Source organism: Panthera pardus, unplaced genomic scaffold (genome assembly GCF_024362965.1).
Source record: "Panthera pardus isolate Hobbes unplaced genomic scaffold, ASM2436296v1 HiC_scaffold_16, whole genome shotgun sequence".
Taxonomy (NCBI): Eukaryota; Metazoa; Chordata; class Mammalia; order Carnivora; family Felidae; genus Panthera; species Panthera pardus.
The window spans coordinates 125,177,014-126,330,446 of record NW_026526721.1 but is presented as its reverse complement, the minus strand read 5'-3'; the positions used below and the strand labels follow the sequence as shown (position 1 = coordinate 126,330,446).

General features: G+C 37.9%; 6 protein-coding genes, 6 long non-coding RNA genes, 1 other non-coding gene and 6 pseudogenes across 27 annotated transcripts in view; 6 read left to right on the top strand and 13 right to left on the bottom strand.

The window, feature by feature from the left end:
* The window catches only part of LOC109258235 (uncharacterized), a 5,669-nt gene extending 5,618 nt beyond the window's left edge, over positions 1–51 (bottom strand). Inside the window, exon 1 of the long non-coding RNA XR_002076255.2 lies at positions 1–51. This exon is cut by the window's left edge and continues 497 nt beyond it. This is a non-coding gene — a long non-coding RNA (uncharacterized LOC109258235).
* A 14,070-nt stretch (positions 52–14,121) lies between these two features.
* Positions 14,122–26,202, bottom strand: LOC128777423 (uncharacterized). The gene is made up of 3 exons (XR_008422684.1): positions 26,061–26,202; positions 25,797–25,963; positions 14,122–15,534 (listed from the first exon to the last, which is right to left on the bottom strand). It is a non-coding gene; the product is annotated as an uncharacterized LOC128777423 (long non-coding RNA).
* A 31,351-nt stretch (positions 26,203–57,553) lies between these two features.
* Positions 57,554–58,641, bottom strand: LOC109258239 (uncharacterized). Its single transcript, XR_002076258.2, has 2 exons — positions 58,470–58,641; positions 57,554–57,964 (listed from the first exon to the last, which is right to left on the bottom strand). It is a non-coding gene; the product is annotated as an uncharacterized LOC109258239 (long non-coding RNA).
* A 35,326-nt stretch (positions 58,642–93,967) lies between these two features.
* Positions 93,968–109,590, bottom strand: LOC109259565 (uncharacterized). Its single transcript, XR_008422577.1, has 4 exons — positions 109,477–109,590; positions 108,849–109,037; positions 100,841–101,023; positions 93,968–95,977 (listed from the first exon to the last, which is right to left on the bottom strand). It is a non-coding gene; the product is annotated as an uncharacterized LOC109259565 (long non-coding RNA).
* A 115,830-nt stretch (positions 109,591–225,420) lies between these two features.
* PPP2R3A (protein phosphatase 2 regulatory subunit B''alpha) lies at positions 225,421–391,780 on the top strand. 3 transcript variants are annotated; one of them, XM_053903790.1, is made up of 13 exons: positions 225,422–227,853; positions 256,630–256,896; positions 263,445–263,548; positions 270,365–270,467; positions 311,519–311,593; positions 319,991–320,077; positions 323,865–324,021; positions 326,720–326,768; positions 327,240–327,329; positions 361,656–361,831; positions 362,344–362,462; positions 365,008–365,114; positions 389,215–391,780. In XM_053903790.1, the coding sequence occupies exons 1-13, from the start codon at positions 225,868–225,870 to the stop codon at positions 389,345–389,347; spliced, it is 3,453 nt and encodes a 1,150-aa protein (XP_053759765.1). In that variant the 5' UTR covers positions 225,422–225,867; the 3' UTR covers positions 389,348–391,780. The 3 variants fall into 3 exon arrangements, with proteins under 3 accessions (XP_053759766.1, XP_053759765.1, XP_019292758.1); XM_019437213.2 differs by lacking the exon at positions 225,422–227,853 and adding an exon at positions 252,575–253,041; XM_053903791.1 differs by lacking the exon at positions 327,240–327,329 and having other exon boundaries at positions 225,421–227,853.
* On the bottom strand, positions 375,690–379,497 carry LOC128777319 (uncharacterized). The gene is made up of 2 exons (XR_008422576.1): positions 377,747–379,497; positions 375,690–377,495 (listed from the first exon to the last, which is right to left on the bottom strand). It is a non-coding gene; the product is annotated as an uncharacterized LOC128777319 (long non-coding RNA).
* Positions 391,781–392,681: 901 nt separating the features above from the next.
* MSL2 (MSL complex subunit 2) lies at positions 392,682–428,061 on the bottom strand. 3 transcript variants are annotated; one of them, XM_019437231.2, is made up of 2 exons: positions 427,881–428,061; positions 392,682–396,588 (listed from the first exon to the last, which is right to left on the bottom strand). In XM_019437231.2, exon 2 carries the CDS (start codon positions 396,506–396,508, stop codon positions 394,997–394,999), a length of 1,512 nt encoding a protein of 503 aa, XP_019292776.1. In that variant the 5' UTR covers positions 396,509–396,588; positions 427,881–428,061; the 3' UTR covers positions 392,682–394,996. The 3 variants fall into 3 exon arrangements, with proteins under 3 accessions (XP_019292776.1, XP_019292767.1, XP_019292784.1); XM_019437222.2 differs by lacking the exon at positions 427,881–428,061 and adding an exon at positions 426,659–427,836; XM_019437239.2 differs by lacking the exon at positions 427,881–428,061 and adding an exon at positions 396,700–397,083.
* A 25,585-nt stretch (positions 428,062–453,646) lies between these two features.
* PCCB (propionyl-CoA carboxylase subunit beta) lies at positions 453,647–546,273 on the top strand. 3 transcript variants are annotated; one of them, XM_019437248.2, is made up of 15 exons: positions 453,648–453,883; positions 456,271–456,390; positions 457,390–457,458; positions 460,378–460,434; positions 462,723–462,836; positions 488,853–488,963; positions 508,008–508,116; positions 511,214–511,334; positions 513,354–513,435; positions 529,673–529,796; positions 542,940–543,047; positions 543,300–543,400; positions 543,831–543,929; positions 544,711–544,810; positions 545,956–546,273. In XM_019437248.2, exons 1-15 carry the CDS (start codon positions 453,701–453,703, stop codon positions 546,075–546,077), a joined length of 1,620 nt encoding a protein of 539 aa, XP_019292793.1. In that variant the 5' UTR covers positions 453,648–453,700; the 3' UTR covers positions 546,078–546,273. The 3 variants fall into 3 exon arrangements, with proteins under 3 accessions (XP_019292801.1, XP_019292810.1, XP_019292793.1); XM_019437256.2 differs by lacking the exon at positions 462,723–462,836 and having other exon boundaries at positions 453,647–453,883; XM_019437265.2 differs by lacking the exons at positions 460,378–460,434; positions 462,723–462,836 and having other exon boundaries at positions 453,647–453,883.
* LOC128777542 (U2 spliceosomal RNA) lies at positions 464,805–464,907 on the bottom strand (annotated as a pseudogene).
* LOC109257806 (barrier-to-autointegration factor-like) lies at positions 481,069–481,336 on the bottom strand (annotated as a pseudogene).
* Positions 533,834–534,266, bottom strand: LOC109259626 (60S ribosomal protein L27a-like; annotated as a pseudogene).
* Positions 546,274–551,043: 4,770 nt separating the features above from the next.
* Positions 551,044–954,123, bottom strand: STAG1 (stromal antigen 1). 3 transcript variants are annotated; one of them, XM_019437287.2, is made up of 34 exons: positions 953,872–954,123; positions 839,650–839,760; positions 829,702–829,804; positions 817,528–817,692; positions 782,727–782,823; positions 732,947–733,023; positions 717,154–717,358; positions 696,763–696,914; positions 694,712–694,785; positions 676,637–676,760; positions 661,009–661,107; positions 660,413–660,492; positions 654,116–654,223; positions 651,009–651,123; positions 643,197–643,314; positions 634,033–634,136; positions 626,345–626,437; positions 626,150–626,239; positions 625,799–626,002; positions 624,530–624,600; positions 622,672–622,759; positions 604,574–604,654; positions 590,190–590,282; positions 587,448–587,622; positions 585,390–585,529; positions 582,622–582,723; positions 578,765–578,913; positions 577,916–578,044; positions 561,610–561,815; positions 558,016–558,190; positions 555,791–555,901; positions 555,114–555,228; positions 553,192–553,272; positions 551,044–553,105 (listed from the first exon to the last, which is right to left on the bottom strand). In XM_019437287.2, exons 2-34 carry the CDS (start codon positions 839,676–839,678, stop codon positions 553,082–553,084), a joined length of 3,777 nt encoding a protein of 1,258 aa, XP_019292832.1. In that variant the 5' UTR covers positions 839,679–839,760; positions 953,872–954,123; the 3' UTR covers positions 551,044–553,081. The 3 variants fall into 3 exon arrangements, with proteins under 3 accessions (XP_019292832.1, XP_019292840.1, XP_019292851.1); XM_019437295.2 differs by lacking the exons at positions 829,702–829,804; positions 839,650–839,760; positions 953,872–954,123 and adding an exon at positions 819,141–819,353; XM_019437306.2 differs by lacking the exons at positions 717,154–717,358; positions 732,947–733,023; positions 782,727–782,823; ... (2 more) ...; positions 839,650–839,760; positions 953,872–954,123 and adding an exon at positions 713,872–713,971.
* Positions 627,458–633,365, bottom strand: LOC109257812 (60S ribosomal protein L9-like; annotated as a pseudogene).
* On the top strand, positions 680,772–697,810 carry LOC109259641 (uncharacterized). Its single transcript, XR_002076719.2, has 2 exons — positions 680,772–680,811; positions 697,665–697,810. It is a non-coding gene; the product is annotated as an uncharacterized LOC109259641 (long non-coding RNA).
* On the top strand, positions 787,563–787,669 carry LOC128777446 (U6 spliceosomal RNA). Its single transcript, XR_008422706.1, has one exon. It is a non-coding gene; the product is annotated as a U6 spliceosomal RNA (small nuclear RNA).
* Positions 954,124–1,016,503: 62,380 nt separating the features above from the next.
* Positions 1,016,504–1,060,506, top strand: SLC35G2 (solute carrier family 35 member G2). Of its 3 annotated transcripts, XM_053903788.1 has the most exons (3): positions 1,016,504–1,016,842; positions 1,019,101–1,019,359; positions 1,059,062–1,060,506. In XM_053903788.1, the coding sequence occupies exon 3, from the start codon at positions 1,059,080–1,059,082 to the stop codon at positions 1,060,316–1,060,318; it is 1,239 nt and encodes a 412-aa protein (XP_053759763.1). In that variant the 5' UTR covers positions 1,016,504–1,016,842; positions 1,019,101–1,019,359; positions 1,059,062–1,059,079; the 3' UTR covers positions 1,060,319–1,060,506. The 3 variants fall into 3 exon arrangements, with proteins under 3 accessions (XP_053759763.1, XP_019292871.1, XP_053759764.1); XM_019437326.2 differs by lacking the exon at positions 1,019,101–1,019,359 and having other exon boundaries at positions 1,016,505–1,016,842; XM_053903789.1 differs by lacking the exons at positions 1,016,504–1,016,842; positions 1,019,101–1,019,359 and adding an exon at positions 1,017,774–1,017,875.
* A 5,452-nt stretch (positions 1,060,507–1,065,958) lies between these two features.
* NCK1 (NCK adaptor protein 1) lies at positions 1,065,959–1,151,419 on the top strand. 5 transcript variants are annotated; one of them, XM_019437374.2, is made up of 4 exons: positions 1,065,959–1,066,070; positions 1,131,426–1,131,669; positions 1,147,797–1,148,509; positions 1,150,491–1,151,419. In XM_019437374.2, exons 2-4 carry the CDS (start codon positions 1,131,444–1,131,446, stop codon positions 1,150,683–1,150,685), a joined length of 1,134 nt encoding a protein of 377 aa, XP_019292919.1. In that variant the 5' UTR covers positions 1,065,959–1,066,070; positions 1,131,426–1,131,443; the 3' UTR covers positions 1,150,686–1,151,419. The 5 variants fall into 5 exon arrangements, with proteins under 5 accessions (XP_019292919.1, XP_019292913.1, XP_019292924.1 ...); XM_019437368.2 differs by having other exon boundaries at positions 1,065,991–1,066,105; XM_019437379.2 differs by having other exon boundaries at positions 1,066,041–1,066,155.
* On the bottom strand, positions 1,103,318–1,104,664 carry LOC109259664 (tripartite motif-containing protein 77-like; annotated as a pseudogene).
* Positions 1,111,880–1,112,304, bottom strand: LOC128777318 (40S ribosomal protein S13-like; annotated as a pseudogene).
* Positions 1,151,420–1,153,433: the final 2,014 nt, after the last annotated feature.

The following is a 1,153,433-nucleotide window of genomic DNA, read 5'->3' as shown; positions in this document are numbered from 1 at the left end:
AAGGCCAGTTCCTCACTGTTCTACACTATTTCCCAGAGTTCTCCAGAGGGATTAAGCCAGTTTCCCATAGAGATAACTTGCTTGACTGCCTTTATTTCCCTATGTCTTACCAATGCACTTCGCTCATCTCTTACCAGCATCTCACAGTGTCATCTAAATGGTCTACTTGCACTAAAAATCCTTGCCTTGAGGTGTGCATCTAGGCCATCACAAATTAAGACTGTGCTCCCATGCAGGAAAACAATAGGAAGCGTCCAGACAGAGGCAGGACATAGTTATGAACTGCAAATATTTAGCTGGGTAAGACTGAAGCAAGAGGTGAGAGAGAAGCTAGTCCCTGCAGTAGTGATGGCCAAGATTACACACCCCCCTCTTAAGGTCTTTTTCAATTTGTGCCTTTCCACAAGGAACTCTCAAACACACACGTAGGTTAAATATACAAAGTTACTGACTTTGCCCCGTATGCCACTCTGGGTCTCATCTTGGCTCCCCTTCTCATTTTATCCTATCTCAATTAAGTGGTCTGGCCTTAAACACTTTATCCTGGCACAAATGATCTCCAAGCCCTGCAGGAGCCTCAGTTGTCTCAATCCCAGAACTACTGGCACAGGAATAGTGTCTGTGATTGCCAATCTTCACGATGGCTCTGAATGACCCCTATTCCACCCCCATATTTACATCTTTATGTGATCCCAACTACTTTGTTTCAGGATTGGTGTGTTATGGCCAGGAAAATACGGGAGAAGTGATAGCATGTGACTTTCAAGGCTAGGTTATCAATGACATTGTGGTTTCTGCCTTGCTCCTGGATCACTTGCTCCATGGGAAGCTGGTTGCCATACTGGGAAGACTCTTAAAAAAGCAGCTCTTTGGTGAAGTCCAGGTGGTGAGGAACGGAGGTCTCCTTCCTACAAGTACCAAAAACCTGAAGTCTCCAGCCAACAACCATGGGAGTGAGATATCTTAGAAATAGGCCCTTCAGACATGTACCCCAATGTTTATAGCAGCACTTTCAACAATAGCCAAATTACGGAAAGAGCCTAAATGTCCATCAACTGATGAGTGGATAAAGAAGATGTGGTTTATGTATACAATGGAATACTACTTGGCAATAAGAAAGAATGAAATCTGGCCATTTGCAACAACGTGAATGAACTGGAGGGTATCATGCTACGTGAAATAAGTCAGGCAGAGAAAGACCGATACCATATATTTTCACTCATATGTGGATCCTGAGAAACTTAACAGAAGACCATGGGGAAGGAGAAGGGGGAAAATAGTTACAGAGAGGAAGTGAGTCAAACTATAAGAGACTATTAAATACTGTGAACAAACTGAGGGTTGGTGGGGGGTGGGGGAGAGGGGAAAGTGGGTGGTGGGCATTGAGGAGGGTACCTGTTGGGATGAGCACTGCGTGTTGTATGGAAACCAATTTGATAATAAATTATATGAAAGAAAGAGAAAGAGAGAAAGAGAGAAAAGAGCCCCTTCAGCCCCAAGCAAGTCTTTGGACTACTACAGTCCCAGACAACATCTTGACTGCAACCTCAAGAGAGACTCTGAGCTAGAAACACACAGATAATCCACTCCCAGACTCCTGAGTCTCAGAAGCTGTGCAAGATAGTATTTACTGTTGTAAGCCACTGAGTTTTGGGATAAGTTGTTACACAGCAATAGATAACTAATACACTGTCATGTGCTCATTCCACATCCAACCTATCTCCACCTCTCATTCAAGGCAGATAAGAAAGGAGGAAGAGATTGTAACAGGAGATGATGAACTTCATTTTAAATGCCATGAGGAACATCCAGGAGGAGATGATAGGAAGTGGGCAACTGGAGATATGAGCCTGATATCTGTGCAGGGAAAAAACTAGGGCTGGGGCTCAAATATATATTAATGAGTTGTCAGGATATGGGAGGTCAATGAAGACACTATTGTGAAGGAAAAGGCCCAAGAAGTGAATGTGTGGTGTAAATTGTCCAAATTCTCCCTCCATAAATACAGGTAGAGTTAGTCAGTATTAACAGTTGGGTTACAAGGAACCAAATATGTGGTAGGTTTTCCTATTTCAAAGGTGAAAAACCCAAAAGTCCTAATCGGGCCTGTACTAGCTAGTACTAATTGCTGCATAAGAAATTATACCATTACTTACTGGCTTAAAATAATAAACATTTATTATCATCTCACACAATTTCCACAAGCCTGGAACATAGAAGCCAGTTAGATGGGTGATTCTGATAATATGTACAAGAACATTTATCATAGTGTTGTTTATAAGAGCAAAATGTATTTTTATTAAATTTAAATATTAATAAAAATGGTCAAAATGTACAATAATAGGAAACAGTAAAAAAAACTATGCATCTGCTAAAACTGGAGTTAAAGAAACTGCTCTTAATGTCCCCAAAAAAGCATGATATAAAATTATAGAGTATGATTCCAATTTTCTTAAAATGTTCAAATTATATAAAAAGACTAGAATTTCATGTGCCAAAATAGTAATTGTAGTTATATTAAGTTATCCATTAGTAAGTAACAGACCACCCCAAAAATTAATGACTTAAAGCAATAACGATTTACTTGCTCATGATTCTAGTCTGGATAGTTTTTCTGCTGGTCTCTCCTGAGGTCACTTATGCAACTGCAATCACCTGGTGGCATGACTAAGACTGACCTCTAAGAGGGCTTCAGTCACCTGTTTGGCTCCTCCAGCTGGGAGGCCTGGAACAGTTAGGGGTTGCCTGAACCTTCATCTCTCTGTCTCTCCAGCAAAGCAGCCAGATCTCTTCACATGGTAGTTCAAGGCTGAGAGGAGTACACACACACACACACTGACAAGTCTGAAATTGTAGGGCAGGCTGACAGATTGGAAATTAAAATAAGAGTTGATGCTGCAGTCTTGAGTCTGAATTCCACAAAGCAGCAGGCTGAAAACTCAGGTAGGGTTTCATGTTGCAATCTTGTGGAGAATTCCTTCTTGGAAAACCTTGGTCTTTGTTCTTAAGGCCTGCAACTGATTAGATGCGGCTCACCCACAATATAAAGAGTAATCTGCTTCCTCAAAGTCTAGTCTGATTTAAATATTAATCACATCTAAAAAAAAAAAAAAAATCAAAGTCACAGCAACACTGACCAAACAACTAGGCACCACAAATTGACAAATAAAATTGACAAAGCCTAGCCAAGTTGACAAATAAAATTAACCATCACACATGACCAAGCCCAGAGTTAATGTGGGAGGGGGCTACAAAAAGGGATGAATACCCAGAAGCAATGTTCATTGGCAACCACCAACAGAACAGGTCACAACCTCCAGATATATCTGGATGGCAGGTTTTTCTTTTTCCTTTTCTTATCTGTATGTTTCAAATTTTCTGCAAAGAACATGTATAACATTTTGGAACAATAGTTAATATTATATAATGATTCATACTCATTACTTTAAAAGGCAAGACATATAGAAAAGTACAAAAATATGTCAACAAATCACTGGGAATCTCACCAATCAGAAATAAGTAGTGTTAATATTTTGTGATTTTCTTTACATTTTTATTTATATTTATACAGATGTTAGAAAAGAGAGAAAAGGAAACATGAGATAGAGATAGAGACCAAAATGAGATAACTGTATGTAAATTAAAAATTGTAATTTAATTTGTAAATTTAATTATTTTCTTGAACTTAACAGAAGAGAAAGAAACTGAAGGAAATTTAAAAGATCTATAGTACATCAAGTGCTTCTTTACCCCTGAGATTAACTTCTTAAAAATTACTCTAAGATTAATAGCACCTGGGAGGCTCAGTCTGTTAAGCGTCCAACTTCAGCCCAGGTCATGATCTCACGGTTCATGGGTTCAAGCCCCACATCAGGCTCTGTACTGACAGCTTGGAGCCTGGAGCCTGCTTCCGATTCTGTGTCTCCCTTTCTCTCTGCCCCTCCCCTGCTCGCGCTCTGTCTCTGTCTCTCAAAAATAAATAAATGTAAAAAATAAATTTTTAAAAAATTTTTAAAATTACTCTAAGATTAAAGAAAAATTTTAAATATTACAAAAAATATTAAGAGGTTACAGTGATATTTTTTAACTAGAATTTTAAGTAGTATTGACTAAAACGCTGCTCCCAACAGCATGGGAGTAATAATATGCTCACATTTCCTCCAGCTTTCCCTCCCTTGCCCCACCCTGCAATGCCTGGGCTGCCCGTTTGGGTTGGCTTCATTTTGCCAAAGTTTTTTATTTATTAATTTATTTTTTTGCCAAATTTTTTAGAGTAGCATTCTATTCCATTCCATTGCCAAAGTTTTTTAAAGTAGCATTCCATTCCATTCCATTCCATTCCATTCCATTCCATTCCATTCCATTCCATTCCATCCTATCCTATCCTATCCTATCCTATCCTATCCTATCCTATCCTATCCTATCCTATCACCTGACCAAACTTGATCCCATCACCAAAGAGCTCTGGTTTCACACAAGCAGGTATAGTAAGTGCTCAAGTCTGGCTGTGATTTCATGTTTAAGACTGTAACTCTCTGGCTGCACAGACTTTTCTCAGGCCTCACTTTCTAAACCTCAGAACTTTCTAAACATCGCTCCATTTTCTTTGAAATTTACCATGGTGTATTGGAGAACAGCCAAATCTCTCCCAGTGTCAGGGACTACTCTCCGCTTAGATGCCTGAAGAATTCCTTCTTTATTTTGTTAAGTTCAATAGTTTAATCTAGAAAACTTCTTCAGGCTCTGGGCTGATGGCTCGGAGCCTGGAGCCTGTTTCCGATTCTGTGTCTCCCTCTCTCTGTGCCCCTCCCCCGTTCATGCTCTGTCTCTCTCTGTCCCAAAAATAAATAAAAAAAAAAAACAAAACAAAAAAAAACGTTGAAAACTTCTTGATGGCAGCCATTCTCAATCTGTCTTCCTACGCATGTGCTATACCTGGCCACCTGCAGATCTGCAGGTTTGCATTTTCTCTGAATTCTTCTTGGAAGGATTGTCTATGGCAGGGATACCCGTTACCTTATTTTGAATCATCTTTGCCTCACTTCTTCTTTCTAATTAATCTCTTTTTTCACTTCTCTCTGCACTGTGATCATCTCCAGCTTTCCCTTCATGCCATTAATTCAGTTTTTAGCTGTGTCTATTCTATTCCTTGCTATTTTATGTTACTTTATTTCAATTCATTGCCTAGGTCTGCGATCTCCTTTTATAACTCATTCTGTAGTTTTATCATCTCATCTTTCAGTTCTTGTTTTATCACATTTATATTCCTACTAATTTATTTTCTAAAGGAAAACATTCACAGGGAAGCTACTTCTATCTCCTGATTTACGTTTCTTCCAGATTTCACCTGACTTTTGACTGATTTTCCTGTGATATGTTTGCCGTGTTGGTCTGATTTTCCTTTACATCTTGCTTGTGCTTAATGTGAGCAACTTTGTCCATAACACTCTTCCCTCCTTGTATGGGGCCAGTTTGTCTGCCAGCCGCCACCCCCCCCCTCCCCCACCAACTCTGAGTTTCATTTTGAGGCCTGGGTCTCGTTGGGGTAGCTATTTTCTGCAGCCTGAATGAGGACAGAGCTCAGCCAGCAATTAATTCAGCCTTCGATGAAGAATCTGTGCTCCGAGGTTTCTTCGGAGAGCACTAAACGCCTATCACCAGGGCCCACTCCTCATAGTTGAGGGCATGGCTCACCTCTGTGGACTGCAGTTCATCCTCCAATCTAGCCCAATGTCTTAGAAGATAATAAGTCCTCCACCCTGCAGTGGAATTGCAAACTGATACCAGCTTTCCAGAAAACAATTTGGCAGTAGTATCAAGACCTGTATTTATAACATTGATCCAATATCTCTACTGAGAAAAAAAAAAAAAAGGAAAACAAAGATTCATTTGCAAAGAAATTATTTGGAGCATTATATATAATATCAGTAAACTGGAAACAATTTAAATGTTCAATGTCAAGGCACATTGAAGTAAAGTTTGCAGCAGATAAAAATGTTTATGAAGAGCTTTTAAAGATTAGATGCTTTTGATATAATAAGTAAAAAAACAAAATGCATACAGTAAAATCCAACTTACGTTTTTCAAAATGCATAAGAATCATACCTAAGAAGAACCACTAGATTCAAAACCCCAGGAAGGTAAGAGCCATGACCGTGACTGTTCTGTTCACTCCTCTATAACCGGAAGCTAACATAGTGCTTGGCACATAACAGATGCACAATGAATATTTATGAATAAGTGAATAAAATTAATTCAGCAAAAGAAATTTATCTCATGATTCAACAACAAGAATAATTGTGTTTCTCAATGGCTTTGCTATTATAGACCTTTGATCATGCTCTGACTGGAGGAAACTATAATACATTTGGTCAACTGAGATAGACTTTCATAAAACACATTTTGTATATCACTATCCGATTTCCTCTGCCCTTATTTTTTCTTTGATGGGAATTCTTTAAGAAAAATAGCTTTATAGGCATAATTTGCATAGCATATAATTGACCCATTATAAACATACAATTCAATAATATTCAGTAACTTTATACAGTTGTGCAACCATCACCACCATCTTGCTTTAGAACATTTTTACTACCCAAAACAAATTCCTCAAACCTTATTTGTAGTCAATCCCCATTACCACCCTCAGCTCCAGATAACCACTGATCAGCCTTCTGCCTACATAAATTTGCCTAACTGAATATTTCATATAAATGAAATCATAGAACATGAAGTCCTTGGCAACTGCCTTCTTTCACTTAATGTTTTCACTTAACATGTTGTAGCATACAGGATAACATCCATATTGCACATCATTCCTTTTCATTGATGAATAGTATATTGTTAAATGAATACACCCATTTTGTTTAACTATTCCTTGCTAATCAGTTGATGGACATTTGGGTTCTTTCCAGTTTGAGGCTATTATGAGTAATATTGATAATGAACATTCTCATATAAGTCTTTGTATGGACACATGTTTTAATTTCTCTTGGGTAGACTCCTAGAAATAGAAATGATGGTCCATAGGGTAAGTTGTTTTGTGTTTTTTTTAACTTTTTAAAAAGGCCAAAGCAGCTGTACCACTTTAAATTTCCACGAGCAATGTATGAGGGTTCTAGTTTCTCCACATCCTGGCTAACACTTCATGTCATCTGCTTTCTTGATTTTAGCTGTTCTAGTGATGGTATACAGGTTTTCACATCGTATTGCTAGTTTGCACTTCACTAATGACTAATGTTGATAACTTTTTCTTGTATTTCAGAGCCATGTGTATGTACTATTTAGTGAAGTTTCTAAGCCTTTTGTCCCTTTTTTAATTGGCTTGTCTTCTCATTACTGAGTTTTAAGAGTTCTTTACATATTCTGGATGGAAATCCTTTATCAAATATATGATATGCAAATACTTTCTCCAAGTCTATAGCTTGTCCTTGAATTTTCTTAATGGTATCTTTTGAAATGCAAAAGATTTTAATTTTAATGAAATCAATTTTTCATTTTTGTTCTTTTTTGCCTTAAGCTTTTGATATCCTATCTAAGGACTCTTTGCCTAACCTAACATCACTAAAATGTTCTATGTTTCTTCCAGAAGTTTTCCAGCTTATCTCTTACATTCAGGTTTTGATAATTTCAGGTAATTTTTGTGTTTGATAAAAGATAAGCGTCTAAGTTAATTTTTATTTTTCCAGATAGATATTCAGTTGTCCCAGCACCATTTGGTAAAAAGACTATTTCTCATCCCATTAAATTATCTTGGCACCTTTTTTGAAAATAGATTGATTATAAATGTAAAGAGCCTCAATTCTGTTCCATTGATCTATATGTCTGTTCTTATACCAATACAACACTATATTGATCACTGTACCTATGTATTAAATTTACAAATCAACTAAGTCCTCCAATCTTTTTTTTTTCAAAATTGTATTTCCATATGAGCTTTAGGATTAGCTTGTCAATTTCCCCAAAATTCTGGGGTTATTCAGATTGCATTAAATCCATAGGTCAATTTGGGGAGAATTAAGATGTTAACGATATTGAGTTTTTCAGTTCCTAAACATGGAATTGTTCTCCATTTATTTAGATATGCTTTAATTTCCCTAAGAAATGCTTTCTAGTTTTCATTGAACAAATATTATACTTCTTAACTAAATCTATTCCTAAGTGTTTTATCTTTTTTGGTCCTTTTGTGAATGGTATTAAGAAAATTTTCATTTTTTTGGATTGTTTGTTGCTATGATATAGAAAAATACAATTAACTTTTATATATTAATCTTCTATAACCTTGCTAAACCTGTTTATCAGTTTTAGTAGATTCTGTGTGGATTCCTTAGGATTTTCTACATATGAGATCATATCATCCATGACTAAAGATAGTTTTACTTCTACCTTTCCAATCTAAATGCCTTCTTTCACTCATTCACTCACTCATTTGTTCATTCATTCTTCATTAGTTTTTGCCCTATTGTACTAGTTAAAACCTCAAGTACAACATTGAACACACATAGCAAGAGAGGACATCTTATTCCAAATTTTATAGGAAAACATTCAGTCTTTCAGCATTTAATATGGAGTTAGCTGTAAGTTTTTATAAGGTTGAGAAAGCTCCCTTATTTAGTTCAGTATTTTGATCATGAAAATGTGATGATTTTTGTCAAATTATTCTTCTGTATCTACTAAGATAATCATCTAGTTTTTGTCTTGTATTACTATGATAGTATACATTAATGGATTTTTAGATGTTAAACTTGGCATATCTTAGATAAATGCCATTCGATCATGGTGTATAACACTTTTTATATACTTCTGATTTCAGTTTGCTAATACTTTTAAAGTTTTTATTTATGTTCATGAAGGATATTAGGTCTTTTCTTTCTATATCTTTCTCTGGTTTTGCTATGATGGTAATATTTGCCTCATACACTAAATTGGAAATTGTTGCTACCTTCTCTATTTTTTGAAAGGGTTGAATTCTTTAAATATTGGACTGAATTCACCAATGAAACCATCTGGGCTTAGGGTTTTCTTTGTGGAAATAATTTAAATTACTAATTCTATTTCTTTGCTTATTACCAGCCTACTCAGATTTTCTTTCTAAATCAGTTTTCATAATTTGTGTCTTTCTAGGGATTTCTTAATTTCATCCAAGTTGTTGAATTTTCTGGCATTAAGTCATTCATACTGTTCCCCTTATAGACCTTTTAATTTCTGTATGATCAGTAGTGATTTCACCTCTTTTATTCATGACGTTGTGTTTCCTCTCTTATTTTCTTGATCAGTCAAGCTAAGCGCTTGTGGTAGGCAGGACAATGGTCCTCCAAGTAAGTCCACCTCTTAATCCCTAGAACCTATTAATATATGTTATGTGGCAAAGAGGAATTAAGGTTGCAGGTGAAATTATAGATGTCAATCAGCTGACTTTAAGATAGGAAGATTATTCTGGATTATCCTAGTGAAGCCAATGTAATCACAAGACTCCTTAAAAGTAGTAGAAGGTGGCAGAAAAAGAAGAGCCAGAGAGATGGCAGTGTGAGAAGAATCTGGACTGATGTTGTTGGCTATAAAGATGTAGGAAGGGGGCCATGAGCCAAGGAAAGCCTCTTGAGCTGAAAAAAGAAAGGAAATGGATTCTCCCTAGAATCTTCAGAAAAGAATCCACCCTGCCAACAGCTTGAGATCCATGTCAGACTTCTGATCTCCAGAACTATAAGATAATGAAATTATGGATTTTAAGCCACAGACATGAGCAACAGAAATACAGATTTCTCTCAACTTCTTTAATCTTTTCAAAGAAACAAGTCTTTATTTCATTTACTTTGTATTTTCTATTCCATTGACTTCCACTTTGCTCTTTATTATTTACTCCCTTCTGTTTGCTTTGGGTTTAGTTTTACTCCACCTTTTCTAATTTCTTAATGGGGAAACTAAGGTAATTGACTTAAGACCTTTCTTTTCTTTTCGTATACACATTCAGAGCCATATATTTCCCTGTAAGTACTGCTTTATTTTCATCCCATAAACCATGAATATATTGTCTTTCTATTTTCATTCAGTTCAAAATACTTTCTAATGTCCTTTTCAGATTACTTTTTTGACCTGTAGGTTATTTAGAAATATGTCATTTAATTTTCAAACGGTTGCCATTTTCCAGAGGTCTTCCTTTCTTTCTGTGAATTCAGTTACTGTCTGGTGTCACTTCTTTTCAGCCCGAAGGTTTTCTTTTAGTATTTCTTGTAAGGCAGGTCTGCTAACAACAAATTCTCTCAATACTTGTGTACCTGGGAATGTGTTTATTTCACCTTCATTTTGAAGAATACTTTTGTCAGATTTAGAAATGTTTTCTTTCTTTCATCATTTTGAAAATGTCATTCCACTACCTTCAGACTCCATTGTTTCTGATGTGAAGTCAGTGATCGTATTGCTTCTCTGTACAGGAGGAATTGCTTTCCTGTTTTTACTTTCAAGATTTTCTCTTTTGTTTAGTTTTCAACAGTATCGTAATGATGTGTCTATTTGTATGTTTTTTTGTGTTTATTGTGCTTGGATTTTATTGAGCTTGGGTTGTTTGTTTGTTTGTTTGTTTGTTTTTGACCATTATTTCCTCTTTCTGAGATGACCATTACATGGATGTTGGTACTCTTGATATTGGCTCACAGGTCACTGAGGTTGTATTCATTCATCCTCAACCTTTTTTTCTCCCTGTTAATCAGTTTGGGTAATTTCTGTTGATTTACCTTCAATCTGCTGATTCATTCTTCTGCTATTTAGCCACTCTCGTGAATTTTTCATTTAAATCATTACACTTTTTAACTAAGAATTTTAATTGCCATATTTTTCTTGAGATTCACTATTCATTGAATCCTTGTTATTCTACTTTTGTTTAATTCTTTGAGTGTGATTTCTTTTAGTTACTTTAAAGTATTCATAATACCTAATTTGAAGCATTCATCTATTAAATCCAACATCTGGGGAAACTCAGACAGTTTCTATTGACTGCTTTATTTTTCCATACTATAAGTCAGACTTTCTTGTTTATTGGCATGTATCATAATTTTTTATTGAATCTTGGACATCTTAGATCATATATTTTAGCAACTCTGAATTCTAATTCTCCCTACCACCCTGCCCCCAAAGATTACGGTTGCTATTGTTGATTTGTCTGTTTGTCTGTTGAGTAACTTGCCTAGACTAAGTTTGTAAGGACTATCTTCTCCATAGTGTCTGGCTGCTGATGTTTCTGCTCACTTTTGTTCTGATTTTTTTAATTTTCATTTCTAAGCCTAGCTTCCTAAAGTTCACCCTAATGTCTGTTCAACCACAGATTAATTACAGCTTGTGTTCAAACGCCTTGAGCCAGGAAGGCTTCCATTCTTTGCTGATGAAATCAGTATGTGAACTAGGGAGCTCATTCAAATTTCAGGCCATTTTCAAGTCTCTCCTGCAGTTGCTTCCTGCTAGGCCCTCTTGGGTTGCCTCACATACTCCTCAGTACATAAGCACAGGCGCTATTGGCCAGGGATGTGCATGTGGCTTAGGTTCACTACAGCGTCTGCTGTTTATATGCACACTGTATATGGAGAACATATCAAACCTATTATGGTTGTCTCACTTCCAGACCTTCCTGTTAAATTTCTAACCAGTCTGTTAGTTCATTGCATGCCCCAAAGAGACCCACAGTCTTAGACTATCAAAGCCACTAGCCTTCCCTGTTTTCTTGCTGCCAAGATCACCACTTTGACTGATTTGACAACAGTCCAATTCAAGCAAGCTCTTCTGGAAGTGGCAGTAAAACGACTGGTTTTTATGGCCTTCCCACCTACTCTTAATGAACTACTAGTAGACGTGGAGAGGGGATGGGAGGAACCCCAGGTAAGAATACCACAGACTTCTATTCTTAACCCAAATTCAGTAGGTTTCATGAATAAATGCTTTGGTCTATTTCCAGTAAACCAAATGGTTGTTTTTTGATAGCGTTATCCAGTTATAATAATTACTTGGTGGGCAGGGGGGGAAATTCATTGGTTCTTTCACACAGGTTTGCTAGAAGTGAATCAGGAAAACTTTCAAAAATCGGTTTTGTGTTATATGTACTTTTTCTTCACCAAGTCATTTCAAAGCCCTTCTCCAACAAGGCAAAAAGGAAGGACACACACAGGAGGAAGAAAGAAAGGAAAGGGAGAAAGAATTCCCAGAGTAAGAATTTAGGCAAAATTATTTAAAAGGAGATTTCACTGGTTTGTCCTGCTCTTTTTTTTTTTTTTAATTTCATTTTCCCATGTTGTAATTTTAACTTTATATTTTTTGTATTTTGTTAAAATGTTTAATGAACATGGATCAAAAATTAAATTGAAAACTAATATCTATAGTCTACCTTCCAGTCCTTTAACCCATTCATCCATATCTCACCCTATTCTTCCACTGGTCATTTATTTTATTTTTATTTTGTATTCATTGTGTATACTGCCCAAGTTTCTTTATGTAAATGCAAGCATATATGAACATATATTTTTGTTTTTCTCCTTTTTCTAACAGTGAGTCAAAACCTAAAATATACACTGCTCTGCTCTGGCTTTTTTTCACTTTAATAGACCCTGGAAAGCTTTCCATATCCTTCCAATTTCCTCATGCTTTTGTATAGCTGCACTGTATTCCATTACAGATGTAGTATGATTTATTTGATCAGTTCATTACTGATGAATCATACACAGGAAGTCTCTGCCCACAATCTATGAGAAGCTAGGAAAAAGCCCTTCTGCTTTCGATGTTCCTCTAAGCCATTTTTCAACTAGTGGAATGAGGGAATGTCACTCCCTTCAGCTCTTCTCCTAGTCAGTTTGCCTGAGCCCCAAATGAGATCACCAATTAAAATTCGGTAAGAATGGGCAGATTAGAAGAATGTTGAGACCCCACCTCCAATGGTGGAGCACTTCCTCCTGGGAAACCAAGCCAAAGTTGACCTCACTCAGCTCCTGCACTCACCTGTGGATATGTTTCCTGACTCCCAGTTGAAAATAAGGTGCTTATTATGCAGGAAGAAGACATGAAAATATTTTTACCTTTACAATAATAATTTTTAAAAACATGCATTTATTCTCTAAGGTCATAAGTTGAAGGTTAAGTTAGGAGTCTTACAGCAAAGATGTTTTGGGGAGGCTGATACTATCTCCTTCTCTAGCAACTTATCCCATAGTTGACATTGAGGGAAATGGTGGGGTCAGTAGGCTGCTACATTAGCACCACATGTCCTTGGCCACACCCTCCTCTGTCTAATCCAAGAATGGATAACCACCCCCAAAGAGCATAAAGCTTTGACTAGCCAGGAATAAATAAATTTTTCTCAATCACTAACTTATTCCAGAAGACACAAAGAGGATTAAGAATGTAGGGGCCACTCGAACAGAAAAATGATGTACACCATGGCTAGGGAAGGCCTCTATGCCCAGAAGCAACATTTATGAGCCTAAATTGAAGGAAAATCCCTCTCCTTGATAACAACCTAACGCCAATTCTCCCATCTGGATCAACTTCAAAGCCCTTCTCCATCAGCTGAAGCCACAAATGGCCCCAGTCAAAGGGTGTTTGCATGGGTAGCAATGTCACAAGCTGTCATCAAAGAGTATTTGTTCTGAGTAGCAAGATCCCAGCATATCAAGGTCTCCTTAGTTGCAGCCAATATCCCCCACACCACCCCCCAAAAACACCCTCTGACCAAACTTGTCCTCCTCTGCCCTTCAACAGTCTCTCCTTTTTGCTCTCCTTTAATTGTACTTGTTTTTGAAGCCCATAGAATTTATTATTCAGAAAACAACCTTCTCTGCAATATCAACCTTAATTAACTGTGTTCTTTTTCTATCGCCTCCCACCCTTCACTTCATGCATTTGAATTAAAGCACTCCAGAGCCCCTGGCCAGCACCCCTCCCCCATCGCAGACCCATCAGTGTCTACCAGCCAACCATGACCAGATAAGGGAAAATGGAATTCCTTATCTCTGCCTGCCAATGTGAAAGGGTCAAGGTTACCAAGGAGAGACCTTCCAAAATGAAGGAGAGGAAGAAAGAAGCCAAGCCTCTCTGGTTTCCATGGAAACAGAAGGTTGAATCATGGCGCATCCCTGAGAGCCTGGCCCGCTTAGCTCTGCTGACATCTTTCCACTTCATTAGCCTCTTTATCAAGTGGTTCTGCATAGGACTAAGTGTATTTTGGTGTCAGGGTGCACTGTAGATGACTCAAAAACAGAATGACCTTTGTCGTAGATGCCCAGTGCCTTCTGGAGCCACAAACGTCTGCACCCCTCCTCCTCTCTGCACTCTCTATGGCTCCGCTCACTACTCACTCTAATCAAAGCTCCAGTACCACGACGCCGAAGCTGGGAGGTGCCCCTACCCGGCAGCCCAGGATGCCGGGACCCCAGCTGTCAGGGATGCACAGCATCCGAGCCAGGAGGAAGATTAATGACTTTGCTCACAGAAAATGGATAAAACGGGCCCCAAAAAGACAATAAACGTGGCGCCGACTGCGAGGAAGGCTCTGACAGTAACAAATACTGACTGACGTGGCATTGTGTTCCCTTTCTAGATGACTCTGAGCTGCTGGTGGAAACACAGATTCATTTAATAAGCGCTTCAGTGAGACAAAGGGGCCTCTGGGGGTTAGGATTGATCTCCATCGCATGCGTGTGCACACCAACGTTTTGTGTGTGAAAAGGAATGTCCGCGTTCAGTATCTGTCCCTTTGGAAATCCAAGGAGCGTGCTGTAATTTCCCAATCTTGTCTCCACGCTTCAGCAAATTTGTCACTAGTAGGTTCTCTCAGCCATGAAAATTCTCCCGCAACCAAGAGCCCAGGGCTGAAAGGAAATCAGTTAGGGGACTTAAAACACCTTTGATAAGTTTGACCTCTCTTTCAGGAACCCTTACAGGTCGGTGTCCAGGGGAGAGACTCAGTTCCTCTTGTACATGAGCTACAGTGACCTTTACAGGAAGCATGCTTGACGAAGGAGCAGGCAAGGGAAGCCAGGAGCTGTGGGAGTGAGGCTGACAAGGCGATTCTGGGAGGCCTGGGAGCTGCCTTCCTTGTATTTTGTTTCCTTCTTTCCAAAGTAATTCACAAAGGCTGTGTCATGGAAGTCAGGGAATCTGGGTCCCATGTCCCGGTGCCGACACCACCTCCATGTGCTCTCGAAGAGGCCCCTAGAAGCAGCTCTCTCCAGGCCTCACACTGTCATCAGAAGAATGGGACAACTGTACCGCATAACTGCTCAGATCCCTTCTAGCTCTGTTGTGGGGGTCAACCCTAATGTGACCCCACCCCTCACACCCACACCTCGCACGGCTTCCTAAGGCTCTTCCCAAATCCCATCACCTCCACACTATCTCCACCCTCACCTCTCCAGCTCTGAGCCTGACCAGAGCCTCCGCATCTCCTGCTGGACTAGCACCATGACCCCCTACTGGACCCACCGTCTTGCTCCCCTACCATCCGTTCTCCAGAGCAGCAGTTCTCAGGGTCCAGTCCCAGGCCAACCGCAGCAGCAGCACCTGGGAACTTGTTAGAAATGCAAATTCTCAGATCCTATCCCAAATCAGAAACTCCAGGCTGGGATCCAAAGGCTTGCCCCCCACCCTGCCCCCACAAACCCAGGTCAGAATAGTAAAGCCCTCTTTGACCTGACCCCTCTGGGCCTTTCCAGGTCCTTGTCTGATTACTGCCTTCCTCGGAAAGTACTTACTGTCTAGCAGCACAAACTTGTTATTGCCAAATACACTGTGCTATGTCACACCCGTAGCCCCACAGAAGTCATTCCTTCTAGCTAGGATGATCCTTGGGGCTAAGTCATTCTCAAATTTTAATTCAGTGCAGATGACATCCCTCCAAAAAGACTTCCCAGCTTCCCCCACCTCCAAAACTAGGATCAGCATCTCTCCCTATATTCCCAGCATTCCTTGTGTATACCTCCACTTTGCACATGTCACCTTGTGTAGCAGGCAGGATTCTAAGAAGTCCCCTAAGGTTTCCTATCCTATCCTACCCCACCCTCCCGCTAGTATACACACCCTGCATAACTTCTGGGACGGTGAATATGATGGATCTCACTCCCATAATGCTGTATTGCATATGCTATATGGTTGACTTTAAAATAGAGGGATTAAGGGGTGCCTGGGTGACTCAGTTGAGCAATCAACTCTTGATTTCAGCTCAGGTTATGATCCCAGGGTCATGGGATCAAGCCCCACATTGAACTCCACACTGAGCAGAGAGCCCGCTTGGGATTCTCTCTCACCCCTACTTGCACACACATTCTCTCTATATATCCAAAATTTTAAAAAAAGTAAAAAAATAAGAGGGATTAACCAGGTTGTTCTGACCTAAATACAAGAGCCCTTTAAAAGCAGGTTCCTCAAAACGAAGGAAGTCAGAGATTCAAAGCACAAGAGGATTCAACCCAAAGAGGTTCTACATTGCTGAGATGGAGGGAGTGTTTAAGGCAAGGACCTAGAAGCAGCCTCTAGGAACTGAGAATACTCAGCTGACAGCCAACATGGGAATGGGGACTCTACAGGCTCAAAGAACTGCATTCTGCCAACAACAAAGATAGCTCGGAAGTGGATTTTTCCAGATTATCCAGACAGGAATTTAGTCCAGCCAACACCTGGATTTCAAACAGAGCAGATATATTGTGCTGGACCTCTGACCTACAAAACTGTGAGCTAACTTTAAGTCACTAAATTTGGGGAACTTCTGATTCATAGTAGCTTCCCAACTGACTGAGCTCCTTAAAGTAGAAACTGCCTTATTCTTTCATGTATGCATCACCGGCACCTGTCCTGGGCATGCCCAGAGGTTAGTAAATGCTTGCTGGCTGGCTGAATCAGTCTTAGAGCACCAGATTCCATTGTACCAGCAGTTGCTTTGGAATGAAGAAAAAGGAATAGAATGTTTAAAAAAGAAAAGAAAATGTACATAAACAATAAAATCAGGATGGAAAAAATGGGGTTTGCCACTTTGTTGATTTTTGCAGCATGAAGATATCTTCATCTGTTAAGAGTTTGTCCTCCATTTATCTCTTGCAGCTCAGTACCTCACAGCACCAGGAACTAAGGATATGTGCCCTGGTGTAGACATCTGCTATTATTCTGTCTAATGCTCCTTCTCTTCGAGGTAATGCTGTTTTGTGTATAATTCTGGTTGGGTACAATGACCAGCCTCCCTACCTAAGAAGCCCAAAGAAGGGAGATTCTGCCTGTCTCAACTCCCTGGAATTTCAGACAGCTGGACTCTCAACCCAGAAGCTAGAGTGAGTGGTATGTGCCAGCCAGGTTTATTCCTAGCAGCTATGGAGGTGGCTAATTCCTGGTGTCTCATGGAAGGACAAGCGGTATCCTGGTGCAGCAAACGCTGCACCCTGGCCCAGTCACCCAGTTATAAGAGGGTTCTGATGCAAGCTCTGGGTTCCTGCTCATATTCCAAGCTGGTTCTCTGGCCACCCATTGAATCTCTGAACCTCTGACAGATTTCTTTTCTAACTAAAAAACTCAGACTTAGTTTCTGTTGTCTGCAACCAAGAACCCTGACTGATACAACCTCTGATCATGCTGGAATGACAGCTGAACACTTTTCCTATTTCTAAAAGTCTCAGAGACTCTACAAGTTCTCTTAGTTACCTGTTGTACCAGTCAAAGCTCTTAACTGCAAACAAAAGAATCCTCTGTCGCTGTTTTAGGGAGAAAATAAATTTATTAAAGGATACTCAGCATCTCTGACAGGCCCTGAAGCCAGGAACAAGAGACAAATCATACCACCCTCCAGATTGCTCCCATGGGGTCCTTGCCAGTACCCCCACTGGCACAGAAACCACAGGTTCCAGCAACAACACTGCACCCAGTGTGTTTCCACCAGAAAGCCTGCCATAGCTGCCCCTAGATGCTCAATGTCTCTGCCCAGTCCTTGGATAGAATGGATTCCTCCTGATACGTGCTTCCTAGCCTCAGTGGCCTCCTAACTGTAGCCTGACCCAAGTGCATCTGGTTGGGAGGATCTTAATCCTGCAGTCTGTTCAAGGGAAACTGGGAAAGCCCATTTCTGGCTTCTCTCTTGGGAAGGCGCAGACTCAGAAGGCAAGAAATTCTTCAAACATACGAAAAGTGTCCAAGAGTATTGGGTGCCCAAGTGACTTGACAGATATCCTCTTAACTACCAATAGCTTGACTACATCTGTCACAGTGTTAGAAACACCTTGCATCCAAGAAAGCCTTCCTAGAGGCTACCCAAACTCCCACCTGCTGCAAAAAGCACTAATTTAAACCAGAGTTCTCTGTATGCTGCCTTCAGTGGAATTCTACAAGAGCTTGCCACTGCCTTCCAAATATTTGAACACTGACCTTGAGACCCCCTTTTGATTTCATTTTATGCTGGTTAACAAGTAACCATTATTACATCCAGATAGCTAACAGACACATGAAAAGATGCTCAACATCACTCATCATCAGGGAAATACAAATTAGGACTACAATGAGATACCACCTCACACCTATCAGAATAGCTAAAATTAACAAGTCAGGCAACAAAAGATGTTGGTGAGGACGTGGAGAAATGGGGATCCTTTTGCACTGCTGGTGCAAAAGCAAACTGGTGCAGCCATTCTGGAAAACAGTATGGAGGCTCCTCAAAAAATTAAAAATAGAACTACCCTACAACCCAGCAATTGCAATGCGAGGTATTTATCCAAAGGATATAAGAGTGCTGCTTAGAAGGGGCATGAGAACCCCAATGTTTTTAGCAGCACTATCAGCAATAGCCAATAGAAAGAGCCCAAATGTCCACTGACTGATGAATGGATAAAGAAGTGGTGTATACATACAATGGAATATTATTCGGCGATCAAAAAGAATGAAATCTTGCCATTTGCAACAATGTGGATGGAACTAGTGTATTATGCTAAGCGAAAAGTTAGAGAAAGACAAATATCATATAATTTCACTCATATGTGGAATTCAAGATACAAAAAAGATGAACTTGGGGCGCCTGGGTGGCGCAGTCGGTTAAGCGTCCGACTTCAGCCAGGTCACGATCTCACGGTCTGTGAGTTCGAGCCCCGCGTCAGGCTCTGGGCTGATGGCTTGGAGCCTGGAGCCTGTTTCCGATTCTGTGTCTCCCTCTCTCTCTGCCCCTCCCCCGTTCATGCTCTGTCTCTCTCTGTCCCAAAAATAAATAAAAAAACGTTGAAAAAAAAAAATTTAAAAAAAAAAAAAAAAAAAAAAGATGAACTTAAGGGAAGGGAAGCAAAAATAATATAAAACCAGAAAGGAAGACAAACCATAAGAGACTCTTAACTACAGAGAACAAACAGAGGGTGGCTGGAGGGTTGTTGGGTGAAGGCATGGGCTAAATCAGTGAGGGGCATTAAAGAGGACACTTGTTGGGATGAGCACTGTGTGTTATACATAAGTGATGAATCACTAAATTCTACTCTTGAAATCATTATTAGACTACACATGAACTATCTTGGATTTAAATAAAAAAATAAAAAATAAATAAAATAAAAGGTCTTAAAAAAAAAAGAGGTAACCATTATTTTCTCCTTCTCTCTTCCTTAGGGCTCCTTGGAGCTTTAGTCACCCCTGAAGCCATTCTCTCAGCTATTCAGACACGTCTCCAGATGCTCTAAAAGTTCCATTCCTTGTACTCTTCTCCACCAGATAACATAGCTGTTTTCATTTTCTCTCTTGTGCTGTCTCTCCAGTTTAGACCCTTAGCTACCTGCTTCACTGAAGAGCATCCCAAGTTGCCTGCGCTCATCCAACTTTACTAGATCGTGCTGTCCTGTGGCCAAAACACATAGGAATTTTGCAGTGACCTGGTTTTATGGGGTATTCAGAGCTAAAATCACAACACCCCTTCCACCCCCATGTCACTATGTAGCTACAGTGCATTCCCAGCTCAGAGGTCACTGTGTTAACAGGGGCTCAAAGAAGGTGCAAGTGGGCACATCACTGCTATGGAATGAAATCTTCCCCAAAGACTTCTACCAGCTGTGTGACCTCAGGCAAAGCACCTTACCTCTCTGAGCTTCAGATTCCTCAACTGAAATGTTTAGATAATATTTGCTTCACAGAATAGTTTGGAAGGTTAAAAAAAGATGATACATCTAAAGTATATACAGTAAATGCTCAATATATGCCACCTTAGAAGGGTGACTTGGAGACCCAGAGCAATCATGGGTGTAAAAAACATGTAAGAAAAACCCCATACAATTTCAGGTTGTTGTTAACACCATAGTTACTAATATTATTTCACAAACTAAGTAAAAAGTGTGGGTACAACCTTAGTAAAATGCACTTTCTAGGAGGATACTAGTGGGTTTCCATAAATTGCCCTGAGAAGTAAGAACAAGTGTGATGGTTAATTTTATGTGTCAACTTGAATGGCTTCAGGGATGCCCAGATACCTGGTAAAACATTACTTCTGGGTGTGTCTGTGAGGGTGTTTCTGGAAAATATTAGCATTTGATTCAGTAGACTGTGTAAAGAATGTGGGCAGTCCTCACCAATGTGGATGGGCATCATCCAGTCTGCTGAGAGGAACAAAAAGGCAAAAGAGCTAATTGTCTTCTCTTCTCGAGCTAGGATGTCCATCTTTTCCTGCCCTCAGCCATCAGAGTTTCTGGTTCTCAGGCTTTTGGACATAGAGTGAATTATACCATGGGCTTCCCTGGTTCTCCATCCTGTAGACAGGAAAATGTGGACTTCTCATCCTCCAAAACCATATTAGTCAATTTCTGTGATATATACATACCACAGAATATTTCTGTTTCTCTGGAGAACCATGACTAATACAGTGATTATTATATATCTATTACAGACATTCCCAGAATGGTTGAGCTACCCTTGTGATGTATAGAGGCAGGAACTGAAGGCACAAGACAGTGCCCAAAATGGTCAGTAGCAGAGATGGTCCTTGAATCTAGTGTTCCTGGCTCAGTCAACAACACCTCGGCAAAACAAGGCTTCCACGTTGACCTTCATGTGTCAGACAGTGCTCCCCATCTCCATTCAGACACTGCAGCCAGGCTTCCAAGAAGCGCCCAACATCCAGCCCACCCAGACCAAAGCTAACCTTCCACTAACCAGAGTTGGTCCCCTTAAACATAATTTGAAGAATCAAGAAAATGTCCACACCAGTAATGCCTCCCCAATTCACCTGCCTTTGAGTCTGAAGTCCCATGCCCTTGTATTAACCTATTTAGGAAATTTTTAAATGCACAGAGCAATTCAAGGTGAATTCTGGAACTGTTATTATGCTGAGAATTAGTCCAGCAGATCCCTGAGTAAGAGCAAAGATGGGAATTTGTGCAGGGAGTGCGTAGAGAGTAAATATAGGTTGACATGAAAGGCAGAAAAATCATACAAAGAATATTTCTGATGTGATAAATAGGATTTCTCCATATTAAAGGCCAATGCAGGGGCCACTGGGAGAAAGCAGGAGTGCTATAAGGCTCCCTGGGGAAAGTGTTAAAGAGTATCATCTCATAGCTGTCCATCCTTCCAGCCCTGATATCCTCTCATTAGGGAGTCTTCCTGGGCCCTCCAGGATTGAGCAAGGCAACTGCCTTCAAGGATTTCATAGCATTCTGAGCCTCCCCATCATGATTCTTTCATTTCCCTAGCTGGGAGCTCTTTGAGAGTAAAATTAGGTTCTGTATCCCAAAAATGCAGCAGAGGGCCTGGTTGGATTTATGGATGGTGCCTCCAGTTGAGTCAACCTGCCTTAGTGCATTTGTAAGCCAGACATAGAGGAAGGGACCCTTAAACCAAGGTTATTTCTTCTGAGATCTAGGACCCTACTGATGTTTCTAATTCTTTCAAATTCAGAGACAGCTCATGAGAGCATCAACTAGGCAACAAAAAGAGAAGCCTTCCTCTCTGGCTAGCCCAGGAGCCAGCACTCAGGAGCAGCAGCTTCCAACACTCTACAGAGGAAGGACAGAGAAGTATGGCAAGCTGGGTGAAGAGGGGCTAGGAGCTCCCTTATCATGGAGCTGGCTTTGCACAGCTGGCACTCAGTTTTTAATGGGATTACATATTTCAGGTCAATTTTTTTTTAATTTTTTTTTTTAGTTTCAAGTTTTTATTTAAATTCTAGTTAGTTAGCATATAGTGTAATATTGGTTTCAGGAGTATAATTTAGTGATTCATCACTTACATATAACACCTAGTGCTCATCACAAGTGCCTTCCTTAACACGTATCACCCATTTAGCCCATCCCCCCATCTCCTCTCCAACAATCCTGTTGGTTCTCTATCTTTAAAAATCTTTTCTTGGGGTGCCTGTGTGGCTCAGTCAGTTAAGCGTCTGACTTCGGCTCTGGTCATGATCTCCTATTTTGTGAGTTCAAGCCCCGCATCCGGTTTTGTGCTGACAGCTCAGATCCTGGAGCCTGCTTCAGATTCTGTGTCTCCCCCTCTCTGCCCTTTCCCTGCTTATGCTCACTGTCTCTCTGTCTCTCAATAATAAATAAATGTTTAAAAAAAAAAAAGTCTTTTCTCCCTCTCTCTCTTTGCCCCTCCCCTACTCATGCTCTGTCTCTCTTGCTCTCAAAAATAAACATAAAAACATTTTTTTAAAAAGGTGGCACCTGGGTGGCTCAGTTGGTTAGGCATCCGACTTTTACTCAGGTCATGATCTCGTGGTCCATGAGTTCAAGCCCCACATCGGGCTCTGTGCTGACAGCTCAGACTGGAGCCTGCTTCAGATTCTGTGTCTCCGTCTCTCTCTGCCCCTCCCCCACTTGTGCTCTGTCTCTCTTGCTCTCAAAAATAAATAAACAAAAAAAATTTAAGTCTCTTATGATTTGCCCCTGACTTTTTTTTCCTCCTTCCCCTATGTTCATCTGTTTGTTTCTTAAATTCCATGTGAGTGAAATCATATGATATTTGTCTGTCTTGGACTTTTTTTTTTAATGTTTATTTATGTGAAAGAGCACCACATCTTCTTTATCCATTCATCAGTCAGTGGACATTTGGGCTCTTTCCATAATTTGGCTATTATTGATAATGCTGCTATAAACATCCAGGTCAATTTTTTAAAAACAAAATTTAAAAATTGTTTTTGTTTATATTTACTATAATGAGAAAATGTCAGTAGTCCCTATCAAAGAATACATATATATATATAATATGTATATAATAGATACATATCACATTATGTATATATAACATGTATATATAGTGCATCTTGGGGATGAGGGAGGTCTGGGAAGCCCCTGGGGATGAAGGGAGGCTGTGCCCATGTCCACCCTACAGAACTGCCAGTTTCAAGGATACCCAACCTGCTGTTCTCCCACTCGCTGCCTTTAACTTGAGCCACAAAATGAATCTCCCAGCTCTACCATGGGAAACCCATGGCTTTCACCAAGACCTCACAGCAGGACACAAACAAAAACCAAAGCAGAAAGAAGACACATCACATCCCAACATGGGCCCTTCTGCGGGCCCTACCCTCCACAACTCCAATTCAGGAAGCTGAATATCGATTTTCTATGGGAAAGTGAACTAGGCAAAGAAAAAGCTTGGGGGCAGTCAGGCCCGACAGAGACTAATATCTCATCTCTCTGTGTTATCTTTTTCCACAGTTCAAAAATCAATTAGTGATGAATTTCTCTGGAAACTTCTTAAACAGTGTTATTTCATTAAAGATCTGTGCAAGCGCCATCAGATTTGCTTTCCAGGTGTGAATTAGAAAATTAGCCTTGTCCTTTTAATAATTTCCTCCTTGGTAACGTTACATCAGTCTACACAACATCTAGTACCAGCTGAGCTGAAGCCAGTGGGAAGCACATAATTCCTTTTCCCCTCTAGTAACAGAAATAAAAGCAGGCAGGATGGAAAACATGGGCATTTCCGAAACCAGGAGCAGGAGACATAATACAGGAGAGCCCTGGAGAGGCTGGGAAGGAGAGCCTCAGAAGACAGATCTTCATGGCTACTGGGAGTAACCTGCCAGCAGGTAGCAAAGGAAAGGGGAAGAGGGTGAGCGATTAGGAGGGTGGCAGTACCTAAGAATGGGGCCATAAGGCAAGCGGGGGAAGCGGGCAGCCCGTTGCTCATTGCCCCGTAACGTGCTGCTGGGGCAAGGCCAGCGAGGGCATTTTCTCAGTGTTGTGTAGCTCCCCAGACCTACCCATCTCTATCTATGGGCAGCATCTCCACACATAACAGGCCGAAGACGCAAGTGCTGCTGCGCGAGCAAGGAGGACCGTCACTGTGGCCGGGCACAATGCTAGCCTGACACCACAGCAGGCAACTGCCTCATTCCCTGCTTCCCTCAACAGAGGAAGATGAGCCCTCATTAATTCAGACTAATTTGCTGGAAGGCCAACCTAATAGACAGTAGTAAGATGCTCTTAAAGGATTCCATTTTATCACTTTCATTTACACATAGTAAAAAGAACTAAGTCTGCCTTTGATGAATAGATAAAAATGATTAGTAGTTAGCTCATTAAAGCACAATTTAAAAATAACTAACATTTTATCAATTGAACAAAATCACATTAAAACTGTGCCACACAGAGAAAATAACCAAGTCACCATCCCTGTCTTCAAGCAGTGTGCAGTCTGGGTAGAAGGTCAGCATCCAGGTCAGTAAATGACTACAACAGAGTAAAATGTGTTATTAGAGGTCAGCTGAAGGTGGGGCATGAAGGGAGCACAGAGAAGCAGCATCTTACCCAGAGGGACCAAGCTGGGCAGTCAGGAAAAGCTTTTTGGAAGGGCTGCTGGAGCTGATTCTTGAAGAATAGTTAGAAGTTAGCCAGGTTGGGGGGAGGGAGACAGAAGAAGGGGAGGGAAAAGGAGGGGAGCCACATGGTCATTCTAGGCATTTATACAGTTAAGTATTATATGGTTTGCAAACCTCATAGTTTACCTCCGTTTTCTCATTTTTGACTTCGGAACAGCCCTGAGAAGTGCTGTTATTTCACCCTATTGTAGATGAAGATAGAGTCCAACTGACTCCCCCAACCCAGCTGGTGAAAGAGGAAGGAACCAAGGAATGCAGTCAAGTCCCCTCCACTCCAGACTCCACACCCTGTCAGAAATCTGATGAAAACCACAGACCCTCTTCTCAGAAAAAAATGCACATATGCTCGCACTCACACAAAAAAATTCATATACGGTTGGATGGCACTCAGAAACCCTCTAAAAAAGCTGGGATCAGCCCAAGGATCCCAGCTAAGAGCTCCTTCTCTGAGCAGGGCTGGTCTGAGCTTACACTGCAGTCACCTCACATTGTTTGCATAAAAATGCAGACTTCTGGGCCACTCTGATGATCCTACCTTCAAGCAAGTAACCGGTCACTCTTCCTCTAAATCCATTTACCTGACTGCTAGTGAGCCCCATGTCCTCGGATCAAGCAGAGTAAACCTGCAGCCCCGCAATATCAGAACAATCTCAGACTTGACAAGACTTGGAGTCACATCTTATGCTATGTCCATCCAAAATGAATTCTGTCTGCTGGGACCCTGGGGATCCAGAGTCACAGGCTCAAATTTTGAAGGGAAGTTCTGGGTGCGAGGGACAGTGAGCAATCCGGTTGAGGGGGCTGGAGGTCAGTAAGAGAGGCAGGCAGGCATGTGAGGAAGGAAGCCTCTCGGTTCCTTCTCCCACCTCTAGGTCTTACAATATCATAAACAATTCCTGGGATGACCTCCTAAGCTCCAAAACCTCACAATTCTCTCAGCAGCAGAAGAGAATTTTGAGTGTAACCACTAACCACTCCCCCCAAGCCCTCACTGCTAGGAGGAAACTCCTCCTCACCTTGACTGCAGGGTCAGGGCAGTGGCACATCTTCTTGCTCACCCCATATGCACGGTATGGCTTGGTCCCTGGCCCATAGCAGGTGGCTACTAAATATATACCGAAGTGATATATGAATGATATTCCATACCTCCCCATCACTGATTCAAAATCATCTCTGGAAGTGACAAAAAAGAAAAAGAATTGAAAAAAATCTCCTCCCCTTGAAGGTTTCATGTCTCCACAGCACATTTTCAGAGGTCCCTCTCTCTTACCTGGATATCCACAGACACGATGTTCTAGTGGGCTTGTTCATGCATCAGCTGCCTTGCAGCCGGACAGCCCTCTGCCCACAGCTAGCAAGGTTCCTGTGGGCCATGTCCACGCTCCCAGGAGGCAAAATGCGCACCCTTGTGGCTTCCGGTGAACCGGCAGCCAGCAGGCCCCACCTACAGCCCTCCTCCCCTAGGGTGAGGACACTAACTGGGAAAATGCAGAATTTAAATGATCCCACAGGAAGGAAATCAACATCTCTTAGAGAACAAATTCTAGTACTGGAGTAGAAACTGAACATTCTGGAAGCGATAATTGGTCTCATTTATCTAAATTTAGAAGGTCTGGAAAGGGAAAGAGTAACTATTAAGACAAGTTATTTAGAAGATAAGCCTTTAATCAAAGAGATGAGTCAAACCCAAACTCAAACCAAAATCCTGCTCAAATCAGGGGTTTGAAATATAAGTTCCTTTGGGGATAAAAGTCAGATTTAATCTAACTTGAAAATGAATAAGAACTTTCACAAAAAGAATAAACTCCAGCAACAAAAATAGGCCATCTGATAACTGTGATTGCCACCAAAAATCATTAGTTGTAAATCAGAAATATTTTGAACAAAGGTAATGCCTGTGTGCTGAGAGACTGGCCAAGCACTGAAAATTCACAGTGCTTTGAAATCACCTGAGAAATCGGTCCAGAACAGGTGGATTAGTCATCCACTGCCTTGCACTCTGGTATCAGCCCCATCCAGCTTGCCCTAGATGACCTTGGTCATGCCACTCACCCTCCAGGGTAGGCTCTTCTCTTACCCTCCTCAGTCTTTTCAACAGCAAAATGGAATTGATAACCACTCACATCTCCTCATCTTTAGTTCAGTTTAACAAATATTTCCTGAATGCCAGTTCTGTGCTTGTAGGTCATGCAGATGAAAAATGAATAAGACACTGTCCCTATTATGCTAGAAACCCACCAGTAATTTTTAAGAATGAGGGCAGGGAGATGTCCAGGGTGCTGAAGTAAGGGACCCAGTCTAAGGCTTGGAGGAAGCACCCAAGACCAGTCTAAGGGCTAAAGAGGAATTGGCAGGCAAAGAAGAGAAAAGGAGAGCATTCCACTCAGAAGAAACATCAAGAGCAGGACAGAGGGTGGGACATAATCTAGAGCAGCGAATGAGGATCATAGGTTATTTGGTCCTCTCAGACCCCAAAGGCAGAACTGCAGGAAGTGGCAGGTGATAAGTCTTGATAGCTGGGAAGGCACTAGGCCAGGAAGCTGGGAGATCTGAGCTAAGCATGTGAACTTTATCCTGTGGAAAGTGGAGTATCATTTTAGAGTTTCCACTATGAAAGTGACTTAGTCCTTTTGGCGTTTTGGAACGATCATTTTTCCACAAAAAGATATTACAAAGAAAAAAAGTGAAACAAATAAGGGTAGGGGTAAATACGTGAGCTTAAAAAACAAAGTCATTATGAAATTTATTACATAAGTGACCTTAAGGACAGTGATCCCAGTTAATAGTGGCTCAGAGCACAGCCAGTAGGGGTGCAAGCCTGGACTTGGGAAGAAGCTGAGATCCTCCCAGCACTTCTGTCCTCAGCCCAGCTTGTGGCCACTGCAGACCCACTACAGACTCCTACCTAGATTTTCTTTGCTGGATCTTGATGCAATCTGTGGCCCCCTGAATGTACCTTCATACTAAGTTGAACACTTGTAACCTGTGCCTGGTACAGCCTATAGGGCAAACTCAGTGTTCTCTACCAGGTCTTAGCTCATCTTCGTAAAGTTCAGAAAGATAACATGCCTCAGGTCTTGTCAAAGGCACCTGAAGTGAGAGGGTCCCAGGAGCTTGGAAAGTCAAGGTCCTGGTCCAGCATGGGACACATCTGCACAGGGCACACAAGACAGGTCTCCAACAGGACCTGCCTCCCCACCTGTTAAAATGAAATTCTAAGTTCTACATTAGTCATTACTTCTACCTGTGCAGCTTCTGGAATTGGACATCTTTCCAGATATAAAATTTAGCCTCTGAATGCTACAAAATGCTTCTCTGTATCTTTATTTATTCCTCTTTACTTTTCTTCATAACACTTATCATAATCTGATGATACATTACATATTTGCTCACTGTCTATCTATCAAACTGTGTAAGAAGAAAAGATTCTTTCTGTTCATTGCAATATCCTCAGAGCATAGAACAGTGTCTGGTCAAGGTAAAGCCTCAATAAATATATGTGGAATAAATAAATGAATGACAATACTACTAATGACAATAGTGCTATCTTCCACTAGCAGCCTTGATCTTTTTTTTAACTGCTCACTATTTCACAGAATGAATAATGGTACAGATTAGGGAGAAGCATGAATGACTGACAGATTTAGTTACTGTATTCATTTCATTAACTCAAAAAAACATTTCTGTAGAATTGATGATATATATGCCAGGCATTTAAAATATCTTCAAAATTTGTGTACAGCTTTAAAAAAAAATAAAAGATCCTCAGATGGTTTTAAACAAAGGGAAAGAATACTTGGGAAATCTGTAGCCTTCAAATTAGGAGGTCCAGATCTCATGCATCCCAGAATGTGAAGGGATTTCACCAAAATTACTTACTCAACCACAATAGCAGATGTGGGGAAGAAAGATGAAAGCTATCGATTGCCATAAATAGCTCTCAAAATCCTTTCTTTCGTAACATCAATCATTTCAAAATAACCGAAAAATTAGGAGAAAGTCCCTAGTCACTACAGAGGATACAGTGACTTTTAAAGAACTAAAATGCCAAGCAGAATTGGGAGCTTTCAACCTGAATACCAAATAGAAAGGTGGTGGGAATACTATTGATGGAATGCATGCAGCTATAAGAAAAGCATTTGATATAGTGGTGTAAAGTGTTACGCTCAAAATTAATTCAAATTGGCTTAGTAAGGAGCGCTGCCACATAAATTTAAAACTGGCTCAAAGTCTGCAAACAAAGGGTGATGACAAATGGCAATGTATGGAGTTGGGGGGGGAAGTAGGGTGCACAGGGGTCATCTTTATTAATGATCTGAAAGAGGGAGAGTAAACAGCATGTTAATGAAACTTGCAAATGATGCTAATTTGGGAGGTGTTGCTCTGATCATTGTGGACAGAGAGAGAATGTAAATGAACCTTAAGTGGTAATAAATATGAAGAGGAAACAACACAATGAAATTCAAGTGGGAAAACACAAACGGTGCCCAATGCAATGACTTGCCCACTCCCCCCACCCCCACCCCGGCCCTGAGAGCTCTTTGCCCCTTGCATTTGTGGGATGGGGCTGGGGAGGAAAAAGAATGTAACCCTAACCCAAAAGGTTTAATCTAAGTAATCCTCACTTGTGTAATTTTCCTTCACCAGTGCTTTAAATTTCCACAAAAGGCTTTTCCTGGATTCAGAGCAAGAGTGGTGCCTGCCCTTGGATGATGGGGCTCCGTAAATTACAGTGCAAGAGAGGCTGTTAAAACAAGCAAATAATGAAGGGAATGGGGAAACTGATTTATGAGAAATGACCCAAAGGGGTAGACTTTTGTTAATTGATGGCTAAGTAGTAACATGATCATGACCTGCTGAGATCTCTCTATGACAAATAACCAAAGGAAGGAAAGCTTTAGTATCAGACAAGGAGCTTCCTACTGCCTGGCAGACAGTGCCTCCCTGTCCCTTGGGATTTGGGATTGCTACTTCAATACTGAGCTTTACCAGGGCAGTTCTGAGGGGCTTTGCCCCTGAGCAGCCCACCTTCTGGGCCCTCTGCACCCCACCCCTGCCCCACCAGTGCCACAGGACATGCTCTCCTCACTTCTGCCCCTGACTCGATTGACACCATGAATGCAGGGGCCAAAGGGAACTCAAGGAGGGCACAGACATACTGAGAGTAGACACCCATCCCTACAAAAAGGCAGGTGGGGGAGGCAAGGTCTCAAGATGCGTTCACAAGCCTCCTTGCACTGCAAGAAAATGAATATAATTGCTCTATGCAAACAGGTATGATTGTATGCAAATGTAAGTGTTGATACTATGTTTATTTCCCAGCAGGTCCAGCCACCCAGATTGGTAACTTCATCCAATGGCCTAGGGGCCCTTTGTGGATGGAAACTGTAACAATGTCTCAAGCTTCAGTTCCACTAGGAATCCCAGGAAGTCAGAGTGGAAGGAGGGTTTGTTTCACTTCCTTATTTTACACATGAAGACTCAGAACTTTGTTGGACACATTTGCACAGAGGCTGCCAGAGGTCATACCACATTGTTTCAGTAAAAACAGTAGTAGCTTAATACATCTGTCAATCCCTTATTAACATTAAAAATAAAAGCCATTTTGCCAACAAAAAACATGGGTTTATTTGGGAATAGCACAGAGTTGCAATTTAGGACATGCAATTTAGGACTATGATGAAACCATAGGCAAGACCAACAAAGGAGGGAGGAAGATTATTTTACAGAGAAGGAGGAGGAAGTTGGGAGGCATTTTAAATGAAAGCCCACTGGAAACAAGCAAGAGTTTGGGGTTATAAAAGTTTCTTCTTGGCTGAGCTGCAGGGGTAGTTGATTTCTTATAGAAGATTTAATGTGTATCTTTTCCTTGATCATTGATCATTCTTTCCTGCTGATTCTTCCCTTGGGTCTGTAATTGACAATTCTTCCTGTAATTGACATCAAGAGCTACAGACTCCCCTTTCTAGCCTCAGGATTCCACCTTAGTGAGGTTTTGCTTTATTAATTTTCACACCACATTTTGGAGAAGAGAAGCTGAATTCTGACCAGTGAAACTTTTGCTCAAGGCCACAGAGCCAGGGTCCTCTGACACTCAGTCAATGGCCTTTCCTCTAACCCCCCTACCTCTCTAGAAACCTGGAAACACTGGGAACTTCTCCTGCAGGAGGAAGGGAACTTTCCCAGTAACTGAAGCAGAGATCTCAAAGTTGAGATTTTTGGACAATTGCTAGATGGATCTGGAATATGGGCAGCTTTGGTGATTTTTTTCATATGCCAACATTAGCACCCACAAGGCAAGCACCATGGCCCTCCATGTCTCCTTCTCTACCCTGGGCTGCACCCTCTTGCCTCTCCTTGGCTCTCCTTGGCCTGGTGTCTCTGGAGTCCTGATGCAGAGAGATACAACTCCCCACACATGGGCCAGCACCACAAAACATTAAAATCGTGTACCACTTTATCAGCTTCTCTCAGGCACCCTGTGAAGCAAGCAGGGTCGTTGTTAATAACCAACTCCATTTATTTAGTCAATGGTATTTACTGAGCATGTGCCACTACTGGGGACAGGTAATAAATGAAATAAGCAAGGTCCTCAGTATCATTCCATGTGGAGAGAGGTTAGGCAAACAAAGTAAACAAGTATGCAAAAAGACAAGAATGAAGGTTTCAGATGGCAGTTATGTGCAATGAAGAAAATAAAATAGGAAAGTAGTGTAAAAAATGACCAAGCAGAGGAAACGGCAGCTTCTTCAGGAAGGAGATCAGAGAAGACTTTCTGAGGGGGTGGTATCCAGCAATGCCTGCATGAGGAGAGGGAACAGGCGGTGCACAAATCCGGAGATGGTACGTTCTGAGAAAGAAAACAGTAAGAACAAAGGCCCTGGGACCAAAATAAAGTCTTGACTGTTTGAAGAAAAGGAATACCAGTGACAAGAAGGTAATGAAGGAGACGTTCTAGTGACAGACGTGGTATAGAAGTGGGTAGAGGCCAGATCATGAAAGACCATGCAGGATATGGAGTCTGAATTTCATTCTAAGTACTAAAAGAAGGAATGAATGATAGCCTAGCCCTCAAAGGGTTTCATTAGTGTCCCAAAACATCACTCAGCTAGCCAATGGCCCAGCCAGAACCCAGGTCCAGGAACCGTGACCAACATTCTTCTCTTACATAATCCCTAAGGGGCTTTCATAAAGCAAGGAACCTTGGCTCTGTCTCAATACCTCCCCACTCCCTCTCCTAGATCTCTCATGGACCAGGAAGCCAGGGGAGGGCTTCCTGACCTGTGCCATAAAACCTCGAAAGGAGGCAGTCTCCAAACCAAGCAGGACAGAATCCTTCATAGCTCCCACCAAAATGAAATGAAAAGCGGGGCAACTGAGAGTGTGTACCACCCTCTAAGGAGTAGCCCAGATAAATTCTTATTAAGTTCTAAAAGAAGTCAGTGCCCACATTACAGGGACCACCCAACACCCCCATGTCATCTTTTCATAGCATCGCCACCATGGCAGGCCAAACATGATATTCAAATGCGGCTATCTCACAGTGGTGGGGGTGGGGGCAATGCAGGGAACATGGAAGAAGGGGGATCTTCTGGTCCAGGGATGACTGTCTCGCTAAGACTCTGCCCCAACTAGCTATGCCCTTTAGATCCAGCCATGGAGGCAGCACCTGCCATGATTCATCCTTTGTCTGCCCCACCCCTCCAACTTTCCTCCTGTAATAAGGGCAGAGAGACCCACACACCACACTGCACTCAGCACAGAAAAGCCAGTGAGGGCCATTACCCCTGTTCTCAGATTGTCATCCAGGAAGCCTCTCCCACTGTCCAGCTCTCAGCTTCCTGCTAATTCTTGCCTACCTCACAGATGCCATGACTCTCTACTATATGCAACCTTCATCCTTGTTTGTCTCATTCAGAGTCCTTTCTCTAGCTTCCAGACTTTAGCCCAGCAACTCTACCCTCTCTCCTAATTCTGGACGGAGGAACCTCTTCCCAGGGCCCTGTGCTCAGCCTGATGGGCTTCCTTAGCCACACTGACAGGAGACACACCTCCCCAGCACCATATGCCTTGTGTTTGGCCCCCACCTCATCAGTTCAGTCAGTACCTGAACCTAGAAAGGACCCAGACACCTGGACTGTTGACATAGCTTGGGTGATCACACCTTACAGGCTTTCTCATAGTTCAGGGTCTATAACAGCTCCCTTTGGTGTCTGAAGTCAGACAAGAACCTGAAACCAGGTAGGGCCAGAACCTCCGGTGACATTGTAAATGTCCAAATTTGCACCAGCCTTAGACTGTACAGCAGGCTTGAAAGTCAATGTTGAATCTAAACTGGCTCTTTAAAAATCTGTCCCAAGGTTTGAACTGGATTTGTAAGAAACTGAGAAGATGCCTGCATTCTGGACTAGACTTCTCCTGCAGCTTGGACTTACCTTCACCCAGCCACTTTGCTGGGTCTGCACATCTCCTCCGGGAAGTTAGTGGCAAACCAGGGATAGGGGTTTAGTAATTCCAGAGTTCGCAAAACACAGTTGTCCTCAATGGTGAGCTCTGAGGCTCTAGAAAATCCATTGCAGACTCTCACAATGGTCTTATGAAGCCACCTATGCAGCAGAATCCATTATGGTCAAAAATATCAACCCAGAAGATACAGATATGCTGCTTCGAAGGGGCACATGCACCCCAATGTTTATAGCAGCACTATCAACAATAGCCAAAGTATGGAAAGAGCCCAAATGTCCATCAAGGGATGAATGGATAAAGAGGATGTGGTATATATATACAATGGAGTATTACTCGGCAATCAAAAAGAATGAAATCTTGCCATTTGCAACTACGTGGATGGAACTGGAGGGTATTACGCTAAGTGAAATTAGTCAGTCAGAGAAAGACAAAAATCATATGACTTCACTCATATGAGGACTTTAAGAGACAAAACAGATGAACATAAGGGAAGGGAAACAAAAATAAAAACAGGGAGGGGGACAAAACAGAAGAGACTCAAAATATGGAGAACAAACAAAGGGTTGCTGGAGGGATGGTGGGAGGGGGGATGGGCTAAACGGGTAAGGCGCATTAAGGAATCTACTCCTGAAATCATTGTTGAACTATATGCTAACTAATTTGGATATAAATTAAAAAAATAAAATAACTATGGATAAAATGATATATCTTGGGTTTGCTTCAACAGTGATTTAAGAGAGAGAAACGTGGAAGAGGATTTAGATAAAACAAGATGGACTATGGGTTGATAATAATAGAAGTAAAATAACTGGGAAATGGAGGTCATTATACTATTCAGGCTGCTTTTACATATGCCCAAAGTTCTCCACAATAAAGTTGTTTTTTAACTATGTACAATGCATTTAAATATGGAAATAAAAAATGGAACAAATAAATGATACACACTAAAAAGTTAAAAAAAAAAATCAACCCAGAAGCACACTGATGCTATAGGGATATTCAGATCAGATAAGAAGGTCAGCCTCTGGCAGTACAGCCTTGAGCCAAGCAAGTGAGAGCAGTGCAGGCAATAGGCCTGGAGTAGTGCCCACCAGCCCTCCTGGGGGATGGAAGGAGAGAGACCTTGAGCTCTGGGTGTTCCATGAGGTGAATCCCAGGTAAACAGCATCCTCAGCCCTGGAAATGAGGACAGGTTTAAGAATGGCCACCCCATGGCAGAGCTCCTAGCATCATCCACTCCACTTCCCTCTGGCTTGGTCCCGGGACAGATCCTCTGACTTGAGGCTGACATTTCATCAAAAGCCATTTAACAAGTTCCAGGGCCCCTCCTGCAGTGTGCCCATGGCCACCTCACCAGCAAGAGCCTCAGAGTCCAGCTTTGGACCCTGAGCCTTGGCATCTACTGGGAACTTGAATGCCTCATGAATGAATGGGTAGCTGAAATAGCCACTTGTGCATCATGTCTTATCCACACATCCTTATTTGCTTGCTCCCGGTAAGGATGCCCCTGAGTGGTCAGGAATGGTCACACCATCAGGAATGCCACAAGGTCCTCATGATTAGGGAAGCCTGGTTGGAAGGGAAATGTTAGGAGACTTGAGTTCTAACCCTGCTGCTGCCACCTATTACCTGTCACCTATTACCAAGGCAAGTCGCTATCCCACTCTGAGTCTCTGAGGCTATGAGGTACTGGAACAAGATACTGTTTCTACAATTCCTGCCCCACCACCGGTGCCCCTCTCCTGTCTGGCCCTTTCTGGGACCTCTCACTTTGGGAGACTGGACAGTTCCTGCAACCTATCTATGGGCTCAATACTGGCTATGAGTTGACAGGTAGAAACTGGCCACAGAAACTGAACTGAGAACCTTCTTTGGATATGGGATCTGATGGGGTTGGTGGGACCCCCCCCCCCCCAGCATGGCAGCTACAAGTAGAATTTCTCATGTCTCCAAGGACTGAATGATCAGAACAACTCTCAGGTAGTCTCAGTCCCATCCTCCTAGGAACCTGAAATCTGAACAGGAAGGACCTTAAACTATATCACAGGGTCACCAGTACTTGCCTCACAGAATCATCACAAAGATTAAATGAGATACTGCATGCAAATCATGTCACACACAAATTGCAAATGATCTTATCATTTCCTTTCTTCCTTCATTTCATGCTACACTTTCTCCAAGTCCCTCCTCTGCTCTTTCCAGCACTCTTGGTCCTCTTTTTTTGTGTGTTGTACCACTCCTGTGACAGCATCTGTCTCCTCACACCCTTAGACTTGAGGTTAAGGGCAGCCCCTGGTTCCTCCCAGCACAGGGCCTGGCACTGGATGGTGCTCGGCCGGTAAAGGACACACTCTTTCTTATCCTTGCTCTGCTTTCCACCTACTTCTCCATCTATCATGGCAGAGGAAGGCACAGGTCACAAAGGAGGAAGAAGACCTAACATTTTGGTGATGCATCTTCAGTAGGTGAGAGACACTGTACTTACTAGGTCTTCTCTTGCTCTGTGCTGGGTCCTGGGACTGGTGACCAATGACATCATTATAGTCCCAGACCTAGAGAAGGTCAAAACCTGCAATGTGACCAGATTAGATGCATATGGACAGCAAATGCCCTTCTGGCAGGCATGAATCTCAATCCACAAATTCAGGGGTATAGAAAATCGTACTCTATTTTCTGCCATTTAACTTAATTTCTAACTTTTCCACCAGGTTAGTCAGATTAGTTTGGGTTTTGCTGCCAGGAACAAATTAACCCTGAGATCTCAGTGACTTAATCCTACACTGGCTTATCTCTCATTTATGCTAGCACAGGTCAGCTAGACAGTGTGCTCTCCATAGTCACTCAGGGACCCAGGCTGTGGAAGATATGTCGTGGGACACGTGTAATCTCAACATGTGGCAGGAGAAGAAACTGGAGGGTCAGAGAGGTGCTTTCCTACACTTCACTATAGAAGTGATTCCTGTCACTTCTACTCATGGCTTAATGGTCAGAACTAGTCATTTGTCCAACCTTAAACACAAGAGGCTTGGAGGTACAGTCTTCCTATGTGCTCAAGAGGAAAAACATAGGATTTGGCTTCTCAAACACTAAGTAAACCACAGTTCCTGGGACTATTTCCTACTCCCCTAGGTTGTGACAAATTTCCTTCTAAGTTCTTATCCCATGGCCAAGATGTTGAAGAGGGAGAGTCCCACCTGACCCTCGGTCATCTGTATACATTTGTTACTAGTGTCATGGCTACTGTCCCTGTCCACATGGCTCCTTCATCATCTACAGCTGTTTCTGTTCCAAGTGTTGTATATAAGCCTCTTTCGGAAATGTGGCCAATGGCCCAATCTGTACCACAGAGCTGCTTTTGCTGACCCTCACTGTCTCCCCAGGGCATGCCCAGGAAATTGAGTCCAGCTCTTTGTTGTCTGGGCTCCATCAACCTCTTTCCGTCACATTCTCCAGCCTGAGGAACTAAGCTCTAGATTGTATTTGGGGTGGGAATTTCTCCCTGCATGTTTTTCAAAAAACTTTTAAGTTATCCTCTCCCTTTAAGAATTAGACTTCTAGAACAAAGTCCTAGAAGAAATTGTTTTGCTGACATTGCCTTTCACTCTGCCCTGTGCCTTCCTTGAAGCAATGAACACAGAGCAAGTATGAATAGGGAGAAGGAATAGGAGAAAATGCAAGAAGAAAAAGAAAAGCATGAATTAGAGTCTCAAAATCTTATCCAGACACACAAATAGCACCCTCCCGGGCTAGGAAAAGAGAGGCACTGCCCCACATGACAGGCTTGGCTTTAGGAAAGCCTGCCCAACACCTGCCCAGTCCACCAGTGGCCAAAGGCACATTTCAGCATGCTGATTCCAGGGAGTCTTAAACCCACAAATAACAGGAGGCTCGGGGCTCTCCATCATCAAGAAATAGAACACAAAACTCACAACACAACCCCATAAGCTTGGAGCTAGGAGCACAAAGTCAGATTCTCCAAGGAGCATCACCAGCAGTGGAAATCACCATACAGAGATCTCAGGAGTATGAGCTCAGTCCCTCTGCTCAGAAAGGGTGAGGTTTTAGCTGAAACACACAGCTTTGGAACCCCAAACGGGTCAGATGAGAAGCAACTAGGACACATGATGCAAGGTACAGAGTCAAAGGAAGAGCCCCAGCCAGAAAATCTGTGCCCTCTCGCTTGCAAAGACTAGCCCCCCTTCTAGAGGAAAATGATGCCTCCTGTCCACTGTATTCAGTGGTTGCCCATCAGAGGCCCTTTTTCATACTGAATTCTTCCTGCATGCCTGGAAAAGGGATGACTAAATGCACAGCCACTGAGGTATTTCAGCTAAATCTAGTCTGTTATCCTCAAAGGGATTCGATTTCTTGAAAATTCACCTTGGATGGCTTAAATTCCCTTCTCTGTTTTATAGCTGACATTGGGTTCTGGGTGTGGCAATGGCTTTTAATGTTGCTTTGTTTATTTTAACCTCACCACTGGCTTTCATGTGGATTTAAATCGAATCACTCTGCCCAGCAGTGCTCCTCTTTATTGTTTAAAAGCTGATCACATCTCTTTCTGAAAAGCACAGCGTACTTGTTACCTTACTACGAAGCAGCCACAATTTACTGGGCTAAAAATCAATATATGATTGAATCCAACTCATGCTCCTCTCTGGAATTCTTATAGCCTCTCAACTGATGGCCCCACATCACTGTCCCACCCAGGCATTTACCTTCAAAATCTGGAGGGAAAAGAATCCATTTTCCAATGAATAAAAAGAACACTAAAGGAGTGATTTTAAACACCAAAGAGAGATTCAGCATTACTTGGGAGCTGAGCAGACAATCCTTGGGCGAGAAAATAAATGACAAGTTTCAAACTAAACCAGAGGTCTATTCTATAATGTTCAGCTAGCTGGAAGGAGTCGCTGACTGGAACCTACTATGAATTTGCTTTAATGGTGTTTTATCTCTTCTATATGTTTTTAAATACATGATCTGGAAGAATTAGCAACCTTCTATGGAGACATCCTTCTAAAACCCACCTTGTATGGAAAGTGAAGCTGTGAGAACTGCTGCTGCTGTCTCCTCTGTCCATGGATTTCAGAAAGGAGGAAACAAAATAGTCAGGAACTATGGGAACAAGCTCCAAGTGAAAAACATTATGCGCCTGGGGTGTTTCCTGTTGGCTACTGCCATCAAACTGCTTCCCTTACAGAGCAGAACCAGAGTGTCGCCCCATATGCCAGCCAGACTTAAAACAGAGGACCCCGCTCCAAAAAGCACCAATGAGCTGCCTGAGTTGCCTGCCGATAGAGCAGGATGAGGCCCCTCTAACCAATCAAAGCGAAGCACTTTTTCCCTCCTTTTCCTTACTAGCCTATTGGACCCAGGTGGGAACCTAAGCAGGGACTTTCTGTATATAAGCAGGGCTTCTGGCTGTTCGCAGAGGCTAATGTAACTACTCTTTGCTAGTTCCCTCTGCTAGGGTTTCCCTTCAGCTGAAGCTGGAGCCCCGATAAAGCTTCGCCAATGCCGTTGAGTTTTGGGTCCGGCCTGTCACAACCCTGAATATATGAAAGAAAAATCACCCACAGAGACTAACTTACAATCTAAATTTACTACCTATATGAGGAATACCAACACAATGAAATATAAGGAGGAAAATCAAGGAATTTGAACTATTAGTCCCGAGGAAATAAATATAATAAAACATCTCTTATGTTTAAAGTCCTTAAAGCGATTTTTTAAATAGCATTTACGAAAATGAACCAGGATGTTATGGAATAAGAGCAGGTACAAATGAAGAAAGAACTAGTGATTATAAAAGTAAAGCCATAAAGGGGCGCCTGGGGGCGCCTGGGTGTCTTGGTCGGTTAAGCGTCCGACTTCGGCTCAGGTCATGATCTCACGGTCCATGAGTTCAAGCCCCGCTTCGGGCTCTGTGCTGACAGCTCAGAGCCTGGAGCCTGTTTCAGATTCTGTGTCTCCCTCTCTCTCTGCCCCTCCCCTGTTCATGCTCTGTCTCTCTCTCTCTCTCAAAAATAAATAAATGTTAAAAAAATTTTTTTTTTAAAGTAAAGCTATAAAAATAAAAATATAATGAAGAAGTTAAGCTTCCAGCCAAAATGGAGTAGCATGAACCAGATTTACAACCCTCCTCCCAGCTTAAAACTACTAAAAACAGACAAAATCTATAAAATCACAATTTTCAAGACATTGGACATCGGGCAATGAAAGTCAGTGTCCCTGTGAGACAATAAAGAAAGAGAAGGCCAATGAGTACCCACCTTATGTTTTGAGGGTTTCTAGGCCACAGCACAAAGAACACAAGTGATGTCCCAGTCTCCTTGAGTTGAGCACAGAGTTGAAAGTCCTGAAGACTAAGGCAGTCAGAGCTTACAGTATGAGACAGAAGAGAGCAGCAAAAACAGAATGCTGGAGATATGCAGAAGTTCTGCCATGAGTGTTCATCAGAGTACCCATCAGCAAATGCATGTGAGAAAACTACCTGATGCCAGGGAAAGAGCTTTCCAAAAAGATTAGAAAAGGCAGGATTTGATGGTCATACAGGGCCAGGAAGTGTCTGAACTGACCAGCCAGACTGGAAAACCTCACATTTATGAAATGTGTGGTAGAATACTCAAAAATCTTACCTTAGCAGTGGGAAAAAAATTAGCCATAGGTTAAATGTTGTTCTGGTTTTATCTGACAAATCTTAAAAACAAGAACAATCAAACTGTTTCCAAGTAATTTAACTACATCTCAGGTAAAGGATAGAAATATAAAAATATCAACATCTAACAAGGTAAATTTTGCAATGTCTAAAATCCAATAAAAGATAACCAAGCATGCAAGGAAGCAAAAAAATATAATAATGAGAAAAACAATCAGTTGAAATGACCCAGAACTAAAGCAGAATTAACTTAGATGGACATTAAAAGAGTTGTTATAACTATATTTCAGAGTTGTTATAATTGTATTTCATATTCAAAAAGCTAAGGAAAAGGTTAAAGAGGGAATATCTTTTGAAGGTCCAAATAAAACTTCTCAAGATGAAAACATCAATGTCTGAGATTTGTTTTATAATAACGCCATATGGGATTAATGGCAAATTATATGTAACAGAAGTAAATACTAGTAAACTTGAACATATAGAAATAGAAACTATCCGAAATGAAACCCAGAGAGAAAACTCAACTTATATCACTAATTATACTAAATATGGATGAGCTGAAAACCCAAAACAAAGGCAAAGACAGATCAGATAAAAATATCAAGAACCAACTATAACTGTCTACAAGAAACCTACTCTAAAAATAAAAAGACAATGAAGTTAAAAATAAAAATTAAAAAAGGAAAAGGATATACCATACTAAGTCTAATAAAAAGTAAGCCGGGGTGACATATTCACAGAACATATTTTTGAGCAAATTATATAACCAGAGATGAACATGGTCGTTTTATAATTATAAAGAAGTCAATTCATCAGGAATAAATAACAAGCCTAAAAATTTATACACCTGATAACATAGCTTCAAAATAGATAAAGCAAAAAAAAAAAAAAAAAACTGGAAATGCAAAAAGAAATAAACAAATCCACAATGAAAGTCAGAGATTTTCATAGCTATCTCCTAACAACAGATAGAAGTAGACAAAACATTAGTAAGGATATAGATACTTGAACAATATTATCAACAAACTCGATCTGACTAACATTTATAGAACTCTCCAAACAATAGCAGAGTACAGACTTTTTGAGTGCATACAAAAAAGTTACCAAGATATTATAGGCTATAGACAAGCCTCAAAACATTTTAAACTCTTAAAATCATATGACGTATATTGTCTGAACAAAATGGAATTAAAATAGAAATCTTTGTATCATTAGATCAGGTAAATATTTCCTACATGCCTGCCCAGAAAAGTAGTGTAGTCTAAGGTCAATGGCTGGAGGACTGGAGTGAGAGTAGTGAAAAGGAAGTACCCACGAGAGATCCTACTAGAGTGGTGACTGGAAAATTAGAAGTATGGCATCATCCTGAGGGGCATGAAAATTGTGAGAGGAGTTTGAGAAAAAAGACAACTTCGGTTTGGGTCGACTGAGTCTGAGTGAGCATGAAGCCTAAAGGAAGTGCAGCAGTCAGCTAGAAGTACGCAGCTAGAAACTCAGATGTGAGGTCCAGAATTCTAAATTTGAAAGTGATCAGTGTGGCTTAAGCTATAGAAATAGAGGAAACTCCAGAGGGAAGACAATAGGGAGAGAAGAGAAGTGGGCCCAGGGTAAAGGCGTCCAACCACAGCTCCGGTCAGAGAAGCAGTTGCAAGGAGGTAGGCCACATATGCATATGGTGTTATGGCAAAAGCCAAGGAGAAAGGCAATAATTTCAATGAGCAATGAACAGGTCAGTAATCAAATAACACAGATCAAGAAAATGAGGGTTGAGAAACTGTTGCCTTTGGGACCAGAGTTCATTAATGTACTTTCAGGAGTTCAGTTTCAATGGAGTGGTGACAACTCTAGAATGCAGAGGGCAAGTGGCAGAGAAAATGGGCCACAGGTGTAGGTCATTCATCCTGGAAGTTTGGCAATGCCTGGAAGAAGCCTGCTGCCAAATACACCAAGCATCTCAACATTCTTTAAACCCATGAGGCACTTTCACTTTTCATTCTCTTCCCACTGCCTGGAATCTTGTGAGGAAACCATGTCTTTCCCTGTTTAGTAAACCTTTCCCATTCTGAGTGCAGAACCTCTTTTTTTTTTATTAGCATGCATGCATCATCATGGACAGAGCAGGTGTTCAAAGGCTGGCACATGACTACATGAAGAGACCATTGGCAGATGGATTTAAATGCTGGAGGACAGCACAGTGTCTCTCTCCTTGTGAGACTGGAAGTAGAAATGAGACAAAGAGGAGAGGGTGATGGAAATGAAGAGACAGAGATGACAGAGATAAAGATAGAGCCAAAGTTACTTTTAGGGGAAAGGCAGAGATTTTCCTAACATTATGTAACCCTTTGTTCCAGCCATGCCTGAAATCACCACTTCTTCCTTATGAGATAAGCTAACACAATACTTTTTTCCCTTGAGTTATTTTGAATTAAATTTCTATTACTGGCAACTGAAAAAGCCCCAGCCAACAAATGTCCTCTCCCCTTTCCTCTCCCCTACTTCCTTCACTTAGAAACCTGCTGTCTATCTTTCAAGTCCCCAGGAAAATGTTACTCTCTCTGTGATGCCCCAGAGGTGTGTTGATAAACCAGCTCTCAAAAAAAAAGTTCCATTTTGTAATGTTTGCTGATTTCCATGATGTGAATGCTCCCACTATGGCCAATTTCAAGTCACTGAACAGAGTTGAGAAAAGATAAACAGAAACAGAGTTACCTCCATCACATCTCCAGATCCTGATGGCAGAACTATAGGGTGACAGCTATAAGAAGTTACCTAACCCTTGGTGCCTGGGTAGCTTGGTTGGTTAAGCATCCGACTTCAGCTCTGGTCATAATCTGATGGTTTGTGAGTTTGAGCCCCACATCGGGCTCTGTGCTATCAGCACAAATCTCCTGTCCCCCATTTTCTCTGGCCCTCCCTCCTCCTCTCTCTCTCTCTCAAATAAATATTTTTTTAAATCTTTAAAAAATAAAAGAAGTTGTCTAACCTTGTCAGTACACACTATGTGCAAAAGTCTCTGAGAATGTCCTGTCCTGAATGTCCAACCAAGGCCACTTGTCCTTGCTCTGTTTTCTCAACTGATCTGTCTTTCCACCACCTGTGCTTCTACAAGTCAGTGCTTACTGCTATCCTAGTACAGACACTGCGTATTGGTTACACTTTTGTCTCAGTTGTAAGCTTCTCCATGACAAGAACCATGTCTCCTCCAGGCTGGACTTAGATAAGATGCCAGTCAACACTTGTGGGCTGAGGAAAGTAGCTCTAGCGATTATGGAGCCAAGTGAAGGCAGAGGGGAACCTTTGCATATGTGAAGGCAGAGTGGTTGCTAATGGAAAGGGAAATATTGGGAACTATTTTAAAACTCTGGAAAAGGAAGGAGGTGCTTCAGAGGTTAGGAGAGGTTAGTAGGAGGAGGCAGGATGGGCAATTTGGAAGGGAATGATGACAATCCAGGCATGGCAACAGAAATGTGCCAAAATGAGGAGGAGATAAATGCAGAAAATTGTTCCCCCTTCTTCCAAGGAGGTCAGAGACAGGGATGGGGAGACAGAGGCAGGGCCTCGGATCAAAGCATGGGGTCTGGATGTGCTGTAGAGATTCAAGACAGGCCAGAGCAAAGCTTTAGCCCAGATAAGGCTGAGCAGCTTCAAATTCAGCCATTCCCACATGTGCAGTTCTGCACTGTGTTCAACCTCATGATTTCTAGCAATGACCCATGAACCATACTTAAAGCTGTAATTACTCTCTGAGAATAAAGGGCTGGGCAGTTATCCTTCTCTTCCTCCAAATATGTCTCATTCTCCTGATTTACTTTTCCAGGGCCATGCCTGACAATGCTTCCGGAGCAAGTACTCAGGGCAGCCATGCCCAGCCAACAGGGCGGCGGGGGAGAATTAAACCCAGCCAACTGCAGCAGGCCTGGAGTTACACCACGTTGCCCTGACAACTAATGGGCAGAGCTCGGGAGAGATAGATAGAGATGGCTGAGGTCAATGGGTAATAAAATCCTAGTTAAAGGCTGGTTTTTCTCTCCTTCATTTCTGCTGATATAAATATGAGAAAAAAAGAAAAAGATAATTGGAAGGCAGATTCCCTTAGAGATGTGCCAGGCAGGAACTGCAGATTCTAAACATAAGGCCTTGGGCTGAATGGAGGGTCAAATGAGGACATATCTAGAGCTTCAAAGATCCTGCCTAGAAACAATGGCCTCAAAACACAAACCAAAGGCATTGGGAAGGAAAGACCCAAGCTATTACTGAGCACCTACTGTGTACAGAATATGGACCTAGGAAGAAGGTGTAAATAAGAAGCTTTAAAGGACAGCACACGTTCTGGCAGTTCAGCCTCAGAGCTCATCTCTGACATTTACTCTGCCCAAGGAACCCAGCCAGGCCAGATACCCGATACCAGCTCTATCTCAGTCTGAGTCTGTGTAAGAGAGATAAAAGTCCGTGTCTCACAGAGTTGTTGGGTGATTGAGGAGATAATGAGTATAAAGGAGGTAGCATAGTCCTGGCTTGTGGTCAGCACTGAATGAAAGGCAGCCCATAATAATAGCTGACATCACTGAGCCCCTGTTCTGTGCAAGCACCATTCTCAATGCTTTATTCACATTTCCTCATAACAATCCTGTGAGATAGCTACTGCTACATATCTTATTTTACAGATGAAATAACAAGGCACAGAGAAGTTAAGTAGCCTGTCCAAGATTACACAGCCAGTGGTGGAACCAGGGCTTGCACCAGGCCATCCGGCTCCAGAACCTGGGCTATACAACCATATCAATAACACAGAATTGTCATCAAAAATGGAGAAACAAAAAGAACATTGACAGACTATTTAATATATCCTTGCAGATGCACACACACACACACATGAATAATAGCTCTGGAAGAATACATAATTTAAAAATTATAACGTTGCCTGCCACTAGGGAAGAGAAAGGCAAAGAAAGGATAATTTTTACCGTATATTTACTGTGGATTTTTAACCATGGGAAGGAACTGCCTGGTTTTAAAAATGAATAAATTAAATTAAAATTTAAAAATGGAGGAGTAGGGCAGGAGAGGCCATTTTCAATGTTTATTTCTGCAAGCATTTATCCCTGACATGAGGGTAGAGGAAACATGCCCGTGGACAGGTGACTACAGAACATGGTCACAAATATCCACATATGTGAGTATAATGTGCTCTGCAGGCCCTGAGGAGAATCTGGAAAACTCTCCACATAGTCTGGGAGGCCTCAGAGAGGGGGGAGTTCTAAGATCTTGACAGAACCCATGGTCTGGAGTCAAGTCATACATAAAATAATAGCCCATGTAGATAAGCCTTACTGCCAGGCATTGTACAAGCCCTTTGCACAGATGATCCGTCTGAATTCATGCAACATCCTTTTGAGGTGAGTACCATTACCATCATCTCTATTTTCCAGGTACAGAATTGAGATTTAAAGAGATTGAGTAACTACCCAAGGAAGGATATATGGCTGGGTGATAGAGCTGGGATTTGAAGGTGGCCTTCACCTGAAAACACTGCTGTCACCCTAATCCTCTGGTGCTTCTAAATAGACCAAGGAAAGATGGGGTGCGCTGAGGCGGCCCCTGAACTGAAGACAGACCTAGTCACTGCTGATGAGAGTCTAGGCAGCAGATGGGTTGTGGCCAGGCATGCTGTCAGGGCGGGGACACCAGGTGGAGGGTCAATCTAGTCCTAGAGCCCCCATTGTGTGATGCCAGGGCCCATTTCTCTGGGCTCTAATTGCTGCCCCTGTAGAGCAAAGAAATGGAAGAGATACTTTCTAAACATTGTCCCTGCTAATCCTATGAAAAATTTTTGGTTGTCTTTGAGGCTTTATGACTACAGGCCTGACCTCTTGCCTTAGAAAATTCATCTGATCTAGGGTGCCTAGATGGCTCAGTCAGTTAATACTCGGACACTGCATTTCGGCTCAAGTCATGATCTTGAGGTTCGTGAGATGGAGCCCCGTGTGGGGCTCTCCACTGACAGCATGGAGCCTGCTTGGTATTCTCTTTCCTCTCTCTCTCTGCCCCTCCCCCACCTCTCTCTCTCTCTCTCAAAATAAATAAACATAGGAAGGAAGGAAGGAAGGAAGGAAGGAAGGAAGGAAGGAAGGAAGGAAGGAAGGAAGAATGGGAGGGATAGAGGGAGGGAGGTTCATCCTGGGCTTGCATTCTCAACTCTTCACCTAAGCAGCACCTACTGGGTGCCAAGAGCTAGCTAGCTGCAAAAGAAGTAGATGTCTAGACCCTGATCTGGTGGGGAGGAGGGGTTGCCAGGGATTTACTGTCTAATGAGAAAAGAACATCCACAGAAAATACTGCAAAAATCACATGGCTGCATGTGAACCCATTCCAAGCTGCACACACAAGGCTGGGGCCAAAGCCCCCTCCATCCTTCCTAGAACACTTGGGTGTTGCTCTACAGAGGAGCTTCATGTTGGGTTATAAAGGTGTGAACCTGGATTTGATGAGAATAGGCAGGAGGACATCACAGGTGAAAATGGGAGTGAGAGAGATAAGAACAAGACCTGGGCCCCATTCTGGGCTGTACCTGAGAGTCTGTTCTGGTTAGGGAGGCGAAAGGATCCTAGTAACATAGGCCTGGGAGGAGGCAGATGGGGCAGCTCAATGCAGGACTGAGTGCTACACGCTCCATAGTAAAGGGAACAGAAAGCCATTGCAGGCTCCTAAGAGAGGGAATAGCTTGATAAGAATCACCTGCAAGGAAGATTATTTCAGAGCTATTCATGTCCTAAATGGATGATAATCAGAATGTCCAAGCTGAAACCCAGGCTACATAATCTAATCACAAAAAGGAATATTTAAAGCCAGGGAAGGGGCATCTGGGTGACTTGGTCCGTTCAGCGTCGGACTTCGTCTCAGGTCATGATCGAGCCTCGCGGTTGGTGAGTTCGAGCCCCGTGTCGGGCTCTGTGCTGACAACTCAGAGCCTGGAGCCTGCTTCGGATTCTGTGTCCCCCTCTCTCCACCCCACCCCTGCTTGTGCTTTGTCTCTCTCTGTCTTTCAAAAATGAATAAACATTTAAAAATTTTTACAAAAAAAAAAAAACAGGGAAGTGTACAGTGAACACATCCTATACTTTCCTCCCTGTTCAGGATTCCTCCACCCCAGCACTTCAAAAGTACCATTTGCATAATACTCCTTCCAAAGAATGAAAACAGTTACTACATATATACATTGATATTACATATATATAGGTATTACATATATAATACATAATACATAATGATACATATATATCTCATGTGAGACATACATACAATTATATACACAATTTTAAAAATTAATACTAACTACAAGCCAGACACTATTTTAAGTGATCCACAAATATCCTTTTATTTAATCCTAGACAACTAGAGCATGTACCATTAACATTCCCCTTTCACAGATGAGAAAACTGAAGCACAGGTAATGTTAGTAACTTGCCCAAGATCACTATGAAGGAGCACGAGTTTATTCAGGGAAGTCTGGCTCCCAACCCTGTACTCCTAACCATCAGATTATACCACTTGTCACAATTCAGAAACACCAGGTTAGACAAAATTGAACTATTTTCCATCCCAGGAGATTTTTCAGACCCTTTTGCCCATTCTTCCCCACTCCTTCCCACTTCAGCTGTGACCCAAAACCTGTCAAGGGAGCCTCGAGGAGGTTGAGAAAGTGCAGAACCCCACAGGGCACCCATAAAAGCAGGAGACATTTCTTTCACACCCACAGTCCAGGACTGGCTGCTTCATGGTGAACATTGGGAGTTCGGGAAGGAGAAGGCAGATCACCAGCGGGAGAAGAGGGCTAACATAGCCATTCTGGGCCCATAAGAAGGGATGGGAGTTGTGTGCAGCTGAAGTTGCAAGTATTTCTCTAGGTGACCTCCTCTTCTGTGACTGAAGTCAGATATTGCCCCTTTGGTTGCTGGATCATGGGGACGTCACAAGAGTTCCAAGCCCAAGGACCCTGGGAGGAGCCAGAGTATTGGTAAGGTGGTCAGAGGCAGAAGCTGTTTACTACCCAACACAGAAATGTGTCACTATTTAACAACCAGCCTTGGTTACATTTTACATGTATTCAGCTCCTGACAATATCCAAAGCCCTCTATCTCATTTGATTGATGGGACAATTCTGAGATCTCAGCAGGGCAGACTTCATCATTCTCATTTTGCAGAATAGGAACCTGGGACTCAACTAATAAGTAAGAGAACTGGTTCTAGAAATGAAGCCTGAATCTGATGCTCACATTATTGCCACAATACTAAGATTCCTTCTCACCCCAAGGTTCGTCCTCAAGTGGGGCATGATTGGCAGGAAGCAGTGACCCAAGAGGTATGCAGTTCTACCCCAGCCTGTCACCTTCCAGATGCGTGATCCAACCAAGTCCTTTTAGTCCTCTGAATACCATGCCCTCATCTGTAAGTTCTGTGCTCACTGGCACCCAACTTACAAGGAGATTGTGAAGATGAAAGACATAATATCAGACAGCCCTTGGCCCAGGTCCTGACACGCACACAAGTTCAGTTCCCTCTCTGAGGCACGACCAAGTTCACACAAATTAGAAACTTTCGGTCAACAGGAAGAGGCAGGTTCTGTATCTGTTCAACATCCACTGGCCCCTCTGGCACCAACATTCCAAAGGTCCTTGGAACCTGTCCATTCTCAGGGGTGCTTGACCCCACCCCTGACTCAGAGATGGTCATGTGACCTGAGCAGCCAATTAAAGGTTTTTATCCCAAAGATACGGTGATTGGCTCAGAGATGAACACGTGACCCAAATCCAACCAATGAGATTCACTTTGGGTTTTATATCTAAATTATAGGTAAAAAGTTCTCTTTCTGCTGGGCCCAAGCTGGTAGAGTATAGACTTGGGCATCCCCTCCTAGGACCCACCACCCACCACCACATAGACAGAACCTGCATGTGATCCAACAGCAAGGGTGGTAGAGCTGAGAGACCAAAAGGGCACATCCCAACAGCACTGAGTACTTAAACGTAGCCATGCCTATGAGTTACGTATGTGCTAAAAATGTCCACTTTTACAGAACTCGGTTAAATAAATTCCATAATCCTACATATCTAGGACTAAAAGGAATACAGGGTTAATACTGAGCAGTGTGTGTGTGCTGTTGGCGGGGGTGGAGTAGACAGTGCTTATCCACAGGTAAGAAAAGACAGGATATTAGAAACCCACGACTGGCAATTTTCTGATGCACCTTGTACCCCACCTGAACACACTGCATACTCCCCTACACACCAACACCACATATATCCACAGCCCACGTATGCATACACGGGCACACACCACATCCTCGCACACAACAATGCCCCGCTTCTGCACGCGCACACAGGCACACGGCTCTGGGCTCGGGGACCACCTTCATGAGGACAGGGCCTTTCCAGCTCTGTTCTGCTCCCCGTCTCATGCTTCCATCCACAGCCCACCACTACAGGAAGGCCACATGGTGTGCTATCCCCCTTCAGGCCCGCGATTCTCCCACTAGAATTCTCTCCCCCTTGCTCCCTGCCTGCCATGCCTCCCCCTCTCTCAGCCCCACAGAACAGCTCTCCTACCTCAAAAAGCTGTCCCTGACTCATCCCACTCCATCCCTGCCAAGTTCCCGTCACCACTTGGCTATTTTGCACTTCCACAGAAGGAATAATTTGCACTTCACCCTGTATGGTTTATACATATTTTAACATTATTTTAGATGCAGCATATTGAGGCGGGTGAAGAGGCTGGAGGCAGACCAGGCTGGGTTCAAATCCAACTGCACCTTCACACACTGCGGGACTTTGGGTAAGTCCCACCCATGCTTTGACTCTCAGGTCCCATCTTACTTCCCTGTGAGCTTCTTGCCAGGAAAGAGAAAGAGAAGGCATGAAAGCTCTCGTTAAACAGAAAAGAGGTGTCTGTGTCAGTGGTGAAGATGAGCATATATTTGGCAGTGTGGCAGCAATGTAACCTCCTGAGGGCTCACTTCTGACCCCTTTCCCCCGCCCTTCTCCAGGTGCTCTCCTCTGCTGGATGTATAGAAGAGCCCATCAGCAGGCTCCCCAGTTAGTAACTGACTCAAGCCACCACATGCTGTGAGCCTTGTGGGTCCAGGGATTAATGACTCTTGGCCACCTGGTGGTGTTAAAAAGCCAAGCTTCCCTCTTAAAGTCTGGGTTGGTCCCTTGGAGCCAGGAATACACACAGGGGCTGAAAGAGATACCTCTACCCTCTGCCTTCACCTTGCTGGCTCTCCATTACTAAGACAGGAATTAGCAAACTGAAGAGAGAATGTGTTTGTGTGATTTTGTACTGGAGAGAGGTGGACACACGGCTGGCCAGGAAAATGAAGGCATCAACAATCTACTGCCAGTACTGTTGAGGTGACTGGCTTGTGCTCTCCAGTGGGACAGTGACTAGAGGAGAGTCTTTGGTCTCCCTCCTGGGGAAGGAGCAGAAGACCTAAGGAAGACACTGTGGGCCCAAGGAAGGAGGCTTCGGTTCTCAAATGTGTTGACATTTATATCCATTCGCTCACTGATTCCTGAATTTTTTCATTCAGCAAACAAGAGTCGGGTGCGTGCTCTGTGCCAGGCATTGTACTCAGAGCTGGAGGTGCAAAAATCAAATGAAACCTAGTTCTCTATTCAAAGAAAGCCCACATAGAGTGAGGGAGGCAGATAATTAAATCAACTACTGTGAAGTGAGGTGATGAATATTATGACAGAAAGTAGAACACAGGAGGGGCTTACCCTAGCCTCGGGATTCAGGGCAAGGCTTGGAGGGCGGTAATGTTTGAACTGAGTCAGAAGTTGGAGGTGGCAAAGGGTGGAGTGGAAAGAGATATAAAATAAATAAAGAGACTCCTTCTCAGAGGGTATTCTAATCTTGTGAGTAGGAGCTGGGAGATGAGGCAGAGGGCTGAAGACACATCACAGATGCAGGGAAGTATGAAAGGGCAAAATTAACTGAAGATTGACAAGTAGGTTGCGATGCCCAGAGCAAAGGGCCCCAGAAGAGAGGAGGGAAGGAGCTCAGAAGGCTTTGTGTGGTGACCTAAGGAGTTTGGGCTTTCTCCTTAAAGCAAGGGACAGCCCGAAAGGTGGACATGACACAATCACATACAAAATTTCCAAGTAGTGCATGTTGTTCCAAGGAGTGCTGTTAGACTTCACCAAACAGGAAGGCAGAAACAGGATGAGGGCGATCCTCAAGGCCTAAAGAGTGTGGTGGAAAAGCCACTAGGGATAACCCATTTTCCTGGCTTGCTTCCTGCATCGGAAACCTCTCCTCCTCTTTTCTTGCTTCCTCTACTGACCTCTAAATATTGGTTTCCCTTGGGATTCTATCCTGGGCCCTCTTCGAGCCTTACCTCACTCTGCGAGTGTGTCTCAAAGTGTGGGCTGGGGACCAGCAGCATCAGAACCAGCTGGAAAGTTGTTAGAAATGCAGAATTTTAGGCCCTACCCTAGGTCTACAGAATCAGAACCTCTGGAGGTGGGGCCCAACAATCTGTGCTTTAACTAGCTCTGCAGGTAATTCTATTCTCTCAATTGGTCAGAACCCAGGGACTGGGGATGCTAATGAGCTTTCAAAGAAGAGGAAAAGAACCACTGGCCCAGAGCAGTGCTACTTGGACTTTAATGTGCAAATGGATCCCCTGGGGGCCTTGTTAAAATGTAATCTGCAATTAGACAGGCCTGGGGTGGGGCCCAAGATTCTGCTTCTCTAATGAGGAAATACCAATGCTGCTCCTCTATAAACCTCAGCTTTGAGGTTCATAAGGCCCTTTCCAGTGTCCTTGGACCATCAGCTTCAACTACCACCTGTATATTAGTAACACTCACCACATCTAGTCTCCCTTAGTCTTAAGCTCCAAACTGTAAGAAAGGTTTTCAGCCTCCAACTCAACACTTCCCTAATTGACCTTATCCTGTCCACCCTCCCCCAAAGTTCTGCCTACGCTGTGTGTCCACTATCTCATTGAGTGAATCCAATCACCCAATCCAATCACCCAAACCAGGTAAGATGGTGTCCTAAAGCCAAATTAAGACAAAGTTTTAAGAAGGTATTACTCAAAAAGGGCGATCCCAGAGCCCCAGGCACTTGCCCCACCCCCTTTCCTGGGAATTCCAGCCCCCTGCAAAGGACCCTCTTGTGTTTGTGGGGTTTCCAAGAGAGCCCTTGAGTGTGCTCTGCCAAGTCCTTGGGGGCTCTGTCACTACTCGGGGTGATGACAAAACTAAAGTTCCTTGCATGGGAGAGTGAAAGGATCAAAGGATACTTTGGGGGAAGTTGACGATGACAACTTTCTCTGACTTAATTATACTTCCCGGTGTAGTACTGCCAGCCCTGAGCTCAGACTCCCAGGCTCTGTAGGGTTTCTGAGAGCGGCCTGCAGGTGGCCCCACCAGTCTACCCCTGGCAACGACGAGAGTGCAGCAGTGTCGGTTACATGGCCACTCGGCCCTAATCCCACGCAGGGCCTCCAACCACTCTTCATGCACCACAGTTTACAGGACCTGTCCTCAGGGCACCCTTTTCTAGGGGTTCTTGACTTTGTATCTATATTCGTTTCCTACAGCTGCTGTAACAAATTACCGCAAATTGAAAGACTTAAATCAACAGAAATTTATTCTCTCAGTGTTGCGAAAGCCAGAAGTCCAAAATAAGGGGGTCTGCCAGGCCACACTCCCTCCAAAGGAACGGATTCCTCCAGGAAAGAATCCTTCCTTGCTTCTTCCAGCCTCCGGCGGCTCCTGGTATTCCCTGGACGTGGCAGCACAACTCCAATTTCTGCCTCTGTCTTCACACGACCTTCTTTCCTGGTCTCTCTCTGCCTCTCAAGTCCTTTCCTCTCTCTTAAAAGGACACCAGTCATTGGATTTACAGCTCACCCTAAATCCAGGATGATCTTATCCCAAGTTTCTTAGCTTACTTACATCTGCAAAGACTCTTTTCCAAGTGAGGTCATAAGTACTAGAGGTTAGGACTTGGGCCTATTTTCTGAGGGGACACAATTCAACCCACTACTGTGTCCATCCCTATCAAAACATGGTGACCAGAAGAAAGCTCAATACTCCACTTCCCAAATATGAGTGAATGGGTACACAGGGAGGACCCTCATTTCCTGTGATCTGAATGCCATGTTATTAATGCAGCCTAAAATTGTGTCCCCTCATCCTCACCTCCTGACACCTCTGATGATCTCATTACTGTTAAACTGCATGCAGACAAAGTCTTCCCCACCAGACACTTGTGCACTTGGTGCTTTTGAACCTAAATATAAAAGCTTACATATATCTCTATTCACTTTCATCTTATTGGTTTCAACCCGCATTCTAGACTGTCAAAATCACTTAGAATCGCTCTTGTATTTTCAATTGTAGAATTTTTCTTTCCAACATTCTATTATCTGCAAATTCAATAAGCATGCCTGAGGCATGCAGCAGGGAAGAAGCCCTGGACTTGGACTTGGGAGTCAGCAAGCAAGACACTAGTCTTAACCTTCTACATAACTGTAGGGAAGCTCTATAACTTCTCTAGATCTCAATAAGATGACTTCTATAGTCTCTGCTAGCTCAAAATTCTACAACTATAAAGTATTTAAAAGTCCTAGTCCTGGAAGCAAACAAACCTCTTTGTTTAAAGCCCAGCTCTGTGACTTACAGGATGTATGACCTTGAACCAGCCACATAACCTCCCTGTGCGTCACTTTCCTCACCTGTAAAATGGGTGATGTTATAATTATATAATTATATATATTATATGTTACATATTATATATGGGCATATTATTACAATAAATATTTAAGTATAAAGTATATAATGATAGTATCTACCTCATGAGGTTAATAGGAGAAATAATGAATTCATGTAAGTTGCTCACCTCATGCCTGGCATAGAAATAAACACTCAGTGAGTGTTTGCTATTTCATTCCAGAAAAGTAATTAGTTAAAAAAAATTAATGGGACAGGACCATGATAGAATAAGATAGAATCAAACAGTGAATCCTATAAGTGTTCTCCAGAAATACCGTGGCCAGATGTCCTGATTTTTGAGGCACGGTCCTGGTTTACTCCTGTTGTCCCAGCATAATTGGTAACAGTGCCCTGTAGCAGACTCACGATGCCCACTCAGGGGAGGACTTGCCGGGCCCCTGTAGGGAGCACTTACCTGATGGTCTAGAGTGGTTATGTCCTTCGGGACCACTTCAGCTTCTGAGCCAACCGCACTCTGGCCAGTGACTGAGCAGGGTGGTAGGACGAGGACCCAGCTCTTTCCACTCAACACAGGACTCTTCTGATGGTCAGCATTTTCCTGCGAGCTCCCCACCAGAATGACAGAAACTTGGGCAGGTCTGCATCATAAATCCCACAGCCCCCCCTTCCAATCCCACCTCCCCCTCTGCTTCATTTCTTAGGTTTCACCCTACCCCACCCCCCAGTGAGACATTTGCCTCCTGACTCCTCCTCAGCGCGTGCTTCCCAGAGGACCCAGCTCAAGCTGATGCAAGTCCCCTCTCACTCTCAGAAAATGAACCCATTTAAGATGATAGATTATGTTCTCACACTTGACTTTGCCCCCACTCCACTTCAACCAGCAGAGCCCCCCCACCCCCCCCCACCCCACCCCCACCCCCCGCCGATAAGAGAGTTATGTGCAGCATGCATTTTACCATCTTGACCACAGATATATGAGACTGCAAAGTCTCTGCCTTGCTCATGACAGGGTCACACAGGGGGGGTCACTTCGGCTGGCCTGTCAATGTGGAGACTGCATTATTCGCTCTGACCCAAACATGAGGGTGGTTTGACAAAGCTCAAAGAATCCGTGGTGTTCAAATGATCCCATCTTTCCTGTGTGTTAACAAACCGGGTATCTAATACTCCACCACAGGAATTGTTCTGGATTCTCGGTCTGTGGCCTTGGTTCATGACTCCCAGTTCTCTCAGCAGGGCGTGTGGTTGCTCAGCTGAAGGCTCACCACTTGCTCACACCCCCCAGTCCTCAACATCATCTCTGTGCCTTCATGTCCGTGGCCCTGTGCTCCTAGCCTGCAGGGAGAACTGCAGAGTCTGGGTTCCAGGATGCACGGTCCATCCCACAGCCCTAACCTGGGCACAGACAGGCCTCCTCTTGATGGATCTTCTCTGTGCCTCCACTTCCCTGAGCCCCTATCTCCCCCCTCCTCCATCCTCTCCTCACTCTGCTCCCCTTCTTCCCTGTCCTTCTGATCATCCAGGCTACTCTCAAGGCCCCGGTCAAGCCCCATCCCTGTTCATGAGGCCTTTCTTGCTTCCATGGTGACCGAATACCATAGATTTATTCCAGCAAACTTGACCATGCCTTTCCCTGCAGGCCACTCAGCATACTGGGTAGCTTCTCTGCCATCCTGGCTGTGTTTGCTGGACTCCCAGTGGTCTCCTGTCAGTCCTAGGCCCTGTTTACCAATGCCAGGCAGCCCACGGGCCCAGCTGGCACCAATAGAAGAATAGTCCAGGGGATGAAGGCATTTTCTACCCGCCCCCAAACTTCCTGTAAGCTCCTTTTCTTGAGGAAGCGTAGCTTGGCTGATGGCTCTTGCAAGGCTAAGTGCTTCCTTTGTCCATACTTGGCACTGACCATAATGTCCTCCAGTCCCACCACACCTAGAGGCCAGAGAGGTGGGTGTGGTACCCTAACTGCCTCCCTGCTGAAAGACACCAAACCATTAGCAGGGACTCTTAGTCCAGAGCACAGGAAGGAGAAGGAGGGTTGGGAAGTTTAATGATCTACTTTCTGCTGAGGTGAAACTACCCCATGAACATAGGGTAGTGTTCAAACATTCCTGCTCCTTTTGTGGCAGGCACTGGCAGTTCTCTCTCCCACAGACTCACTTGCTTTGTCACCCACAAAGACATTCCTTCTAGTCTTCCTAATCTTTTCTCGTCCATTCCCTCATTGTGCAATGTGTTCAACGCCCTCAGACTTCAGCGCCCAGAAACTAACTACTCTAATGACCTCTGGAGGCATCTTGCTGATCTTCCTTCTCCTTTCCAATCTTAAATCGCCTGCTAGCAAGCACATCATGAGACACCCTATCAGTAGAGCCTAGGAGAATTGTTCTTGAGGACAGAGTGACCATGACTCACTAATAATATTCATTTGTTTTTTCATTCAGTGAGTACTTACTGGGTACTTGTTATGTGCCAGGCATTGTGCTGACACCTGGTATACTGCTAACCAAAATAGACATCATCCCTGCACAGACCAGTATCTGAGAGAGATATTAAACAAATAGACCCATGAGTAAGTTTATCATCACAAATGGAGAAAAGTACTTAGAAGAAAATAACAGGCTGTGAAAGAGAGAGAATACAGGATTGGCTGGTTGGGGAAGGTCTCTTAAAGCTGAGACTTGAGGGATGGTAAGGGCAGATGGGGACAAGATGGGGTGACATCTCATTCCCTACCTGCCTTCTTCCCCCACCTTCCGCCATGTTCAGGACCCAGAGCAGAGAGCCTCCCCCAGCCTAGCTGCTGCCTACAGCACTCCCTCCTCCCTTCAAAGTCCTGATCTCAACCCAGGGGAAAAGATTACTCCCAAACTAGGTTTTATGGCATTACTTGTCTTCCAAAGAGCTATCTCATGGCATCTGTGGAAGTGCACTATCAGGCCCGGGAGAGAGGGCTAACCAGCAGCGGCCCAGCCTCCAGCAGGCCGGGACTGCTGCCCCATCATAGGAGCGGAGCCTCCTTCCAGACAGGGTCTTTGGAATGGCTGCATTAAGAATGATTGTGGCAATAAAGTTCTATTAACCATCTGGAACACTGGCGCACTCTCCAGGGCCAGGCGCTCAGTCGCTGATGGCTGCAGACAGATGTGTGCAGAGAAGGGCTCCAAGGGACAGGAGCTGGTGACTGTCTGGGATGGAGGTCAGGTCAGTTAGAGGGGGACACCAGCGATAGTCAGTCTGAGTGGCAGGGCACCAGAACACTGCAGCCAAAACACCTGGATGAATGCTGTTTCCATCATCATTTAGAAAACAGTTTGCCTTTCCTTGGATAAATGTACACGACACAAATGAAGTATCAGGGATGATTAACAGGAAAGCTCCCTTCTCCTCCCAAGGCTGTTCTCTAACCCTCCCACAAGGGCTACCTCACTTGGGAGTCAGACAAACCCAAATTCAAACTCCATCGTGGCCACGAAACTGGCAGTGTGACCCTGAGGCTCAGATAAAATCTCAGAGTTTCAGTTTCTCATTTGTCAAATGAGTACAATAACCTGTCTCTTCACTGGCTCCTGGATGGAGGAGGTGGAGCACTCAGCCCCTCCCCCACTTCGCCCCATCAAGGCTCCTTTAATGAGAATTATTAGCACTCTTTATCAGCAGCCCTTTCAGGACTACAGTCTTGGCCAAAAGTGGATGTGAATGCAGTTGAGGCTGACAGTGAGGGAGAAGCACCGAGAGCCCTGATGTCCCTGTCCCATTTCAGGTACCTCTCTCCCACAGTTATGGGGACAGTTATTCTTTGGTCGTGTGCTTCCATCCCTCCCCTCACAAGAGTGAATTAACAGGAGCATAAACACAGGTGTCACTATGATTTATGGAGTAATTAATAAACAATTAAGGTGTCTTGGAGCACAATTACACATTTTATTTCAGCCGCCTTCTGTGGCCATGACTTTGCTTACCCGCCGTCGGGGTAGAAGACGGTGCGTGGCCTGTGGCGGTGGGTGATCTGGAAGGCTATTCGGGTTTTATGTAAAACCAAGGCGTGGGGCAAATGCTGCCTGAGAGGCATAATGTCAAATGAGCTTCTCTCAAAGGCATCCAGCCCTAAACCTGCCTTTTCCAGGTCTCTGCATGGGCTCTGCTCCATCCAGCGGGTGAAGAAGCCTCTCGGGGTGATCTGCTCACGGGCTGCTAGAGCTGACCAGGAGATCCCAAGGCACACAGACCCGTGCTGTCACTGCCTGCCACTACCACGAGCATTCTTTCCAGGCTTGTGTGGAGCTCTGTTTCTAAGCTTGGCACCTGCCAAGAAGGGAAGGTACCATCGGTCACCTCCTCTCCTGGGGGCAATGGCCTCCCACACACTGAAGCCAACAAGGCTTCCTCCCTCCACCCCCATTCTAGTCCACTTATTGGTGCCCTCCACTCAGGGGCACTGCCAGGTGGCCTTGCTGGGCATGCTCCCATCACCCTCCTGCCACACCTACTTCACCACCAAGTCCTATCACCCATGCCAACCCCACCACCACCACCACCACTCCACACCTTACAACCTTTACTGACTTCCCACTGACCTTAAGCTTACACCAGCCTGTGTGTCACCCACCCCACTTCAACTGCACGCTGGCGATTCACCTCCCCGCCTCACCCGTGACACAGCCCCGCCCTCCTCTTTATGGGGAACCTGTCCTGTGGTCACTCTGTGTGCCAAACCAAACACAAACATTCTCCCCTACTGGACCAACTCAGCTCCTGCTGTCTCCTCTGAGTTTTGGGGGAGCCCCCTCACCACCCACTTCATGCTTACCCTTGCCACCCACTCCACCAGGCTCCCTCCTTCCACTGGCCCAGGTTGATGTCCTCACTGCTCATTTCTTTTACCATCCCAAATCCAAACCCATCTGTGAGAACAGGGTTTCTGAGTTTCTTTTGCCAAGAAGCCTTCCCTGGCTAATCTGGCCCACCCTGACCTTTCTCACCCTGACCACCTCCAATGTCACAAAGCCTCAGACAGTGTCAGCACTATGCCTTTGGGGCTTTTTTGGTTTTGTTTTTGCTTGCTGCACTTGACTGTGAGGTAGTATGGCAGAGAGGACACAAGCTCAGCTCCCAGGCATAGGCAAACCTGGGTTCAAGTCCTGGCTCCATCACCAGCTATCTGTATGACCTTAAGCAAGCCACTTAAAGTCAGCGGTTTTTTTTTTTTCCACGTCTATAAAATGGCGATCGTTGTTTTAAAGATTAAATGAGCTAAAGTGCTTAGCATTGTTCCTGGCATGGTAAGTGTTTGGTGAAAATTAGCCATTATTACCACATGCCCATGCATGTGCACACACACAATCTTTATAACGAGATTTTTAGGGGCGACTGGGTGACTCTTGAACATCTGACTCTTGGTTTCAGCTCAGGTCATGATCTCAGAGTTCATGAGTTTGAGCCAAGTCCCATGTTGGGCTCTGCACTGACAGTGCAGAGTCTGCTTGGGATTCTCTCTCTCTCTCTCTCTCTTTCTCAAAATAAATAAATAAACTTAAAAAAATTAATGAGATTTTTAAATGCCACAAACACCAAGACCCATTCAAATATATCTCACACCCAGAGAGAGATGTGCTATCATTCAGAAACCACTCCTCTGGCTCCCATATTGACACTAACCCCATCTTTTGCTTTAAGGTCTCCTTGTTTCCTTCCATTGAAACTCCAATTTTAAGCATCCATCTATAAATGACATCCCAAAGTCCCTGAAAAATGTAGCTCTCCATGGCTCCAGGTTGAAAGTTAAGATGGGAATCAAGTCACCAGGTAAAATACAGGATGCTCATACAATATTTGGGACATACTTATACTGAAAAAAAAATCACCGTTAGTATGAAATTCAGATTTAACAGGGCAACCTATATTTTTATTTGCCAAGTCTGGTAATCATAGGTGGGAACTTCTGAGGGACTTCCAGCCATACAGCACTGTCTCATTTCTCCCATTGGGAACTTCCACTGCAACCAAATTGGTTTCCCTGGGGCCGTCTCATACAGACCTGGGATTATGTTTATTATGGCCAACTCAATTCTTCAGTAAACACATCTAAATGCAAATAAGCATTAAAACCCACATCATGGTTTTAACAGCCTTCCTGACATTCTCTCTCCACTCCCTGCCCTTATGAGTCCCTGCCTTTATCACATTAGGAACACACACACTCACAAAGGAAAAATAAATATGATTGATGGGGGCAAGCTACAATAATATTTAAGGTCACTTCCAATTTTGACCTTGCACGTAGAATGTGGTAGAATGCTCACTGGTACCTTATATGTCCAGAATACCCTAAGAGATGATAATTACCTTGACTGGTAATAGGATTCTTAGCTCATAATCCTTTTCTTTAGATGTTGGTAAATATTGTTCAATAGACTTCTGGCTTCCTGTATTGCAAATGAGTCTAAAGTTCTTTCCTTTGGAAATGACCCATCTTTTTCCATCAACACCCTGTGAAATTTTCTTTCCCTTTGGAGCTCAGTGATGCCACTTGATTTCTGTTTGCAACTATCCTGACAACCTCAGCAAGCCCATCCATACTCAAGACCACATCTTTCTTTAGTCAGGAAACATTTCTTCTGGGATTTCCTTAATTATCATTTTTCCATACACACTTCTAGAACCCTTGGTTTGTTTGGGTGTCCCTTTTATATTTCTTAGTTATATTTCTTAACTTTTTGCCCATGAACTCCACATATTTGTTTTTACTTTGGGAGCTATTTATCCCATATTTTCACCCAGAATGCTAATTTGGTTCCCAGCAGCAACCAGTATCCTGTACAATTTGCCCATCAATTTTTTTAATTAATAAATTGCTTTTTGGGGGCGCCTGGGTGGCTCAGTCAGTTAATCGTCTGACTTCGGCTCAGGTCATGATCTCACGAACCTGAGTTTGAGCCCCACACTGGGCTCTGTGCTGGCAGTTCAGAGCCTGGAGCCTGCTTCGGATTCTCTGTCTCCCCTCACTCTCTGTTCCTCCCCCGCTCGCACTTTGGCTCCCTCTCTCCCTCAAAAATAAATAAAGATTAAAAAACAATTTTAAAAAAAGGAAATTGCTTTTTGTTGTTTTAGAAAATCAATGTTTTCTCTAGTTTTCTTTGAGAGTCTTCCTTCTATCCTACTAAAGTTCTCTTCTGCCTCATCATTTTGTTCTACCTAAGTAAAAGCCACCTGTTCTAGTTGTTTACTAAATTCCCTTAAGTGGATGATGAGTTTTCTGTTTCTACTCATGATTATATATTCCCTAGGCACTCAGACAGTTTGGGCGGTGGAGGGTCTCTCGAACAAGAAGGCACCAGTAAGATGGTGGATTTTTGCCTCCCAGTAGGCTGGCAGTAAATAAGCTGTCAAATGATTACCACTCCCCTCTTTTTAGTGGGGGAAGGAAGCAGCTCTTCCCCAACTGTCCCCCCTTACAGGACATAGGGGCAGTCTTCTTCTACCCTGCACCACTGGTCAGCAAGGTCAACCAGCACTTTCAGAGACCACTTGTATCTGGCATTTGCTCTCTGAGGATCCTTTGGGCTCTCTTAACAGCTGGGCCTCTCAGGGGGTTGTAGAATTCCATCTTCTCCTCAGTCCCTGAGAAGGCAGAGCCTTCTCTACCCTGGTCATTCTGCCCTTACCTGAACCAAACTCCCAGCATCACACATGCTTTGGGCTCACCAGCAGACACACCCACCAATCTCTTAGTCCACAGAGGGAATTCCCATGGAAAGCGCTGGGAGGCCAAAGGGCTTGGGGCTATCTATCCTCAGGAAACTAGCTGTCCCCCAATCTCCAGTGTAAATACTACTGTCCTACCTCCTCATCACTGTCCTGGAAAGAAAACTGTTCCTCTGGGATAGTTGAATGAAAGGAATAGTTCCTTTCAAGGCAGAGAGCGGGAGAGCAGGAAATGACCTGAGTTTGGAAACAAAAGTCTTGGGCTTAAGATCCAACTCTAAGCATTGCAAATGTTGAAGTACATATGTCACCATGAATTATCTCTGTAATCATGTTACTGACAAGACTCGTGCCAGACTGGGGTCCTGAGCAAGACCCTCCCAGTGCTCTCCCAGGCAACGGTTATTTTTCTGCAGAGCACTCCACTCAACTCTTTAGGGAAGGAGAACCATGATAAATCAAAGACTAAATAACAATAGCAGAGGCTACGCCATATTTTCATAGCATGTTTATGAGGACATCATATGGAACAGAGCTAAAGGGCTTACTGAAGTCAGGATATTTTACGTCTATTGCTTTTGCCTTATCTTCCAGACCTGTCATTCTGACATTGGAGGAAATTAAATTGGTCTGATGTGATTGGTTCCCTGCACAGTCACATTGGTTTTCATCCAGTACCCTCCAGTTTTCTGGTATTTGTAAATTAATTATTGAATGATTTGTTGCAATATCTCTCTCAGGATAATAGCGCCTGTCATAGCACATGACATTTATAATATGTTTTTGAGTTTCTTAGCAATGTGTGCTAAGTAAATGTAAATTATTATTGTTGGCCTCTATCAAAGGTGTCAGATGATCAGGCATGAGGATGAGTCGACAGGTTGGGTTTTCCTTCTGCAAAGGATATCCCACACATCAAAGAACTCTCTCTGGGAAATGGAGCTGTAAAAAAAAATTCTATCCTCATGTAACTTGTAAGATACAGCCATTTTCCCTTACTTTCCTTCCCTTTTCTCATTCCCTTAATTCACCAGCTAATGTACCTGTCCTGGAATATTCATTCAGAATGAAAATACCTTTGAGCACACCCGATCATTGGGCCCAAGCAAGGTGTGAGAAGTCTCTACCTTGCCCCAACATCTGCCAATTCAGGGATATTAGAAGCCAAAGCCAACTTCTCAATCACGGATATTAGAAGCCAAAGCCAATAAAGTTCAATCACTAACTACAGACAGCAGTCTGTGGCATCTTTTAGGGTATGTTGTGAAAGAGAAAGAAGTCAAGACAAAAGTGTCTTGGGCTCAATGCCCCCATAGCTGTCTGGGGCAGATCACATTGTCTCTCAGGACCTATCCAATCCTATCCAATGAAGGGACTTAACTAAACATCTTCACAAGATCCTTCCAGAGAGTCACTTGACTTGATATTGGGTTCATAAGACACAGACATAGCAGATGCACTCTTCAACCAAAGGAGAACCAGATTCTCTGAACACTGACCTGAAAGCCTAATGGCCATGCTGCCTGGTGGGAAGCCCCATGGCAACAGGGATGAATTCCAACAAATTTTGAACTAGGCAGTGGAAGTCTTTGATGCTACTACTCCCTGACATTCCCATTCTTTAGTGGTTTTCTGTCCCTTTTTCCTTTCACCGTAGGCTCATGAAACTCCCAGATAAGTGTATCTTCTCTACACAATGATCACTGCTCACATCTTTCACAATATACCTGCAGCCATCAAACTTACTTGTCCTCTATCCCTATAGAAGATCTGTTTGGTCATTCAAACTCATCAAGAAAACAAAATTGGAAATATGTGTGACCAATAGTAGCTTATTGCTTTACATTCTAAGTGAGAACATTGGGATCTTACAGAGGTAATTTTGGGTATGTGACAGGAAAAGTGGTTTGGATACCTCTCCATGCACTCAAAGCTCACCAGGCCAATTGTAAGACATCCTATTTGAACTTACAGCTCATCCTCCCACCAAAGGAAGAGAGATAGGGTGGCACTAAGAAGAAGCTCAAAACTGAAAACTTACCACATTAGAAGTGAGAAAATTCCTGACTCTGCTTTGATTTCTGGGTCCCATGTACTGGAGAAGGCATGATTGAATTAATAGTAACCCTCTTGGGGCACCTGGGTGCCTCAGGTGGTTAAGGGTCCGACTTCAGCTCAGGTCATGATCTTGCTGCTCATGGGTTCAAGCCCCACATCAGGCTCTGTGCTGACAGCTCAGAGCCTGGAGCCTGCTTCAGGTTCTGTATGTCTCTCTCTTTTTGTCCCTCCCCCCCTCTCAAAAATAAATGAATATTAAAAAAAAAAAAATAGTGACCCTCTTTCCCAGTCTGTCATTTGGAGCTCTAGATTGCTGCAAGGTACATAATGAGACAAGCCCAAACTGGAAAGGAGGAGTCCTGGGGTTCGATTCTATTGTTGCCACTTATGCACTGGGTTACCTTACACAGGATTTTTCTCTTAGAGCCTGCCTTCTATGTTGTAAACCATGGAAGCTGACCGGGGGTCTCTGAAGTCCCTTAATTCTTACATATGTGGTTCTCACCCTCACTTTCCTCCTCCCAAGTGAAGAAATTATAGTTGCAGGATTGGGGAATACTTATTTGGCAACCCCTACTCCTGCTGGCAAAGGATGAATTCTTTTATTCCAGATAGGCCCTTGTACTTTCTATCAAAAGATGTACCCTGGTCTTTAAGAGCTGGTTCCTGCCCAGATTCACTTCTAAGCAGCAGGCCAGGCTTCCTCCCCTACGTACACTTCAAAATAAATGTAAAATAAAGGTTTATTTTGTTGTTTCAGCAACAACCTACATTCAGAAGAGGGGAGGCTAGTTGTTGCTTTTGATGATGTGCTCTGCATCCTTAATGGCCTCAGCATTCCCACTAGAAATGTGTCACCTTCACAACCCAAATTCAGCCTAAACTTCCAAGCTAATCAGATAGGAAAATGTCCCTGTGTATGGAGCAAGTGGCTCAGTCAAAGCTCCAGAGCCTTCCTGTTCCAGACCTTATGGCCCATAAAGCTACCAATCCAACATCTCCCAATCACCCCACTGGTTAGCCTCAGGAACGCAACAGCTAAGGAAGTGGCAGTGAGGTCTTCAGAGAAAAGAACTTGCTGAATGATTTCTAGAAGAGTCAGAAATTCTTGGTTCATTGTACCTCTGAGATTTACAAGCTTGTCACTTAACCCCTCTGTGCTTCAGTTTCCTTTTCTGTGAAACAGGGGTACTAACACCTGTCTTGTCTTTTGCAAGAATCAACAGAGATGACAGATGCAAAATAAAACACCTTGTAAACCAATGCTCTTTGGGAAGAGTGGCATTTTAAAAATTTTTTTTATTTTTTAAATTTATATCCAAGTTAGCATATAGTGCAACAATGATTTCAGGAGTAGATTCCTTAATGCTAAAGCCCATGCTCCCTCCCACAATGCATTTTAGTTGTCAAAGAATTGTTTCAAAATAAACATGTCAAATTCCCTTTCCCACTCTCCAAAAATCTAATTTCTCAGATCCAGGGTAGTATCTGGCCATGTATATTCTGAAAAGGCCCCTAGAAGATTCTGGTCCACGCTGCCCCATTGTGTGCTTTGTGGATACGAGAGGTGATTAATAGGATATGAGCTTCATTCCTAACCAGTGTCTAGATGACTCTGGAGGAAAATATTCAGGGACTTATGGACTCAAAAATCTCAAATACTCATCCATCTTAGGGAAAGGATCGTTGCCCATGAGCCCTTGGAAGAGGCCGGGCCTTCTGTCCAGTTGGGAACAAAGCTAGATTAGGGCACATGAAGACAACTGAGTCAAGGATGATACATATTGTGAGATGACAGCATGGATGCTCCAAGCTAGACTTAGTTACCAACAAAAACATGTAACTCCCAGCACTTTCTGATATTTCCTCTCTTTTATTACCTTGCCAAAAGTTGATCCAGTCAGATCTTGACATTCAGACTCCTAAAACAAAAGTCCGTTCCCTGAAATTCAGAGGTCAAAACAGGAAGCCAGATGCACTAAATTTTTGTTCTTCTATCCCAGTTCTGGGATGAGATTCCACCATGCAAACATGTGAATGCAATGGATTAACCACTTCACAGCTGGTCACAGCTGCCAGGCTTGTGGCTGGGCTCCCAGGCCACTCCCCAGCAGAAGCATCAAAACCTGAGTCTTCCTACCTCACTAGGATCTCTGCCAGCCAATTTCAGCTCAATGATAGAGTTTAATCCCAGACTCTGGACCCTTGACTGTTATTCACATTGACTAAACCCCTAGCCGACTCATGTGTGCCCATATTTACATATCCATTAATGCAACACAAGGCCCTTAACAGCTATCATTCGTATCCACTATGGCCTTTAGATACCTTCTTAGACACAGGTCCTTTGAAAACTTGAGTACCATTAATGGTGAATATGTCAGTGATACTATGCAGGCATGCTTACATGTAAGAAGTCTTGTATGGCAGTATTAAAAGATGGCCTCAAGTCTTTAATATTTCTCCAACTAAGAGGAGGAGTCTATATCTCCTCCACTTGAAACTGCACAAACTTATGACTGCTTCAACCAGTAGAGTATGGTAGAAGTGACGTTATATGACTTCCAAGCTTGACCATGCAGCTGCCTCTTGGATTTCTTGGAACACTCACTCTGGCAGAAGCCAGATGCCATGTAAGAAGTTTAACTACCCTGAGATCATCATGCTAGAGAGATCACATGTGGGCACTCCAGTTGACAGCCTCAGGAGAACTGGGGTAGGCAGCAGTAAGTACCAAATGCAACCATGTGAGTGAGCCATCTTAGAATTCCAGGCTTATCAAGCCTTCAGATGATTCCAGCCCCAGCCAACTTCTGAAAGTCACCACATCAGACACCCCAAGAAAGAACCACCCAGCCAAACCCTTCCTAGGTTGCTGCCCCACAAAATTGTGAATGAAATTAAGTGGTCGTTTTAAGTTGCTAAGTTTTAGGGTAAGTTGTTACGCAACAAGAATCAGTGAAATATCTTCTAATTCCATACATATAGTGGTGAATATGAGAGGTGGGAATTTGCTCAGATCACTTCATCTATCACAGGCAGGCACTCTCATAGCCTATCAGTGGGAATAAAAGTTGGTAAACCTTCTCAGAAGCAATTTTGGCAACACCCAGCAAGGACTGTAAAACACCCATTCTCTGACCTCTAGGTTGCAATTCTAGGAGTCTGCTCCAGTGAACTGATTATAGATATACACAAAGAATTATCTGAATCAGCTGAAAGGATGCTCATTAGTGTTATCTATATTAGCAAAACACTCAGAATAACCTAAATGCTCCCCTGAGAGATTGGTTAAATAAACTATAATATATTTACACAAGAAAGTACTTTATACATGTTTAAAACCAAGTTTTTTTAAGTATTATTTCAGGACAAAATATTCACCATCTAATGGGAAATAAAATTTGAGATTACAAATGATATTTTCCTTATATAAAGACTACATATATCTGGAAGGAAAAATCTCAAATTATAAAAGTGATAGTGTCTAAATACTCATCTCACTTTCTGGGTTTTTTTCTGTATTTTCTACATTAACTATAATCAAAATACATTACTTTTATTTTTTTAATGTTTATTTATTTTTGAGAGAGAGAGAGAGAATTGGGGAGGAGCAGAGAGTGATGGAGACAGAGAATCCGAAGCAGGCTCCAGGTCCGAGCCGTCAGCACAGAGCCCAACTCAGGGTTCGAACCCCTGAACAGTGAGATCATGACCTGAGCAGAAGTCAGACACTTAACTGATTGAGCCAACCAGGCACCCCAACATACATTACTTTTGTAACCAGAAGAAAAAGATATTTTAAGGAGAAAGAAAGAGCATGCTGCGGAAACTGCCAAGAATGTGAAAAAAAGCCTGTGCATCTAAATACCAGCTACTTGTAAAGGGCTAACAGGACCACCAATCCTAGCTATGGGCAGAACTGAATAGGAAACTGGGGATCCTGAGACTGAAGATCAGAAACCAAAAGTTAAAGTGAAGGTGGGAAAGGAAACAGGATGGAGAACCATCCAGTCCTTTGTCCAACCAAAGCCCCCAGGGCCCTGGTCATATCACAATGAGCAGAAGGTGACACCCATATACAGTTTGCAGAACTATATGGGAAGGTAGGTACTAAGTGTGTTGTCCATATGTGGGGAAGGGTAGGAGGAGCTTGAGTGGGGGCCAACGGTTATGAGTTCCTGGGGTGTCCTTGAACACTTGCATCAGCAAAATGCGGGCTCTAGCACTACTACCCATGTGAGCTATTTAAATTTAGATAAATTAAACAAAATTCAAAACTCAGTTCTGTCACACTGGCCACATTTCAAGCGGCTAATGGTTATCGTGTTGGACAGAGCAGCATAGGACTCTTCCATCATTACGGAAAGTTTTCTAACAGACGGTGCTGCTCTAGGGAATTGCTCAACTTGGATTCTTAGATTTCTACAGGAATAGTGACAAATGGTGGAAAGGTGGAATTGGTAGTGAACAGATCAGCTGACACCCAACTCTTGGAGCACCTGCGTAGCTCAGTTAAGCGTCCAGCTCTTGATTTCAACTCAGGTCATGATTTCACGGTCATGAGATCAAGCTCCCTACTGGGCTCTGCACTTACAGAACAGAGCCTGTTTGGGATTCTCTCGCTCCCTCTCTCTCTCTCTGCCCTTCCCCTGCTCACATGCATGTGTTTCTCTCTCTCTCTATCTCTCTCTCTCTCTCTCTCTCTCTCTCTCTCTCTCAAAATAAACTTAAAAAAAGTAAAATAATTAAAAAGAAAAGATCCACTCTCATACTTACCAAACGTGAGATCTTGGGCTCATTATTAACCTCCCCAAGTCTCAGTTTCCTTGTCCAGCAGATGGGAATAATATCTACCATATAGAGCCATGACAGAGATTAAATGATGCAAAGACCACAAACTGCTGGACCAGAACTTACACTCAGTAGGTTCTCAAACAGCAGTAGCTATTGCACTAATGAGGATCCCTGGGTCCTTCCAAGAGCATCTCAGTTATCTAAACTAATAAGACCTACTCGGAAACCAGGAATCTTTGCACTCAGAATAAGGCTAGAAATAAGAGGCCCTTTAGCTTTTTAAAAGTTTTTTAAGGTCACTTGGTCTCACACCTAATGTAAGCCCAAGCTGATGAACACCTAGAGAAGCAGGTCATAAGATGCCTGGGAGCTCTGTGGCCATCATTTCTCCCCTTAGCAAAGCCTTTATCCCTATCCTGCAGATGGGGTTCAGCAAGGTTACGGGTGGTGCAGCTGGGTCTCAAAACCAGGTCTCAAGTGACCCACATATTCCCTGTTACCTACTAAAATATCTTAACCACAGTGGCATTCAGGAGGCCTTCTGAATCACAGTCTAAACCCCTCCTTGGGGAGGACAAGCCTGTCAGGGGAGATAAGGGGCCCCTGGATGCCTGGTCTCAGAGGAGTGGACAGCAGGATTCCTGCTATTCCCATGGAAAGATGAAGAACTGGGTATGAGCCATCGGGGGTTAGACAGAGGACACAAAAAGCACTCCCAAGCATTAGTTAGTGAGGGAAGAAAAAGAGAAATAGAACACACAGCTTGTGGAAATGGAATCAAGTGTCTATGCCAATCGGAATTGAGCACCAACCTCAGGAAGGAGGAATGAGGAATAATTGGCCTTCCAGGGGCAGGCAGCGAGTATAAACACAAGTAACGCTATTCCCGTTCAGCTCCCACATAAAGCACAGTTACGGAGTGAGGGAGCCAATTTCAGCATGACAGGAGTGGGCATAAAAAGGATATGTGGAACTGTAAGCCTCTTCCCCAGCACGGCATAACCACGTTATAACTAGACAAAATGCTCGAATGGGCGCCGCAGCTAATTAACAGTGGCCCCTTTAAAAAGAGAGCTCTGCTTATTTTTATGGACGTGCTGAACATAACTAGTAGGATTTAAAATCAGGCTCTCCTTACTCATTTGTTTTTCCCTATAACTTGAACCGAGTTTTCCCTGGGTTCCAAACTAATGAAATGCTTATTTAGAAGCTGTGGCCATCTGTGGCTGGTGCTGCCGTGTTGGTTTCTGCTCCCTGCCCGCGGGTTGATGAGGTTCTGGGGCATGGGGAATTCCCCACAATGCCCAGGCCTAGGAAGCCCAGTTATGTGGGAAAGGATTCACTGGGAAGAAAGATCAGGCCCCGGTACTCCTCTGCTCCAAAGGGGCTGGCTTCCTGCTGCTCTGTGGGGAAATCCTGACAGCTGGCATGCTGGCGGCCTCGCCTGCCACTGGGGCATGTTAAGCCGCACAGGGAACTGGGAGCCTCACTCTAGCACGAGCCATAGGCATGAGCTCTGCACATTGGTATCCCCAGAGGCTGAGGGTACCACTCCCTTCTGCTCCCCACCTTGCTTTCTCCTTCCCTAGATGGGAGAGTGCAAACCTATGATGCTTCATCCTTGCTGTTTGATTCTTTGCTCAGGGATGGCTTCCCTCCATTTACCCATCTGATTTTTAAAAACCAAGTGCACTACCCTCCTCTCAGTTAATACTGTCAGCACCAGGGCCCACCTGCCATTGCTGCTCCTTGCACACTCTCCTGATAATACAACTCCTCCCCCAGCATCTCCTGACCCGTGTCCACTCACAGTGATGGCAGATGTAAACAGCTGGCAGAACACTTGTAGCCACACTTTCGGATGAGCCCTGTGGATGGCAGTCTCCTCATTAATGCTGTCCTTGCAGCAACCTAATCTGCTATACCCCCTCCCCCAGATCCCCCCAGCCACCCACCCAGCCTCAGCCCACAAGATTTCTTTGTTTATGCTCACTCTTCTCCCCTCCCAGTTCTCCACTCTCTGAATGATAACAATAGACATCAACTCCCTTACTGTGCCTCCAACTCCTGTTTCTGGCCCCCTTCCCTGCCCAGCCTCTCTGGACACCACATCTTCAATTCCACTCAATGAATATTTGATGTGAACCTGCTCTGTGCCTGCCATTGTCTAGGCCATTCATCCTCCCTTTTAGCTCCACGAGGGCCAGAGCCCTGCCTGCACTGTCCCTCTCATACCCCTTGCCTGGAAAAGATGCTTGACAAGTAATTTTGGGATAGATGAATACCTGCATAGGAGGAGACAGCCATGCATACAACCAATAAAGCACAATGTGATCTGTGCTATCAAAAAAACTGAGTACAAAGTCCTTTGGGAACTCAGAAAAGAGAGCAATTAATTCTGCCCAGGGAAGGATCCATTCCAGGCAAAGGGCACCAGACACTCAAAGGAATGACACTGCATAAGTAGAAGGGGGCCAGTGGAGTGGTCAGCACTACTGACCATGTTCTTTCTCAACAACGAAGCTATGAAACCACAAGACTGACCGTGATGTCTCTATATGGGGATCAGTGTAAACCGTGGTTGAGGTAGCCCTGCCTTCATGATGAGCACAGAAATGCCAGTCCCTAAGGTCTGCTCTGTGTAGTCTTCTGGAATAGGCTCTAGGGACACAAGGATGAATCAGACCAGTCACTGCACTCAAGTTGCTCTCTGTTGAGTGAGGGAGAAAGATTAGTTGGGAAATTATAGTAAAGTATGATGAGTATGCCTGATGGTTCTGCCAATTCTGGGCACCTGAGCCACACTGGCTCCAACTGCTGTGAGCTCTGAGATGGAGGGAATGGCCAAAAATAGAATATGGAGACACATTTAGGGAGTTAATATCTTGAGGTAATATACTCAAGAAACTGGTTTGTTTTCAGAAGGGCTGAGAAGGCCAGAGAAGGAATGGAAGATGTCTGTCTAGCTCAGGTCCACTGCAACCAGGGAATAGCCTCTGATGTTGTGAAGGGTCTGCACCCCACCCCACCCCACCCCACCCCACCCCCAATCCAAAGCTGGGCACAGAGAGAGACTGCATCTTCTGCCGGAAGGCAGACACTTCTGCTGGGCACCAGGTGACCTCATCTGACTCCCCTTCCCCTCCGCCCACAATGGTTCTCTCCCTCATTCTTTCTTTCTGGTCTTCTCCCTCCTGAAAAAAAAAAAAAAATAGAGGCAAAGTAGAAAGAGAAAAGGAATAGAAAGTGAGTCAGGAGAAAAAAAATAAAGAGGAGCAAAGAAACAAGAGGAGGGGAGAGGTGGTGGCATTGTGAAGGCCACTTGGCACTAAATCAGTGCCCCTGCAGGGCTTTTCCAAGCATACAGCTAGCTGGATCCCAGAGACATCTGGTCCAGGGCCAGGCCGGGAGAGAGCCTTCCTAAGAGCCTGCTGAAAGGTCCTGTGGGGGTTAAGGTCACTGCCCTGGGTTCTAGCCTCCAGCCCCACAGTACTCCTTCCCAACACAGGAGATATTCAGCCCTCCAGAGGTACTCTGTACTCCCTCTCTGGTACAGAGAGCCAGCCAGCAGTGAGGGTTTTGGTTCACAAAGGCTCTCTGGATTTCTCCCCTCATTAAGTGCCCTCCTGCACCAGAATTCTAGCGAGGCTGCTGCTCTCGCCTGACTCTGAGGAGGGGCATGGTAGGATCCCAAGACCCAACAGTTTACCGTCTTCTGCTTCCGACAATTCTGCACTTCAAATTGCTTCAGTTCAAACTCCTTGTAGTTTTTCTACAAGGCTGCTGGGAGGAGAGTGCATTGATTCTGTTTTGATAAGGTCAGCAGTGATCAGCTCTGACAGTCAAGTGGGTAACCTGTCCCCTTCCCCCTCTACTAGATATGGTTCCACATGCAGAAAAGGAGGGAGAGAAACAAAGACGGGGAGGAGGAGGCAGTGTCCATTGTCTCCGTCCTTCTGAAAACCTCTTTAAGCCCCATCAGCAAAAGTAGGCTCCTCTCAGATTGCAGTCTTGGAGAAGCGGTAAGGGCACACTTGATCTTTTCCGTGTGCAGTTTCATTTTCCTTTCCCTCCGTGCACTCCTGCCCTGCAGTCTACTCTCCTAGATGGTGACTCACTTTCCTCCAAAGAACCAATTAAGTGCCACGTAACAGCAGCAGACTCCCGATGACACTGATTAACGTTCAGAACCTGTAGGATTGTTCAGGCTGAGATGTCTGGGAGGACGGTAGAGAGGGCTCCTCTGAGGTTTCACACAGCTGATTTGAGCTTGATGAAAAAAGTGCTTGCTTGGATCGTTCCCACTTTGCTGAGGTCACGCTGGGGAGGCTTCCTGGAGCTCCCTCTCCAGGAGGAGTCCACAGCTCCACCAAAATGGTGGGCATGTTCCCAACCCAAGCTTGCCAGCCAAGAGCTGACTCTCCTTGGAGACCTCCTCCCAAGTAGCATGCAAAACAGTATCTATGTGCATGTGGATATATGCTTAGAGAGACAATCCAGAAATTTCATCAAATTCTCCAGAAGACCCATGATCCAAGAAAGGTAAAGAATATTGTTCTATAAAATCCTTTCAAAGATTCCTTAGAAGGTGCCAGGCAGGTGCCCAGCTGGCAGTGCCATGGCAGCTGCCCTAAGATGTCAAAGTCCAGGACAAAGAAGGATGTCTTTTTTTTAATAATAAAATAAAATTCTATGTTCCTCTACAAATGGACCTTGAGAGTTTGTTTGGAGACTAACAAGGGAGCACAGCCACTCATACACCATTGACCAAAGAATGGTCCTCCCTTATCAGGGAAGGTTGTCCTCTTTGAGCGAGCATGCAGCTTCAGGAGGGAGGCACATGGAGTGGTGAGGGAGGAAGGGGATACCCGCCTAGCCAGCCAGATCAGCTCAGTCAGTGGAGTGACAGATGTCACAGCCAGATCACCCTCACATCCAAGAGTGATGTCTTAAGTGGATCTCAGTATGTTAATACAATGCCACTATCCTGGTGTTCTGAGGGTCAGCTAAGAACAAGCTCTATGACCATTGACTTGATGGGCCTGCTGGCCAGTGAGAAGTGTGAATACGGTACCCACATCACAAGAAGCAATGATGCCCTGCACTGCTATCAGTTGGATACCAACTACAGACCTGTATTCAGATCCAAGTTCCATTGGATTTGAACCAACCTCAATTTGAACCAGCCTCAGAGCCACTAACCAGGATAATAAAAGGTCTGAAATCACAATGTCAAACATAACAGAATCACGGCTACTGCTGAGTGGGAGCCTTCTCTGCCAGGCACAGTGTTAGGTGCTTCAGACATAGGATCTCATTCAATACTCATAACAACCCTAGAATTTCCTATATCTCCATTTTACAGATGAAGATGAGGAGGTTGGGATTCAGGGAGAATGTGTACATGATCTCAAAGCCAGTATGTGGAGATTGTCAGATTTGAGCTGACGACTATGTAACTCCAAAGCCCATGCTTCAGGAACCATGCCATAAAAGCAACAAAGTCAGAAACAGGCAGCTTGGAGAAAAGAACCCATGAAAGCATGATAACAGTGCATGGAGTAAGCTATTGTTACAAAGAGAAGAACTAAGGATAAGAAGGGAAGTTACTAGAAGGTAGATTTTGGTTACCCAGTGTTCTGTCGGGTTCTTTTCCTAGCAACATTAGGCAGCAAGTCAAGGTAACTGCCATGCTCACAGTCCCCTTCCAAGAAAAATGTCCCTACAGAAGCCTCTGCTAAGAGAAGCCTTAGGTTGTTTTTTTAAACAGAGATACCCATGGTTTGTTCTATGTGATCCCTTTACCTGATTGGACCAGAAGTAGACTCCTAATTCTGAATAGTCAAAACTGACAGTAGGAAAACTCAGTGTTAACTGCTTGCTGCTGCAACACACGAGCCCAAACATGTATGATGGTTCAGACCTCATATAGACCTATTTCTTACTTGTGTAAAGTCCTAAATGGATGATCCCAACTGACAAGCAGGTCTCCTCTAAGTGGTGATTTAGGGACCCTGACTTTCCGTCTTGTGCCTCCTCTGCCTTTAACACATGGCTTCCAAGGTCACCATGCTCATTTATATCTAGCCCGCAGAAAGGGAAAGATCTCGGAGAACGCACTTGGGATGTTTTTTTCTAGGCCTGGAAATGGTGCACATCATTTCAGCTCACATTTGCAGGAACTCATTCACATGGTTACACTTAAGTGCAAGGGAGACTGGGAAATGTAGTTTAGGTGTATGGCAGGAAGAAGAGGAGATAGTGTGGCTCAATCTTTGTCAGCCTCTGCTGGAAGTAGAGAGAAGCCAGGCGACACAGCAGAGGTATAGTTCACACGTTATTTCTGGTCCTGTCATAGTTTTGCAATTCTCTCCCTGAGGCCCTCAATAAGGAAACAAGTGTTCTTCTCTAAGACAATAATCCTCCTGAGAACTATGTACCAAATAGGAAGCCCATATGACCCAGGGCCCCACTAATAGTGAATCATACAGATGGTCATTTTATAAGTTTGTCCCCAACACTGTAGACCAATAGCCCACACCTGCAAAATGGTAGCAGCTCAGATCTCTCTATTTTGAGACTTTTCTAGAAGCCTCCCAAAGGGACTCGTCATCTCTCCCTGAGACCTGCTCGTTCTCCCTGTTGGCTCCTGTCCATCATCACTCTGCTTGTCACTTTAATGTCTGGCAATGCAATCCCGCCATGTTAACTGCACACTATTCACTCCACCTGCACCAGTTCACTTGGGACCTCCTATGCCCCTCGGGAGCACATCTTCCCCTCCTGCCTGCCTCCTAGAGTATAGTCCCTACTTGCCTCTAAACACCAACCTTCCGAGCCACCTGCACCAGGGCTGTCCAGTTGCACAGCCCCGGAAGTCCCATCCACAATGTAGTCTAGGTGAGTGACCACCCCCCCCCCCACCGCCGGCCACCAGAACAGAGCTATAGGCAGCCCTGAATTGGATCCCAGGAGAGGTGTCACTGACCCCACATGCCAACGTCTCCAAGCCTTAGTTATTCCTGTGTTAGGACCTCTAGCACATAGATTCCTCTAATTGTTCTGACTGAAGTTTAATATGGAGCAACTAAGGCAAGGAGAAGTTAAGGGTAACCCTGATAGCACAGAATGGAATAGATTAAATTACATTTCAGTTGACCTGTCTCTTCTCTCCTGGCAAAGTGTAACACTGACCTTAGTTTCAAGGCCAATTAAGGTGTGTGTGTGTGTGTCTGTCTGTCTGACTGTCTCTCTGTCTTAACCTCATTTGACATAGAAATCAAAGTCTGATAAAAACAGAAAAAGTTAAAACTATTAGAATAGAGTCATTTACTGAAAGCACTGGTCTTTAGCCGAAAAAAAGATCTTTATTCATGCTGCCATCCTGGTCCATAGCTATTTCCAAAAAGACTATATCCTCAGGCCCTAGCACATGACAGGCATTCAGTGAATACTTGTTGAATGAATGAATGAATGAATGAAGCCAAGCTTTTACACAACTGTTCAAAACTTCCCTTAATGAAGGAAAAGGAAGTATTATCACTGCTCTTTTTACCCAAAGGATGAAAGTAGACAAAGAATCGTGTAAGTCCAAGGCTGAGTTAGAATTCAAGCAGTTCACACTGATGGCCTCCTGCAAGCCATGTTCATGCTTAGATCCCCCAACTAACCAGAGCCTCCCCCAAGCTATTCTGGTCCCCAAGCACCCCCCAGCATCATCTGCACTCTCCCCATATCCTGCCCCTCCTCCCTTGCCCCAATCCAGGCAGAATTGTATGGTCTCTCACTGCCCATATTAGCTCCCAGGAACTGGTGTAGAGCCCTCAAAAGTCTGAGGGAAGGGTGGTTTAGGAGCAGTTATGAGCACAACTATCTTGGAAACCTCCCCCAACCCCCACCCCAAACAAACAAACATCCTCAATGACCTTAGCCTCTAGGAGCCTGTCAGATCCTCATTTAGGAAACATGTTCTGGGCCCAAAATCAGGCTAAGGATCAGAAATGGCGCATAGGCTGGAGCGTCTGGGTGGCTCAGTTGGTTAGGCGACCGACTACGGCTCAGGTCATGATCTCGCAGTTTGTGAGTTCTAGCCCCGCCTCGGGCTCTGTGCTGACAGCTCAGAGCCTGGAGCCTGCTTCAAATTCTGGGTCTCCCCTCTCTCTACCCCTCCCCTGCTCACGCTCTGTGTCTCTCCATCTCTCAATAATAAATAAATGATAAAAAATTAAAAAAAAAAAAAGAAATGGTGCATAGGCACAAGGATCCACGCTTATACGCTCCAGCTTCATCAATTTAAAATATCAACTCTGAGATGTCACCCCATTTCTTTCCAGACAGAATGTGTTATCCACTCTACAAGATATAGCAGATTAGGAAAGCTAGAAAGGATTGGCATGTCCATTCCAAGTGGACTCTCTGGGGTAGCAGATGTAGAAACTGAAAACATTTCTCTTCCATTTATTGTTCAGTTTTTATTTAAAGGGAAAGTCCCCAAATGGAATTGAGAATGTTTGGGTTGTTTTAAGGGCATCTTTTCTTTCTGTGACACGGTGAGCCTGCTCTCCATTTTTCCAAGCTCCAGAGAGAAACTCTGCTTGCCAACACTTGAGTGATTTCACCTCTAGCGTTTCCATGGTGATACACATCCCCACACAGCCTGGAGAAAAGGTGCAGCTCCAAGTGATGATGAATATGAACGAAGCTCGGCAGCCTCCCTGGGCCTGGGGGGTTCTCCCGGAGGAGCTGGTCTGCATAGAGTGCTAGCTCCGCATGGTCTCTGCCTCAGATAGCCTGAGATGGCCTTCTCCTACCTAAGAGAGTGTGGATGCATTCCCGAAACCTCAGCTGCCAGGGGCCCCAGGGCCTGGGGAGGGGAGAAACCAGTTGTCCAGGAAATGTGGGGAGAGCATCTCCCACAGAGAAAGCTCTAAGCAGCTTGCTGCTCAGAATTATACAATGTCTCCATAGTCCCTGGAGCCTATGGGGCCTTGGGCTTTCTCCTGGCCCAACCCAGGCTGGGCTACCTGCAGGCTGCCATTACATTATCTAAATGTAGCTATAGAACAAAAACAAAACCAAACAATCCTCAAGAAGCTAAGGCTGATCTCTGCTATTTGGTGAGCTCTGCCAAGCTAAGGTAGGGGTCAGGGTTTGGATGCCCCTCTTGCCCTGCCTCAGACAGCACTGGTAATAAAGCTGCCATTTACTGAACACTCGCTATGTGCCCCATACCACACTAAATGAAATGTATGCATTCTCTTACTTGATCTTCACAATAAAAGCAACTCTATGTGTAGAGTATTATTATTGCTTCCACTTCATAGGTAAAGAAACAGGGGCTCAGAGAGGTTAGTTGACTTACCCAAGGCCACCCAGCTAGTAAGTGGTAAAGTTAATTCAAGTAGTCTCAACTTAGAGCCTGATACCAGGCATTTTCCTCAGCCTATGTGCCTAGGTCCAGGCTGATCCTAACCCAAAAATGAACAATGACACACTGATTTTCAGAACTCACGTTTGTTCAGCCTTCCAGTTTACAATGATACAGCTTCCACTGCTTCAGCATCTTCTATGTGCTAAATATTTATACTTAATCTGATCTGTACAAAAATCTTATAAGTATCGATAGTCCCACATTTCACTTGGAAAAGCTGAGGCCCTGAAAGATTGTTTGCCCAAAGTCTGATGAGTGTCAGAAGCTAGTTTTGAACCCACTTCTGACTCCATAGCTGGCATCTGACTGAGCTTCATTTTTCACATATCTCATTTAATCCATACCTGCCAGGTCTGAGGTTGAGTGCCCAGCTCTCCAAATTTGGGGGAAATCCAGGAGCCTAAGCATCATGGGAACACTAAAGGCAAAGCCACTCCCCTTTTACTGCCGCCTGTCTGCTCTCCTTTGGCCAAGTCCCTCAGGTGTAATGTATCTCTCTCTTAGCCCAGTCTTTCCTTCTCCTCTTTAACCAGTGTTAATGGAATATCTACTGTGCACAGGCCCATTGCCAGGTGCCAGGGACACATAGAACAAAAGGCCCAGTCCCTGCGTTCTCCCTCAGTGCCTGTCTGTGCACACCATCCCAACATGCAGGCTCTTACTGAATTCTAAACAGCAGCCCTGTGGGTCAGACCCTGTGATTATGCTCACATCACTGGCAAGGAAGCTGAGGCTTGCCATGGCTCCTTAATCAGTCCACAAGGTCGCAAAGCAAGTAAATTGGAAAGCCAGGACAAGAACCCAGAGTAGCAACTGGGCCAGACAGTCTCTGGAGACTTGGGCCTTGTAACCTATTGTGCCTGGCTGTGCAGCAAGGGCCACGGGCCATGTGAACACTGAGAAGGGAGAAATTCTGCCTGGGGCTTCAGGAGAAAGGTCTACAGAGGATAGGACTTTGGCACAAAAAATCCAGGAGCAAGGAAGAGCAGAGGTTCCTTATTGGGGGTCCATAAACTCCTAAGGTTAATGGCTAAACCCTCAGGGATTTAACAAACCACCTGAAATGAAAGCAACAAATAGGCACCTAGGGGGAACTCTTCCTTTTTCTGAGAAGAATGACAATGATTTTCTTGGATTCTCAGAAGGGGCCCTGATCCCCCAAAATAGATTAAGGACACTGCCTTAAAATGATGCATTTGGTCTGAGGGGTGACTGATGGGAGAAAGCTGTCCCTTCAACAGATGCAGTGTAAGGATCCAGCTCACGAGGCTTCAACATCCACAAAGCTGCTCCATCAAGCTCAAACCCTTCCCACTCTGTCTCCTGGACCTCATCTTCCTATTACTGGAAGCGGAGGAAGCTGCCACAATGGAAGGGAGGGCAGGGGAGAGGTATCATTCTTTTCAGACCAGGAAGTTACCTTTCTCTGCTCTCTTTTTTATCAGCATCTGCAACCTGGACATTGTTCCTTTGGGCTCTCAGATTGCCTAAAGAGACCAGCCTCCCGCTCTGATCTGATGCATTTCAAGCTGCATGCCTAATGCCCTGTGTTTTCAAATTGAAAGCACCAGTGAAGTGACTTATTTGGAAAGGCTTGTGCCTGGAGCACTTGATGACCAAGTGACTAATTTGGATGATGCCCACTGCAAAGATGGACAAATAAAGGCCTTGCAGGGTTAATCAGTCAGGAAAGATGGTGCAGCAGCAGCAATGGTCTCCACTGCAGAGCTGATCCCCAAGGCAGGCCCTCACCAATGGCATGGCAGAATTATGCCAAGCTCCCAGGAGCACAGGGTCAGACTGCTTAGCTGGGAAAATCAAAGCATTTCCATGATGATTCTGTTTGAACTATGCTCTGCTCACTGCTTATGCACACATTTACAAGGCCAGTCAGACCCAATGCCATCATCCAATTAGCACACACCAGCATCCAGCTCCCCAGGGCTAAAATGGAACAAGTAGGTTGAGATCAAAATCTAGTCCCACTATTTTAGGGCAGATGTCCACAAGGCACAAGAGGATGCAGAATACACCTGCTGCAGGTAGCTGACAGTGTCACTCCAGCCCAGCACCCCCAGTAAAGTCTAGAGCTTGGTACTCCTCCATCAGGACGTCATTACTGTGCCCCTTCTCTGGGCCTGGCAATGAGCCAGGCCCCGCAGAGTCAGAGATGAAAGACAATCTCTCTTCTGAACAAGCTCAATCTAGTGGGAGATACAGCCTGGTAAAAAGGCAATTATAACAAAGTAAGATAAGGGCTATGATAGAGTAAAGCATAGAGGACTAGGAGAGTGCAGAGGAGGGGTGCCTGACTCAGCTAGAGAAGTGTCAGGGAAGGCTTCCTGGAGGAAGTAACATATGCATTGATTCTTGAAGATGAATCAGGAGTTAGCAGAGGGAGCCCCATATTTAGCAGGCAAGTTGCTCAGTGTGATCAAAGCAGAGGGGGAAGGGGATCTGCAGACAAAAGAGGAAACTAGAAATGTAGATGAATTCCTAAGCCACTGATACTCACACTGTAGTGTGCCTCACCTGAAGAGCTTATTAAATAGATATCTGGGCCCCACCCCCAGAATTTCCGATTTAGTAGGTCTGGATAGGGGGTTTGAGAATTTGCATTTCTAGTTCATTCCCAGGTAATGCTGATACTGATGTTCCAGGGTCTGCTCTTTGAGACTCTCTTACCAAAACCATTTTGAGATGTTTGGGTTTATCTTGAGGAGTGGGAAGAAAGCTATTACAAGGGACTGATTAGGGGAATGACACCAGATTTGTAATTTAAGATCACTCTGGCAACAACTTCAAGGATGGATCAAATGTGATAGGATTCAGGACAGAAAGACTAGTTAGGAGGCAATTGCAATCATCTCCAGCCAGTAAGAAGGCAGCTCCAGCTGGAAAGGAGACAGTGGTCATATGGCAGGTCCTGGGGGGATCTAGACATGGGTTGTGGATTGCAAGGCAACAGGGAATCAAGAACAGTACCAAAGCTTCTGGAACAGAGATTTAATCCACAGTTGGGAGCCACTTCCTAAGACAGAGAATATGGGAGGACTTTTTTTTTTTTTGCTAGGGGATAAGGGTTTGGGGGTGATGAGTTCTTCTTAGCACATATTCAGTTTAAGATCCCTGCAAGATATCAGCAAAGCAGATATACACAGACTTAAAGATTGAGGAAAGATAGACCTGAGAGATTTCGATTTTTCTACTAGTGTGGGAGGAGAGTGAAAGACATGGAGGAGAATAAGACGATGACCAAGAACAGTGGGTAAATTGAGAGGAAAAGAGAGCCTAGACCAGCACCTTTGAAACAGCATCATTTAAGAAGCCAGTAAAAAGTAATGGCAACAAAAGAGTATAAGGAATATGTCACTTGGATCCTCCAGGAAACAAACATGGAGATAGGAGAGAACAGAAGTTTTGCTGGGAAAAGGAAAGCTGTGAAAGGAAAAGGAAAGAAGCAGGATTAGGTGGGTAGGGGGTCAGACGGACGCAGACCCAACTAAGCCTCCACCACCCAGTGAGGAGCTCGAGAGCAAAGATTTTTGCTAGAGAGTCAGCGCTGTAGGGAAATGTCTGGGCCCCTCTACCACAGTTTTGGTCAGTAATTGGTCCAGGGGCCACCCTAGAAGAGTGAGGTCTTGGCCCAAAGATGCAGGGAATCCTAAGGGAGCTTCACTTAGTCAGTGAGTCCTTTCTCAGAGGGGACCTGAGTGCCGCATCTTCATGACCGCCACAAGGAATAAGTAGGAAAACACCATGGAGAATTGTCACAAAAGCCAAAGGAAGAGCTATTAGGAGGGAGTCATAGACAATTTCCAAAGCCTCCCAGCAGGAAGATACGTCACTTACTCCCCACAGCAGTGAGATGTGCTTTACCACCAAGAAACAGCTACAATGGAGGCAGAAAAGCCCTGAAAGGGAGGTGTCAGGAATTGGGAGAAGGATGTAGAGATAGAGGGAGGTCCAGACAGTGGGTGCAGTTAATTCTTTCAGGGAGCTCTGCTGAGGAGAGAAGGAGAGGTGGAAGGTAGAACCGGAAGGAACACTTGGGAGCCAGGGAACAGGAAGAGGACAGAGAAAAGGGGAAAGGTTCAGGACTCTGAGGTAGCTGCTGATCCTACCTCAATGGCCTCTCCCTCTCACCTGGATCCACCTGCACACCTTGGAGGAGGGGGCAGTTGGCTGGCTCATGGCTGGTGAGCAGACGAGGGGACAAGCGCAGTGCCTGGGGAAGGAAGCAGCAAAACCCGGCCAGCAGAATGGCTCAGCCCACGTTCTCTGCCATTGATCCAAGTTCAGCCCCTACCTTCACTCCCTGGAGGTCTCACTGAACTGCACAATCATAAGTCATTGTCCTAATAGCTTTATTAAAGGAAAAAGGCATTAAAACCCAGCTTAATGAAGCCAGGACTCAGAAGGCAGCAGGCAGCACACTCATCACCTCACTTCCTTTGGCCTCTTGGGAGTCCACCAGAAAATGCTTCAGTCTTCCGGACTGGGGCGATTAACCCTTGGACAGAAGTAACGCAAGCCATAAAGATGTTGTGGGCTTGTTTTCTTCCTTAAAGGCTTTATAATAGGAACAAGCATCTCACAGTAACATGTCATCATGGGGCAAATAAAGTCTGGTTGGAGCGAGTGCCTGAAGCTTGCCTCCTCTCAAATCTCTGCCTTGATCAATAAAAGATCACAACGAGGCAGCTTAGAGCTTAATTATTTACTATTTCTGTGCTTTCGTATAAGAGAAATTTTTTCTAAAGAAATCAAACTGCCTGCTCAGTGCCATATGGAGTCAATATCCTGTGCTCTACGAGGTGTTAATGAATTAATTAATCAACTAATGGCAGTGAAGGTCTTCAGAGACCATAGATGCTCAGCTCCCGAAGGGAGCACTTTTCACTCATACTGGCAATAATTTAAAATCATTCTTTATTTCCTAAAAATCCCAGATAATTTCTTAGCCAAGAGCTCATTGGATTGTGCATATTTTCAGTGTTGATTATTTTGATAATGTTTTTCTATTTTGTTTTTCATGTCATTTCCACTTTAGAAAGCCAACTCCCAATTACCTGTGAAAATGGGAGAATGAGAGTCCATGAAGAAAGGAAACACCTCCTCTTAGCCAGTCAGTGGCAACAACATCCCCTTGGTAGAGGCATTATGAGGGATCTTTTCCCTGACTTCTCTGGAGAACAGTGAAATTAGGGAAAATTCAGGAAATGAAAGACAAAGGAGCAGATATCCAGGTCTAAAATATCCCACAAACTAAATTATGAATCCTCAATGTAATATTAATAGTAACCACAGGCAAGAAGGATAGTTTCAGGTCTTACCAGTAGCAGCAAAGGATGCATGGGCTGGACCTTGCTATCAAAGGAAACTATGAAACTTTACTGGAGGATTTTTTTTTTAATAAGAAATAAATAAGGTGATAGTACATTGAGTAAGATGTGTGCCAACAAGAGGGATTGAGACAGCTAAGCTGATTTTAAAAGATTCCCAACACTTTCAGAAGCTTTAAGGAAAGAAGAGATTAACCTGGTGGAAGGAGGAATGGCAGGTCTCGAGATGAGAGATGAGGTATAAGGAAAGTTAGGATGGTCCTCACCAAGTGAGATACCAGTTGTGGGAGAGGGGCAGCAGAAATCTCACTATGTTTTAAAGCCACATTTTACTGAATGCTTAAAAAGTGAAGTCCTGGTCCAAGCTTGGATTTAAATAGTCACCAAACCCCTTTATCAAACCTGTGTCAGTGGTTGGGCTATACCCAGGTGGTAAACACAGCAAATGTAATGAGAAGTGTTTGCATTATCTCCAGCTCAACTACCTGATGGGGGGAGGGCGGGTGGGGAGACAGTGGATGGGCATGGCCAGAGATGGAGATAGGCTGTCTGGCAAATGACAGTAAGAGGCTTTCATTTTGGGCCAACCTAGCACACTGATTCATTCTCTCTGTCTCTGTCTCTCTGTGTTTCTGTGTGTGTGTGTGTGTGTGTGTGTGTGTGTGTCTCTTTCTCTCTCTCTCTCCTATTGAGGAGAAAAATGGGGAAATTGGAAGGGCAAAAGGGGATTTTAGCTGCCAGAGCTGAGTGATGTGCTCTTGGCATTGCAATTGGAATTTGGAACATGTTTTTCCATGGAAACATTGATGCAGATGGTGATTGAGACCCATCAGGAGGGCAGGGAGAGTGTGAAAACAACCAATGTGGGGGCCAGAGAGACCACAGGGTCCTGGTTTTACCATGTACATGCTGTGTGTCCTTGGGCAAGCTACTTAAGCTGTCTGAGCTTTGTTTCCTTTGACACAGAGTTGTGAGAATTAAATCATCTAGATAACATATAAAGATGGAGTAAAGATTCAGGCACATAAGAGAAGCTCAGTAAGTGTGAACTGTATTTATATGGTTAGTAAGTGACAAGGCTGCAGCACACTGTGGAATATGTGGGCTTTTGTGGTCCAGATTTGGAACTCAACCACCATTGTTTCTACAAGAAAAAGCATTCTGAATTCAAGCAACCCACTTAAAAAAAAAAAAGTTATACTCCCAAATTAATTTACAAATTGAGCACTGTCTGTTCTTGTTTTTTAGCATCCTGTGCAGATCTAAAATCACTTGATACATTTAAGAACATAAAATGTATTATGTATAACTTGGTTGCTCATAAAATTATCATGTTTGATATATTTAGAGATGGGAAGACTAGGGAAGAAAAGAAATTCATAAATATGTGGGGGATTTATTTCCCTGTTTTTCCAGTTTGGGGAAGAAAAGGCAAAGAGCTCTAGGGAGATAAAAATTCTTAAGGTCTTTCCATCTTTACAGTGATCTAACCTCCCCTCTCCTGGGCAAGCAGAATCCTGCAGTGTGAGACAAGATGCCACCAGAGGACCAGACTGGTAGACAAGTGAAAAAGGGCCACCTTGATGTACTCCACCAAAGAGTCCAAGTCCTTGCCATTCCTCTGAAGTTTCATGAATGTCTTGGTCCACTCTAAAGGAAGAATGGCTCTGGCATTTATCAAGTTTCCACTTCAAAGGTGTTCCTTTGGCCATTGAGGAGGTTACAAAGAAGGTTTGGAGAATCCCAGTCACATGTATGTCCTCAGAAGGGCAGCTGTTGTGGGATCTCTGTGGACACCTGAGTTTTCAAGTGTCATCTATTTATTAAGAAATGAGTCTTTAAAAAAGAAGGTAAGGTGAGGAAATGGGGGAAGGGGTGACAAAGATAGTGACTATATGTCAGCTTGGAATCCTTTCAGCTTCATGTAATGCAAGACAGTTTTGAATAAATGAGAGTAAATCAAATAAGGACACCTAACTCACTTAACATGAAGTTTGGAACAGGAGCATATTCAGCTTAATTCAGTGGCTCAATCATGTTATCAGCAACCCACTTTCTTTCTGTCTTTTGACTCTGTCATCCTCAGCATGTTGCCCTTTATCTTCAGGCTTGAATTCTCATGGTGGCAAGATGGCTGCGGCAGCTCCAAGCATCATGTCCTCAAACAAAAATGTCCAAAGGCCTAGGGAGAGCATTCTTTTCTTGTCTCTTGTTTAAAGCGTATGGAAAACATTCCCAGAAATACCCCTACACACATATTTCACATCTATCTTATCGGCCAGAATTCTATCACGTGCTTATTCCTGAAACAATCCCTGGAAAGCAGAATGTAATTAATATGGTTGATTTGTACTAATGGAGATTTATCTCTTGGGGCTGGGGAGAGGCCCAGTGCCTAACAGCTAGAAACCTAAACAAAATCAATTCTGTTTGTAGGCAAGGGATCCATGCAGCACCACTCCCAAGCCATCTGAAATGTCAAGAAAGCTAGGGAAAGACAGCACTCCCTAGGAACATGGCTCCTTCTGTACAGTCACTGTAAAAGAATGGCACTCTCTGAAATGTTTACCCAGGGCAGGAGACATGAGTGGAACCTGAATCCTTACAAGCCTATTCCTCAGACGCTGTCCCTGGTACTATACAATCCGAGGGTCTCATTCAGCTAGAAAGACCCATTCCCTGGGTTGTTCCAGAATCCCTCACCTCAAGCCAAAAAGTCTGAGAGCTTTTAGGGACCAGTGCACAATATTTTTTTCCAATAATCAAAAATAAAATTTCATTCATTTCTTACTAAGGCATGAACTCATTTTTTCCCACTTCTTTCAGACCATTAAATCCTTTGAGACAAGGCATTGGATGGTAACTACCCTCCCTGGTCAGTTTCTGATGTCATTGGCAGGAGCAATACAGGACTTCCAGGCACTATCTTCATTACTCTGATAAGCATTGTGTTTAGGACTATTTCATTGGAATGATATTTCATATCACATTAGGGAATGCACTATATGATCCAAATGTGAAGGCAGTGACGATTTCTGCCCCCCTCTTTTACCTGCTGCTGCAGAATGAAAGGGCGCCATCAACCTGTAAAAGGCAACGACCTCATTCACTTTAATAACCTCTGCCCTTTTGCCCAGGATATGTTCATTCTGTACCAGGGGAGAAGAATTTATGGGCACATTTAGGTTCTAGTCCACCATCACCTTTAGCAATCCTAATTAATCTCTGAGATAATCATTCCCATTTCTTAAAAATGGGCCAAGTTAATTGGCATGAAGTTCTCTTAAAAATTCTCTCTTCCTTCAGATGTTCGACAAGTTTTTGAAGAGAGCCCCTTAGCATGAAAATTAAGATCTGAAGTTTCCCAGCAGGAGGAGATTTGCAAAAGACTCTAAAAGGTAATATATACCCAGATTTACTTTCTTTACAGTTTTAGGTTAGTGCAACACCAAGGATTGTTCGTAGTGGGGAGGGGCTCCAAGGAGACAGCCACAAGCACCCCTGCCAGTAGGATAGATGCAGCAAAGTGGCTGCTGATGTGGTACAATGCCAAGAGCACCAGAAAATCCTTCCAAATATCTCTGCTGCTCTGAAGTACTGTACATGTCTGCCACATGGAGGAGTCATTCCTTCCCAAAATGCAGGTGAGGTTTGAAGAATGTTCTCCAAGAGAGATAATACTCCAACAATGTAAATTAACACTGGGGTGTAATTGGCCATTAATGCAAACAAGTTTTCATTAGGGGAAGGGGTACCATGAGAAGGAGAAAAGGATAAAAAACAGGAGGTGAAAGGCAATAACAAGATTTCCTAAATCCCCTCATGGTACCTAGGCCTGTCTCTAGCAAGATTGAGGACAACTCCAACAAAACTATTCTATTTAAAAAGGCAGGGGCGCCTGGGTGGCTCAGTCGGTTAAGCGTCCGACTTCGGTTCAGGTCATGATCTCATAGTCCGTGAGTTCAAGCCCCACGTCAGGCTCTGTGCTGACAGCTCAGAGCCTGGAGCCTGCTTCAGATTCTGTGTCTCCCTCTCTCTCTGACCCTCCCCCGTTCATCCTCTGTCTGTCTCTGTCTCAAAAATAAATAAAACATTAAAAATTAATTAATTAATTTTTAAAAAGGCAGGAAAAGACCAGACTAAATCCTGTTTCATATTAAATGAAAAAGCCTCTGTGGCATGACTGGGGATAGAGTGATCTTTCATAGACCCTCCTGGCATAGCCATGTTCTTCTTTCCTCCCTCATTGTTGTTGATCTGCTCACCCAGGCCCTTTCTGATCACAAGCCCACTGCCCTATTTACACTCTCTTGTACTTTTATGGTAAGGTGCTGGTAGGAAACACAAGACTGCTGGGTTGGAGATGAAGGACTACTTATTACTCACAATAATAGTAGCCAGAGAATTATCGTTTTGCACTATTCCCTGAAGCCCAATTTCCACCAGGTGATGTGAAGGACACCAGCACATGCAATGAGACATGTTACAGAAGAAGTGTGTATCTTACAGATCTCAGAAGAATCTGAATCTTTGATCCTTAGCAATATACCTTCCTTTGCTCATGAGGAAGATACCTTTCAAGTCTATAAGCAAATGTGTCCTTTGCTTGGCACAAGACACTATCTCTATCTTCCAAGGCCGTTTGCTCTACAAACAACCTTGAATAGACAGTTCGGAACAGTAGGCAATGCGTTCTGTGCTCAGAATATGTGCAGAAATATGACAAACCCATAGAAAATTGTCTCCCAACAGAGTGCAAATTGAGAAGGATTTACTGCACCCAGCCTTGATGGGATGTCAATTAGTGATTTCTGTGACTGACTCTGGAGAATGCATTTGCAGCATTAATGCTACATTCCATATTACATGATTAGTTACCAAAAAAAGATATAAAAGTATAAGAATTAATGAGAGAGTTCAGTGGTCATTATAAAATAAATATGCAAAAAATAGCTTTCTAATATATCAGTAAGAACTAGTGAACTAGTTAGAAAATATAATGAAAAAAAAAAGATGACATTTGAAATAACATTAAAAAATATGAAATATCCAGAGACAAAGGTAACAAGAAATATGCAGGACTAAGTAAAAAGGACCATAGATTTTCAAAAAAGGACATTAAAAATTAGAATCAGTTTAGAAACATCCTATGTTCCCAGGTAGAATTCAGTATAATCAAGATGTCAATTCTCCTCCAAATTCTTCTATCTAGTTAATGTTATTCTAGTCCCAGAGATTTGGGTGTTAGAGTTTGCAGAGGGAGGGGTGATCATCCAGGGGAAACATTTGCTTTTATTGGTTGAGCCCTAGGTTGATGGGTTGTTCCAGTCATTATTAGTTGGCCATCCTATCTAGTTCGTCAAGTTTGCAGAGAAATTTCTTGATCTGCAACTCTCTGAGACTTAGGGAGAAGAACATTAATATGATAGATCCCTTCAAGTTCTGCTTCCTCTCTTGCTAGGAGCAAGTTCCATAGCTGTAGCCTCTGACTCTTTGGCCAAAAGAGTCTGAAGACGAAACCCTCATTTTTAAGATTTGCCCTATTGGACTCTTCCACTGTACCCAAAGTTCTGCAGTTGAGATCTTTGCAGCAGACCATATGTGCAATAAATAAGGGAGCAATAGAAATGGAATTAACTCTATGGTTCCAGCACCAATAAATCTCCAAAAGAGGTTCAATGAGGGCCTTTTAGCAGCTTATCGGTGCCCTGTGTTTTGATCTCGTGGTGTCGACTAAAATGCATCAGTAAAGCTGTTCTAATCAGCCCAGCACACACCTACCTATTCCTCAGCAACTTGAGAGTTTTGCTGACCTAAAAATGACCAGGAAATGGGCGCCTGGGTGGCTCAATCAGTTGAGCGTCTGACTTCACGTCAGGTCATGATAACGTGGTTTGTGAGTTAGAGCCCCTTGTCCAGCTCTGTGCTGACAGCTTGGAGCCTGGAGCCTGCTTCAGATTCTGTGTCTCCTTCTCTCTCTGCCCATCCCCCACTTGTGCTCTGTCTCTCTCTGTCTCTCAAAGATAAATAAATAAATGTTAAAAAAAAAAATTAAAAAAAAAAATGACCAGGAAAAACAATTGAGTCTCCTGGCTCTCTTATTCATAGGATGCTGTCTATTCTCTAGATTCTTCTAATGCTAACACAACAGCTATTCCCACAATTAATTCCATGTCTACCTGCATCCCCTTTGCATAACAGCTAATGTAGATCTAGCACCTGAGACAAGGGAAAAAAGCCCTGGGAGGTGATCACATCACAGGAAATTTACTCTTTCCCCACCCTCTCCACTTACCACAAAGCAGGAGAAATCCCCCTCATCTTTAAAATGGTCATGAAAGCATTTTCCTGCTCCCTGGTTTCCCTGGGCATTATTACCTCACCTCACATAAAAGTTCAAACTAATCAAGTTTCAGGAGCTTCCAAAAAACAAAACGAAAACAAAAACAAAAAACAAAAAAAAATCCACTTGTGTGGTATGCTTCCAATTCTGATCACATTTATGCAGGACAGCTACATAATTTGTGGGGCTCAGTGCAAAATGAAAACACAGGCTCCCTTGTTGGAAGGTTATTAAGACTTTCAAGACAGCAAAAGCAGAGCATTAAATCAGGGGTGAGGCCCTTCTGAGTACAGGACTCGTGCAATGGAACTGGTTGCACATCCATGTAGCTAGTCCTACATTTACATTTTAGTATTGCCGAGGATTTGCCGCTTCAAGTTGACTCCTCTTTTCTGTAGGTTTTACAAGGTTAAGTCTCAGCTTGCATCAACAGCAAGGTTGTAAACAAAATGAACACTCACACTCCCAGTTTCTCCAGATGAGTTCAGACCTGGGGTGGGTGATGTTGGGTGGAGGGCAAGAGTCTGTGTCCAATGCAATTATTGTTGAAACATCACGTAAGCAATAGCAGGTGGCTGCAGCCATAGCCCTATTGACCCAGCCCTGTTCCAGATTTGAAACTCTGGGGACTTGTCACACTTCCAGAGAGGTAGGACTTAGAAAGGACAATCAGACTATCCTGTGTGGGGTTCACTAGATGATCATGGGGCAGGAGGGCCATACACAGGATTCCTGCTTCAGAGAAGAATATCCCAGACTGACAGATAACAGACCCCATGTAGCCAACAGACACACTTTGTTTGGCTTACCATATTTTAAAAACTCATCCTAAATTCATCCTAAATCTGGATTCTTATTTTCATAAATAATCAGAAGAGCTAGAATTTCTGAGCCCACATCTTTGCATGGCAACAACCAGCTAGAGTTGAGAAAACACTACCCTTAGACGATATGGTTTCCGGGTCTCCACGGACCCCAGCTTCCATATTATTCTATACCATCCTGATTAACATATGCATGATACCTTGGTTCCTCATGGGCTATTCCAACTCTGAGAAGCCACTGAGGGTCCAGCCTCTAATATGGACCAACATGGGGCAGAGTGCAAGTGTATTACAATTAACTATAATTTCTATAGCTAACTCTCAGACTTTCTAAATGCAACATGAACGTAAGTGTAAAGTACTATTCAAGATGATGATGATGATGATGGTAGTGGTTGCCACTGTTAAGCACTTATCAGGCATAGTATAAAGACTGCATTGTATATTATCTTCTTTAATCATGATAAAAGGTGTGAGCCTTAACACAGATACCATCCAACTTAGGTGTTTCCTACTATCACCCAACTTCAGACACCAGGTGAGATACTTCCTACCCCCATTTTACCGGGGTTCACAAAACTCTGCTATGCCAACAGGACAATATATAATGTGTTGCCTTAGCAGCCAGGCCATTCAGCTTCTGCCACTCTCTTACCTGTCTGGGTTGCCGAGTTCCAGCAACACAGAATCCTGGGTCTGCTCATTGGGTCACCTAGTGACTTCTTTATGATGGAATCTCAGAGCACCACATCCACTGAATAGGGATCTACTTCCCCAGCCCAACTGACTCAGGGACTTGCCCACTGTGGAGTAGGGGCACTTCCAAAGTTAGGTGAGCAGGACCATGGGAAACACCACTGCAAGGAGCACCCAGGAGCCAAACCTGATTGGCATCCTCACCGACCAACTTCCCAGCCTCCAGACCAATGAGAACTTCCCCTTCTCCTCCCACTGTGCCATTTACCTCTCCATCTGCCCCAGGGCCTGACAGTTGTTACCCAAAAGGTATACTACCAGGTTGCCTCCTAAGATATTGCTGTGTCCTGTCAGGTCCCTTCCTTCAAAGCTTCAGGACACTCTAGGCCCAAAGGGACATCCCATTCATCTAGCCTGGTAGGAGGAAGGCTTGTTCCACCTCTGTTTTGGGGCACTAACCTGAGTAAGTTTGAAACCTTCACAATGAGGTTGTGTTTAAAAATGCTTCTGTAAGATTCTTGCTCAAACTCATCCTTTGAAACATCTGTTCTTTGAAGTTTTAGGACTAGGTGGACGTGCTGGGTTCCTGGACAAAACAAGATTATGGTCTCTATAAACCACCAAGGTCACATAATGAGAAAGGCTCTTTTTCAGGGCCTCCCATGTATGACTACACCAAACGAGGGACCCAAAGCCCATAATCTGCTCAACATCTGAGCAAGATCAGGGTGTTTATCAGTTTCACCAGAGATGATCAGATGAGTGACTGAACTGTAGGAGCTGAACTCACAGAGACTGATTGATAGACCAATATTCCATATTAGCTCCCAGCAGGAGGGTCCTCACTGAGAGAACCCATGCTGGTCATCAGCACTCAGGAGGCCAAATTGCAAGTTCTCTGCTGGGTGAGCTGAGAAGATGAGCCAGGACAGCCGGATGTTCTTTTGGAGAATTACTTTCCACCTCTGGTTGCTTGATGATGAATTGCCCTTCTCCACTGGAGGGATATTTCAGTCTGAGGAACCAGTACAGGTCATCTGAAGTCAGATCACGCTCTCTTCAGGCAACATTAGAGGAAATCTTTCAAAGTCTTAGTCTCCTGTGTTCCTTTCTCAATATTCCTTATCAGTTAACTTATCTTTCAAAGCCACTGCCATTATGTGATCTCATGTTACAATTTCCCAGATTACTGCTTGTTCTACATTAGCTACATTTGTGACGGCTGCTTCCCAGAACAGGAAGGCCATCTCCCAATTATGGTGACTTATGACTTACTGCCCCAAGCCATCATGTTTTCATTCCTGTAGCTTCAATTTCCCAGAATGGCACTTCTTAACCTTGTTCTCCAAAGGAGGCAGGTAGAAGATAATGGAAAAAGACCAGGAACCAGAATCAGAAGACCTGGTAAGACAATTTCCTTGAAAAAGTTCTGTATCCACAGTTGTAAATGGAGATAGAAAGGCCTTGCTTGCATGCCTATCTTATTATCAAAGGAAAATCTCTTTGTAAAACAAAGTGCTAAATAAGCCTTGGGGTTATGGCTTGTCTGGGGAGGTTCAGTGGATTCCAGCTCAAGCACACAGACTCTGGAGCCCCTGCTCATACCACTCTCTTTTACTGCTTCTCTTAAGCCTATCCAGCAACAAAGCATGCCCTCCCCTGCCACCCCACACCATACTCTGGTAGCTGAAAGGGCCACAGGTAGGCAGGGATGGGAAAGAGGGGAGGAGGGGATAGAAATTAAAACCACAAGCCTAGGACTAGCAAGTTCCCCAGTCATGATCTGTCTGGAGAAGTAGATCTCCACACCCCAAGACACAAACAGAAAGTAACAAAAAACAATTGGATGTTATCATCTCTCAAATCTGGGCCCCACTAACTTCTTAGCTTTGAGATCTTGGAAAAGTCACTTAACTTCTCTCAGCCTTATGATACAATAGAGATAAAACACCTCACGGGCCCTTTCTCCTGAGGATTATATAAGTTATGTAAAGCCCTGATCCCTTAGGGCAGCCCTCCCTGATTTAGTTAGAACTGTAGTCTATCCCAAGATCACAAACCCAAGCGTTCTAGTTTCCACAGGCTTTTTCAGCAGGCTCCAGTATCAATTATTTGTAGCAACTATGGACACTCTAAAATGGCATGCAAATTGTTTTGGGAGTTATGAGTGTGTTTGTTTTTCAGGACAAAGGGCCAACAGCCTGTAAAATTGTCCATGAACCATCAAAATGTCCAGAGTCTCTGCTACAGAGAATGTACCCTTCCAGAGAGCAAAAATATCTCTAGCCAGGGAAAGGGTAGACCTTTCTGTTCAGACTTGAGGCTGTGCCACAGACCATCCCACCCAGGGAGTTCTATTTAATATCTTGTCTCTGTGATTTGCAAATTTCCTTAGGTAAATATAACCATGATGACAGATTAGGGTTGTTTGGGGGTTGGTTTGCTTTGATTCAGTTGTTGCTATTGTTTTCTAGCCTCATGCAGTGATGGATGGACTATGACGGCATGCAGTCACATATATTCAACAGAGAACAGACCACATATGTGGACCCACATACATACACAGACTCCCTCTGAGAACACTATGCACTCTCAATTAGAGCAGTGTGAGTTGGGCAAGTGGGAAACTGAGGTTTGGGGTTACATAACTTGTCCCTGAAAACTTCTAATACTATGCACCGTTTATCTAGAGCCAATGCCTCCTGTACACCAGGTACTCTCTCTACAATATCTCAAATTTTCACAACAAACCCTTAAGATAGGTAGGTATGATTCTCTCATCATCAAGGCAACTGAAACCCAGGGGGTTAATAACTTGACAAAGAAGATTTGAATTCCAGCTACTTCCAACTGAACTGGAGGGGAATTTCATTAAAAGCCAGTAAACACAGTGTAGAGTGAGACATTTAAGGGTAAAACAGAAACTAAAAGAGCATGCGAATGGGGAAAAAAATGGAGGTGGACATTGTATAGAGCCTTAAGTGGAGAAAGAAAAAGCTTTTCTTCCAATTACTACTGCTACATAATCAGTAATCTACTGTATGTAGAATACAAATACAAATATAAATCAAATCAAATACAAATACAAATCAGATACAGTAGAATAAAACAGCAGCTATTTTATTATGCTCACAGCTTTTGTGGGTTGGAGATTTGGAACAAGCACAGCAGAGATGGCTTGTCTCTGCTCCAGCATGTCTGGAGCCTCAGCTGGGAAGACTTGAAGGCTGGAGGTGACTCAGTGGCTGGGGTCTGGAACCATCCTCGGGCATTTTCACTCATGTCTGGTGTTGATGTTGGCTGCTACCTGGGATCCCAGCTGGAGCTGTCAACCAGAGCACCTCTATAGGCCCCTCCATGTGACCTGGATTTCCTCACAGAGTGGCAGCCTCAAGGGGGTCGACAGTTTAACGTGGCAGCCCAGAGCCTCAAAAGCAGGTGTCCAAGCAGACCAGGCAGGAACAGCAATGTCTTTTTTGGTTTAGCCTTAGAAATCACACAATGTCATTTCTGGTACATTCTATTAGAAGCAAGTCATAGCCATCTAAAATAAAACCTCACGGCCTTCTATCCATTTTCTAGGATATAAGAAAGATGTAAGAACTAGCACAGAAAAGTGATCTGGGTGGGATTTTGAGTGCTTCAGATTTGCAGAGGCCCTTGGGTGGTGGTTGTTGTAGAGGAGAATGAGTTGGCAGGATGCCAACAAACGTACATAATTCAAACTTTTTTAAAAAAACTATTGATTTGGAAAATCAGAGCACAATAAATTCTTCATAGATGGGACTCACTTATTCAAAATCAGGGCTATCTGACCAAGGCTGAGTTAAAATTTCCTCATGTGCTATCTGTACATAAAGGCTTCCTCAGCAATTTAATCATGTAAACAAGATGCAGGGTCAGGGAGGGTTTGTCTATAACCTACTTAGGAAAAACTGTTCTTAAGAACTTTAGCACTTTAATCACCTTAATTGTTTGCATGCCAATTAATTGGCACTGCTAATTATAAATGAGTTATCTGTTCATTAAAGCAGGCTTAGACGAATGCCAGCTTAAAAGCACTTAGCAGTTAGTGTGGATTGTTGTGTTATCTACAAGCAAAAACCACATTCCTTTAAAAACGTCTGTATTATAAGCAAAAGTTTAAAAAAAAACATAGTTTCTTTTCCACAAATTCTGATTCATCCTACTGGGGTAATATAGTAAGACTGTAGTATATAAAACTGGAACTACAAGTGGTGAGAAAGGCAAATCTTCCAATGAGAAGAACGGAAGACACTCCAATAGACTGACGCAAAAGCAAAATCATGGGAGGAAATGTTTTGAGCTGTGTTTGCAATGAGAGTAAAAGCTTGAAGAGTAAAGAGAGAGAGTGAAAAATAGGGGAAAAGACAAAAGAAGGCAAGTGGCAGTGGGAAGTCATAACAATGAGATCTGGGGTCCCTGTATCATTAGTCTTCTAAAGAAGAAAACTTGTTTGATTCTCTATTGCTGGCTAACACATTACCCACAAACTGAGTGACCTGAAACAACCTTCTTGTTTGCTGTTATTTGGTACAGTACATGAGGAATGCAGGAAGAGCTCAGCTGGGCACTTCCCCTCTGATCTGCATATTTTCCGCTGTGGCAGCTGGGACAGGATGATCCACCTACAAGATAGTTTCTTCACTCACACGTTACCTCAATGTTCCTTGGCTTCTCTCTCCACATGGAGTTTTCTCCTCCAGGTTCTCCCCATGTGGCTTGAGCTTCTCACAGCATAGAGACCTCTCGGTGGTTGGGTTTCTTGCATCCTGACTCAGGGCTCCCAAGAGACCAAGGCAGATGCTACCAGTCCCCTTAGACAGAAGATCTAGAAATGCATGGCATCTCTTACACTCATACTCCATTCATCAAGGCTGTCACAAACCAGCCCAGATTCAACGGCCAGAAAATGGACCTCATCTCTCAATGAAAGGAGTGTCAAAGAATTTGCAGCCATTTGTAATCCACCGCAGGTCCACCATGAATCTGGATGAAGTCATACGATATTTAAAGTAGACAATGAAAACAATGAAGGTATTCTCACCTGGAAGCCTTTTTTGTTTTTCTTTTTATAACAGTTCTAAATTTCTATTTTACCTAAAAAATAAAGTTAGAGTTGTATAAGTGATGACATGTTAGGCACTTATACCCAACAATGAAAAGGCAAGCTTGGGATGTAAGCTAAGTCTTTGGAGGGAAGTTCTAGGTCTTCTCCATTTAAAGGTTTGCTTTGAATATGGCTTCAATACAAACAATCCCCTTTATATGAGCCAGAGTTAGTCTCTCACCTTGACTAAACACCTTGGTGTGCCATATTGAGAGTGAAGGTGTCTCTCCCTCTCCTCCTCCAACATACCCTTAGCAAATTAGTCACCAGGTCACATCAGTTCTTAATTTGTAGGATCTCCTGCAACTGTCTCACCCCCTCCTGTTTCCATTGCCTTGCTTTCCAGAGTCCTTATCGCCATGTGCCTAATATGTCATTAAATTTGTTACAGACCTCCCTACATTCTACAACCCCTTTTCACACTCCTGACAAATTAATACCTCTTCCAGTTTAGAAATTACATATTACATCCCTACTCTTTTAGTATTTCCCTTAAATTTTTAACATGGCTCCTTAAAGTTAATGTAGCTACCCTTCTTCTGAGTAATAAAAAGGACCTTAAATGCCTTAAACTTCTAATCCCCTCCCTTTCTTCCTATGTTATTTCTGTCCAGTAATCTATTCTATGATACTTTCATATTCTTAATCAATACTTTTATTTCTTTACCCAGTCAAGGAATATTTAGATTTATCCACATGTTTAACAACTACTTGGGTTTGTTTTGTTTTTGTTTTTGTTTTGGGGTTTTTTTATTGAAGTATAACTGACATACAATGTTACATTAGTTTTAGGTGTACAAAATACTGATGCAACAATCCTATAACTTACTCAATGTTCAGCACAGTAAGTGTGGTCACCATGTGCACCATGCAATATTATCACAATATTGTTGACTATATTCCTTATGCTGCACTTTTCTTCTCTGTGATTTATTTATTTTATAATGAGAAGTTTGTACCTTTTAATCCCCTTTATCTATTTTGCCCATCCCCCAAGCTGTTTGTGCATCATTATTTCTTGGGCTCAATTTCATTCTTCATGAAGTGCATCCTTTTTATACAAGCGGTTCTCAAAGTTGACATCACACTAGAATCACGTAGGGATATTTTTTAAATCCCAGTTCCCAGTCTGTACTGCAGAAGGATTAAATCTAAACTCTAGGGGTATAACACAGGTATCAGTATTTTGTAAGTGTCTTCTGATGATTCTAATGTGTAGCCAGATTGAGCACCTTCATTTTGGAAAATCCTTCAGCAAAGTTCTCTTAGCGGTAAATTGTCTCTGGTTTTATCTGAAAATGTTTATAAAGACAGTCACCTTCATATGGAATCATAATGAAGCTGAATTTAAAATTCTAGATTGATAATTATTTTCTTTTAGCATGTAAAAGAAGTTATTCCACTGTCCCCTGGTTTCTATAGTCTCTTTGATGAGGTCTGCTCTCAGGCTAATTTCCTTCCTTAGTAAGTAGTCTTTATTTGCTTTATGGTTGCTTTTATATTTTTGTCTTTGTCTTTGAGGTTTTCAAGTTTAATCAATATGTATCTGAACAGGGAATTATTTTTACTAAAAAATAAAAGTGTTTGACATTTATTATATTTTCTGGATTTAGAAATTCATGTCTTTCAACATTTTGGAAAATTCTCAAGGCGTTAGCTCTTCTAGTATTATCTTTCTCTCATTCTTTCTACTGTGTCCTCAAAAAAAATCTTATTTTCCATTTCTCAGTCTTTTTCATTATATTTCCATGTCTCTTAACCTTGTTTTCATATTTTCCTTCTTTCTAATCTCTCTTTAAATATCTTCCAGTTCACTTCCAGTTCATTCTTCATCTCTGCCTAATCTATTTACCCTGTCTTTTGAGTTTTTAGTTTCAGTTTTATAGTTTAATCTCTAGATGTTCTATTTTATTCTGTATAAAACTGGCTGATAATTATATATGCTCTATTTCTTTATTGTATTTTTTATTCTTTCTTTTGTGTCTTTAATCAATTTAAACAACTTTATTTAGAGAATATGTCCAGTAATTCCATTATCTGAAGCCTTAGGGACTTAATTCTTTTGTCCCTTGTAGTGGGTTGTCCACTTGTGGTGGATTGGTTCCTTGCATATATGGTAATTTTGAATCATGATCTTGAGTTTGGCAGGACTTTAGCTGTAGAAATCTTGTGCAATCGAATTTAAGGGATGTCCTTCCAGAGTGGTGCTCCATAGGTGCTGCTAGTCTGGAACCAATTTCATGTTAATTTCTTTTCTTGGATTTCCTGGAGCATGAAAGTAAGGACAATAGGATTGTCCTTATGAATTCTCATGAGACATTTTTCCCCACTAAGCAAAGCCGGCTGGGTATTTTTATAGGGTTCTTGGGGTTTTTTTGCTTTGTTTTTTGCCAGTAACTTTTCAGTCACCATTTTACTGAGAGTTCAGCCCTTTGAAGGCTTTTTGTGGGGAGAGGGGTTTCAGTTCAAACATCTTGCTGTAAGAATGCCCAGGGCCTCAACTTCTTGTGGTCTTTAAACTGAAGTCACTGCTTATTGAGACTGGCAACACATTCCAGGGCAGCTGAACTGAATGTACATTTGCCACTCTAATTTTCTATTTCTTTTTCATGTTTTGGTCCCTGAGTCTTTCCTTTCCTAACCTCCAGAAAATTCTGCAATGCATTTAGGGTGTCCATTCCATTTTATTCCATATTCTAGTGTTGTTTTGTTGTTGTTATTGTTGTTGTTGTTGTTGTTGTTGTCAAGAGAAATTTTTGGCTTCACCAACTAATTAGTTCACCAACTTGCCATAAATGGAAATCCTCATACATATCCCCTCTAAAGTCTGAAAAGAATACATTATAATTTGCACTGTTGTTCATATTATTAGACGAGCAATGTTATTTATTAATTGAGAGTTAAATTAGTAAGGTCACTTTTTTTGTTTACCAAGAGTTTCTGTTTTCAAAGAAGTTACCCAAAAAAAAGAACAAAAAAAAGTTTTGGGCTTGAAACCAAGAAATTCTTTTCAAACTTTTAAATACTGACACAAAACTTTTTGAAAGGGAAATTGTGAACTTTCCTCTTGCCCTTTAGCCTTTAAGAATCCAATAAGGCATCTATTGAGCCAATGTGGTGAAATCACTCACAGAGTTATAGCAACCTAAGAAATGATCTTTGGGCATACATTCTACTCTAGTTAAAATTCATAAAGCTAGAGTAGGTATTTTTTGTATATTTTGTTAATAACCCTCAATTAATAGCTCTGAGAAAATTTAACTTTATATTCCTGATGGTGAGATATCAACCTGGGTAGACTTACTTTGCCTTCCATTTCATAATTCATTTAGTAAAACATCAGAGATACGAATGAAATTTAAAAGGGAAAGTAGTGATATGGGCCAAAATGAAGTTTTATTAATAAAAATCTGTGGATTCCAGTTAGTCAAATTACTTCCAACACAAAGCAGCTTGGCCCAATGGAAGAAAAGTAAAAATTTCCAGTTAGTCCAAGCCTTCTTTGAATTATTGAAATCCCCCCACACTCCTCTTTCATCCTTCTATATACCTCACTATGGTCATATCTTCCCTTTTTATACTATCATATCTTCAACTCCAAATTCTATAGGGTTCCCTGCCCCTTTTTCCTTCTGAGATTAGATAGATAGATAGATACATAGATACATAGATACATAGATAGATATGCCAGCCCCAGCACTAAATTAACAGCAAAGATAAAGTGCTAAGGGGCTGTGAAGTTTTACCCTATAGAACTCACATTAAAGTATGGTACAATTATTCTGGTCAGATAAATTCTGTAAAGCATTCCCATGGAGTAGACAAATTGGGAAAATGTGTGCTTCCCTCCAACTGGGTGCAGCTCCATGGACACAAAGCTTGGTCAGGGGGCACTGGTGGGATGTCAGCCTTCTGTTATCACCTCAGTGGGGGAGCTTTTGTGGAGCACAGCACCTGCACAATCCCATGTTCAAACCTACAAGTCTCTGATTCCAAACCTCACAGTAAGCTCTTTCCAGGCGCTAGGATTCATGACAATGATTCATGATCACTCAGTGTTTGTCCCTAAAATAGCTGGAATTTCACTTGTTTCCTCTCAGTCATCTCCAAACAAGTTAATTTTTCTTTATGGAGAGCTTGAATTGTCTGATCTTTGGATTATGGTGCCCCACTCTACTCACTCATCAATGTCCACTGCTAAAGAGGACTCCCAGAGCTCTATTTCCTTGACCTCTGAGCCATTCTGGTGAGTGGGACAATCACTCTATTATAACTAAGCAAACCACACCTCCCACCTCTCTAGAACAAACAGTGGCAACATGGCTGCACATCTCCAGCCTTAAACAAGCTCTTGCTAACGGAAACTCTGACAAATCACAAAGCATAAGCAGCAATAGCAGGCACTGGGGTAATAATTTATTTTTAATGCCATGCTGTCTTTAACAGCGCAATTTCCTCTAGGGTGTTTGCTTTGAGATTGCAAGATAATTACATCTCAGAAACCAGGCTAATTACAGTTAACAGCCTGAAAACCAAAGGAACCCTTCCCTCCACCCCCACCTTTTTTTTTCCACTAGAATACTACACAAATTCCAGTTAAAACGTGCAGCATCATTTAGGAAACCAATTTGACTACAGCTTAGAGGTTCATTCTCCCCTCCTAGCCTCACATGTATAACTTGCATTGATGTGTATCAGAGGGACCTGAGTAACACAGCCTCAGTGATTAGAATAAATAACAGCACATAGAAAGGAAACAATGACAGCAATTTTCCAATAGAGATGAAAGTCTAAATGTTTCTGGTGGAAAACCAAGGTGGGAGTGTGGATTCATGCTGCGAAGAAAAGATTACCTGTGGCTTCTAGATACTCTTTAGGGTCTCCTGGAGTAACCAATCAACCAATTTGGGACATTTGTAGAATTAAGGAGCTGGAAGGGAGGTGAGAAATCATCTGCTCAATTGTCATTATTCCATCAAAAATGCAAAGCATCATGTGCTGGTCATAAAAGTCTTCAAGAATGGCAATTCCATGACCTGCTCATTCAATGAGAAAACATTTTCTATCATCTCATAGACACCATGCTTTGAGGTGGGAATATACAAGTGGATTTTCTGATTTTTTATAATCCTTATGTCAAAAAGTTCTCCCAATCTTAAATTTATCTTGATGCAACCTCAGACCTTTTCCTCTACTGTGTTTTAGCTGAGCTAAAGACTCTCTTAAAGAGATAGAGCTGCCCCTACCCTCTCCTTTGAATGATATAATTTTCCATTCCAAGTACTTCCCAACTTTTTATGCAATATTCCCAACATTTATGCAAATGTGCATATTATTTCCCAACTTGTCTCCAGTTTCTATTAGCTTTTGAAATGTGGAAGCCAAACATTACTAGCTCTGGCTCAGTTTGGCATCTCCTAGAAACTAGGGCCTGGATTTTTTCTTCCATTTGTGGGGAAAAGGGGACTGGACTGGGAAAGTGAAGAGGAAATCCAATATTCTGAACTTTCACATGAAAATTCGTTCCTGTTTCGATAGTGTCTCCAGAACTTGTCTACCTGACATCATAGTCTTAAACATAACATAACTAAAGCCAAGCTCCTTCTTCAGGCTTTTGCACAATACTGGTGGAATTCCTCTCCATCCACATCCTATTCAGAAAAGTGATATAGTGGCCCTTCCCATCACCCTCCTTGCTAGAGGGTCCTAGTTGCTAATAACATAAAATTTGCATGCAAATGGTATCTCTCTTAGTAACAACTCCTTAGCAACACCACTTGACTTCATTCATTCTTTTAACAAACGTGTACTGAATGCTCAGCAAGGGAGAGAAGACTTCACCATTTTTGTTGCTATTCAACTTCTCTTATCAGCTCTCCCTTTAAAGAGAAGGAATTGCTAATCTTATTGATCAGGACAGTCAGTGGGGCCACTTTTTACTAGCAGACAGGATTATTTTGCTCTAAAATCAGCACCCAGGTATAGTGCTCACCTTTTGGCCTCAGACTCATGTAGGTCCTGGTACTAGAAGTGGGTCAGCCACCATAATTTAGTCTTCTTCTTCTACTCTGAGACCTGGCTGGAAAATGTTCTCTGAATCACTCTTGGGACAAGCCACCTTTATCTGCTCTTGGTTTCTATCTCTGCACAGCCATGTCCGAGTATCATGGCCCTAAGATTCAGGTTAGGGGCTGACAGAGAGGTGAGAGATAAACTGGTATTTAGGTTGCTTGCCTGAGGAGCAAACTTAATAGCTTCCCAGGAAGACCTTGGGAAGACAGGGAAGATTGACAGAGCATGATTTGAATACCCAGGCTATCAAATCATCACATTAGCCCAAAACCTCACCTCCAGTCTCTAAAATTGACTATATACCATGCCAGGTGTTAGGCTCCAAGGACACGGTCATATGAAGCACCCTCTCCTCCAGGGGCTTATGATCTAGTGGAACATTTTATCTGTCTTGGAAATTAAGTTTGCATTGTCATTATCTGAAAGAAAGCTTATCCTTGACAAGAGAACATTTGAAATGAAATCTAAGTGTGGTTTAAAAGAGATTTCATTGTGGAAATTTGGGAATTTGTGAAAGTGAGGTCAGAGCACCTGTGTTATGCTCTATTAAGATCCTTACATTTTATGGCTCTGCCTCAGAAACTTTACTAACTGGGAAAAAGGGAAGAAATTAGCAAAAGGATATAGTTCTATCTCAAGCCCAAAAGTCCAGGCACAATTCTGGAGCAATAGAAACAACAGCTGGTGACCAACTGGCTTTTTTTTAATGGGAGAAGAGTTTAGAACCAAGGAGTGTGTAGCTATGAGAACGTTCACATCCAGAAGAGTGTTCTGACCCCCATCACACACAGCATGGTTCCCACCCCCCAAGACATTTCTGCCTCAAAATGGGAAAATCAGAGGCAAAAGTGTGTGAATTAACTCATTAGAGTTAATGAGAAAAAAAGTTCCTACTTGAAAGGAAGCTGTGGGGACAAATGACATGATGGATGTTTAAGGATGCATCCCTCAGAAGAGTTTTCATTACTAACCGTCATCATTTTGAACAACTCTTTAGGGCAGGTAAAGGGCAGGTGTTGCTGAGTAACAAGAAAACCATTTCTGAATTGTTCTCATAAAGTTGGGTCAACAGTCAACCACTGTTACCTGCACTTCCAGGTAACTGGAAAATCCCATTATTGGGGTCTCTGCTGGTCGCGTGAAGTGGGCAGGCCACAGCGGGTGGTTCAACTAAACAGTCGAGCTGCAACTTACAAGATTCAGGATGAGAGACAAAGAGTCCAATAACACTCTGGGGATAGAATTCAAGTTGGATGAAATTTTAATTGATAATAATAGGAGGAAAATGATTTGTATAAAATTTAAAATACTCTTAAAGTATCGTATTAGAAATTTGGGGTGTTGTTAATTCTCTGTATGCTTTATCTATTTTAAACAATTTAAAATAGAAATATTGTGCTTTAAATAGGTCTCCTTTGGTCCACATAACTTAGATCATATAACTCAGTTGCAAATCATCCAAATAGCAGCTCACTTTAATGGCACAGAAAAAATGTAAGAAGAAAGCATAAAAGGACTGCATTCCTAAAGTTATAAAGGGATGATAGATGGTATAATTTTTAGGAATAACCTAGCAACATTTTTAGGCAAGGCAAAACCTACCCTAATAACTTATTTTTCCAAAATTTCCTTGATTCACTTATAATTCCCCAAAGAGATGCCCCAGCAAGTAAGTACATCCTGTTATAGAATTCAGTAGTGTAGTAAAGATCTGCCTACACCAGGTTTCTCTCTGATCACTGTCACTGATGATTTTCTATTCATTCATTCATTCATTCAAGAAAATTATTTTTCTCTAATTGGACCACAGATGCACAGAATTGGATTCAACATAATCCTTGATTGATGATCCTCTCATCATAGGTCCATGCCTGAGCTACTTTTATTTAGTTATTTTAAATAATGTGTGAAGCATTCATGAATGCACCACCACCCCCCCCCCCCAAAAAAAACGTGGAACTTTGACAGGGATCTAAATCTAACCATATGCTTCCCCCCACCCCTCATTCCATCTTCCTGTTTACTTTCCCTACCTGAGATATAAGCATCTTTTTGAATCCCAATTTCATTCCCTTCCTTTCCTTTCCTTTGTATATAATTTTATTGCATTTACATGTATTATATATGTACATGTAGAATATAAATTACATATACAAAGCATATGTATATGTGTATATATATTACTGTTTTTAACTTTATTTTTAAAAGGGGTATCATACTGTAAGTAACCTTTGGAAGACTACTTTTTTTCTTAACATGATGATACTTAGATTCATCCATATTGTTGCAAGTTACTGTGGTTCATTTGTTTTTAGATAATAACAGACAATATTATGTCATGGGAATATTTTACCATTTGCTCCCTACTCTACTAATGTTGGGCATTTAGGTTGTTTCCAGGTTTGGGCTATTGTGAACAATGCTGCTATGATCATTCTTGTAGTTGAATCTTGTTATGCATGGAAAAAGAGTTTTTCTTGGATACATACCTAGGAAATTAATTGCTGAGCAATAGGAAATGTAAATATTCAACTTTAGAAGACAATGCTAAACACTTTTCTGAACTGATTGCATGTTCACCTTCAGGAGATTATGTCAAACTCTTTCCCAGAGTTATTGCAAGCCTACTTGGCATTGTCAGACATTTTAATTTTTACCCAATTAAATAGATGTGAAATGATATCTCATCATGGTTCTTATTTACATTATTCTGTTCACTAATGATGTTAAACATGCCTTTACAAGTTTATTGGTCATATGGTGATTTTTTTCTATTTGTTTTTTTCATTTTTCTACTGGTGTGTGTGTGTGTACATGCACTTAATGATTTGTAGGAGTTATTTACATTTTTTAATGTTAATCCTTTGCAGTTCTATATATTTTCAGTATTTTACCTGTTTATAACTTGTCTTTCAATTTTCTTTAAGGTATCTTTCAATTTTGAATCTATTTGGAGTTGATATAGTATGAAGCAAGAATCCAATGTCATCTTTTTCCATATAAATAGTAGATAAGTACTTTTTTCCAGCTCCATTTACTGATCACTCTTTTTCTTTTACTGTTCTGATATGCCACATCTGTCACACACACACACACCCACTCCGAGGTTTCATCTGTGGATCCCTAACCTATTCCTCTGGTCCATTTTTCTATCCCCATACCAATCTACATAGTCCTTCCTCCTTGCTCTTGCTTTTCAGAAATAACCTGACTACTCTTGGCCCTCTACCCCTTCATATGAATTTTGGAATCACTTTATCAAATACCATGAAAAACCCTGGGGATTTTATTGGAAATATACTGAATCTACAGATAATAATTAAAATCTTTATGATATTAAGTATGTCTTATCCATGAACATAATATCTTCCTTTTTATCTAGGTCTGCTTTTTAATGTTTTATTTTATTTTTTAGAGAGACGGGGGAGGAGGGGCAGAAAGTGAAGGGAAAAGAGGATCTGAAGCAGGTTCTGTGCCGACAGCAGTGAGCCCAATGCGGGGCTCAAACTCAGGAACTGTGAGATCATGACCTGAGCTGTAGTCGGACGCTTAACCGACTGAGCCCCTCATGGTCTTCTTTAACATTTTTTAATAAGGTTTTGTAATTTTCCCCTAGAGATCTTTCCCATCTAATGCTAAATTACTCTTAGATACTTTTTTTTTAATTTATTTGGATTTTAATCTATTTCAATTTTGTAGATGTCGTTTTCTCTTTAATTTTGTTTTATAGTTTTTACTGGTAGAGAGGAACGCAACTTATTTTCATATTAATCTTATACCCAGCCACCTTACGAAACTCATATATTTTCCAATAATTTGTCGGTAGAGTAATTGGGTTTTTCTAACTGTTTTATTTCCTCCTCTCTAATCCCTAAGCCTCTAATATCCTTTTCTTACTTTATTGAACTGTCCAGAATCATGAATATAGTGTTAAAAAGAAATGGTAACGGGTGCCTGGGTGGCTCAGTCAGTTGAGCAGTTGAGCATCCGACTCTCAGTTTCAGCTCAGGTCATGATCTCACAGTTTGTGAGTTTGAGCCCCACGTCAGGCTGCCCATGCTGGCAGTGGAGAGCCTGCTTTGGATTCTCTCTCTCCCTCTCTCTCTGCCCTTCCTCTATGTGTGTTCTCTAAATAAATAAATAAATAAATAAATAAATAAATAAAATTTTAAATAAACATAAACATTTAAAAAAGAAAGAAATGGCAATAGAAATATCTTTCATTATTCCTTCTCGTTCTGCACTCTCATCCTGGGTGATCTCTTTTACTCCCATGGCTTCAACTGCTATCTAGATCTCTATCTTGACTCATGCATCCAACTGTGAATTTTGTACTTCTTGATCTGAATGTTCCACAAGTGCCTCAAATTCAATGTGCCCATAACTCACCATCTAGTCTCATTTCTCAACTGATGCCTACTCTTCTTTTATTTTCTAACTTTCTAGTGGTGCTACCATCCATGTGGCCCATACCAAAAAACTTGGAGTCATTTTTTATTCTCTCCTACCACACACCCTCTCAGGCAACTAGTCTATTGGCTCTAGTTTGTTAACCTAACCCCCCTTTCCACCCAGTCTACCAACCCCCATCATGTCACACCTGTCCTACTGCCGTAAGTTCCTAAACCATCACCTGCATCTGGTCTTGCCTTCTACCAAACCCTCTTCCATGCCAGTCTCTCTAAACTTTAAATCTGGTCATACAGTGCCCAAATTAAAATCCTCTAATGGTTCCCCATAATTCATAGGAAAAACCTAAATGCTTTGCATGGGCAAATGTCCAAAAGCCAGGCCCTTTTTGCTCTGGCCCCCATACCATATCAGCCTCGTCTCCTGTTCTCCTTGCTCTAACACTCTATGCTCCCCCCCCCCCGGGGGGGGGGGGTCTTGCAGTTCCACAAATGCCTGATACACCCTCTCTTCAAGGTTTTGTACCTGCTCTTCCCTCTCTGAATAGAGTGCTTTCCCTTCTCCACTTCCTTCCATCATTTTCTGGTTAACCTCCACTCACCCTTTAGGACTCAGCCTAGACATCACTTCCTTCAGGAAGCCTTTGCCCTACTATAATTGACCTTGCCTATTTTCCCCACTCCTTGAGGGCAGGAAAAAAATCTTATTCATGTTGACATCCCTAGAACCCGGGGTAGTACCTGACATGAGGTAAGAGCTCAGTGAATACTTTGGAAGTGTACAGTGAATCAGTACTGCTCCCTTTACCCAAATCTCTGATCTACATTTGTTAAGACTCTTGTCTTTCAAAACTCCTTTCAATGCCTTCCTAATCCCCCCCTCTGCCCTCTGGGATGTGCCCCACCACTTTGTTTACATCTCTCCTTAGCGCAGGTCTCCTGGGACTAGGGCTTATGCCTGATCCTCTCTACCAGCTGCTTGAAGGTTAAGGTTTTGCCTCATCCATCTTGGTGTTCCTGCCACCTGTAGCCCAGAGCCTAGCACATAACTGATGCCAAATAGATATCTAAAGTAATAAAATTGAATTCCCTCCTGGAGCCACAAACCAAGCGGAGAACGTGCTTTGGATTCTTCTGTGAGCTGAATTCGTGTTCAAAGTAGAAAGATTTCTGCCAGCATCTCCACCTGCACAGCCTTCCGCCTCTACCTCCCCAGTGCTTCTTCAGTTTTATAATGGAAATCTCTGAAACAATGTCATTCATTTTACATAATATTATTCATTTCACAGGCAATGCCTCTTCATCTTTCTATTCTGTGCTTCAAGGTGCACCTGCATGTTTTCTTGGCTTTGTTTTGGACATTTTTAAGGGAAAAGACTTTATATGGCACTTATTCTAGGTTTTCCTTCCTAGAAATATCACCCCACTCCTCCGTAGCTGTTTATGAGTGTCACGCTCTGCCATTTAAATATTAATGTTATGGAAACAGAAGAGAAAAATCAGTCTCTCATCTGACATGTGATGCTGAGGGAAATTAAGATTAATAAATGGTGACAAGCTCTATAGAGGAAATAAAAGTTAAATTGCCTTGGACTATTTTCAGAAGTTGTTTGAGCAATGAGTATTACATTGAATGCCCCATAACTATGAACGTTCTAAAAGCCTGATTTCTGACTACAGATCTCAAATGAGAACTCAAACCTTAGCATTCCCCTCAGAGGACTTGCATTCTGCAAGTTCACATGTAGGGGAAATCCTTTAAGGGACAAAACTGAGAAATCTCTGAAAATCAGGCTTTCTTTGTCAAATTTCAAGCAGCCACTGTAATTAGGGAAAAACAAATTTTACATCTAAAAATTTAAGTAATAAATATGTCTAGCAGGTAAAAATATAGGAAATTAACTAAAACTTTCACTTCATCGAGATCAATCACATCATAGACACATTGGCTTGGCTCAGTTAACTGTAGTAGGAGGGGGACCTCCGGTTCCTATTTTGGGTTTAGTTTCCAGAGCCTCTGCTCTGCTCATCCTGCTAGGGCTATTGATGAAAATGTAAGGCAGTGATTCCCAAAGTATGGTCCCTGGACCAGCAGCATCAGCATTGTTTGGGAACCTGAGATACAGATCTTCAGGCTCCAGCCCAGACCTACTGAATCAAAAACTCTGGGAGTAGAGCTCAATAGCTTCTGTTCAACAAGCCCTCCAGGAAATTTTGATGCGTCTTCAAGTTTTAGAACCACTGATTCTTAACCCTGGCTGCACATTAGTATCACCTGGGAAATTTTTCTTAAAAAACTGATGGCAAGGTTCTGTCACCCAGAGATTCTCATCAAATAGGTTTGTGGTGAAACCAGTGCACTGATATATTTAAAAGTTACCCCAGATGATGGGGCGCCTGGATGGCTCAGTTGGTTGAGCGTCTGACTTCGGCTCAGGTCATGATCTCGCAGTCCATGAGTTGGAGCTCCGCCTCGAGCTCTGTGCTAACACCTTGGAGCCTGGAGCCTGCTTCGGATTCTGTGTCTCCCTCTCTCTCTGACCCTTGCCCATTCATGCTCTGTCTCTCTCTGTCTCAAAAATAAACAAACATTAAAAAAATTTTTTTTAATAAAATAAAAGTTACCCCAGATGATTCTAAAGTGCAGCCCATGTTGAGGATTTGATTTCAGGCTCTGATTTCTTACTCTGGTGATGGCAACAACCTCAGAAAAGAGCTTTAGGCTCCCTCCTTCCAACCCTCCCGCACCCCTACCCAAAAATGTATCTCAAATCCAAAAGTTCTCAAACTTTACTATGCATCAGAACCTCTCAGGGGGATTGTTAGAAACAGTTTTCTGGGCCCCAACTTTAGAGTTTCTGATTCGGTAGGTCTGAAGGCCTAAGAATTTGCCTTTCTAGAAAGTTCCCAGGTAATACTGAAACTACTGGTTGGGCTTCTAACCCATGTATTCTCCAGTCACTCTGGCCTTGGTGAGGAGGGAAAAGTTCTTACCGGAATGAACTTACCCTGTAGAACCTCCAGCCTCTTGCAGATCCCCCAGCCTGTTCCATGGAGTTTCCTACTCCTTACCAGAAGGCAGTGCAGGGTCATAGTCCAGAGTGCAACCTCAGGGTCCAGACTGCACTATTTAATCCCATAAACTCTCCGTGCCTCAATACCCTATAATAAAAAGGGGGATAATATAGGACCTACCTGAAGGGGTGGCTGTGAGGATTACATGCATTAATACATGCTGTATGCATAAAAAGTGTCTATATTTTAAGTGCTCAAAAATATTGTCATTAGTTACAAACATAAAGTTATAATTAGTTATAACTTCTAATTAGTCATAATTAAAGGTAAAGATAGCTCTTTCTAATTATTGTATAGCCCCTCCCTCTCTAGAGTATAGAGACTAATGCCTGGGTGGTTCATGTACACCGATGAATCAAAAGGACACATATCTTGCCATCCATACTCAGAATCATTTGTACCACTCCACAAAAAAATGGAAGGGCTGTTAATGGACTGCTAGGAGCCTGAAAAGGGTTCTCTCTAGAGAGGCCCCACCCATCAGTCATGCCAAGCACTGCAGCATCTCTTGGAAGCAAGTGAACAGAGCCCCTAAACAAATTGAAGAACCTTTACTACAGTTCAAAAGGTGAATATGCCCAAAACTATTCCATGATTTCCCACTGTCTTAGGAATAAAGGTCAAGTTTTTTACCATTACTTAATGGGTCCTTGCCCCTTCCCAGCTTCTCATCCTATAACAAACCACTTGGACTTTTCTAAAAACACCCTGCCCCATGAAGTCACTGTGCCTTTGCTCTTGCTATTTCCTCAGCTGCATGCCCTTCTCCCTCCTTGCATTCCTTACATATAAATTTGCTGCTTTATATTTCTTTTTCATGTTCCCTCAAAGTCACCTCTGCCCTAAAACCTCCCTGACCCACTATGCCCCACTTCCCCGTAGGAAGAGATGATCATCTCCTTTCCTGGATCACCTCCCTGTCCTATACAATCCCCTATGAGTGCCTGGGCTGCCACTAGTTATTTAAAGCCTCTCTCCACTGCTAGACTGTGAGCCAAACCAAAGAAGTAGCCATGTTCTTGTGGTCATCCTTGACCCCCCCACCAAGCGCAATCACTAGCCTGTATTAGGTGCTTCATTATTGAGTGAGTGTATGAAATATCCAATCAATTCTATATAAACTAAAGTCAATTCCTGGATAGTTAAAGGACACCAAGAGAGAAGAGATCAGAAGGGATACAGAAAGAGGAAAGTGTGGTGACCACCCGAGGTGACACCAAAAATCATAGGTGCATGGGACATAGAGCTGCTCATCAAGAGGAAGCTTCAAACGACCTTTAGTTAGGGCAATGGTTCTCCAACATCTTTTACTTCTTTATACCCTTAAAAGTTACTGACAACACCAAAGTGTTTTTGTGTAAATGGTTACATCCTCCCATTTTTAACATTAGAAATTAAAATGGAGAAATTTTTTTAATGTTTCTTCATTAGCTTGTTTAAAAATAATAAGCATGTAAACATAAATAATTTTTTTAAAAAGCTATATTTTCAAAAAAAAAAACTTTCATTGAGAAGAGTGGCATTGTTTTCTTACCCTTGAAAACCTCTTTAATATCTGGCTTATGTTAGTGTATCCAGCTTCTGCATTCAACCTGGTATGATATTGCTCATCATGTAGCCTCTGGAAAACTCAGCTATATGTTTGTGAAAGAACGAGTGAAAAAGGCAAATAAAGTTTCAGTACGGTTATGAAAATAGCTCTAACCTTGTGAGCCTCATGAAAGAGTCTCAGAGATCCCCTCCCATGGGTTCCAGGACTACACTTTGAGAATCACTGAATTAAGATATAGGTCATCTGTGGTTGCAGAGAATGAAATAATAGTGACTTGGAAAAGATCAACATATATTTCTATCTTGCCTAAACTTCCAGATGTAAGCAGTCTCTATCAATCATGGCACTCTTTCTGGTTGCCCCACCATCTCTGGTCTAAAATGGCTCCCCAGTACCCCCTCTACAATCCAGCTGGCAAGGAGGGAAGAGCATGCCCTCTTCCTTTGAGTACATGTTCCAGAAGTTGCATATATCAATTCCCCTCATATTCCATCAGCCTGACCTTGGACAAAGAGTCTATTACTGAGCTTCACAGAAGACTGAGAAATGTCTCTAATCTCACTGGCCATATATTCTATCACTATAGATAAAGGTGAGAACAGATATGGGGATAAGTCTCAGTCTTTGCTACATTGACCTTTCTCCCTAGGGTCAGTTGGGCACAGTCCCAGAAAGGAGCTTAGACAAGCCAGGACTTACTTCACCCCTGCCCAGAAGGTCAAGGAAGCTGGTCCTGACAATGAGCAGAACTCACACAGCAAGATCTCTTTGCATCTGTCTCACAAAAACAAGGAAGTCTCAAAGCAGTTGGGCCTTCAGATAGGAAGTAGGAGCTCACATAAACAGCAGCAGACAGGAGCTAGAGATCAGTCACAATGGAAACTTACTAGTTAAGATGAAAACCCTGTGCATCCACCATAAAAGAGACTCTGGTTAGGATAAAGGCCAAAATCATCAACATAGCTCACAAGGCCCTGCATGATCTCAACCCCTTTACCCCAAACCTTATCCCCAGCTACAGTTCATGCCAGCCTCTCCCTCACCTTCCACATTTTGGTCATGTTCAATTCTCCAGTTTAAAGAGTATACCTTAATCTTTCCTGTCTGAGGGACTTTGCAAGTGCTGTTCCTCTCCTGGAATACTCTTTTCCCCATGACTGCCTGGCCCACACATGTTCATTCTTCATTGAGGTTTGTGAAATAAACAAAGACCCACCAAATGAGAACAAGCAAAGGCTATTTATTCAGAGCTTGCTATATCAAGGGAGTCAACCACTATCACTTGGGTTTTGGCAGACTCAAAAGCAGGCAGAGGAGTGGGACAGTCTTTTTTTTTTTTTAATGTTTATTTATTTTTGAGAGAGAGAGAGACAGAGCGCTAGCAGGGGAGGGTCAGAGAGAGAGGGAGACATAGAATCTGAAGCAGGCTCCAGGCTCTGAGCTGTCAGCACAGAGCTTGATGTGGGGCTCGAACCCAGGAACTGAGAGATCATGACCTGAGCCCAAGTCAGATGCTTAACTGACTGAGCCACCCAGGCACCCCAGGAAAGTCTTATAATGCAAAAAGAGAAGGCTTCAGGTGTGCCCTGACTGGAAGCTCTTGGTATGAGAAACCAATAGTAGGCAGGATAACTAGAGTGGAACATCCTATGTGATTGGTTAAATGTACATATTTGGCTTTCTCTGGTTGATCCTAAGTTGGAAGTCAGGACAGAAATTAGGGAAACTGTTTGTTATTAATCAAGTCCCAGCCATTTGTTACAGGGATTATTGTGTGGCTTTCTGGAGCTGGTTGCTAGAGATGGTCTTTCTATAGCCTGACTTACAGATAGCAGGCTGGTTGCCTAAGTTGGTTGCTGTAGATGATGGGTTGGCTTGCTGGGCTAGTTGCTACAGATTATGGGTCAGAGTTCTATTTTATATTTGGTCTGACCATTGTCCATTGGGATATTCAGTCTCTCAGGTCTCAGCTGATAGCATATGCTCCTGGAAACCCTCCCCAAGCCCCAGAAAAGAGTAGGCCCACCTGTAATATGCTCCTGAAGCTCCCTGAACCCCTCTTTGTGAACTTCCAGTAAACTTGTAATTACTTGACCAATAGGCTATAAGTTCCACAAGGGTAGGAACTCTATTTTTATTATCCATTCCTCTATGCTCAGCACCAGATGAAGTGCTTAGCCTGTAGTAGGGGTTCAATAAAAAATTATTATATGGATGGACAAGTGAATGGTCAGGTGTATGTCAAACCTTTGCAGAGCTAAAGGCAGGGTCCTGCTGCTTTTCAACTGACAAATTTCCAGGACCCTCTGGAAACAGTAGCTGAAGACATGAGTTCCGTATTAGTTTTGCACCATGAGCCATTATGGCATTTCAACAGAGTCACCTACCAGACAGGATAAGGTCCCATTCCATATTGAACCACGAAAAGTGTGAGCTGTTTCAAATTTAACCAATTCTCCAACCATGGGTCCAATCTGTCTGAGATCTAACATCTACCTTGGGGTCTCCATCCTAGACTATGTTTCTTCTTAAGCATGGATCACTGACGATACCCTACAAAACATTCTCTTGGGTCTTGGTGTTGCCCATCTCATGAGAAGATTACTTGTCCTGAAGTTCTAGCATAAACCTGCCAACTGTAACATATCTTGCTGGTCTGACCCGATGGTGACCCACGGTGCTCTGTGTATGGGCTGTTTTCTTTTATTTTCCATCCTCTGAAGATTGTCAGAATTCTGCCTGTCTAAGCAATAAATCCATCTTTTCAGGGATCAATTGCCGTGGCTGGCTGCAATGCCTGGAAATCCAATTAACTGAAAAATAAATAAAAAATGAAAAATACACTGAAGCTGTGGCATAAATCAGCTAGAAAATGTTCTGCACATTAAAATAAACAAGGAGAAATTTCAACTTCATTTGTCTTCTTTTCCTTTTTTTAAACTCTGTTATTGATAAATTTAGCCTTGGTTCCAATTTTGTCTTAGCCACGATTTGCTCAAGTATAGATCTGTTGGGATGGCTATCTCCGTTCTAATTATACCCTGCAGGCACTCTCCTTAGAGAAGCCAACTCGGCTAGGATTACCTTGTGCCATATGTAAAACTTTAGGCCCTCTCTCCCTTCATCTTTTTACACCACATGTGTTCTTAAAGGGGCATAAATCTGCTCTAACATTGTGTGGGAAATAGGAGTTATTTTGGCTTTCTGGGACATTTTGAAAAGGACAGAGTTTTCATCAGTTGGCTGAGTGAAAGGCCTTATGCCTCACTGCTACTGGGTCTACTGGGCTGAAGCCATGACACGCAGAGCCCATGGGCACTGGACTACCTTCCTGGTGTGCCTCGCAGCAGTGAACCTCACTCCCAGCTGCATCGCCGGGCTTCCTGTCAATGCCCTGGAAAAGGCCCCACTGGGGTCCAAGGAACCAGGCAACCTGCAAAGCCCACCTGGGAGAGAACTGACCAAGAAAGACACAGAGGGATATGGCTGCTTGAGCTCCCCATCTGTAACTGGAACAATATTTGTTTCCTGTGGGTGTCACTGTAGAGGACAGATCCTTATTCACAATCATGGCTAGGGTCCAGAGTGGGAGGGCTCGACCACTCACTCGCCATATGACTTCAGACAGTCATGAGCTGCTCTGGATGTTTCCTTGTATGTAAAATGAGCAGATTGAAAAAGATTCCCAAGGTCCCTCCAGGTCCCATTGGCCATGATTCCAGGTCTGGTGAATAAAAGCACATTTTTTATTTAAGAAACATTTGATGAACTATAAACTAGTTCTTACATCCTTCCTTCCTTTTTTTCCTGATACCCTACCACTGTCATCACTGAATTTGTCACCTCTGGGTTATGAGCATTACACAGACTACAAGAGTTGGTCAGTTGATGTCACCACAGAAAACAAGAAAACAAGAAATCGACTCTTTCTCAACATTTCTCATCAGGAAAGCAAAATGACACAATATTGTTCCCTCAAAAAGCATACTTTCACTTCATCCTACCTCCAAACACTCCCTGGATTAAACAAATGATATCAACAAATGTGAGAAGAAACCTCTCTCAGGCTTCAAAATGTGCCCATGTGGCAATTTTCAATTCAAACCACAAATTTTCTGTTATCTTTAGGTGGTTATTGATTTGGTTTTACTAAAAAAATATTGCTTTATCTTCTAAACTTATTTCAAAATCCTACTTACCCAAAAACAAAACCAAAAGGAGACAAATTGGATGACAAAAAGTCATAATCATTGGAGACATAGTCATGACTACCTAGAGATAGTTCCATGATCATAAAACTACATTTGCTGCCACAAAGAATAAAAAACACATAGGGATTAAGGTCTATCCTTAAGTCAAGCTGAAGAGATCAGACTTATGCAAGGAAATTACTGGAAAACAGTCCCAATACAACAGAGGGATAAATTTACCCTCTTAGTGCCAAGCCTGATCGTTATAGTATTTATGCAATCATTTATTCTACAAATGTTTCCTGGACACTAACTCTATGCCAGGCACTGTGCTTAGCAGTGAACACAACAGTCAGAGCCTGCCTTCTTGGAAGTTTACAGGGGGTGCTGCATATATCCAGGGGTCATGGAAACAATGGGTCAATTTCAGGGGAAACAACCAGTTATTTAGCATGGTGGAGACACAGTATTGTTTTGTTAACTTATGGCTGCATTTTTCTAGTGGTGTTGGCATCAAAAAGGCAGCAGGAGCCTGAGGCTCTTATCTTTCCAATCCCTCTTTCTTCTCCAAGGCAGGTAGTTACAAGTACCAAATAAGTTTCTATTCTCACTGTGGGGTTTTTTGGTTTAAAACTGTTTATTGATCAATAAAAAGTAGAAAATCACAAAGTCATTGCCTGGGGAAACTGTACTAGTAATTTTACAGCAGGCTAGATAGTAAGGAAAGATTACAAATGTTAGTAGGCAGGAGACCCAGCTCCTGCTGAAAACAAGTCAATTCTTAGAAATATCCAACCACCTTAGTGACCTTGGAGAGCCTGCACAAGGTCAATAGCAGAGTGAATATGATCATCCTGGTCCTGTTCCCAGTATGTTTACTAGCTCTAGAAAAAAAGTGGACAGGCATCATATGTACTCCCATATGCTTAAAAGTAATAAACATTGTAAATAACAGACTCAAGTCCTCAAAGGAATGCAAAAGAGAACATACATAGAATTTAGAACAACATTTTAAAATAGATTTTAAAGTTAATCTTTAAAATAGGACTGTCACTGGGACATATTGTTGCCACTGTAACTATTTATATTAATAACTCTGACTCACCCAATGAGTCTTTGTAAGCTCAGAGTATACTGGCAGTATTCATTCATTCTTTCAGTCATCTCTTCTTCCATCTGCTCAACGAGGACTGCTATGGGTGTGAGCATCCAGAGCTTCCACAGGAATACCATTGCCCTTGTTCTTATTTCTAACAGTGATCTTAAACTTGGCTCCTTTATGGAGAACATTCATTCCAACCCACTCAGTACCTTTCCCTCCACCCACTTGCCTTACTTCTTAAGCTTCTCTGTGCCCATAACCCAGATATTCCTAAATTAACTGGGGTCAAATATTTCCAATGCTCTCCTATGTCTGTTTGTATCCTCACCTACTTCTCCTTCCTCCATGGCTTCCATAGGTCACCATGTTAAGTATCTTATATGTATTTTCAACTCCTCTGTTGCCTACTTAATGAATCCCCAGACTTAATTTCTTCTCTCAGCCTTCCTACTCTAACAGATGGACAATGGTGCCTTTTCAGAGAGATAGCATGTTCTGGGTCTAAACAGTCATCCAACCATAAGTTTTGTTTATTAAGATCCCTGGAGGATGGTGAAGAGGTAAGTGAAGGATTGTCTGTTGATTGTCTCAACAAGCAGGGGCCCCATCCATTCCCAGGTGAGCCATCATTTTCATGTTCATGGTAAGGCTTCAGTCTTGAAACCCAAATGTGGGTATCACCTGCCAGTTCTGACCATATTCCATCAGGAACAGCCAACTGAAGAGATAGGACAAAGTTACTATCATTATTGAACATCTCAGCCAAAAATGGTTCATCTTTTCCAGAAAAGGCTGTATCTTGATGGAATGGAACCCTGAACAGGTAAAATTTGGTGAGGAACAAAGAAAGAGGATAGGCTCACAACACAGGGCTGTCCATGGCTCATACCAGGTCAGGCAGCACCATCAAGAGTCCTGGAAGACAGGTGGAGCTTAGGGATACACCACCCCTCCAGTAACAGTCATTGAAGGATTGCAGAAGCAGGGAAAAAAATGACAGCCTCATAATAAAAGGTAAGTTCTCCACTTTTCACTTTGGTCAAAGGGAGCCTATCTTGTTTTATGGGAAGGCAGCAATGCCACAGAACTGGGGACCTCCTTCCTCCTCTTCCATAATAGGATATCTTACAATGTGAGGTACAGTGAGGTAACTGAGGGTTCTCCCTTCTGATGTGGACCGCATATCAGGAGCTTGTACTCCAGCTTTGACTCCATATCTAGAATTCGTGGGGGTGAAGACTTCAGCTTGAGCCTTAAGACTCAAACCTAACTGATATAGTCATGTGGAGAACTAAGGACCCTCTAGAATAATCTCTATGCTGAGAAAAGAGATAAAGGAGGTACAGAAGTTTGATTCAAGAGTAATGGATTGCAATCAGATGTGACACACTCAATGGTCCTCAATTCCAGGCTTAGGGACCCACAGCAAGACCTAGAGCAGCAGTGACAAGAGTCGGCATCCTATTAGAGCTAGAGAGAGACTGCAGGAAAAGCACCAAATGCCTATGTACTGATCATATCTGAGGTTCCCCCAGGAACCCCCAGAGCCATTTTGGGGGTCATGGCATAGAGTCAGAGTGAGAATGCTGGCTTGTTGTCATCACAGGTATGGAAGAAACATGGAGGGGGACTGCCAGGCAAAGAGCCCCAGGTTTTCAGCTCAGTGCATGTTTTCACACAGACATTAGAGAGAGCCCTGGCTGGGATTGGGATAATGGGTGTCAAGAAGTCCTCCCAGAAAGGAAATGTGTGACAAGTGAGTTCTCCCCACAAATGCAGGCCCTCACCTTACACCCCCCACTCCATAGATGCAGCAAAAGATGGCACCACCTGTTTCAAAGGGGCACATTCACCCCAATATTTATAGCAGCACTATCAACAATAGCCAAAGTATGGAAAGAGCCCAAATGTCCATCAATGGATGAATGAATAAAGAAGATGTGGTATATATATACACAATGGAATATTACTCGGCAATCAAAAAGAATGAAAGCTTGCCATTTGCAACTACGTGGATGGAACTAGAGGGTATTATGATAAACAAAATTAGTCAGATAAATACAAATATCATATGACTTCACTCACATGAGGACTTTAAGATACAAAACAGAAGAACACAAGGGAAGGGAAGCAAAAATAATATAAAAACAGGGAGGAAGACAAAACAGAAGAGACTCATAAATATGGAGAACAAACTGAGGGTTACAGGAGGTGTTGTGGGAGGGGGAATGGGCTAAATGGGCAAGGGGCATTTAGCAATCTACTCCTGAAATCATTGTTGCACTATAAGCTAACTAACTTGGATGTAAATTTAAAAAATTTTGGGGGCGCCTGGGTGGCTCAGTCGGTTAAGCAGCCGACTTCGGCTCAGGTCATGATCTCACAGTCCATGAGTTTGAGCCCCGCGTCGGGTTCTGTGCTGACAGCTCAGAGCCTGGAGCCTGTTTCGGATTCTGTGTCTCCCTCTCTCTGACCCTCCCCCGTTCATGCTCTGTCTCTCTCTGTCTCAAAAATAAACGTTAAAAAAAAATTTTTTTTTAATAAATAAATAAATAATTTTTAAGTTAAAAAATAAAAAAAGATGGCATTACTCCCATAATGGCTTCTTTGACTAAAATTACTGTTGATGAACTCTGGTCAAAAAACAAAAAGGCCAAGGGGCCTGGTGAGAAACCAGAAAGACCCATATGACTGAGTTGATTTGATGTAGTTAATTAAGGAAAAGACCAAACATCAAACTCCATCAGACTCTCATTTTCCGTACAATTCTGGCCTGAATGGCTTAAGCTTGGGGCTGAAGTCAGGACCACAGTTCTCCATCCTCCTCTGAAAGGTGACAAGGTCACCTGTGCCTGCCACTTAACCTCACTGATTCTCCATAACTTCAACTACAATAAGAAGAAACTGATACAATAAGAAGAAACTGATAACTGAATTTCAGAAGGGGTTTCGAGGACTGATGGCATTCTCCAAATTAATTGGGGGTTAGAGGAGTAGGTATTTTCTGAGTCCCAGGTATTATTACAGCAGGATTTAGCCTTCTTAGACCTAGAAATGTTCCTTTCTCTTTATAGATCCTAGGAAACTGATGCTTAGAGCAGGAAAGTGACTTCTGTGAGGTCACATAGCCAGTCAGTGGCAGTCTCAGAACAAGCAGCCAGATTGCCCGATGCATTTCTTCTACAATTCAGCTGGGGCAACCAGATTGACCTGGTGGATTTGGGGGCAAAGAACAAACACACAAACAGCAAACACAACCTGATCCATTCATTGTGCCTGAAGAATGCAGCTTTCCAGAAAAAAAAGCACCTTCTCAGAGCCCTCTCAACTTTGGCTTTCCTAGCCTTACTGCTACTGAAACTTCTTCAGGTAGGCCCATGCCATTTCTTTGGTCTTTTTTCCCAAAGGAATAACCACTCCTCTCTTCTAATTTCTACTTAATAATGTTGCAATAGTGAACTTTTTCCTTCCATACTTCCTCATTAAAGTAATGCTGGGTTGGTTCAGAGGAAAGATGATTTGAGGTCCTCACCTTTGTAACCAAGCCCTGGTCTCTAATGGGATCTCCTTGGCAGTATCCCTGTCGCCTGTGGCAGGAAGACTTCTTCAGCTGGGTTATGAATTCTGATGTTTTTATCTTAAGTCTCAAGGACTCCCTACAAATAAAATTTTAATATAATTGGTTTTGGTGCATCTAGGAGCCTTTTAATTACCCTCTGAAAGATGCTTAGGCAACAGCTTGCTATTAGATTAAACAGTGTCAGCATCTGTATTGTAAACACGAACAGGTTTGTTACATTTTGCAAATCAACATTTGCCTTCTATTTTTTTTTATCTCTAAGGAGACTCCTTTGGGGGTACAGCTCCAATCCAATGGACAAAGTGGACACCATGTCAATTGGAACACCATCTTTTCTCTTTACTACCCTCAATGTTGGAAACTGGATATTTCAGACACCTTCATAAAACCGTGGGGCACCTTGTAATAATTCAGGAGCAGATTACCCAGCAGGGCAGCTCCACAGGCAGGCCCTCCTCTGCTCTGGCGTTGTGCGCCTGGCTATTTCACTGCTCATTAGCCCCTTTTCCAGAGAGTGAGCAGAGAAAACAAGAAGAGATGAAATTCAAACCCATCCGTTTACCTCCTATTAGCTGCTCTGGTTAAAAGTTTAGTGGAGAAGCAGGCTGGAGTGATTAATTGATATAAAGTTTGAGGAGTATCTCTAAAGCTCATTTTTTTAAGATCTTCCTTCTTCCTGAACCATCTATGTAGTGCACAATGTACTGGCCACAGGACCAGGCTGAGGCAGTGACCGTGACCTTGTTGGCCAGAGGGAAGATGATCACGGCCAAGCGGCTGAAGAAAGAAAACCAACATCTGACTTTCTTTCTAACAAATCCAAAACTTTGTTATTGCATACAACCTTTTTGAGTTTTTTAATTAAATCCTAGAATAGACTATCCTGTGGCTAGTAAAAACCAAAATAATTGCTTCTTTCTTTATCTATTCCATCTTTAGAAATCTTACTACAGAGAAATTCATACTTTCAGAAATAATAAATCTTAATAATGCCATCAGGAAACTGACATTTAGTGATAAAGAATTTACACAAGATACTAAGCAAACATTGCAGCAAGTTAATCTAGGCTTAAATAAACAATTAATAGTGATCATGCAAGATAAGCCCTTCAAAAAGTAGAAATAAAGGTTTGTGCTTTTCAAAAGGAATATTTACCTGTGGATAGAGAGAAATACATACTAAATTTAAAGAAATAGACAAGCTATATCTTCCATTAAACAAAAAAGATTGTTGTCTCACACTTTAATATTTGTTGGTTTATTCTGAACAGTATTTTAATATTTCATCAGAAAATTCTTTTCCCTCTAAGCATGTGTTTTTTTCTATTATATCCAAGAGTATACCCAAACCTGAAAGGTTTTACAGAAGGAATACATCTCTAATCTTTGAAAGACATGATAAAATATATGACTTTGTGAAATTCACTTTATTATCAAATTTGCAAGAATATATCCAAGGCATGCAATGAGGTTTTCCTGCACATGTGATATAGGCTCTACTTCCCAAGTTATCTTATCTGAAACTCAAGGACAAATCACCCATAGAGCATAGAGAAATTGAGAGACTGAACTGGAATAGAAGTCAGCTGGGGTCTAGCCCTGCTTTGTCTCCCACTGGCTGTGGAAACTTGGACCAACCTCTTCTCTCCCTGAGTCTTGACGTGTCCTCTAACTCAAAAATTTTGTGTTCTCTGAGAGGATCACATCAGAAGAAAGCCCAGCTGAATCACAGAAGTGCAAATTCAAGGTTCAGCTAAAGATATAAATGATACTACATGACAGGTTCAGAGCTGGAAACCTCTAATTAACTGGAAATGATAAGGGTGGGGTAGGGACAGCATTCTCAGTCCAGAGTCCGAAGCTCAGCACTGGAGTTTTATGAATTTTATTAATTCACTTAGATATAATCAGACTCTCAAAACTCTTTTGCAAGGGGTAGGGAGTATTTATAAGCCATAATGCCAATCTATTAACCTACCAATGGGGATAGATATTTATAGTGACTGAAATACTCCTCATAGCTATTTAGAGTGACTGTTCCTGTTATTAAGGTAACTAGAGCCCTGAACCAGTCATCAAAACATTACCCAACAAGTACAGAATTAGTTAGAGCTGAGCTGGTGCTGAGAGAGGAAGGAACAGCATATGGAACTTCTAAGGTCAGATTAAAGAAAGTGTTCATAACCAAGGGTCTCAGACCTAGGTCTGGGCTTTGAGAGATCTGTGACCCTGCAGAAACAGTATGCAAAACTGCTTATGAATGGGGCCATGTGCATTTTTCTAAGAGTGTCCATAGCACTCATCAGCTTCTCAAAGTGGCCTGTGATCTCTTAAAGTTCATGAACTATTGGGAAACACAGAAGAATACACTCAAGATAGACAGAGAGGAGTCTGAAGCAGCTCTATGGAGTCTGAAACTAGGAGCCAGAGAGGAGTGACAGGGTGAGGATTCTCAGAGAAGGGTCAGGTCAGGAAGGTGGGGTCAAGCAGAGGCCTGGTCCAGGCCAGATGGGATGCTCCAGCACCAACTATAGGGAACCCACAAGAAACCTCACTTATAGGTAAAGCTGCAAGGCCCAGATCACCAGGGCAGGACTCCTGTACATCCTGCTGAACAGTGCAGCCAATTCTACAGGATTACTCATAAAGAGATAGGAGGCATCAGACTGGTTCCCATTTACCCCCACTTCAGTCTAGCTCACACCAACCCCCTCTAACCAAGCATTGCCCCTCTAGCCCATGTCTTTCTTCTTCCCCTAAGTCCATCCTTTGATTTCTCTATGGGCAAAGGGGACACCTTAGGAAGAAAAGATAGGTCTAACCCCATGGACACCAGTGCAACACACAAGTATTACTTCTCACGAGAGCTTTTGTCAGAGTAGATGGTTGACTCATTGGACCAAGGTAGCCATTCAAATGTAAAGTTTAATTAAAATTAAATACAATTAAAAATTAACTTCTTCAATCACACTAGCCACATTTCAAATGGTCAATAGCTACATATACTCAGTGGCTACTGTTATTGGACAACACATCTATAGGACATCTCCATCATCAGAGAAATTTCTTTTCTATATAATCCAGCACTAAGCTCTATGACACAAACAGTAATTCCAATAATGATTCAAAGAAAGGTAGAGCCTGAAATGAGCAGAAATAGCTAAAATGCTTCAAGGAGGAAATTAGACTTTCATTGAGCCTCTGAGGATGAAATGAAAGCAAGGGAAGGGGCATTCGTTCAGAAACATGGTGAGAACAAAGGTGAGAAGAAGAAGAAATGGGTATAGGCCTGGCTAGAGTCTGGAGCATGTTCATGATGAATATATACTATAGGGATGAAGGAATGAATGAGTGGCAGGAAACAAGATAAGTGGGCAGGCTGGAGGCAGACTGAATAGGAATTTCAATATCAGGCACTGTAATTTAGGCCTGACCTTAATAGTTACCAACACGACTACCACTTACTTAACGCTTACTGTGTTTCAAGCTTCATTCCAAGAGATATATATAAATTATTGGTAAATTATTAAAATTTATTATAATTTTATATTATTTATAATAGATAATATTTAATATATGTTAAATTAATATATTAGTATATAACAATTATACATAAATTTATTAAAATATTAGTAAATTATTAAGTTTACTCCTCACAACACCAAGAAGTAAGTACTTTGAACTCCTGTGATGGGAATGACAAAACCGATATTCAAGGAGTCTAGGTCACTAATACCAAGAACAAGCAACTTGGAAATGGGGGTTGTGATTCACACCCTATGTTCTTGTTGCCAGTGCATTTACCCTATACTTTCATGCCCCTGCCTGTCCTCCAAACATTTCTCTTTTTAATTAGGAAGGAGTTTTGCCTTCACCGTTTGCAGTGTATATCAAGTTTCCAAGGCATCCCTTCTGGAAATCACTTTCTCATTTTCTGACACTAACGGGAAAACTCTCTTTACAGGGCCCCTGTCCTTAATTGTTTAGACCATGTGACATCACCAAAAGCAGGAACATGACAGAAGGAGTTTGGAACTGGAAGAGTTTAGTCCTGCCATGTGGATAAGAAATATCTAGACAAAGAGGCTGGGATATTTGAGGCCTCAACAACTTTTCCATTGATGTCTAGGCCAAAAGTCACCTCCCTGACTCCAGAACTCCATCTGCCTATCAGGGATGAGGGCAGGATTCCTGGCTCTGTGGGCTCCTGGCACCTTTGTGGCCCCTTTCATTATCTCTCATTCCTCAGAAAAACCTGCTTGCTACCTTCTTTTGCAGGTTTGGGTTTTGGAGTTTGCACATATGGACTCTTCCCCCTCATAATTATAACTACCAGTTTTGCTGGCTGTTCCTGGAGCATACCTGGCCTTGGATTGTGACTATAGGTTGGAACAAAAGGTTTCCCACAGGAGAAAGAGAAGTTAACATGTTTTTCCATGCCTCCGTGCTTTTTCTATAGAAATAGAATACTTCGTTAAGTTAACAAAGCATAACAATTCATCTCAAATTATTATAGATAAAAATTGATTACAGCATTTAGAGCAAGATTTACACAAATACATACACCTCATTACTACCTTTAGCAGTCTTCATTCACTGCTTGATCTAATCTTGGCACTTGCTCAAAGCTTAAACTAGAATTCACCCTGTGTCGTTCCTTAGGGTTTAAATCCTGTTTGGGATTGACACTTGGCTCTTTTTTCTTTGGGGTATTAGAGATTTTGGTACCAAAAATATTCCACATGGTTTCTCTCCAGCTTTTCACAATTTTAGCTACCTTCACACAGCTTATCAGTAAGAAGGTGCCCTGCTACAGAATAGCATTCTAATTAACAGTCTTGCTGTCTAATCGCTCTGTTCTCCTCATGACAGGCTGACCTTCTACTCCGCACCATTTGCCAACAGCCAAGAAGAGAAATTACAGTCAAGCCACATAGTATATATGGTGTGGAACACACACACACACACACACACACACACACACAGTGGCTTTTCTCCTTTTCACGTAAGAAGGTGATTTGACACAAAGAGGAAGACCTTCTTCAACCAGCCTTTCTGTCCACAGTAGTCAACTGTTTATTATTTTCTTACTTGGCTGTTAATTAATAAGGGCTAAAGACCTCCAACTCATTCACAACCCCTGTTCTACCTACATAATATTTCAACAAAGTATAATATTTTTAAGCCAAGATTAAGAAAATTTTTTCTGCAATCTTATTTTAGTAGGTTGTCAGATATAAGGGTAAAACATCCCTACTCCTATGCACAAAAATAGAATTCAAATTTGTACATAATGGGAATCAGTTCTTTCTGAGTTCTATGAGGAAAGTTGCTCTTATAACAGAATCAAAATTACAGGGAACACCAAATGCCAACTGGTAAATGTGGGGATTTACAGGAGTTGAGAAATCACTTTGTAACCAGCAGGGCAAAGATTGGTTCAAGCAAGAATCATCAAAGTTTGCTAAATCTGGAGGGGAATCCTGATGAGGAGCACAATATCTGCATGGTTTTAAAGGGTCTCCTTAAAGGTGGGTGAATAAAATTAGCATCACCAAAGAGAGGCAGTCAGACTATACATGCCTCTGGACGTGGCACCATCTGAAATTTATCCCTGGAATGCATAACCCGAACCTAACTATTGGAAAACATCAGACAAACCCAAAATGAAAAATATTCTTTTTTTAAAAAATACTGAATTCTTCAAAAATACCAATGTCTTCAGAGAAAAATAATGGCTATAGACATGTTCCAAATTAAAAGTGACTAAAGGGGCATCTGGGTGGCTCAGGCAGTTAAACATCCAACTCCTGATTTCAGGTCAGGTCATGATCTCACAAGTTCATGAGATGGAGCCCCACTTGTCAGGCTCTGCACTAACAACGTGGGGCCTGCTTGGGATTCTCTTTCTCTCAAAATAAATCAATAAACATTTTTGTAAAGTGACTAAAACAGCGTAACAATTAAATGCAATGCCTGATCCTAGACTGGGCCCATTACTAGAAGGGGGGAAATGCTATAAAGAACATTACTGGGTCAACTGAAGAAAAAAGGAATATAGAAGCTAGATTAGATCAAAGTATTGCATTAATATTAAATTAATTGTGTCGTGCATTGTATTATAATGCAAATCAATTGTATTATGGTCAAGAGGCTATTTTAGTCTGAGAAAATACACACTGAGGTAGTTAAAGGTAAAGGCAGTGATGTCTACAACCTTCATTCAAATGGTTCAGAAAAAATTATGCGTGTGTATGTATATGTTAGTGCACAAGCACACACAAACGATAAAGCAAATCCAGCAAAATGTTAACAATAGGTGAATACAGGGAAAGAGTACATGGGCATTCCATGTTCTATTCTTATTCTTGCAACTGTACTATAGGTTTAAAATTATTTCCAAATCAAAAGTTAACAACCAACCACACACACACACACACACACACACACACACAAAGCACACACAGAAATTTGTGAAGGAAAATTCCAGGAGAACCAACCATCTCCATCCTTAATGCTCCCCCAGGAAGGACACCTGTCTTCACTTATCTCAGCACCTCACTTCTCTAAGAGAGATGATCTCTGCCAGCATCACAATTGCTTTCGGTGGCATTTATTCTTCCTACCTATCTTGGCTTAAATTTTAATAAGCATCTTTTTTCTCTTGGTCCAACTGAGATAAAGTGAAAATTTTTTTCCAGTTTTTGTCTTTAAAAATTCTTCTGGAAGGGGTGTTTGGGTGGCTCAGTCGGTTAAGCTGACTCTTGATTTCGGTTCAGGTCATGATCTCACTGTTAATGAGTTTGAGCCACACAGAGAGTTCCATGCTAACAGTGCAGAGTCTGCTTGGGATTCTCTCTCCCTCTCTCTCTCTGTCCCTCTCCTGCTCGTGTGCTCTCTCTCTCTCTCTATCTCTCTCTCTCTCTCAAAAAATAAACTTTAAAATAAACTTTAAAAATAAAAATAAAAAATTTTTAGGGGAAAAGAAATAAAAGGAATAGAAAACACAAGTACAAATACAGGTGAGGTTACAGGCAGATTTCTCATCTTTAAATTGCCAAATCATTTGACAAAATTTGGCCAGCACCATTTATTGCACTCACCTAAATTCACCACATCTTTTACTTATTTAACTTACCCAAAGTTAGTGCCTTCATCTACTTTTCTCAGCAAAGTTTGGGCCAGATTCACTAGTGACCATGGGACCTTATGGCCAGTGCCATCATTCCAGAATTCTCTTTGCCTCATACAAATGACCTCTCCTTCCATTAACAGTTAGAGTGCTCACTAGTGATCAGAAATGAGGTGTAGCTCTTCATTCCCTGTCCTCAGAGCTCTGTAGGCATCTCAATGTCTCAATGTAATATAGTGTAAGTTGATGGGAGTTTTGCCGTAACCCATGAATTGGTGAGAATGAACCATTAAGTTTGATTGATTGTGGCTAGGTTTTGATGAGGTGAATTTGAAGATTGAATGCCATTTACAGTGCCTAATAAAGATTTTCATTCTTTTAGTTAAAAAAAAAAAAAAAGAAATCAGTGTTCTATTGAACCAATAAGTTCCTGTTTATGGTCTGTGGAGATGTCTGCAGCTCATTGGCAGAAGAGAGATGATAGAAATGCGCAGAGCCCAGTGGCCCTACCTGGATCAGGCACCATCTCTGCCCACTTGTCCTTGTGCTCCTGAAGACACATTCAGGAGTCATTCCATGCCCCATTACCGCTACCACACTTCCACCACCACCCCCACACCACTCCTTCACCTCCACTGCCAAGGGCACAGCAAAGATGAAAGGCTCTTTTCCCATACAATATCAATGCATACAACCAGAGAGGGAAAGCCATTTGATCATAAACCTCCCCAGTCCAGATGCCTCTTTCTTAGATCCCCATCTAGCCTTGTTCTCTACTTTTGTTTTTTTTTTTTTTTTTAAGGAGACTCCATACTCAACACAGAACCCAGTGTAGAGCCTGAACTCACAACCATGAGATGAGCTGAGCTGAGATCAAGAGTCAGAAGCTTAACTGACTGAGCCACCAAGGCAACCCCTAACCTTGTTCTCCATCCTAGTTCCCTTTGGTCTGGTGTTCCAAGTAGTTTATTTTTTGTCTTTCTGTCCAAGTTGAGTTTATATTAGTTACAGTAGGCTAAATTGCTGTAACAAACTTATTCACAAATAGAATAGCTCAAACACAAAAAGAAATATTAATTTTCCCACATAATTATATGAGGCAAGCATTTCTGAATTAGCAGAAAGCTCTTTTTTTTTAAATTTTTTTTAACGTTTATTTATTTTTGAGACAGAGAGAGAACATGAATGGGGGAGGGACAGAGAGAGAGGAAGACACAGAATCGGAAGCAGGCTCCAGGCTCTGAGCCATCAGCCCAGAGCCCGACGCGGGGCTCGAACTCACAGACCGCGAGATCGTGACCTGAGCTGAAGTCGGACGCTTAACTGACTGAGCCATCCAAGTGCCCCAGGAAGCTCTTCATCACATACTGATTCAAGGACCCTGTCTCCTTCCAATTTGTGGCTACACTGTCCTCTAGAGCCCCATCATCCTCTGCTGTCTCTGTATTCAGCTGGTGAAAAGGAAGAGTTGGAAAAGGTCCACCTGCCTCTTAAAGGCCACAGCTTAAAAATGGTACACATCACCTCCACTCATATTCCATTGGTTAAAACTGGTCACATGGACCCAGCTACTGCAACAGAATTTGAGAAAATGTTGTCTGTGTCTGAGCAGTTCTTCCTATTACTAAATTGGAAAAGAGAGGAGATTTTTGGTGGGCAGCCAGCAGACCTGGCCACAGACCTTAAACAAAGAAAGGGGGAAGGTTTGGTTAATGGAAATCACATAGAAAAACAAAAGAAGGACTCTGATTACTTTGATTTCTGCTTATTTATTTTTAAGGAAATCTATTCCTTAAAATTATGTTCATACAATTATTTGTATTCTTTATTCTTAACTTGTTTACTAAAAGTTTTGAGGCAAGTGCTAGATTCAAAGAAGGAGAATGAATGGTATTGACTTTTGAAAACTTTTTTTAATGTCTACTTACTTTTGACAGAGAGAGCGTGAGTGGAGGAGGGGCAGAGAGAGAGGGAGACACAGAATCTGAAGCAGGCTCCAGGCTCCGAGCTGTCAGCCCAGAGCCCGATGTGGGGCTCAAACTCACAAACCACAAGATCATGACCTGAGCAGGAGTCGGACACCCAACTGAGCCCCCCAGGCACCCCTGGTATTGACTTTTGTTTAAGGCCAATGCAAATATTGTAGGTCAAAATGCTTTCCCAGGCAAAAGATGAGAAAACTCTTGGGCAGTTTGGTTTTGCCAGCGGTCTAGTCCCTGACTACCTCTCCAACATTATTTTCCACCCAACTTCCCCTCGTGCATCACACTCTAGCTTCACTGCCTTGTTTACTCTTCTGAGAAGAATCGAAGCACACTCTTGCTCCATGAAATTTACATTTTCCCTTCCCTCTGCCTGGAACATGTCCTCCAGATATTTCCATGGCTTTCCCCCTTACTTAATTCAAGTCACCAAACAGAGGTGACCACTTTCAAGAGGCATTCCCTGACTTCCCTACACAATATAAAATAGTATTCTCTCCCCAAATCCCACATAACTTCTACCCTCTTACTCTGCTTTATCTTCAAAATACCTATCACTACTGCTGTATATTAAATATTTATTCATTTATTTGCTTAAACTCATCTTCCTCATTTGCTCATAGGCTACATATAAGCAAAGAATTTGCTTTTATTTATTGCCATATCACCAGCAACTTAGACATGCTTGGCACAAAGTAGATGCTCTGTAAGTATGTATAGGATGAATGAGTGTATTTGATAGTTGTGAGCAAAGCCACAGAAAGAAACAGTATCCAAACCACATTAATATTCAAAAAACTCCCAGAAAAGGAAGTTTTGGTGGCTCTAATTTTCTTTTCCTTTATTTACCATTTTTAAAAGTAAATGGGTGATGACTGGATATCCACATGCCAAAGAATGAAGTTAGACCCCTTCCTTACACCATACACAAAAATTAACTTCAAATGGATCATAGGCATAAACATAAGAGCTAAAACTATAAAACTCTTAGAAGAAAACACAGAAGTCAATCTTTGTGACACTGGATTAAGCATTGGTTTCTTAGATGTGACACCAAAAGCAAATTGATAAAATTAAAAATGGGTAAATCAAATTTACTTCATCAAAATTTAAAAAACCTTCATTCTTCAAAAGACACCATCAACAAAGTGAAAAGACAAGCCACACATAATGAAAGAAATGTTTTCAAGTCATATCTGTGATAAAGAACTTATATCTAGAATATAAAGAACTCCTACAAGTCAATAATAAAAAAGCTGGGGCGCCTGGGTGGCTCAGTCGGTTAAGCGTCCGACTTCAGCTCAGGTCACGATCTCACAGTCTGTGAGTTCGAGCCCCGCATCGGGCTCTGGGCTGATGGCTCAGAGCCTGGAGCCTGCTTCCAATTCTGTGTCTCCCTCTCTCTCTGTCCCTCCCCCATTCATGCTCTGTCTCTCTCTGTCTCAAAAAAAAAAAAAAAAAAAAAAAAACGTTAAAAAAAATAATAATAAAAAAGCTAATAACCCAGTTTTAAGATGGTCTAAGGATAAGAATATACATCTCTCCAAAGAATATATACAAATAGCTAATAAGCACATGAAAAGATTCTCAACATTATTAGCCATCAGAGAAACACAAATCATAACAACATGAGATATCACTTAAGGCCCACTAGAATAGCTATAATCAAAAGATAAGGGTTGACAAGGATATGGAAAAATTGGACCCTCACTGCTGATGGACATGTAAATTGTAAAATTTTAGCCACTTTGGAAAATAATTTGGAAATCCCTCAAAATGCTAAATACAGAGTTATCATATAACCCAGCAAATCCATTTCTAGCTATATACCTAAGAAAGATGAAATTACATGTCCACACAAAAACTTGTACATGAATGTTCATAGCAGCATTATTCATAATAGCCAAAAGATAGAAACAATCCAAATATCAATCAACTAATGAATGAATAAATAAAATATGGTTTATATACATACAGTGAAATATTACTAGGCAATATAAAGGAATGAAATGTTGGTGCATGCTACTACATGGATGAACTTTGAAAACATTATACTAGGTGAAAGGAGCCAGTAGCAGAAGACCACATATTGTGTGATTCCATTCACATGAAATGTCCAGAATAGACAAATCTATAAAGACAGAAAATGTTCAGTGGTTTCCTGTGGCTGAAAAAAGTGGGGAAGAATGGGGTATGGTTGCTAATAAGTACAGGGTTCCATTTGGGGTGATGAAAGTTAACTAACAGAGGTATGCACACTGTGAACATACTAAAAACCATTGAATTATGTACTTTAAATGGGGGAATTGTATAATATGTGAATCATAAATTTTTCTAAGTAATAAACCCTTTGTTAGGTTTCTGATTCAAGGACAGAATTAAATCCATATCACACTCACATTGTTGGTATTTTACCTAAACCACTTACCATGCTCTAGAGTCATGGTTTCCAAAGCACAGTCCCTGAACCAGAGACATCAGTATCCCCAGTAATCTGTTAGCAAATTCTTTGGCCCCACTCCAGCCCTACCAAATGAGAAACTGTGGGATGGTACCCAGCAACTTGTGTTTCTATAAGCCCTCTAGGTAATTGTGATGCTCCCTAAAGTACTAAATCCACTTCTTAGGAGGAACCTCAGATCTCTTTGCCTAGGACAAGTTTTGACTATACAAAATTCCTACACCACCCTCACCCTCAAGATATTGAATGGACCACTGTTGTTGTTGTTGTTGTTGTTGTTTTAATAATTAGGTAGGGCTACTCTGTTCTTTTCCTTTCTACTTTCTCCACATGCTCTCCACTACAGCATGCTACATTGTGTCATATTGGGTATTTGATACCCAACTTATTATTGTTCCCAACTAATATTGTATATAGCTCCCCTGAAACTCTGTGGGGAGAAGAGGTGTTTATCCTCCTAGCTGAATGACCTTATAATAATACAAAAATTTCACTTTTAGTCCCAAGTACACACCACCATGACATTTACCATATCTCTAGGACATGTACTACATTTACCCTGCTTACTAACACCTAACCCTCTTATATCAGCCTACTTTGTTTACCCACACTTCCACCTACATGATGAGCATAGTCAGTGAACAGCCATGTATAATTACCTTTACATGCTCACTGAGGCTTGGTGGGAAACTTACAGGCAAGTGTTGTTGGTATAGGGTCTCTGAGAGTCAGTGGCAGAACCCAGTGGTCTTAGGCAACCTAGCTCCAGGCCTACCCACTACAAAAAAGTAAACCCAGGGGTGCCTGGGTGGCTCAGTCGGTTAAGCATCTGACTTCAGCTCAGATCATGATCTCAGGGTCTGTGGGTTCAAGCCCCACATCAGGATCTGTGCTGACAGCTCAGAACCTGGAGTCTGCTTGGGATTCTGTGTATCCCTGTCTCTCTGCCCCTCACCCCTGCTCATGCTCTGTCCCTCTCTGTCTCTCAAAAATAAATAAAAACGTTAAAAATTAAAAAAAAATGTAAACCCTTGTCTAAGTGATAAATATAGGTCACTTGCCCTCTCATGGGCCATACCACGGGTAAGGGTGACTTCTATCAACCATGCTAAATGTACACACATAGGTGTGTATATAATATCCAGAGATATGGAAATAAACCCCTCAGCAGCTCTTTCTGCAACAGAAAACAGAAATAGAGAAAAATTTAACAACTGTAAATCCAGAGCTAAGTTATCAGAAACCAAATTAAAGCTGTTGGTATTTTTATCGAAACATCTCTACCTCTGAAATCTAATTTCTTGCAACTTTCCATATAGGATCCTGTGTTGTATTATTTATAAGAAAATTATAAGAACCATTTCACAATATATGTAAATGAAACCATCATGCTGTATGCTTTAAACTTATATGTCAATTATTTCTCAATAAAACTGGAGGGGGGAAAAAAGAAAATAATATTCTGTTCTCCCTTGACAGCATTTTCTGGCTGCAGAAACCACTGCAGCCATGAAGTAACAGAATGATTTCAGTAATGTTTCCATAGCTACCTTGCTTCGAAGTGAGGTTTATTCTGTTTTAAAGTCTATTGACCTATTCACTTTCTTATTTGAAGTATTTTCAATCTAATTTCTTGTCTGCCTATTATTGTCTTGCGATTCCTATATTTAAGGAGGTCCTGGATGCATAAATATATAGTAAGCAGGCTTTCCAGTTAGACATAAAGCGTGATGGATTTTTTTTTTTTTTTCTTTTTCTCTGTTCCTTTCCGATCTGGTGTGTGTTCCTGGTGTCCTGCCCTTGCAACGCAAAGAAACGGTCCCGAGGTTTTTGAAGGTAAAGTCTGTTTAAGGTGCGCTGGTGCCCTCTTGTGGTCACTCTGACCCTGTGGGTCGTTCCCAGAAGCCTCTTCTACACATAGACAACTGTCTTGAAAGAAGCTAATGAGAAAGGATCACTCAAAATGCCACTGCTAATTGTCCTTCTGTCCATGTTTTTTGCCCCCTGAAGGCATAAGATCTGTCTAGAAGGATAAGCAGCCTTTCCTGGGTGGTAGCATAACCCTAAGGGTTACAGGACTCTGTTCTTTCCTCCAAAGCCTAGGCCTCATTATTAATGAATGCTGGTCAAGGGTTAAGCAGTGGAAAGTGACCCACGCCCCATCTCAGAGGAAGATGGTACACCAAACAACTCAGAAAGGCTCCGGAATGGAGGCAACCCACAGAAAGGGGAGACAGGATTTTGTTTCAACAGAACATAGCCCATCCTCAGAGGAAAAAGCAAACTTTTTTAAAAGCTAAAAATATAAAGCTCCAGTGCTGCGTGGAAAATCAGTACAAAATAACCAATAAAATTCTAATTGATCCAATGCAACTAATTTTTTTTTTTAATGAACATGAGAGTGAGTCAATGATATATGGTCCCATCATTGTCCAATAGAGCTTCCTGTGATGGTGGAAGGTCCTCTAACTGTGCTGTCCAATACAGTGATCACTAGCTACATGGGCTACTGAGTACTAGTGAAACTGTATTTCATTTCATTTTAATTAATTTAAATACCACATGTGGCTAGTGGCCATGATTTTGGATGACACAAGTTGAGAGGAACATGGACAACTACAATATAAGCAGAGTTTATGGTATAATAAAGTACAAAGAAAGATCCATGGTGAGAAGGATGAGTTGAGATGGTCAGAGAAGATTCCTAAAATATGAGGCATTTGAGCTACACCTTGAAAAATGGGTTTATCTCATTAGGCAGATATGGTAAGGAAAGCATTCCAGCTAGCAGGAATGGCATGTGCAAGGTCACATAGGTGGGAAACTGTAAGTAAATGTCCAAGGAAAAGAGGTGTAGAATGTGAGGTACATGTGGCTGGAAAGAATACTGGAAACATCTATAGAAACAAGGAAATATGAAGCCTAGACTGCCTTGAATGGTATTTCAGTTAAAATCAATAGTCAGTGGAAATTGTAATAATCTCCACAGAGGGTAGGAGGGGAAATGAGAGCCTGTTCTAACACTAGGGCTCTGTGGCAGAAGTCACTGAAGGTTAGCTATTGTTACCAGAGGTCTAGTTTAGGCTAATTAGCCTAATGGCTGTGTGTGAAGGGATAACAGCACCAGGGCCTCAAGACAAAGTATCAGCAGGGAACCATTGCAACAGTTGGCCCCGGGACAAACAGGAAGGGTTGGGCTCTGGGTCCCCCAGTTTCCAGCATATGGTATATCAGAACTACCATGCTACTGGAAAACCCAAAAGATTCCACCTAAAAACTGCTAGAACTGATACATGAATTCAGCGAAGTCACAGGATATAAAATCAATATGCAGAAATCGGCTGCATTTCTATATACTAATAATGAAGAAGCAGAAAGAGAAATCAAGGAATTGATTCCATTTACAATTGCACCAAGAGCCATAAGATACCTAGGAATAAACCTAACCAAACAGGTAAAAGATCTGTATGCTGAAAACTATAGAAAGCTTATGAAAGAAATTGAGGAAGAAACAAAGAAATGGAAAAACATTCCATGCTCATGGATTAGAAGAACAAATATTGTTAAAATATCTATATTACCCAAAGCAATCAACACATTTAATGCAATCCCTATCAAAATAATATCAGCATCCTTCACAGAGGTAACAAACAATTTAAAATTTGTATGGAACCAGAAAAAGACCCCAAACAGCCAAAGTAATGTTAAAAAAGAAAAGCAAAGCTGGAGGCATCACAATCCCGGACTTCAAGCTGTATAACAAAGCTGTAATCATCAAGATAGTATGGTACTGGCACAAAAACAGACACACAGATGAATGGAACAGAATAAAAACCCAGAAATAGACCTCAATACAAATAGACCATACAAATGTATGGCAATTAACTTTTGACAAAGCAGGAAAGAATAGCCAATGGAAAAAGAAGACAGTCTCTTCAACAAATTGTGTTGGGAAACTGTATAGCAACATGCAGAAAAATGAAACTGAACCATTTTCTCATGCCATACACAAAAATAAATTCAAAATGGATTAAATACCTAAATGTAAGAAAGGAAACCATCAAAATCCTAGAGGAGAAAATGCAGCAAGTTCAGCCACAGCAACTTCTTACTAGAAATATTTCCAGAAGTAAGAGAAACAGAAGCAAAAAATGAACTATTGGGACCTCATCAAGATAAAAGCTTTCTGCACAGTAAAGGAAATAATCAACAAAACTAAAAGGCAACTGACAGAATGGGAGAAGATATTTGCAAATGACATATCTGATAAAGGGTTAGTATCCAAAATATGTAAAGAACTTATCAAACTTAACACCCGCCACAAAAAAAAAAAACAAATAATTCAGCAAAAAAATGTGCAAAAGACATGAATAGATACTTTTCCAAAGAAGACATCCAGATGGCAAACAGACACATGAAAAGATGCTCAACATCACTCATCATCAGGAAAATACAAAATCAAAACCACAATGAGATACTACTTCACACCTGTTAGAATGGCTAAAATGAACAACTGAGGCAACAACAGTTGTTGGTAAGAATGCAGAGAAAGAGGAACCCTTTTGCACTGCTGGTGGGAATGCAAACTGGTACATCCACTGTGGAAAACAATATGGAGGTTCCTTAAAAAATTAAAAATAGAACTACCCTATGACCCAGCAATTGCACTACTAGGTATTTATCCAAAGGATACAAAAATGCTGATTCGAAGGGGCACATGCATCCCAATGTTTATAGCAGCATAATCGACAAAAGCCAAAGTATGGAAAGAGCCCAAATGTCCATCAACTGATGAATGGATAAAGAAGCTATGGTATGTATGTGTATATACATGCATATACATATATGTATGTGTATACATACACACACACACACACACACACACACATAATGGAATATTAGCGCTGAAAAAGAATGAAATCTTGCCATTTGCAACAACATGGATGGAACTAGAGTGTATTATGCTAAGTGAAATAAGTCAGTCAAAGAAAGACAAATATCCTATGATTTCACTCATATGTGGAATTTAAGAAACAAAGCAGATGAACAAAGGGGAGGGGAAGGAAAAATAAGATAAAAACAGAGAGAGAGAGAGACAAACCATATGAGACTCTTAAATACAGAAATAAGCTGAGGGTTGCTGGTAGGGTGTTAGGTGGGGGGATGGGCTAAATGGGTGAAGGGCATTAAGGATGGCACATGTTGGGATGTGCATTGGGAGTTATATGTAAGTGATGAGTCATTAAATTCTATTCCTGAAATCATTATTACACTCTATGCTAACTTGGATTTAAATTTTTTAAAAAGATGCTGGTTCAAAGGGACACATGCACCCCAATGTTTATGGCAACACTATCAACAATAGCCAAATTATAGAAAGAGCCCAAATGTCTATGGACTGACAAGTGGATAAAGAAGATGTGGTATGTATATACAATGGGAATACTATCGGCGATGAAAAAGAATGACATCTTGCCATATGCAACAATGTGGATGGAACCAAAGGGTGTTATGCTAAGTGAAATAAGTCAGAGAAAGACAAATATCCTATGATTTCATTCATATGTGAAAATTAGAAAACAAAACAGATGAACATAGAGAAAGGGAAGGAAAAATAAAATAAGATAAAAAGAGAGGGAGGCAAACCATAAGAGACTCTTAAATACAGAGAACAAACAGGGTTGCTGGAGGGGAGGTTGTTGGGGGGATGGACTAAATGGGTGATGGGCATTAAGGAGAGCACTTATTGGGATGAGCACTGGGTGTTACATGTAAGTGATGAAACACTGGATTCTACTCCTGAAACTAATACTACACTGTATGTTAACTAACCTGAATTTAAATTAAAAAACAAAACTACCATGCTACTATAACCATAGTGAACCCAAAGACTCAGAACAGCTTCACACCCTAAGATAATGCCATCTAGCAATCAAAAATTAATTTCAAAATAACTTGAGTTCTGGGGGTGCCTGGGTGACTCAGTCAGTTGAGTGTGTGCCTCTTGATTTTGGCTCAGGTCATGATCCCAGGGTTGTGGGATTGAGCCCCACATCTGGCTCCATGCTGAGCATGGACCCTGTTTAAGATTCTCTCTCTCTCTGCCTCTGCCCCTCTCCCCCACTCATACTCTCTCTCTCTCTCTCAAAAAAAAAAGTTTTTTAATTAAAAAACATTACTTGAGTTCTTTCTCACATTTCTCAGACACCTTTGCACTGCCTCTGTTCATACGCTGGCTCCCTGATAGCCACGGCACACAAATAAATTCTCTCTCTACTCCCATCTACTTCCCTCGTTCCCCACAGCTGCTCTGACACTTCCCCCAAAAACTATCTGGAAAACTCTTCCATCACTAGGCCCTGTGCTTCCTTCCTCTACTTTTCCTGTCAGCTCTCCAGCTCTCTCTCTATCCCGTAGTCTCCATTTTCTGCCCCTGTAAACTTTTAGGAACTAGTTTCCTCATTGTGTAGGGAAGAGCAAAAAGCAGACTGTGCAAAGCCCAAACAATACACACACACACACACACACACACACACACACACGCACACACTCACACACAAACACAAGGCTATCCCAGACACAAATGAACATCCTAGAGATTCTGGTAGTTCACTGTCTCCATGCCCCATCTCCCTGCTTTTTTTCATCTTTTTCTGGAGTAACTTCAAAGTGGAAGCCTCAGACCAGCAGCACTGCATCAGCTGGGAGTTCATCAAAAATGTAAATTCGTGTGCCCTAGTCCAAACTACCTAATTACAATCTCTGGGGAAAGGGCCCAGGAAACTGTTTTAATGTGCCTGCAAGGAGATCTTATCACATTAAATGTTAAGAATCACTGGCCTAACAGATTTGAAAGTCATGACTCTCTTGTACCTGCAGAGATGCTGCCGAGTGAACTTGACTAGATCTATCTGCCCCCTCTAATAAATCTTGGGTCTAGGTAATGAGAAGTTTCCCAGACAGAGACATGTCCATATTCACACTTAATCCTTCCTCCCTACAAGAGTCTTGGCTAGGGCAGTGTTTCATGACATCTTGTACATCATAGCTAATGAGGAAAATGAGAGGATTTGGAGGCACACAAGTAAATACAATATCCACCAGAGGTGTGTAGCTCTGGACCATGAGGAAGACTATGTACCTGAGAGTAAGCTGTCACAAGATTTCCCTGTCTGCCTTAAAGGAAGCAAATGTGAGACCATCTCCTAACACTCAAATGCTGGGTTCTATCTCACCCATACTGGGGTCTTGAAACACCGTGAGTGGAAGCCTAAATAGCTGCCACAGTCCTGTTGATGGCCCATTCTGCCACCTAAGAAGCACATTAGAGGGATGCAGTTTCTAGTTCAGACCCTAAGCTGCCTCTGAGGTGGGAGAGGAGTCCTTGACTATGGATACTATAATCTACTTCTTTCCCTCAAATGTGAGCTCATTTGAAGATTTCCTTCGGGTTGTGGATGAGCCATACCCTTATCACTTTCTGCTTCCAAATCCAGCCCTAGGATCTCAGGTCTGTACTTGGTTACTTAATCCTGTTCCATGTTAGCTACTAGGCCAGCCTCCCTTTCTCTTAAAAGAGAAACCAACAAGAAGAACTGGAATGAGTTTTCAAGGTGGTGATGAAGTCCTATATTGTTATCCTGACTAAACCCTGGCCCTTGGTTCTCCTTCCTCTTAGCAGACTACCTGCTGCAGTACTTATTCTAGTAATAACACAGGCAGGACACACTTCTTAATTACTGGTGCATGTGTATGAATCCAGCATGGAAATTATAGTTTTGGTCCACCTTACCACACATCCACTCCTGGGTGTCAGGCAGTCCTGCTCAGTAAAGTCCATCTTTAGCGAGTCTATATTTATCCTCACTTCCTCATTAAGTTGTCAATTTCAAACCACTGCTCTTCATCTCTATGATTTCTTCCTCCCCTCTCTTTTTTCCCTCAGTTATTCTCCCCTTCCATTTTTCCTGTGCTTTCATATTTTTCCCATGAGGGAAAAAAAAAGGTCCACTACATTAGTTGATGTGTACTGGAAAGAGCACCGAACTTGGAATACAGTTCCCTAGATTGAAATGTCAACTCTTTAATGATATAAGATGTAGATAATGCTTTTTCTCAGAGTTCATAAATAGCTACAATGCACTGAGCACTGTGCTAGGTATTGGGGGTGTATTAGTGATCACTAACAATTGTATGCCAACAACTGTGAGAGGTGCTCTGGGAGATGATACAGAGTACCATCACAACATCTAGCATGAAGGTCTGTCCTTTTCAGAAGGAAGCCACAACTGTATGAAAGAACATTGTAAGCTGTAAAATCAGATGGAAATGCAAACTATAACAATTTATATTCTGATCTATTTCTCCTCTTTCTCTCTTTTCCTCATTCCTTTTCTTCTCTTCTTTCTTTTTTTGGGTCCCTCAAATCAACTCTAGATTCTCAAGCAAGATTAAGAACTGCCAAGTACCCAAACTCATCTATAGATTCAGTGCGATCCCTGTCAAAATTCAAACTGCATTTTTTTAAGAAATAGAAAAAATGACTCTAAAAGTTTGTATGGAATCACACACACACACAAAAAAAACCCTAAATAGCAAAAGCAATCTTCAGAAGAACAAAGCTGGAGGTATCACACTTCCTGATTTCAAACTATACTACAGAGCTATACTACAGAGTCAGCCATTAAAATAGTGTGGGTCTAGCACAAAATCAGACACATTGACCAATACAACAGAATTGAGATCCCGGAGATAAACCCATGCGTGTTCAATGAACTAATATTTGACAAGGGAGCCAAGAATACTCAATGGGAAAAATATAGCCTCTCCAATAAATTGCTCTAGGAAAACTGGACAATCACATTCAAAAGAAAGAAACTAGACCCCTATCTTACTCTGCTGGCAAAAATTAATTCAAAATTGATTAGAGACTTAAATGTAAGACATGAGACCATATAACTCCTAGAAGAAAACAAAAGGAAAAATTCCGACATTGGTTTCAGCAATAATTTTTTGCATATGATGTGTAAAATACAAGCAATAAAAGTAGAAATAAACAAGAGGAAATAAACAAGTAGAAATAAACTACATCAAACTAAAAATCTTCTGCAGGGGTGTCTGGGTGGCTCAATCAGTTGAGCGTCTGACTTCAGCTCAGGCCATGATCTCATGGCTTGTGAGTTCGAGCCCTGCATCAGGCTCTGTGTTGACAGCTCAGAGCCTGGAGCCTGCTTCGGATTCTGTGTCTCCCTCTCTCTGTTCATCCCCTGCTCACTCTCTCTCTCTCCTTCAAAAATAAATAAACATTTAAAAAAAATTTTAAGCTTCTTCAGAGAGAAAGAAATGGTTGATCAACATAATGAAAAGGCAACCCACAGAATGGGAGAAAATAATTGCATATCATGTATCTGATAAAGGGTTAATATCTAAGATATATAAGGAACTCCTACAACTCAATGGCAAAATAATAATAATAAAATAATGATAATAATACAATTTTTAAATGGGCAAAGGACCCAAATAGACAGTTTTCCAAAGAAGACATACAGATGGCCAGCAGGTACCTGAAAATGTGCTCAACATCACTAATCATCAGAGAAATGCAAATTAAACCCACAATAAAATATCATCTCACACCTATTAGAAGGGCTATCATCAAAAAGACAAGGAATAACAAGTGTTGGCAGAAATGTGGAGAAAAGATAACCTTGTGCATTGTTGGTGGAATATAAACTTGTATAGCCACTATGGAAAACAGTATAGAGGTTGCTCAAAAACTGTGAATAGAACTACCATATGATCCAGCAATCCAACTTCTGGATATATATCTGAAGGAAATGAAATCACTATCTCAAAGAGATATCTGCACTCTCATGTTCATTGCATTATTTACAATACCCAAGAAATGGAAACTACCTAAGTGTCCACTGATAGATGAATAAAGAAAATGTAGTATGTATATACAATGGAATATTATTCAACCATAAAAAAGAAATCCCTGTCTTTTGCAACAACATGGATGAAACTTCAGGGCTTTGTACTAAGTGAAATAAGACAGAGAAAGACAAATATGGTATGATCTCCCCTATGTGTGAAATCCAGAAAAGCTGAACTCATAGAAACAGAGAATAGAATGGTGGTTGTCAGTGCTGCAGGGGTTAGAGGAAATAGAGAGGTGATGGTCAAAGGGTAAAAGCTTCCAGTTATATGATGAATAAGTCCTGGGCACCTGGGTGGCTCAGTCAGTTAAGCGTCCAACTCTTAATTTCTGCTCAGGTCATGCTAACAGCATGGAGCCTGCTTCGGATTCTCTCCCTCCCCCTCTCTCTCTGCCCTTAACCCACTTGCACTCGTGCTCACTCACTTGCTCTCTCTCTAAGGCACTTGTTGGGATGAGCACTGGGTGTTATATGTAAGTGATGAATCACTGGGTTCTTCCTGAAACCAATACTACACTGTATGTTAACTAACTTGAATTTAAATAAATAAATAAATTTTTAATTAATTAATTTTAAAACTTTTAAAAAATAAGACCAATAAGCCCTGAGGATCTAATGTATAGCTTAGCAACTATAATTAACAATGTACCATATACTTGAAAGTTGGTAAGAAAGTAGATCTTAAAAGTTCTCACTACACACACATGTAAAAGGTATCTATGTGAAGTGATAGATGTGTTAACTAACCTTATTGTGGTAACCATTTCACAATATATATGTGTATCAAATCATCATGCTGTACACCTTAAACTTACACAATGTTATATGTCAATTATATCTCAAAGCTGCAAAAATAAGGTAAAATAAAATAAATAGAACTGCTTTCCATAATCAGAAAAATATATATTTATAGGGAGAATGGGATGGAGAACAGGGTATAGAAATACAAGATGAGGGGCGCCTGGGTGACTCAATTCCTTGAGCGTCCAACTTCGGCTCAGGTCATGATCTTACGGGTTGTGAGTTTGAGCCCCATACTGAGCTCTGTGCTGGCAACTCAGAGCTTGGAGCCTGCTTCAGATTCTGTGTCTCCCTCCCTCCCTCCATCTCTCTCTCTCTCTCTCTCTCTCTCTCTCTCTCTCTCTCTCTCTCCCCTCCCCTGCTCACACTCTGTCTCTCTCTCTCTCTCTCTCTCAAAAATAAATAAGCATTTAAAAAATTAGAAATAAAGATGAATCTTCAAGGATTTTTTAAATAAGGTAAGCATTTATTCAGCATCTATTGAATATCCATGTCTGCCAGCTGCAGTGTCAGACACTGAAGACAGAGTTAAAAAAAAAGACATGTGCCTACCCTCAGAGAGCTCACATCTGGAGAGGAGACAGTCGAGCACACAGCACAATCTGACAAATGCTTTGACATGGGAAGGACTTCAGGGGAGTACAGAGGTGAGGCTCCTTAACCTGCCTGGAATGTCAAAGGAAGCTTTGCAGAGGATACAAGGTCCGAACTGGGTCCAGAAGAATAAGTAGGAGTTAGCCAGCTGCTCAGACCAAGGGAAATACATATCACCTCAAAGCAAACATAAAAATAGCCATGGGGCAGTAAAAGTCTTTAGAGGAATATTTAGAGAGAGCATTTCAAATATTCCAAGGACCAGAATGTCCTCTCTCCCTAGAAAAGCCACCGAGGGAGAACACAAGATGGCAGTGGCGCGATGGGATTGCACAAAGCAGGGAGGCCTTGAAGCATCAGACAGAAAATGCAAGTCTAATAGAAGTTGACAAGACATGGGCACTCACTTGCCTCTTGGGGTGGGGGGTGGGGGGAGGGAGGTAACACAACCTTCCTGGAGGACAAGGCATTATGTAGTGAAAGCCTCAAAAATGTCCATGGTCTTTGATCTAGTTATTCAAGCTTTAGAAAACGATCCTAAGTGAAGATTTTCACACAAGGATGTTTCTAATGGCATTATTTTCAATTATTTTCCTCAGCATTTATTTACAATGCCGAGGAACTGGAAACAAGCCAAGTAATGGTTAGATGAACTGTGGCACAGTAAAATAACAGATGGCAATTATAATCGTGCTCTTAAACAGCACTTAATGATAAGGGAAATGCTCAGGATATGATTTCAAGTGCAAAAAGTAGGATACAAAACTGCATTACAGCATGGTTCATTCATAGTTTACTAAAAATTTATCTAGGTATGTATGTGTGTGTATGCAAAGAAAAAAGACTGGAAGGAAAACATGAAAATATCAGCAGTGGTGGAATCACAAGTTGTTTTTATTTTATTCAAGCTTTTCTTTTTATTCCAAACTTTTATCCTATATATGCCCTGCTATTATCAGAGAAAACTAATAAACATTATAAAAGAAAATGTTAACAGAGGCTATCTCTAGAAAACGGGGTTAAAGTTAATTTTTTAAATTCTTCGTGCTATCCAAAATATTTACCCAGCGTTTCATACTAGGGCTGGCTATGACTCTTTAAAAGAAACCATTGAAGAGCCTTTTTTACTAGGAACCCAGAATGCTTAGGGAACAAGCTGCTATTTTAAGAGATTAGTGATTAACTCACCTGCTGAGAACAGGTGTCAGCTTAGCAGAGAATGACATGGTCGTTCCCTCCCCTACCCCCAGCACCAGAGGACCTCCTATTGCCCTTCTACCTTTTCTGCCCCATGCACCTACCTTTGAGAATGAGAAGCCAGCAGGGCTTTTGACCTTGTTCTGTAATATGCTGGTTTAACTCTCTCATGCCTTTTCTCTGTAACCTGGCATTAAGACGATTTGCAGGTGGCGGGGCAAGGCCAGCCTGTTAAGCGTGGCAGATACTCCCATGAGTGCTGGGGAAGGATAGCCCACATAAAGGGGATCCTCTAAAATAAGTACTCAAATCCCTTTGTGTAAATATCTCTTGTCTCCTGGCCATACCTCATTTTTGCACCCAATTAACTAACAAATATTTTTCAGCAAGCACATCCCTGACAAGCAAGTATTCGGAGGCTGGACCACTTCCCCTACCTTTCCTTCTCCTCTGTATATTAGTTGGGCTCTATGGAGCTTGAAAAGCACTCTCTTGTTGGAGGGGACAGAAACAACACTCAGTGTCATTCTCCCTCGGTCTTTATCATCTGCAAACATTGCACTGAATTCCCAAACAGCAGGCCTACACCTACCATGCTCTACTTCCCCAAACATAGTTTTTTAAAACTCTTTTTCTTGTCTTTACCTTTTTTTTTTTTTTTAACTACAAGCTTTGGCTTGTTCTGAGCTTTAGTCTTGCTGACACTCTTCTCACAGGTATGACAGGCCTGGGCCAGCCATTGGTTCCCATTGCACCTCATCTCCATGGGATTATGTTCACCTCACTGTGTAAAAATGTTGAATTCGTTTTGTTTCTCAGGTTCTGTACCTGATCTATAGTGCACAGATCTTAAAGCCTAAGGACACTGCTTCTAACCCATTTACTGGATGCTTCCACCTGAAATATCTGTTTTCATATTCCTTTTGTGCTATAGTGGTTATCTTCCCTGAAACCTGGCTTCATGGTTTTATTTCTCCCCATTCGTTCCAATTTGGGGTGGAATCTCTCAATTAGGTAGGTGTTTCCTGTCAGACAAGTCTTCCCAGATTTAGTGCAGAGCACTCAGTAATCTGTGCCAGAAGGGCTGGTATCAAAAGCCACCATCTAAAAACCAAAGCCTGCTAGTTAACAGTGGGAGTAGCCAATACGTCAATTTTCATTCCTCATTGCTCTTCACAAGTGGCAACCTTTAAAATTGAGGGTGACATGTTTATAGCTTCTGCCCACCTCTACCCTTAGCCTTCCATAGAGTTTATAAGGGCCTTCAAAGCCAATAAACATATGTGTGTGTGTGTGTGTGTGTGTGTGTGTGTATACACATATATATGTGTATATATATATGTATATATATATGTGTGTGTGTGTATATATATATATATATATATATATACATATATATATGGCAAGGCTCTTCTACCACCAGTGCTCCCTCCTTCATATATAAAGCTGTAGGTGTGACTGTTGATCAATAGGGTTGATATATACTGGTGGGCATCAGCTACATCCTGCTTGCCTGTGTGCTCCAGCCTGACAATTCACCCCTGCTCTCTGTGTCAGCCCACGGGGTTCCCCCGAAGGGAGTTGGTCACCAACCGCCATGACTCACCTCTTCCTCACTGGGCAGGAACAGCCTTGCTGGCTCCAGCTCCTGCCAGCACCTGTCACTGCCATGCTCTCTGGTTGTTGATGAGAGTGGGGCTGCTGAGCAGAGCACAAAGCTGCCCTCTTGGCACTAGATCTCTTCTGCAGGGCTGGGGGAGACCCCAACCAAGGCTTTCACTGTTTCTGCAGCCAGGGAGAACCCAAGGTGCCTGCAGGATATACTGCTTGCTTTTGCGGGAAGCTAAACATGGCATACCCTGCAACAATTCTCTCGGTTTCAGACTTTCTTTGTCCTTTGTGGCTCTCCCTGTTTAAATGTGCTTGTTCACCAGTTCATCCTCTAGAAAATCCTTTCATAGTTCTCTTAAGAAAACAGCTCTTGGGGTGCCTGGGTGGCTGAGTCAGTTAAGTATCCAACATTTGATTTTGGCTCAGGTCATGATCTCATGGTTCAAGAGTTCAAGTCCTGCGTCGGACTCCACACTGACAGCATGGGGCCTGCTTGGGATTTTCTCTCTCTCCCTCTCTCTCTCTCTCTGTCCTCTCCACCACTTGCTCTCTCTCTCTCAAAATAAATAAATAAAATTTTAAAAAAAGAGCTCTTATTGTATGTCAACTATACTACAACAATTTTTTTAAAAAAACGGCTCTTAAACCAGCTTAATCAGAGAAAATCAACTGCCTCTCACTGTTAATAATTACTCTAGCAAGTTCTCAACTTGATTTTTTTTTATTTTTTTTTTTTAACGTTTATTCATTTTTGAGAGACAGAGACAGAGCATGAGCGGGAAGGGTCAGAGAGGGAGACACAGAATCTGAAGCAGGCTCCAGGCTCTGAGCTGTCAACACAGAGCCCGATGTGGGGCTTGAACTCACAAACTGCGAGATCATGACCTGAGCCGAAGTCAGATGTTCAACCGACTGAGCCACCCAGATGCTCCGCAAGTTCTCAACTTTAAATGTTTAAGAAGCAACAAACTGAAAACACAGGGACAGCTTAAACACACAATGGTTTCCTCACACCTCTTCCCACTCATGCTCATTTCCTGGGTCTTCTGTAACCAGACATTCAATAGGGGTTTCTTAAATGCCCCCACTCCCACCTAGTCCATGTATTCCTTTTCCTTCAAGAGCCTCAAGCCTCATCCCTACAGCTACGGATTTGTTCATATAGAAGAGACCTCCGAGATAATCTCATCAGTCCCATCTTTTTCTGTAGCAGGTGCAAATTTTCACTCACAGACTCAGATGTGAAAAATGTGACTTTCTTACACTATAACTGAACTAAGTGCTTAAGTCTTCATTTTTGCTTAATCTTGCCAATGCAGGGTAATTCAGTCACCTTCAGGTTTTTTCTCTTGGGTCCTTTTGGGTTAATAGTCAACCAGTTCAGGATTCTCTCTCTGTTCTCATCCCCCAACACCCACACACAATCTAAGGTCAAGTGGGGTGTGAGGTACAGTTAATGTTCCATCCTGGCAACTGGAATGAGGAAATGGAGTGTCATAATCCTCTCTCCATGCTAGTCTCTGCCAAGATAACCAGCTTCTCCTTTGATCCTTATTGCCAGGCACTGGTGTCCACTGCTGCTGTTAGGGTTCCTCCAAATTCAATGGGCTGCATTCTCCTTAACTAGGCATACCAGATTTAGCAAATAAAAATATAGGGGGCAGAAAAAAAATTTATACATATATATATATATATATATATATATATATATATATATATATGTGTGTGTGTGTGTATGTGTGTGTGTGTGTGTGTGTGTGTGTGTGTGTGTGAGGTGGGTTAAATTTGAATTTCAGATAAACAACAAACAATTATTTTTTTGTCTAACCAACCACCAGCCCTCTCTCTCAGTACTTTCTTATAAAAAAGAAGTGGAGGGACCAAGACTTCCAGACCTCCCCGACAGAGCCAGGCCTTGACCCAAGTCATCCCTCCTGCTACTATGTGGGTGGAAAGAAAAGCCAGAGAGAAAGCCACCCTATGTGTCTGACATTCAAACACCCTGTGACCTCCTGTAGGAAGCAAGAGCTCATACTCTAGAATCCAGCCCAATTAAAAATCCCTCTTTGGGGCATCTGGGTGGCTCAGTTTGAAGCGGCAACTCTGGGTTTCGGTTCAGGTCATGATCTCATGGCCTTGTGGATTCAAGCCCTGCTTGGGTTCTGCGCTGACAGTGGGGAGCCTGTTGGGATTCTCCCTCTCTCTTTCTCTCTCTGACCCTCCCCCACTTGCACTGTCTCTGTCTCCCTCAAAATAAATAAATAAGCTTTTTTTAAAAAAGTCCCTCTTCATGTTTAGTAGATACGGAGTTTCACTCTGGGATGATGAAAAACTTCTAGAGATGAATAGTGGTAATGGTTGCACAACGATGCAAATGTACTTAATGCTACTGAACTGTACACGTAAAACAGTTAAAACAGGTGAATTTTTATGTTGTGTATATTTTACAATTATTCTTAGAAGTAACTCTTCATGGAGACAAGGGTAGTAGGGAAAGGACAAACACTAACGTCCCAAATCATGGATTAAAAAGCAGGGATGCATTCCCCTCCTCTGTCCTCCAACAATGCCCTCCTCTATGTTTTGGGTTACTCCTCAGCTGGAGGCAGGATTGCTGCTACCAGCCTGGCCCTGCAACCATATGAAACAATAGCTGTCGGAAGACAGCACCAGCGGCTGCCAGGAGCTCTCCTAGAAATTGAAGAAGTCCTTCCCCCAAGTCTCAGCAAACCTCTCCTCACATCTCATTGGCTCAAACTGGGTCACGTGCCCATTCCTTTCCCAATCTCTGACAAAGGGGTTGAGAGTCCATTGGACCAATCAGGCCCAGACTTGGAGCCAAAGGAGGAATCAACTTCCCTTCTGCAGCAGATTGTGGGAGAGCAGGTGAGGAAAGGTGGGTTACTACCTAAAAGTTGGCCTGTTGGGAAGGGGGAAAGGGGAAATGGGTAGACAATCCACTACAGGGGGACTAGGTACAGTGGAATTGCACTGTCTGGTACTTATTAGGGTATTCTGAAAGCTTCGAGAGGCAAGAAGCTGAGAGGCAGAAGCCAATTATTCTATTCTGTGACACCTCTCATGCCCACCCTCCCTACCCCCACCAAAGATAAAAATCTTGAGTAAATTCTGTTCAAGTAATTGTTGTGAGCTCTGCATGGCTGAATCTTCAGGTGCTCTAGCCCTGCTCATTGTACCCCATCCCTACCCCAGCCACCATGGAGCCTGTTTTGCTCAGGGATCCCCGTTATTCCCTGATGATACGCCCTGAAGGACTGATGCCTTCTATGTCTTCAAACCAGAACAGGTGTGAAACCAGTAGGCTAGTAAAGAAAGCTCTTCTTAACTCTAATAATGTAAACATGCAATTAGATTGATTCGATAGTGACTAAACTTTTGGAATGAGACATGAGATAAAATTACATGGGTTTGGGAGACCTGAAATGAATGTAGGAAACCCAAATGTTATGACCCACTAATAGCAGTAGAATCACCTGAAAATGAAAGAAGAATTCAGTATATAGTATTATTTCAGGTCTGGGGGCCCAGAAGAAAGAAGTTTTGTAAGAAGTTTTGAAAAACCAGAGAAAATTGTAGAAGCTCATCTAATCCAACAGAGATTCTTTCTAAAATAAGAAGTGAAAAGGGTGGCTTTCCTAGGGGAAAGATGGAACCTTTCTAATAATATTTGAGTTTAAGTTCACAGGTGCAGAAATGGAGGGGGGTCTCTATTTGTGCATTGAGAAATTGGACATCAACTTGTTTCTAAATTAATTTCAAGGTTTGTAGCAAAATTATAGCTTTTAAAGACATCAAAGCAATAGCTCAGAGCTATTGTAAAATAAAAGTCAATACACTAAACTAGGAAAAGAATGCCATTTGTAATTGAGTTTTCCTGTTCATTATTAAATATCAGAAAAGGATAAATAATACAAATTCTTACATCACACATTTTTACTTATGAAAATAATTATTGTGATCATCTTCAGGTCTGTCATTGATCAGTTTGATAATCTGGTGCTTTATTATCTTATTACTTGTACTAAGAATTTCTGCATGAACTTAATAGGTATTCCTCCAAAGAAGATCTACAAAAGGTCAACAGGTACATGAAAAGATGTTCAATTAGGGGCACTTGTACCCCAATGTTTATAGCAGCACTCTCAACAATAGCCAAATTATGGAAAGAGCCTAAATGTCCATCAACTGATGAATGGATAAAGAAATTGTGGTTTATATACACAAGGGAATACTACGTGGCAATGAGAAAGAATGAAATATGGCCCTTTGTAGCAACGTGGATGGAACTGGAGAGTGTTATGCTAAGTGAAATAAGCCATACAGAGAAAGACAGATACCATATGTTTTCACTCTTATGTGGATCCTGAGAAACTTAACAGAAACCCATCGGGGAGGGGAAGGGAAAAAAAAAAAAAAAAAGGTTAGAGTGGAAGAGAGCCAAAGCATAAGAGACTCTTAAAAACTGAGAACAAACTGAGGGTTGATGGGGGATGGGAGGGAGGGGAGGGTGGGTGATGGGTATTGAGGAGGGCACCTTTTGGGATGAGCACTGGGTGTTGTATGGAAACGAATTTGACAATAAATTTCATATATTGAAATAAATAAATAAATAAATAAATAAATAAATAAATAAATAAATAAAACATGAAAAAAAAGATGCTCAATATCACTAGTCATTTCAGAAATACAAATTAAAACCACAGTGAGATATTTTACCTCACACCTGTTAGAATGGCCATCATCAGTAAGGGGCATTAAGGAATCTACTCCTGAAATCATTGTTGCACTATATGCTAACTAACTTGGATGTAAATTTAAAAATAAACTATTTAAAAAATAAAAGATAAAAGATAAAAAAAATGGCCATCATCAAAAAGACAAGAGATAACAAATGTTGGTGTGGATGTGGAGAAAAGGGAACCCTTGTGGACTGCTGGTGGGAAAGTAAATTGATATAGTCACTATGAAAACAGTATGGAGGATTCTCGAAGGATGAAAAATAAAACTGCCATATGATACAGTAATTTCATTTCAGGGAATATATCCAAATCAAATGAAAAAACTGATTCAAAAATATACACCCCGTATACACTGCAGCTTATTCACAATAGCGAAGCCATGGAAACAACCTAAGTGTACATTGCTGAATGAATGGATAAAGAAGTGGTGGTATATATACATACAAAGGAATATTATTCAGCCACAAAAAAAGAAAAACCAGGAAATCCTACCATTTGAAACAACATGGATGAAACTTCAGGGCATTGTGCTAAGTAAAATAAGTCAGACAGAGAAAGGCAAACCCTGTATGAGTTTATTTACATGTGGAATCTAAAACAAAACAAAACAAAACAAACTCATAGAAAAAGAGATCAGACTTGTGGTTACCAGAGGCAGAGGATGGGTGGAGGGGAAAATGGAGGAAGGTGATCAAAAGATACAAACTTCCAGTTGTAAAATAAATAATTACTAAGGATGTAAAATGTATATCATGATTATAGCTAATGCTGCTGTAGGATGTATAGGAAAGTTAAGAGTAAATCCTAAGGGTTCTCATCACAAGGAGAATTTTTTTTTCTTTTTTTCTTTTCTTCCTATTGTATCTATATGAAAAGATGGATATTAACTCTATTTATTACAGTAATCATTTCACAATATATGTAAATCAAGCCATCACATTGTATGCCTTAAACTTATACAGTGATATATGTCAATTATTTTTCAATAAAACCAGAAAAAAGTAATTTCTTTACAAACAATGTAAGCCAATTTTCATGTGCTATCTGATATATACTTATAAATAGAAATTTGCTACATTTTAGTGTGCTTGGTAACCTTTCATAAATTGGATTTTTCATTTTCAAATTTAATCAATTCAAATTATTTATGGCTATAATTGTGTTGAGTAAGAAAGTAATTGAAGTTAAGATTTTGAAAAGCTGGCCATAAATTGAGCAACATTAGTTTTAAATGGAACTATTCCATTGTGGATTTTATTATTCAGCCATATGAATGTAATGATAGAAATTATCCATGGTGAGCATAATCGTTTTTATTTAATTGAGTTTTACCTTTGTCAATACACACTCCTGTTAAATATAATACACCTATAAAAAAAAATACTATTCTTTGGATGGCTGTGGTGCAATCGTGCAATCTTTACGCAATGTCAAGGCAGGAAAAACAGTGTGGAGTATTTAATGCATAGAATTTGGGTTGATACTTTGCAACCTGAATAAAATTGTGCTTACTGGGGTCTTGTGGGAAACAAATTTCACTGCTACACCTACATCTTTAAATGTAGTTCTGAGAATATACCATTGGGTCTGGAAATGTGATCTAGCAGAAAGCCAAAGACAGAACAAGAGCCCCAACCTCAGTATCCTTGGAGAAGAAAACATCGCAATCTTATGAAGCCTGTGGTTGGATTACTTAAGGATTCAGTTTTTATCCTCATTTTGACATGTGATTAGTAAGTGATGAAAGGAGATCAACAAAGATCTGTCTAATGTAAAAGGTCTGTGCACTTCCACCATTCGCTGCCTTGGCTTTGTGTGACAAGGAATTCAGTACAGGTCACAGGCAACACGGATTTGGGGTTCACCCTTCCTACTGGCCAGTGATCTTAGACCCAATTTTGGATATTGTGTGTAGATAAGTGTCATTTCCATCTTATATACATAAGATGGAATATATACATATATGTATACACACACACATTAATATATATCCCTCCTACTCTCCATATCTTTCAAATCACCTTCACCTGCCTCACTCCTCTAATTATGTCTAATTCATTTGGAAAGTTAACCCTTCTCAGTTAACATTTCATCAGCAGTGGGGTATGATAGAAAGAGTACAAAATTTGGCTTTTTATCATCAGATACCTGAATTTGGACTTCAGTGCATCCCACTTGATTTTGGGCAACTCTAACTCCCTAATTTACTCATTGACAAAATGGAGATGATGATGATGATGATGATGATGATGATGATGACTATGATGATAAATGGGAATAATAATATCACCAGCCTGTAGTATAAAGAAGACCCCATATTCCAGTAACATTGACTTTTGCCCCTACTCTCTGATACTGTGTTCCTGTGTCACCAGATGAAACAGGGAGACTTCTTCAGTTTATTGCTCACCTCATAAGTTTGTATATGGTGATATCTGATACATAGTTTTTTTAATATAAAAAATGAAACCAGAAAAATACAAATATTTAATGGATTTCAGAATTAGGAAGCCTTTTCAAAGCATAAAAGCATCGGAAGGAACAAAAAGGAAATTGCTTTTATATAATCCCTGCCTTAGTAAAGCTAATATTCTAGCTATTCTCATCTCTGTATTCTTCCAAGTAAACTCTAGAATAATTTTGTTGTCATCCTCCCTAATAATCCCATCAATACTTTGACCAGGATCATGTTAAACATAAGTAGCACTGAGATCCAAGCTGAAGCCAACACCTCTTATCAAGAAAGCAAAGGTTTTCTAAGAACCCCTAGCAATTTCTGCTCACATAGCAGAACCCAAAACTGTCACAGAAATGACTACCTTTTTTGGTAAAGGAGGTTACAAAAAGGTGGTTAGCCTCCAGCTTCTAGAATGGAGGTGGGAGAAAAGAGATGAGAATGAATGTTGAGTGACTCACCCGCAGGTGTGTCTGCCACAAAGTCACCATGGAAGAGAAGCTGCAGGAGCTATTTCCATGAGCACCTGTACAAGATCAGACACAAGGACTGTTGCTGTGGGATGCAGGCAACATGGCGCGCACACTGCTGAGAAGGCCACTCTGCCCCTTTTTCCTGTGGGCAGCCAAACAGCTTTGATACTCTGAGGGCTAGGAACAGCCACTCAGGAGAGTATCTGTGACTTACAGACCAAAAAAAGTCCGGAGCAGCCAGCAGAGTGGTGGTCTTGTAAGAGGCGTCTCTCAAATACCTGTGGTATTGCATCTTTGGGCAAATTCTGCTGGCTGCCTACCCAACACCCATTTCCCCTTCTTCATTGCTAATGGAACCACAGTTTTGTTCTGGCAGCCATGTTCCCAGCCATGGATGAATCATGTTTGATCAAAACCCATCATGCAATTGCAGTCCACCTTGGCCTGATTGGTCTAGAGGTGGGCAATATAACACAGCTTTGGACAAGAAGATATAAGGAGAAGTCTGCTGGGAGTGGTTCTAGAAAGATTTGTCTTGCCTGATTAAAAAAAAAAAAAATACACCATCTTGTGCAAAGAAATCCTTTTCGTCCCTGTTCCCTTCTTCCTGCCTTGAATGTGGTTATATGTAGACATTATGCTTGGAGCTATGGTTCTTCTGACTTACATCCACAAGGCAATAGTCTGAGAACAAGAGAAATTTTCCCAGGTTGGCAAAAGTGGAAATACAGAGCCTAGGTCCTTAGTGATTTTGAGAAAGCCAGTGTGCATCACTCTTAGAACTACCAACCACTGCAAAGATGATGGGAAACAATTAAGTGTCTTTATTATTTAAATCACTGATGGTGGAGTTCTTCTATTACTTGAAACTGACAGGATTTCTGTTCCAGCCCTACAAAAAGGAGAGCAGAGCATTGTGAGTTGGCTTGTTCTTGAATAAAGACCTGAGAGGCAGATGTCAAAAGAAGCAAATGAGCTAGCAAAATCTAGGTATTAATATGAACATGACTTCTGCCCGATACCCACAGGCAGTGAGTCAGCTTATACCCAAAAAGTAATTTGAGAAGAAATGACATTTTTATACAATACAGACTTCATTTTAGGAAGATTAATGTATTTATCAATTATGTGAATCTTTCTATCTCTAAGTTACACATTTTTGCCATGTGTTCCCCACCTATGTCTTGCTAAGTTTATCCCTAGATATTTTGTGTTTGGGGATGTTGTCTCTCTCGAGATGATGGGGTTCTCTAGGGATCTGTCTTCTGCCCTCTTTCCACCCCACAATTACCTTGGATGATACCTCCTCTCCTGGCTCTCCCCTAACTACTACTTCAAGCTGTTCCTTCTCCCTTCTGGGTAAGTATCCTTAACCCCCTAGGTACACAGACTTTTGACTGGGTTGCTTTTTGGAGGTCATCCAACCCTGATTGACAGGAAAAGGTAACATTTGGAATCCAGTGAGCTTGAGGTTAAAACGTGTCATGTCAGCAATTGCTAAACAACAGTACATCAGATTAGGTCAAGAATTTGTGAAATGTTTGTGCCAAGTGAAATGTCAAAGCACAAAGTGTGTGAAAGAAAAAAATCTCTGTGCCAGTCAAATGTCATTCTGTCTTCCAACAAGTAATTTATTCCTTTCTGTCTTTATCGCTGTTCTTGTTTCACATGAATTAATGTTGCCTGTAAGTAATTGAAATTAATAGTGGCATTATCAGTGGGTAAGGGCAAAAACTAAAGAGCTAATTTAGAATCACTCAGTCAATTTGGGTTCATTTTGAAAATGAAATTTGTTAACCCAACCTTAAAAAGGAGCCCTTACCTGATTGTCCAGAGCATTCACACTGCAGCCATTATTTGTTCTGTTAATTTTGGTAACATGTAAAAACAAGGCACAGAAAATAGTTAAGAATAAGCATTTTTAAATGCTGTATCTGAAAACTTGCAAACACAATAGAAATGCTATAGATATGATCACTAGATCAGGTAGCCCTCAACAAATGGAATCCCAGTAGCTTGTTGAGTTGATCATGAAGCAAACCTCTATAATGTTCGTCACCATTTTCCTACCAGTTTTAATTCTAAATTGGCAGAGCTTCCCAGAAAATGGCTTCTCTCCATCCCATTTGCTTTCTCTGAGAGCAGCTTTCTGTTGCACAGTCCTGGCCAAACAGTGGGGAACAGGTCCTGGTCTTAATGCTACAGCTGCCTGGTTAATAATTTTTTTTAAACATTTATTTATTATTGAGAGACACAGAGAGACAGAGCATGAGCATGGGAGGGGCAGAGAGAGAGGAGGAGACACAGAATCTAAAGCAGGCTCCAGGCTCTGAGCTGTCAGCACAGAGCCAGAGGCAGGGCTGGAACTCACAAACCATGAGATCATGACCTGAGCTGAAGTCAGACGCTTAACTGACTGAGCCACTCAGGCTCAGCCCCATACAGCTGCCTGGTTAATAAACCGAACTGCTTCTCTGTAGGCATCAGGGGCAGACGAGGGCAAGACAATCGAGGTGCTCAGAGCACAGCACTTCAGGAGGCCCTCATTCTCAGTTGCCACCCTGCACTTCTATGGCACTGAGATGAATGCTTCCTTAAATGTGTGCCTTGGGCACCGCACTTGCCTCACCCCTGTCCTGGCCCTGGTAGGCATTATTGTTGCCTTTGGGATTGAAGAAAAGGACCTGGGAGTAAAGAAGAACGCTGTAAGTCTTCTGACAATAACTGAGTTCCTACCCAATTATATTAATTCCACATATTAGAAATTTAACAATGATGAATTTGAAGAGTCATAAGAAGCCCATATTGCTAAGATGAGAGAAATTTCTCAAAAAAAAAGTCCAACCAATGGCTCAGAATGGGTCCAAGAGAGTGAAAGGACTGTGTGGGACCACCATGTTCCAGAGTTTGGGCCTCAAGTTTTCAGATTTGGAGCTCAACTTTATCAGCACAAAGATAGATGGTCAGATTGAGGAAAACTAACAAGAGAATTACAAATATTCCAGAACTTCAATTCACTAAGTTAGAGCTGTAGCTATTTTCCAGTGGCAATATCCTAGTGTTCAATGTTCAGGACACCCCTCCCTAGAGTCAGAGGATGTGGAACAAAGTGTTAATCATCAGACAACTGCAAATGAACATGAAAAGAGAACAGAGCAGGGGAGGGGGGCTGTCAATGACAGGAATAATTCATCCAGTCCAGGAAAAAGTCCTGCCTCAATCCAGAGTACTCTGTGTATCCATTCACTCAACAAATACATATTGTGAACCTACCATGTGCTCAGCAAACCCTGTCACCTCTACCTTCAAAATGAATTCTAAATCCAGTACGTCCTGCCATCTCCACAGTAACCATTGAAATTGGTTTTTTGTGGGGAGTGCAATTGTTGAAATGACTGGGTTGAGGGTATGGCCCCAGGAGCACTGAGTGAGGTAGGAATGGAGACAAGACCACACCTGTGACTGGCCAGGGTATCAGACAGATGATCTTTCTTGATATACCCTGGGGCTGACACATGTGTGAGTGACAACATTAGCTACTATTCCCTGAGAAATTCGAGTGTGCCAGACAATCTGTGCTTTCCTCTCCTTTAATCCTCACAACAACCCTACAACAAGCCCAAGAATCAGAGATTGTTATCCTCCAGTTGTTTTCACAAATGAAAAAAAAAAAAAAAATGAGGCTCATAAAGGTTCATTAACTAGCTCAGGGTAACACAACAATATGGATGCAGCATTCAGACTTGGGTCTTCTAACCCCCAGAGCCACACTCTTTCCTGTGTCTGTGCCATACCTCTTCAACCTGCAAGCTTTAGTCTGCAACCACAAGTTATAAGTGAGTTTGATCAGGAAGTCTTATGGCTCAAGTTTTGTTGTTTAAGCCTGAGGCAGAAGTCTGATCTGAAAGCTAGATGCTTCAGTCTCCTGAGAGAATAAGACTCTTTTCTCCCTTATAGGTTAGTGTCACTTTGGAGCCTTGAAAAACAACATAAAAAGGCAAGTCTAGGGGTGCCTGGGTGACTCAGTCAGTTGAGCTTCTGACTTCAGCTCACGTCATGAACTCACGGTTTGTGAGTTCGAGTCCCACTTGAGGCTCTGTGCTGACAGCGCAGAGCATGGAACCTGCTTCGAGTTCTGCGTCTCCCATTCTCTCTGTCCCTCCCCTGCCAGCACTCTGTCCCTCTCTCTCTGTCTCTCAAAAATAAATAAACATTTTTAAAAATAAAGGAGGCAAGTCTAACAGCTATAGCCTGTTAGGGTTTGTTTGCTTCATGGGTAACCTTAGTGGCCTGCCCCAGCAGCTACCTTTGTCTCAGTGTAGCAGGATACCCTTGGAGAATCCTGTAGCAAGAGCCAGGGTACTTCTTGGCCATTTATCACATTGTAACCCCTCCTTCATCTGGAAGAATGTGAGGCCTGATACCCGGTCCCTGGTATTCCCAGAGCATTCAACTGCAAGTCCAGGGTTTTCTATCCCCAGGAAGAATTTCTGCAAGTGATAAAGAAAGAAAGTAGAGACATGAAAGTTTTCACAAAATTCATTTCTTGCTTCAGACGGGAGAAATTTGCATGCATTCTGCTTTGTAATAGTTCTACTAGAGAGCAGAGGAATCCTACCTCTCAGTGTTCCAAATGAGAAAATTGCAGTCGAATGTCATCACTGTGACTCATCTAGACCAGAACCATCCAATAGAAGTTTCTGCAATAAAGGAAATATTCTGTCTGTGCTTTCCAATTCGGTAGCCATTAGTCACATATGAATATTAAATACTTAAAATGTAGCTAATACAATTGAGGAACAGAGTTTTAAATTTTATTTCATTTCAATTCATTTAAATTTCAATTTAAGCCATCTGTGGCTAGTGACTACTATATTGAACTGCACAGATCTAGATTATAAAATAAGAGGCCAAGCCACTTTACCCCTTTGCACACAGTGACCGAGTTCGCCCACAGAACCTTGCCATGAAGACCCTTGCTTAGTTAGTTCCTCCCAACAAGGGAAGGTCTTCACTGCTCACCCCTTCTGAACAAAAGACAGAAAGCCCACGTAACCATATTCTATTACTGCCATAAATTACCATAAGCTTTGAAAATTGGACCAATCCATATTTACTGTCTCGCAGTTTATGTAGGTCCAAAGTCCAGGTACACGTGGGTTGACTGGATTCTCTGTTTAGGGTCTCACAAGGCCCAAGTCTAAGTGTTGGCAAGGCTGCATTCCTTTCTGGAGGCTCTGGGGAAGAATCTACTTCCAAGTTCATTCAGATTATTGGCAAAATTCAGTTCCTTGCTGTTATAGGACTGAGGTTTCTGCTTGCTTGCTGATTGTCCTCTGGGGGCTGTCCTTAGCTCCAAGAGGCCTCTCCCTGGTTCTTGCATGTGCCCCCCCCCCCATCTCAGATCCAGCAATAGTACATCAAATTCTTCTCCTACGCAGAATCTCTCTGCTTCCTCCTCTGCTTTCAGCTTTGAAGAGCTCACGTAATTACATTGGATTCACTCACATAATCTCCCTATTTTACGGTCAATTGGTTAGTAACCTTAATTACATCTACAAAGCCTCTTTTTCAATTAATACAGCATAAGCACAGGAGTATTATCAGGGAGCAAAAATCTTGGGACCCAAATTCTGCCTATCACAATCAGCAGAGAAAACAGCAAGGCAATAGCTAGCAATTATTCAGTGTTTTCTTGCATAGACAGTAAAAAGGACTTGTTGGAAAAAAATAATTTAAAAAATACTCTTTTGACTATTTTCTCTCAGAATCCTGAGTCATTTGTCTCACTTCATCATTACAAGAAATAGGCAAAGTGGTAGCTATCCCTGATCTCTGTCGAGGATCCCCAAACATCTCAGGTTATACTCCTTGGAGGGTCCAGATCTTCAGAATGGCTTCCAGCAGAGAAAACAGAGCTGCTACACCACGTTGGAGGTCATGTCCCATCACAGCAGAACCTACCAGCAATTTTGAGCCCTCTTTCTGGTTTAGCTAGTATTCAGTTAGATATTAAGTCCTGATAAGAACTGGATGCTGTTAATTAATGAACAAACCTTACATACAAACTAAGCTACTCAGCTCCAGTTAGCAAATTCCAGTAAGAAAGTGAAGTGAATGGAAAAATACTTCCTTCCAATTAGCTGAAAAGAGACACTGAGTTTTCAAGTCCTAAACAAAGAGCTGCTTTGTGTTTGCCCTCTCCTGCAGAGAAGGGAGAAAGATATCTTTGAGCTAGGAGTTCAGAGAGAGAGAGAGAGCTGCCAGGGAGGACCAGTCTGCCACCTGAAAGAGAGCAAATGAAGGACGAGCTGCTGCGTTTTCCGAGAGTAAGCCATTGGGTCTGGGGAGTTCCCATGATAATTTGTTCAGGGGGCCACAATGTTGAGAACATGTAAGAACCGAGGCCTGGGCAGAAAGGTCACCAGGACAGTTCCAAGCTGTCTACTTGGTACTCACCCCAAGTCTACCAATTCTACCTTCCTTACATGAGGCTGGCCCATGCTAAAGCACAAAATAACATTACAGCCATGTTCTATCCCTTTGGAGCTTCAGAAAAAGGCATCTGGTTGATGACTAGACCCTGACAGTGGGCAGCACCTAGCCTTGAACAACACCTGACACCCTCTCTGCAGGGGTTTAGAAATCCCTTATGCTGGAAGCCCACACAGACTCTCTAGTCTAGTTAATGCTGTCTTACTCTCCACCACCGGCACAGTTTACCTCCACCCTAAATGCCAGCCCCTCTGATGGCCTGTCTTCCTGGTACTGTCACCTCCATCTTCCCCCTTGGCTCGGCCTCTTACATTTCCCTTCCCATGACCCAACCCTTTCTGCTGGCCTTCTGGAGCCCTCATCCATTGATAAGCTCCCTTGCCTACAATGTTAAATGTTCCTGCTGGGCTCCTTTCTCCTCCTGCCTTAACTGAAACATGACCTGTCTTGAAGGACCCTGCCTTTTGCCTGGGACTGAGGATGCTTATTCTTCCATCCCTCACACACCCCACGTGTATGATTTGGGAAAGGGTGTAGGTACTCTTCTGGCTCCACATTACCACGTGCAAACCCTTATTCTTCATTCAGTTGTAAAAACTCTCCACCCTTCGTTGGGGCCATGGTTTTCATCTGTCCTTCTCTCGGTCCCTTGTTCCACATTCACTGGACCTCAGTGAAACTCTCCTTACACGTGTAGGTTACATGTGACCTCTGCCTCCTCTCCCCTTTACCAGCCACTCCTGTGACTTCACCCTGAATGCAATCATTACCCACAACTGTTCCAACTCTGCCCACTTAAACTCTCATACCCCATAGAAAACCATTATCACACCATTTTCCAGTTCTCTCTTTTAAGGAAAACAAACAAAAACAACTACGCTTTGGCCTCATTTAAAGTGTTATCCCATGAGTTCCTCAATTCTATTCTAATCTATCTCCCATCTGCTCTCACCATCTCACCTACTTATTCACCTACTTATAAAATAAATATTAATAAAATAATACTTCTACTAGTGTTCACATTATCCAGATAATCTTAAGATTTTCCCAGGTGCTAGCTAATATTTAATGACTACCAAGTCTGAACAAAAGCACATCAGATGCCTATAGTTAAACTCTACTTGGATTTTGATAGAGTCAGAGATGCCACCATCACCTCCCAATTAGATTTTGAGCAGTGTTGGAGCAGTAGAACTTAGAAGATCCTAGCCAGGAATAATTTAAAACTTTATTATCCAACAAATATATTTTCTGTCAGCCCTATCCTGATGCCTTCTCTTCTTAAAGAATGGTCATAACGTCTTCAGGGAATTATCTCCATCTCAACCTAACTCTCCATCCCTCTTATATCACTTTTTTCTTTTACCATAACATAGAAATATATCTTAACGTCAAATTATAAAGTCATTTATAGCCAATATTCTTGCCAAAATGTATTAATGCTAACCTTCAAATCAAATCTCTGGCCATAACAGGCAGGCCTTGCTGTTCAGATGTCAAGCACCATTTTCCTCTTCCTTCTTCCGTTTGAGCCATGGCTCTCTAAAGCTGATAACAAGAACTGTATAACCATGACTGTCAAAGTTTGTATCCAGTAAAGAGTTAGGCAAATGGTTGCTAGGAGATTGTAAAAAAGAATAGGAATGGAGGGCAATAAATCTAGAGATGAGGGAAAAGGGGATCGACAACAAAAGACAAAAATCTGGGCCAAATGTAACAGACCAGGCGTTGTGATGGCGGCGGGGGCGTGGGAATCATAGGAGGAGCCCACTCAAAAAACTGGATCAACAGAGTGAGGGGCTCTGGGTCAAAGAGATTTATTGAGGCCTTTCATTCACTGAGGCACAAGGGCCCAGTCTCAGGAAACAGGCTGGCAGGATCAAGGTATGAAGCAGTCCCCATCCACCTGGCTGACACACAAGGACAAGGCTTTCTACCACCACATACCACTTGGGATGCCAATGATCTGGGCACCCAGGCACAAGAGAACTTGGAAGGAATTACCACCTCCCTGATGGAAGATGACTGCAGAGAGCCTGACACCTCTGCCTGCAGGTTTAAAAGAGCCAAAATGTGGTGAGACAAAAACTATTGGTCTGCCAGTCTCTTTTTGAAAGGGATGGCACTCAAACAGTTCTGATGATTCATTTGGGTAAAGGCTAATAATTCTTCATTCATGGATTATTTACTGAAAACCCAATACATACCAAATGCAGAGCTAGGTGCTAAGGAAACAAATATGACAAAGACAAAAATATTAATGTATAGATATTCACAGCCTCCTCCTCTCCTTATAGCCACACCCTTAGCCCCTGTAAGGAGACCACATACTAAACTTCTGGAGCCTTGTTGTGCTGATCAAGAGAATGGGTAGAAGAGATAATTGGAAGAAGTCAAAGGAGACTGTATAATAAAGACTTGAGCCACAGATGACTGGAGGAGTGGAGAGCAAAGATCGGAGGAGAGGGGAATGGAGGGAGAACAAATGAGTGAGGTTGGAGTTGAGGTGGTGAGAAAATTGGGAGCATGTGGGTCAATGAATGGACTTGTGAAGACGGATCATTGAAGGCCAGAATAGCATGGAGAGTGTGTGAGGTGTGTGTGTGTGTCTGTTTGTAATTTCTGCCCACAGTCTCTTGGAGAGTTTATGAACTTCTTTGTGATTGGAACTGTGTTTTACTCTTGGATGTCACACAATGATAAAGCTGCTAACAAGGTGACCCAACTTTTGGGGGATTATAAAATAAGACATGGCCTCTTCCCTCCAAGTGCTCAAACATTTAACAGGGGAGAACAGCCATTTAACAGGGGCACCTGAGGGGCTCAGTCAGTGAAGCATCCTACTCTTGACTTTGGCTCAGGTCATGATCTCACGGTTTGTGATTTCGAGCCCCGCATCAGGCTTTGTACAGCCTGCTTGAGATTCTCTCTCCCTCCCTCTGTCTCTGTTCCTTCCCCACTTGTGTTCTCTCTCTCTCAAAATAAATAAATAAACTTAAAAAAAATGCAGGAGAACAGACATTTAACATAACACAAAACCTTGCAAGTGGTATGTCACACATCTATATAGGGCATGGGGTGGCAAATGAGGGAGAGGCCACCTAATTTCCCTCTAGCTCAAGGAGAGCCAGATGTTCTCTCCACCGGAGCTTAGGAGGGGATTTTTTTTTAGCTCCCAAATCAATTACCAAGAGCCACCTATGCCTCTGTGCTAGACAAGAAGAAACAGAAAATCCAAACTGCCTCCTTGAACTGATCAGAATTCTATCACCTCTAAGGCTCACCTGGCTGTCAGGCAGCAGCCCACTATGGTTAATTGAGGGCTTCCTTTCCTTTTTGACTAAGAGCTCCTTGGGCTGGACATATCTTCTTTTCCACTCCAGCATTACCTAAACAAAGAAAAACATGTGTAGACAGAGGTGTTAGCATGAGAGAACTCAGTACCAAACCTTGTAAGCATGGAAGGGGAAAAGGGGTGAATGCTAAATGAAGCCTGAAATTCTATAAGTGAAACACAAAGTCAGCCCCAGAGCTGCCACAGTATTATAGCTGAGGTTTGCATTGAGTCTGCTACCCCCAGGCAAAGGGAGGATTTAGAGTTTCCAAGCAGAGCTGAAGCAATCACTTTGCTGGTTTGTGCCAGCCAAGTGACTCACTCTCAAACCTGTTTAATATGAAACAGCATTAGGAGACTGGATATAGCCTCAGGGAGATCAGCTGCTAACCAGCTCAGATTATGGCTGCAATCCCTCAAACACGGCCACTTAAAGTGTCTCCACATGTCTTCAGTGGCACACAACACCGTGCAGGAAAGAGACTGTCCTTGAAGTAGAAAGATCAACGTTCTGGTTTCTATTCTGTAGAAAATTTGTCATGTGACTTGGGCCAGCCTCGTATGAAAAAATGAAGCTAATGCCTAATCCATAAAATGCGGCAATACCTTCGCTGCCCACTCCCTGTGGTAGTTTTGAGAACTGAATGAGAAATATGAAAATTAAGTGAGATGATGAAAATGGTAGAGAGCTATATACCAGGTATTATTATCACACACAAGTATCATAAATCTCCTTTTACACTTTCATTGGTACTAGAGGGAATTTCCTTAAATGCCAGGAATGAGGAAATAAACACAACAAGATTTTTGCTTCGTACTTTAATATCAACAGCACTGAAAGCACCAATTTAGCCAGTTATTGTGGACTTTTGTCATCCAGGCAATAAATTGGGTCTTCACAAGATTAGAGCTCCCCTCTTCAGTGTTATCTGAAGCTATCAATTAGACCATCTCTGATATTTTCCAGCAAGAACTTTAAAGAGATCCCTTTTAGGGAAATTTGTCAAACTATTTCTCCCATTTATGATTACAAGGACAAGAAAATAAACAAAAGGATCTTTCTTTGTTTTCTTTCTTTTCTTCTCCTCCTCCTTCTCCTTCTTGTTCTTTTTTTTTTTTTTTCTACTCACCCCCTCCCATCCCTATCTCCCAAAGGATAGAGGTGATGTGGGTGAAGTGAGTGAGGCACTTGCCTCAGATGAAAATTTTAATTGAGCAACAAAAAAATTCAAAAAACAAGATAAATATATTTTAATGAATATTTTTAAAACAAAATTAATGCCAAAAAGCCATGATGAGCAAAATATCAAAATTAAAAAAAAATAATCAGTGGCAATGCCATGCCAAGACATATGGAAGCCGCAGGCAAAAGGAAAAATCAGTAATACTGATCCAGTTTTTATTTAAAATTTGCTTTTTTCTTCATCATGGATTTTTGCCTTAATTTTGATGTGTCACAGATAGCAATTTTTTTCTTTCCTGATAGCATCTAAAATTATAATTTGCCTTAGTCTGGATGGCATCTTAAGTTTGGTTAAATGCTTTCCACATGGTATGTAGAACAAGCAAGACTCCTGGCAGTCAAACTCCACTTGGGTTTGTCTCCCGCCATTTCTAAACATGAATTCAGTAGAAGTCACCTTCCCTGCTCCTAAATGAAAACTCTGTGTGTCCCGTGGCTCTTCCACTCACCCTTAAATAACAGACAAGTCCCACACTCATTTTAAATCACAAACACAGTCTCAGTTTAGTAATTCATAATCCCTGAGATCATCAAAACTTACAACTTTACTTAGTGGTAGATCTCCCCCTCCCCCAGCCTGGGCCTGGCAGCCCTCGGCAGGAAAAGGAAGCAGGGCCTTGTGCTCTCTGCTCTCTCTACCTGTCTTCCTGTCCCACTTGATACCTCCCCTTTTACTCTCCCCCCACCAAGTAGGGACTTGGCAGTGAAGAAAGGAAGGAGATACACCAGTTCTGACTTGACTGGTGGCTTCACATTCTCTGCACCAGGAAGATGGTTCAATGGGGACTCTTTCTCCTTGGGCCTTCTTCACTGGCTCATCAGCACTTCCTTCTACCTTCAGGTATCTGGAGTGTTTGTGTCATTTGGATGGTGGGTACTTGGATGTTTATTACATCATTAACTCTACTTTTATGTATGCTTATATATTCTAAAATTTCTTGAATTTTTTTTTAAAGAACTGTGAGAGAAAATAAAAGGGGGAGAATCCTAACTCTACATGAAAACCATCTTTGCTAGATAGAAACTTCTCTCTCACTCTCTCTCTCTCTCTCTCTCTCTGTCTCTCTCTCTCTCTCATTTTTCTACCAGCCATTCTTGCTCTCCTGGCCTTCATTTTTATCACCTCTATAGACCTATAAAATAAAAGTTTGTCTAGATGAAGATAAACTTCCATGCCCTGTCACATGTTAGTTTATTTCTCACTCCTTCTGAATAAGCAGAGCAATCTCCCACTGGTTTCTAATTTCTTCAAGAATAAATGGCCCTGGCCAGAATCCAGGCCACTCCTAGTCCCCTGGGAACTCATCAAGAGAACTAGAACATCTCTGCCCTCAACCTCTAAGGCAGAAATCAACAAGAGTCCCACAGCAAGAAAGGCACTGTAAAAACAGTAGTGTCACCAAAGGCAGAAAACACTTCTTGTACTTGTGCACCACTGACAGTCCCACTGTACTGCCTGTCTCCAGGCACTGGAACTGAAGACAGAAGAATGTTGCAGAGGCTAAACCGTTGTCCCCACTTTAGGAAAATAATTGCCTTCATTGTTTAACTTCACAGTGCTGGTGATATATTGTTTATATCCTTGAGCACTCATTTTCCATACCAAGTCTTCAATATTTTGCTTTATTGGTAATATTTAAATACGTGGTTCTACTTTGCCTTCAAGGATCTATGGAGATTGGAACTGGAAAACAATGTGAATTCTCACACATTCCAAAGGGCCTGCCCAGATTCAGGATGTCTGAAGCAAAACCCTTTTCCAGCATGACAAGTTTCAGGATCATAAGGAAGAAAAAACAGCTAGCTATGGGCACATCTTACAGATAAATCCACAAAACCAATTCAGAGTCCCAGAGGGGCTACGGCTGTTTTTCACAGTTGGGGAGATGCTTGCAAACAGCTGGCTGGGCCAAGGAGGCAGAGCACTGAGTGTGGGAGTAACAGAAAGGTTGGGAGGGGGTGGGGGAGAATGACAGACATCCATTCCAGGAACCAAGTCTGCACTCACCTATCTCCTTCACTCCTTCAATCTCCTTCTAATACTCATCCCAGAGGAATTAATAAAAATGAACAGAAAATAGTAATAGGAGAGACAAATTTTAAAATGTGGAAAATGTGGAAGAATTTCAGAGAACAGAAACAGAATTCCATTATGCCACAAACTCAAATGGAGAAAAAAAAATCACATCTTTATTTTCACTAACCTGTGATTGAAAATGTAGCATTCCCTTTGATTATGAATAGAGGCAGTGGGCCAGCCACAGCTGTGTTAGTAGTACTGATGGCTTGGTCGCTGATAGAATTTATAGATATTTTCAATTAATAATCTGTATGGTTACTGCAAATATCTTGAAACATCATTTTTGTTCATCATTACTGTGAAATTATGATAGTAATTAAGTTTGTCATGAGATCTTGATATTTAATAGACAGCAACAAGCATATATAAATGTACCACACATTTGTTTTAATATTTTGCTAACTATATTTCAGTAATTGGTTTCCTTTGTGATCCTATGTGTTTTATGGAATAGATTTTAGAACATTAGTATAAGAAGAGATCCATAGGTTTCACCAGACTGCCAAAGTGGTCTGTAGGGGCAAAACTGTTAAGAACTCTTTCATTAGGCAGTTGCAGACTAGCAGCATTGGGGGAAGGGGGTGCAGAATCCTATCAACCCAAATCCAAAAATGTTTGAAAAAAGGTTTTGGGGGTGGGGGGGGAAAGTGTTCAAAATATAATTTTAGGTATGCCTAGGGAACTGTGCAATTCACTAGGTTATGCTGAAAGGCATGTACTTAGGGATTCTCTTGGTTAAAAAGCCCAGCTATATAAGAAGAGATCTGACTTGTCAAGGTGTGGTTCAGGAGGAATAATTCTGGATGGTGAACCTAGATCCAGGGCCCGGGGCCCTAACCTTTAACAAGTAACTCAAATCTATAGGTAGATAATGGTCTCACATCTTCTCCAAGTAAATAATGTTATCTCAATCGGGTATACATCCTTTCCACTCTGGGATGGAATCTAGAAATAAAAATAATAGCAGCCTTTATAACCAATTTTCACGTAAATTATTAAGTTAACTAACATTCTCCATTCCTTCTATAAAAACTACCAACTGGTCCTAAGGCATAATGGGCACTCACAGCCAGTGGGCTTCTCTCTAGTATGCTGGCACATTCTCAAAACTCAATAATAAGAAAATACTCAATTAAAAATGGGCAAAACCCACCCAATTCTTAAGGCCTACTAGATAGCTATCCCTCTGACAATACCACACAGTAATCAACACGGTGTGTTATTGGCAAACAAATAGCCAAATGGATCAATGGAACAGAGTAGAGAACCCAGAACCAGAGCCATACAAATATGCCAAAATGATTTTTAAAAATACGTTATTTTTAAATGCAGTTTTTGATTTACAGAGAAATTAAGCAGATAGCACAAAAAGTTCCCATATAGTGCACCCAGTATCCCTCATTGTTAACATCTTATACTAGTATAGTACATCAGTTACAATTAAGCAACAAATATTGATACATTATTATTAACTAATAGTCACTGTGTATTCAGATTCCCTCTATTTTTAGTTGTCATGTCTCCTTAGGTTCCTCTTGTCTGTGACAATTTCTCAGATTTCCCTGTTTTTCATGACGTTGACAGCTTTGAAGAATATTTGTCATATATTTTGTAGGATGCTCCACTATTGGAATGTGTCTGATGTTTTTCTCATGGTAAGACTGGAGTGATGGGTTGTGGGAAGAAAGATTACAGAAGCAAAGTGCCATTTTTATCACATCATATTAAGAGTAAGTGTTTATCAACATGATTTATGATTTTGATATTGAGTTGGGCTGAGATAAGGTTTATCAGATTTTTCTACTGTGAAGTTACTTTTCCCCTATTTTCAGACTATAGTCTTTGGAAGAAGTCACTATGCACAGCCCATACCTAAGGAGTGGGGATTTATGTTCCTCTCCTTGAGGACAAAGTATCAGCATCAATCATTTGGAATTCTGAGTGAGATATTTGTCTATTCTCTCCCATATATTTATTATTCAATCATTTGTTTCAGTATGGATTCATGGGTATTTGGGCTCTAATCCAATTCTACTTTGTTTTTTGCTCAAATTGTTCTAACCTGGGTCATTAGGACCTCTTCTAGTCATGTTCTGTCCACCTTTGACATACCCCATGCATGTGTTTTTGGTTCCTTACTTTCTAATACTACAAAATGCAACTGTATTATCTTATATATATTCTTCCCTAGTTCTAGAATAAACCATTTCTCTAAGGAGCCATATTCCTTTTACGAGAAAATGATATTAGAAACCACAATGTGGGCTCTTGGGATGCCCAATTGATTTTTTTAATGTTTGTTTATTCTGAGAGAGAGAGAGTATGACCAGGGGAAGGACAGAGAGAGAGGGAGAGACAGAATCCCAAGCAGTCTCCACTCCATCAGTGCAGAGCCCGATGTGGGGCTCGAACCTGCAAAACTGCAAGATCATGACCTGAGCCAAAATCAAGTCGGACGCTCAACTGAGTCACCCAGGTGCCCCTCAACTGATTTTTGACAAACATTCAAAAGCTAGTCAATGAAGAAAGGATAGCCACTTCAACAAATGGTACTGTAGCAAGTGGACATTCAAAGGCAAAGAAAGAAAAGGAAAAGAAGGAAGGAAGGAAGGAAGGAAGGAAGGAAGGGCGGGAGGGAGGGAAGGAGGGAGGGAAACCTCACGTATTTGTGTAAAAAAGTAACTCAAATGAATCATGGATGTAGTATAAAATGTAAAACTAAAACTTTTATTTTAAAAATAGTAGAAAATCTTTAGGATCTAAGGCTAGGCAAATAGTTCTTTGACTTAACATGAAAACATGATCCATAAAAAGAAAAATTGATAAATTGGACCTCATCAAAATTAGAAACTTGCTTTGCAAAAACTCTATTAAAAGAATGAAAAGACAAACTACTACAGACTAGGAGAAAATACTTGCAAACCACATATCTGATAAAAGACTAGTATCTAGAATAAAGAAACCTCAAACTCAGCAGTGAAAAAACAGAGAATCTAATTAGAAAATGGGCCAAAGATAAACAGACATTTCACCAAACATAATATACAGGTGATAAATAAGTACATAAAAGAATGTTATTAACCATTAGAGAAATGAAAATTTAAACAACAATGACATATCACTTTCAGATAAATGAAAACTATGCTCATACAAAAACCTGTATGCAAATGCTTCTAGTAGCTTTTTTCCATAATAGCCTCAAACTGGATGGAAACAATCTAGATGTCTTTCAATAGGTGAATAGTCAGATAAACTGTGGTACATTCATAACATGGGATAGTACTCAGTAATAAAAAGGAATAGATTAATGATACACACAACTTGGAAGAATCTCCAGAGAATTATACCAAGATCAGTGGCTACCAGGAGCTGGGTCTAGGGGGCAGGGGAAGGGAAGATGTGGAGAGATTGAATACAAAGGAGTGGCACAAAGGAATTTTGGGGGCTGACAGAAATATTGTCTATCTTGATCGTGGTAGTGATCTATGTTCTATTTTTGCAAGTGTTTGTCAAAACTCATAGGATTGTTCACTCAAAAGGATACATTTTATTGTATGTAAATTGTAACTTCTAAAATTATGAAAAACAAAGAAGATTTTTAAGCCAACTTTCACTCAGCTCAATCACTAGATTAACCAGCATTCTCCATTCCTTCTGTAAATATACCAGTTGGTACCCAGGAACCTCATAGCTAAGCACTTACAGCTAGTCCTTTTCTAGTATACTGACGTTTTCTGTTCCCATTACTTGAGCACAACACATACCAAGAATCAGGGGCATTTGTTTCCAGATCTACAGATGTTAATTGTGCTTACTACTATAAATATCTAATTTAATGAAATATGACAAAGGACCATGAAATCCAAGTATGGAAAAAGGGTTGTTGTTTCTATGAAAATTAGGATGAATGCTTTGGAAAGACTAACTAATGGCAACTTACTAAAAAAATTCTTAAATCAAAAGTGGACAAGACAGTTAAAGAAAGATTGCAAGGAAATTTAAAAATTGAAAAATCAGTCCACATTTATATTGCTTTGCAAGTAACTTAAACTTTTTGCTCTGTTTTAACATAATCCCAAAATTATGGAAATCCCGAAATAATGGAGGATACTACATGAGAGTGGTTTATGCAGCAAAGATGTCTTGGAACTCCAGTTAACAGACTACTCAAAGAAGGGGTATGGAAAATGAAGTGAATTTACATGTTCTACACTAAACATTTATATGTTCTAAGGATTTAATTTAAAATGTCAAACTATGTATGAACTATTATATATGATTCCTCACTTTTGCTGAATTTTTTCTAGCCAACCTTACGGTCTCCAAATAAGAGTGAAAAAGTGACTCAAACCTACAATTTAACACCTTTTGTGTTGAATTCAAGAATAGCTTATTCTTTAATCCCCTTGGAAATTTGAATGTATTTTATATTACAGGTGGGGTACTTGAAATGTTGAGTTTAGACTTGTGATTTTAATTTTAAATGTTTAAAAGGATTTAATTTATAGTAGATTGGGGATTTTAACTTGAGATATGTAAAAGTTGAATTGATTATGATTGGATTTTTCAGAGAATCTGAGGTACTAAATCTATAACTTAAGAGTTATTAGGTTTGTAGATAGAGTTTAAGTGCTTAGGAATATTGGTTTATTAGAATTGTAAGCTTGCTTAGTGAATGTTTGAAGTGCTTTAAATAATCAAATATATTACATTTGTAGTTATAGTTTGAAAAATCTAAGAATCTAATTGAGTTGATAATAAATGTTTAGGTAACTTAATCTACCATATTTATAAACTAATTTTAAGTTATAAGAGAATACATTTATAAATAAAATTATAAAATTTTAAGTTACACTAAAGGTCTAAGAAAAACTAGGTTTCAAAACTGGATACCTTTGATAAATTTGACATTTATTAAACAAAAGTAGCTATACATGTTTTCAGGTTTTTTTCCTTTCTGTATACAAAAGCTTGCCATGTACGTTAAAAAACTCAAATGATGGGGTGCCTGGGTGGCTTAGTCGGTTGGGGGTCCGACTTCAGCTCAGGTCATGTTCTCACGGTTCGTGGTTCAAGCCCCGCGTCGGGCTCTGTGCTGACAGCTCATAGCCTGGAGCCTGCTTCGGATTCTGTGTCTCCCTCTCTCTGGCCCTCCCCCGTGCATGCTCTGTCTCACTCTCTCTCAAAAATAAACATTAAAAAATTTAAAAAAAAAAAACCTCAAATGATGAAATAAAAAATCAACTTCTCCCACATTCTGGTTCTCACAAAAACCATTCCATTAACATTCAAGCAAAGAAAATCAAACACTTTAAACACAGAGTTACCATATGACCCACAAAACCCACTGCTAGATATATAACCAAGAGAGATAAAGGCATGTGTCCATACAAAGGCTAATAGATGGATGTTCATAGTAGCCTTATTTGAGAGAGCTAAAAACTGGAAGCAATGTAGATGGCCATTTAGAGGTGAATGAATAAATGATCTATAGTATGGCTATACAATAGAATATTATTCAGCAATAAAAAGGAATAAAGTACTGATACATGGTTCAGTAAAACATGGATGAACCCTGAAAATATTATGCCACATATATGAGAGAAGCCAGAAACAAAAGTCACGTCATATGATTCTATTTATGTGAAATGTCCAGAATACTTATCAATATAAAAAGTACATGAGTGGTTGCCTATGGCTAGGAGGGAGGATGAGTGAAAATGAGAGTGGCTTAAAAGTATGGAGTTTCTTTGGGGTTAGTGAAATGTTCTAAAATTGATTTTGATGATGATTGTACATCTCTGTGAATATACCAAAAACCATTGAATTTTATATTTTAAATGGGTGAATTGTATGGTATGTGACTTAGGTCTTTAAAAAGCTGTTATAAGAAGAAATGAAGGAAGGAAGGAGAAAACGAAAAGAAAATCAAACACAAACTTCAGACTTTTTGGATTTCCCACAGTAACCACATTACCACATAAGGAAACAACATCTCTGGATTCTCTTGCAAATATATCCAATGACTTTATTGTGTTGTGTGGATGGCCTGCTTCTTCACATTGTGACTTTTTTTTTTTAAGTTCATTTATTTATTTTGAGAGAGAAAGCATGTGTGTGTTTACAGGGGAGGAGTAGAGAGGTTGGGAGAGAAAATCCCAAACGGACCCCTCACCCAGTGTGGAGCCTGATGTAGGGCTTGATCCCATGACCCATGAGACCATGGCCTGAGATGAAATCAAGAGTTGGAAGCTTAACTGAGTCACCCAGGCGCCCCTCACATTGTGCTCTTCTTAATTATAATCTTATGTGGTACATTTGAGTAAGCCTTGATCACCATACCCTCCTGTAGCTGCAAAGGATGTGGGGAAAGTGAGTTCTGGATCCCACCTTAAGAGTCAGGGCTCCTAACAGTAGAGATTCCCCAAATAAAGGAAAGCTATATGACAGGTGCTGGGAAGCTATAAGAATGTGAGACTGTGCACTGTTCAGCCACATGTGGAGAGTGAGTTAAAAGAGGGCAAGATGGAGGGCAGAGAGACCAGTTAGGTGGCTAGTACATGCCCACAAAGAGACATGGCGATGACCTGATCCACTGATCACAGAGGAAGCAGTAATAGAGGCAGAGAGGAGCAAACAGGTTTGAGAAACAATTTGAAAGAAAAGTCAAAATTTGGATATTTGTCCTATAAGAAAGATGACGGAGCAAGAGGAGTTAAGAATTTCTCCTAAGTGACTGAGTGGACAGTGAGATCTTGACCTAAGATAGGAAAGGAACACATAAGAAGGAACAGGTTGGGGAATTAGGGGAAGGAGAAGGAAATACACTGAATTCTAGACATGTTATTGGTTTCTAATATAATTCCATTGTGGTCAGAGACCATACTTTGTATGACTTGAATTCTTTTAAATTTATTTAAATTTGTTTTATGGCACAAAATCTGGTCTATCTTGGTAAATATTTTGTGTGCAATGGGAAAGTATGTGAATTCTGTTATTAGATGGAGTGTCCTACAAATATAAATTAGGAAAGCTGCTTGATAGTGTTATTCAAGTCTTCTATATCCTTGCTGATTTTCTGTCAATTTGTCCTATCAATTACTGGGAAGAAGGTATTGAAATCTACAACGATTGATTGTAGATTTGTCTATTTCTCCTTGCTCCTATCTATATTTTCTTCATGAATTTTGAATATCTATTATTAAATGCATAAACATGTACAATTGTTATGTCCTGTTGATGAATTGATCCCTTCATAATTTGAAATGAAATTATTTACTCCTAGCAATATTCTTTATGTGAAATATTTTCTTTTGGCTAGTATTCTTATGTTTGCATGGTAAATCTCTTTCTATTCTTTTACTTTTAACCTGTTTATGTCTATGCATTTAAAGTGCATTCCTTGTAAACAGCATCTTGTTGTATTTCCTTTTAAACCCAATTTCTGCCTTTTAATTGGGAGTGTTTAGTCCATTTACATTTACTGTGATTATTGGTATGATCTGGTTTAAGTCTATTGTCTTAACTATTTTTTATATTTCCAATCTCTTCTCTGTTGCTCTTTCCTCTTTTTATATCTTCTTTTGGATTAGTTGAATTTGTTGTTTTATTATTGCCTTGTTATTTCAGTAGTTGCTTTAGGGTTGATAGTATAATTCTTTAACTTATCAAAATCTACCTTCAGGTGAAATTATACCACTTCAGGTATAAGTATAGTGTAAGAAACTTATACTATTATGCTTTTATTTCTGGCCTTTTTGCTGTTTTTTGTCATATATTTTAGTTATTTATATTATAAACTTCAAAATTAGGGCTGCCAGATCTAGCAAATAAAAATACAGGACACCCAGTGAAGTCTACATTTCAGATAAACAATGAATAACTTTAAAAAATAAGTGTGTTTCATGTAATATTTAGAGATAATTATACTACAAAAGTAACATCTATCTGAAATTCAAATTTAACTTGGGATCCTGTACTTTATCTGGCAATCATACTCATCGTACATTGTTGTTATTTTTGTTTAAGTAGTCATTTTGTTTTAATGAGATTTTAATGTCTTTAAAATAATTTTATTTTTTTATATTTTTATTCATGGCAGTTACTATTTTTGTACTCACCCTTCTTTTTTGTAGATCCATAATTCCATCTAGTTTCATTTTCCTCGGGCATGGAGGACTTTCTTTAGCATTTATTGTAGTGCAGGTTTGCTGTGATGAATTATTTTACTTTTTGTATGTCTGAAAAAGTCTTTATTTTGTCTTCACTTTTAAGAGATATTCTAGATGACACTAGAATTCTAAATTGGTAGTTTCTTTTCCAGTACTTTAAAGATGTTGCTCTACTATCTTCTTGCTTGTATTGTGTCTGACAAGAGATCTGCTGTCATCCTTTCTTTGTTCCTTTGTGCATAATACTTCCTTTTTTCTCTTTGCTACTGATGTTGAGCAATTTGATTATGATATGCCTTCATGTGGTTTTCTTTATGTTTCTTGTGTTTAGGGTATGTTGAAATTCTTAGATCTGTGAGTATGTAGGTTTTAAAAATTTTGAAAATTTGGGGGAGGGCAGGATGGGTGAAGTAGGTGATGGGTATTTAAGAGTGCATTTGTTATAATGTGAAGCAGGTAATGAAAATAAAAACTTAAAAACATTTTTGGAAAATTTTGACCATTATTTATCCAAATATTTTTTGTCCCATCTCTCTCCTTTGGAGATTCCATTTACATATATATTAGGCCACTTGAAATTGTCCCACAGCTCACGAATGCTCTTTTCATTTTTTAAAAAATCTTTTCCCCCCTACATATGTTTAATTTTGGATAATTTATATTGGTATGACTTCAAGTTCACTAATCTTTTCTCTGGCAATGTCTAACTCACCATCAATCCTATCCAGTGCATTTTTATTCAGACATTATAGTCTTCATCTCTAGAATTACAATTTGGCTCTTTTTTAAGATCTTTCATGTCTCTGTTTAACTTTTTAAACGTTTGGAATACAGTTACAGTAACTGTTTTCATGTACTTGTCTGCCAATTCTAATACCCATGACAGTTCTGGGTCTGATTTTGAACAATTGACTTTTCTAACTTAATCATGGATTGTATTTTATTAAATATGATCAAATCTTTAGTTCTATTATCAGTTTATGAGAAGAAAAGAGGTAGAGAAACATGTTAACACCACAGGGGTGAAATCAGCAAAGTACAGAATGTGGGGAACTCCACAGGATAAGCAATCAATTTCTCCAACATATAAAGTGCAAGGAAAGAAAAGGGTTTAAGAGATTTTAACCAAATGCAATGTGAAGAACTTGTTTAGATCCTGACTTGAAGCAACAAACTAAATAAAACATTTTATAAGAAAACTGGACAACTATATGGCCAACTAATCCTCAAGAAAGCAGGAAAGAATACCCAATGGAAAAAAAGACAGTATCTTCAACAAATGGTGTTGGGAACATTGGACAGCAAAATGCAGAAGAATAAAACTAGACCACTTTCTTACACCACACACAAAAATAAATTCAAAATGGATGAAAAACCTAAATGTGAGACAGAAAACCATCAAAATCCTAGAGGAGAACACAGGCAGCAACCTCTTTGACCTTGGCAATAGCAACTTCTTGCTAGAAACATCACCGAAGGCAAGAGAAACAAAAGCAAAAGTTAAATATTGGGATCTCATCAAGATAAAAAGCTTCTGCCTGGTGAAGGAAACAATCAACAAATCTAAAAGGTAGCCTATGGAATGGGAGAAGATATTTGTAAATGACATGTCTGATAAAGGGTTAGTATCCAAAATCTATAAAGAACTTATCAAACTCAACACCCCAAAAACAAATAACCCAGTTAAAAAATGGGCAGAAGACATTTGGCAGAAGAAATGGGCAGAATACACAATTTTCCAAAGAAGACATCCAGATGGCAAACACATGAAAAGATGCTCAACATCACTCATCATCAGGGAAATACAAATCAAAACCACAGTGAGATACCACCTCACACCTGTCAGAATGGCTAAAATTAACAACACAAGAAACAACAGGTGTTGGCAAGGGGTGGAGAAAGGAGAACCCTCTTGCACCTGTTGGTGGGAATGAAAATTGGTGTAGCCACTCTGGAGAACAGTACAGAGGTTCCTCCAATAAGCTAAAAATAGAACTACCCTATGATCCAGCAATGGCATTACTAGGTATTTACCCAAAGTATATAAAAATACAGATCGAAAGGGTACATGCACCTCAGTATTTACAACAGCATTATCAACAATAGCCAAACTATGGAGAAAGCTCAAATGTCCATCAACTGATGAATGGGTAAAGAAAGATGTGGGGTGTGTGTACATATATATATATATATATATACACACACACACACACATTCATATATATACATATATATGTATATATATGAATGTGTGTGTGTGTGTGTATATATATATATATATATATATGTAATGGAATATTACTTAGCCATCAAAAAGAATGAAATCTTGTCATTTGCAACGATGTTGATGAAGCTAGAATGTATTATGATAATCCAAATAAGTAAGTCAGGGAAAGACAAATATATGATCACACTCATATGTGGAATTTAAGAAACAAAACAGATGAATATATTGGAAAAGGGGGAAAAAGAAGAGAGGAAAGCAAATCACAAGACACTTTTTTTTTTTTAAATTTTTTTTTCAACGTTTTTTATTTATTTTTGGGACAGAGAGAGACAGAGCATGAACGGGGGAGGGGCAGAGAGAGAGGGAGACACAGAATCGGAAACAGGCTCCAGGCTCCGAGCCATCAGCCCAGAGCCTGACGCGGGGCTGGAACTCACGGACCGCGAGATCGTGACCTGACTGAAGTCGGACGCTTAACCGACTGCGCCACCCAGGCGCCCCCACAAGACACTCTTAATGATAGAGAACAAACTGAAGGTTGATAGAGGAGGGATGGGTGATGAGTATTGAGGGCATGTGTTATGGTGAGCACTGGGTGTTGAATGTAAGTGATGAATCACTGAATTCTACTCCTGAAACCAATATTGCACTGTAAGTTAACTAAAATTTAAATTAAAAAAAAGAAAACCGGGGACACCTGGGTGGCTCAGTCGGTTAAGCGCCTGACTTCGGCTCGGGTCATCATCTCACAGTTGGTGGATTTGAGCCCCGCGTCGGTTCTGTGCTGACAGCTCAGAGCCTGGAGCTTGCTTTGGATTCTGTGTCTCCTTCTCCGCCTCTTCCCCGACTTGTGTTTTGTCTCTCTCTCTCTCAAGAATGAATAAACATAAAAAAAAAATTTTTTTTTTTTAAAAACTGGGAAATTTTGAACACTGACTAGATGTTAAGAAATTTTTAATTTTTAAAGACATTGTAATGGTTTTGTGGTTGTTATCAAAAATATACTGTATTGTTTAGGGATACATAGTAAAGTATTTATGAGTAAAATAATACGCTGCTTATGATTTGCTTCAAAATAATCCAAGAAGAGAAAGAAAAGGTGAGGTTCAGAAAGAACAAATTGGCCAAGGGCTGATAATTGTTGAAACTGAGTAATGAATATGTAATAGTTCATTATATTATTCTCTTTACTTTTGCAATATTTGACATTTTCTCACAATTTAAACAAATCTGATGTTCTCTTGTCTGAGAAGTCTTGCCCTATGCCGTCCTAATAGAATAGGACACCTAATAGAATTAATTGTGCTCAGGACTGTTCCCATCCAAATAAATTAAACCCTCACTTATCTCCAAATCTTTCTCCCTCATTGGCTATAATCCCTGGAGAGCAAATATTGTGTCTTACTTATTTTATATTCTTTGTATTCCCACCACCAATCACAGAGCCAGGGTGCTCAATTAATGGTAGCAAATTGATAGCTCTCTAGCCCATTTACCAAGGTGCCCATGACAGAAAGACTGACTCCATCCTGTTAAATCAAATTTCCAGTTAGGTATTCTGTCCTTTATAAATTCAAGTCATATTGCATATAAATGTATGGCAAAGGGACCAAAAGAGTCCTTATGTAAAAACTCAGGCACTAAAACTGTCAAGGCAAATCAGGAATCCAGTAGGGATTGGCAGGGTCAGCAATACTGAAACTGTTTTATAGTTTGCTATGTACTTCTTCTTACAGGTATGCATTGCACTGTGACCTTTGCAAAACCCTTCTGTCCTGCCCTGCCTTTCTCACAGGACTGCTCTAAATCTAAAATATGATACCATAATTTAAAGGGGCTTCTTTAAAACTGGAAAGCAGTATAAAGTTTAAATCATTATGGCTTATTCCCAAGGCATCAAGACATCTCACAGAGGACATCATTTTAGCAATTCGAAAAACTGACCTTAGGGGAAATTTTCAATAGGCAAATCTTTGCGAAATAAGTACACAGCACCTATTTCATGCCTGGTGTTGTTTTAAGGGCCAGTAACACACAGTGAGGACAGCCTAGGTGCCCCGAACCTAATCTTTGGCTCCTAGATGTTCCTTACTCATGCTTTTTTGATTGATATTTGTAACTGAGAATTTTACAAATACATCCTAATTGGAGGTTTCTAATTCTGCGGAAATTTCCATTTGTTCTTGCAGAGGTTATGATTATGGGCAGATGGCCTTTGATTTCCTGTGGTAGTTACCAGGAGGAGAATCTTGGGAGGCCCTTCCAAGGCTATGTCTTCCCTGATATGGATGAACTTTTGTTTTTACCCATTTCACATAGCGTTAAATCTGGGGTGTGATTATAAGGGTGTGTGTCGCATAATTATTTCATTAAGGTGTGCTTTAGGTTTACATGGCTTTCTGCATTTGTGTAAAATTTCACAATAGTTAAAAATAAATCTTCCTTCAAAATTCACACAGGTTGTACTCCTCACAAGGAAACATGGCACAGGTGCGGGCCACAGGGAGTATCAGAGCGACCTGGGGCGTCGGTCGGTAGCAAGGGCTGCGTGTCCGCCATCTCTGGCCTCCCTGGAACCATCCCGTCGCCTCCAGGAGGGGAAAAGAACCCATGAAGATAACAATAACAACGACTATAAAGTGATAATCGCAATAAAATCACAGTAGTAACAAATCTGAGCGAGATATTCGCATCTGACAGATAGTAGTAAGAACGACAAATCGCGTCCCTGCGGAGCCGCCGTACCAAAAGACCCCACTGGCGGCGGATACCGCGGCTCTCGCGGCGCCCCTGGCGGGCCCCTTCCCCGCTTCGGTCGGCGGGGTGGGCGGAGCGTGGTGGGCGGGCGGGGAGGGGCGGGGCGTCAAGCCCGCGGCTGAGGGTGGGCACAAGGGGGAGGAGGGAACGGGCGGCTGGGCGGGGCGCGATCGGGCCTCTGCTCCTCACACGCCGCACTCGCAGCCGAGATCCCGCGCCGCCGAGAGTCCTGGCGGCAAGCGCCGTCTTCGAGCCGAGGCAGCAGCCGGAGGAGGAGCCGCGGGCACTGAGGTAAGCGCGGGGACGTCTGCCGCGTGGCCTGGAGCCTCGGCGCCCCCGGCCCTGCCCGAGGGTTGTGGTGAGGCCGAGGGGCGGCGCGCGGAGGCCCGAGCAGGCGGGGCCGGGGCCTGGGGGCGGGGACGGCCTGGCTGGCGGGGCCGGAGGGGCCGCGCGGCGCTGGGCCGGCGGGCACAGCCTTGGGAGTCGGGGTTTGAGGCGGCACGGGCGCCTGTGCACACCCAGCTCTGTCCCGGGCCGTGGCAGCCCGGGAGGTGTGGAAACCGCCTGCCTCGGGGGCGCCCACAGAGGAGGGAAGGCGGGGGACGGCCTTGTCCCTCCCACTTTCGGGGCTCCCAGGCCAGTTCGCCCGCACAGCCCTCGGGAACTTGTTAACAGGAAAGCTTGGCAGGAAAACAAATGCCAACGTTTTGGAAGAACTGAGAGTCACGTCGTTAGGCGCTGAGGCTTTATTTTCCTTCCCCGCCCCCTCCCAACCTCAACCCGACTTGGCCAAAGAAGGATGTGTCACCAGCTCGGGGCCCCGGGCGGGATCCCCGGCCCGGCTGGAAGCAGGAGTACCTGAAACAAAGGTAAACGGAGGCCCGGCATACCCCGACCCTGCCCTGCGGCCGCCCTCGAACCGCCCCAGTGGGTCTCTCCCGCGCCGACCCTGGCCGCCGCCTCGGAGGGGCTTTCTCCCGGGGGACCTTTCGATGGAAACCAGCTGGCGGGGCTCGGAGTTGATGTTGCATCTGAACTCTCTTGTGCTCACATTATTCCCAATCCCCCAACTCTGGTAAAGCTTAAGGAAATTTTACCCGGTTTTAGTGGTCAGTAAATGTAAGGGAGGATAAATTGCTGTTTGTAAATTATAAGGTATTTTCTTGTTAGCAAATGGTCTGAAACATGAAATAAAAAATCTTAACACGTAAGCAAAAAAGAGCGATTTCTAGTGCTTTCCAAAATCTGAAGAAATGTTCCTCCTCAAATCACTCATGTAGAAAACATCCCCCCAAACCTTTGGTGCCAGGCATTTTTCTTTGTTCTTTATTAGTCTCAGGCCTCAGTTTCTTGTAAACAGAGCACCCAGTGCTGAGACCCTAAGAATTGCCATACTAGGTCAGAGCATGTGCATCCTGCTCAGTAGGCAGCAGGCTTGTGTTGTAGTAAAACACAGTTTGCTTTCTTGGTGATACCGTTAAAATTATCGTAGTTTCATTCCTTTCAGAAATATTCATGACTTTTACTGAAAGCCTTTTAAAAAATCTGTAGACCACTCCTAATTTATCCATAAAATGTATTCACATTTATTGCATCCAAATGGCTCTCCTATCGTTTCTGACAGAACTTGAGATACTGTGGAGGAAACTCGGATCTTTTATAAAACTGGGAGCTCAGAGATTGAGGACAGGGGGAACAAAGTAGTTTTTTAAAATAGAAAGCTTTGAAGAAGTCTTTACCAGAATCAACCTGGCTGATGAGTTCAAAAATAGTTTTATCCAGGAGCAGCCTGAACATTAATCAGTTGAAGGTTTATTTGTATTCATAAGTATTTGCATATTTTAAAATGCAGCTAACATTCTGGAGAGTGAAGGGGCTATCTGACTATATCTTAGTCTGAATTAATTTGAGCTTAATGTTTTAGCTGAAACCAGCTGCCCTAAGAGAATGAAAGTTTTGTTTCAGCAAGAAGGGAATAAAAGAGATGAGTAATTTTGGAGTATGGATTACTTGAGGGGGGCTCCCGTTCAAACCATAACTTTACTTTTAAACTCTTCATAGACTCCTCATTACCTCTAGCAAACATAGTCTCCACTGTTAATAGCCACAGTCACTTTTCAACACACAACCAAAACTTCTCTTAACATTTACCCGCCACTGCTCATCCCCCCAAGAAACCTTACCACCTGGAGTAGTTAATTGCCCTTTTGTGCAGTACCATTGTCTAAATTAGAGGTTTTAATTCATGATACTGTTAATTTGGACTAGATAATGCTTTTTTTTAATATTTAAAATTTTTATTCTCAAGTTGGTTAACATACAGTGTAGTTTTGGCTTCATAAGTAGAACCCATTGATTCATCACTTACATATAACAACACCCAGTGCTCATCCCAACAAGTGCCCTTCTTAATGCCCATCACCCATTTACCCCTTCCCCATCAACCCTCAGTTCTCTGTATTTAAGAGTCTCTTATGGTTTGCCTCCTTCTGTTTTTATCTTATTTTACCTTCCTTTCCCCTATGATCAATCATCTGTTAAGTTTCTCAAATTCCACATATGAGTGAAATCATATAATATCTGTCTTTCTCTGACTTATTTTACTTAGCATAATACCCTCCAGTTCCATCCATGTTGCTGCAAATGGCAAGATTTCATGCTTTTTTCATCACTGAGTAGTATTCCAGTGTGTGTGTGTGTATATATACACATATATATTGTTGATAGCCCTGCTATAAACATTGGTGTGCATGTGCCCCTTTGGATCAACATTTTTGTATCCTTTGGATAAATTCCTAGTAGTGCAATTGCTGGGTCGTAGTGTAGTTCTATTTTTAATTTTTGGAGGAACCTCCACACTGTTTTCCAGAGTAGCTGCACCAGTTTGCATTCCCACCAACAGAGCAAGAGGATTCCCCTTTCTCCACATACTTGCCAACATCTGTTGTTTCCTGGGTTGTTAATTTAGCCATACTGACAAGTGTGAGGTGGTATCTCATTGTGGTTTTGATTTGTATTTCCCTGATGATGAGTGATGTTGAACATCTTTTCATGTGTCTCTTGGCCGTCTGGATGTCTTCTTTGGAAAAGTGTCTATTCATGTCTTTTGCCCATTTCTTCACTGGATTATTTGTTTTTGGGGTGTTGAGTTTGGTAAGTTCTTTATATATTTTGGATACTAACCCCTTATCCAATATGTCATTTGCAAATATCTTCTCCCATTCTAACAGGTGCCTTTTGGTTTTGTTGATTGTTTCTTTGCAGTGCAGAAGCTTTTTGTTTTGATGAGGTCCCAGTAGTTCACTTTTGCTTTTATTTCTCTTGCCTTTGGTGACATGTCAAGTGAGAAGTTGCTGCGGCCGAGGTCAAAGAAGCTCCTGCCTGTTTTTTTTCTGTTGGATTTTGATGGTTTTCTGTCCCACATTTAGGTCTCATCAGTTTTGAATTTATTTTTGTATATGGTGTAAGAAAGTTTGGACTAGATGATTCATTGTTGTGAAGGGCCATCCTTTGCATTTTAGGGCTGCATTTAGCAGCCTTCCTGATCTCTACTAAATGGATACCAGTAGTACCTCCCCCCCCCCCCCACACAATTATAACAGTCACACAACCCACACAGTTATGACAATCAAAAATGCCTCCAGATATTGCCACACGTCCTCTGAGAGAACCCCAAATCACCCCCAGTTGAGAACCACTATTCTAAACAGACTGTTGCCTTAACACTAGTGACCCTGTATTGTTTTCATTTGCTTGTGTGTTGATTTTCTACTGTCCTAAACTTGAGGGCAGAGCAGTCGTTCATTTATTTACCAAATATCTGAGGAAAGGCCTACTTTGCCAGCCAGATGCTAGTTTAGGTCTGGCAGTATAGTGGTAAAAGCGACTGCTGTAGTCTTTGTACTCCTGGACATTACAGATGCACCCATGTGTAATGATACAAATACCTCATAAAATTGTGATAAGTTCTGGGAGAAGTACAGGGTGCTCTGAGTACATAAAATAAGGGTCCTGACCTAGTTTGGAAACTAGGGGAAGTTTCCTGGGGAAATGACCTTTAAGTTGAGGTAGACATTAAAGGAAGAATAGAAGTTATAGGGGCACCTGGGTGGCTCAGTCAGTTAAGCATCCAACTCTTGGTTTTAGCTCAGGTCATGATTTCATGGTTTTGGGAGTTCGAGCCCCACATCAGTCTCTGTGCTGGGCCTGCTTAGGATTCTCTCTCTCCCTCTCTTTCTTCCCCTCCCCAGCTCACACTGTTTCTGTCTCTCTCAAAACTAAATACTTAAGGGCGCCTGGGTGGCTCAGTCGGTTGGGCGTCCGACTTCAGCTCAGGTCACGATCTCGCGGTCCGTGAGTTCGAGCCCCGCGTCGGGCTCTGGGCTGATGGCTCAGAGCCTGGAGCCTGCTTCCGATTCTGTGTCTCCCTCTCTCTCTGCCCCTCCCCCGTTCATGCTGTGTCTCTGTCTCAGAGATAAATAAAAAAAAAAAAAAGTTAAAAAAAAATTTTTTTTAAAAACTAAATACTTAAAAAAAAAAAAGTTATAAAGTGAATTTTAGGGGGACAGTATTCCAGGCAGAAAGAATAGGGCCTTTCCTGGGACCTCAGAGGCCACTGTGGCTGGAGCAAGGAGAATGATAAGGGCAGGATGATACAAAATGAGTCTGGGAAAGTAGGTAAAGGACTTTTTTGAGCAGAAGTTCTCAGTCCAGCCTGTTCATCAGAATCAAAAGAGGCACTTAATACAGTAGTAGTGCCTGGGCCATGCTCCAGGCCCAGTAAATCAGAATGTCTGCAGTGGGTCCTACTTCCTTCCCCAGCTGCCGTTTTCCCTACACCTTCCAAAGGGATGACCACTGGTACTAGTTTTGTGTATTGTTCTAGACATTTTTTGTGGGCATTCAAGCAAATGCATATTATTCATTCCTCCTGTTATTTACACATATGGTAGCATACTGTACATACTATTATGCTTGTTTTCAACAATGTCTTGGAAGTCTTTTGATTTTAATATATAGTTTCCTTACTCTTTAATGACTGTATAGTATTCCATTTTATGGCTATACCACAGATTATTTAACCATTCTTTTATTGATGGACAGTTAAATTGTTTCTAGTAATTTACTATAAATAATAGTACATGCATATACCAGTTCACATATGTCAGTATATTTGTGGGATAAATTCCTAGAAGTGGAATTGTTGGGTCAAATATGTACATACACACGTGTAAATATTTGTAAAAGATCAGTCTGATCATATTGGAGAGAATGGTTTGGAACGAAATAAGTGCTTATGGGAGATAACTGAGCCTAAATAAGGTTATTTTGTGCATAGAATGAATTTTGTCTCCCTAAAATTAAATTTTGAAGTCCTAGCCACTATGTGACTATATTTGGAGATAGCATCTTTGGGAGGTAATTAGGGTTAAACAGGGTCAAAGGGGTGGGGCCCTAATTCAGTAAAATTAGTGGCCTTATAAGAAAAGGAGGTAGGAAAAGCCATGTGAGCACACAGTGAGAAGGTGGTTGTCTGCAAGCAAGAAAAAGAAAACTGACCTTGCCAGACCTTGATCAGGACTTCTACCCTCCAGAACTGTGAGAAATTCATTTCTTTTGTTTAAGTAATCCAGGCTATGGTATTTTATTATGGCAGCCTGAGCTAAGACACTGTGGAGAGGTAGGAAAGAAAAGATGGTAACTGGGACCATGGTAGTCACACAGAAAATGGAGACAGGTAGATGGATACAGGAGATATATTTAATAAGCATAACTGATAGGACTTAATAATATGCTATAAACAGTAAGAAGGAGAAATAGGTGGGTAGAATGACTCCCAGGGTTTTGGCATGCCCAACCAGGTAAATGGTGGGGCTGTTACCTGAGGTAGAGAACACTAGAAGAATGAATAGTTTTGAAGTGGGTTTAAATCACAGTTCACTTTGGGACTGGTGAGACCTCTAAATGGAGATTGCACATAAACTTTAGATAATTCAAATCCAGAGCTTGGAGGAGTGGGCTGAACTGGGGACACAGATATTTAGGTGTAAATTGAAGGGTGTGGATGGAATTGCCAAGAGCAGAAGTTGTGAATCCAAAGCCCACAGCTGAATCTGGCTTACAGATGTGTTTTGTTTTTCGCAGAGTAGTTTTTGTTGTTTAATTTTGAGTTAGTTGCCAATAATTTAAAATCTAAAGATTTCCCACGAAAATCTAGATTTGGGGCTTTTCTTTAAAAGTAGGAAGATGGGGGCGCCTGGGTGGCGCAGTCGGTTAAGCGTCCGACTTCAGCCAGGTCACGATCTCGCGGTCCGTGAGTTCGAGCCCCGCGTCAGGCTCTGGGCTGATGGCTTGGAGCCTGGAGCCTGTTTCCGATTCTGTGTCTCCCTCTCTCTCTCTGCCCCTCCCCCGTTCATGCTCTGTCTCTCTCTGTCCCAAAAATAAATAAAAAACGTTGAAAAAAAAATTAAAAAAAAAAAAAGTAGGAAAATGTAGCACTACTGAGCTGGCTTTCCCATATGGGAACAATTGATTGAAGCTAAGTCACCACTGATCCCAGCTGCTTTCTGTTTACCAGCGAGCCCTCCACTCCTTAAAACTTATGCCTGGCCTACTTTGTTTATTTACTTGTCAGACCCTGTAGGCACTTAAGTGTGTAATCCCTGCTTTAGGAAGAGAGTATAGAATAGTGATTCTTATCTTGGCTGCACATTGGAAATATGGGATAATTTTAAAATACTGACGCTGATAACCCACACCAGAAATTTCTGTTTTTGTTTACTTGGTCAGAATTGCAGCCTTGTGGGCTCCTGGGTGGCTCAGTGGGTGAAGTGACCAACTCTTGGTTTTGGCTCAGGTCATGATCTCACAGTGCATGAGTTCGAGCCCCACAGTGGGCTCCTCGTTGACAGCATGGAGCCTGCTTGTGATTCTCTCTACTCTGCCCCTCTGCCCCTCTCCCCCTCTCCCCCTCTCCACTTGCTTTCATGTCTCTCCTGAAAAAAAAAAATTAAAATTAAAAAAAAATTGCTGCCTGGGATTTTTAAAAGCTCTTCAGGTGATTCCACTGAGCAGTAGAAACTGAGAACCATTGACAGAGGTTAAGAAGAGAGCTCACGCCCAGTGTTTCACAGTTGGGTAAAGGAGGGTAGCTCCAGGAAAGGGATGAGAAGTGGCCAGAGAGATAAGTGGAATGGGATCTTGCAGTTAAGGTATGCTAACTTAATCCAATACACTTGAAGATGTTTTTAATTAGATGAGAGAGAATGAAGTTTATTTTGCATGTATACTTACTGTTTGTCTTGTATGTCCTGTATTATATATGCTGTTCATTACTGTGTAGAGTGTATGTACACACAAAAAAATAGCTATACTTTATCTAATGGTCCATTTAAAGGATTTCAAGAGTAATTTAAACTATGCTTGATTTTTGTCTTAGGGATTTACTTTAGAATCTAATTCCAGTTTAAGGTGTGTCATAAAAGGCAAGGGAAGAGCGTATTTAAAAAAGAGAGAAGTTATCAGGTCAAGATGTAGATTGAAAATGACCTATTGAATATAGCCAGATGGAGTCTTTGACCTCAGTGAAACCATTTTAGATTGGAAGAGGCAGAAACCAGATTGAAGTAGGTAGAAAGTAAAGAAATGGAAAGAATGAATGTTGGGGAAATCTTTTGAGTTGACCCGAGAAGGGAGGTGATGAGGGAAGGTCAGGTGTCTTATATGTCTGTATGGCAGGTGTTCAGTCTGTGTTGGTTACCTAAATGCATCTAACTCTTGAGGGAGGTAACTCATTGGTACCTGATTACCCTTCTCCCCATTTTAGAGGTGTCTTGCTTGTATTTGTTTTGGAGACATTGTGCTTTACACTGAGGAGATAATTTTGCCAGGACGTTAGAGACTCAGATGTTAGTGATTAGGCCCTTAGTCTCTTTCTTATCTGAAAAGCCACAGGGCTCCTAAAGGCCAGCAGGGCTTCAGTGACTCTGACATCATCCTCCCATCGAACTGATGAACAAATATCAGATTGTTGGCTTGTTGAAAATGGAATACTCGGCTATGTCAGGGAATATGTATCTAGCTTTCAGATTCCCAGGAGCAATTTTTGCAGCTGTACTTTATCCATTTAACTTGATATTATAGCTGGTTTTCCAGTTGCATATATGTAAAATTTCTCATACTTTGAAATAAGTTGGAAGAGGCCCTCATTGAGCTCAAAGAGAAGAGAGCACTGAATAAACTGGTTTCCAAAAGGTTGTGTGAATGCTGGAATGCAGTTACCTTGAAAACCTTGGGTTAAAGTGGCTGTCTAGAGTGGGTTGTCATGCACATGGCCACTACCGATCTGTCTCTTAAACATCTCTGCCTCATTGGCAACTTTAACCTGGCATAGGAGGTTAAAGAGTTTTGATCTACCAGCAGAACAGAAACCAGAACAGAACAGAACCAGCAGAACAGAAACCAGAGCGGTTGGGAAATGCCAAGGATTATTAGTGAAGAATGGTGTTGATTAGTTGAAGACATAAGCCCCATTGCTATACTCTTTTTGCAAACAAGAGTGCCATTCTGTGAGGGATTAGTCTTCACAGCTACTATTATTTGATGTGTTAGGTGGATGTGATGGTTGACTTCTGTATAACGGATGTCTTTATGACATGAATAGCAGACCTCAGTCTACAAAAGTTTATATTGGGTACCTATGATAAGAAAATATTTTGTTTAGGAACTTGTATGTGCTTGGGCAATTGTAGGAATTCTGTCATAAATATAGTTAGGTACTGTGCCTGGATGGTGGTAAAGGGGAAAGGTCATTGCCATCGTGGTCCAGAGCTTCTTTGGTTTGCAGAGGAAATAAGATGGTTGAGTGGATAGAGGATTTGGAGTCTGTTCTTGCATGTGAAGCCATGATGTGTCAGGTGTCAGCTGTGTGATTTTTGTGTGTGTGATTTTTTTTTTGAGTTAAAGTTCACATAAAATTAACCAAGTTAACCATTTTAAAGTATACAATGCAGTGACCCTCAGTACATGCACAATATTATGCAACCATCACCATTAACTCCGGAACATTTTTAACACCTCAGAGGGAAACCCTTTACCCATTAAGCATTCACTCCCCATTCCTGTCTCTCAGTATTCCCTGGAAACCACTGATCTGCTTCTTTCTCTATGGAGTTGCCTATTCTGGACATTTCATATAAATGAAATCATACAAATGTGAACTATTGTGATTGGCTTCTTTCATTTAGCATAATTTTGTAAAGGTTTATTCATATTGTAGCATGTATTCCTTTCCTTTAATAATCATTGCTTCCTTTGAATAATTCAGTTATATAGATGTACTATATTTTATCCATTTATCAGTTGATGGATATTTGGTTTGTTTATACCTTTTGACTATTGTAAATAGTGCTAGGAACATTTATGTACAAGTTTTTGCTTGAATACCTGCTTCAGTTCTTTTGTGTACACACAAAGGAGCAGAATTGCTGGGTCATATGGTAATTCGATGTTTAACTTTTTGAGGCAGCATCAAAATGTTTTCCATGACAGCTGTACCATTTTACATTTCTACTAGCAATGTTCTGAAGTTCCAGTTTCCCCATATCCTTGTCAATACTTGTTATTTTTAAAGTTTTTAATTCCAGTTAATAAACAGCGTAATATTAGTTTCAGATGTGCAGTATAGGAATTCAACGAGTCTATACATCAGTGCACTCCTTAATCCCCATCACCTATTTAACTCAACCCCCCACCCTCTGTTTTTTTGTTTGTTTGTTTTGTTTTGTTGGTTATAGCTATCCTGGTGGGTGTGAAGTTGTAGCTCGTCATTTTGATTTGTGTTCTCTTAATGACTAATGATGCTAAACACCTTTCATGTGCTTGTTGGCCACCTGTATATCTTTGGAAAGATGTGTATTGAAGTTCTTTGTCCATTTTTTCATTGGATTGTTTGTCTCGTTGGTGTTGAGTAGTTGTTAAGAGTTCTTTATGTATTCTGGATACTAGACCCTTGTCAGATGTATTATTTGCAAATATTTTTTCCTGTATTGTAGGCTGCTTTTTCATTTTCTCGATAGTAGTTTGCATATAAGCATTTAATTCTGATGAAGTCAAATTTATGTCCTTTTTCCTTTTGTTGCTTACACTTTTTTTAACGTTTATTTTTGAGAAAGAGCAAGCACATAGGCACATGCAAGAGAAGGGGAGAGGGAGAGGGAGGGGTGGAGTGAGGGGCGGAAGAACAGAGAGAGGGAGACAGAAGATCCAAAGTGGGCTCAGCGCTGAGAGCACAGAGCCCGATGTGGGGCTCAAACTCACGTGAGATCATAACCTGAGCCACCCAGGTGCTGCTGTTTCTTAGACTTTGGGTATCATATCTAAGAATCCATTGCCAAATCCAGGGTCATGTCAGTTTACCCCTATTTTTCTTAAGAGTCTGTAGTTTTCTTAAATTTAGGTCTTTGATCTATTTTGAGTTAATTTTTGTATATGAGGTAGGGTCCAACTCCATTCCTCTGCATGGATATCCAGTTGTCCCAGCACCATTTGTTGAAGGGGCATGTGTTCTCAACCCTACATTTTTCATTTGTGAAATGAAAGTGATAAAAACACTTGTGTCACAAAGTTGTTGTAACATTAAAAAGAGAGGGTGTATATTGAACAGTAAAAAAGTCACTAAAATACTTGTGACTGTTATTGTTCTGCCACATACATATCTCACTTGCACAAGGCCCCTATAAGTTAGTGTCCTTCATCAACCACCAGAAGTCGTCCATGTAGTGCATAGTGAGTCATGACATAGAGGACTGGGGATCATGTTGTACCCGGAATGCAAAGTCACAGGGTCGCTGATGCAGGAGGTAGTTGGAGAGATTGAACCTATCCAAAATTGAAAGTCTCTTTCCTTGTAGAGTATTTGTCAAATTCTGTTGCTGTTCCTCTCAAATTTAGGTGTCCTGGGTGTGTAAGCATAGTTTTTAAAACTAAGGAGTTTTTAGGCATCGTAGAAGAATAAAGGCAGTTCTTTTTACTGGACCAGGAATCCTCACATTTCACTATCAGCTTTTAAATGGCTAGAACTGAGACTTTCCTGATTCAGTGGCTAGTAATCTCAGTTCAATCAACAAATATTTCTTGAGTTACCATTATGTGCTAGGCACTGTACTAAATAATAGAGATATAATGTCTTATCATACAAGACCAGACTCTCTTGACCCTGCATCCCTCTTTAAATCTGTTCCTTTCTACAGTTGTCTAACTTGCTGAGTCTAATTGCTTTCTCCTAGTCCCTCTTGAGTCCCTGCTAATCACATCTTTACCTCCCCTCCCCAACCAAGCCCTCCACATTGTAACTCCATCCAGTGAGTCAGTTCTCAGTCTTTTACTTGATCTTTCAGCAGCATTTTACACAGTTAAGATTGTTCTTCTTTCATTTAGCTTCCAGAACAGTGCTTTCTCTGGATTTCCTCCCACCTTACTAGAGGGTTTTTTCTCAGTCTTTTTGCTAGTTCCTAATCATCTTCCTGATTACTAAAAGTTGGGAGTGCTGTTTACTCCTCAAACCTCTGTTCTTCGTTATCAACCCTATTTCCTTGCATTTCACTTGGTCTCATGACTTTAAATACCATCTATACGTCATCAGCCACATTCCAATGACTATGAGATTTTATCTCCAAGTTAGACCTCTCCTCTGAATCTTATAGTCTGATATTAAAGTGCCTGCTTGATATCTCCATTTGGATATCTAATAGACCTCTCAAAACTGAACTGATTTTCCCCTCCAAAGCCCACTCTTCCTGTAGTCTGTCCCATCTTGTAAATAGCAGCTCCCTTCTAGTAGCCCAGACCAAAACCCTTGAGTCATCCTTGGTTGTTTTTCTCTTTCTTCCCACAGTCTGTCAGCAAACTCTGTTGGCTCTACTTTCAGAATGTATCTAGAATCGGTCATATACCACTATCTCTCCTGCTTCCACCTTTTCCAAGCCATCGTATCTCACCTGAATAATTGCCATAGCCTAATTCTTTCTTCCCTGCTTTTGTCTTTGCTCTCCTACAGCCTGTTCTCAACACAGCAGCTTGAGGGACCCTATTAAAAGTAAGTTCTTCACTCAGAGGCTTTATGCTTACCTACAAGACCCTACAGAATCTAAACCCCCACTTACCTCTCTGGCTTCATCTCCTGTTCTCCACTGTGCTTACTTTGTCCGAGTCACAAATGGCACCTTGCTCTTCTTCCAACAAACCAGTTATGTTCCTGCCTCAGGGACTTTGCTTTCCCCTCATATCTACAAAGCTTTCTCCCTCACTTCCCCCAGGTCTTTGCTAAAGTTCACTTTCTCCAGTACTCCCTATCTCCTTCCCTTTCAAACTCTGCTTCCCAGAGCTCTCCTTAGTCTGGGTGCTCCTCTTACCCCACCCCCTGAGACTGAGCACTAAAGCTATTCCTCTCCCTCCTGTTTGTCTTTAAGTTTATAGTTGAAGAGTCTCTTCAGTTAAAAAAGCAATTTGAAAACTGCTCGTCTGTGAGGTTAGAAATAAAAAGCAGAGATTAGCGGCCATGAATGGAGAGGGACTTAGCAAGGGCACACTTATCCTTTCCATTTTGTGGATCAAAGGCATGGTCCCTATTTTACAGTCTTGGAGATGGATACTGTAATACTGTTCTGATGAACACAATGCTCCTATTGTATCAAGCCTTCCCCGCAAGTACTGTGGCTCAGGTGTCAGTATTTTGTCTTCCTTCCACATAGTACGTCTTGGTATTCTGGCAGTTCTGTTGGGACCTCTTCCCCATGGTAGGCCCTGCTCAGTGAGTGGAAGAGGCTCAACTGGTACTGGTAGCAGTATTGGGATCTACATATTAAAGGCAGTTAAGAGTTACATATAATGGAGAGAGAGTGTTGATTCTACTGTGAGATGTCCAGACCCTAAAGAAAAGGGCAAACAGATCACATCTAGTGCCAGTCTCCCTTGATAGCAAGTTCAGAGGCTTCATCAGTTTTTCAACCTGTCTGCATTATCATGGGTTATTGTTAGTATAGCCTGGAATGGTGCTTGTTTTGATATGCCGTTTTTAAAACACAGTGCATTATTTCTAATGAATTTTTAACCAGCAGGTATTATATAAGTATATTCTTCTTGCCTTGGCTCTTTTCCTAGATAAGCTGATTTTCTTTTTAAAAATTTTTTTTAAATGTTTATTTATTTTTGAGAGAGACGGAGACAGAATGCGAGTGGGTTGGGGCAGAGGGAGAGGGAGGCACAGAATCTGCAGCAGGCTCCAGGCTCCAAGCTGTCAGCACAGAGCCTGACACAGGGCTCGAACTCACGAGCTGTGAGATCATGACCTGAGCCAAAGTCGGACACTCAACCGACTGAGCCACCCAGGTGCCCCAAGATGAGCTGATTTTTCTAAATGACAAATGAATAGATAAATTATACAATTTCAGGTAGTGGCAATAGTGCTATGAAGAATATTAATGTCCCATAATAACAAACACTTGGATCATTTCCGATTTTTCTCTCTTAAACAATACTGCGATGAACAAACATCTTTGTACTTATGCAGATGTGTGATGTTTGTATTGCATAGATCTGAAAGATGGAGTTGCTGGATCATCTAATCATATAATCAAAATTTTAAAAAATACTACCAAATTGGTCCCCAAAGTGTCTATACTAATATTATAAACATAATTAAAAACAGTAATGTGTTTCAGTTTTTCAATAATATTTCCTTTATTTTTCAGTCACAGTAGCAGTATTGAGTACATTTCTTTATTTAAAAAAAATTAACGTAAATCTAAAAATCCTCATGCCTTCACTAATTAACAAATTTTTGCCTCTCTTAAAAGTTTTAAAACCTCATGCCCCCTTGTTTTCACTTTTATTTCTCTGTGGTTGAATATCTTTTCTCGAGGTTTTGACCATTTATATTTCTTTTTCTGTTTTTTTTTGTTTTTTTGTTTTTTGTTTTTTTGGATAGCACAACAAAGACTTAGTTACCTTTTATGATCTGTTCTTCCTTCATCTTCAGTAGTGGGAACCCCAGCTTTTAGCCAAGCCCATTGATGCCCATTCTAGAAGACTACATTCCTTGGTCTCCTAAGAGCTAAGTACAACCATGTGAGTTTTAGCTGATGGTACACAAGCAAAAGTGTTTGGTGTGATTTTCTGAAATCTCCTTAAAGGGAGAAGGCACTCTCTTCCTCATTCCTCACCCATCCTGTATTGGAACACAGATGCAGTGATGGAGCTCTAACGGCCGGCTGTCCTAGGAAAGTAGAACTATCTTTGTAGCTCAGTGAGCCAGAAAACCTGGGCCCCTGACCATTTGTTGGAGTCACTGTACCAACTTTTAACTTCTTTTGCATGAGAGAGAAGTTTAACTTCTGTCTTGTTTAATCACTCTTATTTTTGGTTTTTCTGTTATATGTGGCATAACAAATACTTGTCTTATTTATTTGTAGGAGTTCGTTGTGTTGCAGATACTCATCTTTAATATAAAAATGGCACACATTTTTCTCCAGTCTGTTCAAGTTCTCTCCCTTTGTTTGTGATAGTTTTTAATTTTGATCTCAAATTTAACTGTCTTTGCTTTTGTGACTTTTGATTTTGCTTTTTTTTTTTTTTTTTTTTTTTTTTTTTTTTACTATTTAATGGACATTTTTCCTGCCCTGGAGATCTAAACATAGAATCTTATATTTTCTTATACTCTTATAGAAAATTTTAAGTCTTTAATTATATTGAATTTATTTTTATGCATAGTGGAAGGAGGAGTCTTGTTCAGTTGGCCATTCATAACAAGTAGCATGTCAAATTATTAGTTAATAAATTCTCATATGCATAGATTGGTTTTAGAACTCTGTTTAGTTTCATTGATCTTTGGTTCTTTGCCAATAATATACCTTTAGTTACTGTAGTTTTATAATGTGATTTTTGGTGAGGCAAGGTCTTCTTTCTTTGTTCTTTTTTAGAAATTAAAGGTTAAGTGGCTGTAGCACAATATTTGGAAAACATGTATAAGGTGAAGAGTATAACAATACAATGAACATTTGCTCAGTACCCATTGCTCAGTTTAAGGGACATATATTGCTATTACTTTGTCTTTGTCCCCCTACCCTAAAATTGTCTTGACTCCTGCACATTTTCTCTTCTGTGCAAAATTTTAGAGTTAGATTATAAATTGATCTTAGAATTAATTCATATCAGTGACGGCAGTAATAGTGTCTTTATTAATAACTGCTTTCTGAAAAATAATAAACTAATTATTTAAATGCTTTTACTATTTAAAAACAATTTGATGTGATGTGAACAGTGGTTACGAGATACTAGTTGAATGTGATTATGAGCTCTAGTAGTTGTCAGTTGAGCATTTGTTTTGGTGGCTTTTGACCATTACACTGTTTTTATTGTTTTATTGAGATATAATTGACATAGAACACCATATTAGTTTCAGGTGTACAACAGAATGACTCAATGTACATATATATTGTGAAATGATCACCACAATGTCTAGTTAACATCCATTGCCACACAGTTACAATTTTTTTCTTGTGATAACTTTTAAGATTTAGTCTCATCAACTTTCAAATATACAATAGAATATTATTAACTGTAGTCACCGTACTGTACATTATATCCCCCAAGACTTACTTATTTTATGGCTAGAAGTCTGTACCTTTTGACTACCTTCACCCATTTTGTTCACCCCCTACTCTCCACCTCTGTCAACCACCAGTCTATTCTTTTTATCTGTGAGTTTGGGTTTTGTTTTCTTGGGAGGTTTTTTAGATCTCACATAAGTGAGATGACACAGTATTTGTCTTTCTAACTTATTTCACTTAGCATAATGCCCTTAAGGACCGTCCATATTGTCACAAATGGCAGGATTTCTTCTTTTTATGACCGAATAATATTCTCATTGTGTGTGTGTGTGTGTGTGTGTGTGTGTGTGTGTGTGTGTACCACATTTTCTGTATCAATTTATCCATTAATTGACACGTAGGTTGTTTCCATGTCTTGGTTTTTGTAAATAATGCTGCAGTGAACATGAGGGTGTAGATATCTTTTTGAGTTAGTGTTTTTGTTTCCTTCAGGTGAATACCCAGAAGTGGTCTTGTGGGGTCGTAAGTAGTTATATTTGTAAATTTTTGAAGAACCTCTGTACTGTTTTTCATAGCGGCTATACCAATTTACTTTCCCACCAACAGTGCACAAGTGTTCCCTTTTCTCCAGTCCTCACCAGCAGTTGTTATTAGTTGTGTTTTGATAATAGCTACCCTAACAGGTGTGAAGTGATAACTCATTGTGATTTTGATTTGCATTCTCCTGATAATTAGTGATGTTTAGCACCTTTTCATGTACCTGTTATCAAAGAACTTGTTGCCTGTGTTTTCTTCTAGGAGTTTTATGGTTTCAGGTCTTATATTCAATCTTTAATACATTTTGAGTTGATTTTTGTGTATGGTGTAAGATATTGATCCAGTTTCACTCTTTGTGTATGGTTATTGACTTTTCCCATCACCATTTATTGAAGAGATCATTGTTTCCCTCATTGTTTATTCTTGACTCTTTTGTCTAAATTAATTGACCATATGTGGGTTTGTTTCTGGACTCTATTCTGTTCCATTAATTTATGTGTCTGTTTTTATTCTAATTCCACACTATTTTGATTACTGTAGCTTTGTAATATAATTTGAAATCAGGGAGTAATGCCTCCTGATTTTTCTTGTTGCTCAAGATTGTTTTGGCTATTCATGGTCTTTTGTGGTTCCATGCAAATTTTGGAATTGAAAAATGCCATTGGAATTTTGATAGGGATTGCATTGAGTCTGTAGGTTGCGTAGTTATGGACATTTTGACAATGTTAAGTCTTCCAATATATGAGCATAGAATATATATACATTTATTTATTTGTGTCTTCAATTTCTTTCATCAGTATCTTTCAGTTTACAGTGTACAGGTCTTTCACCTCCTTGGTTAAATTAATTCCTAGGTATTTTATTCTTTTTTTTTTTTTTTTAAGAGAAAGTAGTTGTAAATGGTACTTTTTTTTTAAGTTTATTTGAGAGAGTGCACGCACACGCGGGAGGGGCAGAGAGAGAGGGAATCTCAGGCAGGCTCCACATGGAGCCCGATGTGGGGCTTGAACTCACAAACTGTGAGATCATGATCTGAGCTGAGACCAAGAGTCAGTCGTTTAATCGACTGAGCCACCCAGGCACCCTGGGATTGTTTTCTTAATTTCTAATAGTTTATTATTAGTGTATAGAAACACAACTGAGTTTTCTCAGTTGATTTTTGTATCGTGCAACTTTACAGAGTTCATTTATTATATGAGTTTTTTGGTGGCATTTTAGAGTTTTTTTTATATATGTAGTATGTCATTTGCAAACAGAGACAGTTTCACTTCTTTCTTATTTGGAAGCCTTTTATAAAATTTCTTTTTCTTACCTAATTGCTCTGGCTAAGATTTCCAATACTGTGAGAAATAAATGTGGCAAGAGTGGGCATCCTTGTCTTGTTTCTGTTCTTAAATGAAAAACTTTCAACTTTTAACCACTTAGTATGTTGCTAGCCATGGGCTTGTCATACATGGGCTTTCTTTGTTGAGGTACATTCCCCTCTATACCCACTTTGTTGAGAGGTTTTATTGTGAATGGATGTTGTATTTTGTCAAATACTTTTTCTGCATCTTGAGATGCATTATAAGATGCAGATGATTTTAAGTTTTTATCCTTTATTTTGTTAATACGGTATTTCACAGTGGTTGATTTGTGGATGTTGAACCATCCTTGCATCCTTGGAAAAGATCCCGCTTAATCATGGTAGATGATCCTTTCGTTGTATTGTTGAGTTTGGTTTGCTAATATTTTGTTGAGGAATTTTTGCATCTATATTTATCGGGGATATTGGCCTATAATTTTCTTTTCTTGTAAGGTCCTTGTCTGGTTTTGGTGTCCAGGTAATGCTTGCCTTGTAAAATGAATTTAGAAGCCTTTCTTCCCCTTGTTGTTTTTTTGGAAGATTTTCAGAAGGACCATTAGGCTGTTTTTAATTGTTGTTTCTTAGTCATAAGTATAGTTTAATTTGTACTCATAATTGGCTATTGCTTAAAAGTGGAACATGTGTGAAACAGATGTCAAAACGTCATAAATTAATGAGCATAAAAAATGATAATTCTGAAAAACTATTTCAAGATGTCCTTTATGGAATACATAAGCTGCATTCATCTGATGAAAATTTTATAAAACATCAAGATGTCTCTAATACTAAACAAGCTACATGATTACAGGGAGCTGGGTAAAGGATATAAGGGAATTCTCTGTTCTATCTTTTCAGTTCTTGAAATCTGTAATTATTTCAAAATAATTGGGTTTTTTTAAATCATTATGTAGAAACATTAGCTAGGCATGCCTTATGTTTACAGTTATACATGTATTCATACATGTGTATAACTGGTATTTGCTATTGCCTATTCTTAAAGTCACTCTAGAGAAAATAATTTTGGATCGGTTCACTAAATATAAATAGCAAAGTAAAGACATGCTATTGAATCTCATGAAATATAGAAGGGGCCTAATCAAATTAAGATGGATTGTCAATTGAAAGACTCCATGTCGTATTAAATTAGGAAGAGGTTTGCTTTAAAATTTATCAACTTAACTATACAGTGGTATTGTAGACAGCTGGATGTTTATTTTATTGTAATTGATCTTCCTCTGCTTAGGTATTTAAAATTCTAAAAAAGAAAAACTTAAGCAATTGAAAATGTGAAAAAGGAAAAAATATGGGGTTATTCAATCCAATTTGGCTTTTCATTTATTGGTAAGAAAAATCTACAATGTACTGTTTGCTGAGAACTTCTCTCAAAGTGTAGCATAAAGCCATCTCTCCTATGTTGACATTTTAAAACAACTAGGAGAGCCTTGGTAGCTCAGTTGGTTGAGCATGACTCGATTTCAGCTCAGGTCATGATTCCAGGGTCATGGGATTGAGCATGGAACCTGCTTGAGATTCTCTGTCTCTCCCTCTGCCCCTTTCACCTGCTTGTACTCTCTGTCTCTCTCTAAAATTAATTAATTAACTAATTAATTAATTTAAAAACTAACCTTCGACTTACAGAAGAATCTCAAGTATCAGTTTTAAAAATCAGTTTGTTGGGGCACCTGGGTGGCTCAGTCGGTTAAGTGCCAGACTTCAGCTCAGGTCATGATCTCACGGTTTGTGTGTTTGAGCCCCACATCAGGCTCTGTGCTGACAGCTCAGAGCCTGGAGCCTGCTTCAGATTCTGTGTCTCCCTCTCTCTCTGCCCCTCCCTAGCTTGCATTCTGTCTCTCTCTCAAAAATAAATAAACATTAAAAAAAAAATCTGTTTATTTTGGATGCTATAATACAAATGAAATTTCAGCCTACATTTCAGTATACTTTTGGTGCTAAGTCCCCATCTTTTAAATTTAATACATTTGGTTAAAAATCCATCTTTCAATTTCTTGATAATTTCACTGGACAACATATGATTTTCTTTACATGATAAAACAGTTCATCAGTGAGTAGAAGTCAAAACTTGTCCTTAGATAGTATCAGCATAATTAAAGACTTTACCATGTGAACCTTGTAACAAATCTTTAATAATATGTTGACCTAAAATAGAAAATTTTACTTAAATTTGTTTTATCATGTGTCATACAAAACTTTTTAAATTCCTAAGGAGATTTGCAATATTACTTTAAAAAAAGGGTTTTTTTAATGTTTATTTTTAAGAGAGAGACAGAGTGCAAGGGGGGGGGGGAGGGGCAGAGAGAGAGAGAGGGAGACACAGAGTCCCAAGCAGGCTCCAGGCCCTGAGCTGTCAGCACAGAGCCCGATGCGGGGCTCAAACTCACAAACCATGAGATCAGGACCTGAGCCTAAGTTGGATGCTTAACCGACTGAGCTACCCAGATGCCCCTGCAATATTACTTTTTAAAGCTCATTGGTCAAAAAAGTTTGAGAAACACTGATCTGCACTGAAATTGTGCTATTTGATGTCAGCTTGGGCCTGCCTGGATCCAGAATGGCCAGACTGGAAAAGACATGTACTATCATCACAATGTAGGGATATGAAGTATCCTATGATGAGGCCCTTTAGCTGAAAAGTACAACATTGCTACTCACTTTCAAGAGGGTAATAATTTCCCCCTTTCAATCCATTTTCAAGAGTGGACAGATAGATGGGCATGTGTATTGCTCAGCTCCCTTCATTATAATCAAAGATTAGAGTGTTCAAAAGATTCTTGGCAGCTAAAAACCATGATAAGTATTCACTTACATATGATGGGTTTTTTGGTTACAGATTTAATGAAGAGAAAGACCAAGTGAAGGAAGGAAGTAGAGTATTATGAAAGCAAGAGCTTAAAGAAAAATAGAGGATGAAGTTGTATGAGTAGAATCAAGGAAGAATCATGTATGTTTGCATGTCAGAGAAATTTGTTTTAAAGAATAAATATCCAGTTAAAGATATGATATCCAGTTAAAGATATGATAAATATCCAGTTAAAAAGCCTGTTTATAATAAAAATACATAGGACATATATCAGTTTGCTCTAATTTTATTAAGTACAGCCAGCTATCATGGAAATGAAACGTGCTTCTTTCTCTCTGTATTATGTCTGCTCTACTTAATACCAGCTTCTCCTGCCATGTTGCTTATAATGGATGCCCCCAAACAGTGGCCTTAGTCGTCAAATCTGAAGGACCTTTAAGATCTAGGACTCTCAGCTTATTACAGTGTTTCAGTGCTTCAGTTCCAAGTAGCCAGGAGAGAAAATGTAATTGGCCTGCCTTAAGTCATAGGCTCAATGGGGCAGTTCTGTGCATCACATACTTTCCAGTTCCTGGTTACTTTCCTGCTACCACTTCTTGTATGCTTGGCCTAGACTAGGAAAAAGGTCCTCTTTTATAACCAGTTGTGCTCTCTGTCTCTGATTTGTTATAAAGTTGCCTCTCAGTACTAGGGCATTTGTAATGGGGGCCAGGGGTGCTGGTCTTAGGTTCAAAGCATATGCTAAACCTTTTCATCAGGTAAGACACAAGATTAAGCTGAGCAGTTATCAGAAATGTCCAAGAGGACCCCTTCATCCTAGATAGCATCAATCAATTCCTCCTTAAATTGATGATAAAAGATGACTTTTTAACTAGTCTAGGTCTTGGCCAAGGAAACAGAATAAATAGTAGCATATTAGCAAATTGCCGAGCAATTAGCAAATTGCCCCCTTCTTCCTTCTCTTTCTCATTAAATGCTTCCTCTGTGCCAGGCACTGAGAGACAGTGGTGAACAAGCAACAAGTTCCTTGCTTTTGTGGAGTGGACATTGCGTTGTAGGGATAATACAGTATGTGTAAACAATAAATAAAACAGTTCCAGGTAATGATAAGTGCTATATACAGACAGTAAACTGGATAGTGGAGTACAGAGTAATGAGATGAACTTGGTCAGGAGAGAGGAACAGGCTGTTGGAGGAACTGAAAAAAGGCCAGGGAGAAAGCAGTGCAAGGTGAAGTAGGAGAAATGGTAGGCAGATTCTGGAGCTATATTAGGTTGTGGTAGAAGAGTTTAGATTTGTTCAAAATGGAGCATTTGAAACAGGAGAGCAATTCACCGTGTTATTTATCACTTTTGTGCTGTGTGGAGAATAACTGGAGTATGGAAAGGCAAGAGTGGAAGCAGAGGCCAGGTAGAAGGCTGTGACAGTAATGCAGGTGAGAGATGATCATTTGGGCCAGCTTCTAGCAATGAGAAAGTCAAAACTGAGAGATTTTGGAGGTAGGGTTGACCTTACTGAGTGAGTTTATATTCCAGAGATGGCCTATATTTATGGCAGATAGCCATTCCACTTTTATGGACTTCTAAACACCTACCAAGGTACCGGTAAAATGCCCTCAATAACATATTCTGATTGTGTATGTACTGGACTATGAGGTGGTCTGTCTATCCAATAAGTAATTAATAGTAAACCCTTGCTAGGCCTCATCTGCAGAATAAGGAATCCCTCAGTCCCACATGTAGAATGTCAGCTGAATAAAGAACTTTAGGAATGTCTCAGGGGTCTCAGGGTACCTGAAACCAAATGACAAGTCAATGAGGTAGGTTTGGTGGCTTTTCTGACCCTAGACTTGGACTTGTCATTTCAGTCTGACATGTCACATGTATGATCAGCCAATAAAGTCATGAATAAACTTACTTGCTCTATTACAGCAGTTAGCTCTTTATTCTCAACACTCTGCTGTCAAATTTCTGACTCTGTGCTCAACCTCCATACCTGCTTTTGGACTTTTGGTTTGGACTTCTATCATGTCTCTTTTGGGCTTCTTGCAGTTGAGCCTTGCTCTCAGTTCTGCCTTCCTGTCTGATCTCAGTATCCACTTCCCCAGCTCCCCCACTGCCACCCCAACAACACTCCTTTCATATATATTGAATGAAAAAAATTTTTTGCTGAAATCATAACTACAGAACCCTACCATAGGTAGTGATTCAGACTTGTGCCTCACGGGTGTTTTATTTAGGGACTCCTCTTGAGCCCACAGGACTACAGCCTTTTTCTTTTGCCTGAAACTGTTTTGTAGGCAGACAGTGCTTCATGAGCTCTTCAGTGGGCAAGCTCAGAGACTTATTGGATCAATGCAAAAATAAATTATCTTATTTGTGATAAAGACTTAAGATATGTCAAGATTGATTATTTAGAGGGGATCAGTGGAGCTACAAAATAAAATCCCGAGCTGTATCCAGGGCAAAACATGAAAAGTGGGGAAGCAGTGGGTTCTGTTGAAGGACTCATGTGAGACCTAAAGGGACACATCTAAAAATTGTGAAAGTTGTCAGCTCAAAAGAATCTGTATATCCTTTTTACCTGGAGATATTTCCTTTGGGCTTTTGCCCTGTTCCCCTGCCCCATTTGACGTTTGGGGTAACTCCACAGCATCTGACAGTTCATACATGAAGAAAATATTGTTGGGGTGCCAGTGGCTCAGTTGGTTAAGCATCCATCTCTTGATTTCGGCTCAGGTCATGATCTCAGGGTCATGAAATTCTGGTTCCATGCTGGGCTTGGAGCCTGTGTAAGATTCTCTCTCTCCCTCTCCCTCAGCCACTGTCCCACTTGCGCTTGTGGTGTTCTCTCTCTCTCTCTCTCTCTCTCTCTCTCTCTCTCCCTCTCCCTCTCCCGTTCTCTCTAAAAAAAAAAAAAAACAAACGCAAAAAACAAAAAAGAAAATATTTTTGAATCCTCTTTTATACTGTGTGCTGGCTACATGTTGGGGAGATGAGGATGTATAAATTGCAGTGGCTTTCTAACCCATCTCTGCTTCATCCCTGATTTATCACACTGCCACCTGAATCCTTTCATCTTCCTGAGAAATGATAGCAGTGCTATAAATGCCTAATAAATACTTTGTGAATAAATGGAAATTGCTTCCAAGTTTTTTCTTCTGTCCAGAGAATCTTTGCACTGTGCCTTTGTATTTATGTGTCTTCTCCAAACCAAATCTCTTATTTCACTGTTGTGTTACATTTTTTTTCTTGCCCTGATAATTGCAGTTCTTCCACATTTAAAGTCTTCTGCATTTTCCATTTCTCTCCTGTTGATTTAATCTCACAGGTCACTTGTTCTGAAAAATTATGCTTTATTTGTGGCATTATGGCATGTCTTATATATAATTCTATTTCTGGATATGATCCCTTTTGTGAATATGCTTTTAATTATGTCTGAGTCAATTTTATTGTTGAACAAGCTCATTTTCTTAATTATGATTATAAAGTTTGGTAATATAGGAATATACTTATAGTCTGGTAATACAGTCGGAAGTTCAGATAGGTAGCATTAATATTATTCATTGGTTTTATGAATCTAACTTTAAATTTTACTCCATTAACTATATCTGTTATGGTTTTCTTTTATATGTCTATTTTATGTGTCACAATTTTATCACTCACTAATAAATTTATTAGGTTTTCGAGCTTTCTAAAAAATAAAATTGGGGCTAAAAAAAACCTTGTTTTTGTAATTCAGGTTACTACAATAACTTCAGTGTTCTATATATTTATCTCCTTCCTTCCATTCTTCCTGTCTTCTTTTTTTTTTAATTTTTTTAAAATGTTTTTATTTTTGAGACAGAGACAGAGCATGAGCAGGGGAGGGGCAGAGAGAGAGAGGGAGACACAGAATCTGAAGCAGGCTCCTCCAGGCTCTGAGCTGTCAGCACAGAGCCCGATGCGGGACTCGAACTCACAGAGTGTTAGATCATGACCTGAGCTGAAGTCAGATGCTCAACTGACTGAGCCACCTAGGTGCCCCCTTCCTGTCTTCTTAATGTCTACCAAGATTTCAAGACCATTCTTTTCCTAGAAATTGAGAAATCTGGGAGTATGGCAGGGACCACATACTGACTACCCCAGATCCACTAGTCTTAATATGGATATGCTATAGGACAGAGGGGCTTTGATGTTCGAGAAACCTGGGCCTAGATCAGTATTTCCATTTTAATTTCTCTTAGCCTCTGTTTCTTCATCTGTGGAATGGAGATAATGTTAATCTCAACGTTGGCATAAGAACATTAGATAATACCTTTAAGTGCTCAGCACAATACTTGGCGTTATGCATACTTTAAAAATGATGACGTAATAATGGTAATCTTCCCTTTGAGAGCCCAGTATAAGAAGGGTCAGTAGGCATAGCAGCATGCCTCTGCCTCTACCCCAACCCTTCACATATACCTCTTCCTCTCATCTAAGGAATACAAGCCCAAGATGAAAGGCCAAAAAGAGGAAGCATACCTAGTTCTTCCTTTCTTGCACTCCTTGTTCTCTGTTGTTAATGGTAGCAGAATTGCTGTAGAGGTGGTCTTATGTCTGATGTATATCCATTCCTTTGATTCCTCCAGTGGGGGCCTACAGAGGGATGGTCTTACTCTGAACTCACCAGTAAATTTTTCTTCAGGTATATGGGTATTAAAAGATACTTTTAGATGTTCTAAAAGCTTAAGGTATGACCATGAGAAAAAGTGGCTGAGACACGGTAGAAAACAATATCAACAAAATTATCATTGTGGAGATAAGGTCAAGAAACTAAGAGGCCAGGATATCAGATGGATTATCTATTTGGTGTTGAAATCAATTAGAGTGTAACAAATAGTGTTGGAGTGACAGTGAACTGAAAGCTAAACTCATCAAGGAATGAAAGGGAAACTTAGATACCATAATAAGGAAGGCTAGTGGGTGGTAGAATCTAGTGATACATAACTCTGAGCAGGGGATTTGGGGAGAGGGATTTGGACTGGAAGTTGCAATGAAGAACAAGAAAGGCATTTACCAGGCCTCGTGTTCGAATGGCATGGAAGAGAAAAAGAGTCATCATCTAAGAGGGCTACAAGGAAAGCAGTGTCCTCATGGGGAAAGCCCAGAGCCCAGTTTCAGTTTAAATAAGAAGGCAAAGGAAGCTGAAGAAAGCTTCTGAGAAGAGGTCCAGGATATGAGGATTTTGCTGGTATCTCCCTATGAGTCCCACAGGGTTCAGTGGAAGGATTTCAGGAGATAGGAAAGAGGCTTAGATTCCATCATCAGTATTATCATCTGTTCCTTTCAAACATCCTTAATCCCTTTGCACTTCTCACTTCAGCAGTCTTGCTTGGCTAAACTACAGTGCTGATTAAATCTAATTCTTTGCCTGTTCCTTGCCTGTAAAACCATGCTGCTGAGCTTGCATTAAATTAATGATCATAACTTCAAGTGGACCCATGACATTTGCTGGAAGTCATACTAGATTTCCAGTCATTTTCTGTTTCATCTCCTCCTAAATGACTATTGCATATCTTCGATCTCATCATGTCTTCACTATCTCCTCACCACTCTTCAGTTTCAACTGATGACCATGCTTCCTATTTCAGAAAAGAAACAGGAAAAAAAAGAGCTTTTACAAGCTTTTACCACCACAGATACCTAGTACCTGCAGCGGTATTCATATACCCTACTTTCTCTCCCATTGCTGTGAAAGAACCAGCCTAGCTAAGGTCTTCATAATTCTTTCATATCAATTTACCCCCTTCTTAATCATTGTCTTACGCATGAAAAAATATGCTTTTATTGCTCCCATCTTCAAAATAATCCTCCTTGACACCACTTTCTCCTCTATTGTCTTATTTCACTTGAACTTCACAGTAAAAGTTGAAAAAGAAATGTCTACATTTTGTTGCTAGTTTTTCTTCTCCCATTTCTTTTTTTTTTTTTTTTTTTACCCAAGCCAAACAGATTTCTGCCCCACAATTCCATCAAAACTGCTGCTCTTATCAATATTGCACTATATGTTAACTAACCAAAATTTAAATTAAAAAAAAAAGTTCTTATCAGTTACTAGTGATGTCCATATCTGTCATTTCTCAATAATTATCTGACTTAACATTCAGGAGCAGAGTTATCACTCTCCTCCTTGAAACACCTTCTACACTTGGCTTCTAATATCAAATATATAATATCATATCGCTGTTAAGATCATGCCTTGCTTGTAATGTATGCAGAAACATGAGAGACCTGTAGAGAATTGTCTCACAAGCCCTATCTCTCTGGCCACTTCTTTTCAGACTTCTCCCCTGACTCCTTGTCACTTCTTCAAACTAGAGCTGCACTTTCCAGTACTGTAGCCACTAGATACATGTAGCTATTTAAAATAAATTTTCAGTTATTCAGTTGCCTAGCCATATTTCAAGTGCTCAATAGCCACATGTGGATGGTGGCTACCTATTGAATGGAACATATATATAAATATGTCATCATCACAGAAAGTTCCTTTGGATAGTACTGCTCTGTGTATTTGAGTACCAGAAGGCCCAGCCTTTGGATGTTTCTTCTAACAGAAATTTATAGAATCTTGTAGAATATGATGTATTATAGAATAAACATTTCTATATATTTCTTTCTCTTTTCTTTCTATATTCCCTCCCTTTATCATCTCCTCTAGTCTCAAGGCTTTAAATGTGACTCAAATTTGGATCAGCCCAAATCTCTCCCCTAAAGTCTACACTTGATTCTCCAGCAGCATTCTGCATATCTGTACCTGAGTGTCCACAGGCATCTCAAAAGTAACATCCCAAACTGAACTAGTAACCTTCCTTGCCACCACTCCCTCTCCTACTGACAATTCTGTTCTTCCTGCGGTCTTTCTAGTCTGAAAATGCCCGTTCTCTTCTTCCAGTTGTTCAAGCAAAACAAAAAAGTAACAGTTTTTAAAAATCAACCCGTAAATTCATCTTGACCTCCCTCTTTTCCACAAAGCTCACACATCTGTTCTGTTGACTCTTGTTTCAGATTCTATTCAGAATCTGACTACTACTCATGCTTCCCCTGCTACCAACTGGTCCGAACTAGCATCATGTTTTGCCTGGATTATTCCAGGTGTATTTGGCCCCTTTTTGGAGTCCCTGCTTTCTCCCTTGTCTCCTGTAGTCAACTCTTATCACAGCAACTAGAATGGTCTTGTTAAAAAGTAATTCAGATCGTGTCATTTTTCTGCTCAGAGTTCTTCAGTAGCTCTGCATCTCACCCAGCAAGAGTCCGAGTCTAGTCACAGTGGCATTCTCATTCTTGTTGAAACAGTTAAGATGTCCTCCCACCTCAGAACACAGAGCTGTTATAGTTGGTTTTCCTCGACCTCCTTTCCCCCCAGCTCATCTCCACACATGTACTTCTTCCCTCATGGTACTGGCCTATTGAACAGACCAGGCCAACTGTCTTATAAAATGATCCATACCTTGAATTTCTCTTGTTTCCTTATGGTAGTAACATATTTTGCTACTGCCCACATTTCCTATAACTGGACATTAGATCTCCAAAGTTGGCTAAAGCTAAATATTTTTGGCAAGAGAACTTCGTAAGTAATACTTTGATCTTCACATTGCATCATATTGAGAGAGGTACATACTATCTGATTGTCCCACAGCTAGTGGTGATGCTGTGTTTAACTAGGGTGTTAAATGGTAACTTTCACATCCCTCCGTTATTTACGTTTTTATATTTATTAACACAATCTGAAGGGTGAACGTTATGTTTCTTTAATCCTGTGTGATTTTAAGTGTATAGTTGAGCTGTGGAACTTTTTTTTTTTCAAATGAAATATTTTTTGGAGATCCAATATATAAAACAGATGAAAGAGAGCTATTCTGGTTGCAGTGGGAAATGCCTAGTATTGGCAGCTTCCAAGGGAACTCTGACCAGCATACTTTGCAACTCACAGAGCCTGCCTAAACACGAGGAAATGGAGGTGGTCTTAAGTCTACCTAGCATCTCACCAGAAAGGCTTAATACACTGTCAGAGCACAATTTGGGGGGCTCTGTCACTTCCTTGGAAAGCTGTGGTTGTGGATGACCGCTAGAATGGCACTTGGATTTTCCCTGCCAGTCCACCCACTGTTTTTAGTTGTCTGAGTACTTGCTTTGACATTCTATCTGTTCTGCAGATGTGAAGATTTGAAATTACTTCATTTTTAGTGTGTGCTGGGTTGCAGTCTCTTTTTTTGTTGTTGTTGTTTCCCTTTTGGAAAGTTTTTATCCACAAAGAATTTCAGATTCAGACATTATTCATCTTATGTCTGGAACACTAAAATCTCATGAGCTCCCATATGTCTTATCTCTTTCCACCTTTAGAATATTCAGAATGCTGCCACAGCTAAAGTCAGTTTTATCATTTTCTTGGTGCTTGCTTCATTTCTATACCTTACTTATTGTACAGGATAATGTGCCTTAGTAGAGAATTCAGTAAGTAAATTTGGTATATAAGATGTATGATGTACATTTTTATTTTCATGGAAAGATGTTTCCCTATATTAAGTGGAAAAAGCAGGTAATAAACTATAATTCTTATTTTTGTTTTTAAAAAAATCATATTCATGGGGCGCCTGGGTAGCTCAGTCAGTTGAGCATCCAGTTTTGACTCAGGTCATGATCTCAAGGGTTTGTGGGTTCAAGCCCCATGTCAGGCCTTGTGCTGAAAGCTTGGAGCCTGCTTCGGATTCTCTGTCTCCCTCTCTTTCTGCCTCTCTCCCACTTGCGTGCATGTGCTGTCTCTCTCAAAAATAACCATTAAAACAAAAAACACATTCATAAAAATCCTCATATCTGTTTATGTTGTGTATATATGCATAAAGCCAAAAAATGACATTTACAAAAATGTTCACATTGATACTCTCTCTAGGTGTGTGTTTGTTGTTTTTTTTTTTTTTTTTTTTTACTCTGTGTTAATCGCATGTGTGTACTCTCTATTTTTGCGGGAGGTAAGTTTTATTTCTACAGTTATTACTTTTATGAAGATTAAAACTGTTATTTAAAAAGTAGACAACAGAGGCACCTGGGTGGCTCAGTCAGTTAAGCACCTGACTCTTGTTTTTGGCTCAGGTCATGATCTCACAGTTTGTGGGATCAAGCCCACATCAGGCCCTGCACTGACAGTGCAGAGTCTGCTTGGGATTTTCTCTCTCTGCCCCCCTTTCTCTTTCTCGCTCGCTCTCTCTCAAATAAGTAAGCTTAAAAAAAAAAAAAAAAGTAAGCAACAATTTTGATCTGTCAAATCCAAATTGCATTGAACTCAATTCTAAGCCCCCTCCCTGGCTTTCTTACAGCCATGCCATACTTTGGGATTTTCCCCTATTCTCTTATCATCCTATTAAAGTAGTTGTTTCTATTTATTTTACTCCAGGTTCCTGGTCATCTTCTAGAATTGCCCACTTGGCTCTGACAAGCATCTCTGCTCACTTGTACCAAATTTAACTTGGCAGGAAGGGAAAGGAAGATGTAAAAATTATGTTCTAACAGGAACTATCCCTAGAATGTGATCTTCATCAGGGACCAGGAGAGCCTCAATAAATACCTATTGAATAAGTTGATGTATTCTTTTTGTTTCATTTCTTTTATCCCATAAGTTCCTACAAGACAAGAGCTTTGTTTGTTTTCTGTAGTGTCCTGAACATTTTGGGTACTTAATATGCATTAGTGAATAAAATCTCTTAAGATTCATAATTTACTTAATAAAAATGAAATTAAAATCTGTTGTCAACTTTGACCAGAACTTGCCTCGAAGCCTGTCTTCATATTTGATTCTGGAATAATACCAAACTCCTGGTAGCTCCTCACACATCTCATGCCACTTCCTGCCTTGCTTTCTTTGTCCACAAGGCATTTTTCCCTTTCTTCCTGTAGCCAGCTACTTCTACTCTACCCTAGGACTAGACTTTGCAGTCCTCCTTTCTGGGATGCCTTCCTTCATATGAAGGTTAGTTGTCTTCTTTCTCTGCCTACTCGTGTTGTAAGCTGTTTGAGGCAAAAATCACTGAATTCGTGTTTTCCTCATCTTGAAGAGTACCTGTCCCTCAAGTGTTTTTTGCATTGTGTTGAATATATGTTATTCCAAAGTGTCAAATTATTTTTATCAATAGAATATGATTTTATTTTTATATGATCGCCTCCAAAATAAGAAAAAGACTTAGAAAAGGAAAATATTTAAATAAAAGTAACGTGAAATACTACTGGCAGAAAGAACTATTGTTGAGTTTTTGAATATATAATAATTTTTAAAAATTATAGACTAGAATAGTAGAACTTTAACCTGTAAATTTTCCTTTCAGAGCCACTAAAGGATATCAGTAGCTTTTCAATTTACATGCGTTAAAAATTAATAGCCAGTTCATTATACTTTTTTCTACATCAAATAATAAAAAAAGTTTTTTAGCAAAATACAGCTATTTCCTAATTAAAAACAGGAAAAAAAAATTTGTTTTTCCTCATGTTCCCTAGACCCCAGAGCCATCTTCTGTCTTGTTTTCCCAGAAGAGAACATCAAATGCCAGTGAAGGAAACGACTTGACCAATTTACTGAGATGGTCAGTACAGAAGCTAAGCTGGGATGAGGAGCTCCTGATCACTGACCTGGCACTTTTCCCCTCAGCCACATTTCCTTTTCTCCACTGGAGTAAAAATAAAGGTAAATTTTTAAACACTTTCTAATTCCCATATGGTCAAAGTAGGCCTGCTGCTGAGATACTCTTATTTTATCTTTAGTCTTATTATTAAGACATTAGCCCTGAACCTAAAGCTTTAATTGTCTTTCATATTCATGTATTCAGTTTCTTGGAGCATCAGAAAAATCTTGCCTTCTAAGAGATTTCCTAATTTACTTTCTCACCTATTTTTGAAGTGAACATAACATAAAATATTCAGGTCTCCTTTTTTTATCTTCCAAGTAGTTCAATGGTATATGTTTTTGTATTCCTCTTAATTGTTCTCTTGGGATCAGTTTCCATACTGAGTCATCCACCAAATAGTGCCTGTGTTTTCTAGGCAGACTGATAGTTTTATTATTTCTAAATGACTCATTACTTCTGAATCATCGCACCTTGTGTATTCTATTAAATAAAAAGTTTGTAGGTATTTTTCTATAATTTTTTTCCCTTTTGCATCTTCACGTGTCCCATCTAAATGACGTGGCTATATTAGCCAATTTTCTTTTGTGTCTGTGATTTCTGTTGATCATTTTCTTCCTGAACCCTTTCAGCAGTTGGGATAAGCAGTGGAAGTTCTGTACCTCATGCTCTCAGCTGCAGATGTTTCCTGAAATAGAACATATAAATAGCAACATAAAAAAATATGTGTAACACCAATCTCTGTTTTCCATCATTACATTTATTTTGTTTAAGGTTTTAATGTCCCAGATTTTTCCATGAAATTAGGGAGAAACACCTATAAAAGAGAAGCTTTGCACGCAAAATCTTTGTAATTCAGCATGTTGAAAGAATGAAATACTTTTCTCCCTTGACTTCTGTGTTTTCTGGGCTGGTTTTCTTCCTGCCCTCTAAAAATTCATTCTCTGTCTCCTTCCTTGCATCTTTTTCCTCCCCCTGTACGTGGCAGCCTTCCTCAGAGTTTTGCCTTTGACCCTTTACTCCATGGGTGCCTGGTCAGTGTTGTCCATGTTGTGGCTTTAAAATCACAAAGTCTGGTGCTTATCCCAAATCTTTATTTCAACTCGTGTCTCTTCACTGCCAAGTATATCCTTCTGCATGAGAAATGTCTTCTGGATACTCCACCCAAACCACCATGCCTGAAGCTGCATTCATCTCCCCTGTACCCTTACACACACTCACCTCACCCACCTCATGTTCACATCTCTCTAAAACTCATTTGTAATTTTAAAAATTTATTATCAAATATTATATATTATTTCTCATATTAAAGTATCAGCACTTAAAAGACTTAAATATTAGTTTCTACTCTCAAGTTGGCCCACTCCTCAGAGATAACCACTGTGGATTTGTTCTCAACTATTTCTTTCATTATTTGCCTCCATATTTATAAATGCATATATTGCAAATTTGTTATTCATTTATTTTAAACATCAGGTCTTGCCTTCCTAATATAAATTTCAGTTCTCTTGCCCGTTTTTCATCACATTAACAAAATAAAAGGTAAAAATTATGATCATCTCAATAAATGCAGAATAATGAGTATTTGCCAAAATTAAATAACCATGTGAGATTTTTTAAAAACTCAACAAATTGGAAGAGAACTTTCTCAATCTGATAGAATACCTATCAAAAAATCTGCAGCTATCATACTTAATAGGTGAAAGATAGTATACTTTTCCCTAAGATCAGGTATAAGGCAAGGATTTCTGAACCAACCACTTCTATTCAATATTGTTCTAGAGATCCTAGCCAGTATAGTAGGCAGTAAGACAGTATATATTGTAAAGGAAAAAATAAAACAATCTCTCTTGTCAGACAACATGATTGTCTACATAGAGCATCCCAGGGTATTTACCCAAGAAATACTGTAATAAATGGATTTAATGAAGTGGCAAGTGACAAGATCAATATACATAAATCAACTATGTTTCTACCTACCAGCAATAAACAAATGGAAAATGAAATTAAAATAATAGTATCATTTGCATTAGCATCAAAAATATGAAATACTTGGGAATAAATTTAATAAAAGGCCCATAAACATTGCTGAAGGAAATTAAAGAGCATCTAAAATCAATGGAGAGCTGTGTTGTGTTCATGGATTATATAGATTGGAGACTTGATATTAAGATCTCTGTTGTCAACACATGGAGATTTAGAGTCAATGAAATTTCAATCAGAATCCTAGCAGGTTTTCTTTGTGAAGATTGGCTAGTTGATTCCAAAATTGATATGAAAGTACAAAGGACCTAGAATAGCCAAAACAATTTTGAAAAAGAAAAAAAAATGAGGATTTACATTACTACGGTTGACCCTAGAAACCACATGGGAGTTAGGGGCACCAACCCTCCATGCAGTTGAAAATCTGAGTGTAACTTTTGATTCTCCAAAAACTTAACTACTAATAGCAGTCACTTTTTACTACAGTATGCAATTTACTGGAGAGAAGAACTACTTTCATAGAGATGATTAGTGTCATATGGCCTTTCAAGTAAATGCTTGTAACACTTGAGCTCATGGCAATAGCAACAGGAGATGGCTACAAAATTATTACAGTAGTACAGTATGTACTGTAGTTAATTTTATGCAGTTATGATTTAATATTGCATCTTTACTTTTGTTTATGTTTTTCTTGACTGGGAATGGTGCCATGTATGGTTTGTGTTTGTGTATGTTTTGATAAATTTTAACTTTTCTTAATTGATTTGCATATATTTTATGGTAGCAAATGATAAAGTAGACTATCTACATATATTTTATGCATTCGTGACATACCTAGCTTTTTCTTAGTTTTTTCAATATTTCTAGGATATGGGGTTCATCTGTGAGGTTTTTCAAAGTATAATAATTAAGACAAAATGGAATCGGAGTATATAAAGACAAGAGAGAGAATCCAGAAATAAACCTATGTGTATGACTATTTTTCAACAAAGACTCCAACATGGGGATAGGCTTTGGTGGGGACAGGATAGTCTTTTGAACAAATGGCTACTGGGTGATCTTCAAACTCAACCTATTAACTACAAAAGAGAAATTGATTCATCAGATTATTAGAAATTAGTAGGATTAAGACCTCCTTTTCAAAAGCTTCTGCTAAGAAACTGAAAGCCAAAGACCAGAAGATAATACTCATAGCTAAAATATACAAATGTGCTTCTAGAACTCAATAATCAAAGACAACCTAAAAGAGTTGAATAAACACTTCATAAAAGAATATATATCTAAATTGTTAATAAGCATATGAAAAATGCTCAATATCATTAGTCACCAGAGAAATGCAAATTAAATCCATAGTGAGATACCACTTCATATCCACTAAAATGGATAAAAGTAAAGTAACCGATAAGTATCCAAAAGGATATAGAGACACTACAGCTCCCAAGTATTGCTGATGAAAATGTGAAATGGTAGAACCACTTTGGGAAACAGTTCTACATGCTTATATAAAATTAAATGTGCAGAGGTTAGAGTGGGAGAGAGCCAAAGCATAAGAGACTGTTAAAAACTGAGAACAAACTGAGGGTAGATGGGGGGTGGGAGGGAGGGCAGGGTGGGTGATGGGTATTGAGGAGGGCACCTTTTGGGATGAGCACTGGGTGTTGTATGGAAACCAATTTGACAGTAAATTTCATATATTAAAAAAATTTAAAAATAAAAAAAATAAATAAAAAAAATAAATAAAATTAAATGTGCACTTGTCATGACTCAGTAATTCCACTGTTAATTACCCAGAAAAAATGAATGTATATCCACAAAGACTTTACTTGAATGTTCGTAGCAGCTTTAATTCATGCTAACCCAAACCAGAAATGACTCAAATGTCCATCAACTGGTGAGTAGAGAAGACAAATTTTGATACATTCATATAGTAAAATATCTACTAAGCAGTAAAAAGGAATATACAACTGATGCATGCGGTAACATGCCTGAATCTCAAAACCATTATGTTAAGTGAGAGAAACCAAACTAAAAAGTATGTGTATTGCATGATTACATTCGTATGAAGACCTAGAATCAGATTAGTGATTGTCAGATACTGCAGATCAGGGGAAATGATTGGCACAGGGATACTTTTAGGATGGCATAAATGTTTTGTCTTTTTTTTACGGCAGTGGTTACATGGTCCTTGTTAAATCTTATTGTACACTTAATATGTATATTTTTATTGTATGTAAATTACACATCAGTAAAGTTGATTTAAAATGAGAGTGAGGCTCCAGAAAGCTGAGAGGAAGCTCTCTGTGGGTAACATTTGTCAATTACTAGACTTCACTGTAATGTGATGTGGTTAGATGGGATTTCTAATCTCTAGTAAAGGATTCTTTAATCCACATTGGTGGATAGGAGGTAGAGGTAATCAGCCTGGTTTCTAGGGACCTAGACTTGGGCAGGGGAAAGTGGGCTTATTCAGAATGTAGACTTACTCAAATTCCAGTCCTTTACCATCCTCTCTGTCTGCCCCTGAGGTTGGTGCTTTCCTGGTTCAAGTTTTTTTTCACCAGCAAATAAACGTTCTCTCTTCCAAAGGGTGAAGGGGTGATTTTATGAGTTTGTGGAGTGAGACTGGGAAGGTCTATTCCTTTGTGGACTTTCAAACAGTCCCCCTATGTGCAGCCCATTTCTTTTTTCTTTTTTTTAAATTTTTTTTTAATGTTTGTTTATTTTTGAGAGACAGACAGAGTGCAAGCCAGGGAGGGGTAGATAGAGAGGGAAACAATCCGTAGCAGGCTTCAGGCTCCTAGCTGCCAGCACAGAGCCTGACCCGGGGCTCAAACTCACGAACCGTGAGGTCATGACCTGAGCCAAAGTCGGATGTTTAACCAAGGGAGCCACCCAGGCGCCCCTATCCTAGCCCATTTCTAAACCTAGACCTTTTTTGTGTTGTTCAGGGTGAATTGGTTTGCTTGACATTAGTATGCCTTCCTCCCCTACTCTGCTAAGTCATTTACTAATCATTCCTGCTTCTGTTTTCTATCTTCAAATGTAGTGATTTGGGGTTACAGGAGTCAGGGTCTTTGAATATGGAATTTACATTCCTGTTTTTATTCTTACTGGTTAGAGGATACCTTAAAACTGAAAATCTATGCTGTACATTTTTAATTTCAGCAATGTCAAACTCATTATAATTCTCCAAACACACAAGGCCTTTTGATATCTCTGTGCCTTTATAGAATTCCTTTTTGAATATAAGGTCTAGTTTAATCCCTTCTTCATTGTAAGCTCTTATCTTTCAAAATCCAGTTCTCTCCCTCCTAACTTTTGTCTGCAGCTTCTGTACCTTTGTTTCACAACAAATCCACTTCATCAGAAATAGCCATATAGCAGTTTTCTATGGAGGAATACATGGAGCCACTGGAAGGTACTTGTGAGACTAATTGTAAACCACTTAAAGTGGAAGAAATAATAAGTGCTGAATGAACTCTGAAATTGGATATGAACCACTTAGGCAGTTTGTTGGTACTAAAGAACCAGGAGAGACAAGAGGCTTGGGAGGTGGGTGAGCAACACACAGACACAGCAAGACCTGAGGTGGAATCAATGTAAATATGCAGAATAATTAACTAAGTTCCTGAGACATCTGTATTCTGTTCTCTACTTTCGATACAACAGATGTTCAGACTGAAAAATTGTGCTGTATATTTCGAGTCAAAGATTGTTTGAAACACTCATTTCATGTGCTATTAAGACAAAACATTCATGGGTGCCTGGGTGACTCAGTTGGTTAAGCATCCAACCCTTGATTTGATTTTGGCTCAGGTCATGATCTCATGGTTCATGAAATCAAGCCCTATGTCTGGCTCTGTGCTGACAGTGCAGAGCTTTCTTGGAATCTCTCCCTCTCTCTCTGTACCGCCCCCCAAAATAAATAAACATTTTTTTTAAAGAAAAAATTCAAAACTATGATACAATGCTTTCTTATCATTTAGAACTTTTTACTAATTGAAAGAGTTTTTTGGACTTATGTTGACAGGTGTTTGTATTTATCACTCTTGTGCATACATTGTCTTTGGGACTATCCCATAGTCTGGAATTTCTTTGAAATCCCACTTGCTAAGGTTACCAGTGATCTTCACATTGGCAAATCCAGTGGGTAATTTTTGTTTTGCTTTCACGTCTCAGCAGCATCCAATACGAGTGACCTCCATTTTGAGTCTCTCCTTCAGCCTCCGTGAGACTGCTTTCTCCTGGTTTCTGTGTTACTTATTGGCTCTTCCTTCTTATGTTTCCTCTAAAAATTCTGTTCCTCTGTTTAACCCAGAAGTGCCAGTGATCCCAGTTCTGTCCTCAGCCCAGAACTTTTCTCACTGTATGCACTCACCCTGAGTAACCTCTCAGGACTGCATTGCCAACCCAGTTCTTTCTGCTGTCCTCCAGATTTATTTATTCACATGTCAGCACATTCGCCACTTACATATGCCACGGGTACCTCTTCACGCAACACATTCAGAAAAACACTCTATTTTTCTATGGTCACCCTCCCTTAAAACAAAAGCAAAAAGTCTGTGTTGGGAGTAGCAACACTAGTCCCCTAAAACCCAAGCCTTAAACACAAGATTCCTCCCTCTCATTTTCTCCTCCTCCTCTTCTGTGAATTCTTCTTCTTTGACTATCTAATCACTGCCCACCTCTTTGTTAACTACTGCCACCTACTTGGTTTTGGTTCTCACCACTTCTTGCATGGATTATTACAATAGTTTCCTAATTGATTATTTCCATGTCTCCATTCAGCTGCTAGAATGATCTTTCTAAAATATAAATTTGATCCTGTTACTCCCCAGCCTAAAAGGTCTTTTACTTATGATTTTCAGAATTAAGTTCAGGCTCTTAATTTATCACACAAACCAGTCTATGGTCTAGTTCCTGCTGCTCTTCTGGTTTCCTCCCCTCTTGCTTGTCTGCACACTCCCCCCCCAGTGAAATCAGCTGGAACTACTTGTAGTTCCAAACTCAACTGTGCCCTGTTAGGCCTCTGAGCTTTCACAAATATGTTTTCCTTTGTCTAGAGTATTCTTCTTTCCTTTTTGTCTAATTTTCGTTGATCCTTCAAAACTAGGTACATCCTTCCCTTATTTGGGAAGTCTTGCCTGACTCTTCAGTCTAATTTGGATGCTCTCTTTCAAAATAGACAAGAAGGCATAAAGAAAGGCTTCACAAATGAACACAAAATACAGAATGTCTATGAGGTAAATAAAAGAGTGTTCAGGCACAATTTAAAACAATGCGCTTCCATTTTTTTTTTTTTTTAATTTTTTTTTTTCAACGTTTTTTATTTATTTTGGGGACGGAGAGAGACAGAGCATGAACGGGGGAGGGGCAGAGAGAGAGGGAGACACAGAATCGGAAACAGGCTCCAGGCTCCGAGCCATCAGCCCAGAGCCTGACGCGGGGCTCGAACTCACGGACCGCGAGATCGTGACCTGGCTGAAGTCGGACGCTTAACCGACTGCGCCACCCAGGCGCCCCTGCGCTTCCATTTTTTCATCTGTCAAGTTAGCAAAGATTTAAAGGAGTGATGTCTCTCAAGGAGAACATGGGGAAATGGGTCCAATCCTACCCTGATATTGGAAGTATTAATTTGTCATTTTTCTGGAGGAAAAATTGACCTTGTATATCTAAGAATCTTTAAGATGTGTACACATACATACACAACACTGCTTTTGACTTGGCATTCTGCTACTTAGAATATATCTTAAGAAAATAGGGGTGCCTGGATGGTTCAGTTGGTCAAGCATCCTACTTTGCCTCAGGTCATGATCTCACAATTTGTGGGTTCAAGCCCCTCATCAGGCTCTGTGCTGACAGGTCAGAGCCTGGAGCCTGCTTCAGATTCTGTCTCTCTCTCTCTCTCTCTCTCTCTGCCCCGCTCATGCTCTGTCTGTCTCTCTCTCAAAAATAAATAAACATTAAAAAAAAGGGGGGACACCTGGGTGGCTCAGTCAGTTAAGCATCTGACTTCAGTGCAGGTCATGATCTCATAGCTCATGAGTTCAAGCCCTGGGTTGGGTTCTGTGCTGAAAGCTCAGAGCCTGTAGCCTGCTTTGGATTTTGTGTCTCTCCCTTGCTCTCCGCCCCTCCCCCACTTGCACTCTCTCTGTGTTTCTCAAAAATAAATAAGTGTTTAAAAAAATTTTTTTAATTTTTTTAATTTTATTTATTTATTTATTTATTTTTTAACGTTTATTTATTTTTGAGACAGAGAGAGACAGAGCATGAACTGGGGAGGGGCAGAGAGAGAGGGAGACACAGACTCGGAAGCAGGCTCCAGGCTCTGAGCCATCAGCCCAGAGCCCGACGCGGGGCTCGAACTCACGGACCGTGAGATCGTGACCTGAGCTGAAGTCGGACGCTTAACCGACTGCGCCACCCAGGCGCCCCTAAAAAATTTTTTTAAAAAGAATAGACAACTATGTAAAGTGTATGTATAGAATGTCGTTATTTATTTAAGACAAAAAATAATAAAAAACCCAAAAGTATAGCAGTGGTAGATATCTAAATTATTATATCCATATGGTAGAATATTATATATCCATTAAAATGATCTAGATCTGTTTTGACATGGAATATATTCATGAGATATTGCTAACTTGAAGTAAGTTTTAAAGTACATAGTATTGTCAAATTTTTGTACAAAATACACATTTATAAATTTTCATAAGAAAATGTCGGTATATCTATCCATAAAAATATTAACTGGTTATTTCTGAATGGTGTTATGGGTAATTATGTTTTTTGCTTAAGAACATTTTCTACCTTTTCTGACAAGAAAAGGTATTAATTGTGAGAGCAAATGGGGGAAAACAGAAGCCCAACCCTATTGCTCCTGATTCCCACTGTGCTTGATTTTCTCATTGCCCTCAAACAGTAAGTACACTCAGGGCCACTGTAATGAATTATTCTGGGCCTGACTCAGAGTAGGAAATGTTTGATGAGTGAACTAACTATACCAACAACAGCTAACAGTGATGGAGCATTTCTTTTGTCTTAGGCATTGTTCTAAGCATTTGACATGTTCACTTAGGCCTCATGTTATGGGTACTGTTATTATCTCTGTTTTGAGGGTGAAACAGCTGACAAAAATTAACCAGCTTATGTAAGGCCGTTAGTGGCAGGGTGGGGATTCAAACCCATGTAGCCTGACTTTCACTTAGAGACATAAAATAGCATGGGGGTTCTGAATTACAAAGATTATGATCTCTCTGATTGAGACTGGTTGGATTAGATTCCATGTCTAGGATTCCAGCTGAACAATTGGGCATCAGTTAATCGTGGTCTGAATAAAAGGGCAGAATTTGACACCCACAGATCTGAACTAAATACCAGGGAAGTAATCTTGGTTTCTTTAGCATTTTATATAAAAAAAAAAAAAAACTCAAATCATTTTAGACTGTAAACTTCTCATTCAAATTGGTGCCACCCCTTGGGGTTTGGCTTTGTTATATGCTTCCTCCCTCTTCCAATTACTTCCCTTCCAAACTTTAACTTAGAGAACTAAATTTGCAATTAGTTCTTTAACTCTTCTTCCCACTTTTTTTCTCAGTGAAATTACCTATGGCAACTTCATCAAATTGCGTTTTTAAAACCTATCAATCTTCCTTTTTGCCATATATTTTTTTCTTCATGCTTTTCTTTTATTTTTTTAATATGAAATTTATTGTCAAATTGGTTTCATACAATACCCAGTGCTCATCCCAACAGGTGCCCTCCTCAATGCCCATCACCCACTTTCCCGTCTCCCCCACCCTCCATCAACCCTCAGTTTATTCTCAGTTTTTAAGAGGCTCTTATGATTTGGCTCCTTCTGTCCCCCTTCTTTTTTTCCTTCCCCTCCCCCATGGTCTTCTGTAAAGTTTCTCAGGATCCACATAAGAGTGAAAACATATGGTATCTGTCTTTCTCTGTATGACTTATTTCACTTAGCATAACACTCTCCAGTTCCATCCTTTTGTTGCTACAAAAGGCCATATTTCATTCTTTCTCATTGCCAAGTAGTATTCCATTGTGTATATAAACCACAATTTCTTTATCCATTCATCAGTTGATGGACATATAGGTTCTTTCTGTAATTTGGCTCTTGTTGGAAGTGCTGCTATAAACATTCAGGTACAAGTGCCCCTGTGCATCAGCACTCCTGTGTCCCTTAGGTAAATTCCTAGCAGTGCTATTGCTGGGTCACAGGGTAGATCTATTTTTAATTTTTTGAGGAACCTCCACACTGATTTCCAGAGCAGCTGCACCAGTTTGCATTCCCACCAACAGTGCAAGAGGGTTCCCGTTTCTCCACATCCTCTCCAGCATCTATAGTCTCCTGATTTGTTCATTTTAGCCACTCTGACTGGCGTGAGGTGGTATCTCAGTGTGGTTTTGATTTGTATTTCCCTGATGAGTGACATTGAGCATCTTTTCACATGCCTGTTGGCCATCTGGATATCTTCTTTAGAGAAGTGTCTATTCATGTTTTCTGCCCATTTCTTCACTGGATTATTTGTTTTTTGAGTGTGGAGTTTGGTGAGTTCTTTATAGATTTTGGATACTATTTGGATACTATAGATTTTTGGATACTAGCCCTGTGTCATTTGCAAATATCTTTTCCCATTCCGTTGGTTACCTTTTAGTTTTGTTGATTGTTTCCTTTGCAGTGCACAAGCTTTTTATCTTCATGAGGTCCCAGTAGTTCATTTTTGCTTTTAATTCCCTTGCCTTTGGAGATATGTCAAGTAAGAAATTGCTGCAGCTGAGGTCAGAGAGGTTTTTTCCTGCTTTGTCCTCTAGGGTTTTGATGGTTTCCTGTCTCACATTCAGGTCCTGTATCCATTTTGAGTTTATTTTTGTGAGTGGTGTAAGAAAGTGATCTAGTTTCATTCTTCTGAATGTTGCTGTCCAGTTCTCCCAGCACCATTTGTTAAAGAGACTGTCTTTTTTCCGTTGGATGTTCTTTCCTGCTTTGTCAAAGATGAGTTGACCATACTTTTGTGGGTCCAGTTCTGGAGTGTCTATTCTATTCCATTGGTCTTTGTGTCTGTTTTTGTCATGCTTTTCTTTTAAAGTCTTAGAATTTCTGAAAGCTACATTCCTATTCTGTATAATATGGTGGCTACTTCTATGTGAGTCTAAAATAATTTCAAAATTAAAAATTTTTTAATAAAATTAAAATTCAGCTCTTCAGTTACACTAGCCACATTTAAAGTGCCCAATAACTCCATGTGGCTAATGGGATTTACATCAGAACAGATAAAGAATATTTCCATCAACACAGAATGTTTTATTGGGCAATGCTGGTCTAAAAGCACATGTCTGTCTTAAGCCAGTGTTCTCTCTTCCTTAACTATTTCAAATTCATGTGGTATATACACATGAATACTTGTGTTTTCTGTCATGTTACCTTATCAACTGGTTGTTTTGGTTATATCAAAGGTTAGAGAAATACTTTTTTAATTTCTCAAATTTCAGAGAAATAGTCCTTATGTTAATTTAGGAATTTATCACATATTCATAGGTTTCTGGATATTTAAATTTTCTAACACTCATGTATTTTGCCTCTGAACCAGTTTTATCACCTATATTATCAACTGTATTAGGATATAGTCCTAATATCTCTTACATAATTATCCAAATATACTTTATTGGTAATATCCCTTGTTTTCCTTTCCTTTCATCCCTTATCATTACCCAAAAGCTCTTGAAAAATTTTGGATTTCTAAAAGATGCATAGGTTTTCACGTTTGGTGTTATTTCTTCCCCCTCTTTTGTGCATCTCTCGGAAAGGTAATTCCTTCTATTGCCATGTTCTAGTATTTTGTCCCAAAACACCTCTTGGCTTCTTTGCATTTTCAGTTAAGAATTACTGGCCACTTCCTTTACTATGGAACTTCTTTCTGCTTCAGCTTCATCCTTCATGAGAGCTAGTTCTATAGTTTTATATAAGCCACCATCTCAGATTGGAAGGCAAGGAAGTAGAGGAAAACACAGTAACTGAAGATCTATTCACGTAGCAACAAAGTTAAGACACTGAAGGATAAGAATGAGATGGGTGTGGGAGGGTGACACACCTGAGGAAAACCACAAAGACAGAACTAAAGGAATATTGGAATTAAGATTTAGATCTTCCTGGGTAGAAAATCTGAATATTAATAGTGATGTCAGTGTTTCTTCAAAATAATTCATAAGTTTATTGCAATTGTAATGAAATTGCAATAACATTTTTTCTTAAAACTTGACAACTCAAAAAATACATCTGGAAGACCATCAAAGAATATTTGGAGTATAAAAAAGACAGTGGGGCACCTAAGTGGCTCAGTTGCTTAAGCATCTGAGTCTTGATTTCGACTCTTGATTTCATGAACTCATGGTTCGTGAGTTTGAGCCCTGCATTAGGTTCCATGCTGACAGTGTGGAGCCTACTTCTCTCCCTCTCCCTCTCTCTCTGCCCCTCACCCCCTTCAATAAATAAATAAATAAAATTAAAAAAATCATAATTAGGGATATGGGAAGCAAAAACAGTAAAACTTAAAACAACCGTAATTACAATAGGGTAGGACTGGCGTAAAAACAGAGTAATCATTGAATCCAGAGAGCCAGGAAATGTACTCTAGCATAAGAATTCAACAAAATAAAAGGTTCTTCATAAGTTAATTGTATGTGTATTCACTAAGTCTCTAATACCTAAATGACCAAAAGATAGGAAGAGACAATTTACCAAAGAAGAAATGTAATAAGCAAAAAAGAGTTTTCTAGGATTGAAGAAATAAAAATGAAATTAAAGTTCTTTTTCTCATTAAGTGGATAAAGATTGTCATTGTTAAAATGCCACTGCTTTTGATGATGTAGTGAAATTGATGCTGTCCTTCATTTCCATCATCATCTCCTTACTATCATTGCTTCACTGCATTATTCTTGGTTTAGTAATACTGCACATCCATCCTTTGCAAATCCTATTTGGCTCTACCTTTGATATAGATACAGCATCTAAACTTCTCCACTATTACTCTCCTGCTCCAAGCCCCCAAGCCTTCTTGCCCAGTTTATTGCAGTAGCCTCTAATTTGTTTCTCTGCTGTTTGTCTTGCTCCTTCACAGTTTCTTCTGAATATAGCAGCCAAAATTACCAATTTAAAATGTAAGTCTGATCATGTAATTCCTCTGCTCAGTAGCCATCAGTTGTTTCCCAGCTTGCTCAGGATAAAGCCAAATTCATCATAAGAATCTACATATTCTGCATGATTTAGACTCCCACCTTTCCTTTCTGACCTTACCTTCCACACTACCTCACTTGCATTCTCCGTCCAAGTCACTTTAGCCTCCTTGTCATTCTTTTAGTAAATCAAGCATACTTTCACCTCAGGGCCTTTGCACCTATAGTTAACTCTGTCTGAGATGATTTAGCCCAAAATGCCTCCTCAGTGTGTTCTCTCTTTTCTTTCAGGTCTTGGTTCAGATGTCAGTGAGGTCTTCCCTGACTGCGCATTATAACCCTTCTCATTCTTTCTGAACCCCTGTCCTGCTTCATTTTTCTCCATAGCACATGTCACCATGTTTAAGTTACATGTTTACATACATGTTGTTTTTCTTTTTCCAACTAGATTATTAACTCCATAAGAATAGGGACTTTATTTTATTCACTGCTGTATCCCTAGCACTTAACAAGTGCCTGGCATATAGTAGGCACTCAGTATGTATGTATATATTTATTTTTATGTTGTTTATTTTTGAGAGAGAAAATGAGCAGGGAAGCGGCAGGGAGAGAGAGAGAGAGAGAGAAAGAGAGAGAGAGAGAGAGAATGAATGAATCTGAAGCAGGCTCCATGCTGTCAACGCACAGCCCAAGAGAGAGAGAGAGAGAGAAAATCTGAAGCAGGCTCCATGTTGTCAATGCACAGCCCGAGAGAGAGAGAGAGAGAGAGAGAGAGAGAATCTGAAGCAGGCTCCATACTGTCAACGCACAGCCCAACACAGGGCTTGAACTCACCAACCGTGAGATCGTGACCTGAGCTGAAGTCAGTCACTCAACCCACTGAGCCACCCAGGCACCCTAGGCACTCAGTATTTATTGAGCAAGTAAATTGAACCTTTTTAGAAAGTATCCACAGCATGGTTTAAAAGCCTTTTTTTTTTTTAGTCAGGATGATTAAGTAAACTCTGTCCATTTGGTAATAAGAGATCTGCATGTGGCAGGGTCTGAGAGGATAGGATCAAGAGCAGTAATGAAGGCTGTTTCTTTCTTAGGTGGTAAGAAAAGGGAAGATGATGAAAGAATAATTTCCAAGTATAGAGGAAGTTATAGAATCAAGGACAAGCACTGTGTGTTGGCAGTCTTTGAGAAGATTAGGTTGATGGAAGTAAAAGGTTGGTTCAGGGCCATAGCAGAAAATAAAGTTATAGGTGGATGGGAACAGATGTTGAAAGTCTTGAAAATAAGTCAAGACTTATTTAGGATGTGTAGGATGCATGATGGAGATCAGGAGTGTGAATTCTTGAACGGTGAGGGATAAAAAAGCCATCTAAATCTAAGCTTTTTGGTGTTGTGTAAGGTGGCAAGGAGGGTAGGGTAAGAAATATCAACTGGAAGGCAGTTGTAACAAGGCAGAGTTGAGGTAGTAATACTCTCATAGTAAGGAGTACAGGGTGTGATGAAACAAAGACATGAATCAAAGATAAGCAGTGATATGGCAAAGAATAAGGCTTGGTGATTAACTGCAGTGGGGGGGCAAAAGAGGAAATAAAAGAACTCTCAGTATTAAGAAATCGTATTTTTAAAATTCTTTTCTTTTTTTTTAGGTTTGTCACTCACAAAAAAAAAATGGATCATTTAAATCTTTGGAGGACTGAGTTATCACAATACTTCTGTACTTCCAACTAAGATTTATGACAGTAAATTTATGGCAATAAGTTTCTGCATCATAGAACTGCTGAAGAACTAAAAGACGATTTTATAAACTTACAGTATTATGAGATTACTAAATAAAACTAAAGAACACAATTATTAAATTATTAGACTTGCTAATAATACAAGCACATATGTGCAGTAGCTACTGTATCCTGACAGTTACCAAACCTCAAATTTAGATGTTTTTTTCTTTGTGGGAAAGGTCATTTTATTTGCAAGAAACCACTGAACATTGTCATCAAGTATATTTTCACCTGAGTGTAAGTTAAGAGGATTTACTTGAAATAAGTTCTAGAAGATTCCAACTCCCATCACTGAGTGGATTCGATATTATGGCAGCAACTTACAGACTTGTAGTCAGTACTGTGAACCACTACAGCAGTGTGGTGATAGACCGACGTTTTGAGCAAGCTATACATTATTGCACTGGAACCTGCCACACCTTTACACATGGAGTTGATTGCATTGTGGTACATCATAGTGTTTGTGCAGACCTCTTGCACATCCCTGTGTCTCAGTTCAAAGATGCAGATCTGAACTCTATGTTTCTACCCCACGAAAATGGGTTTTCCTCAGCTGAGGGTGACTATCACCAGCAGGCCCTAACAGGCATACCCAGGGTCAAGAAAGGATCTACATTTCAGAACACCTGTAACTTAAAAGACATTGCAGGAGAAGCGATCAGTTTTGCTAGCGGGAAAATAAAAGAATTTTCCTTTGAAAAGCTCAAAAACTCTAACCATGCAGCTTACAAAAAGGGAAGAAAAGTTAAGTCTGACTCATTTAATAGGAGGTCAGTTGATTTTGACTTGCTCTGTGGCCATTATAACAATGATGGGAACTCCCCATCCTTTGGTTTACTCCGGAGTTCCTCAGTTGAGGAAAAATCTTTGTCCCATAGAAACTCACTTGATGCAAACTTGACATCAGTGCTTCTTCACAACTTCTCTGAAGAAGACCTGGTTACTCAGATTTTGGAAAAACATAAAATAGATAATTTTTCTTCTGGAACAGACATAAAGATGTGCTTGGACATCTTGCTGAAATGCTCTGAGGATTTGAAAAAATGCACAGATATCATAAAACAATGCATAAAGAAAAAGTCAGGGAGTAGCATCAATGAAGGAAATGGTAATGATGCAATTTCTAGCTCTGAAACTGTCTATATGAATGTAATGACCAGGTTAGCATCCTATCTGAAAAAGCTACCGTTTGAATTCATGCAGCCTGGGAATAATGATGCTATAGATTTAACAGAACTCGTCAGTAATATGCCCAGTTTACAACTGACTCCCTTTTCCCCAGTATTTGGCACTGAACAACCCCCTAAATATGAAGATGTTGTCCAGCTCTCAGCCCCTGACTCTGGACAGTTTCAAACTATAGAACTGCAAGATGACAAACACAGTTCTAGGAAAACAGACGCTGTAAGTTCCATTCCAAATAACTCTACAAATCCCTTATATAACTCTGAAGTAAATGATCCCAGAACCCTAAAAGATACCCAGCTTCAATCACAGTCATTAACCATGAACCCTTTAGAAAATGTTTCTTCTAGTGACCTAATGGAAACCCTTTATATTGAAGAAGAGTCTGATGGAAAGAAAGCATCAGATAAAGGACAAAGGGCAGAGAATGGACCTGGTCAATTGTTAAATGAAGATAAAGCAGAATTTTCAAACCGTGTTACTCATCTTAAAAAATGTCCTGCCTCTGTGCAAAATGAAAGTGGTAAGATATTTGAGAAGCCAGTTGTTAATCTACCTGAGGAGGATTTTAAATCAAAAGTTCCTAAAGTTGAAGAGGGAGGCCACAGAGATTTTATGAATCTTAACAGCCAGGAGGAGATAGATAAATTGTTAATGGATTTGGAATCATTTTCACAGAAAATGGAGACCTCTCTAAGAGAGCCACTTGCCAAAGGTAAAAGCTCTAACTCTCTAAGTAGTCCTAGTCCATTAACTAGTCAGCTTCCTATAGATCTTGAACCTAAATCTAAAGTCTCTGCAGCCACCGAGAAAGTCTCGCCTTCCTGTCTAACAAGGATTATTGAAACCAATGGACACAAAATAGAGGAGGAGGATCGAGTCCTCTTACTACGAATTCTAGAAAGCATTGAAGACTTTGCTCAAGAACTAGTTGAATGCAAATCGGGCAGAGGTAGCCTATCACAAGAAAAGGAAATGATGCAGATTCTACAGGAAACCTTGACCACTTCCTCCCAGGCCAATTTATCAGTCTGTAGAAGTCCTGTTGGTGATAAAGCTAAAGAAAGTACTTCAGTGGTTTTGATTCAGCAGACCCCAGAGGTGATCAAGGTAAGATCCAACAATCTGGAGTCCTGACAAGTATCCATGGAAATGTTTTAATGTGTGCAGAACTTGTGAATAAATACTATTTGTGTTAACCATTTCATATTCTACTAAAGTTCCTGCCTTACGCTAGGCATGGTCTCATTCAGTTCATTAAAAAAAGAACTAAAAAGCAAGGCTTTAGAGTTAGGCAGACATTTCAATTGCCCTCCTCACACCTTTCATCTCTCTAGCTCTGTGACCAAAGGAAAGTTACTTAGCCTTAATATCCTCATCTGTGTAATGGAAATAATAAGGATCAAGATAACTTAGGTGAAATACAAGCAAGGTGCCTTACACAAATTAGGCATTTAATATTAATCCTTATACTTCCAGTCAGCCATGCATCAATATATGCATGTGTAGACTATAAAGTGCAGTGTGGGGTACCAAAAAAAGGGAGGACATGATTCCTTAAAGACTTTAACATCTAGTTGAGAAAATGAAACTGACATACCGGAAACAGTTCATGAACATGTAGGCCCTTGTCTGAAAATGTTGTTAGTAAGGGTCTTCAAAGAAGGTAAAGACTAGAGTGTATGAGATTTGCTTCTTCATGCAAGTGGGAATAAATACCATTCTAGGGTCACAGGATAGTAGTGTTTTCAAAAGGCTTTGAATCTACCCTGCTACTGGTAGTATAGCTTTAATAATTCCTGAAAGGCAGTTATCTTCCCCCTTGGGTGTATGTGTGTATGTCTTAGCACAACAGTTATTTCTTGTTCGTTTTCTATGTCTAACATGGGTTGGCAGTAGGTTCTGCTCCACCTCACTCAGGGACCCAGGGTGATAGATGCTCTGTGTTCCTATAGCTGCCCCATTGTCCCATCTGGAATACATGACTTATAAGTTCACAGAGGATGGGGAAGAAAGAGATGTTGCTTTTTACTGCCTTATTCCCACATGTGACACACTTCCCATCCACTCACAGTCCAGTGATTTCAGCCCAAAAGCTAAGAAACACAGGGAAGCATATAGAATATACCTAGTGAGCATTGTCTCTACCACGTGAATGTATGACATATGGCACATATATCCAAATTAACAAAATAAATTGTAAAATGATGATGTGAATTATTTAGAGGTTATGTCATTGTACAAAAACTATGAAGAAATACTTGGACACACCAAATACAATGTTCAGAACAATGATTAAATTAATCTCTGGGGAAAGAAGAGAGATGGAACTGAGGAAGGATGTCCAGGGGACCTCAGTAGTGTTAGTAATTTCATAATCTGGTGGTGGATCATTAGTACTTTTTTATATTATTTTTATGCCATTTTGTGTGTCTTTATAGTAAATTTAAAAAAGAATAATTGGATATTAGAGGTGGCATATATATGACCAAGTTAAAAAGTTAATGTTAATTTTAACATTCTCATTAATATTTTCATTTAAGTAGGAAAAAATATTGTGATCAGATGAATAATTTTTACATTGTATTTATTTTGTGGCTGTGCTATGCACATTTGTAGTTATCAGCGACACTAAAATTTAAAGCTATACGTACATACTTAAGGTTATGAAATGATGATTTGGGTCTAGATATTCTCATTCACTGAGCATTTCTGTGAAATCTGTGAGTCTCCTCATTCATTGATTTACAACTGGTAATATCTTTAGGGAAGTTGGTCTATGCTGGGAGGAGAAACTGGAAATTAATTACAAAAATAAGAGGAAAATGCTTTCAATGTACATAGGCAATAGTGATTTGCTTAATATTTTATAAAGAAAAGAGAATACCTATATAGAAATCTCAAAATGGTAATAATATAAGAGCTAACAGTTCTTGTAAGCTAAGGCATGCTAAGATATTTAGATATATTATCTCACTGTTTCCCTCTCAGTAACCTGTCTGCTCATTAAAAAATAATAATAATAATAATTCACCTTCTCCACTGACCTATTCCAACATCTCACAACCATTATAACCAGAAACTTACCTTAATACAGTGTTTTGAATTTTATTTAACCCTTCTCCCCCATTATCTTCTGTGAGAAAAGAAAAAATTATCTGAAAAGAAAGTAGAAAATGTGAACCTGAGGCCAAGAATAAGTCCCATGTAATACCTCTCCTATGTTCCTGGCTGACAGCTCATGAGCAGGTCCCCTCTGACCCTCCCAATCTAAGCACACCTAACTAAAAATCCCACACTGGGCTCTAAATGAGCTTTCCAATTTTTGAACAAGTATGGACTAAGATCAAATCTTATTAAGAGTCTCCCATCACTCTTTTAAATAAGTCCCATTACCATAAGACAGAATAAAATTTGATGAAATTTCTTGATAAAAGTTGAAAAAGTAATTCATAAAAAGCTAATTTAAAGAGAAAGGTGATATAAAATGTTTAACTCCTGAAGATACTTAACGCAAGAAAATAAAACCATTCTTCCTTGACTCAGATGCCTTCCTACTTGTTCTCTTTTTTTTAAATCTTTCTTTGCTTCCTATGAATAATAATAATAATTTGCAAGTTTCAATTAAAATGAAATGACTAGTATTTTAATTATAATAATTATTATTACTATTGTTGTTGTTATTATTATTTTAGAGAGAATCCTAAGCAGGCTCCATGCTCAGCACAGAGCCTGATGCAGGGTTCAAACTCAGGATCATGATCCCAGCTGAAATCAAGAGTCGGATGCTCAACCAACTGAGCCACCCAGGTGGCTCTTATGAATTATTTTAAACCAGGGTTGGTAAATATTTTCTACAAAGGGTCAGATGTAAATATCTAAGGCTTTGTAGGTCACAAGGCTTCTGTCACTTAGACTTCTTTGTTTTTTTTAAACAACCCTTTAATAATGTAAAACTGTTCTTAGCCCTAAGCCTTAAAAGACAGGGAGTGGGCCAAATTTGGCCCACAAGAGTGTATGTTGTCAATGCCTATTTTATTTTATTTTATTTCATTTTATTTATTTTAATTTAATGTTTATTTTTGAGAGGGAGAGAGAGAAAGCGAGAGCAGGGGAGGGGCAGAGAGAGAGGGAGGCACAGAATCCAAAGCAGGTTCCAGGCTTTGAGCTGTCAGCACAGAGCCTGATGCAGGGCTCGAACCCAGGAGCCGCTAGATCACACTCTGAGCCGAAGTCGGACGCTCAACCGAGCCACCCAGGCGCCCCTGTCAATGCCTATTTTAAACAAATAGAAAAGTATAGTGAATGATAGAAAAAACACTCCTTATTATCACTTACTTTGTCAAATCTTAACATTTTATCATATTTGCTTCAGATCTTTGTTTATTAATATTTGCATTATTATCATCATCATTGTTTAAAACAAAAATCATCCCAGATATAGTTGAAATCCTAGAGGTCCCCTCCCTAGTTTCCACATCCCGTTCCAGAAATAACCACTACCCTGAAGTTAGTGTTTTATCTCCTGTAAGTTTTTACAGTGTTATTTGTCATGTTTTTTATTCTTGAAGAGCATGAACAAACAGTAATAGGAAATAAAATCAGTGAGGTAGGTTGGGGCCAACTTATGAATGACCTATGTGCTATGCTAAACTCTTAGAGTGGGGAGCTAAAGAAGGCTTTTGTTTTTGTTATGTTTTTTTTTAATGTTTTTTTTTTTTAATTTATTTTTGAGACAGAGACAGAGCATGAGCAGGGGAGGGGCAGAGAGAGGGGGAGACACAGAATCTGAAGCAGGCTCCAGGCTCTGAGCTGTCAGCACAGAGCCCGACGTGGGGCTCGAACTCACGGAGTGTGAGATCATGACCTGAGCTGAAGTCAGATGCTCAACTGAGTGAGCCACCCAAAGCCACTCCAAGAAGGCTTTTTTTTAAATGTTTATTTGTTTTGTGAGAGAGTACAAGCAGGGGAGGGGCAGAGAGAGGGGGAGAGAGAATTCCAAGCAGGCTCCCCGCTGAGAGTGCAGTGGATATTTAGACATGGGTCTCAGTCTCACGAACCATGATCGTGACCTGGGCCAAAATCAAGAGTTAGTTGCCTAACTGATTGAGCCACCCAATGCCCCAAGAAGGCTTTTAAGTAGAGGAGTCCCACGGTATTTTTTTAAAGAATAAAACTTTTTTTTTTTTAAGAGTAAAAAATGTTAAATTACGCTCTTATTTTTTTTTTAACTTTTGACAGCAAAAATTTACCAATTCAAAACATTTCAATTAAAAGCTTTATGTAATGGGGCATATAGGAGGTGCATTGGTGACTATCCCTGAGAAGAAAGATTGACTTGATGATATTATAGGTCATTAGTATTTTAACATGTGTTTCAAAATAATTTCTCAAGAGGAAGCAGTATTTATTGTCCAAGTATTTTTTTGTCCAGAAATCTAATTCAAACCTGTATTGGGAGAGATAATCAAATAGAAAATACTAATATGATACTGAGGGATTGATAAAGAGGTATCTAGATACTGGTCTAGATCAGGAGTCAGCAATCTGTGGTCCAAGGGCTAAATCTGACCTACGGCCTATGTTTGTAAATAGTTTTATTGGAACACAGCCACACCCATTTGTTTACAGATGATCTGACTGCTTTTCTCCTCCACCTACTAAGTTAAGTAGTTAGAGACCTTAAAGCTTGAAATGTCTACTATCTGGACATTCATAGAAAAAGTTTGCTGACTCCTCATCTAGATATTATTTGATCAAAAGATTTCTTTTTTAGTGAATCAATATGTATTTTAACAAGATCCCCAGATATTCACATTTAATATATACATGAAAATTTAAGAGATACTGTTTCCACCATATCAGACCATTCTTGATGTGATATTTTGTTAAAGGCATTGGAAATCTTGAAAACATCATTAAATACCATTAACAAAAACTAATTATCAATGATAGTCAGATAGTATACCAGTAGAAATAGCAAAATAAGCCCAGAGTTTCAAAATTCTTCATCATGTGTTCTCATCGTGTGTTTTGGTCTACATAGCGTTTCTCCCCTTTCCTCCCTAGTCATGATCCGTCTCTGACTTTTCCCACTTAAAACAGTTTCCTTTTCATCTCTTTCTCACTGTTAAATTATTGATATCATTGACTGGCAAATGAAGGTTTAATACATGCTTTCTTCACAAAGCCTTTAACTGACAGGAAACAACCCTGTAGGTTCTAGAATAGCTGAGGTGTGAAGATGGGCCTAAAAATGAGTTGAACAAGAATAACAGAACACCCTATAGAGGAAGGAAAGGGGGATGTGCCTGAGCTCTCAGAGGGTTTCATTATTTTGGATTAGTGAATTACTGAGGACATGTTTTGACATAGAAGGTAATATAATTTTTTTAAAAACACTTAGAAACTGTACTGCTTTGGTAATTCACATAATAAATGATACCTTAATTCTGTGTTTTATTACCACCAGCAGATGTTATTACAGTCATCTTGGGTCTGTTTTTAGCTGTATGGAGCAATAGCCTGTTAGCGGTTATTCACAAGTTAAAATAATAAAACCTAGTCTCCCTTGAAAATTATCTTTACTTAATTTTAGTAAAAAAAAAAAAAAATCCAGGAAAAAATTTCTATTATTGTTTGCCTCAATTAAAAGAATGGAGGGAATGAGGCAGGATTCATCAGTGAAAGAGGAAGAATTTTTTTTAAAACTCCACTATAATATTTAAGTCTAGTGAAACCTTACAAATTTCAACTAATTGTGGGGAAAACTGTCTGAATTACTAAAAAAGTACAAATTAAAAATTTCAGTGTTTTTAAGAAATAACTTTATTAATTTCAAGAGTAAAGAGTAAAACTACCATCAAAGAATTGCAAGCGTGAACGTTAGCTGGACCTATTTCAATAATGAAGATCAGGGTGCCTGGGAGGCTCAGTAGGTTAAGCATCTTTGGCTCGGTCATGATCTCATGACCTCATGAGTTTGAGCCCCGCATCGGGCTCTATGCTGACACCTCAGAGCCTGGAGCCTGCTTCTGATTCTGTCTCCCTCTCTCTCTGCCCCACCCCTGCTCATGCTCTGTCTCTCAAAAATAAATAAACATTCAAAAAAAATTTTTTTAATTAGAAAAAAAGAGGATGTTATAGGGAAGTAAAGAACAAGAGCCAAATGGAAAACATCTGATTGGCGAGGGCCACACAGTCAACCTTGTCTAGGTTGAGAAGGCCCACAGTTGGCTTGGTGTTGAAGAATTGGCTGTGTGCGTATACTACATTTCTGGTCAGGTAGAGCTTTTACAGGGCACGAGTTATCTAAGTTTTGCTTTGCCAGGTGGCATTCCTGGCAGGAACAGCTCCATCTTGGGCTTATAAATTTATTTCCAAAGTCCTCCATTTGATCATCCTCTTGACCATTCTAGAGGTTTCATCAAAAATATCAGTCTTAGCATGACTCTGAGTTACCATTGCCTCTTCAGGTCTCCATGTAGTTTTCACAAGAGATGATGTCAGGCTTTTATTCTAGGAGCTGGTTATGTTCTTCTATTCTCTTTTGTCATTCCAGTCTGAGAGAGACCATCTGTCAGCTGGTCAGTGGCTCTCCACATGTATTTAAACTTTGGAGAATATGCAGCATATTAGGGAGATAATTATTATAATAATATATGAATGTAATATAGTAATAATAATAATTAGCAACAAAACAATCCCATGGTTTGGACAGCACAAATGAGCCAGGGTACCCATAATGCAAACCAGCTAATATCAAATGAGTCAAGAAATGATCCCCAAAGTGGAGATACTTCTTTAAGCCGGTTAACCTGTTTATGTATTTTGTGTAACTGTGTCTCCACTTCCCCAGAAATGTTTATCCAGTGAGCTTGTTTCAGAAAAACTGAGGCACTGGAAATCAGGGAGCAAACTGTAATGGACAGAGAGAACTACAGGATCACCAGCATCTTTGCAAATTCAGCAGGTGGGTGGAGGTTGGATTACCACTTAGCAGTGGCCTGAAATACGTGAACATGGCATTATCTTTTCAGGTTTAGAAAAGGAAAAGGTTGGGCAAAGAATCACAAATACCCTCGTGAGATTTAGGCAAAAGATGATCAAAGAGAGAAGGAAGAAACATTCTTGATCTGATGTCTTGGGAGGAAGCAGTCTAACTCCATGTCAGCTATTTCCTAGTCAGTTGGATTTTGAGGTCTCTGGCATTTGCATAGGACCAGCTGTTGGGTAGATTTTTCCTCAGTTGTGAAGTAGGCACCCAAGGTTTGATACCTTGTAATTTGGCAGTGGTGTTGGTGGTTGAGAGTACTTGGTAAGGCCCTTTCCATGAATCTCACCTTTGCAAAAGCGTCAGAGTAAAACAATAACTATCCATAAATTACAAAAGACTTAAAAATGCCCATGATTAAAGATCTGATGAGAATCCTTTATACTAGAATTGACCAGGAAATTTGATTATTTCTGTGACATACAACATTCTAAGGTAACTGGAATTATGACTGGTAATATTATACCAGGACATATCAGATTTTTAGGAATTTAATAAAATCTAGAACACTTATATTAATAGCATGCAACCATACAAATACAACCTAAGAAGGTTTATTATTACCACATTTGAAAATGTTTCCTGTGTGATTTAACATACCAAATAAACCCAATTAATTTAACATCTCTTTTTTACAAGGTAAGAGACAAGTCCCTTTAGATTTTCCAGGGCCTTTGGCAAATTTTACAGTCATTTTGAGGTTAAAACAAAACAAAACAAAAAAAACTCCGTTTAGAATTTGATTTTGGAAAGTTTTCAAAATGTCATAAGGTTTGAACATTAAAATAAATAAGATCACAGTTCATTATGAAATAATACTTGTCTATTTAAGCAAAGTGACAATAGAAAAAATTAAAGATAATTACATAAGGTTACACAGTTGTGAACAAAACTTGGCCCTTTTAATATCAAGAAGATTGGGTTTTCTTAAGTAATCAAAGACCTGATAAAGACAGTGTGAAACATAGTAAATTATTTTGGTAAGACAAAAAATCTTTGCTGACAAGGTAGATTACTTAAAAAGGAAAGAAAAACCCTTGTTTACAATTTTTTTTTAATTAAGAGCAGACTATTAATCTAAGAAAACACTTTGTTCTTTTAACAGAGAGAAAACCAAAATCTAATTTGTATCAGTGCATCAAAGATATTAAAACTTTTTTTTTTAAAACTCACCTTTTTAACTTAAATAAATCCATTCCAATCTTAGCCAGCTTAACCACATGTAAAGTTCTTTTCTCAGGATTCCTTTCCACACACTTTCCATGACTTTTTTTTTTTATATCCATTCAGATTTTGTCCTATTTTTTTTTTTTTCTTATTCTGGAACAGTTATTTTACTTTTGAACAAAATTACTTTTTTTCTCTTGCCAAAAAAGCAAAAAACAAAAATTCATGTCCTTCATACCCTATCTAAAAAAACACGTTCTACTTTCCTTACCATTTTTTAATATACAATTGTTTTTCTTTTACCCTTATATTTCAGTAGTTCTCATTGTGTATATTAATTAAAATTCTTAACCTTTAGAACCCTTAATTGCTAGTGAAAAGAAGCAAGCAGTAATGGACTATGGACTAGCAAATTTATAAAAACATTTCATAATTTCTAGAAGTATATGCTTCCTCCTAGTAAAATTTCAGTGTGGCACAAAATGTGTTTACTAACAAACCCAATTATTTTAGTTACTGTGTAAAAGGAAGCCAAAAGTAGATAAACTGGTGTTCAGTAATTGATGTTTCATTAATTTATCTTACTTGGAAATGATCTCCATATTCAATGAATAGCCATAATTTAACTTAATTCAGTATAATTTTAAGGTTTCAAGTTACCAAAAATATTTTGGACACTGTTTTTAAGTAGGCATACTATAGAGCATAATTGTTGCTGAAAAGTCCATTTATAAACTTTTGCTTACATCTGTTTAGCTTACTTGTTCTTAACAATTATGTTAAGATTACATGACATGTTAATGAGGCATTAAACATTTAACCATCATCTTAAATTGTCTTTCTTGCTGACAGATTCTGCAACAGAGATAACATGAGCTCTTTTGACTTTTAGTAAACTTAGGAAGAATAAAAGTTGTATGTCTGCATTATATTTAATATTAATAGTCCTAAAGACAAGCCTGTTTCAGTTAAACCAACAAACTTAAATTAGTTTTTCTCCCCAGAGATTATCCTGGATTATGTGAACTTGAAAAACATTTGGGTTAGTTTCTGTATTTCTGAGAATATATACTTGATTCACATAAACACTTAAAAAATTTTAAGCCAGTAGAGCTTCTTTACAAATTAATTTTGGCAGTACTATCTGGAGGTAGAAAAATATCAACCATCCATAACATATAACCATAGACATGCAAAACATACAAATAGACGCAAATAGAGATCTTACAGGTTTTGCTTTAAAATTTTAGCCATGAGACAGGGATGATAATGCAAAACTCACTAGTTTATAAAAGAACAATTGGATCCAATTGCGTTTCTGGCAGAAGGGATAAGTTTTAAGGTTTTCTGCACAGATAGCTTACTAATATTTATGGAGAAGACTTTTAAGATTTTTCATCCACCTAGTTTCTAAGTAGCCCTTCCTCTTTTTTTCTTTTCTTTTCTTCTGTTAAGAATTACCTTGGCTCCTAGAGAAGACCAGGTAGAACATATACATTTCAAAGGCACAGAAAAAGAATGCAAGTTCCTACAAGAAGGACTTCTGGTTCCTAAGGCCAGAATTTTTACAGTACACTCAAGCCTTTTGAGATGAATATGGGAGGTTTGAAGATTGGTTTAAAAAAAAAAAAAAAAGAGGGGCACCTGGGTGGCTCAGTTGGTTGAGCATCCCACTTCAGCTCAGGCCATGATCTCATGGTTCATGGGGTAGAGCCCCACATTGGGCTCTGTGCTGACAGCTCTGAGCCTGGAGCCTGCTTCAGATTCTGTGTCTCCCTTTCTCTCTGCCCCTTCCCCACTTGCTCGCTTGCTTGCTCTCAAAATTAAATAAAAACATTTAAAATTAAAAAAAAAAAAGATAGGTGGACTTTCTCTGTTGTTAAAAAGATTTCATTTGTAGGACAGTTGCCTTCTTCAATCTTTAAAGGAAGCAGGTTGTAACCCAGATGATGTTAATGTGTTGACCTACCCATCCAACTATGTTATCATCATTTTGCTACTTTGTATTAGGGACATCTTCAACTAAGCTACAAATCAAAAGATTTCTGTGTTCTAGATTTAGAGCTGTTTTCCTCTTTGGAATGTTTTCCTTCCCCTCCGGATACATAGTTTCATTTAGCCTAGGGGAGAAGATCTAAAGAAAAAGTTCTATCTGGCTCTAAATATCAGCTTCCAATTTGGCCAGCCTCTTTTTTTTTTTTTTTTTTTTTTAAATGTTCATTTTTGAGAGAGAGAGAGAGAGAGAGAGAGCACGCGCGCGCAGGGGAGGGGCAGGGGTAGAGAGAGAGGGAGACACAGAATCTGAAGCGTGCTCCAGGCTCTGTGCTGACAGAGCCCGATGTGGGAGTCAAACTCCCACACCACGAGATCATGACCTGAGCTGAAGTCAGACACTTGACCAAGCCACCCAGGTGCCCCTCAATTTGGCCAACTTCTGACCATAGAACTACTTAAAAAATCTTTTCAAATATCTTATCAGGTTTCATCTGGGACAAACAGTAAATATTTCTGGCTGTACTAAACAACCCCTTGGATGCAAGACACATCCCCGAGAGGGTGCAAAAGATAGTACCCTCCCAAGATCCAGAGCCACTTCCAAAGATAACCAAAAGAAAGACAGTTCCCCCTAAGAGCTGGCAGCAGTTGGTAGGACCCTAGCCACAAATGGCGTGCAACCCATATTTTTTACAGCCATTCATTGGGCTTCCAATCTGACGATTGACCTGCCTGCATACACAATAACAGATAACCTCTGTGTGCAAGGCAGGCAGAAAGCTAAGCCAAGTTCTGAAGACAACAAGACAAGAAGGAAATAGCTGTCCCTGGGAGAGAAGGGATCAATAACCAATGGATACCCCAAAACCAAATTCACAAGAGTATGCATTTAGAAAGGAGGGGACAGAGTAAAATTTGACCTTCTTTTCTTAAGCACTACAGAGATCCAGAACTGACTATGGTAAGAATTCTCGCCGTTTGCTGGCTTCTGCCAGTTTTCCTAAGATCTGTCTTATCTGCAGGCTCAGGAGCAAATGGGGTTTAAAGTTGAGTGTAGTCCTAGTATCTACTAGAATTTGGCAAGTTTTTTCTTTAATTTTAGTTTCCCCTTAGAGGCTTAAGGGAATAATTGGTGGCAGTTTACCAGAGGATCCCTCAGAGTCCCATTAACTCTGGGAGGGGCCTATATGGGAATTCTCTTTCAGCAGCAGATATGGAGGGCATTTGAATTGGTGTGGAAAATTTGACAAGACCTCTGAAAACTGTCTTTTTTCCCATTCCCATTGATTGCAAATGAGACATCAATTTCTGGGCCACTGTTTTCATGATGGATCCCTATAAGGATATAATGGGAGAGGCCCAAAGTTTTAGGTTTCTGGCCTTGGATCCATTGCAGTTTTAAGGACACTGATTTGGGGGACTTTTGTTTACCCTCTTATATTCTCTCCAGAGTGCAAAGACCATCCAGACACAGGAATACCAGAAAGTTTTCAAATAAAGGATAGAGGGGAGCAGTAGGAGTTACTTCAGTATTCTAGTCTTTAGGAACTTCTCGTGTCTTTAATTTTTCGTTAGCCTTTTGCAGTGAACCTTTCGGTGGAGCTGTTTTGGAATTCTGAAGTCTTTTGGAGGCTCTCACTTGAAATAGGTATCCCCTTCTGTTTGTTTGATTTGAGAACCCTTGTTTTTAAGTGAACTTCTTAAATGAATGATTGTCTAATTGGAATGCCTCCCATAATGGCCAGTGTAATTCTAGGTTGTCTTTGTAAGATGTTGCCATTTTTGTAAATACCTGCAGCTTCTAGGATCACAGTTCTTAGACATAAAATAAGCAGGTGTGTTGAAAGGTTGCATGCTTAATTCTTTGAAACTTGAGGATCCCATTTATTTCGCTAATCTTGGGTCTCTTGGTGCCAAATTAGTACCTAAGAGGGATGTGCTGCTGGATTGGGTACTTTTTGGTGTTTTACAGTATACCTTGTTGCACAGTTTTCTTGAGGTTGGCAGGTGACCTAATGTCAATCTAACCTTTGCCATGACCAACTTCTCCTAGCACAAGAGTCTTAGAGTTAAGTGATGGGTGCTCTAACAGGTTTTAAGTGCTTGCCCTGTGCCCACCAGTTTTGTGGGTTTAGTTTCTGAGATTCGCATTAGCAGTAGATTGAGTGTTCCTTTCCCCAGAAGATCTCTTCATATTGGTGGACACCCTGATGACTTTTAATGGTCTGACTTGTGTCTACTTAGATTTTTATTTTGATGATCAAAACAGTTAGAATTTCTTCTCTTATTTTCCCAAGTCCCCCAGCAGCTTATGCTGTGAACTTGCCTCGAAGCTTTGTGAGTCCCCTAACAGCTGCCACCCATTGTGGACTCCTAATATAACTACCCCAAAACCTTTCCAGAAACAATATAAACTTATATACTTTTTAAATAAAGTTTGTTTGGACCAGAGAGATGGACACAAGGGAGTGGAGCTCAAATCTGAGTGACTTACCCTAGCTCACAGTAATGATGAGAGAAACCATAAACTCAAAGTTCAGCAGGTGCCTTGCCAGTATGACTTGTGCCATAGACAGGTAGCAGTCAACTTCAGATCTCATTCCTTGTCACCAAAAACTGTTAAAAAATTATTAAAGAAGATGATTTAGGTAATACAAACAAACTTACACACTTTGTGAAGTGGACAGTCTCCTTTTGGAGAACTGCAAAATGGGACATAAGGCAAAAAGCTTTTTATAGAATAAAGAACAAGGAAGAGGCAAGTAGAAAACATCTGATTGACTGGGGCCACATAGTCAATTTGTCTGGGGTGAGGAGGCCCAGAGGTGGCTTAGCTTTGGAGGAATGGCAGTGTGAATATACTGTGTTTCTGGTCAAACAGAGCATTTACAGGGGTATGTTATCTAAGTTTTAGTTTGCTTACGTGCACCCAGACAGGAGTGGCTCTGTCTTCGGCCATAAATTTATTTCAACATAGTTAATACAGAATTGATATGCAAAATGGAGGTTGCTAAAATACTTTAAAATGCTAAAAATAGCATAAGTATGTACAGCACACAGTAGGAGATAAAAATGAATTAGACAGGACAAGCCTTTGTGGAGCCCACAATCTAATAGGGGAGGTGAGCTATTTACTGTGAGGCAAAGTAGAAAGAATAGATTACATAAGAGACAAATGAAGTACTATAGGAACTCCCAGGAGGGAGAGATACATCCCACTTGGGGAATTCAAGGAAGTTTCCCTGGAGGAGATTGGATTTGGATATGAATACCTTACTCTTATTCAACTAATTTACTTAATTACTTACTAATTTACCTAGTTCTTGGTGTATTACAGTGTCCATGATACTAAGATTAGAGTTTTATTTCTCATAGTGACTTAGACCGGTTCCATTCTATTCCATTCCATTCTAAGATATCAAAACGTACCTTAATCCTTTCCATCTGTATTACATGTGTAAGCATTTGGTCTCAGGGAAGACTAGATGGGTAAATCATGAAGCCATTATTTCTGTCAAACCTAAGCTCTGTAGTAGCCTAATCTTGATCAAGGGTGACCAAAATTGGTTTATCAAAACTTCCTTCTGAGAGAGTATGAAGGGAAATATCAGGTTGGTCTGCTTATATTATTTTGAATTCCCAGTTAGTAGAGTCCACACTAATAAGATAAAGGGTAAGAGGGTGGGACCTGTTTCCTATCAGCTTTCCAGAGTTTTAGAGTCAGAATTTAAGCAAGTAATCTATCTGACAATTCATACATTGCCTTCTCTTTTTCCACTTCAGCCTCCAAAAATGTGATCTCCAGCTCCCAAATGTACACCTAATAAAAATTGAATATTAAAATAGGAATTTTCAGAGAGATTTGAGATTTGTGATTCCCCCTCAGGTTTTTGTGTTTGAGCCACTAGCTTCTGTTTGCCTTTATTTAGCAAATAGTAGCATTAAATAACTATTTGTTGAATGAATAAATAAGTGAATGAATAATCAAATTGAATTATTGCTTGCCTGCTTTGCCTCCTCAAAAGGACACTGCCCTCTTGCCTGAATGCCAGCTCTTTCTCTGTCCTTTGATTCCCAAGGAGGGATGCAAGAGGACCTGAGGTCAGGTCCTAGTATCGTCCTAGGACACGAGGACAGTACCTCAGCAAGGCTCAATATCTCATTCAGCCTCTGGCCTCTTTAATTTCTCTAGCTTTTAACACCTAAAAATCTGTAGTGTTTTGGGAAAGGTCCCATCACCTTTCCTGGCAATAGGGGAAAATCCCATAAGAGTATAGGCCATTTCCCTTTACTGCAGGTTAGAAATCTCTTGATTATAGACTGTAGGCATATTGAGGAGAGGGTGCTTTCTTGTTCACCATTGCACCACCAGGCTCTATTGTAGAACCTCCATACTAGCTGTTTAAATTCCAAAAGTTTATCCTTGCTCTTTAAGCAATACTTACACGTCTCATTGTCCTTTTCCCATTCTTATTTCCCATTCCCGTCTTCTTCTCCCTGAATTTAGGTTGGGGAATAATTTTTCAGACCATTTCGTTTATCAGTACGAGTGGGTTTTTTTGTTGTTGGTTTGTTTCGTTTTTGTTGGGATGCCCAAGAAGGTCAGAGAAAGTTGGGCAGGATTTGTGCTGTTACTAGAACTCTGCTCTCTTCTGACCCTCATCAGGAATTTGTGTCTGAGATATCGTTCCGAAAGAATTAAAGGGCCTTGCTAGGGTAATGATCTAACATTTTGGTTTTCTCAAAGTTTAGATATTGTGTAATTTTGTATATATATTTAAATGCATAATAATTATGAAAATAAACTTAAAAATATAGCAAAGCTCACTTTGGGAACCTTACTGAAAGTTTATTCTGGAGCATTTAGAATAAATGCTTCCCTCTCTTTACTTTCCAGGTTGATATCCATGCCTCCATTGAGATTAACCAGTCCTATCGTTGAGGGAAAATGTGTCTTCTCCCCTAGCTTTATAGGTACTAATGGTTTTCTTTGGTTCAGCGTTTGGATAGAAATAAAAACACTCAGGGGTGCTTGGGTGGCTCAGTCGGTTGAGCGTCCGACTCGGCTCAGGTCATGATCTCACAGTTGGTGAGTTCGAGCCCTGCATCAGTCTCTGTGTTGACAGCTCAGAGCCTGGAGCCTGCTTCAGATTCTGTGTCTCCCTCTCTCTGCCCCTTCCCCGCTCATGCTCTGTCTCTCAAAAATGAATAAACGTTAAAAAAAATTTTTTTAAGAAGAAATAAAAACACTCAGCAATACAGTTGGAAACCATCTTCCCTCCTATTTAATTTAATCACAGTACAGATTAATAAAAGTAATGGGATCTGGCCAGTGGCAAATACGAATTTGCAGAATGAGTTCAACCTGTATTTCCCACTCCACCTTTAGTGGCTTTTGAGGTCAGGTTGTCTTGAATCTCCATTTTTTCTAACTAATCAACATCAGCTGTCTTGGCTATGTCCCCACCTGTATCAAAAAAAAAAAAAAAAATGGTAGATACATATATACTGATGTAGAAAAATGGTCAAGATAAAATAGATGATTAAAAATGTGTAAATTGTAGGGGCACCTGGGTGGCTTAGTCAGTTAAGCATCCCAACCCTTGATCTCAGCTCAGGTCTTGATCTCAGGGTCATGAGTTCAAGCCCTGCTGGAACTTAAAAAAAAGGTAAATTGCAAGACAGATGTATCAGTGTGATCTCTTTTTATTAATATGTTTGCACACAAAAAAGTTGGGAGTAAACGTGCTTCAAATTATGCGTGTTCCCCTAGAATTCTAGTAAAATTTGAGAGTCAGATATCCAGGCGCTCCTGATGAGTGTCGTCCCTCCACAACCTCCACACCACCCTTGGCAGGAGTGAAAAGGAGCTTCCAGGACTCAGCTTGCTCCTGTTAAGCCCTCATGCGTCCCTCACAGGTCTGCCCAACACTCAACAGCTTCACTCCTCTCTAAGACCATCAGGGCTAATCTGATAGGCTCTTCATCCCTGTTTACACCAGTTACCAGAAGAAGTCCAGGAATCCAGATTGTCACTCTCCTCCTCACTCTCTTCTTGTACACCCTCTTTTCTCAGTCCATGTCCAACCCTCCCAGCTCATGAAATCTTTTCCCCATTCCCTCTTGAACTCATTCACTGGCAGAATCTCTTATGCCATCAAACTCTTTCTAAACATTCCCTTTACCTCCTTGTTTTAACTGACATCCATCTCTCCCCAAGGATAGCCATGTGAAATGTTGGTATTTTTTCTTTCCCATTTCACCACCCCTCCATTGGGTCTGGAGGGGCAGTGAATGTTCTTGTCTTTTATTGCTGCTTCTGGACTATTCTTTTTTCTAACTCCCTGAAACTATCCCCTCCAACTTTGAACTAATGTCATCAGACTCACCTCCCCCCCCCCCCTCCTGATTGCAGTCATCTTCTACTCCTAGGACATTTCCCTTATTTCTTGAAGATTTTCTGTCTTGGCTCTATGACACTTTGCAATACTATTTTTGCTGCAATTGTTGTGAGTTTTCAGTAGATAAAGCATCCAATACACACAAGCTTTTCAGTTCCTTGATCTCTCCAGTGAGCTTGTCCTGTCCTTCACCTACTCATTCTCTGCTTCTGTGTTTATGTCAGTGGTTTAAAAAGAATCACTCCCATCAAAGAGCATCAGCATCACATCAAATCTGATGGAAATGCAGATTTTCAGGTCCCAGCCCTAAATTGAAACTCTGAGGTTGGGCCCAACAATTGTGGTTTAACAAGCCCTTCAGGTAATTCTGGTGCATGATCTTGTTTGAGAGCTACTGCCATAGTTCATCATTAAAATCACTCTGCTGAATATACTGTCTACTTCTTTGCCTTACCCTCATTTCATGGTACTCACCTGGGAAACTACAGCTTGGGTTAAGTTGTGTTCTCTATTTTGAGCTTTTATTTGTGCAGCTAACCTTGGCTTGAGAAAAATCACACAATAAAACCGAGTGGTCTTTGCATTAAATTCATGGCCACAAACCTCCAAGAGGCCTTTAGTACTGTCTAGCAGTCCTACTACAACTCCCTAATCCCTCACTTTACCACTCCGTAAATGACTCATACCTTCTCTCTTTTTGAACATCTCTTCTTCCATTCTTGCCCTTAGTTAATGACCTTATTTGCTATTTTACTAAGAAAACTGAAGCAATCAGAGGGGAGAACTTTAGCCAGCTACCTAGCCATATCAGTACCCATATACTCTCTCCCTTTCTTTCTGTTACTATACGTGAATGATCTGAGCACCTATGTAAGACCAACCTCTGTACTTGTGCTATAGGTCCATTCTCTCCTATTAACTGAGGGACTCTCCTCCTTGATTGGTCCTTTTTTTTCCCTCCTGCATTCATCAATTTTTCCCCTTTACTAGGTCTTCCCATAAGCAGATAAACATGCTGCAATTCTCCCATCTTTAAAACAAGACATCTAAAAGGCACTGTGGCATCCAAGAAGCACAGCTCCATCAGCTGTTATATTTGCAATATAATACTCATCACTAGAGTTTTGACCATCAGTGATAGCCTTCTCATTTGACATGTGCGAATTCAGCCTTCACCCAAAATTACTGAGAAGGCTCCCCCTACTCCACCCCACTCTCTCTCTCACACACACACACACACCCCAAAGACACTGGGGCAAGGTATTTTATAGTTCTGTCACTCTGTGTTCATTGACAGGTAACATGGTAGTGTCAGTGGATTGCAGACCTTCTATTCCTTCTAACTTCAGTTTTCTAATACAGGCTAAAATGAATTCTTGTGCTCTATAATAAGCAATCTAATTGAAGTAATTCCTGAAAGAGGGAAAGAAGAAAAGCAGACGAAGGAGGACAGAGAACTCTAGGAACTAGAAATTCTAGTGATCCAAGAATTATTATGCCTAATAATTTTAGACTCTTAATTATCTCTCCTTGCCCCAGATCCTAGAAGAACATCTGCCCCCAAGTATTAGGAATACCAAGAGGCAGAATATTAGATTTGTAGGTTCTTTCTGTTATTAGTCATGAAATATGTTCCTGTCATTTGGAGTCAACTGAAAGAAGACACAAAATGCTTACTAGATCTCCTAGTTTGCTGCATCCTATAAAGTTAAGGCTCAAGGATCAGGCCAGTAGCAAAGATGCCATAGATACTGCCACCAACCTTCTTTCCCCACTTTAGTGTCCATTCTTTAAGATAAAATAACATTACTAACACGAAACAAGCTATTAAACAAGAGAAATCACCAAGTTAGAGCCTAAAGGAGAAGGACATAAAAATTTAAGATTAAGAGTAATTAACTAATTAGCTTATAATCAATTTCTTCTTTTAAAGTTTATTTGCAATGGTATTTTAAACAAAGTCTATGATTCCAAGTTATTACCTCTTTTAACTACTCTGCTAATTAGAGCCAAGTTGAGGAAGTCTTTTTTCAAGATATAATTCACATAGTATAAAATTCACCCTTTTAAAGTGCATAATTCAGTAGGTTTTAATATATTCAGCAAGACTGTGCAACCATCAGCACTAATTCCAGAACATTTTCATCACCCCCCAAAAACCTGTATTCATTAGTAGTTAGTCCTCATTCCCTCCTCCCCTCAGCCCCTGACAGCCACTAATCTACTTTGCGTCTCTCTTGATTTGTCTATTCTGGACATTTCATGTAAATGGAATCTTACGCTATATGCATGGTCTTTTGTATCTGGCTTTTTCACTTAGTATTATGTTTTCAAGGTTCATCATGTAGCATGTGTCAATGCTTCATTCCTTTTAATGGTTAAATAATATTCCATGGTATGAGTATACCACATTTTGTTTATTCCTTCATCAGCTAATGAACATTTAGGTTGTTTTCCACTTTTTTGGCTATTATGAATAACTCTGCTGTGAACATTTATGTACAAGTTTTTGTGTGGACAGAGAAAAAAAGTCTTTTGACTTAGTATTTTAAAATTTTTCAAAACAGTCAGCTAGCTTCCTTTTTTGAATCAGAAGTACCCTCCTGATGAAGCAAAACTTTCTCTTTAATATGTAACTTTTTTTTTTCCTATAGTATCTTCTGAGCAGAATCTTTGGTGTCACTTCACAGTGACTCTGCTGTATTTCTCAACCTTATTCTATTACTCAGCACAACTGAGCTTACTTCCCAGGCTTGTTGTGCTATGTATTTCTGTCACTCAGATTTTCCCAGCTTTGCTGCCTGGTTTACCCCACAGGCCTTCTTCACTCTTGGTTGACGGTATCATCTCAATCTTCATAGCCATGTTCAGCTGAGGCTGGTGAATGACTTTACAACTTTGTTTATAAAATAGAGACTAGACTTATTTTGGCACAACACACTGTATTAACTGTTTAGTAGTTTTATACAAGTCAGAATAAGTGATTTGCTTATTCAGGAAATTGTTCAAATTTGTCACTGTCCTGTTTAATCCACCCATTTTTTTTAAACATCCCTTAGAGCTGATTCTTTCCAGAGAGAGAATTAATATTATATACCACTATTGTCTTCACTAAAAGGGGAAGGGCAGGAATTAGAATTCAGAAAGCTCTAGAAAACCAATCCTGAGTTTCAGATTAAGCGTCAAAGAATGAATTCTACAAAAATGTAATGTGTTGGGTGTCACACACAGTTTTTTCTCCTCTGTCCTTCCCAGTCTCCCCTTCCTTGAGGGCACAGGCTCTTTCAAGACTGACTTCTCAATGCTGTAGGTCCTTTCAGAACATCGTAAGGAAGTACCTTTTCTTGCTTTTCTTAGAAGGCTATTCTTTAAAACAAAACAAAACAAAAAAACCCTTTGCTTTTTAGGGTGTTAGCAGAGGCCAGCCTCTTCCATCTAACCCTGCCAGGGAACTTGTAAAACCCTGTAGCCAGGAACCCACCCCAGCTGGTTCTCCTTGAGAAAGATTTTCATCCGTGCTCAATCACGTTTGCTCTGGGGGAACAAATATAAAGGCAAGAAAGGAACCCCAGCCTAGATGCTGGATTTTGAGGTATCAAGTGATGGATCCCAGTCATCCCCACAAGAGAGTATGAGTCTTTTTCATGCTCTGGTCAAGCTTTCTTAACACAGTGGCCTTGAAGACCCAGGTTGAGCACATTGTCCAGTCAGGACGAACCTTTATCTTCAGACAGGGTATGTTCATGAATAGTCTACAGGTCAAGAAGAGATTCAGGTAACTGTTTAGGAAACACCTACTGTTAGCTAGGTATCTTGTTCGGATGGACTTCATATATGCTGCAGAAGGCAGGAGAAAAGATCTCCTGATTTATTCCAGAAGGACATTGGGAAGACCATTACAGTTGACTCTTTCCATTATAATTGCCCACAGTTCCAACCTTGCTGTGGTTTCAAACTGGATTTGTAAACTACATATTAATAGTTTTCTATTCTTCTTCATTCTGATTAGTCCCTCCAAGGGAAACCTCTCACCCAGAAACACCCAGCCCCATGGATTGTACTTTTCCTATGATCAAGGTAGAGAAGATAGAGTAGATCATAAGCCTTGTTTTGTAGTGAAATTCCTGATACTTGATCATTTCCCAGTAAAGAAGAGGTCACTCTAAAAACCATGTTCTTCGCAACTGTTTTTCGATTATATACTTGTCGAAACTAAGAAGTTTTGAGACTAACACATTCTGAGATCCTTTCTAGGATCAAGCAAGTATACTTCCATACAAACACAAATACTTCATGATAGTCTTTTTCCATCAATAACTCCTTGATACAGACCAGTTCTTTCCTAAGCCCTTTGAAGGGCCTGGTCTTTTCTCCCTCTGATTTCTTTGTAAAGCAGTTGAGTAAATAAAAACAGGAGAGCTCACTTCATCAAAAGATATGGAGAAATGTTTTCTTACTTAAGAGTGTAGCAAAGGGGCACCTGGGTGGCTCAGTTGGTTGAGCATCCAACTTCGGCTTAGGTCATGATCTCACAGTTCATGGGCTCGAGCCCCACATGGGGCTCTGTGCTGACAGTTCAGTGCCTGGAGCCTGCTTTGTATTCTATGTCTCCCTCTCTCTCTGCCCCTGGAGCCTGCTTTGTATTCTATGTCTCCCTCTCTCTCTGCCCCTCCCTTGCTCATTCTCTGTCTCTCTCTCTCAAAAGTAAAGAAACATTAAAAAAATTTAAAACAAGAGGTACCTGGGTGGCTCAGTTGGTTAAGCATCCAACTCTTGGTTTCAGCTCAGGTCATGATCTCATGGTTCGTGAGTTCAAGCCCCACATCGGGCTCTGCACTGACAGCATGGAACCTGCCTGGGATTCTTTCTCTCTCTCTCTGCCCCTCCTCTGCTCTGTCTGTTAAAATAAATAAACTTAAAAAAAATTTTTTTAATTAAAGAAATTTTTAGAAAATGTCGCAGAGCAGGCTTTTAACCACTGTTCTGACTTTGAAACTTCAGAGATTTATGGGAAGTGAATGAAATGAAAATATTTGTTGTCCTTTGCTCCAAACCAGCATTGTACTAGGTATGGTAAGGAAAAGAAGAGACCATTTATTTATTATCTCCATACTCTCAGTACCCAGCAAAGTGTCTGCATATAATAAATGGCTAGAAAAATATTTGTTGAGTGACTATAAAATTGACCTTACCCTCAAGAGTTTATATTCTTTGGAAAATAATTCTCAGATTATAAAATACTGCAATAGAAGCACTTTTTACTTGAACATTATTGGGATTGATAGTTACTCAGTAGAGTATCACACATTTTATGTGTATGTACTATAAAGCATGTATATATTAAACATTTTTTTTAACTCAAAACAATTTATTCACATCTTTTGATAGAGGGCCAAAGCCTTTTCTTTGAGTGTTATGATTGGAAGTTGAAGTTCCATGACATCTTTCTTTAATAAATCACACTCAGTACATTTATTGATTGATTTTCAGCTTCAGCTTCTTTAAAGTGACGAAGGAACTTAAGTTAGTAGTGAAGCAATTCCAATATGGACTCCTTCTCAATTTTAATGATTTTGTTCTTTATCTCACCTTCACCTAATTTTACAGCAAAAAAATTTTAGTAATAGTTTGCCTTTACTGAATCTATAAAACAGTTCAACTTAGAGGTTTTATTTTCAATTTTAGGAATTTTAGAAACAACTTTTTTTTTTACACAGTCACATTTCATTAATTTATGTAACATGTAATTGAATTGAATAATTACTGTAAAAATTACAACCAGTATAAACAAATGGGTACAAGCACAACCAACTCTTAATAAGCATACAACTCAACTACTGCGATAAGATATATGAGAGCATAACAGAAACTGTTAGCCATGAATCAGTGTGTTCCAGGCGTTGGGTTCTTCCTTTTAAAGGAGAAATGGGGGCGCCTGGGTGGCTCAGTAGATTAAGTGTCTGACTTCAGCTCAGGTCATGATCTCATGGTTCCTGAATTTGAGCCCTGCATTGGGCTCTGTGCTGACAGTTTAGAGCCTGGAGCCTGCTTTGGATTCTCTGTCTCTGTCTCTCTGTCTCTCTTTCTGTCCCTCCCCCACTTGTGCTCTGTTTCTCTCTCTCAAAAATAAACATTAAAAATAATAATAATAAAGGAGAAATGGAGATCATTGACTAACCCAAAGAAAAGGTTAAGTGGAGGTCATTTAAGGGTAACGCTATTTCATTAAGAGAATTGTAGTAAGAGGGCTTACATAGTCAGGGAAGCTTTCATGAAATAGGTAAAATTTGAATTGAATTTTGAAGGGTGGTTAGAGTATATATCATTTGAGGAGGAGCATTCTCAGGAAAGGGATGAAAAGCCACCCCTCTAAGGCCACACATTGCTGCTGGGAAGAACAGAGGGAATGTAATTTAAGATGTGGTTATTTGAAAAAGTGTTAAATCATAAGTCCAAGACCTAGTGCCATTCACAACACACTTTTTTTGATGTTTTAATTTGGAGGTAAATAATGAAGGAAAAGATCATTCTAGGCAAGAGTATAAGAGTATAGGAAAAAAAATCAGAGAACACTGGAGAGCTCAGAGTTAACATGTAAGCCCAGTGATAGGAAATGGGGGGAGAAGGAAGGGCCCAAGTTAAAGCATTAGACTAATGATTTCAGTTGTAATCTTCTGTCAGCCATACTATATATTGAAAGCTTTCATGTATGATTTTGTATGAGTGGAGGATTCCCACAGCTTGAAAGAAAAAAATTTGAAAACCACAGGTTTAGACTTTTAAGCCCAATGTACACATTATCGAGTATTGTCAGAATGTCTTGAAAGGAAATCAAGAAAAAAGGTAAGTTGTAGGAAACAGTGGAAATCCAAAGAATTTAATTCCCACTAAATTAGACAAAAGTTCAGGAGAAGACAGTTGTGAGCTCTGTGAGCTATTTTTGGTTTAGGGGGTTATTTGGTGATATTTGGTTTATATTTTCTAGAAATAGAAAGTAAATATTGATTGAATAATGTGATTGAAAATAAATATTGAAGAGGATATTTGAAGATTTATTTGTAAATGACTAAGGCAGATATTTAGTATATAATAAAATAATAGAATATTTTAAAAATTTGCGATTTCTTTAAAGGTCCTTGAAAAAGAATGTCTCACAAATTCAAGACATATGTCATTGCCATTTGATCATTTTTTGTACCTTTATCGTAGCTAGGTTTCACTCACATGTATCTAAAGCTGCTTTCTTATGGCATCCAATTGTTCTACTTTTTAAAAAAATTTTTTTAATGTTTATGAGAGAGAGGAAGAGACAGAGTGTGAGCGTGGGAGGGGCAGAGGGAGAGGGAGACACAGATTCCGAAGCAGGCTCCAGGCTCCAAGCTGTCAGCACAAAGCCCCGTGTGGGGCTTGAACCCCTGAACAGCAAGATCATGACCTGAGCTGAAGTCGGATGCTTAACCGACTGAGCCACTCAGGCGCTCCCACTTTTTTTTTAATGTATATTTCTTTATTTTGAGAGAGAGAAGGAGCCGGGGTTGGGGGGGGGGTTGGGTGGGGAGGAGAGAGAGAGAGAATGAGAATCCCAAACAGGCTCCTCGCTTTCAGCGCAAAGCCCAATGGAGGTCTCAAGTCATGAACCCATGAGATCATGACCTGGGTCAAAATCAAGAGTCAGATGTTTAACTGACCAAGCCAGCCAGGAGCCCTTCAGTTGTTCCACTTTCTTAACCAATACTTTGACAATAAATTTCAAATGTGCCCAGATCCAGAATCACTTCCAAAAAGGTATATTAGATAACTAAGATAGTTTTCTACACACAAGCCAGGAAAAAATGATCTAATTTTAAAATATAAGACCAACAGATCTTTCTGTATTAACATTTCAGGATGGAAGTTTGTTTTTCTCCATATTTTAACTGGATATACCTAGAGGGTTTGGGATATTTGCTTCCCTTCAAATAAGAAATAAAAAACTATTCTTAAAATTATAGATTCAAATTTGAAGTGCAGCTTGTTCTTTTTTCAAAAAATACCAAATAGCAAAACCAAAAAAGCTTTACATGTTCTTTTTCTAATAGTTTGAGGAGAAACTGATTTACATGGATTGACACCTCATATACTCTGAGTTTAAGAAGTTAGCATTATCTGAGAAGTTGCTATTTTTAGGTCCAACTGTAATGTTTCTAACTTTGGTGCTAGAGTAGTGGGTGCTTGCTTCCTTTCCCAGAAGGCTCTGTATTCTCAACATGTGCAGGTCAGTTTGACACAAAGCTATCTACAAGGAGCAACAAGCCCATTGCAGGCGTGTTTCTAACTTGAAAATTATGAGCAGGTATTGGGAGCCACTGGCTATATTTGGGAACCAGCTGCATGTCAGTACAAGCATGGATTGTGGTCCCTGGAGACTGGGAGAGCACAATGCTTGAACTTAATTTCTTTTGGAGATAAGAAGAAAATACCTTTCTACCTGACGAGATTGACAACTTACTAAATCTGACTATCTTCAGAAGTGTGCTGGACAGTTGCTAAGTAAACATCCACTTTTCAAAGATGATGATCAAGGAAACATCTCTACGAAGGGACCCGGATTTAAGGGGAGAGTTAGCTTTCCTGGCAAGGGGCTGTGATTTTGTTCTCCCATCAAGGTTTAAGAAGCGGCTGAAGTCATTTCAGCAGACACAGGTTTGGAACTTAGGTGTTTCTTTTAAACTATTTTTATTACTAATAAAACCACCCAGTGAACTAACTTACAAATAATTTTACAGCTCACTTGATATTAGAGCAAGGAATTAATCTGTGTCCTCTATTCAGCTATTTGCAGAAAGCTATTTGTAGAGAGATTCCAACAGGTTTAAAAATAGACCTTCTGGACCTGAAGTACAGTACTCACATTTTTCTCTTGTAGAGAGGGAATCTAGTTTTAGAGACAATAAATACACCTTAACAAATATTTTACAGTTTACAAATTTTAATAGAAATCTCTTTGAGAAATTAGAATTTCTTGTTGGCACTTTGAATCGATAAACTATGTTTGTATTAACATACTTACATCTGTAATGAATTGTTTTTAAAGTATCAGTCCTGGTTATCTCTTTTTTTTTTTTTTTGAAGGAAGAACTATTTATATATATAGACAGTTGTGTGGGTGTGCTATAATATATGTGGGTAGCAAAGGATGGCAATTAATTTCTGGGTTGTCCTCCCTCAGCACGCTGTGATAGTAAGTCATTTCTGCCTGTGATGACAACTTTGTGGAACCCATGCTTACTTGCTTATACCCATAAGGCCGGTGTTTTACCAAACAACTTGCCTCACCTTGAATACAATACAAATCAAGGGTCATATAAGTGATGGTCACCCAGAATCCAACAAGAAACCATAGTTTTATAGTTATTCTGATCCAGGGTACTTTCAAATTGAGTGAACCATATGAAGTTGCTTTAAAAAAAAAAAAAAGTCAAAAATGGTCAAATATTGGAAATGCTACAATGACATAGTAGTGTAAGGATATCTAAATGATACTATGTTTATAGGCTAAAACTGAAATGTAGAATTGAGATATTTTACCTAGCTAGTTCTATATTAATGCTGTTTCTAAATTTGAATGATACAGTTTAATTCAAAATGAGCAGATGCTAAACTTGCCAGTAAATCTGACAACTTTCGCATTACTGTCTTTTAATCTATAATATTTATAAAGGGTCAGTTTTATTAAACTAAATTATGTGTCTTTCATTTAATTCAGTGGAAAGAAAATTGATAACACATAAAAGTACAAAATAAATGCATTTTTTCTTTTCCCTTTTAAATATTAACATCAATTTTATTAAATATGGGATTAACCTATGAATTGATAAATACTTGCCAATCAGTGAATTGCTTCATGTTAAGAAGTACAGTAAGGAGAAGAAGGTACCTTATATAACTGAATATTTCCCCTTTAAATAAAAACCGTGACAGGTAGCCAGGGTTTGTTCTCAATTGTTACTTATTTCTGTCAAAGTAAAAGTGTAGAGTTAATATAGAAGGTCTTGTTCTAAACCTTCTCCACTAGCATGTGCTCACGAAACAATTGGGCTTCATCCACAGTGGCACCAGTGGTCTTAATCCTATGGTTATAACTTCCCAGGATGTCACACCATGGGAAACATTTTGGGGAAAGAAAAAAAGAATTTTCATGATTGTATACTTGTAGTCTCATAAACCTCTTTGAGCATAGAATAACAGAAAGGGAATGACAGTGATATAAATGACCTATTTATATATAAATGTAAAGCCCCCTGAAGAATTATATGCCTTCTTGTAGAAGTTTAGGAACAGTGTCTACTGTTGTTGACTCCTGGGACTGTGTAATAATATTTACAGATTTAGCATTAAAGCAGAGAGAAATGTTTACTTAGAATAGATTATCAATTTGTTAAATCAGAAGTGGCTTGTAAACTTTAAATTGTTTTACAAATGTAAATGATTATTTTATTTATTATTGAATCTGAAGGATCATGCTAAATTATGTTTAATCTTTTGAGAATCTCATGCTTTGGCCTTATGACTCATTTTCTTAAATAAGGACATATCTATGCCTAGCACTGTTCTGGACCTTTTACCTATGTTACTTCCTGTAATTTCCTGTAATCTTCACAACAACTTCTAAGAAGTAGGGGTTATAATCTGCTTTATTACTAAAATTCTAAAAGGTAAAGTAACTTTCCTGAGGTCACAGAAGCTAAGCATCACTGTTTTCTGTTAAGCTTTTCATATTTCATGAGCCTCACTTCTCTCTGTGCCATTTCTTCCTTGACTTTGCTTTATAGGGGTGACATTCTGATACTGCAGTAAAGTCTTGGTGTGACCAACTGGACTTTAATGTCCCCAGTAGTAGTAATGTATGAGCAGACTCCATTCTATGTATTAGTGTCAGATATTAACCTGAGACGGGCCATGTATGACAAAAGCAGATTAAATCACATATTTGTGTGAATGAAGTTTATCTTCCTCTAATACTCATGCTTTTCAAGGGTAGCCAAGATTTTTATCCTGAATGTAAAGATCATGTTATGAGCCCATATGTCAAAAGGAAATATGATATTCAGATCTACTACTTCAGATAAATCATTATTCAAATTTTAAGAATGGCATTAGCACAATTTAAAGAAAATGAATATTTGAGTAATATTTTGTGTTCATGGTAGTCAACAGTCATGTCCATCTCTCATACTTCATGTAGTATATAACACAATGCCATGCTCATGCGCCTTGATAGATAATTTGGTCAAAATTAAGAGAAGAAATTAAAACTCTGAAAATCTTCATGGAATCTCTTTTGCTTTTTCTGTTAGGAAGCTCAGAACTAAATTTAGTCCTCATTGGTAAAGTAGTCCTCTACCTGAATGTTAGTGTACCTCCCCTCCCCTAAATCATGGATAATCTTAATCTCCTCATTGCCCTCCTCCCTCCCCTACCTCACTTTTATGCTCTCTCCTTTCTCATGTCTCCATATGGCATAACACCTCAAATCCTTTTTGGAAAAAGGAATGATATAAACTATAAGTGAGGTAATAAGCTATGAATGGGGTTTGGCCGTGATGAAATTAATGACCATGATCCTTGCCTCTTAGAGGTTACCAAAAATGAAAGTAATGTGTATCATGGAAAAAAAATGGCATGCCCCAAGGGGCAAGTAAATCAGTCTGGTGGAAGATATCCCGAAACTAAAATGCTTTAATTTTCTTCACAAGACTTTTCTCTGCATCATGAACTGGCAGTGATTTTACCTAGACAAAGTCAAACTAGAGAGAAAAAGGTAAAAGGATACCCCCGACCAATACATTTTAGATTTATGTATTTTGAAAGAACTTATTCTGTCTGCCTGTTGAAGGAGAGGTAGAAATATGAAGAAAGGTGAAGAATAGTCTTCAAAAAGGATTTATTATTTCCTTTTCCAACAGACTAAGAATACAGCTTGAGATTCTTAATGTGTCAACTAACATTACTCTTAAATATCTGGCACATAATTGATGGGAAATGTACTGTAGGATTTTAAAAGCATAAATCTGTGTAAATTCAGGTATTGACAGATAATTAATGTATTTATTTAGTATGGATAGGCATTCCCTAGAAGCACACTTATCATCCTCTACAGTAGAGTGAGCTCTTACTGTCTCTAATTGTGGCTGCTTGTATTTATGCCCAACTTCTTGTTACTGGTGAGGACTTTCAAGAAGTATATGCTGTTTAGAATTTCTGTGTTTCATAATCACATTCTCCTTCCAGATTCAAAATAAACCAGAAAAGAAACCTGGAACACCACTTCCACCTACAGCCACCTTTCCAAGTAGTCCCCGACCTCTCTCCCCTGTTCCTCATGTGAATAATGTTGTGAATGCACCATTGTCCATAAACATTCCACGGTTCTACTTTCCTGAAGGACTCCCAGATGCCTGCAGTAACCATGAACAGACTCTAAGCAAAATTGAAACTGCTTTCATGGATATTGAAGATCAGAAAGCAGACATCTATGAAATGGGAAAAATTGCAAAGGTAATATAACTACTAAATAATGTATAATCTCTCTTTCTCTAGCAATCCCAGTCTTCCTCTCTTCAGTGCCTCTTTGGTCTCCTTTTAAGCATGGCTAGGTTTTTTCCTATGTTGAAAAAATGTATTTGATCCTGATATATCATCTGTGGTCCTATTTCATGGAACTCATAAGTTTGAAAAAATCTTAGTGGTCTTCTAGTCCATCTTCCCATTTAAGATAGGAATTCCACCCATGACATCATTAACACATAAATTCATTCTCTGCTTGAATGCTTTCAGTGACCAGAAGTTCACTATCTTGCCAAACAACCTGTTTCATTATTAAATATCCTTACTTGTTAGAAAATTTTTCCTCGTATTGAATATGAATCTTTTTTCGTTCTTACCCATTAATCATAACTCTTCCCTGAGCCAGGCAAGGAATGATTGGGCCAGCTCAACACTAATTCTACTCAGAAATAAATGGATTTTCCACTAGGAACCAAGTCTTTAATATTTTCCAGTATACCCACCTGCTTCTAATTAAGATCTTAGCCTCTCATGCTAGGACAACTGAATATCTTCAGTAACTGGATCCTCCATCTCCAGTCTCCTAGAACAATTAATACTGAGCACAGAATCAGATTTTATTTGATCATGCCATTCCCTAGCTCAGCAGTATTCAGGGATTCCTCCCATCTATAGCAGTACTTTGTTTTGTTTGGGTTTTATTTTTATCATGCATGTAAATTGAAGAGTCAGATCATATCTCAGGATTTAGCAGTGGTTTCAGGTGGTGCTGCAAGAGGCAGAAGGATTTAGTAGACTAAGGTTTGCATGTGGGCAAGTAGGAGACCAAGTTGAAGGTCCCAAGACCCCATGCACACTTTCACAGTTCCCCTACTTTCAGGAATAATATTTTAAAGTTTGGAAACTACTGATCTTGAAGATAAAGCCCAAACTACTATTACCTGCATGAGCCTGACCTACTTGCCCTCCCACAGGCATGCCTCTGCGTTTCGGCTCTCATACTTCTCCCTTCCATAATGGGCTTCCACTCCTGACAACCCCCGCATAACCCATCTTTTAAGACCTAACTTCTATCATGTCTTTGGAGAAGTCCCCAAATCCCTACTCCAGTCATGCCATGTCCTTTTCTCTACCTGCTGTCAGAACATTTGCTACTACTATTAAATAATTTGTAAATAGAGTGGTTTTAGGGGAAGTGAAAAGGAATTCTTTTATTCCCCCTTTGTTCACCCCCCCATCTTAGAACTTGCTTGTTGATCCCTTAGATGTTTCTAATGAAAAGTAAACTGACATTGCAAAAATAAGAACTCACCTATCTCTACTTATTTTAGACATGAGGAAACTAAAGTCCCATGAGTACCTGAAGTCACAGAACTAGCACACGTCAGGAGACAAGTGCTCCAACTCCTGGCGTTGTGCTGTTTATACCATATGTTATCTCCCCTGAACATATGCTAACATACCATTAGCAAACTTCCAGTCAGTATCCACCCAAATAAATCACAGGTTCTTTCAGGGCACTGCCATTTTCTTACCCAAAGCTTTGAGAGATGGCAACTCTATGAGCCAAGATGGTAAATTATCTGAATGGGCTGGAACCATGAATCTAAATCCAAAAGACAGAATTCAGCAAGGCTGAATGAAATCTACGTTTAGAGATAACATGTTAACTGCATAAATGCCAAACGGTTATTTCTAACCTGGAGACTGTGAGAGAGAAACAGGCAGTTACGTGGACTGTTTCAGGCAGGCAGACAAGGAGAAACTGTCCAGATTAAGGGACATAGTAGTTCCCTGGTGCTGTGCTGGGCTCACCACATCTGGAAAGCCAATCCAGATGGCATTTAGTGCCTCACTGACAGAGACCTATAGCCTGTTCTGTTTGGAATACAAGTCCTGTAGGACTTCAGCCTTCCTCTGAATATTCCCAACCCCTGACTGAGGGTCCTATTCTCCTCTGCCTTTCTGTTGCCTTGTCTCCCCACTCCTACTCTGGTCCTCCCACCCCTGTATTGTGGTAGCCCTTGCCCTGCTCCATGGTTCAGTGAGAAGAGAGCAGAAAAGCTAAGGACTCCACAGATGGTCAAGAGAGGTGTAGGAAAGAATGTAGTCCAGTCAGGGTAGGGGTCTGTGCATGCTGGGGAGTCAGAGGAAGGACTTTGCTCTTTCTAGGTAATGAGGATCAATCCGTATGTGATATCAGGAAAAACTGCCAGTGTTGAAGCTGACAACATAGAGAAATTTAAAAATTGTGTTTAGCCCTGGTAATAGTAACATATAACAATGTACCGCTTACACCAAATTGTCATGTGGCACAATAGCCAGTATACATGTACTGTCTGAATAACTTGTCTGAATCATACTTGATTGTAGCCCTCCATTCCCTTCATGAGTACCAGGCATTTGTGTTCATTGCTCTTAGACCTTAATTGTCAGCTCACACATCAGGGTAAATTGGTCATACTTCAAAAAGTTAAAACTAACATTGCATATAAAAATGAAGATGGGTACATAGTAACCTCAGTAGGTATCACAAGTGTATTGGTTTGTCTTGTTTTGTTTTGCCTTACTCTATTAGTTCATTTTATTGGATTTTGCCTCTTCATTTTTTAGATCATTTATTTTTTTATTTTTGTTATTGTTGAGGTATAGCTGCCACATAGTGTTAGATATTAGTTTCAGGTGTACAACATAGTGACTTGACAAGCCTATACATTATGCTATGCTCACCACAAGTATAGCTAAAAATCATTTATTTAAAAAGTTTAGTTAATCATTTCTTCCATTTAGCTAATCCACATTTCATCCAGCATTTAGTTGGCTGTGGCTCTTAACATGCACGAAGCAGTCCTGTTTTCAGTTATTTTTTACTATGCAGATTGGTCTTCTCTGACACTAGGCAGTGGACTCTATGCCTGTAGCACCTGTGCTGCACGTGCTTGGATTCTCATGACAAGCTGGTTGTAGGTAAAGGAGAAGAAAGACAGCCTTTAAGGGACAATGAAGCAAGAGGGGGTTGGAGCAATCAGTGAACACTTCTCTGAATTCTTGTAGTCTATAAAGCTCTTTGGAAGGCCAGCTTGAGTTTGCAATCCACTCTTAGTGCCACTTCAGTGTAGCTGTAGGGACTGGGGTCTTTTTTTTTTTTTTTTTTTTTTTTTTTTGAAGTGCAAAGAAAACACTATGTTTATGAAATCTGCATCTGTTGGTGAAATTTAGCTCATTCATCTTTGACCTCAAACAGCCTTAGAGAAGTTAATCGCAATTTCTGATTAAATTCTCAGTGTGTAGTTTGTACTTTTTTCCACAGCTCTAAGTGATGACAGAGAAGAAATTAATCTAGAGAATGAATCTAAGAGAAAAGCAGTGTAGGAACATACACTGAAGAACAGTAAGAAACGTGCTTGTTAGAGACTGGGCCAGAAGACTCGCCATTGAGTTTTGGCCTCTAGCAGGAGGTTGAGGAAGAAGAGTGAGGCTGTCTTCTGAACCATACACTGTCAGCTCCTCTTTTCTGGCTGAGGGAGCACTGCCTTGACCTGTCATGCCTGTGTCCTGTAAGCCAACTTCTCTGTATCATTATTTCTTCGTCTCCAGTATGGGCTGAAAATACCTGCCCTCTTCTTTGTGGGGATCATGTGATGATCGAATGAAATAACATTTTAAAATGTTAAAGAACATTCCACATGTGTTAGGTAATCATCTCTTCCTGTTTGACTCATTAAACAACTTGCTTTCAATTCTTTATGTTGTTGGGCCATTCTTCGATCAAATTATAGATGTTCAGTTTTCCTTGCTCCAGCAACTTTGATTACCATAGACTGACTCTTGGTACCTCCCCTAAATCTGAGTTTCCTAACCCCATTTTCTGTATCTCTCCATATCCCCACTTGTCATCCATTCTTTTCCTTTGCAAAAAGTCTTGACACTGACTTGTTCTCTCCTCTGTTAAAGTCTCTGTTCTGCTGCCCTCGGATTAATATCATTTACTTTTTTGGGCTTCTTATTGATCTCCTGGCTCCCTTTATCTTAATTCTTTGATTTTTGAGCAGGTGCAGCCGGCCATACATTTTTTTAAGTAACCAAAGTGTAACATCTGCATTGCATTTTTTTCCTTTGTCATTTTCTCCAAGGACTAATACTCTCCTGCTGCCTAATACATGGCTACTTAGGGTACCCCACTATGAGAAAAATAGGCCAGCCCTTACCAATCTATTTTAAAACATATCCATTCTATACATTATCTCTTAGAATTTTGCCTTTGATTTTGCCTTTGACATAGAAATTTATGTGTTGGTCTCTCTGTCACTTACTACTCCTTAGGAGCTGACATGTATGCATTTTAACAGAAGTCTTCTAGAGAAAAGAGTATAATTCAAGCGAAAGAAAGTTGTTTAATAGTGGAAGTAGCCCCACAGGATGTAGTCAGCACACAGCCCCAGGTAGTGTTTCAGCTAAGAATGGTAACCACTTCCTGAAGTTGAGCTAGAAGATTCGTGAGCCCTTCCAATTCTAAAAAATCCGTGAGTGACTATAATGGTGGGAGTTTCAAGCACTTTGGCAAGCCAGTTCCAATCTCTCCCTCTATGTACTTTCTCCGTTTGGGGCTCTGCACTCTTGCCTCTATAATACAGACTATTCTTTTAAGCTTTCCTAGCAGTTGCCAGTAGCCTGTCATATCTAAGAACATTTTCTTGGCAAACTACCATTCTGCATGAAAGGGAGAATTGGAAAGTGGATTTGACAGTTTACCACCCAAAGGATATTAATTGTGAGCTTTGTACTTTGGCAATCATAATTTACACAATAAACAAAATCCATTTGGTTGCTAAGCAACACCTTTCCCTCATTCCCGACCTCATTGGTGGTATTTGACCTTTGGACTTAAGAAATCTTAAGGTCTACCCTGTTTGCAGAACATGCTTGCTTTAGTGGCCCAGGCAGGAGCAGCCTCTTAATTCTGCCCTGTACTTACCTCCCATGGCTTGAATTTCACCTTCCATATCCTCATCTCCGACATGAATCCAGCAACCTTGGGTGTTCTGTCATCATAACTCAGAGTCATTATCTCAGACGAGATACTCTTCAGGCTTCTGTGGTGATTCCACATGCACTGAGACTTCACACCAGGAACAGCTTCTCTAGAATCCAGTATGGATTCACATCTAGTGAGCCTCCAAAGGAAAAGCTTCCATTTTTAGAATGATGAAAGCTCAACAGATTCTGTGTCTAATATGAATAATAAGACTGTCTTTAATTACAAGATACACCTCTTTGAAGGGGTCCAAATTTGGGAGTATGTTTTATGTGCATATACAAAATTGAGAACATTCAGAGACTATTTCTCTGCTATTATTTAGATATTATTACTTGAAAGAATTTTCCCTCTAGGAAAAAAGTAGGTAAATTTGGTAAGAAGTCTTTCTTGTAAGAGTATAATTAATTGAAAGAAATAGCTTTTTATTGAAGAAACAAAATCAACACCTTTTAGAGTATTACAGTTTCATATTCATTCCCAGCACCTCCTAAGGCTTCTATTATATGTAGTCATTTGTGGTTGCTTCTAATATATAAATAAATGATAGTGTTTAGTTTTTATCTTTAATCTTTTACCTGAATTATAACCATTTAAAATAGATGCCTGTCTGCTTTGGATTTTCTCTCTCTCTCTCTCTCTCTCTCTCTCTTTCTCTTTCTCTTTCTCTTTCTCTCTCTACCCCTCCCCTGCTCATGTTCTGTCTCTCTCTCAAAAATAAATAAACACTAAAAAAAAAAAATTGGGTGGCGGCACGGAGTGGGGGGGAGTTGGTGCCTTTGTGGCTCAGTTGGTTAAGCCTCTGACTTAGGCTCAGGTCATGATCTTGTGGTTCATGAGTTCGAGCCCCACATCAGGCTCTGTGCTGAAAGTTCGTACCCTGGAGCCTCCTTCAGATAATGTATCTCCCTCTCTCTCTGCCCCTCACCCCCTCATGCTGTCTCTCTCTCTATCTCTATCTCAAAAATAAGTAAATATTTAAAAAAAAAATTTTTTTTAATTAGATGGCTATTTTCTTGAGCAATCTAGACTTTTCCAGTTCTTCCTGACCCTGGGGCTTAATAACATAATAGGCAAAGGAGAGAGGGAGATGTGTGGGAGAGTATATTAATACCAGTGACCAAGTATTAAATGTGGCTGGCTGTAGGACATATACAACCATGACATTCAGTCATTTTTCTTTTTCGAAGGTAGAAAATATATGATGTGAGAATGGTAGGAAGGGAGACTGGTTACTTTATCAGGAAAGGGAAAGACATATCACTGTAGATGATCTTGGAGAAAAGGTCAGATGGATTTCCATTTCCTTCATTAAACATGGAATCTTCTTGTTTCCCCTCTGTCTCTTTCTGAATCTACCATAGCTGATGTATTTGCTTCTGCCCCAGTTTGGCTCCCTCAAGCACCTGTGACACAAAGGCTAAAAGCCACAAAGGCCCATTGTTTGGCTGTGTCATCATTTCAACACCCCTTGGCTTACACTGTATTTGTGTTTTATTTGCAGCTCTGTGGCTGTCCTCTTTATTGGAAAGCCCCCATGTTCCGGGCTGCAGGGGGAGAGAGGACAGGATTTGTGTCCGCACAGTCATTCATTGCCGTGTGGAGAAAGTAAGTATATGACCAGTCACTCCAGGGCTAGGCAAAGAATTGTCTGGTTCTCACAAGGTGCTTTTTAAAGGTCACTTATTTTACACATTCATTAATTTTTCTTTACCCTTTATTTCAACAAGTAAAATTCAGTGATTCACACTTATTTATAACCACACAAATTTTTTCCATAATCTTTATCTACATGTCTCTAATCAGTGAAAGAGATCTTCAAAGCTACCTTTTTAGTAACTCTTTGATAGTTTCTTAGTTTTACTTGTTAAATTTGGGTCTTAGAATTTGACTCTGGTAGCAGTGGCATAAAAGTAGAGTCTCCTCAGGGCACCTGGGTGACTCAGTAGGTTAAGTGCTTGACTTGATTGCAGCTCAGGTCATGATCTCACAGTTCATGAGTTCAAGCCCCATGTCAGGCTCTATGCTGACAGTGCAGTTCCCGCTTGGAACTCACTCTGTCTTTCTCTCTCTCTGCCCCTTCCCCACTCCCGTGTGTGCGCTTGCTCGCTCTCTCTCTCTCAAAATTAAGCTTTAAAAAAAAAGTAGACTCTCCTTTAAGGGGAGCAGACCATATGTGTCATGTGAAAAATACAGCTTCCGGGGGCGCCTGGTTGGCTCAATCGGTTAAGTGTCCAACTCCTGATTTCAGCTCAGGTCTATGATGTCACAGATCGTCATAAGTGTACTCTTAATCCCCATCACCTGTTTCACCTCTGACAAGTTTTCTTTCATTTTAACCTTCTTTTTTTTTTTCTTCCTTCTTCTTTATAAGTTATTTCTTGATATATTTATACATTTTAAGAGAATGTCACAGCTTGCCCCTTCTACCTCTTAACTGACCGGACTTCTTTACATATGTTTATAGCCTTGTTTACATGTGTTCTGCTCACATTTTTTGGGCTAGATACCCTTCCTGGTAAACTATTGGGAAATGCCATTCACCTGTTATCCTCATTGTCGTCATCATTATTATTACTTAAAATCAACATATAATAGCAGAATTCAGCACACAGATCCATTCATGCCACCTAAAAAGCCCTTAGCAGTATAATGCTTGAGAATAGTAGGTGATTGATAAGTGTATTCTTATTTTTAAAAATCTAGCAGCAAGTTGAGTTCACCAAGTTCTTTCTGCATTACATTAGAACAACAGCTATAAGAGTATATAGAACTCCTATCAGTTAATGAACTTTTTGTTAAAGAACCATACCAATGCTAACTGTTAAAATGCTTCATGTTGTCCAGGTGAATTTTAGTCATTTTGTTACAGGGAATAGTTCTAAGTTGTCTGAATACCAAGAACTAAAAGGGCCCTAGGAGAATCATTCCTCATACACTATCTAGCTGACACTTCAAAGTCAGTGCCATGATCACCATTCCACGTCTCCTGTAGCAAATAGAAAACTGCTGGATAAAATCTAAGAAATACCTTTTTTTTTTTTTTTTTTTACATGTGTTGATAAGTAGTCATAAAAGTCAGGGAATTCATTAGAGGCTAGAAATAGCATAAAAGTGCTAATTAACAGGAGTGAACCAGCAAAAGAATTGGCATTTCCCCTTAGGGTATTTATCATCAGTATTTCTGGCAGCCTAGAACCTACAGGAAGGAAATAGAGCCTAGGGCCTGAACAGTAGAGAAGTCAGCTTGGATTCCCTCTCCTTTTCCCACCAGTAAAGCCAAGACTTTAGCTGGGTGGTCCAATCATGTCCTAATTATTATTGTTATTTTAAATCAGCATGTAACAGTAGCAGAATTAAAGAACTTGAAATGTATACATGTTCTAACTTTTGTTCAGCTAACTTCTTTCACCCTGGTAAATATCAGGCCCTGAAAAAGCCTTAGCTGGATAGAGTATGAACCAAGGGTAGAAAGAATATAGATGCTGCACAACTCTTGTCAGAGGTACCTTTAGCCATTGAGATCAGCATTGTTGGTCATCTAACAATCTGTGAAAGCGACAAGAAGTGAGTTATAATTGTTTCAGAAAAAAACTTTGAATAAGCTGAGAGATTGAAAAAAAAGGAAGTAGTCTATTACAGAAGAGATTAGAGCCAGAAAGAAGTAATTATTTTAGGTCATTCTGAATATTCTAGAACCCTACATTTGTGAGCCAAAGGGTGACTATAGCAAAGGAAAACTGTTAACCAACTTGAGTTACCTGTAGTTAACCACATAATCTTAATAACAGCCAGGTTTTTTGTCTTAAGACTGTGTGTCACTGAAAAGGTGGACATTTATGTTGGTAGGTAGAGCAGCAGCAGCAGCAGCTACAGCAGCTGTGTCCTTTTTTTTTTTTTTTTTTAATATTTATTCATTTTTGAGAGAGTGTGAGTTGGGGAGGAGCAGAGAGAGAGGGAAACACAGAATCTGAAGCAGGCTCCAGGTTCTGAGCTGTCAGTGCAGAGCCCGATGCAGGGCTCAAACTCACAAACCGTGAGGTCATGACCTGAGCTGAAGTCATAGGCTTACCGACTGAGCCACCCAGACGCCCCTAGCTGTGTTCTTTTATTGAGATGGATCATTTTAATTTTATCTCTAGGGAAAGGATATTTTTACAAAAGGCAAAGGGGAAAAAAGACACAAAGCACAAGTCTTCATTTTAGGTAACTACAGGAAACTGTTTATGAAGTCATACAGCATGACTAACTGTCCCTGTCTTTTTTCATTTGAAAAAACATTTCTGTGACTAGATTAAGTGTATGTCTGTATATTAGTCTTATTTTATGACCCACACTAAAATGGTTGGAGCGCCCTCTAGTGGGAGCTCCTTTCTGCGTTCTTAAAATGCCCTTTTATTTTATTTTATTTTATTTATTTTATTTTATTTTATTTTATGTTTGTATGTTTTTATTTAAATTCCAGTTCGTTAACATACAGTGTGATAGTAGTTTCAGGTGTACAACACTACCATTCAGCATGGGCTTATCACAAAAAGTGCCCTCTTTAAACCCCCATCACCTATTTCACTCATCCCTCTACCACTGTCACCCCTGGTAACCATCAGTTTGTTCTCTGTTGTTAAGAGTCTGTATCTTGGCTTTTAAAATGCCTTTTAAGGGATGCCTCGGTGGCTCCGTTGGTTGAGTATCCAACTCTTGATTTTTGCTCAGGTCATGACCCCAGGGTTGTGGGATCCAGGCCTGGGTTACCCTCTGTGCTGACCTTGGAGCCTGCTTAAGATTCTCTCTCTCTCTCTGCCCTTTTCCCCTGCTCATGCACTCTCTCAAAATAGAATAGAATAAAATAAAATAATTAAAAATAGTAATAAAATGCCTTTTAAAAGCAGAGGTGCTTTAAGGGAGACCCAGATATGGCTATTTGGGGAGACTAAGCAGCTGAGCATGATGGTTTGAGTTATCATACTGATCTTGAAGATGTGTGTTTATTTTTGCAATTTTTTTTTTTTTTTTTTTTTACCAATTTTACCCTTTGCATAAGGTGACTTGGGCTTAAGTATAGTACATTAAAACTTTCAACTACAAAAAAATTACGGGCAAATAATGACATAGAATTTAAACATATTGGCATATGCATACACAAGCTGACTTGCTCCCATAATAGGCTCTTTATATTCTTGAAAAGTGAAGTCACATGTAAAAGTCACAGAATAACAAGAAATAATTTCCCTGCTATCCCAGTACTCATGGGATGGAGGCTTCCTAGCCCTCCTCCTAATGTTTTGAGGATGAACACCTTAATGGGCTCTTGTTCCCCTGCCTCTGCCCTCCCTCCTTTCCCTGCCTTATTGCCCATTTCATATCTATACTCTGATATCTATTTTATTACAGTCAGGACATTTTTAGGGGAAAGACATTGCTCCATGGCTTTTTTGAGTTCCTGGATTACCTGCTTTGTGGCAGAGATCCTCTCAGTCAGTCAAGTAATATTGATCCAGCTTCATTATGCTTTATTTTCACTTACCTTTGAATGTCACTGTATGATTTGTCTCTTAACAGTATTTTGTTTTAAGAGCTCTGAAAGATACCAGTTTAAAATAGCTATGTTTACCTTCTTTCTCCAGCTTTCACAACTTTTATTTATCTCCTTTTCTCTTCCATATAGAGTTTACCGGCCACTATCATCAGCTGGAAATCATAATTCACCTTTTCTTTCTATTTCATGCTTCTGGTCAGAAAAAGCCATTCTTGATTTGCCTTTTTCCTCTCAGAGTATCTCTCATCTGTGCTATCCTTTCTTTATAAAAGTGCTCCTTTACAAAGATCTCACCACCTTTTTATTGTGATCATCCCAACCATTTTCTAATCCTAGGAGGTGGTTCCCATCAGCATTTATTACATACTAATCTTTTTCTGAAATGTATACATGTTTAACTGTAGAGGCCTTGAGAATGCTAAAGAATGATAAGGAGAATTCATATACAAATTATACTATAACTTTAATAATCACAAATGAAGTCAGTTTTTAAGTATACATCCATTAGATCACAAACATTTTTTGAGAATCTTCTGTGTGAAAGTCACTGTGCTGGCTGCTAAGGAAGAAAAAAGACCTGTCTATAACTGTGTCTGCCCTTTAAGTGCCAGTGAAATAAAAACAAACTAATAGTACAATGGTAAATATAATACAATAAATTAAACAGTACAAAGATCAGTAAAGAATTTAGTTATGAGAGAAGGCTTTTTGAAAGACTTGCATTATTAGCTGAACCTTAAAGAATAGCCAGCATTCCAATAGCAAAGTCAAGAGGGATGGTATTCTAGGAGAGTAGAATCATATGAGAAATGGCAAAGAGGCAAGAATGCACATGGCACACTTAGAGAATAATGGACCAGGCCAGCTGTCTGGAGTGGAAGTTTCATTTAGCAAAGTAGTAAGGTAGATAGGTAGGCAGGCTCCCATCTAGTTACAGAGAGCCTTAAATGCTGAACTGAGGCAGTTAGACTATTCGTATAAGTGGTAGAAAGCTACTGAACATTTTTGAAAAAGAGGATTATATAATCAAAGAATGTTTCGGAATGAATTGCCTGTGTTTTAAGGTTGGATGAACACTGAAATCTGTTTTGACCCTTTTCCTTCTGTTGGTCTCAGCATGAAGTAATAAGACCCTTATTGAACTCAAAAGTACACTGGCATTAGAAAAGAGGGAATGGTTGTATAAAACATTTTGAGGAAATATTCCTAAGGACTCCTGTATTCCCATCCTGTATTCCAAGCACTTAGGGATCCAAGCTGGAAACCTAGGAGTCGTTATGGACTTCCCCTTACTTTCATCCCTCCACACCAATCAACTACCCTGTCCTTTTCATTACAACCAGATTTTCCCCTTTGTCTTCATCTCCCACTGCTACTATCCATGCTCAGGCCCATAGTTGGATTTTTGCTTGATATTTTTGAAAAGCACATCTGATCTTGTCACTGTCCAAGTTAAAATTCTTCCATGGAGTAGGCCAAAGCCAAGTCTTCCTGATCTAACATAAAAAGGCCAATCCTATATGCTCATGTCCACTTTTCTTACCACCCCAGTGTTTGTAGCTGCCAAAATATTCCACACACTCTCACACCAGGCATTTGTACTTGCAGCCCTCCTGACCCACAGCATCCTTCTTTCCTACTTACCAGTTCTAGGGAATCTCACTGGCCCTCTTGTGTCCTCCCATGACACCCATGCTTATTACTTCTGTCGCATGACAGAGTATAACCTGAGTATGTCAGTATAATCTTAATGGTGTAGCACTCTCACTAGACTATAAACTGTTTACAGAGCACAGAACTGTGTCTTATTTTCTCTGAATCCAAAGTATCTTCAAGGCTAGACACAAGTGGCACACAGTTAGCATTCACTAAATGTAATGAAGAAAAACAAGAAAATGTGGAGACTAATGGGATGTGCATAAAATAAGGAAAAGAAGTAAGTTTAAAATGACTTCAAATTTCAAGCCCAGATAATTTGGATATTTCTACCTTTAACAAAAATAGATGTCCAGGAAAAGGACTGGCTTTGACGGGAAGATATAAAATTTGTTTTTTGATACTTTAACTTTGTTGTCAGAGTATAGTTACTAAGTGGAAATGTCCAGTATTAGTTGGGCATGAGGAATTCATAGAGCTTAAAGACTTAAAAGGGCATTCATTCGTTTTTTTTTCTTTTTTTATTGGCCCTTCAAAGTCTAATTTCAGAAACCCTCTATCAGGTGGGCCCTGAATATGTCTGCCAAACTGGGCAAACAGAAGTCTTTGTCTTATGTGGTGCATAGTAGTCCAACTGATATATTCTCTCCTGGCTGGCAGGTAGCTCTAGAGTTCTGGGCCTGGATGTCCTGTGCCAACCCTGAATGGACATTTTCCCTTCCCTGCAATTAGTTTAGTTGATCCTGTGGTCTTAGCCCCAGAAACATTTTACAAAAATAATATGCCATTTTGTTATTGAGCTTTTCTTGAGGTGTCCCTTTGACAAAATCAAGAGCATGGAGGGGCTCCTGGGTGGCTTAGTTGGTTAAGCATCTGACTTTTTGATTTTGGCTCAGATCATGATCTCACAGTTCATGAGTTCGAGCCCAGCATTGGGCTCTGTGCTAACAGTACAGAGCCTGCTTGGGATTCTCTCTCTCCCTCTCTCTCTGGCCCTCCCTTCTGCTTGCTCTCTCTCTCTCATTCTCTCTCAAATAAGTAAGTAAATAAATAAATAAATAAACTTTAAAAACTTAAAAGAACGTAGAAAAATTCCCTTTCTTAATCTTTGAAAAGAGAGAACTTGATTCTAGATCTAAATGGCCTTCAGTTCAGGCTGAAATTAGCAACTGTTGATATTGTAGACATTGTTCACAGTAGCCAGACTTCCTAAGCAGTTGTCTCTTTTGTAGGTTGCTGAATAACCATCATGATGATGCCTCTAAGTTTATCTGTCTCCTGGCAAAACCCAGCTGCAACTCTCTAGAACAGGAGGATTTTATCCCTTTACTTCAGGTAATTTTCATTTCCTTCTAAAAATGGATTTTATTTTTAGAGTTTCAGAGGTTTTAAATATTTTTCAGCTGTAAGATATGTCAATTGAGATATACAAATCTAGAAGTCAGATTTGTAGAAGAGTGGCTTTCAAGCTCATTTTAGCAATAAAATCCTCTTGTTAAATGAAAATTAACACAGAACCCATAGTTTTAATAAAACAGATAAAACAGGGCAACTCCCACTGAAGCAGAGAAAGGGGTGCCACTCACCCTCCCCCTTGTCTAACCACAGGAAACATTGAAACACCTTCTGAAACCAGACATTTGGCCTACTTGGCCTAATTGACCTATGCCCAACAGAAAGGGCCCACTTGAGGAGTATTTACATCTAGGCCTTCCAATAAGAATCAGTTACATGCCAATATTGGATCTTTTTTTACTATAGCATTCTTCATAGCCTGATACGTTGCTTATTAATATTCTTAATTTCATGTCTAAATATTTGGCTTTCCTAAGCAGATTGCAAATTCCTTGAAGCTAAGGTCTGTCTTTTCATGTCTGTTGAATGCTTATCATTGTTTTAGTTGTTCCAGTAAATCTTTGTTGACCTGTTCATGAGGATGCCTAAAGAAGGACAGAAAAATACATTAACATAGTTTGTTTTGTTTTGTTTTTTCAGTTGTATTCATGGCTGCCATCATTTTTTGGTAAATTTTTTGTTGAAATATAATATATACACAAAAAACATACAGATCAAAAGTGCACCCATCAATCATGTTTCACATATGAATGAAATTGTATAATGTTTGTCTTTCTGTGATTGACTTATTTCACTTAGCATTATACCCTCTAGGTCCATTCATGTTGCAAATGGCAAGGTTTCAATTCTTTTTTATGGCTGCATAATATTTCATCGTGTGTGTGTGTGTGTGTGTGTGTGTGTGTGTGTGTGTGTGTACACACACATACATATAAATATATACCACCTGTTCTTTATCCATTCATCAGTCAGGGGTCACTTGAGTTGCTTCCATAGTTTGGCTATTGTAAATAATGCAGCAATAAGCATAGGGATGCATGTATCTTTTCATATTAGTGTTTTCATATTCTTTGGGTAAATACCCAATAGTAGAATTACTAGATCATATGGTAATTCTATTTTTAATTTTTTGAAGAACCTCCATACTGTTTTCCATAGTGGCTGCACAAAGTTGCGTTCCCACCAACAGTACACATGAGGGTTCCCTTTTCTCTACATCCTCACCAACACTTCTTATTTATTTTTTTGATTTTAACTGTTCTTACAGGTGTGAGGTAATATCTCACTGTGGTTTTCATTTGTATTTCCCTGACGATTGATGATGTTGAACATCTTTTCATGTGTCTGTTAGCCATCTATATGTCTCTTTAGATAAATGTCTGTTCAAAAACATTAAGTTTTTTTTTAATTTTTTAAATTTACATCCAGATTAGTTAGCATATGTGCAACAATGATTTCAAGAGTAGATTCCTTAATGCCCCTTACCCATTTACCCCATCCCCCCTCCCACAACCCCTTCCATAACCCTCAGTTTGCTCTCCATATTTAAGAGTCTCTTATGTTTTGTCTCCCTCCCTGTTTTAATATTATTTTCGCTTCCCTTCCCTTATGTTCATCTGTTCTATGTCTTAAAGTCCTCACACGAGTGAAATCATATATTTGTCTTTCTCTGATGGACTAATTTCACTTAGCATAGTACCCTCGAGTTCCATCCACGTAGTTGCACATGGCAAGATTTCATTCTTTTTGATTTCCGAGTAATCCTCCATTGTATATATATACCACATCTTCTTTATTCATTCATCCATTGATGGACATTTGGGCTCTCTCCATACTTTGTTGTTGATAGTGCTGCTATAAACATTGGGGTGCTTGTGCCCCTTCAAAACAGCATACCTGTATCCCTTGGATAAATGCCTAGTAGTGCAATTGCTGGCTAGTAGGGTAGTTCTATTTTTAATTTTTTGAGGAACCTCCATACTGTTTTCCAGAGTGGCTGCACCAGCTTGCATTCCCACCAACAATGCAAAAGAGATCCTCTTTCTCCGCATCCTCGCCAAAATCTGTTGTTGCCTGAGTTGTTAATGTTAGCCATTCTGACAGGTGTGAGGTGGTATCTCATTGTGGTTTTGATTTGTATTTCCCTGATGATGAGTGATGTTGAGCATTTTTTCATGTGTCGGTTGGCCATCTGGATGTCTTCCTTGGAGAAGTGTCTATTCATGTCTTTTGCCCATTTCTTCACTGGATTATTTGTTTTTTTGGGTGTTGACACTGATGAGTTCTTTATAGATTTTGGATACTAAACCTTTATCTGATATGTCATTTGCAAATATCTTCTCCCATTCCATCAGTTGCCTTTTAGTTTTGCTGATTGTTTCCTTTGCTATGCAGAAGGTTTTTATTTTGATGGGGTCCCAGTAGTTCATTTTTGCTTTTGTTTCCCTTGCCTCTGGAGACGTGTTGAGTAAGAAGTTGCTGCAGCCAAGATCAAAGAAGTTTTTGCCTGCTTTCTCCTCTAGGATTTTGATGGCTTTCTGTCTTAACATTTAGGTCTTTCATCCATTTTGAGTTTGTTTTTGTGTCTGGTGTAAGAAAGCGGTCCAGGTTCTTCTGCATGTTGCTATCCAGTTTTCCCAGCACCACTTGCTGAAGAGACTGTCTTTATTCCATTGGATATTCTTTCCTGCTTTGTCAAAGATTAGTTGGCCATACGTTTGTGGGTCCATTTTTGGGTTCTCTATTCTGTTCCATTAATCTGAGTGTCTGTGTGCCAGTAAAAAACATTAGGTTTTAATAACAGTTCTCTATCCACCCCTTGATCCATTCTTGACCCTGCTCTGACTCCTACAAACTACATATTTTGTGTCCTCTTCCCTGACTAGCTTATGGTTGGGTCTGGTCAGTGGATCCTACTGCCAGGAATGGGCATTTCTTCCCCACTTTGTTTCAGCACAGCAACCATATCTATATGCTACAGCTTTTGCTGAGTGGCCTCTTCTCCACAGTTCTATTGCCTACCTCGCTCCTATAACTCTTTTCCTTGCCTTGTCCCTCTGGCTGTAGGGATTGTAAGGGTATCCTTCTGTTGCTTGTTCCTGGTGCCTCACCGTTCCCTTGTGTGTTCCCTTAACCTGCCCATGACTTTACACGTAGTCCCTTCATGAAAGATTCACATGGGTGAAGTCTTTTTCCTGTGGGGACCCTATCCTGAGTTTTACCAGAAGTTTTAATAAAACCTCTGCCAGGAGTTTAAATTAAATCCATATCAAGAGAATTACAAATAATAATAAAACTGTAATTATGCATTAGTGGACATTTATACTTCCTTTGCTTATTAGGAGAGATTTTATTTTTCTTTAACAAATGGACTTGTGGAATCTTCAGGTAAAGATGACAGACTGAATAGATACATTCTCCTTCCATTCTGTCCCAAACTTCTCTGAAGTTAAAGTCTAGGAGTTTAAAAGAATAAACATATGAAAATAAATGGAATAGTAAAGAAGAATGCAGGAGAAAAAAATTACTGTCAAGAGGTTTCCATATTTCTTTTTTTTTTTTTTTAATTTTTTTTTTTAACGTTTTTATTTATTTTTGAGACAGAGAGAGACAGAGCATGAATGGGGGAGGGTCAGAGAGAGGGAGACACAGAATCTGAAACAGGCTCCGGGCTCTGAGCTGTCAGCACAGGGGCCCGATGCGGGGCTCGAACTCACGGACCACGAGATCGTGACCTGAGCCGATCGGGCGCTCAACCGACTGAGCCACCCAGGCGCCCCGAGGTTTCCATATTTCTTAAGGTAGAAGGCAGAAGGGGCACCAGTCGGTTAAGTGTCTGACTTTGGCTCGGGTCATGATCTCACAGTTCGTGAGTTTGAGCCCCATGTCAGGCTCTGTGCTGACAGCTTGAGCCTGGAGCCTGTTTCAGATTCTGTGTCTCCCTCTCTCTTTGCCTCTCCCCTGCTTGTGTTGTGTGTGTGTCTCTCTCAAATATAAATAAAAACATTAAAAAAAAAGAAAAAAAAAAAAGGCGGCAGAAGCAAGCTACGGAAACCACAGCCCAGAATGAGGGGCTATGTATGGGCTGCAGTGGAGAAGTGAGCTGCTCTCCTTTATTCTCTCAGCAGGATCCCAAAGTACCTATAAACTCAGGGTTGGCAGATCTGACGGGAACTATTAGAAATGGGGATTCATTGAAGGGTGGTATATAGAACAATGGACCAGTTGATTCTATTTGGTTCCCAAAAGTAAAGTGCAGCCTGGCATTTTATTCACAAGCATAAACAAAATAACAAACAAGAAAGCATGCTAAGACAAATTCCAATAGACAAGTATTCTAGATAGTACCTGGCCAGCACTCCTCTGTCAAGGTCATCAAAAACAAGGAAAATTTGTAAAATTGCCACAGCCAAAGGAGCCTAAGGAGATATGACAACTAAGTGTAATAGGAGATCCTGGGTAGGATCCTGGGACAGAAAAAACATATTAGACAAAAACTAAATGTGAATAAAGTAGGGTCTCTCATAATAGTAATATAATATCAACATTATTATAATTGCTTATAATAAATGCTAATGTAATGCAACATATATGGGAACTCTCATACTGTCTTCCAGATTTTTCTTTAAAACTGTTCTAAAAAATAAAGTCTTTTTAAACAATTACTATATTCAGAGAGATTATCTAAAATAAGAATAGAATATTATGAAAACAGAATGCTAACCACTGGAAAGAGCTGTTAGAATTTTAAAATGTACCAAAATTTAAAATTTCATCATAAGGCCTAGAAGCTAAAGTTTAGGATATCTCGCAAGGGGGCGGGGGGGGGGGCAGGGGAGACGGAGGGACGCGACATAAAGACAAGAATTTCAACAACTAACTGGAGTCTGGAGAAGAAAAAAGGACAAAATGGAGAGAAGGAACTCATCACAGAAATAATATAGAATGGAGGGGCACCTGGATGGCTCAGCCGTTTGGGCATCCGACTTCGGCTCAGGTCATGATCTCGCCGTTCCTGAGTTTGAGCCCCGTGTTGGGCTCTGTGCTAACAGCTCAGAGCCTGGAGCCTATTTCAGATTCTCTGTCTCCCTCTCTCTCTCTCTGCCTCTCCTCCACTCGTGTTCCTTCTCTCTCAAAAATAAATAAACATTAAAAAAAATTAAAAGAAATAATACAGAATGGAGAGAATTGGAGAGACTGGGGTGATGAGTCCAAAGAGCTGGAACCCAGTAGGATTCCTTGGGATCCCTGTTTTCCTCTTTGGGAGAAACACAACATGCTTGTGTAACTAGCATCTAATCAAAAATAGAAATTGACACTCCCACCCCAGCTTCTCTTGCTCCCTCCATTCTTGCCCACAGAATTAAAGAAATTATATAGAATACAAGCCTTTTGCTTGAAAAAAGCCAAGTACAATGAATAAAAAAAAAGAAACAGACATAAACATATCATCTTGAAATTTTAGAAAAACTGATGAAAACAAGATACTAAAACCTTTCAGAGAGAAAAACGAGGTTCCTTTAACAGGAACAAAAATTGAGGTGCTGTTAGATTCTCCTTGGCAACTCTAGGGAAATGGATTTGAAATCAGATTTCCAATATCTGCCAAGCTATCAGTCAGAGATGAGGTTTAGAATAAAGACATTTAAAATTTCAGAAAGGGTGGCTTAGTTGGTTAAGTGGTTAAGTGTCTGACTTTGGCTCAGGTCATGGTCTCAAGTTTCATGAGTTTGAGCCCCACATCAGGCTCTGCATTGACAGCGCAGATCTCTCTCTCGAAAATAAACAAACATGGAAAAAAAAAAAACAGCAGAAAGTTTGTCTGCTGTCTTCTTAGAGTTACTTGAATATATATACTATGTCAAATTAAGTAAACCAAGAAAGAGGAATATATGATCCACGAAACAGTGGATTCAATCCAAAGAAGCAGTGAAGGGAAGACCTTAGATGGCAACTGAAGAGCAGCCAGTCCAGAATAGAAAAGGTGATGGGGTTTCTCTGGGAAGTTCTCAATAAAGGGGAATAGGGAGGGGAGGAGCTACTCCATGCAGTACTATTATATTTGAGAACAGAAACTAGAGGGTATGCTGACAGCACAGCATTCTGTATGAACAAGTTAAAGAAAAGCAATTCAAAACTCCCAAGAAAACTGAAAAAAACTATATAAGACAGTCATGTTTTAAGCTTGAAACAAACTGAAATATGGCACGATTATAAACAACTGATGGAGAGTAAGAAAAGAAAGTCCATTTAACTTCATTTCTCCTTTGCCCAAGAGACATGATGTTGGACCACTAAGAAAGTAGGAAATTTCTCCTGGAATGGAAGCAGTGGCAGGCTACATTTTCTTGCCCTCCTGCCTAGCTGGCCCAAATGTGGGTGGGTGCCAGTTCTGACACTCTGCATCTTCCTTCTTAGCACCATTTGCCCCATTCTAGCATTAACCCTTGCAGACTTTCCCCAGCAGGCCCCCTCCAGAGTAGCTCCCACCCTGCCACATCCAGTAGGCACCCTAGTCTAGGAATGACACTTGCCTCCAAAGCCGTTCCCATCCCATCATACATAGTGGGCAGCCTCAGCCAGGACCTGCACCCTCAAAAACTCCTACCCGGGGGAGTTGGGGACAGCCCTCCTCACAGAAGTTGTGGCCTAGCCACAAAGGGAGGGAACATGCAGGCCACACACAGTCACCCCTGGAGATCTGGTTCTAGTGACCAGGGAAGACTGTGTTTCTGGGCCCCACAGGATGCCTTCTACATAAGGCCACTCCTTCATGACCAGGAGATGTAGCTGATTTACCTAAAACATAGAAACAAGGAGAGTCAGACAATACATAGAAACAAGAAGAGTCAGACAAAATGAGGAGACAGGAATGTGTTTCAAATAAAAGAACAAGACAGAAAACAACCTCAGAAAAAGAACTTTACAAAATGGAGATAAGCAGTCTAGCTAATAGGGAGTGCAAATAATGGTCATAAAGATGCTCACTAGAACTATAGAGAAGAATGAATGAACACAGTGAAAACTTCAACAAAGAGAAAATGTTAAAGGGAACCAATCAGGACTGAAGAACAATAATTGAAATGAAAAAATACACTAGAGGGAATCAACGGCAGTTAGAGGATGCAAAAGAATGGATCAATGATCTAGAAAGCAGAGTAGTGGAAATTATCCAAGCTGAACAGCAGAGTGAAAATTTTTAATATGAGAATAGTTTAAGGGACCTCTTAGACAACATCAGGCTTAGCAACATTTGCATTAGAGGGATCCTAGAAGGAGAAGAGAGAAAAAGCAGAAAACATATTTGAAGAAATAATAACTGAAAATTTTTTTACCTGAGGAAGAAAACAGACATCTGGGTCCAGGAACCTTAGAGAGCCCCAAACAAGATGAACCCAAAGAGGTCCACATAAGTCACGTAATAATTGAAATGTGAAAAGTTAGAAAGAGGGGCGCCTGAGTGGCTCAGTCGTTAAGCGTCCGACTTCGGCTCAGGTCACGATCTCGCGGTATGTGAGTTCGAGCCCCACCTCGGGCTCTGTGCTGACTGCTCAGAGCCTGGAGCCTGTTTCAGATTCTGTGTCTCCCTCTCTCTCTGACCCTCCCCCGTTCATGCTCTGTCTCTCTCTGTCTAAAAAATAAATAAATGTTAAAAAAAAAATTTTTTTTAAAAGAAAAGTTAGAAAGAATCTTAAAAAGCAGCAAGAGAAAAGCAGCTAGCTACCCACAAAGGAACGCCCATAAACGTATGAGCTAACTTTACGGCAAAAATTTTTCAGGCCAGAAGGGGGTGGAATGATATATTTAAAGTGCTAAAAGGAAAAGGAAAAATGAAAAACCCACAACCAAGAGTACTCTACCTAACAAGGTTATATTTCAGAATTGAAAGAGAGAAAGTTTCTCAGACAAAAATTAAAGAAGTTTAACTTCTTTAAGTTTTTTTAAACTTTTTTGAAGTGAACCAGCCTTACAAGAATTGCTAAAAGAACTTCTTTAAGCAGAAAAAAAGGCCATAACTAGAAGTAAGAAAATTATGAAAAAAAACCCCAAAACCCTCACCAGTAAAAGCAAACATACAGTAAAGGTAGTGGCTCAACCACTTATAAAGCTAGTATGAAAGTTAAAAGACAAATAGTAAAATCGACTATATGTACAATAGTTAAGGGATGCACAAAATAAAAAGTTGTAAAATATAACATCAAATACATAAAACATCAGGGGATGTGCAGAGGATTAAAAATATGGTGCTTTTAGAATATATTAGGACTTAAGCGACCATTAACTTAGAATAGAAAGTCATCCAACCACCAAAAAACTACCAGAAAACAATGAACAAAATGCCAGTAAGTACATACCTGTCAATAATTAATTTTTTTTAATTGTTAATGTTTATTTATTTTTGAGAGAAAGAGGGACAGAACGTGAGTGGGGGAAGGGCAGAGAGAGAGGGAGACACAGAATCAGAAGCAGGCTCCAGGCTCCGAGCTGTCAGCACAGAGCCCAACACAGCCCTCAAACTCACAAATCGTGAGATCATGACTTGAGTCGAAGTCAGACACTCAACCGACTGAGCCACCCAGGTGCCCCCATAATTACTTTAAATGTAGATAGACTAAATGTTCCAATAAAAAAACACGGAGTGACTGAATGGATTAAAAAACAAGACCTACCGGACACAGACCGGAAGATGGCGGCTTAGGAGGACGCTGGGCTCACCGCGCATCCTGCTGATCACTTAGATTCCACCTACACCTGCCTAACTAACCCAGAAAACCACCAGAAGACTAGCAGAACGGAGTCTCCGGAGCCAAGCGCAGACAAGAGGCCCATGGAAGAGGGTAGGAAGGGCAGAGAGGCGGTGCGCGCTCCACGGACTGGCCGGAGGGAGCTGGGGCGGAGGGTGGCCCGCCGGCCAAGCAGAGACCCTGAGTCTGGCTCACAAAAGCGGAGGGGCCGGACGAAGTGTGTTCTGACAGCAAGCGGGACTTGCTTAGCATCTGGGAGGTCATAAGTTAACAGCTCTGCTCAGAAAGCGGGAAGCCTGGAGGACAAAGGGAGGGAGAGTTGCTGAGCCCCGGGACGACAGAGCTCAGTTTGGCAGGGAACAAAGGCGCTCGCCAGCGCCATCTCTCTCGCCCATCCCCCAGCCAAAATCCCAAAGGGAACCAGTCCCTGTCAGGGAACTTGCTTGCTCCGCACAAACACCCAACGCGGTGCTTCTGCGGAGCCACCCCTCCAGCAGCGGGTCTGACTCCCTCCTGCTGCCACAGGGCCCCTCTTGAAGTGGATCACCTAAGGAGAAGCGAGCTAAGCTTGCCCCTCCTGCCCCCGTGCACCTTGCCTACCCACCCCAGCTAATATGCCAGATCCCCAGCTCCACAAGCCTGGCAGTGTGCAAGTAGCCCAGACGGCCACGCCACCCCACAGTGAATCCCACCCCTAGGAGAGGGGAAGAGAAGGCACACACCAGTCTGACTGTGGCCCCAGCGGTGGGCTGGGGGCAGACGTCAGGTCTGACTGCGACTCCGCCCACCAGCTCCAGTTATACACCACAGCACAGGGGAAGTGCCCTGCAGGTCCTCACCACTCCAGGGACTATCCAAAATGACCAAACAGAAGAATTCCCCTCAGAAGAATCTCCAGGAAATAACAACAGCTAATGAACTGATGAAAAAGGATTTAAATAATATAACAGAAAGTAAATTTAGAATAATAGTCATAAAATTAATCACTGGGCTTGAAAACAGTATAGAGGACAGCAGAGAATCTCTTGCTAAAGAGATCAAGGGACTAAGGAACAGTCAGGAGGAGCTGAAAAATGCTTTAAACGAAATGCAAAACAAAATGGAAATGACGGCTCGGATTGAAGAGGCAGAGGAGAGAATAGGTGAACTAGAAGATAAAGTTATGGAAAAAGAGGAAGCTGAGAAAAAGATAAAAAAATCCAGGAGTATGAGGGGAAAATTAGAGAACTAAGTGACACACTAAAAAGAAATAATATACACATAATTGGTATGCCAGAGGAGGAAGAGAGAGGGAAAGGTGCTGAAGGGGTACTTGAAGAAATAATAGCTGAGAACTTCCCTGAACTGGGGAAGGAAAAAGGCATTGAAATCCAAGAGGCACAGAGAACTCCCTTCAGACGTAACTTGAATCGATCTTCTGCACGACATATCATGGTCAAACTGGCAAAATACAAGGATAAAGAGAAAATTCTGAAAGCAGCAAGGGATAAACGTGCCCTAACTTATAAAGGGAGACCTATAAGACTCTTGACTGATCTCTCTTTTGAAACTTGGCAGGCCAGAAAGGATTGGCACGAGATCTTCAATGTATTGAACAGAAAAAATATGCAGCCAAGAATCCTTTATCCAGCAAGTCTGTCATTTAGAATAGAAGGAGAGATAAAGGTCTTCCCAAACAAACAAAAACTGAAGGAATTTGTCACCACTAAACCAGCCCTACAAGAGATCCTAAGGGGGATCCTGTGAGACAAAGTACCAGAGACATCGCTACAAGCATAAAACATACAGACATCACAATGACTCTAAACCTGTATCTTTCTATAATAACACTGAATGTAAATGGATTAAATGTGCCAACCAAAAGACATAGGGTATCAGAATGGATAAAAAAACAAGACCCATCTATTTGCTGTCTACAAGAGACTCATTTTAGATCTGAGGACACCTTTAGATTGAGAGTGAGGGGATGGAGAACTATTTATCATGCTACTGGAAGCCAAAAGAAAGCTGGAGTAGCCATACTTATATCAGACAAACTAGACTTTAAATTAAAGGCTGTAACGAGATGAAGAAGGGCATTATATAATAATTACAGGGTCTATCCATCAGGAAGAGGTAACAATTATAAATGTCTATGCACCAAATACCGGAGCCCCCAAATATATAAAACAATTACTCACAAACATAAGCAACCTTATTGATAAGAATGCGGTCATTGCAGGGGACTTTAACACCCCACTTACAGAAATGGATAGATCATCTAGACACACGGTCAATAAAGAAACAAGGGCCCTGAATGACACATTGGATCAGATGGACTTGACAGATATATTTAGAACTCTGCATCCCAAAGCAACAGAATATACTTTCTTCTCAAGTGCACATGGAACATTCTCCAAGATAGATCATATACTGGGTCACAAAACAGCCCTTCATAAGTATACAAGAATTGAAATTATACCATGCATACTTTCAGACCACAATGCCATGAAGCTTGAAATCAACCACAGGAAAAAGTCTGGAAAACCTCCAAAAGCATGGAGGTTAAAGAACACCCTACTAACGAATGAGTGGGTCAACCAGGCAATTAGAGAAGAAATTAAAAAATATATGGAAACAAACGAAAATGAAAATACAACAATCCAAACGCTTTGGGATGCAGCGAAGGCAGTCCTGAGAGGAAAATACATTGCAATCCAGGCCTATCTCAAGAAACAAGAAAAATCCCAAATACAAAATCTAACAGCACACCTAAAGGAAATAGAAGCAGAACAGCAAAGGCAGCCTAAACCCAGCAGAAGAAGAGAAATAATAAAGATCAGAGCAGAAATAAACAATATAGAATCTAAAAAAACGGTAGAGCAGATCAACGAAACCAAGAGTTGGTTTTTTGAAAAAATAAACAAAATTGACAAACCTCTAGCCAGGCTTCTCAAAAAGAAAAGGGAGATGACCCAAATAGATAAAATCATGAATGAAAATGGAATTATTACAACCAATCCCTCAGAGATACAAACAATTATCAGGGAATACTATGAAAAATTATATGCCAACAAATTGGACAACCTGGAAGAAATGGACAAATTCCTAAACACCCACACTCTTCCCAAACTCAATCAGGAGGAAATAGAAAGCTTGAACAGACCCATAAAGCGAAGAAATTGAATCGGTTATCAAAAATCTCCCAACAAATAAGAGTCCAGGACCAGATGGCTTCCCAGGGGAGTTCTGCCAGACGTTTAAAGCAGAGATAATACCTATCCTTCTCAAGCTATTCCAAGAAATAGAAAGGGAAGGAAAACTTCCAGACTCATTCTATGAAGCCAGTATTACTTTGATTCCTAAACCAGACAGAGACCCAGTAAAAAAAGAGAACTACAGGCCAATATCCCTGATGAATATGGATGCAAAAATTCTCAATAAGATACTAGCAAATCGAATTCAACAGCATATAAAAAGAATTATTCACCATGATCAAGTGGGATTCATTCCTGGGATGCAGGGCTGGTTCAACATTCGCAAATCAATCAACGTGATACATCACATTAATAAAAGAAAAGAGAAGAACCATATGATCCTGTCAATCGATGCAGAAAAGGCCTTTGACAAAATTCAGCATTCTTTCTTAATAAAAACCCTTGAGAAAGTCGGGATAGAAGGAACATACTTAAACATCATAAACGCCATTTATGAAAAGCCCACAGCTAACATCATCCTCAATGGGGAAAAACTGAGAGCTTTTTCCCTGAGATCAGGAACATGACAGGGATGCCCACTCTCACCGCTGTTGTTTAACATAGTGTTGGAAGTTCTAGCATCAGCAATCAGACAACAAAAGGAAATCAAAGGCATCCAAACTGGCAAAGATGAAGTCAAGCTTTCGCTTTTTGCAGATGACATGATATTATACATGGAAAATCCGATAGACTCCACCAAAAGTCTGCTAGAACTGATACATGAATTCAGCAAAGTTGCAGGATACAAAATCAAGGTACAGAAATCAGTTGCATTCTTATACACTAACAATGAAGCAACAGAAAGACAAATAAAGAAACTGATCCCATTCACAATTGCACCAAGAAGCATAAAATACCTAGGAATAAATCTAACCAAAGATGTAAAAGATCTGTATGCTGAAAACTATAGAAAGCTTATGAAGGTAATTGAAGAAGATATAAAGAAATGGAAAGACATTCCCTGTTCATGGATTAGAAGAATAAATATTGTCAAAATGTCAATACTACCCAAAGCTATCTACACATTCAATGCAATCCCAATCAAAATTGCATCAGCATTCTTCTTGAAGCTAGAACAAGCGATTCTAAAATTCATTTGGAAACACAAAAGGCCCCGAATAGCCAAAGTAATATTGAAGAAGAAGACCAAAGCAGGAGGCATCACAATCCCAGACTTTAGCCTCTACTACAAAGCTGTTATCATCAAGACAGCATGGTATTGGCACAAAAACAGACACATAGACCAATGGAATAGAATAGAAACCCCAGAACTAGACCCACAAACGTATGGCCAACTCATCTTTGACAAAGCAGGAAAGAACATCCAATGGAAAAAAGACAGTCTCTTTAACAAATGTTGCTGGGAGAACTGGACAGCAACATGCAGAAGGTTGAAACTAGACCACTTTCTGACACCATTCACAAAAATAAACTCAAAATGGATAAAGGACCTGAATGTGAGACAGGAAACCATCAAAACCCTAGAGGAGAAAGCAGGAAAAGACCTCTCTGACCTCAGCCGTAGCAATCTCTTACTTGACATATCCCCAAAGGCAAGGGAATTAAAAGCAAAAATGAATTACTGGGACCTTATGAAGATAAAAAGCTTCTGCACAGCAAAGGAAACAACCAACACAACTAAAAGGCAACCAACGGAATGGGAAAAGATATTTGCAAATGACATATCGGACAAAGGGCTAGTATCCAAAATCTATAAAGAGCTCACCAAACTCCACACCCGAAAAACAAATAACCCACTGAAGAAATGGGCAGAAAACATGAATAGACACTTCTCTAAAGAAGACATCCGGATGGCCAACAGACACATGAAAAGATGCTCAACGTCGCTCCTCATCAGGGAAATACAAATCAAATCCACACTCAGATATCACCTCACGCCAGTCAGAGTGGCCAAAATGCACAAAGCAGGAGACTATAGATGCAAGGATGTGTAGAAACGGGAACCTTCTTGCACTGTTGGTGGGAATGCAAACTGGTGCAGCCACTCTGGAAAACAGTGTGGAGGTTCCTCAGAAAATTAAAAATAGACCTACCCTATGACCCAGCAATAGCACTGCTAGGAATTTACCCAAGGGATACAGGAGTACTGATGCATAGGGGTACTTGTACCCCAGTGTTTATAGCAGCACTCTCAACAATAGCCAAATTGTGGAAAGAGCCTAAATGTCCACCAGCTGATGAATGGATAAAGAAATTGTGGTTTATACACACAATGGAGTACTACATGGCAATGAGAAAGAACGAAATGTGGCCCTTTGTAGCAACGTGGATGGAACTGGAGAGTGTGATGCTAAGTGAAATAAGCCATACAGAGAAAGACAGATACCATATGTTTTCACTCTTATGTGGATCCTGAGAAACTTAACAGAAACCCATGGGGGAGGGGAAGGAAAAAAAAAAAGAGGTTAGAGAGGGAGAGAGCCAAAGCATAAGAGACTCTTAAAAACTGAGAACAAACTGAGGGTTGATGGGGGATGGGAGGGAGGGGAGGGTGGGTGAGGGGTATTGAGGAGGGCACCTTTTGGGATGAGCACTGGGTGTTGTATGGAAACCAATTTGACAATAAATTTCATATATTGAAAAAATAAAAAAATAAAAAAAAACAAGACCTACCTGCACTCTGCCTACATGATATTGACTTATAAGTGAAGAGATGGAAAAAGATATCCCAAGCAAATGGAAACAAAAAGCTGGAATAGCCATACTTATCAGACAAAATAGACTTTAAAACAAAGACTGTAACAAGAGACAAAGAAGGGCATACATAATGATAAAGGAATCCAATAAGAATATAACAACTATAAATACCCAATGTAGTGTAGTATTTAAATAAATGAAGCAAATATTTACAGACAGTAAGGGAAGAATTGACAGTAATATAAAAATAGTGGGAGGGGGGTATTTTTCTTTTTAAGTTTTCATTTAAATTCCAGTTAGTTAACATACAAGATAATATTAGTTTCAGGTGTACAATATAGTGATTCAGCACTTCCATACAACACCACCTGGTGCTCATCACACAACAAGTGCATGCCTTAATCCCCATCACCTATTTAACCCATCCCCTCACCCAGTTCCCTTCTGGTAACCATCAGCTTGTTCTCTACCTTTAAAAGTCTGTTTCCTGGTTTGCCACTGTCTTTATTTCCCCCTTTCCTTATTTCCCCGTTTCCTTATTTCATTGATTAAATTCCACATATGAATGAAATCATATGGTATTTGTCTTTCTCTAACTTATATCACTTAGCATAATACTCTCTAGCTTCATCCATGTCATTGCAAATGGCAAGATGTCATTCTTTTTGATGGCTGAGTAATATTCCTGTGTGTGTGTGTGTGTGTGTGTGTGTGTGTGTGTGTGTGTACATATAGTATATACTGTATCCATCTTCTTTATCCATTCATCAGTTGATCGACAGGCTGTTTCCATAATTTGGCTATTGTAGGTAGTGCTGCTATAAAGATAGAGGTGCATATATCCCTTTGAATTAGTGTTTTTGTATTCTGTGGGTAAATACATAGTAGTGCAGTTGCTGGACTATAGAGTAGTTCTGTTTTTAACTTTCTGAGAAACCTCCATACTGTTTTCCAGAGTGGCTGCACCAGTTTGCATTCCCACCAGCAGTGCAAGAGGGCTCCCCTTTCTCCACATTCTTGCCAACATCTGTTATTTCTTGTGTTGTTGATCTTAGCCATCCTGACAGGTGTGAGGTGTTACCTCATTGTAGTTTTGATTTGCATTTCCCTGATGATGAGTGATGTTGAACATCTTTTCATGTGTCTGTTGCCCCTTTGTATATCTTCTTTGGAAAAATGTCTATTCATGTCTCCTGCCCGTTTTTTAATTGGATTACTCATTTTTTGGATGTTGAGTTTGTAGGTTCTTTTTTATTTTTTTTTTAATGTTCATTTATTTTTGAGAGACAGATATAGCATGAGTGGGGGAGGAGCAGAGAGAGAGGGGAGACACAGAATCTGAAGCAGGCTCCAGGCTCTGAGCCATCAGCACAGAACTGGATGCGGGGCTTGAACTCATGAACTTTGAGATCATGACCTGAGCCGAAGTCGGATGCTTAACTGACTGAGCCACTCAGGCACCCCAAGTTTTTTAAGTTCTTTATATTTTGGATACTAACCCTTTATCACATGTTACTTGCAGATACCTTCTCCTATTCTGTAGGGTGCCTTTTTTCATTTTGTTGATTGTTTCCTTCACTGTGCAGAAGATTTTTATTTTGATGAAGTCCCAATAGTTTATTTTAGCTTTTATTTCCCTTGCCTCCAGCGATGTTGTCTAGTAACAAGTTGCTCCAGCCAAGGTCAAAGAGATTGCTGCCTGGTTTCTCCCCTAGGATTTTGATGGTTTTCTGTCTCATATTTAGGTCTTTCATCCATTTTGAATTTATTTTTGTGTATGGTGTAAGAAAGTGGTCCAATTTCATTCTTCTGCATGTTGCTGTCCAGTTTTCCCAGCATTATTTGTTGGAAGAAACTGTCTTTTTTCCCATTGCATATTCTTTCCAGCTTTGTCGAAGATTGACCATATTTTTGTGGGTTCATTTCTGGATTTCTGTTCTGTTCCATTGATCTATGCATCTGTTTTTGTACCTTTACCATACTGCTTTGGTCACTACAGCTTTTTAATATGACTTAAGGCCAGAATTGTGATGCTTCCAGCTTTGCTTTTTCAATGTTGCATTGGCTATTCGGGATCTTTTGTGGCTCCATACAAATTTTAGGATTGCTAGTTCTAGCTCTATGAAAAACGCTTGGTATTTTGATAGTGATTGCATTACATATATAGATTGCTTTCAGTAGTATAGACATTTTTATAATATTTGTTCTAACAATCAATGAGCATGGAATGTCTATTTCTTTCTGTCATCTCCAGTTGCTTTCATCAGTGTTTTATGGTTTTCAGAGTACAGATCTTTTACCAGTTTGGTATCTTATGATTTTTAGTGCAGTTATAAATGGGATTGATTCCTGATTTCTGTTTCTGCTGCTTCATTATTGGTGTATAGAAATGCAGCAGATTTTTTGTGCATTAATTTTGTATCCTGGAACTTTACTGAATTGGGATATCATTTCTAGCAATTTTTTGGTGGAGTCTTTCTGGTTTTCTACAGAAGGGTATCATGTCATCAGCAAATAGTGAAAGTTTGACTTCTTCATTGCCACTTTGGATGCCTTTTATTTATTTCTGTTGTCTGATTGCTGAAGCTAGGACTTCTAGTACTATATTAAATAACAGTGGTAAGAGTGGACATCTGTGTCTTGTTCTTGACCATAGAGGAAAAGCTCAGTTTTTCCCAGCTGAGGATATTGGCTGTGGATTTTCTGTATATGGCCTTTATGATGTTGAGGTATGCTCCCTCTATCCCTACTTTGTTGAGGGTTTTTATCAAGAATGGATGCTGTACTTTGTCAAATGCTTTTTCTGCATCTATTGAGAGGATCATATGGTTTTTACCCTTTCTTTTATTAATGTGTATCACGTTAATTGATTTGCAAATAATGAACCACCCCTGAAACCCAAGAATAAATCCCAGTTGGTCATGGTGAATGATTCTTTTAATGTACTATGGGATTCAATTTGCTAGTATTTTGTTGAGAATTTTTGCATCCATGTTCATCAGGGATATTGTTCTGTAGTTCTCTTTTTAGTGAGGTCTTTGGTTTTGGAATGCTGGCATCAGAGAATGAGTTTGAAAGTTTCCCTTCTATTTCTATTTTTTGGAATAGTTTGAGAAGAATAGATATTAACTTATTTAAATTTTTGGTGGAATTTGCCTATGGGACCATCTGGCCCTGGACTTTTGTGTGTTGGGAGATTTTTTATTTCTGATTCAATTTCTTTGCTGATTATTGGTTTGCTCAAGTTTTCTATTTCTTACTGTTTCAATTTTGGTAGTTTATATGTTTCTAAGAATGTATCCATTTCTTTCAGATTGCCCAATTTGTTGGCATATAATTTTTCATAATATTTTCTTATAATTGTTTGTATTTCTGTGGTGTTGGTTGTGATTTTTTCTCTCTCATTGGTAATTTTATTAATTTGGGTCCTTTTTCTTTTCTTTTTGATAAGTCTGCCTAGGGGTTTATTAATTTTTTCAAAAAAACCCAGCTCCTTGATGGTTTCATTGATCTGTTTTACTGGGATTTTTTGTTTCTGTATTAGTTATTTCTGCTCTAATTTCTTTTATTTCACTACTTCTGCTGGCTTCATTTGTTCTTTTTCCAGCTCCTTTAGGTGTAAGGTTAGGTTGCATATTTGAGATTTTTCTTGCTTCTTGAGATAGGCCTGTGTTGCTATATACTTCCTCTTATGACTACTTTTTGCTGCATCCCAAAGGTTTTGGACCATCGTGTTTTCATTTTCATTTGTTTACATGTTTTTCTTTTAATTTCTTCTTTGATTTCCTGATTGACCCATCCATTGTGTAGTAGCATGTTATTTAACCTTCATGTATTTGTGGTCTTTCCAAAATTTTTTCCTTTATTTATTTATTTTTTTTATGGTTGACTTCTAGTTTCATAGTGCTGTGGTCAGAAAAGGTACATGGTATGATTTCAGTCTTTTTGTATTTGTTGAGGCCTGATTTGTGACCTAATGTGTGATCTATTCTAGAGAATGTTCCATGTGCAGTTGAAAAGAATGTGTATTCTGCTGTTTTAGGATTTGAATGTTCTGAATATATCTGTTAAATCCATTGGTCCAGTGTGTCATTCAAAGCCATTGTTTCCTTGTTTATTTTCTGTTTAGATGAGCTGTCAGTTGATGTTAGTGGGGTGTTAAAGTCCCCTACTATTCTTGTGTTGTTCTAAGTTCTTTTATGTTTTTTAGTAATTGTTCTATGTATTTGAGCGCTACCATGTTGAGTGAACAAGTACTTACAGTTGTTATATCTTCTTGTTGGGGCGTCCCTTTATGATTATATAATGCCCTTCTTTGCCTCTTTTTACATCTTTGTTGTAACGTCTAATTTGTCTGATATAAATGTTGCTACTCCAGCTTTCATTTGCATGATAAATGTTTCTCCATGCCCTCACTTTCAATCTATAGGTGTCTTTAGGTCTAACATGAGTCTTTTGTAGGCAGTGTATTATACATGGATCTTGTTTTTTTATCCATTCTGTTACCTATGTCTTGTGATTGGAGCATTTGGTCCATTAACAGTCAAAGTAATTATTGATAGATATGTATTTATTGCCATTTTATTACTTGTTTTGTCATTTTTCCTGGAGATTTTCTGGGATCTTTTCTTATCTTTGTCACCTTTGATCTTCTTTTAAGTCAGAGTCTCCTTTAATATTTCTTACAGGGCTGGTTTAGTGGTCACAAACTCCTTTAGTGTGTGTCTAAACTCTTTATATCTCCTTCAGTTCTGAATGGTAGCCTTACTGGATAGAGTATTCTTGGCTGCGGATTTTTCCCATTTACCACTTTGAATATATCATGCTACTCCCTTCTGACTTGCTCAGTTTTTGATGAGTAACCTCCAGCTAGTCTTATGGATTTTCCCTTGTAAGTTAAGGACATCTTATGTCTAAGTGCTTTTAAGATTTTTTTCTTTATCTCTGTATTTTGCAAATTTAATTAAATTATGTCTTCGTGTTGGCCTGATTTTGATGGAAGTTCTCTGTGCCTCATGGATCTGGATGTCTGTTTCCTTCTCCAGCTTGGGGAAATTTTCTGCTATTATTTCTTGAAATAAATTTTCTGCCCCCTTTTCTCTCTCTTCTTCTAAAACTCCTATAATACAAAAGTTATTAAAACAATAGTTTGATGGAGTCACTGAGTTGCCTAAGTCTATTCTCGTGTTGCATAATTCTTTTTCTTTTTTATTCAGCTTCATTATTTTCCATTAGTTTGTCTGCTAGGTCACTAATTCATTCCTCTGCATCTTCTAGCCTGCTGCTCATTGCATCAAGTGTGTTTCCAATCTTATTTATTGCATTCTTCATCTCTAATTATTTCTTAACTCTTTTATCTGTGTGGTAAGGATCTCACTGATGTATTCTTTTCTCACGCCCTTATTGTTGCTTTAAATTCTTCATCAGTCATGTTACTTATATCTGTTTTGTTTAGATCTCTGGCCATGGCCTTATCTTGTTCTTTCATTTGGAGTAAATTCCTCCATCTTGGCATTTTGTCTAAGTCTCTGCCTTCTTCTGTGTGTTAGAAAAACCATGTATGTCTCCTGCTTCTGAAAGTAATGGCCTTAGGAAGAAGAGGTCACTTAGTGCCTAGTAGATACTTCAGGGAGTATCTCCAGTGTGTGCTGCATTACTCTGCTATTGTGTGTTGTGTGTCTACTATTGGCTGCTCTGTCCTTCAGGCCAGTTACCTGCAGAGGCTCTCCTTGCCTACTGTGGGCAGTGTTTGGTGCCTGGCATGAATGTGGCAAGTTTTAACTAGGTTGCTCTGGTCTGCTTTTGCAACGAGGCCTGACACCCAACTCCATCAGAACTGAGGCTCCACAGAACTCTCTGGTTGGGAGACATGGTGTGGGCAGGGGTTTGTACTGGTCTTTTGGAGGAGGGGCCCACTGCACTGGGACTGAAGCAGCTTGACTGAGAAAGGCAGTCCTACCAGTCAGAGCACAGTGGAGTGGAGCTTGGTGTAATCAACTTAGGCAGCCAGTGTCAGCTCTGTGCTTCTTCCCACAGGTGGCTCTATGTTTATGCTGAGGGGAAGGGGAGGAAAATAGTGCCAGCTAGCTCCTTTGTTCCTGAAGAGGCATCTCCATGAACACTGCCTGTCAGGTTCGCACTCTAAGAAGAGCAAATAATCTCCCCACTGTGTGCTCCAGGTGTTCTTCAAATTGCTGTTTCAGTACTCTTTACCTTTAGGTTGTTTGCCTGCCTTCTCTCCAGGAGCAGCACAGTCTCTGTTGGCCTCTATCCCAAGCCCTTTGGCCTCTAAAACTCCAGGCTTTAAGTCCTGCTGGTTGCAAGGACTCACAGAATTCAGCCCTCTCATTTTCCAAGCCAATGGCTTTGGGGAAACCTTCCCCTTATACATCACCCTGTATGCTCTTCTCTCTCTCATCCTTCTCTGCAACCATGGCTCCCTCCCTTCTGCAGCACCTGCAGTCTGTTTCTCCCGTAAAGCAGGTGTGGCCTACCTTCTTCAGTGTAGCCTCTCCTCTCCTTTTAGTTATGGACTTTGTTCTGTCAGTCTTCAGGTTGGCTTCTGGGGCATTTAGGATGATTTGGCAGTTGTGTTCATGTGATGAAATGAGCCTAGGGTCTTCCTACTCTGCCGCCATCTTTCTATCTTACTCCAATTTCTCTTAAAAATAGTAGGAAATTTTAACACCACACTTACATCAATGGATAAATCATCTGCACAGAAAATCAGTAAGCAAACAAGTGAGCTTAAACAACACATTAAACCAGATGGACTTAACAGATATATATAGAATATTCCATCAAAAAAAGAGAAGAATACACATTATTTTTCAAGTGCACATGGAACTTTCTTCAGGATAGATTGTGTTAAACCACGTAACAAGTGTCAGTAAATTTAAGAAGACTGAAATCATATCAAGCATTTTTTCCAACCACAGTGGTATGAAAGTAGAAATCAATTACAAGAAAAAATTACAAGACCCATCTATATGCTGCCTACAAGAGATTCACTTCAGACCTAAAGACACATTCAGACTAAGGAAAAAAAAAAAAAAAAACACAAACACAAAAAAAAAACCCACAAAAGCTAAATAACATAATACTAAATAACCAGTGGGTCAGTGAGGAAGTCAAAGAGGCAATCAGAAAATACCTTGAGACAAATAAAAATGGAAACACAACATTCAGAAATCTATAGGACATAGCAAAAGCAGTTCTAAAATGGAAGTTTATGATGCAAGCCTGCCCTAAGAAACAAGAAAATTTTCAAATGAACATCCTAATCTTACACCTAAAGAAATTAGAAAAAGAAGAACAAAGACCCAAGTTAGGAGAAAGAAGGAAATAATAAAGATCAGAGTGGAAATAAATAAAATAGAGACCAAAAAATGGAATAAAATCAACAAAATTAGGAGTTTTTACTACATGCAATATAATGAAACTGTACTACTATCTTATACCATATACAGAAATAAACTCAAAATGGATCAAAACCTTAATATAAGTCCTGAAGCTATAAAATTCCCAAAAGAAAACATAAGCAGTAAACTCTTAGACATAACTTTTAGAAATACTTGTTTGGATTTGTCTCCTCAAGCAGGGGCAACAAATGCAAAAACACTTGGGGCTGCAGCAAACTAAAAAGCTTTACACTGCAAAGGAAACCATCAACAAAATGAAAAGGCAACTGTACTAAATTGGAGAAGATGTTTGCAAATGATATATCCAATAGAGGGTTAATATTTAAAATATATAAAGAACTCCTATAACTCAACACCAAAACAAACAATCCTCAACTTAAAAAATGAGCATAGGACCTGAATAGACATTTTTCCATGGCAGATGGCCAGTAGACACATGAAAAGATGCTCACTGTCATTAATCAGGAAAATGCAAATCAAAACCATAATGAAATATCACGTCTTGCCTGGCAGAATAGCTGGTCTTCAAAAAGACCAGAAATAGCAAGTGTTGACCAGGATATGGAGAAAACAGAACTTTGTGCACTATTGGTAAATGTAAATGGTGTAACCCCTATGGAAAACACTATGGAGTTTCCTCAAGAAATTAAAAATAGAAAAATCATACAATCCAGCAATTCCACTTTTGTGTATTTTTCCAAAGAAAATGAAAACTCTTATCCAAAAAGCTATATGCACTCCTATGTTCACTGCAGCATTATATACAATAACCAACATATGGAATGAACCTAGTGTCCATTAATAGATGAATGAGTAAAGAAGATGTGGTTTGTACACACAATTGAATATTACTCAGCCTTAAAAAGTAATGAAATCTTGCCATTTACAGCAACATGGATGGACCTAGAGGGTGAATGCCAGAGAAAAACAAATACTGTATGATTTCACTTATATGTGGAATCTAAAGCACAAAACAGAAACATACTTATAAAGACAGTGAACAGATTGGTGGTTGCCAGAGGGGAGGTGGTTGGGGAGATTGGCAAAATAGGTGAAGGGGATTAAGAGGTACAAACTTCCAGTTATAAAATAAGCAAGTCACAGGGATGTAAAGTACAGCATAGGGAATATAGTCAGTAATATATTAATCACTTTATATGGTGACAGATGGTTGCTAGATTTATCATGATCATTTATAATGTATATAAATGTTGAATCACTGTTATACACCTGAAACCAATATAATAGTGTATGTCAATTCAATTTTTAAAAAATCAGGCAAGAAATACAAAATAATGGTTTTCAAGATGCTGGATATCTAGCAACAGAAGATAGTGATTGCTGAGAGACAGAAAACTGTGAACAAGGTCAGCTTTAGGATTGTCCCAGCTTACTGCCTTGAAAGAGTTTTCAGGGCACAGTGTGGGAATGGGGACTCCAGGCAGAGTCCATGGGTTTAGGAGACAGACTCCCTGGTTTTAGGAGACAGAGGTGAGAGCTAGGAGGACCAGGGTGGTGAGAATACTTGGGACAGAGCACCAGGGAGAAAGCTCCATACATCTTTAGAAATACTCCATGAGTATTCAGCAGAGTACTGGTCAGCAGATGTATGTGTGGAAAGTAACCAAAGCTAAAGAAAGAGCTATTCAGGGGCGCCTGGGTGGCTCAGTCGGTTGAGTGGCCAACTTCAGCTCAGGTCATGATCTCGCGGTCTGTGAATTCAAGCCCCGCGTTAGGCTCTGTGCTGACAGCTCAGAGCCCGGAGCCTATTTCAGATTCTGTGTCTCCCTCTCTCTGACCCTCCCCCATTCATGCTCTGTCTCTCTCTGTCTCAAAAATAAATAAACGTTAAAAAAATTTTTAAAAAAAAGCAGCTATTCACAATTAGAGGGAGCAGTACTATACCTTTGGGTCACACACAGAGCCAGGAATAGTATTTGTCCCTACCAGCCAGACTGGAAAACCTCATAATACACAGGACTGGGTAGAATAGTCATGGGAGTCTTACTCCAGTAATGGAGAATAATTAGCCCTAAATTAAGCATTGCTAGGTCCTGCCCAACCAATTTAGAAAGTAAGATCCACAAGAATGAAAGGATTTCAGAGTAACTTAACAGCATCCAAGAGCATAACTTGAGGGGGTGCCTGGGTGGCTCAGTCGGTTGAGTGACCGACTTCGGCTCAGGTCATGATCTCACGGTCCGTGATTTCGAGCCCCGTGTCAGGCTCTGTGCTGACAGCTCAGAGCCTGGAGCCTGCTTCTGATTCTGTGTCTTCCTCTCTCTCTGCCTCTCCCCCACTCATGCTCTGTCTCTCTCTGTCTCAGAAATAAATAAACATTTAAAAAAAAAGAGCATAACTTGAAAATATTTATAAGAATATGTAAACATCTATCATTCAAAAAGGTAAAATTCATAATGGCTGATGTCACAGCCATGCAAAAAAGCAGAAAAATACCATAGATAATAAGGGGAAAAAAATCATTTGAAACTGACCCAGAACTGACACAGATGTTAGAATCAGATAAGTACATTAAAACAGCTGTCATAACTGAATTCACTATATCCAGAAAGTTAGACATGGAAGATTTATATTTTAAGAGACCCAAGTTGAACTTGCAGAGATGAAAACTAAGATGTCTGGGGTGCAGAATACACCAGATTGGTTTAATAGCAGATTAAGCATTGCAAATGATATGATTAGTAAATTTGACACAACCACTGAAAATAACAGTTACAGCTAAAAAGCAAAACCTTTTAAATAAAATGTGTTATAAAGAGTAGTCAGTAAACTCAAAAGGAGGAAGGAAAGGAAGAAAAAGGGGAACAAAGAATGAATGGGACAAAAAACATGATAAACTTAAACCTAACCATATCAATATCAATAACACATTAAATATAAGTGATGTGAATACTCTCAAAAAGCAAAGATTAGACAAAACAAGACCCAAATATATGTTGCTTGAAATAAATGTACTCTAATTATAAACACAAATGGATTAAAAGTAAAAGGAGAAAAAGATATGGCATGCTAACACTAATCAAAAGGAAGCTCTTACAAATAAATGGAAAGACATACTGTGTTCATGGATTGAAAGATTTAATATTGTTAAATGCTCATTCTACTGAGAGCAGTCTATCCAGATCAGCTCAAGCTCTGTCAAAATTCCATATGTCCCCTTCCCCCACCCTCTGGCAACCACCATTCTGTTCTCTGCTTCTATGAGTCTATTTTAGATACCTCATATAAGTAGAATCATAAAGATGTTCAGTGATACAGTTTTAGTTATGCAAGACAAATTAAGTTCTAGACACCTGTACAACATAGTACATGTAGTTAACAATACTGTATTGTGCAATTTAAATTGTTAAAAGAATAGATGTTAAGTATTCTTACCAAAACAAACAGACAAAAGAGAAAAAAACAACAAACTTTTGGAGGTGATGAATACGTTACTACATTACCTTAACTGTGGTGATGATTTCCTATGATGGCTACATATGTCCAAACTCATCAAATTGTATGTATTAAATATGTGCAATTTTTTTGTATATCAGTTATTCCCCAGTAAAGTTTAAAAATACCAATGGCATTTTTTGCAGAAATATAAAAAACAATTCTAAAATTCATATGAAATTTCAAAGGACCTGGAATAGCCTAAACAATCCTGAGAAAGGAGAACAAAGCTGGAAGCTTCACACTTCCAAATTTCAAAACATATTGCAAAGCTATAATTCTTGCATATACAGCCAAATGATCTTCAGCATAGGTGCCAAGACTACAGTGGGGAAGGATGGTCTCTTCAACAAATAGTGTTGGGAAAACTGGATATCCACATGCAAAAGAGAGAAGTTACATTCTTATACCACATACAAAAATTAACTCAAAATAGATTAAAGACCTAAACGTAAAACCTGAAACTATAAATCTCCTAGAAGAAAATATAGGGGAAAACTTCATGACACTGGATTTGGCAGTGATTTAGTTGATATGACCAAAAAAGCAGAAGCAGCAAAAGCAAAACCAGACAAATGGGACTACATCAAACTGTAAAATTTCTGCACAGCAAAGGAAAGAATCAGCATAGTAAAAGGCAACCTAGAGAGTGAAAAGAAAAAAAAAAAACTTGCAAACATATCTGATAAAAGGTTAATATCCAGTATATAAAGAACTCCTACAACTCAATAGCAGCAACAATAAAAATAACTTGATTTTAAAAGAGCAAGGACTTGAATAGACATTTCTCCAAAGAAGATGAAATGTCTAACAAGCATATGAAGAGACGTTCAATATCAGTAAATAAGCAGGGCAATGCAAATCAAAACCACGGTGAAATATCCCGTCATACCTGTTAGAATGGATACTATCCTTTTAAAAAAAACTGTTGGTAAGGATGTGGAGAAATTGGAATACTTACACACTGATGGTTAGAATGTAAAATGGTACAGTCTCTATGGAAAATAGTATCAAGGTTCCTCAAAAAATTTAAAATATAACTACTGTGTGGCTCAGCAATACCACTTTGGGGTATATATCCAAAAGAATTGGAAACAATCTCAAAGAGGTCTTTGCATTCCTGTGTTCATTGTGCCTTATTCACAATAGCTAAGAGGTAGAAGCAATCTAAATGTCCATCAGATGATGAACAGACAAAGAAAATGTAGTATATACATATAATGAAGTGTTACTCAGCCTTTATTTTTTATTTTTTATTTTTTTAATTTACATCCAAGTTAGTTAGCATATAGTACAACAGAGATTTTGGGAGTAGATTCCTTAATGCCCCTTACCCATTTAGCCCATCCCCCCTCCCACCCCTCCAGTAACCTTCTGTTTGTTCTCCATATTTAAGAGTCTCTTATGTTTTGTCCCCCTCCCTGTTTTTATATTATTTTTGCTTCCCTTCCCTTGTGTTCATCTGTTCTATGTCTTAAAGTCCTCACAGGAGTGAAGTCATATGGTATTTGTCTTTCTCTGACTAATTTCGCTTAGCATAATACCCTCTAGTTCCATCCACGTAGTTGCAAATAGCAAGATTTCATTCTTTTTGATTGCTGTTACTCAAGCCTTTAAAATGAAAATAAATTCCATCACATGCAACAACATGGATAAACTTTGAGGGCATTATGCTAAGTGAGATAAGCCAGGTACAAAAAGACAGATACGGCACTACTCTGCATATTTGAGGTATCTAAAGTAGTCAGACTCCTAGGAAGAATTTCTTGCCAGAGCTTAGGGTGGGGAGGGTGTGTAGGGAGTTGTTTGGTGGGTGTAGAGTTTCATTTATGCACAATTGGAGTGGGAGGGACCTGTCGCACAACAATGGATAAGTGGTTGACAGTATTGTACTATACAGTCAGAAATTGTTGGGAGGATGAATTTTTTGTTATGTTGGGTTTTTTGCCACAAAAAGAAAAGAAAGCCGGGCAGCTGTATTAGTATCAGACAAAGTTTTAAAGTAAATACTGTTGCTACAGAAAGATAAAGGGATCAGTTGATTCATCAGGAACGTAACAATTCATGAAGACTAAAATAAGAATGATACAGGGATCAATTCATCAAGAATATAACAATTCATATATTCAAGAATATGACAATTCAGTATAACAACATGGTGAATCTAAATGTTTATGGACCCACCCCACTCACAGCAATGGACAGATCATCTAATCAAAAAATCAACAAGAAAACAATGGCTTTGAATGACACACTGGACCAGATGGACTTAACAGATATATTCAGAACATTTCATCCTAAAGCAGCAGAATATACATTTTTCTCCAGTGCACATGGCATATTCTCCAGAATAGACCACATACTGGGACACAAATCAGCCCTCAGCACATACAAAAAGATGGAGATCATACCGTGTGTATTTTCAGACCACAACGCTATGAAACTCAATATCAATCACAAGAAAAAATTTGGAAAGGTAACAAATACGTGGAGACTGAAGATCATCATACTAAAGCATGAATGGGCTAACCAAGAAGTTAAAGAGGAAATTAAAAAGTATATGGAAGCCCATAAAAATGATAACACCACAACCCAAAACCTCTGGGACGCAGCAAAGGTGGTCATAAGAAGAAAATGTATAGCAATCCAGGCCTTCCTAAAGAAGGAAGAAAGATCTCAGATCTTACACCTTACGCCTTAAAGAACTGGAAAAAGAACAGCAAATAAAACCCAAAACCAGCAGAAGACAGGAAATAATAAAGATTAGAACAGAAATAAATGCTATCAAAACCAAAAAAACAGTAGAACAGATCAATTGAAACCAGAAGCTGGTTCCTTGACAGAATTAACAAAATTGACAAACCACTAGCCAGTTTGATCAAAAGGAAAAAGGAAAGGACCAAAATAAATAAATAAATAAATAAAACCAAGAATGAAAGATTCAAGAGCTGAAGATGCTGGCATAGGAGGACACTGGGCTCACCTCGTCCTGCTGATCACTTAGATTCCACCTACATCTGCCTAAATAACCCAGAAAGCCACCAGAAGACCAGCAGAATGGACTCTCCAGAGCCAAGCATAGACAAGAGGCCTATGGAAGAGGGTAGGAAGGGCAGAGAGGCGGTGCATGCTACACAGACTGATGGGAGGGAGCCAGGGCGTTGGAGGGGCAGCCCGCCCAGCAAGGCAGAGCCCCCGAAGTCTGGCTTGCAGAAGCAGAGGGGCCAGACTCCGTGAGTTCTGACAGCCAGCGGGACTTAGCATCTGGAATGTTAAAAGTCAACAGCTCTGCTCTCAGAGAGTGGGGAGGATGAGAGGACACCAGGAGGGAGAGTTGTTGAGCCCCGGAAGACAGAGCTCAGCTCAATGGGGGAACAAAGGTGCTGGTAAGTGCCATTTCCCTCTCCCATCCCCCAGATGATATTCCAGAGGGAACCAGTTCCCATGACCAAACTTGGTTGCCCCGTGCAAACGCCCAACACTGTGCTTCTGTGGATCCATCCCTCTGCCTCCTTCCGGTGCTGCAGGGCCTCTCCCACAGGGGACCACCTACAGCAAAGCGAACTAAGCCTGCCCCTCCCGCCCCTGTGCACCTTGCAGATCCACCCTGGCTAATAACTCAGATCCCATCGAAGCTGCACCACAAGCCTGGCAGTGTGCAAGTAGCCCAGACAGGGGCCACACCACTCCACAGTGAGTCCTGCCCCTGGGAGAGGGAAAGATAAAGTACACACCAGTCTGACTGTGGCCCCAGCGGTGGGCTGGGGGCAGACATCAGGTCTGACTGAGGCCCTGCCACTAACACAAGTTACTCCGGACGGCACAGGGGAAGTGCCCTGTGGTTTGGAGCCACTGCAGGGACTACCCAAAGTGACGAAATGGAAGAATTCTCCACAAAAGAAACTCCAGGAAATAGCGACAGCTAACAAATTGATCAAAAACAATTTAAGCAATATAATGGAACAAGAATTTAGAACAATAGTCATAAAATTAATCACTGGGCTTGAAGAGAGCATAGAGGACAGCAGAGAATCTATTGCTACAGAGATCAAGGGACTAAGAAATAGTCATGAGGAGCTAAAAAATGTTATAAATGAGGTGCAAAATAAAATGGAGTCGACCACAGCTCGGATTGAAGAGGCAGAGGAGAGAATAGGTGAATTAGAAGATAAAATTATGGAAAAAGAGGAAGCTGAGAAAAAGAGAGATAAAAAAATCCAGCAGTATGAGGGGAGAATTAGAGAACTAAGTGATGCAATCAAACGGAAATATATCCATATCATAGGAATTCCAGAAGAAGAAGACAAGAGAGAGAAAGGGGCTGAAGGTGTACTTGAACAAATCATAGCTGAGAACTTCCCTGATCTAGGGAAGGAAAAAGGCATTGAAATCCAAGAGGCACAGAGAACTCCCTTCAGATGTAACTTGAATCAATCTTCTGCATGACATATCATAGTGAAACTGGCAAAATACAAGGATAAAAAGAAAATTCTGAAAGCAGCTAGGGATAAACAGGCTCTAACTTACAAAGGTAGACATATAAGAGTAGTGGCAGACCTATCTATTGAAACTTCGCAGGCCAGAAAGGACTAGCAGGAAATCTTCAATGTGGTGAACAGAAAAAATATGCAGCCGAGAATCCTTTATCCAGCAAGTCTGTTATTTGGAACAGAAGGAGAGATAAAGGTCTTCCCAAACAAAAACTGAAGGAATTCATCACCACTAAACCAGCCCTGCAAGAGATCCTAAGTGGGATTCTGTGAGTGAAATGTTGCAAGGACCACAAAGTACCAGAGACATCACTACAGGCATGAAACCTACAGACATCACAATGACTCTAAACCCATATCTTTCAATAATAACACTGAATGTAAATGGACTAAATGCTCCAACCAAAAGACATAGGGTATCAGAATGGATTTAAAAAAAAACCCATCTATTTACTGTCTACAAGAGATTCACTTTAGACCTGAGGACACCTTCAGATTGAAAGTGAGGAGATGGAGAACTCTCTGTCATACTACTGGAAGTCAAAAGAAAGCTGGAGTAGCCATACTTATATCAGACAAACTAGACTTTAAATTAAAGGCTGTAACAAGAGATGAAGAAGGGCATTATATAATAATTACAGGGTCTATCCATCAGGAAGAGGTAACAATTATAAATGCCTATGTGCCGAATACGGAGCCCCCAAATATATAAAACAATCACAAACATAAGCAACCTTATTGATAAGAATGTGGTACTTGCAGGGGACTTTAATACCCCACATACAACAATGGATAGATCATCTAGACACAGGATCAATAAAGAAACAAGGGCCCTGAATGATACATTGGATCAGATGGACTTGACAGATATATTTAGAACTCTGCATCCCAAAGCAACAGAATATACTTTCTTCTCGAGTGCACATGGAACATTCTCCAAGATAGACCACATACTGGGTCACAAAACAGCCCTTCATAAGTATAAAAGAATTGAAATCATACCATGCACACTTTCAGACCACAATGCTATGAAACTTGAAATCAACCACAGGAAAAAGTCTGGAAAACTTCCAAAACCATGGAGGTTAAAGGACACCCTACTAAAGAATGAATGGGTCAACCAGGCAATTAGAGAAGAAATTAAAAAATATATGGAAACAAACGAAAATGAAAATACAACAATCCAGATGTTTTGGGATGCAGCGAAGGCAGTCCTGAGAGGAAAATACATTGCAATCCAGGCCTATCTCAAGAAACAAGAAAAATCCCAAATACAAAATCTTAACAGCACACCTAAAGGAAATAGAAGCAGAACAGCAAAGACACCCCAAATCCAGCAGAAGAAGATAAATAATAAAGATCAGAGCAGAAATAAACAATATAGAATCTAAAAAAACTGTAGAGCAGATCAATGAAACCAAGAGTTGGTTTTTTGAAAAAATAAACAAAATTGATAAACCTCTAGCCAGGCTTCTCAAAAAGAAAAGGGAGATGACCCAAATAGATAAAATCATGAATGAAATGGAATTATTACAACCAGTCCCTCAGAAACACAAGCAATTATCAGGGAATACTATGAAAAATTATATGCCAACAAACTGGACAACCTGGAAGAAATGGACAAATTCCTAAGCACCCACACACTTCCAAAACTCAAACAGGAAGAAATAGAAAACTTGAACAGACCCATAACCAGCAAAGAAATTGAATCAGTTATCAAAAATCTCCCAACAAATAAGAGTCCAGGACCAGATGGCTTCCCTGGGGAATTCTACCAGACAATTAAAGCAGAGATAATACCTATCCTTCTCAAGCTGTTCCAAAAAATAGAAAGGGAAGGAAAACTTCCAGACTCATTCTATGAAGTCAGCATTACTTTGATTCCCAAACCAGACAGAGACCTAGCAAAAAAAAAGAGAACTACAGGCCAATATCCGTGATGAATATGGATGCAAATATTCTCAATAAGATAGTAGCAAATTGAATTCAACAGCATATAAAAAGAATTATTCACCATGATCAAGTGGGATTCATTCCTGGGCTGCAGGGCTGGTTCAACATTCGCAAATCAATGTGATACATCACATTAAGAAAAGAAAAGAACCATATGATCCTGTCAGTCGCTGCAGAAAAGGCATTTGACAAAATTCAGCATTCCTTCTTAATGAAAACCCTCAAAAAAAGTCGGGGTAGAAGGAATATACTTAAACACCATTAAAGCCACTTATGAAAAGCCCACACCTAATATCATCCTCAATGGGGAAAAACTGAGAGCTTTCCCCCTGAGATCAGGAACACAACAGGGATGTCCACTCTCATCACTGTTGTTTAACATAGTGTTGGAAGTTCTAACATCAGCAATCAGACAACAAAAAGAAATCAAAGGCATCAAAATTGGCAAAGATGAAGTCAAGCTTTCACTTTTTGCAGATGAAATGATATTATGCATGGAAAACCCAATAGACTCCACCAAAAGTCTGCTAGAACTGATAACATGATTCCAGCAAAGTTGCAGCATATAAAATTAATGTACAGAAATCAGTTACATTCTTATACACTAATAATGAAGCAACAGAAAGACAAATAAAGAAACTGATCCCATTCACAATTGCACCAAGAAGCATAAAATACCTAGGAATAAACCTAACCAAAGATGTAAAAGATCTGTATGCTGAAAACTATAGAAAGCTTATGAAGGAAATTAAAGAAAATATAAAGATATGGAAAAACATTTCGTGCTCATGGATTGGAAGAATAAATATTATTAAAATGTCAATACTACCCAAAGCTATCTACACATTCAGTGCAATCCCAATCAAAATGGCACCAGCATTCTTCTCGAAGCTAGAACAAGCAATCGTAAAATTTGTACGGAACCACAAGAGACCCCGAATAGCCAAAGTAATATTGAAGAAGAAGACCAAAACAGGAGGCATCACAATCCCAGACTTTAGCCTCTACTATAAAGCTGTAATCATCAAGACAGCACGGTATTGGCACAAAAACAGACACATAGACCAATGGAATAGAATAGAGACTTCAGAACTGGAGAGCATGGCCAAAAGTATGGCAAACTCATCTTCGACAAAGCAGGAAAGAATATCCAATGGAAAAAAGACAGTCTCTTTAACAAATGGTGCTGGGAGAACAGGACAGCAACATGCAGAAGAATGAAACTAGACCCCTTTCTTACACCACTCACAAAAATAAACTCAAAATGGGTAAAGGGCCTAAATGTGAGACAGGAAACCATCAAAACCCTAGAGGAGAAAGCAGGAAAAAACCTCTCTGACCTCAGCCGCAGCAGTTTCTTACTTGACCCATCTCCAAAAGCAAGGGAATTAAAAGCAAAAATGAAATATTGGGACCTCTTGAAGATAAAAAGCTTCTGCACTGCAAAGGAAACAATCAACAAAACTAAAAGGCAGCCAACAGAATGGGAAAAGATATTTGCAAATGACATATCAGATAAAGGGCTAGTATCCAAAATCTATAAAGAACTCACCAAAGTCCACACCTGAAAAAACAAATAATCCAATGAAGAAATGGGCAGAAAACATGAATAGACACTTCTCTAAAGAAGCCATCCAGATGGCCAACAGGCACATGAAAAGATGCTCAACATCGCTCCTCATCAGGGAAATACAAATCAAAGCCACACTGAGATACCACCTCACTCCAGTCAGAGTGGCTAAAATGCACAAAGCAGGAGACTATAGATGCTGGAGAGGATGTGTAGAAACGGGAACCCTCTTGCACTGTCAGTGGGAATGCAAACTGGTGCAGCCACTCTGGAAAACAGTGTGGAGGTTCCTCAAAAAATTAAAAATAGATCTACCCTATGACCCAGCAATAGCACTGCTAGGAATTTACCCAAGGGATACAGGAGTGCTGATGCATAGGGGCACTTGTACCCCAATGTTTCTAGCAGCACTTTCAACAATAGCCAAATTATGGAAAGAGTGTAAATATCCATCAACTGATGAATGGATAAAGAAATTGTGGTTTATATACACAATGGAATACTACTTGTCAATGAGAATGAAATGTGTCCCTTTGTAGCAACGTGGATAGAAGTAGAGAGTGTTGTGCTAAGTGAAATAAGTCATACAGAGAAAGACAGATACCATATGTTTTCACTCTTATGTGGATCCTGAGAAACTTTACAGAAGACTGTGGGGGAAGGGAAGGAAAAAAAGAAGGGGGACAGAGGGAGCCAAATCATAAGAGACTCTTAAAAACTGAGAATAAACTGAGGGTTGATGGGGGGGAGGGTGGGAGGGAGGGGAAAGTGGGTGATGGGTATTGAGGAGGGCACCTGTTGGGATGAGCACTGGGTGTTGTATGGAAACCAATTTGACAATAAATTTCATAAAAATAAATAAATAATAAAAGCTAAAAAAAAAAGAATGAAAGAGGTCCCTGATGAACATGGATGCAAAAGCCCTCAAGAAGATATTAGCCAGCCAGATCCAACAATACATTAAAAAAATTATTCACCATGACCAAGTGGGAATTATACCTGGGCTGCAGGGCTGGTTCAATATCCGCAAAACAATTAACGTGATTCATCACATCAATAAAAGAAAGAACAAGAACCATATGATCCTCTCATTAGATGCAGAGAAAGCATTTGACAAAATACAGCATCCTTTCTTGATAAAAACCCTCAAGAAAGTAGGGATAGAAGGATCATACCTCAAGTTCGTAAAAGCCATATATCAATGACCCAACGCTAATATCATCTTCAATGGGGAAAAACTGAGACCTAAAACCCTAAGGTCAGGAACAAGACAGGGATGTCCACTCTCCAGTGTTATTCAACATAGTGTTGGAAGTCTTAGCATCTGCAGTCAGACAACATAAAGAAATAAAAGGCATCCAAAACAGTGAGGAGGAGGTCAAACTTGCACTCTTCGCAGATGACATGATACTCTGTATGGAAAACCCTAAAGATTCCACCAAACAACTGCTAGAACTGATGCATGAATTCAGCAAAGTCGGAGGATATAAAATCAACTCACAGAAATAGGTTGCATTCCTATGCACCAACAATGCAGCAACAGAAAGAGAAATCAAGGAATTGATCCCATTTACAATTGCACCAAAAACCATAAAATACCTAGGAATAAATCTAACCAAAGAGGTGAAAAATCTATACACTGGAAACTATAAGAAGCTTGAAGACACAAAAAAATGGAAAAAGATTCCATGCTCCTGGATAGGAAAAACAAATATTGTTAAAATGTCAATATTACCCAAAGCAATCTACACATTCAATTGCAATCCCTATCAAAATAACACCAACATTCTTCACAGAGCTAGAACAAATAATCCTAAAATTTGTATGGAACCAGAAAAGACGAATAGCCAAAGCAGTTTTGAAAAAGAAAACCAAAGCAGGAGGCATCACAATCCCGGACTTCAAGATATACTACAAAGCTGTAATCATCTGGACAGTATGGTACTGGCACAAGAACAGACATTCAGATCAATGGAACAGAATAGAGAACCCAAAAATGGACCCACAAACATATGGGTAACTAAACTTTGACAAAGCAGGAGAGAATACCCAATGGAATAAAGACAGTCTCTTCAGCAAGTGGTGCTGGGAAAAGTGGATAGCAACATGCAGAAGAATGAACCTGGACCACTTTCTTACACCATACACAAAACTAAACTCAAAATGAATGAAAGACCTAAGTGTAAGATGGGAAGCCATCAAAATCCTTGAGGAGAAAGCAGGCAGAAACCTCTTTGATCTTGGCCACAGCAACTTCTTACTCAACACATCTCCAGAGGCAAGGGAAACAAAAGCAAAAATGAACTACTGGGACCTCATAAAAATAAAAACCTTATGCACAGCGAAGGAAACAATCAACAAAACTAAAAGGCAACCGACAGAATGGGAGAAGATATTTGCAAACGACATATCAGATAAAGGGTTAGTATCCAAAATCTATAAAGAACTCATCAGTGTCAACACCCAAAAAACAAATAATCCAGTGAAGAAATGGGCAAAAGACATGAATAGATACTTCTCTAAAGAAGACATCCAGATGGCCAACAAGCACATGAAAAAATGCTCAACATCACTCATCATCAGGGAAATACACATCAAAACCACAATGAGATACCACCTCACACCTGTCAGAATGGCTAACATTAACAACTCAGGCAACAACAGATGTTGGCGAGGATGTGGAGAAAGAGGATCTCTTTTGCATTGTTGGTGGGAATGCAAGCTGATGCAGCCACTCTGGAAAACAGTATGGAGGTTCCTCAAAAAATTAAAAATGGAACTACCCTACTAGCCAGCAATTGCACTACTAGGCATTTACCCAAAGGATATAGGTATGCTGTTTTGAAGGGGCACAAGCACCCCAATGTTTATAGCAGTACTATTAGCAACAGCCAAAGTATGGAAAGAGCCCAAATTTCCATCGATGGATGAATGGATAAAGAAGATGTGGTAGATATATACAATGGAGTATTACTCAGTAATCAAAAAGAATGAAATCTTGTCATTTGCAACTACGTGGATGGAACTCAAGGGCATGATACTAAGTGAAATTAGTCAGAAAAAGACAAATATCATATGACTTGTATGAGGACTTTAAGAGACAAAACAGATGAACATAAGAGAAGGGAAACAAAAATAATATAAAAACAGGGAGGGGGACAAAACATAAGAGACTCTTAAATATGGAAAACAGACAGGCTTACTGGAGGTGTTGTGGGAGGGGGGGATTAAGAACTCTACTCCTGAAATCATTGTTGCACTATATACTAACTAATTTGGATGTAAATTAAAAAATAATAAAGTTAATAAAAATTAAAAAAAAATATTAGGTAACAAAATTTTTAAAAACAAGATAAAAATAAATGTTTGTGGACCTTACAACAGACCTTCAAAATGCATGAAGTAAAATCTGATAGAACTGCAAAGATACATTCACAATTATAATTGCAGATTTCCATGTGCTGCTCTCAATAATGAACAAGTTGAGAGAAATCAATAAGGATATAGAACATTTGAACAATACTATGAACCAACTTGACCTAATTGACATTTATATTACTCTTTACCAATCAGCAGTAGAATACACGTTCCTTTAACATGTAAACAGAATATTTACCAAGATAGACCATATTCTGAGCCATAGAAGAAATCTCAATAAATTTTCAAAATTCAGTTCATAAACTGAATCATCACAGAATAAAGGATTTCTTTGACTTTAATGGGATTAAATTAGAAATCATGAAAGATCTTTGAAAATTCTCCAAATATTTGATAACTAGCACTTTTAAATAACCCATGAGTCAGAGAAGAAATCAAAAGGAAAGTTAAGAATTATCTTGAACTGAATGAAAACATGTCAAAGTTTGTGGGATGCTGCTAAAACTGTATTTAGTAAGAGAGTTTGGAAAGTTTACAGATGACGTGATCAGAATACAAAAATCAATTCTCCTTCCATATACCAGCAACAGAAATTGGAAATTGAATGCCATTTGTAATACCACCCAAAAATATTAAATACTTAGAGATGAATCTGACAAAGGTGTGCAAGACCTGTACACTAAAAACAGCGAAACGTTGCTGAGAGACATGAAATAAGATTTATATAAATGGAGAGAGAGGTCTTTACGAGTGGGAGAACTTGAAATTGTTACGATGTCAATTCTATGTTAGCTTTGACTTGTAGAACCATAGTAATGTTCAAATACTCTCCCTCTAAGAAATAATGAATTAAAATCAACCTGTAACTGTGGGAAAGAAACTCAGAATAAAATAATAAACAGTAGCAAATGAACTAAACTGTATTATAACCACATCAAAGAGGATGAAGGAGAGAGCTAACCTAAGTAACCCTGGAAAACAGTATTTTAATTGGATACCATATGACTAACGACAAAAAGAACTATGCACAAATACTGTACTCTCTTTAGTAAATTTGTTTCTCAGTGCAGTATAGGTTGGCCGTTGCGTTAAAGTTACAAAGGAAAGAGGGAAGGTTAGAATGAACCTTGTGGTTAGAACCCATTATCTATATGATTACATAGTTTTTAGCATAAATAGATAAATATAGAAAGAAATAGAAGTGTGTATGCGTGGATTAGTATACAGGAGTTCCCCCTTTATATGCAGTTTCATTTATTCAGTTATTGAGGTAACTGCAGTCTAGAAGCAGATGATCCTCCTGACATAATGTCAGTTGGTGAGTAGTGGCCCAAGGCTACGTCACAATGCCTAAGTTAATCACCTCATTTCATCTCACCGTGAGGCATCTTATCATCTCATATCACAAGTTAAAAGGTGAGTACAGTAGTACAATGATATATTTTGAGAGAGAAATCATATTCACATAACTTTTATTGCAGTATATTGTTATAATTATTGTATTTCATTATTGTTGTTAACCTCTTACTGGGCCTAATTTATAAATTAAACTTTATCATATGTATAGGAAAAAACATAGTATATATAGGGTTCACTACTGTTTGTAATTTCAGGCAGCCCCTGGGAGTCTTGGAAGATCTCCCCAGCAGATAAGGGGAGGACTGCTGTACATACATATATTCCTAGTTCTTCCTGCTAAGAGGGTCCAGGAGCAGTGACACCCTAGAAGTAATGAGCACCTCTAGCACCCAGATTTCTACATGGTTTTTAAATACCATTTTCCAATAAAGGACCCAGGACTCTTTGGGGAAAAGGGTTGATTCCAGGATTGTAACAAGGAAAATATAATATGAGCCTGGACCATGTTGTGATACCAGAAAGTATAAAAGTGCTTGCAAAAGGATGGGGCATGTCAAGAGGACACAGGGGCCAACCTGATCGAGTTCCCAGTGGCCACAGCAATATCAATTTGAGCAACAAAATAAATAATGATAGTGTTGGATTGTAACCCATAGAATAAAGTAAATACCCATGAATCTATACTGATATGAACTGAACAAATAAATATGTGGGAGAGGAGGGATAGCTCTTCCTTATAAAAGAATTCTAGTTAATAAATGTAGAAATAATGAGGAAAATACAAAATAAACACCACAGTATAAATGTCATAGGTTCTACAAATGACTGCTAATATCACTGGGCAAAAATTTGCAGAGAAACAGGATATTAGCAGAGTCTCCAAGTATCTCCCCCTACAAGATTTATTAACTATTGAGGGAAAATAAGATAGCAAACCCAGCAGTCACCATTTCAGCCAAATGTGATCAATATTAACTCTACAAGATATAAGACATAACTACATCATACTCTCATATGACTGAAAAGGACACAATACCACTTCTGTCATATATCTGCTGAAAATGTGTAATCTTAATCTAATCATGAGAAAACAGACAAAACCATGTTGAGAGACATTCTACAGAATAATTGACCAGGACTCATTAAGAATGTCAAAATCATAAAATACAAGACTGAGGAACTGTCAGAGTTCCGTGAGACAGTGAGACACAAGAACTAAACTAGGATCCTGGAACAGAAAAAAACACTAAAGGAAAAGCTGGTAAAATTTGAATAATGTCTGTAGTGTAGTATTGTACCGATGTTCATTTCCTAGTTTTGATCATTATACTATGGTTTGTAAGTTGTTGCCATTATGGAAAGCTGGGAGAAGGGCATAGAAATCTCTAATATTTTTGTAACTTTTCCCTTGGTCTAAAATTATTTCCAAATAAAAAGTTAAATAGTAAGGTCCATTGCTTTGAGACTGTGTTGGTAGGTATGTATAGCTAACCATTCTGAAGAATCGAAGAAAAGCGATAATAATTGATGTCTGTCCATTTATAACCAATTAATAGATTATATCTATGTTGGCATTGCTGTTGCCTCTGGTTATTAAATTAACAGTAATCATCTCCAATAGGTTTTCCAGGTTTATTCAAAGTGCTTTAAAATTTAATTAGAAAATAAAAATGGTTGGGTTGCCTGGGTGGCTCGGTCAGTTAAGTGTCCAACTTCAACTCAGGTCATGATCTCGCAGTTCATGAGTCCGGGCCCTACATCAAACTCTGTGCTGACAGCCCAGAGCCTGGAGCCTCCTTCAGATTCTGTGTCTCCCTCTCACTCTCTGCCCCTCCCCCGCTCATGCTCTGTCTCTCACTCAAAAATAAACAAACATTAAAAAGAAAAAAGAGAAGAAAAATGGTATTTCAGGGTTTTAAAATTCTAATAGTCTTCCATGAGAAAAAGCAGATTTTAAAATAAAACTAAAATCTGGGGCGCCTGGGTGGCTCAGTCGGTTAAGCATCCGACTTTGGCTCAGGTCATGATCTCGCGGTCCGTGGGTTCGAGCCCCACGTCAGGCTCTGTGCTGACCACTCAGAGCCTGGAGCCTGTTTCTGATTCTGTGTCTCCCTCTCTCTCTGACACTCCCCCATTCATGCTCTGTCTCTGTCTCAAAAATAAATAAACGTTAAAAAATTTTAAAAAATAAATAAATAAAATAAAATAAAACTAAAATCCTAAATTAAAAATAGATTTGTCCACACAGTTATTCTGATGGACATTAGCTGACCCATACAATTTAACATAGATTTCAAACTACTTGGCTACATGGCTATTTTTTTTCCTCAGGTATTTCCCATGTCTCTAGGTTAAGAAAGAATCATTATAGTTGGCTGTGTCTTGTCACTTGTGTGTGTAAATTTCTCTTAACCACCCCTACCCCAGAATCTGTGTGGTGAATTTCCCTGACATGCTTTGACATGTTAAAATTACATATCTCTAAGATATTTGATTCACAAACCACCAAATATAGTTAAATTACAATTTTAATGTTTTATTGAAGTATACTAGCATATCAAAAAGCACACATAAGTATGCTTGTAATAAAATTTGTATTTAATAAAGTGTTAAATTTTAAGTGCATTGTTCAGTATTCCAAAAATAGCAGGTTTGCTCAACTGGCTACTTACTCTACAGGAAAGAAAAATTCTGTTGGCATTTAGTTTTTTTATTTTGTTTTTTGGTGTGTTTGTTAATTTGGTTTTGGTTTTAATCTTCTTTAGGATGTGGTAGATACACACCCTGGCCTCACGTTCCTGAAAGATGCTCCAGAATTCCACTCTCGCTACATCACCACGGTAGGCTGCGTCCACTTTTGTCTTAATATAACTCTCCAAGTTTCCTTTTTATCACTGTCTACTATTCAGGTTTTCAGATCTTTATGAAAAAAGTAACATGGACTATAATGATTATTTTAAGTGGAAGGAAGGTACCGTAAAATTGAATTCATGATTTATGTCTATTTTCCTTCTTATAAGTACTAAGTCTTAAGAGGTCTCTTGTCTACAAAATTAGAGTAATATATTCATCCTGTCTGGTCTTGTGAGGTACCTTTTTGCTTTGTTATTGATATTGACATTTAGCATTTGCAAATAATACTGAAAAGAAATTTCATAACCCTTTCCCAGAAAAAGATGTGTCTCAAAGTTAGAACCGGAAATGATAATGAGAAATAGCTACATGTAATTAGAAAACAAATCATATAAGAATTTAACAGAACATGCTGACTAGTCATAGGCAAGGCATGAATTATGAGTCAGAGCACACAGACCTGGAGTGCACATTGCAACCACATCGGCATCTTTGCCCAAGCTCCCAGAGTATCTTTAGAGGAATTCCAAAGATGAGCCCCAGGACAAACCCCTCTGTCATAGCCACACTCAAGCGAGATAGCCCTTGTATCTGGCTCACATCTTCAAATAATATTACAAGGCGTCCCCTCTGAGGAGAACCTTCTCAGGGTACTTTTTGTTGACCATGAATATCTTGGGTTCTGTCAAGCTACAGAATACTACCATTTTTCTCCTTTAGGAACTTCATTCTTGGCTTTTACATTGGCTCTCTTCTGTTGTGAAACTTTGTAAGTCTTTCTTTGAGCCAGAAGGTGTCACTGTCTTCTAAGACTATCTCAAGTTATTTTTGACTGTTAACCACACCACTGTACTAAATTCCTGCCACCACAGTCGCCCTGGTACAGTCACCCTTGTTTCTCACTTGGATTACTTCTAATTGGCCTTCCTGCTTATACCTTCATTGCCCTAAAGTCCCACAAAGCAGAGTAATCCTTTGAAAATGTAAGATCATGTCACTCCTCTGTTCAAACCCTCCAGTGGTTTCCATCTCAGAGTAAAAGCCAACATTCTTCCTTGCCAAGACTCTCCCTAATACCACCCCCCCCCCCAAACCCCTGCCACACACACACACACACACACACACACACACACACACACCCTTAGACACCCTTACAACATATGTAATCTCATCTCTCCTATTAGCCTGCCCCTCCTTTACTGTGTTTTGGCCATAGTGGTGTCCTGGAACAAACCAACTCCACTGCCTCAGGTGCTTTTTTCTTACTCTTTCCTCTGCCTGAAATAGTCTTCCTACAGATTTCTGCATGACTTTGCTCTTTTACTTCATGCAGCTATATGCTCAGATATTCCCTTATTAGTGAGGCCTTTTCTTCTTCACCCTTCTTCTCCCTCTGCCCCCGCCCCTGTACTCTCTCTTTATTCATTTGTTCTGCTTTATTTTTCTTCTTAGCTCATATATCATCTGATATTTAAATTTTAAATTCTCCTTCTCTGTCGTAGAAACTCCATTAGAGCAGGGAATTTGTCTATATCTTTCACTGCAGAATCTCCAATACCTAGAATAAGGACTAGCACATATTAGATACACAGTATTTATTGAGTGAATAAATGAAATTATATATGCTTAAGAATTCTACACATTAACTCTGGCTTCAATCCCATAGGGAATTATTGGTTCTGATTGTTGATTGTTCTATAAATCCAGGGCATATTAATAGCATAATTTAAAATCTTAAGTGCTGGAAAAGATCTTAGAGATAATCCAGCTCAACCTTCTACCAATTCAGAAAATTCTGTCTACAGAGGAACTCTTTATTGGAATTTATTCTTAGAAAAGATGTTTAAATAATAGAATTGTAAAGTAGAGATAAATTTTCTTTCCCTACACCTTCTATTTGTTGAAGTATGATCCTTGGACCCATGATGGTCTGTGGTCATCTAGCAAGTGGTCTCCAGGAAGTTTTATAATTTCAGAATAAAAAGCCATGAAACAGTTTTGTTCACATATAATTCATATTTTCCTAGAAATTCTGTCATGTTAATCATTGAACAAAGAGAACTAAATTGGTCACTTAACAGAATACAATTAATTACCTCTGCTCACACATTTTCATGGCATTTGCATATTATTTATATCTTTAAAATTTATACTCTGTTATTATTATGCTTCTTTATCCCCAATTCACAAAACTAAATCCATCATTACTCAGAAATACTGGGGCACCTGGATGGCTCAGTCGATTCGGCTGTGCTGACAGCTCAGAGCCTGGAGCCTGCTTCAGATTCTTTGTTTCTGTCTCTCTCTCTCTGCCCCTCCCCTGCTCATGCTCTGTCTCTCTCTGACAAAAAATAAATTTAAAAAATAAAGAACTTAAAAAAAAAGAATTACAAAAGTATAAAACAATTGTGATGAAATAATGATAACAGGGTGATTCAAAACAGCATCATATCATAAATAGTAAACAAGATCCAACTGAGACTGTAGAATATGAATCTCTGTGTACTAAGATAAGTGCATCTATTGTGATAACTTCATAGTGCCATCTAAAAAAGGAAAATGCAGGGGCGCCTGGGTAGTTTAGAGCCCTGCTACAGGCTCTGCACTGACAGTGTGGAGCCTGCTTGGGATTCCCTCCCTCCCTCCCTCCCTCCCTCTCTTTCTCTCTCTCTCTCTCTCTCTCTCTGCCTCTCTGCTCTTCCCCACTCATGCTCGCTCGCTCTCTCTCAAAATAAATAAACATTTTTAAAAATTAAATAAATAAAGAAAATGCATATAAAATGTATCACATGAATATCTGGAAACAGAATTTTGTTAAAGGACTGGTTATCTATTCTCCCCAGTGCCTTTTCTATTGGGAAATCTGGTCAAATAATGGCATGAAGTCATTGGAACTTATGCATTACTTCAGAGTACAGTGAGTTTTTCTAGAAGAAATGCAAAATAGGTTTTCTAGTATGAAATTAATGAAATGTTGTTAACGGCATAAAAGTGAATGAGAGAGGCATCATTCTCTATCCTGCTCGTAGCAAAAACTGATCAGATCATGCTATTTCTAAGATACTTAGGAAGATCAAGCTTGAAATTTAAGACAGCTATCTCAGAAAAATCTAAATTAATTTATTGAATGTTATATAATCTCAGTACCATATGATGTAGAACAATTAGTATATTCTTTTGTTTGCGTGTCAGAATTATTCAGTTATTTTACTTTGTTTAGTTGAAAGAAACTGACACAAAGTATGACTCAAATATTAGCTTATGTGTGGCACTCATATGATGAAGAAAAGTTGGTCAACTTTTTATTTCTATTTATCACTAAAAACCTGTGCTATAGGAAAAGGCTTTTCATTTGTTTAGTTAATTATTTTGCCAGCTGTTTTTAGACGGAAGGACAGAGCACCAACTATGCATACAGAAAAAAGAACATCACTACTCAAGAGAATGCACCCAAAATTACTCCGTATTCTTCTTTATTTCCAGAGACAAGTTAGCATTTGAAAAATAAGTCTCTTGAAAGTGAATGGAAATGAAAATTGGAAATACTAGCAACTTACAGTCTTGAGTTTACAGTTTCACATGCCATGCAAAGAAATTGCCAGTGAATAAAAGATACTGCTTATCCTAACTGGCATATGCTGACTTCTGAGGGAAGAGGTGCTCATAGGAGTTTTTAAAATAAGCAATGAGATTGAAAATACTTCTGTGTGATATTGGTGCTGGCAGCAAAGACATTCTCTGGCTTCCTCTGATGATGTCTTAGCAATGTATTCAATGTCTTGATTGGCCTGAAGCCATCACTTCAGACCAAAATGCCAGGATTTTAATTGCTGAGGACAAAGTACTGATATTTCCTAAGATGACTAAATTGTGGTGGAGACTGCTGATTACTAACAGCTTGCCTCTTTCCCCTTGAGAACTTCTCCTCTTGACAGAGAAAGGAAGAAATGTGTATTAGATTTTTTTTAAGTCCACATTCTGCAGAAGACCATGAAGAAATACTTTTCAGAGCCATATTAACCAGAGTGGATTAAGAATCTTTTCACCACTTCCTGTCAGGTAGAAGAACCATGCTTCCAGCATTTGAGTCTGTTCATCTGCATTTAGGTTACCTACAATGAGCAATCTCTAATTTCTTTGTCTTCATCCAATCCACTTGTCAAAACCTGTCTGATAGAGCCACCACACACTTACTTGCATTCCTGGTGACCTATACTTGTAAATTAGAGGTTTCCAGCTCAGTAGGTACAAAGCAAAAGAAAGGAAACTGATTTAAGAGTCAAACTATCAAGTTAACTGGAGGTCCCGTGGTAAAAACAAATTTGTCGAATTTCATTCCGCTCACTGCTAATAAACAATTATTCTTACTATTATTAATTTTTAAATTTTGTTTACTAGTTTTAAAATTGGGATTCATTGCTTTTTTATTTACCTAAGAGTTGTAGAACAAAATTAGGGGGAAAAACAAGGGTAATTGATGTAGAACCAAGCAGCTACATGTTCTCACCACTAGATGGTATCCTTACCTAAATAAGCTAAAATGCTGAATCAGTAATGTGGAAACCAATAAACGTGCTGATGAAGTGGGGCAACTGAATAAAGAGATTTAGACTGTGGAAAAGGAATACATTTTTTAATATTATTAGATAAGTTAGGGGCTAAAAATAGGAAATGCTTAACAGTCAAAATATTAATTTTAAAAATTCTTTCAAAAAATGAATAATAAGCAAAAATAAATACAGATCAAAACTTTATGATTTTAAGTGTAACACAGTACATCCCAAAATAATATATTTGAAGAGTATATAAATATGAAATATTGGTAGGAAACTCAAACGTTAAGAAAATTGATAATCAAAATCAAATCAAATAATAAGGATAAAAATATCAACATATAAAACTTTGGTGTAATAATATGTATTGAAATTGACTTTTACTTGAGAGAGGAGTCATGGAACTATGATCAATGGTATTCTTAATGTTTATTTTCATATATATAATTTCTGTGCTAAAAAGCCTCCATCTTTTTTATATGAACTTTTGCCAAGCTAGTGTTAAGAATGCATTGTTGAGTAAGCCACATTTTCTGCCCTGAAGCACCTCAAGTCAGATTCTGAATGATTGGAGCCAATAGAGAATTTACATACCAGCTAGTCCTAGCTTGAATCTAATGCAGGAATCCTGTTTTAAATAATTGTGGTGAGAAGAAACCTTACTACTTTATACAACCCATTGCTTCATAGGGCTAATTTTAGGAAATTCTTACTTATTTTAAAGCATTTTAGTGTAAGGAGTATCCAGTAGTTTTAGTTGTGCTTCTGGTGCAACACAGAGACAAATCAGCTGCTTCTCCCACCTGATAGTCAGCCATTCAGATCATGGTCACAGGTACACTCTAGTCTTACTTTTTCCTCAAGAGTAAAAATTACTAAATTAAAGTATCCTTTACAATAATTTTGAATATAGTTACCCTTCTCTGTTTTATGTTTTCTGTACACTTTATATGCCATCTATCTATCTGTAAGTCACAAACAACAGTACTGATTTATATGAAATACTAATTAGAGACCTTTCTTGGGTTGGCATCCATCTGCTACTTACAATGCTGACTAGAGTTATTCAACTAGCTACAAATCCAACCCATATGTCTTTATCACAGGTACAATATGAAAGTCTTTGTTACACAACTCTCAAACCTCATTAATTTATCAAGCAGTTTTCTAAGGAAGACATACAGATGGCCAACAGGTACATGAAAAGGTGCTCAACAGCACTAATCATCAGGGAAATGCAAATCAAAACCACAATGAGATATCACCTCACACCTGTTAGAATGACTAATAACAAAAAGACAGGAAAATAACAAGTGTTGGCAAGGATGTAGAAAAAAAGGAACCCTTGTGCACTGTTGGTGTGGATGCAAATTTGTTCACCCACTATGGAAGACTGTATGAGATTCTTCAAAAAATTAAAAATACAATCACTGTATGATCCAGCAATTTTACTGCAGGGTATTTATCTGAAGAAAAAAAGATCCCAACTCAAAAAGATAAATGCACCCCATGTTCATTGCAGCATTATTTACAGTAGCCACAATATGGAAACAACCTAAGTGTTCCTCAGTGGATGGATAAAGAAGATGAGGTATATACATACAGTTGACCCTTGAACAACATGGGTTTGAACGGCATGGGTCCATTTATATGCAGATTTTCTTTATAGCACTGTAAATATATTTTCTCTTTCTTATGATTTTCTTAATATTTTCTCTAGCTTTATTGTAAGAATACAGTTATACAGTACATATACCATGTACAGAATATATGTTAATCAGCTGTTTTTGTTATTCGTAAGGCTTCTAGTCAACAGTAAGCTATTAGTAGTTAAGTTTTGGGGGAGTCAAAAGGTATATGTGGAGTTTCAACTGCACACATGGCCAGGGTTGGCACCCTTAACTCATGAAATCTTGCCATCTGCAACAACACAGATCAACTCTGAAAATATTACGCTAAGTGAAATAAGTCAGTCAGAGACAGATACTGTATGATCTCTCTTATATGTGGAATCCAAAAACACACACAAAAAAAACAAAGTTAAGCTCATAGATACAGAAAACAGATTGGTGGTTTCCAAAGGCAGGGGGTAGGTGGGGCAAAATGGGTGAAGAGGGAGTTAAAAGGTACAAACTTCCAGTTATAGAGTAAATAAGTCATGGGAATATAAAGTACAGCATGATGACTATAGTTAATACTGTATATACTATATATAGTTAATAATATGCAGCACAAAAATACAAATATATTGCATATTTGGAAGTTGCTAAGAGAGTAAAGAGTTATCACAAGAAAAAAATTCTGTAACTATATATGGTGATCATTTTGCAGTATATAAATATATGTAATCATGTATACCTGAAACTAATGTATGTCAATTATTCCTCAAATAAAAAATGTATCAAGCACTTATTAGCTATCTGATATTTGCAAAGCACCATTATCAGGCACTGGGATGCAAGTCAAGAAAGACCTGGTACTTTGGAGTTTGGAGGTGATGATAGGTGTCTGACCACACCAGTGTGTTTAGAATATAACCACAGGATGAACGGAAGGAGACTCGCATGACAATTGGAGCACAGAAGACAAAGCTCTCTCTACCCTAGTCCCTGTTTTAGGGCTTCCTGTGGAGTTGGCAAGTTGAGCTAGATTTTGAAGGGTCAGGAGTTAGCACTGATAGCAGGAGTAGGATAAGGAAAGCTGGGCAACAGAAATTTGGGCCTTCATTCTGAGGCTGGTATTTCCCTGCTCTGTTCGAGAATCACTGTCTTTGCTAAAGAATCCAGAAGAGGAATGGTGGTGTAGTCCCCCATTACGCCTATTTGGGTAGATGTCCAAATGTCTTCCCTTTTTTGTTCTTCTTGCACCAAATAACTTTTAAAAAGGATCTAATCTTTTCCATGATAAAACCACCAATGATACAGGATTTCTGTTTTATTTGACAATCAAAATCAAAGGCAAAATGTCAAAAACTATTCAAGGTGCTCTTGCTGCCTTTTTTTTTTTTTTTTTTTTTTGAGAAAAGAAAAAAAAACAAAAAAGTAGCTGATCAAAGGGAAATTAAATGGGTGGGCATAACCCCAGGTAAAATTGTTAGGAATACACTGTGGCCTCCTCCCTCCAGGATGGCAGCTTTGTCTTCCTTCTCCAGTACTCTCCTGTACCACAACACACGTTGTCAATCTCAAACACATTTGCAACCCATTCCCTCCTCTCTCGTCCTGTCCACCGTCTTCTCCAGAGTTTCCCATCTGTTGTTAAGCTCTTTTAAAACCCTAGCTAATAACAGAATTGTTCATGGCCAAGCATGGACTTGGTAGGAGATATCCCAGATGTATTTGAGTTTCCAGAGAGAGGCTGGAAGACTGGAAGTCTTTAAGATTCTAGTGAATAAGGCTAAAATAACCAGAATAATGCCCTCTTGAATCAGACTATGTTGGGAGCCATTCTTCTGACCCACCAATTGTTAAGCCAACCCAGTGTGTATTTCCTACCTCATTTACCTTCCGAAAACATCCAGCCCAGTAAGCACTGCTTGAATCAGGCATCAATGTATAAGATGAGAGTTAAATAAAGTGACATGTAGGCAGCTGGAATGCAGACTTATGAACAAAGAATATCTTTTTATTCTTCTTGGAATTATAGGGGCAGATGTAAATTACATGGTTCTAGTTTTTAAAATACAGTGTTAATTTTTATTAGAAATTACGCTTGACATAATCAGAAAACCAAAACATAGCTTTTTGTTCAAGGTACATTCATAAGATGGCTTTTGGTAAAGTAATAGTTATCTTCAATTTTTTTATTTGGTTGTTTTCCTTTTGGAACCAGGTTATTCAGAGAATATTCTACACAGTCAACAGATCTTGGAGTGGAAAAATAACTTCGACAGAAATAAGAAAAAGCAACTTTTTGCAAGTAGGTCTCTCATTGGAATTCATGTATAAAAGCAATTAAGGGGAGCCTGGGTGACTCAGTTAAGTGTCCAAGACTTGATACTGGCTCAGGTCATGATCTCACAGTCGTGGGACTGAGCCCCATGTTGAGCTCTGTGCTGAGCATGGAGCCTGCTTGGGTTTCTCTCTCTCTTTCTCTCTCGCTCTCTCGCTCTCTCCCCCCCACCCCCCCCTTTCCCTGCTTGCTCGCACATGCATGCTCTCTCTCTCTCAAAATAAATAAACCTAAAAAAAGAGCAGTTTAAATAATACTATTAGTTCATTTAACAAGTATTTGAGCGCTTACTGCATGCAAAGCACTTTCACTACTTTCAGTCATTAAGCATTTGTCAGATAACCTGAGATGTGTTGGGGGTAACAAAGGTGAATAACCAGAGATTTTTGTATCGAGGCATGTGTAGTAAAAGAAAAGCACACAGTCACACCTGAGGAAAATTTTCACAGAAATGGATAACAAATATGCATAGAAGGCCTCACAGGACTGACATGTGATCTTGACCTTGGAGGATATTGGGAGTTTATCAAAGTCAAAAATTAGAAGGGGATTCCAGATAGAGGGAGCAGTATAAGCAAAGGCCCATAAGCATGAAAGTGTCTCAAGTCTCAAACGGAACAGTCTACTGGCTGGTGGCTCTGCAGAGACTGACCAGTGATGCAGCCTGGCAGGCTGGGTTAGGAAAGACCTTGCAAAAGGAATAGAGGGATTTTAACGTGATCCTTTTGGCAATGACTCTTTATCCAGCTCCTACTGGAGTGGAGAAAAATATTAAAAATTCTTTTAAGAAAGACACATTTCATTCAATTTTTTTATTTATTTTACCTACTATGAAAGTGTTGACCACTAGTGGGAGCCTTTTACTGAGGTAATCTTCGTGCCTGACTGTGGAAGCTTCTATTAATCTAAAGAATGGTTCATGGTTGAAAGGAAATATTTTATTTTCAATGAATCATACTAAATGAAGCTTAGGGTAATAATACCACCTTATGTACTCTTTATTTTTCCATGTCTTCATCTGAGACAAAGTAATGAAGACTTGGCAAAATGAGCAGCCCATAATACATATACACACCTTTTTTATTCTAAAATGAATAGTAATCATCACAGTGATTGTTAATATTTATTGAACACCTGGTGCCTGCCTCTCTCAGCAGGTAATATGGGATGGGTCAAAATGGCAGTAATTCCATAAAAAAGGCTTCATACCTTGAGAATGATGATAATCCCTCACATTCCTGAAGCACATTAGAGTTTATAGTTTCTAGCATTATTATAATATATATTTTTTTTAACTGATGATAAAATTTGAGGCTCAGATACGGTTGAATGACAGGTAAGATCACACAGCAAGTAAGTGATTGAATTGGAAACGGAACTCAAATGTTCTTCCTAGAACATGGTTTAATTTTTCCCCTTCTCCCCTACCCCTCTCCTTATTCTTCCTATTAGTGCATTATTCATGAATGTATGCTCGTAATGTATATGCTCATGAAGCATTCAAGTATGTGACATATCTAGAATAACCAGCAGAAGTCACTATTTATCTCTTTACGCTGCCATTTCATTCCTTTTCCCAGACAGAACCCACATTATCTGTGGTTTTATTCCCTTGTATGTTTACATGAAGTATACAGTTTTATTTTGTATGGCTACTGTTACGAGGTTTTGTAATATATGAGATCATTATTCTGTTAATTTGTTTTTTTCCACTAATGGTATATCTTGACATTCTTTTCATTTCCATTCATATAAATCTATCTCATTTTTATGATTCTTCTGCATAATCTGTGGTATGGTTCTACCGTAACTAAATTACATACTTCCCTTTAGAAGATGTTGAAGTCATTTTCATATTTTTTCTTTGGAAAGATGCAGTGCATATCCCTGTACTTTCCTCCTGTTAAGAATCTTTCTAGAATAGGGGTGCCTGAGTGGCTCAGTCGGTTAAGCATCCGACTTTGTCTCAGGTCATGATCTCATGGTTTGAGCCCCACGTTGGGCTCTGTGCTGACAGCTCAGAGCCTAGAGCCTGTTTTGGATTGTGTCTCCCTCTCTGTCTCTGCCCCTCCCCCGCTGACCCTCTGTCTCTCTCAAAAATAAACATTAAAAAATTTTAAAAAATTTTTCTAGAATAGACTACTGGAGGGAAAATCCTGGATCAAATGGTATGTACATTTTCAGTCTGATAGATCCTGCCAAAAACCTGTACTAGTTCACACACATTCACCAACAGCAGAAGTCATCTTTTTCATTTTATGACAATCCAGTAGGTTAAAATGAGAGCTGCTTCTCAAGATTTGTTTTAATGTACATATTCTGCTTTATACATGTTAAAGAACATTTTGTAAAACAAAACATTACAAGCCTTGTTTGGAAAACAAAAAAAAAATTCCTGTTTTATCACCCTAATACAGCTAATAACATTTTTGTATGTGTTTTTCTTGTCTCATATATATGTGCAGATTAAATGAATTTTACATATTCTTAGTGTGTATAATTTTATATACCATATTTTGCTTTTACCATGTCATGGTTTTCCTTTGTTTCTGTGTAGACTTTATAATTTTTACTGGCAGCAGAATCTTCCATTAAGTAGTTTTAGTCTCATAATTTATGTTCTCAGCTTGTCAGGGCATATTGGTTTCCCAGTATTTACATTTTGGAACATAATTTTTTATCGAAGTAATTTATTTGCACTATGAAATAGTTATCTTTGTTCCTTATAATGTTTTTCATCTTTAATTCCACTGTATTTTCTAATCATATTGACATGGTTTTTTTTGTTGTTGCTGTTAAGATTTAGCTAGTAAATATTTGTCTTTTTTTTTTAGCTTTCCTTTTAAATTTTATTTTAGACTTATCTCTTATGGATAGCATATATCTAGATCTGTTTTTTTTTTTGGGGGGGGGGGTTGGTTTTTATACTCAATCTGAAAATGCTTTAATATGGAGACTCAATTCATTTATATTTATTGTGATTGTTGATATATCTGATCTGACTTCTGCCATCTCATTTTGTTTTTTCTATTTCCTAAGTTTCCTTATGGTTTCTTATATCTTTCTGAATTTTTCATTTCTGAAAACATCTCTATTTATCTGCCCACTTGCATGATAATTGTAAGAATTGTTAAGAAGCCTGGGATTAGCATTATTGTTTCTGATGTTTTCCATCAGGGTACACAGTGAATCAGGGGAGACCCCGGTTTACTTCCAGCTTAGGGCCCCGCAGCTCCATCCCCCATACTTTCCACACCAGGCCACTGCACATCAGCACAGTACCATACATAAGTCTCCTTTATAGTAAACTTGATCTCATTACAAAGCCAAACCCTGTATGTAGACTTCCACTCTACATAATAGAGGAGATGCCCAGTCTTCATAATTTTGGAAAGTTAAAAGCAATGTCAGTTCATGACCATCTATTTCAGCCTCTTGTGTGTTCTGGTTTGCTAGTTTGGGGACCTCTGACAGGATACAGTCTCCTTGGTAACAGTCCTTCCCTTTCCCTGCTTTTAAATCCTCCACAGCATCTATCCCTTTGCTAAGCATAATACAGAGTTTGTAAATGCTTATAGATTGGTCAGTTGATTAAAGGTAGGATGAGGTTGCCTGTTACAGTTCCTGGTTTAGTACCAAAACCAAAAATTTTAATTAAATTTAAAATAAAACTTCATTAGACTCTATATAATGGCCAAAGCTGGTTTTCATAATTTTAAAATAAATTAATCCTTCTCTTCATACTTTATTTCAGACTCTAGCCCTTTTGGAAGAAGAGGAAGATATAAACCAAATCACAGATTACTTCTCCTATGAACATTTCTATGTTATTTATTGTAAATTCTGGGAGCTAGATAGTGATCATGACCTCTACATCAGCCAGGCTGATTTATCTCGATATAATGACCAGGGTGAGTGTTTTATAGTTGTTAAGACTTAACTATTTTGAAGAAGGCAAGAGTTGTCTGAATTGTTACATGAATGAGAAATTCCCATTTCTTAAATTCTTTATCTAATCAAGTCCTCTTTTTAAAAATTTTTTTTTTTAATTTATTTTTGAGAGCGAGTGGGGGAGGTACAAAGAGGGAGGGGACAGAGGATCCAAAGCCGGCTCCACACTGACAGCAGAGATCCCGCTGTGGGGTTCGAACTCACACCCTGAGCCGAAGTCAGACACTCAACCAACTGAGCCACCTAGGTGCCCCATCAAGTCCTCTTTAAAGAGCCAAGAATTTTTAAGTGGGAATGAGTGAAGGTATCGATTTTTCATTTAGAAGGCAAGTGTAGGAGAAGGGACTTAAGGTAAATAAGCAATTAGAGTCTTTGTTTTGATTGTCTTTGATTAATTTAATTAATTAGTATGTTTATTTTAGTTTTTGGGAGAGAGAGGAGAGAAAGAGAGAGCATGTGCAGGGGAGAGACAGAGGGGAGAGAGAGAATTCCAAGCAGGTTCTGCACTGTCAGTGCAGAGCCCCATGTGGGGCCCAAACTCAGGAGATTGAGATTATGACCTGAGCCGAGAGTTGGATGCTTAACCAACTGCACCACCAAGGCACTCTGTGATGTTTATTTTCTAGTGATGAGTTGAATTAGATCCATTCCTATGTAGTTTATTTGAAAGAGAGTGTATGTACACCCTGTAAGTTTCCCATTTTACAGTATTTATAAACAGACAAGGATGAAATAATATGCCAGTGTTTTCAAGGACTAATAACAATTTACTTTTGGAATTTAGATCCAGAATAGATATTTTCTCCGCAGATGAATTTTGTGTGTTTTCTTTTATCAGAAAACAAAAATATTAAACATCACATGATACTACTCCTTCTGCTTCATTTTTACCAGTTAATAAACTGATAACCTATTACCTGCAAATATTCTTCCTCAAGCACCAAGATACATTGACTCATTCTTTTCTCATAAGATTGTCTCATAAGATTCTCATAAGATTGTTCTATTCTTAAATGTCTTCTCAGGCACTGCTATTTATTTTAAATCAGCCTTTAGCCCTTTAGGTGTAGCAGAGTACAAATCTTAAATACATTGAATTTCACTTCTGTTATTTGGTATCTCTGTGATTAACTGTTTGCATCTTAAGAAGAGTTTCATTCTATATGATCTTAAGTATCATAGAACTTTCCATATATAAAAAAGAGTCCTTCCTCTCTATTCTCAGGTGCCAACCAGGTATCAAGAGAAAATACTCAGATGTACTTATTGATGAACAAGCATTTTAGTACTATACCTCCCTTCTTCAAGTAGTCATAATCTTGCTGTCACCAGAATAGCATAAAGATGGAGATATTCACAGGCATATCGGGTCAGCTTTATTAGCTGTGCACCTTCTAATCACCGGTGGCCAGATCATCTGTGTAACATGAGGTCATACAAACCTTATGGGCTCTAAAGCACTCTCTCCAGCTGATACAATCATAATTCTCATTAGGTTCCAAAATGTATATATACACATAACAATTCAATAGAGGTATATTAAAGTGATGATGTCCAAATAAGTAGGCATCTAAGCCTGCATGATGAAGAGCCCATCAAAACTACATAATTGGCAATCCATTAGCCTGTCCTAAATGGGACAACATGATCTTCAATTTTAGGGTAAACCTTCCAAATGTAAAAAAGACTTTAGCTTTGGGATTAAATGTCCATGCCTTTCCTATACAGCCCTCTGTTTGTATAGTACAAATTATTATAAACCAATGTTCACCAAAGTCTAGAGGGTCCTTATATAAGCTTTGTGGCCAGGCATGGCTCTACTGACACCCATATTCCCAACATTCTTCAGCCAAATTAATTTTACCTTTAGGTTGACTATACCTAACTGTATGCAGAAGAATTAGATGCTAATAGCTACTGTCTAATAACTTCATCACTTATTTGGAAATTTTAGTGTACATGCTATTGCCTGGGGCACTTCTTAAAAGAACAGATTCTGTCCTCACCAAATCCCTAGGTCTGAGATCTATTGACATAGCCTTTTGGTAAAACTAAACGCTTTGGTTATTTTGAACCAACAATGAGGTACACTGCTATAGATTCTCTAGGATCTACCATCAAAAGCAACATGCTATCTTAAGGTAAAATTGTATGTTATGTCCTGGACTTTTATGGAATAAGAATATATGAAAAGTATGTTTGTGGTATGTTTAGGTATCTTCTATAAAATTCTACTTGAAAGCATTCTCCATTGTTGTACTCAGAGTCCTTTATCTTAGGAGTTGCTGATCAGTTCCCCTTGAATTTAATACAAGGATAAAATTTGTCTTGTTTTAGAGGAAAATTGTCTTAGATACAAGATCAATATAAATCCTATACGTTTTTGTCTTAGTTGTTAGGACGCTCAACTATATTAATACATCACAGCTGTCAGGCATAATCATTTGCCTATTCTTTTTTTTAATGATTGATTATGCCACTTCAAATTCTTACTTTCAAAAATATAAATTATACATAAGTAAAAATTTAAATATTCATATTCTTGTTATAGAAGATTATTATGTTTTAGCTCATAGCTACTGAAAATAAATTTGCCCAAAGTATTGCCTTTATGGAACATGTTCCTAACTAGCTTTGTACTTTCTTATTTGCATTTAGCTTCATCAAACAGAATTATTGAAAGGATATTTTCTGGGGCAGTAACAAGGTAAGAAAAAGCATCTGAGTTTAAAAATGAATTACAGGTAATACTTTAACAATCTCATTTTAGCACAGCTTCATACATGTCATGTATGACATGTATGTCATGGCTTCATACAAGACAGCAGTAATTCTTTATATACAGACATTAATCCTTTACCTAAATACAGATAAAGGTATTTGATCCTGGTGATTATTTGCATTCAAATTAGAAACCAGACTTCTTTCTTCATACCAGCAAATGTCTTCTGGTTTCACCCTTCTAGGCCTTTGAAAACAGGATAGGTTTTGTAACCTTTGTAAGATTTCCAGCCTTCTAATTTTTTTTTTTTACTTTTTATTTAAATTTTAGTTATAGCCTTCTAATTTTTTTAACTTAATTTCCAAAGAAGGTGTTGCTTTATTTCTTAGTCTGTCATCCTACTAAATTCATCCGAGTAATTGTTCAGGAAACTTGATAATGATATGTTTTCTTCAGGGGAAAAACAGTACAGAAAGAGGGAAGAATGAGCTATGCAGATTTTGTTTGGTTTTTGATCTCTGAGGAAGACAAAAGGAACCCAACCAGGTACGACTTCTTAAGATTCCTTTGCCAGTAACATTTAACACTTAAACAAAGCTTAAAAAATTGATGATGCATATCCATTGGATGCCATCTTGACATAGGGGTACCAAGATGGATTAGACTTACTCTCTGCCCTCTTAGACTGAATCCATAGTCATAAAATATCAAGAGAAGTATTTTTACCCCCAGAAACTAAGGTGAAGTAACATGTGAGCTGGCTCTGAAGAATAAGTAGGACTTACTTTATACAGAATGTAGGAATATATATTGTGAATTTTGTTGTTTTATGATCTTGATGGTTCAGTAATAAATCAGAGAGAGAAAGAAGAACAAATTGTGGATGACTGGTATAGATAAATTAGAATCATCTTTCCCTTTCCTTGGCACTCTCAAATGTACCTTGATTTGTAGTTTTGAGTTTACACGTGTGTTTCTTGCCACTAGTCTCATGTTTAAGCCAAAAATCTAGGCCCCTCTCTTCTTTTTATTCCCAGCTTATATAATAACACAATACCCAATACATAGTTTGTGCTTAGTACCAAGGGAGGGAGAGGCTACAGTTTTTGGTGCTCCTTGCTAGTATAACTGACTCAACTGTGTGCATGTTGGTTGAAGTATTTATCTAAATATTGGATATATGGTTTAGAGCTCAGTGAAGGTAGTGGGGCACCTGGGTGGCTCAATGGGTTAAGCATCTGACTTCTGCTCAGGTCATGATCTCGTGGTTCATGAGTTCAAGCCCCACTTCGGGCTCTCTATATTGACAGCTCAGAGTCTGGAGCCTGCTTCGGATTCTGTGTTTCCCTCTCTGTTCCTCCCCACTTACGCTCTCTCTTTCTTTCAGAAATAAATAAACATCAAAATTTTTTTAAAAAAGAATTCAATGAAGTAGAAATCTAAGCTATTTATTGGGCAGCCTATTAGATTATTTTTAAATAACTTTGTTTTCCATTTCAAACAATAATTTATTGTCCATTAGAGACAATTTAGAAAACATGGGTAAGCAGAAGAAAATAAATTTTAATTCTAACACTCAGAATAAGACACTATTAAAAAAGTTGGTATATATTGTATGGTCTATTTCATATATTGTTACATACATGTTAGACATTAAGATTAGCTCCATTGGATTAAGTCTTAATTACCATGCACTCCAAAATTTTGATGGATTGCTTTCCAAAACAATAGTTGCAGCTAAACAGTTGTAACACTCACTACTTTCTTCGTTAAAATAAATTTTCCAAGGGGTACCTAGGTGGCTCATTCACTTGAGCATCCGACTTTTGATTTCACCACAGGTCATGATCCCAGTGTTGTAGGATTGAGACCCTCATTGGGCTCCATACTGATTATGGAACCTGCTTGAGATTCATATTCTCTCTCTCTCTCTCTCTCTCTCTCTCACCCCACCCCCCCACCCCCTGCCCCTATCCCACACTCCTGCTTTCTCTCTCTAAAATAAAATTTAAAAGTTTTTTAAAAATAAGTAAATAAGTAAGTATTCCTAAATGGAATTTTTAGGTTAAAAGGGTATAGATATTTTGGGGGGAATTTATAAAAATTATTAAGTTGGTCTTTAGAAAAGTTTTGTCACTTTATACCTTTATCAACAAGATACAGCATATTACTAACACTAGGTATTTTCCTCTTAAAAATATTTTCCAACTTGATAAATTAAAAATTCAGTATTATGTATATTGCATTTCTTTGATTACTAATGAGGCTGAATTTTTTCATACCATTCAGCCTTTTTTATTTCATTTTAGCCAACTTGCCTTTTCATGTCTTTTGCTCATTTCTGTTTTTATTTTATAACAAATACAAAAAATATTAAAGTTTTTTATATTTAATAATGAAGCTATTAAAAATATATAAAATAAAAATATTTAAACTACATACATTCAAAAACCTTAATATGAAATTCATTCATAATTCCATGACCCATATTTAATATTGGTACATATCCATTCACTCCTCTTTCTCCCTTTCCTTCTCTCCCGACTCTTTCTCCTCCTATTCCTCCCTGCACCAAAAGATATATTATGCTAAATGGTATCATATTATATAGATTTGTGATACACTTTTTCACCTAACAATATAGTTCCATGCTAGTAAGTATGCATGGTTTTTTTCCTCTTTTTTTAATTTAATTTTTTTAATTTACATCCAAGATAGTTAGCATATAGTGCAACAATGATTTCAGGAGTAGATTCCTTAATGCCCCTTACCCATTTAGCCCATCCCCCCTCCCACAACCCCTCCAGTAACCCTCTGTTTGTTCTTCATATTTAAGAGTCTCTTATGTTTTGTCCCCCTCCCTGTTTTTATATTATTTTTGCTTCCCTTCCATTGTGTTCATCTGTTCTGTGTCTTAAAGTCCTCATATGATATTTGTCTTTCTCTGGTGGACTAATTTCGCTTAGCATAATATCCTCGAGTTCCATCCATGTAGTTGCCAATGGCAAGATTTCATTCTTTTTGATTGCTGAGTAATACTCCAGTATGTGTGTGTGTGTGCGTGTGCGTGTGTGTGTGTGTGTGTGTGTGTGTGTGTGTGTGTGTATGTATATATATATGTATATACACATACACACACCACATCTTCTTTATCCATTCATTCATTGATGGACATTTGGGCTCTTTCCATACTTTGGCTATTATTGATAGTGCTGCTATAAACATTGGGGTATTTCAAACAGCACACCTGTATCCCTTGGATAAATACCTAGTAGTGCAATTGCTGGGTCATAGGGTAGTTCTATTTTTAATTTTTTGAGGGACCTCCATACTGTTTTCCACAGTGGCTGCACCAGTTTGCATCCCCACCTACAATGCAAGAGATCCTGTTTCTCTGCATCCTTGCCAACATCTGTTGTTGCCTGAGTTGTTAATGTTAGCCATTCTGACAGGTGTGAGGTGGTATCTCATTGTGGTTTTGATTTGTATTTCATCATTCCCCTGATGATGAGTGATGTTGAGCATTTTTTCGTATGTAGTATGCACGTTTATAATTTATCATTAATTTATTATTTTGAAAGCTTAGGTTGTTTCAGTTAGATCACCTAAATTTCCAAAGATTTGAAGGCTATTCTTTTTTCTAATTCTTCCCTTCTCAGTGTTCTTTTAACCCTCTCAACAACCTTTTATCTTTCATATTTCCTCAGTTATGAAAAAGCTTTTCTCAAATAATTCTCATCTATATTTTCCTATTTCTGGAACCTTATTATCCCATAAGGACAAATGAAGAGAGCTAGAAATGGTAATGAAGATTAATATAACAAACCACGAATATATAGTTCTTCAGTCTTCTCTCAGCTTCTTTAAAAAACATAAGTTACATAAAGTAATAATTAGACCAGTGTAGTTTTGGTAATATATATATAGTAATGTGTGTGTGTATATTAATTAATATTATAATATATGTATTATATATTATATATATAATAATAGAAAAGTATAATTAAAAGTAATAATTAGACCAGTATAGTTTTGGTAATACATATACTAATTAGTATATATTATATATTATAATATATAATTAATATATATTATATATTAATATAAATATATATAGTAATATATATAGATGTAATATGAATAACAATAGTAGCATAAAAAGAAGAAGGAAGAGAGTTATATAGGAGTAACATTTCAGTATCTCACTGGAATTAAGAATAAATCTGGGGGCGCCTGGGTGGCTCAGTCGGTTAAGCCGCCAACTTCAGCTCGGGTCATGATTTCGTGGTCCATGAGTTCGAGCCCCGCATCGGGCTCTGTGCTGACAGCTCAGAGCCTGGAGCCTGTTTCGGATTCTGTGTCTCCCTCTCTCTGACCCCCTCCCCCCGCCCCCACTGTTCATGCTCTGTCTGTCTCTGTCTCAAAAATAAATAAACGTTAAAAAAAAAAAGAAGAAATCTGAAGTAGATTATAAGATAAAAATGTATATGGCAAGCCCTTAGAGAAACCACTAGAAAATTAATTCAAAAATGTATAGTGAACAAAATCATTAAATGAATTAGAATGTTACACTTAGAATCACTTAATGTAATCACTTAATCACTTAATGTAAAAGAAAGCAGTAAAGGAGACATAGGAAAAATGCCACACAGATAGAAAACAAAAAGTAAAATGGCAGACATTATTCCAACTATATCAATAATAACAATTTATAAATGTGAATGGATTAAATATTCCATCAAAAGACAGAGGTTTTCCAGACTGGATTTAAAAACCAATATACAATTGGGGCGCCTGGGTGGCTCAGTTGGTTAAGCCTCTGACATCGGCTCCAACTTCGGCTCAGGTCATGATCTCGCAGTTTGTGAGTTTGAGCCCCACATCAGGCTCTGTGCTGACAGCTCGGAGCCTGGAGCCTGCTTGGGATTCTGTGGCTCCCTCTCTCTCTGCCCCTCCCCCACTTGTGCGTGCGCGCTCTCTCCCTCTCTCTCTCTCAAAAATAAATGTAAAAAAAAAATACCATTATATGCTGTCTATATGAGACACAGATTTAAAGATCCAAAAGGGAGAAAAAAGGAAAAGGAAATATAAAGATATGTCATGCAAGCAACAACCATAGGAAACTTAAAGTGGTTTTATAAATATCAGAGAATGTAGACTTTAATACAAAAAGAGTTACCCGAAACAAAGGACATTTTATGTGATAAAAGAGTCAGTCCAACAGAAAGACTCTACAATTAGAAACATATGCACCTTACAACATTGAACCCTAAAATACATGAAACAAAACTGACAGAATTGAAATAAACAATTCAACAATAATAGCTGAGGACCTCAATACCCCACTTTCAGTGGGTATTTCAGTGGATGAACAACCAGGAGGAAGATAAACAAGGAAATGGAAGTCATGAACAATAGTACAAACAAAACTATAGACCAAATAGACCTAACAGATATCTATAGAATACTCCACCTAAGAACAATAGAGTATATATGCTTGTCAAGTACACATGGAATATTCCCCAGGATAGAATATATGACAGGCTGTAAAACAGCCTCAAATAAATATAAAAAGAAGTAAAGTCATACAAAGCATAGTCTCTGACCATAATGAAATAAAATTAACAATAACTTATAGGAACTTGGGAGTTTACAAACATGTAGAAACAACACACTGCTTAAATAACCAGTGGGAAAAAAAACTAATACATCAAAAGAAATAATTTGAATCTCTTGGTAGATTTTTTTTTTAATTTTTAATGTTTATTTTTTAGAGAGAGAGAGAGAGAGACAGATTGTGAGTGGGGGAGGGTCAGAGAGAAAGGGAGACACAGAACTCAAAGTGGGCTCCAGGCTCTTCACTGTCAGAACAGAGCCTGACACAGGGCTCAAACTCCCAAACTATGAGATCATCTCCTGAACTGAAGTCGGACGCTAAACCAACTGAGCTACCCAGGTGCCCCAAAAGGAAATAATTTGAAAGGAAGGAAAATGAAGGAAAAAGTAAAAAGCTTTGTTTAAGATGAATGAAAATGGAAACACAGTATGCCAAAACTTATGGGATGTAGCAAATGCAGTACTAAGAAAAATGTGTAGCTTTAAACACGTATACCAAAATACAAGAAATGTCACCAATCAATAACCTAACTTTCTACTTCAAAGACACTGGGGGGGCGCCTGGGTGGCTCAGTCGGTTAAGCGTCCGACTTTAGCTCAGGTCATGCTCTCGTGGTCCGTGGGTTCAAGCCCCGCATCGGGCTCTGGGCTGATGGCTCAGAGCCTGGAGCCTGCTTCCGATTCTGTGTCTCCCTCTCTCTCTGCCCCTCCCCCATTCATGCTCTGTCTGTCTCTGTCTCAAAAAATAAATAAACGTTAAAAAAAAAAAAAAAGACACTGGGAAAAAAGGAGGAAATTAAGCATAGCAAACACAAGGAAAGAAGAAAGATTGAAGTGTATAAATTAAGTAGAGAATAGAAAAATAATAAAATCAATGGAACCAAAAATCAAGATTTTTTTAAAGAATTAATAAGGCCTTAGCTACCGGACACCTGAGTGGCTCAGTCGGTTAGGTGTCTGACTCTTGATCTTGGATCAGGTCTTGATCTGAGATTTGTGGATTCAAGCCCAACATTGGACTCCAGGATGGGTGTGAAACCTACTTTATGAATGAATGAATGAATGAATGAATGAATGAATGAAGCAAGCCTTAGCTACACTGATCAAGAAAAAAAGAGAACATTCAGATTATTAAGGTCAGAATAAAAGATGTAACATGAATGCTGACCTTACGGGAGTAAAAAGGATTGTCATACACACATATATAACAACTTTATACTAACAAATTAGATAACTTAGACAAAATGGGCAAATTCTTGGAGGGACATAAACTGCTATACTGGTTCTAGATGAAATAACTCTGGCTAGGAAAAATAATCCCAGGCTGAGATGGCTTCACTGGAAAATGAAAGGAATTTCTTTGACCTGATTAAGAAAAACCCAAAGCTAACAACTAGTGAAAGGTGAAAGACTGAAATCTATTTCCTGTGATCAGAGAAAAGATAAGGATGTCTATTCTTTCAACATTGTACTGAAGGTTCTAGCCAGGACTATCAGACAAGCTAATGAAGTAAAAAGCATCCAAATTGGAAAGGAACAAGGAAAACTATCTATTTGAGTATAGTTTATATCAGAAATCCCAAGAAATCGACTAAAAAACTACTAGAGGGGCACCTGGGTTAAGTGTCTGACTTTGGCTCAGGTTATGATATCACAGCTCATGAGTCCAAGCCCCTCATTGGGTTCTGTGCTGACAATGCAGAGCCTAGAACTTGCTTCAGATTCTGTGTCTCCCTCTCTCTGCCCCTCTCCTGCTTGCACTGTCTTCTCTCAAAAATAAATAAACGTTAAAAAAAAAAAACTGTTAGAGCTCAGTAAAGGTTAAATAAGGTTGCAGTATATAGTATCAATTTATAAAAAATCTATTTATGCACAAGCAATAAAAAAATTAAGGAAATAATTCCACTTACAATAGCAAAGAGAATAAAATACCTAGAAATAAATTTAACAAAGAAGTATAAAACTTATACTGTGAAAACTATAAAACATTGTTGAAAGAAATTAAGGAAAATCTAAATGAAATGAAGGCATCCCATGTTCATGGATCAAAAAGCTTAAAATTGTTAGAATGGCAGTACTCTGCAAATAGATTGGTAGATTCAAAGCAATTCCTAACATAATCCCAGCTACTTTTTGTTATTTGTTGTAGAAATGAAAAAGCTGATTCTTGAATTCCTATGGAACTACAAAGGGATCAGAATAACCAAAACAATCTTGAGAAAGAACAAAATCTTAGGATTCATACTTACTGATTGCAAAACATACAAAGCTGAACTAAAGAAGACAATGTGATACTGGGATACAGATTGACATGTAGATAAAGAAAATTAAGAGTCTGGGAATAAATCCTCACATTTATGACCACTTGATTTTTAACAAGGATGCCAAGATAATTCTAATGGGGAAGAAATGGTCTCCTAAGAAATGGTGTTGGGAGCTGGATACCCACATAGGAAAGAATGAATGTGAACCCTACCTCACATCATACACAAAAATTAGCTCAAGTAGATCACAAATTGAATGTGAGAACTAAAGCTATAAAACTTTTAGAAGAAAATGTAAGAGTAAATTTTTGTGGCCATGGTTTCTTAGATAAGACTTCAAAAGCACAAACAAAAGAAGAAATGGATGAATTGGACTTCAAAAAAATTAAAATCTTTCATGCTTCAAAAGACAACATCAAGAAAGCAAGAAGACAACCACAGCATGGGAGAAAATATTTGTAGATGATATATCTGACAAATGACTTGTATCTAGAATATATAAAAAGTACAACTCAATAATAAAAAGACAGATTAATTTAAAAATGAGCAAAAGATCTAAATATTTCTCCAGTGAAGGTATATACATGGCCAATAAGCCTGTAACAAGATTCTTGATATCATTAATCAGGGAAATACAAATAAAAACCATAATAAGATACCACATCATAGCCACTAGGATAGCTACAATCAATAAGTGTTGACAAGGATGTAGAAAAATCAGAACCTTCAAATGCTATTGGCAATGTAAAATGTTGCAGCCACTGTGGAAGACATTGTGACAGTTCCTCAAAGAGTTAAACATAGAGTTAACATATGACCCAGCAGTTCTACTCCTAGGAAGATACCCAAGAGAAATGAAAATATTCACACAGAAATTTATACACCCATGTTCAGAGCAGCACTATTAATAGCCAAAAGAGGGGACCTGGGTTGGCTCAGTCAGTTAAGCAAGCAGCCACCTCTTGGTTTCAGCTCAGGTCATGATCTTGTGGTTAGTGAGTTCGAGCCCTGCTTTGGGCTCTCTGCTAAGGGTGCAGAGCCTTCTTGAGATTTTCTCTCTTCCTCTCTGTCTGCCCCTACCCCACTCACTCTCTCATTCAAAAATAAATAAATGAACATTAAAAAAAAATAATAGCCAAAAGATAGGAACAGCCCAAGTATCCATCAGCTAATGAATGGATAAATAATTGTGATATATCCATATAATGAAATATTATCCGGCAATTGAAAAAATGTACTGATGCATACTAAAACATGGTTGAATCTTGAAAACGTTATGCAAATTAAAAGACAACAGACACAAAATACAACATATTATATAAATACATTTACATGAGTTGTCCAAAATAGGCAAATCTACAGATACAGAAAGTAGGTTAATGGTTGCCTAGGCCGTGCTATTATATAATGTGCTTATTTTAATAAAACTGTTTTAAATTCTAAAAAAAAAAAAAAAAAATGAGGGACCTAGGGGAAAATGAGGAATGAGTGCTAATGGGTATGGAGTTTCTCTTTGGAGGTGATGAACATCAATTGTAGTGATGGTTATGCAACTCTGTGGATAAACTAACAACCACTGAATTATACATTTAGTATAAATAAAGCCGTTAAAAAGAGTTGGAATAATACAAAATATATTACCTAACCATAATGGAATTGATATAAAAATAAGAAAATAACAATAAAAATAAGAAAACGATGACTGGAAAATCTCTACCCACTTGGAAATTAACCAACACACTTTTTTTCTTTTAATGTTTATATATCTTAGAGAGAGAGAATGTGAGCAGGAGAGGGGCAGAGAAAGAGGGAGACACAGAATCCAAATCAGACTCCAGGCTCTGAGCTATCAGCGCAGAGCCCGACACGGGGCCACCCAGGTGCCCCTAAACAACACACTTCTAAACAACCTGTGGCTCTAAAAATATGTCTCGAGAAATTACATAAAAGTAATGACTTAAGTGGACCAATTCCTTTAAAGTCACAAATTAGTAAAACTTATGCAGGAAAAAAAACATAACCTGAATAATCGTTAGGGATTCCACATCCTAACTGTTAAGGAGATAAACATGCAAACATGCTATCTCATATAACAGACCATACATCATATTGATAAAGAGCCCAGGATTTGGAGTCATACAGAAAATTCATAATTCATAATTGAATTCATAATTAACAACGTTCTGAAAAATAAATGTTGGCTCAGATAATTTCACTATTACAGTCTTCTAAACATTTGAAAATGAAATACCGAATTCTATACCACTTCTTCCAGAAAATAGAAAAAGAGGGAATAATTCCCAACTCATCTTAAGATGCCAGTGTTATTTTTATACCAAAACCAAACACATGCAAAAAAATAATAAAACTATAGCCCAACATCCCTCATGAAGACAGACTCAAAATTCATTAACAAAATAATAGCAAACCAAAGCTCAGCTTCTCTAGCTCTGCAAAAAATGCTGGTGGTATTTTGATAGGGATTGCATTAAATGTGTAGATTGCTTTGGGTAGTATAGACATTTTAAGTGTTTGTTCTTCCAAGCTATGAGTATGGAATGCTTTTCCATTTCTTTGTTTTCTCTTTAATTTCTTTCATAAGTGCTCTATAGTTTTCAGAGTACAGATCTTTTACTTCTTTAGTTAGGTTTATCCCTCGGTATCTTACTGGTTTGGGTACAACCGCAAATGGGATCAATTCCTTGATTTTTTTTTCTGCTGCTTCATTATTGGTGTATAGAAATGTGAAAGGGTCACATGCAACCCAGTGTTTACAGCAGCATTATCAACAATAGCCAAACTATGAGAAGATCCCAAATGTCCATCGATGGATGAATGGATAAAGATGTGGGGTGTGTGTGTGTGTGTGTGTGTGTGTGTGTACAGATAGATACACACACACACACACAATGGAAGATTACTCAGCCATCAAAAAGAATGAAATCTTGCCATTTGCAACTATGTGGATGGAGCTAGAATGTATAATGCTAAGCAAAATAAGTCAATCAGGGAAAGACAAATACCATATGATTTCACTCATATGTGGAATTTAAGAAACAAAACAGATGAACATATGGGAAAGTGGGGGGGGGGGAGGAGTAGGGAGGGAAGGAAACCACAAGAGACTTCTTAATGATAGAAAACAAATTGAAGAATTGATGGAGGGAGGTGGGTAGGAGATGGGCTAGATGGGTGATGAGTATTAAGGAGAGCACTTGTTGCCTTGAGCACTGGCTATTGTATGCAAGTGATGAATCACTGAATACTGCTCCTGAAACCAGTATTGCACTGTATGTTAACTAACTAGAATATAAATTTAAAAACAAAAAAAAAAACCAAAAAAAACCCCTCAGCTTCTCAACCTCTCAGGCTCCCCTTCCAGAATCAGCAGATACCCCAAAGGAAAGATGGTCCCAAATACTAGGCTACTCCTCTCAGGATTTCCTTCTAGACCTGGATGCCATAATTCTTCACTGCCCTGTTAATTTAGTCCACTGCCCTCAGACAGTATTTTTCCTCAAAATTTCATCAATGGGAGGGTTAATCCAAAATACTTAGTTGATCATTGCTAGAAGCAGTACTCTTAAGGTCATCTTGTCATATCGTGATCCATAACTGGATCTCTACTTAAAGGAATTTCACCAAAGGAAGTTTTTAGGATCAGAAGCTTTTTTGTGTGCCCCTTTTCTGCCATGCCTCTTGCCTTTCTCCTGTTTAATAAGCTAACATATTGTTGAGGCTTTATTTTTTGCTAGATGACAGGTGTTTTATATGCAATGGATTATTTAATCCTCATATTGATGAGGTTTTGGGGTGATGGTGGGGTGGTCTAGAGCCAACAGCCAGGAAAGAATTGAAGATGTCTTTGGTGCAAAAAGGTGATTTCATGAAAGCATGATGACAGGACCCATGGGCAGAAAGAGCTGAGCTGGGATTGTGAAGAGTGGCTAGTTATAGACTATGAAGTTGGAGAGGTAAAGTCAAATGGGTGGCCTCCAGAGGGACTTGGATATGCTAAAGAGGACTCCTAAGATACCTGAGCATGGCTTTTGTCAAGCTAAGGTTGTTTTTCCCTCTAGCAAAGCATTAACATTAGGACAGCAAGGGGTTCCTGGAGAAATGTTACACTCTGTATTTGCCTCAAGTATTTGTCCATAGGCTGCAAGCTATAAGGAAATTTAATTTTATCTATATTTCCTTCTTGTTTTTGTTCCCCATATCACTATGGGGTGATGTTGGAGCTCCGGGGAAACTGAGTCTATAGGTTTCTGGAGATTAGGCTATTGATAAGATTGCCTTTTTCTTGTAATTTACTAAGATATTTGATAGAGACTCATGTCATGCAGGACTGTGATCTCTATCAGCTGGCCTTTGGTTTTCTTTCCTTTGCTTTGTCCTTGGGCAGCTGAGAGTGCCTGAGGAATATCACACACATCCAACCTGGTGTGGGTGAGGGAGGCTAGCTTGCGCTTTGTCCTCAGCCCGCCCCACGCTCCCTCATCAATATCACTATAAATTTAGTGATCCCATGTTACCGTTGAGGAAACAAGCTCTGAAACCTTGCACAGCTAATGTGTGACCTAGCTTGGATTCAAATCCAGGTCTTTATGACTCAAGATCCTGGGCTCTTTATCACTATGATGTATGGTCTGTTATGAGACAGCATGTTTGCAATGTTTATCTTAACAACTAGGCTGTGGAATCCCTAATAGAGAGTTCTCTTGGTGTCCTGAAATGCTTAAGAGACTAAAAATTTGGCCAGTCGTGAAGAACTCCTCTAATTTTGACTTGTTGATGTTTCCTTGGCTTCTGTTGGCACTTACTAGGCACCCAGTATGTGTATTGTTAATGCTCATGTTGCCTTACTAAAGCAGAATGTAAGCAAAAGACAATTAAGTCTCACTGTTAAAAGTAACAAGGGAAATGTCTGTATCAAAACCAAACTCTTATGTAACAAAACATAATAAGCAACACTTTGCAGAAATCAAGTTTGTTCCTTATGAAAGATATGGGTGGAAAATTTAGTTTCTTGAAAAAAGTAATGCTATAAACTGTGATGAGTACTGTGTAAAATACTACTTATAAAATTCAGATCTTGAGTCTTTCCTATGTCTGGTTCTGTCAGGGTTAGATAAGGAAATTATCTTTGGATAGATTGTTTTTTGTGAACAGTTTCTTACAACCCTTCTTTTGGTGTAAACTTGAACCATCCTTCTATACTGTTTTTCATTTTTGTTTTGTTTTTTATCACATTCTGCTTATACCTTGGTTTTTTAACTAGGTGTCCTCACCAGCAACTATCTCCTTCACCTTTATGTCTGAGAGGACTAGGCCAGTGCCTTTGAAGTTATAGGCACTAAAATATTTATACTGAATATTCAAAGGAATGTATATTTAGCTAATCCCTAAGCAATAATGGAGCTTCCTATAACTTTCCTCTTCAGTGGCTTACAGGAATTATCAGGGGTAAGAAATGTTTGGTCCAGAATTTTATTTCATTCAGCCTGAGGACAGGGGCAGAAAGTAATCTTGTTTATATCTACAGTTGTATAATTTGTCATATAATTATGCTTTAAAACCAAAAATCAGTGGCAAATGTAGTAAAAATTTAACACTAGTTCTCTCTGGGTAGTTATTCCTTTTGTGTGCTTTTCTGTTTGCCCATTTTCCTACAATGGATAGTCATTACTTATAGACTCTGAGAAAATACTACCTTTAGTAGAGAAAAAAAAAAATCTGCATTGGAAGAGAAAAAGCTTTAAAGAGTACCTGGTATTTCCAATAAGAAAATCCCCTCAGAACATGTCCTATATGGCTGGTTTAGCCAGCCAGCAGCCTCTGCTGCTAAACTTTCAGGGACAGATAACTAAGGTATGTTGTTCATTTTTCTATCTCTAAGCCTAAAAACATCTCTCTTTTGTACACTGATCCTTTTTATGCTAATATATATTTTTTAACATTTATTTTTGAGAGAGAGAGTGAGAGCATGAACCGGGGACGGGCAAAGAGAGAGGGGTGACAGAATCCAATGCAGACTCCAGGCTCTGAGCTGTCAGCACAGAGCCTGATGAGGTGCTCAAACACACGGACCATGAGATCATGACCTGAGCCAAAGTCAGACACCCAACCAACTGAACCACCCAGGCACCCCTCTTTTTATGCTAATATTCACTGAATTATATCTTATTCATCTATCCATGATACTCTCAAACATTTAAAGGCAGCTGTCCTGTCACTTTGGCAAATATCAAGGCAATAATATATGTCTCTTTGCCTCCTAGCTTTCTTTATCTCTTATGTGTTACAAAGATTTGCTAAAGTATCAGTTTAAGCTTTATCATGTAGACTCTTTTATCTTTGTTCTTAAAGTGCAACTGACTATAGTAGTTTATATTTCTCAGTAAAATAAGTTGCCTTTCACTGCAGTCCTATTAGGTACTTGTCAAAACTAAGAGTCTTCCTTCTGTCCTAGTTTTATTATCTTAAGACAAGTAATAAGTAATTTGAAGACTAAGAGACCTTAGAGACTGGTCAAACCCCTTTTCGTACAACACAAAACATTATTTCTAAAAAAATAATGACACATGGTATAGCAACCACATATTGCCACATTTATTGTAATGCTCTGCTCATGAGATCTATCTCCTCAAGGTTTTTCTGACAATCTGGAAATATTTTAAAGTGGGGTAGTATTCTTTTCAAACTTCTAAAACTCTTAGAGTAGATGTGATATGACTGGATCTCACCACAGCCAAACTATTGCCTCATGTTCATTGTATCCAATGAATGTCCCCTCTGTTCTTTAATGGTATCATTAAACAGTCAGCTGATACAATTTTTAAAAATAGGTTTCCCAAAAGAAATTTGCAAGTATTACTTATTGCAATAGTAGAAAATTCATCTCTCTCAATAAAGGTACACATAGATTTTAGTGTGACTTACTTGAAAGTAATAGTCACAACTTAATTAATTTCACCTTACTCTCCTCAAAAGATAATTTTTAAAACCATTAAATATATCAAGGACTACAAATGAGAATTTAACCAAGAGTTTCCTAGAACCTTATCTTGAAAAGTTTTACTTTGTACCAGGAATCAGTGGTCTTTTAGAAATATTTTTCCCTGTCACCAACTAATGCTGTTGGCTTCATATTTTGTAATTAATTAATGACATGACTAAACTTGCTACTCCAAGTGATAATGCTAAATGATAGTGGCCATAATATAGCATGAATAACTTACCAAGTGAAGACAGCAGTTTAGTTATACGTAGTGCTTTTGGTTCCTCTTGAAATTCCATTAAAATGACAGTAAAGAGAGTTTTTGTAAGTAATAAATTCATGGGGTGCCTGGCTGGCTAGTTGATAGAACATACAACTCTTGATGTCAGGATCATGAGTTTAAGCCCCACATTGGGTGTAGAGATTTTTTTTTTTTAATTTTAAGAAAAAAAGAATAAATTCATAATAACAAAGGAAAAAAGAGAAAACAAGTATTTGGAAACTGAAAGCAAATAAAGTTAGCAGACTACCTAAATCCTAAGTTAACAGAGCTAAAGACCAGGAAGCAACTGTATATACCCAGCAAAAACCTCCAAACATTCAGGACTTGGGGGACCTTGGAAGTGGATGGGTGGAATAAAGGTAAAGCCAAAAATCAGGAGAATTTAGGAAGGTTTGTTTGAACAGTTGATCTCCAGATCATCTCTGCCCAGGCAGAAGACTGGTACTTTATTCCTTGGAAAATATAAAATAGAGGGCCTCTAAACTGGGGGACACAATTGAAGGTATGAGTAACATATTGAAAACAGAATAAGTGAGTATATACATACTGAATGCTGGGATGCCCAGTCTTCATTCCTCACTCAATGTACAGAATCCAAGCAACCTGTTCTGAACCTCCATGCAGGTGACTAAAAGATGCTTTTCTGGAGAATCCAGAAACTAAGAATAAAGACCTGAAGATTTGACATTGGATCATTTCCAAGGAAAGAACCTAACCAGATTACTTTATAGTAAAGCTCAGAGTCAAGAAACCCATAGATCAGAACTTCCAATCACCTTTTTAGCATCCACCCTTTTTTAAATTTTATTTATTTATTTATTTATTTTTTTATTTTTTATTTTTTATTTTTTTTTTAATTTTTAGAGCTAGAGAGCAGGAGCAGGGGAGAGGAGCAGAGAGAGAGAGAATCTTAAGCAGGCTCTATGCTCAGTGCAAAGCCTGGCATGGGGTTTGATCCCATGACCTTAGGATCATGACCTGAGCCGAAATCCAGAGTTGGACACTCAACTCAGTCAGTTGCCCTCGTGTCTATTCTTAAATATGAGCAGAGTACAAAGGATCTCTGAATATCTGAGTGAAACCTCTTACATAAAAGGTAGAGAGACTAGGGGCTCTTGGGTGGCTCAGTTGGTTAAGCATCTGACTTTGGCTCAGGTCATGATATCGCAGTCCATAAATTGGAGCCCCACATCAGGCTCTGTGCTGACAGCTCAGAGCCTGCAGCCTGCTTTGGATTCTGTGTCTCCCTCTCTTTCTGCCCCTCCCCCACCCACACTCTTTTCTCTGTCTAAAACATAAACATTAACAAAAATAAAATAAAAGGTAGAGACCAAACAGAAGGGGTGAAAAGCGACATGGATGAAACAGACAACTTCAGGGAAAAGAAACCTACAGCAGCAATAACAAGACACTGTAATAGAAGAAATTATATTCACAGAACATGAACAAAATGATACTTTTTATAAAAGGAACATTCAAGGAACCAAAAACCATGGAAAATCAGAACTATGATAGCAGAAATTTAAAAAAAACAGAATGTTCAGTAGATAAAGCTAAATAAACCTCTCAGAAAGAACAACAACAAAGATGAAACAACAGAAAATAGAGACAAAATATGAAAATTAGAGAACCAGCCCAAAAAGTTCAAACACAACTGGAAACTGAAATATGATACAAGCCATGCATGTAATTTTGAAATTTAGCTACAAAAGATTGAGGACAGCAAGATGGCCGAATAGAAGTTTCCGTTGCTTGTCTCCTCACGGAAATATCAGTTTGAACAACTATCCATGCACAAAAATACCTTCAGAAGAGCTAAGGATTGCAGGTAAGAGATTGCAGCACCTGGATGGAACACAGAAATAACAAAAGATGAAGAGGGCAGAAAGGAAAAACCTCACATTACTTGTGTCACCCCATCTCCAAAGCCTAGGCAGCCCAGTATGAAGAGAGACATGGGGGAAGGAGTGAAGTGAGCACCCAACTTGACTGTGGACCCCAGCACTAGACCCTCCCAAATAAACAGCAACACCAGGCTAGCACCAGTGGACCCAGCCCTTATGCCCACCCCAGTGTCAGGCCAGCCCCCATGGACCCAGGCTCCAGACCCACACCTGTAGTCCCAGGCTCCAGGCTCACTCTAGCACCAAGCCAGCCCTCACAGTTCCAGGCTCCAAACAGACTACTGCAGAACCATCCACCATATTCATTCAGCACCAGGTTGGCCCTTATAGCCATAAGCTTGCCCTAGTGCCAGACCAGCCACAGGCAACCCATCCCCAAGCTCCAGCAAAATGCAGTAGACCTCAACAATGGCCAGTCCCCACAGACCCAAGCTCCAGGTCCATCACTGCAGACCTATATTTCTGACATCACAGACCCATTCCAGCAACAGGCCACTCCTTGCAGACCTAGGCTCCAGACCCACTTAACTACCAGGTCAGCCCCCATGGACCCAGGCACAGGCCTGCTCACCAGCTGGCCTGGGCTTCCTGAGGACTCGAGCCACAAACTTGCCCACAGACCCCATCAGACAGCGTGCCCAGAATTTCTGAGCAGACAAACTGCCAAAGGGCTTTCCTGCCAAAGTCAGTCTTTAAAGACTGAAAGAAGGACGCCTGGGTGGCTCAGTTGGTTAAGCATCTGACTTCAGCTCAGGTCATGATCTCATGATTCACAGGTTTGAGCCTTGTGTTGGGCTCTATGCTGACAGCTCAGAGCCTGGAACCTGCTTCAGATTCTATGTTTCCCTTTCTCTCTCTCTCTCCCTCCCCTGCTCTTGTGTGTGCGCACACACTCTCTCTCTCATAAATAACTAAATTAAGTAAATAAATAAGATGAAGACTGGAAGAGATACCTACTTCTTCAGATACAGAGACAACAATGCAGTGTCACAAGGATCATGAATAACCAAGGGAATGTGACACCACCATAGGAACAAAATAAAGCACCAGTAACTGACCTTAAAGAAACTGAGATCTGCAAACTGCCTGACAAAGAATTCAAAATAATCATCTTTTTTTTTTCTTTGAGATTTATGTTGAGAGAGCAAGCAAGAGGGAAGGGGCAGAGAATGAGAGAATCCCAAGTAGGCTCCAGCATGGAGCCTGATGCTGGGATTGAACTCACAAACTGTGAGATTATAACCTGAACTGAAACCAAAAGTTGGACCTTAACTGACTGAGCAACCCAGGCGCCCTTTAAAACAGTCATCTTAAAGATTCTCAATGAACTATAAGACAAAACAGAGAACTAAGCAAAATCAGGAAAACAAAACATGATGAAAATGAGAAATGCAACAGAGAGAAACCATAAAATCCAGCCAAACAAATTCTGGAGCTGAAGAATACAATAACTGCACTGAAAAATTCCACAGAGAGTTTCAACAACAACTCAAGCAGAAGAAGGAATCTGTGAGCATTAAGACAAGTCAACTGAAATTACCCAAAGGAAAGAAAAGGGAAAAAAAATAATGAAAAAGAGGGCAAAAAGCTTACAAGACTTATGGGACACCATTAAAAGAAACAATAAACACATTATAGGAGTCCCAGAAGAAACAGATGAAGAAAAGAGAGAAAACATATTTAAATAAATAATGACAGAAAGCTTTACTAATCTGGAGAGGGAAATGAACATCCAGATTCATGAAGTCCAAGGAACCCCAAACAGATAAAATATAAAGAGATCTTCACTAAGACACATTATAAGCAAATTCTGAAAAGTCAAAGACAGAATTTTGCTCGCTCTCTCTCTCTCTGCTCCTTCCCCCCCCCCCAAAAATAAACAATTTTTAAAGTTTTTTTAAAGGAGTGGGAGTACACCTGGGTGGCTCAGTCAGTTAAGCATCAGACTTTGGCTCAGGTCATAATCTCACGGTTCTTGGGTTCAAGCCCTGCATCAGGCTCTGTGCTGACACTTCAGACCTTGGAGCCTGCTTCAGATTCTGTCTGTCTGTCTGTCTCTCCCCCCTCCCCGTGCCCCTCTGTCACTCACACTCTCTCTCAAAAAGAAAACATTTAAAAAAATTTTTTAAGTCAAAAACATAATTTGAAACAGCAAGAGAAAACCAACTCATCACATACAAGGGAATTCCTAGTAGTAGATTTCTTACTTGACTACCTTGCCGACCAGGAGAATGGGATGATACATTCAAAGTGCCAAAAGAAAACACTGCCAACCAAGAACACTATAGTTGGCAAGGCTGTCCTTCGGAAATAAAGAAGAGATAAAGGCTTTCTCAGTCAACCAAGATCTGTGGGAGTTCATCATAGTAGAGCTGCTTTACAAGAAATGCTGAAGAGAGTTCTTCAAGTTGAAAGGAAGAATGCTAACTAACATGAAAGTATGAGACTCATTGTAAGGGCAAAAATAAAGTCAAATTTACAATAATAGCATGAAAGTGCTTAAATCATTTTTAACTCTGGTTTTAAAAGACAAAAGTATCAAAAAACTACAATAATTAGATACTAGATATACAATATAGAAGAAAAATAAGTTGTGACATCAATAACAAAATGTTGGAGAAGTTAAAGCATACAGATTTCATATGCAATTGAACTTGTTATTGTCAACTTAAAATAGATTGTTACAACTAGGTTTTAGGTAATCTTCATGTTAACCAAAAAGAAAAGTAGATACACAAACGATAAATTAGATACACAAAAGATAAAGGAACCAAAGTATACCACTACAAAAAAATCAGTGAATGACAAAGGATCACAGCAAGAAAGGAATAACAGAAATACACAAGAGTTGAAACCAATTAACAAAATGGCAATAGTAAGTCCTTACATAAAAATAATTACTTTAAATGGATCAAAATAGCCAGTCAAAAGACACAGAGTGGCTAGATGGATTAAAGACAAGATCCCACAATATGCTGCCTACTAAAGACTCTTACAGCTCTAAGGACACATATAGGCTAAAAGTGAAGGGATAGGAAAAAATCTTCCATGCAAATGACAACCAAAAGAGAGCAGGATGGCATTACTTAATATCAGACAAAATAGACTCCAAGTCAAAAACTGTCACAAGAGACAAAGTCAGTATATAATGATAAAGGAGTCGATTCATCAAGAGGATATGACAATTGTGAATATATATGTACCCAACAACAGAGCACCTAAGTGTATAAAGTAAGTATTAACAGATTTGATGGGGAAAATAGCAATACGATAATAGGGGACCTCAGCAGCCCACTTGCAACAATGGATAGATCATCTAGACATAAAATTAGGAAACAGCAGACTTGAACAGCACTGTAGACCAAATGGACCTAACACGCATATGAAGAACATTCCATCCAACAGCAACAAGATACACATTCACAAAGAGAATTCCCCAGGACAGATCATATTTTAGTCCACAAAACAAGTCAATAAATTTAAGTATATTGAATTATAACAAGTGTCTTTTCCAACCACAATGGTATGAAACTAGAAATCAGTAGCAGGAGAAAAACTGCAAATATGTGGAAAGTAAAAACACTCATGATCAATTAATCAAGAAATCGGAAAAGAAATCAAAATATCTTGAGACAAATGAAAATGGAAATAAAATATATCAAAACTAATGGAATGCATCAAAAGCAGTTCTAAGAGGGACCTTCAATAAATGCCTATAGTAAGAAAAAGATAAACAACCTACCTTTACACCTCAAGAAACTAAAAAAGAACACACTAAACCCAAAATTAGCAGAAGCAAGAAAATAAGATCAGAGAAGAAATAAATAAAATAGAGACTAGGAAAAGCAGCAGAAAAAGATCAGTGAAACTAAGAGTTAGTTTTTTGAAAAGATAAAATTGACAGATTTTTAAGTAGACTAAGAGAAGACTCAAATTATAAGTGAAAGAGGAGACATTACAATCAATACCATAGAAATAATATCACAAGCTACTATGAAGATTTATATGCCAATAAATCAAATAATGTACCAAGAATGGATAAATTCCTAGAAACATACAACCTGCCAAGACTGAATCGCGAAGAAATGGAAAATCTGAACAGACCAGTAATGAGTAAGGAGATAGAGTCAGTAATCAAAAACCTTCCAAAACAGAAAAGCCAAAAAGACCTGATGGCTTCATAGGTAAATTCTACCAATTAAAGAAAAATAAAATGCAGTGCTTCCCAAAGTCTTCCCAAAAATTGAAGAGGAGGGAACACTCCCAGACTCATTTTACGAGGCCAGCAATATCCTTATACCAAAACCAGATAAGGATACTACAAAAAAAGAAAATTATAGATCAATTGCCCTGATGAACATAGATGCAGAAGTCCTCAACAAAATGTTAGCAAACCGAATTCACATTAAGAGGATCAACACCATGAGTAATTGGGGTTTATCCCTAGAATGTAAGGAGGGTTCAACTACACAAATCAGTAAGTGTCATATACCACATTAACAGAAATGTAAATATTGTATGATCCACTCCAAAGATGCAAAAAGCATTTGACAAAATTCACACTATTTTCATGATTTAAACACACACACACACACACTGGGTAGAGAAAGAATGTATCTCAACAAAATAAAGGTTGTGTATATGTTCACAACTACCATCATACTCAGTGGTGAAAGCTGAAAGCTTTTCCTCTAAGATCAGAAACAAGGCAAGGATGCCTACTCTTGCCACTTTGATTCAACTGGGAATTCTAACTAGAATTTTTAGGCAAGACCAAGAAAAGGCATCCAAATCAGAAAGGAAGAAGTAAAGTTTTTTCTTTTTGCAGAGGACATAATATTACACAGTTGACTCTTGAACAACATAGGGGTTAGGGGTACTGACCTTCCACAAAGTCAAAAGTCCACATTTAACTTCTGACTCCCCAGAATTTAATTACTAATATCCTATGATTGACTAGAAGTCTTACTGATAACATAAACCATTGATTAACACATATTTTTTATGTTACATGTATTATATACTACATTCTTAGAATGAGGTAAGCTAGAGGGAAAAAGCTTAAGAAAATTATAAGGAAGAGAAAATACATTTACAGTATTGTACTGACCAAGAATAATCCATGTATAAGTGGACCCATGCAGTTCAACCTGATGTTGTTCAAGGGTCAATTTTATATATAAAACCCTAAAGACCACCAAAAAACTATTAGAACCAATGAACTAATTTAGTGATGCTGTAGGATACAAAATCAACCTACAAAAATCAGTTGCATTTCTACACACTAATGATATCTGGAAAAATAAACCCATGTACAACAGCATCAAATAATTTTTTTTTAATGTAGGAAGACATTTAACCAAGGAAATTAGAGATCTGTACACTGAACTCTATAAAATCTTGATGTAATAATTTGAATAGGACACAAAAAAATGGAAAGCTATCCCATCTTCATGGATTAGAAGAATTATTATAATTAACAATTGATATTATATATATAATATTATATCGTTAAAATACTACCTAAAGCTGTCTACAGATTCAATGCAATTTTTGTCACAATTCTAATGACATTTTTCACAAAAGTGAACAAAACAATCCTAAAGTTCATTTGGGACCACAAAAGACTGAGAAATGCAAAACCAGTTTTGAGCAACAAGAACAAAGCTAGAGGCATCACACTACCTAATTTCAAAATATACTACAAAGCTATACTATTCAAAAAAGCATGGTACTAACATAAAAATATAGACTATTGGACCAGGGTAGAGGGCCCAGAAATAGATGATAGTGGTGCCATGAACACATGGGGATAGGACAGTCTCTTCAATAAATTATGCTGGGAAAACTGGTTATCCACATGCAGAATGAAGTTGGACACTTGTCTCAATTTTAAAAATATCTACTCAAAATGGATTAAAGACTTAAATGTAAAGCCTGTAACTATAAAACTACTAGAAGAAAACAGAGAACAAGTTTCTTGACATTGGTGTGTGCAATTTGATTTTTATAGGACCCAAAAGCACAGGCCAATTAATAATAATAATAATAATAATAATAATAATAATGGGATCGTATCAAACTAAAAAACTTTTAGTAGGAAACAATCAAGAGTGAAAACAACCTACAAAATGGAAGAAAATATTTGCAAGCCACATAGCTGATAAGTTAACATCCAAAATATATAAGGAATGTAAATAATTCAACAAAAAAACTCAATTTAAAAATGGCCAAAGGTAAAATCAATGTACAGAAATCCGTTGCATTTCTGTACAAGTATGAAGCAGTAGAAAGAGAAATCAAGGAATCAGTTCCATTTACAATTCTACCCAAAACCATGAGATACTAGAATAAAACTAACCAGAGGTAAAAGATCTGTACTCTGAAAACTATTGAACACTTATGAAAGAAATTAAAGAGGACACAAAGAAATGGAAAAACATACCATGCTTATGGATTGGAAGAACAAATATTGTTAAAATGCCTATATTACCCAAAGTGATAGACACATTTAATGCCATCCCTATCAAAATACCACCAGCATTTTTCACAGAGCTAGAAACAAACAGTACTAAAATTTGTATAGAACCACAAAGACCTCAAATAGCCAAAGCAATCTTGAAAAAGAAAAAGCTGGAAGCATCAGAATTCTGGACTTCAAGCTATATTACAAAGCTGTAGTGATGAAGAAAGTATGGTACTGGCACAAAAACAGACACATAGATCAGTGAAACAAAATAGAAAACCCAGAAATGAACCAACAAATGGTGTTGGGAAAACTGGACAGCAACATGCAAAAGAAAGAAGCTGGGACCACTTTCTTTTTAAAAAAAAATTTTTTTTAATGTTTATTTTTGAAGGAGAAGAGAGAGCATGAGCGGGGGTAGGGGCAGAGAGATGGAGACACAGAATCTGTAGCAGGCTGCAGGCTCGAAGCTGTCAGCACAGAGCCTGATGCGGGGCTTGAACCCACGAACTATGGGATCATGACCTGAGTCAAAGTTGGACGCTTAACTGACTGAGCCACCCAGGCACCACACTGAGACCACTTTCTTTCACCATAAGAAGTAAACTCAAATGGATTAAAGACCCAAATGTGAAACCTGAAACCATAAAAATCCTAGAAGAGAGCACAGGCAGTAATTTCACTGACATCAGCCATAGCAACATTTTTCTAGATAGGTCTCCTAAGGCAAAGGGAAAGAAAAGCAAATATAAACTTTTGAAACTACATCAAAATAAAAAGCTGCACAGTGAAGGAAACAATCAACAAAACTAAAAAGCAACACACAGAATGGGAGAAGATATTTAAAAATGACTTATCTGATAATGGGTGACTATCCAAAATATATAAAGAACTTCTAAAACTCAATACTGAAAAAGTAATCCAGTTTAAAAATGGGCAAAAGACAGGAATAGACATTTTTCCAAAGACCAAACAGTTGGCTAACAGACACATGAAAAGATGCTCAACATCACTCATCACTCATCATCAGAGAAATACAAATCAGACCTACAGTGATATATACCACTTCATGCCAGTCAGAATGGCTAAAATTACCAATACCAGAAACAACAGGTGTGGTTGAGGATGTGGAGACAGGGGAACCCTCTTACACTGTTGGTGGGAATGCAAACTGAGGCAGCCACTCTGGAAAATAGTGTGGAGGTTTCTCAAAAAGTTAAAAATAGAACTACCCTAGGATCAACAATTGTTGTGCACTACTAGGTATTTACCCAAAGGATACAGAAATACTAATTCAAAGGGGCATATACACAACAGTGTTTAGAAGAGTATTACCAACAATAGCCAAATTATGGAGAGAGCCCAAATGTCCATCGACTGATGGATAAAATGGATGTAGTATGTATATACAATGGAATATTACTTAGCTATCAAAAAGAATGAAATCTTACCATTTACAACAATGTGGATGGAGCTAGAGAGTATTATGCTGAGCAAAATAGGTCAGAGAAAGACACATACCATATGATTTCATTCATATTGAATTTAAGAAACAAAATAAGTGAACAGGGAAAAAAGAGACAAAACAATAAACAGACTCTTAACGATAGAAAACTGATGGTTACTGAAGGAGAGGTGATGTGTGGGGGGATAGATGAGTTAAATAGGTAATGGGTATCAAGGAAAGCACTTGTGATGAGCACTAGGTGTTGTAAGTGATGAATCACAAGTTCTATGCCTGAAACTAATATTTCACTGTATGTTAACTAGCTAGAATTTAAAAACTGGGGGAGGCGGGGAGGAAGAGATATATAAAAGTAAAAATGGGCAAAAGCTCTGAATAGACATTTCCCAAAAGACCTATAAATGGCCAACAGGTAAATGAAAAGATGCTCAACATCACTAAGAATTGGCAAGAATGTGGAGAAAAGGGAACCATGGTAGACTGCTGATGGGAATATAAATTGGTACACCCATTATAATAAACAGTATGGAGGTTCTTCAGAAAATTAAAAATAGAACTAAACCATATGATCCAGTAATCTCACTTCTGTATATGTATCCAAAGATGATGAAATCACTATCTATCTTTCTTTTCATTTACCGTTACTGTGCCAAAATGGAAAATATGCTGGTAGCAAATGGGACAATTTCTGAGGCTCAAAAAAATCTATCTTTTCTCAAATTATGACTGATTTATAAGCAAATGTAATGGTGCTTTTAACCACAGTAAATAAGTAAAACAAATTTTTTTCTAACTTGAGGCTCTTAAAAGTACAGGCTGCAAAGACTGACCTCAAATTACTTCACTACAATTCCAACTTCTTTTCTTAAAAAATTATTTTTATATTGAGGTATAATTGATATGATAGTTTTAGATGTACAACATAATGATTTGATATTCATATATATTGTAAAATGATCACTAACGTAAGTCCACTTAACATTCACCATATATATATAGATACAAAATTTTTTTCTTGTGATAGAAACTTTTAAGATCTCTTAGCAACCTTCAAATATGCAGTAAAGTCACCATGCTGTACATTACATCCTCAGGACTTATCATAAATGTAAACTTGTACCTTTTCACCACCTTCACTCTGTTTGCCCATCCCACCCTCCACACTGGTAACCACCAATCTTTTCATTGTATATGTGACCTCAGTTGTTTTTTTTTTCTTAGTTTTCAAATATAAGTGAGATCATAAGAGTATTTGTGTTTGACTTATTTCACCCAGCACAATGTCTTCAAGGTCCATCCATGTGGTCATAAATGGTAGAATTTCATTCCTTGGTATTTTTTTTTATATTAGCATATGGTGTTATATTTGTTTCAGTTATACAGTATAACTATTTCACAATTCTATACATTTCTCAGTGCTCATCAAGATAAGTGTACTCTTAATTCCCTTAATTTATTTCACCTATCCTGCCAGACCCACTTCCCCTCTGGCAACCACCAGTTTGTTCTCTTTATTTATGAACCTGGGATTTTTGTTTGACTCTTTTCTCTCTGCTTGCTTGCTTTGTTTCTTAAATTTCACATGTGAGTGAAAACATACAAATTTGTCTTTCTCTGACCTACTTATTTAACATTATACTCTCTACTCCATCCATGCTGTTTACAAATGACAAGATTTCATTCTTTTTTATAGCTGAGTAATATTTCATTGTATGTATAAACCACTTCTTCATCTATTCATCTGTCAGGGGACGGATGTCTTCCATGTCTTGGGTGTTGTAAATAACACTGAAGTATACATGGGATACATATATCTTTTTGAATTAGTGTTGTTTTAGGTAAATACCAGTAGTGAAATTATTGGATCATATGGTAATTCTATTTTTAATTCTTTGAGGAACCTCCATACTGTTTTCCACAGTGACTGCACTAGTTTGCAGTCCCACCAACAGTGCATAAGGGTTCCTTTTTCTCCACATCCTCGCCAACACTCGTTTTTTCTTGTGTTTTAGTTTAGCCGTTCTCACAGGTGTGAGGTGATATCTCATTGTGTTTTTAGTTTGCATTTCCCTGATGATTAGTGATACAGAGCACATTTTCAGGTGTCTGTTTGCCATCTATATGTCTTCTTTAGAAAAATGTCTATTCATGGGGTGCCCGGATGGCTCAGTCAGTTAAGCATCAGACTCTTGATTTTGGCTCAGATCACGATCTCATGGTTTGTGGGATTGAGCCCTGTGTCAGGCTCTGCAGAGCCTGCTTGTGATTCTCTCCCTCTCTCTGCCCCTCATCTGCTTGTGCTCACTCTCTCAAAACAAATAAACCTTTTTTTTAAAAAGTCTATTCAGGTCTTCCACCCATTTTTTTAATCAGATAATTTCTTTTTTTATGGCGGAATAATATTTCATTGTGTATATATACTGCATTTTCCCTCTTTATCCATCAATGGACACATAGGTTGTTTCCATATCTTAGCTGCATGGGGTTGAAAATGGGGGGGTAGATATATCTTTTCAAGTTAATGTTTTCATTTTCTTCAGATAAATAACCAAAGGTAAAATTGCTGGATCATATGGAAATTCTGTTTATAATTTTTTGAGGAACCTCAATATTGTGTTCCATAGTAGCTGAATTAATTTACTTTCTCACCATGGTATACATAGGTTCCCTTTTCTCCACATTCTCCTCACCAACACTTGTTATTTCTAGTCTTTTTGATAATAATCATGCTAACAGGTGTGAGGTGATACTTCATTATATTTTTGAATTGCATTTCCCTGATAGTCATGTAGAGCATCTCCTCATGTACCTACTAGCCATCTGGGTGTCTTTGGAAAAATGTTTATTTAGACCCTCTGCCCATTTTTTTAATCAGTTTTTTTGTTTGTTTGTTTGGTTTGGTTTGGTTTGGTTTTTGCTATTGAGTTGTATGACCTCTCTATATATACTTGGATATACACCCCTTACCAGATATATACTTTGCAAATATTTTCTCCCATTCAGGATTGCCTTTTTATTTTGTTGATGATTTCCTTTGCTTTTGGTGTTATAGCCAAAAAGTTATTGCCAACACTGATATCAAAGAGTTTGCTGCTTATATTTTCTTCTGGAAGTTTTATACTTTTGTTATGTTTTTAATAAATTTTGAGTTGATTTTTGTGTATCGTATATGATAGTGGTCCAATTTCATTCTTTTGCATGTGGCAGTTTTTTCCAACACCATTTGTTGAAATGACCATCCTTTCTCCATTTTTTTTAAAGTTTATTTTGAGAGAGAAAAACTATGAGCGAGGGAGGTGCAGAGAGAGAGAGAGAACCACAAGCAGGCTGCATGCTGTCAGCTCAGAGCCTGATGCAAGGCTTGAACCCACAAAACTATGAGATCACAACCTGAGCCGAAACCAAGAGTGAGATGCTTAACCACTGAGCCACCCAGGCGCCCCTCCTTTCTGCATTTTATATCCTTGGCTCCTTTGTCATACATCAATTGACCGTATATATGTGGGTTTATTTCTGGGCTCTCTATTCTGTTACATTGACCTATGTGTCTGTTATTATGCAAATAACATACTGTTTTCATTACTATAGCTTTGTAGTAGATTTTGAAATCAAGTAGTGTGAAATCTCCAGCTTTTTTCTTGTTGCTCAATACTGCTTTGGGTATTCATGGTCTTCTGTCATTCCATACAAATTTTAGGACTGTTTGTTCACTTTCTGTTAAAAAAAAAAAAATGCCATTGGAATTTCTATAGGGATTGCACTGAATCTGTAGAATGCCTTGAGTAATATTAACAATATTCTTCCAATCCATGAACATGAACTGTCTTTGCATTTATGCAGGTCTTCAGTTTTATCAGTGTCTTAATAGTTTTCGGTGTACAAGTCTTTCACTTCCTTGGTTAAATGAATTCCCAGGTATTGTATTCTTTTGGATGCAGCTGTAAACAGGATTGTTAATTTCTTTTTCTACTTTGTATTGATTTTTGCATCCTGCAGTTTTATAGAGTTTATTACTTCTACACTTTTTTTGGTGGAGTCTTCAGGGTTTTCTGTGTATGTCATCTGCAGAGTTAACAGTTTTACCTCTTCCTTGTCCAATTTGGGGAAAAAAGGGAAATCCTTCCCTTTTATTTCTTTTTCTTGTCTAATTGGTCTGTCTAGGTCTTCCAGTACTATGTTGAATAAAAATGGTGAGAGTGGGTATTTTTGTCTTGTTCTAGATCTTGCAGGAAAAGCCTTCAGCTTTCTACCACTGAATATGATGTTAGCTGTGGGCTTCTCATACATGACCTATTATATGGAGATATATTCCCTCTGTCCCCACTTTGTTAAGAGCTTTTATCAGACATGGATGTTGAATTTTATCAAATGCTTTTTCTACATCTACTGACATGACCATGTAATTTTTATCCTTCATTTCATTAATTTCATCTCATTGATTGATTTGCAGATGTCGAGCCATCCTTGCAACCCCGGAATACCCACTTTATCATGGTTTATGATCCTTTTAATGTACCATTGAATTTCAGTTGCTAATACAAGTAAAACCTTGGTTTACGAGCATAATTCATTCTGGAAACATGCTTGTAATCCAAGGCACTTATAGATCAAAGCAAATTTCCCCATAAGAAATAATGGAAACTTGGGGCGCCTGGGTGGCCCAGTCAGTTAGGCATCCAACTTCAGCTCAGGTCATGATCTCACAGCTTGTGGGTTCGAGCCCCATGGTGGGCTCTGTGCTGACCGCTCAGCCTGGGGCCTGCTTCTGATTCTGTGTCTCCCTCTCTCTCTGCCACCCCCGCTTTGTGCTCTGTTTCTCTCTCAAAATTAAAAAAAAAATTTTTTAATTTTAATAAAAAAATTGAAAACAGAAATAATTGAAATTCAGATTATTTATTCCACATCCCAAAGATACTCATATAAAAATGATTACAATACTATAATCTGATACAAAATAACAAATGTAAAGAAAAATAAGTTAACTGGCACTTACCTTTGAAAACCTTCATGGCTGGTGTGAGGAAGACAAGAGAAAGGAGGCTTATTGTATAGGATGAATTTCACCTATCGCTAACAGAATCACTGCTGTCTTGGCTCAGTGGAACCTTTTTCTGCATGGGAGCCATTGTATATGCTCACATGGATGCTGACTAGAGTACAGTATTAATAAACTCTTGTCATATACTATATTTAATGTAACTGGCAATAAGGCAGCAAAGGAAAGGGTCTATATCTGCAGGCAGCCTGACCTTGAATGAAGTAAAGCATTCCTAAGCTTAGTCTTGCATGGAAAAGCAAAGGACTGTCCATAGGTGCTTTGTAGTGACAAAAAATACACTAGTACCAACTGTGGGAACCTTCCAACATTCTGAAAAATCACTGATTCCTGCCAAACACCACAACCTGAGACCGAGCATCCAAAAACAGGATACAATCCCACCGAGAGAGGGAGGAAGGGAGGAAAGGAGAGAGAGAGGGAGGGAGGGAGGAAAGAACCATTGGCTCAGTTGTGATCATGTGACATTCGGCATCACGTACTACTCATATTTCAAGACACTGCTCGTTTATCAAGTTAAAATTTATTAGAAATTTTGCTTGTCTTACAGAACACTCACAGAACAAGGTACTCGCAATCCAAGGTTTTACTGTATTTTGTTGAGGATTTTTGAATCTGTATTCATCGGTAATATTGGCCTGTAATTTTCTCATAGTGTCCTTGTTCTGTTATCAGGGTACTGCTGGCCTTGTAAAAGGAGTTTGGAAGTATTCCCTAATCTTCTATTTTTTTCACATTTTTCATTCTTTTTTCTTTTTGCTGCTCTGATTGAGTTCCACTGCCCTGTATTCAAGTTTACTGATCCTTTCTTCTGCTTTATCTAGTCTGGTTTCAAACTCTTCTGATGTATTTTTCAGTTCAGTTATTATATTCTTCAGCTCTATGACTTCTGTTTAGTACATTCTTATATTTTTCATCTCTGAGTTCTGTCTTCATCCATTCATCTCCCAAGTTCAGTGAGCATCTTTGTGACCATTATTTTGAATTCTTTATCAGGTAAATCACTTAACTTAGTTTTATTAAGGAATTTTTTCTGAGGTTTTCTCATTTTTTAATTCAGAACATATTTTTTTGTTTCATCATTCTGCTTGACTGTGTTGATTTCTGTGCATTAGATAAAATAACCACCTCTCCAAGTCTTGAATAGTAGCCTTGTGTAGTAGGTAAACTTTATTGTTCAACCCTGTCCTAGCCCTTGTATCTTAAACCTTTTAATTGTCCAAGCATCCTCTTTTATTTTTAATGGCTTCTAATAGTCGAGGTTGTGCCAAGACCTGTCATTATCCCAGAGGGGAAGATTTCAGCACCTAGATGGAGGCTGGTTGTCATCTTTTAAAAGTATGCACATATATACAGTCCTGTGGGACCACAAACATAAGCCTCACTGGCCACCAGAGCTAGGCAATCTTAAGTATCCCCTGGGCATCAGTCTCCAAAATTGGGGTACCATACAAGTGCATCAGCTCCTTTCTAAAAGATACCAGCAGCTGGAATGAGACAAAGGGAGAACACAAAGATGGCAACCACTTGCCTCCATACCCTGAAAGCAACTCCATAAGCTCCTAGATGTGTGCTAAACCTGAAACCTACCTTTTGGGCTGAAACTCCAACACAAGCAAATAGCCCTCTTTCACAGAAAGCCTGAGAGTATGTTTCAACCTCTTGTCTGTGCAGTACCCCGGATATAGTAGCCTGCTAAGAACTAGGTCTCCTATTGTTACAGTCTCATGGGGCCCAGGAACACAAGCCCCCCTGGCCACCAGAGCCAGGCTATCGGTGAGCATCCCTGGGTGGCAGCTGCAAATACCAGGCAGGGCTCCAGACATAAAAACAGGGCACCAGATGCATGTAAAAGCTCCCCTCCAGGAGATAGTGGCACTGTGTAGTGCAGCAGAGGAGAAGAGTGAACATGGTATCCTCTAGCCTCTGTCCCCAGAGAGTACCCCAGCAGGCCCCTAGATGTGTGTTTTAAGTTAGATGCCTGCCCTAAGGCCAAGGCTTTAAGATAAGGAAATGAGGGGCGCCTGGGTGGCGCAGTCGGTTAAGCGTCCGACTTCAGCCAGGTCACGATCTCACGGTCCGTGAGTTCGAGCCCCGCGTCAGGCTCTGGGCTGATGGCTCAGAGCCTGGAGCCTGTTTCCGATTCTGTGTCTCCCTCTCTCTCTGTCCCTCCCCCGTTCATGCTCTGTCTCTCTCTGTCCCACAAATAAATAAAAAAAAGTTGAAAAAAAAAATTAAAAAAAAAAAAAAAAAAAGATAAGGAAATGAGTGTCTTTCACAGAAAGTTTGGGTGTCTATTGGCTGCTTCTGCACTGGTCGCTAGCATGGGTGAGTCCAAGCACATAAGCCCCTTACGAGCCATTTCTCACTTAACTGTACCCTTTTGGGTCTCATGGACACAAGCTCTATAGAGATTTCCAAAGCTAGATGTTTTAGGGAGTCATCTTTTAGTTTCAGGTCTTAAGAGTTACGGTGCCCAGTATGAGATTCAAACCCTTCACTCCTTGGAAGAAGTTCCAGGTTTTAAGTTTCCTCTTGATTGTAGGTCACCATGACAGAGGTGGGGATTATAGTGAGATTGTGTGTCAGCCTGTCCTACCCACTTAGATGTGGGGTTTTCTTGTCTGCACAGTGTGTAGAAGTTACTCAGTTCTAAGGAGTCTTTTCAGAAGAACTTGTTCCATATGTAGCTGTAGATTTGGTGTGTCTACGTGGGAGAAAGTTCAGGATCTTCTTACATTACCATCTTGAATCAGAACTCTGAAATAAATATCATGAAGTACCTGCACTCCTATGTTCACTGCAGCATTATTCACAGTAGCCAAGATATGAAATCACCCTAAATGTCCCTCAGTGGATAAATGGATAAAGAAAGTATGGGATACACACACACACACACACACACACACACACACACACACACACACACTAGAATATTATTCACCCTTTAAAAAGAAGGAAATTCTGTCATTTGCGACAACATGGATGATCTCAGAGTACACCATGCTAAGTGAAATAAGGCATGCACAGAGACACAAATACCACATGATCTCACTTACATGTGAAATCTAAAAACTGTCAAACACAAAGAGTCATAGAGTAGAATTTTAGTTAGCAGGAGTTGAGGGAAGAAGGAAATGGGGAAGTACTAGTCAAAGCATACAAAGTTGCAGTTAGAATGAAACCTACAACATGGTGAGTATGGTTAATAATACTGTATTAAATATTAGAAATTTGCTAAGAGTAGATTTCAGGTCTTCTCATCCCCCTCCCCCCAAATATAACTAAGTGAGGAGATGATATGTGAAATAATTTTACTGTAGTAATTATTTCACAATGTATATATTATCTCATTGTACCCCTTAAATACAGTTTTTACTAAAAATGTTTTAAAAAACTATAAAGGAAATTTAGCCACAGTAAAGATGTAGAAAAACATAAAGTTAATTGTAATTAAATATCTTATTTAATCCACTATATCTAAAATGTTATTGCAACATCTCATCAATATAAGAATATTGATGTTTTACTTTTTTTTCATATTAAGTCTTCAAAATCTGTTGTGTATTTACACTTCAAGATATCTCAAATTGGACTAGGAACATGTGGATAAGTGACTACCATATTTGACCATGCAGATGTGAATAACAAGAGTTCCAGAAAAAAAGAATGGATAAGGGTGAAAAGAGGCAGGGAAGAAATAAAATAATTTAAGAAAATTTCCGAGAACTAAAGAATACTAGCTTCCAAATTGAGTAAGCTCTCAGAAAGCCCAAGAAAGTAGATGAATTAGACCCAGACCAGGATACTTCATCATGAGATTTCAAAATACCAAGGACCCAGAGAAACCTCTATAGGCTTCAAAGGAAAAAAAAAAAAGTTACTATAGTCAAAGGATCAGACATCAGCATGGCTTTAGACTTCTCAACAATAGTGGATAGATAGAAGATAGTGTAGTGAATCACTGCCTTTAAACTTCTGAAGGAAAAGCACCACCAAGGTATAATTCTGTAACCAAAATATCAACCAAGTTAGGAGGCAGATAAACAGTATTTTCAACTATCTAAGATCTCAGAAAATGTATGTGCCTCACTCCCTTTTTTTAGGAAGCTACCGAAGAATATGTTACACTAAACAAGGAAGTCAACCAAGAATGAGGAAAGTGTGAGATACAAGAAATAAGAGAAAGTGAAAGGAATCCCTGGGATGAAACCATGAATCCAGTCTAGAGAGCAACCAGTGCAGTTAAAGTAGGTCAGAAGGAAGCAAGAAAGACTTCATCAAGAAAATCCAGTTCATAGAACCCTGATGAGAATGATTATGGATGTAGAAAACTGGCACATATGGGCACTGAATAGTAACATGTACACAGAAATCTAAGCAAATAAGAGATAAAAGAAAAAGTTGAGTAATTTATATTACGAGGTTCAGAAGGGCATGTAGGTAAAGTAGAAAGAGAGGTAGAAGAGCTAAAACCTCATTTTTCAATGTATGAAATTAATACACAGTTCTTAAAACAGAAATGTAAGGAAGGAGCAATATAGGCATCTTACCTGAAAATATAAAAACCAAAATAATCAGGTATTGAAAGTGGTCGATTCTGGGGAAGGGAAATAAAGGGAAGAAGGGGTCTGGCCAGTTTTTCTAACAAATTTTATAAAACTGTGTTCCTCTAAGTCTCAAGTATACACATATTAACTTATTTTAAAAGAAAATATACACATACTAACTTATTTTAAAAGAAACATGGGCAGTAATAAATCTGGGTGAATAAAGGACCTTACCAGGCCATTGCTAACGAGTGTCCTTATCTTCTAGCATTGAGTATTGGTTCCGCTGCATGGATATGGATGGAGATGGTGTACTCTCCATGTATGAGCTGGAGTACTTCTATGAGGAGCAATGTGAACGGATGGAAGCCATGGGCATTGAGCCCTTGCCATTCCATGATTTGCTGTGCCAGATGCTTGACCTGGTGAAGCCAGCCAGTGATGGTAAGATTGAGTAAAAGACCATCTGCACTACTCACCTATGTAACAGAGGGGGGCCTTTAATCCTGGATTGTCCCAAATTACTGAACTTCCAGAGTCTTCCATACTGGCTTCCCAAATACAGAAATATTTAAGTTTCTCCTTTACCACTAGTTTAGAACCAACAACTAATGGCAAATCAAGTTTAAGAAATTTCCCCCTAGAAACAGAAGGCAGATTAGTGATCGCCCTAGGCTGGGTGAGGAGATGGGGAAGGTCTGCTTGAGTACAGAGTTTCCTTTTGGAGTGAGGAAATGTTATGGAACTCGGTAGTGGTAACGGTTGTACAACACTGTGAATGTACTAAAAGCTGCTGAATTGCACACTTTAAAATGGTAAATTTTATGTCCATTTTACCTAAAAAAATGGGATTTTATATAATAAAATTGGCATATTCGTATACTCTTAAACTTCAGTAAAAGTTTTTTTCACTTGCCAAAAAGTTCTTGAAATTTACTGGATTTGTTTTTACATAGGCAAAATAACACTACGAGATCTGAAGAGATGCAGAATGGCACACATTTTTTATGATACTTTCTTTAATCTGGAGAAATACTTGGACCATGAACAGAGAGATCCTTTTGCGGTCCAGAAGGTACTGGTTTTAACTTCCTTTGAAGGCTGCAGTATCAGGGGTTGTGTGCCACAGATAAAAACGGTCTTTCCCTGTGAGAATCTTGTATTTAAAGAGGTAACATTTAGAACATTTTCTCACCTACTGAAAAGAGAGAAAAAAGGACCTAGAGCACATGTCTCTCCATAGCTAATCTTCAAGTTTAGGTAACCTGCATCTGTCTATCACTGAGTGAATTTTGTGGTCTGTATACTTATATATTAGACACTAGTTACAAAAAAGTTTTGAAAAAAATTTGTCCTTCTAACTTTTAAAAAAAATGTATCAATAGAACCATCTGTATTAGAAAGTATATTGGGGTTAACTGTACCATTCATTTCCAGGATTACATTGTAAATAGCTCTCCCAATCATAATGAAAACTAGACATTCTCCATAATAGCCCTCAGATAACAAAACACTTTTTCAAGTGTTAATGACTGTTGTGCATGACTATCAGTTTGAAGTCATTCTACACCTGAATAGAGATGAGCACCCTTACGCGTACACAAAAACCTGTGGACCCTCAAAAAGCCCTGAACATATGGTCTATGTCAAAATAATAATAGTAATAATAATAATAATAATAATAATAATAATATCAGCACTTCCCCTTCTCTTGTTTAAAAAGTAAAAATTATGTGGGGGTGCCTAATGGCTCAGTCGAGTTGGTTAAGCATCCAGCTCTTGGTTTTGACCCAGGTCATGATCTCATGGTCCTTGAGTTCAAGCCCTGTGTGGAGCCCCACATTTGCACTGACAGTGCAGAGCCCACTTGGGATTCTCTCTCCCCCACCCCTGCCCCCTTCCTTGCTTGTGTTCTCTCTCCCTCAGAACTTTAAAAAAAATTTTTTTTTAATTCTGTTAGTAGAAAAGGACTGTTTGAGTTGAGTCCTACAGGAATACAACTACCAGAAACTTTCAGTCTTTTTCTTCTACATGTTGACCTAAATAGTAGTAAGAATACAAAGATCACCTTATTATTTTTTAAGTTTGTTTATTTGTTTTTGAGAGAGACGGAGACAGTCACAAGTGGGGTAGGGGCAGAGAGTGAGACAGAGAATCCCAAGCAGGCCCCACGCTGTCAGTGCAGAGCCGATGCAGGGCTTGAACCCACAAAACTGTGTGATCATGACCTGAGCCAACACCAACATTTAGACATTTAACCAACTGAGCCACCCAGGCACCACATACGTTATTTTTAATTTTAGAGAGCACAAGCAGGGGAGGGGGGCAGAGGGAGACAGAATTTCAAGCAGGCTCCACACTCAGTGTGGAGCCAATGCAAAGGTCAATCCCATGACCCTGGGATCATGATCTGAGCTGAAATCAAGAATTGGACACTCAACTGACTGAGCCACCCAGACACCCCCAATGATCACCTTCTAAAAACAAATATTCTACGCCTGATCTTGGGGCATATCAAGGCACATTATTACTAGCTTTAAAAAAAAATTTTTTTCCCGGGCACCTGGGTGGCTCAGTTGGTTAAGTGTCCACCTTCAGCTCAGGTCATGTAGTTCGTGAGGTTGAGCCCCATGTCGGGCTCTGTGCTGACAGCTCAGAGCCTGGAACCTGCTTCCAATTCTGTGTCCGCCTCTCTCTCTGCCCCTCCCCCACTCGTGCTATCTCTCAAAAATAAATAAACATTAAAAAAAATTGCCAATTATAAATCTAAGATGTAAGTTTCAAAGATGTCAAAAGGATGGAGTAGGGGTTCTTAAAATGAGTTAAGTATCATAATCATATTGTATGGTCAGTATTTAGGTATTTACATTCTTCTGGGCACGACTAACCTTACATCTGAGGGCAGTGCTAATAACTCATTTTAATTATGGAAAAGCATTTTACCTGGAATATATAATCCAAGATACTGCCCAGGTTGGAGAAGGAAAAGAAAATGTATATAGCCTTTTCCCCCTTTATAAAATTTGTAAGAGATGGCAGTATATCAAGATTTATTCTGATCTGCAGAGAACATTTTTAGTCAAAAAGTGCTCAGTAAATTCCAGTGACTGTGTTGAAGAGACATATGGTCATATAGAGGTAAAAAGAAGAGCAAAAAGTAGCAATCGAGCATGTACAGTATAGCAAAGGAAATTATTTGGGGGAGAAGGGCTCTTTCTAGGAAAATAGCACAGATGACATGGTATCTGAGCTGGCTTTTACAGAAGCAATAAAAATATGCCAGGGAGGGGAGGAAGCAATGGTCTGTTTCAGGTGGGCATATGTAAACCACAAGTCACTCCAGATAGCTGGTGTGCAAAGTGCCAGGGAGAAGAGCCCAGACAAAGGTCTCTCATTATAAGGCTAAAGAATCTAGACCTAAAGAATTCACTGCTGAGGAGTTCACTATAATTTTATGATTGGAGGCATACAAATCACTTTAAGAGTGTTACTTTAGCACCTCTCTTAACATGTTAAAATGAAATATTTTCAGGCAGGTCATCACAAATGTTCACTGAAGAAAACCAATCTCCAATTCTTTGTCTTTGATTATTTTTGTTTCCTTTCCTCTTTGCAATCAGGATGTTGAGAATGAGGGGCCTGAGCCCTCTGACTGGGACAGGTTTGCAGCTGAGGAGTATGAGACTCTTGTTGCAGAGGAATCTGCCCAAGCACAGTTCCAGGAAGGGTGAGTGAGGTCCCTGGGTCTTATAGAACTTTTTTAACAGGGGTAATCATATCAGGAATGGTAAAACCATCTTTAAAAAAATCAAACTAGTAATCCTTTCTTATTTTTGGATATCCTGATTATAACCAACTTTAGTTGAAAGAATATTTTTCCAGCAATCTTCCCTTCTTCACTAATTTCCTAAAACTCTTCTCGTGTCCCATTTCCTTTAATGGAGTTGTACTTTTCACTGGAAGCTAAGATCATCGTGCAGTCATTCTACTTTGTTAGTGATATCACATGCTGTAAAAACATTTAGCATTTACTAAAATGCTGTAAAAACAGGATGAGACTAAAAGAACTGAAGCTCTTTTAAATAATCAAGGTGACCATGTTTAAAACAAATCTTTACCATACATGTTTTTTTGTATTCAACACTGAACAAGAATTTACTTCTACAACAAATTTGTAATAGGGTATATATAATTCCATAAAGGGATCATGGTAAGAAACTATTCAAGACTTTCATTGCTTAGATCATTTCGGCAACTTTATAATTTGTTGGCTCTTTCCACCATCTTCTAGTGATTTCTTTTGTAGTTCCTCTAAGGCTCTTAATTCTTATTAATGTAATATTTTTTCAATAGGTAATATATTCATATGTTTTAATATTCAAAGAAACAAGGATAGTTTCCTACTGCCCAGTTTTCCTCCCTAGAAGCAATCACTGTGACCTTTTTTTTTTTTTAATATTTATTTATTTGGGGGAGGGTGCAAGCAGGGGAGGAGCAGAGAGAGGGGGACAGAGGATCAGAAGCAGGCTCTGCACTGACAGCACCAAGCCTGATATGGGGCTCAAATTCACGAACCATGAGACCATGATCTGAGCCGAAGTCAGACACTCAAACCGACTGAGCCACCTAGGTTCTCCCACATTTTCTTACGTGTCCTTCCAAAGACACCCTCCCACTTTATTTCCTATACATATATATATATATATACACACATACATACATTCATATATGTGTGTATATATAAAAAAGCACATATACATTCTTTTATTTCTTTTTTCTGTACACATATGGTAGCATAGTATATTAATTGTTTGGTACTTTGCTTTTTCCACACTTATGTAAAGTTTCTGTTATAGAAGATGAGTAAGTTCTAGAGATCTGCTATACAACTTAGTGCCCATAGTTAAAAATGTGGGTATTCTGCAGTTTAAAATGTTAAGAGAACAAATCTCATGTCTTCCTACAAAACACACACAAAAAAATACCATGAAATTTTTGGAGGTGAACAGATTTTTGGAGTACCTTGATTGTGGTATCACAGATGTATGCATATATCCACACTGATCAAGGTGTAATTGTTAAATGCATATAATTTTTGTGTATCAAACCTAAATAAAGACAAAAACAATAACAAAGATTGGGAAGACAGCATGGTGAACCAAAAACACTTGTATTTTACAATTACTGAGGTATAAATAAAGCTTCACAAATATTTTGGGGGCCTTGAGTACATGAAAAAATTTTTAAAAGCCCAACAAATGGGAGATTATTTCATGCATGTATCTGATGAATGTTATAAGTATTTCTACAGCTGCACAATATTCTACTGTACAGTTATGCCACTATGACAAATAAAATGTTCTAATGAATAATCTTATATACATGTAATTTTATACATATGTAAGACAAATTTCTATAAGTATAGCAAACAGAGGAGGGTTTCAGAGAAACCAACAAGAAATAATGCAGACACCCAGAACTAGCAACAGTGGGGAGCCACTTCCATCCTTAGGTCTAAAAGGACAAGGAGATAAAACCATCATCAGAACCCAAAGAGAGTAAGTATATGGAGAGAGCTGACAGGAGCTGTGACCTTCAGTAATGGAATTTAGTCAAACTATGGCAATCTAGGTGAGAGCTGCTAGAATAAATACCCAATTTCATTTTGCTCATATCCCTTAGTATCCTGATGGCACTTCTCATTGGTTTCCAACCAGAAACAAGAAGATAAGAGAACTCATGTAGTCTGTTTGGATCAGCCTCCTTATCCACCTAGCTAAGGGGAGAGTAGATCTAGAAGGATAAACATCAAATATCCAGCTCAGTACAAATGCCAACAGAGATTCTACATTTCACACGCTTACCATTAAGTCTTCAATATCTTTTTTGAGAGTACTGAAGAAGCCATCACCAAACTACTTTCTTTAATCTTGAGATATCCTTAATATGCTTACTCACAAAACTGGGGTCTTATTTTTGTGTCATGGACCCAGAAACCCAGAAAAATCATTCATCATTATTTTAAGCCTGACTGAATAAGAAGGGAAGATAGGCAAGTGTATTCATAAGCATAATCTAAAATTTTTTTGGCACTGAGCTTCCTTAGAGTAAGGTTACTTATGAAGCAGCATCACTACTGTTAAGAGCATCTGTGGTTGTTTATAATAGTGAAAAATTGGAAGGTCTGATAGGAAGATTAATAAAATTATCCTGCATATACATAGTATAATTCCATGTAAACATTACAAATCATTTTGTGGATGTATATTTCTTGACTATTATAAAGAAAAAATTGAAATGTGGAGGAAGGCTTTAAAAGATCAAGTAAGGGGGAGCCTAGGTGGCTCTGTTGGCAAAGCATCCAACTCTTGATTTTGGCTCAGGTCATGATTTCACAGTTCATGAGATCGAGCCCCATGTCAGGCTCTGCACTTACAATGCTGAGCCTTCTTAAGATTCTCTCTCTCCTTCTCTCTCTGCCCTGCCCCCATTCATACATGCATGTGGGCACTCTCTCTCTCTCAAAATAAGCAAACATTTAAAAAAGATCAAGAAGGAATAGTAAAGTGTAAGAAAGAAAATTAGGTATACATAAGGAAAACAACAGGGATCTTAGTATGTATTAGACAACAAAGCAAATGGAACACAAAAAATTCAAAGATAATAGAAAAGCTTTTTTTTTTTTTTTTTAAATAAAGTTCCTGAAATCCAAAAGGTCAGAAGTCATACAATATCCAGGAAATACTGAAAATTATTGATTCCCAATATATGTCGTGAATTTGCCGGTGTTCAAAGATAAATATTGGATAAAGGGTTAGCATCCAAAATCCATAAAGAATTCACCAAACTCAACATCCATAAAACAAATAATCCAGTGAAGAAATGGGCAGAAGACATCCAGATGGCTAACAGACACATGAAAAATCATCAGGAAAATAAAAATCAAAACTGCAATGAGATACCACCAAACACCTGTCAGAATGGCTACAATCAACTTGGGGAACAACAGATGTTGGTGAGGATGTCGAGAAAGGGGGACCCTTTTGCACTGTTGGTGGGAGTGCAAACTGTTGCAGCCACTCTGGAAAACAATATGGATATTCCTCAAAAAATTAAAAATACAACTACCCTACAACCCAGCAATTGCACTACCAGGCATTTATCCAAAGGATACAAAAATGCTGATTTGAAGGGCACTGTGCACCCCAATGTTTATAGCAGCACTATCAACAACAGCCAAAGTATGGAAAGAGCCCAAATATCCATCCACTGGAAAAAGGATAAAGAAGATGTGGGGTGTGTGCATGTATATACATATAAACACACACACACACACACACACACACACACACACACACACACACACACACATTGGAATACTACTCGGCAATGAAAATGAAATCTTGCCATTTACAACTATGTGGGTGGAACTAGAGGGTATTATGCTGAGTGAAATCAGTCAGAGAAAGATACCATACGATTTCACTCATGTGGAATTTGAGGAACTCAGCAGATAAACACAGGGGAAGGGAAGGAAAAATAAGAAAAACAGAGGGAGGCAAACCATAAGAGACTCTTCTATACAGAGAACAAACTGAGGGTTGCTGGAGGAGAGGTGGGTGAGGGGATGGGTTAAATGGGTAATGGGCATTAAGGAGGATACTTTTTGGGATGAGCACTGAGTGTCATATGTAAGAGATGAATCCCTGGGTTCTACTCCTCAAGCCAAGACTACACTATGTGTTAACTAACTTGATTTTAACTTTAAGAAAGAAACTTTAATTGGGTTTCTTTTCCACTTAAAAAAGTCAAGTCCTCAGACAAGGGAAAAATAAAATCACCCTCGCCTCAGATACCTCCATGGTAAAAATGAATATTAGAAGATCATAAAACAACACATACAACTTTTTCAGAGAAAAAATTTCTATAATCTCAAATTTTATACTAACCCCAGATGACATTCAAGCATGAAAACACAAGTGGGTATTTTCAACATGTAAGAACTGAAGGGAATATAGCACCCATGAGCTCTTCTATAAAAAAGACAATCATAAAACCAAGAAACAAACCAAAATAAAGAGCCTGGAAATGTAGCAACCATTGGGGAAAAGAAATAAATAGCATTCAATCCATTCAAATGTAGAAAGAATAGAGATCTGGAAAAAAGAAATGTAAAACTAGGATGTAGAGAGGAAGAGGAAATATATGTATAACATCCTAGAAATAACAATTTAAATGAAAATGGGAGGTAGAAAAGAGGAAGAAAGTATGTGTAAATTTCACTGGCAAAACCTCAGTAGATACCCTTTAAAGCTATAAGTCAAATTGAGGGTTTAGGAATACTAATTTAACACTTGAAAAACCAAAGCTAGACTATTCCAATTCAATCAGAAAATGTGTATACAGAAAAGAAAAACACAGACCACAAAGCCTGAAGATGACAGAACTAAGGCAATGAATGTAAATGGAATAAACTCACTTATTAAAAGGAAAGGATTCAATTTTGTATTAACAACAAAGGTTGCATTAAAAACGAATGAATGCTTTGGAGCAGCCACTCTGGAAAACCACATGGAGGTTCTTCAAAAATAGAACTACCCTACGACCTAGCAATGGCTCTACTATGTATTTAGTCAAAGGATACAAAAATACAGATTCGAAGGGGCACATATACCCCAATGTGTACAGCCTCACTTTCAACAATAGCCAAATTATGGAAAGAGCCCAGATGTCCATCAACTGCAACGACGTGGATAGAACTAGAGTGTGTTAGGTGAAGCAAAACCAGTCAGAGAAAGGCAGATATCCTATGATCCCACTCATATGTGGCATGTAAGAACAGAACACATGAACATAGGGGAAGGGAAGGAAATATAAGATGAAAACAAGGAGGAAAACCATAAGACTTAACTATAGAGAACTGAGAGTTCGTGGAGAGTTGGTGGGTGGGGGGAATGGATTAAATGGGTGTTGGGCATTAAGGAGGGTACTTGTTGGGATGAGCATTGGGTGTATATGTTAAGTGATGAATCACTAAATTTTGCTCCTGAAGCCAATACTACAGTATATGTTAACTAACTTGAATTTAAATAAAATCTTGGAAGAAAAAAAAAATGAATAGTCAAAAAAACTATGCATCTGACAGCATCAGATTTTTGAAACAATAACTCCAAAAAGAAAATAAAAGGAGAAATTGGAGCCTATTATTGCAGCCATAATAAACTATACCCTGAAAATAGATAAAATACCTTTGTAGGTTTTGTCCATAGGCCATCTACAAAATATATATTAGGCTACAAACAAAACTTCAGTGGACCTCTAAAGAGTAACTGTAATTCAGACCAGCTTCTCATTTTAAGGAGGTAGTGTGAAAGCATACTGTAGTTTTCAGTCTCTCACACCATTTGAAAATACAGAGCACCACTTAAGAGGAGAAACTTTCAGTGGACTAAAAGACGAAAAGGAGATGGGATCCGATTGAAGAGGCAGTCTGTGCAGCAGCATGCAGAAGATAATTGCTACAAATAAAGGAAGCAGCACTTAAGGATGATCCATACCTGAATTTGGCTGAAAACTCCACGCAAGGAGGAGATGAGAAGCAGCAGTGTCCAGGTAGGTCAAACCTTGTATATCTCATCCTATTCCTAAAGGAAAGACAAGAGTGTGGGATCTTGGAACAGAGAAAGCACAACCACTGAAATATCCACACCAGCAGCATGGTCCATCTAGCCCCTCATTCTCATTGAAAACACTAGCAACCTCTCATTGCCCCCTCCTAATAAGAAGCCAGTGCAAACAGAGGGAGCGGTCTGTTCCCAGCTACATAGAAAAGTGGACAAATATCAAACAGTTGGAAGTAATAAAATACTCAACAAATGGAAGAACTTTCACTCTTGGAAGGCGATTTACTACAGCAATAAGAACAAGGCCTCAAGTTGAGTATTATTTACCATTTTTGGAGTGGTAAGAGAATACTGCCCTCTTGAAACAAGACCAGTTTCTTGGAAATTGAAAGAAAAATTTTTAAATGAAAAACACAGTCATTGAGCTGAATAATAGAATGGACACAGATGAAAATTTTTTGATTTGGGATATTATGATACTACAGTAAGAAATCTTTATAGAAACCAGTAGAAATAACAGCCAGATAATTCCCAGAATTCTGTTTAAACAAATAAAAATATACCCAGGGGCCAGCAAATTTTTTCTGTCCAGGTAGTGAATATTTTAGGCTTCACAGTTCTGTTACAACTACTTACCTCTGACATATATATGGCTATAACAGTAGCCATAGAAAATATGTAAGCAAATGAATGTGGCTGTTTTCCAATGAAATTTTACTAATATGCCCTGAGATATAAACTTTATTTTTTCACATGTCATGAAATATTCTTGTGATATTTTTTTTTTTCAAATTTAAAAAGGTAAAAACCATTCTTAGGTCACTGGGCTATACCAAAACAAGTGGAGAGATTTGGCCCACAGACTGTAGTTTGCCAGTCCTGTACTAGAGTGAAATTTCAGAACATAAAAGATAAAGAAGAACTGAAAATCTATCAGACAGAAAAAAAACAGATTACCTACAAAGTGAATGCAAAAAGAAATGGAGCAATATCATTCAATTACTGCAAAGAAAATAACTTTAAATCTAGAATTCCACTCCTATTTAAATATGAGGGCCCAATAAATACATTTTCAGACATCCAAAGATGCAAAAAGTTACCAACCACAGACTATCTCTGAAAGAAGTATTAAGGGATACTCTTCAGCAAAAAGGTAAACAGATCCTCAAGGAAACAGTGGGATGCAAGAAACAAGCATGAGCAACAAAATTAGTAAAATCTATTCTTAGAACTAAAAAATACTGATCACATACTATTAAGAGTAAAAAGAGGTCAGGGAAATACACTGTGAATCTTTATTAGAGAGTATTAACGCTGATGAATTTATATTTCTCTAACAATGACTAGAGAGTTAAAATATGTGTATTAAACATTTAAGGTCAACCACTAATAAAAACAAAATGGAAAACTCTCTAATCATTTTTTTAGAAAAAGACAATAGATTATTAAGCTGAGAAAAATTGGGTAAAGAAAACTCAATCTGCTAAACTCAGTCTACTAGAAGACAAGCGTGTTATCAGCATTGTTTTGGTGGCAAGTATCCTAACCATAAGCCAAAACAAAAAACAAAACAAAAAAAAAAACCCAGAAATACTGGCTTACAGAACTGAAAAGTCCAGGGGGTAGTACTAACTTTAGAGACTCAGATTTCATCTCTTTCATCTCTTAGATAATATTCTTCTTTCATCTTTTCACACTTAGCAAGTTTTTCATATGTGGCAGCAAGATGATCACTTAATAGCTTCAAGTTCAAATAAATGACAAAATCCCTTTCCCCTAAGTTCCAACCAAAGCCTAGGATTTGTGTCCCTTTGGCTCTAATTGGCTTAGTTTAGGTCCAATCCCTGAACCAGTTCCTGAAGGAGGCCTAGAACCAAGCTTCTACAGGGATCAGGTCTATCCAAACCATGTTTTCCAAAGGGAAATCAGAAAATATGGCCATAGGGGCACCTGGGTGGCTTGGTCGGTTTAGCGTCCAACTTTGGATCAGATCATGATCTCACAGCTCATGAGCTGGAGTCCCGAGTTAGGCTCTGTGCTGACAGCTCAGAGCCTGGAGCCTGCTTCAGATTTTGTCTCTCCCTCTCTCTGCTCCTCCCCCACTCGTGCTGTATCTGTCTCTCAAAAATTAATAAAAACATTTAAAAAAATTTTTTAAAAAGAAAATGGCCATAAAAAAGGAGAATACTATTCCAATAAAGGAACAATGGATGTCCACCATAGTAAGAAAGAAGAGACAAAAAGATAGACAGTACAAAATAAATGGCCAGAATAAGTCCAAATATAGTGTCAATAACAAAATTCACATTGAATTAAAAATCAAACTGTATACTATTCTTTAGATCCATCCCTAACACAGAGTTAAAAGTCAAATGAATAGTAACAAGAATAAATCAGGTATGGTAACATTAATGAGACAAGTAGAATTTAAAGCTTTAAAAGAGACTTCCCCGTATTTCAACAGTTGGCCATGAGAATAAATTCATGAACTTTATGCAACATAAAATATATCTGATAGAAATACAAGGCAAAATTGACATCGCAGTCTTGTAAAAACCAACAAATCAAATGGAGAAGGAAGGAAGGAAGGAAGGAAGGAAGGAAGGAAGGAAGGAAGGAAGGAAAAGAAAGAAAGAAAGAAAGAAAGAAAGAAAGAAAGAAAGAAAGAAAGAAAGAAAGAAAATAGAAATTAGAACGTTTTCAAAGACGTACTCAACAGTATACCTGGTACCCAAGAAATACACATGGAGCCATCACAAAAGTGCCTATTTATTAAGGCATGAAGGAAATTGCAACAACTTAAAATGTAACCTTAAATTAACAACAAAAAGTTAAAATACACATACCTAGAAAGTTAAAAATAAAGTTGAAAAATACTCTAAATATATTTCAAAATAACTGTTAAAGTGGAAGTCAAAATTCAAATTCTAGTCTTTTTAGAACTATGCATTATATATTTATTAAAACATGAGATTTGGACAGGGGGAAATTTGTAACCTGTGGACTAAAATAAATTGATTAGGTTTTACTCTCAAAATGCATGAGAAAGGATGACAGTATAGACCTAAGTACATAGAAGAAGTTAAATAATTTTATTCAAACGAAAATAAATCTATTAATTTATAAACACAACACACACACACACACACACACACACACACACACAGCACACTATGTACCAAGCACTAATCTAAATATTGTAATTCATTGAGTGCTCACAAACCCTTTTTTTGTAGATGCTGATATCCCATTTACATATGTGAAAACTGAACCACACAAGGTTAAATAAGTTGTCAAATCCACCAGTATATAAAAGAATACATCATAAGTGGGGTTTATGCCAAGACTGCTACAGTGGTTCAACTTTGTAAAGTCTGTCATTAACAAATTAAGGAAAACAAACACAAAATATAAACTGATTCTCTGAAGGCATATGATAAAATTTAATACATTTTCTGGTTTGGAAAAAAATCTTAAAACTAAGCAAACTGGAGATGAGTACCTTGTTAATGATAAAGATGGTTAATCCCACACCCCAGAAATAACCAGTTAAAAATACAATAGGGAAAAATCCCATTCATTAATATCAAGAAGAAAAGTGACTTGGAAAATATATATGAAGAAAATATAAAATTTTACCAAAAGGTGTAAGACAATTCACCATGTTAAAATTAATTCGTTAATTTGATATATTCCCCAAAATATGTTGTGGAACTTGATAAGCTAATTCTAAATAGAACAATAAATATACAAGAATAGTAATGAGTTTAGGGGCGCCTGGGTGGCGCAGTCGGTTGAGCGTCCGACTTCAGCCAGGTCACGATCTCGCGGTCCGTGAGTTCGAGCCCCGCGTCGGGCTCTGGGCTGATGGCTCGGAGCCTGGAGCCTGTTTCCGATTCTTTGTCTCCCTCTCTCACTGCCCCTCCCCCGTTCATGCTCTGTCTCTCTCTGTCCCAAAAATAAATAAAAAACGTTGAAATAAAAAAAAAAAAAAAAAAAAAAAAAAGAATAGTAATGAGTTTAGGAAAGAAAGGTGTGGTGGACTACAGGGCGTGTGTGTATGATAAAGACAGTGTCTTAAATGCGTCATGAAAAGACTAGTCAGTAAAATGTTGCCCTCTGTGGTGGGTGAAAAAAAGTGCATATGAAACTAATGTCTGCGTGTTAGGTAAATAGACTTTCAGAGCTTAAAAGTAATGGGAGAAATTTATAAGGAAATACTTTCTAGATGTGACATTTAGGAAGTGACAAATTCTGTATCACAACCAAAAGACAAACAAATTGGACTGCATCATATGATCAATAATATTCTTTTATAAATCAGATTCTTCAAGGGGTGCCTGGGTGGCTCAGCCGGTTAAGGGTTCTACTTCGGCTCAGGTCAGGATCTCACAGTTTGTGGGTTCAAGTCCCATGTCGGGCTCTTTGCTGACAGCTCAGAGCCTGGAGCCTACTTTGGATTCTGTGTCTCCCTCTCTGTCTCTGCCCTTCCCCCATTCACACTCTCTCTCTCAAAAATAAATGAACATTAAAAATTATTTTAAAAATCACATTCTTCAAAATCAACAGTAAGAACATGAATATTGACCACTTCTAAAACAGTCAGAAGACAGAAATTTCACCCAGGAAAGAAACAGGAAAATTCCCACTTCACCAACAGTTAAAATACAGTAGCCAAATTATAATAATTTTAAATGTATTTAAATATTGAACAGAATCCCCAAAATATATGAAACAAAAATTGCCAGACAAGTCAGAATAGTTGGAGATTTCAACAACTTCTCTTTCAGTAACTGACAGAACTAGATAGACAGTAAGGATACAGAAGAATTGAACAACACAATGTACTTTAATCAATATATAAAGAACCCTCCACAAAACAATAGCAAAATGGGCATTTTTTTCAAGTGCACATGAAACTTCTCCAGGACATACCATATGATAAGTGAGTAAAATAAGATCCAATAAATCCAAATGGATTACAGTTACATAAATTATGTTGTCTGACCATAATAGAATTAAAGTAGAAATCAATAACAGGAATCAGGGAATCCCAAAATATTTGGAAATTAAATAACACTTTTAAGGACACATGGGTCAAAGAAGAAACCAAAGGGAATCTGAAAATTACTGTGAAATGAATGAAAATAAAAGAACATATGAAAACGTATGAGGTGCAGTTGAAGCAATGCTTAGAGGAATATGTATGCCTCAAGTCTGACATCAATAATACAAGTTTCCACCTTAAGAAACTAGAAAAAAGCAAACCAGAGCTTAAATAAGTAGAAAGAAGGAAATAATAAAAGACCAGAGTAGAAATCCATGAAATAGAAAATAGGGAAACAATATGAAAGAGTTCATGAAACCTAAAGTTGGTTCTTTGTAAAGATTTTAAGATAAATCTTTAGCTGGATTAAGGGGGGGGGGAAAGGCATACATTAACAAAATTAGGAATAGAGGAGGCATCACTACAGACACTACAGAACTTAAAATAATTACAAAGAAATATCATGAACAACTTCATCCCAATAAATTTCACACCTTAGGTGAAATGGAACAAAATCCTAGAAAAAGTCAAATTACCAAGACTGATTTAAGAAGAAATGGAAAATCTAAATAGACTATATATCAACTAAAGATAATGAACTAGTTATTAAAGGTCTTCACCCAAGGTCCAGGTCCAGATGGTTTCACTGTTAAATTCTGTCAAATAGTTAAGGAGAAAAAAATATCAGTGTTTCACAAATACTTTCAGAAAATAACAGTAGAGGGGAACACTTCCAAACTTGCTTTATAAAGCCAGTACTACCCGATACCAAAGCCAAAGATACTACAAGAAATGAAAATTACAAACCAATATCCCTTAAGAGCTTCAATACAAAAATTATTTTTAAAAAAATTAGCACATCAAATCCAGCAATTATACTTTAAGTGGGGTTCATCCCAGGAGCAGAAGGCTGGCTTAACACCCAAAACTCTATTGAATACCATATTAATAAATGATAAGGATGCTTGGGTGGCTCAGTCAGTTAAGCGTCCGACTTCAGCTCAGGTCATGATCTCACCATTTGTTAGTCTGAGCCTCAAGTCAGGCTCCGCGCTGACAGCTTGGAGCCTAGAGCCTGCTTCAGATTCTGTCTGCCTCTCTCTCTGCCCCTCCCCTGCTCATGCTCACTCACTCTCTCTCTCTCTTCTCTCAAAAATAAACATTAAAAAAATTTTTTTTAATAAATGACAAAAGTAATCTCCATAGACACACAAAAAAGCATTTGACAAAAATCAAACATCCACTCACAATAATTCTCACTCAGTAAGGATAGAAGGGTAGAAGTAAGGATAGAAGTAAAGATAGAAGTAAGGACAGAAGGATCCTTAACAGGATAAAAGGAATCTACAGTTAAATCATACTTACGGTAAAAAACTGAATGCCTTCCCCCACCTAAGATCAAGAACAAAGCAGGGATGTTTCTATTCATAATTTCTTTCTTTTTTTTTTTTTTTTAATTTTTTTTTTTAACGTTTATTTATTTTTGAGACAGAGAGAGACAGAGCATGAACGGGGGAGGAGCAGAGAGAGAGGGAGACACAGAATCAGAAGCAGGCTCCAGGCTCTGGGCCATCAGCCCAGAGCCTGACGCGGGGCTCGAACTCATGGACCGTGAGATCGTGACCTGAGCTGAAGTCGGACACTCAACCGACTGAGCCACCCAGGCGCCCCTCTATTCATAATTTCTACTCAGCATTGTAACTTAGGTCCTCCTATCTTCTGCAGTAAGACAAGAAAAAGACACTGAACGTGTTCAGATTGAAAAGGAAAAAGTAAAACTATTCATAGATTATGTAACCTGACAACAGTAAATACTAATAAGTCTACCTGAAAGCTATCAGAACTAATGAATTAGCAGTTAGCAAGATCTCAGAACACAAGTTCAATATGCAAAACTTAGTCGTATTTCCATATACTAGCAGTGAATAATCCAGTAGGGAAATCCAAATAAAAAGAATAATTCTACTCACATTAACATCAAAAAGAACAAAATATTTAAAAATTAACATAACCAAAGAACTATAATACTTGCACACTGAAAACTGCAAAACAGTGCTGACCTAAATGGGATTAGAAAGTTAAGTATTGTTAAAATGTTGGTTCTCCCCAAATTTACAGATTTACCAAAATTCCCTATCAAAATCCCTGCAGGCTTTTGTTATAGAAATTGGCAAACTGATCCTAAATTTTATGTAGAAGTGTAAAGTACCTAAAATAGCCAAACTCTTTTTTAAAAGAACCAACTTGAGGCACCTGGGTGGCTCAAATATCCAACTCTTGATTTCGTCTCCAGTCACGATCTCATGATCAAGCCCTGCATTGGGCTCCATCCTGAGTGTAGGGCCTGCTTGGGATTCTCTCTCTGCCCCTCTCCTGCTCACGCTCTTTCTCTCTCTCAAAATAAATAAACATATTTTTTAAAATAAAAATAAATAATAAAAGAACAAAATTGAAGGACTTAGGCTGCCTGATTTCAAAATTTACTATAAAGCAAACAATTGAGACACCTTGGCATATTAGCATGTATATACATAGATCAATTAAACACTCTAGAAATAGACCCTATTATGGATGGCAAATTTTTAATCAGTGGAGAAAGAATAGTCTTTCCAAAAATGATGTTGAAATAACTTGATATCCATAAAAAAAAGGAACCAAAATCCATACCTCACAGCATATGCAAAAATAACTCCACGTGGATAAAAGACCTAAATGTGAGAGCAGAAACTCTAACACTTCTAGAATAAAACAGAGGAGAAAATCATTGTGACCTTGGATCAGGCAAAGAGCAATAAAAAATTACTTTTAGATTAAGTGGACTTCCTTTAAAATTAGAAACTATTGCTCTTCCAAAGGCACCATTAAGAAAAGGAAAAAACTGGGAGAAAATATTCCCAAAACATCCTGATAAAGGAAGGATTCATATCCAAAATATATAAAAAGATTTCTTACAGCTCAGTAATAAAAAGACTAATAACCTAATTTTTAAACAGACAAAAGATTTGAATAAATACAATTAGAGATACAAACAGCAAATAGCTATATGAAAAGATGCTCCACACTGTTAGACATTAGAAAAATACAAATTAAAACCACAGTGAGATATACCACAGTGTAGATACACCAGCTAAAATCACTAGTTGGCAACAATGTGGAGAAGCTGGAACTTCATACATTGAACTGATGAGGATGTAAAATTATATATTCTCTTTAGAAAATTTTGGCAATTTCTTAACAAGTTAAACATACACTTATCATATGAATCAGCAGTTGCACTCCTAGGAATCTACCCAAGAAAAATGTTTACCCAAAGACTTGTCCGTGAATGTTTATAGCAGCATTATTCATAGTTGCCCAAAACTGGAAATAATCCAAATATCCATCAAACTGGTAAACTGATAAAATATATCCATAAAATGGAATGCTACTTAGCAAAAAAAAAAAAAAAAAAAAAAAAAAAAGGAATGAACCATTGATAAACACAGTATGAATGGATCTCAAAATAAGCTAAGTGAAAGAAGCTAGACAAAAAAGTATAATCCATTTGATTCCATTTATTTAAAATTCTAGAAAATGCAAATTAATCTATCATGACAACAAACTAGTGGTTAACTTGGGGGAGAGGAGCAGTGAGTATATAGGGGCATGAACTTTGGTTGGGAGGCAAGGGAATGGATAGTTTTGTGATCTTGAATGTTGTAATGCTTTTACAGGTATATACAGAAAGTCAAAATTTATGAATATAAGTAACCCATTGTATGTCATTTATATGTCAATAAATAGAAGAACTAATACATGCAGTAACATGGTTGAGTCTCTCAAAAATAACACTGTGTGAAAGAAGCCAAACACTAAAGACTACATATTATATGGTTCCATTTATATGAAATTTCTAGAAAAGTCAAAATTAATAGAGCCAGAAAGCAGATCAGTGGTTGCCTAGTTCCAGGAATGAAAGTGGAGAGTGAATCCAACAGGCACAAAGGAGAAGAGAGGCAGATGGAAGAATGAAAGTGTTATAAAATTAGATTGTGGTATTGTTTGCACAATTGTAGAAATTTACTAAAACACACTGAACATTTAAGATCAGTGAATTACATATGCCATGTACGTTATATTTCAGTAAAATATTTAAAAAGCACAAGTCAAAAAGTTTTTGGCTTATTGGCAACAATTTTTAAAAGATAATTTGTTAAAGGATAATATTAATTCAGTAAATGATTGCTGTCCTACTATATACTAAGCATTATCGGATATTGGAGAACAGACAGGATTCCTGCCTAAGCAAGGAAAACAAACAGATGCAATTAAAGTATTTTAACTGCTTCTCATAGAAGTATTTTTTCCAGTTGTGGTTCTCAGAGTGCTTCTCACAGAAGAAGCACACCTACAGTAACACCTCACTCTAGGCTCACTGTCCAGTAAGATAAGCACTTTCAGATATTGTTGGTAGAAAAATTGGCCCAACCTCCCTGGAAAGTAATTTGACAATATGTAGCAACAGCCTAAATTTATACCCTTTCACTCAGGATTCCAGTTTGGGGTATCTATTGTAAATAATCAGAAATTTGGATAGAATTGTTCTATCCAAACAACTGGCATTGGCCATTGGTCATTCTAAAATTTAAAAATCAAACTAACACAAATGTACAATAGAGTAGTTCAATAAATCATGTTGTGTATGTGTCATATTATGCAAACATTTAAATTTGTGCTTACACAAAAACTAACATGGGGGGGTTAGAAAATTATAATTTCATTATTACAAATCTGTACATCTATATATACAATCTAAAAGATAAGGCTACAAAATATTAACTCTGGGCTGTGGGATTGCAAGTATTTTTTTATACTGGTCTATAATTTATAAGTTCTTTTAACAAACATACATTACTTGAATAAACAGGAAAAAGAAGTGTTATCTGTTTACATAGGTAATATGTTTAAATATGTGATACATAGGTGATATGTATACACAGCAGAAGAGGTAGAAAATACAGATAAAAAAACTTCATCTAAAATCCACCATCCAGGGATGCCTGGGTGGCTCAGTTGGTTGCGGGTCCGACTTTGGCATAAGTCATGACCTCACGGTTCATGAGTATGAGCCCATTGGGCTTGCTGTTCTCAGCACCAAGCCCACTTCAGATCTTCTGTCCCCCTTTCTCTTGGTCCCTCCCCTGCTCATGCTCGCTCTCAAAAATAAGTAAGAAGTTTAAAAAAAATTTTTTTTTAGTGATAAAATTAAACCCACCATCCAGAGATAGCATAGCCTGTCCTCCCTTCTAGACATTTGAATGCAGACAGATAATTTGTTTTACAAAAAATGTAATTTATACTACATACTGTTTTGTAACCTGCCACAAAAGGAGAAAATAGAGATAGCAGGCATCACTACTTAGAAGTTTGTTAGTCTAAAAAGAGAAACTGATGGCAGCTAGAGAGTAAATAACTGGCTCAAGCAGAAGTTTTTTCCAGTTGTGGTGCTCAGAGAAGTGTGTCTGGAGGCAAGAGAGGGGAGGCAAAGGGATGCAGACAGAAGTACAGGTGAGGGGTCACAAGAGGAGATGCAGGGACCAGGTGTAATGAAATTCGACCAGTGTATATGAGAGGCTTCTGCTGGACCCTCCTCATGTTGTAGCAGATAAGATAAGGCCTCCATACAGCACACGTGGGTGATGAGGTCCTGCGGGCAGAGAAGGCTTACAATAGCCATACCCTGTAGAGTGAGAACTGGAATGTCAGAGGAATAGACGGGTTTACAGTTGTTAATAGCTGACTGATGTGGTTTTCAAAAGTAAGGCCAGACTCAGAATCCCAAGGTTACACCACCTTGAGATGAAGCCCTCAAGAGGAATTACAAATACATCAGGGTGAGTCTGTAAACAAAAATTACCAGACTCAAATATTAGAAATGGAGGAAGAATGGCAGTACTATGGAAAGAGCAGAGGCTTAGGAAGGAGCCAGATAGATCTGGTTCTACCTACCACTCACCAGCTGGACAGGTTATCTGACTCCTGAGGCTCAGTTTCCAAAGACACCAGCAACTACCTTACAAAGTGGTTGTGAGAATCTAAGATAATATATCTAAACACCTGGCACATAGTAGATACCTGATAAATAGTAGCTATTACTACTGTTACTACTCCCTGTATGGGAAGAGAGGAGATATAACATCATGGTTAAGGGCATGGAATTTGGAGTTAGACAAACCTAATAATTTCAAACCCTTGCTCTAGCACTTACTAGCTGTGTAATCCCAGGCATCCAAGCTTCAGCATCATCTATACAATGAGGATACCACCTGCCACACTGAGCTGTTTAAATTGAAGGATTAAATAAATAATGTGTAAATATCTTTATACTTTGCCCTTAGGGATAGTACCTATGTAATCAGTAATAAACAATGGATATTATTACTACCACCTCTGTGATCTTGGCCACATTACATAACCTCTCTGAACTAAAATTTAATCAGCTATAACATCACCATTCCACTACCCACCTTATTCCCGTCATTCCCAGGGCACACAGTTGGCACACAGTAAATATCTGTTACATAAACAATGGGACTATACTGAGGATTGGAGATAATGCATATAATGTATCCAACAATGGCATATAAGTGCTGGAAAAAATGGAGTTGTTTCCCACTAGAACCTGGGCTCCTCCAGGGCAAAGAACATTGTTTCATTCATCTGTTAATAACAGCACCTAGCAAAATGTTAGGGACGTAGGAGATCCTTAGCAAATGTTTACTGAGTGACACAGAAGGCAACAATCATCCAGCAGCCACCCTCACCTCACTATAAGGATAACTGCAGGAGTCCAGACATTTTGACCCTCTAAGTACAACCTGAAATTCTCCATCTACTTTACCATCTAACAAACACCATAAGTAGCCTTTGTGCCAGGAACCTGTACCACCTGATTCAAGGCTGGTACTTAGGTGATGCTTTCAAGAATAACCTAGTAATGACTCCAGATTTCAATGAGGTGAAAGACTGCAAACACAGAAGCTGCAAAAATTGTGAATTATCACTTCTAACACACAACGTGATCACAGCATACAACACCATTTGTATAAATCCAAGGTACTGAATGGTCATAATAGAGGAAACCAGATAGGGTACCAGTTACATAAACCAGTTCAACTGTATGTGCCACCTATATGAAGATAATAGGATGCCAAATTTCTTTATAATTAACACTTTTATGATTTCTGCAATAAAGAAATTGCAGAAAAAACTTCAGCAATAAAACAATTATGTAAAACAGGCAAAAGGGTCCTCCATGTAGGGGCGCCTGGGTGGCGCAGTCGGTTAAGCGTCCGACTTCAGCCAGGTCACGATCTCGCGGTCCGTGAGTTCGAGCCCCGCGTCAGGCTCTGGGCTGATGGCTCGGAGCCTGGAGCCTGTTTCCGATTCTGTGTCTCCCTCTCTCTCTGCCCCTCCCCCGTTCATGCTCTGTCTCTCTCTGTCCCAAAAATAAATTAAAAACGTTGAAAAAAAAATTTAAAAAAAAAAAAAAAGGGTCCTCCATGTTGTTATATTAGGAAACTGAGACCTGTTTTGTGTTTTTATTGATTAGTAGAAAAATATAAGCTTGCTGCACAAAAACTGTAAAATATAAAGAGATTTAAATCACCCTTGGTTCAGTCATCCAGAGATAACCATTATTTACACTTTAGTATACTTCTTTTTGATGCTTAATTCTACTAGGGTGTTCAAAAATATGACTTTTAATGATTCAGAAGTGTTCTCAAGCAGTAACTCACATCCATTTCCCTATTATTGGACATTTAGAGAATTCAGAACTGTGCACTACTGAATATTTTTAAAGGTAGCTTTTCCCCTTATATTAAATATAAATATATGAATTATTCCTTTAAAGAGTTGTTTACTTCCACCAGCTTTGGAAAAGAAGGTGCTGTAGGCAAAAAAGGCCAGTCCCAAACCCACCAGATCATCTTCCAGGACTGCAGCTAATAAGAGTCAAGTGTGGAGTAAGGAGTTGTGTGGAGCCTGACTGTCCTCAGCAAAGTGGGAAAATTTAAGAGGAGCAGGCATAATGGGGCAGGAGGGGGAAGGGGAGGTGACATGTATGTATACTGGGGCATGAGAAGAGAAAAAGGAATTAATATTCTAAAGCATGAGTTACAGCCTTAAAAGAATAGTTCTAAGTTATGTTTTATAGTGCTCATTAAACAGCACCTTTATATAGACCTGAATTTAATAATACAGTTTTAATTTTTTTCTGCATTGAACAAATCAAAGCCCAATTTTATTTCAATAGATATTCACTGGCACTTACTCAATGCCAGGCACTGTGGTTAGTAATAAAAATGAATGAACCCTATTCCTCCCTTCAAGTTCATAATTAGAATATATTTAAACCCAAATTTTTATGCTATCTACACACGAACTAAGTAAGAATAAACAACAGATGGCTTACGACCCTAGGGAACTGCAAGAGACCAAAAAGGAAGTGAGATCAACTTCTGAGGCAAGAAGAGTGGGTAGTAGTACATATTAAGAAACTTTAGCAAGAGTTGGAACAAAATTTCTAGTTACTGAATGGGTCAATAAGGAAATTCATTGATCCAAATGTCCAACTTCCCAAGTATTTCAGTTAATCCATTTTACGTAAGTGCTTTAGGATTTAAAGGTGTAAAGGTAAGATTGATCCACTCCTATTTCTAAAGCATTAGAGACTCCAAATTAAAGAACTACTTAACATTTTATTCTATGCTTATAGCCAACATGTGTCTTAAATTTCCTCAAACCCTGAATCAGATATTCTTGCCCTTTACCCCTGAAAATAGAATCCCAAAAATAGAATCAGACCACAATTCCCAAATAAACCCTGAAACCGCACAAATCCTTTTTCTGACCATGTATGTGCCAATCATTATTTCTACTAATTCCAGGAATCAGCAGAACCAGCCTTAATACTTTTGTCCAGAAATTGCTCATCTGAGAGGGAAAAACTTAGGGGAACAGGTTTTTAAAGACAACATATTGCTAGGAAAAATATATGACCATTATTTTTCCTTATACTAACAACACTGTTAATACTAGGTTAAATTTCTTCTCAGTTTGATACGTAGGCTTTCTAATGAACTATTTGTGAACCCAAGGAGTTCTGCTTCAATCCTCTGACCCTGCTACTCATTCAAAAATAGCCAGTTAACAGAGAATATTTCATAAAATCTTCATTTGTGCCCAGAGGAATCCCAGTTACCTACAAGTAAACCTGGAAGTGGTCATTTAGAAGGAATCAGCTCTCTCTCTCAGGAATTTTTCTAGAGAACAGGATAAAGTTTAGACTCTCACAGTTCTAACTTAAGTGACTTCGAGATGACTTTTGCACTCTCACCATTTTACTGACTTCAGCCTTCCCTGACAACTCAATGTATCATTTCACAAGAGCCTTACTTAGGACATCATTTTTTATTAATCATTTTGAGCATCTAGTGCCAGGCACTATTCTATAGCCCAAGGAAATTAGTGAGTTGGCAAATGGATATTTTATAATCAAGTGGAGAAGACAGACATTTAATTATGTAATTGTGAAGGAAACAGTGAGCCAATAATGGAAAGAGACTTACAATTTAGGGTGCTGAGAAAAATTCCTGAGATGATGAGAACCTACAGGTTAAGAAGGAAATCGCTCTGAAAAAAGCAGGGAGCAAAAATGTTCTAGGGAGAGGGAAAAATATATTCAATGGCTCTGAGTCAGGAAACAGTGTGTTGAGGACATTTTAAAAGGCCAATATGACTGGAATATAATGACCAATAGGGAAATACAGCTGGAAAGATACACAGGAGCCAGATCATGCAGGGCCTCGGGAAGCTATTAAAAAAGAATTAAGAAAGTAATATAATCCCATTTCCAGTTTTTGAAGATAGTAATCTTCAAATTGCTAGTGGTACAAGAATAGAAGCAGGGAAACCAATAAGGAAGCCATTGCAAACATCTAATTAAGAGATGGTCATGGGGATTAAAGAGGGTGCTTGTGATGAGCACCCGGCATTGTATGAAGTATTTAATCACTATATTGAACACCTGAAACTAATACTACACTCTACGTTTACTGGAATTTAAACAAAAATTTAACAAAAGAGATGGTGGTTACTCAGGCACTGGGAACCAAGAACCTTTTAAATGACCTTTCAGATTAAAAGATGAGAACAAGTTAACCAAAAGGTAAGGTCGCTGCAGGCCACAGAAGAACATGTACAAGGGCATTAGGTCCCAAGACCAGAACCCATTTTGACAAGCTAAAAAGCCTGGTATGCCAATAGCAAAGGGTATGTGACAAGAGTGAAGGCAGAAGACCAGTTGTTAGAAAACTATTGCAATCCAAGCAATGAAATACAGTGCCCTGAACTAAATCAGTGGCAATGGGGAGAGAGGGGCAGGACTGTGTCCAGGTATTATTCTAAGTGGTATAAGAAACTGGCTGGACTTGAAAAGGGGAAGGCAAAGGAGGGAAGAGAAACTTGGGAATCACTGGATTTCTGGCTTTAAAGGGGTAGATTATGGTGGAGCCAGGGTGTGGGAAGGAGGAGTTCAGCTTTGTATATACAGCCATAATGGAAGGGCCATAAGAGTAGGTAGTTGGATACATGGCAGTCTCCAACTTAGAGGCTGAGGCTGGATTTGTACATTTAGAAACTGCAGGTAAACAAGTGGTGGATAAAGCCATAAGAAAGAATGACCGTCCAGAGAAGTACAAAATAAGAAGAGCTTAGTCCAGAATTCGGGGATGCATTAACACTGAAGGGGCAAGAGTTAGAGCAGTGTTTCTCAGTGCCACTGATGTTCTAAGCTGAATAATTCACTTGTGAGGTGTCGTCTGGCACATTATAGGATGTTTAGCAGCATCTCTGAACTCTACCAACTAGATGTCAGTAGAGAATCCACCCGGTTGTGACCATCAAACATGCATCCAGACATGGCCGAATGTCCCAGGGTGGGGGGAATCGCCTCCATTTGAGAAACAATGAGGTAGAGTACGAGAAGTCTCCAGGACACTGATAAAAAAATTCTAGGGGTGCCTGGGTGGCTCAGTCCATTAAAGCATCTGATTTTGACTCAAGTCATGACCTCACAGTTCGTGAGTTCGAGCCCCTCATCGGGCTCTGTGCTGACAGTTCAGATCCTGGAGCCTGCTTTGGATTCTGTCTCTCTCTGCCCCTTCCCTGCTCATGTTCTCTCTAAAATAAACATCACACACAAAAAAAAAAAAAAAAAAAAAAAAAGACAAAGATTCTAAATGAGCTCCCTCAATCCAGAAGATTCCTCCAAAGCCTCCATGCATAGTACTGCTCTTGGTGCCTTGAAAGTACAAAAGAAATGCAGGTGGCTTTCCTCTGTATGCAACCCACAGGGCATTAGGATATCTTTATGTACTACATCGGATCAAATCCATTGCTAGAAATCCCATTTCTGGTATGAGGCTACAATGGGAAAAAATACTTCTGTAAAAATTTGTATTCACAAATAACATACACAATGTGACCCTGACCCCTTAATAGGATTAGGTGTCACCATCCTGCTCCAGTAGTAAGCCCGAACACTTCTCTATCATGAAAATAGTAGGTCCTCTCACCCAATCTCCACTTGACCCTTATGAGGGGGTAGGAACTGCTATTACCTCATTAGTTGAGGAAACTGATGCAGAGGTGTTAACATACCCAAAATAACATTAAGTGATCAAACTGAGATTGGAACCTGACTTTTCCAAAGCCCATGCTCTCAGGCTGTAAACCACTTAACCATTATTCCAGATGGCCTCCATTATAGTACAAGCTCGGTAGGAAGGGGCTAGATATTTATTGAATGAGTCTCAGTTCAGACCTCTTGAACTTACTCCCAGATCTGCACTGAGAAGAAAATGTCTTTCACTCTTGACAGGAAATAAGCACAACATCTGACACTGCATTGCTAGAATTAGCTTTTGAGAATTTTGGTCCAGTAATGGAGGCTCAACCATCAACCCTTAAAGCAAAGTTACCCTCCCTTCTGCCTCCTTATCCAACAGATGCCAGTTACACTGAGGCCTCAAGGAGATGGGGAGAAGAGTGGAAACAAAGTATAGAATGGGGTATTTCTGCAAAATGATGTTGTAAATAATGGTTGATAGGATCATGAATTGGTACTCAAGAAGTTTTCTAAACATCAGCTAGGCTTTTTGTTTGTTGGTTTAATATTCTCTACCCTCTATTCAAAAATGTTTTAGAGTTGAATAGGTACCACCTCTACTATTGGGTATACCTGTCTCACCATAGGTTACATTAGCCAGCCTTGGTACCTTTTTGATGAAAGAACTATTATGTTCAGGAATTTCTGCACAGATCCTCTGTAAAAAGTCCTTGCAAATGGTAAGGTTTTAATAAGCTGGTGATGCCAAATACTGTAACAAACATTGGTAATAACGATCATGTAGATTTCTCTGGGCCTAGATGTAGCCTCAGCATATTATTTATCAATACTTCAAGCAGCCATCATTCCCACTAGATATAATATTGTCATCCCTGCTTAAGGCCACCGTCAAGAATAGCCTGGAAAATAATGGAACTCAGGGGATTCCAAGAACTTCTAAGGGGAGTAGGCAGAGGGAATATGCTGGGGAGTTCTGTAAAGAACGGAAGGAAATCCGTCAATAGGCTTTAACCTACTCTATGTACACACTTGCACATCTAAATGTACTTCTTGGAAACCAAAGAAGCTATAAAGCAATTTGAGCTGAACGTTCCCCACTCTGCATGAAAGCCACTTCAATGAAGGCAGTCTATAATATAAAGTTGTACTTTATCGACCTCACACCCTCCCTAACCTAGTCGCCTCCATAATGCTCTCATTCATACCAACGCTCCTAGGGAAAGCTAGATACAGCACTGAAATTTTCAACAAATCCTAACATGAACTTGGGCTTTAAGGAACACAGAAAGTATGTTTTCTATTCTAGATGAAAGCATGGTCTCCTCCAGCATGGTTCAGTTGTTCACAACTGTCATTTAGCAACTGAGGGTACTTTTGCAAGCTGGTAGTTTCCAGTGTCTAGTTTGCCATATTGACTTCTACCCAAACAATGAAGTTTTTTTTGTTTTTTTTTCAATCGGTAACTCACTTTTGTTTGTTCTTTCAGCTCCTTTGAAGATTATGAAACGGAAGAACCTGTCTCTCCCTCTGAAATTGGAAACAAAGGCAATAAAAGTCAAATAGTAACCTCAAGCCTTTCAGAGAAATGTGGAAAGCTTCAGTCAGTGGATGAAGAATAGCTGCCAAGATCTACATGAAAGAGATATGTATTTTAAATCTTTTTCTTGTGGAGATGCTCCAGTTTGCATACTGCTTTTTAAAGGCTTTGATTTCTGCAAGTGTGTATCTGCACTAGGAACTTTAAGACATTAAGCAATAGATCTGGATACACATGCTCAATTTGGGGGACTCCTCCAGTTTGCCTCGAACCCCTTACAAACCTTTTTCTCCAAACAAATACAGTGATATACATCACCTTCCAAAGTCTGTGAATCCGCACTCTTCACCCCTGAATGTACCAGCGATCTCTTGGGGACAGTGCCAAGTACAATTCTCTGCACAAAAGCAGGAGTTGCCTCTGTTGTCCAGCATCCCTGAGGTCCCTCAGGGCTCCTATGGAGCCCAGAAGAAGCCTTCCCTTGCAGAAAACTTGAGTCAGAAAAACTCTGGAACTTGAGAAAGCAGTTAAAAGGCCTCCAGAAGTGACTTACCCCTGGTAATAAAAGCACTGCCAGAACATCTCAGACTTTTTAATATGTGTACTGGAGTTCAAAGATCTTGAACTTATTACTTGGTTTAACGTAATTTCACAATGACCTGCCAAACTGCTAGTCACTTTACATCCTCAGGTATTGTAACCACTGGGCCTTCCAACCTTGCTGGCAAGCTCTGCATAATCTCTCCCCATCCTGACTGTGGATCTTATATAAAATAGGATGAAAAACACTTCTAAGTACAGGATTTGACTCATACTTGAAAAAATTTCCTTTTATCTAACATTTGTGGAGAATTACTGAATGACTTATTAATCTTCAAATTAGTTGATGCCCCCCATCTACATTTCCTATCAAAAGGCCTACTTGAAGACTTAGTGATATATGAAAATTTTTACTAGATGTATTCATCACTGAATATTACACTAAGCCAACAGTAAAGGCCTCAATCTAAACATTATCCATTCATGTTGAAAACAAACTATTTCAAATATTCCATCACCTCAATATTTAGCACAAAAATGGAAGAAAACCATAATGCCACCCATAAAGGAAACCAGTTTCATCTTTACTATATAGTAGATGTGTTCATTACAGAATTCTACCTTTTTTTTTAGCAAGCCACAATGCAGCCAAATCCTGCAATATCCTTAAAAACTGAAAATAATTTATTTAAAAGGATGGAAATTTCTAATAGCGTAAGTGAAAGAAACCCCCGAGAAACTTTTTAACAACTATCTCTGTCAAAGTCATCACCTTTTCCCTGGGTTTTCTGCTTTAACCACAGTCCTGAATGTCAGAATAGCTTCCCTTGCCACCCTGCTTTGGTTCCCCCTTACTGGTATGAAAGTCAAACAATGAAATAAACTTTGGGCTATGGTAGGCAAAAAGTAGAGATAAGGGCAATTTAGGAAATGCACCATCAACCGAAAGTTATTTTACTGATACAGTTTGCTGTTATTTTACCTTTTATGATCAGAACTAATCTTCCATTTAACTGTTACAGAAAGCATAAATATTAAAATTTGGTATCTAACAGTTCACAAAGAACTAAAAGCTTAAAAATGACTAAATTTTTAGGAAAAATTATATGCAGTAACTTAAATAGACTAGTAAATTAGGATTAAAAGTTTATGTATTTGTGATACATGAACTTTACCATCTATCTCATCCACCCTTTTACCAGGGAGAGAAAGCAATTTTATTTCACATAAAATATTAAAAATAATTTTTAATTAGCCAAGATAGGATTTAAAGGTTTTATTATCCATAATGGTCTAAAATATTTCTAAGCCTCAACAAAAAGTAAAAAAATTCAATATACATTTTTTTTTTTTTAATACTATTTGGCTTTTTACCTCTGTACCTTGTGTCTCCTTACTGAAATCCTCTTGCTTTTACTTTGGTCTGTACTTTGTTTCAAAAGTCTGTAATTATAAAAAGTAACAGCTAACAGTATCATTCCATTTAAGATAAAGCTATTTTAATTTAGGTTACCCAAAGTAACGTATTTTCAGACAGAAGCGTTTTACTGTACTCCTAAGAGTTGAATGTAAGAAATGTGAATTCTGAGAACTAGGACAGTATATATATGACTTTCTGGTAAAGATTTCACTAAATATAATCATTACTGCCCAACTGGAAATTTCAAGTTTTTACAATATCTCTGACTCCTTGATAAAAACTGAAGGTTATCATGGTCTTAATGCTAGTCAATTAAAATGAATTTCATAACATTAATTGCCGAGGTAATCAAACTAATGAAATTCCGTGTATTTTCTCTGCATCTTATCTATGTCACCGTGTCAAAGTATTTATAAAATTCTAGAATCTAATGAGGTAAGGCATTTGCTCAGTTTTTGGAAATGTTAAAGTGTGTTTGGGTGGAGAAACCTGCATGACTTGTTTTTGTTTTTCCCTTTTTGCAAAACTAAATAAAGACAAGTTGTCAAATATGAACCATGTTCACGAAGATAATCACTACACACTTTTGGTTTTATTCACCCTTGCAACTCATTTTTATGTTTGAGAGAGTAACACTGTAAATTTGAGTTTCAAAGAATAACTCTGAACCCCTGGGGAAAACTATAAAGAAAGATTTAGAAGGATAACACCTCATAACTGAGAAGGGATTTCCTCTGGAGAGGAATAAGGAAGAGGACTAGATATTGGGAATAAGAGGTTTACAAGGATCAAAAACTTTAGCCTTGTATATAATGTATTCTTTTTAAAAAACTGTAACTAAAACTTTTTTAGAAAGGAGGGAGAAAAGTTAAAATATCATCCAAGTATTAGATTCCAACACTATACTTTGAACTCAGTATTCTCTAAAGCATTTTTGTATTTGTCACCTATGATACGGGAAAGAAAATTTTATTTTTCATCTGTTATAAGACTTTTCTTCAAGGTCACCACAGAATTGTTTCAAGAATACTAAGAACAGAGTGAAATAAAAGAAATTCTTTATCCTAGATCCATATTATAGCTCTGCACAGAAATGTAGACTTAATGAAGCTAACCAAAAAGATAAATCACCAGCTATAAAAATTCTCTACCAAATAAGGTGAAAGATCATTTGATTACGTACATTAATAACAAAGACTCAAAGAACAAATGAAGATGTGTCATATTAAAAGCTGTTATTGTTTTGGTGGTTTCAAATCCTGATAAAGTAAATCCAGTTACTTCAGTAATAATTTCTTAATCATCCCTAGTTAGCCACTGGTCAGCATTCCTAAATAACTCATGATATAAAGAAAAACAATATAAAAATCAAGGCACTGTAATTATTCTTCCCCAGATGTATATAATATAGGCCATTCAGAGCATGCTATCCCAAACTCCTCAGTATTCTACAACATAGAATTAGAAAACTAACATTTATTGATAGAATTAAGGTGTAATACAGGTTTCCAAAAATGTGGCAGTGAGAATACCAGCATAAAAAAGAGAAACTTGTGCTAAAAACAACCTGAATTCATCATTGGCAATATTACATAACAATCAAGGCCCTCACATACTAATGATTTCCGCTTTGTCTATATTGCCAACCTCCCATGCATCAAAAAACACAAAACTAAAATTATCAAACTTGGGAAGCAATAAAGTATTCTATGAATTTTAAGATCATAATATTAGGAAAGTTTGGGAGATTTGCAAAATATATCCTAATCATCCATGTGTACAATCTCAGTTCTAGTCATTTTTGCAGTGATCATTAGTGAATAAAGAACAGATTTACAAGTTTATATAGCAGGGCATCTGAGTTCAACACAAAACTGTTACAAACTTTAGGCAAATACATGTTGCATAAGACACTGCTAACACTTAGAGGAATTAAATAAAATTCCAAAACTTGGAAAGCAAATAAAGACAAGACAACTAAGAAGCATTTTCCACCATTTACTCTTGTTATCAAAAATAGTTCAACTCTTCTTGCAAAACAAAAACAAAATAGTACATACTGGACACATACATCACATTTTTCTTCCTATGGCTTTAGCCCACCCCCACCCCACCAAAAGAGACAAAAAAAAAAAAAAAAAAAAAAAAAAAAAAAAAAGGCCCAACAACAACAAAAACAACTCTACCTGACCACATTCACAGAAAATGACACCAGGATACACTACAAAACAGAAGGAGGTGTCATCTGCTCTGTGTCCAAAGGTTTCTTCTCCATGTCTTGTACTAGGTGAGTAACCATCATTGAACATGCTGTGTGCCAAATCAAAACATAACTTCAACATGTCAGATCTCATCAGAGATGGTGAACGTAGTAGAAATTGGAAATTTTCCAGCAGTATTTTTCTTTAAATAAGCACTGTCAAAGCAGCAATTCTTCTTTTAAATCATAAGGTCATTTCTTTACAACCTAGTCAGTCCTTGTTTTGTTTGGGCTGTGCTCTTTTCAAGCAACTGACTAGATTTCCCTTCAACAGAATGTTTGTACTTGTCTCCCCCATAAAAATTAAAGGGAAGACATGCATTTAAACTGAAACACAGTTTGTGCTTTACATGCAAAAGAGCATTCTAAAAAAAAAAAAACCTCCTAGCTTCAAACCTACCTAAATGCACAGGCTTCATAAAAAGGCATTTTTATTTGGCCTCTATAAAGAAGCCTTCATAACAAATAGCACCGAAAGAGAAAGAAAAGAGAAGGAGCATATTCAAAATAAAGGATGAAACTATCAGAGGAACAAAAAAAAAAAAAAAAAAATCAAAGAAGTGGCCAATAGCAATAAATACAATGCATAAATCTGGTTAAGTTTTGGGGCATTATTCCAAAATTATTTTAAATAAATCCCAACTTCTAAATAAAAATTTTTATAATTTTTTTTAAAATTCTGTCACATTTTATAATCTAAATTCAATTACCTTCAGAATAAAACTGCTCTTCTCCACTTCATTTATCTAATCATAACATTGCTAAAAGTGAAGGAAGGATTTCAAATTTTTTCCTAGAAATGAGTCAGACGTTAACTATAAAAGGGACTCAATTCAGAAGAGTTCTATAGCATAAACAGCTAAACATCTGCAGTCTGACAGAATTTCAGTTTGTTCACTTTTTAAAAGACAGATTTCAACATTCTAATGAGGGGCAAATTTTCTTTCATAATACTGCTGATTTAAGAACTGCTACATACACCAGTAGCCAATTTTCATGATCAGAAATGGTATTACATCAGCACAAAGGTTGAGCTGGACACATCAGCTTTTCAACAGGAGAAACATCAATAGCATCTGAAGGCAGCACTGAGTCTCCTGAACAAACTAATGGCTACTTTTTCACAAAATATTAGCACAATCTTTATGGACTGACTAGATACCACTTCCTTACACTTTAATCATAAACTTTGATTATGCACAAAGCATGACCATAAACAATGAGGTTAATGTTATTTTCCTTGCCAAAGTTCATTTTGTATAAATCAGTTGCATCAGCATTTGTTCTCAAACTATGAGGTTCTGTAAGAACTAAGGACATATAGTTGTAGGGTTACTCCTCCATTATCTGCAAACTATTTCCCCGACACTAACACATATAACTTAGCAATGAAAACACTTGATACAAGTGATCTATATGCAGGAGCTCCGGCAAGTTAAACCAACAAAACCATAGCTGCCGTAAAACTGTAGCTATTTCCCTACCAGAGGTAGGTTTAAAGACCCACTGATTTAACAGTCGAATCTCATGTCTATAGCTTCATCCAAACTTTTATCATCATGTGTACTGGCAGCTAAAAACGTTGTTACTGGGGACCCTGTGACATTAATTACACTGGTGCTGGTACTAGCATTGCGTACAGCAATGCTAGTCACATTAATGCCCAAAGTGAGCCTGGTCTGCTCCAAGGCCTTTTCTGGCACAGCAAATGCCTCCAGCTTCTTCTCCCCATTGGCCATATAGGAGTTTTGGCAGCCACGACATATACAATCTAAGCAGGCTTTGCGGTTAGAGTAGCAAGGGCAGCGTTGGCCGCGGCATGTAAGAACACTTGGATTTTGAGTAGCACGCCCACATTTACACCCTTTCTTTTCCTGGGGTTTTTTATACACAGTCTTGGTAGGACTTCCTGGCATAAAATGGTGACTAGGAATCTTTTCCTTTACTGTTTTGTCTTTTTTAAGAATACCTGGCTTGGTTTTAGAGTGAGATTTCTTGGATCCATGTTCATGACTCTTTTTCATGCTTTTAGTAGATAAAAGTACAGTTTTGCTGATTTTGGGTGTTGTGCCTCCATTGGGAACAGTTGCTATAGGTTGAAGAGAAATTTTGCTCTCTCGTTTCACTGTCACAGGAGCAGATGCCCCCAACGTTGGGCCTCGGATAATAGTAGAAATTGGAAGTGGCTGAACCTTCTCACTGTCACTTTCTGATCTGGATCGTTTTCTATTCAATTTTGCTACTTTCGGAGTTGCTGCCGTACATGATAACCCATGAAGTGCAGGGCTGGTGGACATAAAAACATTATGGCTAAGAGACTGGGAAGAAAGCTGCAGAAAAGGTCCATTGGATACAGTGGCTTCCAAGTTGGGCTGCAAATTAGGGCAACAAACCTCTGTATTTGAAACAGTTTCTAAGCTGCGAAGCACTTCCTCAACACTCAGTAATAAAGAATCACCGGGTTTTATATCTTCACTGAAACTGCAGATATCAATGCCTGTGGAGCATAAGTCAGTGGCTACTGTGTCACAGACAGGTGGCAAGCTGTCGGACAGATCCTCAGTTTTTATGTCAACAGTGTTACATACATCAATTGTGTTTGAATGTTCAGGTGAAGGAATATTTATACCAAATCTATCTATCGAAAGCCCATTATAAGTAGGCAAACCATTGATAACAGAACTGCCAATAGCAATGCTGAGGGTGCTTTCAGATATTGGAGATAAACTAGCTTGAGGATCAGCTGTGGGTTCTGAGGTCGAAGGTAAAGGGGAATGTGTTAAACACAAAGTAAAGGATGAATCTGAGGGTTTTTCTGTCTCCTCACAAAACAATGATCCATCATTAAGCAAAGCCAAAATATCAGAAGAACAGTCGACCGCTTCTATTATATCCCGTGCCAATGTAGTCTGTGTTATATATTCACATAGTTTTTTGTAGCAGTTCACTAGGATGCTTAACTGCTTGTTTTCCTCAAATTGCTCATAGTCTTTGCACCAGCTACATGAAGGTTTCATCATCATTTTCTTGCCTTTACAAGGTTTGCAGACATAATGTTGGCAGGTGGAGTTGGTGGGTGCAATAGGATCTTGTAGCAAATGTCCTAAGAGGGAAAAAGGAGGAAAGCAAAGATTTTAGTAAAACAAACTTATGACTTCGTATACTGAAGTTAAGATGAGATTTTAAGTAATCTATTGAGATGGGTTAAACTCACCAGACCAGGTAACAAAAAACAGATCTTACAGGAAATGGAAAAATACTCAATAGTGTACTTCACTTCCATGCCATATTCCCCATTCCTTTATCTCAAACCAGAATCTTCCTTGATTCTATGTTTCTCTCCCAAACAGTATGTTCTGGTCCACTTTCTTATGCTCTTCTCCAAAGGCTATAAAGAGGTGAAGATCAGTCACCAAAAGCACAAACTAAGCTTAAAACCCTTGGAACTTCAACCTAATGCAACACAATAATGCTACAACGTACTGAACAAAATCATACTGTTTATTTTGTATTAAACATTGGGAAAGAGAGACACTTAGTCCCCACCCTCATTAAACTCTGTTGAAGGGTATTAGTCAGTACCAAGGCATCTTCACCCAAAAAAGTATAATTTCAAACCATTTTACATTATATACACTAATCATAAACTAAGAAAAGATTAAAATATAGTTAAGATGAAAAAGAACTATGTTCATGTATCAAAAGAAAAAAGGAAGTACTACACTAAACTCAAATTGTTCTCCTACAGAAAATCAAAATACAGTGACAAAAAAAAATTGTTTAAATGTTTCAAAAGGAAAAAAGGGGCATATTACCTGACTCAAATTCTTCTGACAAAATACAAACGATCCTAGTCATAAACCACAAATATCTGAAGTAAAGCAGTATCGTATAAAAGTGAAAATAGTCTTCCAACCAGATATAACTCCCAAATTAAAAATGACCTGTGTAGGTTGTGTGTCAGGAAGGGGAAAGCAACTAGATTCAGTCCCTATTTCCATCCTACTCCTCAAAGAAGCAATGTGCTTGGTCCTCAATTCAGGACAAATAGTTAGCAATAAAATCAAAGCAGCACCTATTTTCTCATACAAACTATGTAATTTAAGACTCAGGCATAGGAAAGAAGGTACTTTGAATCATAGGCAAGTGGAATCAGCAAACCTTCTCCCTTAAAAGCAATTATAAACCTGAAAATTTTTTTACAAAATGAGTCATTTTCATTTCCAAAGACATAAAATTATTTGAGAAGCATTTATGTTTGAAAAATGCTTGATTTTTATACTAATATGGATGTAAATTTAAAAAAATAAAATTTAAAAAAAGTTAAAATATTAAAAAATTTTTAAAAATAAAACAAAATAAATAAAGTAAAATAAAATAAAATAAGCTTGATTTCAACTAACAACATTGAGAATCTGTGGTGTTCTGGTCTGGGGCTGCCCAGTTCTCCCTGACCACCACCCAGCTCCATCAGTGTTACCCTATGAGGACCAGAAGCTGCTGTGATGGCAGGGGACTCACTCCATTTTTAGTGCAGAGGATAAAGCCAAGACCCAGAGACATGATCACTCAAAGTGACTTCTCGGAAGCTACTCAGCTGGAGAAGGCAAACAGCACAGTTCTTAGCAGCCTGAGGCTGCATAAGCCCAGGTTAAACACAAGATGAAAATTCACCCCGGAGCGCCTGGGTGGCTCAGATGGTTAAGCGTCCGACTTTGGCTCAGGTCATGATCTTGCAGTTTGTGGGTTTGAACCCCACGCTGGGCTCTGTGCTGACACCTCGGAGCCTGGAGCCTGCTTCAGATTCTGTGTGTCTCTCTCTCTGCCCCTCCCCTGCTCATGCTCTGTCTCGGTCTCTCAAAAATGAATAAATGTTTAAAAAAAAAGTTAAAAAAAAAAAAAGAAAATTCATCCCAAGTTGATCTATAAATTCAATGTAATCCTTATGAGAATCTCAGGTGAGTTGTTTCGTTTTGTTTTTTAATTGACAGATTGTTTCTAAAATTCTTAGGGAATCAGAGGACCTGGGATAGCCAGAACAATTTTTTAAAACAGCAAAGTCAGAAGACTTATTCTATCAAATTCCAAAATCATCTTTAAAGCTACAGTAATCAAAACAATGTGGTAGTGCCAAAAGGATAAGCATATAAATCAATGGAAAAGAGAGTCCAGAATGAAAATTCTTACATTTATAGTCAACTGATTTGTGCAACGAGCGCCCAGATAATTCAAAAGGGAGAGTATTTTCCACACATCACGTGGGACAATTCAATACTCAAATGCCAAAAACAAAAACCAACAACTGTTCAGATCCTTATCTTACAACACACACAAATATTAACTCAAAATGGATCACAAAACCTAAACGTAAGACCTAAAATTCTAGAAGAAAAACACAGGAGAAAATCATAACTTTGGGTTGGGCAAAGTGTTAGATGTGACATCAATACACAATCTTCAAAAGGGAAAAAAATATAAAATGGATTTGCACAAAATTAAAAATATGTGCTTCAAAAGACACCATTAAGAAAATGAAGATAATCCACAGACTGAAAACGTATTTGTAAATGTATTTGTAAATACATTTGTATTTGTATATACAAAATACATTTGTATTTGTATATACAAAAAAGTATTTGTAAAGTTGAAAAAGTAAATGATAAGGGGCTTATAACATATTAAAACATTTCATACAAATGAGTAAAAAGACAACTCTATATTAAACATGGGCAAAAGATTTAAAGAAACATTTCACCAAAAAAAATGAATGTCTAATAAGCACATGAACACATTCTCAGTATCATTAAAAGTAAAACCTTACCACACTGCTACACACCTATTAGAAAGGATAAATTCAAAATGACAGAAAGTACACCAACAGTTGGCAGAGATGTGGAGACACTAGAACCCTTCTGTATTGCTGGTGAGAATGTAAAGTATAAATCACATTGAAAAACAGTCTGGTAGTTTCTTTAAAAAGTTAAACATACATTTTACCATATAAACCAGGAATTCTGCTCCTAGGAACCTTCTCAAAGAGAAATGAAAATATACATCCATATAAATGTGAATATGCAAAGCTGCATTACTCACAATAGACAAAAACTGGAAACAATCCAAATGTCCATCAACTGGTAAGATAAACAAAATGTATATATTCATACAACAGAATACTGTTCAGCAATTAAAAGAACCACTGGTATACATGCTACAACATGATTAACTTTAAAAACATGCTAAGTGAAAGAAGCCAGATGTAAAATAGTACATTACTGTATTATTTCATTTATATAAAATATCTAGAAATAACAGAAAAGTGGACAGTGGCTGCCTAGGGCTGGGACCAGGAACCAGGATTAACTGTAAATGGGCACAATGGAACTTTTTGGCCGTGATGAAAATGTTCTAATATCCTGGCAGGGTGATGGTTGCACAACTCTAAAATTAAAAAAACAAAAACAAAAACAAAAAAAACAAAGCACCAGTAGTTATGAAATCCAACCTTCCACTCAATATAAGACTTCTTAGAATAAATACCCTTGAATTTATTTAAGGTAGGATGGGGAAGATATGAATATAGAGATACATATGTATATGCTTAAAAGAATAAGCTGTAAGGTTAAAAGAATACCCTACTTATTGGAGAGAATGAACAAAGCAAACAGGGAAAGAACTACACTATTCTGGGTTTAACCTGTTTTGTAGCTTTTAACTTTCAAACCATGTAAATGTTTTACATAATTATATAACAAACTATTTTTTTTTTTTTATGTTTATTTATTTTTGAGAGAGAGCGGGAGACAGACTTCTTCAATGCAGGTTCTGCAATATCAGTGCAAAACCCAACATGGGTAAGAACCAATGTGGGTAAGAACCCACGAACCATGAGATCATGACCTGAGCCAAAGTCAGACACTCAACCAAGGCCACCCAGGTACCCCACAAACTAAAATTTTAAAAGAAATCCCTAAAAATGAAAAACAAGTAATTATAATTTTATACCAAATTGATGGTATAACCATTCAAAGATTAACTATTTTAAATGACTTTGTAACACAGAAAATTGACTAATCCTAGCATCCTTGTTTTGTTTTTTCAGTAATCGCAATGTTGGTAAGTGTCAGTAGTTACTGTGAAAGTGTTGATGTCTACTGTAGGATAAAGTAAATGTGGATATCCTTGAAAGTCTGTTTTTTGTGGTTTTTGTAGTAGGAAGAAGTCAGAAGATAGAAAAAGTTAAGCAGAAAATCCTGTAGTTCTGAATTTCAATTGACTTATCAGTATAAATTCATGTTTTCTTCTTAAATATGGAGATTTCCTAGCACTACACACTGAAAAGGCCTGGAAGCAAGGGACTAACCCCAGTAGCAATAAACTCAGATAATGGTACTGAAAAACAATTTCCTATTCAAAGGAATCAGGGCTTCTTGGACAAATAACTGTTTCCAGAACTGTGACATAAATTAGACAAGATGAATTTTGATTACCTTGTTACTAGAAAGCAAGGAAATTATCAAAGATCATAACTGTGTTAAAGGGACTCAGGAGCAAACCTGAAGAGGTTCCTGCTGACCAAACATGAACAAATCTGAACATGCATAAATAAAATGGAATGAAGCATATCTAAAAAGTTCAAATCTCTGAGTTCATGGATGGATTTAAGGGAGGGAGGGAGGGAGGGAGGGAGGGAAGAAGAAAAGAAGGAAGGAAGAAAGGAAAACTCAGTTTCAGGATGCTAGTGAACCAGCTCATACTTTCAAAAGTGGTAAATAAAGAGCAAGCATTCTTCAAGTATTCTGACTTAACTATATATCAACTACACTACCAAGTAACCCAATCATAGATGAAAAGTTTCTCTTTACAGGAATAATTGCAGCTAATAAATGAAGAACACATGATATAATTTGAATGTCATCATTTTGTAACCCCTAATAATATGCAAACTGTACAAGCTAAGTGGTAAGGACTGCCTTCATTCTATCACTGATCTTTACAACAGTCACTTCAATCAAAACTCCCCCTGAAATACCAAACACCTTAAAGGATTTATACCTTACACATCTTTGTATCCCTTTCTGAGGTATTAAGAGAGTATGTCTAATACTGAGAACTGAAAATAGACTAGAAAGCATCCAAAAACTCTGATTCAGTATTCCACCACCACTGAGTTCTTAAGAATCTCCATTACCTGGTTTCGTATTACCTACTGGATTGTCCAATCATTCCCCAACAGAAATACTTTGATCTGTAACGTACCATTAAAGATGCCTTTAGGCAATCTTGTTTTATGCACTCAGCTAATCATCCTAACTCCCAAAAGCTTCCCAGAGGGTTCTTTACACTTCACAACAAAGGCAGCTCCAGCAATAGGAGGAAGAATTGAAAAAGATTCAGGGGGTTCTTAGAGCTAGGTAAGTGTTACCCATATACCTATTATATGCCCCCAAGGAAACTCCTCCCCACCATCCAAAAAAAGAAATGTTAGATAACACTTCTACAACTGTAAAAATACATCTAACATAGAAAATAAAATGGATGGGCATTATGAATCAAGGGGAAATGTATCACTCCCTGCAGACTCTACTATAAAAACTGAGGAGGAGGGACACCTGAGTGGCTCCAGTTGGTTAAGGATCTGACTCTTGATGCTCAGGTAATGATCTCACGGTTCGTAGGTTTGAGCCCCACAGCGGGCTCTGCACTGACAGCACGGGGGAGCCTGCTTGGGATTCTCTCACTCTCTCTGTGCACCTCCCTGGCTCGTGCACACTTGTGCTCTTTCTCTCTCAAAATAAATAAACTTGGAGTGCCTGGGTGGCTCAGTCGGTTAAGCGTTCAACTTCAGCTCAGGTCATGATCTCATGGTTCGTGGGTTCAAGCCCTGTGTCAGGCTCTGTGCTGACAGCCCAGAACCTGGAGTCTGCTTCAGAGAGCCTCTCTCTCTTCCCCTCCCCCACTCACACTGCCTCTCTCTCAAAAATAAACAATTTTTTTTAATAAACAAAGTTAAAAATTTTTTCTAAGTTTAAAAAAAACCGGGGAGAATTTGCAAAGTTTAATTTTAGCTTTGATCATATTCCACGTAGTTTCACATTCAAGTGCAAAAAATAACTTGCTCAAAAAAACACATCTGATTTCAAAAAATGTATTGTTCGTGATAGAAAAATTTCTCACTGCATTGCCTTGAATCCTGAACCTGCAATATATCACAGGAAATATTTCCTTTACATAATACAAGTTGTCTAGTAACTAAATGAATTTGATAATATGTGCTCTGTTTTAAACATTAAATGATGCTATACTGACCCCAAAAGACTAACGACTCAATACTCATTTTTTACTTCTCAACTAAAAAAAGTTACTAATTGTTTATCTGTTCTCCCTCTTATTAACTGTTCCCATCCCCAAATCAGCCAATTATAATTTGAAACTAAGTCTTAGTTTTAGATTACCACAATGGCAATTCTAGGAATTTCTAGGAATACAGAACTGCAGGTAATTAATTTACTAATATACGTAATACCAGATTTTTTAATGTTCTTAATTTTGTGAAACTTTTTATTACAATAAAATTTTCAGACAAAATCAGAAAATAGTACAATTACCCCTCATATATTACCACCCAAATTTAATAATTATCCAGATTATGCTACATTTGCTTCATATACCCTTTTGTTAAGTATTTCAAACAAGTCCCAGATCGTTAATTCACTTCTCTATATATAAACATCAGTATTAATCACTACAAAATACTTTTTCTTCTAAGCTGCAATGCCATTATCACACCTAAATCAACAATCTAAGTAATTTTTAAGCCATACTTAGCTTTGAGAAAAAACTTTTAAAGCACTAGAAAAGGGCTTTAATTCAGCCATCAAAACATATTTCATAGGGGCGCCTGGGTGGCTCAGTCGGTTAAGCATCTGACTTCGGCTCAGGTCATAATCTCGCAGTCCGTGAGTTCGAGCCCCCCATCAGGCTCTGTGCTGACAGCTCGGAGCCTGGAGCCTGTTTCGGATTCTGTGTCTCCCTCTCTCTGACCCTCCCCCGTTCATGTTCTGTCTCTCTCTGTCTCAAAAATAAACGCTAAAAAAAAATTTTTTAAACAGATTTTATAAATTACACTTTTCTCAATAAACATGCTTTTTAGCCATAAAACTTTCCCACAGATTTAACATACATGACTCAAATCATTACTTTTCAGTATTAGTATATCAAAGCTAGCATTTGGATTGGTTGCCATGCATTTTATCCCTACCACTGAAGAGAATAAATGCATCAAGATTTACAGAGCAGCTAAAGTTTGAAAGACCACCACCACCAAAATAAATAAACAAATTTTAACTAGGTCCCACATCAGCTTGCCCCTTCTCCATTCAAGGAAAAGGCACTCCTCCCTGGCATAAGCAAACAAGAATATCATTAATCTCTGAGCAAACTCTTCTAAACACATAAATGATCCCAATTTTTAAAAAAGCAACTAACTGGCAATTCATTCACTTCAAAATACCACTGGTAAAAGTAGCCATACTATACATTTTATGTTGACATGCAGACTACCAAGTAAATTAGGTCTTACTCAGGTACAAAAGCAAGATCTGCTTCTCCACTTTAACTGTGACAGCACTTAACTCCACTAATATTTTCACCAGATTACTGGGGGAAATTAAGTTTAGGGAGTGCAGAGAGGGGACACAAGAAAAAGAAAAAGTGGTTATTGCTCAAATGTTTAGCAAAAGTTGTTAATGACTAAAAAATGATCCAGTGAACACTGGAACTGGCAATAACAATAAAATAAAACCTACAATGGCAAAAGCTACTACAGGTTAAAATGTAATATAAACAAATTAGACATGAACAACAGAGGGACTAAAGAATCACTGGTTCTCATTTTAGAGTTTATATGGGAAAAAAAGATCCCAATGTAAGTAATTTCTGTAAAACGAAAACTGATTTAAAAAAATGGAAAATGGTGGGGCACCTAGGTAGCTCAGTCAGTTAAGCATCTGACTCGATTTCGGCTCAGGTCATGATCTCAACTGTTTGTGGGATTGAGCCCTGCAATGGACTCTGAGCTGTCAGTGTGGAGAGCCTGCTGGGATTTACTCTCTTTCTCTCTCTCTCTCTCTCCTCCTCCTCTCCCTGCCTCCCTCCAGCATGCACTCACTCTCTCAAAATAAATAAATAAACTTAAAAAAAACAGAAAATGGTTTAAGGAATTAATCTATCTCAATGGTTTAATTTTGGCATTTGACAAAAATGGATCATATAATTCTAAGTAAAATGGCATATGCACAAAAGAGCATTTATCAGAACCAAAACATTCTGTATTTATCACCAACCCCTCTCCAGAACTCCTCCCAGAAATGCTTCTATTATAGCAACAAGGATTGCCTAATCAATAACCTCAAATAATGCAAGTAATTTTATATAAATCTTACTTGTATCTGAGATGATACTTGAGGATCAGGAAAAATTAGCCAAAGACTCACATGAACAACATCCTGAAATGCCACTATCAGAAAGTGAAAAATGCACACAGGCAGGTCATGGTTAATGATTAAAACCGTAATACCACTTCTCAAGAAGCATTCTTGGAAACTAGAATATTAAACACTCAAGGAATCCACAAGAAGACACAAATCTTACAATACTTATATACATGGGAAAATATCTGGGAAGAGGGGAAAAAAAGATCAATCTTTTTAAATAATACCTCAACCAGTTTTACCAAAATAATGAAAGAGAAAAATTAAAATAGTACAGAACCCATCAATTGTAAAACATGTGGCATTCTACAAAAGACAGGAAGCAGTTTTTTGTTTTTGCTGATAACGCAAGCAACATAAAAACAGAAGAGATACCACAAAAGATACATTCCTATACATTAACTCAGTAAAATGTTTCCCTAACAATCTAGATTTGCTTCCCAACAAATGGACCCATATCAAAACTAATTAGAAAATAAAAAGCAACCATTAACTCTTATTAGAGTTATAAAGCAAAGGGAAGAAAAGAATAAATGACAAAACTTTACTTACTAAAATGAAATCATTATATTCCACAAGATTTTCTTAAAATCATTCCTGAAGAAACTTAAGAAAAAAATAGTACTAACTGGTTATCTTAAAATACTCAAAAAAAGTAGAGTTCTTAAATAGAAAGTTTTCCAGTTTCACACATATTACTGAATCAAGCAATTACTTTTGAATAAGTTAAGGTACATTTCATCAGCCATTCCTTTCCAAATGGCACAGATAACTTCACTGACCACCTTGAATATGTCTACAGTCACATAAACAAAAAGAAATACTGACAAAGAGAGGGGAGCTTTATTAAAAGCAAGAAGAATGTTGTTGCCAGCCAAATGACATTGCTCTGAAGCTTTTGGATCCAAGACAGGATGGTAACTTATAGCAATGACAAAACATTTGACTGAATGATGACAGGTGGCACACTTGATCTTGGAAAGGCACTCTCAAAATGCTGCAGGCAGAAAATCAAGTATTTTGTTTAGGAATGTAGTCTTGGATTCTGCTAGGTACATCTTTCCTCAACCATGAGGGCAAGACTTTTGTATAGACTCAATCTAACCGTATTTGTTTCAAATAGACTTCACAGACTTCCATTCTCTACAGTATGACCACAAAAGAAAAATTGGCCATATTTTTAAAATTCTCAAGAAAAATCAATGAAAACATGAGTCTGATCTCAAATGGGGTGAAGGTCAACTTTCAATTTACATAGGCAATAAAAACAAGACAGCAGAAATACAAACAATGAATGATGGGAGAAGGAGGGAAAAAGCTAACTAAATGCCAAGATCTTTGTTCAACATGTTTAAGAAAGTATTCCTCTTTTTATCCCATCCTAAAACAAGTCCTAATGATTTTTTCTGTATGTTTGGCACTATAAAATTAAATTTTTTATTACATTATTACACAATTTTATCTTTCAACATTTGCCTGGATATTTCCCAGAAACATGGAAAACTGGTAGATGTTAATCCTTTAAAGTTTGGCAAATCTGTTATAAATCAAAAGAAATTTTAAAGTTCATCAGTGTTGGAAGTCAGGTCCCTAGCCACTCAAACTCTTAAGTGTGCCAGAAGTTTCCCTGGGGCACTCAGGATTACCACTTGCAGAGAAAGGAAGGAAAAGGAAGGAGCTGACAAAGATCAAGTTAGGCTGGGATAGAATCACAACAAAGGCCTCAGATGACCCCACTGGAAGCTCTGAAACTCAGAACTAAGATGGGGCTTAAGGATGCCCTACGTTGAGGCAAGGGACCCAGGTCTTTAATAGACTGGTCTTCAGACACAGGCTACTCCCAGGAAGGGGTGTGAGCTTGACTGAGAGGTTCTCTTCGTCCAAGGGCAATTCCCAGGAAGGTCTGACAGCCCCAGCAACACTCTCAGTGATTAAGAGAATGAAGTCTTTCAATCTTGAGTGGGGATTTGGGTAGTGCATATATGGCATTCATTATAATTAGTTAATTCTGTTAACTGTCCAAATCTGATCAATTTTGAGTAAATATATGTAATGAATAATAATGATGTGCTTTTAAAAGAGATTTGGCCTGAGGTGCCTGGGTGGCTCAGTCAGTTGAGCATCTGACTTTGGCTCAGGTCTTGATCTCACGGTTAGCGGGTTTGAGCCCCGCTGTCAGGCTCTGTGCTGACAGCTCAGAACCTGAAGCCTGCTTCAGATTCTGTGTCTCCCTCTCTCTCTGACCCTCCCCCGCTCCCACTCACTATCTCAAAAAAAAAAAAAAAAAAAAAATTAAGAGACTTGGTCCTCCATTTATTAAAGCTATAAAGTGACTATCTAGGTTCTTTCCAGTCCTAAAATTTGATGATTATAAGATTTTATGGCAAGATTCATAGAGTGTATCAAAAGTCTTACCATTGGCTATCAATAATTATTGAGGTCACAGAAAGTTCTATCTGGTATGTTGAAATTTTCTATAAAAGTTTCAAAATAAAATCCAATAAATGTTGCAAATTACCAGAGGCTTTACATATTTAAATATTCTCCCTCTTTCCCCACTTCCCACTGTCCTCACACCCACTCCTGTCCAACATACACACACACAAACACCCTTTTCTTCTTTCCTCCAAGGTAAGTCTTCCATCCTCTACTGCTCTGGCTCCAATCCTCCCTTCATCAGTTACCCACCTAACTATTCATACCTTTTCACATTTCTACTTTCAACCTTCCTTCCCTATAGCAATTTCCCTTCCAGTTGTTCATATACTAAAGTATTTCCCTAGACTCAATCTTCTAAAGGAAGGTAAAAATTGCTGCTCTCAAACCAATGGGCATTTCTTGTTGATCATTCTTCCTTAAAAGGAAGGGTTGCTCTCCTCTGTTCTCTCCTAACACTGTCTCCTCAACGTCTTACATCTTCTTCTTCTGTCGTCTCCTTAATTTCAGTATTCCCCATGTTTCTATATTAAGATCCATCCTTCTTACTCCATTCCAGTGTTCCACAGTAATCTTGGTTCACAGACCCCTTTGAGAATCTCATTATACACACAGGCAAAAAAACAAATTGCTGTATGGAATCTCATAGGGATCATGAATCTTTCTGAAGGAGAGATACGATACCCCAAGTTAAAAACTGCTCCACACATTCCTTCCAGAGTGATTTGCCCATAAAGCTGGTTCAATTACCATTTATAAACTGAATCTTTACCTCTGGCTCTAAACTTCTCTCCTAAGTCCAGACCCATTTATCTAACTGCCTACCAGGAATCTCATCTCTCCTTTGATCACTCAAACTAAACAAGGGGAAATATAAACATACTTCCCCTAACCCCCCACCTAAAAACCTGCTCCTCCTCCTGCATCCCTTATTCTCTTGGATGCTGACATTATTCACCCAGAAATCAAACTAGATAAACTTGATACACCATCTAGTCTCTTCACCAGAATTCCACATCTGGGCTCCAGAGTCTCACTGCATGTTTCTAAGTCTGCCAGGTCCACCCTTCAGGTTTAATCCCCATGACTACTCCTGCCTTAACTGAACCCTCACCATTTCTCACCCTGAATACTGCAAGTTTTCTAGCTTCTCTTCCTGCCTTGACTTCACCTGCTCCAGGCCACCTTCCACACTACCACCAAGTAATCTTTCTAGAACACAAGTCTGATTTTGTCTCTCTTTTCAAAACCCCTCATAAAGACATAAAAAATGTAAAACAAAAAACCTTTAACCAGCCTTTAAAACCTTTAAGCAGCCTTTAAAAATCCAAGGACCTTTCAGAATCTGGCCCCTACCAAACCTCCCCACCCAAAACTTCATACCATTAAGCTTTTTCCATCCCCATTCCATTCCATACAAACTCCATATTCCATCCTCAGCTACCACTGGACACTCCAAAACATGCCATGCTTACTCATTCCTCTGTGAATTGCTCTTCCTAGAATGTCCTTCCTTCCTTGTGAAGTAAACTATTCTTAAAAATCAATTCAAATATGACCTCCAAGAGGAAGCGTTCCTTAATTCCTACCCCGCAGCTTATTTAAAAAAGCACTCTGCACAGTCGCCTAATATATCACTTCTCACAATATATTGTCACCATTCACTTGGTTTCATTCAAGGCTAGAAACTTATTTAGCTCTCTATTTTTAAGCCCATGTTGGCACATAAGCCAGCACCTAATAAAGTACAATGAATGAATTACAAAAAGCACATTAGAGCTGGGAGCGACCTTGGAAATCAACTTGTGCCATTTTAACCAAGATGGACTTTCATAAGATTACACAGCTTGTTACTGAAAATAAGAAATAGAAGCAGAATCTACTGATTCCCAACCTAGGGTTTTTTCTACTTACCCAGCATCATCCCTACTTCTGCTATTAAGTCCATGACATCCACTGAGACATTTCAGTTTCCTTCATCAAAAAGAATGATCACTGAAACTGGGCCATAGAAGAATCAATTATTAACCATAAGATGTGAAACCTTTTGAAGGGAAAGAAGAAACAGGCATGGGTACTGGCAATAATGGATAGTGGGGGGTGGGGTAGGACAGAAAAAGTGACAGTAAGGGGAGGATGGATGCTCAACAATAGTTTTGTGAGGGTCAGGAAATCCTTACTGCACAGAAACTGAGGCTACAAGAGTCCTGCCTGGATTCTCTATACACCAACTTCAATTTCTAATGAAGTTCAATTTCTAAAGTTAAGCTTAAATGTTCCAAGTGAACACATATGCTATATAAAGCACTGCACTATGTTCCTACAAAGAGATTCCAACAAAAAAGCTTAGTCTACGTACCAGTCTAAGAAGTTACAACATTAGAAACCTTAAGTGAAGACTCTGTGTATACATTAAATGTGTACAAACATATAAGCTATCATACAAAATAAGTAAATACATACGTATTAAACTACTATGATTAAAATGAGATAGTCCAGCCTACATTCAGTCTCCAAAAGCAGTATTAATGTACACGTAAGGAGTGGGAAAATACACTTCTAACCAGTGTCAAAAGTCTGACATAAGGTCTCAATAATCCTTCCATAATCCAACCCACTGACCTAAATATCCCCATTCTTCACCTTTGCCAAAGAGTTAACTTTTTAGGCTACCTTCATTTAAGAAAGCATTTCTCTTTCCTCAATCCATTAAACAATTTCTGAGGCCCAGCTACATGACACTTACTGTGATAGATAGAGCCTACCACTCCCATTTAAAAAAGGATTCTATGACCTTTTTTACATCTCTGAATTACAGCACCAAAATTACACTCCAAAACTAAAGATGTAACGAATGTTTTCAAAACAATAACTAGTAGGATATCTCCTAGAAACATACAAGGAAATAATCTCTGGATTCAGTTAAGAACAAAAATGACAACACCATAAGAAGATCATACATATCACTTAACAAATGAACACAAACGAATTAACTGTTTTGGACAATTAAAACTGTTCTTAAAGCCAGTTTTTAGTCTTGCAAAAAAAAAAAAAAAAAAAAAACCTGTGCCAAATATAGTTTTGCAGGCATATGTTGAAGCCTAAACCTCTTAAAAATCTTTTCATTAGGCAAAATTCATAAGCATGATTGCTACTATAAAGAATAATGAGCTCAAGTCAAAGAGAAATGAATTTCAGATCACAGAACAACTCTCCTAAGAAGACAGCACTATTTTCCTCTTGGTAGAGACTCCTAATCCAGGTCTGTTTTTCTTAAGTCTTTGACTGAAGACTGAACAGCACTTAAAAAATAGGTTCTCTTACACTTCGACACGTTTATTTTAGTAGTAAACCAAAAAGCAAATATATGCCTCAAAATATCAACAGGTTAATAAAATAACAAACTAAGGTTTCAAAAAATATATTCTCTTATTCAAGCAGCCACACCCATTAGCTCCCTGGTATGACAAAAAAATATGCATTTTAACTAAAGATAGGAAGGAAAGAATATGACACATATGCATAAATCACTAAAAATGGTGATACAGAGTAGAGTATCTTGGCCAATAATTATAAACTTAACCAATTATTATAAAGTTTATTACAACAATTATATCATTTTAAGTAAGTACTACTACAATGACACGAATGACAGCTAAACATGTATGCCAAGAAAGCAGTGGGGTGAAAAAGAAAAATCTATTTCCGGTTTGGGGAAAGGAATAAAACTAGTTTGCTGTGAAATGAAAACTAACAGTCAAATTTTAAAAGAATGAACGTTACTCAAGCCAAGCTCTTCACCAAATATCTGAGCGGTCAAACTTCAGAATTTCTTGGGGAGCCTGGTTGGCTCAGTCGGTTGAGCGCCGACTTCGGCTCAGGTCACGATCTCGCGGTCCGTGAGTTCGAGCCCCGCATCGGGCGCCTGTGCTGACAGCTAAGAGCCCGGAGCCTGTTTCAGATTCTGTGTCTCCCTCTCTCTGACCCTACCCCATTCATGCTCTGTCTCTCTCTGTCTCAAAAATAAATAAACGTTAAAAAAAATTTTTTTTTTAAAAAAACTTCAGAATTTCTTTAACTTTTATGTCTTTGGTTAACCTAAAACTATGAAAAAATACTTTCTGATACTCTTGGTGATGTCAATAGTTTTTATACAAGGTAAGCTTCACCAGCCAACTACTATCATAAACTAAAAAAAACCCAAACACACCACAGATTATTAAATGAATGATGTATAACCACTCAGACCCACAACATATTCATAAACTCAAGTTATACCTCATTTCATATTCTATTAAGATAAGTGATGTCTGACATTCTCTTTTAATTTTTAATAATTACACGAGAGATTTTTATAGTGTTTTGCAGTTACAGAGCACTCTGGTAATATTCCACTATTTTCGTATTTTAGCAAAGCAATGATGGTCTTTTATTAAATTATACCAGTAAGAACACAGGCTGGTCAATTAGTCACAATTAAGTTGATCAACCAAACATTCACCAAATTAGTCAATATAAATCTAGATCCAAATTCCTCAAACTAGTGTTCCACTGAACCAGAAGACATAAAGAGGTTTATCTTAATAACCTTTGGAGAGTATTCCCAAAATATGTTAGTGTCTTAAAACTGAATACTATCAAGAAACTGGCCTAATACAGCATTGTTACTTTTTTTTAAAGTGCACCTATTAACTGGACATGAAGAGTATTCCAATACACACTACTGTCATCTAGGGGTTAATACTAGAATCACCTATGTGGCCTACTCCAGAATTTCTGGAGAAGCTGCCCAGGAATATACATTTTTTAAAAAAACGTTTATTTATTCATTTTGAGAGAGACCGAGAACACGAGCAAGAGAGGAGCAGAGAGAAGAATTCCAAACAGGCTCCACACTGTCAGCACAGAGCCCCAAGTGGGGATCGATCTCACTAACCCTGAGATCATGACCTGAGCCAAAATTAAGAGTCAGATGCTTAACTGACTGAGCCACCCAGGCACCCCAGGAATGTACATTTTTTAAATCTTCTCAAGTAATTTCCTGTGCACAAACAGAATTGGGAACTACTAAAGATACTTTCACCTTTTTTGCCTTACTGCCATCTTTCACAGTAACAAGAATTTGGGAGGATTTGTTCTAATCATTTAAGTGGGAAATCTGATGAAGTAATTTTGGGGCAAAAAAGTTTTAATTAGGATTTTAGTAAAGACTATGCTATAAAGTTCATTTTAAGAAAACCTACAAATTCTTAACTTCTAACAAAGGCTACATCCTGTTTTATTTAAATTGTGTTACAAAATGCATTTGGGTGACATTTCTACTCTAAAATGATTTATCTTGTCTATAAACTCATGAATGTTGAAAACATATGTTAAAATTGAATACATTATACAAGGATAAAACTAAGAATGTGACTTAGTGTTTGGAATTCTTGTATTTTTTACTAAAAATACTTTTTAACCGTTTCTGTGTTTTGTCACTAAGTGATGAATTAAGAGTGACTTCAGATTGGTATTTGCTAACACTTCAAATAACACACTTCAAGTGTAAGTAATTCTTATTCTCTAAAAATAAAAGGCCACACTGCATATCACTACATTTTCTTTAACATTGCTTTTTGAGTAATTACCAATACACTGTCTATATTATATGCAGGATATTAGAACACAGACAATTTAAAGAACATGAATAATAATCATGAAGCAAATATTTAGAATCAATATTTTTATGCTCCTTACCCAGTATTTCAATACCAACTTAATTTTCTTAATGTTTCTGGTCCCTAACCAGTGGCCCATTGAACGGATATAGGAAGAATTAAAAGAACTAAAACAGTATGACTAAGAGATAACAAAATAACATGACTAACAATTTAAAATACGCATAGCAGATGGAAGGATTCCAGAGAATCATTAACTGGTTATGGCACCACTATTTGGTCCAGTATTCACCTGGCATCTCCTCAACTGCCTTATTTTAAAGGAATAGAAACAGTTAAACCATTTTTTTTTTTTTTAAGCTTTCCATTTGGACACAGTGATGGGTAAACCGTGTAAGCACACCTTTTTTTTTTTTTTTAAAAAACATTTATTTATTATTGAGAGACACAGAGAGACAGAGCATGAGCAGGGGAGGGGCAGAGAGGGAGAGAGAGACACAGAATCCGAAGCACGCTCCAGGCTCCAAGCTGTCAGCACAGAGCCCAATGCGGGGCTTGAGCCCACAAACAGCAAGATCATGACCTGAGCCAAAGTCAGATGCTTAACTGACTGAGCCACCCAGGCGCCCCGAAACACTTCTTTTTTAAATATCAGAAACCTTTTAATACACGAACATTGTGGAACACTTTGTTGAATCCAATTCACTAACACAGATTTGGGGAAATTGTTCTATAAGCATACAGTGGTGAGCTCCAGTGATCTGTTCATAACCCCATCCAGTTAAATGTCTTAAAACCAAAACTTGAGGGGTGCCTGGGTGGCTCAGTCAGTTAAGTGTCCAACTTTGGCTCAGGTCATGACAGGTCAGAGCCTGGAGCCTGCTTCAGATTCTGTGTCTCCCTCTCTGCCCCTCCCCTGTTCAAGTTGTCTCTCTCTCAAAAATGAATAAACATTAAAAAATAAAAATAAAAAAGTAAATAAAATCTTGAAATGAAACGAGTGAAGGCACCTTTCAATGCTCATGAACAAATCCAAGTTCTCTTATTGTAATAGCACTGTCCAGTAGACTTTTATCCAATGATAGGAAATCTTTTATATCTGCAACATTCAGTGAGGTAACCATTACCTACATGTAGCTTCTGAGCACTTTAGATGTAAGCTAACTATAACTAAGAACTGCATCAACTAAATTTAATTTAAATTTACACCATCACAGCAGCTGGTGGCTGCTATATGGGACAGCGTAAGTTTAGAATATAATCTCTTTTCAGACAAAATGGAATATTTAGATTTATTCTTCTATCTGAAGTAACAAAAAACTGAACACAACAATGGTTTTCAGATACTGGACAACAGAACAGTTATGGTGAGAGGGTGAACAAACAAGCTGAGCCATACAACTGCCCCAGCTTGCTGCCTGGAGCACTTTCAAGCCACAGAGCAAGGAGGAAAAACCCAGACAAGCCTCATGGTCTCCCTGAAGTGAGAGAACAGAGCTGGAAGGACAAGACACCCTGACTCCTGCAGGCAGAGTACTAGAGATGAGAGATGCACAGTGAAAGAGCACTAGAGATTTATAGAAGGTCTTTCTTTTTTAAATTCCAGTTAGTTAAAATGCAGTGTAGTATTAGTTTCAGGTGTACAATACAGTGATTCAACATTTCCATACATCACCAGGTGCTCATCACAAATCACTCCTAAATCACCATCCTTCCACTTGCCCCCCTTCTGGTAACCATCAGGTTGTTCTCTATAGATAAGAGTTATACAAGATCTCTTTCAAGTCTTCAGCTGAGTACTAATGAGCACATTTGTATGAGGAAACTACCTCAGGCTGAAGAACCCCCAGAAAGGAGCAAAGAGGACAATGCCTATAACTCATAGGCAGCACCTATTCGCATCACCCAGAGTGAGAAAACTCGTAATTCACAAGGGATCAGAGAGAGTACAGACGGTTCTTGTCTCAGTAGTATGAAAAAAAATTAACCCCCGAAGGCTGCTTAAAAACAAGTCTCAAAAGGATCAAACTCTTTCCAAGTAATTTAACCTTATCCCAAGAACAAAGCTCATCCCAAGAATAAAGAACAGTTACAATAGAAAAATATCCATCAGTAAGGTAAAATTTTAACAAGGTAAAATTTGTAGTATCTGGCTTTGAATCAAAATTAACTGGGCACGCAAAAAAGTAGGAAAATATGACCCATAATGAGCAGAAAAATCAATACAGCAAACCTAGAAGTAACAGGTGACAGAATTAATAAAAACAGAACATTAAAAATTATATAACCATGTTCCACATATTCAAAATTGTTTTATGTACCTAAAAACAAAGTTTCAAAATACATGAAGCAAAAACTTATGAAACTCCAAACTGACAAATCCATAATTATAGAGATTTCCAACACCTCTCAAAAACGGACAAAATACAAATCAGTAAGGATAGAGAAGATATGGACAACACTATAACCAACTTGTGAAAATGTCTTAATTGTTCTGAAATACTATGAACCAACAAATGTCCTCTGACTGCATAAGATAAAGCAGTCTTGATTCTGATCCAGGTAAGGTTTCACAAAATAATTCAAGATCACATCAGAATTCGATGGCTCAAGATAGTATCTAGGGCACAGTAGACCTTACAAAATCCTCCATTCCTGAGGATTAAGAATCCTAATGCCTATAGCGACAAGCATGCAAAGTTAAAAAAAAATAAATGCAACAAAGGTTAGGCGAGACCAAGGGTAAACTGGAGAGGGCAAACCTCCAACCCCCAAGACAAACCCCCTCTCAACTACAGCCAGTGATGCCATGCCACAAGGTATCCACTGCTGCCAGACTTTACAATTTTCCAGGAGATACCTAAAATTTGGGGTTTTAAGTGAACTCTAGATTTTAAAACGTTGGCACCAACTCTATAAATTTTTAGCCAAGCTAAAAAATGTCTGGGAGCCAAGTTCACAACGAAATCTCTGCTCTACTCCAACAACTTCATCTTACAAATGAAAAAAGAGAAATTAAATAATTCACCCAACAACTTCACCTTACAAATGAGAAAGAAATTAAATAATTTGTCCAAATTGTCAAAGTAGATAATGCCATCTAACCACCTCCAAAATACTATGGGCATGGACACCAAAAACCACACTTTCAGAGGAAACCGAAACCAGGATGCTTCCAGGACAGGTAATTTAGTGATGCTTAACTTCTCAGGAAAAACATGAAAACTGTCTTCAGTCAGTTAAGCATCTGACTCTTGATTTCTGCTCAGGTCATGATCTCACGGTGACTTCGAGCCCCACGTTAGTGTGGAGTCTGCTTGGGATTCTCTCTCTCCTACTCCTCCCCCAATTGCACTCTTCTCAAAACCAAAACAAAACAAAACAAAACCATCTTCCAAACAGTTGAAGGTCAAAATTTTATCAAAGACTTCCTGAATTGTTCCAGAGAACAAAAAAAATCAGTAGGAAACAATTATAAAAAAGGAGGCTTGGGAAAATGGAAGGAAGAACTTTCTAAAAGGAAAGTTCTTTTTAAAAGTTGTCAATGATATAGTTATTTTGTAGAACAGAATTTAATTCAGCTCCCTACCCTAGAGGTATTCAAGAAAAGCCTTGGATGAACTTTCAAGAATATTACAGAAAAGATTATTTGATGTGAAAAAAATGGCTGTATGATTTGTGGTCCTTTCTGCCTAAAGCTTTGTAAATTGTCATCATGAAGAACAACCTAGTAATATCTTCCTTGTGTGACCGATGTAAAAATTGAGCTGGTAAGCTCAGTGACACCATAAAGGGATCCCTCAGACAGCCCACAGCTTCTGATGAGTAGGACATCATATGTCATACCCTGAATATGTTCAGTCACAGGCCGGACAACCAAGTGATTAACTGTAAAGGGTATTCAGAAATCACAAGGATGCCTGAATTGGAATGCTCCCTTCTAATCCTAGATTTCTATATTATATCTGGCCAGAGTCCCAAATTTCACATCAAGTAGACATTTACATTTCAAAGGAACAGCATTTAGCAAGATTGACTAGGTTATACACTAGACCACCTACCCATACTTTAGGTATGCCTTTAATGGTTATACAAAAAATTTCAAAACCACTAAGCTTTGCCAGAAAATATTATTTCCAAATTTGAGACCAGACATCATTTTAAGTGCACATTTTCTGTATGGACAAAGGCTGATAGCTAAAGTCAGCAACACAAAACACAAAAGCTAGAAAATTATATTAAAACAACTGAGGGGCGCCTGGGTGGCTCAGTTGGTTAAGCATCTGACTTTGGCTCAGGTCATGATCTCATGAGCCCTGCATCAGGCTCTGTGAGGACAGCTCAGAGCCTGGATCTTGCTTCAGATTCTGTGTCTCCCTCTCTCTCTGCCACTTGCACTCTGTCTCTCAAAAATGAATAAGCGGTAAAAAATAAAAATAAAAGACAAAAACTTGAGAAAACCAGATATTCTAACTTCAAAAATTCAAAGTATCTGGAGTAGAAAGGCAATGAATAAAAATAATTCTGCTAAAATATTATGGACTGAGAGCAAATGAAAGATAAGGTATATAGAAATTAATGTAAAATTTTATCTAAATTAATTTCCTGATAAGGGAACAAAATATTAATCTTTAAAAGAGAAAAGTCAAAGGTGACAGTTGGACACGGGAAAATGAGAAACTAGAATAAAATTTTGAAATATCACTTTTTAAAATAAAAGATAAAATTTAGAAAGTACATCAAAACTCACAAAACCTCCAATTAATCATATATAAAAGTAGCCGAGTGGACTCTGAGAGAAGCCAGTATAATAAGGCATTAGCCAATTATTAAAGTCATGCTATGCAAGCACAAAGAAAACAAGGAATGCAAAAAAAGGAGGACAGGATGTTATAATTAATCTGAGAATGACAACGAAAACCTCAAATCTCAGAAGGTATGTTGACTGTTTTACTATATCAGACATATAAAACTATTTTCAAAATCAACGTTTCCAACAAAAATAATATAAAAACAGGGAGGGGGACAAAGCATAAGAGACTCTTAAATATGGAGAACAGAGGGTTACTGGAGGGGTTGTGGGAGGGGGGATGGGCTAAATGGGTAAGGGGCATTAAGGAATCTACTCCTGAAATCATTATTGCACTATATGCTAATTTGGATGTAAATTTACAAAAAAAAAAAATAAATAAATTAAAAATTCTGAACAGACAAAAATCAACAAAAAAGGGCACAAAATAAAAAGATTATAAAACAAATACATTGTATTTCTATCCTTTTCTAATTTCCAATACTTCTTTATAACCCCAATCCCCAGGGATCATCATATTATTCAACAACGTCTCATCCTTCTCAGGCCCACACCTAATCCACTCTAATTCCTATCCTACCTGCAACCTCTCCCAAACACCTGACCAAAATCCTGTATCAAACTGCTAAATCCCTGAAGAATATTTTATTAGGTTGTCTTTATATTATTCCAAACCAGCCTATCTAAATACTTCATGTCCTTCCAAAATCAATGTCCTTCCTGACTTCACTTCTGATATCTAAGCTACCTTTGCCTCCTTTAATCTTTCCCAAGCATCTGTATTAAACTGCCAGATTTTGTCAGTTCTTCAATACAATTCAGGGCATTTTATCAGGTGTTATGTGAAAGCACTGTGCTAAACATTGTAAATTTGAGGGTGGAAAATGTCTCATTTCATCTATTCACAGTAAAATATGCCTAACCATAGCAAAGTATAATACATACAGAACAAAGAATTCAAATGTTATGATAACCATAGCCGTAATTATCTGATGTTGTTCCTTTTCCACTCGCACCACTATTCAGGCTTCTATCTAATACAAATACATCTGTTATCCTTCGTAATTGAAAGTTTCACCATACTCTAATAATCAATACCGTATTCTACCCCCAAATTAATCTTTCCTAAAACAATTTTCTTTATTGTTTGTTGATTTTTGAGGGAGACAGAGTGCAAGTGGGGGAGGGGCAGATAGAGAGGGAGACACAGGATCTGAAGCAGGATCCAGGCTCTGAGCTGTCAGCACAGAGCCCCACGCAGGGCTCAAACCTGTGACCCTCAAAATCATGACCTGAGCTGAGGTCTGACGCTTTACGGACTGAGCCACCCAGGCACCCATCCCAAAACAGAATTTCAAACACAACACTCTCTTTTTAAAATGCCATCTCACAGGCACCTGGGTGGCTCAGTCAGTTAAGTGTCTGACTTAGCTCAGGTCATCACCTCACGGTCTGTGGGTTCGAGCCCCACGTCGGGCTCTGTCCTGACAGCTCAGAGCCTGGAGCCTGCTTCGGATCCCGTGTCTCTCTCTTCCCCTCCCCTGCTCACACACTGTCTCTCTCTCTCAAAAATAAACATTAAAAAAACATTTTTTTTTAAATGCTGTTTCTCAAATGCTTACAATAGTGATTTGCAAAACCCCCTCCCCATATCAAGATGGTGAAGGTAAAACACAGATTACAAGAACCTGCTCACAGAGTTCCAATTCAATTAGTCTGATATGATAACTTGGAATCTGGATTTTATGGAGCCCTTTAGGTGATTTGATTTAGGTGGCCCACAGAGCATATTTTGGGGGGTATCAGGGCTCATCAAACAAAGACCCCTGAGTCTCAACAAACAGGGCAAGGTCTCTCCTACAAGAATTCCAACTACAGATAAACTTGACTTTCTGCCCTCTAACCTTGCTGAAAATGTCCACCAATTTCACCATTCTTCTTGGCCCATCTCAACCTCCATACTTTCTAGATCTCACCAAACTGAAACAATTTCTACTGCCTAATTCTACAGTACTGTACTGCTTATCTTGAACCATTATTTAAACTAGTATTTATTAACACTTCAGGTGGTTATGTCATACGACAATGAACTGTGGATCAAACCTCTTTTCATCTCTTTCAGCATCTGGAACACACTTACAAAGACTCAGAAGTCCTTTCCCCAAGGCAATTTCATTTTGCATAAACATACCTAAGTAGGAATGAATAAATGAACTAGTTTTTAAAATACCAAAAGGGAAAAGTATAGAAAGATTTTTATTAGAAAAAGAAAACAGTTAAATAAATATATCTGAAATAAAAGTATATCTATCTGCCAAGACAAATTAGTAAATATTGTTCTTCCTTATCAACCTACCAAATAAATGCTCCATAAAGAACTTAAGTCCCAAGAAAAAAAACTGGTAAACCAAATTCTGCTTAACACCAATCAGGTATGTTTAAACTCTGACCCAAACAGGTATTCAAAAAACAAGTTACATGGAGGGAAAAATTCACTTGTGATTAATTTCTGAAACTTTTACACATGCAACAAAAGCTAACTTACAAATGTTCTATTATGATGCTTGAGATTTTGGCATAAGTGACTCTAGCACAACACTTCGGCAGTAATTGTTGGTCTACTCATCTGTCTTCTCCGTAACAATGAGTAACATGGGTAATAACGATGTGTCTTATTCATCTTACTATTCCAGCACTTTGAACAGGTAATTAATAAAGATGTAATGAGTTATCTTTTCAAGATAAAAAATGATAGTGATTTTCCAAAAATAACACTAATGGCCCACAAGCATATCAAAGGATAATCAACATCACTAGAAAAATGGAAATCAAAACCACCACGATATCACCTCATGCCCATTAGAATGGCTACTATTAAAAAAAAAAAAAAGTGGGGGTGCCTGGGTGGCTCAGTCAGTGTCTTGTGCTCTCTCTGCCCCTCTCCCCCACCTGTGTTGTCTGTCTCTCTCTCTCTGTAATAAATTTAAATTTTTTTTTTACAAAGTGCTGGCAACGATATGGAGAAATTGGAACCCATGTAGTATTGGTGGGATTGTAACATGATGCAACAACTATGGAAAACAGGAGGTTCCTCAAAAATATTAAAATGGAAATACTATATACACAATCCAACCATCCCATGTCTGGGTATATACCCAAAAGAACTGAAAGCAGGGTCTTGAGAGTTGTTTGCACACCCATGTTCACAGCAACATATTCACAAGAGCCAAAAGGTGGAAACAACCCAAAAGTCCATTGACTGATGAATGGATAAACAATTGTGGTATACAACATACAATGGAACATTAGTCAGCCTTAAAAAAAGGAAAATCCTTGGGGCGCCTGGATGGCTCAGTCAGTTAAGCAACAGACTTCAGCTCAGGTCTGATCTCATTCTATCTCTGAACCATTCATGAGTTCAAGCCCGGTATCCAGCTCTGTGCTGACAGCTCACAGCCTGGAGTCTGCTTCAGATTCTGTGTCTCCCTCTCTCTCCAACCCTCCCCCATTCGCACTCTCGTGTGTGTCTCTCTTTCAAAAATAAATAAACAGGGGCGCATGGGTGGCTCAGTCGGTTGAGCGTCCGACTTCAGCTCAGGTCATGATCTTGCAGTCTGTGAGTTTGTGCTGACAGCTCAGAGCCTGGAGCCTGCTTCGGATTCTGTGTCTCCCTCTCTCTTTCTGCCCCACCCCTGTTCATTCTCTCTCTCTCTCTCTCAAAAACAAACAAACATTAAATAAACAAACAAACAAACAAACATAAAAAAATTAGGGGCGCTTGGGTGGCTCAGTCGGTTAGGCGTCTAACTTCCGCTCAGGTCAGGATCTGATGGTTTGTGGGTTCGAGCCCCACGTCAGGCTCTATGCTGACAGCTCAGAGACTGGAGCCTGCTTCAGATTCTGTGTCTTCCTCTCTCTCTGCCCCTCTCCCATTCATGATCTGCCTCTCAAAAATAAATAAACGTAAAAAAAAAATTTTTTTTTAATTAAAAAAAGGAAAATCCTTACACATGCTGTATGATGGATGAAACTTCAGGACATTATATTGGTCAATCACAAAAAGACAAATACCGTATGATTCCATTAATATAAAGTACCTAGAGTAGCAAAATTCAGAGAGACAAAAAGTAGAACGGTGGTTACCAGGGGCTGCAGAGGAGGGTAGTTAGTTGATGAATACAGAGTTTCAGATCTGCAAGATGAAAAAGTTCTGGAATTCTGTTTCACAACAACATAAATTTACTTAGTGTTATAGAACTGTACATTTTAAAATGGTTAAGATGATAAACTTTACACATTCATTACAATCAAAAATTTTAATTACACTGACTTTAAGTACAATAAAAATAAGTTCTTACGTATCAAAGAACTAATGCTTGAAAATATGTAATTATAAAACAGCATAAGATCTATGTATAATTATTCAAATGGCCTTTTAATTTAGCTTCCACCTAAGAGATAAGCAGCTTAAAAATAAAATATAAATAACTTAAAATAAGTCACTCTGGAGGCACCCGAGTGACTCAGTCAGTTAAGCATTCAACTCTTAATTTCAGCTTAGGTCATTATCTCACAGTTCATGGGATCAAGTCCCTCGTGGGGCTCCACATTGACAGCACGGAGGCTGCTTGGGATGCTCTCTCCCCCTTTCTCTCTCCCCCTCCCCTGCTCCACTCAAAATAAATCTCTCTCCCCCAAGATAAATAAGTAAACATTAAAAAAAAAAAAAAAAATCACTCCAAGCTGTATGTTCAAATTTCACTGTAGAAGATTCTTGCTAATTATAAATTGTATGCTCAGCCAAAAAGTATTTCTGGTAAAAGAAGACAATTCTGTAACTGAAAAATATTCTTGGGATCATCTACTACACTAATTATAATGTGGGTCCACAAACAATGGCAAAGGAGAATAGTAAGGAAAATTAAAAGTAGTTTTTCATAAAACTAATTTACTTAATTTTAAGGCATATACTTTATTCTGAGACCACATCTCCCCTACTCTGAAACTTTCTTTTGAATGCTAATTTCATCCATTCAACAAAAACGTGTTGAGCCAGTAACTCTCAGGTGCAATGCTGTTAAACTGAACAACAGAAGCAAGGTGCTCACCCTCAGGGAACTATCTCCTTTCTAGTGGAAAATAAGAATAGCAATTGTAAAAGATGATAGGGTTTTTAAGTCTTTAACACTCAAAACAAAAACCTGGTCAGCATAAGTAACCCTATGTCAGTGGGAAACACTAATCTATAGCCCCCTTCCATTTTATAAATGAGAACCTGGATGCCCAAAAGGTTTCACAATTTCAATAAATCCAAAGCCAAAACCACCTTGTTTCTAGACTCTAAAACACCAAACTATCCATGTGACTGAGTAGAGATTCAAACATGATTATTTACAGGACTCCAAATATCTCGGACTGATATTTTTCTACTTACTGTGTCCTTCCAATTCTAAGAGGATTTGATTCTATATACCAACCTTGTATCATTTGTGGACTTACAAGTTTAATGAAAAACTTAAAATCCCTAGGGCAGAATTTATCAAATCTCATGCCAGCCAAAGAAATTCTACTTTCTGATAAATGATAAAGCCAAGTCCAACATTGTAGAACAAGGGGAAAGAAGAGACACAAAAATAGCATCCACAGTAATACTGTCTTGGTCACTGTTTCTTTGGCCTAGAAAGTACAGTAATTCTCTGGAGCACTGCTATCCCATTCACTAGAAGCTTCAGACAGTTTAAATACACAAAGGAACTGAAAAACAAATAGTGATAATCAGCTAATTAACATTTCAAAGTACCACAATAACAAAACTTGTAGTTTCAGTGAATAATCTAGGTTTGACAATAACTGACCTGACAATACAGTCTCTTCCCTCACCTCCTTCTACCTTTCTCTAGTTCTGTACAAGGGTGGAATACTAAGCTTATAATACGTGCCAGACAACAAGTCCATAGGCTTGTTCTCATGGGTTCAAAAAGTTTTTCTCCACTTAAAAATAAACCCATGTAGAATACAAATTTGGGAGAAAAACTTGAAGGTGTAACTATCCCCTTTCATAAAGGAAACTGAGCCACAAAGTTAGAGACTTTCCCACACAGTAAGTAGAAGAGCCAAGATATGAACCTAACTGCAAAGTTTGTAGGACTCTCATTTTGTTCCCGAATCCGTCATAAACACAAGTGCCTGGATAGGAGAGAGTGGATGAGGCAGGTGAAACACAAAAATGTACAAAAAATAATATTTTTCCCTGAGATATCAGAAGAATTAGATACAAAAACTGCACTGGAAGAGTTCTAAGTGCTTATGACTGGAACAAAGGGTTACAGAGGTTCAAAGGACAAACGACTTTTTGCTTGCAGTGAGCAAGGAAGAATTCAGTGAAGAGGGAGGAAATTGAGGAGTTAGACCACAGAGGAAAAAAAAAGTGTATTTTAGGCAGAAGAAACTTCAGAGAACAAAAGCGGGGTAAAGAGGAGGAAGACATAGGGCATTTATGTTTAGAAAAAACAAAACAGCCTGGCTGAAGCACAGAAATTATGTAAGAGGGCAGTTAAATGTAAGGCTGAAAAGGTAGTACTAGGTCAGACTTCAGACAACCTGGTGAAACTCCCTATTTACGGCACCAGGATATAATTAAACTTTTACGTATTTGTTATCTTCATGAAATAATACACATGGCCTATTAACTTGAATGAATTTATGATTTTCAGCTAAGAAAAGGAATCTAGGACAGCACCTGATACAAGATGATTAAATGCTGGATCTGATTCAAATAACCAATTTTTTTCTTCCTATCTCTTGACAACTAGAGACTTATGGGGGGGGGGGGTGGTCAGAGAAGGCAGGCTGAACCTACACCCAGATTGCTGAAATTTATGGCAGCTACTCAATATAATTGGGGAAAAAATAGAACCCACAAATCTTTTCCATAGGAAAGCTTGAACAGAAAGAAATAATGACCAAAAAATCCCCCTCGTACTGACAAGACTAGCTTAAAAAAAAAATAAAGCTGCAATTGGATTTTTTTTAAAGTAGATTTATCTTTAATTTCATGTTTTAAAATCCAAGCTGGAATTTGGAAAAATGTTCATTTAGACCACAACTATCCTGAAGCAACTGATAAGAAATTAAAATTCCAAACACCTACTCGATTCAAAACTACCACTTCCCCCTTAAATTAGAGGGTTAAGTCCCATCCCCCTAATAAAAAGGAGGCCTACTAGATCTTTAAGTGTTACCTGGATAATGATATCACTCTCTATTGCTGTTCTAACAGGCCAGGGTGGGCTACCCTTTGCCCTCTCTTTCCCATACAAGAGTAGCGAACCCCGCAAAAGAAAAGGAAGTTATAGCAGCTCTATCTCCTCAGTTCAAAAACTATCAAAAGCTGTTCAGACATAAAAAGAAGCACTCCATAGAAAGTGGAAGTGGAATGGGGGAGTACACTGAAACCAAGCAAATTCTTATTTATAAAATTTAAGTTGAAAGGAAACTTGGAATCTAGCCCAAAGCTCTTATTTTACATGTTAAGAAACTGAGGCCCAAGGCAGTGGTGATTTGCCCAGGGCAAACGCTTCCCTATAAAGGTGTTAAGTGTCTGTTACCAGTCACAGTAGCACTTAATCACATTCTAACACTTAAATGTTTATGAGATTAAGTACCTGGGGTGCAAAAACACAATCTTCATCTCCTCTGCATCCCCTTCAGTGCCTTGCCCCATGCCCCATGCCCCATGCCCCAGAGCTATTCAGAAAATCCTGAAGAATTCTCAAATGAATACCATGTCCTCTTTCTGATACCATAGCTACAAAATTTATTTTATCTAATATAAAGTGAAAGGCTGAAATGCTTAATCAAGTTCTGACTAAATGAGTGGATCAGCAAAACCTCAAAATTTGGGGCAGAATATGAAATAGAATATAGTACTGCTTCTTTTTTTTTCCCTCTTTGATAGTTGCCATTTCCCTTGTATTAATGTTTTTAGTCCAGGTTTTATGAAAAACAACTATCATAGGTGCAAAATTAATCCAAATTATCAGCGCTTTTGAGACATTTCGATTTATTAAACAACTTAGCATATATTCATCTCTCAAAAATAACTTGAAAATATCCTACCCAGCACAAAATAATATTTTCGGGAGGGGGGGGGGGGACCTAAAATAACGGTCTACCAGTCCACAACGTATTAAAACCACAAAACAGAAACACTCCTGTAAAAATCCCACCAGCTAAAGAGTACTATCAGTCTTCCTTGGCTCACTGCTTACCGTCAAACTGTCAGAGCATTTGTTGAAGAACACGGGGGAAAGTTCTGCACCGAGTTCACAGCTGTGGGTGCATCAGATTATACTACCACCCACACATAACACCAGTTTGGGGAAATGCAAACACGCCACATGTACATGTTTTAACCAGGCTTAACCACGTTTAACCAAGGTAGGTATTGTCAGCTCTTGTATCAAAGGTTTAAAAAAGGCAGCAATATGCAAACATACTTCAACTCATTTATATCATCACCAGAAATGGCAAGGAATTGACCCGAGACGAATTAAACAGTTCTGAACCTTAAGGCCGCCGTACAAAACAGTTTAGAAGGGCTGTCTTTCTGAAAAGTCGGGCAAAAATCCTTTGACGAGTTTGAAAACTTATGACCATACACTAATGCACAAATAACAAAAGCTTAGTACAAACCACCATGCCACCAAAGCGTTCTTGCTACCACTGCCCAGGTTTTCTAAAACAAGCACTGAAAGGGAACAATAAAAAGCGTCTCACCGCAAACACAGCAAGAGAGGGACTGTCGGAAGTAAGGCAAGAGCCTGTTAATCTCTGTAAACGCCTTGGGGTCTCCGGGGTCGTAGTTGAGCACTAGGCGGCTCGCGGAAATGTAGAGAGCAGTAGCATTCACGGGGTTCATTGCAGACACTTCGACACCGATGGCTCCCGGTTGAAAAAAAATTCCGGATCCAACTTTGTAAGCAGCCAGGGAACAACGGCGAATTTGCAACAATTCGGAGGAAATCAGAGAAGAACCACTGGCCAAAGTAGTAACCAAAATCCGCGCAAGTTTGTGGAGCTGAAGGAGTACTCCCACACATGGGGCCTTGGCGCCCCTCCTCCGTCCCTGAGACTTGCAGACGAAAAAAAAAAGAGAGAGAGAGAGAGAGAGAGAGCAAGGGAAACCAGCGTTCGAGTTTGTTCCAGTCAGCCTCGGGGCGAACGAAGAATGCAGCAGCTTCGGCGCTCGGGTCAGGACTCGGCGCTCAGTCTAGCCCCGCGGCTCGGCGGGCGGCCTTCGCTGCATCTCCGGACACGGAGGCACCTCCTCAGGGCGAGCTGAGCGGGCGCGGGAGCAGGCCCCGGCCCGGTCCGAGGAGCGGGCACGCTTCTCACGCGCTGCAGGGTCCTTACTCCATCACAGCGCACGACGCAGAGGTAGGGGCGACCGCAAAGAGGACGGCTCGGGCGTCGGCTTCCTCAATCTAGTGCACCAAGCCGCGGCGGCGGCGAACGTTGCAGTTGCGGCTGGCGGAGGCCGCCGCCGCTCTCTCCATATCGGACGCGGGGCCGGACTGCGCCTGGCTCTCCGCCCCGGCGGTTATAGCCCCGCGGTTCCCTGAGGTGGCGAAGCGGGCAGGAGAGTCCCCCACCCGCTAGGGGAGGGCCGGAGAGGAAGTGCGCGGGCCGGAGAGGCCGGCGGCGGCGGCAGCGGGAGGGGGCGGGGAGCAGGCCCGGCCGGGCCGCGGCGGCGCCCCTTGCTCCTCAGTCGCTCACTCCGAGGTCACCAGGCGCAAGCGCCGCCCCCTCACTGCCCAGCCATCTTCTCCGCGCCGCGCACACGGAGACCTCCGCCGCCAAGCACGACGGCCGCCGCCGCCCACGGCTCCCGCCCGGCCGCAACTAAGGCGAGCGCTCACACCGCCAGGCCCCGCCGCCGCCCAGAGCACACGGCAAGGCCCCGCCGCAGGCCCCTCCCCCCGTGCCTCGCCGCCCTCACCCTGACTCCACGCGCCACTCTAACTCGGTAGGGCCCAGGCTGCTGCGGCCTTAATGAATCCCGCGGGCTGTGCGGCGCCTCAGGCCCTGCCGGCGACGACGACCGTTACCCCAACGGGCAAAGCCACTGTCATCCCCGAGACTCCCCCGCCGCCGTCGTCGCTAGCGCCCGCACGCATGCGCAGAACACACTCTCACCCCTCCCCCCGCCCTTCCCTTTCCCTTCGCTTCCCTTTTCCCCTGCTTCTCCTCTAAGAGCCCCCTCCACACCCTCCCAGAGCTACCGGCTCGCTCCGCGCATGCGCATTCCACTACCCAGCTCCGCTGCCTTTCGCCCTTACGCGTGCGCTTTGACCGCCCACCCAGAAAACCGGATAAACACAGCAGCCCGCTCACGCCAGCCCCTCCCGGCTGCCAATCCACCCTCGCCTCACTGCGCATGCCTGGCTCTCCACTTACGGCTCTAAGAACTGAGCATGCCCTCTGCAAGCCGCCTGTTCTTTCCGCCCCTCCCCCAAGCGCTCTCAAATTCCCTCTTAGGCGTGTGGGCTGGGGTGAAACATTCGTTGGTTGACCCATCTTTCCACGGCGTGGACTGTAGGCTTCTCGCACTACATTGCTTCCTCGGTGCCCGCCAACGATGAGGCCGGCCTTGGTCGCGCCATGTGGCGCTCCGCCCTGACAGCCTCTCCTCGCCCTGACTGACCACTGTGTGAGGAAATAGTTCCACACTGCCCCAAGCCCCGCCCTCGCGGCCTTTCTCCTAGAACCGCGCTGCCCTAGCACGGAAAGGGCGCTGCCCGCGCCTGTTTGCGCTCCCGGAGAAGCGTAGGCCAGCAGCAATCTGCGTGGCTGCGCGCCCAGCCGGCGTGCAAGCGACATTTGCTAGGTTAGGGTCTCGTCCTGCGTCGGTGGCAGCCTGAGGTCACTAAGACCCCGACAGGCGGTCTGTAAGCGTTGGGGCTCGGACCCACCTCCCCTCTCCTGTCCATCAGAGCAGGGCTCTTCCCGCGGCCTATGGTCTTTGGAGTCGGACGGACGCTAGCGGCCCGATCTTCCGGGGGCGCCGATCAGTACCTCACCGAGCTCCTACGGAGACACTGTCCGGTTCCAAAGCAAAACGAACCCCTCTTTTGGCTCCTTTAGCCGACCTAACCCTCTTTGTGAATAGATCTGTTGAGGAAGCCACCGTCCTGCTTCAGAACAGACCCAAGTCCTTGAAAGTATTGGGTTTCTTTTAAAACAAGCTTTTGCCTGTTGTTTCTGTAGGAGACCAGGACACATATAAATAAACAAAAGCTTAACTTAACGTCGGATTCCCCTCCCCTCAAAAAGTACAAAACCGCACAGGAACCATTTTTTTATCTCTGGATAACACCAAAGCTCTTCAGCATAGTTTTTTTGCACAAAATAAATGTGCGTGCACACACGCTTGCAAAGCGAAATTTATGACATATCTTTTGGGGCACAAACAGTTTTAGGGACTTGCTACTTAAAGTAGAAATTGAGAAGCCATATAACTTCCGATAATTTCTAGTGCCACTTGAAGACAGTTTTATTTTAGTATATTATCTGCACTTACATATTAATAAGTAATAATAATGTAATAAGTATAAATAATGTAATAATTACATAATAATTAAATTCCTAATTTTGTTAGGTAGCAAGCAGAAATTAAAGCTGTGCAAAGTATATTTGGTCATCTTGTATCTGGAAACCGACAAGTGTTCTCAAATTCATTCTCTTGTTTAAAAGCCCATCTTCCTTGGGTTGGTTGGTTGATAAGTGATGTTTTCTAAGCTCACCTTCAAGTAAAACTGTCACATTATACATTTCTATTTTTATTTCAGACTCTAACTTCTTCCACAAACCACAGGTTGTTTTCCTCCAGAGGAGCAACGTGGAGAGTAAAATAATCAGTACTGTTTTCCATTCAGACAACATAAATTATCAAGTGATTACTTGCAGGCCCTTAACCTTGCTGATTTTCTCATAACTGGATTTTTTTAATCACTTGAGATGTGCACAACCCAAATTAAAATTAATTTTATTGATGGTTTGTGTGTGTGTGGGGGGGGGGGGACTTAAACCGGTTTTTTTTTTAGGGTCTGAAATTGCTTACAACTGGTGATAGTTTATGGCACTGAGAGGCAAAGCATCTCATTGAAATATAGTGCCTGGTTTAACTATTTGGTTGCTGGAGGCTTGCCTAAAAATAAAATAAATGAACTATTTATAGAAAATGAAGTGTTTGGATCAAATATTTAGGAGAAATCATATATAATGTAACTCAAATCTCAAGTTATCAATTGAATATAATTTTTTCATATTTTATGTTTAATTATTATTTGGCAGTAACAATGTTAGGGTTGCTAGATCTAAGGAATACAAGATACCAGTTTAAAAAAATTTAATAAGCTTTTTACTTGAGAACAATCTTTAATTTTCAGAATTATTGTACAGATAGTACAGACAGTTCTCATATATTCCATTTCCCTATTATTAACACCTTACATTAGTATGGTATATTTGTCACAATCAATTAACCAATAGTAATACATTATTATTAAACAAAATCCATATTTTATTCACGTTTCTTCAGTTTTTTCCTAAATGTCCTTTTTCTGATCCAGGATCCCTCCAGGATATCACATTACGTGTAGTCATGTCTCCTCAGGCTCCTCTTGGCATCCAGCTAAATATTCATTTCAGACGAACAACAAATACTTGTTTCCTTCTTATTGTCTGTATTTCCTACCTATTTTAAGTTAAAGCTCACCTTTTCCATCCTCCAATGTTGCCAACTCCTTGCTGCTTTTATTGCACTTCTCAAACTACATGGCAGTTGTTGGCTTTACCCTGCCTTCTCCCTATCATACTATAACTACTAGAAAGTCAGAGTGTCTCCCTCTTTGCCTTTTATCATCATTGCCTAGCATAGGGCTTGACATATAATGAGTACTCGGTAATTGTTAAAACAATGATAAATTACTAGAAATGCAGTAATGTAAGTAAACTCCCCAGTACAGTATAAGATACAAAATAGGCATGGACAAGTGTTTGCCTTTCCTTAGGGAGATACACAAAATGTCTTATAAATTTAGAGACAGTTCTTATCTCAGCTTGATCAATGTCGATTCTAAGATCCTTAATAAAACCAGAAGTGTGGATTGATTTGAAATACTCAGAATAATCAATCAACAAGTATTTATTGATTGTACTTAAGCACTTTGAGGACAATGAAGGAAATGCATAAGTAGTTGTAGCTATACTTTCAAAGAACAAAGATCAGGCTGGCAGTAAGTCAGAGAGACTTTATGAGTGGTTAGTCTCTTTATAAAATTATGAAATAGTTGTTTGCCTCCCTTCCCCCCCCACCCTCCTTTCTCTGCCCCCCACCCTTTTTCTTTCTCCACCAAAAGTATCCAGAAGTCATGTTCCCTCTCTCACCTTCCCAGGTTGCATTCTCCCTGACCTCCTAGTATCTCCACTCCACTGCCTTCAGTATTATCTTCATCTCTTATGAACTGAATGTTTGTGCCCTCACCTGCTCCCCAAATTCACATACTGAAATCCCAGCCCCTACATGATGGTATCAGAAAGTAAGGCCTTTGAGGGGCAATTAGGTCATGAGAATAGAGCCCTCATGAATGGGATTAGTGCCCTTACAAAACACTCCAGAGAGCTCCCTCAGTCTCTCTGCTATGTGAGGATAAAATGGGAAATCAGCCTCATCTTCAACCCAGAAGAGAACACGCACCAAGTGACCATGCTGCCACCCTGATCTCACACTTCTAGCGTCCACAACTGTGAGCAGTGTTGTTGCTGTTAAAGCCACCCAGTTTATAATATTGTATTACAGCCACCCAGGTAAAACACCATCTCTACCAAATTTTAAAAAGCACTTACTGTCATTGTGGAAAGAAATCAATCTGATCAACCTCAATCTATGGGAGAGTGATAATACTTTAATCTAAACTAACAACAAATCTTCAGAGACTGGCCAGAGCAAATACCTCTTTACAGAGAGCAATAAACCAGGGGAAAGTAAATCAGGGCCGAATCCAAACCAGTCCTTTCATTTTTCCCTGACCACTGTTCTCTGTTACCAAATCTTATCTTCTCCTCCTTAGCTGTGGTCATACATCTCCCCTCCTTGATCTTAGAGCCCCTGAAAAGAACTGCTTCCCTTTGCATATCAACTCCTGTTGATATTTTTTCTGTGACTCTTTTCAAATCTGTACATCTATCCACTTGCTTCATCCAAAAACATTTTTTTAGCAAGTCTAGCACCCACTTTATACCTTAAATATTAAATTGCCTTCAGCATCTTCCCTACCTCTAGCCCAAACAAAGCAGTTTGCTTTATTGGTCATCTGCCTAATACAGTGCCAGACACTTATTAAGGTACCCACTAAATGTTACTGTTTTTATTCCCTAGCACACTTTCAACTCTATTCAAATGCCTATTAAATTTGTTCATTCATTTATGCAACCAACATTTATTGTCAGTTATATGCCAGGCATTCAGAACACAAAATGAATAATTCAACAGTTTCCAGCCCTCAAAGAGTTCACAGTCTAGTTGAAGTGGCAGCTACGTACATAGCTAATTTATAATTCAGAGTGGTAAGGATTTAGGGATGCACTCAATGTAAATCCAAAATGTCTTAGCAGATATTTCTGCAACATTATGGGTTAAACAAGCTTGTGTGGACTTCCCTGGGAAAATAACTGCAATTATTCATAGCATTGTTTCTAAGGGAAAATGTGTTCTGCATTCCAAACAGTCAATTTAAAATTGAATTTTTGGAACACAGCCCGTTTGTCCCTGGAGGCTATTTCTCCATTATCTAAGGTCTCTATCTGTCTTAGGACAATGTATATCTTTTTACAACTCCCACCTGTTTCCATACGGCCGGGGGTGCTAGCTGAGGGTTGCTGGTCAACTTACTTTCCAGGGCTCAATACTGCACAACTGAGACTGCTCTGGTCAAGCAGGTTGAGTCAAGCAGGGGATCAAAGGAGGCTCAGTCTTAAATTTGTTCAACATTTTGCTCTTTTACTATTAGGGAAAGTAGGAAAAAAAGTACATTGAGTGAGTGCTGAAAGTTTGAAATTGCTGCAATATGAAATGAGAAAGGGAGCTGCTTAGGGACAGGAAAGGACCTTATCTCTATTTTAAGGAGAGAATCAAGACCTTCTCTACATCAAAATGTTCCATAATTCCCCATCACGCATTCTTCCCTTCTGTTTCTGGATTCCAGGGTTTTCTTCAATGGTTTTCCCAAGGCTTACTTCTTCAGCCTGCCACCCCTCTTGATATATATATATATCCCCCCTTCTGCCTTGCTATGCCATATGCTTCAAAAACCATCTTTCACATATTCTCTCTTTCTCTCTAATCTGTCAAACTTTTGATAGAGCTCAACCTCATTTCCTTTCTTTCATTAACCATTAATTTCTTGACCTCTTTTAAAAAAACTTTTCTTTAGGGGCGCCTGGGTGGCTCAGTCAGTTGAGCGGACCGACTTCGGCTCAGGTCATGATCTCAAGATCCATGAGTTCAAGCCCTGTGTCGGGCTCTGTGCTGACAGCTTGGAGCCTAGAGCCTACTTCTGTTTCTGTTGTCTCCCTCACTCTCTGCCCCTCCCCCATTCGCGCTCTGTCTCTCTCTGCGTTTCAAAAATGAATAAATGTTAAAAAAAAATTTTTAAAAACCTTTTTTAAATATTTATTTACTTTTGAGAGAAGGAGAAACAGAGACAGAGAGACAGAGTGTGAGTAGTGAGCAGGGGAGGGGCAGAGAGAGAGGGAGACACAGAATCTGAAGCAGACTCCAGGCTCTGAGCTGTCAGTACAGAACCCGACACAGGGCTCAAACCCACAAACTGTGAGACCATGACCTGAGCCAAAGTCAGACGTTCAACCACCCAAGCCACTGGGGACCCCTTCTTGAACTCTTGAAGTAAGATATCTTTCTCTACCACTTTGCTGAAACTATATTCTTCAAAACTGCAGAGTGTCCCACTGTTTGACTTATTTATTGTTCAATCACTGCTTTCAAAAATGTTATATTAAAATGTCCTTTCCGGGGTTGCCTGGGTGGATCGGCCCGTTAAGTGCCTGACTCTTGATCTGACTCAGGTCATGAACTCATGGTCCATGAGATGCAGCCCAATGTTGGGCTCCGTGTAGTCAGCCAGAGCCTGCTTGGGATTCTCTCCCTGTCTCTGTCTCTCTCTCTATCTCTCTCTCTCTCTATCTCTATCTCTATCTCTGTCCCTATCTCAAAATAAATAAACTTTAAAAAAAAAAAAAAAAAAGAGGAAAAGGGACAAGTGCAGTAGCATTCTTAGGCCCAGACTAGAAAGGGCAGTTGTGGCAATGCCTTTCTTCCTGTCAAGTTGAGGCGTCCACAGAGGAAAAGAGATTTGCCCAAGACCTGAGAAGTGGTCAAAAGACAGCAGTTGGTAATAGAGATTGGATGTTTGGGTTGAGGTGAGGCCAGTTAGTATCCTTGAAGAATGAGAAGGTGTCAAGGTAGGAAGAGAAGGGAGGTGATCCAGGATTTATGGTTGGCAGACAAATTCTGCCACATTCTGGAGTGAGACTCCGAGGATTTCAAAAATTCTAAATTCAAACCTGGCCTTTCATGTTGTTTTGAAAATATACTTGTCAGAGTAGGAGGATGAAACATATTTTATTTAAAAGTTTGTTAGTTTGATTTATAACTTGTAAATTTGTACACATATGGTATGTGGGCTGCCAGTGGTACTCTTGCCCTGGGCCCTGCAAATGATCAGGTGGACCTGTACAATTGTCTGCTCAACTGAGAAGGACTGCATCTCTCACTAATGGTTGCCACTGCTTGTCTGGCTAATGTTAACTACCAACTGAAGTTCTGAGTGGCAGGCATCCAAGTTCAGAATCTCTCTTAGGGGATGCATCTGCTTTTTTCTAGGACTACTTCTGAATGTTCACTCCCATGTGCCCTCATGTGGGAGAATTATCTCTGGCTTGGCCACTTCCAGAGCCTCTTCGGTTCCCATTCCCAACACTCTATCCCATAGCCTCTTGCAGCTAGGACCCTTTTGTGGTGATAGATCCCTTAAGTGGGGTATTGCCAAAATGGTTCAATCCAAGTTACTTTCGTTAAGGCCCATCAAATAGGAAATACTCATCTTTGCTATGACAAAATGGTGGGACCTTAGACTAGACTATTCCATAGCACACCTCCAATCCCTGCTTGACATCTCTCTTCAGTTTCTTTGCCTTTGCTCAGATCGAGTCACCTGCCCAAGAATATGTTCAATCAGGAATCAGCTTCCCCTTCCCACCCACCTCCACTCCAGCCTCACTTGATGTTGGGAATAGAGAAAAAGCATGGCTTCCCTGTGAGAGGAACCAAAAGCCTCTTGCCATAAACCCACAACCGTAAGGCTGGACTCTGACTATTTCCTCTCTCCTTTTCTGTGAACTGGGAAGAGAGAAAGGGTTGGGGTGGTGGCTGCTGGTGGCAGGGCTAGTTTTATTGTCTCTTGGTCCTGAGGAAGATGGTTGCAACGTTTGAGGTCCTCAGCTTCATTGTCCCTAGCTGCGGGCCCTAAGTTCCAATCCTGGAATAAAGGATTGGCAGCATTCAACAATATCAGCCTAATTTACCAAATCTTAACTCTTACTTTCCTTCACTGCTCTGTCTGAAAAAAAAATTATCATATTACATCTCCCTTCTGAAAACATTCTCCATTATTCTGTGATTTTGCACTGTTTTCCTATTTCTGTGTATTCTCTTTCTCTTTCTCATTTGCAGATTATTTCCTCCCATTTCAGTTTGATATTTAAGATACCCCTAAATTGAAATCAGCTATTTACATCTCTGTCTCACTTATTAGACTGTAAGTATTTTGAAAGCTTGAAATATTAGTTCATTTATTTTTGAATGAATGAATGAGTAGTTGAAAGAATGAATTCAGGCCACAGTCATTAGCCCTTCTTATGTCATACTCTCACTCTGGCAACTCATCCACTTAAATGGTTTAAGCTATTCCTTCTTCTTAAATAACTATTATATCAATATCTCTACTTTGATATCTCTTCTGAGCTTCAAATTCATGTCTCTAACTTCTTGCTTCCATTTTCACCTAGATATTCTGCAGTCACCTTAAAATGCATATATCCAAACCCAAATCATGATCATTTTCCCAATATCCAGAACTTACTTTACTCTTTTCTATGTCTTTTTCACTTTCTCTTTCTCTAAAGCGTATAACCTTGGAGTTCCCACTTTGACCACTCCCCACAAGTCTTGTCAATTCCTTTTCTTAAAAGCAACAGCAAATCACTTTATTACAATTATTATGATTGCACTTATATGAGGTATTTAAAAGAGTTAAACTCAAAAAAACTTAAAGTATAATAGTGGTTGTCAGGAGATGAGGAGAGGGGATAATAGAGAGTTATTATCTAATAGGTATAGAGTGTCAGTTTTACAAGATGAAAAGAGTCCTGGGGATGGATGGTGGTGGTGATTGCACAACAATGTGAGTGTACTTAATACCACTGAACTGGACACTTAAAAATGGTTAAGATGGTAACTATTATGTTATGTGTGTTTTACCACAATAAAAAAAAGTGAAAACAACAAACTACTTTATTATGTTAACTACAAACAATTTACAAACACAAAAGAGACCTATAAACAAACCTGTTAGCAATTTGTTTGTCTTAAGAGACTTCTATTGATGTGTACATAAATACATATATTTTTCTACCAAAATGAGATCATGACTATAATTTTATTTTGGAATCTTTTTTTCAATTGACAATATGCTATAAGCATTTTTCCATGTCGTTAAATTTTCTTCTTCAACAGTGGTTCTCAAATTGTGGTCCTTGGCAAAATCAGCATCATCTAAGTATTTGTAAATACAAATTCATTTTTTAATATTTATTTATTTTAAGAGAGAGAGAGGGCTTGTGAACACAAGTGGGGGAGGGGCAGGGAGAGAGAGAGAGAAATCCAAGCGAAGAGAGGACAAGTGGGGGTGGGCAGAGAGAATTCTTTGCTGTCAATGCAGATCCCGACATGGGGCTCCATCCCACAAACCATGAGATCATGACCTGAGCCGAAATCAAGAGTTGTATGCTTAACAACTGAGCCACCCAGGTACTCCAATGCAAATTCTTGCTCACTGCCCCAGACCTACTGAATCAGAAACTGCAGTAGCTCAGTAGTTTGTGTTTAAACAGACCCTTCAGGTAATTCTGATGCACTCAGAAGTGTGAAAGCCTCTGTTTTACAAATATAACTTTTTTTTTAAGTTGATTTATTTATTTGAGAGAGAGAGAGAGACAAAGCACAAGTGGGGGAGGGGCAGAGAGAGAGGGAGACACAGAATACAAAGCAGACTCCAGGCTCTAATCTGTCAGCACAGAGCCCAACATGGGGCTGGAACCCACAAACTGGGAGACCATGACCTGAGTTGAAGTCAGACTCTTAAGTGACTGAGCCACCCAGGTACTCCTACAAATGTGCCTTTTTAAGAGGTGATGGCTATTCCATTGAATAACAATGCCACAATCTACTTAAATATACTGCTATTGTTGGATATTGAGGTTATTAATTTATCACTATTTAAATAATACTCTAGTAAATATTGTTGCAGGTAATCTGTTTCATTTCTACACCTAACGTGGGGCTTGAACTCACAACCCTGAGGTTAAGAGTCACTCCCTCTTCTGACTGAGCCAGCTGGGTGTCCCTGTTGCAGGTAAATTTTGAAGACATCCATGAGAGAGAAATAAACTTTTATTTCATTGAAGCCATTGTATTTAGGGGTTCTTTAATACAGCAACTTAGCTTATACCTTAATACACTGTCTTTACCTCTGCCTTATAATTGACTTCTAACCAGACTCTGTCATCTAAATCTCTCTAACCTGTAATTCACTTTAACCAGTATTTACTTATTAAGTTATCTGAAACTCTATTTTGCACAAACATCACCACCCCCCTCTGCTCAAGAACTACTGATCATTCATTCATGAATTCCTTATCTATGGTACTATGCTAAATATGTTTTAGTTGTTGTCCTAAGTGATAAAAAAAGAATAAAAGTATAGACACAGTGCTTGCCCTCATGTGTCTTTACAGCATAGAGAGACTAACACCACTGACATTAATCAGATATTCACACAAATAAATATAAAATGATAACTTTGATAATTACAAACAAAAAGAGCACAGTACTGAGGCATATACAGAAGATCTGATTTCGGTAAAGAAGTAGGGAAGGCTTCTGTAACTAATGTCACACTGAAATATGAGGTGAGCCTTCCACCTAGTGAAGGCAAAGACCCTGCAGAAGGAGAAAGATGGTGATTTTGAGGAGTTGTCAGAAGACCAGTGTGACTGGAACAGATATTGGGGGATGGTACTTGATGAGTCAGAGCGATCAGTAGGGTCTAGGTTGTGCAGGGTCTTACAGGCCATATTAAGAATGTTTGTCTTATCATATGAACATTGAGAAGCCATTAAAGAGTTTAGGTTTGAGAGTAGCATTATCATGAAATATGTGCCTGGATAGATTGATTAATGAAATAACTAATTCTACCTATAGACCTCTGCTCTACTCCATTTATATTCTCACTTGGGCAAACCACCCACTTTCAAGTCATGGGAGACTGCACAAAGGAGACTGAGAATGAGTGGCAAATGATACAGGAGGAAAGCTAGCAGTATGTTACATCAAGGAAGCCAGAGGATTTTTTTGGAAGGAGGAAGTAAAACAGGACAGAAGGATCATTAGTTTTTAGTTCTACTGAGAGGTTAGGTTAAATGTAGATCTACTGTCCATGGCTTCCCAATGCCTATAGAATGCAGTCTAAATTTCTTACCCTGCTAATCAAGGTATTCTATATTTACCTACCTCTCCAACATTTTTTCCTAAGACACTGCTAAAATGAGGCTTTTAGATAAGGTGTCCTTCAGATAAGGTGCCCTATTTATTTTATCTAGAACACAATAGTACACTCTGCCTACCTATCTATGGTCAGTGAATGTATCTTCTGCCCATCACCGCTTCACTAAATCCTACCTATTTCCTAGGCCCTGATCCTATTTTGCCTCCTCTGTGAAGATTAATGCAGTGGCCATGAAGATACACTTCTCAGATCTCTGAATGCAGTGAGCATAATTGACTGAAGGCCTCAGCTACTACCCTCTGAAATTTATCACTGTGTTTGTGCCATGGTTCTGCTTCCTTGGGCTGCTCCCAGCCAATGACTGAGCATGGCAGATATACTAAAACAGGCCCATTCTTGGGAGATACCAGAGTCCTCTGACAAGTGACTGAGAAATCCCAAATGATCCTGTTAACTTGCTTTAGAACTGCACTGGGATGTAAGATGCTTCCATCCAAACTTCCTTCCTTCCCTCCTCCCTTTCTTCCTGCCTTCCTTCTTTCACTCAGGAGCAGACTTGCATTGTAGTCTCTTGGCTTTCAAAGCCTCCTTTATTTGCCTCCCCATTTTCTCTTATAGGCATTTTCTCTAATAAATTTCTTGCACTGTTAATCTTTTAAAAAATTTTTGTTTATTTAAATTCAAGTTAGTTAACATACGATGTAGCATTGGTTTCAGGAGTAGAACCCAGTGATTCATCCCTTACATATAACACTTGGTGCTCAGTGCCCAGTACATTGTTAATCTTATCTGGCATCCATTTCTTAGGGACCCAGACAAACACAAGTGGTACCGAGAGTGGTCCAAGAAAAAAGGGGCAAGATAGGAATTTGGACTCGCTCACCTACTGCCCATCAGGCAAAGAGGTTGCCACCCTGGTTAGTAAATGAGACATAGGTACTTCCTGGCACAAATGGTAACTCAACTGCTGAAGTTTTCACCAGTGTTGACCTGGGAGAATGTCCCAGTGGAGAGGAATGTTGTGGCAGATGTGATGATGCAGGCATTTGAAAAACATAGGGCAGGGGGAGGGACAATGCCTACAAAGATAGTAAAATTGGGTGATCACTGTAAGTTGTATTGACGTCTTGCAGAGAAATCATGAGGGACTGAGGGCCATTAATAAGCAGTTTTTGGTTAAGTGAAAGAGCCATAGGGCCTTTGGGAGAGCTTACAAAGAGACCTTTATCTCTGTCAGGGGAAGGGAATGCACAGCTGAGTGGCAGGATGAAGACCTAATTGTTAGAGCAGCAGAGCTCCAGAGACATTAAAATGCTCAGCCAAAGCAGGTCTAAAATGACCTAACAGCACTGAAGTACAGTACAGAGGCAGCGGTCTGGATTGAGGAGTGGGGCCCTATAAGACGCAGTATATGTTTTTTTTCCAATGTTCATTTTTGACAGAGAGAGAGAGAGAGAGAGAGAGCGAGCGAGCATGAGTGGGGGAGGGGCAGAGAGATGGGGAGACACAGAATCTGAAACAGGCTCCAGGCTCCGAGCTGTCAGCACAGAGCCCAACGCAGGGCTTGAACTCACGGATAGCGAGATCATGACCTGAGCCAAAGTCGGACGCTCAACCGACTGAGCCACACAGGTGCCCCGGACACAGTGTATGTTTTAAATCACAGACCTCTATATAGTGCTGTCTTCAATAGTGAGAATACGTGGGTCTGGGAACCAAGAGATAGAAGCAGGAGTGACTCTACTTGCTATCACACCAAATGCCCCATGGAGGGATTTTTTTGTGCTTCCTGTCCCCGCAACTCTTAACTCTGCAGGATTAGAGGTCCTAGTCCCCAAAGACAGCATAATTTTGCCAGGGGATATGGCAAAGATCCCATTGAATTACAAACCACAGCTGCTGCCGAGACACTTTGAACACCATGTGTCCAGGAACCAACAGGAGAGAAGAATTATCATCCAGCAAGGGTAATTGACCCTGATCAGCAGCGGGGGTTGGGGGAGTGCTTTTATACAATGGGGACAAGGAGGAACACATATGGAAGTCAGGTATTCCACTTTGGTGCCTCCTGGTATTCTCTTGCTTTGTTGTAACTATCAATGGACATAGGAAGCAACTCTGCCTTAAGAAAGGTGTGATTACCAACACCTCAAAACCTTACAGAATGAAATTTTGGGTCACACTACCAGGTAAGTCACCAATACCCGTCAAGGTGTGGGGATTTGAGAATGGATAGTGAAGGACCGAGAGGATGAGTACCAGTTATGACCCTGAAGTCAACTGCAGCAACAGAATTCCACTAAGTACCCTCAGGAAGAAAGGACCACAGGAAGCATGGAGGAACTGATTCCCAAACCTGTGGGAAAGAGGTAGATCTGTGTGAAGCATAGAGTAGGCTATGATAGCCATGAGAATGTACCTCTCAGAACTCCACTTGCAAGAGTAATTGACCAAGGGCCCCAGCTTCAGCGCTCTGAATTTTCATGGCTGGTTCACTCTGAGGCTACGTATCTTGCAGGCTGCACCCAGGCAATGCTTGACTGTAGCAGGGAAACTGAAGCAGGCCCTTCCTGAGAGATGTGGGACTCATCTGACAGGTGATTTTTCTCAAGGATTCCCTTGATAGTCTTTTTTTTTTTCAAGTTTATTTATCTTGAGAGAGAGAGCACATGTGCACAAGTGGGGAAGGGGCAGAGGGGGAGAACCCCAAGCAGGCTCCACACTGTCAGTGCAGAGCCAGATGCAGGGCTGGAACTCACAAACCGTGAAATCATGACCTGAGCTGAAGTTGGACACTTAACGACTGAGCCACCTCACTGCCCCTCCCTGATGGTCTCTTTCCATTTTCCTTAACCTGCTCTACAGTGTAAAATGCTTCCACCCAGCCTGACTTCTCTTCATTCCTCTCTCCTTCACTCAGGGTCAGATTTGCCTTATGTTTGCAGTCTGAAAGCTCTCCCAGACTCCCATGGCTCCCTCCCCATTTTCTTTCACAAGCACTTATCCGAGTAAATTTCTTACACATTCAATCCTATCTTGGCATCAGCTTCTTGAAGGACCTGGACTAAACACATGCCCTAAGCTTCCAGCTGTCAGTGATAACTTCCCACTTTGAACCCTTAAAGTGTAGTACTTCCCACTACTTCCCAAATGCTACCCAGAAAACAAAACTTATCTTTTTATGTACATATCTTTCCAATTAGTTTAGAAGCATTCTGGAGATGGTTACCATTATGTCACCTTTGCTAATCTCTGTGCTTCACCAAGTGCCCTGTACGTAGAAGGATTTCAATTCAACCGTCATGGGAAAGAAGTTGTTAAGGGTGCTGAGTTGTTCAGACAATCCTATACCCTAGAATTAACGTTCCCCACCTACTTCAACTTCGCAGTGTATTATCCCATTTCCCACTCCCCAAATCACCTACTCAAATGGTTCCTCGTCTTCTCAGGGTCCTTTAATCCCCAATTCCCTGCCCTACTCTCTATATATTTTACCATATGCATTGACCCAGCAGAGGCTGTGGCATAGACAGCTATCCACCAACCAAAGGTTAGTGGATCCCCACCTCCCCCCACCCCCCGCCAGCCACAAACTTTCTATAGTGTGGAGTTGTTGCTGGAAAGTGGCTGGCCAGCAAGGGACTACATTCCCAAGCTTGACCCTATATCAAGTGGTAGCTAGGGTGTTTAAGAAGCAGACCTCTTCCTGGGCGCTGGGTGGCTCAGTTGACTAAGCATTTCACTCCTGATTTGGGCTTAGGTCATGATCTTGTGGTTCGTGAGTTCAAGCCCTGCAATGGGCTCTGTGCTGACAGTGCAGAGCCTTCCTGGGATTCTCTGTCCCTCCCCTTCTTGCTCTCTTTCTCTCTAAATAAATAAATAAACAAACAAACATTTTAAATAAACATTAAAAAAAAAAAAAAAGAAGCAGAACTCTTCCTCTACCTGTATCCTTCATGGTCTCCAGTTGAATACAGAGGACTCTAGGGATGGTGAGGCCACAAGATGAGAAAAGCCTGTGTCCCTGAACTCCCACATGGAGGAAAGCTGCCCACTGGAATGTTACATGAGTGAACAGTACTGCCCTACACTGGAATGTTACATGAGTGAACAGTAAGCTTCTCTTATTTACGTTAGGTCACTGAAATTTGGGGTTTTGTTTTAGTCGTTAGCATTATACTAAAGAATACAGATATCGTTGTCCTTCTTTTGGCTATTCCCATCTTTAAATTTTTTTTTAACATTTATTTATTTTTGAGAGAGACAGAGCATGAGCAGGAAAGGGGCAGAGAAAGAGGGAGACACAGAATTCAAAGCAGGCTCCAGGCTCTGAGCTGTCAGTGCAGAGCCCAATGCAGGACTTGAACCCATAGACCTCGAGATGGTGACCTGAGCCGAAGTCAGATGCTTAACCGACTGAGCCACCCAGGTGCCCCTTGGCTACTTCCATCTTCAACGTTTTTTATTTTTATTTTTGGGACAGAGAGAGACAGAGCATGAACGGGGGAGGGGCAGAGAGAGAGGAAGACACAGAATCGGAAACAGGCTCCAGGCTCCGAGCCATCAGCCCAGAGCCTGACGCGGGGCTCGAACTCACAGACCGCGAGATCGTGACCTGGCTGAAGTCGGACGCTTAACCGACTGCGCCACCCAGGCGCCCCGGCTACTTCCATCTTAACTCCCTTTTATTTAGAAGGAGTCTCCCATTATGGGATTCTTGATGCCAAACGGGTTAGATCCTTCTCAGGCTGGGGTGTAAGCATGTTACTTAGTCTCTGACAATCTGATGCATTCCCAGTCAAAACTATGAATGTGGGAGTAATGCAAAAATACATGACAATATAGAAACTATTCACAGTGGTGGTATGGCCTTGAGAATCCAGGGGCAGTGGCAGCAAGGCCTGGCAACAGTGGTTTTAGGTCAGTATCCTAACCAGACTGTTCTTGTGGCATGAGCTTCTCTGTGTTTTCCTGCTTCTCAATTCACTTGATTTTTTACTTTTTTTTTCCAGCTTCCTTTGACAATTTCCTCCTTCCAATAATTAATTTTCTTCTTCATATATCCAGAACCAATTTCCATCTACACTATCCGTCCCATCTATACTGTACTCTCCTCCCAAACTAGAGTCTCTAGGATTACCATTTATTAAGCACCTAATACATACCTGCCACTGTGATAGGCACTTTACATATGCTATCAAACTTAATTTAATTCTTCCAAGTATTCTATAGTGTCAGTGTTATTATTGCCATTTATAAATATGACAATTATAGCTCAGAGATTGATTTTCCTGGTTACACTGCTTGTGAGTGTCACTTGGCATTCAGTTTTGATGGCATCGAGCACGTTCTTACATTGCACCAGAAATGCTTCACCAAGTTTTAAATTACTGCAGTACTTCTTTCTAGGGCTTCTTACAGCCTATGACCATTTGACTCTGTAAGTGAAGACTACATCAGCATTTACTTAATCCCTTCCCTTTCCTCCTTCCTTGCTTTCTTTCTCTCTTACCCTCCCTCCTGTTCTCTGTCCTTCCTTCTCGACAAAATAACAAACCATGTGTGATGGCAGAGAGTACATAGTGGCAATCAGTTCTCTTGCTGACCTTCCTTAGACTGCATTGCAATCTAAGATGTATCCTCCCAAGCTTCCTTCCTTCTTCCTCTCATTCATTCAGGGCACACTTGCATTAATTATAAGGTTGAAATCTGGGGGGAATTGGATGGTATGAACTATACCTTGATGATACTCATTACTTTTGATGTTCCCCAGTAAGCGTGCCTCAAACGTCAACAACACCTTCAGAAAACAAGGTTCCCCAAGCCCCATGAGAAAGAAGGTGCCTCTAGTGATGGAGGTGAGGGTCAGATCATTTCATTTTTCAAGAGAAACTGGAGTAGGGAGAAACACAATTCATTCAGTGATCGAATATCTTTCATATATCAGGACCCATTGGGCAGTGGAAACATAGAAATATGAATTATAAAATCCTCTAAAATTTTTTTTTAACGTTTATTTATTTTTGAGACAGAGAATGAACGGGGGAGGGGCAGAGAGAGAGGGAGACACATAATCAGAAGCAGGCTCCAGGCTCTGAGCCATCAGCCCAGAGCCCGATGCGGGGCTCGAACTCACGGATGGCAAGATCATGACCTGAGCTGAAGTTGGACGCTTAACCGACTGAGCCACCCAGGCACCCCTAAAATCCTTCCTCTAAAGAAGCTCATAATCCAGTAGAGTCATATCTAGTTAATTTTTCCAGTTCTAGATGTTAATTGTAATTGCTTTAGAACAGCATAATTCATACCAAGTGTTTAAAATCATCTATTGTAATAGAAATGATTGTGAAATTAGTATAATCCATAGAGACTTTTAGAATTGTAGCAGGAATTATGAAAGAAAAAGAAGTTAGGAGGCAAAGGCACTCATTAAAAGAAACATTTATTAATCTAGTATCATGACTCTTAGACTTTTTAAGTAGTTGGAAGAGGGCTAGGAAGGACGAGGGTGAGAGAAAAAGGAAGAGTCCTTGTTGTATCATGGCTTCATTTTAGCTTAAATGTAATATACAATATCTAGAATGCAAAATCCAGTATCCAGAAATGTAGAGAATCACTAAGACTCTTTTGGTTGAGAAGAGAAAGGGCATCCTCAAGGGTGGTAGAATCACTATATTCGAAAGGCAATAATGGAACTGTCCTTGTGAGCTCAAAGACTCTTTGAATCTCCATCCCTTTTCATACCTTTAACCATTGCAGCTAGTGTACCCAGTGTTTCACTGTTCTGAACACATACATCCAAACCTCAGTATAGCTATAAACTATAACGTGAGTGGGAAGGGTGAGGTCAGCAAAACGTGAACAAGCAATTTTAATGCAACATATTAAGCAAGGACTCATAGAAGTAGGGACAAACTGTGGGAAAAAGAGAAGAGTGCACAACTTTTGTGGGATTAAAAGCTGTTGGGTATCAGAAGGAAGTGAACTAATACCTCAAGAAAAGCCAGGAAGGTGAAGAGTATTCTTGGAGAAAGTGAAGGATATCTAGTGGGTCAGGTACAGAGGTTGGAGAAGACCTCCAAGGAAGTACTGAACTGGTGGAGGAGAGAATAAGGAAGCAACTGGTGGCCTAAGGGGCAGAACTATGCTTCACAGGTCTGAAAAAGGTGGGAGACTGAGAGGGGGAAGTAGAGAAGGGGCAGATTGCTGAGCAGAGGACAGGGGAAAAGGAGAAGCTAAGAGGCAGGAGCAGGGAACTGCTTAGGGAAGAGGAATCACTAAAGTTCTGTTGGTTGAGAAAGACAGGGACCTTTAGATAGAGGGACCAGGGCAGCATGTTCAGTGATGGCAGGAGCAACACAAATGATTCTAGCCAGACCAAAGTTTCCAAAGTGAAATTTGCCGATGGGACAGTAGGGAAGCACTTTCTGCAATCCAGGTAGCCAGAGAAAGTGTAAAGCTCTCTTATATAGATAGCACCCATACAAGGTAGAAATTGATGAGAGCCATAAATGAGCAGGGGGTGGGGTGGGGAGCAGATGTGAGTTTAGAGAAAAGAGAAGTTGCTTATAAGGGGAAATAGTGGAAGAGGTGATGCTTAGAATTGGATACATTAGATTTGGATACACAGAGATGGGGTTGAAGAGAACAGCAAGAAATAGCAAGAATCATCAGTGATTTAGTATAGTGTAGTGAATTGTGTCCCCCCCCCCCCAAGAAGACATATTTAAATCCCTAATCCCTGGTGCCTGTGAATGTGACCTTAATAGGATAGAGTTTTGCACATGTCATCAAGTTAATGATCTCAAAATAAATTCATCCTGGATTTGAGGTGGGCCCTAAATCCAATGAATGGTGTCCTAACCAGAAAAAAAAAAAGGAGAGGGAGATCACAGACATGGAGATAAACGGAAGAAGGGTGTGTGAAGATGGACGAGAGATTGGAGTTCCTCAGCCCCATGTTAAGGAACACCAGGAACCTCTGGAAGCTGGAAAAGGCAAGAAAGTATTCTCCTCTAGAGACTTTGAAGGGAGAGTGGCCTTGCCAACCTTTGATGTTGGATTTCTGGCCTCTTTCTAGAACTGTGAGAATAAACTTTGGTTGTTTTAAGGCACCAATTTTGTGGTTATTTGTTGCAGCAGTTCTAGGAAATTAATATAACTGGTATGATTTTTGTGACTTCTGCCAGCAACCGATGGTGTCTCTGACTAAAGTCAGAGTTATCTAAAAGAAGGGTTGGGCCTTCACATGGTGATCATGATGGAAATTCAAGTGTTTGAGAGACAGGAGTGTTAGAGTAGGCAGAGTTTAAATACCTACACAGAGGGAACCAAAGTGTTATATTGAGGGCATGGACCAGGTGCAGTGTGAAGAAAGGGTTTGGGAACAGTAGGAGGAACAGAGGTGGTTGAGAAAAGTGCCTGGTTACAGCTCTTAGAAGTGGAGCAATTTTTAGGGATTACAAGGTCCAGTGTGTTGGTGGCTAAAGTGGAACAGAGTTGAAGGCCTTTCATGTTGAGAAAGCTGAGGAATTCTGAGGCCAGGGAGCCAGGGCATATCAGCATGATGGCTGAATGGACTCTTTAAGAATGGTGGTGGACATGCATCTTTTCCTGCCCTAGGACGTCCATGCTCTAGTTCTAATACTTTCAGACTCAGATGCAGGCTTATGCCATTAACCCTCCTGCTCTCCCTTTCTCAGACCTTTGGACTCTGACTAAATTGCAACGCAGGCTTTCATGGTTCTCCATCTTTTTTAAAAAATAAAACCATCTGATCTTTAATATTCATTGATATATATGAAAAACATGCAATAAACTATAAATATTACAGAGCACTTTTTATTGAGGTATAACTGACATACAATGTTAATTTCAGGGGTACAACATAATAATTTGATATTTGTGTATATTGCAAAATGATCACTATAACAAGCCTGGTCACCATACATAGTTACATTTTTTTCTTGTGATGAGATTTTTAAGCTTTACTCTCCTAGCAAGTTTCATTAATACAATGTGGTATTATTAACCACAGTCACCATGCTGTACATTTCATCCCCATGAGTTACTTATTTTATAACTGGAAATTTTTACCTTTTGACCCTCTTTGCCAATTTCACTGACTCCCCACCCCCCCCACCTCTGGCAACCACCAATCCATTCTCTGTATCTATGAGCTTGGTTTTATTCTTTCCTTTTTCTTTCTTTCTTTCTCTTTCTTTCTTTCTTTCTTTCTTTCTTTCTTTCTTTCTTTCTTTCTTTCTAGATTTCACACATAAGTTAAATCACACTGTATTTGTCTTTCTCTGTTTAATTTATTTCACTTTATGCCCTAAAGATCCATCCATGTTGTCACAAATGGCAAGATTTCATTCTTTCTCATGGCTGAATATTTTGATATTATATCTCATAACTTCTTTAGCTATTCATCTGTCAGTGGACACTTAGGTTGTTTCCATGTCTTGGCTATTATAAATAATGCTTCAATGAACATGGGGGTGCATATGACTTCTTGAGTTAGTATTTTTATTTTCTTTGGATAAATTCCCAGACATGGAATTGCTGGATCATATGGTAGATCAATTTTTAATTTTTTTTTGAGGATTCTCCATACTGTTTTCCATAGTGGCTGCACCAAATTACCCTCCCACCATCAGTACACAAGGGTATTTCACATCCTTACCAACTCTTGTTACCTCTTATCTTTTTGAAATTAACCATTTTAACAGGTGTGAGATGATACCTCATTATGATTTGGATTTGCATTTCCCTGATAATTAGTGATGTTGAGCATCTTTTCTTGTACCTTTTAGTTATCTGTTTGTCTTCTTTGGAAAAATGTCTATTCAAATCTTCTGCCCATTTTTATTTTATGTTTTTGGCAATTTTTAAATTATTTATTTGAGAGAGAGAGGGAGGGAGAGAGAAAAAGGGGTAGATGAAATCCCAGCGTGGAGCTGGACATGGGACCCCATGCCATGACCCTGGGACCATGACCTGAGCTGAAATCAAGAGTTGGATGCTCGGGGCGCCTGTGTGGCTCAGTCGGTTAAGCGGCCGACTTCGGCTCAGGTCATGATCTCGCGGTCCGTGAGTTCAAGCCCCGCATCGGGCTCTGTGCTGACAGCTCAGAGCCTGGAGCCTGTTTCAGATTCTGTGTCTCCCTCTCTCTGACCCTCCCCCGTTCATGCTCTGTCTCTCTCTGTCTCAAAAATAAATAAACGTTAAAAAAAAAAATTAAAAAAAAAAAAAAAAAAAAAAGAGTTGGATGCTCAACTGACTGAGCCACCCAGGTGACCTGGTTCTGTCCATTTTTAAATAAGATTGATTTTTTTTACTGAATTGTATGAATTCTTGATATATTTTGAATATTAGCCTTTTATTAGCTATATGATTTGCAAATATTTTCTCCCACTTAGTGGGTTGCTTTTTCATTTTGTTGATGTCCTTTGCCACACAGAAGACTTTTAGTTTGATGTAGTTCCACTTACTTTTGCTTTTGTTGTCTTTACATTTGGCATCAAATCAAAAAATCATCACCAAGGCCTATGCCAAAAGCTTACTGCTTATGTTTTTTTCCTAGGAGTTTTATGATTTTTGGGTCTTATATTCAAGTATTTAATCCATTTTTAGTAAATTTTTGTGTATGCTATTTGGTAGTCGTCCCAGTTTCATTCTTTTGCATGTGGCTGTATAATTTTCCCAACACCATTTATTGAAGACATTGTCCTTTTACCATTGTATATTCTTGGATCCTTTGTCATAAATTAATTGATCATATGTGTGTGGGTTTACTTCTAGGCACTCTGTGTTTCTTCCAATACCATACTGTTTTGATTACTATAACTTTGTAATATACTTTGAAATCAAGGAGTGTGATGCCTCCAGCTTTTTTCTTCTTTCTCAAGAGTGCTTTGGCTACTTGGGTTTTTTCGTGGTTCTATACAAATTTAGTATTTTTTAATTGTATTTCTATGAAAAATGCCATTGGAATTTTGATACAGACTGCATTGAATCTACATACTGCTTTGGGTAGTATGGACACATTAAGTATTAATTCTTCCAACCCATGAGCTTGGAATCTCTGTCCACTTATTATGTCTTCTCCAACCTTACATTAACCTCTTACAGTTTGAAGTACACAGGTCCTTTATCTTGGTTAAAATTATTTTCAGATATTTTATTCTTTTGATGCAATTGTAAATGGGATTGTTTTCTTAGTTTCTGATAGCTCATTGTTAGTGTATAGAAACACAGTGGATGTTTGTATATTGATTTTATCCTGCAACTTTGCTGAGTTTATTAGTTCTAATGTTTTTCATTAGAGTCTTTAGGGGTTTCTCTATATAATTTCATGTCATCTGCAAATAGTGACAGTTTTATTTCTTTCTTTCCAATTTCGGTGCCTCTTGCATATTTATTTTTTTCTTGCCTACTTGCTCTGGTCCATCTTTCAGATAGCAGAATGCATGACTTCTTAGCCTCCATAACAACATGAGCCAATTCTTACAATAAATCTCTTCATACATATATCTACATATATCCTAATGGTTCTCTTTCTCTGGAGACCCCTGAATAATACAGCAGGAGAGAGGAGGAAAGTGAGCCTTATGTGGAAATCACAGGAGAAGGGAGAGGGGTGTGTGTTGTGGAGGTCAGAAAATGCTGAAAGGTGGCACCAACAGATGGCAAAAACTTCAAAGAAAGAACAGCTCAACAATGGTGGAAGAATGGCCTGGAAGTGCCTCTGGGAAAAGGTACAGAAGAGCTCTGCTCATTTCCCACAGAGCTCAGGGAGTCAGAAAAGATGAGGATTTTGGTGTGTGGTGTGGGAAAAACAGTTTCCAGTTCTTAATAATTACAGTTTCTTTAAAAAAAAATTTAAATGTTTATTTATTTTTGAAGGAGAGAGAGACAGGGCATGAGAGGGGGAGGGGCAGAGAGAGAGGGAGCCACAGAATCCGCAGCAGGCTCCAGGCTCTGAGCTGTCAACACAGAGCCCGACGTGGGGCTCGAACCCAGAGCCGTGAGATCATGACCTGAGCCAAAGTCGGATGCCCAAACAACTGAGCCACCCAAACGCCCAATAATACAGTTTTAACTGAAATTTAAAGACAGGGTTCTTATGACCCAATCTTAGCAGTCCAAGGCACGCAGTCTAGAAAAAAAAAAAAAAGTAACTAAAGCATTTCATTTTTTTTTTCATTAAAAAATAAAACACTAAGGAGAGAAGTACATTCATAAGGCATAAGAAACATCTTAAAAATCCTCTCTTCTCATACGGATGGCAGCTCCTCTCCAAAATTTCCTCTCACACCCTTTTACTTTCAACCACCTCAAACTTGCTAAGGTGACAAGACACCCGGATTGCATTAAGAGTAATTGACTGATCTGAAATTAATTGCTGCATTTGTACTGAGGCCACACCTCTCATGCGCTGCTACCAGCCAAGCACGGGCAGGAATATTTTGGCTCTAGGACTCCTTGACAGCCTTGCTGAACTTTCCTTAAATGTGCACAGTAGTCTAAGGAGCTCCTAATCACCTTTTTTCCTTCCCTTTCTCCTTGGCTGGGGTTCAGACTTGTACTGCAATCTGATAGTTCTCCCAGCCTCTCCCAGCTGCTGCCCCATTTTCTCTCACAGGTCGTTCCCCTAATTGATTTCTTGCACATTTAATTCCTTTCTTGGCAGCTGCTTCTCAGAAGATCTGGATAACACGCTCACCCAAATATGTGTGACCTTTTCCAAATTTACTCCTTCCTTCCATTTCACCCATCTTCACTGACAGTGATCACTGACTAGGATAGAACAGCTAGGTCAGGGTGACTTCTGTTTCAAAATGGAGAAATAATGCAAGCAAGGAGGACTAGGGGCAGGAAAACAGCTCGGAGTATGCTAGGATTCCAGAGGGAAATTACCAGGTAGTTCAACCCTCCTTCTACCCCACCTCCACCCATCCTAGGCTGGGAATTCCGTCTGAGGTAAAGAATAACAGTATAGATCTATAGGACTGTATATATAATACCCATGGTAGGGCACTAAAACAGTGAGGAGGAAGAATGAGAGGAGGGGAAAGGGAAAGTGGAGAGAGAGGGAAAAATTGGGTTCAGTCTAACAGTTATTTATGGACTGGGCTTTCTGCTAACCACTGGTTATTGAAAGTTAAATAAGAAAAACTTCCTTGCTTTCCTGAGGGACTGATACTTTCCCTAACCCAGGCAGAAGGGAGATCAGAGTACTGCCTTGAGGAGATGATACCTGAGCAGAGCCTGGAAGGATGCATAGGTGTAGGAAAAAACCTCTTGAGCCACATGCAATTGCCTTTCTGCTAGCTCAATTCAATTCTGCAAATACATTCTGAAGGCTTCCTATGTACAGGGCCTTGTTCTAGGTGCAGGCGCTACAGTGGTGAGCAAGCCAGCCACAGTTTATGCCCTCTGACTTGGGAATCTAGCTGAGAAATGAGCTAACCAATCTTACCACAGTGTGAGATGTGCCACTGGAGAGGGATCTGCAAAACATGTTAGAACAAGAGTCTCATGGCCCCCAGCCCAAATGAACTCCCAATTTCTGAACATGGCAAAATTCTTCATACTTTAACTCTGTTATTGCTTTGCAGTCTCATTTACCACCATTCCCAAAAAGTGGATGGTAGAACCGTATGGGAATCTTTATATGCTACATGCAGTTACATTTCAGAGCTACTCTTCTTGACACATCCAGCCTTGCCCAAATTCTCCCCTGTGCTACCAGGCAGATCCTTTGTCTCTCTCTCCAGGTTGATGAGGTTCTTAAAGCAGGGACCCAGATGCCGGGCCAACAACATCTACTATGGGGTCAGGCACATGCAGGTAGGCTTTGTCCAGTCACACAACCTCAGACTTTGGACTCTCAGCTTCCTTGCATGCTAGGTGAACAATTCCTACTCCAGGAAATATGAAAAACACTGGTGGTTAGTTCTTGGCACATGGTGCTCAAAAAGATTTGCTGAATTGAATTAACATCAAAGTCCCAACCCAGAATTTGGACTTTATGAAGGCTCTAGCTGTGAGCTGGAGCTTGGAGGGTTTAATGATCAATTTTAGTAGTTTTCTGTAGCTAAGAATGCAAAATAGACACCTTGCACTTTGCCTTAAAGAGCTGCTTGTTAGCTGGGGAAACAGATGGACAAGCTCCTAAGAGTTCAGTTCTAAATTCCTAGAGGAGTAGTTCTCAAAATCTAGCAAGCGTCAAAATCACCTAGAGGTCGTCTGGTGAAACATTGCTGGCTGCTCCCTCAGAATTTAATTCAGTTGGTCTGGGGCGGAGTATGAGAATTTGAAAGTCTGCATTTCCCACTTGTTCCCACTGCTGGGCCCACATTTTGAGAACTACCCACTAGAGGTTAAGTGCGGCACATAGTTGGTCTGTGTGTCTGAATCCTGGTTCCACCACATCTTTAGTGTTGGCTCTTGATCAAATCACTCTACCTCTCTGTGCTTCATTTGCCTCATCTGTGAAATCAGGATAATAAGCTAATGCACGTGAGTGCTTTAAGCCACACCTGGCAGTGTTTAATACATGTTGGTTAGCTCCTATTACCTACTCATTTTCTGGAGGTGGTGGGACGACCAAATTCGAGGTCAAGGTAGCCAGAAAAGAGCAAGGATTAAATCCATCTTCTGTGCAGCAAGAAAGGCACCAGATCTGAGGACAGTACTATCCTTCTCAGGATGATGTCCCAGAGCGGTAGGGAGTCTCAAACTCTCAGGCTTTTCTCCTAAGCGTGCTGTGACGTCCAGCCCATAGGCTCTCTACGTCCCACCCATGCTGCGCAGGCGCAGAACCCGATGCCCATGCTTGACGCAGAAGCGTACTCAGGAGCAGGGGCTGGGAGCTCGCCGCGGAGCAAAGATGGCGGTAGCAATGCGCGTGGTGGCGGCTGGAGCAAGACTCAGCGTTGTGGTGGGCGGTCTCCGCGGTGCTGTCCGCAGCCTGTGTAGCCAGCCCGTCTCGGTTAACGAGCGCATCGAAAACAAGCGCAGCGCCGCGTTGCTGGGAGGAGGCCAGCGTCGCATCGACGCACAGCATAAACGAGTGAGTCCTGGGGGACCCGACCATCCCCCTGGCGTTCGCAACCTATTACAGAGTTGCCGGCTCGCGGCGCCCCAGTCCTTTCAGCCAATCCGCGCGATGCCGAGGAGGGGCGGGGACGAGAAGGTTCACCTTGAGAACCTGTAGCCTTTCACCAAATGGCAGGTAAAACGAGAATAAGCACCTTTGTGCCTCATTGCCCTGTGCTTTACTTCTGGATTTTTAGTCGCAGCTGCTCGGCCCCAGACAACTCACCATTTAACTTCTATAAACTTTTGGACCAGTTAATCGCTAGGAGTCAGTTTATTGAAAGGAGAAAATAGTATTTTCCCCCTCACAATCTTATTGGTAGAGCTACAGAAGCGATGACGGGCACTTAATAAAAAAACGAAACAAAACAAAAATTCTGCGTGTTCTTCTCATGCCCGGAGGAAGAGTGGTAGGTAGTATACGGTTCTTGCTCCATCATGGTAACAGGAAAATCGAAGCATATGGTGGGGGAAGAAACTTGGGCAAACTCTCACATTAATCTGGGGTGGGTTGAGCTCCCGGATCTTGTGGGAACTTCTGCCTCCTCAATGCTGGCTGAACGCCTTTAAGATCCCAGCATGCATAGACATGCTGGGTAGGAAAGGCACGATGCGCGACGGAGGCAGGGAGGTTTTTGAGGCGAGAATTACAGCTGGCCTTCAGAGATAAGCTGGGTGGCCATTTATCAGCAGGAGAAACTGAGGCCCAGATGGGTGACCAGGGACTTGGAAATAGGCTCACGCGGTGCGTCACTGACATGTGTGTGAAACTGGACCTTTGTGCTGAGTGAGTTAAATAACCGGGAAGATGCAGAAGTGAAATTCTTAGCGGTGAAGGGCACCGAGGCACATGTCAAGCCTGGGGGTGGTGACTGGGGTGGAAGGCTGGGGGTCTTCAGTGAGGAAATTCGAACTAGTTCTTGATTGAATTCTAGGTGTTGATTTAGATGGAAATCCCCATTTGACAAGAACATGAAGGTGACCATTCCTTTTTGACAAGTTACTTAATCCTGAGGAGTCAGTTTATTCTAAACAGAAGATAGTAATAATTCTTAACTCTTGGGAGCAAGATGTGTATTTGGTTGTGTGTGGTGCCAGGAGTGCTTTCCCTTCCTCCCCTGGGGTGGCTCTGTCTGGGTTGAAGGAATTTTTACATCATACTTTGGAAAGGCCTGGCAGTGCTCCTGTGCACGCTTTGTATTGGGGCCCATTGCTGAATTCTCCCTGGAACATCACCCCACCTCTTCGCTAGGTGGACCCTACTGGGTTTTGATGCAGGCTCCAGAAACTATTTTTCTTTTGCCAGAGCTGACTTAGGAGGCTGACTTGATTTAAATCCCCTACTCCACCCCCTTTTCAGCAATTTTTGGATGACTTCCATAGGATAGATTTCCAGAAACGGAATCACTGGGTCAAAAGATAGGAATATTTTGAACACTCTAATATATGTTGCTAAATTGCTTTCTGGAAAACTTACTCCACACAACAGTGTATACGCTTGTCTGTTTTAAAACGACCTCACTGGCTTTGGCTGCTTTATTATGGGGGGAAAAAAGAGCCAACTTGAGGTTTTTCCCTGGGGTGGAGAGAGGGCAGAGGACAGTAGGCCTGGGTGTTTGGCTTAGTCTAAGGGCTTGAGAGTCCAAGCAACAGAGGCTCTTGATAAGTTGAAGGTTCCAACCTCCTCTCCAAGAAGCAATTTTTCACTCCTCTCACATGAGCTCTTTACCACTCTGTTTAACTCCTTTTCATCTCAGGCACTACCTGCTGTGGGGTTGTTGCCATATTATAGTATCACTGTCAGGTGTGGGGTTTCTAAGCCGAGCCCCAATGTAGGATAGTAGGAGAAGCCATAGAAGAGGCAGAAGAACCAGGAAGTAGTCCTGAAAGTGTCTTTGGGGTTGGACACTAGTGAGGTGAGTTTGTGTGGGGTTCCCTAGAAGAAACTTGTGAATGTGGGGGTGTAGCCTTAGGCCCTTCAGTAAGCCTGATTTAGTTTTCCACCTCCTACTTTTCCATTCTTCTTTTTATTACTCCTTAGGTCTCCAGTAAATGTTTGTGTAACTAGTTATCTTGTTCCAGGGTCAGGCTCTCCTTACCCCCACTTCTCTCCATCTTTTCCTCTTCCCACTTCCTTATTTACCCTCCACAGTTGGTAGCTCCTGGAGTAGCCTGTCTGCCCTGATTTACTTACTGGCTGATATCTACTGATAACACCAGTGTTTTGGGTGGGTTGATGGAATAGAGGCTTTCATGTGAGGTGAAGGGGCAAAACCTGTCTTCGTGGCCCACTCACAAGCACTCCTTGCTTACTGACCTTCTCTATGATGGCATGACTGAATGGTTTTTGTTGCATTTTAGGGAAAGCTGACTGCCAGAGAGCGGATCAGCCTCTTGCTGGACCCTGGCAGTTTTGTTGAGAGCGACATGTTTGTGGAACACAGATGTGCAGATTTTGGAATGGCTGCTGATAAGAATAAGGTATCTTTTTACAATGGTGGTGTGAGCCTCTAAGTTGCACTGTCTAGCCGTGGCCCTGCTGACCTACTCATTAGCCTAATAATGAAGGCCATCTGGAACTCAAGGTACATTTAATAGTTTTCAAGTTAGAGGGCTGAAACTGTAAGAGTGCCTCTGAAGAAGTACTATTGGGCCTCCAGATTCCCCCAGTTACCTTTGCAGATGAAGGAATGGAATGGGACTGTTCATACCTTGTGCAGTGTGACTATGGCCCAGTTTCCAGGTCTCTGGTTGTGGGTTCAGAGTTCTCGCAGGTATGGAGTGACAAACTTAGAAGGAAAGGCGAAAATGTCTTGGTTGTGTTCTGGTCCATCTAGGCACCAGAGACCCCTAAAGCAGGACCACTTGCCTCTTTTGACACTTTGACTTTATGGAGTTTTTAAAGTCAGAGTCACCGACACTTTTTTTAATTGGATGTTCTCCATGGTATGCAGAGTTCTCTGGATTCATTTTTGATCAGTTTTCTTCAGGTCTGTATATATGCTGTTATTCACCAAAGATTTGTGAATTTGGCATCGCATCAGCTGGCTCCGTTTGAGTCATTATGGGCTACACAATATTCCAGGATTCCAAGCAAAATGATGGGTTTTCCCTAAGGCTTGGAGGTGGGGTGTGTGGCTTTCTAGAGTTGCCATGTGTCATTATATGCCCTTCTCCTTCCTGTGGCATTTGGTAGCAGTGGCCCTAGGGGGAGTCTTGATTATTTTACTGTTAAGAAGGAAGATGAGGCCTAACTATAGTGTCCGTTACTTCTGTTGATGAACCAGTAGCCTAGTGCTTGCTATTGCAGAGCTGAGAAGGGGAAGGGGAGATTCCTTCATGTTCTTGGTTCATATTGAATTTTAAGAAATTTAGGGTGGGTTATTTTATTTTTTTGGTCTTTCATTCGGGCATAATTGTCAAATTCATTAAAAGATGTATTTGGTTTTTTTAACTTTTATTTTTCTGTTTTTCTGGTAGTTTCCTGGAGACAGTGTGGTCACTGGACGGGGCCGAATCAATGGAAGATTGGTTTATGTCTTCAGTCAGGTATTTAATAACTCGAATAGGCCGAGCTTTCCTGGAGGGCAGAGCCAGGACCAACTATGTGAGAAGAAAGTCTTGAGGAATGAAAACTTGCCTGTAGTGGGGGCAGAAGAGGGATATACTTTGTTTTTCAGTGCATGTGTCCAGAATATTCTACCATAGTATGTGTTTTTCTCAGAATCCTGAGTCTGTTTTAGGGATAATCACAGGGCAGTAATCATGTAAAAAGTCCCAGGAACCAGGAGTTTATTCTAAGTGAATGAGATGTTTCTTGGTGGGTTGGGTGTGTGCCTGGAGGGCATCCATGTCCTGGGCAATGTGTGGGCCTAAGAGAGTGCTGTGAATGCAGCCTGGGTGGAAGGGACTTGAGTCTCAGGAACATAGGCCCCTCAGTTTTGGGCTTCATGAAACTATTCAAACAAGTTTTGTTAGGCTTCATAAGGACGGATACAGTTTCTTCACACTGAAACCATAGGAAAATATAGTAGGCAGAATAGCTCCCAAAGATGTCCAACTCCTAATTCTCAAAACCTGTGACTATATTACCTTACATGGCAAAGGGGAATTAAGCTACAGATGGAATTAGTGTCACTGATTAGCTGGCCTTAAAATAAAGTAGGCTGGGTTACCCAGGTGGACACATATAAACACAAGGGTCCTTAAAAGAAGGAGAGGCAGAAGAGGAGGTCGGAAGAATGTGCTGGGAAGGGCTTCACCTGCCATTGGTGTCTAAGAAGATGGAGGAAGGAGGTCATGAGCAAAGGAATGCATTTGGTCGCCAGAACAGGGAAAAGGCAAGAAAACAGATTCTCTCTTGGAGCCTCCAGAAAGACATCTAATCATGCTAACCTTGAGAGTAGCTCAGTGAGGCCCATGTAAGACTTCTAAATTACAGAACTGTGAAGAGAATAAATTTGTGTTGTTTTAAACCACTGAATTTGTGGTAATTGTTACAGCAGCTAATAGTAAACTAACACTTTATTATTTTGGGTTTGATTACCACCCCTCTCCACCTCAAGACATGGAAGTATACGTATAATTCTAAATACTTAGTTCCTTTTACAGATCTAAAATTATAAAGCTTGTTAAATATTAAAATTATGGGTTCACTATTAAATAACTGATTAATTTTAAATGTACTTAGTACCCATTCACTTAATGAATTACCTTTGACATGTTTTAAAACTGTTATAAATGGGTCTACCAACTACTTAACTAGAAGAAATTATGAGAGCTAGGCAAAAACTTGTACAGAAAGAAAGATGCAAAAACGTGTACAGAAGGAATTATTAATAAGATAGCTAGAACAAAGTAAGTTATTGTACTTTCTGGACTCAACCTTCTAACTTTTGAGCAAATACAAAATTCATTGAATTGATACTTTTGATTACTTCTTATGCCCATGGGGTAGGGTAGGATGAGGATTGGGGGCGAGGAGAGGGAGATGACTGAGCCAGAGTTCCTGCCCTGAAAAACCTAATCTCATTTTGTAGATAAATTGGGGCAGAACAGGAGATCTGTACAGATGAGGGCAAGAGTGATTCTGGGTAAGTGCTGTGGGCCCGGGACAGTGGATGATCACATTCAGCCTTGAGGAATGCTTTAGGGAAAATGGGGCATTTGAAATAAGCCCTGAAGGATACTTAGGGTAGGGAGTGATGAGCCAGTTTTTTGTACTGATCCCCAAAATGTTAATATCTGCAGTTGTTTTTTCTGGGGATCTTCTGCTTTTCTGTAGAAGCAGCCTTAGTCTCTTGACTGATAATTGTTCATAGGTATGTTCTGGGGGAGGACAATCTATTCTTGTATAGGTTCCTAATCTCAGATGTTTTTAGCCTCACCTTTGCTTTCTTTTGCCACTGGTGATTGTGAATCCAGAGTCCTTCTGGTGAAATTGCTTTAGAGAATAAATGTTTCCTCTTCTCAAGGTGAAGGAGAGGCCCTGTGGGGTCCAACTGCTCCTAACCCAGAGTTTTTATCAGTCTGTTCCCCTGCCCCCCCCACCCCCCCCCCCCCCCCCCCCCCCGCCTTCCTATAGTTCCTGGGTTGTTCCATCCTTGTGGTTACTCCCCCTGCAGTATATAGGCTTCCATTTGCTCCAAGTCAGATATTCTTTTTGTGCTTTCAGTTCCCCTGAGTTTGTTGTTCACTCTCTCCTCTGCCATTGTTTCCTCTTGCTTTTTTGTCCTCCTGAGCTGACTCTGTTTTTAATTACTCGCTTTTTGAGGTGGTTTTAGAAAGGAGGTCCTTCCCACAAGAAGCCCTTTATATCAGAAGGTAATGAAATTCCATAAGCAAGAGGAAGCCGTGAGGGCTCTGATTGTCTTTTTTTTTTTTTTTTAACCTCTCGTCAAAATGGCAAATATTTCTTTTTCTTTTTTTTTTTTTTTTAACGTTTATTTATTTTTGAGACAGAGGGAGACAGAGCATGAACGGGGGAGGGTCAGAGAGAGGGAGACACAGAATCTGAAACAGGCTCCAGGCTCTGAGCTGTCAGCACAGAGCCCGACGTGGGGCTCGAACTCACGGACCATGAGATCATGAGCTGAGCCGAAGTCGGACGCCCAACTGACTGAGCTACCCAGGAGCCCCAGAATGGCAAATATTTCTAGTAATAGAATTGCCTGCCTGACATCTATAGAATCTGATTTTTCAGGTTAGTTCTGCATGAAAAGTTTTCCTTAGAGAGCTAGGATTCATTTTTGTAGAGCAAAGACTGTCTTTTGCTGTTGACAATACATGAATTCCCTCTAAGGTACAAATTACTCCATAGAATAGTGAATAAAAGACCATTCCTAATTTTTTGAACTCCTGAAAATCCTTCAAAAACTTTTGACTAAGAGTTTTTCATTTTGTCTTCCTCCTGGCTTTTCATTCCTGGCTAGTGACTATATTTTATTTGTTGATTTGTTTTCTTTTTAGGATTTTACAGTTTTTGGAGGTAGTCTGTCTGGGGCACATGCCCAAAAGATCTGCAAAGTAAGTATTTAATCTTGAAAACCCAGTACTTTCATCAGTCACATAGTTCATATTAAATATTGGGGTGCAAGGCAATGAGCTGTGTATGTGGGGTGGGTGCAGACCCAAACATCCCTTTAGTCCAAGGCAGGAATTCTTCACATTTTTTGTATCATGGATCCCTTTGGCAACCTGGTAATGATTTACATGCATAAGATATGTAGGATTACAAAGAATTAAAAAATATTAAAAAAAAATTACAATTGTAATATTCATGCTTTTTATGTTTGTTTATTTTGAGAGGGAGGGAGGGAGGGAGGGAGGGAGGGAGAGAGGGAGAGAGAGAGAGAGAGAGAGAGAGAGAGAGAGAGAGAGAATCCCAAGCAGGCTCTGCACTGTCTGCACAGAGCCTGACATGGGGCTTGATCTCCCCAACTGTGAGATTATGACCTGAGCTGAAATCAAGACTTGGATGCTTAATCAACTGAGCCACCCAGGCACTCCTATTTGTAATCTGTGTGCTTTCAAATTTATCAAATAACAAGATTTAGCTGTGCATTTAAACCTCTATAGTTTCAAAGTAGGCATGAGTGAAAATGCTACTTCAAGATACCTGCAACTTTAGTGTGACATAAAAATATCCGTGGCTTCTATTAATATAAAGTCACAGGTATTTCTCATAAAATAATGATTTTGTTTCCTGTGTTCATAATGAAAAGGTATGTTAAAGATCAGCTAGAGTTAATAAAGGTAAAGATTAAATTTTTTCCCATCCAAGCACTGCATGGACGAAATCTATTACAGACCCCTTGGGATTCTGAAGACTCCAGGTAAAGAGCCCATGATCTAGGTGGAGAGTCCAGGTACTAAAGGATAAAGAACAGTGCAAGGATTATATGATGGTATTTTAAAAAACACTGCTGGGGCACCTGGGTGGCTCAGTCTGTTGAGTGTCCAACTTCGGCTCAGGTCATGATCTCACAGTTTGCGGGTTCGGGTCCCGCATCAGGCTCTGTGCTGACCACTTGCTCAGAGCCTGGAGCCTGCTTCAGATTCTGTGTCTCCTTCTCTCTCTGCCCCTCCCCTGCTCATGCTTTGTCTCACTCTGTTTCTCAAAAATAAATAAATGTAAAAAAAAATTAAAAAAAAAACCTAAAAAACCCCCACTGCTAGTGATGAGATGCTCTGGAGATGAATAAAAGTATAGATCATACTTGGAGAAATGTGGAATTAAAGGTACGGTTGACTGTTAATAGTCAAGCAGTGCTTCCCTGTGTAATGGAAAACCTGGATTCTAGATGTGATCTTGTCATGTATTATTTCTGAAACCTTGGGCCGATCACTTAACTTTTAATCCTCTCTAATTTTTCTTTTCACTGCCTCTGTTATCAGGTTGAATGAGATAATGGAAGCGGAAGTACTTTGTGAACTGAAAAGGGTTCTTAGGAATGTTGCTTATTAAGCCCTCAACTACTGACCCATGAGGAAAATATGCCTTATTGCAAGTGAAATCAGGCTTGGGCCTGGCTCTGGTTAACAGATGGATCTACATGTACTTTCATAAAAATACTATTTTGTTATTGTGCTTAGTGTCAGTTCTTTCAAAAGAGTAAGGGGGGCAGGGGTAGGTGGTGACGCCTGACTGGCTCAGCCAGTAGAACATGTGACTCTTGATCTCAAGGTCATGAGATCTCAAGTTCATGAGTTCTCAAGGCCATGCCCAAGCCCTACGTTGGGCATGGAACCTGCTTGAAAAAAAAAAAAGTTGGGAACAAAACTGGATACTGGAAAATATTATAGCCTGGGCCTGTGGCTCAGAAATGGTTGCTATGAGCAGTCTTATCCCCTGCTGGTGGGAAGTGCTTTGGCTCTTGGATGCCTGAAGGGCTTTAATCAGCCCTTAAAATTTTGGTTCTGTTTTCCATGGAGGTACCTAATCATCATGGGGAATGAAGCCAGTGTTAATGATTCCTGTTTTGAGAAGTGTAATTAGGAGTGCCCAAATGGCTCACTTGGTTAAACATCCAACTCTTGATTGCAGCTCAGGTCATGATCTCATGGCTCATGAGATTGAGTCCTGCATCGTGCTCTGTGCTGACAGTGTGGAGCCTACTTGGGATTCTCTCTCTTCTCTCTCTGCCCCTCTCCCTATTCACATGCGCGTGCTCTCCTCTCTCTCTCTCTCTCAGAATGAGCATTTAAAAAGAAAAGCGCACTTGGAACATTTTCCAGAAAACACCATGGTACTTTATAAATTGTTTTTGATAAAAGGATCAGTTGTCTCATAAAAGATTGCTTTGCTGTCTCAGATCATGGACCAGGCCATGACAGTGGGGGCTCCAGTGATTGGACTGAATGACTCTGGGGGAGCACGGATCCAAGAGGGAGTAGAGTCTTTGGCTGGCTATGCAGACATTTTTCTGGTAAGAAACCTGTTAATAGCATTTACAGAATAAAATAATACAAGGCTTAATTTCTAAGCTGTGCCCTGGTTAGAGCTTTCCCATCCCTATTCCTTGTTATCTACCTTGTGTCTGTTCTGTGGCTTCTTCCTGTGTCATTGGGGAAGGCATGGAAGGTGTACAAAAAGCAAGAGAGTGGGTGGAGAGGGTTTACTTTTTTTTTATCACAGAGGGCAACTCTTAGGGGAAAACAAAATTAAAGATCACCTTATAGGGGAAATCACCTAATTATTTTTCTCAAAAGCAAGGGACATGGAATATTATGAAAGTTTAAAATGAATTGATTTGCTAGAATTAGGAATTAAAAAAATAGTATTTTATTTTGTTTAAAACACAATATCATCATATGAAGTTCAAGTTGTAGTACAAAGAAGAAAAATCAGCCAAATCCCACTATTCAGAAACATTTGATGAACAGTATATCAGATCTTTCTGCTTACTTACAAACTAAAATTACAAAGAAAGAAATGAAAAACACAAAAGTAGATTAGATGTATTACTTGAAGTAGGAAGTATAAGAAGGTAAAGGAGGTTGGGGTAAGGGAGAGAGATACTGCCAGATGGAAACTTGAGGAAAGGGAGAGGTCTGTATTTCTGGGGAGGGGAGGAAATAGGGAGAAGGCAGGAAAGAGACAGGCAGACATTGTTTCTAATCAGGCCAGCTGTTCTTGTCATCTCCCTGGCCTGCAGGCTTATGAATGTTTTATCCCTGGCTACTGCCCTTTGTGATCCATCAGAAAAATGTGTATTTGTGTAAGCTGCTCTGCTAGTTGTGGGAATACACATGTTCGTTGAGAAGCCACTTTGTGAACCTACTTTTTAATCTTTAATCTTGAGCTCTAGGAATAACCTACTGGGGAGAATTAGCACTTTTTTTTTTTTTTTTAATTTTTTTTTCAACGTTTTTTATTTATTTTTGGGACAGAGAGAGACAGAGCATGAACGGGGGAGGGGCAGAGAGAGAGGGAGACACAGAATCGGAAACAGGCTCCAGGCTCCGAGCCATCAGCCCAGAGCCTGACGCGGGGCTCGAACTCACGGGCCGCGAGATCGTGACCTGGCTGAAGTCGGACGCTTAACCGACTGCGCCACCCAGGCGCCCCGAGAATTAGCACTTTGGGTGGAATAGTCAGAACAGTTTAGGCCTGGAAAATCTCCTTTGCCCCCTAACCTGGTAGTCATGCCTGTGTTGGAAATGAAGGAAAGAAAGCATGGCCATAAGAGAAGTGGCAGTAAATCCCCACATTTTAGAGGTTATCAGGGTTTTAGAATATCTCCTAGTCTAACCCATCTTTGTGAGTATAGGCTGCAAGTTGTGTTGTGTTTTCTTTTCAGGAGATAGGCTTCAGTGACTTTAATAAATTATTTACTAATGCTGCTTGTCATTTCTACAGCTCCAGCCACTTCCTGCTACTGTACTGTTTAAAATTTTTTTTGTAATTTTTATAAAATTTCAAATTTTACCTAAAAATTCCAAAAACAGTTCAAGGAACTCCCTGTATGCCCTTTACCCAGATTCACCACTTGTTTACATTTTGCCCATTTGCTCTATCATTTCTCTCCATAAGTATATATTTGCAGGTTATAGTTCTCTGAAACATTTGAGAATAAACTGGAGATTGTACCTCCTTTAGCCCTTAAAGCCTTCATTGTGTGTTTCCTGAGAACAAGGACATTCTGTGATAAAATGAGTACAGTAATAGAAATCAGGAAATTTAATATGAATTCATCAATATTTTTATCTATGGCAATTCAGATTTCATCAAGTGATCCTAATAAAGCCTATGGTAGCTGTTCTCCTGTACCCCTATGCCCCATCCAGTCCAGGATTAAGTACTGTCTTTAGTTGTCTTACCTATTTATTTTCCTTTAATTTGGGACAGTTTTTCTTTTTCCTCTATGACCTTAACATTTTTTTGGAAGTTTTATAAGAGGTATAATTTACAAACCCTAAAATCCATCCATTGTAAGCATGTAACTCTGAAAAGAACAGATACTACACTTGATCTTAGCCAAAAGGCTGAGAAGCAATGTAAGCATGTAATTCAGTGACTTGTTGAATTCCAGTAAAATTAACAACAGTATTAGTTTCAGGTGTATAATGTAGTGATTTAACAGTGCCATACATTACTCAGTGCTCCTTATTGATAAGTGAACTTTTTTTTTAAGTTTATTTATTTTGAGAGAGAGTAAAAGTGCAAGTGGGGGAGGGGGGTGGAGACAGGGGGGCAGAGGATCTGAAGCGGGCTCTGCCTTGACAGCAGAAAGCCCGATGTGGGGCTCGAACTCATGAACCATGAGATCATGACCTGAGCCAAAGTCAGACACTTAACTGAGTTGAACCACCCAGGTACCCCACAATAAGTGAACTCTTAATCCCTTTCACTTATTTCACCCATCTCCCTCCCCCAGCTCCTTTCTGGTAACCATCAGTTCTGTATACTTAAGAGTCTTTTTTGTCTTTTTCTTTTGTTCATTTTTATTTACTTATTTATTTATTTAAAAAAAAAATTTTTTTTTAACGTTTATTTATTTTTGAGACCGAGAGAGACAGAGCATGAATGGGGGAGGGCCAGAGAGAGAGGGAGACACAGAATCTGAAGCAGGCTCCAGGCTCTGAGCTGTCAGTACAGAGCCTGACGCAGGGCTCGAACCCACGGACCGTGAGATCATGACCTGAGTTGAAGTCGGACACTTAACCGACTGAGCCACCCATGCGCCCCCATTTTTTTTTTTTTTTAAGTTTGTTTATTTTTGAGAGAGAGAGAGACAGAGCTGAGTGGAGGAGGGACAGAGAGACAGGGAGACACAGGATCTGAAGCAGGCTACAGGCTCTGAGCTCTCAGCACAGAACCCAACACGGGGCTTGAACTCATGAACTGCAAGATTATGACCTGAGCTGAAGTCAGACGCTTAACTGACTGAGTCACCCAGGCACCCTGCGTTTGTTTTGTTTCTTAAGCTCCACATATGAGTGAAATCACATGGTATTTGTCTTTCTCTGACTTCTTTCACTTAGCATTATACTCTAGTTCCATCCATGTTGTTGCAAATGGCAAGATTTTATTCTTTTTTTATGGCTGAGTAATATTCCTGTGTTTGTGTGTGTGTATCACTTTTATCCATTCATCTATTGATGGACACTTGGGTTGCTTCTCTAATATGGCTATTGTAAATAATGCTCCAGTAAACATAGGGGTGCATATATCCCTTGGAATTAGAATTAGTGTTTTGTATTCTTTGGGTAAATACCCAGCAGAGCGATTACTGGATCATAGGGTAATTTTGTTTTTAATTTTTTTTTGAGGAACCTCCATACTGTCTTCCACAGCGGCTGCACAAGTTTGCATTTCCACCAGTGGTGCATGAAGGTGCTTTTCTCTTCGTGTCCTTGCCAACACTTATTGTTGTGTTTTTGATTTTTGCCACCTCACAGGTGTGAGGTGGTATCTCATTATGGTTTTGATTTGTAGTTCCATGATGATAAGTGATGTTGAGCATCTTTTCATGTGCCTGTTGGCTAAGGATGTCTTCTTTGGAGAAATATCTGTTCATGTCTTCTGCCCAGTTTTTGACTGGATTATTTGTTTTTGGAATGTTAAGCTATATCAGTTCTTTATATATTTTGGGCACTAACCCTTTATCAGATACATTATTTGCAAATATTTTCTCTCATTCAGTAGGTTGTTTATAGTTTCATTGATTTGTTTCTTTCACTCTGTAGAAACTTTTTTATTTTGATGAAGTCCCAATAGTTTATTTTTGCTTTTGTTTCCCTTAGGAGACCTATCTAGAAGAATGTTGCTATGGTCACTATCAGAGAAATTACTGCCTGTGCTCTCTTCTAGGACTTTATTATTATTTTTTATATATTTCTTAATGTTTATTCATTATTTATTGATGAGCAGGGAGGGGCAGAGAGAGAGGGAGACACAGAACCCTCCAGACTCTGGCTGTAAGCACAGGGCCTGACATGGGGCTCGAAATCACAAACTGTGAAATCATGACCTGAGCCAAAGTTGGACACTTAACTGACTGAGCCACCCAGGTGCCCCCTCTTCTAGGACTTAAATGGTTTTAGGTCTTTTTTTTTTTTTTTAATGTTTTATTTATTTTGAGAGAGCATAATCAGGGTGGGCCAGAGAGAGAGAGAGAGTGAGAGAGAATCCTAAGCAGACTCTGCTCTGTGAGGGTAGAGCCAGATGTGGGGCTTGAACCCATGAACCTGTGAGATCATGATCTAAGCCAAAATCAAGACTCAGACACTTAACTGACTGAGCCACCCAGGCACCCCTAATGGTATCAGGTCTTACATTTAGGTCTTTAATCCATTTTGAGTTCATTTTTTGTGTGTGGTGAAAGTGGTCCAGTTTCATTTTTTGGCATATAGCTGTCCAGTTTTCCCAACACCATTTGTTGAAGAGACTGTCTTTTTCCCATTGCATATTCTTGCCCCCTTTGTTGAAGATTAATTGACTATATAATTGTGGGTTGATTTCTGGACTTTCTAATGTGTTCATTGATCTAAGTATTTTTGTGCCAGTATCCTATTGTTTTGTTTACTACAGCTTTGTAATAAAACTTGAAATCTGGGATTGTTATACCTCCAGTTTTGTTTTTCTTTTTTATTGCTTTGGTTACTCAGGATTTGAGTGGTTCCATACAATTTAGGATTATTCTAATTCTGAATTACTGTTGGTATTTTGATAGGGATTACATTAAATCTATAGACTGCTTTGGGTAGTATGGACATTTTAACAATTTTTCTCAGTCCATGAACATAGTATATATTTCCATTTGTATTGTTTTCAGTTTTTTTTTTTTTTTTTTACCAGCATTTTATAGTTTTCACAGTACAAGTGTTCCACCTCATTGCTATTTTATTCTTTTTGGTGCAATTGTAAATGTGACTATTTTCTTAATTTCTCTTTCTGTTACTTCCATTATAAGTGTATAGAAAAATGCAGTGGGTTTCTGATGCTGATTTTGTATCCTGTGACCTTATTGAGATCATTTATCAGTTCTAGTAGTTTTTTGGTGGAGTCTTTATAGGGTTTTCTGTATATAGTATCCTGTCATATGCAAGACTCAGACACTTAACTGACTGAGCCACCCAGGCACCCCTAATGGTATCAGGTCTTACATTTTCTTCTTCCTTACCAACTCAGATGCCTCATTTTTGTTGTCTGATTGCTGTGGCTGTTTTGTATGCTGTATTGAATAAGAGGGGTGAGAGTGGACATCCTTGTCTTGTTCCTGACCTTAGGGGAAAAGCTCTCGATTTTTCATCATTGAGTATAATGTTAGTCCTGGGTTTTCATGTATGTCCTTTATTATGTTGAGGTATGTTCTCTCTGACCCTATTTGTAGAAGTGTTTTTTTTTTTAATTTTTTTTTAATGTTTATTTTTGAGAGAGAGACAGAGTGTGAATGGGGGAGGAGCAGAAAGAGAGGGAGGCACAGAATCCGAAGCAGGCTCCAGGCTCTGAGCTGTCAGCACAGAGCCTGATGTGGGGCTTGAACTCACAAACTGCGAGATCATGACCTGAGCTGAAATTGGACACTTACCGACTGAGCCACCCAGCCAACAAGGTGCCCCTTGTTGTTTTTAATCATGGATGGATGTTGTACTTTGTCAAATGTTTACTTCTGCATCTTTTGAAATCATGTGGTTTTTATTCTTTCTCTTACTGACCTTATGTGTATCATGTTGATTTTGCAAATACTGAATCACCGTTGCAATCCAGGAGTAAATCCCATCGATGGTGGTGAATGATTTTTTTAAATGTATTGTTAGACTTGGTTTGCCACTATTTTGTTGAGGATTTTTGCATCTGTATTCATCAGAAATATTAGTCTGTAGTTCTTTTTGTTGTAGCATCTTGGTTTTGGTATCAGGGTAATGCCTCATAGACTGATTTTTGGAAGCTTTTCTTCTTCTATTTTTTGCAATAGTTTGAGAAGAATGGTTATTAACTCTTCTTTAAATGTTTGGCAGAATTCACCCATGAAGCAGTCTGGTGCTGGACTTTTGTTTCTTGGGAGTTTTTTGATTACTGATTTAATTGCATTGCTGGTGATTGGTCTGTGCAAATCTTCTATTTTTTCTTTGTTCAGTTTGGGAGGTTAAATTTCTAGGAATTTTCCACTTCTAGGTTGTCCAGTTGGTTGGCATATAATTTTTCATAATATTCTGTTACAATTATTTGTATATCTGTGGTGTTATTTCTCCTTTTTCATTTTTTTTATTAGAAAAAATTTTTTTAATATTTATTTTTGAGAGACAGAGATAGCATGAGAGGGAGAGGGGCAGAGAGAGAGGGAGACAGAATCTGGAGCAGTCTCTAGGCTCTGTCAGCACAGAGCCTGACACGGGGCTCGAACTCACAAACTGCAAGATCATGACCTGAGCCCAAGCAAGTCACTTAACTGACTGAGCCACCCAACCATCCCTCTCCTTTTTCATCTCTGATTTTTGAGTCCTCTCTTTTTTTTGATGAGTCTGGCTAAAGGTTTATTAATTTTGTTGATCTTTTCAAAGAACTAGTTCCTGGTTTCATCGATCTGTTCTATTGGTTTTTTTAGTTTCTATTTCACTTATTTCTGCGCTACTCTTTAATTCCTTCTGCTGGTTTTGGGTTTGGTTCTTTTTATAGCTCCTTTAGGTGTAAGGTTAGGTTGCATATTGGAGATTTTTATTTTTGCGGTAGGCCTCTATTGCTATAAATTTAACTATTAAAACAGCTTTTGCTGCATCCCCAAGATTTTGGACTGTTTTCATTTGCCTCCATGTTTTTTTTTTTTTTTTTTTAATTTTGATTTCTTTGTTGACTCATTCATTGTTTAGTAGCATATTATTTAACCTCCATGCTTTGTGTTCTTGACAGATTTTTTTCTTGTGGTTGATTTCATAGTGTTGTGGTTGGAAAAGATGTATATGACTTCAGTTGTTCTGAATTTGTTGAGACTTGTTTTATGGCCCAATATGTGATCTATTCGTAGAATGTTAAATGTGTGCTTAAAAAGAATGTGTACTGCACTGTCTTAGGATGGAATGTTCTGACTATGTATTAGATCCATCTGGTTCAGTATTTCATTCAAAACTATGGTTTCCTTGTTGATTTTCTATTTGGATGATGTATCCATTGATATGAGTTGGGGGTTAAAGTCCCCTGCTATTACGGTTTTACTATAGAGTATATTTGTTACTAGCTGCTTTATGTATTTAGGTGCTTTCATGTTAGATGCATAAATATTTACAATTGTTACATCGTCTTGTTGGATTGTTCTATTGATGATTATATAGTGATGATTATATAGTGTTCAAACTTATGAACCATGAGATCATGACCTGAGCTGAAGTTAGATGCTTAACTGATTGAGCCACCCAGGCACCCTGGTCTGCATGTGTCTTTGTCTGATATGAAGGTAGCATATTGATTGGTCTTGATTTTTTATCCATCTGTCACACTATGTCTTTTGATTGGAGTGTTTAGTCTATTTACATTTAAAATAATTATTGATAGGCATATATTGCTATTTTGTTACTTGTTTTATGGTTGTTTTTGTAGTTCTTTGTTTCTTCTCTTGCTCTTTCATAGTTTGCTGGCTTTCTTTAGTGATATACTTGGATTCCTTTCTCTTTATTCTTTGCATATCTATTATTGGTTTTTGGTTTGTGGTTACCACTGGGTATATAACATCTGCATATAACCGTTTATATTAAGTTGATGATACCTTAAATTTGAACCCATTCTTTACTCCACTGCCCCCCCCACGTTTTAGGTATATGGTGTCACACTTTACATCCTTTTACTTTGTGTATATCTTGACTGATTTTTTTTTTATAAATACACTTAACTGCTTTTGTGCCCCCTACTGACTCTTATGATCTGTCCTTTCTATTCAAAGAGTCCCCTTTAATGTTCCTTGTAGGGCTGATTTAGTGGTGATGAACTCCTTTGGTTTTTGTTTGAGAAACTGTATATCTCCTATTTTGAATGATAGCTTGCTGGATAGAGTATCTTGGTTGCAGATGTTCTTCTTCTTTTTTTTTAATTTTTTTTTTTAATGTTTGTTTATTTTTGAGAGAGAGGGACAGAGTGTGAGCAGGGGAGGGGGAGAGAGAGAGGGAGACACAGAATCCGAAGCAGGCTGCAGACTCTGAGCTGTCAGCACAGAGCCTGATGCGGGGCTCGAACTCAGAAACCATGAGATGATGAGCTGAGCCCAAGCCGGATGCTCAACTGACTGAGCCACCCAGGCGTCCCACAGATGTTCTTCTTTTAGCACTTTTTTATTAAAAAAATTTTTTTTTCATGTTTGTTTAATTTTGAGAGGGAGAAAAAGAGCAAGGAAGGGTCAGAGAGAGAGGGAGACACAGAATCTGAAGTAGACTCCAGGCTCTGAGCTGTCAGCACAGAGCTGACATGGGGCTAAGACTCAAGAACTGTGAGATCATGACTTCAACCGAAGTCAGACGCCCTACAGACTGAGCCACCAGATGCCCCTCTTTTAGCACTTTGAATACATCATGCCATTACTGTCTGTCCTGTGAAGTTCCTGGTGAAAAATCAGCTGATAGCCTTAAGGGGTTTCCTTTGTATCTAACTGTTCTTTTTAAATGCTTTTAAAATGCTCTGTTTATTCCTGCTTTTTGCCATTTTAGTTACAAGGCTTTGGTGTGGACCTCCTTTGCTTGATTTTGTTGGGGACTCTCTGTGCCTCCTTGATCGGGATTTCTGTTTTCTTCCCCAGATTTGAGAAGTTTTCAGTTATTCAAGTAAATTTTTGTCCCCCTTTCTCTTTCTGGGATCCCTATAATGTGAATGTTATTTTGCTTGATGGTGTTGCTGAGTTTCTGTCTCTACGGTTTTTGTATCATTTTTCACTTAACATAATTTTTTTTGAGGTTGATTCAGATTGTACTTTGTGTCAGTTGTCATTTTTTTATTGCTGAATAATGTTACATGGATATATCACATTTTATCTATCAGTTGATGGATGTTTATGTTGTTTCAGCTTTTTGGCTGTCATAAATAATGCTGTGAACATTTGTGTATCACTCTCTGTGTGAACAAAGTTTTTCATAAGAGTGGAATTATTGGGTCTGATAAGCTTATGAGTTTTTAAGAAATTGCCAATTTTTTTTCCAAAATGACTACCAGTTTACATTACCACAAGCAATATATTCAGGGTTTCAGGTTCTTCACATCCTGGTCAACCCTTGAGTATTTCAGTTTTTTTCATTATGGTCATTTTTATGGTATGTTGTAGTAACTCATTGTGGTTTTATTTGTATTTCAATGCTGACTAAATCATGTTGAGCATCTTTTCATGTACATGTTATTCATATGTATGTCTTTTACAAAACATTTTTTCTAATATTTATTTTTGAGAGACAAGCATGAGTGGGGGAGGAGCAGAGAGAGAGGGAGACACAGAATCAGAAGCAGACTCCAGGCTCTGAGCTGTCAGCACAGAGCCTGACATGGGTCTCAGACTCACAAACTATGAGATCATGACCTGAGTCAAGGTCGGATGCTTTACCAACTGAAACACCCAAGCATCTTCCTATGTGTATCTTCTTTGCTGAAATGTCTATTTAGATCTTTTGCTCCTTTTATAATTGGGTTTTGAGTTGTAAGAGTTCTTTATATATTTTGAATATGAGTCCTTTATTAAGTACATAGTTTGCAGGTATTTTCTTCTAGTCTTATGGCTCTTCTTTTTTCACTTCAAATGTCACCATTAAGAAAGAAATGTTTTAAGTGTTGAATTCCAAAAACTCAGTTTGTTTCCTTTGCAGATTATACTTTTATTGTCCTATGTAAGAACTCTGTGTAGTAATACAAAGTTATGAATATTTTGTCCAGTCTCTTTTATGTTAGGTCTGTGATACATATAAAATTTTTGTCTATAGTGTGAGGTCAGGGTCAAAATTCATCCTTATCTCACATTTATTGACATGACTATTCTGTCTCCATTGAATTGTCCTGGCACTTTGGTGCAAAATGAATTGGCCATAAAGGTAAAAATTTCAAGGGGCACCTGGGTGGCTCAGTCGGTTAAGTGTCCGACTTCAGCTCAGGTCACGATCTCGTGGTCCGTGAGTTTGAGCCCCGCGTCGGGCTCTGGGCTGATGGCTCAGAGCCTGGAGCCTGCTTCCGATTCTGTGTCTCCCTCTCTCTCTGCCCCTCCCCCGTTCATGCTCTGTCTCTCTCTGTCTCAAAAATAAATAAAACGTTAAAAAAAATTAAAAAAAAAATTTCTGGACTCAGTTCTTTTCCACTGATCTATATGCTTATGTTTATAAAACAACCCCTCCCCCCCCCTTTTTTTTAATTGAAGTATAGTTGATGTATAATAGTTTCAGGTGTATAGCATATTGATTTAACATTTACATAAATTATGAAATACTTGCCATGGTAAGTATAATTAATGTCTGTCAGCATACAAAATTGTTACAATATTGACTGTATTTGTTTTGCTGTATTTTTTCATCCTTAGGAGTTTATTTTATAATTGGAGGTTTGTACTTCTGAATCCCTTTCACCTATATGGTTCCCCCACCCCCTCTAGCAACCATTAGTTTTGCATGTTAGCATCTGTTTCTGTTTTGTTAATTTAGATTCCATATGTAAGTGAAATTATATAGTAGTTGTCTTTCTCTGACTTAATTCCCTTAGCATAACACCCTCTGGGTTCATCTGTGTTGTTGCAAATGGCATGATTTCTTTTTTTTTATACACACACACACACACACACACACACACACACACACACACATTACCTCTTTAGGCATTCCTTTACCTTAGGTTGCTTAGGGTACTTAAGTTGCTTCCACATCTTGGCTATTGTAAATAAAGCAGTGAACATAGGGGTGCGTATATCTTTTTGAATTAGTGTTTTCATTTTCTTGCCATAAATACTCAAATGAAATTGCTGGATCATATGGTAATTCCATGTTTAAATTTTTGAGAACCCTACATACTGTTTTTTATAGTGGCTGACCTGATGTACGTTCCATCAATAGGGCATAAGCGTTCTCTTTTCTCTATGTCCTCACCAGCACTTGTTATTTCTTGTCTTTTCAATCCTAGCCATTTTGATAGGTACGAAGTGATATCTCATTGTGGTTTTGATTTGCATCAAAAATGTGTGTCTATTGATCATCTGTATATCTTCTTTTGAAAAGTCCATTGAGGCCCTCTGCCCATTTTTTAATTGGAGCTTGGTTTGGTTTGGTTTTAAATTAAAGGAGTTCTTGATATATTTTGGATATTAACCATTTAATGGATATGTGATTTACAGGTAACTTGTCCCATTCGGTAGTCTTTTTGTTTTGTTGATGGTTTCCTTTGCTGTGCGAAAGCTTTTTAGTTTGATTTAGCCCTAGTTGTTTGTTTTTGCATTTGTTTCTCTTGCCTGGGGAGAAGGATGAAAAAAATAATGCTACAACTGATGTCTAAGAGTTTGCTGCCTTTGTTTTTCTTCAAGAATTTTATACTTTGGGTATTCTTACATTTATGTCTTTAATCTATTTTGAGTTTATTTTTGTGTGTGGTGTAAGAAAGTGGTCCAGTTTCATTCTTCTGCATGTCGCTGTCCAGTTTTTCCAGTGCTATTTGCTGAAGAGACTGTGTTTTTTCCATTGGATATTCTTTTCTGCTTTGTCGAAGATTAGTTGACCATACATTTGTAGGTCCATTTCTGGATTCTCTGTTGATTTAAGTGTCCGTTTTTGTGCTGGTATCATACTGTCTTGATGATTATAGCTTTGCAATACAGCTTGAAGTCCAGAATTATGCCTACAGCTTTGGTTTTCTTTTTTAATGTTACTTTGGCTTTCAGGGTCTTTTGTGGTTCCATACAAATTTTAGAATTGTTCGTTATAGCTCTGTGAAGAATGCTGGTGTTTTGATAGGGATTGCATTGAATGTGTACATTGCTTTGGGTAGTATTGACATTTTAACAGTGTTTGTTTTTCCAACCTGTGAGCGTGGGATGTTTTTCCATTTCTTTGTGTTTTTAATTTCTTTCATAAGCTTTCTATAGTTTTCACCATACAGATCTTTTACCTTTTTGGTTAGGTTTATTCCTAGGTGCAATTGTAAATGGGATTGATTCCTTGATTTCTCTTTCTGCTTCATTATTGGTGTATAGAAATGCATCTGGTTTCTGTATGGTGATTTTATAGCCTGTGACTTTGCTGAATTTATGTATCTGTTTTAGCAGTTTTTTCTTGAAGTCTTTCAGGCTTTCCATGTAGAGTATCATGTTGTCTGCGAAGGGTGGGAGTTTGACTTCTTTGACAATTAGGATTCCTTTTATTTCGTTTTGTTGTCTGATTGCTGAGGCTAGGACTTACAACACTGTGTTCAACAGTAGTGGTGAGAATGGACAACCCTTTTTTGTTCCTGACCTTAGAGGGAAAGCTCTCCATTTTTCCCCATTGACCTTACATATATGGCCTTTATGATCTTGAGGTATGTTCCTTCTATCCCTACTTTCTTGAGATTTTTTTTATCAAGAAAAGCTGTTGTATTTTGTTGAATGTTTTTTCTGCATCTATTGAGAGGGTCATGTGGTTCTTATATTTTATTTTATTAATGTGATATACCATATTGATTGATTTGTGGATATTGAATCACTCCTGCAGCCCAGGAATAAATCTCACTTGATCGTGGTGAATAATTCTTTTAATGTATTGTTTGATTCGGTTTGCTTTCTTGGGAATTTTTGCATCCATTTTCATCAGTGAGATTGGTGTGTAATTCTCCTTTTTAGTGGGGTCTTTGTCTGGTTTTGGAAACAAGTAGTGCTGGCCTCATAGAATGACTTTGGAAGTTTTCCTTTTATATTTTTTGGAACAAATTCTAAATAATAGGTATTAACTCTTCCTCAAATGTTTGGTAAAATTCCCTGGGAAGCCATCTGGCCCTGGACTTTTTTGTTGGGAGAATTTTATTTACTAGTTGAATTTCTTTACTGATTATGGGTCTGTTCAAATTTACTTCTTCCAATTTCAGTTTTGGTAGTTGATATGTTTCTCTTTCTCTGTCAGAGGGAGTGCTTTTCATGCACGATCTTGATGCACTGCACTCCCCCCGACCTTCTCTTTTTCTCTCTGACCTCTCTCTGCAAAAAAATGGCTCCCTACCCTCTGTCGCTCTGTGACTTTGCTCTCACCTCTCCACACCATGTACCTGCCAAGTTCTCTGGTTCCAATTATGCATATTGTTCCATTAATCCTCAGATCAGTTTCTTAGGTGTTCAAAATGGTTTGATGCAAATAAAGCTGTGTTTCAGGGATGAGACAAGCTTAGGGTCCCCGTGATGTTCTGGCATTTTTAACTCCTCTCCACTCACTGAATGTTTTTTTTTATTCTGTGTCCTCATCTCTAAAGTGAGGTTCCTGTGGAAAAATATGGAGATATTTTAATTTAATTTAATTTTTAATTTTTTTATTCAATTTATTTAAACTTGAAAAGCATCTTCCCAATCTGTTTCCCTGTCTTCCCCGCCCCCATCTGTTCTCTGTATCTGTAAGCTTCTTAAATATAGATATACATTTATTTTATTTAGTTTCCACCTATATCTTATTCAGTATTTGTCTTTGTCTGACATTTAATTTAGCATAATGCCCTCGAGGTTCATCCATGTTGTTGCAAATGGCAAGATTTCCTATTTTATGGCAGAATAATATTCCATTGTACCTATGTACCACAATTTATCCATTCATCCATTGATGTACACTTAGGTTGTTTCCATATCTTGGCTATTGTAAACAATGCTGCAGTGAACTTAGGGGTGCAGATATCTTTTCAAATTAGTGTTTTGGTTTTCTTCAGATAGATACCCAGTAGTTGAATTACTGGATCTTAGGGTAGCTCTAGTCTTAATTTTTGAGGAACCTCCATAGTGTTTTCCATTGTGGCTGCACCAATTTACATTTCTGCCAACAGTACACAAGAGTTCCTTTCTTACACACCCTCACCAACACTTGTTAATTCTTGTCTTTTTGATAATACCCATTCTAGTAGGAGTAAAGTGACCTCTCATTGTGGTTTTGTTTCGTGTTTCTATGATGATTGGTGAAGCTGAGCATCTTCTTTTGTACCTGTTGGCCATCTGTATGTCTTTTTTGGAAAAATGTCTTATCACATCTTCCCATATATATATTTTTTTAATGTTTTTTTTTTTGTTTTTTTGTTTTTTTTTTTTGAGAGAGCGAGAGCAAGTGGGGCAGGGGCAGAGAGAGGGAGACAGAGGATCCAAAGCAGGCTCTGCACTGACAACAGCGAGCCCGATGCAGGGCTCAAACTCATACATCATGAGATCATGACCTGAGCTGAAGTTGGACGCTCAACTCACTGAGCCACCTACTTGCCCCAGAGCTTCCCATATTTTAATTGATTTCCCATGTGTAATTTAATTCCCACGTTCTGTTGAGTTGGGTGAGTTCTTTATATATATTTTGGATATTAGCCCCTTACCAGATATGATTTGCAGATCTCTTCTCCCATTCAGTAGATTGCCTTTTCATTTTGTTGAAGGTTTCCTTTGCTATGCAGAAGCCGTTTAGTTTGATTTAGTCCCACTTGTTTATTTTTGCTTTTGTTATTTTTACTTTTGGTGTCAGAGTAAAAAAATTATTGCTGAGACCTATGTCAAGGAGCTTATTACCTATGGTTTCTTCTGTGAGTTTTGGTTTCTGGTTTTACGTTCAAGTCTTCAATTCATTTTGAATTGATCTTTGTGCATAGTGTAAGACAGTGGTCTAGTTTGAGTCTTTTGCATGTGGGTTTCCAATTTTCACAACACTAATTACTTAAGAGGCTGTCCTTTCCCCATTATATATTCTTGGCTCCTCTCTCATAAATTAATTGACCATATATGTGTGGTTTTATTTCTGGGTGCTCTCTTCTGTTGGTTTGTGTCTTATCTTTAATTCAGTCCTATACTGTTTAGATTATGATTGCTTTGTAATATAGCTTGAAATACCTCCAGGTTACTTCTTTCTTCAGATTGCTTTGCCTATTTTGGATCTTTTTTTTTTTTAAGGTTTTTTTTTTTTTATGATTTTATTTATTTATTTTGAGAGAAAGAGAGAGCATTAGTGGGGGACAGGCAGAAAGAGAATCCCAAGCGGGCTCCACTTTGTCAGCATGGAGTCTGATGTGGGCTCAAACTCAGGAACCATGAGATCATGACCTGAGCCAAAGTCAGACACTTAACCAACTGAACCACCCAGGTTCCCCTGTTTTGGATCTTTTATTCATTTTTTTAAATTTAATTTTTTTATTTATTAAAATTTACATCCAAATTAGCAAATAGTGCAACAATGATTTCAGGAGTAGATTCCTTGGTGCCCCTTACCATTTAGCCCATCCCCCCCTCCCACAACCCCTCCAGTAACCCTCTATTTGTTCTCCATATTTATGAGTCTCTTCTGTTTTGTACCCCTCCCTGTTTTTATATTATTTTTGTTTCCCTTCCCTTATGTTCATCTGTTTTGTCTCCTAAAGTCCTCATATGAGTGAAGTCATATGATATTTATCTTTCTCTGACTGACTAAATTCACTTAGCATAATACCCTCGAGTTCATCCACGTAGTTGCAAATGGCAAGATTTCATTCTTTTTGATTGCCGAGTAATAGTCCATTGTGTGTGTGTGTGTGTGTGTGTGTGTGTGTGTGTGTGTGTGTGTGTGTATATATATACACACATATATACTTCATTGTATATATATATGTGTGTGTGTGTATATATATATATATATATATATATATCACATATCTTCTTTATCCATTCACCCATCGATGGACATTTGGGCTCTTTCCATGCTTTGGCTATTGTTGATACTGTTGCTATAAACATGGGGGTGCATGTGTCCCTTTGAAACAGCACACCTGTATCCCTTGGAGAATACCTAGTAGTGCAATTGCTGGGTCATAGGGTAGTTCTATTTTTAGTTTTTTGAGGAACCTCCATACCATTTTCCAGAGTGGCTGCACTAGCTTGCATTCCCACCAACAATGCAAAAGAGATCTCTTTCTCCGCATCCTCACCAACATCTGTTGTTGCCTGAGTTGTTAATGTTAGCCATTCTGACAGGTGTGAGGTGGTATCTCATTGTGGTTTTGATTTGTATTTCCCTGATGATGAGGTGATGTTGAGCATTTTTTCATTTGTCGGTTGGCCATCTGGATGTCTTCCTTGGAGGAGTGTCTATTCATGTCTTTTGCCCATTTCTTCACTGGATTATCTGTTTTTTGGGTGTTGAGGTTGATAAGTTCTTTATAGATTTTGGATCCTAACCCTTTATCTGATATGTCATTTGCAAATATCTTCTCCCATTCTGTCGATTACCTTTTAGTTTTGCTGGTTGTTTTCTTGGCTGTGCAGAAGCTTTTTATTTTGATGAGGCCCCAGTAGTTCATTTTTGCTTTTGTTTCCCTTGCCTCCGGAGACATGTTGAGTAAGAAGTTGCTGCGGCCAAGGTCAGAGAGGTTTTTGCCTGCTTTCTCCTCTAGGATTTTGATGGCTTCCTGTCTTACATTTAGGTCTTTCATCCATTTTGAGTTTATTTTTGTGTATGGTGTAAGAAAGTGGTCCAGGTTCATTCTTCTGCATGTCGCTGTCCAGTTTTCCCAGCACCACTTGCTGAAGAGACTGTCTTTATTCCATTGGATATTCTTTCCTGCTTTGTCAAAGATTAGTTGGCCATACGTTTGTGGGTCCATTTCTGGGTTCTCTCTTCTGTTCCATTGATCTGAGTGTCTGTTCTTGTGTCAGTACCATACTGTCTTGATAGTTACAGCTTTGTAGTATAGCTTGAAGTCCGGGATTGTGATGCCTCCTGCTTTGGTTTTCTTTTTCAAGATTGCTTTGGCTATTCGGGGTCTTTTTTGGTTCCATACAAATTTTAGGATTATTTGTTCTAGTTCTGTGCAGAATGCTGGTTTAATTTTGATAGGGATTGCATTGAATGTGTAGATTGCTTTGGGTAGTATCTACATTTTAACAATATTTGTTCTTCCTATCCATGAGCATGGAACATTTTTCCATTTTTTGGTGTCTTCTTCAATTTTTTCATAAGCTTCCTATAGTTTTCAGTGTGTAGATTTTTTACTTCTTTGGTTAGATTTATTCCTAGGTATTTAATGGGTTTTGGTGCCCTATTTTGGATCTTTTAAAGTTTCATAGAAATTTTAGGATTCTTTGTTTTTGTTTCTAAAAAAAGTGCCATTGGAATTTTGATAAGGGATTGCACTGAATGTACATATTGCTTTTGGGTAGTATGGACAATTTGTTCTTTCCATCTATAACTATAGAATATCTTTCCATTTGTGTTTTCATCAGTTTCTTCTATTAATGTTTTGAGGCTTCAGCATATAGATCCTTGGTTAAATTTATTCTTGGGTATTTTATTATTTTTTTAATGTTTATTTTTGAGAGAGAGAGAGAGAGAGAAAGCATGCACACATGAGTAAGAGAGGGGCAGAGAGAAAGGGAGACACAGAATACAAAGCAGGCTCAGGCTCTGAGCTTTTAGCACAGAGTCCAACATGGGGCTTGAACTCAGGAGCCACGAGATCATGACCTAAATTGAAGTCAGATGCTCAACCGAGCCACTCAGGTGCCCAGGTATTTTATTTTTTATTGATGTAATTGTAAATGGGATTATTGTTATTTTTTCTAATACCTATTAATGTGTAGAGATGCAGCAGATTTTTGTGTCCTGCAACTTTACTGAATTTATTCTAATAGTGTTTTTTGGTAGAACCTTTCAGTTTTAGGATTTATTTATTGTTTTTTTGAAGGCCACTGATTTTATTGATTTAAAAAACTTTTTAAGGACAGTGACTGTTCTGCTAAGAAAGGAGCCGAAGAACATAAAACAGACCAGAGGTGGAGGTCGGAGTGGGAGGTCTGGGAGGGGCCAGGAATCCACTGGAAGAGGCTGAGAATTGTTGACATGAAACTGGCAGGGGAAGGAAAAGCGAGACTCATGCAAGAGGGAGAATTTCCGGAGGGGGAGAGAACTTCCAAAAGATTTTGAAGTACAGCAGAGGTTGAGTACAACAGAAATCTCTTCCTTTGTAGAGGACAGGGGAGGAGTCCCTACATGGCTGTAAACTCTGAGACTCAATGCTGGGCCTTGGGGCTGGGTGTTCCCCAGAGAGCCTCACAATAAGGCGTCACACCACTCTTGAAGGCACCTAAGCAGTCCTGGGACTGTCTGGCCTTGGCACTGCATGTGTCCTTTAGCCATTCTTGGAAGAGATCTTCATCTTTCCTTAGCATGAGAAACTGGCCAAGGACCACATAGGCCTTGTCAAAGCCCCTTTTCTCCAGCTTCTTGCCCAAGACTTCACCAGTCTCTGCTGGCTCGCCACTGGCTTTTCCCCCATGGGCTCTGTCACAAAGTCTCTGTGCTTTTGGGAGGTTGTCATCTTGATCAGCTTAATAGGCAACTTCAGCTTCTGTAATGGCTCCTTCTACCACTCGGCTGCTCCCACTGATACCTTGACCCACTAGAGGGTTGAGTGTTTATATCTTTATCTATATATCTATATCTATATAAAATATGTCATCTGCAAATAGTTTTATTTCCAATTAGGATGGTGTGTGTGTGTGTGTGTGTGTGTGTGTGTGTATGTATAACTACTTGCTCTGGTTAGGACTTTAGTACTATGTTGCATAAAAATGGTGAGAATGGGCATCTTTCTTGTTGCTGATCTAAGAGGAATTGATTTTAGCTTTTCACCGTTCAGTATGATGTTAGCTGTTGGCTTGTTATACGTGGCCTTTATTATGTTGAGGTATGTTCTCTGTATACCTGTTTTGTTGAGAGATTTTATCTTAAATGGGTGTTGAATTTTATCAAATGTCAAAATTTTTCTGCCTCTGTTCCGATGATCATGATTTTTATTCTTCATTTTGTTAATGTGGTATATGCTGGTGACTGACTGTAGATGTTAAACCAAGCTTGTATCCCTTGAATAAATCCCACTTTGATCATGGTATATATTTTTAATGTATTGTTGAATCAGGTTTGTTAATATTTTGAGTGTTTTTGCATCTGTGTTTATCAAGAGTATTGGTCTGTAATTCTTTTTTTCTGTCATCTTTGGTTTTGCTATCAGGGTAATTCTGATCTTGTAAAATGAGTCTGGAAGAATTCCCCTCTCTTCTGTTTTTTTGGAGGAGTTTGAGAAGGATTAGTAAACGTGTAAAAGCTCTCCTACAGGGGACAGTGGTAAACTGGAGCCTGTTAGAGGTTGAGTGCAAAGATACTGCCTGCCCTTTGAGGTCTCTGGAAAGGATTACAGTTGGCCCCAAGATACATCCCTAATTAAAAAAAAGTCTGCCCTACAACTGCAGTCATGATGATGAACTAACAGTCCTCCTTCACAGACAGTTCCTGGGTCTATTGCTCCTTGTAGTGCATTGTAGGTTATGGCTGTTTAAGAGCTTTTTCTCCTTGGTTACAGTCCTGCAGATCCTAGGAGTCTAAGTCCTACTGGCCATCAGAGTCAGGTGATGTAGAGGTGTCCCCTAGAAACAGTCACAGAAATTAGGGTCCTCAATGGTGTGAGCTCCTTTCTGGGTCACACCAATTATTACAGTCCCATGAGACCAGGAATGTAAGGTCCTCTGGCCTCCAGAACCAAGTAAGCAAGAGCGGTCCCCTAGATGGCCCCTGCAAAAATTGGGGCACCAGGTGTATTCAAGAGCTGCCTTCTGGGAGACGCCGGTGTTCTGGAGCATGGCAAAGAGACCACAAGGATGGTGTCCCCTCAGCCTCCATTCCTGTTGAGTGTTCAGGCAGGCTCCTAGATGTGTGTGTGTGTGTGTGTGTGTGTGTGTGTGTGTGTGTGTGTGTGTACGTTTGCCTCTCAGGCTGATGCTTTTATATAAGCATGTGAGCCACCTTCACTGTAAGTCTGGGTGCAATTTGCTGCCTTTGAGTTGTGCTTTGGGGTGAGTTTGAGGGTGTAAGCCACCCTTCAAAAGTGGTTTTCCAGATAGCTTCAGTCTTGTGGGTCTCAGGACATGAGCCCTGGTAAGTTAAAAGTTAGGTGTTTTGGGGGCTTATCTCTCAGGTGTTTATCCTAAAAGTTTGGGATTCTCAATTTGGGGTTCTAACTCTTTGTTCCTGAGGGAGAAGGTCCAGGTTTTGAGTTCCTTCCTAGGTTGTGGGACACTGTGCCAGAGGTGGGGTGGAGTTTATGGTGATAGTGTGCCTCAGTCTCTCATATCTGCCTATGTGTAGTTTTCTTCTGTGTAGTTGTCACTCATTTAGCCTTTATGTGTGTTTTTTTTTTTTTTCCCTTCGAGGAAATTGTTCCATATGTAGCTGTAGACTCACTGTGGTGTTGGGAGGGGGTGAGTTGAGGATTTTCCTATATTACCATCAAAAACTAGATTTTTATTTTACTTGCATTTATTTATTTTTTAAAAACTAGATTTAAATCTAATCTATATTAATAGAGGAATTTAATCCATTTACATTTAATATGATTACTAATAAAGGTTTTATTTCTGCTATTTACCTATTCTCTGTGTTACGTTCTTTTGTTCCTCAGTTCCTCTATTAATCTTTAGTGTCATTTTTTTAAGTGTACCGTTTGGATTCACTTCTTTCATTTTCATCATTCTTCCCCTAGTAATTACCTAGGGAATTAAAATTATCACCTTAAATTTACAGCAATTTTGTTTGAATAATACTAGTTTAGCTTCAATAGTATGTGAAAGTTCTGCTTTTATACATCTCTATTCCTTCTCCATGTTGTTACCATAAGTTATATTTTTATATGTTGTGTACCCAAACAGATTTATATTTTTGTTTTGTGCATTTGCTTTTTAAATACCTTAGGAAGAAGGAAGATGTTACAAATCAAACCAAAGTACCAAAATAACACTGCCTTTTATGTTTACTTAGGAAATTACATTTACTAGTGTTTATTTTTTCTCATGATGTCAGGGTATTTACTATGGTCCTTTCATTTCAGGCTGAAGGACCTGTAGCATTTCTTGTATGTCTACTGTAAACAACCTTCAGCTTTTGTCTGGAAATGTCTTAATTTTTCCTTTATTCTGAAAGGATAGTTTTGCTGGATATATTTGACAGTTTTCTTTTTCCTTTTGAGACTATAATATCCCACTGGACTCTATGATTTCTTTTTTTTTTTTTTTAAGTTTATTTATTTTTGAGAGAGAGTGAGTGAGCACAAGTAGGGAAGGGGCAGAGAGATAGAGGGAGAGAGAGAATCCCTAGCAGGCTCTGCACTGTCAGCATAGAGCCCAATGCAGGGTTTGAACTCATGAACTGTGAGATAATGACCTGAGCTTAAATCAAAGTTGTATGCTTAGTGACTGAGCCACTGAGGCACCCCTGGACTCTATGATTTCTGGTGAGAAGTAAACTGTTAATTTTATTGAGGATTTCTTGTATGTGACAAGTTGCTTCCTCTAGTTGCCCTCAAATTCCTCTCCTTGTGTTTAGGTTTCAGCAGTTTGAATGTAATGTGAGTTTGGTGTGGATCTGAGTTCATCCTATCTGCATGGAAATTCAGAGATTTTTGGATGTGTATATTCACATCTTTCATCAAATCTGGGAAGTTTTCAGCCATTATTTCTTGAAATCTTTTGCCTCTTCCTCTGAGATAACTGTAATGTGTATGTTGGTACATGTCATGCATCCTTACAGATTCCTTAGGCTGTTCATTATTCTTCATTGTTTGCCTAGCTGCTCCTTAGACTGAATAGTTTCAGTGTCTTCACGTTGTCTGAATTTTTCTTTTGCTTGTTGAAGTCTGCTGTTGAACCCTTCTAGTAAGCTTTTAATTTCAGGTCTTGTTCTTTTCAGCTTCGGAATTACTGTTTGGTTTCTTTTTATTTCTGTCTCTTTACTGGCATACTCATTTTGTCATTGTTTTGCTGATTTCCCTTTTTTCCCCCCTCATGATTTCCTTTAGCGCATTGACCATTTAAGACCATTGCTGTAACATCTTTGACAGTTCCAATGTTTTAGCTTCCTCAGCAATGTTGTTTTTTTTTTTTCCTGTGAATGGCCCATAGTAGCCTGTTTATGTGTTTGGTAATTTCTTTGTTGAGTACTGGAAATTATGTGTATTTCTGGTAATGTTGGAAATCTAATTCACTCATTAGAGACTACAGAGTTTTCCTTCTTGGGGGCTGAATCTATCCATTTGTGACTTTCTGAACTGTTTTTGCAAAATATGTTACATGTTTAGTGTGGTCATTGAAGATTCTGGCAGTCCGTCAGCTGACAAAGATTTCCTTAAAAGTCTGGCTCCCAGAAGAGAAACTGTCTCTTTAAATCCCATCTCAGCCAGGGAGCTACTTGAATCTGTCAGGGTTCAAACAGTTGCCAGCCTCTCTGCTGGTCCCATATTGATCAAAAACCATGATCAGTAATCAGTACACATAACTGAGTTTTGGAGGACAGGGTTCTTATTGCTTACTCTGACACCAGCTAGCTGCAGTAGGAACATAGGCTGCCAATCCCCTCGCAAGGGGTTGCAGGGGTGGGGGAGGGATGGTTCCACTACACTCTAGGGTTCCAAAATAGTTGATTCAGACAGTTCCTGCTAGCTCAATAGTGGGTTAGAGGCAGATTCTTAGAACTTCTTGTTCTAGCATCTTCTATGATGTCACTCCAGTTCTTCCATGTTACGCACATATTTTTAGTATACCTTTCTAATTCCTCTGACTTAAACAAAACAAAACTATGTTGAGTTAATGGGTGTTTGCTCTAAGGGTTACAATATGTATCTTAATTGATCACAGTCTACTTCAAATGGAAACTGACTTAATTCTGGTAAAATATAGGATCTTTGATCTGATATAGCTCCATTTTACCCCCCTTTGTTTTCTTATTAACACTTTGCTGCTAGGTTTATAAGTTATTTAAAATTATGGCTTTATATAATCTTTTAAAGTATCAAGACAGAACTATATTTATACAGTATTATATATTTAATCACATGATGTTACTTGCTTCTTGTGGATTTTAATTACCATCTGGTATTATTTTCTTTTACCCTGAAGGACATTGAGCTGGTTTGGGCAGTGGTAGCAGCCTGAGTTAAGAATGCTACTGCTCTTAGCTCAAGTTTAGCAGGTTTTTTTTTTTTTGTTTTTTTTTTTTTTTACTTTAAATCAATAAACACTTCTCAAGTTGTTAATATTTGGTTGGGTTCCTAAGCCTTCAAATGTTTGTTTTTGATAATTCTTACCAGTTTTATAGTTGTTGTTTTGGAGGAGAGTTTTCTAAACTATTCACTCTGCCATAGCTGGAAGTTCACCTGTGTACCTTGATATTTTTTGCATAGTATAGACAACTTTTTCAACTTTTTTTATTGTTGTAAAATACACTTGAAATTTACCAATTTAACCATTATTAAGTGTACATTCAGTGGTAGTAAATACATCCATAATGTTGTGCAACTGTCACCAGTATTCATCTGGGTAACTCTTTTCATCTTGCAAAACTGGAACTCTAGGAGTGCCTGGCTGGCTCAGTTAGAAGAACATGTGATTCTTGATCCTTGGGGTTGTGAGTTCGAGCCCCACATTGGGTATAGAGATTACAAAAACAAACAAACAAAACCAAACTGGAACTCTATACCCTTTAAGCAGTTTCCCCTGTTATTCCCTCCCCCAGGTCCCTGGTAATCAGTCTTCCACTTTGTCAGTATGATTTTGACTAAGTACCTTATATAAGTGAAATAATATTGTATTTATTTGTGTCTTTGTGAATGGCTTATTTAGTATAATGTCCTCAATGTTTATCCATGTTGTAGCAAGTTTTTTCTTTTTAAGGCTAAATAATACTCCGTTGTATGTACATATCACATTTTGTTTATTCATTCATCCATTGATGGGCAGTGGGTTGCTTCTGTGTTTCAGTTATTGTGAGTAATGCTGCTATGAATATAGGTGTACAAATATCTCTTTGAGGGGTGCCTGGGTGACTCAGTCGGTTAAGCATCTCTCTCCCTTACGGTGACCATCTCCATGCTGGGTGTGGAGCTTGTTTGAGATTCTCTCTCTCCCCCTCCCCCTCCCCCTCCCCTGCTCATGCACATATCTCTCTCAAAATAAAATTTGTTTCTTACATTGGTTCAAGTGACGGAATAAATTCTAAAAACAAAACAAAAAAACAATACAAATATGTCTTTGAGACCCTGGTTTCCATTCTTTCTGGTATATTGCTATAAGTGGAATTTCTGGATCACATGGTAATTTTTAAATTTTTGAGGAACCTCTGTGCTGTTTTCCACAGTGGCTGTACCATTTTACATTCCCACCAGCAGTTTGCAAAGGTTCCAATTTCTCCAAATCCTTGCCAACATTACTTGTTTTCTGTTTGATAGTAGCTATCCCAGTGTTTCTGTTGTGGTACCTACAACACAACCTTCTAAAAAAATTTTTCTTTTTAATGTTTATTTTTGAGAGAGAGAGTGCGAGTGAGTGGGTGGGGGAGGGGCAGAGAGAGGGAGAGACACAGAATCTGAAGCAGGCTCCAGGCTCTAAACTACAGCACAGAGCTCGATGCGGGGCTCGAACCCACGAACCATGAGATCATGACCTGAGCCAAAGTTGGAAACTTAACTGCCTGAACCACCCAGGTGCCCCTGTGATACCTCATTCTAGTTATGATTTGTATTTCCCTAATGATTAGGGATGTTGAGCTGGAATGACAGGGGCTTGCAGCAATGAGGTAGGGAGGTAGAACCACAATGGCCACCGTCCTTTCTAACTACATTTGTGTAATCAGAATCTCAGCAGTGGGCAATCCGTGATATTTGGAGGACAGAGTACTTTTTGTCTACCTGGGCTCTTTTTGAAAGCTCTGTGTAAGCTGCTCCAGGAGTATGTTTACCGCTGCCTGCCTTGTGGCTAAGGGGGCAGAGGATGAGTAGCTGCTGTTGTGCTAAGAGCTAAAATTGACCGAAATTAACTGCAGTTTATTCCCCAAAGTTTCCTCTGGGAGTTGGAAGCCTTCTATAGACTCTAGAGTTTCAAAAAGTTTTTTCACATAGATTATGTCAGTCCAGGTGTTGTCTAGGTGAAGACAGATTCCTGGTGCTTTCTGCTCTGCCATCTTCCCAGAATCCTCTCTATTAGATGGCTTTTTGTGCTATTCTCAGCTATGTCCTATGATTTATAAAAATTGGGTTCAGAGCCTAGACATGGCTAAAAGTGGACATGATTCTTTTATGCTGATGGAGCTGAGGGGAAGGAAAACAGTTGGGAGTTGGGCAAGGAGTCATTGGAGTATCATCTTGCTTGGGTCTTTCAGTCCCATTCCTTTCTTTCCCAGAGGTGGCCTGAGGCTTGGCCCTTTGCATACCTTTTCCCCCATTGAAACTTTCTGGCTTCAGCTACCTCCCTTTCTCCATATACCCTGTCTAGAGGTGGGCAGACATTGAAGACAGAGTAAAGTTGCACCTGCTTCTTAACCTTGCCTTCTAACTGCTGGGTACCCTCTGTGGTTGGTGTGAAGGGACTCCAACTAGAGGTCATGGCTCCACGGTAAGTGTTGGCTTTGTACATCCTGCCTAAGGCTTTCATTCATTTTTTTCAGCCAGCTTTGTGAAGGTAGGGGTGCTGGGCTTGAGGTGTGTTTGGGGCTGGGGTGAAATTGATGGGAGTCACTCCGAGCTCATGTCCTGTTGGAGCTTTTGGGAAACTACTGTCAGGGAGGGGAGAGAGGGTATTTGCCCCAGAAATTAATATGCCAATAATCCCATCTGTTATGTGGAGAAATTGTACATATATAATTCTGGAAGAAACTGTACTGATTAGGTCTCTTGCCTCCAGGATAGAATTTCTGTGACTAAAAGCCAAATGTAATTTTATTATTGCCTTTATTTTTCTGCAGTTAGTGCAATGAACACCTCTGTAACAAGATGCCTTATCTTTCTCTTTTGGCAGAGGAACGTCATGGCATCTGGAGTCGTCCCTCAGATTTCTCTCATCATGGGCCCATGTGCTGGTGGGGCCGTGTATTCCCCAGCTCTAACAGACTTTACGTTCATGGTAAAGGTAAGAAGGAAGGGCCTGTTTCTCCTGCCCTTTGAGAGTTGTTCAGTAACTCACATGCAGTAAAAAGAATCCCTGACCTAGATCTGGGTTATCTGCATTGTCATTGGCTTTCAGCATAGTAATGATAAGATGTTAGTGGAGAGAAGGTTTTGGCAGAATGTGTTTGTGTACTTCATTGGTGGGTGATTTTACTTGTTGATTTGAAATGCAAATGATTTCCAAGTAATCAAAGGATCCTATCTGCCCAGACAGATGATTGTTTACTGAATCCTTTTAAGAAGTTTCTCACAGTAGGCTTTCCTGTAATCTATTGGGAAGTTGTTTCTTATGTCCTACCTTTATTTTTTCAGCTTTTTGCCATTTCATTACATATTGTTTATAATGGTAATGGTAAATCTGATTTCTAACTTCATTTTGAGAGGTGTATATCTTTAGTACATAATTTTTATGGAATGATATTTTAAATTTTATTTTACTTATTTTTTTGAAAAAATTTTTTAATTTTATTTTTTAAAATTTACATCCAAATTAGTTAGCATATAGTGCAACAATGATTTCAGGAGTAGATTCCTTAATGCCCCTTACCCATTTAGCCTATCCCCCCTCCCACAACCCCTCCAGTAACCCTCTGTTTGTTCTCCATATTTAAGAGTCTCTTATGTTTTGTCCCCCTCCCTGTTTTTATATTATTTTTGTTTCCCTTCCATTATATTCATCTGTTTTGTCTCTTAAAGCCCTCATATGAGTAAAGTCATATGATATTTGTCTTTCTCTGATGGACTAATTTTGCTTAGCATAATACCCTCAAGTTCCATCGACATAGTTGCAAATGGCAAGATTTCATTCTTTTTGATTGCTGAGTAATAGTCCATTGTGTGTGTGTGTGTGTGTGTGTGTGTGTGTGTGTGTGTATACATGTATATAAATATGTGGGGGGTGTGTGTGTATATATATGTATATATATATACACACACACACACATATATTTATATACACACACACACATACCACATCTTCTTTATCCATTCATCCATCAATGGACATCTGAGCTCTTTCCACGCTTTGGCTATTGTTGATACTGTTGCTATAAACATGGGGGTGCATGTGTCCCTTTGAAACAGCACACCTGTATCCCTTGGAAAATACCTAGTAGTGCAATTGCTGGGTCATAGGGTAGTTCTATTTTTAGTTTTTTGAGGAACCTCCATACCATTTTCCAGAGTGGCTGCACTAGCTTGCATTCCCACCAACAATGCAAAAGAGATCTCTTTCTCCGCATCCTCACCAACATCTGTTGTTGCCTGAGTTGTTAATGTTAGCCATTCTGACAGGTGTGAGGTGGTATCTCATTGTGGTTTTGATTTGTATTTCCCTGATGATGAGGTGATGTTGAGCATTTTTTCATTTGTCGGTTGGCCATCTGGATGTCTTCCTTGGAGGAGTGTCTATTCATGTCTTTTGCCCATTTCTTCACTGGATTATCTGTTTTTTGGGTGTTGAGGTTGATAAGTTCTTTATAGATTTTGGATCCTAACCCTTTATCTGATATGTCATTTGCAAATATCTTCTCCCATTCTGTCGATTACCTTTTAGTTTTGCTGGTTGTTTTCTTGGCTGTGCAGAAGCTTTTTATTTTGATGAGGCCCCAGTAGTTCATTTTTGCTTTTGTTTCCCTTGCCTCCGGAGACATGTTGAGTAAGAAGTTGCTGCGGCCAAGGTCAGAGAGGTTTTTGCCTGCTTTCTCCTCTAGGATTTTGATGGCTTCCTGTCTTACATTTAGGTCTTTCATCCATTTTGAGTTTATTTTTGTGTATGGTGTAAGAAAGTGGTCCAGGTTCATTCTTCTGCATGTCGCTGTCCAGTTTTCCCAGCACCACTTGCTGAAGAGACTGTCTTTATTCCATTGGATATTCTTTCCTGCTTTGTCAAAGATTAGTTGGCCATACGTTTGTGGGTCCATTTCTGGGTTCTCTCTTCTGTTCCATTGATCTGAGTGTCTGTTCTTGTGTCAGTACCATACTGTCTTGATAGTTACAGCTTTGTAGTATAGCTTGAAGTCCGGGATTGTGATGCCTCCTGCTTTGGTTTTCTTTTTCAAGATTGCTTTGGCTATTCGGGGTCTTTTTTGGTTCCATACAAATTTTAGGATTATTTGTTCTAGTTCTGTGCAGAATGCTGGTTTAATTTTGATAGGGATTGCATTGAATGTGTAGATTGCTTTGGGTAGTATCTACATTTTAACAATATTCTTCCTATCCAGGAGCATGGAACATTTTTCCATTTTTTGGTGTCTTCTTCAATTTTTTCATAAGCTTCCTATAGTTTTCAGTGTGTAGAGTTTTCACCTCTTTGGTTAAATTTATTCCTAGGTATTTTATGGGTTTTGGTGCAATTGTAAATGGGATTGATTCCTTGATTTCTCTTTCTGTTGTTTCATTGTTGGTGAATAGGAATGAAACCAGTTTCTGTGCATTGATTTTATATCCTGCAACTTTGCTGAATTCATGAATCAGTTCTAGCAGTTGTTTGGTGGAATCTTTAGGGTTTTCCATATACAGTATTGTGTCAAATGGGAAGAGTGAAAGTTTGACCTCCTCCTGGCTAATTTGGATGCCCTTTATTTCTTTGTGTTGTCTGATTGCAGAGGCTAAGACTTCCAACACTATGTTGAATAACAGTGGCGAAAGTAGACATCCCTGTCTTGTTCCTGACCTTAGGTGGAAAGCTCTCAGTTTTTCCTCATTGAGGATGATTTAATGTTGGGTCGTTCATATACAGCTTTTATGATCTCGAGGTATGATCCTTCTATCCCTACTTTCTTGTGGGTTTTGATCAAGAAACGATGCTGTATTTTGTCAAATGCTTTTTCTGCATCTATTGAGAGGGTCATATGGTTCTTGTCCTTTTTTAATTGATGTGATGAATCATGTTCATTGTTTTGCAGATAATGAACCAGCCCTGCATCCCAGGTATAAATCCCACTTGGTCCTGGTGAATAATTTTTTTAATGTATTGTTGGAGCCATTTGGCTAATACCTTGTTGAGGATTTTTGCATCCGTGTTCATCAGGGAAATTGGTCTATAGTTCTCCTTTTTAGTGGGGTCTCTGTCTGGTTTTGGACTCAAGGTAATGCTGGCTTCATAGAAAGAATTTGGAAGTTTTCCTTCCATTTCTATTTTTTTGGAACAGCTTCAAAAGAATAGATGTTAACTCTTCCTTAAATGTTTCGTAGAATTCCCCTGGAAAGCCATCGGGCCCTGGACTCTTGTTTTTTGGGAGATTTTTTATTTCTAATTCAATTTCTTTACTGGTTATGGGTCTGTTCAAGTTTTCTATTTCTTCCTGTTTCACTTTTGGTAGTGTATATGTTTCTAGGAATTTGTCCATTTCTTCCAGATTGCCCATTTTATTGGCATATAATTGCTCATAGTATTCACAATAGTATTGTTTGCATATCTGCTGTGTTGGTTGTGATCTCTCCTCTTTCACTCTTGATTTTATTTATTTGGGTCCTTTCCTTTTTCTTTTTGACCAAACTGGCTAGTGGTTTATCAAGATATTTCTAATTTTAAATCAGGCCTACTTGCATTTATACAAGAACTTGCATTATACTTGAACTTGAGAACATTTTTAAAAAATTAGTTTTTCTTTATAAAATACATTTAACAGTAATGAGCAAATAAATTCCAAGACTGATTTGGAGTAGGATGGAGAGAAAAGCTAGTCTTCTAGTATGAGGAGAACAATGTAAATGAGAGAATGTAAATAAGGAACACTTTTTTTCTCAAGGGTAGTTTGGCAGTAGGAATTGACAAGTTTCGAAACTTTGATCCAGATACTCTGTTTTTTGTGATGGATTGAAAGCAATCTGTATGTTCAACAGAGGTGGTTTTAAAAATGAAGATGACCACTTCTCTTCCTGAACAAAGCAGAATTCCCTATACTTTGCCCACTCAGTCAATATATACAATACCTATCTGAGCTAACCCAGCCTTCTTCTCCCTGCCAGGAACAGAGGTGTCAATTCTTTTGGCTAAGGACATTCTCTCCCGCTCTCCCTACATTCATGCACATTTTGTAATAAGACTCCTCACACTTTTTCAGTAGCCAGACTTCTGTTTGCTCTCTTTCATCTACTGTTTTCAGCCTCTTCCTTTGTACTGGATCCTCCCATCAGAACTAACCCATGTTCAGGTATTTCTTATCTTAAAAACTAACACAAAAGTCCTCCCCTAGTCTGTATCTCCCTGTGGCTATTGCCCTATTCCTATCTTCCCACTCTCCTTAACACATTCCAATTTGGCTCTGTCCCCTCACTCCACTAAACCTGTTTTTTTAAAGGTCATCAGTGATTTCTGTGTCACTGTAAGTGATCTTTAGCATGCATTTCCCTCCATGTGTTAGCAACATTCTTTCCCTTTGCCTCTAGTCTGTTGTCCCTGGCCTCTCCTCTCCCCTCTCTGGCTGTCTTGGTGTCCCTTGTCATCTCATGCTATTCCATTCACTATATATGCATGAATATAGTGGGGTTCATTCTACATGGCTTTCTCCCTCTTTCTTTGTGGTTATTTTCCAGCTTTATTGAGAGATGATTAACATATAACATCGTATAAGTTTAAGGTGTATGATGTGTTGATTTGATAAACTTATATTTTGCAAAAATAATTACCGTTGTAGTGTTACTTAGCTAACACCTCCATCACCTCAGATAATTACCATTTCTTTTCTATGGTGAGAACATTTAAGATCTACTCTCCTAGCAATTATCAAGTGTATAATACAGTATTAACAGTAAGAGTCACTCTGCACGTATGTGACATCTCCAGAACTTACTCATCTTATAACTGCAAGTTTATACCTTTCACCAGCACCTCCCTCCCCATTCCCCCAGTCACCAGCTGCTGGTAACTACCATTCTACTCTGTTTCTAGGAATCCAGATTTTTTGCTTCTTTTTAAAGAATATTTGTTTGTTTATTTATTTATTTAGAGATAGGGCACTCAGGTGAGCGAGCAGGGGAGAGGCCGAGAGAGGAAAAAGAGAGAGATTCCCAAGCAGGCTCTTTGCTGTCAGTGCAGAGTCCAGTGTGGGATCTCACAAACCGTGAGATCATGACCTGAGCCAAAATCAAGAGTCAGACATTTAACCAACTGAGTCACCCAGGCACCCCTAGGAGTTCAGCTTTTTAGATTCCACACATAGGTGAGATCATACATTGTCTGTCTCTTTCTGGTTTTATTTCATTTAGCATATGCATTTATACATGGCTAATAATAATAAGCCATGAGTGAAATGCTCTCAAGGTCCATCCATGTCACAGATTGGCAGGATTTCCTTTTTTCTCATGGCTGAATAATGTGCGTTTCTTATTTTCTTCATTTATCTGTTTTTGGACACTTAGGTTGTTTCTGTATCTTGGCTATTGTAGTAATGCTACAGTGAACATTGGAGTGCAGATAATATCTCTTTGAGGTGCTTATTTCATTTCCTTTTTTAAAAAAATTTTAATTCTGGGGGTACCTGGGTGGCTCAGTTGGTTAAGCATCCAACTCTTGATTTCTGTTCAGCTCATTGTCTCATCATCGTGGGATTGAGCTCCATGTTGGGCTCTGCACTGGGTGTGGAGCCTGCTTGGGATTCTCCTACCCACCCCTTCCCCCCACCCCATGACCCTACCCCAGGCACACACACTCTCTCTCTCAAAATAATAAAATAAAATTTTAATTCCAGTGTAGTCAACATACAGTGTTATCTTAGTTTCCAGTATACAATACAGTGATTCAGTAATTCCTTATATTACTCATTGTTCATCATGATGAGTGTACTATTAATTCCCTTCACCTATTTCACCTATCCCCCCACCCACCTTCCTCTGGTAACCATCTGTTCTTTATAGTTAAGAGTCTGTGTTTTGGTTTGTCTTTTTTTTTTTTTTTCTTTGTTCGTTTTGTTTCTTAAATTCCACCTGTGAGTAAAATCATATGGTGTTTGTCTTTCTCTGACTATTTCTCTTAGCATTGTACTCTCTAGCTCTTGCAGATAGTAAGATTTCATTCTTTTTGATGGCTGAATATTTTATAGTATATATATACATATATATACATATACACATACACATACATATATACACACACATACACACACATGAACGCATGCATGCACACACGCACACTGCATCTTCTTTATCCATTCATCAATCAGTGGACATTTGGGTTGCTTCAACAATTTGGCTATTGTAAATTATACTGCAATAAACACAGGGGTTATGTATCCCTTTGAATTAGAATCCATATTCTTTGGAGTATGATTACTGGATCATGGGGTAGTTTTTTGAAAAAATTTTTGAGGAACCTCTATACTGTTTTCCACAGTGGCTGCACCAGTTTGCATTCCCACCAACAATGCACAAGGGTTTCCTTTTCTCTACATCCTTTAATGTAAGGTCTCATTGTAGTAATTTTGATTTCCATTCCCCTGATGATGAGTGATGTTGAGCATCTTTTCATGTGTCTGTTGGTCCTCTGGATGTAGTCTTTGGAGAACTATCTGTTCATGTCGCCTGCCCATCTTTTGATTGTATTGTTCTTAGGGTGTTCAGTTGTATCAGTTCTTTAGTAACCCTTTATCAGATATGTTGTTTGCAAATATCTTTTTCCATTTAGTAGGTTGCCTTGTAGTTTTGCTGATGGTTTCCTATGGATATATATCCAAAAGTGGAAATGTTGAATCATATAATTGTATTTTTAATTTTTTGAGGGACCTCCCTGCTGTTTTTCCATAGTGGCTGTATCCATTTACATTCCCGCCAGCAGTGCACAAGTGTTCCCTATTCTCCACATTTTTGCCAACAGTTATTTCTTGTCTTTTCCATAATAGCCATTCTAACAGGTTGAGGCAATACCTCTTTTTGGTTTTGATTTACATTTCCCTGATGATCAGTGATGTTGGGTATCTTTTCATATGCTTGTTGACCATTTGTATGTCTTCTTTGGAAAAATGTTGAGATCTTCTGTTCATTAAAATTTTTTTTCTAGCTTTATTGATACAGTTGTCATATAACACTGTAAGTTTAAAGTGTACAGTGTGATAGCTTGATACATGCATATATTGTGAAGTGTTTATCACAATAAGGTTATTTAACACATTCTTCACCTCACATAGTTTTCATTTTTGATTTTTGTTTTTATTGAGTTATAGGTATTCTTTAACTGTTTTTGATATTAACCCCTTTTCACATACATGGTTTGCAAATATTTTCTCCCATTCAGTAGGTGGCCTTTTCATTTTGTTGATTTTCTTTTGCTGTGCAGAAACTTTTTAGTTTGATATTCTGCTTGTTAATTTTTGCTTTTGTTGTTTCTGCTTTTGGTGTACTATCCATAAAATTGTTGCCAAGATCAGTATCCAGGAGCATTTTCCCTATGTTTTCTTCTAAGAGTTTTATGGTTTCAGGTCTTTAAGTCTTTAATTCATTTTGAGTTATTTTTTGTGAGCAGTCGAATATATGGGTCTGATTGCATTCTTCTGCCTGTACTTACCCAGTATTCCCAAAATCATTTATTGAGGAAATGGTCTTTTCCTCATTGAGTATTCTTGGCTCCCTTGTCAATATTAGTTGGCATTATATATGAGGATTTACTTCTGGGTTCTTGACTCTGTTCTGTTGGTCTGTATGTCTGTTTTTATGCTAGTACCATACTGTTTTTATTATTGTAACTTTGCATTATAGTTTGGAATCAGAAAGTATGGTGCCTCCAGGGGCGCCTGGGTGGCTCAGTCAGTTAAGTGTCCAACTTCAGCTCAAGTCATGATCTTGTGGTTTGTGGGTTCCAGCCCCACATCGGGTTCTGTGCTCACAGCTCAGAGCCTAGAGCCTGCTTCAGATACTGTGTCTCCCTCTCTGTCTGTTCCTCCCCTACTTGCATCTGTCTCTCTCTCTCTCTCTCTCTCAAAAATAAAGATTAAAAAAAAAAAAGTGTGGTGTCTCCAGCTTTATTCTTCTTTGTCAGGATTGCTGTTCTGGGTCTTTGGTTCCATGCAAACTTTAGATGTTTTTTTTTTCTATTTGTCAAAAATGTCCCTGGAATTTTCAAAGGAATTGCATTGAATCTATAGAGGGCTTTGGGTAGAATGGACATTTTAACAGTGTTCTTATCCATGAACCTGAGATCTCTTCCATTTATTTGTGTTCTCTTCTGTGTCTTTCACCAAAGTCTTAGAGTTTTCAGTGTTTAGATCTTTCACTTCTGTGGTTAAATTTTTCTTTCTTTCTTTCTTTTTTAAACATTTATTCATTTTTTGAGAGAGACAGAGAGAGAGAGAGAGAGAGAGAGAGATGGAGTGTGAGTGGGGGAGGGGCAGAGGGAGACACATAACCTGAAGTAGGATCCAGGCTCTGAGCTGTGAGCACAGAGTCCAACGACAGGCTTGAACCCATGAACTGCGAGATCATGACCTGAGCTGAAGTCGGATGCTTAACCAGCTGAGCCACCCAAGCATCCTGGTTAAATTTATTTCCAATATTTTTTTATGTTTGATGCTATTGTGGATGTCCTAGCTTTCTTTTTCAGATATTTTATTAGTGTATAGAAATGATACTGATTTCTGGATTTTTTTGGTATGCTTTCTCAGTTATGTGTTGTTATCATAAGCACTCCCATCCTGTACTTGCAGAACTTTCTTTAATGTCTGCATATTGGTGCCATCAGCCTTCTTTTGTCCTCCATAACTGATCATCTGGTCTTAACTATTCTATATGTTAAGTATGTCATGTATTTAATGCAACTACAGTAAAAATGCTAACAGATTGGTTTTTTTTTTGTTTTTTCTTAAAGGACTAGACAGTCCATGAAAGAAGTGTAATGAAAGGCTAGCCCTGCCAGGTAATAAAATATAGAGTGAAAATAACCGTTTAATCAACTTGTAAGTAAGTAGACCAGAGGAACAGAATTGAGAAATAGATCTGAGTATACTTGGATAGCTAGTTTATGATGAAATGGATATTACTCTATTCAGGGTCACCCATGATGTCAATTTTTTTGTATCAGAGACCCCAGAGATTCCTGCATTACTAAATCCAGTTGACATTTCTCAGTCATCATCTTACTTGACTTTTTGGCGTTTGACCTAGCTAATCACTCCTTCCTCTGAAACATCAAAGTACCATGGTCTTTTGGTTTTCTTCCTCTGTCTCTTCTCTGATTCTCTTGGTGATCTTATCCCATCTTAAGACTTTAAATATCCATCTCTATGCTGACAACTCTCCTATCTGTGTCTTCAGGAATGAAACACTTCTGAACTCTAGAATTACATACTCAGTTGCTTACCAGTGTTTCCATTTGGACGTTAGTGGTGTCTCAAACTTAATGGGTTTTGGTCTCTAACAAGCCTCCTCCAAAGTGTTCTCTGACAGCCTTCCTCATCTCAGTAAATGGCCTTCCACTGGCTCAGGTAAAAAAAAAAACAAAACATTGCAGTATTTTAACTCTGCCTTTTCTGTCCAATGCTAAGTTCAGTTCGAAATCATAGTCTCTCTACTTTAGGATGTAATTTAAAATCAGATTGTTGTGTACTTCTTACTATTTACACTGCTGCTGTTTAGATTCAAGCACCCCATCTGGATTATTGCAGAATCCTTCTAACTGGTCTCCTTGATTCTTCTTTGCCTCCTCACCTGTTTAATTTAAAAAATTTTGAGCATTGTTAATTGTGTCATACTTAGGGAGGTACGTAAAATATGTACAGTTCAGCAATTACAAAGTACAAATCCACATAAATAACACTGAGATCAAGAAATGGTCGCCAGAGTCCTGCTCCCGTTACCTTTACTAATCATTATTGCCTCCATTCATCCTGTCCAGAGTTATTACCTCAACTTTTATGGTAATTTTTTTTATTTGCTTTGATTTACAGTTAAAAATCATGGTTTAGTGTTGCTTATTTTGACCTTCATGTAAGGTGAAAGGATATTCATTCTTTCGTTCATTCTTTTGTATATGGCTGTGACTTGTTGGCTTTAAGATTTATCCATGTTCTTTGTAAATGTAGTTCATACATTTTAATAGCTCCGTAGTATATTAACTTATTCATTCTACTACCATTTGTGTTTAAAGACTTCTGCCGTTGCCATTGATGCTGCTTTAAGCATTCTTATAGTTGTATCTCGATTTTAGGTTCTCAAGGGCACAGTTATGTCATAGGATGTACATACCTTCAGGTTTTTTAGGTAATGCCTGACTCTTCTGTAAAGAGGTTGCAGCAGTTTACACTTCTGTTTGTAATGTTTGAGAATTTCACTTGTTCCACATCCTTGCCAGCACCTTTATTAATATAATTATGCCAGTTTGCATGTGGTGTGATTTCTCATTGCATTTCCATGACTAATGAGGTTTAGCACCTTCTCATGTTTCTTCTTTTGTGGCATGCCTGTTCATCTATTTTGCCCATTTAAATTTTTTTAATGTTTATTTCTGAGAGAGAACGAGGGAGCGCACAAGCAGGTGAGGGGCAGAGAGAGAGGGAGACAAGAATCTGAAGCAGGCTTCAGGCTCTGAGCCGTCGGCGGAGAGTCTGATGCGGGTCTCGAACTCACGAACTGTGAGATCATGACCTGAGCCGAAGTTGGATGCTTAACTGACTGAGCCACCCAGGCACCCCTATCTTGCCCATTTTAAAAATTGTGGTGTTTTTTTTTCCCTTATTTTTAGGAGTACTTTGTATGTTCTGGATATAAGATCTTTATCAGTTGTATGTTGTACCTGTCTTCTCCCATGCTGTAATTTTGCAATTTTCCTCCTCTTAATGCTAGCTTTCGAACAGATTTTTTGAAGAGTCTTTATTTTGAAATTCATATTTGCAGAATTCTTAACCATTTGTGCGTGTGTGTGTGTGTGTGTGTGTGTGTGTGTGTTTTAGAGTGTGAGTGGGGGAGGGGCAGAGGAAGAGGGTAAGAGAGAATCTTAATTAAGCAGGTTCCATGCCTAGCACGAAGCCCGATGAGGGACTTGATCTCAAAACTGTGAGATTATGACCTGAGCCAAAATCCAAGAGTCAGATGCTTAACTGACTGAGCCACTCAGGTACCCTAGAATTCTTAACCATTTGTGAGTGGGTGGTACATATCATGTCTCTTTACTGCTTAATGCTTTGGTATATAATTCTTAAGAATTAGGATATTTTCTTACACAACCAGTTATTCAAGGAGTTTAACACTGACACAGTACTTCAAAAGAATTGTGGTAAAATACACAAAAAAGTTTACAGTGGTAAATTTCAGTTACATTTCTGTTGCATTAGGTGCAGTCACATTTTTGTGCAACCATCACCACCATCTATCTCCAGAATTTTTTCATCTATCCCAACTGGAACTTTGTACTTACTAAACACTAGCTTACCATTACCTGCTACTCCTAGTACCATTCTCTCTGTGAATTTGTGGAATCATATGTCATTTGTCTGTTTGTGACTGGCTTATTTCAGTTAGCATAATGTCTTCAGAGTTCATCCATGTTGTAACATTTATCAGCCTTCCTTTTTTAAAAAAATTTTTTTTAAATTTACATCCAAATTAGTTAGCATATAGTGCAACAGTGATTTCAGGAGTAGATTCCTTAATGTTCCTTACCCATTTAGCCCATCCCCCCCCCCCCCACAATCCCTCCAGTAACCCTCTGTTTGTTCTCCATATTTAAGATTCTCTTATGTTTTGTCCCCTTCCTTGTTTTTATATTATTTTTGTTTCCCTTCCCTTATGTTCATCTCTTTTGTCTCTTAAAGTCCTCATATGAGTGAAGTCATATGATTTTTGTCTTTCTCTGACTAATTTTGTTTAACATAATACCTTCTAGTTCCATCCACATAGTTGCACAATTTTTGTGCAAGATTTCATTCCTTTTGATTGCCAAGTAATACTTCATTGTATATATATATACCACATCTTTATCCATTCATCCATCAATGGACATTTGGGCTCTTTCCATACTTTGGCTGTTGTTGATAGTGCTGCTATAAACATTGGAGTGCATGTGTCCCTTTGAAACAGGATACCTGTATCCCTTGGATAAATACCTAGTAGTGCAATTGCTGTGTCATAGGGTAATTCTGTTTTTAATTTTTTGAGGAACCTCCATACTGTTTTCCAGAGTGGCTACACCAGTTTGCATTTCCACCAGCAGTGCAAAAGAGATCCTCTTTCTCCACATCCTCTCCAACATCTGTTGTTGCCTGAGTTGTTAATGTTTACCATCTGACAGGTGTAAGGTGGTATCTCATTGTGGTTTTGATTTGTATTTCCCTGATGATGAGTGATGTTGAGCATTCTTTCCTATGTCTGTTGGCCATCTGTATGTCTTCTTTAGAGAAGTGTCTATTCATGTCTTTTGCCCATTTCTTCACTGGATTATTTGTTTTTTGGGTGTTGAGTTTGCTAAGTTCTTTATAGATTTTGGATACTAACCCTTTATCTGATAAGTCGCTTGGAAATATCCTCTCCTGTTCTGTCGGTTGCCTTTTAGTTTTTATCAGCCTTCCTTTTTTTTTTTTTTTTTTAATTTTTTTTTTTCAACGTTTTTTATTTATTTTTGGGACAGAGAGAGACAGAGCATGAACAGGGGAGGGGCAGAGAGAGAGGGAGACACAGAATCGGAAACAGGCTCCAGGCTCCGAGCCATCAGCCCAGAGCCTGACGCGGGGCTCGAACTCACGGACCGCGAGATCGTGACCTGGCTGAAGTCAGACGCTTAACCGACTGCGCCACCCAGGCGCCCCCAGCCTTCCTTTTTAAGGCTTATTAGTGTTCTTTTGTATGATACACCACATTTGTATATCCATTCATTGGTCAGTGAACACTTGAGCTGTTTCCGTCTTTTGACTATTGCACATAATACTGCAACAAATGGTGTACAAGCATCTCTTTGAATCCCTGTGTTTGTTTTTTTGGGCATACACCTAGGAGTGGAATTACTGGATCAAATGTTATTTCTCTTTAATATTTTTAGGAAAAATCATGCTGTTTTACTCAGTGGCATGTCAGGAAAAAATTCTGGTCTTGTATAATTCTTTTAAAATGTCGAGTTAGGTTTGTCATTATTTTGAGTATTTTTGCATCAGTATTTCTATGGGATGTTGATTTGTAGTTTGTTTTTGTAGTGTCTTCGGCTTTGGTATTAAGGTAATGCTGGGCCTTAAGAAGTGTTCCATTTATTTTAATTATTTTGGAAGTATTTGAGAGGGATTGATTTTAATCCTTCTTGAAATGTTTGGTAGAATTCACTAGTGAAGCCATTTGCTATTGATTTAGTCTTGGTAAGTTGTTTCCAGGAATTGTCCATTTCATCTAGGTTATCCAATGTGGTGTAGAATTGTTCATAGGGCTCTTATGTATGTATGTGTGTATGTATGTATTTATTTTTATTTCTTGTAAAATTGGTATAACGTCCCCATTTTCATTTCTTATTTTAGTAATTTGAGTCCCTTTTTCTTAGTCCACCTAGCAAAAGATACGTCATTTTTACCAGTCTTTTTGAAAATCAACTTTTGGTTCCCTTGAGGAGTGTGTGTATATATCTATCTATATCTTGCTTTTCTATTTTTCATGTATCTCTGTGCTAATCTCTGCTAACTTTGGATTTAGTTGGTTCTTTTTTTTTCCTTAAGGTATAAAGTTATGTTATTTGGGATTTTTCTTCCCTGTTGTGTTTTCACTTCAGTTTGTTTCAGGCTATTTTCCTATTTCACTTGATTTTTCTCTTTGACGTTCTTTTTTTTAAGTTTATTTTCTTTCATTATTTTTTTAATTTACATACAAGTTAGTTAGCATATAGTGCAATAATGATTTCAGGAGTAGAATCCAGTGATTTATCACTTACATATAACACCCAGTGCTCATCCCAACAAGTGCCCTCCTCAATGCCCCCTGTCCATTTAGCCGCATCCCCCCAACCAAAACCCCTCCAATAACCCTCAGTTTGTTCTGTGTATTGGAGTCTCTTAATGTTTTGTCTGCCTCCCTGTGTTTATATTATTTTTGCTTCCCTTCCCTTCCCTTATTTTCATCTGTTTAGTATCTTAAATTCCACATATGAGTGAAGTAATATGATATTTGTCTTTCTCTGACTAATTTCACTTAGCAAAGTACACTGTAGTTCCATCCACATTGTTGCAAATGGCAAGATTTTGTTCTTTTTGATTGCTGAGTAATATTCCATTGTATGTATGTATATGTGTGTATGTATACACACACACACACACCCCACATCTTCTTCATCCATTCATCAGTTGATGAACATTTGGGCACTTTATATACTTTGGCTATTGTCAATAGTGCTGCTATAAACATTGAGGTGCATGTGCCCCTTGAAAACAGCATTCCTATATCCTTTAGATAAATACCTAGTAGTGCAATTGTTGGGTCATAGGTTAGTTCTATATCTCATTTTTGAGGAACCTCCATACTGTTTTCCAGAGTGGCTGCACCAGTTTGCGTTCCTACCAACAGTGCAAATGGGTTCCTCTTTCTCTGCATCCTTGCCAACATCTGTTGTTGCCTGACTTGTTCAATTTAGCCAGGTGTGAGGTGGTATCTCATTGTGGTTTTGACTTCTATTTCCCTAATGATGAGTGATGTTGAGCGTCTTTTCATGTGTCAGCCATCTGGATGTCTTTGGAGAAGTGTCCATTCATGTCTTTTGCCCATTTTTTCACTGGGTTTATTTTTTTGGGGTGTTGAATTTGGTAAGTTCTTTATAGATTTTGGATACTCACCCTTTATTTGATATATCATTTGCAAATATCTTCTCCCATTCCATCACCTTTTAGTTTTGCTGATTGTTTCCTTTGCCATGCAGAAGCTTTTTATCTTGATGATGTCCCAGTAGTTAATTGCTTTTGTTTCCCTTGCCTCTGGAGTCATGTTGAGTGGGAAGTTGCTGCCTCTTAGGTCAAAGAGGTATTTGCTAGGATTTTGATGGCTTTCTGTCTTTCGTTTAGGTCTTTCTCTATTTTGAGTTTATTTTTGTGTATTGTGTAAGAAAGTGATCCAGGTTCATTTTTCTGCATGTCACTGTCCAGTTTTCCGAGCACCATTTTGCTGAAGAGACTGTCTTTATTGCGTTGGATCTTCTTTCCTGCTTTGTGAAAGATTAGTTGGCCATATGTTTGTGCGCACATTTCTGGGTTCTCTATTCTTTTCCATTGATCTCTGTGTCTGGTTTTGTGCCACTACTATACTGTCTTGATTACAACTTAGTAATAGATCTTTAAGTTTGGAATTGTGATGCTCCAGCTTTTGTTTTCTTTTTCAGGATTGCTTTGGCTGTTTGGGGTCTTCTCTGGTTCCATACAAATTTTAGGATTCTTTGTTCTAGCTCTGTGAAGAATGCTGGTGTTATTTTGATAGGGAGACACGGTGGTTTTTAAAAAGTGTGATGTTTAATTTTCACATACTTGAATTTTCCAGCTCTTCTTTTTCTAGTTTCATTCATTGTGATTTGAATACTAAAAACTGTTTTATCTTAAAACAATTTTTTTTTTTTAATGTTTGTTTATTTTGAGAGGGGGCAGGGGGAGAGAGAAAGAGGAAGAGATAGAATCCCAAGCAGGCTTTGCGCTGTCTGTGCTGAGCCCAATGGAAGGCCTGATGTCGTGTACTGTAAGATCATGACTTGAGCTGAAATCAAGAGTTAGAAGCTTAACCAAATGAGCCACCCAGACGCCCCATCTTTTTAAATTTATTAAGACTTGTTTTATGTGTGCCCAATATGTAATCTACCTTTGTAATACTTTTTGTCTACCATTCAGATTCTGGTTTGGTCAGTTGTCCCAATGATGTCCTTTATATCATTTTCTTTTTCCAGTGCAGGATCCATTTGGAGATCACATATTGCATTTAGTTGTCCTATCCTATTAATGTCCCTTAATCTGGAGCATTTCTTCAGGTTTTGTCATGGTGCTGACATTTTTGAAGGCTACAAAAACAAATTATTAGGTTGTTCCTTAGTTGTGTTTATCTGTTTCCTTATGATTAGATTCAGGTTGGGTAACCCAGTCTGTCTGCTACATAAGCAATGTATCTTGGTCAGTTGATCACATCTAGAGACAAATGATGTCTATCTTCCCCTCACTGGCAATATTAATTTGATCACTATTCATTCAAGGTGTTGTTTGGTTTCTTTGTGGTATAGTTACTGTTTGTTTTTGGTTTTTTTTTTTTTGGTAACTAATTAATAGTCATTGGGAGATACTTTGACATCATCCAAGCATGCTATTCCACATTATACTTTGCTCCTTGATTTAGCATCTATTGAGGATACTTGTCCAAACCAATTTTCACAAAATTGATATTTATCAACTGTACCATTTGTCATCCATCTCTAAGGAAGAGCCCTATATTCTTGGGCATTTGTTTATTTCATGGATTTATTATTAATTTTTTCTTAGTGTGTGAACAAGTAGGGAAGGGACAGAGGGAGAGAGAATCTTAAGCAGACTCTATACCCAATGCAGAGCCTGATACAGGGCTCAAATCTTATGATCATGAGATCATGACCTGACTGGAAATCAGGAGTCGGACTCTTAACTGAGCCATCCAAGTTCCCCTCATGGATTTATTATTAATGTGGGTTCATGGATTTCCTATTTTACTCAGTGGTTTCTAATTCATTGTTAGCATTATTTGTTTTCATGCTCAAATTGCCTCTCTCTTAGTCAGTGGGAGTCCATTTAGGCTTGCTTCTGTGTCCTTTTGATATGAGAACCAAAGTGAAATTTATACTTTATGGGTAATGTGTTTTAGTTCTTGAAGAACTTTTTTCAACCTCAAAGTGATGAAGATTGTTTATGTTTTATAAAAGCTTATTTTGCCTTTTACATTTATGTTTAATTCTAGTTGGAATTAAAATTACACATAGTATGAAATAGAGGCTAGTTTCATTTTATTCAGCATGGTTACCTAGATTCTTTTATTGGAAAAAAAAAAAAAAAGTCCTTTCCTACTCCGCAGCACCACGTGTATCACGAACCAAGTGTCTGTATACAAGAGTGTTTCAGTGAGCTCTTCTGCTCTGTTTGCTTGTCCGTGTGCCAGTACCACACTGTCTTCATTACACTGGCTGCGTAACAAATGCTGGCACAGCAAGTTGTCCCTCCTTATTCTTCTTCAAGTGGCATGGGATATTCTTGGCTCTTTGCATTCCCACATTTTTTGCAACTTGGAGGCATAATTGTATCATGAACTGCACATATTTAAGTTGTGCAGTTTGAGTTTTGACACATGCATACAGTTGTGAAGCCATGACCATGGTCAAGATAATAAACATAGCCACCAACCCCCTAAAGTTTCCTCCTGTATTTTTGTAATCCATTTCTCCTACCTCTCAGCCCTGTCTTTAGGTAAACATTCATTTGCTTTCTATCACAATAAACCAATTTGCATTTTCTAGAATGTTGCATAAACAGAATCATACAAAATGACATTTTCCATGTATAAAACATACAAAAACTGTATACCTTTTTTTGGGGGGGGGTGGAATGGGTGGATGCTGGCTCTTTTCACTTGGGATAATTATTTTGAAATTCACCTGTTGATGGACATTGGGTTGTTTTCCAGTTTGTTACTGTTACAAATAATGCTTCTGTGAACATTTATTTATAAGTCTGTGTGGAATAGGGAAGAAAGACCTTTCTAGTAGCATTCCAAGCCAAGGATCCATAAAATAGACTGAATAAAACACACATAATAGTCTAAGGACTAATTCCTCAGTACACAAAAACAAATTTCCAATAGAAAAATGGGCAAAGAAAATGAACAGTGAGCTGAGAGAGATGACTCTAGTAAGATATTTACTGTAGAAATGCTTGTTATAGCAAAATACTGGACATATTCTAAATGACTTTTGGTAGGTGACAAATTATTATACGTATCCTACTATACTGATAGGGAATGGTTTTCAAGAAGATTCAAAACTGTGTAGAACACTGGAAAGAAAATAAAAGGACAGATTATCTGTCTATCTATCTATCTATCTATCTATCTATCTATTACTCTTCACATGTGTATGGATGTCTTTGTAAGGAGAGAAACTGATAGTAGTTGCCTTTGGGGAAGGAAATTAGAGGCCTGGAAATAAGGGCTTGGATATAGACTTATATTCTACTGTTCTTCTATTCTTTTTAAGTTTTTTACACTATACCTTTATCTTAAAAGTTTTTTATTGATTATTTTTGAGAAAGACTGAGTGTGAGTAGGGGAGGAGCAGACAAAGAGGGAGAGTCTCAAGCAGGTTCTGCGCTGTCAGTGCAGAGTTTGTTGTGGGGCTTGAACTCCTGAAGCTATGAGATCATGACCTGAGCTGAAATCAAGAGTCAGATGCTTAACCAACTGAGCCACTCAGGCGCCCCTCCCTTCATCTTTAAATTAGAAACTAAAAAGTCTGTCACCCTTTTGAAACACCAAAGCATTGATTATCATGGTCTTCAAATGGCTTCACTTATGATGGTTGGTTAATTTTAGGTAAACTGTATACTGTCACAGTGACTCAGTTTCCTCATTTTTAAATGGGGGTGATAATAGTACCTAGACTTTAAGGACAGAATCCCATGAAGTGCTTTAGAAAAATGGTGGTGCCCAGTAATCTCTGAATAAGGCCTCCTGTTAAGGTGTTTACAAATGAATGACCCTGAAGTGTTAGCCACATGGCTGATAATTTTGCTGAGACAAAACCGTGCAGTGAAGATTTTGTTAGTTGTGGTTCCTGGCTGGCTCAGTTGGTAGAGCATACGACTCTTGATCTCCAGGTTCTGAGTTCAAGCCCCATGTTGGATGTAGAGATTACTGAAAAATAAAATATTTGGGGGAAAAAACAATTTTGTTGGTAGTGAGACAAGGAAACTTTGAGTCTTTAGTTTGGATAGGTATCTTTTAGTGACCTCCTAATCTGGTTCTGTCCCCACATCACTAACTTCTCTGCATTTGTCTTGGCTGTGTAAATTCTAAGGCTCCATGTAGCTCTGGTGTTCTGAGACTGATTCTTTTGGAACTCTGATTTTAGGACACCTCCTACCTATTCATCACTGGCCCGGATGTTGTGAAGTCTGTCACCAATGAGGATGTTACTCAGGAGGAGCTCGGTGGTGCCAGGACCCATACCACCATGTCAGGTTAGAGGCCTTGAGGCTCACCTTACTGTTTTTAAACACTGAGAAGCAGGCCCAAGAGAATAGTTATAATGTTTTATAAATATCACTTAATTGGCAGAATTTGAGAGGGCTGTGGTATGGTATATTTACTATAGATATAATAATAAAGATAGATTTAGTACCTCAAATTAGTTAAAACAAAAACAGTTACTACTAAAGCTTTGATATTTAAAATTTTAAAAGTAACTGGAATGGTGGTTATAACATTTGACCTTTAAAAAAAATAGCGTGACTTAAAAAAAAAAAATTTTTTTTATGTTTATTTATTTTTGACACAGAGAGAGAGAGAGAGAGAGAGAGCGAGCGCGAGCGCGCATGAGCAGGGGAGGGGCAGAGAGAGAGGGAGACAGAGAATCCGAAGCAGGGTCCAGGCTCTGAGCTGTCAGCACAGAGCCCGACGCGAGGCTTGAACTCACAGACCGTGGGATCATGACCTGAGCCGAAGTCGGACGATCAACCAACTGAGCCACCCAGGCGCCCCTAGTGTGACTTTTTTTAATCTAAAGTTGGGTATGTCTGAGATGGCAGTGTTACCAATTGCTTTTGGTCAGGTACAGTCATAATGTGATGGTCATGGCCCACATTTTCACCTCTTTGGGGTTATGTGTTACCCATGCTGAATTCAAAATGTGTAAAGATTATTCTGTATGTGGGCGTTGAAACAAAGGGTATTGTTTATATAGAGTGACATAGAATTGGGTGCAGGGAATGAACCTGACATTAATAAAGACATTTGTTGTTAGAGTGATATTTGGAATTTCATATTTTCTTGGAAGAAGACACCAAGTTGCGTAAGGATTGTCTATGACACCAGAAGCAGTATAACTGAAGGCAGGAGAAATTGCCTCTTGGAAAGATTTCAAAGCAGTGAGAAGCCGGTGTGACCAATTTATACATTTCCTCTCCCACCTCAGGTTGGCATCAACTTTGACTCATTCCTTTCCCTCAGCCGTCAGCTCTGTTTAGCAGTCTCCAGCACACAGCTAGAATCAGAACCTTCTCATTGCTGATTCTCCCACAGCTGGTCCTCTCACTCTTGTCTCAGGGCTTAAATGGCAGCAGTATTTTTTATTTATTTTTAGAGAGTGTGAGCGGGGGAGAGGAGCAGAGAGAGAGAGAGAAAATCTTAAGCAGGCTCCATGCTCAGTGCAGAGTCTGATGCAGGGCTTGATCTCACGACTGTGAGATCATGACCTGAGCTGAAATCAAGAGTCGGACTCTGAACTGACTGAGCCACCCAGGCACCCCAGATTTTTTTTTTTTTCACTGGGATCTAAAATAATGTTAAGTATTGGTGACATCTGAGGTATTCACCTGTATATCTCCAGAGCAAGACCTATACATATTATTTTCTTTTTAAAACAGCTTTATTGAGGTACAGTTTACATTTTATATTTGTGACATACTCATTTAAAGTATGTAATTCAATGATTTTATGTGCTTAGTGTTTTTCAGTTATCACCACAACTTTAGAACCTTTTATTGCCCCTCAAAGCCCTGCATCCATTAGCATATGCTCCCCATATTCCCCCAAATAGTCTACCTCTAGGCAGTCACTGATCTACCTTCTATTCCTTTGTCTAGGAGTCATGTGATAATGGTCTTCTGTGAGTGGTTTTTTATATCTAGCATAACATTTTTAAGGTTAATCCATGTTGCAGCATGGATCAGTACCTCATTTTTATTGCTGGATATTATTTCAGAGTAGGAATATACCACCTTTTATTCATTCATCAGTTAAACACTTGGATTGCTTCCACATTTTGGCTGTCGTGAACATGCTGCTGTAAACATTCATGTACAAGTTTTGTGTGACATGTTTTTGTTTCCCTTGGAGTGGAGTTTCTAGGTCAAATGGTAACTCTCCCTTTTTGAGGAACTACCATGCTGTCCTTTAAAGTGGCCTCACCAATTTATAAGTATTTCTTGAATAAAAGAATTCTGTGTTGAACACGAAACATTCATTCAGCATATATTCATTGAGTGCCTGTGTGTCAAGCATTATTCTATGTGCTAGCAATACCTTTGTGAAAGAAACAAAGATCCCTGCCCATATGGGGTTATATTCTAGTACAGGATGTAGACCATAAATAAACTTAAAATAAGGACATTGTATAGTATGGTAGAAGGTAATCTGTGCTCTGGAAAAGTAGAACAGGGCCTGGGGTTGCTGTAGTTTGAAATAGGGTGGTAAGAGCAGGCTGCACTGTGAGGGTAACAGTTGAGCAGATCTGAAGGAGTTAACTGCATGAACACCAAAGGGAGAAACGCTGCAGGCAGAGGGGATAGGCAATGCAAAGGCCCTGAGGAAGGGAAGTGGCTGGCATGTTGAGTGAACAGCAAGAGGGTGTTTGGAGACATGGCATAATCTGGCTTAAAAAGCCCAGTTTGGCTGCTGTGAGAAGAGATGGTAGGGGAAATGGTGGAAGCAGGGATTCTGGGAGAGAGTTTCTGGCCCTACTTTGTCACGTCTGTGGCGTTATTTGGCCATTCTGTGATTTCAGAGTATTCTTGAGGAATGATGGCTTCATTCCTCACTAGGGCAGGTGGTTCCCCACCTTCCCCTCCACCGTTGCTGAGTACCATGACATTATGTGCCAGCCATTATTCTTTTATTTTTTTGTTTTTCAGCTGTATTGAAAGCTAAGTGACCTGTAGTGAGGTGTAATTCTTGATGTGGGACTATAGTGGTTTAAGATGGGCCTGTTCTCTACCCTGTTACAGCTGATATTCTAGAGGAGATGTCATGCAGGAAACAAGGAAATGGACAGACCAGTGCTGCAGGGAAGGGTATGAAGAGAGCTCCCACAAGGATGGGGAGGCACATGAGGGCTGCAGGGAATAAAGAAAGGAGTGACCCTGCAGAGGTGTGGGTACAGAGCAGAGGGAACAGATTGCATAAATTGAAGGTCGGCCTGAAGATGTGTGGTATTCCTTCCTCACAGAGGTGTTACTACAGTCTCCTGCCAACATGCCCTAGGAGTGGCAGGTGGACATGAAACAGCATCTGTGGGCTGACAGGTGTCTAGGCCTATTATAGCCCCTCTGTTTTTTTCAGGTGTTGCCCACAGAGCTTTTGAAAATGATGTTGATGCCTTGTGTAATCTCCGGGAGTTCTTCAACTATCTGCCCCTCAGCAACCAGGACCCAGCTCCCATCCGTGAATGCCATGATCCCAGGTGAGTTACAGGCCAGGGCACCAACTCTTGTTGTGCAGGTTGACTTACCCTTTTCTAGCTCCTCTGCCCTGGCAGCACCTCCAGGCTCTGCCCTATTGGGCAGCTTGGAGTGGATTATGGAGTGGAGCCAGTGAGGCTCCTAGGTGTTGGCATGGTGGTGGCATGTCTGGGCACAGGAGCAAAGAAAGGAAGAATTTTATTTGTATTCATTTTTTTTTCCTCTCTGTAACATCTGAAAAATAACTTGGGAGTAAAAAGTGCCCCCACCCCCAGTTCTATAAGTCTTGATTTGTCCAGAATTAGAAATATTTTTTGTTCTGACATGAAATGTGAAATGATGTAGACAGCATGCCCTTTTGAAAATGTGCTTATGCCCACCTGCATGTGGCCAGAGGCCCGGGCAGTCCAGGGGAAGGTGTATTGTTGGCCACCTAGTAAACACTTTCTCTCCTTATTATTGGGGCCACTGCCTCATGGGGTTACATCATCAAGTGAGCCAGAGGCTCATTTGGGGAACTATTGTTCCAGATCTCTGGCTGTTTTCTTCTCCATTCTGTTTCCATTCTGAGATTCAAACTTCAGACTCCAACTACTTCAAACTCACTTGGCCTGGACTTTGTTTTGCAGAAAAAATTTAGAATTCTGTCTCCTAGTAAGAAGCCATTTTTAGACACTATTCTGTGGAATGGACCTGAGCTTCCACATGCCTCAGCCCCACTCTTCAGGGGACCTAACCAGTGGTATATTATGTGTAGACTTGAAAAGGAAGGTGGTCATAGGCCCAGAACGATGGACACAGCGTCCTTTTCTGAGCAACTGTACTATTTGGGATTCTTGAAAAATTTACGACATCATTTGAAGGTATTAGGGCCCAGGGGCTTAGGAATGACTGAATAGCCTGCTTAGCTCCAGTCATATCTCCTCTCCATTGATCCAAGAGTAGCTGTATGTATAAGTTGCAAATGAAAAATAAGGGAGGACTTTATCTGGTAGGGCTGTACCCAGTATCCCCCTATGTGGAGTTCTCTGGGAAGTTGGGCTTGAGGCATGTGGCTTTTACCAAAGTCAAACCTCAGCCCAGGTGCACATGTCAGGGCCAGAACAGTCCCTGCCTGCCTGCATGAGCAGGAGGGGATGAGAGCATGTGGGAGAGTGACACATTGCTGCTGAGCCCTCCTGTGGTGTGGGTGTGGGCCCTGTCAGGCTCTCTGCTCAGCCACAAAGGTGCATGAGGAAGCAGAACGCCATGAGCCTGGGTGACTAGTTAGTCCTCAGTGATTCTCCCCACCAGGGGGGCTGCAGTTTTACTTTTTTAATATTTAGTTTTTAAAAATTAAATGTACTGTATCTCATTTTTTTATTGAGAGAAAGAAAGTATGAGCACAAGAGAGGAAGGGAAGAAAGAGAGGGAGGGAGAGAACCTTAAGCAGGCTCTGTGCTCAGAGCAGAGCCTGACATGGGACTTGGATCTCATGAGTTCATGACCTTAGCTGAAATTAAGAGTCAGATGCTTAAACGACTGAGCCACTCAGGCACCCCAGTTTTGCTTTTTTAAAAAGGAGCTTTAGCAGGTTTATTTTCCAACAGGGAATATGAACCCACAATGTTGAGTAACAGAACTCTGCTTTTGCATTTCCAAGTCCTTGTTCTTTTATTTTCAGTGTCTCAGAAAGTGAGAGTAGGACTTGCTAGAACAGTGTCTTGTTCACTACAGTGTCCTGTAGTGCCCCATACTGTACCTGGAATGTAGGAGGTATTCAGAGGGGATAAATGAAGGAACCACATTCAGGAGAATAAGCTCGTTTCTTCCCTCTGAATGAAAACAAAGATCTTTTGGGTTAATATCAAACTCCTTTCGGTTTGATATGGTGGTAAGAAAGGAATGCATCTTTTGGGACTACTTTGCAAGCCCAGCAGGGACAGAATCAGCTCTGCTCCCACGTTACTCCCATCCCCCAGCCACAGAAGGCAAATGGCTCTTCCTGTGTTGATTGTATCTGCTTCTTTTTCTGTCCAAAGTGACCGTATGGTTCCTGAGCTTGACACAATTGTCCCCTTGGAATCGACCAAAGCCTACAACATGGTGGACATCATACACTCTGTAAGTGCCACATCTGCTGGTTTGGTCTGTGCTAGCTCAGCCACATCCATGGTCCTGTGCTTTGGCATATGGAGGAAATGCCAAATCCACAGGCTTTAACATTGGGCAACAGAGGCAGAGCATGGGTTGGGCACAGAACAGGGGCCACTCGTTAGTGTGTTCTAGGAAGAAATAGTGGCGGTAGCCTTTCTACTGCTTCTCCTGGACCTGAGGGGTGGGGGTAGGAGGAGCCACTTGGGTCAGGAGGTCTCAGGGGTCTTTAGACAGCACTGTGAGGTGCAGGGAGAAGAGTCGATGACCCCAAAGTCTGGAGTCGAAACCAGGGAGTCTTTTTGTTAGGTATCTTTGGAATCTTATGCCTAGAGGGCATTTGTTTCTCTAGAGATACACAAGGTATCCTTTGACAAGTTAGATGGGGAATGTGTGGTTCTGAGGATGATAAGAGTCATTTGTACCACCTTTTTCTTGGTGTGGCAGATTCCCGGATCATTAAGTGAAACAGTGTTGGGGCAAGCTGGGACATGGCCACTGTCTCCTGCACATTCTTAGGTGCATGCTGTGCTCTCAGCAGTCCTTGCTTGATGTGCCCAAGAGCCATCTGTGTTCCAACTTTTCCCAGACTTACGGCTCTCCCAGTGACCTATTCCTTCTCCTGTATTTTGGGGAACCAGCATGAACCAGCAGCAGTGGCCAGATTCAGCTCCTCCTCATTGCTCAGTTCTTCAGCCTGTTGAGCACCATTTGAGCTGTGAAAAATATACCTCGCTAAGAGCATGCCCTTCTCTGACCTCAGCCTTCAGGACTCTCCATATCTGCATACTTGCCCCTGTCTCCCTCCCACTGCCTCTGCTCCCTGACTCCAGTTCCACTCTTCCCATTCCTCTGGAGCCCCTAGTCCTCCTGGCCTCTACCTTTTTGGTCCAGCTTGGATTCTGCCATTCTGCCGGATACTAATGACCAGGCACTGTTCTCAGTGCTGTAACTATAGGACACCATGAAGGGTAAAATCCCTGCCTCAGGAACTTCACTGTGTGATTGAGAGAGATGGAGAGCAAAAGTATACATGGCATTGGTAGTTTTAAGTCCAAGAAAAGTTTTAAGTTTAAAGAAGGTAAAATAGGGTCTCTGTCATCAGGTCCCCTGATTCTCCTTTTTGCTGCATCCCACTGTCCTTCCATGTCTCCCCAGACTTACAGAATGAGGTTCCTCTACCTGAACTTCTGACATCATCCTTCCCCATCTGGGGTCTTACTTGCCTGATTGATTTGTATAAATCTCTTAACTTCTTCTCCCTTTAACTTGTCCCGCTAGCAAAACCCCCTCTTAACCCATATCTGTGTTTAATTGCTGTCCAAGTCTTTTTCTTCCCTTTCATTTAAACCTCTTTTGTCTCTTTTTTCCTCCTCACTGGAATTTGGCCTTTGGTTGTCTCGCTCTCTAGCTACATGCATATCATTGCAAATGGCAAGGTTTCATTCTTTTTCATGACTGAATAACATTCCTGTGTGTGTGTGTGTGTGTGTGTGTGTGCGCGCGCGCGCACGCATGTGTGTGTGTACACACACACATTTCTTTATTCATCTATTGATGGGTTGCTTCCATATCTTGGCTAATGTAAATAATGCTGCTATAAACATAAGGGTACATGTATTCCTTTGAATTAGCGTTTTATGTTTTTGGGGTAAATACCCAATAGTGCGATTGCTGGATTGTAGGGTAGTTCTATTTTTAACTTTTTGAGGAACCTCCATACCGTTTTCTTTTCTTTCTTTTTTTTTTTTTTTTAATTTTTTTCTTAACGTTTATTTATTTTTGAGACAGAGAGAGAAAGAGCATGAACAGGGGAGGGGCAGAGAGAGAGGGAGACACAGAATCTGAAGCAGGCTCCAGGCTCTGAGCTGTCAGCACAGAGCCCGACGCGGGGCTCAAACTCACGGACCGCGAAATCGTGACCTGAGCGGAAGTCGGCGGCTTAACTGACTGAGCCACCCAGGCACCCCTCCATACCGTTTTCCATAGTGGCTGCACCACTTTGTATTCCCACTGAGCGCACACGAGGGTTCCTTTTTCTTTTTCTTTTTTTTAATTTTTTTTTTAACCTTTATTTATTTTTGAGACAGAGGGAGACAGAGCATGAATGGGGGAGGGTCAGAGAGAGGGAGACACAGAATCTGAAACAGGCTCCAGGCTCTGAGCTGTCATCACAGAGCCCGACGCGGGGCTCGAACTCACGGACCGTGAGATCATGACAGAATAGGCCAAAACCATACCAAGAGACTTAAGTGAAATGGATATAACTAATATGCCTGATAGAGAATGTAAAGTCATGATAAAGATACTCACCAAACTTGAGAAAAGAGTAGAGGACATCAGTCAGACCCTTAACAAAGAGATAAGGACTAGGGGCATCTGGGTGGCTTAGTCAGTTAAGTGTCTGACTCTTGATTTTGATCAGGTTATCAACTCATGGTTTGGGAGTCTGAGCCCCTCATTGGGCTCTAAGCTGACAGTGCAGAGCCTGCTTGGGATTTTCTCTCTCTCCCCATTGCTCTCTGCCCCTCCCCCACTCATGCTTGTGCTCTCTCAACATAAATTTTTTAAAAACTTTAAAAACACAAAGATATAAAGACTGAATCAGAGATTATGAACACAATAAGTGAAATTAAAAATAAACTTGATGGAGTAAATAGACTGGATAAAGGAAGGAATTAATGATGTGGAAGACAGAGTAATGGAAAGTAACCATGCTGAATAAATGAAAGGAAAAAAATTATGCAAATTGAAAACAGTCTGAGATCTCGGTGACTCAATCAAGCATAATCATATCTGCATTATAGATCCACAAGAAGAGACAAAGCAGGCAGAAAATTTATTTGAAGAAGTAATAGCTAAAAACACTAATCTTGGGAAAGAAACAGATATCCAGATGCAAAAGGTACAGAGAGCACCCCCTGCCCCCAAAAATCAACACAAGGCAGTCCACACCAAGACACACAGTAATTAAAATGGCAAAAGCAGTGCAATGAAAAACTTTTAAAAGCACCAAGAGGAAAAAAAAATAGTTACATATAAGGGGAAACCCCATAACATCAGTGGATTTTTAAGGAAAAACTGCAGACCAGAAGGAAGTGGCATGACATATACAAAGTGCTGAAAGAGAAAAATCTGCAGCCAAGAATATGCTATCCAGCAAGGCCATCACTCAGAATAGAAGGAGAGATAAAGAGTTTCCCAGACAAACAAATACTAAAGGAGTTCATGACTACTAAAGCAGCCCTGCAAGAAATATAAGAGGACTCTTTGAGTGGCAAAGAGACCATACGTCTCGAAAGTATAAAAAGTGAAATACTAGCAATCTGAATCCAACAATACATTAAAAAAAAAAAAAATCAAACACCATGATGAGGTGGGATTTATTCCTGGGCTACAACAGTGGTTTAACATTTGCAAAACAATCAATAAAAGAAAGGATAAAAACCATATGAGCATTTCAATAGATGCAGAAAAAACATTTGACAAAGTACATGCATGATAAAAGCCCTTGACAAAGTAGTTTCAGAGGGAACATACCTCAACATAATAAAGGCCTCATATAAAAACCCACAGCTAACATCATACCCAATGGGAAAACATGGAGAGCTTTTCCCTTAAGGTCAGGAACAAACAGGGATGTCCACTCTCACCACATTTATTCAACATAGTACTGGAAGTGCTAGCCACAGCAATTAGACATCTAAATAAGTAAGTAAGTAAATAAATAAATAAAATCCAAATTGGGAAGGAAGTAAACTTTCACTATTTGCAGATGACATGATACTCTATATAGAAAACTCTGAAGACTCCACCAAAATCTACCACAATTGATAAACAATTTCAGTAAAGTCACAGGATTCAACATCAACATACAGAAATCTGATGCATTTCTACACACTGATAATGACACAGCAGAAAGTGAAATTAAGAAATTAATCCCATTTACAATTGCACCAAAACCAATAAAATATCTAGGAATAAACTTAACCAAAGAGGTAAAAGACCTGTACTCTGAAGGAAATTCAAGAGGACACAAAGAAATGGAAAGACATTCCATGCTCATAGATTATAAGAATATTGCTAAAATGTCTATACTACTCAAAGCAGTCTACAGATTTAATGCAATCCCTATCAAAATACCAACAGCATTTTCACCAAACTAGAACAATACTAAAATTTGTATGGAACCACAGAAGATATCCAAATAGCCAAAACAATCTTGAAAAAGAAAAAAAACTGGAGATGATACCATTCCAGACTTGTCATTATATTACAAAGTTGTAGTAACACCAGCTGTCATATGGTATATAAAAATAGACATATAGGTCAATGGAACAGAATAGAAAACCCCGAAATAAACCCACAATATAGTCAATTAATCTTCGATAAAGGAGGAATGAATATGCAATGGGAAAGACAGTCTCTTCAACAAATGGTATTGGGAAAACCAGACAACTATATGCAAAAGAATGAAAGTGGACCACTTTCTTACACCATACGCAAAAATAAACTCAAAATGGATTAAAACCTAAATAGGAGACCAGAAACCTTAAAAATCCTAAGAGAGAACACAGGCAGTAGTGTCTCTGACATTGGCCATACCAACCAACATTTTTCTAGATAGATCTCCTGAGGCAAGGGAAACAAAAGCAAAAATAAACTACTGGGACTATATCAAAATGAAAAGCTTCTTCACAGTGAAGGAAACAATCAACAAAACCAAAAGGCAACCTACTGAATAGAAGATATTTGCAAATGACATATCTGATAAAGCTAAAGTTTGCAGCCCAGCATACCAAAGAGGCAAGAGCAACAGAGTTCCCGAGAGCTTCAGCGGATTCCTCTTGAATCTTTTCCCAACTGTACTGAGATATAATTAACATATAATACTGTGTATTATATACAGCCTGACGCGGGGCTTGAACTCACGGACCGCGAGATCCTGACCTGAGCTGAAGTCGGACGCTTAACCGACTGAGCCACCCAGGCGCCCCTGATTTTATCTTTTTTTCGTGTAAACAAAGCTATGACTGGTTTCTATTTTAATTTTTGTTCTTGTTTACCTGTTTCTTCTTAAATCAAGGAAGTATTGATTATCTTTTAAATGCTTTCAGCATTTATGGAAATGATCTTTTTCCCCCTAGATCTATTTATGAATTTATCTTAATAGATCTACTAATATTAAACTCTTCTTATATTCCTGAGTAAAAGGAATTTGATATTTTGTTAATATCTTATTTTGGATATTTGCATCAATGTCATGTGATAATGAGCTGATTTGCTGATTTTTTTGAGGTATTTAAAAATTTTTTTTATGTTTATTCATTTTTGAAAGAGAGAGACAGAGCACAAGCAGGGGTGGGGTGGAGAGAAAGGGGGATGCAGAATCTGAAGCAGGCTCCAGGCCCTGAGCTGTCAGCACCAGAGCCCGACGTGGGGCTCAAACTCACGAACCGCGAGATCATGACCTGAGCCAAAGTCGGATGCTCAACTGACTGAGCCACCCAGGCACCCCATTTTTTGATGTATTTTAAACTTAGGTTTTTTGGTATCCATGGTGTGCTTATTTCATGTATTAGTCTGTTAGTGCTGCCATAACAAAATACCAGAGACTGGATTGCTTAAACAACAGAAATTAATTTTCTCATATTTCTGGAGGCTAGAAATCCAAGACCAAATTAACAACAGGCTTAATTTCTGGCGAGGCTTGTCTTCCTGGGGGTGTAGATGGCTTTCTTCTTGCTGTTTCCTGTTGTAGCCTTTCTTCTGTGTGTGTGAGGAAAGAACTCTCTGGTGTCTCTTTCTCTTAAAAAGATACCAGTTCTGTCATATTAGGACACCACCCTTATGACTTCATTTAAATAACTTTATCTCCTTAAAGGCTCTCTTACCAAATACAGTCACATTGGGGGTTAGGCTTCAACCTATGAATTTGGGATGGTGAGAACACAATTAAGTTCATTAAGTGTTCTAAAAGAATTTGCAGATTTTCTATGTTCTAATAATTTAAATGGCATTGGGATTATCTGCTCTTAAAAGATACGGTAGAGGTTCTCTTGTGAAATTGTCAGGACCTAGTGTCTTCTGTGTCAGGGAGGAGTGGCTTTTTGATAACTCCCTCTAGTCTTTAATGTTAATGGCTCTTTAAACTTTATCTTTGGGATCAGATGAGGTAAATTTGTTAAAAAAATTATCTATTTCTTCTAGGTATTCCATTTTATCTGCATAGGGTTTTGCACTGTAGTCTCACAAGTTTAATGAAATCTATTACAGTGGTTTTCTCTGATATTTCTTGTTTTAGCTTTTTTTTTTTTAAGTGGGGTACGGTTAACACAATGTTACATTAATTTCAGGTGTAGAACATAATGAGTTGACAACTCTGTACACTATGCTGTGCTAATAACCACATGTGTAGCTGCCATCTGTCACTATAGAATGCTGTTCCAATACCTTTGACTGTATTTCCTCTGCTGTACCTTTCATCCCCATGAATTATTCATTCCACAACTGGAAACCTATACCTCCCATTTGCCTTCACCCATTTGGCCCATTACTTACACCCCTCCCCTCTGGCAACTACCAGGTCTTTGTATTTATAGGTCTGTTTCTGATTTTTGTTTGTTTTGCTTTTTGGATTCCACATATAAATGAAATCCTATGGTATTTGACTTTGTCTGACTTAAGTCACTTTCTAGGTCCACCTATATTATCACAAATAGCAAGGTCTTTCATTCTTTTTTTTAATATTTTGAGAGAGAGAGAGAGAGAGACGGGGGTGGGGGAGAAGAGAGGGAGGGAGGGAGGGAGGGAGGGAGGGAGGAGAGAGAGAGAGAGAGAGAGAGAGAGAGAGAGAGAGAGAGAGAATCTTAAGCAGGCTTTATGCTGTCAGTGCAGAGTCTGATGTGGGGCTCGGTCTCACGAACCATGAGATCATGACCTGAGCTGAAATCAAGAGTCAAATGCTTAACTGACTGAGTCACCCAGGTGTCCCTGGAACATAAGGTATTTCTATTTTTAATTTTTTGAGGAACCTCTATACAGTTTTCCACAGTGGCTGCACCAGTTTACTTTTTCATCAACAGTACAAAAGTGTTCCTTTTTCTCTGTATCCTTGCCAACACTTGTTATTTCTTGTCTTCTTGCTACTATCCATTCTAACAGATGTGAAGTGATATCTCATTGTGGAAATGATTTACATTTCCCTGATGAGTGAAGTTGAGCATCTTTTCATGTGTCTGTTAAGTCTGTATGTCTTCCTGGAAAAATGTCTATTCAGATCTCTTTTTTAATTGGATTGATAGGTTTCTTGGTGTGGAGTCAAAGAAGTTCTTTTTACAGTTTGGATATTAACCCCTTGTTGGATATATCATTTGCAAATGTCTTTTCCCATTCAGTAGGTTGCCTTTTATTTTTGTTGATGGTTACTCTTGCTGTGCAAAAGCTTTCTTATTTTGGTATAGTCCCAGTAGTTTATTTTTGTTTTCCTTGCCTGAGGAGACACATCTAGACAAATGTTGCTAAGGCTGATGTCAAAGAAATTACTGGCTATGTTTTCTTCTAGTAGTTCCTTATTTTCAGGTCTCATATTTAGTTCTTTATTTAAGTTTATTTTTGTCTATGATGTAAAAAAGTGGTTGAGTTTCATTCTTTTGGATGTAACTATTGAGTTTTCCCAGTGCCATTTATTGAAGAGACTGTCTTTTCCCCATTTATTGCATAAGTGAGAGTTTATTTCTGGACTTTCTATTCTTCCATTGATCTATGTGTCTGTTTTTGTGCCAGTACCATCCTGCTTTGCTTATTATAGTTATGTAATACAGTTTGAAATCTGGGATTGTGTTACTCCCAACTTTGTTCTTTTTTTCCCAAGATTGTTTTGGCTATGTTTAATATGAATTTTAGGATAATTTATTCTAGTATTGTGAAACATACAATTGGTATCTTTGATAGGGATTGAATTGAAACTGTAGATTGCTTTGGGTAATGTGGGTATTGTAACGATAGTAATTTTTCCAGTCCATGAGCATAGAATACCTTTCTATTTGTTTGTGTCATCTTTAGTTTCTTTCATCCGTGGTTTATTTATTTGTTTATTTTTAATGTTTGTTTATTTTTGAGGAACAGAGCACGGGTGGGGGAGGGACAGAGAGAGTAAGAGAAGGAGGCATAGAATCCAAAGCAGGCTCCAGACTCTGAGTTGTTAGCACAGTGCTGGATGCGGGGGTCAAACCTACAAACCATGAGAACATTACCAGAACCTAGTTGGATGCTTAACTGACTGAGCCACCCAGGTGCCCCATCATCTTTTATCAGTGTTTTAGTTTGCAGGGTACTGGTCTTTCACCTACTTGCTAAGTTCGTTCTTGTGTATTTTATTCTTTTTGGTGCAGTTATAAATGGAATTTTCTTAATTTCTCTGCTACTTTGTTACTAGTATATAGAAATACAAGAGATTTCTTTGTATTTTGCATCCTGTGACTGCTGAATTCATTTATTCTAATAGTATTTCAATGGAGTCTTTAGGATATTCTATGTGTAATATCATTTCAGCTGCAAATAATGACATTTCACTTCTTCCTTATAATTTTGATGCCTTATATTTCTTGTCTGATTGCTGTGGCTAGTACTTTCAATACTATGTTGAATAAAAATGAGAGTGTAGATTTCCAACTTGTACCTGATCTTAAAAAACTCTCAGTTTTTCTCCATTGAGTATGATGTTAGCTGTGGGTTTTTCTTGTATGGGTTTTATTATGTTGAGGTATGTTCCCTCTAAACTCATTTTCTTGGGTGCCTGGGTGGTTCACTTGGTTGGGAGGCTGACTCTTGATTTTTGGCTCAGGTCATGATATCACAGGCGTGAGTTCAAGCCCTTCAGTGGGCTTTGTGCTCACAGTGTGAAGCCCGCTTTGGATTCTCTGTCCCCCTCTTTCTGCCCCTGCCTGGCTCATGCTCGCTTGCCCTCCCTCCCTCCTTTGCCCCCTCTCTCAAAAATAAATAAACGTTAAAATTTTTTTAAACTAATTTTCTGGAGTTAAAAATTTTTTTTCAAATGTTTAAATTCTAGTTAGTTGACATACAGTGCAATGTGGTTTCATGGGTAGAATTCAGTGATCCATCAAATATATACAACATCCAGTGCTCATCATAACAAGTACCCTCCTTAATACCCATCACCCATCTAGCCCATCCCCCATTCACCTCCCTCCATCAACCCTCGGTTTGTCTCTATTGTTAAGAGTCTTTTTTGGTTTGTTTCCCCTCTCTCTTTTCTCCCCACTCCCATATGTTCATCTCTTTGGTTTCTTAAATTCCACATATGAGTGAAATCATATGGTATTTATCTTTCTCTGACTTATTTTGCTTAGCATAATATACTCTAGCTCCATCCATGTTGTTGCAGATGGCAAGATTTCACCCTTTGTGATGGCTGAGTAATATTCTATTGTGTATATATACACCTTATCTTCTTTATCCTTCATCAGTCTGTGGACATTTGGGCTCTCTCCATAGTTTGGCAGTTGATAATGCAGCTATAAACATTGGGGTGCATGTTATTACTCCTTTGAATCCATATTTTTATACCTTTTGGGTAAATACCTAGCAGTACAACTGCTGGATCTTAGGGTAGTTCTATTTTTAACTTTCTGAGGAACTTCCATACTGTTTTCCACAGTGGCTGCACCAGTTTGCATTCCCACCAACAGTGCAAGAGGGTTCCTGTTTCTCCACATCGTTGCCAACACCTGTTTCTTGTGTTAATTTTAACCATTCTGACAGGTGTGAGATTGATCTCATGGTTTTGATTTGTATTTCCTGGATTATGAATGATGTTGAGTATCTTTTCATGTGTCCATTAGCCATCTGGATGTCTTCTTTGGAGAAGTGTCTATTCATGTCTTTTGCCCATTTCTTAACTGGGTTATTTGTTTTCTTGGGTGTTGAGTTTGATAAGTTCTTTATAGATTTTGGATACTAACGCTTTATCAGATATGTTGTTTGCAAATATCTTCTCCCATTCCATAGGCTGCTTTTCAGTTTTTGAGTTTTCATCATGAACAGATGTCTAATTTTGTCAAATAGTTTTTCTGCATCTATTGAGATGATCATATAATTTTGTCCTTCATCTTGTTAAAATGATGTATCATGTTACTGATTTTGTGAATATTGAAGCATTGTTTCCCCAGAATAAATCTCACTTGATCGTGGTGAGTGATCTAGTTAAAATAATGTATTGTTTAATGAAGTTTCCTAATATTTTGTTGAGGATTTTTGCATTGATGTTGATCAGGGGTATTGGCCTGTGGTTTTCTTTTTTTGTGAAGTGTTTGTCTGGCTTTGGTATGACAGTATGGTATGGTATGGATCAGTATGGTAATACTGGCTGCATAAAATGTCATTTGGAAGCTTTCCTCTTTTTTTTTTTTTTTGTACTTTGTGGAAAATAGGTATTAAGTAAAAAATTTTTTTTAATCTTTATTTTGGAGAGAGAGAGAGAGAGCGAGCGAGCACATGGGGAAGGGGCAGAGAGAAAAGGGGGACAGAAAATTCAAAGCAGGATCCATGCTGACAGCAGCGAGCCTGATGCAGGGCTTGAACTCATGAACTGCAAGATCATGAACTGAGCTAAAGTCAGATGCTTAACTGACTGAGCCACCCAGGTGCCCCAGTATTAATTCTTTAAATGTTTGGTAGAATTCACTTGTCAATCCATTTGGTACTGGGCTTGTGTTAGGGCTTTTTGATTATGAATTGTTTTGATACTAGTAATTAATCTGTTCAAATTCTCAATTTCTTCCTGATCCAGTTCTGAAAGGTTGTATGTTTCTAGGAATTTACCCATGTTTTCTACGTTATCCAATTTGTTGGTGTATAATTTTTCCTAGTAGTCTCTTAAAATACTTTGTATTTCCATGGCATGGGTTGTTACTTATTTTTTATTTTATTTCTTTGGGTCCTCTTTTTTTCTTTTTCCTTCATGACTCTGGCTAAGGTTAACCTCTTTTATATTTTCAAAGAACCAGTTTTTGGTTTCAGTGATCTTTTCTATTTTTTTTTTTTTAAGTCTCCATTTCTTTCTGTCTGATCTTTTATAATTTTTTTCTTTCACTTACACCACTGGAATAGATCAGACAGAAAATCAATAAGGAAACAGTAGCCTTAAATGATACATAAAAATACACATATATAGTATATTTCATCCAAATACAGAATACACATGCTTTTCAAGTGCACATGAAACATTCTTATCTTAAATTCTTTTTTTTTTTTTTTTAACGTTTGTTTATTTTGAGAGAGAGCGCGAGTGAGGGAGGGGAGAGAGAGTCCCAAGCAGGCTCTGCATTGTCAGCATGGAGCCTGATGTGGGGTTCGATCTCACAAACTGTGAGATCATGACCTGAGCCAAAGTCGGATGCTTAACTGACTGAACCACCCAGGTGCCCCCTCAAGTGCCCATGAAACATTCTTAAGGAGAGATCATATGTTAGGTCACCAAATAAATCTCAATAAATTTAACGAGACTGAAATGTCATTCATCTTTTCCAACCACCACAGTATGAAACCAGAAATCAATTACTGGGGTGAGGTGGGAGGAACAAAAACTATAAACAAATGGAGGCTAAACAACATGCTATTAAAAAAATCAGTAAGTCAACAAGAAAACCAAAGATAAAATAAAAAAATACATTAAGAAAACTGAAAATACAATGGTCCAAAGCCTTTGTGACATAGCAAAAGCAGTTCTAAGAGGGAAATTTATAGGGATATAGTCCTACCTCAGGAATCAGAAAAATCTCAAATAAACACTATAACCCTAGGCATAAAGGAGATTAAAAAAAAAAAAAAAATGAACAAAGCCCAAAGTTAGTAGAAGGAAAAAAATGATAAAGATCAGATAGAAATAATTGGAGACTTAAAACAGAAAAGATCACTGAAAACAATAGCTGGTTCTTTGAATAGATCGATAAAATAGGTAAACCTTAGCCAGAGTCATGAAAGAAAAAGAAAAGAGACAAAAAGGCCCTTACATAATGTTAAAGAGACCAATCCAACAAGAAAATATAACAATTATAAATATCTATGCACCCAACCCTGGAGCACCTAAATACATAAAAGCAAATGTTAACAGACATAAAGAAATTGACAGTTATGGTAATAGCAAGGAAATTTAATACCCCACTTACACCAGTGGAATACATCATCTAGACAGAAAATCAATAAGCAAATGTGAATATTGCCTTAAATGATAAAAAATAGACATATATAGAACATTTCATCCAAAAACAGAATACACATTTTTTTCAAGTGCACATACTGCTCCCTTCTGTCTACAAAGTTGGAATCCTACTATTTCCACTATTAATGTTTTAGTAGAGATATTAGCCAATGCAATGAGACAAGAAGTGGATCACCTAAAGGCAAAAGCCTTGGAAAAGAAGCTAAGCTACATTTGTAGTTGATCTGGTATACTAAAAAATGCTACAGAATGTATGATGAAATGGAAACAATAACCAGGGAAAAAGATATAAAATTGACATATACATATTGTCATCAACACAATAACCAATTATGGTAGCATACAAAGAAAGAAGTTTAAGTATTTAGTAGTAGCCCTATGGGAGAAATTTTTAAAATTCTGAAAGATATAAAAGTAGACGAACAAATGAAGAGACATTCCTTGTTCTGGTTGTTGAGTTAACATCATAAAAACAGTTCTTCCTGAGGTAGTTTGTAAATTTAAAGCAATCTTTAAAAAGTTTTCTCAATGTTTATTTTTGAGAGAGAGAGCGAGCACGCATGTGAGTGCAATTGGAAGGGGTAGAGACAGAGACCCAGAATGTGAAGGGGCTTCAGGCTCCCAGCTGTCAGCACAGAGCCCGATGCAGGCCTTGAAACTCATGAACTGTGAAATCATGACCTGAGCTGAAGTCAGGTGCTTAATCAGACTTAGCCACCCAGGTGCCCCTGAAACAAAAATTTTAAAATACAACTAGACAAGTTCATAGAAAAGTTCATAGGGATTCACTTCAACTTGTTTTTAAATTAGACTGATTTAAAAAGAAGACTAAAAGGGTGCCTGGGTGGCTCAGTTGGTTGAGCATCTGACTTAGGCTCAGGTCATGATCTTGCAGTTCATGGGTTTGAGCCCCTTGTCAGGCTCTGTGCAGATAGCTCAGAGCCTGGATCCTGCTTCAGATTCTGTTTCCCTCTCTTTCTTCCCTCACCTGCTCGTGCTCGTGTGCATGCTCTCTCTCAAAAATAAATAAACATTAAAAAAATTTTTTTTAATTAAAAAATGCTAAAGTTTCCCTTAGTTTAAGAAAAAGATGTTCATATGAATAAGAATAACTAGGAATATACTGCAAAAGAAAGACTATGGCCATATCCCATATTAAAGCATACTGTAATTAAAACAGTGTGGTGCTGTTCCATAAACCAGTGGGACAGAATAGAAAATCTAGAAGTAGATCCAAGTACATATAGAATATAGGTAATACGGTAAGATTATCTCAAATTCTAGGAGCAAAGATTAGCTTTTTAAACTTTTTTGTTTTTTTTAAGTTAGAGGAAGAGGAAAAAAAAAGAAAGAGCCGGGGGGGGGGGGGGGGGCAGAGAGGGAGAGACAGAATCCCAGGCAGGCTCCATGCCATCAGAGCAGAGCCCAATGCAGGGCTCAAAGTCACAAACCAGGAGATCATGACCTGAGCAGAGATCAAGAGTAGGACACTCAACCAACTGAGCCACCCAGGAACCCCAAAGATTAGTTTTTTAATAAATGGTGGTGAACAACTAGATAGCTAGCTGGTTAGAAAAATACAAAATTAGATTTGTACTTTATATCATACACAAAAATGAACTACAAGATCAGAGAACTAAATATAATAAGTGAAATTCATGTAAGCACTAAAAGAATGTGTAGATGGATTTTCCTAACTTCAGGGGAAGGTAGCGAAAGGATTTTGAATATGACTCAAAATCCAGTTTCAGTTTTGTTTAAAAAAAAGTGGTAAGTGTGACTGTGTAAAGAATTTAAAAATCTATACAGAAAGTTAAAAGACAACCAAGTAGGAGGAAATATTTGCAGTGTACATCACAAATAAAAGATAATATCCCTAATATGTTTTTAAAAACCTCTTAAAAATTGAGGAAATAAAGACCAAAATTGATAGAAAAAAAGGCAAGAAACATGGATAGCTCACAAAAATGTATATAAAATAGACCTTAAACATATGGAAAGATTTTCAACTTGACACATTATGTTTGAAATGAAAGCTAAAATTACATTGAGTCATCATTTCTCTCATCTGTCAGATTGGCAAAAAATAAAAAACTTAAAAACGTTTTCCATTGGTAAGTCTGGCAAAGCACCCTCTCATAAATTACTGGGAAGGGAATGTAACTGCTAAGACTAAATGGGCATATTTACATGTGAACCCCGCAGTTCCCCTTTCAGGTGTTGACACTGAACATATACTGATTCTCATCATCCAAAATTATAGATGTACAAGGTTACTACTGTTGTGTTATTTGCAATTGCAAAATATTCTAGGCATCCTGGATTTAACTTTTAAGTTGCTGTGAACAACACAAAGGAGATTGGTTGAGTAAACTTGGTACATCCACACAGTCGAGTAGTAGGCAGGAAAAAGTGAGCATGATCTCTGTGAACTGATAGGGAGTGATTCTCGGGATATATTGTTAAGTGAGGAAACCTGAAGTGCTAAACAGTGTGTGTAGTAGGTCACTTTCCATTTATGATAGAATTGGAAATTAAAACGATTTGTTTTCCAAAACAAACACAAAACAAAACAAATACATGTATTTGCTCATTTCTATATTGCACACATGAGAGATAAATCAGAAAATAATGGCAGGATGGATGGAATTAGGGTAGAAAGGATGGGGAGTGACATTAAACTATATTAATGTTTACATGTTAAAATCAAGACCGAGGGAAAACCTTTAAGATAAAAACAAATTAACCCATATTTCAAATGAATAACTTTTGAACATGGTATTTTGACTATATATCTTTAGTCCAGTAACAAATAGTTGTAGAGTACTGAATTTTAGTGTGTTTTTTTTGGCAGTCATATGGGGTAGCAGTTCTGACACCAGTTTCTCAATATTTGAGGATTAAATAAGTCCATTTGGAAGATAATAGGAGTCTGATGTCTACTGTAAGGGGGAATCTAGAATTGCAGTCATTAGTATGAACTGAGCATTTTCTTACTACTTTTAGAAATGTGTGTGTGTGTGTGTGTGTGTGTGTGTGTGTGTGTGTGTGTATTTGTGGATTTCCTAGCTCTGTCCTCTGGGACAGCTTCTTGTTTTTGTTTTGAGAGAGAGACGGAAGGGAGGGAGGAAGGGAGTGGGGAAGAGGGACAGAGGGAGAAAGAGAATCCCAAGCAGGCTTCTGGCTCAGCATGGAGCCCCACTCGGGGCTTGATCCCACGGCCCTGGGATCATGATGCTGGCCGAAGACAGAGACAGACCATTGCAAGCACATCGTGCTCTCAGGTTAGGCTCTAGAACCAGACTGTTGTTGCTGTAAAGGGTATTATTGCAATAACTGGCAAAATTTGAATAAGGTTTTGTAATAGATAGTAGTGGTGTTACTAGTTTCCGGATTTTGGCAATCTGATTGTAGTTATGAGAATGTTCTTGTTCTTGGGAGATGCATACTGAGGTATCTAGAGGTAAAGAGGCATCATGTCTATAACTTATTGTCAAATAGTTGAGAAAATTCATATATATGTACATATGTAGAGAGAGGTGTATATATATAAATACATAGAGAAAGGGGAGGTAGGTGGGAGGGATAGGGAATGACAAAGCATATGTGGTAAAATGTTAAGAAATGGAGAATCTGGATATATACTTTTTATTTTTTTACTATTCTGGAAATTTTTATGTTAAGTTTGAAATGATTTCTAAATAAGGTGAAAGAGTAAAATAATGCCAAATTCAAATAGAACCCTTAAAAAAGGCTGTGCTGGTGTATCTTCCCCAGCAGTGTGCAAGAGGGTTTCCCCTCCAGCAGGGAATGGGTGCTGCCACTGCCCCCAGTCCTTTGTCCCTGGAGAAACTGAGGTGGGGTCGGGGCTGTCCAGCTCGGTCATTCTGTACTGTGTCTGTCATTCTGTAATGTTGTATCTGGCTCTTTATCATTTTGAGCTCAGGTGTAAATTTATCCCTGCAGGTTGTCGACGAGCGAGAATTTTTTGAGATCATGCCCAATTATGCCAAGAACATCATTGTGGGTTTTGCAAGAATGAACGGGAGGACTGTTGGAATTGTTGGCAACCAACCTAAGGTGGCTTCAGGTAGGTACAAGAGGCTCTCACAAACCTCAGGTGGCAGTTGGGGGCCATGGCTGCGGGGTGTGGTGTCTGCCTTCTGCCTTTTCCTCAGATGAGTCTTCCATGGCCAGAGAAAAAACTCAGGGAAATGTTGTTGTAAAAGCTCTCTTCTTGGGGCGCCTGGGTGGCTCAGTTGATTAAGCATCTGACTTAATTTCTGCTCAGGTAATGATCTCAACTGTTTGTGGGATTGCGCCCTGCTTTGAACTCCTCTCTCTTCCTCTCTCTCTGCCCCTACCCATGCACTCTTGTGAGCACTTCTCTCTCTCAAAAAAAAAAAGAAAAAAAAAAGCTCTTTTTTAATTGTTCATAACTCACAATGCTTCTCTCATAATTTTATTTTTTAAGGGTTTATAGGCAATTTTCTTCAGCTTAAGATGGTTTTTACATTTTCAGAGGTCTGCTTTCTGTCTCCCCTAGTTAGATTCATGTCTGGCCCCTAAACTATGAGTTCAGTGAGGGTGGGGGTGTTGGTGTCTTATTCGTAGTTTTAAATCCATTGTTCAGTGGTGTCAGGTACAGCATCTTCCTGTGTCTTCCGTTGACATGGCCAGAGCTGAGCTATAGCCAGGTCAGGGGCACTCTTCTGTGGTTGCGCCCTGGGTGTGGCTGGAGGTGTGGGATAGGGACTATAGACACTGCTTTCCTCCTGTTTCCTGTGTAGGTTTGTTTTGAATACTGTATAGGAGAAATATGCACTCCCTTACTGACCCAGCCTCATCTTTTATGTCTGTCATGGCAATTTTTCCTTTTCTTTAGAAAAAAAGTTGTTTGGTTTTTTTTTAATTTTTTTTTTTTACCATGGTAAAACATGTGTATAACAAAGTTTGTCATTTTAACTATTTTTAAGTGTATAATGTAGTGGCATTAATTACATTCATACCGTGTGCTGCCATTATCACTATCTTCCAAAAATTTTTCAGGTAGAAATGACTCCCTTTCCACCCTACCCCTGAGTCCTTGGTAATCTAAGTCTCCTCTCTATGAATTTATCTATTATAGATATTCCATGTAAGTGGAATAATATAGTAATTGTCCTTTAGTGTCTGGTTCCTTTTACTTAGCATATGTTTTCAAGGTTCATCTATGTTGTAGCATGTATCAGAACTTTATTTTAGCTTTTCATGGCTAAGTAATATTCCATTGTATGTATATACCACATTTTGTTTACTCATTCATCTGTGATGGACACTTGGGTTGTTTCCACCTTTTGGCTATTGTGAATAATATTGCAGTAAACATTGGTATACAAGTATCTGTTTGAATCCCCGTTTTCAGTTCTTTTGGGTATACACCTAGCAGTGGAATTGTTGAGTCATATGGTAATTTTATGTTTTTGTTTTTGTTTGTTTTTTTTAAGAAACATCATACTGTTTTTCACAGTGGCTGCACTGTTTTCTCAGTAGCAATGCTTAAGGGTTCCACTTACTTTACACTGTCGCTTGAACTTGTTATTTTCAGGTATGTTTTGATAATAGCTATCTTAATGGGGTGTAGAATATTTTCTCATTATGGTTTTCATTTAAATTTCCCTAATAATTAGTGATGTTGAGCGTCTTTTCATGTGCTTATTGGCCATTTGTATATCTTCTTTGGAGAAATATCTATTCAATTCCTTTGTGCATTTTTAATTACTTGTTTTTTGTTGAGTTGTATGAGTGTTTTATATTCTGGATATTTATTAGGCCTTTATCATCTATGTGATTTGCATGTATTTTTTCCCATTCTGTAGGTTGTCTTTTCACTTTCTTGATAATGTCATTTGATGCACAGAAGTTTTAAAATTTGATGAAGTCCAATATACAATTTGTTTGTGTTTGGCGGAGTACCTGTTGAAAAATCCAACATTATGAAGCCCCTCCCTGTGTTTTCTTTTAGGAATTTTATGCTTTTAGCTTTTACATTTAGGTTTGACCAATTTTGAGTAAATTTTTATATATGGTGTGCATTAAGGGCTCAACTTGATTCTTTTGCGTGTAGAAATCTAGTTATCCCAACACCATTTGTTGAATAGATTGTTCTTTCCCTATTGAATAGACTTGGCGTCCTCAAAAATCAAGGGGCTGTAGATGTATGGGTTTTTTTCTGGACTCTTAATACTATTTAAGTGGTCTATTTATGTTTATTCACATGCTGGTTTTGATTACTGCAGCTTTGTGTAGTAAGTTTTAATATCGGTAAATGTGTGTCCTCTCATGTCCCTTGTAAAGATTCTTTTGACTTTTGGGGCTCCTTGCAATTCCAAATGAATTTGAGGATTGGTGTTTCCATTTCTCCAAAAAAGGATGTTGAGGTTTTGATAGAGATTGCATAGAATCTGCAGATCACTTTAGGTATCTTTCCATTTATTTTGGTCTTTTAATTCTTTTGGCAGTGTTTTATAGTTTTTAGTGTATAAGTCTTTCACCTCTTGGTTAAATTTACTTTTATGTATTTTATTCTTTTAGATACTATTGCAAATGGAATTGCTTTCTCAATTTTCTTTTTGGAATGTTCATTATTAGTATATGGAAAGATGACAACACAACTGATTTTTGTTTGTTGATCATGCAACCTGCAACTTTGCTGAGCTTATTAGCTTTATGAGCTTTCTTGTGGATCATGTTTTTTGCAAATAGTTTTTACTTCTTCATCTCCAATTTGGATACTTTTTATTATTTTTTTCTTGTCTAGTTGCTTTGGCTAGAACATCTAGCACACTATTGAATAGCATTGGTGAAAGCAGGCATCCTTATTTTGTTCCTGATCTTAGGGGAAGAACTTTGTCTTTGACCACTGAATATGATGTTAGCTGTGGGTTTTTCGTAAATGCCTTCATCGTGGTGAGAAAATTTCCTTCCATTCCTAGTTTTCTGAGTACTTTTCTTTTTCTTTTATGAAAGGTTGATAGATTTGTATACCTTTTCTGCAACATTTGAAATGATCGTGTAGTTTTTGTCCTTCATTCTATTAATGTGGTGTATTATATTGTTTGATTTTTTTCTACGTTGAACCACTTTTGCTTTATTGGAGTATATCTAAGTTGGTCATGGTATATAATCCCTTTGGTAAAATAAATTTTATTTTTTGGAGCTCTTTAAGTTTCAGAGCAAAATTAAGTGAAAACTGCAGAGTTCCCATAATACTCTATCATACATACACAGCTTACTTCACTGTCAATATCCTGAACCAGAGTAGTACATTTGTTACAATTGATGAATGTACATGGACACACCATAATTACCTTAGGTCTGTATTTACATTAGGGTTCACTCTTGGTGCTATATATTCTCTGGGTATGATAAATGTATAGTATATAACCCACCATTGCAGCATCATAAAAAATGGTTTCACTGCCTTAAAAGTCCTAAGCGTTCCACTTGTTCATCATTCCTTTCTCCCAACCCTGATAACCTAGTAACCCCTGGCAACTACTGATCCTTGTACCCCTCCCATAGTTTTACTTTTTCTAGAATATCATATAGTTGGAGTTAGAGTATGTAGCCCTTCCAGATCAGCTTCTTTCACGTAGTAATATGCATTTAAGCTTCCTACATGTTTTCTCATGGCTTGATAGCTCATTTCTTTTTAGTGTTGAGTAATATTCCATTGCCTGGGTATACCACACAGTTCACTTATCTGTTCACCTCCTGAAGGACATTGTGTTCGCTTCTAAGTTTTGGCAATTATGAGTAAAGCTGCTATAAATGTCTGTGTGCAGGTTTTTGTGTGGACATAAGTTTTCAGCTCATTTGGGTAAATGCCATGGAGTATGCTTGCTAGCTTGCATAGTATGAGTATGTGTAGTTTGTAAGAAACTGCCAAACTGTCTTCCAGAGTTGCGGTACCATTTTGCATTCCTGCCAGCAAGGAGTTACAGTTCCTGCTGCTCCACATCCTTGTCTGGATTTGGTGTTGTCAGTGTTCTGGATTTTGGCCATTCTAATAGGTGTGTAGTGGGATCTTTTTTTTTGTTTTTCACTTCACTTGTAAGTATTTAATGAATCTCCCTCCATGTGGCTTCAAGCTACCAGGACACAGGTGCCCTCCCCCCCTCCCCCCCCCCCTCCCCCCTTAACCTTCTCCTCAGCAATTCTACTGAAGAATTTGGCCCTCTCGATGACAGGCTGTTTGGGGAGCTTTCCCTTTCCCAAAACTTTGTAGTAGCATGAACGCACCACATCAGTGATAGGAACAAGTCCAGTCTTGTTTTTGGTCCACAGTTTAATCAAGGTTGACAGTTGGGTAGAATATCTGGTTCCTTTTTAAGTGGTAATGCCTCATACCCGCTTTTCCAAAGTAACCTGGATGATATTTGTCAAAGTTGATCCTGTGATGATGCATGCCACCAGCATTACCCCAGCCTCCTGGATGCTTCCGGTGCTTGCTGATGCTGCTGTGGCCGTGGCTTACATGACCCCGAAGTTTCCAGGTCTTCCTCAGTCTGGATGGCATGTCAGCAGTCCAGACAAAAGACCTGGTATCTTCTTTTAATTTGCATTTCCCTGATGCCGTATGACATGGGGTATCTTTCCATGTGTTTATTTGCCATCTGTATGTTTTCTTTGGTGAGGTGTCTGCTCAGATCTTTAGTCCCCCCCCCCCTTTTAGTCTATTTTTTAATCAGTTTTTTTTTCTTATAATGTTTATTGTTGAGAGAGAGAGAGAGACAGAATGTGAGTGGGGGAGGTGCAGAGAGACTGGGGACAGAGGATTCGAAGTGGGCTCCGTGCTGACAGCAGACAGCCTGACATGGGGCTTGAGCTCACAAACTGTGAGATCATGACCTGAGCTGAAGTTGGACACTCAGCCAGCTGAGCCACCCAGGTGCTCCTGTTTGTTTTCTTATTGTTGAGTTTTAAGAGTTCTTTGTATATGTTAGATAGCATTTCCTTTATCAGATGTGTATTTTGCAAATGTTTTCTCCCAGTCTGTGGTTGTCTTCTCTTTCTCTAGACAGTGCCTTTTGCAGAAGTTTTTAATTATGAGGTCAGCTTATCAATTATTTCTTTTTCATAGATCATGCCTTTGGTAGTGTATCTAAAAAGTTACCACCAAATCCAAGGTTATTTGTTTTCTCCTGTGTTATCTTCTAGAAGTTTATCACTTTTGTGGTTTACATTTAGGTCTCTGGATCCATTTTGAGTTAGTTTTATGAAATGTGTAAGGTCTGTGTCTAAATTTTTTTGCTGTGGATGTCCAGTTGTTCCAGCACTACTTGTTGAAAAGACAATCTCTCTTCCATTGTATTGCCTTTGTTTTTTTGTCAAAGATCAGTTGATATTTCTTGGGGTCTATTTCTGGGTTTGCTGTTCTGTTCCATTGGTCTGTTTGTTTTTTTTTCATTAGTACCACATGTCTTGATTACTGTAGCTTTATAGCAAGTCTCGTGGCTAGGTGTTGTTAGTCCTTCAACTTTATTTTGTCCTTCAATACTGTGTTGGCTGTTCTAGGTTTGTTTTTGTTTTTTTGTTTTTTGGGGTTTTTTTTGCATCTCCATATACACTTTAGAATCAGTTTGTCAACATCCACAAAATAACTTGTTGGGATTTTGATTGGAATTGTGTTAAATTAAGAAATCAAGTTGGAAATACCTGCCCTCTTGACAATATTGAGTCTGCCTATCCATAAACATGGAATATGTCCCCATTTATTTAATTCTTCCATTTTGTTCATCAGAGTTGTGTAGCATTCCTCATATAGATTTTATAATGTGTTTTGTTATTTTATGCCTGTGTATTTCTTTTTTTGAATGGTGGGTGCTAATGTAAATGGTATTGTGTTCTTTGTTTCAAATTCACTGCTGGTATATAGGAAAGTTATTAACTTTTGTATATTAACTTTGTATTCTGCAACCTTGCTATAATTGCTTATTAGTTTCAGCAGTGTTTTTGTCAATTCTTTAGGATTTTCTACATAAATTATTATGTCATCTGTGAACAAAGTTTGATTTCTTCCTTCCCAGTCTGTGTACCTTTTGTATATTTTCTTGCTTTATTGGATTAGGTATGACTCCCAGTACAGTTTTGGAAAGTGGTGAGAGGGGACATTTTTGTCTTATGCCTGATCTTAGTGGGAAAGCTTCTAGTTTTTCATCATTATGTGTGATGTTAGCTGTAGATTTTTTGTTAGATGTTCTTTATCAAGTTGAGAAAGCAGCCCTGTATTCCTAGTTTGCAGAGGGTTTTTAATCATGACTGAGTGTTGGATTTTGTGAATCCCTTTTCTGTATCTACTGATGTGTTCATGTAACTTTTCTTCTTTAGCCTGTTGATACAGTAACGTTGCTGGGTTTGATTTGCTTTTGTTTTGTTAGGGATTCTTGCATCTGTGTTCATGAGAGTCATTGGTCTGTAGTTTTCTAGTAATGTGTTTGTCTGGTTTTGGTAATAGCATAATGCTGGCCTCATAGAATGAGTTAGGAAGTATTCCCTCTGGTTTTTCTGAAAGAGATGGTAGAGAATTGCTGTAATTTGTAGAATTCATCAGTGAAACTTTCTGGACTTCTTTTGTTTTTTTAATCACATAAGAAATAAATGGTTTTACAAATCAAAAATATAATCCTGTGTTTTACGTTTTCTTGTGTAGTTACCTTTACTAGAAATCTTTATTTCTTCATAATTTGTGTGGTACTGTCTAGTATTTTTTTTTTTTTTTTTTCATTTCAACCTGAAGGATTCTCTTTAATATTTCTCGTAGGGTAAGCCTAGTGGTAATGAACTCTGCAGCTTTTGTTTATCTGGGAATGTCTTAATTTGTCCCTCATTTTTCAAGGACAGGTTGCCAAACAGAGTCCTTGGTTGACAGTTTTATTCTTTCAGTGGTTTACATCATTCCATTGTCTTCTGCCTCTGTGGTTTTTCTACTCAGAAATCAACTGATAATCTTATTGAGGATCTCTTGTATATGGTGAGTCACTTCTCTCTTGCTGCTTTCAAGATTCTGTCTTTACCTTTTTTTTTTTTTTTTTTAAGTTTATTTATTTTGAGCGAGAAAGAGCATGAGTACAAGAGGGGCAGAGGGAGAGAATCTCCAACAGGCTTCCCACTGACAGTATGGAGGCCCACGTGGAGCTCAAACCTGAACCGTGAGATCATGACCTGAGCTGAAATCAAGAGTTGGACACTTAACTGACTGGGCCACCCAGGTGCCCCCAGATTCTGTCTTTATCTTTTAATAATTTGATGATAATCTGTTTCAGTGGGGATCTGTTTGTGTTTATTCTACTTAGTTTCTTTGATTTGTTGCTTCATGTCTTAAATTTGGGAAGTTTTTGGACGTATTCAGGTAATCTCTGTCCCTTTTTCTCCTCCCTGTGGTATTGCCTTGCTGCAAATATTGGTTCAAGTGATGGTATTTTGTAGATCTGTAGTTTCTGTTCACTTCATTTTTTCTTTTCTTTTTGTTAAGACTGGGTAATAATATAAATTATCTTCAAGTTTCCCAATCGTGTCTTCTATTTTCTCAAATCTACTCTTGAACCCCTGTAGTGAATTTTTTATTTCATTTATGGTAGTTTTCAGCCACAGAATTTGTTTGGTTCCTTTTTATAATTTCTTTCTCTTTATTGGTATTCTCATTTTGTTCATACATTGTTTTCATGATTTTTAAAGTTCTTTGTTCATGTTTTTCTTTTTTTCTTTGACCATCTTTAAGATATTTAAAAATTTTTTTAAATAAACTTTTTATTTTAGAGTTGTTTTAGATTTATAACAAAATTTCTAGATAGCACAGAGTTTCCATGCACTCCACACCTAGTTTCTCTGATTCTTAACATTTTACTTTAGAGAGCACTGTTATCAGATATTTCACTCTAAACAAAGAGACAGTGGGTGACTAAGCTAGAGGGAAAACTGAGGTTAAATGGTTTTGCTGTTGGACTCAATCACTGGTTCCTTTCATTGGTTTTGTTTATCTGTCTGTTGGTTTAAGATGGAACAGACCTGATGTATAAACGATTAGAATAATTCTGAAGACAGAGGATGACAATGGCTTTGAGATGTGACTTCTTAGCTTATAACTGACATTATTGATGCTTTTAGACAAAACTGTTAAGCTATTTGATTAAAAAAAATTTTTTAATCTTTATTTATTTTTGAGAGAGAGACAGCATGTGAGCAGGGGAGGAGCAGAGAGAGAGGGAGACATAGGATCTGAAGCAGGCTCCAGGCTCCGAGCTGTCAGCACAGACCCTGACGCGGGGCTCGAACTCATGGACCGTGAGATCATGACCTGAGCCGAAGTCAGATGCTCAACCAACTGAGCCACCCAGGCGCCCCAAAGCTATTTGATTTAATGCACACTACACTGTCAGGAATAGTTTAGGGAAGCTCTAGTGTGACTCTCCTATTCTAAAAAAATGGACATTGGCCTTATATCTGAAGTTATTATTACCAGCTCATGTGCACTTTGACTCTGATGGTACTTCTATGTACCAGGCTGTACATAGAAGTTCATTTCAAATCTTTGGGCATTTTTTCATTTGTTTACTTATAAATTTAAAAAAACTTTTTTAATGTTCATTTTTGAGGGAGAGAGAGAGCACAAATGGGGTAGAGGCAGAGAGAGACGGAGACACAGAATCCGAAGCAGGCTTCAGTCTCTGAGCTGTCAGCACAGAGCCTGACGTGGGGCTTGAACTCACAAACCATAAGATCATGACCTGAGCCGAGATCAAGAGTTGGATGTTTAATCAACTGATTCATCCAGGCACCCCTATAAAAATCTTTATAATGTTTATTTTTGAGGGAGGGAGGCAGAGAGAGAGGGAGACACAGAGTCCAAAGCAGGCTCCAGGCTCTGAGCTGTCAGCACACAGCCCGATTCAGGGCTCGAACCCACAGACTATGAGATCATGACCTGAGCCAAAGTTGGCGCTTAACCAACTGAAGCACCAAGTTGCCCCCAAGACCATTATTTTAAAGTCTTTGTCTAATAAGTTCAGTGTCTGGGCTTCCTTAGGGACAGATTCTGTCAGTTAATTTTCTTCACTTGAGTGGCTTTTTTCCTGTTTCTTTGTAAGCCTTGTTATTTTTTTGTCGAAAACTGGACATTTGAATATTATGAGGTGTTGATCCTGGAAATCATATTCTCTCCCTTTTCTAGGTTTTGTTGTTGATCACTGAATGCTGTAATAGCCATTGTCTAGTGCCGTTTTCCAATTATTTTTGCAGACTATATTCCTTGCTGTAGGTGGTCATGGAGGTTTCTTTGCCTTAGCTTGTGTCCAACTAGTGTTTTGACAGTGATATCCTTGAATGCCAGCTACTAAAACAGGCAAACAAGAAAGTACCTCATCTAGTCTTTGAGAATTGGCCCTGTGCTGGTGCTCCTCTTCAACACTTGGCCAGACTTAAACTGAACTTACGGATCAGCCCACTGTTAAAACTTAAGGTCTTCTTAGGTTATTTGTTTTGTAAAGTATTTTCATTTTCATTCCTCTCAAGATATTTTCTAATTCCCTTTTCCTGGGTCTTTTCTGAGCATGCATCTGGTCCTAGGCATATCTGTGTCTTTCTGAAATGCCCTGTGTACACAGGTGTTCTTGAATGCCCTAATTTTCTAAAGAATCTCTGTCCCTGGTTCTTTCCTCCTAGGCCTTAGGCAGTCTCAAGCATCTGCAGGTGGTTCTTTGTTTTTGAGCAATGTCTGCCACTTTCTGGCCTGGTGAGCTCCATGTTAGGTAAAGCAGGGATGAAAATCTTTCAGACAAATTAGAACACACCTATGTGATAATTTGTGACTGACTCTTTATTCCCTCTAGAACTAGGGAGAGAGTGGGGCAGGTGAAATTAAGAATGTCACAAAGCTTTCCTACTATTTTTAAGTTGCCTGTTTCTTGATTTGACTTTCTCTTGGTGGTTGGTAAACCTTCACTTGTTCCAGGGTTTCTGATTCTTTTGTGATGTTTTTGTCGGAGGGTAGGAGTTTGGAGCTGACTTCCCCACCATTTTGTTGTTGAGGAAAAGTGTTTAAAAGTCAGGAATTCACACACACTGAAAATGCATTTTGTTCCTCCAGTAAATTCTTAACTGTTGATACATCCTTTTAGTTTCTCCCTTGAGCTGTGTCAGTCATTGGCATGGACTTCACATGATTTCTTGTGTCTGCTTCAAGATCTTTCTCATCCCATGACTACCTCTGTGGGTCCTGATGGCCTGCAGCACAGGTTGACTTTGACAAGCCCACTTTTTAAGAAACTGCTTGGCTTGTCCTCGAAAGTGTATCTATAGATATCTAGGATGTCCGTCCCACTGCCCAACCTGGCTGGAGCCTGAACGCTTGATTCCATGGTGGTTCCTTGACTTCCCCTTTTCTTAGAAATTCTTTGTTATGTTTATGGAGTGGCAAGATGTGGAAGTTCAGTAGATTACTGCTTTTTTGAAAAAAAGCTTCATGCATTTTATGGACTTAATCATTCCCTGTTACTAAAAGACAGCTTCAGAGGCTTACATAGGGGGCTTCTGTTCCAGGTCTCATTTTTTCTTACAGGAATTAGCCAGTGCTCACTGGGCTCTCTCTGGGTACCAGGCGCTCAGTCTAGTTCTGGGACGAGGCCTCAGATGCTAAGACCGGGCCTCTGGTCCTGGAGCCCGTCCCATGGCCACTCGGGCTGCAGGCTTTCCATTCCTGTGTTGATTTCCCCAGTGATTCCATCATGTTCTGGTTGTCGGTGCCCATCTTGCTTTTCAGTTTAAGTATAGCTTCTGGATACTTTTTGCAGTTTCTTAATTTAGAATTGTTTTTATTCTGGGACTTATCACTCAGATTTTTTATTTCAGGTCATTAACATAGATTTTGAAGAGAGAGGAAAGAGGGGAGATTTAAAACATTTTTATTGAGTTACAATTTACACACAATAAAATGCACAGGTTTCAAATGCTCATTTTAATAGGTTTTGATAATTTGACAGTAATATACAACCTTGTTATCACCATCCAAAACACGATACGGAACATTTCTGTCCTCTCAAAAAATGCATTTAGTAAGAGGGAAGTTTTGCCAATTTTTCTTTTTGAGTTCTTTTTGTTTCTAGCATTCTTTATATATTTTGGATGGCAGTCTTGTCAGATACGCATATTGCAAATATATTTTTTTCCTGATTTGTGACTTCTTCAATAAATTGTGTCTTTTGACTCACATATTTTTAAACATGTGATGAAGTCCCATTTATCAATGTTTTTTATTTATGATTAGAACTTTTTGTGTCCTTTCCAAACAATCTTTGCCTATGACAAGGTTGCAAACAAAGATGGTCCGATATCATTGGCTAGCTTTGTAGTTCTGGGTTTTATGTTAAGGCCTATGATCTATTTTGAATTAATTTTTGTATATAGTTTATAGAGTGAAATAGTCTACTTTTATGTTCCCCCTCCCCCCCATATAGACAGTTAAGTGTTCCATCACCATTTGTTAAAAAGACTTTCTTTCCACAGCGAATTGGTTTGATACCTGGTCTAAAATCAGTTGTGTGGGTCCATTTCTTCACAATGTATCCATTACCATTTTGTCTACCTTGATGCCTGTGCCATACTGTCTTGATTACTGTAGCTTTATAGTTATCAGCTTGGGGCAGTTTCAGGATCCTGGGGACACTTGACAATGTTGGAAACCGTTTTGTTTGTCACAGGTGTGGGTTGTAGGGGAGTGAGTGCTACTGGCATCTAGTGGGTGGAGGCCAGAGATGATGCTAAACATCTTCTGCACACAAGACAACCCCCCACAACAAAGAATTACCCAGCCCAAAATACAGATGGCCCTGAGGTTCAGAAATCCTGCTTTGTAAGAAAGTCTTGAAGTCAACTAGTATAAGTTTTCCAATTAAAAAAACCCCAAAACTGTTTATTCTGTTTCCTTTGTATTACCATATGAATTTTAGAATCTGCCTATCAGTTTCTGTAAGAGAATGCCTACGATTTTGGTAGTAATTGCTTGAAAATCTAGATCTGTTCAGTATGATAGCTTAGTAAACTTCAAGATAATTAAATAGTATAGACAATTAAAATTGAATGCAATTAGAGGCTTAGTTTCTCATTTGTGCTAGCTGTTTTTCAAGTGCTTAATAGCTTTAGTGGCTACCATGTCAAATAGCACAACCAGAGAACATTTCCATAATTACAGAAAATTCTTTTGGCCAGCACTGGTATAGATCATTTAGGAATTTATTTATTCTTATCAATGAGTGTATAAGCTTTTTTGTAGATACTCTGTCAGATTATGAAAGTTCCATTGTATTCCTAGTTTACTGCTTGTTTTGAATTATGATTGAGTATTGAATTGTCAGATGTGTTTTGTCTGTTGAGGAAGAAAAGCCTATATGGTTTTTCTCCTCTATTTAGTAATTTTGTTGGTTTTTTCACATATTAGATCAGCCTTGACTTCTTGGGATAAACCCCACTTAGAGTGCATCAGTGTTTTTATATATTGCTGGATTTGATTTCATAATATCTTGGGGATTTTTGCATCTGTGTTCGTGAGGGATTTTGTTTGGTCTGCATTCTTCTTTTACGATGTCCTAATCTTGTTGTGGTATTAGGGGAATGTTGGCCTCATACAGTATGTTGGGAACTATTCTAGGAGAGGAGACTTATTAGCAACTGAACTCTTACTCTGCACACATTACAGATACCACCTCCTTAAATCCTTGAAACCATGGTAGGAGGTAGTAACATCCCAACTTTGCAGGTGATGAACCTCAGGCTCAGAAAGGTAAAGTCATTTCCCAAGGGCACATAGCTGTAACTGGTGAATCTGATTCCAGGCTATCGGGAGTCTCTAACAGCAGCTATTGAATGATACCTCTCACTACTGGTTCCATGGGGACAAGTCAGGCTGTACCCCAGGTGGGTATATAAACCTCAGTTAATGAGGCACAGTCTAGCTGCCTGCAATAGACTGTGCTCCCGGCAAGAGAGCCTGAGGGTCCACTCTTGGACCCTCTTTGGCCACTGCCCGGTGGGTTCTCCTGTCTTTCCTGGAGTGTAAGGATTTCCCTTTACATTCCCTGGTGAGGAGACTTTGGTGCCTCCATAGAAATCAGCTCTGAATGGTTCCTGAGGGCACATTCCCATTGGGGGTAGAGCTGGGAATTGCCCAGAAGCTCAGCATGGATAATCTCTCTCATTCTAGGATGTTTGGATATTAATTCATCTGTGAAAGGGGCTCGTTTTGTCCGATTCTGTGATGCATTCAATATTCCACTCATCACTTTTGTTGATGTTCCTGGCTTTCTGCCTGGTAAGTCATTGATAGGAGGGGGGCGAGGAGAGGTAGTTTTGCCCAGTAAGGCACCCACTTAATTTGGAGGTTTTGTAAAATTCTCTAAGGATTTGTGACTTCTCCATATTCTAGGTGTCTGGAAGATGGGGCTGTGGGGGGTGAGTGGCTCTCTCCTGGCCCTCTGGGGAGCAGGGGAAGACCTCATAGCTGAGAGTGACAGGCATACCTTGTAAGGACTTCTGTATCTTGTAACTCTTCCTCATGACATAGGCACAGCACAGGAATATGGGGGCATCATCCGGCATGGAGCCAAGCTTCTCTACGCATTTGCTGAAGCAACTGTGCCCAAAGTCACAGTCATCACCAGGAAGGTGAGAAGAGCTGGTATCAGAGGCTGTGAGCCCACACACTTCTAGCAGCATGGCCATGGTTGGAGGTCTGGCCAAGAGTTTCAGGGGGGCTGGGAAGAGGAGTACACCTTGCTGACCCTTAAAAAGATCTTTGGAGCTCAGGCAACATTTATAGCCCTGTGGACACACCCTGCAGATATGTTGGTGGTCACGTCTGGGAAATGACAGCATCAGTGGGAAAGAGCCAGGAAAGACAGTGAACATTAGCTGTGAAAGGCCTCTGGACTGTGCCTGTGTTTTCTCTGTGCTGGCTTCCCAGCCTCAGAGACACTGGGCCTTCAGTAGCTCAGGAGGGCTTTTCCTTTTGTCCTCATTTCACTTGGCTTCCTAGAGTCTTTCAGGGATATGATCTGATTCAGGCTCTAACATTCAGCATTTGGGTTTGTTCTAGGCCTATGGTGGTGCCTATGATGTCATGAGCTCCAAGCACCTTTGTGGTGACACCAACTATGCCTGGCCTACAGCGGAGATTGCAGTCATGGGAGCAAAGGTGAGGACCTCTAGCTTTCCCTTTTCCTGGATCCAGGTACTGGTCGTTTCCCAGCAGGAGCTTGTAGTTACGAAATGTGGAGAGAGGCCCGGACCCCTTGGATGGGCCAGGATTCCAGGGAGTTGGGACCTAGACCTTGGCGAGTCCCCACCTTGACCCCTGGGTCAGCTCTGGCTCCTGTCCTGCACTGTCACTTTAGGCACATGCTGGTGTCTTCATGCTTGGGGGGTGGGGGTAGGGGTGGGGAGGGGGGGATGCTGAGTGGGTTTTGAGATTGTCAGTAAAGCAGAAAGGGTTGAGTCAACTGAACTAGCCTTTGGGAGGATTGGACATTCCCTGTGATCCCATTCCCATCTCCTCTCCCAGGGAGGGCCCCAGAGCCACTGAATTGTGTACTGAGGATAAGGAAGAAGGAAAACAGCATTTTACTTCACCTGATTCAGGGGACCATGGATCTAACTATGGAAAATGGGCAAAACATCTTGGCCTGAAAGAAGGATAGATGCAATTGGATGGAATAGGATGGAATTTGGGGAGACAAGTGACTGGCTTTGCCTGGGCTGCCTGTTGTTGGGGCCACACTGAACTTTGGATCACAGCCCGTGGGATCGTGCTGGTTGACTCCAGCAGTGCTCACCTCTGTACCCTGGTGCCTGGAGCCGGCATTTCTCGCCGGGGCACTGTGGCCTCGAAGTTCACAGCCACACACTGTGATAGTGGTTTGAGGGAGGTCACCTGGGTTGGGACTGCCAGTTAAGTTCATTAACTTCTCCTATGACAGGGGGCCGTGGAGATCATCTTCAAAGGGCATGAGAATGTGGAAGCAGCTCAGGCAGAGTATATTGAGAAGTTTGCCAACCCCTTTCCTGCTGCAGTGAGAGGTAGGGACTGTGGTGGGGAGGGCGGTGTTGGGCATTTGTTGGGTCACTTGCTCATCCTTTTGCTCCAGAAAGTCTCACATCACTGCCCTTTGCCCTCACTGTGGAATCTGGAGACTGGTGACGGTTGGGGGTTGTCTCTGGACATTGTATACACTGCTTTGGTCACCAAGGACTGAAACAATATTGCTGAAATGGCTAGTGGTGTTCAGTTACCTAATATTGTGTAAAAGTCCACTCCTAAACAGAGTGGCTGACACAGCCAACTTTTTTTTTTTTTTTTTTTTTTTTTTTTTTGCTCATGTTTCTGAGGGTCGGCAGTTTGGTCTGGGCTCAGTTAGGGGGTTCTCCTGCTGGTCTTTCCTGGGATCAGTCATTCACAGATAGTCAGTGACTATGCCGGATAGTCCAAGATGGCTTCACTTACATGGTTGGTAATGGCAGTAGGCGCTTTCTGCACAGGTTGCTTATTTATTTTTATTTTTATTTTTTTTTGAGACAGAGGGTACAAGTGAGCAAGGGACAGAGACAGAGAAGCGGGGCTCACCTGAGGTGGGGCTCAAACTCACAAACTATGAGGTCATGACCTGAGCCGAAGTGAGATGCTTAACTGACTGAGCCACCCAGGTGCCCCATGGTTTCTCTTTCTGAACCTGGCCACTCCATGCTTGCTGGTGTCCTGAGCACCTTGAGACCTAGATTTGGAAATTGCATAGTGTCATTTTTGCCACATTCTGTTGGCCAAAGCAAATCACAAGGACAAGTAAAATTGAATCCAGTTCTTGGTATGAGGGGTGATGAAATCACATTACAAAGGGACTTGTGTTACAGGGGTAGGAGGAAGGTGTACTGATTGTTGAAAATACAGACATATTTTCTTAATTTTATTTCCTGTTGACTTCATCTTGGCAGCAAGGGGGGTCAGATTGCATTTTTTTTGCCAAGTAGTCCTAGGCCAGAAGTTGAGGCCCTGCCAGAGGAACGGGGATGCTCCTGGGATGTGGTGGAGGGTTCACAGGGCCCGTGCCCTCTCATATCAAGTTGGGTCCTGCTCACACCCCAGAGATGGTGCCCAGGCTGAGCACAGATTGGGGGGTGGCCTTATTTGGGGATGCAGATGATCTACTTCCTTTTCTGTGCTTCACCAGGATTTGTGGATGATATCATCCAGCCTTCCTCCACACGAGCCCGAATCTGCTCTGACCTGGATGTCTTAGCCAGCAAGAAGGTACAGCGCCCTTGGAGGAAACATGCAAATATTCCATTGTAAACGAATCAAAGGAAAATTAACCAAGAGCCAATTACCGCCTGGCCATTTGCACCCATCTCTGCCTTTTGCAATCATGAAACCTGGAAATCTAAATATCAGTAATAACTTGAAATGGCTGTTTATTAAATCCTAGGAAGATTTCATTTGTGCCTTACTGTAAAATTAATTGCTTTATTAAAAATTTGTGTAACTGGTATTTTTTGAGCACAAATTTCATTTTTTACGGTATAAATCTGAAAAATCAAGAAAACAGTGTATTGTCACTTAGAGCTGACCCTTATTTGACACCTCTGTGTATTTTCCTTTTCCCCCAAGATGTTTTTCTCTGTAGGTAAGATAATAAGCTTTTAGGGCAACATACTTAACCTGGTTAGCCTTCATTCCACACCCCTCCCCTTTTTTTAAATGCTTATTTGAGAGAGAGAGAGAGAAAGAGAAAGAGAAAGAGTACAGGCAGGGGGAGGGGCAGAGAGAGAATCCCAAGCAGGCTCCTTGCTGTCAGTGCAGAGCCTGACGTGGGGCTCAATCCCATGAACCGTGGGATCATGACCAGAGCTGAAATCAAGAGTTGGATCCTTAACCGACTGAGCCACCCAGGCGCCCCTATTTCCTTATTTTAATTTAATTTTATTTTAATTTTATTTTTTTAATGTTCGCTTATTTTTGAGAGAGAGAGACAGAGAGAGAGAGTGAGTGAGTGTGAGCAGGGGAGGGGCAGAGAGAGAGAGAGGGGGGGAGACACAGAATCCCAGAGCAGGCTCCAGGCTCTGAGCTGTCAGCACGGGGCCTGATGTAGGGCTCGAACTCACGGACCGCGAGATCATGACCTGAGCCAAAGTTGGACACATAACCGACTGAGCCACCCAGGCAGCCCATAAATAATATTTAATAAAATGCCCTCAATTCCTCTAGGAATCGTTGAGGATGTTTGTAGTTGTATCTGGCAGAATAGATGCTCAGTCATATGGGATATAGTACCCTATATTAAATGCTTTTCAGAAATGTGTTGTCACATTTTAGAAAACTTAGTTTGGAAAATTTCAGACCTGTAGAAATGTTGCAGGAGTGGTATTTGTATATCTTTCACTGAGGGTATCCACTTAATTTTCTACATTTACTATATGTATAATAGCATATGCTATTATGTATGGTATATAGAATGTAGTATATAGAATACTATGTATTCTCTTCCATAAATACATAATTATTATTTTTATTGACCCATTTAAGTAAGTTGTAGAACCATGACCCTTTGTCCCCCACCCTGCCAAATGTATTTATTTCCTAGGAAACAAGGCTCATTGCCTTACAGTCTTTCATTACATTGACAATTTGGAAGAATGGTTGCCAGTTATTTTGTAGAATGTCCCTCAATTTGGGTTTGTCTGATTGTTTCCAGATGTTCAGACCAGGTAAGAATGTTCTTTCTATGTATCACATAAGAAGCACATGATGCTAGTTTTTTCCATTATTGATGAAATTGACTCATCACTTGGTTAAGGTGGTGGCTGCAAAGGTTACCATTTTTTGTTTGTAATTAATAACTGATCTGGGGGCATTCTTTAAGCCCGTCAACAAATTTTCATCCAGTAGTTTTAGTACCTATTGATGGTTCTTGCCTCTCAATCAGCCATACTGTAGAATCTGTTGATTCTAAAATGTTGTATTTGTTAGTTTGTTACTGTGCCAGAAGAGGTTTCTTTTCTGTTTTTAAGTATTTGTTAGACTCATGGATTCTTTTTTTTTTTTTTTTAAACATTTTTTCCTGAAATAATTTTTTTTTGCCATGCTATCACACTGTCAAATTTTCAAACACTAAGTACTTTTGCAGGTGTCCTTACTGGTGTTTCTCTGTGGCCTACCCTTCAAGTTAGAAATCTTGTTCCAAGTTAATACACTAATTTCAGGTCTGGATTTTGTTGCATTCTTCTGCTCTAGCACTTCCAGTGCATAGGACCTTTCACTCTGGTCATTAGCCCACAGCCCTGTCACCTCCCCCTTGGGACATCCTTTTGCTAAATAGCTCCAGTTTGCTCATGCTCAAGGACCTTAGTTCCTCTCAACCTGTGAGCTAGAACTGATTTTGCTTATTGCAGTTTTTTGTTTTTTTTTTTAAGCATCTGAGTGTGCATTTTTTTTCTCTGTGTAAGTATTTTTGTCTTTCTAAGTAGATGGTGAGTTTCAAGGGGGCAGAGACTGGACACAAGTTCTTTATGTTCCTCTTTGGCACCAGCAGAAAGGTTATAAACTGTGGGAAAGGGGTTGGCCGATTCTTGGGCTTTTAGAGGTCTCCTAAGAAGCCATGCAGGTTGGTTAGCATGTGGCTCAATTGCTTAAAATTGATTAGCGAATCCCAATTTCTGGGGTCAGCTAACCTAGGATTTGGACTGCTTGGAGGATGACTGTGCTATCATCTATATGAAAATAATACAAGTTTGTGGGGTTTTTTTTGTTTTTCCTTTTTGAGGAAGGGGTCCAAGATGTGTTTTACTAGTTTGTGAAATCTGATGCTGAGAAGGGCTTGTTCCTGGGCCTAAGAGACAGAGGAACCAGCCTAATAAAATACTTGGGCAAGAGACTTCTGGGAAGCCTTGGAATGGAGATGGTTAATAACCAATAAACAAAGCTGGTGGCCAAGGAAACAAAAAGCTGCAAGACCTTGCAAGTAGACCAGCCTCTGTGGATGACAGAATGCCATGAGAATGGTGGCAGAGTATTTTCAGTGGCTGTTGTTTAGGAATGCCTTTCCCAGGTGGTATTCGGTCTTTAAGGGGAAAAAGAAAACTGTGGGCTTTAACCAGAGGACTTGGGTTTACTGAGCAGAGCAGTGGCAAGTGTCTCTCTTTAGACTGAGAGCAGGTAATATGGTGAGAATGGAGATGGAGTTTAAGAGGTACGGAGGGTCCTGTTGCACCTGCCCCAGCTCCTCTTGCCTTAAGTAAACCAGTTTATCCTGAGCCACGAAGCTAGGGTGGTGAAGCTGCGATTTGAACCCAGGCAGATTTGTCTCAACTCCACATATCTCTATAACCAGTCAGAACACTGCTTTCCAACTGATGTAGTAGGTGGGATGAACTCCTAAGAGGGGAGTGAGAAAGGTGGTGGCTCTCTCCACTGGAATTGTCTCACCCTGAAGAGCTATTAAATTTAGAAAGCTTTCCTACCTCATGCATGATGGCCTGTCAGTCCTTACTTGATTTGCTCGAATAGGGAGTAAATTCACAATGCAGCCTTCCAGTTGCTTGTGTTTGCAGAAAGTTCTCCTAGCTTCTCTTCTGACCATGTTTTGTCTCCTTACTGAGTCCTCTGCCTGTGAGTTCACTGATGCTTTTGGTTGCTTCGGGGTGTTTTAGATACGGTCTACCTAGAGAAGACCGTGAAGGACACTCATCCATGTATTAACACTTTAGAGCGAGCAAGTGCGGGGAGAGAGTCAGGGAGAGTGGGAGAGAATCTTAAGCAGGGCTTAAGCAGGGCTCCATGCCTAGGGTGGAGCCCAAAGTGGGTCTGGATCCCACAACTCTTGGGATCACCTGAGCCGGAATCAAGAGTCGGATGTTCAACAGAGTCACCCAGGCGCCCGAGTTAACACTTCTGATGTAGTTGAAGCAGCCTAGACTTAACCTGTTGGACAGATGTGAATATGTCTTTCTTGTTCTAAAGGATTTCTAGACAGCTGTGGCTAGAAACTACTGGTCCTCATGCTGTTGCACCTCTGTGGGTGTGGGATCTCTGCCACAGGACCTATGGCCACTTTAACGGGCAGAGCCTCAGTTTGGGGCTCCTATGGAGTCTAGCCAGAACATTTGGGTAGATGTAGCAGTCTTAGTAGGGAAGTTCTGACCATGTCCACACTCTCCTGGGTGGTGAGTAAAAAACCTTCTTTACATGTCCTTGGGAGCAGAAAGCTGTCCTTCAAAAAGTGATGTGTGATAAAGACCCCAATAGAGCAAGGCACTTAGGAGGGCAGGGCTGGAACCTTACTGGAGCTTGGTCTGCTATGAAAAACCTAAAGGGGAGGCACTAAGCCTTTATTTTCCATGAAGACACCGTTCGTTTGATGGATTCTTTTCTGGAAGCAGGGCCAAGAGTGAGTTAAGTCACATCTGGGAGGTTTCCAAGTTTGTCCCAAGGTAGAGCTGCACTGAGTAAAGCCCTGGTCTAGTCTCATAAGCTTGTAAAGATGAGAGCTGCTGGAGACCCATCCTTATTATCTTCCTCCTGTGCCCAGAGAGCTCACCTGCTGATTTAGCCCTTATATCCCTGCTTTTCCTGCAGACATTTTAGGCCATCTAACAAACACAGCCCGAAGAACATGGCCAGGCCCATGAAGTGTAGGGCATGACTTTTTTTTTTTTTTAGTTTATTTTTGAGAGATCAAGAGAATGGCAACTGGGGGAGGGGCAGAGAGAGAGAGGGAGAGGATTCTAAGCAGGCTCCATACTATTAGTGCAGAGCCTGACACAGGGGCTCAGTCTCACAAACGGGGAGATCAGGACCTGACCTGAAATTAAGAGTCCAATGCTTAACTAAGTCACCCAGGTGCCCCAGGGCATGACCTTTGTTAAGAGTGATGTCTGGCACCAGTATCAAGAAACTCTCACTTACATGGCCCTATAGAATCCAAGTAATCTTTAAAAGGCCACTGTTTGTTAGGGGGAACCATGCATAAGCCTTGGTGCTGGATATGTGGCCAGGGCAGGATCCAGGCTACAAACTCTGAATGCCTCCTTCAGAATTCAGCCTGCAAGAGACCTCCTCTTGAATCACAGACAACTCGGCCTACCCACTTTCTCCAGGGAAATCCAATTAATGAAAGATAATGAACTAGTCCTAAATTTCTTTCCTTTAAAAACAAAACAAAACTGATACAGTTAAATGATTAGAGTGAGCAAACTCTCAAGAGCATTGGGACATAAAATCATCTTTGAAGCTTTACATAGTAAGAACAATAGGATGACAAGCCTGATTTTGAATAGTTTATTAAAGGAAAGGTGAAGCATCAGTTTCAAATTGTACAAAAGGAAAAAAACCTCATATTGCAAATGTACAATTTACAGAATTACTAGCAAAACCAATCAAGGAGACACTGAAAATACAAAAATTCGATTGACTTCAAACTGAACTGCAAACCCATTTGAGTAGATATTAAGCCTTTTTTTTTTCTTTTTTTTTTTTTTTTTTTTGTTGCATGTAGTCTACAATTCTAAGTCAGCATCTGATTTCCACATGAAACTGTCAAGCAAAGGATCAATCTGTGCATGTGCCAAGGCACCTCCCAGCTTCCTCCCTGGCCAGAACCACAGGCAGGGGTGACGCTGGTGGACGGTCCAGTTATTCCTGCCCCTTCATGTCCAGTGAGGTCCACATTTCTGGAAGAAAGTGAGACCCCAACCCTCAAACTGGAGCCCAGGAATTACTAAATTAGCAGATAAAATATTTTTGGTGACCAGGTTTTTTTCAGAACTGTACAAATATTGAGAAAAATCTGTTTTGTGTTTACTAAAAGAATGAATAGAATAATCCATTTCCTTTCCCAACAAAAGATAATCAATTATTGGGTGCACAGATTAGTAAAAAAAAAAAAAAAAAAAAAAAAAAAAAAAAATCTTTTCATTTTTGGTAAGAAGGGAAAGCCTCATGATTCCATTGCAGCTACTTTAAAAACCAGCCCAGAAACAGCTGTGGATGGACTGGTTTGGAATTGAGGCTTACTTTTAAAAATCAGAAAGTAAGAAACTAAGTGGGCTTTTTAAAACAATAGCAGCAAGTCATAAAAGTCTAAGCAGAATGTAACTCTAAACCATTGAAGGCTGTCCTGAAGATTCATAATTTCTTTCCCCAAAATAATTAATATGCACATTTAACACTGAAATGTAGCTGTATTTCAAGGTAAGCTTAGGAACTTCACCCTCTAAGCACAGACTTCTATGCAGCACATACTTCTATAATTGGTAAACTTAATTCACAAAATTAGCGCATAAGGTATTAAGTGCATGGGAAGTAGACACAGTTATGTTACACTTAAAATTACTTTTGAATGGCAAAGAAGTTCTTCATGATTATCTTTTTAAGAAAACGGAAGTTTATGTAACTTGAATTTGGCAGGGCATGAAATAAGTAGTAAAAACAGCAAACTGATAACTTGAGAACCATTTTTGTTTTTCTGAGAATACTTTATTTGCTGGTAGAAGTTGCTAAAAATGCACAGAACAAATACCAATAGAAAATGTACTGTATTTGAATCTCCCTATTCTATATAAAATGAATGGTGCACAGCATCTGTTGGAAAATGGCTGCGTGGACATTTCTTATTTTATGCCCCCTTATAAATAAAAATAAACCTTTTTATTCAAGAGTATATAAAATCTGGGAATCCATATCCACAGAGGGTGTGTGGTTTTTGGCAGAGATGCACTGTCAGAATTTCATCTTAGCTTGTCGATATTCTGCTCCTCCGCATTTCTGTATTCCACAAGGTCAACCAAATCCAGTGAGCTCCAAAACACTCTTCGGCAATTAGGATGAGCTGCTTACTCATAGGTTTAATAAAAATGGTTAGCTTTTAAAACATAAAAAGGCAAAATGTTAAAACGGTTTTTAAATTGTACAACAGGAAAATAAAGTTAAAAATATTTTTTTTTACTCAATGCTGAGTTTCATAAAACAGGTGTATAACAGTGTTTATCTTGACAGTTGTTTTAAAAATTTAAAATTTTTTCCTCCCTCCAGAAAAACACACACATCTGTATTGGGATAAGTCCAATATTAGGACACAAATGATTTTTCAGGTCAGTCTTTCTGAGGTGACATTCACCAACATTCCCTTGGGTAATTTACATGCTCCTCTTCTGTCACTGCAAAAAGGGATTGACCTCAATCATTTGATTAAAAAACAAATCAGATCACATCAAAAGTGTTTTTTCCCCCATACAAGCTATCACAGTATATAGGCCTCTAGCTCTAAATAATAGAGTTCCAGATTTGTAAATTTTCTTCAGACTTCAGAACATAGGCATTCCAAATCCCTAGAAAAATGGAAAACACAATTAATTTCATGCATACGCAAGACCTAGAAACCATAAATAAAAAGTGGTAATAATTTAACATTTACTGAATCGTCTTCTATGATAGCTGCAGAATCAAAGAAATCTGGCCTCAGCTCAGCTCTCTCTCGCCGATTTCTTGATGGGGGCTAGAAAAAGAAGCCAAAATGTTTTCCTGAGATATAGTAAGACAATGCACTGTGATAATAAGCAGCTAATATTTCTGATGGTATCACAGAATAGAGCTACTAAAGATTTAATTTTGAAATGAAAAGAATGTGGCTTTTACATGGAGCCCCCACCTTAAAAAAACAGGATTTCAAATTACAATGAATAAGCTGAACATGTAAATGCATGTAATTTGGGGGCCTACAAACATACAGCATGTCTTTGAATCGTAGAATGATTATAAAAATTGATCCCTAAATTCCCCAAAGCAGGTAGATGGAAAGCTACTGATGGGAGGGGAGAGACTGGAGGCATATGATCTCCTTTACATTTCTTAGAAAAATTTTTCATTATGGAACATTCTAAACCTATAAAAAAGAATGTTACAGGCTAAATTATGTCCCCCCCACCTCCACTGGCAAATTCATATATTGAAGAGGTACCCCCAGTACCGCAGAATGTGACTGTTATTTGGACAGAGGACCTATAGAGAGGCTATTAAGGTAGAATGAGGTCATATGGGTGGATTCTAATTTTTAAAAAAATTTATGGGCACCTGGGTGGTTCACTCAGTTAAGCATCTGATTTTGGTTCAGGTCCTGAGTTCACAGTTCGTGGATTCGAGCCCCGCTTTGGGCTCTCTGCGGACTACTCAGAGTCTGGAGCCTGCTTCGGATTCTGTGTCTCTCTCTGCCCCTCCCCTGCTCACACTCTGTCCTCTCTTTCTCAAAAATGGATAAAACAAAAAATTTTTAACTTTTAAGTTTATTTTACTTATTTTGAGAGAGATCATGGGTAGGGAGTCAGAGAGAGGGAGAGAGAATCCTACTCAGGCTCTGCATTGTCAGCACGGAGCCCGATGTGGGGGCTCAAACACACAAACTGTGACATCATGACCTGAGTTGAAATCAAAAGTAGGTTGCTCAACCAACTGAACCCCCCAGGCGCCCCAATTCTAATCTGATTCATATCCTTATAAGGAGACAGAGGAAAGATCACATGAAGATAAAGGGAGAAGATGGCCATTTACAAATCAAGGAAAGAAGCCTGAGAATGAAATAAATCTTGCTGACACCATGATCTCAGACTTCTAGCCTTCAGAGCTGTGAGAAAATTTCTATTGTTTAAGCCACCTAGTCAATGGCATTTGTTATAGCAGCCCTAAATACATAAAGTGGTATGATAAACTACCATGTACTCATCACCTAGCTTCATCAACTGTCAAATCTTTGACCAATCTGTTTCACTGAGTCTCCTCACGGTTTTTTTTCTTTTCTATGTCATTTCATCTATAACTACCTTCAATATGAATCTCTGATGGAAATTAAAAAAAAAAAAAAACATAACCACCATGCATTACTATTCCTGACAAAGTCAATAATTTCTTAATATCACCTACACCTAGTCCATATTCAGGTTTCCTTGCTTCAAAGATGTTTTTTCCACACTGAACAAATATGGTCCATATTCTGTGTTTGGTTGCTGTGCTGGAACACACTCTATATATCATCAGACTCCAAGTTAGTTTAAGAGACCAGATGTACACTATACTGAAAGGCAGATCTAGTGAGAGCCCTTTCTCAAAAAGGTAAGGAACCAGTTTCCATTACTGCCAGAAATTTACAATCTGACTGCTTAGAAAGTAAGCTTGAGAAACACAGCTCATCCAAATGCCCTAATAAGGGTGACACTGGTCCTGCCTGCTGCTATTCTATGTTACCACCTCCACACCTCTCTCCTCGGGCTTCTGCAAACAAGAGCATCATCTTACACCGATGCCTTCACATATTTTAAAAGAAGAAAATGTACTGAGTTTCTTTACCAGATCAATAACCATGGTGTCTTCAAATTCTTCATTCATATCTTCTAACTGGCTCCGGGATGACATCATCACATCTTCAAAGATGGGCTCAGCATCTTCCTCCATTAGGCCCCGACTGATAAGGAAAAACCATCGTCAGAAGACTGTTCAGACTCATCGAATGTGGAGTCCTGGCTCTTTCTTATATTAGGTCTTATAATCAATGAAAAGCACATTTTCCAGTTAAAATCCATGGGCTGCACAAACTATGATCCTGAACTACTAAGATAATTAGGGATCATTCATTTGTTTCATTCAAGATTTCATCTCATCAAAAGGAAGTATAATTTAAATGCAATAACAACAAAAGAAGTTAACATTTATTTAGCTATGTGTCAATTCCCACAAAACTATGTGATTGGTAGTATTATCCCATGTTTACAAATGGAGAATCTGAGGCACAGAGGTTTTAGACTTTGCCCAATGCCACACAGCTGGCAAGTGGCAGCACTAGGATTTAAATGCTGAAAGCTTCCGAAGCCCACCCCCTCCATTCCTATTCTACACTGCACAGGAGATCCTGAATTATGATCTTAACTCCTTTTCTAAGACCAAATGTCAAAGGAAACCAGTCATTCCACAAAATGACCAGCATCACATAGTCATTATGTTTTTACAATACTTGATGTAACACTTACACGGCATGCCTTACTCCAGTTCTCACTTTCATGTAGTTCATTCCTGTTCTGTCCTTCCGATTTAAGTCTTCTAATTTCGGCTGGCCTAACCAAGAGATCTGCATCTGAGGACTAAGGGAATAGGAATACATTATTCATTTATGGCAGAAGATGAATTTCGCTCATCAGTCCCATGCTAAGAAAGCCACCGTTGGGTGCCTAATCCCCGAGTATGGGGAGTTAGCTGGATTTACTTGAGTCAAGGGTGAGACAGACCATTACTGAAGGATCTACCTTTGCAGAAATGGCAGTTAGTTGCTCAGAGATGCCTAAGTCTCTAAGAGAAGCTGGCTGTGGCCAGTTGTTAGCTGTAAAGGAAACCAAAGTATGTCACCCCAAAATACTGCTTCTGAGATAAAAGTTATTTTGAGCTGAAGGCAATTAAGAAGTGGTAAACACAGAAAAAGCTCCTTTTCTGCTTAAAGGCAGAATTCTTGTTTTATGGGAGACAGACTCTTATCAACTCAGAGATGGTACCAGAGCAATCTGCAAACAAACCTTCCTACTAGTTAAACTAACCCTTACCTTCCTAGTTGAGGAAAATGTAGACTACACAGTCTCAGTTAAACTATTCCTAGTACAAACCCCTTTGTCTTGTCAATTCTTCAGGCCTTCATTCTCTGCTGAAAGCTCCCCTGGACATGTTAAACACTCAATAAAATGTGTATCCTTTTCTGTTGATCTGTCCATTTAATTTTCAGACCCAGTTAGGGATCCTAAGAGGATTGGATAAAACCTTTCCCTCCCCTACAGGTGCTTAATTCATCAGCTTTGTTCCCCAAATCTCTGCCAAACAAGAGACTGCTTCTGAGACCTCTGTATCCAGCTACTGCCCTGGAACAAGTGTTCCTGCCTGGACAGCCAGTCCCCTAAGGGACAGAAAGGATGCTGGCCTTGTGGGAAGAGCTCTTCAGAGTTGAACAAGGAAAGTATTAACACATTTTTTTCTCAGTCCTTCTGAAAAAATTTGGAGTCAGGTGCATGCTGGGTCAAATTTTCACCTGTCCTCTATACTTACTGGTACATGGACACTTGCATAAACATGCCTCCTGGGAATTTTACAGGATGTAAACCTTAATGATTTTTAGTAGATAACATCTGTCACATGAGCAGCTGTCTTTATATCATATAGTGTTACCACCTTGATTAAATCTATAAACAAACCTACAGCAGGGAAAGGAAAGTAGACCACAGAGGGGAGGAATTGACAAGTGGTAAAGTCAGGGAAGTAAGACAGGCTGCTCAAATAAGGAAGAATCCACCCTCTAAGAAGCAGGGTGAGAATGTTGGTCATAAGGCAAACTACCCTCTAAGAATGCTGTTACGCAGTGGCTGTCTGACAATGATTATCCTTTTAGCTTTGAAGAAAGGCAGATCCTCTGAGCAAAGAGGCTTTCTGAAAACCCAGGATCTGAAAAATTCTAACATTTCCTCTTTCCATTTCCAACCTGCTAAATTTGTTGATTTTAACTGAGAATTCTCTTTCCCATCAGAGTAAATCACAGCATTTTACCCCAATGATTAGAAACACAAGAAACTAGAAGAATTACATAGTTGGATAGAAAACAACAAAGAAAAAGTTCTTTTATAGCAAAAGTTGTACCATTATCTTGCCTTTTCCAAAATGTTTGGGGCCATGGTACTAGAAAACATACTAATTACTACTAGCATGGAAGAAGGTAAGACTTTGATTCTCTCTTAGAGAAAAGGCAACTGTTCTCAGAATTTATCAAATATCTTGACAAATACCTTAATCCCTAACAGTTTAAGTTTAAAATATAAACTTGACCAAGACAAAATGCTATTAATGAATGATAAAAGGAATAGTCTATTTGTTTGTTCAGACTAGTACAACCTTAGCAGAGACTCTTAAAGGCTTTCTTTCCAAGGAAGTAACTTGCATGTCTTTTTTGCAAGTCCCTGAGAAAAAACAGACCTGCCCAATGATAATCTGTAAACTCCAACTGAAATCAGCACTTAGTGATGCACCATGCTTTAAAGGTCTTTGGGCTTTGAGTAACTGATATCCACAAATGTTGGCAGACTTATGTATCTTCTAATACAAATTATTTAGCCTCTGCTTGTGGTTTTTCCTTATGAACTGACCAATAACATGCTTTAAGAAGGTTTTTCTTTCTTTAACAATTAAAGGTTTTATACCAAGAAAATAAATTTTTACTACTTACTTGTGTAAAAAGTCAGGTTCAGAACCATGTTCAGACTCAGGTTCCTGAATCTGTTCTCCCACGGGCCTACTATTCTCCCGCAGTACAGTGGAAGTGAGCTGTGGTGCTGGCAGGGGCCCAGGAGTCTGAATCATGGTGTCAGTCCTGTTTAGCCATGTATTATCCAGACTTTCATCTGTAAAATTCCAGTTAGAGTCACAACATATCATTAGTGGAATGAACTCTGGTAGAAGTTCTAGAACAGACTAGAAGAGCGTGGCTTCTGGGTTAAACTGTCTAATTTGAATCCCAGTTATACCACTCGCCTGTGTAACTTTCTGTAAGTTACTAAACTTCCAAAACTCCGTTTGCTTATATATTCTTACATTATCCTCTCTTCTGAATCCCTCCATCTATAAGGATTAATTCAACCACAGGAAGGGAAGAATGGGGCCAGCCAGAGATCCCTCTAACCTTGCTTTACTCAAACAATAAAGGGCCTATTTGCTGGGTCTTAGAGGGGCCCCAGGTAGCAGCACTTAAAGTCTGGTGGGCCTTTACTGACAAATCAGCAAATCCCACTGCACAACTGGGACATTGGTCACTAGAGAAATAACTTTTTTCCAGGCAATTCAATATGGGGATGGGTTAAGAGGCTCACTGTTTTCATGCTTCTAAGTTCTACCTCTTTAGGGAAGCCCTCCTCATTCATCCTACCCAGCCCCCACTTCCCATTCTCCTTTAACTTCTAGAGGAAATAGAATCATTCCTACTTACTAAGGATTTAATTATACACTGGCCTGTGTTGGCAGGTCATCTGTCAACTGTATAGGTTATCTCTTTAATTAAAATTAAATTTTGTCAAGGGACCAGGAAGTGTTTCTTCCCTTTTCTGAAGATAATTCATGAAGATCTGAACAGATTAAAGCATTATTTGCATATGTAAACTATAGCCTGATATAATGTTACATAATTATAAAGTTTCTACCACAAACATTCTAAGTTATTTTCCTAATATGGGAAGACTTAAAAGTATTACTGCTATGCTTTCCCTTCTGAAGAATTAAAAAAAAATTTCAATCACAAAGTACACAGTATGAATCTTATTGTTTTTCTTCCTCCATTAAGTCTCAGAGATGTGTGCATGTTAGGTTCTGTATTTGCTATCAAGCATCCCACCTCTCAGTGTTTCAACAATTGTCAGACATATGTATATGTTCTGGATAGGCTTCTCAGTTCCTGAAAATACTTACCTATTGTCTTGTTAATGTCATTCCAGTGATCTGAAACTCCCTATTGAATCTTTAATCAGCAAAAAGAGGTTTCGTCTTCTTTTATTCATACCACTTTTGTTTCAACATTTAATTCCTAACTTTTATCTTCTGCTGCACTTAAAATTTTGTAAAAATGGTACCATTTAGGTTCTTAACGTGGTAAACCCATGTTTCAGCTCTACTACATACCATATTTTACAGAAAATCTTGCCTGATTCATTAAGAGTTTGATCACTCCCTGTATGTACCCAGAAAATCTTTTTGGCCCATCAGAGCACTTCCCTTGCTGAATTAAAATTGCCTGCTTCTGTCTTCCCATCTGTACTATGAGCATTTTTTAAAGTAAGTTTCATGCCTAGCACAGAGCCCAAAATGGGGCTTGAACTCATGACCCTGAGATCAACAGTTAGATGTTTGACTGAGGCGCCCATGAACCCCTGAGCATTTTTATTAATACTTAATCTCCAGCATTTTGCAGGTCTTTGAAAGGCGCTTGGTAAAGACTTGATGAATGAATGACTAACTTCAGGAAGAACTCACTCTTCTTGAGGAGATCCTGCTAACCCCTAAGGGTTCCTCAATGAAAACACTTCTTACAAGGCTTTCTCATCTTTATTCCAAACAGATGAAACTGCTGCCTAAGGATTCTGGGCACATGACCTACGTTAGTCGCTTGGTAAATTTCAAACTGACATACAGCAAGTTTTCTTTTTTTCAGTCATTATTTAGAGAGAAGTTTAGGATTCTACACTACAGAGAGGGTTTAGTATTTTCATTCTCTGAACCAAAAGATTTTAAATCCCAAAGACAAAACTTGACACAAAATCTTTAACATTAATTCTGTAAATATTTTTTTCTTTTTTAATTTATATCCAAGTTAGTTAGCATATAGTGCAATAATGATTTCAGGAGTAGAATCCAGTGATTCATCCCCTATGTATAACACCCAGTGCTCATCACAAGTGTCCTCCCTAATGCCCATCACCCATTTAGCCGATCCCCCCACCCACCACCCCTCCAGCAACCCTTAGTTTGTTCCCTGTATTTAAGACTCTCTTATGTTTCCCCCCTCCCTGTTTTTGTATTATTTTTGCTTCCCTTTCCCTATGTTCATCTGTTTGTATCTTAAATTCCACATGTGAGTGAAGTCATACGATATTTGTCTTCCTCTAATTTTGCTTAGCATAATACCCTCTTGCTCTATCCATGTTGTTGCAAATGGCAAGATTTCATTCTTTTTGATTGCCAAGTAATAGTCCATTGTGTGTGTGTGTGTGTGTGTGTGTGTGTGTGTGTGTGTGTGTATGTATATATATATATATATACACACATACCACATCATCTTTATCCATTCATCAGTCGATGGACATTTGGACTCTTTCTATACTTGGTCTATTGTCGACAGCGCTGCTATAAACATTGGGGTGCATATGCCCCTTTGAAATAACACACCTATATCCTTTGTATAAATACTTAGTAGTGTAATTGCTGGGCTGTAGGGTAGTTCTATTTTTTTTAATGTTTATTTATTTTTGATAGACAGAGTGTGGGCAGGGTCAGAAGCAGAGAGAGAAGAGGGCAGAGAGAGAAGAGGGCAGAGAGAGAGAGGGAGACACAGAATCCGAAGCAGGCTCCAGGCTCTGAGCTGTCAGCACAGAGCCCAACACAGGGCTTGAACTCATGAACCATGAGATCATGACCGGAGTCAAAGTCAAATGCTTAAGTGACTGAGCCACCAGTTGCTCTGAGTTTTCTTAGTTTAAGAGTAATGCTCTAATAAAGCAATTTTTAGTCTTTTTGAATATATGAATAATTACGCATTTTCACATTTTCATGACAGTTCAACTCCTTGTTTCCCACAGTCCATGAGAGTTATAAAACCAGAGTCAGCTATCATTATTTTAATGCACAAGAATAAATTATATTCCTGGGGTAGAAATCGAAAGTTGTTTTGGTCATGTTCAATTTGCTGCACAGGTCTACCCTTAGCTTATCAGAATCTCTTCTATATTAGGATGAATTTTGATAATTAACGTTATGACTACGCCTTATTTTAAATTTTAATGTATTAGAGGGTCTATGATATGGAGATCAATTTTATAAACCTTTGTAATGTTTTCTCTTTTTCTCTGTACGTATCTTTCCCTGTGTTTCATGCTCTTCTAACTTCTTTCTCCTTGACCCTTTTCTGTTCCACTTTGTTCTAACCTTTGAGTATGTGTCAAGTATACAAGGAAATAATATGCTTAACAATATTACCTTGCTTCAACAGATCTGTCACTTTATTTACCTTTGCAATAGTAAGCAAACTACTTGTCTCATAGGTTAAAGGTAGACTTACCTTCTACTCGTTTTTTGTGAAGTGGGGGTCGTCCTTTCTTATTCCTTACTGAGGAGGTTTTGCTGCTGCTACTTCCACTGTTAACAGACATCCTATCATCTTCACCTCCAGTGACTAACGAATTTCTATAGGAGATAAGTGGAAGCCATACATCTTCTCTCCTTTCCATCATCTGCTCCGTAAGGAATTTTTCTAGGTATGAATGACTAGAAACACAACAAAGGAAACAGTGATTTTCATAGAAGCACTTCATGTATCACTTATTTAATTTTTTCATAGACTGAGGCTGTCTCTCTGAAAGTTCTGAAGAATTCCTAAGGGTACATATTACACTGTTAACAGTGGTTACCTTTGGAAAAGAGGGATGAGAATGTAAGGTTTTGCTGCACATATTCCTGGAATGCTTTCATTGTTCCAATTTTAGTACATGTGCTGCTGAAGTGAGCACTGGAATGCTTTTAAATAGGTGAATGTATTACTAAGGCTGTGTGTGTGTGTGTGTGTAGTCCTTCCTAGGCCAATGTTAAAAAAAAAAAAATCAGAAGTTTAGCTCAATAGGTTATTGAATTTTTTTTTAAACTGTTTAAACCAGGGCAGGATTTCTATAATGGTGGAGAGAGGAACTAGGGATATCCTCTTCCCAGCAAAACAATTTTTTAACTGGTGAAAATGATAAAAGACAATCATTTAAAGTCTTTAGAAACTGTCCTAAGGGCACATAGCAAATGGAGAAACATTTATTCAAGAAAATTCCTAAATCTCAGTAAAAACAAGGTTTGTTGCATTTGCATCATAACCTGTTCCCCTCCTTTGTCCCCTCTTCTCCACCACTGTCCTGTGCTATGAAGGCATTACTCCAGGAGCTCTACTCTGGGTAGACATGGATAAGAAGACAGGGTTTCCCTCTTTCTTTCACTTCTCATCCGGAGCTGCCCTGGAAGAAACACTATTCTGGACAGCAGCTGGGAGGAAGGAGGCTTCCTTCTTCCCCATCCTCTACTTGTCAAGTAGTGACTCTCTCTTAGGCACAGCAGGCAGAGACCACCTGGAGGGACAAGCTGACAATGAGGGGTTACCCCTGGTCCCCTGCTCACAGAATAGAGGTGTTATTCTGGGAGAAGAGGGATGCTGTCCCACCCCCAGTTCCTGTTCAATGGCATAAAAGTTCTGCCCAGCAACCAAAGAGAGTAGATAAGCCAGAAATTTAAGAGAGAAAATGAGAGAAAAGCTAGCCAAGAAGAGCCCTCCTGGAATCACAGACAATCTTGGAAGTTGGGAAGGCTCTGCACATATGCTTAAGTTGCACCTACTCATGGGCAAAAAGAACAGGGAATGAGGGCAGTGTTGAAATCATTCCCCAGGCCCCACACTGACCTATCAACACAGGGAAGAAGCCTCACTGGCACCAGGGGCTTAAGCACAATTGCTAACCAAATACTAGTTGAACAATAAGCTGCTCTGACCCAAGAGGAACTCTTAGAAAGCCAGACTTAAAGATAAAATCATAGTAGACTATTTTCCAGTTCTGCATGTAAGGAGTTTCAAAGTTGTCATTGCATCCTAACAAGTAAAAAGGTCAACAGACTAAAAAATCAGCAACTTCCTGGATCCATAAGGGAGGAAAATAGCTGTCCCCAAGATTGGGAGATATATGTGAATATAGGAGGCAACAGCTTATTGGAACAAACTCACTAGTGGAAACTAACTTGAGAACCAGTGCTGGAGTAGGAAAACCTGAGCTGTAATTCACAAACTGGGGGTGCCTGGGTGGCTCAGTCCGTTAAGCATCTAACTTCGGCTCAGGTCATGATCTCACTGCTCTGAGTTTGAGCCCCCATCAGGCTCTGTGCTTGATAGCTCAGGGCCTGGAGCCTGCTTCAGATTCTGTGTCTCCCTCTCTCTCTGCCTCTCCCCCATTCATGTTCTGTCTCTTCTTCAAAAATAAACAAACATTAAAAAATTTTAATTCACAAATTGTTGGAGGTTCACTGTGGACAAGTCTGAGAGTTCAAAATTCCAGGAGGACCCTGTCCAGGGTCCAGTCCAGGGGGACCTCCCCATAATATGAGATTTACCTCCAGAAGTTCAACCAGGTTTCCACAGTAAACATTAGAGCAAACTCCTCTGTGCTTCCAGCAAGGGGAGAGGAAAAGGATATCATTTTGAAATCTGCCAGAGTATATTGTTTTTAACAAAGCCTCTCCTCAGGGGAAACTGGTAAAGCAGAGCACAACTTACTGGGATATTACTGGATGTTAACCAATCCGGGGGAAGGGAAATACCAACTCCAGCCCACTCCACCCATTATGTCCCAACTACGGGTTAAGAAAAAAGTGAGAAATACTTGAGGAGTTCGCAGTCCAGAGGCACAGGCTCACTAAGACACAAACCTATAATCTGAGATTATAGATTGCTTCCCCTCCTCCCATACCTCATTACTATATTACTAAAGGTATATTTATAGTAGTTCCTTTTACGCAGTACATCACATCTGCTAATCAAGAAAAAATTATAAGGCATACCAAAAGGCAAAATTACGATTCAAAGGACAGAGCAAACATCAGAATCAGACATGGTAGAAATATGAGAATTATCAGACTGGCAATTTAAAACAACTATGATCAATATGCTAAGGGCTCTAATGGGAAAAGTAGACAGCATGCAAGAACAGATGAGCAACAAAAGCAGACAGATGGAAATCCTAAGAACCAAAAGAAATGCTAGAGATAAAAACTGTAAAAGAAACAAAGAATGCCTCTGATCAGTTTATCAGTAGACTGGACACAGCTGAAGGAAAAGCCTCTGCTCTAGGGGACACAACAACATAATCTTTGAAAACTGAAAGCAAAGAGAATGATGATGGAGGAAACTAGAATATCCAACTATAATACAACTACAAAAGGTGTTAACATATTGAGAATGTCAAGGGGAAGCAAGAAAAGAACAACAGCAACAATAATTGAAAACAGAAATGGCAGGGGTGCCTGGGTGGCTCAGTCTGTTAAGTCATCCAGCTTCGGCTCAGGTCATGATCTCATAGTTTATGAGTTTGAGCCCTGCGTTGGGCTCCTTACTGACAGCTCAGAACCTGGAGTCTGCTTTGGATTCTATGTCTCCTTCTCTCTCTGCCTCTCCCCCGTTCATGCTCTCTCCTTCAAAAATAAACAAACAGACAAAAATTAAAAAAACAAACAAACCCAGAAATGGCAGAGAATTTTCCCAAATTAATGTCAGATACCAAGCCACAGATCCAGGAAACTCAGAGAATACCAAGCAGGATAAAATGACAGAAGAACTATATCTAAGCATACTGTTTTCAAACTATAGAAAATCCAAGGCAAAGGAAAAATCCTGAAAGAAGCCAGAGGAAAAAAAATGCTTCACACACAGGGGAATAATGATATGAATTATACCTAACTTCTCAGAAACCATGCAAGCAAGAAAAGAGTGGAGTAAAGTGTTAAGAGAAAAACCCCACCAAACTAAAATTCTGTGCCCTACAAAACTCTCCTTCAAAGTGAAGGAAAAATGAAGACTTTCTCAGGCAAATAAAAATTGAGAGAATTTGTTGCCAGTAGACCTGCTTTCCAAAATTTGTTAAAATAAGTGCGTTAGAGTGAAGGAAAGTAATATAGGTCACAGACATGAATCTATATAAAGTAAGGAAGAACAATGAAGAAGGAATAAGTGCAGGTAAAATAAAAACTTAAAATTTTAAAAAATATTTATTTATTTTTGTGAGAGAGAGAAAGAGAGAGGGAGCGAGCATGCAGGGAGGGACAGAGAGAGAGGGAGACAGAATCTGAAAAAAGGCTCCAGGCTTTGAGCTGTCAGCACATAGCCCAGCGCGGGGGTTAAATTCATGACCCATGAGATGGTGACCTGAGCCGAAGTCTGAGGCTTAACTGAGCCACCCAGGCACCCCTAAAATAAAAACTTTTATTTTTCTTAACTGATCTAACAAAGGAAATTTTTGTTCAAAATAATACCAACAATGTATTTGATTATGTATGCTTATGTATATATCACGTATATGCATAGATATATATGATTACATATGCTTATATATTAAATGAAAAGAATGACAGCAATGATACAAGGGAGAGGAGGGAGAAATTAGGATTATTTTGTTATTATAAGGTACTCATACTATTCATGAAGTGATAGAGTACTATTTAAAAGTGGATTTGGATTAATTGTAAATGCACATTGCAAATTTTAGGGCAACCACTTAAAAAAAAGTATCAATATGCTAAGAAAGTAGAACAAATGGTATCATAAAATGCTTAATTAAAACTTTTTACAAACAGCAGAAAAAGAGTGGAAGACAAAAAAATAAGAGCAACAAACAGAAATAGTAAGGAATATGGTTAGGTATTAATCCAACTGTATTAATAATCAATCTGAACATCAATGGTATAAAAGTGCACCAAGTAAAAGATTGCCAGAGTGGATCAAAAAACATGACCTAAGTATAGGCTGCCTACAAAAAATCCACTTTAAATGTAAAGACATATAAAATAAAAGTAAGTAAATGGATGGAAAAAGTTATACCATGCAAACACTAATCAAAAGAAACCAAGAGTAGTTATATTAATTTCAGAGCAGACTTCAAAGTACAGAAAGTTATCAGGGATAAAGAAGGGTATTACATAATGATAAAGGAGTCAGTTCTCCAAAAAAGGTAATAATTCTTACCATGTATGTGCCTTAAAACAGAGCATCAAACTATGTGAGGCAAAACTAATTGTAAAGAGAAACTGCAATTAGAAATACATGAATCCACTATCACAGTTGGAGACTTAATCCTCTATCAGAAATGGACAGATTCAGTAGCCAGAAAAATCAGTAAGGACATAGTTGAAATCAAATACACCATCAGTCAAGTGGATATAATTAACATCTACAAGACTAATCCTATCCAAAAGCAGAATACGTATTTTTTTCAAATTCACCTGTAACATTCACCAAGAGATCACATTTTAGGTCATAAAACACATCTTTTTTTTTTTTTTTTTTTTTTTTTAATGTTTTTACTTATTTATTTTGCAAGTGAGGGAAGGAGGGAGAGAAAGCGAGCCCATGCACTCAAGCAGGGGAGGGACAGAGAGAGAATCCCGAGAAGGCTCTGAGGTGTCAGCGCAGAACCCAATGTGGGGTTTTGATCTCAGGAACTGTTATATCATGACTTGAGCCAAAATCAAGAGTTGGACGCTCAACAAACTGAGCCACCAAGGCACCCCAGTCACAAAACACATCTTAACAAATTTAAAAGAACAGAAATCATACAATGTCTGCTCTTAGATCACAATGGAATTAAACTAGAAATCAGTATCAGAAAGATACATGGAGATTAAAGAATATACTTTAACACATGATACAAAGAAGAAATCCCAAGGGAAATTTTAAATGGAAATGAAATGAAAATAATAGCACTTCAAAATTTGTGTAATGCAGTGAAAGCAATGGTTAGAGGGAAATTACAGCATTGAATGCACATATCAGAAAAGAAAAATCCAAAATCAATAATCTAGAAGCTTCTACCCTAGAAAACTAGAAAAAGATGACCAAATTGAATCCAAAGTGAAAGAAAAGAAACACTAAAAATTAGAGTAGAAATCAATGAAATTAAAAACATAAAGCAATACATAGTATCAGCAAATCAAAAGCTGGTTCTTTGAAAAGATCAATAAAATTGATTAGTCAGCCTAAAAGAGTTGGGGGGAAGAGAAGCTACAAATTATTAATACCAGAAATTAAAGAGAAAACATCATTACAAATCCTACAGACATTAACAGGAGAATAAAGGAATACTATAAACAAATCTGTGCCTGCATATTTGATAATCCAGATGAAACAGACCAATTCCTTGAAACACACAACTTGCCAATTTCACACAAGAAGAAATGGACAATCTGAAAAGGCCTATATCTATTAAATAAATTGATTCAATAACTAATAACTTTCCAAAGCAGGAAGCACCAAGCTCAAATGAGTTAACTGGTGATTCTACCAAATGTTTAAGGAATAAACCTACCAATTCTCTACAGTCTCTTTCGGATGACAAAAGCAGAAGCAGTACTTTCTACCTCATTCTACGAGGCCAGCATTATCCTAATACCAAAATCAGACAAAGATATTACAAGAAAACTACAGACTAACTATCTTCGTGAATATAAAGCAAAAATCCTCATCAAAATATGAGCAAACTGAATCCAACAATGTACTGAAAAATAAATATATACACTATGATCAAGTGGGATGTAACCCAGGTATGCAAAGCTGGTTCAACACTTGAAAATCAATTAATATATTCTATCACATCAACAGGCTAAAGAAGAAAAATCAGTATCTTATCAATAAATATAGAAAAAGAATTTGACAAAACACAACACCAATCCTTGATAAAAACTCTCACTAAATCAGGAATAAAAGGGGATTTTCTCAATTTGATAAATACAATCTACAAAAAACCGTATAGCTAACATGCTTAATGGTGAAAAACTTGAAGATTTCCCAGTAAATCAGGTATAAGACAAGAATGTCCCTGCTCACCAATCCTTTTCAACACTGTACTGGAAATTCTAGTTAATTCAATAAGACAAAAAAGGAAATATAAAGTATACAGAGTAGGAAGGAAGAAATCAGTTATTATTTGCAGATGACACGATTGTCTATGTACAAAATCCTAAAGAACTGACAGAAAATCCCTCCTGGAACTAACATGCAATTGCAGCAAGGTTGCAGGATACAAAGTTACAAGTGGAATTTGAAATTAAAAACATAAAGCCATTTACATCTGCACCCCTGAAAATGAATTAAGATATAAATCTAACAAAAAATATACAATACCTATATGAGGAAAACTACAAAACTGATGAATGAAATGAAAGAACTAAATATATGGAGACACATTCCATGTTCATGCCTACAAAGACAAAGTACTAAGTCAGTTCTTTCTAACTTGATCTATATAGTCCATGCAGTTCCAACCAAAATCTCAGCAAGTTATTTTGTGGATATTGACAAGTGGATTCTAAGTTTTATATGGAGAGGCAAAAGACCCAGAATAGCCAGTACTGAGGGAGAGCAACTAAGTTCGAAGACTGACACGATACAATTGTAAAACTTACTATAAAGCTACAGTAAAATCATTTTGCAAAATATAAGTATACCATCATCATACTGTATACCTTAAACTTATACAATGCTATATGTCAAATTTATCTCAATAAGGCTGGAAAAATGAGAAAAAAATCTATAGTAACTAAGATAGTGTGGTACTGGCCAATGAATAGACATATAGATCAAAGGAACAGAAAAGAGAACCCAGAAACAGGCCCACATAAATATAATCAACTGATCTTTGTGACAAAGGAGCAAAGGTAATAAAATGGAGTAAAAGCAGTCTCTTCAATAAATGAACAACTGGATGTGCAAAGCAAATAAATGAGTCTAGACACAGAGCTTACGTTGTTCACAAAAACCAACTCAAAATGGATTATAAACCATTTTGTAAATGTAAAATTTATAAATGTAAAATGTAAGACTATAAAACTCCTACAAAATAATATAGGAGAAAACCTAGATAACCCAGGGTATGGCAATGACTTTTTACAACACCGAAGGCAGGGTCCCTGGAATAATAATTGATAAGGCAGAGTTAATTAAAATTAAAAACTTCTGTTCTGCAAAAGACACTGTCTAGAGAAAGAGAAGACAACCACAGACTGGGAGAAAATATTTGCAAAATACATATCTGATAAAGGAATTGCTATCTAACATATAGAAACAACTCTTAAAACTCAACAATAAGAAAACAAACAACCTAATTTAAAAATGGGCTACACATCTGAACAGATACCTCACCAAAGAAAATATACAGATGGCAAATTAAGCACATTAAAAGTTGCTCCACATCATATGTCATCAAGGAAATGCAAAATTAAAATAAGACACAACTAGGGGCACCTGGGTGGTTCAGTGGGTCAAGTGTCTGACTTCAGCTTAGGTCATGATCTCAGTTTGTGAGGTCAAGCCCCGTGTCGGGCTCTGTGCTGACCGCTTGGGGCCTGGAGCCAGCTTCTGATTCTGCATCTCCCTCTCTCTCTGCCCCTCCACCACTCACGCTCTGTTTCTCTCAAAAATAAACATTAAAAAAAATTAAAAAAAAAATAAGACACAACTATACACCTATTAGAATGGCCAAAATCTGAAACAATGACAACACCGAATCCTGGTGAGGATGTGGAACAAAAGAAACTCTCATACATTGCTGATAGGAATAGAAAATGGTACAGAAACTTTGGAAGATAGTTTTGCAGTTTCTTATAAAACTAAACACACTCTTACCATGTGATCCAGCAATCACAAGCCTTAGTATTTACCCAAAAGACTTAAAAATTTAAGTCCTTACAATTACCTACACAGGGATGTTTATATCAGCTTCATTCATAATTGCCAAAATTTGGAAGCAACCAAGATGTCCTTCAGTAGGTAAATGGCTAAATCAATTGTGGTATTTCTAGACAATGGTATAATTCTCAACATGAAAAAGAAATGAGCTTATCAAGCCATGAAAGGACATGGAGGAACTTTACATGCATATTACACTAAGTGAAAGAAGCTTATCTGAAAAGGCTACATACTTTGTGATTCCAACCATATAACATTCTGGAAAAGGCAAAACTATGGAAACAGTAAAATCATCAGTGGTTGCTAGGGTTTGGGTGATGAGAGGAAAGATGAACAAGCACAGCACAGAGGGTTTTTAGGGAAGTGAATAAAATACTCTGTATGATTCCATAATGATGGATGCATGTCATTATACATTTGTCTAAACCCACAGAATGTACTTCAAGAATGAACTATAATGTAACCAATCATGAACTTTGGCGATTATGATATGTCAAGGTAGGTTTATCAATTATAACAAGTGTATCATCTTGGTGGTAGATGCTGATAATGGGGAGACTATGTGTAAGGGCAGAGTGATACATGGGAATTCTCCTTACCTTCCCCTCAATTTTGCTGTGAACCTAAAACTTCTCTAAAAATTAAGCTTAATCAAATCAAATCAAATCAAATCGTTCTCTGTTAGTTTGGAAGACTGCACATACCCAAGGCTGCCCCTTCTCAGGAGCAATGAGAGAGGGAACTTCCAAGCTGCTAGTCTTCTGGCTGACTGTGAAGCAAAATAACACCCCTGAATTGTGACAGCAGTCTTCAAGCGACACACACAACAAAGAGTAAAAAGTAAAAACCTAAATGGCCAAGGGGGTTTAAGCACAACCTTTGATTAATGAGTCTAATGCTGACATAGGCTTGACTCCTAGGAATTCAAGCCAAATGATAAAAAAAAAAAAAAAAAAAAAGGGGAAAAATCTGAGTAGGGATAGCAGAGGCTGCACACTGTAAGAGAAATAGACTTCATAGTTTGTTCATCCAAATCTCTAAACAAATGACCCAGCAAACAACATCAATCTCTAGGGGTGCAGCGAATTGGTATGAAGTGTACCTAAATTATTTCACAACGTATCATGTATGCAACATATTACCTAAATTGTTCAGTTTTAAACAAAAAATTATGAGACATGCAAAGAAATAGGGAAATATGACCTACATGTAGCAGTAAAAAAGTGAGCAATAAAAACAGTGGCCCATAAAGATTGCAAAGCAATATTTTAAATATGTTCAAAGAACTAAAAAAATATATACATAAGGAATGAAAAATATGTCACTATCTCATTAAATAGAGAATAAGAAGAATAAAAAGAAATGATAAAAAGAGAACAAATGGAAATTTTGCAGTTGCAAATTACAATAACAAATTAAGAATTCTCTATGGGGCTCAACAGATTTGAACTGGCAGAATAAATAGTTGGTAATCTTGAATATACATCAGTAGAAATTATGTATTCTGAAGAGCAGAGAGAAAGAATAAAGAAAAATGAACAGAGCCTCAGAAATGTGCGATACCATTAAGTGCACTGATAGGTGTAGTGGAAATACCAGGAGAAGAAAGGAGTAGAAATGCATTTAAAGATATAATAGAAAAAAAAAAAAGATATAATAGTTAATACTTCCAAATTTGGTGAAAAACATTAATCTACACATTATCAAAGCTCAACAAAGTCCAAGCAAGATAAATTCAAAAAGACCCACACCCCGATGCATCATAGGCAAAATGCTAAAAGCTAACACTAAAGGAAAACTCTTGAAAGAAGAGCAAGTAACTCATGATTTCTCATCAGATGCAATGGAGGCCAGAAGTCAGTGGGACAGCATCATCAATGTACTGAAAGTAACACACTATCAAATCAGAATATTTTATCTAGCAAAACTCTATTTCAAAGCTAAAGATAAAATAAAGACACTCCCAGAAGGAATAAAAATAGAGAATTAGTTGCTGGCTGACCTGACTTAAAAGAAACAATAAAAGATGTTCTTCAGGCTGAAAGCAAATGATGCCAGAGAATACACATGAAAAAACCAAGAGAGCTAAAAGGTAATTATTAAGTAGTTATGAAGGCCAATATAATTGCATATTTATTCTTTTCACTAATTTAAACAAGAATTGTATAAAATAATATGTATCACTGTATTGTTGAGCCAATAACATAGAAATGTAATATATTTGATAATAAATACAAAAGAAATAGGTGGGAGCAAAGATATATTAGTGTAAGGAAATGATGCCAGATGGTATATCAAATCCACAGAAAGAAATGAGGAGAACCAGAAAGGGCAAATAAGATTAATAATATAACAGGCCCCTGGGTGGCTCAGTCAGTTAAGTGTCCAACTTCAAGTCAGGTCACAATCTCATGGTTTGTGAGTTTGAGCCCACATCGGGCTCTGCTGTCAGAGCAGAGCCCACCTCGGATCCTCTGTCCCACTCTGTCTCTGCCCTGCCCCTACTCACACTCTCTCTCAAAAATAAATAAACATTAAAAAAAAGGTTACTATAACAAACTCTATAATAAATGTATACTTGGCTCCATTTCTTCTCTCAGTATATTTAAAAGACATACAATTATATCAAATATAATTATAATGATGTATTGTTGGGTGTGTAACATATTTAGATGCAGTATGTGTAACAATAATGACACAAAAAAGAATAGAAATGGAGCTATATAGGGGCACCTGGGTAGCTCAGTCAGTTAAGCATCCGACTTCAGCTCAGGTCATGATCTCACGGTTCATGGGTTCGAGCCCCGCGTTGGGCTCTGTGCTGACAGCTCAGAAGAGCCTGGAGCCTGCTTCAGATTCTGTGTCTCTCTCTCTGTCCCTACCCTACTCATGCTCTGTCTCTCTCTCTTTCAAAAAAATAAATAAACATTAAAAAAAGAAAAGAAAAGCTATATAGAAGTAAAGTTTTTATATTTCCCTAGAGTAAATTTGAAGAAATTTTGATAAGATGTATATTTTAAGGCCTACATAAACCCACTAAGGACATAACTAAAAAAGTACAATTAAGTAATTTTGAAGTAAGGGACACCTGGGTGTCTCAGTCAGTTGGGTGTCCAACATGATCTCATGGCTTGTGAGTTCAAGCCCTACAGTGGGCTCTGTGCTGACAGCTCAGAGTCTGCTTCAGATTCTGTCTCCTCCATCTCTCTCTGCCCCTCCCCTGCTCACACTCACTCACACTCTCTCTCAAATATAGATAAACATTAAAAAGAAAAAAATTTTAAATAATTTGGAAGTAAAATGTTACACTAGAAAATATCCACTTAATATAAAAGAAGTCATGGCCAACTAATCTTTGACAAAGCAGGAAAGAATATCCAGTGGAATAAAGATAGTCTCTTCAACAAGTGGTGCTGGGAAACCTGGACAGCGACATGCAGGAGAATGAACCTGGACCACTTTCTTACACCATACACAAAACTAAACTCAAAATGGGTGGAAGACCTAAATGTAAGACAGGAAGCCATCAAAATCCTAGAGGAGAAAGCAGGCAAAGACCTCTTTGACCTTGGCCACAGCAACTTCTTACTCAACATGTCTCTGGAGGCAAGGTAAACAAAAGCAAAAATGAACTATTGGGACCTCATCAAAATAAAAAGCTTCTGCACAGCCAAGAAAACAACCAGCAAAACTAAAAGGCAACTGACAGAATGGGAGAAGATATTTGCAAATGACATATCAGATAAAGGGTAGTATCCAACTCTATAAAGAATTTCTCAAACTCATCACCCAAAAAAACAGATAATCCAGTGAAAAAATGGGCAAAAGACATGAACAGACACTTCTCCAAGGAAGACATCCAGATGGCCAACCAACACATGAAAAAATGCTCAACATCACTCATCATCAGGGAAATACAAATCAAAACCACAATGAGATATCACCTCACATCTGTCAGAACAGTTAACATTAACAACTCAGGCAACCACCGATGTTGGCAAGGATGCAGAGGAAGAGGATCTCTTTTGCATTGCTGGTGGGAATGCAAACTGGTGCAGCCACTGTGAAAAACAGTATGGAGGCTCCTCAAAAAATTAAAAATAGAACTACCCTATGATCCAGCAATTGCACTAGTAGGTATTTATCTAAAGTATACAGGTGTGCTGTTTCAAAGGGGCACATGCACCCCAATGTTTACAGCAGCACTATCAACAACAGCCAAAGTACGGAAAGAGCCCAAATGTCCATCGATGGATGAATGGATAAAAAAGATGTGGTATATATATACAATGGAGTATTATTCAGCAATCAAAAATAATGAAATCTTGTCATTTGCAACAACGTGGATGGAACAAGAGGGTATTACCCTATGTGAAATTAGAGAAAGACAAATATCATATGACTTCACTCACATGAGGACTTTAAGATACAAAACAGATGAACATAAGGGAAGGGAAGCAAAACTAATATAAAAACAGGGAGGGGGACAAAACATAAGAGACTCTTAAATACAGAGAACAGGGTTGCTGGAGGGATTGTGGGAGGGGGGATGGGCTAAATGGGTAAGGGCATTAAGGAATCTACTCTTGGCAAATATTTTATTTATTTTTATTTTTTATTTTTATTTATTTATTTTTTTTTCTTTTATTTATTTATTTATTTATTTATTTTTTAATATATGAAATTTACTGTCAAATTGGTTTCCATACAACACCCAGTGCTCATCCCAAAAGGTGCCCTCCTCAATACCCATCACCCACCCTGCCCTCCCTCCCACCCTGCCCTCCCTCCCCCCCCCCCATCAACCCTCAGTTTGTTCTCAGTTTTTAACAGTCTCTAATGCTTTGGCTCTCTCCCACTCTAACCTCTTTATTTTATTTTTTTTTTTCCTTCCCCTCCCCCATGGGTTTCTGTTATGTTTCTCAGGATCCACATAAGAGTGAAACCATATGGTATCTGTCTTTCTCTGTATGGCTTATTTCACTTAGCATCACACTCTCCAGTTCCATCCATGTTGCTACAAAAGGCCATATTTCATTTTTTCTCATTGCCACGTAGTATTCCATTGTGTATATAAACCACAATTTCTTTATCCATTCATCAGTTGATGGACATTTAGGCTCTTTCCATAATTTGGCTATTGTTGAGAGTGCCGCTATAAACATTGGGGTACAGGTGCCCCTATGCATCAGTACTCCTGTATCCCTTGGATAAATTCCTAGCAGTGCTATTGCTGGGTCATAGGGTAGGTCTATTTTTAATTTTCTGAGGAACCTCCACACTGCTTTCCAGAGCGGCTGCACCAATTTGCAAGGAATCTACTCTTGAAATCATTGTTGCACTATATGCTAACTTGGATGTAAATTAAAAAATAATTTTAAAAAATATATAAAAAAGGCAATAAGGGAGGAAATAGCAAAAATAGATCTATAGAAGCAAACAGTATAATGGCAGAAAATGAAGTGTCTGACTCTTGATCTCAGCTCAGGTCTTGTTCAATCCCCACAAACAACAACCCAAAACATGATCAAACTACACTCTATCTATAAGAAGCAAAGTTTACATTCAAAGACAAAAAGCCAGAAAGTGAAAGGATGGAAAAAAAGTATACCATGCAAACAGTAAATAAAATACAACTGGAGTGGTTATATTAGTATCAGACAAAATAGAATAAGACAAAAGTTACTAGAGCCAGGGAATGACATTTTATAATGCTATTTAAGAGTCAATCCATCAGGAAGGCACAAGTATACACATAAATACACCTAACAAAAGGGCTAGCCTCAAAAGGCATGAAGCAAAAAATCGACAAATTTGAAAGGAAAAATAACAATTCAGTAATAGTTGAGGAGACTTCAATACCCCACTCTCAATAATGGATAGAACTAGACAAAATATTAACAAAGAAATAGAAGACTTGAACAACGCTATTAAAAAAAAAAAACAAAACCAACCATATGCCACCTGACCTAACAGATACCTCAACACCACTGAACACCAGCAGAAGAATACATATTCTCCTGAAGTACATATGGAACATTCTCTAGAATAGACCATATATTGGTCTATAAAACAAGCCTGAATAAATTTGAAAGGATTAAATTATACAAAGCATGTTCTCGGGGCATGTGGGTGGCTCAGTTGGTTAAGCGTCCAACTTCGGCTCAGGTCATGATCTTATAGTTCGTGCCGGCTGCTCAGAGCCTGGAGCCTGTTTCAGATTCTGTGTCTCCTCTCTCTCTTCCCCTCCCCTGCACACTGTGTCTCTTTCTCTCAAAAAAATGAATAAAACATTAAAAAAATTAAAAAAATTCATGTTCTCTAATCACAATGTAATGAAATGAGAAATCAATAATCGAAGGAAAATTTGGAAATTCACAAATATGTGGAAATTAAATAAAATACTCCTTAATAACTAAGATAAAAGAATACATCACAAAGAAAATGAGAAAGTCACTGAGATGAATGAAAACATAAATGCAACATATCAGAATCTGTAAGATGCAACTAAAGTAATGCTCAGAGGAAAATGTATATCTGTAAATGCCCAGAATAAATAAGTTTTCAAACTAACCACCCCCCCCCCCCCCACACACACACAAATACCCAACATCACTCATTCTCTATCATATTATTCTATTTCAGTGCCTGAGACTCTTGTTCCTATTTTATGTTGTGTCCCCCTTACATTAGAAACTTTGTATTGTTCGCTGCCTGGGCATACTAGAATAACAGTTATACAACAGTACCTGACCATATTGTTTAATAAATCTTTTTTGACCAAATGAAGTCGGCATCTCTCCTTAGAATTATCACTCATATTCATATGATTTTTAACTGTCTCTCCAAATTTCTGTTTATTTAGCATTATTACAACTGATATACCTTTCTACCAAATTCATAAAATTCAGTATCCCATCAATATTTTTTATGAAAACTGCATATATTACTTCTTTAAACTATTATCAGTTATCAAAAATAAAAAAATAGAAAAATAAATCAATCTTCTTGGACCAAGTCAAATAAAAAATTCAGTTTACCTTTGAACATGGATTTGAATTGTGCACGTCCACTTAAATGTGGATTTTTTTTCAATACACTACATACCATAAATATATTTTCTCTTATGACTTTAACATTTTCTTTTCTCTAGCTTACTTTATTATAAGAAAGCATAAAATACATACAACATATGAAAGATGTTAACTATTATCGGTAAGGCTTCTAGTCATTAATAGGCTACAAATAGTTAAGTTTTTGGGAAGTCAAAAGTTACATAGTACAGCATAGAGGGTATAGTCAATAAGACTGTAATAATGTTGTATCATGACAGTTACTAAATTTACCATGGTGAGCACTGTGTTATGTATAGAATTCCTGAGTCACTATGTTATATACCTGAAACTAACATAATATCGTATGTCAACTATATTTAAGTAATAAAAAATAACATTAAAAAAGTGTGAAATTTAAAATTTAATAAATACCCTTTTATTTTAAATTAAAAAAAAGTTAAAACACGATTTTTGATTGTGAGGAGGTCTGCACCCCTAACCCATGTTGTTCAAGAGTCAACTGTAAAACTAAAATATAATTAATGTAAGAGGAAAAAAGAAAGGGTTACACAATGGCTAAGCCAATGTTCCTACTTCTTTGAATTGTGGAATAAGAAAAGAAGTCATTGCCCACTTACTCAATTTAATCTTGCAAATTCTGGAGTACTAAAGGTGAACAGTGAAAGAACAATTATACAGATGCTTGCAAGAAAACTATGGTTCCTTAAAACAATCAGAGCATATGTTATCAACAGTAATTATATCTAGATGACTAACATTTTTCCAAAAAATAAAACATTTAAAATTACAAGGGTATCATGATGAAAGTAACTTACACAGTCTTTTTGTCCTGTCGAAGAAGTTTAGAAGAAAATTCACTTAATACTTCCAGGAAAGCCAGATTAGGAGGGGGATATTCTTGTCCTTTCTGATTTTGGTATTTAAAGGCAAACTCTATGCCATCCCTGAAGTAAAAGAAAATAACATCTTATTTTTCCAGATAAGTAGTGTAGTTCTCTCAATGGGCTAGAATTTCAAAGTAGTTGAAAAGGCAGGAAAATCATCACTGAAGGAAGTAAAATCCAATAAATTTGAAGGGCAAAACAATGTTAATTTGTATGACATATATACCTATTAGTATTCTATTATTTACAGTAGAAAAGTATTAGTTGTAGCAAATAATATAAAAAATAGCTGAATAACCACAAAGCTAAATTCCTGTATGTATCTTATAGGGGTAACACAATACCCTGGAAAGGGCATTAGATTGTCAGAAACTTTGGTTCTCAGAGTTGGGTCACGGGACCAAGCAGCTATATGAGGTATTTAAACGTAAGGTATTTAACATTTTCTGTCATTCAGTTTTTAGTTATGAAATAAAGTTGACCAAATTAGTACAGTGTTTTTAAACCCATGTCTCCTATAACATTTTCTCACTGACCAGATATTTTGTTAAATTTTACTTTCTATTCTTTATAAATGACAAAATAGAGAGTTGAAGTATTTTTCAAATTCAAAAGGCCCTCCTAGTTGAGAATAACTAGATGACACAACCTCTGAAGTTATTGTAACTTAAAAATTCTATCATTTGTCACTTTAAAAATGGGTCAAATAACATTTATTTCAGTTAAATTCCAGTAAAACTAAATTCTTTATAACATAAAGGGTTTATTCAGCTCACTCACTTGTGAAGTGTGGCAACTGCTTCTCGTGTCTTGATCTGATCCAGTCCGAACGTAAGGGCAAAACGACGTGCCAGTTCTTTAATGCCACTGACATGGGCAGATGTCCTATCTAGATTGGGACCTTGCTCTTGGACAAGTTCATTAAACAACTGGTTGAAAGAAAAAAAGAGGAAAAATCTACAGCTAAGAAATATTTATTTCATTTATTATCAGAATAGGTAATATAATTTAAAAATATTTAAAAGGCACATGTTAAAATTTCCCTCCTTATATTTAACCATAGTCACACTGTTCCCCTTCTCCAAGTCATCTACCATTACTAATTTCTTGAGCTCATTTTCATGCTAGTTGTGTGATTAAATGTGAACAGGAATTTCTTTTTTTTTTTTTTTAAGTTTCTTTATTTATTTTGCAAGAGACAGAGACAGCATGTGTGGGGGAGGGGCAGAGACAGAGAAACCCACACAAGCTCATACAGCCCATGCTGCCAGAGCAGAGCTTGACGTGAGGCTTGAACTCATGAAACTAGGAGGTCATGACCTGAACCAAAAGCAAGAGTTGACACTTAACCGACTGAGCCACCCAGGTGCCCTAGGACTTTATTTCTTTTTAACAAAAAAATAATGTATTTTAGGCTGGGGGAAAAGAAATATGCTTATAGAAATATACTTTATATTCATAAACATTTACGTATTCTTTTTGTTGTTTCATAAGGATGGCAATATACGATATATGCGGTTCAGAACGTTGGTTTTTTTCACTGATTATATCTTTAGACAAGAACACTATGTAAAAAAAGACATTTGGATATATGGGGTGATTTTTCCTACCCACCAACAAAATATACAAAAAGGTTCTTAAGCTGGGTGGAGGGATTTTATAAATTACACATAGATTGCACATATTGTATCAGAATAACAACAACCAAATAAATCTGGAGTACTAAAGAATATAAAAGCTATCATCATTCTACCACCAAGATCAGACACTTAAATTTAGCTATACATATCTGTCTTCCCTATAAGATATGAATAGTCCAGGCTTTCATCTAAAGCCACTCCCTACTTATTTACTAGATCTCACTCCATTTTACCTATTTAGCAATTTTGCTTTCATGCTTACGGCTCTGTCCTGCATCCTTAACTATTCCCTCTCTACTACCTGCATGCATCTTAAAAAGAAACCAACATAAAAAAAAACAAAACAACCCATAACTTAACTCTATCTCCTATGTCAGCTAGTAATGCATCGTTTTGATTCTCTCTATGGCAAAGATCCTAAAAAGGATTGTTTACATTGTTTTTCTTCACCTCCTCACTCCCAATCTCTCAGTTCACTCTAATCATACCATTCCATTGAATGGCTCTTCTAGTAATTATGTTGTCCACCTTCTCATTTTCTTCACCAACAGAGTGTCATGACTAGAAACAGCAGGTCTTCAAAAAATTTTCAAATTTATTTACAGATAATTACTTATAAATTTTTAAACTTCAAAATGTTTTCAGAAATGGTTGTACACAATAGCCTTAAATTTTAAAATGTATACTTAAAATGAATACAAAAAATATCTCTTTGTGCAAAATTCAAGTAATATAAAAATAAAAGTTCTCCTTCCTCTGTGCCATTAAATATTATTCTTCTCTCCAAAGGTAATTTATGTTAAAGTTTCAAGGTTTTCTAGACTAGTTTAGACACACCAATATATCACATACACAAAACTTCTAATATAAATGGTACTATCCTATATATTTTGTCCTGAAACTTGCTCCGTTTTTTCCCGCTTTTTCAAGTTGTTATTTAAATTCCAGTTAGCTAACAGAGGGTGTAATACTAATTTTAGGTGTAGAATTTAGGGATTCATTACTTACATACAACTCCCAGTGCCCATCACGAGTGCCCTCCTTACTACCCATCACCCATTTAAGCCATCCCCCCGCCTACCTCCCCTCCATCAACCCTCAGTTTGTTCTCTGTTAAGAATCTGTTTTGTTTCTTAAATTCCACATGAGAAAAATCATATGGGGTGTCTCTCTGACTTGTTTCGCTTAGCATGATGGTCTCTAGCTCCATCCGCACTGCTGCAAATGACAAGATTTCACTCTTTTTTATGGCTAAGGAATATTCCATTGTTTATTTTTGTGTGTGTGTGTGTGTGTGTACCTCTTTGAATGTGCGTGTCTCTTTCAATTAGTATTTTTGTATTCTTTGGGTAAATACCTAGTAATGCAATTGCTGGGTATTGGACAGTTTTATTTTTAACTTTTTGAGGAACCTCCATACTGTTTTCCAGAGTGGCTGTACCAGTCTGGATTTCCACCAACAGTGCATGAAGCTTCCCCTTTCTCCAAAACTTGCTATTTTTCACTTAATATTTTGTCTTAAAACTTTTAGCTACTTCAGAGTTTCACACTTTAACCATTCTTCTGCTGAATCTCCAATCTTTCAATATTATAGACTGCTACAATAAAACATATTTTACATACATATCTTTGTGTGTACCTGCATGTACCTCTATAGATACCTAGCAGCAAAAAGTGACTTTTAAAAGGAGTATTTATCTTCAATTTTGATATATTCTGCAAAATTGTATTTCAAGAAGGCAATAGAATTTTCTTAAAAAAAATTTTTTTTTTTTAAGTTTACTTCATTTATTTTTAGAGAGAGAAAGAGAGAGAGCACGGGAGGGGCAGAGAGAGAGAATCCCAAGCAGGCTCTATGCTGACAGTCATGTGGGGCTCAAACTCACGAATTGTGAAATCATGACCTGGACTGAAATCAAGAGTCGGACACTTAACTGACAACTGAGCCACCGAGGTGCCCTGGCAATAGCAATTTCTTTCACAAAAGACCCTTTTTCTCTACATCTTTATCAACTGTTGGTATTAACAATGATTTAAATTCATGCTAATCTGTTCATCAGTGACAAATATCTCTTTGTTTCAATTCGTATTTCATCAATTATTTAAAAAAATTTTTTTTAATGTTTTATTTATTTTTGAGAGACAGAGACAAAGCGTGAACGTGGGGGAGACACAGAATCTGAAGCAGGCTCCAGGCCCTGGGCTGTCAGCACAGAGCCCATCATGGGGCTCAAACCCACAGAACGCAAGATCATGACCTGAGCCAAAGTCAGACACTTAACCAACTGAGCCACCCAGGCATCCCTTTATTAATTATTAATGAAGTTATGCCTCTTCTCATAGGGTTATTGTTTTATAAGATTTCTCTTCTGAAAAGTGGCTTTTCATATCCCTTGCTCACTTTTCTAAGGAATGTGTTTTTGTTATTGATTTGTAGGATTTATTAAGTATGATTGAAAATATTTCCCCCAACCTGTCATTTGTTTTTAACTTTGTTCATAGGGCTGGTTGACATATAAATGTATTTAAGTTTACATACACAAACCTACAGCCCCACCTACCTCCTGAAATCTCTGTATTAATTCATGAGGCATTTATTAGGGACTCTGATTTATATATGTGACCTATTTCATTATTTGAATACTATTCTTGCCCTTTCTTCATTAAATATGTTAAAAAAATATTTATGTATTTTTCTTTTTAGATGAGTACTTTTTAAAATATCCATTTGCATTTCATCTGGTCCAAGAGTAGATAACTTTAGTAGGATTTCATTATTTGAAATGTGTACTATAAGACTATCTTCCAAAAGAAAAGACAGATAACACATGTTTTTGTACCAGAAAGTATCCATAGTAATGTATTAATTACTACTTATTATTACTTAAACAATGACCTAGTTTAAGTGAGGTAAAATATACCTAGTACATACTAAGCCCATAAAAGTACTCAGTAACATTAATTCTAACCTTTACCTCTTTCCTTTAGATTTCTTACCTGCTGTAAACTGAGAATGAGGGTCTTGGCACACTGAATTTTATCAATCTGTCTGGTTTTACTCAGTGTTTCCTTAATAATATCACCATAGTCATTGTAATACTATGAGAAAAAGAAAGAAAATACAGCTTTAAAATTATTGAAATTTCATGAGACAAAGTAGATTGGTGAAAAAAATGGAAGGGGGAGTTCAGAGGTGTTTAATCTCTTCATCTTAAACATAATGAGAGACAAAAGATATTGTCTAAAGTTAAAGGAATACACATTTGATATTTAAGATTAAGAAACAGTGAAAGTTAACGATAAAACTGAAAACTGGGAATTGTAGAAGAGGAAGATAGGTAAACAAAATTCCTTATTCTCTGTAATACGGATTCAATAGACATCACTTAAAAGGTAACAAATCAACAAACAGAACTTTGGTAGAAACTTAGCAAAGAACTAAAACCAGAACAATTAAAACTGCTTACCTCTGGGGAGTGAGCCTAAATAAGTGGGAAGGGCAGATTAGGGTCACAGACTTAACTTTAAATACTTTTGTGTTCTATCTCATTCCCTGTCACCACCACATGTGTGTATGTTACTATTATAAAAAATAAAAACAATGACTTGTTCGATAGTGACTGAGAAAAATTTAACTAATTCCTTTACAATTCAGTTTTTTGATATAGGATTTAAAAAATTTTCCTTGTGAGTAAATAATTTAAAAAAGCCTTATTTAAAGCCATTAAATCTGGATGTTATTTCCAAGTGAAAGCCTAAAAACCTACAACTTATGTGAAAAAGTAATATATTAGCTTAGTAATTGGATTTTTATAATTTACAAAAAAGATGGCTATGCTTCCATGATATAAGGTGCAAAAAAAGAGAAAGATACAATAATACACTAAAGTGGTTAAACAGGGAGATCTCTAATAAATTCAGATTTGTAATGGTCATACAGAGAACTGGGGCAAAAAGCTATATATATATACCTAAGGGTATATAACAAAGAGTAGCAAATAACTATCAGAATACTCTCAAAAAGATTACAGCTTTTAATGAGAAGCACAGCAATTGCTAAGGATGATAATAAATTTTGGATAAGGCTCATTTCTTGAAATCAATACAGTATTATAAAGGGATGAAAAGGAAAAACCATGGTATACTCATATTTATCCATCCAAACATAATGTTTAGATATTATGCTAGGAAGCCATCTCAGACTCCTTTCAGTTAGGTCTCTCTCTATATCCTGTGTTTGCTTTGTAATTTGTACATCTACCACTACAATAATTGTGCTGAGGTTTTATGGTTTAGTGGGAAGAGCTAAGCTTGGAAGCTAGACAAACCTAGAATCAAATTCCAGTTTTTGCTATTTATAATAGTTATGTGACCATGGAAAGTTACTTAACCTTTTTGAGCCTTAATTTCCTTATCTGTAAATGACAGGATTACTGTAAACAACAAACATAATGAAAGAGCCTCAGAACAGTATCTCATATATAAATTGCACAGAACAAAGGCAGCCACTCATTATTACCATGTTACATTATATTATGCTTGTATTTCAGTTTCCCTATTAACCTGTAAGCTCCTTAGTGCAGAAATCATGTTTTATTTAAATCTCTGGCTATCAACACAGTGTTGGTCACACTGCAGTTGTTCAGCAAAATATGATGAATTAATTACTATTTATCCTACCTAGAACTGGACCATACATAACTAAACATGGATAAAGATGCAAGTGGATCAATGGCACACACAATATTCTGAACATGCGCAAAACAAAACACTATCTGCGTCAGGAGAACAAGGTAAAAACACATAAACTGAGAAGTCTGCCTGTCATAAAGATTTCTGAGCAATGCTTTTTTAGAGGGTCGGGAACAAAATGGAGCTTAAGGAAAGCAAATAGCCAGGAAGGTGAGTACCTACCAAAATCCTATCATATGAAGAATGGTTTAAAACCCTTCAGCGTTTCCTTACCACCCTGAGGAAAAAAATTCAAGCTTCTCACACAGCATATAGTCACTAATGACACCTTCTTTAAATCTTATCTCTTGCTCCACTTTCGTAAGCAATCTTTGTTGTCACATCAAATTACTTGCATTTCCCACAAAGAATTCACATTCCTTTGTCTGTACATGAAGTTCAATCTGCCCACAAGTCCTCCCACTACTTCTTTGCTTACTAATTTATGCTTAGTGTCTTAGACTTGGTTCCGAAGTCACCTCTAAGCAATTTCCATTAACCCTTATATTTCTTTAGAATATATAAAGAAACATATATTGTCTGTTTTATATATTTCCAGGAACCCCTATACATACCTTGGTTATACTATATAATGCAATTGTCTAATTGTTGACAGTCTTTTTGCCTTTAGACTACTTTAGAATGGAATTAAAAAAAAATCTTTATAACTTCAGTGCCTGGCAGGCAGCATGGTATATAGTAGGCATATAAAAATGTCTTGAAGAGATGTCATAAGGAAGACAGATTAGGTTTCTTCCATGTTATCAAGAGAGTCTATAAAGCTTCATGGAAACAAAAAGGTGTTCTTCCAATAAATGTGAAGATCTCCCACATTATGGGGTTGATATAATGGAACAGATTGACAAAAAGCTTATATTTCTATAAAAGAGAGAAACTTTAAATATATCAGAAAATCATCAACAATACATAGGTAAAAGCTGTGAATTTTAGCTTCTGTTCTCATCTTTTCATTTTAATTGCAAATTTCTCTGCCACTGAGATGGAAGGAGAAAAATAAGGATATGAAACTATACCTTCATGTAGTGTTTAAAGATGTCTGCAGCTGCATGCATGTCAACAATATCATAAATGATAAGTTTGCTGAAGGCAGCAAGTAGATTCCTTCTTTTATGTAAGGCCTCAATTTTATTAGCTTCATCTTCTTCATCACCCTCTAACCACAGAAAATAAATTCGTTATGAACTTTGGCCCTTTATACAAGGTAAAACAAAATAGACAATCTGTATAATCAAACACTGGCTTATAACTTTACAAGTAGTACCATTCAGTTTTAGATAAGATAAAAATTGTGATTATTTTAGGGTGGTATATTTAGTTACACTGATTATACATTTAGTAGGTACCAAGGTTCCTACTTCCAAGAGACTGTCACAACAAAGATTGCGTAAGATAAGCAAATCATATATAAATTCTTTTTCTGATATTTTTATCCTAATAATACTGTTGTCTGTCAATCTTGAAGATGCTATCTCTTCTCATTTCAATATTCTCTACATGCTATTAGCTATATTTTAACAGAGAAGAAATTTCTGGAAATGTTTAAGACATAGAGAAAAAGTTTTCTTTTAGAAAGAAATATGCGGGGAGTAATGGAAATATATGGAGGTGTTAGTTTTCAGTGCTTGTCCTAAACATGGTTACGTTATACATTTTGCAAAACATTTATGCATATATACATTTTTTAAAACAAAGCTTACTATCAAATACTTTCCAAATGAGAAGTGTTTCTTCCTCAGTTTTTTAATTCTTAGGTCCCACTGGCTTGTCTATCTTTGATCCCAGAAAAAATTTCTTCATAAGGCTCCAGATGTTCACATGTTAATGTTTGTTTTAGGCTCTGTACTGACGCTCCCATGTCTTGGCCTGCCCATACTTGGAGAGTGTTCTTTCTTTCCTTCTTCACATGTATATATTCAGAAAAGAACTTACTCAACTTTTCTCTTCCCTTTCCATTAATTACTCCTGCTGTGAAGCACCAAAGCTTCGAGAAGTTGGAAATCTTTTTGCTTAAGACAAGTAGTAGGTAAATTTTATCTCCTGTGATTAAAATGGACTCTAGAGATTTTGTTTCACAATTGAGTATTTTCTAAAATGTTCTGTTAAGTAAAGAACACTCTAATAGCACCAGACAGATCTGCAGATTAGATATACTACAGATCTTAAACAGCTGAAATAATCTATTTCACAAATATCCTATATAACATTTATTTATAGTCAGCCTAATTATGCTATGTTATCATTATGCAGGTTCAGCATAATTCTGACTGGTAAGGTTTGATAACAGTCTTTTAGCACTTAATACCTTACAGTTACATTTTGTTAAGAAATATATGGTGATTCTCAGGAATAGAAAGGAACTTGGATGCTTTCCTTTAGAGAAATTGTGAACCTGGACATAGTTCAATTAGGAACATATCTATCCTATATATACATTTTGCACATGTGGGAAATGACAAATGTACACATTTACCGTAGTATAATTTATAATAAGCAGAAGACTGAAAACTAGGGGTGCCTGGGTGGCTCAGTCTGTTAAGTGTCCAACTTTAGCTCAGGTCATGATCTCGCAGTTAGTGACTTTGAGCCCCATGTTGGGCTCTGTGCTGACAGTTCAGAGCCTGGAGCCTGCTTCAGATTGTCTCCCTCTCTCTGCCCCTCCTCCGCTCACACGCTCATGCACACTCTCTCCCTCTCAAAAAAATGAATAAACATTAGAAAAAAAAGATTGGAAAGTAGCCTAACATCAATCAATAGGAGACATATGACATAAATTATGCTATAAAGAATAATTATGCTATAGCTGTTGGAAAAAGAAAAAAGAAGCTCTGTATGTAGTGACAGGGAAAGACCTCTGGGGTACTATTCTAAAGAAGGGAGACTTTCACTGTATACATTTTTATTCTTGTTGGTTCCTGAACCACATGAATGCATTAACTCTTTTTTAAAAGAGAGAAATGCTAGTACTTTTTAGGACTGAATTTGAATTTTTTTCCTAGTATCTTTTGTGATAGGTAAAAAAAAAAAAAAAAAAAAAATCAATATTATATTGATGAGATAATAACTACAAATACCCATGCTCTGGTTCTCTTCGTCTTGGTCAATGAAAACATGATCCATCACAAAACTGAGGAGTTCAGACTGGAGTCCAGTATCTGGATTAAACACCAAAGGCTGGAGGCCTTCCCTGCCACCTGTCATTAATTGGTGGCTAAATATCATCAGAAGATCACAGAGTAACATGAATGCCTAGAATGCAAAGGGAATTAATTCATCAGTAATGTAATATATAAATATAACTATAACTAGAGATCAATGTTAATGAAAACATACTAAATTAAATGCACTTCATTAACAATACCATAACAGAAACTGAGTATTTAGTTTTAATTTCCAAACTTATTGAATATACTTTTTCTCATTAAATACTAGTCCCATTTAAGACTTTTCCTCCCTAAACATAATCTATTTCTTTTACATGGCTGTATTAATTCAAAACAGTTAAGAGATTTTGACTTGAAGTTAAGAAAAATGACTTAAAGCTAATTGTGGAAATACAAAATGAACAGAATAAATTATGACAGAGGACAGAAATCAATCATATACTTCTTAATCAAATAATAAGCATAAATCTTAAGACAAACTGTATTATTCAACAAATTACAATGCAGTACTCTAAATCTTAAAGCTACTATTTAAGGATTCTGCTTTAAAAAAATCTAACGTGGGGGCGCCTGGGTGGCTCAGTTGGTTAAGTGTCTGACTTCAGCTCAGGTCATGATCTCATGGTTCATGGGTCTGAGCCCTGCATCAGGCTCTGCTGACAGCTCAGAGCCTGGAGCCTGCTTCACATTCTGTGTCTCCCTCTCTCTCTGCCCCTCCTCAGCTTGTGCTTTCTCTCTCTCTCAAAAATAAACTTAAAAAAAAAAAAAAATCTTTCAGTAGGTTTAAAATTGAATTTAAGACCATTCACATAAAAATCACTATATGAAAGCTTGCCACAAGTTTAAAATTTTTTTTTTAACGTTTTATTTATTTTTGAGACAGGGAGAGACAGAGCATGAACAGGGGAGGGTCAGAGTGAGGGAGACACAGAATCTGAAACATGCTCCAGGCTCTGAGCAGTCAGCACAGAGCCCGATGCGGGGCTCGAACTCACGGACCGCGAGATCATGACCTGAGCTGAAGTCAGCAGCTTAACCGACTGAGCCACCCAGGCGCCCCAACTTGCCACAAGTTTAATCACATAAGGGAATTTTCAATATATTTCCTAAAGAAACAGTATGATAATGTTGTCAAATTTGCCCTATTTAATGGATGGTATGAAATGAGTCTGTGTTATCAGTTTACTGTAACTGAATGATTTTGTTGTAGGATAATTGAGGGCTCTGGTAACTCAAAACAATTCACTTACCCTGTTCTAAATATTGATTTCTATGGGAAAACACAATTTTGGTATGTATTTGGAGATGAGTGCATACTTGGCTGTCTACCTCCAGCAAGAATCATGGCAGTTCATGCTCTGACTACACCACCATGAACTACTAAATGTCTAAAGATATTCAGAAAGAGCCACTTGAAAAGGGGAGCATGAAGAGAATCCAGGGGGATGGATATATATAGAGAGAGAAAGAGAGAGGGAGAGGGAGAATCCAGGGGGATGGAGAGGGGGATGGAGAGGGAGAGGGAGAGGGAGAGGGTGAGGGCAAGGGAGAGGGCAGAGGGCAGGGGCAGGGGCAGAGGCAGAGGGAGAGGCAGAGGGAGAGACAGGCCACAGTTTTGGACATCACCAGTGATGATGCACAAACAATGTATTTTTGGTTTAAATGTCCTAAGCTTGGTAGTTTTAGACAGCACTCACTGATGGGGTTCAGCAGGTTTAGAGAATAAGGTTTAGAGAAGACCATCTCTGTTCCCATTTAAGTTAGATGCTGATAACTTAATAGATAACTAATAGATGTGATAACCTACTTAGAAGGGATAGCAAAATGTGAGTACTACAGTATTCTAATTAACTAGACATTTTCTAGTCCAACATTACGATGAAAAGAACAATATGGAAAAAAGTATTCTCTTTTATATAAAACAGTATATAGAAGTTTTTATATAAAACAGTATATAAAAGTACTTACCAGAAGAATAGTATAATTAAACAGTTTTTAAAAATCGCTTCATGGAAACAGTACTGCCTCGGGCTCTGCTTTGACCCTCTTTGGGCTGTGCTGCCCTTCCCAAGGATTGAGGAGTCTGCTAAACCAGTGGGATATATCCACCTGCACTCCTACTATCCAAGTACAGGGACTCAGGGATTCCTTGCCCTAAGAGACCTGATTCTGCTATCAAAGCCTGCACAGCCCTCTTCTCTGGGGAGACTATATCATTTGTGTGTGTACTCCAGGTCTCAGGGTGGCTGTTTGAGGGGATAATGTTGACAGTTTGGATTTATGGGCTGAAGTGTTAACATGCATGTGTGAGAAGTTCTTCCTGGTGTGATGAGAAGAGGGTAAGGTCAGAGGAGGGTGGACCACAGGCCAGCTTCAACCCTCCCAGTTTTGGGATAGAAGTCCCAGGAATCAGGAATTATGGAACCAGGTCATTATGATAGTGTATTTGTCTAGATAAAAAGACATAAAACAAATCTGTTAGCTTGCTTTGTTAAGTTAAATATTCAGACATCCATACTTTTGTCCCAGGTTCCATAAATGTTAGGGATAGATCTGTACGTTAAGAATGGTCATAAAAAATTTACATCTTCTTACTGTTCTTCAATGAATTTAGTTATTTTTATTGAGAGCTCTTAACTGATAATTTCTTACCTGTTCCTTCACTGGAGTATTAACATTAGATAGGCACTGTTGGCAAACAGCCAAAAAGGATTTCACTGTTTTCCTCAATACCAACAAATCCTCCTGTAAGACACATTCAAATTTGCAAACATGAATTACAATATCCTATAAACCTGATCCGTAAGAAATAATAAATGGAAGTAGCCAATTGACTTACTGTTAAGGAAATTCATAAAACCAAATTTATTGTTGGGAACCAAATCATATAGTTATTTCCTAGTTATCCTAATGGAAGGGGCATAATCCCAAACACTCAATTCTATTTAGCTATGGAATGCTCAGTATGATTTCCTCCAACATGTTTTCCTTTATAAATATGGTTTACTTGGGTTAATATTAAAATTGTTAGACATTCCAAAATACATACTAGTTGGTAGTAAGGTGAGGGGGCAGAGCAGCACACTGAAAAAAAAATCATTAAGCAACAAATGTGCACTTAATTTCCCCCATATTCTCAGCACTCTGCAAAATGTCAAGGGAAGAAAACTAAATGTTTTTTGAGAAAAAATAATTTTAAAACAGTGTCCTTGCCCTCAAGGGGTTAACATCCTAGCAGGGAATTAGGTTAATCACAGAGTAATTAAATGTTCAATTTTTTTTTTTTTTTTTTTTTGTACTACCTCTAACTGTAGCAGAGAGAGCTGAGCTGGAGGGACTTTTATAAAAGGATGGGCTTTAATTTAAAATTGAATGAGTGAACAGGATTTAATTAGATGGCCATATAATATTCAATGTGAAACATTTAAAAAATATAAAAGGAAATTTAAATTTATCAAGCACCTAAATGTGTCAGGCACTGGTTTGAGGGCTTAGTGTTACATAATCTAACATTTATATTGATTAGTAGTAGTCATTATTAGCAAGAGTTTGAAGCCAGGATTGTCTGATATCAGAGCTCATATTCTCACTAATGAGGAAGACACATGAGATAATTCAGTATTACATCGATATTTAAAGTAGTAATGAAGAGTAATTAAATTAGGCTGATGTAGAAATCACTTCTAAAAAGTATTCTGTTACTAAAGTTCTTAAAGCTACTCTTTGTGTAGATGACAGTACTAATTCCTTTTGGGGATCTTCACATCCCAAATAAAGATACTTAAAAAATTATGCACATTTCCTTTTGCTATCATGAGTGTAGTATTTGGAAGAAGGAATAAGGTCATTTTGTGCAGAATAGTAAAAAAAATAAAATAAAATGCTGTCTTAAAAACTTTTCATGTTCCTGCAGATGAACACCCAATAACCAAAACTCAACATTCTTTGACCTTCTCTAACTTCAAAGATTCATTATACATTAGGGGAAACAGACAAGAGAACAGTCAGCTGCAACAGAATGTAAGAAATACTATGTTGGAAAGCCTAATCCAGAGTCAAAAGTAGTCACAGAAGGGCTCCCAAAGAAGGTAACATGTAAGCTGAGCTCTGAACAACTAAAAATTACCCAGCTATATAGAAAAAGGTATCCCAGAGGGCACAAAATGTTCAAAAGCCTGAACATGCTTGTGAGAGGCTGTTAATTTATTGTGGCTGGGACACAAATAGGGAGGTGAGTGGCAAGAGAGAAAGCTGAAGAGGAAAACAGGATTCATTTCCATTTAAACAGGAGATCATTTAAAATTCCATGTTAAATCATCTACTAGCAATAACGAACTACTGTAGAAGAATCTTTATTATGAGAGTGCTACAATTTTGTTTTAAAGAATAATATTATAAGCAGAATGGAGAATGATATGGAATAGGGAGGTTAGTTAATAAGAAATACAATGTTCTGCTGAGTGCTAATTATGTGCTAAGTACTGTGTTCTACTGGCCATAAATTTAAATCTCACAATCACCATATGAAGTGTTAATATTCCTTTTATACCCATGAGGAAACAACTTCAGAACACCCATGGATTCTAAGTGATAGGGTAAGGATCCAAATGTAGGATTATCTTACTCTTGTGACTCTAAAGTAGTCCATGCTCTTAATCATTCTTCTCTGGTTCCCTTACATATTAACAAAGGCCATAGGAATAATTTAGAATGAGGGTCTGAAAATAAAATGTTGGCAGTGAAGATGTGAATAGACTGAAGAGAAATTATAAAGCAGCAGCATAGAATTTAGGAACTAATCAGAATGGGGCTGTTGATGAGTCCTAAATTTCCAGGTAGTCACCTATTAGGTGGATTATGGTGTTTATCACTGAAATAGTTAATGTAATAGTTCACAAAAATGCTAACATAATAGTTCAATTTTAGAGATGATGATCTGAGATTCCTGAAAAATATCCTACTGATGTTTAGTAGGCCACTGAATACAGGAGTTCAAAGGCCATGGGAAAGAATTTAAGAATAAAGATTTGGCAGTCCTCGGCATTTAAACGGCAACAGACATGATGGAAGAAGATGAGATCACTCAAGGAGAATATGTAGAGAAGGTGGACAAAAGTATCTTGGGGAACACCAACATTTAACAGATGGATAAGAAAGAAGAGCATATGAAGAAATCTAAGAAATGGTATGAGTAGGAATAAAAACCAGAAGAATATAGCATATTCTGGAAAGAAAACATTAAAAAATGGTTTTCTAATGTTTATTTACTTATTAAAGTTTACTTATTAAGAGAGAAACCAAGAGCAGGGGAGGAGCAGAGAGAGAGAATCTCAACTTGACTCCAAGGATCGAATTCACAAACCATGAGATCATGACCTGAACCAAAATCAACAGAGGCTTAACCAACTGAGCCCCTCAGCTGCACCTAAATGTTTATTTTGAGAGAAAGGGTATGCACACATGTGAGTGGATGGGAGAGGTGGAGAGAGAGAGGAAGAGAGATAATCCAAGCAGGCTCCATGCTGTCAGCACAGAGCTAGATGTGGGGCTCAATCTCACAAACTATCAGCTCATGTCCTGAGCTGAAATCAACAGTTGGATGTTTAACCAACTGAGCCATCCAGGTGCCCCAGAAAATGTTTTTAAGGAAAAAAAAAAAACATTAAAAAATGGAGATAGTAATTTAATAGTGACAAATGCCATAACAGAAAAGACAAGCTAAGGATTAGAAAGTATCCCATAAAACAATGATGAGGTTGTGAGTGATCTTGGGGAGAAAACTTTTTTTTTTTTTTTAATTTTATTTTATTATTTTTTTTTTTAATATATGAAATTTACTGTCAAATTGGTTTCCATACAACACCCAGTGCTCATCCCAAAAGGTGCCCTCCTCAATACCCATCACCCACCCTGCCCTCCCTCCCACCCTGCCCTCCCTCCCACCCCCCATCAACCCTCAGTTTGTTCTCAGTTTTTAACAGTCTCTTATGCTTTGGCTTGGGGAGAAAACTTTTAATGGAATTAAAAGGGCTGAAGTCAGACTGCAGTGGAAATCTTCCATTTTCTTGAATGGAAGAAAAAGAAGGCAACTCTTTGCTGAATAAATAACTGAAAGAAAAAAAGCAAGCCATGCTACTGACTAGCTCTATGATCTTAGTCAATTATTTTATGTCTCAGAATTACAGAGTTTAAAAATCTATAAACAAGACAGCTGAACTATGAGATTCTATGGTACTCTGTGATTCTGCTGAATTCACTAATAGGCACTCAAATGAGAACAAGACAGGTGCTAAGTGGTAATAAACCTCCCAGTATTCAAAGAATGACTGTTCACTGTTCCATTGCTAGTACCTAGAATAGTGCTTGGCACACGGCAGGTGTTTAATAAATACTTACTGAATGAAATGCAAGTATACGTAATACAGATGATATCACAATCCTAGGGTCAATGTGTAATATCTTCATTTTATCAAACTCTAAACAGAGTTTGAAAAAATGGTGCTAGGAGGTATTAATGCTCCTTTATTTCCTTAAATTTCTCAGCGTGCAAAGAAGCAGTCTAGGGAATCAGCTATCTTTGGAGTTGAAGCCAAATATTCCTTTAAAGGTCGATCATAAAGCAGATGTGTCTTATGTAAAATGGTAACTTGCCAATTCTTTTGAAGAATTATAAATTTAACATCACAACTAAGTAAGCAGCCTACCAATGACTAATCAGTAGAAGTATTTTAAGAAGAAACTGGAAATGGGAAGCAATCAAGAAAATAGAAGCTAAAGGCCTTTAGCAGTAAAGTTTGCACTAGATTTGGATGCAACTTAAATATTATCTGAGTGCTCAAGAAAATTAATTTAATTATAGTCAGTTCGATTCCATTAAGAGAAATATAAAACTAATAGTTTTAGGTAAATGGGCAGAGATACTATATATTTTAACTAAATCTTATATGGTAAAGCCCTTTAAACAGCTGGGAAGAGACGTTAGGTTCTTGTAGATTTCAGAATACAGTGCTTTTATTCACTTTACAATATTTCATTTGATTAAAATAGTTGGAATGATGATTCCCAAGGCTGTGATTGTGCTAAGTTAAGGCAGGCAACCACTTCTGGGATATGTGGTAATAAATATCTTGAGAAATTTTCAGGATGTTCAATCAAAACTTTAAAAGAGGTTCAGGGTTTGCCAGCTTAAAGCTCAAGTATTAAGGTAAATTTCACAGAATGGGCTTTATTCTTAATGTCTCTTAAAAAACAAGAATAAGGATAAGAAAAAATAAAAACATAAAAAGATTCTAAATAGGGCCAATAATAAGAGCTTAGTTTTAAAGGCACAAAAATTAGTAATTTACTTGAACTCCTTTAAAATATAAACCACTGAGGGGCACCTGGGTGGCTCAGTTGGTTTCAGTATCCGACTCTTGGTTTCAGCTCAGGCCATGATCTTACAGTTCGTGAATTCGAGCCCCATGTTGGGCTCTTGCTGACAGTGCAGAAGCTGCTTGGGATTCTCTTCCCCACAGCCGTCCCTCCCCCACTTTCTGCCCCTCCCTGGCGTACTCTCTCTCTCTCTCTCAAAATAAAGAAATAAACTTAAAAAATTTAAATATAAGCCACTGGCTATTTTAAAATTTGAGAAAACTTATTACATTCCACATATTCTGGAATGAAATACTTTCTCTCCTGTTGTAATAGTTGTAAAGTCATTGTGAAAAAAATTAAATATGTTTAACTTACACTGAATAAACAAGAGCATTTTGTATGTGGTATTTTTCTGGGCTAGAATTCAATAATAATAAAATTAACATTTACTGGCACTTACTGTGTACCAGGCACTAATCTTAGCTTTTCATGAATTAAATTTAATCCTCATAACTGTGATGGGTACTGATATTATTATCACTCCCATTTTATATATGAAGAAACAGGCACAAAGATGTTAAATGCAGGCCCAAAGACCAAAGCAGTGTGCCTCTAGTCTGTGCTCTTAACCATTTTGCTATAATGACTTTTTTCTATAAATTGAGAAAATTACTATGTTGAGGAAACAGGCATTATGGAGGTAAGATATTTGAAACTCAAATTACTCAAGTATATTTACATATAAACAAAACAGCCAGTCAACCTGATGGACTCTGAAAAATAATAACCCAAGAACAAGATATGCTGATTATCCAGACTGCAATTTTAAGAAACTAGAATATTTAGGGAGTACCTCTACAACTTTTAATAGGATGGTACTTTACTTATAAATTCCCTTTCTAGCCAGAGTACCTGAATTACAGAGGTGAGAACTAAACACAGTGAACAGAAGAGTAATCTGCCACTTAGTCCAGGATAAGCTATATATAAACTAAGTATATGGTACTTTTTTTCAAACACTTTTTCCTAAATGAAACAGTATTGTCTCTTATTTTCAGAAAGCAGCTTGGCATCATGAACACTTTTCCCTAAAGTAGCTATGGAAAGGAATTCAAATGGGTCAGGTGATAAGATTATACTGAGTCTTAAGTTATATCTTGGGGCTAGATTCTTTCATATCCATTTTGTAAGCTGCTTAACTAGCCTGGCTGAAGTTTTTCATTTTTTGGTTTTTTCTTCCTGGTAGTACTGAAACCAAAATTTCAAGGAATTAAGATGTTTTACACCCTGGTCGGCAAAATCTCAGCAATGAAAAATTTTGAACAAGGCTGGCATAATTAAGATGGTGAATTTATCATATAAGCCATATTAGAAAGAAGTTTTCTCAAAGGCACAAAGGCTCAAAGTTGACTTACTCTAACATCTTGAGAAGAAAAACAGATCTTAAATGTAGACTGTGCCTTAAGAACCAAGTATCTCAACATGATTATAGTCAGTGGAGAAAGGTCAGAGTTTAGTTCCTACACACACGAATATGTAGCTACTGTAGATCTGACATGCAGCATGGTAGATTTTGTCCTTCATCTGCATTTTGGAATAATGTGGGAAGTTAAGTTTGTCCCTTTGGTCCTAACAGTCACTATTTTCCCCCTATAACTCTGACTTCTCCTTTAGCTTTCTTCATTTTTGTGATTCCTTTTTATTATGTATCACAACTTTACATGTCGAGAGAAAGACTAAATTTAGTTGTCCTTTTATCTACAGCTGTGAAATACCCTTAAGATAACCACAGCCAGAAACTGAAGCCACAGAAAAACTAGTAGTACATCCATAAAATTCATTCAGTATTACCTGCCAAATACATATTTTTAGAATGGGCATAAATAGAACAGAAAAGTTGTAAAATAAGGACCAAGACCAGGTCAAAGATGTCAGGACATGAAAATAAAGCCTGTAAAGAATTTGGTGATCAGTGTTCATGACAAAAAAGGGGCACAAGACTAGTTACCCAGAAAAGACAAATAGGGTTATTGACAAACAAGACCATGGGGTTACCTTACGCAGCCAGGGATTGGCAAACTTTTTGTGTAAAGGGTCAGATAGTAATATTTTAGGCTCCATCAGCCATACAGTGTCTGTTCCAACCACTTAACTCTGACACTTAATATAAAAGCAGCCCTATATAGCACATAAATTATTGAGCATGCTGTGTTCCATTAAAACTTTATTATAAAAACAGGGGACAGGCCACATTTGGCCCATGGCCTGTAGTATGTCCTGTCTGTACTGGGCTATAAAGCTCTTTGAAGTATAAACTGTGTTATGTTTACCTGTATTTAGCACCATTACTAACACATAGTGAGGCTCATTATTTTTCAGCCCAATAAGTGATTATTCACATTAAATATGATAAAAACAAATGAAACTATATTCATTCACTTGGGATACATCAGTGAGCAAGAGACATAGTAAAAAGTGTCACCACTGTAGTGGGGTACACACTATGTTTAAAACTGCTTTCGTATGTTTCAACCCCATGTTTAAAAACCCTTTAAAACCGCTTTTTTGTATGAACAGCTGCTACTAGCTTCTCTTTTGGGGGATGGGGACAGGGTGTGCCCCTTCTGTGAATACACAGTAAATTAACTACTGAATATTTAACCCCCAAATGTAACACCTAGTTTTCAGTGTTGTTGCTGTTCTTGGTAATTTGAATCCCCACCTGCTGACTCTTGCCATTGCCTCAGATTAATCCATTTATGATGCAGGTACCCTTAAACTGCCTACTGTAGTTCCAAAACATCTTCTGACTTCCTTCCTATAGTGTACCAAGATGAAGGAAGCTAAAGGAGGAATCAGAGGGGCAGGGGAAAAGTAGCGACTGTTAGGACCAAAGTGAGAGACCTGAATTCCCAAATCATTCCAAGATACAGATGGAGAACAAACAACTACCATGTTCTTTCTCTACACTAGCTACTGAGCATGTTTACCCACTTCCACAGCCTCAGATAATAGTTCATTTAGCACCCATTCTTGGTTGTGAAAGGGGAGACTAGGAAAGCATAGACAAGGACTCAGTTTAATGCCATCAAAACAAAGTTATTGTTTGCTGAAACACTTTTTTCAATTCAATCTTCCCAACAACCATATCCAACAGTGATCGATCACATACCCATTAGGAAACTCAGGTTCAAAGGTGAAGTAACTTGCTTATCTTTGCCACAGGAGGTAAAAAATGGCACCAAAATTCAAACTTACATTTAACTCCAAAGATAATGCTCCGACACAAAAAATTCTGGAAATATACCTTATTTACAAAGTAGGAGCTTCTTATATATATATGAATTGGGTATGTGACAAGAAATCATATAACAAATACCTAGAAATTTTAGAATGGCTGCTGGAAAAAACATTTGAAAAACAAAAAACCTATTGTAGGAAGGAAAAGGCATTATGATATCAGAGGATATTAAGTAGAATATAAAATACACATTTCCTTTCTATTCTAAATGGACAGAGGAAAGTAAACTTCTTTTATCACTTATTCTGGTGAGGCAAATCTCCAATCTCTGTACAAGAAAGTGGGAAATGTTATGTTTTATTTAAACATTCTTAAAACTGCTTTAGACCTCAAATAAGCTCCGTTAAAACATACTTTTACATTATAATAACTGTTACTTAGAACAGATCTTCTCAGTCCTGGCTTACTACTTATATGAAAGGCATTATATATGTTAAGGAGTTTCAGTGTTTATAAATTAGGTGCTTTAAAGACCACTGTCCCCGTGTAAGTAGAAACAGCACCTGACTGGACAAGCTAGTAAAGCTTGAGGAAGACTTACATGGTCTTTCCCCACCAGACAGCAATGTTCAAAACTGGAGGCCCAGGAGGAATAGGGTTGCAAACAGCATGTAATTCTTAATGGAATGTTAGAATCATGGCTTGTAAGTTCTTTTCTAAGTTGAACATATTTACTTCTGATTTCAGAGATTTTTAGAATGTTATATAACATTTTGGAGAAGTTTGGAATCTGGTATAAACAGTCATCTACTTCAGTATTCCAGACTTTTTATTTTTCCTTCAGAGAACATTCTGAGAGCTGAACAAGAAAAGGGTATTAAACAAGATCTGGATCCTTTTCCCCTAACTTTCCTAGACCAGCCATGAGGCACCTGAGATAGGACTTAATATTAATAGAAACACAACTATCAAAGAATGACTATGAAGTCTTGGAACAATCAAAAGGAAAGGCTTTAAATTAACTAGATACTTACTGAGGATGGAATTCTCATGAAATAAAAGGTAAGGGTTAAAGATTTAAGAAGAAAAGAATGAAGTAAAATGGTTATATGCTACTAAAAATTTGTTCCTAGAGAGACAACTATTACTTCCCATTCTTGGCCCCATTCCTTCCCCATACAAAGCAGTTAACTCTGCAGATGGAGAGGTATTTTATGATTCTAGGAATCTGGAGCAAGGTCCCAAGTGAGCTCTCTTATTTTTGTTATTTTAAAGGACTAGGAAGGGAAAAGAAAGAGGTGTAGAAAGCCGCCTATAGATTTTTACACATTTTAAGACTATTTCTAGTACATTTCTAAAAATGTATGTTTGTATAAAGAATAGCAAGGTTAAACATGTCTCCTCACTGAGCTTGGCCATCTTCAGGTCCCACCTTCACCCTAACTCTTCCCTTCCCTTACCTCTGTTTGGAGGTAAACAAGTTGGACTCTGCAGAGGAGACTCTTCAGTCAAGAAGGTAATGGAGGAATAAATTTTGCAGCTAAATACCTCAAAAATAATGTGACTTACAGTTACCTAAGGGATGCTGATTTTCTTTAACTTAAAAGATTAGGGAATAGGGCCAGGGTCCAAAAGGCAGGGATGTCTGCCCCAGGCCCTGTCTACCACTGTCTTAGGAACATGCAGGGTAAGGGAGAGAGCTACAAATTTAAGATTAGAGAGAGTAGGACAGCTCCTCCCAGGAGGGAAAAAAATACTTAGGATAAATTCTAGATCCCCAGGCCAAAAAAGGCAATAGGGGCATTATATTAGCCCTAACTCTTATTTACCTGGCTCTTTAAATGTCTTTGTATATGTCCAGAAGGAGCTGAAGGAAGAAGGATGTTTTCTGTTAGAGAAGAGAAACTGAAGGCTGCTTCTACAGGACCAGCACTAGGGGGCACCGGAGCAAAGTATACTGAGCATGACCTGTGTGACTGCCAAAGAGCTTCAACTCTGGAAATTAGGGGAACAGAGGAAATACCCATTGGTGAAACCCAATGCACTTCCAGTTCAAATAAAGATCTAATCCTGTTCTTGATATAGTCTTCTCACAAACTTTATTTTATAAAAGTGTTCACTGTTGTGTTGAATTTAAACTTCAAATATAACTACCATTCATAAATTTCTGAATGACCATGTTCATGACAACAGAAAAGAAAAATAAATTTTAGAAAGTACTCTCTGAAAGGCAATTTGGCAATACAAATCAAGCCTTAAAAGTATGTACCATCTTTGACCCAGCAGTTCCATTTCTAAGAATACAATACAGGATGAAACAATGTAAAACACAGAACAAACTTTTGTACCAGAATGTCCATCATGGCATTAATTTTATTTCTTAACATGCTTAAACAACCTAAATATCCAAGAGATAAGAGTGGTGAAATAAATCATGGAAGAGCTATACAATGGACTATCGTGCATACATTAAATATATTATCTATAAACACTTAATAACTGAAGGAAATGTTGATTGTAGAGGAGACACAAAATTTTGGAAACTGCAAACACATTATGATTTCAATAAGACTGAAATATGTTAGAAAAAGTATTGAAGGAAAATACACCAAAATATCAACAGTGGTTATCCATAGGTGGTAAGATTCAGAAATTTTATTTATATATTTTTTACAATGAACAAGTACTCCAATAATAGAGGCCAAATTTATGAAAACCTTTCTGCTTTATATTATACACCAAACACTAATAAACAATTTATTAATCAAAAACAAGTTGACCTCATAACTGTATACTTAAACTGTAACCCACTGGGCATTACAAACTGAGGCATTTAAAATCACAGTCACTTCTCATTTAAATGTATCCTCTTCAGGGATACAGAATGATGAAAAGTGGCTATATAACATAACTTCAGTATCCAACTGATTAACACACATTGTTAGCTTGTGTTCAGCAAGGAGTCAACCAAAGTGTCCTTAGAAAATTTGTTTAACAATAACAACGACAACAACAAAACTCTCTAGAACTAGTTGTATTAAAATCTTAATAACGGAAGAATTTAAAAAGTGCTAACAGAAGAACTACTCGATTGAGATTCAAAAGAATTGTGCTCTAAGTTTCCGATCTTAGTCAAGTCCCAATGTTTCTAAGTATCAGGTTCCTTACCAGTACAATGGGGTTATCATAACATCCACTTTAGAATTATTAGGAAGACATAATTAAAGCATTTAATTCAAGTGATTTACAAAATCACTTGATGTAAAACATCAACAAATATTAACAGCAATGTCCTCTTCTAGGCCTTATCTACAACAGGTTCCATCAAATCACTTCCAAACTTCCTTATAGCTTTAATATCACATTTATAAACAATAGAATAATGTTGCTACAACAAATAAGATACAGGACACATTAGGCATTTTTCTAGTATTCATCCAAGTTTAACAACTCTGTGAGTTATATATGATAAGTCAAAACGTAAGATTCGGATGGAGAATCAAGATGTTTTTGTACTAGTAGTTTTTGAAAGTTGTTGTGATAAAATTATCACTGTTAGATATCATCAATAAAAACAATCCCTCAAACAGTATCAAAAGGTATAAAGCAAAAAGTAAATTTATCTCCTTATGCCTGCCCCCAAAGAATTTCTATTTCCTAGAGCCAATCACTGTTGAGATTCTTACATATCTACCCAGACATCTGCAGTTAAGGAAGTTATTAACCTTAGCAGATTGAAGAATTTTAGAGCTAGAAAAAATTGGCCCAATATAACTTTCAATTTTATAAATAAGTAACCTGACACACGTACGTGATTATTTTAGTTGTTAATATCTGGAACGCAATTCACAATAGATAAAATGCTATGACATAAATTACTGGTTTTAAAATTATCCAAGTGATTTGCCTCAAGGTTATTTATACAACAAGCTAATGATGTGGCTGGAACTACAGTTAGGAAGCTGATAACAAATGCTATAGTAATAATATATATTAAATGCATACAAAGCTTACGTTTTTAAAGTTTCAAAGATCTTAAAGTTTCAAAGATATTCTACATCATACAGCGGATTAGAAAGTTTGGCAATTCATGAACTAGTTATTACTATGCATAAAAATCAATACAACTGTTTTATAAGGAGAAATCTTAGCAATGAGAGACTTTTAAAGTTTGTGTTTTGAAGATTCACGCTTTTCAAGATTATCACTTAGAGAATTACTTTTAAATTATAGATATAAACAACACACAACGATTAATTACTGAATACACTTTGGTTAAAAAAAAACCAACAACTTCAAAATGAGAAGAAATAATGTGAGAGAGACACTTAAAGTAAGGAGAATTTCATATATGATATGAATGCACACAAGACTATAAACAGAAATCAACTGAATAATAAAGCACCTAAAAGATCCTGCAGCATTCTTTCTAGCATAAAGAAAATCAGTGTTGACCACAAAAGCTGCATTGCCACTGTGGCAATGACAACTACAAAATCTGTATTATGACTAATGACAAAAAATGAAGATATCTTTTATTAGAAGAATGTGTGAGAAATTAAACAGAAAGGTAAGGAATCTCAAAATAATTCTACCGTAACAGGATTTAAAAAAACAGAAAACATTCAAAGAAGTGGGTTCAAGAATAAGTCTCACTCCAATTATGGAATATAGTTATAAAAGAACAAAATTGCAATTAAACTTAATAGAGGAATTAACCATTAATTATGCTAAATTTTTAACAAGTATATATTCCAATTTACTTAAATACAAGTATCAATATCCAGCCAAATTATAAAGAGCTCAGATAACCTAAATAATCTAAGTGGAAAAAAACTGAATGCCAAAATCAGATGGAAAAATCAAAGTAAAAATTAAGTAATTGTGTGTAATATACACACTCTTGCTATCAAATTTTAACTTACATATATTCAAGCTCCTTTAATTTTGCCATATTAAAGAACATTTCAAAGACATGAAAATGTAATACACCTTTAAATAACTTTTGTTACTAACAAAAGGTTAACTCTGATTTTTGCTTTTTAAGACTAACATTGTCAATAAAATAGAAAAATGAGGCAGCTAACCAATATATTACTGTTGTTCTAACTGAAAATAAATAAAACCCCAAGTATTTTCTAAAGGCAGAAAAATCCTCAAATTATTAACAGGAAAGAAAAGAATGCTCCATATCAAGTTGTTGGTTCTATGATGTATTATTAGCCTTCTTTACTGGTTGAATAGCACCTGTTTTATTAAGAGGAGGATATGTAAACATAATATTTTTATTTGGTTCTTTATCAAGTATTTGTTTTTACACCTATGTTCAAGCCTTTCTCATTTCATGAGACAACTGAAATATATTTGTATCAGACAGTTCTAATATATAAATAGTATTTTTTTGGTCTGATTCTCTTCATGGTTCTGTTCATGGTTCTGTTCATGGTTTCTCATTTTCTTTTTAGTTGAGTAGTCTTTACTATAAGCTCATTTTTCTTTAAATTTTCTTTGCCTCTTAGAGACAAATTCCTTCAAAAAGGAATTACATTTGATTCTATTAGGTGCTTGAAGATACCACTACCACAAATATTTTAAATCAAAATCTTAATTTGCTTTAAAAAATTTTTTTTAATGGAGCACTGAAGTAGTATGAATTTAGGGTGGGAACCTATATGAAAACTCGCTCATGGTTATCAACTTTCATGAAAGACGTATTTTCTCCCATTTAATCAATGACAAATTTTAAGACAGGCTATTTTCCTTACATCCCCCCATGAATGGAGCTGGTGTGGGCTTATTTCTAATTTATCCTTGTGTGGGAAGTAGCTCTTTAGGATCCCAAGTTTATCAGGGAGATGTGCTACCCATTAGATATTCCACCTTGGAAGGGCCTTGGGATTTGTCTAGATTAGACAATATCCTCAAGGTTAACTAGGCTTTAGGCTCTGATTTGATTCTCTTAGATCCTAGTTTCATTTTAATCTCTGATTTGTACTTCCTTTATTTCAAATGGCCATGCATAGATTAAAATTTTAAAAAATTTATCTAACAATTTGTTTTTAACAAGAATGTTGTTTAGTTTGGGCCCCAAGGTGCCATAATTCAATAACTAAGAGCTACACAGTATTACCTTCAATATTTTTCTTTTAAATAGCATGCCATTTATCAGAGCTCTTGTGGTTTCCACTACAATTATTCCTTATAAGACTTTTAACTTGGTGTATCTATACAACTCTGCATCTATTGAAGAACTGGTTATCTTCCAAAGAGGTAAAATATACTTACTCATAGGATAAAGCAAAATTGATAACAATAATTATATATTTTATTAAAAATTATAATTTATTATAACTGGTAACAATAAATTATTAAATAATGATTTAAACAAGGTTATTTTGTTTTAGTAATAACCCTTCTGCCTTCAGAAACTCTTACTTACTTTGGAAGGAGAACCATCAGTAATTTTCACCAACTGCCAAAGAATCGAGTAATGGGAACACTGCAGTGCCTGTACGACTATCTGTATCAAATAAAAAAATTCAAACAAATGAGACATAATTTATGTTTGTACAGTATTAACAATGTTTATCATAGTTTTTTTCTTATAATAAGGTTTCAAGTCCAAATTTTTGTAGAATTAATGGAATGTGTAAAATAATATTTGGTTAAAAAAAAGACCAACATATCAATCTAGAGAATAAAGATATAACATGTCTTGATAAATATGGACCCAAATAACACTATGTTTTAAACAAAAATCTACTGTTATGAATAGTTTGCACAGATTTTTAAAGGGAGACTGAAGAAATAAGTTTTATCCAAATTTTATAATGATTACTTTTGTTTTAAAGCATTTTTACTATGAAATAGAACACTTATACAGAAATGTACATAAAACATTTAATAACTTAATATAAAGAAAGTTATCTATGTAACCACCACCCAGATCAAGAAACAGAACATTGCCAGCAATTTCTCCCAATATTTTTCTTCCCTCTAAGGAAGGCTAATAGTCATTTTGACTTATCAGGCAGTCAGTACATTTTATCTACCTAAGTCTCCATCTCTAAATACTGAGTTTATTATGTCTAGTTGTGAATATTATATAAATGGAATCATGTAATATGTATTACTTTGATTCTGATTTCTTTCATTTTAACATTTACAGTTAGGATTCATACACATTGCTGCATATAGCTATAGTTCATTATTTCTTTATACTATATTTAGAATATCCTATTTATTCATTCATTCCATTGTTGCTGAGCTTTTACAGTGCTTATAGTTTGAGGCCATCATGAATAATGCTGCTATGAACATTCTTATTCTATGTCTCCTGGTACCCATATATGCATTTGTCTAGCTAAGAGGTTCTTGAAGTTTTTAGTTCTCAGGACCTTTCTACACTCTTAAAAATTACTAAAAAATTCCTTTCAAAGAAACCTAAATTGCTTTTGTTTATGTGAATTATATAACAGATTTATCATATTAGAAATTATAAGTAATGTTTCAAATACATATTAATTCATTTAAAAATTAATAGAGGTGCCTGGGTGTCCCAGTTTGTTATGTCTGACTCTTGTTACTGGCTCAGGTCATGATCCCACAGTCTGTGAGTTCAAGTCCATGTTGGGCTCTGCACTGATGGCATGCAGTCTGCTTGGCATTTGGTCTCTCCTTCCCTCTGCCCCTCCCCCACTTATGTGCTCTCTGTCTCTCTTGCTCTCAAAATAAATAAGTAAACTTAAAAAAAAAAATTAAAATGAACAAATCATATAATAAAGAATACATATTTCTGAAAAAGCACTAAATTTTCTAAAATGAAAATCATTTAGTGGGAAGAATGGCACTGTTTCACAGTTTTGCAAATCTCTTTAATGTCCAGCTCAATAGAAAACAGGGTTTCAAATCTGCTTCTGCATTTTATTAAAATATGCTGTTTTGATTGAAGTATGTGAAGAAATTCCAGTGTCACAGATTGCTGGAAAAAGGATTACATTTTAGTAGTCTTTATAGATAAATGTGGATATTCTTTGACATGACACCAATACTTCAATGTACATTTGTGAGATTATAAAAGCAAATAATATCTTCCTCTTATCATAAAAATAGTTTGATCTCAAAGACCTGTCCTGGAAACTAACAGGGTTCTCCAAACTATACTTTGAGGGCCACTGTTGTACGAATAGGATTGCTGGATTATATAGTGTGTGCATGTTTAACTTTATGGTAGATAGTACCAAGAGTACTATCTTAATGTAGTATTAACTTACATTTCTCTAAATACTAATGGACATAGGCACATTTTCATTTTCTATTGGCACTGAATTCTTGTTCTATGAAATATCTGTCCCTATTTTCAGAGACAAATAACAGAATTTAGGAAGATAAAACTGGTTAAGAATCATAACTATAGAATAATTTCATTTTGGATAGGCCTTTTACTACATTTTTGTTTGAATACATGATATATTTTTATTGCAATAAAGCATTATCTAATAATATATTCCACCATTATAGTATCTCTATTATCTTCCCCACTTGATAAAGTAAAAATTATAAGAAGAGATATATGTAGATAATAAATCAAAATAGAAATCAGTAAGTAGAATGTGAAGAAAGTGGTTAAAATTTTAGCTGGTTTGAACTTCAAAAATTTTAGGATCCAGATCACATAAGCAAAACATATCTCCAATACACCTATTCACCACTGAAAATAACTCATCAGAATTAGAGAGATAAGTAGTGCTGCCTTTGATGTAACATCAATAAGATGATGTCAGGATCTTATCAAACATAGTAATAATTAAATGACTGACTCATGTCAGAAACAAGACTACTGAAACACTGTCAAGTTATGAACATTTAATGCTAAAGAAATCACCTCATTATACTCAGGAAATGCTCAATATGCGTACATGTACTGGTTGAGACATACTGTGATAACCTCTAATTTAGAATACAGGTACACTGGTAATGTGATTTGTGTGGAAGGAAAAGAGAATATTAAAAAAATTCTTATTTGAAACAACCTGAATTGTTAAACTACCGGAAAAGTAATATACAAATAACATTATCAGTAGGAAATTAAGATACAGAAAAAAGTAATGTTGAAGAATAGTTTAATTTTACCATTTCTCCTAATCATCACAAATATAATTTCCTTTCCTTCTACATTTCTATTGACCTATATACTAGGAAGTTATGCAAACTGTTCCAAAGTTTTGCAGAAGTATCTTAGAAATGGTTATGAGGGAAGCAGACACTTGGCCACTCCAATATCTATTTCAAATACAGCATCCCCATTTTATTGTTTCATATGTCAGTATTCATCATGAGTTTACTTCAAAAAGGCTCCATTGCATTATTTTAAAATAAAAAGCTCACTTTCACTGACTAGGAAGCATTCTGTCTTCTCACAGGTATAATTATATAACAATATACCTGATCCCATTTCAAAAGAAAATTTAGAATGCTTTCTTCCTGGCTTTACATCATTATCCTCCATACTAGTAGTGATGTTATACTAACTTGTCCAGACATCATTTATTCAGCAACTTAATTTTTCTGTAGTAGAGACAGATGAAACAAAAAGGACAAACAACAAAAAACAGAAAAAGCCAAAAGAGATTGTTTTAACTGGTGAGGACCACAGTCCTTCTCCCTTTCCTTGACTCCCTGGAGAGGGTCTTCCAATAATACATCAAGTATAGGGCTGATGACAAAGAATTTCTTCCAAACCTACCCCTCTGGCCTCCTGTTTCCAAGAGCTAACACTGTTCCTGGGAGAACACAGTAATGTATACTGCACACTTCTGGGCAAAAGTAGTAAAGAAGCAGGAGTGCCTATTCTATTTTCTACTCTCCTATCTGCTAGCAGGATACCAATGACCCAGGAGACCTTGGGTCCTTGAATGACTGGGTGGTGCAGTGACACCCCACTTCCCTTAATTGCATTTTATAAGAGTGAGAATAAATTTCTATTGTGTTAAGCCACTGAGATATTGAGATTAATCTATTATAGCAGTTAGCATTACCATAATCAACATAAAATTATTTATTAGCCCTTTTCCTTAATAATTACTTTTACCTATTTAAAGGAATCACAGCTCTTTATCTTTGATTAACAGATTGAATTAATGAGAATCAATCAACTTCTGGCTAATGATAGCACATATCCTAAAGATGAACTGTAGGATTATATGTAAATAAAGAAAGGTGGTGGGGAGGTGCCTGCATGACTCAGCTAGTTAAGTGTCCAACTCTTGGTTTTTGCTCAGGTCATGATCTCATGGTTTGTGGGTTTGAGCCCCATGTCAGATTCTGTGCTGACAGTGCAGAGCCTGCTTGGGATTCCCTCTTTCCCTCTCTGCCCCTTCCCTGCTTTCTCTAAGTAAATTATTTAAAAAAATAATTAAAAAATGAAGACTAAATGACAAGCTCCTAGAATGTTTATGTTTTGAAAAACTGAATTTTTATGGAAAATACAATATGACTATAGAATAATAAGAAAAATGATTATGCATACGTAATATATACATGTGTAGATATATATTAACTACATGCACAGGGCATGTTTAAAATACTGAAAATCCACATAATGACTGTGGGATAAATTGGGGTTGTTTCACTTTTCTGTTTGCAAGAGACTTTAAGGGGTTGGAGGATCAATTTTTTTAGTGGCTACATGCATGACACGAGAGTAAATTCAACCTCATACTAGTCTGCTTTTCATATCCAATACTGGTTTTTCTATCATATTCAGAGTAGGTTAACATGCGTGACAATATCCCCTTAAAAAAAAGTCTTTAGATGCAAATTGATAATCAACATGGCTTTACCAAGAAGAATGTAAGGCTGGCAAATAAGCACATGAAAAGATGTTTAACATCATTAGCATTAAGGAAATGTACATTAATTAAAAGCACAATGAGATACCACTACATACCTACAAGGAGGGCTAAAGTAAAAACTAATCAAGCGCTGCTAAGGATGCGGAACAAATGGGACTTTCGCGTTGCTGGAAGGAATGCAGAATGGTGCAGACACTGGAAAATGGTGTGGCAGTTTCTAATAAGGTCAAACACACACTGATACCCTAATACCTACAACTATGCTCTTGGGCATTCACTTTAGAGAAGTGAAAACTTATGTTCATATAAAAAGCTGTACACATATGTTCACTTTAGTTGTGACAGCGAAAAGATGGAAACAACCCAAATGCCTTTCAACAGGTGAATGAATAAAACAAACGGCTGTATCCACACAATGGAGTAGAATCGAACCAACGATTAATTAAAAAATGAACCAACTACTGATTCAAACAATATGGATTAATCTAAAAGGCATTATGGTCAGTGAAGACATTATGCTCAATGAAAGATTTTATGTTCTAAAGGGTTACAACACTTTATGATTTCATTTATTTGGAAACCTTAAAAAGACAAATCCATAGTGATGGAAAACAGAGCAGTGGTTTGCAGGAGTTGTAGGTAGGGCAAGCATCTAATTATAAAGGGATCGAATGAAGAAAAAAATAGATATGTGATATCCCTTGTGATGGTGATTATATAAATCTATGCACATGTTAAAATTCATAACTTTACATAAAAGAAAAAAAGGTCAGTTTTACCATATAATAATTAAAAATAATAGTCAATATGGCCAAGAGTTTGCAGTAATAATTTTCTTGAGAAAATGCTAACAAAAGCAAAAACATTAAGGCAAGTCATAGTGATAAGTAACAAATAATTCTTTAATAGAGAAGAAAGATTCCTAAGTTCTACATGTGCTTTGAGAATGAAGAATCATCCCATTCATTGTATTACCAGTGGCCGTAGTATACTATACATTAAAAAAAAAAAATCATCGTAAGAGTAAAAAAGAGTTAAAAATACAAATAGTAAAAGATTAACTTCTGCAACTAAGAAATTAAAAGACTTCTCAAGGAATGGATTACACACCAGGCTAATGCATATTAATCCTTGACAGTTTTGGACCCTGGAATTCTGCTGTCAAGCTTTCTCATAAGTTCCAAGTAGTATTTAAAACAAGGAAGAGTGGGGCGCCTGGGTGGCTCGGTCGGTTAAGCATCCGACTTCGGCTCAGGTCATGATCTCGTGGTCCGTGAGTTCGAGCCCCGCGTGGGGCTCTGTGCTGACAGCTCAGAGCCTGGAGCCTGTTTCAGATTCTGTGTCTCTCTCTCTCTGACCCTCCCCCGTTCATGCTCTGTCTCTCTTTGTCTCAAAAATAAATAAACGTTAAAAAAAATTTTTTTAAAACAAGGAAGAGTATGAAGAAAAATGTGATATGTCAATGATAAGGTCCAGTGTGGAATATTATAATCTCTTTTAGTGAGATTTCTTCATAGTGATCTCCAAAAGAGGGTTTGGCATATAGTGAAAAGGACACTGCCAAGGCATTCACATCATACAACCTTAGGCCTACTCTTAAACAGTTCATGTGTACTAGCCTTTTCTTCCCAAACAATGTAGGCTTTAACATCAAAAAAGATCTTGCCACTTTTCATGTCATTGATCAGCTTGAAAGATCCAATTAGCAATTTCTGCTGCTGACCTTGAAATTCTCTAGTAATACAAGCAAACAATTGTCCAAACAACATATACAACATCTCAACCATTCCTAAATCATTAAGAAACCATAACATAATACTTAGTGGAGACAGAATTTTGGTCCACATAAAATGGTGAAAGTAGGGAACATTCATAATTCCAAGAGAAGAATAGTCACTTAAAAACATATTCAAAGTAAAATGAATAATTTATGCAAATAGATTCCAAACATTTTTTTTTTAAGTTTATTTATTTTGAGAGAAAGAGAAAGTGCAAGTGGGGCGGGGGCAGAGAGAAAGAGAGACAGAATCCCTCTTTTCGTGGGATTTGATCTCACAAACCATGAGATCATGACCTGAGCTGAAACCAAGAGTCAGATGCTTAACCGAATGAGCCACACAGGTGCCCCCCCTAAACATTATAAAAAATAACACTATTAAAACACAAGAAAAAAAAGAAGTGAATATTTAAATGACTTAGAAACGTGTGGGAAGGCTTTCCAAGTAAGACATCAAACAAAAAACTGATAATTCTGATTATGTAAAGAATATTTATATACCAGACAACAAGATATAATAAAATTAAAAATTCCCATTGGTAAATTACTGCAACAAATGACATAAGCTTAAGAACATTAATATAAAGAACTTAAAAAGTAAAATGAAACTGGAGATCTGCCATACAACATTGTACCTATAGTTAACAATAGTGTACTAGAGACTTAAAAATTTGTTGAGAGTAGACTTCATGTTATGTGTTTTTTACTATAAAAACAAAACAAAAAAAAAATTAACACAACAAAAAGATGGGGAAACATAAAGAAAGGTTATTTAAGAGAGGCATATAAAAACTAATCAGAGATATAATTGTATGGCATTTTAAAACTGTAGTCTGAAAAATAAGAGCTCTGTTTTTCTAACAGATGTTTTACTCAGTATTCAAGTCTTCTGCTAGACTAGGAGCTTAAAACAAATATATTACCTGATCTTAGAGAATAATCTAGATGGAAAATAAGTTTCAACTGTAACAATTTAGTAACTGGTTTGACTAAGTGTACACATGCAGGGTCAGGTGTTAAGGGGCAAGAAGAAGGACTCCTGTCTTAGCCAGGAAGAGTAATATGGTTAGGAAAAACTTTCTAGAGAAGCAAAAGTGTATATACTAAATCTTTAAAGAAAGATGTAAGATTTAACCTGGCAACAAAGGGACAATGTAAGTTGAAGAAAAAGCAATTTCAAAAAAAAAGCCTCACCAATAAACTGTGAACAGTCTGATACAGAGTAAATATAAGCATATACTGAGGCTAGATCAGCAAAAACCAAATCACAAAGGGCCTTATAAAAGAGTGACTATATATCCTGGTTTATGCCTACGTCTTGGAATAATTATTAACAGTACTCCTTTTCACTTTCAAAAGTACACTTGTTTGTGGACAACAACATGGTCACCTCAGTATGACAAAAAAATCTGGGTGTTATCCTAAGAATGCTAGGTAATGCACAGATAGTAACATGTTCATATCTGAACAGAAGAGTAACATGATCAGGTGTTTCAAAAATATCCCATTTGCAAGAACAAAGAAAAGTGCTTCCATTTGTTCTTTGTTAAGATATTTTAATGTAATATTTGATACTTCAAAATAGTTGTATTATAAAGCATAATAATAAAATTAACCTATGAACAGACTACCAAATTTAAGAACTACTATGATATCAATAATTTGGTATCCATCTATGATCTCTTCTCCTATTCCTTAAGACTGGCAAACCATTCTACTAAATTTCATACATATCATGTCCTGGCTCTTAAAAAAATAGTTTTATCACATATACATATCATTGGAAAATACACTGTTTGATTTTTCTAGTTTTTGAACTTTTAAAACATGGTATAACACTATATGTTGTCTTCTAAGAGAGCAGATGTACTTCACTCTAGCCATGCTTCTGAAGGATCTATGAAGATTAAAAAATAGAAATTTTCATGTTGCACCCCTGAAGATTTAGAGTCAACAAAAACAGTCCAATAATCGTTTTAAACAACTAATTTTAATTTAAATAATATCGGCAGCCATTATATATAACTTTGCTAGAGAGCTGAAAAATAAGAATGAAGGTTATATCAAACTTTTCTACCTAAGGCTCTTGGTTCTGAAATTTCCACCATGTGATAAATGTTTTCTTTTGTTCTTATGGTTGCATTTTGGTCCGGGGCTTTCTAAACTTCAAAACATACATTGGTCAGGCTTTGAAATGGACTTCATTAAGTATGAGCAATAATTACTCTTATTTTTGTCCTTGTGCATTAAAAAAATCAAGATATAATTTATATACAAAAAAATTTTACTGTTTTCAACATACAGTTCTGCAGTTTTGACAAATGTATCACCAGGTAGTCATCAAAACAATCAAGAAATAGAACAGTTCATCATCCTTCAAATTCCCCCATACTCTTCTGTAGTCAGCTCCCTGCACCATTCTGGATTTCTGTTTTCTGACTCTGTAAGTTTTGCTTCTTCCAAAATGTATAATAAAATTGTACAGCACATAGCTTTGTGCATCTGGTTTCTTTGACTCTGTATGTTACTGAGACTCATCCATGTTGTTGCATGACAGTGGTTCAGTGGTACCTTCCATTTTATTGCTGAGAAGTATTCTACTGTATGGATGATAATATAATTTGTTTTTATACCTTCACCACTTGATGGACATTTGAGTTGTTTGCAGTTTGGGGCAATTATGAATACAGCTGCTATACACATTCCAGTATAGGTTTTTATGTGAAAAAAAAGTTTTTATGTGAAAACTTAAGTTTTCATTTCTCTTGGATAAATACTCAGGAGATGGACTGCTGGGCCAGATGGTAAGTGTGTATTTAACTTTATAAGAAATTGCCAAATTGCTTTCTGAAGTGAATGTACCATTGTGCATTCCTGCCAGCAACATACAAGTTCCACTGCTTTCTAAATCTCATCATGCTTTTAATCTGCATTTCTCTAATGACTAATGAGATAAGCTGCTTTTCATGTGTTTGTCATCTATCTTCTATGGTGAATTATCTGTTGTTTTTACCACTGAATTTTGAGAGATCTTTATCATTTTGAGTACAAGTGTTATCAGATATGTGATTTGTAAATATCTTTTGGTCTTATATGCTTGTATTTTCAATTCTCTTAACACTATCTTTCAAGAGCAGAAGTGCTTAATTTTGCTGAATGTGTTATTTTTGAAATTTTTAAATTATGGATCATGCTTCTGATGTTGTATGTAAGAAATCTTTGATTAACTTAAAGGTCACAAAGATTTTCTCCTATGTGTACTTTCAGATGTTTTATACTTACAGGTGGTGCATTTAGTTTTATGGTCTAAAGGTCTATTTTGAGTTAATTTTGTAGATGGTATGAAGTGTGAACTGAGATTCTTTTTTCTCCCCATATATATATACGTGTGTGTGTGTGTGTGTGTATATATATATATATATATATATATATACGTATGTATATATACATTTAGAACCATTTGTTAAAAAGGTTATCCCTTCTCCAAAGAAATGCCCTAGCACCTCTGTCAAAAATCAACTTACCACATATATGTGAATGTATTTCTGGATTCTCTATACTGCTCCTTTGTTTTTTTAAAAAAAAATTTTTTTTTTAACGTTTATTTATTTTTGAGATAGAGAGACAGACAGAGCACGAATGGGGGAGGAGCAGAGAGAGAGGGAGACACAGAATTGGAAGCAGGCTCCAGGCTCTGAGCCATCAGCCCAGAGCCCGATGCGGGGCTCGAACTCACGGACCGCGAGATCATGAGATCGTGACCTGAGCTGAAGTCGGACGCTCAACCGACTGAGCCACCCAGGCGCCCCTATACTGCTCCTTTGATCTACGTCTAGCCTTTCTTCAGTACCACACTGTCAAAGTTACTGTTTAGTCTTTAAGGTAGTGTGAATATTCTACCTTTGTTCTTTTTAAAAATTATTTTGCCCTTCAATATAATTTTTTTTAACATTTATTTATTAATGAGAGACAGAGAGACACAGAGCGTGAGCAGGGGACAGGTAAAGAGAGGGGAGACATAGAATCCGAAGTAGGCTCCGGGCTCTGAGCCGTCAGCACAGAGCCCAACGCGGGGCTACAACTCACAAACTGTGAGATCATGACCTGAGCCGAAGTCGGTCGCTTAACCAACTGAGCCACCCAGGCACCCCTACCCTTCAATATAAATTGTATGAATCAAGTTGTCAGTTTCTACAAAAAATCCTGCAGAGATTTTAAATGGAATTGTGTTAGTCAACCTAAGATCAGTTTGGGGAAAAGTGACATCTTAACAATATTAAGTCTTCTAATTCATGAACATGATATAATCTTCATTTATTAAAATCTTTGATTTCTTTCATTAGTGTTTTGTAGTTTTCAGCATACAGATCTTGCACACATTTTGTTGATTTATGCCAAAGTTATTTCATGTTTTTTGGTGCTATTATAAACCGTACATAGTTTTTAATTTTTTTTTAGTGTTTATTTATTTTTGACAGAGAGAGACAGAGCATGAGCAGGGGAGGGGCAGAGAGAGGGAGACAGAATCTGAAGCAGGCTCCAGACTCTGAGCTGTTAGCACAGAGCCCGACACAGGGCTCGAACTCACAGACTGCGAGATCATGACCTGAGCCTAAGTTGGACACTCAGCTGACTGAGCCACCCAGGCGCCCCTAAACCGTACATAGTTTTCAAATGTCAATTTTGAGTTATTCATTACTCAACAACAGATTTTTAAATTTAAAAAGCAATTGATGTACATAGTGAAATATCCAACAGTATAATGGTATACAATTCAAACTAAGTTTCTTGAACACTACAGATCTCTAGTTTTCCATTAAGAAAGCCATTGTTCAACAGTTCCTTATGTATCATCCCAGATACAATCTGTCAATTAACAGGTGTCTGTATATTGAAATCTTATCACCTCTTTAAATTTATATAACCATTCTACTCCTTGCCTTTTTCATTAAATTTTCTCACATAGAATATTTAACATAAATAATATTAACATTTTAAAATTTACAGTGACATAGCACTGCATAGAATCAAAACTATCCTACCAAAGCTGAGAGAACCTAACTGGTTCTCTCCTGATCAAAATTTAGATTATTTCAAGTTGTAATTTTTTATAAGTAATGCTACGATGAACATCTTTGTACCTACGTCTTTCTACACATCTCCAAGTATATATCTGTAGTCTAAATTCCTAAATTATAAATGTCAATCAAGGGTATATCTGCTTTTAATTTTGATAAGAATTTGACAAGTAACTTTCTAAAGTGATTACACCAAATTAGTCTACAATGGTATTTGAAAGTATGTGAGTATTTAAAAACAAAAAATAAAACATCCAACAACTCCATAAGGTTTTCTGATACATACATACAGTTGAGAATTACTAGAACAGAGCCTAGATTAGAAAAAGGTTAAAACTAAGGTTACTAAGACAAAATAGGTAACTACTACTGTGATTCACAAGAGAAAATATGAAGGATTAAACTAAGAAAATGATATTAGGGCTAAAACAATGGTGGCAAAAGAGATATTGAGGAGGTAGAATTTTTTAAAAGATAAAAATCTCTTGAGATTAAGGATGCTTCTAATATTCCCTCCCTTAGGATCTGACACTCAAACACATTTTTGATCAATAATAAAAAGGTAGGTGGTAATCTGGATGTATGTGGGGGTGGTAGCCAAATTTTGATATAACATGCCCAAGGAATAGTCAGAAGTGAGTAACTGAAATAATTTCTAAGTTCAGTCAAGGAAAAAAGTGTGTAGTCTTCTAAGGAACATATCAGCATTCTTCTAAAGACAGTATGACTGCATTATTTACACAGAAAGTCATAATCTATCCAACAGCAATAATGTTACTGAAGTTAAACTCAACCTATGTTCATTCTAAAGAAATGTGTTGATTACGAGTTCACGATGATCAAGTACAAGCATTTAATCTCTCCCCACAATTCCCACTGAAAAAATACAAAAGATGTTTAGACAAAATAAAAAGATTAAAAAAAAAAAAGTTTGACATGGGGCAAACATCAGAAGGGATGGGATAGCAAACAGCAGTAGCAAATTAGTAGCAAGAAATGTGAAGAGACACTGAAAAGAATTTAAAAGCTTCGTTTGAGTGGATATGCAACAGCTATGTAACATTAGGCAAGTTATTTAGTATCTCGATGTTTCAGTTTCATCATCAATAAAAATAGTAAAGGCATACATATCCTATAGGGTTGTCATAAGGCTTAAACAAATGTATACATGTAAAGACTTAAAATATTACTATATGTGAAAAAGTACAAAAAAAAATTTCTATTATTGATGCCTTGAGAAGCCCAGAGTTAGTGACCTGTGATTATAATCCCTTCCTCTTTATGGGTTTACTCTCACTATCTTGTTATATAGCAAATATTTACCAAAACAATTCACAAATGTTCTCTATTGGCTTTCAGTTTGTAGGATCAATTCAGACAATTCTGGCAACTATATATTAAAGCAGAAGTTTAATATTTTATTTTTGATAGATGTTATCTAAAACAAGGTATAAACTTACAAGGACACCAACAGGCAATAGGCATAAAATCACAAAACAAAATAGGGAGAATTTAAATATTTCTTGCCTTTATTTTACAAAAAATTATATGAAGAAATACTACAAATTGGGGCACCTGGGTAGCTCAGTCAGTTAAGTATCCAACTACTGACTTCGACTCAGGTCATGATCTCACTCCTCGTGGGATTGAGCCCTGCGTCAGGTTCTGCGCGGTCAGTAGAGCCTGCTTGGGATTCTCTTTCCCTCTCTTCTCTCTGCCCTTTCCCTGCTGGTGTTCTCTCTCTCAAAATAAATAAACTTAAAAAAAAAAAAAAAGAAAAGAAATACTACAATAAATTCTGAAATGTGGATTGTTTACTGTGTTATAGAACTGTAATAATTTTTAATACTTTTTGTAGGTTAAAAACTCATTAGAATAGGGGAGGACACAAACAGATGCCAGATGCCATACTCTTGCTCCAAAGTGTTCAAAAAAATATTTAAAAGCACACAGGAGGAGGAGGTCTCAAAGCAACTCCCTCTGTCTAATTCTACAACAATTTGAACACCAAAATAAATTAACAATAGAACTCAATTTTAACCAGCTGGACAGAATAGGAATAAAGTAGTAATCCACGAGTCTATATGAATTTTAAAAAATGAATAAATGAACGAAGAAGGGCAAGTTCTTCTTTATAGCAGAGGGCCAACAAATAAATGACATAAATAAATGACATAAATAAATGACATAAATAAATGATGGAAAGTCACTATTTACTTCATTTGTGACCATGAGAGAAATAAATGACTGAGGCAAGAATCATAAATGGATGCTAACACTATATCAAAGTTTGATAAGAAACAGGAATATTCTTAAGAAATCTTTCCACATTAAAAAAGAAAATGGAAACTCTACACAGGACAGACTTGGCAGAGCCTACCTTATTAAAGTGATCAAAATTAATATCACAATAGGAAACAAAATGACATCATGTGCCTCCTGATGTGATACACTGAGGGCAGAATATCATTTATTGTAGCATTCTACCGAGAATGCATTATATGAATGAATCTAAACATGTAGATTAGACAAAACTAAGTTGAGGAGATTCTTTTATTATTTTTTTAAATATTTATTAACTTGAGACAGGGAGAGTGTGTGTAAGCCAGGGAGAAGGACAGAGGAAGAGAGAGACTCTTAAGCCCCAAAGTGGGGTTTGATCTCACGACCCTGAGATCACAACCTGAGCCAAAAACCAAGAGTCGGACGCTCAACCAACTGAGCCACCCAGTCACCCCAGTTGAGTACATTCTATAAAATAATTAGCCTGTATCTTCAAAGTGTCAATGTCATGAAACACAAAGAACAAGAAAGCATTCCAGATTAAAAGTACCAAAAAAAAAAAAAAAAAAAGACATTAAAAACTGGATGCAATGTATTATTATTGCTTGAATTCTGGGCTGGGGGAAAACTGCTATGAAGAATATCATTAGGGGTGTCTGGAGGCTCATCGTTTGGGCTTCTGAGTTTGGCTTAGGTCATGGTCTCACAGCTTGTGAGTTCAAGCTCCGCGTTGGGCTCTGTGCTGATAACTCAGAGCCTGGAGCCTACTTCAGATTCTGTGTCTCCCTCTCTCTCTCCCCCTACCCTGCTTGTGCACTGTCTCCCTCTCTCTCAAAAATAAAATAAAACATTAAAAAAGAATATTACTGTGTTACATATGCATATTTATATGAAAATAAAATATATAATATATAGAGAGAGAAAGTGAGAAAGCTTGCGAGTATGCAACTGTGGAAAACTTGAGACAATAGATGAATGAGATGAAGGAAATAAGAGTTTATTTTTCTATGTAACTCTTCTATAATTTGAGTTAAAAGATTATTATAAATAGGTAAATTCTTCTAAACTTCAGTCTTACATATTCTAAACCTGTAATAGTTAAAACAGTATTGGCATGAGAAAAGAGATCAGTGGAAGAGGAAAGAAAAAAAAAAATAACTCAGAAGACTAGGAAACTTCTAGTTAAAACGGTTATCATGGAAAACAAACAGTCAAGCATATGGACAATACAATTACCCAAAACTGCTAGACGATTAATTTTAAATTATCTTCAGAATATTAAGCATAACTAAAGGTAAGCAATCACAAACATTCTGGTAGTTATTTGTTATCTTTACTCAAAAAGGGTATTTTCTCTGAATTTTAAAGTACAGAGTGGCAATCTACAAAAGTGAGCCTGTATGGTCTTATGAAGAACTGGTTGAATTCTGTATACTTTCCAGATTTTCAATTGTAGGTATCTAAAGACATGTTTCTAAGAGCTGCTGACTGCTAAATAGTTTCTATTGCTAAAACAAACAAGAGCACAATCTAGTAGTGATGCACTAAAACTTCATATACATGATTAAAGTTTTAAGGACATGTCTAATGACACAAATAGAAATATATTCCATGATTGTGGATTGGAAGAACCAATATTGTTAAAATGTCCATACTACCCAAAGCAAACTACAGATTCAATGCAATCCTTATCAAAATACCGACAGCATTTTTCACAGATCTAGAAAAAACAATCCTAAAATTGTGACAGAAGATCCTGAACAGCCAAAACAATCTTGAAAAAAAAAAAAGAACAAAACTGAAGGGATGACAATCCCAGATTTTGACATAAACTACAAAGTTGTAGTAATCAAAGCAGTACGGTCCTGGCACAAAAACAGACATATAGATTAGTGGAACAGAAGGGAGAGCACCAAAATAAACCCATGATTTTATGGTCAATTAATCTTTACAAAGGAGGCAAGAATATGCAATGGGAAAAAGTCTCTTCAACAAATGGTGCTGGGGAAACTGGACAACATGCAAAAGAAAGAGGCTGGGACCATTTTCTTTCACCATACCCAAAAATAAACTCAAATGGATTAAAGATCCAAATGTGAGACCTGAAACCATAAAAATCCTAGAAGAGAGAACAGGCAGTAATTTCACTGACGTCAGCCACAGCAACATTTTTTTAGACAGGTTTCCTGAGGCAAGGGAAAGAAAAGCAAAAATAAACTATTGAGACTGTATCAAAATAAAAAGCTTCTACACAGCGAAGAAAACAATCAAGAAAACTAAAAGACAACCTATGGAATGGGAGAAGATATTTGCAAATGACATATCTGATAAAGAAAGGGTTAGTATCCAAAATGTATGAAGAACTTACACAACTCAACACCACAAAAACAAATAATACAATTAAAAAATGGGAAGAAGACAGAAACAGACATTTCTCCAAAGGAAACACACAGATGACCAACAGACACATGAAAAGATTTTCATCATCACTTATCACTAGGGAAATGCAAATCAAAACTTCAATGAAATATCACCTCACACTTGTTAGAATGGTTAAAATCAAACAGGAAACAACAAGTGCAAACATGGATGTAAAGAAAAAGAAACATCTGTGCACTGCTGGTGGGAATGCAAACTGGTGCAGCATTCCTCAAAAAAATAAAAATGATCCAGTAATTCTCCTACTGGGTATTTACCCAAAGAATACAAAAATACTAATTTGAAATATTTGCACCCCTATGTTTACTGCAGCATTATTTACAATAGTCAAATTATGGAAGCAGCCCAAGCATCCATCAACTAAATAAATGGATAAAGAAGATGTGGTATGTATGTATGCATGTATATGCATGTGTGTTTATACACACACACACACACACACACACAGACACACAGACACACACACACACACACACACACACACACACCAGTGGAATATTATGGGTCATAAATAAGAATGAAATCTTGACATTTGCAACAGCATGGATGGAATGAGAAGATGTAATACTAAGAGAAATAAGTCAGTCAGAAAAAGACAAATACTACATGATTTCACTCATAAGTGGAATTTAAGAAACAAAACACAGAAACACAAAACAAAAAAAGAGACAAATCAAAAAACCGACTCTTTACCTTAGAGAACAAACTGATGGTTCCCAGAGGGGAGGTGAGTGGGGGGATGGGTGAAGGAGGTGAAGGGGATTAAGAGTACACTTTTGATGAGCATTGAGTAATATACAGAACTGTCAAATCACTATATTGTACACCTGAAACTAATATAACACTCTGTTAACTATACTTGAATTAAAAAAAAGAAAGTATGTGTTAAGAGTAACAAAGTATAAGCAAATGTCACATGTATGTGTTCTCTTACTCTAAGAAATTAAAAATGGAAGAAATAAGAAAATAAGTAAGAGAAAACCAAGATAATCAAAGAAGACAACCAAAGAAGTCACAAGTCAGTTCTACGACAATAAATGATGGTATAGTGGATTAAAAATAAATTTTGACATAATTATAATCCCCAGATGAAACAGAGATGTGCTATTCTCATTATCTTCTTGAGGAAAATGAGGAAACCAAAACAAGGAATACCTCAACTCTATCCCTTTCAACTTTAAAGAACAGCTTGAGAATATAAACAGACAATGAGAAAGTATACTTCTGTGATTAACTTTTAATATGAAATCATAATTGTTATACCTGCTGAAATTCTTACTGCTTTAGTATTTAAGCATTCATTACCAAATGGAAATACATGAGACCACCCCTAAACACCACCTATACTTCACTATTGGTTGATATTTTGGTCTAATGAATGAGTATATGCAGTATACAAAAGAACTCTTAATTCTTACAACAGATTGTTATTGCTAAGTAACAATAACTATATGTAATTGTCAATTAAAATTAACTACATTACATGTAACCATTAACAACTGTAATAACTGTAACTGTTAATTAACAATTAACAACTTAATTCTCATATAGAATTGACTATTTTAAGTGTCTTTCAGACTAGAGAAATTTGGTGAATTCCTGCCCTTTCCATTCCAACTTACATATGAAGGCAAAAAGGTCTAAAATCTAAATAGAGGCTCCAAGTTTACTTAACTATGGTTCTACTATAAAAAGTAAGCCGTACTCAGGCTTACCATTATCAATATCTAGAACAGTACCTACAATATAGCCATAATTAGGAATTTTCATCAAACTGAATCAAGTTTTGAAGTTACTACTATGGAAATTAATGGGATTTTTCCTAAAAGAACAATAATGTTTACTTTAGTATTAAATTTTTAAAATACATTATAAAAAAGTTTCTCTACTTTTTTCTGTTCAAACCTGAAGATATATTACACCTACCAGTAACATCCAATCATGAACACCTACCAGTAATATTCAATTACTATAGCAATAATTCTCAAAAGAGGCATCTGCATTTAAGGAGTATACTTTCTATGTAAGGCTTTTAATAATCCTGTGTGATCTCAGAGAAGCTTCATCTTCTAAAATGGACAAAGAAGGAATATCAACAAACTCCTACCTGTTCTGGCATAGCTCCATGTTCAATTCCAGTCTTCAATAATCTGTAGCAATTACCAAATAGATCCCATTTTGTGAGATCATGAGCACTAAAATAAACAAAAATGCATTAACTTTATTCTAGAGTAGAAGAAAATTGAAATCTGAACTCAGTTTGAGTAGGCAGAAGTATAAACTAACTGCATTTTCTTATAGAATCAAAAAAGATGGATAAAAAATGTTCAAGTACTCAGAAAGAAAGGAAGAAGTAAAGAGGATGGAAGTAGAGAAAAAAGGACGGAAGGAAAGAAAAAGGAAGAAAAAGGGAAAAGGGAAAGAGGGACAAGGACGATTAAGGGGGAGAGGAGACAAAATATGTAAGCTGATATTAGGAATTAATTAAAAGAAACTAATTAACAATAAAAATTCGCACCTTTCAATGAAGGTTACTACTACATAGTCAACCTAAGCTTGTATTCCATTTCATTCTTCCTAGTATATTTTAAAACACATTTTAACAAATACATTCATAATTTCAAAACATAAAAATACATATGTTTTTTTTTTTAATTTTTTTTTAATGTTTATTTATTTTTGAGACAGAGAGAGACAGAGCATGAACGGGGATGGTCAGAGAGAGGGAGACACAGAATCTGAAACAGGCTCCAGGCTCTGAGCTGTCAGCACAGAGCCCGACGCAGGGCTTGAACTCACTGACCGCGAGATCATGACCTGAGCCGAAGTGGGCCGCTTAACCGACTGAGCCACCCAGGCTCCCCCATATGTATTTTTAAAAGACATTTGTATTCATAAAATAGAGATAAAGAAAGACAGAAATAGGGGAAAGGAAATATGGCAAAGCTCGAAATTTAGTGTGGCTATAGGCTTCTTAATTGAAATAATGCTGACATTTTATTTTCTCATGAGTTCTACTAAAAATAGATCAGTGAATGTTAACTTTCATTTTGAAATGTCAAAATATTTTTTAAAATAGGAGTTTTGACATTAGTTGTCAATTTTTATTTTGAAATGTCAAAATATTTTTAAAACTAAGAGTTTATTTCTCCATAGAAGTCTAAAAAATGTACTTGTGTAAAAAGAAAATCTAAAAGTCTTAGATTTTAGACATTGCTTTTGAAATCTGAAGTGTTCATTAATGTAAGGGCTACACTTAAACATTCTTTAGACAACAAAGATCTTTATTTTCGTTTCTTTATGGAGCAAACACACTTCATTAACAAGGGACATGTAAATTACAATTTGAAAATGACACTTAGATGAACTTTCATGGCTTCCTCCCAAATTTTTTTCTTATTAAGATTTCTAAAAGCTATCAATTGAAAATTATACCTATAAAACTCTACCTAGCTTATGGGGCGCCTGGGTGGCTCAGTTGGTTAAGTGTCCGACTTCGGCTCAGGTCATAATCTCAAGGTTTATGAGTTTGAGCTCCATATTGGGCTCTGGGCTGACAGCTCAGAGCCTGCAGCCTGCTTCAGATTCTGTGTCTCTGTCTCTCTCTCTGCCCCTCCCTCACTCATGCTCTGTCTCTGTCTTTCAAAAATGAATATTAAAAAATTAAAAAAAAAAACCTCTAGCTTATAGAGTAAGCCCATCTAATGTGTTAATAATATTGATTAACAAACTTTTACAGTGTACAGTGTACATTTGTTACACTTGAATGATAAATCTTACTCCTTAAATAATCAAATAATAAAAACCAATAATTTATAGAGAGAAAATCTGAATAGTAGAAAAATCATAACATCTCTATATTTGTCTAAAATTTTCCATTGTTATACAGATGTCAAATATTATCAAAACAGTCTATTTTACGTTGGCTAATATGTTATTAACTAAATCTAAATAAAATGACGTACTTATGAAAAGAGGTTAACCGCTTTAATGTAGAAAGAACATTGTAAATATCATCATCATCAGCTTCTTCTCCCTATAAATAAAAAAAAGACATCACTTCATTACCATAACTTTACTTACCCTCAAATTCACACGAAAGTCTGTTAATGCTTACTGCCTAAAAGAATTCTTTTTTATTATATAAAGAGTACATATTCACTGTTGGTAAAAAACAAGGTACAAATAAGCAAAAAAATAAAAAATAACAGCCATAATTGTAATACCCAGAGATAACCATTTTTTGCATTTTAAACAATGTCATAAATGTTAACTTTGTACATTTTTTTGATTAATACTTTAGCATAAGTTCACTGAAACTGCTGAGTGAAAAGGTACGTGCTTTAAAGATTTTAATGGTTACTTCAAAGATTTTACTGTCAGTTCCTTTGGTAGCTCAAAATCACAATGAAAAATAAAAAATGGTTGATAAAACTCAGAAGTTAAAATTAAAAATTAGAAGTTGGAAAAATTGGTTACATGGATTAAAAAGAAAATCCTATCAGTCTGGCCATCAAAGCACAGAAATCTGTGGGGGTTCCAAATTGCCTTACAATGATTGGAGGAAGAGGGCAAGAAATGGGAATCACAAAAATAATTATAAAAATAACCAGCTGGAGAAGTGCCTGGGTGGCTCAGTTGATTAAGTGTGAGACTCTTGATTTTAACACAGGTCATGATCTCACAGTTTTGGGTTCGAGCCCCATGTCGGGGCTTCAGATCCTCTGTCTCCCTCTTTCTCTCTGCCCCTCCTCTGGTCATGCTCACTTTCTCTCCTTCAAAAATAAAATAAACATTAAAAAAAAAAAAAAAAACAAAAACAGTTGGGAGAGGTCTGCTGCTATCCTGGGCACACCACTGGTGAGTGGCTGTTCCTTGTAAGTACACTTAATTTTTATGTTGTATTCATTAGCACATTATAGGAGTTGAATAATATTAAAATGTAATTTAGGTTCCAGGAATAAAAAATGAAAAAATGAATTAAGAAAAGCCAGACTTTAAAAAGGTATTTCTTAAAAGAGAAAAAATTTAGCTTTTATGAATAGGTGTTTAAAATAAAGTATAACCAAGGCTAATCTTTACAGGATGAACAGCTGCAATAATGCTAAGATCTGAAAGAGGTAGGGAATTCTACTAGATTTTACTTTAAAATGGAAATAATTTACACATTCAACAACTCTGAATAACTATTAGCCAAAATTATCACATATATACACATTAACTTTAAAACAGACCTCTTGCAGTAGATCTTCCACAGAATGATTGAATCGATCTACAAACTCGTCAATTAGCTGACTTCGAGCTATGTCAACTCTGTTCTGGATGGTATACTCTTCGCTGCATAATATGCTATAGGTTTTACTGCAGGCTTCTAGAACATCCGATTCTACATGCTTCTCCACAACAAATTTAATCTGTTTTAATAAAGCATCCAGATGCTGAGGAGGGGAAAAAAAAAAAAACTATGATATTTAGATTAATAAAAATAAGCATCTGTCAAATTATAAGCCTATAGATTACATGAAATGAAATAATCTAGTTAATTAAACTGACTATAATAGAATTTCAATTTCACAGTGTCTTACCTTTTCCATTCTACCTGTGCTATAAATTTCTAGATCAAAATACTGTGGGATTTGTAGCAAGTTTGCTACCTTCTCTGCATCTGCAGAATACTAGAAGGAAGAGAAGCAAAGAAAAAAGAAGTGACTACTTTAATAGTTCAGTGTAATAAGCAAACTCAGTGGCATATTAGCACAGAAATGTAAATGAAACTATACCTTTGATAGCAACATAGGAAGTGTGATAATAAAATGCTCAGTCAATTTGTTTCTATCATCAATTTGAGTTTTTCTCTCTTTGGCAGTTAGCACCTAGAAATAAATTTAAATGGGTAAAGAACATAATGTCACATACTAATTTATAAATCTAGAATGTTACACAGAACAATGAAGCACTGGCAGATAACGTACCCGAGAATTTTCAGAGGAGCTTAACAAACTACTAAAACAAATATCTCTAGTTTTACGCTTATTTCTAGTTAACATGCAGTATTACTTTATGAAATAACTACTTATTTAAGAATCACCCAAATTTAGATAAATTACTACTTGTTTAGGTTAAATAAAAACAAAAACAAACACTTCTATAAAACCAATTATCAACATAAAAATATTAGAACTAATGGTGAAACAATTTTTCCAGAGTTTTAACCTCAGTATGTTAACAGTAATCTCCCCTATGTTAAATACACTTTTCTGAAAATACTTTAGAAAGTAATGCTTTTATATTATCAGCAGCTAATAAATTTTCACTTATTTTTTGACGCATACACTAACAATATCTCTGCACTCAAGATAATAATTTCCCCAAGATATTCTGCATTTTGTATTTATCTTGAAGGAACTTAGGATCATAATGTTGAATGGTATTACAAAACAGAAACATTCCAATATAAATTACCACTTAATAAATGTAAACCCTCATTTAAAAAAAAAATCAATACAGCTTTTATTGTATCTTTAAAATACCACAAATAAGTCTGAGAAATCATTTGGCACCTTGCTGTTTCTGTAGCTGGGACATCTTTTCTATTGTCTGAGAGTGAGAGAGTGCGGGGAGGTGCAGAGGGAGAAGGAGAGAGAGAATCTTAAGCATTAAGTTAGATGCCTGGAATGCCTAGGTGGATCAGTAAATTAACTGTACTTAAGCATTCAGGCTCAAGTCATGATCTCATGGTTCTTGAGATCAAGCCCTGCATCAGGCTCTACACTGACACCGGGATTATCTCTTTCCCTCTCTCTGCCCCTCCTCTGCTCACACTGGTGTGCACACGCTCTCTCTCTCAAAATAAATAAATAAACTAGGAAAAAAAAAAAAAAAGAGCTGACTTTTAACCGACTGAATCACCCAGGCACCCCTGGAAAACTTAGATCTTATTCATCAGGCTGCTGAACTGTTTTTTTTTTCACAGATACCATCCCAACATTTTCTGATATTGTTTTTAACTGTTGTGGCTTTCTGAATCAAAGCAGCTGAATCTGACACAAGTTCACTGTCATTTCCTTAACGAATTAACTCATCTTTCTGGGCCTGAGATACTCAACAAGCAACACCTTGGCCTCATCTGAAGCTCGCAGATGTATTTTTCACTCAAGAAATTTCAGACTTCAACAAGAGAACCACTGTCCTGAATAACAATGTTGTTGGGGAAGTGAGCATACAAAGACCCTCCCTTGTAATGGAAGCCCAGTGTAACGCCCTTGATCATGTTCTGTACATGACTACAGATAATGCGAACCAGAGCCATTTCTTTTCTATTTGCCCACCATTTGTCAACTTGGAGCCTCTTCTTTTTCTTTCCAAGGAGACTGAGTCTCTTTGCAGGGTTTGTCTGGCATCCTTCACAATAGTAGTGCATCCCTTCAGAGCGATGTCAACATTTTTTGGAATGTTGATAGTTTGCTGAGAATGGTCTTCATTCTCACAGATGTTTGAGAATGTGAAAGAATAGGGCCTCCTATCTGATTCTTCTTCCAGGAACTTAATATTGTTTTTCTACCTCTTAAAATACAAAATAATCACTCTGGAATGATTTACCAAGTATGTATTTAGTTCTGCACAAAGTAATAAAAAGGACTACATATAAAGTGGAATATACATCTAGGAATGTATTCAGGGTATTGAGAAGTCTTGAAATTCATTTGATAATGTATGAAAGGTCTAAGAATATTGATTTTAGGGAAAAAGCTGTCTTTGATTGAGTAATCATGTTAGGCAGTCTACATGCACGAACTCAGTTAATCCTCACAGTATCTCTGATGGGATGGTAAAAATGGAATACCACGTATGAAGGGAGACTTTGCCAGTATCTAACAAAACTGTATACCTATCTTTCCTCTGATCTAATGATCTCACTTTGAAGCAATCTACCCCACCAACACACATGGTACAAGTATGAAATGACACAAGATTATTCACTACACATTATTTCTAATAGTAAAAGGCTGGCAACAACCCAAAAGACTCTCAGTAGTGTACCCACATAATGGATATTATGCAGCCATAAAAAAATAAAGATCTCCAAATACAGTTATGGAGTGATATCTAGGATATACTGTTAAATAAAAAATGTAAGGTACAGACACTGTACAAAATATACTATCTTTTGAGGGTAAGTGAGAGAAAGGAGGATGGAGTACATGCATTTACCTATACTTGTAAAATGAAACACTGAAAGGATAATCTGAAAACAAATAAAAATGGTTACTGGTAAGAGGGAGAAACGTGTATCAAAGACTTCTCTGAATGTTTTTTTATTTAAAAAATTTTTAAATTTATATCCAAGTTAGTTAGCATATAGTGCAATAAAGTTTTCAGGAGTAGATTCCAGTGATTTATCCCCTATGTATAACACCCAGTGCTCATCCCAACAAGTGTCTTCCTTAATGCTTCTTACCCATTTAGCCAGCCCATTCCCCCACCCACAACCCCACCAGCAACCCTCAGTTTGTTCTCTATAGTTAAGAGTCTCTTATGTTTTGTCCCCTGTTTTTATATTATTTTTGCTTCCCTTCCCTTATGTTCATCTGTTTTGTATCTTAAATTCCATGTATGAGTGAAGTCATATGATATTTGTCTTTCTCTAATTTCACTTAGCATAATACCCTATAGTTCCATCCATGTTGTTGCAAATGGCAAGATTTCATTCTTTCTGATTGCCGAGTAATACTCCTCTGAATGTATATTTTTACATGTTTTTCACCTTTTAACTACATAAATGTTTTACATATTTCCAAAAAATAAAAGAAAAAACATACAAAATCAAAGAGGGAAAAACCTTGTTATGCTAAATTTAAGTCATAAATATCAACATAAATGTGTAATTTAGTATATATGGATATATACAGAGAAATATATACATATATATTTTTAGCTCTGTATACTCAAAATGCCTATCAGAAATAATAATCAATTGACAGTGAGTACTCTTAGGGACAAGATTTTAACTTTAAATACTACTCTATTAAAAGGAACCAGGGCTTCTTGGAGATTCCCATGCTAGGGTAATGTAAGAATCAGCCGTCAAGTGACACCCAGTAACTCCTTCCTGGTATTCATGCCCTTGCAGTCTCTTCCCACAGTGACTAAGGCTGACATGTGTAATCAATAGGAGATTGTGGAAATGATGTTGTGTCACTTTTGAGAACTAGATCATAAAAGACACAGAAGTCTACCTTACTTTCCTTTGGTTCATTCATTCTGCTTTATTCTCACTTTGATCATTCACTCTGGGAGCAGGGGGAGGGGGTAGCAACCATGTCCTGAAAGCACTCAAACAGTCCTACTGAGATGTCCACATGGTGAGGCTCTAAAGCCTCCCACTAACAATCAACACTAACTCGCCAGTCATGTAAGTTAAGCCATTTATAGAAGCAGTAAAATAACAATAAAATCTTCAGAGGCTAAAGCCCTGGCTAACATCTTAAATGCAAACCTATAAGAAACCTTAAGCCAAAAGAACAGCTAAGGCACTCCCAAGTTTCTGACCCACAGAAACTGTATGAGACTATAAAGCCTTATTAAGTCTCTAAGTTTTAAAGTAATTTTTTTACATAGCAATAGTAGGAAGTGAACTTGTTGAGAAAGCAAGAAGGTGCTTAAAAAATGATTAACACAAGTCAAAAGGGTAAGAAATGTTTAGCCTGAAAGGGCTCAGTTAAAGTTGGAACAACACATAAAGTTTTTAAAACTTTTATTTTGGAAAAATTTAAAAAGTACTCATTCTGTCACTATTACTTCATTAATTTCCTAAAGACTTTAATTTCCTGTAGCATTTTAAGGCAAATTCTTGGTATATCATTTCACTTCACCCATAAATATTTCAGTGTATGTTTTTAACAGATGAAGACTTAAGAATAAAACTTGCCATCTCCAACAAAATTAAACAATAACTCCTTACTATCTTTCCATAGCCAGTCCATAGTTTTCTCTATTTTTACTTTTTGGATCTCTGTACATTCATATTTAATGTAAGCTTTGATATGGTTGCATTTATGTCAGCCATTTTGCTATCTATACGTCTCATCTTTTTTTGTGCATTCCTTCTTTACTATGTTTTTTGGAGTTAAACATTTTTTAGTATACTATTATAATTTATTTGTTGATTTTGCTTTCATTTTCTTTGGGTATCAGTAGTTGCTCTGGGGATTATAATATACTTCTTTAGTTTACTATAATCAACTTTAGATTAATATTGAGTTACAGCAAAATACAACAATTTTGCTCCGATATAATTCCATTTCCTTTACCCTTATTTTATTATGTGTGTTATTATATATGTGTTATTGCTGTCACATATATCTGCATATCTTATAATCTTAATGCTTTAGTGCTATAATTATTGCTTTTATTAATCTTACATCCCTTTAAAGAAGAGGAAAAAAAGATATATTAATATACATGGCCTTTTATAGCCACCCACATAGTTACTATTTCTGGTGCTCTTCATTCTTTCCTATGAATTAGAATTAACATCCAGTATTACTCTTTATAGCTTAAAGGACTTCTTTCAGTATTTCTTCTGAGGCAGGTCTTCCAGCAACATATCTCTAAATTCTCATTTATCTGGGGATGTTTTTAATTCACCTTCATATTTGAAAGGTAATTTTACTGGATTTAGAATTCTTGGTTGGCAATTTTCTTTTCTTTCAGTGAATATTTCATTCTGTCAGTCTTCTGGCCTCTACTGTTTCTTATAAAAAATTAATTAGTAATCTTATTACAATTGCCCTCTACATGACATGTTTTTCCTCTCGCTGCTTTCAAGATTTTTTTTGTCTTTGGCTTTCAACAGTGACTATCCTGTCCAGAGATGAATCTTTTGTGTTTACACTACTTGAGTTTTGTGAAGCTTCTTTATCTGTGGATTATGTTTTTCACCAAATTTGGGAAGTTTTTGGCAATTATATCTTCAAGTGTTTTTCTTTCCTCTTTCTCTCCTTTCTTTCTGGAACTCTCATTATACAAACTTGATGCACTTAATATTGTTTCACATATTTCTCAGGCTCTGTTCATTTTTCTTCAGTCTTCTTTACTCTCTGTTCTTCAGAATGATTTTTATTAATCTGGGTTCATGTAGGATGTTTCTTGTCATCTCAAATGTGCTGTTAAACCCAAAGAATGAATTTGAAATGTCATTGTACTTTTCAACTCTAGAATTTCCATTAAGTTTTTTCATTATTAAGATTCCTTATTTCTATTATCATATTTTCCTGTAATTCTTTGAACATATTTTCCTTTAATTCTTTCAACGTATTTTCTGAAGTATTTGCTAAATCCAATAATTAGGCCTAATGAGAAGCCATTTCTATTGTCTGCTTTTTTCACCCAGAGTATGGTCACATTTTACTGTTTCTTTGCATGGCTGTAATTTTTCTGGAAGAGCCAACACTTTTAGGTAATATGGTGAAGCAATTATGGATTTTTAACTGATTTTTCTGAGTTTCATTACTTAAAAAAGTAATCTTAAACCTGAAATGTATATATAATCTGTCTCTCCCATGATGTATGTGGCCTCTGCTTAGAATTTTCATTATTTTTGTTTTAAAGCCTGTTTCCTAAGAGTTTTCAGTATTTCAATAGATTCCTGGTCAATCAATGATTTGGGCAGAGTTGGTGCTTAAATACTTCCAACATATAAGGCTTCTCCCCTCTGAGACCTGGGTTAGAAAGTATATTCAAAGATCAGCCACTTCTTCAAGAAACAACAAGTGTTGGCGAGGATGTGGAGAAAAAGGAACACTCATGCACTGTTGGTAGGAATGCAAACTGGTGCAGCCACAGTGGCAAACAGTATGGACATTCCTCAAAAAGGTAAAAATAGAACTGTTCCACAATCTAGTAATTGCAATACTGGGTAAAATGCAAAAAACACAAAAACACAAACTGAAAGGGATACATGCAACTCTATGTTTATTGGAGCATTATTAAAATAGTCAAATTATGGAAGCAGCCCAATGTCCACTGGTAGATGAATTGATAAAGAAGATACTGTATACATACACAATGGAATATTATGCAGCCATAAAAAGGAATGAAATCTTGACATTTGCAATGACATGCATGGAGCCAGAGAGTATAATGCTAAGTGAAATAAGTCAAGACAAAGATAAATAGCATATGATCCTACTCATAGGTAGAATTTAAGAAACAAAACAAACGAGCAAAGGAAAATAAAAAGAGACACACAAACCAAGAAACAAACTCTTAACTATAGAGAAGGAACTGATGGTTACCAGAGGGGAGGTGGGTGGGGCATTTGGGGATTAAAGAGTACACTTATCATCATGAGCACTGAGTAATGTACAGAATTCCTGAATCACTATATTGTACATATGAAACTAATATAACACTGTATTTTAACTGTACTGGAATTAAAATAAAAAACTTAATTAAAAAAAAAGTCCAGCTAATACCTAAGTTTGCTTTGACTTTTATTTTCCATTGGGTTTTCTCAGGTTTCTCAGTCAGCCAGTGATGTATGGAGAGCTCATCTCACCCTTTTATGGCTTTTTCATTTCCAGGATTTTTTAGATTCTTGGCTGGTCCACTGTTCTTCCCATCTGGGACCACAACCTCTGAATATCACAGCTGTGGGTTTTCCTTGTTTGTTTCTACCATGTTTGCCATTTTTAGTTCACAAAGCTCTGGACTTTTGCCATTTGTACCATATTGAGTCTGCCCCCTCTGCAAGCAAAGCTGCTGTTTTTTGCAGACAGTACCACTCTGGTAACACGACATCAACCTTGTGGATGGGTGTGTGTGCATTATAATCCCAGGCAAGAAGGCAGCAGACTCCTGTTGCTTTTACCTGAAGCTTTAGCAGCTTTTCAAAAACAAATCCTTCAATTTGTTTTTTTATCTCTGGTGAACTTCCAGAGCTCTTTGATAAGTTTTTTTTTGACAAATTTTGCAGTTTCATTTTTTCTTTTTTTGTAGAGAGAAATTACCTACCTCTGCACACCACCAGAGCTGGTCTTTCCATCAATGACTATCTCAATTCATCTTTATAACCAATAAAACTTGCATTATTAGCCCCATATTACAAATAAGAGAATTAACACACAAAGAAAATAATCAACTATCTGAAGATTAAATAGTTGCTAAATGGAAGAGTAAAGTTAGGCAGTTTGCTTTCAGAGCCTTTCTGCATTTTTAACAGATATGAATGTGAAAATTATTAAAGTACTAGAACAGAAGCAGGTACAGGTGCTTTGGGAACATGGAAGAAAAGAATCTATTTTTGAAACCTAAGTGCAGTAGACAGTATATAATGACAAAGCACCATAGCATGTATCCTTTACAGAAATTCCATGTTTTTATGCATACATATACCATCAAAATTTTCAAATATTTAAGACAATTACATTAAAAGTCTTTTGGTAGATTTCTCACTAATTTAACTTACTCTCTTGCCAGTACCCCTTCCCACTGGAGGATGTGCCTCAGCAGCTTGACGAATTGTACAAACCATTAGCTCTATAAGAGCACTCTCTTGACGGTCAGACATTGCTAAAGTGAAACAAAACGCATTAGTATGAGTAGACAGTTTTATAATAACCATGTATTAAAGAGAACACACAGTTATAAAAAACTGCAAACATATTTTATTACTGGTTATTTTAAAGACTGAAGTTAAGCTCTATACTTTTTTTTTTTTTTTTTTTAATTTTTTTTTTCAACATTTTTTATTTATTTTTGGGACAGAGAGAGACAGAGCATGAACGGGGGAGGGGCAGAGAGAGAGGGAGACACAGAATCGGAAACAGGCTCCAGGCTCCGAGCCATCAGCCCAGAGCCTGACGCGGGGCTCGAACTCACGGACCGCGAGATCGTGACCTGGCTGAAGTCGGACGCTTAACCGACTGCGCCACCCAGGCGCCCCTATACTTTTTTTTTTAAAGAAGTAATATATGCTTATCCTAAGTCAAACATGAAAGAGAATTAGAAAGTAAAGAAAAAGAGGACAGTGGTTTCTTCTAATACCCAGTCTAAGACCATATTTCTGAATTAGGCAATACCAAAATTTTACCATATTTCCTTCTCATCATTTAAAGCTCATACAATAGGATATCTTTTTCTAAATAAAAAGTGAGCTCTACATATTTTAAAAAAATAATAGATTTTGAATATCTTTCAAGTCACTATGTACACATTATGAATAATTTCTTACATAATTATGTTATTACATAAGTGTTCCACAATTTAGTCAACCTTCTTCTACCTTTTACTCAAATCGTTTCCAAATTTTTGTCACTATAAACAATGCAGTAACAAATATCATTAACACACATATATTTATGTAACTGATACTTATGTTTCTGTAGAATAAATTCTGAGACAGGGTAATGGGTCAAAGGTTAAAATAAATATAAGGTTATTTATGGAAATTCAAACCTCCAACTGCAATGATGTTTGGTTCCTCATATCCCTAGCCAGCACGAAATGTCATAAATCCCTTTAATTTCTGCCAATTTGAAAAATGGTTATTTCGTTATTTTGCTTCTTCCTTTGTACTTATCAGTGAAATGTATTTTCTTGTTTTATTGGCTTAGAACTTTTTTCTGAGATTTTTATATTTATTCTTTGCCCATTTTTCTACTGCTATTCACCTTTCTTGAATTCCTGCGTATAAGGAGTAGTAACTTTGTCTTTTGAATGAGGCAAATATTTTCTCCTAGTTTGTCCTTTTGATGCCAGAATCTTTAGGGTATCTTTTGTTAGAATTTTTTTTTACAGAAATTGTTAATTTTTACAAAGTTACATCTGTACTGTTTCATGGCTTCTGGCTTTTTTTTATCTTTCTAGTTTTAATGAGATATAATTGACATATAACACTGTACAAGTTGTACAGCATAATGATCTTACATATATTGTGAAATTATCACAAAGTTAACGAACATCTATTATCTCATACAGATACAAAAAGGCTCCTAGGTTTCTTGCATTGCTTTCAAAGATCTCCTTGTCCTAGAGATTATTGGAATATATTTTCTTTAATTAAAAAAAACTTTATTTTTGGGGCGCCTGGGTGGCGCAGTCGGTTAAGCGTCCGACTTCAGCCAGGTCACGATCTCATGGTCCGTGAGTTCGAGCCCCGCGTCAGGCTCTGGGCTGATGGCTCGGAGCCTGGAGCCTGTTTCCGATTCTGTGTCTCCCTCTCTCTCTGTCCCTCCCCCGTTCATGCTCTGTCTCTCTCTGTCCCAAAAATAAATAAACGTTGAAAAAAAAAAAATTTAAAAAAAAAAATTAAAAAAAAAAAAGTTTATTTTTGAGGGAAAGAGAGAGCAAGCAAGGCGGGGGTGGGGGGAGGGACGGACAGAGAGGGGGACACAGAATCCAAAGCAGGCTCCAGGCTCCGAGAGATTAGCACAGAACCTGAAGTGGGGCTTGAATGGGTGAGCTGCAAGATCGTGACCTGAGTTGAGGTCAGATGCTCAACCGAGTGAGCCATCCAGGCGTCCCTAAAAATATATTTTCTAATTCATTTTCTTCTCTCTCTCTAGCTTTTATAAATTTATTCTGTCTGAAATTTATTTCTGCTGGTTGCATGAATATGGCCTATTTATTCTTACACCAGATGAACAGCCAATTATGCCTCCACCATTGTTAAGTAAACCAGCTTTCCCTGCATTTAAATGTCCCACTTAAACATTTAAAAAAGTGTTTTAGGCTCTATCATATATGGTTAGACGATTTCTGGATTCTTTAGGTTCACTAATCTATTTGTCTATTTCTATTACAACACCATCCTATTTTGATGATAGCTGCTTTATAATGTGTTACACCTTAATATATAACTTAATTCAACTAATCTGAACATTTAGTTGAACAAGATTCCCTTACCCAGGCCTTTTTCTAAATATTTTCTAATTTCTATAATGCTAATAGCAAACAATTAACTAGGCACTGAAAAAAATTTTTTTAATGTTTATTTTTTAGAGAGAAAGACAAGAGCATGAGTGGGGGAGGGGCAAAGAGAGGGAGGGAGACACAGAATCCGAAGCAGGCTCCAGGCTCTGAGCTATGAGCAGAGAGCCTGAAGCAGTGCTCTGTGAACCGCGAGATCATGATCTGAGCTGAAGTTGGACACTTAACTGACTGAGCCACCCACACATTCCTAATTAAGCACTTATGATGAGTAAGGCACTGTTGTAAGTGATTTGTATGTTAACTTGTTTTATCTTCAACACAATTCCAAGAGATAGAACTAATATCTTCACACTTTATAGATAGGGAAAATGAGCCACAGAGTTAAGTAACTTTCAAAGTACTCAGGTAGTAGTGGAGTCAAGACATGGACTCAGGTAGTCTGATTCCTGGGTCTGTGCTCTTAAGCACTATCCTTTTATTTTTTTATTTTTTTAATTTTTTTCAACGTTTTTTATTTATTTTTGGAACAGAGAGAGACAGAGCATGAATGGGGGAGGGGCAGAGAGAGAGGGAGACACAGAATCGGAAACAGGCTCCAGGCTCCGAGCCATCAGCCCAGAGCCTGACGCGGGGCTCGAACTCACGGACCGCGAGATCGTGACCTGGCTGAAGTCGGACGCTTAACTGACTGAGCCGCCCAGGCGCCCCAAGCACTATCCTTTTAAACAAAAGAAAACATTTTATATGAAATCATTTTGCTTACTTCCTCCTCTCATCTCATCTTGAAGAACTTGCAGAAACCCACTGGAATTCAAACTGGTATTTTATTTTATTTTCTTATTTGAGAGACAGAGAGAGAGAGCGAGCGAGCATGAGTGGGCAGAGGTAAAGAGAATCCCAAGTATGCTCCATGCTCAGTGTGGAGCCTGACGCGTGGTTTGACCCCATGACCCCGGGGTCATGACCAGAGGCAGAATCCAGAGTTGAGTGCTCAACTGACTGAGCCACTCAGACACTTCTTGCATTGGTATTGAAAAAAAAAATTATATACTACACGGAAAGAATGGACATTTTTGTAATATTTTCAGTCAGGTACATAGCATAGCTCTTTATTTTTGAGATCTTATCTGATGTCAAATTAACAAAATGTTATGGTTTTCTTCACACTGATTTGGTACTTTTCTTATCGAATTCATTCCTATATATTTTTAAAGATAGAAATTTGACACTGATTTGAATAGCTTAATTTTATCTGTCTGCCTCTCTCCCCCTTTCTCTGTATACTTATTTATGTTAAAGGCCAAAAGATACGGGGATTATAGAGACAGACTTAGGTATAAATTAAAAAAGATTAAGCTTTAGAAGTTATATTGATTATTAAAAAAATGGTCAATATCAATGAGAAGGAAAAGACATAATAAAATCCTGTCCTTTTTATTTTGTACTAAAATCATCCTGTATAATATGATGTATGGATATCTTAATGCAATCATTTTTTGGTTTTAACATTTTAATTGTCTTAGGAAAAACACATGAAGTTCAGCCTGTCTTAGGAAAGCCACATGAAATAGCTTCAGCTCTTCCATTTATACTCCTTGATCCAAATAAAAGGAAAAAAGCTTCCCACTCAATAAAACAACTAAGTTTCTATTTTTATGATTCTAGAATTTTATACTTTTTCACATTTGATAAAAGGAATGACAAGTTTGTCTATGAACTAAATGTATTTTCTTTTACTTATGAAGAAAATTTAGTTGTGTAGAAAATGAGGAGAGAGAACTTATCAAGTACAGAAACATTCCCCTACTCTGTATAAAAATCTTTAGTGTTGAAGAATAACCCAACCTTACAGTGTCCAATGACATTAATTTTGTTAGTTTATAATTTTGAATCATCTATTTAGACATGGTAAACTCAAAACAGTTACAATTTAATTGAAATTCCCTTTGAGATATGACAGCCAAGCCAAATAATAAAATTTGAAAGCATAACAAGCCATAAGTCACAGACAAGAGCCAAACAGCCACAGTGACGGTAAGAAATGGGTAGCTGTTTGCACTATGAATTATCAGGTAACTATACAACTTTCTAAAGCTTCGGAAACCTCTTTGTACATTATCTCCATTTCCTCACTAATGTTTTATTCACATCACCTTGAACTGTGGCGTCTTTCCCTGACTACGATTGAAAAGAAATGCTTAAAAGTCACCAACAACCTAAATCACCACTAAAACTAATAATCTTTGCAGTTTTTCTTCTTCTCTGTAATATATGTTATTAACCCCAGGTCTCTTGAACATCCTTTTTACTGAGCTTCTATAGGGTATAATAATTTCTTACTACCTTTTTTATATAGCTTGCTAGAGGCTCTTAGTCTCTCTTGCCCTTCCTGCTTTTGTCCCCTAGCAACAATCTTTAAAACTCAGCCATGGGCTCTTTTTTTTTTTTTTTTCTTTATAATTTATCTTCCTCTTCTATATTTTTATTATCATTTCCCATACAGACCATCATGGCAGTTTCCGAACTGGTCTTCTGCCTATTCCAAATGATGTTTGCAAATATCATTTTTCTTAAAATATGAATTGGATCATATCACTCCCATGTTTAAAATCTTTGCATGCCTATTACTTAGAATGAACTAAATAAATCTCCTTACAAGCTAAAATGTTCTACATTATCTGGCTTCTGCCTGTATCTCATCTTGTGCCATTGGTTCACTACACTCTAGCTATTGCAGCTACTGAAACACAGTATCATTCATGCTTCAGATCCTCTGTAATTGCTATCTACCCTACCTAGGAGGCTCTCTTTTGATACTTCCCATGGCTAGCCGCCTCATCCTTCAGATTCTTTTTTTTTTTAAATATTTGTGTGTGTGTTTGTGTGTGTGTGTGTGTGTGTGTGTGTGAGAGAGAGAGAGAGAGAGAGAGAGAGAGAGAGAGAGAGAGAGAGAGAGAGAGAAAACATGAGCAGGGGAGGGGCAGAGAGAAAGGGAGACACAGAATCAATTCAAAGCAGGCTCCAGGCTCCAAGCTGTCAGCACAGAGCCCGATGTGGGGCTTGAACCCATGAACTGTGAGATCATGACCTAAGCGAAAGTCAGGTGCCTGACTGACTGAGCCACCCAGGCACCCCCTCATCCTTCAGTTTCTTGACTCACAGGTGGCCTCCTCAGCAAATTCTTCCTTTAGGGATTCAATCTGAAGATGGACCCCTCATAATATTATCATCCATCACACTTATTAACTCCTAAATTATTCTTTTACTTGGTTTTGATCTGCCTTCGTTAAGAGAATGTAAACTTCTTATGGGCAGTGAGCTGACCTTGCTCAGGAATTCACCCTGGGTGCTTAGTGTTACAGTTAGAATACAGAAGGTGGTTAATAAATATTTTAAAATTATAAATAAATTAATGATTCCTGCTTTGAAGAATTCTATTTGCCCATATATACTTTATCCAGTACCTAGATACTAGAATTCTACTAGCAGAAATGACCACAGAAGATTATCTACACTAGATTTTTTGGGATTTTCTTTTTAACAGATGAAGAAGCAGAAAACCACATAAGTCAAATGACTTAGTTATGGTTTTGTTACCTGGCTACCTGTTACCCAGGCCCTCATATTATACTAAAAATTTATCCAGTAATTTGATTTTGCTAAGACGCGCATGTGCGCGCGCGCGCGCACACACACACACACACACACACACACACACACACACACACACACACACACATCAACAAAACACCACCACCACCATCACCACCACAACTTGACCCTTAAAAACACCATGAGGCATTCTTTAGGATATGATGATTTAAACTGCTATTGTAAATCTTTTTTTTTTTTTTAATTTTTTTTTAACGTTTATTTATTTTTGAGACAGAGAGAGACAGATCATGAACGGGGGAGGGGCAGAGAGAGAGGGAGACACAGAATTGGAAGCAGGCTCCAGGCTCTGAGCCATCAGCCCAGAGCCCGACGTGGGGCTCGAACTCCCGGACCGTGAGATCATGACCTGAGCTGAAGTCGGACGCTTAACCGACTGAACCACCCAGGCGCCCGTGCTATTGTAAATCTTTAACAATGTATCTGTTTCCCCAAATTTCAGTCCTCTGTCTCCAACTGTTAACTGAACTTTCATCCACTGTCATACTCCACCTACCTAAAACATAACTTAATTTCTAATCACTCTCAAAAATAAAGGTTACTAGTGGTATTTTGTTATCAGAAAATACAGCTAAATACTAGCAAAGAAGATTGCTTTGGATGCCATTCCATGCCTGAGCTAGTATGTGGCACAGCATGCATGTGAACAAATGTGTGAAAAAAGTGGGGTCATGATATAGATACAGTTTTGTGCTTGTTATTCATAATCTCTTCAGCCTTGCCTTCATATCCTAAAACTTGGGTTCACTTAAAAACTTTTTTCCGGGGCGCCTGGGTGGCTTGGTCGGTTAGGCGTCTGACTTCGGCTCAGGTCATGATCTCGCGGTCCGTGGGTTCGAGCCCCGCGTCGGGCTCTGTGCTGACAGCTCAGAGCCTGGAGCCTGTTTCGGATTCTGTGTCTCCCTCTCTCTCTGCTCCTCCCCTGTTCATGCTCTGTCTCTCTCTGTCTCAAAAATAAATAAACGTTAAAAAAATTAAAAAACAAAAAAACAAAAAAACTTTTTTCCCATTTTAACTCACTTTTCTAGCTAAAATCAAACTAAACAAACCTATGTCACGCCAAACCAAACTAACTTCTTGACTGATGAAGTTAAACCCAATGTCAACTAAACTTAAATCACAAAACATCTAAGAGTACATAGTTATTTCAACAAGATAAATCCATGCAAAACACCTTGACAACTGACATAGTAATTACTATTGACTGACTGACATATCTTATTTAAATGAGTAAAAGGTTAAAAGTACCAAAGCATAGCACTTTGTCTATTCTTTCCGTAATTTATATTCCTCTGCTTCCCTTCTTCTCCTTGGAAATAACCTTATAGAGCATGGGATGACAAAAAGAAAAAACAACAAGTTCTAACCCACTCTGATAATACGCTGATTCTATGGAAACAGTCAAGGGTAAAAAAATGAATGGAACGTACTACTATATAGTATGGCAGGCACTTTGCTCAAGTGTTGACTAGACTGTATTTTATTAGAGAAAATGGTAAGATTCACTAGAAACAGAATGCATAAAGTCAGTGAATGTAGCAGGAACCCGTGTAAGTAAAATAAAGAGAAAATTTTGGAGTAATGTTGAGAATTTGACCTAGTGAAACTAGTTGGACCATCAATTTTGAAATAGGGCCATCTTCTTAACAAGGATATCCAGGGAGAAAAACACATGAGAATAAAGTAAATTATAAAGTAGGGTCAAATATACTATAATTACCTGCACCTTATAGAAGGTCTGGGAAAATCTGGGGAAGGATTTTTGTTACAGATTAAGAATGAGGTTGTGAGGCAAATATTTGTTTAAATGAGGCAATGTGAGCCACTTTACTGGAGTGTATTTGTATATGATGCATACCTGTTGTTTCTCTCACTGAATTTGTTAAAGTCAGAGTAGATAATGCCAATTAGCATCACTGCTTAGAAAGAACACCAGGGGATGATCACTTTCCTAGTGACCTGTTCAGGTAGTCTATTGCAGGAGATGGCTCATTTTATTCTTATATCCCAGAGGGCTGAACCACACAGAAAAAAAAAAAAAATAGGGGAAACAGAAGAGGAAATCAAAAGTATACTATCTTATTTAATCCTCACAAAACCCACATAAGATATGTAAAGAAAATAACCTCTGTATTATGAAGAAAAAGAAGCTAACAATCAGAAAAAAAATGAGAATTCTAGTGACAAAAGAGAAGAGTTAAAAATCTGAATGTATTTCTTTTGATTCTGAAGTCCATGTTTGGTTCACCCCAAGTGTCACTTATATCAAAGTGTCCATATTCCAGGTCTGTTGTATGGATTAAGTAAAACAGCAGTTCTTTAAAGTATTATCATGGGTTAGTTTGAAAAACAAACCATTTGTAGGAAAAAGCATTTCTAGTTTTAAGGAGCTCATATTCATATAAGCTTTTAGAATTAGAATATAAATACCTTATTAAATATACATATCCATTTTGCTGTTCATATTAATTATTTAACATGTAGTAAGATACATACTTCAGAAATTTTCATATAACAATTATTTCTATTTCTTGAAACTAGGTAAATGACTTTATTTTTTATTTCCTGGTTTTAATATTTAAGAAAATATAACAAAAGGGGATGGCTCTGGTCTAATTAAATCCTTATGTGTCAAAGCCTTTTCCAAATTCACACATAAATACAGTAAAATTCTAGGGGCACATTTTTTTTTTTTTATATGAAGTACATCAGTATTTTGTGTCTCAAATCAGCATAAAGAAAACTTTTTTGAGTATTACACAACACATGGATTTTTAAAAACTGTGCAGCATGGTAGCAGTCTTAATCTAGAACGATGTTATAAACTCTAAAAACTATAGAGATGTTATAAACTCTATAAACTATAGAGATATTCTCACTTGTTAGAGGAAACAAACTGTTCTCTTTGCAAAAAGACACATAGTGTGCTTACATATATTTAATTTTAAGAAGTGACCTATACAGGATGGTATGATTATTCATGAAAACCCCAAACACCATGTAAATCAACTTGTCAAAATACTATACCTTCCTCTCCTTGAACAGGTTCTTCTAATAGCAACTCTGTCATACATTCCCAGTCTTTCAATAGTTCTTGAGAGCTCTCCCACAAACTGTCCACCAAGTAGGCTGCATGTTCATGTAACTAAAAATAACAAATCAACTGTGACTGAAGAACATTTAATGAAGAAACTACTAATAATATTTCAATTTGATAAACCATTTTCTTCATAATTGAAATGGCTTGGTCACAATATTTCCAAGAGCCACTTAGAAAACAATAAACATATTTGTATGTCATTGTAAATAATGGGGATGCAGTATGAAGACTTGATAATTTTTTGTTTTTTCCAGTAGTAAGGTTAAGGATCTATCTCCTAGTCCAACGGCATCATTTATAGATGAGGAAACTGAAAGTATAACTATTTAACAGAATTCCTGAAATTATAAATTAGATCAAGGTCACTTTTCATTATTCTTGATTTGTTTCTAGAACTAGCTTTTTTTAAAAAAGGACATATATTCCTTTCTCCCAGAATTCCATTTGAAAATTTGGTGTCAGAATTACTTACTTTACATCTCTCATCTTGGTCAAGGTCAAAATGTTATGTTAAGCTACTGTATTTCTTTTCTTTCGTATTGTAATTTCCATTTAACTCAATGCATTCCCATCTCACCCCAAACCAATTTTTTGCTGCTCGTTACTCTTGACAATCTTCTTTGGAATCTATGTTTCCACACTAACAAACACTCTCATGTTCCTCATCAAACACTTCACAGTATACTCTCTACCACTTGTTAGTTATTACACCATGAAGAATATTACTCAAAAAGCTCCTCAGAGAAGGTAAGTAGAGATGTTGGTGTTGTTCTGATTTCTGCTACTACAACTAACTTCTCCACCCTTATTGTAAAAATGTTCTTCCACCCTTGAGGCTCATGACATCCAGCGAAGCCCAAACTAGTTTCTTGTTAAAACTAATTTAATACATTGAGACCAATATTAAAAAAAAAAAAAAAATAGAAAAGAGTATATAGCACATATAAAGTTTAAGCACTATTTCATACAATTCTTACTTCAGTTTTATGTGCTTGTACTAGTGAGAGACAATAGTTTTCACATCACGAATACTGGTCCCAAAATGTATGAAAGTGTCCTTTCTAGATGTACTGGTTGTTTGCTGATATACTGGCATAACTGAGAAGTGAGCTGGTTTTCTTCCTCACTCCTAATTCTATCATTAATTCTTCTATGTGCATTTTGATGATATATTTAAAGTTCTGCTTCATTTGCACTCCTTAATTCTATACTTCATTTCCATCGTATTTCAAATCTTCCATTCCTCAAATGCCTCAGGAAAGCCACACATAAATATGCACATGCATATATGCACACACAGTTTTCCAATGATTTTCTCCAGAGTAGATAATACTTATTACCATCTCTGCTTAGAAAGAACACAGGCAAAAGTTTACAGCAAGATACATTCAAACTTTCCAAATTTACATATCTTAGAAAACTATTCCTAGGCCATCAGTAGCATCATTCCAACAATGACAGGTACAAGTGGTGTACAACCTGATTTCAAAAATGAAAATTAGCAGCAGAAAACAGAAAAATCAATCATTTTGAAGTTGTAGCTATTAAAACCTATGCTGGAATGGAGTTATTATTTAAGGGTACAGAGTTTCAGTTCAGGAAGATTTTTAAAAAGTTCTAGAGATGGATGGCATTGATAGATGCACAGTCATGTAACTGTACTTAATGCCAATGAACTATACACTTCAAAATAGTTAAAATAATAGATTTTATTGTCTACTTCATCACAATTAACTCCTCCCCCATGTTCAATAAACTTGCTTTTATGCCTATGTGCACGTTACATACGTCTGTAAAACAGGTGTAAAAAAGATTCACAATTATATTTTTGGTGGATTAGACCTTCAATACATATAAAACCTCCTTTCTCTTAATATATTTGGTTCTCAATTCTGGCTTATCTTATATGATACTGTCTCCCCAGCCTTCTTTAAGCATTTGTTAATTATATCTAGCCTTTATTCAGCTTGTTTACTTCCTGTGTTTATTTGTGTTTACTTCCTGTGTTTACTTCCTGTGTTGATTAATGTTTTAAAAACAATACTTTTCGTTTTATTTCACCCTAAATGACAATCTGCCTTTTATAAAGCATGTTAATCCAATTATACATTTACTGAGATAACTGATATTGGAAATTCTCCTGGCAACTGATTCCCTGTGCTCTACTGATGACATTTTCTTGTCTTATCTGTGCTTTTTTCAGTTTATTTTCTAACGTCTATTTTCCATCACTAAGGTCGCTAACACATTTATTTACTTCTCTTCATTTAAGTTGACATTACACTCCCACATTTTAAGAATAATTTTAGGTATTTGCCTTAAGTTTCACTATCATATATTTAGGTTTAGTTTTAGTTTTTTTCAGATTTATTTGCTCACCAATGTTACTAACATTTCTTATTTTCCTTTTCGTGTATTTGTTTTTTATTTTTCTAGAAAACATCCTCAAGCAATACTCTGTATATAGGGTCATGGGTAGTAAACATTTTAACTGCCTGTCCTTAGATTAGTTCCTCTTCTCTATTCTCTCCACAGAACTCCTAACTAGACGATAAAACTTAATCTGTACTACCTGTCTTTTAATTTCCTTCTCACAATTCTTTTGTTCCATCTTCTGGAAAAATCCCATGGTTTAATCTATAGTCAATCTTTGACTAGGTTCATGTGGGCCATTTAATGAGCTGCTTCACCTCTAAATTTTGGAAATCATGTTTTTAAGTTCTATGAACTCCCCTCCTCTTTCATAATAACCTCTTACACTCAGGGGAATTAATCAAAAACTTTCATCAATATGTTGGGTTTTATGCTTGCTCAAGTTTCAGTGATTCTTGGTTGCTAGTTCATGTAATGTTAATACTCCAGACTCAAGAATAATGGTAGCTAGAATCCCTTTCTTAAGTCTGATTGCAAGGTCCTGGGTTCCTTGGTTGTACAGGGGAAGTGAAAAGAGAGAACCTAGAATCTATAATCGGGCAGCCTTTTCCCTCTAACCTGTAGGTATGCAATGTCTTTTGAATGCCAAAGTTCCCTGTTCCTCCTGGTGGCTGTAAATTATCTGGGGCATACATCAGCTCCTTTGTTCTCAGGAGGTCCACATCCCAAATATACTTGTAAAGTGAAGAATAAGCTCAACTAAAGGCAGCCACTTAATTACTACCTATAGCTTAATCCTTTTACTAGCCTGTTCTGCTCTGACCTTTGCTTTATTTCAGATATCTACCAGGAAATCTCTAAAAATTTCCCTCTAATTTTGTGCCTTGTATGGGACTCCGGGTTATTTAACTCTAATAGAATTCATAATAACGTACTTTATAGCTTCCACAAATTCCTCACAGTTCTTTCATCTTGAGATATTCAGCATGAAGTTTTCAGGTGAATGAGTTGTTGGCACAATTCAAGGCTTTAAATAGTATAATTCTATTACCATTGGCATTTTAAAAAATGATTTCTCTATGCCTTGAACCACAGCATATTAAAACTTAGCTCAGGTATGTATGTTGTCATTGTTCCAGAAATTTTTTTGTATGTGATAGCCAATACTCTCAATGTAGTTGCTAACTTCTTTGACAATTTCCTTATCTTTTTGATTAGTTAAGATGGTGGCTTAGTAGAACCCTTCTGTTAACACCAGTAACCACTTCTTGCAAACTGAATGTGTATACTGGAAGGACATGACAATGTGTTGGCCCATTTTCTGATTATGACTTTCAAATTCACCAATATTAGCAACAATAATTAGTATAACATGATCAGTCAGGAATTAGTTTGACATAATGTTTATGATACAGTCTCTCTGTCTTGGGGCATCTGTGAAGACCACATAACTTGCTAGTTTCAAATCTCCTCAAGAATACCACGTAAGTCCATGTCTGATAAAAAAAAATTCTAACATGGCCAGTAAAAGCTTGTAATCATCTTTCAGACACTTTATACCAAGGATCTATTGGTAGTGAAAGATAAAGCTATCGAAAGGAAGGCCTTGAAGCATTCTCAATGGCTATAAAAAATCCTGGGAATAAAAAGCATGTGGAGCACTAACAATGAAACAAAAATAAATTTTCTAAAAATAGTTTCTGGTATCATAATTTTATAAAAACAGCATGAAAATCAAGTATCTGGAAGCATACTTCAGGAAGCATTCTTCAGGAATTAGATTTAAAAAAAGGTAACTCTATAAAGAGTCACTGTGTATCAAAATAATTAAAATTACATTTAAATTTATTTATAAATTATATGTAACATATAAATTAAGATTATATATAAAATTATATCTATATCAAGGTGGATTTTACTCTTCTATATCTGAGTGTAATTTATTTCATAGGTTCTCCTTTAAACCTATATGTAAGACAAATTAATCTCATTTCCCTGGTGAGTAATTACAATTTTCTGGGTACATTCTGATTCATCTTTAATTGGCTTCAAAATTACTCATAATATTTTAACTGAAATTTTCTCTGCCTGCTGACTTTTCTGCCAAGTAGTTAAATACAATAAGGAGTTCACTGTATAATGGAACCTTATTTTGATTCTTTTTATGAAAAATCATTCACAGTGCAAATAATTATCCCAAATTACTAAGCTTAAAATTCTAAATACTCTTATACGGGGTTTTATTCTCTGCTGAAATAGAGCCAGTTATTGTTGTATCTTGAATACATAAAAAAAAGTTATTCATATATTATCATTCATGATCACTCTGTAGAGATTTCTTGGATATGTCAATAAATCTGTTAATTTTCTGTCTTAAATGACTGATATAATTAACTTCATCATTTCATATGCTTAGAAGGAGGGTGACCATCTTTCTGTATGTTATCTAGCAATGTCTTAGGCTATGCTAGTTGCTGTGGAATAATTATTAATAGCATTTTTGCCACTCTGAAAAGCCTCAGTTTCTATAGTAAGTTCTATGGTCACATTAGGAACCTGGACTTACCACATTCAAGTACTGATTGTCATTCATCTAAAATACACAAGGTATTTTATCATTGAAATCACTGAATGCTATAAAGGTTGTATTGGCTTTAAAATGTTACTTTCTGATACAAAAAGAAAAGAAAATTAACAACTAGTTTAGACCTATCTCTTAATCTCCATTATTTCACCTGTAATTCATGGAAGCTACTCCATGGACTATAAACTTCTTTTAATTCAGTATTTTAGAATTCTATTACTAAAATGTCACTCTTGTCATCCAGTAAAAAAAAAAAAGGAAAGCAATAGGATAATCCTTCCAGTTAATCCTAGTTAATTGACTAGTTAACTCATCTATAAGTTAGACTCATTCTTTTTTAATATTTTTTAAATGTTTATTTATTTTTAAGTGGGGGTCAAAGGGCAGAGAGAGAGGAGGACAAAGGATCTGAGGCAGGCTCTGCACTGACAGCAGAGTGCCCAACGCGGGGCTTGAACTCATGAACTGAACTGTGAGATCATGACCTGAAACAAAGTCGGACGCTAACTGACTGAGCCACCCAGGTGCCCCTAAGTTGGATTCATTCTATGTTATGACTTCTAGGGTCTCTTGCAACTCCACTTTATATAAGTCTATTACTAAAATATTACTAATTAATGTGTTGTAGCAAAACAAAGAATAATTCAGAGTAGGACACCATCAGAATCCCACCCTAAGAGTATGGCTTTAACAAGCATCCAGCTCCAGGTGTACACTAGTTTTATAGGGCAAGAAGAAAGATTTTAACAAACAATGTTTCTTATGAAACAGAGGAGGGCATAAAGAACATATTATGATTATGAACCAACTAAAAAATAAATGATTTGCAGTCGTTCTGCAACTGAAAAGAATGCCATAGAGGAGTGGGAAATATATTTTAATCTTCTTACAACATTTCAGTAAACAGCGGCAAGCATAGGAATACAGTAATGCCACCTGAAAATAGAACAGTAATATACATTATAAATTACTGCTTTAATTAAAAAATGAAACTATAAAACTATAAAACTAAGTACTTATACCTTTTAAAATATCAAAAAGTCCTTGAGCTTTCAGAGATTTGAAAATTTTTCCTTCAATTAATAATCAAGATCAGTAGTCCAAATTATCATATATTCCTTAAACTTTTCAACAAATAGTTTAAATAGTATTTGCATAGATGCCTGTGTGGCTCAGTTGGTTAAGCGTTCAACTCCTGATTTTGGCTCAGGTCATGATCTCATGGTTCCTGAGACTGAGCCCTGAGTCGGGCTCTGCATTGACAATGCAGAGTCTGCTTGAGATTCTCTCTCTCCCCCAACCTATAAATAAATAAGCATTAAAAAAATATCATTTGCATATCTCATCCCTATCAATTTTTGAAACTATTGTTGTTATTAAAGTCAAATTTTCATACAGAACCTGATTTTCTGTTAATACTTTTAATCATGCTCCTTTAAAACCTATATGGCTAAAGGTATAACTTGAAATGGCCTATCACAAGGGTGATATTTACTGAGTATTTAGTGTTTTATCTTAAACCTTACAAGTATTTTGTATTTTACACCATTCTATATCTACACTTGCTTTGTTAAGAAAATGTTTTAAACCCTTACAACATAAAGTGTAGTTGGTCTCTGGACCAGAGGCATAAACAACATAAATATGCATCTAAAAATATTTAGAATATGCTACACCACACCCCAAAGCTACTGAATAGAACTGGTATGCTATTTAACAAGCTCCCCATGTAATTTCTATATGTATTTAAAACACTATTCCAAAAACATCCTTTACTCGAATGTAACTCTCCAGACGTTTTGTTTCTTTATTCATTTTCTGTTCATTCCAATTTGCTTAAAAAATATCAGTAACTCTTCTGCCCTGTTTTGCCCTAACTCCACTCATTCCATTGACACAGTTCCTAATTCTCTCTGATCTCAATTTTCATATAAGCTGCCTGTTTGTCTATTTCTCATTCCTACAGTTTCTTCAGTACTTTCAAATTTGAATAAGAATCTTTGAAGTATCTTACCTTCCTGGACATTTGACACAAACCAAAAATATTTTTCCAAGTAAAATTCAGGGTCCAAGATTTCTAGATTTTCTCCATTTTCTTTGTAATTCTGTTCCCACTCATTTCTAAGACAAGTAGTTTATTCATTCAGGAACTCTCTTTAGGTTTAGTTTACCATTCCCTCAGTGTCATACTAGCAATAGGAAATATAGTTCTAATACCAAAGAGCATTTTAGTGGGCAAACCAAAGTTCACTTGTGGAAGCAGATTCTGATTGACACTACATTATGAATGTTAATTACAAAATTATTTAAGGATAACTGACATCAAAATGTCACATGGAAATACTGCTAATGGAGATTATAATCTTTCAATTAAAACATTTAAATTCATACTTTTATTTGTCTTTAAAAAATGTAATTTTCAAACAAGTTAGAACTAATTTACAACCTGACAATTTTCACAGGCTCTTTATATAATTTAAAAGCTACAGGCAGAAATTCAAGAAAAACAAAGAGGAACAACAAACAGGTATGCAGTACTATATTATAAAAGTTTAAAAACTGTTAGCCTCTATTCAGTGTTGACCCACACCTACATATGTACTCCTACAAAAGGCAGAATAGAGATTCTATAATCAGGAAATCCATGCAGGCAATTCTGTAAGAAACAGGCTTATTTTCATAGGATTGAAAAATAGCAATTAATTGCAATGAATTAAATGACAATTTTATTTAAAATTTAATCTAATACAAAAATAAAACAAAGAGCTATGTTAAAATTTACCTCACTTTCAAGAAAGAAAAGAACCAGCATTCTAATGAGGTTCCCATTTGGACTATTCCTTCCCCTCCTCTTTGCTAATGCTTCTTCTGCTTGTGGATCATGTCTGCTAAACAGCCTAGAAATAAGTAACAAAACAAGAGTGTTACAAACCTGCATAGATATGCATTTTAGTCTTTTCCTTCACTGTGCAAATTATTTCAGTGTTAAAAAAAACAACCTATCAGAGATCAGGTTACTGATTTATTTCAAACCATGTAACTGATATTTTTATAGGCTAAAAAATGGTTAGATCTAAAGAATTTTGTACAATTCAATCATATATACACTGTAAAAGGAAGCTTTTTAACTTACCAGTATTCAGTATTTATGAAAAATATAAACTGTTTTATCCTATATGATACTAGAATATATAAATTTAAATAGTCCTATTTTCTTAAATATTAATTTCAGAGTCAGGTTATTAAAGAATTTAACCAAATTTTCTATCAACAATTATAAAAATTTACACTTGTAACAATTGTTTCTAGCATTCTTTTCAGCTCATTACCTAAAAACAGTACTAACTACAGAATAAAATGACATAAACTGGAAATTTTAAAAAATATCACTTAGTGACAAAACTTCTAAAATATGATGAAAATATGACTTGAAATTTTTCATTGGCTATTAAGATTTATTCTAAAAAAAACCTTAAGGACTGCTATAGGTGCCTTATTCCCAGGCATTGCTCTAGCTAAATGGGATATAACAGTGAACAAAGACAAACTTCCAATTCTCACTGAGCTCTCACTCTAATGGACAGAAATAAATAGTAGGTAAATATATGCTATCTCAGGTGTTATAAGGAAAAACAAAACAGTAGAAATAGGGATAGAGTGTATGATGGTTTAATTATGGAAATTACAGTGGGCCTTTCAGATGAGAGGCTAAATAACTGAATAAAGAGAATAATTTCATATAACATAAAAAGAAACCAATCTCAAGCAGAAAATGAGTACAGAATAACATAAAAATAAACCAATCTCAAGCAGAAAATGAGTACAGAGAAATTGAGTTTTGGGGGAGAAGGGAAGGGGAAGCTATATGGCAGGGGGAAAAGATTAGAGCATTACTTTGAAGCTACATCAGCATAGCTATCAGACTGGTTTAAGAGAAAGTTCTGTTTGCTTGGGTGGCTTTCAGAGGAAAGAATAAATGGGAAAAAAATGAGGGTCCTTTATAACTAAAATGTACAAAATTAGATAATTATATCAGGTACTGAGGAATTAACCTAATTTTTCTAAAACTAAATTATAGACTTTTGATGACATTAAAGTACTCATTTCAGATATGTTTTACTAATTTATGGATGTATGGTTAACCTTGTGTATAAGCTTATAAACTAAGCTGCAAAACAGACTAAATGTGTATGTGCATGCATGCATATTTTCTTCTAAACTTAATCATAGAACTCCTGGGGCTATTCTACAGCTTACTTGTTAAGATTTTAAAGATCACAATATTAAATGATGGGAGAATGCTCAAAGACATCATTAAGAATCAAAAGTTCTCAAACTGTATCTCCAGAGCAAGGGCATAGAACAAGCTTTGAGTGAACCTTCCATTTGAATAGGAATTGGCTTCATTTTCACAAAGAAATAAGAAATAACAAAGGCTTATTACACTTGTGGCTTTTAATGTAGAACATTCCAATTTTAAACTTTTTAGCAAGTATTTCAAACTTAGCAAAATACAATGTAGATAAAACAAGATATATCAAAGGGTCTTTCTGACACAAGTGCTGCCAGTTTATGGCCTCTATTCTGTAGAGAACCAACCAACCTCTATAATGTATTTTTTTCACAGAAACTATAAAAGCAATAAATTCTAAAAACACAAAGCTTTTTGAAAAGTAAAGTAGAGAACAGACGCTAATGAGAATATAACAGTCCTGGAAAAGGAAGAAAAGTTAAGACTATAGTACACCCTTGATATTTGTGACAGACAACACCTCAAGATAAATATGGAAAGAGAACGGTTGTATTAGCCATAGATGTCACAGTCAGTGGCAAATTCAATATATTACTTTAAAAAAAGTCATGCTTGAAAAATCTGGACATTCTTCCTTATTTTCATTACCAGCATGTACTAGTAGCCAACTTCTGTCTTAAAGAAAGATTTTTCACATAGAAATAACTTTTCCCACTTTGAGAAGTACCAGTGAGTACACAACAGTTTGTTGCTGCAGCACTGAGATGCAGATGCTGAATGGAGGGCTAGGCCTGCTCATTATGAAAGTTAATCACCCATGCACAACAGATGCCTGGTGCATGATTTATATCTGTGCTTAGCATATCACAAATTACTACATGTAGTAGACTTTTGGGGTTCACCTGCCAATGATCAAAGTCACTAAGTTAAATCTATGAACGAAAAAACAAAAACAAAGTAAAACACAGCCCCCTCCCAAATATGTTTATACCTTAAGAGTGATTTACTAATAAATTATAGAACATACAGTAGGCCACCATCAAAATGTATTGCATAAGAACAATTATACTCATAAAATCTCATTAGCTCAAGCCTTTTCAGTAATAAGATAAAAGTTTTGCTTTTTAATTAAACCGCAACTGTATAGCTTTCAGAATCACTATAAATTACTGGTCAAAATAATCTTCACCCCCATAGAAAAAGTGAAAAAAAAAAACATGAAAAGTTGGAAGGCATTTTGAAGGTGATTTTAGATTACAAATGTTGAGAAGGTGATGAGAACTAAGAATTTTAAGAGAGGGGGGGAAAAAAAACCCTGGTGAAATGAAATATAAATTATAAACTTCATGTGGAGCTTTTATAAACTTCATGCACTTCCCCAATCTCTACTCACACCTCTAGCTGAGAACCATCCTTTTAGATTTCAGGGAAAAGGAGTATGTCACAAGGGACATCATTCTTATGCGGATCTGATTCGTGATATGCACATAAGGTTGTAAGAAAATTATAGTCCCCGGAATTTGAAGTGGCCACTTGTAGCACTGTTTTTAGTCACTATTACTTTCTTCCACTAACTCTAAAACAACAACAAAACAAAATGCAAAATTAGAAACTGTTTTCAAAGATCATTAACTCACTTTTTGTGAAGGAATTCTCCAGCTGCCACAGCAACAGGGCGATGTGCTGAGTACACCAAATGGTAAACATTTTCACAGTCTTCATTGGAAAGAGCTTCTTCACTTCCACTGAAAAATTCAGAAAGCAACATCTGAGCCAAAATAAATGTTTACTTTCAGTTCTATCTTTACTTAAATTTTGTAAAGTTCATAAAAACTCAATGCATACTGACTTTATTTTTGTCTCTTTTAATCTTACTTTGAAAGTATATTTCTCTTTCATTATAAAATATACCTAATCATCATTATGTAAAATTCAGAAAATACAGATAAAATAAGAAAATAAAATGTCCACATTTCTTTCCACACATAGACACCCATGGTACATACACCTTGGGATATAGCAGCCCACATTAGCTAAATTTCTTTAAATGTGCCTAACATTTTTGTTGACAGGCACTAGGAATATATCTGTCCATTTCACAGTTAAATTATTATTATAGTAGGTAACTCTTCTTTCCAGAACTGTCTTTCTTTCTTTTCTTACTTCCTTGCTCCCTCTCTCTTTCTTTTTAAGTAATAAGCTCTACGTTCAATATGGGGCCTGAACTAACGAACTCGAGATCAAGAGTTACATGATCCACTGACTGAACCAGCCAGGTGTCCCAGAAAAATATCCATTTTAAATTATATTTTATCACTATATTTACAATACCACTTTGTCTTCTTTCTATATAAAGTGGATTCAGTAGTCAAAACCATTCCTTCACTTACACAAATTCCTCATCTTTCTATTCATGTATTCTTAAAGTAGGAGCCATTTCTTAGTTTGCAGCAATGTGTTTTTAATTTTTTTCCAAAAAAGGAACATCCATTTCCTGACTATTAACATGTTTAAAAAGGTCTGATACAATTAGAGATGAACAATGAATAAAGTATAGAATTCTCAGGCTGTACAGGTACTTGACAAGATGTAGGGGTAGAAGTTCATTCCTCAGAATTCAATCCTAGATATGCCTCAGAAGAGGAAGTTGAAGGAACTGTCAAATAACCAGAAAATCAGAGTAACCTTTGCAGCAAAAGAAGGTAGTTGCATCACAGTATAAGAGGCTGTAGTTCTGAATGAAAAAGGGCTGCGTATCAAGGATGGCAAACAGGTTAGAGCATTTTTTTTTTTTTAAAGTATATTTTCCCCCTCTCATCAATGCCTGTTCTAATTCCACTGTGAAGCAAAAACAGTAGCCAAATATAGCATGGGAGGGTTACAATAGGGTTGTGTTGGAACCAAGAGGCACTGAAAAATTAACACTATGTTTAGGCAGACTGGCTAGCCCATGACCTACACGTCCCTGTATTTCCCTTCCATACTCTGAGAGTCATGAGATTACCACTGAAGGAGACAGTTTTAACAGTGTCAAGGAGAAGTTACAAATTATAACCAGAGGTTTTCTGTCTTGAGGCAGAAATGTTTTGCCCATGTCCAACTCATACCCCTAAATTATGAGGAGAGGTACAAGGCTAAGGCCTAAGTTTTATTCCTTCCCCCAATTATATGATGACATCAGCTAAATTAGCTAATACCTTTATGAGAAAGTTAAACTCACAGGAAACAAAATTTAATGAGATAACTCAGGAACCCAAATTTATAAGTGAAAAGAAAATAATCTATACCCAAAGAAGGAAAATTAACAGATAGAAAAAGAATTTAAAGGAGATGTAACAGGATTACATGTGACTTTACATGTTATTTTGATAGAGATCCCATAAGCCAAGAGAAATAAGGCCAGATCATTTCATACAAACGCTGTCAAAGACTAGAAAGCTGGTTTTGTGATCCTCAGCTCATTACTCACAAAAATAATATACAAATAGAAATCCGGGGATTGAGCAATACAATGGATAGAGAGTATTTCTTTCAAGAGAAAATGTCAGAGTATTGTATAACTCCGAAACCTCCCCCAGAGAAATCAGAGCCAAAGTTTCAGAGAACCACTATAAAAATTTTATAAACATCCCTTACAATTGTGAGGAGGTTTAAGGAAATGGTACCAGGTGTAGAACTTAAAAAAGTGTAAATGTGAAAAGCTGACTGGAGCAACACATGGTAGTAAATTAAGATGAGAAGGGGTACAAGGGGACCATTCATAAATGGCTGTGTTACCTGCAGCCTGGATATGGAATACTTGAAGGGAGCCAGTCTGAATAGTTTTAAAAGACTTTGCCCAACAAGACTACCTATAGGGCAAGCAACTCCAACAGAGGAAATATGAAAGTCAGGGGCTGAGACTCAAAAGTAAATAGCCAGAGGAGGTACCATCTACTCGGGAAACTGAAGTCACAAATACCTAGAGTGGGGAGAGATCTCTGAGGAATCCCTAAAAGGACCAATGTACCTAATGAATCAGGATATCTGATAGAGCTGGAGGGCATAACTGTACCTTTTAAAGAAGGTTGTACCCAAATCTCCTCCAAAGAAAATGGAGAAAAGAACCTTAAAACTAGACTTTTGAAACCAGCCAAACCATTTTCTGAAGTGTGAAGAAAGTAGGATTTTTTAGCCAACAAGGTCTCAGATGATTTGAAACATTCTTCAAGAAATAAACCAGCAGGAGAAATAATCTTGAAGAAGTCTACGAAATAATTACTCTTCCACAGAAACAAAGGATGAAGAAATATCAAAGGGAAGTTTACTCTTGTCTAAATGAGCAAGTATTGAAATTAGATAAAGGACACACAAGGATGGATGGACACACACACACACCCTTAACAATACATATCTTAAACTCCAGACAATTCCAACAAAACAGACAGGTGAATGTCAAGTATTTTTTTATTTGAGGGAAAGATACTGGTAAGTTTGTGAAATTTACAAGGAAACAATAACTAGGGTGTCAAATATTTTAAAATAGACTTGAAAAGAACTTCGAAGATATAGGTAATTTAAATAAATTCAAAGTAATGAATATAAATACATAACTGTACACGCAGTTAGTTGTTTTTAAAACATATTTAGAAAATACAGAAAAATGACCAAACCACTCAGAACACATTCTCAGATAATACAATAAAATAAAAAAGGACAACTTAAGACAATCTGATTTGGAAGGAACAGAAACCTACCACTGAATAATCCATAATTAAATCAGTAATCATAAAGATAATCAAAATATTTTTCACTAAATGTATATACAAACACTTTATGTCCAATTTTTTTGAAAAGTAGTAAAAGAGTACTTAAAAGCGTATTCATTTAAGTATAATTATTAGAAAACATGAAACAAATGACTTAAAGAAGCTAGTTCATTAAAAAGAAGGTAAGACAGGGGTGCCTGGGAACTCAGGCAGTTAAGCATCTGACTCTTGATTTTGGCTAAGGTCATGATCCAATGGTCATGATATTGAGCTCTGCGTTAGGCTCTGTACTGAGCATGGAACCTGCTTAAGATTCTCTCTCCTTCTGCCCCTCCCCTGCTCAAGTTCTCTGTCTCTCAAAAACAAAAATAGTAAGACAGACATGACTGATCAACAAAAAGAGGATACAAATAAAATAGATGAAAAAGAGACATAGCACAGTTTTATAGAGTAATAAAAATATCAACTATAAAATTTAAAAACTGTGATGAAACTGATATATAAAAAATGTTTCTAAAAGCCAAAATTAGTACAGTAAGAAATAAAAGTTAATTTAGACAGATAACCAATGAAGAAGTAAAAATGGGAATCAAAGACTTTTTTTCCTCAAATTCAAAAGTAACATGGCTTTGATAAGAGTATACTCTCAAAATTGTAAGGAAGTATTAATCTGTCACAGAACATTTGTTTCAGAAAGGAAAGGCAAGAAATTACTGAAGATAATTTTACAAAGAGGATAAAACCTAGATTTCAAAACTGGATAAAGGACAAAAAAATTCTGTCAAATTTAGACATAAACACAGATGTGAAAATCCCAAGATATTAAATATGACACTGTATTCAAGCAAAGCACAATAAAACCAAATATATTCTGTTCAAATATGATTTATTCTAGAAATGCCAGGGTGATTTACCACCAAATTATTAATTTCATTCAGTCTCATCAATACATGAAAGGAACCTCCCAGAAAATTTACAATACAAAGTGATTTCTATCACATATCAAAAACCTATCTTAGAAATCACAGCAACAAGAACGTTAGATGCCATCCTAGAACAAGAACAAAAAGGTTCACTCTCAGTGATACATTACAGTGCTCAAAGTCCTGCCTAATGCAATTAGCACGAGAATGAAGCCAAAGTTTTAAGGTGAGGAAATGAGACAAAACTGAAATTGTTTGCAGGTGATATATATATCATCTACATAGTAAACTCTAAAGAATTAACAATTCATCAGAATACATGAGAGTTCTAACAGGTTGCACGTATAAGACTAACATAAAAATTAAACATTTCTATGTCTCAGCAATAATCAGGTAGAAAATATCATTAACACTAAATACTAATCATATAACAACAAAGCCATAAAATATTTCAGAATTGACCTAAGAAATACTTTTATGAAAAAATTAAACCTTATGTAGAATATCTAATGAGATTTGAATAGAGAAATGCATCATTTTAATGCATAAATGACACAAAATTGTAAAAAACTGAATTCTCTCCTAAATCTATCATAAAATTCAATGTGTTAGCCAGCCCTTTTCCTCAACCACAGACCTCGATAGTTAAAACCAAAAACAGAGAAGACAGCTTAACTCTCACCAAACATGTTCTAACCAAACCCATTGTGATGATTTCCTATCACAGCTTCTTGAGGCACCACTGCTAAAGGTGTTTTGCAATGACTGGAACATCCCTACTGCCAGACCAGAAAGGCCCTGATAAGTAACAGAATGCCTGGAAGACCACATCCCACACATCCCTCCCCTGTCCATGATGGTGGGCTGAACACATACTGATCCTCGTCCATGATGATGCGCTATTTGCCTGCTCTCTTGTACGTAACCCCCAGAGCCTCTCCCTATAAAACTCTAGGTGTCCATCTTGCTGATGGAGAAGTTAGTTGGTAAGACCTGAGCTTGCCACGTCCCTCGGCTGCCAGCACCCCGAATAAACTTCTCCCTTTCTCTTTTCCAAGCCCTCATCTCTTGAGTACTGGCTTCTCTTACAATGAGTTTCTCTGAGTTCGTTTGGCAACAGTGCTGGCAAATCTAGACAGGAGCTATGCTTTCGATTTGTCCAGTTGCTTCATTATTCCTTGGGATGGAGTATGGCTGCAGCAGAACACTAAGGTTTACTCGTTTGGCTTTCCGAGTCAGCAGTTAGGAATGAAAGATTGTTTGGTAACAAATGCAGTTCTAATATTTAAAAAAAATTTTTTTAACATTTATTCATTTTTGAGACAGAGTGTGAGTGGGGCAGGGGCAGAGAGAGGGAGACACAAAACCTGAAGCAGGTTCCAGGCTCTGAGCTATCAGCACAGAGCCTAACGCGGGGCTCGAACCCATGGACCGCAAGATTGTCATGACCTGAGCCGAAGTCAGATACTTAACCAACCGAGCCACCCAGGCACCCCAAATGCAATTCTAATATTTAAAATGCCAAAGTTTTTGAGGAATTAGACAAATGTACTTAAAAAAATCATACAGAAGAAAAATAATCCACAGGTAGCTAGTGGTTTTAAAAAGAAAGGCAAAGAAAAAGGAATCAACCAAAAAGGGGAGGTCTTGCTTATAACATATATCATAAAGCTACAATGATAAAGAATATGGTACTAGAGCATAAAGGGGTAAAAAAAGATCAAAACCGTAGACATGGTACAGATGGTACATGGTGTATGATAGAAACAATGTAACAAACTGGGAGAAGGATTTGTAATGATTTTGCTAAGACATGCATTCTCTCACATGCATTCTTCCCAGTTTTTAGTCAAAGCTCTATAGATAAAAACTACTGCTATTAAAAAAATCTCTATCATACGAATGACACAATTTAAATGGCTTATTTCCCTTCCCCTACTTCTATACCATTCCAAAGAAGCCTATTTGAAAAACCTATCCCTTTGGATACCTTCTCTTTCTTGCTCTCTTTTTAAAAATAGAAAGGTATTTACTTTGCTGATATTTCCTCTGGACTGCAAAAGAAAACTTTTACATTGAAGAAACAAACAAAGTCAAAATAAAAAACAAAAAGAGAGAAAAACAGAAAACATTTCCTTAAAATGTAAAAGTAGAACCTAATGTGGTAACAATATATATTAGGGTTATGTATGTGAAGTACATCAATAAAGCTGGGAAAAAGACATTAAAATATCAAGATTAAATTATTAACAAATATACTTACTGAAGTATCAGAGTAACCAATCGAATAGCTTCCACAGCAACATCATATTCCTTATCAAGTGTCATTGATACAATGCGATCCTGAAAAAAAAGTTAAAAATCAAATGAAACATGAGCAGAAAATAAATTGGGACTGACCCAAGAGAATATCTTTGGGAAGTATATGCAAGATTAATGGTAGATTAAATAGAAAGCTTTACTCTTAAAACCATATTATCATAGTCTTACACATATAAAGGAGGTGGTTAGTATAAATGTTCATAATCTAAAATCTTTCTCATCAACTGGCATTCCCTAATACCGAGACTAATAACACTTCATGTACAAAATTAATATAGTTATAAAAAGTTGTACATAAAGAAAATATTATTTTAAAGCAGGAGAGCCTTCTGCTGAAGGCAATACATAAGAACTCATGTTGGTAATATCTTTTGTAAAGCAGAGATTCATTAATCTATTTAATACAGGCTTATTTAAAAAATATGTAGAAAAGAATATGAGCTAAACACTTGTTATGGTAAGGTTATTTGCTAAACTAGCTAGAACTAGCATGTTAAAAGTAAAAAACAAAATAAGCTAAGCATTTTTGATGCTTACCTTGAATCGGTTAGTGAATAACTCCAATTTGGGGAATAATTCTCTATTGGTATATAGACTTTGTAGAGCTTTCAAACATTTCAGTCTGACTTCTCCTTGCTTCAGAAATACAAATAAAAACACAACAGAAGTCAATTCCACACCACAAAAGTTGAAAAGATTTAAGTCTATGTGAAGACTAAAGTAATTTTCAGCTTAACTATTCAATTTACATAATAATGTAACATAGGGTAGAACTGAACAATTGTATAGTCTGTGTTGCACTTCTATTTAATTAAAAATTCACTGAAAATCCCTTAGTTGCTTGAGAGTAAGCTACACCTTTTTCAAACATTTATCAACTCTGATTCAACAGAGTATTTCTCACACGGTACTGTGGCATTTTGGGAAAATGTTTAGCCTATGATTTTAATTAGAGCGGGGTATGCTAATTTGCCCTTTATGTAACTATTAAATAATCCCATAGAAAAAACTAATTTCATATTATAGGGTCATCATTTTTTCATTTAACAAATATTTTCTGGGTGCATTTTACATTCCACAAAGAGGAGTTAGGAAAGAAAACAGGTAAAGAGAAGAATGCTTAAAACAGAAACAAACTGATAAAGTGAAATGTCCTGAGGCTGCTATTTACTAGAGGAGTATCTTCAATTAAGCCATTAACTTGGAATAGAAAATGTTTGTGATCAAAGTATATTGAGGATCACCTAGAAATTTAGCCAACTCTCTCAAAGGATTCAAAAAAGACTGAAGTTTCTATGTCCAAAAAAAAAAAAAAAAAAAAGCAATGTGCTATAACAGTAGAAGTCCACATTCTAGAATCAAACAAAACTAGATTTAATTTCGAATTCTATAGCTTATTAGCAACATGAGAGATGGCAAGTATATTAATCACTCTGATCCTCAGTTTTCTCATTTATTAAATGGTGAAACCAACTTCATAAAGTTGTAGTAAGGATTAAATGCAGGTGTATGCTGGTCAAAGTTTGAACAACCAGTTCTGGGGGATGGGGCCCTGAACTGTTGCATTTGCAGATTTCTGTGATGTAAATACTCCATCTACAGCCAGTTTCAAGCTACCAACAACAGATGTTATGGAACTCGTATTTGCAAGGGGATGTGCATAATGTCTTGTAACCTGATTCAAGTTATCTCTAGCATATCACTGAATGAGATGATGTTTGTTGGTAAAGTCTCGACCACATAGGAGGAACTTGAGACACCTGTAGTAGATGCTGTTGATGCCCCACCCAGATCCCCATATCCTAATATACAAGGCTAATCTTCCTACTTGCTCCTGTGTTGACTGCTAATGGTTCATAGCTGCACCTCTCTCTGGAGAAATGACCATGCTTGAAAGGAATCACCTGGCACAAAGATTCCTGGGAGGTTATGCTCCACAGTGTCCTCCTGTCTAAACCCTTTCCCTGCTCCATGATAAGGCCTACAGCCAGTGGGGAATGATACAGGATAAAACAGCCCAATCTCCTTGCTCCAGGGCAGGACGACCTCTAAGATGACCCTTTAATATGAAATTAGTAACTCAATATATGCTACGGAGTGCTATAGGAATGGGGCAACTTGAACCAGCAAGAACCAGGAGAATATGTCGGTGGTTGCTGAGGGTGTGGGAACAGAAAACAGAATGTGGGAGAGTTTTTGGATAAAGGGCAGTCTCCTTTGAAAGAGGATGTAAGGCCCTGTAAGGGCCTTTGGAAATGGCCTAACACATTGCTGGATAGCTCTAGGAAAAAGCAATGGTTAATATTAAATGAAACAGAGATGCCAGAATCACTGTGGCACAATGAGAAAGGAAGAAATTTAAAGACAAAGAAAAGCATGCCGGATAGGATCTATTATATAAGCTCAGAAGACCTACCAGTTGAATATGTTCCTCATAAGGGCCCAGAGAATACTCTGTTTACCAAGGCAATAAGGAAAATACTGGTGATGGGTGCACAGACATTACTGAGAAGATCCAGAGTGATAGTGTTCTGTAGACTAGGGCTGACAGGAGACACTCAAAATTTAGCTTCTGGTAGCGATGGAGATAAGAGCACAGAATAGCAGAGACAAGGTAGAATTACGTAACCATTAGACGCAAGGGAGGCATAAATATGTTAATGAGCAGCAAAGTCAAAGGGCAGTCCAGAGATTCATGGAGATGGCTCAAAGGAGATGGTCTTCCTGGAGGCAAGATAGGGAGAAACCCAAAAAAAGTATTATGTGATATATTTACTCCCAAGAAATCAACAATGGATGAGCCAAAGACTAAGGAGAGCTCTCCCAGCATAAAATCACAACCCCAGATCTAAGATAGCATATAGGTAGTTTCCTCACTTCTTTCCAATTATAGATTTGAAAATAGGCCATCAGGGCGTCTGCGTGGCTCAGCAGGTTAAGCATTTGACTTAGGCTGAGGTCATGATCTTGTGGCTCATGGATTCAAGCCTTATATCAGGTTCTGTGCTGTCAGCTTGGAGCCTGGAACCTGCTTCAGATTCTATGTCTCCCTCTCTGCCCCATCCCAGCTCGCGCTCTCTCTCAAAAATAAACATTAAAAAAATAAAAGAAAAAAAAAAGAAAAGAAAGCCATCAAAGATGAAATGACTATCCAAGTTCCACAGCCAAATATAGGTAGAGCAAAGACACTAACTGAATCGTACTTCACTTTATTCAGTCATGCCTCTCAACTGACTGCCTCTCTTCCTAAGTCTTGGTTCTTTACCTATAACATGCCCTGCCCACAATGCAGGAACTTAATTAAATAAGATGGTACCCATGACAGCACTTTAGAAACTATAAAATAACTTAGATGAAAACTCCAGTTGCCTTTTTGGTAATGGATCTATTTTGGGTTTCTACTATACTCTGAAGCTTATTTCTATTATACTATCTAAAAGCATTGTTGTCTTCCATTACACAAAATTCTATTCAAATGCGAATACTGTTTAACACAGTGCCTAATACATAGATGCTTCTCAATAAATAATTTTGAATGAATAAATATACAAATATATGAAAACAGAAAAGAAACACAGATGAAATGATTTGCTGAACGAAGAGGCTGGGCATATTTGTCACACGCTCTAGCTAATCAACATTTTTGCAAAATTCCTTTTGAAAGAAAATGTTAAGAGCTGTAAAAATTATTGTGTAGCATGATATCATAATGAGTTGTATTTTTAAGGGACAATAATTCATGCTTCTAGAAGAAATGCTAATTTTTACTAAAATGCATTTGTGTTATATGAATACTCCCAATAGGAATACAGTGAAAGAGTTAAAATGAACCAAATGCAGGTGGCCTGTCAAGAAGAGGATGTGTTTGCAGCAGAAATACAATAATAAGACATTATTATGAGCAATTATATGCCAATAAAATGGGCAATCTGGAAGGAATGGGTAAATTCCTTGGCTAGAAACCAATGGGTAAATTCTATGGCTAGAAACATATACACTACCAAAACTGAAACAGGAAGAAATAGAAAATTTGAACAGACACATAACCAGTAAAAAAATCAAAATTAGTAATAAAAAAATCTTCCAAAAAACAAGAGTCCAGGGCCAGATGGCTTTCCAGGGGAATTCTACCAAACATATAAGGAGGAGTTGACACCTGTTGTCTTGAAACTGTTCCAAAAAATAGAAATGAAAGGAAAACTTCCAAACTCTATGAAGCCAGCATTACCTTGATCCAAAACCACACAAAGATCCCACTAAAAAGGAGAACTATAGACCAATTTCCCTGATGAACACGGATGCAAAAATCCTCAACAAGATATTAGCCAACTGGATCCAACAATACATTAAAAAAATTATTCACCATCACCAAGTAGGATTTATACCTGGGATGCAGGGCTGCTTCAGTATCCACAAAACAATAAATGTGATTCATCACATCAATAGAAGAAAGGACAAGAGCCACATGATCTTCTCAAAAGATGCAGAGAAAGCATTTGACAAAATACAGCATTCTTTCTTGATAAAAACCCTCAAGAAAGTAGGGATAGAAGGACCATAGCTTGAGATAATAAAGCCATATATGAAAGATCCAACATTAATATCATCCTCAATGGGGAAAAACTGAGAGCTTTCCCCGCTAAGATCAGAACAAGACAGGGATGTCCACTCTCACCACTGTTTTTTAACCTAGTATTGGAAGTCTTAGCTTCAGCAATCAGACAACACAAAGAAGTAAAAAGCATCCAAATCAGGCAGGAGGAGTTCAAACTTTCACTCTTCACAGATGACATGATACTCTACATGGAAAACCCCAAAGATTCCATCAAAAAACTGCTAGAACTGATCAATGAATTCAGCAAAGTCACAGGATATAAAATCAATGCATAGAAATCAGTTGCATTCCTATACACCAAGAATGAAGCAACAGAAAGAGAAATCAAGGAATTGATCCCATTTACATTACACCAAAACCCATAAAATACCTAGGAATGAATCTAACCAAAGAGGTGAAAAATCTATATACACTGAAAACTATAGAAAGCTTATGAAAGAAATTGAAGAAGACACAAAAAACTGGGAAAAGATTCCATGCTCCTAGATAGGAAGAATATTGTTAAAATGTCAATATTACCCAAAGCAATCTACATACTCAATGCAATACCTACCAAATAACACCATCATTCTTCACAGAGCTAGAACAAACAATCCTAAAATTTGTATGGAACCAGAAAAGATCCCGAATAGCCAAAGCAACCTTGAAAAAGAAAACCAAAGCAGGAGGCATCACAATCCCGGACTTCAACCTATATTACAAAGCTGTAATCATCTGGACAGTATGGTACTGGCACAAGAAAAGACACTCAGATCAATGGAACGGAATAGAGAACCCAGAAATGGACCCACAAACATATGGTCAACTAATCTTTGACAAAGCAGAAAAGAATATCCAATGGAATAAAGACAGTCTCTTCAGCAAGTGGTGCTCGAAAAACTGGACAGCAACACGCAGAAGAATGAACCCGAACCACTTTCTTACACCATACACAAAAATAAACTCAAAATGGATGAAAGACCTAAACATAGGACAGGAAGTCATCAAAATCCTCAAGGAGAAAGCAGGCAAAAACCTCTTTGATCTTGGCTGCAGCAACTTCTTACTCAACACATCTCTGGAGGCAAGGGAAACAAAAGCAAAACAATTGCTGGGACCTCATCAAAATAAAAAGCTTCTGCACAGGGAAGGAAACAATCAGCAAAACTAGAAGGCAACTGGCAGAATGGAAGAAGATATTTGCAAATGACATACCAGATAAAGGGTTGGTATCCAAAATCTATAGAGAACTTATCAAACTCAACAGCCAAAAAATAATCCAGTAAAGAAATGGGCAAATGACAGGAATAGACACTTCTCCAAAGAAGACATCCAGATGGCCAACTGACACATGAAAAAATGCTCAACATCACTCATCATCAGGGAAATACAAATCAAAACCACACTGAGATACTACCACACACCGTCAGAATGGCTAACATTAACAACTCAGGCAACAACAGATGTTGTTGAGGATGTGAAGAAAAAGGATCTCTTTTGGGGGTGCCTGGGTGGCTCAGTCGGTTAAGCGGCCGACTTCGGCTCAGGTCATAATCTCATGGTCCGTGAGTTCAAGCCCCACATCAGGCTCTGTGCTGACAGCTCAGAACCTGGAGCCTGCTTCGGGTTCTGTGTCTCCCTCTCTCTCTCTAGCCCTCCCCCCTTTGTGCTCTCTCTTTCAAAAATGAATAAATGTTTAAAAAAAAAAAGAGGATCTCTTTTGCACTGCTGGTGGGAATCCAAACTGGTGCAGCCACTCTGGAAAACAGTATGGAGATTCCTCAAAAAATTAAAAATAGAACTACCCTACAACCCAGCTATTGAACTACTAGGTATTTATTCAAGGGATACAGGTACGCTGTTTCAAACGGACACATGCACCTGAATGTTTATAGCAGCACTATCAACAATAGCCAAAGAGTTGAAATGTCCACCGATGGATGAATGAATGGATCAAAAAGATGTGGTGTATTTATATACAATGGAGTATTATGCGGCAATCAAAAAGAATAAAATCTTGCCATTTGCAACTATGTGGATGGAATAAGAGGGTATTATGCTAAGCAAAATTAGTCAGAGAAAGACAAAAATCATACAACTTCACTCATATGAGGACTTTAAGATACAAAACATGAACATAGGGAAGGGAAGCAAAAATAATATAAAAACACGAAGGGGGACAAAACATAAGAGACTCTTAAATATAGAGAACAAACAGAGGGTTGCTGGAGGGGTTGTGGAGGGGGATGGGCTAAACGGGAAAGGGGCTTAGGGAATCTACTCATGAAATTGTTCCACCATGTGCTAACTTGGATGTAAATTATAAAAAATAAATAAATTGTATAAAAAAAGATGTGTTTGTATGCAGCAAGTGGAAGAGAGTAGAGAGAAGTAAGTCTTTTTTATTTTTAAGAATTTTAGTGAGACATAACAGATACACAAGGAAAAAATTCATGTTTGTTTGATGAATCTGGACATATGTGTACATGCATGATATTACAATCAAGGCAATAACATATCCATCACTTCTAAAAGTTTCCTTGTATGCATTTTTTTCCTTTTTCTCTTTTTTAATTTGGTAAGAAGAGAGGGAGTAATATTGAAAGGGACTTGTTATGTACCCTTGGGTAAGGCAGTCTTATGCATGCCGTCTTTAGACCCTCAACTTGGTAAAGACCCCCAACTTAGCTGCATAAGAATGGGCCTTGGGCCTGGAACACTTCCTTACCAAGAGATCCAGAGCTGCTAATAAAACACCATGAAATGGTGGACACAAAAGGGCTAGCCCCACTGAAAAGACCTGCCAGTTCTGTAGATGGGGTAGTAGTGATGGACTGACTGAACTACTGGCCTCTCCCTCTGGACATATGATGACAAATGGGATGTGGATTATCTCTCTAACAACAAGGATGAGCTGGTGCAATGGATGAGGGTGGAAATGTGAGGTCGGTTCTCAAAAGAGTATGGAAACTATATTCTGGCTTTTGACTGCCTTCCTGCTCTCATGCCAACTCCCAACTCACATGGTGTCTTAGGGGTCACAATTGATCTCTGAGAGAAGTAAAGGGGTCCCATGTAGGAAATGTCTCCTGAACCTGGCTGCCTACACGCATCAAATAAGATGAGTTTTCACTTAGTGTGAAACCACTGATGGCATTGCTGAAAACAAAACTGTTGAAATGAAGTCCTTCTCTGTAAGTGGAGGACAGATGTGGATGGACCCAGGGGAGCCTCATGCACCCTGGCTGGTGCACGTTTGATGATGGGGCATAGTAGACTCAAATGTCTACAGCACAGTTAGGGATGGGGCCAAGGTCTCTGAGTCCCTACCTGAAACTAGAGGCCCTATGCCCCTGTCAGGACAGAATGAAAGGTGGAGGTGGAATTCAGACTTTTATGGGAGCCCTTGGGTACTGGTACTCCAATGGCAATAATTTTAGGTCCTTGTAGGAGTAGCTTTTGATGGTTGAGGATGGTGTAGTTACCCATGATGGATAAGTCCACGTGTGTTTGTGGATGGGGTCCTCTGGACCATTTTGTGTGCTGATGATTGTAGTCCCCACCACTAAGTATATAATTAGGTTATTAACATTCTGACTATGTGTAGTATTGAATGCCATCGCCACCTCAAGGGGTATGCACCACAACAAGGACAGACTCAAGCATAATGGGCCAGGTACATTCCTTGCAAACTACAGAGTTGCCCAAACCACTGCATACTGTTCAACAAAAAATACTGAATCCATGATGGGGAAAAGGACACTATTCTGTTAATTCAAGACAAGATAAGCAGAGGTGCTGATAGCCATCCTGTCATAATATAATAGCCCTGTCTGGCTAGTTAGGAAAGCCTCAGAGCATGGAGGTTGATAGATTTTCACAGGTTAAATGGAGAAGTTCCAGCTTTGGCCCCTGATATTGTCATCAGTACACAATGGTGGCAACCCATAGGGAAAACTTGTACACTGTTACTGATCTGGCTAATGACTTTTACTCAGTCCCTTTGCATGAAGAGGATTAGGACCAATTTGCATTCACACAAAACAGCCTGCATACACTTTTACTCTATTTCTTGTAATATGTCATTATTGACTAGGGCTTGATCTTCAATAAGCCCAAGTCCTCATTGACATTTTAGTCATCCATTACATTAATAACATTCTGATAGTAGGGCTAACTGAAAAACATGTGGCTGCAGTGCTATACTTAAGTCACTGATGAAATGATTACTGCCAATGTGACTATAAAACTAGATGAAGTCCAGGGCCTGGCATATCAGGTGCAATTATTAGGGGGCACTTGGGTTGGAAACTAAAGAAGTATCCCAGAGACAATCAAACAAAAATATAGGCCTCAGCAGCACCCATTAATAAAAAGGAATCCCAACAGCAGTGGGCCTCTTTGAGTAATTAAAGAGCATGTGTCCCACCAGGGTGCTTTCTTGGCTCCTTTAATTGAGATGAACCACAAAGCAGCCAATTTTATTTATTTTGAGAGAAAAACAGAGAGCGCGCGCGCGCGCGCGCACACACGCACACACACACACACACACACACACACACACACACACACACGAAGGGGGGAGGGGCAAAAGGGAGAGGGAGAATCTCAAGCAGGCTCCACCATCCAGTACAGAGTCTGATACAGGGCTCAATGTCTTGACTGTGAGATCATGACCTGACCTGAAATCAAGAGTCAGACGCAACCCACTGAGTCACCCAGGTACCCCTTAAAGCACCAATTTTAAATGAAGTCTTTTGCTGCAGCAGGCCTTGGAAGCTATTCAACAAGCCATGGCCCAGACACAGCTTTGGGGACCTTTGAAACTTGTTAGACTGATGGAACTGCAGGTTTCCACACACCCCTAACATACTGATTGGTCTGTGGCAGAAGGAAATTGCCACTGTGGTGCCCTGGCTTCTTGGACTCTGGATCTGCAAAATTCCAGAAGCTACCATCCAATACACCCCTTTTGAATGACATTTCCTTGCTTGCTATTGGGCACTAATAGAGATGGAGCATCTTACATCCAGAGTGCTATACACAAACACTACAACTTGAACTGTCTATTTTCACTTGGGTAATTACAAAGCCTACCAATAAAATTAGAAAGGCTCATACCAAAGTTCAATCATAAAATGGAAATGGTACACCCAATATAAGGCCTGGACAGAATCCCAAGGGACTAGCAGGCTCCATAAGCAAATAGCCAGCTTACCAGAAAGGCACAAAGAACCTATAGGGGATGCTCTGGCCTCTCCTAAGGCTACCTAGGGCACAAGATTTTAAAATGTGCCTGGTGACTGTAAGCCATGGTTTACTGACTGCCCTGTGGAACTTAAAGCAGATAGGGTCTGCTGGGTTGCAGTTGCCACCTGGCCAAGAGATGGCCATCTTTTGACTGAGACAAGATGTGGATGTTCTATCCAATGGGCCAAGCTCTGTGCTTTGGTGATAGCTGTACAGGCCACCCCTACCACCATGCCATGATACATTTTTACCAACTCACAGGCTCTCATCAATGGTTAGGAGAATGGCAACTAAAAGACTAGACTGTTAAGGGATGTCCCGTATGGGAAAAAGAACCAAGGCAGCAGCTTACTGTCTATAAAGAAAAAAATATGTCACTCATGTGGATAGTCAAGACAAAAGACCTTTTAAAATAAAAGCATAAGTAGCACTCTTATGCCAATCCACCTTGTGCCTTGCAGGCTGCAACAATCTCTCACTGGGTATATCTATGAACTGGAAATGGGAGTCCACTGCATATGTGAAAAATGCGGCAAAGCCCAAGGGATAACCCTGGAAGACACCAAGACTAAGGATGCAGTGCAATCTTATGATTCTTCTCAATATACTCAAATCATCTAGAGAGAACTGGGACACATTAACCAAGGACTGGGGACCCACCTGGGTCTAGTAGATTGATCACACTGTATCCCCAACCCATAGCCATGAGCACAGATGCTGCCTCACTGCCATTAACACCTACTCAGACTATGGTATTCCTATTCCAGTCTGACATTTGGACGCTGACTGAAACTATCATAGCTGTCCTTGAACAAACCTTATGTCATATTTTTGGATGCCCTAAAAGATTTCACTCTGACCAAGGAATATCCTTCATTGCCCAAGCAAGACAACAATGGGTATATATTCTCATGGAATATGAACTTTTTATGCATATTATCACTTTCATGCCAATGGAGCCACTAAATGAATGAATGGGTGACTTACACAGCAACTAAAGAAAGAATACCAAGACAGCCTGCTAATGAATTGGTACCCCCATCTGACTAGGGCTGTATGGCTACTAAACAGTGCACGGCAGTACAAGGGGAAAATGGCACTATGATGCATGCTGGGAAATACCGAGGTTGGATGCGGTGGAGGGCAGGGAGTAGGCAGCCATGTGTTTAGGCTATGCCTGCAAAATACCAATCTCAGTATAGCAGTCATTCTTTTTTCCCCTTGGTGTATTGGTTTGCAGTTCTGGCTGCCACAGCACACCGGACGTGGCCCCCTGACCCTACTCTGGATGTGATGCTTCCCTTGGGCACCTCCCTTCTATGGGAAACCATAAGGGTAGGAGACAAAACCAAGAAATACCACAGTGCTAGTGTCCTTCTAGTAGTGTTGGGGAACATTTGACCCTTCAGATCAGGTGGGTGATATTACTGGAATGTCAAGTATGTGCAGCACATGACCTCCCTTTCTGGATTGGCCAATTAAGGCCAAAAAGTATGGATCAAGCAACAATGACACTGGGTGCTCAAAAAGATAGTAGCATCAGGATTGGGGCAGATAGCCTGGGTTGCAACACCTAAGTAATTAGCACAAGTAGTAGACCGAAGCATCTTTGGCCTCAGGAGGTTCATGGAGTAGAAGACAGGGAGGAACATTACTCTTTCTTCTCATTCCTACAGAATCCTCTGCTACAGAATGCCTGGTACAACAACAACTTGATAAAAATCCGTACAGCCACAGTAAGAGAAGGGAAACTTAACCAATGCTGGATTTGTCATTCTGGAATAAAGTCCCTCTTGCCCTGCATTCCCACTATAATGTCCTGGCCAATTACAACTATTTAGACCTTCCTTAGTTATCAATGGGTCAAATCACTGGGTGAGTCCTTCAATACAGTCCAGATGCAAGCATACTCTGGAGTCTCCTGCTTTATTTTTTTTATTTTTGTTTTTAATTTTTTTTAACGTTTATTTATTTTTGAGACAGAGAGAGACAGAGCATGAACGGGGGAGGGGCAGAGAGAGAGGGGCACACAGAATTGGAAGCAGGCTCCAGGCTCTGAGCCATCAGCCCAGAGCCTGACGCGGGGCTCGAACTCACGGACTGCAAGATAGTGACCTGGGCTGAAGTCGGACGCTTAACCGACTGAGCCACCCAGGCGCCCCTGGAGTCTCCTGCTTTAATATCATCTATGATGTGACAGAAAAAAGACCCCTGTACTAGAATGGTTATTACTAATCTTTATCGAAATTCTGGATGTGGACACCCAATATGTAAATTTTCTTTCTTGGTAACCACATGGCAAAAGCAGGCTGAGACGAGTCAGCATTTTGAGAACAAATCCCTGGTGTATGTCACCCACACTCTTGTATTATGTATTTCTCTGTGGACTCCAATGGACAACAGAATGTATGCCTCCAAGGGAAAGATTTTATTGCCTCACTGTCCATGTCAGGAACTGCAGAGAGGGCTGGAAAGGACACGCTTTGCTGACACACCACAGAGTGGTGCACAGTTCCCTCCTGGGAAGACAAATTAACCACTGGTTTCATTCAATTATCCAAATTCTAATACTGGGTATAGGTATGTAGCCCTAGAAAAAATGGTATACAACCTGTCCTTAACCATGGCAGAAATAGTTAATGCTACTGTGTAAGCCACTCAAGATCAACAAGACTCAATGAACTCACTAGCCAGTGTGGTGACAGCCCTCGATCATCTGGTGTAGAAAAGTGTGGCATGTGTGTACATACGTCAATAATTCAAGTTAAAAACTGAGCTGGTGAATATCCACATTCAGATGGGATGGTTATTAGCTGTATATTCACAGGCCCTCAGACTTAGTTTTTAACCTCTTTAGTTGGCTTAATCTAGGCACTTGGGGTTTCTAGTTGAGCACCATCCTACAGGGAAGCCTGATCATTCTCCTGGGTCTGGCTCTCTTAAGCACGCTGGTAAGTGCCATCTCCAAATGACAGGGAAGCTGTATGAGCAATCCACATCCATATAGGTTGTTCAAGGACCCTATCGGACCTAATTCTGTCTTCGGGTTTGGAGCGGGCAATGGTCCTACAGGATATGATTTGCTTTATCTGCCACTTTGATGACCAAGCAGGGGTGAGGTGTGGACTTCTGGGAAAGGTAGTCTTCTGCATGCATTCTTTTGACCCCTACTTGGCTACACAAGAATGGGCCGTGGGCCTGGAACATTTCCTTATCAAGAGATGAGTCTTTGCAACCTGTGCTGGGATAACTGCCTTTTGTGGAAATATCATTCCTATTTCAGACTCACTGTAGGTCCCCATGGTCTTCTTAACCATGTGAGTCACAAGGCACCTGGCCAAACTCACTACTAAAACTCTCTCTTCAGGGGAGAGGACAGGGTCCTTAGTTTTGTGGCATAAGAGAGGTACATGCAGGGCAACTGCCCCATGCTGATTGCTGGTTGGAACCTGCTGGCCATGGAGGACCAAGGCCCACTAGTGAAGTCAATATTGTTCTGTCCCCTCTTATGTGAGTAAAACATTGCTCCATCCAGTGCTTGACTGTGTTGTCTTTTCCTTGGCAAACCTGGTTTCAAGATGCAGTGGGCATGAATTTCTACCCTGGTGATAGGCGTCAAGTATCATTTTGCTTGACATATAAAGAGCTAAAAAGGCTTTAGATGAACTTAAAGAGGCTATGGGATGAGTCAACACAGAGAAGAAGAAATGGGGTGGAACAACAGAAAATAGGTTCCACCCAGGCACTACAGAGATTCTGATATGAGGTATCAAGCATAGGCAAGAAAGAAGAATTTTACAGAGAGCTAAAAGCAAAAACAATAAAGAGCAATACTGACAAACCGTAAAGGAAAGAGAAAGGTAATCTAGTGTCATGAGCATAAATGTAAAGAGACTAGGATATTTAGTCTAGAACACAGAGATTACCACAGCTGAATTTAAATTAGACCTATTTTGTGTCACCATCAATGAAAGAACTAAAAAAACTGAGTAGAGAAATTAGAAGTATTGGTCAATAGAAAGATGAACTGAATCTCTAATAAATAACTCCTTTATTTAGAGACTGCTTGTCTTTCTATTGACCAAAACTTATACAACAAAATTTAAATGAACTTGCAGTATTAAGAAAAAAGTTTGTCTTATTGAGGAATGTGGACTGATATTCTGAAATCAAGACATAGGAATATCAAATCTTTATGTTGTACACCTTAAACTAATACAATGTTATGTCAATTATATCTCAATAAAACAAAAAATGCAATTTATAATTAAAATGTAATCTTAAAAAAAGACAGGAATTTTATCAGCTCATTTGAAAAGGCACAGAACAGGTTGGAAGGCAGAGGCCACAGCCTATAGAATAAGCACTTTCAAACAGATGATTAAAAGGAGATAAAGAAGGGCGCATGGGTGACTCAGTTGGCTAAGTGTTGGACTCTTGATTTCGGTTCAGGTTATGATCTCACAGTTCGTGAGTGACAGCCCTGTGTCAGACTCTGTGCTGACAGTGTGAAGCCTACTTGGGGTTTTCGCTCTCTTCCTCTCTCTCTGCCCCTCCCCTGCTTGTGCACACGAGCTCTCTCAAAACAAATAAACACATTAAAACAAATTTTTTTAAAAAGGAGAGAAAGCAAATGACTACAGTCCTCATATGGAAAAAAGTGCAAGATTTCAGTGACATTAGAGTGAAAAAAGGAAAGCTTAGAAGGGATTACTTACTACTGACACTCTTTTCTAAATAAAGTAATTGTAAAAGAGGTTTATAAAAATGTTCTACTGAAAATAGTATTCTCATATCCTTTTATCAACAATGTACAAAACCTCCCTCCCTCTTCCTTTATCTGGACAGAAAACTCCTATAAACATGGTTTTGGGATTTATTTTAAAGTGTATTTTGGTAAGTCCCAACAAATATGTCTTCCCCAGAATTTGCAGCCCTACATAAATTCTGTTAAAACTGGCAATTTTACTGTTACTTAAATTTAGTAGGATACTCTATTAGGGAGATAGGAGGAGGGAGGAGAAGAAGGAAAACTGGTATGGTAGTGGTGAGGAATAAAAATACAAGACTTTAAATTTATTCCTACTAAAAAGTTTGTCTTGTTGGATTTAGCCATGCGTGTATGCTTGTGAGGACACACTGTATAATTCTTTCTCTCAAAATGCATAAAATTTAATTGGATAAACCTGAGATGAGGCTTAGCTGTGAAAGTCCTGAATTCCACACAAGGATTAGAAGAAAGAAAACATAGGATCAAGCTTGGGATTTATTAGTGTAGAGAAAAGGATTCTGAATTGCAGCAAAGATAAATATTCAGGAAAAAATTCACTGTGTACTAACTGGATATTCCTTCAAATAAGGTAGGGGATACGAACCCCTTATAATCATCAATTAAAAATTAGTAATTGTGGGGTTGAACAACCAACGGGTGATGATCTCCCTATACTCTGAACTATTTCTTATAGCAAAAGTGGTCTGTAAAATCCCCTGGGCTGTTTTATTATAATATATGAAATTTTGTGGTTTTCAAATTATCTTTGGTAATATTTAGCATGCTTTTATTTAAAAAGTAAATGCCCTACAGGCTGATAATGGTAATACATAAAAAATAAGTCTTAGAGTATTACCAAAATTGTCTTAAAAGTCTAATAATATAATTGCATTTAAAAATTTAAGATAAATTGTAAGGTTTCTCTATTCGTGACTATCTGGCAATTTAAGTTATAGAATATCAGGTCATTCAATATAAAAATTCCAATAATTTGTCACTCCTCCCCTTGGTTATTTTGAGGATTACTTATTCAGCATTTGATAATGTGGGATTCCTTTCAAAATGAGCGCCTTTTCTAGGGGCACAGAAATAAAAATGGATTTTTAGATCAAATATTCTAAAATCCAACAAATCTACTCAACTCTTATAAAATACTCTACTGTCATATGGCTTTAACAGATTCAAAACAAGAAGGTTTTGTTGTTGTTGTTGTTGTATATTAAGAGAAACAAGGAATCTCTTTTGATTCCAAGCTAGAAAAAGATAATTAGCTTCTTGGGATGGTATATTTTCTTAAAACTTTAGATGTACTAGGTTGTCAACTTGGTTTAAGATGGTATTATAGTAAGTTAAGACAGAATTTCCACACAGGCCAATGTCTCAAGTTTTGTCATGGACATCAAATGAACAATTTATTTAGGTGTATCATCTTAAATTTTCATATTATTACAACTCTTAAAAACAAAAACTCAACTAATGCCATCATAATTCCTAGCATTCTAGTATTGAGACAAGCATATCTTCTATCAAAGTCTGAAACAGTAACTTACCCTATCATGAAGAGTCCAGCCAACATATTTTAGGTAACTGTCATTTAGGAAGGCATCACTATACATTTTCATCCATACTCCAATTTCTTCAATACAAATGGCTCTAATCTCAGCAATAGCATCACTAGAGAAGAAAACCAGACAAACCTCAGATTAACATCCAAAGCTAGAATGTACTTCATACTCATTTACAGCAAGTAAATATTAACATTTTTCCTAATACTGTATTTATATCTGCACTCTAAAAAATCCTCCAGTTTTAGTATATTCTGTTTTTTAGATGTCTTCTATAAAATAAAAATTACCAGTACCAAACTGAAAAAAAAATATGCTTCTGGAAATCATCCAATTTTGCTTTTACTTTCATTGGACTAGGAAACCTGGGAGCTTTCTGAAAGCCTTACAACTATTATGGAGTCAAGAAACATGTTAAGTCTGAGGAAACCAGCATACCATCATCTAAACACAGAATAATATGGAACTCAAAAATTGTTTCTCTAAATAATTATGAATCTTTTAAGCTAGCACACATCTACTGAATTAAGAGAAAATAAACATGACCAAAACACAAATTAGTATCTATAAGGGAAAATGATGGAAGCATATATTATTTGAAAATGTACAGTAGTTTAAAAACCAAAACCTTGAAGTAACTGCCCTAATAATTCACAGTTAAAATGGGAACAATCCTGGTGACTACACTGTGAAGTGTACCAAAAGTCAGGTTTCTGGCACCGTGCCCAGATGGCTTTTCATCTCACTTTAAGCATCTAATATAACACTCCTGGGATGATTTTCCTACTGTAAAATTTGTGAACCACGAACAAATACAATTTTAATATTTTTACTTTATCTTTTAACAGGTTATTAGTTATAGCTTTAAAAAATCATATTAAAGATCATACGATAAATCTTAACTTTCTTTTGTAGCTCAATCTTCGAGGTTTCTGATTTACGATATATAGGTAAGTTAGAATTTTAGGTAATTTTAATTCTCCAATTTAAAAAAGACAATCAATCATCTGTTAATTAATTGCTAATCTGGCAATAATTCAGCTAGAATTTTACTGTTAATTCGGGAGCTTTTCTTAGTTTCTTTTTTATGACAAAAGAGAATTCAGAATACAGAATTCTGGTATTTGATTCTGTTTTAATAAATCTCAATCCTTCTAAGTCCCCTTGTTCAAGAATAAAAATGTGAGAAATTTTCTTTCTTTTTAAAAATTTTTTAACGTTTATTTATTATTGAGAGACAGAGCATGAGCACGTGAGGGACAGAGAGAGGAGGAGACGCAGAATCTGAAGCAGGCTCCAGGCTCTGAGCTGTTAGCACAGAGCCTGATGCAGGGCTCGAATTCCCAAACTGCAAGATCATGACCTCAGCCAAAGTCGGACACTCAACCGACTAAGCCACCCAGGGGCCCTGAAATTTTCTCTTTCAAAGCCATTCTACTAAATTACAATCTTTAGTTTTCCTACATATTTTTAATGCCTTTTTCTTATGGAAAGATCCTATTGCATAGGCTAATGGTACAGACTCTGGAGCATGACATACTAAGTTCAAATCCTAACTCCACTATTTACTAGCTATGTAGCTTTAGGCAAGTTACTTCCCTCTTAGATTTTCTCAATTGTAAAATAGTTATAATAACTGTACCTAGCTTAGAGCTCAGAGTTACTGTGAGAATGAACACACCTGGCACGTACTAAACCTTCCATAAACGCTCCCTTCTGTATCTTTATGCTTTAAGTTCATATATATAGCTTTACAGATTTTAAAGCTTTACATAAATAGTATCTTGTAGGTATCCTCTCCAAAACTGATGTTCAGTTCTCCTTTCTGCATATACAGAAATTATTATAAATTATTTATACATTTTCTCATTGGCAGACATTTAGGCTGTTTCCAAGTTTTTGCTTTTATTAACAATGAATGCCATAAACATTCTTGTATATGCCTTCTTGTGCACACGTATGAAAGTTTACGTAGGGTAGTGTTTTCAAACAGTATATGACTACCTATCAGCACATTACGAAATACATTTATTTAGTGAAAAACAAAGGATTTAGGATAGAAAATATGAAAAAAGTGTCACATGAGGTAAGCCAAGTGAATATTTTTTTTGAACTATTGTGTATCTGATGTTAGGATATGGTCAACTAAGTCTGTAACACACTTTTTATACCTAGAAGTGAAATTTCTGGAAAAGGAGTGATATACATCTTCTGCATTATTAGATATTAACAATCTTTTCCACAAATTAGCGTTTCATATCCTTACCCAACTTGGTATTATTCTACTATTTAATATATATTTCCATCTCTGTGAACTACAATTTCATGTATTTTGTCTTCCACTGGGTTGACCATATGAAAACAGTAACAGCATAAATAAAACAATCACAAAACACCCAAATCTTATCACTTTACTCTCCCAAAGGTATGTTACACTTATTCTCTACTGTACTACCCTTGTAAAAATCAATCCTAAAAAACAAACAAAAAAAACCAAAAACAAAACAAAACAAAAAACCACCCAAAATCCAGAAAGTTAAAAAACAGGCTAAGTTTTTGTTTGTTTGTTTGTTTATTACACAATACTACGAAAGCAGCCTGAAGACAAAATAATGGGTATAGTATGTTGATGAAAAATTACAAAGACTGTGGGCTCCTGGGTAGCTCAGTTGGTTGAGCATCAGACTTTTGATAGTCCAACTCTTCTTTTCTTCTTAAAAATTTTTTTAACATTTATTCATTTTTGAGAGACAGCGAGTGAGCAAGCAGGCAGAGAGGGAAACAGAATCTGAAGCAGGCTCCAGGCTCTGAGCTGTCATCACAGAGCACAATGAAGGGCCCAAACTCGTGAACTGGGAGATCATGACCTGAGCCGAAGTCTAATGTTCAACTGACCGAGCCACCCAGGCGCCCCTTAATAGTCCAACTCTAGATATCAGTCCAGGTCGTGGTCTCATTGTCAGTGCTTCACACTCCCTTAGTATGGCTCTGCACAGAGCTACGTGGAGCCTGCCTGGTATTCTCTCTCTCTGGCTCTATGCCCCTCCCTCTCCTTCTCAAAACAAATAAACTAAAAAGAAAAAAACAAAACCTACAAAGACTACTAAGTATGGTAACTGCACATATACACAGTTCAAACATTCTTCCATTCATTGCCACTGGTATTACCAATACGAATACCATTACTATTGGTATTAACATCATGAGTGTATTGGTATTAAGATCTAGAAATGACAAAGGCTTATAGCTTTCAGGAGAGAAATCTTGTTCAAAATCTTTTTATAACCATCTTTATGTCTAAGTCTAATTTCTAATGATTATTAGTCTTACCATTCTCCTAAAAGCTTATGTTCTTGGAAATAGATCCTCTCTGCATGCACTGCCAACATTTTGATACAATTTGTCTTCTTGGAATCCCAATCCTTGTCTATTTCAGATGCCAGTCTGACCCCTCCCCCCCTTAACTAAAGAATTTTTAATACCCAGTGCTCCTGGGTGGCTCAGTTGGTTGAGCATCTGACTTCGGCTCAGGTCATGATCTCATGGTTTACGAGTCTGAGCGCGTGTCGGGCTCTGCGCTGATAGCTCAGAGCCAGGAGCCTGCTTCAGATTCCATGTGCTCTCTCTCTCTGCTCCTCCCCTGCTCGTGCGCTGTCTCTGTCTCTCAAAAATGAATAAACATTAAAAAAATTTTTCTTAATATCCTTTCTAGACTTACAATTTGACTATGTGTGGTCAGACAGCACATTCTGCTACTATTAAAAGTCCCGAGGCAATTTGTTTCCTGTTCAGGTTTTGAAATTCCAATCCACTTTGCCTGCTGATACCATCCTGTTAGACTAATCATTCTCTATAGGTAATTATATTATGTAATCACAGATTATACATAAAATTAGAACTCCTTTGTGGTAGTTTTAAAATATGTCCACAAATTCCTTGTTAATTGTTTTTTGTAGAGATACATTCTTATTTTTTTTAATGTGGGTATACTTAGTAATTTGTTTCTAACAAATATAGTGTGGTAGAAATGATGGATTTTGACTCGAGGTTAGGTCATAAAAGAGATCGTGACTTCTGCTTTGTGACTTCACTTTCTTGGATCACTCTCTCTGAGCCATGTCCTGAGGACATTCTAGCTGCCCAAAAGAGAACTCCACATGGTGAGTCTTTCTCAACTGGGGTCTTTCTGCCACCAGCCACCTAAGTAAGCCATATTAGAATCAACCACATGGAGTGGTTTGTTACATGACAAAACATATCATTACTTTCTACTATTATCGAAGACCCATACCAATAACCAATCTTCTAGTCTGGTCCATGAGTGAGTTCTTCCTTAGTCCAAATAGCTTAAGTGCATCAGTATCTACATGTCTGTGGTCATCTCTATGCTCTTACAATGCCTTCATTTTACTCTAAATAACAACACTGATTGTTCTTTCAAGCTCCTGTGATGTTAGTTCTGTCATATCCTCTTATTACCAGATATAGCTTTCTTGCCCTCTATGAACATTTTATTTGAGCAAAGTGTACAATAAAAATGCAGTATGCTTTTGAAATATTCCATTAACCCTTGATTTTCATATTAAAGTTCTTTTTAACACCTTAATATCTATTTCCAACACCCTCAGTCCATTTGGAAAAGTAATGTTTAGGGGTGCCTAGCTGGCTTAGTTGGTCAGGCATCTGACTTCAGCTCAGGTCCTGATCTCATGGCTCATGAGCTCCGGGCCCACACTGGGCTTTGTGCTGACAACTCAGAGCCTGGAGCCTGCTTCAGATTCTGTGTCTCCCTTTCCCCATTTGTGCTCTGTCTCCCTCTCAAAAATAAACATTAAAAAAATTAAAAAAAAATAGTAATGTTTACGTGATATTTGGGAATTTCCAAAGCAAAGATTAAAGGGGGTAAAAAAGTTAGTACAACAGGGGAAGGTGTAAAAGGCAATCATAAGATTAACTAATTTTCATAATTGTGGTATTGCAGCCTTGAAATGAACAACTAAAATTGAAGTCAGGTTCACTTTACTTTTGAACTCAAAAAGAAAAAAAAAACCTAGAAAATAATAATTCTGTGGTGATTAATCCTTTGTTGTAACTCTATGTCACAGCACAAAAAAATTATGTTCATTTCTATGAAAAACTTATCTAATTTACTGACCTTCACAGTTAGTGTGCCTTTATGGGAGATGTGGCTCTTTAATATATATACTTTAAAGTTTTCATTTTGAATTGCTTTCTTGGTAGATGGAATTCAAATTATTTTCTGCTTACAACAAAATGAAATTTAACTCCAGTGTATTTTAATGAAATGTTTCTTGTACTACTCTTACAGATGCTTTCCCAGTAAGGAAGTAGACTAAATTAAAATGACTGCAATACAAATTTTGGAGAATAACTCTTGGCTAATATGGGCATTGTGACACTTACAATATCTCTCATGTACAAGGAATCTCATGAGAGCTCTAGAGTGAGAAATAATTACAAGTGCCAAGAAGGCTGCTATCTAAATTGTAGCACAAAATGAATTCATGTCTCAACCAATTTTGTCACTAATATTTGGCTAAAAAAATTATATTTTCTAAACTAGAACTTGAAGAATTAAAAAAAAAAAATAGCCCAAAAGCGAAAGGAACAGCTAAAGAATTACTGAAAAGTCATATTGTATCCTTTATTAGACTGAGAACAAGAACTTAATAAAGACCTTAACTTAAAATAAATTATCTAAGCAAATGATAAATGTTAGTAAAGGGCAGTACAGGGAACACAGAGGCATAGAAAAATGTTAGAAGGGTGAAGATGGGGTCAAGGAAGGATTCTGTGAAGCAGTAATGTTTAAAAGCAGACCTGAAGAGCTGCAACTCTCCTTTCTGTTAGTTAAATCCAGATTTTTCATTTAATTATTTCAGGATAATCAAATAACGATCAACCTGGATTATCCAGGATGATTAAAATGCATTAGAAATACAACAGTTTTATAAATTGCAAATATTTTTCACCTCATTTTTATTCCATTATCCTTTAGTGAAAATAGTGACAAAATGAAAGGCACTACATCACTGAGAGTTTCATACAGAACAGGTGACATGGCTATCTGCTATCCTGCATTACTCACTATTTTACTATTAACAAAAGTTTAAGGCATAAGATTAAAAGTTGAATGTGAAGAATACATTAACTTTTAAAGAACAGTATCTTTAATTTATATTCACATTTGAACTATCAACCTGACACACAGGTTAAGTAAAAAATGAAAAATATTAGGGGTCATGGGTGGCTCAGTTGGTTAAGCATCCGACTTCAGCTCAGGTCATGATCTTGCGGTTCATGGGTCTGAGTCCTGCATGGGGCCCTGTGCTGACAGCTTATAGCCTGGAGCCAGCTTCCAATTGTGCATCTCCCCTCTCTCTGCCTCTCCCCCACTCGTGCTCTGTCTCTCTCCCTCTCAAAAATGTTAGAAAGAAATTTAAAAAAATATTAGGAAGATGACTAAAATTTTAAAAAGATGGCAATTTGCTCAGAATAAATCATAACACAGTATTGTATAATAACTCTGAAAACATTATTACAAAATGTTTCACTATAGTATAAAAAAGTAAAAGAGAACAAAAGACATCCATTTTTTGTCCTCTCAAATTATTGCAATCTTTGCTCTGTTACCTCCTCTTCCATTGTTTGTTCTTATGGTGTGTTCCACCACTGAAATAATAGTCTTTTTTTTGGTTGCTTTTAAGATTTTCTCATAATGTTTCATGTTATGCACTTTGACTATGGCACGATTAAAAGTGAAATATTTTCTTAACCTACTCAATACTCATTAAGTCTTTCCAATCTGACAATTCTATTTTAACCGATTTTATAAAATTTCAGCTTTCTCATTAATACCACTTCTTTCCAATACCTTTCTCTTCTTTTGGAATCCTATGTAAAGGACTTATGAAGCCTCTCAAACAATCCCGCATGTATTAGAAATGTTATTCCATATCTTCTTTGCTGGGGTTAAATCCTCAGTATTATATTCTAATTCACTAATTGTGCCTTCAACAGTCTAGAGTGTATCTTGTTCACTAAATATCTATCTATATCATAAATATATTTTTCATATCCAATATTTTATATTGTGTTTTTATACCTACTTGTTCTTATTATATGCCATTTATTTGTTGAAGGAAATGGGTCATTTTGGTCTGTATAATTCATTACATTCTGGGCTAAAATGATACCATGAAGATGGAGTCATACAAAAAGCTCTTCTATTTTCCATTATCTCCTATAAATTAGTAGTTAGATCTACCAGCATATAGATTAATATTCAATATTTTTATTTTATAATTTTTTTAACATTTATTTATTTTTGAGAGACAGAGACAGAGCGTGTGAGCAGGGGAGGGGCAGAGAGAGAGAGGGAGACACAGATCTGAAGCAGGCCCCAGGCTCTGAGCTGTCAGCACAGAGCCTGATGCAAGACTCAAACTCACGGACCGCGAGATCATGACCTGAGCCAAAGTCAGACATTTAACCGACTGAGCCACTCCAATATTCAATATTTGTCTGACATTAAAGTAGCATGTGAGACTCAAGGCATTAAAGTGCCATCACTGCACAGCACCTTCTATTTCTAGTACGTACATGCAGTAACATCACCCCTTTACAGAGTAAGTAATACTTCTGGAAAAATCAATGATTGGTACCTCTAACTGATAACTTTGGAAGGCAGGTCACATTCTCAACTGTTTGTAATTCTGGTTCACACAGCTAAAATTTTAATGTATCAAAAGTAAGCTGTGACAGATGAATACTAGTTTATTTAAGGCCTCATTAAATAAAAATCAATAGGGTAACAAAATTAAAGAATTTTTTTTATGAGAATGATTAGTTGAAGCTTTGGCAAGATTCAATAAGGGTGAAACTCTAAAATAAAAATTACGTAAAGTTAGCATTGAAGACTAAGGTAAAATAATAAAAAAATAATATGGATTCCGTACTAAGATTGCATGGCTGAGTCACGATGGACAGGATTTATATACCCACTTGAAAAAACTAAAAACCTGAGTAAGATATATAAAATAATGACTTTTAGATGTTGGCTATTAGGCAGAGCAGGACAGTAATCTTTGAGAGAGGGTAACAAATAAGGTAATTCAGAATGCACCAGATTGGTGCCTGCCAGGTAGCAGTATTGGCAGAGGAACCAAGACAGAGGCTGGGTATATCCCTGAGTTGAGGAGAAAGAGTTGGGACTCTAGAGTACAAAGTGGCTAGATTTTTACAAGGCATAGTATCAGAGGGGAGAGATGTACATAGATAGTAACCTCTGAAGATCTGCACAAAGACTGTATCCTCATCAGCTGAATACTAAAAAGCACACACACACACACACACACACACACAAACAAACCACCTAAAGCTGGGGAAAGAATGGGGAGAGGAGATAGCACATGCAGAGCTGGGAGTATTTTGTGTCCCAATGAGCCAGAGCAGAAAAACCTTGCAATTCACAGGGCTAGAGTTCAGAGTAGAGTTCAGTTCAGAAAATGCTATTATCTTAGTATTGGGAGGAAATTAGTCTTAGACAAAATACTGCTCTGGTCCATATAACAAACCTTAAAAATAAGGATTACACATAATCATGTCTAAGAAAAAAGTAGATGAATATTTATAAAAACATTCAAACAGTTGTTATAACAAGTATGTATGTTTGAGGAGAGCATGGAAGAGATGAAACAAACATTAAGAAAATGGCAGCAAAAAACATTGTAACAGAATAGGTTAACAGCATTGGTTATCTCTACTAGTTGTAGCGATAAAACTTTTAAACCCAATCACAGCAAAATATAAACTATAAAATATGTAAGAAAAGAATGACAGATTTCTTTCTAGTTGGAAACAAGGGAAACCAAAGAGAGTGGATCAATTCCTTTCAAGTGCTAAAAAAAATCCCAAAATGTCAACCTAGAATTCCATAACAAGAGAGAATATCTTTTAAAAATGAATGTGAGGCAACAGGAGAGTGAAGTGGTTGGGAAATGTTTTCTCCCAAAAAAGAACTATGAAGACAAAAACAATCATTTCAGCTTCCTGGAAATCAACCAAAAGAACTGAGAAGCATTTATTCAAAAATGTTGTCAACCTTTGGGTTAAAACAGTAGAAACCTATGGCATTTTGGCATGGAACTATTTTTTTTTTTCAATAATTCAAAAGGATAGGGAAAAAACAAGTCCCATTAAATGTAAAATGATTGAAATCCCTTAAAGTATGTTTAATAACCACAACAAAGTTAAATTAGAAATTAATAATAGAAATTAATGGAAGATCTCCAAATATTTAAAAATTAAACAAAAGACTTAATAACCCATGAGTCAAAGAAGAAATCTCAATACAGAAATAAGGAAATGATTTGTATAGAATAAATATTAAAATATATCATTATCAAAAATCCTGCTATGTCACTAAAGCAGTGCTTTGTGGGAAATTTATGCCTTAAAAGGCTAGATAAGAAAGGAAGAGGGATATAAGATCAGTAACCTCAGTTTCTACCTTAAGAAACTAGAAAGAGATGAATAAATTAAAACGAAAGCAATCAGACAGAAAAGAAATAAGGAATAAAGCAAAAATCAGTGAAATAAAAAATACATAAATAATGTCAATGAAACCAAAAGTTCAATCTTTGAAAAGATCAGTAAAATGGATAAACCTTTAGCTAGACTAAGACAAAAAGGAAAGAAGATACAAAAACAAACAAAAATCAAATAGGCATCACTGCCAATCCTACAGAAATAAAAAGGATTCCAAGGAAATATCTATCAAAAGCCACACTATGCCATCAAATCTGCAATATACATGAAATGGACATATTGTCTGAAAGACAAAAATTACTATAATGAATCAATAAACAGAAAAACCAGAGGCACCTGGGTGGCTCAGTCGGCTGAGCCTCTGACTTTGGCTTAGGTCATGATCTCATAGTTCGTAAGTTCGAGCCCCGCATCGGGCTCTGTGATGACAGCTTAGAGCCTGGAGCCTGCTTTGGATTCTGTGTCTCCCTCTTACTCTGCCCTCCCCCACTTGCACTGTCTCAAAAATGAATGAATGTTAAAAAAAACAAACAAACAGGAAAAATGTGTAACAAGATATTTAATCAGTAAATGAAAATCATCATCCAAAAATACCAGCTAGGCTTAAAGGGCTTCACTGGTGAATTCGATCAAATTAATAAAAAAGAAATAATACTAATCTTTCATAAACTCTTTCAGGAAACAGAGCAGAAGGGAAGACTTCCCAGATATTCTATGAGGCCAGTTAGCAGATTAATGCCCCCCTATGAGAGGAGACACAAAAATCCTTAATAAAATATTAGCAAACTGAATCCAGCAGCATGTAAAAGGATTATGTATCAGGATGATGTAGAATTTTTACCAGAATACAAAATTGGTCTAATATCTGGAAATCAATTAATATAATTAATATAATGCACTATCTTAACAGAATAAAGGAAAAAGTCTGTATTTTCATCTTAACTGAAACAGAAAAAAAATAAAATCAGTCAATCATGATAAAAACAACATATGAAATAAGGTTACAAGGGAATTTCCTCATCTGACTAAAGGGTATCAATATAAAACTTAATAGCTACTGACATTAAAGGCTGTTTTCCCCTTAAGATTAGGAAAAAAGGAAAGCTGTCCTCTCTTACCACTTTTACCCAGTTTTGTAGTGAAGTTCTATAGCCAGTGTAATAAAGTTAAAAAAAAAAAATTAAAGACACAGAAATAGAAAGTGTTTAGACTTAGAAAGTAGGAATTAAAACGGTCTTTATTCACATATGACATGACATGTTATGTAGAAAATCCTAAATAATCTACAAAAACAAAATCTCAAGACTATAGAACAATGAAAGTATCTTGTAATTCTGAAGGAATAAAAAAAAAATCACCTGTATTTTTTATACATTAGTAAGGAAGAATCTAGAATAGAAATTAAGAGAACAATTTCATTTACAATAGAATAAAAAATGAAAACACTTAAACTAAATTTAATGAAAGTAGTAGTGTAAGATTTGTACTTGAAAAATCATGAAAAACAGCCAAGAGAAATTAAAGAATATCTAAACAAGTGGAGATAACAATCTCTATTCATAGATTGGAAGATTCAAAATGTGAAAAATGCAATTCCCTCTGCATTGGTCTATAGAGTCATATTCTCCATCAGAATTCCAGCAGACTTTTATGTAAAAATTGACAAGCTGGGGGCACCTAGCTGGCTCAGTTGGTTAAGCATCCGACTCTTGGTTTTGGCTCAGGTCATGATCTCACAGTTCATGAGATCAAGCCCCATGATGGGATCTGTGCTGACAGCGTAGAGGCTGCTTGGATTCTCTCTCTTGCTCTCTTTTTGTCACACCCCTGCTTGCACTGTCTCTTTCTCTCTCTCTCTCAAAATGAAGAAATACAAATTTTTTAAAAATTGACATGTTGACTCTAAAATTTACATAGAAATACAAAAATCTATAATTGTCACAATAATTTTGAAAAAGAACAAAGTAGGAGGATTTAACACAACCTAATTTTTTAAAGGTACTCTGAAAAAAGACAAGTAAGCATGTTCTACTTATACATGGAATCTAAATAAGCCAAACTCAAAGAAATAGAGTAGAATGGTGGTTGCTGGAGGCTGGGGAATGACAGAAATGGAGATATGTTGGTCAAAGAGTACAAACTTCCAGTTATAAGATGAGTAAGTTCTAGAGATCTAATGTACAGCATTGTGACTATAGTTAACAAAGGCTGTATTTATTACATACTTGGAAGTTGCTAAGAGAGAAAATCTTAAATGTAATCACCACCACACAAAGAAGGTGCTTACGTGAGACAACTGAGGTGTTAAGTAACCTTACTGTGGTAATCACTTCACATCATATATGTGAATCAAATCATCACATTGTACAACTTAAACTTACAGGTCCTACATCAATTATATCTCTAAGCTTTAATCAATACAGATGGTATGGGTATAAGGACAGATTAGAAAAATCCATAAATTAATCTTTGCATTCATGTTCATTTAGTTTTCAAGAAAAGCTCCAAGGAGGGGTACCTGGCTGGTTTAGTCAGTAGAGTGTGGGACTCTTAACCTAATCTGGGGGGTCATGAGTTGGAGCCCCACATTGGTTGTACAGATTACTTAAAAAAAGAAAAAAAGCTCCAAGGCAATTCAATTGGAGGAGGGTAGTATTTCACCAAATGGTGCTTGGACAAATGAATATCTATACGTAAAAAGTTGACTTATAGCCTTATATCCAAAAAATACATAATAGTTAACTTTATATATATTTTAACTTATAAGATTAAGTTATTAAATTTCTAGAATAAAACACAGAAAAAAATTTGGGGTTAGGAAAAATGTTCACAGATATCAAAAGCATGTACACAGAAGAAAAGTGAATAAATTACTTCCTTCAAATGGAATACTTTTGCTCTTCAAAAGGTAAGGTATCATTAAGAAAATGAAAACAAAGCCACAGGCAAGAAAAAAAATTGCAAACCATTTATGTGATAAGGGACTTGAATCAAGAATACAAAAGTACTTCTACAAAAACCCTCTCAATATTGGTTAGAATAAACAGACAGAAAATCAGTAAGGATAGAAATTACTTGAACAACACTAACAGATTTTGACCTAAAAACAAAAGCACAGTATGTAATTTTTCCTGAGTAAATAGAACATTTCTTAAGATAGACCATATTGTGGGTCATAAAACACAACTCAATAAATTTGAAAGCATTCAAATTACACAAAGTATGTTCTCTGACTACAATGGAATTAAATCAGAAATCAATAACAGAAAGTTCTCAGATGTTTGTAAACTAAATACTTTCTTCTTGTCAAGGAAACAAGTCAAAAAGGAAATTAGAAAGTATTTGAGCTGAATGAAAATGGAAACACAACATATCCAAATTTAGGGGATACAGCTAAAGCAATACTAAGAGAGATTTATAGCAGTAAATTCTACTGTTAGAAAACAGGCCTCAAATCAATTACCCCACTTTCCACCTTGTGAAGCTAAAAAGCAGAGTAAATGAAACCCAAAGTAAGCAGAAAAAGGAAATAAAATTGCAGAAATCAATGTGATAGAAAATAGAAAAATAATAGAGTTCAATGTAACCAAAATCATACTTTTTAAGAAAAATAAATACAATCGGTATGAGAGATGTGAAACCAATGATATTTTATGAACAACTTTATGCTGATAATTGTTGAATATAATTCAACAACGCAGATCAACGTATCATTTTCTTGATACTGAAAAGACTTATATCTATTAAAGAAATTTAATTTGCAATTAAAGACATCCCTACAAAGAAAACACTCAGTCCCAATGGTATAATGCCTATGTGAAAAAAAAAAATATTATTAAACTCTTCCAGATGATTAAAAAGGAGATAACACATTGCAGCTCATTCAACAAAGCCAGCATTTCCACAGTACCAAAAGCAGTCAGAGACATTCAATAAAATTAAAAGTTAAGAGATACACATCTCTCTTGGGGAGCCTGGGTGGCTTAGTTGGTTGAGTGTCTGACTTTTGATTTTGGCTCAGATCATGATCCCAGGGTTGTGGGATCAAGCGCTGTGTCAGGCTCCGTGCTGAGCGTGGAACCTACTTGGTATTCTCTCTCTCCTTCTGCCCCTATGCCCCTCCCCCTTGTTGATGCACATGCTCTCTTCTCTCTCTCAAATTTAAAAAGAAAAAAAATTTAAAAAAAGATCTATATAGATCTCTCTTGAACACAGAACTATAATTCTCAGGAAAAGTTTAGCAAATTTATTTAGAAAGAAAAATTTATCATGACTGTGGGTTTAGCCAAAGAATTTAAGGCTAAGATTATAAAATCAACCAATTTAGTTCACATTAACAGTCTTAAAAAAGAAAAACCATATATACCAACCTCCACAGATGTAGAAAAGTATTTGACAAAATCCAAAATTCATTTCTAATAAAAACTCTCAGAAAACTAGGAACAGAAGGGATATTTCCTCAATCTGATAAAAGGCATATGTGAAAAACTTATTAAAACTCATGAAACTTATGAACACTAATTAGGCTTAGTGAAAAAAGTCAGATGAAAACAACAACAAAAATCAGGAGTACATACTGTATAATTCCATTCCTATGAAATCCTAAAAAATGTAAACAGTTAGCAAATTGATAATTGATTGATTCTGGGGAGCAGGGGAAGACTGGAAGAAAGGGAGGTAGGGAGAAATTACAAAGTGGCAAGAGAAAACTTTTCAGGATGATGGATATATTCCATTATCTTGCTTGTGGTAGTTGTACAGGTGTATATATGTCAAAACTTAGGCACTTAACTGTGTCTGACACCAACTCTTTTTGGGTTCCTGGACCCAATTTGAATTTGGGGCATGGGTTTTTGCCTGCACGCACACACACCAACAATACTTACTGGTTTCTGAGAATTCAGCTCAATTCTGACACTGTCTACCTGGACACAGCATCAGACTCTACAGGTTAAGAGCTCAGCCCTTCAAGATTGTCCTCTATCCTCCACTTAAAATGCCAATCATAAGCCCTAGGCTTTTTGTTACCTGTGCTTGTGACCCATGGGCTATTAGACTGGAGGTTCCAACCACATCCTCTTTATATTCTTTTTAATATGCAAGAGCAGCTCATAAAACTCAGGGGAACAATTACGTTAACCAATTAACTAAAGGATATGATAAAGGATTTGAATCAATAGCCAGATGAAGACATACACGGGGCAAGGTATGGAGAAAGGGCACATAGCTTTCATGCCCATTCTAGGTGTGTTACTTTGTTTGTGTTCACCAAGCTCTCTGAACCAGTCCTTTGGATTTTTATGGAGGTTTCACTGAATATTCATGATTGACTAAGCCATTGCCATCAGCTGATTCAACCTTCAGTCCCCCAGCCCTCCAGTGGTTGGCAGGTATGACTAAAAGTTCCAAAGGACCAAATATATAGGTCTTATAAAAAATTATATAACATGTAATTTGTTTTACATTAATTATACCTTTATAAAGTTATAATAGAAAAAGACTACATGGCAAATATATGGAAATTCTTGTTTTTTAAAAATTTTTTAATGTTTATTTTTGAGAGAAAGAGTGACAGAGCATGACTGGAAGAGGGGCAGAGAGAGAGGGAGACAGAATTTGAAGTAGGCTCCAGGCTCTAAGCTGTCAGTTCAGAGCTCGATGCGGGGCTTGAACCTACGAATTGTGAGATCATGACCTGAGCCTAAGTCAGACACATAACGGACTGAGCCACCCAGGCGTCCCTGGAAATTCTGGCTTTTTAAAAAATTAACTTTTCTATAACTTACTACATGTGTAGTTTATGAACAAAAGAGAATATGAAATTATAATCAAATATTCCATACTGAAATTAAAGGCCTTGGTCCTATTTTTTTTTTTTTTTTGGTGAAATAAAGAGTTTTTCATATAAAAAAATAAAACAGGCAGAAGTAAAGCAATAACAGAGAAACTCAGGAATGAGGAGAGCTGGAAATGGTAAATCTGTGAGTAAATATAAATAATTTTGTTTTCTTATTCTTAAGTTTATTTAAAAGACAGGTGGCTTTTTTCTTTTCTTTTTTTTTTTTTTTTAATTGATTGGTTTAGTTCCCCAAATCCCAAACATCTCCAACTTCAGGATGTGTGTCCCTATCAGGCTATACAGTCTCTCTCAGTATCTTTTTTTAATCAGCTATTAAACACATTTTCCCAGTGTGTTAAAGGAAAAAAAAAAAAAAAAAGGTTTATTTATTTTGAGACAGCATGAGCAGAGAAGAGGCAGAGAGAGAGGGAGAGAGAGAATCACAAGCGGGCTCTGTGCTATCAGCACAGAGCCTGACACAAGGCTCGATCTCATGAATCATGAGATCATGACTTGAGCAGAAATCAAGTCAGACACTTAACTCACTGAGCACCCCAGATACCCCTTCCCAGTGCATTGTAATCTTCCAGGTTTCTTCTAAAAGTTCTATTATTCATTCAAGAAGTTAGGTGCGAATTTATTAAACTTGCCTAAATTTCCTAATAATACAGCAGATAGTCACAAATTACTAGATAACAGCAAGCTAACTTCTGGTGCTGTTCAGTAGTTCATCTTTTTTTATCCTTTTTACTTTTTGACCCCCTTCACCCATTTTCCTCATCCATCCTGCCTCTGGCAACCACCAATCTGTTTTCTGTACCTATGAGTTTGTTGTTGTTTTTAGATTCCACATATAATCCACAGTATTTGTCCTTCTCTGCTTGAGTTATTTCACTCAGCATAATGTTCTTGAGGTCCATCCATGTTGTTGCAAATTACAAGATTTCATTATTTTTTAATGGCTGAAAAATATTCCACTGTATATATAAAATTTCTTTATCCATTCATCAACCTATAGGTTGTTTTCATATCTTGGTTATTATAAATAACGCTGTAATTAACATAGGAGTGCATATATCTTTTCAAGTTAGTGTTTTCTTTTTCTTTGTATAAATATCAAGAAGATTTAAAAAAAAGGTAGGGGGTGTGTGGGTGGCTCAGTCCGTTGAGCGACCAACCCTGAATTTCAGCTTAGGTCATGATCTCATGGTTTGTGGGATTAAGCCTCACATCAGGCTCCATGCTATGCATGGGTTTCTCTCTTTCCCTCTCTCTGCCCCTCTCCCACTCACGTGGCATGTTCCCTCTCAAAATAAATAAACATTAAAAAAATTACCAAGAAGATTAAACGTCTTTTTCATACTCTGAATTAAAACAAGACGTTTAAGTTAAAATATCAAACTACACTTCTTTTTTTTTTTAATGGATTTCCCTGTTTTAACTAACTTTTTAAATTAACTGGCCAACTGGGGCGCCTGGGTGGCTCAGTCGGTTGAGCGTCCAACTTCGGCTCAGGTCATGATCTCGCGGTCTGTGAGTTGGAGCCCTGCATCGGGCTCTGTGCTGATGGCTCAGAGCCTGGAGCCTGCTTCGGATTCTGTGTCTCCCTCTCTCTCTGACCCTCCCCCGCTCATGCTCTGTCTCTCTCTCTCTGTCAAAAATAAATAAAACATTAAAAAAAAAAATTAAAAATAAATAAATAAATAAATAAATAAATTAATTAACTGGCCAATTAAAAGTCTCAAATGTATCTAAAAACAGTGCTTCTATTATCTGTGTCTATCTACCTAAACATACATCATGCCTAACTAAAAGAACATAGCAAGTTAATGTAGATGATTCATTAATTCTCTGTGAAATATGCTGCTTAATAATGTAGTCAACAATTAAAAACTTCACAGAAAGACTAAACTGGCTTGCAATGGAGCATGACAAAAATACTTTGGTTCTATTTTCATGTGTATAGATGAAGGTAAAGAAGAGTTGTTGATTATTTACAGAGGTGCCCTTTTTTTGTCAACTTTTCTCCCATCTTCAAAGATGTATTTTTAAAACACTCCTGGTTAATTTGACCGTGAAACAAGATGAGTATCACAGGACAGGAAGCAGGGCATTGAATTTTTTCAAATATCAAGACAATCACATCTTATTATATTAAGACCACATTAATTTAATGATATCCTATTAATAAATAGTCCATCAGTATAAATCCAAATATACTGAATGCTTCTAACAATATATGATCTGAACTTAAAAGAGTATGGCAGTGTTACAATTTCCTCCACAATAGGGGTGCCTGGGTGGCTCAGTTGGTGCAGCATCTGACTCTTGGTTACAACTCAAGTCATGATCTCATGGTTTGTGGGTTTGAGCCGCACATTAGGCTCCATGCTGACAGTGCAGAGCCTGCTTTAGATTCACTCTCTCTCTCTGCCCCTTCCCCACTTGTGCTCTTTTTCTAATAAACTTAAAAACAAAAAACAATTTCTTCCACAACAGTAGTATGACATTTATTTAGCTTTTAGAGCCAAAGCTGTTTCCCAAAGAACAAAACAAATAGAGGGTTTCCTATTTTTATAATTACCTAGGACTACAAAAAAAGCAATAAATTATTTAAGTTAAAAATCTAAGTGATTTTTAAAATTCCTTACCGGTATCTATGAACAAATATACCCTTAAAAATAGAATTCATCATATTTTCAATTTCATCCTGGTTTTCCTGTAGCTGAAATGAAAAAACAAAAAAAGTTAAATCCTGATCATTTTATTTGAAATGAACAGTTCCAGTTATTTTTAATTCCCAGTTATTCTCATTCTGAATAATAATCAATCCTTTTTTTCACTTATTGTGCATCACTTGTTTGAAATTACCAGTACTACTGCATTACTTCAAAAGCTTTACTAAACTGACTTCAGAACCTCTTTGTCTCTCTTTACACATACATACACACAGTAACTAACAAAAGTGTGATGTGGCTAAATGTGGCCAGATTCCAATATCCAAAATACTACCTGCTTTGAGAAGAAGCCTCAATTTCTGTCTGTCTTTCTTTCTTTTTATTGTTTTTAAGAAGTCTCAATTTCTATACCTCTTCCAACAAAGTCAGGCCCCTGGCTTGTTTTGCCTCTCTTGGTAGCAGGCCATCCTTGATCATATTTGCCACTGTAAAAGAAACTTACTATTCGACCTAAAGTATCCAAATATTACTCTGCATCTGTTTAGCCCATAACTGAGACTAGGCCAAGTTCCCAATACAGAAGGCATAATTGAAGATAGAAGCAATCCTCGCCATTAGTCATAGAATGCAGCAACAAAATAAAATAGTCTAGTAATGATATAAAATTCAGGAAATACTACTGATCATAGTTAAAGTTTGAGCTTAGTTACTGCTCAAGAGGAACAAAAGCACTTATACAAAATTACATTCCAAGTGATATTTCTTATTATAATCTCTTGTGTAGTAATACTCAGTGAAATAATTTGCTTTTATTACATATAAGAGTGTGAGAATAAAATTCCTTCAGACTTACTCTTTTGCTGTATGCTTTATTTCAGTTTTACTGAAATAATTTTTTTTATTTTATATGTTTTATTATATAAAAAATTAATTTATAAGAGGCATACAGTTTGGTTAATAGTACTTACTGATGCACAGTTCCAAAATTTACCTTCACAAAATTTCAAGTATTATATATGATTTTAACTGTGTTCCTCAGAAATTCATATGCTGAAGTCCTAATGCCCCAGTACCTCAAACCTTATTTGGAAATAGGATTGTGTCAGATGTAATTAGTTAAGATGGGGTCATTCTAAAGTAAGGTGGGTCCTGAATCCATTATTACTGGTGTCTTTATAGAAAGCAGAAATTTAGAGACACAGACACACGGAAGTCATGGAGAAACTGGAGTTATCTTCAACTTGAAGCCACTTAGTCTGTGTTGGTATCTGTTACAGCAGCCCCAGCTAGCACCCTAATACAGCATGGGTAATAATTTAAAATTAGTTTGCGTTTCGTGTTGCCTGTTATAACCCATTATTCATCAGTAATTTATTTGTAGCAATGTGATATTATTCTGTTTTCAAGTTAAAATACTGTATATTTAAAATTTGATTTCCTATTGGGCAAATAAAAATATTACCTACTAAAAACCCAGTTTAAAACACTTTCAAGATATAGATATATATACATATATATATATATATATATATATATATACACACACACACACACACACACACATACATGAAAATTGCAGTGTAAAACTGAGACCAATCTTATTTATAGGAATGCCTTATTCATCAGCTAATAAGTAGTCTTTGGCTTCCTTCTAGAAGGGCAGCTTTGCTAGCACCCAGCTCTGACCATACTATTTATTATGCTTTCTGAATTCACAGCCTGATAATCTTTCTGAGTTACCTGACCCCTAGACTACCTTCTTTCAAACATAGGATTGTTTTATGATTCTCTTCAGCCATCAGACAGCACTCAGATAATCAGTGGCTGAACATTCCAGTTTAATTTGAAACCTTGAGATCACACATCTGACTTAAATAAATAATTTAAAATACATACAACACACTTGCTCCCTCCCTCTGTCCCTCTGTCTCTCTCTCACACACACAGCCACATGCAGCCCCATCAAAAACAAACAAACAAAAAACAAAATCACACATACCTTTTTAAGATCGTATGAAACTTACCTCTTTGCGTTTCTGAAGAAGTAACTCCAACCTTTCATTAGCTCTCTTCCCAATCATTTTATTTCTCTCAGCTTCATATTGTCTTTGTGTGTTATCCTGATGAATACTGAGGTTTAAGGCAACATTCACCAACGCAGTCATGAGCTTCATGGCTATGAAATAAAGGAAGATTATGGTTTTCACCTATTAATAAGATTTTCATCCGTAAGATAACAAATTTATAATGGAAATGGGTGAAGGAAACAAACTAGTCAGTTTCTATGTTTTACAACTCCGGCATAACAAATTAAAAAAAGAAAACTTAACTTTATAGAAATAAAGTCACGATCTTAGGCTGCAACATAATTTTCTGTGCCTTAGTGTCTCTATAGCTTAGTTCACAACATTTTCCTCCTTAAAATCAGCTCCATCCTAATTAGCAGCAGGAAGAATTTAACACCCCCTCTTCCCGACCTTCAAATATGCATGTTAGGTTTTTCTTCTGCCCATGAGTTCTGTGTATACAATTGCATCTTTAATACCTTTAGACACTTCAAAGATGGCTTAGATATTTACAATCAATTCATGACCCTTACCCACAAAGATGGTTTGTTCTCAGTGAATAGCATAACTCCCAAACCCTGAAATACAGATCCTACCAAACTCATTAATCAAAAATGTACCCCGTGAACTTCTGATTGACCTATTTTCCTCACAGTGTTAATGTACTTTTAAATGTTCACTTGGATTTGCAAATCTTTATTTTCAAACTTGTGTTTCAAGTCATCTGAAAAACAGGTATAACACAAACCTTAAACTTTTCTCTACTCATATTTATTTTCATTATTGATAGTGTAGAAAAATACTGACAAAGGACTAAGAGTTTGTGCTGGTAAAAAAAACTTCCTTTTTTTTCTTTCTAGGTTATTTATTCATCTGCAAGTATGAACGAATGTGCAGTTTTAAAAAATGAACTGATCAATGTTTTGGAATACTGATCCACTTATCGGCAAACATCCATAACTATATAGGAGCATGCATTTCTCTTAAAACTTATGATTTCCCTTTAGTTAAACACATCTATTATCTATACGCACGCGTGCGCGCACACACACACACTATATATATATATATATATATATATAAAATGTTAACCTGAAACTCTGTATGCTTTTTGGCAACTCCATGTTAATAGTGATTGCTGCCTTTAAGCTAAAATATAAGACAAGATGTAAACAAATATATTTAAGTTAGTAACTACTTAGAAATACATTTAATTAAAATACTTCTTCCTAAGATACAGTGTCTCACAATAGTAAGTTGAGAAATATTCTCGTGTTTCAAAATACAGGCTAGTGATTTTACAATATTTTACACACTGTCAGGGTATCTGATGATACTGTGAAAGTTAAAAGTACTTTTTTTTTTTTAAGTTTATTTATTTTTGAGAGAGTGAAAGAGAGACAGAGCACAAGCGGGGAGGGGAAGAGAGAGAGGAAGACAGAATCCAAAGCAGGCTGCAGGCTCCGAGCTGTCAGCACAGAGCCAGAGGTGGGGCTCTAACTCATGAAGTGCAAGATTATGACCTGAGCTGAAGTTGGACACTTAACCGACTAAGCCACCCAGGCACCCCTAAAAGTACTTTTTAGATTAATCTGTATAAAAAAGGAGAATAGCTCAAAGACAAGAGGGATCTGGGGCATTCACACTGCCCAAAGTCATGGATAATAGTGTAATAAGAGTTTGTCCTGAGCATACAAAATCATACCCTTTGGAGTTTTAATTCAGGATATACCTCCAGGTCCCCAAAACAAAATGACTTATATATCAAGGAGTTGAAAAGCTTTAAAATTAACACCAACCCTGGCTGGAATTCCTTAGTGGAAGCTGAGACACAAATTTTCTTCAATTTAATGATTTTTGCTTTTAGCTACATATCTCCTTATGAACCCAGATCCCACAGGCCAACTGCCACTGTGTAATGACCCTCTTCCCATCCTAGACATATAAACATAATGCAAAATGGTCAATATGTTTTCACAAAAAGACAGGATATAACAGTATTTACTGAGATAAAATGCTTATTGATCTGTAAAACAAATTTCAACTGAAATTTTCATTTCATTTACCAACAATTAGCAAATAAATGGCTACTGAGAGACTGCTAATTTAATGACACATACATAACATGGGGACTGTGATATCTGAGTCCAGTGAAAAACACTCATTCCTACATAGAGTGAGCACTAATTAAATTTCACCAGTATTACTAAAGGAATTATTTTATAAATTAATAATCCTACAGGAATTCAGCCTGGTTCTGTGACACTGGCTATGAAGTAGTTTCTCCTTGTTTGCCGAAGAGAAGAATACTTCATTTAGCCTTCAAATTTTAACTACTGGGTATAGAAGGGCAAACCTGTTTTAATGATGTGCTACTCATAGTATGGTCTGCAAATAGGTGCTGACCACAAAAGGTTTATTCACAGTTGATTATCAGTACAATTCGAAAGTAAGTTTTTAGAAATGTTCTTAACAATCTGACAATGATTGTATGTCTACTGACTAATAATATGACACTAAGAAACATATAATTCATTTGCTTGCATGTTACAAAAGTATTAGCTTGTGAAAGACTGGTAATTAAAAAATTAGCCTTAATACCACAGAGTTTAATAAAAACTTATTTAGTGCTTCCTCATTCACCTATCAATCCAGTATGTACGTAACCACTATTCTACTACAAACTAGAAGTACAGAAGTGAATTAGAGTATCTATCTTCATGGTTATTACATTCTAAGTTAGTGAACATAATAAACTAATACAGAATATACAAACGAAAAAAGTATGCCAGTTAATAAAAAAATCTATAATGAAAAATACAGAATTTTTAAAAAAAGTATGGTAAAAAGGGTAGTCACAGGCAAGAAGGCCTCTCTGCAGAGTTCACATTTGACCATTAAGTGAAGGGATGAGTATATGATTATATGACAGAACATTGTTCCAGGGTAAAGGAGTCCAAAGGTTATAAGATAAATTGTTATGAAGAGGGCACTCATAAAAGAGCAAGGTATTTAATGTAGCTGAAGCACAGAAACAGAGGCAGGAGATGAGAGTAAGAAAGAAATCAAGAGACCAGTTTACAAGAGTTCTACTAGAATCTAGTCAGAACTCAGGAATTAAATCTAAAGCAGATAAGACCCACCAGAAAATATGGTATGGGTGAGAAATAGTTTGATTTGCATTTAAAACCACTGTGCGAACAGATTATAGAAGAGTAAAAGTGGAAGAAGGAAGACTAAATAGGAGAACACTAGGAGCTGAAAATATTTTGCCACAAGTTTGGAATAATGATTCTCAAGTTGTTGGCTTTCAGCAACTCAGTACAACAATGCTGGCGTGAAGTAAAGCGTTACCAATAGGTAGAGAGATTCTGAAGATTTAGCTAAAAAAAAAATTATAGATTATAATGTAGGAAAATAAGATCAAAAGAAAAGACAAGGGTAATTAGAAAGCTTTGATTTTATTAGGTATCTAAGTGGAAATATCCAGTAGATATATATTTGAAGTCATCATCAAAGACATTATTTAGAGCAAATAAAACAACACATCATCCAATGAAAAATGAGGCATGATTTATGTGCTGAAAAGAAAAGCTTATCAAGACATTTGTTGATGGGGGAAAAAAAAGCAAGAAGCTTGTGAGTATGTATACAATGCTATCATTTATGGAAAAAAGGAATGTTATTTATTTTTATGTGCCACTCTTGTAAGCTCTTTACACATACTTAGTCATTTATACCTCATAACTCAAACAAGTAAGTATATTATAACTATTCTTTTTGTACATAGGAGAAAACTGAGACCAAGATCAGCTAAGAGACTTGAAAGTTACACAGCCAGCAACTGGGCAGAGACAGAATTTGATTACAGGGAGTTATGCTCCACAGTCCAAGTTCTTAAGCACTATATCACATACTGCCTCTCAATCAATATGTATGTGCTATTATATTCATAATCTTTGGAAAAAAATTTATGAGACTGCCAAATTTGGTTGCCTTCAAGAAGATAATTTGATAGCTCAGAGCCATGGGTGAATGACATTTTACCATATATATAAATCATGTGACTATATTACCTCTTCCACCATCATTATTTTCTAACAAAAATAATAAAATTATGGAATTGGTTTTCACTTTATTCACCAAAGAGTGAATAAAGACAGGAAAGATAAAAAGGTCTGAAGACTGAGTTCTGAGATAATTCAGTATTTACAGTTTAGCTTTTTAAGATCCATTATGACAGTGTGTATTCCACAGAACAAGTTCAGACAGTGACTTAAGAAGGAAGAAGTAGCTATGTCTACTGAGAGAGAAACGTAATACCTGGGAGCTTCCTGTGATTTGGACAATAAAGAGGTAACTGCTGACTAAACAGAAACAATGAAGTGGCAGAAACAGATATCTGACTGGAGTGTGTTTAAAGAGAATTAAGAAGACAAAAAGGAGTGAACATAAATAATTGAGATTTGCTGCGAAGAAAAGGAGAGTATTAGGACTGTAGGAAGAAAGGCATGAGGAAACAAGGGAGAATGTAATGGTCAGTCTTATGTATCAACCTGGCTAGGCTACAGTATCTAGTTATTGAATCAAATACTAATCCAGGTGTTACTGTGAAGGTATTTCATAGATATAGTTAACAGCGACATCAGCCAGTTTTTTTTTTTGTTTTTTTTTTTTTTTTATTTATTTTTGGGACAGAGAGAGACAGAGCATGAACGGGGGAGGGGCAGAGAGAGAGGGAGACACAGAATCGGAAACAGGCTCCAGGCTCCGAGCCATCAGCCCAGAGCCTGACGCGGGGCTCGAACTCACGGACCGCGAGATCGTGACCTGGCTGAAGTCGGACGCTTAACCGACTGCGCCACCCAGGCGCCCCAGACATCAGCCAGTTTTAAGTAGAGGAGATACCCTCAATAAGGTGGTGGGTTTCATGTAGTCAGTTGAATACCTTAAGAAGAAAAAACTAAGGTTTCCTGGAGAAGGAAATTCTGCGTAAGGGCTGTACAACTCCAACCTCCCTCTAGCTTGCTGTCCTACACAGATTTCAAATTTGCCAGTTCCCACAATTTTGTCAGCCAACTTACTGAAATACATCTCCCTGGCACAGACCCCTCGCATGCACCAAGTCTACTGATCACAGAGTGTTGGAAAGCTTCAGTTTGAGGGGAAACAGGATCTATCTTCATTCCTTTTTCACCCTTGGATCTAGCTTCTTTTAACAAACAAACCAAAACACACCTAGAATCTAGCTTCCTTTTCTGGGGGCTGGTGGGGGGGAACCTCGTCTTAATATAGCCATTACTTGGAAGAGTACAACGGTCTTTCCTAACAATCAAATGCAGAAAGTAACCCAGACAAAATGAGAAGACAGGCGAATTAACCCCAAAAGAAAGAACAGAGAAGTCACAAGGATTTAATCAATGCAGATAAAAGTAAGATGTCTGAACCAGAATTTAAAACAGTAATCATGAGGAAACTAGCTGGGTTTGAGATAAGCACAGAAGACACTACAGAATCCTTTACTGTAGAGATAAAACAACTAAAAACTAGTCAGGCAGAAATAAAAAATGCTATAACCAAGATGCAAAGCCAAATGAATGCAATGCTAATGAAGATGGATGAAGCAGAATAGCAAATCAGCGATACAAAAGATAAAAACTATGGAAAATAATGAAGCTGAAAAAGAAGGAAAGAAAGGTATTGGATCACAAATGTAGACTCAGGGAACTCAGTGACTCCTTAAAGCATTATAACGTTTGTATCACAGGAGTCCCAGAAAATGAAGAGAAAAAAAGGACCAGAAGGTTTATTTAAGCAAATTATAGCTGAAAATCTCACTAATCTGGGGAAGGAAACAGACATTAAAAAACAAAAAGCATAGAGACCTCCCATTAAATTCAACAAAAGCTGCCATCACTAAGACATATCACAGTGAAGTTCAAAAATACACAGTCAAGGAAAGAATCCTGAATGAGGAAAGGGAAAAAAAAAAGTTGTTAACATACAAGGGAAGACAGATCAGGTTCGCAGCAGATCTGTCCACAGAAAACTGACAGGCCAGAAGGGAGTAGTATGATATAGTCAACATGCTAAATGGGAAAAGTACGCAGCCAAGAATACTTTATCCAGCAAGGCAATCAGAGTAAAAGGAGAGTTTCCCAGACAAAAAATGAAGGAATTCATGACCAGTAAACAGACCTGCAAGAAATATTAAAGGGAACTCCTTGAGTTGGGGGAAAAAAAGACCACAAAAGCAACAAAGACTAGAAAGGAACAGAGAACATCATCAGAAACACCAACCTTATAAGTAGCATAATGGCACTAAATTCATACCTTTCAATGATTACTCTGAATGTAAATGGACAAAATGCTCCAATCAAAACACAAAGAGTATTAAAATGGATAAAAAAAGAAGACCCTTCTATATGCTGCCTATAAGAGACTCATTTTAGACCTAAAGACATCTGCAGATTGAAAGTGATGAGATGAAAAACCATATATAATGCTAATGAATGCCAAAAGAAAGCCTGACCAGCCATACTTATATGAGACAAACAAGATTTTAAACCAAACAATATAACAGATGAAGAAGAGTATTATACCATAATTAAGGAGTCTATCCATCAGGGAGATTTAACAATTATAAATATTTATGCCCTCAACATGGAAGCACTCAAATACATAAATCAATTATTAACAAATACAAAGTAACTCAATGGTAATAATACAATAATATTAGGGGACTTTAACACACCATCTACAACAATGGATAGATCATCAAAACATAAATCAACAAGGAAACAACAGCTCTGAATGACACACTGCACCAGATGGACTTAACAGATATATTCAGAACATTTCATCCTACAGCAGCAAATGTACATTCTTTTCGAGTGCACATGGAACATTCTACAGAGCAGATCACATACTGGGTCACAAATCAGCCCTCAACAAGTAAAAAGACTGAGATCAAACCATGCATATCTGCAGAACATAAAGCTTTGAAACTTGAAGTCAATCACAAAAAAAATTTGGGAAGACCACAAATACATGGAGATTAAAGACCATCCTACTAAAGAATAAATGAGTTAACCATGAAATTGAAGAAGAAATTAAAAAATACATGGAAGCAAATGAAAATGAAAACACAAAAGTGCAAAACCTTTGGGTTGCAGCAAAGTCAGTCTTAAAGGGAAGTATATTGTAATATAGGCCTATCTGAAGAAGCAAGAAAAGTCTCAAATACACAGCCTAACCTTATACCTTAAAGGATCTAGAAAAGGAAAAGCAAGGGGTACCTGGGTGGCTCAGTTGGTTAAGCATCTGACTTTGGCTCAGGTCATAATCTCACAGTTTTGTGAGTATGAGCCCTGCTTTGGGCTCTGCACTGGCAGTGTGGAGCCTGGTTAGGATTGATTCTCTTTCTCTCTCTGTGTCTGCCTCTCCTCCTCTTGCACGTGTACATGCACGCTCTCTCTCTCTCTCTCAGACTAAATAACCTTAAAAAAAAGGGAACAGCAAATGAAGCCTAAAGCCAGCAGAAGAAGGGAAATGATAAAATCAGAGCATAAATAAATATAGAAACAAAAAAATCATATCAATGAAAATAAGAACTGTTTCCTTGAAGTGATAAACCAGTAGACTAGACTTATCAAAAAGAAAAAAAAAAAGAACCCATATAAATGAAATCACAAATGAAAGGGGAAAGATCATAACCAATATCATAGAAATACAAACATTTATAAGAGAACATTATTAATAATTATATGCAAAAAAACTAGGCAATCTGGAAGATATGAGCAAATTCCTAGAAACATACAAACCACCAAAACTGAAACAGGAAGAAATAGAAAATTTGAACAGACCCATAACCAGCAAAAAAATTGAGTCAGTAATCAAAAAACTCTCAACAAATAAGAGTCCAGGGCCAGATGACTTCCTAGGGGAATTCTACCAATGTTTTAAAGAGTTAATACCTATTCTTCTCAAAATGTTCCAAAAAATAGAAAAATAAGGAAAAACTGCAAACTCATTCTACAAAGCTAGCATTACCCTGATTTCAAAACCAGACAAAGAGCCCACTAAAACAGAGAATTACAGGCCAGTATCCTTGATGAACATGGATGCAGAAATTGTGAACAAAATTCTCACAAATGAAATCTACAGTACGTTGAAAGAATTATTCACTATGATCAAGTGGGATTTATTCTTGAGCTGCAAGGGTGGTACACTATTCACAAATCAATCATCATGATACACCACATTACAAAAAGGATAAGAACCATATGATCCCCTCAACAGATGCAGAAAAAACATTTGACAAAGTATAGCATCCATTCCTGATAAAAACTTTCAATCAAGCGGGGATAGAGAGAACATACTTTAACATCATAAACACCATATATAAAAGACCCACAGCTAATATCATCCTCAATTAAAAACTGAGAGCTTTTCTTCTATGGTCAGGAACAAGTCAGGGATGTCCATTCTCACCATTGCTATTTAACACAGTACTGGAAGTATGAGCCACAGCAATCAGACAATAGAAAGAAATAAAAAGCATACAAATTGGCAAGGAAGAAGTCAAACTTTCACTATTTCACAGATGAGATGGTACTCTATGTAGAAAGCCCAAAAGACTCAACCAAGAAATTGCTGGAAGTGATACATGAATTCAGTAAAGTTGCAGGATATAAAATCAACATACATAAATAAGTTGCATTTCTAAAGACCAATAATGAAGAAGCAGAAAGAGAAATCAAGGAATCTATCCCATCTGCAACTACACCAAAACCTGTAGGATACCCAGGAGTAAACCTAACCAAAGAGGTAAGAAGTAAAGGTCAAAAATCTATACTCTGAAAACTATAAGCACTTATGAAAGAAACTGAAGAAGACACAACTAAATGGAATAACATTCCATGCTCATGGATTGGAAGAACAAACATTGTTAAAATGTCTACACTAATCAAAGCAACCTTCACATTTAATGCAATCCCCATCAAAATACCATGAGCATTTTTCACAGAGCTAAAACAAACAATCCTAAAATTTGTATGGAACCACAAAAGACCCTGATTACCCAATGCAATCCTGAAAACGAAAAGCAAAGCTGGAAGCATCATGATTCTAGACTCCAAGTGTATTACAAAGCTGTAGTCATCAAGACAATAAAGTACTGGCACAAAAACAGACACATATAAATCAATGGAACAGAATACAGAACCCAGAAGTGGACCCATAACTACATAGTCAACTAATTTTCGACAAAGCAAGAAAGAATATCCAATGGAAAAAAAAGACAGTCTCTTCAACAAATGATGTTGGTGAAACTGGACAGCAACATGCAGAAGAATGAACCAGGACCGCTTTCTTACACCAAACACAAAAATAACTTCAAGATGGATAAAAGACCTAAATGTGAGATAGGAAACCATCAAAATCCCAGAGGAGACCACAGGCAGCAACCTCTTTGACTTCATTGGAGCAACTTCTTAATAGACACATCTCTGGAAGCAAGGGAAACATAAGCAAACATGAACTACTGGGACTTCATCAAGATAAAAAGCTTCTGCACAGCAAAGGATATAATCAATAAAACTAAAAGGTGGTCTATTGAATGGGAGAAGATATCTACAAATGACGTATCTGATAAAGCATTAGTATCCAAAATCTATCAAGAACTTATCAAACTCAACACCCCAAAAATAAATAATCCAGTGAAGAAATGGGCAGAAGACATGAATAAACATTTCTCCAAAGAAGACATCCAGCCAGACAGCTAACAAACACATAAAAAGATGCTCAGTATCACTCACCAACAGGGAAATACAAATCAAAAGCACAATGAGATACCACCTCATGCCTGTAAGAATGGATAAAATTAACAACACAGGAAACAACAGATGTTGGTGAGGATGTGGAGAAAGGGGAACCCCCTCCTATTGTTGGTGGGAATGCAAACTGGTGCAGCCTCTAAGGAGAACCATATGGAGGTTCCTCAAAAAATTAAAAAAAGAACTACCCTATGATCCAGCCATTGCACTAACCAGGTATTTATCTAAAGGATACAAGAATACAGATCTGAAAGGATACATGCACCCCGATGTTTACAGCAGCAATATCAACAACAGCCAAACTATGGAAACAGCCCAAGTGTCCACTGACTGATGAATGTGTACACGTACACGCACATACACATCCATCCATATCCAATGGAATAGTAGCCATTAAAAAGAATGAAATCTTGCCATTTGCAATGATGTGGATGGAGCTATATTGTATAAGAGAAATAGTGCCAAGAGAAATAAATCAGTCAAAGAAAGGCAAATAACACATGATTTCACTCATATGTGGAATTTAGGGAACCAAATAGACAAACATACGGGAAGGGAAAGAAAAAAAAAAGAGAAGGAAGCAAATCATAAAAGACTCTTAACAACAGAGAACAAACTGAGGGTTGAAGGAAAGATGTTGGTGGTAGATGGGCTAAAACCCAGTGACGGGTATTAAGGAGGTATGATGAGCAGTGGGAGTCATATGTAAGTGAAGAAATCACTAAATTCTATTCTTGAAACCAATACTACACCATAAAATTTTGGGGAAAAAAAATTTCATTATTAAAACATTTGTCTTCTGAGAAAAAAAATAATTAAAAATAAACTTAAAAAACCCCTCCCCCTCCTCAATATATGTGTGTGTGTGTGTGTGTGTGTATGTATATACACATATATATGTATATATGTGTGTGTGTGTGTATGTATGTATGTATGTATATATCAGTAAGTACATCTTCTCTTGGTTCCGTGTCTCTAGAGAGCCTTAACTGAGAATGTTTCTAAAAGATAAGAGCAACTAAGGCATATTAGTATAATGATAAGAATTATCTAATAAAAGGGGGGAACTGAAGCCAGTAGAGAGAAAAGAGCAAAGTTCTTGAGGGAGAGAACAGGGCTCAGATCTACTGAACAAAGGCAAGGACTGACCTTAGAAGTAACTGTAGTAAGAGAAAAAGTAGAGAATATTGGTATAGCTGCACCTAGATTAGTAGGTTTAATCCTTGAAGAATTCTCTGTTGACTCTATTAAGCAATTAAAATAATCAGCTAAAAAATCAGTGAAAAAAAGATAATAGGAGATATTACAGGTCTGAGGAGAAGGTATGAAATAATCCTGTAAGAAAGTAGGAATAATATGGAGTAGAATGCTGTAATGGGATTTCTAGGCAACATTAAAGGTCCACTTGTGAGAAAAATCTAAAGCCTAGCCATTACAAGTATATGTTTTTCTTCAGCCACTTTCAAGCGCTCTGGTACAGGTACGAAGCAGGTGGTAATATAGGGTTTTCAAAGGAGGCATGATGGAAACAGAGGCAAGGATGTTGAGGATATGAAGACAGACAGGATTATAATAAATCTAGTTGAAAATGATCTATGCTAGGAAAACTGAGGAAATGAGGAAATGAGGAAATGGTGTGAAGAACACTAAAAATATGGCATCAAAGGATCTGAAGTCCCAATGAAAGATAAACAATACTTGAATTGGGAACACAGAGGAAAAACACTGAAACAAAAAGAAGTGGTTATTGGCAAATGGGATGGTTGAAATTAAGATTGTAGACATCGACTCTTTCAATCAATATCCAACAATTTATATTTATGTGTTCCTAAACATAAAAACAAAATCTAAAAAACTGCATTTATATTTAATGATCTATTTCTGAAATACACTTTAAAAAAAATTTTTTTTAATGTTTATTTATTTTTGAGACAGGGAGAGACAGAGCATGAACAGGGGAGGGTCAGAGAGAGGGAGACACAGAATCTGAAACAGGCTCCAGGCTCTGAGCTGTCAGGACAGAGCCTGACGCAGGGCTCGAACTCACGGACCGCAAGATTATGACCTGAGCCAAAGTCGGCCGCTTAACCAACTGAGCCACCCAGACACCCCTGAAATACACTTTTGAAAACTAATACTGTATACCAAAGAAATATGTTTGATAATGGGACAAACTATATTTTTAAAAGAGGGATGATTATATTCCTTTAGTTTTAAAAAGCTTATTTTAACAAACAAAAAAGCTTACAAAAAGCTTCCACTTTACAAATGACAGTTTGTTTTTAATTTTTCATTTAATTTTATTTTTAAGTAAACTCTATGCCAAACATGGGCCTCAAACTCATGACCCTGAGATTAAGAGTTGCATGCTCTACTGACTAAACCAGCCAGGCACCCCCATAAGATAGAGATTTAACCATTCCCTTTATCTCTTAAAACCCAACCAAAATAATAAGGAGAAAACAAATTTCACCTTCAATAAATTAAGAAAAATACTGGTAAACCCAAACCATAATATATGTATATATGTGTACATGGAAAGCAGGAAAGTAAGCAGAGAGCATACAAATCACACCAAGTGGTCAAAAAAGGAAATACAACTAGGTATATCTAAAAGAAGATAAAAAAGAAAAAAACAAACAAACAAACATTTCATTCTGTAGAATCCAGAAGCATTCAGGAATTAGTAATACCAGGTTCCATAGAAGAAGGAGGGAAGTAAGGTCTAAAGTCAAAGTTTATAAAATAAGTAATTAAATCCCTAAGACTCTACTCCAACAACCTAGGGCAGTCAAGCAATTTTTCCCCCACACACCCATCTTGAAAGTCCAGAAAGTTTATTCTCTCAACAAAATTAGCGAGAGATTTGGAATCATCAAACAAATCAGAGGGATATAAGTGAAGTCCAGATTGCCCTGGATGCTGCTTCACCCTGCCAAACTCCCAAATGGTAGACAGCAACTAAACTTAAGTAGATTGAAAGATCCTCCTGCAAAGAAGCTGAACTCTCCCAGGGAAAATAATGATCAACAGTTTAGGGTCTACAATGAAAATGCCAGGTGACCACATAACCGTCCTACAGTGATGCTCACCAAAGAAAACAAAGCCACTGCCTTACCCTGTCAAATACAACACGTTCACAGAGACATACACAGCCCCTCTGTTAACTGCCTTTGTAGTGCCACATTCTAAGCAACAGAATACCAAGAAATAGCTATTTGAGGAAAGGTTCCAACATGAAAGAGAGTGATTGGAGCAGAGATTCAGAAGAAAAGAGTACGGAGCAGAAAAAACTTCAGAGTAATAATAATGAACAGTATCAAAGATATAAGAGAAGATATTACATCCATGAACTAATACTTAAAAAATAAACCTGGAGAAAGAACTCTTAGGAAACTTATATGATGGTCAAAATTAAGTTCAATAAATTTGAGGAAGTATAAGAAAAATGTAAAAAAACACTAAGAAATGTTAAATGGAAGAGAAATAATAAGACACTGAGGATTGATTAAAGAGATTAATATCCAAGCAATAGGTATTCAAAAAAGAGTACCAAGAATAATGAAAGGGAAAAAATAAATACACATCAGAGTGTATCACCATGCTATTTCAGAACACCAGGAATAAAGAGAAAAATCTAAAAGCTTCCAAAGAAACAGGATCAGAATCAGAAGCTGAAACAGCACTGGACTTCTGACTTGTTAAGAAATGATAATCAGCAACAATGGAAGCTAGAGGAAAAATTCTGAAGATAATTTTCAATGATGAATTCTATATTGGGTCAGAGAATTAAACATGAGTATATAATATACTTTTCAGGCATGTAAAATCTCAAATATATACTTCCCCAATACCTCTTTTCAAAGCTATCAAAAAATAAGCTAACCAAAAAGAAGAGAATAAATTAAGAAAGAAAGCAAAAGATGACAGGGAAAGATGGAAAAGTGGTCTCAGTATGCTGGGTAGCCAGTCTTGACCGCTGGTGAAGTTAACAGGTCACTCTCTTTTCCAAAAATAGGTCACCATCTTTTCCAAAAAATTCAAATAATAGCAGAAAAGTTAAGAAACTTAAAGGACATCAAGATTTTAGAAAATGAGACTGCCTTATCATACATGATTATAAAAATTAAAAGCACAGAAAATACATGCTATAAAATTGATACTATTATTTGCTTAAAAATGAAACAAAAAACCCTCAAAACTATGCTTATGAGGAAAAAAACTAAAGGAAATACAAACATATTCTGGGCACAATGATAAGTAGAACTATGGGTAATTTTTATTTTTGTACTTTTTTCCTTTTCTGAATATATCACTATAGTAATTTTATATGCACAGAAAACATTTAAATGTACAATATGGAATTGTTAATGAAATATATACAAGAAATTTTCTCAATTTCTCTGCCCTCTTTAGAACTAAGCCAAGCAAGCTCTGTCATTCCGTTGTAGTTATAGTATCAATTTTACTGGGTGACTTTTATATGTTAAACATTTAACACGAATTCATTTAAGCCTTTCATTCCTACAAGATGGGACTATTAGTATTAACAGTATACAGATGAGGAAAGTGAGGCACAGAAGTGATTTGTCTAAGGTCACCAAGCTAATAGATAATGATAAGCAATGTTTGTAAAGTGATTTTAAAACCATGATTTCTTTATAAAAGCTAGCCCCCAAAAGAAAGCTAATTTTCATATCTGATGAAAAAGATAAACCTAAGAAAATGATAGTTAACTAGAAAACTTAACACATTACTATAGATACCTATATTTACATATTTGAAGTAAATATTTACATCACTGAATTTTTAAAGTTTACTGTATTTTACAGATACAGCTAGAGATATAGTGGCATTCACAAATTTGGTCAATTATTGAGAACACTTAAGGTCTATTCACAAACTCTGGAAAACTGGGAACTGTTATCTTTAGGGCAGAGGTTAATAAAAACAAACAAAGGTTATGAAGTAAAAAAACAAAACAAAAAATACAATGGTAAAAGTACAAAGCAATGAGAAAGTAAGACTTTAGAAGAATAAAAAAATGAACATAAGAAAGAATGAAGAGATTATTTATACTCTATAGTCTGCTTTTTGATGATGTCAGACCTAAAATTGTCAAGCCCTAACCATAGAAACCAAAAATATTGTCTAGTTAAGAATTCCAAAACACTTAACTGAATGTAATAAAGAGAATTTGTGACAAAATTAAAAGATAAAATAAAATAAAAGACGAGACAAAAAATAAAAATGCATGCTATTAGTTTTGTTTTTATTATTTTTTTAATTATTTTTTTCTTAACAGGAGTTTTTGAAAGATCTAATTTCTGATTTCCTCATTGGCAATGTCTTTTATTACTAAGAGTAGGTGCTCAATATGTTCTGAATAAAAACATGAATGAAGTAAAACACTGCCAACACTATTAGCTCTTCTTGTCATTACAGAATAATAGGAACAGCTTATTAAATGTCAGGCACTGGTCTGTGCTCTCCTAATTTCTTTCTTTTAATCTTTTTTATTTATTTTGAGAGAGAGCAAGTGTGCCTAAACAGGAGAGGGGCAGAGAGAATTCCAAACGGCTCGATGCTCAGCATAGAGCATGACAGGGGCTCAATTCCACAAACCATGAGATCATGACCTGAGCTGAAAAGAGTCAGATGCTTAACCAACTAAGTCACCTAGGCCCCCGCCTCTCCTAATTTCTCTTAATGAGATCACTATTATGATATTCCTCACTTTGCACGTGAAGAAAGGCCAGGAAAGTTAAAGATTTGTCCAAGTTACCAAACCAGTAAAAGGCAGTGAGGGATGTGGATCCAGACAGTCTGGTGCAGAACCCATTCTATGAACCACTATATTATATGGTTTCAGCAACTGAAAGCGAAAGAAAAGATGCCAATTTACTGATGCAAAGTGATTTTCAATCTATGGCTGGAGAGCAAAGCAATTTCATATATCGTATATTTCTTCAGAGTAGAAGTCCAGAGACTGTGACTTCGTAAGAAATGATAATCAGCAATGAATCATACGTCAATAATAAATTAACTATATGTAAACATAATAATGTTAAACAATAAGGTATAAAGAAATGTTTATTCCCCCAAGGGTCTGAGAGTGACCTATTAACTTCACCAGTGGTCAAGTCTGGCTACCCAGCATACTGAGACCACTTGACTCTCATATGATGATCTTAACCACATTTTCTAATTTTCCCAGAATTCATCTCAGAAAAAAGTAGAATAAATCACCATGCTATTATTAATATAATTTTGTGTTCTTAATCCTCTTTGTCCAAATTAGCATTTTCACCTTAGTAGTGAGTGGTAGCCAATATTAATCTACTTGTAATATAAAAGAAAATCATATAGGTGAGAAAACAGAAAAAAAAATAACGTTACATCAACATTACTTATCCTACAAATTACCACCTAACAAAAATTAGAAATAAACACTTTATAAAGTATTGGCATACATTTTTAAAGCAAATGTCTAAAAATAATGTAACTATAGATCTGAAAAACAGACTCTTTGAGAGTAGAATTATCTTCATAACACCAAACAACAAAGCTATTTTTTTTTTTTGACCTTCGAGGAAAAAAGACAGATTATTACCTCATGAAAATTTCATCAAATTGAGGAATAATTAAATGTGCCCAGTCTCAGATTCTAAATCCACCAAAATAAGGACAAAATGTTATTTAAATTACATCCACAAGCTATGTTCCAATATGCGCAACTGAGGAAGCTATTTAGAACAGAAATAAGGGCACTTAATTCTAAAGATTAATAGTTAATGAAAACTGTACTGCAACCTGAAGTACTACCTCAAACAAACTGGAGAGCATGTTTTAAAATTCCAATTAAGAGAACAGAAAAAATAATAAGGAAAATAGAAAATGTAATAGCTAACAGTCTGTTCAAATTTAACAGCAAAAAGAATTTCAATAAAGAGGAAACATAGTTTACCTCCAATGGAAAAACGAGACTACTGTAACTGTAGAATAAACAGACCTAAAGAACTACAGAATGATGAAAATTTTTAATAAAAATATGGTAAAAAGTATACAATTAAATGCAATGCATAAACACTGACAATACGGGACACATTATTTAACTGAATAAGAAAATGAGTTATCTGGAAAACCAATTAAAAGTGCTACTGATAAGATCACTCTGATGACTTATCAAGCTCTGCAACTCATCACATCTGTACCCTACAGAACAACTAACCTGATTGTCTCTCTTCTCAGCTAAGATATAAGCAATGTCAAGGAGCATTTTATTCCAAAGCCGATAATCATATCTGGCCATAACTGCCTTGTAACTGTCCATGCACATAGTCTTTGAAGCAGAGGATTAAATGTTCCTGCCCATTTTATCTAGTCCCCAAGACTCGTCCTGCAAAGTGAATAAAAATGATTATCTTTTAATCTGCCCCTTGCATACATACCATAAAAGAGAGAGAGAGAGAGAGAGAGAGAGAGAGAGAGAGAGAGAGAGAGAGAGAGAGGAGGGCAAAGATGAGAAAAAAAAATTCTTGAAAATATGGATAATTATTATCTAGTCTGGAATTAAGTCCTCAGTAAGATCTCTGTGCTTTGTTGAAGGGTGGGTGATTGATATGTCCCACATTTTATGAAACTGGGCCTTGGGAGATACGATCATTAATTAGTCATATAGTAATATTTTGAAGTAAATTTGAAAATGACTTGAAAATTAAGTTTCTACTTTTGAAAAATCAGTAGAAATATGTTGATCTCCTTCCATTTTTCTTATCATATTTTTAAAAATAATTTCAAATTGAAATAGGCTAGATCATGATATACAAAGAGCTTAGGTAAAAACAAAATGGTATTTATCAAGCAGTTTCAAAAGCTATCATGATCACGAGTAAACTGTGGGAAAAGACAGAAAGGCACTGGAAGGAGGAGGAAGCTACTCAACTCAAAAGGAACAGAAGAGCCATAATTAAAATATATTTAAGAATATTTAAAATTAACACATATATAGGTCATGAAAAGGATAAAAATAGGGAAAACAATACAATAATAAAAGTCACTAAAAACAGGCCAATGGAAAGGAGGTGGAATGGACCATTATGAAGTCAGTAAAAGAATGTAATACTTTGTTTACACTGTAGTGGAGAACAAATGCAAATGAAAATTAAGTGCATTTTTCAGGAAACTGAGACATTTTAAAAGTCAAAATATTCTATATTATTCTCTTATGTTCTTAAATACAGTATGTGGCATATATTTAATCTTTTATACAGAATACACACAGGTTTCTGGATTAAAGAGAAGTACCTTGCCCCTACAGAAAAGCTCCAGGTTATTCTCTCTCTCAATATCTGTAAGCAAAATCTTTTGTTTTCTTTTTAGTATAAATTATTACTTCATAGTTCTATTAGCAGGACAGCATTTAACATTTGCCCTCCATTGGGCATTCCTTCATTCCTCCATTGTTGGTTCTCCTTTCTCTCCTGGTCTTATGAGATGAAAATATAAACTTTTTATGAGAGCAAATTGGACTATTTAGAAGCAATTTCTATTTTATGTTTAGTTCCATTTATTTCAAACTGCTGCATTTACCATGCATCTGACAACCAGCTAAATGGGCATTACTGCATAGGAGAAAGTAAGATGAAAACTAAATAGAACATATAAAGAAAAAAAGAGCAAACTAAAATGCAGAAGATAGCAAAAGTCATGAAATTAGAAAGGAAAATGTATAGCATCAGATAATTTAAAAATAATAGTGTATTTACAGTATCTTTAAAGGATCTTGGGTATAAGATCTCTTTTTCTTCCTAATAATGAGGAAGAAAATACTCTCAAAACACAGAATTTAAGGTATCTGATGTGTGTCCTGTACAGAAATTTTTTTCAGCAATATAACTGTATTTTTATTTTACTTTTTTAAAAAAAATTGGGTAGATATTCCTCTTTTCCTAATAATAAGAAAAATATTACTCTCAAAAGCAAATATAGTAAAACCTTGGTTTGCAAGCATAATTCATTCCAGAAACATGCTTGTAATCCAAAGCACTTGTATATCAAAGCAAATTTCAAGAACCACTGGCTCGGTCGTGATCATGTGACATTCGGGGTCACATACTGATGCCGTATTGCAAGACACTGTATTGCAAGACACCGTTCATTTATCAAGTTAAAATGTATTAGAAATGTTTGCTTGTCTCAGGGAACACTCACAAACAAGTTACTTGCAATCCAAGGTTTTACTAAACTGTTTCATGTTTCATACAGACATGTAACTAAAAGAATAATGGACACTAATATGGATTAATCACATTAAAATAAGAAAAAAAGAGAGAAATGAAAAAAGAGAAATGGACAAAAGTATGGATGACCCAAGGTAATATACAGCTTTAGGCAACTGATTAAGCCAGAATATGACAAAATTTTAAACCAGGGGTTTGCAATGTGTATTCCCCAAAGTATTATCATCAGTATAACCTAAAGTTAAACTCTGGGGGTAAGTCCATGCAACCTGTTTTAATAAGCTCCACAGATGATTCTGATGCATGCAAAAGTTTGAGAACCAATGTTTCAAACATATTTGATAAATGAGAAATACAATGTAAATGCAAGATGAAATGTAATTAACAAAATTAAATTTGGCGTTTCTTATGATAATGTGTAAGATGAATATAAAGTCACTGCTACTAAAAAGGATGTAATCTGGGAGTATTTACACATAGGTGCATGTACACACACACACGTGTGTATACTCGACATCACAGATCAAAAAGAACAGTCATTTTAGGTAAGCAGAGTTAAAGTAGTTGAGGGAAAATAGAACAATTGCTAAATTAATAAAATTGCCTTGTTATGGAAAGAAACAAGGAAAAAATGAATATACTTAGCTGAGAACTCTCTAGATAATTCTAAAATGAAAATAAAAGTGAAAACTAACCTGTCAATTCCTCAGATTATCTATAGCTGACCTAAATGAACTGACTGCAGAGACATTACAGTTAGATACAATCAAGTTATTACAGCAGGAGAAGAATGCTGGCTGTGCAGTGATTGCAATTAGATGGAATTGTGTCAAATATAAAAACAAAAATTTATACACTTAGGTATAATAATGAGCAATAAAGCAATGTAATTAAAAAAAAAGACTGAATCTCAAACTTCAACTACTAATTTTGGGGTTTATCAAAGAATATGGCCTAATGAACTCCTAAAATATCCTGAATTATGAAATAATGATATATGAAAGTAATTAAATGTTGAGAGAGAAATTTGCTGAAATTTGCCAGAAATTTTCCATTTTCATTCTCAAGGCAATCAAATGCCAGTTATCAAAATCAGCATATATCTTACCTAAACAGATAACATAAGCCATTCAGATGAATTTGGGGGAGGGGAGAGATGGTATTTTTCAGGAGCACAGCAATTAATTTAAATACTTAATCTAAATAAATTTTAACTGGAATAGAACATTTAACAAATCTAATTGAAAAAGAAATAAAATGTGGTTACTTACCAGCAAGGGTACTTGTATGCCTAAAAGCTCTGACCTGGGAGTCTGACAAACCAGTCAAAAGGGAAATTACTGTGTCCATCATATACTCATCATAAATTATGCTATACTGACACTGTCGAATCAGGACTCCAATAAATTCACAAAAGTTTGAACGAAATTTTTTCCATTGAGGTCCAGGCATGGTAAGGGGATAATCACCACTGTCCTAAAAAGGATAAAAAGGACATTATTAAATTTGACGTATGATATCAATTTGATCAAAGTTTTTTTTCCCATGTATAAACCAACATTTTTTTCTCAAAAGTAGATGTGGACAGAAATTGAAGGTACACTGAAGACTTTATATTTATTGTTTGTTTTGATCTCCCACAACTAAATAATTCATAAAGTATTCAAAATTGTTACTGAGAACCAGAATTTAATTCATTATTCTAAGCCAACATTAAAAAAAAAAGTGATTCCAATTTGTATCCTAGTTGAGATAATTTGAAGTAGGAAACAAAAAATATTAAAGAAGTTTAGACTAGAAAGGATATCTGCTACTGAATTCCGGTCAAACGAATCATGATTCCTGTAGCATATAGCATCTTTCAGTTATTTTAAATAGAATTTTTAAGAATTGAGAGATTCAAAAGTATAAGCATTTCATTAAGAAGTTCAAACCTAATTTTTCATATCCGAAACTGCAACCTTATCTCTTCCAGTTTTACAATATACGGGTTCTATAACTCTATTTTACAGAGCAGATTTATCAACTTTTCAAAGAATAAAAATCTAATATGGGCTCTTGATATTACCAGATTGTGTCATCTTGTTTAAAACATGAAATTGACAATGAACCCAATTAGAGGTTTCCTACTCTAGCCTAAAACATTTTGGTAGAGAAATGTAAATTCACAAGGCAAAGAATGAGAAATTCTGTGAACATGGTGCCTGAATATTCTCAATTTATAGCTATATGGTTTTTTCTAGGCCAAACTCTGCTAGAAAATTAGTTATGAGTGAAGTTATTAGCTGCATATATTTAATATTTTCTTTTTTAAATTTAAATACTTCTTTAGAAAGTTTTTTTCATGTTTATTTTGAGAGAGACAGACAGACACAGCATGAGCAGGGGAGGGGCAGAGAGGGGAGAGAGAATCCCAAGCAGGCTCCATACTGTCAGCAAGCAAAGAGCCCAACACAGGGCTCAAACCTATGAATTGTGAGATCATGACCTGAGTTAAAATCAAGAGTCACTCAACTGACTGAACCATCCAGGTGCTCCAAATACTTTTTTTTTTAAGTTTATTTACTTATTTTGAGAGGGACAGAGATAGCGTGAATGAGGAAGGGGTAGAGAGAGGGAGGGAGGGAGGGAGAATCCCAAGCAGGCTCCCTGCTGCTAGCACAGAGCCTGACATAGGGCTCAAACTCACCAACCATGAGATCATGACCTGAGCTGAAATCAAGAGTCAGATGCTCAACGGACTGAGCCACCCAGAGACCTCTAATATTTTCTACCTTAATTAAACAATTCAGCTAATGAATCGAAGGAAAGAACAGTCCTACTAATGATAGGAGATTCGTTAGTGGTCTGGAAAATAATGTGCAAGAAATATCTGAGGAAAAAACATGTATTTGGTTAGGTGGGGCTTCTGGAAAAGCCTTTAACATGACCAGACTAGGTAAGTATGACATCTTCAGTCCTTTGTCCCTTCCCCTCTCAGTGATCTAAAACTCATGTGTAATGCTGGATGTTCAACAGTGGTTTTGCAACCATCAAGGGGACAAGCATGGAGATAAAAATGACAGGAGACGGAAAAACTCTAGGTCTCTGCACTGCTGAGAGGCAGTACAATAATGTTTTACCTACTCCCAGATTTATTTTGCATAAGACAAATTACTCCTGTGAATTCAAGCCATTGTTGGTCAAATTTTCTACTACTTACAGGCATCAATCCTACTGTTATGGTAGAATTATAAATAGTGGGGAAAGATGAATTTTTCAGTGAGTGATTTTGGTGCATTTGGCTTTTCATTACAAAGAAAATTAGACAGATATTGCACCTTACACCAAAATTAATTCCTAAATGAATCAAAACACCTAAAACCAGTAAAAAAGAAAAAAAAGGAAAAAAGAAAAGAAAAATAAATGGCAGACAACATGGGAGAATATTCTCAGGGTGAGGAAGTCTTTTACTAAACACAATACAAAAATTAGAAGTCATAAAAGACCAATAGGTTCAACCACATAGCATTAATTTTTGTATTAAAAAAAAAAACCATTAAAAGCAAATCCAAAAGCATAACAATAGGGTTTGGCTTTCACTTAGAATGTGGAAATCTACCAACAATGAGAATAAGCTGAATCAACAACAACAACAAAAGTTTTCTTGAGCCCATCTTGAAGTAATTATCATTCCAAAGAATAAGCCCCTCCAAGAAGAGATCAAACAAACAAGCTCTATCATGTATGGCACAGCCTAAGAAGAAAAGGTGGTCTCCACAAAAATGAGTAAGAAGATATGAGCCTAAAATTTTAAGGAACTATCAAAGATGAAGTGTGAGCTAGTTTGTCGCAGTGGTACAACAAGGAGTTTACACTCACTCAAAAGCTCTTTTCCATAGGTCTCAAGTGGGTACTTAAAAACAAATTCTGAGACAGAGCAGAACAGAGAGCACCTCTCTTGGTGCAGACTTGCAGGTGATGATCTTCAATTGCTGTGGGAAAGGTAAGAAGCCTAGCTCACATCTCCAGGCTTTTCGTCCCCTGCAAACTAAAAGACAATCTGATGGAGGTGAGTCCGCAAACTGAATCACCACCATAGCCAGGCAAAGAATCACTGCAGCTAGGAGAAGGTAAAAGAAGAAATCTTCCATCTGGGGGAGAGAATAAGACAAAACACTGGCCTGGACCCTGAATCCTAATACCAATACCAAACCAGAGGTTTGATAGCATTGGGAAGGGGACAGGAAACCACCTGAGGCCTGTCACAGAAATAATGGCCAGGAAAGTTGAGAGGGTCCCTCAAGGGCTCCAGGCACAAAAGGCATGATTAAGACTCAGCACTAGGGGCACCTGGGTGGCTCAGTCAGTTAAGCGTCCAACTTTGGCTCAGGTCATGACCTCATGGTTTGTGAGTTTGAGCCCTCCCTGCATCAGGCTGTGTGCTGACAGCTTGGAGCCTGGAGCCTGCTTCAGATTCTGTATCTCCTTCTCTCTCTGCTCCTCCCCCACTCATGCTCTATCTCTCTCAAAAATAAATAAACATAAAAAAAAAAAAAAAAAGACTTAGAACTAGGACAATAGAGTCCCCATGCCCTCATTATAATAGAAGGCAATAAAGCAACACCAGTCTACCACTAGATGGAGGCGCAAGAGTGTGGGGTAGGAGTGCTCTGTGCCACAAGAGAACAAGAGAGCTGAAAGCTGAGGGTAGAGCATGAATACTGAGAAAACCCCCTTTGGGTATCCTATGAACAAGGCAACAGCAGTTACTGTTAAAATCTGAAAAACAGAGAAATATGAAGATTATGGCACACTAAAGACGGTATCAACAGCAGAACACAAAACTAGCTCAATTCCTAACTAAACTGACAATGTATACTATTATATCCTTTTTAAATTTTTGTATTGTGCAAAAAGTTATTAAAAGGAAAAACATTTTTAAAAAAGAAAGAAAAATCTGTATCTACTTCAAAAGACAGTTTCTTGCTTTACTCTAATACCAGTTATAAATTTCTCTTTGTTAGACACATTTATACATGCCATGTAAAAATAATTGTCTAGGGGCGCCAGGGTGGCTCATTCAGTTGTGCATCAGACACAACTTGATTTCGCCTCAGATCGTGGTCTCATGGTTTGTGGGGTCAAGCCCTGCACTGGGCTCCACGTTGTCAGCACAGAGCCTACTTGGGATTCTCTCTCTCCCTCTCTCTGCCCCTCCCCAACAAACGCACACCCATGCACACACAAATGCTGTCTCTCAAAATAAATAAATAAACTTAAAAAAAAAAAAAAAGAACTGTCTAGAATTGAAGGGCAGAGGTATACTGAAAACTAACTTCCTTCACAAGGCAATAATTTCTTTTTTTAGCAAAGCTAAGAAAACAAAATAATAATAGCAAAATAAAGATAATTATCAAGTAGCCTAAATACCTTATCCACTAGTATTTAAATTCTTTGAGTGCAGTTTTACTATGATGCTCTGCACAAGGAAATTATTGAATAAACTAATGAAAAGTAAGCAATATCAAATACGAGACAAGTATAGAAAGGAAGAAAGAAGCTCATGGTGCAAGAGTATCAGGCAGAAATCTGCAAGAAGGGTAATAGAGAGCAAACCAAAAAGGTCCAGTAAGAAAGCAGTTTCTCCAAATACATTTAGATGACTATAAGGGGAGAAATTTCCATGTACAAAACATAACATAGCTAGGATTTATATTGTATGCACTTGTCACATCCGTAATTTTGTATTATCAGTATACTGTGGTAAACACTGGTCTATATAAAGATAAGAGAAGTAAGATCTTAAGAAGTTGTCCTAGGTAACAGACATATAGGGTTCTAGTTCTGGGACTGTGAAGTCCACATATTCTTAACTCTACAATGGAGCTTCATCTAGTTTACTATAGGAACCTTGGAGGACATAAGGATTATCTAGTCATTGCTCTTCCAAGGAAGAACATTAGAGTTCTGCTAACAAATGGACACACAAGCAACTAATGGAAAAGTTTATTTTGGAAGTTTTGGGGACAATGATGGGGGAAAGAAGTAAAGGGATACCAACCCTCAGAGATAAGAGCCAGCAACAAAAAGTACAAAATTTAGAGCCCCTGAGATGAGAGCAACAATCTTAAGAGAGGTCCACTGCAAGGTAGAGCTCATTCAGCTGACAGAGTTGGAAGGTTAACTACCTAATCCCTAAACATTTGATATTTGGGAACCCAATCTGGCCACAAACTATAGATAGTTGAAGAGATAAAATACTCTTTTAAGAGTAAATCCAAGAGAAGAGCAGCTGGGTGGCTCAGTGAGCTAAACATCTGACACTGGATCATACCATGATCTCATGGTTCAGGAGTTTGAGCCCCACAATGGGCTCTCTGTCAGCACAGAGCCTACTTCGGATCTCTCTGCCCCTCCCCTGCTCAATCTCTCTCTCAGAAATAAACATTAAAAAAATAAAAATAAGCCAAACAAAAACAAAAAGAATTGTTTAACTCAGCTGATGGACAATGTCACTCACACACACACACACACACACACACACACACACACACACAAAATCACCGGTTTTTGGTGAAACTGGCTTTTGGTTACCTAATTTCAACATACTTACCCAAAGACATATTACTATGACTGCTTAAAATGGTGATGTGTAAACACTTACTTGGAGAAAGTATCCATCCACCCAACTGTCCATCTACTCAGGTATTTACTGAGCAATAAATATGCTCCAGGCCCTATGCCAAGTTCTTAACATACAAAGATGAACGCAACAAGATCTTCTCCTAAGACCTTCTACTTTATTTTTTTCCAGCCTTACTGAGATTTAATTGATATATAACACTGTTAAGTTTAAGGTATAAAAGAAGCTGATTTGATACATTTATATACTGCAAAATGATTAACACCATAGCATTAGCATAACACATCCTATCACATTACATTACTCACTTCTTATTTTTTGGTGAGATCATTTAAGATTTCTTAACAACTTTCATGTATATAACATAGTACTATTAACTATAATCACCATGCTGTATATTAGATCCTCAGAACTTATTCAACTTATACACCTGGAAGATTATACTCTTGGCTAACTTCTTCCCATTTCCCCCCATACTCTAAAGAACTTCTACTTTAGTTGAAAAGAAGGACACATAAAAAATAAACAAGTAAATTAAGTACAATGATAGGAACGTTATAAGGGTACACAGTACTACTTAGGAAGGAATGTCAATTCTCTGCAAAGGCAACTGGGCAGGGGAAACAGGGTCAACAGCATTCTAAGCAATAACATTAGCAAGTGCCTATAAAACAAAGCTAAGCTATGACAATGAGATTACAGAACTACTTTAAGTTTGGCAACCTAAGCCAGATTTTGTGGTAGTAATCAAGAGAAAAGATGGGGCCAAGTCACAGGGAGCCCCTTCCTCATATAAAGTCTTCATTAAAGTAAAGCCAAGCTTTATTCTGGAGATAATGGGTGGCCACTGAAAAATTTTGGGCAAATAAGTATCATGAACAGATGTGAGCTTTAAAAAATATTTCTGGTTCCACTGTGGAGAGTAAATGGAAGTAAAGGTGAAGGAAATGGAGCAAGGAGACTGCTGCCAAGAGATCCAAAAATGAAGGAGGCGGGACAGAGAGCGCCTAACTAAGGTAGTAATGATGATGATGGACCAAATAGGAGAGATGTGATATATACTCAAATACTAATAAAATCTACTGAAGTAAATGACTATTGGACAAAAATGACTTATTTCTGGTTTGATTAACTGTTGGGTTTATTCACAACTGGAAACAAAAATGAATTGTTTGCCCCTGACTCCCTGCAGGAAGAATAACTCTTTTGTTTAGGGATGCCTAATTACTAAGTCCCATAAGAGACCAATACCCTTTAATAAACAACTGATACAGAATATCCTATTTCCAGACTTCAGGACACACTGGTTTCTACATTCAAAATAAATAAAAAATTTCAGAAACAGATCGATGGATATTAAAACCACTGAGTGGCAAGTTGAGTGGCATAAGCGTAACAGAGTACCAATATTTGATAGTTGCAAATGTAAAGCATTTTTACAAAAAGATTCAATGGTGATCACAGTAAACAAGTGACCAATTGTAGCAACCTACCTAAACAACCTGATATTGCATATACTATCTACAGTGACCTAACATGCAGTACACAGCATCATCTATGAAATTTCCTTGCAAAAAAATCTAATGAAGTCATTAGACCTAACTTTCAATTATAAAATACAAGAGATTTAGGAACAAGTTAAATGAAACCATGAGGAAAAAATTAAAGGAACAAAAATGTGGGATATTTTACAAAACAACTACATTGTGGTCAATTAAAAGTTAATGCCATGCAAAGAAAAAAAATGTGAAGGAACTGTTTTATATCTTGGAAAAGTACTGACAACAAAGCAATCAAATGCAACATATAAAACAGTGCACTCTAGCCGCACTGGCTTCTTTGTTGTCTCTAATACCCTAGATATATATATATATATTTCTGCCTCAGGGACATTTGTGCATTTGAAATTTTCTCTTCCCCTAGACATACCCATGGTCGCTCGATTATCTCCTTCAAGTCTTTACTTAAGGTCACATTCTTAGGTTTTCCTGACTATCCTATTTAAATTCATTCTTCTACTCCCAATCTCTTCGCCCTTCTCTGCTTTATTTTTCTGCATAGCATTTACTATCATTTGTCATACTATAATATTTTGCCGATGTATTTTATTCACTGGCTGATTCTCTACTCATCCATAGATCTTCACAAACACTTTGTTAAAGGTAATAAATGATCTATCAAAAAGAAAAAGAAAACTTTATAAAATCCAAGATTTTGATTACCTCCAGAAGCACTGGAATGGGAGAATGGAGGAGCACAAAGATATTTGGGTAGTATTAGCAGTATTTCAGTTAGGTTGGGGGTGGCAGATTTATATACTTATATATATATATTACATATATTCTTTTGGGTATATCAAATGACACATGATTTCTTTAAATGAGTACATTAAAACGTGTTTGAAACTATCCACATTAACATCCTTGAGAATACCATTTCCTGAAATTACTAGGAGAAATTCCAAATTCTGGAGTACCATTATCTAAATTATCACAATGTTACAGTCAGTATTTAAGATGCAAAATCACCTGTGAACTTATATACCACAGTGATTGGATGAGTTTTTCACTTTTGCTTTCCCTCAAAAAGTTAGAATGCGTAAAAACTGTGTGTCAAGAGAACAAAAAAAAAGACCTATTACTTATCCTTGGAAAGATCCAGTGGATTTTTATAAAACAAAATTCTGAGTGGCCTAAATAAAATTGGTTATTAAGTATATTGTTTGAGCTTTTGTTTTTAAGTTAAATAGCCATAAAGATTAATTATTTAGACAGATTATTTTGGCTGACTGCCATAATGCAATTAAAGAGAATATGCTCTTTACTATCAGACCTCTGCTAATTAAACCTAAGATAACTCTTCCAATTCTGGCAAACCTCAGCCTTAAAGTATCAAGAAATTCAACTGGTATATATACACCAATTAAAGAAATAATGCAAAAATACATTTGGAAAGATAAATTCTACAAGTCAATGCTATAAAATTTTTGTTGTAATTTTCAAACCTCTATCTTATCTCTGTAAGTCCAGCATTTATCTAAGACATTGTTTAGTATGCTCAGGAGCACAAAAATGTTTTGGGGATGGCTTATTTATAAGTATTAAATACAATAGGGGCACCTGGCTGGCTCACTCGGTGGAATGTGAGACTCTGAATCTTGCGGTTGTAGGTTCAAGCCCAACAATGGGCATAGAGATTACTTTAAAAAATCAAGTAAAATCTTAAAAAAATATTAGTTACCATAATCTATATTTTCCAGTTTCGTATCTGTTTCCTCCTATACATCCAAACTATGTCTTTCTGATAAGCTCCTTCCTGGTTTTTCTGGTGAACTTCTATTGATCTTTAAAACCTAGTTTTAGGGCTAAGTAACTTGTGATGCTCCCACATCTCGGAAAATTTAATTCACCCTATGGGTTCTCACGGGGTGTTATATTTCTCAACTACTGAATGTGTCAAGGTATTACTGCTATTAGTTTACAATGCTTTCCCCCCATTTAGAACATGAACTCATTTTCTAGAGCTATAACCTTGTTAATCTCTAAATATACAGTTCCTAAGACAAATGTTATGTTCAATGGATGTTTATTGAAGTGAATATTAAAGTGAATATTAAAAAATAAATCCTATATAAATAAGTCTGAAAGACTAAATAGTTCATTTAGCAGCTGTTAAAATAATAAGTTATACAAAATCAATAAAAGATATAGAGCTTTTAGAAAATGTTTATTTATTTTGAGAGAGTGCACTTGAGAGGGGGAGGGGCAGAGAAAGAAGGAGATAAAATCCCAAGCAGGTTCCATGCTCAGCACGGAGCCCAACCTGGGGCTTGATCTCACAACCATGAGATCATGACCTGAGCCTAAATCAAGAGTCGGATGCTTAACCAACTGCACCACCCAGGTGCCCCAAGAAATACAATTTTTAATACCTAGCTTTAGCTAGGTAATTTAAAAGGTGTCCATAATGATTAGCAAATATAAATGTGGTTCCTTTATATGACTGTAAAATCATGTTTTATAGACATATTTTATTAATTAATTAATTAATTAATTTTTTTTTTAAGAGAAACAGTGAGCAGGGGAGAGAGGCAGAGGGAGAGAAAGTGTGAATCCTAAGAAGGCTTCATGCTCAGCACAGAGTCAGACGCAGGGTTGGATCCCACGTCCCTGGGATCATGACCTGAGGCAAAATCAGGAGTCAGATGCTCAACCAACTGAGCCATCCAGGCACCCCTCTAGATATATTTTAAAACTGAAAAATAAAAATCTTGCAATGTCCAGGGTGTAATTACAATCTCAATACATAGTTCATCATGACTAATCACAATCAGATGTGGATTTAAGCCAGTACCCACTGACACAAATGTTATTGTTGGCTTATGATTACTTCATTTAAGCATTTCTCATAAGGAGAGTTGATGTTTCAAACAATATAATGGAATGGCGTAACTCCAAAAAGATTTAACATATATCAATAGAATATAACTGGTCCTTTCAAAAAGATACTAATTTAATTCCATAACTTATTTGGTCAGTCATAAGACATCTGGTAATAAAAACAGCTGGAAATTTATTATATGACTGAAGGTGTCTAAGTGGAGACAGCAAAATTGTTACTTGAGTGACCCTTTCTCCAGCTACTTCAGGTTACATACTTGCAGTTGTATACTAGGCAGAATAGGGTAGTGGTTATAAGTATGAATTCAGGAGCTAGATGGTTTGAGTTTAATTCATTTACTAAGTGGTGGGACCTCAGGCCAAGTTTCTTAACACCTTTTGCCTCAGTTTTCTCATCTGTAAAATGGAGATAGTAATGATATACAAGACCTATCTCATAAAATGTGTATTATTAGATATATGTAAAGAATATACAACAGTGCCTGGCACGTAGTAAGCATAAGTATTTACTATTACTTTTCATTCAACATGTTTCCTCTGGTCTCCAACCTATTTTGTACCTTTTCACCTTACAAAAGATTACAATTTCTTGGCTCTTCATGAGTTTTTCTATGTGATTATTCCTTTTCTGGGCACTTCTCACCTCCAACTTTGCTTCCTTTCTTTAATATTCTGTTTACCTTCCTCAATGTGAAACAGACTCCAAAGTGATATGTACAACACAAACTGAGTGGTGTACTGCAAGAAAATATTAAAACTGCTCTTTAGTTTTAATTAAATTAAGAAATAAATTACTACTAATATTTAATATATAGAATAAGCTTTGTATGCCCTCACTAGGTCCACATTTTAAACGGGTTTGTGTCACAAAGGTATCTGAGGTAGCCCAAGAGAAAAGAATAAGAAGAGTTCAATGCTCAAGGGGGTTAGTATTATAACACTTACGTTAGTATTATGATGCTCTTTCCTGGTTTATTCATTTTGTAAGTTGCATATGACCAATGCAATGGATATAAATATACTTTAAAATATTTATTTTAACTCTTCAGAAAATGGAAACAGATTTCGGGAAAAAACAGAAACAAAAAGAAAAATCTGAGTACGTAATAAGAAGTGAATTATAAAAAATATGAAGGCACTAACATTGCTTTTATAAGCTCATCTTACACCACTATTAAAGTTAAAGCCACGATGATCTAATAACATCTGATAAGAAACTGATCTAGCAATGTATGCATTTAATTCTATAAACAAACATATGCTGCAAACCACACTGTAATATAAGAAATGAGGTCTATATACTGTCTTCTGATTACCAAAGATAGAAGGAAAAAAACCTTTTGTCTATTTTTATCAGATATTTAGAAAATAAGGTTTAGTTCAGAACTAAGGTAGTTACCAAGTAGTGACGTCTGTTTTATAAAGCTAGATTGAGACTTTTAATTTGCAACAGAAAGACTTAAGAATAACAGACAATATCCATTTTAGGGTGAGTTAACCAACATAATTTTATTAGATATTCAATTTCATCTTTTAAAAATATTTTACTGATCCATTTCCTCTTTCTATCATGATTTGGATTTCCTTATAGATATGAGTTAGGATTGACCATTTATACTCTTTACAACTATTTTCATTGTAATCTATCTTTCTAAATTACTAAACTAGCATTCTATTTCTGTATTGACTTTCTGAATGGGTCGAACACAGGAGATATGCTGACTATGAAATCACATACTCATACATTCTGGTATATAAGAGATATTTTAGAAAGTTACTTCTAATTAATACATTGGAATGCTGTTGATATAAATAACTCCTACAAGCAAGATTTAGGTTTTTATCAGGTAGTTACTTCTTAAGTACTCTCCCTACAAAATAAGAACTCTACCCTTTTGAGAAGAAGCATGGAGTAGAGGGAGAAGAGGGGAGACTAATAATTTAGTTTTATCATAGGTATTCACTATTAAGACAACAGACTAAAAAATATTTTATTGATGGAGTATAAAATAAAAAATTAGACTTTAATTTGGGACTGGAGATAATATCTTTGGCATTTCCTTTTTATTTTCTCAGTTTGTATACTATTTAACCATTTTTACATTTCTTAAAATTTTTAATCCTTTGATTAGTAAATGCTCAAATGGATAAACAAATGAACAGTTCTATACTTAAGTTTAAATAAACAAATCCATAGAAGCACACAAGATTAGAAACAAGAGGAGAAAAAACAAGACTCTGGATAAATTGGACTCATTACACAAGGGCACAATATATAAAACTCTGTGAGCAATATAACACAAAATAACACAGACAAGAATTTAAGACACTAAGTAAGTAATATATTGTGTTGCAAAGTTTCCCTACACATAGATGCCACACTTCCATATATGAAAACTATGCAAATTGGCCTTTGGAACACATAACTTAAGAGTTTACATTTGCAGATGTGACTCTAATAATCTAATAATAATAGCAGTAATACTATTACATTTTGCTTTATATGTTGGGCTCCAAAAGGAACTGAATGTATCTACCAACTCTAAAGAGCTACAGACTGCTCCAGGAATTAATATATTTCTAAATTAGGTTGCCATTACAATTACAATGCATTTTGGCTATGTGCAGGTTTGTAAGCCTTAAAAAAAAGTAATGAACATTAGAACAGAATCAGTTTGTAATAAGGAATAGTAGCTACACTATACCTTCTCAGGCAGTAAATACTCTTGGACCACCTTACCCAAATATAAACACCTTCAACTGAAACTACTTCTCATTTATCTAATTTTTATTATGCTATAATATAATATACAGATTTATGCAACAAAATTTCAATGGCTACTCCCTATGAAGCAGACATTGCTCTAAGCTCTCAGGATCCAGTGGATCTTATTATCAGATCTTTCTGAATTTTACTAAAAAATACAAATTACCAGGGTACCTGGTGGCTCAGTCAGTTGAGTGTCCCACTGAATTCAGCTCAGGTTATGATCTCACAGTTCATGAGTTTGAGCGCCCTATCTTGGACTCTCTGCTGTCAGCAGGGAGCCTGCTTCAGATCCTCTGTCTCCCTCTCTCTCTGCCCCTCCCCACACACTCGCTCTCACTCTCTATCTCTCAAAAATAAACACTGGGCCGCCTGGGTGGCTCAGTCGGTTAAGTGTCCAACTTCACTTGGGCTCAGGTCATGATCTCACAGTTTGTGAGTTCAAATCCCACACTGGGCTCAACTCAGAGCCTAGAGCCTGCTTTGGATTCTGTGTCCCATTCTCTCTCTGCCCGTCCCCCACTTGTGCTCTGTCTCTGTCTCTCAAAAATGAATGTAAAAAAAAAAAAATTAAAAAATAAAATAACCATTAAAAAAAATACACTTTACCAAAACTAACCTCCTTCCACTCCCAGGGGACTAAATGACCTATACAGTATTCTGAAGAAACAAAAACAATAAAATACTGTATATTTAACAATATGTAAGCATTTAAACGCAGTTTCTTGCTAAAATGTTTAGTGATAAAATGAATAGCCTTAGAAAATAATTAATATATAATTCTGCTTTAAATGAATATATTCTAATAAAACTGTGTTAGCTGTACTGTCAAACAGGACAAAAAATAATTTTTTTAAAGAATCTTTCCTATTTTCATTCATTTATTTATATATTTTTATTGAAGTATAGTTGACATACAATGTTACCTTAGTTTCAGGTGTACAATATAGTGATAAAACAACTTCATATGTTATGCTATGCTCACCACACGTGTAGCTACCACTGTCACCATACAACCCTATTATAGTATCATTCACTATATTCCCTATGCTGTCTGTATCCCTTTAACCTCATGAATTATTCATAAAATGGTGGTTTTTAAAAAATTCTTTTTTGATTTAGTCACTCTTCTCAAATATTGGGAGAAAAATATTTAACCATATGAACACTTTTTGAGTAATTTCATTTGCTGCATTTAACTATCAGTTTTGATAACAGTTTACTATTCTTCCAATACCTGAGTATTTGACAATAGTCACAGGAATATTTTCTTGGGTACATCATGATCTTCATTTTGCTGAATTCCTCATCTTCCCCTACTTATCTCAATATCTTAATACAAAGCAATGATAATCTTGTTTTGAATTTTCAGTGTATTTTCTCTCATACTATTTTCCTATATGAAGTGTTTTTATAACTTAAATCTCAGTTTTTTCTCAAAATCTCTCCCAAACTTTGCTGTGCATTGGAGTCAGCTGGTGACCTTTTAAAAATCCCTATGCCCTGGATGCATGCCTTAAAAATTAAATAAGAAGGTCTGGGGATAAGGGAGAGAGTCAAGCATCAGTTTCCAAACATACCCAAGTGTTATTAATATGCAGCAAACTTTGGGAACTACTGTCTTAAACTCTTATATAGTGCCCTGAAGGTCCAATATGCATACTATTTAATCTGTGACCTCAATCACTTGTGTTGCAAGCCTGGCATGGTAGTTAGTACAGTAGTTGGTGAGTAAAGCTACTACTTGCACCTTAATCTGGCTTGGTTATCTTCTATTTGCCACATATAAACTCACAAAGTTACAATAAAAGCCTTAGTTTTAAATGAAAAGTAATTTCAAGAATTATTTCAGAATCCAGAAATTTTTGAATTTGAGAAGTTAACATAATGCATCTATTTTCATTCCATCACAACCCAAGAGAATTTGGGGCAGCCCCCTGTAATCGAGAACCTTAATATTTCACCAGGAATAAATATAAATATTCACGCTGACTGAGGTAATAAAAATTGTAATGAATAGCCTCAGGTAAGTTGGGGCTAGGTTTTGCCACCATTAAATTGTGGAAGAAAGTCCTTTGGAATTTCAGAACGTTTTGGATTGCAGAAATGAAGACAAGTGATTATGGACATATAGACATAGGTCACAAAGTAAGGTCTCCCCTCCCTCCCAGAGAATGTGACTAAACAGCATGAAAGTCACTGACAGAATGTTTCTGTAAAGATGCACACGACAATGTTTTGGTGTGTATCACTAGAATAAAGGTGAACACCTGATGAGAAAGATATGTATTGTGTGACATGTGTTTGTTTTACCATGCATGTGTAATACTTCTGTCAATTAAATATAAATATTCCTACTAAAAAAAAAAAAAAAAAAAAGCCTGAGCCCACCTCACTGACAGAGTGGATCTGGAAAAAAAAATCTTTGTTATTAGTTTTAAAGTCAAGAAAAGGGAACACCTACAAAAAATAGAAATCTTATTTAAATCAAAAGGCAGAATGTTAAAACTAGAATTAATGGTGGCATAGAGCATGACATGAAATGAGTTCACCATAAACAAACAAAATTGTGAAAGTGTTTACACATTTCATTAGTGTAAAGCTGATTAATCTGTGAAGACTAGCAAAGAAAACACATACAATTTTTTCTTTTAAGAAAATACGTATTCTAAGTGGAAATCAGAATATTTTAAAGTAGACTGCCCCAAATAGAAACTTAAGTTTTACAGGAACACAGAAAAAGGGAGTGAGGGGTGGGGAAGTAAGGAGAGATGCACATCATTTTAGGAATTCTGGATTACATGAAGTTAAGCAGCCTATTTTTCCATCAGGATTTCTAAGAACCTTAAATAATGTGCTTTGACAATCTCTAAACAGGTATAACATGCAGGCTATTAACACTTATTTGACCTCTAAATCCTTTTTTCTTTAAAGCATTTAATATGACTAATTCCACAGAACATAAAACTATTGGAGATGTATTCATAAATTTAGGAATTTTAGATGGTCTTCAAGAATGAATGTCCAGAACCAACTTCTACTTCACACCACTAATTTTATTATCCTTATCAGTTACCAGTCATTAAGTGATACCTCCATACAATGCAATGAAATCCCCAAAGATTGTTAACTATAGAATTAGTAGCATGGATTATTACATAAATGAGAACAGAGTATCTTCTCTTAAACACCGAATCAAAATAAAACTTAAAATATATTCACCATTTTAAAAGTGTAAGTTGGCAATTTGTATAAATATTGAAATGCTATACCTCATCAAATTCTTCAGTCATTTTTCTGATGATTTCTGCATTCTGCATATTTCGAAACATCTCTATTCTCACAGTACCTGTGGAACAACAGATTTTACAGTTAATCCTTTTCTATCCCATGCTAAACATTAAATTTAATCTGACCAATGTTTGAAAAATTTTATTTGAAAGTTTTTGGGGTTTTCTCCTCTCCTAAACTCCTACCTAAAGGAATCCCTTGTTTAAGAGCTTCAAAGTTCTTTAGACATTTTTAAAAATCCCTGAATATTCTGCAAATAAGTATGAGGGGGGAAAAACTGAGAGGAGTGTTGGGGCAGGAAAAGACAAAAAAACAATATATTTATATAAGGATTGACTGGTGCTATCCAGACATATAGCTGATTATCATCAGAATATTCCTCTATAAATTAAAACTAAGTGTTCCTTAATCTAATTAATACATGTCAGCTAAATCTGTTTTCTGTTAACATGAAAAATAGCTCAGTAACTTCAACCTAAGTATCAAACAAACAAAAAACAAAGTTAACCCCTTTCTCTCTCATTCTTTAGTATTACTTTTACGTTAGCTATATAATTTTTATCTCAAGTATGGCTATATAAATATTACCACTCTGAAAATAGTAAGAGTGGTTTATATCAAAGACTTGTGTTAAAAATTAACATAATTTAAATAAAATAAAATAAGGTTCAAAATCTACCTTGAGTACAGAGAATATTGAACTAATAATAACATAAGGTTCAGTTTCAACGCTATACATGTCAATATTCAAGATAAAAATTACAGGAATAAGACTCAATGAATCAATAAGAAAATACTTTATACCCTCTGACAGATTCCTTGCCAATGATTAGCAGCTCCAATTCAAATTACATTTAAGAATGTAAGAAGGAAAAGTCTCTAAAGTGTACTGTACTTTTACAAGAAAGAGCATGGAACAACTGACAGCCACTAAAAGTCATCAAAGTGTGCTCTTCATTTAGAGTCCCAATAAAAGACTACAGTGGCACATTTCGCATATCAAACTTAATTTGACTTTTTATTAATCTGTAAAATGAAAAAAACGAGATCTTTCTCATCATTTTAATTACAACCATTTCTAACCATGTTTTAGTTATTTATTATATAGCTCTTTTGTTCATTTTCAGTACAATGAATTAAGTACTACCAACAGGTATCCCTACACCAAGCTGTAGAGATGACAAGTAAATCTACTCTCATAAAGTACTAAGCAAGTAAAAGAAATAAAATGAGATTTTTAAGTTATTAAACATGAGAAGAATTAGTTGTTCTTGGAGAGATGGAAATATTTTATGTTTTGGAGTGTCATTAAATAGCTATATGCATTTCTCAAAGTCATCTATCTGTACACTTAAAATGTGCAACTTTTAATGTATGGAAATTATAACTTGGTAATACCGATTTTTTTAAATTTTTTAATTTTTTTAAATTTACATCCAAGTTAGTTAGCATATAGTGCAACAATGATTTCAGGAGTAGATTCCTTAATGCCCCTTACCCATTTAGCCCATCCCCCCTCCCACAACCCCTCCAGTAACCCTCCATTTGTTCTCCATATTTAAGAGTCTCTTATGTTTTGTCCCCCTCCTTGTTTTTATATTATTTTTGCTTCCCTTCCCTTATGTTCATCTGTTCTGTGTCTTAAAGTCCTCATATGAGTGAAGTCATATGATACTTATCTTTCTCCGACTATTTTCGCTTAGCATAATACCCTCTAGTTCCATCCACATAGTTGCAAATGGCAAGATTTCATTCTTTTTGATTGCCGAGTAATACTCCATTGTATATATACACCACATCTTCTTTATCCATTCATCCGTTGATGGACATTTGGGTTCTTTCCATACTTTGGCTATTGTTGATAGTGCTGCTATTTAACATTGGGGTGCATGTGTCTGTTTGAAACAGCATACCTGTATCACTTGGATAAATACCTAGTAGTGCAACTGCTGGGTTGTAGGGTAGCTCTATTTTTAATTTTTTCAGGAACCTCCATACTGTTTTTCAGAGTGGCTGTACCAGTTTGCATTCCCAGGTAATACTGATTTTTTAAAGAACTCAAGAAAAAGGACAACACTAATCATACCAGTTCACTAAAAAGTGACACGTTATTGTTAATTATTAAACAATGTTCTATTTTGTTTCCATGACTGATATGGCAGTTTTCATATACAGTGGAGTCTTAACTATAATTACAATGGACTACCAAGTTAGTTCATAAAGGGAGGAATATTTTGCTGCATTAATTGAATATTGTAAAGTGAAAGGCAACAAAACAACAACTAGCATTAGAAACAACATAAAAACCAGTCTCATGCTTAGCATCTTTAAAAATAACTACCGGGGCGCCTGGGTGGCGCAGTCGGTTAAGCGTCCGACTTCAGCCAGGTCACGATCTCGCGGTCCGTGAGTTCGAGCCCCGCGTCAGGCTCTGGGCTGATGGCTCAGAGCCTGGAGCCTGATTCCGATTCTGTGTCTCCCTCTCTCTCTGCCCCTCCCCCATTCATGCTCTGTCTCTCTCTGTCCCAAAAAATAAATAAAAAACGTTGAAAAAAAAAAAATTAAAAAAAATAAAAATAAAAAAAAAATAAAAATAACTACCATATTTAGGGGCGCCTGGTGGCTCTGTCGGTTAAGCATGTAACTCTTGATTTCAACTCAGGTCATGATCTCATGGGTCATGGGCTCAATCCCTGCTTGGGATTTTCTCTTTCTTTCTCCCTCTGCCCCTTCTCTACTCTCTCTCTCTCTCTCTCTCAAAATAAATAAATCAACTTCTAAAAAAATTGACTACCATATATAAGTAACAATTACTAATAAAGTAAAATCAGATGTTTAAAGCTGTAATTTTGAAAATGAACAGAGCCTGTCACTGAAAATTTTTTAAAGAAGAAAATCCTGCTGCTGTCACAATGACTTTTGATACATAGGCCTATTTACTTACTACGTTCTACCTGTTCATTCTTCTTCCATTAGGTCCAACAACTCTACTGAAACTGCTTCTTCACACCTATTATCTGCCAATTGTTACATCAAACAGTCTTTCTTTAGTAATACCCTACATATTCTATTGAAAACATTTGCCCATTATATTGATTTCTATTAACACTATATCCTTGTACTGTATTCTCTAATGGCTTACTTTGATTTCTTTCACTTTTATTTACCTGAATACAGGTTATTTCCAAAGTTCTGTCCTACACATTTTTTTTGTCCTTTTCTACATTTTCTAACCTGGAAATGGCCCACATCTAGCTTACCCACCAGAGAAAAGTATGGCAGAATACTACTTATTAATCTTTGTATTCTCTATAGTTCCTTGAAATATGCCTAACATCTTAAGTCTTCTCTCTACTATTTTAAGCTTTGACAATGAATAGCTATTAAAAGTAAATTAAAGATCTGAAATAATTCAGATTCAGAGAAACAGAAATATATGAAAATAAGGAATGAAAAATAAATAGATTATCTTCCACTCTCTAAAACACTATCTGCGAGAATCTTCAAATAATCTACCAACATACGTATCTTACATGAAAAAATAAAAGATTGTTTGATCAAGCCCTACTGACAGGATTATACCTCTAATGAAGATAAAGGAAGAACTTTCAAAAGTGTCATTTTTAACTATCAATAATTCCAGAAATAGAATAACATCAAAAAACTACCATCAAGTTACTGATCACTTAAATTTTATCAAACTGCTGGAGAGAACATAACTTGATACAATCCCTATGGTATGCAATTTGGCAAATATTACCGAAATTACAAATTTACATACTCCTTGGCCTGGATATTGTACTTGTTGCGAAAAATCCATAAACTCACACACATATGAAATAACGAAGGTACAAGGTTATTCCCTGAAACACTGTTTGTAATAGCAAAAGGAAAAATACATATACCCATAAATAATTCTGATTCTGATTAATAACTGCAAGTGTTGATGATAATGACGATGGTGGTGGCAGCTAACACTTGGGTGCTATCTGCCAGGCGTTGCTCTAATAAATATGCCCTATTATATAAGTTAAAACATTTACTTTTCACAACAATACTTTTCACAACAATAGAAGAATGTACTACTTTTCTCTCATTTTATAGAAGAGAAAATTGAGGCACCTAGAGATTTAGCAACTTGCAAACAGGGTTTCCCAGTAGCAGATTCGTGGTCTATACGCAGACAGTCTGGCTACAGGGTCCATGACTAACCACTACTTTTAACTGACTAAAATCAATGGAATCCATGCAGCTGTCAAAAACAATAAAGTGGTCTATGCTTGATATGGAAAGATCTGTAGGATATATTCATAAATGAAAAAGGAATATTTATGCATTTGATAATATATGATTTAAAATATTTCTATAAAGATACACAAATATCTGGCACAAGTGGTTGCCTCAGGGAAAGAGAAATATATGGTTGAGGTTTAGGGATATAATGGAGGTATTATATTGCATACCCTTTGCATTTCCTGAAATTTGAACTATATAAATGTATTACTCAAAATAAGGAATACATTTCAAATAAAAAACAAAATGTTAAAAAACTAAACTGAAGGACAGACTGCTATTAATTTTTGCCTGTCAAGCATTTGTGTAGTCACTACCAATATGCGCTCATTAGAGGGTAGGCTAAGAATGCTCCATTTAAGTTTGCCAGAAATGTGAAATTTTATGTTTTACTTACCAGGCTATTATAGAACACAAAAAATGAAATTGAAAAGCAATATGAAAATGAGGCTGGAGAACATATCTTTGGCAAAATTAGTGACATGGACAACAATGAAAAGAAACTTTAACTGTGGTTATAGCAACCACACATTTAGCAGAATCCTCAAGAAGTCATCGTAGGGTCATTTAAAATCTTTGGCATTAGACACAGTAGGGTTTAAGTCTCAGCTCCCCCAGTTACTAAGCTATAGGAGACTGAAAAAATCAACTGTTTTCTATAAAACTCAGATTTCTAATCTTAAAGTGGTGAGAATACCAATGCAGGGATTTTTTTTGTTCAATGCTGTAATTCCTAGTACATAAGCAGCACTGAAAAAAAAATGTGGAACAAATGACTAAGGATGATATGAGAACAAAATAAGAAAACAAGTATAAAGAATTTAGTATTGTGCTTATAGCATGTAAGATGCAAGATGCATGTAAGATGCTCACCTACTTTGAGCATTCCTTTTTTGAAAGATTATCCTGCCCATTTAGAGGAAAGCTAAAAGCTCGAGTTTTTGGGCTCCACTGAAAGCCAGATCCCTAATTGTGCATGTTGTCAGATTATTGCCATTTGAAGAATGAGACCAGTCATCTCTTTTATTCCAGAACTAAGCAAAGTCAGCAGTTTTCTAAGCACCCAGACCAAAGCTTTTACTTCCAGACACTAACCATCTCTTTCCAAAATGTCTAGAATCCACCATAACGATGAGTTAAGGTGATAAGTCAATGCCGAAGAAGCAGGAACCCACAAATTCTTATCCCCATTTACACGAACCCCATGGTTTAGAACACGGTCTCATCTCATCCTCTTCATTTTGAATTTTACCCTTACTCTATTCTATGATGAGATCCAAAGCCAGAACTCTAGCCTTGTTTGTATCCTTCCAACTAGGTACAGAAGCAGACAGAAGAAAAGACTGAAAGCAGAGAGAACGTTCTTTAAAAATATTTTTTAATGTTTATTTATTTTTGACAGAGAGAGAGAGACAGAGAGACAGAGTATGAGTGGGGAGGGGCAGAGAGAGAGGGGGACACAGAATCTGAAGCAGCTCCAGGCTCTGAGCTGTCAGCACAGAGACTGATACCGGGCTCAAACTCACAGACTGCGAGATCATGACCTGAGCCGAAGTTGGACGCTCAACCGACTGAGCCACCCAGGCACCCCACATACAGAACTTTTTGAGCAGCAAATCAACTACCCAAATACAACAAAAGGCCCTTCTGCGTTTATATCTTTTATGATACTAACATTCTGGTTCCCTCAAATTACTGAACCTGGCTCCCTTAAATTACTAAACCAAACCAATTACTGGTGTTATATACTAACACTGCCTAAGAGTGTTTAACAGAGAGCCTTCCTAAGAGCTTTCTTACTAATTGTACCATGTATGAAACAGCTTTCTATTTTAAAGCTTTTATTGTAAAGACTGGATTATAAAGTATTAATTTAAAAACCTAATCTGGTGATGGACCAGAGATAATTCATACACATGACAGGAAAATTTTTGGTAGTCTCATCTTCTGCTTCATTTTTACTTTAAGTAACAGTACATTATACATCAAAATAAAGTGGAGAAAGACTGAAAAAAGTATGGATAAGTTACAAGACAAAATCTAAGTCAAAAAGGAGAAGAAATGCTGAGGCTACTAAAACTGAGAAGTATTTACTAAAGAAACACTGCATACCAGAATATAGAATTTAACAGTTACCTAAGATTGCAGTGACTGTTGAGGAAAGGGAATGGGGAAAGATAAAGAGACAGATACTTTGGTTGCTTTTTAATGATCATTTCAAGCTTAATTCTGGAGCTTGGTTTAGCCATGTTAGTATAGCCCAGGAACAAAAGCAAGCATTGTCTTATAACGGTGATGTTTCAAACTACTTTCACCAAATCTTCCAACAACTACTAAAATATCCTCAAGGGGTGCCTGGATGGTTAAGCACCTGACTTCAGCTTCGGTCATGACCTCATAGTCTGTGCCCACGTTGGGCTCTGTGCTGATGGCTCAGAGCCTAGAGCCTGCTTCAGATTCTCTGCCTTTCTCTCTTTACCCCTCCCCTGCTTGTGTTCTGTCTCTCTCTCTCTCCCAAAAATAAAATAAACATTAAAAAGAATTTTTTTAATATCTTCATCTTCAGTCCACATAAGAATTAAAGGAAACGGCAATGAAAAAAATAAACATACTTTTTAAAATGTCCATCTGCTACCTCAGGCATTACTACTAATATTAACATGATTCAAGAGAAGCAGGACTTCTTAATCTATGGCACATGGATTCCTAAATATCTATGGACCTTTTTGTATGAAAATTTAGGTCTGTGCAACTTTTGTGGAGAAAGACCCAAATTTTCAGGTTATTATTAAAGGAACTGGAGAACTCAAAAAGGTAACAACAGCATATTAGAAGAAAAATATCAGCCAAAGATTTTAAGTCTTAGGGAACTGAAGACAAAAATTAAATTGTGGCAGTAAAGAATAACTCTAAAGAAGAATTACTCTTCATAGCATGGTATGGAAAAGCAAAAACTAGGGAGTGAGAGATGCAGGGGAAAAAAATGCTGAATTATGTTTCTTTCTCATAAATTAGACCATGAGTGCAATGGTTATCATCTAAGTAGAACCAGGTTTCATCTCCAAGTAGCAAAGGAAAAAGAGCACAAGGGAACTTCCCCATAACGTTAAGAATACATAAATTAAAGAGTGAACATTTTTATTTATAAGTACCTTGTTGAGAGCCAACACTACATATCTGACTTCAGTTACATAATATATATAAGATAATTTAGGATTTAAATGTGTGAGATAATTTAGGATTACTTTGTATTTTCCTATCAAAGTGCATATATAAATGATCAAGTCATACTCTTTAAGCTGTACTTCAAAGGTGTGTCACTACAAGGTCCCAAATAATCTCAAGTATACTTTTGCAAAGACTCTCTCACAATTTATTTGCCACTAAGACTTTCTCATCTTTCTCTAGAGCACCACTCTTTTCTATTTCATTGAACTTTTATGTATATGATTAAAAAGGGGAAAAAAAACTAGGTGGTTGGGCTTAATAAGAGTCTCAAAGAATTTTCCTTAAACTGAATTCCACAATGTTTTAAAAAATACATACTTTTTTAGAATAGTTTTAGACTAACATAAAAATTACACAGTGCAAAATGTTTCCATAAACACCAAAACCAGTTTCTCTTACTGTTAATATCTCATATTAATATTGTATATTTGTCACAGCTAATGAGCAGATATTAATAACATTTTTGTTCTTCCCCTAGCTTCACTGAGAAATAATTGACATACATCACTACAAGTTTAAGGTGCACCGCATCATGGTTTGATTTACATATATTGGAAATGATTACCACAACAGGTTTAGTTAATATCCATCATTTCTTATAGATATAATTAGAAAAGTAATTTTTCCTTGTGTAGAGAATTCTGAGGATTGACTCTCTTAACAACTTTCCTATGTATCATACAGCAGTATTAACAGTAGTCATTCACTTACACTACATCCCTAGTACTTATTTATCTACTAACTAGGAAGTTTGTACCTTTTGATTGTCTTTCTCAAATTCTTTCTCCCCTCAACCTGATAATATTAACTAAAAGTCATATTCAGATGTTCTTACTTTTAACCTAATATCCTTTTTCTGTTCCAGGATCTCATCCAGAATACCACAAAAGGTGGTAGTTGTCGTGTCTCCTTAGGGTACTCTACACTGTGACAGTTTCTAACTTATTTTTGATCATCATAATGGTGTTACGGAGCAGTCAGGCAGTTTACAGAATGTCTGTCAATTTGGGTTTGTGTGATGGTTAAATACGGTTTTTGGTTTTTGAGAGAAAGATCAAAGAAAAAGTGCCATTGTAATTGTATCAAAACAAAAGTATTTTTTAGTCATGTGTTTATTAATCATGATCATCTAACTGAGGTAGAATTTGTCAAGTTTCTCCAAGGTACGTTATATTTTTCCCCTTTTTCCACACTGTATTCTTTGGAAAGAAGTCACTATGTACAGCCCACACCTAAACGTGTAACAAATTATGCTTCTTTGTCTTTAAGTTTATATATGTATCTATATAAATTACATTGAATTCTTCTACATGAAAGATTTGTCTATTACCCATTTGTTCCATTTTCAATCATGAATATTTTATAGTTTACATTATAAGCCAATTCTACAGTATTTTGTTGCTCAAATTGTTCCACTTTTGGCTACTGAGTAGGGTTCTTTTCAGTTGGTTCCTATGTCCTTTTGACAAACCCTCACTGTTGTTTTGTTTTCACTGAGCACTTATTTACTTTCAGAAACTATGAAATGCTTCAGGTTTACCTTGTATATTCCCTGTCCCAGTCTTAGAATCTAATATTGCTGTAAGGATCCCTGACTTCCTCAACTGGAGAATGGAATAAGAAGCCAAGAGAAACATAAAAGAAACCCATGGGGGAGGGGAAGGGAAAAAAAAAAAAAAAAAAAAAAAAGAGGTTAGAGTGGGAGAGAGCCAAAGCATAAGAGACTGTTAAAAACTGAGAACAAACTGAGGGTTGATGGGGGGTGGGAGGGAGGGCAGGGTGGGTGATGGGTATTGAGGAGGGCACCTTTTGGGATGAGCACTGGGTGTTGTATGGAAACCAATTTGACAGTAAATTTCATATATTAAAAAATAAAAAAAAATAAAAAAAAAAAAAAGAAGCCAAGATTTATATGCTAAGCGTGTTCCTTGCTACCGGCTCATTGTTAGTGTAATGTCATTTCTTTTAGGCCCTCTCGGCTTAAAGAGCAAGGAAATATATATGTATGTAACTACTTCTGTATGTAGCCATATGTATCTATATTAAGCTATATATGAGTTATACTAATATCTTCAACTCCATGACCACACACACCACACGGAATATTCCAGAGTTCTCCCCTTGCTTTTATCTATAATTTCCTACAGTGAAATCTCAAACAGTGAAAACTCTGGTTCCCACCATCAACTATCTACTTACTTAATTTTTTAATTCCAGTTATACATATGTATAGTGATTTCAAAATTGTATACACATATATAGTGACTTCCGTACCGCAATGGAAAATAACTGCCAACTAGAGTACCATCCTTACATACAGTTCCTTTTGCCTTTAGTCTTATAATCTCTACTCTTAAGTATTTAGGACAGTACTTTTATCCCAAACCCCTGCAGTGAGGTTATTTCATGTGTTTGTAATACAGTTTGATTCTTTTGTTAGTCTGACTTAAACCGGGATGACCTCGTTAAGTGGTTTTTTTTAAATTTGCATTCATCAATGTTTACTTTTTGTTCTAGCAGTTCTATGGGTTTTGAGAAATGCATAGTATCATGTATCTACCATTACAGCATGATACAGAATAGTTTCACCACCCTAACCCCTTATGATTCACCTATTTAACCCTTCTTCCTCCCCAAAGCCCTGGCAAACATGGATCTATTTACCATCTCTATAGTTTTCCCTTTTCCAGAATGTAACAGAAACTGGAATCATAGTATGTAGCCTTTTTAGACTGGCTTCTTTCACCCCACAATACCTATTGAAGACTCATCTATGCTTTTTGCATGGTTTGAGAACTCATTCCTTCCTATAACCGAATAATATTCCATTTCATGGATGTACCACTGTTTATCCCTTTCATCTACTAAAGGACACCTTGATTGCTTCCGATTTTTGGTAATTAATGAATATAATTACATTAAACACATGCAGGTTTTTGTGTGGGCATGTTTCAGATGAGTTGGGTAAACACCTAAGAGCACAATTACTAGATTTTACAGTAAGGTTATGTTTAGTTTTGTAAGAAACTGTTACAATGTCTTCCAATATGGCTACACCATTTTGCATTCCCATCAACAATGATTTCCTGTGCCTTCACATCTTGACAGTGATCAATACTGCCAGTTTTTTGGACTTTAGCCATTCCAATAGCTGTAGTGATATCTTTTTGTTGTTTTAAAAATTTTTTTCAACGTTTTTTATTTATTTTTGGGACAGAGAGAGACAGAGCATGAACGGGGGAGGGGCAGAGAGAGAGGGAGACACAGAATCAGAAACAGGCTCCAGGCTCTGAGCCATCAGCCCAGAGCCTGACGCGGGGCTCGAACTCACGGACCGCGAGATCGTGACCTGGCTGAAGTCGGACGCTTAACCGACTGCGCCACCCAGGCGCCCCTCTTTTTGTTGTTTTAATTCACATTGCCCTTATGACAAATGATGTTGAGCATCTTTTTGCATGTTTAATTGCCATCTGTGAAATGTCTTATTCAGTGAAATGTCTATTCAGGTGTTTGCCCACTTTTTTATTGGGCTGTTTATTTTCTTATCACTGAATTTTTAGAGCTCCTTGTATATTTTAATTACAAGTCCTTTACCATATATGTGTCTTGCAAATTTGTTCTCTCAGTCTATGATTTAATTTTCTCAATAATGTCTTTTGCAGAGCAGAAACATTTTAATAAGGTCCAACTTGTCAAATGTTTCTTCCATGGGCTTCCATGTACTCTTGGTTGTTACAGCTAAAAACCTCAAAACCTCATCACTAAACCTAAGGTCATGTAGTCTTTCTCTTACGTTTTATTTTAGAAATTTTGAGTTTTACATTTCACTTAAGAAAGGGGTAAGATCTTTAAGTTCATTTTCTCCCCATGGATATCCAATAGTTCATGTACCATTTGTTGAAAAGATTATTTCTCCATTTTAATTGCCTTTATATCTTCAAATAAAAAAAATCAGTTGACTATATTTGTGTGATTCTTATAATATTTTTAAAGACTAATTTAGGGCACAAAAATTTGATATATATACAACCCTTTAGAAACCCATGGGGCCTAGAAAAATGAGGCTAAAATATACCAAAATATTTCTCGTTCCATTCTCCTATTTTAATAATTCTTAATCTGTACTCTGTATAACCAACAGCTTTTCCTAAATAATAAACTCATCAGGATTATCTGTGGTTTTCAATGCACAATTCCTAAAACAATATCTGAATATGTCTACATTTGAAAGTTCTTCCAAAAACATAAGAATGAGAAATTAAGACTTTAAATAGTGCCAAGAGACTAGAGTCCTTGAAAGTAGAAATTGCAACAATATAAAAGATAAATATACAAAATATGTCCAAAGTGTGGAAGGTTCAAAATTATGGCCTACATTTACACATACACAATTATCCAAGGGAACAAATATGTTAAGTTGGTATATAAAGTTTTGATTATGGTAGTACTATACAAAATATTATTTATATAAACAGTTTTCCTGAAATGCTAATAAAAACATGAAAAACATTTTGAAAAACATCTAAAACCTTGAGGATAAAGACAAACTAAAAGGAGAAAGCAAGATACAGAAAGAGCGCTAAAATCACTTTTTCTCTGATAATATTTATTGAGCCTATAATGCACAAGCTGGGACTTCTCAGGTGACGGGTCTAAAAGAAACAACTTTTTTATGAAGTGGGGCTCAGAGGATTTCACTTGTAAGATAAAGTTAAACCAGCAGTAAATCTAATACCTCATACACTGGGATCCATAAAGAAAACTTCAGAAAAAAAAAAGTTTATGTATTTATTTTGAGAGAGAGAGAGAGAGAGAGCACGCACAAGAGCAGAAGAGGGGCAGAGAGAGAGGGAGAAAGGAGAGAGAATTCCAAGCAGGCTCCGCACTGTCAGTATAAGCCTGACACATGGCTCAATCCCACAAACCATGAGATCATGACCTGCCCTGAAATTAACAGACTTACCCAAATGACCCACCCAGGTGCCCCAAGAAACCTTTTTATAATACAGATACCTGGGAGATAGAAGTCAAACACTGGTGCTCTCACAAATATCCTAAATTCACTTAATCTGATCCAGAAAACTGCAAACTTGACTTAGGTGTAAATAGTCGTCGATTTGTAGTACCCTTGGATACCTGTCAAGCAAATGCTAAATCTTCTCTAGAGGAATGTACCTTACCTAGGTTTCTAATAAGTTGGAGAGAAAATGTGGAGCCTGGAATAAAAAGTAACTAAACACTCCAAGAAGAAAGGAATGCAAAGGAATAAGCAAAAATGACTGTATAAACAGACTCACAAAGACTTCAAGTATTAGAATTATCAGATATAGACTGTAAAAGATTCACCATATTAAAAAAGGAAAATACAAAACCGAATGAATAGCCACAGGGAACAATTCCATGGACTTCTTTTCCTATAAAAGAGAGTCACATAACTCTAACTTCTAGAAATGACCAATACAGTAACTGAAACAGACTGGCATGGATGAAAAAAAGTAAGTGAACTGGAAGACAGGGGAAATATTACACAGAAAGGAATACAGGAATTCAAAAATGCAAAAAGGTACAAAGAAAACAATATGCAAAGTTTAAACAAAGTTACTGAGGGAGAAGAGAAAATGAGAAGCAGCAATATTTTAAAAGATAACTGAGGCTTTGGGGGAAGATGGCGGCATAGGAGGACGCTGGGCTCACCGCGCGTCCTGCTGATCACTTAGATTCCACCTACACCTGCCTAAATAACCCAGAAAACCGCCAGAGGATTAGCAGAACGGAGTCTCCAGAGCCAAGCGCAGACGAGAGGCCCACGGAAGAGGGTAGGAAGGGCGGAGAGGCGGTACACGCTCCACGGACTGGCGGGAGGGCAGCCTGCTGGCCAAGCAGAGCCCCCGAGACTGGCTGGCAAAAGCGGAGGGGCCAGACGGAGTGTGTTCCGACAGCAAGCGCGACTTAGCGTCTGGGAGGTCATAAGTTAACAGCTCTGCTCGGAAACCGGGAAGGCTGGAGGACAAAGGGAGGGAGAGCTGCTGAGCCCCCGGAGGGCAGAGCTCAGCTTGGTGGGGAACAAAGGCGCTCGCCAGCGCCATCTCCCCCGCCCATCCCCAGCCAAAATCCCAAAGGGAACCAGTTCCCGCCAGGGAACTTGCTCGCTCCGCGCAAACACCCAACTCTGTGCTTCTGTGGAGCCAAACCTCCGGCAGTGGATCTGACTCCCTCACTGACACAGGGCCCCTCCTGAAGTGGATCACCTAAGGAGAAGTGAGCTAAGCCTGCCCCTCCTGCCCCCGTGCACCTTGCCTACCCACCCCAGCTAATACGCCAGATCCCCAGCACCACAAGCCTGGCAGTGTGCAAGTAGCCCAGATGGGCCACGCTACTCCACAGTGAATCCCGCCCCTAGGAGAGGGGAAGAGAAGGCACACACCAGTCTGACTGTGGCCCCAGCGGTGGGCTGGGGGCAGACATCAGGTCTGACTGCGGCCCCGCCCACCAACTCCAGTTATACACCACAGCACAGGGGAAGTGCCCTGCAGGTCCTCACCACTCCAGGGACTCTCCAAAATGACCAAACGGAAGAATTCCCCTCAGAAGAATCTCCAGGAAATAACAACAGCTAATGAACTGATCAAAAAGGATTTAAATAATATAACAGAAAGTGAATTTAGAATAATAGTCATAAAATTAATCGCTGGGCTTGAAAACAGTATAGAGGACAGCAGAGAATCTCTTGCCACAGAGATCAAGGGACTAAGGAACAGTCACGAGGAGCTGAAAAACGCTTTAAACGAAATGCAAAACAAAATGGAAATGACGACGGCTCGGATTGAAGAGGCAGAGGAGAGAATAGGTGAACTAGAAGATAAAGTTATGGAAAAAGAGGAAGCTGAGAGAAAGAGAGATAAAAAAATCCAGGAGTATGAGGGGAAAATTAGAGAACTAAGTGATACGCTAAAAAGAAATAATATACGCATAATTGGTATCCCAGAGGAGGAAGAGAGAGGGAAAGGTGCTGAAGGGGTACTTGAACAAATTATAGCTGAGAACTTCCCTGAACTGGGGAAGGAAAAAGGCATTGAAATCCAAGAGGCACAGAGAACTCCCTTCAGACGTAACTTGAATCGATCTTCTGCACGACATATCATAGTGAAACTGGCAAAATACAAGGATAAAGAGAAAATTCTGAAAGCAGCAAGGGATAAACGTGCCCTCACATATAAAGGGAGACCTATAAGACTCGTGACTGATCTCTCTTTTGAAACTTGGCAGGCCAGAAAGGATTGGCATGAGATCTTCAGTATGCTAAACAGGAAAAATATGCAGCCGAGAATCGTTTATCCAGCAAGTCTGTCATTTAGAATAGAAGGAGAGATAAAGGTCTTCCCAAACAAACAAAAACTGAAGGAATTTGTCACCACTAAACCAGCCCTACAAGAGATCCTAAGGGGGATCCTGTGAGACAAAGTACCAGAGACATCACTACAAGCATAAAACATACAGACATCACAATGACTCTAAACCCGTATCTTTCTATAATAACACTGAATGTAAATGGATTAAATGCGCCAACCAAAAGAAATAGGGTATCAGAATGGATAAAAAAACAAGACCCATCTATTTGCTGTCTACAAGAGACTCATTTTAGATCTGAGGACACCTTTAGATTGAGAGTGAGGGGATGGAGAACTATTTATCATGCCACTGGAAGCCAAAAGAAAGCTGGAGTAGCCATACTTATATCAGACAAACTAGACTTTAAATTAAAGGCTGTAACAAGAGATGAAGAAGGGCATTATGTAATAATTACAGTGTCTATCCATCAGGAAGAGCTAATAATTATAAATGTCTATGCGCCAAATACCCGAGCCCCCAAATATATAAAACAATTACTCATAAACTATAAGCAACCTTATTGATGAGAATGTGGTAATTGCAGGGGACTTTAACACTCCACTTACAGAAATGGATAGATCATCTAGACACACGGTCAATAAAGAAACAAGGGCCCTGAATGATACATTGGATCAGATGGACCTGACAGATATATTTAGAACTATGCATCCCAAAGCAACAGAATATACTTTCTTCTCGAGTGCACATGGAACATTCTCCAAGATAGATCATATACTGGGTCACAAAACAGCCCTTCACAAGTTTACAAGAATTGAAATTATACCATGCATACTTTCAGACCACAATGCTATGAAGCTTGAAATCAACCACAGGAAAAAGTCTGGAAAACCTCCAAAAGCATGGAGGTTAAAGAACACCCTACTAACGAATGAGTGGGTCAACCAGGCAATTAGAGAAGAAATTAAAAAATATAGGGAAACAAACGAAAATGAAAATACAACAATCCAGACGCTTTGGGATGCAGCAAAGGCAGTCCTGAGAGGAAAATACATCGCAATCCAGGCCTATCTCAAGAAACAAGAAAAATCCCAAATACAAAATCTAACAGCACACCTAAAGGAAATAGAAGCAGAACAGCAAAGGCAGCCTAAACCCAGCAGAAGAGAAATAATAAAGATCAGAGCAGAAATAAACAATATAGAATCTTAAAAAACGGTAGAGCAGATCAACGAAACCAAGAGTTGGTTTTTTGAAAAAATAAACAAAATTGACAAACCTCTAGCCAGGCTTCTCAAAAAGAAAAGGGAGATGACCCAAATAGATAAAATCATGAATGAAAATGGGATTATTAAAACCAATCCCTCAGAGATACAAACAATTATCAGGGAATACTATGAAAAATTATATGCCAACAAATTGGACAACCTGGAAGAAATGGACAAATTCCTAAACACTCACACTCTTCCCAAACTCAATCAGGAGGAAATAGAAAGCTTGAACAGACCCATAACCAGCGAAGAAATTGAATCGGTTATCAAAAATCTCCCAACAAATAAGAGTCCAGGACCAGATGGCTTCCCAGGGGAGTTCTACCAGACGTTTAAAGCAGAGATAATACCTATCCTTCTCAAGCTATTCCAAGAAATAGAAAGGGAAGGAAAACTTCCAGACTCATTCTATGAAGCCAGTATTACTTTGATTCCTAAACCAAACAGAGACCCAGTAAAAAAAGAGAACTACAGACCAATATCCCTGATGAATATGGATGCAAAAATTCTCAATAAGATACTAGCAAATCGAATTCAACAGCATATAAAAAGAATTATTCACCATGATCAAGTGGGATTCATTCCTGGGCTGCAGGGCTGGTTCAACATTCGCAAATCAATCAACGTGATACATCACATTAATAAAAAAAAAAGAAAAGAACCATATGATCTTGTCAATCGATGCAGAAAAGGCCTTTGACAAAATCCAGCACCCTTTCTTAATAAAAACCCTTGAGAAAGTCGGGATAGAAGGAACATACTTAAACATCATAAAAGCCATTATGAAAAGCCCACAGCTAACATCATCCTCAATGGGGAAAAACTGAGAGCTTTTTCTCTTAGATCAGGAACACGACAGGGATGCCCACTCTCACCGCTGTTGTTTAACATAGTGTTGGAAGTTCTAGCATCAGCAATCAGACAACAAAAGGAAATCAAAGGCATCCAAATTGGCAAAGATGAAGTCAAGCTTTCGCTTTTTGCAGATGACATGATATTATACATGGAAAATTCGATAGACTCCACCAAAAGTCTGCTAGAACTGATACATGAATTCAGCAAAGTTGCAGGATACAAAATCAAGGTACAGAAATCAGTTGCATTCTTATACACTAACAATGAAGCAACAGAAAGACAAATAAAGAAACTGATCCCATTCACAATTGCACCAAGAAGCATAAAATACCTAGGAATAAATCTAACCAAAGATGTAAAAGATCTGTATGCTGAAAACTATAGAAAGCTTATGAAGGTAATCAAAGAAGATATAAAGAAATGGAAAGACAGTCCCTGCTCATGGATTGGAAGAATAAATATTGTCAAAATGTCAATACTACCCAAAGCTATCTACACATTCAATGCAATCCCAATCAAAATTGCATCAGCATTCTTCTCGAAACTAGAACAAGCAATCCTAAAATTCATATGGAACCACAAAAGGCCCTGAATAGCCAAAGTAATTTTGAAGAAGACCAAAGCAGGAGGCATCACAATCCCAGACTTTAGCGTCTACTACAAAGCTATAATCATCAAGACAGCATGGTATTGGCACAAAAACAGACACACAGACCAATGGAATAGAATAGAAACCCCAGAACTAGACCCACAAACGTATGGCCAACTCATCTTTGACAAAGCAGGAAAGAACATCCAATGGAAAAAAAGACAGTCTCTTTAACAAATGGTGCTGGGAGAATTGGACAGCAACATGCAGAAGGTTGAAACTAGACCACTTTCTGACACCATTCACAAAAATAAACTCAAAATGGATAAAGGACCTGAATGTGAGACAGGAAACCATCAAAACCTTAGAGGAGAAAGCAGGAAAAGACCTCTCTGACCTCAGCCGTAGCAATCTGTTACTCGACACATCCCCAAAGGCAAGGGAATTAAAAGCAAAAGTGAATTACTGGGACCTTATGAAGATAAAAAGCTTCTGCACAGCAAAGGAAACAACCAACAAAACTAAAAGGCAACCAACGGAATGGGAAAAGATATTTGCAAATGACATATCGGACAAAGGGCTAGTATCCAAAATCTATAAAGAGCTCACCAAACTCCACACCCGAAAAACAAATAACCCAGTGAAGAAATGGGCAGAAAACATGAATAGACACTTCTCTAAAGAAGACGTCCGGATGGCCAACAGGCACATGAAAAGATGTTCAACGTCGCTCCTTATCAGGGAAATACAAATCAAAACCACACTCAGATATCACCTCACGCCAGTCAGAGTGGCCAAAATGAACAAATCAGGAGACTATAGATGCTGGAGAGGATGTGGAGAAACGGGAACCCTCTTGCACTGTTGGTGGGAATTCAAATTGGTGCAGCTGCTCTGGAAAGCAGTGTGGAGGTTCCTTAGAAAATTAAAAATAGACCTACCCTATGACCCAGCAATAGCACTGCTAGGAATTTACCCAAGAGATACAGGAGTACTGATGCATAGGGGCACTTGTACCCCAATGTTTATAGCAGCACTCTCAACAATAGCCAAATTATGGAAAGAGCCTAAATGTCCATGAACTGATGAATGGATAAAGAAATTGTGGTTTATATACACAATGGAATACTACATGGCAATGAGAAAGAATGAAATATGGCCTTTTGTAGCAACGTGGATGGAACTGGAGAGTGTGATGCTAAGTGAAATAAGCCATACAGAGAAAGACAGGTACCATATGGTTTCACTCTTATGTGGATCCTGAGAAACTTAACAGAAACCCATGGGGGAGAGGAAGGGGAAAAAAAAAAGAGGTTAGAGTCGGAGAGAGCCAAAGCATAAGAGACTGTTAAAAAACTGAGAACAAACTGAGGGTTGATGGGGGGTGGGAGGGAGGGGAGGGTGGGGGATGGGTATTGAGGAGGGCACCTTTTGGGATGAGCACTGGGTGTTGTATGAAAACCAATTTGACAATAAACTTCATATATTGGAAAAAAATAAAAAAATAAAAGATAACTGAGGAAAGACACCAATCTAAAGAAATATGTTCTATACCTAGAACATAATAGTCAGACTCCAGAATACCAGAATACAAAGAGAAACGTTAAGCTTTGGGAAAAACAAGTATTGAAAGAAAGGAAAATTATTATTCCTAGTTCTCAACAACAGTCTAAGCCAGGAAACAGTAAAACATCTTCAATAGGAAGACAGCCAATGTTATATGATCTATCCATCAAAATATACTTTCATAAATAAAGACAAGTTAAATAAATCTTTAAAAAAAGTCCAACAGAGCCTATACAATCCCTGATAGAAGATCAATGGAAGTTCCAAACAATGCATTTTAGGCAGAAGTGATCTCAGATATATATGACATTAAAAAAAGAACAAATACAATGGTGTGTATAACGGTAAAGCTAAAAAAAAAATTAACTACCTTATTTCTTTAAATAATAATGACTAAAGGGAAAACTAAATAGATTTAAAATACAACACAAGGAAGTAAATAGAATTATTGCTTTAGGTCCTTGTACTTTCTAGGAAAAGGGTAAAAGTGGTAATTACATTTTAGATTTTGTTACATTAATTATGATTTTTATACTCTCTAGGGTAACCATTAAATGCATGCAAAGAGTACCAAGTGTCCAAAAAAGTAGGGGGGGGGGGGAATGAATTCTTCTGAATTCAAAGAATCTAAAGGCAAGAAAGAAAAAGCAAAATAAAAAAATACATAGAGCAGTCAGGACAGAGAACAAACACTGGTTTGATATAAATCCAAACATCCACTGTTTACATTAAATGTAAAAAGGATTAAGCGATACAGTTAAAAGAAAAATAGTTTTCTGACTGAATAAAAAAATACCATCCGTCTATTTGCTGTTTACAAAATGCATCTAAACAGTAAGGATAGAAGAACAATGAAAGGAAAAAATCAGAAAAAGTTGGGCCAGAAAGAAGCCATAAAAGGAGGTGTGCTTTATTAATATTCAAATAAATGAAATATGAGAAAAAAGCACTACCAGAGATAAAGAGGATCATTAAATAAATGTAAAATATTTGAGTTATAGAAAATATTAGAGTATTTCTAGGCACCTAATAACAAAGCAGGTGATGGGAGAGGACATGAAAAAGAGAATGATGGAAGGGGAAGGCCTTCAAGGAGAAATCAAGAAGAAATATATAAACCTACAATCATGATTCTAAAATACGTCCCTGAGTGACTGCTAGAAAAGTAAATAATAGATTAAAAGGATATGAAATATGTCAACACAATTATTGAACAATCTTAACCTAATGGACACAACTGCACTTAAAATATGCATAAGGGATGCCTGGATGGCTCAGTCAGTTGAGCATCAACTTCAGCTCAGGTCGTGATTTCAAGGTTCGTGGGTTCGAGCCCCACACAGGGCTCTGTGCTGACAGCTCAGAGCCTGGAGCCTGCTTCGGATTCTGTGTCTCCTTCTCTCTCAGTCCCTCCCCCGTTTGTGCGCACTGTGTCTCAAAAGTAAATAAAAGTTAAAAAAAAAATTTTTTTTTAATGCATAATACAGACAGATTTCAAACACATGTGAAACATTTGCAAAAACTGACCAGAGGACCTTAAAACAAGTCTACATGAACTAAAAAGGATGAAAACCACACAGATCATTTTCTCTGGCTTCAAATTCAATTAAGCTAGGAAGAAATCAATAACAAAAGTTAACTAGAAAATACCATGTTTGGAAGTTAAGGAATATGCTTTTAAAATAATCCATGAATCAAAGAAAAAAAAACAATTAGAAAACATTTTGCATTGAACTAATGAAAAGGAATATCACAAGAAGTTATACGCACTATAAAAAGAGAAGGGGCTATTACACCTATTACAAATAACAATATTAAACAAATTTGCAAATTCAAAAAGAATGGATAATCTCCTAGAAAATATAGCTTGTCAAAAACAAACAAATCTGAATATTGCTAAATCAGTTTAAAAAATTGAATCAGTAATTTAAAATCTTCCAACAAAAACAAAAAAATTCAGACCCATATGGTTTCAATAGCAAATTCTACCAAATGTGCTGGAAACAATTCCAATCTCAAATACTCTTCCAGAAAACAAACAAAAAAAAGATGATATTCTCCACAACTCACTCCATAAAGTTAGCAAAGCCTTGATAATAAAATCTGAGATGGAAAGAATGAAAAAGGAAAACTGCAGGCCAATCTCATCAATGAATACAAATATAAAAATCCCTAAACAAGACATTAGCAAACCAAACCAAGCAATAATTTAAAAGATATAACACATCATGATTAAGGTGAATTCATTTTAGAAAGCCAGTTATGGGGCACCTGGGTGGCTCAGTCGGTTAAGCACCGACTTCAGCTCAGGTCATGATCTTGCGGTCTGTGCGTTCGAGCCCCGCATCGGGCTCTGGGCTGATGGCTCAGAGCCTGGAGCCTGCTTCTGGTTCTGTGTCTCCCTCTCTCTCTGCCCCTCCCTGTTCATGCTCTGTCTCTCTCTGTCTCAAAAATAAATAAACGTTAAAAAAAAAAAAAAAAAAAAAAAAAGGCAGTTAGACTTAACATTATGAAATAATGTGGTACTCATTGCTCAGTCAGTTAAGCATCTCTTGGTTTCAGCTCAGGTCATGATCTCACTGTTTGTGAGTTCAAGCCCTGTGTCGGGCTCTGTGCTCTTGGTGCAGAGCCTGCTTTGGATCCTCTGTCTACCTCTCTCTCTGCCCTCTCTCACTTGCACTCTCAAAAATCACTAAACATAAAGAAAAAAAAAGGGGTGGGGGGTACTCAGGAATGAGGGGCGGGGAACTGTGAGTGGAAAGAGATATCCAGAAGAAAACAGTAGAGCTTTTTAGAGCAATTGAAACTATTGACTTTGATACTAGAATAATGGATATATAACATTATACATTTGTATAATGTATACAATGTATACATTAATGTATACATTATGTAATGTATAATGTATTATACATTGTATAATACAAATCCACAGAACTTTGAAGCACAAAGAGAGAACCCTAACGTAAACTATGAACTGTAGTTAATAATGTACCGATACTGGTTTATCAATTGTAACAAATGTACCAAACTAATGCAAACATGTTAAGAATAGAAGAAACTTGAAGGTTAGAGAGGAAAGGAGAGGAAGTGGGAATTTTCCATAATTTGGGGTTATTTTTTTTTGTAAATCTAAAACTCATCTAAAAAATAAAGTCTACTTTAAAAAAAGACACTTATTTATAATAATTTTTTAAATGTTTAAATCCAAAAATACAGATTTTAGTAACAGATGTATGAAACCTTTTCACTCATACGCAAAAATACCCTCTAAAAGACTGAAAACATAAAGATGTAAATGGAGAAATACACTCAAAGATCATGAATTTGAAAACTTCATTTTATAAAGGTGTAAATTCACCCCTCCTTATTTATACAGCAGTAGTTCTCAACCTTTGCTTCTCACTCCCCACAGATAGGAAAAACTGAAGGTTGGGGTAGGGTGCTACTGACATTTAGAATTAGAGGTCAGAGATGCTGCTAAATATTCTACAATGCAGGAAAGCTCCCCATAACAAATAATTAGGCAGCCCCAAATGTCAACAATTATGGAGATTGAGAAGTTTGTTATACTGTACAAATTAAATATAATTTTATTCAAAACTCAACAGTTTTTTTTATGGAATTTGACAATCTAATTCTAAAATTAATGTATGTGAAAATACAAAAAGACAAGGTATTTCTACAATCACTTTAGAGAACAGTCTGGCATTACCTGGAAAAGCCACATCTCTTATATCCCAGTAATTTCACTTCTCAGTATACAAACTATAGCATCTTATATATATGGACACTGCATTAATATGTACCAAAGACAGCTAGCTTATAGTAGCACTGTAGATCCTATCCAAAAGCTGGAAACAACCCAATTACCTTCAAGCATGGGAAATTTAAATAAAGTAGTATATTCATATACTAAATACTTTAGGTCAGTTCTCACATTATGGCAATTTTGCCCCTCAGGGGACTTTTAACACTGTCTGCAGACATTTTTGATTGTCAAGAGGAGAAAGGGCTGTGGAAGGAGAGACAGGAATGTGTAACTGGCATCTAATGGGTAGAGGCCAGAGATGCTCCTAAACGTTCTACAATACAGAGAAAAGCCCACCAGACCAAAGAATTGTTTGCTTTATATCAATGAAAATAAGTGAAATATGGTACAGGAAACATAAATGAATCTCATAAATAGAACAAATATATGAGTGGGAAAAGACAAAGAGTAGGTACAGTTAATTATGTACAAAAGAGAACATACAGTTAATTATCTAAAGAAGAAAGAAAGGAAAAACTAAACTGTTTTAAGGATAAATCCACTCATGGTAAAACTATAAAGAAAAGCAAGGAAATAATTATCACAAAATAAAAGTAGTATTTATCTCTGTGGAAAATGGAGGTGGTTTGATAGAGGAGGAGCACACAAGACATAAGAGAAGGAGTCTTCTGAAGTCCTGACAATGTTATTTTCCTTGAGCGGAGTACTGATTACACCGGGATTCAGAAAATAAATACTCTGTAAGAAGTATATCTATAGTTTATTTAGTCTTCTGTGTAAATAAGATGACACAATTAAAAAGGATTTAAGAAAAATAATATTGATTTATATACACTGTGCATGCAAATAATTCATTAAAGTAGACTTTGAAACAGCATATGGATTGATATGTAATAAACCATAACAAACACCTGTTTCTATCTCCCAAAGAGACTGAGACTATTAAGATACCAGTAAAAGTAATTTATTTGGGGGAAGATCCCATATAGTACTGGTAATGGATTCGGGAAATGAAACAAGTTGAGAAAGGCAGACAATAACAAGTGCATTATCTAGCCAATCACTGCCATGGATAACTGGAGCCTAATTAAACTCCTTGGGAAACTGAAAATCTGAGTAGGTCATGGACTTCACAGTTATCTCACCTGAAGGGCAGAGGAATTGGGGTATTGTCAGTCACTGGTTAAACCGTGAACTGAGATGCCCTTGGCTACCGAAGCAAACTCATACGGCAATTGTGAGGTATTTTAAATTTTCAAAGAGAAACACAGGAAAATCAAACATTTGTCAAGCACAACAGGAGCTATTAGCATGAGGTAATTTCCAGTTTCAAAATCAGATCATACTTTATTCGTTTTGATTAGATTCTATCATTGAGTCCTCATAAATACTGCTGGAAAACTAATACAGAACAGGAAAGGAGAGTGTTTCTAAAGTTTAATAAGTTGTACAGTACCCAATGGGTACATATACCCATTAGTAACTAATTATGGTTATTTAAGCATAGCATACAATTTTTATTTTCATTTCAATTGTGTTTATTTTCCCAAAAAACTCCTAGGTTGTTAGGACACAAATAAATACGCTGGAACTAACTACCTCAAAAAGGAAGTAGCTACAAACACCATGAAAATATTACTGAAACACTAACTGGCCTACAAAATGGGAAAGTTCAGGACACGTTAGGAGTTAAGTAAGTGTTCCTTAGAAGGAGATCCCTAATAATTCTCTAGCAAACCTGCACTTCTAGAAGACCCTCATGAATCTAGAAGTCCAATGTTAGGCACAAACACTGCATAACGGAGCCATTACTTGTTATAACCAATTAAGAAACAGTTACTTATAACCTACAAATCACAAGTTTCATAAACACACCCTTTATTAAGTAAAAACCAGCACATTTGTCAATGAAAACTCTTTATCAATACTAATATATATTTCTGAAATGTATTATATACTGGTATTAGCATATACCCAAATACATATGCCTATATCATGGGTGTATTAAACAATAATAATATTTAAATATAGGCAAAACCTATCTTTATTTTGGTATGCATAGTATCATAAATATATCCCATCAATCTATGTTGTCTTCGTTGCTTCCTAAAAATTTATTCCTATGAACTTCTATAAAGTTCTATAGCTTTAAAGTGCAATTATAAGTCAAATCAACATTTCCTTTCCCATCCTTCCTACTCCACTGATATTAGATACATTCTATTATTACACACTTAATCAGTCACTATACTCTAAGGATTCCTAGCAATAAATGCAATTCACTCCAAATGATTCAAATGAAGAGGTTTTAATGAGGACACTACAGATGTGTGGGCAGACTTAAGGAAACAAACAGGGGTGATGATGCAACTTAAGATAGCTAAAGTAGGAAACCAATAACATCCACTAGACTGCAGGGTAAAGATGAGAAAGTGGTGAAACTAGAGCCACAAAGAAGAAGGGCTGCCCGGAGTGGAGAGAAATGGAGAGAGAGAATCCCAAGCAGGCTCTGCGCTGTCCCCATGGAGCCAGGCATAGGGCTCCATCTCACAAACTGTGAGATCATGACCTGAGCCAAAAATCAAGAGTCAGATGCTTAACTAACTGAGCCACTCAGGTGCCCCTTCCTTATTTTTATCTTAAAAAGGGAGTCTTTTACCTATACGCTGAAAAAATTAAACACTGATGAAAGAAAACTCAAGATGACATAAACAAATGTAAAGACACTCCAAGCTCATGGAATAAAAGTAAAAATATTATTTAAAATGTCTATACTACCAGGGGTGTTTGGGTGACTCAGTTGGTTAAGCGTCCGACTTCGGCTCAGGTCATGATCTCACAGTTCATGAGTTCGAGACCCGCATCTGGCTCTGTGCTGACAGCTCAGAGCCTGGAACCTGCTTCAGATTCTGTGTCTCCCTGCCTCTCTGCCCTGCCCCCGCTGGCATTCTGTCTCTCTCAAAAATAAATAAACATTTAAAAAAATATGTTTAAAAATGTCTATACTGCCCAAAGCAATCTACACATTTAATGCAATCTCTATCAAAATATCATCAGCATTTTTCACAGAACTAAAACAGACAAACCTACAATCTGTATGGAGCCACAAAAGACCACAAATATCCAAAGGAACCTATTTATTTTTTAAGTTTATTTTTATTTACCTTGAGAGAAAGAGAGAGAGCGATGGGGGAGGGAGAGAGAATCCCAAGGAGGTTCCACGCTATCAGCACAAAGCCAAATGTAGGGCTCTAACTCATGAACCAGAGTTCATAACCTGAGCCAAAATTAAAAGTTGGATGCTCAACAGACTGAGCCACCCAGGCGTCCCCAGCCAAAGCAATCTTGAAACAAAAACAAAGCTTGAGGCATCACAATTCCAGACTTTAACCTATATCACAAACCTGGAGTTATTAAGACAGTAGAGTGCTGGCACTAAAACAGACACACAGATCAATAGAAGAGAAAACCCAGAAATGAGCCCACAAATGTACAGTCAATTAATCTTCAACAAAGGAAACAATATGCAATAGAAAAAAAAAAAAACAGTCTCTTAAAAAAAATGCTGTTGGGGAAACCAGACAGCCACATGCAAAAGAATGAAACTGACCATTTTCTTACAACATGCATAAAAATAAATTCAAAATGATGACAGATCTAAATGTGAGACAGGAAACCATCAAATCCTAGGGGAGAACACAGGCAATAACCTCTTTGACATCTGCTAGAGCAACTTCTTTCTAGATAGTTTCCTGAGGTTAAGAAAACAAAAGCAAAAATAACCTTCATCAAAATAAAAAGGTGCACAGTGAAGGGAACAATTAATAAAACTAATCTGGCAACCTACAGAATGGGAGAAAATATTTGCTAATGACATATCTGATAAAGGGTTAGTATCCAAAATCTACCTAGAACATATAAAACTCAACACCCCCCCCAAACAAATAATCCAATTAAAAATGGGCAGAACACATGAATAGACATTTTCCCAAATAAGACATACAGATGGCCAAGAGACACATAAAAATATGCTCAACATCACTCAAAATCAGAGAAATACACATCAAAACTACAATGAGATTATCACTCCACACCATCAGAATGGTTAAAATCAACAACACAAGAAACAATAGGTGTTGGTGAGGATGTGCAGAAAGAACACTCTTGCACTGCTGATGGGAATACAGACTGGTGCAGCTACTCTGGAAAACAGTATGGAGGTTCTTCAAAAACTTAAAAATAGAACTACTGTATGATCCAGTAATTGCATTACTAGGTATTTATTCAAAGAATATAAGGGGCACCTGTGTGGCTCAGTTGGTTGGGCATCTGACTTTGGCTCAGGTCATGATCTCGCAGTTCCTGGGTTTGAGCCCCACGTTGGGCTCTGAGTTGATAGCTCTGAGCTTGGAGCCTGCTTCTAATTCTGTCTCCCTCTCTCTGTCCCTGCTCCACTTGCACTCTGTCACCATCTCTCTCTCAAAAATAAACATTAAAGTTAAAAAAAATACAAAAATATGAATTCAAACGTATACATGCGCTCCTATGTTTATAGCACCATTATCTATAATGGCCAAAATATGGAAACAGCCTAAGTGTCCATCAAATGATGAATAGATAAAGAAGATGTGGTACATATATATAATGGAATATTATTCAGCAATAAAAAAGAATGAAATCTTGCCATATGCAACAACATGGATGGAGTTAGAGAGTAATAAGCAAAATAAGTCAGACAAAGACAAATACCATATAATTTCACTCATATGTGCACTTTAAGAAACAAAACAAGTGAGCAGAGAAAGAAAGAGAGAGAGACAAACCAAGAAACAGACACTTTAGAGAACAAAGTGATAGTTACCAGAGAGGTGGTGGGTAGTGGAGATGGGTGAAATACGTTATGGGGATTAAGGAGTGCACTTGTGATAAGCACCAGGTATTATATCAAAGTGCTGAATCACTATACTGTACACTAAAAACTAACATTACACTGTATGTTAACTAACTGGAATTTTAATAAAAACCTGAAAAGGGAGGGGGAGGGATTTCTATTTAATTCCATTATCTCTTCTAACTGGCTATTCCTATATAAACAAAACATTTTAATTGATCTATATTGACTCTACAAGCCCAATAATTTACTGAATTATTTTACTCATTGTATTAATACTGCAAATTCTGTTAAACTTTCTAAATATTCAACAGTATTTTGAATTAGGTATCATACTTACTTCATTTTATTGAAATGTATTGACTTGTATCACCAATGTAATGCTAAAGAGTTGTGAGAGTGGGCATCCTTGCTTGTCTCACTGTGAAAATGACTCTACTAGTTTCCCTTGAGCATGATGTTAGCTTTACGATTTAAAATTTTTTTCCTTTCTTCTTTTTAACTTTGACTTTCAGACATTACAAAAAAGTTGTAAGAAAGGTCCAAAGAATTTCTCAATACTCATCACCAAATACCCAGAAGTAAATACTTTACATTTGTTTTATCCCTCTTTCACTCTTCACATATCACTTTATTCTTTAATACTTCAGTGGTATATTTACCCCAACCAAAACAATCTATTTTACAACCACAGCGTAATCACCTGAACCATGAAATTGATGACACAGTACGTATTATGTTCTAATGCACAGAACTAATTCAAATTGCAGTATAGGTATTTGTCTCAATAATGTCCTTTATGTCAAAAGAAAAAATCTAAAATTATACACTGCATTGATTTGTCATGTTTCTTTAGTCTTTAACCTGGAATAGTTTCTGAGTAATTAAGTTGTATTTCACAACATGACTTTTTGAGGTGTATAGAGTATTTATTTTTTAATAATACCTCAATTTGAGCTTGCCTGATGTTTCCTCATGAGTAGATTCAGGCTTTGCCCTTTGGGCAAGAAAACTACAGGAGCAAGGTTGAGTTCATCTTTAAAAAAAAAAAAATTTTTTTTTTTGACATTTATTTTTTGAGAGACAGAGCGTGAGTGGGGGAGAGACGGAGTGAGAGGGAGTGAGATTCCTAAGTAGGCTCTAGGCTCTCAGCTGTCAGCACAGACCCAGACTCAGGGCTCAAACTCATGAACCAGGAGATGATGGCCTGAGCTGAAGTCAGATGCTTAACTGACTAAGCCACCTGGCTGCCCCAAAGTTGAGTTCTCCTAATGCATTCTAGGAAGCACATGTTATCGACTAGTTAAATAACTGGAAATATCTGCTTTCATCATTTGGTTATGGTGGTATCTATTGCTTATACACTGTAAGATTATTATTTTACCCATTGTAAATAATAGGTATCTTGCAAGAAGACATTTTGAGACTAGGCAAACTAGTCTGTTTTCCTTAAACATTATCCTACTAGTTTGAAAGCCTAAAAACCGAATTCTAAAGTTACTTTACCTTAGTACTTTTTACACTATAAAGTGTGGCTGTTATTTATGGTATGGCAAGGTATATGGTTTCTCTTTTCATTTGCATACAACTTAGGACTTTCCCTACATCTTTGGTTGGTTGATTTGTTTTTTGTTTGTTTTGAATACGTGAAACATTAAGATAACTCCAAAAGTCAGGAGTATCCAACAGAATGTTCAAGGAGTTTGGGAGGATCCCAAAGTATGAGGATCCTGAGTTCACTTCCTCCCACAGACACACCAAGGCTACAACTGTATATATACTACAACTCACTCCGAAAATGACCTGAAGCCTGAACAGCTCTTCCACAGCTAACAATATAAAGAAAAAGCCACCTGGAGAAGGGTAGGAAGGGCAGGGCCCAATCAGAAACAAACGATAGCAACCACCAAAACAAATCCACAAAAAGCAAAAAACAGTGCAACAGCCCAACAAGCAAAAGGGTTATCACACGCACAGAGAAATAAGAGGGTCAAATCCCACATCAGTCAATACCGACACCCTGTCGATCTGTATCACGAAGATGAGCCCCATAAAGTCTGTCTTTGAAAATCAGGAGAGCTTAACTTTGGAAGAGCAAGACGACTATAGGAAACTGAGAATATTCTTAATGGGCTAGTACACACTATCATTCATTCTGAGATCCAGCATTGAGATAGCAGTGTGCAAAGCACCTGCACTGCAAAGATTTATTGACTAATTTTAGAGCAGGTGCCAGAACAGCAGGGATCTGTAGGAACTTCCTCCAGGAGCGGAAGTGCTGGCAGGCACCATTTTTCCTGCTCTCCTTCAGCGTAGGTGGACCAATGAGATGACAAGTGCCAGTTCTAACACTCTCCATCTTGTTGGCACCCCTTGTCACGCCCTGGTGATTCCATGGGCACAAGCACCATCTGGCACACACCGAAGCAGCTCTTGCTCAGTCATACCCAGAAGGTAACCTCAGTTGAAACCAGTGTCCCCACAAAGTGACTACTGCCCTGTCACACCGGCAAGTAGCCCTGGTCAGGACTGGGATCCTTGCAAAGCAACTCCTGCCCTGATAAGGGGGAAAAACCCTCACCACCAGCATTAATAAGATAGCTGCAGCTAGGCCTCTCAGCCAGCTGTGGCTGGGGGCTAATCACACCCAAAAGAACAACGGCAGAAGCTGCAGACAGAACAGTGAGCCAGTTCAGGAGATGTTCCTCTCCACTAGTGTGCTTATAGTAGATAAAAAAACTAATTGCAGCTGGCTGGGCTAGAGGCCAGCCACGCCACAAAGCACAACCACAGCAGACACAGCACAGTCACAAGAGAAGGCACATGCAGCCCACACAGGGGAAACCCCTGAAGTGCTTAGTTTTGGTGACCTTGGGAGATTGAGTTAAGGGGCCCCACAGAATGCTTTCTACATAAGGCCACTAGTTTCAAGACCAGGAGATGTACTTGACTACCTGATATATAGAAATATACACAGAGACTAACACATAATGAAGAAACAGAAAAATGAAAAAACAAGACATCTTAGAAAAAGAACTAAATGAAATAGTGATAAACAATCTACCTGATAAAGAATTCAAAATAATGGTCATGAAGATGCTCACCAGAAATGAGACAAGAGTGGATAAACTAAGTGAGAACAAAGGATAGAAAATATAAAAAAGAACTAATCAAAGCTGAAGAATAACTGATATGCAACAGACAACAGAGGGAATCAGCAGCAGATTAGAAGATGCAGAATGGATCAGTGATCTGGAAGACATCCAGGCTGAAAAGAAAAAAGAAAAAAAGAATTTAAAAAATGAGAAGAAGTTAAGGGAACTCTGCTTAAACATCAAGAGTATCAGTATTTACATTGTAAAGATCCCAAAAACAGAAGATAGAAAAGGATAAAAAACTAATTTGAAAAAAATAGCTGAAAATTTCTCAAAGCTAGGCAAGGAAACCAACATCCAGGTACAGACAGGAGAGTCCCAAACAAGATGCACCCCAAGGAGACCCACAGGAAGACAAATAACTAAAATGCAAAATTTAAAGATAAAAAGAGGAGTTTTAGGCGGCAAACAGGGCGAAGAAGTAGGGGGACCCAGAGTTCCTTCGGTCCTCAAACACAGCAGTGTTGAGGCCAGAGGACTTGGAATTCCAAGTCTGGGCTGCAGAGTGACAAAGACATCTCCAGGAGCCCACAGGACAACTTGGAGGGCCATAGGTGCATAATTGTTAACTGGGAGAGATAAAACGGGCAGCATAGGAATGGAGGGGAGAGATCACTTTCTGCAGAGAGGCAAAAGGAAGAGAAAGACAGTCTGTGGAAGTAGAGGTCTGTATTTGGACAAGAGAAAAAAACACGGATGGGGAACAGAAAAATGGAGAAAGAACCAATTTCTAAGTGGCGCTTTCTCCAGACTGGGGCTGGCTGCCCTGTTGGAGAGCCTGGGGAAGAGGGGAGCTAGCCACAGGCTGGGTAACTAGCTCAAAAGTGCAGTCTGCAGTCAGAGAAAGCAATCCCCTCCAGTGAGTGCTGTGGGAAGAAGGCAAAGAGCTGTTCCAAGGACAAAAGACCCTGCTTGTGCCTGCCAGCCAGAGGTCCTTTGTTGGCTGGCTGGGCATAGTGGCACTACCCCAGAACTGTGCGGGGCAGGATCCTTTAAGATATGGGGGTCTGAAACCCAGTCGAGTGTCTGGGAGGCACTGAAGATGGTGGAGCGGAAGAAACCAGCCTGCTGGCGCCTGGCACAGCACTGTGAAAACAACTTGAACAGAATGGTTAGGGAACACCTGGTCTGGGGAAGAGAGACGGGGGTGTCGCCATTCTTCTCCCCATCACCAACAAGGTGGGGCTTCAGACAATGCACAAGGGACCCACAGTGCAGGTGCACCAGCCTACACCAAACCATGACTCTCGGTGCCTGTTAACTGTGTATCTACTGGAGCAAGATTGACACTGACCACACCAGACAGCCCCTCCTCCAGACCAGCGCAACCACTGGTTCGAAGGCACCAGTGGTTCTGCATTTTCTGATTTAATTCTTGGTCAATTCTTATTTTATATATATATATATATATATATATATAGTATTTATTACTTTATATTATTTTATATTATTATATATATATTGTGTGTGTGTGTGTGTGTATATATATATATATATATATATATATATATATATGTTGTTATTGTTTTTTTTCTCCTTCCTTTTCTTCCTCTTATTTCTTCCCTTCTCTAGTCTGGTTATTCTGGTTGTTGGTTTGTTTAAGCAGACATACTTAATCTATTCTTTTTATACTTGTACTGTATCTCCTTTTTATTTTCCTCTCTCTCTCTCTGGATTAAGCCACATAGTTTCTCTGCCTCGTTAATCTTCTTTTCTTTTTCTCCGCCTCTGTCACATCTCTTTTTGTATGGAACAAGACTTCTTCCACCATCCCCTCCCTTTTTAAAAAAAATTTTTTCCAGGGTTACTTCAATGAAGATATCAAAGCACACCTGGTGGAAGGTCCAAACCATGCCTATAAGTAGGGAGATAAAGCAACCAGAGTTGCAACAATACAGAGCACATAATACATTCCAAAAACACCTCCTGAACAGCCAGGCCCGGGATAGTATATGACCACTTTTTAATACACTAGTGCTCGCAGGTGCAGGACACATAACAAGCTATTACAACACCTAAGGAACAGAAAACTAGCCAAAATAACAAAACGGAAGAACGCTCCTCAAAAGAAATTCCAGGAAGAAATGACAGACAATTGCTAAAAAAAGATATAAACAATGTATATGATCAAGAATTTAAAATACTAGTCATAATATTAATCACTGGGCTTGAAAAAGCATAGAAGACAAAAGATAATCTATTGTTGCAGAGATCAAGGAACTAAAAAAGTCACAACGAATTAAGAAATGTAAATGAGGTGCAAAATAAACTAGGTGCAGTGACAGCAAGGATGGAAGAAGGAGACAGGAACATAAGTGAAAAAGAAGATAAAATTATGGAAAATGATGAAAGAGAGGAAAAGATACAGAAGAAAATACTAGGGGCGCCTGGGTGGCTCAGTCGGTTGGGCGGCCAACTGCGGCTCAGGTCATGATCTTGCGGTCTTTGAGTTCGAGCCCCGCATCAGGCTCTGTGCTGAGCGCTCAGAGCCTGAAGGCTCCTTCTGATTCTGTGTCTCCTCTCTCTGCCCCTTCCCTGCTTGCTCTCTCTCTCTCTCTCTCAAAAATGATAAACATTAAAAAAAAAATTAAAAAAAAAAAAAGAAAAAGAAAATACTAGACCATGAGGGGAGAATTAGAGAACTAACTAATTCAATGAAATGTAATAATATCCGTATCATACGAGTTCCAGAAGAAGAGAGAGACAAAGGGGCAGAAGGTTTACTTGAACAAATTGAGCTATAATCTGGGGAAGGAAGCAGACATCCAAATCCAGGAGGCACAGAGAAATCCCTTCAGATTTACCAAGAACAGGTCTTCTCATCAACATATCATTATGAAACTGGCAAAATACAAAGATAAAGAGAGAATTCTGAAAGCAGCGAGGGACAAATGGGACTTAACCTACAAGGGAAGACACATAAGGGTAGCAGCAGACCTGTCCACTGAAACTTGGCAGGCCAGAAGAAAGTGACAGGAAATATTCAATGTGCTGAATAGGAAAAATATGTAGCCAAGAATCCTTTATCCAGTAAGGCTGTTATTAAGAACAGAAGCAGAGATCAAGGCTTTCCCAGACAAAAACTGAAGGAATTCACGACCATGAAACCAGCCCTGCAAGAGATCCTAAAGGGGACTCTGTGAGTGGAATGCTGCAAGGACTACAAAGGACCAGACATAACCACAAGCATGAAACCTACAAATAACACAATGACACTAAATCCGTATCTTTCAATAATAATGCTGAATGTATAGGGACTTAATGCTCCAATCAAAACACACAGGGTATCAGAATGGATAAAAAAACAAGATCCACCTATATGCTATCTACAAGAGATCCATTTTAGACCTGAGGACACCTTCAGATTCAAAGCGAGGGGATGGAGAACTATCTATCATGCTACTGGAAGTAAAAAGAAAGCTCGAGTAACCATACTTCTATCAGACAAACTAGATTTTAAACTAAAGGCTGTAACAAGAGATGAAGAAGGGCATTATATCATAAGTATAGGGTCTAACCATCAAGAAGAGCTAACAATTGTAAATGTTTATGCTCCCAACTTGACAGCACCCAAATATATAAATCAATTAATCACAAACATAAGCAATCTTATTAATAAGAATACGGTAACTACAGATGACATTATACCCCACTTACAACAATGGACAGATTATCTAGGCAGAAAATCAATAAAGAAACAATAGCCCTCAATGATACACTGGACCAGATGGACTTGACAGATATATTCAGAACTTTCTATCCAGAAGCAGCATAATACACATTCTTCTCCACTGCACATGGAACAGTCTCCAAAATAGATCACATACTGGGTCACAAAATAGCCCTCAAAAATACAAAAGAGTTGAGAACATGCCATGCATATTTTTAGATCACAATGCTATGAATCTTGAAATCAACAAGAAAAAATCTGGAAAGCCTCCAAATGCATGGAGGTTAAAGAATATCCTACTAAAGAATGAATGGGTCAACCAGGCAATTAAAGAAGAAATTGAAAAATATATGGAAGCAAATGCAAATGAAAACACAACAGTCCAAACCCTTTGGGATTCAGCAAAGGCAGTCCTAAGAAGAAAATACATTGCAATCCAGGCCTATCTCAAGAAACAAGAAAAATCCCAAATACAAAATCTAACAGCACACTTAAAGGAACTAGAAGCAGAAAAGGGCAAAGAAACTCTAAGGCCATCAGAAGAAGAGAAAATAAAGATTACAGCAGAAATGAACAATATGGAATCCAAAAAAACAAAACAAAACAAAACAAAACCAGTAGAAAAAAATCAATGAATCTAAGAGTTGGTTATTGGAAAAAAATAAAATTGATAAGCTCCTAGCCAGACTTCTTAAAAAGAAAAGAAAGAGGACACAAATAGATAAAATCATGAATTAAAAAGGACAGACCATAACCAACACCAGAGAAATAAAAAAAATTATCAGAGAATACTATGAAAAATTATATGTCAGCAAACTGGACAACCTGGAAGAAATGGAAAAATTCCTAGATTCCCACACACTACCAAAACTCAAACAAGAAGAAATAGAAAATCTGAACAGACCTATAACCACTGAAGAAATTGAATCAGTTATCAAAAATCTCCCAACAAATAAGAGTCCTTGGCCAGATGGCTTCCCAGGGGAATTCTACCATACATTTAAAGCACAGTTAATACCTATCCTTCTCAAGCCATTCTAAGAAAACAGTAACAGAAGGAAAGCTTCAGACTCATTCTATGAATCAAGTATTACCTTGACTCCCAAAACAGAGGCCCCACAAAAAAGGAGAATTATAGGCCCATATCCCTCATGAACACAGATGAAAAATTCTCAACAAGATACTAGCAGCAAATCAAATTCAATAGTATATTAAAAGAATTATTCATCATGATCAAGTGGAATTCATTCCTGGACTGCAGGATTGGTTCAATATTGACAAATCAATCAATGTGACACATCACATTAATAGAAGAAGGGATGAGAACTGTATGATCCTGTCAATGGATGCAGAAAAAGCATTTAACAAAATACAGCATCCTTTCTTCATAAAAACCCTCAAGAAAGACAGGATAAAAGGAACATACCTTAACATCATAAAAGCCATATATGAAAATCCCACAACTAATATCATCCTCAATGGAGAAAAACTGAGTGCTTTCTCCCTGAGATCAGGAACAAGACAAGGGTGTCCACTTTCACCACTGTTGTTTAACATAGTATTGGAAGTTCTAGCCTCAGCATTGAGACAACAAAACGAAATAAATGACATTCAAATTGGCAAAGAAGAAGTCAAACTTTCACTTTTTGCAGATGACATGATACTCTACATGGAAAACCCAAAAGACCATCAAAAAGCTGCTAGAACTAATACATGAATTTGGCAAAGTTGCAGGATACAAAATCAATGTACAGAAATCAGTTACATTTCTATACACCAATAATGAAGTAACAGAAAGCGAAATCAAGAAATCGTTCCCATTTACAATCACACCAAGAACCATAAAATACCTAGGAATAAACCTAACCAAAAATGTTAAAGATCTGTATGCTGAAAACTATAGAAAGCTTATGAAGGAAACTGAAGAAGACATGAAGAAATGGAAAAACATCCCACGCTCATGGATTAGAAAAACAAATATTGTTAAAATGTTGATACTACCCAAAGCAATCTACACATTCAATGCAATCCCAATCCAAATTGCACCGGCATTCTTCTCAAAGCTAGAACAAAAAATCCTAAAATTTGTATGGAACCATATAAGACCCTGAATAGCCAAAGTAATGGTGCAAAAGAAAATCAAAGCAGAGGGATCACAATCCCAGACTTTAGCCTCTACTACAAAGCTGTAATCATCAAGACAGCATGGTATTGGCACAAAAACCGACACACAGACCTATGGAATAGAATAGAGAATCCAGAATTGGACCCACAAATGTATGGCCAACTAATCTTTGACAAAGCAGGAAAGAGTATTCAATGGAAAAAAGACAGTCTCTTTAGCAAATGGTGCTGGGAAAACTGGACAGCAACATGCAGAAGAATGAAACTAGACCACTTTCTTACACCATACGCAAAAATAAACTCAAGATGGATGGAAGACCTAAATGTAAGACAGGAAACCATCAAAACCCTAGAGGAGAAAACAGGCATCAACCTCTTTGACTTCAGCTGCAATTTCTTGCTTGACACCTCTCCAAAGGCAAGGGAAATAAAAGCAAAAGGACTAATTGGGACCTCATCAACATAAAAAGCTTCTGCACTGCAAAGGAAACAATCAACAAAACTAAAAGGTAACTGACAGAATGGGACAAGATATTTGCAAATGACATACTGGGTAAAGGGTTAGTACCCAAAATCTATAAAGAACTTACCAAACTCCACATCTGAGAAACAAATAATCCAGTGAAGAAATAGGCAGAAGACATGAATAGACACTTTTCCAAAAAAGACATCCAGATGGCCAACAGACACATGAGAAGATGCTCAGTGTCACTCATTATCAGGGAAATACAAATCAAAACCACTGAGATACCACCTCACACTGGTCAGAGTGGCTAAAATGAACAATTCAGGAAACAACAAATGTAGGCGAGGATGTAGAGAAATAGGAACCCTCTTGCACTGTTGGTGGGAATGCAAACTGGTGCAGCCACTCTGGAAAACGATGTGGAGGTTCCTCAAAAAATTAAAAATACAACTATCCTACGACCCAGCAACAGCGCTACTAAAAATTTACCCAAAGGATACAGGAGTACTGATTCATAGGGGCACATGTACCCCAATGTTTACAGCAGCACTTTCAACAATAGCCAAATTATAGAAAGAGCCCAACTGTCCATCAACTGATGAATGGATAAAAAAGATACAGTTTATATATATATGATGGAATACTACTTGGTAATGAGAAAGAATGAAATCTTGCCATGTGCAACAACATGGATGGAACTGGAGGGTATTACGCTAAGTGAAATAAGTCTGTCAGAGAAAAGACAGATGTTTTCACTTATACGTGGAACCTGAGAAACTTAACAGAAGACCATGTGGGAAGAGAAGGGGGGAAAAAAGTCTCAACCAGTGAGGGAGACAAACCATAAGAGACTCTTAAATACAGAGACAAACTGAGGGATGATGGGGGAGGAGTGGAGGAAAGGGGAAAACGGGATGGGCATTGAGGAGGGCACTTGTTGGGATGAGCCCTGGGTGTTGTATGTAAGTGATGAATCATGGGAATCAACCTCCAAAACCAAGAGCACATTGTATACACTGTATGTTAGCTAAATTGACAATAAATTATATTTTAAAAAGTATTTTATATTTTAAAATAAATTATATTTTAAAAAATAAATAAATTTAAATATATATATAAAGACAAAAAGAAAACTCCTAAAAGGAATAAGAGAAAAGCAATTAGCTACATACAAGAACACCAGCATAAGACCATAAACTGAGTTTTCAAGAAAAACTTTTCAAGCCAAAAGAAGTTGCATGATACATTCAAAGCGCTGAAAGGAAAAAAAACCTACATCCAAGAATACTCTACCTGGCAAGGATATCATTCAGAATTAAAGGAAAGATAAAAAGTTCCCCAGGCAAAAGTTAAAGGAGTTCATCATCACTCAAAATTCTAAAGGGACTTCATTAAATGAAAAGAAAGAGTCATTACTAGAAGTACAAAAATTATGAAAATAAAAGATCTCACTGGTAAAAGTAAACATACAGGAAATGAAGTAGATCACTTATAAAGCTAGTATAAAGGTTAAAAGACAAAAACACTAAAATCCATTTTACCTACAATAATTCATTAAGGAATACACAAAATACAAAGATGTAAAATATGGTATCATTTACATAAAACATGGAAGGGGAAATAAAAGGCAATCTTTTAGAATGTGTTTATACTTAAGCAACCATCACCTTAAAATAGTTACACATAAAATGTTATATATGAGCTTCATGATAACCACAAACCAAACCTACAACAGACATAAAAAAATTAAAGAGAAAGAAAAAAGCATATACTAAAAGTCATCAAATCAAAGGGAAGAGAGTAAAAGATAGGAACAGGGTAGAACTACAAAAATTACCAAAAAATAGTTAACAAAACAGCATTAACTACATACCTATAATTAACCCCTTCAAATGTAAATGGAATAAAATGATGTAATCAAGAGACAGGGCAACTGTGTATATAAAAAAGACCCATCTGGGGATGCCGGGGTGACTCAGTCCATTAAACATCTGACTCTTGATTATGGCTCAGGTCATGATCTCACAGTTCGTGGGAATGAACCCTGTGTCAGGCTCTGTGCTGATAGCATAGAGCCTGCTTGGGATTCTCTCTCTACCCACCCCCTCAAAATAAATAAACTTAAAAAAAATAAAAATAAAAAAGATCCATCTATATGTTGACTACAAGAGATTCACTTCAGATTTCAGAACACCTACAGACTGAAAGTAAATAAAGAGACAAAGATATGCAAACAGAAACAAAAAAAATTTTAAAAAGCTGTAGCAGCAATTATTTAGATCAAACAAAATAGACTTCAAAACAAAGACTGAAACAACAGAGAAAGGCAATACCTAATGATAAAGCAATGTATCTAGCAAGAAAATGTAACTATTTTAATGATCTATGTACCAAACATAGGAACACCTACATATATTAAGTATTTAGAGACATAAAAGGAGAAACTGACATTAGTACAGTTACAGTAGAAGACTTTACCAGCTCACTTACACCACTGGATGAACCATTCAGCCAGAAACTCAGCAGCTAGTAGAAACACTGGCTTTGAACAACACAATAGAGTTGAGACAGAGTTGAGAAATGAGACAGGCTTAACAGGTATATACAGAACATTCCATCAAAATTCATGAGAATATAGTTTTCAAGGGTATTTAGAACACTGTCCAGGATAGATCACTTGTTAGGTCACAAAAAAACCCTCAATAAATATAAGCGCAGACTGAGATCATATCAAGCATCTTTTCCAACCACAACACTATGAAACTAATGATCAATTATAAACCAAAAACTTGAAAAAACCCACAAACACATGGAGGCTAAAGAACATTGTACTAAACAACCAATGCATCAATAAAGATCAAACAATACATCAGAAAATACCCGAGTCAAATGAAAATGGAAACACAGCAGTTCAAAATATTTGGGACACAACAAAGTCAGATGTAAAAGGAAGTTTATAGTGATACAAACCTACCTCAAGAAACAAAATAAAAGCTCAAATAAACAAATTTAACTTCACACCTAAAGGAAACACAAAAAGAAAAACAAAGCATAAAGTCAGTAAAAAGAAGGAAATAATGACAAGAGAGTGGAAAAAATTACTGAGTAAAGAAAAGATCAAACTAAGATCTGATTCTTTTCAAAGAATCAAGTAAATTGATAAATTTTAAGTCACACTATAAAAGAAAGAGAAAGGACTTAAAAAAATCAGAGATGAAAGACAAATTACAACCAACACCATAGAAATACAAAGGATAAGAGACTCCCACAAAAAATTAAACACCAACAAACTGGACAACCTAGAAGCAATGGATAAATTCCTAGAAACAATCTTTCAAGAATGACTCAGGAAGAAAAAAGAAAATCTGGACAGATTACCTGTAATGAAACCAAATGAGTAGCCAAAAACTCCTAACAAACCAAAATCCAGAATCAGATGGCTTCACAGGTGAACTCCACTAAACCTCTTAAAAGAGTTAATATCTGAGGCACCTGGGTGGCTCAGTTGGTTAAGTATCCCTGATTTCAGCTCAGGTCATGGTATCTCACAGTTGATGGGTTGATTCCCACATTGGGCTCTGTGCTGACATCTCAGAACCTGGAGCTTGCTTCAGATTCTGTGTCTCCCTCTCTCTCTGCCCCCCCCCCCCCCCGCTCCTTCTCTCTCTCCCTCTCTCTCACAAATAAATAAACATTAAAAAAATTTAAAGACTTAATACCTATCCTTCGGAAACTATTCCAAAATATTCAAATGGAAAAAATGTTTCTAAATTCATTCTCCAAGACCAGGATTACAAATATACCAAAAGCAGACAAAGACACTAAAGAAAATGGCAGGCCAATATCCTTGATGGAAATATATGCAAAAATCCTAAACAAAACATTAGCAAACTGAATAAAACAATATATTAAAGGCCCATTAACTATAATCAAGTGGAATTTATTTCATGGATGCAAGCATGGCTCAATATCTGCAATCTGCAATCAATCAACCCATGTAATAGACCACATTAACAAAATAAAACATAAACATAAAACAGTGTGCCTGGGTGGCTTAGTTGGTTGAGCGTCCAACTCTTGATGTCAACACAGGTCATGATCCCAGGGTCATGGGATCAAGCACAGAGCCTGCTTAATTAAGATTCTCTCCCTCTCCCTCTTCTCCTCTCCCTGGCTCACCCTCTCTAAAAAAAATAAATAAAAATAAAAAATAAAGGATAAAAATCCTATGATCATCTCAAGAGATGCAGAAATAGCATTTGGCAAAATTCAACATGCATTCATGATAAAAACTCTGAACAGGATATAGAAGAAACACATTTCAACATACTAAAGGCGATATACAACAAATTGGTTAACATCACAATGGTCAAACAGCTAAAAGCTTTTTCTTCAAGATCAGGAAAAAAACAAAGATGTCCATGCTCACCATCTTTATTCATTATAGACTAGAAGTTCAAGTCACAGAAATCAGGCAAGAAAAAGAAAGAAAATTCATCCAAATTGGTAAGGATGGAGTTAAACTGTCAGTATCTGCAGATGACATGACACTATATATAGAAGATCCTAAAGACTCCACCAAGAAACTATTAGACCTAATAAACAAATTCAGTAAAATAGCAGGATAAAAAATTAATATGAAGAAATCTGTTATGTTTGTATATACTAATAAGTAACTAGCAAAAAGAAAAATTTGTAACTGCATCAAAAAGGACAAAATACCTAGGAATAAATTTAACTAAAAAGGTGAAAGACCTATACTCTGAAACTATTAAGATATTGATAAAGGAAACTGAAGACAACACAAATAAATGAAAAGTTATGCCATGCTCAATGACTGAAAGAAGTAATATTGTTAAAATGTCTATACTACCCAAAGCAATACACAGATCCTACACAATCCCTACCAAAATACAAACAGCATTTTTTTACAGAACTAGAAGAAAAAATCTCAAATTCAAATGGAACGACAAATGACCCCAAATAGTCAAAGAAACTTGAGAAAGAGGAACAAAGCTGGAGGTAACACACTTCTGGATTTCAAACTATATTACAAAGCCATAATAATCAAAACAGTATTGTAATGGCACAAAAACAGACACATAGATCAATATAATAGAGTCCATTATAAACTCATATATATATGGTCAATTAATCTCTGACAAAGGAAGGAAGAATATACAACAGTGAAAAGACAGTCTTCAATAAATGATGCAGGGAAAACTGGGCAGCTACACATAAAAGAATAGAACTGGATCACTTTCTTATACCATATACAAAAATAAACTCAAAATGGAGTAAGGACCTAAATGTAATACCTGAAAACATAAAACTCCTAAAAGAAAACATAGGCAGTAAACCTCTGAACAGTCTTACCAGTAATTTTTGGGCTCTACCTCCTCAGGAAAGGGCAACAAAGGTCATAATAAACAACTGGGACTATATCAAACTAAAATTCATTTGCCCAGTGAAGCAAACCATCAATAAAACAAAAAGGTAACCCACCAAATAGGAGAAAATATTTGCAATCATGGTCCTTTGGATTAATGTCCAAAATACATAAAGAACTCATAAAATTCAACCCCCAATGAACAAATAATCAGATTTTAAAATGGGGAGATGAGGGCCAGGTGGCTCAGTTGGTTGAGTGTCCAACTCTTGGTTGAGTGTCCAATTCTTGATTTCAGCTCAGGTCGTGATCCCAGGGTCGTGGGATTGAGCCACACATCAGCTCCATGCTGAATGGGGAGCCTGCCTGAGATTCTCTCTCTTCTCCTCTGCCCCTCTCCCCTGCTTGCACTCTCTCTCTCAAAATAATCAATCAATCTTTTAAAAATGGGCAGAGAACCTAAATAGAATTTTTCCTAATAATACATAAAGATGACCAAAAGACACATAAAAAGAGGATCAACATCACAAATCACCAGGGAAATGCAAATCAGAACCACAATGAGATATTACATCACACCAGTCAGAAGGGCCAGTATTAAAAAGACCAGAAATAAAAATTGCTGGCAAAAATGTGGAGAAAAGGGAACCCCTTTGCATTGTTAGTGAAAATACAAATTGGTGAGCCACTAAGGAAAACAATGTGGAGGTTCCTCAAAAGATTAATGATAGAAATACCTTTTTTTCCAATAATTCTACTTCCGGGTATTTACCTGAAGAAAATGAAAATACTAATTTGAAAAGATATGTGCTTGCCTATGTTTACTGCAGCATTATTTACAATAGCCAAGACACAGAAGCAACCTAAATGTCCATCGATAGATGAATGGATAAAGAAAAAAATGTGTGTATGTACACACGTGCAATAGAATATTACTCAGCCATAAAAAAGAATGAAATTTTACCATCAGCATGGTAAATGGATGGAAATCCATTATGACAGGGATAGACCTAGAGGGTATAATGTTATATGAAACAAGTCAAAGAGAGATACCACATTTTCACATATACGTGGAGCCTAAAAAACTTATCAAATGAACAAAGAAAATAGAAATAGCCTCACAAATACAGAGAACTGATGGTTGCCAGAGGGGTGGAGGAAGGAAGTGGGGGAATGGGTGAAACAGGTGAAGGGGATTAACAGATAAAAATTTCCAGTTATAAAATAAGCCACAGGAATGTAAAGTACAGCATAGAAAATATAGTCAATAATATTGTAATAACTTTGTATAGGTGAGAGATGGGAACTATACTTATTGACGTGAACAGTGCATAATGTATGTAAATGTGAAGCCATTGTGTTGTTATACCTGAAACTAGTACAATATTATATGTCAACTACACTTCAATTTAAAAGAAGGGATTTCAAATTTAAGTATCATCCTTTCACCCCAATTCCCTCTAAGCTTTCCACTTCATCTATATATATACACACACCCTGCAGGTAGCCAGTCAATATTCTTTTTTGCCTTTCCTCTGTTTCTTTTTGCTCAAAAGAAAAGATACACATTTATATTCCATTTTTCCCTTCCCAAGAAAGTTGCATTCTTTAGACACTCTTTGGCACTTCGTATTTCATCCTTAAAAATGTATCCTGAGAGTCTCCCTGCATCAGTCCAGAGATCTTCGTCATTCTTTTTGACAATTTACTTAGTCACTCTCCTATATATGAGCATTTAGGTTGTTTCCAATATTTTGAAAGGACAAATAATAATGTATTGAGTAACCCTGTGCATTTATTTTCTTAATTCTAGAGTTATATCTTCATGGCAAATTTACATTAGTAGGGTGGCTGGATAAAAAACAAATGTAGTTTTGATAGATATTGCCAAATCTCTTTCTATCAGAGATGTATCAATTTTTATTCCAGGAAGCAGTATAACAGTGACTGTTTTCTAACAGCCTAACCAAAACGTCATTGGAATTTTTAAAGTTACCAACCTGAGAGGTGAAAAATAACATCTCAGTGTAGATGTAATTTGCCATTCTCTTCTTTCATATGTTTTCAGATATGCTTACTAAAATTTCATTAGTACTTGGGTATATTTCTGGATTTTTATTATATTCCACTGATGCGAAAACAGTGTGCTTTCTTGGTTAATCACAACAAGAAAAGATCTTCCTAGGGGCACCTGGGTGGCCCAGTCAGTTACGTATTTGACTTGATTTAGGTTTAGGTCGTATCTCACAGTTTGAGGGATTGAGCCCCACACTAGGCTCTGCACTGACAGAGCAGAGCCTGCTTGAGATTCTCTCTTTCCCCTGTCTCTGCCTCTCCCCTGCTCGTGCAAGTGTACACACACATGCTCTCACTCTCTCTCAAAAATAAACATTTAAGGAAGCACCTGGGTGGCTTAGTCGGTTAAGCATCTGACTCTTAGTTTAGGCTCAGGTCAAGATCTCACATTTTGTGAGTTCAAGCCCTGTGTCAGGCTCCATGCTGACACTGCAGAGCCTGCTTGGGATTCTCTCTCCCCCTCTCTCTCTGTCCATTTCCTGCTCACACGCGTGCAAGCTCTCTCTCTCTCAAAATAAACTAAAAAAGGTTAAAAAATAAACATTTAGAAATGAGAAAAGATTGTTCTGTGACTCATACCAAAATATTTTAAAATCCATTTTTTAAGATGCCTCTCCAGAAACTAAGAGGACACCAGAAAAGAAAATTGGCAAAGGACAGAAACAGAAAATTCAAAGAAAAAGTAATAGAAATAGCTCTCAAGCCTCACTCAGATGAGAAATACAAATTAAAACCATCCATATAAAAAATTAGCCAAGATCAACAACCTAATTAAAAGGCTCAAATTATAAAACCAAAGATCTTCCTTCACTTATTATGGGGTTACATCCAGATAAACTCATCATATGTAAGTTGAAACTATTAAGTCAATAATGTACTTACTATATCCAAACCACTAAATATCACAGCCTACCTTAAATGTGCTCAGAACACTTCATTAGCCTACAGACGGGCAAAATCACCTAAGACAAAGCCTATTTTATAATATAGTGTTGAATTTCCCATGTAATTTATTGAATACTGTACAGAAAGTGAAAAGCAGAATGATTGTAGAGGTAAAGAATGGCTGTAAGTGTATTGGTTGTTTACCCTCATTATTGTGGGGCTAACTGGGAGGTGTGGGTCACTGTTTCTGCTCAGGATCAGGAGAGAGTATCCTATCATGTATCTCTAAGGCAAGAAAAAGGTCAAAATTAAAAATTCAAAGTACAGTTTCTATTAAATACATATTATTTTACACCATCATAAAGTTAAAAAATCACAAGTTGAACCATAATAAGTTGGGGACTGTCTGTATTTGAAAAATATATAGGGATAAATCTTCATGCCCTTTTATTTAGCAATGGACTCTCAGATTTGACATTACAAGCATGAGTAAAAATAAATAATAGATAAAATGAACTAAAGTAAAATTTAAATGTTTTAAGTATGAAAGGACAGCCTTCAGAAAGTGAAAAGACAAGCTACAGAATGGGAAGGAAATTGTTCCAAGTTATATATCCGATAAGGGTTTAGTATTCAGAATATATACAGAACTCTTACAATGCACAACAAAAAAGAAACCATCTAAGTTAGAAATGAACACAGGGCTTGAAAACACATTTCTTTAAAGAAGACATATAATGGCCAAAAAGCACATGAAAATATGTTCAAGATCATTGATGAGATACCAATGAGATACCACGTCACACCCACTAGGACAGTTAAAATTTAAAAATTAGAAAATACCAAGAGTTGGCGAGGAAGCAGAGAAAAGGGAATCCTAGTACACTCTTGGTGGGAATGTAAACTAGCGCTGCCACTAAGGAAAACAGTATGGAGAGGATGTGCAGAAATAAGAGTTTTCATACATTTTTTTGAGGAATATAAAATGTAGTTGCTGTAGAAAATAATTTGATGGTTCCCTAAAAAGAAAAAGCAGAATCACCATATGATCTGGCAACCCCCAAGTACTCAAACAGAATTTGTTCATAAATGTTTATAGGAGTAGCATTCATAATAACCAAATGGTAGAAATAACCCAAATGTCCACCCACAGATAAATTAAAAAATTGTGATCTACACTACCAAGTTATTCAGTCATAAAAAGGAATGAATTATAGATACATGCGACTACCTCGATAAACCTCGAAGGCATTATGGCTAAGTGAAAGAAATCAGACACAAGAGGTCATATATTGGACAACTACTTTAATATAAAATGACCCAAACAGTCAAATCTACAGGAACAGAAAACAGATTAGTATTTGCCAAGCATTAAAGGAGGGAGGACAGATGAATGGGGAATGATTACTTAATGAATATGAAGTATCCCCCTGCAATACTAGAGAGTGATGAAAATGTTGCAATACTAGAGAGAAGTAGTTCAACATTGTAAACATGCTAAAAGCTACTGAACTGTACAATTTAAGATGGTTAATTGTGGTGCCCCCAGGTGTCTCAGTCGGTTAAGCGTCTGACTCTTGGTTTTGGCTCAGGTCATGCAGGAGTTCTACCCCTGCATCAGGCTCTGTGCTGATTGCAGAGCCTGCTTGGGATTCTCCATCTCTCCTTCTTTCTCTGCCTCTCTCTCTCAAAATAAGTAAATAAGCTTAAAAAAATTTTTTTCATTAAATGGTTAATTATAAGAATAAAAATAAATAACTAGATAGATCAACAAAATGGTTGATTGTATATTAAGTGAATTTCAACTCAATTAAAAAAAATCACACTGGTACATCATTTTTCAATCATTTATAAGACCAACTCCAAAATTTGATAAGAACACTTTGTTGAAAAAACTGAAAAGAAACAAACATTCTCATATATTACTAATGGGAATAAAAATGGGTACAATCTTAGAGCAGGAGTTTGGCAATATCGAACAAAATTTACAAATATATTTTCCCACAGACATCCTTCCACAAAGAGCAAATAAGGTATACACAACATAACTCATTACAGTACTGTTTGTAATAGAAGAAGACTACAAATGATGAAAGGCCTGTTAATAGAAGACCAGTTAAACTAAATTATCATACATACACACAAAGGAGTGCTATGATCCTGGATTGAAAAAGCTCCCAATATACCACTATCCTTTGTGTAAGAGTAGTGGGGAAGGAAAGAATATATATTCCTACTTACATGTATGGAAATTAGATAAATAATGCAGACAGACAGGCAGACAGATGATATACAACAAAATAGTTAAAAGCAGTTAACTCTGGAGTAGATGGGAAGGCAGGAAATGGTAAAGACTTTTTGCTTCATATCTTTTAAAGCTTTTTGGTTTTTTGATTCCTGGGAATTACAAAAGGAAAAAATTCAGAGACTACCAACTGTTTTAAAACCAAAACCGAAACCAGCGTGCCTGGGTGGCTCAGTAAGTTAATCGACCACTTCTTGATTTCAGCTCAGGTCATGATCTTGCAGTGGTGAGACTCAGCCCCACATCTGGCTCTGTGCTGAGCACGGAGCCTGCTTGGGATTCTCTCTCTTCCTCTCTCTCTGCCCCTCCCCCACCCATGCTCTCTTGATCTCTCAAAATAAATAAATTTTTAAATCAAAACAATCCAACAGAACACTTACATAGATTAGATAGTTCACTTAAAGTATGTCACTCGTGCTTTGACTTACCAATTTTAAGACTGCAAAATTAACAGTCTTTTCCCTCCCAACAGCATAATCTCCTGCCACTCTTCATCAATTTCAATGCTCTAAGATTCAGGTTCAAACTCTATGTCCAAAAGAGTACCCTGCTTTCTTGTCTTGAGGCATTTATACCCAATCTGTTAACTTTGGCCTTTCTTGGCCCTCTTAACTTTCTTTTACACAGTCTCAGTCTCACCACAGAGATTTTCCTCTAAGATGCACATATCTTACAAATACTCCCACATTCACACATACATAGAGATACAAAGCCTAGGCTAGATCAGAAGCCCTTCCTTGGTATTCCCACAGTATCCTGTCCTTAGGGACACAGACTCCAGATTGAGACAAGCCTGACTCCGAAACTTGAGTTTGGCACTTAAACTAACTGTATGATGTCCAAAAATTTCTATAAAATCATACCTGCCTGACAGAACTGTTAACCAATATATTAAATGAGTTAATGTATGTAAAGCACAGAGCATGACACATTAAATTGTCATTAAATAGTAACCAGTGTTATTACTCTTTAGGTGGCACTGAGCACTTTATACTAACTACTGGAATAATTTCCCTCTTTGTTCCTTATAATAAAGCCTCCTTTGAAAACTATACATACTCTAATACTGACTGGGGCAGAGACTATCTTCATAACATTAGGTATATTCTGGAACACTGCTTAGTACAAGATAGAGGTGTTCTGTAAATATTTGATAAACAACTTGTGTCAATACTGTGAGTGACAAACAAAAATAAAGTCTTCAAGAAATCAACTGAATCAGTGATCTCAATAAAAGATCACTGTACTTTCTGCACTGGAAAGCAAAGAATGCTGATTCCCAATCCCCCCTCTCATGTAACACAGCATAATCTGTTAGGATTTATCTATTCTTGAGAAGAAAAATATCAGTTATCAATATGATAAAAATAAAATTACATTATTTTAAAAAACTATCTATAGATATCAAACAGATGATAAACTTAAGAAACCAGATTCTGGTGCTTATGTTACCTTAAGCAAATTATTTAAGGTCCACGTACTTAATCTATGCAATGAGGACCAATATACATACTGACAAGAAAACAAAATAATGAATACTAGGAACTACCAAAATTCCTAATACGAAGCACAAACAGAAATACTATCAATCAGTAAATATTAATTATAAAAACTTATGATATAAAAAGTCAATTCAAATTCTTCAAATGAATTTTAGATTTCCTTGAAAATTTCATAAAATTTTATAGATCTGTTCTTTCGTAGCAAAACTGAACCAAAAAAAAAATGAAACAGCTTTAAATAACAATAATTTTCTTTATGAGAAAAAGCTCAGCACATTGTACTAGGATGGATTATATATAATGAATGAAAGGTGAAATAATTTGACACTGCTGGACTGACAGACTCAATGTACATTATTTATTCCATCATTATGTACCTCGACATCCTGAACACTGGATAAAAAAGTTGATCAAATCCAGAAGTGCGATGTCCCTGTCTTGTTTATATGATTCAATCCAGTCATCCACCACAGACTGTAGGAAAAAAATACATAAAAATGAAAACTCAAAAAAATTGGTATTACAACCAATAAATTTTTTAAAGTTTGTGATTTTATCTGTGTGTGGTCTATTTAAAATACTTACCCGAAATCATTTCTCTGTAGCCAAATAAAAGTAAAGATTCCTTTATTTTTCAAGAAAATTAAAAGATGAGTTACTAGGTTTCAAAAACTTGTTTAAACTGGAACACAATACAAAACTGACTAGTTTAATAATTATTAAGCAACTATAGATACTAATATTCAAACCACATTGTGAAAATACAAAAGCTAAACTAAATACACTTACACATAGAAACTGTTCATATATCAAAAAATCTATTTCATTAGTAGTGCATAAAAAGAATACACACCATATATAAAATGCATTTTTGTCAGGAATGAAAAAATGAGTTAATATTAGGAAATCAAATAATTCAATTATAAAGGAGAAAAAATTAAATGAAATTACTAGATCTCAAAATGGTATGTGACAAAAAAGTACAGCCAAGATTAATAAACAACTTCCAGAAAAAGTAAAGTTAGATGAAATATATACAAACAAGATACAAAGACTAAAATATATTTATTGTTGAAATGCTCAAGACATTTCAACTCAAAATGGAACAAGGCAAGGATGTATCCTTAATTATTTGACACAGGTTTTAAGTTTTTAGTAAAACCAAAAATGAGTTAAATGATAAAGAGAATTCTCCCTTTCCAAAAGTTGAAAAAAATACCTAATAGTCTCTAGTAAAGGGACTCAAAAGATTCATACCGGAAAAAAATTGGTTAAGACAGATAACAAAAGATAAATGTACAAAATAACTTTTAGATATTGCAAATGTATAAGAAACATAAATGGATGAGCAATCTGTTCACAACTAGTTACCTAATTATAAATTCAAGAAAGGTATGTTGATGAGGAAAATTATAAAAACTAGAGGATATAGAAAATCACCTAAATAAGTTTTATGTATTGGGTTAAAATTAAAAAAACGCTTCGAGTTCTATCAATAAAGTCTTTCCAGATTGTTAGCCAATTTAATGTGATTCCATGCAGCCTACTTGTAGGCTACATTGTTTGAGGTTTGTTTGGGTGGAGGAAGGATATTACAGAAAATCTATGAAAATAATTTTTAAATACTTTTAAAATCAATTTTTACTTTTGTATGTAAGTACAGTTATACACGGTAAGATATAGGAAACTTAAGTTACACCTTGATGAAATTTTACAAATATATACACATCTGTGTAATCATAACCAGTATGAAAATATAAAGCCTTTCCAAAACTGAAATGGCTCCCTAATGCTCTCTTCTAATCAGTAACCATTCCAAGCCCAGAGGGTTTAACCACTATTCCTTAACAGTGGACATGTTTTTGAAACTCATATAAATAGTATTATCTTTTATATCTGACTTCTTTCAATCAAAGTTGTATCAGCTGTTATGTGTACCACTACTTCCTTTTTTTTGAATTTCCAGATAGCATCTGATTATTTAACATACCACAATTTATTACCCATTGAACTGGTAAAGGACATGACTGCTCTTTCCATTTTAAAGCTATCATGAATAAAATTGCTGTAAATATGACTGTACACATATTTTGATGGACATCAACCCTTGTTTCTGTTGTATATATACCCAGTAGCCAAACTATTAACATGGAACACATGTATGTAGATACTTAATAGACAATGCCAATGTTCTAAAACAGGTGTATTAAATTATACATCCACCAACAATCTATGAGATCTGCCAATGTATGAGACTGGGTGTTCCACATCCTCATCAATACTATGTATTATCAGTCCTATTAATTTAACCATTCTGATTGAGCACATACCTCCTTTAACAACCTCTTCTAGTGAAGAGCAACCACATTCCCTTCTTCCATGTGAAAAGAGAGAACTTTTTAAAACTGCTCATGAACACTAGGTATCTCTATTTCTTCACATTGATGTCTGGGAGGATTTACTTTAAAAGTAAGCAGAAAATTAGAAAGAATACATGGTTGTAGAAGAGGGTTAAAAAAAAACAAAAAAAAGAAAGGATATCATAGTATCTGTTGAAAGTTAAGCTCGGCAGAATAATGTGTCAAGGACATGACTGACTAAGAATGGTGGTGAAGACAAAGAATGGATAAAGCAGGTCAAGTGATTTTTAAATTGATGACCCAAGCAGAAATGCTTTCTGAACAAAGTAAGGAAGTATGGCACAAAGCTAAAGAGGAACCATTTCTCCACTTCTACATGGGGCCCAGCATTGTGAAAACACTCTGAAGATGGTGAGTACATTTTCTTCAATTCCCAAAGTGAAAGTGTCAATTTATAATCCCACCAGTTATATGTGAGGAGCCCAGAAACATTCTGAATAAAACTAGTGAACAGGGAATTGCATAAATATCAAAATTTAACACAAAGACACTGAAAACAATATAGACTGAAAATAACACAGAACTAGAAAAGTAATATAAGAAAATAGAGTGCAGAAATAAATCCAGGTATATTATATATAGAATTTAAGCTGTGACAAAGGGGATACTTAAGTTTTTGAGGGAAAAGGTGGTAAATTTAATAAATGATTCTTGTGTAATTGGTTATTCATCTTAAAGGACAAAAACTACACCTTTTAAAAGAGTGGGGTGAAGGCAAAAGAATCTAAAGAACTGAACTCCAGAGAGATAAATCCTTCTTGGATTGGCAGACACTGGTGATTGTTAGAGGCACTGCCAAGTATGGGCACAGGTGAGTGGATTATACAGTATTTCATAATATATAAGGCCTTGGCCTGTGAGACAGGATAAAACAGAAAACTTATATAAGGCACATCAAAATTAAATTATGGGAATCTTCAATAGAGAAAAAAATTTTAAGTAGCCATAGGGTAAGGATAAGGGGACCAAAGGATAAGAATATGGTACACATCTCATCAAAAAGAATGAAAGCCAGGGGATTAAGGAAAGACATATTTAAAGTGCTGAAAGAAAAAAAACCGCCCATCAGTTGGCAAAAAAACCTAGCTTCCTTCCCTATGATCCCACAAAGATCAACAACTGGACAGCAATACACAAACAGTCCCAGGAGACCACTAGAGTCCACACAGAATGTTTTAACAATAAGTTAAAATAATCACAGAAGAGAAGGAAGGCAACTTCATCTTGCCTGCACAATCCCATCCCCCAACCTAACACAGTTCAAAATGCTCAGAAGAAATTTCCCAGCCACCTGAGTGGCTCAGTCGGTTAAGCGTCCAACTTCAGCTTAGATCATGATCTCATGGCTCATGAGTTCAAGCCTCACATCAGATTCTGTGCTGACAGCTCAGAGCCTGGAGCCTGCTTCAGATTCTTGCCTCACTCTCTCATAGATGTACTGAGCCAGCTAGGAACAATGAATAAAAGCAGAAGCTATTAATAGCAGACAAGCACCAGGAGACATCATGGTTCACAGAGACCTGCTCTGCAGACAAACTCAGTATATTTCACAAGTGACAAAGCCAAAGGCTAGCACAGCCACTGTGGACTCCCACAGATATTGCCAGCTTTCCACCCTTGGGTAGTTTTGTTAGCTGAAACCAGTTGCATGAGTCCTTTTCTGAAACCTTCCCCTGCCACCACCAGATCTGTACCACAGCCATGCAGGATTTCTATGGCTGCATAAGTAGAAGAAGCCAGTCACCTAAGTCCTTCCTCAGACACACAGGAGCCAAGGGGCTGCACATGCAGCCAACTTAAGCTTCTACAGCTAGATGAGTATAAGACACCAGCCTAGTGCACCCCCCATCTCTGAACACTGTTGCCCATGCTCAGAGCTAGCCCCTCTATGTGCACCACTGTCCTAACACCCATCACTGACCTGCACTGCAGCATGCACGCACAAGGTGGGGGAAACATACAGCCACTGGTGAATATACAGAAAGCCATGAAACCCTGCAGCTCATATCAGGTCCTGCCTTCTGTCACTGTCCAGTACCACCTTGCCCACCTGTACCTAGCTCCTCCAGGCTGCATATCTATACTCCCTCACTCAAGCTCCCTTCCACGGTCTCCACTGCAGAGTGCATGCCTGGAGGGAGAGTGTGCAACCACAGGAGGGGCATTGTCAACCAGGGTCCATAGTTGCCAGGGAGCCCATAACTGGCTTTAGGCCTTGCTACCTGCACTGATACTCACCACTAAAACTGTGTCTGAGACAGGTCTCCTCCACCATATAGATACCTGAAGCTGCCCACCACAGCTCAGTGTGTGCACACCACTGGCTCTGGCTACCACCACTGCCTGCTTTGGTCCCTAGCTACCAAACCTGGAAGTGTTGCTTAGGACCCCAACAGCTCTCACAGGCACTGCAGATCTTTCACAGTGCTCACCAAAGATCAATCGGTTCAATGCAGAGGAACCTGGTGGCCTGAGCATGAAAGACATCATGCCTTCCTGAACCCAGTGCCACCATACGCCACATTTCTCACCCTACAACACTAGACCCAGGGTCAGTGCATGATTAAGTGTGCCTTCACACAAAGGTGAAAGGTTCCCCATATGGAAATCCCTCTTTCGTCTGGAAGAGGTAACTGCTTTTTCAAATACATAGACATGAAAACATGATTCTTCATGATTATGAAGAATCAGGGAAATATGTCTCCACCAAAGGAATACCGTATACCTCTAGTAACTGGCCCAAAAAAATGCATATCCAGAAAATGCTGAATAAAGAACTCAAAACAGTTTCTCATGCTCACTGCTGCAGCACATACACTAAAACTGGAACGATACAGAAAAGATTAGCATGGCCCTTGTGCAAGGATGACATGCAAACTCATAACACGTTCCATATTAAAAAAAAAATTCTATAGCTAGTCAGAGAGCTACAAGAGAACACAGATAAGCAATCAATAATATCAGAAAAAAATATATAACAAAATGAGAAGTTCAACAAAGAAAGAAAACGTAAGAAAGCACAGAACAGAAATTCTAGACCTGAAGAATACAATGACTATAATGAAGAATTCAATAGACAGTTTCAACAGTGAGCTTGAATAAGCTAAAGGGAAAATCAGTAAGCTACAACACAGATCAAGTAGAATTATCTAAATGCAGGAGCAAAGAGAACAATGAAAAGGAATGAAGAAAGCTTATGGGAATTATGGCATACTGACAAAAGAAATAACATACGCATCACTGGAGTCCCAAAGAGAAATGAGAGAAGGAAAATGTAGAAAGCTGATTTTAAAAAATAATGGGTCAAATTATTTTTTAAGTTCTCTTTGATTTCTTTTTGACACATCTGTTCAATAGCATGTTGTTTAATCTCCACATATTTATGAATTTTCCAGTTTTGTGTAACTAATTTCTAGTAATTCACACTACTGTGGACATAAAATATATACTTGGTATAATTTTGATTCTTATTAAGACTTGTTTTCTGGACTAACATATGATCTTGGAAAATAGTTCTATGTGACTTGAGAAGAATGTGTACTCTGTTCTTTCAGACATAATGTCCTGCAAATCTGTTAGGACCATTTGGTCTAACCTGTCATTTAAGGTTTCCTTATTGATTTTCTGTATAAATAATTTGTGAATTGATATAAGTGGAGTATGAAAGCCCCCACTAATACTGTATTGCTGAACATTTCTCCCTTTAGGTTTCTTAATATTTTCTTTACATCTTTAGGTGTTTCTATGTTGGGGGCACAAATATTTACAAATGCTATATCTTCTTACTGGATTAACTCCTTCATCATTATGTAACATGACTCAATGTCTCTTATTATAATCTTTATTATAAAATCCATTTTCGCAGGTATAGTTATAGCTAATCCACCTTTCTTTTAGTTTCCATTAGCATGGGATACCTTTTTCCATCCCTTTGATTTGTGGCCCTGTGTGTCCTTGTATCTAAGGTAAGTCTCTTACAGCAACAAGTAGATGGGTCTTTTTTTTTTTTTTAATCCATTCAGCCACTCCTTGTCTTTTGATTGGCAAATTTATCATTTACATTTAAAGTAATTACTGATAAGTATGGGCTAACTGCATTTTGTTAGTGTTTTTCTAGCTATCTTTGTAGTTCTTCTCTATTCCTTTCTTCTACCCTTGAGACACAGGAAAATGGAAAGGTAACGCCAAAATGTATGGGATGCAACAAAAACAGTTCTAAGAGGGAAGTTCTCAGTGATAAATACTTACACCAAGAAACAAGAAAAACCTCAAATAAGCAAACTAACTTTACACCTAAAGAAACTAGGAAAAAAAAAAGAACAGGTAAAGCCCAAAGTTAGAAGAAAGGAAATAACAAAGATTAGAGCTGAAATAAAGACTAAAAAGATAACAGAAAAGATCAATGAAACTAAGAGCTGCTTCTCTGAAAAGATAAACAAAATTGACAAACCTTTAGTTACTCATCTAGAAGAAAAGAAAGATGACTCAAAATCAGAAATAAAAGGAGATGTTATAACTGATACCATAGAAATAAAAGGATTATAAGATATTACTATGAACAATTATATGCTAACAAATTGAACAACCTGGAAGAAATGGATAAATTCTTAGGAAAGAAACCTCCCAGATAGAACCATGATCTAACAGATAATCTGAACAGACCACTTACTAGTAAAGGAGACTGAATAAGTAATCAAAAGCATCCTAAAAAACTGGTCCAGGACCAGTCAGCTTCACTGGTGAATTCTAGCAAACATTCAAAGAAGAATTAATATAAATCCTTTCTAATAGAAGAGGAGGGAACTTTTCCAAACTTACTTATAAGGTGAACATTACCCTGATACCAAAACACGACAATAATGCCAAAAGAAAATAAAATTACAGGCCAATATCCCTCAATCCCTCATGAACATAGATGCAAACTGACTAAGAAAATATGAGCAAACTGAATTTAACAATATATCAAAAATATCATACACAATGATTAAGTCGAGTTTATTTCAGGGATGCGAAGATGGTTGAACATTCACAAATTGTCAATGTGGTATACCATATGAACCAAATGAAGAATGGAAATCCTATGATTTTCTCAACAGATGCAGAAAAAGCATTTGAAAAAATTCAACATCCATTTATAATAAAAACTATCAACAAAGCAGGACAAAGGAAATGTACCTCAACATAATAAAAGCCATATATGACAAGCCCACAGCTAATAACCTACTAAATGGTAAAAAGATGAAAGCTTTTCCTCTAAGATCATGAACAAGACAAGGATGCCCACTATCATCACTTTTATTCAATACAGTATGGGAGGTCCTAGCCAGAGCAATTAGGCAAGAAAAAGAAGTAAAAGGCATACAAATCAGTAAGGAAGAAAGAAGTAAAACTTTCACTATTTGCAGATAATATATACAGAAAACCTTAAAGACTGCATCAGAAAATTGTTAAAACTAATAAACTCAGTAAGGTTGTAGTATATAAAATCAATATGCAAAAATCTGTTGGTTTTATACACTAATAATGAACAATCAGAAAAAGAAATTAAGAAAATAATCCCATTTATAATTACATCAAAAATAAAATATGTATAAAAAAATAATGGCAAAGAACTTCTCAAACATGGTAGAGATCTGGACATCCAAGTTCATGAAGCTAAAAATTCATCTCAAAATTTCAACTGAAAAGTCTTCTCCAAGTCACATAATAATAAAAGTGTCTAAAACTGTAGAGAGAGAAGTTTAAAATAGCAAGAGAGAAAAGTAATTCTCTCATAAAACAAAACCCCAATAAGGCTATCAGCTGATTTCTCAGCAGGTATCTTACAGGCCAGGAGAAACTATAATGATATATTCAAAGTGCTAACAAGAAACTGTCAACAAGAATACTTTACCTAACAAAACTGTCCTTCAAAACTGAAGGTGAAATAAAGCCCTTTCCTAAACAGAAGTTGAGAGAATTCATCACCACTAAACCTATATTACAAGAAATGCTGAAAAGAGATCTCCGAGCTGAAACAAAAGGACACTAATTAGTAACATGAAAACGTGTGGCAATATACAACACACTATAAAGGTAAGGAGATAGTTAGATTCAAACCCCCTAATATTGTAATAGGATAGAGTGTTGACTATTTTAGTATAAAGATTAAAGGACAAAAATATTAAAAATAGCTATAGTTTTAAATTTAATGAATACACAATATAAAAATGCAAATGTGACATCAAAAACAAACATAAAACAGAGGGATCTTGTAGAGATATCTGCACTCTAATGTACACCACACCATTTTTCACAGTGGCCAAAATATGGAAACAACCTAAGTGCCCATCAACAGATGAATGAATAAGGAAAATGTGGTATCTAAACAACAATAAACAAAAACAAACAAAAAACAAAAATGGAAAATGTGGTTATCTATACACTGGAATACTTTTCAGCCAAGACAAAGAAGGAAATCCTGTCACTTGTGACAACCCAGATGAACCTTCAAGTCATAATGCTAAGTGAAATAAGTCACAGAGAGAAAAATATACACTGTCTGATATCACTTATTCCATAGGAATCTAAAAAAAGCCAAACAGAAAAACAGACATAGAGTGGTGGTTACAAAGGACTGGGAAATAGAGAAAATGGGAAGGAATCAGTCAAAGGGTACAAACTTCCAATTAGAAGATTAACAAGTTCGGAGGCAACACAGAGAATGGTGATTATAGCTAGTAATACTGTATTCTATAATCTTAAATGTTCTCACCACAAAAAAATAACTGGAAATAATACAAGGGAATGGGGGTGTTAGCTAAACTATAGTAGTAATCTTTTGTAATATACAAATATATCAAGTCACAATGTTGTACATCAATTATATCTCAATAAAGGAAAAAAGGAAAAAATGCAGAATTTTTTACCTAGCAAAAAATGTCTTTCAAATAAAAGCAAAATAAAAACTTCCCAGACTAAGAAAACTAAAAACCAAGCAAATGGACTGAACATTCCCTCTAAAAAACAGAGACCACCCAGACTGTATAAAATGACCTAATCACATATATCTACAAGACACACTTTAAATATAGAAACACAGACAGGTTATACTGAAAGAATGAAAAAATATATATCCTGCAAACTTTAACTATAAAAAAGCTGTTACAACCATTTTTATATCAAAGTAGAAACCAAGACAAGGAGTAGTATAAGTATTAAAAGATAGATTTTATAACAATAAAGTGGTAAATTCATCATGATGATATAACAGCTCTGAAGTTTTATACACCAAATAAAAAGATTCTTAAAATACATAAAACAAAAACTGAACTTAAAAGAAATATGCAAATTCATAATCATGTTTCATATCTTAAATATATCTCTCAGTAACTGTTAGAATAAACATAAAAATAGTAAATATATAGAAGATTTGAAAAGCACTAATAATATATCTATAAAACACAACACGAACAATTGTAGAATACATATTGTCTTTAAATACATTTTTGAACACTTACCAAAAGACCAAAGAGCAAGTCTCTATGAGTTTTTAAGGACTAAAAAAATACAGAGCACATACTTTGACCATAATGGATTTAAGTAAGACATCAGTCTTACTGATGTCACAGTACACATCTAAAATATCCTCAAATGTTTGGTAATTAAAAAATGTTTTGAGCTGAATGATAATGAAACACATTATCAAAATTTGTAGAATGCAGAAAAACAATGCTTAGTGGGAAATATACAGCTTCAAATACTTACAAAAGAGAGGTCTAATTCAATGATTTAAGCTTCCACCTTAAGAAACTATTACATTTTCTTATATAAGTTGTCCTCATTTAGGGAGTAGGGAAAGATAAGCAGTATAATTTCAAGATTATCAGGAAGAATACTTCATTTTTCTTTTTTTCTAAATAATCTCTACGTAGACCCAACACAGAGCTGGAACTTACAACCCTGAGATCAAGAGTCCCATGCTCCCCATTCCCCATGTCCCTCCTCTGAAAAAAAAATTTAAAGGAGTCACATGCTCTACCAGCTGAGTCAGCCAGACACCCCACAATGATAATATACCTACAGTCTCTCAAAGAGAAGGTCTAAACAGAATATCTATATTACTAGTTATAGCTACACAATCATTCCAGCACCCAAGCTGACAGATGCTCTGTTACTCTCTATAAGAGGCTTCCAAGGTTGACCCTGAGAAATCAGTATCCAGCTGATGGAAAACAAAAACACAGAAAAGCATGGCAGATGTTTATAATTCAGGCTTAGAAGTCATACATATCACATTGGGTAATACTTCATTGGCAAGAACTTGTTAACTAGCCACATTGCGAAGAAAGGGGAGTGGAGACACTGAGTGTCCATTTGCCAATACCCTCCTTGAACTTATTCCACTATGAAAAGGGAAAAATAAAACTTTGGTAAGTGGACAGTAACGTCTGCCAAAAGCTGCCCCTCTGGCTACAAATATTCATATGCAGGCTTCTTCCTTCACAGAAAAAATACTTGCATGAATATTGTAGTACTATTTACTGGAGCAAAACAGCTTAGCAATCTAAATATCTACAAAGGAATGTTTCACTAAATTATGACATATACATACAGTAAAATGAAATATAACTATTAATACAAATGAGCTATACCTATGTTAGCACTGATTACATAAAAGGTTGTTTATGACATACTAAGTGAATAAAGAAATATATATGATTCTACATTTAAAATAACATCACATACACATACATATAAAGTAACATGGAAAAAGGTATGAAAAAATTCAAACTGTGACACTGATAGGCTTGCCCTCACTTCATTCCAAAACGTTCAAGTCTGAGACTTTACTATAAAGAAAATCTCTAAGAACTTAGCCACATATTCTCATGAAAACCATAAGCAGCATTTGAATCACAGATTACAGTAAAATGAGAAAAATAATTACATTTGCTGTAACAGTTTTCTCATATTCTATTAGAGGATAATAAATAATTTTAGGCAGTTAGAAAAATAACATTCTAAAAACTGGGAAAGAACTAAAGAGAAAACAACAAAAACAAATCAGGGTTTCAAAGAGAAAATACAAATATGTGGCATAGAATAAGTCAATGTTGTAGTTAAAAATGAGTTTTAAATTTTCTTCTAAGGTTTTAATAAGCTAAACCTAAAGGAAAGCTCAATCAATTCAATCTGGATCTCTACACAGTACAGTGAGTGCATATTCTTCAAACTCTAGTAGATAAATGTAGTTCTTTCAACAGGCTATTTGATAAGACCTTGGTTAAGCAGACAAGGACACAAAGAATTAGTATTCTATACTCTTGCTTAAGAGTAAATTCATTTGCTTTGGAGAAACAAAAGCAGATGGCACAGATAACATGCTACATTGTAAACTAAAGGCCCTAACTAGAAATCTTAAATAAATAACTGTATAATAATTACTATTTCAATGACTTTTTTCCATGTAGCTTTTAGCAATATGGAGTACATGCTTTCCATAAATGTAAATGTAAATACTGCACAGGCAGACTACAGTTATTACTCCAGGAGACTAGACTGTTATTTTACCCTCAGGTATAAGCTAAAATGTTCTGGTTTTCAGAGCTCTCCAAGGACTGTTTTTTTCCTGTTGTTGACTCTTTTTTGTTTTGGTTTTTTGTTGTTGTTGTTTTGGTTTTTTAAGTTAACACTTCAAGGGAAAAACGGATTGATCCTCCACATGTAACGCTATTTCTTTCATTCCCACTCCTTTTCCTCCCATATTAACTAACTGCAGTTTCTGGCCAATGTGATCCCATCACTGCCTTTCTACTTAACTATGTTATTGCATAAATTAAGAAAAATTTGATTTTAAGCTCAGGTAAATGCTGTGACCCTTGAAGTGGCAGGACAGATTTTATTCCATAGTTAGGAAGGGAATCATAGGTTACAACAGCATTTCAATACCATTTTTCAGACAAATAAACATAATGTCCCATACACAGCAAATTTCCTACTTCCACTTGATACTAGTTTTGTCTTTTGTTTAATACTATCTGATTCGAAACAGAAAGACATTATCAACAAGTATACTTTTCACTTTAATTTGATAACCTACCTAGGTTTAAGCCTGAGTACTGTAATAGTGTATCTAAATAAAATGGTACAGGAATGGTACATAAAAATTAAAATAACACATTAAGTATCATTGCTCTTAATGTCAAGCGTTTATAATATCTCTCCAGTTCATAACATGTCTTTACATTTGTGATATTTATCTTGCAGAAGCTCTCATCTGAGAAATTTTGGCAAATAAGGGCCTGAATATAAGTTGATGCACTCTCCCTCTCCATCACACTTCCATTCAGGACAGAACTGCTAGGGCAAGCAAGGTAGCAATGCCTTCAGGGTGCAAGCAAGTCTATGGATTCTTTTAGGGGTTGTCAGAGAAAAGTAACAGCACAAAATTAAGTTACTTTTTGAGCTAAACATGAGATCAGTAGATACCGGCCCAAAGGGTTTCAGGAAAAAAAAACCTAGGAAGACTGCAACTTCTTGTTCCTTCAAAAATTGGAGGCTTTAGAGATTAATCTTCCTTGGGACAGTAGAAACCCTGTGGTATATGGTCCTAGGAGGGCCTACTATAAACTCTTGGCCTCAGGGGCATCTAGATGACTCAGTCCACTGAGTCCACTGAAACCACTCTTGGCTTCGGCTCAGGTCATGATCTCACAGTTTGTGGGATCAAGCCCTGTGTCAGGCTCTGCAGTGTCAGCGCAGAGCCTGTTTGGGACTCTCTCCTCTCTGCCCCTCTCCCTGCTCACTCTCTCTCTTAAAATATATAAATAAACATTAAAAAAAATAAATTATTGGCCTCAGAAGAACCACAAGGGATCACTATAATAAGATGAGTTACCTCCTAGTCTTAAGGCTGGGAAAGTACTATCCAATTAGCAGAACTGTTGTTTAATGTGATACTCATAGGAATGAAGACTATTATATGTGAATTTGTGCCAAAGGAGGGATCCTAAAAATTTGACGTAACCACCCAAACTTCAAGCCTTAAGAAGTCAAAGCAAAGGGCACCTGGGTGGGTCAGTCAGTTGACTGCCAGACTCTTGATAGCAGCTGAGGTTATGGGGCTGAGCCCCCTGTGGGACTGGCTTCATGCTGAGCTTGGAGCCTGCTTGGGATTCTCTCTGTGAAATATTCTCTCTCTACTGGTGCTCTTTGTCTCTCTCTCTCTCCCAAAATAAATATTAAAAAAAAATAGAAGTCAAAGCAAAATAATATGCCTAAAAGACTTACCAAACACGAAGGAGAAAAAAACATTATACTAGGTATATTTGAAACAGATGGAAACTTTAAAGAGCAGAAAGAACGTTCTAAAAGTTTAAAAAAAAAATCAAATTTAAATACTCATTAGCTGAATGAAAGAATAATCACTGGGGGAACCTGGCTGGCTCAATCAGTAGAGCATGTGACTCTTAGTCTCAGGGTTGTGAGTTTCAAGCCCCACATTGGGCATGGAGCCTACTTAAAAAAGAAAAAAAAAGAAGAAAAAAAGGAAAAATGAATTTAATGGAAAATGAATTTAGTGTCCTAGAAGTTCAGTGGGGGGAAAAGTCTCAACATGAAAGAAAAATATACAAAAGGAATTCACAAGGAAAGGAGTAAAATACTTGGCAGACGTATATAGGAGATCTAACATATACAAGTGTTTAAGAAGGAAAGACAAGGAAGAAACACAATTAAGCTGATCATTTTAAGAGGAAAATCTACCTTATCAATAAAAGATTTAAATCTGAACATTAACATGGCTTATCTAGTTTCTGTCAGAATGGGAAAATGACACATATAAGCATAGGTAAAATATATGAATTCAAAGGAAAAAGATAAAATCTTACAAATATCAGCACCAATAATTAAACACAACATATACAAATTCTACCTCCACATACAGAGCATCCATCTACATTCAATGCCTCTCTTTTAAGATATGCAAATAGGGGCGCCTGGGTGGCTCAGTTGGCTGGGCTTCCAACTTCGGCTCAGGTCATGATCTTGCGGTTTGTGGGTTCAGGCCCCGCGTCGGGCTCTGTGCTGACAGCTCAGAGCCTGGAGCCTGTTTCAGATTCTGTGTTTCCCTCTCTCTCTCTGACCCTCCCCCATTCATGTTCTGTCTCTGTCTCAAAAATAAATAAACGTTTAAAAAAAAAAAAAAGATATGCAAATAGCTGCTACCACCAGACACTTGAGGAAAACCAATTTATTGTGCCTCAGCACCAAAATTAACCCAGCGGTATCTGCTCTGTAATAATGGACTAGACTTTACAAGCACTTCTGCTTCACAGTAAGCACTATGTTAAGCTTTAGTAGCACAGAGCTCTGGAAGGATAGTCCAGGAGGAAGGGGGACTTCTTTTCCTGGTTTCAAAATGTTAAGAGTTTTGTGTTTTTATTCTTGCTGCAAAGTCCAACGGTGGTGGTCTGTCTCTTCCTCATGCTAAGAGTGTGCAGTTCTTTGGAATTTTTGTGCCCCAGATTAGGATTGGATGATTATCCTCTTGATGCAGCCCTCCTAACACTGACAATGGCCTGCTCAAAGTTTCATCTGGCAGCAGTACCTCAACTTCCATTGTAGTACTGTCCACCACAACCAACACAACTGTATCTCAGAATGTTGTTTCCTGCTGCCTAGCAAATGTAAACCAGCTCTGGCTAAGGCATAAGGCAATCCAGTGAACTCTGTCATTCAACAGGCTGCAAACCCACCTTCTCCAACAAGGTCCAAACCCAAGCCTGAGGAAGGGGACCCCCACGAATCCAAGTTTTTCTCTCCTTGAGAAATTTCTTTAAGCCCTAGGGTCTCATTCAGAGTTATCCTTACATCTTTAGGGGCACCTGGGTGGCTCAGTTGGTTGAGCGTCCAACTTCAGCTCAGGTCATGATCTCGCGGTTTGTGGGTTCCAGCCCCGCGTCGGGCTCTGTGCTGACAGCTCAAAGCCTGGGGCCTGCTTTGAATTCTGTGTCTCCCCCTCTCTCTCTGCCCCTGCCCTGCTCACCCTCTGTGAATCTCTCTCTCTCAAAAATAAATAAAACATTTTTAAAAAATGAGAGTTATCCTTACATCTTTATAGTTATTCCTTTATCATAGTTTACTAATTATATATAATTATACCAATTCAAGAAACTGTGTGGCTTCTGACTCCTGATTCAATCCAGAAAGGTTCAGAACAAGGAGTGGTTCTAGAATATAAGCCAGTAAAGATTAGATTTGGGGACTGGTTTGGTCATGTGTTTAGGATTAAGCATAGGGCTGAGCTCTTTGCCAAGGAAATGGGATGATCGTAATCTATGGCATGCAGTAGTTTCAGAAAACCAATCAAGCTATCACCTTTGGTACACTGTGATGAAGCACCAACTCAAGCACATTCTTTGAAAGCTTAAGTGGCCACTATATTTGCCATTATGGCAGTAATGATGACTATGGACAGGAGTACAAGTTGTTAAAGTTAAAATTGTTTCACAATTGTTAAACAAGTTGTTACAAGTTAAAATTGTTTCATTATATCACTCTTTATATTTAATTCTTTACTACATCTAGACTTTGGTGTATGGTATGATGTAACAAATCTACCCTTCTGTGTATACCTGAGAACTTAGAAAATGACAGGTTCAAGTCCATTCTCACGCTTAAGTGACAATGAGAGAGCCAGAGAGCTTCTAAGATTCCCCTGAAAGAATTATCTTCTTTCTTGTAGGTATGGGACTGATAATGCTGAAAATCAAGGCAAAAATTTATTTGTGTAGGTTGCTGAGTTACAACAACAGTTGAATTTCAATCTCATCAAGTTTCTCATTTGAAAATTAGGACCTGGATCAGGAATAAATGGCATTCTGAAACTGAGAAGAGAGATATCTGGTTTGTCCTAGATGAAACTTAACAATTTTGAATCTGTCCTCATTCCCAATTCCCCTAAACTGCACTTATAATTGGAAGCCTCCAATACCAGTAAAAGTAGTTTGCTTTCCCAGTGTCTGAGAACACTAGCTTTCCTTGGCTTGAAAAATCTGATTATTTCACATAAGCAGATGCCTTGAAGGGGGATGCTCATTCTTTAAGACCCACAACCAGCCCCATTACCACTATATCCATAACTAGGGTCAAATCTCAGTATGCTCCAGGAATACATGTACACACAACGACACAGCAGGAAATAGCTTACATACTCAACAGAAACTCAAGGGCCACATGTGGGAGTGGATTCTAGAAGCATTTGACCAAGGAGGATGGAATATAATGCTACATCAGGCCAAACTAATGGATATGGGAGCATTGTTAAAAGGAAACATCTACACATTTCATGTATAAATAAACAAAGTCTCTCAAATGACCTTAAATTCCTGGGGATTCAAAATGCTACTGTGGTCTACTAGTTAAATTAGGGGCTTATGGTGGTCAGGTGATACATGGGGATGTAAATCAAGTCTGGCTGATAGCATAAATTGTCCAATGACCCATCCTATGGTTATTTCCTTGGTTTCTATATATTTACTTGGAACAGACATACTTGGCAACTGGAAGAACCCCAATATGGACTTTATGCATTAGGTAAGGGGTATAATGGTAGGAATGTCTGAAGTTGACAGAACTTCCCTCTATTACCAAAACAATAAAGCAGAAGCAATACTATATTCCTGGAGTGAGTGCAAGGTTTCATCGAAGACTTCAGAGAAACAAAGGTGGTGAAAACTATCACATCCCTGTTAAACTCACCAGTTAGGCATACATAAGAGTCAGACAGATCATAAAGAACAACTATGGATTATCATAAACTTAATCAGGTGGTGACTTTCACTGTAACTGCAATCCCTAGCATTTGATATGCAGCTACTATAACCAAGCTAATGCCTTTTTCTCCAATTAAAAAGGACCAAAGTAAGTCATTACATAATGCCTAGAAGAGATGAAAGGATACCTTCCCAGTGTTGCTTCTGTGCTATGTTAATTTTCCTGCTCTCGTGTAGTTGTCTTGGCCATCTATTGTCTCACAATTTCTGTGATTCAGAGTCTAGACACAACTCACCCAAATCTTCTGGTTAGGGTCTCGCATTGCTGCAATCAAGGTGTTTACTGTTCTATATTCTTATTTGGAGGCTCAAATGGGGAAGAATCCATTCCTAAGCTTGTTTACATTGTTGAAAAAATTTATTTCCTTGTACCTGACCTTCTGCTGGTGACTGGACACAACTCTCCAAGCCAAAAAGATACCCATAGTTCCTTGTACATGGGCTTCCCCAACATATCAGTTTGTCAAACCAAGAAGGAAAATCCCTAGAGCAAGTGTGCTGGCAAGACAGCATCTTATATAACATAACGTAATCAGAATCGCCCTCCCCTTATCTTTGCTAGAATTGATGGTTAGAAGCAAGCCACAGTTCTCAATGCAAAAGAAGGGGTAAAGAGCATGAATAATACCAAGAGAAAGGAGCCATGAGGGTCACAGTTGAGTCTGTCCACCACAACAGTCTACAGATACCTTCATCATCTTTACATTACACAAAATTATCATGCTACTTCACTACTTTTATGACATATCCCCAACCATGGAATGGCAAGATACTTCACTGAGATAGCCACTGGTCTCTACATTATTTAGGGGGTTATCTCCCAACCTCTATTTTACATATGTCTTACTAAGGCTTTAAATGTATTTGCTACTTCCTGATAATCCTATTCACTTAATACAAGGTTGTCAAAATTAAAATTATGTGGAATAAATACCAGAAAAAAAATGAAAAGAAATGAAAACTTTAAGGAGCAGGACTGGGGGTGGGCAGGAAAAGAGAGAGGATTGCTATGTGGGTCACTGTGCCATATGACTTTTCTTTTAAATCATGTACATGTATTGCTTAATAATAAAGTTCGGTTTATAAAAAGAAAATAAAGATATAGATAAAAAATAAATCGAAACAGAAAGGCTGAAATGGCAAAATTAACACCAAACTGACATTAAAGATTAGAAGCACTAAACAAAAATAAGTATTATATAATGGTAAGAAGCTAAGTATTGAAAGTATTTAAATAAGTAAAATATTTACTTTGTTTGCTTTTACAGCCTTATAAGCCTTAAATCCAGTTTTTCATCTAAATTTTTTTCTAAATTTTTTAAAATTTTTTGCTCTGAAGTATGTTATTGGAATCCTTTTGACAAAACCAAGTATTCGTTTACGATAAAGAAGTCAAAGTGGTCTAAATGATATGTAAGAGTCTCAAAATTTCTAGGCAGTTTTTCCCCTCCAGTAAGGTGACAGCTGCTCACAGGCTAATGCAGTAAAGCTAGATGAAGTTCCTAGAATTTGCCAAACACCAGATAGGAGACATCCTCTGTGTTAGCAAAATGCAGAGTAGCCACAGAGAAAGGATGTGGCTCTTCACTTCTCATCACAGCCTGTAGATTAAAGTGGCAGGAGCCATTATGTAGGCATCCCAGACATCTCAACAGCACTTCTCAAAGAGGGTAAATCCCCAATTTCAGCCCTTCAGTCACCAGATTACTGCCTAACCTGTGAAAAGGTACTGCCCCACCTAGGCTTCAGAATAACCATACTTTATTCAGAGGTAACATGATGGACATCTTAAAACACCTGAGTTCATCATCACCGTCATGTTCTGTCAGGGCCACCATCTGCCACTCCATCTCACACAATCCACTCACCACCGTGGCACTGTGGACCAGCCTGCAAAGACCAGGGACATGAAGGAAGCAGTGCAAAGACAGAGCAGAAGGCCAAGGCTGCTGCCTCCCCGAGTTGTAGGGGAGGGAGCCATTGCACACCCCCATGCACAATGCAGCATGTACACATCCTCCAGCAAGGCATTCATCGCAGAGAGAGCGTTTAAAATTGCCTCATTATATTACTCTTTATATTTCTTTACTACATCTAGACTTTGGTGTATGGTATGATGTAACAAATCTATTTTTTTCAAGTTGTTAATCAGTTATCAACTACAAAGGGAAAGGAACAGATGGAACACAATTTTTAATTATTATATATACTTAGGTCTGCTTGTGTTCAACTGATTCATCTGCCAGTTGTTGAACCAATGACTTAACACTAATATTTTTTGTAGTTTTATGATACAGTCTACTAATTAGCAGAGTGAGCTCCTCATTAGTCACTGTCAGAATTTTCTTGGCTAATTAACTTTAACTTATAAGTCTCAATCCAAAAATAATCCCTAAAGTTTTTATTGGTTCTGCATTATATAAATTTTTTTAAAACTTTTAAAGGAAACATAATTGGACAATAAATATTTCAGAAAATATTTCTTTTAATCAAAGAAACAAATTTCTGATAATCTGAACTGCCACCATTTTTCTCTCAAAATGACAAATACTATGTTAAAATGATGAGTCTTAGTGTTACCAAGGTTTTGGAAAATGAATTTTTCTTTAATTCAAGTACAATTAATATTCAGTGTCATATTTGCTTGAGGTGTACAACAATGATTCAACAATTCTATACATTTTTCAATGTTCATCAAAATAAGTGTACACTTAATCCCTTTTATCTATTTCACACCCATGACCCAAACCGACTCCCCTCTGGCAACCACCAATTTGTTCCCTGTGTTTAAGAGTCTGTTTTATTTTTTAGCCATTCTTTGTTTACTTGTTTTGTTTCTTAAATACTTTATGAGATCATACAGTATTTGTTTTTCCCTGTATTTCATGTAGCATTATACCCTAGGTCCATCCATGTTGTTGCAAATGGCAAGATCTCACTCTTTTTAAATGCCTGTGTAAAATTGTGTGTATGTATGTACCACATCTTCATCCATTCATCTATCTATGGACACTTGGGTTGTTTCCATAACTTGGCTATTATAAACAATGCTGCAATAAACATAGGGACATACGTACCTTTTCAAATTAGTGTTTTCATTTCCTTTGAGCAAATGCTCACAAGTGGAATTACTAGATCATATGGTAGTTCTATTTTTAATACTGTTTTCCATAGTGGTTACACCAATTTACATTCCCACCAATAGTGGATAGGGGTTCCTTTTTCTCCACATCCTTGTCAACACTTGTTATTTCTTGTATTTTTTATTTTAGTCATCCTGACAAGTATAAATGTTGGTATTTTGATAGGAACTGCATTACATCTATAGATTGCTTTGGGTAGTACAGATATTTTAACAATATTGGTTCTTCCAATCCATGAACATAGAGTATCTTTCCATGGGTTTGTGTCACCTTCAATTTCTTTCATCAATATTAAGTAGATTTCAGGTCAGGATACAGGTCTTTCACCTCCGGTTAAAGTTATTCTTAAGTATTTTATTCTTTTTGTTGCAATTGTAAATGGGATTGTTTTCTTAATTTCTCTTTCTCCTACTCCATTATTAGTGTATAGATATGCAACAGATTCCTGTATGTAAATTTTTTATTCTATGACTTTACTGAATTCACTTATCACTTCTGATAGTTTTTGGGTGGAATCTTTATAAAGTTCTCTCTATATATAGTATCAGGTCACCTGCAAATACTCAGTTTTACTTCTTTACCAGTTTGGATGACTTTTATTTCTTTTTCTCCATTGACTGCTTTGGGTAGGACTTCCAATACTATGTTGAATAAATATGGTAAGAGTGGACATTCTTATCTCTGATCTTAAAAGCAAGGGGCTCAGTTTTCACCATTGAGTATAATGTTAGCTGTGGGTTTTTCATATATAGGCTTTATTATGTTCAGGTATGTTCCCTCTAAACCTACTTTGCTGCGGGTTTTTATCATGAAGGGATGTTGTACTTTGTCAAATGCTTTTTTCTGCATCTGCTGAGATATGTTTTTTATCCTCCTCTTATTATAAATGTAATGTATCACTCACTGATTTGTGAATACTGACCCACTCTTTGCATCCCTGGAATAAATCCCACTTGTTGATGGTGAATGATTTTTATAATGTATTGTTGGATTCAGCTTGTTAATTATTTTGTTAAGGATTTTTATATCTATGTCCATCAGAGATACCGGGATGTAGTTTTCCTCTTTGGTAGTATCTTTACCTGACTTGGGAATCAGGGTAAAGCTAGCCTCATAGAATGATTTGGAAGCTTTCCTTCCTCGTATTTTTTGGAATAGTTTGAGAAGTATAGTTATTAACTCTTTAAATGTTTGGTAGAATTCACCTGAGAAACCATCTGGTTCAGGACTTTTTTTTGTTGTTGGGAGTTGTTTTTCTTTTTTTTAATTACTGATTCAATTTTATTGCTAGTAATCAGTCTGTTCACATTTTATTTCTTCCTGAGTCAGTTTTCAGGTTTTTATGTTTCTAGGAATTTCTTCTTTTTTTCTAGTTGTCCAATTTTTTGGCATTGCAAATTATGTATTTTTTTTTCTAAATGTTTATTTGAGAGAGAGAGAGTACGTGAGAGCAAGGGAGGGGCAGAGAGAGAGAGGGAAAGAGAGAATCTCAAGCAGACTCCACACTGTCAGCAGCAGAGCCCAATGCAGGACTCAGTCCCACAAACCATGAGATAATGACCTGAGCCAGAATCAAAGGTCAGATCCTAACCTACTGGCCACCCAGGTGCCCCCAAGATAGATATTTTCAATGCTGATAGGATTAAGGGGCTATTTGGAAATATTTCTGCAAAACCTTTAAAATAATGTATTTTGATCCAGTAGTACTAGTTATATGAATCACTTATAAAGAAAATGATATGGGCATCAAGATTTCTAAATGTCTAATTTTATTTAAAATGAAAGTTACAAAACAATCAAAACAGAAACACAAATTATGAAACACTGTGCGGTGAAAAGCCCTGTATCAAAAAATACCAAAATAAAATAAAATACCAATAGGGAAAGAATCATTCTACTTTCATACAAGTATAATTTTAATATAAGTCTAGAACACATAGAAATACACCAAAATATTATTTTTTAAGATTTTATTTATTTATTTTTAGAAAGCAAGCATGAGCAGGGGAAAGGGGCAAAGGGAGACAAGGAGAATCTTAAGCAGGTTCCATGCTCAGCACAGAGTCCGACACAGGGCTCGATCCCACGACACCAGGATTGTGACCCGGGGATCATAACCCATGTGAAATCAGGAGTCAGAGGCTTACTGACTGAGCCACCCAGGTGCCCCTAAAGATTTTATTTTTAAGTAATCTCTACATCCAACGTGGAGCCTGAACTCACAACCCGAAGATCAATAGTCATGTGTTCTTCTGACTGAACCAGTCAGAAGCACCTATACCAAAATATCAAAAATTAGGATTATGGGTAGTACTTTTCTTCCTCTAAAATTTTTTCCTAGCTTTTTGATATGAGTTTAATGCAAGATAAATAAAAAAAGTAGTAATATTTTAAAATTATACATCAAAAAAACTCTGCCAACAATTTACTAGGTGCTGACTATATACATTTTACTATGGAAGGTGATATGATGAATACAAAAAGTGCTTACAATATTTCCTGATAATCAAAAACAATCTAGGGGGAGTAAGGAGGCATCCAAAGTATGTACCTAGTGTCTGGTGTAAGAGCAGTTCATGTTTTAAACTAGACTGGAGAAGGCCCCCCACGCTTTGAGCAAAGCTAAGGGAGTTTGCCTCATATTGAATAAGAGGCTTCTCAAATAATAGTTAACTTTTACCCCCTATTTCTCAGTAAGCCATCAGCAGGAGCTGTTAATGAAAAATAAAAGCAAATGTTCTCTGCTACTTGCTAATGGTATGATATTAGACTTTAAGTTTGGATTCTATAATTTAATAATTCAAGATGTTAATATTTCATGAACCAGCAAATCTCAAAATATAATTTGAGAGATCAGAATGGGATGCCAACAATTTAATAGTAAGAAAAAAGGGGAAAAAGGAGGAAGAGACACTCATTATTACATGCCTATATTTTTCTCTTTTGTTTGAATTAGTATCAAAGAATTTGTGGAACCATTCTCAATTTGCTATGCTTCTTTATACAGTCACATCCCTTCTTTAATATAAAAGATAATTGTATCAAAAGAAATCAACTAAAAATGTCCAAATGAGTTATTTTTATTAACCTAAGCATCTTATTCTAAGCAGCACTTTCTTAGGTAAGTTTTCTAATACATGTATTAAAAGAACATGATTAATTTGGGGTAAGGGACATTACATATGTTTGGCAAGGCCTTTCCTGGATCAAAGCATGACTTCTCAGAATCCTTCTCCTTGTATCTCTTCCCCAGCCTTAACCTAAATTTTAACATAACATATTCTAGAACTCAATAAAATAATCTATTTTTATTTATAAAATATCTTCAATATAAAATACCTTCAGAATCAGAACCACATTAAGCCACTGAAAAGCAAGCTCTAAATTTCATAATATAATTTGTCACACAAACAGGACGCTTACTAAAAGATGAAGGATGGTGCTATTAATAATTATGCTACAAAAAGCCTATCCTAAATCCTACAATATGTCTTTTCAATCTCTTAAATTACTTCCAACTGCTTTGTGTTCAGGCTAGCTTCAACCACCAATAGAACGTTATCCTGGAACTTCTGCTCAAGTAGCCGAAAACCTAGAGTTTAAGTTAACCTAGCTATATTTTTTCTCTTCCATCTTAATCTGGGATTCCTTCTGGAATCCTTCTGGAATTTATGAAGAGACTAAATACCAGGAAAACAAACAGATCTAAAAGGATTTTTAAAATAACATCTTAAAAAAAGACATCCTGCCAGTGTTTAATAACTGAAGAATAATCTGCTGTTGTATATAGTATGGAGTGAAGGTGTGAAATGCCTAGTTCTGAATGATGAGGAAGTGATATAGCAGATCTAAGAAATATGGATGGATATGATGGAATGCAAAGCCTAGCAAATATATAGTAAGGAATTACCTCAACATATATATAATATATAATTTTCTTCAGTTTAAAAAGAATTTGTAAAGTGTTTTGGTGGGTAGGGGAAAGAGATCTGCACTATATATGATTAAAGTTAGTACACAGCATAATAAATGGTACAAACACACTCAATTATTACTGAAAGTATAAGTAAGGTATTTTAGCCAGAAGCATTAAAATAAGTTAGGTCCCCCTCTTTGATAACAAAACTAGTAGAAATTACCACATTTCATGTATTATTTCTTATATTAACATATTTCTTATATTATTAATAATAATACAAATACTTGTAAGAATGTACATAAAGGCATTTTTCCTAAAAATGACTTCATAAAATAAAACCATTATATTGATATAAATATATATAGATACAGATAGTAACAGTCATATCTTTACTTACTTGTCCAGCCTTTGAACATCTGCATAAAAGATGACATAAATGTGGATGATGCCTTTGGAAGATTAGTGGATATCATGAAGAGAATTAATACTACCTGGAACACCCAGGTTTAAGGCACAGCATGACATAAGTACTGGAACAATACAGCAATGTATTTACCAAAGCTAAACATGTGAAAACTGGTAGGTACCTTTGGATGTAACTGAATAGAGGCTATGAAAATTCTTAATTAGAGTTCCTAGCTTTTAGGACTTAAGTTCTAAATAACTCATACACAATTAATGCTCTTATCCTAGCACTAACCAGCTTTTACAATGTACTGTCTTCTGAAAAAAATAAAATATTTACTGCATATCTTTCACTCTAATTATCTAAAAGTAACTGTGGCATGCAGATTTGTGTTCTCCTTTCCAGAGTGTGTACAAAAATGGGAAAGCAAGTACCTAGCCATGAATTACATTACCCAGATCACCATCACCTTCGTAGCCAAAAGCTTCTAAGAAGTAGGTACTACTCCATTCTCTCTATCCTTCCACCCACTGAATGCAAACAACATTGCGGCTCTAGAGGAAAGAGGGTCCAAAAAATGGAAGGAGCATGATCCCTGAATCACTATATGAAAGAGAGATGTCTACCACTAATTCTGGTACAGAATGGTTAGAGAAGAGAAATTATGTCTATCATGCATTTGAATTTTAACTTTTATAGCATGTAGAATTACTCTTATATAGCTGCTAAATTGTTAAGAACAGGTTAAAATACCACAAAGTTAATTTCAGAGAGACATTCTAATTATGTGTAAAAAAAAAAAAACAAAAAACAAACCCAAAACCCTACTTTTAAGTAAAAACCCTACTTTTAAGTGAATATCAACCTATCATTTGAGGATTTTCAAATGGTTATGAAATAAAATAAGCAGTTTACATCTACTGCCCTAAAACATTCTGTATATATTACTTTTCATTCTAAGAAAGTGGGGGAAATCAAGACTAAAGTGCTTTGAAAAAAACAACTGATTAAAATACTATGTAACAAAACACACACAAAAACTGGAGACAAAGTTTATGTTTAGAACTTCCTTACTCTTCTTCTCAAACAACCTAAGAGTTTTAAGGCTCTAAATTGTGAAATATTCTGACCAGTTCTTATCCTTGTAGAAATTACGAGCAGGGGACATCCATGGAAGCGTATATTGAGACTGCTTTCTATTGGGAGAGTAATTCATCCCTGGCCCTCTTCTCAAAACAGGCAGAGCTAGCAATGTCCATCTCATCAAGGATCTTAACACTTACTGAAACTTTCAAGCTTTGCAATGAACATTTAGAAATTCAAACGTTATTATATTAACACTTTTATCCATTTTAGTAATTACTCAGTGATGCATGCAACTTCCATGAAATCATTACATAACTTATCAATTCAAACACAAGTTAACAGGTAAGATTTAATAAATAAACTCAAAGGTGCTTTTTCACTTTCTTTGGTGTAGTCACAGAGTAAAATGCACTCAGCTAAATCTTGGGGAAGAATTCCTCTGCATTTTATATGTGAGATTTGGCAACAACTCCATTTGTAAATTAGAGACTAGGAAAAAATCAATGTCCTTTAAAAGTCCAAGTTTTCTTTACATCAGAACAAAGCTCCCTCTTTGACAAACTATTCTCTAAGACACCCATATCTCTTTCCAATTATATTTCTTTTTAAGTTTTTTATTTATTTATTTTAAGAGAGGAAGTGAGTGGTAGAGGGGCAAAAAGAATCCCAAGCAGGCACAGGGCTCAATCCCACAAACCATGAGATCATGACCTAAGCCAAAATCAAGAGTCGGCTATTCAACCAAGTGAGCCACCCAGACACATGGCAATCATATTTAAATGGATAAAACCAGTTTTCCTTTCAGAGTCAGAGAAAGACAGATACCATACGCTTTCACTCATATGTGGATCTTGAGAAACTTAAAAGAAGACCATGGGGGAGGGGAAGGGGGAAAAAAGTTAGAGAGAAAGAGGTAAACAATAAGAGACTCCTGAATAATGAGAACAAACTGAGGGTTGATGGGGGGGGGGGGTGGGGCGGGGAGTGGGTGATGGGCATTAAGGAGGGCACTTGTTGGGATGAGCACTGAGTGTTGTATGGAAACCAATTTGACAATAAATCATATTTTTAAAAAAATCAAAGAGAAGACTAAACTGTGTCATTATGTACATTTGATTTACAGTCTGACTCCAATTTCTTATTTATAGAAGTTATTATTAGTACACTAAGATGATTACTATTAATCTATAGTTTCTCATGACATATTATCAGATCATTTGATTAGTAGGATGGATTTCCTTTCCCTTGTATGAATAGAAAATCTATGAAGGCAAGGATCGGGCAAGTTTAGTTCATTTATATCTCTAGCGCCTAACCCAATGCCTGAAATAATCGGTTTTTGGTGAATTTTTGTTGAATGAATAAAATGTAAATCCAACGTTTTTAGCTGATATCTGAAGGTACAAAATTCAAATGACAATGGATTATAGACACTCATTTAAATGCTGACTAAGCTCATAACTACTACAATGACAAATATCCATTACATTAAGTAGCATGAATGCTCCAAAATTCAACATGTGTTTCAAAGTCAAAATGCCCACACCAAATTATTCCCATACCTATCCTCCAACACCTCTCCTCACGCAAATTTTCTTTCAGTGAACACCACCATGTCAAACAACTAGAAATTATCTTAGATTCCTTCCTTTTTCTCATCTTTCAGAATCATTCCAAAGCCTTAATATTTATAGAATCTGTCAGTTCCTCTTCATCCTCACGGTACTCTATAAATTTGAACTTGCATTTCTTTCCAATCGGATCAGTAAAAAAACTAAATTAGTAAGAAAAAAAGTCTGATTCAAGCCCTACACCCTCCAAATCATTATCTAATCTGCATCCAGAAAAGTATTTCTAAAAATGCTAATACGATGAAGTCTTTTTCTTTGTAAAATGCCATCAATTTCATAAAAAGTCAAAACAATCAATGTTCATAATCTAACCTCTCTCAGCTCTATTTTTACTAGAATATCTTATGCCATCTGTGGTCAGAGGTATAGATCTCATCTTGTCCTGTTTCTACTGTAAGAAATACTCTCTGCCACTGCATAGCTAATTCCTACTCCTCTGTCAAGTCTCAGTTCAAGTTTTATCTATTCAGGCAAGGCCTTCCATGACCCTGTTTCTAGACAGGCCTAAGTGAACTTTTAGTGTTTTCAACCCACCCTGTATATCCCTTTCACTAAAGCAGTCTATTACATCTTTTTCCCATGAGAATATATTCCATGAGGATGAAAGTGTGGTTTTAGTTCTGAATATAAAGCCTTGGATTATAGGAGGTACACAAGTCTCTATTTAGCTAGTGAAATGGATTCTTTACAATTCTGATCGGGAGAAAAGATAAGACGACAGTAAAGTCATAAATAGTTGTAGGAATCAAGGATGCTGAATAAACAAAAGAAATCAGGTCCTTTAATACAAATTTTATCAAAGCCTTCACATTTTGTACCTCTCCAAAGGGGAAGGGATATGGTCCTTTTCCAAACACACTGAATACAGAAGTCCTCCTTTGGGGAAGCATTTCAAAAACACCTATCTATTTTTATTTCAGATAATAAACAAGAAAGACAGGAAGGTAAAGAGCACTCAGGTTCAAAAACACTTAACATTTTACAACCACACTTGTTTCTTTTTGTTTCTCTTTCAGTTTCAGTTGTAGCACCCCACATACACCTCTAATCCCATTCTCTTTATCCTATCTTCTCAGTAAGTAACCAGTATCAACAACTTGATTTTAAATAATCTCATGTACGTGTTTATGCTTTACATAAGTGGAACAATGTATTATGTATCATTCTGTAGCTTGCTTTCTCCTTTAAAAACACACTCCAAAGGTAAGAGAATTAAAAGCAAAAATGAAGTATTGGGACTTCATCAAGATAAAAAGCTTCTACACTGCAAAGGAAACAATCAACAAAACTAAAAGGCAACTGACGGAATGGGAAAAGATATCTGTAAATGACATACCAGATAAAGGGCTAGTATCCAAAATCTATAAAGAACTCACCGAACTCCACACTTGAAAAACAAATAATCCAGTGAAGAAATGGGCAGAAAACATGAATAGACACTTCTCTAAAGAAGACATCCGGATGGCCAACAGGCACGTGAAAAGATGCTCAACGTCACTCCTCATCAGGGAAATACAAATCAAAACCACACTGAGATACCACCTCATCCAGTCAGAGTGGCTAAAATGAACAAATCAGGAGGCTATAGATGCTGGAGAGGATGTGGAAAAACGGGAACCGTCTTGCACTGTTGGTGGGAATGCAAACTGGTGCAGCCGCTCTGGAAATCAGTGTGGAGGTTCCTCAAAAAATTCAAAATAGATCTACCCTATGACCCAGCAATAGCACTGCTAGGAATTTACCTAAGGGATACAGGAGTGCTGATGCATAGAGGCACTTGTACCCCAATGTTTATAGCAGCACTTTCAACAATAGCCAAATTATGGAAAGAGCCTAAATGTCCATCAACTGATGAATGGATAAAGAAGTTGTGGTTTATATATACAAGGGAATACTACTTGGCAATGAGAAAGAATGGAATATGGCCTTTTGCAGCAACGTGGATGCAACTGGAGAGGGTTATGCTAAGTCATACAGAAAAAGAGAAATACCATATGTTTTCACTCTTATGTGCATCCTGAGAAACTTAACAGAAGACCATGGGGGAGGGGAAGGGGGGGGGTAAAGTTACAGAGAGGGAAGGAGGCAAACCATAAGAGACTCTTAAAAACTGAGAATAAACTGAGAGTTGATGGGGGTGGGAGGGAGGGAGGAGAAAGTGGGTGATGGGCATTGAGGAAGGCACCTGTTGGGATGAGCACTGAGTGTTGTATGGAAACCAATTTGATAATAAATTTCGTATTAAAAAAATAAAAATTAAAAAAAAAGAAAATGCATTTCTGAAATATATCCATAATGGTGCCTAGAGCTCTAGTTCAATCACTATAGAGAATTTAAGTGTTCCAATATACCACATTTTATTTATCAATTGTCCTTTTCATAAACATTTAGGGTTTTTTAAAATTTTTTGCTGTTACAAACAAAACAGCAATAAAAATTCTGCATTTGCCTCCTTTATATATACCAAAATTTCTCTAGAGGTTACATCTAGGAATTGAATTGCTTTTCTTCAAAGTAATTTTTTTCTTCAAAAAAAAAAAAAAAAAAAAAAAGTGGCTTCTACAGTGTAGGTACTCCTTATATATTTACCAAATGAATGCAAAATGGATAGGTCATTCAACTTTTCTTAATACTGCCAAATTTTTCTCCAAAGGGGTTATTTCATATTTATACTCAGAACAGTTGGCACTCTAGTGCCTTACTGACTCTTAGCATCTTCCATCCTTTTAATGTTACTCAATCTGATGAGTGTGACACAGTGTTTTATACTGTTACAGCCAAAATTTTATTCTCTCATCCTCAGTACTTTATTTGAATGGGCTCTTATTTCCTATCACATGTTCTAATTGATTATTACTGCTATACAGAAGGCTGATTTTTTTTTAATGTTTATTTTCTCTCTAGGAATTGTGCCCAATGAACACTTTCATTAGTTCTAATGGTCTACAAAGACCATTTATCCCAAAATTTCTACAATTATGTATTCTGTGAATATAAATAATATTATATCTCCCTTACCTACATAAGGAACTTCTCTCTTGTTCCTAATTCACCAAGAGTTATTGTTCATCACAAGCATCACCTAAATTTTATCAAATGCTTTTTCTAAACATTTCGCATCAGTTCAGATAAGGCTCGGTTCCCGCTTCCATTTGGTATATTATAGTAAAAGATTTGCTAATACTAAACTATCCTTGCATTTGTAAGATAAAACCTCTAGGTCTTAAAAATGTATTGACCTCAAATTGTTAATATTTTTATTTAATTTTCTACCACTTTTTCTATTTAATTTCCATTTCTACTTTAATTATCTTTCTTCCTAAGTACTTTCAGATTTGCTGTTTCTTCTAGTTTCTACTGCTTTTGCTAATATTAATACATTTAAGACAGTATATTTATTTAAGTAGTACTTTAGCTGGTCCCACTATTTTTACTAGCAGTACTTTCACTAACATTCACTCATCAACTCTGTATATTTCCTCTTTATCACAAGAATTACTTAAAAGTACCTTTTTACATTTGTAAGTATAATTTAGAAGGGGAATTTATTTTTTGTATTTCAATATTACATGTACTGGAGTCAGACAATAGGATCAAGTATTCCTTGATGAAGTATTTCAAGATTTTTTTAATCCTCCCTGTTCTGCAGTTTTACTATACTATTAAGAGCTATGTAATTATTTTCACTTACCTTGCTCACTTCTGAGAACAAACTCTAGATCTGAGGAAATATGTCAAAGAAATTTTTCCAAAATTATCTCTTCAAAAAACAATGTCTTTTCTATTCCCTTTGACTTCCTCCTCTGGCATATTCTGGAACCCTTCAGAGCTGCTCTTTCCTATTTACTTCTCTGGGCTACATTATAAATGAATGCCTAATGAAGGTCAATTCGTGAATTCTACATTTGATGGCATCCATTTCCTTCAGCAAAACTAATTTACTAAATTTACCCCTTCTGTGTTACATACAATTTCTTCTTTCATCTCTCCAGTATCTTAAATATACTTATTTATTTCTTTTACTACTCATCCCTCCCCATCTAAAGTTTTTGTGATCACCTCTGCTCATTGTGGTCACTCCACTGCAGAACCAGATCATATAATGTGGGCTTAGAACTTCCTGCTCTAAGGTAATATTGTGAATTTTTAAAGACCCAGTCACCATAAGTGAAGCAGACATTTCAATCCAGGTCCTGGTTTTAAGAACTGTCTGCCTTCTCCCTTTCTTTAGCCCTTGATTTCCCATTAATGAGGTTTTAGAGCAAGTTATTATCCAAATGAAGACCCTCCTGAGTATTAAAAAGGTCTCTACTATTAATAACTACATAGACAATAAGCATAAACTAGGGGTTTGAAAGGTATCCTGAGATATATGATCACCCTAAACAGAAGCTTTAGCTTATGTGGCAGTTATCAGTGGCTTTCTTCAGACTCCTTTGCAAGTGTAGAGACTCATGTTAGGCCCTGGCTTCATGTAATTAGCCTGACTCTATTCCTCTATGTTTCATGAAACATTTTTATTCCTTTTAACACACAAGAACCAAACTCTTGGCTACAAGTACCTGCTTCTCTACACTAAACCCAATACTACTTATCATTATATGTTATCTTCTACTTTAAGCACAGAAACATTTAGTTTCTAAACTCATTAATGTCTGCATTCTTTTTTTAAAATTTTATCTATCATTACTTTCTGTTTGAAATGAGGTAATAAACAGCAAGATTAGTGTGCTACTTTCAACAAAAGAATCTTATCAATTTTTTAAACATGTATTCCCTTTATTCAGCAACTACTTTCAGGAATTTGTTACAAAAACACTCCCACATGTAGATTTCAGGAGGATATAGGAGGATTCAAAGAAGTACTATTTTTAATAGAATAAAACTATTCTAGTTTATATGGATAGTAAATTAGTTTTAGTAGTATAGTTTGTACCTTACTTCTTTTTTAAGAATAAAGCAACCCAAATAAAAACTGTTTAAATAAATCATGGCCAAGCCATGTTAAGAAACAGTATGCAAACATTAAAAATTACAAAGTAAATTCACAGAGGAAAAAAATCCCACAACAGAATGCTGAATGAAAAATAAAAATCACAGAAGTTTGTAGATTAATTTGAACATAGCTAGGAAACAAAAATATAATATGAATAATAAAAAATTATACCAAAGTAAAAAATGTTTTAGGCAGAGGTCAAGGAAGAATAGAGACAAAAAGTTGAAAAGGTGGGTTAAAACCAAATTATGGAAAGCATTAGTGTCTGAACTACTTATCTTTACCTTTCACAAAATGTGAGTTCAAAAGAATTTAAGCAAAGATTGTTAGTATGAAGTAGCATTAGGGAAGAGTAATAAGAATAAAAAATATAGAACTCTGGACAAAAATGAAAAATTTGTTTTAGTTCCTGTTTGTTTCAAATACTAGGCCAGATTTTATTGACATTACATTTTAAGGATTTTGGGGGTGCACGGTTGGCGCAGTCGGTTAAGCATCCAACTTCGGCTCAGGTCATAATCTCACGGTCTGTGGGTTCCAGTACTGCATTGCACTCTGTGCTGACAGCTCAGAGCCTGGAACCTGCTTCAGATTTTGTGTCTCCTTCTCTCTGTCTGCCCCTCCCCCTGCTTGTGCTCGTTGTCTCTCAAAAATAAACAAACATTTAATATTAAAGATGTGGGGCGCCTGGATGGCGCAGTCGGTTAAGCGCCCGACTTCAGCCAGGTCACGATCTCGTGGTCCGTGAGTTCGAGCCCCGCATCAGGCTCTGGGCTGATGGCTCGGAGCCTGGAGCCTGTTTCCGATTCTGTGTCTCCCTCTCTCTCTGCCCCTCCCCCGTTCATGCTCTGTCTCTCTCTGTCCCAAAAATAAATAAAAAACGTTGAAAAATAAATAAATAAATAAATAAATAAATATTAAAGATGTTTTCATATTTTTAAAAAGCTGGTATTGACCTTTAATACTATATACATTAAAAGTATCTTTATATATACAAATATCTTGCAAAATAAAGTTTTACGTGAAAAAAATGAAAGCAAAGTACAGAAATGCAATGTTTAAATTTACACATAAAAATAAACTTCCTTCATTTTTCTACTTGTGTTTCCACCTAAAGGTGGAAAGCCATAAGGCAGATCTCAAAAATAAAACATCTATTATTTTTAAATCTTATTTATGTAACTTATAGTTTGTTCATTCCTTCAGATAACTGGAAGTTCAGTGTTTCTTTTACCATTAGCATCATCACACTATTCCACCTCCCTCCCTTCCCACACAAATTCCAAGACTCCTGATCATATCAATCTGGTTACATACATAAAAAGCAGTAAAGACTAAACTCCCTTAACGCAAAAGGATATACAGGGAGAAAATAAAAAGTATACTAAATAAAAAGTTGTAAGAGTAAATCTGTTTCATAAATTACCTAATTTAAAAAGAAATTTTAATGTTTATTTTTGAGAGAGTGTGTGAGCTAGGGAGGGACAGAGAGAGAGGGAGACACAGAATCTGAAGCAGGCTCCAGGCTCTGAGCTGTGAGCACAGAGCCCAACACAGGGCTCGAACTCATGAACCGTGAGATTATGACCTGAGCCAAAGTCAGACACTAAACCGACTGAGTCACTCAGGCACCCCCATAAATTACCTAATTTTAAAGAAATTAAAAATGAAGTATCAAAAATGAGCAAATAGTGAATAAACATATATAACTTTAATCAATCACTGGTGATCAAAGAAATGCAAATTATTCTGGATTACAATTTTCACATATGTTATCAAATAATTCCTAAATTTAAGTGTTGCTAGGCACACTTCTGGTGAAAGATACACCAGTAAAATTTTGGGGGGAGTAATATGATATTTATCACAGAGTTAAGAAATACCCTTTCACCAAATTACTTTACCTCTAGTGTTTTAAAATGAAAAAAAGAGGGGCTCCTGGGTGGCTCAGTTGGGTAAGCGTCTGACTTCGGCTCAGGTCATGATGTCTCAGTTTATGAGTTCGAGTCCCACATTGGGCTTTGTGCTCACAGCTCAGAGCCTGGAGCCTGCTTCAGATTCTGTGTCTCCCTCTCTCTCTGCCCCTCCCCTGGCTTGCACTCCGTGTCTCTCTCTCTCAACAATAAAACTTAAAAATATTTTTTTAAGTAAATAAATAAAATGAAAAAAGATCTGAAGACATAAATATGAACAATGAATAAATTCTATAACAGTAAAAAAAAATGTAAGGACGTACTAAAAGAATAGTAAAATAAGGTTTATCCTTATAATGAATTAGTTAGAAGTCAATAAATAAGAGCTTTTGCAAAATATTTAATATTTGTTAACTTAATGAGAGAGGAGAAAGAAGGTTATAAAATCACATACACACATAAAATAATCATGAACTATTAATTGTGGTTATTCCTAGTTCACTACATAGGAATTCTATTTTATAGACTTTTTTCTTTTAAATATTGTTCAATACACATATGTTACTTATATTAAGTGAAATTCTAAAAAATAGACTACAGCAATAAATCTTCTCTTAGGCAGCTATCATATGCAAGTCATTTTACTCAGTACACTGTAATCGAAAAGTGCATCTTACCATTAAACAAAATGCCTTTGTGACAGTGTTTACAAAACAAGTAAAACAAAGACAAACTTAAACTTCTTAATTATACCATCAGCAGAAATATATAAAACATCACTTAATAGGTTCCACATAGATTACTGACTATATTGCTTTGTAAATAAAACAAAAATACTTAAAATTTACCTGCATTGCACTTTTCCCCAATTTCACCACTTCAAATAGTGTGACAGGCTCCCCTTCACCATTCTGTTGAGGGTGCCCATTAGCTCTTCCACGGCCTGTTCCTCTAACAGTAGCTTCAATTCTACTCTTCTCTCCTGGAGATTTTCGAGGTTTCTTGTTTGTAGACTGAATAAAAGATGAGGAAAAAATTCAATTAAATACAGGTACACTTTGCTTTTATGCAAAGTACCAGTGAAAGGTACTAAGAACTACTACACATAAGAGACTTAATTCCTGACCAAAGGAAGCTTTACAATTTGTTTTCCATAAATTAAAGTGCAAATGGTAGTTTAAGCTATATAAGACAGGAAAATTTATAAAAAGATTTAGTGTTTTACACAATAATGCCAATGCTGAAGATTTTAATCACGCCCTCTTTTGACATCTCCCTCTTTATACTTTCAATTCTTTCCTATTTCTTCAGAAACTTTATTTAATAAAACATTGCTTGGAAATACTGTATATTCAACTTCTTTCTCTACAGAGGTCCTCAAATATTTCTTATCTAGTCATGTAACAAATATATAGTGAACATACTTATAACTATTCTAGGTACTAGAAATTCAACAATAAATAAAACAAATATTCCTGCCTGACAGAATTTACTCTTCAATTAACATCACATCCCATCTGTAAATCTGTTTTTTTACAAAAAAACTGAAGACAGTACAGAACATTTCCAAATACATCATATCCACTTACCCTTATTATTACCTCCTTACCACTTGTATGGTACATCTGATACAGATAGTGAACAAATACTGATAGATTAACAAAAGTCCATACTTAGTTCAGATTTTCTTAGGTTTTTGCCTTATGACCTTTTTATGTTCCAGAACTGCATCCAGGATACCATATTACATTTATGTCATGTCTCCCTAAGCTCCTGTTGGCTTTGACAGGCTTTCCCTGGTTTTATGGTGACTCTGACAGTTTTGAGGATTACTGGTCAGGTGTTTAAACAACGTTCCTCAACTAGGTTTTGTCTGATGTTTTTCTCATCACTACACTGGGGTTAAGGGTTTTAAGAGGAAGATGTAAGAGATAAAGTGTTATTTTTATGACCTCATATCAAAGGTATATACTGTCATAATGATTTCTTACTGTAAATGTTGACCTTAATCATTTGACTGAGGCGATATTTGTTAGATTTCCCCACTGTAAAGTTACTTTCCCTCCTCTTTCCAATGTACCTTTGGAAAAAAGACAGTATGTGCATCCCACATTTAAGGGGCAGGGAGTTATACTCCACCTTCTTGGGTGATGGGGGGGTGGGTAGTATCTACACAAATTACTTAGGAATTTTTAGTATGGGATTTTTGTCTGTTCTCACTCATTTATTCAATTATTTAAAGTAATGGACTCATCAAAATTTATTTTATACTTTGGGGTACACTTCAACACTTTTATTCTTTTGCTCAGCCTGTTTCAGCTCTGACCACTGGGAAATCTTTCATGGCTCCTGCATTCATTTCACATATTCTCATCTATGTGTGTCTTACTGTTTACCTTCCGGCAGCACAATATTCTGCAGGCTCATCTTGTATATCCCCTTCCTCAATTTTAGAACCAACCAATATTCCAAGGAGCTCTGGTTCCTTTTACTGGAGAATGACATTAGAGATGAAGATCTGGGCTAGGTTTTGCTCCTTGATACTGTGTCCTTCTTCTAGGCTCTTAAGCAGACAAAGAAATACATGTTCCATAGACATACACATAACTATAAATATCTCTGTATGTAATGATACATTATCTATGTTAAGCTAAATATAAATTCATATTGGTATGTCCACCTCTAATCCATTACCATAAGTACGCATCTTCTGCATTACTAATCAATATGGTCCCGCCTCAACAGTGAGAAACCTGGTGCCCACTGGTATACAAATATAATAGTATTAGAGCTGTTAAATCATACCCCAACAGAAACAATTTTATTAACTAGATTACATTGCTTATATATACAATGTAGTTTCTTTGATTTTAGTCTTACAGATTCATATCAAAAGTTACTTAAGTCAGCAACTTCCTGCCCAACTTCCCCTGTGACATTGTTTCAAATACTTCAAACAGCATTAGAATGCTTTATCATATTCTACATTCCATCCTGGTATCCACTTAAACTCCTAAGTGACTTTTTAAAATCTGTATTCATAAAATTCACTTTTTCTGTAAAGTTCAATGAGTTTTAACAAATGCATAGTGCCATGTATGTACAATATGGTATCGCAGGAAAGCGTTTCACCACCTTAAAAAATCCCTGTGCTTCTCCCATTCAATCCTCCCACTTCTCTTTGGCAAACAATGAATTCTTTTACCTAACTATAGGTTTGGCTTTTATAGAAAGTCATATAATTAAATCATATATTATGTAGCCTCTTCAGACTGGTATCTTTCCCTTTAACAATATGCATTTAAGATTTATGAATGTTTTTTAGTGGCTAAATAGTTAAATTTTTAATTCCTAAATAATATTCCATTTTATGAATGTACACATTCTGTCACCCATTTACCCAATGATGGACATCCTGGTCACCATTTCTTGACAATTAGGAATAAAGCTGCTATATGTATTCACGTGCAGGATTTTGTGCAGACATAATTTTCAAATGAGTTATGTAAGCATCTAGAAGCATGATTATTGAATCATATGATAAAACCACGTTTAGCTTTGTAAAAAACTGCCAAACTGTTTTCCAAAGTAGCTGTAACATTTTGCATTGCCACCAGCAATGAATGAGAGTTCTTGATGCTTTGTAACCCTGACAGCTTTGTACCTTTGTCAGGTTTTTGGATTTCAGCCATTATAATAGGTATAAAGTTGTTGTCTCATTGTTGTCTTAATTTGCAATTCCAGAATGACAAATGATTAAGGACTTTTTAATAATTAATCATTCTTGACATTAAATTTTTCTGTTCCAATTACTGGAACAGATACTGTCTTCTAACTACACTCTGATTCTGTATACTTGTACTCTCTAACATGGTAACCACTACCCTCATGTAGCAAATTGAGCACTTGAAATATAACTAGTCAAAAACGAAATGTGCAGTAAGTATAAAATATCCTCAAGATTGTAAAGATTTATGAAAAATCACATATGAAATCTCATTTATAATGCTATATTGACTACATGATGAAATAACATATTATACTGATTAAATTAATTGCATTACCCATTTTTTTTTGTAACTCACTAGAAAATATTAAGTTGCAGATGCAGCTCATATTCTATTTCTGCTGAATAATTCCACACTATTCTAATACTATAAACACATTAATTCTTGTAATACAAACCTAATCCCATCACTTCCCTATTTCTCTGCTCTTTAGTCACCCTCATAACCAGCAATCAATAAAAAATCCAAACTCCTCAGCATGGCAAATAAAGTTATCATTTACTACCTGTTCAGTCATCTACCATATCAGCTCCCTCTTTACAGGATGATAAATTTTAAGTTGCCTAAATCCAGCATTATTTCACACATTCATTCTTTTTAGCTGGACTCTAGATTTTGGCTCCTCCTAGTAAGTCTTGTTTCTGTGCTCACTCTTTAGAGTGATAGGATTTTCCCAGTAGTGTGTATGCACACAAGTGTGTGTGTGCACGTATGTGTAGGCGTGTGTGTGTGTGTGTGTGTGTGTGTGTGTGTGTGTGATGAGAGCAAGGGGGAAATGTTATTTTTCCTCATTAAATAATACATTCACATGGCCCAAAATTTAAAAGGTGATTAAACTTTAATGAAAACATGCCCACTCCTGCCCTCAAGCCACCATCTACTTTCCTAAGAGGCAAACAATACTATTCATTTCTTAGACATCATCTGAACAAACTGCATGTGAAACTAAAGAATAAATAAATGGAAACCCATTCTATGTTCAGGTACTTGAAGAGTTAATATTAAGATCTCAATACTCCCTAAAGCAACCAACATACAGATTTAATGCAATCTCTATCAAAATCCTAATGACCTTTTTTGCAGAAACAGAAAAACCCATTCTATAATTCAAAGAGAATCTCAAAGGATCTCAAATGACCAATTCTGAAAAAGAAACCAACACTGGAAGATACATACTTCTGATTTCAAAATTTACTACAAAGCTACACTATCAAAACAGTGTGGTGCTGGCATAAAAGCAAACATACAAACCAGTGGAATAGAATAGCCTATGTATGTTAAACAAACCCTCACATATATGTTTTAATAATTTTTGACAAGGGTGCCAAAACCATCCAGTGGGTAAAGAGCAGAAGGCAACCCACAGAATGGGAGAAAATATTTGCAAATCATATATCTGATAATGGATTAATATCCAGAATATATAAAGAACTACTAAAACTCAACAAGACAAGGAACCTGATTTGAAAATTGGCAAAGAATTTGAATAGACATTTCTCCAAAGAGCATATCCAAAGCCCATTAAACACAAGAAGAAATGCTCAATATCACTAATCATTAGAGAAATGCAAATCAAAACTACAATGAAATGGAACCTCACACCTAGTGATAAAAAGAGAAAAAACTTCTTAGAGGGGATGTGGAGAAATTAGAACTCTTGCACTGTTAATGGGAATGTAAAATGGTATGGCCATTGTGGGAAACAGTACATCAATTCCTCAAAAAATTAAAAATAGAATCACCATATAATCGACCAATAACTCAAATAAATATATACCAAAAAGAACTGAAGGCGGGGACTCAAAAAGTTATTAGTACACTCATTGTCACAGCAACATCATTCACAGTAGTTCAAGCTTGGAAACAACCCAAGTGTCCATTTGATGCCATGAATGGATAAGCAAATGTGGTATATACACACAATGAAATATTATTCAGCCTTAAAAAAGAAGGGAATTCTGGCATAATCTATAACATAGATAAACCCAAAGGACATTATGCTAAATGAAAGAAGCAAGTCATAAAAGCCAAATATTTGTATGATTCTACTTATATGATGTACTTAGTAAAAAAATCACAGAAACAAAAAGTAAAATGGTGACTGCTGGGGGCTAAGGAAAGCAGGAATAGGGAGTTATTGTTTAATGGGTATAGAGATTTACATTTTTGTTTTCACTGAAGTGTAGCAATATTATATTAGTTTCAGGTGTACTACAAAGTGAGTCAATATTTATATATTTTACAAAGTGATCTGGGCGCCTGGGTGGCTTAGTTGGTTGAATGTCCAACTTCAGCTCAGGTCATGAGCTCATCAATCCTGGGTTCAAGCCCGACATCAGGCTCTGTGCTGACAGCTCAGAACCTGGAACCTGCTTTGGATTTTGTGTCTCCCTCGCTCTCTGCCCCTCCCCAGCTGACTCTGTCTCTTTCTCAAAAATAAATAAACCTTTAAAAAAAAAAAAGTAGGGGGCATCTGGGTGGCTCAGTCAGTTAAGCATCCGACTTTGGCTCAGGTCATGATCTAGCAGTTCGTGAGTTCGAGCCCCATGTCAGGCTCTGTGCTGACAGATCAGAGCCTGGAGCCTGCTTAAGATTCTGTGTCTCCCTCTCTCTCTGCCCCTCCCCTGCTCACGTGCTGTCTCTCCCTCTCTCAAAAATAAACATTTAACAAAATTTTTTTTAAAGTAATCATTACAATAAATCTAGCTATCACCTGTCACTATACAAAGTTCTTACAATACTACTATTTCCTATGCTATACATTGCATCCCTATGTCTTATTTATTTTATTAGAGTTACAGTTTTAAAAAATGAAGAAAGTTCTGGAGGTGGTGGTGATGACTGTACAATATTATGAATGTATTTAATACAACTGAATACATGTTAAAATGGTTAAATTGGCATTTCTGGTGTATTTCACCAGAAAAAAAAAAAATTGGAAAAAACCCAAATGCATATATGTATTTCCAAAGACCTATTATATTTTAAGTTATTTATGCACAGCTCTGCATCATTCTATTTTCACAATTTTTAATCTACAGTATGTCCTAGAAAATATTTTTTTCATAAGTTTTTTATTTTGGGGGAGGGGATGAAGGGCAGAGAGAGAGAGAGAGAGAGGGAGGGAGGGAGGGAGGGAGGGAGGGAGGGAGGGAAGGAATCCCAAGCAGGCTCCATGCTGTCAGTACAGAGCCTCATGTGGGGCTTAATCCCACAAACCATGAGATCATGAGCTGAGCTGAAATCAAGAGTCAGACCACTTAATCGACTGAGCCACCTAGGTGCTCCTGTCCTACAGAATATCTTAATTTCTTTTCAAAAGCTGCAGTGTTCCACTGCACAGATGTACATTAATTTTTTTTAGCCATTAACCCACTGACAATCAACATTTCTTTCTTCTGGATCTTTTACAATTACAAATAACATTCTATTACAAGTAAGCTTGTATATGTGTAGAAATGTTTGTGTGAGTTACACACATGTACATTATGCATATATAGTATATAAGTAGTATGAACTAAGCTCCATAAATACAGGAAATAAACCACAATTCTCACACCAGGAAACCTTTACCATTGGTTATAAAGGAGGTAGGGAGTAAGAACATAAAAAATCCATTTGATCTTATCTAAGATCTATTTATCCTCATTATCCCCAGAGTGATTTTCCCATGACAAATCCAGATAATAATATAAAGAAGTTCAGAAAGATTGCCCCTAATAAAAATAAGAGGGAAGATAATGACATATAATTAAAAGAAAACCAGAAACACAAATAACTGTAATATAATATAGTAAAATATAGTATGTAAAAAAATATTTTTCACAAAAATGTGGTTTAAGTGATAGAAGGGTTCTATTAAGAGGCAGATAATTTCTAGTAACAGATAAATAACCAGAGGAAGTTTCACAGAAGAGATGAGCCCCATTAAATATCTAAATGAAGATGATCAACAAACATGTGGATAACTTTGGAGTCTAAGTCCAGCCTGGAGACATAAATCTGAGAGACATAAACTTAGACATGGTACTTAAAGTCATGAGATTGGATGTGATCACCAAGGGAGTAGTGTGTGTAAACCAAATAATGTCTAGCATTTGTTAATACAATCATAGGGTTAGTATAAACATGACACAATGTTTGCTAGAGATTGTTAATCATTTGGGTAGAGAGCTACAATAACAAACATCAATCAGGACAACTACAAAATAAGAGTAGTTGTTTAATAATAAACAAAAGTCTCTGAAATAATAGTATACCAAAAAGAAATACCAATAATGAGATGCCCCCTAAGAATTTGGAAATGAAAACAATACTACCTGTAACAGAAAGTCCTTATACTATTTGTTTTCATATGGCTGAGTAAACAAAACCAGAGATCATGAAGTCTTCTCAAATATAAACAGTATTAAAACGGCTAAACAAAGCATGTATCAATTGAAACTCTGAATTGTCAAAAGTGGAGCCAGCTGACTGAAAATGTTTAAGCAATCTTCGTAACAGGTACTGGAGCAAATGTGTCAAATCTGATCATACTGACGATCAGATCTCTCAATATAAATTAACAGCTTGGTAGTTCAGCATTCTTTTTTAAAAAATGTTTATTGGAGGGGGGAGAGGGAAAGAGGGAAGGAGGGAGGGAGAGAGAGAGGGAGAGAGGGAGGGAAAGCGCGCACACAAACAAGCTGGTGGCTGGGGGAGGAAGGGGGGGAGGGTAATCCCAAGCAGGCTCCATGCTGTCAGCAGAGAGTCCAACACTGGGCTTGATCTCACAAACTGTGATTAAGACCTAAGCTGAAATCAAGAGTTCAACACTCAACTAAGTCACCCAGGTGCCCCTGGCATTCTTGAGATAAGGACTTTCAGAAGTTTAAGATGTGAGTTCAAAACTTAGCTTTGCCATTTATATGCTATGTGTGACCTTGGGCAAACTACCACTTCCTATTTTTGTTTTCTACATTGTAGATCACTTATAACACAGTTTCATAGTACTGATGTTACAGTTAAATGACATAAACAGCATCAGCTTAGTGCAAAGACAGAGTAGAAATTCAGCAAGCTGCATTGTTTCAAACATTAAGAAATGGGGTTGAGTTAGGTGGGAGTATAGATGCCCATGTGAATTAATAAGTGTGAAAATATGGACGAAAGTCTAACTAACACAGGTCTCTAGAATGTACCACCCTACCCTGGTAAAATCCTTTTCAATTTTATAAATATGGGATGAACGTATACTATTTACCTATTAGATTATGGGATGGTAATTTTAGTAAAAAATCATACTTCTACCCATAAAACAGCTAAATTAGGATATGCATACTCCTTTTCAACAAGGAAAGCAAAAATATTACAGGAATGCAGTTACTGACATATCAAAATTAGAGAGGTTCTAAAGAATAACACAATAGCCTGCTGAAGGGGTGAGAAATTCTTTTAGAAAAAAAAAAAAAAAGGTTTTCTTGAAGAAGGCAGCACTAAAGCACAATCTTATGAAAAGAATTTCAATTGGAGGAGAACAAATTCAAGTAAGCAACCACATAGACAGTTTATTCTCCTACCTTCAATCACATTTAGTCTTATTTCCCATTTGCACCTATAACCCACAAATCCTAGTGAAAACAATGTAACTTGCCACAGCCTCAGAAAAATCATATAGTGGTGGTAAGGGGAACTAGAATAGTCTCCAGCTTCTAAGTGTAAAACTTTCATTTTTCCCAAAATACTTTTGTAAGGAATATTCTACCACCAAATATTCTAACAGAATTAAGAGGTATTATAAAGAGTGATTTTAATGTTATGTCTTTTCCTCCACAATTTTTTCCCTCTAAATAAAGGTGGAGGACAAAAGCCAGTATAGAGAAAATGGTAGAAGTCATCCCTTCATCCTTTCTTTTAAGACTTTGCTCAAAAATTAAAGGTTATAGAGTTTCACTGAAGCAAATTAAAAACTAAGGCAAACACGGACATAACAGCAATAACATAAAAAAAAAAGAGTCTTAAGTCACAAGGACATATATACAATAATTGGTTGACATAATCATCAATTGCAACAAGTGGATCTTATCTGCATCATGATTCAAACCAACAAACTGTACTTTAAAAATTGGGGCACTGGGGTGGCTCAGTCAGCTAAGCATCTGACTCTTGGTTTTGGCTCAGGTCAAGACCTCACATTCTGTGAGTTTGAGCCCTGCATGGGGCTCTGTGCTGAGTGTGAAGCCTGCTTGAGATACTCTCTCTCTTCTTCTCTCTGCCTGTCTCCTGTTCTCTCTTTCAAAAATAAATAAATAAACATTAAAAAAGAAAAAAATAAGTAAAAATGATAATATTTATGAAATGATTATAAACTTTAAACTGATTATTTGGTGCTGCTAATATAATAGTTATCTTGAGATATGATAATGATACTTATCATTTAATAAAAAAAACTAATCATGCCCCGAGCAGAGACCTAAATAAACATTTTTCCTAAGAAGACATACAGATGACCAACAGACACATGCAAAGATGCTAAACACAGGGGCGCCTGGGTGGGTCAGTCGGTTAAGCATCCAATTTCACTCTGGTCATGATCTCCTGGATCCATGGGTTTGAGCCCCGTGTCAGGCTCTGTACTGACAGTTCAGAGCCAGGAGCCTGTTTCGGTTTCTGAGTTTCCCTCTCTCTCTGCTCCTCTCCAACTCGCATTCTGTCTCTCTCTCAAATATAAATAAACACTTAAAAAAAAAAAAGATGCTGAACATTAATAATTGTTAAGACAATGCAAATCAAAACCACAATAAGGTATCACATCACACCAGTCAGTATATCTAATATTAAAAACAAACAAACAGAACAAAACAAAACAAAAAGAAAAACCAAGAAATAATAAGTGCTAGTAAGGATGTGGAAAAAGGGAATTTTCATGCACTGTTAGTGGGAATGTTTTTGGTACAGCCACTATGAAAACCAGTATGGAAGTTCCTCAAAAAAATTAAAAGTAGGGGCACTTGGGTGGCTCAGTTGGTTAAGTGTCCGACTTCAGCTCAGGTCATGATCTCACAGTTTGTGAGTTCGAGCCCTGCATCAGGCTCTGTGCTGACAGCTCAGAGCCTGGAGGCTGCTTTAGTAGATTCTGTGTCTCCCTCTCTCTCTACCCCTCCCCTGCTTGCACTCTGTCTCTCTCTCTCTCAAAAATAAATACACATTAAAACAAATTCATTAAAAAAAAAAATTAAGAATAGCAATGTCGGGGCGCCTGGGTGGCTTAGTCAGTTGAGCTTCCGACTTCGGCTCAGGTCATGATCTCGCAGTTTATGAGTTCGAGCCCTGCGTCGGGCTCTGTGCTGACAGCTCAGAGCCTGGAGCCTGCTTCAGATTCTGTGTCCCCCCTCTCTCTCCGCCCCCCACCCCTCACTTGTGCTCTGTCTCCCTCTGTCTTTCAAAAATGAATAAACATGAAAAAAATTAAACAAAAATAGAAATGCGAAATGACATTCCACTACTGGTAATTCCACTACTGGGTAGTTACCCAAAGAAAATGAAAACACTAATTCAAAAAGATATATGCATCCCAATGTTTATTGCAGCATTATTTATAATAGCTAAGATTTAGGGGCGCCTGGGTGGCTCAGTCGGTTAAGCGTCTGACTTCGGCTCAGGTCATGATCTTGTGGTCTGTGAGTTCAAGCCCCGCGTCGGGCTCTGTGCTGACAGCTCAGAGCCTGGAGCCTGTTTCAGATTCTGTGTCTCCCTCTCTCTCTGACCCTCCCCCGTTCATGCTCTGTCTCTCTCTGTCTCAAAAATAAATAAACGTTAAAAAAAAAAAATTTAATAGCTAAGATTTAGAAAAAAAAACTCAATTGCCCATTGAAAGATGAATAAAGGTAAGATACACACACACACAGGAACATTACTCAGCCATAACAAAAACTGAAATCTTTCTATCTGTATAGCAAATGAATAAACATCCATCCCACATGGATTGATCTACAGGGTAGTATGCTAACTAAAATAAATCAGATGGAGAAAGACAAATACCCTATGATTTCACATATATGTGGAATCTAAAAAACAAAACAAAGAAGACAGAAAGAGACTCATAAATACAGAGAATAAAAGTAATGGTTGCCAGAGGGGAAAGATTGGCAGGGTGGGGAAGGGGTGTGTGTGAGCAAAATAGGTAAAGGGGATTAAGAGGTACAAACTTCCAGTTATAAACTAATCACAATAATAGAAAATACAGCATAGGGAATACAGTCAATAATGCTGTAGGTACACTGTATAGTGATAGGTAGTAATTACATTTATTGTAGTAAGCACTGAATCATGTATAGAACTGTCAAATCACTATGTGGTGCACCAGAAACCCAAAAACATTCTATGTCAACTATACTTCAATAAAAAAATGTTTAAAGAAAAAGGAAGCTCCTATCTTTTAGAGATACATTCTGAAATATTCACAGATGCAATGAGGTCTGCATGACCTTGAAAATAACATGGGAAGGAAATAAGGGATGGAGAGATAAAACATGATTAGCCATGACTTGATAGCTGTGGTAGCTGGGTAATGGTTATATGGAGAATTCATTGTAGTATGCCTCTCACAAAAGGAGAGTGAAATTTTCCGTAACAAAAACTTTCATGAATAGAAAAAAAATTGTGAAGACCAAATCAGATTGTAAAATTGAGTGCGAAATAGTACAAACCTTAACCCCTGACACAGTGAATGATACTATGATCTCTGAGAGCTTATGCTACCTTAAATTAAATACTAACCAGTGTACTCACAATACATAAAGATACCTCCTCAAAGTAAGGACACCCAGAGTTCTTCTAAACTTCTCAGTCATGTATCAGTAAGAATATATTCTGAGACTGGGTCCAAATCCCAAACTAATACTACCAAAATGCACACTTAAGAGCTCACAACAAATCAGAGTTGCATCTAAAAAGCAGGAAAGTCATAACTAACTACATCTCATTTCATGTTAATCTAATCATCTTCTCCACGTCTTCACATGGATCACAATTTATTTATTACAAGGGAAGCATGGAGAGCAGAAATGATACTAAAATCAAATTCCTTTTTCAGATCATTGTCAATCCAATTCATGAAGCAAAGTTTTCAAGAATCTCTAATATGCTGCTGAAATTTTAAAAGATGTATTAACAGAACTAGAATTAACAGAAAGCTTATATCAAGCTCCTTTACTCAGTAACCATTACAAGAACAAAGGCAAGCATAATACATACTGGAGGCCGACCAGGACGACCCCTTTTTCTTTTTCCTTTGATCTCAGTTTCTTCAAGTTCGCTGCCAGCATCAGAATGGGCAGTAGTTTCATTAGTTGAATCCCTAGAAAATGTGATACATTATTTTAGTGAACAAAATTAATTCATATATACAATGCAGTTCTATTCCACTACTTTCCTTACTTCCTGGTATACAGCTGATAAGAAGGATTTTTCTTCCATTTGCAGAAAAAATCTTTAGGAAAAGGAAAATATTACCCTTCCTGCCAATATCACATAATATTGAGTGACATGAATCCCCATATCGAAAGGGAAACAAAGAGGAGGAAATCATTGTGGAAATGGCAGCTGCTATACAAAATATAAATGAAAATTCAGTTATGACAGATGAATTATTCAATAGAAAAAACCTAAGTCTTGGGAGAAATTTTATTTTATAAAATCATGAATAGTTAGTAGCGTGCTAGTAAAAGTTTAACAACTGGCTCCTCAAAAAAATTACGCACGTTAATGATTAGAAATTTTACTGAAATAATGGTTCTATAAAACGAATTTACTGACAATAAAATACACAATATTCTTTTGGTTTTTTTAAGTTTATTTACTTATTTTGAGAGGGAGAGAGAGCTCCAATGGGGTAGGGGCAGAGAGAGGAGACAGAATTCTAAGCAAGCTCCACACTGTCAGCACAAAGCTCAACATGTGGCCCGAACTCACAAACTGTGACATCATGACCTGAGCAAGATGAAGAATCGGATGCCCAACCAACTGAGCCACCCAAGCACCCCACATAATATTATAAATCCCATACAACTAATTGATTCACATAAAACAATAATTTTGTCACAGATGCATCTATAGCTAACCTTTGATTGTAACTGATGAACAAACAGGATCCCGATATGAACAATCACGGATATCTTTGTTCACTTAATGAATAGGATACAGGGGATATGACAAAGACATTTGTTAAAACTTCACTCACTGGTCAATGTTGTGGACAATGTCTTTACTGAATCAGGTAACAGTTCTCAAATAGTGGAAGGATACTTCCTCAATTATTTTTTCTATCATATTGTAATGGATATAAACTGATACACCTTTCCATTTAATCTGCATTATTAACAGTATCTCCATAACTTAATAAAGTTTATAGACAAATGAAAGAACAATAAATTGAGCCCTGATGTGTAGTGTTTGCTGATTTTCATAATGTAAATATTACCACAGCAATTTCAAACTGCCAAAGTGATATCAACAGAGTTGAGAATAAACAGCAGTAGTACACACTAATTAAAATAGGTGTATACAAATACACACATACATACAATAGGTGTAAATAAAAACTTCCAGAGCGTAGAAAACAGTAACATAAAATAATCAGGAAGTGATGAGTTTTGAGGATTTATTACTTTTACTTTTATTTTTAATATGATTTATTTAGATTTAAGTTTATATAATTTAACTTTTTATAAAGACATTGTTATTTTAGTAGGGTCACAAAATTTCTGGAAATTTACTTTTCAGCTCTCCAGGACAATACAAGATGGCTCCAGCATACCATTGCAATAGTATTAACAACTTCTTTGCTAGAATTTATACTACTAACAGTATAAAAGATCTATAAAACTGCAAATACAATGAAGGGAACACAGCAAATAGTGAGTCCAACACACAACCTATTATTTCTTCATCTGCTTCAACAAATGCTCTCAGTTCCATTTCCTTTTTGTATTAATTCCTTAAAGCTCAAGTCTGTAATGTCTACCACTCCTCCCTTCATACCACGTTCTCTGGAAGATCTCATCCACTTGATGTATAGCTTCTATGCAAATAACTTCAATATATTATCAATGGACCTGATCATCTACAATTGAAGATTTTTAACTTCACATGTTAACAGCTTCTTTGAATGCCTATCAAATTCACCAAATACCACATACAAAATTAAGTCCAACACTAACTTATCTCTAGTTCTCTGCTCATGGCAATACAATTAACTAACTGATTTAATTAATGCAGGAGTGTACTTTAAGTTGTATGCAAATTTATTATGGTCACTGTTATCCTGTCTTATATTCTTAGAATCATATCAATCTTCCTCTTGTGCCATCAGCTAACAAGGGCAATCATGTTATCTTCCATATAATAATTCTCCAAATTCTTTCCATGATTATTACCATAATCACCACTCCCTGAATTAATCTCAACTTATCTATTTCTATCTCCCTCGTCCAGGACATTCTACACATAATGCCAGTAACATTCTTGTATCGTGATACCTCCCTACTTGCAAATCTTCAAAGATGACCTGGTATTTAAAACTGTGCACAGAAAAAAGAACTGAGACTTCTGGGGAAGATGGAGGAGTAGGAAGAGCTCACCTCAGCCTCTAGATACATGCAAATAATACCCACATCAGCATATATAACCCAGAAAACTACCTGAAGACTGTCAAAACAGACTCTCTATAGGTAAATGTAGAGAAGAGGCCATATCCAAAAAGGTAAGAAGGGCAAAGAACTAACTGGGAACCAAATGGACCCACAGGAATGTCCATGGAAGGAAGGGATGCTATAGACACAGAGAGGATATTGGACACCACACTAGGCACACGAGGCACCCAGAACAGGGGACCTGCATTAGCAAGACTAATCAACATAACGTTTGGCTTTGAAAATCTGAGAGGCTCAACTTTGTAAATTCTTACAATCACCAGGGATTAATACCCGGAACTTTAAAAATCATCAGGCTGGCACTGGGAAGGCTGGAGGGCAATAAGATACTAGGTCCCCACCCTTTAAAAAAAAAAAAAAAAAAAAAGCACCAAACAGCCGTGTGGAGATATAGCACAGAAACAGTAGGTTGAAAAATGACTTGGGTGTATGAGAGGGAGATTTGTTTACTAATCTCAAAGCATTTGCTGGAGAGGTATGGATCTTTGGGAGATTTCTCCAAGAACAAAACTGCTGGCAGACACCATTTCCCTCACCATCACTCAGACTAGATACATAGACACTTGCATAACCAGTGCAAACACACTCTCCTTCTAGCTTACTAACAGCACCTTCAAGTCTAAGATCTCTTGTGGACCCACCCCCTCCAACCCAGCCTCCACAGGAGTCTATCCAAAGCAGTATCACAAGCATAGCAGTGTGCAAGCAACCCTAATAGGGACCAGAAACACCTCAAAGTGACTCTGCCCTGGGCAAAGGGGAAGAAAATGACCCACACCAGTATGACTCAGGCCCTGGCAGTGAGCTGGGGGTAGACAGCTGGTCTGACTGCAGGCCTTGCCCACTGATGAAAGCTTCTCAGGGAACAGCAAAAGTAGAGTGCCCTGCAGTTCGCTGTCACTACAGCTCTGGCAAATGCCCAGTCTGACCCAACTCAATCCCAAGGCCACCCCAGACAGGCCCACTAATAACAGAGAAACCAAAACCTGCACATAAAAAGACAAGGAGAGCCACTACAGATGACCAAACTGCAGGCAAATACGGCTCAGCCACAAAAGTAAGGCAATACAACACACAAACGAGACACCACTGAAATGAAAGGTTCAGGTGAACAGGGAACACGGCACTGTACGGCACTACAGGACCTCTTCTTCATAAGGCCACTACTTTCAACAGGAGATGTAGCTGTCTTTCCTAAAACACAGAAACAGACATGAACCATCAGAAAAGGTGAGAGAAAAGAGGAATGTGTCTCAAATGAAAAAAAAAAAAAAAAAAAAAAAAAAAAAGACAAAATCACAGCAAGAGATCTAAACAAACAGAAAAAATATGCCTGAGAAAGAATTTAAAGTACTAGTCATAAAGATACTCACTGGACTTTAGAAAAGACTAGCAGACCTCAGAGAGAGCTTTAACAAGGAGATAGAAAATATGAAAAAGAACCAATCAGAAATGAAGAACTCAATAACTAGAATTAAGAATATACTAAGGGAATAAATAGACTAGAAGAAGGAGAAGAACGGATCAGTGACCTGGAGGATAGAGTAATGAAAAGGAATGAAGCTGAACAGGACAAAAAATAATAATAGTAATAATACATGAAAAGAGACTTGAACTTGGTGACACCATTGAGCATAATAACATTTGCATTAGGGATCTGAGAAAAAGAAGAGAGAAAAAAGGGGGCATAACATTTATTTGAAGAAATAATACCTGAAAATTTCCTGAATCTGGGGAAGGAAACAGAAATCCGCATCCAAGAGGCACAGAGAGCCTCCAACAAAACAAACCCAAAGAAGTGCATACCAAGACACCTAGTAATTAAAATGGTAAAAACTAGTGATGAAGAGAAAATTATAAAAGCAGCAAAAGAAAACAGTTACATAAAAGGAAAACCCCATAAGGTTATCTGCTGATTTTTCAGTAGAAACTTTGCAAGACCGAAGGGAGTGGCAAAATATATTAAGAACGCCAAAAGAAAAAAACCTGCAACCAAGAATTATTCTATCCAGGAAGGCCATCATTCAAAATAAAAGGAGAACTAAAGAGTTTTCCAGAAACTCTCTGAATGGAAAGGAAATACCCTAAAGCAAGAGTAAGCAAGAGTAAGAAATGTAGGAAGCAGTAAAAATAAGTAGGTCTATAAAAATCAGTCAAAGGATTCACAAAAGCAGTGAATATATTTTACACCTGAAACTAATATAACAATGTATGTTAATTATACTGGAATGGAAGTTTTTGAAAAACTTTTTAAAAATAAACATAAAATTATAAATAGGGGCACCTGGGTGACTCAGTCAGTTAAGCATCCGACTCTTGATTTCAGCTCAGGTCATGATCCCAGGGTTGTGAGATTGAGTCCTACATCAGGCTCTGTGTTGAGAATGGAACCTACTTAAGATACATTCTCTTTCTCATTCTCTTTCTCTTTCTCTCTCTCTCTCTCCACCCCCACCACCCCTCTCCCCTGCTCACGCTCTCTCTTTCTGAAGATAAAATCTTTAGTATTCATAAAAGCAGGTGTCTGCATGATTAGCAGTAGTTGATTCCTGATCTAGCTGATCTTACTCATCTCTACTAAAGAGTAATAAATCAGGGATACTCGGGTCGTTCAATGAGTTGAGCATCCAACTCTTGCTTTAGGCTCAGGTCAAAATGTCCTGATTCATGGGATCGAGCCCCATATTGGTCTGCGATGATAGCATAGATCCTGCTTGAGATTCTGTCTCTGTCCCTTTATCTCTGTCCCTCCCCCAGTCACATGTGCACAGGTTCTGGCGCGCTCTCTCTCTCTCTCTCTCAAAATAAATAAATTAAAAAAAAAAAAAAACAATAAGTCATACTGCTTTTTCCTCAATATGCACCAAATAGTTTATGTTTACATATATGTACTGTGTGCTTGTTTCTATACATGATCTAGAATAAACATGCACAAAAACCTTGTAAGAAAACACAACTGTATCAATTACAAAAATAAATGAAAGATCTGAAAACATGATAATCTTGTCCATAGTCATACACCTAGTAAGCACCACAGTCCACTTAGATCTCAAGGTAAACCTGAATTCTCTATCTCCATGTCAGGATACTAGAATGCAAATATTATGTTTTCTATTTATCTTGTGTGGATAGAATCTACTAGTGCTTTTGATGCTTGCAATCACTAAGCAACTACAGGAACAGGTTTGTTACACCACAGAATATGTGACTCATTAGTGAAAATAATTTATCCTTGAGCACTACACATTACTCATAGAAGAGTAAGGTACAACTTATTTTCTAATTCTGACAACTACAGTCAGTTTAAAAGGTGATGACTATTACCAACAAATAACTACTACATTCCAATTAGTATACACATGTGTATGCATGTTTATTAGAATATATGATACATATTTTTTAATTTCAAGCAATAGAGAGAATATAAGAGTTTCACATCACCACACCCTAACTCTGAATCTCAATGTGCAGACTAACATTACTGATGGTTTAGATCAAGACCTAATTTTTTTCTTTTTTTTTTTATATTTGAGAGAGAACATGCATGCACAGTGGAGAAGAGGGCACAGGGAGAAAGAGAGAGGCAGTAAGAGCGAGAGAGAGAGAATCTTAAGCAGGCTCTATTTTTGTGGAGTCTGACACGGGGCTCAATCCCAAGACTCTGGGATCATGACCTGAGCCGTAATCAGCAATCCAACACTCATCTGACTGAGCCACCCAGGTGCCCCTTAAATTTTTTAATTAACAGGAATCTTCATACAAATACACAGAATTTCTGAATAGTATCCCATAATATATGTGAAATTTATTTAATTACTTCCCTGTCAATGAGCACTTAGATTGTCTCTAGCTTTACAGTATTACAGAACTAAAACAACTGTCTTTGTACACTACCTCTTATTACACAGCAACAAATTTCTCTCTAGGATAGACAAAGAATACTTGATCAAGGGTAGGCAAACTCAAACTTTGACTAACTGCTATAAAAGCCTACAAAAGCCCTGCCAATCTCTAATGTTCGCATTTATAGACATAAATTAAAAGAAATAAAAAATCAGATGAAATCTTCTAAGAATGAATTTTTATCCCCTAAAACTCTCTAAATTCTGTCTACCTCTATTTGCACTGTAATCACGTCAGTTCAAGTTATCAACATATCTGGCCTGCATACTACAATATCCTCCTAATAGGTGTCCTTGCTTCTATTCTTGCCCCTCCCAAATAATCACTATACTGCATGAAGGGTGATTTTCTGAATCTCTCCCATGCATCTCTTCCATGCTTAAAATTCGACAGTGACTTCCTACTGCTCCTAAGAAGAAAAACTCAAAATTCTTGCCATCATTTAAGCAAGTCCCTGTACGATACAGCCCCACTCTGCTCCTAAGCCTTAATCTCATGCCACTCTCTATCACCAACCCTGAAAAAAGAAAAAGTACAGTTTTATTTCACTTTATCAAATATACCATGATTCCTCCTAACTCAAGGTCTCTGTACATGCCATATTCCTTCAGTCTGGAATTAACACCATTATTCCTTCTTCTTCCCCCACAGTGTTCCTTCAGTTCAGAGTTAAGCTCAACTGTCTTTTCCAGAGAAAAGAACACTAAATGAAGGCATGTGGTAAAATTCTCACAAAATTCTCTAATTTAACTTCCTAGCACCCATAATAGCAGCTCTATATATCTGCGATTATTTCATTAACATATATTTATTATACAAGCTTCATGACAGTATGGACTGAATCTCTACTATATGCTTTCTCCTCCAGAACTTAACATACTTCCAAGAACTGTATTATGTAGTAGAATATAAAAATATATGGTAACTGATAATATTTGACAATGCTTAATAGTAAATAGCACTAAGGTCAAAAATTTATCAGTGATAATAATAGCTAAGTGAAACAAGAAATAACAAGGTCATTCACTGGAATTACCTTTCTCATGTCTACATTAAAAATCATTCTAAATGTTATTTATTCTGAGAGAGAGAAAGAGAGCATGAGCAGGGGAGGGGCAGAGAGGGAGAGAGAGGATGTCAAGTAGGCTCCATGCTGTGAGTATGGAGCCCAATATGGGGGCTCAATCTCACAAACTGTGAGATCATGACCCAAGCTGAAGTCAAGAGTCAGACGCTTAACTGACTGAGCCACCTAGATGCCCCAGAAAAATCATTCTTGGGGCGCCTGGGTGGCTCAGTCGGTTAAGCGTCCGACTTCGGCTCAGGTCATGATCTCACAGTTAGTGAGTTCGAGCCCCGCATCGGGCTCTGTGTTGACAGCTCAGAGCCTGGAGCCTGCTTCAGATTCTGTGTCTCCCTCTCTCTCTGCCCCTCCCCTGCTCATGCTCTGTCTCTCTCTGTCTCAAAAATAAAATAAACATTAAAAAAAAAAATTAAAAAAAAAAAAAAGAAAAGAAAAATCATTCTTGAAATAAACATTAAGAATTGCCGGATCAAAATATTTTTGTTTGTTTTTGAGGAGACTGTAGAGATCAGTTTCTAGTAAACTGTCTTCACTTTACAAATGATAGAAACTCAAGTTTACAAATACTAAGAGACATATTTCCTTTCACTTACAAAGCAAACATGACACTGCTGGCTGGATGGATTAAACAAGATCATGTATGTTGCTAAAATATGTCAAAATCCTCAGAAAACTTTATGGCCTCAATAAATGTTTCTCAGATCTCAACTCGACCAAGAGTACTATCTCCCACTGACGGACTGAAAGCAAAGTTCTTTCACCCACCTCACAGATCACCACTATCCACTACCCATAATCATAATACAGGTTTTCATTTCTATGAAAAAAAATCAGTTACACACAAAAAACAATGTTAAATACCACTGTATCAATACAATTTCTCTTTAAATACAACAGTTATTGAAATACAATCTCTGTGCCATATTTAATCAGAGATACTTACTAAGGGCCTGCCTAATATACAATAGTATGAGATAAAAAAGTGGGGGCACGTGGGTGGCTCAGTCATTTAAGTGTTTGACTCTTGATTCTGGCTCAGGTCATGATCTCATGGTCTTGAGATTAAGCTCCACACTGGGCTCTGTGCTAGGCATGAAACCTGCCTAGGATTCTCTTTCTCCCTCTCGCTCTGCCCCTTCCCCACTCTCTCTCTCTCTCTCTCTCTCTCTCTCTCTCTCTCTCTCTCTCAAAAAAAAAAAAAAAAAAAAATTAACAAGATGAAAAGGTGCAGTTCAGGCAGAAACAACAAGAGTTATAAAACATTAGGTTAAGTATGGTGCTGGAAGAAAAAGCAAAGAACATTACAGGAGCACAAAAGGAAACCTACCCCAACTTTGAGGGGGAAAAAAAGCTTTTCTGGTGGCATAATACATCAGCTAAGACTTACAGGATTAGTGGATTGGCCAGGTAAGAGCACAGGTGAGTACGCACTGCAGGCAGGACAAAGATTTTAAAGAAGAAAGAAAATACTATGTGAGGACCTCCAAACTTGGTAATACATTTAAGTTAGGGAGTAATAAAGACACAGGAGTTAAGTAATTAGAAAGGGCTTAAATTTAATCTCCTATATTTGGCAGAAAGAAGGAGGATAGGTATTGATGGCTTTCCAAGCAGTAAAGAAATCTAGACAGCCTTTTTTGTCTTAGATACCTGGAGGAAAAACACAAGGCCAGGAAACCAATTAAAAGGTGCCTACAATCTCTTGGGGAAAGAGGTATATAAATGAACAGGGGCATTAAAAATTATAAATAAACAAACTGTTGATCACTTTCATTGTATCTAAACCACTGTTCTCATACAGGATCACAGTATGCAGACTCCTAATTTGTATCTTGATGAAATCTCTAAAAGGAAAAGTATCTGCTACTACATTGAACATATTTCCCAAAGAAAACAAAATAAGACCCAATTCTAGATCTGTCCTACAACTCCAACAAATCTAATGAGATGCCATCAGAAATGCCAACTTGGTATATCCTTAATATTACTTCTGGCAGTCAGAATGGTCCAATGATCTGAATCTCAGGGAAAATAAGGTGGGGAGAGGTGGGAGGGTATGTGTTGGAGAAACAGTAGGATATAGGATAGGAGTTTATAAACTATTATAAATGGTCCAACAAAATATTTACACTTTGCAGGCAATTCATTCTCTATCACAACTTGTAGCACTAAAGCTGTCAAACAATGTGTAAAGGAATGAGCATGGTTCTGTACCAGTAACACTTTATTTATAAAAATAGGCAGCATGCCAGATTTGGTCCATGGATCATATTGTGCTGACCCCTGAGAAGAAGAGTAACCTCTTCTTTGCTCAATACCACAAAAATACTCCTATAACAATAGTAAGAGCCCTGCATGGATATGGTAATTGTACAGTCTAACTGCTGTTTGACTTCAGACATATTGCTCAACTATGAGAGAACCTATTTGATGTGATTACAGAAGTATTTCATGTACAAAAGTGTCATGTATTTTTTTTAAATAGAGGAAAAGTATAATACTTACTGTAATACTGGTAACTCTGAAGTAATCATTGCTGAAGAGGTCTTTCCACAATGTAGCAAAAGAATCAAGTGCTGTACAACTCAAACTTTTTAAATAACTTCAAAGTCAATCCTGTTAATTAAAAAAAAAAAAATAAGACAATTATTTTATTTCCAATTTTATTGAGGTATAATTGACAAATAAAATTGTATGATATTTAAACCACATGTGATGATTTGATATACGTACACATTGTGAAGGTCTTCTACCCCCCCCCCATCAAGTTAATCAACATATCTATCACCTCACATACTGACCTTTTATGTGTAAAAACATTTAAATTCTACTCTCTTAGCAAATTTTGATTATACACTTCAGCGTTATCAACTATATATTACCATATTACACAAGGTAATGTTACACATTAGACTTCAGACCATATTCATCTATAACTGAAAGCTGTACCCCTTCACCAACCTCTTACTATTTCCCCCACCCCCTAACCCCTGGCAATGACATTTCTACTCTCTGTTTCTATGAAATCAACTTGTATACGTGACGCCATGTGACATTTGTCTTTCTCTCACTTCTTTCACTTAGCATAATGCCTCCAAGTCCATCCATGTTGTCACAAATGACAGGATTTCCTTTAAGACTGAATACTGTTCCTATACACAAATAATGTACCAGGTTTTCTTTATTCATTCATCAACAAACAGGTTTTCCATACAGTGGCTACTGTAATGTTGCTATGAACATTTGAGTACAGATACGTCAGGATAATAATTCCATTTCCTTTAGAAATACACTCAGAAGTAAGACTGTTAGATCATATGGTAGTTTTAATTATTCACAGAACCTCCACACTGTTTCCCATAGAAACTGTGTTAGTTTACATTCTCATTAGCAGTATAAAAGGTTCCCTTTCCTCCACCTCACCACTATTAACCTCCTGTCTTTTTGATAAGAGATATCCTAACAGCTGTGAGGTGATATTTCATTGTAGTTTTGATTTGCATTACTCTGATGATTAGTGATATTCAGCACCTTTTCATGTACCCACTGGTTATCCGTATTTCCTCTTAGGGAAAAAATATATTTAAATCCTTTGTAAAATAAAATTATTTTAAAGTGAAATGAATATGCTAGAATATTTAGACTATAATCAATCAGTACTATCAAACACAGTCATTGATATTTATCAAATAAATTAAAAACTCATGTCCACACAAAAGCTTACACAAAGATATTTATAGCAGCTTTATTTAAAGTTGTCCAAACATGGAAGCAACCAAGATGTTCATCAGGAGGTGAATGGATAAACAAACTGTGGTACAGTTAGAAAATGGAATATTATTTGGCACTAAAAAGAAATGAGCTAGCAAGCCTTGAAAAGACATGGAGAACGTTCAAATGCTTATTACTAAATGAAAGAAGCCAATATGAAAGATTTACATACTGCATAATTCCAACAACATGGCATTCTGGAAAAGACAAAACTGTGGAAATGATAAAATGATGAGTGGTTGCCAGAAGTAAAAAGTACATAGGGAATAAATAGGCAGATACAAAGGACTTCTACGGCAGTGAAACTATTTTGTATGACACCATTAAGGTGGCTGCATGTAATTTTTATACGTTTATCAAAACCCATAGAATATATAACACCCAAAGTGTACCTAATGTAAGCTATGAACTTTGGATGATAATGACACGTCAGTGTAGGTTCATTGATTGTAACAGATGTACCAGTCTGGTATGAAAACCTGAAAGTCAGAGAGGCTTGATGCATGTGAGAACTAGGGTATAAGAGAAATCTCTCTACCATCTGTTCAATTCTGCTGTTAACATAAAACTTCTCTAAAAAATAAAGTCTATTAAGGGGGGAAAAAAAAGGGCAGGGAAAGTGGGAGAAAACAGAGCATTCAAGACAGACCATGACACAGTATCAAAGGAATCACATAAGTATATAAAACTGGAACTCCAAGAGAAAGAAAAAAGAAAGTACAGGGTAAAAGAAATAATAGAAGAGAACTTTCTCAAAATAATGTAAGATACTGAAACACAAATACAGGATCAGGGAATTCCCAATTAGAATAAATACTATAAAATATATATACTGCTAAAAACCAAAGGTTAAGGAAACAAAAAGGAAGTTAAAGGGACACCTGGGTGATTTACTCAGTTAAGCATCTGACTCAACTTCAGCTCAGGTCATGATCTCACAATTTGTGAGTTCAAGCCTCATGTCAGGCTCTGCACTTACAGAGCAGAGCCTGCTTGAGATTCTTTCTCCCTCTCTCTCTGCCCCTCCCCTGCATACTCCCTATCTCTCTCTCTAATAAAAATAAACTTTAGGAAAAAAGGAAGCAAAGAAATAGGTTTTCTCACACACTGAAACACAAAGATAAGAATTTTATCAGACTTTTTGTTGAAAACTATATAAGCTGAAAGTCAGTGGAAGGACATCTTTGAAGTGCTGAGAGAAAAAAATAAACATTTGATTTATATACTCGGTGATAGTCTTTGCAAATCGAAAGGACAGACTGATCTCATGGAAAATGAAGGAGTAGAAAGCTCCATGAACCAGCCCTTCCAGTAAAGCAAGTCTTAGGTTTGTGAAACTGGCAAAATCAAATTTTACAGACATCTGAAATTTAAAACAAATTATAACAGAGAAAAGAGTACCTAACAAAGAGCCTGCTAAAATGTGGTAAGGAAAAGCATTGTGCAGGCATCTGAGTGGCTCAGTCAGCTAAGCGTCTGACTCTTGATATCAGCTCAGATCATATCTCATGGTTCGTTAGACCAAGCCCTGTATCGGGATCTGTGCTAACAGCAGAAAGCCTGCTTGGAATTCTCTCTCTCTCCCTCTTTCTATGCCCCTCCCCTGCTTGAGCATTCATGCATGTGTGCTTTCTCTCTCAAAATCGTTTTTTTTTTTTTTTTAAAGAAAGCACTGTATAATTTTGTTTTTCTACCAACTCCCCTCCCCCACAATCAACAGTATCCATAGGGATGACAGACCAACTTCCTGGTGCATCTTTCTGGTAGCAAAAATAAGAACATGGATCTTGTTCTCAAAAACTGTGGTTGTGTGTTTTGAAGGGATTCTGGACTATCATCTTTCCAAGGAAGCTGAAATCATACACTACAAACAGGTGAGGCAAGAGACAGTGGATGTGACAAAGAGCAGACAATCTGAAAAGCTTCAGAATAAGGAGGCTAAGGAAGAAGATATTCTGGGGATCAAGGGCTTTAAAGAGTTAATCACATATACCAAGAAACCCAAAGTGCTACATACATGCCCAGGGCCAGAAGCGTATTTGCAGAAGACATGAGAGGACACAGGCTTGCAACTCTAGCTAATCTTTGGGTTCTGTGTAAGCACAAAGTAAAGACTAAGGCAGAGCAGTAAGCAACCTGGCTAACCTTTGAAGGAATACCTCAGCTACAGATAAATAGCCAAGACCAAAAGATTGCTTTTCTTCCTTTTGATTCCCATTGGCTCAAAATATCTATAAGTTAACTGCTGCCTACGGATATTATAAAATTTCATTAACCATACATGACAATGAGTACAGTAATTGAAAACAATACTTTAGAAAAGTCACTAAACACACGGCTGTAGCCCTCAAGAGGCAATAAACCTCAGGGAAAAGGAGAGAATCTAGTGTCTAGAGTTATCATATTACGATACTGAAAAAAAAATTTTTTTTGAGAGAAAGAAAGACCATGCACAAGCAGGGAAGGGGCAAAGAGAAGGAGACACAGAATCCCAAGCAGGCTCCGCACCATCAGTGCACAGCCTGACACGGGGCTCAAAGTCATGAACACGCGAGATCATGACCTGAGCTGAGGTCAAGAGTCAGATACTTAACCAACTGCGCCACCCAGGCACCCTGAAAATGTCCAGTTTTTAACATCAACAATCACAAGGCATACAAAGAAAAAAAATACGGCCCATTAATAGGAAAAGAGGTTGACAGAAATCATCTTTGAGTAAAACAAAACTTAGGCTTAGACTTTCAGAGGACAAACTATCAGAAGAATATAGACTATCTGAAAACGTGCTGATGAAAAACTTTCCAATTTTTATACAAACAGAAATCTACAAATTCAAGAAGGTCAAACAACTCTAGATAGGACAAACTCAAAAGAGATTCACAGATACAAATTACAGTCAAATAATGAAAGCCAAAGACAATGAGAAAACACTGAAAGAAGTAAAACAGAAATGACCCATAACATACAACTAACTAATCCTCATTAAGAATAACAGCCAACTTCTCATCAAAAACTATGCAAGGTAGAAGGCAGTAGGATGGCATATCTAAATTGTCGGGAAAAAACTGCCATACAAAAAAAATTTGTTTTAATGTTTATTTATTTTTGAGGGAGTAGCAGCTGATGAGGGGCACAGAGAGGGGGACAGAGGATCCAAAGTAGGCTCTTTACTGACAGCAGCAAGCCCGATGTGGAGCTCGAACTTACAAACCACGAGATTGTGACATGAGCCAAAGTCAGATGCTCAACCAACTGCGCCACCCAGATGCCCCGCAAACAAAAATTCTATATCCAACAAACTATCACACAAAAATGGAAAAACTTAAGACATTCCTAGAAAAACAAAAATGGAGGAGACTTGTTGCTAGAACTCACCTACCATACAAGAAATGGTAAAGAAGTCCTTAACAGACAATAAACCGACAATAACTTGAAGCCATACAAAGATTAAAGAATACTGGCAAAAGTAACTACAGAAGTAAATGCAGAAAAATAATATTTACAGAAGAAAATATTTTTTGCCTGTAACTTATATTTTTGTTTCCTGTAGGATTTAAAAGACAAACTTTTAAGACAATAACTATATAACTACTATGCTGTTGGACACACATGTATAAAGATATCATTTATACTTTTGGGAAAACTGGACAGCTACATGCAAAAGAATGAAACTTGACCACTTTCTTATACCATACACAAAAATAAATTCAAAGATTAAGGACCCAAATGTGAGGCCTGAAATTTAAAAATATCCTAGAAGAGAAAGATAGGCAGTAATTTCTCTGATACCAGCTGTAACAACATTTTCCTAGATATGTCACCTGAGGCAAGGGAAATAAAAGCAAAAATAAACTTATTGGGACTATATCGAAATAAAAAGCTTCTGCACAGTGACAGACTAAAAGACCTCTTATTGAATGTGAGAGGATATTTTCAAGTGACATATCTGTTAAAGGGTTAGCACCCAAGATATATAAAGAACTTAGACAACTCAACACCCCAAGTCCCAAATAATCCAATTAAAAATGGACAGAATAGATGAACAAACATTTCTCCAAAGAAGACATGAGGAGGGCCAAAAGACACATGAAATGATGGCTCAACATCACTCATTGTCAGAGAAATGCATTTCAAAACCACAATGAGATATCACTTCATACCTCCTAAAATGGTTAAACTCAAAAACACAAAGAAACAAGTGTTGATGAAGATGTAGAGAAAAAGAAACCCTCATACACTGTTGGTGGGAATGCAAACTGGTGCAGCTGCTATAGAAAACAGTATGGAGGTTCCACAAAAAATAAAAAATGAAACTACCATATGATCCAGAAATTCCACTAATGCATATGTATCCAAAGAATATGGGAATACTATTTCAAAAGGATATGTGCACTTCTACATTTATTGTGGCATTATTTACAATAGCTGAATTATGGAAGTAGCCCAAGTATCTACCAGTAAATAAATGCATGAAGTATAGGTGATATGCATAATCAAGTATTGAGTCATAAAAAGGAATGAAATCTTGCCATTTGCTACAACATGAATAGACCTAGAGAGTATAATGCTAAGTGACATAAGTCACTCAGAGAAAGACAAATACCGTATGATTCCACTCATATGTGGAAATTTAAGAAACAAAACAAACAAGCAAAGAAAAAAAAGCAACAAACCAAAAATGTACACTCTAAACTAGAGAAGTAATGGTTACCAAAGGGAAGGTGAGTTGGGGTGGATAAAATAGGTGAAGGGGATTAAATGTATCCTTATCACGATGAGCACTGAAAATGTAGAGAATACTGAATTACTATATCGTACACTTGAAACTAATATACACAGTATGTTAATGATATGTGAATTCAAAAAAATTTTAAGATATAATTTATAACAATAACATAAGGAAAAGGGATAGAGATAGTATCAGAAATTTACAAGCTATTAAAGCTAAGCTACTTTCAATTCAAACTACTGGTGTATAAATTTGGAATGTTAATTATGATTACCAGGATAATTACTAAAAAAATAATTTTAAAATATAGAGAAAATGAAAATGGTATACTAGGAAAAGATCGAACACAAAAGACAGCAGTTTTGGATAAACTGAGCAACAAAGAAGATGTAAGACATAGAATACAAACAGTAAAACAGCAAAAATCCTTTCTTACCAGTGATCACTTTAAATATATTTGTGAAATTAATAAAAGGAAACAACACTGGAGGGGCACCTGGGTGGCTCAGTCGGTTAATGGTCCGACTTCCGCTCAGGTGATTATCTCACAGTTCCTGAGTTCAAGTCCCAAATCGAGGTCTCTGCTGTCCGCATAGAGCTGGCTTCAGATCCTCTGTCCCCCTACCGTTCTGCCCCTCCCCAACTTGTGCTCTTTGTCAAAAATAAACATTTAAAAAGTTTTTAAAAAGGAAATATCATTTAGAATGGTTTTGGGAGCCCAGCAAAAAAGAACACTCTCACAACCAGTATCCAACATTAATTGCAGATCCAGCAAGAAGAGATGGACATTGCATTACTACTTTACTATCTTAGCAGGAGAATGGAAAGTTTCTTCCTCCACCTGCAACAGACTAGCCAATCAGAGACATTCACAACTCAGCCAATAAGAAGCCATTATACTTAGAACTCTGAGTTTACACCAATGGAGTTTTTAACAGCCCTCCCACTATCTCCAACTCCTTTCCTTTGTTTTCTCAACTTCCGTATAGTTTTGCCATAACTTCTTGTCTCAGATTGCAATTCTCTGTTATTCCCAAATAAACCTCTAACTTTTGCTGGTAAAATAACTGACAGTTTTACTTTTAAGGTTAACATATCAAACTCATCAGCATTAAGAGACAGAACAGCATAATATGGATTTTTAAAAATTGATCTAATTACATGCTGTCTACAACAGATTCATTTTCGACTTGGATACACAAAGAAATTGAAAATAAGAACATGCAAAAAATATATATTCTAGGGGCGCCTGGGTGGCTCAGTTGGTTAAGCATCTGATTTGGGCTCAGGTCATGATCTCATAGTTTGTGGGTTAGAGCCCCGCCTCGGGCCCTGTGCTGACTGCTCAGAGCCTGGAGCCTGCTTCAGATTCTGTGTCTCCCTGTCTCTCTCTGCCCCTTCTCAGCTGGTGCTCTGTCTCAGGCTCTTAAAAATAAATATTAAAACAAAGTTTTTTTTAATGTTCTATTCAAAGACTAAACAAAAGAAAAGCTGGAGTGGTTGTGCCAATATGAGACAAAATAAATTTTAAGTCCAAACTTTTTATGAGACAAAGAACAACATAAATGGGCAGAATTCATCAGAAAGATATTACAATCACGAACATACATTTACACCAAACAGCACAGTTCCAAAATATAAGAAACACAGAACTGAAGGGAGAAATAGTACTATAATAATGGTGATTTCAATACACTACTTTTAATAAAACACAGAATTAGATCAATGAGGAAACAGAGAACTTGAACAGCACCATTAACCCACCAGACCTAACAAATATATATATAACACTCAACCCCAAAAGAGAATACATACTCTTCTCAAGTACAAATAAACATTCTCCAGGAGAGCTAATTAGGCCACAGAAAGTCTCAATGTCAAAATAGGAGATGCAAAAGCAGTGCTCTGAGGGAAATATTAGATGTATACATGTGCATTTTTAAAAAAAATTTCAATTCAGTAACCTAACTCAGTTGAAGAAATGAGGAAAAGAAGAGCAAGCTAAACCTAAAGGCTAGAAAAAGAAATAATAAAAATTAAAACAAATAAACAAAATGGAGACTAGAAAAATAAGATATAATTAATGAGATAAAACTGGTTCTTTGAAATGATCAACAAATCTGAAAGACTTTAAATACCAAAGACAAGATGTAAATAACTATAATCACAAATGAAGGTAGGAATATTGCTATCAACCTTATAGAAATAAAAAACAAATTACTAGAATGGACAGTTTTATGCCAACAAATTACACAACCTATTATTAAATGGACAAATTCCTAGAAACACACAAACTGCCAAAACTGGCTCAACAAAAAATAGAAAATCTGAACACATTATACTGATGTAAAAATTCTGGGGCAGGGTGGGGGTGGGGAGACAAGCAAACAGAATACAACTACAAATTAAATGTAAAATATATCATGGGCAAGTGTGATTTATTCCAGGAATGCAAGAGTGGTTCAACTTAGAAAAATCGGTGGATTTAACACATCAATAGAAAGAAAGAAAAATGAACTATATGATCATCTCAAATTATGACAGAAAGTATCTGGCAAAATCCCAAGGGAAACCAAAAAGCTAAAACACTCTTCCATGATAAAAGTATTTAAAAAACTAAAAAGGGAACTTTCTTAATATGATAAAGGGCACTTATGAAAAATATATAGGGGGGTGCCTGGGTGGCTGAGTCGGTTGAGCGTCTGACTTCCGCTCAGGTCATGATCTCAGAATTTGTGAGTTCGAGCCCCGCATCAAGCTCTGTGCTGGCAGCTCAGAACCTGGAGCCTGCTTTGGATTCTGTGTCTCCCTCTCTCTCTGCTCCTCCCCCACTCATGCTCTCTCTCTCTTTCAAAAATAAATAAAAACATTAAAAAAAAATTTTTTTAAAGAAAAATATATAGGTGGCTTCATATTCAAAGGTGAAAGACTAAAATAAAAGCTTTCCCCCTAAAATCAGGAAGAAAACAGTAATGTCCATTTTCACCAAAGCTTTAAAAATGTACCACTATATGTCCTAGCAAAAAAGAGACTAGAGACAATTAGGCAAGAAAGAGACATAACTGAATCCAAACAGAAACAGAATTAAATTATCTCCATTCAAAGATGCCATAATATTTTATATACAGAAAATCTCAAAGAACCAAAAACAAAATACTAGTAAATTAAAACTGCAGAGTGCAAATAACACAAAAATTGTTTATTAACTAACAAATTTATCACTGTTACATGATACAAATATTAATATGCAAAAATTGGTTTTGTTTTTGTACACTAACAACGAACAAGTCAAGAAGGAAATATAGGAAAAAATTCCATTTACTACAGCATCAGAAAGAATAAAATAATTAAAAATAAACAACCAAGGTGAAAGACGTGTACACTGAAAACTACAAAACAGTGCTGAAAGAAATGAAAGAATATACCAATAAATGAAAAGATACTCTGTTCATGAATGGAAAAACTTAATATTGTTAAGAGGTCAACACTGCCCAAACAATCTACAGATTTGATGCACCTGATATCCATATACCAATTACTTTTCTGCAGAAATAGAAAATTCCATCCAAAATTCGAGTGGAATCTCAAAGGAGAGACTCTTAAAAGCCAAAACAATATTGAAAAAGAGGACCAAAGTTGGAGGTCTCACACTTCGTGATTTCAAAACCTACTACAAAGTGACAATATTCAAGACTGTGTTTCTGAGATAAAGACAAACAACAATGGAATAGAGAGCCCAGAAATAAACCCTCACATAAACCGTCAAATGAATTTTCATAAGGGGGTCAAGACCATGCAATACGCAAAGGACAATCTTTTCAATAAATGGCACTAGGAAGAGCAGATACTCACATACAAAAGAATGAAGGTGTACCCTGACCATACACCATATACAAAAATTAACTCAAAATGGATCAAAATCTAAATGTAAGAGCTAAAACTATAAAACTCTTTTTTCAGAAAACATTGGGCAAAAGTTTCATGACACTGTATTTGGCATTAATTTCTTACGTATGACACCAAAAGCACAGGCAGCAAGACAAAAAGTGGACGAGCTGGACTTCATCAAAATCAGAAATTTCTGTGCATCAAAGGACACTATCAACAGACTGAAAAGGAGAGCCAAGGAATGGGGGAAAAATATGTGCAAATCATGTATCTGATAAGAATCTAGTATCCAAAATATATATTCTTACAACCTACCAAGGAAAAAAATCCAATAAAAAATGATCAAAGGATGTAAGTAGACACTTCTCCAAAGAAAATATATAACTGGCCAACAAGCACATTAAAAGAGGCTCAACATCCTTAGTCCCTAGAGAAATACACATCAAAACCACAATGTAATACCATTTTGCACCTATCAGGGTGGCTATAATCACAAAACTGGAAGATAAAAAAGTATGAGAATAGCTTTGTCATCTTGGGTTAGGTAAAGAGTTCTTATATATGACACCGAAAACCATCCATCAAAAAATATATACGTATGACTTGGACTTCATCTTTTCTCTCTGCAAAAGACACTGTTAAGAGAATGCAAAGACAAGTCATAGACTGGGAGAACACACCTGCAAATCATGTATCTGACAAACAGCTTATAAAAATATATAAAGACCTCTCAAAGTCAAAAATTAAAAAAAAATTCCCAACATATTTTAATGAGTATAAGATTTAAACAGACATTTCACCAAAGAAGATAGATGGATGACAAATATTAAGATGGATGCTATTTATTTACCATTAGGGAAATGGATATCCGAACTACGATGAAATAATACTACAAACATTTATTACAATGACTAAAATTAAAAAGATAGAGCATTTCAAACATTCGTAAGGAGACAGAACAATGGAAACTTTCACATATGGCTAAAGATAATAAAAAATAGTATAAACCCTTTGAAAAGAAGGTTGGCAGCTCCTTAAAAAACTATATACACATTAACCATATGACTAAAGAATGCCTCTCCTAGGTATTTATCCAAGTGAAAAAAAAACCTACATTCATACACAAACATATATTCATATGTTTATAGCAGCTTTATTCCTAATTGCCAAAAACTGAAAACATCCCCCAAGATGTCCTGAAACAAATGATTGGATATATGATAAGGTACATTCATAAGGTGAAATATTATTCAACAATTAAAAGGAAAAGACTACTGATTAATACATGCCACAATATTAATGAATCACAAGTGCAGAGACTATATACATACTATTTACTTCCATTTATAAGATATTGTGGGAAACTACAGAAACAAAGAACAGATCAGTGGTTGTTAGAGGCTGGGAGACAAGAGGACGGACTAAAAAGAGACCGCGTAATAGAAACAGAGGGTAAATGTTGCATGCAAATTAACTTTTCTTTTCAATCCAACTAGGATTTTTTGTAGAAATTATTGAATTATTCCCAAATAAATACAAAAAGAAAAAGGAACTACAAGAACCAAAACAATCTGGAAAAAGAACAAAGTCAGAAGATTCCTATCACCTGATTCCTATAAACATACAAGCTTACACAACTTTATATAAAATTCAATGTTTTACATATTTCTATGCAATTTGCATTTTACACTCAGAAAAGCACTGTGGACATTCTACCTCATTTGTTTTCTTTGTTAATACTTATACACTTTAAAATGGTCTCTTAAAAAATTGAAAACATTCCTTAGTGAAAATTTAGCATGACTCTAATTTTTTACTACTATAAACAATGCTGTCATCTATCCTTCCTCAATTGCACAAACATATTCATAGGACAGATTCCTTGTGTTGAACATGTATAAAAATTCATACAATTTTTTACTGCCAAATTTCTCTCTAAAAATACCGTACCAATATACACTCATTTTACCAGTATACGTTGAATTAGTTAAATATAAAAGTATACTCCCTATATATTTAAGCTTACTTAAACTAGTATGGTTTCAGTTTTACACCAATATACCTTTAGAAGGTAGCACACATCAGTTCACCTTTCCTGCCCTAGCCTGTAATCACCTTGCTTTGAAAATAAAGTGCACACCAGGCTTTTAGATCATACACCAAGATGTCTAATGATGATTTCAGGGCATTTGCAAGATTTCAAAAATCTCAATTAATGGATATTTTACTTAAGAAAAATAATCTGGTGCATTCTTATTCCCTACTCACTCTTTTCATTGAGTGTCTTATTTTATTGAGCACACCCAACATTGTCTTGGAAATCTATATATTTTGACTCATGTATTCTGCACGGCTTTAAAAATATTTCCTTAGTGGAGAAGATGTAAATACATGATAAATTCCAGTCTTTCAGTTTACATTATGCCAACACTTACCTAATTATTTTGTTTTAATCATAGCTTTAAAAGCCTTGTTTGTATTGAGTATATTTTTCATAAGTTATTCTAACATTACTGCTATAGTTCTATCAATTTTATAAATCATCCTTAATCACATACAAATCCATTCCATTTTATAAGTTGTCTTCCTTACACTGGTATTGCTCTGTAAGCATTTGGATTTCCTTTTATTCCTTAATATTGCGAACACCCAATATTCATTAAATAAGTATCTACTGAATACTGCCCACATGCTAGGCACTGTGTTAATTTTGATTTTCAAGAATGAAAATTCCCCATTTTTTTTCACAGTTAGCTTGGTTTTGAAGATACTCTACATTAAAAAAAACGTCTCTTCCTCCCTCTCCTCACTCCCATCTCTCTCTGGAAGTTTTTCTAATATCTAAAGTACATTTCTCATCATCAGGAATGTTGTCCTCCATCCAAATGGCCAACCGACACATGAAAAAATGCTCAACATCACTCATCATCTGGGAAATACAAATCAAATACACAATGAGATAACCATCTCACACCTGTCAGAATGGCTAACATTAACAACTCAGGCAACAATAGATGTTGGGGGGATGTGGAGAAAGAGGATCTCTTTTGCACTGCTTGTGGGAATCCAAACTGGTGCAGCCACTATGGAAAACAGTATGGAAGTTCCTCAAAAAATTAAAAGTAGAACTACCCTACGACCCAGAAACTGCACTACTAGGCATTTATCCAAGGGATACAGGTATGCTGTTTCAAAGGGGCACATGCACCCCAATGTTTATAGCAGCACTATCGACAATAGCCAAAGTATGGAAAGAGTCCAAATGTCAATCAATGGATGAATGGATGAAGAAGATGTGGTGTGTATGTGTGTACACACACACACACACACACACACACACACACACACACACACACAATGGAGTATTACTTGGCAATCAAAAAGAATGGAATCTTGCCATTCCCAACTACATGGATGGAACTAGAGAGTATTACGCTAAGCAAAATTAGTAAGAGAAAGACAAATATCATATGACTTCACTCATATGAGGACTTTAAGACACAGAACAGATGAACACAAGGGAAGGGAAGCAAAAGTAATATAAAAACAGGGAGGGGGACAAAACATAAGAGACTCTTAAATATGGAGAACAAACAGAGGGTTCCTGGGTGGGGGGGTGCTAAAAGAGGTAAGGGGCATTAAGAAATCTACTCCTGAAATCATTGTGGCACTACATGCTAACTAACTTGGATATAAATTTTTAAAAAAAGAGGAATGTTGTCCTCTAGGCTAACCTGATTACCACTTCAAAAGGTTCATCATGACCCTTCTGTTTCTCCAGTCAGTTCTCACCCTCAAAATAAAGTGCAAAAGAGTTGTTTCCCTCATTCTGTCAAATTTCTAAGAAATGTCAACAATAGGAAACAGCAGGTAGAAAATCACTAAGGACACAGGTAAACTCAGTAACTTCACCAATCAACTGGATATAACTAACGTCTATGGACTACTTCATCCATTAATTCACATTTTTCTCAACCTCACTTAGAACAGTCATCAGACGGACCACATTATAAGCCATTAAATACACATTAAGAAACTTGAAAGAATAAAAACCATACAGTGTACACTTCACACTATAATGAAATTAAATTAGAAATCACTACCAGAAAGATAGCTGAAAAATCCCAACACACTTGGAGATTAAACAACACACTTAACACTAGTCAAAGAAATCTCAATGGAAATTTTAAAATACTTTGAGCTAGGGGCATTTGGGTGGCTCAGTCAGTTAAGTGTCTGACTCTTGATTTGGGCTCAGGTCATGATATCTCATGGTTCGGGATATCTAGACCTGCTTTTTGTTCTGGGATTTTCTCTCTCTCTCTCTCTCTCTCTCTCTCTCTCTCTCTCTCTCTGCGCCCCTCCCCCGCATGATGCATCCACACACACACTTTCAAAATAAATTTAAAAACTTTAAAAAAAATAAAATATTTTGACCTAAATGAGTATGAAAATACAACTCTAAAAATTTATAGGTGCAGCCAAACGCAATGCTTAAGAGAAATTTATAGCACTGAATACATACATTACAAAAAAATCATCTAGAATCAATCATTTAAGCTTTCATCTTAGGAAACTAGAAGGAGAGCAAAAGCAAGCAGAGGAAAAATAATAAAAATTAGGGCAGAAAAATCAAAGAAGTTGAAAACAGTGAATGAACAATGAAAATAACTAAAACCAAAGCTGTTTCTGAGATCGATAAAATCAATAACCTCTAACCAGGCTAGTTAAGAAAAAAAAAAAGACACAAATTACTAAAATCCAAAATGAAAGAGGAAATATCAGTACAAAATCCCATGACGTAAAAGGATAATAAAGGAAAACCGTGAACTATTCCCACAAATTTGATAACTTAGATGAAATAAACCAATTCCTTGAAAGACACTACCTGCAAAAAATATGAATAGGCCTATTCTATTTAAAAAACTGAATCAATAATTAATAACCTTGCAACACAAAAAACACCACATTCACTAGGTTCACCAGGTTCATCAGTAAATTCTACCAAACATTTATGGAAGAAGTTACCCCAATTCTACAATGTCTTTTAGAGACATAGAGGAAATACTTTCTAAGTCATTCTATGAGAACATTACCCTAATACCAAAACCAGACAAAGTCATTACAAAAAAAACTATAGAGCAATATCTCTCCTGAACACAGATGTAAAAATCCTCAACAAAATATTAGCAAATTAAGAATTTTAAATGTATTAAAAGAATTATTCACTACAACTAAGTGGGATTTACCCCAGGTATACAAGACTAGTTAACATTTGAAAATCAAATAATGTAACCTATCACACATCAATAATAAAAGAAAAAAAATCACACGGTGATATCAATAGGTGAATGAAAAGCATTCTGACAAAATCCAATAGCTATCCGTGATTTTAAAAACAAACAAAACCTCTCAGCAAGTAAAATAGAAATCTTCCTCAACTTTATAAAGAACATCTACAAAAATCCTACAGCTGACAACCTACATAATAGTGAAAAACTAGAAACTTTCCCGCTGAGAATAGGAACAAAACAAGGATAACTCCTCTTACCATTCCTTTTTACCAAAGGTCTAACCAAATGCATTTAAACAAGAAAAGGAAATAAAAGGTATACAGAGTGGGAAGGAAGAAATCAAGCTTTCTTGTCTATAGGAGTCTGTGTAGAAAATCTGAAAGAATAAATAAATAAATAACCCTCCTGGAACTAATAGCAATTACAGTAGGGCTACAGGATACAAGGCTTATGTATAAAAGTCAATAACTTTCATATAAGCAAACAATGAATAATTGAAATTTGAAATTAAAAACACAATACCATTTACGTTAGCACCAAAAAACAAGAGAAAACAGGTATAAACCCGACAAAGTATGGATAAGACCTATATAAGGAAAACTATAAAACTCTGATGAACAAAATCCAAGTACTAAGTAAATGGAGAGCTATTTCATCCCAGATAGGAAGACTCAATATTGTCAAGACATCAATCCTTCCCAACTTCATCTATAGATTCAACACAATTCCAATCAAAATCCCACATATTATTTTGTGTATACCACAAACTGATACAGGCAAAAAGACCCAGAATAGTCAACACAATATAAAGAGAGAAGAAAAAGTTAGAAGAGTAACACTACCCAACTTACTATAAAACTATAGTAAACACAACTGTGTGACATTACCAAAAAACCAAACAAGCAAATCAACAGAAGAAAGGACCCAGAAATAGATTCACACAAACACAGTAAGCTGATCTTTGACAAAGGAGCAAAGGTGATAAAATGGATAAAAGACAGTCTTTTCAACATATGGAACTAGATATCAACATACAAACAAAAACAAAAACCTTTAACACAGATCATACATTCTGCACAAAGTTAACTCAAAATGGGTCAAAGACCTAGATGCAAATTCAAGAGTATAAAACCCTTAGAAGATAACATAGGAGAAAATCTAGATCCCTTGAGTATGATGATGACTTTTTAGATACAACACCAAAGGCAAAGCTATGAAAAAATTTTCTGATAAAGTGGACTTCAACAGAATTTAAAATTTTTGCTCTGCAAAAGACACTGTCATGAACATGAGAAGACAACTCCCAAACTGGTAAATACTATTGCAAAAACATTTTTGTTCTTTAAATTTCTGAAGTGTCATTCAAAATATACAAAGAGTTCTTAAACCTCCACAAGAAAACAACCTATTTAAAATACGGGCATAATATATGAACCAAGACCTCAATGAAGAAGATACACAGATGGCAGTTAAACATATGAAAAGATACTCAAACATGTCACTAAGGAACTGCAAATTAAAAAAAAAAAAAAAACAAAAAAAAAAACAGTGAGATACCCCTAAACACCTACTAGAATGACAAAAATCCAGAATTATGACAATATCAAAGGCTGACAAAGGTAAGAAGCAAAAGAAATGTAAAGTGATACAGCAACTTTGGAAGAGAGCTTGGCAGTTTCTTTCAAATTACACTCTTGGAGCACCTGGGTGGCTCAGTCAATTAAGCATCCAACTCTTGATTTCAGCTCAGGCCAGGATCCCAGGGTCCCGGGTTTGAGCCCTGCGTAGGAGCCTGCATAGGATTCTCTCTCTCCCTCACTCTCTATCCCATCCCACTCACCTGTTTTCTCCCTCCCTCTCTCTCTCAAAATAAATAAACTTTAAAAAAAAAAAACAAAACTGGGGCACCTGCATGTCTCAGTCAGTTGTGCGTCCAACTTTTGCTCAGGTCATGATCAGGTCAGTTTGTGAGTTTGTGCCCCGCATCAGGCTCTCTGCTGTCAGTGTGGGGCCCACTTCAGATCCTCTGTCCTCCTCTCTCTATGCCTCTCCCCTACTCACTTTCTTTCTCTCTCTCTCAAAAATAAAAACATTAAAAAAATAAAAATTAAATATACTCTTAAAATATGATCCAGTAATCATACTCCTAAGGTAGTTTATTCATCCAAAGGAAGTGAAAACATCTCCATACAAAAACCTGCACACAGATGCTTTCAGCAGCTTTATTAATAACTGCCAAAGCATGGAAGCAACCAAGCTGTCCTTCAGGAGGTGAATAAACAAACTGTGGTAGATGTACACAATGGAATATTACTCAGTCCTAAAAAGAAATGGGCTATCAAGTCGTGAAAAGCCATGGAGGAATAGCCAATGTATGTCAGTAACTGAAAGAACCCAATCTGAAACTGCTACATACTATATGATTTCAACTACACAGCATTCTGGAAAAGGCAAGACTAAGAAAACAGTAAAAAGATTAGTGTTTGCCAGCAGTTAGGGGGCAGGAGGAATGAATATGCAGGGCACAGAGGAGTTTTAGGTCAATGAAATTTCTCTATATGGTATTATAAAGATGGAAGTGTCGTTATACATTCACCAAAACCCAAAGAATATATAACACCAGCAACGAACCCTAATTTAAACTATGAACTTAGGGGGATGATGATGTGCCAATATAGGTACACTGACTGAACAGTTGTACCATTCTGCTGTAAGATATTGAGAGTGGGGAAGGCTGTATTTATGTGGGGGCAAGTGGTATATAGGAAGCCCCTGAATCTTCTGCTCAATTTTGCTGTGACCCTATAAATGCTCTTAAAAATAAAGTCTCTTAAAAAAAATTAATTAACTTATTAGTAGCTTAATGTTTTCAACAGATGCTAATTTGTTTTTATACCTTAACATTACTTTTCCCTGGACAATCTCATATTTTATGTGGACTTAACAAAGTACACATCCATAGGGCACCTGAGTGGCTCAGTTAAGCATCCAACTTCAGCTCAGGTTGTGTGATCTCGTGGTTCATGGGTTCAAGCCCTCCATCAAGCTCTGTGTGGACAGCTCAGATCCTGGAGCCTGCTTCATATTCTGTCTTTCTCCCTGCCCCTCCCCCACTCATGCTGTGTGTCTCTCACTCTCTCAAAAAATGAATAAACATTAAAACAATTTTCTTAAATAAATAAAGCACATGTATGCAAGAGTACATGTGTATTCAGATACAGAGGCACAATGCCCTTTCTACTTAAACATTCAGTATCTCCGTTTGTCATGAACTCACTGCCACAAATGAGGAGAGAAGAAAGATGCAGAATATAATTCCTAGTCTGTTCATTTACAAGTATAAAACTGTTTTATAAATTCTTATTACCTGAATTAAGAACAAAGGTTAAAGAACAATATCAGCAATATCTGAAGTATAGTTTATTTCTAATTAGATGCATTTTCACCTGTACAAGATCCTATTCATTAATCAGAGGAATTCACTCTGTAGGCAAAGACACAGAATACAATCTAATTCAGACCCCTCTTTTATCATTCCTAATTTTTTAACCTAAGTTGTCTTAAAGAATGTCTTAGCAGCAAATCTGTATGTACATGCATACACAGACGCACACACAGACACAGACACACACACACACACACACACACACACACCCAGGTAGTGGTGGGGTACCATATGATTTATAAGGCAATGATTAAACTGGTATTATTATTTCTAAAACTGCTTTTCAACAATTTGAGTAAGTACTACACTGTGCCAACAAAGAAGGAATATGTTCACTTACTACTTTTACTAGAATTAGGATTCTGTTACCTGTTTATGATATCAAATTAAAGATGTTAACAAAAATTTTTGTCCAGTACAACACCCTTGAGTATATACTTCATATTATAAAGAACTTAACTACCATTTAATCAAGAAAATAAAATCTGAATCTCTCTTCCCAGTAAAATTTAGCCCATACAGTTGACCCTTGAACACAGGTATGAATTGCACAGGTCCACTTACACATGGATTTTTTTTCAATAAATACAGCACAGTACTATAAATGTATCTTCTCTTCCTTATGATTTTCCTAATAACATTTTCTTTTCTCTAGCTTACTTTACTGTAAGAACACAGTACAGAAAACATGTAACATACAAAATATGTGTTAACAGACTGCCTATGTTACCAGTAAGGCTTATGATACACAGTAGGCTATTAGTAGTTATGTTTCAGGGCAGTCAAAACTTATATGGAGAATTTCAACTACAAGAGGGATTGCTAACTCCCTAACTCCCATGTTGTTCAAAGGTCAATTATAAATGAGAAAATTTTCTAGCTCTTTTACTGAATAAAAAGAATGCCAAAATAGAACGGATCCTCCAAGGTACTTAGCAATTCATATTACAAGATGGCCCAAATAGGAAATAGGCAACATTAAGATACAAGAAACGGGGGAGTAGTAAACTTTTGAAAATATTAATCTAAAAAATCTCAAGTATTAGACAGAAGGATAATTTACAACAGAACTGAATTATGTGCTCAACAGAACAGAGATAAAAGGTTCATCAGTAATACCAAGTTGATTTGTTATAGTGCTTTCTCTTCTAATTACGTATTACAAAAAGGTATCCTTCTTAGCATTTCTGAGTAACATAACCTTAAATATCAAAAGAAATATAGCAGAGTGGTTTCAGAGTTTATCCAGGCTCTTAAAACAGATATGCTTTCTAACTGAACTTACTATGCCTCAGTATTCTCATCTCTCAAAGAGGAATAATAAAAGAAGCAAACTTCAAATGGTTATTGACAGTATTTCTAAGAGTGCCCATAAATAAGTATTAACTCCTAGCTATAGGAGGAAGGAGCAGACAAAAATGTAAAGGAATGTCAGCTCTAGGAGGGCAACTATTTTTTTTTCTTTTTCATTCACTGCCATATTCTTAAACCCTGAAGCTTAGTAAATTTTTGTCAAATAAACAAGATTTGCATGCATGCATATACATATGAATTTTTTTTTTTAAAGCAGAGAATGAAAAACTGAACATGAGGAGAGCCCCCAGAGTTAACAAACTAACCAAAGATAGGAGCTTTTTCTTTAAATAAAAAAAACAAAAAGAGGTAAGATTTGAATTCTCAGTGAACTCATTTAGCAGTGACACCTAAAGCTGGTGAAGTGGGAAGATGGAAGCCAAGCAGCGGCTAGAGGATGAGACCAAAGAGTAGGGTACATCAGAATGGAAGACAATTAAGTGTGATAAAGTCCCCACAAATAATCTTATACACATACAATATACACAACTCAGATGAACTAATGGAAAATGCCAAGCTTTTAATTTTTTCTGTATTAACTAGTCTCTCCCAAAAGCTTTACACATTAAGCTCTGAAAATTCCATGATAAACATATTAAATTTCATTCCCAAATCCTGCCTCCACATCTTCTCTTTATCTACTCATATGTTTTTCTTTTACTTTGAATATTCCCCCAACATTATCTTCTTACATTCCAACACCATGTAATTGCACCAAGAACCTTAACGCTCTCCTACAATCTCAACTTCAGTGCTCCTCTCCCATTACTCTAGTCTTAATTCCAAAGTGCTTATTATTTCTCTTACAAAACCACTTCTTTTGCTTCTGCGTATGTGCACATACTACCTCATGCTACATAACCTGTTCTTCCTGAAGCAAACTGGGAAGCTCTAATCTTGAAACCTAGGCAGAGTTAGGTCTCACAATTAAAAGCTTTCACGCCACATTGTACATACAACTGAGGCACTTTTTGCCACACATCCTGTCTGTGTGTAAATGTATTATTTTGTAATTAGGAGTGTTACAAATTTCATTCAGTTCCTTACTTTTATTACTCCATGTTAGTCTTTTTTTAATTAACAAACTTTATATTTTTTGGAGTAGTTTAAGTTCACAGCAATTTGCCACATATTTAATTGGCATTTCTAGCTCTTCTGGAGATTTATGATCTTTTAGAAAGAACTGTCCTCTCTTTCTGCTTCTAAAGAATTGTATAGTACCTGGCACCCAGAAAAGGGGCTTATTAATTAGCAAGTGCAAAACATAAAGATGTACCATGCCATTAGGATGTAACAATAAAGTGGTAAATAAACAACTAATTAAGTAAGCTTGTTCTTAATTCTATTATGTATCAGGTCTTTTTTCATTATGATTTCTAACTGCTTACATAGCTATTATATAATTTACCTTTTAACTGTATTTCTGATTTCTGGACATCTATTGAACACTGGGACCACAAAAGGAAGTCAGATCATGGCAAGCTCCACATCTGGTTCCTCTCTATGGAATAACGCATCCAGGCCAAAGTAATGAGTTGGGTTTCAGGAATACAACTAAGGCAAGTATAATAAGTGAAAAGGCAGAAAAACCTAAGAGCACCAATTGGACAGATCCAAACTCGAGTTTTGACGAAGGATAAGAAGTTACAAAATAACAAATCTAACAAACAGGAGTCAAATTATAAAAACAAAGAGGAAGCAAGAGAAAAGAATCAAATATAAAATACTGTACCAAACACCAGAGCACATTGGAAACTAAGTTCAAAGACTACAGGAGCTTAAAAGATAGATATGTGGCAGACATTCACTCATATCTCTAGTATTAATACAACTCAATCAAAATTTAAGAAACCACTGTAAATACATGATCATTAGCATCTTTAAAAGAAAATTTTTAACTTAAATAAATGTATGTAAATACTAAGGTTTCCAAAGTTACCTACGTCATGTAAAGGATACAAATAATTGATCACAAATAGACATGTTATTGATTGGTTGCTCTAAATTTAAAAGAACATTAAAAATGCCATCAGCCTTTTTCTTTAAAGAGAAGGGAGGATGATGGCAAAGTAAGAGAACTTTACGGTCACTAGTCCAACGAATACAATTAAATAACTATCAAATCATCCTAAATACCCCAGGAATCAATCTGAAGAATGGCAGAAGAAACACCACAACTGAAGGTAGAGAAGAGGCTACACCAAAGAAGGTAGGAAGTGAAGACACACAGCTTGGGAGAGAAATGGACTATGGCTGCTGCAGGGAGCCACGGTTGTGAAGAAGGAAGAGAGACCAACTAGCACACAGGGGAGCACATGGGGGAAAACGAATTCCCATAGCAACTGGCTTGGAAGGTGAGAGGGCCCAAAAATCCTGAGTTTCTACAGCCAGTGGGGCTTAAGGACTGGAGTAGTAAAGGTCACTAGGTTTGGCTTTCAAAGACTTCCAAGGGCAGTGCATGACACCTGGAGAAAAGGCAGGGGTAAACAGTCTGTGGACTTACAGCATAGAAACAGCATTATGAAGAGTGCCTCAGGCACACAGTGGGGAGGCTAGTTGTTCATCTCAAAGTGTGTCCCTGAGAAGCATTTACAGGGAGAATCCTCCAGGAAAAAAAGAACTGGCAAGGGCCATTTCCCTCCCCCTGCCCCTCAGCATAAATACAGAGCCATGTGCAGGAACCAAAGCAACATGAACACGTGATACCTAACTGGCTTACAACAAGTCCCACCCCACAGCACTCCAGGAGAATTGCTATTCCCAGGCACACCTGCCTCAGTCCCAAAGTGGTGGGCCCCCTCCACAGGAAGACTGTTCTAAACCCCTGCCACCACCAGGTCTCCCCATCCATTTCTGTCAAGCCACCATTTTCGTGGCAGCAAAAGGTCTCATTTCACAAACAGACCAGAGTATACCTACTTAAAACAAACCACATTTAGGCCAAGAACCAAACACTGCCAACAACTGGCAAAGAGAACCTCTGCAGACGACTAGCCTCAAGGATAAAATGTCCAGAACACAAGAGTAGAGTGCACAAAGCACACAATGGAGATACTCCTGGAAGCGCCAGTCCTGGAGAACAGCAGACACTATACTGCAGGGTACTACAGGACTGCTTTTTCATAAGGCCATTATGCTCAAGAAGAGCAGACATAGGAGACTTTCCTAACACACAGAAACAGGAACAGAGACTTAGACAAAATGAGAAGACAGAGGAATTTCTCCCAAATGAAAGAACAAGACAAGGCCATGTCCAGAGATCTAAGCAAAACAGATGTAAGTAACATACCTAATGGAGAATTTAAAGCAATAACCATAATACTCACTGGGCTTGAGAATAGAGTAGAAGACATCAGTGAAACCATTAACACAGAGATAAGAAATAACATAGCAGCGATAAAGGGCTCAAAAACAAAATGAGAAACATACTTGATATAATGAACAACAAGCTAGAAGAAGCAGAGGAATGAATTAATAACCTAGAAGACAGAGTAATGGAAAGTAATCAAGCTGAACAAAAAAGAGAAAAAAAGAATTATGCAATAGGAGAATAAACTTAGGGAACTCAGTGACTCCATTAAACCTAGTAACATTTGTATTACAGGAGTCCCAGAAGAGAGAGAGGAAAGGGGACAGAAATTTTATTTGATAAAATAATAGCTGAAAAAATCCTTAATCTGGGGAAGGAAAAAGATATCCAGACTAAGTAGGCACAGAGATCTGCCAACAAAATCAACAAAAGCAAATCTACACCAAGACATATTGCAAATTACTAAGAAGAATATATTGGGGAGCCTGGGTGGCTCAGTTGGTTAAACATCCAACTCTTGATCTCAAGAGTCATGAGTTCAAGCCCCACATTAGGCTCTATGCTGCACATGAAGCCTACTTGAAAAAAAGGGGGTGGGTGGAAATATACAAAGAAAAAAATATTAAAAGCACTAAAAAAAGAATTAAAAAAAAAGACAGTTACCTATAAAGGAAACCAGCAGAAGGAAATCAGCAGATTTTTTAGCATGATCTTTCTAAGTCGGAAAACAGTACCATGAAAAATTCAAAGTGCAGAATGGGAAAAACCAACAAGAATACTCTATCCAACAAGCTATGATTCAGAATAGAAGGAGTAATAAAGAGTTTCCCAGATAGGTAATAACTAAAGGGGGTTCATGAACATTAAACCAGCCCTGAAAGAAATATTACAAGGGACTCTTTGAGTGGAAAGGAAAGACCAAAAATGACAGTATGGAGGTAGGAAACAAAAAAAGCAATAAAATTAATTATTTCTGTAAAACAAACAAACAAACAAAACTCAAAATGGATGAAAGACCTAAACATGAGACAGGAAGCCATCAAAATCCTAGAGGAGAAAACAGGCAAAAACATCTTTGATTTTAGCCATAGCAACTTCTTACTCAACATATCTCCAGAGGCAAGGGAAACAAGAGCAAAAATGAACTATTGGGACCTCAAGATAAATAACTTATGCACTGCAAAGGAAACAATCAACAAAACTAAAAGGCAACCGACGGAATGGGAAAAGATATTTGTAAATGACATACCGGATAACGGGCTAGTATCCAAAATCTATAAAGAACTCACCGAACTCCACACTTGAAAAACAAATAATCCAGTGAAGAAATGGGCAGAAGACATGAATACACACTTCTCTAAAGAAGATATCCAGATGGCCAACAGGCATGTGAAAAGATGCTCAACGTCACTCCTCATCAGGGAAATACAAATCAAAACCACACTGAGATACCTCCTCACACCAGTCAGAGTGGCTAAAATGAACAAATCAGGAGACTATAGATGCTGGAGAGGATGTGGAGAAACAGGAACCCTCTTGCACTGTTGGTGGGAATGCAAACTGGTGCAGCCGCTCTGGAAGGCAGTGTGGAGGTTCTTCAAAAAATTAAAAATAGATCTACCCTATGACCCAGCAATAGCACTGCTAGGAATTTACCCAAGGGATACAGGAATGCTGATGCATAGAGGCACTTGTACCCCAATGTTTATAGCAGCACTTTCAACAATAGCCAAATTATGGAAAGAGCCTAAATGTCCATCAACTGATGAATGGATAAAGATATGGTTTATATATACAATGGAATACTACTTGGCAATGAGAAAGAATGAAATTTGGCCATTTGTAGCAATGTGGATGGAACTGGAGGGTATTATGCTAAGTGAAATAAGCCAGGAAGAGAAAGACTGATACCATATGTTTTCACTCTTATGTGGATCCTGAGAAACTTAACAGAAGACGGGGGGGGGGGGGGGGGGGGGGTAGTTACAGAAAGGGAAAGAAGCAAACCATAAGAGACTCTTAAATACTGAGAACAAACTGAGGGTTGATGCTGGGGGAGGGGAGGGGAAAAAGTGGGTGATGGGCATTGAGGAGGCACCTGCTGGGATGAGCAGCGGGCGTTGTATGGAAACCAATTTGACAATAAATTATATTTAATAAGAAAAAAAGAAAAAAGAAAAAAAATTCACAGCTAACATTAGTAGGGAAAAACAGAGTCTTTCCCCTAAGGTCAGGTATAAGACCAGGATGTCCACTCTCACCATTTTCATTCAACATAAAGTCCCAGCCACAGCAGTCAGACAACAAAAATAAAAAGAGTAAAAGGCATCTAAATCAGTAGGTAAGTAAAACTTTCACTACTTGCAGATGACATGATACTAAAATAAAAAATCTGAAAGACTCCACTAAAAAACTGCTAGAATTCATAAACAAATTCAGTAAAGCCACAGGATATAAAATCAATCTATAGAAATGTTTCAGTTATATACAACAATAATGAAGCAGCAGAAAGAGTAACTAAGAAAACAATTTCATTTACTACTGCACCAAATATAGTAAGAAAGCTAGGAATAAACCTAACCAAAGAAAGATCTGTACTCTGAAAACTATAAAACACTAGTGAAAATAACTGAAGATGACACAAAGAAATTGAAAGACATTCCATTCTCATGAATTGGAAGAACAAATATTATTAAAATGTCTTTACTACTCAAAGCAATCTACATATTCAATGCAATCCCTATCAAAATACCATCTGCACTTCTCACAGAACTAGAACAATCCTAAAATTTGTATGGAACCACAAAAGAAGCTGAATAGCCAAAGCAATCTTGAAAAAGAAAATCAAAGCTGGAGGCTTCACAATTCCAGACATCAAATTATATTACAAAGCTGTAGTGATCAAAACAGGATGGTACTGGCACAAAAACAGACACATGTTTCAATAGAACAGAACAGAAAATCTAGAAATAAACCCGCAATTATATGGTCAATTAATCTTTGACAAAACAGGAATGAATGTCCAGTAAGAAAAAGAGTCTCTTCAACAAATGGTGTTGGGAAAACTGTACAGCAACATGTAGAAGAATGAAACGGGACCGCTTTCTTATACCATATGCAAAAAAAAAAAAAAATCTAAAATGGATTAAAGGCTTAAAATGTGAGACCTGAAAGCATAAAACTCCTAGAAGAGAGCACAAGCAGTAATTTTTCTGACATCAGCTGTAGCAACTTCTTTCTAGAGGTCCCCTCAGGCAAGAGAAACATAAGGAAAAATAAACTATTGGGACTACATCAAAATAAAAACCTTCTGCACAAAGAAGTGAACAATCAACAAAACTAAAACCTACAAAATGGGGCAGGATATTTGCAAATAACATAACCAACAAAGGATCGGCATCCAAAATCTGTAAAGAATTATACAACTCAACACCCAAAAACGAATAATCCAATTAAAAATGGGCAGAAGCCCATTGAACAGACATTTCTCCAAAGATGACATCCAGATGGCCAACTGACACATGAAAAAATGCTCAACATCACTCATCATCAGAGAAATGCCAAACAAAACTATGAGATACCATCTCATACCTGTCAGAACAGCTAAAGTCAAAAACACAAGAAACAACAGGTGTTGGCAAGGATATGGAGACAAAGAACCCTCATGCACTATTGGGAATTCAAACTGGTACAGTCATTGTGGAAAACTGTATGAAAGTTCCTTAAAAAGTTAAAAATAGAACCCTAAAATCTACTGATGGTATTACTGGGTATTTACCCAAAGAATACAAGAACACTAATTCAAAGGGATACATAGCAGTTTATAGCAGCATTATTTACAACAGCCAAGATATGGAAGCAGCCCAAATATCCATGAATTAATAAATGAATAAAGAGTATGCATTATATATACACAATATTGACTAAATATTATTCAGTCATAAAAAAGAATGAAATCCTGCCATGTGCAAGATGGAGCTATAAAGTATAATGCTAAGTAAAATAAATCAGTCAGACTAAGATAAATACCATATGATTTCACTCATGTGGAATTTAAGAAACAAAACTAATGAGCCAAAAAAAACAAAAAAAAAACCCAAAATACAAAAAACAGAAAGTGAGAGAAAGAGACAAACCAAGAAACAGACTCTTAACTACAGGGAACAAACTAATGGTTACCAGAGGGGAGGTAGGCAGGGAGGGGGTTAAATAGACGATGGGGATTAAAAAGTGCACCTGTAGTGATAAGCACCGTGTGATTAAAACAAAAACTTAAAAAAAAAAAAAAAAAACCATCAGCTAGCAAGAAAAAGGAACCCCAAGAAAAAAAAGTTGTCTTACATGAAATCACACTGTACTACAATATGTAAGAAAAAAATGCGTGCAAACAGAAAATTGACAGACGTTTGTCAAAATTGGAACTCATGTTTATATTTCCGTGTGCTTTATATGAAAACTGCATTATGATCCTTTAAAATTACAGTTTGACCAAAATTAAAATACCACCACCATTTAAATTTTCCTCACCTAAAATTTACATTCATAAATATTTTCCTAATGGATATACTGACTCATACAAATAAGAGTTGTCTGACAACTAACAACTTCATTATGAAAAACAGTATATATCACCAATTTAGTGACTACAGATGGGGAACAATAAAAATATTCCAAACATGTTCTCTGTCTAAAACAAATATCTACTGTTAAAAGAATTTCTGCAAAAATAAAAATACTTATGGGAAAACGACTTTGTAAAAAAAACATCAAAATAAGCTGTATAGCCCCATGATTTTCATATAAAAATTATTTCAAGTGTGGAAACAACCATCACCTGACTGCAATCCTAAGGAAAAAAGTATAAAATTTTTAAATAAACACAAATGGTAATTATTTTTAATCTGGTGAAGAAAACATCACTAAAGGCAAACCTTTTTTTTTCCAGTTACCCTCAAAATATGTGTGAGTATATTAATCCAGTAAATAAAACTTTGCATAAACAAAAGCTAAAAATTAAAATTTGAATGGGGCGCCTGGGTGGCTCAGGCCATTAAGCATTCAACTTCAGCTCAGTTCATGATCTCATGGTTCATAAATTCAAGCCCCGTGTAGGGCTCTGTGCTGACAGCTCAGAGCCAGGAGCCTGCTTCAGATTCTGTGTCTCCCTCTCTCTCTGCCCCTCCCCCACTTGCACTCTGTGTCTCTTCTCAAAAACAAACATTTAAAAAAATTTTTAATTAAAATTTGAACCATAATTTATAGATCAAGTCAATACCTTATATAATCCACTCTGTTTCCATATAATCACTATCTCCATCTTTTATTAACTCAGTTTGTACAGCATTAATTTGCAAAACTGGCTCTATGTCACTAATTCTAATTTTGAAACAAAAACAACATAACAAACCTTTCCCACTGCAACAAGCACATTTCTGTTTTCTGGGCTAAATATGAACATGTAGTCTTCAGGAGACATTCTCCAATAGTTTTCTATATGCTTAGTTTCAATGGGAAAAAACACCCACAAACTTAAAAATGTCTAAATTATGGCACCTGCTCTTAAGAACTTAAAATTCAGAAAGACAGAAAAAATACAAAGAGACCATGATAGGTAGATTCTAAATTTCTTGGAGAAAGAATATATGCCTATTAAGTTTGATGAAGCAGTAGAAAAACAAATTCTGTGGGAACATGATTAGGAAGAAATAGGTTCTTAATTATTAAACTAAACGAACTTTAAAGAGTGAGGTCCAAACCATACAAAAAATATAAAATTTTAGTGGTTCATTACTTTGTGGCTTGGTTTGGAAACCTCTTTTACAATTGGAAATACAATAACCAAATGCTGGTGATTGAATTAAAGTATATAATTGTGGGGGCGCCTGGGTGGCGCAGTCGGTTAAGCGTCTGACTTCAGCCAGGTCACGATCTCGCGGTCCGTGAGTTCGAGCCCCGCGTCAGGCTCTGGGCTGATGGCTCAGGCTCTGGGCTGATGGCTCGGAGCCTGGAGCCTGTTTCCGATTCTGTGTCTCCCTCTCTCTCTGCCCCTCCCCCGTTCATGCTCTGTCTCTCTCTGTCCCAAAAATAAATAAAAAACGTTGAAAAAAAAATTAAAAAAATAATAATAATAAAGTATATAATTATGTGTTGTTACTTTAAATCTAGGGAGAGCTATGTGTAAGTTCTCTTCACATCTATTGATCCAGGGCGCCTGGGTGGCTCAGTCAGTTGGACTTCTGACTTCGGCTCAGGTCATGATCTCACAGTTCGTCAGTTTGAGCCCCTTGTCGGGCTCTGTGTTGACAGCTTGGAACCTGGAACCTGCTTTGGATTCTGTGTCTCCTCTCTTTCTGACCCTCCCCCAGTTGCACTCTGTCTCTCTCTCTAAAATAAAAATAAAATGTTAAAAAAAAATCTATTGATCCACCATTAGGTAACATTTTATCTTAAATTCTGAAACATCTTTGTACACGGGTATTAGAAAAACCTGACCAATAATGGAATAGAACCACAGAATAGGACCATTATCTAAGATTCCATAATGATGTAAATAAGAAATTATATGAAAAATTAAACGGGGGGAAAAAGAGAAAGGTTTTTTTTTTACAGTAGCAAAAGTAAATGTAGAAGGCATGATAGAAATAGAAAAATCACCATTTGATAAACATAATTTTTTTCAGACAACAATCATTAGATACTAAAACTGGTAGGCAAAAGTGTAGTAAGAAACTTACACACTATCCCAAAGTATCTCCCTACAAGAGATTAATTATTAGAAAGAAGAAAATAGTAATATTACAGTGGAGAAACCTGGCAACCCCCTCCTTAACCAAGGGATCATAGTTAACACCACGAACATTGCAATATATCAGCAGGGGCCTCCCACCAATACAATGAACAAAGAAGGGAACCTTCAGTTCCACGGTCTTCTTGCCAAAAAGGAAAAACTTGAATGTAATCACAGGATAACCCAAACTGAGGGACATACTACAAAATAATGAGCCAGTACTCTCCTCAAGTGTCAAGGTCATGAAAGACTTAGAACCGTGCTATGTTAGAGAAGAAACATGACAACTAAATGCAATTTGTGACCCTAGTTTGGATTCTGAATCAGAAAATGTACATCAACTGGACAACTGATAAAATATGAATAAGGTCTGCATGTTAGTTAATAGTATGGTATCAGTTAACTTTCTGGTTTTGATGATTATGTTGTGGTTATGGAAGACAGTGGCAGATGGAGAAGCCATGTGAAGGGTACAGAAGAGAAACTTTTTTTTTGCAACTTAAAGACTAAAATTATTTCTGGAGGGAAGGAGAAGAATCCAAACTAACTGCCCAATTGTACACTAACGTACAATACAACACGTGAGAACATCCCAGAACATGAAGAAAACCAGGTAACATATTGTACCAAATTGATATTCCCACTTTCTCCCCAGGTTCAAAACATGTGTTTATACTTAGTAATTTTACTAAGTATTCTTAGCAAAAGCTGGGCATCTGTGCTATGTAGGTTCCCCTTCCCCTCCCTTACTCAATATGGTCTCTATCTCCTGAAGATCGAGACTATGATAACTATTTTAACTAAGTATAATCAAATTGCACTTAAACAAAACTATTTTCCTATCCCATAGAGTTCTATGAGACTGTTAACGTGGAGCAAATGGAATTTCAATAAATCCTTGCAGAGGTTAAAAAAAAAAAAACTATTAAAACCAATGATATTTTTACATGCCTCAAAATATCAAAAATGTTCAAACCCAGGGGCGCCTGGGTGGCTCAGTCAGTTAAGCATCCAACTTCAGCTCAGGTCATGATCTCATGGCTTGTGGGTTCAAGCCCCGCATCAGGCTCTGTGCTTTCAGTACAGAGCCTGTTTTGGATCCTCTGTCTCCCTTTCTCTCTGCCCCTATACGCTGCTCACGTGATTTTTCTCAACAATAACATAAAAAATAAAAAAAAAAGATGGTATTTCTAGTTCATAGAATCAGACAATAAATAAAAGGATAAACATGACAATTTCAGATTGTGAGAAGTACTTTAAAAGGAGAGTCTTAGACTTTCTAAAGCAATCCCTAACAAAATAACACCTATATTTTTCACAGAGCTAGAACAAACAATTCCAAAATTTGTATGGAACCATAAAAGGCCCGAATAGCCAAAGTAATGCTGAAAAAGAAAAGCAGGGGTGCCTGGGTGGCTCAGTCAGTTAAGCATCCAACTCTTGATTTCAGCTCAGGCCATGATGTCACATTTCATGAGACAGAGCAGAGGAGAGCTGCTTAGGACTCATTCTCTCTCTCTCTCTCTCTCTCTCTCTCTCTCTCTCTCTCTCTCTGTCTCTCTGCCCCTCCCCTGCTCACATGCACACTCTCTCAAAAAAAGAAACAAACGTTAAAAAAAAAAGAAAAGAAAAACAGTGCGGGAGGCGTCACAATTCTGGACTTCAAACTATGTTACAAAGTTGTAATCAAGACAGTATGGTACTGGCACAAAAACAGACACACAGATGAATGGAACAGAATAGAGAACCCAGAAATGGACCCACAACTATATAGTCAACTAATCTCTGACAAAGCCGGAAAGAATATCCAATGGAAAAAAGTCTGTTCAACAAATGGTGTAGGGAAAACTGGGCAGCAACATGCAGAAGGATGAAACTGGACCACTTTCTTACACGATACACAAAAATAAATTCAAAATGGATTAAAGACCTAAATATGAGATAAGAAACCATCAAAATCCTAGAGGAGAAAATAGGCAGCAATCTCTTCGACCTCGGCTGCAGCAAGTTCTTACTAGACATGTCACTGACGGCAAGGGAAACAAAAGTAACAATGAACTATTAGGCTTTTATCAAGATAAAATGCTTCTGCACAGTGAAATCAACAAAACTAAAGGGCAACCAGAACAGGGGGAAGATATCTGCAAATGACATATCTGATAAGGTCTGGTATCCAAAATCTATAAAGAACTTATCAAACTCAACACCCAAAAAATAAATAATCCAATCAAAAAAACAGGCAGAAGACATGAACACACATTTCTTAAAAGAAAACATACAAATGGCTAACAGATACATGAATAACTGTTCAACCTATAATCAATGAAATACAAATGAAAACCACAGTGAGATACAACCTCAAACATGTCAGAATGGTTAAAAATTAACAACTCAGGAAACAACAAATGTTGGTAAGGATGTGGAGAAAGAGAAACACTTTTGCCCTGTTACTAGGAATGCAAAGTGGTGCAGCCACTCTGGAAAACAGTATGGAGGTTCCTCAAAAAATTAAAAATAGAACTACCCTCCAACCCAGCAAATGCCCTACTAGGTATTTATCCAAAGGATACAAAAATGCTGATTAGAAGGGGCACATGCACCCCAATATTTATAGCAGCACTATCAACAATAGCCAAAGTATGGACAGAGCCCAAATGTCCATCAAATGATGAATGGATAAAGAAGTCGTATATATACACAATGGAATATTACTCCACCATCAAAAAGAATGAATTCTTCCATTTGCAACAACGTGGATGGAACTAGAGTGTATTATGCTAAATGAACTAAGTCGGTAAGGAAAGACAAATGCTGTATGATTTCACTCATATGTAAAATTTATGAAACAAAACAGATGAACATAGGGGAAGGGAAGGAAAACCAAAAGTAAAATAAAAACAGAGGGGGAGGCAAACCATAAGAGACTCTTAACTGTGGAGAACAAACTGAGGGCTGCTGGAGGGAGGTGGGTGTAGAGATGGGCTGAATGGGTGACGGACATAAAGAAGGGCACTTGTGGGGCACCCGGGTGGCTCAGTTGGTTGAGCGTCCAACTTTGGCTCAGGTCATGATCTCATAGTTTGTGGGTTAGAGCCTGGAGCCTGCTTTGGATTCTGTGTTTCCCTCTTTCTCTGCCCCTCCCCCTCTCGCTCACGCGCGCGCACGCACTCTCTCTCTCTCTCTCTCAAAAATAAATGTAAAAAAAAAAAATTTTTTTTTTTAAAAGGAAGGGCACTTGTAACAGGCGCTGAGTGTTATATGTAAGTGATGAATCACTAAATTCTACACCTGAAACTAATATTACACTATATGTAAACTAACTTGAATTTAAATAAAATCTTGGAAGGGGGCACCTGGGTGGCTCAGTAGGTTAAGCATCCGCCTCTAGCTCAGTCAAGATCTCAAGGCTTCTGAGTTCAAGCCCCTCGTTCGAACCTGCTTCAGATTCTGTCTCAGTCTCCCTCTGCCTCTCTCCCTCCCGTGCATTGTCTCTCGCTCGCTCTCTCTCTCAAACAAACATTTAAAAAAAATAAAAATAAATAAAATCTTGGAAAAAAAGACTTTCTAAGGGAGTAATATTGGAGCTACAACTTAAAGAATGTACAAGTATAATGGCCAAGGTAAAAGGCTGGGGCATTTTTCTTGACAATGGAGGTATTTGTTTACTTAAATAATATGGCCATGTGGCAATGGTAGAGACAGCGGACAATTTAATAGGCCTAACTTTGAACTACGTGATTCTTTTTTTTATTTAAACTTTTTATGTTTTATTTTTGAGAGAGAGCACGCACAGGAGGGACAGAGAGAGAGAGAGAGAGGGAGACACAGAATCCGAAGCAGGCTCCAGGCTCCAAGCTGTCAGCCAGAGCCCGACGTGGGGCTCAAACTCACAAGCTGTGAGATTATGACCTGAGCTGAAGTCGGACGCTCTACCGACTGAGCCACCCAGGCGCCCCTAAACTACGTGATTCTTAACTCTTTCTTACCTTAAGAGAATCTTCTCAGATTTTGCACACCAAAATGTTAGACACTTAATTTTTATATTATGCTATTTCATTATGGATAATTAACATTTTTATAGCCCATGATCACACCATAAGATTTGGCTGATCACAAACCATTAGTCACTGCAAGCTAAGTCAAGATAATGTATTGTTATGATATTAAACTGTAGATTATAAATTGTAATATTTACTGATAAGTAAATAGTATGCTCACAACTAGGAGAAAATTAATTTGAGGAGAAAAAAAAACTTTTAAGGAGAGGTATTCCAATAGAAAGCTTCTCAGAATCCCAGGGACTATAAAATTGAGGGTGCAGAAGAAAAGTTAGGTGAAGTGTATGTATCAAAATCTCAGAACAATCATAACCATACGCTTTGATCACTACTCACAGGAGCACCGTGCCTGCCAGCTGCCCCAGGCAATCATCTTGATTAAATATACTCCAGGGACGACTCTGGTCAGATTCCTTTATTTCTCTAGCATTCCCCACTGCCAAGCTTACTACCATCAATGATAGTGATTCAGGGAGTTAGTGAAGATACAAAAACTATTGTGCTAAGTACAAAATTCTAGGATACTGTCATTGTTGTAGCTTAATACAGTTTAACACGATGATCAAGTTAATGCAGGCTGATACATTTAATTACCAGTCTACTACAATCATCTGTATCAGTTCCTACACAAATGAAATATTTCAGTCATGTGCTTATATTAACCATTAGGTATTCCAGAGACTACAGCAAAACCTCTACTAACCAGAATCTGTAGATTGTAAATGATTCCATGTTATAAATGTCTAGGAAAACTGATGTTTTACATTAAGTCCCAAAACACTTTCGCATATTGAATGGCAAACCAAATTATATACTAAACTCTCCCTTGATTTCACTTCTCAGAGCTACAATGCTGTATATCTCCCCATCACCAAAAGGGTTTATAAGGGATATTCTTTTATGGGAAAAGCAAGGTTTTACTTAGGAAAATGTAGCGAAAAGGCTAAACATAAGGTAAGTTTTTTTGGTGCTAAAACTTACTACCTTTCTTCTCCAACGACCCCCTACCCACATGCTCAATAATATGTAAAATGTTAAGTTTTGTGGTCTTCCGCCCCAATTGCCTGTGCTCACGCCATTCCCCGCCTCCATATCAACTATACGACCACCACATTTCCCTTTTCTTCCATATTTCTGTATCTCTTGAACATTTCAAATGTTACATTAGCAGAATCAAGTGATAAATCACCAAGATTCCTAGAATTTTACAGACCATGGCATTCAGGGGACCTATTTACAAAATTGCCCTGTTTTATACTTCTACATGACTATGTTCAGCTTTATGGGAACAAACAAGGTCTCAGACATTTTCATGTAGAAACATCTTAGTTATCTGGAACACAGATGAAAACTAGAACAAATACTATCCCACACTCTGAATTCTCTTGGTTACCCACTGTCTCTCCTAAATCATTATCATTCCCACCCTCCACAGGGATACCACCTTCTAATCTTATTCACCACTATCATCTACTCACTTCCTGACCACCTAGCACCGCTCTTCACATTTGTTGAAGATGTTCGCATGTGGGTCAGATTTCTGTCCTACCGTATGTCCTACCACCATGGGCAACATTTATCTAGAGCTCAAGTCTTGAGATTCCTGAACCTTATCAATTCCAAAGACCTTCACACAGCCTTTGGACTTCATTTATCAACTTTCACAGCCATACACTTTACCAATCTGACTCCATCTTCCAGTATTTACAGCTTTTTTGTGTCAGCTCAACTTCATACACACAGCCTAGCACTTACTCCTTACAGTTTACTTGTCCCTTTGTCATGTCCTTTCCTGAGTAAGCATATACATGAATGTTCCTCTAAACCACTTCCTCACAAACACATTTTGCCCCTGGGTTCTTCCATAGGACTTGTAATATAAAAGTCTAAGCCTAAAATAATCCCACACACTATCTTCTCTTAAACAACCAAGCAATTCTGTGGTGTTGGGAAAAGAATCACAGAGACATGAAAGTTTGTACTACTCTAAATTTTGATTTCTAATTTCAGGTGGAATCTTAATCCCACTAAAGCAATCTTTTTATTTGTCTATGATGGATTCCCTCTCCCATTCTCTTCAACAACTATTCCAAATTCTCACTCTTCTTAAGATCCTTTCCTATAGCCAACCTCCACCCTCCCTGAAGTTCATTTAAAAAAAAAAAAAAAAAAGAGGTCAATTAGTATGAACTATCTGCTCAACTTTTTGCCTCTTCCTCACTTATTCTCTGTCCTTCAAATGTTATCACAGTAAATAAGATATCCTTCCTCTTGCTCCTGTTCCATCCCCCCATGTCAATATTGCATTCTCCACTCTTCCCCCAAGCCTACAAACCACTCAAGTGTCCCCATCACTTAAAACAACACTTAAAACTCCCTATCCTTCTTAAGTACCATACTCCTTGTTTTCCTTCCTAGAAAAGCAGCTTTTATTTTCTCATTCCCTCCCCTAGTTTAAAATTTTTATTTTACTTCTAATTCTCTGCCGAAACTATGTTTTCAAATCACTAGGAAATATTTTATGATGTTATAAAATGATTACTGATGCTTTTAATGTTTCTTGAAGTTACTATCTTTAATAGACACCAACTAAATTATTTACAGATGAAATGATACAATGTCAAGGATTTGCCTCAAATGAATAAAGAATCAAAAGTTTACACATGAAACAATACTGAGTTTATTAATGTTGAAGCTGGGTAATAGCTACAAAGTGATTCACTATACAATTCATCTACTTTTGCAAATGCTTGAAATTACCCTTAATAAAAAGCTCATAATAAAAAAAAGTACCCACATCATAGTATCCCTTTCAACTAGACCATGGGTTTTTTTTTAACTTGTAAGATATTTTTATTGAACTATAATTGATATACAATGTTATATTAGTTTCAAGTGTGCAGCATATTGACTCACCAATTTTATACATTATTCAGTGCTCACTACAATAAGTGCAGTCACCATAAAATGTTATTACAATATTGACTTTTCATCTCCGTAACTCATATATTTTATAACTGGAATTTTATGCCTCTTAATCCCCTTTACCTATTTCACTCATTTCCCCACCCACCTCCCTTCTAGCAACCGTAAGTTCTCTATATTTAAGAGTCTGTTTGTTCATAGACCATGGTTTTCAACCACCACTGAAGTCACTAAGTCACCTAGGTTGGGAGACATGCCCCTCTTCCAACCTCCCAAAACATTCCCCAACTCCTGCCCTGCCAACATTAAACTGTTTAACCTATGGGATATGGACATGATGAATCCTTTAAGTATGTTAGGCAGTTAAAAAGGCTGTAAATGCAGGGGGCCTGGCTGGCTCAGTTGGTGGAGCATACCACTCTTATTCTTGGGGTAATGAGTTTGAGCCCCACACTGGATGCAGATATTACTTACAAAAAAAAAAATGGGGGGGATGTTAATGCTAATTTTTAAAAGTATCTAAATGACCACAAAATATTTCAGATCTGATTTTACCATTGCCTCATATACACATTTTGTTAGCTGCAAAATTAAGACTTTTAACATGACATGCCATAAATTGAGCTGTTCTTCTCAAGAATACACCACCTCCCTTTCAAAAAAATAATAATTTAATAAATTAAATTTTAAAATTATGTTTTCCCTGGGTGCCTGGGTGGCTCACTCGGTTAAGCGTCGGACTCCTGATTTTGGCTCAGGTCATGATCTCACAGTTCATGGATTTGAGTCCCACATGGGGCTCCATGCTGACAGTATGGAGACTGCATGGAATTCTCTCTCTGCCCTTCCTGGCCACATGCACACATGTGCACCCTCTCAAAATAAACAAACTTTAAAAAAATAAAATAAATTATATTTTTCCTTATAATTATTCATCTCATCATCTTGTCACACAAGCTGAAAATTCAGAAACCCTGAGATCAGGGTGAACTCCCGTGAATCTTGCCCATTTTACCAGTAAAATGTATCTTAAATCTATCCCTTCGTCTCTAATCCTATTCACACTGCGTTAATAAAGGCTCCCAGTGTCCCCATGAATATTTCAATAGTCTCCTAACTCTTGTTTCCCACAATTCAATCCTCCATCCTATACCCAGACTGGATTATTTGAAATACTAATTTAATCACACCAGATTCCTGTTTAAAAACATTCCAAATATCTATCATTTGTAGAATAAAATTCAAGTTCCTAAACACAGCAAGCAAAAATCTTAAGACTATGGCTCTTCCTAGCCTTAATTCCAACATTTCAAATTAACATTTTAATTTATGTCTCCGGTAATACCCAACTACTTGTAGTTCACTGTAAGCACCTGTTTCACACCTTCATGCCTTTGCTCATATTATTTTGTACCTGAAACATTCTATTCAACATTGTTTGTTAAATTGAAAGAGTCCAGTTAGAATTAATAAGGACTTCAGTAAGACAGCTAATATAGGAAAATGCATAAATTTCTATAGAAAGAAAATAAAAATAATAGAAAATAAAGATTCCAAAGTTCATAACAACACAAAACTTAAAAGTTATGTACAAACTAAACAAAACACACATAGGATAAATATGGAAAAAAAAGTCGGCTCTTTTGTAGTTCATTTTTAAAAGACCTTACTAATAGGGCACCTGGTTAAGCATCTGACTTCAGCTTGGGTTATGATCTCACAGTTTGTGGGCTCGAGCCCCACATTGGGCTCTGTGCTGACAGCTCAGAGCCTGGAGCCTGCTTTGGATTCTGTGTCTCCCTCTCTCTCCACCTCTTCCCTGCTCACACTCTCATTCTCTCTCAAAAAAATAACCATTAAAAAAAAAAGGACGTGACTAATGATTATCTCTGAATAGTAAAATTGGACATTTATTCCTTGCTTTTGCTTCTCTGTACTTACTGTAAATAAATATTACATGTAATAAGAATAAAATGTAAGATTTTTAAAAAAGATCTATCAAGACCTGAATGTAACTTGTTAGGAATACATTACTATATTACGTATACATACACTTACATATACACACCTCCCAGAGCCTAAGCCAAATTGTGAAAGGCCTTCACTGGCAGTTCAGGAAACTTAAGACTTTTGTCCAATGAAGCTATATTTTATAAATATTAATTTCACGCAGGATATAGGAAAGACCAGAGGGATTAAAGCCTAGATACAAGAAAACCAATTATAAGGTAATTATAGTACTGGCAGGAGATGTGAAGAAACTCAACCATGGTGCTAGCAGCAGACAGAGAGAGACATTCAAGAAACCATATGAAGGCCAAACTGGTAACTCTTAGCAGTAAACTGGATGAGATGGATCATAAAGTGCCACTGAAAGCAATTCATTTCAAATTTTACACATTAGAGAATGGTGGATGAACACAAAAGACAAATAAAGGAAGCTGAATAAAGAATTGAGGAAGGAAGCACTCTCCCAGGAGAAACAGTAAAGGTAATAGGCTCAGTTTTAGAAGTGAAAGTTAATAGTGGATCATTCAGTCAGAAATGTAAAAACAAAAATAATCTGGGTAGGAAGTCTAGATCCCTGTACACTTATCAAGCCTGAACTTCAGTGCCATATCACCAATGGCCCCTAAGGTACCTCCATAAAATCCTGAGCTCTCTGTAAACCAATGGGCAGACTGCAAGGGAACAAAGTGGATAAACAAGGTTATATTATCAATCTACCACTTCAGGAAAAAAAGTAAAACCTGAAGTGAGGTGGGTGATTTAGAACAAAGGGAAAAAAATTGGTAAGCATAGCCTTGTTTAACCAGGAAAATGTTACTGATAGAAGAAAGTTTTAAGAAATTAAGAATCTTCTTGTGCCTAAAAGCAATAAAAGATCTTACCAAGGATAAGATTAGACTTCATTAAAAATTATATTTCTGCACATAAAAACAACTAAGCAAGCTAAGGAAACAACCAACCACAAAAAACAGCCAATGTGCTAACATTTCAGTAAGTCTTAATTTATAAAAACACAGAAACAAACTAAAAAACTGATTCAAGACAAAAATACAGAGGAAACATGACCAAAGCACTTGTAGAAATATTCTTAATATCACTAGTGCAATACAAAATATCATTTCATTATTGCTTTATTGTTATATCTTTGTTCAATAGTGAAGTTAAGCATTCTTTCCTCAAGAACACATCTTTGGTGGTAATAATAATGGCAAGGTAAAATGAGATTGATACCCTTACATTTTTGGTGTTACTTGATGTTAAGAAATTTTAAACTCTTTCCATAAAGCTGGGAACACGACAAGTATACCCACTATCACTGCTACCATTTAATAGCAAAGGTCTTTGACAGTACTATAAGAGAAAACGAGATGGAGGGGACACCTAGGTGGCTCAGTCAGTTATGCGTCCCACTCTTGACTTTGGCAGAAGTCATGATCTCAAGGTTCCTGGGATCAAGCCCCGAGACGGACTCTGCACAGACTGTGCCAAATTGCTCTCTCTCCCCCTCTCTCTGCCCCTCCTCCACTCACGTGTGTGCTCACTCTCTCAAAATAAAGATTTAAAAAAAAAAAAAAAAAAGGCGATGGGGCGCCTGGGTGGCTCAGTTGGTTAAGAATCTGACTGCAGCTCAGGTCATAGTTCCACGGTTCGTGAGTTTGAGCCCCACACTCGGTTCTGTGCTGACAGCTTGAGTTGGCTTCAGATTCTGAACCTAGAGTTGGCTTCAGATTCTGTGTCTCCCTCTCTCTCTGCCCCTCCCCTGCTCACGCTCCCTCTCTCAAAAATAAATAAACATTATGGCACAAAAACAGACACTCAGATCAATGGAACAGAAGAGAGAACCTAGAAATGGACCCACAAACATATGGCCAACTAATCTTTGACAAAGCAGGAAAGAATACCCAATGGAATAAAGACAGTCTCTTCAGCAAATGATGCTGGGAAAACTGGACACTGACATGCAGAAGAATGAACCTGGACCACTTTTTTTTACACCATGCATAAAAATAAACTCAAAATGGATGAAAGACCTAAATGTTAAGACAGGAAGCCATCAAAATCCTCAAGGAGAAAGCAGGCAAAAACCTCTTTGATCTTGGCCACAGCAACTTCTTACTCAACACGTCTCCAGAGGCAAGGGAAACAAAAGCGAAAATGAACTATTGGGACCTCATCAAAATAAAAACCTTCTGCACAGCGAAGGAAACAATCAGCAAAACTAAAAGGCAACCAACGGAATGGGAGAAGATATTTGCAAATGACATATCAGATCCAAAATCTATAAAGAATTTATCAAACTCAACAACCCAAAAAACAAATAATCCAGTGAAGAAATGGGCAAAAGACATGAATAGACACTTCTCCAAAGAAGACATCCAGATGGCCAACCGACACATGAAAAAATGCTCAACATCACTCATCATCAGGGAAATACAAATCAAAACCACAATGAGATACCACCTCACACCTGTCAGAATGGCTAACATTAACAACTCAGGCAACAACAGATGTTGGCGAGGATGTGGAGAAAGGGGATCTCTTTTGCACTGCTGGTGGGAATGCAAGCTGGTGCAGCCACTCTGGAAAACAGTATGGAGGTTCCTCAAAAAACTAAAAATAGAACTACCTTACAACCCAGCAACTGCACTACTAGGCATTTATGCAAGGGATACAGGTATGCTGTTTCAAAGGGACACATGCACCCCAATGTTTATAGCAGCATTATCGACAATAGCCAAAGTATGGAAAGACCCCAAATGTCCATCGACGAATGAATGGATAAAGAAGATATGGTACTTATGTACATATATAATGGAGTATTACTCGGCAATCATAAAGAATGAAATCTTGCCATTCCCAACTACATGGATGGAACTAGAGGGTATTATGCTAAGTGAAATCAGTCAGTCGGAGAAAGATAAATATCATATGACTTCACTCATATGAGGACTTTAAGACACAGAACACAGGAACACAAGGGAAGGGAAGCAAAAATAATATAAAAACAGGGAGGGGGACAAAACATAAGAGACTCTTAAATATGGAGAACAAACAGAGGGTTACTGGAGGGGTTGTAGGAGGGGGAGGATGGGCTAAACAGGTAAGGGGCATTAAGGAATCTACTCCTGAAATCATTGCTGCACTATATGCTAACTAATTTGGATGTAAATTAAAAAAAAAAAAAAAAAAAAAAAAAAAAAAGAAATTAAAAAAAATCTAAAGAATGAAAAGTAGAAACATTTGTTAGAAACTAAATTCCATCTTTTTATTAGTGTATTTTAAAATATATATTCTATTGCATATATTAAATAAATTATATTAACAATGTTATATTAACTATATTAAACTAAATACATTACATTAAATATAGTGAATACATATAATGTAATAATATGGAATAAAATATTGAAATATAATACATAATGAAAAAGAAAAATAAACAAACATTAAAACAAAAAGATGAAGGAGAGAAAGGAAAGAAAAACGAGAAATTAGGAGAGCAGAGCATCTACATAGAAAACTTATCCCAATCTACAGATGAGAAAAAATTCAGCTGGATTGCCAGATACAAGGTAACAGAAAAATCTGTAACATTTCCCTCAAAAAGCAATAGCCAATTAGAAAATAAAAATAAACACCATTCACAACATCGTATCTAAACAGAGTTTCTTAACCTCAGCATTATTACATACTGAGCTGATAACTGGGGTCTAGCCTGTGCTCTATAGGATGTTTAGCAGTATCCCTGGCTTCTACCCAATAGATGCAGTAGCATCTCCCAAGCTGTGACAACCAAAAATATCTCCAGATAATATAAAATCTAAAATATCAAATTCTGTGCCCCCACAAACAAAATTAAGAGCTAGTGATCAAGAACAATAAGTACCACGGGGGCATATGGATGGCTCAGTCAGTTAAGCATCTGATTCTTGATTTTTGGCTCAGTTCAACCATGATAGGATCAAGCCCGGCATCAGCACAGAGCCTCCTTGGGATTCTCTGTCTCCCTCCCTTTGTGCCCCTACCATGTGCCACGTGCATACTAGCTCTCTCAAAATAAATTAAAACTTAAAAGAAAAAAAAAAAAAGAATAAGTATCATGAAGAAACAAAAGACAATCTAATTTCATTAAAATACATAGAAAGTTTTGATCACTGGAGAGCTATTCCATGCACTTGGATAGGGCAAATTATGATGTGATTTCTCCCTCAAATGTATCAATTCAATGCAATTCCATTCTATATCTCAGCTGGATTTTTTAAACTTTGGTAGCATTTACTGTGTGCCCAGCCACTATTCTAACATTATACATGTATTCACAAAGGCATAAAACTTCCCTAAGTTCATTTTACAAATCACAAAACTGAAGCAACCCTATACAAAGTGCAGGGTCACCCAATTACTAAACAACAGAGCCAGGATTCAACTCCAAACTGACTGGATCCAGAGTATATGCTCTTAACCACTTCACTATTCTACTTGGCAAAAACACTGCAATGATACCAACCTGGAAAGACTGAAGAGAAGTTACTAGAAAACAATTACACTTCTGCAACCTGGAGGTAAGTAGCTAGATTAAAAAAATTATGCCTACCTTTCCTACTAATTTTGATAGGACTCACCACACTGGTATTGGGATTTATCTATAGTAGAAATATAGGAATCCTCATATACCCCTACTGCAAGTAAAGACTGGTACAATTACTCAGAGGAGAAATCTGGCAGTATTTAGTGAAACTGGGTATGTATACATCTAATCCAGTTGAATAATACATATCCATAAGGGGATTATGTATAAAGATGCTCTTTTTTAGAAATGTCTGCAATAGCAGAGAGCTGGAGGAATCACAGTGTTCATCACCACACTGGGGTAATGGAAACATGGCAGATGCACACTATGGAATACTAATGCACACTATGGAAGCCATTAGAGTGAATGAAACAAGACAGGCAAAGTGCAACATGAATAGTACTTTAAAACACAATGCTGCGTGGGGTGGGGGGAGAGTAAATAATAAAAGGATGCCAATTCTACTCTATGTTTGAAATTGAAAAAGCCCACACAACATGTTTTATAAGAATGTGTACCAATAAACGTATGTATGTATGTATGTATACAGAACACACATATATATGTACATTATATATATATATACATATATATACACACACACACACACACACACACACACACACACACCTCCAGCATATTAAATGAATGCCTATGAGAGGAGAAGAAAAAGAGCGGATAATGCAGATAAAAGGAAATAAAATGAAATCAACCCCTTGAACTAGTCAAGAATTACCATGTGTTATGAACAGAGAACAAAATTGATTCAACCCTCTGCAATTGAGGTCCACCAAGTACATTTTTTAAATTTCCAAATCAAAAATATTAAAAGTTCTTCTAAAAAGCAACTGATACATATTGAAACGTTTGTAATTCAATAATCTTTGATTCTGTGATTCCTATTCTATCATTCTATGCTAAAATAAAAAGAAAAGTAAACATATTTACTTGGAGAAAAGGGGTTTATCTGTTATGAACTAGCAAAACAAAACAAAACACCTGGAAGAACCTAAGCGCTACAAATGGAGAGCATTTACTTGTGAAATATTTTTATGTATCATTAAAAATATTTCTAGAAAGTTAAACATGAAGTGTTTATGATATATTACAGAAGGAAAATACACAAATGATGGTCTCCACTATATGTTTTATATACATTTGTGCACAGAAAGACTGAAAAGGAAATGCACTAAAATGTTGACAGTGGCTACCTATGAGTTACAGATTTATATGTGACTTCATTTACTTTTCCTTATATTTCCTGATAAAATATAAATCCTATCAATAATTATATTAGGTAACAGCATAATCCACTACTACCAGAAGTGCTAAGGCAGACCTGGACCTATAGTTACCAGGCATTTAAAAACAAAATGATTTTTGGGTGCCTGGGTGGCTCAGTCGGTTAAGCATCTGATTTCGGCTCAGGTCATGATCTCAGGGTTCATGAGTTCGAGTGCCGCGTCAGGCTCTGCGCTCACAATTCAGAGCCTGGAGCCTGCTTCGGATTCTGTATCTCCCTCTCTCTCTGCCCCTCCCCCACTCATGCTCTGTCTCTCTCCGTCTCTCAAAAATAAATAAATGTTAAAAAAAATTTTTTTTAATTATTTTTTAAAATATTTCCAGAGGTCATAGTGATGATGAACTTACAGATTTTGGGGTTTAAGTGTTTACTGAACCTCTAAAGTGTTTTATCAAAACTCTATACTTATATGTAGTCTATTATGAAAAGTGTTTCTTTAATATCCCAAAGTATTTCCTTAATAAAGGAAATAATAAACTAAAGGTAATTTAGGGTCTGAATAAGTGCTGATTAATTTTTTAATCACCAGGTTTTTTTGCTAGCAAAATTAGAAAATCTAATCTAATCCATACCAACAGTTATAATTTATTTAATGTATCAATGTCAACACTACCACCATAATCAATTTTTAAAAACCCTAATATAAAATAGAAACAGCAGATACTTAAAATAAGCTACATGTCCTAGTCCTATTTCCTATACTTGCTGAACTAGCCAGTTGACATGGGTTTTACAAAGTAAAAGTACTCTAAAATGATGTTAACTTAGTATTTTAATGCATTTAATCTAAATTTTAAATTACACAATGTAGTTTAATTACACTTGATATTATGTAACTGCCAAAATTGGTAAAACTGTCTTCATTCTAGCACCATAGTTACAAAGGAGGTGGGTGGTAGGTAGATGCTGATGAAAACTCCATCATTTAACAAGACAGGTATTACTGTGTCATTTGCGTGACTCTATTAATTTTACTATGGCAGTTCTCAATTAGACTTCTTTCTACTTACTTTATAGGCCTCAAAACCCCAAAGTACATACCACCACTTGCCTTTTCACACCATTCACATACCCCTAAGAGAGGCAGGTTCATAAGACTACCTTAAGAATTCAAGTCAGATCAGACTCTAACTCATATGACCAGAGTAAATTTAGACATGATTCCTGATACTACCATTCTTTCTGACCCAGCACAATTAACAACCTTCTCATGACTCAAGCTAATTAACGCCTCTGAGGTAGGTGTTACAAAGGGTAGAATACAAAATGTAACTGATAGCTGTGAAGAGTGTTTCTTTAAACAATAGTAAAATGAAAAAAGGTGACAGGAGAAGCTTTCAACATTCTTCAAAGGGTTTGGAAAATTGTTTTTTTCCAAAAATTCGTCCTGTCTCACCTTCGTTATTCATAAAACTACTTCCAGTACAATTATATAACAGTAATACAAGTGTTAAATTTTCATGCGCTGTTCAGTTAAACTTCAAGAGGTTTAAGAGGATTCCTTCAAAACCCTCTTTCATTTGCTCAATTCTCTTCTCAAGCATATTAGACTCCATTAACAGCCAATCATGTAAGCTGAGCTGCAAGTGACCCGAGAGTTGCCATAGCAACAGCTGCTTTCCGAAATACGTGTCATGCATTTTAAAAGCTCTCACAGAGAGGATACCACATCTATCAATTAACAACTAAAGCTCAACATAGCATATTACCCAAATGAAACAAAAAACTCAACTACCTTAACAGAGCAACTACTTCATTGCAAAAGGGATACTTGATATTCTTGAACCAAATGCTACTGTAGTTATAAATTTCAAAATCAAGCCTATAATTAATAACACAGAACGAATGAATACCATGCTTAGTAATGTACAAAACTGATAAAGAATGATCAGAACTACATTCAGCAATGGATCATCAAGAGTAACAAATGAAACGAACATGTGCTCTAATAAACTGCCAAATTTTCATGCAATTTTACTAATGAAAGTGTTGGCCTTAAATGTGGTAGACCAAAACGTTTTTCAACATCCATATGGCGTGTGTGTGCATGCATGTATGTCACATGCATGTATTAGATGCAAAAGAAATATCTACCGTTTTCCAGAAAAATCATTCTTTTAGCAATCTTCTTCAGAGTATCCCGGGGAAATTCCCTCTCATAAAGAGATGGCACAGTTAGCCAGAGTTAACCAGCAAAGTCATTTAAACAGTGTGCAATTCTGTAATAAAAAAACCTTCCAAAAAAACCTGTCTCTGCAAAGTAACTTCAAAATTGATACTAAATGAACGTCCATAATTAAAGGGAAAAATAGTAAACAAAACTTAGATTTATTGAGAAATCTATTTCCAAAACTATACTCAAACATCTAATTTATGTAAGTAAACAGAATAATAAAAAGTATTACTCAAAGTGTTATGTAATTAGGAAAAAAATTGCTACGAATAGGATTATTAGATAAAACATACCAGAATGTCTAATAACTTCACTCTAATACTCAAAAACTGGAGAGGAAATATTCTGAGTAATAAACTCTACAAAGAAACTATAAACTATAAAATGATATAAGGTTCTGTTTCTTACATATTTTAAACTTTAAATTTTGTACAATTTCAAAGGAAGGATTTTAAAAACTGAGTACTAACTGGCTAGCTGTTGAAAGAAATAGCAACAAGTTACCTTAGCAATGACTAGGTGTGGCTCCTAAGACCCTCCAGGAACAACCTTAGGCCCAATGACTGAAGTACTGCTGTTTTAATGTAGTATTTACTAACCTAGATAATTCCTTTGTCCTAAATGCTATTCCATCTTTAAAGAATGGAAACAGTACATTTCTCTTTTCAATATAAAAATCTCACCCTTTATTTCAACCCTGCATTCCTAATGCTTACACAAACTCTGAACAAGAGACCAAACCCTAAATCCAAAATCCTAGGAAAATATTAACACTACTAACAACTAAGTACATCTAAGCAATTTTGTATGTGTTAATTCATGGGATATTCACAATATCCCTTATTATCTCCACTTTACAGATAGTCAAACTGAGGCACAGAAAACTTAAGTAACTTACCCAAGGACATATAGCTAGTATGTTGTAGGATCAATATTCTAACCCACTCTGTTTCTATATCCCTTACCTTTATTATCCATGTAGCCCATGTAAGTGAATATGGTTGGCAATCTCCAACCCTTCATCCTAACAAACTGATGTTTCTCTAGTCACATTTCACCTTTCTTTCCTTGATTCAGCTCATTCTTAGTTATGCCAATATCCCACCTAAAAATTCCAGCAAAACAAAAATGAATTAGGCTTTTTTTAATGAAAATGAAGTAGGCTGAAAACAAAGGAACTGGCTCAACTATGAAGCCTAGATAAAAGGCATTCAAGAAGATAAAATATATGTTATTTTCTTTTTAAGAAAGAGAATATATATGTGTGGATGAGTATGGTTATGATGATGATATAAATAAATAACATTAAATTCTTACTACATGACACGCACTGTCCTAAGAGCTTTGTTCACATGCCTTAACATTTAATTCTCACAACAATTCTATGAAGTAGATACTGTTATCCTTGCTTTAGAGTAAGAAAACAGGTACAGCAAATTAGGTAATTTGCCTAAAGGCAAAGAGCTAATAAGTGGCAAAACTGGAATTCAAAAACCTCTGACACTTCACCAGAAACAGCCTCACTTAACCATGACCCAACAAATTATTACTAATGAAAAGGGGAATTAAAGATTTTACAGGTCACACAAGTATATATGTCACATGGGTAGTCAACATATTAAAATCATTCCTAAAAATAATCATGGCTATGCATGCAGTTTAGCAATAATGAGCTTTCAGAAAAACTGGATAACACCAAAATATAGAACACATGCAAACTGTTAAATAAACTACAGGACTTCCAATTCAAGATGGCAGACTGAGCTGAGCACACAAAATGTGTCTTTTCTCCCACTCCTGGTTTTCAGATAGACAGGAAGTTGTTTTGTTCTATTTTTAAACAAACTCAAAGAAAATAAATCAAATTATAAATGTATGGGAGAAAAAGCATTCTGTCAACAGGTCAAAAATTCTGGGTAACACCTTGAAAATACAGAACAAATGAGATCAGATTAAGAAAAAGTGAGCAGGGCACCTGGGTGGCTCAGTCAGTTAAGCAGCCCACTCTTGATTTTGGCTCAGGTCATGATCTCGGGGTTTACGAATTGGAGCCCCACATAGGGTTCTATGCTGACAGTGCCAAGCCTGCTTGGGACTCTCTCTCTCTCTGCCCCTCCCCCCCGCTAGCACTCTCTCTCAGAAAGAGAAAGAAAGAGTGGAAGAGTGGAAGAAAAGGAGGGGATGGTGGGGAGGAGCGGGGAGAGGAGAGGAGAGGTTAAAATATAACCAGCAAGAGGTAGGGGTGGGATTTCATCAAGGATATAACTAAATAAATCAGTAATTAAAGAACTGCATTCCAAATGATTTAGTCAACTTGGCCTCTCCTCTCCCTGCTTAAAGAGAAAGAGCTGAGAGCAACAGCTATCAGCCTCAGGATTAAGTCCAAGTAAAGTGTTCTTCAAACTACAGGTGCAAAATAATTTTGGTGGGTTACAAGTAGCAATTTTTAATGATCTAAAATAGAACAGAAAATACAGGCGTGCCCGGGGTGGCTCAGTCGGTTGGGCAGCCAGCCTCAGCTCAGGTCATGATCTAGAGGTTCCAGTTCGGAGCCCGGAGCCTGGAGCCTGCTTAGGATTCTGTGTCTCCCTCCTTCTCTGCCCCTCCCGCATGCGCGCGCGCGCTCTCTCTCAAAAAAATAAACATTAAAAAAAAGTGTTTTAAATGTGAGAAAATACAGAAAATACAATGTGAGGTATGTACAGTTTCATAAAACTTTTGCTCAGTTATGTATTTATAAATTTGTAAATATATGTGTATACTGTTACAGTATAAAACATTTTATACTATGGATCACAAAAAAAGAAAACTAATTCTTTAAATACAGTGTGCACTTCAGTGGAGGGCTCCTAGGGTGGATGTTGAGGCCTGAAAGAAAAGCAGAGCAGCACTTGAGCCACTAAAGCACTCCATTCTCCCAAATAAGCTATGATTAGTTTGACAATTGTAGGTACATAACAGTCTGCCTCCTCCTCAATCATGTAAGTACCATTTTTCCACATTTCTTTCCATTATTGACCTTCAAGGAGTTTTTTTTTTTTTTAGATATTTACCTCCAACCATACCCTCCAAGAAATTTTAGTACCACAGATGTACTGCATGTTTGTATACTGTATGTGTATCTGTGGCTTATCCATAAAAAAATTTTTTTACTCTCCCAATTGATATGATACCCCTTTGAGAATGCATGTCTTAGAATAAATAAAGAAGCCTACTACATGCCACAGTCTATAGACAAACACATGAATGAAAAAACCTGCAGCAGAGAAACTCGCTCCAGTTACGCTAAACTGACCAACTTAACCTTTCTTTCATGAGTATGCACAGACAACCAAGATTTAGCAAATCTGAGGAAAAAAAGATGGAAAACCTACAAAAGTAACCAGAGAGGGTAAGCCCAGAAGGTAAAGCTGCAAAATACACAAAGATTTATTCCCAGGCCTTGAAATCTAGTGGTGTTTCCTAGCTGGCTTTTGAAATTACTAAAGACTTGACTCCTATTTTCTATTTTCTCCCTTTTTGAACTAAACTGTCTATAACTGTCATCCTAAAGCTGTACCACCATTGTATTTTTGGATGAAATTATTTGTTTCTTTAGTTTCACAGGTAGGTCCACAAAGTTTCCTTCATATCTGATTTAGATGCAAGATTTGGGACTTAGGAGCTGATGAGATTTAGCTGACATTTTAAACTTTGAATTGATACTGTAATAGGATGAGACCCTTGGGGACCGTGGGATGAGGTGAATGTGTTTTTTATGAGATGGATATGGATCACAGAGGCCTAAAGGAGCATCACGGTTAGGCAACATTCTGGCCCCACCGTTATCTTTACTCTCTGCTGTTACTCCTGTGTATGTCTCACTACACAGCAAAAGAGTTAGGAACTTAAAAATAGGGAGATTATCAGAGATTACACAAGTAAACCTAAATGTACTCACATGAGCCCTTTTTTAAAAGTAAAAGAGGAAGGCAGAAGATCAAAGATCAGCAGAAGCAGCAGGAGAAATTTGAAGCTCAAGAGGAACTCAATCCTGCATTGTTGCTTCTCAGCTGAAGGGGACCATAAACCAAGGAATGTGAGTGGACTCTAGAAGCTGAGAATGACTCCCCTCCTCATGTCAACAGTCAAAAAAGAAACAGGAGTTCAGCCCTACAACTTCTTAGACATCAATTCTGCCAACAATCTAAATGATCAAGAAACAGTTTCTCTCCAAAAGATTCCAAAAAGGAACCACTCCTACCAACAGATTTGGCCCTTGTGTGAGACTTTACAGATACTCAACCTGACCCACTGAATTTCTCAAATATGAATACTATGAGTTGTTACATTGTTGTAATTTGTTACAATGGCAATAGAAAACTAATATAAGAACTGTTATGCCAATTTTGCAATTCAGAGAGCTTAACTTGTTCAAGATCACATAACCAGTAACTGCTGAAGCTGGGATTCAACCCCAAGTAGTATGGCTCATGTTCTTAACCATTAAAGAAGACAACATGAACAAAAGGAACAGACATAGTTGATCATCTAGAATAAAATTTGAAGATTTTCCTTGACAGAGCTAATGGAATTACATTCCTCCCTTATATTTCAATCAAATCAGCTGGTTCAGGACTAAATTATATTTAACTAATTATAATATGGTAAATGCTATTACTGATCTTCAATCTTTAAGATCAATTTATAGTCAAAGCAAAGTCCAAATTATAGATACAGTTAAGTGAAAACAAAGCCTTGACAAGGTAAAAATAACATCACTAGTTAAAAACTAAAAGATGGGGAGGAAAGTAAAAGAAATTTTAAATACACTAATTCCCTTATATTTCAGAAGAGTAAGATAATAGTACCTAAAGTTGATACATCAGGAAATCATTATATTAGTGAGAATATGACATAGGTATAAAAATAAGGATTGCAGGGGGAGGCGCCTGGGTGGCTCAGTCAGTTAAGCATCAGACTTTGGCTCAGGTCATGATCTCACGGTTCTGGAGTTCAAGCCAGCTGTGCTGACAGCTCATTGCCTGGAGCCTGTTTTGGAGTCTGTCTCCCTCTCTCTCTGTCCCTCCTGCCACCTCCCAAAAATAAATAAACAGAAAAAAAAATTTTTAATGAGGGTTGGGAGGAGGGAGGGTATTTTAATTTTAATTTTGAACATTCCTCTGCTTTTTTAAAACCATGAACACTATTATCTACAACTCTTAAAAATACTTATTTAAGGGGCGCCTGGGAGTCCCACATTGGGTAAGCATGAACCCTGCTTCTCTCTCTCTCTCTCTCTCTGTCTCTGCCCCATATGGGATTCTCTCTCTCTCTTCCTCTCTCTTTCTGCCTTTTGCTCACTTGCACCCTCTCTCTCAAATATATGTATACCTGTACATATATACGTATATTTATTAAAAAAAAAAAAAAACACACACACCTGAATGCGTGTCATATTAAGTTGTCTGGTGAGATGAACCAAGATGGAGTTAGAAATTAAGAAATTCATTGGTAGAAATGCCTACGAAGAATGAAAGGGAGAAGGAAAAGTTGAGCAAGCAGAGAAAGCCTTCTGGCTGTGATGCAGGTCTGATGACTATGTTAAGTCTCAGGTCCCTGCAGCTCCTCTGCCAGCCCAATAAGCAACTCAGATGCAAAGACTGACCATAAAGTCCCAAGTTCAGATGAAATGGCTACACCCTCAGTTTGTTATGCTCAGTTACTGGTAAGGAGCTGCCCAGGTAGAATGTGGCCATGGCTCACTGCCGCAACAAATCCCAAAAGTCTCTGTAGCTGGAGTCTGTCAGCTAACAACATTACTCCAGGCAGGTTTCTTTCAAGAACACAGCTAAGCAGAACACCTACAAGACCATCACAGATGCCATGTAAGGAAATACTCTGCAGCCATTAAAAATATTTAGCAAGGCGCACATGGGTGGCTCGGCTCAGTTGGTTAAGCGACCAACACTTGATTTCAGCTGAGGTCATGATCTTACGGTTCCTGAGTTTGAACCCGTCGGACTCGCGTGGACATCGTGGAGTCTGATGGGGATTCTTTCCCTCTCCCCCTCTCTCTCTGCCCCTCCCTCATTTGCGTGCATGTGTGCATTGCACATGCACTCTCTCTAAATAAATAAACAAAAAATATTTAGTAGAGATTTTCAACTATGCATCCTATACGAAGGCATAGAGTTCTTCAAAGGTACCTCTAAGACAGACTGTCTGGGCTAGTGAAGAAAGCCAAACACTGAAGCTCTGAATTTCCATCCTACCTTCAACCAGAGCAACTCCACATTTATCTGTTTTATTTACCATATTTCTCCCTAAGATGTGTTTGAACTAAGAACGGCAATGCTAAAAGGAATCCAAAAATCATCTGTCACAAAAAGTAACTTTTAAATGAAAAAAGTAATAAACATATTTAGAATTAACTTTTGTGTTTGTGTATAAGCCTGATCCTGCAACACATATAAAGATTGGAAGGATAAACATCAAAATGTTTTAACAGTGGTTGGTAAGAGTATAACTTTTTTTCTTTTTGCTACTTATATTTTCTAGACTGTTTACAATTCATATTATGAGATTTTGGTAAATAGGAAAAATAAATTCTTTCAAAATTTTATATTAATTAAAAGGTCCTGAACTAACAAACTGATTCTTCTCAAAACTTCAGAGCCATATTACTACATAAAATTATTTAGTTTCTTATTAACAAGAAAAAAATCATTTAAATTCTAACATCTGCTACAAATAACACTCTCTCTGTTAAAACATAATATATGCCTTTAATTATTCCAGATAAGATCTTTACATTTGACTAGTGGAATCATGGCACTTAGCACAAAAGTAGCTAAAACATATATAATTTTCAGGAAACTTTCAATCATCTCTCTATATAAACGTCAGCAATTATTTACAGTCAAGTTTTTCAGTAATCACTTCAACTTTATAGAATCATTCAAAATAACCAGCAACATCTGTGGCTAAAAGCACATAATTACACATTATCTCTTGGTTTTCTGAACCCTGTAGCCAAGAAAACCTCTAGAACTACCATTTAATAAATGCACAATTTGATGTATGAGGTCAAGGTCACCAAGCAAATAAGTGGCAAAGCCAGGGAAAAACACTGATTCATAATTAAGTGATTTTTAGACTGCACTGCAGTATTCACACATTCTATCAAGATCCTAATTCACCACAACAAAAATATATTCAATTTGAAGAGCTTAAAAAAAAAACAAACCTGTTTTTTTAATCAACCTGTATTTTCAATAAGAATCATGTATCCTAACACATGTTGCCATGTATGTTAATTGACCCATAGTGAGGGGTTTCAAGAATGGATGGATTTTCCTCTTCTTGGTGGATTTTGTATGTTTTTGTTTTACATCTACAAAAACTGTGCCAGAACCACACAAAAATAAGCTCTTAATTTTTAAATGAGATTTTTTTATCTTTAAAATAAACTGCAAAATAATGTGTGTGTGTGTGTGTGTGTGTGTATATATATATATATATACACATATATATCATATATTTCCTATCTTTTCTCTTCTAGATGCTTTATATATCTATGACAAGCACTAGTACTCTATTTGTTTCTCAATACCACCTACTATCTTCACAAATGCAGAGAGATAAAATAAAGGCTCAAAGTCAGTATCTGGACCCAATATATCTCTAGATAACTCCTTTGAAAGGATTAAGAAAAATGTAAAGATAAAATGGAAAGTCTCAAAAAAAAAAAAAAAAAAGAAGGGCTTTTAAGAAGGATTTTAATGAGAAAGTAATATACTGAAATGATGAACAGATACAAATGAACATATATAAATGAACTCACTGATTTAAGAACCAAAGAAATAAAGGAATAAATTAACGTTCTCACTTGAGTGACTTCCAAGGTGCTAATAAATTGAGATGCTGAAACATGAGCTGACTCACATAACCCACTCACCAATAAAACACTTTTCTAGAGTTTCACTCAAATTAATATTCAGAAACACTTCTCTACTTTTTTGTTGTTAAACTCCTTACCAAAGCAAGGATTTCCTTGACCTGCAACTGGCATTGTAAACAACACATATGTGCCCAACTAGAATAACAGAAATGTCATGAGAATTCAGACTAGCTCACAAAAGTAAAACCTACAAAATGAAAATTTCTGCTCCTGCTATAATGCATCAGTTAAGGTGGAAACAGCATTTTATATATTTTTTAAATACATTATTACTGTTTTTCAGAGAGTGCACCAGCAGGGGAGAGGGGCAGAGGAAGAGAGAGGAAGAGAGAGAGAGAGAGAGAGAGAGAGAGAGAGAGAGAGAGAGAGAATGAGAATGAGAGTGAGAATGAATCTTAAACAGGACCCATGCTCAGCATGGAGCCCTATGCAGGGCTCAATCCCATAATCCTGGGATGATGACCTGAGCCAAAGAGTCAGGCGCTCAACAGACTGAAGCACCCAGGCACTCCAGAAACCTCATTTTAAATGGGTGTGTGTGCACACACAGATATGCGTGTTTTGACATGACAAAAAAAATCTTAAATTGGGGGAATGGAGGTGAGAAAGTAAATAAGGATACACAATATAAAGTAAGACTTTTACAATCCATGACCCCAGAGGTAACTGGACTCACTGTGACCAATTTGTACCTTTCCAGACTTATTATATGCCTAAACAGGTATATATGTATATATTGAATGTTTTTTTAAACAATGCAATTCAGAGAAAGAAAAAGACTATAACAAAATCTTGCTATTTTGTATTTTTGACATCCACACATATCCACTGAAAGTTTACAATGAAACACAGAAATTAACATGTTGTCACCATGATGTAAAAATCAAAAACTAGAGAACCTGGAACAAAGTAAGCATTTAGCAAATGCACCAACCCCTCCATTCCAACCCCAACACACACATACACACACACAAACGCACAGGCCATGTGCGCATACATGCACCCACAAGTTAGTCACAGGAAGATACAAAGAAATTAGTACAGCAAATAAACTTCAGATTTTGAAATACAAGTGTATTGTTAGACAAAGGCCACAGTAAAGAGGACACCTAAACTGGTAATCCAACATGAGCATACCAACATGGAGTATTCAAGCTCATTAGCCCAGAAGGAAGATGGAAGAACACCTGATTCCCAAAACCAAAGTGTGATGTTAGCTACTCCTATAGTGGCTTTACCACTGTCATTACACTTTTAGCATGATCCTAATAGATGGTACATCCCGATGGAGATAGCTATGTTCCACCAAATTGGAAAGTGAAATAAGGAATATAACAAAATACAGAGCAACCCTACAGAGGGTGAACCAGTTTACTCTTAAATTTCTAGGAACAGCAAAATTAGATGTAAACCAATTAAAGCTGCATAACTGGGTTGTCAGAAATGGGGGGAAAAAAAATCTCAAGAGTATCAAAAGGTTAGACATAAACAGATAAATGCAACAATTCCAATAAATACACTGCATTTATGTATGTATCTATTTATTTTTGTAATTAACTGCAATAAATGCAAAACGAGAGGCACCTGGGTGGCTCTGTCAGTTGAGCTGCCAACTTCAGCTCAGGTCATAATCAGTTTGTGAGTTCAAGCCCTGCTATCAGGCTCACTGCTGTCAGCGATGAACCCGCTTCGAATCATCTGTCTCTCTCTCTCTCTGCCCTTCCCCTGCTCAAGCACGCACACTCTCTCTCTCAAAAAAATAAAAAAAAAATAAAAAATAAGTAAATAAATAAAACATAAAAAAACATAAATGCAGAAACATAAGATATAACAAAGCTAGTACTAGCTTTCAAACATACTAAATGACTGTGTTTACTGGAGATTCTTAGTTATAACTAGTTTTTACCTTAACATCTCTTTACCCTGTGATAAAGCTGAGTATGCACTGAGCCCAGGATGAATACATATTTCCTTTCTTAGTTTATTTTGAAGAGGAAAAAGGGGTACTAATTTTAATACAAGTAGGACATATGAGTGGTTAAGATCTAAAAAAAAAAAAAATTGAAGGTTATACCAAGATGAATTTTAGGTCATCAGAAATGACTGCTTGATATAAAGTTTAGAAAACTGTGTGGGGTACCTGGGTGGCTCAGTCAGTTGAGTGTTCCACTCTTGATTTCGGCTCAGGTCATGATCCCAAGGTCGTGGGATCGAGCCCCACATCAGGCTCCACACTGAGCATGGAGCCTGCTCTTTCCCTCTGTCCCTCTCCCCGACTCACACTCATGCTCTCGCTCTCTCTCTAAAAAAAAGTAATATAATTGAACCCAAAGACCTATAGTATGCTGTATGTATATGGTATAATGTCACTACCTTAATATTTCAATCTTTTATCATAACCAATATCTAAGAAGAGAAAAAAGTTTTCATTTGAAAGCCTATTCATTGAATGACACTGCTTCTTGGTCTCCAATTTTGTTGTCTCCATGCATAAAAAAGAAACCCACTGGCTAAATTTCGAACAATGTTAACACTGAAAGTAATAACTATAACTGATTACAGAAAATATAAAAAAACATAAATCCACAAAGGTACTCAAAAAAGACAAAGAGAAACTGAATTGCTACAGTAAGAATGTATATAAGAAAAACTCCTTATTCTGAATAAACTATTAATTAAAGGTAAAGAAGTAACCATTTTCCCTGCATTTTTAGACAGAGCTATCATTCATCCCTGGTTGTAGAGGGAAAATTATTTTTAATAAAAAATGCCAGCAAATAAATGTAGATGAAACAGAAAAATTAGCAAATTACCATTTTACATTCCCTAATGTAATAACTGATTCAAGTAAAGATCATCCATAGATCTGACACCATTACATGAAAGATATTGTCAGTAGTGATATCACTTTACAAATTGCAAAGGGAAAAATCTGGCAAATATTACCATCATATTAAATAAATGAGCAGATTCATTATCACAGTGGGAAAATACTGACATTATGTTCCCCTGAAGTGATGAAATATAAGGTACACAACATCATCCATAAACTACCTCTGCAACAATAACAACAAAAAAAGTTTGACCATAAATTAATCAAGGGCTTACGCTGAATTTTCAGTTCGCAAGAAATACAGAGATAAAGTAACAAGCTAAAGAATACCTCTGAAACATTTAGAGAAAAAAATTAAAAACAAGTTAGGACATTTAAAAAATAAGCAGCCTTGTCTATTTAAAACGTCAATATCTTAGAAGGAGAGAGTAATTTATTATACATTAAAAGAAAACAAAGACACAACAACCAAGGGCCTTGACACAGTCCATTAACCACACACACAAAGGGGGAAGGGCACTATGAAAGACTTCCAGAATCAACTAAGTAAATATGAATACAGAGTAAATTATTATAGTAAAACATTACCGTGATGTTCCTTAGAGTAATAATGGTAATAAAGTCATACAGACATATCAGTAATGTAGACTGATGTTATTTAGGGAAATGACAACTTACAACCACACAGACTTGTACACAATTGTTCAAAAGAAGAGATTTATTCATAATTTCCCCAAACTGATAACAACCTAAATGTCCAACAGGTAAATGAATAAACACAATGGAATGCTATGTACTAATAAAAAAAGAATGAACTACTGAAAAATGCAATATGCATAATTCTTAAAAGACACTGCCTCACCAAAAGAAGCCAAAAGAAAAACAGTAATGTACACAATATGATTCTATATACCTACATAAAATTCTATTTAAACCTGGAGCCTACTTCAGATTCTGTGTCTCCCTCTCTCTCTCTGCCCCTCTTCCACTCTCTCTTTCTCAAAAATAAGTAAACATTAAAAAAAAAAATCTGTCCCACATAATGAAAGAATGTAAACCTGTGGTTGCTTAAGAGAAGAGTAGTAATGGGGTAAAGGACTGGGAAAGGGCATAAGAAAACTTTCTAGAGTGCTAGAAATATTTTTCATTTTACCTAGCGGTGGTGGTTACAAACATGTATACATCTGTCAAAAGTGAAACTATTACCTGTACACCTGAAACTAATGTAACATTGTGTGTCAAATATACTTAAAAAAAATACACTTAAAAAAATCACACATTGTATAAACACTATTTCCCCAGTAAAGCTGAGTGTAAGAAGTTATCAAAAAAAGAATCCAGGGATGCCTGGGTGGCTCACTCAGCTAAGTGTCCAACTTTGGCTCAGGTCACAATCTCGCGACCTGTGAGTTCGAGCCCTGCGTTGGGCTCTGTGCTGACAGCTCAGAGCCTGGAACCTGCTTTGGATTCTGTGTCTTCCTCTCTCTCTGCCCCTCCACCACCCATGTTCTGTCTCTGTCTCTCAAAAACAAATAAACATTTAAAAAAAATTTTTTAGTTTTAAAAAAAGAGGACACTAGTATTTTAAAAAGCATCTTGATTGAGGTGACTGATATTTCCATAGGTGTACACTTATGTCAAAACCTAATAAATTGTACACTGTAAAGATGTACACTTTATTGTATGTCAATTCTAATTCAAAAAAGCTCTTTAAAAACATAAAGCTAAATGGAGTCTTGAATAATTAGTTCCTTCTTTCCCTTTAAAAGGGACTTTGAAAAAAGAAAAAAACTGAGTGAACTAGGAAAACTTCTTAAATATAAATGAGACTATGAAACCAACAACAAATGTCCTTTTCAACTGTGAAACATTAAATAACTTCAGTCAAAATAAGGATCTAGACAGGAAAGCTCAGGGTCAGGAAGTTTCAGATCTAAATCTCATTCCCCACTATCTTTTCCCCAAACAACTTCCAGCCACAAGTGGCCATTTAACATGGTCCAGACACGGAGACATGAAGACTCCTTTGGAGTTCCTGGTACAGTCATTGTTGCTTCTTCTTCTCTATAATCCAGTCCCTGAAGCCATAACAGCCATATGCAAACATGAAAGAGAGGCCAAGAATTAATCATGGAAACATCTGTTATAATATCATTGTAATAATGAATCAATAGTAACAAGTATGTAAGAAAGATAAAATCTATTTTATCAAGCCAATGAAGTCTGGTTTTCTGTTATCTAATACCAAATTCAACCCTAAGATACAATTACATTTGCTGCTATTTTCTAAAAACTGAGATATAATTCACATACCATAAAGTCCTTTTAAAGTATATAATTCAGTTTTTAGTTTATTCACAAGGTTGTATAATCATCACCAATTCCAGAATATTTTCATCATACCAAATCACTAATCTACTAATCTTTCAATCACTAATCTACTTTTCATCTCTCTGCGTTTACTTACTCTCAACATCTATATAAATGGAATTATATACTACATGAACTCTTGGGTTTGGCTTCTTTCACTAGGCATAAAGGTTTCAAGGTTCATCCATGTTACAGCAAGAATCAGAATTCATTCCTTTTTATGAGTAAATTATATTTCATCACATGAATATACCATATCCTGTTTATCCATTCACCAGTTGAAGGATGGAGAAAAGAGCAATACACAAAATCAACTGCTTTTATACTGGAGAAACAATCATAGAAATTGAAGTGACATTAAAATATTCTCACTACAACAGCAACAAGACCTGTATAATACTGTGAATAATAAAATAATTTGGCACTAATACACAGAAATGATACACTCTTATTTAAATGCATCAACACTATGATATATTTGGAAAGCACTATCATAGAAATGTCAGTTGTCCCCTGTATTTGTAAATTCCATGTAACTCAAATTAGAATCCAAATAAAGCGTTTTATTTTGTTTTTATAAGGAAGAAATTATCACATTTATATATAAGAACTAATGCTGCAGACCAGCCAAAGATGAAAAAGAAGTTGAACCTGATTTAAGTATCAAAACAGATCATCAAAGAAAACAACTCAATACAGTACTGATATACAAACCAACTATTATCAATAAGGGCAATCACTCGTCAGTAGAAAATGAATGACCTAACTTTTTTTTAAAGTGCTAGTAAGCTTCCAGGAAAAAATGGAGTGCCCTAATGTTGTAAGACTTACAAAAATAAACTCAAGATGAACGTGAATTGTGAAGAAAAGACAATAAAATCTGTGGAAAAAGAGTCTGGGCAACATCATATTCACAACTCAAAACTAAAAAGTATAAGGGATTTATATAAAAATTAAAAGTTTTTGTAAATGGGGAAAATAAAAGCATTTGCAACACAGGTAACAGGGTATAAATGTTTTAACATACGGTGAGCTACCATAATTTTAAAAAACAGACAACAGAATTTGGGCAAAGGATATGAAAAGAATGATTCACAAAAGAATGTAAGCAAATGTTCACAAACACAAGATGCTCGAAATCATTAACACTCAAGAAAATTCATATTAAAAGTGTAACATCACCCTATCAGACCTATATAAGTATAACATTACACCTAAAATCTATAGCCCAATTTCTGGCAGAGACAGAAAAAAGGATTCTCACACATTTCTACTAGCAAAATGATCAAGGTTGCCTCTTTGAATATATGTCCTTACTTCCAGATGCTTATAATTCTGTGGGATAGATTACAGAAGTACAATTGCTGGGTTGAAGGCAGGTTTTACCAAATAGCTTTCCACAAATTTTGCTAGTAGAAATGTGTGAGAATCCATTTATTTATTTATTTACTTACTTACTTACTTATTTAAGAGTGCAAGCCGGTGAAAGGGGCAGAGGGAGAGAATTTCATGCAGGCTCCACAGTCAATGCAGAGCCTGACAGAGGTCTCAATCCCACAACCTTGGGATCATGATCTGAGCCAAAATCAAGAGTTGGACACTCAACCAACTGAGCACTTCAAGAGCTCCTTGATCCCATTTTTTTAAATTCATCATGACAACAATTGGGCATATAAAATCTGCCTAAGATTATATGAACACAGAGATAAATATATGGGGCAATATAGAATACTATGCTATTTACACAGATTTAGTCTGAGGTGAGTGTAGATTTGACACAATGGAAAGCAAAAGTTGAGAGCCAAGCCAAAAAGAATGGCACAGGGGATAAATTCTTATTTATGTCTTTATGTAAAATGATAAATACTTTTTCGTCTTAAGCAGATACGTCAAGATATAATTTTGCCAAATATAAAGGTGAAAGAAATACACTTACATATAATTAAAAAAAAAAAAACTAAACATTGGTTGTTGCAGCATACACACAAAAACTTTAGTGTTAAGAATACATAAATATGAAAAATGAAGTATCAACCAATTATACTGAGGAAAATAAATCATTTAAAATTGTAATATATTAGACTAAATTATATTAATCTAAGAATTATAATTCAGAATGCTATAAATGACAACTTACCTATGTACTACTTGCAGAATATGCATCTTCCATACTAGAACTGAAAACTGTATCAAACTCACCAACATTTCATTATGATTTAAGTGAGCATATGTGAAATTAATCCCTGCTGTTCATGTGAAATTAAGCCATTCAATTATATTATGGATCTGCCTACAAGGCATATAATCCAAATAAGGCAGTATATAGGCATGAGGTCATAATTAAGAAATACCAGGCAATACAAACTCATTTAAAAAAATGAACATAGCCCTTGGCATTTACTAAGACTAGAGTATATAAACAAAAATAACTTTTTTTAATGTTTCAAGACTCAACTGAACACTAACAAACTCAAGAGCATATTAAAAGGACTGTATACCATAACGAAACAAGATTTATTCTTGGAAAGTAAAGATAGTTCAACACATGAAAATCAATGTAAGGCACCACACTAACTGAATATAATCTCTACACTTAATGTGGGGCTCAAGCTCACCATCCAGAGATCAAGACTCACATACTCTACCAACTAAGCCAGCCAGGTGCCACTCTACAATAACAAAATGAAAGGAAAATATTACATGACCATATCAACTGATGCAGTTAAAGCATTTTTAAAAATTCAACACCAGGGGTACCTGGGTGGCTCAGTCTATTGAGTGTCTGACTTTGACTCATGTCATGATTTCATGGGTCATGAGTTCAAGCCCCACGTTAGGCTCTATGCAGACAGCTCAGAGCCTGGAGCTTACTTCATATTCTGTGTCTCCCTCTCTCTCTGCCCCTCCCCCATTCGTGCTCTGTCTCTCACTCTCTCTCAAAAATAAATATAAAAAAATAATGTCTTTTAATAAAAATTAAAAATTCAACATCATGGGGCACCAAGGTAGCTCAGTCAGCTAAGTGTTCAACTCTTGATTTCAGCGCAGCTCATGATCTCACGGTTTGGGAGTTTGAGACCTGCATCAGGTTCTGCATAGTGTGGACCCTGCTTGGGATTCATTCTCTACCCCTCCCTCCCTCCCTCCCTCTCCCTCTCCTTCTTGCACACTCTCCCCCCCGACCCCCCCCCCCCCCGTGCTCGCACTCTCTCTCTCAAAATAAATAAACATTTTATTAAAAAATCAACACCCTTTCATGATTTAAAACACTCAACAAATGAGGAATAGAAGGAAATACATTAACATAACAAAGACCATGTATGAAAAACCCATAGCTAACATCACACTCAGCGAAAAGCTGCAAGTTTTTCTCTAAAATCTAGAAGGGGTTATGGATGCCTACTTTCACCACTTCTATTCAAAACAGTGGTAGAAGTAGAAGCCACAGCTAGTAGGCAAGAAACAAATGGCATCCAAATTGGAAAAGAATTAAAACTGTCTTTGCAGATAACATATTATATGTAGAGAATCCTAAAGATTCCACACAAAAAACTTTTTAGCATTAATAAAAAGAATTAGTAAAGCTGTATGATACAAAATCAATGCAGAAATATCACCTGTTTCCATACACCATATGTAAGTCACTTGAAATTAAACTAAGAAAACAATTTCATTTATAATATCAAAAGAATAAAATACTTAAGAATGAATGTAATGGAGGCAAAACCCTTATACACTAAAAACTACAAAATGCTGCTGAAAGAAATTAAAGAGGGCATAAATTATCCAGCAATTCCACTTCTGAGTATATACCCAAAGAACTGAAAGCAGGGTAAGGAAGAGGTATCTGTAACCCCACATTCAGAGGGGCATTATTCACAATAGCAAAATTTGGAAGCAAACCAAATGGATGGATGAATGGATAATAATGTTGGTGTTGGTGTTGGTGGTGTGTGTGTGTGTGTGTGTGTTTGTGTGGTGTGTGTACACACATATATAGTGGGGTATTATTCAACCTTAAAAAGGAATGAAATACAAATGCTACATCATAGACGAACTTTAAGGACTGTACTAGGTGAAATAAATCAATCTCAAAAAGATAACTATTCTATGATTCCCCTTATATAAAGTTCCTGGACTAGTCAAATTCATAGAGGCAGATAGGAGGATGGCTACCAAGGTCTATGGGGAGGAGAAAACAGGGAGTTGTTTAATGGGTATGGTTTCAAATTTTCAACTTGAAAAGAATTCTAAGATTGGTTGTACAACAGTGTGAAAAATACTAAACACTACTGCAACATACACTTAAAAATTCAGATGATAAATTTTTTGTTATATATATTTTAACACAATTAAAAAAAAAAACCTACAGCTAAACTCATACTTAATGGTAACAAACCAGAAATTCTGCTAAAATAAGGACAAGGCAAGGATATCCCTTCTCATCCCTCTTTCAACACTGTAGTAGAAGTCCTGGCTAATGCAGTAAGAAAAACAAGGAAATTAAAGATCTACAGAATGACAAAATAAACAAACAAACAAATGCCTTTATCAGCAGATGTCATGATTGTCTATGTAGAAAACTGAAAAAATAGAAAAACTCCCACATTAATAAGCTATTATAGCAAGGTTGCAGGATACAAGGTTAACATTCAAAAGCCAATCACTTTCCCATATGCCGGCAATGAACAAGTGGAATGTGAAATCAAAAACACAGTACCATTTATACTACTACCAAAACAAAACAACAACAACAAAAATACTTAGATATAAATCTTAAAAACTACAGACAAGATCTACAGGAGGAAAACCACAAAGCTCTGAAGAAAGAAATTCCAGAACCAAATAAATGAAGAGCTATTCCATGTACATGGAAAGGAAATCTCAATATTTTCATGCTGTCAGTGCTTCCCAAATGATCTGTAGATTCAACACAATCCTAATCAAAATCCCAGCAAGTAATTCAGCAAGTATACCACAAACTGGTTCTAAATCTTGAATGGGGAAGCAAAATACCCTGAATAGCTAACGATATTAAAAAAAGAACGAACTCAGAAGAATGACACTATCTATCACTAAAATTTAATATAAATCTACAATAACCAAGACAGTATGACACTGGCAAAAAAGCAGTCAACTAGATCAATAAAACATTATACAGAACCCAGAAATAGACCCACAAATATAGTCAAGCCATCTTTGACAAAGGAGTACAGATGATACAATGGAGAAAACATGAATCTTTTCAACAAATGGTACTGATACAAATTAACACACACACACGCGTACAAAGAATCTAGACACACATCTTATAGCCTTCGTGCAAATTAACTCAAAATAGATCACAAACCTAAATAAAATTCTCAGAAGATAACATAGGAGAAAATGCAGGTGACTTTGGGTTTGGAGACAACATTTTTTTTTTTTTAATTTTTTTTTTCAACGTTTTGTATTTATTTTTGGGACAGAGAGAGACAGAGCATGAACGGGGGAGGGGCAGAGAGAGAGGGAGACACAGAATCGGAAACAGGCTCCAGGCTCCGAGCCATCAGCCCAGAGCCTGACGCGGGGCTCGAACTCACGGACCGCGAGATCGTGACCTGGCTGAAGTCGGACGCCTAACCGACTGCGCCACCCAGGCGCCCCTGGAGACAACATTTTAAATACAACACCAAAGGCACAATTGAGGAAAGAAACAATGATAAATTGGGACTTTGTTAAATTAAACACTTCCACTTTGCATAAGACACTGTCACGGGAATAATAAGCAAAGCCACAGACTGGGAGAAAATATTTACAAACAATATATCTGACATAGGACTGTATCTAAAATATACAAAGACTTCCTAAAACTCAACAGTAAGAAAAATGAACAATCCAATTAAACAATGTGGAGAAGATTTGATTAGATACCTCGTAAAAGATACACAGGTGGCATATAAGCATATGAAAAGACACTAAACATCAATAAAACAAGATACCACTAACACATTTATTAGAAGAGCCAAAATCTGGCTGCTTTCACTCTCCCACAGTACTTCACACTTTCTTTCCAACCAGGGCCTGTCAGAATAGCTCCCACAAGGAAGGTGGCAAGGAGAAGAAGGGCCTTTCTGCCATCAACGAGGTAGTGACCTGAGAATACACCATCAACATTTACAGGTGCATCCGTGGAGTAGATTTCAAGAAGCATGCAACCTCAGGGCACTCAAAGGGATCCAGAAATTGGCCATGAAAAGGATGGGAACTCCAGATGTGTACAATGACACCAGGCTCAACAAAGCTGTCTGGGCCAAAGGAAAAAGGAAGGTTCGACACCATATCTGGGTGCAGTTGTCCAGGATAAAGGATGAAGATTCACCAAATAAGCTAATAAGGTACACAGGGAGCCTATGTACCTGTCACCAAGTTAAAAAATCTATAGTTAAATGTGGACTAATCACTGATTGCCAAGTAAAGATATAAAACTGAAAAAAAAATCTGTAACACTGAAAATATCAAACGCTGACAAGAATGCAGATCAACAAGAACTCTCTTACACTGGCTGGCAGGACAGCCACCTGGAAGACAATTTGGCAGTTTCTTACAAAACTAAACATACTCTCACCATACAATCCAACAACTGAAAGTTATTCAAACGAACTGAAAACTCATATTCACACAAAAACCTTCACATGGATGTATATAGCAGCTTTATTCATAACTGCTAAAATTTGTAAGTAACCAAGATGCCCTTCAGCAGGTGAATAAACTGAGGTATTATTCAACAATTTTAAAAAATGAGTTACCAAGTCATGAAAAGATAAGAAGAAGCTTAAATGAATATTACTAAGAGAAAAAAGGCAATCTGTATGATTCCAACTATATGACATCCTGATAAAGGCAAATCTATGGAGGACATTAAAAGATAAGTGGTTGCCAAAGATTGAAGGAGTGGAAGGGATGCACAGGAAAAGCACAGATTTTTAGGATAGTGAAATTATTATAAATGATACTGTAATGGTGGATTCATGCCATTATACTTTTATCAAAACTCATAGGGGCACCTGGGTGGCTCCGTTGGTTGAGCATCCAACTTCGGCTCAGGTCATGATCTCACAGTTTGTGGGTTCAAGCCCTGCGTCAGGCTCTGTGCTGACAGTTCAGAGCCTAGAGCCTGCTTCAGATTCTGTGTCTCCCTCTCTCTCTGCCCCCACCCCCTAACTCACACTCTGTCTCTCTCTCCTTCAAAATAAATAAACATTTAAAAAAAAAAAAAAAAAAAAAACCCTCACAGAATATTCAATAGCAAGAATGAACTAGGATTCATCCTAATGTAAACCACTAACTCTGGGTGAAAAGGACATGTCAGGCTGATTAGAAACAATAAGCCACTGTTGCTAGTGAGAAGGGTGTGTATGTATGAAGGTAGAGGCTCTGTGTAAAGTCTGCACTTTCACCTCAATTTTGCTGTGAACCTAAATTGCTGTGTAAGGAAGGAAGGGAGGAAGTTGAAAGAGAAATGAAGGGAAAGAGGGAGGATGGACTGATAAACACAGCAACATGAATGAATCTTAAATGAATTACACTTAGTGAAATGTAAGAAACTAGAGTGAAAAGGTTATACACTAGATAATTCTGTTTATAGGACATTCTGGAAGAGGAAGAGCTGTGAGGTGAGAAAAGAAACCAGACCCTGCCAGAAAGTGAGGTTGGAGCAACAGCTGACCACACAGGGACATGACAGATTGTTAGAACTCCTACATTTTGATTCTGCTGATGGTTGCACAACTAATCCATTGGTCAAAACTCATGAAAGAGTAAATTTTACTGTAATGTTTACCTCAATAACCCTGACAGAGAAAGAGAGATAACATCTGTTTTCTTTAACATCTATGGAGAATCTTTTTGTTAAGTTACTATCTATAATATTTGGGATTTTTTCATTATAAACGAACTTTAAAGATTTAACACTCCGGGAAACAGTATGCACGTTCCTCAAAAAGTTAAAAACAAAATTACCCTACGACCCAGCAACTGCACTACCGGGTTTAATGCAAGGGATATGGGTATGCTGTTTTGTAGGGGCACATGCACCCCAATGTTTACAGCAGCACTATCAACAATAGCCAAAGTATGGAAAGAGCCCAAATGTCCATCAATGAATGAATGGATAAAGAAGATGTCGTGTGTGTGTGTGTATACAATATACAATACACACACACACACACACACACACACACACACACACACACACACACACAATGGAGTACTATGCGGCGATCAAAAAGAATAAAATCTTGCCATTTGCAACTATGTGGATGGAACTAAAGGGTATTATGCTAAGCGAAATTAGTCAGAGAAAGACAAATATCATGTCTTCACTCATACGAGGACTTTAAGATACAAAACAGATGAATATAATGGAAGGTAAACCGAAATAATATAAAAACAGGGAGGGGGACAAAAACATAAGAGAGTCTTAAATATGGAGAACAAACAGAGGGTTACTGGAGGGACTGTGGGAAGGAGAATGGGCTAAATGGGTAAGGGGCACTAAGGAATCTACTCCTGAAATCATTGTTGCACTATATGCTAACTTGTATGTAAATTAAAAAAATAAATTAAATAAAAATTTAAAAATAAATAAATTTTTAAAAAGCCATGGAATGAATCAAATCCTCAGTATCGGAAGGAATAGCTTATACAGGAGTTTCTTACCTAATTCATTACTTAATTTCAAAGTGGATACCAAGTGGCAATTCAATTCAATATGCCTATTTTCTGTTAAATCTATTACTATAGACAAAAGCAATAAGCCTTTCTTCCTCAATTATCTTCATTTAAAAACATCCAAGATGCCCTTGAATATATTGTTAATTAAGACCATCATGATGATTTCTTTTACTTTCACAAAATACAGGATTTTTATTATGAAAGGTCGCTGTCATGGTTTACATCCATACTTTCACTGATAAACTAAGCCATAATTTTCCTAAAGAAAACATAAAAGATGATTTCCCAACATTGTGAGAAAAAGATAAAAGGTATCTTTCAGGCATTAAATCTACACACACATAAAAGAGTGGAGTTTTAAATTAAAAAAAAAAAAAAAAAGGAGGGGGAGTAAGAAAATTAGAAATCTAGACAGAGGGTTCAAAGAGTGGTGTGACAAGTCATATCTAGAACTCAAAGTTTTAAGTGGTAAGAGCTGCATTTCATACCAAAAGTGGTTTTCTAATGGTCACAAAGTACCAGTTTTCTGTGAGTTAAACTGTTTTATCACTGCAACACTACTTGATATTTTAAGTTCGGTAAGTCAAACTACATTCACAAGTTCTACTTTTGACCTCAAAGATTACAAAGCCCCCCCCTTTTTTTTAAAGCATTTTATATTAGGGTAGGCTTATTCTGTCATTTGATTAAACTAATAAAGGAAGATTAACTGTTAACTGCAAAGAAAAGAAGGTTATGCATGTCTCTTAAAAATACACTTAAAGTCTGGGCACCTGGGTGGCTCAGTCAGTTAAGCATCCAATTCTTGACTTCAGCTCAGGTCATGATCTCACAATTTGTGAGATTGAGCCCCGTGTCAGGCTCTGCACCCACAGCGCAGAGCTGCTTAGGATCCTCTCACTCCCTCTCTCTCAAAATAAATAAACATTTAAAATCTATTAAATAAAGTCTATTAAATAATTGATACTTTCTTTTAAACAATCAGCTTCATTTTTAGGAACCTTTACAGTCAAAAGCATGACAAAATATTTAATTTCATTAGCAATTAGAGAAAAGCTAAAGAAAACAGTAATATACTATTTTTTATCCATCAGATAAAGATTCTAATATTCAGTGTTGACAACACTCAAACTAAAGGTGGGAATATAAAAGTCTTTTATGAGGGCATATTTCGCAGATCTAAGAATTAGACAAATATACTTGAGCAACAAAGATCTAAAACCAAAATTCTTTATTGAAGGATCAGAAATTAGAAATAAACCAAATGTCCATGCTGCACAATGCATGGGCATGTCATACATAATAGATCCATCCTACCAATATACAATGTAATTATTATAAAAGAACAAAACTTATCCTACACAGTAACATGAAAAGTACTCAAGATAAAAAATTAAAAGTTGTAGAAAGAAGTGTATAGTACAAGCCTGTATTAGTTCTGTAGGACTGCTATAACAAATAATCACAAATTTGGTGGTTTAAAATAACAGAAATTTCCTCTTCACAGTTCTGGAGACCAGAAGTACAAAAACAAGGAGTAGGCAGGGCCCTGCTACCTCCAAAGGCTCTAGAAGAAAATTCTTCCTTGCCTCTTCCAGCTTCTGTTGGTTCCAAGTGTTCCTTTTACTTGTGGCTTGCTTGATTTCAATCTCTGCTTTCATCTTCATATCACCTTCTTCCCATGTTCACTATCATCACATGGTCTGCTTCTCTGTGTCTTCTCTTCTAAGGAAGATTCGGTACCACCCTAATCCAAGATAACCTTATCCTGAGAGCCTTAAAATTATATTTGCAAAGACTCCTCCTCCAAAAGGCACATTCACAGGTTCCAGTAGTTAGGGCTTGAACACATTCAACCCTACAGAGCCTAGTTATATTTTATTTTTAATTGTATGAATATACAAGCACATATTCATAAGTAGGTACAAAAAACAGGATGTAAGGATACAGACAAAACCATCAATAGTAGTTACCTCTTCAGAAGGTAAGTAGATAATAAAGTGAATAAAGTGGATCTCATATTCTATTTTATATACCTCTGAAAAAATAATGAACATCTACTTTCCCATTGTCCTGGACAACCATTTCACCCACATTAAATCTCCCTTCAATCCTACAACAAACGTTCTCCCATCTTTGCTTAGCTCCCTACTTCACAGAGAAAATTGAAAGCATTATAAAAGTTCCACAAATTAAGGGGCGCCTGGGTGGCTCAGTCAGTTAAGCGTCCGACTTCAGCTCAGGTCACGATCTCGTGGTCCGTGAGTTCGAGCCCCGCGTCGGGCTCTGGGCTGATGGCTCGGAGCCTGGAGCCTGCTTCTGATTCTGTGTTTCCCTCTCTCTCTGCCCCTCCCCCGTTCATGCTCTGTCTCTCTCTGTCCCAAAAATAAATAAACGTTAAAAAAAAATTTTTTTTTAAATAAAAAAGTTCCACAAATTAAAAACCCCGTATCTACCCACAAACAAGCAGCTACACTTAGATCCTTTGCCCCCACTTCCAGTTACCTTGGAAAGATGTGTCCCCACAATTTCTCAACCTTTTTCCTATGTTAGTTTTTCACTCACTACTCAATAATTAACCTCAGCATAGAAACACATTTTCAATTTCTTTTAAAAACCTTCTCTGGAGTCCACTGTTTATACTTGCTATTTCCAACATCTGTCGTCTCATTACCACCTAATCCCACTACTATAAACCTAGCTGAGATCACCATTAACTTCTTGTTGCTAAACCCAATGGTCAATATTCAGTCCTCATTTTAACTTGACCTATCAGCAGTATAGTCAAAAATGAAAATATCTGTTGGCTTCCATGTCTTCTAACTGTGCTCCTTTGCTGGTAGCAACTTTACTGGATCTTCCTCTCTCCTCCCCAACCACTTAAAATTGGAGTACATATCCCAGCACCAAATAAAAACCATCTATACTCACTGCCTACAGATAACCCCATCTGGTCTTAGTTTTCAATATCATCTAAACGGATTATCTCAATTTTATATCTCTAGCCTAGAAATCTTTCTTAAAACTCTTGGTTTGTATTATGCAACCTCCTACACTGACATCACCACCAGATAATCTGAAAAGCTCTTTCTCCACCAACAGATATCTACATCAGATATTTACTCCTTTGGGTCTTTGGTTCAGTAAGTTTATTCTTACCGCTGTAATAAAATTTGCAACCTTTTACCACCCAGCAACACTCTCAATTCCCTTACCTTGTTCTACCTTTTCTTTTACAAGAGTATCAATTCTCAGTTTAGTTACGCTTACCTATTGTTTATACTGTGCCCTCCTCCCCAAACTGAAATTTAACTTCCATTAGGACAGACATCTTTGCCTTCTTTGTTCACAGATTTACCTACAATAGAGCCTGTCACCTAGTAAACATATTTGTATTATTTTTTAATTAAAACAATTTTTTAAATATAAAGGCCATTTCTCATTCTATCATTTGTAGTTCATTTGCTACTCAAATTTCACTTCTGTGTATCTGTAAAATTCACTACTTCTATTTTTTTTTTCCTAAACATAATTGGACAAATCCTCCTCCCCAATACATCATTCTGTGTCACATCTCCTCTCCAAAACAACAATCTGTTTCCGTTTTAAGTAAACATATTTTAAAGTTCCTATCCTTCATCGTTATTTTAAAGCTCTCTTGCTCAGACTCCAGCCAAATTACTTTTCTCTATTTGACAGATATGTTTATATTAAATACTTTAATGAATGAAGTGAGTATATCAAGTAACTTAATTTTTTGAATGAATTATACTTGACACACAATGTTACATTAATTTCAGGAATACAACAGAGTGATTTGACAACTCTATACATTATGCTATGCTCACTAAAAGTGTAGTCACTAACTGTCACCATTCAATGCTATTATAATACCATTGACTATATTCCTTAAGCTACATCTTTGACTTATTCATGCTATATATAACATGACTTATTCATTCCATTACTGGAAGCCTGTATTTCGACTCCCCTTCACCCATTTTGCCCATCTTCCCACTCCCTTCCCATCTGGCAACTATCAGTTTGTTCTCTGTATTTATAGACCTGTTTCAGCTTTTTGTTTGTCTCTTTGCTTTTTAACATAAGATTTTAGTTTGATTTATTCATTTTATTTTTTAACTCCTTTTTTGGTAAGCAGGTAATGAACTGATGCAGAGCAAGTCCTCTGGGTAGTTTTTTCCAAAATACAAGTAGCATCTTCCTCTCTACTCTGACTCTACACATTTACATATTCTGATTTATCAGAGGAAGACATAAATGGGTATATGGTTTTCAAAAACCCTTCCTAGACCATTTTGATGTACTACAATCACTAGATTGATGGCCACTGAATTAAAATATACAAAATGATAACTACAGCTTGTGATTCATAATCTGTAAGTCTCTACATCCAGGCTTTTCTAAATGAAAAATATTTTCAGAGGAACCAAGAAGTTAACAGCAAACAGGTTTGATTAATCCTAAGAAATAAGTAGTGATGGCATGTCTACCTATAACCACCTTAAAAATTCTATGCTTGTTACCATGTTACATCCTTTTCCAGTCTTCCTCTTACCTGCTAATGCCTATAAATTTATAATATTCAAAACTGCACTGTTGTTGAAAAGGAATAATTTCTTCTTCCCTTTCTCTGATATGCTATGTTCTTCTATATGTCTATAATATGACAATGTCCTTCTAGGTCCTCTCGTTTTTGGCATACTTCCCAAACTTTTTTTTTTCCTCTGTCTAGAAAGCTTCGACTAGAATTGTTAAAGAAAACAATTTCTGGATATTCACACTAGCCTCCATTCCTAATCTTGAGCAATTTAGAAGACTTAAGAAAAAGGATCACTAGAGAGTGGGTTTCTAACCTCAGTAACTCAAACTCAGTTTTCTCCTCCGTTAAATGGGTATATAGAACTAAATTATCTCAAAAGTCTCTTCCAGCTCTAGAATATATGAACCAATTATTCTGTTATTTATAATGGGATTACTAGCAAGAAATTGGAAACAAGGTCCCTCAAGAACCATTTAAAAAAATAATAAATGTGCTATCTCAAATATTTTAAGTAAACATAATCCTTATCTTGAGTGACTACATCTTTAAAAAGGTTTAAGTATATTCTATTTTTAAAATACCCAATTTATCTGGAAAATATATTGAACTTTTTATAAAAATGGATTTTTATCTTTTAACTGTTTGATTCCTGATTAAATCCTAACCCCTAGTTGACATACCACCACCAGTATTCTATCTTCAACTGTCTATGTGTGTATACACACACAGTTGACCCTTAAACAATGCAGGAGTTAAAGGAAGCACACCCTGAATCCCTCTCAAACAGTAAAAAATCCATATATACCCTACTGAACTGGTGAAGTCAAGTTTTACCGATGACATGAAGAGTTGATTAACACATATTTTCTATGAGGTATATATTACATACTGTATTCTTATAATAAAGCTAGAAAAAAGAAAATGTTATTAAGAAAGTCATAAAGAGGAAATACATTTACAGCACTTTGCTGTATTCATCAATACTGTAAGTTTACCTCATCCATTTATAAGATGAATCATCTGTCAGTACCTAAATCCGTACTGTCTTGTATGATACAAAACACTGTAGATGTTATACATACTAACACTAGATATCAAAAATGAAAAGATAATACAAAACAGAAATTCATAGTTATTTACAAATATAACAATTCATCATTGATAGCAAAGAAATAATATGATTTCTTTATGGTAGCCTAGCATAATCAGTACAACTGCTTCATGGTAGCCTAGCCTAAACACTAAAGAATGAGTCATTATAAATCTGTTACGACATACAATATTGGAGTCAAGTTCATAACACAGCATTAAAAACATTGCTACTTTCAGGGGGTGGGGACACCTGCGTGCCTCAGTTGGTTAAGCGTCCAACTTCAGCTCAGGTCATGATCTCACTGTTTCTGGGTTCGAGCCCAGGGTTGGACTCTTTAATGACAGCTCAGAGCCTGGAGTGTGCTTCTGTTTCTGTGTCTCCCTCTCCCTCTCCCTCCCTCCCTCCCTCCCTCCCTCTCTCTCTCTCTCTCTCTGCCCCTCTCCCACTCGTGCTCTATCTCTCTTAAAAATAATTAACACTTAAAAAAATTATTTTTAAAGAAACATTGCTACTTAAAAAAAAAAAAAAAACACTTTCCTGTGATGACAGGCTGATACACAGTTTCTCCAATTGTGAGAGAGAGACATACTGTACAGTAATGTAATTCTCTGAAAGCAAAATTTTAAAACAGTGGGGAAACTAAAACATTATTAATATAATATTAAATATCACTCACCTTATTGATTCCTATGTAAGGACAGGCTATCCATTTCCATACAAGTCTTGCACACAATGTCCTACATAATGAATACTTAGGCGACAATGATGATGACACAAAAGCATCTCATAAAATTCTTGCCATCCATTTTTTAAAATTTTTTTAATGTTTGTTTATACTTAAGAGAGAGACAGAGTGCAAGCAGGGGAGGGGCAGAGACAGAGGGAAACACAAAATCCAAAGCAGGCTCAGGCTCTGAGCTGTCAGCACAGAGCCCAATGCAGGGCTTAAACTCACGAACCACAAGATCATGACCTGAGTCCAAAGTCGGACGCTTAACCGACTAAGCCACTCAGGCACCCCTCTTGCCATCCATTTGCAATGGCGTAATCTTTCCAGACTTTCATGTTCTCTCTTTCGGGGTTTTCTTCCACAACGTTGATGATCCTTTCCATCACGTACCATGTAAAATAAGCGTTAAAGGTCCTTTTGACCCCCAGATTTACAGGATGAATTCGAAATGTGTATGGGGACAAACAGACCACTCCAACGCCACTGGTGTTCAACTCATGGTGTTATGGGTGGCCACAAGCATTGTCTGATATCAAAAGAACTTTATTTAAAAGGCAATCCCTTCTGGCAAAGGTACTTCCTGACTTCAGGGACAAAGCACCAATGAAACCAATCCAAGAAAGGGTTCTCACCGTCCAGGCCTTCTTGCTATACAACCAAAAGACTGGCAGCTGTTGACTGTCCTTTTCCTTCAAGGTTTGGGTGTTAGTGGCTTTACAGATAAGGATAGTCCTGATCAGTTAAGTTAGCCTATCCATCCCAGCCTTAAATCCTGGTGCTCGCTGCTTTCCTTACTAATAAATGTCCTTTGTGGTTTCACCCCCTCCCTCTAGAATAAGGATTTTCTGTCTGTATTAAAAACCTGTTCAGGCAGATATCCCTTCAACGATTTTCTTAATTCCATCTGGGAACTTGTCTTCTGTCCTTGGTCAACAGAAGCAGCTTATCCTGTTCTCTTTGACATTTTTTAAGGCAAACCACTTTCTAAAATTGTCAAACCAACCTTTGCTGGCACTAAATTCTCCAATTTCAGGTCCTTAACCTTCCTTTTGTTTAAGGATGTCATATAACGACTTCCCTTTTTCTCAAGTCATATTAGAGTCTATATAGGTACACCTTTCTTACAGAAATCACGCATCCTCATAAAAGTTGCATTTTCAATAAAAAATAAGGTATTTTTGCAAAAAGTGCAAGGTTTTCATGCCTACTGGCATAACTGCAGCAACAACTTCATGAATTTTCTTTTTTCTTAACAATGGTCCTTACACTAGAATCATTTATATTGAAATGGTAGGCAACCCAGCTACAGACCTCAATCTACAGTACATATCAAGCAATTCAAATATTTTTTATAACATAATGACTCTTCTCTGTTTCTTAGGAGCACTTCCAACATCACTAGTGGCACTTCATATGGGTCCCATGGTGTTATTCAAAGTTTACGGCATTGTGCTAAACATGATGAAAAATAACACAAGAACCACAAGAGATCACTTTTTACTGTGATATGCAACTTACTGGAAAGATGAACTGTTCATGCAGAGATGATTAACATCACCTGGTGTTTTAAGTAGATACTTCCAACACTTGAGTTCACCAGAACAGCAATATGAGGTCATTATGAAATTATCACAATAGTACCGTAGGTACCACAGTTAATTTTATGCAGTTATGACTTAATGCTGCATTTTTATATTTATCTACATTTCTTTTGACTCCAAATGGTACCATGTATGATCTATAAGTATTTGTGTGCCTAAGTTTTGACAAATTTTAACTTTTTATAATAGAATTCTACACATCTTATGGTAGCAAATGATAAAATAAACAACTACTTAAGGATATTTTACGCATTCGTGACATGCCTAACATTTTCTTAACTTTTTCAATAATTATAGACTATGTGGTTTGTGAGCAAGTTTTTTTAAACTGTCACAAATCTCTAAAAAATCTTCCACTATCTTTATTGGAAAAAAGTCAGTATATACAAGTCAGCCTACATAGTTCCAACCTATGTTGTTCAAAGGTCAACTAGTGAAAAATCTTTTTAAAAAAGAATCTTTACTTCAGTGAAAACATCAGTACCCATTATCTCATTATAGGAAAATTGTCCTACAGAATAAGTAGTTCTCATTCTACCCTTTCAGATAAGTTCTAAGTCATTTCATGCCATTATCTAAAGCAGCTCAAAAAAGTACAAACAGCTACAAAACTCGAACTTGTTTCCTACCTCTGTGACTGAACACCTGGTATGCTGCTCCCTCCCTCTCCGCAACCAAATAAATACACTTACCTGCCTGAGCGTCAACTGGAAAGATAAAATGCCTATCTTCTAGGGATGATATGAGGATAAAAACAGATCTAATACATCTTTTGGTGTCCTAAGAATATAGTAGTCACTCAATAAAAGCTAGCTAAAATCATTTTACAAATCCATTCTTTTTACCCATTGAAACTTCAAATGAAGTCCACCAATTAATATAAGATATGAAGAAATATTTTTTTGCCCTCATAATTTTACTATATAAGTTAAATTTTGATTGATTCAAACCTAATATGGCTATAGTTTTACATTTATTTTTTAAAATAAAAATCACTAACAGGTGGCACCTGGGTGGCTCAGTCGGTTAAGCGTCGTCTGGCTTTAGCTCAGGTCATGATCTTGCGGTTCATGAGTTCAAGACCCACGTCGGGCTCTGTGTTGACAGTCCAGAGCTGGAGCTCCTTCAGATTCTGTCTCTCTCTCTCTCTCTCTCTCTCTCTGCCTCTCCCTGTTCATGCTCTGCCTCTCTCTCTCAAAAATAAATAATAAAACATTAAAAAAAATTTTTTGAAAATCACTAATAGCTAAAATGACCAACCAATATTGGTCAATATTAAATTAAGTGATTAAATCAGCAAATATGACTTTATAAATTGCTGTATGTTTGCTAATACTTAAACTTAAAATTCACTTCAATTATCCAGGTTCATTCACAGATTTTAGGCCAGCAAATTGTTTAGATAAAATATCAACACGGTTGACCCTTGAACAACAAGGGGGTTGGGGCAATGACCTGTGCAGTCAGAAAAATCCACATATAATTTTGACTCCCCAAACCTTAACTACTAACAGCCTACTATTGACCAGAAGCCTTACCAATAATATAATAGTCAACTAATACATATTTTGCATCTTGTATTATTACATACCATATTCTTACAATAAAAGCTAGAAAAGAGAAAATGTTAAGAGAATCATATTTTAAAAATCAAAGTAAATACTTTATAGTACTGTACTGTATTTATCCAAGAAAGTCCACGTATAAGTGCACCACACAATTTAAACTCATACTGCTCAAGGGTCAACTGCATATAAAAGTAAAGGCTAAGGTGACATCACAGAAGATGGTAGAGAAAGAATCTCCAAGAATCAGAACCACCACTGAAACAATATTGAGCTGGCAAAAACTATGAGAATCAACTATTACACAGGCGCCTGGGTGGTTCAGTCTGTTAAGCTTCCAACTTTGGCTCAGGTCATGATCTCATGGTTAGGAAGTTTGAGCCCTGCATAGGGCTCTCTGCTGTCAGCAAGAGCCTGCTTCAGATCCTCTGTCCCCCCTTTCTCTCTGCCCCTCCTCTGTTCATTTTGTCTCTCTCTCAAAAATAAATAAACTTTAAAAAAATCTTAAAAGAATGAATTATTTTGGAACTCTGGACTCTAGTCAAATGATTGCAATAAAGCAAGAGTTCTTAATAAGAAAGAGACTGGTAAACTTTGGTTAATTTCTGCATTTTGTGTAGCAGCCACCACCCCCTGGTATGGCAGCTTAGGTTCCTGCTGAAGCTTACTGTGCTAGGGTGGGCAGTAAGGACTTACTCTCTCCAAAAAATAGGGTTATGTGTTTTGATCTGCCTGCCAGGTAACTGTAAGACTAGCACAGAGGCTGGCCATTATTTCAATTCCACAGGGCTAAAGTGGCTTCCTGGACAGCATTTATCAAAGAAATGTAAGACTTTTTTCCCCCCTTTCATTACCAGATCAAAGCTCAAGGAACTATCAGGTCACTGCCTGACCATGAAGATAATAAAACAGAGACTTCAATGACCACATATAAATAGCAAAGTGGTGGTAGTTCTTACCAGTAAATACTATAAATGTAAAAGGCTTAAACGTATCATTTAAAAGACAGAGATCAGTGGGGTGCATGGGTGGCTCAGTAAGTTAAGCATCTGACTCTTCGTATTGGTCAGGTCCTGCATCAGCTCCAGACTAGGCATGGAGTCTGCTTAAAATTCTCTCACTCTTTCCCTCTGCCTCTTCCCCCCTCCCTTGTGTTCTCTCTCTCTCTCTCTCTCTCTCTCTCTCTCTCTCTCTCTCTCTCTCAAAAAAAAAAAAAAAAAAAAAAGACACAGATTGGCAAAACGTATTTAAAGCTATGATCCCACAATATACTCCTTATAAGAGACTCACTATAGACCCAAAGACACAAATAGTTTGAAAGTAAAAAAATGAAAAAAGATCTTTCATGCAAATAGTAACCAAAAGAGAGCTGGTGTATCAATATTAATAGCAAACAAAACAGATTGTAAGCCAAAAATTGTTACCAACGACAAAGAAAAATATTACATATTGAAAAAACGATTAATTTGACAAGAAAATAACAATTATAAGCAAGGGAAAAGCCCCAAAACAATAAGAACTGAAAGGAGAAACAGGTAGTTGAATAGTAATACTTGGGAGATTCAAAAGGCCCACTCTCAGCAACAGCTGAAACATCTAGACAGAAGATCAATAAAGAAACCAAGGACCTGAACAATATTGTAAATCAAGTAGATACTACAGACATGTACTCAACATCCCCCTGCCCAATAGGAGCAGAACACATATTCTTAAGTCTACATGGAACATTCTCCAGGACAGACTCTATGTTAGGCAACAAAACAATCCTCATAAATTTAAATTCACTGAAACCTACAAAGTATTTTCTCCAACCACAATGGAATGAAACTAGAAATCAGTAACAGAAAAAAAAACTGGAAAATTAGCAATATGAATCCACTCTTAATAAATACTTCAAAGAATAAATCACAAGGAAAATTAGAAAATAACTTCAGGTTAATAGAAATGAAAATAGAAATGTTACCCAAACATTAGGATACAACAAAAGCAGTACTCAGAAAGTAACTTATAGCTTTAAAGGCCTACATTGAAAATGAAGAACTATCTCAAATCAACCTAAATTTATACCTTAAGGAACTAGAAAAATAGCAAACTAAGCCCAAAGCCAGCGTAAAGAAGGAAACAATAAAAACTAAAGCAAAGATTAACAGAGAACAGGAAAACAATGGAGAATCAATGAAACTAAAAATTAGGCTTTTTAAAAGATCAACATAATTGACAAATCCTTAACTAGACTATGAATAAAATAGACAAAATACAAATAAATAAGATCAGAAATGAAAGGACATTGTAATAGTCCCCCCCAGCCCCTACACCCTTATTGCTTTCTGCTATTTCAATTACCTGTGGTCAGTCATGGTCCAAAAGCAGGCGATCCTCCTTCTGACTTATCAGAAGATAAATAGTAGCCTAATGCTACGTCACAATACCTATGTCATTCACCTCACTTCTCTCATCACAGAAACATTTTATCATCTCATCATGTAGGCATTTTATCATGTCACATCATCACAAGCAAAAGGGTAAGCACAGTACAATAATATATTTTGAGAAAACATTCTCATACCTTTTATTACAGTAAATTGGCTCTTATTCTATTGTACTTTTAGTTACTATTAATCTCTTACTTTCTTCAGTGATGGTCAAGGAGCTTTTGAGTAAGAGTAATCTCTTACTCTCTTGCCTAATTTATAAACTAAATATATCATAGCTGTGTTTGTATAAGGAAAAACACTATATGTAGGGTGGGGTACTACATGTAATTTCATGCAGTCACTGGGGGTCTGGGAATGTATCCCCCTGGATAAGAAGGAACAAAGGACTACTTAATTTCACAGAATATAAAAGGACTGTAAGAGACCACTATGAACAATTACACACTTATAAATTAGATAATCTAAATGAAAAGGACAAATCTGTAAAAACATGGAAATTACCAAAACTATCTCAAAGAGAAAAAAAAACCTCAACATGCCTGTAACAGGAAAGTGAATACTCAAAAACTCCCAAAGAAAAGCACAAGTCTAGATGGCTTCACTGGTGAACTCTACCAAACATTTTAAAAAGAACATTGGAGGTGGTTCAAGATGGCAATGTGGGAAGATCATGAACTCACCACCTCCCACAGACACAAAAAACCTACAGCTACATATAAAATTACCTCTGAAAAAGATATGAAAACTAGCTGAACAGCTCCTCCAAAACAAAGGATAAAAGTGCTACATTAAGACATGAAAGATAGGGAGAGTCTCCTCAACAATCCTCTCTCACCCTCCTTCACCCTCAACAATCCAACTCCCACCCCCCTTCACCCCAGCATTACAACCCACAATCAGGAAGGATCTCACAACTACAGAGTTTCTCTCTGAGAAGCAAAGGGGTGTGCTCCACACCAGGCACCTCAACCCTTGGGACCGTCACCAGAGAGATAAGCCCCCAACATGTCAATCTTTGAAAACCAATGAGGCTTATGGTCCCAGAGGACCACAGGACTAGAGGATTATAGGGAACAGAGATTTCACTATTAAAGGGCTCACATAAAAACTCAACTGCCCTGGGGGCCAGCACAAAAGGGATAGTTTGAAAAGCTCCTTGACCATCACTGAAGAAGATTCATTTGCTAATATTAAAAGCATCAACCATACTGGCACAAAAACAGACACTTAGATCAATGGAACAGAATAAAGAACCCAGAAATGAACCCACAAACATATGGCCAACTAATCTTTGACAAAACAGGAAAGAATATCCAATAGAATAAAGACAGTCTCTTCAGCAAGTGGTTCTGGGAAAACTGGAGAGCAACATGCAGAAGAATGAACCTGGACCACTTTCTTATACCATACACAAAAATAAACTCAAAATGGATGAAAGACCTAAATGTTAAGACAGGAAGCCATCAAAATACTTGAGAAGAAAGCAAGCAAAAACCTCTTTGACCTCGGCAGCAGCAACTTTTTACTCAACACATCTCCAGAGGCAAAGGAAACAAAAGAAAAAATGAACTAATGGGACCTCATCAAAACAAAAGGCTTCTGCACAACGAAGGAAACAATCAGCAAAACTAAAAGGCAACCAACAGAACAGGAGAAGACATTTGCAAATGACATTATCAGATAAAGGGTTAGTATCCAAAATCTACAGAGAACTTACCAAACTCAACACAAAAAAAACAAAGAATCCAGTGAAGAAATGGGCAAAAGACATGAACAGACACTTCTCCAAAGAAAACATCCAGATGGCCAACTGACACATGAAAAAATGCTCAACATCACTCATCATCTGGGAAATACAAATCAAAACCACACTGAGATACCACCTCACACCTGTCAGAATTGCTAACATTAACAACTCAGGCAACAACAGATGTTGGCGAGGATGTGGAGAAAGAGGATCTCTTTTGCACTGCTGGTGGGAATCCAAACTGGTGCAGCCACTCTGGAAAACAGTATGGAGGTTCCTCAAAAAATTAAAAACAGAACTACCTTATGACCCAGCAATTGCACTACTAGGTATTTATCCAAGGGATACAGGTATGCTGTTTTGAAGGGACACATGCACCCCAATGTTTATCAACAATAGCCAAAGTATGGAAAGACCCCAAATGTCCATCGATGGATAAATGGATAAAGAAGATGTGGTGTGTGTGTGTGTGTGTGTGTGTGTGTGTGTGTGTATACACACACATACATACATACACACACACACACACACACACACATATACGCACACACGCACACACACACACATACATACAATGGAGTATTATGCAGCAATCAAAAAGAATAAAATCTGGTCATTTGCAACTACATGCATGGAACAAGAGGATATTATGTACTAAGCAAAATTAGTCAGAGAAAGACAAGTATCATATGACTTCACTCATATGAGGACTTTAAGATACAAAACAGATGAACATAATGCAAGGGAAGCAAAAATAATATAAAAACAGGGAGGGGGACAAAACATAAGAGACTCTTAAATATAGAGAGCAGAGGGTTGCTGGAGGGGTTTTGGGAGGGGGGATGGGCTAAGTGGGTAAGGGGCTTAAGGAATCTACTCCTGAAATCATTCTTGCACCATGTACTAACTAACTTGGATGTAAATTATAAAAAATGAATATAGAAAGTAAAAAAATAAATATAATAAAACTAACTTCATATCTGTTACCAAAAAAAAATAAAAAATAAAAAAAAAAAAAAAGCATTAGCCTGAGGTACAGGAGACTATTAGAACTCCCTCCAGGGACAGAGGCATTGACAGATACCATATTTGCATACTCTTCCTACCTTGCCAGCCCCAGTGCTGGCAGGAGCCGTATCTGTACTCTCCCTCTAACCTGCTAACACTTCCAAGTGTGCTCTGCTCCCATATGACCTCCACTATCCTGCCAAAGCCAGGGGCTGTGTGTAGGCAGGGTACACCCTTTAATGCCTAGCCCTGATGTCCAGAGAAGATTGTGCTTCTGGGGTCCATGGATCTGAACCAGAGAGACAGTTCTTGGCAGTCTACCACTCCCAGGGCACTGCATAGACAGCAGACTGAAACACATCCCAGTCTTTCTGTGCAAAGGTCTATTTACTTGTACTGAAGCTTCAGCCTAAAGAGCATAATTCAGAATTGCCACTCACAAAGAGGCTACAAATGTGCTCTCATGGAATGTAGGTCAGTGGACACCATCTTTGTGTTCTCCCTTGGCCTTGCTACAGCTTGCCGTTATCTAACACAAGATATCATACTCTCCAAGAGCCCCGATTTTTGCAACTGTCACCAAGAGGACACCTCTAGATTGCCTGGTCTGGAGTCCAGCATGATTTACGACTGCCATCCCACTGGACTGTGTATATCTCTGAGAAATTAAAAGCCTCTCCCCACAGATCTAGCTTCTAATTAGCCTGAAACCAGAGGTGGACTGAGATCCCTCCCTCTGGAATACTCACAGATCTTGGCACTTCCTCAACAATTGAACTTATAAAGAATAAATTAGGCTGCTTAGACAATTACAAAGGCTAAAGAGAAAGCCAAGAGCTAGGGTAAGTTTGTTTAAAGGATAAGGTTTATCTCCTACACAAGGCCACTCCTTCAGGACTGGGAGAGATAGCTGTTTTGCTTAATACCCAGACAAAAACATGGAGAGTCGGGCAACAAAAGGAGACAGAGGAAAATGCTACAACCAAAACAAGATAAAACCCTGGAGAAAAACATTAATGAAAGGAAGTTAAGTAAATTTACCTGATTAAGAGTCCAAAGTAATGGTCATAAAGATGCTCACTGAATTCAGGAAAAGAAATCAATGAACACAGCAAGAACTTCAGCAAGAGACAGAAAATATAAGGAAGTACCAAAGAGAATTCCCAAATCTGAAAAATACAATAACTAAACTGAAAACTATAGTAGAGGGGTTCAACAATACGCTAGATGAAGCAGAAGAAACAATCAGTGATCTGGAAGACATGGCAGTGGAACTCAACAAAACAGAGAAAATATAAAAATAATCATCATCATCATCACTATTATTAGTGATAATAGTGATTATTATTATTTGAAAAAGCAAATCAAGCTTAAGGAACCTACAGAACATTAAGCAGAATAACATTCACATTATAAGGGTTCCAGAAGGAAAAGAAAGGGACAGAAAACTTAATTTTAAGAAATGGCTAAAAACTTCCCTAACCTCTGGAAAGAAACAGACACCCAAATCCAGGAAGCCCAGAAGAGTTCCAAACAAGATAAACCCAAAGAGACCCACATCAAGACACATTATAATTAAAATGCCAAAAGTGAAACAAAGAATCTTAAAAGCAGCAAAGACAACAACTTCTTCTATATAAGAGAACCTGTATAAAGCTATTAGCACATTTCTCTGAAAAATCTCTGCATACAAAAAGGAAGATACAAAATATACTGAAAGTGCTGAAGGGAAAAAACTTCCAACAAGAATATTCTCCCAGCAAAGCTATCATTCAGAACTGAAGGAGAGAGAACAGTCTGTTCAGACAAAAAACAAAAAAAAGGCTGAGTCCATTGCAACTAAATCAGCCCTACAAGAAATGTTAAAGGTTGTTCTTCAAGCTGAAAAGACATTAATTATAAGGGAAAACACACACACACACACACACACACACACACACACACAAAAGTGTAAAAATCTCACTGGTAAAGGTACATATAGGATAAACTAGTAGGTTCATCACTTATAAAGCTAATATGTAGGTTAAAAGGTAGAAGTGGTAAAAAAAACCAATTACAATCATTAAGATATGTACAAAATTTTAAAAAGTAAAATGTCACATTAAAAACATTAAAAGGGGAGGCAGTAAAAACACAGTTTCAGAATGCATTCAAACTTAACTATTATTGAAAGTAGGAAGTTAACCTGCTATCCTTAAACAGAAAGTCATCAAACCAAAAGGGAAAAAGCAAGAGAAGAAGAAAGGCATAGAGATGAACTACAAAACAGAAAACAATGAACAAAATGACATTAAGTACATACCTACTAATTAGTTTAAATGTAATGGAAGTAAATATTTTAAAAGACACAAAATGCCTGAATAGATTTAAAACAACAAGGGGCACCTGGGTGACTCAGTCAGCTAAGCAACCAATTCTTGATCTTCGCTCAGGTCATGATCTCAGGGTTCATGAAGTGAAGCCCCACATCCAGCTCTGTACTAGTAGTGCAGAGCTTGCTCGGGATTCTCTCTCTCTCTCTCTCTCTCTCTCTCTCTCTCTCTCTCTGTCTCTCTGCCCCTCCCCTACTCATATGTGCACTCTCTACTCTCTATCTCAAAATAAATAAAAAAACAACAACAAAAAGGGGCTCCTGGGTGGCTCAGTTAGTTAAGCATCTAGGCTCCACACTGGGCATGGAACCTGCTTAAGATTCTGTCTCTCTCCCTCCCCCTCTGCCCTTCCCCTGTTCAAGCTCTCACTCTTATATACATATAAGAAATGGAAATGGAAACATATATAGAGAGTATATATAGAGAGAGTATATATATAATATATACATATATAGTATACACATAATATATACATACATAGTATATATATAGTATATACATATATAGTATATACAGTATATATATAGTATATATATATATATAGTACATATATATATATATACTATATGTATATAAACAAAGTGAAGAAATGGAAAAGGATACAGACTGAAAGTAAAGAAATGGAGGTTTCATGCAAATGGAAACCAAAAGAAAGATGGGGTACTTATTGCTTTTGCCAGACAAAATAAACTTTAAAACAAAGACTGTAATAAGACAAAGATGGGCATTACATAATGACAACAGGGTCAATCCCCAGCAACAAGATACAACAGTTCTAAATATTCATAAACACAACACAGGAACACCTTAATGTATAGAGCAAATATTAGCATATCTGAATGGAGTAATTGATACAATGCAATAATAGTAGGGGGATTTAATACCCCACCACTCACATCAATGTAACCACCCTGTCAAAAATCTATGTAGTCAGGGGCGCCTGGGTGGCGCAGTCGGTTAAGCGTCCGACTTCAGCCAGGTCACGATCTCGCGGTCCGTGAGTTCGAGCCCCGCGTCAGGCTCTGGGCTGATGGCTCGGAGCCTGGAGCCTGTTTCTGATTCTCTGTCTCCCTCTCTCTCTGCCCCTCCCCCGTTCATGCTCTGTCTCTCTCTGTCCCAAAAATAAATAAAAAACGTTGAAAAAATTAAAAAAAAAAAAAAATCTATGTAGTCAAAGTTGAAGAGTCAATGTAATTATCTAGTTTAAAAAAAAAAAAAAAGGAAACAGCCTTAACACATCATCAGTTCCATAAAAACAAGCATATACAGAAAATTCCATACAACATACAACAGCAGAATATAGTTTTTCTCAAGTGCACATGGAGTATTCTCCAGGATAAGTCATATATTAGACCACAAAAACAAGTCTCGATAAATTTAAGAAGACTGAAATGTATCAAGCATCTTTTCCTAACTCAATGATCAGAAACTAAAAATCAACTGCAAGAAAAAAAATTAGAAAAATCACAAATAGGGGCACCTGGGTGGCTCAACTGGTTAAGTGTGTGACTCCTGATCTGGGCTCAGGTCATGATCTCACAGTTTATGGGTTCGAGCCCTGTGTTGGCTCCACATTGTCAGCAGATTCTCTCTCTCTCCGTAACCCCTCCCCCCGCTCAAGTTTTCGCGCACACGCTCGCGCTCACTCTCTGTCAAAAATAAACTTAAAAAGAAAAAAGACTACCTAAAAACTGTTAGAATAAATGAATTCAGTAATGTCGCAGGGTACACATATGCTGCATTTTTATAATCACTTACTTTTAATGTTTATTTACTTTTGAAAGAGAAAACATGTGCAAGAGCAGGGGACGGGCAGAGAGAGAATCCCAAGCAGGTTCTGCCTCCTGAGCATAGAGCCTGATGCGGGGCTTGAACTCACAAACCGTGAGATTATGACCTGAGCCAAAACCAAGAGTCTGATGCTTAATCGACTGAGGCACCCAGGCACCCTGGATCATAGTTTACTTCTTAATACCACTTTAATAATGGAAACAAACATTAACTTCACCCTTACTTACTCATGACCCTGAGATCATGACCTGAGCCAGAATTAAGACTCTGAGGGTTAACTGACTAAGCCACCCATGTGTGGCTTATCATTAAGCTCAATTAATAAGGCAAGGATAAACAGACTAATTTAACAGGATGGAGGATCAGAGACAGACCACGCATATATAGATATGTATTACAAAAAGATGACACTGCAGAGCAATGGGACAGCTTTGTGACACTGTGTCTCATTATTTATAAATGGTGCTGGAACAACTGGATATCCATCTATATGGAAAAAAAAAAGTTAAAACCTGACCTAACACTATACATACACAAAAATCATTTCCAGATGAAGTACATCCCTAAATGGGAAAGGTAAATATTTCTTGGTGATATAGGAGAATAACTTCATAATTTCCAAGTAGGGAAAACAATTTTTAAACAGGGCAAAAAAGTGCTAAGCATAAAGGAAAAGACTGAAAAATGTAAATATATAAGAACTTCTCTGCACCAAAAGTTAGCATTTAAGCACCTCACCCAACTACAGAATGGAAGATATTAGTAATCTATTGAAACTGACAAAATGCTCCTATTCAGATTATATAAAGAGCCCCTATGAATCAAAATATAGACAATCCAAAAGAAAAATGGACAAGTGACAACAATCACTTTACAAAACAGCGTATCAAAAAGGCCCAAGTTGAGGTGCTCAACATCAATAATAGCCAGTAAAAATACAAATAAAAATGCTCAAAAATGGCTAAAACTTTAAAAGGCTGGCAACAAGTGCTCAGGAGAAAATTAAGGAAAGGCAATTCTAATATACTGCTGGCAAATTTAAAGTCTGGTAGAACCACCTTGGAAGCAACCTGTCATTTTCTAACCTGGTCTACCTTAGGACCAAGAGATTTTATTCCTAGACATGGATCCAACAGAAATGGCTACACATGTGCATTAAAAAGATACAAAGCAGTGTTTTAAGAAGCATTATTTGTAATGGCCCCAAACTGAAAATTATCTCATGCACATCAAGAGTAAAATGGATAAACTGTGGTATAATCACACAATTGAATACTAAAGTAATAAAAATGAACTACAGATCCACACAACATGGATAAATCTCAAAAATGTGCTACTGAGTGAATGAAACAATACTCAAAACATACAGAGTGATTATGTCTACATGAGATCCAAAACCAGACAAAGCCGAACTATATAGCATTTAGAGATACAGACTTAGGTAGAAACGTTTTTTTTAAACAAGAAAATTATAAACATAAAAGTCAGGCTAATGGTTCATTTAGGGGAAAGAGGTAGGGCTTTAATGCAAATAGGCATGCCATGGAGGAGTTTCTTCAGTGCTGACAATGTTCTAGTCCTTGACCAAGTAAGAATTTCATAATGTTTATAATTATTTAAATAGTACATTTATGTTTGATGCACTTTATGTGCTTTATTTCACAATTAAAAGTTCTCAAAAGGCTTATTAATGTGAAAAGTCTACTAGACATTTCAGACAATTACTGTAGCTAAAAAAGATATATATCAAAGGTGTGTGTGTGTGTATATATATATATATATATATATTGACATGAATAACTTATAATGGTTCCCATCACTTAGATAAAGACATCACTTTTGGTCTGATTACAAATGGTTTCTGCTCTGGCCTTGCTCTTGCTTAGTAATGATGAAGTATAGAAGCAGAAAAATGTTTACCTTTAGCCTGTAAGGCTGACCTATGGCATGCAAGTTTCGATAAGAATCAAATACGTGCTGGTTACTACATCCTTAAAGGGTCTCATGACTGCCTGCATATCTCACCAATAGTTAATATCAAACTGAATGATAAGCACCAGAGAAATAGTGCTAAAGTAGTTTTATGAGTAGAAAATCAAAGAAACATTTATGATCTAATACTCCCTGCACATCCCCTCTCCCTTGAGCACTAAGCATATAACTACCAGCCTCATACAGCACAAAGGGCAGTCCTTTCTGCCCATGAGTCCTGTCTCCATCCTTCTTAAATAAACTTACTAAATTGCACTATACAATGTCTCAAGAATTCTTGACCATCGCGCTTCACAACCCTACTCCAATACAAATGCCTGCACTTTCCTTCGATCAATCTTTATCAGCTTGTTTTATCTTGGAAAAAGATAAAATCCTTAGGGTTAAATCTTCCAAATAAGAGTTTTCCAATGAGCAGTAATGCAAACCACTAGTATCTAAGTAGTTTTGGGTGCTATGCTAACCAAGTTTTTTAAGTTATACTTGTTTACTGATTTTAACAGTTATTTTTTATTTATGGCAAGTGACATTAATTTCCCACTCACTATAATAAATATATATTCGTTTCCTTTTGAAATGAATTCAGAGAAAAACAACAATTTTAAAAACACACTAAGTAAATAACAGCAATGGTAGTAAATACCTATTGCAAAATTGATGACATTTGTACCTGAATAACTCAAGTTCTGCAAATACTACTATGATCCATAACTTTGACCATGTGCTTCTATGATGCTTATCCTACAAACCCAATTTAGCCATGTAGACAAGAAAACATGACTCAAACAAGTTCTCTTCTGTAAAAGCAAAATAAATTACTGACTAAACCCACAAATATGGCTATATTACAACTACCTTCTAATTAGCTAACTGGCCAAAGCAGCTTTTAACATTTCAGTGCTTGGGGGGAGGGGGGGGGGGGGGGCGGGGGGTGTTAAAAACATCTGTTAATTCTCTCCCTTGTATACAACGGTCCATAGTAGAAAGAAGCATAAACTTTTAAATTAAAGCTGTCCTGGGCTCCAATGCTGACAGTAACTAGTTGTAAGCCGACTTTCTCCAAATTATTACACTTCTCCAAGCCTTAGTTTTCACATATATTATAGTGAGGAAACAATATATCCCTTCTGCAAATTATTTCACATTTCTGAACCTTGGTTTGGAAAGAAGATAACAATACATCCCTTCCAGCATTGTCCTATGGATTAAGTTGGAATTTATTTAAATGGCTCATCACAATTGTACTTAACAGGCCCTTATAAATAGTTGCACTCTGTCTCTCGTCTGGTCTTTGCTCTTCTTTATAAATGCATAGAGCATAAAGCCACACAGTATTGGTAACCCTGTCCCAACACCTATACCCAAAAAATAATCCACATGCACTTATTTAACTTCTTCATTTTGTCCTCTGGACAATCATGAGTGAACTAAGAACAGATATTATAATATCTCCACGTCACAAGTCAACTGAGGCTCAAAAAAAGCAGAGTACCCATATAGATCAGTAGAACTAAAATGAAAGCCCTCCATTTACCATAAATAGGTACCAGTGATTTTGATGTTATAGGCATTTTAGTCCTAATAGACTAAATATAGTCCTACATATCAGGAAAAGAAAACCTATAGTGTTTTCAGAAAACAAACAAAACAGACCATGGATCTGAGAGTATCCACGGGCTCTATAATCCAAATCAGGAATCACATTATGGAAAGTAACACTTAAAACTTTAATTTTTAACGCAAGTGAATTCTGAATGTAAATGATAAAAGTCATTTTCCTAAAATGGTAATAAATTCTAACTAGAATTGGCAGATTCCAGAGGACCTGGCTGGCTCAGCGGGTAAAGCATGTGACTCGATCTCAGGGTCGGTAGTGAGTTCAAGCTCCACGCTGCGCATGGAGCATACTTTAGAAAAAAAAAAAAAAAGCGGCAAACTCCTTCTAACCTCACTCCGTGTTCCAAACATACTTATTCTCATGTAAATGGACCAAATGGTAATACAACCCAGCCTCCCTCAAAACTTCAAGATTTTTTTTCCCCTGGAGGTGGAGAGGAAAATATACAATCTAAAAATTCTAAAAAAGGAAGAGATTTCTTAACAAACAAAAACAAACTCATATGTTTATATAAAAGCATTCCAGGGGCGCCTGGGTGGCTCAGTCGGTTAAGCGGCCTACTTCGGCTCAGGTCATGACCTCGCGGTCAGTGAGTTCGAGCCCCACGTCGGGCTCTGTGATGACAGCTCAGAGCCTGGAGCCTGTTTCAGAATTTGTGTCTCCCTCTCTCTGACCCTCCCCCGTTCATACTTTGTCTCTCTCTGCCTCAAAAATAAATAAATGTTAAAAAAAAAAAAATTTTTTAAAGCATTCCAATTCCTCAGATTAGAGATCTGTTTTCAGTATTTACATTTTTAAATAAAGATAGACATACTTCAACTTTTCTTTCTGCATCTCACTCTTCAAAAGTAACAAATTATTAATAGTAAAGAATTACTATGATCAGCTGTAGGTAGGACAATTGCAATGTTTATCTTTAAGATGTCTAGAATTTGCTTCAAAATAATATGGGGGAGAGGGTTGCTAATATGGGTATAGATGAAACAAGACTGGGCATGACAACAAATTTGAAGCTGGGTGATGAGTATGCAAGGATTCACTAAACTTTTCGGTCTTCATCTGCAGATTTTAAGTTATCTAAAATTAAAAGTTAAAAAAAAAGTTGTTTTTAACAAAGTGATAAATTTTGACCACTGTTCTATGGAGTCCTTTAACTTACTGTATTGAAATTTTTCTTTTTGTACTGAAATTTTTCAAATAATCACATTCACCTAGCAGAAAATCTGGGTTTTTAAACATTCAGCATCATATTTTTGCATTTAAGTGGAATTTTAGTATTTTTTTCCCAGCTGGAGTAGTAAAATCATGAGATGCTAGGATTCTTGTTTGCTGACAGCAGTTAATGTCATGTGATATTGTAATCTAATCAAATACACATCCTAAATATTCTGATTAAAAAAAAAAAGGCAGGCAAGCTGAAACTCTCATACACTGGTAAGCAGAAACATAAAGTGGTACAACGATTTTAAAAAGAGTTTGGCAATTTCTTAAAAGCTAAACATAAATTTACTAGATGATCCATCAATTCCTTCCACTAAAAATGAAGTATGTCCACACCAAGATTTTTACACAAATGGTCATAGCAGCATTACTTACAACACCCAATTGATAAATGGATAAACAAATGGAATACTCTTCAGCAATAAAAAGCAAAGTACTGAAACATGCTATAACATGTATCATCCTCAAAAACATTGTTAAATTTGGGGCACCTGGGTGGTTCAGTCGGTTAAGCCTCTGACTCTTGATTTCAGCTCAGGTCACAACCTCACTGTTGTGAGACTGAACCCCGCATCAGGCTCCATGGTGAGGAGCCTGTCTGGGATTTTCTCTCTCTCTCTCTCTCTCTCTCTCTCTCTCTCTCTCTCTCTCTCTCTCTCTCTCTCTCTCTCCCTCCCTCCCTCCCTCCCTCCCTCCCCTTCTGCCCCTCCACTGCTCACACGCACACACATGCTCAATTGTTCTCCCCCTTTCTCTCTCTAAAACTAAAGGAAAATAAAGTAAAACTGAAGAATAACTTTTTAAAAATTTTTTAAAAAACCCACATTGCTAAATGAAAGAAGCACAACAAAATATCACATATTGCATGATGCCATTTATATGAAATGTCCCAAGAAGGCAAACTTATACATACAAAAAATTGTTTAGTAGGAAAGTGACTGCAAATGGTGTAGTTTCCCTTTGGGGCGATGGAAATATTATAAAATTAGATTGTGCTGATGACTGCATAGTTTTGCAAATTAACTAAAAATCCCTGAATTATATACTTAAAAATGAGAGTATTTCATGTTGTAAATTACATAAGTGTGATGGAGAAGGGGAAGTGGAAAGGAGGAGGAGGATTATAGTGCCTCTGGGATAAAAGATAAGTAGATACATGGATCTTAAAGAAGTTAACTTGGGGGCACCTGGGTGGCTCGACTGGTTAAGCGTTTGACTCCTGGTTTCAGCTCAGGTCATGATCTCACAGTTCATGAGTTCAAGCCCTGCATCAGTGTGGAGCCTGCTGTGGACTCGCTCTCTCTCTCCCTCTCCCTCTCCCTCTCTCTCTTTCAATAAATAAATAAATAAGGGGCACCTGGGTGGTTCAGTTGGTTGAGCATCCAACTCTTGATTTCAGCCCACGTCATGATCCCAGGGTTGTAGGATCGAGTCTCGCATCAGGCTCTGCACTGAGCATGGATCCTGCTTAAGATTCTGTCTCGCCCTCTGCCCCTACCCCTCTCTGTCTCTCGCCAAAAAAATAATAAAATAAAATAAAATACTGGGGAAAAATAAATAAACCAACAAAACTTTGAGAATCAAATTAGGAAGAATCAAACAGAAGATAAGTCATCTGTAGAATGAAGTAAATACAAGGTGGCACAGGAAGCAGAAGCCAAATCTTGCCCATGACTAGATGAAAGCTGAAACCAAATAAACTGAATAGTGAGGAGTGTTCAAACAAATTAAATTTGGCAGTTTGTCTCCAACACTGTCCCTGGATAGAGTATACTGACCCAGATCTGCTACAGTGCAGACAGATTTGTCAGGCTATCACAGCTCAGTAACACTGACAACTAAAATGATCCAACTCGCTTTGGATTCATTCCAGGTTTCCTGGTCAATCTTCAGATTATAATCTGTGTCTGATACAGGTCTTCCTACAAGAGAAGGCACTGTTGGTGAGCACAGTCTATTTCATTTGAAGTTACATTTCTCAATGTATATCAATAATGTGATACTCCAGACTTGAAAACACCTGAAACCTGTATCACTCCAAGATGTAAATAAAGTGAACTTCTAAACATATCAATTCTGAGAACCAGAGTCTGATACATAGTTCATTGGTACCTGTCACGCTTAAGAACTGACTCATCAGGCAGTCAGCCTTCCCTAGAGACACACTACTGCCCTGCTGCATGATTCTGAAAACTGCAACTTGTATTTTGTTTTACAAACTGGATGAAGGCTGCTTAGAAATCTGCAAACGTACAAAAGGTCACCCAAAAAAGACAACTGCTTATATTCATATTTCATAGTTTACAGAGCACTGTTACATTAGCTCATTTACTAGCCAACACCCTCTGAAATGACCAGGATTACATGTTTATTTCCAATACAAGTGAGGGAGTTAGGTAAAAATAATTTACAAAAGGGCATGCTGCTAATAAACACACTGACCTGGATTAAAATCCAGGTCTTTAGTCTCTGAATCCAGTACTTCTTCTACTTTATTCACTGCACTCTCTAAAAGGCCAACCCAATAAAACCAAGAAGGCCTATGTTTCTGCCAGGAAAACCAATGATTATTTTCTGCAGTCTTATGAGCAATCAGAGAAATTCTCTAATAAAGAAGATAATCTTACTGGGATCAGAACAGACTACAACAGAGGAAAATGTTCAAATGTGAATAAAGGAATAAAATAAAATATTTATAAACAATACTGAAGGAAGTACTAACAGAAACAAGTAGCTTAATTTGGATCAAATGAAGAATTCTAATTTCACATGTAAATGAAAACAAAAAAGTGCCTTCTTTTAGACTCTTGCTACAAAATCTAGTTAACGCTCTCTTGTATTTTTGTATCCTTTATCAAAAGGAATGACACTGCTTATAGATAAGGGTGAAGTTAATGTTTGTTTGCATTATAAAAGTGGTATTAAGAAGTATACTATGATCCAGGCCTCCTGGGTGCCTCAGTCGGTTAAGTATCAGACTCTTGGTTTTGGCTCAGATCATGATCTCACAGTTCGTGAGTTTGAGCCCCACATGGGGCTCGGCGCTGAGAGCGCAGAGTCTGCCTGGGATTCTCTCTCTCTGCCCCTCCTACTCTCTGTCTCTTAAAATAAACTTTAAAAAAAAAAAAGTATACTACGATCCAGCATTCCACTGTAGATATAATCACCCAAAAGAAATGAGAGTTTATGTTCACCACGAAACTTGAATAAGAATGTTCACAACAGCTTTATCACGATACCCAAAAAATGAAAACAGCCCAAATGTTCATGCACAAAAATTCACACTACCATAGCAATAAAAAAGAATTGCTGATACATGCCATTATATGGATGAATCTCACAAAAATCATGTTAATAAGTAAAAGAAGCCAGACAAAGTACAAATTTAACTGGTGGCTACAAAAGTTGGAACACACATGGGAATGGGAGAGTGAGAACTGAGAAAAGATAGAGAAAACTTTCTGGAATGCCAGAAATGTTTTATAAACTGATGTAGGAGATTGCACAGGTAAAAATTCATCAAGCTTATAAACAGTGTACTTTATGCACTAATATGTTATACTGCAATTTTAAAAAATTGGCATAAGACAATTATTTGGAACCTTTTATACAATATAGAACTTCCTTTAATCTTCAATTTCAAAACACAAAACTACTCTGAGAATATAACTGTAATTGAGAAAAAAGTGATTTTATACTAAAATTAGTTCACAGTAGAGTTAACCAAAATTACCCTGAAGATACATATTTCAAATTCTGTTCTAAAATGTATATCTCAGCGTCCTGTCAAGGTTGCCAAAAAAATAAATTAAATTAAATTAAAATATCTTAGTTTATTGCATGCCTCCACAGGATGGGCACAGCAAATGTCAGGATAATCTCTATCCAGCCTCGTTTCAATCATTTCAGCATCTTCCAGAACTAAAATAATTAAATCTAAGTTTCTCAATGAATAGATGAGATCATCTACTGAGAGAGATGAAGGGTGCTATAAGAAGAGTAGAAATTTTTAAATAACTGCTATAAGAAATGAGAAAGAACTAACTAGGAAAAAAAAGGATTACTGGGTAATGATGGGGGTCCAATTAAGATCGGAGAGCTGGATATTTAGTGGCTCCAGTCTGCAAAGTTGTGATTTTCTCCAGATGTGCTTAGTAGCCAGGCATACAGAAATAAAAAGATTAACTGATCCATGGTTGAATGTTGGACAAATACAATAAAGAGACAAAAGTACACCGCAGTTCAACCTATCTCAAAAGTTAAATAAGGTGCCAGGCTAGCTAAGAAAATTAAGGCAGAAGGGAGAGAAAAGCTATCAAAGAACTAAAAGACTCTTTAAGACTGAAAACAAACTATTGCTATGTAAAAAAATAAAATAAAATAAAAAAGTTCAACAACATACAAAAATTAATGAATAGGTCTTTTATAGCAAAGTACTATTTATTATTTTAGAAACTGGAATGCTCCTCGCAATTCTACTTTCCTTTTTTAAGAGAACTAGAAAGGTTCCAAATGCAAACATCCAAATGTTTAAAGTATTCTAAAAAAATAAAAAATAAAAAATAAAAAATAAAAAATAAAAAAAAATAAAATAAAATAAAGTATTCTAATTGCAAATCTATTTGTTCCTCAACATTTCTATGTAAATCCAATGATACTTTCAATCAACAAAGGAACCTTCCAAATATCTTGGTGCATCAGTGAACCTTTACCAAAAACATTAATTGTAATCAAGCTAGTCACCCAACACATCAATACGATACCTTTTAATAGACAAGAATTTGTGCGTGTTTGTATCCGCTTAAAATGAGGTCATATGTCAAAAGAATTACTTCCTATTTCCAAGTTCTGTCTAGCTTGACCTTAGAATGAAAGTGGCCAGTAATAGCATGTAATAAATGAATGAATAAAGTAAGCAGGAAAAGGTGGCTAAAACGATTTAGAAACAAATAGCACAATAACAGAATCTGACGAAAGAATATTATCAGCATATATAACGTAACAATCACTAATTAAAAGGCTTAAAGTAGGGGCGCCTGGGTGGCTCAGTCGGTTAAGCGTCCGACTTCGGCTCAGGTCATGATCTCACAGTCTGTGGGTTCGAGCCCCGCATCAGGCTCTGTGCTGACAGCTCAGAGCCTGGAGTCTGTTTCAGATTCTGTGTCTCCCTCTTTCTCTGATCCTCCCTGTTCATGCTCTCTCTCTCTCTCTGTCTCAAAAATAAATAAATGTTAAAAAAAAATTAAAAAAAAAAAAAAAAAAAGGCTTAAAGTAGACCAACCAAGCATAGTCTATGGTAGAAATCAAATTGCTCAATTTGGTTGAACATAAGTACTATTTATTGAATACCTATTACTTCACCCAGCACTGTGCTATGTATGTGTGCTATGGAGCACACAAAAGCACATTTCTTCCCTAAAGACACGTAATAGTACAGAAAAGAAAACCACACCTGAATTATCAGTTTCTCACAATACAAACCATACTTAAGTGCCAAACAAGTAAAACAATGTCATAGTAGGGTATTTGCAACCTAACCAATGAATTATTTTTCTCTGAAAAGGTAATCTCAAAAAAAAAAAAAAAAGAAAGACTACGATTTGGGCGAAATTAATTAGAAAAAGTGTCACTATCAGACCTGAGAGGAGTATCTGATGTTTCTGTGATGTCTGGCTATGGCTTGAACTAAACCGCCACAGCTGTGTTCCTGCTGAAAAGTGGTGGTAGTAAGAGATTTGGGTTTTGTACATCGAAGAAATTATATTCACATACACATGCATATATGCGCCATTTATACATACAGGAACTCTGCTTTGGTTAATAAAATTTCAGTGTATCTGTTTTAGGTGACAGTTAACATCCTTTTAACATAACACAGCAAAACTATTAGCAAACTGGTTTTTCAAAGCTATGTAAATTAAACTAGAACTTACAGTGTAATGTGAAAAAAATGGCAGTTAGGCTGTCTGGCCAAAATTAAGATATATTTGCCTACAACGTTACTCTGTACTAACTGTGCTGCTAGTACTGGCATACACCCTCAAAACACACATGTACACAATTTCATCACTTTTATTTCATCACTTAGCTTATATAATATTGCCTAAGAACTATTTCTTAACTTGTTGCCTCTTTACCCATTCAACAAATTCTAACACTAGGTAAACAGCTCACTGCAAATGCAAATTTTCACCTCCCAGTGATTTCCTTAAAAGGTAAGCTTCCATAACACAAAACCATTCCTACTGTAAACACTAGTACCATTATTACCCCTATTCCCAAGGAACTATCACACCAATACAAACTAACCCTCCCCTCCTCCATTCCACCCCCACTGAAATCTAATATTCACACAGCAGGTGAAGTGTAAGTTCTCAACCTTGGCACTATCAACATTTTGGGGTAATAACTCCTTGTAGGGGGCCATCCTGTGCAGTGAATGTTTAGCAGCATCCCTGGCCTCTACTCACTGATGCCAGTAGCATATACCATCAGCCCCAGTTGTATCAACCAAAACTGTCTGCAGACACTGCCAAATGCCCCCTGGGAAGAAGCAAAGTAACTTGTTGAGAACCACTGAATTAGAGGGATGTTTTTAAATAATAAAATGTACACTCATTAGAGCCCTTACTAACCTAAATATACCCTACATAATCCCAACTCTGGCCTACCTCTCTAACCTCATGTAATACCACTAACACTCTTCCTGCATTATGCTCCCTCTATAGTCACTATGACCTTCTCTCACTTCCTAAAATACCACAGCCATTTCTGGTATAGAAATTTTGCTTTTGCTCCTCTTCCTTGTGCTTGATTCTCGCCCAGGTTCTGTGCATGTCCCAGCTTAAATTTCATGTCCTGGAAAATGCCTTTCCTGACTGTATATATGTATATATCTCATTATTACCCATTACAGTAACTAATTTATTCCCTTTATAGCATTCATCAGTACATGCATCAATATAGCATAATCACTACATGATTATTATGTTTACCTGATTCTTGACTGTCTCTCACATGAGGACATATCTTGTCTGTCTTATTTCTAGTAAGTAGCCAAAATGAAATGAACAAACTTATAACTGGAGAATCTTAAGTACCAGATGAACTGGCATCAATGATAACCTCAGCACAACCCCCACTGCATTCCCCACCTGTATTTACCATCATTCCCCCTTGAAGTGGAGGGGAGGAAAATGCAAGAAAGAGGAAGAGCCAACAATGCTCGTTTGTAAAATATCTTTGCCAACATCATATTCTCTGAAGGGCTGTGTAGCATGCCATATGTAATGAACCTAAAGCACTGGAAAGGTGTGATAAAGAGACTGTATTCAATAAATGGTGACTATGTATGTAAAGCACTAAGCACAATACCAATAGCAGATAAATGAAAAACACCACTTTTTTTTTTTTTTTTTTTAAAGTAGGCTCCATGCCCAATGTATGGCTTGAACTCACAACCCTGAGATCAAGAGTCACATACTCTGAACCAGCCAGGCGCCCCGAAAAATGCCACCTCTCTTGCCCCTTTTTATTTTTTAATTTTTTTTAACATGTTTATTTATTTTTGAGAGACATAAAGAGAGCACGAGCGGGGGAGGAACAGAGAGAGAGGGAGACACAATACAAAGCAGGCTCCAGGCTCCAAGCTCCAAGCTGTCAGCACAGAGCCCAACGCAAGCCCGAACCCAGAAACTGTGAGATCATGACCTGAGCCGAAGTCGGATGCTCAACCGACTGAGCCACCCAGGCGCCCCCATCTCTTGCCCCTTTTAATCTCACTCTACCACAAGCTTGCTCTGAATATGGTTAAGAATAGAACTCCGTCCCCAAAAGATATTTCCCTTTCTGCACCTCCACGAACATACTGGGTGTAACGTAGATTAGTTATTCATATACACTGACTAGGGAAAGCCAAATATCCATTAACCAAAACCAATTCATCACAAAATGAGCTCAGAAGTACATTGCAATTAATGTCAGTAAACAAAATAATCATATTAAATATTCAGTTTTTGGACCCAGCTTTAAATTAACCTTGGGTGCGGAGGGGGGATCAAAATTGCTGTTTAATAATATCAGTGTTGGTTACTAAAAATACCTACTACATCTAATACAAGTCTACTTATAGGAAATAAAATAGTAAACTGAGTTCATGATTAGACTCAAATAACAACAAAGGGCAAAATACTATAAAGTACTACATAATATTTAGTTAATAATTAGAACAAAATTATTTCTCTTAAATTACCTTTAATATACTATTTCTAACAGCATTCTGTAATGCATTTGGGAGTCTGAGGAAAGTGATATTACAAAGGCAACATAAAGGAAGCCAAATAGCCAGTCTGAATCCTCGTCCTGCTAATTACTAGTTATGTGACCTTTGGAAAATCACTTCACTGGGTCTCAGTTTCCTCATCTACAAACTGAGACTTAACCATAGTACCCACCTCACAGAGTTGTAAGAATTACATAACATATTAAAATGCTCAGAACAGTGTTTGATGTATAAGAAATCCTATTAGCAATATTATACGATATTATTATATTGCTGTTAACTACTATGATATAATTTTGTTTCTTAAACATGTGCATCACTGCAGTAAGTTCTATTGAACAACACTGTATCAGACCACAGGGTAGTTATAATGCCTGGTGAGATAATGCGTATCTTTTTCTTCTCTAAGTTTTTTAGGAAGAGCTTAGAAAAAAAAGCACTCTAAACCCAAAACATTTTTTTTTAATCTAGTAACTTTCACATGTAACAAAGAATTTTGGTTTCAGTCCTATTTAACAAGTCAAAGAAGAGTGGGGAAGAAAAGAGACTATCTCTAAGGATCTCTTTTCTGAGAGATAACCAAATAAATGGACTTTTTCATTCCCTGTCCACCCTATACATCAAGCTATCCACTAAACTCAGCAAATGATACCATGCTTAGTTAAGGAATTACCTATTATATTCAAATATAATTGTTAACTAAAAAAGCAAATTTGTGATGTAGTAATATAAGCTTCTCTGACACAGTAAATAAAAGATCTGAAGTTGCATCTAACAATTAGCCTGATTTTTAAAGTACACATTATGATAAATGGTTTTTAGGACAACTGCAATATCTGCAACTTAAAAATACTTGATTTCTATTGGCAACAAAACCACAAGTATTGCTAGTGCATCTGTGATTTGCTGCACACATTCGAAATCAAAGAAAATGCCAAATCTTGCCTATAGGTTAATGAAGATAAACACGTGATTATGTTCTAATCAAAGTTCATGAGCCCTGGTTTAAAAAGATTGCTTTAAGGGGCGCCTGGGTGGCTCAGCTGGTTAGGCATCTGACTTCGGCTCAGGTCATGATCGTGAATCCAAGCCCCACATCAGGCTCTAAACTGACAGCTCAGGGCCTGGAGCCTGCTTCGGATTCTGCGTCTCCCTCTGTCTCTCTGCTACTCCCCCACTGGTACTGTCTCTCTCAAAAATAAACATTCCAAAAAAAAAAAAAAGGGTTGCTTTCAGAGATTAGAGTCACAAAACCCTGTATTCAAACTCACCACTTCCTAGCTAGGTAATACTGGGAAAAGGTACTTAACCTCTATACCTCACCTGTGAAATGGGAATAATACCAACATAAGACTTCTGTGCTATCTAGGGGCACCTGGGGGTGTCTCAGTTGGTTGAGCATCCTACTCTTGATTTTGGCTCAGGTCATGTTCCCAGAGTTGTGGGATCTTAAGTCTCTCTCTTTCTCCCTCTGTCCTTTCCCCACCTTGTGCTCTCTTTAAAAAGAAAAAGAAAAAAAAGAAGATTGCTGTGCCATTTCATTACTATTATGCTACTAGATACAGTATTTAACACACCTTCAAAAAACGTATATACTATTATAATCAGTAACCAAGGTCTGACAATTATATAGTTCATAACCTTCACTGTGCATCAGAAACTCAGATTTGTGGAAGTTGATCTGAGGTAGATCCCAATCACTGGTATATTTTTAAAGCTCCTACATGATTCTAATGTGCAGCCACTGGCCTAAAGACAAAGTTCAAACTCTTTAGTTTGGCACACTAAGAATTCTTATCACTACTTACAGCTCTATATTTTAATCACTCCTCCACAGGTAACCAATACTCTGAACACACACTGAACTAACACTTCCTCAACAAGTGGACTATAGTAGTACCTCTCAAACTTCAGCATGTATCAGAGACATCAGAAAGACCTGTTAAAAATTGCTGATGTCTCTCTGCAAAATTTCTAACTTAGGTGGACTTGGGAAAGGTCCAAGAAGATGTATTTCTAAACAAGCTCCCAGATAATATTGACACTGCTGCTGCATGGACCACACTTTGAGAACCACCAGGCAACCCTAGATCACAACCCTGTCCCTTTATATTCACCTAAAATGGCATTCCTATCTCCACCATCCCACTCTTGACTGGCTAACTATCACTTTTCTTTCAAAACTTACTTAAGAATTCACTTTCAGGAAGCAATTGCTCATTTCATCAAATCACCTCAAGGCACTTATCACATACTATAAAACTTGACTAGGAAAAAAAACCACTATAGAATGTTCTTAATGGTACACTAATGCTAGCATATGCGACTACAAAAGTTAGGTAAAGAGGCCTCCTTTGGATGAATTTTAAAAAGGTGAAAAAGGCAAATGGACAGTCTGTCAAACAGAATGAAATCTGGATTTCAGTCCTCACCTACTCCCTTGGCCAGACACCTTTATGCAAAGCACCAATTCTACAATCAATCATGACAGCCCTGGCATAGCATTACTACTAAAACACAAAGGAAGTACACCTAGACCAACCCCGGATATGAGGAAAGGAGGGAGAGAAGGAGCAATAAGGCTATCAGGAAAGGATGGAGAAGGTATCAGTTAAGTACTAAGTCATGAGTTATTTTCTCTGTACATAGAACAAGAACTGTTTTAATGTCTTTATACCCACAGTGTATGGCTCACTGTAAATTTCAATAAATGCATGAATGACTTACAATGAATAAAACTGTATGAAAACAGTTGCTAATATAGCTCTTTCTCACCAAATAAAGAAGCAAACACACACCCATAGCTGGCACCAAAAGCTATAAATAACTATCTAAATAATAACGTTTTGGTCTGTACACTTATCAGCTAGAAGAAAGCACAAATTTTTCTCATAACCAGATGGGAGATCAGAAGGCATAAGGAGCCTGCAGAAAATACACTTAGGTATTTCAAAATTAAAGACTTTCAAATCAAAACCTATGCGTTACCTGATTCAGAGTTGATTTCCTGAGTATTTTTCAGTAGACACTAAAAAATGTACAGGAATCTTGGAAACTAGGTCCAAGACACTAATTTCACAATGAAGAAACTGAGACCCAGAGAAGTAATGATTCAAAGACACATAGCTAATTAGTGGTAGAGCTGTAATTAAAACTCAGGTCTCTACCCCTTCGCTAGTTTTCTAATACCATGCTGCCTTTACATTTATAAAATAAAATACTAAATATTCATAACTTAAAAACTTGAGGGTTTTGTTCTTTGTATCCCATTTTTATGAAAGGACAAAGCAGTCACTCACCATCTTATTTTGTCTAAGAATTTTCTCAAAGATGTAACTTTGAACATAAGTTCTGCTCTCAGTAAAATTCATTCCTAATCTCTTTGTATGCAAAATTACACATGCAAAACTAATATTTGTAAATAATAATCCTGATACTACAACCATCAACATGTCTCAATTACCAAGAAAGGATTACAATACCTTTACAGGAAGCAGTACATTCTTAAGAAAGAAAAAAGATAGGGGAGGGTGGGTCATGGGTATCAAGGAGGGCACCTTTTGGGATGAGCACTGGGTGTTGTATGGAAACCAACATGACAATAAATTTCATATATTGGAAAAAAAAAAAAGAAAGAAAAATGAGCCTAATTTTTGAAATATGTTTAACAATAAGCAGAAAATTCTGGCTATAAACCTCATCTTAGTTAACCAGAATATCTCATCCTCTAACCACTCTTATTAATAGTTTTAATCTAATAGTAGTTCTATGTGCTGATAAGACAAAATTAATTAAAATTCTTTGCTTCTGGAAAGTAACCTCATCATTTATAATTTTATTCACCTTTTAAATGCAAAATTAATGTCCTTTGAATTTATGTGCAATGCAATACAGTCTAATAGTTAAAAGCTAACTTTTTAACTTCTACAGCAACCCATGACAGAGGTATGTTTCGGTTTTTTGGTTTTTTTACATACTTATTTTTGAGAGAGAGACAGAGCACGAGCAGGAAAGGGACAGAGAGAGACAGAAACACAGAATTCATAGAAGGCTCCAGGCTCTGAGCTGTCAGCACAGAGCCTGACACAGGGCTGGAAGTCACCAGCTGTGAGATCATGACTGAGGTGAAGTCGCACAACTTCACCCACTGAGCCACCCAGGCGCCTCCAGAGGTATGCTTTTATTCCCGTTTTAGAGATGAGAAAACTGAGGGTTAGAGAAGTTAAAGAACTCACCAAGTTTACATACCTAGGAAAGGGCTGCATTACAATTTAACAGAGGTGGGGTGCCTGGGTGGTTCTGTCAGACTCCTGATTTCAGCTCAGATCATGACTTAGCAGTTTGTGAAATCAAGCCCCTTGCTGGGCTTTGCATGGACAGTGTGTAGCCTGCTTGGGATTCTCTCTCTCCCTCTCTGCCTGTCCCATGCTTGCGCACATGCTCTCTCTCTCTCTCTCTCACAAAATAAATAATTAAGCATTAAAAAAAAAAAAGATTTTAATACAGGCAGTGTGACTCAGGTGCTAGCAATTCTCTTAGACAATGGCTTTCTTGGCCATTTATCATGGGATAGTGTTTCCTTCACCTGTAAACATACAAACTTTTTGACTATCCCTAACAATGTAAGACACACAGAAATGCATTTTCCTCCCAAAATGGAATTTAAGCTCTAATAATAAAGTAGAACACAACTTAAGATATTTTTAGCTTTTATATCCTGCATGTCATAAAAATTTCTGCACATTTGCTACTTTATACTATCTCTACTAGAGGAGAGAGGACACCTACCTCTCACTGCTATACGTGAGACAGAAAAATTAATAACCTGATATAATCAGGGTCAACAGAGCTTTGAGAGTAAGAGGGAATCAGGTACCTCAAAAGGGACAATCATGTTCATGCTTGACTATGTATAAAGCCCATTTTGTCTGCCTCTCTAAGATTGAGAAGATAGGCAATGATCTCTCAAATCTCTACCTGGACCGTTAAACCAATTAAACAATTAGAAGAGAAATTTTGTCAGAGAGCCTAAAAACAGTACCAGTAATATTTAATTATTGTCACCATGAATAGAAAAGAAAGGGACTCTGCTGAAAAACTCTTCTGACTCTTGTTTGTGGCTTCCATTTACTATTTCAGGGTGGAAGCCAGCTCCCCATAATTCTGCATTTTATGCTTCCAAAGTATCTTGAACCTAACCCCCTGCACATTTCATGTATTATTCCTGTTGGTTTCCTTTACTGCTTTGGGGTTTTTGTTTTAGTTTTTAATCTCTCCTAATAGAACAGAAACTTAAGAGCAAAACCTATGTATTTATGAATTTTATATACTCACTACTCATCATGGAGTCGACCCTCAAAAATATTTATCGAAAAAAATCTTAACTGGATTCCCATCATAGAGATAAGACAACGAAGACCTCCAGAAATTAAATGTTCCACCCAAGACCACACAACCATCATATGGTGGAACAGGGAAGAAAACTAAATCTCTATAAAATAAACTTCAAAATGCAAAGGATTTCAATATGCAAAAATGAGGCTGAGAGAAAAATGACCTTTTAAGAGATTTAGAGTCTGGATTCAGAAAGTAAGCCTGGGCTGGCTTAAATACTGGCTGTATCATTTATTAGCTGTACAGCCTTGGGACAATCAATGTACAATACTACACAGGATACTGTGCCTCACGAACACTACCACTTATCAGATCTTGTGATGCCAACAATAAATGCAATAAAACAATTGGAACAAATGAAAATATATAGAGGATGATAAGTGCTGGCAAAGTTATCAGGAAAGATTTTACACAGACAGATCCTACAATTCAGTATTTACTTTTTATTTTTTTCTTTGTGAGCTGTATCAATTATGCAGCACAATACATAAAATCTCAATAACAGTTTAAAGAACTGTTTGCTTTATAAGCAAACACCCCATATACCCCCTACTAAGGTCAACAAACAATACTCCAAAGATTTCTTTACATTGTGCCTCTCTCCCATCACAAACTTGGGAAGTTTAATCTAATTAATATTAAATTTAATCTAACCTATAAAATGGATAACAATAACTACCTCATCAGCTTACTGCAAAACATTTATTGATACATAGTAAATGCTCAATACACATATAAAACAGAACAAAGATGGGAAGATAGGCTAGGATACAGGTATGTTAATCCAATTTGCGGAAAGCAAAAACTCAAAGAGAAGCATAGTACAGAGATAGAGCTGAAAGGCTAGGTTGTAGCCATATGAGAAATATAAGGAAAACTAAATCACAAATAACATAGGGAAAACTAAGAAAATTCACTGGGCAGTTTTGGGACACAATCCTCCATGGGTCTCTCACTTTTCTGCATATCTTCAAAACAGAGGCACTGAATGCCCATGTCCCAATCTTTTCAAGAATATTAGTATAGTGAACAATCTTGGAAAGACAAACAGCATCTCCTTCAAAGAAAATGGGAAGCATGCTTACCATTTATCATAAGGATTCAAGTTTCCCCACTGCATATACAGATCTTAACACTACCATAGTGCATAAAAACTGGGGCTCAGAGATCTGATGCAAATGCTGATTCTGTCATTAACTAGCTGTATGGACTTGAAAAAATTAGTATACAACACTACACAGGATACTGTGCTTTATAAACACTGCCACTTACCACTAATGGTATTGCTGTAATGCATTGTTCTTTACCTCTGATCAAGGAGCCCCATGGCTCCTACCAGCATCCATTAAACTGTGGCAGGTTAACTTGTTAGCCTTCAAGTAGGGTAAAATCTCAGGCCTTTCACCATTCATGACATTACCACATAATCAATGTCTATTGTAAGTGAAAGATTCCACTTCCATATTATCAGAAAGAAGAAAAAAGCAAAACAACTACATGCTGCCTTCAAGAGGTATATGTAAAATACAAAGAAAAAAAGTTTTTTAAGTAAATCAGTAAAAAAGATATACAATGAAAAGAGTAAGCTCGAGAAAGTTGAAGTGGCTATATTAATATCACATAAAGTAGACCTGAAAAGTATTACCAGGGATACAGAAAAATATTTCTTAATGGTAAAAAGATCAATTCATCAGGAAGACATATTATAAACTGTATGTGCCTAAAAACAAGAGTTTCAAAATACATAAAACAAAAATTGACAAAATTAAAGGAGAAATAGATAACTGTAAGAAATAGGCAATTATGACTAAAGTCATAGTTGTATATTTTAACCTCCCTCTCAGCAACTAAAAGAACTAGACCTCTCTCCAAAATTAAAAAACAAACAAAAATAACAGCAAATACACAAATGACTTGAAAATGCTACACCTTAATCTAATTGATATTTACAGAATACTACACTCAACAACTGCAGAATACACATTGTTTTCAAGTGTGAAAGATACATTTACCAACACAGACCATGAAACAAGGTTCAATAAATTTAAAGGAATTAAAATCATACAGTATATTCTCTGACCTCGAAATTAAGTTAGAAATCAATAACAAGATCTCTAAAATCATCCCAAATGTTTGAAAATTGAACCCATTCTTAAGTAATCCACATATCAAAGAAATTACAAAGCAAATAAACTACTTCAAGCTGAGTAACAAAAATACAACATATCAAAATCTGTGGAATACAGCAGTGTTTATAGAAAAATCGATAGTTTTCAATGTTCATATTAGAAAACAAGAAATGTCTATGGAGCACCTGGGTGGCTCAATCAGTTAAATGTCAGACTTCAGCTCAGGTCATGGTCTCACAGTTCATGAGTTCAAGCGTCAGGCTCTGTGCAGACAGCTCAGAGCCTACAGCCTGCTTCAGATTCTGTGCCTGCCTCTCTCTCTTCCCTCCCCCCACTCACACTCTCTTTCTTCCTCAAAATAAACATTAAAGAGAAAAAGGAAGGAAGGAAGGGAGGAAGGGAGGAAGGAAAGAAAACAAGAAATGTCCAAAATTTATGACCTAAGGTTCCACTTTAAGAAGCTAGAAAAAAGAGATGGGGCACTTGGGTGGAGCAGTCTGTTGAGCAGCTGACTCTCGATTTCAGCTCAGGTCATGATCTCACAGTTCGTGGGACTGAGCCTCTCATCAGGCTCTGCACTGAACATGGAGCCTGCTTGGGATTCTCTCTCTCCATCTCTTTACCCCTCACCCATCTATCTTTTCTCTCTCTCTCTCTCTCAAAATAAATATTTTAAAAAGAAACTACAGAAAAAAGAGCAAATATGTAGAAGAAAAAAATTATAAGGAAAAGAAAAAAATGAGATAGAGAAGATGAATGGAGAAAAGTAGCAATGTTATTACCTGAAAAGACAGTAATACTGGTAAACCAAGAATGAAAACTGGTTAAGAAAAAAAGAAAGAACATACACCACCAGAAATTAAAGAGAAGATACCACTACAGATCCTACAGACATTAGAAGGATAACAAGGGAATCTTGTAAACAATTTATATCAATAAATCAAATGAGATGAACAAATGTTTAAATACAATTTATCAAAACTGACATGATGAAAAAAATCTAAACAGCCATATGTCTACTAACAAAACTAAATTTGAATGTTATCAAAAACCTTCCCCCTCCCCCCCCCAAAAAATCCCTATCTAGGTGGTACCATTGGTGAATTCTAGTAAACACTCAATTGAGAATGAATATCAATGCTAGACAAATTATTTCAGTAAACAGACCTATTTTATGAGGCCATCATAACCATATACTGAAACCTGACAAAGACATTACCACCAAAGAAAACTACAAAGCAATATCCCTTATGAATATCTCCAAACCCCTAAACAAAACATTAAATATGAAACATGAAATACTCCAAGTGAAAATTACCCTAGAAATCAAGGATAAAACAAATTCTTCTGCAAAATTAACTGTGTCAATTTATACCACTGCCAAAAGCAGTATAATTTCTTCACATTCTCACCAACACTTGATATTATCAGAATGTTTAATGTTTGCCAATTTGACAGAAGCAAAATGGTTTCTTCTTATGGTTTTACTTGGCACCCTCCTGATTACCAAGGTATAATTCACTGCTCTCCAGTTCGAAGTCACGATATCACTTAGGTGAGATGCAACCAACATTCTTTATTTAAAAAACAAAATCTGAAAATATCTGCGAGCACTACATAAAGGCTAAATACTATTTCATGAAACTTTTATTTCCTGTGTGTGTGTTTGTATTGGGTCACAATGTAAAATTTTTTTGTTACCTGTGAGCTTCTAGCAAGTTAAAAGCTATTACTGTAGCTGTTTAATTACAGCAAAACTCTATGAGATATTTGGGCAACTTAATAGTGCACCCTTTCTGCCCATAGCACAAAGGAATGTATTTTATAAAAAAAAAAAAAAAAAAAAAAAGTAGGATTTAAGATGTCCTTCAAGCACAAACTGGCAAAAACAGAATTAAAAGAGGAGGAGGAAAAACCTAAGGGAAGCAATAAGGGATGAATTATATGGAGAAAAGATTCTATAAAACCAACTGGTCTATGACCTACTTAAAGCTCACTTTAAAAGAATCCCATTTCTCAATAAAACAAGGTTTCTCTCAGCACTAAGGTAGGAAGCTGGGATCCTATCCTCTTAACTATTGAAATGACAGAAAGCTAACCCCTCCTTCTCTGCAGGCATTCCCCTAATTCCCATCTCAAGATTCATCTCATCCTGGGGCTTAAGTAAGAATATTCTTTTAGGTCTCTACTTCCTGCTTTAGGTAGAAATACCTTAACTCTAAAAATTTATATGCTTATTCGGCTAACAAAGATTTACCAAGCCCCTATTATATCACCTATTAAGAAATCAAATTTTATCCCCCTAACAATTTTAACTCTTTATATTGAAGAGCTATATTCTTTAAATTCTTTATTCTTTAAAGCTTGATATCCTTAACTATAACTCTCCTAATTGCCTCCTCTTGAAAATATTTTGCTTCTTGGACTCAAACCATCCCACATACCACCTTCTGCTACCTTCTTTGTTCCACCAACAATATCTCTGACCCTTACAAATAACTATTTTCGTAAGAACAACTTCTTTACAATCTGCAGACCAATCAAGCCACAGCAATTGCCTGCTGCAATCAGTATGTGAATCTACCTGTCACTTAATGGCTTAAGCATTAAAATCTCTTACCTTATTAGATTCAATCTTATCTCTAAAATGGGTAAAACAATAGGTATGAAGGAATAATGATAATTAATTTCCTACTGCCTTATTACCTGAAGTTTTTTAATTCTAGTTTTTAATTTCCTTTAAATGCAATAAAATATTTTTATAGAAGGAGGCACTTAAAATGAGGTACGAGGAAATAATGGGAAAGTAAAAGGTTTAAAGACAAGTAAGTATGAGTAAATTTATCAAGTGGGTTATTGCTCTCCCTCTGTGCTCTCCTTATATGTCTGGATTCTAAAGACTCAAACGTAAAGATACCCCTTTCCCAATGGCAGGCAAAATTCTAAGAACTCTCAATGACCCACATCCTAAAAATTACCTTCCCTTTGAGTGTAGGGGACCTGTAAACATAATGGGGTATCATTCCAGTGGTGGTTACATGGCAAACAGATTTTGCATATGTATTTAAGGTCCCTAATCAGTTGAGTATGCCAAAAAGGAAATTATCTTGGGTGGGTCTGGCCTAAGGAGATGAGCTTTAAAAAGGGGTCTTAAAGGGGAGTCTAAAGGTCAAAAGAAAATGAACATACTCCGGGGCGCCTGGGTGGCTCAGTTGGTTGAGTGCCCAACTTCCGCTCAGGTCATGATCTCATTGTTCATGGGTTTGAGCTCCGTGTCGGGCTCTGTGCTGACAGTTCAGAGCCTGGAGCCTGCTTCAGATTCTGTGTCTCCCTCTCTCTCTGCCCCTCCCCGCTCGCGCTGTCAAAAATGAACAAATGTTAAAAATAAAAAATAAAAAAAAAAAGAAAAGAAAGAAAGGATGAAAAGGAACATACTCCTTTACTATAGGATTAAGCAGCAAAGAAAAAAGGGGAAAAATCGAAGAAGAGAACTTCCAACTACCTCCATTTTGACATCAGTCTGTACTTTCTAACTGATTAAACTCCTCTTTCCAGCTCCTCTCTTAAATCAGGCAAAACACCCAAAAGGCAAAGCATCCCCTGATGGGACCAAAACTACACCCACAAGCAATAAAGACTGCACTGAGCCAGTAAGACCCATTGTGACTGATGCCTGGAGCCAGGTGCTCTTGTACCCATGCACCCATGCTGCAAAAAAGATGTATCTTTTTCCCCAGTACACTATATGCAACTGCACTGATTATGAAGATACACAGATCCACAATCAAAGGGAAAAGCTAAAATTGTATAAAATGTTTAAGCTTTGTTAAACTACCATATACTTTATAATCTTCCATTTTAGTGATGAGAAAAGTAAGGCTCAGAGAGTGATATCCCAAAGACAATAAACCTGGGGAATGTTTAAAGTAACTTCCAGAGCTCTTTCCCCTACACCACAGCCCCCTTAAAGCTTTAAAAACGCCATTGAAATCAACAGTTAATTTTATTACTGTCTTCAAAGCAAACAATCCTAGTAACATAATTTCCCACCTTTCACATCTATTTCAGTAACTCAGCTTTGTCAGAACATCAAAACTAAAGTGGATACTGAGAAATTTCCACTCAAAAGTAGTCTGGTTGTAAAAATGACCATCGGTAAACTGCTTGAATAAATTTAAAATACATTTATTATAAATGTGAAGAAAAAAATTAGCAAAACACCTGTAGGTTTCCCAGAACTTTATTTAGAAAACAATCGGTGTTATGTGTTCACAAAAATCAAAAGTAGACACCCTTTCCATATCTTTCAGTATTTCTCCCCTTGTGCAATTTTTTAAATCTGAAATCATCACTGTAAATATGAGAACATGGCACAATATTTTGTACAATAAATAAGTCCTTTTATGTTCACTGTTGCGTATATTTCACCATAAAAATTTGCAATTTTCTTAAAACACACATGGAAAACTAAAAGGTAGTGTCGTATTCAAATTCCACAAGTTACAAATCACACAACTTTCTTTATACTAATTCCAATACTTTCACAAACACTGTATTTCCTAGGAAGATGAAAAATATAGTCCTTTCTAGTCACGACCACGCGAAGGAATAAACTATATTCATCACCTTAAGAATTTTAACAGCAAATAATTCGCTACCGTCACATACAAACAGCATTGTTTTGAGTCTATAAGCTTCCAAAACCATCCCATGATTTATACGCCCCGGGCACGATTCTCTGCAATGTGAAGAGAATCGATAACATTTCAAATGTGGGTAGAAAGGGTGACGTGACAATCCTAAGACCTGAAAATTTTTTAAGTCCCTAGAGCACACAAGAAGCACCCAGTTCAGACACTCCAATCGAGGCCCAGGTCCAACTCCAGGCACTCCAGTTTCCCAGCTCTTCACCCCGCCCCCACCCCGAGAAAGGAGGGAAAACAACTTTTATTGGCCTCTTCTCCCGGGGAATTGGCAAACTAGCGGGGCAGTGCTCCGGTCTGGACACGTTTTACAGTGAGGCCTCCGTCGGGGGCGGGGAGGGCAGATAGCGGGAAAGCCTGGCTTCGAAGCCCCCTCTCCCCCAGTCGCAAGCCCCCTGCCCCACCCCACCAAGAAGAGGCCCCGGCCGGCCGCCACGCCGAGCGACCCCCAGGCCCCTCCGCTGAGGCGAGCTTGTTGTCATGTGACGCCGCCGCCGCTAAAACACCGCAGAAACGCAGGGCGGCGGGCGGCGAAAGGCATTCGCACCAGCCCGCCTCGGCCCGGCCCCGCCGGGCGCGGGCGAGTCCCGAGAGTCCGGGCGGGGGGGGGGGGGGGAGCGGAGGGCGGAGGGCGGGCTTGGCGGCGGGCCCGAGCGCGCCACAAAGGCTTCCGCGCCCGTCGCTGTAGTGCCCGAGCGGGCGGGGGCACGATTTTCAGGCCCGCGGGAGGGGTGGGGAGGGACGAGGGCTCTGGGGTGCCCGCCGCGCCCACAGCCGCCCCCTGGGCGCCCGGACGGCCAGCGACCGCCGCGCCCCGCACAGGCCCACGCGGCCTCCCTCCCCCGCGCGGGGCCCGCGCCCGGCCCGCCCGCCCGCTCCTCGCTCGCGCTCTCTCGCTCTCTCGCTCTCGCCCGGCCTCCATCTTGGATCCGCGCTTCCAGCCCCCGCGCCGCTGCCGCCGCATTCCCCCTTTCCCGCCCCCCGCCGCCGTCGCCGCCGCCCGCACTCACCTCAGCTGCCCATCCGGGCGCCGCCGGCCGTCGACCTAGTTTCCCCCCAAAAGTCTCCGGTGTGTTATTCCCGATGTGGGGGGGTTGTTACGGGGTGGTCGCCGGGGGTTCGGGAGCGGGGGCCGCGCCTTCAACGGAGCTGCAATCCTAACCCGCCATCTGGTGGCATTTTCCACACGCCAATGGCGCCGCTGCAGACTTGGGTCCGGACCGCCCTCTGCTGGCCGCGGCGCTTACTGCCTAGCTGACGGGACGGGCCTGCCCGGAAAGGGGAGGGAGCTGAGGCGCGAGCTGGGGACCGCAGCGGGGACGCGCGCAAACGCTTTCCTGTGGGGATTGCGCGCACGCGCACCAGCGGGGCGGGAAACGTGGCCGCTGCGTGGAGACCCCGCCCCCACACGGAGCCGTAGCCTAGCTCAGCCAATCGCAATCGGCGGATACCTCTTGGTGAGGGCGTTGTGGACCGTTCTTGGGCCGCCTGAGGCTGGCAGAAAGACGGCCACGGTGGCGCCTGCGCGCCCTGCTAGCCGAGTTGCCGCCCGCCATTTTCGGAGCTTTTCCGAGACCTGAGAGGGAGGCCCGCCCCCGGCCGGTTCACTGAAGCCCCTCCCCAGGTCGCGAGACTGGCGCTTCCCTGCAGCCTCGTCTGACTAGTGCTGCCTCCACCCCACGTCCGGGAATCGCTCTGCGGAAATAGGAGGGAGTGAAGGTGCCAAGCTCTTCATCCAACTCTCCTGGGTCTAACGAGGGCCTCTGAGCTTAGCATTGTATTAGCTACCTTTTGTTGACTGTTGGGAAGACGGTTTTGCGAGCGAGGGTGAAAAGGTTTCGAGAACTGTTTAGGCCCTCCCTTGCCGACCTAGACGCTACAGTGCCTGCCCCAGGCCGATTGGCGTCGTCCCTGCCTCTGTAAAGCAGATCCTCTCCGTAGTGCCGGCTTTGCATAAGGCGGCAGCATTGGCTAGTTAGTGAAAAAGGAATGTAGCTGCACTGGGAAAATACAGCCTCAGCTTTGAGAGTTCTCTTCCCACAGCGTAGGACAACTCTCAGTGGCTCTGAAATGAACGTATTGACTAATGTGAAATGTAACCAAAATATGTCCTTGAACGTCGCCTCTTCTACCCGCCTTTCTGTGGCAGTGGCTCCTACATTTCACCTGCTCACAACTTTTCAATACAAAAGTGAATCCTTAATCTCCCTGGTCAGCAGCCCCATTCATGACAATTCTTTATTGCTAGAGCCAGCTCTGTTTTAATATTGCCTTAGAATCCCTCAAATCCTTTAGTCTTCAGACCCAATTTCCAATAAATTACCCCTATTACCTGTTTCTTTCCCAAAGGTCACAAAGTGTGTGGCTGTTTCACTGGAGGAAGTCACAGTCGACCTAGACGGGTATGAATTCGTGACTGGCCTCCCATCTATAAATTTTTTTTTTTTAACTAATCTCTGGTTGACTTCTCATATTTTCCTCAAAGACTTTACAGCTTTCCTTATTAAAGGTTCCAGTCCCAATCCATACTAATAGGTAACTTCATTTAGTTTCCTGGAATCTAAGCTCGAATTCCCAATTCTGGTTTGATTTCTCTCCATCTTAAAATATCTGTAGTCACATTCTGTTCATGATCTCAAAAATTCTCATCAAATTAGCCTGTTCTCCACTTCTCTCCAAAGCCAGTCCTCCCTGGACTATGAATGCCATCCCTTCCCACTTCCTTCCACCACTACTTTCTTAAGGTCTTGTATCTTCATGTCCTTATCCGTCAGTTTCTTTTCTGCTTTTCAACACAGTTTCCATTGTCTTTTTAAAATTTCAGTGCTACTATTCTCTTGAGTAACGATACTATTAACGTTCCTTTCACTGTCACATTTCTGACAGGGTGTAATCACCACCTCCATTTACACTTTATTCCTTAGTTTGTATTAATCAGGCTATAACAGCAAAATGAAATTACACTTTAAGGTCAACAGAGTTCTAATTTCCAGCCATTCTTTCATTCCTCATTTTCTTGGCATACCAATCCCTATCCTCTCTTTAAAGCCCTATTTCCCTTTATTGTAAGACAATTCCTATTATCTACAACCCACCTGGTTTACTGGTCTTATTCCTTTGCTAGCTCCTCCTCTTTCTTCCACCCAATAATTCAACTCCTAGCTCTCTGTTCTTCTCCACTATATTCTTTCACTTAGGAAGTCTCCCAAAATAGGGGTGCCTGGATGGCTCTGTAGGTTAAGAGGCCCACTCTTGACTTCAGCTCAGGTCATGATCTCACGGTTTGTGGGTTTGAGCCCCACATAGGGGCAGATTCTGCACTGATGGCACGGGGCCTGCTTGGGATTCTCTCTCCCTCTCTCTGCCCCTCCCCTGTTCTCTCTCTCTCAAAATAAATAATCTTTAAAGAAAAATTTTAAGTCTCCCAAAATTACTGTTTCTGATTTTTCCTTAACTAAGATTCCTCATGTTCAGCTTACTTGCCAGGAAGCTCCAGCTCAAATTTAAACATTTAAAATAAAGCATTTGGGGGGCACCTGGGTGGCTCAGTGGGTTGGACGTCCAACTTCAGCTCAGGTCATAATCTCACAGTTTGTGGGTTTGAGCCCCACATCAAGCTTTGTGCTGACAGCTCAGAGCCTGGAGCCTGCTCCAGAGTCTGTGTCTCCCTATTTCTCCTATTTCTCTGCCCTTCCCCTGCTCATGCTGTGTGTGTGTGTCTCTCTCTCTCTCTTTCTCTCTCTCTCTCTCTCTCTCTCTCATTCTGTCTCAAAAATAAACATTTTTAAATTTTTTTAAATAATGCCCTTTTCTTATTCAATAATAGCATTGTAGTCTCGGGACTCGGGAACCATACTGCTCTGGAAAGCTGTGTGATCCTGGACAAATCTCTTTGTGGCTTAGTTTCCCTGATTGTTGGAAATAACAGTAGTACCTATCTTATAGATTTGCTATGAGTATTAAACAAATTAACATTTATAGAAATGCCATTGGTATTGTTACAGTGTTGTTTTTATCTTGCTAAGAACTTTTTAGCAATTTTTTTTTTTTAATATCCAAGAGCATGGGTAATCAACTTTCTGAGTTTAGAGAAATCTAAAATTTTCTTTATTTTGCCCTCTCACTTAACTCAATAGTTAAGCTGGTGTTTGTAAATAATTACCTAGTTTCCTATGTTCTGAATTGTAGAGCTAGTCTTGACTCTTTTCCTTCAAAATAGCCAAACTCCCATGATATTGTTATTCAGATTCCTGGCTTTTTCTCCCACTGCTTTTATCCTTATTCAAGGCTGGCCCTCCTCACAAACTCCCATTGTCTTACACATAAGAATCATGATAGCCTTCTAAAAAGTCGATGTCTTTCATTCATCACCCTTTAAAAAAATGGACAAAAGTTTTCTATGATTCCTGGTTTATAAAATATAATTGAAAATACTTAATGATATTCAAGAAATGCCTTGATCCTTTTCCAGATTCTATTTTCTTATAAATTCTTCAAATTAGTTGATTTATTCTGAAAAATCATAAATGTAAACAAAGGGTAGATACATTTAAAGTTTAGCTATTTGGTAAAATAAAGTAATAAGTATTATAATGAGTTGACTTTGTTACAGAATCACACATTTCCCATGAGCCTTTGCTTTTGTGAAATTCTTAATCAAGATTCCAAAGTTCTTGGCAAAGATTTTCAAATACCACAATTTTCATGAATAGCTTCAAACCATTTTGTATGAACAAAACATCAAAAAAGGATATCTGACACTAGTGTGAGGAGGAACTAAGGATTCTTATCTATATCTTTATGTGTGTGTGAGAGAGACAGAGAGCCAGGAGCAGAGAGAGAGGAAGAGAGAGAATCTTAAGCAGGCTCCATGCCCAGCGCTGAGCCTTACATGGGGCTCCATCCCACCACCCTGGGATCATGACCTGGGCCGAAATCCAGAGTCAGATGCTCAAACAACTGAGCCACCCAGGTTTCCCAGGAGCTAAGGATTCTTAAATATTATTTAGAGTAGGGAATAAAGTATCAGTACAACAACCATTTGCTTAGTCCACATTTCTTGGAAATCTACCTCATTGCTCATTTCCACTGATCTGAGATGAGCCCTGACCACTTTGAAGATTCACCTTTGTAGGTTAGATGTCTAGAGAAGAACACACATACCCATTACACTTTTTTTTTTCATGTTTATTTCTTTTGAGAGAGAGAGAGCCACACATGTATGTCGGGGAGGGGCAGAGAGAGAGGGAAAGAGAGAAAGAGAGAGAGGGAGAGAGAAAGAATTCCAAGCAGGCTCCTCACTGTCAGCACAGAGTCCAATTCGGGGCTTGATCTGTCACCAACTGTGACATCATGACCTGAGCCAAAATCAAGAGTCGATGTTCAACCTACTGAGCCACCCAGGTGCCCTTTTGCACCCATTACACTTTTATTTCAAATCAATTTATTGGTCTTCCTGGTACAAAAATAGACATTTAAGGGACACCTGGGTGGTTCAGTTGGTTAAGTGTCCAACTCTTGGTTTCGGCTCGGGTCATGATCTCACAGTTTCATGGGTTCAAGCCCTGTGTAGGGCTCCATGCTGATGGTGTGAAACCTGCTTGGGATTCTCTGTCTCCCTTGCTTTATGCCCCTCCCTCACTCATGTTGTCTCTGTCTCTCTCAAAATAAATGAATAAACTTAAAAAATTTTTTTCACCTAAAAAAAAAGATATCTAATATTATATATTTGAAAATTGCATTTATAGAGTTATACATCAATGTATTATAAGCATAATGTAAATATAATACAAATGCGTTGCAGAATAAATGGTTAACGTTTATTAACAAATAACATGAACTTTCCCTTATAACACAAAGAGTCAGTTTGTGACTATTTAGATGGCAGAGTAACTTTAAAATTATCTGTTTTTCCCTCTCTGAATAATTTTAGCATGAGGAAGATTTGAAATTATTCCATTGACTTTAGAGTTCTGCTTAAAGTGAGAGATGTTCAGCCAACTTGTTTTCATAACGATAAGGCTGGTATTCCTTTCACAGAAACCTTTTTTTATTTTAATCACTTTGTGTTTTTAGATCAGTTTTAGGCACAACAAAATCTAGAGGAAGATATGGAGATTTCCCATATACCCCTGTCCACACAGGCATTGCCTCCTTCCCTATTATCAACATTACTCACCAGAATGATACATTTGTTACCAAAGATGAACCTATATTGACACATCATAATCACCCAAAGTCCATAATTTACTTTAGGGTTCACTCTTGGTGTTGTATATTCTGTGGGTTTGGACAAATGTATAATGATATATATCCATCATTATAGTAACATACTAGTATTTTCATTATCCAGAAATATCCTGTATAATATTCTGTATAATTCTCTCTATATTCATCCCTCCTTCTCCCTTACCCCTAACAACTACTAATATTTTTATTGTCCCCATAGTTGCGGTTCTCCCAGAATGTCATGTAATTGTAATCACAGTATGCAGCCTTTCAGATTTGTTTCTTTCACTTGGTAATATGCATTTAAGCTTCTTCTATGCCTTTTCATGGCTTGATAGCTCATGTTTTTTAGTGGTGAGTAATAATCCATTGTCTTGATGTACTACAGTTCATTCATTCATGTACTGAGAGACATCTTGGTTGCTTCTAAATTTTGGAAATTATGAATAAAGCTGCTATAAGCATTCCTATGCAGGTTTTTTGTGAACATGTTTTCAACTCATTTGGATAAGTACCAAGGAGTGTGATTGCTGGATCATATGGTAAGAGTATATTTTGTTTTGTAAGAAACTACCAAATTGTCTTCCAAAGTGGCTAAACCATTTTACATTCCCAACAGCATTGTAAGAGAGTTCCTGTTGCTCCACATCCTTGTCAGCATTTGGTGTTGTCCGTGTTCCAGATGTTGGCCATTCCAATGGGTGTGTAGTGGGATCTTTCTGTTGTTTCAATTGGCTTTTCCCTGATGACATGTAGTAGAGCATCTTTTCATATGCTTATTTGCCACCATATATCTTCTTTGGTGAAATATCTGTTAAGATCTTTGGCCCATTTTTTAATTTGGGTTGTTTGTTTTCTTACTGTTGTATTTTAAGAATTCTTTGTAGGAGCACCTGAGTGGCTGTCAGTTTGGCTCTTGATTTCAGCTCAGGTCATGATCTAATGGTTCCTGAGTTTGAGCCCCATGTCAGGCTCCACACTGACAGTGTAGAGTCTGCTTGGGATTCCCTCTCCGTCACTCCCTCTGCCCCTATCCCACTTGCACTCTCTCTCTCTCTCTCAAAATAAATAAACTTAAAAAAATTTTTTAATTTTTTAAAAGATTTTTTTGTATATTTTGGATAACAGTTCTTTATTGGATATGTCTTTTGCAAATATTTTTTCACAGTCTGTGGCTTGTCTTCGAAATCTTTTTACATTGTCTTTTGCAGAGCAGAAGTTTGTAATCTTAATGAAGTCCAACTTGTTGATAATTTTTTTCATGGATTATATTTTTGGTGTTGTATCTAAAAAGACATCACCATACCCAAGGTCATCTAGATTTTCTCCTATGTTATCATCCAGGAGTTTTATAATTTTTCATTTTACATTTAGGTCTGTGATCCATTTTAAGTTAATTTTTTGTGAAGGATGTAAGATCTATGCCTAGATTTTTATTTATTTATTGCCTGTGGATGTCCATTTCTTCCAGCATCATTTATTGAAAAAACTACCTTTTCTCTATTTTACCACCTCTGTTCCCTTGTCAAAGACCGGTTGACTATATTTAGGGGGTTTATTTCTGGACTCTCTATTCTGTTCCATTGATCTATTTCCATTGATCTATTCTGTTGCCAATATCACACTGTCTTGACTACTGTAGCTTAATAGTAAGTCTTGAAGTCAGATAGCTGCAGTCCTTCAGCTTTGTTCTCCTCCTTTAATATTGTGCTGCCTCTTCTGCATCTTTTGTTTCTCCATGTAAACTTTATTCTTTTTTTTTTATTGAAGTATAAAACATACAGTGTTATATTACTTCCAGGTGTACAATACAATGACTCAACAATTCTATACATTACTCAGTGCTTATCAAGATAAGTGTACTCGATGCCCTTTATCTATTTCACCCTTCCCCCACCCTGCTTCTCCATATAAAATTTAGAATAATTTGTTGATATCCATAAAATAACTTTCTGAGATTTTAATTGAATTGCATCGATCTATAGGTCAAGTTGGGAAGAACTGATATCTTGATATTGGTTTTTCTTATCCATTAACATGGACTATCTCTGCATTTATGTAGTTCTTCTCTGATTGCATTCATCAGAGTTTTGTAGTTTTCCTCATATAGATCTTATAAGAAAGACTTTTCAAAGTAACATTTTACTCATGATTTTTCCCTTCCCTGCCCCCTTTACAGAGTTCTAGGTGCAGCTACTAGATATTTAGACCAAAGAGAGGTCCTCTGATTATGCTTTCTCACTCTTCACTTTCATTACTTCTACAAAGCCTGCGAATATCTGTAACATAGTATTTTAGGGATTATGACCACTGTCTCATTTTACTCTCACAAAATAAAGTATTCTTCCTTTGCATTTTTGCTTGGTTATAGGATAATTGTTATTGCTTGTATTGCTAGATCTTTGCAAAAATCAGAAACAGTTTCCCTTTCTTTCCTACTCTTGCAATAAGGTGTGCTGCCAACTGTTGGTAATAATGTGTCATGCCTAACTATCAGAATAACCCATGGTTTTTCCATTCCTTTTTTAATACTAGAAACACTATTCCTTCTAAACATGAACAATCAATTACCAAGGTTGGTAATAAGAAGGACAAAAATACTTCCTTTTTCAGAAACAGTAACCTGGTTGCAGGCAAAACCCTATCCCCCAAAAATGGAGGACCAGAACTTCTCAGAAAGAAATCTCATAAGCAGATGGCTAAAACTAGTGTGGATAGAAGCTAAGGGTTCTTATATATTCCTTATGGTAGGTAATAAAATATTAGTAGAACATCCACTCGCTTACTCCAAGTTTCTGTGTGTCCTTGGAATTTCCACCTTATTGCTTATTTTAAAAGATCTGGAATGAAGCTTGACCCACTTTAGGGAGTCATCCTTGATAGGATAGATGTCTAAAATACTGTTTCTATGGGCACCTGGTGGCTTAACCAGAAGAATGTGTGACTTTTGATCTTGTGAGTTTGAGCCCCACATTTGATATAGAGATTACCTAAATAAAACTTTAAAAAATCTATTGTTTCCATATAAACAAACAAACAAACAAACAAAAAAACAGCATCTATTTTTTTTTCTAGTCAAGGAAATGCACACATGGCAACAAATAGAAGGAAACAAATTAAATTGTAATGGATCAAATAACACAAAAGAATTTATGATGAAAAGCAACAAACATCATAACGCTTTCTACTTCTAGAATCAATCTCTGGGGCCAACCTCTTTTACATGTTTTCGTTTGTGATTACTTAAGTATTTCTAAATATGCTCATATCAGCTATAGAATATCTAATGACTTCCTGGCATAAAAGGTAAGAACTATGCTAACATCCATTTCTCCAACATTTAACAGTTACATTAATTTTACCTTTTTTTATTGGTTATCTTTGCAACTTTTAATGATATACTATAAAACTCTAAATAATATTTCAACCTGAGGTAGATACTATTTCCACACTCCAATTTTAATATTTCCATTCTTCCTTCACACCTTTCACTCACCTCCCTTGAATATAGTCAATAAGTCTTTTGTATTCTGTCCATGGGTTGACTCATCAAAGTTAACAGCCAACTTCAAGGCTAAGGAGAGTGCCAAGATTGCATTTTCTGCTCCACAAGACTTCTGTCAGAACCACTAGAAAGTCACTCAAAGGAAAATGTGCAGAACATCAACATCAAATGGATTCTCTTCCCTTACTATCAATTGCATAAGTATTTATGCTTCATATTTGGGCCACAAACTCTTATATGGCTTTGTTTTTCCTAGAGTTTCAAATTGCCTTTTTCCCCCCACTGTGTATTTTACCTAATTTGTCGTATCAAGTTTTTTCATTTTCCCTACTCTTTTACAGAGATATTCTCTTTCTTTGGCCCCCTGGTAATTGCCCCTAATCACCTAATGAAACTTTGGCTTTCTGTCCACTTAATCTAATTGTTCTTTAACCCTGCTACCCACCTGAGAACTTCCCTTTACTCTGCTCCAAGGTTGGAGCCACTCTTTTCTAGAATCCATGTCTACTTTTTTGGTTTATCTTCTTGGTTTTTTAGAGAACATCCTTGCTAACTACTTATGAAAGAATGGGAAAGAAACTTTTGGTTTTTTAATATTTGCAAACATTTTCATTCTGCTGGGTCAGTAGATCTGATTTACTTTCCCTCAGAACTCTAAAGGCATTATCTGCTGTCTTCCAGTATTCAGTGATACCGATAAATTGGATGGAAGTGTGGTCTTATTCTTAATAAATGACTAGTTTCTTAATTTGCTCATCACCACCAGAAGCTTATACACTTTTAATTTACTTTATTTGCTATAAATCATCTCTGGGTTAAATTATTTCATGAGGACACCTGGGTGGCTCAGTCAGTTGAGTGTCCGACTCATGATTTTGGCTCAGATCATGATCCCAGGGTCATAGGACTGAGCCCTGTGTTGGGCTCCACTCTGGGTGTGGAGCCTGCTTGAAATTCTCTCTCTCTCTCTCTCTCTCTCTCTCTCCCTCTCTCTCCTTTCCTTTCCCTCCCTCCCTTTGCCGCTCCCCTGCTCTCTCTCTCAATAAAATTAAATATTTTATGAAAACCTATTCAAATCACTTCCAAATCTTTTAGTGCATGTTTTTTATAATCAAGTTATTTCTAAAAAAGAACTTTTTAATATAAATATCATATGCATGCAAACTAATTAAAAAAGTGGAAGTTACTTGCTTTTCCTTTTCCCTTGACATCTTAGTTCTCCTTTCCAGAGGCAGCCACTATTATCCATTTCCAGAAGGTTTTAGACTATCTCTTTAATCTGAGTGTTACAACATTCCTAGGGATAAAAATTTAATAGTAAGCAATCAAGATCAGAAATGCAGATTTTTGTCTCTGAATCAACGTAAGCAAGAGTATAAATATCTTCTGTCAGTAACATCTATGTAGAAATTTATTAAGCACCTACTAGTATAAATGGCAGATACTTGGTGTGTGTGGTTTTTGTTTGTGTTTCGAGTTTTTTGTTTGGTTAGAGCTTTATTAAGGTATGATTGACATATAGTAAACTGTGCATGTTCAAAGTATGTGATGTAATGAGCTGTGACATATATATAAACCTATAGAACCATCACCACAGTCAGGATAATAAATATACTCATCAACTCCAAAAGTTGTAATTCATCTCCCCCTACCTCACTTATTCATCCCATCCCCAGGCAGCCACAGCTTTGCTTTCTGACTACTGGTCACTATAGGTTAATTGCATTTCCTAGACTTTTATATAAATGGAATAATACCATATGTACTTTTTTTGGTCTTATTTCTTTACTCAGCATAATTGAGATTCGACCATGTTGATGTATACATCAATCATTCATTTCTTTTTAGTGCTGCTGTAGGTATTGTATTGTATGATTATATTACAGTTTATCCATTTACCTGCTGGTGGATATTTTGTACTTTTTTTTTTTGTCTTATAGTAAAGCTGCTGGATGCTCAGACACTGTGATTATGTTTCACTGAATTTGGTCGTTAGGTAGACTATAAAAAGCCTGTCTTTAGAGCAAGGGCCAATAATTCAAATGACTACAGGAGCCAGACAGATAACATAGGTAAGTAGAGGGAAGGGGGGAAACTCAGTGTAATAAAAGCAAGAATTTAAGCCTTATGGTGAATGACAAACTGACAGTTGGCCTCTCTGTGGGGAGGGGTAGAGATTATGACTTATGGGGGAGCTCATACTCAGTCTAAAAGAGGTACCTGCTTCTCAGAGCCAGTTGGTTGTTGCTATGTTGTCCATTGTTGCCAGGTTTTCTTTTTTTTCTTGTCCCTAGGGGCAGTCACAAATCCAAATTTTATGTAAAGCTTCTTGATTTTTTTTTTTAATCTTTAAAATGGCACTACTATTTTATTCCCATTCCAAGTATGGAAACAAATGGGAAATAAGATTCAGCAGTCAGACAGAAGAAAATTAAAATATTGACTTGAATAAAAAATCCAGACGTTTGTTTAATTGGATGTTTGTTTAATTGTTGAATATATTCTCACTCATTATATTATTCTCTCTCCTTTTGGTCATGTTTGAAATTTTCATAATAAATGCAATTTCTAAAAATTATCTTGGATAAAGTCAATTAGAGAAAGAGGTTTGGTTTGGCAAATGGGTTTGCTGTTGGTCTCCTCACTGTGACCCACAACTGAATACATCACCTTGTCATAGGCAGAACTGGACAAACTCAGGTCTTCCCATGGGATTCAGGCCTGCCTCATAACACTGAAAAGCACAAAATTTCTTGAATCCTACTGACAAGCCAGGTAAAAAGAAAGCCAGAGAGAAGGGGAGTGAGACAAAGACGGAGACAGAGAAAGCCCAGAAAGTGTTTAGTCTTTCAAGCTTGACTCCTTTTCATAATCTCACCTATCAGAGAAATCATTCCTACTTCCCTGGGGAGAGAGACACTGAGGAGTACTTCTCATTCTTTTTCCTCAAGGAGAATGGAAATTCTCTCCCCTCTATGGAAACAGGAGTGAAACATTTAAATGCTTCACCCCTGTGATGAACATTGCGATCCACTGCCCAGATCCCCCTACAATAAGGACCTGTCCCAGGAACTGGGTGTGCTGTTAACAGAGCCTTTGGTATCTTCAGGATTGCTACAATTGCATAAAGCTACATTGCTGGAGTTTAGGCCCCCTCCCATGTTGTCCCACATTCAATTACTGAACAAAGTTGGGACATAAGAACCTGACTATCTTAGCCAACCTGAGACAACTCTGAAGGTCAGTTCTTTTCTCCTGAGTTCCCTATGGAACATGCAACTCAGTTTCTCCCTCTGCTCAATCTTGCTTCTTTCCCCTCCCTTCCACAACTATTAATCCTAAGGGCACTCCTTAATAAATATCCAGCCTTTTAAATTCTGTCTCATAATACTGTTCCCTGAGAACCCAACCTATGACAGTAGGTGCCAGGACTGAGATCTGAGAAAACAGGCACAAAGATGGGGTTTTGGAGCTTGAGCATTAGCTGCCTACCTACCTGACAATAAGGACCCCTATCACAAGATTACCATCCAGTTGTTGAAACTTTCATGGGCGCTGAATCAGGTTGGTATACCAGCGGAAAGGTATGTATTAACTGGTGTGATGTATCAACTATTTCAGAAATATGGGGAAAATAGTAACTATAAGGACAGTGAAATTGAGTGGTACTATGGATTCCCCAAAATTCACATGTTGAAATCTGAATCCCCAGTGTAGTTGTATTTAGAGAGAGAACTTTTAAGAGGTAATCAAGGTTAAATGAAGTCATATGAGTAGGAGCCTGATCTGATAGGATTAATGATCTTATAGGAAGAGAAACAGAGATCTCTTTCTCTCCCTCTCCCTCCCTTCTTCCTCTCCCCCCTCCTCTGTCTCCCTTTTCCTCTCGCTACGTCTCCCACACTCTCTCCCTCACTCTCCATGCATGCCAAAGAAAGGCCATGTGAGCACATGTGAGAAGGCAGCTGTCTGCCTGCCAGGAAGAGAGTTCTGAGAACCAAACTGACCAGCAGGTACCTTGATCTCAGACTTCCCAGAACTATAAGAAATAAATTTGTTCAAGCCCCTCAGTCTAATGGTATTTTGTTATAGTAGTCTGAGCTGACTAAAAGAGGTAGCTATTTCTTAGACAGATTGATGTGCTAGAAAAAGATAATGAAAAGCTAAGAGTGATTAATCATCAATTGAAAGTTAAAAGTAAAGACTACAAAGTCTTTTCAGGAGCATGTAAAGTGGTTCTCATCTCTTGCAGTGGGAGACTAAAGTGAGCTAAAGAATAAACTCAGTCATGGTGAACTATGCTCCAAAAATTAAATTTCTAATCAAATAAGTACACTAAGCCAAGGTCAAGGCTTTGGGTGGGAAAGAATGGGACTTAACACATGAGGATATTCCCAGGAGTGGCCCAAAACTTCCCTGTTAAGACCTATCCCTTCCCCATTGTTCAGAGATGATGAAGAGACCTCTTCCTATCAAGACAACTAATGACCTCCCTCTCAAGTTTTGCTCCTAGGATGTCTCCTGTCCAGTAGGCCTTAATGATGTTAAGTCTCCATATGCTGGAAATGATAATGGAGAAAAGGAATTATACCCCAAAGGAACTTGAATAGCTAGTCAACATAAACTGAGATTGTATGTATAGAACTGAATTTTGAGGGCGCTTTATGAAAAGAAAAGGAACATAAGGTGGAAAACAGAGAAGTAAGATTTGGGAGCACTTTCCCCATACTCAAGATTTAACATCATAATGAGAATCCCAGGAGACAGTGTGAATTTGCTATTAGGACAGTTTCTAGAAGCATGGAAAAAGTGATGGTCCCATACTAAATGATGTTAAAATGTTATAGTTGCCATGACAGACACTGGAAGAGAGAATTTAAAAGACCGGACAACTGGTTATGCTGGAGACCATGTACTATGTAATGATGAAAACCCCACCAGATAATTCATTTACAGAAGGTCAGGAGGCTGCACCATATATCAAGAACATAAGAAATGTACTGTTGTGAGGGGCACCGGTCTCATTAAAAGGCTCAGTGGTGACTTTTTATAAGCCAGATCAGATGGTAAAGGAAGCCACTAAAGAACTGGGTTTACTGATAGCAATAGAGATAATAAGACCCCCAAATTATAGAGGCTAGATTGTGGTGTTTAGTGTACAATTATTGTAATATAAAGTCAGAAGAACAGTCAGAGGGAAGTGATCCACAAAGAATTATGGAGATAATTAATATAACATGGTGTCCTGAGGGGAAAAATAGATGGGTAGCCTATGAGGGTACTACTCAATTGGTATTATCAGATGAATTAAAAAATATATAGCCAGGAGACTGAGTCAGTCACCCCAATTAACATCATGATTCCTTACCAAGTTTCAAAATGTGAATCTGTTTTTAGACCTGGAGCCTATTAACTGAAAAGACTGAGTCCCCGTGAGGAAGGAACCTGCAACACTATGGCAAATGTACACAGTAATGATTTCTCAGTCTTTCCCCCCAAATTGTTCCAAAACCTTTGTACCTAAGGCTATTTACTCAGGCAACTGTACATTGGGAAAATGGGAACATGTAAATATTTCAAGGACTGTGATCACAGAGTCTGAATTGACACTGATACTTGGAGACCCAAAGACTCGTCATGGTCCCCTTGTGAGAGTAGGTGCATATGGGGGTCAGGTAATAAATGAAGTCTTATCCAAGTCTAGGTTACAGTCAGGCCACTGGTTATAGACCCACATGTTACTTATTTCCTCAGTCATCAAATACATAATCAGAACCTATATACTTCATAGGTGGTGCAAACCCCTCTGAGTCCTTGGCCTATGAAGTAACAGCTATCATAATGGGGAAGACCAACTGGAAGCTTCTGAAACTGCCCCCTCTCCTAGCCAAGATACAAATAAAAAACAATATTGCTGGGGGGAATGGTGGAAAATAGTGCTACGTTTAAAGAGCTAAAGGATGCAAAGGTGGTGAATCCCTATCATTTTTTTAAAAGTTTATTTTGAGAGAGAGAGTGAGTGTGCATGCGTATGCCTGACCGGGGGAGGCAGAGAGTGGGGGAGAGAGAGAATCCCAAGCAGGTTCTGAGCCACCAACGTGAAGCCCCATGTAGCACTCATTCTCACAACCGTGAGATTGTGACCTTAGCCAATAACAATAATCGGACACTTAACCAACTGAGCCACCCAGGCACCCCAAGAATCCTTATCATTTTTATTCACTGGTCTGACACTGCAAAAACCATTGACTCTGGAGAAAGATACATCTTGTACAGAGTCCATGGACTCTGTACTTTTACAGAGTAACATGGACACAGGTATATGCTATGTGATCTTTTAACTGACAAGTATATTCTTTTCCATCTATCTCAGAAAGGAGAAACAGTTTTCATTGATAAGGAATGGATAATAGTATATATTTACATTTATGCCCCAGGGCTATGTTAATTCTTTCACCCTTAGTAATAACATAGTTGTCAAGAACTGTGAAAGGTCTGAGATTTTACCCTATTTGCAAGCTAACAAGCTAGTCTGCCACTCTTATGAATGGTGGCAGAAGACATGAGACTCCTGGGTCAGAAACTGGAGATTTTATTGCTCACAGCACAGCAAGCATCATGAAACTTATGTTTGCATTGGTTTTCTTTGTTCCCCAAGTGGAATAACCTAGATAGACCCTGTGCATGCACTGGGTTTACATCATGGCTGAGGTACTCTGATCTTTTATCAAACAATCTTCCCAGTGTTTCCCCAGAGGGAGACATAATCTTTATTATCCTGGACAGTAAATAAAGCTGTCTTTTGTTCTGAAGAAAGAAGCCACCTCCACCTCTATCTTCTAAGGCTGTTCAGTATACCAACATCCTTGAAAAGATAGCTCAGAACTAAAGCTGTTGGTGTCTTCTTGCAAGATGTGCAGAAATGTAAGAGATCCATGGTAAATTGTTTCTCAACTCTGAGATCTGCAGGATTGGAGTTACAGGTCTCCAAACGGAGCACAATTTTACCAAGGAACACAGTAAGACTTCCACTGAACTACAAGGTATGGCTGCCAAACTGAGCTCTTTGTGTTCTTTGAATCCAGAGACCAGCAGGCAAGAAGAGGAGTCAACATTTTGGCATAAGAAGGTTATATACAGAGGCATGGAGAAATATGTTTGGCATTCAGATAACACAACTGAATACCTCTTGGTGATGTACCCTTGTCCAATTTTGACCATGAATGGACAGGTATAGCACTATCAGCCCAAGACAAGCATAGTGACTAGGAGTTTGTACCCTTCAAGGATGAGGGTCTAGGTCATGTCACCAGGTAAGCCACTGAGACCAGAAAGAGTGATAGCTGAGGGTAAGGGGAATCTAGAATGGACAGACCAAGAGGGAGATAATGAGTATCAGTTGTAGCCCTAAGACTAGCTGCTAGGCCAGGAATTATAGATTGTTTCGTCAACCTTCTTCTTTTTTTTTTTTAAGTTTCCCAAAGAAAAAGGGGCCCACCCTAACCGTAGTGTTGCTGCTCCCAGAACATGTATGAAGAAATATATCTGGATAGAACAAAGGGTAGACTGGTGGATATTGACCATCATATACAGCCCACATCCCTCTTTTCCTTTTTTTAAAAATGTTTATTGATTTATTTTGAGAAACACAGAGAGAGAGTGTGCATGGCATATGTATGTGGGGGAGAGGCAGAGAGAGAGAGGGAGAGAATCTCAAGCAGAGCCTGACAGTGCCTGACTGGGGGCTGGATCTCATGAACCGTGAGATCATGATCTGACCTGAAATCAAGAGTCAAATGCTTAACCAACTGAGCCACCCAGGCACCCCTGTCCACATCCCTCTTGAGTGAATAATTTGTTACCCTAACTCTCTAGGAATGCTGCTAGCTGCTTCAGGGATTGCCTCAGCTGCAGGGAAGCATGTGCCTTTCTGGGATGGCCCATATCCATGACTGATCATTGCCAGGCTATAAAAAGGCCTGTTCATCTCTGCCCAATTTGGGATAAATCTGAGAGGCTAGTCCAGCACCAGAACTTCTTATGAGGTCATCTGAGGCTCTTTAGCTGGCTTGCATCCCATTTTAACTTCTCCCCCTGTTCAATTCTGCTTCCTTTGCCTCCCTTTCACAGATGTTGCTATGAAGGGCACTCCTTAATAAATGTCTTGCATATTAAAATTTATCTCAGAGTCTGCTTCTCAGGGGACACAATCTGAGACAGCCATTTATAGTATATCCTTATACTAGATTACTGTGTACCTATTAAAAAGATACTATATCCCCATATTATCTATTGGCTTGGAAAGAACTATTAAGTAAACAAAATCAGGTTACTATATATAAAGAAAAAGTCTGGATATATATTTTTGGTGTTAACAGTAAGTATCTACGGAGAGTGTTTTTTCTTTTTCTTTTTACAATTTACTGTTTCTGAATTTATATATTTAATGTATATTAATTTTATAATCAAAAAGTATAACAAAGGTATTTTCATTTTTGGAAAATCATCGTTATAGTAAATACACAATCTCTTCCACACCTGGGATGGTGGAATTATTCTGGAAAATAACTTAACATTATATATAAAGACTCTTAATTGTCAATAATTCTATTTTGCGTAATTTATACTAAGAAATTTTAAAATGGAATTAAATAAATTACTAGAATCAATTATGTATAAAGATATTTATTATAGTTTACTTATTTAGTCAAAAAGAAAAGATGAACAAGATAAATGATTCACACATATACACAGACATGTGTGTAAACATTTTTATAGAAATTCAAATATTCTTTGTTTTCCAATAATACTGACATAAAAAATATCATAATATAATAATAGTAAATGGTAGAAGTTAGTATACAAGATTAAAGATACAGTTTGATACCAATTTTGACACTATTTTGGGATTGTTTCTTATCAGCACATATACATGGCTGGCTATGTATATATCCACACATACCTATATATACACACATAAAGGAAAGGACTGGGAGAAAATATGTCAAAATGTTAACAGTGGATATTGCTGAATATTAGAATTGCAGGGTCCTTCTAAACATCAGGAATTGGGGATCATTAAGGCCATCCCAGAAGTCTGCTTACCACAATGGGACAGGAGAGATGTTTTCACAATGGCCAGAGAGCAGAAATGAAAAGAAAGCTGAGGCAAGTGGATAGCTTGTGGTTCCCACATGTCTGGAAACAAGAGGTCAAAAGTCCAGCATGTAGAAACTTACAGTAGATTGCTGAACAAGACCAAGCAGCAGAAAGTTCTGTAGTAAAATATAGCACAAAATTCATTTTTGTTTGCTATAAGGTTTCTTGTCAGTAGAAATATTGGCTGCCAGTTATATTTATATTGCATTTTCACAGGGAAACAGAGTTTACATGTCACTAAAACTCAAAAGCATTTCTCACTTTTTCTTGACTTGCTACCATTGCTTTTCTCTCCTTCAAGAGCCTTACTTTCCATTGGCCACTTCTGAAATGTAGGTGTTGCCTATGGTTGAGAATTGTGCTCTTTTTTCCTATCTCTCATTTCTCTCCCTCACAGTTCTTTCACTTTCACACCATTAACAATGCAGGAAGAAAAATTCCAGATCTACCTCATTAGCTCTTACTTCTCCAACTGCCTATTTAAAATATCCAGCTGTTTCTTGGAACATTGCCACCATCATAATCCTCAACTTAATGTGTCTCAAGCCAGAGTCATCATCTTTCCCTTAAAACCAATCCTTCAAATAAACACACGGAGGAAATCACTAACCATGGTTAACTGAATAACTACGGGGTAAGGGATTGGGGCTTCAGAGTGGGGGCGATTCTTACCTTTCACATTAAACCTATCTGTGCTATTTTTACTTTTCACACAAAGCACATTTAATATCAAAAGAAAATAATTAAAAAGAGATCATCTTTTAAACCCAGCCAGCTTTTCCTTGTGATTTAAGCTGTTGTGTTTGTAGTCATTGTTTCCCATCCCTGGTGACCTAGACTCTATCTTCTCTATGATTCTCTCTCTTTCAGGTTCTATTCAAGTGTCTAAAGTTATGAACACCGGTGTCACTTCCTACAGTGACAATAGTGAGAGGTGATCAAAATGCAAACTAGAGACTCAGGAAAAAAACATAAACCTAATCAGAACAGGCTTTGGGCATGGATACAGGACAGAAACTCTTGAAGTATGCATTATTTTGATATTGTTATGGTGAAATTTTGTGCTCATCTGAGAGGGAAAAGACCAGCAAATTAGGAAGGCAGTAAGAGTGGGTAGGTCAGAGGACTATGTGGTGAGTTCCTGAGATCAGCATTAGGGTCAAGTCCAAATCTGCAAAGGCAGATTTATCGTGAAATCATTAGAGCTTAAGCTTCAGGCACCCTGACATGTACAGACCTTTTCCAGAGTTCTGGGAAGGACCCTAGTAGTATGTTTTTATGGAGATATATTTTTGTAAACCATACAAAAATAAGGGAATGATTTTCCATTTTTGATTCTCCTGTGTTATACTTCTTGAATTGTTTAGTGTTGGAATAGTCATGAGCATGTTGGGGATCTGGTTAAGAGGAAGTTGATTTGGAGAAACACTTAGTTTGAATTTTTAGTGAAGTGTATTTATATGCTCATCAGTCAATTTCATATGTAGCAATTTATTATTTGCTGTCCTGGTTAGAAGTGGTTCCCTAAAATCTCCTATTGCCCAAAATGCTGACTCACTTGGCTTCATGATATGAAGGCACTGGGTTAGAGGGCTGATTACCATATGAAGTTGTCTATAGAACCTGGCAATAGAAGTGTGTGGGTAGTGGAAAGATGATTTGAAATATATAGATCTGTATGTTAGTCTGTGGAATATTTTAGCAATCATTACACATGAACAATTGTAAGCAGGTAATTCTATTGTCATCCATGGATTTGGGGGAAATACTTAGTAACACAACATTTATTTTTTTTTATGGAATCTCTATGAACTAGAATTTGTCAGAATTTCTGTATTTAACTTTCTGGCTGATTGAATGTCAGATATCGATATACACAAAGACAATATAAGATGCAAAATATACCACACTACAACTGGAACATTGATAACATACCAATGAGTGAGTGTCTTCAGTTTAAAAGGTATTTAAGATTAGCCCCTGTGTTAGTTTACTAGGGCTTGCCATAATGAAGTACCACAAACTGAGTGGTTTAAACACCAGAAATTTATTTTCTCACAGTTTTGGTGGCTAGAAATCCAAGATCAAGGTGTCAGCAAAGTTTTGTTTGTTTTTTTCCCCCAAGGTCCATTTCTTTGGCTTGTAGATGGGCATAAATGGAGAAAAAGCATATGACCAAATACCAGTTCATGATTAAAAAATTCTCAGCACATTAGGAATAGAAGGAAAACTTCCTTAATTTGATAAAGAACATCTATAAAAAACCTACACAGGAAACTCAAAGCTTTCCCGCTAAGATCAGGAAAAAAGCAAAGATATTCCCTTTCATCACTGGTTTTTGAAATCATATTGGAAGTCTAGCTAATGCAATAAGACAAGAAAAGGAAATAAAAGACATATATCTTGGGAAGGAAGAAATAAAACTTTGTTCAGAGATGACATGATTATCTATGTAGAAAATATGAAAGAGTCAACAACAACAAAAATCCTCCTGGAACTAAGCAGCAATTATAACAAGTTTGTGGGATACATGGTTAACACACAAAAGTCCATTTCTTTCCTACATGTCAGTGATGAACAAGTAGAATTTGAAATTAAAGACACAATACCATTTACATTAGCACCCCAAAAATGAAATAATTAAGCATAAATCTAACAAAACATGAATAATATCTATACAAGAAAAACTGCAAAACTCTGATGAAAAAAATCCAAAAAGAGGGGCAGGCACCTGGGTGGCTCAGTCAGTTAAGTATCCGACTCTTGATTTCCGCTCAGGTCATGATCTCATGGTTCGTAAGTTCAAGCCCCATATTAAGTTTTGCAGTGACAGCATGTAGCCTGCTTGAGATTCTCTGTCTCCCTGTCTCTCTCTGCCCCTCTGTCTCTCAGAAATAAATAAGTAAACATTAAAAAAAAAAAAAAGAAATCCAAAAGAACGAAGTAAATTAAGAGCTAGTTCATGTTCATGGATAGGAAGACAATATTGTCAAAGTGTCAGTTCTTCCCAACTTGCTATATAGATTCAACACAATCCCAATAAAAATTCCAGCAAGTTATTTTGTAGATACTGACAAATTGATTCTAAATTTTATAAGGGTGATGTCATCAAGGTAACAGTGTAGAAAATCCCAGTATTGAACCCCTCCCAATCAACAATTAGACAAGTGTCTGCAGACAAAAATAACTCTGGGAGAGCTCAGGAATCCACTTAAGAAACCTCAGCAAAAGGGGTGCCTGGATGGCTCTGTTGGTTAAGCATTTGACTTTAGCTCAGGTCTGTGGGTTCAAGCCCCACATTAGGCTCTGTGTTGACAGCTCAGAGCCTGGATCCTGCTTCAGATTCTGTGTCTCCCTCTTGCTCTCCCTGTCCCTCCCCTGCTCACACTGTCTCTCTCTCTCTCTCAAAAATAAACATCAAAATTTTTTTTAAAAAAGAAACTTAAGCAAGATTGGAACAAAAAACCTGAGAACAACTACACAAAAAGAGAAGAAAGAACAGATTCATTTTGCCTACATTATCCCATCCTCCAGACCAGCACTGCTCAGTGCCAAATGAGAACTCTCTAGCTAGAAAGAGTTTTTCTCCAGTAAAGGGAGAGTGGGATGAACAACCAGCATCCCCAGCCTTTTGGGGCAATACATAAAGGACCCATTTCAGTTTCACCCCACTGTCAAAGTTGAAACATACAGGGGAGGGGAAGGAAAAAAAAAAAAAAAAAGAGGTTAGAGTGGGAGAGAGCCAAAGCATAAGAGACTGTTAAAAACTGAGAACAAACTGAGGGTTGATGGGGGGTGGGAGGGAGGGCAGGGTGGGTGATGGGTATTGAGGAGGGCACCTTTTGGGATGAGCACTGGGTGTTGTATGGAAACCAATTTGACAGTAAATTTCATATATTAAAAAAAAAAAAAAAAAAGTTGAAACATACAGAGATGGCTAGGAATAAAGAAGAGCAAGGGCTACCAGTAACAGCCATACAGTGGGAGACACTGTGATTCCCAGTGACCTGCTCTGCAGAGGACTCCAGCAGCTTATGTGACTGAAGAAACTGATGGCCAGAACAGCCACTGAGAATGCCTTGCAGATTTCAGTGTTTTTTGCCCCACAGATTTTCACATTCAAAGACATCAACTGCCTGAATACCTCCTCACTCCTTCCCCTGACCCCCTACCTGAACCCTCCCAGTCCAAGATCCACACTGGTAGTCAACCCCTATTTCTGCAGCTCCATGAGTGTAAGATGCAAGCCTAGACCCTAGGGTTGACCTCCACCACTGTGTATTTGCTTGTGGCAAACTCCTATAGCCACAGTAGTATATGCTGACAGCCAAGGCCCCCAAAGCTGCTTGTGGACCCAGACCTGGCCCTATCTCCTGTCACTGGCCTGTGTTGCTGGATTCATCTGCAGCTGGCCCCTCCAGCTATGTACTTGCCCCTGCTGGTCTGTGTCCTGTCACTAGCCTCCACTGCCATGCATCTATGGCAAGACTCTGCAGCTGTTGGAGTCCAGGTCAACAACCAGAGTCCCCACAGCTGCTTGTTGGCTCAGATCAAACCCTGTCTCCTGTCACTGGCCTGAACTGTTGGAATCATCTGCAGCTAGCCCCTCCAGCTGTGCATTTGTACATCACTGGCCCAACTCCTGTCACTGGCATCCACTGTTGTGTAATGCCTGTGGTGAGTCCCTGTGGTCACAGAAGTGCATGCTGACAGCTGCTATATACCTGAAGTTGGCTCTGGTCCTTGCTGCTGGCTCTGGCCCTTGCCACTATAAATGTGTCTGCAACCAGCCCCTGACACCACATAGACACCTAAAGCTGGCCCAGACAGGCAAGTGCACATCCCTGGCTGTAGCCATCCCCAGTGCCTGCTCTGATCTTTAACTGCTGGACCTAGAAGTACCCAACAGTCCTTACAGGCATTGTGGACTCCCCACAGCATTCACCAAAGACCACACAGTTGTTGATGCTGTGGACCTCAGCTGCCTGAGCCATTATCATCATGCCACCCTGGGCCTGGAGCTGCCACATGCCCCCATACCCTTCACAACTAAACCTGCAATCACAGCATGCTCCAGTGTGCCCCTGTCACAGTGAAGGTCTTTTTTTCCATAGTCCATCCAGAAATTCTAGAAGAGGCGACTGCTTCTTCAAATGTGCAGACATGTATGCAAGGTTATGAATGAAGATTATGAAGAATCAGGGACACATGACACCACAAAAGAAACAATAAACTTCTAGTGAATGACCACAAAGGAATGGAGATATATGAATTGCCTGACAAATAATTCAAAATAATTGTTCTAAAGATGCTCAGAGAGCTACAAGAGAACATAAATAAACAATTTAATGAAATCTGGAGAACAGTATAAGAACAAAATAAGGGGGCACCTGGGTGGCTCAGTCAGTTGAGCGTTCAACTTCGGCTCAGGTTATGATCTCATGGTTTGTGAGTTCGAGCCCCGTGTTGGGCTCTGTGCTGACAGCTGGGAGCCTGGAGCCTGCTTCGGATTCTGTGTCTCCCTCTCTGCCCCTCCCACTCTCATGCTCTTGTCTCGCTCTTGTCTCTGTCTCTCAAAAATGAATAAACGTAAAAAAAAAATTTTTTTAAAAGAACAAAATAAGAAGTTTAGCAAATAGATAGAAAACATAAAAAACTCCCACAAATTTTGGAGTTGAAGAAAACAATTACCTAACTGAAAAATTTAATAGAAAGCTTCAACAGAAGACTGGACCAAGCAGAAGAAAAAAAATTAATGATTCAAAGACTGATCATTTGAAATTATCCAGTTAAAAAGACAACAACAATAAAAAAAGGTGGGGGAGGATGAAGAAAGTCTATGGGACATCATTAAGATAAACAATCTATGCATTGTTGAAGCTCCAGAAGGAGACGAGAAAGAGTAAAGGATAGAAAGCTTAGTCAAAGAAATCATGGCTGAGAACTTCCCACAACCTGGAGAGAAATTTGGACATCCAAGTTTATGAAGCTAATGGGTCACCCCAAAATTTCAATCCAAAACAAACTTCTCAAAGATGCATTTTAATAAAACTGTTTAAAATCAAAGACAAAGAAAAGATTTTTACTTTTTTAATTAAAAAAAAGTTTATTTATTTTGAGAGAGAGAACGCGAGCAAGGGAGGGGCAGAGAGAAAGAAAAAGAGAATCTGAAGCAGGCGTGGCACTGTCAGCCTGGAGCTTGACTTGGGGCTGAATCTCATGAACCAGGAGATCATGACCTGAGCCAAAATCAAGACTCAGATGCTTAACCAACTGAGCCACCCAGGCACCCCAAAGAAAATATTTTTAAAGCAGCAAGCGGAAAAATAATTCTCTCATATAAGAGAAATCCCCATAAAGCGATAAATGGGTTTATTAGCAGAAACCTTGCAGGAGAGCAGGATGATATATTCAAAGTGCTGCGAAAACAGAAAATAAAAAACAAGAAACTTGCTACCAAGAATGCTTTACCTGGCAAAGTTGTCCTTCAGAAATGAAAGCAAGATGGGGCACCTGGGTGGGTCAGTTGGTTAAATTCCAACTCTTGATCTCAGCTCAGGTCCTGATCTCAGGGTTGTGAGTTCAAGTGCCATGTTGGGCTCCATGTTGGGTGTGAAGTCTACTTAAATAAAAAGAAAGAGAGAGAGAGAGAGAAAGAGAGAGAGAGAAATAAAAGGAAGATAAATACTTACCCAAACAAAACTAAGGATGTTCATCACCACTAGACCTGCCACACAAGAAGTGATTAAAAGAGTTCTTCAAACTGAAAACAAAAGGATGCTAATTAGTAACAGGAAAATATACAACATTGGCAAAGGTAAGTGTATAATCAGATTCAGAATACTCTAATACTGTACTATGGTGGTGTGTTAACTATTTAACTCTAGAATGAAGGCTAGAGAACAAAAGTATTAGAAATAGCTATAGCTACAATAATTTATTAATAGAGACACAATGTAAAAAGATATAAATTGTCACATCAAAATCATAAAATGGAGGGGGTAGTAAAAAGGTAGAGATTTTGTATATGATTGAAGTTGTTATCAGCTGAAATAGGTTATTATAGATACAAAATATATCAAGTAAGCTTCAGAGTAACCATGAAACAAAAACCTATAGTAGGTACACACGAGATAAACACAAGGGAATCAAAGTATACCACTATCGAAAATCATCAATTCACAAAAAAGCCTGCAAGAAAGGAAGAAAGAACAAAGGAACTACAAAAAAACAACTAATAAGATTGGAAAACTACATCCTTACCTATCAATAACTACTTTAAATAGATATAAATAAAATTCTCTAATCAAAAGGCATGGAAGGGCTGAACAGACTTTTATTTTTTATTTTTTTTAGTATGAAATTTATTGTCCAAATGGTTTCCATACAACACCCAGTGCTCATCCCAACAGGTGCCCTCCTCAATACCCATCACCCACCTCCCTTCCCTCCCACCCCCCATCAACCCTCAGTTTGTTCTCAGTTTTTAAGAGTCTCTTATGTTTTGGCTCCCTCCCTCTCTAACCTTTTTTTTTTTTTTTTTTTTATTTTTTTTATTCCTTCCCCTCCCCCTTGGTCTTCTGTTAAGTTTCTCAGGATCCACATAAGAATGAAACATATGATATCTGTCTTTCTCTGTATGACTTATTTCACTTAGCCACTCTGGAAAACAGTGTGGAGTTTCCTCAAAAAATTAAAAATAGATCTACCCTATGACCCAGCAATAGCACTGCTAGGAATTTACCCGAGGGATACAGGAGTGAATAGACTTTTAAAAACCAACTAAATGCAGCCTACCAAAGACTCATTTCAGCTTCAAGGTCACACATAAGCTCAAAGTTAAGGGTTGGAAAAAGATGTTCCATGCAAATGGAAACCAAAAGAAAGCTGGGATAGCTGTACTTATTTCAGACAAAACAGACTGTAAATAAAAAACTAGAGACAAAGGAGGTCATTATATAATGATAAAGAGATGAATTCATCAAAACTATATAACAATTATATATGTATCCAACATTGGAGTACCTAAATATATATAAAAAAAAAATTGCTAACAGATCAGAAGGAAGAAACAGATTATATAATAGTGATAGGGAATTCCAATACCACTTAACCAATGGAAAGATCATCCAAACAGAAAAATAATAATAAGGAAACACTGGACTTGAGCTATAATTTAAAACAAATAGATCTAACACACGTATATTAAAACATACATCTAAGAGCAGTAGAATACACATTCTCCTCAAGAGCATATAGAATATTTTCCAGGAGAGATCATATGTTAGGTCTTAAAACAAGTTTTAGCAAATTTAAAAAGACTGAAATCATACCAAGTATCTTTTCTTTTTTTTTTTTTTTTTTAAAAAGACACATTTAGTCAGCGTCATGATCAGACTATTACATTTAACAATCAACAGCATGGGTGCAAAAAAAACCTACATTAAAACTATGTGTTGCAATGTTTTACACTTTCCACAGAACAGAAATTAAAATAGCCTATTATACAATTAGTACAAATACAGTCCTCGAGCTTTTTGCCCATACATATGAGTATTGTCTAAAATATGTCTTCTTTGTGGCAGCGAGGCCCCGCCACCACTGTGCTTGGCTGGGTTCACAAATCTGTTGTAGCCTGTAGCTTCCCTGTCACTTCTCTAGCTCTCCTCTCCTGCTAAGCTTTGTTTCCTGGCAGTAATTAAAACCTTCTGCCACTGCCATAGCTGCTGCTGCTCCTGGAACCACCATACCCACCTTGGTTTCATGGTTTGCCAAAACATTGGCCTCTACCACCATAGAGGACAGTTTCTGCCTCCGAAATTTTCTTCTTTCATGGGCCCAATATTTGAAGATTGATTGTTGTAATTGCCAAAATAATTATAGCTTCCACCACCTCCAAAGTTGCTTCCATCATTACCATATCTATTATAGCTATCCCCACTGCCACCATATCCACCACCACACTGACTGCCACCAAAGCCACCTTGCCCTCTAAAGTTTCCTCTACGACCAAAGTTGTCATTTGCACCAAAACCACCTCCACGACCACCACCAAAGTTTCCAGAACCACTTCAATATCTTTGGTTGAAGCACTAGCCATCTCCTGCTTAGATAGAGCTCTGCTTACTTCACAGTATGACAATCTTGTCCAAAGTCATGTTCATCAAGTGTTACAAAAGCAAGCCCTCTCTTTTTGCCACTGCCTCAGTCAGTCATGATTTCAATCACTTCAATTTTCCCATGATGTTCAAAATATTCTCTTAGATGATGTTCTTCAGTACCTTCTTTAATGCCACCAACAAAACTCTTTTTCACAGTTAAGTGGGCACCATGTCTTTGAGAATCTTCTCTTGAGACAGCCCTCTTTGGTGCCACAATTCTTCCATCCACCTTGTGTGGCCTTGCATTCATGGCTGCATCCATCTCTTCCACAGTGGCATAGGTGACAAACCCAAAGCCTCTGGAGTGCTTGGTGTTTGGATCTCATTACCACACAGTCTGTGAGTGTTGCCCATTTCTCAAAATGGCTCCTCAGACCCTCATTGGTTGTTTCAAAGCTCAAACCTCCAATGAAAAGCTTCCACAGTTGTTCAGGCTCTTTGGGAGACTCTGACTTAGACATGACGGGGTGGGAGGGGAAGCTTTAACAATGCTTACTTGGCGGTATCCATGGGCAGAAAGAGTCAAGTATATTTTCTGATCACAATGGTATGAAACTAAAAATCAATAACAAGAGGAAAACTGGAAAATTCACAAATATGTGAAAATTAAACAACACACTCTTGAGCAGCTAATGGGTCAAAGATGAAATCCAAAGGGAAATAAAAAAATACCTGAGACAAATGAAAAGGGAAACTCAATGTACCAAAACTTATGGTATATAGCAAAAGCTGTGATAAGAAAGAAGTTTACAGTGATAAATATCTACATTAAGAAGAACAAAAAAAAAAAAAAAGAGGAGGAGGAGGAGTTAAGATGGTAGAGAAGTAGGGGGACTGGGATTTCCGTGGCCCTCAAACACAGCTGTATTGAGGCAAGAACACTTGGAACACCCAGGAAATCAATCTGTGGAGTGACAGAAAATCTCCAAAGGTGGAGGGAGACAGCTTGGCAGGACAGAGGTTCGTGTACGTGAATTGGGGGAGATAAAACAGCATAGGCACAGAGGCGAAGGACAAAAGGGAGAGCAAAACAGAGAGGCGGTGGACTGCGGTATTGTGTTAGTACAAGAGAAAAACCTCTCCAGGCCATGGACTGGGGAAGGAGAAATACGGAGAGTGTCACTTTTTACTTTGCAAACAGCCTTACGAGCTGAATATCAGAGTTTTTAGGGGTGCACGACTTTCTCCAGACCGAGGCCGCCACCATGTGCATGCTCCTGGTGGGTAGGCAGCCAGCTCTGGGGTGGGGTAGTGATCTCAGAGGTGCACCGAGAGAGAACAGTCCCTTCCTCGAGTACTGTGGGAAAAGGGTTTATTGCCTCCTCCCCAAGGACAAAAGACCCTGAAGGTGCCAGTCAAAGGCCCTTTATCGGCTGGGTGAAGTGGTGCTACACCAGAACAGAATCCATGCAGTCATGCAGTGCAAGGCCCCTTAAGACTTGGGGATTTAAATCCCCGACGCATAGGAGGCGCAGGAGAAGTGGAGCAGGGCAAGCTGACCGCTGGTGCTCCTGTGTGAGGGCTGCCAGAACAGCATGGTTTGATCCACCCAGTCCAGGGAAGAGAGATTGGGGTGTCGCCATTTTTTTCCCTATCCCCAACACGGTGGGGCTTCAGGGAATAAGATAGTGGCCCTGCCAATGGAGGTGGGACCGCTTATACCAAAGCCCGCCCCTCCATTCCTGGCAACTGCTTATCTACTGGAGAGGGACTGACACTGAGTGAACCAGAGGGCCAACACAGTGACAGGTCCCAGGCACCAACAGACAACTGTCCTGTGGTTGTGTATGTTAATCTGTTTCTTTCTTGTTTTTTCTTTTCTTTTCTTTTCTTTTCTTCTCTTTCCTTTCCTTTTCTCTTCTTCTCTTTCCTTTCCTTTTCTTCTCTTTTCTTTTTCTTTCTACCCTCTTCTTTTTTGTTTTCCTTTGGAATCAGGTTCATACTTTCTGATTTGATTTTTGGTCAATTCTTATTATATATGTATATTTTTTTCTTTCTCTGTTTTCTTTGTTTAATCAGGCATTTTTACTCTATTCTTTTTATACCCTTTCTATATCTCCTTTTTCTTTATTTTCTTTTCTCTCTTCCTGGATTAAGCCTTATAGTTTCTTTGATTCTCTGCTTAGTCTCCCCCCCCCCCCATTTCATTTTTCTCTTTGTATGGAATCAAGTTCCCTGCCCTTTCCTTTTTTCCAGGGTTACTTCAATGAACAAATCCAAACACACCTGGTAGAAGATCCAAACAATCCACAACAATGAGCAAGGAGGAGCTTTGTAGAGGACTGACCAGTGGGATAGAGCAGCCAAATACACAACAACAGAGGGCACAACACACTCCAAAAACACTTTCTGAAGAGTCATGCCCTGGGCAGTGTATGACCCCTTTTCAATATTGTAGTACTCACAGGTGCAAGACACCTTTAAAACACGTAAAAGACAGAAACTTAGCCACAATGATGAAATGGAAGAATTCTCCTCAAAAAAAAAAAAAAAAAAAGAGAAATCCAGGAAGCAATGACAGTCAGAGAATTGCTCAAAACAAATATAAACAATATATCTGAATAAGAATTTAGAATAACAGTCCTAAGACTAATAGTTGGGCTTACAAAAAGCATAGAAGACAGCAGAGAATCTATTGCTACAGATATCAAAGACTGAAGAAATTGTCATGATGAATTAAGAAATGCTATAAATGAGATGCAAAAAAAACTAGATACAGTGACAGTGAGGATGGAAGAAGCAGAGGAGGGAATAGGTGAAACAGAAGATAAAATTATGGAAAATGATGAAGCTGAAAAAAGAGGGAAAGGAAATTACTAGACCATGAAGGGAGGATTTAAGACCTAAGTGATTCAATGAAATGAAATAATATCCATATCATAGGAATTCCAGAAGAAGAAGAAGAGAGAGAAAGGGGCAGAAGATTTATTTAAACAAATTATAGCTGAGAACTTCCCTATCTGGGGAAGGAAAGAGGTATCCAAGTCCAAGAGCACCAGAGAACTCCCTTCAAAATCAACAAAACCAGGTCCACACCACAACATATCATAGTGAAACTGCAAAATACAAAATTAAGGAGAGAATTCTGAAAGCAGCTAGGGACAAACAGGTCTTAACCTACAAGGGTATACACATAAGGGTAGTAGCAGACCTGTTCACTGAAACTTGGCAAGCCAGAAGAGAGTGGCAGGAAATATTTAATGCGATGAATAGGAAAAATATGCAGCCAAGAATCCTTTATCAAGCAAGGCTGTCATTCAGACCAGAAGGAGAGATAAAGACTTTCCCAAACAAAAACTAAAGGAGTTCATGACCACTAAACTAGCCCTACAGAGGATCCTATGGGGGACTCTGTGAGTGGAAAGTAGCAAAGACTACAAAGGACCAGTGACATCACAAGCATGAAACCCACAGATAACACAGTGACACTAAATCCATATCTTTAAATGATGAACCACTCTGAATGTAAATGGACTGACTAAATGCCCCAATAAAAAGACATAGGCTATCAGAATGGATTAAAAAACAATATCCACCTATATGCTGCCTATAAGAGACTCCTTTTAGACCTGAGGACACCTGCAGATTGAAAGTGAAGGGATGGAGAATCATCTATCATGCTACTGGACATCAAAAGAAAGCCAGAGTAGCCATACTTGTATCAGACAAAAAGATTTTAAAACAAAAACTGTAACAAGAAATAAAGAAGGGCATTATATCATAATTAAGGGGTCTATCCATCAAGAAGAGCTAACAATATTGTTTATGCCCCTAATGTGGAAAACCCAAATATATAAATCAATTAATCACAAACATTAAAAAATGTATAGATAATAACACCATGATTGTAGGAGACTTAATACTCCAGTTACAACAATGTACAGATCATCTAGGCAGAAAATCAATATGGAAACAAGGTTATGAACGACACATTGGACCAGATGGATTTAACAGATATATTTAGAACTTTTCATCCAAAAGCAACTGAATACACATTTTTCTTGAGTGCACATAGAACATTCTCCAAAATAGATCACGTACTGGGTCACAAAACAGCCTCAACAAGGCCTCAAAAAGGATTGAGATCCTACCATGCATATTTTCAGATCACAATGCTATGAAACTTGAAATCAACCACAAGAAAAGATTTGGAAAGCCCCCAAATACATGGAGGTTAAAAAAAAATCCTACTAAAGACTGAATGGATCAAACAGGAAATTAAAGAAGAAATTTTAAAATATATGGAAGCAAATGAAAATGAAAACAAGACAGTCCAAACCAGCACACCACATTAATAGCATGAAAGACAATAATTTTACAATTATCTCAATAGATGCAGAAAAAGCACTTGGCACAATTCGACATACTTTTATGATTAAAAAAAAAAAAACTCCCAGAAAATTGGGTATAGAAGCAACATATCTCAACACAGTAAAGCTTGTATATGACAAATCTACAGTTAACATCATACTCAATGGTAAAAAGTTAAAGCTTTCTTTCTAAGATCAGGAACAAGACAAGTGTGCCCACTCTTACCATTCTTATTCAACATAATATTGGAAGTCCTAGCCAGAGCAATCAAGCAAGAAAAAGAAACAAAAGGAATCCAAATTGGAAGGGAAGGAGTAAACTTGTCTTTATTTGTTGATGACATAATCTTATATATAGAAAACCTTAAAGAGTCCGCCAAAACGTATTAGAGCTAATAAACCAATTCAATAAAATCTAAAGTCAACATATAAAAATCAGTTGCATTTCTATACACTAACAATGAACTATCTGAAAAAAATAAAGAAAACAATCCTATTTACAATAACATCAAAAGCAATAAACTACTTAAGAATAAATTTAACCAAGGGGACACCTGGGTGGCTTAGTTGGGTAAGCCTCAGATTTCAGTTCAGGTCATGAACTCATGGTTCATGAGTTCAAGTCCTGCATTGGGTGAGCTTGAGCAGTGCTTTGGGTGAGCCCTGCCTCTCTTTCTCTCCCTCACTGTCTCCCTCTGTCTCTCTCCCTCTCTCTGCCCCTCGCTCACTTGTGCCCCCTCTCTCTCTCAAAAAAAGAGAATAAATTTAACCATGGAAATAAGAGTTCTATACACCAAAAACTATAAGATACTGATAAAAGAAATTGAAGAAGTTACAAATAAATGGAAAGATTTCTTATGTTCATACATTGAAAAAGTTAATATTATTAAGATGTCCATACTAGGGCCACCTGGGTGGCTCAGTTGGTTAAGTGTCTGACTTTGGCTCAGGTCACGATCTCACTGTCCTGAGTTTCGGCCCCACGTCAGGTTCTGTGCTGACAGCTCAGAACCTGGAGCCTGTTTCGGATTCTGTGTCTTCCTCTCTGTCTCTGCCCCTCCTCTGCTCTTGCTCTGTCTTTCTCTCTCTCAAAAATAAATAAATAAACATTAAAAAAATTAAAAAAAAAAAGCTGTCCATACTATCCAAAACCATCTATAGATTCAAAGCAAAAATCTCTATTAAAATTACAATGATATTTTCACAGAAATAGAAAAAGCAATCCTAAATTCATTTGAAACCACAAAATACTCCCTAACAGCCAAGACAATCCTGAGAAAGAAAAAAGATTGAAGTATCACAATTCCTGATTTCAAACTATAATATAAAGCTATAGTAATCAAAACAATATGGTCCTGGCATAGAAGCAGACACATAGACCAATGGAACAGAATTGACAGTCCAGAAATAAATCCACACATATACTTTCAATTACTATTTGAAAAGGGACCCAAGAATATGCAATGGGGAAAGGATACTGTCTTCAATAAAAGATGTTAAGAAAACTGGATATTTACAAAGAAAGGAATGAAATTGGATATCTATCTTAAACCACTCACAAAAACTACTTTACAATGGATTAAAGACATACCCACCAGCCTTGAAACCATAACACTCTTAGAAGAACTCATAGAACATAGAGAAAAAGCTTGGCATCAGGCTTGGCAATGATTTTTTGGATCTGACACCAAAAGCAAAAGGAACAAAAGCAAAAATAAACAGTGGGACTTCATCAAACTAAAAAGCTTCTGCACAAAGAATCAATCAATAAAATGAAAAGGTAACCTAAAAAATGGAGGCAATATTTGTAAACTATATATCTGATAAGGGGTTAATATCCAAAATATACAACTCAAGAATAAAAAGCCTCCAAATAATCCAATTAAAAAATGGGCAAGAAATGAAATCACTATCTTGAGAAGATATCTGCTTTCTTATGTTTGTTGCAGTATTATTCACAGCAGCCAAGACATGGAAGCAACCTAAGTGTTCATCAATATATGAATGAATAAAGAAAATGTGTGTGGCACAGGTATATACACATGTACACATATATAAAATATTTCTCAGCAATAAAAAATTCTGCCATTTGCAACAATATAGATGAATACTTAATGAAATAAGTCAGACGAATACTGTGTGATCTCACTTATATGTGAAATCCAAAAACATCAATATCAGGGCACCTAGGTGGCTCAGTCGGTTGAGCATCCAACTTCAACTCTGGTCATAATCTCATGGTTCATGGGTTCAAGTCCCATGTCGGGGTTTGCACTGACAGCTCAGAGCTGGCTTCGGATTCTGTCTCCCTCTCTCTCAGCCCCTCCCCCACCTTCAAAAATAAATAAACATTAAAAAATAAAATAAATAAAAATATCAATGTCATATAAATAAAGAATAGATTGATGGTTGCCAGGAGCTGGGCTGAGGGAGGCATGCAGAAATATTGGTCAAAGGGTACAAACTTAGATGAATTAGTTCCAGGAATCTAATGGACAGTGTGGTGATCATTGTTAACAATATTGTATTGTATACTTGAAAGGTGCAGTTAAGAATAAATCTTAAATGTTCTCATCATAAGAACCACAACAATAAGACCATAGAGAACAATGAAAAGTCAACCTGCTGAATGGGAGAAGATAGTTGCAAATGATATATCCATAAGGGGTTAACATCCAAAACATACAATATATTATATATCTACATCTCTATCTTTATCTCTATCTCTACCTATCTATCTATCTATCTATCATCTATCTATCTATATCAAAACCACAATGAAATATCACCTGTCAGAAAGACTAGAATAAAAAAGACAAAAGGGGTGCCAGGGTGGCTCAACTGGTTAAAGTGTTTGACTCTTGATTTCTGCTCAGGTCATGATTTCATCAGTGTTAAGTTCCAGCCTTGAATTGGGTTCTGCATTGACAGTGTGGAACCTAGATTCTGTCTCCCCCTTTCTCTCTGCCCCTCCCTGATTCATGTGCACACGTGTGTGTGTGTGTGTGTGTGTGTGTGTGTGTGTGTGTGTGTGAAAAATAAATAAGTAAACTTTAAAAAAAGACAAGAAATAACAAGTGTTGGTGAGGATGTGGAGAAAAGGAACCTTCATGCACTGTTGGTGGGAATGTAAATTGGTACAGCCACTGTGAAAACCAGTATGGAGGTTCCTCAAACTTTAAAAATAGAAATATCATATGATCCAGTAATTCCACTACTGGGTATTTACCCAAAGAAAACAAAAATACTAATTAAAAAAGATATATGCACCCCTATGTTTATTGCAGCATTATTTAGAATAGCCAAGATATGGAAGCAACCCAAGTGTCCATCAATAGATGGATGGATAAAGAAGATATCACACACACACACACACACAGACACACACACACACACACACACACACACACACACACATACACAGACACTGGAATATTACTCAGCCATAAAAAGGATGAGATCTTGCCATGTGTGACACCATGGATGGATCTAGACAGTATTATGCTAAGTGAAATAAGTCAGACAGAGAAAAATACCATATGATTTCACTTATATATGAATCTAAAAAAACAAAACAAAGGAATAAACAAACAAAAGCAGAAACAGACCCTTAAATACAGAGAACAAACTGAGGTTGCCAGAGGGTAGGAAGTTGGGCAAAATGGGTGAAGGAGAGTGGGAGATACAGGCTATCAATTATGGAATGGATAAATCATGGGAATAAAGGTACAGCATAGGAAATATAGTCAATTATATTGTAATAGGACTGTAGGGTGACAAATGGTAGCTACACTTGTAGTGAACATAGCATAATGTATAAACTTGTCAAATCACTATGTTGTATACCTTAAATTAATATAATGTATGTCAAATATATTCCAACAAACAACAAATAACAAAAATGCTAATTATGTGAGGCAAAGGATGTATTAACTAACCTTATTGCGGCACATACTTTGCAATGTATATGTCTATCAAATCATCAAATTGTACATCTGAAACTTATACAATGTTTTATGTCAGTTATATCTCAATAAAGCTGGAAAAAATACATTTAAATTTAAAACCATAAGCAAACAGTTTATAAGGAAAGGCAAAAACCCAGAGTAGCCAATACAGTATTGAAGGAGGAGAAAAAAGAAGGACTGACATTACCCAAGCTCAAGATTTAACAGTAAAGCTACAATAATCAAGACAGTGCAATATTGGCAAAAGAATAGACAAATTGATCAGAATAGAGAGGCCAGAAACAGACTTTCTTTTTTTTATTTTTTTATTTTTTTTTTTTAACGTTTATTTATTTTTGAGACAGAGAGAGACAGAGCATGAATGGGGGAGGGTCAAAGAGAGGGAGACACAGAATCCGAAACAGGCTCCGGGCTCTGAGCTGTCAGCACAGCGGCCAGATGCGGGGCTCGAACTCACGGACCGCGAGATCGTGACCTGAGCCGAAGTCGGCGCTCAACCGACTGAGCCACCCAGGCGCCCCCAGACTTTCATATAGTCAACTGATCTTTGACATGAAGTAAAGGTGGTACAATAAACAAAAGATAGTCTTTTCAACAAATGGTTCTGGAACAACTGGATATCCACAGGCAAAAAACAAAAAACAAAAAACAAAAAACCTAGATCTTATATCCTTTACAAAATATTAACTCATAATGGACCAGACCTAAATATAAAATGCAAAATTATAAAACTCCTAACTGATAACAGAGGAGAAAACCTTTTGACCTTGGGTATGGTGATATCTTTTTAGATACAACACCAAAAGATATAATCTGTGAAAGAAATAATAAACTGGATTTCATTAAGATTAAAAACTTCTGCTCTGCAAAAGACAATGTCAAAAGAATTAGAAGACAAGTCACATTGTGAGAAAATATTTGCAAAAGACACATCTGACAAAGGACTGTTCTTTAAATGTAATTTAAATTACATTTAAATTTAATTCTTAAGAATAAGTAATAATAAGAATAAGTAAACAACCCAAATTAAGAAAAATGTAAGAAAACAAACAACCCAGGTTAAAAAATCCCAAGCAGACTCTACACTGTCAGTGTGGAGCCTGACATGGGGCTCAAACTCAGGAACCATTAGATCATGACCTGAGCTGAAATCAAGAGCCAAACTGACAGCCACTCAGGTGCTCCTACAAAGAATTCTTAAAATACAACAGTAAGAAAACAAACAACCCAAATTAAAAAATGGGCCAAAGATCTTAACAGATATTTCACCAAAGAAGATATATGGTGGCAAATAAGCATATGAAAAGATGCTCTACATCATGTCATCAGGGGAAAGCCAATTGAAACAACAGAAAGATCCCACTACACACCCATTGGAATGGCCAACATCTGGAACACTGACAACACCAAATGCTGACAAGGATGTGGAGCAACAGGAACTCTTTTACAATGCTATTGGGAATGTAAAATGGTTTAGCCACTTTGGAAGACAATTTGGTAGTTTCTTACAAAACAAAATATACTCTTACCATATGATCTAGCAATCACACTCCTTGGTATTTATCCAAATGAGTTGAAAACTTATGTTCACAAAAAAACCTGCATAGGAATGCTTATAGCAGCTTTATTCATAATTTCCAAAACTTGGAAGCAATCAAGATGCCCCTCAGTAGATGAATGAATAAGTGAGATTTGTATATCCCGACAATGGACTATTATTTAGGACTAAAAAGAAATGTGCTATCAAGCCATGAAAAGATATCGAGGAAGCTTAAAGCATATTATCAAGTGAAAGAGGCAATCTGAAAAGCCTACATACTGCATGATTCCAACTGTATGACATTATGGAAAAGGCAAACTATGGGGGCAGTAAAATATCAGTAGTTGCCAGGGATAAAGGATGGAGGGAGGGATGAATTGGCAGAGCACAAAGGCTTTTTAAGGCAATAAAACTGCTTTGTAGGACACTATAATTATGGATACATTTGTCAAAACCTATATAACCCTGATATAAACTATGGACTTTGAGTGATAATAATATGTCAACGCAGGTTTATCATTTGCAGCAAATGAACCATGATGGTGTGGGATTTTGATAATGGGTGGGGGAGATTTTGATATGTGTGTGGTGGGCTGAGAGTATATAGGAAATTCCTGTTCCTTCTGCTTAATTTTACTGTGAATCTAAACCTGCTGTAAAAAAAAAAAAAAAAATGTCTATTTAAAAGTTGAAAAAATATGGGAACAGTTTACTATCTCAAATTATATTTTCTAGGAAGCAGATTTGAGGGGGAGGTTAGTGTGCTGGCTGTTTACTGGGAAGTGCCCTTGGGATCAATTCCTGCTGAAGGAATAGGAAGGAAGCAGGAGCTGACAGGGAGAAATCAAACTATGTTGCAAGCCCAACAGTAGCCTTGACTCCTTCAAAGAGAGTTTCAGAGTGAGGATGGCCTTTCAGAATTTTCCAACGTTAGGCTTAAGTGGCCAGAATTTTGTTTCCTGCATCTTTATTTACTGGGCATGGCCAGCCCTGAAGAACTGACCTTGGTTGAGGCTAATCTCTACAGATGAGACAATTCCTGAAGGGACTGATGACTAAAGACTGTTTGCCAACAGCACTTCAAGCAGTTGGGTCAACAATCCTGCATTGAAGGGGACCTTAGTAGTATTCACCATGGCATACCATGACATTCACAAAGGAGAAACTCACCAGAGCTGAATGGCCCAGCTGTCTGGATGGAAGGGGGTAGCCTTTGACATTGTATTTAAGAAAAGTAAAAATACAGTTGGAGAGGGTTGCCTGGGTGGCTCAGTCAGTTGAGCATCCGACTTCGGCTCAGGTCAGGATCTCATGTCTCATGGGTTTGAGCACCATATCTGGCTCTGGTGCTGACAGCTCAGAGCCTGGAGCCTGCTTCAGATTCTGTGTCTCACTCTCTGTCTCTGCCCCTCCCCTGCTCACACTCTGTCTCTCATTCTCTCTCAAAAATAAAATAAACATTAAAAAAATAAAAATAAATTAAAAAATACAGTTGGTGAATCCTAATTTCAATTATTTGCTAATTAATAATAACAATAATTAATTATAATAATTAATAGTGGGCTCCAATCCCAGCATGGGGCTTGAACTCAACTCTGAGATCAAGGCCTGAGCTGAGATCAAGAATTATACGCTTAAATGTCTGAGCCATTCAGGCACCCTCTAACTTCAATTTTTTAAAGTTTTATTCGAATTTCTTATGCATCACTAACTAGTGTTGAAAAAATATTGCTAATACTTGGAGGATATGTCTCAAAAGTAACATTTTCAAACTTTGGGGTGTGAAGAAGGGAGAGAGAAGTCATTGCTAGGTAACCAGTTGGCCAACAGCTTGAAACTCTATAGTCTCTTCAAGTTTGGATATTATAATTTTTTTTAATTGGAGTTTTCTTTTGCACTCTTGATTCTGGCACTATCCTTGTTCACTTCCAGAAATTCACTTATGGTTAATTCTTCGGTCTTCTTGACAGCAACAAAGGAGCAGTGAAGCATATGTTTCATATTCCTTAATGGGATCTTCTTCTGGCCCTCAGCCTACTGGCAGCTCCTTGAAATGCAAGAAATACAGAGCCAACAGAGGCTGAGTGAGTGCAGCTACAGCCTCTGAGAAGGGCCTCTCTCTGCTTACATACAGAGGCAGAACTGACAGGTCAGCACAGAAGATTGCCCTCATCCTGTCTCAATTCTGTTTTGAATAGGACACAGAATCACTTCAAGAGTCAAGGGAGAATTGGCAGAGGGCACAGGAATTGGTGATCTCCAGGGCTGGTGGGAGCCTCAAAGGATATCTTCAATGCACAAATGCTCCATAAACTGGGATATACTGGACAATCACCAGGCGATTTTTGTGTTTCTCTTACAGTGTGGCTGCCCTTGTTAAATAAATACGTTTTCCTTGGCAAAAGAATTTTAGTCCCTTCTAAGAGCTGGGGGTAGCCTGGTGCCCTGAACGTGTCCTCAATTTCAGTCATGAGGTTTGGATTCTAATCCCCAGTCTCTTCCACCTTAATCTCACTTAATTTTCCCTCTGAAGTGAGAAAATCAGAATCCATGACTACAGGGTCCTCTCCTAGCTAGGTTAAGCTGATGTGTACTGAAGGGCACTGGACACATTGGGATTTAGGATATATGCAGAGGAAAGAACACCAACTAGAATATGGAAGACTTAGTCCTGATTCATTCTTCCATTAACCAGCTGGATGACCTTGGGCACACCACTCAAGCTCTCTCAATATCAAATTGGAAAATAGAGATAATATAACAGATTTGATGATTTATTATGAGGATTAAATAAAGTAATTTATGTAAATTAGCTATCAGTGCCTGGTTGCCTTCTTAACTATCTCTTGGCCTAGCTGTGGCAGAAAGAAGGTAGCTGGCACTGCTTTCCTGTTAGGCTCCAAAATTTAGCACCTGCTATAGATAAGCTCCACCAACCTTGTTAGGGTTGAGTCATGAGATTGAAGAATGATGTTTTTAGAGTGAGCAGCAGAACTAAAGTTCATGTGTCCAGTGGAACTTCGTGACAGCTGGGATATTATGAGGCCTGATGCACAAAGCTGGGCCCACCACACAGGTCCCCTGTGAACTGAATGGAAGGCCAAGGAAATTTCAGTAAGTGTAGGAAAGGTACAATAGCATTATTGGGCTGAAATGTTCCAGGAATTGTCGGTGTACCTGCCAGTGAGCTACAGTCACAATAATTCTTTGTGGCAACTCATCCCAAATTCATTTATTCTTGCTTGTGTGTCTGGGAGTTGACTGATCTAGACTGGATTTAGTTGGCTCCCTCTGCTTCAAGCTGTGGGTTCACCTGTGCTTATCTGCTCATTAAGAGTAGGGCTCAGATATGCTCCATATGTGTTCACTCTGGGCCTCAGGCTGATAAGCCAACCACTCTGGGGACAGTTTTTCTCATGGTGATGGCAGAGGTACAAGAGAGCAGGCCCAACTGCATAAGCATATTTTAAGCTTCTGCTTGCATAATGTCTGCTAATATCCTTTTGACCAAAGGAAGTCAAGAGGCATTTCACACAGTAAGGAGAAACACATTCTGCCTCTAATGAGAGGAACTTTGAAGTCATATGGCAAGGGGTGTGGATGCAGGTAAAGGTGAAGGCTTGGTGCCAATAAATCAATCTATGATACTGTCTAAATGTAATACACCTCCATTTAATGGGCTACATAGTTGTGATAAGCATTCTGTCACATATTTCAGACAGGACTCATAATAGGTCACTTGAGTTCGCTTATATGAAGGATGCATTATTGTAAGAGGTCAATGGACAATGTCCTGAGCATCTGGGGGCAGGAAATGAGGCTGTACTTGTGACACAGGATTGAAAACAGAAAGTCAGGACATGAAGCTACCCTTCTAGTTTTCATGAAGTTGCATGACTCTTAGTATCTGCTTTTTTTGTATTTGCTCTATTAACCTGTTTCTCTGTGAGGACCAGTTTCTTCTGTCTTTCCAAGGTGCCTCTTCTCCCACTATTTTACCTTTCTACTGGTTGTGGTGCTGGTTTGTCCATGTGCTGATTTTGGTCTACACTCTATGGCTTTTTATTTTTTTTATTTTACTTTATTTTTTAACATTTATTTATTTTTGAGACAGAGAGAGACAGAGAGAGACAGAGCATGAATGGGGGAGGGTCAGAGAGAGGGAGACACAGAATCTGAAACAGGCTCCAGGCTCTGAGCTGTCAGCACAGAGCCCGATACGGGGCTCGAACTCACCGACCACGAGATCATGACCTGAGCCGAAGTCGGCCACTTAACCGACTGAGCCACCCAGGCGCCCCCTCTATGGCTTTTTAGATTAAAGTGTCCATCAGAGACAGTCACTGGACTTCTCAGCTTAAATTACCAGGGAATTTGGTTGCCTTTAGGTCATTTTCATTGGTTCTAAGAAAATGTGACCAGAGGAAGTGGGATTACAGGAGAAGTAGGAGCTAAACAAGGCATCAAAATCTCTAAGAAGGAAGGATTGGCTTGGAGGCAAAAATAAACATGTCCATTTCACAGTTCCAAAAGATCTGGAGAAAGGGGAAATGTGCCATCCTGAAATATTTCAGAAAACTAATTCCCCAAAGGAATTTATGCAAGCCTTACTGACATAAGCTCAAAACCTCTTCTTATATTTGGCTCTTACTTCTCTGGCCTCCCAACATCTTCCATAAGTGCTCCTTCTTGGCTCTTCCTTCAAATATTTGTGCTCCTGGGACTCCTGCCTAACTGGACATCACCTGCAGTCAAGGCCATCTGCCTGATTGTACAGCTGGTTGTGAGGTTCAAACAATGTTTTCAGAATTCTGTCTTTATTTCCCTAAGCTTGTTTCCTCTCAGTTGACTCTTTGTGGGCTTAAGCAGTTGCAGGCATGCAGCCTACTAATTTCACAATGAGTGAAAGGAGAGATTATTTTCCCAATGGTTCCAAAAAAACTTTCAGAGTAGACTCTCACTGTCTAAGATTAGCCTGGTTGGAACAATATAGTAGTAGATGGTTTTGGCGCTCCACCCAGATCCACTCTGTCAGCTGGTATACCCCTTTCCTTCCTTACCTCTCTTCCCACCACCTATAGCTGTTTCAGAACTGTGGCTAACAGCTTAAACCTGTGACCTTGACTTAATGAGAGTTGCCCTTGGTTGATAAGAACCTCTTAGCCCAAAGATGCCTGGAAGGTTACACAGCCTCTCTCTAGACCAATGACTGACAGATAAGAAGTTACAAAAGGGCAGCCAGCCTTGACTCACGGCAGAAACAACTCTGTAGTACAATTTGTGTTCCAGAGGCAAGCTTCCCCTTCCACATACAAAATCAGGCCAAATATCAGGCCTGAATGTTCAGGCTTTATCTGAAACTACTTCTCTGCTTGGGTTCTTTCTCTTCTCTATCTTGCTTCCCTCACTCCCTTGCATGTTTCTCCTGAGAGCACTCCCTGTCTTTTTTACATCTGAATCCTTGCTTCAAGCTCTGCTTAGAGGGAACCCCATCTAGGACACTTGCACATTTCTGAGCCAGTTATTAAATGGGTACTTAAGGGGATAGATTATATTAAGGGATAATCCAGATCATATGCCCACCTGTACCACATAAACCTGAATTCCTGAATGTTTCATCAAGGACTTTGATTTGTTCACTGGTGTAAGACCCTATGTCCAGAATAGCACAGAGTAGACATTTAATAAGCCTATAAATAAATTGAGTGGGCTGGGTGTATATTTATTATTTCCCAAGAAAGCTGGAGAGTGGGGAAGGTTGGTGGTAACTGTTACCAGAGGAAAGGGGATTGAGTGTAGGAATGTGAAATGCTAGATATGTACTACAGAGATGAACAAACAAGCAGAAATTGACTTCAAAACCAAAATCTCTTTCTCTCTGCCAAAGGCCAAGTTCCTCTCAATGACAAAATGTGCCAAGCATTTGTGATCCTAAGCAGTGTTTTCATTTTAGGATTTAAAACACATTCTAAGGAATGTGTTGCTTTTTTGCCATCTGGTAAGTAGTGGAATTACTTCAAGTGGATAATGAGAATCTGCTTTTTTATTTAATATGGGAATTATAGAGAACAGTAACTAAAATCCAGGAAACACATTTCTTGCTGAGTCATTCACCCTTGTTCAAGACAAGCTTTCCTTTTCCATTGAATTTTAATGTGATGTTTCTTCATTGTCTCCTACCCCTCTCTTACTGTCAGTAATTTCTCTGGGGCTGGCGTGACATTGCCCTTCCAAAAGGATCAGGCAAACTCTGCTGAGACACTTTCAGGGATCCTCATGCCTTTTCACTTCCAAGTGCGTATTCATGATTTCTCCCCCAAGGGAGAAAGACCTCATTGCAATACAAACTATGCATCTGGAAGAAAAATCCACTTGTTTTCTCAAAATACATTAATTGTACCAAGCATGCTAGCACAATTCCAGCCCAAAGTAAAGCAGGTTCAATTTACTTGCCCTGAGTAAATGTATGCTTCCCATCAAGCTTTATGACATAATGAAAATTTTGGGAGTCACTGAATATCCTTATTCCAGGGAGATGTATTTGCAAAGATCATACTGGGTTGGATGGGAGCAAAGTCAAGTCAGGAATAACCACCAAAAGATTTTTGGTAGTCCAAGAGAGAGGTTGTTAACTTTTCTTTTTTGAGAGAGAGAGAGAGAAAGTGTGGGTGTGGGTGATCAAGGAAGGGGCAGAGAAAGAGGGAGAGAGAGAGAATCTGTTTGTTTTTTTTTTAATATGAAAGTTATTGTCAAGTTGGTTTCCATACAACACCCCATGCTCATCCCAACAGGTGCCCTCCTCAATGCCCATCACCCACTTTCCCCTCCCTCCCTCCCCTCATCAACCCTCAGTTTATTCTCAGTTTCTAAGGGTCTCTCATGGTTTGTGGGAGAGAAAGAATCTTAAGCAGGCTCCATATTCAGCACAGAGCCCAACACAGGGCTGGATGTCACGACCGTGAGATCATAACCTGAGTCAAAATCAGGAGTTGGGCCCTTGACCAACTGAGCCACCCTGGCGCCCGATGTTAATTAAAAAAATTTTTTTTAAATCTTTATTTATTTTTGAGAGAGAGAGAGAGAGAGAGAGAGAGACAACAGAGTGCAAGTGGGGGAGGCAGAGAGGGAGACAGAATCCAAAGCAGGCTCCAGGCTCCAGGCTCCAAGCTGTCAGCAGAGAGCCCAACGTGGAGCTTGACCCCAGGACTGTGAGATCATGACCTGAGCAGAAGTCAGACGCTTGACCGCATGAACAAAGCAGGTGTCCTTCGTGCTGTGCTAATTTTAAAAAAATTGTTAAAAATGCCCCTTGGAGTAAAATTGACCATCTCCAAGAATCTGTCTTGACTGTACTATATGGGGGGACCATATATGGGAGACTGGAACTAACAAGACTCTCTGAGCCACTATACTCACCATTTCACCTGAATAATCTCTGTAGCTGTCACCAGATGGCAGAGGTTGGGAACCTGGGTCCTACATGTAACATTTGTGGTTAGGTGCTCAAAGCCAAGGACCAGTGAAAGAAGTTCAGTGCATATGATTTGGTTCTTAAATACAAAACTTATCGGGGTGCCTGGGTAGCTCAGTCAGTTAAGCATCAAACTCGTGACTGACAGTGCAGAGCCTGCTTGGGAGTCTCTCTCTCTCTCTCTTTCTCTCTCTCTCTCTCTCTCTCTCTGTCTCTCCCCTTCTCTCTGCCCCTCTCCTGCTCTTGTGCACATGCTCTTTCTCTCTCTCAAAATGAATAAACTTTAAAATTTTTTTCAAAAACAAAACTATAAAGCTTATCATTGATATGAATTAGTCAACTACTTGCTACTAGCAGGACTGACTTATGACTTTCATGGGCCCTGGGCACTTTTGAATTTTGGGGCCCCTTCCCCCATAAAAAATTTTAAAAATTATATTTTGAGATTGTGTTGTCAAACCAACCAACCAACCAACAAACAGAAAGATACGCAAGTACAAACTAGTGGTTGCCAGAGGGAAGGGGGAGATACAGGCTTTCAGTTATGGAATAAATAAGTCTCAGAGATGAAAGGTACAGAATAGGAGAGTCAATGGTATTATAATACTAACATATGGTAACAGACGGTAGCTACACTTGGGGTGAGCATAGCATAACATGTAAAATTGTTTAATCACTATGTTGTATTGAAACTACACCTGACACACACCTGTGTGTCAACTCTTTCTCAATTAAAAAAAAAAAGACTGTTGGAATAAAGGTTAATATAATGCAGGCTGGATTTACTTTTTTTGTTGTGGTAAAATATACATAATATTAAATTTACCATTTTAGTCATTTTTAAGTTTACAATTCAATGGCATTATGTATATTTATGTATTTGTTATTACTATATTTTATTTTTATTTTAAAAGAGAATTAAAATTTTCATGGACCCTTAAAAGTATCATGGATCCTATAGGCTTTACTTGCTCTGTCTAATGGGTATGTTGGCCTTACTATAAGATGGCAAAAAAGGGCAAAACAGAGCAAAATTGAAATGCTCTCAAATTCACTTTATAGTTCACACACACAAAATGACATTCAAATTTACCTTTTCTTTCTGCAGGGAAATACTAATCCTGGGAAGTCACGTGTCTGAGTGGATGGAGGCAGACTGAGATCAAGCCCTATTTGTAGCCCTTACTAGCTGTATATCACAGCCAGCACAGCGGGGGCTAGAGACAGGCCCAGTGAGAAGCCTTGGGAACAGGTGGGGATTGAGGGGGACAGTGGCAGCAGGCTCAGAAGTAGTGCCAGCTCCTGGCCAAGAAGTCCGTTCAGAGACTCCAGATGAAGCCCGGGACAGTCCCCAGGATTCCAATGGGGGAGAATCCAGAGTTCAGTGGAGAACATATGTATCAGTCACAGTTGCAAACTGGAGGACAGAAACATACAGGCAAAAGGGAGACCTAGGGGAGAGGAGAAAATGCCAGCTAGTCCACTGCTGAGTACTGCTTTTCAAGAGCCTGCTTTTCAAGAGTCTCCTTGTTCTTGCTGCAAGTGCCACCTGTTGCCTGAAACTGTGTGCCCGTGGGCACTTCTCTTCTCAAGTCTCAGTTTCCCCATCTGTGCAATTAGAAATCAGACTAATGACCCCTAAGTCTGATGAGCCATTTGCCTATTCCCAGTTTCCTAATAGCTCCAAAACTTTTTTTTTCCTGTTTAGAGCTTGTTGAAACTCAGAGCTTAATGTCCGTCCAAATTTCTTAGCTAGCAGAGGTTGCAAATTGTTAGCTGCTGGACCAAATCTATCCCACAAGTGGGCTTTGTTTGGCCTGCTCAATGTTTTTAAACTTTGGCTTAAATGCCAGCACCCCTGAATCAGGAGATGCTTCATAGAACTCTGAACTTCTGCCTTCTCTTGAAAAGTTGGCAGTGTTCCCTTGCCACTCACTACCAAGCCTTGATTCTCTGGTCTTTCTGCCACCTGCGTGCCATAAGGGGAGGCTGGTTTACCATGTTTACTTAACAGAGGTGGAGAGATAGAGAAGAAGAGAAGGCAATTTGATCTGCATCCTGTTAGTAGAATCCAGTATCTTTTTCTGTATCCGAATAATTCAGAATCAAGGAAGCTTACAAAAAGCTTTCCAGGGAGTGGACTACACTCACTCATGCTGCTTCTCCCCTCCCCCACTGCTTGGCCCCTTCCATCCTTTGTGTGAGCTTCAGTTGCAGCACATGGCACACTAGTATGCCAAATTTTTTCAGTCCCAAAAAGCTATAGATTGTAAGATGTTTTTTAATCTATTAAATTAATAATAGATATCTAGGTCAGAGGACCCCAGGACATTAAATGAACTCATCCATCAACACATGATTTCAGAAGTGTTAAGGTGTAAAGGGGAAAAAAAGCATTTTTAAATCAAGGAAACTAAGGTAATGATTATTTTACACTCTTTCTCTCCAACAGACTTGTGAACTTGGTTGGGTCAGGGACAGTACCTTTTTGGCCCTCTCCCTTTCCTGCTCCTGCCATGCCTATTGAAGCCCTGAATGAATGTTTCATTTGGAGAATTTTCTAGATGCTCCCTTAGTTACCATGGTAATCCAAAATTGGTTTCACAGTCCTGTGCACCAAGGGGAGCCCTGCTGAGGAGGGCTGCCTGCTGACCTGGACCCTGAACCGTGTTGCATATGCTGGCTTTCCTTCCTGGACAAGCAGAACATTGACGGAAATCAAACACTTGCAATGAAAACTTCAGGGATAGCCTTGTGAATATAAAACAATTTATTTAAAATAATTCTGTTGTCACTTGTCAGATTTTATATTAATGCACAAAAAAAAAAAAACACAAAAACAAAACTGTCCTTTCAAAGTGGTTTCTCAGTGAGCCTTAAATAATTTGAACAAAAGACTCTCAGTGGAGAGTTGGAAAATCTATTCTCACGGTTCAGCAATTTGTTGAACTTCTGTTGAATCCAGTTATTCTAAGAAAGAATGCCTATAAATACAACAATACCTTCCATTTCCTAGGTGCCTGTTAATGTTCCAGGCACTTTGCATACACTTACTTGACAAGCACTAATGCATTAATTCCTATGTGCCAGGAACTGTTCTAAGCACTTTGCACATAGTAATTCATTTAATTCTCATAATGAGCCTATGAAGAAGCTTCTATTGTTATCACCATTTTACAGATAAAGAAATTGAGGTATAAATAGGTTAAGTGACTTGCCTAAGGTCACATAGCTAGTAAGCTATAAATACAAAATTCAAACCCTGGTTGCCTAGCTCCAGAATCTGTGCTCCTAATCAAGTTGTTACACTACCTCTCTTAATCCTTTCAATAATTCAATAAAATAGGTGTTACTATGGTTACTGTACAGATTGGATACTGAGGCAATTGGTCAGGTAGTATGTCTCTATGGCTTCTCTCTTCCTGACCACATTCTGATCTGGGGAAATTCTGGAAACTCTCCTAAGGGTTAGACTCAACCCTCCATCTTCCACCTCCCCCAAACACATCTTCATACATTCACAGAAAATTTATAATGCTTCTCTCAAACTTATTTTTAGGAGATTAGGAGCCCGATCTTTGTAGACAAATTATTTTGAAGTGATGATCTAAGGCATGCACTGGTAGGAACTGAATATGCAAATTTAATGAGTTTAATTAATTAGAAGAGAGTGTTTCTTTTAAGATCACAAAAATAACTGCTTTTTGAAGTGAGAGCTGGGCACTGGGTGTTGTATGGAAACCAATTTGACAATAAATTTCATATGAAAAGAAATGCAGTGAGAGCTGGTAATTGGGAATATAGTAACTTAAATGCTTAAAGCATCTGAATTGTATTATCCTAGGAAAGTGCTCTTGGAATATGGAAGAGTGATTGTCTTCCACAGGTGAGAAATCTGTCAGAAGGGAGAAAACATAAATTAACAACCTAAAGTTAGTGTCACTTTTCTGAGAAAAATTGTGAGTCCCTTGAACATGTAATAACAGAGGGGCCAACCAGGATGGAACTGTCTTGATTTTAGCACTGAAAGTCCCTCATTCCAAGGAAAGCTCTCAGTCCTAGGAAAACTGGATGGTTGGTCACCCTAAATTAAGGTCAGTTATGGATGACAATTTATGGGAGAAATTCACTGTTGGATAGAGAAGAGGAACGGAAGGGAGAGGGGAATGGCATCTTGGGCAGAGAGAGCAGCTTGAACAAAGGCCAGAGGTATGAAATGGAGGTTTTGGGGAATTGCAAGGATCCTGTATAGCTCTAGTTTGGAGCCGACAGAAGAGGCAGAGTGGAACGTAAGGGGAAGAGAGGTGGCTGGCCAAATATCAAGTGATGGAATGTGAAATGGGCAGATAGAATTCTATGAGCTTGGCTCAATGCTGAGAAGCTTATCCTTGGTACTAACAAGCAGTTAGCAGGACCAGGAGCCCTTTTATGGTGGTGGTTTTGGGTCTTGGGTCTTAATTTAAGACAAAACAAAATAGAAATTGTCTTGGCTTGCAGAATCTTAACTCCGTGGTAGTCAAAGAATTTTATTCCTCAGTTCCCTAAAAGAATTTGAAAACTATGCATTCCTTTGTGTATTTTTAAGTTGATCTTTAAAATGTTTATCAAAAGTTTAATCATTCCATAGGATATACTTTCTGGTACTTTATGAATATTGGAATTTTAAAATGAATGGTTATATAATTTTTTTAAATGAATCCAATGCAATCTAAATACCAAAGCAACTAGGTACCCTGCTTCAACTAATATCCGCTTCAGACATATATGATTAACCTCTTTATCAAGGGGAAATTTTAAATCATTCTTTTTTACCTCCTTTTTTTCAAAGTTTATTTATTTATTTTGAGAGAGAGATAAGGGGAGGAGCAGAGAGAGGGGGGAGAGAGAGAGAATCCCAAGCAGGCTCTGCACTGTCAGTGTGGAGTCCAAGTCAGGGCTCGAACCAACAAACCGTGAGTTCATGACCTGAGATAAAACCAAGACCTGGCTGCTTAACTAACTGAGCCACCCAGTGCCCCCCTTTTTTTCCTCCTTTAACTTATATTTCCATTTTACTTTTTACACAGAATTTCATCCTAATATATCTTTATACTTGAAAAGCTTTTATTGATTACAATACTGTACTTCTTCATGACAAAAATTATGTATATAAATGGAAGTTGAATTTAAAAATATTTGCTATGACCATTAGACTTAAATTATTTAAACATTGCTTCTGGATTGAATCATCATTACAATTACTATAAGCACATAATCAAATCAAAAAATATCACAAACTTTGATAAATAATATTAAACATAAAAATAAAAATTTATCAGAAGAAGTCTATTATAATGAGGAGAAGGGCTATTTAAAAACTTGGTTCATGGGGGTGCCTGGGTAGCTCAGTCAGTTAAGCCTTCAACTCTTTTTTTTTTTTTTAATTTATTTATTTTTTTTTTAAATTTTTTTTTTCAACGTTTATTTATTTTTGGGACAGAGAGAGACAGAGCATGAACGGGGGAGGGACAGAGAGAGAGGGAGACACAGAATCGGAAACAGGCTCCAGGCCCTGAGCCATCAGCCCAGAGCCTGATGCGGGGCTCGAACTCACGGACCGTGAGATCGTGACCTGGCTGAAGTCGGACGCTTAACCGACTGCGCCACCCAGGCGCCCCAAGCTTCAACTCTTGATGTCAGCTCAGGTCTTGATCTTAGGGTTGTGAGTTCAAGCCTTGTGTTGGGCTTCATGCTGGGCATGGAGCCTGTTTAAAAAAAAAATTAAAAATTGGTTCATGAGTGCATGGCTGAAAATTACTTATTGCTTGAATGAGACAGCATTCAGCATCAATCACATTTTTTGTTTATATATAAACCTTGAGAAATCTTTTTATTTTTTAAAGATTTTCTTTTTAAGTAATCCCTACACCCAACATGGGGCTCAAATTCACAACCCTGAGATCAAGAGTCAAACGCTCCACTGATTGAAACAGCCAGGTGCCCCAAGCCTTGGGAAATCTTATTTGTGTAAATAAGATGATGGAGGGGCACCTGGGTGGCTCAGTCAGTTGAGCTTTTGACTCTTGATTTCAGCTCAGGTCATGATCCCAGGGTCATAGGATTGAACCCTGAGTGGGGCTTCTTGTTGACTACAGAGCCTGCTTAAGATTCTCTCTACCTCCCTCTGCTCCTCTCCCAACATCACGTGCACATATTCTCTCTCTTCTCTCTAAAAGGTAAAATAAAATAAGTTGATGGAAATGGAAGGCATTTTGTTATTAACAAATGTCACTGAATGCTTCAAACTCCTCTTAAATTGTATGCCCCAAACTAGCCATATGATATAAAAAATTATTTTTGTTGAGATATCAGCTGATAACTTTGATTAGATCCTTCAATTTTGTTGAAGAAAGGATAGGAAACAACTGGCTCACAGAAAGCTTTTATCCAATGGTTCACTTTCTCAGCACCAACACCAAAAAATCAAATCCTAAGAGAGCCAAAGCATAAGAGACTCCTAAAAACTGAGGGTTGATGGGGGTGGGAGGGAGCGTAGGGTAGGTGATGGGCATTGAAGAGGGCATCTTTTGGGATGAACACTGAGTGTTGTATGGAAACTAATTTGACAATAAATTTCATAAAATAAAATAAAATAAAATAAAATAAAATAAAATAAAATAATAAAAAAAATAAAAAATCAAATTCTTCACAACACAACACATGCATACTTTTTTCGGGGGAACCACAGTGGGATTCAGGATGGGTGAGGAGTGTGCCTTTCTTTTGTAAAGAGGGAGAAGAATAACTATAAAATAGTAGGTAGGAAAGGAGAATGTGCAGGATATTAAACCACAGCAATCATTTAGAACAAAAGAAGACAGTTGAGGATCTGAAAATTCTTCTCTTAGAATCATCTTGCTTTTGAACCCCTTGGAAAGTCTTCATGGGCCTCTAGGGCAGCACGTGCCTCCAGTTGAAGACCACTGTCTTAGGAGATGTTATTGCTGACCTGTGTGGGAGCTGGGATGGGAATGTCTGCCTCCCCAGTCCAGAGCAAACTTTGTAAATAAGAATTTCCTAAGAGAAAGAAATCCTCTTCTTGTGTCTTGCCATGTTGGCCTTTGCCTTAAACTCGAAGATGTTTGTCTTAGAAGGGTTCCTATACCTTGAGCGTTCTGTGTCTGTATCATGACCCTCATTCAGCTCTACTTCTTAATCTTGGGCCCTCTGCTGGGTGGCTGTTACCAATAGATGCAAAATACCAGGGTATGTCTTTCCTATCTCTACCCTGATTCACAGGGGCTAACCCCAGGAAAAGATTCCAATGGAGTCATTATCTTTGGTGATCATGGGCAGATTCTTATTTTGAATCTACTGAAAGGGAAATGCAAATGTACCCAGAAGTCTGATATTTTTCAGGCTGTGTCCTTAGCACAATTTTCCCCAACTCTGACCATGAACACCTCTCATCCATCTAAAGATCTCTCTCTCTCTCTCTCTCTCTCTCTCTCTCTCTCTCACACACACACACACACACACACACACACACCCCAAGACTAAAAGCAATGAGACAGTGAGACTACTTAGGAGACCATTATGGTCCATGCAAGAGATGATAATGGCCTGAACTCAGGCAGGAACAGTGGAGATGGAAGGAATCAGTAGTCTTGGGAGATGTTGAAGAAAAGGAAAGGACTTATTCAACTTAATGACCAATTTGATTGATCAGAGACAGAGCGGGGTTCATGATGAGTCCCACTTTTCTGATATAAGTAACTAGATAAAAGGTAGTACATCCACCAATGAAATACAAATAAAAAACGATTTGAGGGGAAGATAGCAAATTCAATTTTTGCATGATTAATTTGAGGTGTCTTCTGGATAGATAGGAATAATTTTTTTCATTTTTTTAATGTATATTTGTTTTTGAGAGAGAGAGACAGAGCACATGTGGGGGAGGGGCAGAGAGAGAGAGAGGGAGAAGGAAACACAGAATCTGAAGCAAGCTCCAGGCTCCAAGATGTCAGCACAGAGCCCGACATGGGGCTCAAATCCATGAACCTTGAGATCATGATCTGAGCCGAAGTGAGATGTTCAACCAACTGAGCCACCCAGGTGCCCCAATAGGAATAATTTTAAAGTAAGCTGTTAAGTACATGGGTCTGGAGCCCAGGAAAGGGGTCTGGGTTAAAGATACAAGTTTAGGAAATCAATACTCTATAGGTGGATGTTTAAGTCATAGAAGAGGATTAAATTACCAGACAGAGGATGTAGAAAGATGAGGAGAGGACCAGGTGCAGAATCCTTAGAAAAACAAACACTTAAATCTGGGCAAAGAAGAAGAGGAGCTAGCCAGAGATGATAAAAACAGAAGAAAGGTGGAAAGTGAACCTAGAAAGGGAGGGGAGCTTCCAGAAAGACATAAATGGTCCCAGAGTTTAATGTTTAAAAAATATGCTTTGGATCTCTCCTAGATAGATGCAAACACATTTTCCCCCCAATCCCATTGCCCCATTAATAATTCCTCCATTTCCTTCCCTTGTCTAAATGCTAAAATTCTGGAAGGAGTTGTTTTCAATTTTTGTCTCCAATTCCTCATTTCCAGCCATCCCCTTAGAATCCAGCAGTATGGCTTCTGTCTATTGTATTCTACTGATCTTGATCTTTCAAGGACTTTCATGCTGTTTTATCAATGGCTGTTTCTTATTCTAGTCATGTGGAGATGATGCCAGGAAGTACCAGTAGAAGTGTAGGGAAGTGAGAAAGAAAAAGGAAGGAAGCCAAAATAAATGGTGCTCTATCAAGTCAGTAACCACTGTGAGTAACTAAAACTAAATCTTGCCTGGGCACTCTAAGAATTGGCATAGAGCATAAGCCCAAAGTTATCGTAAGAGATGTGGGATCTGGGGTGTTTATACATCTGCTCTAGTCAGTCATTGGTTGATAGTTGCTGTATTGGAATGAGGACAGAGAAGCATCAATTCCCCCAGTGTTTCTGGCTTGATACTGATGGCTCAGAGTGGTTTCCAGCAGCCAAAGGCCCTTAGACAATTGGAATCAGGAGTCCTATCATGTAACTATAAGACCTGAAACTATCTGGATAGGGCACTGACTAGGTCTGCTACATTCCTTCTTGGTCTCCTCAGCATATTTTATTCTGCCCACTACTGTTTCTTCAGGTAATCTCTTTAATTTCTGTCCTGGTAAGCTAACCAGGTTCTTATTCCCATCTTTGCCCCCTCTCTTTCTGTGGATGGTTATTTCCTCCTTCTGTCTCAAACAAGAGCAAATTGGAAGGTGAAACTCTAGTCCTCAGCTCTCTTGTTTCTGTACACACATACTTGATATTTTTTCTGTCCTCATTACCTCAACCCTTGCTTCTATGCAGATTACTCCCAGTGTGTTGCATATAATTATGTTCAATGACTTAACTGTTGAGATCAAAATTTATTTAAAGGTCTTCAGGAAAAAAAAGACTTTGGGTGTCTTTTATAACTCAACAGACTGAAAAATCTATAAATGTCTGCTGGGAGTCATTCAGGAATTACACTTCCCGCTGACAGTGTGAGAAGCAGGCTCAATATATGACTCAGCTTGCAATCAATGGAGCATTATGCTTCAAGAAAATGGGAAAGTCTTATACCAATTTAGAATTTGTCACTAAATCTAGCCTGATTCTTTGTCCTCAAAGAAGTGCAGCTCCCTGCTGTCAAGGCCTGAGCTCTTGGGATCTTTGCCTATTTCCCTGGCAGAGCCATAATTAACAATGTTTGCTATCAAGAAAAGTAGCATGATTGAAGCCCTCAAGTCAAGACAGTGTGACAGAGAGAGAGGGGGGGGGCGGAATGGGGCAATGAGTGCAGAAGAGTGGTTATTGCAGAGGTGGAGCCTAAGGGAAGAGTAAGGGGAAGGCTTCCAGGCAGGTTTTTGGCTCTTGCTCCATCCATCCCTGTGGCTTCTCAGGGAGTAGTGGAGAGGAGAGGGAGTTTTAGACTTTTAGACTGGACTCAGTCTTCTGCTATCATCATTTACAGTTTTCCTTTGGCTTCTGTCTTTAACTCACATCTGTGTTTTTAACTATTTAAGAGCGGAGCACTGAAAATTTGGTTGGAAGCTCTGAGCACATCACAGGGGCTTTGTTAAGAAGCCCAAGAATTCTGATTCCTGATTTTTTTTTTTTTAATATGGCCTATTTAAAATTTTTTGTTTATTTTCTTTCTAGAAGATACAAGATGTTCTGTGTGTTCCCAGAGTTCTGAAATTTCACTAAGATATGCCTTGATGTGGGTCTATTTTAGAGTACTGTGCTGGGTACTTTATAGGCCCTTTCACTTTGTAAAGTAGGATATTATCCTGAATTATTTCAAGAATTATTTCCTTCCCAGGGTGCCTGGAGGAGGAGGGCTCAGTCAGTTAAGCATCTGACTCTTAATTTCAGCTCAGATCATGATCTCATGGTTCATAAGATTGAGCCCTGGGGTCAGGCTCCTTGTTGACAACACGGAGCCTGCTTGGGAGCCTCTCTCCCTCTCTCTCTCTGCCCCTTCCCCATTGACTCACATGTGCACTCACTCTCTCTCTTTCTCAGAATAAATAAATAAACTTAAAAAAAAAAAGAATTATTTCCTTCCCTCTGTGTTCTCTGTTCTCTCTTTTTGGACTTTTTATTTGGCTGTTGGACTTCCTGAGCAGGTATTTTAATCTTCTTACCTTTTCAGGTTTTTTGACCTTCTAATTTTCTTATCTTTTCTTACCAACATTCCATCTTACTGTCCTTTTGCTTCCGTATCATGGGAGACTGGCTCTTTCAATCTTTTTATTAAGTTTTTAAAACATTTGTACTATCACATTTAAAATTTTAAGGCTCCTTTTCTACAAATACACCCTTTATCTTTTTGTAAATACTTCCTTTCTGGGGCATCTAGGTGGCTCGGTTGGTGGAGTGTCTGACTCTTGGTTTCAGCTCAGATCGTGATTTTGGGTTCATGGGATTGAGCCCCATGTGGGAATCCACACCCAGCATGGAGCCTGCTTTGGATCGTCTCTCTCCCTCTACCACTCGTGCTCTCTCTCTCTTTCTCTCTCTCAAAAATAAAAAAGCTTATAAATACATCTTTTTCTTATTTTAATGATGTAATATATCCATCTGAGAAATTTGATAATCAAAAACTTTTTTTTTTTCTTCCCTGGATAGGCTCTGTTTCCTCTAAGTTATCTTTATGTGTTTGTTTCTTTTGATCTATCTGAGGCTTTCCTTAGATGTGTGGTGATCTTTGGCTTCCACTCATATTTAAGGATGGGCCATAAAAAGCTGACTGGAAACTCTAAGAACATTAATTGGGGCTTGTCAGTTGTGGATTTCGCTGTGCAGTGGTCTAGTAGGGCCAACTGATTAGCAAATCCCTATGTCAGAATTTGAAGTCTTTCTCTTGAGCTTGTCAGAATAATCAGAGAAAGATCTTCTAGTCTCTGGGACAGTACAGACCTGGCTCCCAGTCTTCTGGGGGCTGAGAGGGAGAGAGGGCGGGTGGTTTCAATATTCACTGTGTAAACATTCACATCCTTCTGTTTTCCATACGGATCTCCCTATCCTCAGCTGTGCCTGATATCCCCCAGAGTAGACCTTCAGATTTGTCTTCTTCAGGGAACATTCCTCTTTATTCTCAGAGGAAAGGTCTCCAGCCTCCCACTAGGGTTGGAACCTGTGATTTTTAATTTTTTGTTTGGCATTAAGTATACTTACATTGTTGTGCAATCATCAACACTCTATTTCCAGAACTTTTTACCTTTCCCAACTGAAATTCTATACCCATTAAATATTAAGTCCAAATTTTCCCACCCATCCTGCCCCTGATGCTGCCATTCTGAAATAGTGTCTATGAATTTGACTAAGGACCTTATGTAAGTAGATTCATGCAATATTTGTCCTTTGTGAGGCACCTGGATGGCTCAGTCAGTTAAGTGCCTGACTCTTGGTTTCTGCTCAGGTCATGATTTCATGGTTCATGGGTTTGAGCCCTGCATTGGGCTCTGCACTGATAGTGCAGAGAGCCTGCCTAGGATTCTCTCTCTCCCTCTCTCTTTCTCCTCCTTCCCTGCTTATTCACTCTCTCTCTCTCTCAAAATAAATAAACATTTTTTAAAAATTTGTCCTTTGTGACTGGTTTATTTTACTTGGCCTAATGTCCTTAGAGTTCATCCATGTTGTAGCATGGGTCAGAATTTTCTTCCTTTTTAGGGCTGGACAATATTCCATTATATGTATGTATCACATTTGGTTGATTCATTCATCTGTCACTACATATTTGCTTCTACCTTTTGGCTATTGTGAATAGTGCTGCTATGAACATAAGGGTATAAATATTTGTCAGGTCCCTGCTTTCATTTCTTTTGGGTATGTACCAACAAGTAGAATTGCTGGATCATATGGTAATTCATTTTTAATTTTTTGGGTAATTGCCACACTACTTTCCATAGTGGCTGTTCCACTTTACATTCCTACTAGCAATGCACAAGGGCTTCAATTTCTCCACATCCTTGGCAATACTGGCTATTTTCTTTTGTATGTTTGTTTTGTTTTTTATAACTAATTGTTGTGAAGTGGCATCTCATTATGGTTTTGATTTGCATTTTCTTAATGAGTAGTGATACTGAACATTTCTTCATGTGCATATTAGCCACTTGTATACCTTCTTTGAAAAAGCATCTACTCGAGTCTTTTGATAATTTATCAGTTTTTTTAGCTGTTGTTGAATTAAAAACCTTTCTCAGATAAATTATTTGCAAATATTTTCTTCCATTCCATGTGTTGTTTTGGTTCACTCTATTGACAGTTTATTTTGATGCATAAAAGACATTTCATTTTGATTTGTTTCTTTGGTCATTTAAGAAATCAATGCCAAATCCAATGTGATAAAGTTTTTGCCCTATGTTTTCTTCTAAGAGTTTTGGCTCTTATATTCAGGTCTTTGACCAATTTTGAGTTAATTTTGCACATGGTTTAATGTCATTTATTTGCTAGTGGATATCCAGTTTTCAAAACATCATTTGTTAAAAAGATGTCCTTTCCCCATTGCATGGTCTTGGCACTGTTTTCTTGACCATGTACGTAAGAGTTTATTTCTGGGCTCTCTATCTTACTCTATTGGTTTGTAGGTCTCCCTTATGCTACTACCACACTGTTTTGGTTACTGTAGCTTTGTGGTAAGTTTTGAAATTACAATATGTGAGGTTTCCAATTTTGTTCTTCTTTTTCAAGATTGTTTTGGTTATTCAGGATATCTTAAGTTTCCATATGAATTTTAGGATGGAATTTTCTGTTTCTGCAAAAACATCTTTGGGATTTTGATAGGGATTGCATTGAATTTGTAGATCACTTTGGGTTGTACTGACATCTTACTAATTTAAGTCTTATAGTCTGTGAACATGGGATGTATTTCCACTTATTTTTGTCTGTAATTTCTTTCAGTGATGTTTTATAATTTTCAGCGTACAAGTTTTTTGTCTCTGTTGTTAAGTTTATTCTTAAGCATTTCATTCTTTTTGATGTTATTGTGAATATAATTATTTCTTAATTTCCTTTTTAGATTGTTCATTGTTAGTATATAGAAATGCAACTGATTCTTAAGCATTGGTTTTGTGTCCTTCAATTTTGCTGAATGCATTTATTAGTTCTAACAGTTTCCTTTGGTAGAATATTTAGGGTTTTATACATAGAAACTCATGCTGTCTATGAACAGAGATAATTTTATTTCTTCCTTTCCAATTTGGATGCTGTTTCTTTTTCTTGCCTAATTGCTCTGGCTAAAACTTGTAGTATTATGTTGAATAGAAGAGATAACAGTGAGCATTCTTGTCTTATTCCTGAGGAAAAGTCTTTCACCATTGAGTATAATGTTAACTTTGGGTTTTTCATATATGGTCCTTATTATGTTCAGATAGTTCTTCCTATTCCTAGTTTGTTGGGTGTTTTTATCATGAATGTATTTGCATTTTTAATAATCAGAAATTTTCACACACAAAAAATCAAGGTTTCTACCCCTTTTTAAAAAAATCTCAAAATCTTTTAACACTGAATTTACATTTCATTATGGTTTCTGAAGCCGAATTAGCAACTACTCTCTTTATACAGCATGTTCTTTAGACATAATCTCCATCTAAACTTTTTCACTCATTTTACATATCTAGAGGGATTTACTTTTTGGCCTCTGTTATCATAATAGCAAACATTTACTTAGTGCTTATTGGTGCCAGATACTGTCCTAAGTCTTTTGCATATATGAGTTTAATCTACACGATACCCCCATGTGGTAGTTACTATTATCCCCCTTACCTGATAAAGAATCTAAAGCACAGATCTAATAAGTGGTAAAGTGAACAAATATGGTAGTAGATTAGTAAATGATAATGAAGAAAGAATTGATTGGGGAAAACAGATATGTATTATTTTATACATAATTTTTAAAAGTTTATTTATTTATTTTGAGAGAGAGACAGAGAGCACACACGAGCAGGGTGGGGGCAGAGAGAGAGAAGGAGAGAGAGAATCCCAAACAGGCTCCGCACTCTGAGCCCAGAGTCTGACATGGGGCTCGAACCCACAAACTGTGAGATCATGACCTGAGCCCAAGTCAAAAGCCAGACACTTAACCAAATGAGCCACTCAGGTGCCCCAATTTTATATATAAATTGAAGACTAAGGCAAGTGCTTATACGTTGTGACAGTTAAGTTGCCTCACTTATTTCAAGATGTGTGGTTATGTGCCAGGTACTTGAGGCTGATAGAAGTCTGAATGCACCTTAAATTTGGTGTTACTGTGTGCCTTCCTGCGTGGGTATACAAACCAAATCTTAGTTGTTTAGCCCAGAGTGCTATAAGTACTGAGATTTGTGTCTGATTGTAAGATTGAAGTAGTGGTGCTGATGGGAGAAGCAAGTATTTCTACAATGGTAATCAGAAACTCTAGAAACTTCTTTGGACTTTGAGGGATCTGAATTGTTTCTGGGACTAGAAAAAGGACCTCTTCACTTGTTTTATTTTACTATTTTTAAAAATGCTTATTTATTTATTTTAAGAGGGAATGAGAGAGAGCATGAAGGAGGAACAGAGAGAAAGGGAGAGAGAGTATCCCAAGCAGGCTCTGCGTTGTCAGCACAGAGCCTTACACAGGGCTCAATACCACAAACCATGAGATCATAACCTGAGCCAAAATCAAGAGTCAGATGCCAACCTATTGAGCCATCCGGGCACTGTGACCTCTGTACTTAAATAAAGGCTATGTGTGTATGGAAACTCAGAACAAAATACATTAAAAAAATCTTTTCTAGTACCTCTTCGTATAGGAATGGCAAGACATTTCACTTTATTTTTTAGGTCAAAAGAACATTTAAGCTGATTTGCTGCTCATGTCAACATGTTTCTTTTCAAAAGAAACACTAGTCTGGTATAAAAAAAAATTGAAAAGTAATATAGATCTTAACTGAAGTTTCTTTGAGAAATACCTGTAGTAAACATGTCCTTTTTCACCTGCCCGTCACTATATGATTTCTTCTGATAACAGAACCTTGATTTTCCTTTGGAGAATGAGCTCTCCTCCATTCTTTGTGCTCAGACTAAGGCATATGGCTGGGTATATGATCCAGAATGCTAATGAGACATAATTCCAAGACTTTGTTGGAATTACTCGGAGGTAAATGCTCTGTTTCTACTTGAATTGTTATCTATAAGGATGGCATAAATTGAACACTGGGGAAAGGTGGGAAGGTGGGAAGAAATCACTAAATGTGAATAACTCTTTGAAGTCAAAGAGAATAGAGACCATAGCCTGATGACATTGTTTGTACTCTGGTTCTGGCCATACCTGAAGCTATCTATACAGATATGTAATTTTCAAATATTAAGCTACAAATATTCCTTTTCTTAAGTCAGTTTGAGTTTGAGTTTTTGACACTTGCAAGAAAAATCCCTCAATGCAGGAAAGAAATCAATTTGTTACATATAAAGAAACATCTAAAAATCCTTTCCCTTGTTTCTCAGTATCTTTCAGCGTCATTCAGAAAGGCAGCTATTTTAAATACCTAGTTTTACCCTCTCAAATCTCTCAGAAATCTTCTCTCCTAAACTTGGCTCACTCTACATCCTCGTTTTTCTCACTCCAAGACTCAAAACTTTCCTGGCTCTTTTCCTCCCTTCCCCTTCTTCCAAGAGAAACATAAAATCTAGCTGAGTTTTGTAGATTGGTCTAGCCTTCTGAGGCTTCTTTGCTTTTGTAACTCTTCTCCTTATCTAGATCGGTGCAATTAATGTCCAGGCTGTTTTCTGAACAACAAAGGATCCTTTCTCTTTGAAAGGGTGAAAGGCTGAAAATACATGTTAAATTTTCTATTCTGGTGTCATTTATATTCAGTACAAATAGTGTGTTTACTTGGATGTTAATTCTGTTTGCAAACAGCTACTCCTGGGGTTCTTTCTCTTTGGGTAAGTTTTGCGACAATAGTGCCTTTTTTGTTTTGTCTGTGTTTTTTGAAGGGGAGTGGGGGAAAGAAACTAGTTAAACCAATTTGATTGCTTTTAAAAGCCAGAGAAAAGATCAGGCCCTGGATTTAGACCAACCTGATATGGAGTGCTAGGGGCAATGTAATGACTGTTACTCTATTGCTTTTTATTTCTCCCCTCTTTGGGAGCATTCTTTGGGTTTTCTACAGAAACGACCAGATACTCTCATTGACAATTGCCTCACTCAGCAGCTCCTTCATAAACACATTTTTCAGACACTGTGCCCAGGACTCTTTTAAGTGTCCTAAGAATATTGACTCATTCAAAAGCAACTCAGCTGCAGTTGGGAGAGCACCAGCACTTGCTCCATAAAGATCTGGATTGTCTCTTCACATCAAGAGGCATCCAAAAGTTCTATTATGCTGGACACTCAGATGATCCCCAGCTTCTTCATGAACACATTGGTTATGAGTGGTCTGAATTCCTTTCTTGAGTCTAGTCAAATTGTCTTTGGTGCCCTCACACTGGGGGACCCACTGGGGAGACCACCTAGCATGATGGCTGCCTGGAGCCCAAAAAACTGTCAAGATGACTGTGGGAGACATCTCACCTTTTAAAAAACACATTTTTCTTTAACAATTTTTTTTTTTGTTTTGTTTTGTTTTCTCATGAATGTTCCCAACCACAGTGAAGTATAAAATCAATTATAGTGTGCTGGAATGGTAAGAAAAAGATCATGCCACACCCATGGGTAGTTGAGGATTTAAGGAAGGGACTTTAAAAAATTTTTTTTTAACGTTTATTTATTATTGAGAGACAAACACAGAGCGTGAGCAGGGGAGGGGTAGAGAGAGGGGGAGAACAGAGTCTGAAGTAGGCTCCAGGCTCTGAGCTGTCAGCACAGAGCCCGACACAGGCCTCAAACTCACAAACTGTGAGATCATGACCTGAGCCTAAATCGGTCGCTTAACCAACTGAGCCACCCAGACGCCCCTAAGGAAGGGACTTTTAAAGGTGTGGGAAAGGTTAAAGGAAACCTCTGTGAGCTATTACTAGCCCCATTCCTGAAGGGGCAGGGGCAGTGAGTGATAACCAGATCCAGAGAGAACTGTAGGAGAGGGCCACAGGATTGGAGTAATGGCTTTCAGATAAAGAATACAGCCACTGCTAACAGAAGGGCCCTCTGGGGAGATGGGGAGCGGTCCTGAATACTATCCTGCCCTGTGATGTCCCGCAGATGCCTCCCATTGGCCAAGACCAAGTGAAAGCTATTGAACAACAACTGATGTAGTTCATAAAGGTCAGCCCTGAGTCACAGAGCAGGACGGAGAGTGGATCTGGGGAGACAGAAGAAAAACCAGCAGTCACGTTCTGTCTTTTCCCACAGCTAGCACCTTGGTTCAGTCCACATTCTTTGTTGCCTGGCCTAGGGTAGTAACGGCCTTCCTGCCTGTCCTCTTGACCCATCTAGACCATTGCTTTTATGACTAGGTATGTTTCCAAGAGACTATATTCATTTCGCACGGGATGGGGTGTATAAACGTGAGTCCAGGAACCAGCTCAGCAGTGTCAAGACCCTTATGTCAGAGATCTCATCGGTAAAATGCCAGGTGGACTCAGGGATGCCCAAAGCCCTTTCGCGACCACGATTTACCGACGCTAGACATATTTTTTAAATACCGAGGCATCGACTAGCTACTTCTAAACACAAACAGATGGGTGGAAATGGACCGAGGCTGCCTCCCTGCCCCCTTCCAGAAGACCACGTCATCCCAGCTGACGAGCGATCGCTTCAATCCTGCCGTCTCCAAGGGCGTGGGCTAAAGGGGTCCGGGGCAGGCAGTTTCCCGGCGCCTTGGACCCTCCCATCGCGCGAGTAGGGGAAGTCGAGCAGCTCAGGCACAAATCCTGGGCGTCCCGGCGGTCTTCAGCTCGGGCCCTGGCCGCGTTGGGGGCGGGGGAGTGGGCAGCGGAGAGCGCAGGCGCAGTGTCCGCACCGCGGCGCCCCTCTCCACGCCCCGCCTGGCGGCCTCAGCGGCCCTGGCCACGTTTTTTCCTGGCGAAGCGCGCGGCGGACACAGCCGTCCTAGAGGCTGGACTAGGCGCGCGGTAGCGGGCATCCCGGGCCGGAGCGCCGCGCGCCCCTTCTTCGCAGTGAAACGAAGGTAACCGGGCCCGGAGCCAGGCGGCAGCGGCAGATTTGCACCTTGACGCTGCCTGCCAGGCCGCCCCACCCGAAAGGAGTGAGAGCCGACCCCGAACCCCATACACCCACTTTTAGCCATGGTACCTAGGGGGCAGAGCCCCTCTTTTGGGGTTGGGCGGGGCCCAGGGCGAGGCACCCCGCCCTCCTTCACAACCTTCGTATGGGGCTCTGTTGGACGTCAGAAAGGCCGCGGTCCCCTCACTGCTCTCCTGGAGAACCGGGACACGGGGTCAGCCGGGGTCAGCGTCAGCTAGGGCCCCTGAGCCCCCCGTGTTCTGCCACCGTCGCACCTATTGGGCCCTTCCCCAACCTCCATGATAAAGGCTAGGGTAGTTGCTTTCCTCTGGCCCGGGAGCCCACCCAAGTGAGTCCCTGTGGCGTCATGAGATCAGTTTCAAACCCAAACTTTAAAAAATGCTGAATGGTTTTAGAAACAGCCAAGAATTGGTAGTTTTCTTTCTTCTCTTATGTGTGTGATTCTGGAATGCCAGTCCATATGGGTTGAAATTTTCGTGGAGAATAGATGGCTTGTAGAAATTTTTCCACAACGAAAGGCGAAGGCAAGGCGTAGTTGGAGGAAGGGCGGGCTATGGCCAGGTGTGCTGGCTAGAGGAGCAGGGCAAGTCCATTCAGCTTGCTCAGCTCCGGGGAGGGAACCACGAACCCTCCCTGACCGGCCTCTGGGCGCTGAAGAATTTCCACACTGCGCCCGTTTGGCCTCTTTTGAGAGGAGGAAGAGGATGGAAGGGTCGCGCGGTCCAGCCGGAAGGAGACTCGTGTTGGGGCGAGTGGGGCCCTGCATCTCCATCCAGGCTTTCGCGGGGTTTGGCGAAGAGCGAGACGGAAAGACTGCCTCCGGGTGACGATTGAGGGTCCGGAGATAGTGACGCACTGGGCGGAGTGGGCTGGGGGCGACTGGAGAGAGGCGGTTTCCGCTGGCAATTCTGCCTTAAAGGACTTTGATTGGGGTTGCCCGTGTCCTTGGTGCTGAAGTAAGTGCCTCAAGCGCCTTCGTTGGCTCACTTCTCGGGCTAGGGCTTCCTGTACCCTTGTACTCTGCACCTTTGCCAAAAATAGCCCATCTCCAAAGCAGGTGCCAGAGTGGAGCCTGGCCGACACTGAATCCCTTTGTAGATGGGTTAAATGCTGGTTTCCTGAAGATAAGGTGAAGGCAAATGTAGCTCCCTTTTGTAGATGCAGATAAAGCATTTGTGTAACAGGTTTGATTACTTACATGCAAGTACTCACGGCGACCTTAAACATGAACTCTCACGTATGCATCTGTAGGGTTCAAGTAGGTGTATATGCACGCAAATACAATGCACATGTAAATACACTTACTGTTTTCAATGCCATCGCACGCTGCAAGTTACATTTTTTTTCCAGAGCTTTTTTGTAACCCATCTTTATTTTCTGACATCTCTGGTGTTTCTCAACTCTGCAGAACCATTTTCATAATCATCTGTTCCAAACTACAGAGCCTGTGGATTAAAGTGTTTGGTATTATGCTGAGCAATTAAGTGTTTATGCATATTTTAATTTGAAACAAAGATAGTCTAAAAAGATGTAAAGTTGATATACAAAAAAATGTTCTTAAGGGAAGTTTAAAAAAAGAATTAATGAAAAATTTAATAGAGAACAATAGCTAGATAACATCGTACGGAAAGCTGTAATCTGAAGAAAATATGACTAAGATGTGTCATAATGCTGACAATTTCAAATATACTGGTGGTATATACTTTGTGGACTCAATAAAGATTATATAATGTATTTTTGAAAACATCAATATCTATGATTTTTCTCTCATAAAATGTATGCTTATTGTAAGATATTTAGGTAGTAGAGGAATGCATAAAACCAGAGAAACCAGAGAAAACCATTGTAAACAGATTTTCTTTTAGGTGAACATACATGCATTTTAAATGGATCAATCTTCTGTTGGTTGCATTTGCATTATAAAATTTATCACCAATATCTTTCAAAACAATACATATAAAAACTAGGTCATCATTCTTAAGGGTTGCATAATATTGCACTATGTGGATAGAACATAATTTATTGATTTAAACAATGCCATAATTATGAATATTTATGTATTTCCAGTTTTATGCTATTACAGACTGCTCTGCAAATAACATATTTGTTTTTACTTCTTTCTTTCTTTCTTTCTTTCTTTCTTTCTTTCTTTCTTTCTTTCTTTCTTTCTTTCTTTTTTAGAGACAGAAAGCACAAGCGGGGAGAAGTACAGGGAGAGGGAGAGAAAGAATCTTAGGCAGGCACCAGGCCCAGCACAGAGCCTGACACCCACTGGGCTTGACTATGAGATCATGACCCAAGCCAAAATCAAGAGTCAGATGCTTAACTGACTGAGCTACTCAGGCACCTCTGCAAATAACATATTTGGTCAAACATTTGTGCACTTGTTTTGTTCTACTCTTAGAACAAATTCCTAGAAGTGAAATTGTCAGTTCAATGGGTTAACACATTGGGTTAACACATGTGTCAGTTAAACACATTGATTTGTTCATTTATTTGTTCAGTAATTTCCTGTCTCCTCTTTTGCCTGTTTCATTCTTTATCATGTTCTCAGCATCTACAACAATGCTAGATATATAAGTATTCATGAAATATGTATTGGAAGAACACTATTTCCAGATTGTGCTACAGAAAGTGTGTATTAGTGTATATCACTATAAATACTGAATTAGAATGTTGGTATCCTCACACTATCACCAAAATTAGGTTATTAGGTTTTATCACTCTTTTAAAAGTATTTTCCAATTGGATAGGCCAAAAAGAACATATTTTCCATATGTTTGTATAGGTCATGCTTATTGTTTCTTCTGTGAGTTTCCAGCCTTATTTTTCTATTGGTGTGCTTGTATTTTTTCTTGTTTGTAGGAGCTCTTTGTATAATGAGGACTTTGTTACATATGTTGCAATTTTTTCTTGATTTTTTATTTTTAAACTTTGTTTATGGTATTTAAGCTGCCATAGAAAATTTTAATTTTTATGTAGTCATATATATATACACTATATATACACAGTATATATATACATATTATTTTCTTTTAATTTCTGGCATTTATATCAGTATTCACTTTTCTGTATTAAAAGATAATCTGCCATATTTTATGGTTTTATAAAAGATTATATTTTAGACTCTAGGTTATACTTCCTTTTTAGTAAATTAATTGCTAAATGTAAAATTCTATTGACGATAGCTTCGTAAGAAGTAGTTCTTTATTTTTAACTCACATATGCACATGTCCTCTATGAGGAGTAACATATTACTCAGTTTGAGCTCTTTAACATGATGTATTTAATTTCTAGATACTTAATGAAAGTGTTTTTCCTTAAAATGCTTTTTAGTCTGTATGATTATTATTATTATTATTATTATTTGAGAGAGACCGAAAGCAAGCCAGGGAGAGGGCCAAAGGGGGAAGAGAGAGAGAGAATCTTTTCTTTTTTTTTTTTTTTTAAGTTTATGTATTTATTTTGAGAGGGGCAGGGTTGCAGATAGAGGGAGAGAGAGAATCCCAAACAGGCTGTCAGCGCAGAGTCCAATTCGGGGCTCATACTAATGAACCATGAAATCATGACCTGAGCCGAAATCAACAGACGCTTAACCAGCTGAGCCACCCAGGGGCCCTATGAGAGAGAATCCCACAACCCTGGGATCATGACCTGAGCTGAAATCAAGAGTCAGAGGCTTCTGCCCCTAGTCTGTAGTATTTAAAAACATTTTTTTTAATGTTTATTTATTTTTAGGGGGTGCCTGGGTGGCTCAGTTGGTTAAGTGTCCAACTTCGGCTCAGGTCATGATCTCACGGCTTGTGAGTTCGAGCCCCGTCAGGCTCTGTGCTAACAGCTCAGAAACTGGAGCCTGCTTCGGACTCTGTGTGTCCCTCTCTCTCTGTCCCTCCCCTGCTTATGCTCTCTCTGTCTCTTTCTCTCTCTCTCAAGAATAAACATTAAAATAAAAATAAATAAATAAATAAATAAATAAATAGTTTATTTATTTTTGAAAGACAGACAAAGATAGAGCACTAGTGGGTGAGGAGGAGAGAGACACAGAATCCAAAGCAGACTGCAGGCTCTGAGCTGTCAGCACAGAACTCACAAACCATGAGATCATGACCTGACCCAAAGTCTGATGCTTAACTGACTGAAACCCCCAGGCGCCCCTGTAGTATTTTTAAACTGTTAGTATGCAATCTTTTAAAAAAGGAGCTATTCTTTTTGTATTTTGTTTTTTGTATAAGAAGGAAAATATGACAAAGTCTACTTTTTAGCCAAATTAAGAATTGATGTCATTGAAATTCATAAGAATGTGCACACATAAGTTTGGTCAAATAAGTTAAAAAATTTTTAAAAAATACTATTTTTTGGTATCTGTCATGGATCAAAATAACTTTTTTCCAAAAAACAAAAGATTGGTTATTGGAGCATTGATGAGCTATTCTGTATTATTTTTTTTCCTGGGATTTAAAAACCTTTTAGAACAGCAAAATGGAAATAATTTTATTGTTATTATGGAATAAATCCTAAGATGTAGCTGATTATAAAAAATGAGATCAACATCAGAATAGAAAATAAAACCCTCTAGTAAGACATTCTCCACAGGTAACTATGCATATTGGTTTGGAATACAGACTTCCAGATTATTAAATTTATAAATAATGATACATTTCATTGAATGTAAGATGTTGTCAATTGTTTTTTTTTAATTACAGTTTTTTTGAATGTTTATTTATTTTTGAGAGAGAGAGACAGAGTTTGAGCAGGGGAGGGACAGAGAGAGAGGGAGACACAGAATCCGAAGCAGGATCCAGGCTCTGAGCTGTCAGCACAGAGCCCGACGCGGGGCTCGAACTCACGAGCTGTGAGATCAGGACCTGAGCTGAAGTTGGACACCTAACCAACTGAGCCACCCAGGTGCCCTAATGTTTATTTGTCTTTGAGAAAGAGAGAGAGAGAGACAGAGCATGAGTGGGGGAGGGGCAGAGAGAGAGGGAGACACAGAATCCAAAGCATGCTTCAGGCTCTGTGCTGTCGATACAGAGCCTGACGCAGGGCTTGAACTCATGAACCGGGAGATCATGACCTAGGCGAAGTCAGACGCTTAAGCCACTGAACCACTCAGGCGCCCCAAGATGCTGTCAATTGTAAGATGCATTTTAATTTTACGAATGTGAAAAAATGTGCATGTTAAATTTGGTGTATCATAAATAGAATCATACTGTATCTATTTTTCTGGTATTTTTTCCACACAGCTATAGATATGTTCTTATCTGATACATGTAAGTATTGAATTAATCAACATCCTATTTAAGTTCAGATTATTTACAACTTTTGCATAATAAAAACAGTGCCATATTGAATATTCTTTTAATATACATCTGTGTAATGATATTCCTTCCTTAGGATAAATTCTTAAATGAAATTTATAGGCTAGAGAATTAATACTTTTGGTGCAAAATTAACATTTTGGTGCATATTGTCTATTCTCCAAAATTCTTATAACAATTTGCCCTGCAAAAATAGTGCATGATGTTCTAGATTCTTCATTCATGCCAGAGATAATCAGCTTTTCCTATTTTACTCACCTAAGAGGCAAAACAGGTATCTCACTCTTTTTTAAATTCTTGTTTTTCTTTTATAGAAATGTGCATATATGCATCTTTCCATATGTCTATTGGTTATGTGTATTTTTTTGTGTGAATTGCCTATTCATGGGCTTTGTGCAATTTTTTTTGAGTTTTTAAGAGCCCATCTTGTATGAAAGATGTTAACCCTTTGTTGCTATTGTTGTTTTTAATTAATCATTTAAATTTTTTTATGGTTTCTTTTTTTGCACAGATGATTTAAATTTTCATGGAGTCAAACCAGTCCATTTTTTCTTTGTGATTTTTCACCTTGGTGTTACAATGAGAACACTATTCTAGTTCCCCAACCCAAGATTATAAAAGTATTCTCTGGTGAGGGAAAGAGCACAATTAAATTTTCAAAGGAGTAGAACTTAAAACCATATTATATTTAGATATCACCAATTCTGTTTCTAAGTAGGATTTATTAAGTTTTGTTTATTTGTGTTGGTAGATCTATCAATCAGCTCCAGCCAAGAGGTGGGTAGCTGTAAGTAGAGGGGCCAAGCAACCTGAAGAGGGGCAATGGTCACACACTGGTTTCATTTAACTAATATGGTTAACATTTTTGCTTTACCTAATAGAAATGGGAGTTAGTGAATTCAGTCACAAGAGAAAATAGTATTTGGGAGACTGGCAGGGAGATTGATTAATCATACCTTTTTCCATATTCTTACATAAATTAGAGTATTTTCAAAGACACAAAATTAATGAGAAAATGTAAAGATGTAAATAATTCAATTATTAAATTTAAGTTTGATTGGACTTTTTGTAAGGTTCACAATACTTTAATTCAGGTGTGAATAGCTGAATTCTCCAGTACCTTTTAACTTGGATAGCTTTGCTATCCATGCTTCAGACCTAGCTAATCTCAGCAGTTGTTGACCTATCTAGCAATCTGACAGTTTGTGGTTATCATGAGGATTAGACACACCTCCCACCCCCGATTATTAGATGCTTGAAGAGTCTTTGCCTCCTGGTGACCTGAGTAGAAATATAATTTTCCAGTTTGGCATTGGAATTTGTTGGTGAGGAAAAGATGATGTCATTAATCATACTCTAACTAACCAAGCCTTTTATTCTGAACACTTTTTTTAAGCTTATTTTTTTATAATACATTTTTAACTTTTTATTAAAAGTTTTTTAATGTTTTTATTTATTTTTTGAGAGATAGAGTGTGAGTGGGGGAGGGGCAGAGAGAGAGGGAGACACAGAATCCAAAGCAGGCTCCAGGGTCTGAGCTGTCGGCACAGAGCCTGACTTAGGGCTCAAACTCAGGAGCTATGAGATCATGACCTGAGCTGAAGTTGGACACTTAACTGACTGAGCCACCCAGGCACCCCTTTTCACGTTTATTTTATTCATTCATTCATTCATTCATTCATTCATTCATTTATTTTGAGAGAGACAGAGAGAGCCCGAGCAGGGGAGAGGCAGATAAAGAAGGAGAATCCCAAACAGGCTCCAGGCTCAAACCCATGAAACTGTGAGATCATAACCCAAGCCAAAGGAAATCAAGAGTTGGACGCTGAACTGACTGAACCACACAGGTGCCCCTGAATGCTTTTAAGCACTTCATTGGCAATGAGAGTCTTGTTTCATCTTCCTTGGTGAGGCCACCTTGCACTATGGATGGTATTTCTTAAACACTCTGATAAATCATAGTTCCAGGATGTTATGGGCCACTACTATATCTTCCTTCTTATTTCATGTTTCTCCTGCATTATTTTGATTGTAAAATCAGGCAAAGTACCCTTGTTATCACCACACATATTTTTTTTTCCATCCTGCCCTTAGTAATGATTCTCCAAGTAACTAAAGTGTTATATGAACAGTCACTGTCTGCTGGCTCCTGGCTTAGGTATGGAAAGGAAAATGATGATCACTGTAGTATCTCTCCTTTCTTACTTTTCATCCATCTACCTTCTAGTCTAGACACAGGAAATAGCCTTCTATTTGGTAGGAAATGTCAGAGATAAGTTGAGGTCACAGTTTTTTTTTTTTCTTCTGAGGACCAAAAGTTTATTTTGCCCTATAAATTTTAATATACATATATAATTTTAAAATTTTGGCTTATATACCATTACACAGGTTAGATTGTTTATTAATTCTGGTTTCTCTTACAGTCATTGCTGTAATAGAAGTGTATGTGATCAATGGGCACTTAACACTATTTCATAGTTAAAATTATATAGGAACTTAATTCATATACCTGTCATCTTTACTGAAGTTCATTTAATCATTTTCTGACTGTATCAAAATCACTTGGTTTGTATCTCTTTACTTTTATCTAAGATCCCAAAATATTAGCAGATTTACTGAACTTTGACCTTAAGAACTTGACGAAGGAACGAAGAAATATTAGGTAAATTCCCATTTATTTTGCCCTGGTCTCTGTGTAACTCTAGCTGAGCCGTTGTTCTAAATGGGAGTGAGAATCCCAATGGTAAGGCTTCCGAGGGTGGTGGTAAACCAAAGCCAGATACTCACATTACTTCTTGGATTCCCTTAAATTAGGGTTAGGAGATAGAAGATAGAGTCAGGTTGCAGGAGTATGATTACCAAAGCTCAGCGCCACAACTAATCAGATCCAGTATTAGAAGTCTCTGCTAAGAGGGTGACTTTCTGCAAAGCAGGCCAGCTATGCCAGAGGACTCCCAACATTTGTTGAATTCTTAGAACAGTAACACTTTATTGGTGATTATAAAATTCATAAGTTACATATGCAACTCACAGCAATACCATACGGCAAGGACTCTAACAGAGTCCTGTAGAAAGTGTGTTTTCTTTTTAATTTTTTTTTTTTTGAGAGAGAGAGAGAGTGTGAGCAAGGGAGAGGGGCAGAGGGAGAGAGAGGGGGGGAATCCCAAGCAGGGTCCATGCTGAGCATGGAGCCCAACGCAGAGTTTGATCCCATGACTATGGGACCATAGACCTGAGCCCAAACCAAGAGTTGGATACTCAACCAACTGAGCTGTCCAGGTGCCCCCAGTAGAAAGTGTTTTTTTTTTTTTAATTTTTTAAAATGTTTATTAATTTTTGAGAGAGAGAACGCACAAGCAGGGGAGGGACAAAGAGAGAAGGAGACAGAATCCAAAGCAGGCTCCAGACTCTGAGCTGGCAGCACAGAGCCCGGCATGGGGCTCGAACCCACAAACCATGAGATCATGACCTGAGCCGAAGTCAGACACCTAACCGACTGAGCTACCCAGGTGCACCTAAAGTGTTCTTAAACACACGGAGGAACAATTGGTTACTGAGAGGCTTCTCCAATTAACTCACCAGGAGCATTGTGAGTTTGTGTTTAGAGATTCGCCAGAGATTGCTTTGTGGGGTTGATGGCCTCAAGTTGGGCTGGAAGCTGAGGGTTTGGATGTGAGGCCTGGCTGTCATGTTTAGCACCTTTGGAAGCTTGGGCAAGTCACTGTACCTGGCTGAGGTTCACTTAATTTTTTTTTTTTTTTAAGAGCAAATAATAGGGGCGCCTGGGTGGCTTGGTCGGTTAAGCGTCTGACTTCAGCTCAGGTCAGGATCTCACAGTCCGTGAGTTCGAGCCCCGCGTCAGGCTCTGTGCTGACAGCTCAGAGCCTGAAGCCTGTTTCAGATTCTGTGTCTCCCTCTCTCTCTGCCCCTCCCCCGTTCATGCTCTGTCTCTCTCTGTCTCAAAAATAAATAAACGTTAAAAAAAAAATTAAAAAAAAAAAGAGCAAATAATATTAGTGCCTACCTTGTTAGGGTTGTTGTGGGATTAAGTAAAACATTACATGTAAAGCACTTGGTATAAGCCTATAGTAGTCTAGTTTATTTGTTTATTTTGCCTTTATAGAGCTGCATGTAAATCACTCTGGACAAATGATTTTTGATTCTTTTGTCAGAGTTTTCAATGGCAAAATGGACTATATAAACTTTTTGTGTCTTCTGGATCTGTATGATAATTCTCTTAATTTGGAATTTTCTCTTTTAATGTAGCTTAAACCCCAACCTTCTGCTTTTTATCAATTCTCTTACTATCCCAAAACAAAATAGGCCTAGTGTGGCATTGTCATGACTTTAGCATTGTCCTTTAGTACTCTGATGTTAGACTCTGGTCTAACTCTGATGTTCCTTCCTTTTACTGTGTATAGAAGTTTCTGTGTCTGTTTTGTGGCATTTGTAACTATATATTGTTTCTCCCAAACTAACATGCATTTTAAGAGAAAGCTTGTGTCTTCCTAATCTTATCTCTCATAATGTCTTATACTAGTGCCTTCCACGTCATAGGCACTCAGTAAATATTGACTGAATGAAGGAATAAATATGAATGCACGAGGCTGCCAGAATACCTGGTGTGATCTCAGGCTGCCCCCATAGAAACAGAGTCTCCTGAATAGGAGAGATTATAAAAACCTGGTGTATGTTCAGAGAAGAGTGGTTAAGATGGTGAGAGGACTGAAAACCATGGTTACACATGAAATAATTGAAAAAAAAAAAGAGGTTTTCAGTTTGGAGAAAACTCATAATGGGGGACTTGCAATAGGGAAGGTAGAAGGCAGGAAATAGTTCCTGATATTGAAATGTTGTCATGTGGAAGATGGAATTGATCAGTGACCCCAGAGGAAATACATAGGTACAGCCTCTGGAAATTATATGGAGAAAGATTCTGACACAATGTTAAAAAAATAATTTTCTAGCGATCAGTATGACTCCCAGGTGGCTGCCTTGGGAAGGAGTGAGCTTCCTGTCATTGTAGGTGTTCAAACAGCGTCAATGCTGTCTGTCCACTGGAGATGCAGTAGAGGATATACAGATGGTCCCTGACTTAAAAATGATTTGACTTATAATTTTTCAACTGTATGATGGTGCAAAAGCCCTATGCATTCAGTAGAAACAGTACTTGCAATTTTTATTTTTATTTATTTATTTATTTTTAAGTAGGCTTCATGCCCAGTGTGGAGCCCAATGCAGGGCTTGAACTCACTTCCCTGAGATCAAGACCTGAGCTGAAATCAAGAGTCAGTTGCTTAACTGGCTGAGCCACCCAGGTGCCCCCAACATTTATTTTTTATTCATTAGTTGATATTTTATTATATAAGGAAGAGTTTTCTCTTCTTCCTTTTTATTTATTTATTAATTCACTTATTTACACCAGCATGATTTGTAGATTTCTGTTTTATTCAATGGGTTATAACAGACTGTCATTATTGATTTCAATGCTAAAATAAATGGTCAGAGATTTGGCCATTCAAATCTCACTCAAGCTGGTTCTTGGGTTCTTTTGACATCTCTTATTTTAATCTTGGAGTACTTTCTGGTGTAAGATGTTTCAGGCTTATCTTGTACTTTTCTTACCCAACCATTGCAGTCATTTCAAAAGCTATTTCTTCAGGAAGCCATGGTTCCTTTTAGTAGACAATGCAAGATCTAGGTGCTAGGTGTGGTTATTAACACTGGGGTGTCATCACTTTTAGACCATCCTAGCAGACCAAGCCAGGAAACTTACAAACACATAAACACATGCATCTATATCTATTTCTATATCTCTTCATCTACTTATATTAAAACCCATGAGTTTAGTCTAATATCTCCAACTCCACTAAATACCACAGGCTTCATTCCAGTCTATTTGTAATTTCCTTTCTGATGATGAGAAATTTGGCCCCCATTATCCTCAATATTTAATTATTGGTTCATTCTCCTGTTATATAACCAATACCCTGGCCTCATGGGCCACCTCCTTGGCCCCAACTCCTCCTCAGACTCTTTCCTGCTGGCCCCACCAGCCTCCTCACAGCCTTAAGTCACAAAGCTGGAAAGTGGTAGAGCAGGAAAAAAACCCCAAAAACTCTGACACGCTGCTAATTACTTGACAGAGAGTCCTTTTTTGAGTCTCCAAGGGCATCTATTTGTGAAAATGCTCCTGTGAAGATGTTGTAAGGAAAAAGGGCCCTTTAGCTAATGAGATGAAGATTTAACCAGGTAGAGTGGCAGTCCTCAGGGATGCCCCTTCTGTGAGAAACTTGGAAAATGAAGGGTGGAGACAGCCAAATGCTACCACCGGCCAAAAACCACAATGAAGGAATTCTCCAAAATTGGTTTGGTTCAGGGTTCAGTCAACCACTATCTCCAGTGCCACTAATCTCTCACTATGTTTTGTTACTATGTCAAGAACACATTCCATTAAGACAAAAACTTATCACTTTCTAAAGAGGAAAATATTGCTTTTATTAGGAGCTTCTTAAATTGAAATTGAAGTTGAATTTAGGAGATGGATGATAGTGTCTGTTGTTTTAGTGCTGACTTCATTTCCTGGTCCAGAAGATCAGAAATCTGTTTATGTTTTAGAAAACAGCATGAGGTCCATCTGTTCAGGTCAGATTTCCCCAACACAAAGACTTATGGAGTGGTAACTTATGTAAAAAAAAAAAAACCAATGGTAGTTATATTATTTGTTGCCATTTGGAATCATCATTATTTTTTGTTAGCCATGAAAATATGGTAATAGACACACAAATGTGCACAATGAATTACTTTCAAACACTATGTATGATAAAGGCATCCTCCTAAGTTTATGTAGTGTTTCACTTCTGTTTTGGTTTGTATTCTAGATGCTATCCATTCAAATTCTGTGATACTGTTTATCCACAGTTTTGCTTCCAACAGAAGGTACAGACAGACACACAAGAGCTACATTTGGCTTTCTCGGTGACTATTCTGGTCTGACTGAAATATAGAATAATGATTTTTTTTTCCTCTGATGAAAATAGCTTGATCCCCCTACACCCCGGTTTTGAAGTAAACACATACTTAGAAAATTTTTTAAAAAGTATTAAGTACCAAAAAATTGAAGTTCTACCATCCACAGTATAAATTGTTTTATATTTTAAAAAATCATACTATGAATAGTTTTTTATGCCTTTTTTTTTTACTAGCAATGTGACATGAAGTTGTTTTTTTTTTTTTTTATGTCATCAGGTATGCATATATTCTCTTTTTGGATGACTGCATAATATTGCATTGATGTTTTCATTTAGCCAGTCCCCCATTAAAGGTTAATGAGGCTATTTTCAATTTTTTTTTATTGTGTAAAGAAAGCCATGATGAATATCCTTGCATGCCATCTTTATATATTTCACTAGTTATCTCCTTAGGATATATTCCTATAAATGGCATTCCTGGGTCAAAGAGTACACACATTTAAAATTTTGATACATGTTGCTGGTAAAAGTAACTCTTACTGAGATAGATTATACTATGCTTGTCCTTCATATACAGCGTCTCTGCTAATGATGAGACTTTGCAAAGTCTCTTTTCAACTTTGCAGTAGTATTATAAATATGTGTGTGTGTTCTCTAATAGACATTTAAGGGAGTGATTTTAATAAATCTAGGTATGCAGCTTAACCAACCAGGTGTTGTCAGGTTTCACTCAAAATATGATTTTTGGTTTGGTTTGGAGCAAGATGACATTTGGTCACCCTTTCTTTTTCTTTTTCTTTTTTAAAGTAATCTCTACACCCAATGTGGGGCTCAGACTCATGACCCCGAGATCAAGAATCACACACTCTTCTGAGTGAGCCAGCCAGGCACCCCTGGTCCCATTTCCTAATTGTTTTTTCTTATTTGAGTGTAATGAATTATAGTATATGGTATATATGACTGATGTAATTTCATGGAGTGATGTCTATAGTGTGCAGAATCAGATATGATTAAATGAAACCAAATTTTTGAAATTTTGATCTGATTCATGTGGCATTTTCATATGTCTTAGCCTCAAGAGGGATTTCAGGCTTGGCTTTCTCGTGGATAAACAGCAGCAAGAACAGGGCAAATGTGACCAGGTAGTGTATGTAGCATTTGAGGGATTTGAGAGTAGACTCTGTTGATCCTTGGTGTTCCTTTTTTTTTTTTTTTTTTTGTTCAGGGACTGGTGCAAGTCCTGTGGTGGTGGGGGTTGGGGGGGTGGGTGGGGCGGGGTTGGTAGGCTTCTTTGAACTCACCTGGACTGTTTGATACTTCCTCATGAGAATTAGGTGAAGGATAAGCAAGCATTCATACTTCAAGCAAATCAGAACAGCCCTAAAATCTGTTTTACATTTAATTAGCATCTAATGTAATTGGTGGTTTAACCACTTAGGCACGTACAAAAATGGAAAAGGATCATTTTATTCCTGCCCCTCCCTCTTCTAAGGATGGCTCCCTGCCACTCTTAACAGATTTACTCAGCACAAGTGATTTTTAAAGGTGCTGATTCACTGCAGACTGATGCTGCTTTTTTTTTTTAAAGACAGTAGAAAAGTAAGTGGTAGAGGATAAATTCATCTTTCAAATTCACAGTGTTCAAATTCTCAGTATTCCTGAGAATGTCATAGTTTATGCAAATTGATAGGTCCACTGCTTCAGAGATTAGAAAAGCTCTTTCCTGGAAAGGGAAGTGTCGATTAGAAATGGTGAAAGACTCTTACATTCCAGCAAGTTCTTAGCTGCCAGCCGACATATTCATCAGAGTGTGCCAGACTGGATTTTAAAACGGTGCAACATAAATTGCTCTGCTCCAAATCAGGCATCATTGCCTTCACACAAGCCAAATCAACCTGCTTGTTTGAAAACTGCCAAATAAGGCTTTCTTTCAATCTCAGTTAACTTTTTCCTTTCTTGGTGTGCATAGTTCATTACAGCCTACTAAAGTCATCAACCACAATTGAGTATAGAGGAACCAGGCTCCTCACCTTGATTTTGCCTACACAGCAACAGGTGCAGTTGCTTCCAAGCTGATGGCAGGAGAGAATGTTTAGCTTAGCTCTACCAGATTGATAACTCCCTTCCCTACTTCCCCTTTTCCACCCCTTTTCCCCTCCACTTTCTGCTCTTATTTAGTTCTTTTCTTTTTCTCACTTGTTCCTCCCAGAGCTAGCTGTTGATTCCTAGCAGCTCTTGCACAGTTGATAATCCCCGATGCATCCCTTCAGTAACTTTCTGCCCTAGAACTGTCCAGAGTCTCCAGCTCAAACTTGGGCTAAGCCTCCTGTTTGGTGCATCTCTCCCATTTCTCCTTTCTATCTCCCGCCCCGACTCCACACCCATCCCATCAAATCTGTCTCTTTACCTCACCTTATCTCCAAGTCTCTTAGCTGTAATTTTCTCTCCAGGAAAAAAAACTGTCTAGGATATATATCCTAGACTGACATAGCCCAGAAAAATCCTCAGGTCTCTCTCCTATGTTCTCATATCCCACACCTTAGCTCACTTCCTCCCAGCTCCCTTGCTCCTCCCAGTCGGGCCCCCTTTGGAATCCAGTGTCCACAGCCTTTCCTAGTTCAATTAGGCAGCCTTCATCCCCAGCCCATCCTGCTATACCCCTGGCTTCAGCCTGGCTTAGCCCTATCAAAGCAGCCTTAACCCACACCCTCTTGGGCAGCTTCTGCTTTTCAGTGCAGAATAAGGTTTCTTTCATGCCTAAGTATCTCTTTGTTGAGCTTATGTTAGCTAACATGCTGAAGAGCTTATCGTTGAGTCTGTGTGCCTCAAATCTATTTCTAGCCTGGAATGGGTGAGCTGTCATGCAATTTTGGTGCTGTTGTGCATTTATTAGCACTGCAGGGAATGAACCTCACAGAAATTGTCACCTCATTGACCTGTCACCAGCAAAGTATAGTGGTGACAGGGCAATTGGATTTATTCTTCCACATTCATCCCTTGATTTTTCTTTCTTTCTGTTTTTTAATGTTTATTTACTTATTTTGAGGGGAAGGGGAGGAGCAGAGAGCTAGGAGAGAGAGAATACCAAGCAGGCTGTGGACTGGCAGTGCAGAGCCTGACGTTGGGCTTGGTCTCACAAGCCACAAGATCATGACCTGAGCTGAAATCAAGAGTCGGACAATTAACTGAGCCACCCAGATTTTCTTCCTTTGATTTTTCTCAGCAAGAAGATGCATTTGTAAGATGGTTATCAGGGTCAGGAGGTGCAGTCAGTGGCTATAGAAACAAAAGCTAGCTATTGCTCCAGTAGTACAGAACTGAGCCTTATCTAAGGGCTGGGCTGTCAAGGTGAGAGAACTAATACCAGATTCCAGAATGCAACAAATTTGCCATTCCTCAGACTCTAAAAGTAAATTATTTTCCCTCAAGAACAAGATGCCTATGTGTAGCATGAAAGACTTTCATATCCTACTAATTTTTGAGCCAAGATGTTTCTTACTGGTAAATAATGTGAACATAAAGACCAGAATTCATCCCCAGCAACCCCCCAAATAACATTTTTAGGGTACCTAAAGAGTTTCCACCATATAGTCATGTCTACAAATCATATGGGAAATACTCAAGTTTATAGCCAATTTAAAGTCCATTCTAAAATTATAACAGAGTTGCTGGAGGGGAGGATAGTGGGGGGGGGGACTAAATGGGTGATGGGTACTAAGGAGGGCACTTGTGACAAGCACTGGGTGTTGTATGTAAGTGATGGATCACTAAATTCTACTGAAATGAATATCCTATATGTTAAGTAAATAAAATTTAAATAAAAACTTTGAAACATTAAAAAAATGTATCTTTTTACTCCAAAAAATCTAAAATGTGGGAGGTAATCACTTCTGGCTAGTATAAATGAAAAGTACTAATTAAGCAATCATATTTAACACAGAGTTTAATAAAATGTCATAAAACTTCCGGTAAATATTTAGATGATGACTGAAGTGTTTTGAAATAAAGGAAGATACTACCCTTATTTCATAAAGCTATGTCTAATATATTAATACTTGTTGCCCTTTAGGGAATTCAAAGTATAGCTTATTCTAGCCACCAAAACATTATGAAAATGGAAAAAATAGTAACACCAATAATTTTTTGGTCTTTTATATTCCAAATACTTAATGCCAGTCTTTCCATGAATATGCTTACTCCATTCATTCAATCTGATCTTATTGCCATTTCCTTATTTCTTCCTTGCTGGATAGTTCAGGATCAGCTTCAAATGACAAGGAGGTATGAAAAATGAGGTTCAAGGGCTTTCCTATTTTTAGATTGAAAACTCTTCAATGAGATAGCACAAATGAAAGTTCTCTCAACCCAAGAACTCTGCAGAGACGTTGTCCCTTCTCCCAGGTGAATCCTTGCTGGGTTGTTCTGACAATTCTGGGCCAGCATGGGGCCAACATAGACTCAAGGGCAACCCAGACCATGAAGGATTCCTCAGTGATGTAGAGCCAGTGTCCCAGCACAGAGAGTCAAAATTGCAGCTAAATGACAAAGATAACAGTGTGAGGACGATCTCAAAAGTAAAATCAGGACAGAAGTAGAATGAGCAGCAGACCTGTGAGACTGAGAACTGATAGCAAGATGGGACAGAGTTCTAGGAGCAGTTGTAGAATGCAGTTCAGGACTGACCTTTTTTTTTCCCCCTATGAGCATTTATTAAATGTGTTATGTGTGCTAGGAACATAAATATTAATGAGAACTCTCTCTCTCTTATTCATGGAACTCCCGGGCCACAAAGGAGATCCTGACTTTGGCATGCTCCCTTTAGATGGACCTGAATCTGCTGAGGGAGTGGATGCGGCAGATTAAAGGAGCCACCTTAGGCTGTGCACAATCCAGAACACTTGGGATGTGTTGACAAATTCTGCCCAGCATGAATGTGGGAGGAGGTGGAGTCATACAATGGCAGCTTCTAACTTTTCTGTGCCTCTGAGCCTTTTCAGAAAGAGCACTTTAAAAATCATAGGTCTGGGAGCACCTGAGTGGTTCAGTCAGTTAAGTGTCCAACTTTGACTCAGGTCATGATCTCACAGTTTGTGAGTTCAAGCCCCACTTAGGGCTTTGTGCTGACAGCTCAGAGCCTGGAGCCTGCTTTGGATCCTGTGTCTCCCTCTCTCTTTGGCCCTCCCCTGCTCACGTTCTGTCTCTCTCTAGCTCAAAAATAAAATAAACATTAGAAAATTAAAAAAATAAATAAATAAATAAATAAAAATCAGAGGTCTGGGTACCTGGGTAGCTCATTTGGTTAAGCATCTGACTTCAGCTGAGGTCATGATCTCACTGTTCGTGAGTTCACGCCCCACAATGGGCTCTCTGCTGTCAGCACAGAGCCCTTCCCCTGCTTGTGCTGTCTCTCTGTCAAAAATAAATAAACATTGAAAAAAAAATCAGAGGTCTGAGTGAATTTTTTTTTAATGTTTTTATTTTTGACAGAGAGAGAGAGACAGAGCATGAGCGGGGGAGGGGCAGAGAGAGAGGGAGACACAGAATCCGAAGCAGGGTCCAGACTCTGAACTGACAGCACAGAGCCGAATGCAGGGCTTGAACTCACGGACGGTGAGATCATGACCTGAGCCGAAGTCGGACGATCAACCAACTGAGCCACCCAGGCGCCCCCTGAGTGAATTTTAATATTTGCCCCTTGGCATGGAATTTGCTAGGTGGGCCTAGATGAAGATTTGAGTAGAAATGCTTAGGGGAGGGGCACCTGGGGAGGGTTCAGTTGGTTAAGCATTTGACTCTTGATCCCAGGGCTTGATGTCAGGGTTGTGAGTTCAAGTCCTGCATTGGGCTCCATGCTGGGTGTGGAGCCTACTTAAAAAAAAAAAGTGTTTGAGAGAGTAGATAGAGTGTGCAAGGGAGTTAAAAGAAATCAAATTATCTTGATAACTGCATTTCCAGAGAACTATCTAACTAATCACATAAAATTTAAAAGGTTCCCAGTAGAAAATGGCTTGAAGGAGTTATTCAGATTCTGTCCTGTAATTAGCAACCCTAAGTCCTTATTTACCATAATTGACATGTGTTTCTTCAGTATCAGCTCAAAGTGCTGTCTACCCATCTTCAAGGAAATCTTATTATTATGCCAGACTGCCAACCAATTCTGGTTGATTCTTTCAAATATCTACTCTAGCTTTCTTGGTAAATTGTAGGCTATTTTCCCCAAACAATAACCACATGAGGATCAAAATGTAGACAAATTGTCTGCTATGAATTACTGTTATATATCATCCTATGCCATCAAGAAAATAATTTAAGGCATTATCTTCAGTTTTTGATTCATTAGACCACCATTATGTGTGAATGAATACTTTTCCATAAATTTCAAAATATTAATGCTTTATTAGCATCTGTGTTAAAATAAGTATTGTTAAGAGCAGAATAGGCAGAAAAGGTTCCTTGATTGATGGGATTCAATTTTAAACATTACATGGTATGCTAATGTATATGCGTATGAGACAGGGTTTAGTCACAAGTAACAGAAATTCTTTAAATCAGAAAGAGATATAATACAAGGAATCTGAAGTTTCTGAAATCTGTAGAAGGACTGGAGGAGCAGATTTCAAGCTGGGCCTCCAGGCATACTTCCCTGAATGTATGATTTTATCCTTAAAAAATTCTTAATCTAGCAATTCATAACCTGTATATAATAACCTTCTTGCTATAGAAACAGCAGAGAGGAAAATAAGCCTCTCTTCTATGCTAATGTCAAAATCTTCATAGTATTTGACAAATAGGAAACAAGAAAGCTAGTATTTATTGAGCACCTGTTATGTGCCAGGAACTGTTCTAGATGCTTTTCATCTATATTTTCATTAAATCCTTATTAATAATCTTTTCAAGTCAGTAATATCAACCAATCTTACAGATGGGGAAACTGAGGTTTAGAAAGATTAGGTGATGTATGCACAGGTAGAAAATGATAGGGGCATAATTCAAATGCAGATTTGCTGCCTCCAGAATTGGTTAGACTTGTTTTCCAATATTGGTTATTAATCTAAAATCCTATTTGATAGCATCCAACCAAAGTTTTGATTCAACATTTAATAACTACATCCAGGAGGCCAGTTAGCTCAACCATTAAGAGATGTTTCATAATTGGGGCACCTAGGCGGCTTATTCGGTTAAGCATCCAACTTTGGCTCAGGCCGTGATCTTACAGTTTGTGAGTTCGAGCCCTGCAGTTTGTCAAACTGACAGTTTGTCAAGTTCTGAGCTGACAGCTCAGATCCTGGAACCTGCTTTGGATTCTGTGTCTCCCTCTCTCTCTGTTCCTCCCCTGCTCACACTCTGTGTGCCTCTCTCTCTTTCACAAAAATAAAGATTTTTTAAAAATTTAAAAAAAGAGATGTTTTATAATTCACTTTTCTATTATTTATTTATTTATTTATTTATTTTTAACTTTAATGTTTACTTATTTCTGAGACAGGGAGAGACAGAGCATGAGTGGGGGAGGGGCAGAGAGAGAGGGAGACACAAAATCAGAAGGAGGCTTCAGGCCCCGAGCTGTCAGCACAGAGCCCGACGCGGGGCTCGAACTCACAAACTGTGAGATCATGACCTGAGCCGAAGTCGAACGCTCAACCAACTGAGCCACCCAGGCGCCCCAATTCACTCTTTTTTAGATGATCCATGAGGATGTGGGTTTTTTTTTAAAGTTTATTTATTTATTTAAGTTTATTTATTTATTTTTTAAGTTTATTTATTTAAGTTTATTTATTTATTTTAAGTTTATTTATTTATTTATTTATTTATGCAAGTTGGGGAGGGGCAGAGAGAAAGAGAGAGGGAGAGAGAGAATCCCAAGCAGTCTCCGTCCTGTCAGTGCAGAGCCCAACATGGGGCTCCATCCCATGAACTGTGAGATCATGACCTGAGCCAAAATCAAGAGTCAGATGCTTAAACCAACTGAGCCACCCAGGTGCCCTGAGGATGTGGTTCTTAAAAACACGACATTTCAGACAGTATTTCAGGGGGCAAGCAAGCAGCAAGTAGTTTCTATCTTAGGACAAAATAATCTTATCCATGTCACTTGACCTAGAACTTTGTAGTCTTATCCAACATTTTTGTAGATCTTAAGAAGATCAAAAATTATTTTGTAGGAAAACTCATGGGTTTACATGCAGGCAATTTTTTTGTTCACATTTGTACTAAATGTGTGGGTCTTCTGTCTAAGAATACAATTGGATCTTTAGACACAGAATGATGGTTGTATGAGTTTTGTTTGCTGCTATAACAAATTACCACAAACTTGGTGGCTTAAAACTACAGGAATATTATGTTACAGTTTTGTAAGTCAGAGGTCTAGTATGGATATCACTGGACTAAAACCATGGTATTGGCGGCATGTATTCCTTACTGGAGGATCTAGGGAAGGATCCATTTCCTTGCTTGTCAGAGGCTGTCCACATTCCTGGGCTTATGACCCCCTTCTGTCTTCAGTACCAGCAACAGCAGGCTGAGTTCTCACATTGCATCACTCTGACCTTACTTCTGTTGTCACATCTCTGATTTTTCTGTCTCTGTCTTCCACTTTTAATCACTTGTGATTACATTAGGCCCAATCAGATAATCCAGGCTAGTCTCCCTATTTTAAACTCAGTTGATTAAAAGCTTAATTCCATTTGCAACCTTAATTCCCCTTTGTCATATAAGGTAATGTATTCAAAGCTTCAGGGAATTAGGATGTGAACATTTTGGTGGGGATGTGAGTGGGGCATTATTCTGCCCACCATGGATGGTTACTTTGCAGAGTAGTACAGAAGAAAGGGCTTGGGAAGGCAGATCTGGATCTGAATTTTGTCCATATCATTAACTGGTTATGTCACTCACTAACTGGCAAGTCACCCAAACTTTCTGAACCCATTTTTTCATATGTAGAATGGAAATTATAATACCTACTTCATAGAGTTGTTTTTTACCTTTAATTGAGAAATAAAGTTCTTAGCACATGCCTGGCACAGAGATAGGGCTAAATAAACATAGCTATCATTATAGTTAGAGAATCTAGAGCCATATTCAGGACCAAACAATCCAAAAGAGTGCATCCCAGGTGTATGGAAGTGTCTCTGCTTGATATTTCCTGTGGTTTTATTTTTCCTTTAACCCTCATTGAATGATTACTGCAAATCCTTTCAAAACCAGTGTGTTGATCCTAAATAAACACACAAAATATGAATGAAGACACACTTTATTTTACTTTTAGTCTCAGCTATAGATGATGTTGTGAATGGAGACCAAAGAAGCAAACATGAATAATCTTGATTTATCTCCTGTTTGTTCTTTCACAATTTTCCCCTAGCCACCAAAACTTATTTCTTCATTTACATTCAGTGGGAAAACTTCACAATTTTTTCTGTTCATTTTCACGTATGTGGCTTTTCCCATGATGGTTATGGATGTATCCCTGCACAAAGAATCAGCGACAGTGGTCATCCCATTTGCCTTTTAGCGCTCAGAAAGCTAATGAGTGACTTATTATGTTCAACACCCTTGTTAACTAGCCATTAAAAATGATGTTATAGAATATTTAGTGACATGGAAAAATATTTACAATGTATTGATAAGTAGAATGGGGGAAGTTATACACTGGGATATAGTGTTTGATGCCTTTTTTTTTTTTTTTTTTTTTTTTGGAAAAAAAAATGTTCACAAATAGAAAAAGGCCTGGAAGGACCAGTGATTATCTCTGGGTGATTACAAGTGGTTTTATTTTATTTGTTTGCTTTTCCACATTTCTGAATTTTGTACAATAAAAATATATTGCTTTTATAATAAGAATACAATTTTTTTTAAATGTAGAGATCTGATGGTGATAAATAGCTTCTGAGTCAGAAGCTTGTTTTGACAGGCCCAGGGAAGCCTGATGAGGGACTGCAGTGAGTTTGTGGGGGTGGGACTTACCTGACTGAGCCAAGCTGTGAGGTGTGCACTGGGAAGCAGGGACATAGCAGCTAAGTTCAGCCTGGAAATGCTGAGAGACATGTTTCTTCAGCACCGTTCCTCAGTGATTGAAAATGGTTTATTTAAGAAAAGGAGATACATATTACTTAAAGAACACCTCCAGTTATGCCTGGGAAATTTAATATTAAAGAAATATGGGAGACGTATCAGCAGAAACAGAGCCAGAGGTAGAGAAGCTAAAAAAACAAATTATCTTAATAGACAAACTGCACACTGTAATGTGTATTCTTGAAATATTATTAAGGACAGTAAAGTGTTTTAGTGGATACGGTTCCTTACATGAGTTACATGAGCCATTTAAATTCATTTAAATATGTTACTTAACTTTGTTCTTAACAAAATTTGCTTCATTAAAAAAAAAAATAATCCATTAATTCATTCAACAGCACTTACTGAACTCCTGTCTGATGCCAAGCACTGTGCTAGGTGCTGAAAATATAAAAATTAGAAATGCCTAATTTTAATACCTGTGGGGTTAAAACTCTCATGGGTCTAGTGGAAAAGAAAGACAAAAACATAGTTGTAATTCAGTGCAGTAAATTCTATTATTGAAGGTATAATGAAAGAATGAGGGTGTGGGCACATAACGTAGATGGAGGTAAGAGGTAGGCCAGAGAATTTTGCAGAGAAGGTGGTATTTCATCTGAGCCTTGAAGAATAAGCAGGAATTTACAAGGTAAAAAAGCAGGAAAAAAGTATTCCATAAAGGAGGAATAGCATATGTAAAAATCCAGAGGCATGAAATAGCATGACATTTTGAAAGAGTTTCCTGTAGTTTGAAATAGCCAGAATTTTTGTGCATGTGGAGGACAACCAGAGGATGAGGCTGTGATAATTTTATGTGTCAACTTGGCAGGCTAAAGACTATTCTACATGTTTCTGTGAAGGTGTCTTTGGATGAAATTTATGCTTAAATCTGTGGGATTGTGGGGTGCCTAGGTGGCTCAGTCAGTTAAGTGTCTGACTCTTGATCTCAGCTCAGGTCTTTTTTTTTTTTTTTTCCAGCTCAGGTCTTGATCTCAGGGTCATGAGTTCAAGCCCTGTGCTGGGCTCCATGCTGGGCTCTGCCCTAGGTGTGAAGTCTACTTAAAAAAACAAATGAAAGAAAACATTAAAAAAAAAATCAGTGGAATTGAGTAGATTGCCTGCCATGATGTGGGTGGGCCTCATCCAATCAGTTGAAGTCCATAAAAGAAAAGACTACTATCCCCTGAAAAGAAGGGACTTCTGCCAGCAGACCATTTGGACTTGAACTGCAACTCTTCCCTGGGTTTCCAGTCTGCTGGCCAACCCTGAAGATACTGGTCTTGTCAGGCACCACAATCACATGAGCCAATTCCTTAAAATAAATCTCTCAAACGTATATGAGCATGCCTAATTTATTGCACATTTCTTTAGTGTGCATTTTTTACAGATTGAAATCTTGTGGCAACCCTGTGTCTACTGGTATCATTTTTCCCACAATATTTGCTCATTTAATGTCTGTGTCACATTTTGGTAATTTTCACAATATTTCAAACTTTTTCATTATTGTTATATTTGTTATGGTGAACTGTGATCAGTGATCTTTTATGTTATTACTGTAATTGTTTTGAGGTGCCATGAACTGTGTCCATATAAGATGGCAAATTTAACAAATGTTATATGTATTCTGACTGTTCCACTGACTAGCTGTTCCCCCACCTCTCCTCAGGCCTTCCTGTTCCCTGAGGTATAGTATTAAAATTAGGTTAATTAATAACCCTACAATGGCCTGTAAGTATTCATGTGAAAGGAAGAGTTGCACGTCTCTCACTTTAAAACAAAGGCTCGAGGGGTGCCTGGGTAGCCCAGTTGGTTAAGCACCCAACTTCAGCTCAGGTCATGATCTCACGGTTTGTGAATTCAAGCCCCATGTTAGGCTCTGTGCAGACAGCTCAGAGCCTAGAGCCTACTTAGGATTCTGTCTCCCTCTCTCTGTCTCTCCCCCATTTGTGCTCTGTCTCTGTCTCTCTCTCAAAAATAAATAAACATTAAAAACAATTAAAACAAAGGCTTGAAGTGATTAAGCTTAGGAAGGCATGTTGAAAGCCAAGATAGGCTGTAAGGTAGACCTCTTGTGCCAAAAAGTTAGCCAAGTGGTGAATACAGAGGCAAAGTTCTTGAAGGAAATTAAAAGAGCTACTTCAGTGAACACACAAATGTTAAGGCAAAGCAGCCTCATTGTTGATATGAAGAAAGTTTGAGTAGTCTGGATAGAAGATCAAACCAACCATGGGGTGTCTGGGTGGCTCAGTCGGTTAAGCATCTGACTTCGACTTAGGTCAAGATCTCATTGTTCATGGGTTTGAGCCCTGCGTCAGGCTCTGTCCTGACAGCTCAGAGCCTGGAGCCTGGTTCGGATTCTGTGTCTCCCCTCTCTCTCTGCCACTTCCCCGCTCACACTCTTTCTCAGAAATAAATAAAAATGTTAAAAACCAAAAAGATCAAACTAGCCATAACATTCCCTTAAGCCAAAGCCTAGTCCAGAGCAAAGCCCTGACTCTCCTCAGTTCGTTGAAGGCTGAGAAAGATGAGGAAGCTATTCTCAAAAGAATATCTTGAAACTAGCAGAGGTTGGTTCGTAAGGTTTAAAGAAAGAAGCCATCTCCATAACATAAAAGTGCAAGGCGAAGCAGCAAGTACTGATATAGAACCTGCAGCAAATTATCCAGAAGATCTAGTTAATTAATTAATTAATGAAGGTGGCTGCACTAAACAATAGATTTTCATTGTAGATGAAAACAGCCTTTTATTGGAAGAAGTTGCCATCTAAGGCTTTTATAGCTAGAGAGGAGATGTCAATGCCTGACTTCAGAGCTTCAAAGGACAGACTGATCCTCTTGTTAGGGGCCAATGCAGCTGGTGACTCTAAGTTGAAGCCAGTGCTCATTTACCATTCCAAAAAACCAAGAGAGCTTAAGAATTATGCTTATTTACTCTGCCTGTGTTCTCTAAATGGAATAGCAAAGCCTGGACAACAGTACGCTTGTTTATACAATGGCTTACTGAATATTTTAAGCCCACTATTGAGAGCTACTGCTAAGAAAAAAAGATTCCTTTCAAAACATTACTGCTCATTGACAATGCACCTTGTCACCTAAGAGCTCTGATGGAAGATAATACAACGAGATTAATGTTGTTTTTCATGCCTGCTAACACAACATCCACTTTTTTTTTTTAGTTTATTTTTTTAAATTTTATTTTTATTTTTTAAAACTTACATCCAAATTAGTTAGCATATAGTGCAACAATGATTTCAGGAGTAGATTCCTTAATGTCCCTTACCTGTTTAGCCCATTCCCCACCCCCCCCACAACCCCTCCAGTAACCCTTTGTTTGTTCTCCATATTTAAGAGTGTCTTATGTTTTGTCCCCCTCCCTGTTTTTATATTATTTTTGTTTCCCTTACCTTATGTTCATCTGTTTTGTATCTTAAAGTCCTCATAGGAGTGAAGTCATATGATATTCATCTTTCTCTGACTAAATTCACTTAGCATAATACCCTCCAGTTCCATCCATGTAGTTGCAAATGGCAAGATTTCATTCTTTTTGATTGCTGAGTAATACTCCATTGTATATATATACCACATCTTCTTTATCCATTCATCTGTGGATGGACATTTGGGGTCTTTCCATACTTTGGCTATTGTTGATAGTGCTGCTATAAACATGTGGGTGCATGTGTCCCTTCAAATCATCACACCTGTATCCCGTGGATAAATGCCTAGTAGTGCAATTGCTGGTCGTAGGGTAGTTCTATTTTTAGTTTTTTGAGGAACCTCCATACTGTTTTCCAGAGTGGCTGTACCAGCTTGCATTCCCACCAACAATGCAAAAGAGATCCTCTTTCTCCACATCCTCGCCAACATCTGTTGTTGCCTGAGTTGTTAATGTTAGCCATTCTGACAGGTGTAAGGTGGTATCTCATTGTGGTTTTGATTTGTATTTTCCTGATGATGAGTGATGTTAACCATTTTTTCATGTGTTGGTTGGCCATCTGGATGTCTTCCTTGGAGAAGTGTCCATTCATGTCTTTTGCCCATTTCTTCACTAGATTCTTTGTTTTTTGGGTGTTGAGTTTGATAAGTTCTTTATAGATTTTGGATACTAACCCTTTATCTGATATGTTGTTTGCAAGTATCTTCTCCCATTCTGTCGGTCGCTTTTAGTTTTGCTGGTTGTTTCCTTTGCTATGCAGAAGCTTTTTATTTTGATGAGGTCCCAGTAGTTCATTTTTGCTTTTATTTCCCTTGCCTCAGGAGACATGTTGAGTAAGAAGTTGCTGTGAGCAAGGTCAGAGAGGTTTTTGCCTGCTTTCTCCTTGAGGATTTTGATGGCTTCCTGTCTTACATTGAGGTGTTTCATCCATTTTGAGTTTATTTTTGTGTACGGTGAAAGAAAGCACAACATCCACTTTGAACCCCATGGATCAAGGAGTAATTTTTACTTTCAAGTCTTATTATTTAAGGAATACATTTCATAAGGTTATAGATGACATACATAGAGATTTCTCTGGTGGATCTGGGCAAAGTAAATTGAAATCCTTCTGGAAAAGATTTGCCAAAGCGGGGTACATGCTCACCTAATGTGGGACTTGAACTCACAAACAGTGAGATCATGACCTGAGGCAAAGTCAGATGCTTAATGACTAAGCCACCCAGGCACCCCAAAGGTATGTCATTTTAGATACCATTAAGAACATTCATTAAATAAATTTAAAAATATTTTTAATTTTATTTTTTTAAATTTACGTCCAAATTAGTTAGCATAATAGTGCAACAATGATTTCAGGAGTAGATTCCTTAATGCCCCTTACCCATTTAGCCTATCCCCCCTCCCACAACCCCTCCAGTAACCCTCTGTTCGTTCTCCATATTTAAGAGTCTCTTATGTTTTGCCCCCCTCCCTGTTTTTATATTATTTTTGCTTCCCTTCCCTTATGTTAATCTGTTCTGTGTCTTAAAGTTCTCATTGAGTGAAGTCATATGATATTTGTCTTTCTCTGACTGACCGATTTCGCTTAGCATAATACCCTCTAGTTCCATCCATGCAGCTGCAAATGGCAAGATCTCATTCTCTTTGATGGCTGAGTAATACTCCATTGTATACATATAGCACATCCTCTTTGTCCATTCATCCATTGATGGACACCTGGGCTCTTTCCATACTTTGGCTATTGTTGATAGTGCTGCTATAAACTTTGGGGTGCATGTGTCCCTTCGAAACAGCATCCTGTATCCCTTGGATAAATACCTAGTAGTGCATTTGCTGGGTCGTAGGGTAGTTCTATTTTTAATTTTTTGATGAACCTCCATACTGTTTTCCAGAGTGGCTACAACAGCTTGCATTCCCACCAGCAATGCAAAAGAGATCCCCTTTCTTCGCATCGTTGCCAACATCTGTTGTTGCCTGAGTTGTTAATGTTAGCCATTCTGACAGGTGTGAGGTGGCATCCCATTGTGGTTTTGATTTGTATTTTCCTGATGATGAGTGTTGTTAACCATTTTTTCATGTGTTGGTTGGCCATCTGGATGTCTTCCTTGGAGAAGTGTCCATTCATGTCTTTTGCCCATTTCTTCACTAGATTCTTTGTTTTTTGGGTGTTGAGTTTGATAAGTTCTTTATAGATTTTGGATACTAACCCTTTATCTGATATGTTGTTTGCAAGTATCTTCTCCCATTCTGTCAGTTGCCTTTTAGTTTTGCTCGTTGTTTCCTTTGCTGTGCAGAAGCTTTTTATTTTGATGGGGTCCCAATAGTTTATTTTTGCTTTTGTTACCCTTGCCTCTGGAGACATGTTGAGTAAGAAGTTGCTGCGGCCAAGATCAAAGAGGTCTTTACCCGCTTTCTCCTGGAGGATTTTGATGGCTTCCTGTCTTACATTTAGGTCTTTCATCCATTTTGAGTTTATTTTTGTGTATGGTGTAAGAAAGTGGTCCGGGTTCATTCTTCTGCATGTCGCTGTCCAGGTTTCCCAGCACCACTTGCTGAAGAGACTGTCTTTATTCCATTGGATAGTCTTTACTGTTTTGTCAAAGATTAGTTGGCCATACGTTTGTGGGTCCATTTCTGGGTTCTCTATTCTGTTCCATCGATCTGAGTGTCTGTTTTGGTGCCAGTACCATACTGTCTTGATGATTACAGCTTTGTAGTATAGCTTGAAATCCGGGATTGTGATACCTCCTGCTTTGGTTTTCTTTTTCAAGATTACTTTGGCTATTCAGCGTCTCTTCTGGTTCCATACAAATTTTAGGATTATTTGTTCTAGCTTTGAGAAGAATGCTGGTGCAAGTTTGATTGGGATTGCATTGAATATGTGGATTGCTTTGGGTAGTATTGACATTTGTTTTTCCTATCCAGGAGTATGGAATCTTTTTCCATTTTTTTGTGTCTTCAATTTCTTTCATAAGCTTCCTATAGTTTTCAGTGTATAGATTTTTCACCTCTTTGGTTAGATTTATTCCTAGGTATTTTATGGGTTTTGGTGCAATTGTAAATGGGATTGATTGCTTAATTTCTCTTTCTGTTGCTTCATTGTTGGTGTTAAAAATATTTTTTAAATTAGTGTCTGGGTGGCTCAGTTGGTTAAGCGTCTGACTCCTGGTTTTGGCTCAGGTCATGATCTCACGATTTTGTGAGTTCGAGCCCCACATACAGCTTCATGCTGACAGTGCAGAGCCTGCTTGGGATTCTGTCTCTTCTCTGTGCTCCTCCCCCACTTATGCTGTCTCTCTGTCTCTCAAAAATAAATAAATAAACTAAAAATAAAAAAGAAGAACATTGGTGATTCATGGGAAGAGGTCAAAATAACATTAACAGGAGTTTGGAAGAAGTTGATTCTAACCCTTGTGGATGACTTTGAGGGTTTCAAGACTTTAGTGGAGGAAGTTGATCACAGATGTGGTAGAAATAGCAAGACAACTAGAAGTGGAGCCTGAAGATGAGATTGCGTTGCTGCAATCTCATGATAAAACTTGAATGGCTAAGGAGTTGCTTCTTATAGATGAGCAGAGGAGTGGTTTCTTAAGATGGTATCTACTCCTGGTGAAGATGTCATGAAAATTGTTGAAATGACAAGAAAGGATTTGGAATATCACATAAACTTAGTCTCTGGATCATTTGAGGGGATGACTCCAATTTTGAAAGAAGTTCTGCTGTGGGTAAAATGCTATCAAACAGCATCACGTGCTACAGAGATCATTTGTTAAATGAGAGTTAACAGATGCAGCAAACTTCATTGTCATCTTATTTTAAGAAATTGCACCAGACATCCCAAACTTCAGCAATCACCATCTGATCTGTCAGCAGCCATCAACACTGAGACACTACCTCCCCTGCTCACTCTCTCTCTCTTTCAAATAAACATTTTTTAAAAATGTGAGATCATGACCATGAAGTAATGACCTGAGCCAAAATCAAGAGTTGGGCACTTAACAGACTGAACCACCAGGGTGCCTGTAAACATTAGTTTTATACACATGGGAAAACCAAAAAATTTGTTTGATTTGCTTTATAGCAGTATTTGCTTTATTGGGATGGTCTGGAACTGAACCTTCAATTTCTCCAACATATGGCTGTATATGCACATCCTATTGATTCTGTTTCTGTGGAGAACCCTCACTAATACAGAGGGTAAAGGCAGAAAATAGGGAAAATTTCTGTAGTGTTATCAAGGGAAGCAAGGCTTTCAGTCACCCAAGACTATTAATGATTGAGTGGATATCTGGGCCTACGAGATCCTATAGAGATGTCAGTAGTCTTTTTTCCTTTTTTTTTATTGAAGTATATTTGACATATAATATTCTACTAGTTTCAAGTATACACCATAGCAGTTTGATATTTTTAAACATTACAAGTTGATCCTCTCAATAAGTCTAGCCACCATCTGTCACCATACAAAGTTATTATAATATTATTGATTATATTCCCTATGCTGTATTTTTCATCCTCATGACTTATTTATTTTATAAATAAAATAGTTTGTTTCTCTTAATACTCTTTACCTATTTTACCACCCCGAACTCCTCCCCTCTCTGGTAGCCAACAGTTTGTTTCTTGTATCTATGAATCTGTTTGTTTTGGTTTGTTTTGTTCTTTAGATTTGTGAAATCATATCATATTTGTCTTTCTCTATCTGACTTATTTCACTTAACATAATACCCTCTAGGTCCAGTCTTACAAATGGTAAGATTCCATTCTTTTTGAATGGCTGAGTCATATTCTGTGGTATATATATATATATATATATATATACACACCATATATATATATATATATACACACCATATATATATTTACATATACATAAATATATATGTATATGTATATATATATATATATATATATATATATATATATACCACATCTTTATCCATTCATCTATCAATGGGCACTTAGGTTACTTCCATATTTTGGCTATTGTACGTAATGCTGCAGTGAACATAGATTGGTGTTTTTGTTTTCTACAGATAAATACCCAGAAGTGGGATTGCTGGGTTGTATGGTAGTTATATTTTTAATTTTTTGAGGAATCTTCATACCGTTTTTCCATAGTGGTGGCACCAATTTACATTCCCAACAGTGTTCGAGGTTCCCTTTTCTCCACATTCTCACCAACACTTACTGTTTTTTGCATTCCTGATAATAGCTAATCTGATTATATGTGGGTTGTATGAGTGATATCTCATTATGGTTTTGATTTGCATTTCACTGATGATTAGTGATGTTGAGCATTTTTTCATGTGCCTATTTTCTATCTGTATGTCTTCTTTGGAAAAATGTCTACTCAAGTCCTGTGCCCATTTTTCAACCTATTTTTTAAAATATTAAGTTGCATAAGTTCTTTATATATTTTGGATTTTAACCCCTTATAGGTTGTATGATTTGTAAATGTCTTCTCTGAATCAGGAGTTTGCCATTTTGTTTTGTTAATGCTTTCCTTTGCTGTACAAAGGCTTTTTAGCTTGATGTAATCCCCTTTATTTTAGCTTTTGTTGCCCTTGCCTAAGAAGACTAGTCCAAAAAGATATTTCTAAGACCAGTGTCAAAGAGTTCACTGCCTATGGTTTCTTCTGGGAATTTTATGGTTTCAGGTCTTACATTCAAGTCTTTAATCCATTTTGAATTTGGTTTTGTATATGGTGTAAGACAGTGGTCCAGTTTCATTCTTTTGCATGTAGCTGTCCAATTTTCCCATTACCATTTATTGAAGACACTGCCTTTCCCCCTTGTATACCCTTGTGTCCTTTGTTATAGATTAATTGGCCATATATGTGTGGATTTATTTTTGGGATCTCTTTTCTATTCCATTCATATATGGGTCTTGATTACTGTAGCTTTGTACTATAGTTTGAAATCTGAGAGCATGACATCTCCGGCTTTGTTCTTCTTTCTCAAGTTCGCTTTTGCTATTTGAGATGTCAGTAGTCTTAACATCATTCCCTATTCTTTTCCATGTCTCCCTCTTGGTTTCCAAATCCATTTCATTCCAGCCAACAAATATTTACTGAGTGCCAGGATGTGCCAGCTACTGTGTTAGGAGCTTAGGATAAAATGGCATGAAAGTCTGCTATCCAGAAGTGTACCATCTGGTGGGAAAGATAGGATAGAAACAAATGAATGCAGGGATAGTGAGGGCACAAAGGTGGGAGAGGTCAAGGAAGACTGCAAAGGAGGAAGTAACACTTGGACAAACCACTAAAGCACAGATGTGAACTCAACAGATAGACAAGGACAAAAAGGAGGACCAGATCATTCCAGGCAGATAGAATAATGTGAAAGAAAAACTAAAATTAATTGAGCACTTGCTCGATGTCAGATACCAAGTTTTTGTATTAACTGATTTAATATTCAGTCTACCCTATGAGGTAATATTATTATTGCAATTTTACAGAAGAAGAAATAGGCAAAGAGGTTAAAACAAGTTGCTGAAAGTCATAATTTTAATAAGTTCTGTAGCTAAGATTCAAATCCAGGCAGTCTGGCTTCACTATCTGTTTTGTTTTGATTTGTTGTAACTTTCTAGCCCTGTGCTACTGTCTTCTTCAGTTATGCAGTAACACATTCGTTAAATCTTAAAACCAGAAGGGCCCTTGGATAATTTATTCAGGTGGTTCTTGCACAAGGAAATTATACATTCGGATAACTAGGGAGGTTTTAAAAAATACCAGTGCCTAGCACTGCCTCCCCCCTCACCTCCAAGCCACACAGGAGGAACCACAACTCCCTCACACACTGCCCCACCCCTGCCTTTTTAAATTATAAGTTAAAAAAATTTTTAATGCTTTTATTTATTTTCGAGAAAGAGAGAGACAGAGACAGAGAGAGACAGAGTGCAAACGGGGGAGGGGCAAAGAGAGGGAGACACAGAATCTGAAGCAGGCTCCAGGTTCTGAGCTGTCAGCACAGAGCCTGACACGGGGCTTGAACTCAGGAACCATGAGGTCATGACCTGAACTGAAGTTGGATGCTTAACTGACTGAGCCACCCAGATGCCCCAGGAACCACTACTTTTTAAAACTTAACATTGTCATACACAAAGAGAACAAAATGACAAAAGGAGGCAGAGGCTGAGTACCAAGTGGCACAGGGAAAAGGCCCAAAGGAGTGAAAATGTGTACAACTAGTTTGGATGGCAAGAAGCCAAGTTTTCGGGTGGGATTCTCTGTGGCAGAAGTGGTCTTGTGATTGAGATTTTTCTCCTACTTTCCATACAGATATTTTGTCATCATCACTCCTATTACCTATCAGAAAACTTATGATTTTTAGAAAATGAAAATAGTTTTGTCTACTATGAAAGCAGAATGTGATCCTGATGGTGATAATACTTTGTCATTAAGGCAATGAGATAAATATTTTTCTTGAGATTATTTGCATGAAAACAGCTACTTCCAGGCTAGAATGTCAGACAGGGCTCCTGTGGGATACAGGAGTCAAATTGAGAATGTAAAGTAGGGGAAGACGGAGGGAATTGGGAAGAGGAAAGGAGAGCAGAATAGGGAGGAGAGACTAATTTTGGGTACTGTGTGAAAAAGTTCTAAACAACCCTCTGGCACAAATTCTTTTTGACAATAGAACCTACTGACCTGCTCTGTGCCACATAGCCTACCTGGTGTCCTTCACATGGAGTGTATTCAGTAATGTCTACCAAATTAGTTTCTTTTACCTCCTTTTAAGTTCTTTCAGTTCAAAGTGAGGTAGGCCATTAGCTTTCTCCAAATTTTTAATTGTTTCTTCAATGCTTCCCTACTCCTAAACCTCCTAAGGTTTCACTTCCTCTCAAAGCTGAGTTAACCCATGTTTAGTGTTAGCACGGTATCTATACAAATGTAAATATCAGTATACCTGGCTCTTGATGTTATTACTGTCACTGACTTCTTCCACCTTTCCTTCTTCCTTCTGTTTTCACTAGATTTTAAAGCCATTAGTTTTGCCTTTCTTTATTCTATTTGATTTTCCATTCTTGCTTTTATCCTATTTTGATTGTTTCTGTTAGAGCGCTGAAATATTGTTGTGGTGTCTGGCTAGATCAAGGTTTTCTTTGTCTTCTTAGTCTCTTTCTGATAGCTCATTGCAAGGATGCTTTAATCTAAGTATTACAAAAGGGGAAATGATTATTTGCCTTATATTTTGTTTTCCTAAGTGAGAGGTCGTTGGACTTTTTTTTGTCAAGCAATAAACTGTTGCAATATGAGTGATATTTTTATTACAAGTTCTGCCACTACATATAGTATATATGTCCTAAGTAATACATCTGATTTTCAGAATTTGCTCCAGAAATTTCCTTTTATATTTTTATAGAGGTAATATTCAGTTGGTTCACCATAGGAGACTACTATATGACTGTAGTATATGTCTATACTATAGGAGACTATATGTCTCCTCTTTTATTATTTATTCTTCTGTCAAATTTGCCTATGGTGGGCTCCTATATAACCTGAGTATTTGATTGAAGTCTTATACAATTAACTTTTCCTGTAGGCCCTATTTTACATCTTCATAAACTGTTCAGTTTCATGATTTGATTTTATTATTTGCTACTTACATGCAACATGAATATTATCACACCTTATAAGAAAGGCAATTACTTCTGATAAATTCTTCACTTCCTAAGTGTGCCTGATGCAAGAAAAGGCATGTCCTTTATCTTCTACTCTGTTATTTTGCACTTATTATCAATATTCTTGTCTCTCAAACTCTATTAGTTTAAGAAGTGATTTTCTAGTTTGAGAGATGGGAGTTTAGAAGCAAGTTCTTTTTTCTCTAAAGCAGTGTGCCTTTGCACACAAAGGTGCAGGCTCAAGGAGTATTAATAAATTACAAGCAAACTTAAATGCTGCCTCTAGCCACCCTGACCTTTAGGAATTGCAGTGGGGAAGGGAGAAGAATCCTTATTCAAAGAGCGGTGTTAAGAGTTATGCCAGCCAGGGTTCAGCCTAAGGATGGGTAGAATCATGCTGACAGCCTTTGGGGCCTCAGAACATGGGCCCCCATCATCATTTTGGAGGGAGGAATGGCTTCTCTCAGGAGGTATATTTAACAGCACAGAACCTGTGCATGTCCTAATGTCTCACGATATCCTGGAAAGGTAGTTGTTGTGTCCTCCCTTTTAGGTGATCAGTTAGGTGATCATTTTCACTCAGGGGCAAGACTGTCAAAGCAAATTGGGTTAATAAGCTATTGTAGGGTGAGGCTGCTCAGGTTTAAGGTACTAACCTATTAGTTCTTTTTGTTTATTTAAAAGCCAATTTTATTCATATGTGTCAAATGTTACATTAGTACCTACATTTATACCACTAATATTATAATCAAATTGTAGTTGCCAGTTTTATAGCTAATACTTTTTACCACTGTAGGGATCAGTCTGGTCACTAAAGAAAGAAACTCTCACTACCAAGTAGCATTTGCTTAAAGTATAATAAGGGTATTGACCCAAGGATTCCTACCAAGACAATAGGGATGTCAGTGTTAATTTTCTCAACCTTGGGAGAGAATTAATCATGGGCCTTATGTTGTGGAATGTAGCTTAGGAAACAGAGCCTCTTAGGGAAAAAAATATTGGTTTCAGGCTGACCACACTGATTTGTACCCATTGTTCAAGCAGACACCAAACTGTGCATCCTTTTAATCCATTTGTGTCAAGCATTTTAGCCTTGTGTCAGGCTCTGCACTAACAGCACAGAGCCTGCTTGGGATTGTCTTTCTCTCTGTCAATCAATCAATCAATCAATCAATAAACATTTAAAAAAACACAAACTGATTTTAAAGAGAGTTGAATCAAAAGATCCCAATGATTACCATCTAAAACTCTTTCTCTTGAAATAGAATAATTATTACTTTAGTTGGTGGCAGAGCCAGAACTAAAAAACAACTTTTCTGACTTTTAAATTTCTTATCTCTAGAAAAAAATTTTTTTCTCCTCCTTTTTACTTGACGAATTGTCACATATGCATAAAGTCCCAATTCAGGTATCCTTTTCACCTGGAAACTTGCTAAGATTCCCCTTTATCTGGGTTAGATGCCCTTTGTATGTGCTCCAGCCTCTCCCTGAACTTCATATAGTTGCTTGCATTATTAACTTATTAAAATAATAAATTTGACTTTACTTGTCTCTTCCACTAGTCTATGAGCTCTCTGAGTGCAGGAACCATGCCTATTTTATCTTTATATTTATAGAGCCTAGCATGATGCTGAATTTATGGTACCTCAATTAATATTGATTGAAGTGAATACATGTTGACTTACATGTGCAAAAATGTAAGAACTAGTCAGGATTTCAGGTTCTTTTCAAGAACTGTTTTTTATGAAAACTATAATTAAATCAAAACTAGAGAGACTGAAGAAGATTATTATGTATCTCTTTAGTATAAGATGGCTTTTGTATTTTTTAAAAACTGTTTATTTATTTTGAGAGAGAAAGGAAGAGAGAGAGAGAGAGAGAGAGCGAGCTCCCATGCACCCGGGGGATAGGCAGAGAGAGAAGGAGAAAGAGAATCCCAGGCAGGCTCCACACTGTCAGTGTGGGGCTCAATCCCATGAGCTGTGAGATCATGACCTGAGCCAAAATCAAGTCGGACACTTAACTGACTGAGCCACCCAGGCACCCCTATAAGATGGTTTTTGAATCAGTGGGACACAATATAAATTTAATAGTGTTGACAGATACCAGTAATATATCTGTCATAAACTAATTCATGAATAGAAATGAACAAAAATTTCACCACGTGAATAATAGTTTAAAGTATGCAGGTGGACTAAGGTTAAATACACTAATGTATGCCTAATAAGATGTAGAATAAAACTTTTATCTTGGAATTAGTGTCCATGATCTTACAATGGAGGGCAAAATGCTCCACTTTTGAAAGTCCATCAGTTAGGGCCAGATATAAGAGTCCTTTCCTTTAATTATCACTGAGATCCCTACTCCTTCCCGTGCCTTAAAATACTGGGGAAGGCACTGGATAACTGGTATTCCAGGTATCTACCACAGGTAACAAATCACTCCAAAGCTGAGTAACTTAAACAACAATCATTTTATTATCTGTCATAGTTTCTGTAGATCAGGAATTTGGAAAGTACTTGGCAGGGAGATTCTGACTCAAGGTCTCTTATATACTTGAAATCAGATGGGTGGCTACAGTTGGAACAGCAAGGGGTTAGAGCAGCTGGGGGCTGGGGCGTGGCCAGGCATTTCTCTCTCTTTATATAGTTTCAGAACCATTCTATATGGTTTCTCTACATGGGCTAGTTTGAGCATCCTCACACCTTGGTAGCCTCAGAGCTACCAGAGGAAGGCATAGCGGTTTCACTTCTTATGACCTCACCTCAGAAGTCACAATATGCCACTTGTGCCATACTCTATTGGTTGAAACAGTCACGGAAGCCTACCTACTTTTAATGGGAGGAGATATAGACCCTACCTCTCTATTTAATAATGTCAAATTCACATTAAAAAAAAAACAAAACACAACCAAACATGTAATATAGGAGATACTAGATTTGTGGTTCTTTTTGAAAAATACTATCTGTCACAGGGATCATATTATCTTTATGGTCTTTGGTTTAAGAAAAACGTTATGCTTTTTCCTAATGGGAGAAAGGAGAGGCAAGTCCCCTCTTATAGCTGACTGAGGGTAAAGGTTACCAGATCGTTATGTATGATGATTGAGTGTGCCTTCTCATTCTCCATTTCTAAGTCTGCTTAGATAGCACATTTTAATTTGCCCTTTGCTTGTTTGAATGAAGAGAAATAAAGTTGGAGAGAAGGGGACAGCGGCACACTCCACTGAGTGGTAAGGGTATGTGTTTCTGGTAAATACTGTTGGTGCCTGCCCAAGAGAGATGTCCTCCAGGGAAGAGGACCTAGCAGCAAAAATCTGTGGGCCATAAGCCCTAGGGGAGGAGGTGCTGTCACATCAGGGATTTATGCACTGGGGAGGCCCTACAAAATTTCCCCAGGATAGCCTGAATTTGGATACCTACAACCTAGAAAGTATCAGTGACCTATCAGAGCTAACAGAGAAACAAAGACAACAATCAAAGAATGAATTCCAACATGTTGTCAGAATCAGGGTTCAACCTGAGACTCAGAATCAGTAAGAGATTTATTACAAGGAATTGGCTAATATAATTGTGGGGACTGGATAAACAAGTCTGAAGTCTGTAGGGCAGGCAGTCAGGAAGAGAAGATCAAGAACATGTTGGAATCCCATGAGCACAGGCTGAAGCTTTGCCCACTGGCAATGAGGAAAGAAGATCGAGAGTAGGCTGTAACCCTAAGGGAGTTAAATATTTGGAATATCCAAACCCAAGAAAAGCCTAAGCCCTGTTTTAAAGGGCTCACCCAATCAGGTCAGGCCCATACAGAGTACACTTTCTTTTGATTAGCTTAAAGTCACTGATTAGGGATTTTTCTCACATCTGCAAAATACCTTTACAGCAACACCCAGATTAGTTTCGATTAAATAACTAGGGAATGTAGTTCGGCACAGCCAAGTTTATACATCAAAAAGCCACAAAACTGGAGCCAATATAAAACATGTGTTCTTTTCCTTTTCCTTTCTCCCTGTGCCAATATACCAGGGGAGCTAGAGCCTAGAATAGGGAGATGGAAGAGGTGTCCCAGAGGCAGAGTCACCACCGTCCCACAGACTCCAAAGGGAGGGAATGGGAGAAGGAGCAAAATGGCAGAACACATTCTCTCCCTGTCCGTGCCCCTGGAGCTATAAATCTGGCCTGCAATGGGAACGGGAAAGTTTTTAATGGATATAAGACAAAACTTTAACAATGGATAGCACATGAGAAGTTATGCGTTCTAACAGAGATGTCATCAAGATACTTGCTGACTAGCAAGGAAAAGAGATTTAAAAAAATCTTTTTTTTATCTTTATTTTTGACAGGGTGCGCGTGGGAAGGAACAGAGAGGGAGACACAGAATCCGAACCAGGCTCCTCTCTCTGAGCTGTCAGCACAGAGCCTGACACAGAGCTCGAACTCACAAACTGTGAGATCATGGCCTCAGCCGAAGTTGGACGCTTAACCTACTGAGTCACCCAGGTGCCCCGCAAGGAAAGGAGATTTTAAGATAGAAATTTGAGTACAGTAGCTGGAGATGAAATGCCACCGAGTTGAGACAACTAAATAATAAAATGATTAGATTACAAAAATTAGAAGAACTACTGCAGATGTTAAACAAGAAAGGAAAAAAATAAGAGGCTAGAGTGACCAGGGAAGGCTTGTTTCTAAAAGGCAAAATTTGGACTGGCCCTTCTTAAAAAATGAGCAGTGTTTAGAAAGTTGGAGCAGAGGAAACTCATGAGTATAAAGACTTAGACATGTACATGTAGGGAGTGAGGTCAGGGAGGGCACTGGACTGATCACAGCAGTATGTGTGTTAAGGAGTCAAGTACTGATAGGGGCTAGATGAGGTAGGGTCTGGAGAGCCAAGCAAAAGAGTTGAGATTCAGTGAGGTAGCCAGGAAAAAAAAAATCACTGTAGGTTCTTAAGTGGGGAAAGCTTAAGGGAAATTTTTGTTTTGTTTTGAATCTTTTAAAGACAGACTAAAGTGGCAGTGGTATAATATAGACGGATTTTAAGGGAGAAGGGTTAGGATTTAAGGGGTCTAGTTAGGATGCTGTTGCAATATTCTAGATAGGAATTCACAATAACCTGATCCAGAATCACAAAGGTAAAATGGAATTGGAGAAGAAAGGAAAAATCAGAAATATTTCAAAGACAAGAACAGTAAGATTGATGACCAAATGGAAGCATAACAGCAAAAAGGATAATTGAGAGTATTCCCTGGTTTCTAGTTTGGGGAACCGGAGAAATGGTGGTATCGCAAACAAAAATGAGGAGGTTAGGGAAGGAAAATCTATGTGGGAGATGAAGACTATTCAATTTGGGATTATTGAAGCTGAAGTCACAACATGATAAAAGTTGGAAGAAAAAAGGAATACCTGGGTGGCTCAGTTGGTTAAGCGTCTGGCTCTTCACTTTGGTTTGGGTCATGATCTCACAATTCATGAGTTCGAGCCCCACAGTGGTCTCTGCGCTGGCAGTGTGGAGCCTGCTTGGGATTCTCTTTCCCTCCCTCTCTCTCTCTGCCCCTCCCCCACTTGTGTGTGCTCTCTCTCTTTCTCTCTCTCTCTCTCTCAAAATAAATTTTAAAAAAAGTTGGAAGAAAAGAACATCATATTGGCTTGATAGCAATATGCAGGAATGACTGTAAGTGGGAGGTCCAGGCTAGGAAAGTGAAAAACTTGGATGTACAGGTGGTGTTTTTTAAAATGACTTCTTCCAACTGAAGATGGTGTTGTTTAGAAGAGAAAAGAGTAAAGAGGAATGAAACAGTTGGCTACCCAGATGGTGTCAAAGAACAAAATAGGATTTGATTTCTAGACCATGGTTTAAGATCCTGGAACTGGTGAGTTTTTGGCAAGGACAGGGAGTATGTTATAAGGACAAAAAAATAAAAAGGTTTCTTTTCTTTCTTTCTTTTTTTTTTTTTTAGAAGGGAGAAATCATTGGGAAGGAAATAGGAAATTGTTCTTAGAAAAAGAGAGAGAGAATGAACAGAAAAGAGAACTGAGTGAACAGATACAAGTCTTGAGGAAAGAAACAATGTAGAAGATACCTAGTGTTTTAAGAGAGTTAATTATAGGTAAAAGGAAACTGAATTCTTGTCAACATTTATTGAGGATTCATGATGTGCCTGCACTGTGCCAAATTTTTTATATGCATTATCTCATTTACTCCTTACAACAAGCTTTTTTCCTACTCAACAAAATGTCATGGACATCTTTCAGTGTCAATAAAGATCTGTCTTGTTTTTAATGGATGTATAGCATAGTATTTTAATTTATGAAGGGACATTGGGGTAAGCTACAATGAACCCTCCTATTCATACATTTTTTTCCATAATTTTTTGTATGCTCTTTTTCTAAAATAGCAGAACATTTTGTTTTAGTTTGTAATCTAATTTTTTGAACACTATTGTGATTCAAAAATAAAAATACAAAAAAGTATACAGTAAAAATGTTTTCCTCCATTCTTGTTCCTTGTTCTACCCTAATTATTGTTAGTTTACTTTGTATCTTTCCATAATTCCTGTATGTTATATAAGCACATATAAAAATGTATTATTTTTCCTTTTTTTAAACACATAAGATAAAAAGCATCTTGTGGTCAATTCTTCAGGATAAAATCTTAGAAGTGATATTGCTGAGGGGTGCCTGGGTGGCTCAGTTGGTTAAGTGTCTAACTTTGACTCAGGTCGTGATCTCACAGTTCATGGGTTCGAGCCCCGTATTGGGCTCTATGCTGACAGCTCAGAGCCTGGAGCCTGCTTCAGATTCTCTGTCTTCCTTTCTCTCTCTGCCCCTCTCCCCACTTGTGCTCTCTCAAAAATAAATAAATAAACAGTGAACAAAAAAAAAAAAACAACAAACCTTGAAGCTCCTTTAAAAAAAAAAGAAGTGATATTGCTGAGTTAAAGAGTAGTTTCAGTCAAAATCTTAATACATATTAACCAATTGCTCATCAGAGATGTAATACACACCAACAATGCATGACTGTCACTAAAGCCACTTATTTATTTGTTTGTTTGTTTATTTATTTATCTATTATTTTTTAAGTAGCCTCCACACCTAGCACGGAGACCATTGTGGGGCTTGAACTCATAATCCCTAGATCAAGATCTGAGCTGAGGTCAAGAGTAAGATGTTTAACTGACCAAGCCACCCAGGCACCCCCATTTTATTAATTTTCTAATTTTTGTCTATCTAAATATGTATGGGGAGCCCAGAATAAATGTCTAAAAGACTATAATTAGTAATATAGAGGTAAATGTGATATTATACAGAAGGGATTATTCAAAAAACATTGGACTTATCCACTTAAAATTTATAATAGACAAGGAACACAGTAGAAAGGAAAGATTTTATCTAAGTTGTTATTTACTTTTCTGTGTTTTTCTTATTGGATGAGTGGAGAAACACATAGGAACGAAAAGATGGGAAAATATCAGTTGTTTGAGGTGTAAAGATAAGCAATGGGCTGCACGAGACAAAGAATAAGCAGAATGAGAAATAGGGGCAGACATAGAATAAAAGTGAAAAAAGTGCAGACAATTTCATTGGGCCTCTTACATCTGATAAGGCACAGCCAGATCTTCTCTTCCTATTACTTTTTTTAAAAACTCCTGCTAACAACCTCTACTTTCTATTACTAAATTGGTGTGTATGATTATAATAGAAATTAAAATTAAATTTCCACTGAATGAATATGTACATTTGTCTTTTTTTTTTCTTAAATAGAATTGCTTATCTGAAGAAATGGATACTTCTCCCTCCAAAAAATATCCAGTTAAAAAACGGGTGAAAATACATCCCAACACTGTGATGGTGAAATATACTTCTCATTATCCCCAGCCTGGGGATGATGGATATGAAGAAATCAATGAAGACTATGGAAATTTTATGGAAGAAAATCCAAAGAAAGGCCTACTGAGTGAAATGAAAAGAAAAGGAAGAACTTTCTTTGGAACCATGGATACTCGACCTCCACCAACGGAAGACCCAATGACGGATGATATTGGACAGTTCCAGAGCTTTGCAGAAAAAAACATTTTTCAATCCAGAAAAATGTGGATAGTGCTGTTTGGATCTGCTTTGGCTCATGGATGTGTAGCTCTTATCACTAGGCTTGTTTCTGACCGTTCTAAAGTTCCATCTCTAGAACTGATTTTTATCCGTTCTGTCTTGCAGGTCTTGTCTGTGTTAGTTGTGTGTTACTACCAGGAGGCGCCCTTTGGACCCAGTGGATACAGATTACGACTCTTCTTTTATGGTGTATGCAATGTCATTTCTATCACCTGTGCTTATACATCATTTTCAATAGTTCCTCCCAGCAATGGGACCACTATGTGGAGAGCCACAACCACAGTCTTCAGTGCCATTTTAGCTTTTTTACTTGTGGATGAGAAAATGGCTTATGTTGACATGGCTACTGTTGTTTGCAGCATCTTAGGTGTTTGTCTTGTCATGATCCCCAACATTGTTGATGAAGACAATTCTTTGTTAAATGCCTGGAAAGAAGCCTTTGGGTATACTATGACTGTGATGGCTGGACTGACCACTGCTCTTTCCATGATAGTATACAGATCCATTAAAGAGAAGATTAGCATGTGGACTGCACTATTTACCTTTGGTTGGACTGGGACAATCTGGGGAATATCTACTATGTTTGTTCTTCAAGAACCCATCATCCCATTAGATGGAGAAACCTGGAGTTATCTCATTGCCATATGTGTCTGTTCTACTGCAGCATTCTTAGGAGTTTATTATGCCTTGGACAAATTCCATCCAGCTTTGGTCAGCACAGTGCAACACCTGGAGATTGTAGTAGCTATGGTCTTGCAGCTTCTAGTGTTACACATATTTCCTAGTGTCTATGATGTTTTTGGAGGGGTAATCATTATGATTAGTGTTTTTGTCCTTGCTGGTTATAAACTTTATTGGAGGAATTTAAGAAGGCAGGATTATCAGGAAATCCTAGACTCTCCCATCAAGTGAAGACTTGATTATTATTTTGTTAACATTCACTTATTCATAGGTACACTGCCATTTTAATGTTTACCTATAAATGTTTTGTGTTGTATAAGTGACAGAGTGCTATATAATATATAATTAATATATGCAGATGTAGAAAATTCTAGTCTAATATATTCAAAAACAAATATTAATAAATATGTGAAACATCATGAACCCAGTGTCTTTACTGTTATTAACAAAAGGTAATTGTGGTAGGAGAATGTTAACTTTCATCACTAAAGAACAGAAGACTTGAGGAAATGACCCCTTTTGAATGGAACGTCTGTTGTCCTAAAAAAATGTTCATGCCCAATGTTCTACAAGTGTTCAACAAAAATCCTTCAATATTCAAAAATATTCATTTTTGAAAAGTACACAATAAGGTAAAATGCTTAATACCAAGCCCTGTTTTGTCACCTATTTATATTAGAAAACTAGAGGTGAGGGGTGCCTGGGTGGCTCTGTTGGTTGAGTGTCTGACTTTGGCTCAGGTCATGATCTCATGGTTTGTGGGTTTGAGCCCCACATCAGACTCACCACTGTCAGCACAGAGTCTGCTTCAGATCTTCTGTCTCCCTCTCTCTGCCCTTCCCCTGCTTGAGATCTCTCAAAAATAAATATACATTTGGAAAAAAAAAAACATTTAAAGAAAAAAGAAAACTAGGGGTGATTGGGTTGGGTAAGGAAGCTTGAGTTGAGGCAAGAAAGAGGGAACAAAGGAATAGTGTTGCTTTTTCAATGACCATAGTGGTTGTCCTACTTTCAAATAGGAAATTTGTCTTCTCTTTGCTAAGGCTACATTAAGTAATGCATACAAAATGGAAGTAGGGAGAAGACTGGATTCTTGACAGCTCTACTTGGTCTATGCCTTTTTGTGCCTAATTGTGGGAGACGTAATGTGGGGGCAGGGTCTATTTATCCTCAGTTTTACAAATCTTTTCCAAAACTGTCCTTGTTTATGATTTTGTAGCAAGTACATATGTGAGCTGCCGTAAAGGTACTCTTTACTAAAGACAGTAACAGGAATCACAGTATAGCAGAAAATTGTTATAACATGGTAACTTGAAATTCTTTTCAGAGGGGCATACAAGTCTGTAAAAGCATATAAGCATACAAGTATAAAAACATACAAGTCTGTAAAAGTATTAATTTGGGTCTAATTTGGGCAATTTTTACTAATTTAGCACAACAAATGTTAATATGGTTATTAAGATATTGTTATTGAGGTATCTTAGCTCCAGATTCACCCTTCTGTACTTTCCTCTGTGATGCAATGGCTCAGACCCTGCAAAGAACATTTTTCCTGTGCCAGCTGGTGTCTCACTAGGTCCCACCAATAAAAGGCATTAAAGGGAGACTGGAGGACAGAAGGGGAGAAAGGATTTCCACCTTTCTATTTGTTTGCAGTTTCTGTCATTGTTACCCCAGCGGTAAGCAATAGTCCTTTGCTTCAGCAGCAGCAATTGATCTCAGCCTTGAGCTTCTTTTGGCACTCCTCCATCCCCAACCAGCTTCATCTTATCCCTCTCAGCGGTTGGAGGACCAGTTAAACAGCATCCTTTCAGGGAACTGAGCTACTGCTCAGCTGGGTCATTCCTCTGAGTGTCAGAGACCTTATAGTCCAGCCTTGACCCTTCTTTTTCAGTTGCCCTAATGGCCATAGCTGCTCTGTACAGTTATCCTTCTGGTCTACTGCAGCGCTCCCTTTTTTGCTTTTTCAGTCCTTCAGTACCCAATACCAGATTCTCTCTGTTGTAGTATCTTGTGATTTCTGTCTTCTTGACTAATATGTCTCTAAACTTTCCTCAAAGGAACCCACAGTCATTAATAGGGTCACTGTGCTTTTGGGAAAATGTTAATATTCAGATTTTCAGGAATTACCAGACACTGGATCTCAATTATCTAAATTGAAGAAATTATCCAAATTGAAGCACAGAAGAAAAAAGATTTGAAAAAAAAAAAAAATGAACAAAGCCTAGAATGACTGGTACTAAGGACAAAGAAGTCTAGCATAAATGTAAATGTCTCAGAAAAGAGAGGGAAAGGGGCAGAAAGAAATATTGGCCAAAACTTTTCTAAATTTGATAAAAGGAAACAGCAACAACAAACAGCAATCCACAGATCTAGAGAAATAGGTGAACTCTAAGCTGCATAAATACAAAGAAAACCAGCCACACCTAGAAACATAGTGCAAGTGCTGAAAAACCTAGAAACAAAACTTTAAAAGCAGCCAGGGTGGGGGTGGGGGGGGGGGAAGACATACAGGAAAACAATGAAACTTACAGCTAGCTTTCCGTCAGAAACAATGGAGGCCCGAAAACAACACAATGAAATTTTAAAGTGCTGAAAACAAACAATCACAAACAAAAAAACCCTTCGATGGCTTCCTATCATCTATAGAATCAAGTCCTTAATTTCTATAACCTGCTAGTGCTTACATTTCTAGTCATCTTCAGCTCCAGCAATGTTGTGTAATACCTTTTTGATTGTGTAATACCTTTTTCAGTGCAGGCCCCTCTATGTGGAAAACCCTTCTCTTCTTTGCCTTCTTATTTGCCTGACTAGCCTGACCACACAACTCTCCCTGTGGCTTAATCCTCCCCTGTACATATCTATAGCTGTATTAACTATATTAATAATAAATATATTTAAAGCTCATTCTCTGACACTGGATTGAGCTCCTTTCAGTTTAAGACTGATCTTCAGATCTCTAGCACCTATTGCAGTGCCTACCACAGAGAGGACTCAATAAATTTTTGTTGAAGTAATTCCTGTAAAGGCATAACAATACTCAGTCCAGATATTAAATTTAGTTACCAGGGTCCCCTAATTTCTATACTTCACAGTCAAGCTTGTGATTAGTTACTTCTTATTGATTAGCAGGTAGGGATTTTTTTTTCATTGTTGTTGTCCTAAACTGTCCTACCCAGCAGTGATGCTCAAGCAGATCATTGTCTCATCATTTCTAACTATAAGCTATCAAGTCTCCTGGGAAAGGTCTTGAGATACGGAGGCTTGTTTTTCCCTTCCTTGTCTTCCCAAATCCTTTCCTTTGGGATTAATGAAGTGAGCTGCCTGCATGTTTTTATCCTAGACCTGCTATTGCTTACATTTCCAAAGCCCCATTTCCAGTCCAGAGGTCATATGTTTTGGCCCAAATTTTATTGTCATCTGATTCTGGCTAGTGCCTGGTCCACTCAGCACTAATTAGCAGGGGTGATTCCCATTTTTGGTTTGAGTTCCGCTAAAAGAGAGGAAGAAGAAGCCATGCGCATGTTTATGTTTGGAAGTTGGGGAGAGAGAGTGTGTGAAAGGAAGTCTCTGGGACAACTCCCACCCCATGACAACATGTACTCCATTCCTTCTAAGTCACCATAATGCAATTTCATACATGATTTTTGCCTATCTACCCTTTTCCAATGCTTTTTTGTTTCATCATTATTTTTGTTTCATCATCATTTTTATTCAACTTTTTCTCCTTTTCATATTTTTTTGAACTTTTCTTTTTTTTTTTTTTAAGATGTCCTGGTAAGAATGGGTGATGAGGAAACTTGAAGAAGGACCACTAAAAGGAAAAAACAAAACAAAACAAACATGTTTATGGGAACAAAAATCCTTTTTAAAAAACTCTTTCTCTTACTTCTTCTATTGTTTAAATAGGTGACACACAGAACTCAAGACATACATATTCCCTTACACAATAAAATCTAAACTTATGACTTCAGCATATTTTTCTGGGTTTATTTTCCCCACTTAAGGCAGTGGTTAAGACAGAGCTACCTGATGGCAAGAACCACTTTACCTGTAGTATTTGTATTAACACCTCCAACTGCATCACATGTCAAATATGTAAGTAGAATTGAACTGAGCCACATTTTGCTAATAGTTTGTTGTATGATTTTGGAGGAACAGCTTTAACCTTTGAACAATCCTTTCTCCAGCTTCAAAAATGAAGCTGAGTATAATAGTATCTCAATCCATAACTTTATAAGATGTATCAACAAATAAAACTATTGTGTTAGCCTGGGTTCCAATAACAAAATACCAACAACTAGAAGCTGAAGTCCCACATCAGGATGCCAGCATGGTCAATTACAGGGGACAGCTGTCTTCCAGGCTTGCACATGGCCCCCTTGCCACTGTCCTTTCATGGTGCAGATAGCAAGCTCTCTGTTATCTCTTTCTATAGGAACGCTAATCCTATAGGATTGGGTCCCCACTCTTACCATCTCAAAAAGTCTTAAGTACTTCCTTAAAGGCCCTATATTCAAATACAATCACATTGGAGGTTAGGGATTCAACATACAAATTTTGGGAGGGGATATAACTGCAATAGCCACTATAAAATACGCAAAGGTATTTAGACCCTTAGAATAAATTTAAAATTCACTTCCATTATTCATTTTGGATGCTAATAATGGGACATAGACATAGAATAGCTGTTGTCAAGAGTTTCATGGTTTACTTATTGGAGCCAACTTGAAGCCAGGAAGGGGTCAATAGGTGGTTTGTGCTTGACCTTGTGATCCTAAATAATAGCAACCAAACCATACATATCAGCACTCAAATGAATAATTTTGAAGTTAAATGCAGAAAAGTGTGAACTCTTGGGAGTTACGGTCAGGGCCAGGATTAAAGAAGGGATAGGAAAATGTATTAATTTTTACTTAAACTATATTTACTTAACGATTTATCAAGTACTAGGCAGTGGAGAAAAACAATACTGACATGGTTCCTGACTTAACAGAGTCTACCATCTAGGTACGGATACGGACAAACTCTTTTAACAGCTTGGGTGGGGAAAATACCAGTGCTTCATGAAAGGTACCTAACACAGCAAGCTTCCTTGAGGAGTCAAGGAAGCGGAGCCACAGAGATAGTTCGGGAGGAATAATGCCCGCTGGGGGCGAGGGGCTGTAGTACTGGCGTGGGGAGAACCAACTTATTGATGACCCGGCAGGTGGCTGGGGCTGGGTCCCCAAGAATGGGCACACCTGGCACCGAAAGTCATTGTCCTCCTCACAGAATGGCTACCACAGAGACTGGAAAGCTATCCACGCACCAGGGCACTTGCAAGGCCCTCAGCCTCAGTTTATTTCGGTTTATGGCTCAAATTCACCATACGTCTTCTATTTTTCTCTCAAGTCGTCATTTCAGGCCGTTTGGTTTGTTTTTCGTTTTTGCTCCCCGCCCTTAAAAATCTGCTGGCAAGACCCTCTTTCAGGTGCCGAAACCAGAAGGGAGTTCCCAGAACAGTTGAGGCTTAACTTGGGAAGCAGTAATTTCTGCTATGGAGTCCCTAATGTGGCACTGAGGAAGAAAGGCCCAAAGTAATCAGCCAGAGCAACCTAAGAGGCAAAAGCGACAAGAGTCAGGGTCAGGCCAAGCGCTTCCCAACCTCTCGCTCTCTCTCCGCGGAGCTGCTTCAGCTAGCTCCACGCCCTACACACCGCTTGATTGACATGCGGACATGAGCAATCCGAGCGCGGCGCAGACAGCCATCGCTTCAGGGATAGGAGGGAAGGGAGCGACTGAGCCTATCGGATTGTGCCGGGAGGGGGTTTCCTGCCCGCGCGGATCCGCCCGTCGCCTCCCGGCCAGTCGGTGCTGGAGCCCCGCCCGCTCGCCGCGCGCCTCCCGCCCCTCTCCCGAGAGCTACGCGGCGGCAGAGCGGAGGCCTCGTGCCGTAACGGCCATCGCGGCGGCCGCGGCGGCGTCCCGGTGCCCTCCTCAGGTGAGCTGGGGCCGCACGGACCCGGCAGAGGGAAGGTGAGACAGTCCTGCCGACAGGCAGATGGCAGACAGCGGTTCCTTCCCCCGTACGTCCACACAGCCTGTTACTCGCTGCGTCGCTTCCTCTTCTCCGGCGAAGTTAGCTCCCCGGGCGCCGTCTGCCGGCCCGGAGCTGAGCCGGAGGGGGCGGGGAGGCCGCTCGGCCGGGCCTGGGCGTTTGCACCGCGGCTCCGCGCGACCCTCTGGTCAGTGCCCCGGGTGGCGCAGCCCCAGGCCTCGCTCTGGCCGGCCGCTCTTGCGAGGCTGGGAGGTCGAGTGTACGGCGTGCGCGCTCCCCCGGTTCTTTTTCCTCCCTAAAAAGTCCTGTTGGCTGTTGTGGCGTAATCCGAGGCCGGGAAGGTAGGGACCTGGTAGAGGAGGGAAGGGGCACGCTCATCTCCAGCGCTAGAGAAGGGGAAGGAGCCGCAACCTGTGTTGAGGGTGGACATCCTTGGGATGCGCCCTGTGCCCTTCCCCCCCCCCCCCGCCGTTTCCCTCGTTCTCGGGAAATCTGGGTTATTTTAACTGTGTGGACCTGCTGTACATACGTACGTTTGCTTGTTGCTTGCGCTGTGAGCTTTTGACTTGAAGTGTAATATACCCGGTAAAAGAAAGAAATTATCTCAATAGTTGGTTTTGTACTGTTTTCTTGGGCGCTTCCATAAAAGTTAAATTTGCAGTTAGAAGCTTGGGAAGCTGGATTTTCTTAGGGTTGAGAACTGTAACATTATAGGAGCTAAAGTTAATGTCGAACGGATGAGCTGGTCACCTAAAAATAATTTTACCCGTTAGATTTGGTAAGAAACCGTAGGAGTTAGGAAAGAATGAAGTTGAGAATTTCTAATCCCGTCTTGGATGGTGAGCGAAGAAGCTCAATGTCTGATCAAAACGGGTAAATGTTGCAAGAGGTATTCATTTTTAGAAGGCCTACTTTGGTAAATTTATGAAAAACCAACCATACAGTTTGTTAAGCATTTGGAAAGCACTTTTTTTAGAATCTCAGTCTTCATCAAGGTCACAAAGTAAATGGGGAAATAAGCCAAGAAGGTTTTGTTTGTTTGCTAATTGTCAGTAATGTTCAGTTCTTAAATAGGCTCCCATTCACAGTTTGATAGTAACTCAAGAAATAAGCATTGGTTGTTTAATAGTAGTTTTATTCCATCTTGATCACAGACTCGAATTTTCTTTTTTGGGAAAATTGTGATCTGGAGGAAATAGTTATAATACCTGTAAACACTATTTGCAGAGTACTCAAAACTTAGCTGTCCTTGTTCACGTATTACATTTTAAATTTCCGCTTTATTTTTCTGCACATTATCTTTTTTTTTTGTTTGTTTTGTTTAATTTTTTTTTTTTTTTTCAACGTTTATTTATTTTTGGGACAGAGAGAGACAGAGCATGAACGGGGGAGGGACAGAGAGAGAGGGAGACACAGAATCGGAAACAGGCTCCAGGCTCCGAGCCATCAGCCCAGAGCCTGACGCGGGGCTCGAACTCACGGACCGTAAGATCGTGACCTGGCTGAAGTCGGACGCTTAACCGACTGCGCCACCCAGGCGCCCCTCTGCACATTATCTTTTAATCCAGGCTTCACCAGTGCTTTCAGGTCCATGTAAATAAAATTTCACACATACACAGAATGTTTTGTTAGATACTGAATGATACTTTATGCCTATGGGTTTATTTTTCTTTTGGACCTTTGAGAGCTTTCTTGCCAAAAAGCTCAAGGTAGATTTGATGTGATTATTGTTATAAATCACTTGTTGGAAAGGCCTGGGTGGCTCAGGTCATGATATCACGGTTCATGAGTTCAAGCCCCACATCTGGCTCACTGCTGTCAGTGCAGAGCCTGCTTCTGATCCTCAGTCCCGCTCTCTTTCTCCTCTCTCTCTCTCTTTCTGTCAAAAAGAATAAATATTAAAAAATAAATACAGGATACAGTCCATTTTTTCCTATCGTAGTATCACAGTTTAACAAGTTTCACAATTTACTTACCTTTATAATATGGAAAGATACCAAATGTTCTCTACCTACATCAGGAGATTAAGTGATTATTTAGTTGCTAAGTAAAATTGGAGGAAACTCCGTGAAATCACTAAGCATTTAACAAATTCCTTATAAGTACTTGGCTGTGCTGTTTTAGGAAGACAACTGATGTTTAAAGATTGTTTAAGGCAATGATTCTATCTGGATGATCCTCATTTTACTGATTCCATATATGCTGCCTTTGTTTTGGTATACCATACTTTCAGCTATCCAGACACAAACCTTGTGTCTTTGACATCTTTCATTAATATAACGTTGGCAAATTTTCATCCACCATTTTTTTGGAAATTTCTTTCGTGTATCTTTTCCTTTCCACTAGCTTTTAACTAGGTTTTCTGCCTACCTTTTCTCTCTATTCAGTATGTTCTGCCTTCTGCCTTAATCTTAAAATAATGCTTCCAGCACGTCCATCACTGTGAAACCAGCAATAGCTCCCTGTTACCTACAGAGTATACTTCAGAATTCCTCATCTTCTAATAGTCTGCACAAAGCCTACTTTTTTTCATATGACAGTGGTATTTCTTTCTGGGAGCTGTCCATCCTAACTAAACCAATCTCTGATTCTCATTTAGACTTTGTGTTTGTCTGCCTTCGTATCTGTTGAAAATTTGATTGCCTATCCATAGCCTTCTTATTCTTTAAAAGAAATCCCCTCAAACCCCCCCAGATTATTACCAAAGTAGCAAATGAAATCCTATTTTGTTGAAATTTAATTTTTGGTCCTGAAGTCAGTGCAGCCTTCCAGAACTTTCTGTTCCCTGTGTTGTTGCTTTCCTTTGAACCCATAGCCTTACTGTTTTATCATTCCTTTTTTTTTTTTTTTTAATCTTATGTGGGCTTGTGTCATGATATGAAGCAATATGGCAGGAACATTGGAATTCCAACCATTTGATTTATAGGTAAGGAAAATGAAATCCATACAGAATAACTACACTAAAATTCACACATCTAGTGATGATGGCAGAGCTGAAACCCAAACATTGATTTCCTAAGTTAACTTCTGTGTATTTCTTTTAATTCAATTTTAATTTTTTTTAATGTTTATTTTTGAGAGAGAGAGAGAGTGTGCATGCATGCACGTGCCAGGAGGGGAGAGGCAGAGAGATAGAGGGACAAAGGATCTGAAGTGGGCTCCATTCTGACAGCACAAGCACAGAGCCCAATTCGGGGCAGAACTCAAGAAACCAGGAGATCATGACCTGAGCCAAAGTCGGATGCTTAACTGACTGAGCCACCCAAGTGCTCTTTTTTTTTTTTTTTTTTTTTTAAGTTTATTTAGAAAGAGCACGAGAAAGGGGGGGGTGGAGAGAAAGAATCACACAGTCTTAGTGCAGAGCCTGATGTGGGGCTTGAGCCCAGGAACTGTGAGATGATGTCCTGGGGCAAAATCAGAGCCGTTAAGCTTAACCTACTGAGCCACCCAGGTGCCCCAAGTTCTTTGTATTCTTTAAAAAATTTTTTTCCTGTGAATTTTTTTTAATGTTTATTTATTTTATTTTATTTTATTTTATTTAAAAAATTTTTTTTTAACTTTTATTTATTTTTGAGGCAGAGAGAGACACAGCATGAACGGGGGAGGGGCAGAGAGAGAGGGAGACACAGAATCGGAAGCAAGCTCCAGGCTCTGAGCCATCAGCCCAGAGCCCGACGCGGGGCTGGAACTCGCGGACCGCGAGATCGTGACCTGAGCTGAAGTCGGACGCTTAACCGACTGAGCCACCCAGGCGCCCCTAATGTTTATTTATTTTTGAGAGGGGGGAGGGAGAGAAGGAACAAGTGGGGGAGGGACCAAGGGAGAGGGAGACAGGATCCAAAGCAGGCTCTGTGATGCCGGCACAGAGCTGGATGCAGGGCTGGAACTCATGAACTCACAAACCTCAAAATCATGACCTAAGCCAAAGTTGGACACTTAAATCACGGAGGTGCTCTTCTGTGAATTTCTTATGAAGTTATACTACTTCACATATTTTGCAATGTAGTTTTGTATTATTTGCTTCACATTACTTTGCACTTTGTGTTTTTGTGCCTTCTCATTTAGATTCAAAACCTGTATGTAAGGGCAGTGGAGTCTTTATGACTTGGATTGTTTAATCATTAAAACTGATTTAAAGTCTTTTTTCTATGCTTGTTAGCTGTATTAACAGCATTAACAAAAATAATATTGTCATCTCTATAGTTGGAGTCCGTGATTCATTAAAAAGTGAGTGGATCTCTTAGAACTATTACTACTGAAGGTTAGTTTGCTTGACTCTCTTGATTCAAAGAGACGGAATGTTTGGGTGTCTTCAGAGTAAATGTGAACATTGCAATGGTTTGGAGGAAATCTGCAGGGTTTATCACATAACTATATTTAATGATCTAGCTAAATGTTCTTTTTCTCTTTTAGATTCTTAGAACAGCAACACTTTTACATTTTTCTACTTTGTCATCTTGTTCATCTGTCAGGAAGCAGATTATTGAGCAATCTGCTTATTGAGCAAAGTATTCTGCAAACATTTCCATTTCGGGAGTCAAAGCTTTTTTATATTTGTTCTTGACATTTTTTTCTCCTTTTGGCTGTAAAGTTTCTGTTAATAGCATCAGCATAGGGTTGCCTTGGTATTTTTTTTTTTTTACATTTATGTAGTGAGAGTTAAACGGTGTAATGTAGAACAGAAAACTGTCAGGTGAAATATCTCTGGAGGGAATGTTTTCCTCTTTTGGTTTGAAACAGGTTAGAAGCTGTTTTTCTTTTATTTCCTGGTTTATAATTGTTTTCTAAATTATTTTTTATTAAAAAAATTTTTTTTTAGTGTTTATTCGTTTTTGAGAGAGAGAGAGAGAGAAAGAGAGCATGAACGGGAGGAGCAGAGAGAGAGGGAGTCACAGAAACCAAAGTAGGCTCCATGCGCTGAGCTGTCAGCCCAGAACCCAACGTGGGGCTCGAACTCACGAACCATGAGATCATGACCTGAGCTGAAGTCAGACACTTAACCAACTGAGCCACCCAGGTGCCCCTATAATTGCATGTTTTTTATTTGTGTAAATAAATTATCTGCTGTCGGGTGCCTGGAGAGTCTCTCTCTCTTTCTCTGCCCCTCCCCCCTCAAAATAAATAAATAAACATTTAAAAATAAATAATCTGCTAAAATAAACTGTTGAAATACTATCTTGTTCTGTATTCCTGAAATTGTATTTAAGGATTGCTGAATTGGATGGAAGTATGGTATGAATAATTTCTGCTTTTCCTCAAACAGACCAATTGAATAAAGCAGTGAGAATATGGCTTTTAAAAAATGGATATGTCTAAAAAGGTTTTTAGTTATTGTTGTTGTTTTAACAATTGGCCTTCCAAAAATTTCAGTACATACTTCCAAATCATGTTACATTTAGATCAACTCAAATAATTGATATAACAAAGAATTAATATGCCCTGTATTTTGAGTATTCTAGCAAAATAAAAATTTATATTTACAACAGAAATATTCTATTAATTAAACAAGCATTGGAAAAATTTCCTTAGAAATTTTTGATTGCTTACAGGTACTACATGTTCTTGATAACATTTTTTATTTTTAGAAACATTTAGAATACTATGTGTACAGTCCCATTCGCTCCCCCCCCCCCCGCCCCCCCAATTCTGCTGCCTAGGGAAGTCACTTTAATTTTTCTGTGTTTTTTTTTTATTTCCCATTTCCTTTCCATATTTTTTTTCTTTTTAAAGATTTTAAGTAATCTCTGCACCCATTGTGGGGTTCGAACTCACAACCCCATAATCCAGAGTCACATGCTCCACTGACTGAGCCAGCCAGGTGCCCTTCTGTATTCTTAAAAAGGCCTGTAGGGCCTTCCATTGTTTGGCTTTTGCCCACTTCTAGCTGCATCTCTTGCCATTTTCCCTTTCCTTTAGGCTGCTCTTTGGGCCTTCTATTGCCAGGCTGGGTTTGGTTTTTTTTTTTTTTTTGGTCTTGGAACCTGTGAACATGCTCTTCCCTATGGGCAGATGGCTCCCTTAGGTCAATTAGTATTAAATTTGGCTGCTGCTAATAGAAAGAGGCCAAATAATTTCTCTCTCACACCAGAGAGGTCCAGCATTTGTGTGGCACTCATTTACTAAATGTTATTTCCAGGTGTTTTTTTCCGTAGTGTAAATAATTGTGAAATACAGATCTTTGTGTATAAAGCCTTAATTTTTTTCCCCTTTTGATTAATTCCTGTTACGGGATGCAATTGAAAATGTCATTAATTTCCTTAAAAACTTTTTAGAGAAAATATGGTTAAATTTTTTAAAATAGCAAAGTACACAAATTTCATTGTATAACTCAATGAGTTTTTATATTTGTAGACATACATCCATCACCCAGGTCAAGTATAGAACATTTCCAGTGCTCCAGAAGGCTCAGTCATATGTCCTCCCTATCATTATTTCTTGTCCCCAAAAGTTAATTACTCTTCTGACCTGTATCATTACAGGTTATTTTCCCCTGATTTTGAATTTAATATATCAATAGAACCATACACTATACATGTTTTGTGGGTGACTACTTCTGCTTAATATTGTGCTCATGAGATTCATGTATGAAGTTGGATGCAGCAGTAGTGGGGTCTTTCTTACCAAGGGTAGTATTCTGTTGATGAAATCTACAATTAAAAATTCACCATTAATGGATACTTTGTTCCTAGTTTTTTTTTAAGCTATTATGAATAAAGTTGCTATATACATTTACTTACAAGTCTTTCAGTGGACATACACACTCATTTCTTTTGTGTATGTATCTGGGAGTATAATTATTTTCTTGTCTACCAGTTTTTGAACCTGCTTGGAGCAGCTTTCTGTCTTGTCCATGGCAGTTTTGGTGATTTCTGTCTCTGCCATAAGGCTAGTGATCCCCCTTGCCTTTCTCCTGTGTTAAATCTCTTAATTCCTGTGAATCATGTCGCTTTGACCCCTACTTTGACCCCACAGTAGATTGCTGTTAAAGGCTGAGATCTCGCATGAATGAATGCAAGATCTTTTTTTTTTTTTTTTTTGGTCTTCCCACGTGATTTTGGTGAGTGATGAATTTAGGTTGGAAATAATTTACTTTCAGAATTCTGAAGACCTCGCCATTGTTTTTGGCTTGCGATCCTTTTGAGAATTTCGAGGATATTCTGATTCCTGATCCTAATGTTTTTTGCTTTTTTTGGAATTTTGTATCTCTTGTATTCTGAAATTTCATGAGGGTGTGACTTGGTGTACATGTATTTTTGTGCGTTTTCCTGGACATTCATTGTTCCAGCCAGATCTGCAAAATTATGTTTGTTAGTTATGGGAAATTCTCTTGAATTATTTCATTGATCGTTATATTAGTCTGCTAGGGCTACCATAACAAAATACCAGAGGCTGGGTGGTTTAAACAACAGCAATTTATTTTCTCACAGTTCTGAAGCGTAAGAAGTCCAAGATCCAGGTGCTATCAAGGTTGGCTTCTGATGAGATTTCTTCCTGGCTTGTAGACCAGCCTTTTCACTATGTCCTTACAAGGCTTTTCCGTAAGGAGAGTAGTCTATCTCCTCCTGCTCCGCTTCTGAGGACATCAGTCCAATTGGATTAAGGCCCCACTCTTATGACACCTCCTAAAAGCCCTTTCTCCAAATTCAGTCACATTGGGAGTTAGAGCTTCAAGATGGATGTGGAGAGGGGGAAACAATTTATTCTGTAACAGTGGTTTCCTCTCCTTCCTTTTTCTTTCTGAAAATTTTATTTCTGCTAGTCTATTTGTATATCAGACTACTCCTTCAGTATTTGTTTTTCTCCTTTATTTTTCATTTCTTACTCTGTTTGCTCTATATGAGAGGTTTACTTTATTTCCTGAGCCTTCTGTTGAATTTTTCATTTTTGCAAGCAAGATTTTGATTTCCCAAGAACTCTTTGTTCTCTTAAAATTTTTTTTTAATAAGGAGCATTCTGTGCTAGTTTCATAGATACATTTTCTTTTCTAATTTCTGAGACTATAAAATGTCTTTTTTTTGGTTTTGTTTTTGTCTTTTTTTTTTTTCCCCCTTGTTTCTTGTTTGTTCTTGGAGACTCTCTTCTAAATTGGTCTAAGTTTTATGTTGGAGGTTTGCTTCAGGTGTCAGTAATCCTTGGATGTTATCGTGAGATTGAAAGCTTGAATTAATGGGGACTTAAAGACTTTGAACTTTATCGCATGGTGGTCCAAGTGAGCCATTTTTTTTTTTTTTTTTTTTTTGAGAAAACCCTGAAGGTGTTTTTTTCTTAAGGGAAAACACAGTTCTGTTTGAAGGCTAAAGTTTTGACTGCCTTTTTTTTTTTTTTTTTTTTTTTTTTTTTTGGTGTAAGGGACTGGTTTCTCATTCCCCACATTTGGTAGGGTACACAGATCTTTAATTATATCTGGTGATCCTCCAGTTCAGAGTTAGGTAGCCAACCATCAGGTAGATTTGGGGAGGAAACTTCTAAGTTTTTAACCACTTCTTAGCTTTCACACAGTCTTCCTTATTTAACTCCCTCTTTTCTTAGTTTAAGCAGTAGCAGGTGCTGCTAGTTCCTGACTCCTTTGAGGTTTCCAAGGTATAAATTGGGTTTTTCAATTACTGGGTTAGGCTTCACCTTTCTGGAATTCGCTGAGGTAGTTACCAGTCGTCTCTTTTTGGTTACAAAAATTTGTTGCTATTGTTTGCTTTCCTGTATGTTTTGCCTTCTGTGTTAATTTTCTTCAAAAAAAAATTAAGTGTTAAATTCACTATCTTGATTGAAACCTCTCAAAAACCTTATTTGTACTGTCCTAAGCTAAGAATGATTTTACATTTTTAAAGTGTTATAAGAAAAGAAAAATATGTGACAGAGACTGTGTGTGGCTCACACAGCACAAAATATTTACTATCTGGTCCTTTAGAGAAAAGTTGGCTTACCCCGTCCCTTGTTATAAAGTTTCTGATTTCCTTTAATAAAGCTGTTTCTAGACTACTACTTTACTCCCACTCAAGCTTAAGTTTACAATTTTGGAACTTCCTGAAGCTGTTTATTTTAATTTAGTCTAGTGCACATCATGGAAGTTATGACTAAGAATTGGTAGGTTCTACTCAATTATCAGAGATGTGGGATAATTGTAATGTAAAATCTCAAGGAGTAGGATAGCAAAATATTGAAGAAATAAGTCATGGAACATGCAATATATACATAGATACATTGTTCTTTGTCTTTGTCACTTAAATGCAGAATTTAGGCATCAGTACTTTTAGTAATGGGAAGAGGGACAGTTGTCATAATGACAATAGGCTCAAGTCTTATTTTAAATGAGCCCTGTTCAGGGTGCCTGGGTGGCTCAGTCGGTTAAGCCACCGACTTCAGCTCAGGTCATGATCTCGTGGTCCATGAAGTCAAGTCCCACGTTGGGCTCTGTGCTGACAGCTCAGAGCCTGGAGCCTGTTTCAGATTCTGTATCTCCCTCTCTCTGACCCTCCCCTGTTCATGCTGTGTCTCTCTCTGTCTCAAAAATAAACGTTAAAAAAAATTAAAAAAAAAAATGAGCCCTGTTCATCAGCCCTCTCTAGTTGGTAAATCGTAACTGGCAGAATAGTTTTGGCTCTAGGCAAGAGGCTGTTCTAGGCAGTAATATATATACACATATAAGTGTGTGTGTGTGTGTGTATGTATATATATATATATATATATATACACACATATGTATATATATATGTATTTTTCTACCTGATGCCAGAAATGAGAGGGAGACTTCATTTGAGCCACATGTCAAAATGGGAGAAACAGGGTTACATTGTTGTAGGAAAAAAAAAAGTTTTTTTCTTTAAGTTCCACTGCCAAAAAACTCAATTATGTTTAGTCTTAATTGGTTTTTATATTTAAAAATTTTAACATTTATTTTTTGAGAGATGGAGAGAGCAAGAGACAGCGAGAGAGCAAGCGTGGGGGAGGGGCAGAGAGAGAAGGAGACACAGAATTGGAAGCAGGCTCCAGGCTTCAGGCTGTCAGCGCAGAGCCCAGTGTGGGGCTTGAACTCACCAACTGTGAGATCATGACCTGAGCTGAAGTCAGACGCTTAACCTACTGAGCCACCTGGTGCCCCTGTTTAGTCTTAATTATATGAGCAGTCTCATCACAGATTGCTTGTATAATTATCTTTAATTCCTGTAAATGGTATCTTGTTTTAGTATTTATCACTGTTATTTTTTGTATGTTCCAGAATTATTTCTTTTTTTTTTTTTTAATTTTTTTTCAACGTTTTTTATTTATTTTTGGGACAGAGAGAGACAGAGCATGAACGGGGGAGGGGAAGAGAGAGAGGGAGACACAGAATCGGAAACAGGCTCCAGGCTCCGAGCCATCAGCCCAGAGCCTGACGCGGGGCTCGAACTCACGGACGGCGAGATCGTGACCTGGCTGAAGTCAGACGCTTAACCGACTGCGCCACCCGGGTGCCCCCAGAATTATTTCTGTGAATATACAAACTCATGCTCACTTTTAAAAAATATGCTCATATTCTACATCTTATTTTCTAATTTAGAGATTCTGGAGTCAGCCTAAATTCCACTGTAGGCTTCATCACTGTTTGTTTGGGGTTAGACCTCTATAAGCCTCATTTTTTTCTCCTCTGTAATACGGGATGATACCTAATCAAAGGATTATTATAAGGATTATTATAAATGCAAATTCATTTCCAGGTTCCACTTGATTGCTAAGTAGTGTTTTGTGCGACTGCTCAAGTGTATGGGTTTCTTTTTGGTGGGGTAAAAATGTTCTAAAATTTATTGTGTTGATGGTTGCACAACTCTGAATATATTAAAAACCATTAAATTGTACACTTTAAATGGGTTATTGTGTAGTATGTGAGTTATATCTCAGTAAGGTATTACCAAAAAAAGGAAAAAAAGCTGCTTAAACCTAGATCGCTTCATCAGTTTGTATAGCTAAGTGCCTGTCCTCTTCCTGCTTCAGCAGGAGATTGAAGATTTATCCTCTGTAAAGGACAAAATAGTGTCTCTGAGAGAGGGGTGGGCACTAGACATAATTGAAGATGAGGTGTCCCATGGAAAACACCTGAATTACCTGAAGTAAATGTACTCAATGTTGGGACCCTTATTAAGGCCTCTTCTCCTTTTTGGCTCCCAGAATTCTGGCTATCAGGTAGGAACTTACAGGATGCTTCTTTTAACTAGCCCCAGAAGAAAAACTGTAAGTAATTCACAATCAGCTTTTAGGGTCTTACTATTATTTTATTTTACTTTACTATATATACACATATATATACATATAATAAACATATTGAACAAGTACCAAATGTAAACTTTATGCTAAATGCTCTGTGGGATGTCAAAGAAGTAGAAGACTCATGATTTGTAAGAGTTCATAATCTAGCTTTAATTAAAGAACAGTCCTAAGAAATACATTGACAAAGACAAGTTTAAGAAACATCTTACCAGAAGTTCTCAGTAAATAATTGGGGTTGATGGAAGGCAAGTGAGGCCAAATCAGTCAGGTAAGTATAATCAATAAAGGAATGATGTTCCATATATTAATAAATTTTCTCTTAAACACCTGCTGAATATCTAGGCTGGTGATACCCATATGTACAATGAGGACTTCTGCATTTTCCATGAATTTTTTATCTTGGAAGTTAACAATCAAATCTTTCATTACCTGGGGGGGTCATCCCTGCCAATTTATCACTTAAAATACATGACTCAAGCACTCCAAAAACACTCCTTGACCCCTGAATTCTATTTGTCTTACATCTGGCTAAATAAACGATCCTTCCGCTGTAGTAGCAAGCAGTAATCAACTATGACAGGCATCCTGTCCTGAAAATGCTGCTCCATCACTTAGATTTTTCCCTGGTCTGGACACTTTTTCAGAGCTCATTCTACATAGTGGTATAGATTTCTACCATCTGATCTGGAACAATAGCCTTTCACTTACTGGTATCCCCTGATAATCCCACAACTCTTTTCGTTTTCCTTCACAGAAAGACCATGCAAGAGCTTAAGACTTCTGTAAGACAGTCTTGTTTCAGGAGATGACCCAGTCTCTCCAGCTTATCATCACATAAACAGATTTTGTCTCCAAATGAAAGATTTGACCACCATAGCTACTGGTAGATTGATAACAAGCCTTCTCCAACCAAAGCCAGTGCCTGGCTGACATTTCCTGTGGTAGCTGGTGATTTGAAATGGCTGCTGTTAACAGACCAACTGAACTTTTGAGATCTCCACTGTTTCCAATTCCTCTTAAGTCTGCTGGTCAATCAACTTGTCTGTTCAACTTGTCTGTTCAGGGGTACAGCTGTGCATGAATTTATCCAAGTAAGGTTGATGAAATCATAGTATAGGTGAAGATTTTTTTTGCTTATTAGTAACATATCTTGCTCCAGTTTCATCTCTTAACCAATAGAAAATGAACAACATCTCCTCTGCAGAAGGCAAGCATGGGATTCACATAATTATGCACTGCCACAAAATGCCAGGCCAGCTATGGAACACTGGAAGAATACATCCATCCATAAGGAAAAGTCATCCACACTTTCAGGGATTGTTTCAATCCAGTGACCAGTATCTTTGTTAAGAATGCCATGGCCATGGGGCACATGGGTGGCTTAGTCAGTTGAACGTCCAACTTCAGCTCAGGTCATGATCACATGGTTTGAAAGTTCGAGCCCTGTGTCGGGCTCTGTGCTGACTGCTTAGAGCCTGGAGACTGCTTTGCATTCTGTGTCTCCCTCTTTCTCTGCCCCTCCCTGCTTGTGCTCTCTTTCAAAAGTAAATAAACATTAAAAAAATTTTTTAAGAAAAGAATGCCATGGCCGATAAGGAAAAAACTGTGTGATGAGCTGGATCTTTCAACTTAGGCTTAGAATGGAGAGGCTCAATACAGCAAACTTCACCCTTGGAACCACTTAAAAGACACCTAGACTCACATGTTCTTTTTCCCATTGCTCTTTAATGTCAATGCAAAAACAGCCTCTGCTGTCATTATAGATTGCAAGAGTTGGATCATCTATAAACTTAATATGCAATATTACTATTCCTGGAGGATGAACATCTGTTACTGATCTTAGAAGTTTTCCATTGGCCAAATCCCACATCATGGTAGGTCCTTTAGCAAAGCCACAGAGAAGTCTTGAGTAATCGTTGTTGATACTGAGGGCAGAGATGGTTCCATACTGTCCTAAAACACTAGTGCTTCCTAGTTGCAAAGCTTGATTCTGATCACATATTAAGCCAATTCATGAGATGTGCTGCTATTAGATTGGACACTAATTGCTGTAGGCAAGCCCGCATCTACTTTGTTAGCTACAGACCCTATCTGGGCAGAAATTCCTTTCAGTAGTGAATGTTGCCTAATCCAAGGAGTGAAAAAGAATCAGGTAATTTCTTCTTCATTTTTAAGTTTGTCTTGTCACCACTATCTGAACTTGCTACAGATGAAGTATCATAGGAGTGAGAATCAGTAGTATCAATGTTTAACAATGTAAGATCCTCAAGAATAAAAGACTCCTCTTCATCATCAGTCTTACTGATTATGCTTTCCAATGTTGGAGGAGTATCAGCTGTAAGGGATATCAAACTCCTTGTCATCAGTCAGATTATTTTTTTTTAAGTTTATTTATTTTGGGGGAGAGAGAATGTACTTGTAAGTGGGGGAGGGGTAGAGAGAGAATCCCAAGCAGGGATTCACTGTCAGCATGGACTCTCATGCAGGGCTCAGTCTCATGAACCATGAGATCATGACCTGAGCCGAAATCAAGAGTTGGATGCCCGACTGAGCCACCCAGCTGCCCCAGTCACATCATTTTTAAACTCCAGTTCCTTGTCTAGATCCATGTAAGAGAATTTTGAAACTGAAGGTTCAAGATTGAAAGACTTATTCAGCTCTTCTTCAGTAGTCTTGGCACAGAGGCTCTGTTAGACATTTTTGTGGTCTGGTTCATTTTCCATATTTACTCTTTTTTTTCTTTAAACGAGAACAAATCTACACCTTTATTTTTCAGTAAATGTAAATGCTTGAGGGGTATAGTATCATTTGGATCCTGTGGCCAATGGCTTTAGCAGGAAGGTTGCTTCAGAATTTGGCATGAACCATGCCAGTGTTGCTGTGAGCACGTTATTTTTCCACAGATTACTCTGGTTTTGTTCAGTTTGCCATTAAGAGTCACTGTGTTTTTTGCTTTGTACATTAAGCACATCTCTTGCCTAGATAGAACTCAGTTTCATCTTGAGCATAAACACCTTCAATTTTAAGAAGAGCTGTGTGTTCCCTCTGATTTCAGAGAACCTGCTTATGGCCAGCAAAAATGGCCTTAGACCACAGCCTTCCAGATATATTTGTCGTTTTAGGAGTCCTGTTCCCAGCAGGCCTCCACAGGTTCTAAAATGATGGAAAGAACCCATTATTAACTTTTAATAATTATAATTCACTCAACCCAAGCAAATTTTTACTTGGTTTTGTTTTGATTTTTGGCTTTAGATCATGATGACCTGAATGATGATCTCTGCTTGCAACCATTCCAGCCCAGGACCTTTATTTATTTATTTATTTATTTCATTTATTTCATTTATTTCACTTATTCACTTATTCATTTCTTTTAAAGTGATTTCTATGCTAAACATAGGGCTCAAACTCACCATCCTGAGATCAAAAGTCACATGCTCTACTGACTGAGCCAGCCAGGCTGCCTCTAGGGCCCTAGTTTTAAATATGAGCAGACAATCAAGGATCACCAGGTGCATGAAGTAAGCTTTTAACATGAGATCAATTGGAAAAAAATTTTTTTTGCAACAGTCAGAACAAAAAATAATTCTTTAAAATTAGAGCATAATAGTAAGAAAAAACAGGAGAAGAAGTTGAAAGAGAGATCTTTAATAAAATAGAGGAAAATATGGAAAATAGGTTATAAAAAGATAAAAGGTCAGTCCAGGAGGTGAATTTCTGTATAACAGAAATGCCAGTGAGAAAAGAGTGGAGAAAAATTATCAGTGAAATAATGAAGAAAAATCCCCAGAGTTGAGGAACCCCATTTTACAAATTGAGAGGCCTTTTGGTACTCAGGAAAATGGATGAAAATAAATGTATACCTTGAATCTGGGACTAGTCAGGAAAATGGAGACCACATTACTTATAACAGAATTTAATATAAAGAGTTGTTTAGCTATATTATGGGTTGAATAGTGTCACCTCAAAAAGATATGTTGAAGTCCTAGTCCTTCAGCATCCCAGAGTGTGACCTTATTTGGAAATACAGACTTTACAGAGGTAAATCAAGTTAAAATGAGGTGAGTGGAGTGTGCCCTAATGCAATATGATTGGCATTCTTTAATAACAGTGGAGGAATTTAGACAAATTTGGATGAAGACAGGCATAGAGAGAACATGGCCATCTACAGGCCAAGGAATGCTTGAGGCTACCACAAGCTAGGAGAGAGTCCTAGAACAGATCCTTACCTAGTTACCTAGAACATCGCCAGTACCTTGATTTTGGACTTCTGGCCTCCACAACTGTGAGATGGATATTTGTGTAAGCCAGCCTAGTTTGTGTTTCTTTGTTATAGCAGCCCTCAAAAACCAATACACTAGATAACTGGAGAACTGAAAAGACACTAAAGGAATACTCAGGTATCATACAGATAGTAACTATAAGAAGTAAATTACTAGCTTCTAGGGCTGGAAGAAGATCTTGGGATTTAGAAGCATGAAGAGTGGTCCGGAGGAGCCGAAACTGAAACTTCTGAGGAGTTGCTACCTGTTCAGAAAGTAAAGGTATTTTAGGGTGGTCTGTGAATGGCAGGAAAAGCACAAAAGCAAAAAAAAATTGCTAACTGGAGCCAGTTGCTGCTGCTGGAATCATTGCTGTTGCCAGAGTGAAGTTTGTTGGTTGATGGTTGTTGGTTGATGCTGACCTGAAGGAGTATCTCCTTGTTCCCTCCTTTAGTCTTCTAGTGTCTTTCTTGTATGGAGAATACAGAGTCTGATAGGGAGTCAGCTAGCAAAAGAGATATGTGATTTATAGGGTTCCAGCCTCCCAACATTACAGAGTAGAGAACTAGGTTTGAAGCCAGGAGCAATAACTAGCTAGTACACATAGACACTGAGGTATGTCCTCATGAAAGTTTGAAATACATAGAACAAAGAACATCCAGAGGTAGGGGAAATGAGTCATTACAAAGATTCAGTATTCTCAACTGCACACTCACAAGCCAGAAGGTAGTGAGCAGTGCTCTCAAAATCTGAGGAAATGATTTCCAAGTTAGAATTGTTTTCCCAGTCAAATTAAGCATAAGTTTAGAGTGTAGACATTTTCAGACATGCAAGGTCTCCACAAATTTCTCTTCCCTACTTCCTTTCTCAGAAAGCTAATGTGTGATTTGTTCTACCCACCAAAAGGAAGGAGAAAACCTCCATAAAAGAGAAGGTGAAAGATACAGGAAACAGGAAATCAGATTTAGAGAGACAAAGGGAATCCTAAGGTGATAGTAAAGAGGATTCCCTGAATGCTGATTATCTAATAAAAGAGCAGTAAGTCCAGATTGTACCAGGTAAGAAGGCATTGGTAGCTGTATGACAGTGAAATTAATAGAATACCTGATGTCTGCATATTTAATTTAGGAAATTTGCAAGGAATTTGGAGTTGAATAAATGATATCTTTCATTTGCTTAGTTTTTTATATTGGCATTTTAGAACTTTGTTCTGGAGTTACTTCCCTCTTATACTCAGTCCTGTGACTTTTAAGTAGTATCAATAGGTGGATGCTTTACAAATTTATATCTGTAGGAAAGATCTCTACCATTTTACATTCCCACCAACAGTGCACACTTTACATTTCCATCAACAGTGCCCAAAGATTCCAATTTCTCCAAATCCTTACCAATCCCTTGTTATTTTCTTTCTTTCTTTCTTTTTTCTGATAGTAACCATCTTAATGGGTATAGGGTTTTAGCTCATTGTGGTTTCTGTTTGCATTTTCCTAATGATAAGCAGTGTTGAGCATCCTGTACTATGTTTATTGGCCATTTATATATCTTTGGAGAAATGTCTTAAGTTCTTTGTTTTTTCATTGGGTGGTTGTTGAGTCTTGACAGAAATGTATCAGTTGTGGTTTTTCTTTCCTTTTAACTCATTCTTGATAGAGCAGGCAGAGAAATGTTTTTAAGATTTCTGTATTAGTCATGGTATGCTAACAGCCCTAGTGAGCAACAAATCTTTGTGGCTTAACACAGTGGAGGTTTCTATTACTTTCTCACATTACAGTCTAGTGTATATGTGTAATGGAGTAGGAGTTGGGATACCTCTGTTCCATGCAGTCATTCAGGGAAAGAGGCTCCTATATCTTTTTAAGTCATCACTGTTACCACCATGTGGCTTTTGGGGTTGTTTTGAAAAGAGAAGGGAGTATAGAAGAAGCTTTTAGTCCCCATATTGGAAGTGGCATGTATCACTTTCACCCAGATTCCATTAGTCAGAACTGAGTCACATGATCCCACCTAACTACAGGGGTGACTGGGAAATGTAGTATAGCAATGTGCTAATGAAGGAAAGGAGAACACAGATCTTAATGAGCACTAGCAGTCTCTGTCACAGTGTATACTAGATTAGAACTTCTTGCTTAAAACTGTTTAAGAACTTTATTTAAAAAATTTATTTTTAAGGTTCATTTTTGAGAGAGACAGAAGGAGTGAGTAGGGAAGGGGCAGAGAGAGAGGGAGAGAATCCCAAGCAGGCAACGCACTGTCAGCACAAAGCCTGATGTGGGGCTTGAACTCACGAATTGTGTGAGATCATGACCCGAGCCGAAACCAAGAGTCGGATACTTAGCTGACTGAGGGAGCCACCTAGGTACCCCTAAGGACTTTTTTTAATGCATAGAACAAAACTGGCCTATGTCTGTTTCATCCTTACTTTGTATCACTTTTTCCTTTATTATTCTCAAGCCACATTAGACTAGGTCATTTCTCAAAACACGCCAGGCTTTTTCCCTCCTAGAACCTATGTGTTTTGTGGTTTCCTTTGCTTAGAGAACTCTAAATATTTACATGACTCTCTCCTTTTCATCTTAAAATGTCAGCTAAATTCCATCTCTAACTAAATTTCTGAAGTAGCCCTTCTAGTTCTGTCCCTTACGAAAGCAATGTGTTTGTATGTATCATAGCATTTGTCACAATCTATAATTTTTTATGTGAACATTTTGTTTGCTTTTCCTGTGTCCTCTGCTAGAAAGAGATGTCTTTTTTTCTCACTGTTCAATTTCTGCTGCCCAGCATATGCTTAGCATATGCTAGTCATTTCATATGCTAGTCATTAGCATATGCTAGTACTTAGCATATGCTAGTCATTTCATAAGTGTGTTGTATGAATGAAAGACTATTTATTATACACAAACCAAAGTAGAGAGACCAGAGTGAATAATAACGAAGAGCTCATGATAATTTAGATGAATTGCTGAGGACTTGGGTTTTAGTGGAGTCTGTATCAGTGGAACCAAAAAGGATGAATGAGGGACATTTCAAAGGAAAACACAACAGAAATTGCTGTGTGACTTAAGGGGGGGAGTCTGGGTGAATGGGATGATGATGCTTTGTGATTACCAGATGTGAGTAAGAAGGTTAGAAGAGTTGGCTTTTTGGAGATTATAACTGGTTAGGATTGTTGCATGTTGAATTTGAGGTATTGAAAGAAGAAATGTTGAGGAATAGTAGTTTGGATTAGAGAACACAATTGGAATTACAGACCTGGGAGTCAACAGGCCAATAGTGATAAGATGAAGCCATAAAAATGGATGATCTGGGGCACCTGGGTGGCTTAATCAGTTAAGCGTCTGACTCTTGGTTTTGGCTCAGATCATGATCCCAGGGTTGTGGGATTGAGCCTGTGTCAGGCTCTGCACTAAGCGTGAAGCCTGCTTGAGAGTCTCTCTCAACCTCCCCCTCCCCGTTTTTCCACCCTCCCCCCCCTTCATGCTTGCCCGTTCTGCGCGCGCGCGCGCACACACACACACACACACACACACACACACACACACACACTAGAAGATCTGTTGGGAGGGAGGGTATACATTGAGAAGAGCAAATGACTCAAGGGGAGAAAAAAGAGGAGCCACAAATAGAGACCAGGAGGAGTAGGTGGAGAGGAGGAAGAGAACCAATTTAGTATAGGGTTAAGGAAACCAGAAAAGAGTTTTAGGAAAGAGTGATGGTTAGCTTGGGTGCTTCTAGTATGGCTATTCCTTGTGATATGTATTTGAAGGTTCTAAAGTGTTAGAACCTTCATTAACCTTTCATTAAGGTTATAAAATGGTGATATTAATACCTGCTTCTTAAGATTGTTGTGAGGATTATTAATATATTGTATTAAAAACACTTAATATACTTAAATTCATGCACCATATCCAATAAACATTTTGAAGTAAAATACAATGGGACAGTACAGTTAGGGATTAAGGAGCATTAAGGAGTTTGCAGAGGGAGAAAAAAGTACTGGTCTTCTGTAGCAACTTTAGAGTTATATTCTTAAATGTTATAGTAAGTTAAAATTGTACTAAAAGTTTATATAGAGATACCACTTAAGAACTTTTGTTGAAATGTTTTTAGTAGGAATTGTGTCATCACAATGGTTATTTTTCTTAACCATATCGGTTTATTCAGTCTTATTCTGGAAGCATTTATAATGCACATGCCCCTTGGAAAGTCATTGTCCTTTAAGATAGTTTGAATAAATTATTATTTAACATTTAAATGGAGGTATATTTAAATAAAGAGTAGAGTATATTTAAATTGGAAGCATAGTTTAATATGTCAGATTGCACTAATACCAGCTTAAAGCATCTGACTCTTTTTGGTGGTGGAACTTCACTTGTGGATAGTATGGAGAAATTCCAATTGTTGCAGGATTCTATCTCCAGCTGAACAAGTATGAGAGTCATTAACACAAGGGAAAATGGAAGCTTTCTTGCATTCCTTTTTATTCTCATCTTTTAAAGTTTGTTCATCTTTTTGTTTAGGGTACTTGGGTGGGTTAGCTGATTAGAGTTTGGTACTATATCATATCTTGTATCATCAGTCATTATATATGAAATATATTCATATCTTAACATCTATTATAATGGAAAAAAGTAAGATGTTGCCTTTCTCATGATCAGTAGCAGTCTAAGAATAAAACTTTGGAATAAAGGATAAGGTAGAAGGCAAATAGGTAAAGAAAGAAGACACAAGGGGAGACATAAAGAAGTTGAGAGATAATTGGTGAAAAGAGCTGTTTAAATTTATCTTTCCTTTGCATTGGGTTTTAACTTGCTGTGAATTAGCAGTTGAGAATTGCTTTGTCATGTAAGCGTCCATTGGCTGATGAATGGATAAAGATGTGGTATATAGATACAATAGAATATTTTATTCAGCCATTACAAAGAAGGAAATCTTGCCATTTGCAATGACATGGATGGAGCTAGAAAGCATTAATGCAAAGTGAAAAAAGTCAGAGAAAGATAAATACCAGATGATTTCACTTACATGTAGAATTTAAGAACCAAAACAAATGAGGGAAGCCTGGGTGACTCGGTTGGTTAAGCATCTGACTTTGGCTCAGGTATGATCTCATGGTTCATGAGTTCGAGTCCCTTGGGCTCTGTGCTGACAGCTCAGAGCCTGGAGCCTTCCTTGGATTCTGTGTCTCCTCTCTCTGCCCTTCTCCCACTTGTGCTCTCTCTTTCTCTCAAAAATAAATAAACAAACAAACAAAAAAAAAAAAACAGAGCAAGGGAAAAAAAATAGACAAGCCAAGAAACAGACTCTTAACTATAGAGAACATACTGATGGTTAACAGAAGGGAGGTGAGTAGGGGGATCCGTGAAATAGGTGATGGGGATTAAGGAGTGCACTTGTAATGAGCACTGGGTGATGTATGGAATTGTTGAAACACTATATTGTATGCCTGAAATTAATATTATACTATATGTTAACAATATTGGAATTAAAATAAAATAAAATAGCTTTGCCATTAAAATATAATTGGTGACTTTTAGGTTATTTGCTACCCAGGGGAGACATGGCTTCCTAATTGTAAAATTCACATAATAAGTATCATTGAATTTATATCCATACAATTGGTGGTGGAATTTTTAGCATTAGGTAGGAGGATAAGGGAGGGAAGGACAGCCATATAGCAGTTACTATACTAAGTGTTTTATGTATTATTTTGTTTAGTTTTCATAGCCACCCATAGGTAGATGTTACTGAAGCTCAGAGAGTTTAGGTAACTTGCTCAGTGTCACACAGATAATAAATGGCAGAGCAAGAATTTAAACTCTGGTGTTTCTGTCCTCTCTTAGTTATCTTTTATTTATCCCTTTGCTTCATTTTACAATTCCATTCAGTCACTTGTTGGTCTGTTGGCTTAAAAGAAAAAAAAAGCTCTTTTGAGATACAATTCACCCATTTAAAGTGTACGATTCAGTGGCTTTTAGTATTTTCAGAGTTTTGCAACCATCACCACAATTTAGAACATTTGCATCACACCTTAAAGAAACCACATTCCTATTAGTCATCACTCTTTAGCTTCCCCTACTCCCAGCCCTAGGCAACCATTAATCTGCTTTCTGTCTTTATGGATTTGTTCATTCTGGACATTTCATGTAAATGGAATCATACAATATGTAGTCCTTTGTGACTGGCTTCTGTCACTTACCATAATGTTTTTAAGATTCATCCATGTTAAAACATGTATCAGAACTTCATTCCTTGTTATTGCTAAATAATATTCCATTGTATAGATATACCACTTTTTTAAAGTTTATTTATTTATTTTGAGAGAGAGACAGCTCTAGTGGGGGAGAGCCAGAGAGAGAGGGAGGGAGAGAGATAAACAATCTCAAGCAGGCTCCTCACTTTCAGCTCAGAGCCCAGTGTAGGGCTTGAACTCCTAAAACCTGAGCTGAAACCGAGTCAGATGCTTAACTGACTGAGCCACCCGGGCACCCCTGGATATACCACATTTTATCTATCTACTTATCAGTTGATGAACATTTGTGTTGTTTCTCCCTTTTATGGGAGAAACTATTACTATTATGAGTAATACTGCTATGAACATTTATTTTTTTTATTGTAGTAGAATATACATAACATAAAGTGTATAGTTCTGTGGCTTAAAGTACATTCACACTGTTGTACAACCATTATGACCATATATTTCCAGAACTTTTTCATCTTCAATGAAATTCTATCCATTAAACACTAAATTCCCATTCTTTCATTCCTCCAGCACCCGCCCTGGCAATCAACATTCTATTTTCAGTCTCTATGTATTTGACTACTCTAGGAACGTTATATAAGTAGAATCATCCAATATTTGTCCTTTTATAATTGGCTTATTTAACTTAATGTAATGTCATCACAGTTTATCCATATTATAGCAGGTGTCAAAATTTCCTTCTTTTAAAAGGCTAGTGATAAATCCCACTGATTGTATGCATCACATTTTATTTACCCATTCACCTATCGATAGACACTTGTTTGCTTCTGCTTTTTTGCTATTAGGAATAATTCTATTCTGAATATGGGTGTGTAAATATCTACTCATGACCCTGCTTTCATTTTTTTTTTTTTTTTTTTTTTTTGCTGGATCATATGATAACTCTATTTTTGATACTTTGGGGAAATGGTAAACTGTTTTCCACAGTGACTGCACCATTTTGCATTCCTACCAGCAGTGCATAAGAGTTCTAATTTGCCCATGTCTTCCAACCCTTATTTTCTCTGTTTTGAAAATAGTTGTCCTAATATGTTACCTCATTATGGTTTTGATTTGCATTTTCCTAATGATTAGTGATGTTGAACATCCTGTTTTGTGCTTATTGGCCATTTGTATATCTTCTTTGGAGGAATACCTATTCAAGTCCTTTGCCCATTTTTTAATTGGATTGTTTGGTTTTTTGCTGTAGAGTTATAAGAGTTCTTTATGTATTCTGGATATTAATCCCCTATCATATGTATGACTTGCAATATTATTTCCCATTACATGATACACAAAAGAGTATAATTTTGATGATGTCCAGTTTATTTTTTTTGTTGCCTGTTCTTTTGGAGTCAGATCCAAGAAATTACTGCCAAATTCAGTGTTGTGATGCTTTTGCCTTGTTTTCTTCTAAGAGATTTATGCTTGCAGCTTATTTGTGTCTTTGATGCATTTTGAGTTCTTGTTGTTTATAGTGTAAGGTAAGGGTCCAACTTCATTTTATAAGTGTTTATGTGAATATATGTTTTCATTTATCTTGGCCATATAACTAGGAATGGAATTCCTAGGCTAAAGGTTAACTATGTTTAGACTTTGAGGAACTGCTGAGCTGTTTTCCAAATTGGCTGTACCATTTTACATTCCCACTAGCAGTATATGAAGGTTCTGGTTTCTCTGTTGCTTTTCAAATCCAAACCACATTACCTTCTGACTGGCTTATTTCAAAAATTTCCTTGGATGGCCTCTTTGGTGATAATCTCACAACTCTGTCTTTCTCTTGTCCTCTTTAAGCAATCTTAATGCTGTACATTGTATCATTAAAAAAATTGGAGGTGAAATGAACTATAATCATAGAAGTTAAACTATTTGTTTTTCAATTGATAAATAAAATTTGGGGAAGAGATTTGACTCCGTTTTAGAATGATAGTATCAAGACTAGATCCCTTACTTTGCATATAGCTTTCATTTATTTATTTATCAATTAAATTTTTAAAAATCTTTATTTTTGAGAGAAGGGGAGACAGAGCACAAGCAGGGGAGGAACAGAGAGAGAAGGAGACACAGAATCCGAAGCAGGCTCCAGGCTCCAGGCTCCAGGCTCAAGGCTCCAAGCTGTCAGCACAGAGCCCGACGTGGGGCTCATACTCACGAACAGTGAGATCATGACCTGAGCCAAAGTTGGACTCTCAACCGACTGAGCCACCCAGGCGCCCCTATAGCTTTCATTTTATTAAATCATTGTGTTTCCCATCGATGTGTCTAAAACTCTTTACCTAACTGTGTTCACTAGTTTTCCTCCCCACCATCTCCCCTAAAGTAGTCTAAAAGCAAGGAGTTATGTGCAGGTAATTTATTTGACAGGTGATCCTAGGGAACAAGAATAAAGGACCAGGGTAAATAAGAAGGAAAGCTAGTGCAAGAATGTATTATTGAATTACTCACTGCTGTGGCAACTAGGGCTCAGTTGTAGTGGGAACTTCTGAGAATATAGGTGCTTCTCAAATTGTCTCCTCATGGATGGACAGGAGTAAACTGTTGCCTGCTTTTGTTCTCCATTAGTTGGCAGTTGCCCTGGGGTAGTATAAAATCTTTTGCCTTCTCTTCACCACTTTAAGATTCCACACAAGAGCCAGCCAAGTGGGTTGGTTCCTTGTGCTGTCTCACTTCATGGCCTCAAAAGAGCCCCAGAGCAGAAAGCAAACGAATCCCAGTGTGTTCTGTGTGGGGAATAAGTCAAAACTTACCTGGAACCATTAGCCTGAGCTTATGACAGGTGTGGTGGTCAGAATAATGATCTCCCAAAGATGTCTATATCCTAATCCTCTAAACCCGTGAATATGTCACAAAAGAGACTTTGTAGATAGTGAGATTTTCCTGAATTATCTGGGTGGGCCCAGTGTAATCACAAAGAGCTTTGTTTTATAAGGGGGAGGCAAAAATGTCAGTCTAAGAAAGAGATATGATAATGGAAGCAGAGATTTGTCATGAGGTGGCTGAGAGCCAAGGAATATAGGCAGCTTCTAGAGTTTGGTATAGACAAGGAATGCATTTTCTCCTAGAGTTCCTGAAGGAATGCAGACTTTGATTGTAGTTCTGTGAAACCTGTTTTGAAATTCTTATCTTTAGAACTTTAAGATAACAAATTTGTGTTCTAAGCCACTAAATATATGGCAATTTGTTACACAGCAGTAGGAGACTACTGTTAGAGCTAGCATCAAAGGAGAGACCGACAGCATGAAGGTGAAATAGAAGAGCTTTCTGACAGAATCCACCTCTTGCTGTTGGCCTATCCTTTGATGCTAGTGTATTAGTTTCCTACTGCTGTTTAGCAAATTACCACAAATCTACTTCTTGCTCTGCTCAGATCTACTTGGATCTAATTCACTGCAGGCTCTTCAACAGAAATTTAAGAAGGGTTACTGGTGCAAGCTAGTACTGCCTGCTGCTGCATCTGTTATTGAAGCAGGAATAAGTATTCATAATTTCCTTCTTTCACCACCCATTCTCTATTTCCCTTATGCTAGGCTAGCAGTTCAGCTACTTTAAGTTGCTTGTGACTTCTAGACTTTCATTCTTGAGGGATTTGAGCCTTTAGTTGCCTTACCCTTTTTGAGCCATGGTTGCTGCAACATTCTGTTTACTGTAATACCAAGTATGGAAACATTCTGAGTTTCAGACAGACTGTTCCCTACCCCAGTTGTGTACAACTCCTAATGACAATCGGAGTCAGTTATCATTGCTAGTATAGTTTTTCCTTCCTTTGCCTGCTAGTCTATCAACATGAGGAGCCCAAAATGACCAAGTAGTGGTCATACCTTTTTAGTTTAATGGAACCCTCACTGTCCTCTGGTGGAAGCAGTACCCTCAGGACTTCTAATATATGAGAAGTTGTAAATCATGGGAAGGGGAAACTCAGATTCCACAAGTGAGTTACTGGCATTGATGGTGGAAAGTGTCGATCCAACTTGTGCCCCTTGGTTTCTGGACTTATGTATCCTAGATATTAGGGATATAACACCATAGCTAATGGTTCAGTGCATATACTGCATCCTAGGAGACCAACAAGGTGACTGTTTAGCTGAACTTTTAGTATACCATTCCATCATTTTATTAGTCTGACAGTTTCTTGGTGATGTTATATGTGGTAGGACCACTGGATGCCATGGTCATATGCTTCACCATTAAATAGATCTTTTGGTTTGGGGTGATGTTGAGATGGATTTTGATAAAGCAAGCATTTTGAAGCCATTGGATGATGGTTCTGGGCAGAGGTACTGTTGAGGGACACTTTGGATAGGGAAGGCAATATCATTTAAGTAAGTGTAAATTCTGCTGCCTTCCACAGTGCTAGAGTCCCAACCCCATTACGCCACCTGATCAGCTTTATGTCTGATAAGTTGCTGTGTGTATTTTGCAGTGATCCTAATCCTACTAGAATTTTTTCAGTTTTAGTAAGCTTTTTTATTATATTTTTCAAAAAGTAAATTGATGTTTTTGATAACAAGGATCTGAGGAACGTGAGTTTTAAATTTTAATATGGTCACTTGTATGACTTTATTTATAAGGAATTCAAGAAAAGGCAAACTATAGTGACGGAAGGCCCATCAGTAGTTGCTAGGGGGAGAGGATTGACTATAAAGGGGCACAAGGGAACTTTTTGAGCGATAAAAATGTTTTAGAGCTTCATTGTGGTATAAGTTACACAAATGTAACACAGAATGTATTTTGTACATTTATTAAGATTCATTAGATCTTTCAGCGACTGCGAAGCTGGGAAGATCTGCCTGGGCCAGGGACATAACGATCTCCTTGTCCTCCTCCCCTTGAACCTTTCTCCAAAGTTCCTCAATAAAATGGTTTGATCACCCCCCCCCCCTCCAGAAAAAGACTTATTAAACTCTATACTGTTTTTAAAAAAATTATTTTTAAAAATATTTATTTATTTTTGAGAGAGAGTGTGAGTGGGGAAGAGTCAGAGAAAGAGGGAGACACAGAACTCCAAGCAGGCTCCAGGCTCTGCTCTGTCAGCATAGAGCCTGACATGGGGCTTGGGCTCACAAACTGTGAGATGATGACCTGAGCTGAAGTCGGATGTTTAACTGACTGAGCCACCCAGGCACCCCTTATTAAACTCTGCACTTAAAATCAGTGTAGATTAAGTCTCTCAACTTATTTGAAGGAAAGAAGAGGATTTAATGTACTCATTTTTCAATCTTTTCCATGTTTATTTCCTTTTAGGTAATAATTTTTGATTCTTAGGTTTGAGAAATTCTTCCCTTCTCTGGGATTATCTTGAAATATAACCAGGATGTTTTAATCAGGTAGAGTAAGGCCCACAGAATAGAAATGACTGTCAGAAGGAAGAAGGTTTTTCTCAGTTTCCTAGCAACTGGAGACACAGCATTCCATGCCACATCATGGTGCCACATGGAGAAGCACCAAGGTTGGTCAGGAGGCAGAAGGAGCAAGGGGAAAGCATGTCCAGAGCCTTTATTGTGGTTAAGCGGGAAGGAATGGATGAGGCAGGGTAGGCAAGCCTGAGCAAGTTGAGGTTTGGATAATTTGAATAATTTATAGCTCTGGGTGATAGGATTTGTCTCTGGCTGTCTAGTACCTGGCCCCAGGGTGAGTTAGAACAGTGGGAATACAGGTTTAGTATGTGAGAATTTTTGAAAGGAGATGATAGGTAGGGGGTATAGGCTTTGGATTACTTGGTTATGTATCAGAAATGTGCTCTCAGGCAAATTGTCATCTAGGCATTAGGTAAACCTGGGAGGGAGAGTCCCTCTCTGGGTCCAAAGGACCCTGCTATGTCAGACCATCATAAATATAGAAAAGAAAAAAAAAACATGACTAATACACTTCTGCTTTCTTTTGATTTACTTAGTTGTCTTTTTCTCGTTTCTTGATTTAAAATGTATTAGTTAAGTGGTGCCTGGGTGGTTCAGTTGGTTAGGCGTCAGACTTCAGCTCAGGTCATGATCTCACGGTTCATGAGTTCGAGCCCCACCTTGGGTTCTCTCCTGTCAGTGGGGACCTGCTTCAGATCATCTGTCCCCGTCTCTGCCCCTTTTCCACTCTCAAAAATAAATATTTTTTAAAAATGTCTTAGTTAAGCATATTCATTCATGCTGTTTAGTTACATGTACAAGAAGGCTATAATTTGAGTTGAATTACACATTTTGATAATGTAGTACTTTTATTGTTGCTCAGTTCTTATTTTATCATTTCTAGTGTGGTTTTCTTTTTTTGTTTTTGGTTTGTTTAGGAGTCCCTTTTTAAGTTTCCAAACATTTAAAAATGTTTTATTGGCAATATCAATATTATATTATGGGTGGAGAGTAGTCTTAGGTATAAGTTCTTTGAAATTATTTTGTGTCTTTGTGACTCTTAATGCATGATCAATTTTTGAAAGTGTTCTTAGTTTGCTTGAACATAATTATATCCTTATTTTTTTGTTTGCTGAAAGATTCTCTATACAGCTGTCAGATTAGATTTAACTCATTTTACTAGTCAAGTATTCTATATCCTTATTTATTTTTTGACTTCTTGTCTATCAGTTTTTAATATAACAAAATTAGAGACTCATGCAGTGGTTGAAGATTAATTTTTTTCTTGCAATTCTGGGAATTGTATGGAATCTTTAGATTGCTTTGGATAGTATTGACTGACATCTTGACATCTTGACATCTTAACAGTTTTAAGTCTTCCAATCTATAAACATGGATGTTTTTCCACTTAGTTATGTCTTCTTTTTTCCTCTTTTTAAAAAATGTTTATTCATTTTTGAGAGAGAGAGAGAGCGTGAGCAGGGGAGGGGCAAAGAGAGGGGGAGACAGAGGATCCAGAGTGGGTTCTGGCTGACAACAGCAAGCGTAGAGTGGGGCTCGAACTCATGAACTGTGAGATCATGACCTGAGCCGAAGTTGGACGCTCAACTGACTGACCACCCAGGTGCCTCTTACGCTTTTTTAAATTTTAATTTAATTTAATTTTTTTTAATTTAATTTTTTTATTTTTTAAAGTTTACGTCCAAATTAGTTAGCATATAGTGCAAAAATGATTTCAGGAGTAGATTCCTTAGTGCCCCTTACCCATTTAGCCTATCTCCCCTCCCACAACCCCTCCAGTAACCCTCTGTTCGTTCTCCATATTTATGAGTCTCTTTTGTTTTGTCCCCCTCCCTGTATATTATTTTTGTTTCTCTTCCCTTACGTTCATCTGTTTTGTTCCTTAAAGTCCTCATATGAGTGAAGTCATGATTTTTGTCTTTCTCTAATTTCACTTAGCATAATACCTTTCAGTTCCATCCACGTAGTTGGAAATGGCAAGATTTCATTCCTTTTTGATTGCCGAGTAATACTCCATTGTATATGTATACCACATCTTCTTTATCCATTCATCTGTGGATGGACATTTGGGGTCTTTCCATACTTTGGCTATTGTTGATAGTGCTGCTATAAACATTGGGGTGCATGTGTCCCTTCGAAACACCACACCTGTATCCCGTGGATAAATGCCTAGTAGTGCAATTGCTGGGTCGTAGGGTAGTTCTATTTTTAGTTTTTTGAGGAACCTCCATACCATTTTCCAGAGTGGCTGCACCAGCTTGCATTCCCACCAACAATGCAAAAGAGATCCTCTTTCTCTGCATCCTCACTGACATCTGTTGTTGCCTGAGTTGTTAATGTTAGCCATTCTGACAGGTGTGAGGTGGTATCTCATTGTGGTTTTGATTTGTATTTCCCTGATGATGAGTGATGTTGAGCATTTTTTCATGTGTTGGTTGGCCATCTGGATGTCTTCCTTGGAGAAGTGTCCATTCATGTCTTTTGCCCATTTCTTCACTGGATTATTTGTTTTTTGGGTATTGAGTTTGATAAGTTCTTTATAGATTTTGGATACTAACCCTTTATCTGATAATGTCATTTGCAAATATCTTCTCCCATTCTGTTGGTTGCCTTTTAGTTTTGCTAATTGTTTCCTTCGTTGTGCAGAAGGTTTTTATTTTGATGAGGTCCCAATAGTTCATTTTTGCTTTTGTTTCCCTTGCCTCTGGAGACATGTTGAGTAAGAAGTTGCTGCCAAGGTCAAAGAGGTTTTTGCCTGCTTTCTTCTCGAGGATTTTGATGGCTTCCTGTCTTATATTTAGATCTTTCATCCATTTTGAGTTTGTTTTTGTGTCTGGTGTAAGAAAGTTGTCCAGGTGCATTCTTCTGCATGTCGCTGCCAGTTTTCCCAGCACCCCTTGCTGAAGAGACTGTTTTTATTCCATTGGATATTCTTTCCTGCTTTGTCAAAGATTAGTTGGCCATATGTTTGTGGATCCATTTCTGGATTCTCTGTTCTGTTCCATTGATCTGAGTGTCTGTTCTTATGCCAGTACCGTACTGTCTTGATGATTACAGCTTTGTAGTATAGCTTGAAGTCTGGGATTGTGATGCCTCCTGCTTTGGTTTTCTTTTTCAAGATCACTTTCGCTAGTTGGGGTCTTTTCTGGTTCCATACAAATTTTAGGATTATTTATTCTAGCTCTGAAGAATGCTGATGTTACTTTGATAGGGATAGCATTGAATATGTAGATTGCTTTGGGTAGTATTGACATTTTAACAATATTTGTTCTTCCTATCCAGGAGCATGGAATCTTTTTCCATTTTTTTGTGTCGTCTTCAGTTTCTTTCATAAGCTTTCTATAGTTTTTAGTGTATAGATTTTTTACCTCTTTGGTTAGATTTATTCCTAGGTATTTTCTGTTTTTTTGTGCAACTGTAAATGGGATCGATTCCTTGATTTCTCTTTCTGTCGCTTCATTCTTGGCATATAGGAATGCAACCGATTTCTGTGCGTTGATTTTGTATTCTGCAACTTTGCTGAATTCATGAATCAGTTCTAGAAGTTGTTTGGTGGAATCTTTAGGGTTTTCCATATAGAGTATCATGTCATCTGCGAAGGGTGAAAGTTTGACCTCCTCCTGGCTGATTTGGATGCCTTTTATTTCTTTGTGTTGTCTGATTGCAGAGGCTAAGACTTCCAATACTGTGTTGAATAACAGTGGCGAGAATGGACATCCCTGTCTTGTTCCTGACCGTAAGGGGAAAGCTCTCAGTTTTTCCCCATTGAGGATGATATTAGCGCTGGGTCGTTCATATATGGCTTTTATGATCTCGAGGTATGCTCCTTCTGTCCCTACTTTCTTGAGGGCTTTTATCAAGAAAGGATGCTGTATTTTGTCAAATGCTTTCTCTGCATCTATTGAGAGGATTATATGGTTCTTGTCCTTTCTTTTATTGATGTGATGAATCACATTAATTGTTTTGTGGATATTGAAATAGCCCTGCATTCCAGGTATAAATCCCACTTGCTCATGGTGAATAATTTTTTTAATGTATTGTTGAAGCCGGTTGGCTAATATCTTGTTGAGGATTTTTGTGTCCATGTTCATCAGGGAAATTGGTCTATAGTTCTTCTTAGTGGGGTCTCTGGTTTTATAATCAAGGTAATGCTGGCTTCCTAGAAAGAGTTTGGAAGTTTTCCTTCCCTTTCTATTTTTTGGAACAGCTTCAAGAGAATAGGTGTTAACTGTTCCTTAAATATTTGGTAGAATTCCCCTGGAAAGCCATCTGGCCCTGGACTCTTGTTTTTTGGGAGATTTTGATTATTAATTTGATTTCCTTACTGGTTATGGGTCTGTTCAAGTTTTCTTTTTCTTCCTCTTTCAGTTTTGGTAGTGTATATGTTTCTAGGAATTTGTCCATTTCTTCCAGATTGTCAATTTTATTGGCATATAATTGCTCATAATACTCTCTTATTATTGTTTTTATTTCTACTGTGTTGGTTGTGATCTCCTTTCATTCTTGGTTTTATTTTTTTGGGTCCTTTTTTTTTTTTTTTTTTTGATCAAACTGGCTAGTGGTTTATCAATTTTGTTAATTCTTTCAAAGAACCAGCTTCTGTTTTCATTGATCTGTTCTACTGTTGGTTTTTTTTTTTGTTTGTTTGTTTCGGTAGCATTAATTTCTGCTCTAATCTTTATTATTTCCTGTCTTCTGCTGGTGTTGGGTTTTATTTGCTGTTCTTTTCCCAGCTCCTTAAGGCGTAAGGTTAGGTTGTGTATCTGAGATCTTTCTTCCTACTTTAGGAAGGCCTGGATTGCTATATACTTTCCTCTTATGACCACCTTTGCTGCGTCCCAGAGGTTTTAGGTTGTGGTGTTATCATTTTCACTGACTTCCATATACTTTTTAATTTCCTCTTTAAATTCTTGGTTAACCCATTCATTCTTTAGTAGGATGTTCTTCAGTCTCCAATATTTGTTACCTTTCCAACTTTTTTCTTTTGGTTGATTTCGAGTTTCTTAGTGTTGTGGTCTGAAAATATGCACAGTATGATCTCGATCTTTTTGTACTTACTTAGGGCTGATTTGTGTCCCAGTATGTGCTCTTCTCTGGAGAATGTTTTATGTGTACTCGTGAAGAATGTGCATTCTGCTGCTTTAGGATGAAATGTTCTGAATATATCTGTTAAGTCCATCTGGTCCAGTGTATCATTCCAAGCCATTGTTTCCTTGTGGATTTTTTCATTAGATCTGTCCACTGCTGTGAGTGGGGTGTTGAAGTCTCCTACTATTATGGTATTACTATCCATGAGTTTATGTTTGTGATTAATTGATTTATATATTTGGGTGCTCGCACATTTGGCGCATAAATGTGTACAATTGTTAGGTCTTCTTGGTGGATAGACCCCTTGATTATGATATAATGCCCTTCTGCATCTCTTGATGCAGTCTTTATTTAACGTCTAGATTGTCTGATATAAGTATGGCTACTCCAGCTTTCTTTTGTTGACCATTAGCATGATAGATGGTTCTCCATCCCCTTACTTTCAATCTGAAGGTGTCTTTAGGTCTAAAGTGGGTCTCTTGTAAACAGCATCTAGATGGATCTTGTTTTCTTATCCATTCTGTTACCCTTTGTCTTTTGATTGGAGCATTGAGTCCATTGATGTTTAGAGTGAGTACTGAAAGATGAATTTATTGCCGTTATGATGCTTGTAGAGTTGGAGTTTCTGGTGGTGTTCTCTGGTCCTTTGTAATCTTTGTTGCTTTTGATATGTATATATATCGATATATATATATATGTATATCGATATATATATATGTATATCGATATATATATCGATATATATATATATGTATATCGATATATATATCGATATACATATATATATATTTTTTTTCATCTTTTCTCCCCTCAGAGAGTCCCCCTTAAAATTTCTTGCAGGGCTGGTTTAGTGGTCACAGACTCCCTTTAATTTTTGTTTGTCTGGGAAACTTTTTCTCTTTCCTCCTATTCTGAATGACAACCTTGCTGGATTAAGAATTCTTGGCTGCATATTTTTCTGATTCAGCACACTAAATACATCCTGCCACTCCTTTCTGACCTGCCAAGTTTCTGTGGATAGGTCTGCTGCAAACCTGATGTATCTTCTCTTGTAGGTTAGGGACTTTTTTTCCCTTGCTGCTTTCTTGATTCTCTCCTTGCCTGAGTGTTTTGTGAATTTGAGTATGATATGCCTTGTTGATGGTCGGTTTTTGTTGAATCTAATGAGGGTCCTCTGTGCTTCCTTGATTTTGATGTCTGTGTCTTTCTCCAGGTTAGGAAAGTTTTCCGCTATGATTTGCTCACATAACCCTTCTACCCCTGTTTCTCTCTCTTCCTCTTCTGGGACCCCTATGATTCTGATGTTCCTTTTTAATGAGTCACTGATTTCTCTAATTCTTAAATCGTGCTCCTTTGCCTTAATCTCCCTCTTCTTTTCTGCTTCATTATTCCCTATAAGTTTGTCCTCTGTATCACTGATTATCTCTTCTGCCTCATCCATCCTTGCCGCCGCTGCATTCTTCCCGTGATTGCAGCTTAGTTATCGCATTTTTAATTTCATTCTGTTTTTTACTTCTTTTATCTCTGCAGAAAAGAATTCTGATCTATTTTTGACTCCAGCTCGTATTCTTATTATCATGATTCCAAATTCTGGTTCAGACGTCTTGCTTGTATCTTTGTTGGCTAAATCCCTGGCTGTCATTTCTTCATGCTCTTTTGGGGTGAATTCCTTCATTTTTGTAATTTTGAAGGGAGAAAAGAAATTAATGAGGTAGAAAAATTTTAATTAAAATTAAAATATTAAAAACACACACGCACACACAGAAATCGAATAAATGATGCTAGATCCTAGGTGTGTTTTGGTCTGGGTGTTGAAAGTGGTTTGACAGATTAGAGGGAAAAATGGGGGGTGGAAGGAAGTCATTTGAGAATCTGAAAAAATGAATACACTGAAGTACACTAAAATGAGATGATGGGAGTAAAATAGAATTTGAAAAAATGTACGCAAAGGGAAGAATGTAGTAGAAAAAAATAAAAATATTTTTTAAAAAATTAAAAATAAAAATGAATTTTTTTTCTGTATTCAAGAAAAAGAAACGAGAAAGAGAAAAAAGGACAAAATAGAAAAAAAAGGAAGTCGTTTGAAAATTTGAAAAGTTGAATACACTGAAGTAGACTAACAAAATGATGGAAGTAAAATAGAATTTGAAAAAATTTACACAAAAATAAAAATATAGTAATAAAAATTAAAGAAAAATATTTTTAATAAAAATTGAAAATAAAAATGAATTTTTTCTCTTTCTGTGTTCAAGAAAAAGAAGTGTAAAAGAGAAAAAAAAAATTGAATAGATGAACCTGCTAACAGATTGAAGTACGACCGAAATTACTTCGTTTTCCCTTAGAGGTCAGACTGTGTAGCGCTTCATAGTCCATAAACTAGGCAGGCAGTGAGACTTGTGTTCTTGAAGAGCGAAGTTGGCCCAGTTGGGCGGGGCTCAGTTTAATGGCTCCGCTCTCCACTAGATGGTGCTGCTAGCCTACTGCGGGTAGAGTGTTGCGGTGCTGTAGGTGCGTTTGCGCATGTGCGGGAGCAGTGAAAATGGCACCACCCAGCTGCCCAGTCTCTAGTTTTGGAGCTCTGTTCTCCCGGATCAGCAGTTGTACACTCATCCGCTGTCTTCACCTTTCGTCCACTCCTGCTTTTTCACTGTCCGTGACCAGGCGCCAGGCAGTACCTCTCTCCTGAGTTTTGTCTCAGATGCGGCTGTTTTCCCCGCCCCCTTACTTCTGAAGGACTGTGGCTTTGACCCATTCTGCCCCTCTGCGGGAAGGGTCTCACCGAGCAATGGCTGAATGAGCAATGGTTGAATGTTGGCTGCACCCAGGAATGCTTGCTGGACCCTGCTGCTGCCAGTGCCACGAGACTGTGGCCAGGTGCCAGCCCGCCCCAGAAAAAGTTTGCTAGATAGTGTAGCAGCAGCGTTTCAGGGATTATGGAAAATCACAACACACATCTGGCACCAGGCTTCACCCTTAACGACCTTGTTCCAGCACCAGCGAATGTGGCCGTTTTCTGGGGTCTGCTGGGATCAGGTGGCTTCAACAGTCTCTACCAAATGCCCTCCAGCAGTGGAACCGCTTTTCCCTGTATGGCCTGAGAACCTCCCGGACCCCACTCTGTTCCTGGGGATTCGCCCTTCCCACCAGAGCACCGCCAGGTATCAAGCTGTGGAATTGCAGCCTTTGCGCTCCCCTTGTTTACAGTCTTAATGGAATTTAAATCGTCTCCTTTCTCCTTTCTCCTTTCTCCTTTCTCCTTTCTCCTTTCTCCTTTCTCCCTTTTTAGTTTAGCCCCTGCGGCTGTTTCCAGTTTTCCACTTTCTCTCCAGCTGCTTTTGGGGAGAGGTGCTTTTCTCATATTCTCTGCCCTCCGCCCCCCCCCCCCCCGCCAGTCTCCGTCCTCTCTCCACTCGCAAAAGCACCTCCCTTCCTGCTCCTCACTCCCCAAGTTCACCTCTGCACCGCATACCTGCTGAATTCTGTGGTTCAGGTTGTGCAGATTGTTGTGTTAATCCTCCAATCAGTTTTCTAGGTGTGTAGGATGGTTTAGTGTTGGTCTGGCTGTATTTCATGTACACGAGACACACAAAAAACTTCCATGCTGTTCTGCCATCTTGGCTCCTCCCTCTACTCTTTTTTTTAAATTGAGGTTTGTGGGTGTTTTTTTTTTTTAAGAGCAGTTTTAGGTTTACAGCAACATTGAGGGGAAGATACCAAGATTTCCTGTATACTCCCTACCTCATACATGCATAGCTTCTTCTATTATCAGCATTCCCCACCAGAGTGGTACAGTTGTTACAATTGGTGAACCTACATTAACACATCATAATACCCAGAGTCCATAGTTTACATTATGGTTAACTGTTTGTATTGTGTACTTATGTCTTCTTTAATTTCTACATTTCACAATGTAGTTTTCATTGTAGAAGTCTTTCCCATCCTTAATTAAGTTTATTACTAAAGATTTTATTCTTTTTGATGCTCTTGTAAATGGTAAATAGTTTTGTTAATTTCCTTTTCAGATTGTTCATTGACAGTGTTTACTAACATTGTTAGTGTTAGAAATGCGGCTGATTTTTGTGTTGATTTTATATCCTGTTACTTTTGCTGAATTTACACCAGCTTAACTTTGATAACAGAAAAACTTTGCTATTATAAGCTTCATTCTCATCCCCTTCCATTCATTGATGAAATGATATACATCTTTAAACATTGTGTATTGAAACAATTATTATTGCAAATGGCAGAAATTGGGCTTTAATGCATTAGTCTCATCTATTCTCTAGAAAGGAAAAATGTAGAGTTACAAACCAACGTTACAATAATAGTAATTTAGACTAGTGTTTTTAAAAATTGTTTATTAGTGTCTTAAATCTTACCAAAAACAAAAAAATAGAGTTGCAGACTGTATTTTCAATAATTCCATCTTTAAAATTTTTTTTCTTTAATCTTTATTTTTGAGAAAGAGAGACAGAGTGCCTGCAGGGGAGGAACAAAGAGAGAAGGAGACACAGAATCCAAAGCTGGCTGTAGGCTGTGAACTGTCAGCACAGAGCTGATGTGGGGCTTGAACCCATGAACCGTGAGACCATGACCTGAGCTGATGTCGGATGCTTAACCGGCTGAGCCACCCAGGCTCCCTTCAATAATTCCATCTTTTATGATTGCTCATGTATTTACCTTTATTGAGATCTTTATTTCTTAATATGACTTGAATTATTGTCTAGTATTATCTGGGAATGTCTTAATTTCTCCCTCACTTTTGAAGGACAGTGTTTTTTTTTTTTTTAAAGCGATTACTTTTATTTCAATAAAATAGAAAAGACAAATGTACATCTTTCACAGTGTCACCACTTTAAAAAATAATACAGCAAATGTATCTCCTGAAGGTAAAATGAAGTTCAAGACCATGAGGTATCAGTGATTTTCCCCACTCAAGAAGTCACCAGGATAGAACCCTCCCCAGCTATTAAAATTGCTAAGACCTTGGTCAGGTTTGTGAGCTGTTCCTGATCATTTGGGTCCATAACAAATGAAAGGTCTGAGAGGGAAGGAAAAGGAACAGGAAAGGAAATTACAAATGAGGGAACTTTTGGCAACATTAACAAAGCTTACTATACCAAATTCATAATCTAAAAACACCCCTACCAAACCCTGGGGTCTTGGAATGTAGTGTCACAGTGGCAGGGAGGCAGAGAAGAGACGGCAATGGTTATCCACGTTGACACAGAAGTAGAAAGATACCCTCAGAGTTGAGCAGCAAGTCATGGTGTTTTGTCCAGGATTCCCTGCAAAGTCCTTTAATCCAATTCTGAGAGTTTCCCACATCCACCTCCCAGTAATATTTGCCAGAGGTGAAGGCAGCCTGAGCTGCCCAGGAAGGCTTATACTGTGAACTCGCTGGACTGCGGCGCAGGTCTTGGTCAGGACAGCACTGCAAACGTCTCAGGTCTTCAAACAGAGGCACACGGTAATTCCTTATGTTATCATCAAATGTAATATACACTCGGAAGTTGTTAAGCCTTTCAGACATCCCAGTGATTGTCCACTCACTGAGCTGTGGGTCCACAGGCTGGGGCAAGTGCGCCTGCACTAACTGACTCCTTTTTATGATGTCTTCCAAATCCTGGAGCAGGTGCACATCTGCTTTGAGGCACATTTCCTTCAGCTCTTCATAGATTCTTTTCAGGAGTTTCCCCATTTGAAGCATTCTAGCTACATTTCTCCAGAGTCGATGAAAAATTATCTTGCCTTCAATTGCCAGGCTCTCTAAATGTTTTTGCTTTTCTTTGTGGAGGTATTGGTACACCTTAGGATATTCAGCCTTGATCATCACCATCCTTAGATTTACAAAACCCTGCCATACTCTAAGTAAGTTGTACTCTTTGTTTATATTTCTCTGATTTCTCTGTTTTTCCAAATAGATTTCATTTGCATCAGAAGTTTCTCCCTGCAGTGCTCAGCGACCTGTGAAACTGGACAGTGTATGTGAGTGGTATGCCCTGGCGAATGAGAGCATTGCAAACACAGCAGGCTCTTGTCAGTTGGACAGAAGATATTCTTTAGTGCTTGGTGCATCCAACACACCTGCCTGGCAGACCTTGGTAACTGCTTGGCAACTGATTCTTTTTTAGCCCGAGCTTGTCCCTCAGCAGAAATAATGCTTTTGAAGTCCATGCGTGGAGATACTGCCCTGCATACAGGGCAACAGGTAGGATGCTGGGGATCTTCCCACAGGAGGCAGAGACACGGAGTACAAAAGCTGTGTCCACAGTTAATGGTGACAGGGTCTGTGAAATAGTCCTTGCAGATGGAACAGATAAGCAGACTGGGGGCGCAGCGCACAAAAGTAGAATCCATGTTTCTTCCTGTCAGTCTTCTCCTCCGGGAAGCTCTCTTGCCTGTTCCTGTCTGCCCCCACCACCCAGAACCCATGTTCTGTATCTCTACCTAAACTGTACAGGTTCAGGAAGAGGAGGATTTGGGTGGGAGAGGGCAAGAGAAGCTTCCCTTCTCATCTGTGCTGTTTCCTTTCTGAGCAAGAACTTGAAGGACAGTTTTGTCGAACATTGGATTTTAGTTGACAGTTTTTTATTTCAGTATTTTGAATATGTCAGTCTATGGTTGACCTTTGAGCAACATGGATTTGAACTGTGTAGGTAAACTTAAATGCAGATTTGTTACTTTTTAATTTTAATTTTAATTTAATTTCTATTTATTTTTAAATTTACATCTGAGTTGGTTAGCATATAGTGCAATAATGATTTCAGGAGTAGATTCCAGTGATTCATCCCCTATGTATAACACCCAGTGCTCATCCCAACAAGTGTCCTCCTTAATGCCCCTTACCCATTTAGCCCATCTCCCCACCCACAGCCCCTCCAGCAACCCTCAGTTTGTTCTCTGTATTTAAGAGTCTCTTATGTTTTGTTCTCCTTGTTTTTATATTATTATTACTTCCCTTATGTTCATCATCTTAAATTCCTCATATGAGTGAAGTCATATGATATTTGTCTTTCTTGGACTAATTTCACTTAGCGTAATACCCCCTAGTTCCATCCACATAGTTGCAAATGGCAACATTTCTTTTTGATTTCTGAGTATTACTCCATTGTAAATATATACCACATCTTCTTTATCCATTCATCTGTTGATGGACATCTGGACTCTTTCCATACTTTGGCTATTGTCAATAGCAGTGCTGTAAACATCGGGGTGCATGTGCCCCTTTGAAACAGCACACCTATATCCCTTAGATAAATATCTAGTAGTGCATTGCTGGGTTATAGGGTAGTTCTGTTTTTAATTTTTTGAGGAACTTCCATATCGTTTTCCAGAGTGGCTGCACTAGTTTGCATTTCCACCAGCAGTGCAAAAGAGATCCTCTTTCTCCGCATCCTTGCCAACATTTGTTGTTGCCTGAGATGTTCATTTTAGCCATTCTGACAGGTGTGAGGTGGTATCTCATTGTGGTTTTGATTTGTATTTCCCTGATGATGAGTGATGTTGAGCATTTTTTCACGTGTCTGTTAGCCATCTGGATGTCTTCTTTGGAGAAGCGTCCATTCATGTCTTTTGCCCATTTCTTCACTGGATTATTTGTTTTTTGGGTATTGAGTTTGATAAATTCTTTATAGATTTTGGATACTAGCTCTTTATCTGATATGTCATTTGCAAATATCTTCTCCCATTCTGTTGGTTTCCTTTTAGTTTTGCTGATTGTTTCCTTTGCTTTTTATGCAGGTTTTTAAAAATTTATTTTTAATGTTTTATTTTTTGAGAGACAAAGACAGAGTGCAAGCAGGGGAGGGGCAGAGAGAGGGAGAGAGAGGGAGACACACAGTTTGAAGCAGGCTCCAGGCTGCAAGCTGTCCATGTGGAGCCCATTGCTGGGCTTGAACCCACAAATGTGAGATCACGACCTGAGCCGAAGTGGGACACTTAACCGACTGAGCCACCCAGGCTCCCTATTACGCAGATTTTTTATACTACAGAACTGTAAATGTGTTTTCTCTTATGATTTTCTTATCATTTTCTTTCATCTAGCTTACTTTATTATAAGAATACTGTATATAATGCATATAACATACAACATATGTGTTAATCAACTGTTTATGTTATCAGTAAGGTTTCTTGTTCAGCAGAAGGCTATTAGTTGTTAAGTTTTGGGGAAGCCAGAATACATGGGTTTTTGACTGCGAAAGGGTCCCAACCCTTGCATTGTTCAAGGGTCAACTCTACTTACTGTCTTATCTCCTCCAATGTTTCTTTTTTTTTTATTATTTTTTAAAATGTTTTTATTTATATTTGAGAGAGAGAAGACAGAGCATGAGTGGGGGAAGGGCGCAGAGAGAGTGGGAGGCATATAATCCGAAGCAAGCTCCAGGCTCTGAGCTGTCAGAGCCTGATATGATCCATGAGATCGTAACCTGAGCCAAAGTCAGACACTTAACCAACTGAGCCACCGAGGTGCCCTGCATCCTCCAAAGTTTCTAATGAGAAATCTATTGGTGATCTTATTGAGGATCCCTTTTATGTGATCATTCACTTCTTCTGTTGCTTTCAAGATTCTCTCTTTTAATATTTTCATTTATAGTATATCTCAGTATAGATTTCTTGCGTTTATCCTACTTGGAGTTTGTTGAGCTTCTTGGATGTTTAAATTCATGTCTGTTACCGAATTTGGGACATTTTCAGCCATTATTTCTTGTTTTTTTTTTTTTTTTTTTTTTTTTTTTTTTTTTTTTAAATTTTTTTAATGTTTATTTCTGAGACAGAGAGAGACAGAGCATGAGTGGGGAAGGGGCAGAGAGAGAGGGAGACACAGAATCCGAAGCAGGCTCTAGGCTCCTAGCTGTCAGCACAGAGCCTGACGCGGGGCTTGAACTCACAAACCATGAGATCATGACCTGAGCCGAAGTCGGTCGCTCAACCGACTGAGCCACCCAGGCGCCCCAGCCATTATTTCTTCAAATAATCTCTTTTCCCCTTAGTGTCCCTCTTTGCCTTTTGGCACTCTCACAATGCATCTGTTGGTTTTTTTCCTGGTGTCCCACAGATCCTTTATTCTCTCATTGGTGTGTGTGTGTGTGTGTGTGTGTTCGTGTGTGTGTTCCTCAGTCTTGCTAATTTCAATTGCCCTGTCTCCGTGCTCACTGATACTTTCTTTCACCTGTTCAAATCTGTATTTAAATCCCTTTGGTGAACTTTTCCTTTTTGTAATTGTACTTTCCAGCTGGAGAATTTCTTAGGTTTTCTATTTCTTTGGATACTATTATTTTGTTCACACATCATTTTCTTTACTTTCTTTAGTTAGTTAAGCATCTTTAAGATACTTGTTTAAAGTCTTTGTTTGGTGAGTTTGTCAGCTGGTCTTTCTCCAGGATGGTTACTATTGGTTTTTCCCTTTGAATGGATCATACTTGCATGTTTCTTTGTATCCCTTCTGATACATTGGTTGTTGAAAACTGAATGTGTGAATTTAATAATGTGGTAAGTCTGAAAATCAGATCATCTCTTCCCCAGGGTTTCCTGGGTTTTTGTTTTTATTGTCGTAAACTGTCTCTGTGCCAGGAACCACTTTGAAGTATAAACTTAAGCTTTCCTCAGGTCTTCACTGAGCTTGTACCTTTTTCTGGATATATGTGGTGACTTTCTTAATACCCCTATTACTAGTTATTTAGTGTCTGGCTCCTGAAAGGAGAAGGTTAAAAAAGACTCCAGCCCTGTGGATTAGATTTTCTTCAGCCTGAGGGAAAAGGGCTTACATAATTGGCGCGTGTGTGTGTGTGTGTGTGTGTGTGCGCGCGCGCACGCATATGCCTCTGTCAGCACCTCAGTGATCAGAAGCATTGTTCAACTGTCAGAACACAGATCCCTGATATATGGATGACAGGATCCTTATTGCTCATTTTGACTCTTGAAAGCTGCTCTTGGAACTAATGTACAGCTACGTGGCATGGGCCTGGGGAGTGGAAGATGCTACTACTAGCCATTGCTGAGCTAACTGAAATTAACCAAAGTTCATAGTCCAAGACTTCCTCTGGAAGTTTCAAGCCTTGGGGTAGTCTCCAAAATTGTAAAATAGTTCAATTAGACAGATTCTGCTAGTACAATTGTTGTCTAGGTGGAGAGACCAAATTTGGAGGGCTTCTTATGCCACCCTCTTCCCAGAATCTTCTCATAGCTTTACAAAAGGGAGTTTCATTATAGTTTCAGAGTTCTTAGTCTTTTTTCCCTTGTTTTTCAGATTATACCTCAAAATAAACACATATGAGACCTTTTACTTAGTTTTTAAGTCTAGATAGCAGATACATAAAAGAAGGAATTCTTGTTTTCTGATACTTTTTTTTCCTAAGAAGAAAACCAAATGCTTCCAACTGGAAGTGGATAAGACTGGAAAGCAAGAGACACCTTAAGGAGGCAAATGCCTTCATTACTACTAAGGTGATGGTAGTGAGAATGGAGATAACATGGAATCATTTGAGTCCTATGAAGGAGGTAAAAAGGACAACAATTGAGATGCAGGGATTGACTGAATAGGGTTTCATTAATCCAGATAACTAGATTGATAGTGTTACTGTTTACTGAATTATAGAGCACAGAAGCAGAAACTTTGTAGGGATAAATGTGAGGTGTCTACGGAGTAGATAAGTACTGTACTTTAGGAAGCATTTTCACACCTAGTAATTTTTTTTTAATGTTTATTTATTTATCTTGAGAAAGCATGCCTGCAAGCGAGCACAAGCTGGTGAGGAGCGGGGAAAGAGGGAGAGAATCCCAAGCAGGCCCTGTGCTACCAGCACAGAGCCCAGCTTGGGGCTCGATCTTAACGACCATGAGATCATGACCTGAGCAGAAATCAAGAGACAGATGCTCAACTGACTGAGCCACCCAGGCTCCACCACCCCTAGGAATTTTAAGTGATAGTGTACTGGTTCTCTGTAACTCTCTGGTAGGTCCTATTGCATGCATAAGCCAAAAGATAAAGATATAAGCCAATTTTAATAGTAAGGCTTAAGTGGTAAAGCCCTGAAAATATTTTTGAATACAAATTACATAAGCACATGGAGAACATGAGGGAGAATTAGAATTAAGTATAGCAGTTAATGTGAAAATACTCATATTATGATTAATTGCATGTTAAATATGTCCTGAATTTCACGTTACATACATGTTTTAGTATATGTTAGGAGAATATGGTTCCTAAATGTGATGGTATAATCTAAACCTTATTTGTACTATATAGCATGGGGAAATGATAGTTTCACTGTCCCCTGTGCTGTGTGTATTCTTTTGGAAATATGTACAACTTTGGAAACATGACTTGGAATGACACTTAAAAGAGATTTGGTAATTAAGAGTATATTAAAGAGTAAAGACTAGAATACCAAGGGGCTAAGATGATGAAAACATTAGAAAACACAATACAGATCTGGTTTTATTTAGTCCAGATAATTTAAGGAGAAATTTAGTTAATAGTTTTGATATGATCATAGTTTTGATATAACTCAGGAGACTTTTTGATACAATCTGATTCAGTTCTCTTATTTTACCAATAAGAAAATGGAGTTTCAAGGAAGTTAATGTGACATTCCTTGACTCATAATTAATGGCAAGGCAGTTTAATGGCAACTCTTGTTTGTTAAGTATGTTTTATTTCTAGGAGCAGTAGAGCAGAGCTGAGACTAGAGCAAGGCAAGCACGTTGCCTAGGGTACAAAGTTGAAGGAGGCAGTCACTTTCAGGTGCAGATCCTGGACTTGGAAGATCCTTCTTTATCAAACTAGTATTTGAATAGTCCTAGGACACAACTCCCAGCCCTGCAGATTAGGGATAGCCTGAGGAAGCTAGATGGCTCACTGATGGTGGAAGAGAATTAACCCTCAAGACCTAGGCCTTTGTATGTGGTAATCTAACAGTTTGCAAGTACCTGTGGAGTATTACTTCACTTAATGTGAGAGTGGTGTGGGGTTTTCTGTTCTCAGGCCTGGATTGGTTCCTATACTCCTTTTTTCTTTGAAACAGATCTCAGAGGCTGTAGTTTCTTTTTTTCTTTTAATAATTTTTAAAAAATGTTTATTCATTTTTGGGGCGCCTGGGTGGCTCGGTTGAGCATCCGACTTCGGCTCAGGTCGTGATCTTATGGCTCATGGGTTCAAGCCCCGTGTCAGGCTCTGTGCTGACAGCTCAGAGCCTGGAGCCTGCAGCCTACTTCAAATTCTGTGTCTCCCTCTCTCTGTCCCATCCCTGCTTGTGCTCTCTCTCTCTCAAAAATAAATAAACATTTAAAAGAATTTTTTTTAAATGTTTATTTTTGAGAGAGCTAGAGAGTGCAAGTGGGAAGAACAGGGTGGGGGAGAGTGGGGACAGAGGATCTGGAGTAGGTTCTGCGCAGACAGCAGCAAGCCTGACATGGGGCCCAAACTCCTGAACTGCAAGATCATGACCTGAGCTGAAGTAGATACCCAACCAACATGTGCGCCACCCCCCCCCCCCCCTTAAAGCTGTTTTCACCCAAAACCTCTTGGGGATTCTGTCAACTTGGCTGGTGAGTTCTAGAAAATCTAGAAAATCTAAACCTCTCATTCCTTTTCTTTTACAGCCCACATAGCCAAATATGGAATCAATTTAGAGATAATAGTGACAAAGATGTAAGAGATTAACCTAAATCTACTTTTATTATCATGACCTTTGTTCTCTAGTTTCTAACTGCCATTTTGTTTTTGAGGGTGCAGTCACCTAGTGGAGCTCCATTCCCCTTAGGTAAAGGACAGGTTTGTTTATGAGGGTCTTTCTCCCCAGCTCTTAGGGGTTAGAGACAGTCTAGACTGAATGAAATCCCTACTTCGGTGTCTCAGGAAGATTATTTGTGTTTCGCAGAACCTCCACAGTTGATGGCACAAGTGAGTAGAAAAATCGTTCTCCAAATATTAGTGGCTCCCTTTTTGGCATTAACTTATGGGAAGAGAATAAAACCAGAATGCCCAGCTTTTGTCTTAGAACTAGTGGGTATAAAGTTGTTATGCTGCTTCTCTGGATCTGTCTTTTTTATACTGGTACCTAGCTTGCCTCCTTAGGACCATTATACTTTTTGTTCTTAAGGCCTTTGGAGTTAAAGGCAGACCATTTGTTTTTATATTATACTTTAAAATTGGTAGAATCTGGAAACTAGAAGTGAAGACAGGTGGTTTTACTGGCTTAGTCAAAGGTGTATCTAAATGTATATAAATATTCGCAGTATATTAGACCCAGTTTACAAATGCAATTGGCATAGTTTGTGATGCTCATGTAAGCAGAATAAGTTTAATGTAAGTCAGCATTACAGATGAAGTAGTATTAGCAAGAAATAGAACTTTTTCCACTAGCTTGTAAGCTCTTTCAGGACAGACTTATCTTTGTAAGCTGGATAGCTCATAGTGTGTCTTGCACATAGTAGAGCCTTGGAAAGATAAATAATACACAGGTGAAAGCTTGGTTAAATCAGGGGTTTGGTTCATAAGATCCACATCGTTTTCAGTGTTAGTTTTTTTTTCTAGTTAGACAATGATTTTATTGCGTGAGTACATAGTCAAATTTATGCAACCAGGGCAGAGGCTGTGGGTGACTCGTATTTCCAATTGCGGGGAGAGGACTCCTTTGGTCTTATAATATCAAGCCAACTAGTGAAGACAGCTCTCGATCAGAATCAGTGGGAATTTAACATCCTTTTCTGTTCCTCTCAAGATTCTTTTGAACAGCTTTCTTAATCAAATGGTTGAGATCCTCAGGAACATCAGGAGCAAGTCCTTTGGACTTCAGAATTCTCAAAATTTTATTGCTTGTCACAAAATGTACTTGTGCAACAGGATTACACTGATTTATGAGGGAGTCAGGACCTTCTTGGCCAGTTTGTAGATCTGTTCCTTCACGTCGGCAGACATCAACTTCAGCCAGGTGGGGACGCTGTGGCGATAAGGCAGAGCCAACTGGGACAGGCCCTTTCTGGGAGCATGCATGCGAGCTATGAGGCAACAATCAGGCAATGAAAGAGTCCAGTGTTAGCCTTCATTAAACCTGGTCCAGAGTGTTTACACATAACACACAGAGTTGTTAAATTTGGGAATGTCTGTACTTGCTATTAGGGTTTTCTTAATGTCCATTTAGTTTATTTTATCCTTGCTTTTGCATTTTTCTTACTTCTGAAGTCTTTCTTACAGAGTGTGCTTTTTTTCCTTTAAATTTGACACTCTTGGGATGCCGGTCTGGCTCATTTGAAAGCATGCTCTTGATCTTGGGGCTGTGAGTCATGCCCCTCGCTGGGTGTAGAGATTATGTAAACAAACAAACTTCAAAAAACCAAATTTGATACTCTATTTTTTTCTTTCAGTTCAGGTGCTCGTTATCGTATATTGGCCCTATTTGTTTGTTTTAACAGAAAAGTAATTTTGGTTTATGAAGTGAAATATCCAGGGATAGATTCTGGGTTGAGGAATAATTAGAATTGGAGGCTCAAAAAATAGAATCTAATCTCTGTGCACCTCTCAGCTTCATTGTCGGGTTCTGTATAGTGACATTTACTCTGTTTTCAGGTTTAAGTCTGTTGGGAAAAGAGAGAGTGCTTTCCCAGTAACCTCTGTAGACATCCTAAGAAACTTTCTGAATGAACAACTTGTTTTAAGCCCATTCTTCACTAGTCACAGGAAATAAGGGGATTTAATATTCTGATTAGCTGTGCTTGATTGCATATACTACCCCTGGGTTGGAACTCCACCTAAAGAATGTCAATATAGAATTGGTGGATGGGGGCAGGGATGGAGAGGATAGGGTCTGAGAAGGAAGCTGAAACACTACTATGAAAAGAAGAGAAAATGGATGCTCATACAGCTTGAATGTCAGCTAGCTAGCTATTCACCATTTTGGTTGACTTAAGTTTGATTTTTAACGGATCAGTGAGGTTTTCTAATTTTTTCTTAATTATCAAAGTAATATATGAACATAGATGAAAATGTCAGACAGTGCTGGGGCACCTGGGTGGCTCAGTCGGTTAAGCGTCCGACTTCAGCTCAGGTCATGATCTCTCATTCATGGGTTTGAGTCCCATGTCGGTCTGTGTGCCGGCAGCTCAGAGACTAGATAGAGCCTGCTTTGGATTCTGTGTCTCCCTCTCTCTGCCCCTCCCCCACCTTGCACTTGTGTGTGTGTGTCTCTCTCTCTCTCTCTCTCTCTCAAATAAGTAAACATTGGGGTGCCTGGGTGGCTCAGTCGGTTAAGTGTCCGACTTCAGCTCAGGTCATGATCTCACAGTTCGTGAGTTCGAGCCCCCCATCGGGTTCTGTGCTGATAGCCAAGAGCCTGGAGCCTGCTTCGGATTCTGTGTCCCCCTCTCTCTCTGCACCACCCGTTTGCACTGTCTCTCACAGTCTTTCAAAAATGAATAAACATTAAAAAAATTTTTTAAATGAATAAATATAAAAAAAATTTAAATGTCAAATAGTGCTAAAAGGCCTAATAACAAAAATAGCAGACCTTTGCTCTCCTTTTTCTACCCCCTTGCCTCAAGAAGTAATCACTTAAAATTTTTTTGTGCTCTTTTAGAAGCAACAGTGTAAAAAGTTGAAAGTGTTGACTTCTTGAGACCAGCAGGAGGAAAAAGGAGGAGGAGAACAAAGGACTGTTAACTTTTGTTAGAGGCCATATAGTACTATTTGACATTTTAAACTATATTCATGTATTACTTTGATAAATAAAAAACATGTAATTGTTTTATCTCCTGATGGATTAATTTTAGACACCTACTGATTGTCTGTTAAGGTTAATGAGGTTATTTATTTATTTATTTATTTAGCAATCTCTGTACCCAGCTAGGGCTCGAAATCACAATTTTGAGATCATGAGTCCCATGCTGTACCTACTGAGCCAGCCAGGTGCCCCATTTATTTTCTTAACCTTTCTTAGCCTTATTGTCTTAGTTAAAATTGTATATTCATATTCGGGATTTTCATTATGACTATATAAAACACATACATATTGTTTATAGCTGACCCATCTACTATGATTAAATTTTACTTCTTGTGTAATTTTTTTAATTTATAAGAAATTTATATGGTTTACATTTAAAATTTTCTTTGTTGTCTTTGAACTTATAGCTAAGCCTTCCCATATTCCAACAGTTCTATAAATAGCCTAATCTGTCAGATAATTTTACCAGTTTTTTTTCTTTTTTTGGAATCCTCCAATTTGGACTGTTTATTCTAGATCTGCTTCTGATCTTAATTTACTTTTGCTAGCATTTTGGAAATTCCTTTTGCCTTTATTCATTGGTTTTCCTGCTTCCTAGATTCTGTGTCTTCTTTTTTCTTGCTTTACTCCTTTGTTTTGCTGGAACATATTGTCTGGTTGTTTCCTAAGTCAGTGTAAATTGGAATTAAATTTTATGAGAATGGTTGTCTGAAAATGACTGTTATTCTTACACTTAATTTTACTTGGTAGTTTGGCTGTATAGGGGAGTTATGATTTAAAGTGTATAGAATTTCAGTTTTGCAAGATCAAAATTGTTCTTGAGATGGGTAGTGGTGATAATTGTGCAACATGATGAACATACTTAATGCCACTGAACTGGACACTTAAAAATGGTTCACATGATAAATTTTATGTGTATTGTATCAGTTAGCTAGGGCTGCCCTTCAGAGTATCACATATTGGTGGCTTAACAGAAGTTTATTGTCTCAAAATTCTGGATGCTAGAGTCTAAGATCAAGTTGTCATCAGGATTGGTTTCTTCTGAGGGCCTCTCTCTGGCTTGTAGATGGTTGTCTTCTCTGTGTCTTCATATGGTCTTTGCATAGTGTGTGTCCTAATCAGCTCTTCTTAAAAAAAATTTTTTTTTTACATTTATTCATTTTTGGGAGACAGAGACAGAGCACACGTGGGGGAGGAGCAGAGAGAGTGAGAGGGAGACACAGAGGCTCCGAGCTGTCAGCACAGAGCCCGACGTGGGGCTGGAACTCACAAACCTTGAGATCATGACCTAAGCCAGACTCGGACGAACCATGAGACGATGACCTAAGCCAGAGTCAGATGCCCAACCGACTGAGCCACCCAGGTGCCCTGGTAATCAGCTCTTCTTATAATGACACCAGTCCTACTGGATTAGGAGCTACCCTAATGACCTCGTTTTACCTTAATTACCTCTTTAAAGACCTTATCTCCAAATACAGTCACATTCTGAGGTACTAGAGGATAGGATTTCAGCATCTGAATTTTGGAGGGGAAAAAATTCAGCCCATCATATGTATCACAGTTTAAAAAATGCATATTAAAAACATGAGTATAGTTGATTATCAACCCATTTAGGTTTAATTGCCATGTAGTACAATAAGGATTAAATCAGTTAATGTGTTTACATTTGTTGTATTAATTATGCCAGTAAATTCTTCATTATGTTACTTTTTTCATAATTGGTGATTTATACCATAATTACTTATCATTTAGTAATATTAGCAAGATTATTCCTTTCACTTTAGTGGTAATGTGTAATGGTTTCTTATTTAGATTATATAAAATGTAATATTCTTCAGAGTGTAAAATGGTGATATGTTCTTAAGGTGATCTTGATACAGCTTATAATTCAGAGTAATAAGTAAAATTTTGTGATAGCTGACAAAATAATCATATAGGGAGTAGTAAAGCATTAATTAAATAAGTTGTTGAAAAATAGAATTACAGTTGATTTTTTTGAGAACATGTTTTGCTTGGTATACCTTTCTTTACTCTCAGGCCTTATTAGCTCAGTGTCCTGTTAGTCTGTAAAAACTACTTAGTAAATATTTGTTGAATTAATTTTGGTATGCACAGAACTAGTGCCTGTGTTTTTTTTTTTGTTTTTTTTTTTGTTTTTTTTTTTGCTTCTATTGGGGATATGTTCAAAGTGATATTTCCAAAACTAAATAGAATAAGATGGCATTTTATTTGACCTGTTTAAAAAGAAAAAGTCCTGATTTTTTTTTTTTTTTTTTTTAAGAGCCTTTATTTCGGACTAGCCTATAATCTTTTATTTTCCCCATGATGGGATTCTTACCTGTGTTGTTTCATTGTAAGAGTGTTTAACAATCAAAATTACTTGACAAGATAGTAGGGCTTAAAACATTGAATAGAATAAAATCATTTTATGAATTGCTTTGTCTTTTTGCATTACTTACAGCATATTGAAGTTAGGTATTTGGGGATTTTTTTTTTCCCCCTTCATTGTTTACTGAAAGATCTGTAACCCAACCAAACTTCCGGAGTTAGTCACTTGGGTATTGTCACTCTGCTGATTTTTATCAGAAACAGGAAATTGTCAAGTTATGTGTTAAACTATAAGAGAGTCTAAAATTGCATTTGTATTAGCATGAGAGATTTCTTTTTAGAATTTTTTTCTATCACTTGCTAATTCCATACTTCTCCTCAGAATGTAACAATTGCCTTGCCAAAAATGGTCATATTTATCATGGCCTATATACATAGCAAACTGTACCCTTCCTCATAGTTTACATATCACACACAATATGATTGGTAACATGATTTGACAGACTTAGTGTCATTAATATATAAATATACCCAATAAATGTATAAAAGTAGGTTGGGGAAGAATATATTTTTAGGTGTTTGGCCTGATGTTATTATTACTATATTTAGATTAGCAATTCTCTAGAGGTTCCTAACATACCTTTTAAAGAGTCTACAAGACCAGACTATTTTCATTATACAGAGATGTTAATTTCCATTTTTACTCTGGAGATTCCAGAGGCTGTATGAATGCAATGATATTTTATAATAAAATGTCAACATTTGAAGATCTGCAAAACTTAGTGAATGTATATTGCATGATGATACAGAATCATATGTGAATATAAACAAGTCCATTTAAAGTATCAGACTGAGCAGTGAATATTTTCTGCCAAATATTTTAGTTTACATTCAGGAAGATTCACACTTTTTAGAGTGTGGTTGAGATTTGACACAGTTACATAATCACTGCCACAATCTAAATACAGAACAGTTTTTCACCCCCTCATGCTTTTTTTTGTTAATATATTTAAAAATTTTTTTAACATTTATTTTTGAGAGACAGAGACAGAGACCGAACAGGGGAGGGGCAGAGAAAGAGGGAGACGCAGAATCTGAAGCAGGCTCCAGGCTCTGAATTGTCAGCACAAAGCCCAGTGCGGGGCCTGAACCCAGGAACCGTGAGATCATGACCTGAGTTGAAGTCAGAAGCTTAACCGACTGAGCCACCCAGGCCCCACCCCCTCACGCTTTGTAGTCCAGGATGTCATACATAGCCTTTTGAGTCTGTTTCAAGGACATTGTATATGGTTAATCTATGTTTAACTTTATAAGAAGCTGCCAAACTGTTACCCTTTAGGTGGCTATACTGTTTTGCATCCCCACAAGCGCAATGTGAGTTCCCATTGCTCTGCATCCTTATTGACACCTGGTACTGTTGTGTTTCCTTTCCTCCCCTCCCCTCCCCTCCCCTCCCCTCCCCTCCCCTCCCCTCCCCTCCCCTCCCCTCCCCTCTCCCCTCCCCTCCCCTCCCCTAAGGGGAGGTGGCCTTAATGATCTCTGAATCACCTTTTGGGTCCTTCTTCCTTTGTCTTGAAGAGTATCTCACATTTGCAGTGGCATATCTGTATGTCACATCCTATTAAATCTAAGAACACTGACAGTCTTTTTTCATCTTTGTCTCCTTCCAGTTCATATTGGCTATTTCCTGCTGGGGTGGCTGATTGAATCCCATGTTCACACCTTTACAAATCTCTATCAAAGAATCTCTTGCCACACTCGTAGTGTTCTGTTCTGAAAGTGTTTTCTCTCTCTCGCTCCTTCTCTTCTTTTTTTTCTTTTTGGCAGTACAGCAGACTGAGAATTTCTACCTTTTAAATTAACTTCCCTTTTGATTAACAATTATATCTTTAAGATATTTTTCTTCTCATGTTTTACTGTAAGCACTCAAGTGAAACCAAGCCACAATTTCAACACTTTGCATAGAAATGGCCTCAGTCAGATAGCCAGTTTCATCCTCACAAGTTCTACCCTTCCACAAAACACTAGGATGTGAATACAGTTCAGCCAAGCGCCTTACCATCTTCTAACAAAGGTCACCTTTCCTCCAGTTTCCAATAACATTTACCTTATTTCTGTCTGAGATGTTACAGATTGGCCTTTACTGTTGTTAAAAAAACAAATTCGACTGGGTAAATGTAAAGATCTTACTGACTTTATTTGATGATTCATGAATTGGGCAGCATCTCATCTAGCAGATAGAAAGGAACTCCAAAGAGCTGTACAAAATTAAAGCCTTTTATTGGTAGAGAAAGGCAGGAAAAGGACGTTTCTAGCAAAGAGGCCACCTTCCTGTGGAGAATGGAAGGGGTCTTTTGGGTGGATTACCTCATTGGTGCTGACCGGGTAATTTCAGATCGACTGGTTAAAGGTTACATTTCTGGGAGAGACTGAAACTGCAATTATGCTAGGTATTGAGTCTTAGTTTTCTGACAAGGGGCTTAGTATGAGGGACTCCATTTTCGGTCTATTGTCTCCCTCTTTTTTTTTTTTTTTTTTTTTAAATTTTTTTTTTTTTAATGTTTATTCTTTTTTTGAGAGACAGAGAGAGAGAGAGCATGAGCTGGGAAGGGGCAGAGGGAGGGAGACACAGAATCCGAAGCAGGCTCCAGGCTCTGAGCTGTCAGCACAGAGCTCGACGCGGGGCTTGAACTCATGAACTGTGAGATCATAACCTGAGCTGAAGTCAGATGCTCAACCAACTGAGCCACCGTTGAGCCAGGTGCCCCCGTTGTCTCTTTCTTAACACTGTATTTCAGTCAACATTCTGTTCATGACCACTTAGGGATTCTCTTAAAAGGATTGAGGCTTTCCCTACATGTCTCCCACTTCTGAGCCTTCAGAAGAATTTACCCTTAATGGTCTGTTCTTGGCAATGTAGAATTTTTCTAGCCTGTACTTCCAGATTCTGTCCATTATCCAGTTTGAAAGCCACTCCCACATCTTTAAGTATTTGTTACAGCTGTACCCTCAATTCTTGGTACCAGTTTCTGTATCATTATGTTTGGGCTGATGATAAAATACGGTAGGCCGGGTGGCTTATAAACAGCAGAAACTTACTGCTTGCAGGTCTGGAAGCTGGAAGTCTGAGATCAGGGTGCCAGCATGGTCAGGTGAGTCCCTCCTCCATGTTGCAAGCTTCTTGTATCCTCACATGGTAGAAGGGGTTAGAGAGTTGTATTGGATTTCTTTTACAAAAGTACTAATCCCATTCGTGAGAGCTCTATCCTTAGGGCCTAATCACCTCCCAAAGGCCCTGCTTCATAGTAACTATCACCTTATGGAGGTTAAGATTTCAACATTAATTTTGGGGAGACACAAACCTTCAGACCATAGCAACAGTATTTCATTATGTTTTTAGTTTTAGGTTTCTTTCATTTATGTTTCATTACATTGGTAATTTGTCTTTTTGGTCATTCTTGCTAGAGAGTTATCAATTTTCTTGATGTTTTCAGAGAACATCTTTTGGTTTCAATGGTTTTTCTCTAGTTTCTATTTCAGTCTCACTGATTTCTGGTCTTTATTATGTCCTTTTGTTTCCTCTGGGTTTAACATGCTTTAGTTTTTTAAGGCAGAAACTTCCATTATTGATTTGGGACTTGTTTTCTAACATTTTATTAATGACAATACTATAAATTTCTTTGTAAGTACTTTATTAGCTGCATCTAAACAATTTTTATATGTTGTGTTTTCAGTTTTATTTAGTTCAAAATATTTACTAATTTCCTTTGAGTTTTCCTCTTTGATAACATGAATTGTTTAGAAGTGTAGTGTTTAATTTCCAAATACTTAGAGATTTTCCAGTTATCTTTCTGTCACTGGTTTCTAGTTTAATTCTGTCATGGTCATAGAATGTATGCTGTACAATATCAATTCTTTTTACAATCATTAAGGTTTATTTTAGTGTCCAGAATATGATCTGTCTTGGTGAATATTCCATGTGCCCTTGAAAAGATGTTTATGTTGCTGTTAAGTATAGTGTTATGTAAGTCAGTTAGATTCTCTTTGTTGATGATGTTGTTTAAATCTTGGGTTTTTTTTTTTTTTTTTTTTTTTGCTGCTTTTATACATGTTCCGTGAATTACTGAGAGTAGTTGTAGTTTCCAAGAATAGTGGATTTGTTTACTTCTTTCAGTTTTAATAATTTTTGCTTTATGTATTTTGCAACTCTGTTAAGTACATATACATATAAAATTGTTGTGTCATTTTGGTGAATTGACCTTTTTCTCATTATCTCTTGTTTCTGTACCCAGTAATTTTTCTTGTTCAGAAATCTACTTTGTCAGATATTTATATAGCAGCTTTACCTTTCTTTTGATTCCTGTTTGCATGATCTTTTACTTTTATGCTATCATATTTAAAATGGGGTTCTAATAGTCTTTTATTAATTGAATCCAACTACCTCTCTGTCTTTTAATTAGTGTAAGACCATTTAGTGTAATTATTGATATATTTGTGTTTAATTATTTGTTTATTGTGGAGGTTTTTCTTCTTTTGGATTATTTGAATACTTTCTTAGTATCCATTTTATTGTATCTTTTCGTTTTTGGTTATATCTTTGTCCAATTTTTTTAGTGATTGCCCTAAAGATTATAATATTCTATGTATACTTGACTTTTCATATTATATCTAGAATTTATATTTTACCACTTCAAATAGAACATAAGACCTTACTGGGTGATGGGTATTGAGGAGGGCACCTTTTGGGATGAGCACTGGGTGTTGTATGGAAACCAATTTGACAATAAATTTCATATATTGAAAAAAAAATAAAAATAAAAAGCAAAATGTTCCCTGGGAAAAAAAAAAAAAGAACGTAAGACCTTACAACCAAATAGGTCCCGTTGCCCTTCCCACTTTATATAATAATTATCATATGAATTATACATATGAACCCCCATGATGGTATTATAATATTCCTTCTCAAGAGCTATGCATGTTTTAAAGCATTTAGAAGATAAAAAATAATCTTACTATATTCACCCACGTATTTACTTAAAAAAATTTTTTTTAATGTTTATTTTTAACAGAGAGAGAGAGAGAGAGAGAGAGAGAGAGAGCATGAGTGGGGGAGGGACAGAGAGAGAGAGGGAGACACAGAATCTGAAACAAGCTCCAGGCTCCAAGCTGTCAGCACAGAGCCCACTGTGGGACTTGAACTCACGGACAGCGAGATCATGATCTGAGCCAAAGAGGATGCTCAACTGCCTGAGCCACCCAGGTGCTCCTACTATTTTTTTTTTAAGTTTATTTATTTATTTTGATAGAGCACATGTGAGCAGGGGAGGGGCAGAAAGAGAATCCCACACAGGCTCTGCATTGTCAGCACAGAGCCTGACACAGGGCTGGATCCCATCAACTGTGAGCTCATGCCCTGAGCCAAAATTAATTAAGAGTTAGTGCCCAAGCCAACTTCAGGTGCCCCACGAAAGGCCTCTAATTGAGAAACAGCCTCTTCTCCAGTGAAACATTTAGTTTGGTAAATGTAGTTTGTGAATTTACTCCCTGTTTTCACATTATATTCATTTTATATGATTTGAACTAAGCTTGGCTAAAAGAGATCAAGAGAGAAATGGCTGTTAAAATAGTGCAAATGTTTCTACCCATTCTACTCTTAGTTTATGCCTCAGGGTAGACATGAGATAGGAAGCATTACTTTGCTTTTTCAGTTGGCCTCAATAGCTATCCCTCTTGTAGTGTAAACGTGTAAATATCACAATGTTTTGTCATATTTAAAGATAACATCGTTTTTCCTACTGTCTGGATTCTAAATTCAAATTAACTCTTACCTAACTGAAGAAATGATCTTCAGAGAAAATTTAACTTATTAGTGTTTTTTTTTGTTTGTTTTTGTCTGTTTTCTTTTTTTGTTTTTGTTTTATTTTGCTTTATGTTATAATTATTTAGGTGTTAGTTGTGGTTCTACTATAAAGCAAATTTACTTCATACCCTTATTTCTCTTACATTGCTTTTTCTGTCATACTTTTCCCAATTTTCCTCACCCCTACTTTGTATTTTGGCTGCCAGTTCCTATTAGGTAGTTTTCCATTAGTTTTATCTTTTATAGTACATTAAAAAATAAATAAATAAAGTAGGAGTGCCTGGGTGGCTCAGTTGGTTGAGCCTCCGACTTTGGTTCAGGTCATAATCTCATGGCTTGAGAGTTTGAGCCCCACATCAGGCTTGCTGCTGTCAGCACAGAGCCTGTTTTGGATCCTCTGTCTCCATCTCTCTCTCTGCCCCTCCCCCGCTTGCACTCTCTCCTTTAAAAATAAATAAAACATGAAAAAATAAAGTAATATGTATTCAAACCACACAGATCTGTGGCGTACGGACTAAGTTTTACCCACCTTACCACTCACTGACTGAGGCTATCACTTTTACAGCTTGCAATATATCCTCCCAGAACTTTTGTTTTTTGTTTATTTTTGAGAGAGAGAGAGAGGAAGAGAGAGAGAGCACACAGGCTCATGAGCAGGGGAGGGGCAGAGAGACGGGACGGAGGATCTGGAACAGGCTCTAAACTGACAGCAGAGAGCCCAATGTAGGGCTCAAATTTACAAACGGCGAGATCATGACCTGAGCCAAAGTGCTCAACTGACTAAGGGCATCCAGGCCTCCCCCTCCCAGAACTTTTTAATGCCTATACAAACATCTGTAATTGGAATTTTTTTCAAAGTAGAATTATAATCCTCTTGTTTTGGAATTTGCATTTTTACTTAATATTTATTGGCCATTTTACCATACCAGTACTTTATAGACACTCTTGGTGTGCATTTCTTTTTTTTTTTTTTTAAGGTTTTATTTTATTTTATTTTATTATTTTTTTAATTTTTAAAAATGTTTTTATATATTTTTGAGACAGCGTGAGTGGGGGAGGGGCAGAGAGAGAGAGAGACAGAATCTGAAGCAGGCTCCAGACTCAAACCTGTCAGCACCACCCCACGCAGGGCTCGAACTCAAGGACTGTGAGATCATGACCTGAGCCGAAGTCAGATACCCAACCAACTGAGCCAGCCAGGCTCCCCTAAAGATTTTATCCTTAAGCAATCTCTACACATAACATGAGGCTCAAATTTACAATCCCAGGATCCAGAGTTGCATGCTTTTCTGACTGAGCCAGCCAGGTGCCCCTTGGTGTACATTTCATTCCTTCTTTTTCATAGCAGTGAAACAGCAAACATTCTACATAACTTTAAATACTTGCATTGTTTTTTCCTGTAGTATGTAGGTTGCTGATTCAAAGAAATGTGCATTTAAAATTTTGACAATTATTGTGAAGTTTTTCTTGAAAACTTTTGTACCTAAAATGTAATAACCAAGTTAAAAAGACACATTACTGGAAAGATTTATGTCAAAGACAAAGGGCAGATATTCCTACTATATCCAGTTGGTGTTCTAACCACACAGAAGCATATATTCTGTCTTTCCTGTTAGGGTCTGTATATTAGCGTAATCATAAATGTTCTTAGTAAAACATTCACAGTTTCCTAAAGCAGGTTGAGCTAGCAAATCATCATTTTGGAGATAGTAGATCTGGGCAGTGATCATCAATGGCTGATAAAACCATTAGGTAAAGGTTTGATGGGGAGCTTGATGATAGGTGAATCAGTTTGATACTATGAATCCACCATTCATTTTAAACATCAACCAGATATAGGGTGCCTCCAGTTTTATGCCAATAAGTACACATGAGTATCTCTGAAGTATTCCTGCAAAAACAATAATAGAACCTGGGGTGGGTCAGGGGAGTAAAGCCTCTAGATAAAATTACCAATTTATAGGAGATAGGGAAGATAAAGGAACACCATGAGGATGCACCTCAGTCAAATCCACAATGTGGGAAGTGCTCTAGAACAAATGAAGCCAGGTTCTTCAACAAATAAATGGCATGGAAATAGTGGGGAAAGAGAACTGTGTCATATAGATTAAGGAGATTTAAAACATTAACCAAAGTGCAGTATACAGATTTAGTTTAGATCCTGGTTCAAACCAACTATAAATTTTTTTTTTTTTATTTAAATACACTTAGCAAAACTGAGTGAAATGAAAGAATCATTGGAGGTGCTTTTAACGGCACAAGTTTTAAAAAAATATGTTGATAGCTGAATTTCAATATAGTTTATTGTATTTGCAATCTTCTGTATTTTTATGCATTTAAAACCTTATTCTGAGTAGGAGTAATAGGTTTTACTAGACATAACTTTCTTTTTGCTATGGGGTGAAGGCCCATGGCAGAAAAGGTAAAAGCCCCTTGATTAGTTGCTAATTTTTATGGGGTATGTGTTATCTCTTAGTACTTATAGGTGAGATCATAGGATTTCCACACTCCCACCAAAAATTGGGGGGATAAATAAACCACAAAGGCAGAATATTGATAATTGAAGTTGGGTGATAGGTGGGGGGTTCGTTATACTATTCCTTACTATGTATGTGTTGAAAATGTCCATAATTAAAAGATACAACCTTTATATCAATTTTTAGTTACAATTCCAGTAAGTAGTAGAAGGCATATTTTGTACATTCCGGGGAGCTTTGAATAAACTTGGGCTATTTTCTGTTACTCTGATAGGTAAAGACTAATGCCTCAATTTTAGTTTTCATTTCTTTTATAAGGACATTCAAGTGGATCTTTTACAGTACTTTTTGACTCCTTTCTTTTCCATAATTGCTTTTTTGTTCTTTGCCAATTAAAAAAAAATGTTTATTTTTGAGAGAGAGAGACAGAGTGGTGGAGGAGCAGGGGCAGAGAGAGAGAGGGAAACACAGAATCCAAAGTAGGCTTCAGGCTTCAGGCTCTGTGCTGACAGCTCAGAGCCTGACGCGGGGCTCGAACTCACAAACTGTGAGATCATGACCTGAGCTGAAGTCAGATGCTTAACCGACTGAGCCACCCAGGTGCCCCTGTTCTTTGCCAGTTTTTAAACTTAGTTTCTTAACTTTGTTTTTTGATGTTGGTGGTAGGTAGAATAAAGGCTCCTCAAAGATGTACACATTCTAATGTCCAGAACCTGCGAATATATCACCTTATATAGTTAAAGAGACTTTGCATATGTTAAGGATTTTGAGATGGGAAGATTATTTTGGATTACCTTTATGGGGCCACTGTAAATTATAAAGGTGTTTATGAGAGGGAGGCAGAAAGGTTAAAGTGAGCAGAATAGATGTGAGGATCACACTAAAGACCAGAGTGGTGCAGTCATGAGCCAAGGAATGCAGGCAGCTTCTAGAAGCTGGAAATGGCAAGGAGTAGATTTTCCCCTGCAGCCACCAGAAAGAACACAACTCTGCTGACACTTTGATTTTAGCTCATAAGACCCATTTCATACTTCTGACCTTCAGAGCTGTAAGGTAATTTAAGTCACTAAGTTTATGATAATCTGTTACAGCAGCAGTAGGTACTGTCCTTTGCTGTAAAAAAGTTTAAATTTCATTTTGTAGTTTCTAATACTGGAATCATGGTAATAAAAGACTTCCTTACATCAGGAGTGTGAAAATATTATTTCTATATTTTTTGTTTTGCTTTTTTATCTCTAATCAATGTATTTTATTTTTAACTTTTAATTTTGAGATAATTATAGATCCATATGCAGTCATAAGAAATCTTACAACTTACTGAGAGATCCAGTGTCTCCTTTACTTAGTTTCTCCCAATGGTGACATCTGGCAGAAGTATAGTACAGTATAACATTCAATATATGAATATTTATATAGTCAAGATACACATTTTCATCACAAGAATCCCTGATGTTGCTCTTTTAAAACCACCCCCACTTCCCTCCCAATTCCCATTCCCTTCTTAACCCTAGGCAGTCATTAATCTCTTCACCATTGCTATAGATTTGTCATTTCAAGAATATCCTATAAATGGAGTGACACAGTGTGTAACTTTGGGATTGGTGTTTTTTGGGTTTTGGTTTTTGTTAATTTGGGTTTTTTTTTGGTCACTCAGCATAATTCCCTGGAGTTACATTCAGGTTATTGCATATATCAGTTATTTTTTTCCCCTTTTTATTGCTGAATTATATTCCATGGTATGGAATGTACCACAGTTTATTTAACCATTCTCTTGTTGAAGGACAAGAGTGGTTTACGCTATTACAAATAAAGTTGTTTTGTATTTAGGTAAAAGTTTTTGTGTGAATGTAAGACTTCATTTCTTTGGGATAAATGCCCTGGAGTACAGTTGCTTGGTTGTGTGGTAGTTGCATGTTTTGTTTTACAAGAAGCTGCCAAGCTGTTTTTCAGAGCATCTGTATCATTTAACATATTCTCATCAGCAGTGTATGAGTGATTCAGTTTCAACATATCTTTATCAACATTTGGTATTGTTACTGTTTTAATTTAGCCATTCTGGTAGGTGTGTGTGACATTTCAATGTGGTTTTAATTTGCATTTTCTTAAGAGCTAATGATGATGAACATCTTTTTATGTCCTTATTTGCCATCTATATATCTTCTTCAGTGAATGTCTCTTCATGTCTTTTGTTCATTTTCTACTTCTGTTTTTCTATTGTTGAGTTTTTCCTTCTATGGATCTTGCTTGTGGTGTCAAGTCTAAGAACTCTTTGCCTAGCTCTGTATCCTGATATATTTTTCTTAAAATTTCATAGTTTTACATCTAAGGTTGTCATTCATTTTGAGTTAGTGTTTGTATAAGATGTGAGATTAGGTGTTGTACTTTTTTGCTAGGGGTTGGGTGGTGGCTATTAATGTCCTTTTGCTTTAGCAACATTTGTTGAGAAAACTCCCCCATATCCCAGCCAGTGAATTAATTTTTATACCTGATCAAAATCCAGTTGGGCATATTTGTTGTGGGTCTGTTTCTGGACTCTCTTTTCCATTGTTATACGTGTCTATTTCTTTGCTGATATTATACAACTTGACTATTATATCTATATAATAAGTTTCCCCAAATCATTTTATATTGACTTCAAGAAATGTTTTAGCTTATTCTAGTTATTTTGCCCTTCCATCCAAATTATAGAATAATACTGTGTATATAAGCAAAAAAATTTTGCTGGGACTTTGATAAGAATTATGTAAACCTGTGTATCAATTTGGGAAAAATTAGTGTCCTTACTCTGTGTCTTCCATTTCAAAAACACTTTTAGATTTTCTTTAATTTCTTTCATCTGCATTTTATAGTTTTCAACATATAGTCTCCTTCATGTTTTATTAGCTTTGTACCGCTTTCATTTTTTCCCATTTTTAGTAATTATAAATGGTATCACATTTAAAAAAATTTTTTTTTTTAACGTTTATTTATTTTTGAGACAGAGCATGAATGGGGCAGGGTCAGAGAGAGAGGGGGAGACAGAATCTGAAGCAGGCTTCAGGCTCTGAGCTGTCAGCACAGAGCCCAACACGGGGCTCAAACTCCCAGACCGTGAGATCATGACCTGAGCCAAAGTCTGAAGCTCAACCAACTGAGCCACCAAGGCGCCCCAATGGTATTGCATTTTTGATTTTGGTGTCCATGTGTTCCTTCATAGAATATAGAAATACAGTTGATTTTTGCATGTTGATCTTGTGTCCTGTGACCTTGCTGAATTCACTAGTTAGTACTGGGATGGAGTTTTTTTGTTTTTGTTTTTTTTGGGTTTTTTGGGTAGCTTTCTTAGAATCTGTGTTATCAGTCATGTCCTCTGCAGATAAGGAGAGTTTTATTTCTTCTTTTCTCATCTGTGTGTTGTTTATATCCTTTACTTGCCTTGCTGAACTGGCTAAAACTTACAACACTTTGTTGAATAAGAGTAGTGAGAGTGGATATCTTTACCTTGTTCTTGATTGTAGGGGGAAGGTATCTGTCTTTAACCATTAAGTATGTTGTTAGCTGTAGGTTTTTTGTAGATCCCATTTATCAAGTTGAGGAAGTTCCCTTCTATTTCTGTTTTTCTGAGAACTTTTATCATGGGTATTGAATTTGTCAGATGCTTTTTCTGCATTGAGTAATATGCTCATATGATTTTTCTTGGCTTGTTAATGTGAATTATACTGTTTAATATTTGAATATTGAACCAGCTTTGTATCCCTGGAAAAAACCCTGCTGGATCATGGCATATTAATTCTTTTTATATACTGCTGAATTCCACTTGCTTATATATTTTTTAAGGATATTTGCATCTATATTAATGAGGGATATTGGTTGGTCATTTTTTCATACTGTTGTTGTCTAGTTTTGACATCAGGGTAATACCAACTTCAAAGATAAATTGGGAAATATTTCTCCCTCTACTATTTCCTAGAAGAGATAATGTAGAACTGGTGTAAGTTTTTTAAATAATTGGTAGATTTCTTGAGTGAAGTCATCTGGACCTGAAGATTTCTTTTGGGGGGTAAAGTTTTATATTATGAATTTAATTTCCTGAATAGTTATGGGGCTATTCAAATTATATAGTTCATAATGAGTGTGTTTTGATAATTTGTATTTTTTGAAGAATTGGTCCATTTCCTCTAAGTTGTCAAATTTATGTGTGTGGAGTGTTTATAGAATTCCCTTATTATTATCCTTTTGATGGGAAGGAATGACTTTGATTAACCCAAATAGAGCTTTGAAGCTAGAGTCAGTCCTCCCCAATTGCATGGCTAAAACAATAATAGTGAGGTGACAATTAGAAGGATAATTGAGATATTGTGAGGAAATGAGAAAGTTCTGGGTATACAACCTACAGCGCCATCACACCAACTCTTAAATTTAATAAAATATCATTTGCCTGTTTTATATGATTACTCTTCTAAGTAAATTTTAAACTTGGTTTGTCACATTTCAAAATAAATTCCACTGGGACCTACAATTAAATTTCATTAAATTTATAGATTAATTATAAGGGGGTGTGTGTGTGTGTGTGTACGTGCACACGCACGTGCGTGCGCACATGCAGGTTCCCACAGGGAAGGAATCAGAGTCAGTGCTTAAGTATGCCCGAAAAAAAAAATCCTCTGCTTTTTATTGCCTCAGAAAATTTATCACTCATTGCTGTATATTTTTGCATCATGTGCTAGTAATTATTTAGACTTGGTTGTAACTTATTTGGAAGTGAAGTAATTTCATACAGAAAAGTTGCAGGAATACAAATTGATTTTTCTGATTTCTCCCTGTTCATTGTTTTTTTAATACCACATCATCCTCTTATTTTAGCATTATTAGTTATTTCACTGCTTTACATACTTGAGTCATTCTTTCCAAAGAATATATGGTAGGTTTTGAGGCCTTGCATTGCCCCCCAAAAAGTATCTACCTTATAAACACAAAACTATCTACACTTGAATGCTAGTGAATGTTGAATTCTAGATTAAAATGCATTTCTTTGAGAACATTGAACAACTTGCTTCATTGTTGAGAAAGGAGAATGCTATTCAATATCCAAACCCAAAAGCTTAATTTATTTGCTTGCTAAGCCAGAGATAGCTTTTCATGTATGATAATCTCTCTGAAGAAAGTAGGGAGCTGAACTAGTAAGTTCAAGAGTGAGTTAGACTTGTAAATTTCCTTTCTTTTTTCTGAAAGAGTTTGTGTAAATTGGAATTACAATTCCTTGTATTTTAATAGAACTTGCCTATAAAACTGTGTGGTTTTAATGAACATCAGGATGTTCATTATGGGAAGGTTTCTTAATGACTAAGATTGAATGCTAGTACCTTTTTAGTTTTTATTTTTCTATAAATTTGCACATTTTAGTTTTCAGATTTATTAATAAAGTTGCTTATAGTATTGCCAGGTGTTTTGAATGTCTGAAGCATCCATAATTAGGACTCCCTTTTCATTCTTGGTATTTGGGTATGTTTTTCCTTTATTCATTTATCAGTCTTGCCAAACTATGTCCATTTTTAGTCATGGCAAAGAACTACCTTTGTATTCTATTGAGCCTTTCTCCTATAACATTGTTTTCTGTTTCATTAAATTCTACTTTTATTTGTATTACTTCATTTTTTCTACTTTATATTTTACTTTTCTAACTGCTTAAGACAGATGCTCAGTTCATTAATTTAAGATTTTCTGATTTTTCTGATGTAACTATTTACAACTAGGATTTCTCTATATATAGTCCTTTTGCTGCATCCCACAGATTGGCTATGTAGTCTTTTTATTACTTTACTTCTCTAAATATTTTCACAATTTATTATAATTTCTTCTTTGACTCATAAAGTTTTAGAAGTTTCCAAACAGGAGGTTTTTAAAAAGCTCTTTTTGTTATGGTTGTCAGAGAATATGGTTGTAGGATACCAAGTACTTGAAAGTTACTGGGACTTTCTCTATTGCCTAACATTTGATCAATTTGTATGTTTATTCCATTTGTATTATCTTTGGAAGTAATATATGTGTATGTTTATTAGATCAGATTAATAGTTTTGCTGTCAGTTCTTTTTTTTTTTTTTTTAAGTTTATTTTGAGAGAGAGAGAGAGACAGTGCACATGTACAAGCAGGGAAGAGGCAGAGGGAGAGAGATAATAGGAAGCAGGCCCTGCGCTATCAAGCATGGATCCCCTCATGGGGCTCCATCCCACAAGCTGTGAGATTGTGACCTGAGCTGAAATCAAGAGTCTGGTGCTTAACCACTGAGCCACCCAGCCACCCCTTGATGTCAGTTCTTACCTAGCCTTACTAATTTTTTTTTGTCTCCTTGATTTATACTGAGATGAGTATGTTAAAAATTGTCCTCTGTGATAATGGAGTTGTCTACTTTTCCTGTGGTTCTATCAATCTATTTTGGAACTATGTTAATAGGTACATATAAGTTTAGCTGTTAAATATATTTCATAACATCTTCTATTATGTATTGAACTAGTTTTTGTAGTGAACTTCTTTATTACTGGTAATGGTTTGCCTTAAAGTCCTTTTGTGTGTTATTAATATAGCTACACTAGTTTTGTTTTGATTAGTATTAGTATTGCCTGTTTTTTTTTGTGTTTTTTCATATTTTTCCTTTAATCCTTTCAGGGCTCTTAGGGTTTTGGTGTATCTCATTTGAAAAGCATGTATACTACTACTAATTAATTAAACCTCATAAAAAATGTTTTCTATGTGGTTACAGTGCTGAAGCTGCTGAAAGATGGCAGAAGAAGTGGTGGTAATAGCCAAATTTGATTATGTGGCCCAACAAGAACAAGAGCTGGACATTAAGAAGAATGAGAGATTATGGCTTCTGGATGACTCTAAATCCTGGTGGCGAGTTCGAAACTCCATGAATAAAACGGGTTTTGTGCCTTCTAACTATGTGGAAAGGAAAAACAGTGCTCGGAAAGCATCTATTGTAAAAAACCTAAAGGATACCTTAGGTAAGTTATTTTGTATTAAAACACCAACAATACTTTTTTTTTTTAATAGTTTCTTTTAATTTGTATTTATTTTTGAGAGAGAGACAAGAGCATGAATGGGGGAGGGACAGAGAGAGAGGGAGACACAGAATCTGAAGCAGGCTCCAGTCTCCGAGCTGTCAGCACAGAGCCCAACGCGAGGCTTGAACTCACAGACCATGAACGAGATCATGACATGAGCCTAAGTCAGATGCTTAACTGACTGAGCTACCCAGGCACCCCAACAATACATTCTTTTAAATGGATGCTAGAGCTTGGTTTTTTGTACAGAATTTTGGCAGCATTGGGCAGAATTGATCAGAGAAGACCAGGACTAGAATTTCAGGTAGGCCAGGTAAGTTTGGCTTGTAGCAGGTATTCAAGTCAGAAGACTGTTAAAGGTCATAAGTGTTAGTGGGTATTTTCTATAAATCTAGCTGATGTTCAAGGGCCAAACCAGAGTGGTGCTAAATAGCAGAACTGACTTCTAGCCTGTACTCCTTGAACCATGAGTGCCTGTTGGAGTGTAGGTAGATTCTGCATTTAAGTGAGACAAGGATAAATGAGGGAGATTTAGAATTGCTTCCATGGCGTTAAGGCAACTTATTTAACTTGGCATATTGCTGTATTTTAACCTTTAATAGCTTACATTTCGAATTTTGCTCTCAAAAACAAACCATCATTTTATTCTTCCATTTGATGAGAGTTTTAAATTGTGAATCATTACTGTAGATTAGCATATACCAAACTGATGTCTTTCCTATTTTGTTTTTCTTTTTTGCCTCTAACTGTAGTTTGTTTTTACTAGCCCTCCATTAGGACCAGAGATAATGGAACCCATTTCACACTGGGCTTGGCTGAGCTGATAGGAAGGAAATATGCACAGATGAGGACTGGCCTCTTTTTTCTTTTAATTTAAACTCTCCTTAGCTGACAGGAAGGAATTGGGAGGGACAGAATTTCATTTTTGGTATTCAGGCAAACATGCTGTTACTTAGTGGTCCTTTGTCTATATGTAGAAGAGAAAGTAAAATTTTTCCTTGCAGAGATAGTTTGGGAATAATGTGGCATGATTAACAAATATGAAATATTATTGACTAACTGCTTTATATTTTATTTCTTAAACATAATTGTTATTCTAGACTAGAGTGTTCTTTCAGTTATCAGCAATAGAAGACAAATAGCAAAAACTAAAATATAGTATAACTCAAAGTAAATATAAAATGTTAGAATATTGGTTTGTGTGATAATAACATTTCCAGTATTCTAAAGGTAGTTTAATAACGAGTTATTAATCTGAATTTTCACCGTAACTTTTAACTGTGTATCTGAGGTTACCTTTTATTATGATTTTAAGGTTTTACAAATGAGACCATTATTATTAGTTTTTTTTAATTAAGGTTTTTTTTAATTTTAGAGAGCACAAGCAGGGGCGGGGAGTGAGAGAGAAGGGGCGGGGGGAGTCAGTCTCAAGCAGGCTCCACACTCTGTGCAGAGCCCATTACTGGGCTTGATCCCATGCGCAGAGCCCCATGTGGGGCTGGAACTCATGAACCATGAGATCATGACTTGAGCAGAAATCAAGAGTCGGACACTCAACTGACTGAGCCACCCAGGCACCCTTATTAGTTTTTAGTATTCGTTTTTTAAGTGGAAGACAAAATCAGAAGACTTTCCTTGACTAGCTGAAGACACCAGAGTTAGAATCAGGAATACTTCTGATTTTGTAAATATTGGACACTTACTTAAAACATGTAGATCAGAAGTATTGGGGAAAATTAAGGTAACTTCTATCAAGAAAGTATGCCTCATAGTGATGAAGACACAGAAAGGACTAGGGCTACACCTAGATAGACTTTTTTGTTCCTTTTTAAAGGATACTGATATCCTGGGACTAGAGCAGATGTGTAAACAAAAGATTGCGAAAAACCTTAATATCATAGAGCAAAGAAGAAAAATATCCCACTTTTAGATACTATTGCATATAAATTTATAAAGCCCAACTAGATAGGGGCACCTGGGTGGCTCAGTCCGTTGAGTGTCCGATTCTTGATTTCAGTTCAGATCATGATCTCCTGTTTCATGAGTTCCAGTCCTGCATGGGGCTCTGTGCTGGCAGTATGGAGCTTGCATGGGATTCTCTCTCTTCCTCTCTCTCTGCCCCTTCCCTGCTCATGCTCTCTCTCTCTCAATAAATAGACATTAAAAAAAAAAAAAAAACAATTTTATATATGTATATAAAAAGCCTAACTAGATAGAATTTTTATTATTTGTTAACACTCCTGGGAAACCTTGTATACTATTTTCTGATATTATTAAGATAATTTTGGCAAGACTTTAAGTTCTAGGATATCTCTGTTAACTTTATTACTATATTACATTTATTGCTGCCTATATTGCAGGGTACTTGAAAGCATTTGTTTTATATTAATGATTTTTAGTTCTCCTTTATAATGATGTATATCCACCTTTTGTATCAGATTGCCTTCTCTTTGTATTTCTAACCCCCTTTTTGGTAACTTAAATGTCCCATGTAGTTAATGGTTTTGTTTGACAATGATTATGCTGGTGGAGACTTTGTTTGAAAGTTAAGAAAGAAAAGGAGAAAACAAAGGAAAGCGTGAATTCATGAATATATTTTCAACTACTGAAAATACATGCTTTAAAGCTTCTTCCAAAATAAGGCTGAATAATAAGGTAACATTTGTGGCCATGATGATATACTTGTTTTACAGGTTCTGTTTTAGTTCAGAGGGGAAAGAGTTTTGGAAGGAGAGAAGCCTCAGAAAGGCTTTCTATTCCCTGGGTGTGGGCCAAGTCACATGGATTGGGTGTGGGGAGTTTCAGTGTTGCAGAACAGACCAGGAAGCTCACTGAAATTATCCTGAGCTGTGTTAACAGACTGACAAAAGAGAACACGGGTTTTTATTCAAAATGGATTGGTTAAACGTCTTTAAAGATTTTTTCAGTAAGTTCATCTGTTTATTAAATCCATACTTTTCTTGTAGTTTTTGAGTTAGATATTTCACTTTAGTGAATTTAAAGAAATACTGTATGGAGAGAACCAGGTGCATTTATATAATAGGCTGGTGCTTTGTATTGTCTATGATACATAAGCTAAATGGTGATACTTCATAAAATATTAGTTTTGACTTGATAAGTAAAATAGTTTTAAAATGCTTTAGTTCCAATGTTTAAATAATAAGTAGGAAAAGGATATAAATGAGTTTGCAGTTTTAATTTGGTAACTTTGAACTTAGCATAGACATTTGAAGTGTTAAATTGTAAACATATTAAAAATGTGAAGAAACGAACGGATTAGGTGAGCAAGTTCCTTCAGCCTCAGTATTTGAATTAACATGATATTGTTTTAGTACCTTTTACCTAGATTTTAGAGAAACAGTGTAGAAAATAATATTGAATAAAGCAGCAGTAAAAGGAATGTTTTGATTTAATCAATGTAAGATTGCTAGAAGCTGCTATTTTGGTAAATGTGAGATTTTATATTTTGAAATGAGTTGGAGAGCAGCTGCATCCAAAGAAAATGAAAATACTGAAAAGCATGGTGAATTATTGGGATTGTTTTTGAGTTCATTTTATAAAGTAATACTAATACTAACTTATAAGAGCCTAATGTGTATATTTGCTGATGGCCTTTTTATGATCTTACGATAGTGAACTTGATTTGATCTCTTTGAACATTTGCTTGGTGTTTCTAGAAAAATGAACAGAGGAGTTGTTGTAGAAGTTTCTTATGCATAAGGAATCTAGGGAAACAAAGAGTAACCTGTTGAGAGATTTCAGGGAAAGGGCAAAATGGAAAAGGAGCAAGTACTTTGTTGAAAAGAATACTGTAATTGTACTATTAAGACTCATTTGTTTCTTCAGTTAACTTTGGTGGCCAAGTGAATCCTTCTGGAATAGATCTCCTTTGTTTACTTTTTGGGAAGTTAATACATTTTTAGATCCACTTTTTGGATTAGTTTTCCTTTTAGAAAGCTTATTAATTTATTCATTCATTTATCAACATATTTTTCTTGAGAGCCAACTGCAAGCCAGATAAAAATTATAGAATGAAAAACTAATACTAACTCTCATGGAACTTAACATGGTGAGGAGGTAGATGGTAGTGGTTATTTAATATTGATAATACAGTGGATTTCATGTCTCAGTTTGGTCGTAAATGATGTTGACCATAAATCAACTATAGAAATGGTATAAAAAGAATATATTGTATCATTAAGATGGTGATTCATTATATACTATCAATTCAATAATAACATCATCATTTACTCTTTTGTCTTAGAAAGTTGATAATCTCAAAAACGTTTGTAGACTGAGGGTCAGGGTTTATAACCAAGGTATTCCTTTTCTCATTACCTGCAGCAAGCCAAAGCTTGAATTTATTTTGCTTTGCAGTAGAAGATACAGTGTATCTTTGTGTGGTGGCTAGAATAAAAAAAGAGGGCTCAGGATTTTAGGTAAAACAGAATAATCAAAAACAATAATTTATTTTATTTCATATAGATGAAATGAACAGATAAAAATACAAAAATTTAAGTAAAATTTGTAATGGGAAAGGTGCTTGGGCAGCTCAGTTGGTTAAGCATCGGACTCTTGATTTAAGCTCAGGTCATGATCTCACAGTTCATGGGATTGAGCCCCAAGTTGGGTTTTGTACTGATAGTGTGGAGCCTGCTTGGGATTCTTTCTCTCTCCCTGTCTCTCTCTCTCTCTCTCTCTCTCTCTCTCTCAGTCTCTCTCAATCTCTCTCTCTCTCTCTCTCTCTCCTTCTCTCTCTGTCCCTTCCCTGCTCATGGGCACATGCACTTTTTTCTCTCTCTCTGTCAGATAAACTTGTAATGAAAAGAACACCATTTATATGTATTTAGAATTCCCTAGTTGTGCTCCCAAATGTACCCCTTACTTAGCCATGTGGTTGAAGGTATATAACTAAACTTCCCTGATTTCTTATTCCTTATTTGTGAAGGAGAGAGTTAGGCAAGACTAGATGATCCTGGGAAGTCCCTTCTAATTCCGAAAGTCTTATAATCCTGGTAAACCACTGATGAGTTTTACGTGTGATAGAAATCAGGGGGAAATCCATGAGGGAAAGAGAACTAGTTTTGAAGAAGTAGGAACATAAGAACAGAACTATATAGTTCCTTAAAGAATTAGAAGGATCAGTAGTACTTTCTTCAGCTTCCTTTTATTGAACATTTATTTAGTCAGTGATTTAGATGGAGGAAAAGTGACATGCTTAAAATAAAGAAGAGCTAATGCTGGAAAAATAATACATTGGGTTCAGATATATGTTTGAAACGTAAAAACTGAGAAATAAACAAGGTGAATCGGGACAGACATTAATGTAAAATTCTAATTAATTTGAACTAATTTAAAATTTTTAGTTACTTAAAATTGTTTTTAATGTTTATTTTTGAGAGAGAGACAGACAGTGCATGAACGGGGCAGGGGCAGAGAGAGACGGAGACCCAGAATTCGAAGCAAGCTCTAGGCTCTAAGCTGTCAACACAGAGCCTGACACGGGGCTCGAACCCATAAGCTCGTGAGATCATGATCCGAAGCTGGATGCCCAACTTGACTGAGCCACCCAGGCTCCCCAAAGTAAAAATTTTAAAAGGAATTAAAAAGATTGCTGAGAACCTGGCTTGGCAGGATTTTATATCAGTAAAAGACTTATCAAGAGCTGCTGTGATAATGTGGGTGCTAAAGAATTTCAATGCAGTTCATGATAACATTAATTCAGATCTTTGCAGTTCAAGTGAAAGGATGCAAATAGCTACTTCATGTGTGTGTGTGCTGGCCAAATAAAACATGTGACATAGTTGTCCACTTTGGATAGATACATAATTGAACTGTGGTATTGAGAAAACTTAGATGCTTCCAAATACTGGCATCCAGTATTGCAGTATCAAGGATCTGCAAACCAGGTTACATAAACGTAGTTATGGGTACAAAGATTTGCCTTAGGAAGAGGACAGTTGTCATGTGACTGGAATATTCACAATGCTCAACTAGATTCTTAAAAATTAGATTCTTAAAAACTTTGTTAATAATACATTGTTTTGGCCAAGAAACAGTACTATAGGAGGAAAGAAGTAAGACCAGTGGGTAAGAGTGAGGGGAAGATTGGAAGCTATACCAATACTTTTGGTTTTATTTTTAAAAAAGCTAATGATAAAAATTGATAAAGTTTTGGAGTGGTGGCAGGGTTTGGAGCTGATGGCCAAGAAAGTACTCTTGAAGATGTCTTTAGTGCAAAAAGGTGGTCTTATTAAAGCACGGGGACTGGACCTGTGGGCAGAAAGAGCTGCCCTGGGACCGTGACTGGTTATATACTTGGGAGTTGGGGGAGGTAAAGTCAAAAGGGCGTTTCCAAAGAGATTTTCTTCTGCTAAAGAAGACTCAAAGGATACTGGAGGCCTAGGGTTTTTTGTTTGTTTGTTTGTTTTTTGTCAAGCTAGCATTGTTCTTCTTTTTAGCAAAGCATTAACGTTAAGATAGTAGGGAGTTCCTGGAGAAATGTTTTTTTACTCTGCCAGCCTCAAGTATTTGTCAGTAGGCTGCAGGTTATAAGGAAATTTAATTTTATCTGCCATTTCCTTCTGCCTTTGTTTCCCACATCAAAAATGACTGCCTCAGAATTGTGCACATCCTTAGTGCTGAGACCTGAGCATTCCCTTCCAACTCTGGCCAGGTCTAGTTATAAAATGCAATAATAAATATATAAGTGTTTTTGAAAAATTAAGTGCCAGAAGCACTAGGAGTAATAACTACTATTGATTAATGGAGTGCCTGCCATGTGCTATGCACTGTGCTGAGTGCTTTACATATAAACTTAAAAAAAAAATTTTTTTTTTTTTTAATTCATGCAGTAGGTATTTACCACACACCACCATTTCACAAACCAGGAAACTGGAGTTTAAAGAAAATTAAATAACTTGACCAAGATCAAATTGACCAGTAAATAGCAGGACTAAAATTTAAATTTAGGGTTTCATTAGACTTTTCCTAGTTGTACCCATTATGACTAAAGAGTAGAGGAAGAATTAGAGTCAGATAAGCAATGGATTAGTAGGATTTGACACAAAAGAGACTAAGATTAGGAGGATTGTGTAGGACTAACTATGAAGTTGAGAAGAATTTAGAAAAGGTAATACCTTGATCTGAGGGAGCTTGCTTATTGTGGAATGATCTCATTATTGCTGATTATAACATAGTTGAGAAATTAAGAGAAACTGATATTTACATTTGTATAATTTTGTAAAGTACTTTTCCATGCATTTTCTCATTGTTAACAAGAAATCGGAAGGACCATTTTTTAGCAAATAGAGAGAGAGGGCAATAATAAACAGGTTCTTCCCAAAGAGTTGGAAGCAGAGGGGGGAAAAGGCAAGCTTTCGATTATACATACATTTGTCAGTCATTCCCATGATGAACATTAATAGAACACTTAATATGGGCCAGACTGTGGAAGTAGGTGATTAAAAACATGGTGTTTGATCTCAAAGAAATAAATATGGGTATACAGAGGGTTGAACATTGTGGTAAAAATATTTACAAAGAGCAGTAATGCCACAAAGGAGAAATATATCTGTTCTGTTTTGGGGAGAGAGGGAAAATTTCCAGTGAGAAGAAGATACCTTGTTTGAGTCTTGAGGAATGAGGGTGGCAAGTGTTTGAAATAAAATACATTGTGGGCAAAGGCTCAGAGTCTTTCAAGAGCATGAGTTTTTTTGGGTACTGAAGCGCTTATATGCCTGTAGCATTAGTGTGAGGTTGAAGAAATGCTCACAAGAGAGACAGAGGGTTTTGTGTTGCATAGAAAAACAAATATTCTAAGCTTATGGTTTTTTCCCTGAAATATTTCTGGCCTCTGAGATTAAAATAGGTTGTTTTCAGTGTTTTCCATGAGTCTGTCCAAAAATTCTTCATTCTTTTTTTGACAGTGTATAATTAGTCTTAGACATCTTTTTCAGAATTAAAAAAAAATCATTTTGAAACTAGCCTTTAGCTTCAAGTTTAAAATTTGGATATATATCACTCTTCAATTTTAATCAATGTAGCAAACGTTTATTGAGTATCTGGTATGCACACAGTTCTAAATAGCATAGGAAATGCAGAAGATTATTGAGACATGGAATGCTCCTTTCCGGAAGCTGATGACTAGTAGATGAGCTTAAAAGACTTGTATGCTGTCATACAAGTACCTCAGAAGTACAGGGTGCTGGGTGCTTTAAAAAGGAGAGCTTACATCATTGGCGGATGATGGTGGGAAATGAAGTATGTTGGAAAACATAACATGGGAAATGAATAAAATAATTTGAAATGGCACTTCTTGAATGGGTAAGTTTTTGATAGGGAGAAGTTTTAATAAGGTTTTGGGAAGAAACTAGCAAATAAGGCAAAGGAAGATTGAAATGTTATTTATTCAGGGGACTTAAGTGACCCATTTTTATTAAGATTTAGGATAGTTTATCAAAGCTAGAACAAACATTCCTAAAATTCATATGGAACCACAAAAGACCCCGAATAGCCAAAGTAATACTGAAAAAGAAAACCAAAGCAGCAGCATCACAATCCCAGACTTTAGCCTTTACTACACAAAGCTGTAATCATCAAGACAGTATGGTATTGGCACAAAAACAGACACATAGACCAGTGGAACAGAATAGAGAACCCAGAATTGGACCTACAAATGAATGGCCAACTGATCTTTGACAAAGCAGGAAAGAGTATCCAGTGGAAAAAAGACCGTCTCTTTAGCAAATGGTACTGGGAGAACTGGGCAGCAACATGCAGAAGAAAGATACAGGATAATTGCAGGGCATTATGGGAAGAATCTTTTATTTAACATTTATATCTGTACTGTGCTCTTACTTTACCTTATTTTATTCACTTCTTACAACACTATCATGGTAAGTGGTGTTTTCTCCATTTCTAAACTCAGAAAAATGAAATCATTTGCTCAAGTTTCCACAGTAAGTGGTATAGCTGGGATTTGAACCCAAAGGCTCATATAAAGTCGATGCTGTTTTCATTACTCTGTACCATAAGCCTAGAAAGGAAGGGTGAGGACATTCTGGAGAGGGCTATAGATTCTAGGAAGAGTACTTCTCTTAATTTGATAGGTATGAAGAGCCACTGTTGGCTTTTGAGCAATAATATCATCTGATTGCAACTATATTTACAGTTAGATGGATGATGGGTAGAAGTGGGACAGATTGGATTAGTAAGGAAACTAGTTTAGAGGGTATTGAAGACTCAAGCACAACAAAATGGGCCTGAAATAGTGTGCAAATAGTGGGAATAGAAAGTGTTGGCAGAAAGGGAATAAGGATTTGATGCAGGAATCTTTTTAAGAAAGAAAATTTGTATGAGGTATAAATCATATAACAAAATGAATCTTTTTAAAGTGTGTTGTGCAACCATCATATCTAGTTCCAAACCATTTTTATGACTCCCCCCCCCCCCCAAAAAAAAAAAAAAAACCCATTCCCATTAAGCGTTCACTACCCATTACCCTATCTCTTTATCCCATGGTAATTGATAATCTGCTTGCTGTCTGTCTGGATTTACATTCTGGCTATTTCATGTAAATGGAATCATAAAATATGTTATCTTGTGTCTAGTTTCTTTCACTTGGCCTTCTGTTTTTGAGGTTTATCTGTTGTAGCATATATCAGTGCTTCATTCCTTTTATGGCTGAATAATATTCCATTAAATGGGTATGTACTGTGTTTTGTTTATCCATTAATCTGTTGACGGACACTTGGGTTGTTTCTACCTTTTGGTTATTGTGTATAGGGAAGCTATGAACATTTGGGTACAAGTATTGGAATATCTGTTTTCAGTTCTTTTGAGTATATACCTAGGAGTGGAATTACTGGATCATATGGTAATTATGTTTTTAACATTGTGAAGAACCATTACGTTGTTTTCCACAGCAGTTGTAACATTTTATACTTTGATCAACAGTGTAAGAAGGGTTCCAGTTTTCCCATATCCTCACCAACACTTGTTATTTTCCTTTTTTGTTGGTTTGGTTTGGTTATAGCTATCCTAATTGGTGTGAAGTGGTATTTCATTTTGGTTTTGATTTGTATTTCTCTAATGACTAATGATGTTGAACATCTTTTCATGTGCTTTTTGGGCATTTGTATATCTTTGTTGGGGAAATGTTTGTTCAAGTGTTTTGTCCATTGTCGAAATAGGTTCTTTTTGTTGCTAGGTTCTAAGTTCTTTAGATGTTCTGGATATAGACTGTAATATTTATTTATTTATTTGTTTATTTAAGAAAGAGAGCACAAGTGAGCAAGGGGCAGAGAGAGAGAGAAATGGGGCTCACCTGGGGCTCATGCTTTACCCAAAGCGGGGCTCATGCTCACCCAATGTGAAACTCGAACTCATGAACTGTGAGATCATGACCTGAGCCGAAGTAGGATGCTTAACAACTGAGCCACCCAGGTGCCCTATTTATTTATTATTGCTTATGCTTTTGGGGTCAAATCTAAGAATTCATTGCTAATACACAGGTCATGAAGATTTTCCTCTGTGTTTTCTTTGGAGGATTTTAAAGTTTTAACTCTTATATTTGAGTATTTTATCCATTTTGAGTTAATTTTTGTTTGTGAAATAGGAGTCTAACTTCATTCTTTAGCATGTAGATATCCGTTTCTCCTTGCACCATTTGTTAAAGAGACTATTCTTTCCCCCATAAATGGCCTTGGCACCCTTGTTGAAAATCAGTTGACCACAGATGTAGGAATTTATCTCAGGGCTCTCACCTCTATTCTGTTGGTCTATATGTCTGTCCTTTTGTGCCAGTAGCATACTGTTTTGAATACTTTGGCTGAGTAGTAAGTTTTGAAATTGGGAAGTGTGAATCCTTCTGTTTTATTTTCATTTTTAAAGATTGTTTTGGTTATTTGGTGTCCCTTGCAATTCCATATGAATTTTAGAATCAGCATTTTCATTTCTGTAAAAAGTATTGGAACTTTGGTAAGGATTACATGGAAGCTGTGGATCATGTTGGTTAGTTATTGCCATGTAAAACTATTAAGCCTTCAAGTCCATAATACAGAATGTCTTACCATTTATTTAGTCTACTTTAATTTCTTTCAGCAGTACTTTGTAGTGTTCAGTATACTGGTCTTATATCTCCTTGATTAATAAATTTAACCTATGTATTTTATTCTTAATGCTATTATAAATGGAATTGTTGCCTCAATTTCCTCTTCAGATTGTTCACTGCTGCTGTGCAGAAATACAACTGGTTTTTGTGTGTTGATTTTGTATCTTGCAACTCTGCTAAATTTGTTTAATGTAACATTTTTTGTGTGTGGATTTTTTTAGGATATTCTCTGTATATGGTTATGTCATCTGCAAATAAAGATGATTTTACTTCTTCCTTTCTGGTTTGGATGTCTTTTATTTCATTCTCTTGCCTAATTGCCCTGGCTAGCACTTCTAGTACAGTGTTGAATAGAGGTGGGTGAAAGGGCATCCATGTCTTGTTCTTGATCTTAGCTTTCAGTCTTTTACCGTTGAGTGTGTTGTTAACTGTAGGTTTTTTTAAATAGATGCCCTTTATGATATTGAGGAAATTGCCTTATATTCCTAGTTTGCTGATACTCTTTATCGTGAAAGGATGTTAGATTTTATCCATTGCTTTTTCTGTATCAGTTGAGACGATCATGTGGGTTTTTTCCCTCTGTTGTATTAATGTAGTATATAATGTTGATTTTCATGTGTTGAACTACTCTTACATTCCTGGGACAAATCACCCTTTATCATGATGTACACTTCTGTTAATATGCTGCTATATTGTTTGCTAGTATAGATTAACCCTGTTTTTGCAGATTCCATATTTGTGAATTGGGCTCCTTGTTAAAACTTATTTATAAGCCCTCAAATCGATAGTTGTGATGCCTTTGTGGACTTGTGCAGAGTGGCAGAAATTTTGAGTTGCCTGATGCACATGTTGTCAGCTGAGGTTGAACAAGGTGATGCTCTGCCTTTTTTGTTTCAGCTCTCATATTGTAAATAAGTGTCCTTTATGCAGTCTGTTTAGTGCCATGATTTTTGCATTCTTGTGCTTTTAAAAAAGTCTCTATATTGTAGAACTGTCAGTTTCTTTCTTTAATTCTGTCAGTTTTTGCTTTGTATGTCTTGGGGTTCTCTTGTTAGGCATGTATAATATTTGTAATTACTATGTTTTCTTGATGGATTGACCCTTTTATCAATATATAATGTCTGTCTTCATCTTCTGTAACAACTTTTGTCTTGAAGTCTGTGTTGTCTGATACTAACAGACAGCTGTGCCACCCCAGCTCTCTTTTGGTTACCATTGTCATGGACCATCTTTTTCCATCCTTTCATTTTCCAACCTGTCTGTATCTCTGGATCTAAAGTGAGTGCTTATAGATAGCATAGAGTTGGATCTTATTTTTAAATCCATTCTGCCAGTGTCTGTCCCTTTAATCCAGTATTTTAATTCATTTATGTTTAAAGTAATTACCCATAAGGAAGGCCTTCTGCTGTTTTGCTCTTTATTTTCTACAGGTCTTAAGCCTTTTCTCTCCTCATTTCCGTATTACTGTCTTGTTTTGTAATTGATTTTTTTTTTCTGATGTACCATTTTCCCTTCTCATTTCTTTTCTTATATATGTTTTAGTATTTCCTTAGTGATTACCGTGAGGATTACCATTAACATCTTAACTTTTTAGCAGTCAAGTTTGAATTAATGGAAATTTAGCTGGTATGCAAAACTATTCCTTTGTAGTTCCATTTTTATACATTGTGTGCCCATTTACCTAGATTTGAAATTACTATTTTCTACATTTGTATCTTAAATCATATAGGAAAAAAGGATGTACAAGTCAAAAGTCTAATACTACTGGCTTTTATATTTATGAATGGAGCTACCTTTACTGTTGTTCTTTATTTCCTCATATGGCTTCAGGTTACTTTTCAGTGTCTTTTCATTTTAGCCTGGAGGACTTTATTTAGCATTTCTTGTAGCACAAGTCTAGTGTGACAAACTCCTTCAATTTTTGTTTATGTAGGAGTGTCTTAATTTCTCCTTCATTTCTAAACAGCAGTTTTGCTAATTATAGAATTCTTGGTTGACAGTTTTCTAGTATCAGATTCTACCCCCTTCCTAGGGTTTGATGTTGCTTCTAATTGTGCGTTGTTGTTTGCTTGTTTAGTGACTTCCCTAAACTGTTTTTGTAAAGTCTGTATTCTTTGTCGTGTGTGGCCTCTGAAGGTGCTGTTCTGTCTTTTCCTTCCTTCAGTCTGTCTGTTCCTTATCCTGGTCGTTGTCCCTTACCCCAACGTGCTGCATCAATTAAATGATTTCAGTAAAAGAATGGGAATGTTCCAGGTCCAGTGAAACCAAGGCAAGCCATTGTGCCAGTCCTTCACGTGGCTGCCAGACAGGTTGAAACTCACAATCACAATTCTTTGAGAATAAGCTCCCTCTGGCATTAGAAGTGCCAGTTGCTGTCCTCAAAGCCATTGTGGGCAGGCAATTTGAAATGCCACAGCATTCTCTTACTTCAGAGCAGCAGCTTTTTTCACTAAGCCTTGCCCTAGTTTTTGTAAGGTTTTTCTAAGTTCTTTTTTTTTTTTACTAGATTCCAGAGTGCTGCAGAAGTTTATTCTGACAGTATCTGCCAGCTCATTAATTAGTTTTTTGGATGGATGGAGCCCTAGAATTAATTCCCTATTCTGTCAGAAATCTCTGATGTGAGGATTTTTCAGGATGATATCATGAATACCACAAGTAAGGAAGTTGGGAGGGAGGGAGTTGATTTATGGGTATGGGAGAGGCTAGTTTCATTTGGAAAAGAGTGTTGTACTTGAGGTGCTAAGAGTACAATCTGGTAGATGTATAGCAATGTCTGAATTGTGGTGCTTGAATTCCAGAAAGAGCTTAAAACTGCAAAGAGACCTTGGAGTTTTCTATATAGAAGTTGTGGAAGATGAAAGTATAAGATTTCTTTGAAGTAGAGTGGAAGTCCAGGCACTGTATCTTGGGAAACACTTTTCAACTATAAGAAATCATTCACTTTTTCATTCAGCAAACATTCACTTTGTTCCTATTACTAGTGTGGGCACTGGAGATACAAAGGTACCAAGATCTAGTTTTCTAGTTTTCTGTCTTCAAGAAACAAGTATGATGCAATTTTATAACAAGGTTTAGAGGAGCCCGGACAGATGCACACAAGAATATTTAGTCACTAGGGAATGCAGGAGGCTTTTAGGGAAGTTAAAAGAGACAACAGTAGAGAGAGTAATCTGTGATCTTAGTTGCCACATAAAGAGTTTGAAAAGAATGAGGACTCTAAAAAGGTACTGATTTGGCAGTAAAGAAATGACACAGTTTTTATAAGAATGGTTTAATGAGTGGTTTTTGTAGAATGGTAAAGATTAAAGGACCAGATCATAAGGGGTTAGGGAATGAGTGCTTGAGTGGTAAAGAAGTTGAAGGAGGGGCACCTGGGTGGCTCAGTCAGTTAAGCATCCAACTTCAGCTCAGGTCATGATCTCATGGTTCCTGGGATCGAGCCCCGTGTCAGTCCTGTGCTGACAGCTCAAAGTCTGGAGCCTGCTTTGGATTCTGTGTCTCCCTGCCTCTCTCTGCCCTTCCCCTGCTTGTGTTCTGTCTCTGTCTCAAAAATAAACATTAAAAAAAATTTTTTTAAGTTGAAGGAAAAAACACCTTTTTAACAATTTTTTTAAATGTTTCTTTCTTTTTTGAGAGAGAGACAGAGTGCGAGCAGGGGCAGGGGCAGAGAGAGAGGGAGACACAGAATCTGAAGCAGGTTCTAGGCTCTGAGCTGTCAGCACAGAGCCCGACATGGGGCTCGAATCCACGAATGGCGAAATCATGACCTGAACCGAAGTCGTGGCACTTATCTAACTGCGCCACCCAGGCACCCCAGGGAGACACCTCTTTAAAGAATGGTGTAGTTCAAGAGGAGTAGCAGAGTTGAAGTAACTTTATTTTGGAATAGAAGTGGTCTGAGTTTGATTTTAGACAGTAGAAGGGAATAAGAAGGAGGAAAGCAAGGATGGTCAAGAGTCCCAAAAGCAGCAGGAACAATGGTATTTAAGAACCCAGAAGGATCGGAGGTTGAAAACTTGCATGAAGAAAAAGAGGGTAATAAAGAGTTTTAAGATAGAAGGTTTGAGAAACTTTTTAAATGCCTCAGTTCTGTCAGTAAAAACACAACACAAAATTATGTGTAAGAAATGATCAGCAGTGAAAATGCATGACCAAAGTTGATGTAGCATATATTTAGGGTGATAATATTCTTTGGTGCTTTTCCCACTTCTTTCAACAAATATATATTAGGCATCTACCATGTACTAAACATTGTCTAAGATTCTTGGTGTGATATTTGTGAACAAAGTAAAAAAAAAAATCCTGTCCTTTAGGAGCATACTTGTGAATAGTGTGAGGGAAACAAACAAGTAAATAATATATTATTTTAAAATAAACATAATGAGGTAAATAGGGAAACATGGATCTGGGAACTAAGAAAGCAAATGGAAGGAGTACCCAGACATAACTACAATTTTATATTGCATATCAAGTTGTAATTTGTTGTTCTATTTCAGTACAGCTAATTGTAGAATCAAGATTAATAAAATAAAACAATAATATGGGTTTGGTGGAGCCTTCATTACTTATGTTGTAGATGTGAGAGAAATAATCTGTATTTACATTTGGAAGAATTCTTGTTAATTTAGGAAAACTGTCATTATGTTACACAATTATTTCAGCACCTTTGGTGAGAGAAAAGATGAGAAGGTAAACTGTCATACAATAACTTCATTTACACGTTTGGTTATGAAAAGAGAATTTATGAAGGAAGTCAAAAGGTACAAACCTCCAGTTATAAACAAGTCATGGAGATGTAAAAAGAAAGGGGAAAAAAAGAAGAAAGAAATTTGTTATCTAACTTTAAAGGCTTAAAAGAACTACAGAGTTGAGGATATTTTTTAATAATGAATGAATTGGGTTTTTCGGTTATCATTGTCTTATAATCTCTTATTACTCTTTTTTATACCAACAGGCATTGGAAAAGTGAAAAGAAAACCTAGTGTGCCAGATTCTGCATCTCCTGCTGATGAAAGCTTTGTTGACCCAGGGGAACGCCTCTATGACCTCAATATGCCTGCTTATGTGAAATTTAACTACATGGCAGAGAGAGAAGATGAATTATCATTGATAAAAGGGACAAAGGTTATTGTCATGGAGAAATGCAGTGATGGGTGGTGGCGGGGTAGCTACAATGGACAAGTTGGATGGTTCCCTTCAAACTATGTAACTGAGGAAGGCGACAGTCCTTTGGGTGACCATGTGGGTTCCCTGTCAGAGAAATTAGCAGCAGTTGTCAATAACCTAAATACTGGGCAAGTGTTGCATGTGGTACAGGCTCTTTACCCATTCAGTTCGTCCAATGATGAAGAACTTAATTTTGAGAAAGGAGATGTAATGGATGTTATTGAAAAACCTGAAAATGACCCTGAATGGTGGAAATGCAGGAAGATCAATGGAATGGTTGGTCTGGTGCCAAAAAACTATGTTACCATTATGCAGAATAATCCATTAACCTCAGGTTTGGAACCATCACCTCCGCAATGTGATTACATTAGGCCTTCACTCACTGGAAAATTTGCTGGCAATCCATGGTATTATGGGAAGGTCACCAGGCATCAAGCAGAAATGGCATTAAATGAAAGAGGGCATGAAGGTGATTTCCTCATTCGTGATAGTGAATCTTCGGTAAGTTGGTTTTCAAAGGTAAATGGAAATAGAGCTCTGAGTAGTAAAAAATAAATAAATAGAAAATTGGAGAGGTTCAGTTGCTTCCCTAAAATTAGCCAGGCAGTAAGTTGGGACATAAACTTAACATGTTCCAAAGCTAAAGTCAGTATTGTTTCCAACCTTATTTTGAATAAAATATAGCCCAGCAGTGATACCTCACTGGATTATTCGGCCTTGTTTAAGTCTGTTGGTCTTGCATTTCTGAAATACCTTCTGTCGCATTAAACTGAAAAATGGAGAAAGTTGAACCCTGGATTCTTCATTCAGAGTAAAGCAATGCAGTAGACTAAACTAGGAAAACATGTCTTAAATTGCATATTGGATGCACTGTCATCCTTCTAGTAAAGAAAATCCATAAATTAAAACAATTGAAATTTAAGTTTCTTCATAAACTGGTTGTTTGGAAGTTGGAATTCACTTATTATTTACCTGAAAAACCTATTTTAATACTCAATGTATTTGAAATGCATTTGCAATAAAAGATAATTTTATTCTAGCACTAGTAGAACAGTAAAACTATAAAACCACAAAAATTGAAAGAAAATAGCTATATGGGCTCTTGGTTAGGGTATTAGAAATTTGATGATACTTATTTCCGTTTAAAATGGTCTTTATTTTCCCTTTTAAAAGGATACCACTACTTTTCCACTTTCAGATCATTAGTATTGGCTTTGTTTCTGTGTATCTGGTTGTACAGAGGTGAAGGTGTGATTGTGCAAAAGACTGAAAGTCAGAAGAAAACCTGTCTGGTGTGAGTGTGTGCACACTCATATGATGTGTCTATATTTAAGAGGGAGGGAGGAAAGAAGAGGGAGAAATCAAGGCTAATTGAACTGCTTGATACAAAGTTCAGGAAATGTTACCCCTCAGGAAGAGCAGGATTGATGATAGGGAAGAGTGGTGGGATTTGTTTTCTGTTAGATGCCTGACCTGGTCCTGCTTTCTAGGACAAGCAGTGGGTAATAGGTGTTAGGAAGGGAGTGACCCTAGAGCAGGTAGTAAGAGTAACCATACGAATAGGGTATTTCCAGGAAGCCCACTGTTCGAAACTTTGGCAGTAACTATATAAATGGAGGCTTTTAGACTGTTCAGGAAAGTGTTAGGTTAAAAAAACCAAACAAACAAAAAAACTCAGAAAGTAGCTTGATTGCAGAATACTATGTATTTTCTTGTGGTGGGTAATTGAGCACTGATATTAGCCAAAATACACCATTTTACCAGTAGAATTTTTAAAGTAAAGGTCTCAAACAGGCATATTTTCTTTGACCTGAGCAATATTTTTAAACATTTGAATTTGTATTTAAATATTGAGATTTATTATAAAAATTCAGATGACAGACTTCCTTTTGAAATTGGAGGGCCTGCCAAAATTGCCTATATTCCTATAAAGCAGCAATCACAGCTAAGTGGATTGGCCTTTGGATTGGCCATGGACTGTTGTTCCTCCTTGTCTGTCCACTCTGACTTGTTTACATGTCTTTTTCCCCTTGTAGGCATTTGAGTTTATGATTTCTCATTAGTGTCTTACTGTCTGAGAATTCAGAGCATTATCTCAGTCTGTAGGATAGCTACTATTAGCCCACATTTTCTCATGTGTTGCTCCAATAGTCTGATAGGAGAAAAGCTAGCTCTTGTGTCCCAGATGTTAAACTAAAGGATTTGCTGGTGGGTGTTAGAGCATATTATTTAAGAGACTTTGGAGACTGCTTGAGTTTGAATCCTGCTCTCTTATTAACTAGATGGATGATTTTTAGTTTCTCTTGGCCTCAGTTTTGTCATCTCTAAAATAGGTTTGTTAGAAGTTGTAAAGGAGATAATCTATGTAAATAATTTAATTAGAGCCTTAGTAAGTGCTCAGATTTTAGCTATTATTAGTTTAATATAAAAATGGTAATAGATGTCTTTCATAATGTTTACCCTACCTGTTTTTTTCTTTTAGCCAAATGATTTCTCTGTATCACTAAAAGCACAAGGGAAAAACAAGCATTTTAAAGTTCAACTAAAAGAGACTGTCTACTGTATTGGGCAGCGTAAATTCAGCACCATGGAAGAACTTGTAGAACATTACAAAAAGGCACCAATTTTTACAAGTGAACAAGGAGAAAAACTGTATCTTATCAAGCATTTGTCATGATAATACTGACCAGAAGTGACTGCTACACAGCTATAATTCGTCACATAATTGAAGACTGAGAAAATGTCAGTCCAGTCATGCTTGATTGGAAATTGCTTTCTAACTCTACATGAGAATGACTATAATACATAAGTATTTTTATTATAACTCAGCCCATACATATATACTACATATGCAAAGCATCTGCACAAAGCAATTCCTTATCCTTGGTCTTCTTTTTTATTGTTTTCTTTGCTGTTTTTCTTTTTGCTTCTAATATTAAGGTTTTATATTTTGAGAAAATGATGCAGATCAGAAGTCTTTATATGGAAGAATTTATTGGTTTTTTTTTTTTCCCTTTATTTCCCTGTAAGGGACCATGTTAGTCATTTCCGCAGTGGTTTCTCTTCATATAAAATTATTATATCATTATATGGCATATGCTAAAATAAATTTCATGGAGAATGTTGATCTTTTCTGTGACTAAATAGCAATAATAAATGGAAAATTAGAAATTATTTTCAGGTATTTGTCGTAAGCCATTGTAAATATCAAGGATGTTGTGTCTTCCATTTAAAAAAAAATTATTGTCTTCATTGTAAAGCAAAACAAATGGGATATAGGTTAGAAAATATGTCTTGTATACTTTTAATTTACAGCTATTGGAAACAAAAATCTCTGAATTTCTAAGATTTTTTGAGAGGGTGCTTCTTTCTTAACTGGTTATTCAGGAGAATAAAACAGTGTCTGAGATACTTAGCTTTTCAAACTCTAAGTGGATGCTTTAGTGTTATATTATTCTTTCTCTGTTGTTATTTTACCAAGGCATCTTGTTTTGGGGTATGTTTATATCTATGTCAGTGTGAAAAAAGCTGTGGCCAAATGTTGGGAAAATAGGAGGCAGTGAGTTACTTGGTTTCTTCCCACCTCTGAACATCAGTAATTACCAGGCATGGTATTTCTACTATTTTCATTTCCTCCTTTTAGCTTTGAGTTTTGTCGACTGAGATACTAAAATTGATTATACCTGAGGAAAAAATGGAATGTGCCAAATGGTTAGAGAAAGTTATTTTTAAAATCTTACTTTTGCAGGGGTTTCTATTAGGTTTTTGTTTACTAACAAGCAGAAGTTTTGGGAGACTACTCTGGAGTATTGAATCTACTTCTGCAGGTCACAGAAGAAAGAAAACAGCTGTATTTTGTGGTCTTAGCTCCCCAACCCCACATTATTAATTCTGGAATTTAAATTTAAGCAAAGTAACCTTCAATATTTTAATTAAAATGCTTACTAAAGCCATATAACTTAACTAGGAAATCATACGATATTTTCAAAAACTCCCCAGTGCTTCCTAAGCAAATAAATGTTTCTGTTCTTCAGTATGTTCTAGATAAGCATTTCATACAACAAAATTACTGATGTTAAAATTGAAGTCCAATTCATGAGGTTTCTGGTTTTGTGTTTTTAAAATTATTTTAAATATTTTTTATTCTTTAAATCTTAAAATCATTTAAAGACTTACATTGCCACTGGGTGGCAGCCCTGGCTTCTCCCACTAAGTAACAGGAGTCTGCAAATATAATTAAGACATCGATGTACAATATTTCATTTTCATCACATCTGCTTTTAAAAGCCTTTCAGTTCATATTTCATTCTTTGTCAGTCTCCCTTTTTTATTAAGATTATTAGTGGACAAGTGTAATGGAAATAAAAGTCATGTATACATACCTTTTTTGCTATAAAATCACTTGAAGTTGAGAATAGTTTTAAAGTGGTTATAAATATGACTAGGTAGTAAACAACTTTTTATTTAATTTTAAACATTTGACAATGCTTTCTTTTTCTCCATTTTCCCCCAGTCTTTTTTTTTTTAATCAATTAATACTTTGTATCACAGTCACGAACTATTTATAGCAAACTCTGCTGAGCTTATGTTAAGATTTTGAGAAAGCAGCTAGGAATGGGGTAACACTGGAAGTAGATTGCACATTTCTGTGCCACAGTGAGATTTATAATAACTAGAGAGTTCCCAGATAGCCCCTATGACCATGTTAACAAGCACTGCGTTTACTCATCTTCAGCTCATCAGAGTTGGGCACCTGATTGTTCAACAAAACAGAGCTTGAACAGCATCCAGTAGGTGAGGCAGGCAGAGCAGGCTGTATAACTCTTCCCATTTGTCAAAGCAGACAAGAGAAAACCTATTCCACACAGATATAAAAGGTATCATCATTCATCTTTTTCTGTTGCCACATTTTTCTTCTTTCAAGTCCTATAGTTTCTCAAGACCAGGTGGATTTGCACCAGGTGGCCTGCAAATGCCAGGGAGATGATGAGCCAATAATATCTATTGTGTGCTCTTGTTATTATGGGATGAAAACCTCACTGGGAACTGTGGAATTTTGTACTTAAATGTTTTTTCAGTTTTTTAAAAGTCTTAAACCAGTCTTTACATCAATGGCTGTTTTTATAAGCATGAATTTTATTTGGAGCAATTTTAAGAAGAAGGAAAAAAACCTTAGAAAACATGTACATAGCTAGCTAGTAGCAGGACTTTATTGGAAACCAGGTTTCCTTATTCCCAGCCTGGTACATCCTGTATCATACCACATTGCCCTCTGTGTGCTTGCTTTAGACTAAGGAGAGTTCTGGGAAGAGCAGTATTACAGAAATTTTCTTCCACATAGAAGGAGACACTTGGCCATCAATTTAAACACAGATAACACGCACACATAACCCTGCCCAACCCACTTCTATAAATAACTTCTCCA

What these genes read in the sequence shown, in the direction of transcription:
- SLC35G2 (XM_053903788.1), top strand. Translation starts at nt 1,059,080, where the DNA reads ATGGATACTTCTCCCTCCAAAAAATATCCAGTTAAAAAACGGGTGAAA.
- NCK1 (XM_019437374.2), top strand. Translation starts at nt 1,131,444, where the DNA reads ATGGCAGAAGAAGTGGTGGTAATAGCCAAATTTGATTATGTGGCCCAA. An exon ending in AAACCTAAAGGATACCTTAG is followed by an intron (nt 1,131,670 to 1,147,796) that starts GTAAGTTATTTT and finishes TTATACCAACAG; the next exon opens with GCATTGGAAAAGTGAAAAGA. An exon ending in TTCGTGATAGTGAATCTTCG is followed by an intron (nt 1,148,510 to 1,150,490) that starts GTAAGTTGGTTT and finishes TTTTTCTTTTAG; the next exon opens with CCAAATGATTTCTCTGTATC.
- STAG1 (XM_019437287.2), bottom strand. Translation starts at nt 839,678, where the DNA reads ATGATTACTTCAGAGTTACCAGTATTACA. An exon ending in GTCGTCCTGGTCGGCCTCCA is followed by an intron (nt 817,693 to 829,701) that starts GTATGTATTATG and finishes TCTTTTATTCAG; the next exon opens with TCTACAAACAAGAAACCTCG. An exon ending in TCACAAAAAACGAGTAGAAG is followed by an intron (nt 558,191 to 561,609) that starts GTAAGTCTACCT and finishes GGAATTTTACAG; the next exon opens with ATGAAAGTCTGGATAATACA.
- PPP2R3A (XM_053903790.1), top strand. Translation starts at nt 225,868, where the DNA reads ATGGCAGCAACTTACAGACTTGTAGTCAGTACTGTGAACCACTACAGC. An exon ending in ATTTTATCCCTTTACTTCAG is followed by an intron (nt 270,468 to 311,518) that starts GTAATTTTCATT and finishes AATCTTCTTTAG; the next exon opens with GATGTGGTAGATACACACCC. An exon ending in GACAAAAGGAACCCAACCAG is followed by an intron (nt 327,330 to 361,655) that starts GTACGACTTCTT and finishes CTTATCTTCTAG; the next exon opens with CATTGAGTATTGGTTCCGCT.
- MSL2 (XM_019437222.2), bottom strand. Translation starts at nt 426,800, where the DNA reads ATGAACCCCGTGAATGCTACTGCTCTCTACATTTCCGCGAGCCGCCTA. An exon ending in CCTCTCTTGCTGTGTTTGCG is followed by an intron (nt 396,589 to 426,658) that starts GTGAGACGCTTT and finishes TTTCCCTCTTAG; the next exon opens with GACATTTGCTACAAGATCCT.
- PCCB (XM_019437248.2), top strand. Translation starts at nt 453,701, where the DNA reads ATGGCGGTAGCAATGCGCGTGGTGGCGGCTGGAGCAAGACTCAGCGTT. An exon ending in TCGACGCACAGCATAAACGA is followed by an intron (nt 453,884 to 456,270) that starts GTGAGTCCTGGG and finishes GTTGCATTTTAG; the next exon opens with GGAAAGCTGACTGCCAGAGA. An exon ending in TCACAGTCATCACCAGGAAG is followed by an intron (nt 543,401 to 543,830) that starts GTGAGAAGAGCT and finishes GGTTTGTTCTAG; the next exon opens with GCCTATGGTGGTGCCTATGA.